Source organism: Pseudorca crassidens, chromosome 7, assembly GCF_039906515.1.
Source record: "Pseudorca crassidens isolate mPseCra1 chromosome 7, mPseCra1.hap1, whole genome shotgun sequence".
In the NCBI taxonomy this organism is placed as follows: Eukaryota; Metazoa; Chordata; class Mammalia; order Artiodactyla; family Delphinidae; genus Pseudorca; species Pseudorca crassidens.
Window position 1 is genome coordinate 49,900,038 of NC_090302.1, and position 1,153,433 is coordinate 51,053,470.

A 1,153,433-nucleotide genomic window follows, 5' to 3' on the forward strand; every position below is an offset into this window, starting at 1 on the left:
AAAACTACCTAGAGACAAATGACAACAAAAACATGACGATCCATAACCTATGGGATGCAGCAAAAGCAGTTCTAAGAGGGAAGTTTATAGCAATACAAGCCTACCTCAAGAAACAAGAAAAATCTCAAATAAACAATCTAACCTTACACCTAAAGGAACTACAGAAATAAGTACAAACAAAACCCAAAGTTAGTAGAAGGAAAGAAATCATAAACATCAGAGCAGAAATAAATGAAATAGAAACAAAGAAAACAATGGCAAAGATCAATAAAACTAAAAGCTGGTTCTTTGAGAAGATAAACAAAATTGATAAACCATTAGCCAGACTCAAGAAAAAGAGGGAGAGGACTCAAATCAATAAAATTAGAAATGAAAAAGGAGACGTTGTAACAGACACCACAGAAATACAAAGCATCCTAAGAGACTACTACAAGCAACTCTATGCCAATAAAATGGACAACCTGGAAAAAATGGACAAATTCTTAGAAAGGTATAACCTTCCAAGACTGATCCAGGAAGAAATAGAAAATATGAACAGATCAATCACAAGTAATGAAATTGAAACTGTGATTAAAAATCTTCCAACAAACAAAAGTCCAGAACCAGATGTCATCGGAGGTGAATTGTATCAAACATTTAGACAAGAGCTAACACCCAACCTTCTCAAACTCTTCAGAAATTTTCAGGGGAAGGAACACTCCCAAACTCATTCTATGAGGCCACCATCACCCTGATACCAAAACCAGACAAAGATACTACAGAAAAAGAAAATTAGAGACCAATATCACTGATGAATATAGATGTAAAAATCCTCAACAAAATACTAGCAAACAGAATTGAACAACACATTAAAAGGATCATACACCATGATCAGGTGGGGTTTATCCCAGGGATGCAAGGTTTCTTCAATATACACAAATCAATCAATGTGATACACCATATTAACAAATTGTAGAATAAAAATATGATCATCCCAATAGATGCAGGAAAAGCTTTTGACAAAATTCAACACCCATTTATGATAAAAAGTCTCCAAAAAGTGGGCATAGAGGGAATCTATCTCAACATAATAAAGGCTGTATATGACAAACCCACAGCAAACATCATTCTCAATGGTGAAAAACTAAAAGCATTTCCTCTAAGATCAGGAACAAGACAAGGATGTCCACTCTCACCACTATTACTCAACATAGTTTTGGAAGTCCTAGACACAGCAATCAGAGAAGAAAAAGAAATAAAAGGAATGCAAATTGGAAAAGAAGAAGTAAAATTGTCACTGTTTGAAAATGACACGATACTACACATAGTGAATCCTAAAGATGCCACCAGAAAACTACTAGAGCTAATCAATGAATTTGGTAAAGTTTCAGGATACAAAATTATGCACAGAAATCTCTTGCATTCCTATACAGTAACAATGAAAGGTCAGAAAGAGAAATTAAGGAAACAATCCCATTCACCATTGCAACAAAAAGAATAAAATACATAGGAATGAACGTACCTAAGGAGGTAAAAGACCTGTACTCAGAAAACTATAAAACACTGTTGAAAGAAATCAAAGATGATATAAACAGATGGAGGTATAAACCATATTCTTGGATTAGAAGAATCAATATTGTGAAAATGACTATACTACCCAAAGCAGTCTACAGATTCAATGCAAATCCTATCAAATTACCAGTGGGATTTTCTACAGAACTAGAACAAAAAAATCTTAAAATTTGTATGGAGACACAAAAGACCCCGAATAGCCAAAGCAGTCTTGAGGGAAATTAAAAGAGCTGGAGGAATCAGACTTCCTGACTTCAGATTATACTACAAAGCTACAGTAATCAAGACTATATGGTACTGGCACAAAAACAGAAATATAGATCAATGGAAGGAGATAGAAAGCCCAGAGATAAACCTACGTACCTATGGCTAACTCATCTATGACAAAGGCGGCAAGGATATACAATGGAGAAAAGACAGTCTCTTCAGTAAGTGGTGCTGGGAAAACTGGACAACTACACGTAAAAGAATGAAATTAGAACACTCCATAACACCATACACAAAAATAAACTCAAAATGGATTAGAGATCTAAATGTAAGACCAGACACTATAAAACTCTTAGAGGAAAACATAGGCAGAACACTCTATGACATAAATCACAGCAAGATCCTTTTTGATCCACCTCCTAGAGAAGTGGAAATAAAAACAAAAATAAACAAATGGGACCTAATGAAACGTCAAAGCTTTTGCACAGCAAAGGAAAACATAAACAAGACGAAAAGACGACCCTCAGAATGGGAGAAAATATTTTCAAATGAAGCAAATGACAAAGGATTAATCTCCAAAATTTACAAGCAGCTCATGTAACTCAATATCACAAAAACAAACAACCCAATCCAAAAATGGGCAGAAGACCTAAATAGACATTTCTCCAAAGAAGATATACAGATTGCCAACAAACACATGAAAGGATGCTGAACATCACTAATCATTAGAGAAATGCAAATCAAAACTACAGTGAGGTATCACCTCACAGCAGTCAGAATGGCCATCATCAAAAAATCTATAAAGAATAAATGCTGGAGAGGCATTTATTGGAGAAAAGGGAACGCTCTTGCACTGTTGGTGGGAATGTAAATTGATATAGCCACTAGGGAGAACGGTATGGAGGTTCCTTAAAAAACTAAAAATAGAAGTACCATACGACCCAGCAATCCAACTACTGGGCATTTACCCTGAGAAAACCATAATTCAAAAAGTTTTATGTACAACAATGTTCATTGCAGCTCTATTTACAACAGCCAGGACATGGAAGCAACCTAAGTGTCCATCGACAGATGAATGGATAAAGAAGATCTGGCACATATATACAATGGAATATTACTCAGCCATAAAAAGAAACAAAACTGAGTTATTTGTAGTGACGTGGATGGACTTAGAGTCTGTCCTACACAGTGAAGTAAGTCAGAAAGAGAAAAACAAATACCGTATGCTAACAGAGATATATGGAATCTAAAGAAAAAAAAAGTTTATGAAGAACCTAGGGGCAGGACAGGATTAAGGACACAGACGTGGAGAAAGGACTTGAGGACATGGGGAGGGGGAAGGGTAAGCTGGGACGAAGTGAGAGAGTGGCATGGTCATATATACATTACCAAATGTAACATCGATAGCTACTGGGAAGCAGCCACATAGCACAGGGAGATCAGCTCGGTGCTTTGTGACCACCTAAAGAGGTGGGATACGGAGGGTGGGAGGGAGATGCAAGAGAGAGGGGATATGGTGATATATGTACATGTATAGCTGATTCACTTTGTTATAGAGCAGAAACCAACACTCCACCATAAAGCAATTATACTCCAATAAAGGTGTAAAAGGAAAAAAAAAAAAGCCCAGAGACACACCTATCACACCTATGGTTAACTAATCTATGACAAAGGCGGCAAGACTATACAATGGAGAAAAGACAGTCTCTTCAATCAGTGGTGCTGGGAAAAATAGACAGCTACATGTAAAAGAATGAAATTAGAACACTCCCTAACACCATACACAAAAATAAATTCAAAATGGATTAGAGACCTTAATGTAAGACCGGACAGTATAAAACTCTTAGAGGAAAACACAGGAAGAATACTCTGACATAAATCACAGCAATATCTTTTTTGATTCACCTCCTAGAGTAATGCAATAAAAAAGAAAACTAAACAAATGGGACCTAATGAAACGTAAAAGCTTTTGCAAAGCAAAGGAAACTACAAACAAGACGAAAAGACAACCCTCAGAATGGGAGAAAATATTTGCAAACGAATCAATGGACAAAGGATTAATCTCCAATATATATAAACAGCTCATGCAGCTCAATATTAAAAAAACAACCCAATACAAAAATGGGCAGAAGCCCTAAATAGACATTTCTTCCAAGAAGACATAGAGATGGCCAAGACGCACATGAAAAGCTGCTCAACATCACTAATTATTAGAGAAATGCAAATCAAAATTACAATGAGGTATCACCTCACACCTGTTAGAATGGGCATCATCAGAAAATCTACAAACAATAAATGCTGGAGAGGGTGTGGAGAAAGGAACCCTCTTCCACTATTGGTGGGAATGTTAATTGATACAGTCACTAGGGAGAACAGTATGGAGGTTTCTTAAAAGACTAAAAATAGGATTACCGTAAGATCCAGCAATCCCACTACTGGGCATATACCCAGAGAAAATCAAAAAGATACATTCACCACAATGTTCATTGCAGCACTATTTACAATAGCCATGTAATGGAAGCAATCTAAATGCCCACAGACAGATGAATGGATAAAGATGTGGCACATATATAAAATGGAATATTACTCAGCCATAAAAAGGAATGAAATTGGGTCATTTGTAGAGACGTCGATGGATCTAGAGACTGTCATAGAGAGTGAAGTAAGTCAGAAAGAGAAAAACAAATATTGTATATTAATGCATATATGTAGAACCTAGAAAAATGGTACAGATGAAACAGTTTTCAGGGCAGAAATAGAGACACAGATGTAGAGAACAAACGTATGGACAGCAAGGGGGGAAAGGGGGGCATGGGATGAACTGGGAGATTGGGATTAACGTATATACACTAATATGTATATTAGTGGGGAAAGCCATGGGGGGGTTGTGGTGGGATGAGTTGGGAGATTGGGATTGACATGTATACATTTATAGGTATAAAATAAATAACCAATAAGAACCTGCTGTATAAAAAAATAAAATAAAATTCAAAAAATAAAACAGAAAAAAAAGTTCTTCCCTTCACATAGATGTATTTATATGAATGAATTATTTCCATGCTTATATCTATAAATACATAAAAGAGGAATAAAATTTACCTTGAATCAAAAAAGAAAAAACAGAACCCACCAGTTATATAGAGGAAAACCCTATCAGGGCACTTGCTCCAGTGGTAAACAATTCTGAAGTTGGTCAGAGGCGGAGAATCATCTCCCATGCAGCCAGCAGCCCCCCCCACGCAAGGAGTGTCCTCATTGCAAAGCTGGGGCACCGTGCCGAGGCGTCTGTGAGGAAACATGAGCTGAGCCCCAGGCCAGCTGCTGCTGAACTGTTCCCACCCTTCCCAGGTAAAACACCTGAATATGTACAAGGACTTGAAAGCCTAGAGGAAGGGTCGTGGAGCCACACCAGCGACAGCACGCCGGCTGACTTGGTGCCTGCAGGCCAGCCAGGATGGTCCTGGCCCCGGGAGCTCTTCTGGAAGCTTTCCGTTTCCCTGCCTGAGATACCCATCCTGTCCCAGCCCCCACTGCTTTTTTCCTTCCTCACCTCTGCCCGGAGAGAAATTCCAGCAGCAGGTATGGGTGACACATCCTCTTCTTTAGCAGGTGGCAGCCTGGCAACTCCTGCAGAAAGTCCAGCAGAGCCCCACTCACACCGGGCCACCCACAAAGCCGTGGCCCCTCACTCCCTCCCCAGCCCCGACACTGCTGACGCGGCATAGAATATGGCGTCAGGCACAGCTGCAGGGGCTCTTGCTGCCTGGAGCGGTGTTTATATTGACCTCAACCCAGGCACACCTGGGGAGGGCTGACCGGCAGGGTCAGGCTGCCCAGGTCAGCCAATCCTCACCCCTCAGGGACTCACAGTTGCAGAAAATGGACCTTGCTAAACCGGCCAGGTACAGGGAACAGGTGTGGAGCTGCAGCTCCGGCTTGTTTTCTAATCATTTTATCTGGCCCATGCGTGGGAGACAACTTCAAGAAGACACACTCTTAATGAGAGGAACCCAGGAGTCAGGGAGAGCAGGAGTGGTGGGTGGAGACAGAGGCCTGGTGCCTTGGCTGCAGTGGAAGTCTCTGGAAGACCAGGCGGAGGGAGGCCGCACCGAGTGATGCCCAGGGTCACAGACCTGTCGGAGCTGCTGTTTGTTAGTTCAAGTCCTGCTCTGAGGTGCTCTGTGTCAGCTCTGAGCAACAGGTGAGCTGGGGGTGCTCTGCAATGAGGGCTATGTGCACGGTTCCTGTGTGCCCAGCCCTGCCGGTGTACCTGCCCAGGAGAGCTCCGTATCCTGGGAGGGGCCTGACCACGAGAGCCCCGTGGGCTGCTGGGGGCTTGCCCAGGTGAGCCCCATATCCTGGGAGGGGCCTGACCATGAGAGCCCCATGGGCTGCTGGGTACCTGCCCAGGTGAGCCCCATATCCTGGGAGGGGCGTGACCACGAGAGCCCCGTGGGCTACTGGGGACCTAGTAAAGGATGTCAGGACAGTCAGTGAAGCGACCGAGGATACACATCCAGTAGTTCCTAATTCCTACACACTGCTGGTCATTCTACCATCCACCAGGACATGGTATTCTGTATTAGACTTCAATGATGCCTTCTTCTGTATTCCATTAGTCCCAGACTCACAAGAAATTTTGGCTTCTGAGTGGCAAGAGTCAACATACAACAAAAACAATACTGCTGGGTCGTCCTGCCCCAAAGGTTCAAAAATTCCCACACCATCTTTGGGAAAACGTTAGCTAAAGACCTAAAAGTTCTACCTCTGGAAAAGGGAACCCTCCTTCAATATGCAGACGATATTCTGATCGCCAGCCCTACTAACGACGCCTCTGAACTACCTAGCCAATAAAGGATAGAAGGTGTCCAAGAAAAAGCTCAAATATCACAGACTAAGGTGACCTGCCTGGGCTTCATTCTCACAGACGGTCGGAGAAGCCCGTCCCAGGAAAGGGAAGAAGCCATTTGCAGCCTTACCCCTTCTAAAACTAGAAGACAGCTTAGGGGTTCCTGGGGAGGCCGGGGTTTGCTGCATCTGGATCCCTAACTACAGTCTAATAGCTGGGCCTCTATATGAAACACTGAAAGGAAAAGATGATGATCCTTTCGAATAGAATCCAGAAGTGGCCTTTCAAGAATGGAAAGAGCAGTCAATTCAGACCCTTGCTCTGGACCTCCCTAATTTAGCTAAACCCTTTGACCTTTACATTCCCGGTCAAAGGTGAATCGCCCTTGGAGTATTAGTGCAAAAACTGGGGCCACTTGAAATGGAGCAACGCAAGAATGCCCTCCAGGAAGGATAAACTCAGGTCACCAAGGGCTTGGCCCGCCGCCCCATCCGGCCAGGATACTGGCGGTATCTAAACACCTGGAAATCAGCAGCCCGCAAGGCCAGCTGCCTCCTAAGGGAAAAGGATCCCACGTGGTGACCCTAACCGCCCACCATGCCCTGAAGTTGCAGGGGTCGCTCCGTGGGCACACTGACCTCGAGTGACGAGGCCCTCCAACTCCAACCTCCAGAGAGACAACTGAGGGCAACGGGCCCCCATGACGACTCGTGTGACCATCACTTGACCTGGAGCTTCTCTCAGAAAACAAGAGTGTGCCCCAAAAGAGCAGACTACTGCTTGCAGGACTTACTGCACCCAGAGGGAGCTAATAAGCTTGGCGGGGGAACCGTATATCACGCTGTCAACATAAAAAAGCCTACAGACACCGCGGTGACAGCAGCCAATGAGACCGGCTGTACTCCTGGCTACTTCAAAAGGCCGTTGACTCAGTGGCCATCATGGTCCTGGATCACCACCGACCCTGGACTGTCTGGGAGTTGAGCGGGCAGGGCTCTGACACTTGGTGCTGTTTGTACGTTAATTCAGGGGCCTAACTGAAGAAAGCGCAGACTACCGGTCAGAGCATCTAGGCTGGCAGAAACCGTCAGCCTAAGGTGGCCGAACAATGTGGGGCGGGGTAAAACCGGCCCCCGCATTGTCTCTGCGCATCTCTTTCCTGGACCCTTAAACGTCATTAGAATCTATAACACTTCCAATGCTGGTGCTCAGACGGACGAGCAGTGAGGCAGGAGGCCTGGGGACAATCAAACTCACCTGGAGGCTGCTGGGGAGAAGTTCTGCCCCTCCCCGCCCCCCGGGTATGAGGACTCCCAACTCGGCATGAAGCAGTTACAGAAGAGGGGTCTGCACCCTCTGCACCCCAAGAATGAGGAACGGGACAAAAGGCAGAGGAGGGGTTTGTCACCGGCAAAGCCCATGAAAAATTCCTGGGAGAAAAATAGAATCTGGGCAATAAAATAAAGTCTAACCTTTTTTTCCTTTGTGCTTTGTCTAATTTCACGTGCTCCTAGGGTTCCGCATGCAGAGGTCCCACACCCGGCACTTCAGACCCGAATCCCTAGTGCAGAATGGCTGCGTCGACACCTCAGCTCGCAGGGCCTCATGCAGTCTCTGCGACATAGAGCCTGAGCTGCAGCCAACCTGGCCCTCGAGAGCTCTGCCCCCTCCCTCCCGCTGACGCTGCCGGGATCCCTACACAGCAGCCCAGCCCACAGCCCACGGGGGAGCTTACGCTCTCACCTCTCCATTCTCTGATCAAAATATAAAGTTTCCTTTGCTTCTGAACCAAACTCAGTCTCGATCTGTTGGCTCCAATGACACTGGGCAGGGGGACCCGTGTTGGGGCCCACTCTGGAGGATCAGTAACAGAAATTGAGAACATTGTAACTTCAATGAACAGATGTGTGAGCCAAACTGTAATTAACATAGAACAGTGTATAAGGCTCGGGTAAAATAAGATGTTTCTAACACTTCCATTGGATATTTCCATCACTTTATTATAAGCAAGTTCAGTGAAGAGGTTAGTCTTATTTGTCAGGTCAACATTAGAGAAATGAAGTGATTTCTTTCCAAGGATGTACATCTAATAATCTTGGCTGAAGCTTCAATCTTGTTTTGAATGCTTTTCCATTGAAAATGATACCTCTCTTTCAGCTCCCCCATTTCTGAGAAGTATAAAATCTTATAATTTATTATTACCAAAGGGGAAAGGTGGGAGGAGGAATAAATTAACAGTTTGGGATTAACACATACACACTGATATGTATAAAATACATCATCAACAAGGAACTACTGTATAGCACAGGGAACTACACTCAATATTTTGCAATAAACTACAAGGGGAAATAATCTGAAAAAGAATATTTTTATCGACATCATCTGTCAATGACAGAAAAAAATGTAACCTAAGGGAAGCTGATGGTGACCGCTTCTGACCCTGAAGACTTCGATCATCTGAAGTTCGGACTCAGCCTACTGCCCAAGGCCCTTAATGAACATACGTGTAGCTGTAGCTTAAAATTTCCCCAGTTTGGGGTTCGGGGAGACACTGATTTGGAAAAAATCCCTGATGTTCTCCTTACATGCACGGGACCCTTCCTACTGCTAAAATATGACTGTCACACCCAGAGGATGGTACACCATTTGATCGGGAAGAGTTTGGAAAAGGCATCTCATCTCCTCATCTCCTGGTGCTCGGGTTCACCCATCCAGCGTCTTTACTAACAATCTCCCCACTTGGGGATGTCAGCACCGTCAACATCCTGCTGCACACAGTTTGGAATTTGTCCAGAGGATGAAGCGGAAGGATGAGAAACAATGAGAGACAAGTCCTAGGTGTTCAGACAGGCACATGTCACTCTAATTTCAAATCAGGAAGATGAATTGACCAAAGGCTAGGATTTCCCACAGAAACAGAATAGGGCTTGAGGAAATCCCGCTGTTTTGTGGCCAGTTCCCAAAAACACAAGTTGAAAAATGGAACTCAGGGGCACTAAAATTCATGAAACTGCAGAGTTGAAAATATCCATCGTCGAAAAATGTCTTGAGGTAAGTCACTGAAAAGGACTTGTAAGCAAGGAAGAATGGCAGGAAAAGGATTTGAAGAGGTAGGAAGGACTCGCCATTAAAGCACAAGAAAAGGGGCTGAACATCGCCAACGATGCAGTTGGCCAAAAAGGGCATATGCGTTTTTTCTGAATATATTCATAAAAAGGGCATACACCCTTTTTAGCCAACCAAACAGGTGGGCACTGGAAATCAATACTACAAAATGTATCACTTCGCATCAGTCAGAAGAGCCATCCTCATAAAGTGTAAACACCAGAAATGCAGGACAGGGTGAGGAGAAAAGGGAGCCCTGTGAGGCTGACAGTGGAAATGTAAATTGCAAAGGCCACTCTGAAGAAGTGTATTGTGTTTACTAAAACATCTAAAAAATGAGCTACAGAGCATAGGGCACTTGCACTCATGAGCGTATATCTTGGGAAAAACAAAAATCGACAGGACACAGGAACCCCAACGTTTACCGCCTCTCTGTTTAAAAGAGCCTCGACTAGGATATAACCTAAATGTCCCTGGAAGGAAAAAATGGATAAAAGAGATGTGGTACTTATGTAGAGTGGAATATTACTCAGCCCAGAAATCAATGAAATAAGGGCAGTTGCAACAACTCCGGAGGAGTTATGTACAATCATTCTAAGTGACATAAGTCAAAAAGAAAAAGACACATATCATAAGATATCACTTAAAGGTGGAATCAAAAATGGCTACACATGAAATAAATTACAAAACAGAAACATAGTCAAATATGTAGAAAACACACATAAGGCTGCTAAAGGGGAAAGGTGGGGAGGGGTGAGGCATTATCCAGGAGGTTGAAATTAGCAAAGATACCATTCCAAATACCAAATTGATAATCAACAAGGCCTACACGGTAGCTCAAAGAAATGCACTCAGCACACTCAAGTCACTGGAAAAGAATGTATATGACTGGTAAGAATCTGAAAAAGAATTTATTGATGTCTCTCTGTACGTGAATCAACTGGATGTACAGCAGCAAGGAACAGAGCTTTGAAAATCAGCTGTAACCAATATAATAATAAATTAAAAAAAATAAAAGACAGTGAGACAGAGAAAACTTCTTACAACTTTTGCTTAGGGGCTGTGATGCAACATGGATTGAACACGTCTAGACACACAGCAGGATGAGACATAAGGCTGGAAACTGTTCGCGCTAGGAGAATTAGTGAGGTTAGATGAGGAAATGCAGACCCTTTAAAGTAATACTGCCTGGTACCTATTCCATGGGTACCAAATCTGAAGGTTCAAGGGAATCTTCCTACAGCTAAAACATGCATGGGAAACCCAGAGGATGGTACAATGTGTGTTCGGGAAAGGTTTCTAAAAAGCACCTCAGTTTTCCTCTCCTGGTGCTCAGGTTCCTCATTCCAGCTGCTTTACTAACAATCTCCCCACTTGGAGAGTCAGCGCCTTTAACCTCCTGTTTCGCACAGTCTGCAATTAGTGCAGAGGATGAACGGGAAGAGGGGGAACCAATGAGAGACTAGCTGTGGGGGTTTGGACGGGCACATGTCACTCTAATTTCCCATCAGGAAGAAGAATTAACCAAAGGCTCAGCCTGCCACCCCGGAACCAAAATAGGGCCTGAAGCAATCCTGCGGTTTTGCGGCCAGCTCACAAAAAAGCAAGTTGGATAATGCAGCTCAGGGGCACTGCAATTCACAAACCTGCAGAGTTATAAAGGACAACTAACGTCCAAAAATATATTCAATGAGGTAAGGCAACGAAGAGGATCTGAATGCAAGGCAGAATTGCAGGAAACAGATTTCAAGAGGTAGATTGGAGTCGCTTTTAAAGCACATCAAAAGCGGCAGAACTTCGACAATGATGCACTTGGCCAAAAAGGGCGTATGTGATTTTTCTCACTTCACATGGAGAAAAGGGAGCCTTGTTAGGCTTATGGTGGGGATGTAATTTGCCAACGGCCACTCTGGAGAAGTGTATGGTGTTTCCTAAAACATCTCAAAAAACAGAGCTACAGAGCTTAGGGCACTTCCACTCATGGGCGTATATCTTCGGAAAACCAAAAATCGACAGTACTCAGGCACCCCAAAGTTTAGGACTGCTCTGTTTACAAGAACCTCGACTTCGATACACCTTATATATCCCAAGAAAGAGAAAAATGGATAAAGAAGTTGTGGTACTTATGTACAAAGGAATATCACTCAGCTATGAAATCAATGTCATAAGGCTAGTAGCATCATAATGACTGGATTTACGTATGATGATTCTAAGTGAAATGAGTCACAGAGCAAAAGAAGCCTATCATAATATATCACTTATAGAGGGAATGTAAAAATCACGACACATGAACTGAATTACAAAACAGAACAGAGTCACACGTTTAGAAAACACACTTATGCCTGCTTCAGGGGAAAGGTGAGGTGGGGTGATGCATAAAAGTAGAGTCTGAAATGAGCACAGATACCGTTCCATAAACCAAATATGTAATAGTGAAGACCTACTCATTGCTCAATGAACTGGACTCAACAGTCCCTATTCACCGCAGAAGAATATATCTGTCTAGTAAAAAAGGGAGCCTTGTTAGGCTTATGGTGGGGATGTAATTTGCCAACGGCCACTCTGGAGAAGTGTATGGTGTTTCCTAAAACATCTCAAAAAACAGAGCTACAGAGCCCAGGGCACTTCCACTCATGGGCGTATATCTTGGGAAAACCAAAAATCGACAGGACACAGGCACCCCTACGTTTAGTGCTGCTCTGTTTAGAAATGCCTCGACTTCGGTACAACTTACATGTCACTGGAAGTAAAAAATGGATAAAGAAGATGTGGTACTTATGTATGATGGAATATTACTGAGCAATTAAATCAGTGAAATAAGGCCAGTTGCAGCAACTCGTGGAGACTGAGGTACGATCATTCTAAGTGACGTAAGTCAGACATAAAAAGAGATTTATCATAAGGCATCACTTATAGATGGAATCTAAAAATGGCTACACATGAGCTCAGTTACAAAACAGAAACAGTCACACATTTAGGAAACACACTTATGGCTGCTAAAGGAGAACGGTGGGGTGGGGTGATGCTTAAACCAGGAGGTTGGAATTAGCATTGATATGGTTCCAGAAACAAAACAAGTAATTGACAGGACCTACTGTATAGTTCAAAGAGCTGGACTCAGCACACTGTTGTCACTGGAAAAGGATATATAAGACTGGTAAGAATCTGTAAAAGAATTTATTGATGTCTCTCTTTAAGTGAATCAAGTGGATACATGTAGAGCAGGAAGAAACACAGTATTGAAAATCAGCTATACCCTATTATAAAATTAAATAACAAGAACCAAAAAAAAAGACAGTGAGAGAGAAAGAAATTCTTACAAAATTTGTTCAAGGGCTGTGATGCAATCTGGACTGAACACATCTAGACACACAGCTGGATGGGACCTAAGCCTCTACACTCCTGGGTCTGAGAGGTTTGGTGAGGATGGGACCACAAATGCAGCACTTTTAGAGTAATACTGCCTGTCCCCCATTCCATGGGTCCCATATCTCCAGGTACAGGGGACCCTTCCTACAGCTAAAACATGAATGGGACATCCAGAGGATGGTACACCGTCTGTTTGGGAAGAGTTTGGGAAAGTCACCTCATCTCCACTTTTCCTGGTGTTCGAGTTCCCCAGCTCCTTTCCTTAGAGTCTCCCCACTTTGGGAAGGCAGCACACTCAACAGCCGGTTTTGCACAGCTTGGAATTTTCCGTGTGAAGAAGGGGAATGGGGGGATGGAATGAGACACAAGTCCTAGATGTTTGGACAGGCATATGCCACTCTAGTTTCCTAATCTGGAAGAAGAATTTCCCTATCCTTCAGGTGCCCCAGTAACCAGAATGGGTCTGTAGAAATCCTGCCCCTTTGTGGCTGCTTCCCTAAACAACAAGTTGAAAATTGGTGCTCAGGGGCACTGCAATTCACAAACATGCAGGGTTGTAACTGACACCTCTAATGGAGTCATTTCTTGAGCCAAGTACTCCTAAAGGCCTTGTAGGCAAGACAAAATTGCAGGAAAGGGATTTCAAGAGGTAGTTTGCACTTGCCATTAAAGCACATGCAAAGCTGCTGAACATCGCCAATGATGCAGTTCGCCAAAAAGGCCGTATGCATTATTCCTTAATATATTCAGGAAAAACCCTTACTCCATTTTTGGCCAACAAAACAGACGGCAATGTAAATTAGTACTACAAAGAGGTATCACTTCGCACCAGTCAGAATGGCCAAGCTCACAAAGTGTAAAACCTGAAATGCAGGACAGGGCGTGGAGAAAAGGGAACCCTGACAAGCTGATGGTGGGAATGTAAATTGCTAACAGCCACTGTGGAGAAGTGGGTGGTGATTCCTTAAAAATCTAAAAAACAGAGCTTCAGAGCATATGGCGCTTCCACTCCTGGGCCTGTATCTTGGAAAAAACGTAAATTGACAGGACCCAGGCATTCCAAAATTTATGCAGCCCTGTTTGCAAGAGCCTCTAATTGGAAGCTACCTAAATGTCCTTGGAAGGAAGACTGGATAAAGAAATTATGGTAGATATATACGATGGAATATTACGCAGCCATGAAATGAATGGAATAAGGCCATTTGCAGCCACTCGGAAGGACATACATACATTCATACTAAGTGTCATGAATCAGACAATGATAAATATCATATGATATTACTTATCGGTGGAATCTAACAACTGATACAAAGGTACCATCTTACAACAAAGAAACAGAGTCCCAGACTTAGAACACAAACTTATGGTTACCAAACTGGAAAGGTGTGTCGGAGGCATAAATCATGAGGTTGGAGTTAGTATATACATATTTACAGAGAGAAAACTTGTAATTAACATGGACCTGCTGTAGAGCACTTGGAACTCTTCTCAACACCCTTTAGTAACCTCAATGGGAAAATAATTCCAAAAAGAATATATAGTCATCTCTGTATAAATGAATCATGTTTGTGTATATCAAAAACGAACACAACATGGTAAATCAACTATACTCCATTATAAATTTAAAATTAAATTATAGAAAAGAAAAATGATCACTAAATTCGTTTAGTCACGGTGAACGTGCTAGTGTCACATCCCTGGACATAGACCCAATTTGGTCCCAAGGGACTGTTGTGGGCCTGAGGACCTCGGGAGGATATGCCAGCTAATTCAACCCCTTGAACATGTAGTACCTGGTCCCCTCTGCATGGGATCACAATCTCCAGATCTAAGTGTGCCCTCATACTATTAAACCAACCCTCTGACACCCAAAGGATGGTGGACTCTCTGGGCTGGATGACATTTGGAAAATCACCTGGTCTCAACATATCCTGGTGTTTGGGTTCCGACCTCCTGACTCCTTCGTTAGGGTCATCCCACTCTACAAAACAGCACCCTCAACAGGTGATTTTGCAGGCGGTTATACTTGTTCAGGGGATGAAGGGTAAGGGGGAAGAAGGAATGGGACAGAAGCCCTTACATGTTTGGTCAGGCACATTCCACTCTAATTTAAAACCCAGGAACAGGATTTTCCCTACATCTAAGGTTGTGTCAGTAACCAGAGAGGGACAGTAGAAATCCTGCCGCCTTCTGTTTCCCATAACAACAATTCTAAAACTGGACCTTATAGGCACTTCATATTCACAATGCCTGAGGAGCTGTAAATGACAACAGCCCTCAAGAAATACCTTGGGGTAGGTAATCGAAATAGACTTCAAAACAAGGCAACCTTTCAATAACCCTTTTTCAAGGGGTAAATTTTACTCACACTGTTCAAAAAAAAAAAAAGCACATATGAAGATGCTCACCATTGCTTTATGTTAGACAAATGCAAATCAGATGTACAAAGAAGTATCACCTGGAACTACTCAGAATAGCCATCCTCACAATGTCTAGAAATAAGAAATGCTTCAGAGGGTGTGGAAAAAAGAGAAACCTACTACTTATTATTATTTTTTAATCTGTGTTGGATCTTCGTTGCTGCGTGCGGCTTTTCTATAGTTGCAGCAAGCAGGGGCTACTCATAGTTGTGGTACGCAGCCTTCTGCTTGCAGTGGCTTCTCTTGTTGAGGACCACAGGCTCTAGGCACACAGGCTTCAGTAGTTGTGGCACGTGAGCTCAGTACTTGTGGCTCGTGGGCTCTAGAGAGCAGACTCAGTAGTTGTGGTGCACAGGCTTAGTTACTCTGCGGCGTGTGGGATCTTCCTGGGCCAGGGCTTGAACCTGTGTCCCCTGCACTGGCAGGCAGATTCTTAACCACTGCGCCACCAATACTACGTTACTGGAGGCAATGCCAATTGGTAACAGCCACTATGGAGCACAGAATGGAGGTTACCAGAGTAAGGGGAGGCGGGAGGGATAAACTGGAAATTGGGATTGACATATACACACCACTATATATAAAAGAGATAACAAATACGGGCCTACTGTATAGCACAGGGAACTCTACTCAATACTCTGTAATGACCTGTATGAGAAAGGAATACAAAAAGGATTGGATATATGTATAACTGCTTCACTCAGCTGTGCAGCAGAAAGTAACACAGCATTGTAAATCAACTATACTCCAAAAAAAATTGAAATTGAAATGAAATGAAATAAAATAAAATAAAATAAAATAGAGCTACCAGATGATCCAGCAAGTTCACTCCTGTGCGCATATCTGGAGGAAAGCAAAAATCGAAAAGACACATCTTCCCCAATGTTCACTGCAACACTCTTTACAATAGCGAAGACATGGAAGCAACCAAAATGTCCATCAACATACGAATATAGGTAAAGAATATGTGATATATATATATATAATGGAATATGACTCATCCGTAAAATAGAAGAAAATAATGCCAATTGCAGTAACATGGATGGACCTAGAGATGACTGTACTAAGTGAAGTAAGTCAGACACAGTAAGACAAATATTGTATGATATCACTTCTAGTTGGAACCTAAAAATTGATACAAATGAACTTACAAAGCAGAGGCAGACTCACAGACTTGGAAAACAAACTTATGGTTACCAAAGGGGAAAGGTGTGGGGTAGGGATAAATCAGGAACTTGGGGTAAACATACGAATACTACTATATATAACATAGATAAGCAACAAGGACCTACTGTATAGCACAGGGAAGTCTACTCAATATTCTGGGAATACCTGTATCAGAAAAGAATCTGAAAAAGAATGAATATATGCATATGTGTAACTGAATCACTTGCTGTGCAGCTGAAATGAACATAACATTGTAAATCAACTATACTCCAATAAAATTTAAATTACAAAATAAAGAAAATCACCTATATTTCAAAAGAAAAAAAGAATTCCCATATATTTTTATGGCTTGATATGTTACTTTTTTAGTGCTCTATATTATCCCATTCCCAGAATATATTAATACTATATCATTTCATTCACCTATTGGAGGACACCTTAGTTCCATTCACATTTTGGCAATACTGAATTAGGTGCTATAAATATCCATATGCAGGTTTTCGTCTGGAAGTATGTTTTAAACTACTTTCAGTAAATATCCATGTTTTAAACTACTTTCAGTATCCTACTTGCTGGATTGTACAGTAACAGAATGTTCAATATTATAGCAAGTGCCAATCAGACTACCAAAGTAGCTGTATTATTTTTCATTTCCACCAATAACAAATGACATTTCCTATTGTTCCACATCCCCTACAGAACTTGTTCTTGTCATTGTTCACATTTTAGCCATTCTAATGGCTAAAATCATATGTAATTGTATTGTTAATTTGCTTTTTCATGGCAGCATGCAATCTGGACTATTCTTCTGTATACTTATATGCATAGTGTCTATTTTCTTTGGTGAGGTGTCCATAAAGTATATTGGTCCACATTTTATTTAGGCTGCTTTCATTTTTTTCTACCCAATCTGTATTTGGTTTATTTATTTTCGTGCCTTATTGCATTAGCAAGGACTTGGAGTAAAATATGGAAAAGGAGTCATGAAAGGGGACATCCTTGCTTTTACCTGAACTTAGTGGAAAAGCTTCATGTTTTTGACCATTAATCATGATGTAAGGTAAAAGTTTCCTGTAGATCTTTGTTATCAACTTGAGAAAGCTCCAGTCTATTTCTTTAACTGAGAGTTTTTATGAAGAATGGCTGTTAGATTTTTTCAAAGGTCCTCTGAATCTATTGATATGCTAATGATTGTCTTTAGGGTGTTGATATGATGGATACAATTATTTGATTTTAGAATGTTGAACCAGCCTTGCATACCTGGGATTATTCCCTTTCATTCATGATATAAAATTCTCTCAAAATATTGTTGAATCCGATTTGTTAATATTTTGTTGAGGATTTTTGCATTGATGTTCCTGAGAGATATTGGTCAGTTTTCTTTACTATTCATATGTTCCTCTAAGTTTGGATGTTGTGGATTTAGTGTCAGACATTCATTTGGGGAGATTCTCAGTCATTTTTTAAAAATATTTTCTCTTCTTTGTTATTTTTATTCTCCTCCTGCTATACCCATTATGTATAGGTCACAGCATTTTCATTGTTCCACAATTATTGATTACTCTGTTCTGTTGATTTCTTTCCTGCCCATTTTCTCTTTTCTTTTGAGATTTAAAGGTTTCTCTTGATATGTCTTCAAGCTCACAGATATTTCTCTTCAGCCAGCTCTTTGACTGCTGAAACAAAATACGAGAGACTTGGTATTTTATAAACAACAGAATATTTTTGTTTTCTCATAATTGCTGAGGCTGAAAAGTTCAAGAACAAGTTACCAGGGGCTTCCCTGGTGGCGCAGTGGTTAAGAATCTGCCTACCAATAAAGGGGACACGGGTTCGAGCCCTGGTCCAGGAAGATCCCACATGCCATGGAACAACTAAGCCCATGCACCACAAATACTGAGCCTGTACTCTAGAGCCCACCGGCCACAACTACTGAGCCCGTGTGCCACAACTACTGAAACCCACACGCCTAGAGCCCGTGCTCCGCAACAAGAGAAGCCACCCAATGAGAAGCCCGCACACTGCAACAAAGACCCAATGTAGCTAAACACTAATTAATTAATTAATTATTTTAAAAAAGAACAAGTTGCCAGCTGACTTAGCGTCTGGTGAGGGAAGAATATCTGGTTCATAATGTGGGTCTTTCTTGCTCAGCAATGAAATCATGTGATGGGCATGAGATCTTCTGTGTGCTACATTTATTAGGTCACTAATCCCATGTTTGAGGTCTCTGGCCTCATGACCTAATCACCTCCCAAAAGCCCCACTTCCTAATGCCATCAACATGGGAGCTGGGTTTCAAAATACTAAAATTAGAGGTACAAAATGTTTACACCATAACAGGGATCACAGAGTTAACTGATTTTTCCTTTCATGTTAAAGGTTTGCACATTTATATTTATTATATAATCCCAAAACCCTTGTTTTTTTTTTTATTCTTTTCCCATATATGCCAGTACACACCACTGAGTAGAGTTCCCTGTGCTATAAAGCAGGTCCTTATCAATACTTATCTATTTTATATATACTAGTGTGTATAGGTCAGTCCCAACCTCCCAATTTATCCCTTCCCCACTTAAACCCTGGTAACCATAAGTTTGTTTTCTATATCCATGACTATTTCTGTTGTGTAAATTAGTTCATTTGTACCTTTTTTTTTCTTTTTTAGATTCCTCATATAAGCAATATCAAATGCTATCTGTCTTTATGTGTCTGATTTGCTTCACTCAGTACAACAATCTCTAGGTCCATCCATGTTTCTCCAAAACCCTCAATTGTTAAGGATAACTCTCAATTTTTTCCAGTATCATCAGCAATTCTTTCTGGCAGACATTTGATAACACTTTTTAAACAGGGATATTGAGACCAAGGCTCCTGACCTGAAAACAAACAAAACATCATTCATATAGTGAAAACTTTGCATATCAAAGGATGAAAGCACTTGGTCTAAATCCCTTTGCACCCACCGCTGACAGAGGGCAGAGGAGTTTGACTCACTAACCTTCCTTACGTGCACTTCTTCCTAATGGGGTATTCCAACTAAAACTTATAAGAAGCAGGAATTCATCATGGAACACACCAATCTCTACTACAGATTCTGAACTAGCAAAAAAACAAAAACATGATGAATCCATCCAAAGGGTTCTGTCCACATTGTTACAATAGTTTCCCTCGCACTGTGAACCCTTTTCAAACCCTATCACTTGAACCTACTTTTATTTTTTTCAACAAAAATAATATTAATCTGCAGTCACACGCTCCAGTAATATTACACTATCCCTTGTGCAAGGATGTAGGGATTTGAGGAGCTATGGGAGGCTATCATGAGAGGTTGCCTAGAGTAATTAGGACATTTCATTTAATGTTGGCTCTTCTCCCTAAGATGTCTGCTGTCCTCTTCCTTTTGTAGCTACTAGCATTGAGAAAGTGACCGAGAGAAGGCCCTTCTCTTTTACTGCCCATGAATGCAGCTGTGATTAACCCCACAGACCTTGGTGCTTCCAGAATCCCCTGAACCTACTGACCCTCCATGCATGGCATGACATAGATAAGGATGGTGACGTGTATACTTGTATAGAGCATGCTATAAAATTTTCGAGTCTTCCCTTCCTCATAATTCCAAAGAATAGATTTCTTTGGATTTCTGCTTAATGCTGCTGGAGTTGGTACATAAGTTGAGGGAGGTATCAGGGCACACCAAAAGAGAGGGTAACTGCACAGAAAATACAAGCAGGTATATTTCTGTGTAGTTTCAAGCAGCTTATGTGCTATATCAACCATGGTGACATGTTGACCCTTCCTCTTTCTACTAGTAGTACAACAAACATAAAGGATATTTAGGCTGCTTGTTTTATCCCCACCTCTCTCAATTGATCTGCATTCACATATAGGACAATGAAGGGCCCTTTCTACCATCTTAACCAATACTTGAGAACTAGAAAATGTCCAGATTTCTCCGGGGATTATTTTCATATTCCCCAATCAGGCCTATGAAGGAATCTAACCTATTGTGTTTAATGAAGTCATATCTCTGACGGCATCCCATCATCAACAAAACTGGAAAGAAATCTGAAGGGTCTTAGAATTTTAACATATTTGAAATTCCAATATTTTAGCCTGACATGTTATTGGATTTTAGAAAAAAATATTTTAAATGAGACAAAAAATCATTTTTATGACACAAAAAGACAGCAATAGTTTTCTATTTTTCTCTGTTCCACCTGCACACACAAGTTTCATGGGGTTATGTAGAGCAGTCCTGTTGGGTGCTGTGCATGGTGCAAGTATGGATTAAAGGTTAGGAATCTTAAGCTTCAGTCACCTGAAACTTTTAAATTAGGATGCAAGCAATCCTGTCCAACATTTGAACAGAGCAAGACACTGTCTTTATTTTATTTGTCAGGTAATTAATCCGTCTTTTGCCCCAAGGAGAGAAACAACTGGCATCTTCCATCAATGTGTTGTACAAAAATCTTTGAACAGAGAGTGCAAGCAGAGGCTGATACAAGATGTAAAAAAAAAAAAAATGAGAGACCCTTGTGGCATTTTCTCCTAACTTATTGCAATCTCTCATTTAAAATGTGGGAATAATCAATCTTCTGAGGAAAAAGGCCCAAGGAAGGTTTTTACTTCTGTGGAATAATGGGATTGGTAAAGATTTCAGGAGGCAAGACGAATTAGTGAGAATGACCATGAGAAATCAGAGAAAAGTCACATCCATGGATGAAGTGATGTTTACCTCTGTGAATCAACGAAAAGTAGGAGCAAATGAAAAGAAAGCTGAATACAACATTTTCAGAATAAATGTAACCTTTCAGCTGTCATAGAAAACTTAATACTCACTATGATACAACATGTTTAGAAAGTTAACTTAAATTTAAAGCTTAATAATTAGATTTATTGAAGAAATGAAAATGTATTTGTGGTTTAGAATAAATAATGTGTTCTGCTACAGATAAGGAGACTACATAAATAAATAGAAATAAGACTAAATAAATAGGAAAATAACAAATTAGATGTTATTAACATTAAAAACTGACACTCATCTAAAGAAAGAGAAGGAGAGACAGAAAGAGAGAAGAATTCACAGCAAGCATATATTAAAAACTCCTAAATAAGAAGTCTTCGGATGTTAAAAAAAAAGAACTCTTCAATAAGAAGATAATGTAATAGCAAAAATGAGGAAAATATACCAAAAGATATTTCAAAAAAGAGAGTACAGAATGTTAAGTAAACATATCAAAAGATGCTTGGCTTCTTAGTAGTCAGTTAAATGCAAAAAAGTGACACCTGGAATTATCACTCACCAACCAGAAAGTTCACATGAAAATGACAGGTATTATCAAGTTTGACAAGAATGTGTATAATCATTGAATCTCATTCACTGATGCTGAGGATGAAAAATCATACAAATGTTTTGAAAATATTTAGAAATATCTAAAAAGATAAACACATGAAAGCTATGACTCGAAAATTTTACTACTACATGTATACTGAACAATAATTTATACACACACCGCCAAAGCTCAAGTTCTAGAATTTATATACCAGTGCTATTCTCAATAGACACAAACTGAAAATCACTCATATTGTAATACACATTGGAATAAATTAATAGTTAAATATTTACACTATGGAATCCTATGCAACAGTGGCAATGCATGATCACAACAACAAGCAACCATATAGGCATATTCACAAGCAACATAAAATTAAAAAGCCCTGTTCAAAAGTGATTTTACTGTGCCATAACATTTATATAAGATACAAAATACAGGTAACATGATCTTTCTGTTAGATACAAGAACAATATTAAACCTTAAGGGGAGTCACTAGAATGGGACCAGGGGGCCTCTGAGTATCTGGCAATTTTCTGTGTCTTTATCTAGAAGCTATGTATAGAATGTATTCAGATTCTGAATTTTCTGAAATTTGTCATTTCCTTACAAACCATGCATGTTTTTAGTTGTTTTTTTATACATAACAAAAAGTAAAAACGATAGACTAGGGAAGGTAATTATATTAGCACTTTAAAATCCATGCTTTTCAAGATGTAAGTGAAAGGTATTAAATACTTGACATTGTGATTACTTCTTAAAGGAAGGTGAAAATTTGAGATTAATAAATAAGACATACTTCTTCATGTATAATCCTCAAACAGGAGGGGTAGAAAGGAGTATTATTATTTTTATTTAATACAGACTCGTTAAGATAGAAAATAATGAAAACAGACTAGGTTTAAAAAAGAGCACACTGGACTTCCCTGGTGGCACAGTGGGAAGAATTTGCCTGCCAATGCAGGGGACAGGGGTTCAATCCCTGGTCTGGGAAGATCCCACATGTCTCAGAGCAACTAAGCCCGTGTGCCACAACTACTGAGCCTGCACTCTAGAGCCAGCGAGCAACAACTATTGAGGCTGCATGACACAACTACTGAAGCCCATGCACCTAGAGCCCATACTCCACAAGAGAAACGACCGCAAGGAGAAGCCCGTGCACCACGACGATGGGTAACCCCTGCTTGACACAACTAGAGAAACCTTGTGCAGCAACAAAGACCCAACACAACCAAAAATAAATAAAATTAAATCTTTTGACTTCTGAGATGACTCACTCACGTGGCTGTAGGTAAGAGGTCTCAGTTCCTTGCCACATGGATCTCTCCTTAGGGCTGCTTGAGTGTGCTCATGACATGGCAGCTGGCTTACCCCAGGATGAGTAATCTAGCAGAAACCAAAGCAGAAGCTGCAATGTCTTTTGTAACTTTGGAAGCTACACTTTGTAATTTCTGCAATTTCTTATTAGTTAAACAGTCAGCCCTTTTCAAGTGCAAGGAGCCACACAGGTACATGAAGACTAGGAGATAATTAGGGGATAAATAGGGCCATCTTGGAGGCTGGCTAACAAAGTGGCTGACTAGCTGAAGACTGAATTTTCTTTTCTTCACTTCTGGAGAGAAAATGGTCAGTGAATCTCATTGGTGGTCTTTGAGATGTACCAAAGCTACCTCTTGCTCTCACCCCCAGCCGTGTGGCTGACAAGGTCTTGGTGCTCCGGCCGGGTGTCAGGCCTGTGCCTCTGAGTTGGGAGATCCGAGTTCAGGACATTGGTCTACCAGAGACCTCCGGCACCTTGTAATATCAAACGGCGAAAGCCTCCCAGAGATATCCATCTCAACGCTAAGACCCAGCGCCACTCAGAGACCAGCAAGATCTAGTGCTGGACATCCCATGCCAAACAACTAGCAAGACAGGAATGCAGGCCCACCCATTAGCAGAGAGGCTGCCTAAAATCATAATATGGCCACAGACACCCCAAAACACACCACTGGATGCCGACCTGTCCACCAGAAAGACAAGATCCAGACACACCCACTAGAACACAGGCACCAGTCCCCTCCACCAGAAAGCCTACACAACCCACTGAACCAACCTTAGCCACTGGGGGCAGACACCAAAAACAACGGGAACTATGAACCTGCAGCCTGTGAAAAGGAGACCCCAAACGAAGTAAGTGAAGCAAAATGAGAAGACGGAGAAACACACAGCAGATGAAGGAGCAAGGTAAAATCCCACCAGAACAAACAAATGTAGAGGAAATAGGCAGTCTACCAGAAAAAGAATCCAGAGTAATGATAGTAAAGATGATCCCAAATCTTGGAACTGGAATGGAGAATATATAAGAAACATTTAACAAGGACCTAGAAAAACTAAAGAGCAAACAAACAATCATGAACAACACAACAAATGGAATTAAAAATTCTCTAGAAGGAAACAATGCAGAATAGCTGAGACAGAAGAATGGATAAATGACCTGGAAGACAAAACAGTGGAAATAACTACTGCAGAGCAGAATAAAGAAAAAAGAATGGAGGACAATCTGAGACACCTCTGGGACAACATTGAACATACCAACATTCTAATATAGGGGTCCCAGAAGTAGAAGAGAAAAAGAAAGAGACTGAGAAAATATTTGAAGAGATGATAGTTGAAAACTTCCCTAATATGGGAAAGGAAATCATTAATGAAGTCCAGAAAGTGCAGAAAGTCCCATACAAGATACACCCAAGGAGAAACATACCAAAACACATTAATGAAACTATCAAAAATTAAAAACAAAGAAAAAATATTAAAAGCAGCAAGGGAAGAACAACAAATAACATACAAGGGAATCCCCATAAGGTTAACAGCTGATCTTTCAGCAGAAACTCTGCAAGCCAGAAGGGACTGGCAGGACATATTTAAAGTGATGAAAGGCGAAAAGCTACAACCAAGATTACTCGACCCAGCAAGGATCTCATTCAGATTTGACAGAGAAATTAAAACCTTTACAGACAAGCAAAAGCTAAGAGAATTCAGCACCACCAAACCAGCTTTACAACAAATGCTAAAGGAACTTCTCTAGGCAGGAAACACAAGAGAAGGAAAAGACCTACAATAATAAACCCAAAACAATTAAGAAAATGGTAATAAGAACATACATATCAATAATTACCTTAAATGTAAATGGAGTAAATGCTCCAACCAAAAGACACGACTGGCTGAATGGATCCAAAAACATGACCGGTAAATATGCGGTCTACAAGAGACCCACTTCAGACCTAGGGACACATACAGACTGAAAGATAGGGGATGGAATAAGATATTCCATGCAAATGGAAATCAAAAGAAAGCTAGAGTAGTAATTCTCATACCAGACAAAAAAGACTTTAAAATAAAGACTATTAGAGGAGACAAAGAAGGACACTACATTGATCAAGGGATCAATCCAAGAAGAAGATATAACAATTGTACATATTTATGCACCCAACATAGGAGCCCCTCAATACATAAGGCAAATGCTAACAGCCATAAAAGGGGAAATCGACAGTAACACAATCATAGTAGGGGACTTTAGCACCCCTCTTTCACCAATGAAAGATCATCCAAAATGAAAATAAATAAGGAAACACAAGCTTTAAATGATACATTAAACAAGATGGACTTAATTGACATTTATAGGACATTCCATCCAAAACAACACAATACACTTTTTCTCAAGTGCTCATGGAACATTTCCCAGGATAGATCATATCTTGGGTCACAAAAAAAGCCTTGGTAAATTTAAGAAATTTGAAATCGTATCAAGTATCTTTTCCGACCACAATGCTATCAGACTAGATATCAATTACAGGAAAAGATCTGTAAAAAATACAAACACATGGATGCTAAACAATACACTACTTAATAACCAAGAGATCACTGAAGAAATCAAAGAGGAAATCAAAAAATACCTAGAAACAAATGACAATGAAAACATGAAGACCCAAAACCTATGGGATGCAGCAAAAACAGTTATAAGAGGGAGGTTTATAGCAATAAAATCCTACCTCAGGAAACAAGAAACATCTCAAATAAACAAGCTAACTTTACACCTAAAGCAATTAGAGAAAGAAAGAAAGAAAAACAAAAACCCAAAGTCAGCAGAGGAAGGAAATCATAAAGATCAGATCAGAAATAAATGAAAAAGAAATGAAGGAAACAACAGCAAAGATCAAAAAAACTAAAAGCTGGTTCTCTGAGAAGATAAACAAAATTGATAAACCATTAGCAAGACTCATGAAGAAAAAAAGGGAGAAGACTCAAATCAATAGAATTACAAATGAAAAAGGAGAAGTAAAACTGACACTGCAGAAATACAAAGGATCATGACAGATTACTGCAGGCAACTCTACGCCAATAAAATGGACAACCTGGAAGAAATGGACAAATTCTTAGAAAAGCACAAGGCTTCCAAGACTGAACCAGGAAGAAATAGAAACTATAAACAAACCAATCCCAAGCACTGAAATTGAGACTGTGATTAAAAATCTTCCAACAAATGAAAGCTCAGGACCAGATGGCTTCACAGGCAAATTCTATCAAACATTTAGAAAAGAGCTAACACCTCTCCTCTCAAACTCTTCCAAAACATAGCAGAGGGAGGAACTCTCCCAAACTTATTCTATGAGACCACCATCTCCCTGATACCAAAACCAGACAAGGATGTCACAAAGAAAGAAAACTACAGGCCAATATCACTGATGAACATAGATGCAAAAATCCACAGCAAAATACTAGCAAACAGGGGCTTCCCTGGTGGCGCAGCAGTTGGGAGTCCACCTGCCGTTGCAGGGGACACGGGTTCGTGCCCCGGTCCGGGAAGATCCCACATGCCGCGGAGCGGCTGGGCCCGTGAGCCATGGCCGCTGAGCCTGCACGTCCGGAGCCTGTGCTCCGCAACGGGAGAGGCCACAACAGTGAGAGGCCCGCGTACTGGAAAAAAAAAAAAAAAAATACTAGCAAACAGAATCCAACAGCACATTAAAAGGATCATACACCAAGATCAAGTGGGTTTTATCCCAGGGATGCAAGCATTCTTCAATACATACAAATCAATGTGATACACCATATTAAAAAACTGAAGGATAAAAAGCATATGGTCATCTCAATAGACGCAGAAAATGCTCTTGACAATATTAAACACTCATTTATGATAAAAAACCTCCAGAAAGTAGGCATAGAGGGAACTTTCCTCAACATAATAAAGGCCATATATAACAAACCCACAGCAAACATCATTCTCAATGGTGAAAAAGTGAAACCATTTCCACCAAGATCAGGAACAAGACAAGGTTGCCCACTCTCACCACTATTATTCAACAAACTTTTGGAATTTTTAGCTACAGCAACCAGAGTAGAAAAAGAAATAAAAGGAATCCAAATCGGAAAAGAAGAAGTTAATCTCTCACTGTTTGCAGATGACATGATACTATACATAGAGAATCCTAAAGATGCTACCAGAAACGTACTAGAGTTAATCAATGAATCTGGTAAGGTCGCAGCATACAAAATTAATGTACAGATATCTCTTTCATTCCTATACACTAAAGATGAAAAATCTGAAAGAGAAATTAAGGAAACACTCCCATTTACCACTGCAACAAAAACAATAAAATATCTAGGAATAAACCTACCTAAGGAGACAAAAGTCATTTACTCAACAAACTATAAGACACTGATGAAAGAAATCAAAGATGACACAAACAGATAGAGAGATATACCATGTTCTTGGATTGGAAGAATCAACATCGTGAAAATGACTATACTACCCAAAGCAATCTACAGATTCAATGCAATCCCTATCAAACTCCCAATGGCATTTTTCAGAGAACTGGAACAAAAAATTTCATAATTGGTATGGAAACACAAAAAACCCCGAACAGCCAAAGCCATCTTGAGAAGAAAAACAGAGCTGGAGGAATCAGGCTCCCTGACTTCAGACAATATTACAAAGCTACAGTAGTCAAGACAGTATGGTACTGGCACAAAACCAGAAATATAGATCAACGGAACAAGAGGGAATGCCCAGAGATAAACCCATACACATATGGTCACCTTATTTTTGATAAATGAGGCAAGAATATACAATGGAGAAATCACAGCCTCTTCAATAAGTGGTGCTGGGAAAACTGGACAGCTACAGGTAAAAGAATGAAATTAGAAGACTCCCTAACACCATACACAAAAATAAACTCAAAATGGATTAAAGACCTAAATGTAAGGCCAGACACTATCAAACTCTTAGAGGAAAACATAGGCAGAACACTCTATGACATACATCACAGCAAGATGCTTTTTGACCCACCTCCTAGAGAAATGGAAATAAGAACAAAAATAAACAAATGAGACCTAATGAGACTTAAAAGCTTTTGCACAGCAAAGGAAAACGTAAACAAGACGAAAAGACAACCCTCAGAAGGGGAGAAAATATTTGCCAACGAAGCAACTGACAAAGGATTAATCTCCAAACTTAACAAGCAGCCCATGCAGATCAATATCAAAAAAACAAACAACCCAATCCAAAAATGGGCAGAAGACCTAAATAGACATTTCTCCAAAGAAGATATACAGATTGCCAACAAACACATGAAAGAATGCTCAACATCACTGATTATTAGAGAAATGCAAATCAAAATTGAAATGCAAATCAAAATTACAATGAGGGATCACCACACACAGGTAAGAAAGGCCATCATCAAAAAAATCTACAAACAATAAATGCTGCAGAGGTGTGGAGAAAAGGGAACCCTCTTGCACCGTTGGTGAGAGTGTAAATTGATACAGTCACTACTGAGAACAGTATGGAGGTTCCTTAAAAACCTAAAAATAGAACTACCACTACCATAGGACACAGCAATGCCACTACTGGGCATATACCTGGAGAAAACCATAATTCAAAGAGTCATGTTCCACAATGTTCATTGCAGCTCTATTTGCAATAGCCAGGATATGGAAGCAATCTAAGTGTCCATCAACTGATGAATGGATAAAGAAGACGTTGCACATCTTCAATATAAAATGGAATATTACTCAGCCATAAAAAGAAATGAAATTGAGTTATTTGTAGTGAGGTGGATGGACCTAGAGTTTGTCATACAGAGTGAAGTCAGAAAGAGAAAAACAAATACTAACACATATATATGGAATCTAAAAAAAAGAAAAAAAAAGGTTATGAAGAACCTAGGGGCAGGACAGGAATAAAGATGCAGACATAGAGAATGGACTTGAGGACATGGGGAGGGGGAAGGGTAAGCTGAGACGAAGTGAGAGAGTGGTATGGACTTATATATACTACCAAATGTGAACGAGATAGCTAGTAAGAAACAGCTGCATAGCACAGGGAGATCAGCTCAGTACTTTGTGACCACTTAGAGGGGTGGGATAGGGAGGGTGGGAGGGAGACGCAAGAGGGAGGAGATATGGAGATATATGTATATGTATAGCTTGTTCACTTTGTTATAAAGCAGAAACTAACACACCATTGTAAAGCAATTATAGTCCAATAAGATGATATAAATAATTTATTATTTATTAAATCCCCCAAATTAAATCTTTTTTAAAAATAAATAAAAAAGAGCACTCAATAACATGGTAACTCTAAACCTAAGTATTTTCAGTACTATAGTAAATGTAACTGGATTAATATCTCCTATTAAAGTGTAATTTTTTATATTATGTGCAACTAAATTTTTTTCACAATATACAGGTAAAATAAAAGAATTACATTAGAAAGGAGAAAACATTTCATGTATTTAAAAACAATAAGCATATAATATCATGCTTATAATAAGCATATAATAAGCATCTTAGATAAAGTAGTCTTTAAGTTCAGAACAATTTGTCATTATTGTAATTAATATTATCCCAATTTCTTAAAAATATTCCAATACTTTTTCTATTTGAAAAAATATTTTAATATTTTTTTCTTTACTCTTTTGTGGTCTAATACATGGTAAGTATTTAGGTGCTAACATAACCTAAAAATATATGTTGTTTTTTTACAGCCGAACAAAACTGAATCAAGAAGAAATAGATAATGTGAACATACTGATCACTAAAAGCAAAATGGAATCTGTAATTTAAAAAAACTCCCTACCAACAAAAGTCCAGGATCAGATGGTTTCACAGGCAAATTCTACCAAATATACAAAACAAAACTTACACTGATTCTTCTCAAACCCTTTGAAAAGATTGAAGTGTAAGGAATACTTCCAAAGACATTCTATGAATCCACCATCACCCTGATATCAAAAACAGATGGGGGGGACTTCCCTGGTGGCACAGTGGTTAAGAATCCGTCTGCCAATGCAGGGGACATAGGTTCGAGCCCGGGTCTGGGAAGATCCCACATGCCGCGGAGCAACTAAGCCTGTGTGCTACAACTACTGAGCCTGCGCTCTACAGCCCAGAAGCCACAACTCCTGAGCCTGACAGCCACAACTGCTGAAGCCCACACACCTAGAGCCCATGCTCTGAAACAAAAGAAGCCACCACAATGAACAGACTGCACACCACAATGAAGAGTAGCCACCGATCGCCACAACTAGAGAGAGCCCGTGCACAGCAACGGACACCCAATGCATCCAAAAATAAATAAAGAAATTTACTAAAAACAAAACAAAACAAAAAACAACGGATGGGGACTTTTCTGGTGGTCCAGCAGTTAAGATTTCGCCTTCCAGTGCAGGGAGGGCAGGTTCAATCCCTGATGGTGGAGCTAAGATCCCACATGCCTCACAAACAAGAAACCAAAACATAAAACAGAAGCAATATTGGAACAAATTCAATAAAGACTTAAAAAAAAACACAGAGAAAGACACTACCAAAAAAGAAAATTGGGGCTTCCCTGGTGGCGCAGTGGTTGAGAGTCCGCCTGCCGATGCAGGGGACACGGGTTCGTGGCCCGGTCTGGGAAGATCCCACATGCTGCGGAGTGGCTGGGCCCGTGAGCCATGGCTATTGGGCCTGCACGTCCGGAGTCTGTGCTCCACAACGGGAGAGGCCACAACAGTAAGAGGCCCGTGTACCGCCAAAAAAAAAAAAAAAAAAAAAAACCACTTACCAAAGTGGGTATAGAGGAAACATATCTCAACATAATAAAAGCTATTTATGACAAACCCACAGCCAATATAATACTCAATGTTCATAGGCTGAAAGCCTTCCCCCTAAAATCTGGAACAAGACAAGATGCCCACTCTCACCTCTTCTCTTCAACATAGTATTGGAAGTCCTAGCCACAACAATCAGACAAGAAAAAGAGATAAAATCTAACCACACTGGAAGGGAAGAGGTAAAGTTGTCATTATATGCAGATAACATGATAATATATATAAAGGAAACCCTAAAAGTTCAACACAAAAACTACTAGAACTGATAAACAAATTCAGCAAAGTAGCATGATACAAGATTAACATACATAAATTGGTTGCATTTCTTGGTTTTTCTTTTTTTTTTTTTAATTTATTTTGGCTGCATTGGGTCTTCATTGCTGTGCACGGGCTTTCTCTAGTTGTGGCCAGTGGGGGCTAGTCTTCGTTGTGGTGCGCAGGCTTCTCATTGCAGTGGCATCTCTTGTTGCGGAGCATGGGCTCTAGGCACGCGGGCTTAAGTAGTTGTGGCACACGGGCTCAGTAGTTGTGGCTCACGGGCTCTAGTGTGCAGGCTAAGTACTTGTGGCACACAGGTCTAGTTGCTCCACGGCATGTGAGATCTTCCTGCATCAGGGCTCAAACCCATGTCCCCTGTATTGGCAGGTGGATTCTCAACCATGGAGCCACCAGGAAAGTCCCTGGTTGCATTTCTTTACACTAACAATGAAATATCAGAAAGGAAATGTAAACAAGCAATCCTTTTTAAAATGGCATCAAAAAATAAAATACTTAGGAAAAACCTCACGGAGGTGAAAGAATTATATGTTGAGAACTACAAAACATTAGTAAAGGAAACTGAAGATGATTCAGAGAAATGGAAAGACATCCCACGCTCTTGGATGGGAAGAATTAACACTGTTAAAATGGCTATACTACCCAAAGCAATCTACAGATTTAATGTGATCCCTATCAAATTGCCCATGACATTTTCCCCAGAACTAGAACAAATAATCCTAAAATGTATCTCGAACCATAAAAAGTCAGAACTGTCAACACAATCCTGAGGAAAAGGAACAAAGCAGGAGGCACAACCCTCCTAAACTTCAGACAATACTACAAAGTTACAGTAATCAAAACCACATGGTATTGGCACAGAAAGAGATACAAGGATCAATGGAATGGAATAGAGAGCCCAGAAATAAACTCACACACCTATGGTCAATTAACCTTCGACAAAGGAGGCAAGAATATACAATGGGGAAAAGATAGTCTCTTCAGTAAGTGGTGTTTTGAAAGTTGGACAGTGGTATTCAAATCAGTGAAGTCAAAACATACCCTCACACCATACACGAAAATAAACTCAAAATGGCTTACATGTTTAAATATAAGATAGGACACCTTAAAACTCCTAGAAGAGAACATAAGCAAAACATTCTCTGACATAAATCATACCACAGTCTTCCTAGGTAGTTCTCCCTAGGCAGTACAAATACAGTAAGTCACCTACATACGAACCTTCAAGTTGTAAAGTTTCAAAGATGCAAACGTCCATTCGCATGTCCAGTCATGTAAGTTAGTTCACGTGTCTGGCACACGTTGTCATGTGCTTGCATCCTCTATAAGTGGTTGTGCTTTTGTGTACTTTACAGTACTGTATAGAGTACAGTAGTACAGTACCTTTATTTCAAGCCCAAGATGTCTGGAAGCAAGAGGAAAAGCAGCAGTCATGTAGCTGGTACTGTTAAGAAGGGCCAAGCGATAATGATGGAAACAAAAGTGAAAGTAGTTGAGAGAGTGGAGCGAGGCAAAAAGATGTTAGACATCGCTCATTCTTATAACATGAATCATTCAATCATTGGCACGAATCTAAAGAACAAGGACAAGATCATGGAACATGTGAAGTCTGCTGTGCTGATGATGTTGACAAAATATCGAAGAAGCATGGAAAAGTGATGGAGGAGATGGAGAATCTTCTCAGTGGGCGGATGCAGGATCAACATCAGCGCTGAGTCCTGCTCAGCTTAATGCTGATTCAAGAGAAAGCTAAAAGCCTTTATGAAGACTTGAAGAAGAAACACGGCAAAGAATCAGAGGGCACATCTTTTAATGCCAGCCATGGCTGGTTTCATCAGCTCAAGGCTAGAGCCAATCTTCACAATGTAAAAGTAAGTGGAGAGGCAGCAAGTGCAGATAGGGTAGCTGTCCGGGAACTTCCGGAAACACTTTGAGAAATTACTGATGATGGTGTGTATTTACCCAACCACCACATGAGAGACAACTCTACTGGAAGAGAGACAACTCTCATCCAGTAGAGAGACAACTCTACTGGAAGACAGTTGGATGAGAGACAACTCTACTGGAAGAGGATGCCAGACCGAAGTTACATCAGTAAGGAGGAAAAGTTGATGCCGGGCTGTAAAGCAGCAAAGGATAGGCTAACTGTTGTTTGGTGGCAATGCTTCCGGTGATATGAAGCTGAAGCCTCTCTTAGTTTATCATTCAGAGAACCCAAGAACCCTTAAAAACATAGCCAAGGGCTCTCTTCCTGTTGTGTGGAAGCACAACCCCAAATCCTGGATTACACAGGCCACGTTCCAGGACTGGTTTTGCCACCACTTTATCCCAGATGTAGAGAAATATTGCTTGGAGAAGGACGTTCCAGCAAAACATTCTTTTGCTGCTCGACAATGCTCTGGGCAATGCCCCATCCATGAATGACTTTCATCCCAACGTCAAAGTAGTGCATCTGTCACCGAATACTACGTTGCTCATCCAACCTATGGACCAGGGAGTTAGAGCGACTTTCAAGAAATATTATTTATGTCACACTTTTTGTCAGGCAGTAAAGGTAAGTGACAAATCAGGAACAACCTAGAGACAACTTTGGAAGGACTATAACATCTACAAGACCATAAAAACATTGACTTTGCATGGTGTGAGGGTATGGTGGTCACCATGAACGGGGTTTGGAAGAACCTTTGCCCACAGTTTGTTCATGATTTTTGTGGATTTGAGAAGGTAGATCAGAAGTCCGAAGAGGTCTTCAGCAACGTAGTGATCCTCAGAGAGAAGCTGGAGCTAGATCTGCAAGAGGACGATTTCATTGAACTCCTTGCTGTGCAACATGAGGAGCTTACTGATGGAATTGGAGGCCCAGAGAAAGGATGAAGAGGGACAGGAGGAAGAAGAAGTAACTGAAGAACTGAAGAGATTCACAACACAGAAAACGGCAAGGGAATCTTCTTTATTTGAGGAAGCACTGTTAGTTTTTGAGGCACAGGACCCAAACCTAGAATGGTACCCAAAGTTGGCAGCAGCCATTCAGAACGCAATCCGGTGCTACCTTGTCATCTATGATGAGAAAAAAAGAGCTACTACCCAGACATCAATGGATCATTTTTCAAGAGGGTAGATAGAATTAAATCCAACAAGGAACCAGAACTTGTGTCATCAACGTCAGGTATGAGTGAAATGGCAGCTTGCCCTCTGTCTCCTACTGCTGATAATCCTTCACCTCTATCTTCTCCCACCTCCTCTCCCTCCTCTAATAAGTAACTCTTCTCACCTATTCCCTCGATGCCAGCCCGAGTATCCCAGCTGTTGTACTGTATTACTGTACTTTTCAAGTTACTGTACTATAAGATTAAAAATGTTTTCTTTATTTTTGTGTTTGTTTTTTATGTATTGCTTGTGTGAAGAGTATTATAAACCTATTATGGTACAATACCATATAGCCGACTGTGTAAGTTGGGTACCTAGGCTAACTTTGTTGGACTTACAAACAAATTGGACTTACAAACGCACTCTTGGAACAGAACTTGTTCATATGTAGGGGACTTACTGTAAAAGCAAAAAAGAAACAGGAACTAATCAAACTTATAAGCTGTTGCACAGCAAAGGAAACCATAATCAAAATGAAAATACAACCTGTGGACTGGGAGAAAATATTAGCAAATGATGAGACTGACAAGGGCTTAATTTCCAAACTATACAAACAGCTCATACAACTCAATAACAAAATAACAAATAACTCAATGGAAAAATGGGTAGAAGACCTAAATAAACATTTCTCCAAAGAAGACATACAGATAGCCAATAGGCACATGAAAAGATGCTCATCATCACTAATTATTAGAGAAATGCAAATCCAAATTACAATGAGGTATGACTTCACACTGATCAGAATGGCCACCATTAAAAAAAATCTACAGTTAACAAATGCTGGTTGGGGTATGGAGAAAAGGGAACCCTTCTACACTGTTGGTAGCCATGTAAGTTGGTGCAGCCACTATGGAAAACAGTATGGAGGTTCCTCAAAAAAACTAAAAAGAGAGTTGCCATATGATCTAGCAATCCCACTTGTGGACATATATCTAGACAAAACTATAATTCAAAAAGATACATAAAACCCTATGTTCATAGCAGCACTATTTATAATAGCCAAGACATGGAAACAACCTAAATGTTCACTGAAAAATGAATGTATAAAGAAGGTGTAGTATACATATACAATAGATATTACTCAGACATAAAAAAGAATGAAATAATGCCATTTGCAGCAACATGGATGGACCTAGAGATAATGATACTAAGTGAAGTAAGTCAGAAAGAGAAAGTCAAATACCATATAATATCACTTATATGTGGAATCGAAAACAGGACACAAACGAACATGTCAGCGAAACAAAAACAAACACACAGATATAGAAAACAGAGTTGTGGTTGCCAAGGAGAGAGTGATGGAAAGATTGGGAGTTTTGGAATAGCAGAAGCAAAGTATTCTACATAGGATGGACAAACCACAAAGACCTACTGTATAGCAGAGGAAACTATATTCAGTATCCTGTGATAAACCATAATGGAAAAGAATATATATATATATATATATATATATATATATATACACAACTGAATCATTTTGCTGCACAGCAGAAATTAATACAACAATGTATAAAGGCTGCAGAGGGTGTGGAGAAAAGGGAACCCTCCTGCACTGTTGGTGGGAATGTAAACTGATACAGCCACTATGGAGAACAGTATGGAGTTTCCTTAAAAACTAAAAATAGAACTACCATATGACACAGCAATCCCACTACTGGGCATATACCCGGAGAAAACCATAATTCAAAAAGATACATGTACTACAATGTTCACTGTAGCACTATTTACAATAGCCAGGACATAGAAGCAACCTAAATGTCCATCGACAGATGAATATATAAAGAAGATGTGGCCCATATATACAATGGAGTATTACTCAGCCATAAAAAGGAACAAAATTGAGTTATTTGTAGTGAGGTGGTTGGACCTAGAGTCTGTCATACACAGTGAAGTCAGAAAGAGAAAAAAAATACGATACGTGAACACATATATATGGAATCTAGAAAAATGGTACTGACGAACCTAGTGAGAGGGCAGGAATAAAGACACAGATGTAGAGAACGGACTTAAGGACACAGGGTGGAAGGGGAGACAGGGACGTAGTGAGAGAGTAGCACTGACATATATACATTACCAAATGTAAAAGAGCTAGTGGTAAGCTGCCGCATAGCACAGGGAGATCAGCTCAGTGCTTTATGTCCCCCACAGGGGTGGGATAGGGAGTGTGGGAGGGAGCCTCAAGACGGGGGGATATGGGGATATATGTATACATATAGGTGATTCACTTGGTTGTAAAGCAGAAACTAATACAGTGTTATAAAGTAATTATACTCCAATAAACATGTATTTAAAAAACCCACAACATTGTAAATCAACTACACTAGAAAATGTTTCTTAAGTGCAAAAGATTTTTTGAATGTAAGTTTTATTGTGTGTGTGTACCACAGGTTCAATATATATGAATTATGTCAAATTGATTACATTGTTTTTCAAAATAAAGAATTTTTGATATCCTCTTCATAATATAAATGCAGAAAAACTATATTATTTTTTTCTGAAGTTCAGAAATAGGCATTTTGCTCATTCGGTATACTATAAACCACTAACTGTTAAAAAAGGGATTTGTGACCTCTTCCTTCCAAAGAAATATTTCTGCACTCACACACGTTTAATAGGATGTTCCGCCATGAACTGACTTCCCACCTTAGAGACATGAGATTTGCATCCTGAAATCTCTTTCTTGCAAAAATGTCCAATTAGCATCCTAGCACTACAGAGAAGAAATGCTTTTTTCCAGATCTCAAATTCCATACAACTTTATCAAGACATCATGTATGTTTTTTTCTCACACACACAGACTGTATTTTATTTTTACAAGCAATAAATCAACTGACACCAAGCATTGTAAATGGATGACCACAACAAAAGCAACAATGATTGCAATTACCAAACACGAAACACACTCATACTATGTCATAATATTGACATTCAGTCCAGGAATCCTCCACTGTAACAGCTCCTTTGCAGTGAAAGACATCATGTATTTTTAAATTATTAGCACTCACCTGAGATCTTCAAAAATCAACAAAAATATAATTTTGTGTTCTCTTTCATTTATTCTGGTTCTAAGTCGTCATTTCTAAATGAAAGTATTTAAGTATGTTAACGTCATCTTATAACATCATATTTCAAATGACTACCGTCTCTCCAAAGATGAAATATGAAGAACTCATAATTAGGCTCTCCAAAGTATTACTCTCTGAATCTGTATTACCCTTCTGCTGAACTCCACACTGTTCAATATTCTCTGAGAATATTCTTTTTCTTGTATGGCCATCACATGCTCTTTCATTTCATGAAGTTTTATCCTACAATTTTATGCCTAGTTTATTTCTGAGGATATGCATTATTTCAGATTGATATTTATAGACACAAAGACTTCTCTATAATTCCCTGAGAGTTTCAAGAACTCCCTCTTCTTTTTTTTTTAATACCTAGATTCTGAAGCTCTCCACAAAGCATTACTAAAATTGCATTTACATAAGTATCTACATATTAATCACACATTAATGCATTTACAATTGTATTATGCTTTATTGCTGATTTTGGAGCATAAATGCAGCTGTCTTATTTACCACCCTCTTGGAAATCACTTTAATATTTGCACTTAGGACTTGAAAGAGAATGGATAAATAAAAACCTGAAGAATATGCAAATACAATTTATATATTTCTCATGAAATTAGGTGATTATCTAACCTTTATCCAGAAAAAAGAAGAGCCCAGATAACTCTGCAGGCATGATACTCGAGAATGTGTGGTCTTCCAGCAGGAAAACATGCAGTAATCCATGTGGCAGAGTTTACCTGTGACCAGCTGGGGTTAGTGACCTATGTACTCCTTACATGCAACATATCAGGAGTGGAAGAAGGGAATTTGTCAGTTGTGGCAATAAGTATAATGAAGATTTGTAGCAGGTCATGTTCATATATTCAACATAGGTACAATCAAAATTTTGCTCAATTCTGGTAGATCTAAGTCTGTATCTGTTACCTTGTCTTTAATGAGGAAATGTCAGAACTGACTTACAAAAAAAAAAGTGTTTGTTTGTTTTAATTACAGTCACGGTGAGGAAGACATAGCTCAGAACAGCTAATGTGACTTAGTGATTCTCTCATCAGGAAATACAGTTTCTACTTCCCTGTTTATTCTCCACATCCTGTAGTAAGTTAAGTTTCAATGAAAGATAAATCCACAGGGTGAAAAAGAAAAGAAAACTTACATGTGTTGATAATATCATTCTGACAGGTTTTACCACGTATGTCAGTGTTTCTGGCGATGGACACAAGCCAGAGTTCCCTACTCTGACATTTTCACTGATGCCATCCCCCTTGATCCTCAATTTGAAAGTGGATAAAAATGTTTTCTATGTTTTCTTCTTTAAGAAATTAAATGAAGAATGCATTCGAGACATGATCCTCTAATGATTTTCAGTCAGTGGTCATCAAGAGAGGAAAAGCACAGAATCTCATCCCTACAGAAGGGTGACATTCAGTCAGGTAAGAAAATTCTCCCCAAAATCAGAGCTTCATCTTTAACATGGAATCAGAGGCTTTCACAGGTTCTTCATCACTCTGCACTCAGCACTGCCATATGGGATTGGATCTGAGAATCTCACATCAGATGACTGACAAACATGTCATAGTACACTGATCTGGTACCAGATCCTGCCTCTCTTATTGCAATATTCTAGGATATTTCCTGGAGCCCTCTACTCTATACAGGTACACTTCCAAGTAGAAACAGAAGCTTTGATTCTCACTGGGACCCCTGCTCTGTCCAACCAACCTCTCTAGAAATATGATGTTCTAATCTCTCCTGATTAGAACATTTCAAGGTCTCTCCCTGTGCTAATTTAGTAAAGGTAAAAGAGAAACAAGAAAGAGCAAACTATGCAGGGAGCAATATATAAGATTCCTTTACTTAATGTATTTATCTGATATACCCAAATATTGAGAAATATAGATTCATTTCATAATGGTCAAGAAAAGAGGAGGAACCTCCATGCCAACAGTATATATAGAATGGAATCAATATTGCATAAGCTCCAGCTTAAGCTTAGCTACGAGGTACTAACTCTTCTCATAAAGAAAAAATAACTCTCCATCATTTGAAGCACACTGAGGACTCAGACAGGTGGACTCTGAGGGTGTAGTCTCCTCACTCGAATTCTGTACCTGCATCACAGAGCAATAAAATATTCCCAAAGAATTATTAAGGATGCGGTGGGGAACCGAAATAAAAAAGACGAATCCATAGCCTGCCCTACCATCTGTTCTGCGGGATATTACCACCATCGTGGCCCAATATGACCTTCCCACTTTTCTCTGGGCCTCCCTACTTTCCACCTCCGTCCTCTCATTATATCTTACCTACACTTGGAAACGACTCTAGTTTTTCCACTTATCTTTATCAACAAGTAATCCAAAGAGCAACTGTGTATATAACTCCTTAGAAACCTCAGGTCTGACTCAGGAATACATGACCTTCGAAGTCCAAAGTTTTCCTAATTCCCTTTATTATGTTTTTCTAATTTCCATGTACTTACACTCTCAGGACCTCCACTGTTCTCAGGTTCGTCTTCCCTGCAAAATCTGTCAACCTAGACATAGACTTAAGTACCACCCTCTAATTATCTCCTAGGGAATCCAGTTTTTTAAAAAGCCTCAGCAAGCCTTATGGACTTTATTAAAGACTCTTTTAAGATAACCCATGGGAAACAGCAGTACCCCCACAGATATCTATTTAATACACCCTCAGAGTAATTCTTTTTTCTTTTTTATAAAGTCTCTTCTGTCCAATGAAGACTCTCAGCTCTTCTTCTTCAACATATGCAGTGTCTCACCCTTCTGATTACTCTCTGCTCTATCCCAGGGCTACTCCCTTTCCTGGTATTACATTCTTTCCCAATTTTGTATGTTAGTAAAATCAAATAACATAAAATATAACATGTTAATTATTATAAAGTGCACCGTTCAGTGATATTAAATACATTCATATTATTGGGCGATGAACATCACCATTTATCTAATTCTTTTCTACATTTCAAAACTGTAACTCTATATCCTTTAAACATAACTTTCCTTTTTGTTCCATAACCACCTGAAAAGCATCATTACCCTCCCAATTTCTATGGTTTTGACTACACTAAGTACCCCATATAATTGAAATAAGTAGTTGTATTGTTATGACTCACTAAAAGTCACAAAAAAGGCATTTTGGTAGCTAAATTTCCTCAAGATTCATCCATGTTGTAGCATATTCCTAGATCTTTTCCTTCTTAACACTGAATAATATTGTATTATATGGGTATACCACACTTTGCTTATCCAGGAACTAGTGGATGAACGCTTAGGTTGCTTTCATATTTTAGCCACTGTGATTATTGCTGCTGTAAACACTGGAGTACAAATATTTCTTTAAGACCCTGATTTCAATTCCTTTGGGTACACATCATAGTACAATTCCTGGATCATGTAGTAATTCTATTTTTCAATATCTGAAAACTTGCCATACTCTTCTGCAAAGCAGCTGTATCATTCTACATTCCCACTGACATAGCACAATGCTTCCAGCTCCCTCACATCCCCACCAATACTTGTTTTCTGCTTGTGTATGTGTGTGTGTGCTTGTGTGTGTATGCATGCACACAAATATATAAACATGCATTTAGTGATACGGAGCATCTTTTCAAGTACTTAGTCATTCGTACATCTTTTTGAAGAACCATCTATTCAAGTCTTTTATCCATTTTTGAATCAGGGTGTTTGCTTTTTGTTGAGTTGTAGGAGTTCTCTGTATATTCTGAATAGAAATCTCTTGTCAGATAGATGGCTTTCAAATATTTTCTCCCATCTTGTGGGTTGCCATTTTATTCTGTTTACATTTCTTTGATACACATTTTTTTTAAATTATATACTGCAAATTGTTTATTCTTTTTGTTAGCTGTACCTTTGTTGTTCCTTTGTTTCATACTGAGGAAAACACTGCCAAATCCAATGTTATGAAGCTCTTGTCCCGTGTCTTCTCCTAAGACTTTTTATTTTATTAGGTCTTATATTTAATTTCTTGATACGTTTTCATTAATTTTTGCATATGATATTAGGTAAAGGTCCATCTTCCTTCTTTTGCATGTTGACAACAAGACTTCTTAGCACCATTTGTTGAACATACTATCCTTTCTACTTTGAAAAGTCTTGGCAACTTGTCAAAAATCATTTGGCCATATATCAGGGTTTATTTCTATTCTATTCTATTGGTCTTGAATAAGGGAGAAAATAGTATAACCCATCCAGGTTGATGAAGAACATAAAGAAAGACCAGGACTGAGAATTAGGAGGGCAATATAAAACAGCAGGGAGTAAAAGACAGTGTGAGAGAAGATCTTGTATTTGCAAGTTCATGGAAATATGATCATGTTAAACCACTAAACACCTGATTTTGAACAATACGGTAAATGTGCTAGCAAGAAACATAATACTTACCCATCTCTGGGAAATATAGTATGGGCATAAAGATAAACTACACACAAATATATTAAAAAAGGAAGGGTTTTCATGGTGTGAGAATATTGTGGGATTTGAAATACAATTTACTTCTGTTCTACCATTGTCTCTAAAATTTATCAAAGTGTATATACAAGCAATTCCAATTCTGGTAATGTGCTTGACAGGTTTATATATGAACTTCAGCAGACCAGTAAATGTACATTCATAGTAGGACTGTTCCCTAATCCAAAAAACAAAGCACAAAAACTGGAAAGACTAGAGTTCACTTTGTCAACACACATACAGATGCAGTGATGGTTAACGGTCCAAAAACAGAAGGTGAGCATGGGTGCAAGAGGTTAATCCCCAGGCTGGGGTGGGGAGCAGAGTTTGAGGGTAACAAAGGTAGAAAAGGCTTTTGTCCTATCCTTGATTTTTGAGGTATGGAAATTCACAGGTCACTATCTTCATTTCAAAATGAATGAATGCACTATTCAATTTTTTAAAACAGGAGAAGTAAACATGAGTGATAATAAATTTCAAACTGTCGCTAATCAAATAAGATACTAAGAAAAATTAAATAATATGATTTAAGAATGAAGTGCAGAGATTGTCCAAGATGGTAGCATTCAAAGACCCAGAGCTTGATGCCTCTCATGGGCACACCAAAGCCACAACTGTTTACAGAACAGCAATTGATGAAAAAGGCCGGGACCTACCATAAAAGATGTTTTAGAGCTAAAGACATAAGAAAGGCACCTCGGCAAGACAGGAAGGAAGGGCAAAATCTCAATAGAGTCAAGACCCATACCACCAGGTGGGTGGTCCACAAATGAGAGAATAATTACAATTTCAGAGGTGCTCCCAGGTAGCAAGGGGTATGAACCCAACATCAGGCTCTCAAGCCCAGGGATCCTGTGCTGGGAAGAAGAGTTCCTAGAAAGTTGGGCTTTGAAGACCAGTAGTGCTTATTTTCTAGAGAGCCAGAGGGTTGTGGGAAATAGATTCCACACTTAAAAGATGCTCACAGGGCTTCCCTGATGGCACAGTGGTTGAGAGTCCGCCTGCCGATGCAGGGGACACAGGTTCGTGCCCCGGTCCGGGAGGATCCCACATGCCGCGGGGCGGCTGGGCCCATGAGCCATGGCCGCTGAGTCTGTGCTCCGCAACAGGAGAGGCCACAACGGTGAGAGGCCCGCGTACCACAAAAAAAAAAAAAAAAAAAAAAAAAGATGCTCACAAAATCCCACATGACCCGAGAATCAGAACAGAAGCAGTCATTTGAAAGGATCCTGGGTCACACCTGATCTTGGAGAGTGTCCCAGAGAGGCAAGAGGCAACTACAGCATAGCCTCAGGGACATAGACACTGACAGCAGCCATTTGGGGGAGCTCCTTCTACCTCATGGCCACTGGTACCAGCAAGCATAATTTCAGAATCCTCCCTCTATTTTTTAGCCTCAGGACCTAGCCCTACCCATTTCCACCAGACTATAGACACAAGTACTAGGATGCTGCAGGCCAAGCAACTAACTGAGCAGGGGCATAGCCCCACCCACCAATAAACAGGCTGCCTTCAGACCCTCTGAATGCACAGCTGCCCCTGGACATGGGCCCAGCCACCAAAAGCCCCAGGACCAGCGTCCACACCTCAGTGGACAGACACCAGCCCCAGAGTCCCTGGCCCTCTGACAAGTGAGCCTGCTCTGGCCTTGGAATCAGCCTCACCATCGGCAGGTGATTACTGCACAGGGACTGGATTACTGCACAGGGCTTGGACGTACCCAACAGCAAACCTGCTCTAGCCTTGGGATCAGCCCCATACACCAACAGGCACACACCAGCTCCAGGAATACCACCGTCCAGCAGTGTGTGTGACCAGAACACTCACCTGCAGGCCAGAAGCAGCCATGGACTCAGCTGGGTCCTGACCCTGCCCATCAGAATGCCAACACAAGATTTGGGATACCCCAGACCCTGCAGACAGCTGTGTCAGGAACAGTGATCCAACACCAACTCTGCGACTCCTGGGCCCTGCAGCCAGAGCTCAGGACCTGTGTCTTCCTCGCAGTAGCCAGCATAGCCCCAGGACCAGTGACTGGGCACTAGCCCTGATATCACCTGGACTGCAATTCAACCCATAGTGAACCAGCACTAGATTTGGTGTCCCCCAGAGTTGTGCAGCCAGCTGCCTTATGATTTAGCCTCACCAAGCAGCACAGACAGCCTCCATACAAGGCAGAGTCTAGCAAACAAGCACTCTGGGGGCAGCCAAGCCTACCAGACCACCCACAGTAGTCAGCCCTCTGCAACAGAAGAGCCCAAGCAGCCCACATAGGGGGTACACCTAGAACATATAGTTCTAGTGACCAGGGGACAGTGGGCTGCTGGGACACATAGGACCTCTCCTACAAAAGGCCACTTCTCCAAGGTCAGGAAATGTAATGAACCTACTACATACATAGCAATAAAAACAGCAAGTTAAGAAAAATGAGGTGACACAGAAACACGATCCAAATGAAGGAACAGGATAAGAACTCAGAAGAAGATCTAAGTGAAGTGGAGACAGCCAATCTCCTCAACAAATAGTTCAAGGTAATGACTATAAAGATGATCAAAGAACTCAGGAGAAGAACCGACAACCAGAGCAAGAAGTTAGAATTTATAAAAAAAAGAGACCATTAAAGAACAACAAAACAGAAGTGAGGAATACAATAACTGAAATGAAAAATACACTAAAAGGAAACTACTGTAGACTAAATGATACAGAGGAATGAATCAGAAAACTGAAGAACAGAGTACTGGCAATCACTGAAGATGAACGGTAAAACAATAGATTAAAATGAAATGAGCAAAGTTGAACAGACTTGTGAAACAACATCAAGTGTACTAATATTTACATTATACTGGTCCCAGAAGCAAAAAGGAAAGAGAAAGCAGTGTAGAACATACCTGAAGACATAAGAGCTGAAAACTTCCGTAACCTGGGAAAGAAATCAGACATCCAAGTCCAGTAAGCACAGCAAGGCCAAAACAGGATCAACCCAAAGAGGACCACACCAAGACTCATTGTAATTAAAATGGCAAAAAAATAAAGATAAAAAGACACTATTAAAAGGAGCAAAGGAAAAGCAACAAGTTACAAACATGGGAACTTGCATAAAGTTATCAGCTGACTTTTCAGGATAACCTCTGCATGCCAGAAGGGAGTGGCATGGCATATTTAAAGTCATGAAAGGGAAAAGGCTATAACCAAAAATACTCTACCCAGCAAGGCTCTCCTTCAGATTTGATGGTGAGATCTAAAGTTTTACAGAGAAGCAAAACTAAAAGAGCTCAGCATCGCCAAACCAGCTTTATGAGAAATCTTAAAGGGGCTTTTCTCAGTGAAAAAGAAAAGGCCACGACTGAAACATAAAAATTAGGAAAGGAAACTTACTAAAGGAAAAACCTCCAAAAAAACTGGATAAGGCAAATATTCAACAAAGGCAGTAAATAAACCATGTACACAGCTAATAGGAAGGATGAAAGAAAACAGTAATAAAATCATCTATATTCACAATAAGAAGTTAAGGGACACACAAAACAAGTAGATATAAAATATAAGGTCAAATTCAGTAACTGTGGGGGAGCAGAGTAACAGTGCAGGGTTGTTAGTGTCCACGTGAAATTAAGAGCTCAGCAACTTAAATAATCACACACACACACACACACACACACACACACACACACACAAAACTGAAAGAAATCCAAACGTAATATTAAAGATAATCCTCACATCACAGATGAAGGGAATAAAAGGGGAAGAAAGGAACACTGAAGAAATTAAAGAGGGATTCTAAAAGTACCCAGAGACAAATGAAAATGAACACAAAATGCACCAAAACTATGGGACACAGCCAACGCAGTTCACAGGGGGAAATTATAGTGATACAAGCTTATTCTTAGGAAACAAGAAAAATATCAAATAAACAACCTAACATTACACCTGAAGGAATTAGAAAAAGAAGAAAAAACAAAACTCAAAGCTGTCAGAGAGAAAAAAATTAAGAAAACAATACCATATGCAATCACACCAAAAATAATAAGATACCTAGGAACAAACACACCTAAGCAGGTAAAAGACATGTACTCAGAAATCTATCAGCCATGGGTGAAAGAAGTTGAAGGCAACAGAAAAAGATGGGAAAATATAGCAGGTGCATGGACTGGAAGAATTAATACGGTTAAAATAAGCATACTACCAAAGACAATCTACAGATTTAATGCAATCCCTATCAGAATACCAAAGCATTTTCACAGAACTTGAAAAAGTAATTTTAAAATTTGTATAGAAACACAAAGACCCCAAATAGCCAAACGATCTTGAGAAAGAAAAGAGCTGGAGGCATCACACACCTTGACTTCAGATTATACTGCAAAGCGACAGTAATCAAAGAGAATCGGACCGGAGCAGAAACAGACACAAAGATCACTGGAATAGAAAAGAGATCCCAGAAATAAGCCCACACACCTGTATTTAATTGATTTATGACAAAGCAGGCAATATGGAGAAAAAACTGTCTCTTCAGTAAGTGGTACTGGGAAAACTGGTCAGCTACATGGAAAAGAATAAAATTAGAGTATTTTAGCACACCATATATAAAATAAACGCAAAACTGAATAAAGACCTAAATGTAGGACCATAAAACCCCTAGAGGAAAATACAGAACATTCTTCAACATAAATGATAGCGACAGTTTTGGGTTCAGTCTACTAAGGCAAATGAAACAAAAAGAAAAATAAACAAATGGGACTTCACTAAACTTAAAAGATTTTGCGCAGCAAAGGAAACCAAAGACAAAATGAAAAGACAACCTGCTGAAGGAGAGACAATATTCGCACATAAGAGGTTAACACCAAAAAGATGACCAAGCAAGGTTTCACATCTAAACTACAGAAACAGCACATACAACTCAATATCAGAACAACACCCAAAATCTTTTTTAAAAAAATGAGAAGACCTAAATAGAAAGTTTTCCAAGGAAAAAATACAGATAGACAGCCAGAACTCACAAAGATGCTAAACATAGCTAATCGGCAATAAAAGGCAAACCAAAACAATGCGATATATCACCTCAGTCTTGTCAGAATGGCTGTCATCAAAAAGGTCACAAATAACAAAGGTTAGTGAGGATGTGGAGAAAGGGAAACTCTTGTACACTCTTGATGTGAATGTGAAGTAGTGCAGCTACTGTGGAAAGCAGAATGGAGGTTTCACAAAAAACTAAAAATAGAACTACCATAATATCCATCAATTTCACTCTTGGGTATATCAGAAGAAAACAAAAACACTATTTCAAAAAAAAATAACTGCACACCAATGTTCATAAAAGAGTTATTTGCCATAGCCAAGATATAGACTCAAACTAAGTGTTCATCAATAGGTTACGGGATAAAAAAGATTTTTTATGATGACTTCAGCAAAAAATGAAATTCTGCCATTTGCAAGAACATGGATGGACTTGGAGGGTATTATACTTAGTAAAATAAGCCGCAGAGAAAACAAGCCTGGTAGGTTATCACTTACACGTGGCATCTAAAAAACTGAATAAACAAAAACAACAACAAAACAGACTCACAGATTAAAGAACAGACTAGTGGTTACCAGCAGGGAGAGACAGGGTGGAGAAGCAAAATAGTGGTAGGAGATTCTGAGGAAGAATCCACTATGTACAAAATCAATAATCTACAGTGATGTACTGTATAGCATGGGGAATAGAGCCACTCTTTTATAATAAGTATAAATGGAGAACAATCTAAACATTTATGAATCACTATGTTGTACCTCTGAAACTAATATAATAATGCAAATTAACTATAGATCAATAAAGTAAGAAACAATAAAGGGGAGACACCGATTATTAGATAGAAATCAATTAAATATACACAAGTTTTGGAAATCAAGGAATTAAAAAACAACATGTAAGACACAACATTGGCATTTAAAGTGTACGATCTATTCATTTAAAAGAAATCATTTAAGTGGTGAAAAATGGTACCCATTCTCACAATTTTGTATATCTAGGATAAATTATTATCTGCAAAAATATGTTACAAATATTCACTCAAAAAGAAAGAGTAAATTTGGAATAACCCATTTTAGTATACAAATTTAATATCAAAGTCTCTATGTAACATTGATTTGAGTAAGTTCTGCTAGCCACTTCTAGTTTCTTTGTGATGTAAAATCTTTTAAAGCATAAAAATCAGCCTTTCTACATTATTCCATTAGACATACATAGAAGTTAAAAGAAATGAGAAGACAGAACAATCAACCAGGAAGGTGAATTTACTGAGAAACAGTCATTCGTTCTCCCTCCTCCTTTTCTTTTCCTCCTTTTCCAGGTGTCTTTCGGTTCCAATCAAGAGAAGTCTTGAGAATTCTGAGAATGTTTCTTTGAGGGCTTCAAATCACCATACCTACATCCTGTGCCACAACTACACACACGGGAACAAAAACAAACCTCTGCTATCTACTCATGTAGGAGGGATTCATGCAAAATAAACTCCTACATGGAGAACAACAGGTGAGTTTTCTACCTGTTCTTTATAATGTCCTTCCATTATAGTAATTCCCACACATTATGAGGCAGAAGCGGTTATGTGAGCTCTTCCTTGAAGTCAGAAAACTTGCATTCATTTCAAGTACCTGGTGATCATAGGGTACAGCCAGGGAAGGCGCCATCCCCCTTGGGGGGGGGGTCGGTGAATGGGCTCCCGCAGCCATGCACCTCCTGATGTACAGATTCTGGAGAAACAAAGGGCGGTCACCCCGCAGTCAGCCTGTCAGGTCACTGGGCAACCCCACCAGCCTGGAAGTGCCCCATCAGTTGCTGAAAGCAAAACTCTGTCCCCCCTGTGAAGCCAGGCAATTTGGGAAAGAGAATCAGAGGCGACCGGTAATCAACTCCTCCTCTCTGCTCACCTCCTTGGGGTTACAGCAGCCCCATCTCCAAACCCAACTCTGATCCTGGAGTGCCAAAGTAGGAGTGCAGGTGGGCTCTGCCCGTGCTTCAGCGCCCTCTGGACGTTATCTGCTCTAATGGCAACTCTCAGCCCTTCCTCCTCCTCCTTCCCTAGTCCTGGGGGCTGCCTTGCCTCCTGCAGCTGCTGACATGATTTCATTCTTCTTTTTTCTTCAAATACAATGAAGTGTCCTACAGAGGTTTGGAATCTCTTGAAGGAAGGTCTTTTAGTCAATACACCTTAACCATGAGAGGTTGGTTTCAAGAATGAACCTGAAATACTGTATTTTTCTCCTGATGATTCCAAGGAAAGACAGCTCAAGTTTTCTAAATCATAAGAAAAACCAAGGTAAATATGATATTCTGAGCCAGAGATGAAAAAGCCGTTTTTAGCACCCACTCCTCATGTCATATGACCGGGATTTAAATCAATCAACTGCCACTGGTTTTTAAATCACATGACCCAACTTTAAATCAATCAGCTGCTTCCCTGTAACTCACGTGACTTGGCTTTGAATAGTAAGAAATGCAGAAGTATAAAAATGATGTTCTGAACAATAAATGGAAAAACAACATTTTAGAAAGTTTTTTTCTTTTCAAATGGACGATTCTTTGCATACAGAATAAAGGATTCTCTTCTGGATTTCTTGAACTGTAAACACATACAATGTCTCCGTTGGCGTGGTTGACTTAGTTTTTTTTGTTTTTTTCGTTGTTGTTGTTAACATCTTTATTGGAGTATAATTGCTTTACCATGTTGTGTTAGCTTCTGTTGTATAACAAAGTGAATCAGCTATTCGTATACATACATCCCCATATCCCCGCCCTCTTGCTTCTCCCTCCCACCCTCCCTATCCTACCTCTAGGTGGTCACAAAGCACTGAGCTGATCTCCCTGATACGCAGCTGCTTCCCACTAGCTATCTATTTCACCTTTGGTAGTGTACACATGTCCATGCCACTCTCTCACTTCATCCCAGCTAACCCTTCCATCTCCCTGTGTCCTCAAGTCCGTTCTCTACACCTGCTTCTTTATTCCTCAGCAGCAACTTCTGCGAGGGGTGGATTCTTCCTTTTATGCTCAGAGGAAATCCCCTAATTTGTATCTTTTTTTTTTTTTTTTGCGGTATGTGGGCCTCTCACTGTTGTGGCCTCTCCCGTTGCGGGGCACAGGCTCTGGACGCGCAGGCTCAGCGGCCATGGCTCACAGGCCTAGCCGCTCCACGGCACATGGGATCTTCCAGAACCGGGGCACGAACCCGCGTCCCCTGCATCGGCAGGCGGATTCCCAGCCACTGCGCCACGAGGGAAGCCCCCTAGTTTGAATATGATTTGAGTTTGATCCTGTGAAACCATCAGAACTTCCCACCAGAGATAAATGAGGAGATTCTGGCCCTTATTAGTATGCACGGTGAACACGGGTGTCCTGGCTGTACTTGCCAACCCTCCGATTTTACCCACCTATTTTTTTCCACCTTCCGCCCTGTGAGTACCTTTGACCAACCCTGAGCTCAGACTCCTGACCTATTACAGTGACTTTGTCAGTCCTTCTTTAAAAGTGGACAGGTAGGGCTTCCCTGGTGGCGCAGTGGTTGAGAGTCCGCCTGCCAATGCGGGGGACATTAGTTCGTGCCCCGGTTCGGGAGGATCCCACATGCCGCGGAGCGGCTAGGCCCGTGAGCCATGGCCGCTGAGCCTGCGCGTCCGGAGCCTGTGCTCCACAACGGGAGAGACCACAATAGTGAGAGGCCCGCATAACGCAAAAAAAAAAAAAAAAAAAAAAAAAAAAGGACAGGTAATAAAATGAATTTAACCTGAAGTAGCAGCTCAGTAAGGGAAATAAAATCATCAGAAGTTATCTAATCACAGCCACAGCCATCCAGGGCTCTGTCTTACCTGCTGGGGAATAAGAATGGGACCTTCCTAAACTTGAAGGGCATCCAATCAAATAAGTAAAGGTGTCGCTCACCTCTGGCTCTTGGAGGGATTGCTAGGCAGTCTACCCAGTGTATACTAACTGTAAAACACTGTCATGGTTTTGAAACACCTATGTTCCAGGAAAGCTTTTTCGGGTTCATGGGGAAGGTTTCTTTTTGACATCAAGCAAAAAATAAATCACCAAGCTCTTTGAGCACAGGGGTTCTTTAGAGGGCAGTAGAAGGAAGGAATGGACAGAAAAGACGATCTCCTCTGAAGTGAAGGTCGTTTTTCCAAAAGAGTAGGATTTAGTCTCTGTTTAAGGAGAACACTTTTAAATAGCTGGGACAGCTCCAAACTGCAGTTTAGGGAACGAGTGCTTCAAAAGAACAGTGCTTTAAAAGTCCTGGCAAGGCAGCAAGAGGATGAAGAGTTGGTTTTGCATAGTTTTGAACACAGGAGTAAAGAAGCAAAGGCATCGCTGACTAAAAGGCCCTGAGATCCTAAGGCACCAATGGGTCAGTTGCAGGGGGCAGGGGGTGAGGGGGCGATATTTCTCTCTCAACGTCTCCCAGGGCAGCCACCCCTCCCTGCCCCACCCCCCTACTCCCTTCACCCTTCCTCCCTCCACTGTTGGGTCCCCAGGGCCAGCACTTTTTAAGCTGGAGCGCTCAGGCACCATCTCTGCAGTCTGGATTCTTCCTGGAGCCTGGCAAGCTCTGGGACAGGAAGCCAGGTCTGCAAGGCCGCTGGGGTGTAGTCGGACCTGGAGGCCTGGAGGGGAACTGGAGCCCTGAAGCCCACCCACGTCCTTGAAGCCGAGGGAGGAACACATCCTCCTAACAGTACTTCTCAGGGGTCAGCGTGCTCCCCACCCGACGGTGGTCCACACTCACCTGAGGCAGCAAGGACTGCCTCTAACTGGCCCCCTCGATTCCGCCTTGAGTGTCCTCGCACATGTGTGATAGCGCAGGCCCTGCCTCGTTTAGTCAGCTGAGGCCAGTGCTGCCGGGGTCCCTCCAGTCCCATCCCCTAGCCCCTCCCTCTGGGACTGTATCTAATAGAAGAAAGAGCACAGAGGAATTGGCTGAATCAATGGACCTGGGAGCCTGGGTATGAGTTTGAAGACAGAGAACCTAAGGCACAATTACATATTATTGGAAACTCTTGTGGAGTGTGTGGGGAGAGGTTAGGAGGCCGAGAGGCTAAGTCGACCTGGTGAGTCCAGCCCCAGGACACCACACAGCCCCGCCCCCCCTTTCCTGCCATCAGACAAGGGGTGCCGCAACTCCAGCCGGGACTCTGCACTTCCCCCTCCCTGATTCTCCTCCAGAAGAGCCGGTGGCCCCCCTCTGAGGGCAGCGGCAAGACAACGGACCAAGTCCCCCTGCACTAAGGCGCTACTGGAAGCTCTTCCTGAACAGTAGTGCTGGCTTGGAGCGAACCCGAGCACCGCCAAAGTTGTTCTCGTCCTGCAGCTGAGGGACGCAGGGTTTAAGTTAGCTGCCCTGCTTTAAATCAATCAGCCCCCCTTTAAGTCAGGTGACCCGACTTTAAATCACTGTGTGCCCCTCAAGCCTGCAACTTCAAAAGTTGGGAACTTCACTTTCATCCCAGCACCTCACATAGCTGAATGCACACTGTAGTCACCCCCAAGCCTGCCTTAGAGGCAGGATATAAGGTAAGGGGATGGGCGTGCACTCATGGTGATGAGGGTGTACTTCATGTACCAGAAGGGTCTAGGTACTCTGGGGTACAGCGAGCAGTGCACGATACAGCAGCTCCCTGGCAAAGCTGGTGACGCACAGGGAGAGCAGGCACACCCAGGCATGCAGAGGGTCCAGGATGGGAGCTGGGGCACAGCCAGCCGGGAGGGTGTGAAAGCGGAGGATCTGAGCCGTCTTGAGAAAGGCAGACACAGAGGATGGATGAGAAACAAAGAGCAGATTAAATATGGATTTGAAAACACACCCTGCTCTTGAAATTCGGGTGGGGCACCCCAGATTTGAGTCTTCTTACTCCCCAGTACCTAGTGCTTTGGCATTTGCCCAATTACTTATAAAATTTACTGATAATACCTAACCCATAGAATTCTGCATTTGTAGTGGTATTGCGTGTTAATGTTTCTATAGTGTAATAATCTTTTCTAAAAGAAAAATGTACACTATCTGAAATAAATTATAACCCCTTTTTATAAAGTACTATATCGGACTTCCCTGGTGGCGCAGTGGTTAAGAATATGCCTGCCAACGCAGGGGACATGGGTTCGAGCCCTGGTCAGGGAAGATCCCACATGCTGCGGAACAGCTATGCCCATGCACCACAACTACTGAGCCTGCAGGCCACAACTACTAAAGCCCACCCGCCTAGAGCCGGTGCTCCACAACAAGCGCAGCAAGAGAAGCCACCGCAATAAGAAGCCTGCCCACTGCAACAGAGAGTAGCCCCCGCTCGCCGCAACTAGAGAAAGCCCGTGCATAGCAACAAAGACCCAATGCAGCCAAAAATTAATTAATTAATTAATTAATTTTTAAAAAGTACTATATCCTTCTCTACAACTTCTCTGGGAAGAACAGAGAGATGGCGTGGGAGAGTGAGAAATACCAATATTTAGTGCACATCTCTCATACAGGTGCTCTGCTGGCTCAGATACATTTATCCCCACTTTACAAAGGAGGAAATAAGCTCAGAGAGGTTTAGTAATTTTCCCAAAGCCAAACAGCTATTGAGTGGCAGAACCAAGATCTGAACCAAGTCTGTTACCTTCAAAGCCTAAGTCCTCATCACAACAAAACTCAATTAATATTTACATTTATCGAATTACATTGCAAACTGGGGAGTTCTTGGCACAATCCTGAATAAGAGTGAGAAAGAAAGATATAGCATTGTTCCTACAGTCAACCAAAATTTTTGGAGCAGCTGCTAGATGCCTGGCCCTTTTGGGGGTTCAGCAGTGATCACAACAGGAAGAGTCCTGCTTTCATGAACCATGTAGTGGGGAGGAGAGACGGGTGCAACTTGGGCGAGGGATTTCACCTTGCTGGGCCTCTGTTTTCTCATCTGGAAAATGGGATGGGTGTTCCTCATTTTGTAGGATTGTCCAGCCCTCACATTCTCTGATTCCATAAGAAGCATTTGTTTTCCTGTTTCTTTAAAATTCATTCAGGCCAAAAGCCATAATGAATGTTGTTAGCTGCTCCCCAAATCACTCTATTCCCACCCTTTTCCTGTGATCAGGTCTTTCCTAAAACACGACTCACAGTCAGTCAAGTCACAGAACCTAAAGGGCACCCAGCAGAAAAATTCCAATCCTTGCTTCTCAGGAGCTCTGCGGTCTACCTGCCAGGTAAACTTAACTCACCTGGCACAAGGTGGCCATCCCTGGTTTCACAGCAACACGATCTCAGGCACAAACCTCCTTGTTTTTCCATTTTGTCTTTAAGTTACTTGTTGAAGCAACTGTACAAATATGACAAATATATAAAATCAGGCATCTTCTGCCTCCAGTGCCTACTAATAAATGATTTTCTGCCACTTTAATGATAAAGATAGAACATTTCAACATTCTGCTGCCCTTATTGTCATTTTTGTTGATATTTGTATTGAATACATCTTTCAATATTTTAACAATGGAACATTTATTTAGGTTGTTCCAGACCCAGCCTTTAGTGGTAAAGGTTTTGTTGTTATATTCCTACTATGTTTCCTTTAAAAATCATTATCCTATTTAAATGGATTAAGTCAATTCTATAGGCATTTATCTTATGATATTGATGAAATTAATACATAGAGGGCAGTAGTACAAGTTGATTGGACTTGAGAACCTCTATTAGCACAGTTACATATAAATATTATCTATATGTAAACCAAAGTACATAATGAGTGAGATTCTCCGACTCTTTCTCACTGTCGGCGCCTCAATCCTGTGAGAAATGGAATATTTCTTGCCATCTCAGTAAACAAAGGATGTCAAAGTCACCAGCACCTGCAGCCCTCCAGTGTGAGCCATGGGCCCTGAGGAACTCAGGATATGCAACTACAGAATGCAGGCCCCAGAGAGCTGAGGTGCATATGAAAGGAAGGATTTCAATGAGCCCAGACTCTGGCATCTTCGCATACAAAGAAACGCGCTACATTCCTCACGTTAGGAGAGCTGGTTTTCCTTAGGTAACAACCACCTTTTGATGTTCCCCATTACCTGCGCCAGGGCCTGCGATCCTCTTCCCCGCAGTCGGGAGGAAGGGCGCTGACGCTGCAGCCGGACCCTGCGCCTCCCTTGCCCAGTTTCCCCTCAGGACGCTCAAGACGACACCCTCCCCACACCCCCCAGGCCCCGCGAGCCAGGCCAAGGGCAAGGGCAAGAGGAGGGACCGAAGTTCCCCGGGACCAGACACTGGGCGCCGCTCTTTCTACACAGCAGCGGCGGGTGGCAGCGAACCCTTGCCCCTCAAAAGCTTGTCTTGCGCTGCCGCCCGGGCACCGGACCAGGCAGAGGGTCAGCGCCCACTTACCCGGCCAGCCGTCCACACGACTGTCGCGGCTTCGGCCGCCGGGGCCCCTCCAGAGCCGGCAGCCTCAGTGAGGCCGCCCTCCCCTCGGGCTCCGGGGCAGTTCCGTGACGGCGGAGGGAAGAGACCCCAAGCCGGGAGTTCCAGCTCTGCGCAAACGCGGGCTCAGTTCTGGGCGCAGGGGATGGGACCGCTCTACCCCGAGGCCTTCTGGGAGAGAGGTGGGGCTGGGAAGGGGCTGTAGCCGCCAGGAGCGCAGGGCCCCAGCGGGGGTCCTGGAGGGGCGGCCCGGCCTGGGGGCCCCGCCCACTGTGACCGCAGCCCAGGCCTTTTTCCTGGAATCCTACACAAAACAGTTAGAAAGATACACGGTCTATAGTAAATATTCGCAAATGATTGTTGCTGCTGTGCTTACTATCCTACTAAAGGTGTACAATCCATAAAACACTTTAAGTTCAAAATTAAATACGAATTTTTACCTTTCTAATTATGTCTCTGCTATTCACAGTCGTTGTTAATGAATCAGAGACTGTGGCATCACTAGTTAAAAATGAGCCTATGACAAAAATAGAACTCAGGCCCACCGGACCTACTGAATCAGAATCTGCACTTTTACAATCTCCCTAGTGTACTTGTGTACCCATGAATAGTTGAAAGGTACATTTCTACCTCGACATGTCTTTTCTGTCTGAGAAATACACACATTTTATCCAATTTGATATAAATAAAACATTCAAAAATGCATATGCCTGTGTTGAAACCATCATTTATCATTTCTTTTCCAGATAAGTATAGTCTCTATACTGGTTTTGTGGATCACATGCCACACTCTTTTCTTGTAGTTAGAAATAAGGTAGAGAAAGTTACTTTGTAAAGAAAAAAAAAAAAAAAATATATATATATATATATATAATTAGTGGATAATTGAAGACACTCTTCCAAATTAAACTCAGTTCTCTTAACTTGCTGTTTTCTTCTTGGGTCACATTATGAACTCTTCCCGTGGCCACATGGCATGTGTACCTTTAATTTCAGGGACTGTTGACATTCCAGGATGTGCCCATAGATTTCTCTCAAGAGGAGTGAGAATGTCTGGACCAAGATGAGTGAGCTTCGCATTCAAAATACTCACTCACTGGAGCCCTAGGGACAGTAGCACACACAATCTCATATGAAGTAATGTAGCAGTTATTCCATTCTCAGTCTTACTGATAAATGGATCATTTACACTTTCAACAGTAATTATTACACGAGAACACCTATGACTAATTTTCTCCTGACCCCTACCCAGAATTTGATTATCTCCACAGTAGCAGAAATCCAATGAAGCCCCACTTGATTTAACAGAAGTAGAATCAAAACCTGTATATGTCTTCAATGTAGAAAATGTAGCAGGTCCATTCACCCATATTCCTAGAAAATATGTCAATTTCCTTATAATAAACATTTCCACAACAATCTATTTTTAGGAGCATTCGACAATCCCTAAGTGCGAGAATTATATACAGCCCAAGTCATCATTAAAACACATTTAACAAACTCCTTTCTATGAATTTGAACATCCTACCTAGAAGTTTGATATGATCAACATATACATCGCTTATAAAAAGTTTTTTTACTACTAACATTAGCTCTATGTATATGAGAGTTTTCACTACCTGTCATCGTACCAGGCAACCCACCACAAACTTAAGAAATATGTCTGACAAAAGAGTTACTTTGATAGAGTAAATCATAGAGGTTTCAATGCTCTTATTCCTGGAATTGAATTCTTCCTAAGAATTTTACATTCTCCATGCTACCACTTTAACCACATGCTATACAGTAAGGTTCTCTAAGTAAGGTTCAGGCCCATACCCCCAAAATGTTGTCGTTTATCCTTCCTGTACTAATAAACTCTCATTGTTTTTACTGTCATTCTACTGACCATTTTCTCAGGAAATATAATTGTATAACAAGCTCACACTGGTTAATGGTATCCCCATTCTAATAAAAAACATGAACCCATAAGCTACAGAAGCATCCAACAAATATTTCCTAAAACAATCCACCGCATCAATACTACTTATAATGGCTATTATCATTAACCTAATATACTCTGGGCAAAGAACACAGTGAATAACAAAAATCTTTAATCCAGCAGCATCCACCCTCATGACAATCGCCCTTGTCACACAAGTAGGACTTTCCCCATTTCACTTCTGAGTGTCCGAAGTAACACAAGGCATCCCATGAACAGCAGGCCTGATGCTATTTACATGACAAAAGTGCACCCCTATCAGTTTTATATCACATGTCACCATCTATCAAGCTAAATATACTATTAATCATAGTGATATTATAAATCATAGCTGGAGGCTGAGGCAGACTTAGCCATACTCACCTGAAAAAATTACACCCTCCTCATCAATTGCCCATATAGGATGAATAACAGCTATTATAAAGTATATTTCAATTAGAACAATCCTAAACATACTAATTTATATCATAACAACACTCTCTTCTTATTATTTATGCCCAGATCATGTACTACAAGAGTATCATTATCACACACATGAGATAAAACACCTCCCATCACAATCCTTTTCCTCACCATTATAGTATCATTAGGACATCGCCCATCACTATCAGGGTTTTTACCCAAATGAATAATTATCCAAGAGATAACAAAAATGACAATATCATTCTACCAACACTAACAGCCATCATAGCAGTCCTCAGCATATATTTTTACTTGCAGCTAATATACTCCACATCACTAACTATGTTCCCTTCATTAAACAACACAAAAACAAAACAATTTGAACATACAAAGAAATAACCTTCCTATCATTACCAATCATAATACCCACATGATTGCTACACATAACACCCATTCTATCGGTGCTGGACTAGGAATTTAGGTTAGTTCAGACCAAGAGCTTTCAAAACCCTAAACCAGTAAAATTTACTTAATTCCTAAAAATAAGGATTCCAAGACTTCATCCTACATCAATTGAATGTAAAGCAAACATTGTAATTAAGCCAAATCTTTACGAGATTGATGAGTGTTAACTCCAGGAAACTATAGTTAACAGGCAAATCCTCTAGTCAACTGGCTTCAGTCTACTTCTCCTTCATTTGAGAAAGAAAAAAAAGGCAGGAAAATCACCGGCAGAACTGAAGCTGCTTCTCTGAAGTCACAGTCCAATTTGATTCACCACAGGGTTTGCCAGAAAGAAGGCTCAATCTCTGTCTTTAGATTTACAGCCTAAAGCTAGCTCAGTCATTTTACTTCTGTTCATACACTGCTGATTATTTTCAACAAACCACAAGGATATCAGCGTTTTATACTTACTATTTGGTGCTTGAGCTGGAGTAGCAGGCAGCACCTTAAGTATATTAATCCAGGCTGAGCTGTGCTAACCTGGAGCGCTACTTGGAGATGCCCAAATCTGTAAGGTAGTCATAACAGTCCCTGCACTTGTAATAATTTCCTTTATAGTTGTACCCATTATGATTGCAGGGTCTGAAAACTGACTTGGGCCACTAATAACTCGGACACCTGAGGTAGCATTTCCCCAAAAAGATGATGTAAAATTTTGACTACTTCCCCCATCATTCTTACTCCTACTCATATCACCAACAGTAGAAGCTGGTTCTGGTACCAGTGGAACCGTATAGTCAGCTCTATCCTGCAATCTGGCCCACGCAGGAGCCTCTGTCGACCTAACCATTTCCTCCTTACATTTACCAGGTGTCTCTTCAATTCTTGGTATTATTACTTTTATTACTATAGTCTTTCATACAAAACCAGCAGTCATATCCCAATACCGAACACCACTATTAGTTTAATCTTCCCCAACTATAGCCATATTACTATAATTACCAGTGTCAGTCCGAGCAGCCAGAATTGCCATACTGTTAAGAGATAGACATCTCAACACTACTTTCTTTGACCCGTCAGGAGGAGATCGAATCCTGTACCAACACTTATTTGGATTCTTTGGTCACCCTGAAGTCTGCATTCATGGCCTACCAGGGTTTGTTATAAACTCACATATCATTACCTACTATTCAGGATGAAAAGTGCCTTTCAGCTATTTGGGAGTAGTATGAGTCATGTCTACTGGCTTTGTAGGATTTCTCTTGTGGGCCCATCATATGTTTACCACAGGGATAGCTGTCGACTCAGAAGCATACTTTGCATCAGCTACCGTAATTACTTCTATCCCTACAGGAGTAAAAGTATCTAGCTGATTAGCAACTCCTTCTTTAATTTTTCTTTTTCTTTTTTTTTTTTTTTTGGCTACGTTGGGTCTTGGTTGCTGCACGTGGGCTTTCTCTGCTTGCGATGAGCGGCAGCTACTGTTCGTTGTGGTGCGCAGCCTTTTCATTGCAGTGGCTTCTCTTGTTGCAGAGCACGGCCTCTAGGCGCGTGGGCTTCAGTTGTTGTGGCGCACGGGCTCTAGAAGGCAGGCTCAGTAGTTGGGTCGCACGGGCTTTTTGCTCCGCGGCATGTGGAATCTTCCCAAACGAGGGCTCGAACCCGTGTCACCTGCATTGGCAGGCGAATTCTTAACTACTGCATCACCAGGGAAGTCCCTGGTTAGCAACTGTTCACGGAGGTAATATTACATGACCTCCCACTGTATTATGAGTTTTAGGCTTTCGTTTTTCTTTTTACAGTAGGTGGTTTGACAGGAATCATCTTAGCCAACTCATCCCCAGACACTGTCCTCCAGGATACATACTATGTAGTAGCACACTTCCATGACCTAATGTCCATGGGAGCAGTCTTCACTATTATAGGAGGCTTCCTACACTGATTCCCACGATTCTCAGGTTATACAGTTAACTCAGCATGAGCAAAAATTCACTTCACAAGTATATTTGTAGTAGTAAATATGACTTCCTGCATCACTTTCTTGGCCTCTCAGGGATGTCGCTACGTTAGTCTGAGTACCCTGAGGCACACAGAACATGAAATATGTTGTCTTTAGGCTCATTCATCTCAGTAGCGGCAGTAATGCTAATAATCTTCATACTTTGAAAAGCATTTGCGTCTAAACAAGAAGTCTTAGCAATGGAAACTGCTACTCCTAACCTAGAATGGTTACACCATATCCTAGAATGCCCTCCACCATATCCTATGTTTCAAGATCCTACCTATGTAAATGTAAAATACGGAAGGACTCAAGTCCTTTTCAACCAGTTTCAAGCCAACACCATAACAATTATGTCTTTCTCAATAAATGAGATAAAAGTAAAAAGTGATGTAGCTTTGTCAAAGTTAAATCACAGGCTAAAATCCTGTATATCACTAAGGTGTATCAATTTCACCTAGGCTCTCAAGACACAACATCACCGATTATGGAAGAACTTTTACATTTTCATCACACACATTAATAGTGATTTTTTTTTTTTTTTTTTTGCGGTACGCGGGCCTCTCACTGTTGTGGCCTCTCCCGTTGCGGAGCACAGGTTCCGGACGCGCAGGCTCAGCGGCCATGGCCCACGGGCCCAGCCGCTCCGCGGCATGTGGGATCCTCCCAGACCGGGGCACGAACCCGTGTCCCCTGCATCGGCAGGCGGACTCTCAACCACTGCGCCCAGGGAAGCCCATTAATAGTGATTTTTAAAAGAAGCTCTCTAGTCCTCTATATGATTTCACTAATATTGACATCTAAACTAACTCATATATATACAATAGATGCACAAGGAGAGAAAATGTGAACAATTTACCAGCCATTATTGTAACCTTAGCTGCTCTATCATCATTGTGAATCCTTTACATGATACATGAAATCAATAACTCTTCCCCAACCATAAAAAACTATGGGTCAGTAATGATATTGAAGCTACAAATACACAGATTATGAAGACTTAAATGTTGACTCCTCTGTAATCCCCACATCAGAGCTAAAACCAGGAGAATAATGACTAATAGAAGTCAACAACCGAGTAGTTAGAGATAGTCATTGAATATTAGTTAGTTTCATCCGAAATTGTTGTACACTCCTGAGCTGTTCCTTCTCAGGCCTAAAAAGAGCTGCTATCCCAGGACGCCTAAGTTAAAGAATCCTAATACCAACAGGACCAGGCCTATGTTGTGCACAAGACACCTCGTTTTCCTGAGTTCAAAGACAGGACAGAGGGATATGGCTGAGACATGGGGTGAATCTGGAGCCCATGGGGATGCACTGTCCAAGCTCCAGGATAGGAATGGGGCCTCTGGAGTCCCAGGCCACCCACCGCGCCCTCCCGAGCAGGATCTTGGCAACATTCCCTGTCAGTGATGAGGCAGCCCTAGCACTTGTCATACCCCAGTGCTGTGTCCTATGTGGGTCCCATGCTCTTGGGACCACACCCACACTCTTCAGGTCCATGCTGCAGGGTCCTTTGTGCCTCAGGAGTAGAGACCACACGGCAAGCAGTTCCCTCCCCAACCAGCAGGAGGAGGGGAGGAGAGCAGGGGCACCAGGGGAATCTCTCTCAGACAACAACACCCCAGGGGTGCCAGTGGGGCCAGTGATGATGCAGATGAGGCCCAGGCCAAGAGGTGGAACCAGAGGCCCCAAAAGGCAGCTGGTCAGGTCCTGGTTCATCTGCACCCCGGGCACTTTTGTCCCTCATACACCCCCTTCCTCATACACCCCCTTCCTCATACACCCTCTCCTTAAATGCAGATGCTTCAGATGCAAACAGGCAGAGCTTCAGACTGAAAGTCAGCTCTTCCAAAGTGACCCGTCAGCAAACACTGCAGGATTCCACTCCAGTGGGTGCCCTGGAGTCGACAACTCAGGGACTGAAGTGGATATCGGTGCCAGGGGCAGTGGGAGGGAACGGGGAGTGAGACTTTCATGGTGGTAGAATTTTGGTTTTGCAAGATGAGAAGTCCTAGGAATGGTGGTGACGGCTCCACAAGAAAGTGAATAGATCTGATGCCTCAGAAGCGTGCACTTAAAATGGTGGTGATGGTAAAGGGTTTGTGACGTGTGTTTTATTTCACTTAAAATAAATTCTTAAAATAATGTCTTGTTAATTGAGATTCCATTTCAACTCCCCCTCATCACAAATGTCGGAGGCCCAGACACAGTCCCCTATCTTAGGGGCCATCACGGTACCCTCACAGAGCACGTGGGAGACCATTCTTAGGGGGAGCTAGTCTGTGCTCAACTGACCTCTGTCCAGGGGGACCCAGGCAGTGGTGACCCCCATATATTAGACTTATGATATGTGATGATATTAACATGATACAACCAAGTGTTGTTACTTACCAGAACACAGAGCAGCAACCCACTCAAACATGCCTGATCTCATATGAATGTGACAAGATTAAGATAAGAAAAGGTACCACAGGTTAATCAGGGCAACACCCTTAATGCAGAGGGTGGAAATCTCAAAGGGGACAGGACACACGGCAGGCAAAGAGCACATATGCGGTCTCCCTGTACATGTGATCCTGACCCATGCAGATGTGGTGAGACCCACACAGTCCCTGCACCCTATACCTGGGGTCACACATCCACACTCACCAGAGTGACCCACCTCCCCAGACCCTGCATCTAAAGTCACACGTTCTCTCTCAACAGGTGACCCCTCCTACCCAGACACCTCCACCTGGGTCACATGTCCACAGTCCCAGGGTGAACTCACCTCCCCAGACTCTGCACCTGGGGTCACACGTCCCCTTGGTCAGGACACCATGGCTCTGCTGGTAGCTCCCCTACTGTGGAAACAAGCTGGGTCCCTGGGACCTCCTGGGATGGGAAAAAGTGTAAGGGGGGTCTGCCCTCCCCACACTTGTCCCAGAGAAGTCCCCCTCTTTTCCCTTTGATTCTGTGTGATTCTAACTGTTTTTAAAGCTTTCATGCTAGAGTTGAACACATGACCTTGGTTCTGGCAGGCTCTGTCCTTTCTCATCTCACTTACATGTTGAGAAAACTCACAGGACAGCAGGGCTGAAAGCCGAGGGGCAGCTCTGGTCTGCTGAGTAGGGATGGTACACTGGAAGGACAGCTCAACAGCAGCCTCAGCTGTTACCCATCGGCCTTTTGCCCAATCTGCGTGCCCTGAAATGAATTCATCAGCTAAACCTGCCTCCCTACACACCATGCACATGCTGGAGAATTGGAATTATTGCCAGGTAGCCCTCCTGCAGATTCTCCCCAAGCCCCAGGGAAGGTGAACCTTACAGGGATTAAGACTAAGGCCCCGACCATAGCACAGACCCTTGGGAGGACCAGGTAACCACACTCAGAAGAGAGGCTGTTACGTAGAGAAGCCCACCTCAGCTCCAGACCCCAGACATCTAAGCCCTGACCTTCAGATGCAGGCACGGAGCTTCCCAGTACTGAGGCAAGCCTGGGTTTCTACCCATACACATGCTAGTCCTAGCATACACAGAACATGGTCAGGTCTAAATCTTATTATAGACAACACATGGTCAGCTCTAAAAATAATCAGTAGACAGGACATGCAGAGGTCTAAACCTAAAATGTAAACAGAACTTGATCATGTTTAAACTAGCTTAGGGCTGATCTCATAGGAGGTACATTTCACACACATGGGTCTCTCATGTGGATATATCAGCAAGTGGTTCCACCGACACACACTTGTGCACACAGGCAGACACAGCACACACACAAACATATGCAGCTGCACAGCACAAATATATTCACATGCTAGCATATGAACACACATGCACACATATGCCCATGCACACACCAACGTGAGCAAGTGAACACTAAAGTGTGCAAGTGCACATACCTATGCACATACACAGCATATGTATGCAAACAGGCACATGCACATTCATATACACAGCACACACACAGGGAATAAAGTGAAGCCATAAGGTGAATCTGTGAAGCATTCATTCCTGACCACAAGTGAAGCTGACACGTATGGGTTAGGATGAGGGTACGGCTTAGGGTTAGGGTTAGGGTCACATGTTAGGGTAACACTAACCCGTAACCTAACACGTACCTTAACCCTAAACCATTGTCGTACCCTAACCTGTACCCTAAACCATGCCCGTTCCCTAACCCTAACCCTAACACGTAACCTAATCCTAACCCGTACGCTGAAACTGACCTGAACACTAACACGCACCCTAACCACAACCCGTTGTCGTGCCCTAACATGTACCCTAAACCGTACCCGTTTCCTAACCCTAAACCTAACACTAATCCTTACCCTAACCCGTAACCTTATCTTAACCCGTACTCTAACACGAAACCATACCCTAACACGTACCCTAACCCTAAACCACTGTCGTACACTAACCTGTACCCTAAACCGTATCCGTTCCCTAACCCTAACCCTAAACCTAACCCTAGCCCTTACCCTAAACCTTACCCTAAGCCATACCCTATTCCGAACCCGTACACTAACACTAACCCGTACCCTGACACGTACCCTAAACCTAACCCGATCTCGTACCCTAAGCTGTACCCTAAACCATACCCTAACCCTAACCCTAACCCTAATCCTAACCAGTACACTAACACTAACCCATACCCTAATACGCATCCTAATGCGAACCTGTTGTAGTACCCCAAACTGTAACCTAAATCATACCCTAACCCTAACCCTAAATGTAAGCATAACACTAAACCTAACCATAACCCTTACCCTAACATGTACCCTAATCCTAATGCGTACACTAACACCAACCCGTACCCAAACACATACGATAACCCTAACCCATTGTCGTACCCTAACCTGTACCCTAAACTGTACCCATTCCCTAACCCTAACCCTTACCCTAACCCGTACACTAACACTAACCTGTACCCTAACACGTATCCTAACCCTAACCTGTTGTCGTACCCTAACCTGTACCCTAAAACGTATCCATTCCCTAACCCTAATCCTAAGCCTAACCCTAAATCTTACCCTAACCCTAACCCTAAAAGTAACCCTAACCCTTACCCTAAAGCATACCCTAATCCTAAACCGTACACTAACCTAACCCACAGCCTAACAAGTACCCTAATCATAACCCATTGTCGTACCCTAAACTGAACCCTAAACCATACCCGTTTGCTAACCCTAACCCTAACCCTAAACCTTACCCTAACCCGTACCCTTATCCTAACCCATATACTATCACTAACCCGTACCCTAAAATGTACCCTAACTCTAACCTGTTGGCATATGCTAACCTGTATCCTAAACCGTACCCATTCCCTAACCCTAACCCTAAACTTTACCATAACTCATACCCTAATGCTAACCCGTACACTAACACTAACACGTACCCTAACATGTACCCTAACACTAACACGCTGTCGTACCCTAACCTGTACCCTAAACCGTACATGTTCCCTAACCCTAACTCTTACCCTAAACCGTACCCTAATCCTAACCCATATACTAATGCTAACCCTTACCCGAACACATACCCTGAACCTAACCCATTGATGTAACCTAACCTGTACCCTAAACCATATTCGTTCCCTAACACTAACCCTAAACCTTACCCTAACCCATACCCTAATACTAACCCGTACAGTAACACCAAACCTTACCCGAACACATACCCTAACCCTAAACTGTTGTCATACCCGAACCTGCACCCTAAACCATACCTGTTCTCTAATGCTAATCCTAACCCTAACCTCTACCCTAATCCTAACCCAAATACTAACAGTAACCCGTAAAGTAACACGTACCCTAATCCTAACATGTTGTCGTACCCTAACCCGTATGCTAAACCGTACCCATTCCCTAACCCTAACCCTAACCTTAGGCCTTAGTCTAACACGTAACCTAATCTTAACCCGTACAGTAACACTAACCTGTAACCTAACACGTACGCTAACCCTAAACCGTTGTCATACCCTAACCTGTACCGTAAACCATCCCCGTTCCCTAACCCTAACCCTTAACCAAAGCCTTACCCTAACCCGTACCCTAATCCTATATTATACACTAACACTAACACGTACCCTATTACGAACCGTAACCCGAACCTGTTGACGTACCCTAACATGTACCCAAAACCGTAACAGTTCCCTAACTATAAACCGAACCCTAAAACTTACCCTTACCAGTACCCTAATCCAAACCCGTACCTTAACACATACTCTAAACCTAACCCACTGTTGTACTTTAACCTGTACCTTAAACTGTACCCGTTCCCTAACCCTAACACAAACCCTAACCCTAAGCCTTATCCTAACCCGTACCCTAAACCTAACCCGAACAATAACACTAACCTGTAACCTAACACGTAACCTAACCCTAACACATTGTCGTACCATAACCTGTACCCAAAATGTACCCGATACTTAACCCTAACCCTAAACCTAACCCTTACCCTAACCCGAACCCTAATCCTAACCCGTACACTAACACTAACCCATACCCTAACACGTACCCTAACCCTAACACGTTGTGGTACACTAACCTGTACCTAAACTCTACCCATTCCCTAACCCTAAACCGAACCCTAAACCGTTTCCTAACCCTAGCCCATACACTAACACTAACCCGTACCCTAACCATAACCCATTGTCATACCCTAACTTGTACCCTAAACCATACCCATTTTCTACCCCTAACCCTAAGCCAAACCCTTACCCTAACCCGTACTATAATCCTAACCTGTACACTAACACTAACCTGTACCCTATAACGTACAATAAACCTAACCCATTTTCCTACCCTAACCTGTACCTGAACCCGTACCCGTTCCCTAACCCTAACCCTAATCCTAACACTAACCCTAAACCTTATCCTAACCCGTACAATAATCCTAACCTGTGCACTAACACTAACCCATACCCTAACACGTACCCAAACCCTAACCAGTTGTCGTACCCTAACCTGTACCTGTTTAACCCTAACCCATACCCTAGCCTGTACCCTAATCCTAACGCATACACTAACACTAACCCGCAACATAACACGTATGCTAACTCTAACCCGTTGTTGTACCCTAAACTGTATCCTAAACTGTACCCGTTCCCTAACCCTAACCCTAACCCTAACCCGTAACCTAATGCTAACCCATACACTACACTAACCTGTTCCCTAACACGTACCCTAACCTTAAAGCATTGTTGTACCCTAACCTGTACTCTAAAGCGAACCCATTCCCTAACCCTACACTAATCCTTACCCTAACCTATACCCTAATCCTAACCCGTACACTACTACTAACCTGTACCCTAACATGTAACATAACCATAAACCGTTGTCATAACCTAACCCGTACCCTAAACCGTACCCATTCCCTAACCCTAACCCTAAACCTAATCCTAACCCGTACCCAAATCCTAACCTGTACACTAACACTAACACATACCGTAACACGTACCCTAACCCTAACCCGTTGTGGTACCCAAACCTTTACCCTAAACCGTACCCCTTCCCTAATCCTAACCGTAAGACTAAACCTAACCCTTACCCTAACCCGTACCCTAATCCTAACACGTACACTAACACTAATCTGTACCCTAACATGCACCATAACCCTAACCCGTTGTCATACCCTAACCTGTACCCAAATGCTAACCCATACACTGACACTAACCCATACCCTAACCTGTACACAAACCCTAACACGTTGTCGTACCCTAAACTGTACCTGAACCCAAACCCGTTCCCTAACCCGAACACTAACCCTAACCCTAACCCTGACCCTTATTCTAACCTGTACCCTAATCCTAACCTGTACACTAACTCTAACCCCTACCCTAACATATACCCAAACCCTAATCAGTTGTCATACCCTAAACTGTACCCTAAACCGTACCCGTTCCCTAACCCTAACACTAATCTTAAACCTAAACTTTACTGTAACCTGTACGCAAATCCTAACCCATACCTTAACACTAAACAGTACCCTAACATGTACCCTAAACCTAACCTGTTGTTGTACCCTAACCTATACACTAAACCAGACCCTAACTCGTATCCTAGTCCTAGCCCGTACACTAACGTTAACCCGTACTCTAACACATACCCTAATCCTAACCCACTGTCATACACTAACCAGTACCGAAAAACATACACATTCCCTAACCCTAACCCTAAGCCTAACCCTAGCCTAACCCATACCCTAATCCTAACACATACACTAACACTAACCCATACCCTAACTCGCAGAATAACCCTAATCTGTTGTCATAACCTAATCTGTACCCGACACTGTACCAGTTCCCTAACCATAACCCATACCCTAATACTAACCCGTACACTAACAATAACCCGTACCCTAAAACGTACCCTAGCCGTAATCCATTGTTGTACCCTAAACTGTACCCTAAACCGTACTCGTTCCCGAACCCTAACCTGAACTCTTACCCTAACCTGTACCCTAATCCTAAGACGTACACTGACACTAACACGTACCTTAACATGTATCTTAACCCTAACCCATTGTCGTACCCTAAACTTTATCCTAAACTGTACCTGTTCCCTAACCCTAACCCTACCGCTAACCCTTACCCTAACCAGTAACCTAATCATGACACGTACACTAACACTAAACCGTACCCTAACACGTACACTAAGCCTAATCCGTTGTCGTACCCTAACCCGTACCCTAAACCGTACCAACCCTAACCCGAACCCGAACCCTAATCCTAACCTGTACACTAACACTAACCTGTACCCTAACACGTACACTAAGCCTAATCCGTTGTCATACACTAACCTGTACCCTAAACCGTACCCGTTCCCTAACCGTAAGCCTAAACCTAGCCATAACACTAACCCTAACACTTACCCTAACCCGTACCCTAATTCTCACCCGTAGACTAACATTAAACCGTGTGCTAACACGTACCCTGACACTACAAAATTATCGTACCCTGTACCCTAAACAATACCAATTCCCTAAACCTAACACTAACCCTTACGCTAACCCGTACCCTAATCCTAAACCATACACTAACACTAAACTGTATCCTAACTCATACCCTAAGCCTAAACCGTTATCGTATCCTAACCTATACCCTAAACCGTATCCGTTCCCTAACGCTAACCCTAACCCTAAACCTAAACCTAACTGTTACACTAACCAGTATCCTAATCCGGACCCGTACACTAACACTAACTCGTACCCTGACACGGACCCTAGCCCTAACCTGTTGTCTTACCCTAAGCTGTACCCTAAACTGTACCCGTTTCCTAACCTTAAACCTAACCCTAACCCTAATCCTTACCCTAACGCGTACCCTAACACCTACTCTAACCGTAACCCATTCTCGTATACTAAACTGTATCCTAAACCGTAACCATCCCTAACCCTAACCCCAACCCCAACCCTAACCCGTGCCCTAATTCTAACCATACACTAACACTAACCCATAGCCTAGCACCTACCCTAACCTGAATCCGTTGTCGTACACTAACCTTTAACCTAACCCATACCCTAACCCTAAACATAACCCTTAGCCTAACCCGTATCCTAAACCTAACCCGTACACTAACACTAACGCATACCCTAACACATACCCTAACCCTAACACATTGTCGTACCCTAACCTGTACCCTAAACCGTACACGTGCCCTAACCCTAACCCTAACTCTTACCCTAACGCATACCCTAATCTGTACCCATTCCCTAACCCTAACCGTAAACCTTACCCTAACCCGTACCCTAATCCTAAACCATACCCTAACACTAAACCATACCCTAACTCGTACCCTAAACCTAATCCGTTGTCTTACCCTAACCTGTACCCTAAATCCTAGCAGATCCCTAACCGTAACCCAAACCCTAATGCTGACCCTAACCCTAACCCTTACTCTAATCCTAACTCGAACTTTAACCTGTATTCTAACATGTACCCTAACCCTAATCCATTGTCGTACCCTAACCTGTACCGTAAACTGTACCTGTTTCCTAGCCCAACCCTAACCCGAAACCTAAACCTTACCCTAACCCTAAACCTAAACCTTACCCTAACCCATATCCTAATCCCAACCCGTACACTAACAATAACCCGTACCCTAATACGTCCCATAAACCTAACCCGTTGTCATACCCTAATCTGTACCCTAAACCATACCCATTCCCTAACCGTAAACCTAACCCTTACCCTAACTTGTACCCTAATCCTGACCTGTACACTAACATTAACCCATACGCTAACATGTACCCTAAACCTAATCCGTTGTCGTACCCTAACCTGTACCCTATACCGTACCCGTTCCCTAAACCTAAACCTAACCCTAACCCTTACCCTAATCCGTACTCTAATCCTAACCGTACACTAACACTAAACTGTACCCTAACATGTATCGTAACCCTAATCCGTTGTGGTACACTAACCTGTACCTCAAACCATACCCATTCCCTAAACCTAACCCTAAACCTAAACCTTACCCTAACCCATACCCTAATTCTAACCCTTACACTAACACTAACCCATACCCTAACACCTACCCTAACACTAACTCGTTGCCGTACCCTAACTTGTACCCTAAACCATACCTGTTCCCAACCCTAACCCTAAGCCTAAACCTTACACTAACTCGTACGCTTCTCCTAACCCCTACAGTAACACTAAACCGTACCGTAACATGTACCCTAACCCTAACCTGCTGTTGTACCCTAACCTGTACCCTATACCATACCAGTTCCCTAACCCTAACCCTAACACGTTACCTAACCCTAAACCTAACCCTAAGCCTAAACCTTATCCTAACCCATACACTAACACTAACCCATACCTTAACTCGTAGCATAACCCTAACCCATTGTCATAAGCTAACCTGTACCCTACACCGTACCAGTTCCCTAACCCTAACCCTAAACCTTACACTTACCCGTACCCTAATCCTAACCCATACACTAACAATAACGCATACCCTAAAACATACCCTAACCCTAAACCGTTGTCATACCCTAACCAGTAGCCTAAACCGTACACGTTCTCTAACCCTAACACTAGACCTTACCCGAACCTGTACCCTAACCCGTACACTAACAATAACCCGTACCCTAACGCGTACCCTAACCCTAACCCGTTGTCGTACCCTAACTTATACCCTAAACCGTACCCGTTCCCTAACCGTAACCCTAACTCTTACCCTAACCTGTACCCTAATCCTAAACCGTACACTAACACTAACCTGTACCCTAACACGTACCCTAACCCTAAACCGTTGTCGTACCCTAAACATTACCCTAAACCGTACCCGTTCCCTAACCCTAAACCTAAACCTAACCGTTACCCTAACCCATATCCTAATCCTAACTCCTACACTAACACTACTTCTACGCTAACATTTACCCTAACCCTAACACTCTGTTGTACACTAACTTGTACCCAAAACCATACCCGTTCCCAAAACATAAATCTTAACCTAACCCATCACCTAATGCTAACCCGTACATTAACACTAACGCATACCCTAACCCGTACCCTAACCCTATCCCGTTGTCGTACCCAAACCTGTACCCTAAACGGTACCCGCTCCCTAACGCTAACACTAACCAAAACCCTTACCCTAACCTGTACCCTAATACTAACCCATACACTAACACATACACTAACGTGAACCATAACCTTAACCCGTTGTCATACCATGTACCATAACCCTAACCCGTTGTCATACTCTAAACTGTACCCTAAACAATACCCATTCTCTAACTCTAACCCTAACCCTAAACTTAAACCTAATCCTAACACTTAACTTAACCCATACCCTAATCCTATACTATACACTAACACCCGTACCCTATCACGTACCGTAACCGATCCCGTTGTCGTACCCTAACCTGTTCCCGAAATCGTAACCGTTCCCTAACTATAACCCTAACCCTAACCCTTACCCTTACCCTAACCAGTACCCTAATCCAAATCCTTACCCTAACACATACCCTAAACCTAGCCCATTGTTGTACTCTAACCTGTACCCTAAACTGTACCCGTTCCCTAACCCTAACCCTAAGCCTTATCCTAACTCGTACCCTAAACCTAACCCATACACTAACACTAACCTGTAACCTAACACGTAACCTAACCCTAACACATTGACATACCATAATCTGTACACTAAATGTACCTGCTCACTAACCCTAACCCGAAACCTAACCCTTACCGTAAACCGAACCGCAATCCTAACCTGTATACTAACACTAACCCATGCCCTAACACGTACCCTAAGCCTAACACGTGTGGTACCCTAACCTGTACCCTAAACCATACCCGTACACTAACCCTAACCCTAAACCATTTCCTAACCCTAACCCATATACTAACACTAACCCGTACCCTAACACTTACCCTAACCATAGCCCGTTGTCGTACCCTAACTTGTACCCTAAACCATACCCATTTTCTACCCCTAACCCTAACCCTAAGCCTAACCCTTATCCTAACCCGTACCCTAATCCTAACCCGTACACTACACTAATCTGTACCCTAAAACGTACAATAAATCTAATCCGTTGTCATACCCGAACCTGTACCCGAAGCCGTACCCGTTACCTAACCCTAATCCTAATCCTAACCCGAACCCTAACCCTTAGCCTAACCCGTACCCTAATCCTAAAGTGTGCACTAACACTAACCCTAACCCTAACACGTACCCTAACCCTAAACCATTGTCGTACCCTAACCTGTACCCTAAACCGTACCCATTCACTAACCCTAACCCTAACGCTAACCGTTACTCTAACCCGTTCCCTAATCCTAACCCGTACAGTAACACTAACCCGTACCCTAACCCTAATCTGTTGTTGTACCCAACCTGTACCCTAAACCATACCCTAACCCTAACCATCTCCCTAAACCTTACCCTAACCCGTACCCTTATTCTAACCCGTACACTAAAACTAACCCATAACCTAACACGTACCCTAACCCTAACACGTTGTCGTACCGTAACCTGCACCCTAAATCGTACCCGTTCCCTAACCCTAACCCTTACCCTAAGCCTTCCCCTACATGACCGTAATCCTAACCCGTACACTAACACTAACCCGTACCCTAACCCTTACCCTAACCCTAAACTGTAGCCATAACCTAAGCTGTACCCTAACCCTAACCTGTACCACAACCCTAACCCTAACCCACACCCTAAACCTTACCCTAATCCTAACCCGTACCCTAACCCTTATCCTAACCCTAACCTGTAGCCGTACCCTAATCTGTACCCTAACGCATACCCTAACCCTAACCCTCACCCGTACCCTAACCCTAACCCAATCTCTAACCCACAGCCATACCGTAACCCATACCCTAACCCATACCCTAACTTTAACCCGTACCCTAAACTGTTCCCTAACCTTACCCTAACCCTAACCTGTACCCTTATCCTAACCTGTAACCTAACCCAATCCGTACCCTAATCCCTAATCCTTACCCCTATCTTAATTTTGTTTTGTTTTTTTAAAAAAAATATTTTCTTGGGTTAAAACAAAATAGCAGAATAACAAAATAAAAGAGTAAGTAACCTGAGTGTCCCTCAAAAAGCTAAGTCTGAAGTTGTTGGTACTTCTGTTCTATGGACTGTTATGTAGCCTATGAAAAGTGTGAGAGCTAAATCAGTTTTTCTACAGTGAGAAACATGATATTCTAGATGTATAGAACACCTGGATAAAATGAGAAATCTACACATTATGCTGGTCGTTTCAGTAAATGGGAAAGGAGGGCAAGTGGTAAAATATTATCTTTTCCTTTAATCTTTTTAAATTTCACTTGTTACAAAGAACTTGAATTATAATTGTACTTTAAAAAAGTAACAATGGAAATTTAAAAATATATATATATAGTCTGTTCAATTACATTTCATAGAATTATGAAATGCTGCCGCCCTGTGGCCGTTACCTGCAAAAGCAGCTTTAAAACCTAGGTTAATGGTCACTTCATATGAACAAGTACTGCAGGGCTGTAAAGGAAACCTGCCCTCATCATGTCTTGAGGGAGGTAAAGGCCAAAATATTTCAAAATGTGGCACATATTTCAAAAAAACCATTTGAAGAACTAAGCTGTAATAACAGCTTGAAAAATAAAACGACATGCCTGAAAGCTCAATTTCAAGGGATTATGAGACACATGCAAATCCAACCACACAGAGGTATCAGCTCACACCATTCAGAATAACCATCAGAAAAGAAACTATAAACGATCAATGCTGAAGAGGTTGTGGAGAAATGCATACCCTCAATTTGAAGTGGGACGTAACCTGGTAAGAGCCACTAATGGGAACAGAGTGGAGGTGCCTTCAAAAGGTAAACATTGAGCTACTATATGATCCAGCAGGCCCACTCCTGGGCCTATAACCTAAGAAGACAGAATTGGAAAGACACAGGCAGGCAAATCTGCATTGCAGCAGTATTACAATAGCCAAGACATGGAAGCAACCAAAAGTCCATCAACAGATGGGTGGACAAAGAAGAACTGGTACATGTACAGATGGAATATTAGCCAAGGAAAAAAATGACATAACGCCATTTGCAGCACCGTAGATGAGTCTAGAAGTAATCACGCAACTTGTAGTAAGTCAGAAAGTGAAAGACACATATCCGATGATATCACTTATGGGTGTTACCTAAAAATTGATACCAGTGAAGATATTTCCACAGAGAATGGCAATCAGAGATTCATTAAACAAACTTATGGTTCACCAATCGAAACCTGTGAGGATTGGATACATTAGGAGGTCAGGGTTAACAGAGATATACAAACACAGGTGAAGTATATAATCACCAAAGACCTACGGAATACCAAGAGAAGACTACTCAACATTATGTCATAACCTACATGGGAAAAGGATCCGAAGAAGAATAGATATATGTATATGTGTGAAAGAACCACATCTTGCACAAAAAAAAAACATTGTAATCAAATTTGCTGCGATAAAAAATAAAAATTAAATTAAAAATATGAACAAGAAATAATGAGACATAAACTTAAAGGAATTTTTCCTGGCACATTCCATTCTAATTTTCAACCTAGAACAGGACTGCCATTAAGTCTCTGTTGCCCTGGTAACCAGATTTGGTAAAGGAGAAATGCTGCCGCCTTGTGGCTATTTCACACAACAGCAGCTTTAAACCAAGAGCTAACGGTCACTTAATATTCAAAATATGTGTAGGACTATAAAGGACACCGGGCCTCCAAAAATTCCAGGGGTCGTAAATCGACCAGAAAATTCAAAAGACGTCAACATTTCAAAAAGACAATGTCAAGAGGCATATTTTGCACACATTTTGTCTTTTCTTTTTCTTTTGGTTTAAAAAAATGCATGGAATAATCTCAATATCAGGAACTAATAAAGCCATGCAAATGCAATCTACAAAAACGTTCACCTTACCACCGTCAGAATGATCATCAGCAAAATAGGCTACAAAACATGAATGATGAAAGGGTTTTAGAGAACTGTGTACCCTCTAGCTGCTGCTGGGACGTAAACTGGTAACAGCCAGTAATGAGGAGAGAATGGTGGTGCGTTTAAAGTTAAAAATTGAGCTCATCACTCTGTAATAACCTACACAGAAAAGGAACCAAAGATGAATAGATAGATACATAGATATAATGAAACAGATTCTGTACACCTAGAACAAACACAACATTTTAATCAAATTTTCTCTGATAATAAAAATAATTTAAAAACAAACAAGAGATAAGGAGATATAAGCTCTTGGGGGTGTGCCCTGGCACATTCCACTCTAATTTGCAGCCTACGAACACGATTTCCAGGAAGGCTCTGTTGCCCAAAAACCCAGAGCTGGAAATGTAGAAATGCTGCCGCCTTGTGGCCGTTTCCCGCAAGAGCGGCTTTAAACCCACAGCTAATGGTCACTTAACATTCACAAGGACGCAGGCCGGTAAAGGACACCTGCCCTCAAAAAATGTCCTGAGGTGAGGAATGGCCAAAGAAAATTCAAAAAAGTCAAAATTTTCAAGAAGGTAGTATGAAGCAGTAAGTTTGACTTACTCTCTTGTTAAAAAAAGGAAAATGGATAGAAGGTCAACCTCAGGAATTATTAGACTCTTGCAAATCTAATCTACAAAAAGGTTGCAACTCACACCAGTCGACCAACCATCAGAAAAAAGTCTACAAAGAATAAATGCTGATGTGGTTTGAGAGAACTGTGTACCCTCTAGCTGCTGGGTGGGTGTAAACTGGTAACAGTCAGTAGTGAGAACATAATAGAGGTGCATTTAAAGGTAAAAATTGAGCTACCATGTGATCCGGTAGGTCCTTTGATGCGCCTATCACCTGAGCAGACAAGAATGAAAAAGACACAGGCTGGCAAACCTGCACTACGGGAACATTTAATATAGCCAAGACTTGGAAGAAACCAAAATGTCCATCAACAGAAAAATGCACAAAGAAGAAGTGGTCCATGTACACAACGGAATATTAGCCACGGAAAACAATGAAACAGGGCCGTTTGCACCACCATATAAAGACCTAGAGATAATCACCCAACTTGAAGTAAGAAGGAAACTGAAAGACAGATATCCTATGACATCACTTATAGGTGTTACCTAAAAATTGATACCCATGAACTTATTTCCAAGAGAACGAAAAGCATGGATTAAGAAAAAAAAATTATGTTTAACCAAATGGAAAGGTGTAAGGAATGTGTGAATTAGGATATGGGGGTTAACAGACATGTACTAAGACATATGAAATATATAATCACAAAATACCTATAGAATACCAGGAGAGGTCTACTCAACACTCTGTAATAACCTACACGGGAAAGGACCCAAAGAGGAATAGACAGATACATTGATATGATGAACCGGATTCTGCACACCTAGGAGAAACAACATTTTTATCAAATTTGCTCTGATACCTAATAAAAATTAAATTAAAAAAACAAACAACAAGTAAGGAGATATAAGCTCTTGCGGGTTTGCGCTGGCACATTCCACTCTAATTTGCAGCCTACGAACACGATTTCCAGGAAGGCTCTGTTGTCCAAAAACCCAGAGTTGGAAATGTAGAAATGCTGCCGCCTTGTGGCCATTTCCCGCAAGAGCGGCTTTAAATCCACAGCTAATGGTCACTTAACATTCACAAGGACTCAGGCTGGTAAAGGACACCAGCCCTCAAAAACTGTCCTAAGGTAGGGAATGGCCAACAAAATTCAAAACAGGCAAATTTTTCAAGAAGATAGTATGAAGACATAAGTTTTACTCACTGTCTTTTTAAAAAGAGGAAAATGGATAAAAGCTCAACCTCAGGAATTATTACACTCGTGCAAATGTAACCTGCAAAAAGGTTTCAACTCACACAGGTCGACTGACCATCAACAAAAAGTCTACAAATAATAAATACTGAAGTATTTTTTGAGAACTGTGTACCCTCTAGCTGCTGGTGAGATGTAAAGTGGTAACAGCCAATAATGAGAACATAAAGGAGCTGCGTTTAAATGTAAAAATTGAGCTACCATTCGATGCAGCAGGCCCACCGCTGGGCCTCTCACCTGAGAAGACCAGAATCCAGAAGACAAAGCCTGCAAAAGCTGAACTTCAGTCTTATTCACAATAGCCAAGACATGGAAGCAACGTAAATGTCCATCAACAGATGAATGGATAAAGAAGTGGTCCACGTACACAATGGAATATTAGCCATGGAAAACAATGAAACACTGCTCTTTGAGGTACCATAGATAAGCCTAGAGATAATCACCGAACATGAGGTAAGTTGGAAAGCAAAAGACATATATCCTATGATATCACTTATAGGTGTTACCTAACAACTGACAAAAATGGACATATTTCCACAGAGAAAGACACACACAGACTTAGAAAACAAACTATGCTTATCTAAAAGGAAAGGTGGTGGCAATGGATAAATTAAGATTAGGTTTACCATACCTATACAAATACAGATTAAGTACATATGTCAAAAAGCCCGAGCACATAGCAAGGGAGGTGTACAGAACACTCTGTAATCCTTTACATGGGAAAAGGATCTTTACATGAATAGGTATATATGATGTACGAATGAAGCAGATTGTGTACACCTAGGACAAACTGTACTCTAATCATTACCCCAATTAAAACAACGAACAAGAAGTAATGAGAAATAAACTTCAGGGGCTTTTTCCTGGCACATTCCATTCTAATTTACAACCTGGGAACACGACTTCCAGAAAGGCTCTGCTGCCCTAGTAACCAGATTTGGGAATGGAGAAATGCTGCCGCCTTGTGGCCGTTTCCCACACAGCAGCTTTAAACCCAGTGCTAATGGTCACTAAATATTCACACTCATTAATGGTCACTAAATATTCACACTCATTACTCACATTTTGTCTTTTCCTTTTTTTTTGTAAATGACACCTACCCTCAAAAAAATTTCCTGGGGTTGAAAATCGACCACAAAATTCAAAAGAGGGCAACCTTCCAAGAAGACAATTTCAAGAGGTATATTGTACTCACACTTCTTTTTCTAAATAAAAGAGAAAGGTGTGGGAAAATGCTGAATATTAGGAATTATTAAAGACATGCAAATATAAATTAGAAAAACCTATCAGCTCACACCAGTCAGAATGGCCATGAGAAAACATTCTAAAAACAATAAATGCTGAAGGGGTTGTGGAAAAATGCATACCCTCGGTGTTAATTGGGACGTGGTAAGAGACACTAATGAAAACACAATGCAGGTGCTTTGAAAAGGTAAACACTGAGCTACCAGTCAATGAATCATACCCACTGTTGGGCCTATCACCTGAGAAAATGAGAATCAAAAGTCACAGGCTGGCAATACTGCACTCCAGCAATATTTACCATAGGCAACACTTGGAAGCAACGAAAATGTCCATCAACAGAGGAATACACAAAGAAGAAGTGGTCCATGTACAGAATGGACTATTACTCCACTAAGAAATATAAATTAAATTTAAAAAACAAACAAAATAAGGAGACATCAGCTTTGGTGGGTTTATCCGGGCACATTCCATTCTAATTTATAACTGAGGAACACCACTGGCAGGAAGGTCTGTTTCCCTCGGTACCAGAGTGGGGAACGCAGAAATGCTGCCGTCCTCTGGCCGATACCTGCAACAGCAGCTTTGAAATCTGTGTTAATGGGCACTTCATATGCACAAGTACTGCAGGGCTGCAAATGAAACCTGCCCTTAAAATGTCTTGATGCAGGTAAAGGCCAAAAAATTTCAAAATGTGGCACATACTTCAATAAAACAATTTGAAGAAGTCAGCTGTAATAACAGTTTGAAAAATAAAAGGACATGCCTGAGAGCTCAATTTCAAGGGAGTATGAGACACATGCAAATCCAACCACAAAGAGGTATCAGCTCACACCACTGAGAATAACCATCAGCAAAAAAATTACAAACGATCAATGCTGAAGAGGTTGTGGAGAAATGCATACTCTTAATTTGAAGTGGGACGTAACCTGGTAAGAGCCACTAATGGGAACAGAATGGAGGTGCCTTTAAAAGGTAAACATTGAGCTACTATATGATCCAGCAGGCCCACTCCTGGGCCTATAACCTAAGAAGACAGAATTGGAAAGACACAGGCAGGCAAATCTGCATTGCAGCAGTATTACAATAGCCAAGACATGGAAGCAACCAAAAGTCCATCAACAGATGGGTGGACAAAGAAGAACTGGTACATGTACAGATGGAATATTAGCCAAGGAAAAAAGTGACATAACGCCATTTGCAGCACCGTAAATGAGTCTAGAAGTAATCACGCAACTTGTAGTAAGTCAGAAAGCGAAAGACACATCCGATGATATCACTTATGGGCGTTACCTAAAAATTGATACCAGTGAAGATATTTCCACAGAGAAAGGCAATCACAGATTCATTAAACCAACTTATGGTTCACCAAATGGAAAGGTGTAAGGATTGGATACATTACGATATTGGGGTTAACAGAGCTATACAAACACATGTGAAATATATAATCACCAAAAACCTACGGCATACCAAGAGAAGACTACTCAACATTGTGTCATAACCTACATGGGAAAAGGATCTGAAGAAGAACAGATACATGTATATGTGTAAAAGAACCACATCTTGCACACCTAGAACAAACAAAGCATTGTAATCAAATTTTCTGTGATAAAGAATAAAAATTAAACTAAAGAAACGAGCAAGAAGTAATGAGACATAATCTTAAGGGGCTTTTCCTGGCACATTCCGTTCTAATTTACAACCTACAACACAACTTCCATTATGGCTCTGTTGCCCTAGTAACCAGATTTGGTAAGAAGAAGTGCTGCCGCCTTCTGGTCGTTTCACACAACAGCGGTAATGGTCACTTAATATTCAAAATAATTGCAGGCCTGTAAATGACACCTGCCATCAAAAAAAATCCTGGGGTCGTAAATCGACCAGAAAATTCAAAGGACGTCAACATTTCAAGAAAACAATTTCAAGAGGCATATTTTACGCACATTTTGTCTTTTCTTTTTTTTCTTTAAAATAAAAGGGAATTGAAAAATGCGCAACATCGCCAATTAATAAAGCCATGCAAATCCAATTACAGAAATGTTCACCTCACAGCCGTCAGAATGTTCTTCATCAAAAAGTCTACAAAGAATAAATGCTGAAGGGGTTTCAGAGAACTGTGTACCCTCTAGCTGCTGGGGGGATGTAAACTGCTAACAGCCAGTAGTGAGAACATAATGGAGGTGCGTGTAAGGGTAAAAATTGAGCTACCATGTGATCCGGTAGGTCCTTTGATGCGCCTATCACCTGAGCAGAGCAGAATGGAAAAGACACAGGTTGGCAATCCTGCACTGCAGGAACATTTAACATAGCCAAGACTTGGAAGAAACCAAAATGTCCATCAACAGAAAAATGCACAAAGAGGAAGTGGTCCATGTAAACAATGGAATATTAGCCATGGAAAACAATGAAACAGTGCCGTTTGCACCACCATATAAGGACCCTAGAGATAATCACCCAACTTGAAGTAAGAAAGAAAGTGAAAGACAGATATCCTATGACATCACTTATAGGTGTTACCTAAAAATTGATACTCATGAACTTATTTTCAAGAGAAGGAAAAGCATGGATTAAGAAAAAAATTATGTTTAATCAAATGGAAAGGTGTAAGGAATGTGTGAATTAGGATATGGGGGTTAACAGACATGTACTAAGACATATGAAATATATAATCACAAAATACCTATGGAATACCAAGAGAGGTCTACTCAACACTCTGTAAAAACCTACACGGGAAAGGACCCAAAGATGAATAGACAGATACATTGATATGATGAACCAGATTCTGTACACCTAGGAGAAACATTTTTATCAAATTTGCTCTGATACCTAATAAAAATTAAATTTAAAAAACAAACAAGTAAGGAGATACAAGCTCTTGGGGATGTGCCCTGGCACATTCCACTCTATTTGCAGCCTACTAACACAATTTCCAGGAAGGCTCTGCTGCCCCAAAACCCAGAGTTGGAAATGTAGAAATTCTGCCGCCTTGTGGCCGTTTTGCGCAAGAGTGGCTTTAAGCCCACATCTAATGGTCACTTAACATTCACAAGGACTCAGGGCTGTAAAGGACACCTGCCCTACATAACTGTGCTGAGGTAGGTAATGGTCAATAAAATTCAAAACTGGCAAATTTTTCAAGACAATAGTATGAAGACGTAAGTTTGACTCACTCTCTTTTTTAAAAAAAGGAAAATGGGTAAAATCTCAACCTCAGGAATTATTAGACTCATGCAAATCTAATCTACAAAAAGGTTTCAACCCACACCAATTGACTGACCATCAGCAAAAAGTCTACAAACAATAAATTCTGAAGGGGTTTTAGAGAACTGTGTACCCTCTAGCTGCTGGTGAGATGTAAAGTGGTAACAGCCAATAATGAGAACAGAAAGGAGCTGCGATTAAAAGTAAAAATTGAGGTACCATTCAATCCAGCAGTCACACCACTGGGCCTCTCACCTGAGAAGACCAGAATCGAGAGGGCCCGGGCTGCAAAAGCTGCACTGCAGCCTTATTCACAATAGCCAAGACAGTGAAGCAACCTAGATGTCCATCAACAGATGAATGGATAGAGAAGTGGTCCACGTTCACAATAGAATATTAGCCATGGAAAACAATGAAACACTGCTATTTGAGGCACCACAGATGAGCTTGGAGATAATCACAGAATATGAGGTAAGTCAGAAAGCAAAAGACCTATATCCTATGATATCACTTATAGGCGTTATCTAATAACTAACACAAATGAACATATTTCCACAGAGAAAGACACTCACAGACTTAGAAATTAAGTATGCTTATCCAAAAGGAAAGGTGGGCGGAATGGATAAATTAAGATTAGCGTTACCATATGTATACAAATACATATTATAAACATATCAAAAAGACGGACCATATAGCAAGGGAGGTCTACGGAACACTCTGTAATATTTTACATGGGAAGAGGATCTGAACGTGAATAGACATATATATTGTACAAAAGAATCAGATTGTGTACACCTGGACAAAAAATATCTAATCATTACCCCGATTAAATAAATTTTAAAAACCAAGAAGAAGTAATGAGACATAAACTTACGGGCGTTTCTCCTGGTACATTCCATTCTAACTTACAACCTAGGAACACGACTTCCAGAAAGGCTCTGCTGCCCTAGTACCCAGATTTGGGAATGGAGAAATGCTGCCTCCTTGTGTCCGTTTCCCACAATAGCAGCTTTAAACCCAGTGCTAACGGTCACTAAATATTCACCAAACTTGCAGTCTGTAATGACACCTACCCTCCAAAAATATCCTGGGGTCGAATATCGACAAAAAATTCAAAAGAGGGCAACCTTCCAAGAAGACAATTTCAAGAGATATATTGTACTCACACTTTTTTTTTTTAACAGAAAAGAAAAGGGCGTGGAAAAATGGTGAATTTTAGGAATTTTTAAAGACATGGAAAAAGAAATTACAAAAACCTATCAGGTCACAGCAGTCAGACCGGCCATTAGCAAAAGTGCTGCAAACAATAAATGCTGAAGGGATTGTGGAGAAATTCATACCCTCGGGTCTAAGGGGGACGGGGTAAGAGCCATTAATGAAAACACAATGGAGGTGCTTTGAAAAGGTAAACATTGAGCTACTAGTCAATCAGTCACACCCACTGCTGGGCCTATCACCTGAGAAAATGAGAATCAAAAAGTCACAGGCGGGGCTTCCCTGGTGGCGCAGTGGTTGAGAGTCCGCCTGCCGATGCAGGGAACACGGGTTTGTGCCCCGGCCCGGGAAGATCCCACATGCCACGGAGCGGCTGGGCCCGTGAGCCATGGCCGCTGAGCCTGCGCGTCCAGAGTCTATGCTCTGCAATGGGAAAGACCACAACAGTGAGAGGCCCGCAAAAAAGTCACAGGCTGGCAGTCTTGCACTCCAGCAATATTTAATGTAGCCAACACTTGGAAGCAATGAAAATGTCCCTCAACAGAGGAGTGCACCAAGAAGTGGTCCATATACACAATGGAATATTACTCCAATAAAAATATAAATTCAATTTAAAAAACAAACAAAAGTAAGGAGACATCAGCTTTTCGGGGTCTATCCAGGCACATTCCACTCTAATTTATAACCGAGGAAGACCACTGGCCGGAAGGTCTGTTTCCCTAGTACCAGGATGGGGAATGAAGAAAGGCTGCCACACTCTGGCCGTTACCTGCAAAAGCAGCTTTAAAGCCTGTGCTAATGGTCACTTCATGTGAACAAGTACTGCAGGGCTGTAAATGAAACCTGCCCTCAAAATGTCTTGAGGGAGGTAATGGCCAATAAATTTCTAAATGTGACACATACTTTAGGAAAACACTTTGAAGAACTAAGCTGTAATCACAGTTTGAAAAATAACAAGGACATGCCTTCAAGCTCAATTTCAACGGATTATGAGTCACATGCAAATTCAACCACAAAGAGGTATCAGCTCACACCAGTCAGAATATCCATCAGCAAGAAAACTACAAACAATAAATGCTGAAGGTGTTGTGGAGAAATGCATACCCTCAACTTTAAGTGGGATGTAACCTGGAAAGAGCCACTAATGAGAACAGAATCGTGGTGCATTTAAAAGGTAAATCCTGAGATACCGTATAATACGGGAGGCCCACTCCTGGGCCTATAACATAAGAAGACAGAATTGGAAAGACACAGGCAGGCAAATGTGCATTGCAGCAGTATTACAATAGCCAAGACATGGAGGCAACCAAAAAGTCCATCAAGAGGTGAGTGGACAAAGAAGAACTGGTACATGTACAGATGGAATATTAGCCAAGGAAAAAAATGACACAATGCCATTTGCAGGACCGTAGATGATTCTAGAGGTAATCAGGCAAATTGTACTAAGTCAGACAGCAAAAGACACATATCCTATAATAACACTTACAGGTGTTAGCTAAAAATTGATACCAATGAAGATATTTCCACAGAGAAAGGCAATCACAGATTCATTAAACAAAGTTATGGTTCATCAAATGGAAAGGTGTGAGGATTGGATACATTAGGATATTGGGGTTAACATAGATATACAAACACATGTGAAATATATAATCACCAAAGACCTACGGAATACCAAGAGAAGACTACTCAACATTGTGTCATAACCTACATGAGAAAACGATCTGAAGAGTACAGATACATGTATATGTGTAAAAGAACCACATCTTGCACACCTAGAACAAACAAAACATTTTCATCAAATTTTCTGATAAAAAATTAAATTTAAAAAAGAACAAGAAGTAATGAGACATAAACTTAAGGGGCTTTTTGCTGGCACATTGCGTTCTAATTTACAACAAGAACACGTCTTCCATTAAAGCTCTGTCATCACTAATGAAGCAGCTTTATAAGCAATGTTGACGGTAGCTTAAAAGAAGTCTCACTAATTATTGATAGTAACAAGAAAACAAACAAAAGTAAAAATCTCACTGCAAAAAGTATACACAAAAAAAAAAGTATACACAGAGTAAGGGTAGTAGATCAAACACTTATTAAACTTCTGTAAATAATAAAAGACAACAGTAGTATGTTTTTTTAAAAAAGAGAGGGCCCAAATAAATCAGAAATGAAACAGATGATGTTACAACAGCCACCACAGAAATACAAAGTAACCTAAGATACACACACGGTAACTCAGGGCTCAGACTGGACAGAGCCCACTCTCCATTCCCCTGTACATGACTTACAGGAGCCTCAGGAACTGAGGAGGGGGTCCATGAGGAGAGGCACAAGATAGAAGATGTTAGGCATTAACATGACTGCATTCATCTTCAATGTGCCTGAACTACATTCACACAAGATGATTTTGTCCTGTATGTACATCGGCACCTCAGGTTGGAACGGCAGATCTTTGGCTTCACCACCCCTACTGACAGCATTAGCTTCACGTGCTGCGGACCGTCTCCTATAGGATTTCTAGAACCACAAAGCATCGAAACTTCACAGGACCCAGAGTCTGTGCGACTCCACTTCGACTCTCAGAGTCTCAACTGCACTCAGAGACTCGGAGTCTCAACAGAGACTCCACTCTTGGAGAGCACACACAAAGTAGTGTGCACATCAGGACCCAGGGGAAGGAGCAGTCACCCCATAGGCGAACGACCATACCTACCTGCTAGTTTTAGAGGGTCTCCGGCAGAGGCGGGGAGTGGCTGTGGCTCACCATGGGGACAACGACACTGCCAGCAGAAGCTCTGGGAAATACTCCTTGGCGTCAGCCCTCCCAGAGTCCGCCATTAGCCCCACCAAGAGCAAGGTTGGCTCCAGTGCTGGGTCGCCTCAGGCCAAACAACCAACAGGGAGGAAACCCAGCCCCATGCATCAGGGAGATTTAGCCTACACAACCCACTGAGCCAACCTTAGCCACTGGGGACAGACACCAAAAACAATGGAAACTACGAAGCTGCAGCCTGTGAAAAGGAGACCCCCAACACAGTAAGTTAAGCAAAATGAGAAGACAGAGAAACACACAGCAGATGAAGGAGCAAGGTAAAAACCGACCAGACCAAAAAAATGAAGAGGAAATAGGCAGTCTACCTGAAAAAGAATTCGGAGTAATGATAGTAAAGATGATCCAAAATCTTGGAAATAGAATGGAGAAAATACAAGGAACGTTTAACAAGGACCCAGAAGAACTAAAGAGCAAACAGACAGAGATGAACAACACAATAAATGAAATTAAAAATGCTCTAGAGGGCTTCCTTAGTGGTGCAGTGGTTGAGAGTCTGCCGGCCGATGCAGGAGACATGGGTTCATGCCCCGGTCCAGGAAGATCCGACATGCCGCAGAGCGGCTAGGCCCGTGAACCATGGTCACTGGGCCTGCGTGTCCAGAGCATGTGCTCCGCCACGGGAGAGGCCACAACAGTGAAAGGCCCGCGTACCACACACACACACAAAAATGTTCTAGAAGGGATCAATAGCAGAATAACTGAGGCAGGAGAACGGATAAGTGGCCTGGAAGATAAAATAGTGGAAATAACTACTGCAGAGCAGAATAAAGAAAAAAGAATGAAAAGAATTGAGAACTGTCTCAGAGACCTCTGGGACAACATTAAATGCACCAACATTCGAATTATAGGCATCCAAGAAGAAGAAGAGAAAAAGAAAGGGACTGAGAAAATATTTGAAGACATTATATTGAAAACTTCCCAAATATGGGAAAGGAAATAGTTAATCAAGTCCAGGAAGCACAGAGAGTCCCATACAGGATATATCCAAGGAGAAACACGCCAAGACACATATTAATCAAACTATCAAAAATTAAATTCAAAGAACAAATATTAAAAGCAGCAAGGGAAAAACAACAAGTAACACATAAGGGAATCCCCGTAAGGTTAACAGCTGATATTTCAGCAGAAACTCTGCAAGCCAGAAGGGAGTGGCAGGACATATTTAAAGTGATGAAAGAGGAAAAACCTACAACCAAGATTACTCTACCCAGCCAGGACCTCATTCAGATTTGACGGAGAAATTAAAAGCTTTACAGATAAGCAAAAGCTAAGAGAATTCAGCACCACCAAACCAGCTTTACAACAAATGCTAAAGGAACTTATCTAGGCAGGAAACACAAGAGAAGGAAAAGACCTACAATAATAAACCCAAAACAATTAAGAAAATGGTATTAGGAACATACATATCAATAAATACCTTAAAGGTAAATGGATTAAATGCTCCAACCAAAAGACACAGACTAGCTGAATGGATACAAAAACAAGACCCGTATATATGCTGTCTACAAGAGACCCACTTCAGACCTAGGGACACATACAGACTGAAAGCGAGGGGATGGAAAAAGATAGTCCCTGCAAATGGAAATCAAAAGAAAGCTGGAGTAGCAACTCTCATATCAGACAAAATAGACTTTAAAATAAAGACTATTACAAGAGACAAAGAAGGACACTACATAATGATCAAGGGATCAATCCAAGAAGAAGATATAACAACTGTAAATATTTATGCACCCAACATAGGAGCACCTCAATACATAAGGTAAATACTAACAGCCATAAAAGGGGAAATGGACAGTAACACAATCATAGTAGGGGACTTTAACACCCCACTTTCACCAATGGACAGATCATCCACAATGAAAATAAATAAGGAAACACAAGCTTTAAATGACACATTAAACAAGATGGACTTAATTGATATTTCTAGGACATTCCATGCAAAAGCAACAGAATACACATTCTTCTCAAGGGCTCATGGAACATTCTCCAGGATAGATCATATCTTGGGTCACAAATCAAGCCTTGGTAAATTTAAGAAACTTGAAATCATATCAAGTATCTTTTCTGACCACAACGCTCTGAGACTAGATATCAATTACAGGAAAAAATCTGTAAGAAGTACAAACACATGGAGGCTAAACAACACACTACTTAATAACCAAGAGATCACTGAAGAAATCAAAGAGGAAATCAAAAAATACCTAGAAACAAATGACAATGAAAACACGACGACCCAAAACCTATGGGATGCAACAAAAGCAGTTCTAAGAGAGAAGTATATAGCTATACAATCCTACCTCAAGAAACAAGAAACATCTCAAATAATCAACCTAACCTTACACCTAAAGCAATTAGAGAAAGAAGAACAAAAAAAACCCCAGAGTTGGCAGAAGGAAAAAAATCATAAAGATCAGATCAGAAATAAATGAAAAAGAAATGAAGGAAGCGATAGAGAAGATCAATAAAACTAAAAGCTGGTTCTTTGAGAAGATAAACAAAACTGATAAACCATTAGCCAGACTCATCAAGAAAAAAAGGGAGAAGACTCAAATTAACAGAATTAGAAATGAAAAAGGAGAAGTAACAACTGACACTGCAGAAATACAAAGCATCATGAGAGATTACTACAAGCAACTCCACGCCAATAAAATGGACAACCTGGAAGAAATGGACAAATTCTTAGAAATGCACAACCTTTTGAGATTGAAGCAGGAAGAAATAGAAAATATGAACAGACCAATCACAAGCACTGCAATTGAAACAGTGATTAAAAATCTTCCAACAAACAAAAGCCCAGGACCAGATGGCTTCACAGGTGAATTCTATCAAACATTTAGAGAGGAGCTAACACCTATCCTTCTCAAACTCTTCCAAAATATAGCAGAGGAAGGAATACTCCCAAACTCATTCTATGAGGCCACCATCACTCTGATAACAAAACCAGACAAGGATGTCACAAAGAAAGAAAACTACAGGCCAGTATCACTGATGAACATAGATGCAAAAATCCTCAACAAAATACCAGCAAACAGAATCCAACAGCACATTAAAAGGATCATACAGCATGATCAAGTGGGGATTATCCCAGGAATGCAAGGATTCTTCAATATACGCAAATCAATCAACGTGATGCACCATATTAACAAACTGAAGGAAGAAAACCATATGATCATTTCAATAGATGCAGAGAAAGCTTTTGACAAAATTCAACACCCATTGACGATAAAAACCCTCCAGAAAGTAGGCATAGAGGGAACTTTCCTCAACATAATAAAGGCCATAAATGACAAACCCACAGCCAACATTGTCCTCAATGATGAAAAACTGAAACCATTTCCACTAATATCAGAAACAAGACAAGGTTGCCCACTCTCACCACTATTATTCAGCATAGTTTTGGAAGTTTTAGCCACAGCAATCAGAGAAGAAAAGGAAATAAAAGGAATCCAAATTGGAAGAGAAGAAGTAATACTGTCACTGTTTGCAGATCACATCATACTATACATAGAGAATCCTAAAGGTGCTACCAGAAAACTACTAGAACTAATCAATGAATTTGGTAAAGTAGCAGGATAAAAAATTAATGCACAGAAATCTCTGGCATTCCTATACACTAAGGATGAAAAATCTGAAAGTGAAATCAAGAAAACATTCCCATTTACCATTGCAACAAAAAGAATAAAATATCTAGGAATAAACCTACCTAAGGAGACAAAAGACCTGTATGCAGAAAATTATAAGACACTGATGAAAGAAATTAAAGATGATACAAATAGATGGAGAGATATACCATGTTCTTGGATTGGAAGAATCAATATTGTGAAAATGATTCTACTACCCAAAGCAATCTACAGATTCAATGCAATCCCTATCAAACTACCACTGGCATTTTTCACAGAACTAGAACAAAAAATTTCACAATTTGTACGGAAACACAAAAGACCCCAAATAGCCAAAGCAATCTTGAGAAAGAAAAATGGAGCTGGAGGAATCAGGCTCCCTAACTTCAGACTCTACTACAAAGCTACAGTAATCAAGACAGTATAGTGCTGGCACAAAAACAGAAATATAGATCAATGGAACAGGATAGAAAGCCCAGAGATAAACCCACGCACATACGGTCACCTTATCTTTGATAAAGGAGGCAAGAATATAGAGTGGAGAAAAGACAGCCTCTTCAATAAGTGGTGCTGGGAAAACTGGACAGCTACATGTAAAAGAATGAAATTAGAACACTCCCTAACACCATACACAAAAATAAACTCAAAATGGATTCAAGACCGAAATGTAAGGCCAGACACCTTCAAACTCTTAGAGGAAAACATAGGCAGAACAGTCTATGACATAAATCACAGCAAGATCCTTTTTGACCCACCTCCTAGAGAAATGGAAATAAAAACAAAAATAAACAAATGGGACCTAATGAAACTTAAAAGCTTTTGCACAGCATAGGAAACCATAAACAAGACCAAAAAACAACCCTCAGGGCTTCCCTGGTGGCGCAGTGGTTGAGAGTCCGCCTGCCGATGCAGGGGACACGGGTTTGTGCCCCGGTCCGGGAAGATCCCACATGCCGCGGAGAGGCTGGGCCCGTGAACCATGGCCGCTGGGCCTGCGCGTCCGGAGCCTGTGCTCCGCAATGGGAGAGGCCACAACAATGAGAGGCCCGCGTACCGCAAAAAAAAAAAAAAAACAACCCTCAGAACGGGAGAAAATATTTGCAAATGAAGCAACTGACAAAGGATTAATCTCAAAAACATACAAGCAACACATGCAGCTCAATATCAAAAAAACAAACAACCCAGTCCAAAAATGGGCAGGAGACCTAAACAGACATTTCTCCAAAGAAGATATACAGATTGCCAACAAACATATGAACGAATGCTCAACATCATTAATCATTAGAGAAATGCAAATCAAAACTACAATGAGATATCATCTCACTCCGGTCAGAATGGCCATCATCAAAAAATCTACAAACAGTAAATGCTGGAGAAGGTGTGGAGAAAAGAGAACACTCTTGCACTGCTGGTGGGAATGTAAATTGATACAGCCACTACGGAGAACAGTATGGATGTTCCTTAAAAAACTAAAAACAGAACTACCATACGACCCAGCAATCCCACTACTGGGCATATACCCTGAGAAAACCATAATTCAAAAAGAGTCATGTACCACAATGTTCATTGCAGCTCTATTTACAATAGCCAGGACATGGAAGCAACCTAAGTGTCCATCAACAGATGAGTTGATAAGATATGGCACATATATACAATGGAATATTACTCAGCCATAAAAAGAAACGAAATTGAGTTATTTGTAGTGAGGTGGATGGACCTAGAGTCTGTCGTACAGAGTAAAGTAAGTCAGAAAGAGAAAAACAAATACCGTGCACTAACACATATATATGGAATCTAAGAAAAAAAAAAGGTCATGAAGTACCTAAGGGTAAGACGGGAATAAAGACGCAGACCTACTAGAGAATGGACTTGAGGACATGGGGAGGGGGAAGGGTAAGCTGGGACGAAGTGAGAGAGTGGCATGGACATATATACACTACCAAACATAAAATAGGTAGCTAGTGGGAAGCAGCCGCATAGCACAGGGAGATCAGCTAGGTGGTTTGTGACCACCTAGAGGGGTGGGATAGGGAGGGTAGGAGGCAGGGAGACACAAGAAGGAAGAAATATGGGAACATATGTATATGTATAACTGATTCACTTTGTTATAAAGCAGAAACTAACACACCATTGTAAAGCAATTATATTCCAATAAAGATATTAAAAAAAGGAAATTAGAAACTAAAAAGTAAAAAAAAAAAAAGAATGCTCAACATCATTAATCATTAGAGAAATGCAAATCAAAGCTACAGTGAGATATCATCTCACACCGGTCAGAATGGCTATCATCAAAAAATCTACAAGCAGGGTTTCCCTGGTGGCGCAGTGGTTGAGAATCTGCCCGCCAATGCAGGGGACACAGGTTCGAGCCCTGGTCTGGGAAGATCCCACATGCCGCGGAGCAACTAGGCCCGTGAGCCACAACTACTGAGCCTGCGCATCTGGAGCTTGTGCTCCGCAACAAGACAGGCCACGACAATGAGAGGCCCGTGCACCGTGATGAAGAGTGGCCCCCACTCGCCACAACTAGAGAAAGCCCACGCACAGAAACGAAGACCCAACACAGCCAAAAATAAATAAATAAATATAACTTGTTAAAAACAAATCTACAAACAATAAATGCTGGAGAGGGTGTAGAGAAAAGGGAACCCTCTTGCACTGTTGTTGGGAATGTAAATTGATACAGCCACTATGGAGAACAGCATGGAGGTTCCTTGAAAAGCTACAAATAGAACTACCATACGACCCAACAATCCCACTACTGGGCATATACCCTGAGAAAACCATAATTCAAAAAGAGTCATGTTTTCACAATGTTCATTGCAGCTCTATTTACAATAGCCAGGACATGGAAACAACCTAAGTGTCCATCATCGGATGAATGGATAAAGAAGATGTGGCACATATATACAATGGAATATTACTCAGCCATAAAGAGGAATGAAACTGAGTTATTTGTAGTGAGCTGGATGGGCCTAGAGACTGTCATACAGAGTGAAGTACGTCAGAAAGAGAAAAACAAATACCATATTGTAACACATATATATGGAATTTTAAAAAGAAAAGAAAAAGAAAATGGTCAGAAAAACCCAGGGGCAAGACAGGAATAAAGACACAGACCTACTAGAGCATGGACTTGAAGATACAGGGAGGGGGAAGGGTAAGCTGGGACAAAGTGAGAGAGTGGCATGGACATATATACACTACCAAACGTGAAATAGATACCTAGTGGGAAGCAGCCACATAGCACAGGGAGATCAGCTCCGTGGTTTGTGACCACCTAGCGGGGTAGGATAGGGAGGGTCAGAAGAAGGGAGATGCAAGAGGGAAGAGATATGGGGACATATGTATATGTATAACTGATTCACTATGTTTTAAAGCAGAAACTGACACACCATTGTAAAGCAATTATAGTCTAATAAAGATGTTAAAAAAAAGATGTGGCACATATATACAATAGAATATTACTCAGCCCTAAAAAGAAACCAAATTGAGTTATTTGTAGTGAGGTGGATGGATCTGGAGTCTGTCATACAGAGTGAAGTACGTCAGAAAGAGAAAAACAAATATCATATATTAACATATATATGTGGAATTTAGGAAAAAAAATGGTCATGAAGAACCTAGGGGCAAGACGGGAATAAAGACGCAGACCTACTGGAGAACAGACTTGAGGACACGGGGAGGGGGAAGGGTAAGCTGGGATAAAGTGAGAGAGTTGCATGGACATACATACACTACCAAATGTAAAACTGATAGCTAGTTCGAAGCAGCTGCATAGCACAGGGAGATCAGCTCGGTGCTTTGTGACCACCTAGAGGGGTGGGATAGGGAGGGTGGGAGGGAGACGCAAGAGGGAGGGGATATGGTGATACATGTATACATGCAGCTGATTCACTTTGTTATACAGCAGAAACTAACACACCATTGTAAAGCAATTATACTCCAATAAAGATGTTAAAAATTAAGAAATTAATCTAATTAAAATGGTTAAAATGGTAAATTTTATATTATGTATATTTTACCAAAAATTTTAAGATAAAAATACACAAGGATGGAATGAGTTTGGAGGTAGTATTTTATATGGAATGGCTAGAGAAGGCCTCACTGAGAGGAAGTAAGGTGGGGCCCTGTAGATGTCTAGGGGATGAGGGTTCCAAAGAAGGGACAGCACACACAAAGGCCCTGAGGCCCCCTCTTGCAGGGAGGGCTGTAGGGCAGTGTAGCTGGAGCAGAGAGAGGGAGGCAGCAAGTGGTTGGAGATGAACTCACTCCAGTGGGGTAAAGTGCCACAGTGGTGAATGTAGGTGAGGGTAAGATCTTCGGTGCCACGCGAGCACACGTGCACGAACATACACACACACACACACTCCCCTAATCATTTCCACACAAACCCCCTCACTCCATCACACTCAGCTCTCCTCATCGCCTCTTCTGTGCTCCCATCAGTAGCAGGAGCTAGGAATTGGCACCCTCCGGTGACGTAACATTGGAAATGCCCAATCCAGATGACTAACTGGATCCCAGATGGTGACTGAGTTAATGAGGAATCTTAGCCACCCATTGCAGGCCCCTTGCTTCCAAATAAGGAAACAAAAGTCCCTGGGAATTCCCTGGCGGTCCAGCAGTTAGGACTCTGTACTTTCACTGCCGAGAGCGCGCGTTCGGTCTCTGGTCAGGGAGCTAACATCCCGCATGCCACAACACGGAAACAGAAGTCCTAACTAGGAACAGGACTCATCCGAAGCCACGCAGTGAGTAGTCAGCTAGAACCCCACTCCCTGGCTCCCACGCTACTGCTCCTTTGTGTAATCCCAGCCGCTGACCAATGGGGTGGGGGCAGGCTCATCTTCCTATTGGCCAGGCTGAGAGCTGCCTAGGGCAGGCTGAGCACACTGCCGTGACCTCAGCCTTGGGCCACCTCCAGGGTCTTTGTGAGAGCTGGGCAGAAAAGCACAGAAAACTGCTGGTACCCCATCACTTCTGCTAGGCTGGGAGAAGCCACTCCAGGAGGGCTGAGGGTGACAGTGTGAGAGGCAGAAGGTGGGAATCACAGCCTCATCGCTACTCTGCACCCCCTTCCCCAGAGCCCACTCCACACTCTGCTCCTATTGGCCACCTTACCAGCTGCTTAACTATATGACAGCTCTCTTTCCCCTCCACTAAATAGTTTCTTATGGGTAGGGACCAAATTTTTCTCAACTTTGAAAGTCATGGTGGGTTATAATTAGAAGAGTCATAGACAAGGATTTGAATTATAGCTCAGCTTTTATATTAATTATATTCTCACTGTGTTACCCTGGGCAAGTTAATTAACTACTCTGAGCAACTATGTCTTCATCTGTAAAATAGGCACAGCTTGGCTCAGTTCTTAAGATTAGAGATTCTGTCCTTGAACCATTAACATGTGCCATAGAGGCAGGCATTATGTACAAAGTACAGAACTGGTCCTGGAGGGAAAGTGTCAGGGACATTTTTTCTGAGGAGGTGATATCTCTGCAGGGTTTTGAAGGTGCTATAGGAACTTTCCAGGTGCCATGGCTGGGGAGAACAGTCCATGCAGAGGCATAGAGGCCTGGAAGAATGTGGTAAGAGGATGCAAAAGCACTTGGTACTATGAAAGTGTGGCATGGTGACTTTCCACCGTGTCAGCTTAGCTAAGCTGGAACTTGGTTTTCCAGACTTCTCTTCCCTATGTGATTCCAAATTAGGGTTGTCCACAAGAGAACGAGGGAGATTTGGATGGCAGATATGAAGCGTCAGCCACGATGCACTGAAAATGTAGCAGAGAGCTGGATGCTGCTGCAGCACACACACAGTGTCCCTGGGCTGCTGGTTCCCGCAGTTGGCTCAGGGCGAAGACCATCCAGCGGCTCCTGCAGGTCCTCTTCTAGCCTCTCTGAGCCCTGGGCTGGGTGTGTATTTACAGTACATATGTACATATACGTGTGTATGTATGTGTGCACACACACACACATATTCCCCTCCAGAGAGCCGGTTGTTAAACCCTTACCAGCACACCTGCTCCAGTCCAGCTTCTCCAGGACCATCTCCAAGCTTACTTGTGGGGATTTAGCCTGCAAATCTTTATTCATGAAATAAACAATAATCTTTTTATGGCCCATTTGAGAGCAAAGTATCAACAAAATCTTGGTGGTCTTGGTCACAGCACTAGGTGGGCAGGCTCTGTGGGGTCCCCAGGGCCTGCCTTGGCAAGGTGAGAAAAGAGATGCATTCTGGGTGACATCTGAGGGTCCCTTGGGTGCAGTGGCCTCAGAGCAAAACAAAATGCTTGCCACTCACCAGGGTTTAATAAATTCTAACCAGCCCCACTAACAGTCACAATGAGAACTTGCATTCTTTGACCACCTCTAAGATGCCAGGCAGATGAGTTGCATGTATGTTACAACATTTCATCGCACAGCAATGTCACAAAGCAGATACTGATGAAGAATCTGAACTCACATGTAGTAGGTAAGTTGCCCAAAGTACCAGAGGGATGATTTCAACTCAATCCTGGTTATGCAGTGCCACTCACTCTTCCTGCAGGAGCGTGTGGTCAGAGGCGTGGCCTGCAAGTACACAGGTACCTGGACTGCCAAGCAGGATGTTCATCACAAGGTGTCACCTACAGGGGGCTTGGTGGCAGGGGGATTGGATGTGGGGTAAGGGCAGAGGGCCAGGGAGATAGGTATGCAGCCACCTTAGAATAGGGGGTAAAAACAGGATATTTGGGGCCACAGAGGAGCACAGTCAAGTCACAGTGTGTCAGGAAAGGTTGGCTACACTTAGGTTTTGAGGCCCATGCAGTCCAGACAGGAGCAAGTCCATATGCAGCTTCATGGTATTTCATTTATTTCACTCTTCACTAAAGAGTAGCTCTGGGGGAGGGCACACGCAAATTCTACCTGTGCTGTTATCTGCCAGCTTCCATTCTCACACCTGAGACTTCCTTAGTCCATTTCTTCAACTTCTGAGCTTGGTGCCCACCACTGTGCTGGGAACTGAGGATGCAGAGCTGGACCAGAGGCACCATCTGTGCCCGGGGGCTCACAGCAAGGGCCCAGCATCAGCTGTGTGGCTGGAGGGTGGGTAAGTACGTGGTGAGTTCTGGTTCCCTTACTACCTGGGCCCTCACCAGCACGGAGGCATTTGGTCAATTACTTCATCTCATTGTGCTTCAGTATCCTCATCTGAGAAATGGGACATGCTAGCAGTGCTTAGCACTGAGGGTGTCTCTGAAGTGTAAATGAGATAAACAGATGAGGGACTTGGAATGGTGCCTGGCTGTAGTAAGCACTCCGTGGGTGTCAGCAGGGATTGTCCCAGGAGAGTCTCAGTGGCTGGCATCTTCATCTGGGGTCCCCATTAAGATACTCAGAATCGCCCCGTCTGGAGGTGAGCCAGGCATCTCTGTGGTGTGCCTGGCTCTCCTGGCCTCCTGCGATGGCTGGGCTGATCTGTGATATTCTACAGCCCCCTGGTGGGCCTTATGGGAGTATAGCAACTAATTCAATAAACTCCATGATTCTGATTCTAGAGGGAACCAAGTCTAAGGGCTGGCATGGTGTAGATTTCACTCCCCATGCATTGCTCAGGGCCTATGTTATCCTCATTTCTCTTTAGTAAAGGAGAAACTAGTCAGCTGCTATTCCCTTGGCTTATCCATAGTGGGTGAAGACAGGGCACGGAATAAACCCTTCCTGTTCTGCTGCTTTGCTCAAGTTACTGCCATGCAAAAATAGATTAGGTGGAGAGGAAACATCTGGCTGGAACCAGGAGGCAGGGGAGGGGTCTCCACCAACCCCACCCTGAGTTCCAGAACCTTCCATCCAGCTCAGTGGCTCTCACTGGCCAGGGTTCCAGGGGTCCCAGCCAATCCAGCAGGGGGTGGGGGCACTCTGCAGCTTTGGACACCAGAAGCAGGGGACATCTAGGGAGCCACAAGCACAGCTCATCCCGTGGATGTGTTGACAACCGCCTGGAGTTGCCTTCTCAGTGGATGTTGGATATGGGATGCCCAGAAACCCCCCAAGCGGAAACCACCGACACCACCCTTGGACTTGTGCTTCCCCAACCAGGACCAGTCCCACAACTGCTACCGGAGCGTCCAGGGCACCGCGCTGGATCCAGCACATCAAGGATGGCACTTTCACACACTCTTGGAAGGATCAGCCCCGGCAAACCCCAGCCTCCCTTCTGCCAGGGTCCCCGCCTCAGTTACCCACTTCCACCCCCAATCTCTAAGCCACAAATAGAGTCATGTTATTCCTGCAAACACAGAAACCAACAAATCACGTGGGAATAGAATACTTTAAAGTGGATTCTAAATGCACCAAGAAATCTAGCCATCTAACGGCATTTACTAAACAATGGTAAATCTGATGGTCTTTTGGTGGTGAATGAAACGTTTGGGTTCTTTATTCAGATTATGGTCATTCATTCAGCCAATTAGCATTTATTTAGGGTTAATTCTGTGCCAGGAACTGGGGACACCACAGTGAACAAATACAGACAAAATCCCTGCTCTCCTGCAATTTGTGTTCTAGTGGAAGAGACAAAAAATAAAAAGTAAGGGGCTTCCCTGGTGGCGCAGTGGTTGAGAGTCCGCCTGCCGATGCAGGGGACATGGGTTCGTGCCCCGGTCCGGGAAGATCCCATATGCCGCAGAGCGGCTGGGCCCGTGAGCCATGGCTGCTGAGCCTGCACATCCGGAGCCTGTGATCCGCAACAGGAGAGGCCACAACAGTGAGAGGCCCGTGTACCGCAAAAAAAAAAAAAAGAACACCACATAATGATCAAGGATCAATCCAAGAAGATATAACAATTGTAAATCTATATGTACCCAACATAGAAGCACCTCAATATATAAGACAAATGCTAACAGCCATAAAAGGATAAATTGATAGTAACACAATAATAGTAATACCACATTCTCATCAATGGACAGATAATCCAAACAGAAAATCAATAAGGAAACACAGGCCTTAAATGACACATTAAGCCAGATGGCCTTAATTGATATTTGTAGTACATTCTGTCCAAAAGCAGCAGAATACGCTTTCTTATCAAGTGCACATGGAAGATTCTTCAGGATAGATCACATCTTGGGCCACAAATCAAGCCTCAGTAAATTTAAGAAAACTGAAGTCATATCAAGCATCTTTTCTGACCACAATGCTATAAGATTAGAAGTCAATTACAGGAAAAAAAAACTGTAAAAAACACAAACACATGGAGGCTAAACAATATGTTACTAAACAACCAATGGATCACTGAAGAAATCAAAGAGGAAATCAAAATATACCTAGAGATAAATGACAATAAAACATGACAGTCCAAAACCTCTGAGCTGCAGCAAAAGCAGTTCTAAGAGGGAAGTTTATAGCAATACAATCTTACCTCACGAAAAAAGAAAAATCTCAAATAAACAACATAACATTACACCTAAAGCAACTAGAGAAAGAAGAACAAACAAAACCCAAAGTTAGTAGAAGGAAAGATATCATAAAGATCAGAGCAGGAATAAATGAAATAGAGAGGAAGAAAACAATAGCAAAGATCAATGAAACTAAAAGCTCGTTCTTTGAGAAGATAAACAAAATTGATAAACCTTTAGCCAGACTCACCAAGAAACAAAAGAGAGAGAACTCAAATCAATAAAATTAGAAATTAAAAAGTAGTAACAACTGACACCACAGAAATACAAAGGATCATAAGAGACTACTATAAAACAACTATATGACAATAAACTGGACAACCTAGAAGAAATAGACAAATTCTTAGGAAGGTACAACCATCTAAGACTGAACTAGGAAAAAACAGAAAATATGAACAGGTGAATCACAAGTACTGAAATTGAAACAGTGATTAAAAAATTTCCAACAAACAAAAGTCCAGGACCACATGGCCTCACAGGAGAATTCTATCAAACATTTAGAGAAGAGTTAACACCTATCCTTCTGAGACTCTTCCAAAAAATTGCTGAGGAAGGAACACTCCCAAGTTCATTCTTTGAGGCCACCATCACCCTGAAACAAAATCAGACAAAGATACCACAAAAAAAGAAAATTACAGGCCAATATCACTGATGAACATAGATGCAAAAATCCTCAAATCCTCAACAAAATACTAGCAAACCAAAACCAACAATACATTAAAAGGATCATACACTATGATCAAGTGGGATTTATCCCAGTGATGCAAGGATTCTTCAATAGCCGCAGATCAATCAATGTGGTACACCACATTAACAACCTGAAGAATAAAAACTGTATGATCATCTCAGTAGATGCAGAAAAAGCTTTTGACAAAATTCAAGACCCATTTATGATGGGTCTCTAGAAAGTGGGAATAGAGGGAACTTACCTCAACATAATAAAGGCCATAGATGACAAACCCACAGTTAACATCATTCTAAACAATGAAAAGCTGAAAGCATTCCCTCTAAGATCAGGAACAAGGCAAGGATGTCCACTCTCGCCACTTTTATTCAACATAGTTTTGGAAGCCCTAGCCATGGCAATCAGAGAAGAAGAAGAAGAAGAAATAAAAGGAATCTAAATTCGAAAAGAAGAAGTAAAACTGTCACTGTTTGCAGATGACATGATACTATACATAGAAAATCCTAAAGATGCTACCAGAAAACTACTAGAGCTCGTCAATCAATTTGGTAAAGTTGCAGGATACAAAATTAATACACAGAAATCTGCTGCATTTCTATACACTAACAACAAAAGATCAGAAAGAGAAATTAAGGAAACAATCCCATTTACCATCTCATCAAGAAGAATGAAATACCAAGGAATAAACCTAGCTAAGGAGGCAAAAGACCTGTACTCTGAAAACTATAATATGCAGATAGAAGAAATTGAAGATGACAGAAACAGATGGAGAGATATACCATGTTCTTGGATTGGAAGAAGCAATATTCTGAAAATGACTATACTACCGAAGGCAATCTACAGATTCAATACAATTCCTATCAAATTACCAATGGCAGGCTTCCCCGGTGGCGCAGTGGTTGAGAGTCCGCCTGCCAATGCAGGGGACGCGGGTTTGTGCCCTGATCCGGGAAGATCCCACATGCCGTGGAGCAGCTGGGCCCACACAGGCCTGTGCTCCACAACTGGAGAGGCCACAACAGTGAGAGGGCCGTGTACCGCCAAAAAAAAATTACCAATGGCATTTTTCACAGAACTAGAACAAAAAAATTTTAAATTTGTGTGGAAACACAAAAGACCCCGAATAGCCAAAGCAACCCTGAGAAAGATAAACGGAGCTGGAGGAATCACGCTCCCTGACTTCAGACTCTACCACAAAGCTACAGTAATCAAGACAGTATGGTACTGGCACAAAAACAGAAATATAGATCAATGGAACAGGATAGAAAGCCCAGAGATAAACCCACAGACATATGGTCACCTTATCTTTGATAAAGGAGGCAAGAATATAGAGTGGTGAAAAGACAGCCTCTTCAATAAGTGGTGCTGGGAAAACTGGACAGCTACATGTAAAAGAATGAAATTATAACATTCTCTAACATCACACAAAAAAATAAACTCAAAATGGATCAAAGACCTAAATATAAGATCGGACACGATGAAACTCTTAGAGGAAAACATAGGCAGAACACTCTTTGATATAAATTGCAGCAATATCTTTTTGGATCCACCTCCTAGAGTAATGAAAATAAAAACAAAAATAAACAAATGGGACCTAATTAAACTTAAAAGCCTCTGCACAGCAACGGGAACCATCAACAAAATGAAAAGACAACCCACAGAATGGGAGAAAATATTTGCAAATGATGCGACCAACAAGGGATTAATCTCCAAAATTTACAAAAAGCTCATGTAGCTCTATGTCAAAAAAGAAAAAAAAGCAACCCAATCAAAAATGGGCAGATCTAAATAGACATTTCTCCAGAGAAGACATACAGATGGTTAAAAAGCACATAAAAAAGATACTCAACATCACTAATTATCAGAGAAATACAAATCAAAACTACAATGAGGTATCACCTCACACCAGTCAGAATGTCCATCAAAAACTCTACAAATAATAAATGCTGGAGAGGGTGTGAAGAAAAGGGAACCCTCCTACACTGTTGGTGGGAATGTAAACTGGTGCAGCCACTATGGAGAACAGTATGGAGGTTCCTTAAAAAACTAAAAACGGAACTACCATATGAGCCAGCAATCCCATTCCTGGGCATATCCAGAGAAAACCATAATCCAAAAGGATACATGCACCCCAATGTTCATTGCAGCACTATTTACAATAGCCAATATATGGAAGCAACCTAAATGTTCATTGACAGAGAAATGGATAAAGAAGATGTGGTACATATATACAATGGAATATTACTCAGCCATAAAAAAATGAAATAATGCCATCGGCAGCAACATGGATGGACCTAGAGATCATCACAGTAAGTGAAGTAAGTCAGGCAGAAAAAGACAAATATCATATGATATCACTCATATGTGAAATCTAAAAGAAAATGATACAGGGCTTCCCCGTGGCGCAGTGATTAAGAATCCGCTTGCCAATGCCGAGGACGTGGGTTTGAGCCCTAGTCAGGGAACGAAGATCCCACATGCCGCGGGGCAACACAGCTACTGAAGCCCAAGCACCTAGAGCCCGGGCTCCGCAAAAAGAGAAGCCACCGCAAGGAGAAGCCTGAGCACCACAAAGAAGAGTAGCCCCCACTCGCCACAACTAGAGAAAGCCTGCGCGCAGCAACGAAAACCCAACAAAGCAATAAATAAATAAAATTAAATATTTTTTTTAAAATGATAACAAATGAACTTATTTATAAAACAGAAACAGACTCACAGATATTGGGAACAAACTTATGGTTACCAAAGCCGAAATGTGGAGGGGAGGGATAATTCAGGAGCTTGGGATGAACACACAGGCACTACTATGTATAAGATGGATAACCAACAAGGACCTACTGTATAGCTCAGGGAACTCTACTCAAAATTCTGTGATAACCTATATAAGAATCTAAAAAAAATGTATCTATGTATAACCGAATCACTTTGCTGTACACCTGAAACTAACACAACATTGTAAATCAACTATAAGTCAATTTTTTAAAAAAACCAAAAACTTAGTTTCAAGTTTCCAAAATCTGGAGAGATTATTTTAGATAGACATTCCCAAAACATAATTATTCCTGTAGAGTTTACCTAAAAGCTCTTTTTTTCCCTTTCAGTCTTAGAGATCACACATGATTAAAGTTCCTGAGAGCCCAGGTAAGTCATTTACATCTCAAAGGCACAAGAAGAGAAATACCAGTTTCTTCTAGAGAGGAACCAATTAAACCAATTACAAAAGGCTCACTTGGATGCAACAGCAGAGCCATTAGGGGCCACTGTTCTCCAGATCTCTTGGCAGCCCCCATTCCGCAAGGATAGCCACCACAAGCCCCACATACTGGTGGACGGCCACCCTGGGACTTCCCCCGCAACTTTCAGGATCATCCCTGGAACTTCCGGGCCACAGGAGTTAGTGGACGGCCCTTGCAACATTCCATTCCCCGTCCGGTATTTCCCCACATCTCAGCGCTCACTGGAGCTTCCTCGGTGTCCTGGCTGCTCCTCCAATTAATGGGCTGCACCCCGCGGGCCTACAAGGCCTGTACTCGCCCAGCTTCAAGACCGAAGAAAGAGCCCGGGGTCAGCGACAGAGACATCAACGGTTTAACCGAAGGGGGAGCTTACTTGTCTGGAGCAAGGTCCTGGAGAGACACCCCACCGTGTGCGGCCGACACTGAGCAGGACGGAAGCAGGCTGCGCTTCCGGGTGGGGAGGGAGACGCTAGTTATAGGGGGACTGACAGCAGGTGCGCTCATTGGTTACCAGGGAAACCGGCAGAGGGCAAGCCCCTCACTGCCCCCTAGATAAGAACAATCCCCAGCTGGGACCTGGGGCGAGTATGTAAAAAGATCAGTCAGGTAAGTAGAGTGTAGGTGAAGCAGGCATTGGGCAAGCAGGGGTTATACAGAGATCAAGAGAACAGTCATCTTGGGTGGCCTGACCATACACTGGAGAATTATGAAGGTTATTGTGAAGACTGCCTGCTAGTAAGATAGCTCATAATAAATGTTAGTCATGATTACTATTTTGCAGTGATACACTGGTGTTAATGTTTCAATTCCCGTGGGTTCCAGTGGTGTTTCCTTTACCTTCCCATAGTTCTGCAGACAAAAAAAAAAAATGTTGCCTGCCATTTCAATAAACAAAGAATGTTGCCCGCCATCAAGTCATCAGTCACTGCAGCTGCCCCTAACTGTGAGCACTGAGGAGAATTCAGGGTGGAGGAAAACAGGATACTAGCTCTAGATAGTTAAGATGCCTATCTAAGGAATACTGTCAATGGAGCCCAGGACTTTGCATCTTCTCACACATAGAAAAACACTGAAATCATTATCTTGAGATGTCTGTTTTTTGTGATCAGTCAGTAGTAATCTTTTGATGTTGTACTACATGTTTTTTTCAACAAAAACTCGTATATACCCTGGCCCCTACCTTACCTCTTTGGAACAGTCCCTCAGAGCTATGAGAAGCAGGCAAGAGAAATGTAACTTTGCATTTATTATTATTATTGTTGGTCTGTCCCCCTCTCACCACTCAGCATTCTCTCCTCAGCACCTGGCTCACTGCTTGCTACTCCGTAGCTCAATAAATACCAGCTGAATGAATGAGAGGATGAAAGCTCCTGCAGAGAGAGAGAAATGGAAGAAATGTGGTACATTCTGGCCCCAGACTTGGCTTCCCTTGCAGAACCCCAGAGATGAAAACCATGTAAACAAAGATGCCCTTGCCCAGGCCCCTAGCCTCGCCCACCCTTTGTTGTTCTCTTCTGCATCCAGCCGTGCCTGGGGGGAGGTGGAGATGCATTCCTTTTTTCTGCTTCCCCAATTCCTCTCCTGCTGGGTGGAGGCAACAGCTACCCCTTTCCTCTGCCAGTTCTTCCTAATCCTGAGGGATTCACCAAAGCTTGAGGCCTTCTCGGTGTGGGCTTCTCTGCGAGGGGAGCCTTAGCTGTCAGCCACCCTTGGAGACACGTGGGTGCAGAGGGAAGGGTGTCTTCCTGCCCTCCCCTTCCCAGTCCATTAATCCCTCCCCATCCATCAATGTCCACACAGAATCACACAGAACTGGGAAACTCAGGCTAGAATGAGAACCCCAACCAGAACTGTGGTTGTGCACATGAGCCAAGAACTCTTTGTTCCTGGTCCCTAACAAGAGCAAGTTCAGATTGAGGGTGTTTGTTAACTGGGTAGAGTTCTATTATGACTATTGAATCTAATAATTTAATAAGGGGTTGAATGAGCCACTGAGCCACCGAAAGATATGGAGGAAACAAATGCATAAAGACGGAGTGCAAGAAGCCAATCGGAAGAAGCTCTCTGCTGTGTGCTCCAACTATATGACATTTTGGAAAAGGCAAAACTATGGAGGCAGTAAAAGGACGAGTGGTTGCCAGGGGTTCCAGGGAGGGAGGGATGAATTGGGGGAGCACTGAGGATGTTTAGGGCAGAGAAACTATTCTGTATAATATTTTAATGGTAGATACATGTCATTATTCATTTATTAAAACCCACAGAATATACAACACCGAGAGTGAACCCTTGTGTAAACTATGGATTTGGGGTGATGATGATGCATCAGTGTAGGCTGGATTATGACGCATGTACCACTCTGGTGAGGGATGTGGACTGTGGAGGAGACTGTGCTTGTGGGGGGGCAGGAGGTCTATGAGAACACTCAGTTTGGCTGTGAACCTAAAACTGCTCTTAAAAATAAAGTTTATTTAATACAAGGTTGGGGTGGGTTGTATTTTGTATGTCTTTTTTTATATTACGGTTATTTCTTTCTCCTGGCAAATCAGTGCTATGGACTGAATGTTTATGTCCCCTCAAAATCCGTATGTTGAAGCCCTAATCCCCAGTGTGATGGTTTTTGAATGTGGAACCTTTGGCAAATGACTGGGTTTAGATGAGGTCATGACGGTGAAGCTCCCATGATGGGATTAGTGCCCTTTAAGAAGATGAAGAGACCAGAGCCCTCTCTCTCTACCACATGAGGACACAGCAAGAAGGTGGCTGTCTGCAAGCCAGGAAGGTGGCTGTTCTCACCAGATGCTGAATCTTCCAGCACTTTGATCTTGGACTTCCCAGCTTCCAGTACTGTGAGAAATAAATAATTCTGTTGTTAAAGGCACCCAGGCTACAGTATGCTGTTATAGCAGCTTGAGCTAAGATAGCTTTTAGTCAGTTTGTTATAGTTTACAAAAGCTTTTGGTCTGTGACAGATTGGAGGGAAAAAAAACTGATTCTTCATCGCAAATAGTGAGAAGCTCTGACCTGCACCAACAGCCCTAGTCCAGGAGCCGGAAGCACTGGTCTCCTGCTGCTGCTCTGTATTTAGCTCTCTGCCTCAGTTTCCCCATCTGCAAACTGAAGGGGTAGAGTGACCAGACCTAGCAAATGTGGCTGTTCAGCAAATGCTGGTTCTTTCGGTAAATATGGGCTACCTCAGGCAGTTAGGGGCCATGGACCCCTTCCCTACCCCTCACCGTTTGTTGGGACATTCCAGAGAAAGCAAGTCTTGGGGAAATTCTGCCAGCCAGACACAAAAGCTCACTGGCAAGTGTGCACGAAATAGGTTGTAAGCTTGGGCAAGACTCGCTCTGTCTGAGGACACTGGGACACACAACTTGCGTGAAAGGTTGAGGCAGAGGCAACAGTATTCTGGAGGAGCAGCCTGTGTCCTGCTCCATGCCATGACAGTCTCCTGAAGTAGGGACCAGCCTCTCACTCCGCACCGGTGCAGAGGTAACACTGACGACTGTCCAGTGCTTCTAGCTAGCAAGATCTTGAACATCACTTACTTCCCCAGTGAAAACGTATTCCAAACACCTCTCATGCCAATTAGTCAACCTTCTGGTGTAATTTTATTTTTTTGGGGGGGGGTACGCAAGCCTCTCACTGTTGTGGCCTCTCCCATTGCGGAGCACAGGCTCCAGACGCGCAGGCTCAGCGGCCATGGCTCACGGGCCCAGCTGCTCCGCGGCATGTGGGATCCTCCCAGACCTGGGCACAAACCCACGTCCCCTGCATCGGCAGGCGGACTCTCAACCACTGCGCCACCAGGGAAGCCCTCTGGTGTAATTTTGATAAGTACCTTTGAGATGTTTTGTTACCACGTCTGGACTGGATTCTTAAGATGCTCTAAGTGCAAAAGAGCTGCCCTCCGTGGTACATTCAGTTATACATACACATAAATAGCACATTATTAATGCCTACGTATTTTACAGTATATTACAGGGAACTATACTCACTATTTTATAATAACCTAAAAGGGAAAAGAATCTACAAAAGAATAAATAAATAAATAAAGGGGACTTCCCTGGCGGTCCAGTGGTTAAGACTTCACCTTCCAATGCAGGAGGTGTGGGTTCAATTCCTGGTCGGGGAGCTAAGATCCCACATGCCTCACGGCCAAAAAACCGAAACATAAAACAGAAGCAATATTGTAACAGATTCAACAAAGACTTTAAAAATGGTCCACAACAGAAAAAAATCTTTAAAAAAAATCTATAACAATCGTTTTTCTATACACTTGAAATTAACACAACATTGTAAATCAACTATACTTCAATAAAAAAGTAAAATTAAAATTTTTTTAAAATTAAAAATAAGAATAAAAATAAAATAAATAATTTTTTAAAGTATATTACACCCAGCAAATAGAGAGATGAATTGCATGGCCTCTAAGTTCCCTCCCAGGGCAAATATATATTGTAATATATAATATATATTTTTTACTTTAATATTCCTTGAAGACAAAAGTCAGTTTTCTGAGTTCACCAATACCTTCAGACCATGGAAATACATGGGACTATCCCCAGGCTGAGGGACAATTCTTCAAAGCTGAGATAGGTCTTCACTTCCTGCTGATAGGCATCAGGTGATGCCCTCAGTTTGTGTTCCCCCAGAACACAGAGGCACCCCAGCTCTGTGCCTCCAGTCTTTCCCCTCTTCTTTACTCAGTGCCCTGACCTCACCCCAATTCCCACTCTGGCCTTGTTTGTTGTCTTGGAGCTGTGCTTCCACAAACCAAGCCAGAAGTCTCAGCAACCACTTTCTCACAGAAACATGAAATGGCAAACTGCTACTATTCGGGAGGTCAAGGAATGGAGTGCTTTCTGGAGACGGGCGGCTTGGGTGAGAATGGTATCTCTAGTGCTTAACTTGTGAGTGATCTTGGGCAAGGTACTGAACCTCATTTTCCTCATCTTTAAAATGGGGACAATCACAGCTTCCACCTCTTAGGCTGTTGCGAGGGTGACATGAGACTGTCAAGCCCCCAGCATAGTACCCGGAGCCCAGGCGGTACCCGACAGGGACAGCCAGCTTCACAGTGTACAGCCTCTTTGTTTAGCTCCTCACTGCCACTTTATCCCATATCCTGACCTAAACTAGTCCCCACGTGGCATGGTGATCATCTGAAATATAATTAAATCTGCACTCTTCTGTTGCAAACTCTTCCATCATATCTCACTGTTAGAAAAATCCAGCCTGAGGCTCCTCTCACCTCTCCCCTCGCTCGGGGCTGCAGTTACCGTGGTCCTTGCACTGGCCGTTCCCTCTGCCTGGAACACTCTTCCCTGACCCTCAAAGTCAAGTCCAGTTCCAATGTCATTTCCTCAAAGAAGCCCTCTCTAATGGCCCCATCCTCCTTAGCACTAATCCTCAATCTGTAACCACTTTACTGACTTATTGCTCGTGACCCCACGAGAAGGCAGCTCAGGGAAGCCAAGCACTGACTGAATGGATGAAGGATGCATTGCTATCCACGGGGCTTGGGTGCTTTTGAGATTAAGCTGCTTTGGTGGCCTGCCCGGACCTGACCCCCTGGCCACCACTGTTGCAAGTTCCAAACCCATTGTAAGGTAAGGCCTGGCCACCTAAGCATAAACAAATGTTGCACAGTGAGCCCGGAAGTCCAAGGTAAACACTTTTATTCTCAGTTCTGCCTTAGCTGTCTCTAGTTTTGCAAGCATGAATAAATGGAATCAACAAGAATCCTCTCCCTAAATGTCTTTCAATAAAATGTGTCACCAAACAAGTTTCCTGTCTTTCCTAAAGAGAGTGTGATTTGAAAGTGACCTCACATGAGCCTTGATCATCGCAGTATATCAGGGTTAATCATCCTGCTTCCGTGCCAGTTCCACTCTCACTTGGCAGCAAATAAACAGCCGCCCCGCAGATCTGCCCTTCCAGCCAGGTAAAGAACTCAGTGAGGAGGGGAGCCGCGAGGGGCGCGGCGGGCACAGAATCCTGAGCCGCTTCCGCCCACAGCAGGGCAGACCCGGGCAGAGAAGGAGATGCGGCTTCATTCACGGCCTCCAACTCTGCGCGTCCAAAAGCCAAATGGGTCCGGAATAACTCGTCATTCCTCCTCGAGTGCCCTTGGCCGGCAGAAAGGGGAGCCAAAGAACGGGAATAAATGTTCTCCAGAGCGCCCCCCTTTCTGAGGAGTACCCAGAGGGGGACCCCTACTCCCAGCCAAGAAACTACAGGGTTAGGAAGGGGATCCATCCCCTCAGAGGCCCTGGGTGCCTTCCAGGGCCCATCTTTCTTCCTGCTCCTCAGAAGCCCAGGCCCCGCAGCTTCACAGGACAGTCTCTCGGATGACGCCAATGAGGCTGTGTGGCCTCTCAGCCTCCGCTCGCCGGGGCCTCCTCTCGGCTCTCGGCCTCCCCGCGGGGACAAAGGTGCTCAGGTCTCCGCAACTCCGCAGGTGCAGCAGGCCAGGCTGTCTCCTCGAGGGCAGCACGAGGGCCCTGGAAGTGCTGGGCTGCATCGGGCCCATGATCTTTGGGAGAATAAACAGGGTGACAAAGAGATTAAGCTTCACCAGATGTGGTCCTCAGACCTGCCTCCTACATTTATCCATGTAATATTTAGTTTAGTCGCCTTGGGAAAGAAAAAAGGGTGTTTTCCCAAGGTGGAACCCACTTGGAATTCCAGAGAGTCTCTTAACATGTTGCCTCTTTTCTGAAGTTCCTAAGAAATACCCCAAATTTTCTGTTGTTTCAGCTGTAGACCTACCATGCTTAACTCTTTGTCTGTTGCAATCTCCTGCTTTATATTTAACGTTCTTCTCATCACTTTTTCCCCAACTTCCCTGTGGTCTAAGCCACTGATTCTCACTGGGTCTGCACATCACGAGAGGGGAGGGGAGCCTGTCAGAAAAGTAGATTCCCTGCTCCCCCCTAGCAATTCTGACATGGGAATCTGGAACGGGGCTTGGGCATCTGTATTTTTAACAAGAACTCAGGTGATCCCAATATACTTGAAAATTGTAAAACCATCGGTCTGCTTAAGTTTATAAAATGTCAGCTAAAACTAATGATGCTTCTAATTGATCTGATAACTCTTCAATTAAGAAAAAACATGAAAACAACATAAAAACTAGGCCAATTTATTTGTAAAAGCTGTTAAGAATGTTTCTACTGCTACATCTATTTTGCAATGCAGCACATTTTAAATATTAAAATTGTAAAACATTTTAAAACTTTAAATATATCATATAACAGCAAAAATGGGCAATCCCCGATCCAACTGAGATTGATAAGAGGAGAACTGCTGTGTACATACAGTTTTTAAAATTACACAGTCGTGTCTGTATGACCTATATTGCTGTTAGCATGTTGGGAAAAACTCAAGTGATTTACTACCATCTAACATCACAGAACGATCATTGGGATGTCTTTTTGTTTAGTTTCCACCATTCTGAGATTTTAAGGTCATTAAAAGGTTAATCCCCCCAAAAGATGGGACATCAAATTTTTCTAACACTCTGTTATTATATTTGTCTTTAAGGCTGTTTTTGTTTCCTGAGTAAGAAGAAAATTCCAACATTCATAGATGTCTACTGTTATTACATGGTAAGTTAGGACAAGTGGTTTGGATATTGGTAAAAAATTAAAATGGATATAAAAACACATCCCAATAATACTAGAGAAGGTGAAAATGTGCAAAGCTGGGTAGAGTCAGAAATAAAAGCTCCCTTGCCCTTGTCCCTGCCTCCTTCTGTCTGGGGGATGGTGTGGCATTATGATACCTCACCACTGGTATCCAGTTCTGGAAGCCCCGGCAGATGGCCCAGAGTCTACTGCAACAATCCCTGTACCTGAATTTTGATCCAGTCTGTGCACAAAGACCTCGCAAACATTTATAGCGATAGCATCTGTTGAACCATAAGTGCTTGTTCTCTTTCCCCAAAGCTACTTTCCATCAAGCAAGACTTTGCAGAAGGTCCAGACCCACAGCTCTGCAGATGCTCCAGCTCTTACCTCACCAGAACTTGGCAGCTCCAAATACTTGCTTCTGTTTTTCAGGCAATTGGGGTGAACAGAGGGAAGGAGGCAGGGAATGACATCTGGAGGAGACCAGGGACATGTGCGTGTAAATCTCTCTCCTACACAGGCTACCAACTGGAGCCTGACCTAGGACTACTGGTTGACCACTTTTTTAGAAAGCAAACAACAAAAGGGCCCATGGTTCATGGACCTCTTCACACGAGTAATCAGACTGTTCTGCTCCCCACAGTCCCCTGAGGGATGGGACAGAATCTGGCTTCTGGCTTCTGTAAGAAGAGGTCAGCAGGTGGGAAGGGGAACAGAAAGGAAAGTGAGGTGGGGATTTGTTCAATCTGCCTGAAAAACGTACCTAGGATCCAGTATCTGGCAATGACCCTGAGAATCAGGCCAACTCCACTCAAGAAGTATTTGATGGGCACGTAAAACCCACAGGCACAGCCGAGTAACACCCGTGAGCCACTGCGCACTGAGGTCTCCAACGGCCACCCCACAGACACGGAGCTACAGAGCAAACACCCAAAAGGTAAACGCTGCTTTTGAAAGAGGTGGGTGAGGAAAGCTGCGACCCATTCCCACTTCTCGTCAGAGGGAAATTCCATTCACTCAGAGATACGGGTGTAGAGACCACCTAGTCCAACACTTCACTTTAAAGACGAGAAACCTGACACGCAAGTGGAATATTTACGTGCCCGGCTTTATCTTTTCACAGGCTACTTGTTTGGGGATTGCCGTGTGTTTTTTAATAAATGGAAGGGAAAAGGTGTTCGTTCCTTTAAGTCTATCAGCTTAGGTAATCTTGCCAAACATTTCATGGGAACGTAAATGGCTCCCAGAATCATGCCAGTATTAAAATTCACATATGTCCATCATGGTTGAAGGGCTGAAAAAACATGCCAGATCAAGGGAAACGTTCAACTTAGGAAATGGAATGTTAAATGTACTCCACGCTGCCCATAGCCCTTGCTTTCATCCCTGAGCTGCTCCCTTTTCTTTTTCCAAGCATGCTTCCATATCTCGGAAAAATCGGTTTCTCTTCTCTTGGGCCAAGAAGGCTGTGGCAAAGTCACATGTGAAAAGAAAGCACGCAACTTCCTCCTCTCCTTCCCCACACCTCCTAACCCCATTCCCCTTGATATAGTGACCATGGACTTTCTGTGCCTTCGACAGGAAACCAGAGAAGCCGCTTCAGCTGCTATGGAAACAAGTCATCGGATTCATGCCTGATATTAATAATAAAACTACCTGTTCTAGAAAACTGGCACTTGTGATGGCTTCCTCCATGTACTCCTCATCGGACTTCAAAACAGATTTAATGTTTTCTACAAGTTCATGGATGTCCGGGGTCATGCTGCAGGAGGACTGCTCCAGGAACCTCGCCACCAGCAACTTGGTGTCCATGTAAGATTTGTAATCTATTAAAGACCTTGGTCTGCATCTCGAAGCCCGGGATCTCAACCCTCTTCTCAAGGTCACCGCAGCCAGGTCTGGTCTTCCCTCAGTCTGAGTCGCGGCTTCACAGCTGAGCACGGGGACAGCTGTGGGCAGAGACAAACAACACGCACCTTTTGGCCAAGCCCCGTGAACACACATCTGTACTTGAAACAGCACAAACCACGAAATTCCATGTGGAAAACATGTGACAAATGCTGACGGCCATGCACATCTTGCTTTTCCTCTTGCAGGAGGAAAAAAAAGAAAAAAAAACCCTAACACCTACGACACGAGCTTACTCCTTGGAAGTGTAATTTCAATAGGACACGTCCCCCAAATATTTTATTGTGCCACATAAAACGCAACCATCAAGGTAAAGAGAGATGACAGAGAAGAGCATCCAGAATGCAAATCATGATGGAGCAATGGATTCATGGGGGTGATCACCAATACATAGGGATGGTTTGGGCAGGCAGAAAAAACACAGTTGACTGATGGAAGAATGTTCTGGGGAGAGGATGAAGAAGCCACAGGAAGAGAGGAACTGAGGAGAGACGAGACTTGTGGCATGAATGGAATGCTCTGCTCACACTGACTGTACCTTTGTCCTAAACATCCTCAGGGGCACTGTACTGACTTATAGTATCGACGTCACACCATGGCTGGGAGGCGGCGCTAGGGCTGACTATTACAGAAAGAGAAATCTAGTGCAGAAAAAGTACACGTCATTCTGGAAGTCAACAGAGGGCCTGGGAAATCCACCACAGGCTAATTTCCACAACTACTACTTCAGCAAGGGTATAAGGACTGGCAGAACATTACTGCACTGGCAGATGGGTAAAGTGAAATCAGGCCTGGTCTCCACATGTTCATAAGCCAGCCAGCAGCCTTCAGGGTACACGACACTGGAGATTTCAGTCTGTGAAGGTCTGACAAGCAGGAATTTAGATATTCAAGGAAGAAGGGAGGCGGGGGGTGGGAAAACAGGTGGAGGAAGGGGAGCATTCCTTTTCCTCTGGAGAAAGGCAGGCATGAGGAGTTCTAAACAGGGGTTGGCAGCCGTCTTCCTCGGCTGCCACGTGCACATCACAGAGAACCTGACTCTTCGCGGAACACTCACTACAGACACTCATGTGTGAGGACAGAGTCAGGGACTCCACTGTCGCTTGAAGGCGACCTGGTCCCTTCCACAGCAGAGGACTCCAACGGGTAAACACGTGTCATCCTTGCCCCTGCAGCGCTGCAGAAGGGGAGCGGGTTCTGGAAAGATCTCGTTAAGCTGTGTAGACAGCCAAGTTCCTGTGGAAGCTGCAGGTGGCCATCCCGAGTCCTCAGCTTGCCAGGTGGGGCAGAGAACCCCACGGTGAAGACAGGTCCGGGGAGCTGAGGGGCCAGAGGGCGCTCAGTCCCGGGCAGGACTCCTCCCCGCTCAGAAGCCGCTGGAGAGACAAGAGGAGTGTTCCCTCTGGCTCCCACACGGTCAGTCCAGAGCTGTAGCAAACAACACAGGCTGTCAGGCGGACAGAATACAACTAGGAGGTGACGTGGGGCCCGGGACAGAGCAGGACCAGAGGGTCTGCAAAGCTGTATTTGCACAGAGCTTGAAGACAGCATAGGCAACTTGTTAGGACAAGTCACCGAAAGAAGCCTGTGCTGGTGGGATTACAGACTTTCATTTTCTTCCTTTATTTCCTCTATTTTTTTACAATTCTCTACAAGGAAGAGGTATTTGAAGATGTTCAGGCAGTCATATATCCAGAAAAGAAGATTCAATGTTATTTTCAGTTAAAAAAATTTTTTAATTAAAAAAATTTAAAATTTAAAATTATTCAAATAACATCTATACACAAACAAACTCAAAACAGAAAGGGAGAGAGATGGAGTGTGAGAGCTTCGCTCTATCCAAAGTTCTTAAAGCAAGGTCAGATTTAAATAATTCAATCTACTCATGCACAGTAAAAAGATAACTAGTGTTGAATTTCAGAAGAGGGTGGTAAAAAATACACCCCTTTGACTTTTTCCTGGAGAGAGAATGTTCTCTCCCACAGGACTGGGAGCATCTAGGAATCAGAACTAGGTTTGCACTGTCTTCTTCGTGTGGTACCCAGCACAGTATCACGTGCAACCAAACGCTTCTGATGACAGTGACTTGACAAGAAAAATTCTTAGCAGCCTTAAAAGACATGGTAGATGTCTACCCTTAACGTGCATGCAGAATACCTGATTTTCCCAAGACCTGTCAGCCCCCCTCCAAGCTCTCTCTTGAACCCCAGGGCCTTGGGTGGCCAGAGCCACTCGGCACCTATAGGCGAACAAGCACAGTGCCCTGCGAAGAACTTGGGAAATGACATCACCTCTCTCTGCAGAATGATGAAGCACAGGGTCACTCTTGGATCTCGTCCTCGGGGGCTGAAGAGCTCTCCGGTTCCTCGCCGGACACAGCTGGCTGGAGCTGGGAGTTGAAATGGCTGCGCCTTCTTCTCTAGGTGTGTTAGGACTGTCCCCACCTGATTTTTTTTTTTTTTTTTTTTAAAGAGGAGAAACAGAAATCATTTCTGTTCAGCTGGCACCTTCAACATGCTGGGCAGGAAACACCTGTGAGCCCAAACTTTCTGGGACAAGGGTAATACAGTTCATAATATTTGCTTAGGCTGTGGGCCCAGTAAGTTTTTATCTTGCAGCACCGTGAGAAATGCTGCCTCCTCAAACTACCCCTCCACACCTAAAACAAACGAACAAAAAGCTCTAAATCCAGGAGCAGAAAAAGAAGCCATGCTAAAATGCCTAAAGGTGCTTGGCGTCTTCTCCAGTGGAGCAGCCTCGTGCAGCATCGGAAAGGTCCTAGCCGTTTTACCCTTTCTGACAACTCAGGCTGACCTTGATTAGGTGGAAGGTGATGGGGGTACAGGCGGGGTGGCTGCCCTGGGGCTGCAGGCCAAATGCAAGCAGAGGGTGTGTCTACGGGCTAGGTTGGGAAACTCCCGGAAAGCCAAGTTAAAGAGCCAGTGGCCACTAAATGAATCAAAGCACTCTGGAACTGGATGACTGCTGTTCAGGAAAATAAAGTCCCATCACTTGTGAGCCTGACTCGTGGTTTGGGAAACTTTTTTAAGAAATGTAAGAATTAAAAACATACTTAGGAAACAGAACCCTGCTGCATAATTCTACTTAAGACGGAAGGTGAACAGAGCAGAAATCCATTCTAAATGGCGCTGCTGAAAAATTACCTCCACCTAAAATAGCTGAAAGTTGATCCATTATTTATCACCATTTGCAATTTTGTCCTGTGGACAGTTCTCTGGGCCATTTAAAACCTCTCCAAAGAGAGAAAGCAGTAACAATGTTCCCTTAGGTTACAAGGATAACTGTAAACGGACTCTAGTATTTAATGCAGGATTGCAAATCAGCATTCAGTACCTGTGAAGGTAGTATGACCTGGGTCCTTAGTTATAAATCAGCAAATCACTCTGCAATAGGTAAAACTCTTTTTGTCTCTTTACAAGAGCTTATCTTATTTTAACAGGAGAAAAAAAATCTTAGATCAGAAAACACAGGAAAACCAAATTAAACTCTGTAATCCATTTCTGAAAAGTCTGGTTATTCATAAAAGATTCTAAAGAGATCTTTATTTCTGTTCACATATTATTTCCTACTTGTAAGCCCTAAGAGTTGATAATATTTTTATACCCAGAAAAAAGGATATAGCTTGAACCATTTGCTCCAAGAATATTTGACCTCCAACAAAATATCGTACAGATGATTATTTTACCATTTTTAGTCTACTGAATCATGAGTTTGGGCAGCAAGAATGTATTTATTACCTTGAATCACTGGCATGCAGATCGGTTCCAAAGGGCTGGTGGCAGCTCCTGATCCTTCTGGCATTTGGAACGAAGATCCCTGCAACACAGGAAAACAGAGCGTTGTCTGTTGATATTCAGCTCAGCCATCATCTGGACTGGAGTGAACTTGAAAAGATCTACAGGGCATGGTCCCTTCCCCACCCTGCTCTCTGTGTGGCTGCTTTTCCTACTTGCCGTCAATGTACCAAAGAGAAACTCTATGGACAGTACCTGCTGCTGGTCCGTCTGGCTCACCACAGCTTCATAGGGAGGCGGGGGGTCCAGAGGACAGAACACTTCCACGCCTTTGATTCGCGCTCCGTAGATATGTGGCAGTGGTATAACATCAGCCCCGACCATCCTAGGAAGAGCATCCTGGCATCAGGAAGCATGTTCTGGCCATCTGATGGTCGTGTCTCCAGCATACTGGCCTTCACCTCTAGAGGGTTATCCACTGACAATGGGGAAAATCACTCACCGCTCCACGCTACAACCTCCTGGTCCAGGAGCAGGGGAATAACCTAAGCTGCTCTTGGACGGAGTGCCCAGAATTCTTAGGCAAGTGACAACATAGAAAATGCAATACCATCATTCCTTTTAAATTTACTAGTCAAAGAGCAAGCAACAATCCATAAGAGGCAGAAAGCGAATTAGTGGTTGCACAGGGGCTTGGGGAACGGGGGGGACGGGGAGTGACTGCTTAATGGGTACGGGGTCTCCTTGGAGGTGAGGAAAATGCTTTAGAACTAGACGGAAGTGATGGTTGCACCATATTGTGAATGTACTAAATGCCACTGAATTATACACTTTCAAAAGATTAATTTCATGTTATGTGAATTTTACCTCAATAAAAAACAAACAAACAAACAAAGGATTCAGGGAAACTCAATTATTTGTTACATTAGTACATGACAAAAGTTTCTTGCCCGGGTTTCCCTCACGTCTGATTCATGGTAGAAACTCACTATTTGTTAAATAAATGTTTGAAATAATGAGCACATTTTTCAAAAAAAAAGTGAACAACATCACAGCTCAGAGACAAAGCAGCAATGCTGCAGGAGGAATCACAGAGTGCCTCTTCCTAAAGGTGGTCGTTCAACAAACACTGATGGAGCGCTTGCTGTAGCTGTTGGCCTGTGGGTGAGAGACCTCTGATAGCAAAAAATAAAAACAAAAAAACCCACAAGATTTTCCGCCAGCATTCACAGAAGGTTACACACACACACAAATTATCTAGATAACAAAGAACCTAAATTTGAAAACGACAGTTAAAAATACATGAAAGTTTGTACCTTAGGACAAAACTTCCAGTTATAAAATACATGCAGATAAGTCCTGGGGATGTAATACACGGCATGGTGACTATGGTTAATAATACTGCATGGTGTATTTGAAAGTTGTTAAGAGAGTAGGTCGTAAAAGTTCTCATCACAAGAAAAAATAAAACTTGTAACTATATGTAGTGATGGGTTAACTAGATTTATTGTGGTGATCATTTTACAATATATACAAGTGTTAAATCATTACTTGTTTACCTGTAACTAATACAATGTTATATGTCAATTATATCACAACTTTAAAAATACACAGAAGACAAAAACAACTGTACTCAGGCCATGAAGTGTTGGGGAATGAAAAAAAAGATAATAGCAAAAGTTTAACATTTGTTCTTGAAATGCAAAAATGGACACAAACTAAAGGAGATTGATGAAAAGACAAATTCTGGGGCCAGCTGCCTACAAGGGACTGCTTTTGTTTTGTTTTGTTTTTGAAAGGTGCTCTCTGCATTTACGGTTGTTCCATTTGTGCCCATTTACAAAAATGCAATTGGTGGAAGAAAAAAATTGAAAAAGATGTGATATTCTGTCTTCCTAACAATAAAACTTCTGGAGTTCTGGGATTTAGAAGGATGAGACTCCTACAGCCTGAATGAAAAAGTGAGAAAGTGCTCCCCTTTTTTCCTGCATCTTTATTCAAAAACAAGACTCTCAGCTCGTGCTTGACCTGAGAGGAAAGGAGAAGGTCACGTGCTGACACCCCAGGCAGGGATGTGTGCAGGCTCAGCACATCTGAGGAGAGGCACCTGCAGGAATGGTCCCTCCCTAGCCCGGCTGGGAGGGGTCCTGGTAAAGTCATCAAGAAAGGGATATTCTTCTCCCTTAGAGGAGGACTTGCCCACGGGTTTCACGCCAACTCTCCATTCCAGCTGAAGCTGTTTAAGAACTATAAACACCAAGTGACTCCAGGAATACAGACCCTTCGTGGACCTGACTTTGAAGACTTTCCTGACCAATGAACAAGGCAACTTGTTTTACTCACTGAGACCTATGCACTCCTTCCTTCGGCTCCAGAGGGCCAACTTTAATCCTTAATTAGCATAATCCTGTGAGCATCTTTCCGGCACTTACAATCCCCCCTCAGTCAACTCCCCATGCGTTTCTTCACTGTGGTGTCCTTGCCTGGAAAGTTCATCCCCCAGCTTTGCTTGTTAGCTCTGGTGCTATATATTTCATATTCCCAACCCAGTGGCTACCTATATGTTCCTATAGAAGAGAGAGGGCTTGCTTAGGACCAAGAAGTGGAAGGAACGGGCTTCACTTTAGATCCTAAACTACTACAGAATCTCTTCAAGAAGGAAAACTGGGGGGGAGAAAGGGGGTACACTTTATCTAAATTGGCTGAAAAATGAATGGCTTCTATGGTGGTTATTACAATGACCAGCAAAGCCTCATTTAGATGGAAGATGCTGCTAGAGTTGATGTAGCAGGAAAGTTCCTTTCCTACTAAGCAACTTTTCCTTATTTGTACCACTTTTGGGTAAATAAGGATCCATGGAGGGAAATAGGTCTGTTTGCTACAGGTTTTGTTCGTGATCCCTTATGGTACTCAACCCAGCTATAGAGCAGAATCACCCAGGAGGGTTCCTAAACTGGGCATGGCCTAGGCCTTACCTCTAGAAACTCTGCCCTAGTTGCCTGTGGTGGGGCCCAGGTGTCTGTATGCTGTCAGTGCTCCCAGGTGGTTCCAAGGCACAGCCAGGACTGAGACCACTGCTAAGCAAAATGGATTATGGTGGTTGAAATCAAAACCCTGTTATAGCTGGGAAAGGTGATCAAACTTTTACTGAAAATGAGTGTCTTTAGAAAACTGTTGCCTGATAAGGTAGGGGTAAGATTAAGGGCTAAATGTTTCTTAAGAGTAAGAAACATGCCAAGAACATCTGAAACCATGCAACTAACAATGGTAGAGCACGGTCTAAAGCTTTTGCCTGTAGAAAGATTTTTTTAGCCCATTATCTCATAATAATCCTCTCAGGAGTCACATGACAAGGCAGGTGAATGAGGAAACTGAGGCTCAGAAATGGTAAGAGATCCACCCAAGGTGACCCTTTTAAGAGACTCCAGAGCCTGGGCTTATTCAAATTCATCCCAAAGTCTCCAGGAAACCTTCGCTGGTTCATGCTCATGAGACCTCAAGATGAACAGGAAACCCGAACAGATCATGCAAAATACGTTCTGCTTTGATGCTACAAATAGGCCCTGAGAACTTATCCGAGGCTGATGGAGCAACTAATATGACCTTGACCAGAGAACGATCCTCCTCTGTGTGCTGAGAGAGCTTGGCCCTTCCACGGGGCACATGTTGGTAGGGGTGTGGGAGTGGGGAGTGAGGCAGGGTCGCCCAGCCCAAAGCTGAGCACAGAGTCAAGCCTAGGCACAGCCCAGCTCCACTTGAGTTTGGGTTTTGAAGTTCATTTGGAAAGGAAATGGTTGGGCCTTGTTGCTTTCACCTTTAAGAAATGCCCGGGTCAACCTGGCTCCCATGCGCTCATCTTCAGTTTTCTCTAGCAGGTAACATCCCCACAGTATAACCAGGTCCACATTCACGAATTAGGTTGGAGACTTTCCTTTTTGACTCCTGGCTCAAGCCAATTTCTGAGACTGGGGGACTCCCTGGAGTAGAGGAGATGGGGTACACAGCCCCCTCCAGTACTTACAAATTGATTCACAAAGTAGATAACCATCTTTGGATAGAAGCCTTGACTGCAATCAGGCTTCTACTTATGAGAGTAACTTGAGAAGCCCTTTTTCAAGGAGATACCAATGCATGAAATGGTTGTATTTATAGAAGTTAAATAAATAAAGCTCTTCTGAGAGGTCCTAATACCTTACAGGAAAACAGGAACGTGTATTACGTGAAAACTCTTAACATAACTGATTGTGGAAATATTAATGATAAACATCTGTTAATATTCTTGCCTGCCTGCTTATAAGAAAGAAAATTATCAATTGGGGTTAAACAGCTAGTGTCTATGATGTTGATTTATACTGAGAATCTAGCAAAGTCAGTCAAATTTAAAAATATCTCTGATAGAATATGTATCTAAAGGTGAATAAATTTAGCCATTTAAAAAAGGAGAGTGGGCAAGGGGCAGTGGGGGAGACAGGGGCATGGGATTAAGAGACACAAACCACTATGTATAAAATAGATAAGCAACACAAAATATTGTACAGCACAGGGAAATACAGCCATTGTTTTGTAATAACTTTAAATGGAATATGACTATAAAAATATTGAATCACTATGCTGTACACCTGAAACTAATACAATATTGTAAATCAACTACAATTTTTAAAATATACATAAAATGTTAAAAAAAAAAAAAGTGGCTGCATTCAGATATTGTAGAATTTTAGAAAATGAGGCTATTTGCCCATTGGAGATATGAGCTAGTGCTCCAGATATATACTTCAGGCCAAGCATTCTTGTTCTCTCAAGGGTGCTCTGCATAACCCCCTCCCCCACGTTCCTCTGGGAAGTTCTGGTTGGTAGAGCCCTTGATGACAAGCTCGTCTGTCTTCTTCCAGCTCAGACTTGGCCAGGGGCTGGCTCAGAGCTCAGAGGGGCAAATCCAGGGTTGCACCCAGATCCTCAAAGACCCACAGTGATAAGCATGACTGTGGAGGTGCAGAGAAGAGAAAGGAAAGAGGGAAGAAGGCCGGGGGATCCCACAGGTCAGCACTACTTCTAAACCCACATGACTTACTTTCCCTTTCTGCCACAGCATGAAATTAAATGTCTGCTGCCTCCTCTTAGGTCAACCAAGTGCTCACCCGCAACCTCGGAGAGCCAAGGAACTCTTCTTGAAGAGGGCATTTCTCTCCCCAACCATGAAGTAACAGGCACTTTTACTGTCCTTCAATGTGCACTCTGCAGACAGCCTGAGATTGGGCTATGTTTTTAGCAAACGTGTCCTATGGTACACAAAGAATATGTGTTTTGTTGCTGTGTCCCTCTGGCCTCTGTAATTCTTGGCTCATTTCCTAAACGACCAGCGAAGCCATCCTGGCCCCTGAAGCTTCGAAATTCCAGCCCACCAGTCCCTGTACAAGAGGGAGGCTGAGCTGTCCCCCAGGCCATCTGTCCAGCCAGCTGATGTCCTTTCCAGCTTTGCGGTCATCTCTTATTTCCGCCGAGGTGGGTGGGCAGGGGAGGGGCTCGAGTGGGGTTTAGATACGAGCCTGAGGGACAAGTCAGGAAGATAACCCATTGAAAAGAACATTAACAGTGTCTGGGTGGGAGCCCACTGGTGAGCTCTTTCAAAATGACATGTGGCTGCCCTGAGCACTAGAAAATGGATTTCCAAAAACCCCAAGCCTGACATCAAATTTGTCTGACAACTCTCCACGTGTACCTCAGGGTTAAAAAGTAGAAATTCCAAGCCCTCTCAACAGCAAGGGAAAGACACTAGTCTTTCTTGTAGAATTCAGAGATTTGTTGTTTAGAAGTTTAAATGTAGGGTTTCAGTTTAAATGTAGGGTTGTTTTAGCCTTTAAATTCGGAGTAAGATCATCACTTCATCCTGGAAGCCAACCCTGACCAGCTGACTCTTCCTTCAAGCTCTCTGCAGCCCACTCACCAGTCTAGGTTAGGAAGTCCTCCTCTTGCACTCAAAATCTCCCTTTTGAGTACTACTGTGATCCTTTCAACACTCATTTTTAATGACCTAGACTGTGAGCTCCTTGATAGGGGTAGGAAGTTGGTATAACTCATTTTGAATTCCAATAACCCAGCACAGTAACTAGTAAGCAGCAGAGGATGGAGTAAATGTTTGTTGAATGAATAAATGAAGTCATTCTTTAGAATGGTACAATTCTAGAAGTGGCTAACAACCAAATGAATGCATGCAGCACTTCATCCTACAAATAATGATTTCTGAGATTTAAGAAACAGACGATCAAATTTCGAGCTAGAATTTGAAAAGGAGAATAAACACGGTATCTATTTTTTTTCTAGACCAAGGAGATGTAATTAATAATTAACCTTTTTTTAATGGCTGGGAAGAAGTTCATGATTTGAGGACCTGCTGATGGTTTACAATGAATATCGATTTGGCCCGACTGAGAGCGTTTCCAGGGCAACAGCAGTTTTCAATCATGTCAAATTACAGCAGTTATCTCACTGGGTGTCAGTTTTCCTAAGAAGCTAATTGAAATTGAAAAACTATATCCTTAGGTCAAGGTTTGACTTTTCTTTGGTTTCATGCAATTTGTCAGACCAAAAAAGAGAGAGAAAACCCGGACGATCCTGGAAAATAATACAATGTCTAGATTTTGGAGAGAAGTCAGAGCCCGTGCTGTGAGTTCTGGAGACCCTTCGGCCTCAAAACTGAGAGCAGCCCAGAGACCTGGGCGGGGGTATGTAGGGAGGATACCTGCGGTTCGTCCGGGGTGTGCACGAGTAAAACGTGGCGAAATAGGAAGGGGGAGGCACTGGCGGCACAAAGTCGTCAGGGTCTGGGATGTGTCTGTGTTCCTCCACTTCTTCCGCAGAAATCTGTGATTCATCCTAATTAAACAGCACCTCGGTTAGTCAACAGCTCGGGGAGAAAAGCAACGGATGACACAACAAGGTCCGAGGGTGGGATCAGTGGAGTCACAGACACCCTGCCGCCTTGCATGGACTTACGACGCAGGATCTTCGGGCTGCAAAGATCTGAAGGTAGCGAAGGGCGGCTGCCACCAAGCAGACGGTGGTGGTCAGGGCATTCAAGGCACACAGGGCGAAAAGGACTTTCTGGAACCAGGAAACAAGGACGCACCTGAGTACCTCAAAACTGAGGACCAGAACGCAACATAAAAACTTTAAAACATAATAATAATACTGCCCCAAGGAAGACAATTCCCATGAGAAAATGCATGTAAAGGACTTAGATGGTGTTTGGCTCATGCTGGGTGCCAAACAAACACTGGTTATTATTAACACTGTCATGCAATAGTGTGTACTTCTTAATTTTAAAAACTTATCTTAGAAGATTCCTGTCCCGGGCAGACCTGGTATTACCATATTTCCTTTTGCATCAGAATCCTGTCTGGAAATATCCCTTCCAGGAAAGTACTGAATTTCTCTTCTGAAGTCAGTGTACCCAGTGATAGCAAATCCCAACCTCCCCCCTCCCACAGACTCCCACCAGGACAGCACGCTGCTTAATTCGTGGCCACTGATTCTATTTCAGGAGCCACTGGCAGAGCTGCCCCGGGCACCCAATGAAGACAACACAGGGGGCAGGCTGGCCCGAGTGTCAACAGGGCTTGTCTCCTCTAAACACATGTCTCAAAATAGCAGCAAAGCCAATTCCAAAAGTTTCTGTTGCCACAGTCCTGGCTGCTTAGCGGGGCTTTCCCCAAGCAAAGTCCTGGCTCAGAGAGTTTGGGAGTGACTCAGCTACCGAAAATCCAGAAGCCAAAGAAAGAAGGCCATTTTCACATCCTCCAAAACTCAGAGAGCTGACAGCTTCTCTCTCTTTGCTTAGGGACTCCTCTTCCCCACAAGAAAACAAACCCAAAACAAAGACCTAAAGAAAGCCATCAGTGACGGACCATCCAAAAGCTAGTATCTCAGGGTTCACCAACTGAGCTTGTCACTCACTGGGCTAACAGACCTTAAGTCAGGATGTGATTTTTATCCAATTCCCTAATAAAGGTTAATTTTGTATTTCTCTTCAGCTGGTATCATTTGCTTTTCATCTCTTTCGCTTAGTATAGTTGCGGCCTATTAAACAAGAGGTAGTGTCTTGACTTTCTCTTGTACTTTCTGGCCAATACATCTCCTTAGTCTATGTGTTTTAGAACGGCAGCACTCAACAGCCTACAGGATTCATTTAAGCCAACAAAGGAGCATTAGAACAATAACAAATGGGCATGGACTTTAGAGGTTCTGCTAAAACTACATCTTATATGTGTAGCGACATCATGGGTGTGTATGTGTGCATATGTGTGCGTGTATATGTAAATTCACATACGTACACATATACATGTGTATGCATTTAGGCTCCTTTACATTTTTTACTAGCTTATAATTCTTGAGCACAAAGAAGCTATCCATTCATAACTTAAGAGAAACACAATAATCTGTGGGTTCTCAATTCTTTCTCTAGGTCACTGATAAGGAGTCTCTCATATCTGCTTTCAATAGGATTATTTGAAGGAGGTAAAAAAGGAGGAATATTTCAGGGAGCTTTGCCTTCCTTGGGGTCTCTGTGGTGTAGTTACTGGTGGGGGATGGAATCTATTCCAGATACCTTGAGTAGAAGGTGAACAGCACTACAAGGCTGAACTGGGAAGAGTTTCAAGGCATTTTCTTTGTCTGTGCATTTGGCTGGTTGAAATTCTTCACAACAGAAGCAAATCTTGCCTTCACCTAAATCCACCTTAAGGGGAAAAGGCAGAACAACAATTTAATTATTAAGTAAGAATACACAGGCCACACCATGGAACACCAATCCTACAGAATGAGACATGGCAGGGTTCAGTGTCAGGCAACGTCTACATCAGTCAGGACAGCCTAGGGTATGCTGGGTAACAACCAGCCCCCAAATTTCAGTGGCTTAATCAACCAAGGTTATTTCTTGACTATGCTACATGTCCACTGCAGGTCAGCAGAGGGCTCTGCTCATCATATTCCCTTAGGGACCGAAGTTGATGGAGCATCTACTATCTGAGGATTGAGGGTCACTATGCTAGAGACATGGAGAGCACATGATGAATTGCACATGGGCACTTAAAGCAGGTTTACAAGGTAAAAGGTAGGACACTCAGTTAAATTTGAATTCAGATAAACAGGTCATTCCTTAGGGTCAGTATGTCCCAAATATTGCATGAGATATGTTTATAGTAAAAAACTATTACTCTTTATTTGAAATTCAAATTTAATTTGGCGTCCTGTGTTTTCACTTGCTAAATCTGGTCACCCTAGCTTAAATCTTCCTCTTGGAAATGACACTCCTCACATGAGCTCAGTTTCAGTTCCAAAGTAAATCATATGGCTCCACTTAATCCAAGAGGGCAAGGAAGTTCACTCTACCACATGCCTGGAAGAAGCACAAGGTCTATTTGGTGAACAGTAGCCCTAAACCATGTAGGCTTAAAGAGATCTCTTAGTTCACATCTTCAGTGTGTTCACAGAGTCTAGTAGAAGTTTTCTTTATTTGAAGTGATACAATTACTGATGAATAATCTCATATATTTTTAGTGAGATGCTTTGCAAACTTTGGGTCACTTTTCCAAGTTTCCATTGAGTCAGGTTGGGAACATATGAACTAGCTGATTTGGGCTAATAAGACCCATAATTTGGGAGCAGAGGTTCATTCTTACTTGCTCTGCAGCTTGAGCTGTTAAAGTTGGCTATTCTATTTTGGCTAAAAAGAAAGGCCACACCTCTTTCATACTTGTTCAATTAAATAGGCGCCTTTGACTTCACTAGCTGCAAAATTCTTCAGGAATCTTTAAGAATGACTGAACATTTACAATGCTTTTGTTGCTTAACAGAAAAAAAAAAAGCCTTTTTTCTCACTGAATTAATATTCTTATCCTCTAGTCATAGTGGAAAATTTCATGGTAGTTTCCATATAAGGTGGAAACTTAGTTCCTTCTAATATAAGTTGACTAGGAAGCCAAAGGGAAAAATTTGTACCACTGGATTACACAATTTTTGGTTTGGTTTTCTTTTTCTTTTGAACTGCAATTTACATACACAAATCATAAGCATACCATTCAAGGAATTTAGAGCCATGCATATCCCTCTGTAACCCAAACCCTTATCAACATACAGAACATACCATCACCAGAGAGAATTCCTTCACGTCCCTTCCTATGGACCCCTGCCCACACCCTCCAAAGAGACAACCACTGTTTGGATATTTTTTCCATATAGATTAGTTTTGCCTCTTACAGAATTCCATGAATCCTAGAACATTTTTTATTCCTTGTCCTTAAATCATATTGAAAGGGACGCATTACTAAAATAAACACGGATGCCCAGATTTTTTATAAATTTTGCCTCTGATACAAAGAATTACAACTAGAGTTACCTCGATGGCCTCCATAATCTATCAATTCACAACTACTTTGGTTTCTGTCTTTTCCTGGTTTGTCCACAAGAGATTGTTATCTCAGCGACGTCCCCACACCTAGATCCACGACTCCACACACAAAGGCACAAGGCTGTTTCTATTTGAATTTTTCTTTCATTGTCTCACATTTTTGAAGGTACATCCTGCTGCTAATATCTAGATTCTTGGCTTCTAAAGGAAAACTTCTGTGGACATTCAGACAGGACTTCCCTCGGCAGGTGGGAACTATTCTTTCCCCTCAGGGATCTCTGACTTTCTCTTCGCTGCTCTTCCATAGTTAATCATATCCTTACACCAGGCTAAATTCATAAGGTAAATATTACTCCCAATGGGCTTTCTCCTTGAAAGTTTCCTGCTGAGAACTTCCTGTTTTAATACTAACAGCATTATTTAGTATAACAAAGAAGCACCTAATAGAGATGATTCATTCTTCTCATGTCTCCATTCTGTTCAAGTACACAAGGCCCTCTCTCACCAAGCAGGAACCAAGCTCACGTTTTTCAACGCGACACAGTGCAATTTCCATTTCTTACATTGTATAAGCCTCAAGATCTTACCTGAGGACTTCACCTCCCCTAGGTAAGACTAGGTGTCATCTTACAAAGTACTCCCTTCCCACATGAGTCCATTCTTAATCCAAGGCATTATTTTAAGACAGAAACCAATCCTGTGTGGGCTGCACATACAGAAACCTCAGCTCTCTGGAAACTTTGGATGGCAAGATTTTCCAGGTAAGTGATAATTAATCCCTTTAAACAAAGGATCTTATCTGAAAGTTAATCACTATGCAAACAATAATGAATATCTATCACTGTGCCCAGCTGATATAGGAAAGCCCTGAGGCTTCGTGCAAAATGATTCTAGGCAACCGTGCCTTTTGTGTTCCTCATTCTTCCTGTTTCTGACCCTTCACCTGCCTTCTTAATCCCATCTGCCCAATATTTCTGAAAACTTATTCTAACTTCTCTTCAATGTCTTTAACCATCTGCAAACAACCCTGTCGAATCTCCCCATTCTTAAATGAAAAAATCCCTCTTTCATACTTGACACTATTACCTGAAGCTGTCAGATCCTCTCCTTCCTCCCGTCATCAATCACTATCATGGCTCTCTATCCTAGCTGCACGTTAGAATCTTCTGGGAAGATTTCCCCAAAATGACGATGCCATCTTTAGCAACTAGGGAACTGCAAATTACAGTAACGGTGAGATCTTGACTTAGCCCCATCAGACTGGCAAAAAATTAGAGGGTAACACTTGTTGTAGGTAGAGGGTTACCGGTAGAAATGTAAGTTAAAGCTCTTTAATAAAGGAACTGTCCATACATTTTAAATTAAATATACTTATTCCCAACCACTTCGGAAAACCGTTGAGCAGTTTCTTTTAAAGTTAGACGTACGTTTACCACATGACCCAGCAATTCCATACTTATGTATTTACTCAAGAGAAATGCAAACAGGCCCCCAAAAAACATTATACAAAAATGTTCACAACAGCTTTGTTCATAACACCCCTAAACTGGAAACAACCCAAATGCCCATCAACAGGAGAACTGATAAAACAAACTGTGCTATTTTTATACAATGAAATATTGCCCTGATTAAGAAAAGAGAGTGAGAAGGGAAGAGCAAACAACTGATATGACCCAAAAACATGGATGAATCTCAAAAACATCATGCTGAGCTAAATAAGTCAGACACAAAAAGGTACATGACTCCACCTGCATGAAGTTCAAGAACAGACGAAACTAATCTATGGTGAAAGAAACTGGAACAGTGGTTGCCTATGAGAGAGTTGAGACTGCCTGAAAGAAGACAGCAAATAACTTTCTAAAGTGATAAAAATGCTCTAGATTTTGTCTGGGGTGTACACATGAGTGTATTTGTCATGATGAATGTAGACTTTGGTCAAAACTTAATGAACTGCACACTTGAGATCTGGTCATTTCGCTATAGATTTTATCTCAGTTTTTTAAAAAAAGGGATAGAATCAGCAAATGGTTGAATGTGCTATAAAAAAAAAATGAGATAAACAGAAGAACAATCCTTGTCCTGGGAGCCTGCTCCGCTTAGGTCACAGCCCCGATGGAGATCTGCAGAATAGTATTCATAGCAGCACTGCTTCTATCTGTCAAAACCCAAACCACAACGGACAACAAGAAAATAGAGAACTGACTTGTTCAAAGGAAAAAAGGGTGTTAGAGCTGTACCTAATATATCTTTAAGTGAGAAAAACAATATGCAGGGAAGTGGATACAAAAGCTCCCATTTCTGAAGAATAAGTAGTGAACAACCCCACCCCATACACATCTACATAAGGTTACATGAGCATGAAACATGAAAGGAAATCCCCCAGCTTGTTACCGTGGATTCAGGGTGACTGGTGTAGATGGTGAGGCAAAGAGGGAAGGAGAGAATCCCTTCCTCAGAAAGACTCCACTTGCCAAATACGTTCCCTAATGAAAAACAATTACAATATGGTCCTGTTGATGAAAAATTAGGTGTGTTTTTATCCATAAAGACAGTGCAAAAAACCTGTCAAATGGTTAACTATGATGTCCCCAAACAGTGAGATTTCAAATGATTTTTAAGTTCCATCCTACACTTTTATGGCTTGTCCAATTATATAATTAGAAACAATCCCAGAGTTGGTTTTGTGGTGGGAAAATTTTTTAATTAAAAATACACTTTAAAACTTAAAAAAATACTGATGCTAAGACCCCCACTCCAGGGCAGTTGAGAATCTCTGAGTATGGGGCCCAAGTCTGGGTATTCTTTAAAAAGTTCCCCTAGGTGATTCTAACAGGGAGTCAGGGTAGAGAAGCACAGAATTTCTCAGAAAAGTCAACCATATAGACCCTTATGCCTTGTAATTTGGCTTCTGTTTGTTCCAGAGCCAACAGTGATCTAACCACTCAGGCTAACTAACTACTAACTAACCACTGCCCTTGGAATCCTCTCCTCTCCTGGCTTCGACCCACTCCCTTTATTTATTTATTGTTCAAGGCCCATCTCAAATACCTACGTTCCAGGTATCCTTTTCCCGTCTTCCCAAGAATAGAAGTCCTTCTTCTTTTGCACCCCCAGAGCACTGTGTCTCACTCTGATGGCTGATCACAGACTCCTTTGCTTTGCAATTGGGCATTTATTCATCCCCTCCACAAACACTGATCAAGCACCTGCCATGGTTATCCCACTCCTCTTGCTACGTGATAAACGTCTAGGTCAGAAACGATGTCTGACTTTCCTTTCTACTCTCTGCAGTTTCTAGCATGGGGTCTTGCATATGATAGATGCTACTCTTTTATCGAACTGTCTTTTAAAATATTATGACTTTTCACTTCTAGCCTGTCTGTTCTCTTTGCCCCTTCCAATTTTCTGTGTAATTAGTAACAGGAAGAACAAGCCTTGTTTAAAATTTATTTTCTGGGAACTCTATGTATGTAGAGAAGTCTGTGGGAGGTGCTGTTGAAAACTCCCAAGAAAATACAGAGCCAGACACTGTTCTTAGGAAGATTCCAGACCAGGAGAAGAGAGAAGAAAGGTATATGAATACCTTTAGTCCAAAAAAGGAACGAGAAATGCTTCAGAGATGTACAGATAGGAATTCTGGAAGATTACCTTCCCTGGGGATCAGGGACTATTTCCTTAAGAAGATCATTGTTGAATGAGGCTTTAAAAGGCTGACACCATTTGGATGAACAGGGATGTAAGGGACAGGGAATGGTCGGGGGAGAGACAGCATTGTGAGAAACAGGAAAGTAGGGCAGGAGCTTGGGTAATGACATGCGGGCTCGGGCTCCATTACAGGGAGTGTGAGTTGCTGCAGCAGGAGAGCAGGATGAGGGCAAATGATACAGGGCCTTAAAAACCAGAAAACATTGTGAGCCTGTGCTTCCAAAACTTACACTTATTAAGTGAGGGAATGGCAAAAATCAAACAAATTTGTGAAGGGTTGTTAAGGAAGAGCAATAGGTTTTTAGTGAGTCCAGGAGGAGCTTTCCTATCTGGAAAGGCCATGAGTTTCACTGCAAGGACCTGGTCACAGTGTTTTGAGAAATGTGGCAGCCTTCTTCACTTGCATCCTGCTGGTTTTGAAAGGGCGAGATTGCCATGGAACCAAGTTCCAAATAGATGAGGTTTACTACAACCTGTAAAGAGTCCACTTCTTTTGCTTTGTGCCACAGGGAGATATTTGTTACAGAAAAGTCCTCTTAAAAAGTTCAGAGATGGCCAGCAATTCCACCTTCCAGGCACATATTCCAGAGAACTGACCCATTTCCGTGGCAGCATTGTTCACAATAGCCAAAAGGTGGAAAGAACCCCAGTGCCCTCCGATGGATGAAGGGTAAACAAAATGTGTCCTCTATATACAGTGGAATAGTATCCAGCTTTAAAAAGGAAGGAAATTCTGATACCTACTACAACATGCGTACATATTGAGCATGTTATGCTAAGTGAAATAAGCAATTACTAAAAGACAAATACTGTATGATTCCACTTATATCTGGTAACAAGAGCAGTCAAATCCACAGCGTCAGAAAGAGTGGTTGTTGGGCTTCCCTGGTGGCGCAGTGGTTGAGAGTCCGCCTGCCGATGCGCGGGACACGGGTTCGTGCCCCGGTCTGGGAAGATCCCACATGCCGCGGAGCGGCTGGGCCCGTGAGCCATGGTCGCTGAGCCTGCGCGTCCGGAGCCTCAGCAACGGGAGAGGCCACAACAGTGAGAGGCCCGAGTACCGCAAAAAAAAAAAAATAAAAATAAAAAAACAACAAGAAAGAATGGTTGCCGGAGGCCAGCAGGAGGAGGGGATGGAAGAGTTCTAGAGATCGGTTGCATAACAATGCGAATGTACTTAACACTACTGAATGGTTAAGATGCTCAATTTTTTGCTACGGGCATTTTACTATAACAATTAAAAAACAGGAAAATAGAAATTGACATAGTACAGGTCCATAACCTCTTATCCACAATTCTGAAATCCAAGAAGCTCTGGAAACCAAAAATTCTGGATTACATTCTGTTGTCCAGACTCCACTGGGATGTTACAGAATAAACAGTATATGCGTCACATTTACCTTCTAAAAATTGGAAAACTCTGAATGCTGAAACACACCTGGCCTCCAAAGGTTTCAGATAAAGGACTGCTGACCTAAATTCTGATAATATCCATTTTTCCTCTTTAGATGAGAGCGGATAGATATCGATTGTGGACAACTGATCCATCTATTCACTAACTAATGATGCATGTGGTTCTCCTGGCTGGTCCCTGCTTTGGAAAAAAAAATTGACAACCTGAGTAAAATACTTAGCAGGAAGCTCTTTGTTTTGTTTTCCTGCTTCCTTTGACCAACTTCAGGTTTCATTTTAAGATGCTGCCTGGTCCTGGGTGTTGCCAGCCACACACTGGCACCCGGGAAAGCCGGGCAGGCCAGGGTCGGACCAGGCGCACAGTGATGATTCAGAACTGCTTACCAGATCACACCTGGGCACGCTGGACACGAACTGGGCCCCTTGGCAGCCTAGGATAAATCCGGCTAAATTCAGAAGGACACACACCACAGAGAGCAGCACAAAAAGGTTCACCTGAAACAGCAAGAAAAGAGGCAGTTAGAAAAAAGACCGTAGCTAAATTCAGAGATAGTTTTGTCTGAGTAAAAAAAAAACTCATATTCTTTCCCTAGAGGAAACATTAAAAAAAAGTCAGAACAATGTTTTTAATGTACAAACTTCTTTTTTTTCATTTTTTAGAATGTTTTAAATTGTGCTGAGGAATGTCCCTGACCCTCAAGTCTTCTCAGTTTCCAGTCCCTATTTTTCTTGCTCTTTGCAAATGAGGGAGTTCTGTTAGCTGTACACTACCTTAAGCCATGGCTATTTCCTCCTTGAGCCATTGTTATTTTTTTCTGACTTTTACAGGATCATGGTAACTAGACAAATGGAGAATTCTAGAATATAAGTGGAACCCAGGAAAATCAAGGAGCTCAGAGTCATTACCAGCCAGAAATCACAGTATGTGTGAAAATAAAGATGAGTCTTTTTTCAGTTCCAAACAGTGTTGGTACTAAAGAAAAGGTGTGCAGTGATCTTCCACGTACTTGTATCCAAAGTTAAATATTACAAATACTACCCTAAATGATTAAAAATCGACAGAAATCAACCAAGAAGCCAGTATTTACTTAGCGCAAATTAGAGACTACAAAGGCTTTTCAACCTGAGAACTCTGATTATTGTCAAAATCAAACCTTAATGTAAATATAAAAGATTGGAGCTAATGATTATCAGTGTTAGAACCAAGCAACATTTCAGGTAGCTGATATGTCAGAACTGGCTGGCAAATGAGTTCACACGTGAACTCTACTACAGAAAGCTCATCCTTTATTGCTGGTATTCCAAGAAGCTTGAACGTATCTCCCCAGACCCAGGTTATGAGTCAATATTTAGTATCACATGATGCCACTTTTCTTAAGAGGAATTCTTCCTTCCTCTCCAAGAGGAGCTTATGAATTATAAATACCGAGTGACTCCAGGAATCCAGACCCTTGCTGGACTTGACTGAAGACTCTTTCCTGACCAATGAACAAGGCGACTCGTTTTTCACTGAGGAATCTGGCTTCTGCTTCTCTCCTTTTTTGTTAATTTGTAAAAGGACTGTGTGCCCTGTCATCAAATCTTGAGGAAAAAGCTGGAAGCGGCTACTGTGTTACTGTTTCCCAGGCTAGATTCTTCCAGGTCTGTAGTACTTGACTTGCACTGTGCCCCCTTGCAAGAGCCCCCTCTTGCACTGCCAAAGCTTTTGGGAAAATGAGAATGCATAATTGGCAAAAGACGGGACATGGTCTTCTAACATGGGCTTCTTTTATGCCCTGGCAGTTGCTGTGCAAAGAGACTTAATACATCTGGAATCTTCACACCCAGCAACACAATAATTGTTACTATGGGGAAGTCTTGAACTTGCCTTTAGAAAATTTTTTTTAATGAAATATCAGATGCCTTAAAAAGAAAACATGGTTATAATCCTTATTCCTACCAGCCCACCACTAATCTTCATAACTGAAACTTAGCAGCATCAGATATGGAGTGGGTGAGAGTTCATTACCCAACCCTGGACCCCAAATCTCTCCGTTAAAATCTTAAATCCAGCTCATCAAAAGACACCATTAAGAAATCAATACAGGATTTCCCTGGTGGTGCAGTGGTTAAGAGTCCACCTGCCAATGCAGGGGACACAGGTTCGAGCCCTGGTCCGGGAAGATCCCACATGCCGCGGAGCAACTAAGCTGTGCGCCTCAACTACTGAGCCTGTGCTCTAGAGCCCACTTGCCACGACTACTGAAGCCCACGCGCTTAGAGCCCGTGCTCTGCAACAAGAGAAGCCACCACAATGAGAAGCCCGCGTGCTGCAACGAAGAGTAGCCCCTGCTCGCTGCAACTAGAGAAAGCCCACGCACAGCAGTGAAGACCCAACACAGCCAAAAATAAAATAAATAAATAAATATATATATATATAAATATATATATATATATATATATATATATATATATATATATATATATGAGCTTTTTAAAAAAAAAGCGTAGTTGCCTGTTTTGGGGAGGAGGCGTGGAGTGAGGGGCTGACTGGGAAGAGATAAGGGAATTTTCTGGAGTGATAAAAATGTTCTATATCTTGTTTTGGATATTGGCTACATGGGTGTATCCAACTGCTAAAACTTAGCTAACTGAACACTTATGATCTGGGATTTATATAAATTATATTTAATATATATTTTTTAAATAAGGAAGAAAATCCTGAGTACAGCTGCCAAGACAGGAGTGTGAGATCATATAGTGAATACGATCTACTTCTAAAATGTCAGAACAACAAAAACAAGACGAGAGAAGGCCCCAGGGATTCACTGCCTGGTGGGCTTGGCTTCCCTCCTACACTGGAGGGGCTGCTAATGAGAAGTTAAAGCCACATCACCAGAATGCCGCCCTGCGAACCCCAGAACGAGGACATGGGCCAAGGCACACGGCTGTGTACAAAATAGCCGTGCACTGTTCCCCAAATTTATCCCTAAATTTGGCTTTTTTATTACTATTATTAAAACTCTGGCCAAACATTGGCCAAATGGTCATCTAATTACAGTAAGTCCCCTACATACAAATGAGTTTCGTTCAGAGAGCGTGTTGATAAGTCCAATTTGTTCGTAAGTCCAGCAGAGTTAGCCTAGGTACCCAACTAACACAATCGGCTATATAGTACTGTACTGTAATAGGTTTATAATACTTTTCACACAAACAATACATAAAAAACCAACCAACACAAAAAATAAAGAAAACATTTTTAATCTTACAGTACAGTACCTTGAAAAGTACAGTACAACAGCGGCATACAGGGGCTGGCATCAAGTGAAGAGGCAAGAAGAGTTACTGACTGGAGGAGGGAGAGGAGGTGGGAGACGGTAGAGCTGAAGGATCGTCAGCCATAGGAGACGGAGGACAAGCTGCCATTTCACTCATGCCTGAATGCATGTTCGCATCTTTGAAAGTTCTCAACTTGAAGGTTCGTAGGTAGGGGACTTACCGTACTCTAGGGGACTTACCGCACTCTAGTGTAGACCACTGTGGTATATATCAGACATGGCAGATATTAGGATACCAAGCATATCTCTTTCAGAGGTTGGATCAGGCTCAACCGTACAAAATATTGGAGTTATAAGGGATTCAGGATATACAGGGACCTTCAGAATGGACCCCTCTGGCTTTCACCTAGTTATAATGGTATAACATCCAGGACTCAAATATCCATCCGAACCATCACCAGATGGCATCCCCTTAAACAGAAGACAGTGAAAAATCAGCTACTAGTGAAGAACATCATAGTCACAAAGCCCACAGAGCTATACCTGGAAAAGGGAAGAATTTCTTATATTTTCTTCTATTGTCATCATTCTTGCCTTTAAAAAAATCATTGCAGGTGATTTGAGTTTCTCTTTGTGAAAGACACCAAAATTTGGGATCAGGCCTTCCCCTTGCTTGCTGTGATATCTTAGACAACCTCCATGAGACTCACTTTTCTCATCTGTTAAAAAGGTCTATTGTCCTACTGGGAGAAAATATTTGCAAATGATGCAACTGACAAGGGCTTAATTTCCAAAATAAACAAATAGCTCATACAACTCAACAACAACAACAAAATAACCCAGTTGAAAAATGGGCAGAAGACCTAAATTGACATTTCTTCAAAGAACACATACAGATGGCCAACATATGCATGAAAAGATGCTCAACATTGCTAATTATTAGAGAAATGCAAATCAAAACTACAATGAGGTACCACCTCACACCGGTCAGAATGGCCATCATCAAAAAGTCTACAAACAATAAATGCTAGAGAGGGTGTGGAGAAAAGGGAATCCTCCTACATTGTCAGTGGGAATGTAAATTGGTGCAGCCACTATGGAAAACAGCATGGAGGTTCTTCAAAAAACTAAAAACAGAGTTGCCATATGATCCAGCAATGCCACTCCTGGGCATATTCTGGACAAAACTATAAATCGAAAAGATACACGCATCCCTATGTTCATAGCATCACTATTTACAATAGCCAAGACATGGAAGCAATCTAAATGTCCATGGACAGATGAGTAGATAAAGAAGATGTGGTACATATATACAATGGAATATTACTCAGCCATAAAGAAGAATGAAATAGTGCCATTTGCAGCAACATGGATGGACCTAGAGATTACCATAAGTCAGAAAGAGAAAGACAAATACCATATGATATCACTTATCTATAGAATCTAAAATATGACACAGGGCTTCCCTGGTGGCTCAGTGGTTAAGAATCCGCCTGCCAATGCAGGGGGCACAGGTTTGAGCCCTGGTCCAGGAAGATCCCACATGCCACGGAGCAACTAAACCCACGCACCACAACTACTGAGCCTGCGCTCTAGAGCCCATGAGCCATGAGTACTGAGCCCATGTGCCACAATTACTGAAGCCTGCACGCCTATAGCCCGTGCTCCGCAACAAGAGAAGCCACCGCAATGAGAAGCCCACGCACCGCAATGAAGAGTAGTCCCCACTCCCTGCAACTAGAGAAAGCCTGCAGCAGCAACGAAGACCCAACGCAGTCAAAGATAAATAAATAAATTTATTAAAAAAATAAAATAAAGTGAAATAAAATATGACAAATGAACTTACCTACGAAACAGAAACAGACTCACAGACATAGAGAACAGAATTGTGGTTTCCCAGGGGGAGCGAGGGGGAGGGAGAGATGGATTGGAAATTTGGGATTAGCAGACATAAACTCAATATTATACATAGAATGGATAAACAACAAGGCCCTACTGTATAGCACAGGGAACTATATTCAATATCGTATCATAAACCATAATGGAAAAGAATATGAAAAAGAATGTGTATATATGTATAACTGAATCATTTTGCTATACAGCAGAAATTAACACAACATTGTAAATCAATTATACTTCAACAAAATAGGTTAAAAAAAAAAAGGTCTATCATCCTAGGTACCTCCCAAGATTAATGAGAGACTCACACAAAATGATGTATATGAAAATCTTCTGTATCTCGCAAAATGCTAGGCAACCAGTTTTACTATTACTAATAATAGGCATTTCCTCTTTAGGGAAGCACCTTTTTATTATAAAATGAATTTCATTCCATCTAATACCAGCACCTTGTATCTTACACTTGTGATGCACCTGAATTTGTGGCAGCTGGAAAGGATATATACAAACTGTAAGAATGATCTGTAGGTATATTGTTTCCAAAACTTCTCCATAATTCTTTCTGCGACCTGCTTTAGGAACTCACTCCACCACGCTGACCATTGTCACGTGTACGGGGTGTCTCCTGTTGGCCCCTCTAGATCCTCTCTCTACTCTTCACTCCATCCCCTCCTCCCATGGAGACTGACCCGCAGACCGTATCACTGGGGCTCCTTTGCCCTCTGGTGTCTGGTTTGGTTCAGCCAATGGGGAGGCCTGGCAGAAGATCCAAGGGAGGGAGGAGAGTGAGGCTGGGGTGTTCCTCTCCTGGTTCCCTCTCTGCAGCCTCAGGATGGCTGTGTTCCTCATGAAAAGCCACAGGTCGGGCTTCCCTGGTGGCTCAGTGGTTGAGAGTCCGCCTGCCGATGCGGGGGACGCGGGTTCGTGCCCCGGTCCGGGAGGATCCCACATGCCAGGGAGCGGTTGGGCCCGTGAGCCATGGTCGCTGAGCCTGCGCGTATCGGAGCCTGTGCTTCGCAACGGGAGAGGCCACAACAGTGAGAGGCCCGCGTACCGAAAAAAAAAACAAAGAAAAGCCACAGGTCCTCTCAAGGTCTCAAGGGGTCCCTCTGTACATGATCCCGACTTCCGGATTCTGACCACCGTTCTCCCGTCAGGACTAGGGATGGTAACAGCTTCACTGTCCCCTACACCCTGCACAGACCTTTGTGAACAGGCCCGTAATTAACTGCTTGTCAAGTTATAGTTTTATTGTCATCTGTGTTTTACCAAGACCTTGACTAACAACAACTTCTCTATAAAATTTTTCCTCACATTTAACCTAATTTTTTTCTGCTGTTTAAGCCTAGTTCCTATTGTTCTCACTTCAAATTCAACATTACTTGTTCAATGAAGTGAACCCCGTGGGTTACAGTCCCTGAATTCTACTGAAGCCAATTCATCACTGGGTTTTACCATCAAGAAAAAGAAAAGCCCAGAGCTGATGGAGAAATGTCTTCCTAGAACTTGTACTTTAGACATGAAAGACAGTGGGACTCAGAAAGCAGAGAGCTTGCCTCACTGCATCCTGTGGCTTTTTAGGGTAAAATGCAAAATCCAGGATCCAAAGAGCTGGTCCTCTCACAAGGACAGGCAACATGAGTTAAGCCTTTTATGTTTTGGGTTTTATTGTTACTAACTTGAATCATGAGTATCTTCTGATACTTATATACCAGGTAGCTTGACACAAAAGGTATGTTTTTCAATTGAGTATTTGGAATTCACCTTGACACTGATCTCTTGCAACTGTGCCCCGAGTTCATTCCAGGTCTCAGTTAAGTGACCCAATAAAAGAATGTCTGGGGAACCTGAAGCTATCCAAGAAGAAGCATCACCTTCAGTTTGCCCATTCCTACCTGCTAAGAAAGTTCCTCATAATCTCCATCACATAACATCATTAAATAATTATGCCTATCACAGGTTGGTATTGATGAGTGTCTTTTTTGATACAAGATTTCATTCTCTAAATAGACTGACCTTTCCCTGCTGCTTAAGGACTTCCACTTTGCTTTTTACTTCCCTACTGCTCCAAGCTCAAGATGCATCTGAAAAGTCAACTATGTATGTTTAAATAAATAAACAGTTCCAGTAATTGCATGAAGGTAGAGTAGCTTAAAAATGAATGATTTTAGTGAACTTAAGCATTTAGTTCTACTAATTCCTGAAAACCCATTAAAATGGCAATAAAGGAAATATTTTAAATGCAGAAATCCATAAGGACAGAGAGAACAGAAAAACGGCTGTAAAATTTTAGAAGTTAGAAAACCAGTGGGCAAGCATAAATTGACTCAGTGGTCCTGAGAAAACTCAATCTCCTACAATAGCAATGAGGGAAGCCAAAACAGCAGAATTTATTCCTCAGAATCTCCAAATGTTCAGAAATGGGTGGCAGCAGATACCTCTGGATATGAAAGTGAGGCTAGAAAAGGACTGATTGTGAGTCTCAGAAACAATTAGAAAATGGCACAACCACTATGGGAAACTACTGGCAGTTTCTAATAAAGTTAAATATCTACCACCCTATGACTCAGCAATTCATTTTTAGGTATATACATTAGTGTGTATGCCTAGAAAAACACATGTACAAGAATGTTCAGAGCAACTGGTTCATCATAGCCAAAAGCTAGAAACAATCCAAACGTCTAAGAATAGGAGAACAGATGAACAAATTGCAGTCCACTCAAAAATGAAATAAAACCCACTGCTATGGTTTGAATGTTTGTGTCCCCCAAAATTCGTAAATTGAAATCCTAATAGAGCGATGGTATTAGGAGCTGGGGCCTTGGGGAGGTAATTAGGTCACAAGGGCAGAGTCAATGGGCAAGCATAAATTGACTCAGTGGTCCTGAGAAAACTGAATCCTACAATAGCAATGAGGAAAGGCAAAACAACAGAATTTATTCCTCATGAATGGGATTAGTGAACTTGTGTGTGTGTATTTTTTTCTATTTAAATATCAAAAGCTCGCCAAATTCTTTCCTTTAGAAACTTCTCAAAAACTTTTAATTCAAAAAATACTACTACTGCCTCAGAATCCTTTTCTTTCACACTTTCTTTCTTCTTTTAATTTCCCAAGAAAATATCACTGCTACCTATTTAGTCACTACGCCTTTTTTTCCCCCACAGGCACTCTTTTGATACTGCTCAAAAATAAATGAAAAACAGAATACACTTTTCTCCAGTGGGGCACAAAAACAAGGTGGTCTTAAATATTACTGAATGAATGAATCAATCAATGAACAAATGAAAGAAAATTGATTCTTATTATAAACACTATATGGAGGTATCATGCATCCTTACTAATATTCTGCAACATATACAGACACGCCCTGAAAGGCAAACACCAGATTAACTATCACTGCTTGCATGAAAATGGCTACTGCTCCTGGTGGGAACTCACCCCTTCCTGGGGCTGGAAGATGGGACTTCTGTCCCAAACCTTTGTAGGAAGGAGTTGGGGTGGTGGGTGACTGGGTGGAAGAACAAAGCACCCAGTCCTTAGAATTCAGGTTCCATTTTCCCATTGAAACAAGAACATTCTGTGATCTGGCTGGGAATGTGACCAACATTCTAACATTTATGTTCTCAGAGACAAGAAGTCCAAGCTCCAAACCACTGATCAGTCACCGGTTAGTAAGACGAATGTCATAGGACCCATGACAATGAACATAACCACTTATTGGACTCTTTTAACATTTACAATTTTAATTCAGTTTGGAGAAGCACGTTAATACAAAGGTGTAGAATCATGAGCAAAGTTATCTGAATACAACACCAATGACACCAGGAAAAAGAATCCAAGACAAGACACCAAACTAAAACCTTTCTGAACTAGTTTAGCAAAATGAATCTTCCGATAGACCGCTCAGCACCACGGCAACCAACAAAACATAGTAAATCACAGCGACTCACAAAGCCCAGCCTCCTGCTGCTCTAAAGCTGTTTCAGGAGCTCACACATGCGCTGACTCGGTTTGCCAGGGCGCCTTTAATCCTCAGATCCCAAGAGAACCTGCTCCTGGGCTTCACTCCCTTGACATCTCTTAAACTTCTTCCAGAAGCTTGGCAGATATATTACCAATGTCCAGACTGGTTCTCCCTGCCAACAAGCCAAACACAGGCCCGTGGCTGTGAACAGAACCAGCTGTCTCTCTTTCCTCTCAGAGATGTTTAAGTGTCAGATTTACTCATGTTATGGCTAGCCCAGATTTTCTTTTTATAAAATATTTCAAGTGTAATAACATTTATTTTGAATTCCTTTTTCAACAGTAGTGAAGGGCTTCTTCCTCTCCCCACCAGAGTGAGACACAAATTTTCACTAGTTTGGGACACAGCTTCGAGGTGAGCTAAAAGCACTTATAACTGAGAGGTGCAAATTCCTGAGGAAAATATACAAATCTCAGGGTATTTTCAAGGCTTCAGCTTGTGAGAGGAACTTCTGCTTTACCTGGGGTCCTCCCCTGCCCTGTTCTCTTGCAGATCCCCCATCCCCCAGGGCTGCCTTTCAGCACATTGCACCCCTCATTTCTCAGGAAAGTGACTCTTCTCATGACCCAAGCAATCAGGAGTAGCAGAGAAGGGGGTGACCTCATAATCTGTCTGGCTCCATAATTCCCTGGTACAACTTAGGCAGCTCTGCCACTCTAAATTAATATATTCTCATCAGGAATGTGGCAGAGGACCAGGAGGAAAATATCCTAATGAGAGCCTCAAGAGAAATAATCAGAGGATGACACGACACAGGGGATGTACTCTTCAAACAAGGTGAGAGGGTCAGGAACGTGGTCTGCTCTGCCCCTGGGGAATAAGGTGGCAGAAGTATATTTGGATTTGAAGATAAGAAAGGCAGCAGAAAGTTTTAAGGAAAATTGAAGATCTATGATTCTTAAGAGTTCACTTTCTTTCTAAGTTATTCTTCTCTTTCATCTGTGCATCTCTACTCTTCGTTCTTTCCCTGCTTCTAGCCCCTTCTCCAGTGCTCTTAGCTTCTCAAGTTTCAGCAAATTAGAGGGTCAGATCTTAACGACTTCCCACAATGAAGATCGAGGCTCTTGAGAAACTTTCCAGAGCCAACAGTCCTCAAAGACAGCTGCCGTCAAGTCCTTCCCTCTGTACTTTACAGGCTGTTCCTCACGTCAAGAGGTGAAGACTAATACATACAATGGAATATTATCCAGCCTTAAAAAGGAAGTACTGATACATGGTACAGCACGAATGAACCTTGAAAACAGTATGCTAAGTGAAATAAGCCAGATACAAAAGGACACATATTGTATGACTGCAATTCTATGTAGAGTCATCAAATTCATAGAGACAGAAAGTGAATGGTAATTACCAGGGGAGAATGGGGAGTTATGGTTGAATGGGTGCAGAGTTTCTGTTGGGGATGATGAAAAAGTTCTGGAAATGGATAGGAGTGATGGTGGCACAGTGCTGTGAATGTACTTAATGTCATTGAACTGTATACTTTTAAATGTTAAAATTGTAAAATTAAAAATATGGGGCTTCCCTGGTGGCGCAGTGGTTGAGAGTCCGCCTGCCGATGCGGGCGACGCGGGTTCGTGCCCTGGTCCGGGAGGACCCCACATGCCACGGAGCGGCTGGGCCCATGAGCCATGGCCGCTGAGCCTGCGCGTCCGGAGCCTGTGCTCCGCAGCGGGAGAGGCCACAACAGTGAGAGGCCCGCGTACCGCAAAAAAAAAAAAAAAAAAAAATTGAAAATATGTACATTTTACTCACAAAAGAAAAAAAAAAAGAGGAAAAGAGGTAGAGTCCAATTTCCAATTCCCCTCCCCTTGATTCTAAGGTGGTCTTGGGAACTTGTTTGACCAAGAGAATGCAGCAGGAATGACATTCTGGTACATCCAGGCTAGATGGTAAGATGACGCCTGGGCCACCTGGGCCTCTTGGAACACTCATTACAGACAGTCCCTCTCAGAACCCAGTCTCCATGCTGGGTGGCTGTTACAGGAGGAGGTCACATGTCCATGCTCTAGTTAACTGCCCTTGCTGGGCTCCCAGCCATGTCTTTTATATATATGTACTGAAATATTGAAGGAGGAAATGTGAAGGCTGGGATTTATGTGAAAACAACACAGTGGTAAGGAAGAAGAGAAATGGATGGTTAGGGGTGTAGGGGAGACAATCTTGAACATGTGTAGCTGGGCAATGAGTACAAGGTGGGGGGTTGCTGTGTTTCTCTCATATTAAGAGTATATTTGAAATTTCCCATATCAAAGGAAGAAAAGGAGGAGGTGGGAAGGAGATGAGGGGGGAGAAGATAAAGAAACCAACTGGACTCATCTCTTCACAAAGTCAATTCCTGGAAAAAGAAAAAAAAGGGGGGCAGGAAGAGTATTCTAGAATACAGAAGACTAAAGAGACAGAATAGTCAAATAAAATGACTGAAACTTGACTGGGTCCTGGATTTTGAAGAACAGAACAGGGTCACATAGGAGTATTCACTTTTGAATGATCCGTCAAGCTGTACACATATACATACACAAATATGCACAAATCATACTTCAGTTGAAAAGCTTTTTGATGAATAAAAAATTATATAACATTTTGGAATAATTGGGAAAGTTTAAATATGGGCTGAATAGTAGATGACATTAGGAAATTACAAATAATTTTCTTACTTATGATAATGTTATTACGGTGAGGTAGAAGAATGTCTTATTTTTAGGAGATGCCTCCTAGAGCATACAGGGGTGAAGTACCATGAAGGCTGAAACTTTGAAACACTTCAATGTAAAATATTTATATATAAACATAGCAAGTAAGGCAAAACATTAAAAGCTATTGAATCCAAGTGGAAGGTATAGGAGAATTCATTATTTACTCAACTTTTCTGTAAGTTTGAGAATTTTCATAATAAAACATTAAAAAAATATTAAAGAGGCTTTTGCAGGTGCAAAAGTAACAAGAAGCAGAAGCATGTGCCCACCAGCTATTACTAATGAACTTCTTTATAAAAGAGCTGAGTAATGTGCCTGGGGATACAGGGGTCCTGGTGGAATAGTCCCTCCAAGTCAAGTCTTCTTTTTGGTATAACAGAGTCATCTACTTCTCTCAAGCACACCTTAAAATAAAGGCTGTCCATCACAAAGGCCCGCTCAGCTGCACAGAGCTCCCAGCAACCCTCCCACCCCTTAACAGACAAGCTTGCTGTGGAAACAGACCCACAAAAACAAGGTAGTGACTAAGAATATGGACTCTACATAGAAACCACCTGAAATTGCAACCCAACTCTGTCACTTATAGCTGTGTGACCTTGGGCAGATTACTTAACCTCTCTGTGCCTTGGTTTCCTCAGAATGAGGATACTAATAACATCTTATAGGATTAGTGGGTTAATACACGCATCTTACTTATGTGTTTACTATTATTACTATTCTTCTTATTATTACAAATTATTACAAACATTAAAAATATTACCAACCTAGTTCTTCAGTCACAACTAGAATTTATGAATAATCAAGGAACAACAGACATTCAAAAATCTAACAGCACCAAACAAGAAGGACCAAGATGTCAACCAGAACTACTGACCCCCATGGAGAAAACACTGATTACTCAGAGAACAGAAAAGAAAAAGACAAAGAAATAAAAAGTATAAGACTTTGAAAAGTTAAGAAACAAAGATGATCAATTCAAGAGGTCCAACATCTGACTATTAGATGTTCTAGAAAAATAGAGCAGAGCAAATGGAGGGAAAGAAATAATCAAAGAAATAGCAAAGAAAATTGCTTGGTGTTGAAGAAAGACACATGTCTTCAAATTTAAAAAAACTCAAATATTCAACGGTAAAAATAGTCAAAAAGTATGAAGGAAAAAAGACCCACACCTAAATATACCTTCATGTAATTTCAGAAGACTGTCAGAAAAATTATCTGAAACTTGCAAATGGGCAAAAGAGATTACTGGGTATTCCATTTACTTATTTAGTTATTTGATCAGCTATTTTATAACTCTGTAGAGGCAGAGTTTAAGTTGCAGATTTTTTTTTCAGTAAAGATGGAAATAAATTCTGTCCAATGGAACAGAAAACCTCAAAAGTTACTGTTTATGGCTCTGCTGGACATCAACCAGTTTTGTATCTATCCCAGCAATCTTCTCCTAACATCACCTATAAATACTTAGCTCCTCAAATGTGCTTTGAACCAGTTTTCCCTCATTACTGACACGTTCGTTTTATATTTGCCTAAGAGTCATGATTTTATCTTTTTGAAAATTAAACTTTATCAATACGAAGATAAAGATCCTAAAAGCTTCCAGATAGAAAGAAAGGGGCTGCCCACTAAGGAACAAGAATCAGGTCAGCATCAGTGACGGAAGTCATCAAGCACTGCCTTCAAATTTTGGAAGGAAAATCATTCTGAACCCCAAATTCTATACGTAGCCAAACTATCATTCAAGTGGGAGGGCAAAAACAAAGACACATCAAGACATTCAAACCCTTAGAGAGCTCGTTTCCCTTACATTCTTCATGAAAACTTTTACTTGAGAATATTCTCTGGCAAAATGAAAAAGGAATTCAAGAAAAAAGCATGCATGAGGCTTGAGAGCTAAGAAACAATGGCTCTAATCCAAACCAAGAAAAGAAATATTTAGATGACATCTGTACAGGAGACCTAGAAAACAATTAAGTCCAAACTGGAATAGGAAGTTAATAGTCTTAGAAATGTCCAAAGGAGAAAGTGAAACGACTAGCAAAAAGTATGATTAAGAAGCTAGATAAGTAAAACTCACACTTAGAGTCAGCTGATTTTCAACAAGGGTTCCAAGATAATTCAATGAGGAAAAAACAGGCTCTTCAACAAGTGGTGCTGGGACAACTGGATATCCACCTGCAAAAGAATGAACTCGGACCACTGACACACCGTATGCAAAAATTAACTCAAAATAGACCTAAGTATAAGCTAAAACAATCAAACTCCTAGAAGAAAATATAGGAGTAAATCTCCATGACCTTAGATTAGACCAGCCTTCTTAGATATGACAGTACAGCAACAAAAGAACTTCATGAAAATTAAGAACTTTTGTGCTTCAAACGACGCCATAGAAGAAGTTGAAGGAGAACCCACAGAATGAGAGAAAATATCTGCACATCATATATCTGATAAGGGACTTGAAAAGGGAAATTGGGTAATTTTGTTAGTTGTGATAATGTTACTATGGTGAGGTATGGTGAGGCAAAGGATCTGAATAGACATTTCTCCAAAGAAGACACGTAAATGACCAGTAAACACATGAAAATTCTCAACATCCAATCAAAAACACAATGAGATACCACTTCACACCCATAAAGATGGCTATAATTAAAAACACAATAATAAGTATTGGCAAAGATTCAGAGAAATTGGAACCCGCACACACTGCTGATGGGAATGTAAAATGACACAGTTGCTTTGGGAAACTGTTCTTCAAAATGTTAAACATGGAGTTACTATATGACTCAGCAATTCCACCCCAAGGCATATAGCCAAGAGAAATGAAAACATGTCCACAAAAAAAACTAATGTTCACAGCACCATTATTCGTAGTAGACAGAAAGTGGGAATGTCTATCAACTGATAAATAGATAAACTGTGGTATATCCATCAGTGGAATAGTATTCAACAATAAAAAGGGGGAAAAGTACTGATACATGCTACAACATGATGAACCTTAAAAATATTGTGCTAAAAAAAAATGCTAAGTGAAAGAAGCCAGTTACAAAGGATCACATATTATATGATTCTGTTTGTTTGAAATACCCAGAATACACAAATTTATAGAGACAGACAGTGCATTAGTGGTTTCCTAGGGTGGGAATATTGAGAGGAAATGAGGAGTGACTTCTAACGGGTACAGGGTTTCTTTTTGGGGTGATGTGAAAATGTTCTACAACTGATGGTGGTGATGTTTGTGCATATCTGTGAACATGCCATTGAACTGTACAGTTTAAATGTGTGAATGTTGTGATATGCCAATTACATCTCCATAAAGCTGTTTAAAAACACAAGAAGGGCTTCCCTGGTGGCTCAGTGGTTGAGAGTCCGCCTGCCGATGCAGGGGACACGGGTTCATGCCCCGGTCCGGGAAGATCCCACATGCCACGGAGCAGCTGGGCCCATGAGCCATGGCCGCTGAGCCTGCGCGTCCGGAGCCTGTGTTCCGCAACGGGAGAGGCCACAACAGTGAGAGGTCCGCGTACCGCAAAAAAAAAAAAAAAGAAGAAGCTACATGATCTCTGAGATTAGGTACCTTTTTTGCCAACAAGAAAAAGAAGAGTCATTTAGAAACGCTAAGAAAAACGTCACTGTATATATCAGTCATGGTCCAAAGCTGAAGCAAACTAAAATATGACATGATGCTGAGCAAATGATAGAGAATGAAAAAGAATAATAGATTTGACTTGGCTGCTTGAAACTGCTCTCTCTCCAGATCCAATCATTCTTCCTGGTGCTACAGAAAATAATGCAGCTGATCCTTTGAACAAGCAGGACTCATGGGCATCAACAGAAAACCACTTTGCTTCCACCCTCACCCCAGCGATGCTGTTCACGCCCACTTTGTAGGGCTAGCTCTTCCTGAACCCTTGGATGAAATCTGAGGCTGGGCCCATGACTCCTCTGGTCAACATCAGATACAAAAAGTCCTCCAGTAACTTCAAGTCACAAAAAGTCCCATTTTGGTATTTAAAATGTCCAGACCTGTGTCCCAGTCAAAACTTGAAACTGCATTTAAATTTCACCTTCTTTCCTTCTCATCAGGCTTCTTCTTGTAGGGAGCAAACACGTCTGCAGTGGGAAAGGCAGTGAAAAGACATAATCTCCTCTACTTCCTTGCTTTTTGTGTCCACTTCTCATGAGCCTGCCGGCCACAGCCCTGCCACTCTGGAGAGGAGGGAGCAAGGGGGAGGCCAGGCCAAGTGCGTAAACAAGGTGGGGGGCAGGAAGAGTTCCCTTGATTGTTCACAACCAGCCTTGGCAAGTGTTTACAGGAGACTCTCCTGAATGAGGCTTCCATTGGCTCCTCTGAGATACCCATTCTTGAACTTGCAGTTCCCTTAATGTGGGCATCTGTCAGGGCAGGCCCAGCCTCTCTCTGCTCTGGTCCCCTCACTCCTCTAAGGGGCTCCCTGGGGCAGGATATAAGCTCATCCCAGGCCTACTCTCTCTCACAGAGCCCTCCCATCTGGTCAGCTGGAAGTACACTTCTTGGGCTTGGTCTGTGAAAGTACAATTATTTCCCAACTGCAGCCGTTAACTCTCAGGTCACAAGGACTCCAGCCAGCCCTTTAAATTCCCCAGGCAGGAGTCTGACACCAGTCCAGTCAACCACTGTGAGACCTGTCTCAGGTTCTCCAGTGCTTATCTTTAAGCACCACTCCCCTCCCCCATGCAGAGGTGGAACTTAAAATGCCACAGCAATTCAGTAGCTTTCTCCAAACATTTGTCTCTTTAACCCCTAATCCTTTTATAGGCTGGGGGATGGAGATCAGCTAAGGGCTGCAAAGCTGGTTTCACCCAGAAGCTTTACAAGTCCTGCTTAGATAGTCTAACACACACTGGAACGTGGGAGCTGTTGGCATGGGTTGTATTTTGGCTTCAGGTGAATCTGGAAAGCAAGAATCCAATTCTAACCTCCTATTTCAATCACATTCATATAATGAAAATACTATAAATGCTATTATCGGTTTTCACTCTTTTAGAAACAATTTACAGACAAAATCTGAATGGTATGACATAGTTTAAGAGTAAAATGTTAATGTTAAATCACTGACCATATAAAGGAAATGTTACCATCAACAGGAGGTAAAAGGGGGAAAGAAGCAGAGCTAACTGCTAATTTCTTCATCTTATAAAAGAGAGAATCAAAAGATACTGTCCAAAGTTAATGAATTAAGAAACAGAACTTTATAATATTATTTAAAATTATAAAGCCATCAATAGGAGAAATAAAGATTATTTTCAAATAAAAATAACTTCAATAGGAGAGAATGTGTCACCCATGCCTCCCTTTTAGTGAGATGGAGACAACTGCCAGGGGCACTAAAAGCAGAGAGAAATTAAAATGGTTAATTTGGGGGAGTGTGGTCAGGTTTGGATGCTGGGAAAAATGCACAGAGGTCTAATTATTACTTTCAATAAGAATAAGAAGGCTAATGACCTCCCCCCCCCCTTTTTTTTTTGGTGGGTTCGTGGCCTCTCACTGTTGTGGCCTCTCCCATTGCGGAGCACAGGCTCCGGACGCGCAGGCTCAGCGGCCATGGCTCACGGGCCCAGCCGCTCCGCAGCATGTGGGATCTTCCCAGACCGGGGCACGAACCTGCGTCCCCTGCATCTGCAGGCGGACTCTCAACCACTGCGCCACCAGGGAAGCCCAAGCTCCCCCTTTTTTAAATAAAAAAGATTCTTTTCCTCTTAAAAGGCACTTAGTAAATTATAAAATGTCACAATGTCACAGTGGTATGTTTGAAATATATATCTATGGTATCTATGTATGTGTGTATATATATCATATATATACATATATACATATATATATACTGTGTCATATATACACATATATACATATATATATACTGTGTCATGTATGTATATCATATATAAATAAATATATCTTATAGATATAGAAATAAATAGGGAAAAGTCTCAGAGAGGTGATTTATTTATTATGCCCTAAACTATACATCTAATTATGGGACCCCAATCAGATCCAGGTCTGACTCAAATCTACACTCCATCAACATGCAGAATACCTGCTAATACACAATGTCCGTTTATAAATTATTCTTTTCTGTTCACTAAAGAGCTCTACAAGGCAACCCTTTGTATCCTCGTTGAGAAGTGACAGCTAGTCAGACCCAATTCCACCACCACCACCCCCGACAACTGCCCCCACCAGCTCATCTACCTAACACTTTCCACCCAAGTCAAGCACAAACCATCAATCAATCTAACTTGAGCACCCACTGGATTTCTTGTTCTTCAACTGAGTTACCATAAATGAGCAAATGTTTAAAATGAATCTATTTTTGAACTGGTTTTTTAAAAATTCTTGTAAAAGTAACATTGGCAGAAGAAAAAAAAAATCATGGTCCCACAGCAGTCGGAGTTCCCGATTATGTTATGAACAACAGAAATCAACTCAGACTAAATAAACAGGCTATCGGGTAGTTCACAGAATCCACAGGAACCAGGCTCACAAATCTGGGAAGGAGCCCAGGGAAGCTGGGTGCTGGGACCTCTACCAAGGTCATGCCACAGGAAAGCCAGGTCACTGGATGCCAGCCTTGGACACAGGTTGCCTCTTTTGCCTAATGAATTCTAAACTGCCCCGGCTATTCTGCATCAAGGGCTCCAGCTTCCAAGTCCCGGGCCGGAGCTTCAGTGGGGAGGAGGTCATGGCTCACATCCTGGCTGCCGGCATGCAGGAGTGTAAGCATCTAGCCTCAGAAGCTTCCAGCCAGAGACAGGATCCTGCCTCTCATCAGGACACACAAGGGCAGATAAACAAACCCCGGAGGAAGAGAGTTCAGATATGTAGGTACCGACAGCCAGAACCCAAACAAAACAGGGAAACTAAAACATCCTCCACTTCACACAACACATGTCCTCTCCAGACATAAAGTGGAAAGTCGGTCTCCTTCCTTCCCATTCCCACTGCACTCAACAGAGGTGCCTACTGTGAACAGTTTCTTGTATGTCTTTTCAAGAATTTTTCATGTAACTACAAACACAAGTATGATCCCCCCGATGTTTTTAAAAAACACAAGGGGTACCATACACATTATTCTGCAACTTTTCACACGACATCTATTTTAAGATGCTCCTTGATTCAAAATGGTCTCCTCCCTTGCCCCAAATCATTCACAGTCCATGCAGTTGTCTCAGAGGCATATTCAGAAATTGATCACTATGGCCTTTTGGGCTCAGAATGCAGGATGGTTAGAAGGCCCTTCGGCAACCCAGACGCACACATACTACAGTATGTCTGAAATACACCTCCAAAAACTTCAGCACAGACAGTGTGATATCATGTACATATTAACTGGTCCAAGCTACACCCTCAGAACAATTAAGAATTCAAATTCCAGGATACTCAGCATTTATGAAAAAAGCCATACTCCAGAAGCTGCTGCTTTTATCTTTATCTCCCAACAACATCCAAGCAGCTTTGCTAAATTAGCAGAGTGACAATGGAAATAAGTTGTCCGATTGATGAAATTATTTGTTTGCTTAATTAGCATAATGGATGTTAAGAATGGGTCCTCCGGGGCTTCCCTGGTGGCGCAGTGGTTGAGAATCTGCCTTCTAATGCAGGGGACATGGGTTCGAGCCCTGGTCTGGGAAGATCCCACATGCCGCGGAGCAACTAGGCCCGTGAGCCACAACTACTGAGCCTGTGCATCTGGAGCCTGTGCTCTGCAACAAGAGAGGCCACGACAGTGAGAGGCCCGCGCGCCGCGATGAAGAGTGGCCCCTGCTTGCCACAACTAGAGAAAGCCCTTGCACAGAAACGAAGACCCAACACAGCCAAAAATTTTAAAAAATAAATTAATTTTAAAAAGGCTCAACATTAAAAAAAAAAAAAAAAAGAATGGGTCCTCCAATCCAAAAAAACATGGTTCTGACGAACCTAGGGGCAGGACGAGAATAAAGAAGCAGACGTAGAGAATAGACCTGAGGACACAAGGAGGGGGAAGGGTAAGCTGGGACGAAGTGAGAGAGTGGCATGGACGTATATACACTACCAAATGTAAAATAGTTAGCTAGTGGGAAGCAGCCGCATAGCACAGGGAGATCAGGTCGGTGCTTTGTGACCACCTAGAGGGGTGGGATAGGGAGGGTGGGAGGGAGACGAAAGAGGGAGGGGATATGGGGATATATGTATACATACAGCTGATTCACTTTGTTATACAGTAGAAACTAACACAACATTGTAAAGCAATTATACTCCAATAACGATGTTAAAAAAAAAAAGAATGGGTCCTCCATAAAATTTACGATGAGAACTAAAATCCACATAATTTCCAGTCCCTGTGCTAATTCTGGGACTGGCCATACTCTTCTGACCCTATAATAAACAATACTGAGAACAAGCAAAGATAACTGAGCTACTTGCTCCAAGAAATACTTGCTCCTCAAAGGTAAGATTGTGAACCAACTAAAATAGTTATCAAAACTAACAACTTACTCATCAAATTTGCTTCAAGGCCCTCCCCTCCATTTGCCCACCAATCCAAAGCTACTATCTCATAGGTTCTGCCCAAGTCCAGTCAACTGCCTATCTTGCAAGACTCACCTTAAAATCACTCAGCCGGGGTCCTAAAACTCTATAAATATCCTCTCTTAGACTCACTCCTTCTGAGAACTACGGGTAAGGTGTTCTCCCTTACTTCAGCAGGTCCAATAAACTTAGCTTTGCTTGATCAACGGGATTTCAGGGAATCAACAGTGGTATTCAAGACAAGGGGATGCAACAAATACTACAGGTAAAAAAAAACCCCTCATTTTATACCTGCAGAAATCAAGAGATTTCCCTGAGATCATACAATAATTAGTGGTAACGTGTCAGCATTAAAATGGAGGTTTCTTGAACTCTCAAACCAGGGAGCTCATTCCAAATGACTGACAACCATGAAATATTCCTGAAAGAACCAGACTGCACAAGCCAGAGCTTCAGAGTTCCTTTTATAAACGTACAGATCCCTAAACTGTGCCTAGGTATTCTGCTCCCTCCTGTTCTTTTATCATCAGGAATGAAAGGGCCACCATCTGTCCCACGGCATAACCCACCTGTAAGTATTTTCTGACTATCTGGTGAGACTAGTTCCTCAATCTCTTTTGACAAAGTGTCTGGACATTTCATGACCCTCCCTTTGAGGCACAATAAGATGGAAAGAACCTGGATCCCCAAATGGAGTGGGACCATCTTACCAGCCTAGCCTACTTGAACTGTTAGCTGAGGGGTAATAAGATATTCGTGTATCATACTGATGCCATTTTTTAGTCTCTTTGGGGAACGAGGGAGGCTTTACCCTAAATACTATAATCTTGAAGTTAGAAGAGAAACTGATGGATCATTTTCTAAAAACAGCCAATTCATCTACCTCTTCTGTTCTTAGTCTAGGGTTCAAATCAACAGGACCCGCAGTTGAGAATAAACCACATATGTGACCCAAGAACATCACCAGGGAAGAACCTTCATTCTTTGTGCTAAAGGATAAAGCTGTCTTTTATCAGCTTGAAGGTCATATTCATCCCCTCTGTTCCAAACTGACAAGAAAAATAAAAATAACTATAGCTCAAATTACCTTCATAAGCAACCAAAACTGTAGGCAGAATGCCTGGCTGGGCTTTCACAGTGGCAATTCTCACCAAATGTACCACCAAAGGAGAACACATCTTGTTACTGAGGCTGTTGCCCCAGAATCAGACCCCTGCCCCTCCCTCAAATAGAAACCAGTTAGTCTTAATCTAAGCTTCAGGAGGAAGCTGCAAAGAGAAAAAAAAAAAAACTGGTTAGAACCAAATAGGCCCAAGATGACAGAATATTTGACTTCTAGTAGATCTCCGCACTGTTGTGGCCTCTCCGGTTGCGGAACACAGGCTCCAGACGCGCAGGCTCAGCGGCCATGGCTCACGGGCCCAGCCGCTCCGCGGCACGTGGGACCCTCCCGGACCGGGGCACGAACCCGCGTCCCCTGCATCGGCAGATGGACTCTCAACCAACTGCGCCACCTGGGAAGCCCGACTTCTAGTAGATCTTGAGCCTCATCATACGTTCTTTGTAATACATTAGCAGGTTATGACACACCCACCAGCACCATGACAGTTGATGATTGCCATGACAACTGGAAAAGCCCACATAAGGACTGAAAAGGAGAGCTGCATCGGTTCCAGGTCCAAACCACACTCTGATTCTCGAATAACTCATGAGTGTTCTTCCCACTCTTTCTAATTCCCTCCCTCCTTTTACCTTGACCCTCCTATATATTTGGTGTCTCTCCCTCAAATTGGGTTGAGAAGTGGATTTGAGAACTAGGTTCCCTCTTCTCCATCCTTTGGCCATCGAATAAAGCTTGTGCTGTTCCAGGGTGGGAGGGAGGCTCAAGACGGAGGGAATATGGGGATATATGTATACATATAGCTGATTCACTTTGTGATACAGCAGAAACTAACACAACATTGTAAAGCAATTATACTCTAATAAGGATGTGAAAAAAAATAAAATAAAAACATCTTTACAGTAAAAAAAAAAGAAAAAGAAAAGCTTGTGCTGTTCCAGTCTCAGCATCAGTTTTGTTCCTGGCTGTGCAAATCCAATAGGAGAAAGAACCTTCCTGGCAGAGACAGGGGGTCTCCACCCTGGTTAGGACACCAGCCCGGGTCCAGTCCACCAATTCAGTAACTATCTTATCAAGACAATTCTGTTTTCCAACTGAGGTGCCTAAGTAAGGCAATCTTTGAGGGCATTCCCAGCACTGAGTCTGTGATTTCTAAACAAGTCTAAAACACTTCATTAGAATGAAAACTGAATGATATCTAGAAAATATAAGGAACATTCTTTTAAAATGGAAAATGTTTGGGCTCCCCTGGTGGCGCAGTGGTTGAGAGTCCGCCTGCCGATGCAGGGGACGCGGGTTCGTGCCCCGGTCCGGGAAGATCCCACATGCCGCGGAGCGGCTGGGCCCGTGAGCCATGGCCGCTGAGCCTGCGCGTCTGGAGCCTGTGCTCCGCAACGGGAGAGGCCACAACAGTGAGAGGCCCACGTACCGCAAAAAAAAAAGGAAAATGTTTGCTCTTGATGGAAAATATACAAGTATTCTTGATAGAATACCATACACACACATGCACACACCCCCAACCTTAATCCCAGTCACAGCCCAAAATAGCTACAAACATTCACAAAGTGTCTCCCAAAATTATTATTTTGTTCTGGACACCTGAGTATTCTATCAGTAGAAAGAAGAGGACCCAGTGAATGAAATCTTCCAACTCTGAGTTTCCATGAAAACTTGAGTTTGAAGGAACTAGGTCAAACTGACCTTCTTTGTTCAAACCAGTATAAACCTGATGTAATCACTGAAACAACCACAAAGAGGGAGCACAAATGTAAACGCTCTCAAAAGGAAGTGTTCAAATGTTCTAGACACCCAACAACTCAAAATGAGAACAGCTTGCCTCTTGAAATCCCCTAAAGAGACCAACTAGCCCCCTCCCAAACTCCACTACCAAAATACTCTCTAACCACCCTGAAGTTAAAAGGTGGTAAATACAGAGTTCAAGTGAACAAAAACAAGTGAGAAAAATTTAAGACAAATGTAAAAGAGAAACTTTGAGAACTAATCCAGGATCTGAATTTCTCATTGGTTGCCAAATTACTGCCACCGTTCAAACCTAAGTGTGTCCTGAGCACAGTGGTCCTGGGGAGAGACCCCTGTCCTCACAGAACTGACTGACCATCTACTGGGGGAGACAGGTGAGGCACACTCAGGCTACTTACAGACCAAGAAGAAGCCAGTATTCAGTGCTGGGACCCGGTGAGGGGCACAGAGGAGGGGTCACTGCAATCAGGGTGGTCAAGGAAGGTCTCTCTCTTGAGATGACTGCTGAGCTGAGACCCAGAAGAGAAGAAGGCAGCCAAGCAAACAGCTAGGGAAAGAAAGTCCTAGGTTTGTGAAGGACAGCCTGGCTGTGTCAGAGTCAGAAGGCGCCCCTGTAGGTAGAGTGTGGGACGTGAATGGCGGTAGGGCTGTGACTCTGACCAGCCCAGCCCGGGTCTGCAAAAACACACGGGCACTTCTGGCTTCTCTAATGAACACAGCCTCCCACTCAAATCATCTGATGGCAGATTCCCTAAAACTCAGAAAGGGGGATGCGTGGGGAACCAAAAAAAAAAGGAAAGTATCCATTGAGTGTCACTAGATTATCCTCTGTTCAGAAAAGAAAACTAGACTCAGAGAAGCTAAGTGGCTTGCACAGAGTGACACAGCTCTTCCGTAAATGAACTAGGACTCAAACTAGGAGTGTCTGACTGGTGCGTCAGTTTCTTTCATCTGGCTTTTTAACATAACAAAAGCATTTGGCAGAGGTTATAATGATACACTACTAAGATTCCCATGGACTGTTTTTTCCTCTATGATACTGACAAAGGCTCAAATGACCTACTGATATACTCAGAAAGTTTTCCCTTGCACAATTCCTGCCAATTAATTTATCTTCTTTATAAACTGATGTTAATTAACATTTCAAAATGATCACTAAATGACCTTCTAAATACATAATTCATAACAGTCAAAACTTCGAAGCTCAGATGTCCAACAGGCTTAGGACTGATGGTAATATAGAAATATGACAAAATGCTGCGTAGCAATTCTAAGTGATAGGCATGTGGACTCCTCATACAGGGAAACATAATAGCTACTAATGTGAACTTAATTTCATATTAAACAGAAAAAGCAGAGCACAACATGGTATGTACAAACTGGTTACAACTTTGTGACAAAGTACATATACTTAACAAGGATGAGAAATACATTTTTATTAAGGTCATTTTCATTTAAAGTTGCTTGAGCTCACATAATAAATTTACAAGGGCACCTTTCCAAAAGAAAACAATGTTAAAGAAAGAAATATTTTAAAAGGTGGACTTTCTTAATATCTATCTAGAACAAGCACTCATATTCTCTTCACCATTTGGAATTTTAAAAGTACAAATAGCATTAGATTAGATAGTTTTCTGATTTTAAATACGTGAGGTTCGTATGACTGAGCATTTCAATATTGACCCAATGGAAAAGGACAGTGCAAAGATGATGCCTATAACCAAATATTAGTATAAACATTGAACACCATCAAAAATTTTTCTGCAGTGACTGTAAACCTAGAGTTGTAAAACAAACCCCAAGCACTCATAACACATGCCAGAAGACTCATCCAAAGCCTCATTTTCTCCTATCCTGATGTCTAATATATTAAAATGCTGTATCAATCATTTACTCCTTCTGGAAATATTAACAAAGTTTCACCAAATGCAATAATTGATGGACCTGTAAAATGTTGCCTGCATTGTCTTGTGGGTCTGAAAACTCTTCAGTTCAGTTTTTCAAGATCGTCAACACAGTATTGGGCTCCATTGTTCTCACTGTATCCTGAAATGTGCTTCATCTCCTTGTATTTAAGAATTTAACTAGTTTTATATTTGTTACCCATCACTTAGCAAACAGTGGTCTGAAGGACAGCCTGGCTGCGTTATGTATATAAATGGAATGAATTCAGAAAATTATTTAACCCTATTTCAAAATGGATGGGAGAAACATAAGAGATGCTATACAGAAAAATAAATTTTTTTAAGCATACTTCAAATTGAATTTCCTAGATCCTCTACCTCATCCTTGTAAGTTGGCCTCTCCATTGGCATTTGTCTATTTTTTTATAGTATTCCCTGAATCAAAAGGACATAAATAAAAATAAAGGATGGGAATTTACTAAATGCCATCGAATTGTACACTTTAAAATGGTTAATTTTATACTACGTGAATTTTACCTGAATAACTAAAAAAAGGATAAAGTCAACAATATATGTCTCTATTACGATGAACATATAATATAGGTGTGATAAAGAGAGAATATAGGAAGTCTAAGCAAGGAAATTCTGAGATTGCCCAACCAAAGTACTGTAACAATAAAAAACAATGTATTTATGATTTAAGCTGAGATTTGCTTTAAAAGAACGTGGATGTGGTGGGGAATGGGTAAGGGTCTAACTGAACAAGATTGGCTAAGGATTGATAATTGTTGAAGCTGGATGATTGGTACAGGGAGTTCATTATATCATTCCCTTCACTTTTGTGTATGTTCAAAATGCCCAGAGTAAGCCGTTTAGTGGGGGTTTTTTTAAGACTATTTTTTAAATTAATTAATTAATTAATTTGGCTGCTTTGGGTTATTACTTGCAGCACGCGGGTTCTTCGTTGCGCCGCACAGGCTTCTCTCTAGTTGTGGCACGCAGGCTCCAGAGTGTACAGGCTCAGTAGTTACAGCACATGGGCTGTTTCTCCACAGCATGTGGGATATTAGTTCCCTGACCAGGGATCGAACCCACGTCCCCTGCATTGGAAGATGGATTCTTTTTTTTTTTTTTTTTTAATTTATTTTTGGCTGCGTTGGGTCTTCATTGCTGCGTGTGGGCTTTCTCTAGTTGCAGTGAGCAGGGGCTGCTCTTCGTTGCAGTGCGCAGGCTTCTCATTGTGGTGGCTTCTCTTGTTGCAGAGCACGGGCTCTAGGCATGTGGGCTTCAGTAGTTGCAGCACATGGGCTCAGTAGTTGTGGCTTGCGGGCTCTAGAGAGTAGACTCAGTAGTGGCACATGGGCTTCGTTGCTCCGCAGCATGTGGGATATTCCCGGACCAGGGTTCAAACCTGTGTCCACTGCACTGGCAGGTGGATTCTTAACCACTGCGCCACCAGGGAAGTCCCGGAAGGTAGATTCTTAACCACTGGACCACCAGGGAAGTCCCAGCTATTTAGTTTTGTTTTGCTTTGCTTTTGTTATATCTTTACAATAGATCTAATCCTGGAACTTGAAACACATGTATAGAACTGGGTATATAAGAAGCTTAAAGTGAATCAGAAAAGCAGCAAAATTATCATCTTACTTTACTGTCATGAGAACATCTGGCTTCTAATATTGTCCACTGTTAACTTCTTTTTTTAATGAACAAGGAAGCTTTCGCACTTCCTCAACAACTTATTTCAACTGACTTCATAAACAGCACATTTTACAAAGGATAAAAATTTGTAAGATCAGTACATACCAGGAGTATCATAGGCCGTTTCCAAGTTGTTAATCCTATGATTCCAGAGAGTATCACCTACAAGGATAAACAGGATCATAAATCTAGAAAAGGGACCAATTTCAATAAACTAATCCCCAGTCTCTGAAGTATATATTTTTTAAAAATACTGAAATTTCAAAGGCTTCTAACTCAAACATTTAATATTCCTGTTGATTACATGAGCCCTGGTATATGGTTTTAGACTATCTTTCTTGTCCAAGTTCCGGAAACTTTTTCACTGACTGCGTATGTTTTTTCTTAAGGTCAGTTAAGAACATACAAACAGAAACTAGCCTATCCTCTGAGTTAAGGAATCAGTATTTCCTATCCAGGTTTCCTGCCCCCAGTAGCACCTAATCTGTCACCAGAGTCAGCCGCATAAAAAGAATGTCTGGCTGCAACCCTCCCTTCATTTGGTAGGTACCCATCCTTCACGGGACAAGTCAATTCCTCAAAATGGTAAACAAGGCCTTCCAGGATCTTCCCCTGCCTACTTCTTAAGCATGGTTTCCATGTACTCCTGACCCACCCCCCTTCCAGGCATACTTGTCCTTCCTCAGACTGGCCAGGCTCTAGACATTCCAGGACTTTGTGCTTCTCTTTGTCACAGAGTCCTCTCTTCTCAACTCCCCTCCTAGCTGCCTGAGAACTCCTATGCATTCTACAAGGCCCCAACACACAGTCATCACCTCTGATAAGCCATATTAATCTTAACACCCCACACTCCTGTAAGCCCTCTACATATAACTTTTTCCCCCAAAAAAACTCATTGCATTTTTGTCTTGCCCACTGACTGTGAATGCCTGTCCTGTCTCTCTGAATCCCCAGCTCCTAGCAAAGTGCTTATCACATGATTGGCAATTAGTAAATGTTCCTGAACCTTTATTCCTCAAAGGCGGAGGGACTACAGTGAGAAATATCTCATGTTGCAAAATGACACGTCAATAAACAATAACCTAAAATCCTCAGTAAAGAAGAACCAGCATTTTGCCAAAATGTAATCTGGAAGACAACATCAGCCTTTTGAATAACACAGTTCACTAAGCAGTTAGGAAAGGATAAGCAAAGTAATTATTCAGCCCAGGGTCACTCTGATGACCTTTGTGTACGTAATAAAGTGCATCTACTGAAAGCAGTTATGAGGATTTTCTTTCAAGTGCACTTTTCACCAAAATCACTCAAATGCACCATTTCACAATAACTATTTATTTAACTACAAATCAGTAAGGATTACAGTGCTACTTGAAACCCAAAGCTCACAGGCCTACCTGCGATACTCTCTCTTCTCCATTTATTGACTGAGGGTAATCATTTCACAACAAACCAGTAGAGGACAAGTCTATCCATTTATATCAAAGACCAAAAAACATATATGGGGCTTCCCTGGTGGCGCAGTGGTTGAGAGTCCTCCTGCCAATGCAGGGGACATGGGTTTGTGCCCCGGTCCGGGAGGATCCCACATGCTGCAGAGTGGCTGGGCCCGTGAGCCATGGCTGTTGAGCCTGCGCGTCCGGAGACTGTGCTCCGCAACGGGAGAGGCCACAGCAGTGAGAGGCCCGCGTACCGCCAAAAAAAAAAAAAAAAAACACACACACACAAAAAACATATATGGGCAGACAGGAGACAATTTCTTTGTATCACGTCTATGTTTAAACATACTATCAGCTGCCTGCTCACTGGGCACTATATCCTTTCATCTTCTTAAATTCAGTAGGATATTTCCTTCCTCTAAACGATTTCTTCCTGGAAACACACTTGGTGGGGCTTGTCTAGAGGGTATGGGTGACATCTACTTACAAATTGGAACTTGGAATCCATGACATCTTGGGGTCCAGGTTCCTTACTTGGCTTTGAATTATACACACACATGCACAGGGGTATGATATTTACAAAAAAAAAAAAAAGAATCATAAAAGATACTCTTCCTCCTCTTCTTTTTCTCTCTCAACAAATACTTCACTGGAAATCACTTCATGTTTACTGAACTAGCTCTCATTCATTTCCATTTAATGGTTACATAATATTCCTTTGTACAACCACTACCTAATGTATTCAATCATTTCCATATTCATGGGTATTCACTCTTTTTCCAGTTTTTTGCCCCCAAACAATGTTGCAGTAAACATCATGGCCATATAACCTTACAAACAAGTGCTTTTTATTTCTGCTGAATAAAGTCCCAGGAGTAGCATTGCTAAGTTGAAAGGGGCATGTGTATAATAAGTACATAAATAAATAAAATGTTTTTAATAGATCATGACATATACAATTATCATTTCAAATGAAGGGTCTCTAGGACAAAAGAACTAAGCTTTCTTTCTTTCTTTTTAAACTCAAGAATTTTATTTATTTATTTTTTATTTTTATTTATTTATTTATCTTTGGCTGCGCCGGGTCTTAGTTGCGGCATGCAGGATCTTCGTTGCCACATGCGGGATCTTTAGTTGCAGCATGCGGAATCTTTAGTTCTGGAATGCATTATCTTTAGTTGTGGCATGCGGAATCTTTAGTTGTGGCATGCGGGATCTAGTTCCCTGAGCAAGGATCAAAGCAGGGCCCTCTGCATTGGGAGCACAGAGTCTTTTTCTTTAAAGATTTTTTCGATGTGGAACATTTTTAAAGTCTTTATTGAATTTGTTACCATATTGCTTCTGCTTTATGTTTTGGTTTTTGGGCCCCGAGGCATGTGGGATCTTAGCTCCCGACCAGGGATCGAACCCTCACCCCCTGCATTGGAAGGAGAAGTCTTAATCACTGGACCGCCAGAGAAGTCCCCTAAGCTAGATAGTCTTCTTCCTCCCTCCTTCCCTCCCTCCCTCCCTCCCTTTCTCTTTAGAGAGGACTTTGCATATATGAGCAAACTAAATTTAAAACATAATTGTTGGGACTTCCCTGATGGTGCAGTGGTTAAGAATCCGCCTGCCAAAGCAGGAGACAAGGGTTCGAGCCCTGGTCTGGGAAGATCCCACATGCTGCGGAGCAGCTAAGCCCATGTGCCACAACTACTGAGCCTGCACTCTAGAGCCCGTGAGCCACAACTACTGAGCCCGCGTGCCACAACTACTGAAGCCCATGCACCTAGAGCCCGTGCTCCGCAACAAGAGAAGCCACCGCAATGCGAAGCCCACGCACCGCAAAGAAGAGTAGCCCCCGCTCGCTGCAACTAGAGAAAGCCCGCGCACAGCAACGAAGACCCAACACAGCCAAAAATAAATAAATAAAAAATGAGATAAATTTAAAAAAAAGAAATATCAACAATCTCAAAATATATGTGACAAAGAAACTTAAGACCTCAGTAGGAAGAAATATAAAGCTTATTGATCAATATTAAAGACCCAAATAAATCAAGACATATACCACATTCATGGGTTGGAAGACAAAATACTTAAAGATATCATTTCCATTTGAATTGTTTTGTAGACTCAGCACACACAAATGTTAAATTTCGACAGGATTTTTGTAAACCACCCTTCTTTATAGGATGCTTCAAGAAACTACATTCTAGTTGTAGGTGGGAGTTGTAGTTACATCCACCTCAGTCCTGAGCCCTGCCCTCCCATTCTTCAAGATTAAGTAAGCCCAACACACTTGGGGAACCCCGTGAGTGGTGAGATAAGAGAAGGGGAAGCAGAGGAAGTAGGAAGCCTCTGGAATGTGGAATAAAAGTGCTGCAGCTGGGGATGAATCGTTTAAGAGCTCAAGACTGAAGGGAATGGAGGTTCACATTTCGGGGAGGGGTGTGCAATTCATGACTGGGGAGAGAGGATGGGGAAGTGAAAGAGGAAGAGGCAGAGTATTCAATGCCTCCGCTTCCATCAATGGCAGCAGCACCTGGAGCTCCATCAGAAGGGACTCAAGATCCCTTAACACTGGCCTTCCATTACCCCATAATGCTATTCCTTGTTCAATTGTGTTCTACACTCACTTGCAATCTCATGAGGGCTTGGATCTCTGAATATTCACTCAAGTACCACTAAAGGCTGCTAGAGGCACTCAATTAGTTACGGCAAGAGTCAACGAACAACTGAATGGATGATGAATAAATAAATGAATGAAGGTCAAAAACAGGAGATGAACTTGCTCAAAGATGACTATGTAAGCCTAAACATATTTTTCACTCCCGTGCTTCTTGAAAGAGTACATCAACAGCAAAAAGCAACTCCATCAGCATTCTTTCCACCCAGTGCAAGATGCAACTTGCTCGGAATAAACAGGCGAGAACCTATTTTCTAACACCAAATTATCTCTATATCACCATAATGAGATTTATTACAATTTTGGTTTCACTCACTTGTGACCCATTCTTTGTAGCTCATGGGGAAAAGCAGAGGCCTTTCTTTTTTTCTGATATTGCAAAGAAGGATTCTACGATACTCCAGGCAAGAATCACTGTTACCCACCATATGTGGTGAATGTGCCTTAACTTTCCAGCTTAAAAATCAAATCATTAAAGTCAAAAGCATGTAATTCTACTACCTTATTTTTCTGTGTTAATCCATTAACATACCTTAGGGCAAAAATGTTCTGAATTGTTTGTCAAAAGTTGCCATATCTAAACATAGAGTTAAAAAGAGCCATGTTATAGGTGTCCCACTTCTTAATAACCTATCTTGCCCTATAGCTTTTACACTGGATATATTTTTTAAATGTATGTGTGCACGTATCCTTCTTTATCTGCCCAGGGTAACTCAGTAAAAGATCTGACAAAGTGGACAACTGGGTATTTCTCATGTACGCTTGTTGGTTACCACAATGTCCCACCAAAAAACAAACAAACAAAAAAAACTAGACTGTTCACCTTATCTTAATTAAATATTGCCTTGATGTTTAAAAAACATTGATAGAAGTTCTAGTATGTGCCAGGCCTGGGGCTAGGACTCAGCAACGAAGCATTTTCCTAAATGTTCTCTAATCACACTCTCACAAAATCAATTCTGAGGCAAGAATCATCCCACCCATTTTACAGATGAGTAACTGAGGTTGAGAGGCTCAATGACCTGCTCAAGAACTTATCATCATGGATGGACCTAGAGACTGTCATACAGAGTGAAGTAAGTCAGAAAGAGAAAAGCAAATATCACATTAACGCATATATGTGAAATCTGAAGAAATGGGTACAGACGATCTTATTTACAAAGCAGAAATAGAGACACAGACGTAGAGAAGAACAAACATATGGATACCAAGGGGGAAAGGGGGTGGGGTGGGAGGAATTGGGAGATTGGGATTGACATATATACACTACTATGTATAAAATAGATAACTAATGAGAACCTACTGTATAGCACAGGGAACTCTACTCAGTGCTCTGTGGGGGCCTAAATGGGAAGGAAATCCAAAACGGAGGGGATATATGTATACGTATAGCTGATTCACTTTGCTGTACAGTATAAACTAACACAATATTGTAAAGCAATTATACTCCAATTAGAAAAAGAACTTATCATGTGACTCTGCTGTTGTGTAAAATAAAGGACTAAAGAAAATTAAATTCATCTCAAAAGTTATACTTAAAAATACTCCTTCAATATTAAAGTAGTATTTGATGATTATGATAGAAAAAAATGTACTTACTGTTGTTTAACTGGTAGAGACTAGAATTTTTGTGTTAGTTTCCACTCTGGACCATTCATTCTTTTTTTTTACACTCTGTCATTGTAAATTTTTTTTAATAGGTTTACCTTAAGGTTCACCAATGTCTGTCTCTTTATAAGGAACTGGAATCTTGCCAAAGAATCACAGACTCAAGGGAGGGGGGACCATGAGTTCAGGTCAGTGACTTCAACAGAGAGACATGAATGTATGTAGATGATAAAGGCTATTAGGGCCCCCAGAGAAAAACAAAAAACAATAACTAATTCTCTACCACTTGCCTGAAATATCTCCCAAGGATCATATACGTCATCAGAGTCAGGAATTTTGTTTTTTGAGGGAGACACGAACCAATGCAACTCTCTCTACTCTTCCATTAATCTAAAACAGTGTGGTAGGCTGGTCTCCCGTAGTCCCAGTGGAATCTAACTACTATTAGCTAACTATGCCTCCAAATCAGGAGCCAGGATAGCGTGGCCTGAACACGGACATGGAGATCCTCCCTCTGCCCTCACCTGGGTCAAACTTCAGCACGTTTTTAAAGTGTCTACTCGCTTAGTTTCATGAACTTTGGGAATAATAATAGATTGAGTCATTAACCAAGGACACCAGCAAGAAAATAAATGATCACAGAGTGCTCAAAAACAATAAGCACATTAAAAACACTCCCTTCAAGTTGTTGAAAGTAAGTATGTAAAGTATGGGAAAAGAGTCTTTATAGGACTTGTTAATTCTCAAACATGTATTACAATAGATAAAATACACCTTCAAGGTTCAGACAAGTGAAGGAAGACTCCAAATCTTGGGCTCAAGGTGAGAATAACACTTACAGCGGTATATATGGAAAAATATTCTTGAACTATAGTGTGTTTAACAAAATAGTCCTTTCAAATGAATATATTTGTCCCTTATGAGCAAAATTTTTACTGCAGCCAAAAGATTTGCTGACTTAGTTGATACAGCAGACTCAGGCATATAATGGTCATTCAAAGCTTGAAATATGAGGATATCCTTCTACTGTGTTCCTACGTGGGTTTGAAGTAACCTTAGACTTAAGCTGGCACTGCCACTCAACTACCTACTTTCATATGCCAGTCAAACTTCTGAGCGATAAATAAAACATGGTATAGCAACACAATGGGATCTCATTTGTCCATAAACAGGAATGAAGTAGTGATACATGTCACAACATGGATGTGCCTTGAAAATGTTATGCCAAGTGAAAGAAGCCAGTCACAAAGGACCATTTGTTGTATGATCCCATTTATATGAAATGGTCAGAATAACAAATCCATAGAGACATAAAGTAAATTGATCAGCGGTTGCTTAGGGATAATGGAGTAAGGAAGAAATGGGGTATGACTGTTAATGGGTACAGGGTTTCTTTTGGGGGGGTGATGAAAATTTTCTAAAATTGATTGTGGAGATGGTTGCAAAACTGTGAATTTAATAAAAATCATTGAACTGCACACTTTAAATGGGTGATATAAGTAGATTTAAATGGAATGTGAATTATATCTCAATAAAGCTGTCATTTAAAAAAAATTCTGCAGTCCTCAAGTCATAATTCTTAAGCTTTTCTCATAAAAACTTTAGTTTAGCTGTCTTTAAATTAGTTACAACGTGCTATCAAGCCCCTTCCTGTTAACTATTAAGCCCCTTTCTTTTAGAAATACATTCTGAAATATTTAATGCTGAAACTACAATACTGGAGATTTGCCTTAAAATAATCCAGTGGGTGTTACCAAGGGGGAGTAGGTGTGAGTATACAGTGACCATGTAAATGTTGATAACTACTGAAGCTGGGTGACGGGTCAATGGGGGTTCTTTCTATATGTGTTGAGATTTAAAATTTTCAAAATAAAATTTTAAAGGTAGAGTGGGGTTCTTAAGACTTCCTGGTCACTTCTCTGCTGTCTCTCTAGTCCACTTACATTTTCTTTTTAAAAACATACATGTATTGAAATATTTACAGGTGTAATGATGTGATGTCTGAGATTTGTTTCAAAATAACGTGGGAAGTGAATCTGACAAATGGACTAGAGGGCACGCTGAAGCTAATTTCTACCCTGCTTAGAACACCCATCCTTCTGGAGTTATCAGAACACATAGAGGGAATTCCCTGGTGGTGCAGCGGTTAGGACTCTGCGCTTTCACTGCCAAGAGCCCGGGGAACTAAGATCCCACAAGCTGCCCGGTGCTGCCCAAAAAAAAGAACACATAGAGCCGGCAGCAGAGCCAGAAAGAGGTACAGGAGATAAAACAACTGTTAGAGCTGGGTGAGGGGTATATGAAGATTCATTGTACAGTGTCTGAATAAATTTAAAATTTTCCATAAAGCAGAGTTTAAAAAAAACCATCTCTCTCACATACATAAACTCAAAAGGTATGCTACTGCTGAGACTTTTTTCCTGCAACACCAGGAGAGTCATGGGGCTTGACGCCATTCTCAAATCCTATTTAGTTGCTCTGGACATGTACTATCTGTCGGTTCTGTTGTCACTTTGCAAATTCTGAGGACAACCTCAAAAACAGGCCACAACAAATAAGAATAACAAACAGTTGCAAGTTTGCGTATAGAGTTGGGGGCACAGTGTGGGAAAAGGACCCTGTGGAAGAGACTTAGTTCCAAATCACTCATTCTTTCCCAGCTCTGGTTTACTGGGTCCCACAGACAAGGATGTGCCCAGCCAGCAGGCCCAAGTTAGCAGCCTTTATCTTCTGGTTGATTCCTCTTTTTTTTTTTCTTTTTTAATAGTTCATCAAATCTAACTATGGCTTGACTGACATCTAAAGTGTATTTACCTCTGAAATAATTCACAATAGTACACTGATTTAGGGGTTTAATTTTAGGAGAGAAAAAAATAGTTTTCAATAATCCTAAACTAGCTATCTTTGAGAAGACAAGAGATTATGATTTTACAAAGAGCAAATCCCTAAAAATGTATGCAAGAGTCACTTCTGCCCCATGGTATTTAGAGAAATAAAATGCAGCCACCATTTGGCTGAATTTAGTCTGACAAGCGGACTAAGGAGCATAACGGATCTAATCCCTACCCTGTTGGGAATACTCCTCTTTCTGAAGTTTTAAAGGACTCCCAGAGGCCAGTGGGAGAGCCCAAGGGTAGGGCCAGGAGGGTGGGATTCCTTTTACACGATGCACAGATTGTGAATTCCACCCACCACAGTAAGATCATCCAGCATTAAAGTATTTCAAAAAGAACAAACTGGCATCAGTTTAAGTATAAAATGCCAGGCCAGGCTCTAGGTACCTAATGTTCTTACAGTTCTTTCAAACAATTACTTTGGGTTCAATTAGTTCTCCCTATATTCTTAAAATTTGGTCTTGAATCTGGGTTTGTGTGGACCTGCAAGGCCAATTTTCAGCCATTCAAAATATACATTCATTACAGATCTTAGTAAAAACTATAGGCATTGCCAGGCTTTTAGATTTAGTTTAGAGAAAGGTCGTTTACTTTAAATATTCATCTTCCACAATCATTCCACGAAAACCTATTTCCAGGTCTCTCAATCCTCAGCAAACCTCAAGACGCAGGATGCCTTGGAAGCTGTGAAATCGTTAGGAGGCAGGGACGAGCAGCCACCAGTTTCCATAAACGCTCGAGGGCAGCAGCCTTTTGCCCCAGAACACCCTTCCTGTCCGAGGAGGCAGGGCCGGTAGGGCCTGTAACGGAGCGGGGCAGACATCTCCGGCTAGTTGGGACTTCGGCAAGCTCATCCACGATGGGTTCGGGTTCTGGAGAATTAAATTCTGCCCATCAGTCTGCGTGGCTCCAGGAACCTAGTGCGGGCTTAGGGCCCTCCTTTAATGACCAAGTACGTGGGTGCGTTCACACACCCTGTTATTACCTCCTGAACTCGTCCCCAGATACAGTGGAGCTAGCCTACACCAGACACTTAACATTTACTTGTGCCTTAGTCCGGAATAAAAACAAGTGACGTGCGCCAACCTGTCACTTCATCCATCCCACAAATACTCCTACTATGTGCCAGGCACTGTTGATACATCAGTGAACAAAACAGATCAAGATCCTTGCCCTCCCCGTGCGGACGTTGTCAGCAAGTAAATACTCAATAGCTGAAAGAAGTTTATTCATTTTCTTCCCGCTTTTTTGTCACCCACCCCCATCCTTCCAATCTCCCAAAGAGCCGGAAATCGGGTTGATTCTATTAGTTTGACAGGAACAACAAAACCCTTTAGCCTACAAGGAACAGACACTGTCCAGGTGCAACCCAATTCACCCCAGAATTCCTCTCTCTCTTACCCCTTTATTTTTCCCCAGCCTCAACGCCTCCAAAAACTTCAACTGGCCTGAAGGGCTGTGCTCCCGAAGGATCAATCACGGGGCAGTGGAGGCGAACGGCCTGAGCCCCCCTGCTCCCCGGGTGGGCCCTGCCGAAGTGAGCGGGGCACGCGCGGCACTCACCGAAGAGCCGGCCCAGAACGGGCACGAGTTCTTCACCTGCGGGGAGCTGCTCAGCGACAGCGCCCCGAAGCTGAGTGCCACCATACAGCAGCCCAGGATCAGCTGCAGCAGACCGAGCGACAACAGCGGGCGAGCGGGCAGCAGCGCCGATCCCGGGGCCGCGGCGGCGGCGGCGGCCCGGCGGGAGGAGAGCGCGGGCGGCGGGGCCAGCACCCCGGCGGCGGCGGCGGTGGCCGCGCAGCGAGGCCGCGCCGGGGGCTGCAGCGCGGCCCGGGGCCAGCGCGGCCGTAGCGGGGGCAGCGGCGGCTCCTGGGCGGCGGCCGCCGCGGTGCCCGGGCCCCCGGCCTGCGGCCCGCCCGAGAGCCCAGCCACAGGGCAGCAGGAGCCCGGGAGCACCACGGGCAGGGACATGGACGGGCGGGGAAGGAGCGGCCGGTGGCGGCGGTAAGAGGACGCGGAGCGGAGCCGCGGGCGCCGCGCACTGGGCAAGAGGGCGGGCTCCGAGGCCCAGGGGGAGGGAAGGAAATACGCACGGCGCAACCACTTGCTGCTGCTGCTGCCGCCGCCGCCGCTGCCGCCGCCCCGACTCCCGCCGGCCGCACCCACCTGCCAGCCGGCGGGTCCGCCTCCGGCCGCCCGGGTGCGCCCCACTCCCACCCGGGCACACCCACGCGCGCCCTTCGCTCACGCCGCGCAGCGCCGCCACCCTTTGGGGTCCGGCCGAACCCACGCTCGCTCCCCGGTCTCCAGGAAAGGTGCCCTGCCCCAATATTTAAAATTGGTCCCTCGGGCTAGGAGGGAACGGCAGTCTGGGCGCGGAGGTACAGGCAGCCGACGGTCTGAGACTGTCCCCACCCGCCAAGCTGGGGCGGGACAGGAGCGTCGCCGAAGCGCTGTGGACCCTCGGCCCCTTCAGGTCCAGCCCAGAGAGCGACTCTGGCAACCTTTAATACGAAGGGAGCCTGGCTTTAAACTTTTTCCCCCGGGGAGGGAGGGTGGCAGGAAGATGAGGCGTGGCGGTGGGGGGGGGGGGAGTGCTTTCCCTGCACCAGAGTAGGAGCGAGCAGGAGCCCAAGGTTACCTTGGAAGTATCCCGCCTCCAGAAAGAAAGAAGCGGGGGCGGCCCGGAGCGCGTGGCAAGGGTTACACTCTGTGGCCGACTCATCTTGACTCATGAGCTGTATTAGGCATCACCTGGTAGAATGTAGAATCCCAAACTTCCAAAGAAACAGCCTAATAAAAACATAATCTGTTTTTGGTAATTTATAAGATATATTTAGAGCTTAAAAAACTGACTCGCCTTTGTAAAATGATTTTACCTAATAGTCTACCCTTCCCTCGGAAGAATTCTTATGTGTTGAAAGTGTTCGTATACATAAAATGATCATAATAGTTTTTTTTTTTTTCCCCAGGTTAAGAACCAGAGCAGTGTCGCTTTGCAGTAAGACAGCCTTTGTATTAGGCTTCTCATTTTATCAGTAAGGTGAGGGTATTTTATATCCTCCTGTCCAATAAACCAAAGGAAATGTGTATCCGTTTTTATGCTCTGCTTGCAAAGGCTATATTTATTTTGGTCATTACTTACTTCAGCCCGCAGTGTGATGCACTGCCAATGTGCATGTGTGTTTACATGTACACTTTTTGAATAATTAAAGCACCTGTGACAGGGAGATCATTTCGGTGCTTTGTGACCACCTAGAGGGGTGAGATAGGGAGGGTGGTAGGGAGATAGATGCAAGAGGGAGGGGATATGGGGATATATGTATACATATAGCTGATTCACTTTGTTATACAGCAGAAACCAACACAACATTGTAAAGCAATTATACTCCAATAAAAATGTTAAAAAATAAAATAAATAAAGCACCTGTGATTAATAGTACCAAGGACTTCTTTTACAAACTCCTCTTGAAAATAAACTTCAAATCCTGGAGAAAAAAATGGACCTGTCTTTTAAAATAAACATTTGAAGTATGTTGTTTCATGCACTTTAAAACATTTTACAGTACATATTCTTAAATGGCAGGTGATGTTAAACTGAAAGCTTCTTGTGTGCTAGTTTGTACATTTTATTTTATGCACAAGCTTAAAGGTATTTAATTTTTAAGATTCTACTATATTGTGAAATATAAAAAAGTCTGATTGAGTCTTGGGAAATTCTCTCAGCTTAAATCTATTCCTGTGGTCAGTCCCTGACACCTGAAATATACTGTCAAAAATGTATTATTGGGCTTCCTTGGTGGCGCAGTGGTTGAGAGTCCGCCTGCCGATGCAGGGGACACGGGTTCGTGCCCCGGTCCGGGAATATCCCACATGCTGTGGAGCGGCTAGGCCCATGAGCCATGGCCGCTGAGCCTGCGCGTCCGGAGCCTGTGCTCCGCAACGGGAGAGGCCACAACAGTGAGAGGCCCGCGTACCGCAAAAAAAAAAAAAAAAAAAATGTATTCTTTGGGTCTGGGTAAGTTGGTGCTAGAAGTCAGATATCCTCTTCCGTTGGATGGTTAATGGCTGGAAAGGGAGAGCTCCAGGGGAGCTGATAACCATCTGCTTCTTGCTGTGGGTGACAGTTACATGAGTGAGACTCATTTTGAGAAAATTTATGGAGTTACATTTTGTGCAGTTCTCTGCATTTTATATTTAAACACTTTAAAGTATTTCTAAGTCCTTTCTTCTTAAATTTTTTGTCTATTTCCCTATACAGAAACGATGATAGCCGAGGGTAACTTAAATCCATAGATAGTTTTATCCAATAGCTTTACTTATTTTTTCAGGCCACTAAACGTTTTTCAAAGCTTCTAATTAAGAGTTGTTGTGCAGTAATTTTATTTTATGTTGTTGTTATTGGCCACATTTATAGCTGTGAAGATTCTTTTTCATAAACACAAATCCATAAAAAATTGCTCCAACCTTTAAGATTATACCAAATAGCACTCTTGAGTATTTGAGCTTTGACTTTTATAACCCAGGCTTGACTCTTTGCATCTGCCAAGCAGTTGCTTACAGTAAGTCCTTATTTATACGTGATCAAGCTGAGTTGTATGTAACTAAATTCTTATATGATGATTCAGAGCCATTGATTTCAGGTTGGCTTTAAAAAATTAAGTGAGGATTTTGGAAAACAGTCTGGCAGTTCCTCAAAAAGTTAAACATAGTATTATCATTTGACCCAGTAATTCCACTCCTAGGTGTATACCCAAGAGAAGTGAAAACGTATCCACATAAAAGCTTGGACACAATTAGCTTTATTCGCAATAGCCCAAAAGGTGGAAGCAACCCAAATGTGGATGAATGAATAAACAAAATGTGGTATTATGGATGAATTTGTTTATCCTGCATAAACAAAATGCAGGATAGCCATGCAATCGAGTATTTTCAGCAATAAAAAAGGGTGAAGTAGTGGAACATGCTACGACGTGAATGAACCTTGAAAACATCACGCTAAGTGAAAGAAGATCGTCACAAAATACCATATATTATATGATTCCATTTATATGAAATCTCCAGAGCAGACAAATCCGTAGAGAAAGAAAGTAGATTAATGGTTGCTTAGGGATGGGGGCAGAGGGGGTGTGTTAGAGGATTGAATTGGGGGAGGGTTATAGCTAAAGGCTCAGTTTACTTTTTCAGGTGAAAAGAATCCAAAATCTATTATGATGATGATTGCATAACTTTGTGCATATACTAAAAACCATTGAATCGAACACTTTAAATGGGTGAATTGTATCTCAATAAAGATTACATGTGAATCTATATGACTCAATAAAGCCCTTACCAAAAAATATTAAAAGTAATTAAAGAAGAACACATGGAAAATTTGACCAGGCATCTCATTATGTAGGTGAAAGTTCAAGGAAACAACGATTGTAGTGTATTGTTGGGTGGAACCCAGCTGCCAGCTTTCCTCGATATCAAAGCCAAATCCGAGGAGGAGAAATTTCCATCAACTCTTCCCTTCCCTCTACCTCATTTTCCACTCCCCGAACTCAAAGACTTTACCTCCCAGGAATTCAGGTTCTCTCACTCAGGTTACGCTGGGCACTTTAACACAAACTCTTCAGTTCTTCCCACCATTTCTCAGAAGCCCCAACGTGTCAGCTAATTACAGGAGGTTATTCCCCGTTAGAGTGAGAGCCGTTGCAGAAACTCCTCAAAACTTGTTCCCTGGCAACCTGCCTCCAGTGCTTGCATTTTACGAGAAGAGCTTCTCTGAGTAAGGCAGAATGGAATCTAGAAGTCCTCATTCAGCATGGCTACTCTGGAGCAGCTTCGCAGAGTTTGGTCCAAGGACTAAATAACCACTCCGGAAGCAGGTCAAAATGCAGGTTCATGGGCTTACTCCTCCTGCATGGAATCTGACACTCTGGAGAGGATGGGGAGCCTACATTTTAACAAATTTTTAAAAAATGTTAATGGATGGTAGTAGCCAGACTCGAGAATCTTTACATGGGGATTTTTACATGGGAAGGGACTAAGAAGTAGCAAATTAGCTGGAAGGGGAAGACAGAGGATTTGGCTTGAAGACAAACTGAGATGTAAATATGTTGGAGGGAGGAGTCTGGCTGGTCCCCAGGCAGACACTGCTGCTCAGGTGATTCTAATGCACAGGAAGGGCTTAGACCACTGGGTTCTAATGGAAAGGGGACTGTATTAGGAGCCAGACATCCAGGGCCCTAGCCCCTCCTCCACTCTGTGATCTTTAGCAGCATCAAGCTTCTCTAGCCTCAACTGCTTCATCTGTCAAGTGCAAATTTGTGATGCTTCATCCGCCTGAGGCTGGACCATGTCATCACATGGAATCCCCAAGGCCTGCATTTTGAAATCAAGCCATTCTCATCACCATGATTTGTCAGGTCACCAGTAAGAGAGCAGAGACCAAGAAAAGCAGGTGAATTGGGGTGCAGAATGGTAAACTTTCAGACCCAAAATACCCAGGCAAAATGAAAAGTCCTTCATTCTAAACTTTAAGGCCTCCAGTTCCATGGTCTCCTGGTTTTCCACGAGGTACAATTTTGTACAAGGATTGTGTCCAGGAAATGGAATGGCAACTTCCATAATAACAATTCACTTCGCAAGGAAAGAGCTATGGAATTTTTTTTTTTTAATTGAGAGAGAGAGAAAGGAAGAAAAGAAAGTAACCCTGAGCAGAGCTGGACAAACCAGGCACCCCATTTTTCTGAAATAATGGTGCAGACTGGTTGTAAGGATTTCTAACGCCACCGGCCCCAAGACAGACTTATTTGTTAAACGGGAAGGGCTGCAGCCATACTTTTCACATTGCTGAAATTAAATACTGAAGAGCTTCTTATAACGCAAATCTCACAAAATACAATTCAAGTCAACTGCCGTAAAAATTATTTATGGCTTATAACTTTCTAAGGGAGATAAGCTACACAAATATATGTAATAAAATGTGTTTTATAAGTGTGTGTGTGAGAGAGAACTTGTGTATTTGTGTGGGTGTGTGTGTGTAAAACCTTGTAATACCAGAGCTTCCTGCAGGTTCAAGTTTCTGTATAAGTCAAAGCTGTAATTAATTCATCTTTGAGTGGAGACCATCCCTTTGTTTTAAAGAAATCTCTTGAACAAGACTTTTAGTTATGCAAATGTGAAGCCTAGAACTTTTAGGAACAAAGATGTTTAGGAAAATGCTGTAGGATAACAAGGTAGGCTGTGTTTGCCAGATGTGAGCAGACTTCATATCCTCCACTAAGGGGCTCTTGGTCTGGGGTGATTGTCAGACTCACTAGGGGAGCTTAAAAAATATATCCAACTTGTCCCTCACCTATTCCACTCATCCCACGTCCCCCCTTCCCCCCTGGAACCACCTCTGTATAGAAGAGGAGATAAAGAGATACATAATTCCTGGGATTTCCCTGGCGATCCAGTGGTTAAGACTCCATGTTCCCAATGCCAGGGGGATGGGTTCGAGCCCTAATCGAGGAAATAAGATCCCACATGCCACACAGCGTGGCCAAAAAAAAAAGAGGTACACACTTCCAGTTATAAAATAAATAAATCACAGGGACTCTAATGTACAGCACAGGCAATAGAGTCAATAATATTGTGATAACTTTGTACGGTGACAGATGATAACTAGACTTATCATGGTGATCATTTTGTAATGTATAAAAATATTGAATCACTGGGCTTCCCTGGTGGCGCAGTGGTTGAGAGTCCGCCTGCCGATGCAGGGGACACGGGTTCGTGCCCCAGTCCGGGAAGATCCCACATGCTGCGGAGTGGCTAGGCCCGTGAGCCATGGCCACTGAGCCTGTGCATCTGGAGCCTGTGCTCCGCGACGGGAGAGGCCACAACAGTGAGAGGCCCACGTACCGCCAAAAAAAAAAAAAAAAAAAAAAAAAATATTGAATCACTATGTTGTACACTTGAAACTAATATAATATTATGAGTCAATTGTACTTCAATAAAAACAAAAAAGAAATAATTAATTATATATATATAATTTCTAAGCCCCCAGTTGCTGAGATACTGATTTATGAGGTGTGTGTTGGGGTGAGGCCCAAGCATATTTATTTAGTAAAAGTTCCCCAGAGGTTGGAGATGCCCTCAAAAGCTATGTCTCAGAGACCAATATACCTTTCCATCTGTGTGCGTGTGTATGTGCATGTTTTCTTCTTTCTAGCAACTATTCACAGAAGACAAAACCTCGGGCCCCCAAAGAGAGTCAGAGGATGGGCATTCCTGCCCATCAAACCAGAGGAGAGAGGACGAGAGGGATTTGGCCTGGGCTTGGTATGGCCCATGTAGACGGAGCTGTGGATGTCCCCACATATTGGGTTTTTCAAGACTGACTACCTATGGGAAATGTACAGATTCACTGGATTTAAAATGCGTTAGCCATTGACCTACTGAAGACCACTTGGTCATCCAGGGAGAAAGAGGTGGGGTCTCCCCCGCATGGAGAGGGCACAACTGCTGTCAGTCATCCTGTGAGAGGATGTACCTGGGACAGGAACTGAGAATGAGGAACGTGGAGCTTAAGATGCAGGAAAAGGAGCAACCTTGTGCTTTCTCTGAACCTCCTCATAACACTAGCTACTGGTCTTGGCAGTCTGCTCTGACCAGGCTTTGTGTGCGTTATTTGGAATACTCACATCTCTATGAGGTAGCTCCTTAGCTGAACTGAGCCAAAAAAGAAGAGGAAGAAACGAAAGGAAAACTATTCATCTTTGGGCCTCTTGTGCTCGTAGTCACTGTTTGTCTCTCAACAGTCCATAGCACGAGAATAAAGTTGCTCTCCATGAAATGGTATGATACTGAATCACTCTCGCACCTCTTCTGATTTGAGAAACAGGCTGCCCTTGATAGCAGATGTGAGTTCTGCGCATCTGAAAGCCTCTCACACGCTCGCTTGCACATCTTGCTCTGATTTTATAAATTGGTATCTTGACATACATCAGTCTCTTATCCCAGGCTCATTTTTACTTTGGGGCTTTTAAACGTGCTGTTCCCTCTGCCAAAAATACTGTTGCATGCTTACCTCCTTGGCGCTCAGCCTACCTAACATTTTCCCAGGACACTCCTACTCACCCCCAGTTACAGACTGGAGCTCCTGTGCTCTGGAAAGTTGTCCTCGACACCCCCACGAGGCCCCCCAGAGGCCAGGTAAGGTGAGCCTGCTTGGTGCTTTCTTTCACTCTCTACTTCCCAGCATGGTCTTCGCCACACCCTATTGTGATTGCCTGACATCTTGTCTAGATTCCTGTCTAGACTCTGCACGTGGGAGACACTCCAGAAAGGTAGCTCATATTTTTGTGGCATCGTCAAGACAGGATCATTTTTGAAACACGGGAGGACTTCGGTTTCTGCTCAGCACTGGCAGTGATTACCAAATGAAGAGCCAGCCATGTGTGCCCTTCTTGCCAGCTCTCAAGACTAAGTCCACCCAGACCATCTACTAAGTAGTAGGTTTGGCTATGAAGGAGTTGGCTGTGTATTTGTTCAGATTCTTTCCACCAAAGCTCAACAGGCTAATCCATACCAGTTTGACTAGAAAGGAGATGTAAGGGCTTCCCTGGTGGAACAGTGGTTAAGAATCCGCCTGCCAATGCAGGGGACATGGGTTCGAGCCCTGGTCCGGGAAGATCCCACATGCCACGGAACAGCTGGGCCTGTGTACCACAACTACTGAGCCTGCACTCTAGAGCCCGCGAGCCACAACTACTGAGCTCACATGCCGCAACTACTGAGGCCCACGCACCTAGAGCCCGTGCTCCGCAATGAGAGAAGCCACTGCAATGAGAGGCCCGCGCACTGCAGCAAAGAGTAGCCCCCGCTCGCTGCAACTAGAGAAAGCCCGCATGCAGCAACGAAGACCCAACACAGCCAAAAATAAATATAAAAAAAAACGTTTTTAAGCAACAATCTGATCTTCCAAGAGGGCTTGACCTAGATGACTCACTCAATAGAACAGGTCTCCTGATCCCCAGCTCAGAGCTGTTTCTATTATGTTACACTGAGGTACTGGGTCAATGTTGTACACATGGGGGACACAAGTTCTGTTCCAACCCAGGCAGCATGGTGACTCTGGGTTTATATAGTCATCCTCAAACCTGGACACATTATGTGGCATGAAGTCCCTTGGGACACCCCTGATGACTCAGTGGCAGTGTGGTTTGATGAAGGAGCTCAGGATGGCAAATCTAGACATCTTGGTCTTATTGGCCTCCTTACTGCACCAGGGCCTTTGCACTTGCTGTTCTATCTGGAATGCTCTTCTCCCGGAAGTGTCTTGTTCCCTTATTGTAGTCACTTTTTAGGGAAATCATCCCTGACCTTCGTATCAAATGTGGCACTTCCCCTCCTCCTTCACTCCCTATCTTCATATTCTGGATTTATTCCTGGTACTTAACACCATCTGGCATTACATTGTTTATTATCTCCATGGAGATATGACAAATGTAAGCTCCACGAGGGATTTTGTGTGGAATAAGCCTATATTCTCACCTCCTAGAGCAGTGCCTGGTAAACAGGAATCAATAAACTTTTATTGAATGAATGAATGAGTAATCTTTGCTTTTTCTCTCACTTGCTGTGTGATCTTAGACAAGTCACATCACCTCAATGAGCTTCAGTCTTTTCCATTAACGAGGGATGGGAGAGAGATGGGGCGGGATTTAGACTGGATCATGTACAAGGTTCTTTCCAGCTCTGACATATAATTCTAAATGCAAGCATATAGAATTTCTCTCTTCTCCAGGTGCCTTGGTCTCCTTTGAAGAGGAATATCCTGATTATGAATCATCTCAATGGGAAACTACAAAGAAAGGTGTGTGTGTGTGTGTGTGTGTGTGTGTGTAAATGAAGCTGAAAGACAGGCCAGGGCCCCACAGCCCTGGTGTCAGGCTACCTGCCACCCACATATCAGGTGTCCCACTTGTGGCTATGTTATGTGTCAGCCTCAGAACGTAGCTCAGAGAGCAGGAGCTGTGCCCCTCTTCAACTCATAGCCTTTGCAGCTTAGAATATGACTAAGGATGAGCTTGGCTATGACAGACCTCTGAGGGGACTGATGTAACTAACAACCAAACCATCTTTGCTGGGATGGAGTGGGTGAGTGGAGACCTAAAGTGGGAGTAGGGTGGGAGGCAGTGGTGCCTGGTTTTCAGTGTTCTTGGAAGTGTGGATGGATGCAGCCTGGGGAAAACCTCTGAGGACCCCAGAGGTCACTGATAATGGGCCTTATAAACAGAGACCCCCAATGGCAACATGCACTGGGGGGGGGGGGTGTAGACGCTGCACTTAACCAGAGTTAAACCTGAAATAGCTCCAGGAAGCAGTGGGCTATGGAGCAACCTTGCAGGATACCAAGAATCAGAAAGAGTGAGAAGACAGACACTGGACACTCATACGTCTCACGTTTGTGCAGATCTTTCAGTCACATCATCTCATAATACACCAACAACCATGCTGGGTAGTAAATTTTCACTCTTTAAATAGATGAAGAACTTGAGGTTCAGAGATATAGAGGGATTTCCTTCAAGTCAAACTGCAAAGTCAAAGGAAAAACCTAGGCCTCTGACTTTTAATTCAGTCTCTTTCCCGGTATACCACAGCAATATTTTGTGCACCACATTACAGATGATTCAGAAAACATGGGAGAGGGCCCACAAAGAGCTGAATTAAGGAAGCATCTTCAATTCTCTCTGTCCTCATTTCCAGGGACTGTTCTTTGCTTTACCACAACCATGCGTTCCCAGTCAGGGCTGCCTTGTTCTTGCCTGACTCCACCCCCATCTGCAGATTGGGTATGGGGCAGGCACCTGATCTGAGGGGACCCTCCCAGCACCGCCCTTCAGGACCACAATTGGTTGGTCCATTTCAATAGAACAACCTCATCATGGTGACTGCAAGTCAGACAAATCCATATGAAACGTCCAAATAAAAAAGTAAGCTATCCCTCTAATATTTCCTAAAAAGATGTTTGATCAAGTTCAGCATCTATTTCTCTAAGTGAAAGAAGCCAGTCACAGAAAACCATATATTAGGGCTTCCCTGGTGGCACAGTGGTTGAGAATCTGCCTGCCAATGCAAGGGACACGGGTTCGAGCCCTGGTCCAGGAAGATCCCACATGCCGCGGAGCAACTAAGTCTCTGCACCACAACTACTAGAGCCTGCGCTCTAGAGCCCGTGTACCACAACTACTGAAGCCCACGTGACACTACTACTGAAGCCCGCGTGCCTAGAGCCCGTGCTCCGCAACAAGAGAAGCCACCACAATGAGTAGCCCTTGCACCACATCGAAGAGTAGCTCCCACTCGCCGCAACTAGAGAAAGCCCGTGCACAGCAACAAAGACCCAATGCAGCCAAAAATAAATAAATAAATTTAGTTTAAAAAATTTCTTTTAAGGGGATCAAAACCATGGTATTAATACTTTGGTGTTTAGAAAGACTCTGAATAGATTTGATATCCTATATGTTTGTAATATGGAAGAGAATTTGTTCCATTAGAGTGACAGCCTTGTAACTCCAGTATAAAACATTCAATTGAATAAGTTAGACTTAAGATATTATGTTGAAATCCTACCAAGTTCAGGCACAGAACTGGAACACTTATGAGAATTTTAGGTTTCCCTTATTTATAAGGCTAATTTACTGCATTTCTAAGAGTTATTTAACTCTTCAGGAAGATTGGCTTGTTTGGTCAAGCAATTAAAATACTTTAAAAGAAAATCAAATACATTAAATTGATAAAGGATGTTTGAAACGTTGAAACAGTTTCATTAACTGAGTTTTCAAACAGACCAAATGATATTTAAAGCACTTAAAAAGTGATTAACAACTGCAAGATGATAAGTAGAATTAAAAGTTCTGCAAGAACTAGAGCTATAATACATTGAGAACAACTTGTTTAAACCCAAAGTAAACTTCTGAAGAGTCTTTTTTACAAATAAAACCCACCCTCAGTGTTACCAGAAAGCTTGTGCTGACTGTCCAGAGGGGCACATGACCCCAAGTGGCCAATCAGAGATCTTACCTAGAAGTTTTTCAAACTGGAACTGGGGAAAAAGAAGAGTCTCTGGTGTGAGCTTGGAGTCCAGGGTCTTGTGAGCTGCCCATAGTCTTTTTTTGCTGTACGCGGGCCTCTCACTGCTGTGGCCTCTCCCGTTGCGGAGCACAGGCTCCGGACGCGCAGGCTCAGCGGCCATGGCTCATGGGCCCAGCCGCTCCGCGGCATATGGGATCTTCCCAGACCGGGGCACGAACCCGTGTCCCCTGCATCGGCAGGCGGACTCTCAACCACTGCGCCACCAGGGAAGCCCTGCCCATAGTCTTGTTGTGGGCTTTGTGGAGGAACCCAGCCTGCATGGAGAGTGGAGATGACGGGCAGAGAGAAATGGAAGTAAGACCCAGAGAAAGAGCAAGAGTGAGAGTGAGAAGAGGGGGGAAGGGTAGAGAGGAAGGGAGAGAGCAAGAGAGAGAATTGTCCTAGTGGCATTCAAGTCCTAGTTCCAGCCATTCCTCCGGACCAGCCGCACCTCAGACGTCCTGCATTCAGGGTCTTCAACTCTTCCTTCCGTCACATGAGGTACCTTGATATCTTTCCAACAAAATCGCCTTTTCTGGCTACTTTGATTTAGATTTCTCCCTCTGGCAACACAAACATTTCAATATTCCCAGGGACCTTGACAATTTCAGGTAAGAGCTGTATAGCAGGAGAACCCCAGCTCACAGAGGGAGAGTTGTGTCATAGTCAATATCACCAAGTTGTTAACAATGAAGAGCCTTGGGAAATGCTGCAATAAGGAAACGTGTATTTAAGCTGCTTGTCGTGTACGGAATATTAAACTTGCACAATACACAAAAATTACCTCATAAACCTAAGTGTAAGAGATACAACCATAAAATCCCTAAAAGAAAACATAGGAGTAAATTTTCCTGACCTGGAGTTAGGCAGTGATTTCTTAGATATGACACCGAAAGGACAAGCAACAAAAGAAAAAATAGATGAATTGCACTTCATCAAAATTTTAAAAATTTGTGCTTCAAAGGACACCATGAAGAAAATGAAAAAACAATCTGCAGATTGGGAGAAAATTTTCACAAATTATACATCTGACTGGTAGGCTAAATAACTCAATAATAACTCTTACAACTCAATAATAAAAAGACAAGGAACTCAATTTTAAAATAGGCAATGATCAGAATAAACATTACTCCAAAGAGGATATACAAACGGCCAACAAGCACATGAAAACATGCTCAACATTGGGGAAAAATCATAATGAGATACTACTTCACACCTACCAGAATGGCTAGAATAGAAAAGATAGGCAATAACAAGTGTTGGAGATAATGTGAAGAAATTACATTAAGAAAAGCTGTGAAAGAATCATATGGCATGAATGTATGTTACAGGTGCAACCCAGTTTGTTGTATAATGAAGACAGAAAATAAGCCATTACCACTTAGATAGTCCTATTCTCCCCTCTTTTATGTTAATAGCTCCTGCTGGAAGAATCCCAGAGCTAATCAGTTAGCCAGGTGGCTCTTTCTCTTTTTTTTTAAACAAAAAATTTTAAGTGAGTTATATCACCCTTCCTATTGTTTGCTCCCTCCATATAAGTGCCAAAATGTTTGGTTATGTTCTGGTCCAAATTTCACTACAACCACTAACAAAGTGCACACACAGAATTAACTGTTTCAAAATAGTTTTTTCCTTACAGCCTCACTCTTCTTGAATTTTAAATCTCTATTGAAAAGAGCCCTCCAGAGTGTCTATTTTCTGAAAACAAGCTGAAGAGCAATCACCTTGCTTTTCCGAAGAAGCCATACCGCGTTTGGTTTTTTCATTCCAAAAAAATAACGGAAAAATTTGGAGCAGGTTACATAGCAGGGAACCAAGCACTGGAATGCAAAACCTTCCTGTCTCTTGTGGAAGGCTCTTGAGTCCTTAAGTAGTTACATTCCAACATCACAAGGAAGCTGAAGAGGACAAATGCAGTGAGGAGAGGGTTAGAGGCAGCCCTGGCATTCCTCTCCAGGGAGATACCAAGTTTGGTCATGCCGTAGAGACGTTAGGGTGCTCTGCAAGAGGTGTTGCCACCGCTATAGTCCTGGAGGCTACCTGGAGGGAAACAGCGTCTTCTCCAGGTTCTAATCAGCTGCATACAATCTCCTGAAACACCCACCTGGATGCTATCCTGTTTTACTCCTCACCCTCCTTCTCCATAGAATTATAAGACAGCTCAACTTTGCTACTTCACCTAGGGACAAAGATGCAGATGGACTTTTTCCATTCTCTTTCCCACCAATCTTCCTCCCCCCTTAAAAATGGAAAACACATAGATCAAATGTCTCCCTATTTTCCTTAGTTTTTAACAGTGCGTAACTACGCTAATTACTCCCTGGGCAATCCTTCCCTCTTACCTAATTATTATCTTTATCCAGTGTTCCTATACCTGCCACAGCCTAGATCCAATTATGTCATTAAAATCTGTTTCTCCGTCTGTTGGTCTCCTCTCCTGTTTGTGAATGAGAAATAAATAAAAGTAAGGATCCTTTAAGCAAATGGTGCTGGATCAACTGGAAATCCCTGGGGAAGGGAGGAAGGAAGGAAGGAAGGAAGGAAGGGAGGGAGGGAGGGAGGGAGGGAGGGAGGAAGGAAGGAAAGAAAGAAAGAAAGAAAGAGCATTGACCTAAACCTCACACCTTATACAAAAATTAATCCAAAATAGATCACAGGTTTATATGTAATATTAGAGTTATAAATCTTTCAGAAAAAATAGGATGAAATCTTTGGAATCTAGATCTTGGTAAAGACTTACTAGTTCTGACACCAATCATACAATATTGAAAATTGGACCTCATCAAAATTAAAAACTTTTGCAAAAAGCTGTTAAGAGGACATGAAGATAAGCTATGAATTGAGAAGAAAATTTGCAGTTGTGTATCTGACAGAGGACCGGTATCTAGAATACATAAAGAACTCTCAAAACTCAACAATGAAAAGACAAACAATCCAATTAGAAAATGAGCAGAAGACACGATGTGATGTTTCACAGAAGAGGATATATACATGACCAATAAACACATGAGAAGGACAGACAAACTGACCACAATATAAATTACCACGAGGTGTTTTGCAGCACGGGAGAGGAAGGATTGGACAGAAAGTGTCAAAATACTTTAGGAAATTAAAGTCACATATCAAAGAGGTAACATCAGAAAGATGGTAGACTAGGAGGTCCCAGACCTCATTTCCCCAGAAAAACCAAGATTTAACAGTTTTTGTATGTGATTGAAGTTCAGTTGTTATCAACTTAAAATAGATGGGTATAACTACAAGATATTTTAATGCAAGCCTCAGGATAACTACAAAGAAAAAACCTATAAACAGATACACAAAAGACAAAGAGAAAAGAATCAAAGCAAATCACTAGGAAGAACAAAACAAAACAAATAACAAAGGAAGACAACAAAAGAAGAAGAGAGGGGCAAAACAACTGCAAAAAAGATAGAAAACAGCTAACAAGATGATAATAGTAAGTCCTCATCTATTAATAATTACTTTAAACATAAATAGATTACACACCCCAATCAAAAGAATGGATGAATGGACTAAAAAAAAAAGGATCCAGTGATGTGCTGTGTACAAGAGACTCACTTTACATTTAAGGACACACACTGGCTGAAAGTGAAAAGATGAAAAAAATATTCTCTGCAAATGATAACCAAACAAAAAAAGGGAGAAGTGGCTACACTTCGACAAAACAGACTTTAAATCAAAAGCTCTCTAGAGACAAAAAAGGCTATTATATAATGATAAAAGGGTCAATTCAACAGGAAGATATAAGAATTATAAATATATACTCACCGAACATTAGAGCACCTAAATATATAAAGCAAATATTGACAGATCTGAAGGGAGAAACTGACTACAATATGAAGATAACACATATTAACAAGAATGTGGAGAAAAAGGAACCCTTGCATAATGTTGAAGGGAATGCAAATAGTTACAGCCATAATGGAAAACAGTACGGAATTTCCTCAAAATATTAAAGTAAAACAATCTTACGATCAGCAATCCCACTTCTAGGTATATATCCAAAGAAAATGAAGTAAGTATCTTGAGGAGACATCGGCACTCCCATGCTCATTGCAACATTACTCACAATAGCCAATATATGCAGGCAATCTAAGTGTCCACTGACCAATGGACACACGTTATATATACATTGTATATATGTATATATTTTTGTATATGAATATGTGCGTACATATACTCACAATGGGCATTTTGATACACAGTATGCAGATTATATACATATATATATATACACACACATATATATCAATATATACACAATGGAATATTATTCAGCCTTAAAAAAGAAGGAAATTATGCCATTTGAGACAACATGTACAAACCTGGAGGACATTAACCATGGATGAACCTGGAGGCTAAGTGAAATAAGCCAGATACAGAAAGACAAATACTGCATGATCTCACTTATATGTGGAACCTAAAGTAGTCAAACTCATAGAGGCAGAGAGTAGAATAGTGGTTTCCAGGGGCTGGTAAGAGGGGAAATGGGGAAATAGGTCAAAAGGTACAGTCAGTTGTGCAAAATGATTAACTTCTGGAGATGTAATGTATAGCAATGTGACTATAGTTAATAACACTTCATTGTATACTTGAAATTTGCTAAGAGGATAGATCGTCAGTGTTCTCACCACACACACACCAAAAAAAAAAGGGGAAAGAGAAAGTTAAAAAAAAGAAAATGGTAAGTATGTGAGGTGATGGATGACTGTGATTGTTTCATAGTGTACACATATATCAAAACATCAAGTTGTACACCTAAATATGTACATTTACAATTTGTCAATTGTACCTCAATAAAGATGGAAAAATAATAATGTTGTATATCAAAAGCCAACTTCTGGGCTTCCCTGGTGGCGCAGTGGTTGAGAGTCCGCCTGCCGATGCAGGGGACACGGGTTCGTGCCCCGGCCCGGGAAGATCCCACATGCCGTGGAGCGGCTGGACCCGTGAACCATGGCCGCTGAGCCTGGACGTCTGGAGCCTGTGGTCCGCAACGGGAGACGCCACAACAGTGAGAGGCCCGCGTACCGCAGAAAAAAAAAAAAAAAAAAAAAAGTCAACTTTTTTTATTAAGCAAGTTAATCAGAATTGTACCTGTTTAAATATATTGAAGGTTGTGAGTACAGATTTTTAAAGTAAATATACCAAAATTTTCATGTGTTCAAATAAATGGTTTTTCTTGAAAACGGGTGGTTTTGTGAAGTTACCACAATGAAACGTTGAAGTGATGCATCCGTGCACAGAGCTGAGGTAAGTTGTTGATAAATGGAATATTTATAAATGGAATGGAATATTTATAAATATAATATTTCCTGCCACATCCATATACAAAGGATGTCACAGCCACCAATGATTGCAGCCCTCCAGCGTGAGCTGGCGAGCTGTGAGGAAACTCAGGGCTGAAAAGAATACCTGCCATCTAGCAGCCATCAGACTGCAGCCACTCCCTGCGGCGAGCCCTGAGGAAACTCAGGGTGTGAAAATACAGGCCCCAGATAGCTGAGGTGCATATCAAAGGAATGATTTCAGTGAGCCCAGAGTCTTGCATTTCCCATACCTTGAAAAGCGCTAAATTCCTTAACTTGAGATACCTGGTTTTCTTTATTTAACAATAATCTTTTGTTGTTCCCAATTACCTGCTCTTTGTTGCAAAACTCCTATATATCCTGGTTCCTCCCCTCGCCTCCTGGGAGCAGTTTCTCAGAGTCATGTGAAACAGTCTCCCGGGCTGCAGTCCTCATTTTGCCCCAAATAAAACTGAACTTGCAACTCTCACGTTGTGTATGTTTTTTTTTTAAGTCAACATCGTGTACAGACTCATCTGCACAACTCCCTCCTGGCCACCCCCAATCCTCCCTTCCAAAGAACGAGGGGCAGGTCCCCATATCCAAGAGCTTCGGGAAGGGGCTGAGAGGGGACCAATAGTGTGGTTCCCACAGTCCTTGTGAGGGACTCCGTAAGCCCATTGCATCTGCCAGAAGCCAGTTGTGTGTTCTTTGATTAGACCCAATATCTGCTGTAGGGGAAGCAAACTCCCCTTTGAGCCCTTCCCTTCAACTCTTGGAAGTCCCAAAGACTAGGCAATGCCTGTTGATGAGGCTTCTCTGGTCTGGGCTGTTTAGGATCCAGGATCAGGATTCTTTAGGGAAGATGTTCCTCCTACGTTGTGCCTGGCACCCAGAGAGTCTGTTGCTTCAAGCGCCTCCTGGTGATGGGTGGTATCTGGTCATTCTCTCCCTACCACTCAGAGCCCACGTGGGACACACAGGATCAGGCCCATAAAAATAGCAAGTGTGCAGGGCTGAACAAAATGCCCAAGTGTGGCCCTGTGTTGAGCTTTTGTTAACGACTACTAATCTATAAAACACCAGTGAAACCAAAATTGAAAACAAACTATTATTTCTGTTCTGGATTTTGCACGGAAACATTTTTGTCTAAATTGATGAAGGTGGTAGGAGAAAAAAACCTCTACAGTTTATCACTGCCATAAACATATCTGCTCTAGTTCCCAATCAGAAGGCTTTTCTTTTATCACTTCCACTGCCGGGAAGATAACAAAGCAATTTAGAATCTAGTGGAGGAAGTAGATTCGACCTTGGCACAAACCTTTTTGTCAAATCAAGAGCTATAGAGGCTGAGCATTCTTTGGGAAGTGTCTTTGAATATCTAGTCAACAGAGGATCAGGCCAATGCAAGAACTGCTAGCACCAGGACCACTACAGGGACAGGACTTCGGGTTCATGAGGGTTCGCCCCACAGGGTGTGGGGGAGCCTGGGACAGTACAGTGTGCAAGAAAGAGAACCAGGTCACAGAAGCTGTATGCAAGGTTTTCCACACCCAGAGGTAGGGTCCAGACAAGGATCAGATGCGAGTTCCATAGACAAGTCCTTGAGTCAGTCAGATGGGTCTCCCTGTCGTCCAGATTTTGCCAAGGGTATTATTATGGGGAATAATAGGAATGTTACACTATCTGCACTCCACTTGATAGCCCCAAGTTAACTTTGACTTTCAACTGTGTCTGGTCATCTGAGAGCTAAACACCTGGCCTGCACCCTTCTGCCCACTTCTGGAGGTTCCTTAACCTTTACTTCTGTGTCACTCCTTTCTCACATGGAATACACATACAGAAACATAGGACGTGTTTCAATGGCACACTGACACTGCCTACTGTTTCTGCTGCGGGGGTAATCATGAGGATACTGTCCCTTATATCACGCAGGGCTTCCTGGCAGTTGTAGGAAGGGAAGTTCCAGGAAAAGTTCTGCCTCTCCCGAAGAGCTGATTTATTTTTGTTTTAGCAATTGTGATTCTTGTCATCGATGGCACTGCCCACTTTGTTTTGGCTGCCAAGTAGTTCAGAATCCAGGTGGTATCGTACCACCAGAAGAGAGTGTAGGATCCCATGGCATGAAACGTGTATACCCAAGTCATCCCTGGGAACATCTTTTTTTTTTCCTATACCAGGCTTTCTTCAGCGTGATGGTGTCAACTTTTTTTTTTTAATCCTATTTTACTGTGACATCTCTGCAAGCCACTTTAAACACCCTGTAGGGGAGAGAGAAGGTATGAACAAGTGAAAAGACAAATCAGATGGGTAATTGGCAGAAACAACTTGTTTGAAAATACGTTCACCTCCCTTTTTTTGGGTAATCTTGCCTTGCCTGTCTTTCAACAGCTCTATTTACAAAACAACGTTTTCCATCCCGAGGTGTAGCATGTGTTTTTAAATGACCTTGATATTTTTAACTTTTGAAGAATTTATTCCCATGATGGGTCTTCTTCCAAATGATGTGTCATAAGGAGCTTCTACTGAGTTCTGCTAGAGCATTCTGGGAGTATTTTCCACGACAAAACAGACTTCTAGCTATTAAGAAAGCACCGGCAAACCTGGGCAGTGGTGAAAGTCAGCACAGTCAGGGGGAAGAACCCAGAGGTCTGACGTCACGTGTGTGATGTGCAAAGAGTAGGACAAGGTCACACTGGTCTGTCCCTCCCCACAGCCTCCTTCCTCTGGCCACAGTGAATGAGCCACCTTCCTCCTCCAGGCCTCAGGTTTCTCCTCAGAGAAATGAGGAGAGTGGCCTAGTGGTTCGGTCTGGTGAGGAAGAGAGAAAGGCAGGAACAGGTCGGAACACCCTCTGAGAGGAGAGGGGAAGCATGGATGAGAGGCAGGCGGAGGAGAGCGCCCTTGCACAGTTTTGTCTGTGACTGACGCTCTGTGACACCTCATCTCCTGATTCTGAAGCACCGGGACTTTGGGGGAAAAGGGCAGAGCAGGAGAGTAACCCAGAGCATCTGTACAAGGAACAGATGGATGGGTATGGATGAGGATGGAAAGAGTTACTACTGCTTTTATTTTATTACTATTATTACGATTATTATTTTGGCTGAATGGCACGTGGGATCTTAGTTCTCCGACCAGGAATGGAACCTGCGCCCCTGTGGAGGAAGCGAGGAGTCTCAACCACTGGACCACCAGGGAAGTCCCTACCGTTGCTTTTAGAGATCAAGCAATGCTTATGACGTTCACATATACTTTCTGTTTTTCCCTGTCTACTTCTCTCTCCCTAGGAACACTTTTTAAAACTAGGCATGTCTTTTCGTGTGGTGCAATATATATGTTTCATATATATGAAAAATGGTTAAACTTTACCATTTTAACCATTTTTAAGTGTACAGTTTACCATTTTAACCATTCTTAAGTGTACAGTTCAGTGGCACTAAGCACATTCACATTGTTGTACGACCATTACTGCCACCCATCTCCCCAGTTTTTCCCATCTTCCCAAACTGAACTCTATACCCTTTAAATAACATTTAACATTCTCCCCTCCCCCAGCCCCCGGCAACCACAATTCTACTTTCGGTCTCTGTGAATTTGAATACTCTAGATATTTCATATAATTACAATCAGACAGTTTGTCCTTTTGTGTCTGGCTTATTTCACTGAGCATAATGTCTTCAAGGTTCATCCATGTTGTACAATATGTCAGAATTTCCTTCCTTTTTAAAGCTGAATAATGTTCCATTATATGTATATAATTCCTTTTGCTTATCCATTCATTCATCAGTGGACTTTTGGGTTGCTTCCTCCTTTTGACTACTGTGAATAATACTGCTACAAACATAGGTGTACAAATATCTGTTCAAGTCTCTGCTTTCAATTCTTTGGGAGTATATGCCTAGAAGCAGGATTGCCAGATCATAAACATATATTGTTTATTTATTTAGGCTGCACCGGGTCTGGGTTGCGGCATGCAAACTCTTAGTTGCAGCATGCGGACTTCTTAGTTGTGGCGTGCATGCGGGATCTAGTTCCCGGACCAGGGATGGAACCCGGGCCCCCTGCATTGGGAGCACGGAGTCTTACCCACTGGACCACCAGGGAAGTCCCTAGACATATCGTTTTAAAGTATTTTTATTATAGAAAATTTCTAACATTCACAAAAGTGGAGAGGACATTATAAGCAGCCCCATGTACCCATCACCCAGTTTCAACCACTACTGGCCCATGGCCAATCTTGTTGCATCCATGCTCTCTATTCCCTTTATCACTGAATTATTTTAAAGCAAACCCCAGACACCTGTCATTACATTTATAAATACTTCAGAGTCTACTTCTAGCAGAAATGATCTAGATATTTTTAAGGGAGTAATATACATTGTGAGCACCTAACTACAAATACCAATATGGGTAAATACTTACTGAATATTAACCATTGTTTGGAACTTTGTTTAAAGTGGCAGCCTTTTAAAAGAAATGTTTTACGATAAAAAATTTGAAACATACTACAAACTGGAGAAAATTGAACAAGGCACCCTCATGTGCCCATCACCCAGCTTCACTGACTGTCAATAGCAAAATGGTACTCCTTTTAAAAAGGTAGGCATAAAAAAAAAAAAAAATGTAGGCATAAGGTTGCTCAAATGATCATCTGACTCTTTATTCCTCTGGAGGAGAGAACAGGAATTGGAATGGAGTTGACAGCAAGAAGAACCCTTTTAATTCTCGGAAGGTTTATTACTCATCACTTAAGCACACATTTTTAAATGACTGAATCTTGGCTATAAATGCTCAGAGATATCAGCCTGAGTTCTCAGCCACGGTGTGATTCGTGGTTTATCTGAACTCACTTGTCTTTCCTCCTTGGCCTAAATCTGGGCGACTTTCAGATTTTTCCAATGTAGATGGTTATTTACAGAAAGAACAAGTTGCCATTTAAATAAAGGCAATGGCTAAGAAGTCATTTCTCCTTTTCTCATAAGCACAGAAAATGTGTGTCAAGAATTGAAGCTGTACACATGTCTAACTTTTATTTAATGAGGAATTTGTATAATTTTAGAGACAGATGCATTTCCTGGTTATTCTTATAAATGATTGTATCACTAAGCTTTTGTTGCCTAACAATCACCCGCAAAAAATTTTGTAACTTAAAACAACAGTCATCAAGATGGAAGGATTTTTCTTTGTTAGACATCAAAACTTACTGTATGTCATTGATTCTAAGACACACTTTATTATCTTTGAAATCAGGCTGCATGGATCTAACAATCTATGACATTGTGGAATTACTCTTCACCAGGCAGCAGTCAGGACATATTTGTTGCTACCTTCACAAAGACTGAACTTGGTCATGGCTGTTCACATTATCATCACCTCATTTGAGTAGAATGCATTATTGTATGCATGTGTTGAGTTAAGCGATCTTCAAAAAGATTGCACTAAAATTCAGCATGGAAATGAAACGTTATTGTGTGCAGAGAAAGGTGCTGAAACAGATCAGTTGCATAGAAAATTGATATTAGTTAAAGAAATTTTCATTGTTGGAGAAATGACCTTGATTAGATAGATATGCCCTTGCAGGTCTGTGCTTTATGAGACCTAAGAAAGGACTAGATGACACTGTGTTACATTTTGTGACTAAAATGCATGCAAAAGAATTGCCCATCACATACTAAGAAACTTCTCAAAATGGGTGTCAGAAACTTGGCCAAAAATTCCTGTAAACAATAGTTCAGCACTCCTTTAAGAAGTACTATACATCTTCAGTGCTCTTGATGACTGACAGAAAGTCCAAAATACCATTGGCTCAACAAATAAGTTTTTATCTCTGAGATATAAAAGAATTCCAGGCGCAGCCTGTACAGGATGGGTAGATAGCATCACAAAGTCATCAGGGATGTAGGTTTGTTTGATCTTGCTGTTCTGCTATTTTCTGTACATGACTCTTGCCTCATGGTATAATATAGCAGCTTCAGATCCAGACATCAGGTTCATATTCTAGGAATGAAGGAAGGAATGAAGAGGGAGCAAAGGGCAGGTGCCAGCTGACCTTCTAGAGGAGGATATGCTTGTTAAAGGAAGGGAAGAAAAAGTCTGCAAAGCCTGGGTCTCCAGGCGAGAAGCACCCTTTCCCCAGCCATCCACTCTCATCCACTTTTAGGTCCTGGCTGTTATCAGCAGGTGGTTACCTGAGAGTCACAGTGCTGGGAACCCAGAACGGTCCTTCCATGTGGGCCCTTCACCAAGGGGTAGCCCAGAAGTGCTAGTAAAAGGAGGGGGCAGAAGCTTCAGGCTTAGTCTCCTCTCCTCCCTCTCCTTCGGGCCACCTCTCCCCTATCCTGCTTGTCTCTTGTTCTTCCTTCTTTTGTTTAGCATTTCCCCATCAGACTCTAGAGCATTGTTGGAGCTACAGAGTCAGTAAAACACAATCTTACCTGTATCCAACATCTGGTGCCTAACAGTCACCCAATGAATCCACTCAGAGTACGCAAATAGAGGCAACTGGTCCTGCCCCCTCTCAGCAAGGACTGAATATCTCATGAAATCCTCTGCAACTTTCAGGTGCCTTCCTGAGGAAACGGGCATGAATGAAGAATTGGGCCCCAAAGTACATACAAGGCTTGAGGGTCCTCTTCATAGAGCACCTCAGAGGTTTGCAATCCTTTTGCCACCTTTGGAAGATCAATACATTGACAGCACGAGTGCCCCCTTAGGACATTCAGAATGTAACCCTACTGGTCAAGCTAGGGACATAATCTTTATTCCCAGATCTTCGCCAACACCCAGCTCTCCCCAGGGCCCCCTTGTCCACACACGTTGCCAGAGCTGTATGTGTGAGGCTCTTTGAACACATCTTAGAACGAGGCCGACTTAGTCTCTGCCTTCACAGAGCTTTGTCCTTCAGGTTTGTCAGAAGATTCAACTGTTTAAACTTAAGGTCACTGTCATGGGGCAGGCAGTGTGTTTCAACCAATCTGGTAACCACTATTTACCTAGGCTCTTTGCTTTGGCCCTCCTTTTTCTTGGATTTGCTCTCAGGGGTCTCTCAGGAAAAGTAGATCAAACATCTATCCTTATACATATATATGTATAACTGATTCACTTTGCTGTGCAGCAGAAACTAACACGACATTGTAAATCAACTATACTCCAATAAAAATTAATTTAAAAAAAATAAAAAAAGAAATCTATCCTTGTTTGTCACAGAAGAGCCAGCCATTTGCTCCTTCCCAACACCATCACCGTTCCATATTTCAAAATGCAATTATCCAGTCTTGGAAGCACCTTGGTGGAAGCTCCCTTAGCGACCTGTATGTAAGTGTGGCAGACTCTATTTTCCCAAAAAGGTCACAACAAAATTTCCAGTCCCGCATTCCTCCAGAACCTTGCCTCTCTCCAAGAAGAGACAGATTCTATTTGGTCTCCCCTTGAACCTGAATGGGATTTGTGACTGCTTCAGTGAAGAGGATGTGGTAGAAATTATTCATGACTTGTGAGGCTAGGTCAGAAAAGGAGATATAACTTCCTCCTGGCTCCCTCTCTTGGAGCACTTGCCTTCAGAACTCTGCCGCCATGCTGTGAGGAAGTCCAAGCCAACTCTCACAGAGGAACCACGTGGGAAATCTGAAGTGGAGAAGAACTGAGGCTCCAGCCAACAGCCGACATCAACTGGCAGTTGTGTGTGTGAATGAGCCCTCAGATGATTCCAGCCTCCAGCCTTCAAGGGCTCCACCTGAGGTCCCAGACATTGTGGAGCAGAGACACAGGCTGTCCCTGCTGCACCCTGTCCAAACTCCTAACCCACGGAATCCATGAGCATGATAAGTGGCTATTTCCACCACTTACTTTTTTTTTTGCAGTACGCGGGCCTCTCACTGCTGTGGCCTCTCCCGTTGCGGAGCACAGGCTCCGGACGCGCAGGCTCAGCGGCCATGGCTCACGGGCCTAGCCGTTCCACGGCACGTGGGATCTTCCCGGACCAGGGCACGAACCTGTGTCCCCTGCATTGGCAGGCGGACCCCCAACCACTGTGCCACCAGGGAAGCCCTCCACCACTTACTTTTAAGGTAATTTATTAGACAGCCAGAGTAACTAGGACAGCAAACCAGGCATAAAATGTGAAACCTTCTAAGGTCCTTACCTTGGCATCTGCAGGCTCCTACTTGTCCTGTGTCACAGTAGCAACGCACCGAGACTGGAGGGGTAACCACAGGGAGGGTTCTGCTGCCACAGACAGCTCGGCCACGAGGGAGGCAAAGACATGAAAAATGGGAAGAGACCTGCAGAAGCATAAGAATAATTGGGGGGGCTTCCCTGGTGGCTCAGTGGTTGAGAATCCACCTGCCAATGCAGGGGACATGGGCTCGAGCCCTGGTCCGGGAAGCCACAACTACTGAGCCTGCGCTCTAGAGCCCGTGAGCCATAACTACTGAGACTGCGTGCTGCGACTACTGAAGCAAGCCTGCGTGCCTAGAGCCCATGCTCCGCAACAAGAGAAGCCACCGCAATGAGAAGCCCGTGCACTGCAACGAAGAGTAGCCCCCGCTCGCTGCAACTAGAGAAAGCCTGCACACAGCAACGAAGACCCAACACAGCCAACATTAAATAAATAAGTTTATTAAAAAACAAAAAGAATCATTGAGAGTTGACTGTACACTGTATAGAATGTAATTTACCCAATGCTGACCATTTCTAACCCTGATGCTGTGTCTGCTAGAACTCTATTTTTGGCAGTGGCATTTTATAGTCACCCCTACCCCACTTTTTTTTAAGAAAGAAGAAAAGATATATGGGCAGTGGGGCTTTGAATCATTTCATTCCCCTGGGCTTTTTTTTTCTTTTTTTTTTTTGTGGTACGCGGGCCTCTCACTGCTGTGGCCCCTCCCGTTGCGGAGCACAGGCTCCTGACGCGCAGGCTCAGCGGCCATGGCTCACGGGGCCCAGCTGCTCCGCGGCATGTGGGATCTTCCCGGACTGGGGCACGAACCCGTGTCCCCTGCATCGGCAGGCGGACTCTCAACCACTGCGCCACCAGGGAAGCCCCACCTCCAGCTTTTTGGCTTCCTCCAAACCCTCTCTCCCGTTCATATGCGTCTACTCATTATTGCTTAGTTTGCTAAAAACAGAATTTGTGGAATTTAATGAGCAGAATACCCAATAGTGGCGGCACCATCAGCAATCCTCCCCCCAATAATCCCCAATCATCATAATCATTGTCAACATTGTTGTCACCATTATCTTTGTTATGACCAAGTAATGCTTAATCTTATGAAAAGTATAACTCCAAACCACTTGAGTATATTCTGCTGTTTTTTATTCATCTGTAGCTATCTCACCCTGGGTCCCCCAAGCAGAACCCAAGACAAGGACCTATGTGCAGGTGGTCTATGTGGTAGGAGATCCCAGGGAGCCAGAATGAAAGAGAGGGGAGAATAGACCTGCAAGGAGGAAAAACCAATAAAAGCGTACATCTTTGAAGTTGCTACTCTAGATCGTGGAGTGTGATTCCATGGGACTTCCTGAGAAGCATAAGGAATTTCTCCACTGTAGGATAATATCGGCTAGTATCTGCTGGGCATTGATCGTGCTACCACAGTTTAATCACCACAACAGCTCCGTGAGGTGGGTTTTAATAATCCCCATTTTATGGATGACAAAGCTGAGGCTTAACAATCTTAAACTGTGGCCCAAGGCCACAGAGCTAGGCAGAGGTAGAGCCCCACCCTCTAACTTTAAAATCTTTGCCTCTTTAGAACCGCTTCTACTGTGCAAAGAGGGCAGACAGTTTCATTGGTCTCTCTCAGAAGCTCTTAGAAAATGCAAAATTATCTTTTTTGGCCTCAAATCAAAAGGCCTCTGAGGAAAAAGTCCCCAAGTGTACAACAGGAATTGTCTGGCACATTTACACCCAGGGCTCCCAGCTGCAAGGCGACCTGAGAAGGAACATTCTCTGAGAACTTGGATAAGCCTCTCCAGCCCATGTTATTTTTGTGATGATGCAGCTGATAAGATTTCACAGAAACATGTGGACAGCAAACCACAGACCGATGGAAAACCTAGGAGCAGAGAACAAAGCTGAGTTTTAGGTCTTACGGAATCCCTGGCAGGAAGCGAGCAAAGCTCCTCGTGGCCCCATCGCTGTCGCCCTTCTTCATCAGTCACAGTCCTATTCTTAGTTTGAGGTATCTCAGTGGTCACCGAAGAGAACTCTCAACTGGCTGAATAATTCCAGTGGCTCAGAATAGCACATCTGAAGCCGGGAAGAGCGAGCCAGCAGGCACGCTGCTACATTGTTAAGTGAAACTGGGTGGGGAGGAGGGAGGTTCTGTGGACACTGAGAGCCAGGTCAAAGGGCCTTTCCTTTCACTCAGGGAAAAGGCCGGAATAGCCGGTTTTGTTGCAAAAACAATGCTTTAGGGGAGAAGAAGTAAATTCAAAGTAGAGAGCTAGTACACAAAGGCCAAAAAAAAGTCTTCATTCATTTAATGCCTCTTCTTCATTTTGCCAGATTTAAAACATGGAATTAACTTTGTTGTCTTGCAGTTATAAAATCAATATATTCTCATTGTAAAAAAAAACAAACAAACACACAGACATACAGTAAAGTATAAAAATGAAAGTAGGGACTTCCCTGGTGGTCCAGTGGTTAAGACTCCACGCTCCCAATGCACAGGGCCCAGGTTCAATCCCTGGTCAGGGAACTAGGTCCCTCATGCGCAGCTAAGGGATCCCGCACAGAGCAACCAAGATCCCACGTGCCGCAACTAAGACCTGGGCAAAAAAATAAAAATAAAAAAAAAATAATAAAAAGGAAAGTGAAAATCAGCAGTAATTCCATTATCCAAAGCTCAGAAATACAAACGTTATTCACTTTTTTTTTTTTTTTTTTTTTTTTGCGGTACGCGGGCCTCTCACTGTTGTGGCCTCTCCCGTTGCGGAGCACAGGCTCCGGACGCCCAGGCTCAGCAGCCATGGCTCACGGGCCCAGCTGCTCCGCGGCATGTGGGATCTTCCCGGACCGGGGCACGAACCCGTTTCCCCTGCATCGGCAGGCGGACTCTCAACCACTGCGCCACCAGGGAAGCCCCAAACACTATTCACTTTATGGTGTGCTTTGTTGTTGTTTTTGTTGTACGTAAACAACTGGTATTTGCTACCCAGGACTTTCCCTCTTTCTCTGGGCAAAATCCGCCCAAATTCCTTTGGCACCTGTTCTCTCCCTCTAGTTCTCAGCCTGGTGGTTAGGGATTGCCTCACTCTCAGTTCCATTGTCCGGTCCTTAATGGTTTCAGCTCACCACTGTAGCCCATTTCCGTGGCCAGAGAATTTGGTTCAGCAGTGGTTATGTGACCCAAGCCAGACCAACCCCAGTGAAGTGTGCATCTTCTAGGACACTCAAACAAAGATTCTCTCTATGTTCTACTGGAAGTGAATGAGGAAACGTAGCCCCAGGGACCGCTGGCAGCTATCTTGGGATCATAAGAAAAGAAGCAACTCCACAGAATGCAGAAGAGAGAGAGAGACAGAAACCAGGCTCTCTGGGATGTCACTGAGCCCCGGGCAACCCTGCCTTTTCAGTTACGGGAATCAACTGACTTCATTATTAAATCAGCTTTGAGTTGAGTTTTCAGTTACTAGCAGCTGGGAAAGGATCCTAATCAATGTCAGTTTCTTTGGACTTCTTTCTGGCATACACACTGACCGACTCCCACACATATGGCTTTATGAAAAAAACAGGGATTGTACTATCTTTTCAGGTCAAGAAATATAGGCCTAAATAACAGTGATTTCTAATGCTCTTCTTGCCATGTAAAACTCTACTTAAATGTCATCTCAGTCAGGCTTCCTCTGACCTACTTAAAGTAGCCCCATCCCTAATCACTTTTTATCACAACACCCTTTTCATTTTCATCATAGCACTTACACACCCCAGCTTAAAAAAGTTTTTATCTATTTATTCCAGGTCACCAACCCTTAAAATGTAAGGTCCATAAAAAAAGACAAAAAAAAAAAAACCCGACATATCTGTATCCCTAGATTTTACAATGATATTCTCACAACGTATGTGCTCAATGAGTGCTTATTGAATGAATGACTGAATGCCTGAATAATATTTCATGTATATACCATAATTTATTTAAAGCAAGATCCTATGTTGAATATTTAGGTTGTTTCCAAGTTTATGCTCATAAAAACAGCTATCTTCGTACATTTATTATTTTCTTAGTATAAATTCTTGAAGTGGAACTGCTGAGCAAAAGCAAACATGTTGAAGGGTCTTATGTATATTGCTATGTCGACCTGCAAAAAAAATGTGTACCAATTTATACTCCAATTTTAAAACATGAGACTCTAAGTCTCCACTTCCTTCCCCACAGATGAAAAATAGTAACTCTTTGTTGTCTTATTTTTCATGCCGTTATTAGTGGAGTTGAATATTTTTTCATATCTTTATTAGCTATACGTATCACTTTTTAAGGAAACTTTATCTTTTGCCCATTTTTCTATTGGGCTTTCAGCTTTCCTTACTGACTTGAAGGAAGGTTTAAAAAAAAAATAGGGACTTCCCAGGTGACGCAGCAGTTAAGAATCCGCCTGCCAATGCAGGAGACACGGGGTTGATCCCTGGTCCGGGACTATCCCACATGTCGCGGAGCAACCAAGCCCATGCACCACAACTACTGTAGCCACAACTACTGAGCCCACACACCACAACTACTGAAGCCCGTGTGCTCTAGGGCCCACGTGTTGCAACTACTGAGCCCGTGTGCTGCAACTACTGAAGCCAGTGTGCTTAGAGCCCGTGCTCCACAATAAGAGAAGCCACCACAATGAGAAGCCCGTGTACCGCAAAGAAGAGTAGCCCCAGCTTGCCACAACTAGAGAAAGCCCGTGCACAGCAACAAAGACCCAGTGCAGCCAAAAACAAATAAATAAATAAAATAGATTGAGAGCACTAACCCACACATTTATATTCTATCAATATCCAGACACCTATATCTGAGGCTTCAGACATTCTTTTGAGGTTAGAAAGTGCAATTTCTGGTCCTTTCCTTGTTGGTGAGCTTCTCAGGGAGGGAAATGACGGGATCCCGGGGTAAGTCTCAAAGACATGGTGGGCATGCCTATGGTAACAGGGAGCAGAGTGGATCAGTAGTCAGCAATCCGATCTGCAGAGATATTGACGTGGGCTAGTTGATCATGGTCATGTAGATGGCTAGGCTTCAAAAGTCTTATTTGATTTGTATAAGCTGAAAAACTTTAGGTTTGGGAAGAGACTTGCATGAATCACAATGAAGAGGCATGGCCCCTCAGTCAATTTCCATTCACACACGAGCCTCCAAAATATTACGCTAAGTGAAAGAAGCCAGAAACAAAAGGTCACATGTTGTATGATTCCATTTATATGAAACGTTCAGAATAGCCAACTCTATAGAGACAGAAAGCAGACTCATGTTTGCCAGGGGCTCGGAGGCAGGATGTACGGGAAGTAACTGCTTAATGGTACAGGGTTTCCTTCTGGGGTGATGAAAATGCCTTGGAACTAGATAGGAGTGATGCTTGCCCAACACTGTGAATGTACTAAATGGCACTGAATTGTATACTTTAAAATAGTACATGGTTCATTTCATATTCTGTGAATTTTACCTCAGTTTAAAAAGAAGAACTTTTGCATCTAGGTTTCTTTGTTTTTTAAGGCTTACATCTGTTGAGCACCTACCATGTGCCAGGCCCTGTGCTAAGAAATTAGCTGTATTATAGCAGGTAACCCTCACAATCAGCCTCTTGAGAGAGGTGCAATTTTTATGCTTAGTTTACAGATGAGGAAACTGAGGCTGTAACAAAGAGGTTATAAAACTAATCAATAGCTTTCAGAGAGGGATTCAAACACAGGTAGTCCGCTCAGGGGCCAACATCCTCAGTCACTGTGCTTTGTGAATTCATTGCCTTCAGAGGAATTCTACTCCCTCGGCTTTGTCAAAAAAGAAAGGAGGTTGACATACATTGGTGGTAGGTTTGGGCTAATATTCTTGTAGTGCCTACCCTGGGCCAGTCCCTTAGGTAGGCTCCTCACTTAATTCTCACCATCACACTTTGTAGAAGGAACTACTTCAACCCTTATTTTGTACATGAGGAGCCTGAGGCTCAGGCAACTTACCCCAGGTCCCAGGACCAGTGAGGCACTGCAGCCAGATCAGCTGAGACACCAGCCCTTGCTCTGAACTGAGGATGGATGGGACTAGCTCCAGCCCAGCCTCTGAGGTTCTCTCTCACAGGACTCTTTTCCTCTTTCAGCTCAATCAGCTCAATCATCTGTGCAGCAGATAAGAAAGTGACAAACAGGGAGAAGGCACTGCCTCTGCCCCCCATCTCACAGAAAGAACGTTACCATCCTTCCGTCCAGTTAATACAAATGCACAAGGCTGGAGAGCTGGTTCCCATTCCCCTCTGTCACATCCATATCTATTAATAGGTAAGTATTGACTAAGTTAGGAAATGCTAATTCATCTAGGCCTGAAGAGGAATACAGGCCCAGGGACAAGTCCAGGAGCTGGACCTAAAACCATTATCTAATCTCCTGTAATGCCCTGGACTACATTCTATTTCTATAGAGAAGTTTTCAGAATGCATTTCCCCAGACCAGCTCCACAAATGTGACCTCTGCAATCATCCTACTAACAAAGGTGGACAGCCATCCCTCTGAAATCCCATTTGGTCCTTATGCAGCAGAGCTTTGGGAGCTAATTTTCTAAGCAACAAAAATATATTTGTCACCTTCTCCCAAATCTCTGTTTCTTATTCCAACACATTTCAACTGTAGTAGACACAGAGAACAGGACCTGAAGAGCTATACTCATGAGTTCTTTCCAGAGCCAGGTGAAATTTCTGGCCCGTCTTGTAGAGTAAGTTACAAACCATGCCAGGGAGCAGCAGAGTTCCTTCCACACGTTCAGAACGCTGGCATCCCTTGCACTTGCGTGGATGCTGCACACTCAGCAGCCATGGTGGGGAAGGGATGCAGGGAAGAGGTAAGGGAGGGTTGCAGACTCAATGCCCTCTCACCTGTCATGAAGGTCATATTAGTAAATGAGCCTGGGTGGGTTCTATATGGGGCAGCAAACACCCAGCCCCAGCCTATGGTTGCCATGCAAAGATGTGCGCCCAGAATTGCCACATCTACCATTTTTAAAAGGAAAGCCCCCAATCTGGACTTGTACGTAAAATCTGCTGATTTTTAAATTAAAAAAAAAAAAATTTCATCACCCTGTGCAGGCCAAACAAAACATGTTTATGAACTAGATTAGTTCCATAGCTTCTGGCAATTTGCAGAATCGGCTTCAAAGTGCTTTTTAAATTTTAACTGTAAATAGAAAACAATACAACATGATCAACAAACTATTTTGAGAGATCCTATAGAAGCGGACTCTAGAAAGAAAGACTGGAAGACTGGATTCACAAGCAGAAAACTTTGTTTTGAACCCAAACTATACATGTTTTTTATCAGCTGAAGGATTCTGAACAAGTTACACAACTAAGTTATAGATTACTTATAAAACTGGCATAGCCATACCTGCCATTCTTACTATGCAGGGCTGTTGCAAAGAACAGATCAGATTATCAATTTAGGCATTTCTCAGGCAAATAAAGTAATTTGCAATGTAAACCTCTGAAAGGCAGAGAATAGTTCATATTCAGTACATAGTGCCTGTGTTTATCTGCACACAGAGACACTCAGTAAATATTTTTCATTGACTTAGCTTACCGAAATTCCTGCTATAATCCAAATTTAGAGAACTAATCTTTCTAAGGATCTACAAAATATTTTTGTGTGACTATGACGCATAATAATTCACATAGTGACTGATGATGGCTAAAACTATTGATCAAAGTTCCCAGACAGGGTCAAATTACACGCTAATGTGTAGATTTTTGTCTCGTAGAGACGCAAATAATTTCTGCCTGGTGGAAAAGACAAAGACAAAGGTTATCATTTCCTATCCTGTAGGATATTAACCACTTTTTATTTAACTCTGAATTCTTATTCTAATATTGCTTAATTAATTACTTATCTATAACTAGTTCCTCAGATGTTCTTTAAACCAGTCTTAATATCTTATTGGTTCCCTCATTAAGTAATGGGCTGAAAAAAATCTTTGACAAGGATTCATTTTATATTTGCATGAGAATCATAATTTTATCCTTTTGAAAACTATACATCGATATTAGCCTGTCTTTTGCTAGCCAAACTAAGTTCTTAATAGTTTTCCTCAGCTTGTTTTACTAAAGTTCTCCAGTTTATATCAGAGCTATCAGTGTTGAAGTTTAAACTGGGCACAATGTTAGAAAATCTTATGTCACTGACATGCTTTTGTGACAAAACACAGACACTGCATTTAATTTATTTCTCCCTTCATTCATTCATTCATTCCATTTTCCAACAAACATTTCTGGAATATATGCAAGACACTGAAGAGTATACATAGATGAATCACACACACACACACACACACACACACACACACACACACACACACACACTCACACTCCTTTTAAGGGAGTTTAGAAGTGAGTGGTGAGCAGTCCTGTACATTGATAACTAGAATATCAGAGAATATAGATGAAGGGCTATGGAAACTTGTTGAAGGAGTCACTGTTAAATTGGATTGGGGGCATCAGAGAAGGCCTGCCAGAGAATGGGATATATTAGCTGATTGGAAAAATCCTGGAAAAATGCCTAGGATGTTGAAAAACAGTGAAGAAAATGGAAAGGTATTCCCAGCAGAAGAAACAGCAGAGAATTCAAGAAATGCAGTGAGGACAAGTCTTCCTATGAAGTTGGAACATACATTACTTTGCAGGAGAAAGTTAACCTGAAAAAGGATTTGGGGGTCTATTGTTACAAAGCAAACTACCCCAAACTCAGTGGCTAAACACAAAGCTTGTGTAATCTTTCTCATATATCTGCTGATCTAAGCTGGGGTCAGTTAGCATGTTTCTATTCCATAACCCTCCCACCCTGCCTGGGCCACAGCAGGTAGTCTGAGGAATTCCCTGGAGGATGGCAGAGGCGCAGGACAGCAAGTCATATGGTCAATCCAAAGCCAAGGAGTGGGGAAATACATTCTGAGTCTTTAGAGGAAGGAATTGTAAAGTCACAAGGCAAAGAACATAGATACACAGAAGGGTGAAGAACAGACTCGACAGGGACAAATAGTAGGAAAACCTGAATGCCATGATTAACAATTAAACTTTGTTGCTAAGAGATTAGATCTTAATTGTTCTCACCTCAAAAAAGAAATGATAATTATATAATATGATAGAGGTGTTAGCTAACATCCAGGTGGTAATTATATTGCAATATGTAAGTGTATCGAATCAACAAGTTATACACCATAAACTCATGCAATGTTGTATGCCAACTATATCTCAATAAAAAAATGAAAGAAGTAAACTTCGTTCTAGGCAAGGAGAAGTCATCACTGTTTTTTTAAGTAGCAGGGAGACATTCTCAGATCTATGTTAGAAAGATGATCATGCCTGTTGGCTAGTGGAGGATTATTTACAACCAGCTGAACTAGGGTAGTGGCTGTGGGAAAAGGGACAGAGAGACAAATTAAAAATAGTTCTTACGTAGAATAAAGTAGGTCATCATTTGGATGAAGAGTAAGAAAATCAGACACCACTCAGATTTCTAAATTGATACGGGAAAACCACTGGGAATTAGACCACTAGCTACTTTTATTGAGCATTTATTTTGTGCCAGCTACTACTGCAAACATTTTATGCAGATCATTTGATTAAAGTGCCACATAAAACCCACAATACAGTGTTATAATTTTCTATCCCTATTCTATAAATGCAAAAACTGAGCCTTAAGATAGTTGAGTAACTTGCCCAAGGTTCTAAGCTAATACCTGACAAAACTGGGGTTTAAACATAAAACCATTTTGATTCCAGAATCTGAGTTCATAACCCAAATGGGCTGCCTCAGCAGGATAGGGATAATGAGGGAACCAGCTCTGGGGGGAACTAACATTTGATTTGGGGAAGGGACTGGATTACTGACTTTATATCCTGGCCATCATAGTATTTTTGAGTAATAAAATGCCAGTTTATTTATTGGTATAAAACATCATTTTGATATTTTAAAATGCCTGAAGTTTGAGTCATTTACATTTTGGCTCAAAGGTGCATTCATTTGGAAAGATTCAGAATGCATCCCTCCGCTCTTTCAAACCCTTCCAAAGTATCTTGCTATAATTCCCTCTTCCTGGGCTTCTAATGAGGTTTACGTGTATTCACCATTTGTTTCTCACAGATCCTTTGCTCCATCTATACTTACAGCAGTCTGTAATGGAGTTATTTTAGAATGGCGGGGGCGGAGGGGGGGAGGAGAGGGTTGTGGAAAGCAAAGAGAGCATTCAGTGGGGGATTTGGGAAGGAGGAGAAAGGGGGTTTGGGAAGTTTCTAGTCCAGCTCCAGCCCCCCTCATTTTTTCTACTCCTCTCTTCTCTCGTCCTCAGAGACAGATCTACTCTCATTAACTCAACGCATCTCTCCCAGGATGATTTATATCAGTCAATATCTTTTCCCCAACCATCCTTCCTGGAGAGACTTAAGCTCAGAAGGACAGAGGAACCTGGACTCTGGCCCTCTCTGAGGTGGAATAGCATCTGAGGACAATGTAGAAGCAATGAAACCCCATCTCACTTTTTACTGCACAAAATAAATACCAAAATACTATATTGCCATTGCAACCAATAGTTTGGGGAATGTAGACTGTGCCAATTTTATACCTATGTACATATAGGCATGATTTAAATAAAAGGCAGGGGGCCTTCCCTGGCGGTCCAGTGGTTAAGACTCCGCACTTCCACTGCAGGGGGCGCAGGTTCCACCTCTGGTTGGGGAGCTAAGATCCCACATGCCATGTGACATGGCCAAAAAATAAAAAAATTTAAAAAGTAAAAAAGTAAAATACAAGGTAGGATGGCAATGGGTTGTATTTATCTCCCTATTTACTCACATATATTTTAATTGCCATTGAGCCTTTTATTTTAAATCTCATTTCACTACTTATTATTTAATTTTAAAAATAAATTTATTTATTTACTTATTTTTGGCTGAGTTGGGTCTTCGTTGCTGCACACGGGCTTTCTCTAGTTGCGGTGAGCGGGGGCTACTCTTTGTTGTGGTGCGCGGGCTTCTCATTGCAGTGGCTTCTCTTGTTGAGCACGGGCTCCAGGTGTGCGGTCTCAGTAGTTGTGGCATGTGGGCTCAGTAGTTGTGGCTCGTGGGCTCAGTAGTTGTGGCTCGTGGACTCTGGAGTGCAGGCTCAGTAGCTGTGGCGCATGGGCTCAGTTGCCCTGTGGCATGTGGGATCTTCCCGGACCAGGGCTAGAACCTCTGTCCCCTGCATTGGCAAGCAGACTCTATTATTTGAATCCTTTTTATTCATTTTGTTTCTCATAATTTTTTTTTTTTTTTTGGCCGTGCCACACAACTTGCAGGATCTTAGTTCCCCAGCCAGGGATTGCACCCAGGCCATGGCAGTGAAAGTGCTGAGTCCTAACTACTGGACTGCCAGGGAATTCCATTTTCTCTTAATTTTTAGGGCTTTTCTACTCATTAAAATTAAATTAACTCTTCTTTATTTAAAACAAAATACAAGTACACATATAATATATGCATATGTGATTATATAAATATCATATAAAATCTATAAAGATGTGTAAATATATGTAATTTTCCTTCTTTTGGTCCATTCAGTCATTCGTTCATTTGTTCATTCATTCACTCATGCTTTAACACTGGACAAGAAGTACAGCTGCAGGGGTAGCCTGTAAGGATACCGAGATGATTAATTTTTTTTTTTTTTTTTTTTGCGGTACGCGGGCCTCGTGCCTCTCCCGTTGCGGAGCACAGGCTCCGGACGCGCAGGCTCAGCGGCCATGGCTCACAGGCCCAGCTGCTCCGTGGCATGTGGGATCTTCCCGGACCGGGGCACGAACCCGCGTCCCCTGCATCGGCAGGCGGACTCTCAACCACTGCGCCACCAGGGAAGCCCGAGATGATTAATTTTGTGTCTACTTGGCTGAGCTATGGTGGCCAGATTATTTGGTCAAAGGTTATTCCTGATGTTTCTGTGAGTGTGCTTGGGGGATGAGATTAATATTCAAGTCAGTGGATTTTGAGTAAAGCAGACTGTCCTTCTTAATGTGGGCAGGCCTCATCCAGTCAGTTAAAGGCCTGAATATAGAACAACTGATCTTCCCCGAGCAAGAAGGAATTCTGCCAGTAGGCCATCGCCTTTGCACTCAGACTACAAGATTCCCTGGGCCTCTAGTCTGCCGATCTAGGATTTACCAAGCCTCCCTAGTGGTAAAAGCCAATTCCTTAAAATAAATCTCTATTTGAACACACACATCCTGCTGGTTGTGTTTCTCTGGAGAACCCTAATACAGGTACGCAGGCTTTCCCGCTCCACTCTCCCTAGCAGATAGTTCCCTTGTTCTACTCATGTTCTCCAAGCTCATTCTAAGACACTAGACAGAAAAAATCCCTCGCCTTGGAGGGCTCAGTAGATTCACAGCCCAATCATCATCACCTTACAAGCAGTCAGGGCTCCTCAGGATTTGTACCGCTGCATGCTCTAGCCTGTCAACCGCCTGCCTCTGCATTTCTCTGCCTGAAGGTGGGGGGAGGGGTAAGGAGAGGGAGCAGGGTCAGGACACCGTCTCCCTCATCAATATTTACAGTAGCCAGCAACCTAAGTGTCCATCGACAGATGAATGGATAAAGAAGATGTGGCACATATATACAATGGAATATTACTCAGCCATAAAAAGAAACAAAATAGAGTTATTTGTAGCAAGGTGGATGGACCTAGAGTCTGTCATACAGAGTGAAGTAAGTCAGAAAGAGAAAAACAAATACCGTGTGCTAACACATATATATGGAATCTAAAAAAAAAAAAAAAAAGGTTACGAAGAACCTAGAGGCAAGACGGGAATAAAGACACAGACCTACTAGAGAATGGACTTGAGGATATGAGGAGGGGGAAGGGTAAGCTGTGACAAAGCGAGAGAGTGGCATGGACATATACACACTACCAAACGTAAAATAGATAGCTAGTGGGAAGCAGCTGCATAGCACAGGGAGATCAGCTTGGTGCTTTGTGACCGCCTGGAGGGGTGGGAGGGAGGGAGATGCAACAGGGAAGAGATACGGGGATATATGTGTATGTATAACTGATTCACTTTGTTATAAAGCAGAAACTAACACACCATTGTAGAGCAATTATACTCTAATAAAGATGTTAAAAAAAAAAAGGTTATGAAGAACCTAGAGGCAAGATGGCAATAAAGACGCAGACCTACTAGAGAATGGACTTGAGGACATGGGGAGGGGGAAGGGTAAGCTGGGACGAAGTGAGAGAGTGGCATGGACATATATACACTATCAAACATAAAATAGCTAGCTAGTGGAAAGCAGCCACATAGCACAGGGAGATCAGCTCGGTGCTTTGTGACCACCTAGAGGGGTGGGATAGGGAGGGTGGGAGGGAGGGAGACGCAAGAGGGAAGAGATATGGGGATATATGTGTATGTATAACTGATTCACTTTGTTATAAAGCAGAAGCAAAGATGTTAAAAAAAAAAAGAAAAAAGCAAGCATACTTGCACTAAGCAGCCCTCAGTCAAAGTCTGAAGCCAGCTGGTGAACAAACAGCACAGCCCCTGCCCCCAACTTGGGTGGGAAAATTCTGAGGCTCGCGTTTCATACCATTGACTAGCATTTCTTGGGGGGATTGAGTTCTGGTTTCCCATTGTAGAGTTTCCTTGTATTTCCCAAACCAACTACTTGAACTCAAAACCTGATCTTGGGGTCTGCTTCCCAAATTACCATCTCCCCCAGCGTCCACCCCGCAACTACTGCTGTTTCCTACACCAGACAAAAGCACGGCTGACAGAAGCAGTAAACTCAGGGATGGATAGAAGGTTATGCTACACTTCTCTAACCAGCAGAGGCTGAACACGCTGCTCATGAAGCAGGACTACCATGCAGACTCGGTAAGTCTCAGGTTGGAGGGTAGAAGGTGCCCCAAAGAGACCTGCTGAGGGTACAAAACTTTACATAAGCCCCCCGTTTTATCCTACAAATTCGTGTGAGGTTTGCACTCGGCTGCACGATCTACCCTGTGTTTTAAACACCCACCACCCACTCTGAGTACAATGGATTTTGCAGAAAGATGGATAACGCATTTTCCTTGGGGTTTCATGCATGTCATGCTGCTATCTGAGAGGGAATGGCCCTGAATGCTCTAGAATTGCTCTCTGGATTAGATCAGAAGTCAGAGCGATGCTTCTACACCGCAGTTTTAGGTGCTTTCTCCAGAACATTTACTGAATGGCCCTCAGAAGCACGCTACTGCCCTACAAAGAAAAACACAGGAAGAAATGGACCTCCAAAGTCCTCCTTGCAAGTAAGTGGTCATGATTGCATGAGGCAAAATGAGACCCCACAGAATAAAAAGAATGCGGGAGGCGAGAGAATTCTGGGACAACTCCCCCCCTTCCTGCATGTAGAGTGAACACTATGCTCCCTCCTCATGCTTGTCCTTCCTATTCTGACATTCTTCCCTTTCCTCATTTGCCTAGCACCAGTTTTTCTTCCTTATACTCCACATATATTGTAGGCAGCCTTAAATCCTCCCTAGGACAAAGCTGAAAATGAACTAAAAAGGTATGGGGCAGACACTGGTGGTCCACTGGGCACCACTGGGACATTCTAGGGAACAGAGGTCCTTCCTTCCTGCCTGCACCACCTAACGCATCACAAAAAAGTGCTGGAGCCAGATGACAGCCCAGCTCCTGATCAAAAGCCTCCTCTCCTCCCTTCCTTGAGTTTGCAAAAGGGCTCATTCCTGTATTTGAAGAACACAAGCAAACTAAACCATCATATATTTAACCTGTTTTTTTTTTCCCACCCACAAAAGGTGGCTTTTATTTATGAAATATGCAGATCTGAGTCAGTGCCTTGAAGTCTGCTCAATTCAAGGTACTGCACTGAATGGTATATAAATTACAGCACTAAACTGACAATACAACCAAGGATAAATTTGTAATGTAACTCAGTTATGAATAAGCCGAATTACCAACTCTGCTAAACACACGCTTATCATCTTTGTGTGAATTCTTATTACAAAAAGCCCTTAATGGAACCAAGACTCTTCTCCTTTCCTAAATTCAGGGTACTTTTGATTCACACAAACCTAAATTCCTTGTCTGTTTTTTAAAAATTCTAAACATATTTTAGCCTTTAAGAGTGAATGCGGGAGTATAAACGGATGCAACTTTTCTAGGAAGCAATTTGGCAGTAAACATCAAGAGTCTTAAAAACGTTCTCTGCTTTTACTCAGTAATTCCATTTCTGAGTATCTACCTAGAGAAGAGGACTGGAATGCTGATCATTGATATACAAAAATGGATTATATATAAAAAGGTGCATCTCCTGTAAAAAGAAGCAAAAAATAGGAAATAATCGAAACGGCCAACACTAGTAGAACTATCTACTTATGCAGCAGTGGTCACGGCATGTATTATTATTCTGCAGTTATTAACAATGATGTTGCGCAAGTTTTACCTACCTGAAACGTTCAAACAGAAAAAGCAGGAAAGAGAACTGCACAGTGTACACCCAGCTATTACACACACGGACATCCACAAATACATAATTGGAGGAAATGCACCAAAATTATCTGAGGGATGGGGCTATAAGTAATTTTTATTTTCTTTTTCATATGTCTTTATTTTCCGATGTTCAGCGATGAGCATGTCCTCACTTTTATGATCAGTAATTGAAATAAAAGCTGCCCTAAAAAGTAGGAAGTAGTGTAGAAATCCACCACAAAGCACCTTGATTACAATGTCCTCCTTTTTATTAAATTATAAAACTGACTGCAGTCAATACACACAATTTTGGGAATGTGTTTTTCTCAAGTATCTGCTTTTGTGGAACACATGGTTTTAAACAGACAGACAAAAATATTTCTATACCAACTTCTTGGACTTCAAGCTATTTAGCACTACCAAGTATAGCTATTATATATACAGTCAGAATTTATGGAAAATATTACAAAGACAAATGTCTTGAAAAGATGACACGGTACAGAGAAAACCATAGCTCTTAGACTGGTATAAAAATTTAATCAAAATGTTTTAGTCCATTATGGCTTTGCATAAAGCTTCAAAAGAAGAAAATTTAAGATACTTCTCATCAAAGGCACTTACATAGTTGTAATAAACTACTTCTTTGAATTCAATTTGAGTCACATAGTATTTTTATTTAGTTTTTTCACATTCTGTCTTTCATTGAAACGGTCCTGGAAAGCAGCTATTAATGAGGAAAAATAGTTATCATTTCTTAATATATATGTTAAAAATACGCAAACAGAATTAATACAGATTTTGGTCCGCTGAAGCAGGTAACAGTATCAGACGGTAGTGTTTCTCTTAATTCTGAGCCAAAAGCCATAAGCTCCCCAGACTCAGTCTCCTGGGCTCCCCAGGAAGTGCCCCTACATCTCCACAGTGCATCAAAACTGCAAAGAACCATCCTCCCACGGCTGGTGGGAATGCTGCTCTGAGTGGGCGGCAGCGGGGCACCCAAGAGTCAATCCTCGGGCATCTATAATTCCGTGTCCCGGTATCGGGAAGGCTGGCCGTAATAATTGCGTTTGGAGTGTTCCGACAGCTGCTGCCGGTATTCTTCCTCCTCGGCGTCACTGCCATAACCTCCTCTGGGATCCTGATAAAGTCTGGCAGGGCCTTTCTGCGGCTCGGGGGGCCTGGAACTAACAAAGTGAGAGGGTTACGTGAAGCCGAAATCTCGGGCCTCCCCGCCCGTGATGCATGCAGTGGTCAACTGCCCAGGACGGCTGGCTCACCTGAGTCACACTCTGCTGACAAGCCAGGGCACTCCTGGCCCGGCTCCAGGTTCCCAGAGTGGTAGGAGTGAGGACGGGAATAACAAGGCCAATGCCCACTCGAGCAGCGAGTGGGGAAGCTGGTCACGTGCTCCCTGACCTAAGAACTCTCCAGCCGGATGTGGGTGCCTTCTTAAGCTCACTGGCTAAAAGCTCACAAGCAGAGCAAGTTCTTTGCCAGTTTCAGTCAATTATACCAAATCCCCTCTGTTTCCAGGGGCTACTTGGTAGGCTGTGCCACAGTTCAACTGGCAAAGAAGAAATCTGCCTCTAGTTTTCTGTTGCGCGTTAAAACTAGACTCCAGTTTCCAGTCAGAATGGCTGCAAGAAAATGTGATTGTTTTCTTTTGTTTCCTATTCTCAGAAGCAGGAAATGATCCAGCGTAAAACCTCAACAGGAAGACACTGTGATAATTACTAGCGCTTATGTAGCACTTTCAACATAAAGCATCTTACCAACACCGGTCGATTGATGTCACCTTCCCTTCAGGCCACAGCTCAGAACAAGTGGCCTGACTTTGCTAGGTGACGCAAAGGAATTAATGAGCTTGGCTAAGAGCTCGAAAATATTAGCAATGAAACAATTGGCATCTAAGCCCCAGGAATTTTGCTCATGTGCTATCTGAACATAATTTAACACATCTGTGCTCCAATGGGTCTAATGGCACTGACTTGGAATGTCAATGATTACACCGTGTCAGTTTTAGCACACGATCAACACTATCATAAAATTTTGACTCTATGATCTTTACAATTAATTTGACTGAATAAGCAAACAGTTGACCAGGAAAAAAAACAAACCTTCTTGTTACTTTGAAATGTAGGTGAAAAAAATTCTTTCTTAGGCATCCAAGTCCTAGACAAGCCCCTTTTTTAGACCTATACCTTCCGAGCAGCTCTTACCTTGCGTACTGGGGTGGGCCGGGCTCCGGCTTGGGTGTTTTGATTGGAACTGCATAGATATCAGGATGCTTCTGAGCAATTTCAATCTGTGGTGATCAAGAAAAAAAAGAGGGAAGGGATGAATGACTAGACAGTCAGCTTGCTCATTCCCTGCTGGTTCCATTTTCCAATCCCATTTCAAGGAGAAGAGGAAAAAGAGAAGCAAATCTCTAGCTTCTAGGGTTGTATGTGATGCCTAGTGGTATATGTCAAATAGGAAAAATGTTTAAAACTAATGAAATTCTGCCGCATGCTACAATATGGTTGAACCTTCAGGACACTATGCTATGGGAAATAGGCCAGTCACAAAAAGACAAATACTGTATGATTCCACTTATATGAGGCTCCTAAGCTGTGAAATTCATGGAGACAGACAGTAGAATGCTGGTTAAGGGACTGGGGAAGGAGGTGGTGGGGGTCATTAATATTGACATATACAGAGCTTCAGCTGAGGAGGATGACAAAATTCTGGAGACGACTGGTGGAGGTAGTTCACAGCAATGTGAATACACTGAATGCCCCTGAACACTTGCAAACGGTTAAAATGGTAAGTTTTATGTATACTTTACCACCAAAAAAAAAAGAAAGAAAAGAAAAAAGAGGTCTCTTGCCTTCTGAGATGGCCCACACTCTGTGGAGTGTGTTTCTCCCAGGGCCACTCTTGCCTGTTGAGACGAACAGTGTCCTGTCTATGGAATGTGTACCTCTAAATAAATCCACTTTGTATCTATCACTTTATCTCTCACTGAATTCTTTCTGAGATGAGACACAAAGAACCTGAGCTTCGCTCGGTGCTTTGTGACCACCTCGAGGGGTGGGATAGGGAGCGTGGGAGGGAGATGCAAGAGGGAGGAGATACGGGGATGTATGTATATGTATAGCTGATTCACTTTGTCATAAAGCAGAAACTAACACACCATTGGAAAGCAATTATACTCCAATAAAGATGTTAAAAAAAAAAATGAGCTTCAGTAAGTCTTGACACCAGGCCCCCAGCCAGGTGGAGGATGGAACGATGACGTTGACCCTCCTGACTTCAATCAGCTAAAGCTTGGACTCTGTCAAGCTCTGCCCCAATTCTATGCTGAATTCTCTACTCAAGCCCCCTGATGAATATGCACGTACCCTTAGTTTAAAACCTCCCCAGTTTTGCAGTTCGGGAGACGTTACTTTGGGAAAAGATCCCCAGTGTTCTCCTTACTTACGGTGAGTAATAAATCCTTCCTTCTCCTGCCCCCGCCACCAAAAAAACAAAAAAGAAAATCAGAAAAAGGCTCAGAAGCACTGCCATTGTTGTGACAAACTTAAATGAAAAAAAACTCCCATAACCACTGGGCAGAATATGCTTAAATTCTTCTCTGGCTTCTGAAAGGCTTTTGTGCACATGGCACAAAAATTCAAACAGTATCAAAAAGGACAATCTACGGGCCTTTCAATTTTAGCACCCAAGGTGTGCAGAGTTTCTATGGCAAATCTGGGAGCAAATTAAAACTCAGTTATCAACTGTTTTAACAAAAAACAATTTCAAAGAGGCCATTAATTCTCTCTTGTCACACTTCCCCATTCTAGAACCTGATAAAAAGTTCTGAAGTATGAAGGGCAGAATCCTATTCACCTACAATGTTAGGTTTTCTTGACTGGAAGAAAAAAGGATGCGCTGATAGCTGGCCACCTGGAAATGACACACATACAGGATGTGCCTTTGTATCATGCGTGTGAACATCCTTTCATGTTTGTCGCAGGGGCAAAAGGACTGCAAATCATTATACTGCAATGAAACTTCTTTAAAATTCTTACTGATGACACGCTAAGATGACCTAGTGGTTGAAAAAGAATTACCCTTGCATTCTGCGCTTCTTGGAGCTCTTGCATTCTCTGTAATCTCGCCTTGTGATCCATCTTCTCAAATATTTTTACTTTGCCCAGGACAGACTTGGGGGCGCTGTCCTGCTCCTCACTGCTTTCTCCCACCTCCTCACTCTCTGGGGGAGGGACGGGAGTGGACGGCTTCAGTATAGGCCGTCCAAAGGCGGGTTTTGCTGCAATAGGAGGTGGACATCCTTTGGTAGATGTCCCGGGAATTTCATTACCGGCAACAGCTGAGGGGTTTGACTTGTATTCATAGGATCTAGAGAAGTCAAAGGATTCTTCTTTGTTTTGGGTTTTGGCCTGCAGAGAGCAATGACATAGTTTTAACCGTGAGCTTTCGGTTTATTTTCAAATCTCTATTAGTGATTTAATACACTCCATTTCCTGATCAGTTTCCAAAGGTGGTCAACAAATTCCATTCCGACAAGGAATCAAATACGGCAAGGCACACGGCCACTGATCTGGCATCCGGAGCCCTACCTCACTCCCTACAGAAGAGAATTAAGTGCTCAGGAAAGCAAGAGGGTGCTGGGACGTGCTAGGAGGCCCGCAAGTGCTAGAGGTGGATCAGACCTCACTTTGTACTAGAGGAGATCAGAATTTTGGAGACCTCAGAACAAGTCAGGCTTCAGGATGGAATAGTGGCTCCCGAGTTCACACCACGCGGAGGGTGCGTGCCCGGCCCGGAGGTCCAGCCAGAGGTGCAGGAGACTGGGGTGGGGAGTAGAGAGGGAGCATATCACGCTGATGGCCACTTTTTCTTCATACTTCCAACCTAGGCCTGCTTGTCAATTTTCACTGTTCTATTTTAGGAGGTCACCAATTACTTCTGAAAGCCCAATCAATTATTACTTTCTTCTTATCTAAAGTATTGAGTTAGAGAGAGAAATTTTATTGGGTTATAAGGAAAAGCCTAGAGTCATAGCTTTGATTCAGAGAGGGGTAAACCATCGTATGACATACGCCCATGTGTCCTCGCACCGATTCTGTTCTGGACAATGGTTTATTTAAAAAATAAATTAAATGGTCCTCCTAATGAGATGCATTGTCAACAATGGTGGTGATTGTTTTCTTTAGCACGTCACCAGGAAGGATTTTTCAGGTGCATCTAAATCAGATCATGGGCAGAAAAATTTAATTGGACAGAAGAAGAAAAACAGATTCTAAGACAGGTCATTCTGGGCATGCAGTATTTATCAAACTTTTATTCTTTCTACATAAATAAACAAATAAGCCAAAACAAAAGGAAACAAACACTAATAGTCCTAAAATTATATGTTCTTCTAAAACTGCCTTTCCATTCTACTATTTCACCTTTTCCTAATTTTTGGTTTCACCCAAAAGGCCAAAAGATAGGCTCTAATAGAGAACCTGGTAAGTCAAAAACATAATCCAATACCATATTATTGTGCGTGCTCCTCCCTGGCTATGCGAGGAGCTCCAGGGGCATACGCTTCCTTCTCCTTCCCATCCTGGGCTTCCCAGCCACGTACCTGGGGCGGCTCTGGCTTGAACGCCGGGGGCGGGCTATTGTCCCTAAGTTGATCTCTGCTAGCAGCCCTCCTCATCTGAGCTCCTGGCTCTGGGCTAGGTTTCCTTATGCTCTACAAGACATAAAGGTTCATTCATAACAAGAACATCCCAGCAGAAAGAAGAGAGCACTGGTCTGCTTTGCTGGAGTTCTTCAAACTTGTGGGAATTCAGACGTTAAGGTTCATAACTTGCATAAGTTGAGCTACTGACCCAGTGCTTCTTTACTAAAAAGGCAGGTACCAGGCATATTCTCCCATTAGCAAGTGCTTAAGATACATTTTTCCAAAACTAGCTGCATCTCTCCCTTTAAAGTACGAAAACAAAAGGTCTTCCTAAAGTCTAAAATCTCTTTTGTCACTAACAGCTGTTAACATTTTAAAGCATTAGCTCAGCTGTATCTGCAGACATTCATGAGTTAATTTATTCTTTACCACTTGTCCAGCAGTATATACTAATTTGTCATGGTGAGTTGCTCCTCCTTTCAACTTGTATTTTTGGTACTTATACTTCGTAAATAAAACCATTCATTGAAGTGAGCTAAACTGCTAAAGAGAAGTCCACAGTAATAATTATCCAAATATATGAAGCGTCTTGTCTACAAAGGCAATGATCCCAATGTTCTCTGAGGTGTAACTAATAATCGCTCTGATCCTTAGTGCTGGCCATGTGATTCCTAGGATCACAGAAGCTGTCTATTCACTGGTCAGTGGATGCATAGTACATGAGATCAGACATATCATTAATCAGCGAACTCAATTAAAAAATTGAAATACAAGAGAGAAGGAAACTGATGGGGAAACAGGAGTTTTTGCAAGATTAGAAAGGTTAAAGGTAGGGTGGAGAAGAAAAAGCACGGATACCTAAGAGTACAGAGAGAGACCTAATCAAAGGTTACAAGTAAATATAACAATACTGTATTTAAAAATAATGTCCCACTTGCAATTTGGACAGCTGGCCCGATATCATGACGTCATGCCCGACAGCATCTGTGTGACGAATGCTGATCACTCAACCTCTCCCAGCGCTTAGTTCCTGTCCCACTCCCCCCTGGACCACATCCACAATCATACAGGCACTGGCTTGGAATGAGAGGCTCCCTAGACATCATCCACTCCAACCCTTAGGAATACCTGCCACAGCACCCTGAATAAACAGCTGGCCGGAGGAATTCAAGTGAAACGCCAGAACCTCCTTTTCCTGCCCAGGGCCGGGCAGCCCATGGCCTCCTCGCCTCACCTCCTCGTGCTGCACCGGCTCCGAGGAGCGGGTGATGGAAGACACCAGCGGCTCCTCAGCTGGCTCATCCAGCTCATTGTCAGTGTAGGCACCTCCTTCGCCGTCGGTGTCTTCAAAGTCACTGATGAGGCGGCTGTCGCAACTCAGATAGTCCGCGCCCATGGCGGTTAAGTAGGACATGCGGTCTTCGGGGTCATCATCCATCCCTTCCATCTAGAGGAATTTGTTTTGGAGGGTCAGTGGGATCTGACATGGCTCCTGGGAGTGAGGACTCAAGAAAATTCCCAAGGGCACAGCCAAGTGACCGAAACCTTGACTTGTTCTAGAAAGGGAAGTCACCTTTATCCTCCTGGAATCACTTGGCTTTAAATTACTATGTTAATTTTTGTGCAGAGACTCAGACTAGAAACCCTCCGCCCTATCTCTCCTTGCCACCATCCGTCCTATATACCACTACTGAGCCAGGCTTCCTCAGACTGTTGCACTTTCTTCCAGAATTTGGCTCTCCTCCAGCTGTCTCTGTTGTATTTGTCTCCTACCAATAGTGCACGCTGCCTTGAGCTGCACACCTCGCCGCCCATCCATGAGATTCTCAAATCCCTGAGGGCAGAAGCTATGTCCCGTTCAACGTGTTCTCACCACAGAGGCTAGCACAAAGCCATAGTGGGTATAAGCACTCAGTAGATGCTACTAGATACTCTGACTAAACACGCAGCTCCTAAAGGGCAAGACTAGGCTCAACCATCTAATCGGTAATGGAGGCACTTCCGCAACAAACATCGTACCTCTAACGTCTCACGAACTACCTCAATTCAGCTGGACCACAGAATACCAGCACCAAAGGCTCCTAGAACCACAGGGAATTCTATAGTTTCTTTGCTTCCTCCCTGAAGTAGGGCTGCGTGTAAACTGCCTCCACAGATGAGACGCGAGCCAAGGTTAGGCGCCTATACAAGGACCCAATGCTCTCCCATCACCTACTCAAATCCCTAGGACACATTCTCTGCCAGACTTCTTTCTAAGCCAATGATTCAAACTCCATTAGCTTTTCTTCTTTCTATTAATTTTTAACTGTGTTCTCCACATAGCTCAACCTCACCTCTCCACTCTGAGTTTCCCAAGTCCTTCATAATAAGCTGTGGAGCTCAACACAAGGTCTTGTAAGCTCTGATTAGTGTGCTTGGAACAAAACACTAGTTACTACGTTAAAAGCAAAAGGGAAGTGAATGTAGGGCTGCATATATCCCATTCTGCTTTTCTTGTAAACGTCCCTTCATTTTATTACTTTTTCAGAGAATTTATAAATTTTCGAACTACTGATGCACATGTTGGGATCACTTGAAATGGGCATGGTTTTACTACATTCACTACCCTCTGGAGAAAAAACTCAGAACGCGGACTCTCACCTCATAGCAGAGTATCTGTGCCACATACCTTTCCTTCGGAGACCCAAACTGCTTCTCCTTGCTGATGCTGAATCGTGTCCTTCAGGCTGCCAAACCAGCTATCGTTGGCTGAATTTAGGTTGATTGTAGCTATAGAAATGCAAACCAAAAGGTGTGCCTCAATTTCCAGAGAAATTTTTATCAGAAATCCCACTGGACATAATTTATCCTAACTTTCATATTTAAGTTAAAATTCTGGCTGATGAAAGAGAAAGTGTTTACAAATATGTGAACAGTAAATCCCTTTAGTCGAATGTAATTAAAACCATTACTATCTTGGGGCTTCCCTGGTGGCGCAGTGGTTAAGAATCGTCCTGCCAATGCAGGGGGACATGGGTTTGAGCCCTGGTCCAGGAAGATACCACATGCTGCGGAGCAGCTAAGCCCTTGCGCCACAACTACTGAGCCTGCGCTCTAGAGCCTGCGAGTCACAACTACTGAGCCCACGTGCCACAGCTGCTGAGCCCGCGCACCTAGAGCCCATGCTCCGCAACAAGAGAAGCTACCGCAATGAGAAGCCCGCGCACCGCAACGAAGAGTATCCCCCGCGCACCACAACTAGAGAAAGCCTGTGCACAGCAATGAAGACACAACACAGCCAAAAATAAAAATAAACAAATTTATATTAAAAAAAAACCTATTACCGACTGGCCGCTGGAGTTTACATTACAGGTGGATGTTATAAAGCTAAAAATGGATTAATTTCTTTAAAGAATGTCTATTTTTCAGAAAAGCTACCTTAAAAAAATTTGTTGTTTTCATTTTGACCTCGCCATACGGCTTGTGGGATCTCAGTTCCCCAACCAGGGACTGAAGCCAGGCCACGGCAGTGAAAGCGCCAAATACTAACCACTAGACTACCAGGAAACTCCCAAATGTGTTTTTTTTTTTTTTCCCAAATGTGTTTTTAAACAGTGTGTTTTCAGGGGCAAAATTAACACATCTGAACCAAATATAAATATGCTGTGTTTTAAAGAGCAATACGTAGACAGGAACATTATAAGGGAGAAAAACATATACCAAGGTACATGTTATCTCCAATAAAAATCTAAAGATAACATTTAAATGAATATCATTTTGATAGGATTAAACACTTTAGAATATAGACATAGATTAACCAAACTGTACAGGTGTGTATTTACAGAACATACATTTTCTATTCAGAACAAAGTATGTCTTATGTAACGGCACTTACTATGATTGACCAAGTAGTTTTCCAAATACCTTACATGGATTAGCTCATTTCATGCTTTAACAAACCTCACAAGGTGGGTATTGCTATTATCCCTGTTTTACAGGTGAGAAACTGAAGCACGGTAGTGAAAGTAACTAGCCCAAGGCCTTGCACCAAGCCAGTGGAAAAGCCTCGATACAAACTCAGAAGTTTGCTTTTAGAGTCTATGGTCTTGGCCACGGCATGACAAACATGAATTTAGAGCACGGTATAAAATACCAACCAAGTAAAACACATGTGATTGTTCTTCAGCAATATGTATTCATGGACCTAATGGGGATAAACCAGATAATCAAAATTGGGCCTAGGGCTGCCCTGGTGGCGCAGTGGCTGAGAGTCCGCCTGCCGATGCAGGGGACACGGGTTCGTGCCCCGGTCCGGGAAGATCCCACATGCCGCGGAGCGGCTGGGCCCGTGAGCCATGGCCACTGACCCTGCACGTCCGGAGCCTGTGCTCCACGACGGGAGAGGCCACAGCAGTGAGAGGCCCGCGTACCGCAAAAAAAAAAAAAAAAAAATTGGGCCTAAAATGAACAAACTGAAGGTAAATTAGGATTTTTAAAAACTATATCACACCATGGCCTGTAATTAAGGGGTATTGCATTATGTGGCACCCAAAAGAAAATGGGAACTTGTTGATAAAAGTTGTTTGGCAGCCTGTCCCACCTATCCTGAAGTCTGCATAATTCTTGGTAAAGAGCCACAAAGAACCAGTAAGCAAATTTCGTAAGCAATTATGCTTCAGGTTTCCTTCCTAGTAATGTATAGCATTCTTTCATTTAAAGAGTCCTAACACTGACCTTGGAAAATCCTGAATGAGCGTACAGTTTCCTTGGTTATTAATTATTTACAGCATTAGAATAAACCGATACCTTGGACAACTCAAGGAAAATTAACCTTGATTCCTTGGACTTCTGTATCCTTATCATGGTATTTTAAAAAGATTATTGTCCTCTTGGTAACAGAAGTGAGATCAGGCATATAGAAAAAATGGGTGATTTGCACTAAGTGAGAACATTCAGCTGCCTTTTAAAGCTTTATGTTGGAGCTGTCTGAGATGAGTACAGTTTGTATTTATCATGAGGAAAACCTAAAGTTAAAAGGGGCATTTGTGGGGCTTCCCTGGTGGCGCAGTGGTTGAGAGTCCGCCTGCTGATGCAGGGGACGCGGGTCGTGCCCCGGTCCAGGAAGATCCCACATGCCGTGGAGAGGCTGGGCCCGTGAGCCATGGCCGCTGAGCCTGCGCGTCCGGAGCCTGTGCTCTGCAACGGGAGAGGCCACAACAGTGAGAGGCCCGCGTACCGCTAAAAAAAAGGGGCATTTGTGAAATGCAGAAAATATGTTCATGCCCCCTGATAAAGTGAAAAAAGTCAGAAACCTCTTATTGAACCCACATTGAGTCAAGTATATGAAAAAAAAAAGAGCTTTACAGTAACTAATTTCCTAAGCCCCATAAAAATGTAATTTCCGACTAAGTTGGTAACATCCAACTCATGCACTTGACCTCTCTTTAACAGGTGGGTGCACAGCTATGATGCTTCCCTTCACTTGAAATCAAGTTCCTTTGGTTTACTATTGGCTTCTGCTCCTTAACTTTTTCAGATTCTTTGACTACAAGCAATACTGGTTAATTCCTGTTGTTCCCAACCTCTGGACTAGACCCATGTTCCCTTGGATAGAACGCCAGAAAGTGAAATATTGAAAGGAGCTTCACTCAGCCTCCCTCGCGGGTGGCAGTCCTGGGATTCTAGGGGCATCCCTTCCCAGCCCCCGCACAAGTGCGCTCGGTGCTTCTTCTCCTTCTCTACCCAACGAGGTTGGGGAGCACCGAGAACAACAGCAAAAGGTGACATGTGAGGCTGGAGGGCTGGGGAGAAATCGGGAGTGACTGTAATGGGTGTGAAGTTTCTCTTCTGGGTGATGGAAAAGTTCTAAAATTGATGGTGCTGAGGGCTATACATCTTTGAATATACTAAAAACTACTAAACTGTACAGTTTAAGTGGGCGAATTATAGCGTATATAAATTAAATTTCAGTAAAGCTATTCATGTGGCAGGGACCCTCTCTAAATGGACAAGCATCAACTGAAGTGCCCGGCCAGGGAGTGTGGCAACTTCCATCTGCTTCCTGTGGCCCTCACAAGACCCTACGTGTCCTTGGGAAACCAAGAACTGCCTCCTGCGGTTTGGGTACTTTTGACTAGTACATGATTCACTCCTCTCCCCAGGCTTTCTCAAACACTATATTATGGCATAGAAAATTTCTTTTACAATGTGTAACGTTTATAAAGACTTTTTTTTTTTTTTTTGCGGTACGTGGGACTCTCACTCTTGTGGCCTCTCCCGTTGCGGAGCACAGGCTCCGGATGCGCAGGCTCAGCGGCCATGGCTCATGGGCCCAGCCGCTCCGCGGCATGTGGGATCTTCCCGGACCGGGGCACGAACCCGCGTCCCCTGCATCAGCAGGCAGACTCTCAGCCACTGCGCCACCAGGGAAGCCCTATAAAGATTTTTAAAAAGCGTAAAATAGTATCACTAATAGCATTTGTTTAGCATTTCCAAAATCTCAGGACTGAATTATACAAATTTCACATTAATGAAATCTTAGAAAACTGATAAAAGTGCTATCCTTTGGTACTTTAAAAATCCCACAGTTTCATACAAAGGGTGGCCCTGTGTGGGTCTCTAAGTCCATAATTCCATTTCCGTGGTATTTAAACCATGAACTGAGTGCTTCAGGAATTCCAAGAAAGCATGTAACTTAAACTTCAGGTTTTAAAAAATAATTTTTGCAACATATGCATGCAAATGTATTCTCAAATAAACTTTTTTAAATGAGGGGGGAGGGTTGGGCAGCCTAATATTTTAATTTACATTGACAAGTTAATTTGCTTTGGGGCAAATCTCAGAATGGAGTTTCCCTGGTCATCTCCACTTAATTAAGAAGTATCTTGAGTTTGCAAGAAGAGCCATTTTAATTTTTTTAGTTTTTAGGTAAAAGGCATTTATTATATTGTAAAAATAGTAATGGACATATGTAAAAAAACAAAAGATGAAATAATTTATAAAATAAATTATAACTTTCAAAAATGACCAAGACATAACAATAAGTATAACAGTACAAAAAATGTAAATCAACAAGCACTAGCAATGTTAGCTTTTCCTGTAACCACTCACTATTATTATCATACTAAGCCCTGATTTGTCCTATATCTGAAATACTAACAATTTACCAACACACTAACAGTTTACAAATCTTCAGTTCTTCTACTCAATCACGTTTACTACACAGTAACTTCAAGAAGAGCCATTTTCATACCATCATAATTAAATAATCACCTGCGGGAAACAAGATTTTCTTGTTACTGTGCAACAAGGAAAAAAGAAGGATATTGAGCCTGGTGAGACCACCTGCAACATAAGCCTTGATTTTGAATTACTGTTCATCATAGTAGCTCTATCTTTCCCAATTATTAATTCATTAAAATGACATAAATTTAAAATAATAAAAAAACCTTGGATTTTGGCCATGGTGCACACAATCAAATCACAGCCTGGCCAGGCTGAGTGAGACACGAGGCATAGAAAGCGCTCAGTGGGGCCATTCACACAGCTCTCAAGAGTTAAACTTAGAAGTCTGGAAGATTGCTGCGAAAGGCCATCTCACAGACAACTGGGGCCTTTTGATAAGTTACCTGGCACCCTGCTCCATCCATCCTGATGACCAAATAATTCCATACCGAAGGTTGGCAACCTATGCTGACAGTGGATCACCTCCAAGTTCTAGATGAAATTGGACACTCACAGAGTCACAGCCTCCAACTTTAGTTATCCCCAAACCTTCAACTTCCTGATTAGCTTAGTCGCAATCATATGGACCTCAGTTCAATGGGCAAATTATCTATTAAATGGAGAAACAGCACTATATGACCCCTTTCAGCATTAGGATAATACATCTGTGCTGTAAAGTATATAGAATATTGGACCCACAGTCAGAGACACTACAATGTTAGTCTGGGCTTAGCCATACACTAATGTGTGACCTTGTGGAAATCACCTGGCCTTTCCTATGGCCTAATAAGACAGTACACATGAAAGTCTGTACCACTGTTAGCCATAGCTATAATAAAAATAGTAATGATGGCGGGCTTCCCTGGTGGCGCAGTGGTTGAGAGTCCACCTGCCGATGCAGGGGACACGGGTTCGTGCCCCGGTCCAGGAAGATCCCACATGCCGCGGAGCAGCTGGGCCCGTGAGCCATGGCCGCTGAGCCTGCACGGCTCCGCAACGGGAGAGGCCACGACAGTGAGAGGCCCGCGTACCGCAAAAATAGTAATGATGATAATAATAATTATAGTAGTAGTAGTAAAAACAACAGAGGAAAGATTATATATGAACATACCAAAAGCACAAGCTCTTAAGACGCTACATTCACAAAAACCCAGTTTATGACACACCATTCCCTTCTTTGCATTTGGCTAGATTACCTACCTCTTAGTTAGAGTACTTCACCATAGTGGTAAGGAGTGCATCTCACTCTTTAACAAGAAAAGCCAGTAAGAGTAAAATAGGGTCTAATGTGGACATTCATCAATCATTCACCCCCTCCCCTCCCCTTCCCAGTGTCAGATAAGCTAAAAATGACACAGGTTGGTGATGACTGGCACTGAACTCAAAAGAGCTATCATTATCCTAAGGATATTAATTACATCCACACAGTCTCCTCATGTTGCTCCCACAAAACTACATGACCAAAAACTTCATGCCACCCTGTTAGACCCTTAATTATACCACATTCACAGAACTAGTCATTTTCATAGATAGTGCACGTATTCAGTTACTAAAACAGGTCACATTCTTAAATCATTTTATTTTCATGAATAACAGTAGCAGTAGGCAGCAGGTCTTCATTTCAGGAACTTTGAAAAATATTCTATGGGACTTCCCTGGGGGCAGAGTGGATAAGACTCCGCACTCCCAATGCAGGGGGCCCGGTTTTGATCCCTCGTCAGGGAACTAGATCCCACATGCATGCCACAACTAAGGAGCCCATGTGCCACAACTAAGGAGCCCACCTGCTGCAACCAAAGAGCCCATGTGCCACAACTAAGGAGGCTTGAAGCTGCAACTAAGGAGCCCATGAGCCGCAACTAAGACCCAGTGCAACCAAATAAATAAATATTTTTAACAATTCTATTATGGAAAATTGTAGACATACACAAAAGTGAAGAGAACAGTTTAACAAACTCCCATGTACACGTCACCCAACAACTATCAACTCTTGGCCAGTCTGGCCTATAGTCTCACTTAAGATTATTTAAGCAAATCCCAGACATGATATTAGGTCATCCATAAATATTTTATTTAGCATATATGCGTAAAAAATAAGAACTCTTAAAAAAACCCATAACCACAATATCATTTTCATCTTAAAAATAGGAGTAATAAATCCTTAATATCATCTAATATCCAGAGTGTTCAAGTTTCTATTTCAAGGACATTTTAAAATAATGAAACCAAGTTCTGATCACCTTGTAAGTCAGCACATGCATGGATGGTAAGCAGAGAACCATGACACAATCCATAACAGATATGGGTACTTGGTGCTACACCAGGCTTAATCACTAGCTTCGTAGTCCCACCCCGAAATTTGAGCCTCATCAAAATGACCAGGTATTGTGTATTATGGATCTTTATGATCATTTTCAAATAGTCAAAATTACAAAGCTAAATGTACAAACGCCAGGAGTCTAGTATACTCACTTTATAGGATTAGCGACTTTTCAAGGAGTCATGAATAGAATTTCAGATTACTATTCTCCATTCTGATTATTTTCCTATTCCTTCCATTCTACAACTCTCTATTTCTCACTTTTGAGCAAAGAGACTACATTCTGCATTTCACTTACCTGTGAAAAGATGTGCACAAGTTTTTTTAAGCTTGTTGGCTTGGTCGAATAACTTCCGAGAACTTTTGTTGGATGACGGATTCAACCTCTGTCTCATGGTTTTGACACCTTGTCTAGAGTCTGGGTTGAAAAAAATCACAATCGGGAACCACTGAGTATAATTCAACAGGTCCACGGCTTTAGGAGTCACATCCAGGAGCGCATGCTTTTCCTGTTAGAAATGGGAAAAAGTTACATAAATGGGTATGTGAGTGAATATGTAAAGCCACATAGCATCAACGAGTTTGTATTGATAAGTAAAGGCTGCATCAGATAAAATGTACCAATTTAAATCAAAAAGCAGAAAATGTTACCCTCCACTTTAATATTACCAATCTATGAGAACTTCTGAGAAAATGAATTAACAGGTTATTTGGTATAATGCTTAGAACTCAGAGAGAACCAACATATCAGTGCCACAGAACATCAGCTGGTTTCCACATACTGAAACAGCTTATGTTTATAGTCAGCTTTTATCATTAACAGTTAATAATTATTAAAAATATAGATTCTATTCTTGAAAAGACTGCAGCAATCCATGACCCAATTCTTTCTGACAGCATGGCCTTCTGGTGAATTTCCTCACCTGTTCAATAATTTGCCTCACGGTATTTAACCGCACCACCCCGGAGGATTTCTCAGATCCCGCGTCTCTTGGTTCTGTTTCTGCAAAAGCAAAAAAAGAAAAAGGGCGGGGGAGGGACTGAATAAAATTTTAGAAACCAGTAACAACCAAGTACACCAACCTAGCATCAGCAAGGATGGGACAGCTAACATTCGCTGTCTCCTAATGAGAGGCAATGGGAAGGACCCACACTACCTGTTTAACCAAAATCTAACCAGGGGAAACAGGCCAGGCCAACAGGGAACATCCTATGAGACAAATGGCTTGGACTATTCAAAATATCACATTACAAACTAATTTAGAAAAAGGAGGAGACCAGAAAGACATAAAAATCAAAAGTACTGCATGCTCCTTGGTTGCGTTCTGAATTTAAAAAAAACAGTAGCAACAAGCTATGAAAGACATAATTGGGATAAATGAAGGAAATTTGAATAAAGGACTATATACTAAATAAAATTATTGTATCAATGTTAAATTTCTTGGCTGTGATAATGGTATTGTGGTTGTATAGGAGGAGAATTAGGAGATTCACAGAGGTAGGAACTGTTATAATGCCTGCAACTTAAACTTTCAAACAGTGCAGCAGAAATTATAAAAATTTGTGTGTGTGTCTGTGTGTATGCATGTGTGTGTCTATGGGGGAAAGAGTGTAGATGGCAAAACGTTACCTGTTGACAGTGACCCCAGATGAAGGGTATGTGGGTGTTAATTATTTTTTCTGTATGTTAGATATCTTTCAAAATAAAAATTGGTGGAGAAAAAAATATCACTGACAGACTTACTAGCAGTTTGGAACAGGTCAGGCAACTCATTTGCCAACTTCTCCAGGGCTATATCTGCTATGGGGCCAAATAAGACCACAGGTCTCTTGAAACCAGCTGAAATGAGATAAGAAAAGCCATGAAATTAGGTATAAAATAAGCTAGAAGGATATATTGTACAACATGAGGAATATAGCCAATATCTTATAGTAACTACAAATGAAGTATAACCTTTAAAAATTATGAATCACTATATGGTACACCTGTAACATATAATATTGTACAGCAACTATACTTCAATTTAAAAAAAAGCCATGAAGATATCTACCTGTCCTTAGCTGTTAAGAAGCAAAAGTATTTTATATATTGATAACACAACTAAATGAAAGAAATTGTGTGTTCTCCCACCTCCAATTCAGACTAGCTCTTTTCTGAAAAATAAAAGAGCTCCCTCTTTTATTATAGTTCACTCCTCCCACTATTACTAAAGATAAGCTTTGCTCTACAGAATATATAAAAACTTCTGAATGGTAGTATTAAAAAAAAATAACTGAGATTGTAGAACTACGAGTTGGCACAGCTCACTTTTTTGTAAGTCTTATTTCATGTTTAAACATGATTCCAATCTGTAAGCTGGCTTGGCCTAAGGGATACAGATAAGTTGGAATGTGATCATTAAAGTTAAAAAACAAAGAAAAACAGGCTCTGAGCCCAGTTGGATTATTTCCTGGCCCACTTGGCTTTCACACCTTCTCGAAGCAAAACCCTTTCGTAAGCCGGGAACTTGGTGCTGACTGACACAACGGCCGTCAGGTCTTCCCGACTCTTCCGTAGGTTCTTCTTCACGCCCGACCTCTGGCCGCGCATCCTCCAGAAGTCTGCCCTGTCCCCACTGCTGTCTCTCTGGGCAGTCTGAACGCTGGCCATCTGTTCTGCTCTGAGAGAAGAAACCAGGGGAAGTAAAGGTCTAAAGCCAGGAAATGCGCAAATGTGTGGGTCACTAATCAAATTCAGTCAATGTCACTCATGGACTTAGATTAGAGGTGCAGCCTGACAATGAGCAAGTTGCACGGGGTGAGAAACACAGGGCCTTCCTCTTCTGGACGGAGGCAGAGAAAGGCTAGGTGCACATAAAATCCAGCGGAAATAGCTCAGTAACAAACATGATGACATGGTTTGTTCTGTTTAGGCTGATATAAGACACACCCTGTCTTACTGTACTTCTCTTTATTGTGCTTTGCAGATATTGCGTTTTTTTTTTTTTTTACAAATTAAAGATTTGTGGCAACTCTGCGTCGAGCAAGTCTATCTATCGGTACCATTTTCCCAACAGCACTTGCTCGCTTTGTGCCTCTGTGTCATAGTTCGGGAATTCTCTCAAAATTTCAAACCCTCCACCAGCAAAAACACTATGGCTAACTGAAGGTTCAGATGATGGTTAGCACTTTTTGGCAATAAAGAATTTTTAATTAGGGTATGTACATTTTCTTTTTACACATAATGCTATTGCACACTTAATAGACTGCAGTAAAATATAAACATAACTTCTGTATGCACTGGTAAACCAAAAAATTTGTGTGACTTGCTTCACTGCGATATTCGTTTCACTGCGGTGGTCTGTAACCAAACCCGCAGTTATCTCCAAGGTCTCCTCATACACAAGAAATGGATGATGGGAGAGGCTGTGATGACAAATGATGAAGTTATATGGGGCTTCCTTTGGCGGGGGGAGGTGTTGTTTACTTGTGGGAGGAAGGCTTAAAGGGGTTGCGTGGGAGTGTGCAGTCTCAAGATACCTGCTTTTGTTGGGGATTAAGCCTTTCTCCAATTCATTTCCAATCCTCACGGCCAGCCAGTGGCCCAGTTTCCCATCGTACAGCGTATCTACCACACGGAAGACCTCCCCTCTGGTGAAAGCCAGGCTCTGTGGAGTTTCTTTCTCACATTCAAAGTGGCTTCTTATAAAAAACGAATCCCCTCTGCCACAAGCCAGTATGTCTCTATACACTGAAAGACAAAAGCATCATTGCATGTGGTACTCAGCTTGGCCAGAGGTCTTTTCTGGAAGAGTTATCAGCTCTCTGAACTCTGGTCACCCTCTTTACTTTCTTTGCATTTAGCGAACTCAGCACACAGGCCCCACGGGAACCATAGTTCAAACAGGAAGAAGGACAAGTAACTAAGTTCACGAGTTGCTGTGATGGTTAATTTTATGCATCGACTTGACTGGGCCATGGGGTGCCCAGATTCTAGGTGTGTCTATGAGGGTGTTTCTGGATGAGATTAACATTTAACTCGGGCAGACTGAGTAAAGCCAATTGCCCTCCCTGGTTTGGGTGGGCTTCAGCCAGTCCATTGAAGGCTTGAACACAACAAAAAGGTAAACCGTCCCCCGAGTAAGAGAAAAATGAACCCTTCTTCCTTTCAAAGTGGGACGTCAGCTTTTCTCCTGCCTTCAGACTCAAACAGATACACTGGCTCTTCCTGGATCTTGAGCCAGTCCGCCTTTGGACAGCAACTACACCATTGGTTCTCTTGGTTCTCAGGTCTTTGGACTTGGACTGGAACTAAACCATTGGCTCTCTTTGGGTCTCCAGCTCACCAACTCACCCTGAAGATCTTGGAACCTGCCAGCCTCCATAATCATGTAAGCCAATTCCTCACAGTATCAATAAATAGCTCACTTTCTCCCTTTCTCTGTCTGCCTGTTTCTGTCTCTGTCTCTCTCTTTCTATGTATAGAAAGATATACATATATACACACACACACACATACACATCCTATTGGTTCCATTTCTCTGGAGAACCTTAATACAGTTGCCAATCAACTGTACTAGCTGAAGCAGACAAGAAGATTCTATTAACCCCCATTTTACAGATGAGAACAATAAAGCTTGGAAAGGTGAAGCAACTTGTCAGACTGATACGGGTTAATATGAGAGCTGACCAGCAGGTGTGGCCCTTTCCATCTGTCATGGAAAAACTCAATAATAACTTCAGGCAGTAATTAAGGATGGATCTCTGTCCAGAAAAGCAGTTTTACTCCAAAATCACACAACTAGTGAAATTCTTTCAGTAGGTGCACAGAAAACATGTGTATAGAAAGTTAAATGGTACCCGAATTCTTTCCACATACCTACGACCTAGAGATCAGGTGTCAGGATCCACTTCGATATTTTAATACCCAGATTTTCCTGTTGTGCTCCCAAGCTACCTCCCTCTCCTACCGCCCACTAAACTCATAACCAAACTTGCTCACCATCAGCTCGGCTCTGAGCTAAAATGGTCACCATTTCGCCTTTGGGGATTTCTAACAGGTAGAGAACGGCATCCTCCCGAACGAGCCCTCTGAAATCCTGGGTGTTCACCTGATCGGAGGGGCAAACAGAAAAAACAAAACAAGAAGAAATAAGTTGTTTTCAAAAAGGTGCCACCTGCTTTTGATCTGTTTGTTTTCATCAGGGCCTGCCCACAGCAAACCTCAGATGTAAAGAAGTCCTTCGTGCCCTACCCAGGGACTCCTAGCACCCGGCCTGGGCTGTGGGTACCACCATATCCTCCTGCCTCCCCACACTGCACACCCCTTAGGACTATGCCATTCCACCAAGGACTCATCACTGGATCAGGTTAGAATTTCTTGTAGCTGTGTCTGCTTCCCTCTCTTCTTTGAATCTCCTGTAGAGGTGGCCAGGAAGGTACAAATCCAATTACTGTAATGCAATAAGGACTGGTGGGGTCTATGGTAAATGAGCGTGCTGGCCCAGCTTAAGGCACTAATACTTTTCAAATTGATTCAAATAAAAGCCTGCAAAGAAGGATTCCGACCAAATCCACCTTTCTCTTACAGCTTCTAGCACCTGAAATTGAAGAACATTAGTCTTAGGTGGCAGACCATTAGCCTAATCTATAGGCTTTTAGTTTAAGCTTCTGATACATAATGGGCAAGAAGTTCACATTTATTCCCCACTGAGTAGGGTACACTGTAAATAGCGCTCAGAAGACAAGTTAGAAAGCAGGTAAAACTGAAAAGTGGGACAAAGAAAAAGACATTTTGACATCTTTGTCTTGTACCTTGAAAACCACTTTAAAACAGAATAATTACACATAAGTAAAATGTAAAAATGATTTTAAAGTACCTAATATTTTGATAATGTATTACAGAAGTGAAGATACAGAATTCCTCTGAAATATTTTCTTCAGTCACTGAGGACTTGTAGAATCCTTTAATCAAAGAGTAATGCCTTACTACTGAAAAAGATCATTAATTGAGTCTAATTTAATTAAGGTTGGAATTTACCATTAAGTGAAAATAGGCATGAGATTAAAATTTACTTGGTGCGTTTAAAATAGAGTGATTTACTAAACCAATCACGTCAACTTTTCCATTGAAACAATATTTATAGCACTTAAGACAGCTCATTCCCATCTCTCTGTCCCTGAATTAGGGATATTCACGCTTTGGTAATTAATCCTTTCTTATGCACCATCTGCAGATCTACATCTGTGTCTATATGTGGCCACGTGTATGTTTTTATATGCACTGTACATGCTTGCATTTGTTTATTTAAATAAGATAGGGCCACAGGGCATGGGGGAAGACCTTGGCGGTCCCTCTGTCCTTCTCTATTCAGAGACTGACCTTCTGTCAAGCCAAAAACTATAATGGTCAAAATTAAAGCAACACATGGTAGCTAAAATCCACATGGTTAATAACCAAACTTAGGAGCTTTTTTTTCTCTTTCCCTTCCTCTAATAGTTTCTGAAAGAGAAATGACAATCATACCAGGTAAAAAAATAAGCAAAGAGATAGGTAAGCCAAGCACTAAAGCATGTGCACTCCTGTTAGTTACAAGGCACATATTTCGCCACAGCACACTCACTTTTTCGTTCCACATGTCAAGCTGTCACCTTTACAAAAGGAAGAGCTGCACTTAAAAAACCCACAGCAGAGTAAAGTGCTTACTGTATGTACATTGTACCCTGATATATTCAATTTGACCATGAAAAGGAGTGCTGAAACAAATTAAAGGAAAAAAGGCCAAGACAGCACTTTGGTTAGGTTGTACAGCCCTCCCCAATAAATATCCTCTTCCATTATCTATTTAGTAGTCTACACGGTCTAGCTGTGTCTGCTGTGAGCCTGAAGAGGATTCTGTGTCAGCTACGCTAAGGCTGTGTCGCAACTTCTCTGCCCCAGTAGGTGAGCTCAATCTTTTTCACCCCTTTGAAGAATTGAGGGCTCCTTTTGTAGTCAACAGAAAATTTCCACACACCCAAGAATGAGGACCATCTACTGCCTGACCTCCAGATGAGACTACTGCAAAAGAAGCTGGTTCCTGGGCTTCCCTGGTGGCGCAGTGGTTGAGAGTCCGCCTGCCAATGCAGGGGACACGGGTTCGTGCCCCGGTCTGGGAAGGTCCCACATGCCGCGGAGCAGCTGGGCCCGCGCGTCCGGAGCCTGTGCTCCGCAGTGGGAGAGGCTACAACAGTGAGAGGCTGGAGTACCGCAAAAAAAAAAAAAAAAAAAAGAAGCTGGTTCCCACAGTTTCTTCCTTGTCGCCAAGGTGGTAACAGGAAACAAGACACTTTCTCAAGTAGAAAACATTGTGTATCACGACTTTTACACATGGGAGTGACTCTCATTTTGACGACTTAGAGAGGTCTGTCAAGCCCCTAAGTGAATTTACTATTTTTTTTCATGAAAATTCTAAAAATCCTTTTCCCCACAGGGTACAAAAATATGTCATCCTTGAACCTTTGTGAGCACAAGTTTCCAAATTCCTACCTGACTTCCTACGGTCCCACATCAGTTAGGAAACACGCTTTTTCTTCTTTGGCATCAGCCCACGAGTAAATTGGTATAAGCTGGCACTCAAACGGGGCTCTTATCGGTAGCACTTGGTAAGTGCTATTTCCTAGGATCATGTGGTACCCTGAGGTTCACTCAGGTACACTTAGTCTTCTAGGATCCTGTCCAGAGCCAAAGAGGGTCTAGAATGTCACTGGAAAGCTTCAGCAAAGCTCAAGGTCAAGGTTTGCTCTTCATCGGCTCCAGAAATGAAATCTGAACTACCACCACGAGGCCAAGGGCCAAGAAGGAAAAGGACCACCGCTTTTTGTGCTCTGCCTGCTTCCTTTGGGAATTCTGCTTTTCTCCCCTCTCCTCTGAGGCTAGACGCTCTTACCAGACCACCTAGTACGCATAAGAAATGCAAGTTTACAGAAGCAGAAATTCTGGTGTAGACAATTCCCCAGCATTCTGTATTTTTATAGTCACAAGGTACTCAGTGTTCCTGAAGTTAATACTGAAGTCAGTGGAAAATACATGATAAAATGTCAGAGATGAGTTGGTTATCCTTTTTTTTAAACCAATAGATTATACAAACATATATATAGTAAATTGAAAAGTACCAATATTTGATTAACCAGGGATTCTCCTTCCTGGACAATTTTAGATGTAAGTAACACACTGAATGGCAGCAACTGGTTAGTTTCCAACAGGATAAAGAACAGACACTGACTTTCCTACTCTGTGCCAAGAACTCTGCTGGGCGCCTTGCGAGTATCATCTGTTCTAATGTTCCCAGGGTGCCTGCGAGGCAGGTATGCTTATCCCCATTGAACAGATACAGAAACCCGAGTCTCACAGCCGAAGCCAAGGCCACAGACTCATATGAAGCTGGGACAGGATTCAAATCAGATGATCTGATGCCAATACCCACCTTTGTTCAGTTCCAGCACACGGCCTGAAGAGTGACAACCAAGCAGGGGCATCAACTAAAACCCAACCATTAGCAGGATCTTTTGAAAGCTCTTCTACCTAGCCCTTTAGCTGAAGTCTCCATTTTTTTGTTAATCAAACTAATAAAAATCTTTGTGAGGGTCTTGAACACTATAAAGTCCCACAGACATAGGAATGAGTTTTGGGTTCCAGGACTAGGAGACAGGACCCATTCGAAGGAAACAGAGACCTGACGCTTGGCAGCAACAAACCTGCAGTTGGTCTATTTTCACAAGCTGGACCACTTTCCTGTCCCTTATGTAAGACCCTCCAGAAAACCCCACTCTTCCCCAGTAACATTTAGAAACAGGGCTGGGATTTCCTACCTTCAGAATCTGGTCCCCTTCTTGAAGACCTTCTTGCTCTGCTGAGGTACCCTCTTGAATGCCGGCCACAAATATCCCGACATCATTGCCACCGGCCAACAGGAGGCCCACACTGTCTCCCTTCTTGAACCTCACCATTTTGGTATTGGGGCTGCAATGGGTTCCGTTTCAGGAAAGAAAGATGGGAGATTTTTTTTGGGGGGGTTGGGGGCGGGGTAAAGGAAAACCAACATTAGCAGTGAGCAATTTAATTTATTCTATCTATAGAGTGATTTACCCTTTTAAAATATCTCTCTCGGGGCTTCCCTGGTAGCGCAGTGGTTGGGGGTCCACCTGCCGATGCAGGGGACACGGGTTCGTGCCCTGGTCCGGAAAGATCCCACATGCCGTGGAGCGGCTGGGCCCGTGAGCCATGGCCGCTGAGCCTGCGTGTCCGGAGCCTGTGCTCCGCAACGGGAGAGGCCACGGCAGTGGGAGGCCCGCGTACCACAAAAAAAAAAAAAAAAGAAAAAAGCTCTCTCTCATTTTTCTCACATAATCTATAATTTTATCTTCCTTGGGGCTGTGAGATGAATATCAGTAGGCCACTTTACCAGTGAAGAACAGAAATAGAGAATGTTTAAGTACACTCATTCAAGATTAAAAGCAAATAATGGGCAGGATTAGAGCAAAAATCAAGGCCATCTGATTCCTACTTCAGGATTCTTTCAAAGGAAAGCCTGCTGACCCCATAGGGATCCTGTCAAATGGAGACACAGCCTGGGTCCAGGGAAGCAGGATCCGAATCCAGAGGCCACTGCTTGGAAGCAGGGGTTCTCACTGTCAAGTGCAGAGCACTGTATCACTTCTCCCCTCCCTCCACATGCCAGGATCACCTGTCACTATAGCCCCTACAGAGGCACCATACTTAAGCAATACTTCATCCATGTGGGCGTTCTTGACCTGGCAAACTCAAGTATTCAAAATAATATCTGGAAAACTAGCCAGGCAAGCAGACAAAGTTAACATTCACTCACTTCCACATTTTACTCGTCCTACAAATGATTTCTCTTTCTCACAAACAGTAGCAATAGGGGTTGGTTAAAGGGCAGCTAATTATATGCAAAATCACCATCTAAAGTTTAAGAAAACCATTCTTCCAAATTTCCATTAAGGAGATAGAGCTGTGTGGAGGAAGAAAGGGGGAAAGCAAGAAAGACTGAAATACATACCCATATATTGCTAAATCTTCAGGACTTGGACGAAGAACAGTTCTTGGGGCTGGTTTTGGTGGAGGAACTGTGGATTAAAAAACATCATTACCGACCTGGACTAACAGGCTTTGTCTTGTCTCTAAATATAAAGATCACAAAATCCACAAAAAATTCAAGTCTGTACCCTATGCTACATATGTCATCACATCAAACAAAAATGTCTTAAGTTTAAGTTTGAGGCATTAGTAGGTGTCAATGATTTCTCAAAAGAAGTGAGAAGAAAATGAACCTTTAAAATCCAAGATGCATAATCACGTTTACAAGCAGGTAGCATTTTTTAAGTAACTTAAAAGCCATGTAATAATGCTGTTTTTTTTCCATGGATAAATATTTATGCATTTAAATCATGATAATTTTATGGGGTTGGGGGCAGGGGTAGGGAATGGAGTTGAGATCAGAAATGGGACATAAAAGGACTTCAACTAATCAAATTTGACAAAATGTGACTGTGACATAATTAGAAGTATGTATTTGGTCTCTTCCCCACCCTCAGAGATCCTAAAGTCCCTTTCATCTCTGGAGTAAAAGGGGTGCCAGGAGTATCTTTTGCTCTAATGTTCCATCTTTGAGGCCAGTTCCTGACACAGAGGTCCTACATCCCTTGCAATTTCCTGGGTGATGGGAGCATCCTTTGTTCTAAAGAGATGACTCCTGGAGAGCCTCAGGATGGGGCTGGTCACCAGGAAGAGAAAGCCATGCACATGACAAAGCCCCCATAAACAAGGGGATTCAGAATGCTTCAGGGTGGGTGAAAACATTGAGGTGCTGGGAGGGTGATGTGCCTGGAGAGGGCAGGAAAGCTCTCCACCCTCTCCCCAGACATTGCCCTATGCAGCTCTTCCATTTGGCTCTTCCTAAATTGTATCTTGTATTAAAAAAAAAAAAAAAAAGTAATAGTAAATAAAGTGCTTTCCTGAGTTCTGTGAGTCATTCTAGCAAATTATCAAACTTGAGGAAAGAGTCACGGGAACCCCCAGTTTAGAGCTGGTTGGTCGGAAGTGAAGGCGGCAACCCGGGACTCGTGACTGGCGCCTGTAGTGGGGGCATCTTGTGAGACGGAGCCCTTAACCTGTGGGGTCTGCACGAACTTGGGTAGTCAGTGCCAGAACTGAATTGAACTGTACGACACCCGGTCGGTGTCTGGAGAATTCGAGAACTGGTAGTTGGGCAGAGGACAAAACCCACACAGTTGGTGTCAGAAGTGTTGTGAGCAGATAACAGTTCAGGTTGGGATCAGGGATGGGAGACAAAAGGACCATGACTAATGAAACATAACAAAAGGTGACCAATCTGTTGGCACACAGAAAGAGCTGTTATTCTTTGTATTTTTCTCAATATTAAATGAGACAGGAGTGCCTCTTCCATATATAAAAATGATTTTAAAATAATTTCTCTCTCTCTTTCCAGCCACCTTCTGGAATTACCAAGCACTGACACCTGAACATGACTGTTTAAAATGAGCCTCACCTGGGGCTTCCTCTTGGTATGTGGGTTCCTTGCTGGGTTCTGCGCTCACTGCAGCTGCAATATCTCCAGTGGACTTAAAGGGAGTGGGTGTGGCGCCCATCCTGGACCATCTGCTATGCGTGTCCTCTCTTGAACTTAAGCACACGTCATGTTAACGTCTCATCATGTGACAGATTTGCAAATACATATGTGCGTACACTCACAGGGATGTGGGCGAGGGAAAATACTCATCATCTTACTTTGGTCTTTCCTTCAGCTTTTCATTCGAGGAATGATAATCATAATCGGAATACTGCTGTCGTCTGTCCTCCGGAGAAAATGATTGGTTTGACTCTATTTCTGAGATATCTGATTTCAAAAATAAGAAAAGACTTCTTAATAAAACATTTGAGACCTGTGCCAGAAATTATTCTATTCTCTGGGCAAGGAAACAGGGGAAATGGAAGAGAGGGCAGGCAGTAAATGTGCTATTAGTCTGAGTCTTTCGTTGAAAAAAAAAAAAGAATCTGATCGTTTGAAAGGAAAGGCATTAATTAACAAAGAGGGCTCTAAATCCAGAATTTTATGTTCCTCTTTCATCATACTTTCCATCAAAGCTGACACTGAAGAGACAAAATCCAATGATGGGAATATATATATGTGTGTGTGTATGTGTGAATCTATATTAGTGTATATACACAGGTACACACACACACACACACACACACTCATTTTGAGTGTGCACATAGACCAGTGCTTCTGAAACTTTAATGTGCGTACATATCACCTGGGATCTTGTTAGAATGCAACTCTTCTGGGCCGGGCCCGAGATTCTGCAATTCCGTCAAGCTCCTGGATGACACGATGCTGCTAGTGGGCTAAGCAGCACACTTGGAGTAACAAGGAAATAACCCGTAAGCTCCTAGCACCCTGGCATTACTTCCTGTGCTCTACGTGTTTTCCTGTATTCAGAGCAGTAACCACCTGATTAGACATTGTATATAATAGAAATTAAACCAAGTTTTAAGGTTTTATAAAGTAATTCTTTTAAAGATCAACAAGTCCATTTCTAAACTTGAGAACTTAATATTTTCTAAACTTTTCTGCACAAAGCCAATACTAGATGATTAAGTAGGAAATAGCATGCCTATTTATTTTTATTGGTAGTTTTTACATGGTTAAAATGTTATCGTATGTACTGTATGTCAACTATACTTCAATTAAAAAAATAAAAATAAATAATAAAGACATGCCCGAGAGCCCCCCGCCCCGCCGAAAAGTGAAGGGCTAAGAAGACACAAGACCATTTTGAAGGACAAGAAGTTGGATTTGGCTGTGGAAATTAATGAAGAGAGACCAAATAAATAAATGTTATCTTATGTAAAATTCATATTCAAATTAAAAAAAAAGAAACGACTATAGCTTCATAAGAGAAGAGGTGACACAGATTGCTAACCAATGAATACCAGACTATTCATCCATTCTGATTGAGTCTATTATAGTGTCTACCAGTTTTAACTATCCTCTACATTGTCTTCTCTTTGTTGGAAATATTAACAGTCACTTAAAAAAAATCACATGATAAAGCACAAGAATGAGCAATTTACAAATGTATGTGGTTAGTTCTGTGAACCACTCCCACATACATTTTTTTACTAACAAGTTTTGTTTTCAATGGCCTCAGAGTCCGCAGGGATTCACAAGTACACCAGAATTTCATACTGGAATCCTAATTTCAACAGACCCTTTAATAAGAAAATAACAACCAAACCTGGAATTAAAGTTTAAAAGAGAGGCTTCTGTTAGAAATTTAACTTCCAGGTGAATGGCTATGCTAGATAGAGATGACAATGCAGAAGCAACAGTCTTCCTCTCCTCCAGCTCAGCTCACAGCCTCCCCTTTCTTTACCTTCTATTTCTGAGTCGCTGTCATTTAACGAGGGGATGTTGATGAGCGTCTGCTTGCTGTCCCTCAACACCACGAGCTGGAGTTTTCCTCTTGACTTTTCTATCAGTTTTCGGGCATCCGTTAAAGACATGTTCTCAGTTACGGTTCCATTTATCTGTGTTTATGAAGAACAGTAATGTTCCATGCAATACAACTACCCACAGCAAAACAGAAAATTCTTATTTTCCTCTTCTAAAAAGTTAAGGGCTTTGCTCAGTTACTCAAACAGACGTGGGCTTTAGGATGACTGACTGAATAAAAATGAATTATCCTTTAAATTAAATATAACCCCACATGCCTGGAACCCAAACACAGGCCTGAGAAAGCTGTAGTGTACTTAAGTTACTCTGCTAATTTATTTAACTTCCAAGCTCAAGACGATGGTTTGGTTTACTACTGGAACATGTTTCCTGACTAGAGAGGTTTACAAAAACGATTAAATATTCAGCATTCATATACCACCAACTTGCCCTCTCATCTTTCCTTCGTTTAGAGAACAGGAGCTTAAACTTTTAATAAACAGGGAAGAAGAAAGACTTTGCTGAGATTTTTTTAAAATTTATTTTAATTTATTTTATTTTTGGCTGTGTCGGGTCTTTGTTGTGGTGCGCGGGCTTCTCACTGAGGTGGCTTCTCTTGTTGCGGAGCATGGGCTCTAGGCACACGGGCTTCAGTAGTTGTGGCTCCTGGGCTCAAGAGCGCAGACTCAGTAGTTGTGGCGCACAGGCTTAGTTGCTCTGCGGCATGTGGGATCGTCCCAGACCAGGGCTCGAACCCGTGTCCCCTGCACTGGTGGGCGGATTCTTTACCACTGCACCAGGGAACCCCCAAGATTTTTGTTTTTAACTGACACTACACTATTACAAATCTCCAAGTCTGGTTTTCCTGATAAAAATGATCTCTCTGCTGCCCTTCCAGGCTTTGTCTTATTATTGACTCCTATCTCAACAAAGTTTCACTGACTTGGCACTTGAATGCGGAAATACAGACTAGGAAGCTGAGCATGAACCCACCCACCTTGAGAATTATGTCTCCTTCATGCAGGTTGCCATCTTTAGATGCTAGACCTGTTCCGGTCATTTCCTTTATGAAGATCTGACTCCCGAGCCGGAGACCATACTCTAGAAGACAAACACACAAACAAACACATATTTCATCAACGTGTTCAGAAAACTAAGGCTGGCTTTTAGGACGATTTAAAAATATGTACGCAAAATTAATTTTGCATGTGAGACAGTCTGTAAGCCCACCGGCCTTCACTTGTCAAAACAGTCGATGTCATTAAAAAAAAAAGAAAAAGAGGCAGAGGGACTGTTCTAGATTAAAAGAGACATAAAAACCAAATGCACTGCGTGAAACTTCACTAGATCCTCAATCCAATATGGGGTAGAGGTGGGGGGTAGGGGTGGATTACATTATTTTGGAGCAACTTCAAAATAAACTGCACTATAATATATTAAAAGGCATATTAATGCTAACTTTCTTAAGAGTAATAATGGCATTATGGTTATGAAGGGCAATGTTTCTATCCTTGGGAGATACCTGCTGAAATATTTAGGGGTAAAGGGTCATTTTGCCTGCAACTTACCTTTCAGTGGTTCCAAAACACCATTTAGAGACAGAGAGATGCGGTAGGGGAGGAAGACGGGGGAGGGAGAAAGGGAAAAAAAGGAGAAATAAAACAAATGTGGCAAAATGTTAACAATTGGTAAAACTAGGTGAAGGCTATTTGAGTTATTTGCCACAAAATTAACACTTTTCAAAACAAAATGTTGGGGAGAAAAAAAAACAATTCAGTACATCTTAACAGGCGTGTTCTACTGACAATACAGTTGCCTACAGGAAAGTACCACAAATAGCAAACCCTCTATCTGTAACAATTTAGATTGTGTGGGATTTGGCACTGAAAAAATGTCACTGTGTGAAGAAAAGGGGTAGATAAGCCAGCAAAGCAACAAATAAAGTATTCAACTAAAACTGGCACAGCTCTGGGGATTTATGGACTTTGCATTGTTCTCAAGAAAAACCACTGTATTTACTAAGTATGTACATTTGAAAATATTTTAAATACTATTTAGACTATTCTGATTTTACTTATTAAACATGTAAAAATACACACTTTAAGGATGAATTTTGGTTATTTTAGGAAGCTACCTAAACCTAGCAGGTTTGAAAAGAGGCACACTCAAATTTTATTATTATTGTTATGGACTCAGTGAAGTCAGAAACAGAAAAATAAGTATCGTATATTAACGCATATTTGTGGAATCTAGAAAAATGGTACGGATGAACCTATTTGCAGGGCAGGCATAGAAAGGCAGACTCGGAACGGATGTGTGGACACGGTGGGGAAGGGGAGGGTGGGATGAATTGGGAGATCAGGTTTGACATATATACACTACAATGTATAAAACAGATAGCTAGTAGGAACCTGCTGTATAGCACAGGGAGCTCAGTTTGGTGCTCTGTGATGGCCTAGTTGGGTGGGATGGGGGGGGGGTGGGAGGGAGGTCCAAGAGGGAGGGGATGTGTGTATGCATATGGCTGATTCACCGCACTGTGCGGCAGAAACTAACACAACATTGTAAAGCAATTATACTCCAATAAAAAAAAAATCTTATCAATTCAAAATAAAGTAACTTTCTGCCACTTAGAAGTAGATTTAAAGAGAAGTTTTAAGTGACTTATAGTAAGTTAGATTCAGATCTTACCACAAGGATTAAAGCTGTTAAGGTCCACCCCTGCCCTTTAGGGAGCTGATACTCAAGAAAGAATAAAGGTAAGACAGACAGCATTTTCTTCAGGGATGGCGATTCCTTACAGGTTAAACAGCCTCACAGCCCAGGACAGAAGGTTGAGACAAACTTGAGCAATGACTTCTTTCTCACGTGTCAACAATTCCTCCATCCTCTTAAAAACTGCACTCTTATTGTAAAATTACAAATAGGTTGCTATTGGTATGTTTGTGGGCACCTCTCAAATGAGGAAAAAAAGTCAGTTGGCCATCTTCTAAGACTTTTACCAGCAAGGCTATCTGATGCCCATGAAACATGTAAAAGCTGGCCATGTGAATGGATCCTATTTTTCTTAATCAAATGTAGGTTTTGCCTGCAGCCAGATATTTGTAAAGATTAATTCTTATGCAACTCTAGCCAGTGATAGCTAAACTACCGTGTCATCTTAGCAAAAGGTGGCTTAAAAAATCTTTTAAAAAGCAGAACTTTGGAAAAAACAAACAAGCAAACACTGAATTCTAAGTTTAAAAAGCAAAATGGCCCAGAAACAGTAAAATGGCGCATCAGCAAAGGGGCATGAGCCCTCTCTGTTCCTTACTAGTATTACTAAGACCAGGCATGATGTGGGCAGTTTCTTAGGACAAACATCTTTTTCATTGTGGGTCACAACTCATGAGCGAGTCTTGAAATCAATTTAGTGAGTTGGGACCAGTATCTTTTAATTTAATGTAAGAGAACCTCTCAAAAATCATCACTCAGAGTTAAGTACCATTCCGTGAAACACTTGGCCAAGTTTTTCACATATTGGTGCCTCCACGATTATTTGCAAGATGTGGTTCTTTCTGTGGCAGGAGGAGGAGGGGGAAGAGAAGGAGAAAGAGGAAGAAGGGGAAGAGGAGAGAGAGGGGGAGGAAAATACTGAAAAGCACTGCAACGGGGAACTCAAGAATCTGGGTGCAAGTCCTACCGGACGTGCATCAGCCTTCTGTGAAGGAGGCCTTGTGTCAAGTTATCTTTCTCAAAACTTCTCTACGGTCCACAATCTGGAAGCAGAATAGTTTTTACTCTGCAATTCTTGGGGGTTGATGAATTAATACGTCATTATCCATGGTTATAAAGATTTTCTAGAATTCTTAAATCTCCCAAGATTCACATTCCTCAGAGATAGTACCATCTCAACTTTCACCTTTGTTTTCTGGACCTGGGCTCCAGTATCCCATTATTCGCATCCTTGCAGTTACCTCAATATCCTTTCAATAGATACCCAATTGTATAACTCAACTCTTTAAGCTCCTCTAGAAGAACTAAAGAAAACAAACCCTCTCATCTGATAGGCTCTTTAAAATGCAAATTCCCAACCTAAAAAGCAAGAGGTCTTTCACTTTGCCCTCTTGGGTACTCTTATCTTTTTTCCTCTTTGAAGGAGGACAATTAGAGAACATGCAGAGATAAAAGATGTTACCAGGAATTCAAAAAGTTGGAAGCTAAAAATCAATGCAGGGAATAGCTCAACATGGGGCTCTAAATCCCTGTTCATTCACCTACTTGTTTCCTATCATCTATTTCCAAGAGATGAAGTTTGAGCTCCAACTCCACCACTTACTCACCAGCTTCAAGATGTGGGCATGTCACCTCCCATCTCTGAGTTGCAGAAGCCTCACCTCACTGCAAGTGCTACTTGCTTGTCCAGCTGCCACAAAGGGGTTTAGTTAATCTGGATGTGCTTAAGCGTATGCAACTGCTCCAGGCACGCAACATGGGACGGGCAGCCTGGGCCAGAGCCTGCCTCATCTGTGGACACACCAAAAACCTCTCTGCACCTTGCTATACCCACCTGTAAAAGAGGAATGAAGTCTCCTACCTACCACAAAGGCTTCTGGTGAGGATTAAATTAGAAAGTATTTATTCCACAGAGGGCCCTGGCATAGAGCAAAAACTCAATCAAGATTACCTGGAGTATTGTCCCCTACTGTGGTTTCAACAGTTTAAGCTACACTGGGTTCACCAAGAGAGCCTGTTAACACAGAGACCCCAGGGGCCACCCCAGTGCTTCTGATTCAGTGGGGGCTGGTCTGGGGCCTGAGAATCTACATTTCTAATAAGCGTCCAGGTGATATTTATGCTGCTCTAAGAACCACTGGCCTATTAGTTTAAAGCCAGATTTCCACCACCTGGCTTAGTCACTGATGATACAACTTTGTGCAAGTCAATGAACTTTTCTGTGCCACTAGTTTCCTTGTCTATAAAATGAAGATATGACTAACTCCCACAGGGGGTGGTGGTGAGGACAAAATGAGCTAATCCGTGCAAAGCATTTATTAGGTCAGTGCTTGGCACACAGCAGGTTCCACGTAAGAGTTAGCTATTATAGTGCTTTTTCTTCATCAAGCATGACTACCTTCATTTGCTTTGCTTTTCATCAGAAGGATCCCGATGGGCCTGTCCGAGTCCAGCTGTCCCCGCGGCTCGGGGCTGGGGCTGCGGGAGTGGAGGTGCTCGTGGCTGCGGCTCCAGGACGTCCCGTACCGGGCATCGGGCTGGGCCCTGAGGCCATACTCCCGCTCCGGGCTGTAGGCGCGATCGTAGGTCGGGTCAATGCTCCGGCCGCGGCTCCTCTCCCGGGCTCGCCGGTAGTCATCGTCGTCGTGGTCCAGGCCCCGCTCGAGGCTGCGGCCACGGCTGCGCTCTCGGGCTCGCCGGTAGTAGTAGTCGTCGTCGTGGTCCAGGCCCCGCTCCAGGCTCCGGCCGCGGCTCCGGTCCCGCTCCCGGCTGCGCGCCCGGTCGTGGGGACGACCCCTCTCCAGGCTGTCCTCCCAGCTGCGGCTGCACTCTCCGCGGCTGCTGGGCCGGCTCCTCTCGCTGTACCCGCTGCGCGCGCTTCTGCCATCAAATTCGTCCATCAGCTCGAAAGCCCGGTCATGCTCGTGGACGGGAGGGCTGCCCTGCGGCGGGGCCAGCTGGACCTTCCGGGGCCTCTTGACCACCTGTCACAAAACAAACAGTGGGGACGCAAGACAATCACAACCAAACATAGAGAATGCAGTGGTTAAGAGCCCGGGTTCTCCTTCCAGTAAAACTCTTGTGTCCCCACCCAGTTGCTAAGCCTCAGGGTCCTCATCTGGAAAATGAGGACCCCCTCAGGGGGGTCAAGGATAAAATAAGACAATAAGTATAAAACTCTGAGCACAGTGCCTCCAAAATCTGCTTCTACTCGAAGTGTGAAAAGCACCAAAGGGATTTAAATCACTAAGTTACAAAAATGAAAATCCAGAAAGTGAGACATTCTGTACACAAGTGCGTAGGTTCATCTAAAAGTCAATGTCATTCAAAAGAGGTGGGAGGCAGGTAAGGGGAGAGAGGAGGTAAAAGAGGGATCCTTTAAGATTAAAATGGACCGACGAGGGCGCTGAGTGGAGGCAGCGAAGAGCGCTCGGGCGGACCACTCCGCTTTCCCGCGCCGCGCAGCCTCCCGCCCTCCGCCTCCTGTTCGGACCCGCCGCCGGCTTCTTCTCCCGAGACTGCCCTCAGCCCGCGCACCAGTCGGCTCCGCTATGGCGACCCGCAGCCCCAGAGTCGTGATTAGTGATGATGCACCAGGTTATGACCTAGATTTATTCTGTAGACCTAATCATTATGCTGAGGATTTGGAAAAGGTGTTTATTCTTCATGGACTAAATATGGACAGGACCGAACAGCTGGCTTGAGAATGTGATGGAGATGGGAGGCCATCACATCGTGGCCCTCTGTGTGCTCAAGGGGGGCTATAAATTCTTTGCTGACCTGCTGGATTACATCCAAGCACTGAACAGAAATAGTGATAGATCTATACCTATGCCTAGATTTTATCAGACTGAAGAGCTACTGTAATGACCAGTCAACAGGTGAGGTAAAAGTAATTGGTGGAAAATGTAAAACCGATAGCTAGTAGGAAGCAGCCGCATAGCACAGGGAGATCAGCTCGCTGCTTTGTGACCACCTAGAGGGGTGGGATAGGGAGGGTGGGAGGGAGGGAGACGCAAGAGGGAGGAGATATGGGGATATATGTATACGTATAGCTGATTCACTTTGTTATACAGCAGAAACTAACACACCATTGTAAAGCAATTATACTCCAATAAGAATGTTAAAAAAAAAGTAATTGGTGGAGATGATCTCTCAACTTTAACTGGAAAGAATGTCTTGACTGTTGAAGATATAACTGACACTGGCAAAACAAGGCAAACCTTGCTTTCCTTGGTCAAGCAACATAATCCAAAGATGGTCAAGGCTGCAAGCTTGCTGGTGAAAAGGACCCCTCGAAGTGTTGGATATAGACCAAACTTTGTTGGATTTGAAATTACAGACAAGTTTGTTGTAGGATATGCCCTTGACTACAATGAGTACTTCAGGGATTTGAATCATGTTTGTGTCATTAGCGAAACTGGGAAAGCAAAATACAAAGCCTGAGAGTTCGAGTTTGGAAACCTCTGGAGTCCCATTGAAATCACCAGGAAAATTACCAAATGTTCTAGTTCTGTGGCCAGCTGCTTAGCAGAGCTTACTGCATGTATCTTCTAAGAATTTTATGTTTTGTATTTTAGTTGCCGAATTCCCGAACTCTTTATTTGCACTATGAGCCTATAGACTGTCAGTTCCCTTTGGGTGGATTGTTGTTTGACTTGTGAATGAAAAGTCTCTTAAACCACACCACTATTGAACGAAAACATTGAAACTGTATCTGTAAGAAACATTTAAAGACAAGAATATATTAGTTTTTTAATTGATATCTTAATTTTTATATATTCAGGAAAGAACAGAAGTGATTGAATATTGTTAATTATACCACTGTATGTTTAGAAAAGAAGCAGTCAGTTTCATATCAGTGACAGCATTTAGAGGTATTGTTATGTTGGATAAACCATATGTCCTGGAATTACTTTAGTAGATTTCAGGAGCATTAACTGTATTTTCCCGCTTGTTCAGATTATTTCTGGTGAATCTTTGTCAACAGTTCCATTTAAATACAGGTCAATAAGTTCTAAAAACCTACCACTTTTTGAAGTCTTCAATGTAAAAATCCTAAAAATAAAGGCTGTCTCTTTAAAAAAAAAGATTAAAATGGACTAAAGTGATTAGGACCAAATGTGATGAGTGAACTTTGATTGGATCCTGGATGGGGAAGAAAAATCTACCAAAGTCATCTTAGGGTATGGACTGTATATTAAATGATATTGTAGAGTTATTATTACTTTTCTTTTTTTAATTTTAAAGTAATAACAAGTATTTATCTGATTTACAGAAAAGAAATACAATTAAGAGATTAAGGACAAAACTCCATTAGTGTAAAAGTCACTGGCTAATCTAGCACAGGAACAACTGGATTGCTTCCAGCAGTTTTGAAGCACTAAAAGATCTTAAAATGTGGATAGAGAAACAGATGTGTATATTTCTTTATATTAAAGTTAAATATGAATTTTATTCTGACAAGTCAGACCCAGAATGTTACTTTATCAATTTTTATGCATTTGAACATCTGCAACATATAGCAATCCTTTGTTTAGTAATCTTCAGTATAAATATAAAAATCTGAGATACATGAGAATGTTTTTCAAATCATACTTCTATTTCTTCACAGCTTTATATGTGCAAAATTATACATAATTATAATTTTCAAACTTTGAATATCCATGTTATTTGATATATCTGTACAGAAAGAGTAAGATAAAAAACATTTAATAAAATTAAATATATCTAATTTGCAAAATTGATGTCTGACATTTGTTGTGTGCTCGTGCAACAAAGAGTGCATAGGTTATTTCTGCAGCAATCAAAACCAAAATCTTTTTAAACTCAGATTTCAAGTTTCCTCTGATAATTATTCTACTCCCTGGAAATACTTTCAAGTTTTGATTTCTAGATGCAATGGGCATTTTGTTACATATACATGTATTTTATCCCTAAACTTGTATATTTTCAAACCATTTGAACATTATAATCAGACTCAGCATGGTGATTTTTTCTTAGAATCTGTAGAAGTCCTCTGTTCAGGATTAATGTAGAGACTCCCAGTGCGCCAATGTGAAAAACCAGGTAAAGATAGTATTACCACTATGCTTTAGTGGGATTTCCTGCAGGTTTAGGATCATAACCATATAGGAAAGTAGCTCTTATTACAAGGATGGCTCCAAGGGAAAAGACACTGGTTGGTACGAAATCTTGTAGTCAAAAAATAAGATATCAGTGTTGCTAATACTGTTCACAAAGAGGTTGCAAATCCTTTTAAAATGTTATCCGCATACTTAATCACAGCAGCTATTACAAGGCCTCCCAGTGCCTGAACAACAACTATCCATGTCAGCTGGTTATACCCCTGAAAAAATCCATTCTTTGATTCCAGTTCTCCTTCATAAACATATACACCCATTAACCCAAATATACTCCCCCAAAAACCAAGCTGGATGTTTCTTACCCACACTGATTGTTTGGTTTCTTTTAAGATTTTCTCAAACTAAAACCCAGCAAAGCCACTTGAAAAACATGCTGTGCGAACTGCCATGAAGCCTACGAATTGTGAGCCAGGTGAAAGTTCCTTAGAATTAAGCGCTTGTGGGGCTTCGATGGTGGCTCAGTGGTTAAGAATCCACCTGCCAATGCAGAGGACACGGGTTCGATCGTCAGACCTGGAAGATCCCACATGCCGCAGAGCAACTAAGCCCGTGCGCCACAACTACTGAGCCTGTGCTCTAGAGCCCGCGAGCCACAACTACTGAGCTCGCGTGCCACAACTACGGAAGCCGTGTGCCTAGAGCCCATGCTCCACAACAAGAGAAGCCACCGCGATGAGAAGCCTGCATGCCACAACGAAGAGAAGCCCCCGCTCGCCGCAACTAGAGAAAGCCCGCGCACCGCAACTAGAGAAAGCCCGCGCGCAGCAACGAAGACCCAACGCAGCCAAAACTAAATAAATAAATTTATAAAAAATTAAAAGAAAAAGAATTAAGCGCTTGAGAATCTGAGGGCCACTGTACAAAAGCAACTCCTGTCATCAAAATTACTAGGGAGAGCCACTGGTACACACTTAATTTTTTTACTAAGCATCGACACAGAAAATAATGCAGTCCTAAGAATTTTCAACTGATATGTGACCTGATAAGTAGCTGCGTCTAGATTTGACAGTGCCACAGAGAGTAAATAATTCTGAAGAGTATATATCCCTGACGGAATAGCAAGTTTAAGCGTTTCCATAGGTTTGTTAAGAATTTCACCACGTAGTATTCAATTCAGTGCTCTTAGACTACATTTGCTGTCTTTGTAGACTAATAAAATGCAGGCCATTGTTTTCAAAAGTTCAGCAACAGCCACAGCTGTAGATGATAGATAACGAGGCCCCTCCTCTTTTAAAGTCCTAGAATAACACATTGTTAGAACCAAACTGGTAGCCTGAAAGACCAAAATTCCCAAGGAAAGGTATTTTAGATTGGCTGATGATGTCTTATCTTCATTTGCCTGCTAATGTTGGAGGGTCTCCTGCAGAGGTGGCAGGCAGCTGAGGCTCACCATGGGGACAAGGGCACTGGCAGCAGCAGTTCTGGGAAGTACTCATTTTCGTGAGCCCTCCCAGAGACCGCCATTAGCCCTGCCATAGAGCCTGTAGCTACTTTTCTTAAATAGGATAACAGTAGTATAATTATGCAGATGAATGTCCTTATTTAGGAGACTTGAGAAGTAAGAAGGATTAAACTGTCATGTCTGCAACTTCCCCTCAAACGGTTCACTAAAAATATGTATGTCTGGGCTTCCCTGGTGGCGCAGTGGTTGAGAGTCTGCCTGCCGATGCAGGGGACACGGGTTCGTGCCCCGGTCCGGGAAGATCCCACATGCCGCGTGAGCCATGGCCGCTGAGCCTGCGCGTCCGGAGCCTGTGCTCCGCAACGGGAGAGGCCACAACAGTAAGAGGCCCGCGTACCGCAAAAAAACAAAACAAAACACAAGTATGTCTTTATATACATACATAAAGAAAAATCAAGTGAATATGGCAGAATATTAACACTGTAGAAGATATATGTGTTGATTATACTAATCTTTGAACTTTTCTTTTTGTTTGAAAATTTTCATAATATAAAGTTGAAAAAAAAGTTAAATACCACACACCCAATGCATCCCCCCCCCCCAGCACTGCCCCTAACACACTGTGTTCCAATTCTCGCTTAGTGTGTCCACTTGCCCCACTGGAGTGAACACTCCTTGCAGCTCAGACCTGCTTCAGGTCATTTTCAACCAATGTTTGCTGAATGACTGAGAGAGCTAATAAATGAGTGAATGGTACAGATTGCCAGTATCTCCTAAGAAACAGGAGTTTATGAAGATAGAACAGATCCTGTGAGGGCCTTTACAAATGAGTTTCTGAGCTCATAATTTAGTCTCTAAATGAATGCTGTTTTACCATTGTTCTCAATCTATTTAATTCTCTTAGGTAATAATTGTTTAACCTGGCTCAAGGCAAATTCACTCAGACAAGAGAAGCATTGATCTTAAGTCAGGAGTAGGATAAGGAGACGGCAGGGAGGCATCCCTCACGTACATCTTTACATCACCCTTAACATCATTCTCCCAAAGTACTAAGGATATGGAAATAGTGGTCCCTAGATAGGGCTGAAGAGCAAGTAGTCATTTTCTTCTGGGCATAAAAACAAAGTCCTACCGAGGCAAGCTGAAAACAAACCCAGAACGTACAATGGCAGCGATCTTCCCACTTTTCCTCAGCTGCTGAACAGCAAATGAATGGAGTACGCCTTCCATGGGGGTGCCGTTAACCATGACCACCCTGTCATTTTCTCTGCAAATAAAACAGAAAAACGGAATGTGAAAAACTCCCATCTCATCCCTCTGAATCATTTATTTAGGAACAAATAAAAGTGGTGGATTGACCCAAAATGCTTCTTAAAGGGCTCAGCGTCTAATGACTCCTGAGGCTTAATCCATCAACTTGGTCTGAGCTCTTCTGAGGAAGGAACCCAGGAGCCACTCAGCCCACTGTGGACAGTGTCTCCTGGAAACCACCTGGGGAAAAGGACCCAAACCTACGGGGTCCCTCCAGGAGGCACTGGATAGCAGCAAGGTTTGAGCACAAGTGGAACTTGTGTGTCAGGGCCTCCTTACCCATGGAAAACGGTGCGCTTCAGCAAGTCTACAGATCTCCCCAAAGGAGGTTGATATTCACTTGTGTTTTGGAGGGGATGAAATCAAGAGCTCGCCTCAGATTCTTAAAGAAATTTTGAGGTCACAGAATCCTAACTCTTACTTTGTCTCATCAAAAAAAAAATCATGTAAAAATTCTACCATGCTCTCTGTATGAAAGAATACTAACTTGGAGAGGATCATGGAGATGAAATGCCAACAGAAGCTAAATTTTGGAGCCATGTGGCCAAGGCAGCTGTGTAATTAACTTTAGATTCTGCCCTGAGAAATTATCCTAAGGGGACTCAGACATGCACCTTTTCCAATGGCATTTGCTCTTCAGACCAGAAGCCTGGCAGTTGGAAAACTTGGGTTTTCATCTGGTAAATTTTTCCAATTTCTACATCCCTCTTACAAATTAGATAATCATTAATCAGACTATCCTCATTCTTAACGAATAAAAATGAAAATAAATATAGACAGTGTGGGTAGGCATTAGGGGAAAAAAAGAGCATGCCAATTTTACACTCGATGTTCATAAATGATTCCTAAACCCAGGAATGATAGTTACGATAGATAGTTATAACCATCTTCCTGTGGAAATTATTGCTTTCCTCTATTCAAAGTCTGGATATTCCCAAAGGTTTGGGGATTGTTAAAACATAGTGTGTTATGGTCTCCATTACTGCCTGAAGACTTTTCAATATACATATATAAAATTTTCTTTTCTTTTTGAATTTTAAAAGTGCACACCACTCAAAGCCCCCTGTTTAGGGCCAACCAGTGGGCTGGCAGGGGTTGGGGGCAGGGAGTAAGGACACTCACTGAAGCAGCCCATCGGCGGGCCCACCCGGGAGCACGTCAGAAATGACGATTGATGTCTCCCCATTTTCAAAGTGTGGGTTGTCTCTGCCTCCGGACACTGCAATTCCAAATCCTCTCTTGGAATCCTGTTCATTGGGGTTAAGAGAAAAATTAAAATAAAATCCTTCTATAAGTGGTTTTCAGGATTTATTACAAGCATTCGATAAAATAAAGGTCAAACCAATAACCGGAGACAGCTCAGGAACAGAAGGCTTAGAGAAACAAGTGAGAAACAGAGTACAGCGTCATCATGGTTAGCTGCCAGGTTTATAAAGGGAAATTCCTTATCTAAAAGAAACAGCCTTGTGAAAGCTGGACAAGATTGATAGCACAGACTGGAGTTATCACTAGAAGCTGGCAGGGGATGGGAAATTACATCTTCTGTCCAAATAAGGATGTGTTATTGGATTCACCAATCATACCTGTTCTCATATCCAGGCCTGAGCCAGATGGGCTGGTCACAACTGAATCTATGCTAAAACTATATATTTAAAGAATACCTTTAACTTCCAAGTTAGGGGAGCTAGTGGTTTCACTTTCATATAGGGTCAAAAAGAAGGAAATGGATTCTAAAGATAAAATCCGAAGATGAACTTAGTTTTGAGATCTCATGAGAGAGCAAAGCATTAAATTCTTTTCTACATGCATATAAGATGGAAATACAGATTAATTAGATTCAAGATTAATAGAGAAATGTATCACAGTGAACCCAAATAATAGAGAATCCCAACTCATTTCGGTGTTTAAAAAAGCTAAGCTCCCGGATTTCATCCAGATCACGGGGCATGTATGTGACTATCACACTAAATACAGGTTTCATTACGTAAAAATCTTCTCAGAGAATGAAAGAACCCTCACCTCAAGATAAGTTCCCACGTGGGGCCCACTGTGGCAATCGATAACAAACAGCAACACAGACAAGCTGGCTTGTTGTTCATTAATCACACGGCTTTGAATTTGGCAGTGCTATCCCCTGGTACCTGGTTTTACACAGGGAGAGCTCCAACCTCTATACCAGGCCAAAAATGTTTCTCACCTTTGCCAGTTTGGGGTCCAAACTCAAATGGTATGTGGTGGAAGGGCAGAGAGAAGAGTCAGAAGATGACAAGAGGTGAAAAATAAGACCTAAAGGGGGAAGCCGCTCAACTGAAGAAATCATGATTACTGCTCCAGAAGTTTCAGCACTTGAGCACCAATCTGTGTTTTTCTACCTGGATCGATTTAATACACATTTATTCAAGAACCAAATTTGCACTGAAGTCAAGGGTTGAAGTTCATGGTTGTGACGGTCAAAGGAAAACTCTCCCTTTGAGGAACTTACAATCCATCTAAGAGGTGACAGAGACTGGAGAGACTCAGAGTGGAGAAAGAGCCATGCAGGGCCCAGGAAAAGTTAGATGCTGACCAAGGCAGCTTGATGGAATAAGCCTTTGGGATCACGAGTGCATGTCTAGCTTGACTCAACCGCACGCAAGTCACTTACAAACTCTTGGTGGCTGCGCTCGTTTCGAGTGGGGCTAGCACCTATCCTGCCCACCTCAAACTCTGCTGTCAGAATAAAAAGGAACAGAGCTAACATTTATTAAGCAGTGATTATGTGCTGGTACTAGAAGCTCTTTGTACTAGAAGCTCTTTGTATTACCTAATTAATTTAATCAAGAGGGGCAATACCTGTGAAATACCTTTAAAAATTAAGTAAAATACACTTCCATGTGATCTTACTTCTACTTTCAACCCCACTGTGGGGAGGGGGCTGTTGTTTAAAATCTGATTAATTCGGAACCTATTAATATAATCAGGAGTGAGACAAAGACTACAACCCATGTCTCCTGAGTGCTAAACTAACATTTTAAAATTAGTTTGGGGAACTCCCCGGCGGTCCAGTGGTTAGGACTCCAAGCTTCCACTGCAGGGGCACGGGTTCATTCCCTGGTCAGGGAACTAAGACCCCTCATGCGTGTGGCACAGCCAAAAAACATTTTTTTTTTAATTAAAAAAAACGTTTTTTTCAGTTTGGACTTAAAACTCACTGAGGGAATAAGTTACAAATGCTATAATTAAAATTACAAAAGTTGTAGAAGCTACCTCAACGTCCTTAAATGGAACAGATTATTTCCATTCCTCCCTTCCTTTCCCCTCTTTTTCATAAACTATTCTATCTGGAGACAGGTGAATACATTAATTAACCTCAATACATTAATTAACCTCTGTAATTTTCTATACTATACAGACCTTAGCCAAAAAAATAACAACATGCAAATCCTTGTTAATGCAATAACTGTGTTTGTGTAAAAATAAATAAGATCCATGATCTGTTGTGGTATACATATACAATGGAATATTACTCAGCCATAAAAAAGAATGAAATAATGCCATTTGCAGCTACATGGATGGACCTAGAGATTATCACACTAAATGAAGTAAGTCAGACAGAGAAAGACAAATATCATATGATACCACTTATATGTGGAATCTAAAAATGATACAAATGAACTTATTTACAAAGTTGAAACATATACACAGACATAGAAAATAAACTTATGGCTACCAAAGGGAAAAGGGGAGGGAGGGATAAATTAAGAATTTGGAATTAACAGATACACACAACTATATATAAAACAGATAAAGGTCCTACTGAACAGCACAGGGAACTATATTCAATATCTTGTAGTAACCTATAATGGAAAGGAATCTGAAAAAGTGTTTGTGTGTGTGTGTGTGTTTAATGAATCACTTTGCTGTATACCTGAAACACTGTAAATCAACTATACTTCAATTAAAAAAAAAAGATCTATGATCTGTAAACTCAAGAACAGACTGTAGCAGATATGACATGTGTAGTACTCACCTTCTGTAGGGTCACAGTGTATTGTTCCCATATCAACTCCTCCATGCCTGGGGCCTGTTTTAGAAAAATCAAAACCAATTTGATTAAAAACACAAACATTTCAATGTTAGAAATAAAACTATAATTCAAAATGTCTCCATAGAAAGGCCAGCTCACACATTCTATACACCAAAGAGTGGGTATTTTTTAGGAACATTACACTACCTATTATATTTTCAAATATACTCTCCTTGAATGAAATGGCAAACTTAACAATACTAGAAAATTAGAGAAAAACATAGGGAGAGATGTACCCTAAGAAGAATGAAATATTAGGGACTTCTCTGGCAGTCCAGTGGTTAAGCCTCTGCACATCAAATGCAGGGACCACGGGTTCGATCACTCCTCAGGGAGCTAAGATCCCACATGCCGTGCAGCACGGCCAGAAAGAAAAAAAAAAAGAACGACTAGAATACTAAGTGTTGAGCTTTTTTACTATCACCACTCCAAAACACTGTCATGATAAAAGCCCTTATCTAGAGTTGCAAACAGATATACTCTCATTCTTTAAAAAAAAAAAAAAAAAACTCCCTTCCTCCAGTCAAAGGTGACCTCCTAGGCAAGTTTCATGCATTTTTGTGTGTGGGGGCGGGCGGGGGGATGCCCACGCTGTGCAGCTTGTGGGATCTTAGTTCCCTGACCAGGGATTGAACCCGGGGCCATGCCAGTGAAAGTGCTGAGTCCTAACCACTGCACCATCAGGGAACTCAAGTTTTATGGATTTTTATGTCTAAAGGAATCCTTGGCCTTATCACAGAGACTGCCAAATTGTGTAATCTGTGGGACCCCTTGGCCTTTTCTCCACCAGTATTGTGGGTGTGAAAGATGATGATGCCAGCATAAAGACCACTGGGATTCAGTTTCTGACAGTATTCTAAAATAGATGTCTAGGGCTTCCCTGGTGGCACAGTGGTTGAGAGTCCGCCTGCTGATGCTGGGGACACGGGTTCGTGCCCCAGTCCGGGAGGATCCCACATGCCGCAGAGCGGCTGGGCCTGTGAGCCATGGCCGCTGAGCCTGCGCGTCCGGAGCCTGTGCTCCGCAATGGGAGAGGCCACAGCAGTGAGAGGTCCGTGTACCGCAAAAATATAAAAAATAAAAAAATAAAATAGATGTCTAGACAAACCTGAAAACAGTGCATATCATTCAATAATAATAATAATAATTCATTAAATGCAGGCTGCCTTTGAGGGGAAATCCTTAAAGGCAAGAAATGCCAAGAAAGCTCAAAGCCAGAGAAATAAGGCAGCACTGAAGCAGGCATTTCAACAGGAGTCCGGGAAAAGAGAAACTGTAGGATCCAAACAGGGTGGAGATCAGATCAGAGTGAAGGTATTTGGAGCAAAAACACTATCAGGCAATGGAGACAGAAGGGACAGTCGCCTGCCTACCTTATTCTTGGCTCTGGGGAGAGTGGAAATAACTAAAAATATCTCCATGGAGAATTCCTATATCAATAGACCTGTACTCACTCAGGTTTGAGGCTGAAATTCATATTACAGATGTGACCACACCCTCCCCCCTCCAAAACCCTCACACTCAAAGTGGTACTGCATTGGTAGCACCACCCAGGTACATGGAGGAGAATGAAATTCTCCCCTAGAAACACATTAAAACACAGGCTTCAGAGAATCCCTCAGATAAGCGTTTGAGGAACATGAGTTCACAATTTAAACACACACACAAAGCAAGTGAGAGTTAAAAGAAACAAAAAACTGCAGAATCAAAGACTATAAATATTGGAAATATAACCACAGACCAAAAAAAGGATGTATAATATTTCATATGTTTGTTTATCATAAGAAGTTAAAAGGGGAAATTAAAAGTATAATGAAAGCACAAGAGAACATCAAAAATAACCAAGCCGGACTTCCCTGGTGGCGCAGTGGTTAAGCATCCACCTGCCAATGCAGGGGACATGGGTTCCAGCCCTGGTATGGGAAGATCCCACATGCCATGGAGCAACTAAGCCCGTGTGCCACAACTACTGAAGCCCGCGCACCTAGAGCCCATGCTCCACAACAAGAGAAGCCACCACAATGAGAAGCCCGCACACCACAACGAACAGTAGCCCCAACTCACCACAACTAGAGAAAGTCTGCATGCAGCAATGAAGGCCCAACACAGCCAAAAATAAATAAATAAATTTATTTTTTAAAAAAATGACCAAGCAAATCTAAAGAAAAAATTCTAGAAATAAAAAAATATAATAAAATTAACACATTTTTGACGGGAGACATATTATGGCCACAGGAGTTAGTTTCTGCAAAAATCCCCCAGTCAATAATGTATTAAATTAAAAAAATGGATTAAACCACATATGACACACGGTTGAAGGCAATAATGAATTAGAAGAAATATGTGAAGAAATTACCCAGAATACAGCACAAAGCATTAAAAAAGTGGGACACCTGAAAGAAATTAAGAGTGAGAAAGTCGTACAATGTTTCTAAGATTTCCTGAAGGAGATGATAAGAGAGTGTGGGAGAGATGCAATACTCAAAGTCACAACAGCTCTTCAGGACTTGATGATTTTTCAGGTTCAAGAAGGCTTATACATCACAAGCAGGGTAAATTCAAAAAGAAAGAAAACCACTTTGAAATTCATGGTAATCTTAGTGTAGAAAAAGATACAGAGATGAGAGCATATAGGTAGAAGAGGTTACAAAAGAGCAAAGAGAATAAGAGCCGACTTTGAAACAGCAATAATGAAAGGCTGAACTCGGTAGAACAGTATCTTTAAAACAGTATCTGTTGATTTAGGGGCAGAAAGACATATTTTTTAAAAACAAAAATTGGGAAAGGTTATCACAAGCAATAAAAGAACTTCCAAAGGATAAATTTAAGAAAGGAATAATCCCAGCAGGAAGACCTAAGACGCAAGAAGGAATGTAAGCCTGGACATATATTGGCTGTATGCAACTAATCAATATAGTAACGTATGATTTGTGAGAGTTAAACAAATAAGACAGAAGTAGAACACTGGGCAACATAGCATGTAAATCCAGAAGACTTAAACATGATTTAATTATTCTAAATATTTTATTCAAGAGTAGAGTTAAACTGTAGATTAATTTTGAATTTCACTGGGTAAAACCCACATGTTAAATTTTCTGGCATATATAAGTTCCAAGATAGCAGACAGGAAAATAAAATGAAAACAAAGCAAAACAAAAGTCAATCCAAAAGCAGGCAGAAGAGACAAAATGGGAAATTTAGAAAAAGCAGGGCAAATACAAAACAAACTGTGACTGCAGAAATGAATATAGAAGAATACAGAAGAGTAATCACAATAAATATAAAGACAGATGGTCAAGATGGACTAAAAACAAGTAGATCCTGCTACATTTTTTTTAAACAGAGAATATCTAAAACATAAGGACACAAAGGAAAGGAATCTAATTATATGAATAAAAAGCCTTGCTGTACTTATTATATACAAATAATTTAAGAAAAACTATTTCATTTACATTAAAATTTTAAAAAAATCAACTGTGCCATTCCTGCACTGCTACTAATGACAGAGAAAAGAATCAAAACATGTCCAGATAATGTGCCCCTGTTTTACCCAGTTAACAAACTCTTAGGCTTGTGGGGGAAAGACTTTTAGCACAAAAGGCAATTCTAATAACTGATATATTGGAGCAGATAATTTATCCTTTGATAGAACGGGATTAGGAAAAGGCAATTTTGTTTGTATGTAGAGAAGAAAGATGAGCCAGCCACTCTTGAGTAGCTATAACTGATTACTCAAATTGAGAGGAATTTATAGTCTTTTAGTTCCCTCCTTCCTCTATGTACTCACTTTAGGGACATTTTCCTGGTTAATACCATCTGGCTCCAAGAACTCTTGAGAGATTTAAAAATAGAATTCAGGGCTTCCCTGGTGGTGCAGCGGTTGAGAGTTCGCCTGCCGATGCAGGGGACACGGGTTCAATCCCTGGTCGGGGAAGATCCCACATGCTATGGAGCAACTAAGCCCGTGCGCCACAGCTACTGAGCCTGCGCTCCAGAGCCCGCGAACTACAACTACTGAGCCCGCGCGCCTAGAACCTGTGCTCCGCAACAATAGAAGCCACCATAATGAGACGCCCGCACACCGCAACAAAGAGTGGCCCCGCTCACCGCAACTAGAGAAAGCCCATATGAAGACCCAACTCAGCCAAAAAAAACCCAAAACAAAACAAAACATAAATAGGGCTTCCCTGGTAGTGCAGTGGTTGGGAGTCCGCCTGCCAATGCAGGGGTCGCGGGTTCGGGCCCTGGTCAGGGAGGATCCCGCGTGCCACGGAGCAGCTGGGCCCGGGCGCCACGGCTGCTGAGGCCCACAAGCCTGGAGCCCGTGCTCCACCACAAGAGAGGCCACCGCAATGAGAAGCCTGCGCACCACAATGGGGAGTGGCCCCCGCTCTCCACAACTAGAGAAGGACCACGCTCAGCCGCGAGGACCCAACACGGCCAAAAATAAATAAATAAATTTATTTTTTTAAAAAATTGTGACTTAAAAAAATACGTAAATAAGTAAATTTAAAACAACAAAAAAAGGATTTTTTCTTAAAGGGAAATAGTAAGCAGAAACCCAGCTGATCAGAACTGAGCATCTCTTTCCATTTCCAGAGAATACCTCCTAACTTCTTGCCCCCTTCGGTTTTCAAAGTGGCTTTTGTACAACCAATCCACTATCACCCGGAAGTGACCTTACTAGCATGTATGTTTTCCAAGTTTCTTCTCTGCTCTTTACTGTACCTTAAAGCTGACAAATTTCAACAAAGTGAATTACTCTGTAAGTTGTGGTAAAATAAATACAGTTGCCAACTCCTCTTTGAATATAGCTATACTCCCGTATATTAAGAAAAACAGCACACAGTACCCTGCCCCAAAAATGTATTTAAAAGTCATCAGAAAAGAACCAGTACCATGACAATGACCCCTAGGATTGGGCAGTGCTATAGGGTGGAGGGGAGCACAATGTCCAAAAAGAGAGTGATATTTAGATTAAATGAATCAACACAATGAAATACATAGGCACTGAAATACTCATTTAACTTCTGTCCATTTTTAAAGTTTTTTCTTTATGATGCCTGTGTTTTCAATTAGAAAGAGAGAATTCGTTGATTTTTTTGTTTTGTTTTTTTTTGCTGTACGCGGGCCTCTCACTGTTGTGGCCTCTCCCGTTACGGAGCACAGGCTCCGGACGCGCAGGCCCAGCGGCCATGGCTCACGGGCCCAGCCGCTCCCGGACCGGGGCATGAACCCGCGTCCCCTGCATCGGCAGGTGGACTCTCAACCACTGCGCCACCAGGGAAACCCGAGAATTCGTTTTATATTTTCAGGTCTGCCTGCTGTTGGTAGAAGCAGTGGGAATATAAACTGGTATAAACCCTCCAGGGGGCAAATTATTAATATGTCTCAAAATGTAAAATCTACATACCGTTTGATCAATCAATTCCACTTCTAGGAATTTATTCTACAGAAATATTTGCACAAGTGCACAAAGATATACATATAAATTTGTTTACAGCTGGTTATAATTTTTAATAGATAATCAGTGAAATGTCCAACAACAGAGTGGTTACATATATACATATCTATACTTAAATGTCTATTGAGGGGAAAAATCAAGACACAAAACATCAGTTTGTTTCTGTTTTTTATTTCCCTGATATATTTATTTTTATAAGCATACAGGGAAAAGACTGGAAGAGTAAATACCAAAAAATATTAAATCTCCCCAAGAGTTGTGGTATGGCAGAGAATATTTTTATGAGTTCAGTGCTTTTAGAATAAATGTCAAAAATAAAAACAGCAAACTCTCCTTTAAAAGTTTTGGATTTAAAATTTTTTATCATTTAGCAAAATAAGTGCATTACTACAAAATTTATTTTCAAAATGTTGTCCAAGCACCTGGCTTTTGAAATTCACTGTTCTTCCTTAATAAGATTATACTGTCTTTAAGCATTCCTGTGCTGCCTGCAGTAGTAATTTAAATTCGATTTGGCAGAGAAAGGATGAATCCCTTACCACTACCATGCCAACAGGACTGAATCAAATTTTTAATCAATCAGACCTTGCCAGGTGCCAAAGACTTCACCAACTTGTCATGAAACTGCTCAGATTATATTAAGTGATAAATTTTAAATCTTAATTTTAAAGGTGAGGATATTAGAGTAAAATAAATTTTAATAGTGCCTTTGAGAATTAAAAGTACACCATGCTGTATTTAGCCCACAAAGCTGTGACTTTTTACAAAGTCTCAGAGAAAATCCTTTATTCATTCATTCATTCATTCACTTATTCACTCACTCACTCAGTCAAAAATATTTACTGAGTATCCATTATGTGCCAAGCATGTGGTTTGTGGCACCTGGACTACACTGGTAAAAAAAAACAGCCAAAGCCCATGTAGAGCTTACCAACCACAGGTGTGCCCCGAAAAGCCAATCACTGAAAGTCTGCCTCAACTATATACTATCTTTCCAGAAACACAGACACCCCACACAATCACACATATTCCCCAGAAAATCAGCTCCGGGTACATGGCCGGGGACAGCCTACTGGCGTGCAGCAACTCAGCTGACAGCTGAGATCAGGCCTTTCGAACTGGGCCAACGGGCTTGGGCCCCACCCAACCTGTGCTGGGCTGTGCAGAGATCAGAGAATTGCTGTCAATATTTAGACTGCATGAATGCCGGCAGGGAGCTGCTTAGCCTTTGGAGAGCTTTACAAGCACACACATATCAGAGTAAAGGTACGCGTATTCACAACGCAGTGATTCCTCTCCTGCGCAGGGGCCCGAGAACAATGTGCCAGTATGTGCACATAGATCCACATAGAGAGTATTCACAGCAGCAATGTTTCAACAGCCCAAACCTGGAGACAACCCAAACGGTCTCTCAAGAGCAAAAGTGACAAATAAATTGTGATATACTATTAAAATGCAATGTTATACTGCAATGAAAATAAACTAGAGTCACACATCTACAACACAGATGCATCTCAAACATCATATGGAGTGAAAAACATCCCAGAAGAATTTAGAGTGTGCTATCAGTTTTATATAATTCAAAGAGCAAATACTGTTTCATAAAAATGTGAATATTCTTAATATAGCCTTGTACACTTAAGAATGACTAAAACGATAAGTTTTATGTTATGCATTTTCTATTACAATGGAAAAAAATCAAACAAAACCAATTTTTTGTTTAGAGATGTTTGTGTGTATGTATGTGTACGTGACCTGGGGTGAGGCAGAGGAGTGAGAAGGGACCTTGGGTCCATTTTGGTGGAGGGTCCATGGGTATGTGTGATGGGCTCATGGGTATATTTTATAATTATGCTTATGATTTAGACACGTAATTCTCTGATATGTACCAAACATTTTGTAAGTTAAAAAGCAGAGGGGAGGGCTTCCGTGGTGGCGCAGTGGTTGAGAGCCCGCCTGCCGATGCAGGGGACGCGGGTTCGTGCCCTGGTCCGGGAAGATCCCACATGCCGCGGAGCGGCTGGGCCCGTGAGCCATGGCCGCTGAGCCTGCGCGTCCGGAGCCTATGCTCCGCAACGGGAGAGGCCACAACAGTGAGAGGTCCGCGTGCCCCCGCCCCCCCCCAGAAAAACAAAACAAAAAGCAGAGGGGAAAGTGGGGCGGGTTCATGAGTGAACAAAGGGTACTCAATGATTCCCGGCCCAAGGACCTCATACCAAATATTTGTTAATGCAGTACAGACTTTGCAAAGCCAAAGAGCAGAAGAAAGTGTGACCGTTTGGACTGGAGGAGGGCAGGGTGGGGATCGTAGCAGTAATTTGAGAGATGCATGAAGGCAGGCGAGGTGGAGGAGAGGCTAGCTCTGAGGGAGCAGCAGGCTGCAGAAGATGCCAAGTCTCCTTTTCACCCCAAGAGTCAACATTCCAGCAGCAGGAGGACCTCCGCTTCCCCGCATCACTTTCACTTTTCCTGTAAGTAGTGTGAATAAACACCCCCACAAAATTGTAATGACTCATTCCTAGACAACACAGGAAGATAAAAGGGGGCCAATTTTTTTTTTTTTTTACCATAAATAAAACACTGTGTTAGCAGTAAGGTATTTACATGCAGAATGAGAAAGGGACAAACACAAACAGTTATTCGATCTTTTAAAAAATATTCTCTAGTTGTTATAAAGTTTCTTTCCTTTGAAAAATCTTGGCCAAACAGATAAATCCCATATTTTACATAAAGAATATGGAAACGTGTTAAAAACCAACCAGAAGGCAAACACCAAAAGTCTTCACTGCCCCAACAGGAAATCTTTAAGCTTTTTGTCTACAAATTGTTGCTTCCCAGTGATGGAGGGTCAGAGCCAAAGCTAAAGATTTATCAACATCTGCCCATAAGGTACATGTTTGATAAAAATCCCACCCACCATAAAAGTAAACACTTACACATGTTATAGTGCTACAGATGTTCAAACTATAAAAGGAAAAGAAGAACAAGGGAAAAGCTTTTTTTCTATCATTTAGAATCTGAGATATGAGTATTTTTAAAAAGAATAAGAATATACATTTCTGCAGGATAAGGAAGCAAAAAGTTTTTTCCCCAAACAAGAAATTACAATTACCCAAATACAAACAAACATCTAATAGGCAAACTATTAAGTTACCCCCAGGAAGCAACACCGCGCTTGCAGATTCCCAACACATGGAAAACAGCAGCCTTTGATTCAGAAACCCCATAAGAGGCTATCAGTTTTGTATACGTCTGCTAAAAATAATACAAGTATTTTAAAAACCCACCAATGACTACAATCTGCATCTCACAATTTGTTACTGAAAGCTGCCAGAAGCACAAATAAAGCAAAGGAAAAAGGAACCACTGTGAGAAGGCTCCCCCCACCCAACTTCCCACAAAAGAAAGGTCAGGAAAGAAAAGGGGGAGAGCTTATAGAGGGACTCACATGGACTTTCAATCTCCCCAACTTTTTAACAGCCTGGATCCACATCCTCTGGAGGACCTGAGTGGTCTTCATGGCCCCTGGAGGTTAAGCAACCAGACCACTGCCTACATCCCAGGCTGCTCACCCATTGCCATCACTCCACGTGGTTACGTAAGGCAGATACAATAGTGGCCCACATTGCCAGCAAATCCTGTTGTCATCTCTCAGTGACACATCCCTACAGCAGGGACGCCAAACGCTTTGAAAAGCACCACTTGTGAGGAGAAAAGAAAGCAGTCTGGATTTGCACCGCTCTTTTAGCTTTCTTTTCCTCCCTCTCTCCTGTGCCAGGGAACCAGAGAACTGGAGTAAATATTCCTTTTAGACATGCAGAATGATTCAATATCCAAGTAGAAATTATTAAGTAAGTAGGGCATTCTAGAGACACGTAGAGAAGTTTTATTTACATAGATACTCCCATACACACACCTACGAACACACACACACACACACACACACACACACAAGAAAAGCATAAACTGGCTGAACAGCTACTGGTAATGTTTCAGAAGAATGGAATTGCTACTGTTACCTAGAAAATTAAAAGGCATGAAGATAAGAAGTTGCTCATCCTTGGAGATACATAAATCTGTACTTGGGCTGCTGGTGCAGCTCAGAGCCACCGCAGGGACAGAACTCTCACGAAGCAGAGCTTCTTCCTCTCTCTCCCCTTTCTGTAAATTTCGAAGATAAAAGAATAACAAAGCGCCCTGCTATCCATTTCTCTCTCTGTCTTTACCACTTGTGGGGGTGGGGTGGAAAAGCACATTTTGGGTTTCTGAACAGCTGAGGAAGACTGTATGGGATACCGGGGGTTTGAAAGTTGGGCTTGGGATTTTGGAAGCATGGTCTCAGGGAGCTGGGGGTCCTTTTCACTACCACAGTGTATATGACACCAATGGGCCAGAGCGAGTGAGAGTGAGCCCCCTGACTTATTTAAGGTTGAGATGTGAAATAAATGTGGACCACGAGATGCAGACCATATAGGAAGCAACTTGAAGCAGACGCAAGGACGTGAGTTTTAAAGGCAGACGATCTGGGGGCAATCTCTGTTCCGTCACTTAGCTGTGGGCCTGGGATAATCTGTCTCCTTCACGAAATGGGGATAACACACCTACACCTTGGAGGGCGAATGTCAGCCTGGGATGAGGCAACCTTTCCCTACAAAGTGCACTGCTGAACGGGCACTCGAACACGTTCACGTCCTTCCCTTGGACTCTACAAGAGTAAGTCCTTCAGAAGTGTTGGGACAGCAAAATAGGATAGGAAATGAATGAAAGTTTGTTTCAAATCTTACACTGGGCAGGGCAGGGAGGACAAAGGAGTCCCACTGAAGCAGGACCCTTAGAAGCCGAGGGGATTCTCAGGACGCGACCCCGGCTGACCAGCCAGGACCAGCCCAGGGCCCCAGGCGCAGAGAAGCAAGGACAGAGGGCACAAAGCAGCTCACTCCTTTACTGTGACTGTCCTTAGTAAACACTCCTGCTTCCCCGATGAGGAAATAAACACTTCTTTCCCTTACATTTATGCATATTGCCCAGAACTCATAGGCATCCCACAAGTTACAAATTCCAGATTCTTCTTCTATGATTTCCAAAAGTCACAGTCTCTGCCATCGCTCACTCTTTTTTAAAAATTGTGCTAAAAAAACTGCATAACATAAAATGTATCATCTTAACCATTTCTAAGTGTTCAGTTCAGTAGTGTTAGGTCAGTTCACGTTGCTGTGAATCTCCAGAACTTTCTTGTTGCCAATCTCCAGAACTTTTTCATCTGGCAAAACTGAAACTCTATACCCATTGAACAACTCCTCATTCCTTCTCCTCTCAGCCCCTGGCAACCACTATTCTACTTTCTGTTCCCACGAATTTACTCTGAATATCTCATGTAAGTGAAATCATACAGTATTTGACTTTTTTGCTCTGGTTTATTTCATTTAGCATAATGTCCTCAAGGTTCATCCTTGTAACATGTGTCAGCCTTTCCTTCCTTTTTAAGGCTGAATAATATTCCACTGTATACATATGCCATATTTTATTTATTCATCCACCAATGGACACTTGGGTTCCTCTCACCTCTTGGCTATTGTGAATAATGCTGCTATGAATGGAGGTGTGCACATATACTAATTCTTTACTCATTCATTCAACAAATATTTACCAAGTACAATATGCCAGACCTTGAGGATCAAATGAAGATCAAATCATACACAGCGCTGCCTTCAGGAAGTCTGACAGCAGCTAGCACCTGACCTACCTGGCTGAGTGGGGAGTGGGAGGTGTTTCTCATGAGCAAGGGACATTGAGATGAGGTCTGTAGAGTGAATACAATTGGGGATGGGGTGGGGTTGTGCAGGACCCAGAGAACAGCACAGGGCAAAGACCCTGAAAAAAGAAAGGCAGGAGGGGCCGCTAGTGAAAAGGCCATCAGAACCCCTGCAGCCTGTTCTGATGAGCAGCTATTCTACCAGTGGCATCAAAAGGACACTTTGTGGTGAACAGCTGCTGCCATGAGAAGATCTCAATAGTTTAGGGATTTACCTTTTCCAAGATTCCTAACTTCCATAGTCACATATGCGAGAAACATCTACCGAGCAACTAGACACCCGCCCTGTGGATAAAAGAAAAATTACCCTACATCATCACCCTCAGGCAGTCACAGTCCAGTGGGGAACTGGGACACATAAACAGTAATCACAAGTCAATGCAACTACAACAGCAGACGAATATACAAGGCTCATTCATTCAACGAATATTCCCCAAGAACCCAGCACGTGTCAGACACTGCTGTAGATGCTGGGGGGAATACAACCCAGTGTCCTCCCCTCACCGGGAGGATTTTAACGGAGATAACAGACAAGTAAACATATATTATAATCTCCAGTAGCAGTAAATGCCATGGGATGCGACATTGGAAAGAATGAATCATAAGAAAACCTGGACCTCTCTCCAAGGAGAGGGAACAGCAGATGCAAAGGTCACGAGGTGAGAAACAAGCTTATAATCATGAAAGAAAAAAGGCTACATGGGGCTGGAGCAAGGCGACCCCTGAAGTAATGGCAGGTATATACAATGTGAAATTGATGGCATGAATGAGTGTTATTAACCGGGATGGGAGGTCTGCAGTGGATGGAAGTGTGCCCCAGTGGCAGGGGGGGCCCTCCTGCGTTCTACGCGAGCTCAGTGCTGAAAGATGACTAACTTGTCGGGTGGGTGGATGACTTGGGGAGGGAACTGCGGAGCAGGAGGGATAATCTGTAAGGTGTGTGCAAGACACTGCAAGCACTCGGTGTGGCTGGGAAGTAAGCTGTTTAATAACACACATGGGATGCTACGTCCTCAGCACGGACAGATGTGTTAAATAACTTAATTACAGCTTGGGAGTCTTAAAACACACAGCCATCCTGGAAACAGGAGACCAGACGGCTATGGGAACTGGAACGGAAGGAAGCCATTAACACTCAGCAGGCACCTCGCCCATGGCTCTCAGTTTGTCACTGATGCCCACAACCCTGTGAGTTAGCTACGACTGTCTCCATTCTACAAACAGGAAAGCTGAAGCCCTAATTCACACAGTTAACGCTGTCAGATACGGATGTGAGGCTGGAGCCCCCCCCCAGATTTGATTCCTTTTCTATGTGTAGAATGTGATGTGTGCTTTGCACACACTAAGCCCTTAATAAATATTATGTGGACACCTCATAAGGAAGGAAATAAAAGGAGAGAGGAAGAAAGCAAGTAAGACCGAAGGAGCACAAAGTGAAATCATCAAGGTTCCCAGGAGGCTCTATAGAGCAGACATGAAATCTTGGGAGACCACCACCAGGATAAACTGGGCTAATGGTTACCTGCACCAGGATTCCTATGGTGTTTTTGTTTTTGTTTTGTTTTTGGTACACGGGCCTCTCACTGTTGTGGCCTCTCCCGTTGCGGAGCACAGGCTCCGGACGAGCAGGCTCAGCGGCCATGGCTCACGGGCCCAGCCGCTCCGCAGCACGTGGGATCTTCCCGGACCGGGGCACGAACCCGCGTCCCCTGCATCGGCAGGCCAACTCTCAACCACTGCGCCACCAGGGAAGCCCCCTATGGTGTTTTTATGCTGTGTCCAGTATGTCATTTTAGAAGGCATCTCAAGAGACAGTATAAACAAACAGCCAGCCAGCCTCAGGATGGGTGGGCAAACCATAGCCCACCTACCTCTAGCTGATCACAGGGCTTTTGTGTTTCACCCTCCCCCCACCCTTCCCCCAGGAAATTGGTCTTATTTCAATGGCTGTGAATTAGTCAAAATTCTCTTCACCAGACCCAGTTGTGAAACACCCATCAAATAAGTACACAGGAACCCCTTTTCCCTAGAAAAGGCAAAAAACTGCTCTTCCTAAAATGAGTAGTTTTTAAAATTATAAACCAAGTCTTTGGCTTCAAGGCACCTGCCTGTGTCTCTTCAAAACCAAACCCTTCCTGGTAGCAGTAAACTAGTAAGCAGTGAGTTAAACAACCCCTTATGTAACTCTTGGTTTCCCCCCAAAAATCTTTCATAGTTTATTCCATAAGTATTTCATGTTCAAATGCGATTACAATGTCACCACTAGCTCCTTACCCTCCCTTCACAACTCACGAAGGTGAGCGCTGACAGGGAACAGCTAGTGCGCACGGTGCTTATAGCACACCACTCACAGCGGACACAGCCTGGGTGTGACCAGGGTTAAAGAAAAAAGCTACACACAAGTTTAAAGAGGGATTCTTGATAGCTCAACAGAATTCACAGGATTAGATTCTGGAGTTATTGCTGATGGGTACCAGAGTATCTACCTAAGGTAAAATTTCAGTGCATATTTAAGGAAATAATAATAGAGAACTGGGAGAGGATGACAGTATTCCTAGGGATGCAATCTGCAGTTTTGAAAGCAGCTGTGCTGAAAGGCACAAAGCAATGAACCCAGGCTCCCAGGAAGACACTTCCAGCCAAGACTCTGCCCCTCCCAACTGATCCATGACCTTGGGCACCCACTCAATTCCATTGCCACTTGGTGAAAACAAGTATATCATCATCTGTTTCACAGGGTGAAATGAAGCAAACTCCCACAACAACACTGTAAAATCCAGGCCAGTAAACCTTCAATGGGGAGGTGGGGTTGTCATAAATACCCCTGACAATGGCAGCCACATAACATGGTGGGAATAGCCCTGTAGGTCACTGCACATGCCTGGGTCCAAGTTCATCTCTCACACACTCTACAAGCTCTGTGACCTTGAGCAGTTTGCTTGTTGAGGCTCAGTTGCCTCGTCTATAAAATGGGCTCAAAATCCCTACCCTATTATAATTGTTGTGAGGACTGAATGGAGTAATGCTTGTGAAGAGCCTTGCCCACTGCCATCACACAATTACCACTCTCCGTAAAGGTCTCCACCATTAGTTCTGCAGCAGCAATGTAAGGTGACCACTCCCAAGTAAGAAACTGTTTTCTTTCTCCCAGAAGAAATCATACTCTCCCAGAGTATGATTAACTACAATAAGAACACATATGGAAGCCAAGGGAAATGAAAATATATGTCCACACAAACACCTGTACACAGACGCTCACAGCAGCACTACTTATCACAGCAGAAAAGTGGAAACCATTCAAATGTCCATCAAATAATAAATGGGTAAACAAAGTGTGGTATATGCATAGAATCGACTATTATTCAGCCTATTAAGGAAAGAAATACCAATACATGCTCCAACAAGGATAAACCTTGAAAACATTATTAAAGAAGCCAGATGCATAATATTTTGAGAAATCACAAAATATTATGATTGCATTTATGTAAAATGTCCAGAAGAGGCAAATCCATAGAAACCAAACGTAGACTAGTGGTTGCCTAGGAACAGGGGAATACGGGGAGAAATGCGGGGTGACTGGCTAAATGCATATAGGGTTTCCTCTTTGGGGTGATAAAGATGTTCTAAAATTGATATGGTGTTGGTTGCACAACTCTGTAAATATACTAAAAACCACTGAATTGTATACTTTTATTTTGTGAACTATATCAATACAGCTTTTTTTTTTTAAATTTAAAGAATGCATCGTGGATTTTGCAGTCAGAAAGTGGGGATTCTTTTTTTTCTTTTTTGGCTGCGCTTACGGGATCTTAGTGGCTTATGGGATCTACCAGGGATTGAAGCTGGACCCTCAGCAGTGAGAGGGCGGAGACCTAACCACTGGACTGCCAGGGAATTCCCAGAAAGTGGGGATTCTAATCCTTGCTCCACCACTTCCATTACTTAACTTCTCCTTGCCTCAGTTTCCCCCATCTGTAAAGCAGCGGTAGTCACAAGACCCACTCCCCTAGAGTTGTTGTGAGAATTTAATAAGGTAGTTCATGGACAGAACTCAGGGTGGTGCTGCACACACAACCAATGCTCTGCCACTTTCAGCTATTATCATTATCATAATTATTGGACTCATTTTACAGAAAAGAAGACTGAAGTCAGAGAAATAAAGTAACTTGTTTGAGGTTATACAAGTTAAAGGTGGCAGAGGATAGATTCTAACCCTTGTCAGTGTGGCTACAAAGCCTGTATCCTTTCGACTGAAGTACATTGCCTTTCACTATACAGCGATTGTGCCTTTCAGAACCTATCCATGAGTGATGACTGGTCCCTGGCCTTGAAACCAACCAACGAACCAACCAACCAACCAAAAAAAAAAAAAAAAAGCCATAGTTGTTGGTGCTTGGGCACCAGACCTGCAACGGATCCAATCACTCTGACAACTCAGAACATCTTAAAAAGCATGATGGTCACTTTCAAGCAGTTGGCCTGGGTTCAGTCAATCCAGCTCAGTAACTCTTCCTCAGTGACTTGGTAAGAAGAGAGTGCAGGAAGGGAATAGGGTCGGACTTTATTTTGTTTCATTTCTGGCTCTTTCAATAACCAGTTAGGTATAAGTTCCCTAATGGCCGTGCCCCTGTGAAAACACGATTAAATGAGGGGGCATGACATACACCATTATGTCATGACATACACCATTAATGTCACAACGTGCCAGACACTGTGCTAAATGCTTTATGGCTCTTGACCACTGATCCTTCCAAAAACTATAAAATTCCTCCCTTTTTACATATGAAAACATAAAGGCCTGATGATCCACAAAACAAGGAATTAAGAAGCTTCAATTAAAATTAAAAACTTCTTCTCTGTGAAAGACAATGTCAAGAGAATGAGAAGACAGACCACTGACTGGGAGAAAATATTTGCAAAACACACATCTGATAAAGGACTGTTATCCAAAATATACAAAAGAACTCCTAAAACTCAACAATAAGGAAACAAACTATTGGATTAAAAAATGAGCCCAAGACTTCAACAGATACCTCACCAAGAAGATATACACACATGCCAAATAATCATATGAAAAGATGCTCCACGTCGTCGAGGAAATGCAAATTTAAGTGACAATGAGACACCACTACATACGTATTAGAATGATCCAAATCTGAACAATGACAACACCAAATGCTGGTGAGGATGTGGACCAATGGGACCTCTCGTTCACTGTTTGTGAGAATGCAAAATGGTGCAGCCACTGTGAAAGACAGTTTGGTAGGCTCTTAAAAAAACTAAACATACTCTTACCATACGATCTAGCAATCATGTTCCTTGGTATTTAACCAAAGGAGATGAAAGTTTATGTTCACACGAAAATCTGCATGTGGTTTTTAGCAGCTTTATTCATAACTGCCCAAACTTGGAAGCAACCAAGACGTCCCTCTTGTAGGTGAATGGATAAATAAACTGTGGCACCTCCAGACAAAGGAAATATTATTCAGTGCTAAAAAGAAATGAGCTATGGAGCCATGAAAAGACATGGAGGAACCTTAATGCATATTACAGTTGGCCTCTGTATCTGCAGGTTCTGCAGATTCAACCAACCATGGATTGAAAATATATTAAGAAAAAAAAATTTCAGAAAGTTCCAAAAAGCAAAACTTTGGGGGGGGGGATAAATTAGGAGTTTGGGATTAACATATAAACATGACTATATATAAAATAGATAATCAACAAGGACCTACTCCATAGCACAGGGAACTCTACTCAATATTCTGTAATAACCTACATGGGAAAAGAATCTGAAAAAGAATGGATATACGTATGTGTATATGTACAACCACTTTGCTGTACACCTGAAACTAACACAACATTGTAAATTAACTATACCCCAATATAAAATAAAAATTAAAAAAAAGGATTTCTTCACAGTGATGCTATATTTCTGTACTTCCAGTATCTTTTCACTAAAGAAAAATAAAATATGAATACTGTAATAAAAAAACAAAACAAAAAAACCTTCAATTTGCCACATGCAAGCAACTATTTACATAGCATTTACATTATATTATTAGATATTATAAGTAATCTAGTGATAACTGAACGTATACAGGAGGAACTGCCTGGGTTACGTGCAAATACTATGGCATTTTATATAAGGGACTTACTTGAGCATCCCTGAAATTTGGTATCCACCTTGGGTCCTGGAACCCATTTTTATATACATATAGGTACATATCCTGAGATATTAAGGGACTCGCACAGAACTCCACAGCTAGTAAGTGGATGGTCATGATCTGAATCCGGATCTGCATAAGTTCAATTTTAGTAAGATATGAGGCAAAAACAAAAACACACCATCAACAGATAATTACATTTAAGACCTCTATGTTCACAGTTCTGCTACACCAAGTTACAAAGTATAATTATAATTTAACAGGCCATTCTTATTTGTAATCACAAAGAAGCCATTAATAAGCCAAAAAAGGAGCTCATTTGGCAACACAGACACAGCCCTGTCTACTCTATGATTTTAAATCTAAGCCCATAAACTTTAAAATATAGCTTTACTTAAAAAAACAAACATATACAAACCACCACCCATGCTGGTACCAAGGTATATAAACTGCTTTGTCCAAAGGCAGGTTAGAAAACCAATTAGTGTGCTCAGCTAAATCCTGCCAGCAGGATTGGCCCTGTATTAAATACCCAAGGTCAACTGTCCCTCCCAGACCCAAGGCACCATCAGAGGATAGCTCACACAGAAAGGAGCAACACGGGGCTTCCCTGGTGGCGCAGTGGTTTAAGCATCCGCCTGCCAATGCAGGGGACATGGTTTCCAGCCCTGGTCGGGGAAGATCCCACATGCCGCGGAGTAACTAAGCCCGCGCGCCACAACTGCTGAGCCTCTGCTGTAGAGCCCATGAGCCACGACTACTGAGCCTGCAAGCTACAACTACTGAAGCCTGCGCGCCTAGAGCCCGTGCTCTGCAACAAGAGAAGCCACCGCAATGAGAAGCCCGCGCACCGCAACCAAGAGTAGCCCCCGCTCGCGGCAACTAGAGAAAGCCTGTGTGCAGCAGCAAAGACCCAATGCAGCCAAAAATAAATAAATAATTTTTTTAAAAAAAGGGAGCAACATGACGCTTCTGCCATATTTCAGTGTGCCTGGTTAATCCCCAGAAAATTAGGAAGCCTATAGACAGAGCCCTGAGCCTCAAAGACATGCCTTTCCCCTGAGAATTGGGGAATAAATGCAGGCACATAAAGAACCTCACCTTTAGATACTGTATTGCCAACACCTGAGAGCCTCATAGAAATGCTGTATCTCAAGCCCTTCCTTGGACCTGTGGATAATAATATGCATCTTAACAAGAGCCCCCCGTGATTAATGTGCACATTAAAGATGGAGAAGCACGGGTCCGCAACAGAACTTTGCACTATGATGACAGTGTTCTTTCTGTAGCTGTGCTGTCCAATATGGTAACCACTAGCCACTTGCGGCTACTGAGCACTTGAAACGTGGCTACTGCAATTAAACAACTGAATGTCTAACTTTTAATTTAAATTAACTGTAAACAGCCACATTTAGTAAATAATTAGCCATATCCCTAGCAATCCTTTAATGCTGTTTCCAATTTTTTGCTACATAACAAATACTATGGCAGCCACTGTTGTGCATGTAGCCACTCCCCCCATAATTTGCAGTATTTCTGAATTAAAGAGCATACTCATTTCTAAGCCTTTTCATGTGTACTGACCTATTACTTTTTTTTTTTTTTTTTTGTGGTACGTGGGCCTCTCACTGCTGCGGCCTCTCCCATTGCGGAGCACAGGCTCCAGACACGCAGGCCCAGCGGCTATGGCCCACGGGCCCAGCCGCTCCGCGGCATGTGGGATCCTCCCGGACCGGGGCACGAACCCGTGTCCCCTGCATCGACAGGCGGACTCTCAACCACTGCGCCACCAGGGAAGCCCTGACCTATTACTTTTAAATCAAGTTCTAGCAATTTACAGTACTGTATCAAGATGAGTCAAATGTCATTTTGAGAACAAAACACTACTTATTTACAGAAGCAGTGCTTGTTTCCATACTTTAAAGATCTTTCTGGTATTCTTTTAAAACTTTTCCTGCAAGAAAAGGAAGAGATTGTGGGGCAAAGAGTATTTTGAACTCCTTCTGTAGGCACATCGATAAAACTTAGAAAATGACCCTTTGAAAACTCTAATTTAACTAGCTCTCAGTAAGAGACACAATAATTTTCTATTAAATCGTTAATCTATGGATGAGATTTAAAAGTTTATAATTTATGGCTTTAACTGCCTAAGTATTTGTTATACATTTTATTATTTTTAATTTTTTAATTGAAGTAGTTGGTCTACAGTGTTGTGTTAATTACTGCTGCACAGCAAAGTGATTCAGTTATACATATATACATACTTTTTAAAATTTACTTTCCCATTATGGTCTATCATAGGATACTGAATATAAGTTCTCTGTGCTATACAGTCAGACCCTGCTATTTATCCATTCTATATATAATAGCTTACATCTGCTAACCCCACCCTCTCACTCCATCCCTCCCTCAACCCCCTCTCCCTGTGCAACCACCCGTCTGTTCTTTATGTCTGTGATTCTGTTTCTGTTTCATAGATAGGTTCGTTTGTGTCATATTTTAGATTCTGCATGTAAGTGATATCATAGGGTATTTGTCTTTCTCTTTCTGAATGACTTCACTTAGTATGATAATCTCTAGTTGCATCCATGTTGCTGCAAATGGCATTTGTTCTTTTAATGGCTGCGTAGTATTCTACTGTACGTATGTACCACATCTTCTTTATCCATTCATCTGTCCGTGGACGTTTCGGTTGTTTCCGTGTCTTGGCTATTGTGAATACTGCTGCTATGAACGTAGGGGTGCATGTATCTTTTTGAATTATAGTTTTGTCTGGATATATGCCCAGGAGTGGGATTGCTGGATCATACGGTAATTCTATATATTTTTAGTTTTCTGAGGAACCTCCATACTGTTTTCCACAATGGCTGCACCAACCTACATTCCCACCAACAGTGTAGGAGGGTTCCCTTTCTCCACACCCCCTCCAGCATCTGCTATTTGTAGACATTTTAATGATGGCCATTCTGACTGTTGTGAGGTGATACCTCATTGTAGTTTTGATTTGCATTTCTCTAATAATTAGCGATGTTGAGAATCTTTTCATGTGTCTATTGGCCTTCTGTATTTCTTCTTTGGAGAAATGTCTATTTAGGTCTTCTGCCATTTTTTGATTGGGTTTTTTGTTGTTGTTGTTGAGTTGTATATTTGTTGTACATTTTAAATATCATAAACTTGACAATGGAATGTGTACTTGCACGGTACATTCAGAATAATGAGTGTGCACTGTATCTCAGGGAATCAACGGAGGAAAACAAAGACCCACCTGGTTATTCAAGAATACACTCCATTCAGGGGAGGGGACAGCAAAGACTAGAGACAGGAAGGGGAAAGGTGAGGTTTCCTACATCCAGCTCCCACACCAACGAAAGGTGGGAGCCCAAGCAAGTTATTAAAAATAATGAAAATGCACATCAGCAAGCTTTACTAATGATTTTGACTTAATAAGAAAACAGAGCAGATGAAATGGAAGCAAGTTGTACCTAAATAGTTAGGCTTCTAATTTTTTCTTCTCATGACAAAATTGAAAGAAAAAGTTCAGATGTTTGAAACAGCCTTATTGCTAAACTTAGAAAGGGACCACATTCTTTGATCTAGTATCTTGTATGGCATTATTATATAAACTGAGTTGAATGGACAGTCCATAAAAAAATGTGTAGGACACCCTCCTGTCCCCACTCTTTGCCACTGTTTTCCTTTATTGGTGACATGGGAAATTTCAGATATAAGTCAATATTATTTTTTAAATTCTGAATTAAACAATGTTAAGCTCCTCTCAAAAAACATGTCTATGCCTAGTAACATAAATTGTTGGCAGAAATTGTATGTGATCTTAAAGCATAAAAAGGCACCCAACATTTCCCTTTTGTGGAATTTGTGGTTATTAGGAAATCAGCAAAGGCCACCGCATAGTAACAGACATATAACCCACTAGGTGGCGCAATGATGCAGAAATAAAAAAGATTGCTGTTTCAACTTTAAAACTTCAAAACGTAATTCGGGGAGATTAGAAACAAACTTTAAAAATTACAATAAAACCCCACCATTATAGCTTTTATAAGAGGCAAGGTACATTTGCAACTCGAGGGAGAAAACTAAAAGAGGAAAATTACACTTTCATTTGTCACTCATTAATATTTTTTAAAAAGTTACTAGATATTACAATCAATTAACATCCTATGAGGTTTTTGACCCTGCTCTGGTTGTGGGATAGTCAAAGCAATTTAAACCATCTGGAATGTAGAAGACAGCACTTTCTAATTGTTAATCGCAGGACCTAATTGGTATGGTGGAACATATTCCAGGAGAAAAAGTTACAGGATTTAGAGTTTCACGTAGAATGTGGAGTCCATTCACTGGTTCATTCAATAAATATTTATTAAACACCTTTTTCATGCCAGGCTTTGTACTGAGCACTAGAGATTAAACAGTGAGGAAAATAAACAAGGTCCTGCCTTCATGGAGCTTACAGGCTAATGGGGGCCCAACTGTAAATCAAGGAGCCTGTCAGCAACTGTAGAACTAAAACTGTGACACGTGCTTTAAAGGGCAAGTACAGAAAGGTCTAGAATAGGAAGAACTGGCCTCTCCAGGGACATCAGGGAAGGCTTTCCTTCTTAGTGACCCCGTGGAAATAGGGAATGCAACCCACTGAGGGAGGACAAGACGAGAGACCACCACCACGTCTGAGGCACAAAGAGGGAGGCAGATGGGGGAGCCTGGGTCTCAGTAAGGATCTTGGTCTCATTTATGAGTAAAGTAAGTAAAAGTCTGAGGCAGATCAATGGCACAAGTGGATTTGTAGTCTTATATATTTGAGTCCAAATTCCTCATTTTACTGAGAAGCAGGGAAGAAATCTAAGCCTAGGTCAATAGCCCCAGTAGATTACTGGGTACAAGAGGTGGGAAGAAGGAAGTAAGGGAGAGGTGCACTGAATTCCCAGGGCAGTAACGGCTTTCTCAGGGCAGCTGAACCCCAGGGCCCACCCAAGGGTTTAAGCCCCAGTCAAGATCCCCTTATACTGTGAGGAAAGAATAAAGCAAACCATAATTTCTAAGCCAAGTTCCAAAGCCACCTCTGCAAGTACATAATTTAGGAGTGGGCAAGAAACTGCTATCAGGGCAGGAAACAGGAATGTTTACCAGGCATTCTGAGAAATGGATGCAGACACCAAAATAAGCCAAAGGACCAAGGCAACAAACTGCACCATCAAGACTGCTCATCAGGGGGAATTCCCTGGAGGTCCAGTGGTTAAGACTCAGTGCTTTCACTGCTGAGGGCCCAGGTTTCAATCCCTGGTCAGGGAACTAAGATCCCACAAGACCCGAGACACGGCCAAAAAAAAAAAAAAAAAGAGTGCTCGTCTGAAGAAAGGCAACAACCAAAACCTGTCTATTGAAAGAAAATTCAGGTAAGGACTTCTACTGCATTTGCCAGAAGACTCAGGCTTCTGCTTCCCCGGAGGGCTGGGGCCAGGGTCCAGACAACAGCACAACACGCTGAGCTCTCTCCAGCTGTTCTAGTTTGTCAGTGGATGAGTTCTCGGTTTGTCATTAAGCAGCTGTAAAACCTCTAAGTTTGCTGAACATCTCAGGTGTTAATACCCACCTCATAGGGTTCTTGAGAAGATCAAGTGGAATTTGATGTGGAAGTTTTTTTGGGGTTTTTTTTTTTTTTTTTTTTTTGTGGTACGCGGGCCTCTCTGTTGTGGCCTCTCCCGTTGCGGAGCACAGGCTCCGGACGCGCAGGCTCAGTGGCCATGGCTCATGGGCCCAGCCGCTCCGCGGCATGTGGGATCTTCCCGGACCGGGGCACGAACCCATGTCCCCTGCATCGGCAGGCAGACTCTCAACCACTGCGCCACCAGGGAAGCCCTATGTGGAAGTTTTTACAAACCAGAAAGTTTCACACAAATGAAGAGTACTTCCTATATTAAATTAATCTCACTCTAAAAAAGGCAGTATGATACACATTTAATAAAAGATTTTGGAAATAGATAGCATTTAGTCATTCAGCATTTAAGTATCTACTATGACTCAGGCTTTGAAAACAAAGGCCTATCAACATAGAACACAGTCCCCACTCTCAAAGGTTGCCTTTTTTAGGATACAGAAAGGCCTGGAATAGTCTAGAGAACAATGGCAGTGAATGTGTACTGAACTGGGGTATCAGTCACTGATCTATCAGCTTCAAGCCTTTCCAAATCCCCTGAGTTGGAAAAACGACATTAATTCCTCTTCTGCGTTACATTTCTTCACGACTTTGACCATGATGGTGGTTTATCATATCTTTGAAGTCTCCCCCACAAACCCCCCCCCCGCCCCGCCCGCCCGCCCGCCCGCCCGCCCGCCAGCCAGCCACAGGAAAGAATGAATTGTTTGGAAATGAAATAGCCAACAACTTAGAAATGCGACAAACATTATCTGTTCCAAAGCTGGAAATGCAGAGCATAAATAAGAAAATCCAAAACACAGACACATATTTTATCGTAGAGGGACATCTCAGTTTTATGGCCTTTCAACATCTTAAAACCAAAATGAGCTTTGACATATACTTTCTCCACACTTTCTTGTACTTAAGTTACTGCTTAACCAGAGGAAGTCTACACTCATAATTTCTCGACTGGCCTGTTACCAGTCACCTTCCAAGACTGAAACCAGAAGCAAACCAGCCCTTCAGTGCTAAGATCCACACTCTTCTGCATCTGGCTTTCCCATAGCCAAGGGGGACCTTGGACAAGAGTGTCCTCATAAAGCCAGAACCTTTCATAAGTCAGCATCTGACATACCTATACCCAGATGGCAGAAAAACTGCCTAGAAACCAAGCATCCTGCTTCTGGAAGTTCTAAACTAGTGCCCAGCAAACATTTATTTAAAGGGCCACATAGTATATATTTTAGGCTTTGCAAGTAGAGGATATTAAATAGATACTTATATAGCAACTTAAAATGTAACCATTAAAAAAAGGTAAGAACAATTCTTAGCTACCAGGCAGGAAAAAAACCAAAAAACCACCCAACCAGGCAGCCGGCTACAGTGTGCCAACCCCTAGTCCACACTTATGCAAAATTTAATAACTGACTAGTAATAGATGTGCAGGTGTCTGTTCACCAAGCAAGGCACCACGTTTAGCCAGCGAGGTGCTCACAAGCAGCACACAGGGAGGTGCACACACTTCTTGATTCCTGCTTTCCTTCACCTTGGTTTTCACTTCTATCCTCAACAAGCCTTAGAATTATACTCAGCACCCAGTCACTATTTGGGGATAATCCTGTTTTGTTTGCTTCTTTCTTTCTTTTCTTCTTCTTTTTTTATTTATTTTTGTGGTACGCGGGCCTCTCCCTGTTGTGGCCTCTCCCGTTGCGGAGCACAGGCTCCGGATGCGCAGGCTCAGCGGCCATGGCTCAGGGGCCCAGCTGCTCCTCGGCACGTGGGATCTTCCTGGACCGGGGCACGAACCCGTGTCCCCTGCATCGGCAGGCGGACTCTCAACCACTGCGCTACCAGGGAAGCCCTCTTTTCTTTTTTTAATTAATAAGGCATAAGTTTTTAGTTGGTACATAATACAAAAGTTAGGTCAATTCAAAGTGAACTCGGGACTTCCCTGGTGGTCCAGTGGTAAAGAATCCACCTTCTAGTGCAGGGGACGCGTGTTCCATCCTGGTCGGGGACTAAGATCCCATGTGCCGCGGGGGCAGCTAAGCCCACGCACCACAACTACTGAGCTCGAGCGCCTCAAAGAGAGAGCCCGCGTGTCGCAAACTACGGAGCCCACGCGCCCTGAAGCCTGTGCACCACAACTAGAGAGAGAAAACCCGCAAGCCACGACTAGAGAGAAGCACAAGCGCTGCAACGAAAGATCCCACGCATGCCTCAACAGAGAAAGATCCCGCGTGCCGCAATTAAGACCCAATGCAGCCAAAAACTTTTTAAAAAGCAAAACAAAACAAAGTGAAGTGCACTTGGTTTTGGTAGCAACTTAACTTCTCTGGTTATATTTTACCTAAAAAATCTGAACTTGTTCACAATTTCCAATCACATACCACAGGGGAAACTGGCCTGAGATCAGAATCTTGCTTCAGATAATCCTCCAAGTGGATGATTAACTACAGGGAGGCGCGTTATCAACACGCTTATTGGGCAAGAATGAGGAGATGTGTTGGACACAGAGAAGTAAAAACCTTTGCTCCCGACCTCAAGCTGGGCTGCTGTCTGTGTACCCTCACAAAAAGACAGTAAGGGTGCGGCACCCACAACCCAAGACAAATTTAAAGAGAACGTGAAAACACTAGAAGTTTCCATTGCCCACCATGAAGTCTGACTTAGAATCTGGTCAGAATTAGAATCTGGTCAGAATTCTATATATCCAGCTTGTGTCAGGGCTGAACTTAGAACCAAGAATCAGCATTTCTAATTGTGTGAACCTTATTAGACGGTCCATGGAAGCTCATCAAACTCATCAATTCTGGATCCTGGGAGAAGAAAGCCATGCAGTGAGGCAATGAGGAAAAGACAAAAGCACCCTTAATAAGACTCCAGGGGGAACAGGAAGAAACAAAGTTTATATCTGGAGCCTTTCTAGCTCTTTCTACCCCTTGCTGGTTGCTCTGGCTTTCAAGGTCCTCCTACCCCAAAGCATTCAAAGGTGAACTCCCAACACACAACGTCTGCTCTATCAGCAAAATGTTCTGGCTCCCAAATTCCTTCTCTACCTTTATCCCCAACCCAAACTCTCACTGTATCAATGCTTTCAGTCTCAGCTAGATATCAGAAAAAGATGACTTACTTCCCACTAAAGTGTGAGTGCCTGGTAACCTACACCTCTCGGTGTTTTTTTAAAAGATGTACTTTGACCCTGATGAAACTCCTGATGGAATTCTGATCCTTAACAGGCAAGTTCACAAACACAGCACATCAAAGATGAACATTCTTTCGAATTCCACAATCCAGACGCTTTGTAGCCACAACCAGTTTTTCTTGACATTAATTACAATTGTTGTTTTCTGTGGGATGGGATTACACAGTCATTTCTAACTAGAGGCTGTGGACTTGAAGACAGTGGACTCTCTCTCACTTGACAAGACAGTCTTAATATTTCTGTAACAAAATTATGATTTTAACTAGTTGTCTATGAAATCTACTTCCCCATAAAGCTGTGTCTTACACACCTTAGCGTCTTTGGGGCATCCTACGGTAATGGACACACATGGGTCACTGAAGAATGAAAACATCTCTTAAAAACACTGATATTTCATTGTGACTCATGATTCCCTGAAGGAAAAATTTCTGTATACTTTCAGTGATAATGTGTAAAATCCTTCAAATCAACAGAGGGCCGTTAGCTTCTCCCTCTTATTTCTCTGGTCATATGATTCTGAAAAGCAGAGGCTGGGAGTTGAAAGCACCTATAGGTTTCAAATTAAAGGGACCTTGGCTCAAATTCCCTCCCTGTCGTACAAACTATGTGATGCTGGACGAGTTACTTAACATTTCTGAGCCTCGGTGTCCTCACCTATAAAATCGTGTTTTAGGGGCTTCCCTGGTGGCGCAGTGGTTGAGAGTCTGCCTGCCGATGCGGGGGACGCGGGTTCGTGCCCCTGTCCGGGAAGATCCCACATGCCACGGAGCAGCTGGGCCCGTGAGCCATGGCCGCTGAGCCTGCGCGTCTGGAGCCTATGCTCCGCCAACGGGAGAGGCCACACAGTGAGAGGCCCGCGTACAGCAAAAAAAAAAAAAAAAAGTCGGGTTTTAACACCTACCCCCAATTGGTTGGGAGGGTTCAGTGAGATCTGTACCAAGGGTCTAACACTGCATCAACCACTTCACTACAGAAACGTCTGACTGCATCTTACTTTGTGTCCTGGGCCCCCTCACAATTAGGCATTTTACAGAGACATCAGGAGTTCTGATGGACACTTGGGAACTGAGCTGAGTGAGCCAACCCCCAACACACCCCTATTGGCAAAAATCAAGGACACAGCTTCAGAGCCCTTCTACAAACTCCATTAATGCATATTTTACATTTGTTGGTCCAATAATGGAATGGAATGTTGCAGCTTCAGTCTCCAAGCTACCTACAAAGTGCTTTTTTGGGGGAGGGGCAGGTAGGGGGGAACACAGCAAGGCAAGAGAAAACATACCCAGGCCAATCTCGTTTCAGTTTTTTAGGACTTACCGTCTCCATTCTCTTCCTTTCACCGTCCTTCATTTAATGAGTAACTATTCTATGCCTGGACTGGTAATGCCAAGAATCAGACCTGCCCTTGAGAACTCACAATCAACCCCCCACATTAAAAGTGACCCTCCTCCCAACACTAGGCAGAATCCAGGCCTCGTGAAAAACACACTGCTCTTCCGAAAGGATAAACACATGCAATGAAGTTTACATCTAATTGAGGACTTTTTTTTTTTTTTTTTTGGCAGTTCACTGTTTTCCAAGCATTCGTTTTGACTAAGCTCAACCCAATCAAAAAGCTTACGTGGCTTCTCAGGAAGATAATAACCTATCCAATGTAGCAGACTACACAAATAGAGCCAACATACCCAAGTTGGAAGAGATGAAAGAGACAGACAGACGGACATGACAGCACCCCAGTTGCCAGGGCACTTGGCTACATAAATCACTATCCCGTATATAAAGCCAAAAGGACAAATCTGGTGACTGGAGTGATATGTGACTGCTGTTTTCTCAGGACAGTTCATTACTGGGATATAATCCAATCAGGCCAACATTTATATGTGATCATCCAATCACACTCAAAGACAACTGAGAACAACAATGCCATTGTTCCTTGGAGCTTATTACTACAGCTAAAGCCAAGTGAGCTTCCTCGCCCCACCCCTGCCCAGTGACATGTGTACTCTCCTTGGCTCCTGTTCTATTAATAAGTGAGAGAGATTCTTTAAGACAGTGCATACTGCCTGCAAATATTCTGTGGTAATAAACAGCAAAACCATCACCGATGTATGATTTCTGGACAAAGTAAATCACAACCACGAAATTTAAGAAATTCAGAAAATTTAGCAATGCCCGAACTAATTTTAATTTTAACCAAGCTCTGTTTCCCCACATTTTATAGAGGAACTTTATCTTTAAAAAGCAGATGACTAACCAGTCCCCAAATATGAGGTTTCAAGGACTGAGGAGGGTGATGATGCAATGCCAGCAGCCTTTCTTAATTCCCTAGCTTCTGTGGAATATCAGCTCATGCCAGAACTTGACTTTTTTTTTTTTCCTTAATTTTAAAGGATATTGTCAAATAAAAATAAAGCTATTTTACAAAAATACACAAAGCAGCACCACACGGCCCTTCCTCAGGCTGTAACACTACTAGCTGAAATATTTATAGGCACCTGGATCAGAAATACCTACATGTTTATAACCAATCATTTTTGTTGAAGGAGTGAATTAGGTCAGTGCCCTTAAGAAGCTCCCCTTCAGCTCTATTTTCCACTCTCCAAACAAAGAAAACCTTTGTGCATTGTATTAGCCACTGTAAACTGTTTGGACATCCATTGTTAGTCCTGGCCGACTGGATAAGTCTGGCGAAAAAGAGATAAAACAGGAGATTCTGTCAATATATTTCTAGCACATTCAAATTTAAGCAAGCTTCGCACAGAACCAGCTCACTCTAACTGCTAAACAAGTGGCTGAAATGAAGTTACTGTTCATGCTTATCTTGGCCCTTAGAATATATGCTTTCCTTATCGCTTCAAATTTCTCTGAAAGGAGTCTTCAGAAGTAGCACTGTAGATAGAAGCCTAAAATAAAATATTAATCAATAAATTGCTTGGCCAGTCTGCTTCTAGCTACTTTCCTGAAAGCAATAATAGTAAGGTCCCTAATCAGTCAGGGTCATAGGGAAAATTATTCGAATGAGAGAGAAGATTCACAGACATTCTAAAATAAGAAAAACTCAGTTCTTTCCATATGAGACATCATTATAGGGAGGATTTTGCCAAAATTGAGGCTATATTTTTAAATGTTTCAAGAACAATACATTACGGCTCATACTTCACAAATAAGTAGAAGTAGGACAGACACTATTGCCAATGTTTTGGTAGACTAGAACGTGCTGTCAGCATGAGATTTGAGGCACAAAATAGGATAAAGATTGAATCTCTTACCATTTAACTTGTCAAAAGATAAGACAGAGGGAGGAAAAGGGGACATTCTCTTCAGCCCATCTATAAACCGGATTTATATATCACCTTTTACTTTATTAAAAACTAACAAATCAGGGGAGGGATAAATTAGGAGTTTGGGATTAAAACATACACACTACTATATATAAAACAGATAACCAACAAGGATCTACTGTATAGCACAGGGAATACTCACTATCTTATAATAACCTATAAGGAAGAGAATATTAAAAAAGAGTATATATATTTATATATATGTATAACATAATCACCTTGCTGTACACCTGAAACTCACACAACACTGTAAATCAACTTTTTTTTTTTTTTTTTTTGGCGGTACGCGGGCCTCTCACTGTTGTGGCCTCTCCCATTGCGGAGCACAGACTCCGGACGCGCAGGCTCAGCGGCCATGGCGCACGGGCCCAGCCGCTCCGCAGCATGTGGGACCCTCCCGGACCGGGGCACGAACCCGTGTCCCCTGCATCGGCAGGCGGACTCTCAACCACTGCGCCACCAGGGAAGCCCTCAATAAAATTTTTTAAAAATTAAAATAAAAACAAATAAATCAAAATGACTTCAAAAAGAAAATACTCATTAAGTTTCATACAGTTATACGTAAAAGCAGCAGCTCTTAGAATCAAGTTACTTCTCAGTCTGTATTAACTTGTAGGCTAGCAAACTATAATTTCTCAAGCTTACTCATATAGAAAAGTACCAAGAATCACAGAGCAGTTGAGAATCTGAGGCCCTTCAGAGAAACAATACCTTATGTGACAGGTAGGACTTATGGTAGCATCCACACTCCAGCAGGTGATTATAAAGTCAAAGGACTGATTTCTATAACTCTGAACACGAATTATAGAAAGCAGTCCTCAGTAATAATGATGATACAAGTAAATTATAACCACTGCCATTAAATTGCCACTGCAACCCCAGGAGGCATCTATGTCTTTTGTTTGCTGGCACTCAGCTTCCCCTAGTCCCAGAGACCAGAAGCCCCCAATCCCTTTGCCAACAGGGTACCAATGAGGTGCAAGTATTTATTTAAGATCTAAAAGGATGAAGGGAAGCAGATGCCATTTGTTCTCATTTTCCTGTAGCAGCAGTCATAGGCAAAAACTGATTTCCCAGACCTGAGCTTTGCAGTTACCTCCAAGCTCCCTATCATTTCAGCCTCCTCTGGGCTACAGAGGCTGAGACAGTAACAGGGTTGTTTGGAGGTCCTGGCTCAGGGCAGCAGCAGCTTTCTAACTTTCTAGGGGGCAAATCAGAGACTAGCAATGGGCCCTTCTGCTCTGTAGGCACCTAATTCTGTCCATTAAGTTTCATTCTCCTTGAACTAGCTAGAATGGTGTCTGTTTTCTTCAGGGAACCCTGACCCAGAGGGTCTGTAGTGTCCATTTCACAGCTGAGAAAACCAAACCTGAGAAAAGTAAATTGCCTAAGGCCAAGCAAGTAAGCAGGCAGGACAAGAAGAATTCACACCCAGGTCTGCCTGACTTCAACATCACAAAATGAAAGTTAAACACACAGAGTGAAAGGTAAGCCTATGATCCAACCCATTATCCAGCAATTCTACTCCCAGGAATTTACACAAAAGAAATGGGTGCGTAAGCCCACAGAACAAGCTATAGGTGATTTTCATAGCAGCTTCGTCCATAATAGAAACAAAACAAAAACCTGACTACAACCCAAATATCCGTCAACAAAAGAATGGATAAACAAAACTGGTAAATTCATACAAATGGAGTATTTACTACTCAGCAATAAAAGAAAAGTACTGAATTGTATAACAACACAAAGGTTACTCTGAGGAAAGAAACCAGACACCAAATGCTGATTTCATTTATACAGATCCTCTCAAGGTGAAGCAAGGCTATAGGATGGTGAGAGATGTCAGAAGAGAGGTTCCCTTGTGGGTGGGGTGGTGAACAGTTGGGAAAGTGACGAGAGAACCTTCTGGAGTGATGGAAAGTTCTATTTTTTGATCTAGGTGGTAATCACACAGGTGAATACATTCACGTAAAAGTTCATCTGTCTCTGCAACTGGATAGTGGTGGTGGCTGCAATTAATTGCCACAATGAAATGCCACTGAGGGCACACTTAGAATGGTTAAAATAAGGTTGGGAGGGAGGGGATGGGGGATATACGTACGCGTATAGCTGATTCACTTTGTTATACAGCAGAAACCAACACACCATTGTAAAGCTTATACTCCAATAAAGACGTTAAAAGAAAAAAAAATGGTTAAAATAGTGGATCTTATTGTGTTTTACTACAATAAAAAAAAATCAAGCTCTCCACTTGAGAGTTGTACATTTTACTGTCTGTAAATTATACTTCAATTTAAAAATTAAAAATAATAATATAGAAAAAGCTCCATTGTGAGTAAGCAGGCTTTGGAGGACAGACCCAGGATACCACTGTTCCCATAGGAAAATTTTTCTCAGTTTCAGGCAAATGTTTTTCACCTCAGTTCTTTGGTAAATTGAGTCTACCTTTCCTGCCTCTTCCTGACTCTTGAGTAAAGACATCTGCAAACTGTGCGCTTAAGCAGTATAAGCAGACCAAATACTTCTCCCAGACCTTTGATTAAAATCCAAATTAGGTTCTGCTAGAAAGAAGGCCACCGATGTTCAAAATGAACTCGTTGCCTCTTCATTGCAATGTGTCGCCACCTGACTGTTTTTAGACACTTAACAATAACGCCAGAAGGAAAAGCACAAATGTTTCCAGTTCCATTTCTGGAAAATTTCAATGGGTGTCTGAGATGCCACAAATCTCTCTCCCCTCTCAAAACTCACCCAGACACTAAACAGACCGGGCCGAGGCAGGCGAAGTGCTCTCCCTGAACTTAGGCAGAAAAACTTTGATGTGCCTGAGGTAACCCTGAAACATGGCTGCTGGCGAGTGACTTCACATCAGTCAGTAACAGTGAATGAGGTCTTGCGACAGTCACCAGGAGGCCCGTCTTCAGCGCATTTGTGAAGAACAAATCAGAAAGGCTTCCCAGTGGCAGGCCTGCCTTACCTTCCGTGCTCGTGTTACAGGCAATGTGGTCCCTGGGAGAGGAGTCCATGGGGAAAGGAGGGGTGCTGGAGGCTCCCAGGATGCAGCTTTTACTAGGAAGGATGGAGGGAAAGAGGAAGGAGAAAGAACGATTCTCAGGAAGCCCTGGGAGATGGCTGCAGTTGCTGGCTTGGGGCTGCAGAGTGAGGAAGAGAATTCAGCACCCACTGAGCTGGTACATTATTTAAGCTGCAACTGAATAATAGATCTTTCCATCACTTCATGAGCTAAACAAGACAGCCACTCTTTGGAAGTTGCTTTGCAGAGAGAATGCATTGGCTCTCTTCTTAAAAGAGAAAACAGAGAGAAAGAAAACACACAAGTTGTTTAAGGAGTGTGGAAGCACTTAAAGATGGCATGAACCAACAGAAATTACCTAGAATATTCTCTAGGCTTTATACCAAACACTCAGAATCTTAAGCACTGTAAAAGACTTCAGAGTTGATCAAATATAATTATTCATTTCCCTATAAAGAAACTGAGAACTAGAATTACACGCCTTAGCTCAAGTCACCAAGCTAATTCGTAGAACAGCTTATACACCATTAAAGAAAGGGTCTGTATAAAATTCTACACCTTTTTTTTTCTTATGGACAAACTATCATCCACTCACTATATCAATGTCAGGAATCCACTTTTCTAAGTTCTCGATGTCTTCAATTCTTACTAGTTTATGCAACAAGCCTTCTGATCAAGTCAGTACAATGAGGTCAACACTTAGTGCATGTGCTTGGTGCCCTGTCAGCTTCTGGGGTGACCAAGATGACTCAGACCAGGGAGGGGCTCACGGCTGACGGGAAATGACTGGCATGTGGCAGATGTGATAAGGGCTCGAATAAACACTGGCATGTGCACGCTAACCTGTCACAGGCCAGGAGGCAAATGATTCAGCCCGAGTGAAGAAGGGTAAGGGAGAAACTGGACTTCTAAAAATGAGCTCACCAGGAAGTTTCTTCTAAACTATTCATTCTTTTCAAAAGCAGAAATGACGAGTTTTTTGTTTTTTGTTTTTTTTAAAGATCGGGTTTTTAAAATCGTTACTTTTATTTATTTCTGGCTGCGTTGGGTCTTCGTTGCTGTGCGCGGGCTTTCTCTAGCTGCGGGGAGCGGGGGCTACTCTTCATTGCAGTGCGTGAGCTTCTCATTGCGGTGGCTGCTCTTGTGGAGCACGGGCTCTAGACGCGCGGGCTTCAGTAGTTATGGCTCGTGGGCTCTACAGTGCAGGCTCAGTAGTTACGGCGCACAGGCCTAGTTGCTCCACGGCATGTGGGATCTTCCTGGATCAGGGCTCGAACCCGTGTCCCCTGCATTGGCAGGTGGATTCTTAACCACTGCGCCACCAGGGAAGTCCGGACGAGCTTTGCTAATACTAACTCCTTCAAAGAATTTCATTCTGCTTTGCTAGATATGTTTGGCAACAGCCTTCCTAGGATTGAGAACGGGCTACTTGCCTCACACAGGTACATCACCCCTTCTCCCCGCCACCCAGGCTCTCAGGTGCTCCGGGCAAGAGGAGGCAGAGAAGGAACCCCACAGCCTAGGACTTGGAACACTTCCCTTATAAGAAATGGCTCTCAGCGAATGGAAACAAACAGCTACACTTGGAACATTATTTCCTCCTCCGAAGAACAAAGCTCCAAGAAGCTACAAGTCTTAGAAGAGAAGGTCAGTAAATCCTACTGATGACTAGAATGCAGTATTTCCCCGGTTCAACTTCAACTAAGTGACAAAGTCTAGAGTATCTGCAGTGTCCTCTCATCTCTATGAAAGGTTTTTCTAACACATACAATGGCAAAGATACAACTGGATTCTAATCATTATCTATTAATTACAGCCTAATAACTCTTACCGACCAGCAAACTATCCCAATAATTCTCTCCCACAATGTATTACATATATTCTCTCTAAATGCCTCTGACTTGTCACTAACTATATTGTCACTAACTATAAATATATAGCTATATATTTAGTCCCTTGCTTATATCGGGTGTCAGATGAAGCATACTATAATTAGTTTTCAAAGATGATGTCATTTTCTCTTGTGAACATAATGTATATATTGTGTTGGCTGAGTAAAGTCTACAATACAAATAATAATTATCATATTAACTCTGAAATCCATGTTTACATATGCATATGGGTAAAATTCAGTAAATATTTGTATTCAAGGATGTGACATGAAGTCTTTGCCATAATTAATGGTATAATTTGAAATTCTGGGGTCAGTAGAGCTTCCTATGTAACACCCAACAAATATCTTACTCTCAAAGGATCTATCAAGGGTCTTTCACCACTATTACCGTTCCTGCCACCCTCCAAACTCTCCAACCCCTCAACACTCACACACAATGATGGGGAAAGAGAAACACAAATAGAACCTCTAATCTATGAATACTCTAATCAGGCTAAATATTTAGTTTGAAAGTAAAAATAAACATTCATTATTACAGAAATTTATACTGCTATGGTTTGCAACACACAATGGTGTATAAGTGACTAAGAAAAGCTGCATTATGTTTTTAAGGTTAAAGACCTGATTTAACTTTAACCATTTGGCAGGGGCACTAAACAAATATCTGTAGTGATTTTAAATGACTAAAGTTACTAATTGAAAGCCTAGGACTTCTCATAAAGAGTATGCACACACATACAATTAGGGATTCTGCTGACTGAAGCAAAGTGTTTTCTACTGTGGTTTTATTCACCTATCATGAACATGAACTTCAATTGCTCATTTCTCCAGGTCACGGCAGGGTTTCTTTTTTCCTACCTCAAGACTTCCAATTCCTACAACAATCCTTGTTAAAGCCTATTCTGCAGACCCAATAAAAGCTCCATTTTTAAAGAGTTAGATGCATTACATGTGAGGCTGCCTGGGTCTCTGTATTCTTAGGCGCTGACGGATGGTGACTGAGATACGCTTGGTAACAGAGTGATGTCCCCCAGGAGTGCCAAAGCATTTCCCCCTTTTCACTCTATCCTACCACAAATGTCACACCAACAGACCTTAAAATTGCAGAATGGCTTGCGGGAAGCAAAGAAAGGAATGAGACTTAGGGAAGACATTAAATAGCTTCACGAATACACTGTCTGCAGCAACAGAAAAGAGAACTGGGTGGACAAGAGCAAGATGCACATATTAAGACACAAAGTCCATCAAATTCAACTTTCCTGGCTTTTCTGGGCCATTCTGTGTCCGACTTTCCTTAAGGTGTGGTTGAGGTACACCTAGCTCTCCGTACTTAAGCGTCACACTCGTATTTTGAGAGTATTTTCCAAATCTCAGATTTCAAGGGCTGTCTTCACAGTTTTGGCCTTATTCTCATACCACTCATCCTGATAATTTACTATTTTTCTTAAGTCGAACTCACCGTTTTATTTCATATTTATTTTTGCCTCATTCTAAGCAATCTATCCATGAAATAAATGAGTTTGGTGACCGGCTTTATGTTTTTTAGTCCTGAACTACAAGGGTCATGCACAGTAATTAAAGAATGGGCTATGTCCCTCCCTGTGCCACCTGTAAATCTGTCTGCACAGCACACTTTGGAAACAACACTGTTTTGAAGGCAGCAAAAAAGGCAGAGAAAATGTTTAATTTAATAGGCATTTTTTCAATATGACAGTCCTGAGTCTCCCTTTTGAGTTCACAGGTTATCGAGACTGACACAGCTTTGGATGATGGAGGCGCGAGCCCCCTTAAAAAACCCGAATGAAACAGTCACCGTCATGGGAAGGCCCATGCAGGCCTGCCCAGGCTCTAGCAGTCAGATGCTAAGTTCCAAGAAGGGCATTTTCTAATCAAGCTGCAAAAGCGGAAGCAGGTACTTTCCAACTCAGAACTCTCTTCCTCACACGGTGCCATAGGCAGTGTACAAAGTTAATCGACTGCTTTCCTAGGTAACCTTCAGACCTGGAACTAGCTATTGCCAATACCGGATGTTAGGACTGAGTGCCTGATAACTTTTCTCCATTGCTGTTATACAGGTTTTGCAAAATTTTTAATGGGAATGCCACCTCAGACCCTCATAAATTTGCTAGCTATACGAGCTTTCTCTCACAAGGGTCGTCATGAAAATTCTTGTGGGGACGAAGTAGGTTCTAAATCGTTTTAGGGAACATTTCTTTTTTAACCTTAAAAAAGCCCATGTAGGGACTTCCCTGGTGGCACAGTGGTTAAGAATCCACCTGCCAATGCAGGGGACACAGGTTCGAGCCCTCGTCCGGGAGGATCCCACATGCCGCGAAGCAAGTAAGCCCGTGCACCACAACTATTGAGCCTCTGATCTAGAGCCCACATGCCGCAACTACTGAGCCTGCGCACCACAACTACTGAAGTCCACGCGCCTAGAGCCTGTGCTCTGCAACAAGTGAAGCCACCGCGATGAGAAGTCCATGCAGCCCAGTGAAGAATAGCCCCCGCTCACCACAACTAGAGAAAGCCCATGCGTAGCAACAAAGATCCAACACAGCCAAAAATAAATGAATGAATAAATTAAAAAAAAAAGTCCATGTAAAACATCGAAGTTTTTAACCCACTAAATAGGTGTTGAATCTGACTTCTGTCTGACTGTATGTTTCTGACCCTGCCCCTTCGATTTAGGATGAAGAAACAACTCAGTAAAACATATGAGATAATCATTCTGCCGCACCCACCCAATTTTCAATGGAAAATGCCTCTCAATACCAAGGCTGGCTGGTCCAAGGCCATTCCAGCCAGCACTTGTTGGCCCCCATTACTGCTTAGAGTCTGACCAATGAGGCATTTGATAGGGTGTCAGCTCTCAACCTCGATAAACTAATCTGCAGCCACAGCTCCTCAATGGGATTTGTTTTAGGGATTAGGCAAGGAATTCCCGGATGGCTCATATTCTTGGTAGAGGTATGTTGAAAGTTTCAGCGTGATTACTAACCCTTCCTGAATCTTCACCCCACCAGCCCCTCCCACACCTCATGACACACTCCAGCCAAATCTGCATAACTTTTAACTACGGAACATATGACAGTACACAGGACTATAGGGGCCCCGCCTAGTTTCAAAAACTTTTCTGTCTCCTAAAAAGAAAGCCTTCAGAAGAGAAAACTTTGCTAAGCTCAAAAGTCACTGTAGGGGGATTCCCTGGTGGTGCAGTGGTTGGGAGTCTGCCTGCCGATGCAGGGGACACGGGTTCATGCCCTGGTCCGGGAGGATCCCACATGCCGCGGAGTGGCTGGGCCCGTGAGCCATGGCCGCTGAGCCTGCGCATCCGGAGCCTGTGCTCCGCAACGGGAGAGGCCACAACAGTGAGAGGCCCGCATACCGCAAAAAAAAAAAAAGTCACTGGAGGAATTTTATCATTTCCCTCGAATTCCCAGGCATTTCTCCAGCATAAGAGCAATGTCTGGCTGTGACCTTTTGCCAATGTACAAAGAATCAGATTAAAAGTTAAACAAATGTAGGCAGAAACCCTTGCAAATGGAATTCCCCAGGGGGTGATGCTAAAAAATTTTGGGTCTTATGCATACGAGAGCCCCCAAAAGAGTAATATTCCCTGTGTAGGGTGTTGGGGGTAGCCCTGTTTACTGGGAAACTGGTTCACTTCTTTATAGGAAAAGTCAAGTCATTAATACATTAGGGATTTCTGGGACTTTTTCTTTTTCTTAAAGTTCTCTTCCTGGCATTTAAAGCCTTTCAAGAGAGTGTGCGCATCTCTTGCTCTTTCCCTCAGCAACTGCCCTAACATACCTGGTACCTCCTTTTTGTGCTTAGTAACCCAGAGCCCAGCACTTAAGAGTTTTCAGCACCTGTTTTGGTTCTTATAACAGTTGGCCCTCCATATGCAAGGATTCAACCAACTGTGGATCAAAAATATACAGCGGGGGAAAAAAATTCCAGAAAGTTCCAAAAAGCAAAACTTGAATTTGCCACACACCGGCAACTATTTACACAGCATTTACATTGTATTTACAACTATTTCTATAATATTTCCATTGTATCCAGTACTGTAAGTAACCTAGAGAGGATTTAAAGTGTACAGGAGGATGCCCTTAGGTTATAGGAAAATACTACACCATTTTATATAAAGGGCTTTGAGCATCCTTGGATTTTGGTATCTGAGGGGGGTCCCAGAACCATTCTTCCCCCCATCCCAGGATACTGAGGGATGACTACCAGCTACTGTCTACTTAGCATCCACTAGCCAGGCACCCTATGTCATTTCACTCAGTCCTCGTCTTATGAGACGTGTTATTAGCCCCATTTTCTAGACTGGCTTACCGTGTAAGGTATCTGTTCAAAGGCAAACTTTCTTCCCAAAAAGAAACCCTGAAGGGAGTGTGCACGGAACAAACCCACACTTTGTTGCATTTCTGTATTGCAGAGTGTGCATCTGTATCGCATACTCCCTCTGTAAGCCGCAGGTATCCCAGCAGAGAGAGTTTGCAGAGTCTTAAAAAACATCTAAACTTTTCAGATCGAACAGACTCTTGACAGCAGAAGTTGAGTCTTGCTTATCTTGTACCCCACCTGCTCACAGTGGACCGGCACAAGTGGGTGCTCATTAAGTTATCAGCTGCGTGGTCCTGAAAAAGCTGCAGCAGCAACTCAGGGGGAAAACAATCTCCCTTCATCAATCTCTGACAGCAGCTCTGAAAAAGCTCAAGAAACACCTCAAAAGCCACTGTTGCCTTACTAAAGCACCCTCCTTCTCTAGTCTCCCCGGAGAGGGGAAACTACAGCATCCTGTTCCTGCTTCTAATTGGAATGCATCAGAGTCTTAATTATTTGCATTCTTCCCCAACAAGACAGTGTGGTAGAGGCACACTCTTAACCTTTGTATTTCCCACACTGAAGTGAAGTTGTTCATGAAAATTTATTGAATAACCATATTTCATTCTCTCAGGCAAGATATTAAATGGCACTTTGCCACAAATGCAATCACTACTAGTAACTCCTCACTTAAAATGAAAATGGTCCACTTCCAAGGTTTGCATGTAGACTGTCTCTCCCAGGAATAACCCTGACACAGGTGGACCTGTTTTCCCAAGGTGACTGTCAGCGCACCCAGCTCAGACCACCTAGAGATCTGAGGAAAAGGGGCTCTTCTCTGCTGCGATTCCCCTAGCTGAGGGAGGGACGGAGGGAGGAGGGAGGGAGGAGGGAGGGAGGGGGGAGGGAGGGGGAGGGAGGGCAATTTCTAGGATGGGATGAGTCTACGCTGGGAACTGCAGGGAAACCACAACCATTACTCAGGCCAGACAGCTGCCAAGGAAGCAGCGCTGCCTAAGAACTGAAGCTAAAATAGAGGTGGGAGGCTGTATTCCTTTCCATTACTAAGCCCTGGAGTATTCCCTCCCAAGTTCATCCACATTTCAAGAATGTTAAAACCCTGCAGTCAAAACCCTGATTATTTATAACTTAAAATAAACTACTGTGTAAAGCAGAAACTTTACAAATGAAGACACAAAAGAAAAAGAAATGGTGACAGGTAAGATAATACCAGAGTACATATCCATTCCCTATTGCAAATAATTTTTACTTATATTGCAGAGGCAACTGATTAAAAGGGAAAGAGAGGATTCTGGTCTCCAGAGAGTTGTCAGTTTGTCTCACACACACACGCCTGTAATTTTGCATCAAGTAGAGAGTGCGGTTTGAAACCGAGAAGGAAAACACAAAGGCATAGGGCAGGCGACACAACAGGAACAACGAGATGCCTCCGAAGTAGCACCAATCCAAGACAGAGTTCAAGACAGTCTTCCCTACTTCCGACTTAACCTGAAATCCAAGTGACTTTAGAGAACAGAGAAAAGGGTCCAGGAGCCCTGGAGGCCACGAGCCACCACCCCTGTCCGGTGAAACCTAGTCCCTGCCCTCAACCCCACCTCCGGATGGGAGAATCCCAGCCACCTAATGCGCATCTGGGAAGCCCACCACGCGCTCCCATGCCCCGTCCTCGCGACCCTTCTCCCAACCAAGCGGGACGCAAGAGGGCACTTACTTGGAGCCAACCTGACATCTCCCGCCGGGGTGGAAACCCGCGGTCTCCTCGCACCGGCATCTTCAGGCGAGGGTCCCGCGTGGTCGCGCAGGTCCAGGACCCGGCTCCACCTCCTCCTTCTCCTCCGGGCGTCAGGTCAGTCCTCCGACCCGCGGCCGGGTTTTAGCCAGGTGCCGGCCCGCGGGAACCCACCCCTTTGTCCCTCCCCCCTCGTCGCGGCGTCGGCCCGCCCCCGGCCCGAGGCAGCGCCTCTGCGCCCGCCGCCTGGCCCGGGAAACTCTCAAACGGGCCGCTACCACCCCCGCGCGACCCGGGGGAGGGTTCGCCGGCGCCGCACCCTCGAGGGGCCCGCAGAGGGCCGTGTCACGCGCGACTCCCGGCCGGGGACGAAGGAGGGCGGCAGCAGCAGGGGGATCCTGAGGACAGAGCGTCCCGCGGCCCCGACACCCAACCCCCCCACCGGCGGACCTGATGGTTCGCTCCGCGGCGAGCTCTGCGAGCAGCAGGTCCGGCTCCGGGCGCCCGCCGGGGGAGCGCTGCAAGTTTGCGTGTAGCAGCGAGCCCTGGGCGGCCTGTTTGTCCACGGGTTCTTCCCTCAAGGTCGCGTGCGCATCCTGTACGAACCCTTTCTGGAGAGGTTTGCAGAAACCGAAAAGTTTTTTCTGTCCTGCCTAGAGGACACACACACACAGACACACACAGACACAGACACACAGACACACACACACACACACACACACACACACTGTACCCCTACGTTTAAAACACGACTTTTGAGAAAAATGCACTCCAGGTTATCTCTTTGGCACATTTCCAATAACTCCAGTAAAGCGATTAAAACTCCTCTCCCATCACCAGCTTTTCAAAGGCTTTCTTTAAAAAAGTAGGTCACAAATGCTTATCAGGCAGGATTCATCGAATTCAACTCAGTACATTTATTCGTTTTAGAGTCCTCTATGTATAAAGAATTGTGCACGATAAATAAACGTTTCCTTATTTTAAGGGCATGTAAATTATTTGGAGAATCAAAACAGGTACACTGATTAAAAATATAATGGTGGATTTGAAATCTTAAGGAAACCATGTTGTAAGAGAACAAAGTATGGCCCATCCTGCTCTTAAGTTGAAAAGCGAAACTTGGCCTACACTCACAAGAAGGTAAAAGGTAAAAGGTCTGATCTGACCAGCTGACAAGATACAGATGCCGGGCTCTCTCCCTGAAAAGTTGCTTCACTTCCTGCCTAATCAAAACAAGTTTGGCAGTTTATGTGGAAAAACAAGTACAGCAGATGCCTCTCTGAAAGTGTGAGGCTTCTGGCCTCCTTTGGAATGGCTAAGTGCCTACCTCTGAATAAAAAGCACTGTGAGTAACATTTCCCATTTTCCTTCAAGTCTCCAGAATTAGACGTTTTGGCTATATTCCTGATGTAAGGTGTTACTCTCCTGATGAAAGAGCCATTTTTAAAAAATGTTTCCCAAATTAGGCGGTTCGGACAAATAATAACAATGGCAGCATTTGTGAACTGGTCACACCTTAGTGACATGAGCTTACACCACTAAGCATTTAAAGAGGAACAAAGGAACCCAGAATGTAGCAATTATATCTGCTGAGTGATTTCCTTTTTCTCTCTAGAGTTCTACAGTCCAATATGATAACCACTTGCCACATGTGACTATTGAATACATTTAAATTAACTAAAATTAGGGCTTCCCTGGTGGTGCAGTGGTTAAGAATCTGCCTGCCAACGCAGGGGACATGGGTTTGAGCCCTGGTCTGGGAAGATCCCACGTGCCGCGGAGCAACTAAGCCCCGTGCGCCACAGCTACTGAGCCTGCGCTCTAGAGCCCGCGAGCCACAACTACTGAGCCTGTGTGCCACAACTGCTGAGGCCCACCGCCTAGAGCCTGAGCTACACAACTAGGGAAGCTACTGCAATGAGAAGCCCCTGCACCACAAGAAAGAGTAGCCCCCACTCGCCGCAAGTAGAGAAAGCCCGCGCACAGCAACGAAGACCCAATGCAACCAAAAATAAATAAATAAAATAAATTTATTTTTAAAAATTAACTGAAATTAAAGGAAACAAAAAATTCAGTTTCTTAGTCACATTAGTCACATTTCCAGTGCTCAATCAGTAGCCACATGTGGCTAGTGGTTACATTGGACAGTGTAGATATAGAATATTTCCATCATTGCAGAAAGTTCTATTGCATCACACTACTCCAAATGATGACATACTTTTACAGTAGAAATACAAATATTTTGGCACAATACATAGTTCTGACTCAGATGTTGAAAAAAAGTGATTCAATTGATACAGTAGCATTGCTGGTGGCAGTATAAATCAATACAACTCTTTGGAAAAACAAGTTATAGTAGTACATATTTTTCACATGTGGGCGTGCACATGTGAACCCCACTCCTAGAATTTTTTTCTCTGAAGACCTTCTATCCAACAAGTAATTACCAAACACCTTCTGTCAAGTCTGAACCCCCTCATAAAAGACTTAGGCTCTATCCTCAGAGAGTCAGTTTATTGTAGTAGACAATCAGTAAATTATAAGAAACCACGTAAGTGTTGACATTCCTGGCAGACTCAGGGTAGTCTGGGGGCTTTCAGGAGAGGTGTTCCTCACCAGACTAGGGGTATGGAGTTTAGGGAAGGCTTTCCAGAAATGAGGTAGCTTACACATTCTAAAGGACAGGCAGGAATGAGTTTGTGAGACAAAAAGAGGGGCAAGAACTTTCCAGATGAAGGCAATAAATAACAAGTAGAGAAACAAGGAAGGAAGACCATGGGCTTGCTCTTGAGGTGCCAGGAAGTAAGGCTGTCCAGACAAGCAAGGGCAGTGTTCTACTGTGACACAATAGAAGAGGGATTAGACTGGCATTTTATGAAGATCACTCTGTCAGCTTCTTGGAAGATGGATGAGTTGGGTGGCAGTTGTGGGGAGGTGCATCAGTAAGAATGACAAGACCAGCAAAAAAAAAAGAAAAAAAAATGGATTTTTGTGGGAATGCAGGTGAGAGATGATGCGGCTATGAAGTTAGACAAAAGGAGCCACTTCAAGAGAAATTAAGGAAGTATAATCAGCAGACTGAGTGCCTGCCTGACCAGATGCGAGGTAAGGAAGAGGGAAGTAAGTCTACGGTGACTCTTAGGTTTCTGGCTTAACTAAGTCGATGACGGTGCCTTTTGCCAAAATAGGAAACACAGGAGTGGGAGCAGATGTTGAGAGGGGCTTGAGGAAGGATGGTGAATTCGATTAAGGACTGATTGGGTTTTGAGGACTACGCGTTTTCCAGGTGGAGATGCTCAAGTATCTACTATATGCCAGGTATTGATGAGTGTTTGCGTAGAGAGATCTGAGGTGGAGGAAGAGATTTGGAAATCACCAATGTATCAAGAAAGCTGAAGTCATGGGAGATAAAGAGACTTTTCAGAGAAGTGATGAAGACTGAGGCAGAAGAAGAATAAGGGTAGAACCCATCCCTGGGAATGCCAATATTTAAGGGGCAAGCTTAAGTCCTCAGAGTAGAGATAAAAGAGGAACTGCCAGAAGGGGAAGGAAAAAATCCTCTGGGGGAAGGAAAAAATCCTCTAGTGCAAGGTGTCCAAAAAGTCAAGAGAAGAATGAATTTCAAGAAGGGAAGAATAGCCAACATGGAACTTCGAGGAGTTCAACTAAGATAACAACAGAAGACATTCACCAGGAAGAGGACCACTGCTCATCCTGGCCAGCGCTGTTTCAATGGCAAGATGGGACTGGAAGTTAGATGACAGAGGGTGACTGGGAGGTGGGACAGCACTTCATTGTATGCCTATTTATAATAACACAAGGTGGAAACCATCAATGTTCAAGGATGGAGGGCTATTAAATTACAGCAAATCAACTTAATTGGCATAGCAAGCCATCATTTAAAATTATATAAAGAAGTCTGGGACTTTCCTGGCAGTCCAGTGGTTAAGACTCCACGCTTTCATTACAAGGGGCACGGGTTTGATCCTTGGTTGGGGAACTAAGATCCCGCAAGCCATGCAGTGCAGCCAAAAAAAAAAAAAAAAAGTATCTATCCTGATGGCAATAACCAAGAAATTACAAAAGAAAAGAATTGGAAACTATATGAGAACATGGTTTGATGAATGGATAGGATTGTGTGTATTTTTCTTTTTAAATTGTAGTTATTGTTTGTGCAATAGATAATTTTTCAACACTTGTCATTATGTATTACAGTGTAAGATCCTTAAATTATAGTCAGAAGACCTCAAATAAATGTAATAAACTAAACACTTTTAATTAGATTTCCTCAAGAATGTTAAGATTTGGGGATACACACACACACGCGCGCTTACATACATATTTGCAACATGATTATAAAGTATGATTAAATGGGAGCAAAGGAACCTGACATGAAAAGGTCCAGGCTAACTGAGCAATTTAATTGGCCTGCACACTGGATGGCAGATTAGAATTATAAAGACACTCTTCTTCAATAAGTGTTTCTCTTTTTTTTATTTTTTATTTTTTACATATGTTCCCATATCTCTTCCCTCTTGCGTCTCCCTCCCTCCCACCCTCCCTATCCCACCCCTCCAGGTGATCACAAAGCACCGAGCTGGTGAATAAGTGTTTCTTGAATGCCTAGCATGTACCCTGGGGTAGGTATACAGAAGATAAAGGCAATATAAAACAGGGGGCTTGCTCACAGCATGAAGAGAAAGACATGTAAACAAACGATGACAAGGCACAAGAATTGCTCAAGTACATGTACGACTGAAGTGCTGACGGGTTAAAACTCCGCCTGAGGAAAGGGCACTTTTCAGGAGACAAGGCCCGGCATCCCCTTAACTTTCCAAATCAAAGGACCATACCAATAACTGTGCATATTCACTTAAAGGACTCCTTCTTCCACAAGCAGCCACCCACAGCCCCTAAAAGAACATCCAGGAGAGAGACATTCAAAGTTTTGCTCTGCCCCTCATGCCTTCACCTTTCGTTATTTAATGTTATGCTTGCTCACTTTCAAAGTTTGCTAACTCCACGTGCGTGCACCTAGGAATGGCCCTGTAAGCACACAGCGACAAGGTGGCCGTCCACAAGCCAGCAAGAGGGCCCTCACTAAGAACCAAGTCTGCCAGCACCTTGATCTTGGACTTCTCAGCCACCAGAACTGTGAGAAGTAAATGTCTGTTGTTTAAGCCACCCTTTCCGTGGTGTTCTGTTATAGCAGCCTGAGCTAAGGCAGCCTCCACCTCCTACATGAGTGGACCCTGCTGCGTTCTCCAAGCACAGCTCAGGCTGCAGACTCCCAACCTCACTTCCTGGAGCTACACTGGCCTTTCTTTGTAGTTGTTGCTCTTGAGACCCTGCCAAACTCATTTCTGCCCCAGAGCCTTTGTTGGAGCTTCTCTGCCTGGACCACAGAGCCAGCTCCTGCTTAGATTTCTCTTTCCATCTAAAGTAGGAAGCATCCCGAGGTAGTTATCAGGAAGCAATGCCCTCAGGAGAAAGCCAAGTCTAAATTAAAGCAAGGAGGTGGAGTCCAGCTGAGTGTTTCATTTACTGTGAATCAAGGGTTTCAGAGAGCCCAGTGCAGGGGTATGAAAGGGGTGGGGGGGGGGGCGGTAGCAGGTTTGTTTAGGGGAAGTGAAGACCAGAGAGGAACAACAGCAGGAAGGGAGAACAGCCCAAGAAAGGGCCCCCTCTTTTTAAACATCATCATCATTATTACCACCATTGGTAACATGTTGGCATTGCTGCTATCATCACTATGATGAAAAGGGTTAGAGTAAGAGCAAAAAGGATGAACACATCAGGAATCAGACTTAACGGGGAGAGAAAGTTCTCAGTTGGGGGAATGCTGCCTTCTATTCGCCTCTCCTCTCCCTGCCAGTGGCACAAACTCCAAACCCCAGCATCCCCCATACCCGCCCCGCCCTGGGTAAGAACTCGGCCATGGGTTCATCTGGCCACAAAGTTGTCAAAAGAATTAGCTGTGCAACTCAGAGTCAGCTGCATGGATTATACGTCTGAGGAGGCCCCAGACTGGCGATACGGGGGGCAGTTCTGGCTGGAAGGAGGTGGCTGTGGTCTGGGCTGACCTTGGGGTGCAAGGCTGTCAGTGGGCAGGCTTCTAGGAGACTTATGGGGCTGGTCTGGGTGTGCTCAGGCTGGCAGGCAAGGCAAGGTGTACTCAGCCTGATTAACAGGGAGTTGAGATAAAGCATAATCCAACTCCAAACCTGGAGATCCTAAAAGCACTTTCTGGGGTATGGTTTCATCTGGACGGACCCTGCTAGAGAGAGCACTCTGCCTGTGGGGGAACCCTCCCCTCCTGGCAAGGTGCCCTGGGTCCTAGAGGCACTGTGCTCTGCGTTTTGATATTTTTTTTTATTATTTCACTACTATTTACATTGCAGAGTATATAAAATCCACACTCTTCGGGGACAGGTGCCGCTTGTTAACCTTACTCCATTAAAAAACAAAAAAAACCTGGATAGAAAGTAATTGATTAAATGCACATTGTGTGCCGCAAAATCTTTCAAACACTACTTTAACTGATTTAATGTAAATCCTCGCATCGCCCCTGTATAGTTGGCATCATTGCCCTACTTTAAGATGAGGAAACCAAACTTCCCGGAGGAAAACAGCCTGCCCAAGGTCATCACCGAGTAGATGGTGGGTAAGACTCCAGACCTACTGGACTCAAAGCCCATTCTCATCACTGCTCTCTGGCCCCTCGCCTCTACAGCAATAAAACAATTGCACACAGTTGGGGTAGAGGTAAGTCTTTGGTTGTTATTATTGTTGTTTTCCTTTTGGCTCCTTTTAACAGAACTTAAGAGGGGTTTTGCTGACACAACAACCGAACAAACAATGCTGGGGAATATTTGTGAAAATCTTCCTCTACAATATTAGAAAGGTAAATGCCGCAAATGTCATTTGACTCCAGCTAGGTGAGCCAGGAATTAGAATTCTCAATTCAAATATGATTCTGGTGCTAAGAATTCCAGCGGTCCCTCTCCCAGAATAAGTTCCTTAAGAAAAACACTTTAATAAGGTAATACTTTTCCTTTTTAAGGAAAAATGCCCTCATCTCCCATGCAAGGGAGGGAATCCAAGGTGAGAGAGGCCCAGGGGACTGTCCACGTGATACACAGGTCCTCCAGGAAGACCAGAGGGGTCCCTGGCAACACCTGAATTTCTTTTAAAAAAATTATCAACAGAATCCTCTAGCCCTAAGATCTCAGTACCCTGATAGACACAGATTGAAATTGTTGAAGTGTCTCCTTGACTGTCAAAGAATCCTCAGACCTGAAAGGGGCCTTAGAAAAGAGCTGCAAACAGTTTTCCAGGGCAGCCACGCAAAACAGTGCAGGCCTCTTAAAACAAAGGAAGCTGGGCCAGGGAAAGGCACTTCCAAGAGGCATTCGATAAAGCTTGAAACATGGCTCTAAAGCTTGAAACATGGCTCATAGCATTTGTTTCTATAAGAACAGCTTCCTAAATTTTCCTGATGATAAGAATCACCTGAGGCATCCCAGGTCCCTCCCTGAGATACTGATTCGGTGGATCTGAGAAGGGCCCTGGGGAAATTTACATTTTCAGCAGGTACGCACCAGGGTGAGCCTTATCATCAGGGAGGTTTAGGACATTCTGCTAAAGGGACATGGTTACAATTCTCTGGCCCAAGACAGGAAGGTTATCATTTTGAAGGGAGGTAAAACATTTCCAAGGTCAGAAAATAATTCTCTACTTGCGAAACGTCTTTGGTTTACAAACGAAAGGGTCTGATCTTATAATCCTCTTGGTATGCTGATTTGCATACGTATTTATATATACACATATGTTTGGATTTCAGTTATTTTTAAATAAATGATACTTGTTTATTTACACAAGCCATACAGTAGATCACACAAAAAACAGTAAAATGCAACTAAAGTGTCATCATCCAGAGCAAACTACTGTTAATAATTCGATGAGCATCCTTCCAGGTACCTCTATGCACAGGTAAGCATGTAGATATCATACATAACGTTATATACCTGGGACTATACTAGACACGCTCTTTTGCTACCTGTTATTTCTACATAGGAATATCGTTTGACTAATTTTTTCATGGCAATATAGATCTATATTATCATTTTTCTAGCTGCATAATATTCCATTTGTATGAACATACCATAATTTGCTGAATAAATACTTAAAAGTTCTTTTAAAAACTGGTATAGAGGACGAAGTAAAAATCAGATGGATGAAACTCTTAAGATTTTCCATAGACAATGAGAAAACAAGTAGCTTGTAAGACTCAGGCACAATTCATAAGATGTGTATAGTGTACAGGACTTCCCTGCTGGTCCAGTGGGTAAGACTCTGCGCTCCCAATGCAGGGGGCCCAGGTTTGATCCCTGGTCAGGGAAGTAGATCCCACATGCATGCCACAACTAAGAGTTCGCATGCTACAACTAAGAAGTCCGCATGCAACTAAGACATGGTGCAGCCTAAATAAATAAATATATTTTTAAAAAAAAAGATGTTTATAGTGTACATAGTATGTTAGTAACGTGTAAGATATGTTAAAAAAATAAATGGAGTGTTTTTTATGTTAAATATAGATGAAAAGAATGAAACAAATAAGAATGTTACTTATAAATAGAAGGGTTCTGATGGAAGGACAAAGTAAATTGTAAATATTCATATTGAATAAAATATTAATAAGTGTAATAATATCTAATTTACAATTGTATTTATTTAGATATAATATAATGTAATAATACATTTTATAACTATATTATTGTTATAATATTCCCTATCTAATAAAATATTAATGATACATAATAACGCCCAGCTCATGTTGCCTCCATATTGACAGCTAAATCATCCTAACTTGATCACCCATTGGTGACACCCATTATGTCCAATTCTGGCCCCATGTATACTCTGTCCCAAAATGCAGACAAATTACTAGTGAGCTACAGCTATTGGCCAGGTATACTTGCCCTGTGTCCCTCCGATGGAGCAAGCCTATGCTGGCTTCAGACACCTTTTATCTGCTAAGACCCCTTGTTCAACAACAGGTCTGGTCTTTGTGACCACGCCGTCACTGGGGAAAGCTGACACCGCACAGAGACAGGACATATAAAGATTGCAAGCACAGGTTCCAGCGTATGGACCTTTCACCCTATTAATATCCTAACCTAACTATGTTAAAGTGTTCGAATCTTTTCCCTTGCTTCTCACTGCATGTTTTCAAATTGAATAAATCGTGTGACTGCAACACCCGACTTTGGTGTCTGAGCCTTTCTGTCTCATAATCTCTGGGAGAGCTTGCCTGGCAGTGTTCTTGGAGGCTAAGACTTCATCAAGGTAATTTCTCACATTCCTAGAGTAATGGAGAGAAGCAAGCAACAGGGAATTCCCGCCCAGGGTATTTTGTCTAATCTCGCCCTACAATCACATTACCTCTAAATGAATCAAAATTTTGGCTGAAATGAAAATCACTGGCACCAACCACTGAACTAATGAAAACGTGAAATACCAAAATCAGGGCTCCAGTGATGACACTCCTCCCAACCAGAAGCTAATTGCATTATTTTATTATAATGGGAATCATAAAATAAGCTTACTCCAGCCTTCCCCACACAGCCACAGCACCAGGAGCACAATAAAGGCAGCACACACACAGACAATGTAACTGCTGATTGAAAATTCAATTGCACATCTCAGCCATGGAAGAGCCCTTGTCCATGAAAATTTTCTTAGGCAGTGCTGTGCTTAGCCTAGAGGGTACCTAAAGCCAGTTACTGGATCCCTGCGTGTCTGGAATAGGTGGAGGATGAAGTGCTGAAGAGAGAGGCAGGTGGTGGGGAGGAAAAAGGGTGATAAGTACAGAGATTCCATTTAAGAAACGTGGCTGTGAAAAGTAAGAGAGAGGTGGGGCTCTGGGTTCACAAGCCCCTAGTCATCTTTGAATTGTTGGGCTCTGGGCTCTCTAAAACATGCAGGAGTATAATTAAATTTATGTTTCAGAACCTAGATGGAATATTACTCATCTATGTGCTGTACTTAAAATGTCCAGACATCTCAGATTCCAGTGATAGGCCAATGGCCACCTCTCTGTCTTGCTGATTTCATAAGTGAACAATGCACTCTAATTTTTGTTTGGAAAACATGGTAGACTGTAACTAACACATTCAAAAATAAACACTTCATATTTTTATTTTTCTTCCACTTCAATGGTACACCAATTTGTCACAATGAAAGTTTGCTTAAATTCCTAAAATGACAAAGTCTTTGTATCTACGTATTTGGAGCAATGCTCTTTCATTTTAAATACTTAGAGAAGAAAGTACGGAATTATTCTTTGGGTACTGACAAAACTATTTGTCTGAAATCTCTACAGCTAGACAATTAAGTTGCCTGAATCTCAGAATGCTGAAATAATTCCAAGAAAATGTATTTATAATACAAGTGCACGTTGCTTAAAACATTTAGGCTGGTTTGAGATGGAAATTAAGAATAGAACATCTCGTGTCTGCTTCCAGCTCAGCTGAGGGCCAGGAAGGAGGTGCACCAGCCACAAGTGACAGGCGAAGCCCAACAACGTTGTAACAGCCCTTGGGCTGAGTGGAGGTACTTCCTCCACTGAAGTCTTGAACCCCTCAAACTCATCCATGAGGACTGGAATCAACTTCTTCCAAATTTCCATTAATGTGAGAAACAGGCTGAGGGAGATTTGGGCTGTGCCTGGGTTCCACAACCAGCATGTGACTGAGCCATCACTTCATCCACTTCTTCTGACTTTAAACCCTTCTGCTCTCTCAAGTGTCAGGTGCCTGCCACAGTTTCTCAATCAGGGATCGAACTCGTGCCCCCTGCAGTGAAAGCACGGAGTCTTAACCACTGGGCCAGGGAATTCCCCAGAATCTGCTTTTGACCAAGACTCCTCCCACCAACCAGGCGGGTGGCTGACAGTTTTTGTGCTTGAGCCAGGTGTCAGGCCTGAGCCTCTGAAGTGGGAGAGCCCAGTTCACGACATTGGACCACCAGAGACCTCCCGGCCCCATGAAATATCAAATGGTGAAAGCTCTCCCAGAGATCTCCATCTCAACGCTAAGACCCATCTCCACTCAACGACCGGCAAGCTACAGTGCTGGACACCCACAGCCAAACAATTAGCAAGACAGGAACACAACCCCACTCATTAGCAGAGCGGCTGCCTAAACTCATAATAAGTTCACAGACACCCCAAGACACACCACCGGGTGTGGTCCTGCCCACCAGAAAGACAAGATCCAACCTCATCCACCAGAACACAGGCACCAGTACCCTCTACCAGGAAGCCTACACAACCCACTGAACCAACCTTACTCACTGAGGGCAGACACCAAAAACAACAGGAACTACGAAACTGCAGCCTGTGAAAAGGAGACCCCAAACACAGTAAGTAAAGCAAAATGAGAAGACAGAGAAATACACAGCAGATGAAAGAGCAAGGTAAAAACCCACCAGACCAAACAAATGAAGAAGAAATAGGCAGTCTACCTGAAAAAGAATTCAGAGCAATGATAGTAAAGACATCCAAAATCTTGGAAACAGAATGGAGAAAATATAAGAAATGTTTAAGAAGGACATAGAAGAACTAAAGAGGAAACAAACAGTGATGAACAACACAATAAAGGAAATTAAAAATTCTCTAGAAGGAATCAATAGCAGAATAACTGAGGCAGAAGAACGGATAAGTGACCTGGAAGATAAAATAGTGGAAATAACTAGCACAGAGCAGAATAAAGAAAAAAGAATGAAAAGAATTTAGGACAGTCTCACAGACCTCCGGGACAACATTAAAGGCACCAACATTCGAATTATAGTGGTTCCAGAAGAAAAAGAGAAAAAGAAAGGGACTGAAAAAATATTTGAAGAGATTATAGTTGAAAACTTCTCTAATATGGGAAAAGAAATAGTCAATCAAGTCCAGGAAGCACAGTGAGTCCCATACAGGATAAATCCAAGGAGAAACACACCAAGACACATATTAATCAAACTATCAAAAATTAAATACAAGGAAAACATATTAAAAGCAGCAAGGGAAAAACAACAAATAACATACAAGGGAATCCCCATAAGTTTAACAGCTGATCTTTCAGCAGAAACTCTGCAAGCCAGAAGGGAGTGAAAGGACATATTTAAAGTGATGAAAGAGAAAAACCTACAACTAAGATTACTCTACCCAGCAAGGATCTCATTCAGATTCGACAGAGAAATTAAAACATTTACAGACAAGCAAAAGCTAAGAGAATTCAGCACCACCAAACCAGCTCTACAACAAATGATTAAGTAACCTCTCTAGGCAGGAAGCACAAGAGGAGGAAAAGACCTACAATAACAAACCCAAAACAATTAAGAAAATGGTAATAGGAACACACATATCGATAACTACCTTAAATGTAAATGAATTAAATGCTCCAACCAAAACACAGACTGGCTGAATGTATACAAAAACAAGACTTGTATATATGCTGTCTACAAGAAACCCACTTCAGATCTAGGGACACGTACAGACTGAAAGTGAGGGGATGGAAAAAGATATTCCATGCAAATGGAAATCAAAAGAAAGCTGGAGTAGCAATTCTCATGTCAGACAAAAGAGACTTTAAAATAAAGACTATTACAAGAGACAAAGAAGGACACTACATAATGATCAAGGAATCAATCCAAGAAGAAGATATAACAATTGTAAATATTTATGCACCCAACATAGGAGCACCTCAATACATAAAGCAAATACTAACAGCCATAAAAGGGGAAATGGACAGTAACACAATCATAGTAAAGGACTTTAACACCCCACTGTCACCAATGGACAGATCATCCAAAATGAAAATAAATAAGGAAACACAAGCTTTAAATGACACATTAAACAAGATGGACTTAATTGATATTTATAGGACATTCCATCCAAAAACAACAGAATACACATTCTTCTCAAGTGCTCATGGAACTCTCCAGGAAAGATCATATCTTGGGTCACAAATCAAGCCTTGGTAAATTTAAGAAAACTGAAATCATATCAAGTATCTTTTCTGACTGCAATGCTATCAGACTAGATATCAATTACAGGAAAAAATCTGTGAAAAATAAAAACACATGGAGGTTAAACAATACAATACTAAATAACCAAGAGATCACTGAAGAAATCAAACAGGAAATCAAAAAATACCTAAAAACAAATGACAATGAAAACATGACAACCCAAAACCTATGGGATGCAGCAAAAGCAGTTCTAAGAGGGAAGTTTATAGCAATATAATCCTACCTCAAGAAACAAGAAACATCTCAAATAAACAACCTAACTTTATACCTAAAGCAATTAGAGAAAGAAGAACAAACCCCCCCCCCCCAAAGTTAGCAGAAGGAAAGAAATCATAAAGATCAGATCAGAAATAAATGAAAAAGAAATGAAGGAAACAATAGCTAAGATCAATAAAACTAAAAGCTGGTTCTTTGAGAAGATAAACAAAATTGATAAACCACTAGCCAGAATCATCAAGAAAAAAAGGGAGAAGACTCAAATCAATAGAATTAGAAATGAAAAAGGAGAAGAAACAACTGACACTGCAGAAATACAAAGGATCATGAGAGATTACTACAAGCAACTAAGAGCCAATAAAATGGACAATCTGGAAGAAATGGACAAATTCTTAGAAAAGCACAACCTCCAGAGACTGAACCAGGAAGAAATAGAAAATATAAACAGACCAATCACAAGCGCTGAAGTTGAAACTGTGATTAAAAATCTTCCAACAAACAAAAGCCCAGGACCAGATGGCTTCACAGGTGAATTCTATCAAACATTTAGAGAAGAGCTAACACCTATCCTTCTCAACCTCTGCCAAAATATAGCAGAGGGAGGAACACTCCCAAACTTATTCTATGAGGCCATCATCACCCTGATACCAAAACCAGACAAAGATGTCACGAAAAAACTACAGACCAATATCACTGATGAACATAGATGCAAAAATCCTCAACAAAACATTAACAAAAAAAAATCCAACAGCACATTAAAAGGATCATACACCATGATCAAGTGGGGTTAATCCCAGGAATGCAAGGATTCTTCAATATATGCAAACCAATCAATGTGATAAACCATATTAACAAATTGAAGAAGAAACACCATATGATCAACTCAATACATGCAGAAAAAGCTTTTGACAAATTTATGATAAAAACTCTCCAGAAAGTAGGCATAAAGGGAACTTACCTCAACATAATAAAGGCCATATATAACAAACCCACAGCCAACATCGTTCTCAATGGTGAAAAACTGACCATTCCCACTAAGATCAGGAACAAGAAAAGGTTGTCCACTCTCACCACTATTATTCAACATAGTTTTGGAAGTTTTAGCCACAGCAATCAGAGAAGAAAAAGAAATAAAAGGAATCCAAATTGGAAAAGAAGAAGTAAAGCTGTCACTGTTTGCAGATGACATGACAGTATACATAGAGAATCCTAAAGATGCTACCAGAAAACTACTAGAGCTAATCAATGAATTTGGTAAAGTAGCAGGATACAAAATTAATGCACAGAAATCTCTTGCATTCCTATACACTAATGATGAAAAATCTGAAAGAGAAATTAAGGAAACACTCCCATTTACCACTGCAACAAAAAGAATAAAATACCTAGGAATAAACCTACCTAAGGAGACAAAAGACCTGTATGCAGAAAACTATAAGACACTGCTGAAAGAAATTAAAGAGGATACAAACAGATGGAGAGATATACCATGTTCTTGGATTGGAAGAATCAACATTGTGAAAATGACTATACTACCCAAAGCAATCTACAGATTCAATGCAATCCCTATCAAACTACCAATGGCATTTTTCACAGAACTAGAACAAAAAATTTCACAATTTGTATGGAAACACAAAAGACCCTGAATAGCCAAAGCAATCTTGAGAAAGAAAAACAGAGCTGGAGGGATCGGTTTCACTGACTTCACACTATACTACAAAGCTACAGTAATCAAGACAGTATGGTACTGGCAAAGAAACAGAAATACAGATCATTGGAACAGGATAGAAAGCCCAGAGATAAACAAAGGAGGCAAGAATATACAATGGAGAAAAGACAGCCTCTTCAATAAGTGATGCTGGGAAAACTGGACAGCTACATGTAAAAGAATGAAATTAGAACACTCGTTAACACCATACACAAAAATAAACTCAAAATGTAAGGCCAGACACTATAAAACTCTTAGAGGAAAACAAAGGCAGAACACTCTATGACATAAATCACAGCAACATCCTTTTTGACCTACCTCTTAGAGTAGTGGAAATAAAAACAAAAATAAACAAATGGGACCTAATGAAGCTTAAAAGCTTTTGCATGGCAAAGGAAACAATAAACAAGACGAAAAGACAACCCTCAGAATGGGAGAAAATTTTTGCAAACAAAGCAACTGACAAAGGATTAATCTCCAAAATATACAGGCAGTTCATGCAGCTCAATATCAAAAAAACAAACAACCCAATCCAAAAATGGGCAGAAGACCTAATAGACGTTTCTCCAAAGAAGATATACAGATTACCAACAAACAAATGAAAGGATGCTCAACGTCAGTAATCATTAGAGAAATGCAAATCAAAACTACAATGAGGTATCACGTCACATTGGTCAGAATGGCCATCATCAAAAAATCTACAAACAATAAATGCTGGAGAGCGTGTGGAGAAAAGGGAACCCTCTTGCACTGTTGATGGGAATGTAAATTGATACAACCACTAGGAGAACAGTTTGGACGTTCCTTAAAAAACTAAAAATAAAACTACCATATGACCCAGCAATGCCACTACTGGGCATATACCCTGAGAAAACCGTGATTCAAAAAGAGTCATGTACCAAAATGTTCATTGCAGCTCTATTTACAATAGCCAGGCCATGGAAGCAACCTAAGTGTCCATTGACAGATGAATGGATAAAGAAGATGTGGCACATACATACAACGGAATATTACTCAGCCATAAAAAGAAACGAAATTGAGTTATTTGTAGTGAGGTGGATGGACCTAGGGACTGTCATACAGAGTGAAGTAGTCATACAGAGTGAAGTAAGTCAGAAAGAGAAAAACAAATACCATATGCTAACACACATATATGGAATCTAAAAAAAATGTGGTTCTAATCAACCTAGGGGCAGCACAGGAATAAAGACGCAGACGTAGAGAATGGACTTGAGGACATGGGGAGGGGGAAGGGTAAGCTGGGCCAAAGTGAGAGAGTGGCGTGGACATATATACACTACCAAATGTAAAATAGCTAGTGGGAAGCAGCCACATAGCACAGGGAGATCAGCTCGGTGCTTTTTGACCACCTAGAGGGGTGGGATAGGGAAGGTGGGAGGGAGACACAAGAGGGAGGAGATATGGGGATATACGTTTATGTATAGGTGATTCACTTTGTTATACAGCAGAAACTAACACACCATTGTAAAGCAATTTTACTGCAAGAAAGATGTTAAAAAAAAAAAGGTGGGGTGTAATTCCCTTCTTACAGAAAAAAGAATAGAACATCTATACTCAGATAACCTGTGTATGTATAGGTATTTAACATTTTACTAGCAGTGAATGTTAAATTTCACATACTCAATTTCTGACCACTCTCCTTAAACAGGCAGTATAGAAAACTGTAATATAAGAGTATCTCATCCAGAAACTCAAGAACCAGAAACAAACAAGCTAGTGGCTTGGTATCCTAATCTCCACACCACTGCTTTTCCCAGTGAACCATGAGGAAACAGCAGAAAAAAAGGAAAAGCTAGTAAACAAATTGAAGCACTGGGTGAAAGAGCACAAGGTGAATCAGACCTGGGTTTCGACAAGCCCCAGTTCTGCTACTTCTTAGGTTTAAAGTATGACATCGCCACTATTCAACTGTTTCTGAGCTATAAAAATGGCAAGTTTACATGGTTGGACCCAATGGTTGTGTGATTTGGTCAGCTTATCTAAACCCTCTAAGCTTCCATTTCTGCATCTGTAAAATGGTGTAATGAGTTGTATCGTGTTTCCTCAAATTCACATGTTGAAGTTCTAGCCCTCATTACCTCAGAATATGATATTATTTGGAGACAGGGTCTGTAAAGAGGTAACCAAGTTGAAGTGAGGTCTTTACGGTGGGTCCTAATCAAGTATGACTGGTATCCTTATAAAAAGGTTAAATTTGGACACAGAGACAGACACATAGAGAGGGAAGATGACCTCCGACAAGCTAAGGAGAGAGGCCTGGAACAGATCCTTCCCTCATAACTCTCAGAACGAACCAACCCTGCCAACAACTTGATTTCAGACCTCTAGCCTCCCAAACTGCGAGACAATACTTTCTGTTGTTTACACCACCCAGTCTGCGATATTTTATTTTTACTGCAGTCCTAGGAAACTAATACAAATCAAGATGACAGTTGGACCTACACCTCATAGGGTGGGTATGAGAATTAAATGAAGACATGCAGGTAAAACACTCAGCGCAGTACCAAGTACACTGTAATAAGCACCCCAATAAACAAAAAGCTTCCACCTTTATTACTGTAGGTTGATACTTCACTTCCTATCAGAATTACAATGGAATTCTCACCACAAACTACGTTTCTTCTCACTCAGTGCAGCGTCTCCAGGCCTCTGATGCACAGTCCGGCTCCCCGCATTTCTTTTCCCCTCTTTGTATACCTGGCCAACGACTTTCCCTCCTCAGGTTCCTCTCCAATATCACCTCCCCCAGGAGGCCTCCTGTCACATAATCACTGCCTCAGGCCTTCTGCTTACAGTACAGGGTGAGAGCAGCCCTTTTCACACAGCAATGTAATTAATGATCCCAAATTAGACTCCCAGATGGACAAGCCTTTACGTTCCTCTAAATCTCCCTCAGGCAGTGCTGTGTGAGGCGCTCATTAAATGTTTGTGGAAAGAAACCCTTCACCACAGGTAGGGAAACTGGCCACACACCACCTATAAACAAACCATGCTCTACAGCAGCTGTTAAAAGTACTGTCCAGGGACTTTCCTGGCGGCGCAGTGGTTAAGAATCCACCTGCCAATGCAGGGTACACGGGTTCGATCCCTGGTCTGGGAAGATCCTACATGCCATGGAGCAACTAAGCCCGTGCACCACAACTACTGAGCCTGTGCTCTAGAGCCCGTGAGCCACAACTACTGAAGCCCACATGCCTAGAGCCCGTGCTTCGTAGCAAGAGAAGCCACCACAATGAGAAGCCTGCGCACCGCAACAAAGAGTAGCCCCCGCTTGCCGCAACAAGAGAAAGCCCGTCTGCAGCGATGAAGACCCAACACAGCCATAAAATTAATTAAAAAAAAAAAAAGTACCGTCCAAGTTAGTGGTTCTCAAAGCATGGTTGGGAAAGCAGAAGTATGAGTCTGAATGGGAACTTGTTAGAAATTCAAATTCCTGGGCCTCACCCCAGACTGACTGAAGCTGCAATTCTGGGGGGTGAGACCCCGGAATCTGTGGTTTTAACAAGCCCTCCAGGTGATTTTGATGCAGTTAAAGTTAGAGCTACTGTGATGAGTGTCTTCAGTTCCACATGAAGAGCTTGGGCTGCTGGTGTGAGCTCCCCAGGTACCCCTACTGATGAGGCGCCCCCAGGGGAGAGGGCACTGCAGAGGGGCTCCCAGGGGCACAGAAGTTTTTAATGTTTACCTTCAACTCACTTTTCTATGCCCATATTATGGGATGAGCTGGTAATAACTCTAAAGTATCTAAATTACCTAACAGTGAGAATCCGTATCTAGGAAGTGAGTCTCTGCCCAGACTCTTAGCATCCTTCCTGAGAGCAAAGAGGCAAAGGTGATTTTGCCACATCAGAAAAGTGAACACCAAAGCCCCTTAAAGTAGCAACAAACAAGCGCCAGGCAAATAGTGCTCTCCAGAGCCTCCAAGACTGTAAAGGAGGACAGCCGCAGGTAGAAGCTGATGATCAGAAACCTCAGGTCAAGAGTGTGCTCTACAGGGACCCTCCTCCGCCCATACCAGACATTGCGCATGGATCACAACATTCTTGCTCAACAAACGTGGACAGCATCTAGGATTCCTTCGCTCCAGGCAGCCACTATCAATCGATCGGAACTGGCCCTTGAGAAAAGCCTGTTACTATCCTAGTTCAGGAGTTAAGTCTTCAAGCTCTGTAAAGTTAGTATAGAAAACAGCTGCTACTATAGGAATCTCACTGAACTTAGGAATCAGAGGCTATGCGATCTTGGGGAAACCATTTAAAATCTTTGAATCTCAGTTTCCTTTTTGCAAGAGGGAGCTGGCAATAGCTCCTCAGGAATGTTCTGAGGATAAACAAGATGAGTGAAAACACCTTGCCCAGTGCCTGGCAAATAAAAGGCTCTTAATAAATGTTTGCTGGATTTGAAACTATAGCCATGTGGGGAAAAAAAGAACCTCACCACACAAGCTCACCTGAGGCTAATTTACCCAGAAACCCAAGCTTCAGTGTTTACACATGAAAGAGCTTTGGAATAAGACGCTGACTTGGGAAAACAAACTGATGTTGAAGGGAATGTGGTCACTAGTGTAGGGAATCAGACCAGGGAGATATTTATCAGAAAGGGCTTGCCTGAGTCAGAAAGATCCTTCCCTCCAAAGACAATGCCGGCTCCAGCCCCTCTGCCATACTCCATGCCGCCCCTGTAAGTCATTTGACTAAAGCAACAGATCCTACCTAGAAATCTACTTTCAGGAAAACCACTTCCGGGGTCTGGGCAAGCATCTGTCTTATGTTTGGAACCTTTACGAGCTCCACAGAGAACATCTCAGTAAACAAAATCCACTCCCAGCCCTGTCAGTTCAGTGGACACTAAGGACTTCCCCACGCAAGTGTCCCCATTTGGACAACTAGACTCCAAGAAAGGCCTTGGTTTTTGCCCAGTGCTTGCTGTATGTTAACTCATTCAGCTTCAGGTTAACACTCCCTTTTTTTTTTTGGCTGCTCTGCACGGCTTGGGGGATCTTAGTTCCCTGACCAGGGATTGAACCCATGCCCTCAGCAGTGAAAGCGCAGCGTCCTACCCACTGGACCACCAGGGAATTCCCTAACCCTCCCTTTTTACAGATCTGGGGCTCTCAGATATTAAGATGTGCCAAGATCACAGAGTCGGAAGGCAGGAACCCTAGGATTTGAACAGCTGCTATTCACACTCCACTAAACTCCAATGCTGACATGCAGTTGGAATCCACCCCAGCAGGGTCCTCGAGCTTCAACAGACAGGAATTATGAAACAAGCACACGGAAAAAATTCTAACCCCATTCCAGCCATCCATGGTCACGCCTATAATCAGTGGTAAGTGTAACTAAGAACAAATACATCCCAGCATCTGTCAAAATAAAATTTAATACCTTGTAAATCCCATTTAATTCGTACTTAAAATTGAATCAGTAAATAGGTAATACTCACCTATTTTGCTAAAAGCCTGTACATAATTAATCTCTAGAAGCCAGTGTGACTGATGTCTTTTTTATTTTCAGCAAAGTGCTTACCACTGTTATATAATTCAGCTACCTCAAAGCTAATAGAACAAACGTGACCTACCAAAATGACCTATAACCCTAGACCTCAAAATACCTTGCTAGGCATTTATTCTGAACTACGGGGGTTGGACTTACATGCTTTAGCAGGAAGCACCTCAGCTGGCATTCGCCCAAAATTACCTATCCATTCAGATCATAAATGCGGGTAAGATCTTTCTGTTCTTTGGGAAATAGGCCATTACAATTAAATTTTCCTGGATATTAAACAGTTTCACTATCAGCAACATCAAAAATGGTGGCCTTGACTTCCAGGATGTGACATAATTTACATCACACTTTTGGTGGAGGAAAGCCAGTAACTAGGCTGATGAGAGACAAAAAAAGCAAGTACCTGGTAAAGCAGGCTGTCAACCGGCACTAGTCTGTGTTTCCTGGAGCACTTGTGCCCGGAGGTGCAGCTGGGGTGCCAATCCCACTCACAGGGAGATGATAATAATGTGGTACTTCGCACCCTGAAAAAGACAGTGTTGTTAAAAATCCGGCACAGTCATGCCCAGCTTGGCAAGATCTTCGAAATGCACTGAAGTTCACATTCTGTACAATTTACCCATTTATAGTATGGCTTTTAATATATTCCCAGACTTGTGCAACCATAACCACAATCTATGTTAAAATATTTTCATTACTTCAAGAAAGAAACCCAGGACCCCTCAGATATCACTGCCTAATCCTCCAATTCCCTCCCTTCCCCCACCCTAGCCCTAGGCAACCACCAATCTAATTTGGGTTTCTATATAGTTACCCCTTCTGGAGATTCCATACAAATGAACTCATACAATACGTGACCTTTTGTGACTGGCTTCTTTCACTTAGCATTAAGGCTTCCAAGTTGCATCTGCATTGTAGCCTGTGTCAGAGCTTCACTCCACTGTATGGATATATCATACTTACCTACTTTACAGATGATGGACATTTGGTTTGTTGTTTCTACTTTTTAGCTATTATGCACAAATGTGTATATGGACCTAGTTTTCATTTCTCTTGGAAATATATCTCTGAGTGAAATTGCTGCCCCTAATGTTTCCAGTCTTCAAAAAGTGGAAAAAAATGAGTAATCACGTGAAGTTGGGCACCATGAATCCACCTGAGGACCAAGCTCTTATAAGAATTTACTTTTCAGGTTAAAAAAAAAGTACCCAGCAGGTGAGAAAACATCTAGAGAAAACTTTTTTAAAATTGCGGTAAAATACACTTAATATAAAATTTACCATTTTAAAATATACAATAGAGAAAACATTTTCAACTAAAAGATAATTACAATACTGGCTAGTCTCTATATATTTATGTGTGGGTTGCCACGAATCAGAAAAGATGGCAAATACGTTTTTCTTTTTACCCCTCAGCCCAGGGAAATCCAAGAAAACCCCTTCTGGACATTTTTCTGAATCCTGCATGTGCCTTTCACACAACGCAAGGAGGCAAGTTCATTTCTGGGCTGGGCCTGGGCCCCGGCAGCCTCACGTGGGGCATCGCAGAGAGCCCTAACAGTGGGAGGAGGAATGTGGCTTCTCACCAGTTCTGAACATACTCTTCTGTTTGCTAGACAAAGTGATATTGTGGCATCTGTGCAAAACACTCCCTACACAATGCAACAGAAATAAGAGATAGTGTCCATTCTATTTGTACAGGCAGGGGACACATTTCCCTTCTCCAAGGATCAGCAGGAAATGTGAGCCCAGGCTAAAGCAGAGCCATCTGGATATCCTACAAAGCAAGCAACAGGATTACAGCCCAGCCCATATATGGTTTCTATTATTACTTCCCACGATAAATACATGCCCAGCAGATCAAGATGGGCTTGGTTATGCTTTTGGCCTTAATATGAAATTTTCCTACAGGTGTCAGTTCCAAAGAGAGTTTGCTGCTTTTATTGAAATGGCTTGCTTTTGAATTAAATCAGTTTTCTGAATTTTGAGAACATCCTGATTTTAACTTTCTTTTATGATATTGCCTGATGTTTTTGACATGTACAGGAACCACCAATAACAATCAGCCATTTCTGAAATACACTAGTATTGACTAGGGCTACCTTGTCAGTAATAAGCTTGGAAGAAAAACCTAAATAATACTCTTGGTGTTCAATATGCAAATATTTTGTCAGGTAACATGAGTTAGTGCTGGAAAACTTCACAAAATTTTAAAAGGGAAATCCAGGGCTTCCCTGGTGGCGCAGTGGTTGAGAGTCCGCCTGCCGATGCAGGCGACACGGGTTCGTGCCCCGGTCTGGGAGGATCCCACATGCCGCGGAGTGGCTAGGTCCGTTAGCCACGGCCGCTGGGCCTGTGTGTCCAGAGCCTGCGCGTCTGGAGCCTGTGCTCTGCAACGGGAGAGGCCACAACACTGAGAGGCCCGCGTACCACAAAAAAAAAATAAAATAAAATAAAAGGGAAATCCATAAGTGGCTCAGTAGTTTTGTAAATGGATGTCAATTCTTTTAAAAAAAATTTTTTTTTCATTTGTGTCTATGCTAAAACCAAGCACTGGCAAAATATTTGCTGTGCACCTGTCATTTGCCGGGCATTAGGGTCAATAGACACATGTGTAAGACATCCAATCTGTGCTTCAATAAACTTGCAACGTACAGTCAATTGGTTGGTTCAGCCAGTTTTGGCCTATCATGTGATTACATTTTGCAGAGTAGAAGCCCCAGCACAGGCCTGTTTGCAGACAGCAAGACAAAAGTACTAAAGAGAGGAGGGGGTTGGTGGTGAAAGAATTCCTCGAGGTTTGAAAACTCAATCATGACCTGACTTCCAATTATGTTTTGAAACACAAAAGGAGCTGCTCTTAAATACTATGCAGTATTATATGTAAGTTGAAGCAACTGGAATATTTCTTGAAAAGAATGAAAGGGATAGAACTCTTGGAAGAAATACTGGCCCCACTATTCAGTCAACCACCTCAACAGAAATCTCCAGTATGAATGCTGGTGGGCAGATTTCCCTCTGTAGCAGCACAGCCAACCACCTAGCTTCTTCCCACTGAGATGTCTAACAGCAGCAGGAAGGGAAGGTATTGGGACAAAAAGTTTTCAGGAAGATCAGAGAACTCTGAGGTCAAGAGAGAACAAGTAGGATATCATGGAAAGTGCCTCTCTAGATGCTTGTTCCTCCAAGTGTGGTGCAAGACGGAAGCATCAGCAACATCTGGACCATCCACTGGGTGGGCATCACCTGAACTGACAGTATCACCTGGAAGCATATTAAAATGCAGACTCTCAGGCCCCAACACATCTGCAGAATTAGAATCTGCACTTAACAGAGTGATTCATATGCACATTAAAGGGTGAGAAATAAGATATCAAGGTGCCTCTGAAGGATTTAGAACTCATTAAGTAAATTAATCAGAAGGAGATAATCCGTCCTAGGATACCGGGAAAGGAGAGTTTACTACAAGGTCAGCAAGGGATATTTATATGTCCACAGGAAGGCTGTGTGAGGTGATAAGAGAGTCAGCAAACAAAACATGAGAGTCAGCAAAATACTCTTTTGTCCATGTATATATTCAAGGAACTCAAAGTTTTACAGATATAGGGAAGATCTTGACCTGTGATGCAGTGCTATTTCATCAGGTTTAAAGGAATGTTCTCTTAAGAAAAAAAAAAAAAAGGAACACTCAACTTCCCTTATTAAGGATCACTTTGGAATGAATAATTTGACTTCTGTTTGGCTAGACTTGGGAATTGAGGAGAACCAGAGGTGGTTCTACCTAGGGTACTTACTCATCCTGAGGGCTGGAAAAGGTTATCTCCAAAAAGAAATAAAGAATGTGGCAATCAATTTACACATCTGAATCATGTGTGTTTGTTTAGGGTTAATCCCTTAATGAATGATCCCGAGCCAGAAACTAAGAACATCCAGCTGCTGTCTGTGAGGGCCAAGCCCTTGATCATGATGACTTCAGATGAGGCTGTTTCACACTTGTAAAATTCGAAGACCAAATTAGAATTAAGGAATGGTAAAGATATAAGCCATGTGTATTGCAGCTTCCCAATTCTCCATATTATATGTCCAGAACAAACATCCCTCATTATTCACAATATTCCATACGTGGCCTGGGGATCCTCCCTGACTTGACCCTCTAAGTCATCCACCCATCAGCAGGCTTTGGCCTGACTTATGAAACTTGTTTGCCACCCCTTACAAAAGGTCCTCCCAGCTCTAAATTTCTGCCATTCTGGGACAAAGGGCCGGGCTAAGGTATGCCCAATCTCTAGCGGCTACTTGAGGAATCACATTTTGGTCATTACATGTTTTCCATAGTCATCACTAAACACTGACCCACAATGCCTCTCCTAGGGTCACTCTATACCTCTTGCACCCTCTACACATATACTCACTTCCTTTGACTTTCAAGACAACAGCAAAGTCATCCTTGTCATCATGCCGCCTCGGGATTCCATTCTAAAGCATCTCTGAAACTTCCCAAAGAAATACCTAATTTATTTCCAATAAAAACTACCTTTTAGATTCGAAGAGAATCTACCTAAATCAAGTGTCTCAACAGCAGTAGCATGGACATTTTTTTACTGGATGATTCTTTATTGTGGGGGGCGGGGGCCGTCCTGTCCATTGTAGGATGTTGGGCAGCATCCCTGGCCTCTACCCACTAGATACCAATTCCACATCCAACCCCCAAGGGCTGGAACAACCAGAACTGTGACCAGACATTGCCAAATATCCTTTAGGGGACAATTCCTGCCACTGCACCCCCTCCCTTGAGAACTACTGACCTAAATGATTATAGTAATCCTTTCAGGAAGATGGGACTACGGATGATTTTTTTCTTCCTTGTTTTTCTGAATATCTGTTGTTTATATGATAAAATGAGCTAGTGACTTTCTATTTTTTAAAAAGAAATATCATTAGCTAGACAGATGCCTCAAGCTGGTCCTTGAGTGGCAATGTGTGGCTTGTTCGGTTTAAAAATTGAATTTGGTCTTTAAAAATACTGTGTACCGGGGCTTCCCTGGTGGAGCAGTGGTTGGGAGTCTGCCTGCTAATGCAGGGGACATGGGTTCGAGCCCTGGTCTGGAAGGATCCCACGTGCCGCGGAGCAACTAGGCCCGTGAGCCACAACTGCTGAGCCTGTGCGTCTGGAGCCTGTGCTCCGCAACAAGAGAGGCCGCCACAGTGAGAGGCACGCGCACCTCGATGAAGAGTGGCCCCCGCTTGCCACAACTAGAGAAAGCCCTCGCACGGAAACGAAGCTGCAACACAGCAAAAATAAATAAACTAATTAATAAACTCCTACCCCCAACATCTTCTTAAAAAAAAAAATACTGTGTACCATACAGACACCTTCAGTTACACTTCTCAACATATAAAAGACATGGATGAAGGACTTCAGAGAATAAAGTCAGGATTGAGGCCTCTTAACCATTCAGAAACGCTTCTTCAACATGGTAAATCAGTGGGGCTATAAAAAGAGATGTGAAGCAAAGACTTCTGTTTCAAGAGAAGTGTTTACCTGAAACATAGTCTGCATGTACATTTCAGTCAGAAAAATACTTGCATTGTAGGAAAAAAAAATAAGTCACAATTTACTTCATCTTTAAGAACTGCTACGTTTATAGACCGTGTAAAAAAAATTTCAAAATCATGAAATTAAAATATCTGAATGTAAAAATGGGCTCTAGACACACCCATTACTTCATCTTCTTGACTGCTAGACCAGGAATTTTCTTAGAGTATTATTTCCATGAATTTCATTACTGACTATTTTAATCCAGTCTGGGAAGGCCATATCTGCCAGGAAGAAACAAGTTCTCATTTGCTGAGATGACACAAATTTGGAATCAGCTCAGATGGAACTTGAAATGGAATTTAACTTTAGCCATAAAAAGGTAGTGTGCTTAGAAAATGAATATGATAAATGAGATAAAGTGTATAAATTGCTTTGGGGAGCAATGTTATTTAAAATGCTGATAAGAACTAAACAAATAAATGGGAGGCTAACTACACAAAAAGAAAAGCAAAGAAAGAAACAAGTTCTCAGCGAAGAACTCAACATCTATTACCCTTATGACAGGGATGACACTTTCTTCCATCTAGGCCCCAGAAACACACAAAGCATCTTCTGGTCTCCGCTGCTTACCCGGGGTGCTGCCAAAGGTTCACGTGTCTTCTGCTCTCAGGTAGAAGTTCTCTTTTGTTAAGTGGGGTGATACCAACTGCTGCTTCCAGAATAGCCATATATTTCTTGTACCTCATGTTGTCTCTTTCAGTACAAGGTCAAGTAAATTTTGGGCACTGTTCCGCTGAAGCAGATGAAGTAATCTTTGCAATACCAGAAGCTGCTCTGCTTTTAGATGCTCAGCATACCCCTAGGCAGAGCTATTACACTCCACTGTAGGGGGTAAGGCATGGGGGAGAGGCCATGGCCAAACCACGAATAAATAAAGAAACTTCCCTGCAACGTCAGTATTATATAAGGCTAGAGAATTTTGAATAAAGCACTAATGAAAATGATTTGCAGGATGACGGTGGTTTTAAACACGGCAATCTAACGTACAATCCCCAATTAATCCACATAAATCCTTGAAGCCACTAATCCTTCAAGTACTAACGGCACAGGATGTGATTTATCTCAAGGTCTAGTAATAAAATAGTAATTGGTCCAAAATGCCTGCATGCCTCTGGGTGAACTAAAATCAGAAGCAGATCTGCTCCTTCTATAAATACCTCTCTCAAGGCTGCTCTTGACACTGAAAAAGGAGTTCCAGTTGTCATTTATGGCAATGCATTTCTAAATGCTATAAACTTTTTGCTTGAGTCAACTGCAAAGCAAAGATTAATTAATAGAGAAACAATTCTGTTTTTTTTTTAAATATCTTTTTAAATACCTCTAAAACCCAACAGAGGTGAGCTCTGCTAGCATGGAAATAATAACTATTTGGAGATATTCAGAATCAAACCCCTCTCCCTTTTTTATAAATGTCTCCTCTCAGCTGTAAGGACTTTTCTTACCCTCTTTTCATGGGGTAAAGGTGGATGGTCCATCATATGGCCCACCTAATGGGTCAGAGTCCACATGACCCAGCCTGGGTAGACCAGCCCTCCCTGGGCTGAAAATAAGACATTCAGAGAGAAATGCCCTCTCTCCACTGGAGTTGGTAACCAGGGCTGATAGGAGGTTAGGGCTGCTAGCAATCATGTTGCCCACCAGGTGGAAAGGGCTCTCCACTAGCTGCTGAGAAACAGTACCAGGGGAAATGTGATGACATCATTTGAGTTTCTCGATCCAGCTATGCCTAAGATAACCGTCATCCTAGGAGATCCTAGGTACACTTTTATTAAGATAATAAATTGATTTTTGTGAAATTTAGTTTTAGTTGAGTTTTTGTCACTCTGAAAGGGTTCTGATTTATACGCCTCCCTGACCACTTCTTCAAGCTATTTTCTCTTCTTCTCTTTTTACTGCAATACGAGTTGTAGTGCTCCTTGTCTAAACAAACTCATATACAGAAGGGAAGTAAAATCAAAGAGAGTCGTCCTGTAATACTTCTGACTAACCTAGATATTCACAGTGAATAAGTGTCGCAAACCCTTCCACATCCCCCCAAATCTTGAACTCTTCTTCCACAGTCTCTCTCTTTCCTTAACAGCAAGTTTCTTTTTTCTTTTTCTTTTTCTTTTTTTAACTTAAGGGACCTAAATCAGTGGTCTCCAAAGTAGGGTGCATATACCAACAATCTTTGGGGTGTGGGAAGAAAATATTAAACCATCTATTTCTTTTTTGTCTCTTCTCTATTAAAATTTTAGTTTAAGCATTTATGTTATTAAATATTTGTAATGTTTACTTTAGGGACTAATACAGTTAAGTCCCCTACATATGAACGAGTTCCGTTCCAAGAGCGCATTTGTAAGTCCAATTTCTTCATGAGTCCAGCAGAGTTAGCCTAGGTACCCAACTAACATAATCGGCTATATAGTACTGTACTGTAATAGGTTTATAATACTTTTCACACAACTAATACATAAAAAACAAACAAAAAATAAAGAAAACATTTTTAATCTTACAGTACAGTACCTTGAAAAGTACAGTAGTACAGTACAACAGCTGGCATACAGGGGCTGGCATCAAGTGAACAGGCAAGAAGAGTTACTGACAGGAGGAGGGAGAGGAGGTGGGAGATGGTAGAGCTGAGGGATCGTCAGCGATAGGAGACGGAGGGCGAGCTGCATGTGACAATGTACGCTAGACACGGGAACGAACTTACCTGACTGGGCATGGGAATGAACATTCGCATCTTTGAAAGTTCACAATGTGAAGGTTCATATGTAGGGAACTTACTGTATATTTTAAATTACATAAAAGTATATCTTTTTTTTTTTGGCTGCGCCTCGAGGTATGCAGGATCTTAGTTCCCGAAGTCCCCAAAATATATAATTTATAAAGTAATATACTCATATATATTATAGAGTATGCTTAAAAATCTGATGGGGTGTGTGTGTGTGAGCAAAAAAAGTTTCCAGGTCGGTAACTTAACACTTCAACTGCTCTCTAAGCCTCAATTTCCCTCTTTATTAGAGGCCTGAACAGATGAACACCAAGTTATCTTCCAAAACCAGCAACAGACTAAAAGCCCCCGCTTCACTTGGCCCGATTATATAATTACAGTTGGCCCTCCACATTTGAGGATTACTATCCACAGATAAAACCAACGTTGGGGGGGAGGATTCCAGAAAGTTTCAAAAAGCAAAACTTGAGTTCGCCTAGCTCTGGCAACTGTTTATTTACGTAGTACTCACAACTAGTTACATAGCAATTACATTGTATTTACAGCTATTTATGTAGCATTTACACTATATTAGATATTATAAGTAATTGAGAGATGATTTAAAGTATACAGGAGAATGTGTGTAGGTTGTAAGCAAACACTATGCCATTTTATATAAGGGACTTGAGCATCTCTGGGTTTTGGTATCCTTGGGGGTCCTGGAATGAATCTCCCATGGATACTGTAATATAATCTGACCACAAGTAAGTGGTGAAAACAAGGGACAAACCATTTGATCTTGGAATATTCCATTTCCATAGCATGCGTGATACTACTCCCACTGGTTGTTCTACAAACAATTAGTACCAGTTAGTCACAGGAATTCTTTTATAGGCTGAACTTGGTTGGCTACAGCTGCCACTGCCAGAAAAAGCTCCAATACAGCCCTCATTTAATCATACAGGACGATGTAATGATACTTATACAACAGTCTTTGTTCTAACAAATTGTATTTCTAATGATGTGTGATAAAAATGACTACACAACCCTCTCAAACAAGAAATGACACAACCCTCTCACACAAGAAATGAAGTCTGAGTTACCAACAACAAAAATCAAGCTCAACTTGTTATCCGTTGGAAGCTGTTTTACTACAGTGAAAGTGACAATACTTTATAAAAGGCATATATTAGAGTTTCATTTTCTGTAGGAATTTCTGATGCATTTAACGTAATAATTCTTACAAAGTGATTCTTATCTATGATGATGTCACACAAGATTAAAATTGGGTCTTTCACTAGGAAAAAAATTCTGCTTTAGCAAGTAATTAGAAAGAATTTGCTTTTCTTCCACAAATAAGATTGTTCAGTTTTCTAATTTATTTATTCATTTTTAAAAACTGTCATCTTTGTATGAACTCCCTCATAATAGCACATGAGGACAATAATACAGAAAAAAATTAATCTAACCAAATTACTCCATCCAGATATGTAATTATAAGGCTATTTTCTTTGTAATTCTATAACATCTTCGGAAATATTCATTTACTTGGTTAATTCCAATTTCTAGAGTTCTAGAAATTCTTTATAACTACAACTATCTGATTTAAAAATCACTTATTTATTTTTAAAAAATTGTTAAATATACATGATCCATAAAACTTTTAAGTCAGGATGCTCAAGTTCTCTTTCTGAATAATCAAAATTGAATATAAAAATTCACAGATAAGACTGACCTTCTCTTTGAACTGATTATTTCTACTTATTTCTGTGGGAGGAAAACAGTGGACATCCTTCTTCACGGGGTATTCTAACTGTTCCTGTGTTTAGAAGTATAAAAATGGAAATGAACTAATGTCCCAAACAGGCTGTTATACAGGGTGTGGTCTGCTTTTCAGAGAGCTGAAAAAAGCCTTAACTAAAAGTACAAGAGTCGGGGAAACAGTCCTTTTTTTTTTTTAACTCCACTGCACATAAGATAAATTATATGACTTTAGGCATAATTTCATCCCCACACCCCGTCCCCAGTAGCTTCATATAGAATACATCTTTACATGTTTGCTACTCAGATGAGCCACTAGAACACTGTAAGAAAAACAGACTACGTGGTGTAAGAGAATTACAAAGAGTTCAAGATTAGTTGCGGATCTCCTAGATTTAACACCCCCCCCATTTCTCCCCCCCACCCCCGCCAACCCCCGGTCATCTCATACTAGTTTTCTCTCTTCATCGCCAGTCTCAAAATGCACTCACTACTGGGTTTATACTATTACCTTCAACTGGATGTCACCAAATCTGTCCTTTCAACCCTGTCCTCCCATCCAACCCAATATCTACCTGAAGGAACCCACTGCCCAGCCCCCAGCAGCAGTTGCTTCTTGCCTTTTCCTGGCTCTGCTGGCATGAGACCTTGAAGCCATCCTCACCCATCCCTGGAGTGCCAAGTCATACCAAACCCGTGACACAGGGAAAGAGAGCTGAGTTTAAATGGGAAGACTTGATTTGAATCCCACCTCTGCTGTTTAACACCATGTGACCTTGAACAAGTTACTTGACCCTTCTGAACCTATTTCTTTATCTGTAAAGCTGCAAGAAGACCACACTGCAGAGGTGGCTTTAAATAATAAATGAGATGATGTATTTGTAGTCAGTGGATATCATCTCCCTCCCTTCCTTCCATCTCTCCCGTCTGTCCTTCTTTTTCCATTCCTAATACCTCTGTAAGAAACCTTCCTTACTCCTCATTTCTTTGCAGGCAAGCACAAGGAGTACTTACAAACTTCTGACCCTCCCCTGCAGCTACAGAAAAGCCCAAGGATGAGTGATTTTGTGGGGAAAATAGGGAGACTGACTGAAGGGTACAGGAACCTAGGGGCTGAAGTGAATGATGGAAACCATCAAAAAGAGAAAGTAGGGTCTCTGGGCCTGCTACAGGGAGCAGAGGAAAGGGGCCCAGCTCAGGTGGTACTCACCAACTGGGGAAGTTCTCCCTTACCATATTTCACAAATTTTTAATCTCTGCTACTGAATAATTAAAAGCCAAAATTAAAATCACTTGACTGTACCTCCCAAATAACTTGAATACATAGTAATCCTGTAAGTACCCTCATTCCTAAGAAATAAAAAACTTTCAACTCCTTATGTGAGGGAAATTCACTCCTTATTACTGTTGGTAGAAACTGTGTTCATGTTACATTTCTACTCTGAACGTAGAGTTGTAGGATTCTGGCAGGTCTCTTGCCTGGGAGCAGATGAGCAGTGGCATTGCACAGAATTTAGAACACTGACAGGAGCTGGTTTAAGTCACAAAGGGCTTGGCCATTCATTGGGTTAGGGGATATCAGTCACCTCTGCTCTGCAACTTTGGGAAAGGGACAGAGTCTCTGGAACTTGGTAGGGACTACACAAGGTGTGAAGTGTTGAGATCCAGCAGTCTGTGGCCAGTGGCTAGAGAGAAGTAGTTCACATAATCCCACATCCCACCTGCTGACACCCACCCTCAACCTCCTTAGCATGAACTGTGGCACGACACTGCCCAGGACTGAAGTCCAGCTCTACCACTAACTAGCTGTGTGACCTTGGACAAGTCACTTAATGTTTCTTTGCCTCAATTTCATCATCTGTAAAGTGGGGCTGACCTCATAGGGCTGTTTTAAAAACTAAATCAGGCGCACACACTTCAGGTTGCAAAATAAATGAGTCATGGGTATGAAATGTACAGTATGGGGAATATAGTTAATAACTGTGTAATATCTTTGTATGGTGACATATCATAATTAGACATATTGTGGTGTTCAGTTTGAAATGTACAGAAATACCAAATCACTATGTTGTACACCAGGAGCTAGCACAGCACTGTAGGTCAGTTATACTTCAAAAACAAACAGACAAACAAACTCATAGGAAAAGAAATTAGATATGTGGTTACCAGAGGTGGGGGTAGAGGGAGGGGGAAATGGATGAAGGTGGTCAAAAGGTCAAACTTCCAGTTATAAGATCAATAAGTCCTAGGGATGTAATGTACAACATGATAAATATAATTAACACTGCTGTATGTTACATATGAAAGTCATTAAGAGAGTATATTCTAAAAGCACTCATCACAAAAGATTTTTTTTTCTATTTCTTTAATTTTGTATCTATATGAAATGACAGATGTTCATTAAACTTGTAATAATCATTTCATGATGTATGTAAGTCAAAACATTATGCTGTATACATTAAACTTATACAGTGCTGTATGTCAATTATACCTCAATAAAACTGGAGGGGAAAAAAAAGAAATAAACAGGGAAAATTAAAAAAAAAAACTAAATCAGTTTTTACTTGTAAAGCACTTAGCACATGTAATGTCCAGCATAAAATATATGTCATGTGTGTGTGTTATATTCTTTTACTTGCTAGTTACGTCTTCATTTTTTCCAGAAAGCTCTTCTTGGTTGAACCACCTAGACCTGGCTAGGTTACTTCTGCTCTCTCTCAAATACTTTCTGTTTAATCTCTCAACAGTGGAACCACAGGGCTTCCCCGGTGGTGCAGTGGTTACGAATCCGCCTGCCAATGCAGGAGACGCGGGTTCGAGCCCCGGTCCGGGAAGATCCCACATGCCGCCGCAGAGCAACTAAGCCCGTGCACCACAACTACTGAGGCTGAGCTCTAGAGCCTGCAAGCCACAACTACTGAAGCCCGCACGCCTAGAGCCCATGCTCTGCAGCCACCGCAGTGAGAAGCCCACGTACCGCAATGAAGAGTAACCCCCACTCGCTGCAACTAGAGAAAGCCCGTGCACAGCAACGAAGACCCAACACAGCCAAAAATAAATAAATTAATTAATTTTAAAAAAAGAAAAAAACAGTAGAACCGCAATGAACTTAAATTATGTGTTTAGGCATGTGCAGAGGATAGCGTGGGTCCTCTGGGCCATGGAAGGAGAAGATTAATTAAAGGTTAAGAAGGAGTCTGGGGCAGTGTTGGTGGGTTTGGCTTCCACCCCAATCCACCTCAGCGGTGGTCTGCCTGGGTGTCAGACACAGGTTTGGTTCCAGGCAGAGCCTGTTTAGTGATCACAGTGTTGTGGCCGAGCTGGCCACAGAGCCTCAGCGCGGGGCCCCCCGGAGGAGCCTCATTCTGCCCCAAAGCTGTACTTTTGGCAAACCCAGGAGACACTTCAGAGTTCAAGGCAGAAGAACCTGATGATGTGAACCCCTGTCTCGCTCTCCTCGGACATCAGTGGGAGATGGTGGACTGTGCATGACAGCTGCTGTGTTAACATCTCTCTTGGTTCCAGGCAGAATTTCTTATTCTGACTGTATTAGTTTGCGAGGGCTGACGTAACAAAGTACCACAGACTGGTGCCTTAAATAACAGAAATCTATTATCTCACAGTTCTGGAGGCTGGAAGTCCAAGATCAAAGTTCTGAGGCCCATGAGGCAGGGCTCTCTACTTGGCTTATAGATGGCCACCTTCTCCCCATGTCTTTACATCATCTTCACTCTACGTGTCTGTGTCCAAATTTCCTCTTCTTATAAGGACACAAGTGATACTAGATTAGGGCCCACCCTAATGAATTCAGTCTTACTTGATTACTTCTGTTAAGACCTTATCTCCAAATAAGGTCACATTCTGAAGTACTGGGGTTAGGACTTCAACATGTGAATTTGGGTGGGGGGGGGATACAATTCAATCCATAATGCTACCTAAACTTGGAAAAAAAAAAAAAAAAGGAAAGTCCTCATCAACTGAGATGAAAAAGATAAAAGCCCAGAAGAAGCTAGTTGCCTGGACACGTCCAGCCTGTGATTTGGTCCAGCCTATGTGCTTTATAGCAAATCAACTGGGAAAAGAAAATGCATCACGTTCAAGATGAGCCAATGTCTGATGCTGTGAGAAGGATCTGTTCTCTGGAAGCTGAATCCAATAAAATAAAACAGGAAGAAGTTAAATCCCATATAAAACTATTATGAGCAACTGAGAAAGACTTGGGATCTCCAGACGGCACTCTAGGGCTTGTGTGGGGAGTTAGATCAAGTGTCTGGTGGGACTGACGACTGAAGATCAGCTTCCCCTCACAGACACAGAAAACAAACTTATGGTTACCAAAGGGGAAGTGGGAGTGGGGGGAGGAGAGGGATAAATTAGGAGTTTGGGATTAACATATTTACACTACTATAAAGTATATAAAATAGATAAAAAACAAGGACCTACTGTATAGCACAGGGAACTATACTCAGTATCTTATAATAATCTATAATGGAAAAGAATCTTTAAAAGTATATATACATACATAGATGTATATATAAATAACACAGCATTGTAAATCAACTATATCTCAATAAATTTTTTTAAAAAAATTACCTTCTCTTGGAGAAGAGAACGGGGTAATAAATTGGAATCAGGGGATGGCAATAATGTTGATGACCAGGCATGAAGATCCAGGAGGAAACTGACTAATGTTCCAAAACCAAGCATGCATCTCACCACCCAAGATGGAGAGAAAAATCAATTTACACCAATGTTGCAGAAGAAGAGAACAGAAAAGCAGACTTAACAGGTCATCTTAGTGATGTCAGATTGAACAAGCCTCGAGTGAAAGTGCAGCCCCAAACCTTCAGGAGAGAGGAAATGAGATGATATGACTCCTTCACAAGAAAGAAATACAGCCTGTTGGGATATTGCCTGTTGAGGCAGAGCCAGAGGAGGAAAGGTCTGAAGCAAATAACAGGCTGAGCTGTGACGGTGAGTAGCTGGAGACCTGGAAGAAAAGCTACAGTGACCCCGTGTTCTTCTCAAGCCAAATTCTATTCCTTCAAAAGGAGCTTATGATCATTGGAGGAGTGTGGGAGGCTAGACAAAACCCCCTCCTCTCAAGACAGAAGGGTGCAGACTTGAGACAAAAAAATAACCGTAAGAGCAATGAAACTTGAACCACAGCAATTCAGGGAGAAGGCAATATTATTGACTCCCTTTTACAAAGAGAAAACTAAGGCTTAGAGTTGAGAAACCTGCCCTAGATCACACGGCTCCTACGTGGCAGAGCCGATATTCAAGCCCAGGTCTGACCCTTTCCTACTCTGTTCTAGTGCCTTCTTGAGTGGACCTCCACGCAGCTGAGGATTCAGACAGAACATCTGCTTCCTGATCCCTAGAAGAAGTGCTGCTTCCTCTGAGACAGAAGGATATCTCACCCCTACCCTCTAACCGCCTCTTGACTGCAGGCTTTCCTCTTCCCTCACCTCCTCTTTCCCAAATCCGCTATTTCCAGTGGATCCAAATGTGGAGTTTGTGGCAAGAAGACATCCTCTTCCTTCTCGTTCTCCAGGAAGCTCTGCCTCTCCACAACCATCACCAAGCTGGCTTCCCACCTAGGGGTCACTGTCCTTCTCCTCCTCATGGGCTGGGCTTTCCCCCGGACACCCCCATCCAGACAATAAAAGTGAGTTAGTTACCTCCTGGGTTTACTGAGCTTCCACATATACACGAGCTTCCCTAATAGTCAAGATCCTGAAACACCACAAGGTTTTTAAAGTCATTTTGTTTTAAATTTTCCTGTAAAATATTTCTAAATTACCTATATTTATTTTTAGTTAAAAAAACTTTTTCGTATCAGTGGTTCTACTTTTTCTCAAATTGTATCTTGATAGTGTTATAAATTTTAGGATATGTGTTACCATCATTTAATTATTATCAGTACTTTAGAAACTCTAGTAAAAATAGTCAGTTTTAATTTGATGAGTCAGCCCACTATTCCCTAAACAATATATATATAATTTTGTGAGCACTTCAGCCATCAGATACATCTGAAATAGCAAAACACTTGCCTCTGTCAATGGTGCTATGTACTACAGTTACAAAAGAAAGGTGAAACAAAGCTCCTTGTTGGCCTCAATATATTTCAGTTGTCTTCAAAAATCACAGCTCTGTCTCTCTCAGCATTCTATGATGGCCTAGAAGGTAGATATGATGTCATACTCAACCTTGTATCTGCAGCATCTCTCCTCTCTCAGGAATCAGCGTATGATAAATACCCAATAATATTAGGGTTTACTTCCTAAGAGGCATCAGCGTATGACAGATACCCAATAATATTAGGGTTTACTTCCTAAGAGGCAATAGGGTGTAATGGTTAAAACCCTGCTCTCTAGAACCAGACTGCCTGGGTTTGAATCCCATCTTCACATTTAATTAGCTGTGTGACCTGGTCAAGCCTCTATACCTCTCCAGGGCCTCAGTTTCCTCATCTGTATATAGAGGATAAAAATGGCACCTACCTATTAAAGTTGTGTGAAAGTTAAATTGAATAAGTATATGCAAAACACTTAGGGCCTTAACCATCTGAGGTGCTATCTAAGTGCTAGCCATGATTATTATTTACTCAGCAAATATTTATTGGCCCAGGTTATTATGGACTAAATGTTTGTGTTCTCCCAAAATGCATCAATCGAAGCCCTAACCCCTAGCATGACGGTAATCGGAGGTGGGGTGTTGGGAGGTAAATTAGGTTTAGGTTATGTCATGAAGGTAGGATCCTCATGATGGGATAAGCGCCCTCATAAGAAGATGGAGAGAGATGGCTCTCTCTCCACACGCATGCACTTAAGAAAGGCCATGGGAGCACACAGTGAGAAGGTTGCCTTTTTCAAGCTAGGAAGACAACCCTCACCCAGAACCGGACCATGCTGGCACCCCAATCTCAGACTTCCAGCCGCCAGAAATGTGAGAAACAAATGTCTGTTGTTTAAGCCCCCCAGGCTGCAGTAATTTGTTATGGAAGCCTGAGCAGAATAAGGCTGGGGATCCAGCCCACAGGTTGTTCAGCTCACCGGGAGCCGCTTCCTCAATCAACCCTGTGTTCCTCAACCCCAGTTTTCCATGCTCCCAAGTGGACCACTTCAACCTTCCAAGTGTCCACTTAGATCTCCTGCCCTTTGGCAGCTGAGGTGCTGGTATCCTTTGATCCACCTCTCCATCCCCAACGGGAGGACTCTTGGCTCTCCTGGGGCGGCTCCCTGCTGAGCAGTCCTTCCAGCCTCCAACGCCACCCACGCTCCAGAAGATATCCAGAAGATAACCTCACACTGCCCAGGGCATCAACATTTGGACCGCCCCTTTCTCTCTGTTCCCGCTCCCCTTGCACCTGCTGCTGGGCCAGACTCTGTTTCCCTTGTGTCGCTTCTCTCATTATACCTGTGTACTATCTATCTCCCCCACTAGACTGTAAGCTCTGCTCTGAAGGCAGATACCTATTTGGCTGACATTGCATCCATCTCCTGTTGGGTTTTCTAAGTCCAACCCGATACTCCATTCATTCATTCACTCCTGGGACAACCACTGAACTGCTCCCTATCCAACACTCTCATGGATGTTGTACCTACGAAAAATACGAAACTGTCCCTGCCCTCCAGAGCCATCCAGTCGAATGGAGCAACAAGTAACTGCAACCCAGCACACTGCAGTAGGGAGGCGAGTGACCATGGAACAGGGGTGGGACAAAGGAAAGAGGGGACAATCCTGCCCAAGGGGCTTGGCTTGGGAAACTCTTCACAGAAAATGTACTTGAGTTAGGTCTTAATAATATGAGTAGGCATTCCTGAGGCGGACAAAAGAAGCTGAGGCATCCCAGGCAGAGGAAAAAATATCCCCAAGAGTCAGAAAAGCAAAACAGCGAAGAATGTTCTCAGATCGGTTAGTAGGATGAGCTGGCAGGAAGGAAGCCTGAGGTGCACCTGTGAACTCAGGGCTAGAGATGCCTTCTGACCTTAGGCTCTGCACACAGCAGGTATGGCAGATGCCAGCCCCTCCTGCTAACACACCTTCCCCTTGCCTAGATGTGGTTGAACCATTACATAGTGAACATGTCCTCTGTGCCAGCCACTGAGATAAGGGCTCCCCACAGGCATTACCTTGTTTAATTCTCACAAGGACCTTAAGAGGTGGATGGAAATTCTCCCTGTTTTCAGATGAAGAAACTCAGGCACCAGATGCCCAGGTTAACTTTCCCGGGTCCAAGCTGGTAAGAAGCAGTGGAGGTGGGATTCCTACCCAGGTTGGTCTGATGACAAAATTCATACTTTCTGACACCCACTAAGCCTGGGTAGGTGCCCTGGGGCCCTTGGTGTGTCCCCATCATAATGAAATGGAATTGCCTCTTTACTGATTTGTCTCCCTCTAGGATCCCATGACAGCAGAGACTTCGCTCTGTTGACCACTGTACCCCTAGCAGCTGCCACAGGGCCTGGCAGAGTATGGCATCAATGGGGCATGCTGAGAATGAATGAACACATGAATGAACAGGGCTTTGAACTCTTTGCCAATGTGCCCTCTCACCCTTCTCTGTCCCTGAAGTGAAGGAGTCCCTATTACCCTCCTAAAGCCAAGATCTAAGTGCAAAACCCAAGTTCACTTCTACCCTCTGCCGCTTTGGTCAAAGGGAGAAAAACTCCTACAGAACCAGCCTCTGAAGCTGCATGGACGGACCCCTCCTCCAAGTGCAAGGGCTTCTGCCACCGTCCTTGCTTTCCATCCTCGTCCCCATCTGAGTACAAAAGCCTTAACATCCTTTGAGAGGCCTGCTTCCAAGACTGGCCCTTGAACGGTGTCAGGGAACTTGGGTCTGAGGCATCTCCCACCGTTCTCAGGACTGATTAAAGTTGTCCACTGTCCCTAAACTCTGTACACAAATAATGCGGTTTAGGCTAAACATCTGCTTTCCTTCTGGGCATCTGAACTTTTGGTACATGCTCTGCAGAGGATGCCAACAATAATAAGTCCCCAGAAAAAATACCCTGGGTACTGAGTCTTTAATGAACTTCCCTGGCTGGCAACATTTCACACATGTGGTCTATCGGAATTAAGCCTGTCCCGCGTAGCTCTACTGGGAGAAGATACTTGGAAGCTTGCGCCCGGTGTTCTCAGATTGTGATCGTGTACTTTTGCCTTCACTGTAATAATCATAGAGGTGGCTATGACTATATGCTAAGCCTGTGAGTCTTCCTAGTGAATCACTGAAACTGGAGGTGACCTTAAGTATCCCGAGATACAATCTCTCTCAGAAGCAGGACTGAGAAATACCTCCTGTGCAGTTCTGACCATTACCAGAGGAATTGCACACCCTGGGCCCACAGGCATGTAAAATTGTGCAACTCGCTGAGTGGGATAGAGGACACAAAGGTGAGTCTAAAGTAGGCGGTGGTTACTCAGCTCCTGAGCTCAGCAGCAAGTCACAGGCAGAGCTGGGCAGGGATAACACCCACTGATGCTAAGCCCTCTCCCTCTGCTGACAGCAGGTGCCCCCAGATGGTAACACAGAACACTGCGGGGCAGGTTTTGGCCTTGTTCCAAAGCCCAAGAGAAGTGCTTTATATCCTCAGGTACAATGAGGATTCCTTTCAGAAAAATATGAAATAAAATTAGGAGATGTTTGTCTCACGTCTGTGAAACTGCAGGGAGGGTGGGACACAGCTCAACTTCACAGGACCCAATAGCAGTGGGCCGCCGCCCTTCCTGGATTTCTTTTCTGTAGCAAACCTTCTGACCTTCACAGCATTGACTGTCAGCACCCACCCTCAGAATAGGCTTATGCCAAGTTATGCTAAGGAGACTAGACACCTGGTAGCACAGATTTTTTAAGCCATTAAGCTGAGCAGGCAAAGGTGTGAAAGGAAGAAAACTAAAACTCGATGGCCACTACCTGCACAAAGGACTCCTGCTCTGGCTTACAAAGCTCCTTGGGTTCTAGGTTGACTATGATTCATGGTAACAGGCAAGAGGGAGAGGGCCAGTCACGACTCCAGGACTGTGGCCTAAGGACGCCTTATCTTATGAAGGCAAGTCCACACTTGGCCCTGTCCCCAAGCAGCCTATCCCACTACCCGGTAATGCTGGCCTTCCTAGAAGTGGTGAAGAGGCGTGTCCTCAGTCCCCTGTTTACATGGAGGCGTGTCCTGAAGAGGCGTGTCCTCAGTCCCCTGTTTACAGTGGGGGGCCTCACTGGCCTTTGTCTCCTCAGAATTCTCTCCCCACCTCTCCCCCATCTCAGAGGCTTCTCTTCCAGCCACCCCTCCCCACAGAATCCCTATGTCCCAGTTCCCAGCCCAGCCTGGGTCATATCTACTTCCTCAGCTCTACTAAGCTCCTGTACACACAGGATCCGTGAGCTCACCTGTAGCCTTGTCCCCTCCCTCACTCTTGCTCTGGTCCTACCCTTCCAAATGCCTCCAATCCACTGGTTCTCTAAGTGAGGCCCCCAGACCAGCAGCATCAGCATCACCTGGGTACTTGCTAGAGATGCAGATTCTCTGGCCCCCACCCCAGACTGACTGACTCAGAAACCAAACTCAGGGGGTCAGTAATGTGGGTCTTAACAAACTTCTAGGTGATTCAGACACAGCCCAATGTGTTAGGACCACTGAACCACACACTTTCATTTGCTTATTCTAAGGCTGTCTTAATTTTCAAATGGAAGTGATTTTCGTTTTCTAAATCCAGATGATTTCCCTGTTTCTCTTACTGCTCCCTACAGCTGCCAGTAATACAAGATCCAAACAGCACAACCCAAGTTCAATAGAGTAGGCCTCTAAAAATGCTAATAGGTATTTTAAAAATTCAGGATTGATTTGTAACTGTAGAACATGAAGATGATTCTCCATACGGCTATAGAGAAAAAACACTGCCATGCAGCTTGGGAAAGAACAAAAATGTACAAACTCACATCAAAATGTCCATCAGCCTACCCTCCTGTTGGGGGTACTTGCAAATAAAATCAAGAGTACCCTAATAGGGCTTCCCTGGTGGCGCAGTGTTGACAGTCCGCCTGCCAATGCAGGGGACATGGGTTTGTGCCCCGGTCCGGGAGGATCCCACATGCCGCGGAGCGGCTGGGCCCGTGAGCCATGGCCGCTGAGCCTGCTTGTCCGGAGACTGTGCTCCGCAATGGGAGAGGCAACAACAGTGAGAGGCTCGCGTACCGCAAAAAAAAAAAAAAAAGAGAGTACCCTAATAAAAGATATCAACAATTTATTAATATGATTTGTAAAGTATATTCTTACATATTTTAATAAGTAGAATGGACAGATGTTAACCAACAAAATATCAAACGATATTTTTGTTCAAGTGTTTAAAATATCCACCATCGGGACTTCCCTGGTGGTCAGGTGGCTAAGACTCTGTGCTCCCAATGCAGGGGACCCGGGTTCGATCCCTGGTCAGGGAACTAGGTCCCACATGCCGCAACTAAGTGTTCACATGCCACAACTAAAAGATCCCGCACGGAGCAATGAAGATCCCGCGTGCCACAACTAAGACCCTGTGCAGTCAAACAAACAAATAAATAATAAAATGTCCACCATCAGCATAAGCATATTTTTTGGTGTATTAACATTTGAGAGGTGCACGGTTTTTTGGTGCGCATTAAATCAGCATATAGAAGAAAAGTCCCTGCCTACTTACTCCCCTTCGCCTCCAAGAATCTATGTATTAATTCTTCACTCAAACCCTTTGGAACATCAGGTACTACATGTACTAGGCCCCAAGGCAAATAAAAAGATGAGCCAAAACCAAAATAAATTTTAAAAGAGCAAAGGGCTCAATTTACATTTTTAGTATTTTTCTAAACCATTGAAACTAGGGAATTTATTCAAAATTGATTTTCCTCTTCCTCTACCTAGTGTTCCCCTAGAAGAGGATTTATAAAAAGGTCAGGAAAGAATGGCTTAATAAATAAGCTCATGAAAAAATGTTTAACATCATAAGGCATCAGAGGAGTGTGAATTAAAATTACTTCACGGGCTTCCCTGGTGGTACAGTGGTTGAGAGTCCACCTGCCGATGCAGGGGACACGGGTTCGTGCCCCGGTCCGGGAAGATCCCACATGCCGCGGAGCGGCTGGGCCCGTGAGCCATGGCCGCTGAGCCTGCGCGTCCGGAGCCTGTGCTCCGCAACGGGGGAGGCCACAGCGGTGAGAGGCCCACGTAACGCAAAAAAAGACACACACACACAAAAAACTACTTCACACCAACTAGGATGGCTAAAATAAAAAAGACTGATTTGGATGTGTAGAAATTGAAACTCTCACACATTGCTGATGAGATAGTAAACTGGTGCACCTACTCTGGAAAAGTCTGGCAGTTCCTGAAAATGTTAAATATAGAGTTAGATATGTTTTTCACTTGTAGGTATGTACCCCAAAGACATGAAAAAATATGCCCACATAAAAACATGAATGTTCACAGCAGTATTATTCATAATAGGCAAAAAGTAGAAACAACCCAAATGTCAATCAACAGATGAACGGATAAACACAATGTGATAAACACAATGGAACATTATTTGGCAATAAAAAGAAGAAAACTCTGATACATGCTGCAATGTAGATAAATCTTGAAAACATTATGCTAAATGAAAGAAGCCAGAAACATAGGACTACATATTGTATAATTCCATTTATATCAAATGTCCAGAATAGGCAAATCTATAGACAGAAAGTAGATTAGTGGTTGCTTAAGGTGGGGGAAGTAGGGGATTAGAAGGTGCCAGCTAAGGGGTGGAAGGGCTTCACGAAGGGGTGGTGTCCTTTTTAGGGCAACAAAAAGGTCCTGAAATTGATTCTGGTGATGGCTGCACAACTCTGTGAATATACTCAAAATCAATGAATTGCACACTTTATGGATGAATTGTATGGCACGTGAATTACATCTCAATAAGACTGTTTTTTAAAGAATGACCTAGAAGCTAGAAGAGAATTACAAACAAACTCAGTTAAGTAAAATGTGTGAGGTACCTCAGATGTGTGGCTTCTTCTGTCTCCTTTGCGTTGTAAATTTCTCCCAAATGAAGGTAAGACATTTTTATTATCATTTTACAGTTTACAAGCATTTTTATAAAAAAGGTCTTTCTGAGTCCTTACCATAATCTTAGGGGGAGATAATTATTTCCCTAATTTTACATTTAGGAACACGGTGGCTCCAAGTTTATGAGGTTTATTCCCGCTCAGTCAGCTGGTCAGGGTAAGTCTCAGTTCTTTTGCACCTGAATTCTGTGCCCTTTCTTCCGCACTGTGTAGCATCTTGGGGTGCCTCGTAAATACCATCAGGTTGATATGCAGAGATGGTACTGCTGACCGGTCTCAGTAAGGAGAACGCCCAATGCTTTTTCTGGGAGCTGGACTAGCTATGCTAATGCTACATTCAAGCCACGTATAGTCTAATTGATCACTCATGAGAGGTCTTGTGGTACCATGGAAAGAACACTTTGCTGTCGACTCCTTTGCTCTTTTGGAATTTATTTCAGTTTGGGCTCATTTTTTATTTGCTTCAAAGCCTAGAGCAGCTAGTACCTGATGTTCCAAAAGATTTGAATGAAGAATTAATGAGGACTTCCCTGGTGGCGCAGTGGTTAAGAATCCGCATGCCAGTGCAGGTGACACAGGTTCAATCCCTGGTCTGGGAAGATTCCCACATGCTGCGGGGCAATTAAGCCTAGGTACCACAACTACTGAGCCTGCACTCTAGAGCCCGCAAGCCACAACTACTGAGCCCACGTGCCACAACTACTGAAGTCTGCGTGCCTAGAGCCCGGGGCTCCACAACAAGAGAAGCCACAATGAGAAGCCAGCGCACCGCAATGAAGAGTAGACCCCACTCACCGTATCTAGAGAAAGCCCGCGCACAACACTGAGGACCCAACACAGCCATAAATAAATAAATAAATTAATTAAAAAAAAAGAATTAATGAATACATAGTTTCTTGGAGGTGAAAGGGAGTTAGTAGGCAGGGATTTATTATTCTACATGGAAGGACCATGGAAAAGACCATATTCTACAGTAGGAAGGCCCAGGTTGGCTTCAGTCTTCTCATCTGTAATATTATAAAAAAAGAAACACCTCTCTCAAAGTCATTGTAAAGATTTATTGAGAATATATATGAAAATGCCCGATTCAAAATGGGCACTCGACAACAGTTCATTGATGCTGGATCAAATAGTCTAATACCTTGATACCTTAGGGAGACCAGTGGGTTTTTCTGCACATTCAGGATTCTGAACCTCAGATCTCAAGAATGAAGACCAACATCAAAAAGTGTTTATTCAATTTGCCAAACTGAAACAATGACTACCTAATTTTAAGGAAGAATTCATCATTAATTTTATTTCATGTTTAATAGAAAATTGTGTTCTCTTGTACTTTCAGATTAATTTCTCAATATCTTAGTTTGCATGTGTGTGTGACTCCCAAACCTAATTATATATCGGAATCACCCAAGGTGTTATTAAAACCTACAGATTCCAATGCACGGAGTCTCACTCAGAGAAGGTCTGGAGTAGTTGGAGAGGTTCCATTTTTACTAAACTCCCCAAGTGATTCTCCAGGCATCACTGAATTACTGATAAATCCATTCACCAAACACTTTCTAGGAATGTTTTCTCCTGTGTGGACTACAAAATAGCATTTGTTCACCAAATAAAACACTGAACTATATTGCTATTTCGAAGAGAACACAGTGGAGGAGGGGAAACATTTTCTCTTTGCATTACCATAATAATAATATTCTGAAATTTTGTGAATGCAAGAATATCATGAAAAAGGAGAATTTTCTGCCAAATCTTGCCTATCTGAATTATCTTCATTCATCATTTCAAAGGGACTTTTCAATCAAAGGGAGCTCTAAGTTCCTTCCTACAAGGTGACAGACTCATTCTGATGAAAGTCATAAGACAAGAAAAGTCAAGGGTCTTAGAGAAAAAAGAATTTGGGAAGAATTTTAAGGATCTGCCACTATTCAGCTACTTATTAAATCTTCCCAATATCTCTGATCACTTATGTATTCTGAACCACATTCTTGATCTATAACAATGCCTTTGTTAGATCATGAATGAAACCATTTTTATTAGCTTGCCAATTCACATTTCTGTTCTCACTGAAAAGCATGTCCTCAAACCACAACCTGGATAATTTTGAGCAGATGCAAGCAGATTACTTTCAGTATTACAAAGCTTTCTATAAATTAGGAGTTTGGGATTAACAGATACACACTACTATCTACAAAATAAATAAACAACAAAGACCTACTGTATGGCACAGTGAACTGTATTCAATGTCTTGTAATAACCTCTAATGGGAAAGAATCTTAAGGATATACATATGTGTGTAAGTGAATCACTTTGCTGTACACCTGAAATTAATGCATTGTAAATCAACTATACTTCAATTGAAACAACAACAACAAAGCTTTTCTAAATTATACAAACAGTTTTACAACCAGAAATAATGTTCTTGGACCATTAGACTCACTTAACATTAAAGCAGTAACAAAATAGATTGGGGTCTTTTAGAAAATTATTTCAAATCTTTCTTCCTCCTATATATACGCCAGCAACAACACTTTTTCTTAAGCTTTCTTTCAACTACTTTCAACAATGAGTTTGGATCAGTATTAAAAAACAAAAACAAAATGCTAAACTCAATGTAAACACGACCCCTAAAATAAAGCCAGTTAAAAGAAGCACAGAGATTTTACCAGTCATCTGCACCTAGTTAATTAGTGCAGACTGAGCCCTGGGTAGTTCCATTCCTTTTCAACCAGACCAAAGAGGAAGCCCTCATAGTTTCAGGTTGTCTCCATTAAAAGAAAGCACATGCACTTTAAGAATCTGGAGTTAAAATGCCAAGTCCACCAGGCCAGTGACCCAGGAATTTCCAAACGTTTATTAATATTCTGAGAAGATGATTTTAGTTTTACTTTACATTCCTGTTCAACCTTTTCTGTACCCTACAGAAAATGTCATTAACAGTATCCGGAAACTCAGGGGCTGGGAAGAGCGGGGAATAGGGTATTCTTTAATGGGTACAGAGTTTCTGTTTGGGACGATGAAAAAGTTCTGGAAAAGGATAGTGGTGATGGTTGCACAACATTGTGACTGTACTTAACGCCACTGAATTGTACTCTTAAAAATGGTGGTTAGGGGGCTTCCCTAGTGGCGCAGTGGTTGAGAGTCTGCCTGCTGATGCAAGGGACACGGGTTTGTGCCCCGGTCCGGGAAGATCCCACATGCCGCGGAGCGGCTGGGCCCGTGAGCCATGGCCGCTGAGCCTGCGCGTCCGGAGCCTGTGCTCCGCAACGGAAGAGGCCACAATAGTGAGAGGCCCGCGTACCACAAAAAAAAAAAAAAAAAAAAAAAAAAAAAAAAAATGGTGGTTAGGACTCTGCGCTTTTATTACTGAGGGCCTGGTTCAATCCCTGGTGGGGGAAATAAGATCCCACAAGACGCCTAGAGGGGCAGGAAAAAAAGAAAAAAAATGGTTAAAATGACAAATTTTATGTTGTGTGTATTTTATCACAATAATAACGATGAAAGAATCAAAGTACCTAGAAACAAAAAACCCAAAGGCTTAAGGAGCCTGGCACCTGGGGTGGAGGTGCTGTGACCCACAAAGCTGTACTGTGTTTGTCCTGGTCTGGCAAAACGAAGGCTCAAATGTAGGACTGGGTGGACATGTAGGGAAATGTAAATCACTTCTTCAAACTGGACAAAAAACTTCACCCCAACATAACCCTCTGCCAGTCTCAAGCCTTAATATGCAAAGGGTCCCCTGGGGACCTTGATTGAGCAGTTCTGGGTAGGTCTGAAGTCCTGTATTTTTAAAAATTATTATTATTATTTTTTTGCGGTACGCAGGCCTCTCACTGTTTTGGCCTCTCCCGTTGCGGAGCACAGGCTCCGGACGCGCAGGCTCAGCGGCCATGGCTCATGGGCCCAGCCGCTCCGCGGCATGTGGGATCTTCCCGGACCGGGGCACGAACCCGTGTCCCCTGCATTGGCAGGCGTGAAGTCCTGTATTTTTAACAGGCCCTCAGGTGATATCGCTGTTGCTGGACCTTGAACCTCACTCAAAGCCGCAAGGCCCCAGCGCGTTTGACGTAAAGACAGTCACCCTATCAATCTAACCCTTTAGAACCACGGTTCCCTCACCGGGAAACGTGGAGGGTTGATCATGTGTTTCAGAAGAATTGGCTAAGGACTTAACTTACCTCCCAACCACAGTTTGTAAAAGTGCGCTGAGAAACTTGGATAGAAGGCCTGACTGAATGGAGCCTTCTAAGAGAACCCACTCACCCCGGGACTAGCAAGCAGCCGCAGCTGATAAGGATAATTGACAGCGGCAGTTTCGCAGAAAGCCCTCAAGCCGACTTCAAAACAGTCTTGAAAACACCCTTCTCAACCTCGAAGAATGCCTGGAATTCAGTGGCCTTTATCCAACATAAAGATGTCCAACTCAGTTTTGACTGAGTTCCCTATAGAAGAACCTCACAATGTAGCCCTTGAAGACTGACAACACCCAGCATGTTGAGAAGCTCGGCCCCTTCCTTACAAATGGGTCAGAAAGTGCAAAAAAAAAAAAAAAAGTTCCCTCAAACTCTGCCGAGCTGGGAGCACAGATCTCGGCTCCCGGGCTGCGTGGGCTGACAAGCATCTCCGGGGTTCTCAGGTGTGCGCACTTTCCAGGCTCCGCGGCTGAGACTCCGCCGGCAGCCCAGGCGGCGCCCACCTGCTCTCAACTACCCAGCGCCCCCCTCGGCCCGCGTAAATCCAAGCCACCAGATCCTACCTCCTCCAGATACTGCAAACGCTGACTGCGCCGACAGAAACTCAGAGGCCCTTTGAATCTGGTTCAAGAGAAGCTCAACAGAAAGTGAAACAGCTCCCATCCCTTGGGGGAGAAGGCTCCAGGCCAGGTAGGAAAAAGAAGGTGGCTCCCAGTCACCTGTAGCTGCCCCAGCTGCGCGCCCAAACCCACTTCCAGAATGGTCCCCAAGATGGGGAGGCAAAAGTCAGTTAAGCATCCCCAGAAAGGGAAAATAATCAATGCCCAATAAAGTCCAGCCCGAATCCACAGGGGCATGGGGTGACAGAGCATTTACTCACGCTGCCCCCCACCTCCGCCCCCATGAAGGACCAGGGGGCAAGCGCCCCGCCGCAGCCCGCAAAGCCCTCCCCCGCCAGAGTCGGGACCGGAGGGAGATATCCCGGGCGCTGCTGGAGCGTGGAGGCTGCGCCTGGGGCGGCTTTTCTCCGGCCTCGCGGAGGGCAGCGCCGGGACGCCTGCGGGCGCTCAGTGGCCAGCGAGGGACCGGGAGGAGGGTACTCGCCTGGAGGCGGGTGGCGGCCGCAGTCGGCGGAGTCGGGGGCAGGGCGAAGGCGGCTCTGACGGGCGCCTGGGAGCCTCCGACGCGGCGCCGGCTGCTGGGCCGGTGTTCTCTGCGCTCCCCGCGCGCGTCGCCGGCGGCGCCTCGCGGAGCCGGAGTGCTGGAGGCGGCCCAGCGAATGGGCGGGCGCGAGTGGCCTCGGCCGCTGCTCCTGTGTATTATTGTGACTCAAGCTATTTCCTGTTTGGAGGTTTGGGAGAAAGAAAAAAAAAAAAATCCAGGGTGGGGGCAGGGGGATCGGGGCGGCGGTGAGCCAGAGAGCGGCGGCTTGGAGGAGACGAGGGTGGGCAGCGGCTGTCACCTGCTTATTTCGAGCCCCCGAGGGTGCCTAGCGCGCGAGCCGGAGGAGAAATGTAGTTTATTGCAGTGCTACTTTGGGGTACTGGGAAGGACAGAGGGTGGCTCACACACGCCACCCAGCGTTGGGGTAGGGGCTGCGGCCGCAGGGACCGCTTGGTCACTCCAGCCCGCGCGCCCACTCCCCTGCCTCTTTCCTTCTCTGTAAAACTGCCGGTGAGCTTTCTTCCACCCGAAGGGCAAGCGGAATTCGCTGTGCTGCCTTCTTTCTTCGTGACCTGGTCGGCTTTTCGATCCCTTCCAGGGGTGTGAGCAAGGAAGGGGTGAGCGTCGTTCCCCTTTCAAAAACTACGGGAGGATCGTTGTGGACCATGTGGGTGTTTGACTGGTGGTATTGGCGGGGGGGGGGGTGGGGGGGGTGGGTGGGATGGGAAGGCAGGTTAATTATTTTGGTGGAAAGTTAACTCATATGATCAGCTTCCGTTCCCCTCCTCCACCAACCTCACCCTTAGCCGGATCACAGGGTCTGAGGCCCCAATCCGGAAATACCGGTTCCTCCCGCTGGGACAATAGGTGAGGGCGGGAGCGTTAACCCGAGGGCTGGCTTAGTCACCACGGGAATCTCTGCTCCGCTGGGAGGGCAGAATCCTCCTAGGACCCAAGCTTGCAACTGGCAAGCAGGTGCCTCTTCCATTTAGTCTTGTTAAAAATCCTGGGAAGGTTATGGGGACTTATTGTTTAATGGGTGCAGAGTTTCCACTTGGGATGATGAAACAGTTGTAGAGATGGATGGCGGTGTTGGTTGCACAACTATGTGAATGTACTTAATGCTCCTGAATTGTGTGCTTAAAAATGGTTTGAATGGTCAATTTTATGTTGTGTATTTTACTACCAAAAAAAAATCCTGGGAAGATCATACCCTCATTCATTCAAGACAGCTTTGTTTATGATTGCCAAGCCCCCCTTCCCTCTTCCTGACACAAACGTTTGCCAGAAGTAATGGAATAAGTAAAACTAAAGTTCATTTAGTTTAGACTTTGGGGGGGGGGGGAGTACATATCAACAAGTTATTCCAAGAAGTGAGTAGATTGAGCCTAGAGGACAGTACAGTTTTTAAAAAGATGAGCAGTAGTTTGTCAGAAACATAGTGCTGGCAAGATGAATAAAGGTGTAAATAGTGTCTTACTGTTTATCTAAGAAAGCAGGAACACATAGATACATTTGCTTATGTATTTTTTAAATGGAAAGATAAATTATTAAATGGTTACTTATTTGGGAGAGATGAAACAAGATGGAAGGTACAAGGAAAGAGGCTAGACTTCTCTGACTATATCTGATTTTGTAGTTTTGACTTTGGAATGATGTCAATTTTACATAATTATGAAAAATTAAATCAAAAATTTAAAAAGCAAAATGCAACTAATGAATGTAGTATCGAGTTGATGGCTTAACCACGTAAAGGGAAATTATGTGAGGTGACTTTAAAACACAATTATTTGACCCTACATCCCCTAGGAATATACCCTAAGGATGAAGAGAATGTTAAAAAACAAAACAGAAACAGCTTTTCAGTAATCACAATGTTATTAGTAATTTATGTTAGTGTTTTTAAGAATCAATGTTTTTCAGAATAAAAGAGATAAATACAAAATCAAGTTAAGCGATATTAAATTTGAATTGAAATTATCATTTAGAACTCATGATATACTTAAAAAATGTTTTTCCAAGGTCTTTTACTCAAAATGTCCACCAAACAGTGACCAACCTAGTAGGAGTAAGCACTCTTAGATCCCAGATTGTAGTCTCTAAATAGCATTTTTCCCTAAAAGGAACTAGACCTACTTGGAGAAGTGATTTATTTTAGTTTAAAGGTAAGAAGTACCCAAAATAAGACTGGAGCATCTTGTCAATTCAGGAAGCAAGGAAGCTATCAAAAACGAATAGGTTCACATGAAATGGAAGCGGAGGCCAACCTGTAGAAGCACCCACTGGCTAAAGTGGGATAAATTTGAGCATCAGTAAGGAAAGTAACTGCAATGAATTGAGACATATCAAATATGTATATCTCCATGATTCACAAGGATACTTAAAAATGGGGTAAAAAAACCTGATTGGTTACCTTTGCAGATGCAGTAGAACTAATTCATTATTTTGAAAGCTGGTAAATTGCAAGAGAGAATTACACATTTTACCTGCGTCTTCTGGACTGTATCTAACACTTCATATGTACCACTTCAGATCTTCTTTGCCTCACCTGTCTCTTATTGCAGCCATTGCTGCAGCAGTAAGTTCTACGTGGGCTCTTTCCACCTTCATACAGGAACAACCCAAATAACCTCATCTCCTACCTTCTACCCCAGCACTTCCCTGTTAATGCCAGTGTGGGGATCCATGGAAACTATCTAGGTGCCTATGCATACACCACCCTGAAGGGTGCGTGAGTTAATGTTTCGTGGTCTAACCTAAGACCAGTGGGGGATAGAAGCTGATAAATAAATATTCCTTCCTTTTCTCCCAGGACGAAGTGTCCTGAAACTCAGTTCTATATCACTTCTCAGAAATCAAGTCACAAAGAATCAACCAATCAGGTGCTTGAAGCCGCAGCCTACCGGGCTTGAATTGGCTCTCTCGGCTTCCCCCACCCCTCACTTCTTTCCCTAGGACCATGCTTCCAATAAAGCCCATGTCTCAAGAACTCTGCTTCCTGGGAAACCCAAGCTAAGACCTGTACATCCTGTATCTCAGGGTAACTAAATAGTTGATGAGGAAATTATTCTAGCAAATAAATAAGAATATCAGTATTTTCCAAAACCCTATAAAATCATGGATCAAGGCAATGGTCATCAATGGCCACCAATCTCATAGAAAAGATCACCAGACATTATGTGCAATATGATAGAAATATCATATCAACACTGCAAATGACACATTCTTGCCAAAAAAGAGCAAACCTGAATCTGATCAAGCTCTAGATCCAACTACCAGTTTAGAGGAACTACTGGAATAGAGGAATGTGTTAATGCTACTAGGGGGCATGATCAACAAAATCCAGAATGTGAGAAACTCGAAAAGACAAATGACCCAGTTTCCTCAAAAAGTAGCAAGGCATTAAAAATGATGAGGTAAGAAACATATAGATTAAAAGACTTAAGTGATACCAATAAAATACAACATGTATTTCTTGTTTGGGGCCTGATTCAAAATGGCGAGATATTTGGGGAAACTTGATAGTCCCTAAGTTAGTAAAATTTTAAAAATATTTTAATCACATGCCACTGATTTAATCTACTGTATGGAGTTGGTGTTGCTACTACATGTGTTTGGGTGCCATATACACACACACACACACATATACAGACACACACAAAATAAAACACCTGTTTAATTTCTTTTTGTATCTGAAATGAAATGAACATTTCAGAGAAGACTTGGATTCTGGATTTTCTTTGAATGTGTTCAGGTGGGAAGAAAGGGACTCTGGCTGGCACAGCTGGTAACTGACATTCTCTTTGTCTTTCCCACCCACTCTTTTCGTTCTGGTTATAGGCTTTATGTATGCCTTTGTGCTTTCCTGTAATCAGCAAAACAGCGTTTTCAGCATATTCACTAATAAATATTTCCACTCTGAAGACTAAACATTGCAAAATCTGCTCTTAGAAATAAAAAAAGACACTTCCATGGACCACAGGGACAGTACTCTGAAAAATGGGACAAGAACTCTGGGTTCTGACTCAGAACTCAGCAGAGGTTCCCTTCCCACCACTGACACCGAGTCAGTCCCATAGAAACCGTCTTGCCTTCCCGGGAGACAAAGCCCTATTCTGCTGCCTCTCGTGACAGGGAGCTCTTGTATTCTGTGTCCTGAGGTTCTGAAATCAATACTGTGCTTCACCTGTAGACTGGACAGACAGGATGGGGAAAGGGTCAAATCACAGTTTAAAGTGGGGCACTTGCCTTGGTGAGATAGGTGTTTTCTTTATGGGCAATAGGTGCATTATCGAGCCCCAGAAAGAGCCTGGTTTCTGGTTTTGACTTTGCTACTTGCTGCCTGTATGATCCTGAGTTTTCTATTTTTTCCAGTTTTATTGAGGAATAATCATCATACATGACTGTATAAGTTTAAGGCATAGAGCATGATGGTTTCATTTACACATATTGGGAAATGATTACCACAATAGGTTCAGCTAAAATCCATCATCATGGATATTGATATCCATCGTGAATATTGATACAATAAAAAGGGAAAAAAAGTGTTCTCCTTGTGATGAGAACTCTTAGGATTTACCCTTTTAACTTTTCTGTATATCATACAGCAGTGTTAGCTATAGTTAGCATGTTGTACATTACATCCCTAGTATTTATTTATGCTATAATATTTATCTTATAATATCTTATAATAATATAACTGGAAGTTTACCTTTTGGCCATCTTCCTCCAATTCTCTCTGCAATGCCCCACCACCCAGGCCACAAATTTATATTTAATTTCCTTGAGTGTAAACTTCAGTCTTTCACTCTTTGACCTGGCAGCTCCATTTCTAGATACCTAGATACCCCACAAATATTTACACACATATTGAAAGAAATCTGTTTAAGAATGCTTATTCCTCTGTGTTAGAATAGCAAAAAATTAAAATTAAATGCCACTAAAAGAATGGCTAGATAAACAATGGTACATCTGAATGATGTGCTAAATGTATTTTGGTACCTTTCAGGGTAGTTTTTTGTATGAACTATTCAGAGGTTTGCTTTGGTTCCAAAATGAGTATCCAGTTAATTAAAGTTACAGATCCCAAACCCTAATTCTTCTTTAGGCTTTAATTTTACACATTTTTATTATTCTATCTTGTAAGTCTAGCTTTTATTTTCACCTACAAAATTTTATTATGTTATATTTGATACATACAAAATAATATAAGTACCATCTATGTAAGCTTGGGAGCATATAATAAAATGAATACAGGAATCCACCACACTGTTAATCAATAGAACATTACCTGGACTTCCCTGGTGGCGCAGTGGTTAAGAATCTGCCTGCCAATGCAGGGGACATGGGTTCAAGCCCTGGTCCGGGAAGATCCCACATGCCACGGAGCAACTAAGCCCGTGAGCCACAACTACTGAGCCTGTGCTCTAGGGCCCACGAGCCACAACTACTGAACCCACGTGCCGCAACTACTGAAACCCATGCACTAGAGCCCATGCTCCGCCATAAGAGAAGCCACCACAATGAGAAGCCCACACACTGCAACAAAGAGTAGCTCCCGCTCTACGCAACTAGAGAAAGCCCATGCACGGCAACGAAGACCCAATGCAGCCAAAAAATTTTTTTAAAAAAGATAGAACATTACCAGTGTTTTTGATTATGCCACATGCTTGCAAATCCTACTCACCCCCCCATCCATTTCAAGGTAATCACTATCCTAATTTATGCATTCATGAAAAAAATTTTTTTTTACCAAGACATGTACATCTTCCTAAACAATATATTGTTTGGATTTGCTAGTTTTTGAGCTTTATAAGAATAGAATCACACTGTATGTAGTCTTCTGCAACCAGCTGTTTTTCACTGCAAATTATGTTTCTAAGATTTATTCAGCTTCTTGAGTATAGCTATATTTCATCCAATTTTATTCCTGTATAATATTCCATTTCTATATTTGATTTTAAGTTTTCCTTTGCATCAAAGGATGCCCACCCTCTAGGCAGATGATTACTTTCTTAGTGAACTTCAAGAAAAAGATTTCAGACCATTTCAGACCATCAGAATTTGCAGGCAAAAAGAGTGATTCTTCTTTTCACTCATCAAGGAAATACATATATCATCCCGTCTTTGGGGATAAATACATATATCATCCCATACTTTGCCTAAGTATGTCAGAGATGCATAGCTACCAGAAAAATGCAGCTGGGTGGAGCTCACTAAATATCATTTATGCTTATGCCAGTCACTCCAGAATTTCAAGAAGGGGTAGCCTTCTAGCCCACATCCCTAGGTTACTAATTCTTCTGCTCATAGAAATGTGCACCTTCCACGCACCTGAGAAGGTTTTATATTTCTTTGGCTCTTACAATTTGTAAATGTCTTTTCTTCCTAATTCTTAAGACCTTGGGACTTAATGAATCCTGCTTCTTTCCATATACCTCTCAACTTAGAACCAAACAACTCTAGCAGATATTAAAATGACAGCCAATGAAAGTGGTAACAGTTGTTGAATCTAGTGGAGCGTATGTGTGTGTTTCCTATACCAGTCTTTCCACTATTTTGTATGTTTGATTTTTTTCCTGTATAAAAATTGAGGGAGGGGGATTGAATTGAATTCTGACGTCTTTCTTGGCTTTGTCTGATTTGGGGGTCACAACTTTTTAAGCTGTTTCTGCTGACCGACTGAGGAGCGGTCTCCATCAGTTAAAAGCAGTGAGCTAGGGGCTTCCCTGGTGGCGCAGTGGTTGAGAGTCCGCCTGCCGATGCAGGGGACACGGGTGCGTGCCCCGGTCTGGGAGGATCCCTCATGCCGCGGAGCAGCTGGGCCCGTGAGCCATGGCCGCTGAGCCTGCGCGTCTGGAGCCTGTGCTCTGCAGCGGGAGAGGCCGCAGCAGTGAGAGGCCCGCGTACCGCAAAAAAAAAAAAAAGCAGTGAGCTAATCTATATGAGCCAATATGCAAAGTTCTTCAAGACACGTTGCTAAAAAAAAAAAAGGGCAAGTCACAGAACAACACATATGGTATGAACCTGCTTATGCAATAAATACATGCACATCTATATGCAAATGAGTAGAAAAAGGGCTGGAAGGATGCTCTGCATCTTGGCAACGGTGGTCAACTGGAAAAGTGAGTGAGAGAAGCTGTGATTTAGGGGGAGAGGTGAATGGTGGTGAAGACAGACCTTCATTTTTGGGGTACTGTTTTGAATTTAATTAAAAGCAAAAGTAAAATGAAATGCATGGGGTGGACTAGAAAACCTGCCAGCCATCTTCTGACTGACACTTGCCGTGATCCTAGGGGGATGGAGCACATCTGTCTTGAGGGGGACTTGGTGGGAGGTCGTGGTCATGGGGCTCTAGTGCTCTCTGAAGATTGAATGAGGCCAGCTGCAGCTCCGAGAAACAGGCCATGACTGCATGGGTCAAAGGACTGCTAAGTGCTCTTTCAACAGTCCTTACCCTGGCCTCATCCCCAGACACACCTGAGAGCAGGGCTGCTCCTGGGCCAAGGCCCTCCTCCATGGGGCCACAGCAGGCAGCAGCCCCACCTTCTCCCTGGGCAAAGGCAGGAACAGGGCAGGTAAACACCCCATGTGTGGCTGGCAGTCACAGTGTTGAGAAGCAAGTCAAGAGCCATGCTCAGCAATCACTGGGTTGAAGATTCCTTTGATCCCCTTTAACACCCTCTGTAGTCGCTCTGCTTTGGCATGACATCTTAAGTCATCCAATTTACGATTCTCTGTTTAGAGCGAGGAGGTACTTCTAGATTCATAGTTCCTATGGCCAAAGCTTTGGAAGTTTCTCTAAGAAAATATCAGTTCAAGTAAGTGGCACACTGCCTGCCTTATGACATTCAACAATGTTAATTATTTGGACTTTGACAAACAGCTCATAAAAATATAGTACTTTGTCTTGTCTCTAGTTTTAGTTAAGCTTCTGTTGAATATTAATTTTAAATATGCATGAAAAGCATACTTTCCCTGGGGCTGGAATTTCCAGGGAGATAGAAATATATATAGATATGGATAAATTCATTGAACAACTTAGTAGAAAAACAAGGATGTGATTATTTATAGTGTTTTGTGTAAAAATCATTTTTCTTGTGATGCTCAAAAAGCTTTAAACAATAAACTAATAGTTTTGTAATAATTACAACTAATATTTACATGTATAGATCAATCATAGAAGTTAGAGGCTGAGATGCAGTTGAATTGCACCTGTGCTTATTATGCATTGGATAATAGTAGGGGTGTTAGGGACATGACCAAAATTATGGGCTCACATTTTAATGAGTATTTATTTGGCATAGAATGTCTGTGACCCTAAACTGATGTTATATAAGCATGTTAATTGATTGAGGGATTCTTCTGCTTAAGTCAATAGCCACAATTTAAAAACACAACAGGGCTTCCCTGGTGGCGCAGTGGTTGAGAGTCCGCCTGACGATGCAGGGGACGTGGGTTTGTGCCCCGGTCCGGGAGGATCCCACATGCCGCGGAGCGGCTGGGCCCGTGAGCCATGGCCGCTGAGCCTGCGCGTCCGGAGCCTGTGCTCCGCAACGGGAGAGGCCACAACAGTGAGAGGCCCGCGTACCACTAAAAAAAAAAAAAAAAGAGAGACTTGGAGGGGTGTCTTCCTCTGCGAGTCCAGGAACTCTAGAGAGAGGCACACGGTACAGGAGAAAGAACATTGGGTATTGGAGTCCCCCAGACCTGGGCATACATCCCAGTGTGGTAACTTTCCAGTTGAGTGACTGAGGTTAAGCTCCCTGGATTTACCTGAACCTGTTTTCCCTTTTAAAAATAAGGCTAATATTACCTGCTTCATAGATTGTTGTTAGTGTTAGAATTTATGTATCTACATACACAGAGGAAAAACTCTAGAAGAACATTGTATCAGGATTATAATTGGCTATAGATAACAGAATCTCAACCACAGTGGCCAAACAAGATAGGCCTTTATTTTGTTTCACATCATGAAATATCTGGAGGTAAACAGTTCAGGTTTTTTTTTTGTTTGTTTGTTTTTGTAAAGCAATTCTAAGATTAAAGCAGGGGACAAGAAAAACCCAACAACAACACAGGGGACAAGGTTTTTCCATTCTTTCTGCTCTGCCATCTTTGCCTGTGTTTTTTTTTAAAATAAATTTATTTATTTATTAACTTATTTATTATTGGCTGCATTGGGTCTTCGTTGCTGTGCGTGGTGTTTCTCTAGCTGCGGGGAGCGGGGCTACTCTTCATTGCGGTGCGCAGGCTTCTCATTGCGGTGGCTTCTCTTGTTGCGGAGCACGGGCTCTAGGTGCGCGGATTTCAGTAGTTGTGGCTCGCAGGCTCTAGAGCACAAGCTCAGTAGTTGTGGCGCACGGGCTTAGTTGCTCTGCGGCATGTGGGATCTTCCTGGACCAGGACTCGAACCCATGTCCGCTGCATTGGCAGGCAGATTCTCAACCACTGTGCCAGCAGGGAAGCCCTCTGCCTGTGGTTTTGATCTTCATGGGTCCAAGACCGTTCCTCCACCTTCAGACATCTAATGTATAGGGCAGGCAAAAGCCTGCACCAGCTGAGTCTGCCTATGAGCTTTCCTGTAAGCTTTTGTGCTTACTTACATAAGCCAAACGTAGCTCCTAAGGCTATTCCTAGTTCCACAGTCACACATACCCATACACACTTACTCTAGCCTCTCAACTTTTTGCAGATACTGCTTACACCTGGCACAGTGACACATAATATGTGCTCAACATATTCATAGGGACTTCCCTGGTGGTGCAGTGGTTAAGAGTCCGCCTGCCAATGCAGGTGACACGGGTTCAATCCCTGGTCCGGGAAGATCCCACATGCTGTGAAGCAACTAAGCCCGTGCACCACAACTACGGAGCCTGCGCTCTAGGGCCCGCGAGTCACAACTACTGAAGCCCACATGCCTAGAGCCCGTGCTCCGCAACAAGAGAAGCCACCGCAATGAGAAGCCCGCGCACCGCAATTAAGAGGAGCCCCCGTTCGCCGCAACTAGGGAAAGCCCACATGCAACAACGAAGACCCAATGCAGCCAAAAATAAAAAATAATGTGTTGAGTTGAAAAATTAGTCTCCTCATCAAGGTATGCTTTCCTTATTGAATAATAAGTCAAAAGTAAAATATTAATTTCTTGACTTGATATGAGTAAAGGCTCCTGTCAAGAAAGTTCTATATGTTCCTTCACTAGGAAATACCCACAGTGAGGAAAAAATGAAAAGCTACTCACCTGGCTCCCAAGCCATCCTACGACCCGCATTGTCCAGGTTGCTTTGCGTTGGGCTAGCTAATCTGAAACCCAGGAGACAGAAACCAGAGGCTGTCCAGCCTGTGGCCTGTTTGGAGAGCATGGTCCACGAGCACGCCCAGGGATAGAGCAGCCACAGGTGCCGCGTGAATCTTGCAGGAGAAGAAATATGTCCTGAGTGCAGGTCTGGCAACTGTTAGGCAGCCACGTCTGCGAGAAAGTGTATTGAGAACTGAAGAGTGACTAAAATGAGCTGACTTCATTATCCTTACCTATGGTTGCCAAGGCAACAAGGCAACAACCCCCCCTTAGAATCTTAGGTAATAAGATCCTTTCAAATACACTTGGGAGATATCAGTTGTCTGTTGCCCGCACCTGCCTAGTGGGATATGATTCATTGGGTTTCTGCCTTCTGGTGAGCCAGAAAAAAGCGCCCTGCATATGTCTATTAGTTCTTACTTGTGTGTTTTCAGGTCCCACTGATGTATACCAAATACCCCCCAACAAAAGACCTCCTGTTACAGACACATCCGCAGCGTGTAGAAGGATGTGGTGTTGAGTAATTCCTTCCTGCCCAGACCCAGATTGTTGATTCATAGCATCCTAGCTACTCATAAGATTGGTTCAAGCAATTGCTTGCTTTTCAGAATTACACAGAGAAAGGGCATATAAATCTACAATCCCTTAGCCACAATTCTGAAACTTCAGAGTTTTGCCTCTGAAACCAAAGGTTTGGTGCTCAAACTAATTTGGCAGCAGAATCTGACCTGAACTGTTGATGTAAGTCTGTTTATGATCCTTATTTATTCTACCTAGTACAAATAATCATACATTTCACTGGGAATATATCGATGGGTTTAAATAATTCCAGACTCTGCTGGAAGTATCACGTAGTGCTATGTAATATATACACCACATTTCTGAAAAAAAAATTTTGAATTCCAAAACACGTGGCCCAAGAGTTTCAGATAAAGGATTATGAACTTGTAAAATTAAACCCCAGGGAGATATGTAGTTAGTGATGGGTTATTGAACACATCACGTTGTACTTGCAGCTTCTTTATAAACTGTAGAGTCTCTGCTTTCCCTGCCCAAACACACAATATATGTAACCCTAACTATTGCACGCTGTATCAGCCCTGTAGAAAATTTTGCAAACTCATTATACACACCCCCAAATTCTTTTTTTTTTTTTTTTTTTTTGATGTGGACCATTTTTAAAGTCTTTATTGAATTTGTTACAATGTTGCTTCTGTTTTGGTTTCTTGGCCCCAAGACAGGTGGGAATCTTAGCTCCCCGACCAGGGATCGAACCTGTACCCCCTTCATTGGAAGGGGAGATCTTAACCACTGGACCGCCAGGGAAGTCCCTACATACCTCCAGATTCTTACACTGTGAATTTTCACTGACTCGGCCTCTGTTTACAAGGATTGCTCCTCCTTACAGGCAAAACAACTCCATTTCCTCTTACTGCTTTTCATATCAGTAAGAAAACAAGCACCCACCTTGGGCAAACATATTTAAGTTTCTGTGCAAGTTTCCAAAGAAAGCAAATTTGAAGGGCAGCTCAAAGGAGGACAACATGTTCAATTTCTTTTGTGCATCCCTTAATTTTCTTCATGTGACTGTGGCACAAGGCTTGGTGTTGTGACTCCTGTATGATATTAGCACAGCAAGTTAATCTTTCAAATATCCACCCAAGTCAGAAATCATGATTTGGATCTTTCATTGAACAGGAAGAATCGGATGCAGAATGCAGAACATATGAAGGTTTCATGGATGACAAATTATTAGGTTAGCTGAACAGATTAAGGTCTAGAGGTATTTCTGATGACCAAGTAGAGGAGACATAGGCATGTCCCTGTTTTCCTCTGTACCTAGAAAAATGGAATGTACTCAATAATGTATGATTAATTGCTCCTGCACAGGGGAAACTTGTACCAACAAGCTAAAGGACATTCCATAGGAAACTCATGACACCTCAATCATATCTGATGGAAGAAAGTTCTATAACTCAAAAAGGAAACTCAGTAAACTTCACAGCCTCATAAATTGTGTTCACAACCACCATATGCTCTTTGATGCAGGAGCCCAGGGAAAATACGAAGATCCTTTTCATGATTAAAGAGCTTGTGCTTAGCACTGAATTGTCTGTCTCTTCATGGATCTGGGTTGACATCTCTGCTCAATGCATTACTTCCAGGAGAAAAGTGACTCCCAAGTCCCTTCTTCTTTGTGCTCTGGAGGTGCGGTTTTAGCTACACCAAACCTTATTATATCAACTCTCACCTGGCCTATTGATGTCGTCTTAACTGTTTCCAGGGTGTGGAACATGCTAACCTAAGCTGTGCACAAAGCTTGTTCTCACTTCGTTGAGGCTGCTACTCAGATGCTAGTGTATTAGAGAAGCTTCAACTACTCTAGCAAAAAGAGCTCCACCCAAGACAGTTCTGGAGATGGATGGTGGTTATAGTTGTGAAACCTCACAACTCAGATTGGGACTTGAACCCATGGGCTGGGACTTGAACCCACTGTCTTTTATTTATTTATTTTAAATTTTATTTATTTATTTATTTTTGGCTGCGTTGGGTCTTCGTTGCTGCGCGGGGGCTTTTTCTAGTTGCTGCGAGAAGGGTCTACTCTTCATTGCGTGCGCAGGCTTCTTATTGAGGTGGCTTCTCTTGCTGCGGAGCACAGGCTCTAGGTGCACTGGCTTCAGTAGCTGTGGCTCAAAGGCTCTGGACCGCAGGCTCAGTAGTTGTGGTGCACGGGCTTAGTTGCTCCGGGCATGTGGGATCTTCCCCGACCAGGGCTCGAATCCGTGTCCCCTGCATTGGCAGGAGGATTGTTAACCACTGCCACCAGGGAAGCCCCTCATGGTCTTTTAATTAAAATCTTGCACACCTAGTCTCAGGACTTAATGAAGCTCAGGTTCTTTATGTCTCAATGCAGAAGGAATTCAGTGAGAGACAAAGTGATAGGTAAGAAGTGGCTTTATTCACAGAGATACACATTCCATAGACAGAATGCGGTCTGTCTCAAAAGGCAAGAGCGGCCCCGAAATTTGGGGGTGGTTAGTTTTTATGGGCTGGGTAATTTCATAAGCTAATGAGTGGGAGCATTATTCCCACTATTTTGTGGAAGGGGTGGGGATTTCCCAGGAATTGGGCCACGGCCCACTTTTGGCCCTTTATGGTTAGCCTTGGAACTGTCATGGCGCTGGTGGGTGTGTCATTTAGCGTGTTGATGTATTACAATTAGCGTATAATGAGGCTCAAGGTCTACTGGAAGTTGAATCTCCCGCCATCTTGGACCTAGTTGGTTGTAACCAGTTATATTGTATCCCCAACAGCTGTCATTCTTTTAAAGGTTGTGCCCTGCCCCCTTCCCTCCTGTTTCAGTTATACAACAATGTGAGTGTACTTAATGCCACTGAATTGTAACTTTAAAATGGTTAACGTGGTAAATTTTATGTTATGGACATTTTTACCACAATGAGAAAAAAAAAAAAAAAGACAAAAAGGAAGAAAAATAGCTCCACCCAGCACACTTCATCTTTCTCACCTGTTTCTTTTTCCTTCTTAGCACATCAATACCCAACACTGTAGATTCATATGTCTATTATCTATACTCCCCCAGATGAATGGAAGATCCAGGAGAGCTGATGCTTCATTTGTTTTCTTCGCTCCTTTTTTTTTTTTTTGGCCTCACCGTGAAGCATGCGGGATCTTAGTTCTCCGACCACAGATCGAACCCATGCCCTCTGCATTGGGAGCGTGGAGTCTTAACCACTGGCCCGCCAGGGAAGTCCATTCACTCCTTTATTTGTGTTGCCCAGAAAGTGCCTGGCACATTGTAGATACTCCTAAAGATTTTCTGAGTGAGTGAATAAAAGCAAACTAGCAAGCTAGGTCTGAAACTAGTATTCCCATCTCTAGCTTCTCTCCTTCTAATCCAATCCAGTTTAGACATTGACCCTAGAATTACCTGGGTTTTCTTTTTAAAACATAGATCTGATCTTACTATTCCTGTGCTCTCAAATTCTGCATGTTTAGAAGAAACACAAATACTATTTCTAAAAGGAGAAGAAGAAATAACAAGTGATAACCACAGAATGTTACCTAGATCATCTCTGAGAAATAACATTCTAGTTTCTCTGCCTTTCAAAGTCTCGTGTAAGAGTTAACAAAGATACTAGGTCATAAGCAAACCAACACCATGAATAACGGCAACAAAAAAATTCCCCAAACCAGCTGTGGCTTTTTACTAACTGTAGTAGAAGGTCCAAATTTAATAGATGGCGTGACATTTTAATTTCTTTGAAGGTAACAGTCCCAGTATAATAATTAATATAGCCGTATAATTTATAAGCATGTCTCTCCTTCCCCCATATCACTTCATGGAGTAGGGATACAGGAGTGTAATCCAACTTCTTGGCGATAGATTCATGGCCTCTACAGTCTAGACCCTACCTGTCTTTTTCCATCTCCTCTCCACCCCATTGTAGGGGAGCAAAATTTGCTACCCCAAATACCTCTTTGGCATGAGGATTAATTTAGGCTGGAAAACTCAGGAAGTTTTTCTTCTTACCTTCCCCTTAATTGCCTAAATGAATTCTCATAAAAAGCTTGTTCCTACTAGAAAAATGGTAGAGATGAACCGGTTTGCAGGGCAGAAATAGAGACACAGATGTAGAGAAAAAACGTATGGACACCAAGCGGGGAAAGTGATGGGGGGAGGGGAGGTGGTGGTGGGATGAATTGGGAGATTGGGATTGACATATATACACTAATATGTGTAAGATGGATAGCTAATAAAAACCTGCTGTATAAAAAATTAAATTCAAAAATTCAAAAAAAAAGCCTGTTCCTGGAATAGAGCTATCACCAGAGACATCTGCAAAGATGATGGGCTAGGTGTGGTGGAGAGGCAGGGCCTAGCGATTAGAGTCCACTCTGTGTCCCATTGTCTCTGCACGGCCGGCAGACGTTTATTTACCAGACATTTGCTTTTCCATCTTCATGTGCATTATGTCCCAAACCACTACCCCCGATATCCTCTTTTGTCTTTAGCTGAAGATGATATTTAAGGTGAGGGTTTTGGCTATTTTGGTGAGTTAGTTTTCCTGGCTTTATCCCATGTATAGATGTCATTAGACTTTTGTTTGATTTTTCTTTTGTTAATCTGACTCATGTTAATTTAATTCTCAGACCAGCCAGAAAAACTTAGAAGGAATTAGTTCCTCTCCCACACCGTGCTGCCCACACCCCAGCAAGAGTATCCTTTTCTCCTCACTTTGTCACACCCGTGTTCTTCCCCGCTTCCTTCTGCTCAAACCTCCCCTGTATCCAGAACGTCCCACTTCCCCCTCCAGCTGACCCCTTTGTACCCCTTTCCCCTCTCCACCTGCCACAGTTGTGCTCATCCTTCAAGACCCTCTCCTCCCAATCAAAAGTGTGGCGCTCCAAGGACAGTGATGCTTCAAGGACAAAGGACAGCCCTGCCTGGAAAGGTTTCAGTGTTACACCCCCTACCGGACTCTTAATCGCTCTCCCTACCAAGTTGCGATGGTTACGAAATTCCTGAGCCCACCTGGGCGAAGGGACCTGTCCCAAATAATGAAATGCATCTGGCCTGTCCCACTCCCACCCTACAGAAGAAAGATATATGTGCCTCGACCAATCAGTAAACAAAATGTTCACCTCGGACCATTCTTTTGTTTTCTGGCTATAAAGATCGATCAATGGCACATTATTTGGGCTCGACTCTCCCAGACTACTTGGGAGTCGGCCCGCTGCTCTGGCAGTGACCCTTCCCTCTAATAAGTTCTATCTTCTTTACATTCTGGCTTGTGTCTGGAAATTCTTTTCCACCCCACGTTCGGACCATGACAAGAAGCAGTTGCCGACTTCCTTGAGTTCATCTGGTATTTTAAGCCTCTCATCAAGCACGATTTTGGGTTTCAATCAAGGTCCTGTATGTCTCTGCGTCTCTTCATGACCAGACTGTAAACTTTGAGAGGAGGGTGGCAGTGTACACAATAGGTGCTCAAAGCGCGCCTGTCAGAATTGGCTTCTAGTCACGTGTGCCTCCAGGACATTACAATTCTCCACAGCTAGACCCTGTATGAGGCTGCTGTCCGTCAGCTTCAGGCATGGATGCTGGTGGCTGTGTCCTGCCGGGGCACGGTGATGCCAGAACACACAGACTTCACTAGCAGAGAGAAGAGACAGCCCTGTCTGCGTCCACCCGACTGAGCCCTTAGGCCTGGTGGAGTTTCCGAGGGAGTCACCGGGGCAGATGTTTACTGTATCTCATCAGAGGAGCAAAAGGGCTTCTGATGAGCGGATCCTGAAACCGTGGAAAGCAGAGCTTTGTCAGCCTCTACCTTTGAGGCAGCGTGGAGGGAGAGATCCGTGTTGACCTGCAGGAAACCCCATGGTCTGGTCATGTCACCACAGACATCTCTGTCATGGGAGAGTCCAACCAGGGACCAGTGGGAGATTAGATGGAGTTAAGTTGGGGAACCAATGTGCAAGCTGCAAAACTCATGCATAAAACTTGACTGATTTCTGGAGTATGAACTAAGGGAATAAACATTAAAAAAAATTTAAGTTACTTGAGAATTATGATAGGTAGCAAAACAAACAAAAACTCAACAACCATTTGAAACAAATACACTTCTATTGCTCTAGCTCCAGCTTGACTCCTCCTTTCCTAAATCCGACAGAGATGTCCTACTCATCTTTCTCTTCTTCAGCATTCCCGACAGAACTTCACCAACCCTGAGCAGGAAGAAATTCAGGAAAGAGCGGGTATGGGGACAAATTCTGGAATTTTGTCCCCGCTCTGCCTCTGACTAGTTGTGTGACCTCGGTTCACCTCTCTGGGCCTCGATTTTCTAATGTATAAAATGGGAGAGGTGGACTAGAGCAGAGTAAAATGCCAGTTCTAATAGATTTAATAGGTTTTCCCAAAAAGGGTTTTGAATCCAGATGTCTGGGAAATTCTGGGCTGGACAGGTTTCTGCACTGCGGGACTTCTCAGATGTATGCATTGTAACTTTTCAAGAGGGAGAGAAGTGCTGGGTGTCCCAGATTTCCTTGGCCACAGAATTCTTTTATTCCCATAAACCCCTGGGACTCACTTGGGTAGATGCTGGAAATGGAGGATCTCTAAGTTTCCTTTCCAAGCTTACTTGCCCTTCCCACGCCTGGCCTCACTGTGATTTTCCTGGTCGTGTTCTACCTTATTTTGCACGAGTCCCGTTTTTTCCCATCGGCTCATCTCCCAGCCATTATCCTTTTGGTGCAAACAGAGTAACATGGGTTTCTTCATTTCTCTGAAAATCTAGATGCATCGTTGTCAAAATGTAAAAATGATATGACTATTTGAAAACAATGCAATACAGGGAAGTACAAGTAAATTAAAATTTACCCCCAATTCTCACCACCCAGAAATAATTCTAACAAAGCATTTTTAAACTGAGCCAGAGGATTCTACAATTGGCAAATTTTTATTTATTTAATGCTTCAGTTACAAATGTATATGGCAAAATCTTTAAGACAGATTGAAGTTTTAGAACTCCTATATGTCTGAAACATTGAGTGAAGATTTATTAATTAGGGTTGTTTAGATATTGGGGGAGGGGTTGTGATAGGTTGAAGTGTGTCTCCCCCCGACCCCAAATACATTGAAACCCTAACCCCTAGTACCTCAGAATGTAAACCTATTTGAAAGTAGGGTCATTGCAGAGGTAGTTACATTAAGATGAGATCAGGACTTCCCTGGCGGTCCAGTGGTTAAGACTCCACGCTTCCACTGCAGGGGACACGGGTTTGATTCCTGGCGGGGAACTAAGATCCCATATGCCACATGGCGTGCTGCCCCCCCCCGCCACAAAAAAAGAATTATATATGTTTAACATCCTCCTATGGACTTACCTAGATCTTAAGCCTTACAGTAAATTGTATTTACCACAATAATTATTGAACACCAGCACAGCACTTAGCCCACCATATCTGCAGCATAAATAGAATAGCTTTTCAGTTTTACCCTAGCAGTTACACCACTTTCCTCTTCCACTAGAGAAACTGTAAAGTAATGCAAGAGGGTGAGTGAAGTGCCCGTTACATGGAGTACCAGCCCGGATGCCTTCCACTCCCAACCAGGCATCAAACCATGAAAATGCAACAGCCCCACCGTGGCTAACTCTCCTCCCTGGTTCAGTCTCCACTGTCCCATTTCCTCCTACCCACCACTCACCTAGGGCCAGAGGATCTATTCAAAAATGCACAGCTACTCGGTAGCGTCCTCTTGAAAAAAACGCACTATGTAAGAGCTGTAAGTAGAATTTTTCAGTGTCTTACTGAGGAATATAGCCTGGGGCAACTGTTCTGAAACTGGAAGGGAGGACCCAGGATATATATGAACTTTTTTTGCTGAGAAAAACATGTAGTCAAGCAGAAAAATATTGTTGAACAGACATCTCAAGTTCTTTCTTTCGTTCTTTTCTTCCTTCTTTCTTTGTATTGAAGTATAGTTGATTGACAATGTTATGTTAATTTCTGCTACACAGCAAATTGATTCAGTTATACACATGTATACATTCTGTTTTTTTAAATATCCTTTTCCGTTATGGTTTATCACAGGATATTGAATATAGTTCTCTGTGCTATACAGTAGGACCTGTTGTTTATCCATTCTATGTATAATGGCGTATATCTGCTAACCCCAACCTCTCACTCCATCCCTCCCCCAATCCCCTCCTCCTTGGCAACCAGAAGTCTGTTCTCTATGTCCATGAGTCTGTTTCTGTTTTGTAGATAGGTTAATTTGTGTCATATTTTAGATACCACATATAAGTGATATGGTATTTGTCTTTCTGTTTCTGACTTCCTTCACTTAGTATGATAATCTCTAGTTGCATCCATGTTACTGCAAATAGCATTATTTCATTCTTTTTTAGTGCTTTTCTATGTATGGAAACATGCAAGAATCTGGGGTCATTGAAAAATTTCCTTAGTTATGTATCTTAACTATCTAGGGGCTGGTATATCCTAAGCACAGAATGCTTCCTGTTTTTCTCTATTCTGAATTCCCACAAGGTGCACTGCAGTGGATAATGGCTTGATCCCTATAAAACTGGAATGGCAGGCAACATTTTTTTCTTTACAGTAGAACGATCTCCAGGGAATATTGTACAGTGAAAAACAAAGCATGCACGCGTGCGCGCACACACACACACCCAAAATCAACTACTTGAATTAAAACAATCAATCAGTCAATCAAAGAAAAAAAAACAAGGTGCTGGACTGTTGGTACAATGTAGTATCTTTTATAATTTTATTTTTAATTTTTTTTCCTTTTATAACTTTAAAAAGCAGTCTTACATATTCTTGGACAAATATAAGGTGGTCTCTGTATGCCTATAGTATGCACTCTTTTCACAATGCATTTTATTCGTTTACTTTTCTATTTCTTCCAGGAGACCATGACTTCCTTGAGAGGAGGCAATGCCTTCATTGACCTTTGTATCCTAGCACATGGCTTGGATCAAATGAGCAATCAATAAAAGTCAGTTGAACAAAGGAATCATTAAATAAAGGCAGAAACACTGCCTTTAACAGTTTCCTCTTCTCAGTTAAATTTACTAAGCCAATATTTTAACATAAATACAGATCCAAAAAGGGTGTATGTCACTTCCTACCATTTTAAAGTTGTTTTTTTAAAATTAATTAATTAATTAATTTTTGGCTGTGTTGGGTCTTCATTGCTATGCGAGGGCTTTCTCCAGCTGCAGCGAGCGGGGGCCACTCTTCATCGCGGTGCCCGGGCCTCTCACTGTCGCGGCCTCTCCCGTTGCAGAACACAGGCTCCAGACGCGCAGGCTCAGTAGTTGTGGCTCATGGGCCTAGTTGCTCCGCGGCATTTGGGATCCTCCCAGACCAGGGCACGAACCCATGTCCCCTGCATTGGCAGGCAGATTCTTAACCACTGTGCCACCAGGGAAGCCCTGTGTTCTGGTTTTTTTTTTTTTTTTTTAATCAGGAAGAGTCAGAGGCAAAAAAAAAAAAAAAAAAAAGTGAAATTAAACACACACACACCACAAACATGTAATTAGACCAAAATGAAACCAACTTACAAGCCTTGGTTCATCATCTATGTGCGCTGATAGCTACGTGCACTGATCCTATAATTCATGTCTACTAAACACTGTTATTTTCCTTCTCTGGGCATTAGGCAACTCAGGAAAGGGTTCCAGAAAATTTCAACACTACTGGCAATCATGATTATTAATATTATTAATACTGTTTATCTTTTTAATGGCCAGTCTTCTATACTCATGTGTCCGATCTGAGAGAAGAATGTATTTATAGGATTGCAGCCAAACGCAGCCGTGAATGCTTTCTTTTTTTTTAATATACATTTTATTTATTTATTTTTGTCTGTGTTGGGTCTTCGTTGCTGTGTGCGGGCTTTCTCTAGTTGCGGAGAACGGGGGCTACTCTTCATTGCAGTGCGCAGGCTTCTCACTGCGGTGGCTTCTCCTTGCAGAGCATGGACTCTAAGTGCGCGGGTTTCAGTAGTTGTGGCTCAAGGGCTCTAGAGTGCAGGCTCAGTAGTTGCGGAACAGGGGCTTAGTTGCTCCATGGCATGAGGGATCTTTCCGGACCAGGGCTCAAACCCGCGTCCCCTGCATTGGCAGGCGGATTCTTAACCACTGCGCCACCAGGGAAGCCATGGGGGTGAGGCAGGGGAGGTTAATAATCCCTGCTTCCAACTTCCTCCCTCCCTTCCCAGCCCAGGTTACTTCCTTCCACCTAAGTTGGCTACTTCTCCAGGAAATAATTGCTCTTTTCAGGCTTCTCTCAGAGCAGAAAGAAAGGTCTGGATTCTCCTCCTTTTCAGAAGCCACCTTATTCTATGGTTTCCAAATAACCGCTCTTAGCATCTCTAAAACCCTTAATTTCTCTCCTTCTGCTCTCAGATTGCAGTTTACATAAGAATCCCCCTGAGGAGTTGGTCAGAGATGCAGATCTCTGCTCTGCCCCTGGAGTTCGTCCAGGAGTTTGCTTAGTGAACAGAACTCTCCCTGAGAGTCAGATGACTTTACCTTTTTGTATGGGTTGCATTTTTTACCTTGAGCTTGGGGTAGTTTGAGCAAAAGTTTTGTAAACATTGGTGAAAAATCCTGAGGGAGGAAAAGAGCAGCCAGACCAGAGCTGGAGTTCTTCTACAGTCATATAGTGCCCTGAACCACAAAGATGAGACCAGGGCAGCTGTGATGGGATGGAGGCTGAGCCCCATTTACATTCCAGTGAGTGTCTGGAAAGGTGTCTACTGTGATGTTTTTACGGCATCCTGCAGTCTTTCAACTTTCCCCTTACTAATTCTTGCTAAAAGCTCTGCAAGACACCCCCTACCAGAGTTGCTCTGGCTTTTCCCACCATGAGCCTACAGAGGCAGGAAGTCCGCACTGGAAGCAATGTCAGGGCATATAGCAGGGTAGAGCCCGCTACCCATCCAGAGACCTCCAACCCAGAGCGGGAGGCAGGGTTCACGTTTCTGATTCCTGCTTCCTCCCCACCAGGGTTGGGCACAACTCAGTTAGGAGAAAGGAGTCAGGTCCCATTATCTTGTGGATAGCACACCCTGAGGGCAGATGAATGAAAAGACTCTTCACTTTCTCCCCTCCTCCATGCCCCTGTGCCCTATGTGTCCTTTGGGGTTTCAAAGGACTGGCTGTCAGATCTGGAAGAAGCAGGACCCTGCAGGTGACATACCACAGAATTGAATGAAAAAAGGCCTTTAAAAGGGGGGAAAAATTAGGAAGCCCAAATGCGGAGAGGGTTCTTGGACAACAGCTAGGAGACGCTGTGAGAGGCCTTTGAGGGTCTAAAATTGGAGTCTCACAGCAATTCCACAAATTCAGGAAACCTGGGTGGGACTGCGGATCTCTAGTGAGATAGGATGGCGAAGTGATTCCCAAACTTAAAAAATCTCAGGATCTCTTATACTCTTAACGGTTATAGAGACAGAGCACAGAGCACTTTTAGGACACTACTCTGTATGATACAGTTATGGGGCGGGGGGAGGACTTTCCTTCTATCATCCTATGTTCAAGAGCTGGGTCTATGAAATAAACTTACAACAGGCAGATTAACAGGAGAAAAGGTATACAAATGTATTAATTTTTAATATATGCACGGGGACATCACAGGAAGAAAAGAGAATACCGCCAAAAGCAGTGATATTTGAGAGTTTTTATAACATCTTTATTGGGGGATGTAGGCTGTTTAGAGAAAAGTAAATAATATTTAGAAAGGATGAATGGGCCCTTAGAAGAATAGGTGGGAGATATGAAAATGTAGGGGAGCAAAATTTGCCACCCCAAATATGTCCCTTTGGCATGGGAATTATTTCAAGCTGAAAACAAACGTGGCCCCAAAACCTCAGGAAGAACCTTTGACATTTCCCCCTAACTGCCTAAAATAATTTATACAGAGAGCCTGTTCCAGGAAGTGAACTATCACCGCAGATATCTATAGTATTACATGAATCAGGCATGGTAGACAAAGAGGAACGTAGCAGTTGGTGCTGAAAATCCCCTCTGTCTCATTGTCTGTGCTTGGCCCCCAGCAAACACTTGTTTACCAAACACTGGCTTTTCCATCTCCATGTGAATTGTCTTCCTCCCCTTTGAAGTCCCAAAACACTACCGCCAACATCCTTTGTGTCTTTACCTGTAGATGGTATTTTAAGGGGAGGGTTTTGGCCATTTTGGCAAGTTACACAGTTTTCCTGGGTGTCTCCCATGTGCAGATGTTATTAAACTTCTGTTTGACTTTTCCCCTGTTAGCCTGTCTCCTGTCAGTTTAATTCTTAGAGCAGCCAGAAGAAACTAGAAGGAAAAAATTTCCTTGCCAGCAATAGTTTGTAACAAAATTTGTCTGAGTGTGAGAAAATCCAATCTTTCCTGGTTGTGAAATTACCTGGGAGGAGATTCATGACAAGCGAATTTCTTTTGCCTCCAAAGGAGGTGACAGATAAGGGGAGTTCAGAGAAAGCCTCTCCCTGCATTTGCTGTTTTGCCAAGTGCCTTCAGCTCAAAACAGTCAGTATGCCAAAGCAGCATACTTTAGGTTGTCAGGTCTTCAATTTCTTCAGTATAATAATGGATACATGTCATTATACATTTTGTCCAAAAAACTAGAATGTACACCACCAAGACAGTGAACTAATGTAAACTATGCACTTTGGGTGATTATGATGTGTCAATGTAGGTTCATCAATTACAGCACATGTATCAGTCTCGGGGGGATATTGATCATAGGGGAGGCTGTGCATGTGTGAGGTCAGGGGGCCTATGGGAAATCTCTACTTTCTGCTCAGTTTGGCTGTAAAACTAAAACTGCTCTAGGGACTTCCCTGGTGGCACAGTGGATAAGACTCTGTGCTCCCAATGCAGGGGGCCTGGGTAAGTCTATTAACAAAAATAGTTATCGAGGATTCCAAAGAGCTTTTGTTTGTGTGTACTGTATCTATTCATTTTTACCATATTTAAAAATTAAAAAATTTTTTTTATATATTTATTTATTTATTTTTGGCTGCATTGGGTCTTCGTTGCTGCACCGCGGGCTTTCTTTAGTTGCGGTGAGCGGGGGCTACTCTTTGTTGCGGTGCGTGGGCTTATTGCGGTGGCCTCTCCCGTCGTGAGGCACGGGCTCCAGGTGCACAGGCTTGAGTAGTTGTGGCTCTCGGGCTCTAGAGCGCAGACTCAGCAGTTGTGGCACACGGGCTCATTTGCTGTGCGGCATGTAGGATCTTCCTGGACCAGGGCTTGAACCTGTGTTCCCTGCATTGGTAGGCAGATTCTTAACCACTGTGCCACCAGGGAAGTCCCATATTTAAAATTAAAACTGAGAAATTTTTATGTACTTATTAATTTAATATTCAAAATATTCATTAATTTAGAAATAATAATAAGCTCATGACCTATTAATGTTAATGACACAGTTTATGATAAATAACTATATATTCAGCTGTTTGCATCCACGGGTCCAGCATCCGTTTGTTCAGCCAACTGTGAATAGAAAATATTCTTCTCTGGGGAATTCCCTGACGGTCTAGTGGTTAGGATTCTGCGCTTCCACTGCAGGGGGCATGGGTTCAATCCGTGGTCGGAGAACTAAGATGCCTCATACCGCATGGCTTGGCAAGAAAAAAAAAATCCCCCCCCCAAATTCCAGAAATTTCTAAGAAACAAAACTTGAATTTGCTGGGAGCTGACAACTATTTACATACCATTTACATTGTATTAGGTATTATAAGTAATCTAGAGATGATTTATAGTATATAGGAGAATGTGCTTAGGTTTTATGCAAACACTCCCACCCACCTTTTTTTTTTTTTTTTTTTTTTGGCAGTGTGCAGCTTGTAGGATCTTAGTTCCCCCACCAGGGATTGACTGTTTTTTCTCCATTGTATATTCTTGCCTCCACTGTCATAGATTAATTGACCATAGGAGCATGGGCTTATTTCTGGGCTCTCTATTCTGTTTCATTGATCTATGGGTCTGTTTTTGTGCCAGTACCATACTATTTTGATTACTATAGTTTTATAGTATAGTCTGAAGTCAGGGAGTGTGATACCTCCAGCTTTGTTCTTTTTTCTCAAGATTGCTTTGGGTATTTGGGGTCTTTTGTGGTTACATATAAATTCTAAGATTTTTTGTTCTAGTTCTGTGAGAAATGTCATGGGTATTTTGATAGGGAGTGCATTAGATCTGTAGATTGCTTTGGGTAGTATGTACATTAAAAAAATATTCTTCCGATTCATGAATATGGAACATCTTGCCATTTCTTTGTATCATCTTCAATTTCCCTCATCAGTGTTTTACAGTTTTCAGGGTATAGATCTTTCACCTCCTTGGTTAAATTTATTCCTTGGTATTTTATTCCTTTCAAAACAATCGTAAATGGGATTGTTTTCTTGAATTCTCCTTCTGACAGTTCATTATTAATGTATAGAAAAGCTACAGATTTCTGTACATTAATCTTGTATCCTATGACTTTACTGAAGTTGTTTATTAGTTCTAATAGTTTTTTTGGTGGCAACTTTAGGGTTTTATATATAGTATCATGTCATTTGCATAGTGATAGCTTTACTTCTTCCCTTGCAATTTGGACGCATTTTACTTTTTCTTATCTGATGACTGTGGCTAGGACTTCCAATACTATGTTAAATAGAAGTGGTGAGAGTGGGCATCCTTGTCTTATTCCTGATTTTAGAGGAAATGCTTTCAGCTTTTCACTGAGTATGATGTTAGCTGTGGGTTTGTCATTAATGGCCTTTATCATGTTGAGATATGTTCCCAATACCAACTTTTTTTTTTTTCTTTGCGGTACGCAGGCCTCTCACTGCTGTGGCCTCTCCCGTTGCGGAGCACAGGCTCCAGACGCGCAGGCTCAGCGGCCATGGCTCACGGGCCCAGCCGCTCTGCGGCATGTGGGATCTTCCCGGACTGGGGCACGAACCCATGTCCCCTGCATCGGCAGACGGACTCTCAACCACTGCACCACCGGGGAAGCCCCCAATACCAACTTTGATGAGAGTTTTTATCATGAATGGATGTTGAATTTTGTCAAATGCTTTTTCTGCATTTATTGAGATGATCATGTGATTTTTATCCTTCTTTTTGTTAAAGTGGTATATCACATTGATTGATTTGTGGATATTGAACCACTCTGCATCCCTGGAAATCTCACTTGATCATGGTGTATGATCCTTTTTATGTATTGTTTGCTAATATTGTGTTGAGTATTTTTGCATCTATATTCATCAGAGATATTGGCTTGTACTTTTTTTTTTTTTAGTGTCTTTTTGTGGTTTTGGTATCAGGGTAATGGTGATCTTGTAGGATGAATTTGGGAGTGTCCCCTCCTCTTCAATGTTTGGAATGGTTTGAGAAGGATAGGCATTAGCTCTTCTTTATATGTTTGGTAAATTCCTTGTGAAGCCATCAAGTCCTGAACTTTTGTATGCTGGGATTTTTTTTTTTTTTTTTTTTTTTTTTTACAAATTCAATTTCACTACTAGTGATCATTTTGTTCAGATTATGTATTACTTCATGATTCAGTCTTAAAGGCTGTATTTTTAAATTTTTATTTTTTCTTTGGCTGCATTGGGTGTTGCGGCATGCGGGATCTTTCGTTGCAGTGTGCGGGCTCTTTGTCGTGGTGCACGGGCTTCTCTCTAGCTGTGGCGTGCGGATTTTCTCTCTCTAGTGTGGCGCACAGGCTCCAGGGTGCGTGGGCTCTGTAGTTTGCAGCACGTGGGCTCTAGTTGAGGCATGTGAGCTCAGTAGTTGTGGCATGCGGGCTTAGTTGCCCCACGACATGTGGGATCTTAGTTCCCTGACCAGGGATGGAACCCACATCCCCTGCATTGTAAGGCAGATTCTTTACCACTGGACCGCCAGGGAAGTCCCAAAGGCTGTATTTTTCTAAATATTTGTCCATTTCTTCTAGATTATTCAATTTATTGGCATACAACTATTTGTAGTATTCTCTTATGATTTTTTATATCTCTGTGATATCTTGTCTTTTTAAAAATTTCTCCTCTTTAATTTTTTATTTTGTTTATTTGGGTCTTCTGTCTTTTTTTCTTGATAAGCATAGCTAAAGGCTTATCAGTTTTGTTTTTCTTTTCAAAAACCCAGCTCTTGGTTTCATTGATTTTTTAAAAAAAAATAAATTTATTTATTCATTTATTTTTGGCTGCGTTGGGTCTTCATTGCTGCACACGGGGCTTTCTCTAGTTGTGAGCAGGGGCTGCTCTTTGTTGTGGTGCGTGGGCTTCTTATTGTGGTGGCTTCTCTTGTTGCAGAGCATGGGCTCTAGGTGTGCAGGCTTTAGTAGGTGTGGCACACGGGCTCAGTAGTTGTGGCTCACGGGCTCTAGAGTGCAGGCTCAGTAGTTGTGGGGCATGGGCTTAGTTGCTCCACAGCATGTGGGATCTTTCTGGACCAGGGCTTGAACCCGTGTTCCCTGCATTGGCAGGCTAATTCTTAACCATCGCACCACCAGGGAGGCCCCATTGATCTTTTCTAATGTTTTTTGATCTCTATTTTATTTATTTTCTCTCTGATCTTTATTATTTCCTTCTTTCTGCTGACTTTCAGATTTGTTTGTTCTTCTCTTTCTAATTCCTTTAGATAGTAGGTTAGCCTGCTTTTTGATATTTTTCGTGTTTCTTGATGTAGGCCTATATAGCTATAAATGTCCCTCTTGGAACTGCTTTTGCTGCGTCCCATAGATTTTGGAAAGTTGTGTTTTTATTTTCATTTGTCTCAAGGTATTTTCAGATTTCCTCTTTAATTTCTTCATTGACTCATTGATTTTTTAGTATCATGTTGTTTAGTCTCCATGTGTTTGTGTTTTTCCCACTTTTCTTCCTGTAATTGGTTTCTAGTTTCATACTATTGTGGTCAGAAATATTTCTTGATATAATTTCTATCCTCTTAAATTTGTTCAGACTTGTTTCGTGACATAGCATATGATCTATCCTGGAGAATGTTCCTTGTGCATTTGAAAAGAATGTATTCTGCTGTTTTTTGGAAGATATCTATTAAGTTCAGCTGATCTAATGAGGCATTTAAGATTACTATTTCTTTATTGGTTTTCTGTCTGGGTTATTTGTCCATTGATGTAAGTGGGGTATTAAAATCCCCTACTATTATTGTATTATTGTCAATCTCTTCTATTATGGTTGTTAATACTTGCTTTATATATTTAGGTGCTCCTATATTAGGTACACATATGTTAACAAGCATTATATCCTCTTCTTGTATGGATCCCTTTACCATTATATAATGCCTTTCTTTGTTACTTGTTATAGACTTTATTTTAAAGTCTGTTTTGTCTGATATGAGTATTGCTACCCATGCTTCCTTGTCGTTTTCATTTGCATGAAATATCTTTTTCCATCCTCTTACTTTCAGTCTCTTGGTGTCTTTAGCTCTGAAGTGAATCTCTTGTAAGCAGCAAATAGATGAGTCATGTTTTTTTATCCAATCAGCCACTCTATGTCTTTTGACTGGAGCATTTAGTCTATTAACATTTAAAGAGATTATTGATAGGTATTTACTTATTGCCATTTTGTTACTTGTTTTCTGGTTCTTTTTATAGTTCTTCTCTGTCCTTCTTTTAGTTTCTTCCCTTGTGGCTTGATTATTTGCTACAGTGGTATGCTCTGTAGTTTTTGTATATCTATTGTAGGTTTTTGATTATTGGTTACCATATGCTTTGTATATGTTGACCTATAACTTTGTCTACTTGTTTTAAACTGGTAGTCATTTAAGTTCAAACACATCCCAAAAGATCTACCTTTTTTTTTTTTTTTTGGCGGTACACGGGCCTCTCACTGTTGTGGCCTCTCCCGTTGTGGAACACAGGCTCTGGACACGCAGGCTCAGCGGCCATGGCTCATGGGCCCAGCCGCTCCGTGACGTGGGATCTTCCCAGACCGGGGCACGAACCCATGTCCCCTGCATCAGCAGGTGGACTCTCAACCACTGCGCCACCAGGGAAGCCCTAGATCTACCTTTTTTTTACTCCCCTCTGCCACATTTTGTGTTTTTGCTGTCATATTTTATATCTTCATATTATCCTTTCACTGTTTATTGTAGTTATAGTTGATTTTACAATTTTTTTTGTCTTTTAGTCTTTGTAATAGCTTATTTAGGTTGTTGATCTACAGACTTTACTGTATATGTGCCTTTACTAGTGAGATTTTTCCTTTCCTATTGACTCTCACTCTTGTTATAGCCTTTTCTTTTCCACTTACAGAAGACCCTCTAACATTTCTTTTAGGATAGGTTTAGTATTGATGAAATCTTTTCGTTTTTTCTTGTCTGAGAAGTTCGTTATTTCTCCTTTAATTCTAAATAATTATCTTGCTGTGTAGAGTGTCCTAGGTTGCAGAATTTCCCCATACAGCACTTTAAATAAATCATGCCACTCCCTTCTGGCCTGCAAAGTTTCTGCAGACAAATCAGTTAATAGCCTTGTGGGAGTTTCCTTGTATATGAGTCTTTAGTTTTTCTCTTGTTGCCTTTAGAATTTTTCTCTTTATCCTCAACGTTTGCCATTTTAATTATGATATGTTTTTGTGTGGGTCTGTTTGGGTTCACCTTGTTTGGGACCCTCTGTGCTTCCTGTACGTGGATATCTTCTTCCTGTTCAGGAAGTTTTCAGCCATAATTTCATCAAATACATTTTCGATCCTTTTCTCTGGGTCTTCTCCTTCTGTGATTCCTATAATGTGAATGTTGGTATGCTTCATGTTGTCCCAGAGGTCCCTTAAACTATTCTCATTTTTAAAAATCTGTGGGGTTGTTTTTGTTCTGACTGGATTATTTCCATTATTCTATCTTCCAGATCACTTATACATTCTTCTGTATCACCTAGCCTCCTATTAATTTCTTCTAGTGTGTTTTTCATTTCAGTTATTGTATTCTTTAGTTTTGACTGGTTCTTTTTTTTTTTAATTTTCTAGTTCCTTGTTAGTGTTCTCACTGTGTTCATCTGTTCTTTTCCCTAATACAGTTAGCATTCTTATTACTAATGCTTTGAACTCTTATCTGGTAAATTTTGTTTTGTTTTTTTTTTTTTGGTACGCGGGCCTCTCCCTGCTGTGGCCTCTCCCGTTGTGGAGCACAGGCTCAGCAGCCATGGCTCACGGGCCCAGCCACTCTGTGGCATGTGGGATCTTCCTGGACCGGGGCATGAACTCGTGTCCCCTGCATCTGCAGGCAGACTCTCAACCACTGCGCCACCAGGGAAGCCCTGGTAAATTATTTCTCTTTCATTAGTTGTTCTTTCAGATATTTTCTCTTGTTCTTTCATTTGAAAAAAATTCCTCTGTCTTCTCATTTTGCCTAATTTCTCTATGAAATCAGGTGAAATAGTTACCTATTTAGGTCTTGAAGGGATGTTCTTGTATGGGATTGTCCCTGTACAGTCTGTGAGCGCCCAGTGGCTTTGGTGGTAGAGCTTGATCTGATGTGAGAATGAGTCATGTCTTCCCCACAGAGTGTGCTGGCAAACTCATCTTGGTAGGAAGTGAGGCTGGAGATGGAGGGGCTAGAGCCAGAGCCAGGTGTGTGGGGCTTCTACTCTGCTCAGTGGCCGGCACCACCCTATTGGGGGCAGGGGTGGGTCACAAGTTTCTGGAGCAAAAGCTCTGAGGGCTGGGTCTGAGCTGGTTCCATTCCCTCTTAATGTGCACTACCCAGTACTGGCACTCTCACTCCAAAAGGGAGCAGTGCTGGAGCAAGTGGGGCTTGAACGGGCACTTGGCATGGGTAGGGGAGAAGGCTGTGGCGGTCCTAGCCCCAGTCAGTGCCCTGGACCTCTCCTGATTTGCTGCCTCTGTAATGCCAGCAATGGCTCCCCTTGGCTGCCGCCCTCAGGGTGGTGTTGAGCTGCGCTATGGAGCAATAGGGGCTGGAGTGGGTGCTCAGCTCAGGCTGGTGCACATGCTGGGGTGGTCATGGGAAAACGGCCAGAGTCCCCGGTAGTTTCAATCTGCTTCCTCTGCCTTGTGTTGGGAGTGAGCAAATGTGTGTGTGCTCTTCACGAGCAGAGTCCAGGTTTCTTACAGCCCTCCTGTTAGTCCCATTGGTTTTCAAACCAGCTAGGGGGATTTGTCTTCCCTGTGTTGGACCCCAGGCCTGGGGCACTCAATATGTGGCTCGAGCTACTTGTTTCCTAGGGAGGATCTCCGAGACGGTGTAATCACCCTCCTCCTCTGTGTCCCCTCCCAGGGGTGTATGTCCTGACCTTATCACTTCTCTTCCCTTCCTACCCAATTCTGTGTGAATCTTTCTTATAGCCCTGGTTGTACAAGAGTCTTCCTGACCATCTTCAGTTTGTTTTCAATGAGAATGCTCTGTATGTAGATGTATTTTTTTGATGTTGTTGTTTTGTTTTTTTGCGGTACGCGGGCCTCTCACTGTTTTGGCCTCTCCCGTTGCGGAGCACAGGCTCCGCACGCGCAGGCTCAGCGGCCATGGCTCACGGGCCCAGCCGCTCCGCGGCATGTGGGATCTTCCCAGACCAGCCGCTCCGCGGCATGTGGGATCTTCCCAGACCGGGGCACGAACCCATGTCCCCTGCATCGGCAGGCGGACTCTCAACCACTGCGCCACCAGGGAAGCCCTGTAGTTGTATTTTTGATGGTAGGAGGAGAGCTCCATGCCCTCCTACTCCCCTCCTCGGAAATTTACATTTATAAAGGAAATTTCCATTTGTAGAGCTATCTCCCTCCCCTTTGCCAGGAAGAGGAGGACTCTTAACAGTTCTTACCAGTGGAGAGGGCAGCAACTTAAATCTGCATAACAAACATTACTAAACAACCCTTGTTTATCATACTTCCCCTGGTCACTTTCCCATTACTTCCCTTACATGCTCAAAAGCCACCCAAAACCCTTTTGCCTTTGTTTAACCTAAGTTGGTATATTAAACCCAAATTCCAACCACCCATTTGAGCTACTCAATACTTAGTACTCAATACCTGTGAATGCATGTGCAATGCACATGTTAATAAACTTCTGTTTGTTTTTCTCCCCTTAATTTGTCTCTTGCCAGTCTAATTTATAGCCCCCCCCCCCAGCTGAACAATCTAAAATGGGTAGAGGAAGAGGATTTCTCCCCTCCTCTACACCCTCAATTGACACCCCCCCCCCAACCATTTTTCTGTAAAAGTTATATTTCTTGTTAACACTTCAGGAGCTGGGTTTATTTGAACTTTACTTGGGCTGTACTGGTAAACACATAATTACAACACATTTATTTGACATTTATGGAGCTCTTATTGTATGCAAGGAACTGCTAGATGCTGGAGCTACAGCAGTAAACGGGGGAGATGAAGTTCTGTCCTCTTGGAGTGTATAGTCCAGGAGAAGTGAAAAATTCTAGAGTAGTGAATTCCCTTTGCCATCAGTGCTGGGAAGGAGAAACATGAGGTGCTGTGAGATTATGGAACAATCAAGGGTGTCCAGGTTAAGAGGCTGAGTGCAGGAGGGGTCAGCAAGGTTGTGCTGAGAACATTTTTCAGGTAAAATGAATGCCCGAGGCAGAAAAGTAGGTAATAAGGACAAAAATGGATTCAATGCTGGCCACGTCTCAGAACCACGTGAAACAGCGTAGCGTCTTTAGGGAGCTGGGGATTTGGACTTGTAGCCAAATGTTGAGAGAGAAGGGTGAGAAAAGCTTAATTATACTGTGGTGTCAGTGCAGGGTTAGGTCAGAGAAGTTCACTTTTTATGCTATGATACTTGGTCTTGTCTGACCTGGTCCTGCTAAGGTTTTATAGAGGTAAAGATCATATTTATACTTTTGGAAGCTCACTCTGAAGGCAGCATGGGTGATGAGCTAAAAAAAAAAAAGGGAGGGAAGTGGAAGCAAGAAAGCTTCTGCAATAATACAGGTAAGAAATGATGTAGACCTGAATTGGGGGTGGGTAGGAGGGCAGATTTTAGGAATGTTTGGTGAAGGATTTGAGGAGAATTGCTGATAAACTGGCAAAATGAATTCCAGCAGGATCAGGTGGATATGCTGTGAACAGTTTGCACAGCTCTAGGTGACACCATTCACATCACATTGTGGTTGTTGTAATCTTCATAAATAGTAATGTTGAGAGTTGTGCAGTGCACAGCCTGGGCAGCCTTACACAGCAACCCTGACCCTAAATTCATTTACTTCTATTACTTTTGAACCTTGGAGATTTTAAACTTTTATTTCTCTTCTGGTTTTATTTCATTCACTTTCTTTTTGGAAAAATCTCAGCATTGAAGGAAGGGGTAGGAAGTTAATGTAACTGGGCAGTGCACTCTTTTATCTTTCTATATAATTTAACTACTTTTCCACTTAACATGGCAGAAATTGGAGCAAAAAACTTTGGGGTCAAGATGTGGCATTACCAATGCTCCCACATATCACAGAAACACAAGTGGAAATAGAGGCTTGTCTTGCACTAATATTTCTAACTGGATAGAGCCTCAATGGGCTTGACTTTTCTTTTTAGAGCAGCAGAAAGTCTTTGTGAGCCCATTTTCCTGTTGGGTACAGGTGTTTTCCTCAACAGTTTAAATAAGTTTTCAGTAGACAGCTCAAAAAATCTGTTCTGGTTTATTGGCTTAAACTCTCTGGTTCTGGATTATTATCTCTCTTATATAAGAATAGAAACATTCTATTTTTTTTTAATTGCTGAAAGTTTCTACCATTTTACCAATATCATGCCATTTCTCCTACCCCGCAGTCCCTGGCAACCACTTTTCTACTGTTTCTATGAGTTTGACTTTTAAAAAAAAACTTATGTATTCATTTATTTATTTTTAGATTTCACATATAAGTGATACCATGCAGTATTTGTCTTTCTCTGTATGGCTTATTTTACTTAGTGTAATGCCCTCCAGGTTTATCCATATTGTTGAAAATGACAAGATTTTCTTCTTTTCTTAAGGCTGCTAAATATTTCATTATACCTATATCTAAGTAAAGATACAGCTATAGATATGTCTCACATTTTTTTTATCCATTCGTCCATCAACAGACCCTGAGGTTGTTTCTGTATCTTGGCTATTGTAAATAACGCTGCAATGAGTATAAAGGGCATAGATTTCTTTGAGATACTAGTTTTGTTTCCTTTGGATATATCCCCAAAAGTAGGATTGCTAGATCATGTGGTAATTCTATTTTTAATTTCTTGAGGCACCTCCATACTGTTTTCCATGGTGACTGTACCAATTTACAGTCTCACCAGTAGTGTACAAGGAATTCCTTTTCTTGACATACTCACCAGCCTCTGTTATCTCGTCTTTCTGATGAGAGCCCTTCTAACAGGTGTGATATCTCATTGTGGTTTTAATATTCATTTTTATGATGATTAGTATGTTGAGCACCTTTTCATGGACCTTGTGGTCATTTTCATGCCTTCTTTGGAAAAATGTCTACTTAAGTCCTTTGCCAATTTTTAATTGCATTATTTACTTTTTGCTATTGAGTTGTATGAGTGCCTTGTATATTTTGGATATGAACCCCTTATCAGATAAGTGGTTTGCAAATATTTTCTTCTCCTTTGCTGTGTAGAAGCTTTTTAGTTTGATGTCCCATTTGTTTTTTTACTTTTGTTACCTTTTCTTTTAGTGTCAAATCCAAAAAAATCATCACCAAGACTCATGTCAAGGAGCTTACTGCCTATGTTTCTTCTAGGAGTCTTATAGTTTGAGGTCTTAGGTTCAGTTATTTAATCCATTTTGAGTTGTTTTGTGTGGTGTAAGACTTTCATTCTTTTTTTGGTGTATGGTGTACTTTCATTCTTCTGCATGTGGCTGTCCAGGTTTTGCAATACCATTTATTTAAGAGACTATCCTTTTCCTATTGTATATTCTTGGCTCCTTGGTTGTAAATTAATTGGCCAAATATGTGGTGGTTTATTTCTGGGCTCTCAATTATGTTCCATTGATCTATGTGTCTCAGTTACGTCAATACCATACTGTTTTGATTGCCTTGTAGTACAGTTTGAAATTAGGAAGTGTTATGCCTCTTGCTTTGTTCTTCTTTCTCAAGATTGCTTTGGCTATTCAGGGTCTTTTGTAGTTCCACACAAATTTTGGGATTGTTTATTCTATTTCTGTGAAAAACGCCATTGGAATTTTTATAGGAATTGCATTGAACCTGTAGGTCACTTTGAGTACTGTAGACATTTTAACAATATTAATTCATCCAATCCATGAACATAAAATACCTTTTCATGTATGTGTATTTCCTTCAATTTCTTTCATCAATGTCTAAAAGTTCTCAGTATACAGATCATTCACCTTCTTGATTCAGTTTATTCCTAAGCATTTTATTTCTTTTTGATGCAATTGTAAATGGGATTGCTTTCTTAATTTCTCTTTCTGATAGTTCATTGTTGGTGTTTAGAAACACAACTGATTTTTTCATATTGATTTTGTATCCTGCAGCTTTACTGAAATGGTTTATTAGTTCTAACGGTTTTTTGGTGGAGCCTTTAGGGTTTTGTATCTATAATATCATGCCATCTGCAAATAGTGACAGCTTTACTTCTTCCTTTCTGATTCCGATGCCTTTTCTTTTTTTCTTGCCTGATTGCTCTGGCTAGGACTTCTAATATTATGTTGAATAAAAGTGGAGAGAGTGGGCATCCTTGTGTTTCTCCTGATCTTAGAGGGAAAGCTCTTAGCGTTTCACTCTTGAATATGTTAGCTATGGGCTTGTCATATATGGCCTTTGTTATGTTGAGGTATATTCCCTCTATACCCAGTGTGTTGAGAGCTGAAACATTTTATCTTAAATAATACATCCAGAGAAAATGGACCAGGTGAGCTCAGATTGTTTCTCTAGCAAACATCAGGATATAAGTCAGCTCAGTTTTATAAATTCCCAGGGGCCACTAATTGGGATCTTTAAAATGTCATGGTTAATTAAGTCAAGCCAAGGATCTGAAGCCATTTCTTACTCTAATAGTAGTATACACAGAAAGACAGTCATGAAGTCATAGTTTTGAACAGCAGGGTAAATTTATATGAAATTTCATACCTGTGCCCCTCCTTCTTTTTCTGGTATGTAGCTGTTTTCATTTGCAAAAGATAAATCCATGCCAAGAATTCAACTGGACATGACCTAAAATTACTTTTTTTTTTTTTTTTTTTGCGGTGCGCGGGCCTCTCACCGTTGTGGCCTCTCCCGATGCGGAGCACAGGCTCTGGACTCACGGGCTCAGCAGCCATGGCTCATGGGCCCAGCCGCTCCGCGGCATGTGGGATCCTCTCGGACCGGGGCATGAACCCGCGTCCCCTACATCAGCAGGTGGACTCTCAACCACTCGGCCACCAAGGAAGCCCCTAAAATTACTTTAATCTTAGCATGTACCTTGGAGGTATAAAGTCCGCTTTCCTTGGCAACCGTGTATAGCCAATCCACACAGACTTTACATGTATGAACAGGGGTCTTTCTTCAGAAGTAGCAATGAGGTTTATTGGAATATCGAGTCAGGTATAGCTTGAGAAACCTATTATAAACCTATTATTTAATACAAACTGTCAAACATAAGGTTGGCTTATTAGTTTTAGAAGCTATGAAGAAGATGGAGTAAAATACAAGTACTGTTAAGGGGCAAGAAAAATTCTTCCAGGGAATCAGAATCCATCACCAAGATAACCAAAATAAGTGTTTTGACTAAGTTTGAGGTTGAGTAGAGGATGTCATAAATCATACTTTGGGGGAAAATCCCAAATCTGAATATGAAATTATGCTGCACACGTGATAGTATTTGTCATGTGTTTGCTTTGCTCATGGCCCACGTACCACAGGTTAGGTTCTCCACTTTACAGACAAGAAAACTGAGGCTAGTGTCAACAAACAAGTTAAGTGGCAGAGTTTGGATCAAATTTTTAAAACTCTGATTAAAAAAAAAAAAACCCCAAAATTCAGGCTCTCTTTTACATACCCCAGTGCTTTTCTGTATCTTCACAGAGGTAAATAAATCATTCTGGGTAGTTTTATTTTCTAGTGGCAAAGGGTCTATCCACTCAGGAAGCGAAACATAATAGAAAGCTTTCTAAAATTATGTAATATATTTTCTTGCCCCGTTAACATTATTATGCTAAATAATACTGAACATTTACAATGTTTTCCTGAGAATTCATCCTTAATACGGGTGATACCAGAGATGAGATGATGCTCCCAGGGTCCGAGGTATGGGGGGCACTGGCTGCACACCGTGCTGCTTTTCCAGTTTGTCAGAGCATGATTTTTATTCCTCCCCCAGCTGCTGTTTGTGCTTGCAGTCTTTTTGCCGCCTTAAATGGGAATCTCCCAGGGTCTTAGAATCTAAATAATTAAACCAGTTAGAATTGTACGTAAATACAAGTAAGTAGGCCTGAAAGGCTGCACAAGGAAAAGATTAAGAGCACAGTCCCTAATTTCCATTTTCATGTTACCACAGCCCAATTAAATACTTCTTTAAATTTTATGTTGTGTCCCATATAGGAGAGCGCACCACTTAACTGAGTTCTAGGTAAATGAGGGACAACGAAACTTTCATTAGAAGCAAGAAATACATATACACACACACGATTTATTTTTTTCACTAGTACTGACCTACCCCACTTAAAAATTTCTACTGGACTAAAAAATAATTTATTTTTGAAAAAGGACTATATTTTAAATACTCGTTTAGCATTTGTTTATATTCTATTGTTAAGAGTTTTTTTTCCACAGTGGAATGTGTTTTTGGTTCTCCTACTGCAAAAGCCTTTGTTATAGATTTGCATAGACTAGTCACTAAAAAATCTTGCTTTAGTAAGGAAGTAGCAGAACAGGAGCCTAACTTTGGGCGAGTTTTAATGTTCCTGAGCCCTGGTTTCTTCATGTGTAAAATGCAGGTCAGTAACAATGCAAACGAGGTCATACGGTATAGCAGGCTGCCATAGTCCATCAGGGCTGCTGTAACAGAATACCAGAGACTGGATGGCTTATAAACAGAAATTTATTTCTCATAGCTCTGGAGGCTGGGAAGTCCAAGATCAGGACCCCAGCAGACTGGGTGTCTGGTGAAGGCCTGCTTCCTGGTTCATAGACAGCTGTCTTCTCGCTGTGTCCTCACATGGTGAAAGGGATGAGGGAGCTCTCTGGGGTCTCTCTTATAAGGGCACTAATCTCACTTATGAGGGCTGTGATTGGGGGTTAGGATCAACACCTTAGCATTCAGCCTACAGCCCAGGCTTAGCACAGTAATGGCACAATAAAAGATGATTATTTGAACACGAATTCAACTGAAATTCAAGCAGAACAAAACTCAAAACCATATACTTACTCTATAGCTTAAAAAAAACTGTTCACTGTCATCTCCTCTACTAGAGGGAATTAAAGCTGGCCTGTTAAGTTGCCTGACAGGACCACTAAATGTCTAAATTGGGAATCGACTATATTCTATCCAGTTTAACCCTTTCTGTTAACACAGGGAAACAGAGGTCCAGGGAGTTCGAGAAACTTGCCCAGAGACAGACAACTACTTTTGGGCTGGGCCAAGTGTAAGACCGGGGTTCCTTTCATTAACACCAACATCTTTTCATTTACGTGGCCTTTCACAATTTACCAAGCACCTCGTCAGCTCCATGACCTCATTTATTATACTATATCCATGAGCTTACAGAGATGGCTTTTGGGAGATTTTTTGCATCCACAGACCAGTGTTGCAATAGCTTATTCTATACTGACCCTTAAATTTAAAAAAATATGTATGTACACACACATGTAAATGTGTGCGTACATATACATGCACATATGGAAGACACGGCACCGCATCTCCCTGTGTCACCCCATGCGGGCCACACCCTGGCAGTCACAAAGCACAAACAGAAAAGGGTCTTTGGTTTCAGAATTCCCGAGTTGCCACTGGGCTCAGAAGTGTTTACGCTTTCAAGAGAAGTAGGAATGTATTAGGCTTCCCTTTAATGAGTCTCATTTTGAGATGGGATGGCAAGGTTGGACAGCCGCTCTTCATGCAGTTTTTGTAGTAAGTCTTCCAGAGAATGAATGGTGAAGCCAATTCATTTCTCCTCCTGGAATTTGTCCTTCCTCTTTTTCTCTGTTGTGAGGTTATATATTAAAGGTATGGGCATACAGACATTACGAAAGATAAGGGCTATCACGTGAGGGAGGAAATCAGATAATAAATCCAAAGAAACCTACGGAAATTAAAAATCTGAACTCAGGGGCAGGGCAGGAGGCGACACGGTCTTTTCACAGAGCCGTTACACATAATGCAGCTGTCCTCAAAAGCAGGAATGGAAAAGAACTAGCCATTCAGCTGCAGAACGAAGCTGGGGTCTTGGCTTTAGAGCTTCCCATGTCTTTAGCATTAGGCTGGGCAGCAGGTGCCTTTTCCAGAGTAGGCCAGAGAAGATAAGTCCAGTTTGGTTTTTAAGGCTTGAGTCAGCTCTGTGGCCAGCAGCTCGTGGAGGGACACACCGTCGTGGGAGTACACCCAGTTTCTCCCGGTCCAGTCGTAACGCTTGGGGCCACTGCAGGACAAAACACAGTCAGAGTAAGTCCATGGGGACAGCCCTTCAGAAGAAACTCTCACCAAGAAATTGAATGACTGCAGTGCAGGTCTAGAAAGTAATACTTAACAAGCCATGTATTTGACTTCTCCTCTTAGGGTCTATTTAATATAACTGAATCACTTTGCTGTACACCTGAAACTAACAAAACATTGTAAATCAACTATACTCCAATTAAAAAAAAAGCAGCTACACAATTATCCTCTGGTACGATTCACAGAACACCTCTCAAGACCTGAAAATATTTCAGCCCTATGATGAGTCTCCGTGTAAAACTTTCTGATCTTTTGCTTCTCCTAACTCACATATGATACCTGAAATATCACAGCAGTGTCTTTTAGATGATGGCCATTCATGTACCACTGACATGATTTGTCCCTTACCTACATTATTATTATCATTTTAGTACATTCATAACACTGGGCAACCACTACCTCTATCTAGTTTCAAAACATTTTCATCACCCACAGGAAATTCCATATCCATTAAGCAGTTACTCCCTATTCACTCCTCTCCCCAGCCCCTGGCAACCATCTGTATTATTATTTTAAAAAATAGTTTTCTTAATTCAATTTTAAGTCCATGAAGGTGAGAGTTTGATGGGCTAGTCCATCCATCTCAAGCTCATCTAGTGAACACAAGCCGTACGTGCACTTCATGCTGGGAACGCTGTGTTTGTGTGGACCCAGGTGTGGCTAGGTTTTGCCGTGTCTTATTATTCCAGATGGACACAGAGTGTGCCCATTAATTCCACCTCCTCTGGGCCTAGTGGAGCGGGGGTGGGGAGTGGGGGGAACACGTGCTGAGGCAGGAGATAGATAGGCCTCAGGGTAAGCACCTGGAGTTCGTTCCCTGTGGACAGAAACTCCAAAGTATCAATAGCAGGACAGTTGGGAGAAGAGCTGAGCCCTGCCCAGATAAGAGACAAAAGGCCGCATATCCCTCATTCTCAAAGTCAAGGAGACCTTCCCAACTACACATGCAGAGAAAGGCTCCTTGCAAGTCAAAAGGGAGGGGGCGCCACCCCATAGTAAGTGATGTCAACTACCCATAGGCCTCTTCGCTAGAATCCATCTTGGCTAAGAGATGCACATGTACACAGGGGAGGACCCTGAGATATACCAAATATAGCCTCAGAACCAGGCAAAGCAAGATGATCGGTTAAAGGAAACGTGGAAGAAATGCTCCATAAAAGTGATTCAAACTACCACAAGGGCGCGACTCTCTCTGAGCCCGCAAGTGTGTCTATCCACACGTACTGTACTCTTTTTCCTCCTAATAACACTTTACTTGCTTCACTACTTTCCGTCTCTATGTGGAAATTCATTTCTACACAGCTGATGGGCCAGGGCCTCGTCATTAGCCACTGGTCCCTGGTGGTCTAGTGGCTAGGATTCAGTGCTCTCACTGCCACTGCCTGACCTCAATCTCCGGCCAGGAACCGAAATCCTGCTTCAAGCCGCTGCAGGCCGAGGCCACCAGAGATCAGTGCCAGCAGCTAATGGTGCTACATGATGACGCCTTGATGGACAAAGGAGCAGAGGATGCTGAGAGCCCACAGGAAGGAAGGGGCCCCTGAGTCCACCTGCACACTCAGGGGAGCTCTTCCAAAGTCCAAGACTGGGACGGGTTTGCCAGGGACGAGGAAAGCTTAGACGGGAAGCATCTTTGGGGGGTTAGGAAAACATCAAGGATTTCTGTATTATCCACCAAAGGCAGGGGTTTGAACACTTAACTTAACAATGGGGATAATGATAATGGGGACAAACCAAAAGCACTGGACTTTTGTTTACTATGCACAAATAGCTGAACACGTAAAGGCATAATAACCTGGATCAAATCCAGAGAACGTTCCCTTGGCCCTGGACTCCGATTTGCTGCCGGGGTGCCAGGCAAGTGTGAGAACCTCCAGGCCCCTCCACGCTGCCTCGGACGCCCAGCTGTCCACCCAGACCTCTCCTTGATTCCACCCTACAATCTCCTCAAGCAAGGTGATGGGGGAAGGCCACTGTGTCCTCTGACCTGAAACGCTGTCGATGAAAAAGCCTCCCAAATATCAGAAATGCAGCCCTAGGAAGGATTATTTTGGACCAGCGTGAAAAATTGAGTGGAACATAAATTCTTTCTCTGAGGAACGTAGTATCCATGACAGTAAATGGCTGCTCGGCAGATTTTCTTTCCAGATTCCCATCATGAATTACAGATTTTAAAAAAACAACAAAACTTGGAATTTCTCAGAATTTCTTATTATCCAGCAGTAGATTTTTCTAAACATGCCTGCGGTAGGATCCTATTGCTGGTAGGTGTGTCCAAATGCTATAAGGACTTTTTCTGTCTCAAGATGCAACACGAGGGAATTCTGTTAGTGGAGCCATCACAGCTGGTTCTGGTGCCCTGCCTGCTCTTTACAAAGCCACTGATTCCCGAAGCTGATGGCTGGATTGGAGCTGATCCAGCCAGTTCCTCTGAGATGAAGGACAAGACTGCAGCCCTTGTGCATGGCCGCAGTTAGGGTCAGGGCAACTGTTTGAGGCCAAAGAGAACAGGCTAATTAGGCCGTCCCAGGGTAACCCCCCGGCCCCTGCCAAACTTCAAGTAAATTACCTGGATCTAAAAGCAAGACCATCTGTGAATAAGGGCCTCGCTAGAAATGACAAGTGATTCCTTGGAGTTGTTTTTCTTGAATTGTAACATACTTCCTAGACGAGGCTGGGATGAAGGAGGCCTAATGCTTTATTTATTTTGAATGAAGAACCACACAGCACCATAAACAGTATAATATTAACTGACTAAAAGTGATGTCAACACTGGGGCAGGAGAAGAGTTAAATACTTTCTTTGTTTTGATGCAAAAACCGTGGGGCTTTCAAAGACTTCCATGCTGGTTATATCTGGGCCTTTCCCAATTCACAGCGCGTTCTCTTTGGAAGTGCTAATGAGTGACCAGGAAGGCTGGTCTGAGAGCTTTTTGTGGGCGTCTCTTTTACTGTCTTACAACCACTTCAACAGCAGCTAGAGGGATGAGGGACCCTCTCTCCCTGCATGTTCTCAGGCCTTGAGACGCAGTACAGACCGTCTCCAATACAATCTTTTATTCCGCTAGATTGAAAGCACATCAATGGAAAAGGCAGGAGGGGTGAAAAGCCCTAGAAGGGCTGTTTAAAACACCTTCCCACCTCCACAGAGTACACAGCCCTGTTCCGCAAATGGAATTAAACTGGCCTTTAACTGAGATGCTCAAAATGAACCAGAGGACAAACTTTGAAGACAAAGGGCAACTTATTCAGATGCTGTAAAAGCAAAAGTGGCTTTTTCAAAGGCATGGCAATGATTGAGTAGAGAAAAACTGTCAAGGTGGGCTCCGAAAATTTTTCACTTGGCGTCTTGTTAACGTCCCACTATCTGCTTTTAGAGCCACAGAATCACCAGACAAGAAGTGATAGAACCACAGTAAGCTTTCCTACTGAGCGTGAGACATGCTGTGAAACATCAGAAAAGGTTCACTTACACAGCTGCTAACACATGAGGGTGACCCTTCTTAAATGGTCCACAAAGTCTTGTTTCAAGCAAGCTGAACAATGAGAGATTTTGACTTCTGAACGTACCTGGATGGTGAAGACAACCAGATTTGCTTGTTTGGGGTCTGCTTGTTGATCACGTACGTTCCTAGATCTCCACCCAGTTTAACTGTTAAAACACCACTCTGGTGCATCAGATGGAAAAAGCATGAAGAAAATAAAACAAGACAGAGTTATCACTGTGTCATAATCGCCTCCTATTTTGTTATATCTCAACACTTTGCATTTATACAGGTACGCAACATACACCGTAAAGAACTGTCTTTAATTTAGTGTTTGGAATTAGGAGGTAACGCAGAAAGAGCGCTACTCTCAGAATCAGACTATGATTAATCACGATGACACTTAAAAATCAGTGCTTTTCCTCGTTTCCTATGTGGTGGGCAAGGTGAGAATATCCTTAGTTAAGTGACTAGTCAGAGGTATTGCAGCTGGCAAACGAAAGGATCCACATCCTTATTGGTGCCTTGGTTCCTCAAATACCGGCCAGAACATACTAGAGACATTAAAAAATAGAGACACACGGGGCTTCCCTGGTGGCGCAGTGGTTGAGAGTCCGCCTGCCGATGCAGGGGACGCGGGTTCGTGCCCTGGTCCGGGAAGATCCCACATGCCGTGGAAAGGCTGGGCCCGTGAGCCATGGCCGCTGAGCCTGCGCATCCGGAGCCTGTGCTCCGCAACGGGAGAGGCCACAGCAGTGAGAGGCCCGCGAACCGCAAAAAAAAAAAAAAAATGGAGACACCAACTCTACCGACGTCCCAGTCAGCACAAACATCGGGCAGGCCAAGTTCATGACCGAAGAAAGGAAAAAAGGCAAGAGAGAAGGAAATAATCAAACCACCTGCTTTGCTGGTCTCAGAAGAGCAGTAGCCTGAGCTCTGCCAGCAGAAGGCTGACACTCCAGACTAGGGTTCTTATTCCCAGACCCTTCCCAAGCTCACAAGCTTCTCAGATACCCCTCTCCAGCTTTATTTTCCTCTACAGGAGCCTTGAATTCGTCAAAAGACTGGCTGGTCCACCTTTGCCCAATAAATGCTCATTTAAATTTGAAAACCCTCTTTCAACAAAGGAGCCCTTTACTCCCAAGGCCTGAGGTCTCTCTAGAATGCGCAGGATATTAAAGAAACAGCTACACGGCTGAGCTGGTGAACGGGGAGCCTCGCTGCCCCCCATCCCCTGCACGGCCCGCAGACAGGCAGCCTTTCTCTGTGCCTCTCAGAGCCCCTGTCCACCAAGGAAAAAGTTCTTAGAAAAAGTTTTGTGTTTGGTGGTTCTTAGAAAAAGTTTTGTGTTTGGTTTGTAAACACAAAGAGCTGTTGAAAAGGTGGAGGGAATTCCCTGGTGGTACAGTGGTTAGGACTCCGTGCTTCCACTGCAGGTCGCCCAGGTTCCACTGCTCGCCGGTCGGGGAACTAGGACCCACAAGCGGTATGGAAAAAAATAAACAACAAACAAACAAAACATGGCGGAGAAAGTGCCAATAATAATATAACTCATAGGCATGGGATGGGGAGGACACTATTGGGTTATTTTTTAAATGTTTTTTCTGATTAAAAAAGAAACGTAGCAAAATTATAGAGGCATACAGGTGGTATAATAAATACAGGTGGTATAAATAAAATGCAAACATCAATAAAAATAGCATCTACTGTTTTTCAGTACCTACTCTGTGCCAGGCACTGTGCTTTGCACTTTGTGTAAAACTGCTTCCTCCGTGACCATAACCATGGAGGTAGGAATCATTATCCCAATTTATAGATGAGGACAACAGAGGGACAGGGTAATAAAGAAAACTTAGTAACGGCAGGGCTGATCTTAAATGCAGGTCTGCTCGGGTCCATAAGATGCTGTTGTTTCCATAACACGAAGCGCTCTCTCAATCCCATTAATCAGCGACATGAGCTGTTTACTCTCAGGTATCGGCTGCAGTTTTTAAATGCAGGGCTAGGATCACAGTATACATAAGTTTGCTTTTTAAAACATTTTTTCTTGAAACCCACGTGTACTATTTTGTTAGGACTACCTTTCATTTATTTAAAAATTTCTTACAACTGTATAATTTAGTAGTTTTTAGCATTCCACAAAGTATTTTCATAAAGTGTGCAAACATCCCCACTGTCTAATTCCAGACTATTTCCGTCACCCCCCAAAGAAACCCTGTACGTATCAGCAGTCACTCCTTCCCCCCCTCCATATATAGTTTATGGCTTATTTTTCCATACGATATGAGGCCCAGAGAATCAAGACATAATTTCTTCTAATGTGACCTACTTGTGGCCCTTAAATGCTCCAACGTGCATTGACCCTACACCTGGGAGGTGCGTGATGCAGCGGAAAAGGCAGGGGGCCAAGTCTAGGGATGTGCGTTAAGCCCCATCAGCTGTGTCGTCTCCTTGGGACAATATCTGCTCTGCCTCCTTCAGAGACAGTGCGAGGGCGAGGGGCTGAGGTGCTTCTGGGAAGGTTCCCCTGACGCCCCTCAGCTGGGACCATGACCCGTGCATGTCCCCACAGCTTCTGTGCTTTCCTCACTGCGTCTGAGCTGCTAGCTTGTTTGCTGGTCACCTGCCCCTTCGCTCCACTACTATAAGCACCTTGAGAGCAGATCTGTCTTTTCATCCTAGCGCTTTCAGTATTTGTACAAAATATCACTGAATTAGAAAAAAACTGTGGATGAGTGAACTGAGTGGCTGATAACCGGGCACTGTGATAACACACACATACCACGTGAAGGGCAAGGTTATGTAAGGCAACACTCAACCACGCCCCCTCTTGTTCGTGGTGTGTAATTCGACGTTTTTCCCCACAGAGCCAGAAGCTGTTTCCAAGGGAAAGTGGCAAGAGAAGGGAAACTAGCTGTCTTACTGGTTTCCGAGGAGTTCTTAAAGCTTTTGCAACTGTCTTCAAGTAGACCAAATAAAGAGAGTTTTTTGTCCATTAGTGTTATTCCTTAACGGGCAATCTGAGTGTCTACTTGGAGAGAGTGGGTAGACTTTAATGCAGGGCAGTGCGGGAGAGAGAGGCAATACTTAGCAGCTGCTGAGACCCAGGCACTGACCAGTTGGAAGAGACCCTGGCCACAGCTGGTGAGGCTTGATTCCCGACAGGCAATATCAGTGGAAGCAAAAATAGCGAGGCTCAGGCTCTGTTGTCACCAGCTCATTTGCAGAAACAGGCACATAGGGGAATGGCATGTTGAGTCGGGATTTCACATACGTGCCTGTGGCTTCCCACACTCCTAAAACAGATGCTGACTTCCCCTTAAGGAATAAGAATAGTGAATATAAAGCACTTTTACCTACATTGTTTCACTGAATCCTAAGATACACCCGGGGAAGTAGAGGTTACTGTCACCTCTCCTTTACAGCTGAAGGACCTGCCCTCGCAGATAATTCACTGAAGCGCTCTCGGAAAGAAAATACAAACGCAGGACGCTAGGCCAGGCCCTCTGTCACCATATCCAATAAAGTGCTAACTCTGAGCTGGGGTGTGTGACCTAGGACCCAGAGCTGGTCTTCAGGGGTCTGCATACAGCTCGCATACAGCTCTCATAGGTATGCAGGGATGTTTTTCTTGGGAGAGCAGTCAGATTCTCACAGGGTGTCCTGATCGCCAAGTGGTTAAGAAACCTCTGCTCTATGGCAATAATATACAGACAACTCAGTGAACGAAGGACGTGGCGGCAAGCAAATTCTCGTTAAAGTGTCTAAGAGGCCAGGGCTCTGCCTGGAAGAAAAACGAGGGCAGTTTGGAGGTAACTCTCTAAATAGTGTGGTGCTTCTCACGCATCAAGTGTAGCGGACTCTGTGGTTGCCTGGTGATGGGAGGGGCTTGGGCTCTCGTAGGCAGCTCCTTCTGATAACCATTACCAGTGAGCAGCGAGGCCTGGACCCAGACACTGACATCCACCGCGACCCGCCCCACTTGATGGACCACACAGCAGCCAAGAAGCTGCTCACGTCTCCCAGTCCACAGGAGGAAAGTGAAGAAACGTGGCCTGGGTGTATCTAGAGAATTCCTTTCATTTGCCTATTTGGCCAGTAGCAAGTGGATAAAACAGCACTAAGTGCTGAGTGGCATCAATGAAAGCATGTTCTGGAAAAGTAGGTGCGCCTCATTTCATTTACATGGTGAATCGACATTCGTTAAGTCCCTGCTAAGTACTTAGCAATGTTCCAGGCATTGGGAGACCAGGAATGGGCAGTGTTCCAGCTGTCCAGCTCAGTGTAGCTGTGGGAACTGATGTGTAAAGAGACAGTTACAACACAGGGTGATCATCCTCAGAGTGCTGGGCAAGGAGGGCAGGGTGGTGTCTGCCTGGAGCATCTAGGAGGGCTGCAGAGAGGAGGTGACATCCAGCTGGACCCTGAGGGCACAGAAAGACTGCACTCCAGCCAAGCTCAAGTAATGGTGTTACAGGTGTTCTGCTGTCTATAATGTAATTTCAACTGATTTATCTTATATGTGAAATACATGAGTTTGCTAGCACCTGAAGGACTCTAATCAGGAATTCACACCCGAGGGTAGATAGCATTTCAAAGTACTTAGAAGTCCAAACTACAGAGGGAGCTACTATATGCCATTAGCCTTCTACACCTACACTAGAGATTTTCCTACTTGGCAATGATTTGCTAGAAATACTTCTTCCCTAGTGAGTAGAATGGTACTCAATGTACAGTGTATGGATTGGCTAGAAAAACTCAGGTGCCTCTTCCCTTGCAAGAATGGGTTTTAGACTCTGGAAAGTGTAGCAGCTGAATCACTCTTCAGAGAGACACTCTGAAGGTAGGTAAGGTCCTGACCCACCACTGAGCAGAAGCTTTTGTTGCCTGCCTTAGTGAGGTAAGCAGAATCCAGCCGCTACAACACTGGCACCTTTGCCTCTAATGAAACATTCACGCAAAGCGTTTGAGTCAAGCAGGGGCTTCATCAATCCTGTAAGAACAGGTGGTGTGACTGTTTCTGTGGCATGTACCTAAAGCTTTGCATGTGTGGCAGAGTTTAGCCTGAGCCTTGGTTTCCCCATAGTTACAGAGCCTGGTAAGGAGGCTGGGGTAGAGGAGACCTGTAACTTCCCCAGCTCTAATCATCCCACAGATGGTCAAGTTCCGGAGGCCAGTCTGTAATGGTTTCCAGGTAGCCCTGTCTTCTGAGGCTGCCTGCATAAGCACGTCTACAGCCCCGCCGGGACATTTCTGCTGCTGACAGCGACCAACGAATCCACCTGGAAGGCATTCAATCGTTTCTTGCCTCGTTACCACCAAGGCCCTTACTGTCCTTACAACTAGGCTTGACACCTGCCCATCTGATGGAGTCCTTTTCTATCCAGTGCCCCCAACAGCAATATCCAATACCATTTCTATTGCTTTAGCCTGACAGCTGGTTGTCCTAAATAATTCCATGATTTAATCCCAAATGCACTCTTCATGACATTTTCTGGTATTAATTAATTGCTGTCAAGAGGGTTAACCTCTGCAGGGGATGTGCTCCCACTGGCAAAAAAGAGCTGCTCCCTAAGGCCTAAGCAATAATTCTAAACCCAAAGGCAGACCCTTGTTCAAGTCTGCCACCTGGTGGCCAGTTGATACACACCAGCACTGCCCTGGCTTCTAGGATTTGGGGCTTAAATTTCATCCAGCCCTGGGGTTCTCACCCAGCTGCATTAGAATCTTCTGAGGAGTTACTCTAAAAACTTTAAAAACCCCAAAGCCTGGCCTGAGCCACACCCTAGACCGATTTTTATTTGATTAATAAAAATCCCTAGGGATGAGACCCAGGGATGCTCATTAGAACCTCAGGTGAGCTTTTCAAAAACATGCTTCCTAGGACTGTACCCTGACCACTGTATGAGAATTTCCAGGAGTGGGGCCCATGTCTAGTCTGAATACATCTCGGGCAATCTCTCACCCCGCTTAGGAACTAGCCTGCCTGCACGATGAGAGGCGTCTTGCTACACAAACACATGCCTGGGTCCCTCCCTGATTTATCTTCACAGGTATTGAGTGAAGCTGGAGAATCTGTATTTTTAGGCAAACGTGAGGCTCAGAGAGGCTGAGTGACTTGCCCAAGGTCACAAGCCTGGTGATGCAGGGCTGACACCAGAACCCCAGTCTTTTGGTCCCATCCATAACCGCATACTGCTGGAGAGGAATTCTTTATCTTAGCTGAAATTCCTAGGGAGGATACAGAAGAATGAAAAGAAGCAAATAGGTACCGCAAAGGAGACATCATAGTCTTCACATGTGTAAGGTTTGTCTGCAAGGTCTTCAAAAAACTCTGCTAAGGAGTCCAGCGTCTCCTCGACCAGTCTTTCATAGGTGGTATCGTCCAGAGGGCTGTGAGGGGAACAGAAACAACCCCGATCATGCAATCAGCAAACCGCTCCGTTCTATTAACATCGATGGACACATTTATTTTTTACTTAGATTTTTTAAATCGATGGAAAATATCTAACATATACCGAGTAAAAATGGAAACAGCATCAAAGGGTTTACAGAGAAGTAAGCCTTTCTTCCCAAATAGGCAGCCCCCATCCCAGAGTCAGCTATGATGAGCGATCTTTTAAATACATCAATGAAGCACCTTGCAGTTTTCCTTTCATATGTCTTGGAAATTGTTCCATATTAGCACATACAGTTTTCATAGTATTTTATCTTACATTATTCATTCAGTTTGTCCCCTTCAGCAGGACACTGAGGTTGCTTCCATTGCTTTTGTTGTTAACATTTGTTGGGCAAACCACAAAGTGGGAGAAAATATCTTTATTCTATATATCTGAAAAAGGACATATCTAGAACAGGTAAAGAACTCGTAGAAATCAATAAGAAAAGAAAATCCAATAGAAAAATGGGCAAAATACTTGAACAGATTTCATTAAAAAAAAAAAGATATCCAAATGGCCAATGAACGTATGAAAAGGGGCTCAACTTGGTTAATCTTCAGGAAAATGCAAATTAAAAAATCACATTGAGATACCACCAGAATGGTTAAAATGAAAGAGACAGATAATATGAAGAGTTGGCCAGGAAGTACAGTAACCAGAGCTTTCAGATACTGCTGACGGGCAAGTAAATTGGACAATCACTTTGGAACACTGCTGATACTTCTACTAAAATTGAATATATTCATATCCTATGAATATGCTACCCATCAATTCCACTCTTGGGCATTTACGTAACAGAAATGCATACCCAAATATAAATTTCCTTAGCAGTGAAAAGACCAAAACCAATTTCGATTTGAAAAGAATAATTCAGATGACAGAAATATAGAATTGTATAATACAATTTGATACTTAATAAATATTGCAATTGCTCTAAAAAAAAAGAGAGAAAAAAAAAAGCATACCCAAGTTCACCAAGAGACATGCACCATGCTAGAATGTTCATAGCAGAACTATGCAGCAGCCCAAACTGGAGACTGTCCAAGTATCCACAGGAAATACCATAGGTAAATAAATGGTGATATATTCAGAAAATGGAATACTACAGTGCAAAACAGAATTGTCTGTAAATATAACAATATGGACGAAACACTTCTTTTGATGGTGACTGAAAGAAGCCACATAGAGACATATTTATATTTGATGGTATCATTTATATAAAGTTAAAAAACAGGCAAAACTAACCCATGCTATTGGAAATCAGAATGGTACTACTCTGGGGCAGGGAGGGGTTCATAACCCGAAGTGAGCAGAAGGCTTTTTAAGGGGCTGGTAACTAACATTCTATTTCTCGAAGCATTTCTTGAGTTACATGGTATCTTCGGTTTTTGAAAATTTATCAAGCTGTATACTTCTAACTTGGAGACATTCCTGTATAGGTACTATCTTTTAATTTTTTTTAATTGCTATAAATCCATAGAGACAGAAAGTAAATTAGTGGTTGCCAGGGGCTGGGGGAGGGAGGAATGGGGAGTGATTACGAATGGTTATGGGGTCTCTTTTTGGCGTGATGAAAATGTTCCGGAATTAGACAGTGGTGAAAGTTGCACAACCTTCTGAGGACACTAAAAACCACTGAATGGTACATTTTAAAATGGTGGAATTTATGGTATGTAAATTATGACAAAGAAAATTGCTATAAACCTCCCTGTATGAGCTTCTGCGCCCAGGCGAGGACATGTCTGTAGGTTACAGGAGGCGTCTTGGACAGCTCCATCATCTGAGAGTTTCTGAGTGGCCCCAGGAAGACACCAGTGGCTGCCAGTCAGTCAGTGCAAGACAGAGGTTTGCAGTATGGCCCCTCCCCCACCCAGCCCATTCCCCACCTCAAGGGCACAATGTGGGGAAGCCTACAGGGCTGATCAGGACATGGCGAGTGGGGGGCCTGCAGTGGGGCTGTGCTGGATGTTTCCCTCTCCGTCTCCTCGGCTACAGCTGACGGACGGGGGATCTGGAGAGAACCAGGAGAGGTTGATATGTGCCTGGAGGAGCTTGGGGAACATAAAGGCACCCCTGACTCAGGCATAAAGTCCAAAGTCAAGAGCTTGACAGGTGCTACCTGTCGATGCCAGGGGGCCATGGCAGAAGTGGGCTGTCCTTAGCACGGCAGGTCGAAGGTGTGCTTCCCAGAGGCCAGAAGTAGACCCTGAAGAAGGAAGCTGGACTTGGGGCTTCCTGCAAAGGTCCCACCCAACCTCAGAGGACTGCTTGGAGGGACTGGGAGACAGTAGCAGAGAGTCTGCCCAAGGAGGTCACAGGTCCCACCGCCTGCCTCCCCTGCAGCCATGGGGAGTGACAGACAAGGAAGAGCCTCCAACCAGGGTTTCATAGACGGGAGTCCCCCAGAGCCAGGGCAGAGGCTGTCCCAGTGCCGCTGGACACCTCGGCCTTCGAGGTGGATGAGTGACTGCATGGTCCTGTGGTTGCAGCCTGGGGGTGTGTGTGGAAGGAGAGTCCCTGCAGATACAGGTGCGGGGCAGTGGGCTGCAGCGATGCCTGGCAGCTTTTCCCCAGAACCCACTGCGTCCTCCCTCCAGGCACCCGCTAGGCTACATTTCCTGGCCTCCCCAGCTGTTAGCTGGGGCCCCCAGTCTAAGTCCTTCCTGCTAAAATGTGAGTGAGGGACAGATGTCACCTCCAGACCTTCCATGCTCTTGTCCCTTTCTGTGGAGTGGAATCTGGAAGGGTGACCTGGCCTCGACCTGCAGAGGACAGTAAGTTGCTGATAGGCGATAGGAAGGTGGAAGGAGCCCGGCTCCCTGAATCATTTCACAGAGGTCTGGCCACCCCCCACCGACAGAGAGGGGGGACACGAACCTCTCCTGGTTGGAGCCATTGCAGTTTGGGGTCTACTTGTTACAGAAGTTTGGCCTGCCCTAACTACTAAGTTGTCAAAGAGAATAATAACAAAACTCTGGAAACAACCTAAATGTCCAGCAATAGGGGATGGGTTAAATGAATTATGGTACATCCATAAAACTTAATACTATTTCATTAAATATAATGCGGTGGGGGGCTTCCCTGGTGGCGCAGTGGTTGAGAGTCCACCTGCCGATGCAGGGGACACAGGTTCGTGCCCCGGTCTGGGAAGATCCCACATCCCGCGGAGCGGCTGGGCCCGTGAGCCATGGCCTCTGAGCCTGCACGTCCGGAGCCTGTGCTCCGCAGTGGGAGAGGCCACAACAGTGAGAGGCCCGCGTACCGAAAAAAATAAAAAAAAAAATAATAATAATGCGGTGGGTAAGTAGTGATGTGGAAAGACGCTTATGAATGCTGCTGCTTAGGGAGAAAACAGATGGGATGGGTTGCTATGGGATGGGTTTTGGTTTTCTTTATTTTTTTTGTTGTCGTTGTTAAAAAAGGTAAGAGAAAAGGAAAAAAAAGTACGTGTATGTGTGCATATGCTGTATATTGAGAGAGAGGGAGAGGGAGGAAGAGATCTCTGATGTGGAAGGTGTTTATCTCACCCAGCGTCACCCAAAGTTCCCGTTGTCCTCAAATTCATCCAACAGACCCACTGCTTTTTGACATTCAGGATCTGGTTGAGGCAGCAGAGGCTCAGACTCTAAAAGCCAAAGTGAAGAAGAACGTTACCATTTTACAACGTACAGTCCATTAAGGCACAGTTTGAATATCACTACTACGTTCGGGACTGACGAGGTTCAAGTGCTTCGGAGTGTATCTTTCTCAGGAAGTTGTTTCGCCTTCTTTTAGTGCATCAAACTGTGCTCTCCCGGGCTCTCGCTAAGCCTGTGCTGTCCAACTCGGTAGCCACAAGCCACAGGCAGCTATTTAAATGTAAAGTTATTGAATAATATAAAAATTTAAAAGTCAGTTCCTCGGTCCCATGGGCCACGTTTCGGGTGTCCCGTGGCATCATGTGGCTCGTGGCACAGACAGGACACACCCACCACCACGGGAGGTGCTGCTGGCAGCACCGCTCCGGATGGGGCTGGGGCAGTTAGCGTGGGGGGGGCAGAGGGGGGTTGGGGGTGCGGTAGGAAGTGTCAGCAACGTTCTTAGAATGTGACTAAAGTGAGCGACAACAGAGAGCAGGTGTGCAGAAGACAGGCTGTGCCTCCAGTGCTATGTGACCGATCTCACTAACACGATCTGCAGGGGACACCGTGACCCCCTGATTTCTTTCAATACGTAACTGCTGAGCGCCCTGGAGCCCAGCTCTGAGGACTGGGGTCTGAGCTGATGACTGCCAGGCAGGCGGACCAGCCAGAGAGATGGTGGAGGGGACGGAGGTCTGGACGGAGGGAGAAGTGGTACAGCCGAGCGGAGACGGCAGGGGAGTGATGGAGAGGTGGGCTGCTGGACCTCATCCCAGGAAGGCACCGAGCGGCTTCCTGAGGTTGGTGGCAAGGTTCACCTTCTCCACAGAGCACGTGGCTGCCACTAAGAGAAGGGGGCAGAGGCTGTGGTTACTCTCTTGAGCCATCAGGGCCCTGGGCAAGCTGAGAAAGGAGGAGGCTGAGAAGTGAGCGGAGGAAATGGGGGTGCGGAACGCGGATGGCCGGTTAAAAACGTTGGCTCAGAAGGGAGAAGTGAGAGAGCGGCTGTGATAAGCACAGTATCGCCACAGCACATTCTAGAGTGTTCACCATCAGCGGGGTAGCGTCCTCAGACTTCAGACAAAGGGACTCAGTCCTCATTACATTCCAATGAGGGAAGTACTATTCACGACAGTGATGTCCTATAAAGTTACCCCAAACACTGGATTAGCAAGTTACTAAGGGAAATATGGAGAGGTTCCTGCGAGCCTCTGGTCACGTGTCCACCAAATGATCAATGCATAACCTTGTTTTACGTGTTTCTGTTCAAACGTGCCTTGTTTAATATATATTGTTGATTCCTTGACACTGAACTCACAGCCAACAGCACGAGAACTCACGCTTTGGATGGAGCTTATTTTCTCCCTAAGGCCCATTTTCTCCCTTTCCACGTATTTTCTCCCTAAGGCCCATCACAGCCTTCTTGCACAGAGGAACACTAGACAGCACTTCAGCACGATGCTTGCGGGCCACTTTAAACAGTGAAATTATAAACGAAAGTCACGAAAATGTGAAAAACGCGCCACCAGATAGACTGTGAACAGGACCCTTGTTTCCAGTGTGGGAGCTGAGAAGTGGACAGAGTGGCACTTTGTCTGACCTCAGCCAGGGACATGTGAGTGGAGGTGACTCACATTTTTTGCTGCTCTGTACACGTTCGAAAATGACCACAAAAGTGCCCTGAGTATCGATTTTGGGGATAGAAATACATGTTAGTGAGTAGGTGAATTCACAAGTAGAGGATGCAGGAATAAGGAGGATCGACTGTATCTGTATTTTACAGATGAGGAAACTGAGGCACAGAAGGGTAACTTGCCCAGAGTCACACAAACACACAAAGTGGGAGAGCTGGGATTGGAACCCGCGCTGTCTGGACCCAAGGTCTGGGCCCCAAAGGAAAGAATCACATCCTGGGAATGATACAGACACGGAGGGGAGGGGTTTGAGAATGCAGGGCTCCCCTCAGTCAAGTTCCCTTCTCTCCGGGATCCTGGCCCCTCAGATCCTAGCTGTCTCAGTCTCGCTGCTACCTTCACACAGCTGTTTTTGTCTTTTAATTTTACATCTTCGATGGTCTGGCGGGAGGGCTGGTCTAAAAGCAAGGTAGTCCTTCACAGCCAGAGTAGAAGACTCCATTCAGCTGTGTGGAATCACAAGAGGACAGTGGCCGAAGACTCCCTGCCTTGTCTCTCACCTGCTTTCCCCATCTAACATTCCCTGGGTAACTGCTTAACCCTCCCAAGCTCTGCTTCCTCCTCGGAAGGTAGGGATCATGGTACCGGCCTCGCAGACTGGTTATGAGGATCCAACAATAGGACATCAATATCCCAAACCCGGGGCCTGAGGGTTCCGTCGATTTCCATTTGGAAGCATGTCAACGGAAGTGTGAAGAGGTAGGAGGTCAGAGAGGCAAAATCCGGCCTTTGCCCAAGGGAGGCAGGTGGATTTCACGGGGGGGGAGCCCCCCAGGGGCACCCTTCCTGCGGCCACGTCACCTGGAGCCATCGGACTATGTGTCTCGTGCGGGTCTACTTACTCGAGTCTCCAGGGTTCAGTGACTCCGTGAGCGCAGCACAGGGCTGGCTCATGGGAGACACCGGAGGAGGTACTAGGTGGTTCTTGGGCCCACAGGCTCAAGTTCAGGCCCTGGAACCACACGACTCAACTAAGGCCTGGCCTGGTGGTCGGCAGGGAGGCCAGCCTTCACCCTAGCGTCCCCTCGGTCTCCTGGGCCCTGTCAAACCACAAGCCTGAAGAGAGAATCAGCTCTCGTCCACTGCTGGGGAGGACAAACTGGCACGACCACTCTTGGTATCTAGTGAGTGGGATATCTGCTGGCCCCTCGCTCAGCAATGCCAGTCTGAGGACTTCACCCAAGAGGAGGTTCTGTCCACGCACGGGCACGCCCAGTGCAGCACCACTGTAAGAGCAGCTCACTGGACTCAACCGGATGTGACGGGAGGAGCCTGGACAAGGTGTGACAGACTCACCCAACGGCTACTATACAGCAGACAAAGCAAATAAATGACAACTGGGTGCATCAGTGTCGCTGAGTCTCAAACACTGATCACAACGACATTGATCACGAGGAGTACGGCACAGCAGAATAAATACAGCAAAATGGTTTTTTTAAACGAATGCTACATGCTTTAGGGAGACATACACAGGAGGTGAAACTCTGAGAAGGGGATGCCTGACAGAATTCAGGATAGCAGAGTCCTCTCAGGGAGGACCAGGCTGTAACGGAAAGCGCACCAGGCCTTCATGGAACACTCAATATTGTATTTTTTAAAAAAATATTTATTTATTTATTTGGCTGCGTCAGGTCTTAGATGTGGCTCGTGGGATCTTCGTTGCGGCATGCGGGATCTTTCATTGCAGCACAGAGGCTTCTCTCTAGTTGTGTGTGGGCTCCAGAGCGTGCAGACTCAGTAGTTGCGGCACGCTGGCTCAGTAGTTGTGGTGCACGGGCTTAGTTGCCCTGAGGCATGTGGGATCTTAGTTCCCCAACCAGGGATCGAACCCACATCCCCTGCATTGGAAGGTGGATTCTTAACCACTGGGCCACCAGGGAAGTCCCTGGAACACTTCATATTCAATTTCTTAACCTAGTGGTGGGAACATGGGAGTTTGTTATTAATCTTTAAACAATACGGATGTATTTTTAAAAATATTTTATTATTATTTATTTTTGGCTGCATTGGGTCTTTGTTGCTGCACGCAGGCTTTCTCTAGTTGCGGCGAGCGGGGGCTACTCTGTTGCGGTGTGCGGGCTTCTCATCGCAGTGGCTTCTCTTGCTGCGGAGCACGGGCTCTAGGCGTGTGGGCTTCAGTAGTTGGGGCACACGGGCTGTAGAGCTCAGGCTCAGTAGATGTGGCTCACGGGCTCTAGAGCTCAGGCTCAGTAGTTGTGGCTCACGGGCTCTAGAGCTCAGGCTCAGTAGTTGTGGCGCACGGGCTTGGCTGTTACGCGGCATGTGGGATCTTCCCGGACCAGGGCTCGAACCCGTGCCCCCTGCATTGGCAGGCGGATTCTTAACCACTGCGCCACCAGGGAAGCCCATGGATATTTTAAATACCCTTTTGTGTATAGACTCAACATATAGAGTCATGTATACTGTCTGTGGAAGACAGTAACAATGAATTTAGAGTGAAGTAGGGCATAACCCACCCAGGCAAAGGCCATGGAGTCATAAGTGATGATCGTGTCCCTCTAGAAAAATTAATAGATGCCTAAACGCCTTCCGAGGTATGCAGAAGTGGCTGCAGTAGGAGCTTCTGAAGTTGTTTAAGAGCAGTGGCACCTAGGTGTCTCCTCCTTGGAGCTGCCTCCAGCATTAAAGGGGAAAGGTTAGAGACCCTGTCACTGTCACACTCTCTTATTATTAAGGTCGGAGGCTGCCTGCTGGAAGCAGGGTCTTCTCCAAGCCTCGGGGTGAATAAGGCAGGCAGTGGAGGGCTGTGAGCTGCAGGCTTGCAAGGCATTTCTGTGGATTCTGGGTTCTGCTGAGCAGCCGGCACTGAGGCCTGACAATCAGAAGCTACATGTGCTCACCTCCAAAGCTGTGCACACAGTAGCCGCCAGACACACGTGGCCACTGGGCACTTGAAACATGGCTGGTGTGACCGAGGAACTGGATTTTAAACTTCACTTAATTTTAGTTTAAAACTGATACTCAATAAGGTTACTGGAAAATTTAAAATATGTTTGGGACAACTCAAGTGTGTGAATTTACTTTTTCAGTTGTGAATTTTATAAAATCTAAATATAGATCAAGTATTTCCACAATAACCTCATTTTAACATCTGATGGACAAGGGATGGAAGTATGAAATCCATACTGGATTTGGAAGAATGAGTACAAAGAGGGAATGTGAACTATCTCAGTAATGATCCTTCAGTCTTGATTACCTGTTGACATGGTAACATTTTGGCTATACTAGGTTACGTAAATGTATTGTTGAAATTAACTTCACCTGTTTCTACTTTCACACTGTAACTACTAGAAAACTTATTGCACAGGTGGCTCCCATTCTATTTCTGCTGTGGAAGTAGAAGCAGCGGGTAGAGAAAATAAAGCCGGAGAAAAGGGTCCCCAAATGAACTCCCCAAACGATCTTGGGTCAGAAGTCATCAGGACCCACATGGAGTCCAAGGGATCAACCTGAGGACAGTTAAGGCCTTAAAAAAAATGAAACAGGATCGTGATCCCAGTTGCCACTATCATCCACCCAACTCCACAAGTACTGAAGATGTGCAAGGGAACTGCGGAAGAGACAGGTGAAACCAACCTGATTAACTATGGAAAAAGGGGCCGAATGGGTAGCCTAGGTTGTTAACCACCTAGCATTTCCCAGTGGCCCAAATCCCAGTATGTGCCAAGTGCCCACCTCCCGGGTGCGCCTCTGAATCAACAGCCCTTAACAGCCACTAGGTACCGTCCAAAAGACCACACCATATCTTGTCACTCTCCTAAATTAAAAACTGCTGAGGACACAGGCAGGCGTGGAAGAGCACGTCAGGGCAGCTCCAGGTGAGAGTAGCACAGAAGGATCAGAGTAATAAACTGCAGAAGGGGATCGTGGGACCAGCATGGCCATAACTACCTAGTTTTCCTGAGAAGAGGGGGAAATCCGTGATTCCAGCTTTGAGTGTTGACCACCAATCCCAGTGTTTCTTCAAACAGGGTCAAATAACACACGTCAACAGGAGGTGTAGGCCTAAAGTCCAAATTCCGGAGCTCCGTGAACAATTTGGGTTGGATTTCACCTGCCTCCTTCACCATCCACAATCCATCCAGCGGCCCAACCACTCAGAGTTGATCGTTGCCCACTTTCCCGGCCTTTATCCACGCCGTTCTCTGCTCTGAGAGCCCCTCACCGCCCCCTGCCGTCTTCAGACCCTGATTAAACATCACCTCCATCCTCCGGTGTAACCTTCTCAACCCCACAGCCTTTCTTTGGGCTTCCTCCTTTCAAGTCGTGGAGTAACCGGGTCAGGTATTTCTTTGTATCCCCGCGAGGGAAGATAAGTGCAATTAAGTGCTGAAGGCTTTATATGTGTTAATTAAACTGCATGCCAGCTCGGCAAAATGGGTACTCTCCCCTTCAGAGAAAAAGAAGACAGGCCTCAGAGAGGTTCTGGGATCCCCCGACGTCCCCGAGCTCTGCTGAGTCCAGGGGCCAGAGTTTGGAACCCAGGTCCGATCCAAAAGCCCTGCTGCTCTAGCTACTGTGCTCCACAACTTTGACATCTTTACCTCGCTCGCTGAAAGCGTTTCGTTCATAAAAGCCCATGTATATTATAGTACCTGGCATATATTATTAAAGTTATCGCAAAGAGAATTTACAAGCTTAGAGCCACCACAGGTCCCTAAGAGCCGATGCCCGCCCGCCTTCCCTGCCCTTGCCCGCGCGGTTCCCGCAGTTGCACTGCATGATACGATCTCTGTCTTCTCACCAGAAAGCGGAAGCCAGTGCAACTGTAACCGGGAGAAACGGAGACTGGGGAATGCACGGCGGGCGCCGCCGCCCTTCCCCCGCCTGAGCGCGGCCCCGCGGGAGCTGGAGCGGGTGCGCGTGCCCGGCGTGCGCGGCCTCGCTACGCCGGCGTGCGGCCCGTGCGGCTGCCCGTGCGGATACTCACGGGCTGGCTGGGTGTGCCGGCCGCGGCGGTCCCGGTGCGCAGGCCCCGGCAGCCGTAGAGCCGGGAGTCCTTCGTTGGCCGCGGGGCCCCGGCGCGGGCCTGGGCAGAGCCCGGGGGCGCCGAGCGGGGCAAGAGGCTGGCAGCCGCTCGGCGCCCTAGCGTCCACATGCTCCTCCCGATCTGCGGCCGCTCCGCCTCCTGCTCCGGGGACGCCGGGCGCCGCCTGGTGGTCACGGGTTGCAGCTGCAGTCGCAAGCTTCCCTTTTCTGCAGGCTTGGGAAACGAGCAGAAGGTAGACTTCAGTAAGAACTTCCATGCGTTGCTCTATTTCTGCATTTAACAAAAATAGAGAACCTGTTTCGTGCAAAGCAGGGGGCTTACCCCTTGGGCAACATAGTGAATGCGTAACCAAGGTCCCTGACTCCAGAGACTTCAGCTTAGTGACCCGCTGCTGATGAATTCTATACAAAAGGCTTTGGGAGCTGCAGTTTTGCTGTGAACGGGTGGGGGTCCTGAAGCTGCTTGGCCGCCAGTATAGGTTACAGCAGTTAGGAGATTGCGGACAGGAGACTGACTGCCTGATTTAAATATGTCCCCTGCCCACTTCCTACCTGTGTGGCCAGTGGGCAAGTTAATTAACCTCTCTGTGCCTCATCTGTAAAATGGGGTATACAAGTTTCTACTTAACAGGGTTGTTATAAGGATAAAATGAATTAATCTATGTGAAGTTTTCTTGGACAGGCCCTGGATCCTATTAAGTCCACAATAAATACTAAGTTGTTAATACATTTTAAAATAAAATTTTACTTAGGTAGTGTAGTGCAAAGGAATACGAACTGTGAAAGTTCTTTCGTATTTTAATATGCTTTAGAAAATGTCAAATATGTGTACTAGAGAATATCATCTTTATGGGTAAGATAGTGAGAAGAGGAGATAGAAAGTGTTAAAATTCTACCAAAGCCACCTTGGTACTTTGTGAATAGAGTAGATAAGACACACGTATAAATACTTAGGACAATGACAAGTGTTAAATGGGTGTCAGTGTTGCATGGGAGAGTATATACAACTAGGGGTGGGGGCAGTCAGGGAAGTCTTCATGGAGGAAGGGGCATTTGTACAGGGCCTTGAAAAACAGGGTAAAGGAGGTGGGATCTGACTGGCTCTCTGACAGTTCATTCTTTTGGTTGGGAGACATTTTCCTGCATTCAGGTAATTCTAAGCAGCACTTTATTGAGCGCCTGTTATGTAGATGTTAGGCATGGAGAAACCATTTCCCCCTTGTAAAGTGTCTGGAGATACTGTTTTTTTAATATAAATTTTATTAATTTATTTATTTTTGACTGTGTTGGGTCTTCGTTGCTGGGCATGGGCTTTCTCTAGTTGCGGTGAGCAGGGGCTACTCTTCGTTGCGGTGCGCGGGCTTCTCATTGCAGTGGCTTCTCTTGTGGAGCACGGGCTTTAGGCACGCGGGCCTCAGCAGTTGTGGCTCGCGGGCTCCAGAGGGCAGGCTCAGTAGTTGTGGCGCACGGGCTTAGTTGTTCCACAGCAGGTGGGATCTTCCCGGACCAGGGCTCGAATGCGTGTCCCCTGCATTGGCAGGCGGATTCTTAACCACTGAGCCACCAGGGAAGCCCTGGAGATACTTTTGATTGTCACAACTAGGCCGGGGTAGGGTGTATGTGCCCTACTGGCATCTAGTAGGTAGAGCCCAGGGATGCTGTTAGACATCCTGCTATGAACAGGAAGCACACCCACAACACAGAATCATCTAGTCCAAAACGCCAATGGTGCCAAGTCTGAGAAGCACTCACTAAAGCCACACTGGTAGAATCCACTGGAGGCAAAGAGAAGTGTGTTGGTTGTTGGCCTCGGCCCCAGACCCGTGGCACTAACAGTGAGGCCCTTCCTCACACACTCAGAACATGATTCCTTAGAGAGTTGAATTATTATTAACCAGCATGCTTAGCATGTTCTGGCATAGAAAGCGCCCCAGTACCTGCTCCAACTGCCTGCAAAGTTGAAATCACTGCCCTGTCTTTTCAGCCAAGGAAACAGGCTTGGAATAGCAGAGCAGAGAATATTAAGGTCTCCCAAGAATCTGTTCTTCTCCAGATTCTGGGAGGTGATCAAAGGCAATTGGGCACACCTGGTAAGAGGCTGCAGCCACCCCCACCCCCCCCCCCCCCCCCCGCCATGGATGTGCAGAGATGTGGAGGGACCCTGTAGGTACCAGTGCCTTTCCCCTGCTCACTAGGTTGCCTCCCCCTAAAGGCAGGTGCTAGGAGGTGGTGTGTGGCAACCCCAATGCCTATCTGGTTGAGAAGGGGGGGAGAATTTCCCTGGAACTCACATTGTCGGCCCTTAGGGTACTTTGATGAGATGTATTCTAGGACAGTGATTTGCAAAATATGCAGACCAGCAACTTTGGCAGCACCTGAGAACTTGTTAGAAAGGCAAATTCTCAAGTCCTATTCAGACCTACCCATCAGAAACTCTACGAGTAGGGCCCAGCAATCTGTGTTTTAATAAGCCCTCCAGGGAAATCTGAAGCACCTTGAGGTTTGAGAACCACTGCAGTAGGGTACATCTTGGGCAAAATTGTGAATTAAGCTGGTGTCACGAGGTTATCTTTCTAAATCTAAAATGTTAATCTAACCATAGCACTCCTGTTAGTTCCCTTTCACCACCATCAAGATAAGTGCTCTTAGCTAGTGGGAAGCAGCCACATAGCACAGGGAGATCAGCTCGGTGCTTTGTGACCACCTGGAGGGGTGGGATAGGGAGGGTGGGAGGGAGGGAGACGCAAGAGGGAAGAGATATGGGAACATATGTATATGTATAACTGATTCGCTTTGTTATAAAGCAGAAACTAACACACCATTGTAAAGCAATTATACTATAATAAAGATTAAAAAAAAAAGATAAGTGCTTTTTCCACTCCCTTTTGTGTACCCTACTCTCCGGGTAATCTGAGTATACCAATTAGGATTAGATTTTGTTGAGTATATCAGAGAACAAGAAAATAATGTTTTAAACAATTTAGAAGTTTATTTCTCTTTCACATCCAAAGATGTTGAGAAACTGGCATCCAGGTTTCTTGGGCAGCTCAACAAAGTTATTAGGCATCCTTCCGGCTCTCCAATCTGTTATCTGGGGTGTGGACCTTGTCCTCACAGTCCAGAATAGTTGCCAGTATATCAGCCATCACACGTGTATTCTAGGCAGCAGGGTGGAGGGAAAGGCATCCTCTCCCTTCAAAAGACACATTCTGGAATTTTCACCTAATACTTTCACTTGCATCTCATAGGCTAGAAATTAATCATGTGACCTTACTTAGCTGCAAGGGAGGCCAGGAAATGGAGTCATTTAGCTGAGCAGCCAATGTGTCCAACTAAAATTTGGAAATCCTGTTATTAAAAAAAAGGGGAGAATGGGAGAGGGATGGACTGGGAGTTTGGGGTTATGTGATGCAAACTATTACATATAGAACGGATGGACAACAAGGTCCTACTGTATAGCACAGGGAACTTTATTCAATATCCTGGGATAAACCATAATGGAAAAGAATATAAAAAAGAATGTGTATATGTGTATAACTGGGTCACTTTGCTGTACAGCAGAAATTAACATAGCATTGTAAATCATCTATACTTCAATTAAAAAATAAATTTAAAAAAAGGGGATGGGACTTCCCTGATGGTCCAGTGGTTAAGACTCTGCACTCCCAATGCAGGGAGCATGGGTTTGATTCCTGGTCAGGGAACTACCAAAAAAAATTTGGGGGGTGGGGTGAATGGATATTAGGAGGCAGCTAGACATCTTTGCCTTCACACACTACTCACAGTTCCCAGAACCAGCAATGCTTTCTTTCCCTTCTGGGTCATCCCTCATGTTGTTCCTTAGTTTTCCATCTCTTTGCCTGGTGTGGAAGATTGGATTTCTCAAAGAGTGCCACACAAATATTTATTTCATCTCACATGGACTCCAAAGTCTTTGACACTCCTCAGAAGTGATGCTGGGTGACTTCCAAGATTAGGTCATGAAAAGGATATAGGTTTCTCCTAACTCCATCGTTTTGGAATTCTTGCTCAGGGGACCAGCCATCCTATTTTGAGAAAATCCAAACTAGCCCAAGCAGAGACTACGTAGAGAGGAATTGAGGCCCCCAGTCCACAGCCAGCATCAACCACTAGACAAGTGAGCGAACCAGCCTTCAGATAATGCCAGCCCCAGCCTTAGAGCCTTCCAGCCGAGGCCCCAGACACCATGGAAGAGAAACAAGCTATCCCCATTGTGCCTTGTCTGAATTCCAGACCCACAGCATCTGTGAGCATAAAAGATATGGGCATGGGTTTAAGCCAGTATGTTTAGGGGTAATTTGTTCAACAGTCATGATAACTAGAACATGTGGCTATCTCCTTCTTTTCCTCTAGGATTCAACTTAGATGTCAGATGTGACCCTTTCCACAGTCTTTGCTGAAACCAACCTCTCTGTTCTCACAAGTGTGTCTTAGGCACCCTCCTCTGTGTTTCCACAGGCTGTGATGTCACTGTGACTTTCCTTATTTAGCTAAATAAGACACTCTATTGGTGAGTGAATGAATGAAAGAAAAAGTGAATGATGTTCTTCTTTGTTGGCCTCTTATTCCTCTAGGAATGCCTTTATTATCTTGGGTCTCACTGCCAAGGAATAGTATGGAATTAACTGATACTGGCCAGTAGAGATTTACAGAGTAATGTCATCCTCGAGATGTTTGTTTGTATTTTACTTGGAGTCTCAAAACTTTTAAGACCCAGTGAATGGATTTTTAAAATCTTACCCCTGAAAATAAATAAGTAAATAAATAAATAAATAGTCTTACCCCGAATCTGAAATTTCTCCAGTCTATACCGTCTCAGTGAGTATTATCTTCAGACACTGAATGGTTCTTGGCAGTAACCTGGGTTGTCACCCTCCCACCTCCACCTTCCTTTCCCTCAGTCCCCACACTCAACCCCTCAATGAGTTCTGTCAATTCTACCTCCAAAATGTATACCAAATCTGCCCAGTTTTTTTTTTTTTTTTTTTTGGTCCCTGTTTAAAACCATTCTCTTGCTTGGATAACTGCAACGGCCTCATACCTGGTCTTTCACCTCCCACCACAGCCAGCTGTTTCTTCGCACAGAAGGCAGTGTAAGAATGCCTCTCTTAAGGCATTCTTTTTTTCCCAAAACAATGATTTAGTGTTTTGCACAAATGATCTATGTTTTATAAAAAGTTAGGAGATTTGAAAAAACGTACTCAAAGAGAGCAAGAAATCACCCCTTGGAATATGTTTTCTACGGTAAATGTGTAGTGAACATTCTTCCACACAATGCAGTAGGTGTATATATTTGGTCTGTTGAACAAGGATGCAAGGCAAAACCAATCTCATTCTTTTTAATTTTAAAATATTTTTTATTTACTTATTTATTGGCTGCGTTGGATCTTCGTTGCTGTGCACAGGCTTTTTCTAGTTGCGGTGAGCGGGGGGGTTACTCTTCGTTGTGGTGTGCGGGCTTCTCATTGTGGTGGCTTCTCTTGTTGTGGAGCACAGGCTCTGGGCGCACAGGCTTCAGTAGTTGCAGCATGCAGGCTCAGTAGTTGCAGCATGCGGGCCCTAGAGCGCGTGGGCTTCAGTAGTTGCAGTGCATGGGCTCAGTAGTTGCAGCGCATGGGCTCAGTAGTTGCGGCATGCGAGCTCTAGAGCACAGCCTCAGTCGTTGTGGTGCACGGGCTTAGTTGCTGCATGGCATGTGGGATCTTCCCGGACCAGGGATCGAACCCATGTCCCCTGCATTGGCAGGGGGATTCTTAACCACTGTGCCACCAGGGAAGTCCCTCATTCTTTTTTAAATACATGAGTCTACCCAACGAGAATACAAGTTACATGAGAGGAAGCAGCTTGCCTGTTTTTGTTCCCTGATATGTCCCTAGAGCCAGATAAGGGCCTGGCATATAGAAGGTCCTCAATAAATATTCAATATTTGTTGAATAAATAAATTATTACTATGCAAATACTATCCATGGCACAACCAATATTTATATTTGATACATTTTCTTTCATGGACAGTTAGGTGTTTTCAATGGAGTTTTAATTGCCTTCCCCCAACTTGTGTTGTCTGCCTTGACTGTATTCTTACATTCCTCAGCTTCCCCAGGATTGTGTGAAATCCCTGGAATGTCCTGTCCTGCAGAAACCCCTCTCTTGGGAGGCTCCTCCCTCCTGCTCCAACCTGGAATGATATTCTTTTTTTTTTTTTTTTTTTTTTTTTGTGGTACGCGGGCCTCTCACTGTTGTGGCCTCTCCTGTTGCGGAGCATAGGCTCCGGACGCGCAGGCTCAGCAGCCATGGCTCACGGGCCCAGCCGCTCCGTGGCATGTGAGATCTTCCCAGACCGGGGCACGAACCCGTGTCCCCTGCATCGGCAGGCAGACTCTCAACCACTGCACCACCAGGGAAGCCCTGGAATGATATTCTTTAGGCTCAGGGCACAATTCCATCCTGGAACTCCCCATCTGAATTCCATGCCTTCCCTCTTCTGGGGTTACTTCCTTGTTTCGATGGAGAACAAGCTCCAGAAACATTCTAAGAAAGTGTATGGAGAAGGACGGCATCTCTACGTTTTCCTGGGGAAAGAGATCTGACCTCTGCTTACCCCTGGAACTCATCCTGGACCCCCTCCTCACCATTCCACCCGCTCCCCTTTCTAGTGCTTCCACTCGCCACGCCCTTCTGTCCCTCAGGCCTTTGCACTTGCTCTTCTTGCTGGAAGCTCTTTCTCCAGCTCATCCCAGGGGGACCCTTCTCATCTTTCAGGCCTCAGGTTGCATGTTCCCTCCTTAAGGAGCCCCGCTCTGAACAATGTACCTAACGGAGACCTTTCCCTCCACTCCGGTCTCTCTCCGTCACCTCCCTCCATTGATTTCCTTTGTAGCATGTATCCTAACTGGCAAGTATATTGTCTGTGTCTTGCTTGCTCACTGGATGTCTCCCACACTAGAATAGCAGCTCCACGTGTGTCCTGTTCACTGTTGTATCCTCCTGCTGGATGTGGTGCCAGGTAAACAGCAGGTGCTCAGTAACTATTTGCCAAATGAAGGAATGGATGAGCAGTGCTGCTGTGTGACCTGCTGCCTAAGCGTCATCTGTAGAACGAGGATGATAGTGGTATCCACCACATAGTGTAGTAAGAATTTAAATGAAATAAGGAGCTTCCCTGGTGGCGCAGTGGTTGAGAGTCCGCCTGCCGATGTAGGGGACATGGGTTCGTGCCCCGGTCCGGGGAGATCCCACGTGCCGCGGAGCGGCTAGGCCCGTGAGCCATGGCCGCTGAGCCTGCGCGTCCGGAGCCTGTGCTCCGCAACGGGAGAGGCCACAACAGTGAGAGGCCTGAGTACCGCAAAAAAAAAAAAAAATTAAATAAGGAATACGTTAAAAAAAATGATTATCTGCATATAGTTAGACCTTGACAGTTGTTATTCTCTTTTATTTCTCTGTCCCTGAATTCTAGGCTCAACTCTGACCCTGCTTGGGCAAACCTGAGCTAATCACAGAACCTCTTGGGCTGTCAGAATTTATTCAGTCAGGTATTTATTGAGTGCCTACACACTGTTCTAGTGCTGGAGATACGGTGATAAACAAAATAAACAAAAATTCTTGCTCTCATGGAACTTACATTCCAAGATGTCTGATGGCCTGGATACTTTCTCTGATATTCTGGGTCACTTAGGAATTGGTATCATCTGACTGAGTTTTGATTGGAGGAGGGGTTGAGGACTGGCCTTGTCTGACGAGTTGGCAGGTCTCCTCCGACTGTGCGTGTTTGAAAGTGAGTTTGCTTGATACGGCGCAATGTCTGATGATCTCAGAGCACGTCAGAATTCGAGGAGTCGGCTGACTGCCAGCAAAGCCTTCTGCCCAGAGGGTCTTGAGATGGGTTGCGGGGAAGAGAGCAGCCCAGGTGGTGAAAACAGCCAAGCGGCCCCACCTGCCTTGGGATAACATTTCTTCTGATTTCCCACAGCAAACCTTTCTGTATCCTTCTTGCTGGAAAAGAAAACCAGGTTTCTTACTGAAATGCACTCTTCTTGGGCCAAAGGAAAGTGTTGTGTTCATAGGTGTGTGTGTGGTAGGTGCTATAATGGTCCTCTCCGACTTGCCCCTAATTTTCAGATGAGGAAATGGAGGCCCAGAGAACTTAAGTGATGTGCCGATGATTGGAATGGGACTAGAACCCAGGCTTCTGGATTTCTGACTCAGTGCTCTGACCCTACAATCTTAGACAACAATAGTTTCACTAGTTTCCATATACAGGCAGACCTCATTTTATTTCCTTTCGCTTTATTGTACAATACTTCACAAATATTGCATTTTTTACAAAGAGAAGGTTTGTGGCAGCCCTGTGTGTCGAGCAACTTTCCCAGAGCCATTTTCCCAACAGCATTTGCTCACTTTGTGTCCCTGTGTCACATTTTGGTAATTCTTGAGATATTTCAAACTTTTATTATTATTATTATATTTGTTATGTTGACTGTGATCAGCGATCTTTTGCGTTACTACCACAAGAAGATTACAACTCGATGAGGGCTCAGATGATAGCATTTTTTAGCAATAAAGTACTTTTAATTAAGGTATGTACCTTGTTTTTTTTTAACATGTAATGCAAATTACACACTTAATAGACTATAGTATAGTGCAAACACAACTTTTATATGCACTGGGAAACCAAAAAATTTGTGTGACTCTCTTTATTAGGATATTCACTTTATTGAGGTGGTCTGGAACCGAACCTGTAATATCCCAAGGTGTGCCTGTATCAGTCCCAGGGAAGGGCTCTGATTGGTTCTGCTGGGGTCATGTACCTACTACCCCTTGGAGCAATCACTGTTGCTAAGGGGATGGGGTGATGTGATTGGTCATGCCAGGGGGCGTGGGCATATTGCCAGATGAAGGCGGATGGGAAAGCTTTCCAGGGTGCCCAAAATACGTGCTCTCCCAGTCCACCACAGGTGATAAAAACTTTCGTCTCCAAATCGCACTCATTCTTGCTTGGCTTTCAGCTTCAGCTCAGTGCCCTGACTCAGAGCCTAACACTTAACTTCCTGCCAGGAGGTGACTTCAGCTCTGGGGAGAAGCAAGCCCATTGTGTTTGCTTGGATCGATTGATAAGAGAAATTACCAAGGATGTTCTTTTCTGACATTTGCCAGGGGCAAATTTTTCTATAAGGAGGAATGAGAACTAGCCGTAAGTCCCAGGAGACTGATTATGGGGCCAGAATCTGAATCCCAGCTCTGGAATGCAAGTTGATACATGACCTTGAATTTACTGTAGATTGAGTTCATAAGCTATTCAACAAATTAATCGATCAATAAATCTAAAATGTTTTCGACAATAAACAGAAACATGTGAATTATTTAAATATATGCTAAATATGGAAACTTTCAGTGGACAGAAAAAAGGAGGTTTGGATTTATTTGCTGAGAGAGTCCCTGCAGGATCCCTTGGGGACATGTGTCATAGTGTTTGATCCTTGATCTGACAGATTAGGAAAGCTTCAGGCAGAGGACTCTCACTGTACAAAAACCTCTTAATGGAGTCTTGTTGAGAGGACAGGAAGAGAGAAGCATACGATGTATCTGAAATATCACTTTGGGAGAGTCCTCTTGTTGAATTTTTGTTAGTGTAACAATAGCCCTCAAACTGGTATAGCAGAAACATGTAGACTCTGTGGACTTAGATATATTTGCAAAGAATAATTTTTTAAAAAGTTAAAAACATAATTCTCATACAAATATGTACTGAGCATGTGTCAAAGATTAAGTGGAGAGGTGTTATGGACTAAATTGCATTCCCCCCAAATTCATAGGATGAAATCCTAACCTCCAGTCCTTTAGAATGTAACTATATTTGGAGATAGAACTTTTAAAGAGATAATTAAGGTTACATGGGGTCACAAAGGTGGGGCCCTAATCCAATATAACTGTTGTCTTTATAAGAAGAGGAAGGAACACCTGCGTTGCACAGGAACAGAGAAAAGACGATGTGAGGCAGCAAGAGGGCAGCCGTCTACCAGCCAGGGAGGGGGGCCTCCGAGGAAGCCACCCCTTTGGCACCTTGATCTTGGACTTCTAGGCTCCAGAACTGTGAGAAAATAAATTTCTGTCATTCAAGCCACCCAGTCTGTGGTATTCTGTTATGGCAGCCCTAGAGAAGTACAAGAGAGAACCAGCAGGAAGGCAAAGGTGGTTTCAAAGAGGATGGAAGAGGGCTTCCCTGGTGGCACAGTGGTTGGGGGTCCGCCTGCCGATGCAGGGGACGCGGGTCCGTTCCCCGGTCTGGGAGGATCCCATATCCCGCGGAGAGGCTGGGCCCGTGAGCCGTGGCCGCTCAGCCTGCGCGTCCGGAGCCTGTGCTCCGCGACGGGAGGGGCCGCAGTGGCGAGAGGCCTGCGTACCGCAAAAAAAAAAAAAAAAAAAAAGAGGATGGAAGAGACTGAGCTATATGGACAGTGATAATGAGAGTGCTGGAGTGAGATTGCTAAGTTAGAGCCACGACAGGTGAGTGTCCTTCAGGTCTGTAAAACTAGAACCTTCCGGGTACCTTCCTAGACAAGAATCGTTTGCATCTTTTTTTTTTTTTAAATATTTATTTATTTGGCTGTGCCGGGTCTTAGTTTAATGGCAGCATGCAGGACCTTTGTTGTGGCATCCGGGATCTTTTTTTTTTTTTTACTTGTGGCATGCGTACTCTTAGTTGCGGCGTGTGGGAACTAGTTCCCTGACCAGGCATCGAACCCAGGCCCCCTGCATTGGGAGCACAGAGTCTTAGCCACTGGACCACCAGGGAAGTCCCAAGAACCGTTTGCGTCTTATCAGTCTTCTACAAGTTGACGTTCTTGAGACCTAATAAATACCAAGTAACAAGTCAGACTTTGTCACATTGTCCTAGAGCAGAGTTTGTCATCAGTGGAACTATCGCCATTTTGGACTGGCCGATTCTATGTTGTGTGGGCCGTCCTGTGCCTCATGAGATGTTTAGCAGCATCCCTGACCTCTACCCGGTAGACGGTAGTAGGATCTGCTCCCCCGTCCACTTGTAACAATCAAAATGCTTCTAGACAAAATGCTTCTTGCCAAATGTTCCTTGGTGGTAGGTGGGCAAAACTGTCCCTAGTTGAGAACCACAGTCCTAGTATAACTTTGAATCAAAGGCCCAAAGCCATCTTTTTGCCTGACTTCCAAGTTTTAGATAACTGTCATTAACAGTATTCATATTTCTGCCCCTCCCTATTGGTATGACTTTGGTCTGTTTTTTAACCTGAGTTTCTGTTTCTTTAGCTGTAAAACCAAGCAACACACCTTTACCTCAGACTTTTGTGTGATTAAGTGAAACTGTATGTGCAAAACAAAGACATCATCTAACCCTTGTCATGCACTAGGCCCATGATTGGCCATGTCCACACACCTGTGGCCCCAGAGGGCTGAGAGCTCCCCTGGGACCACTTTGGCTGGTGGAGCACAGACATCTCCACTTCAGGAGATGGCAGGCCCGTACGGATCACTGAGAAGCCAGGGCCCGGCAGCCGATCTGGGCACCTCTCCTCACTGCTGCAGGTGGGGCAGAGGAGTGGGGTCGTCTTGGCGAGACTTAGGTGAGGAACGGGGAGTGGCTGGGTACCCACCCTTCTTTACCCTTGGCCATCGTGGTGTTGCCCTCTCTCCTCCCCCTAACCTGATGCTGTTGTCAACCCCTCCATTGCTTTCTGCGAGGACTCTGGCCCTGCCTGTTCCTCTCTCCTCTGGCTTAGGCAATCAGGGTACCACAGTAGGGGGCAGGAATTCCATATGGAAGTGTAACGGGCATCTTTGTTGCTATCCTTGCACTTCTGGTTTTCGGAGGTGAGCTTGTTGATCAACTGAATTGAATTTATGTGTGTGTGTGGTTTTTTTAAAATTTTTTTGGAGTGTAGTTGATTTACAATGTTGTGTTAGTTTCAGGTGTATAGCAAAGTGAATCAGTTATACATATACATATATCCACTCTTTTTTAGATTCTTTTCCCATTTAGACCATTACAGAGTATTGAAAAGAGTTCCCTGTACTTATAGAGTAGGTCCTTATTAGTTATCTATTTTATATATAGTAGTGTGTATATGTCAATCCCAATCTTCTAATTTATCCCTCCCTACCATACGTGTGTATTGTTAACATATTTTAATACTTTGGTAGGATTTGAGGGGAAAGGGGCTTTTGTGGTCCCAGGCCCCCTCCCTGAAGGAGGAGACAAGGGATTACCTAGGAAGCCACTCTCAGACTAGCCCAGCTCCCTCCGTGGGACACCCCGGGACTCCATCGTCCAGCAAAGGGGCCCGCGTGCATGGGGCCCTGGGACTGGGGAAGGGGTTATGTTATGGTTTCTGTCTTCTTTTTCTTTTCTTTTTTTTTAAGCTGCTAAATGTGTGGTAATTTTTTTTTTTTTGCATGGGGTAGTGGTTCAGAACTGGTTCATCCTGAGGTGATAGAACCCTCTCCCATCTGTGGGGACAACTGCTCCCCATTCCCCAAGTATAGAACACCGACGGGTGCAGCCTGGGCTTAAGGCTCTCTCTGGAGTGAAATGACACTACCTCCCGGGAAAAGGAGAACTGAGTCAGAGCACTTGGTGAGCGCCTTCTCTCCAAGCTCTTTAGCTCCGCTTCTCATTCCCGCAGTACCTCGCTACCTGAGTGGAAGCCATACGAACTAATATACACAAGCTATTAATTATAGGAAGCACTCTGAATTATCATATTAGTGAACCAACCTGTGTGAATCATGACTTGTCAGCAAGGTCATATGCTGCACCGGGCTGTAGGTAGGCCCTGGGAGACGGGGAGTGCTCAGGTCAAGGGCAAGGCAACTGGTCCTAGATCCACAGCACCATTTGCTGACCCTGGGCAAGAAGACCCTTAATCTCCCTGGATTTCAACTGCCTCACGAATAAAATTGTGAGAATCACGTACTAGAATTTTTTTAAGAAGTGGGGGTAGGACCTATGAGCAGTGATGTCCTGGGTGGGAACTCAGGCTCATTTCTTGTAGAAATGGTGCAGCTGGGTGGCCCACTATTCACCATTTAACAAATGTTTAATGAAGCCCCACTGTGTGCCGGCACTGTTTTAGGGGCTGATGATACAATGGTGAGCAAAACAGGCAAAAATCTCTTCCGTCTTGTATTCTAGTGTGGAGAAACTGACGATAAACCAAATAAGTTAAATAATGTGTCAGTTGGTGATAGGTGGTATGGAGAAAAATAAAGCAAGGAAGACGGAGAGGAAGTGTAGTGGCCAGACCCAGATGGCCCTCCAAGGATCCCCCCTGGTATTCACACTCTCGTGTGGTTCCTTCCACATTGTACCGCATTGTACCAGGGTTAGTCTGTGTGAGCGATAGGATGTGGCAGAAGTGATGGAATGTCATGCCTGAGATTAGGTCTTAGAAGACTGTGACTTGCTTCTTGGACTCACTTTCTGATCACTCACTCTAGGGGAAACTGGTGGCCATACTTCTTGGACTCACTTTCTGATCACTCACTCTAGGGGAAACTGGTGGACAGTCAGGCAGCATACGAAGAGGCCTACATGGCCAGGAGCTGAGTTACCCAGTCAAAAGCCAGTGAGGAAAGGGGTTTGCCAACAGACTACAACTTCACGTGAGACCCTGGACCAGAGCTCAGAGGAAGCCTTTTCCTCAGTGCTCTAGAGTTGAGAACGTAGACTGAATGTACTTTCTGCATGGCTACCATCACTAGGCCCTGTGCTAAGGAGTTTATGTCTACTATCTCACCTAATTCTCCTAACAGCCATACTGAGTGTACCATTATTGTCTCCATTACAGACCAAGGCTCAGAGGCTAATTCATAGGCCCAAATCCTCCAGCTGGGAAGTGTCTGAGCTGGGACTCACACTTGGGTCCTTAAGGTCTCATGATCTTGCACCTCTACTTTGCTCTTTTCAGGCCGGGCTTGTGATGTAACACGTACGCCCTTTCCCTTCCTTGTTTTATCTCTTGTCCTCCAAATCATTCCTAAATATTGACATTGATTGAGCCCTCTGGCCCCCGGGCCACAGGCGTCCCTCTATTTCACCTCTGGATTGTCAAAGGCTGGCTCCAGTATTCACGAGGATGAAGGTCTGTCCCACTCCAGGTTCATAGTTCCTGAAATCTTGTAAGAACATTTAACAGGAGATCTACCCTCTTGACAAAGTTTAAGCGCACGATACAGTATATATATATTTTTTATATATATATTTTTTTATTTTTGGCCGTGCTGTGTGGCATGCGGGATCTTAGTTCCCCAACCAGGGATCGCTCCCACGCCCCCTGCATTGGGAGCGCAGAGTCTTAACCACTGGACTGCCAGGGAAGTCTCACGATACAGTATTGTTAACTATAGGCACAGAAGGTCTCTAGAACTTATCTTGCGTAGGGGACACTTATACCTGTTAAATAGCAGCTCCCCATTCTCCCCTCACAGGTCAGGTTCGGCTCCAGCCCCCTGTGTCCCCTATAAAGGATATAAACTTCCTGCATTTCCTTAATTCTGGAACTTGCTCTCTGGTGCCATTGCGTGCTCCTCCTTTCTTACTGTTTTTATGTAACTTCCTTTTGTATTAGAGAGGTATCTAATTATTAAGATAATGAGAGGTGGGATCTCTCACTTCTCAGGTTTTTGCTCCATAGGCTATGAGGCACGTTGGTTCTCCTGCTGGGAAAACAGAGATTTCAATGGAGGGCACACACCCAAATGCTGTAGGGGCCAGGCAGTTACTGGAAGTGAGCAGCAGGCCCTATGGAACACATGGCCATCTTGGAGTGCCTTTCTGTTTCCTGTGGTGCTGGAGACACACGCATAAGCACGATTTCACTTTTCTCAACACTGATGTGAAAAACCCACAGCACAAGCAGGATGATAAGCAGCAACTGTCATGGGCTCTGTGCTGTGGTGATAGTGGGGTGGGCTGGGGAGGATTGTGGAACGCAGAGAAAATGTTTATATAAGGTGTGGCTGCAACTCAGGACGGCTGAATAACATCCCTTGGGAATGCAGGCCTACTGTGTACAGATATTCCAACAGAAGACCACCATCTTGGGTGATTTGGGTATATAAAATTGACTTTTTTTCCTTTTTTTAATTGGAGTATAGTTGATTTAGAATATTGTGTTAGTTTCAGGTGTACAGCAAAGTGATTCAATTATATATATATATATTTTTTCAGATTATTTTCCATTATAGTTATTATAAGATATTGAATATAGTTCCCTGTGTTATACAGTAAATCCTTGTTGTTTATGTATACTAGTGTGTATCTGTTAATCCCATACTCCTAATTTATCCCCCCACTCTTTCCCCTTTGGTAATCATAAGTTTGTTTTCTATGAAAATTGACTAATTTTTAATTTTTGAAAAATACTTTAAAAATACTGTATAGGTCAGTATAATGCAAGTCAAACAAAACATTTACGGGCTCATTCGGGGTTCTAAACCTTGGCTGCAGGTTAGGGTCACCTGGGGAGCTTTTAAAAGTGCTGATACCAAATCACACCCCCAGCCAATTAAGTCAGAATCTTGGGAGGCAGGATGAGTCATCAGTATTTTTCAAAATGTCCCAGGTGATTCCAAAGTGCAGTTAAGGTTCAGAACTACTGGGCTTGACGACCATTAGTTTGTGACCTCTCATTTCTAAGGGCATGTTTCGGCAGGAGGCTGTTATGAGTGATCTGCTCCACCTGGGCCTTTTCTAGCGTTCATTGGCAGGGGTGCTAGATCACCAGGTGTCAGGTGCCCTGGATGGGCCCTCCAAAGGAAAACATTAGATGCTCTCCTGTTCTATTTCTCTTGAGGGCCCCAACTCTGTCATGAAATGTGGGTTTTTATGGTGATGGCAGAAGAGGTCCCTGAGAAACTCATATGTTGTTTTACCTTAAATGGGTGCAAAGCCTCTTTTCATGGTCCACACTATCTGATTTAACATCTTGTCCTGGGTACAATTTCTTATTCAGTCACCTGGGTATACTGTCTATATGTTATATGATAATGACTATATGTCATGCACGTGCACTCACATTGCAACCATGTGACAATGCCCAGTGGGTAGGTATGCACAAAAAATCATCTTCAAGGTCTCAGGACTGAGTATGGCGGGCCTCCCCAGATACCATGGTATTATGGTGGTATTAACGATGGTGGGCAAATGGCAGTTCTGATATTCCTTCCCCCCTCCTCAGGTGGAGGTATTTCCCACAATCCCATCCTTGACTGCTGTCTTGTCTCTCTTGAATCACTTACTTTGGCTTGCACACTCATACCTCTTAAATCTCTGCCAAGAATTCTTATTCTCTGCTGAGTTCCAAGCCCATATTTCCAACAGTCTATTAGACATTTCCACCTGAATGTCTTATAGGAACCATGGACTCAATGGTTAAATAATAAATCCTGAATTTATTATTATTTTCAATAAATTTGTTACTCTCTCTCCATTTGCTTTGTTTTTTTTTTTTTTTTTTTAAGGAATTTACTGAAAGGACACAGAAATGAAGAATTGATAAACCAGAAGTAAGGAGGATAGGAGCCCAGGAAACTTGCTGATTCACAGCCTCAGATACACATGGGTAGCCTTTTAAGACGCTGTCTTTGGATGACTCATTTACAAGTACCTCCAATCCCCATGTGTTTCTGCTCAAGATTCAAATTCCTGAGTGAGATGAGCTGGTTGGCCTATCTTGGGTCATGTGCTCACCCCTGACTTTAACTCAGGTGGGTGGAGCCTGTGGTTGGAAACCCACCAGAAACAGACGAAATGGGATAGGTGCAGGTCCAGCAGGGTGCTGTTACTAGGAGAAGGAGAAGAACTTCCAAGGAGGGGAAAAAAGGTTTTATAAAAACTGTCCTCATCTTATTAATTTAAACATTATGGGGACTTCCCTGGTGGTGCAGTGGTTAAGAATCCACCTGCTGATGCAGGGGACACGGGTTCAAGCACTGGTCCGGGAAGATCCCGCATGCCGCAGAGCAACTAAGCCCATGCGCCACAACTACTGAGCCTGCATTCGAGAGCCCACGAGCCACAACTACTGAAGCCCACGTGCCTAAAACCCGTGCTCTGCAACAAGAGAAGCCACCACAATGAGAAACCTGTGCACCGCAACAAAGAGTAGCCCCTGCTCACCACAAATAGAGAAAGCCTGTGCGCAGCAATGAAGACCCAACGCAGCCAAAAAATAAATAAATAAAAAAAATAAATAAAAAGATAAACATTAGGAAATGCATTTGTGAAAAGCCAAATAATGAGGAATGTAGACTAATACCTTACTCCTCATCTTACTCTCATCCCCAGAGGTAAGTACTACCAAGTTATGGTGTTCTTTATAGATATTTTTGGTACATTTAGGTACTGTAAATATATATGTAAACTTACATGTATATACACATTAATATAACTATTTTTAAATGAATATGATGTACTGACTTCACTTAATTTACAGATCTTTACCATTTCAAAACTTACAGCTCTACCTCATTTGTATTTTTACAAGTAAAGTAATTCATGGGCAACATTAATTTAAGCAGTTCAGAAGTTTATAAAATGAAAAGTAAAAATTTCCCTCCTTCTAATCCACATTTTCCTAAATTCCTAGTGCTGTTTCCCAGAGGTAACCACTGTTAAGTTTCTTTTGTATCAGAAGAAATACTTTAAGGTAAACAAGTAGGGCCTATTTCTAGGACCGCTCCCTTTCTTTATCCCAACAATATTACAACGCTGATTATCATGTTTTTCAGCCCATTTCCATAATAGAGCAACATCAATAGTATCAGTGGATGGATGGATGATTGCCAAGATTTTTGTTAAGTAATGTAGTACTTGTTAAGTTACTGTCAGTAAACTTTCTCCATCTTCTAAACTTCCTGACTCCCCGAATATATTTTTTCCGTATAACAGAGGCCATGCCAATTTTAAAATCAACATTTTATAGATATCCTTGCTGCTTATAAATCTGATATAGAAACTGGTGTTCAAAGATCTTCTACATTATTCTGCTAATAGGAAGGAAACAAACTAGAAGCTGGTTTGTCAAAATCCAGTTAAGTATCTCTCTCTGGACCAGAAAATGCAGTATTACATAAGCAATTCTTGGGGAGATAGATATTTGCAGGTTTTTTTCTTGTTTGAAGTCTGGGGGAATACTTTTCTTCTCATAAAATATTTTACAGATAGAGAGGAAGTTAGAATTGACTCATAACAAGCCTTCTTATACTACTGGCCGTTTGGAAACAGCTACGTAAGCAGTAAAGGGGGGCATCAGCTGGTGTGTTCCCACTAAACAATTTTGGGGGCGAAAGGTTATCTTGTCTTCAGATGAGCACACAAAGCAGGGCTGGCTCTCCCCTCTTCACTGGGCTCCACGCAGGACATTCTGGACGCATCGTGGCCTGCTTCTCTGATTTTTTCCCATCAAATGAAAGAATTTATATGACTGCAGAGGGATCCCCATTCCCCTTAAATGCTAAGGACTCCCCTGCTCCCCAAGACCATGAGGAAAAGAAGAAGGGAAAGTGGAAAGATGTTGAGTGTAGTTATTCTGTGCTGGCTCTGGGACAACTAAATACTTAATGTTCTGACCTGTAAACAAAGTATCGAGCTGTTTCTTGTATGCACCCTGTGCTCATTCTAGACTCTGTTCAGTTTTTCTAATTGAACTTCAGAGACTAATGCCATATAAACTTGTCATTGAATGGCACATGGCTGCTTCTCAACCAACTGTCCCACCTCCAAAGCATGGGACTACTGCTAAGAAGGCAACTTAGTAGTAATTGTTCTTTGCGTATCAATTCTGTTGAACAATCTGGAGGTAATTATTATCAGAAATGGGCAGAATTTTATTCAGTTGCCTGTGTTGAAAGCAAAGAGGGGGTCTCTAAGATTATTCTGTGGGGAAGACTTAGAAGTCCCACCTGCCAAGGCACTGCCTTGATCCAAAATGCGGAGGGGCAATGTTCCCCGGCTGCTATGTTCTTCTTGAGGGAATGTGGGTTTCCCTTTTGTGGAAGTTGGGCTCCTCATGCTATCAACACTAGTTCTTTCCTCCTTCGCCTCCCCTGCAATCAGACCCTCACTGAATATGTAGTCAATCCCCGTTTATTGGTCCAAGATTAAAACCTAAGCTCAGAACCGGTATTGCACGCAGTATATACACTTGCTTAACCAACACTTGCTGAGTTAACTGGAAAGAATTCACAGTTACAGTAGAAACCTTCTAATTGGAGTCAAGCAATTGGGAGTTCCTCTTTATTTTCATTCCAGCCTGCAGGGCCAGGTGAAAGCATAGCTAAAAGTGATGTAGCCCAGGTGTGTAATCAGAACTGCAGGTACGCAGAACTGACTGTCAAACTTAAAGGACAGGATGAAGAGAAAATGAGATGATAAATGGTTATGTCTGTTAGCTAGGTGTTTGCAATGGGGGATACAATCTATTGTATAGAATTGACAGGGGAGGGCAGTCAAGGGTCTCTTCTGGTGGGTGTTCTGACATGGTGACCTGAGGGAGCGATGAAGGGCCCATCACTTATACACTCTGTCTTCTCATAAATTCCTATGGTATGTTTTTAATAATTCATAGAATAGACAGGAAATCAATAAGAATATAGAAGACCTGAACAATACTATCAAACAACCGGACCTAATTGACATTTATAGAACATTCTACCCAATAACAGCAGAATAAACATTCTTCTCAAGTGTTCAAGGAACATCTACCAAGATGAACCATATTCTGGGCCATGAAATAAGTCCCAATAAATTTGAAAGAATTATGTCATACAAAGTATATTCTCTGATCACAATGGAATTAAATTAGAACTCAACAACAGGAAAATTCTTAAAGTCCCCAAATATTTGCAAACTAAATAATACATTTAAAAGCAGCCTGTGGATCAGAGAAGAAATCAAAAGGGAACAGGAAATATTTCAAACTGAATTAAAAAGAAATCACCCCATATCAAAATTTATGAGATGCTACTAAAACAATATCTAGAAAAAAATTTACAGCACTAAAAGTCTGTATTAGAAAAGATTTCGGATCAGTGACCTTAGTTTCTATCTTAAGAAGCCAAAAGAAGAGCACATTAAACCCAAAGCAAGCAGAAGAAAGGAAATAATGTACATTTAAAAATTTTAATTTTTTATTGAGATGTAACTGACATGTAACATTTTAGTTTTAGCTATGCAACATAGTTTGATATATATTTTGAAATAATTACCACTATATGTTAATATCTATCACCTCACAGTTACCATTTTTTCCCTTTTGACAGAACTTTTAAATCCTATCTCCTTGCAACTTTCAAATATACAATACAGTATTGTAGATTTGACTGTAGTATATTGTATATTTGTCACCATGCTGTACACTACATCCCCAGATTGTATTTATCTTACAACTGGAAGTTTATACCTTTTGGTTCCTTCCACCCATTTCACAGTACATACTTATAGTACAATATTACTGTCTATGTTTAATAAACTTTACATTAACTCTCTATGGCTATGTTAGTACTCGTTACAAGTTTGTGCTCTTAAACATCCTAAATCTTATCCCTGTATCCCCCCATCCCCTGTTAACCACTGGTTTACTTTTTTTTTTTTTACATTCCACATATAAGTGATATTATGTAACATCTACTTGTCTTTCTCTGTCTGGCTTATCTCACTTAGCAAAATGTGCTTAAGGTCCATCCATGTTGTCACAAGAAAGCCGGATATCCTCCTTTCTCATGGCTAAATAATACTACATTGTGTATATATCACATCTTTGGGTTTTCATTTCCTTTGGGTATATTCCCAGGAGTATTGGAATTGCTGGATTGTGTGGTAGGTCTATTTTTAATTTTTTGAGGAACTTCCATATTGTTTTCCACAGTGGTTGGACCAATTTACATTCCCATCAACAGTGTATAAGAGTTTCCTTTTCACCACATCCTCTTCAGCACCTGTGGTCACTTGTCTTCTTCATGATAGCCATTCTAAAAGGTGTGAGGTGAGTTGTTTTGTTAACTGATCCTTTTTTTTTTTTTTGGCCACACCGTGCAGCATGTGGGATCTTAGTTCCCCCACCAGGGATCGAACCCACACCTCCTGCATTGGAAGTGCAGAGTCTTAACCACTGCACTGCTAGGGAAGTCCCTCTTATAGTTGTTTTGAATTGCAGTTTTTGATGATTAGTGATGTTGAGCACCTTCTCATATGCCTGTTGGCCATTTTGACAGCCTCTTTGGAGAAATGACTATTTAGTTCTTCTGCCCATTTTAAAATAAAAGCTTTTTTGTTGTTGTTATTATGTTAGTTCTTTATATATTTTGGATATTAACCCTTACCCAATATATGACTTGCAAAAATTTTCTTCCATTCTGAAGGCTGCCTTTTCATTTTGTTAGTAGTGTCTTGGCTATGCAGAAGATTTGTGTTTGGTGTGGTCCCATGTGTTAATTTTTGCTTTTGATGTTTGTGCTTTTGGTGTTATGTTCAAAAAATCCTTGTCAAGACCGACATCGATGAGCTTCTTCCCTATGTTTTCTACAGGAGTTTTATGGTATCTAGTCTTATGTTTAAATCTTTGATCCATTTTGAGTTAATTTTTGTGACTGAGGTGAGACAGGGGTTCAATTTCATTGTTCTGCATGTATTTCTCCAGTTTTTCTAGCACCATTTGTTGAAGAGACTATCCTTTCCCCCATAGGGTATTCTTGGCTCCCTTGTTGAATATTAATTGACCATATATGCCAGGATTGAATTCTGAGCTCTCTATTCTTTTCCATGGGTCTATATGTCAATTTTTGTGCCAGTGTATATTATACTGTTTTATTACTATGGCTGTGCAATGTAGTTTGAAATCAGAGAGTGTGATACATCTGGTTTTGTTCTTTTTTCTCAGCATTGCTTTGGCTATTCAAGGTCTTTTGTTGTTCCACACAAAATTTAGGATGGTTTCTTCTATGTCTGTGAAGAATGCCTTTGTTATTTTGATGGGGATTGTGTTGGATCTGTAGATGGCTTTGGGTAGTATGGCTATTTAAACAATATTAATTCTGCTGATCCATGAACATGGGTTCCCTTTTCCATACATCCCTGCCAGCATTTGTTATCACTTGTATTTTTAGAATAGCTATTCTAACATGTATGAGGTGGTATCTCATTGTAGTTTTGATTTTCATTTTCCTGATGATTAATGATGTTGAGCAACTTTTCATGTACCTGATGGCCTTTTGTATATATTTGGAAGATAACTATTCAGTTCCTCTGCCCATTTTTTTTTTTTTTTTAATCTTTTTTTTTTTTTTTTTTTTTTTTGCGGTACGCGGGCCTCTCACTGCTGTGGCCTCTCCCGTTGCGGAGCGCAGGCTCCGGACGCGCAGGCTCAGCGGCCATGGCTCACGGGCCCAGCTGCTCCACGGCATGTGGGATCTTCCCGGACTGGGGCACGAACCCGTATCCCCTGCATTGGCAGGTGGACTCTCAACCACTGCACCACCAGGGAAGCCCCCTCTGCCCATTTTTAAAATCAGATTTTTTTGGTTATTCAGTTGTATGAGTTCCTTATGTATTTTGCATATTAATCTCTTAACAGATACATGATTTACGAATGTGTTCTCCCATTCTGTGGGTTGCCTTTTCATTTTATTAATGGTTTCCTTTGCTGTACAGAAGCTTTTAATTTTTACTGTTTTAATTGAGATATAATTGAGATTATGTAAATTTCAGGTATACAACATGTTGACTTGATATAATGGTAATAAGTGTAACATTAGCTAATACCTTTATCATGTCACATAATTATCAATTTTTTTGTGGTGGGTATACTTAAGATCTAGTCTCTTATCAAGTTTATCTACAATACAATATCTTTATGTTTAATCACTATATTGCACATTAGATCTCCAGGATTATTTTGTACATCTAAACAACATCTCTACTGTTTCCCAATCCCCCCCACCCCCAGCCTCTGGTAGCCGTCATTCTACGCTCTGTTTTTACAAGTTAGACTTTTTTAGATTCCACATGCTAGTGATATCATACAGTGTTTATCTTTCTCTGACTTATTTCAGTTAGCATAATGTCCTCAAGGCAAATTCATATTGTCACTAATAGCAAGATTTCTTTCTTTCTCATGGCTGAACAGTATTCCATTGTATATATGTACCACATCTTCTTAATCCGTTCATCTATCGATGGATCTTAGGTTGTTTACTTACCTTGGCTATTGTGAATAATGCTGCAATAAACATGGGAGTTCATATATCTCCTTGATATCCTGTATTCATTTCCTCTGGATATATGCCCAGAAGTGGGATCGTTGAATCATATTTTTTTTGTTTTTTTTTTTGCGGTACACAGGCCTCTCACTGTTGTGGCCTCTCCCGTTGCGGAGCGCAGGCTCCGGACGCGCAGGCTCAGAGGCCATGGCTCATGGGCCCAGCCGCTCCGCGGCATGTGGGATCTTCCCGGGCACGAACCCGCGTCCCCTGCATCAGCAGGCGGACTCTCAACCACTGCGCCACCAGGGAAGCCCTTCCCTGTTTTTTTTTCTTGGAGTTTTATGGTATTATACTTAAGTCTTTGATCCATTTTGAGTTAGCTTTTCTTGGGTGGTGTAAGACAGGGGTCTAGTTTCATTCTTTTACACATGAATATCCAGTTTTCTCAGCACCAATTATTGAAGAGACTGTCTTTCTCCAAAGAGTATTCTTGGCTCCTTTGTCCAAGTTGAATATATATGCATGAGTTTATTTTTGGGCTCTCGATTCTGTTCCATTGGCCTATGTGTCTGTTTTTATGCCAGTACCATACTGTTTTAATTACTACAGCTTTATAATATAGCTTGAAATCAGGAAGCATGATGCCTCCAGCTTTATTCTTCTTTCTCAGGATTGCTTTGGCTATTCAGGGTTTTGTGGTTCCATATAAATTTTAGGATTGTGTTTTCCACTTTAAAAAAAATGCCATTGGAATCTTGATAGGGATTGCATTTGGATTTGGGTAATATGGACACTTTAACTATATTAACCCTTCCCATCCATGAACATGGGATACCTTTCCATTTATTTGAGTCACCTTTGATTTCTTTCATCAATGTCTTGTAGTTTTCAGAGTAGAGATCTTTTACCTCCTTGGTTCAATCTATTCCTAGGTATTTTATTTGTTTAAAATATTTATTTATTTATATATCCCCATATCTCCTCCCTCTTTCATCTCCCTCTCCCCACCCCACCCCACCCCTCTAGGTGGTCACTAAGCACTGAGCTGATCTCCACGTGCTAAGAGGCTTCTCCCCACTACCTATCTATTTTACATTTGGTAGTATATATAAGTCCATGCACTCTCTCACTTTGTCCCAGCTTACCCTTCCCCCTCTCTGTGTCCTCAAGTCCATTCTCTACGTCTGCATCTTTATTCCTGTCCTGCCCCTAGGTTCTTTTTTTATGTTTAATTTATTTATATTTTCTTATTAGTCATCCATTTTATACACATCAGTATATACATGTCAATCCCAATCTCCCAATTCATCACACCACAACCCCCACCCCTGCCTCTTTCCCCCCTTGATGTACATACATTTTTTCCCTACTTCTGTGTCTCACTTGCTGCTCTGCAAACTGGTTCATCACTACCATTTTCTAGGTTCCACACATATGTTAATATACGATATTTGTTTTTCTCTTTCTGACTTACTTCACTCTGTATGACAGTCTCTAGATGCATCCACGTCTCAACCAATGACCCAAGTTCGTTCCTTTTTAGCTGAGTAATATTCCACTGTATATATGTACCACTTCTTCTTTATCCATTTGTCTATCGATGGGCATTTAGGTTGTTTCCATGACCTGGATATTGTAAATAGTGCTGCAATGAAAACTGGGGTGCATGTGTCTTTTTGAATTATGGTTTTCTCTGGGTATATGACCAGTAGCGGGATTGCTGGGTCGTATGGTAATTCTATTTTTAGTTCTTTAAGGAACCTCCATACTATTCTCCATAGTGGCTGTATTAATTTACATTCCCAACAGAGGGAATGTTGCACCAACAGTGCAAGAGGGTTCCCTTTTCTCCACACCCTCTCCAGCATTTGTTGTTTGTAGATTTTCTGATGATGTCCATTCTAACTGGTGTGAAGTGATACCTCATTGTAGTTTTGATTTGCATGTCTCTAATAATTAGTAATGTTGAGCAGCTTTGCATGTGCTTCTTGGCCATCTGTATGTCTTCTTTGGAGAAAGTCTATTTAGGTCTTCTGCCCATTTTTGTATTGGGTTGTTTGTTTTTTTAATATTGAGCTGCCTGAGCTGTTTATATATTTTGGAGATTAATCCTTTGTCTGATGATTCATTTGCAAATATTTTCTCCCATTCTGAGGGTTGTCTTTTTGTCTTGTTTATTGTTTCCTTTGCTGTGCAAAATCTTTGAAGTTTCATTAGGTTCCATTTGTTTATTTTTGTTTTTATTTCCATTATTCTAGGAGGTGGATCAAAAAATATCTTGCTGTGATTTATGTCAAAGAGTGTTCTTCCTATGTTTTCTTCTAAGAGTTCTATAGTGCCCAGTCTTACATTTAGGTCTCTAATCCATTTTGAGCTTATTTTTGTGTATGGTGTTAGGAAGTGTTCTAATTTTATTCTTTTACATGTACCTGTCCAGTTTTCCCAGCATCACTTATTAAAGAAGCTGTCTTTTCTCCATTGTATACCCTTGCCTCCTTTGTCATAGATTAGTTGACCATAGGTGCATGGGTTTATCTCTGGGTTTTCTATCCTGTACCATTGATCTATATTTCTGGTTTTGTGCCAGCACCATATTGTTTTGATTACTGTAGCTTTGTAGTATAGTCTGAAGTCAGGGAGTCTGATTCCTCCAGCTCTGTTTTTTTCCCTCAAGACTGCTTTGGGTATTCGGGGTCTTTTGTGTCTCCATACAAATTTTAAGATTTTTTGTTCTAGTTCTGTAAAAAATGCCATTGGTAATTTGATAGGGATTGCATTGAATCTGTAGATTGCTTTGGGTAGTATAATCATTTTCACAATATTGATTCTTCCAATCGAAGAACATGGTATATCTCTCCATCTGATTGTATCATCTTTAATTTCTTTCATCAGTGTCTTATAGTTTTCTGCATACAGGTCTTTCGTCTCCCTAGGTAGGTTTATTCCTACGTATTTTATTCTTTTTGTTACAATGGTAAATGGGAGTGTTTCCTTAATTTCTCTTTCAGATTTTTCATCATTAGTGTATAGGAATGCAAGAGATGTCTGTGCATTAATTTTGTATCCTGCCACTTTGCCAAATTCATTGATTAGCTCTAGTAGTTTTCTGGTGGCATCTTTAGGATTCTCTATATATAATATCATGTCATCTGCAAACAGTGACAGTTTTACTTCTTCTTTTCCAATTTGTATTCCTTTTATTTCTTTTTCTTCTCTGATTGTCTTGGCTAGGACTTCCAAAACTATGTTGAATAATAGTGGTGAGAGTGGACATCCTTGTCTTGTTCCTGATCTTAGAGGAAATGCTTTTAGTTTTTCACCATTGAGAATGATGTTTGCTGTGGGTTTGTCGTATAGGGCCTTTATTATGTTGAAGTAGGTTCCCTCTATGCCCACTTTCTGGAAAGTTTTTATCATAAACGGGTGTTGAATTTTGTCAAAAGCTTTTTCTGCATCTATTGAGATGATCATATATTTTTATTCTTCAATTTGTTAATATGGTGTATCACATTGATTTGCATATATTGAAGAATCCTTGCATCTTTGGGATAAATCCCACTTGATCATGGTGAATGGTCCTTTTCATGTGTTGTTGGATTCTGTTTGCTAGTATTTTGTTGAGGATTTTTGCATGTATATTCATCAGTGATATTGGTATGTAATTTTCTTTTTTTGTAATATCTTAGTCTGGTTTTGGTATCAGGGTGATGGTGGCCTCATAGAATGAGTTTGGGAGTTTTCCTTCCTCTGCAATTTTTTGGAAGAGGTTGAGAAGGATGGATCTTAACTCTTCTCTAAATGTTTGATAGAATTCGCCTGTGAAGCCATCTGATCCTGGGCTTTTGTTTGTTGGAAGATTTTTAATCATAGTTTCAATTTCATTACTTGTGATTGGTCTGTTCATATTTTCTATTTCTTCTGGGTTCAGTCTTGGATGGTTGTGCTTTTCTAAGAATTTCTCCATTTCTTCCAGGTTGTCCATTTTATTGGCATAGAGTTGCTTGTAGTCGTCTCTTAGTATGCTTTGTATTTCTGTGGTGTCTGTTGTAACTTCTCCTTTTTCATTTCAAACTTTATTGATTTGAGTCTTCTCCCTCTTTTTCTTGATGAGTCTGGATAATGGTTTATCAATTTTGGTTAACTTCTCAAAGAACCAGCTTTTAGGGCTTCCCTGGTGGTGCAGTGGTTGAGAGTCCTCCTGCCAATGCAGGGGACACAGGTTTGTGCCCCGGTCCGGGAAGATCCCACATGCCACGGAGCTGCTGGGCCCGTGAGCCATGGCCACTGAGCCTGCGCGCCTGGAGCCTGTGCTCCACAATGGGAGAGGCCACAACAGTGAGAGGCCCGTGTACTGCAAAAAAAAAAAAAAAAAAAAGAACCATCTTTTAGTTTTATTGATCTTTGTTATTGTTTTGTTTCTATTTCATTTTTTTCTGCTCTGATCTTTATGATTTCTTTCCTTCTGCTAACTTTGGGTTTTGTTTGTTCTTTCTCTAGTTTCTTTAGGTGTAAGATTAGATTGTTTATTTGAGGTTTTTCTTGTTTCTTGAGGTAGGCTTGTATAGCTATAAACTTCCCTCGTAGAACTCCTTTTGCTGCATCCCATAGGTTTTGGGTCATCGTGTTTTCATTGTCATTTGTCTCTAGGTATTTTTTTGATTTCCTCTTTGATTTCTTCAGTGATCTCTTCGTTATTTAGTAACGTATTGTTTAGCCTCCATGTGTTTGTGTTTCTTACGTTTTTTTCCCTGTAATTGATTTCTAATCTCATAGCGTTGTGGTCAGAAAAGATGCTTGATATGATTTCAGTTTTCTTAAATTTACTGAGGCTTGATTTGTCACCCAAGATGTGATCTATCCTGGAGAATGTTCTGAGTGCAGTTGGGAAAAAAGTGTAATCTGCTGTTTTTGGATGGAATGTCCTATAAATAACAATTAAATCTATCTGGTCTACCATGTCATTTAAAGCTGTGTTTCCTTATTAATTTTCTGTTTGGATGATCTGTCCATTGGTGTAAGTGAGGTGTTAAAGTCCCCCACTATTATTGTGTTACTCTCGATTTCTTGTTTTATAGCTGTTAGCAGTTGCCTTATGTATTGAGGTGCTCCTATGTTGGGTGCATATATATTTATAATTGTTATATCTTCTTCTTGGATTGATCCCTTGATCATTACGTAGTGTCCTTTCTTGTCTCTTGTAACATTCTTTATTTTATTTATTTATTTATTTTTTCATTCTTTATTTTAAAATCTATTTTATCTGATATGAGTATTGCTACTCCAGCTTTCTTTTGATTTCCATTTGCATGGACTACCTTTTTCCATTCCCTCACTTTCAGTCTGTATGTGTTCCTAGGTCTGAGGTGGGTCTCTTTTAGACAGCATATATATGCGCCTTGTTTTTGTATCCATTCAGCAAGCCTGTGTCTTTTGGTTGGAGCATTTAATCCATTTACATTTAAGGTAATTATCATTATGTATGTTCCTATTACCATTTTCTTAATTGTTTTGGGTTTGTTTTTGTAGGTCCTTTTCTTCTATTATGTTTCCCACTTAAAGAAGTTCCTTTAGCCTTTGTTGTAGAGGTGGTTTGCTGGTGCTGAATTCTCTTAGCTTTTGCTTGTCTGTAAAGCTGTTGATTTCTCCATCGAATCTGAATGAGATCCTAACTGGGTAGACTAATCTTGGTTGTAGGTTCTTCCCTTTCATCACTTTAAGTATATCATGCCACTCCCTTCTGGCTTGTAGAGTTTTTGCTGAGAAATCAGCTATTATCTTTATGGGAGTTCTCCTGTATGTTATTTGTCATTTTTCCCTTGCTGCTTTCAGTAATTTTTCTTTGTCTTTAATTTTTGCCAATTTGATTACTATGTGTCTCGGTATGTTTCCCTTTGGGTTTATCCTGTATCAACTCTCTGCACTTCCTGGACTTGGGTGGCTATTTCTTTTCCCATGTTCGGGAATTTTTCGACTATAATCTCTTCAAATATTTTCTTGGGTCCTTTCTCTCTCTCTTCTCCTTCTGTGACCCCTATGATGCGAATACTGTTGCGTTGAATGTTGTCCCAGAAGTCTCTTATGCTGTCTTAATTTCTTTCCCTTCTTTTTTCTTTATTCTGTTCCACAGCAGTGAATTCCACCATTCTGTCTTCCAGGTCACTTATCCGTTCTTCTGCCTCAGTTATTCTGCTATTGATTCCTTCTAATGTATTTTTCATTTCAGTTTTTGTATTGTTCATCTCTATTTCTTCTTTAATTGTTCTAGATCTTTGTTAAACATTTCTTGCATCTTCTCGAGCTTTGCCTCCATTCTTTTTCCGAGGTCCTGGATCATCTTCACTACCATTATTCTGAATTCTTTTTCTGGAAGGTTGCCTATCTCCATTTCATTTAGTTGTTTTTCTGGGGTTTTATCTTGTTCCTTCATCTGGTACATAGCCCTCTGCCTTTTCATTTTGTCTTTCTGTGAATGTGGTTTTCATTTCCCAGGCTGCAGGACTGTAGTTCTTCTTGCTTCTGCTGTCTGCCCTCTGCTGGATGAGGCTATTTAATAGGCTTGTGCAAGTTTCCTGATGGGAGGGACTGGTGGTGGGTAGAACTGGCTGTTGCTCTGGTGGGCAGAGCTCAGTAAAACTTTAATCCACTTGTTTGCTGATGGATGGGGCTGGGTTCCCCCCCTGTTGGTTGTTTGGCCTGAGGCAACCCAATACTGGAGCCTACCCGGGCTCTTTGGTGGGGCTAATGGCGGACTCTGGGGGGGGCTGACTCCAAGGAGTACTTCCCAGAACTTCTGCTGCCAGTGTTCTTGTCCCTTGGTGAGCCACAGCTGCCCCCCACCTCTGCAGGTGACCCTCCAACACTAGCAGGTAGGCCTGGTTCAGTCTCCTATGGGGCCACTGCTCCTTCCCCTGGGTCCCAATGCTCACACTACTTTGTGTGTGCCCTCCAAAAGTGGAATCTCTGTTTCCCCCAGTCCTGCTGAAGTCCTGCAATCAAATCCCGCTAGCCTTCAGAGTCTGATTCTCTAGGAATTCCTCCTCCTGTTGCCAGACCCCCAGGTTGGGAAGCCTGACGTGTGGCTCAGAACCTTCACTCCAGTGGGTGGACTTCTGTGGTATAAGTGTTCTCCAGTTTGTGAGTCACCCACCCAGCAGCTATGGGATTTGATTTTATTTTGATAGTTCCCCCTCCTACCATCTCATTGTAGCTTCTCCTTTGTCTTTGCATGTGGGGTATCTTTTTTGGTGAGTTCCAGTGTCTTCCTGTCGATGATTGTTCAGCAGTTTTGATTCTGGTGTTCTCAAAAGAGGGAGTGAGAGCATGTCCTTCTACCCTGCCATCTTGAACCCAGCTTTTTCAGAGATTATTTTGCAGCTGGTCAGAAGGGCTGTCTCTGCCCCCACCTCATGCTCAACATCTGGGGTTAGCTGTGGGCTCTGGTCTCTTCAGAAATGAACTGCCTGACCTTTGGTTTTCCTCCTGTTATGGTAACTAATCACTGTGACCTGAATTCTGTTACCAGCTGGATGGGTCTCTATTTTATTCTGTTTGATGCTATTGTAAATGGGATCATTAAAAAATTTCCTTTTAAGATAATTTGTGATTAGTGCATGGAAATGCTACTAATTTTTGTAGGTTAGTTTTGTATCCTGTAACTTCACTGAATTTGTAGGTTAGATCTAACAGTTTTTTTTTTTTGGTGTAATAATTAGGATTTTCTATATATAAAATCATGTCACCTGCAAACAGAGACAGTTTTACTTCTTCCTTTCGAATTCTGATGCCTTTTATTTCTATTTCTTGCCTGATTGCTCTGGACAGGACTTTCAGTACCATGTTGAATAGGAGTGGTTAGAGTGGGCACCCTTGTCCTATTCCTGATGTAGAGGAAAAGCTTTTAACCTTTCCATATCAAGTATGATGTTAGCTGTGGCCTTGTCATATATGGTCTTTATTATGTTGAGGTCTATTTCTTCTATACCTAATTTGTCAAGAATTTTTATCATGAAAGGGTTTAGAATTTTGTGAAATGCATTTTCTCTGTCTATTCAGATGATCATATGATTTGTTTCTTTCATTCTATTATGGTGATTTATCTCACTGATTTTGTGTATGTTGAACAATCTTTCAATCCCAGGGGTAAATCCCTCTTGATCATTGTGTATTATCCTTTTAATACGCTGCTGAATTCAGTTTGCTAGTAGTTTGCTGAGAATATTTGCATCTATATTCACCAGGGATATTGGCCTATAGTTTTCTTTTCTGGTAGTGTCCTTTCCTGGCTTTGGTATCAGGGTGATGTTGACCTCATAAAATGAGTTTGGGAGTATTTCCACCTCTTTGATTTTGGGGGGAGAGTTTGAAAAGTATTGGCATCAGTTCCTTAAATGTTGGTAAAATACACCAGTGAAGCCATCTGGACCTGGTTTGGGAAGATCCCACATGCCGCGGAGCATCTAAGCCCGTGTGCCACAACTACTGAGCCTGCACTCTAGAGCCAGTGAGCCACAACTACTGAGCTTGCATGCCACAACTACTGAAGCCCATGTACCTAGAACCTGTGCTCCGCAACAAGAGAAGCCACTGCAATGAGAAGCCCACGCACCAGAGCAGGGATCGGACCTGTGTCCCCTGCATTGGCAGGCAGATTCTTAACCACTGCACCACCAGGGAAGCCCTAACATCCTATTTTAAACTGATAAAAACTTAACTTCAATAGAGTTCCTTAACTTTCCAATTTTACTTCTCCTCCCCATCACATTTTAGATCATTAATGATCATATTGTTTTCTATTATATAACTAACTACAGACTGTTGTAGGTATGGTTATTTTTACATTTTTTTTTAAACTTTTTATTTTATATTGGAGTATAGTTGATTAACAATCTTGTGAGAGTTTCAGGTGTACAGCAAAGTGATTCAGTTATACATATACATGCATCCTTTTTTTGTTTGTTTGTTTGTTTGTTTTTTTGCGGTACACAGGCCTCTCACTGTTGTGGCCTCTCCCGTTGCGGAGCACAGGCTCCGGACGCGCAGGCTCAGCGGCCATGGCTCACGGGCCCAGCGGCTCCGCAGCATGTGGGATCTTCCTGGACCGGGGCACGAACCCGTGTCCCCTGCATCGGCAGGAGGACTCTCAACCACTGCGCCACTAGGGAAGCCCCATGTATCTATTCTTTTTCAAATTCTTTTTCCATTTAGATTGCTCCATAATATTGAGCAGAGTTCCCTGTGCTATACAGTAGGTCCTTGTTGGTTTTTACATTTTTTTAACTTTTAAATTAGAGTAGTAAGTGAATTACACACCACCATACAATATTATAGAATCTAACTTTGACTATATATTTACCATACTAGTGAGTTTTAGGTTGCCTTCTTAAATTTTTATGATGTTAAAGTCCTTTTATTTCCACTCAAAGGACTCCCTTTTAGCATTTCTTATAAGACAGGTATAATGAGGATAAACTCCCTCAGCTTTTGTTTGTTTGGGAAAGTCTTTATCTCTCCTTTATTTCTGAAGGACAGTTTTACTAGGTATAGATTTTTTTGTTCACAGTTTTTTTTCTTCAGTATTTTGAATATATCATCCCATTATCTCCTGGTCTAAAAAGCTTTTGTGGAGAAATTTGCCAATAATCTTACAGGACTTCCCTTGTATGTAACTTCTCTTCAGAATTCTTTCATTGTCTTTGATTTTTTTCTCTTTTTGATTTTTTAAATTTGAAGTATAGTTGCTTTAAAATACAGTGTTTCAGGTGTACAGCATAGTGATTCAATATTTATCAGATTATATTCCATTATAAGTAATTACAGATAATGGGTATAGTTTCCTGTGCTATACAGTAAATCCTTGTTGCTTATCTATTTTATATATAGTAGTTTGTATCTGTTTATCCCATATGCGTAATTTGTCCCTCCCCACTTCTTTCTCCCCTTTGGTAACCACAAGTTTGTTTTCTATGTCTGTGACTCTGTTTCTGTTTTGTATATACATTCATTTGTATTATTTTTTAGATTCCACATATAAATGATATCATATGGTATTTGTCTTTTTCTGTATGACTTATTTGACTAAGCATAATCTTTGGGTCCAACCATGTTACTACAAATGGCAGTATTTCATTCTTTTTCATGATATATATCTATATCTGTATATCTATATCTATGTCTATCTATCTATCTTATGTCTCACATCGTCTTAATCTAATCATATGTTGATGTGCACTTGGGTTGCTTCCATGTTTTGGCTATTGTAAATAATGCTTCTATGAACATTGGGGTGTATGTATATTTTTGCATTAGTGTTTTTGATTTTTCTGAATATATAACCAGGATTGGAGTTGCTGGATCATATGGTAATTCTATTTTTAATTTTCTGAGCAACCTCCATACTGTTTTCCATAGTGGCTGCACCAATTTACATTCCCACCAACAGTGTTCAAGGGTTCCCTTTTCTTCACATCCTTGCTAACATTTGGGAAGTTTGGGAAGGATTGGTATCAATTCTTTAAGTGTTTGGTCAAATTCACCAGTGAAGCCAGCGAATGAAAGCCTGGACTTTTGTTGGGCAGTTTTTGGATACTGATTGAATCTTCTTAGTAATTGGTCTGTTCATATTTTCTATTCCTTAATGATTCAGTCTTGGTAGGTTGTAGGTTTCTAGCAATTTATCCATTTCTTCTAGGTTGTCGAATTTGTTGGCATACAATTGTTCATACTAGTCTCTTATGATCCTTTGTGTTTCTGTGGTATCAGTTGTAATACCTTTCATTTCCTATTTTATCTATTTTTTTGACTCCTCTTTTTTCTTGGAAAGTTGAACTAAAGGTTTGTCTACTTTGTTTATTGTTTCAGAAAACCAGCTTTTGCTTTCATTGATCTTTTCTATTGTCTTCCTTGTCTCTATTTCATTCATTTTTTTCCCCCTGATCTTTGTTATTGCCTTCCTACTACTAACTTGGGCTTAGTTTTTAATTTTCTAGTTCCTTAAGATGTATAGTTAGGTTGTTTAAGGTCTTTCTTGTTTCTTTTGTTTAAAATAAATTTATTTATTTTTCTATTTATTTTTGGCTGTGCTGGGTCTTCATTGCTGCTCACGGGCTTTCTGTAGTTGCACTAAGTGGGGGCTACTCTTCGTTGCAGTGTGCAGGCTTCTCATTGTGGTGGCTTCTCTTGTTGCAGAGCATGGGCTGTAGGTTCACAGGCTTCAGTGGTTGTGGCACGTAGGCTCAGTAGTTGTGGCTCATGGGCTCTAGAGCGCAGGCTCAGTAGTTGTGGTGCACAGGCTTAGTTGCTCTGCAGCCTGTGGGATCTTCCTGGACCAGGACTTGAACCCATGTCCCCTGCATTGGCAGGCGGATTCTTAACCACTGTGCAACCAGGGAAGTCCCTCTTTCTTGTTTCTTTTTAAAATTAATTAATTAATTAATTATTTTTGACTGTGTTGGGTCTTCATTTCTGTGTGAGGGCTTTCTCTAGTTGCGGCAAGGGGGGGGCCACTCTTCATCGCGGTGCGTGGACCTCTCACTATCGTGGCCTCTCTTGTTGCGGAGCACAGGCTTCAGACGCGCAGGCTCAGTAGTTGTGGCTCATGGGCCTAGTTGCTCCGCGGCATGTGGGATCTTCCCAGACCAGGGCTCAAACCCGTGTCCCCTGCACAGGCAGGCAGATTCTCCACCACTGAGCCACCAGGGAAGCCCTTTCTTGTTTCTTAACGTAGGCATTTATCACTATGAATTTCTCTCTTAGAACTGCTTTTGCTGCATGCCATAAGATTTGATATGTTGTATTTCCATTTTCATTTGTCTCTAGATATTTTTTTGATTTCTCTTCATTTCTTCTTTGACCCATTTGTTGTTCAGGAGCATGTTGTTTAATCTCCATGTATTTGAGAATTTTCTAATTTTCTTCTTGTCATTGATTTCTATTTTCATACCATTGTGGTCAGGAAAGATGCATGACTTTTTTCAATCTTCTTAAAATTATTGACTTGTTTTGTGGCCTAACATATGACATCTTGGAGAATGTTCCCTGTACACTTGAGAAAAATGTGTATTCTGCTGCTTTTGGATAGAATGATCTGAAAATGTCAAGTCTGTCTGGTCTTATATGTAGTTTAAGTCCAGTGTTTCTTTATAGATTTTCTGTCTTTATGATCTACCCATCGATAAAAGTGAGGTGTTGAAGTGCTCTTCTATTATTGTATTGCTGTCTATTTCTCCCTTTAGGTCTGTTAACACATTTTTGCTGGAGACGTATTACGGCCACAGGTGTTTGTTTCTGCAAAAATCCGCCAGTCAATAATGTGTTAATATTTACTTTATATATTTAGGTAGTCCTATGTTGGGTGCATAAATAGTTACAAATGTTGTATCCTCTTGTTGGATTGACCCCTTTATCATCACATGATAACCTTCTTTGTCTCTTATTACAATCTTTATCTTAAAGTCTATGTTTTTTTCTGATATAAGTATAGCTACCCCAGCTTTCTTTCAGTTTCCATTTGCATGGAATATTTTTCTTTTCATCTTTCACTTTCAGTCTGTGTATCCTTAGAGTTGAAGTGAGTCTCTTAAAGGGAGCATATAGTTGGGCCTTATTATCATTTTTTAATCCATTCAACCATACTACCTCTTTTGACTGGAGAAATTAGGTCATTTACATTTAAAGTAACTGTTGATAGATACAGACTTATTGCCATTTAAAAATTGTTTTCTGGCTGTTTTATATTTCCTTTGTTTCTTTCTTTTGCTCTCTTCTTTTGTGATTTAATGATTTTCTAAGTGGTATATTTAGATTCCTTTCTCTTTATTATTTGTGTATCTACTGTAGGTTTTTGCTTTGTGGTTACCATGAGACAACATGTAAGAGTTTGTTTTGTTTTGTTTTTTAATATCTTTATTGGGGTATAATTGCTTTACAATGGTGTGTTAGTTTCTGCCATCTAAGAGTTTTAATAGTCTATTTTACGTATGTTTTAAAATTAACTGGTTAAAAAATTACATACGGTAAAATTTAATTTTTTCTTTTGGTGAACAATTCTATGAGATTTAACACATATGTAATTTTGTGTAACCACAACCATAATCAAGATAGAGGACAGTTCTTTTGCCCTCCAAATTGCCTCATGCTTCCCCTATTTTAGTTGGCAGTCACTGACCTGTTCTCTAACCCCATCATTTTGCCTTTTCTAGAATGTCATATAAATGAATTCATACAGTAAGTGACCTGTAGAGTCTAGGTTCTTTCATTCAGCATAATGCCTTTTAGATTCATCCATATTTTTGAGTGTGTCAATAGTTCTTTTCTTTTTTATCGCTGTGTATCATTTCATTGTGTGAATGAGCCACAGTTTGTTTATCCATTCACCCATTGTGGGACATTTGGGTTGTTTTCAGTTTTTGGTGATTGTTAATAAAGCTGTTATGAGCATCCATGTACAAATGTTTATGCAAACCTAAGTTTTCAATTTTCTAAGGTAAATACCAGGAGTTGAATTGCTGAGTCATATGATAAGGGTATGTTTAACTTTATTAGAAACTGACACATTTTTCCCTAGTGGCTGTACCATTTTGCATTCCCAACAGCAAAGTATGGCAGTTAGAATTGCCTTGCATTCTCATCAGCACTTGGTATTGTCAATTACAAAAATTTAGCCATCTTAATATATGTGTAGTAGCATGTCATTATAGTTTTAATTTGCATTTCCCTAATGACTCATGATGTTGAGCATCTTTTCTTGTTCTTATTTGCCAATCATATATTTTCTTTGAAGTGTCTGTTTAAATCTCTTGCTCATTTCTTTTTCAGTTTTAATAAACTTCTTTGAAAATAATATCAGATTTACAGAAAATTTGCAAAGACAGAACAGAGTTTCTTTCTTTTTCTTCTTCTTTTTCTTAATTGGGGCATAGTTGTTTTACAATGTTGTGTTAGTTTCTACTGTACAGCAAAATGAAGTAGAGTTCCCTGTGCTATACAGCAGGTTCTCATTAGTTATCTATTTTATATATATTAGTGTATATATGTCAATCCCAATCTCCCAATTCATCCCACTCCCCCTTCCCCTACCTTGGTGTCCATACATTTGTTCTCTACATCTGTGTGTCTATTTCTTCCTTGCAAACTGGTTCATCTGTACCACTTTTCTAGATTCCACATATATGCGTTAATAAACGATATTTGTTTTTCTCTTTCTGACTTGCTTCACTCTGTATGCCAGTCTCTAGGTCCATCCACGTCTCTACAAATGACCTAATTTTGTTCCTTTTTATGGCCGAGTAATATTCCATTGTATATATATTCCACATCTTTATCCATTCATCTGTCAATGGACATTTAGGTTGCTTCCATGATCTGGCTATTGTAAATACTGCTGCAATGAATATTGGGGTGAATGTGTCTTTTTGAATTATGGTTTTCTCTGGGTATATGCCCAGTAGTGGGATTGCTGGGTCGTATGGTAATTCTATTTTTAGTTTTTTCAGGAACCTCCATACTGTTCTCCATAGTGGCTGTATCAATCTGCATTCCCACCAACAGTGCAAGAGGGTTCCCTTTTCACCACACCCTCTCCAGCATTTATTGTTTGTATATTTTCTGATGATGCCCTGTCTAACCAGTGTGAGGTGATACCTCATTGTAGTTTTGATTTTCATTTCTCTAGTAGTTAGTGATGTTGAGCATCTTTTCATGTGCCTCTTGGCCATCTGTATGTCTTCTTTGGAGAAAGGTCTATTTAGGTCTTCTGCCCATTTTTGTATTGGGTTGTTTGATTTTTTGATATTGAGCTGCATGAGCTGTTTGTATATTTTGGAGATTAATCCTTTGTCTGTTGATTCATTTGCCAATATTTTCTCCCATGCTGAGGGTTGTCTTTTCGTCTTGTTTATGGTTTCCTTTGCTGTGCAAAAGCTTTTAAGTTTCATTAGATCCCATTTGTTTATTTGTGCTTTTATTTCCATTTCTCTAGGAGGTGGATCAAAAAGGATCTTGCTGTGATTTATCTCAAAGAGTGTTCTTCCTATGTTTTCCTCTAAGAGTTTTATAGTGACTGGTCTTACATTTAGGTCTTTAATCCATTTTGAGTTTACTATTGTGTATAGTGTTAGGGAGTGTTCTAATTTCATTCTTTTACATGTAGCTGTCCAGTGTTCCCAGCACCACATATGGCTTGTGGGATCTTAGTTCTCCAACCAGGGATCAAACCCAGGCCGTGGCAGTGAAAACACCGAGTCCTAACCACTGGACTACCAGGGCATTCCCTAGGACAGAGTTTCTATATACCATTTACCCAGTTTCTCTTGAGTCATACTTACATAAGATGCTAATATTATTTTTCCAAACTCAGTGTTGTCTTTTGTATAATACTATTAACTAAATTTCAGACTTTATTCAGATTTCACCAGTTTTTTTTTTTTTTTTTCTGTTAATAACCTTCCCCACCCCTACCCCTTTGCCCCCTGCTCCAGGCTCAGATACAGTATACCTAGAGTTAATTTTCTGTCCTTACTTTATAAGTCTTTTGGGTATCTTTACCTTCTTGGAGAAGTTGTGTCTAGAGCCATCTGACCTACTCCAATCTGGAGTGATTTATTTATAGATCTCCTCCATTGTTGCCATGTTGGGATTTCCCTTTATGTTCATCCTGGCGATTCCTTCCTCTTGCGTTGGATCTCTTGATTTCTGGATCCAATGGCCTTCTATTTCATGGCTTTCTGTTTCTTGATTTACTATCTCATTTTGGTTAAACGCATCTTTGGGGAGTTTCTAGATAAAGGGAGGATGGAAATGAATTTTTCATAGATAATTTTATTCTACCCTCACTTTTAATTGGTTTTCCAGGGTGTGATCATTAATTTTATGTATCAACTTGGCTAGGGTAGAGCACCCATTTATTTAATCAAAAACTAATATAGGTATTGCTGTGAAAAAATTTTATAGATGTAATTGAGATCTTTAATCTGTTGACTTTAAGTAAAGGAGATTACCCATAATAACATGTGTGGGCCTGATCCAATCAAGTGAAGGCCTTATAGCAAAAACTGAAGTGTCCTTGAAAAGAAGAAATTCTGCCTCAGGATTGCTCTATTAACCCATGCCTGAGTTTCCAGCCTGACAACCTGCCCTGTGAAATTCAGAATTGTCTTTCCCCACAGTTGTCTGAGCCAATTTCTTAAAATAAATCTGTTATCCATGTCTATGTCTCTACTATTCTGTTTCTCTAGAGAACACTGACTAATACACAGGGTATAGAATTATAGGTTAGCAATACCTTTCTCTCAGAATTTTGAAGGCATAGTTCCATTGGTTTCTAGCTACCGTATGCTGTTGAGAAATTTGATACAATTTTGAGCCTTGAGCCTTTATATAAAATTAATTTTACTCTGAAAGATTGTAGAATCTTGTCATCATCGTTGGTGGTCTGAAATTGCATGGTAAGGTTCATTTTCATCCATTGTTCTGGGTGCTCAGAGTCTCTTTCAATCTGGAAACTCACATCCTTTAGCTCTGGGAAATTTTCCTGACATTTGTTTGAGGCTTTTTTTACATCCATTGTCTCTATTTTCTCTTTCTGGAAGTCCTATTATTTGGATATTGGTTCTAGTGGAATGGTCTTCAAGTTTTCTTATTTCGTTTCACCTATTTTTAATCTTTTTGGGATGTATCTTGAATCTTATCTCCTAACCACGCTCTCAGTTAGATCCTAATTTCTGCCACCATGCTTTTAATTTCCAAGAGCTCTTTTATGTTTTCAGAATGTTCATTCTTTTTCCATATATTTATTTAATCACTTAAAAACTAAAATATATATTGAAATCATTATCTGTCTGCCCCAAACAATGAATATTATAAATTATCATTTTCTTTGTTATAAAACTGGAAACAGAAAGTTAAATTTGTATGATTTCTGGAATATTTTGATCCATAAAATTTAGCAATGCAAATGCACTGCACAAAAATTTTGAATGTTACAATTTAATTTTTGTTTCATGTATAAGAAACTTAACTTAAATAAAACAAATTAAAAGAAAATTCTATAAGTATTGATATCCCTAGTTAGTAAGTATTTACTAACAGACTAAATAAATGCCTCTGTGATGCTTACATTATGGAAATGCCTTGTTTTGTTTGGTGAAGCATAACACATGTCCTTGAATGTTTTTTCAATGCATAGATGCTATTCTTACTGATTATTTTTGCATTTAATTCCATCTACTTATGCAAAAATTTGGGTATGCTATCTCATTTTTCTTAACTGCTACACTAATCCTAGATCTTTTTCCATGGGTTTATTAACATGCCAAGATGTATCAGTTCAATATGTAGTCTTGTAATTTTATTTAACACCTACTGTTTTCATACTTTCTTACTCTCATTTAACACATGCAGCTCTAAGTTCTTATATAAAGTGCAACTATCTTTTTTTGTTTTCTACGTTTTCCCTGCATAAATCTCTCCCTTTGTCACAGTGATCATTTTGTCTGCATAGAACCTTCATATATGAGGTTATATAACATATATAGGTTATATACATATGTAGGTTGCTACATATACAAGGTTATATAGTATAGTAGTTAGAAGTGTGGGCTCTTAAGGTTGGCTAGACTCCCTGTATTTATTTATTTATCTATTAAAGTTTTTATTGGAGTATAGTTGATTTACAATGTTGTGTTTGTTAGTTTCACGTGTACAGGAAAGTGAATCAGCCATACATATACACATATCCAATTTTTAATTTTTTTAATTACAAAATTTTTGAGGTGCTTTATACATTCTATTATTTATATATAATACAGGTTATTATGTTTGCTCAAGACCACTGTGCCTATTAAATGATATACTGTATGTAAAGAAGCTAGCACATAAAAAATTAGTATGGGTTCTTATAAGGTTAGAAATGGGGAGAGGAAGAATTGGTCATCTGTGTTCCTTTTTTTCATTTTCTAACTTGATGTGTATCACCTCCACATTCTTGTCCCCAAAGTTTTCAAAAATACTAACTCCAACATGATGTAAAGGATAGCCACTCTTTTTTAGATTCTTTTCCCATATAAGCCGTTACAGAGTATTGAGTAGAGTTTCCTGTGCAATAAAGTAGGTCCTTATTAGTTATCTATTTTATGTATAGTAGTGTGTATATGTCAATCCCAATTTCCCAACTTACCCCTCCCCCCACTTACCCACTGTTAATTGTAAGTTTGTTTGCTACATCTGTGACTCTATTTCTGTTTTGTAAATAAGTTCACTTGTAACCTTTTTTTAGATTCCACATATAAGCGATATCAGATGATATTTGTCTTTCTCTGTCTGACTGACTTCACCCAGTCTGACAATCTCTAGGTCCATTCATGTTGCTGCAAATGGCATCATTTTGTTCTTTTTTATGGATAAGTAATATTCTATTATATATATATACCACATCTTTATCCATTCCTCTGTCAGTGGACATTTAGGTTGCTTCCATGTCCTGGCTATTGTAAATAGTGCTACAGTGAACATTGGGGTGCATATATCTTTTCAAATTATGATTTTCTTCAGGTATATGCTGAGGAGTGGGATTGCTAGATCATATGGTAGTTCTATTTTTAGTTTTTAAAGGAACCTCCATACTGTTCTCCACAGTGGCTGTACCAATTTACATTCTCACCAACAGTATAGGAGGGCTCCCTTTTCTCCACACCCTCTCCAGCATTGTTTGTAGATTAAAAAAAATTTTTTTTAAGTATTTTAAAAAAATTTATTCAATTATTTCTGGCTGCGTTGGGTCTTTGTTGCTGCGCGTGGGCTTTCTCTAGTTGCGGTGAGCGTGGGCTACTCTTTTGTTGCGGTGCACAGGCTTCTCATTGCGGTGGCCTCTCGTTGCAGAGCACGGTCTCTAGGCACACGGGCTTCAGTAGTTGTGGCTCGTGGGCTCTAGAGCGCAGGCTCAGTAGTTGTGGCACACGGGCTTAGTTGCTCTGTGGCATGTGGGATCTTCCCAGACCAGGGCTTGATCCTGTGTCCCCTGCATTGGCAGGAGGATTCTTAACCACTGTACCACCAGGGAAGCCCTGTAGATTTTTTTGATGATGGCCATTCTGCCCTGTGTGAGGTGATAGCTCATTGCAGTTTTGATTTGCATTTCTCTAATGATTAGTAATGTTGAGCATCTTTTGATGTGCTTTTTGGCCATCTGTAAGAATGTTCATTTTTGTCACAGCATCCTGATCATGCTTCATGGATGCTGTATAATTTACTATCTTTGAAGATGTATGGTAATTTTTGTTCTGAAGTTTACTTCTTGCAGTCCTTGTTTACCCCAGCGGCAGTTTTCTGTTTGTATATTTCAGTCTCATTTTAGAGAATATCCTTTGATGTCTTGTGATATTTGGTTGGCTGTGCGTTGAGTGGGGACTAAAATGTGAGTGAGCACTGGCTGTGGGGGGTGTAGTGGAACTTCACTGTAGGGTGCCTTGGCTGAGTCAGTTGTTAGGGAAATCTCCAGTGTTATTACCTTTAAGCTTTCCCCCTCGGTAAGGTAACTATATAATTTGTGGTAAAAGTGGAACATTTTTGAGAGGGAAAGTATATACTGTTATCATGCCTGAGTGTCCGGCATAAACTCAGACTATCTTAGGCAAATTAGCATATGGTCATCTACTTCCTGGTAGTGATAGTTTTTTCAGAGAAAATTCTTCCACACCCAGTATGGGTGCTAGAAGTCAAGCTGTATGCATCTAGGAACTGTGTGGAGGAAGAGGTCTAGGGACTCATTATTTATCTTTCAGTGCGCATGCTTATGGCCCCAAATTGGAAGCTACCGAAATGTCAGTCAGCAATAGGGTAGAAAATTGTGGGATAATCATATGGCAGAATACTACTCAGCAATGAAAAAGAATGCGCTTTCACTGTATACAATGAAATGAATGGTTCTCATACAGTGTTGAACAACATAACACCAAAAAGCTAGATAAAGAGGACATACTCTATTACTCTATATGAAGTTCAAGAACTGGCAAAACTAATCCATGATGATAGAAATAATAATAATGGTTACCTTTGGGGCATTGATGGGAAGGCATCAATCCTACCAAAGGTATTGATGGGGAGGGGGCATGAAAGAACCTGTAGGTTAGCTGGAAATACTCTATCTCTTGTTCTAGGTGCTGCTTACAAGGGTGTGTGTATATATGTAAAACATCATTGCACCATACAATTAATAGTTGTGCACTCTATTATATGTAAATTATACCTCAATTTTTAAAAGAAGGTACAAAGTGTTGAGGTTTTCTGAGACAGGTGAGTTGACCGCAGACTGGTCAAGGGTGACGGTCGCGGTGGGGAGACAGGATTGGGCATCATGGACAGCTTCATGGCATTGAAATAGCATTTGAGTTAAGCCTTAAAATAGTGGTTCTCAACAGTTCTTGGGTCAAAGCCACTGTGAATTTGATGGAAATTATTGTCTTTCTCTTCATGAAAAAAGCCCCCATATACACAAAGGCATACCCAACTTGTGTATATTATTTCATGGCCCTATTAATATCCATCTGTGACCCTCCTAAGAATCAATGGGTCCTGGGCTTAAGGACCCCTGCTTAGATAAATGGATACAAATGGGAGGGGGAAGAGCAGGACTGCAGCTAAGTAAACCCCTATAGTAAGATCGGGCATCTGCTAGCACATATGGATACCAGGCAGAGAGAGGCGAAGAATCCTCCACGATCCACTTCAGTAAAATTTCCCATTGACAGCCCAACCCAGGATAAATTCCCAGCACCAACTCTGCAGATGAAATTAATACTTATACTGAGTCACCATGGCTCCAAGCTGTATTTACAAAAGCTAATATTATGTTTGTTTATGAGAACCAGCTTGCTTTAACTTGAAGTATTTTACACTGAGCATCTTACTGATCTGGAATGTCTTTTTGTTTTCTAATGATTTTTTCTGCAGTGTATGATTATGCAATCTCTTAACCTGCTGCTGCTTGGGACACTCATGTGATACTATAGATGTATTAACTGCTTAAATATTCATTGCCCCTCTCTGCTGAGTCTATTCCTATGTGAAAAGTACACTTCCCAACACTTTGACGACAGACTTGTCAATGTCATTTGCTTTGGTCAGTGGATTGTGAGTTCTGTAAACCATGTTTAAGCAGAAGCTTTACGAGCTCCCATGGTTCCACTATCACATTTTTTCTTCTGCCATAAACGTGGCATGTCCTAGACGGGTTGCTCTGGATCCCAATCCAGAGATTTGGGGATTGTTTGTCACCACAACATAACATAGTGAAAGCTGACTAACACACCAGGACATTTGGGAAAGTCTCTTGAACAAGTTGAGCAGAATCTGCTATTGAGTCTTTTCTCAGGGCCCGGGTAATTTTCTCTCCATTTTCATCAATCACGAGAGTCAGTTTATTTAGGATTCCAGAATATGTAAAAATGATGGGTATCTAAGTTACTTCTTTTTTATTAACAAAAGAAAGAAATGTAAAGACCATAAACCACCTGAATTAATATAATACCACAATTGAGAACAAAATATTTTATTTCTCTCAATAAAACTATAGTTTACAATAGTATTTACTAAATAAATTATATAATCTTTTACAAGCAATAAACTAAATCACAAATATTTCAAAGACAATGTATGTACACGACATAAGGCCTTTTATAAATAGCTTTGCTTTTCTCATTTCACTAGTAAACAGTGAAAAAATCTTTATAGAAGCTAATTTTCTATAAAGTATATGCAGACCTATTACACTGATCTTTATATGAAACCAATTTAAACTTTTAATGACATGGGCTGATTATAACTTTGAAAAAGAGCATAATTCAGACGTTACCATTTTGCATGGATAGATTTTTTAAAAATATATAAGCAGATTACATATGTTGCTTATGGATAATCACTGGATGCATGCAAAATGAAACAATGCAAGTGTCAATAGTAAAATAGCACTTCCAAGTCCAAAAAGGTGATTGGCAATGGTATAGAAAGCAGCTTAAATAGAGTTCATGCAGTTCTTCACAGTTCAGCAAGCAACAGCAAATGACAGAAGAGTGTGGTATTTTTCACATCACATCTGCCGATCAGCCTCTCGGCCGAGGCTCCCCTGACATCTCGCAGGCTCCAAGTCCAGTTGATGATGACTCTGTGTGTAGTGGGGCTCAGCCCAGTTTCCTTTGGGAAATTGTGGAGTGGAGAAACTTCTCTCCCACAACCGTGTTCCTGCCTCATCCATCTGCTTAGGTGGTCACCATTTTCACTTACTGGGGGAGAAAAAAAGAAAGCAGATGTAAGACTAAGTTTTCGCATCAATTTATAATGGCGCCTCATGATTGCGAACAAGTTCATTCTTTCTTCCAATGACTTGTGCCTGGAAAACATGCAGGTAGAAATGGGAGGGCATTAGGTCTGGAATTGATTCTTTTGCAGTGAGGAACATCTGCTTCCCTGGACCTGCAACATGTAAATTACACCAAGATCTATCAAGCGCTTACCACATCACAGCTTAGTGCTAGGGACTCTGAAGGGAACAGCGCTGGCTAAGACACACTCCTGCCCTCCAAGTGCACAGGGCTTTGGGGATGTGCTGTGGTATATCAGGCCTGAAGCCAATCAGAGCAACCTGAACATGGTCTGGAACTCATGAATGCTGTGTGCATTTTTACACACTATCCCTGTGGCTGGGGAGGAAAAAATATGTCCAGCAAATACTGGACCTAAAATGGTAGCCACTTAAGCTCAGAGGCAGCTAATTCAACCCCTGACAGCTGTACCAAGATATATACGGGGAAGCAGTACCATGGTCAGTCAGACACAATGGCTTAAATCTATTGATTCTCTCTAATTATTACAGCTACAGGACATTATGCAAGTTAGTTAATCATATTTGCACCTTATTTATCTGTTAAATGGGAGTAATAAACCCTACTTTATAAGTGATAAACTTTTCTATGAGGAAATAGTATCTGTACAAATAGACACACATACATGATATACACAAATTCTGTACATATCATTTAGTGCCTGGCAATAGTAGTGTCTCCAAAATAGTAGTTAAGAAGGTTGCAGTTGGGATCACAGAGATTGTGTGGCCCAACACATTCATTTGGAGGCTGAAAATACTTGAGTAAACAGTTTGAAATGACTGAAAATTATTAGGAAAGAAACTATATCAAAGAGGATTCTGTTTAAAAGTATTACATCTCGTAATTTGAGCCTATTGTGAGTTGTACCTTTTGTTGTTTTATAGTTGAGACTGCTCACTCTCATTAATCTAAAACATGTTCACACTGTTACTTTCTATCCTGTTCTATTGAGCTATATTTCTGTTTTTGTGCCAGTACCATATTGTTGTGATGACTACAGCTTTGTAGTAAAGTCTGAAGTCAGGGAGCCTGATGCCTCCAGCTCCATATTTCTTTCTCAAGATTGCTTTGGCTATTCGAGGTCTCTTGTGTCTCCATACAAATTTTAAGATTGTTTTGTTCTAGTTCTGTGAAAAATGCCATTGGCAATTTGACAGGGATTGCACTGAATCTGTAGATTGCCTTGGTATTACAGTCATTTTGACAATATTGATTTTTCCAATCCAAAAACATGGTATATCTTTCCAGCTGTTTGTGTCATCTTCAATTTCTTTCATCAGCATCTTACAGTTTTCAGAGTACAGGTCTTCTGCCTCCTTAGGTAGGTTTATTCCTAGGTATTTCATTCTTTTTGATGCTAAGGTAAATGGGATTGTTTCCTTAATTTCTCTTTCTGATCTTTCATTGCTAGTGTATAGAAATGCAACAGATTTCTGTGCATTAATTTTGTATCCTGCCACTTTACCGAATTCATTGATGAGCTCTAGTAGTTTTCTGGTAGCATCTTTAGGATTATCTGTGTATACTATCCTGTCATCTGCAAACAGTGACAGTTTTACTTCTTTTCCAATTTGGATTCCTTTTATTTCTTTTTCTTCTCTGATTACTGTGGCTAGGACTTCCAAAACTATGTTGAATAAAAGGGGCAAGAGTGGACATCCTTGTCTTGTTCCTGATCTTAGAGGAAATGCTTTCAGCTTTTCACCACTGCGTATGATGTTAGCTGTGGGTTTGTCATCTATGGCTTTTCTTATGTTGAGGTACATTCTCTTTATGCCCACCTTCTGGAGAGTTTTTAATCAGAAACCAGTACTGAATTTTGTCAAAAGCTTGTTCTGCATCTATTTAGATGATCATATGATTTTTATTATTCAATTTGTTAATGTGGTGTATCACACTGATTGATCTGCATATATTGAAGAATCCTTGCATCCCTGGGATAAACCCCACTTGATCATGGTGTATGATCCTTTTAATGTATTGTTGGATTCGGTTTGCTAGTATTTTGTTGAGGATTTTAGCGTCTATGTGCATCAGTGATATTGGCCTGTAATTTTCTTTTGTTGTTGTTGTTGTTGTATCTTTGACTGGTTTTGGTATCAGGGTGATGTTGGCCTGAGTTTGGGAGTGTTCCTTCCTCTGCAGTTTTTTGGAATAGTTTCAGAAGGATAGGTGTTAAGTCTCCTCTAAATGTTTGATAGAATTCACCCATGAAGCCAGCTGCTTCTGGACTTTTGTTCGTTGGAAGTTTTAAAATCACAGTTTCAATCTCATTACTTGTGATTGGACTGTTCATATTTTCTATTTCTTCCTGGTTCAGTCTTGGAAGATTGTACCTTTCTAAGAATTTGTCCATTTCTTCTAGGTTGTCTATTTTATTAGCATATGGTTGCTTGTAGTAGTCTGTTATCCTTTGTGTTTCTGTGGTGTCAGTTGTAACTTTTTTCATTTCTAATTTTATTGATTTGAGTCTGCTCCCTTTTTTTTCTTGATGAGTCTGGCTAAAGGTTTGTCAACTTTGTTTATCTTTTCAAGGAACCAGCTTTTAGCTTCATTGATCTTTGCTGTTTCATTTATTTCTGCTCTGATCTTTATATCTTTCCTTCTACTGCCTTTTGGGTTTGTTTTTTCCTCTTTCTCTAGTTGCTTTATGTGTAAGAATAGGTTGTTTGTGATTTTTCTTGTTTCCTAAGATTGTATTGCTATAAACTTCCCTCTTAGAACTGCTTTTGCTGCATCCCTTAGGTTTTGGATAGTCATGCTTTCATTTTCATTTGTCTCTAGGTATTTTTTCATTTCCTCAGTGATCCACTGGTTGTTTAGTAGCATATTGTTTAAGCTCCATGTGTTTGTGTTTTTTAGTTTTTTTCTTGTAGTTGATTTCTAATCTCATAGTGTTGTGGTCAGAAAAGATACTTGATACAACTTCAATTTTCTTAAATTTACTGAGACTTGCTTTGTGGCCCAGCATATGATTTATCCTAGAGAACATTCCATGTGCACTTGAGAAGAATGTGTATTTTGCTGCGTTTGGATCGAGTGTTCTATAAATATTGGTTAAGTCCCTCTGATTTAATGTGTAAGGCCTGTGTTTCCTTATTGATCTTCTGTCTGGGTGATCTGTCCATTGATGAAAGTGGGGTGTTAAAGTCCCCCACTATTATTGTGTTACTGTTGATTTCTCCTTTTATGGCTGTTAGTATTTGCCTTATATATTGAGGTGCTTCTTCGTTGGGTGCATATATATTTACAATTGTTATATCTTCTTGGATTGATTCTTGATCATTCTGTAGTGTCCTTCTTTGTTTCTTGTAATAGGCTTTATTTTAAAGTCTCTTTGGTCTGATATGAGTATTGCTACTCTAGGTTTCTTTTGATTTCCATGTGCATGGAATACCTTTTTCCATCCCCTCACTTGCAGTCTATATGTGTCCCTAGATCTGAGGTGGGTCTCTTGTAGACAGAATATATATGGATCTTGTTTTTGTATCCATTCAGCCAGTCTATGTCTTTTGGTTGGAGCATTTAATCCATTTACTTTTAAGGTAATTATCAATATGTGTGTTCTGACTGCCATCTTGTTAATTGTTTTGGATTTGTTTTTGTAGGTCTTTTTCTTCCCTTCCTCTTTTGTTCTCCTCTCTTGTAATTTGATGTCTAACTTTAGTGCTGTGTTTAGATTCCTTTTTCTTTTTTGTGTATCTATTGTTGATTTTCGGTTTGTGGTTACCATGAGGTTTTGATATAGCAGTCTATACACACACACACCCACAGCCACAGCCACAGCCACAGCCACAGCCACACAAGACTGTTTTCAGTTGCTGGTCTCTTATTTTTAAATGCATTTCCAATATGCTACACTTGTACCTTCTCTTCTCATGATTGCTGATTTTTATATAATATTTGTGTGTGGATGATTTCCTACCTTTACCATATGATTGCCTTTACCGGTGAGCTTTTTCATTTGTAATTTTCTTGTTTCTAGTCATGGCCTTTTCTTTTCCATCTAGAGAAGTTCCTTTAGTATTTGTTGTAAAGCTGGTTTGGTGGTGCTGAATTCTCTTACCTTTGCTTGTAAAGCTTTTGATTTCTCTGTCAAATCTGAACAAGAGCCTTGGTGGGTAGAGTATTCTTGGTTGAACGTTTTTCCTTTTTGTCACTCTAAAAACATCATGCCATTCCCTTCTGACCTGCAGAGTTTCTGCTGAAAAACCAGCTGATAACCTTATGGGGAGTCCCTCGTATATTATTTGTTGCTTTTACCTTGTTGGTTTCAATGCTTTCTCATTGTCTTTTTGTCAGTTTGATTAATATGCGTCTTGGCACGTTCCTCCTTGGGTTTATCCTATATGGGACTCTGTGCTTCCTGGACTTGGGTGGCTGTTTCCTTTCCCATGTTAGGGAAGTTGTTGGCTATTATCTCTTCAAATATTTTCTCAGGCCCTCTTTCTCTCGCATTATAGGAGTCCCAGAAGGAGAAATGTTGGTGCATTTAATGTTGTCCCAGAGGCCTCTGAGACTGTCCTCATTTCTTTTCATTCTTTTTTCTTTGTTCTGTTTTGAAGCAGTGATTTTCACCATTCTGTCTTCCAGCTCACTTATTCATTCTTCTGCCTCATTTATTCTGCTATTGATTCCTTCTAGTGTATTTTTCATTTCAGTTATTGTATTTTTCATCTGTTTTGTTCTTTAAACTTCTAGCTCTTTATTAAACATTTCTTGTATCCTCTTGGTCTGTGCCTCCAATCTTTTTCTGAGATCTTGAATCATTTTTTACTATCATTACTCTGAATTATTTTTCAGGTAGATTGCCTATCTCCACTTCACTTAGTTGTTCTTCTGGGGTTTTATCTTGTTCCTTCGTCTGGCACATATTTCCCTGCTGTCTCATTTTGTCTAACTTTCTGTGTTTATGGTCTCTGTTCCTCAGGCTGCAGGACTGTAATTCTTCTTGGTTCTGGTGTCTACACCCTGGTGTGTGAATTTGGCCCAGAAGCTTGTGCAGGCTTCTTGGTGGGAGGGACTGGTGCCTGCCCACTGGTGGGTGGAGCTGGGTCTTGTCCCTCTGATGGGCAGGGTCACATCAAGGGGTGTGTTTACAGGTGGCTGTTGGCTCAGGATGACTTTAGGCAGCCTGTCTGCTGATGGGTGGGGCTGTGTTCCCACCCTGTTTGTTGTTTGGTCTGAGGCATTCCGGCATTGGAGCCTGCAGGCTGTTGGGTGGGGCCAGGTCTCAGTGCCAAAATGGCGACCTCCAGGAGAACTCAAGCCAATGAGTATTCCCTGGGGCGTGCACCACGATTGTCCTTGCCCCTGCAGTGAGCACAGCTGACCCCCACATCCCCAGGAGACCCTCCAAGACCCACAGGTGGGTCTGGCCCAGGCTCTTATGGAGTCACTGCTTTGCCCTGGGTCCCAGTTCATGTGAAACCTCTGCATGCCTTCCAAGAGTGGAGTCTGTTTCTCCCAGTCCTGTGGAGCTCCTGTACTCAAGCCCTGCTGGCCTTCAAAGCCAAATGCTCTGGGGGCTCCTCCTCCCAATGCCAGAACTCCAGTCTGGGAAGCCTGCCATGAGGCTCAGAACTCTCACTCCTGTGAGAGAACCTCTGTGATATAATTATTTTCCAGTTTGTGGGTCACCCACCAGTATGGGATTTGATTTTATTGTGAATGTGCCCCTCCTACCATCTCATTGTAGCTTCTTCTTTGTCTTTGGGTGTAGAATATCTTTTTTGCTAGATTCAAGTCTTTTTTTGTTGATGGTTGTTCAGCAGTTAGTTGCGATTTTGGTGTTTTTGTGAGAGAAGGTGAGCTCAAGTCCTCTACTCCACCATCTTATTTCTTGTCCCGTTGGAATCAAGTTTTTTGAAAACTGAGGGTCTTGTAGAAGTTTCTATAAACTTTGTTAAGCACTCTCACCCCCAGGGTACAAGAATGTCAAAGTTGGGTGAGAACTGCCAATTCTATATCCATGTTGTAATGTAATCCTGGGATGACATGTTTGGTTACCCGAAAGTGTCCATTTATAACCCTAATAAAATGAGGTGGCCTGACAGGTCTTTTTTTTTTTTTCCTGACAGGTCTTTAAGTCTTCTGTGGAACTTGAAAGCACAGCATCTCCCTGCTTGTAAACTTGGCCACAGTGAGCTGGCTCCAGAAGGCAATTTTATTATCCATTATTTGGTATTAAGTGTGCAATAATTTTCCTTTCTTCAAATTATAATGCACAAGTCCTACATTAGCCATCAGTGAAGAGACAAGGTGTCAGCTGTCTGTCTACCCTGGGAAGAAACTCATAGCTTGAGTTTATTCTTCAAAATATGGTGCATGTAGAATCCCCTCCACCTCCCCAACATGAAGATGGGTTCTTCAGGAATTAGTGCCCTGAACGCCAGCAACTTCTGAGGTGCTGAGACTCGACCCTCTCCTGACCTGATGGATTTAGAAACAGAAATGGGAACTGGTGCTTTGGCGAGAGAACCTAGCCATATCTCAGGTAAGGGAGGGCAGAACATTTCAGTTCTATCACCAACTGAACTGCTGTGTGTGTTTGTTCGTTTGTTTATTTATTTATTCAAACATCTTTATTGGAGTATAACTGCTTTACAATGGTGTGTTAGTTTCTGCTTTATAACAAGTTGAATCGGCTATAAATATACATATATCCCTATATCTCTTCCCTCTTGCGTCTCCCTCCCACCCTCCCTATCCCACCCCTCTAGGTGGTCACAAAGCACCAAGCTGATCTCCCTGTGCTATGCGGCTGCTTCCCACTAGCTATCTATTTTACATTTGGTAGTGTATATATGTCCATGCTACTCTCTCACTTCGTCCCAGCTTACCCTTTCCCCTCCCCATGTCCTCAAGTCCATTTTCAATGTCTGTGACTTTATTTCTGTCCTGCCCCTAGGTTCTTCAGAATCATTTGTTTTCTTTTTTAGATTCCATATATATATATATGTTAGCATACGGAATTTGTTTTTCTCTTTCTGACTTACTTCACTCTGTATTACAGACCCTAGGTCCATCCACCTCACTACAAACACCTCAATTTCATTTCTTTTTATGGCTGAGTAATATTCCATTCTATATATGTGCCACATCTTCTTTATCCATTCATCTGTTGATGGACACTTAGGTTTCTTCCATGTCCTGGCTATTGTAAATAGAGCTGCAATGAACATTGTGGTACATGACTCTTTTTGAATTATGGTTTTCTCAGGGAATATGCCCAGTAGTGGGATTGCTGGGTCGTATGGTAATTCTATTTTTAGTTTTTTAAGGAACCTGCATACTGTTCTCCATAGTGGCTGTATCAATTTACATTCCCACCAATAGTGCAAGAGGGTTCCCTTTTCTCCACACTCTCTCCAGCATTTACTGTTTGCAGAATTTTTGATGATAGCCATTCTGACCGGTGTGAGGTGATACCTCATTGTAGTTTTGATTTGCATTTCTCTAATGATTAGTGATGTTGAGCATCTTTTCACGTGTTTGTTGGCAATCAGTATATCTTCTTCGGAGAAATGTCTATTTAGGTCTTCTGCCCATTTTTGGATTGAGTTGCTATTTTGATATGGAGCTGCATGAGCTCCATGTAAATTTTGGAGATTAATCCTTTGTTAGTTGCTTCATTGGCAAATATTTTCTCCCATTCTGAGGGTTGTCTTTTCGTCTTGTTTATGGTTTCCTTTGCTGTGCAAGAGCTTTTCAGTTTCATTAGGTCCCATTTGTTTATTTTTGTTTTTATTTCCATTTCTCTAGGAGGTGGGTCTAAAAGGATCTTGCTGTGATTTATGTCACAGAGAGTTCTGCCTACGTTTTCCTCTAAGAGTTTTATAGTGTCTGGCCTTACATTTAGGTCTTTAATCCATTCTGAGTTTATTTTTGTGTATGGTGTTAGGGAGTGTTCTAATTTCATTCTTTACATGTAGGTGCCCAGTTTTCCCAGCACCTACTGAAAAGGCTGTCTTTTCTCCATTGTATATTCTTGCCTCCTTTATCAAAAATAAGGTGACCATAGGTGTGTGGGTTTATCTCTGGGCTTTCTATCCTGTTCCATTGATGTATAGTTCTGTTTTTGTGCCAGTACCATACTGTCTTGATTACTGCAGCTTTGTAGTATAGTCTGAAGTCTGGGAGCCTGATTCCTCCAGCTCCATTTTTCTTGCTCAAGATTGCTTTGGCTATTCGGGGTCTTTTGTGTTTCCATACAAATTGTGAATTTTTTTGTTCTAGTTCTGTGAAAAATGCCAGTGGTAGATTGATGATAGGGATTGCATTGAATCTGTAGATTTCTTTGGGTAGTATAGTCGTTTTCACAATGTTGATTTTTCTGATCCAAGAACATGGTATATCTCTCCATCTGTTTGTATCATCTTTAATTTCTTTCATCAGTGTCTTATAGTTTTCTGCATACAGGTCTTTTGTCTCCCTAGGTAGGTTTATTCCTAGGGATTTTATTCTTTTTGTTGCAATGCTAAGTGGGCGTGTTTCCTTAATTTCTCTGTCAGATTTTTCATCATTACTGTATAGGAATGCAAGAGATTTCTGTGTATTAACTGTGTATCCTGCTACTTTACCAAACTCATTGATTAGCTCTAGTAGTTTTCTGGTAGCATCTTTAGGATTCTCTATGTATAGTACGATGTCATCTGCAAACAGTGACAGCTTTTACTTCTTTTCCAATTTGGATTCCTTTTATTTCTTCTCTGATTGCTGTGGTTAAAACTTCCAAAACTATGTTGAAATAATAGTGGTGAGAGGGGACAACCTTGTCTTGTTCGTGATCTTAGAGGATATGGTTTCAGTTTTTCACCATGGAGAACGATGTTGGCTGTGGGTTTTCCATATATGGCTGTTATTATGTTGAGGTAAGTTCCCTCAATGCCTAATAACTGCTGTGTTTTTTTTTTTCTTTCTGTACGTGGGCCTCTCACTGCTGTGGCCTCTCCCAATGCGGAACACAGGCTCCGGACACGCAGGCTCAGTGGCCATGGCTCACGGGCCCAGCCGCTCTGCGGTATGTGGGATCTTCCCGGACCGGGGCACGAACTCGTGTCCCCTGCATCGGCAGGCGGACTCTCAAGCACTGCGCCACCAGGGAAGCCCAACTGCTGTATTTTAAAAGAACATTGCCCCTGAGTGTCAGGAGCTCATGGAACAAGGATACTCCAGGGACTCTTTAGTGTGGTCATCTTAGCCAGTCTGACTGCACGCGATCATACATCCACACAGATGCCAGTGTCTCTTCCTAAGCATGTGATGCTTTGAGAATGCATGATACATTTTAAATTCTGGGACCTGAAGGTAAAGGTGTGATAACAGTTGGCATGAAAGGAGTAGAGGTTTTAGGTATTTCTGTGACCTTAATCCTTAGCATTGTTTATCCACATATGTGAGTAAGTATGTGGGTGTGTGAGAGGCTTGTATTTTTATTTCCACTTAAACTCAAGTACTTAATTCGGTGATTGAAACTACACAGTAATGCACACATGTGGTCAAAGACTTCAAAGCCTTTTCAATAAAATGATTTAAAACACAGACCCAGAGAAATAAGGGAACATAGCAAAGCAAAAGCAGTTTGTTTGCTAACCACAAAGCCCTCTGGGAGGGTGGACTGCACTTTTTGGGAGCCAGATTGCCCCAGGGGACCCCCAAAGTATAGATCACTTCAAGATGGGCTAAGTTGGAGGGTCTAAATTGACTTTTTAGAGCCAGGTGCAGAGGGCATCAAAGACGAGAAGTTTCTCTTCCAAGGTCTCATTTCTAGGCTCATTTCCAACCCTCCCATTTTTTCAACCTTTTCCCTAAAAGATACACACACATATATACCCTCAACCTACTGTTTAAAAGAGATATTTAGCCAATAGAATTTCATAAGATCTGGAATGTGCTGTGAGGGGATTTAAGGGCAGAGCTGAAACAAAGCAGAACTTCAGGACAGTCAGACTGGCTAAGATGACCACGCTAAATAGTCCCTGGGGTATCCTTGTTCCATGAGCTCCTGACCCTTGGGGCAATGTTCTTTTTAAACTACAACTGCCTCAGAGTTCAGCTCCAGGGTCCCACAGAAGCAGGATCTTTTCCTCTCTGGTGTCCAAGGGCAGCCTCATTTTGAATTCAAGTTGAAATTCTTTGCCAAAATACCCTTGAGGAAAATATTGATTTCTCTCCAGGCTATTGTAGGTGGCAAGTCCCTTATTTCCTTTTCCTATACTGAGCCCGTTTTCCCCAGCCCCACTGTTTTCCTTTCTAGTTCATATTGTTCTTTTGGCCAGTGTTCTATCTGTTGCCATGAGAGCACACCAGCTCATCCTGCCTCACTCCCCTCATTTTAGTCTAAACTCACACAGCATCACCACAAACACATGTAAAGGCTTCACAACGCCCCACCCTAATCATCCCTTTGGGTCTGGAGTCCCCTCCATCTCTGGACTCACCAGAGATGCTTCAGACACCAAGCAGCCACCATGTTCTCTGGAAACTTTTTTTTTTTAACATAAGGCTCTATATTTACTTTTTATCACATTCGTATCTACCTCATATTGGGGGTACTTCACAAGGCACAATCACTTGGAAATAGATTGGAATAGGGGATTTCTCTTTGAACAACAGTTGCTGGTGTCCAAAAGCGCACCATTTTCTTTAAGGAGGTGAACAAATACATAACACTAATGCTACAGAAATCAGGACACAGTCTATATATATGGAGTCCAATCACACCGCTATGGGGTTTTATAGCTGGAAGGAAACTTAGGTCTAAATTTCCTACCTTTGCACTTAAAAAAATATTTAGATTCAGAATCAGTGGTGAAATTATTCTTTCCCAAGAACCAGAGACTACAGGACCTTAATTAAGAAGCCTTGAGGGGCTTCCCTGGTGGCGCAGTGGTTGAGAGTCCGCCTGCCGATGCAGGGGACACGGGTTTGTGCCCCGGTCCCGGAAGAGCCCACATGCCGCAGAGCGGCTGGGCCCGTGAGCCATGGCCGCTGAGCCTGCGCGTCCGGAGCCTGTGCTCCGCAATGGGAGAGGCCACAGCAATGAGAGGCCCGTGTACAGGAAAAAAAAAAAAAAAAGAAGCCTTGAGGCAGAAGGTGGGACTTGGAACAACCTTGAAGAGTATGTGCAATTTGGATGAAAACTACCATGTTGTGCCTATCTGGTAGAATGTTTGTTGAATTCTGAGGTGTTGGCAGCACATGGAGTACCAGGCCTCCTGCCAACCTTCAAATGCCCTATCAAAGCGTTCCACACCAACCAGCAGATAGATTACTGATAAGAGGAGAACAGACCCAAGAAAAAGCTGGCACTGATTTCAGATGCCTCGTGGGATGTATTTAGGATTATGGCCTCTCAGTTCAAAACTGTTAGTGCAGCAGCAGTATTTTAATACAGTTCCCTGCCTGATTAATTTGTTTTCTAAAGACCTAAGAAAAGCTGGAGGAAATCAGTGATTTATGTGGGCTGACAATTCTACAGTGGACTTCCCTGCATGAGAGTGACTTCTGCTAATTGTAAATCCAAACGGTCACCTTGTTATCTAATATATCATGCAGCCCTGGGGCTGCAACCACATTCACTCTGGGTAGTGTAGGGAGAGGAATATGGTACTGGTTTCATTCAAAAAGGAGCACTGCCTTGGGATGAGGCCACTGGCTTCTCTCTCCCTGCGTGGAAGGGAAGGGTGAGATGCCAGAGGCCCCCAGCCACAGGCTAGAGTGTAGGAACCAGAAGCTGCACCCCTACCAAGACGCCCCTCTCAGCACTTTTCTTGGTACCATTTTTCTTTACAAAAACACACGGTAGCCGGCATGGATTGAATTGTGCCTCCCCACCCACCCGCCTGCCCCTGACACCCTGCATTCATATGTTGAAGCTCTAACCCCTAGTACTTCAGAATGTGATCTTATTTGGAGATACAGTCTTTACAGAAGTAAGGAAGTTAAAATAAGGTCCTTAGGGTAGGCTCTGATTCAATAGGACTGGTATGCTTATAAAAAGGGGAAATTTGGACACAGAGACAAGACACACAGAAGGAAGACACAGGGAGAAGACGGCCATCAACAAGCCAAGGAGGGAAGCTTCCCTTACAGCCCTCAGAAGGAATCAACCCTGCCAACACCTTGATCTCGGACTTCTAGCTTCCAGAACTGTGAGACAATACACTTCTGTTGTTTATGCCACCCGGTTTGTGATATTTTGTAATGGCAGCCCTAGGAAACAAATACAGTAGCCATTACTGGGATTTAGAAAGTTTTTTTTTAAAAAATAAGGATCCATATTTGAATTTTTCTGTACTTAATCCTATCCTCCACTGGGGGCTACCACCAAAGCTACAGTTACCTGGGGGGTGGAGTGGCTGTAAGGGGACAACCTGTCAAAGATTGAAAGTGAAGAAAAGGTTTTTTTCACTCCATATTTTTTGATACTTCATTAAAGTTGCTGCCTAAGCAGCAGAAAGAAGCATTTTCTGGGTTGAATCCCCAAACTGCCATAGGGCCTTTTCAAAGAGGCTCAAGTGGAACTGGCCTTAATGGATGAGAAGGGCACGATGGGATCCTAGGGAAGATTAGCACCTTCATTTCTGTGCCTGATTGTAATTGCAGCCTCTAGTTCAACTTGCAAGGTTGAGGGAGCTGCCTTTGCCGTTTGAAGGATGGGCCCCTGCCAAACGTGCGTGCACAGCAGTGGGAGGCTACCGTAAAGTACACGGAGTGGAGACAGCCCGCTGAGCCTCACACTCGCACTTAATAGCAGCCTTCAATTCAAGGACCTCAAAAGCTCCTTATCCTGGTTGGTCAGAGGCGCCTTCCTACCACTAGGTGGCAGTAGGGTCTGCTGCAGGAACGCAGTCCCAAGCCCAGTTCAGAAACTTGAATGTGATTAAGGTTCACCTTAGAATCAAGTTCATTTTTCCTCCGATGTAAAGCAAAGCTAACTGGCCAGCCATCTTAGGAGGGCCCTTAGGGAAGTGATACAGATTTCCCGTTCATCTAGCACAGAAGAATTATAGGATGCTCAGAGCTGAAGGACCCTGTCAACAGGCTGACTGGGTCTCAGCCCTGTATGTGTGGGGAGCTTTTAAAAATACCATTGCCCTGGTCCACCCTCAGGGATTTTATTTCTAATACACAGTATGTCCCCAACAGGTGACTGTATCAGTTAATACATTCGTTTACCTGACACCCTTTTGCGAGGAGTCCACAATAATTTGGAAACATCTACCCAACCTCACAGTGACTAAGCCAGGGAGACCGGAAGTGAATGAAAAAACGGGGCCAAGCGTGGTAAAGAGCGTGTGTGCCCTTTCACATGTCCTCGGTAAGGCGGTGTAGTTGAATAGTGTCCCCTGAAAATTCACGTACACCTGGAACCTTTGCAATGTGATCTTATTCAGAAATATGGTCTTTGCAGATGTAATTCGTTAAGATGAGTTCATCCTGGATTACGGTGGGCCCTAAATCCAGTGACTGGTGTTCTCACAAGAAGAGAGGATACACAGAGGCACAAAGTCACAGGTAGGCAGTGTGAACTGGGGCAGGGATTAGTGTTGCAAGTCAAACAATGCTGAGGACCACGTGGACCACCAGAGGTTGGAAGAAGCAAGGAAGGATCATCTCCTAGAGCCTTCACAGGTACCAGGACCCCGCCAACACCTTGACCTCAGATTTCTGGCCTCCAGACTGGGAGACAAATTTCTGTTGTTTAAGCCTCCCAGCCTGGGGTACTTTGTCACGGCAGCCCTAGGAGCACAGGCAAAGACAAACCAAAGGGAAGCCAGGCCCTCATCTCCACTCCCTAGTCATCCTCATACCATCCATCACACTTGGGGAGGCCTTATTCTTTACTAACTGGACAGTATTTATGCATCCTCCCTTCTACCCAATTTTCCCATTCCTTCTCAGGTCCCAGGAGAGCGAATGGCATGAAGGAGGACAGCCCGGCTCACAAGGTCCACAGGTGTGATTTAAACTTGCTTTCCCTAAAGTTCTCATTGGTTCCTAATCTGGTTCCTTGTGAATTGTTTTTGTGTTTTCTGAAGGCTCAGGAGCCTAGCAAACAAACACTGGCTTCCTATGACGATGGAGAAGATGGAAATCAAAATCAGAAACAAAAGCAGCAAAGTGTGGAGGGAGCGGGGGAAGGAGAGAGAGGCTGGTGTTAGGAGGTAAAGAAAGAAGAATAATGGTGCCACCCAAGGAGGGCCTGGATGAATAGACCCAGCCAAGCGCAAGAGCAGAACTGGCCTTGAGAAAGGTGGAAATCACCTGGCCTGTGAGGCCAGGATTCACTGTAAAGCTAGGACAAAACAGAAAAGAATCTACCATAGCCCTGTATGCTGTCATTTAATTGTTAACTGTGGGCCTAATATAACTGAAAAGCCAGTATGTGTTTATAACTCCAATTCCCTAAGCTAATCCTTAAACAGCAGTTTAATACTGTTTGTTTAAAAAAAAGAAAAAAATCCGACAGTGACCTCCTAATCCGGCCCAGCGGGTTGCCTCATTAACTTGAAGCTGGCATCGCTCTTGTTGCAGGACAGGAATCCCTCTAGGCGCCACGGGGTGCAGGAAGTTGGATCCATTTTTTCAGCTTTTCCACATGTCTTAGAAATATTATTTGGTCAGTGACTTAAGAGGGTCAAGCCTTCCTAGAGATAAAAAAAAAGGGCCCTATTTTGTTATTTCTGAAATTTCTTCATTTCTCAACGATGTGGTCATATGGTGAAAGAAAATGGCATTCTGGTGAAATGCCTTACAAGCCCAAAGGCAGCCTTTGCTTCTTCTCTTCCTGTTTTGGTCTCACTGAAATCTGCCAAAAACTCGAGCAGCATCTTTGTTTGGTGGGGACTGTAGCTCTCTGCTGAGAAGCGATAGAAATGCCACTGTTTCAAATAAACATCTTTGGCAGCAGCCAATGCTGGCTCATGCAAGGAGGGATTCAAGAGACCCGATTCTTCACATACGAGTCATTAATGTCCATGCCAGCAGAGTCAAGTCCAGAAAGGCAGTTTCTCTTGCCAAAAAGTTCCACTGAATTTCCTAGGACCCCCGTGAGCTAATTCAAAGTGTTTTTCTTCTCTTTTTCGGGCTTTTTTTCATACATAATAGTCTGGTAAGCTGTTAATTCACAATCATTTTCACTTCTCTGCCACCCTTCATCCCACGATGAAAGAGTATTATTAAGCACCGTAAAGACACATTTAATAACAAAACTGTCCAACAACTGCACATCAGAGCACTGATCTCCAATACCGGCACGGCTAAAAAAATGGCTTAGCTGTTTCTTTGCCCACAGCTATTTCTGTACTTCAGCCACCTTGCAAGAAACGCATATCGGGATGAAAGGACATATTATTGAGAGGCTGTTAATGTGGAAAAGTGTAAAAAGAAAAGGGCATAACCTCAAGACCTAAATAACAGAAGTGAGAAAATTGTCATTTTGTGGCAGCCCTCTTTCAAACGTCTATATTATTTAAAAAAGCAATTCCATTATCTCCCACTTACCCATCCATTCTCAGCTAGTCATAAAAAAAGGACACGCTCACCCATGACATTCTTCAGCTGCACTGCCTTTGTTGCTTGTTCCTCTTTCCGTTAACACCAAATTGCATTCTACATCAGGTAAAGGAGTCGCCTGAGGAACTGAAATAATAAGCTGTCGTGATCAGTGCCTTAGAATATCGGACTATTCAAAAAGTGGAATCTAGCCCTATTATGAAGATGGCATGATTGCCCATTTAAAAGCAAGAGCCTGCTTCTCTCTGCTGTACTCTTTTAAATACCCTAATCTGTGTCATCAACTCAAAACTCAATGGAAACACCGCTTTGGTCATTGGATAAAATCATCTTCAAAAACACGATGATCTGAATATTTGAAAATGAATCAGATAGCCTGGAACTACAGCGTGAAGGTGAATGGCCTTTTCCAAGCAATAACTAGGAACACGGAACCTGAACCAAATGCTTCAATAAGGGTGCTGGAACAATTAGCAGCCTTTTAAGGTAATCTGTCCTTTTAATTTCATGTCAAATTATCAGAAAAAGCAGGATAGCTGTCCTAATTTATATGCACATAATGCGGGTGGATCTTCAATAAGGAAATTTCATATGTTATCTGGTATGCATAAATCACTTGAGTTTAAATCATATATTACAGTGATATAAACAGTATTGTCCATTCGTATGCAAACAGTAGCACTAGGGGATTAGTTACAACTACCAGTTCTTAAAGGAGAAGAAACATTACAAGAGAAATCTATGTTTGGTTATAACACCCAATATAATGTCACCACAGAAGCCTTCAACTGCCCTTGCAGTAAGGATGGCTGCGATTAAGAGGATTCTAATCAGGTCAAGAGGAAGGAGAGACAAAGGTGTAGGCAAGATTGGTTTTCCCTTCTGATGCTTTTCTTTGCCATCCACTCTTTCACAGTGTGGAGGCAAATGAAAATATTGAAGGGAAGGCAATGAGCTGTATCCTTTAAGATTGGAAGAGCATGCTAAATAAAAATCTCCAGCATGAAAACACACCCTGGAATTACAAGTTAATGGTGCAGAACTTTCTAGATGCATTGCCACAAAAATTAAATACTGTGACGGTTGATGGTAGAATATGTGATGAAACAGTGAAATTTGAAGAAACAGCTATAGCTCTTCTGGGAAAAACCTTATTTCTACAACTCCTTGTAATTTAGAATAAGTCATGGCCAGTCAGACCTAGAAGGGGTCTTAAGAGGTGACTTAATGGTCCATTTCATAGATAAGAAAACTGAGGACCAAAAAGGTTGATTAATTCAAGGTCAGTGATTAATGAGAGGCAGAGATAAGCATAGTATCCTGGTGCCTATTTCGAATTAATTCTTGTCTTATTTGATTCTGCAAGAGTTGAAACGACTAAGTTAAAGTACTGGAACAATGGTGTGGGGGACCATTTCGGGGGGTCCATGAGGTCAAACTATTTTCCTATTAATACTAAGATGTGATTTACCCTTTCATTCTCATTCCCTCTCATGGGTGCCCAGTTGAATACAGTCGTGTGCCAGAGCATGCCAGACCAATGTAGGTAGAAGCTGATATGAGAATCCAGCTTCTTCAGACAATAGGGACTGCAAAAAAGAAAAATAATGCCACTCTTCTCACTAAGCTTATTTTTGTCCTGGAAAAGTTATTTTCATAAAAATTTATGTAACATTTTAATAGTTACTATTTTAAATGAATGAGTATTTTTAAATTTTCGCATTTTAAAAATATAAAATATTGATAGATATAACCCCCACACACAAAAGCTATTTGGGATCCTCAATTTTTAGAATGTAAAGGGATTCAGAGATTAAAAAGTTTAAGAACTATGGCACTAAAACTTGAAAAAATAGAAAGGAAACCAAGATGAAAGTGGAATTTTATAAAAAGTACTCTTTTTTTTTTTTTTTTTTTTTTTTTGTGGTACGCGGGCTTCTCACTGTTGTGGCCTCTCCTGTTGCAGAGCACAGGCTCCGGACGCACAGGCTTAGTGGCCATGGCTCACGGGCCCAGCCGCTCTGCGGCATGTGGGATCTTCCCGGACCGGGGCACGAACCCGCGTCCCCTGCTTCGGCAGGTGGACTCTCAACCACTGCGCCACAAGGGAAGCCCTCACTTCTTTTTTGGATCCATCTCTCACCTTCATGAGGAGCATGATTCCAATGAGATGGACACGTCAATCAATCAGTAACAACTACAGTGATACGGTGCTTCATGGTTAACACTACAGTGATAGGGGGCGTAGGTAGGAGCTGGATTTGAATTTTGGCTCTGCCATTTACTAGCTCTGAGAGCTGATCAGTTAAGCCTCAGGTTCCTTATCTGCATGAATGGAGACAAATATAACACACACCTTAATGAAAGAGCTAGCGTAAGAAGAGCACTGGGATAGTGCCTGCATATGGTAAGCACGCATATTGGCCATTCTAATTATTGTTCAAAATCCTATGCTACAAAAAGGCAACCTACTGAATGGGAGAAGATATTTGCAAATGATGTGTCTGATAATGGGTCAATATCCAAAATGTATAAAGAGCTCATATAACTCAACGTTATATATATAAACAGCCTGATTAAAAAACAGGCAGAGGACCTGAACAAACATTTTTCCAAAGAAGACATACAGATGGCCAACAGGCACATGAAAAGATGCTCAACATCACTAAAATGCAAATCAAAACCACAGTGAGATATCACCTCACACCTGTCAGAATGGCTATTATCAAAAAGACAACAAATAATGAGTGTTATGAGGATGTAGAGAAAAGGGAACCCTAGTACACTGTTGGTGGAAATGTAAATTGGTACAGCCACTATGGAAAACAGTATGAAGATTCCTCAAAAAATTAAAAATAGAATTACCATATGATTCAGCAATTCCACTCCTAGGTATATATCCAGAAAAAAATGAAAACACTAATTCAAAAAGATACACACCCCTATGTTCATTACAGCATCATTTTCAATAGCCAAGTTATGGAAGCAACCTAAATGCCCATCAATAGATGAATGGATAAAGAAGATGTCACACACACACACACACACACACACACACACACACACACAATGGAATATTACTCAGCCATAAAAAAGAATGAGAATTTTGTAATTTTCCAACAACATGGACTGACCCGGAGGGTATTATGCTTAGTGACATAAATCATACAGAGAAAGACAAATATTATATGTTTTCACTTGTATGTGGAATCTAAAAAAATAAAGGAATGAATAAAACAAAACAAAACCAGACTCATAAATACAGAGAACAAATTGTTGGTTCCAGAGGGGAGAGGGGTGGCGAGAGGGGCAAGATAGGTGAAGGGAATTTAGAGTTACACACTACTAAGTATAAAATAAACAAGTTACAAGGATGTATGTAATGTAGAATACAGCCAGTATTTATAACTATCAATATATATGGAGTATAATCTATAAAAGTATCAAATTACCTGAAGCTAAAATAATATATTGTAAGTCAACTATACTTCAATAAAAAAACAAAATAAAAGCACAAAATCTACCAAACAGAAACAGACTCAGACATAGAAAACAGACTTGTGGTTGCCAAGGGGGAAGGGGGGTGGGGTAGGCATGGGTTGGGAGCTTGGGATTAGCAGATGCAAACTATTATATAGAGAATGTATAACCAACAAGGTCCTACTGTATAGCACAGAGAGCTATATTCAATATCCTATGATAAACCATAATGGTAAAGAATATAAAAAAGAATGTATATATGTATAACCGAATCACTTTGCTGTACAGCAGAAATTAACACAATATTGTAAATCAACTTTACGCCAGTAAAATAAAGAAAATGCCCAAAATATTTCACAGCTTATTGTTATTAGCTATAAAATAAGATGAAACTAGATCAGTTTTTCTCCAAGCTTGGTGAGAAAAGTTTCTACTGTCTTGTTACCCTCCTACAGCCCGACTTCCCTCTCCTCTCCTGTCCTCCAATGCTTCTGAATCACAACAAACGCTGTGCTAGGAAGACTGCTCAGCTGACCACACAAGCCAGCTAACCACCACCGCTATCTCTTTCGGTTCTAAAGGCCCATGATATTTCTAATCGGTCCTCAAATGCTCTCAATACAAGCAACAGTTAAATGCTGTGGCTTTTCCCTATGGTTCCTGAGGAAGCATGATCCTTTTCTGAAGTGCTTTGCTTTTCAATTTCAAATAGACATTTAAAAAACCCAATAAAGTTAGACACTAATAAAACCAAATAAATAGCAACATTCTTAGAAATGAAACTGATAGTACCAAGGAGGAACAACCAAAACAATGAATAAGATAACTTTTCTACCAAAGGAATAAGGGATAACAGATAAGGAACAGGCGCCAGCATTGCCATTTAACTACCTTGTGGTTTTACATTCCACGCAGGAGTATCACAGGCCCCCGGTTGGTGCAAATCTGGTTTTTTGTAAAGATACGCGCAAGTGGCATGAGCCCTCAGCTCAGGAAGATGAGATTTCACCTGGTCTTTCAGCTTTCCTGATTTCTACTTCCGGATGAAAAATTTAAAAATACCGTATATTTTTCCCTAGTTAATTCCCTATCTTCGTGGTTGTGGAGGGGAGCCAACTCTTCTGCAAGGATTTTGCAGTATAACCTACTTTTTTTGTTTGTTTGTTTTTTGCGGTATGCGCGCCTCTCACCGCTGCGGCCTCTCCCGCTGCGGAGCACAGACTCCGGACGCGCAGGCTCAGCGGCCATGGCTCATGGGCCCAGCCGCTCTGCGGCACGTGGGATCTTCCCGAACCGGGGCACGAACCTGCGTCCCCTGCATCGGCAGGCGGACTCTCAACCACTGCGCCACCAGGGAAGCCCATAACCTACTTTTTTAAAAAAGTGAAGGCAGTGTGGGGAGGAGTATTGTTCAGTGCAAAAAGACCGTGCACCACAACTGGGATATTTACGATGTAAAAACAAAAAAATCCTCTCACAATGGTTGGTGGGGAGGAGGTTGCTCTTTTATACAGGGGATCAAGGAAAGCTCATCTGAGAAAGAGATGTTTGGGCTGAGACCTGAAGGGAGGGAGGAAGCAAGCACGGGACAGCTGAGAAAAAGTGTCCAGATGGAAACAGTAAGGTCCTGAGGCAGAAATGTGCTTGGTCTGTGGGAGGAATGCCCAGGAGGCCAGTGTGACCGGAACAGCGTTTGCAAGCACAGAGTAAGGCAGGAGGTTAGAGAGGCGGGGGAGACCAGACAGGCATAGGGCCTTGAGGACTTTGGATGGTGCGCTGGGAGAGGTGGGAAGACGCTGCAAGGCTTTGGGCTGAGGAGTAGCAATTTGGGGCTGATGTCCTGCTGAGTACACTTGAGGAGATACAGTGCGAGGCTAGGGGATACGGGGAAGCAGAGGATGGGGGCGTGGAGATGTGCTGCTGTAGACACGCACCGAGTGGTGTTGATGCCCAAGGTCGAGCCTGCACATGGAGAGTGACGGAGAGTGTTTGCTCAGGCTCGGCAAAGCTTTCAAAAGTAGCAAACTCGGAATCAGCACTTGCCCGTTTCACGAGACTCTGTGCAGGTGGAAGGGGCGTGCAGAATGAGCGTGAGATGTACTTTGTAAGGAAAATACTCAGTCTCCTCTTTTGCAGTCCAGACCATCGGGGTATCTTTCTGGGCCTCAGCTAACAATTCAGTTAAGCCTCCACAGACAGCTTGAGGCGCACTAAAGGGTGTTCCCATACGTGATCACTCACAATCCTCCAAGCAGCCTTGTGAGGTAGGGAGGGCAGGTGTTAGTTCCCTCCTTTGGCCGATAAGGACACGTAGAGTGTTGCCAGAGCTGCACCAGGTCCTTGCTCAAAACCCGCCAACTCCCCACCTTTGGCAGGAGTTAACATAAATCTTTAAGTCACAGGGTCTGGAGATAAGAAAGGAAGTTATAGGGAGAGACAGACAAAAACATCAGATGGAACCAGCAGGGACCAAGATGGCGCCAAATCTGACCTCCGACAGACCCTGAGTCTCACTATACACTGATTTTACTACATTAGCAAATTCAATGATACACCTACTGGTGGCCACGACCGGAGATTAAGGACCAAAAAAGGATAAAAAGAGAGTGGCACCCCACTCCCTCGAAAAGCCCTGCCCCTTCCCAGGTGGACTAACGCACATGCCTCTCCACCATTAGCCTCACTCCTCCTCCCTTTGTCTTTACTCTTTAAAATACAATCCGTTTCACCACGTGGGTGAGAAGTTGATCTGTGAACTAAGTTCTCGCTTCTCCATTTTTTGGCCATTGAATCAAGCTTGTGCCGCATTGATCTCAGCTTCATTATTTGGCTACACGAACCCGAATGGAAAAAGAACGTTTCCTAGCTGAGGCAGAGGGCCTTAGCCAAGCTAGGGCCTGGGCACAGTCCATATGACTTAATTCGGTAACGAGAAGTTTCTGCCCAGATCACACAGCTGGTGACAACTGAGGGAGGGAGTGAGTCAAGATCATTTGGCACTGAATTCAGGTTCTTCTCATAACCTGGTTCTGTGCGTCTTAGGCTACCAATTTATCAAGGGAGTAAGCCCAAGGCGAAGAAGATTCACACACAAGTGGATACAGTTGAGTCAAAGAAGACATAACTCGGGCTTCCCTGGTGGCGCAGTGGTTGAGAGTCTGCCTGCTAATGCAGGGGACACAGGTTTGAGCCCTGGTCTGGGAGGATCCCACATGCCGCGGAGCAACTAAGCCCGTGAGTCACAACTACTGAGCCTGCGCGTCTGGAGCCTGTGCTCCGCAACAAGAGAGGCCACAATAGTGAGAGGCCCGCGCACCGCGATGAAGAGTGGCCCCCACTTGCCACAACTAGAGAAAGCCCTTGCACAGAAACGAAGACCCAACACAGCCCAAAATAAATAAATAAATAAATAAAAGAAGACATAACTCTGTGGGCAGTGACACTGAGGCGCCCCACTTGGCTTCAACAGTAGGGGATTTGTTCTCGTCACATACAGTGATTTAGGATTTTATGCTAGATACTCTTTTGTGTGCTGTTCTACAGGAACTGTGGGACGACATGGCTTGTAAAAAGACACACCATTTGTAGAAGTGACAGGGTGCTATTATTTCTTTTAAAACCCAAGCGTGTCTGATCTCACAGAACTTGTTCTTGTGTGAGCCATGGCCCAGGCCCATTTGTAAACCAGGAGGGGAAGGGGAAGAAACCAGAAATTACTTACTAAATAGACATCAAGCACGGAGGCATTATCATCCTGCATTTCCAGAGCATTTGGCTCAGAAGCCAAGTATATGGTCCCCTCTTCCAAGGTAAAGGTTGAACTGGAAGGTAACCCTTTACTGGAAAAATAAAGAAGAATGATGAGCATGTGACCTTCAGAAAAAAATCAAAGGACTTCTCCAAAGTGGTGGCTGAGGTGGGAAAGCTTTGGGGCAAGAAAACAAATATAGGGCATTTGAAGGAAATATGGTTATACCTAGAGAGATGCTCACTTGAGTTTCAAGGATTTGGCTTTACTGCCAGTGCCTTTTCTCTGTCTACTTCAGCGCGTGAGACACTTCACACTTCTGAGAGGTGATCTGTGGGCTCCACGCCTTGTGAGCGTGGACTGCTGGGAATTTAGAGGCCCACCAATCATCTCTGACTCTGAACAGTTAGCTCTCACTGTTTAAATTCTTCTCTCAACAGTACTGATGCTTTGCTAGTTTATAGAAGATAACCTTGTGCCTCATTAGCAGTGATGATTTCTATTGTTTTTTTTCTTTTTGGCATGAAAGGTTCAATTACATCCATGGTTCTCAAAGGAGCATGGGGGGCTGGTGAAAGCCCAACCTCCTGGGCTTGTAGGATTGAAGGAAGGAAGGACGGAAGGAATGTACAATCTTTCCCCCACTGAAATAAAAATTAGTTATGTTTTTAACCTGTGGAAATTTCCACGTGATGGCTTTGCAGGAACAAAATATCTACAAGCAATGGTGGAAGAGTGTGACGTTGATATTAGAAGAGGTGGGCTAGGGGGCTGGCTGTTGGCCACATGGGACAAACCTGGCAGCGGGCACTAGGGCTGAGAGCCCGAGTGCAGAAGACTGGCCTCCTCGCTCACTCCCCATCACCAGGGCTGCCACCCCTTCGGGCTGAGCTCTGAGCTCACCCCATTGAAAACTCTCCATCTAAGTCATCCTCTGGGCTTTCTGTCTGAGCTTCCCAGCTGGACAGGCGACTACTGAGGACTATTGCCCTCCCCTAGTCTGGGGACTACACATAATTCTACTTGTGTACATGTTTACCTATTAACTGAAGATACATGAAATAGAAATTCTGAGGTTTTCAATATTAAAAAAAATCGTCAAAAGAATTGTGTGGATCTTATTAAATCAGGTTCATTTATATAACATATAATGCAAAATTGTAAGAATCCAGACTAGTAGTAAGAGGAATGAGAAGGGGGGATCTCCCATAGGTCTTCCATTTGGTGATATTTGAGAATGTGGACATTCAGAGATGAAAGCCACTTCACCTTGGCTTGATATATTTTCTCTTTAAATTCTGGACACAGGTAAAAAGTCCTCTTGCTTTTCAAAAACCCAAGATGGGTTATACGATGTGGGAAACAGAGTCTGTTTTGATTGATTTTAAAGAGCAGGGTGAATGTGGCCTTTTTCCACTGAGCTGATGACTTTATATTGTAAACCTTCACAGATTTCTTGGGTTAAGTAAACCATCAGGTTTCAAGGGATGCTGTTTGGAGAGGCACTGTGTGGTAATGAACATTGCTCCGGTTATTTTCTGGATCAAGAGCAAGGATGCAGTGATGGGTTTTAATTGGCTTTTGCCTTTTAACTGCTAAGATGCCACTCGCTAATCCCGTGTGTAGAGAACAGTTCAGCCTGGTTAAGCCTTATGAGAGAGATGAATGCTTTATCTACTTAAACAGCAAAGCAAGAAACAAAGTGGTCGGAAATTACGTATGGTTCACATTTGATACAATTAAAAAAATCTCTACTGTCTTCTGGGTTATTTTGTAAACATATAATTTATTTGATGAGATTCAAATCTAAGTTTACCTCTTTTTGTCTAAGGTTTTCCTTATGATTTTTAATGATTTCCATCCTAAGATTAAGGGTATAACCAAGAATATTCTAGAAGTGCTTTTTCTTTTTAAATTTAATTTTTTAATAGCACCACATGTAGCATAAAATACAGCAAAAAGTAATCCTTCTCTTTTTCTTTTCCTTTTGTGATCCAGAGTTCACCTCCCTAAGAGTAAATCCATTTTGCAAGTTATTTTTCAATCTAATATTTGTTTTATTTTTGGAGATGATGAGTGAGCCACTAGCATGGTTAAGACTAAATTAAAATAGAAAAAAAATTAGAGTATTCTTTGGGGTTTAATAGGTACATTTATCGATTCTTTTAGCTAAGATACAATATGATTACAGAAAAAAATACCAGATTTCCTCAGTAGCATATGGCCAACTTTGATAAAATCAAACAAGCATATTTAAAAAAACCCACAAACCTCCTGTTATTTACACTGTTTCTCACATGTATTAGAATAATTCCTATCTTAGTAAGCAGAATATTCTGAGCATCCTTAAATTTGGGGGACAGAAGTGAGGCTCATAGGAACTTATATCCAGATTATATAAAGAACACTTGCAGTAAAAAACCAAAAAGGCAAATAACCCAATTAAAAATGAGCAAAGGATGTGAATAGACATTTCTCCAAAAAAGATATACAAAAGGCCAATAAACCCATGGAAAGATGCTCAACATCATTACTCATTAGGGGGATGCAAATCAAAACCACAATGAGATACCACTTCGCACCCACTAGGCCGGCTATAATAAAAAAGACAGATGATAAAGTGTTGGGGTGGATGTGAAGAAGTGAGAGCCCTCTTACGTTGCTGATGGGCACGTAAAATGATGCAGCTACTTTGGACAACAGTTTTGTGTATCTTCAAAACCATATGACCCAACAACTCCACTCCTTGGTATATACGTAAGGAAAATGAAAATATATGCCTACACAAAAACTTGAACATGAATGTTCACAGCAGCATTACTCATAATAGCCAACATGTGAAAATAATCCAAATGTCCACCAACTGATGAATGGATAAATAATTCATACAATGGAATATTATTTTGCAACAAAAAATAACAAAGCGCTGATATACGCAACAACATGTGTGAATCGTGAAAACACGGTTAAGTGAAAGAAGCTGGTCGTAAAGGACCACATGTGGTATGATTCCATTTAGGTGAAAGGTACGGAAGAAGCAAATCTATAAGATAGAAGGAGGTTAGTGGCTGCCAGGGGCAGGGGTGAGGGGGCAATAGGGAGTGACTACTATTGGGTGTGGGGTTTCTTTTTAAAGCATTGAAAACATTCTAAATTTAGGTTCTGGTAACAGTTACACAACTTTGTGAATATACTAAACTCACAAAACTGTATACTGTAAATGGGTGAATTTTGTAGTATGTGAAATATATATTAATAAAGTTTTTAAAAAGTTTCATGAGGTACCTAAGGGTCATGATTCTTTTTTTTATATTGAAGAATAGTTGTTTTACAATGTTGTACCAATCTCTGCTGTACAGCAAAGTGACTCAGTTATACACATATACACATTCTTTTTTATATTATTTTCCATTATGTTTTATCACAGGATATTGAATATAATTCTCTGTGCTATATATCAGGACCTTGTTGTTTATCCATTCTAAATGTAATAGTTTGCATCTACCAACCCCAAACTCCCAGTCCATCCCTCTCCCTCCCCCCCTCCCCTTTGGCAACCACAAGTCTGTTCTCTATGTCTATGAGTCTGTTTCTGTTTGGTAGATAAGTTCATTTGTGTCATATTTTAGATTCCACATATAAGCGATATCATATGATATTTGTCTTTGTCTGACTTCATTTAGTAGGATAATCTCTAGGTCCATCCATATTGCTGCAAATAGCATTATTTCATTCTTTTTATGGCTGAGTAATATTGCATTGTGTGTGTGTGTATACATACATACATACATAATACACATATATACACACCACATCTTTTTTATCCATTCATCTGTCAGTGGACATTTAGGTTGCTTCCATGTCCTGGCTATTGTAAATAGTGCTGCTATGAACATTGTTGCATGCATCTTTTCGAACTGAGTTTTTGTCTTTTCTGGATATATGCCCAGGAGAGGGACTGCTGAATCATATGTACCACATAACCCTATTTTTAGCTTTTTAAAGAACCTCCATACTGCTCTCCATAGTGGCTGCACCAACGTATATTCCCACCAAGGGTCATGATTCTAAGCTTGATCTCTCAGTACATAGTATTAGAAATATCAGAAATGTGATGGAATAGATATTTTTAGGTTACATACATTTTAGAATTATCTGTTTTGAATAAACCCCCGATTTATTTGCCGGTCATTCAGAAAACATCTTCTTTTTCCTAATAGAGAAAAAAATTCTAGTTGACCTGACATGAGAGAGTTGGGCTCTGCGATTTCAAGGCCTGAGGTGGAGAGCTGCTGCGTGCAGGCTGGGGAAGCCTGACCATCTGCAGTGTCACAGGGCCAGTGCTGCTGAAGCACGAGCAGAGGTAAGGGGACCTTTATCCTGGAGGATGCTTTGCCTAGAAGGTGCAGATTGCTGGCCCACAGACCCAGTCTGGCTGGGAGAAGTGTGTTTTGGGCCCAAGGAGATTTTTTTTAATTTGAATGATTGCTAAATTAAGAAACAGGAAATTCCTACCAAACCCAGTTTTCCACAGCTTCTTATGAGAAACGAGAAGAGCAGGCAACTCTGAGCCCACATTTCTGAGTAGCGATGAGGTTGCGGCACGTCCTTTCTGGTTCCCCAGGGTCCCCACTGCTCTCTTCAGCGTCACACCTGGCCTGTTCTACCCATCTGCATCACCTCTGCCTGGCCCCTCTGTGTATGTGTCAGCCCAACATCCCTACTCCGCTGATGAGGGGACTTAAGGCCTGAGGAGGCACAGTAATTCGCCCAAGGTCACACTGCAGTTGAACAGAGCTGGGATATAAACTTTGTTTTCCAATTAAACACTTTTTCTATGGTCATCTGTGATGAAATTTTAGAAATTTGCCACTGCAGAAGTTGAGGGAGCTGAGGCCAATGTACCTAGGAGCTTGAAAATCATCATATAAACCAGCAAAAACAAATGCAGGATTTGAGAATAATAAAGATTTGAGAATACTAATAAAGATTTGAGAATAATAATAAACAAATGCAGGATCTGAGGATAAATGAGAATAATAATACCAAACATGCAGGATTGTTGTGAGCTTGATATGAGCTGTGGAGATCTTCTGTTTGAGAAGAGTTATGATGGCCAGAAAGGTTTGAGGAAAAGTAAGTAGGTAGAGTATGCTTTCTAAGCCACATATCTATCTTTCTCAAAAAGTTAAGAGTTACCATATGAGCCGGCAATCTCATTTCTGTTCCCCCAGTGTTATGGGCTGGAATGTGTGCCTCCCCCAACCCTCCATTTATATCTTGAACTCTTAACCCCCAGTACTTCAGAATGTGTCTGTATTTGGACATAGGCTCTTTAAAGAGGTGATTAAGGTTAAGTGAGATCATTGGGGTGGCTCTAATCCAATATGACTGGTGTCCTTATAAGAAGGGGAGGAGATTAGGACACAGACAGAGAAAAGACCCTGTGAAGATAGCGGGAGCAGACGGCCGTCTACAAGTCAAGCAGAGAGGCCTCAGAGTAAACCAACCTTGCTGACACAGTGATCTCAGACCTCTAGCCTCCAGAACTGTGAGAAAATACATTTCTGTTGTTCAAGCCACTCAGTCTGTGGTACTTTGTTATGGTAACCCTAAAACTAATATACCCATGTTCACAGCAGCATTTTTCACAGTAGCCTGTAGGTGGTATCATTCCACCTACTTCCTCATGTAAGTAGTCAAATGCACAGAGATAAGAAAGTAGAAGGGTGGTTGCCGGGGCTGAGGGGAGGGAGGAAATGGGGAGTTGTTTAATGGGTACAGAGTTTCAGTTTTGCAAGATGAAAAGGTTCTGGAGATTGGTTGCACAACAATGTGAATGTACTTAACACTGTTGAACTGTACACTTAAAAATGGTTAAGATGGTAAATTTTAAGTTATGTATATTTTACCACAGTTTAAAAAAGTAATTAATATTCATTATTAAAAATAATAAATATCTAATAGTTCACAAGAACAACAAAGCTATTTAAGCTTCCAATGTTTTAATACTTAAAACAAAATGACATATAAATATATAGCTCTATATAAATAATCAGGCATTTATAAAGTCCCATTAAATGCACTCAGAATAATCTGACATTATATACAATGGAATATTACTCAGCCATAAAAAGAAACAAAATTGAGTTATTTGTAGTGAGGTGGATGGAGCTGGAGTCTGTCATACAGAGTGAAGTAAGTCAGAAGGAGAAAAACAAATACTGTATGCTAACACATATATATGGAATTTAAGGAAAAAAAAAGTCATGAAGAGCCTAGGGTTAGGACGGGAATAAAGACACAGACCTACTAGAACATGGACTTGAGGATATGAGGAGGGGGAAGGGTAAGCTGGGACAAAGTGAGAGAGTGGCATGGACATATATACACTACCAAACGTAGGGTGGATAGCTAGTGGGAAGCAGCTGCATGGCACAGGGAGACCAGCTCGGTGCTTTGTGACCACCTAGAGGGGTGGGATAGGGAGGGTGGGAGGGAGGGAGACGCAAGAGGGAAGAGATATGGGGATATATGTATATGTATAACTGATTCACTTTGTTGTAAAGCAGAAACTAACACACCATTGTAAAGCAATTATACTCCAATAAAGATGTTAAAAAAAATAGCAAAAGCTATATAATCAGTTGATTAATCTTTAAAAAATATTTGTTATCTTCATTATTCAGTATGTACTGAGTGAGATCAGAGTACAGAACTGGCATTTTACTTCCCTAAAACTCTTAGATTAGGTCCTACCTACTGCCCAAGAAAGAATGAGAATACACCCTAGGGAAACAGATACCTGAGCAGATAAGGCATTCCAGGCAGAGCATGAACTTTGGAATCAGATGACTGGCTTTGAATTCTGGCTCTTCCTCTTAGCTGTGTGTGTGATACTGGATGAGTTTCTTAACCCCTCTGAACTCCAGTTTCCCACATGTAAAATGAGAATAATAATACCAAACATGCAGGATTGTTGGAGTGATGAGTGATAACGAATGTACAACACAAACAGCCATTGTTGCACATTGTATTCTAGGTGCCAGGATGCAGCAGAGATTAAAATAAACAGAGATCTCTGCCTCATGGAACTTACATAGCACTGAGGAGAACAGATAACGAGAAAAATACCTAAAACACATATTATGTTGGTCAAAAGCACCAAGGAGAAAAATAAAGCACAGAAGGGAGAGAAGTGAGTGAGTGGCATAGACCATTTCCAAGCAGCGTACTTTCCGGGCTCTGCCATTGGAGATTTTGGGGTCTCAGGCATGAGTCAGACACTAGGGGACACATCCAGGTCTCCTATACTCCATGGGACACACTAGCAAGCCCTCTGAAGCCCCACTGAAGTCCCTTTCCCTGGGCTGGGACAGGCACCCCCACTCCCTGACAGCTCTCTCCAAATATCACACTCAAACTGCCAACTCTTCTTGGCTTCTCTAACTTCTTTTAGGGACTGGAGGTGGTGGTCAGCTAACGGTTTTTGACCACTTCCTTTGCATGTCCTGCAGTCTCACACCTTGCTTTTGTTTTGGGTCTCTGGTGAAACTGATAGTAAAAATATTTCAGTTTAACATTCCGTTATGTTATTTTTAGCAAAGAGGTTAGTAAAGGTTATACAGGAAAATGATTCACATAGGACATAAAGTATTATCTGGGCTTTAAGAACCTTTATACTATACTTTGAATGTGTATGTCATTGCTACTTAAAAAATTAATGAAGAGCAATTATTAAAAGAGTAGGGAGGTAATGTAAGAATAAACCATCCAACCTAAATAAAGGCATCCCTAGCTGACAGCAAATTCCTCCTTCTTTGAAGAGGCCCCAAGTAGAAAGGTAAGATATGTTCTAAAAGGGATTTTCGGGACTTCCCTGGTGGCGCAGTGGTTAAGAATCCGCCTGCCAATGCCGGGGACACGGGTTCGATCTCTGGTCCGGGAAGATCCCACATGCCATGGAGCAACTAAGCCGGTGCGCCACAACTACTGAGCCTGTGCTCTACAGCCCGTGAGCCACAACTACTGAGCCCATGTGCCACAACTACTGAAGCCCGTGTGCCTAGAGCCCGTGCTCGGCAACAAGAGAAGCCACCACAATGAGAAGCCCACGCACTTCAACGAAGAGTAGCCCCCGCTCGCCTCAACTAGAGAAAGCCCACGCACAGCAATGAAGACCCAATGCAGCCAAAAATAAATAAATTGTTTTAAAACGGGATTTTCACTTAAATGTTTATGTCACTGATCAATTTCATGTTCATTTCTCTTCAGTTCTGACACTGGGAAATATTCTTGCTATTGCCCTGTTTTCTTACTCACTGTTGATTTCCTGGGCACAAGCCTATTTGGAATCAATTTCTAATTTCTCTGGCTGAGAGTCTTCCAGATTCCGTTTTAAGGGTCACTTTTAAGTGAGAGCATCTCTCTTGGGTAGAATGCCTTCCAAACCCAGCGATCCAGTCAGAGGGCCTGCCATTCCTCAGCCTTGCAGCTTGGGAAGATCCATGTCTAGAAGCAATTTTACGTGAATGGGTTTAAAAGTCTGGCTGGCTGCCTGGGTTCTGCACCATCAAGTTTTGCCACAGTTCCCTCAATTGAGACTGTCTGAGGGCTAATTGCACCTAATTTGCAACAAGGCGCTCAGGAAACCGTTAATCTATCTAGTTCTGTTCCTCCCTTGTAAAAGCAGAGGAACTGCCAATATTTTTCAGCTGCTCTGTGCTCTGGTCTCTGCACACATCACAAACTTGTCACAGGTAAGAGCAGTACAAGGAGGGGGAATGTTATTGTCCTCCTAGCTCCCTCTGGGAGCTGACATTAATGGTTCTCTGATGCCACGCAGGCTTCTCTGTCATTTACAAAAATGCTCCTTTCTGTTACCAGCAACATTAGTTTGGCTTCATTGGAGAGCATTAGCCTGGCTGGACTGCTGAAAACAGACATCAGTCATTTAGTAGCCTGGAACACTCTGATTTCTGTTTGCAGACCTAATGAGTGTTTTATAGCTAATTCTCCTGAAGGCATTTGCTCAGAGAACATAGGGTTTTTGTCTTTTAAAAGCACAGTTTCTGTCTTTGGAAAGTCATCCTCTCACTGCCTTAATTTCTTTTTGGTCAAAGTAACATCATAATGTATCATACAATACAGATGACTTATGATGAAATAAACAACCTCCTGCTCTCACCTGCACCCCAGTCATCTCCCCAAAGGCGGCACCTTTCACCATTTCTCTTTTTAGCCCTTCTGGTGGTTCCCTTCATATCTTTTGATGAATCAGGGAATAAAATATATTCTCAACTCAAGGCAGCATCTATTGATTCAATATAAAGGATGTTTGCCTACCCCTACTTCGTACTTCCTCCCAACATTTGCTATTTATATTTTATTTATTGTGTAACTGTAAATCATATACTTAACATTTTCTAGTCCATCAACCACAAACCATATATCTTTAATTTCCCATATTATTTACTCTTTGTCCCTGCTTTCCTCTCTCACTCTGTATTAGATACACTTTAAAAAGATCTTTAAAAATCTTTACTTTGTCTTGGCTAGTCATACTTATATTCCTTTATTCTTATCTTGTAGCTATAACCAATTTTTCCTGCTTGTCCATGGACTGATTCTAAAATTAGAAAATCAATACACAGAGTTTAATATTATTATGACTATGTAAATGTTGTTAATGCCTGGCCAACAGTGTGTTAGGGTTACATTTCCCTCTCTGGATTCAAAATCATGATTGCTGGGCCATGCAAGAAAAATGTTCCCATCATCAAGGTTAACTGGAATCTCTCTGTGTTTTTTTTTTTTTTTTTTAAACTTTTGCTCAAATTCCTACCACGTTTTAGTCTGCTTCATGGTTGGAGGTTTTTGCCCTTTAGAAATGGACTGAATGCCATGTGGGTAAAACCCAGGGAGCATCTGGACTAAGTGTGGAGGCCTGAAGACAAGCCCTGCTTCTCGGATTATGAGTTACAACGCTGGGCAAGTCATGACCCTGAGGTCCTGGTTCCTCCTCTGAAAGTGAGAACAGCAGTCCCCGTCCAGCCCACCTCCCAGGGCCATCGAGAGGACCAAGCCAGAACATGCAAGTGAAAGAAAGGCAGACAGAGGGTAATGCTCTTCTGTATAAACTACCTGCAGTATCACTATGACTTCTACCTCCGGGACTCTGCTTGTTTCCTGGGGGTGGGGGGAGGGGGTGTTTGTTTGAGGAGGTCTGCTGGCATAGACAGATTTATCATAACACTTTGGAAAGAATTCTTTTTCTGCTAGTCTAAGTTTAGCTACCGGAACACTGATGATAACAAATGTGGACAGGAAAGCTCTACTTGCAGAGAAAATCGACAAGTATAGCCCAGTCTCACTTAAAGGCTACAAATACTTGTTCAGTCCTAGAGACACACTCTGCGTATGGGCAGGCCCACCCCAGCATGACTCAGGCACTTCTGATGTGATGATCAAGGCAAGGCCACATGCCCCTCTTGGAAAAGCTCACCTCTGGCTGGGGTGGCTTGGGGGTGGAGGCTGCTCTAGGGTCTGGAGTTCTGAAGCCCTGGCACCAGGGTGCCTATTTGCAGCTGGGATAGTGTCGGCCTGCAGCGAGTCTCATGCCTGTGCCAGGATGAGCATCTCCTTCACGCCAAGCTCCTTGGTTGAGTGTACAGGCACATCTGCAAGACCCCCACCCCCACCACCACGCCCCTCCCGCCAAGTATGGACCCAGAGAAGTGGGAAGCCCTTGGCCATGGTCACTGCATCCAGAATGCTTTACCGCTCACTTTCCTAACTTACCCTGCCAGATAGGAGGCTTTCAGAAAGATCTGATGCTTTCTTTCTGTCTTCTCTCCTTTTCAGCCACTTCCATGCTTTCCCACTTTGGCTGTTTTTAGACAAGGAGGCTGCCTGTTTCTAATAAAGGCAAGCAGAGCGGCAGGCTCTCTCTTTGGAATTGAGCAATGGCTGCCTTATGGGTCTAACACTTGGGTTTAACCCTCGTCTCTCCCTGCGTAAGTGACACCTGAGGCACAAACACTGTTGTAGACAGAACACAAAGAGTAGCACTTTGAACTGGCAGGCGAAGAGAGAGGCAAACAGTGTGCTGCCAGGTCTATTAGTTCTGGGGACCGGAAGCCACAGCTGCTGAGAGAGCTGGCAGCAACTGAGCTCCTGCGACCAGCAGCTTCAGAAGCAAGCAGAGGAAGGAGGTCAGGGCCCTCCGTCTGAGGAAAACGTGTGTACGTGTGTGGGTGGTGGCTGGAGGGAGAATGCTTTCAAAAAGGAACCCCCATCCAAGTTCAGGGAACTTTTCCACCATATATCTCTAGGAGATTTATTTTTCTTTTCAACATCCTCCCACACACATTTGGGACGAAGTGAGAGAGCGGCATGGACATATATACTACCAAATATAAAATAGATAGCTAGTGGGAAGCAGCCGCATAGCACAGGGAGATCGGCTTGGTGCTTTGTGACCACCTAGAGGGGTGGGATAGGGAGGGTGGGAGGCAGGGAGACGCAAGAGGGAAGAGATATGGGGACATATGTATATGCATAACTGATTCACTTCGTTATAAAGCAGAAACTAACACACCATTGTAAAGCAATTATACTCCAATAAAGATGTTAAAAAAAAAAAAAAGTCATGAAGAACCTAGGGGTAAGATGGGAATAAAGACACAGACCTACTAGAGAATGGACTTGAGGATATGGGGAGGGGGAAGGGTAAGCCGTGACAAAGTGAGAGAGTGGCATGGACATATATACACTACCAAACGTAAAACAGATAGCTAGTGGGAAGCAGCCGCATAGCACAGGGAGATCAGCTCGGTGCTTTGTGACCACCTAGAGGGGTGGGATAGGGAGGGTGGGAGGGAGATGCAAGAGAGAGGAGATATGGGGATATATGTGTATGTATAGCTGATTCACTTTGTTATAAAGCAGAAACTAACACACCATTGTAAAGCAATTATACTCCAATAAAGATATCGAAAAAAAATAAAGCTAGCAGTCCTCATTGACGGTGATGTTTATACTGTGATGATTGCATTACAGACATTATTTCATTTAATCACCAAAGATCCTCCTGATACGATGACCAAAAAAGCACATGAAAAGATGCTCAATATCACTAATCATTAGAGAAATGCAAATCAAAACTACAAAGAGGTATCACCTCACACCGGTCACTATGGCCATCATCAAAAAATCTACAAACAATAAATGCTGGAGAGGGTGTAGAGAAAAGGGAACCCTTCTACACTGTTGGTGGGAATGTAAATTGGAACAGCCACTATGGAGAACAGTATGGAGGTTCCTTAAAAAAACTAAAACTAGAACTACCATACGACCCAGCAATCCCACTGCTGGGCATATACCTGGAGAAAACTGTACTTTGAAAAGATACAGGCACCCCAGTTTTCATTGCATCACTATTTACAATAGCCAGGACATGGAAGCAACTTAAATGTCCATCAACAGAGGAATGGATAAAGAAGATGTGGTACATATATACAATGGAATATTAGCCATAAAAAAGAACAAAATAATGCCATTTGCAGCAACATGGATGGATTGTAATACTGAGTGAGGTAAGGCAGACAGAGAAAGACAAATGTCATATGATATCACTTATATGTGGAATCTAAAAAAAAAAAAGGTACAAATAAACTTCTTTACAGAACAGAAGTAGAGTCTTGGATGTAGAAAACAAACTTATGGTTACCAGGGGGATAAGGTTGGGGGAGGGATAAATTGGGAGACTGGGATTGACATATACACAGTACTATATATAAAATAGACTAATAAGAACCTACTGTACAGCACAGGGAACTCTACTCAGTACTCTGTAATGGTCTATATGGGAAAAGAATCTAAAAGAAAAAAAGAGTGGATATATGTGTATGTATAACTGATTCACTTTGCTGTACACCTGAAACTAACACCACACTGTAAATCAACTATGCGCCAATAAAGATTAAAACAATAAAGATCGCCCTGTTAGGTTGGGTCTCTTCCTATTTATTTTGTACATGTGAGTTTTAAGGCTAACGTATCTAACCACAGTTAATAAATGGTGGCACTGGATTTGAACCCAGGCCTGACTCTGGAGCAATGCCACACATATTCCCTCAAGTGTCCAACCACTGCAAAAAATTCACCCTTTGCTATGTTCCTAAGATATCCCCAGCAACAATGGTTTAATCATATAAAAGAAAAAAGGACATATATAAATCTGTTTCCAAATGACAAATCTATTACTATAAATAAGTCTTGATTATCTGACTTAAGACAGGTAGGAATAGATATTAGAGAACAGCAAGAGGAACTCTGATACCCCCATACACAAAAATTAATTTGAGATGGATCACAGACAAAATGTGAAAGCTAAAACTATTCAGCTTCCAGGAGAAAACAAAGGGGAATGTCTCCTTGACCTTGGGGGGTCATGACTAGGAAGGCACAGAAGGGAACTTCTGGTATGAGGGGAATATTCTTTATCTCGATCTGGGTGATGGTTAATGGAGTGTACACATTTTTGTCAAAATTTACGAAACTATACGCTTAAAATTTGTGCATTTTACTGTACACAAATTATATTTCAACAATGAACTGTCTGCATGAAAAAACAGTATCTGCTTTTCTACTCACAAAACTATAAGCCATCCATTCAAATGTATACTGAGTGCCTACTTCATCCAGGTACTGTGCTGAAAGTGAAAAATAAGTTGGTAAACAGTTCTCACATGGCTGAGTCACTGGCTTAAGGAGCTTTCAAAAAAGTTGGCGAGATGATAGATGTTAAAAAGAGGAAAATGACTATATATATATCATTATTATCAAATATAAACATGCAAACACCCTCAGATAAGTGGCATGCACTGAAAACAGTACTCTAGCTAGAGAAAAGCACCACAAAGGCAACAGGAACTGGGACCTTTTAAATCACAGGGGACCCATGGCCTCCATGGTATGTGGAAGAATAAGCTAGAACAAGAGGCAGGGTAGCTGACTTCTGGTACTAACTTGGCACTAAGTGTGGTGTGTGCTGTATTTGGGTAAGCCGTTTAACTGCCCTGAGCCCCGGTTTCCTCCTTTGTAAAAATCAGGGCTTTGAACTTGGAAAGGTCCTTCCAGCTTTCAAAAGCTTTGATCCTTAGCCTAGTTGGCCCTCTTTCAACTTCCCCAGAAAACCAAGTCTGAGGTCAGAGCAGCCTATCAGGAATACAGTATGCTGAAATGGAAATGCCCGTGCTGTGTAAGCCAATGGAACCAATAAGGGTTTAAGATAAAGTGAACAAATAATTCCGAACCACAGCACCCTTACCCCCTACACTGTACCTCAATGACATGACTCCCACGGATGGTGGTTTGTAGTCAGATACTCTGCAATCTCTTTACACTTACTTCCTAGCAGGACTGGGGAAAAAGATTCCAGAAAAAGAAATCCTTATTGAGAGAGATGGTGCTATAGGTTAAATTGTATCCCCTTAAAAGTTGTATTTTGACAACTTAGCCCTCAGTACCTCAGAATGTGACCTTATTTGGGAATAGGGTCATTGCAGATGTAATTAGTTAAGATGAGGTCATACTGGAGTAGGGTGGGCCCTACTGCAGTATGACTAGTGTTGTTATAAAAAGGGGACATTTGAACACAGACATGCACACAGGGAGAATGCCATGTCACGATAAAGGCAGAGACCAGGTGATGCCTCTGTACGCCAAGGAATGCCAAAGATTGCCAGGAAATCACCAGAAGCCAGGTGACAAGCATGAAACAGATTCATCCCCACAGTCCTCAGAAGGAAGCAGCGCCGTCAACATCTCAGATTCCTGGCCTCCTGAACAGCGAGACAAGCCACCCGGCGTGTGGTACTTTGTTACGGCCACCCCAGCAAACTAGTACAGGTGGTATAAATGCTTAAAGGAAAACCCTGCCTTGGCCAGTGGGCTGGGGCTCACTAACTTTCCCTTCCTTTCCTTAGCCCATAACATCAGTAAACTTAACCTTCAGGAAATTTATAATTTGGGTACCTGAAAAACGTACTATTCCTTTTCTTTGCTAAACACTACATTTCCTGTTTTTAAAAAGTAAGGCACTCCAGGAAAATCTCCCAAACATTTGTTGAGCCTACCAGGAATATCCAGATAGTGTTTGTGCCTTAGCTTTCGGACTCCACTCAGGTCCTCCTCATGTCAATGTCCTAAACATGCACTGGGTGGAAATGACCACCTCAGCACATAAGTGGCATCATTTACTCAAAATCCAAATTACTATCAAGTCTGCAGAAGCTGCTGGAAAAAAATAATACGAGAACAGATTACAAGGCAGCTTTGCTCTCACAGATGTACACTGTAATTATCACTGTTCAGGGCTATCAGAAAACCATTAGCAGAATTGATTTTTAGTGGGCCTGCTAGCTTCAAAGAGGTGCATAATGACATGAAGGTTTCTCACATGTGGCCGGGCCACGGCCAAACTAATTATAAGCTCTGACTGGAATAATCGGAAAATGTCACAGAAACTACTGGTCTCTGCTGGACAGGTCAACACCCTGTCTGGAGTCATTAGGAACAGAAGGAGCTTAAGGAGAGAGAAATCGCACAGAGCCCTAGTTTGCCAAGGATGGGAGGTGGCTGGCTGAGATGGGTGGGAATAGAGTATTGGCATCTCTGAGAAGAACTGGGAATTGTTCTGGCTTCCAAATCATGGCTCAGCTTTAATTCTCTCTCGCAGTGGTCCTTTTATACACCAAAACCCTTCTTTTAAGTTAAGGAATAAAACTAGGTGCTTTAGAATCAACAGTCAGGACACCCCATTAGCTTCAATAGTGGTTCTCGTACAACCATGCATTAGAATTCACAGGCTCAGGAAGCTGAATTTTTACCCACTTGCTGTTTCTGAAGCAGGTGGTTCTAGAACCTGTAGTTTAAGAAATACTGCCTTATAGACACAGGAAGAAAAATACTGCATGATCTCATTTACATGAGGAGATTTCAGGTGCTCTCACCACACACATACACACACACGCACGCACGCGCGCGCGCACACACACACACACACAAACTTCCAGTTATAAGATAAAATAAGTCCTGGGGATGGAATGGACAGCATGGTGACTGTAGTTAACAATACTGTACTGTATGTCTGAAAGATGCAGACAGAGTAGATCTTAAAAACAAACAAAATCAAACCAAACCAACTAAAACAGACACAAAACATAGTCCCTACCTTTAAGAGTCCATAATCTAGTGAAGAAACAAGCTAACTTCGAGTTAATAAAACCAATTCCTAGTCTCAAAAAAAAAAAAAGTAACTATGTGAGGAGATGGATATATTAATCAGCTTGACTACAGTAACCATTTCACTATGTATAGCAACTCATCATGTTTTACACCTTAAACATATGCCATTTTTATTAAAAGTATATACTGTAAAAATAAGAGTTCTGGGGGAGAACAGTTTGTAATAACCTATGCAAAATAAGAACAGGAAATATAAGTTCCAAATATATTCAGCACGATAAAACTTTGCATATGTATTATTTCCTATGTAATTTTTGGGAAACTAGTATTTTAGAGAAATGGTCATAGGCATTCAAGTTAATATATCAGGTTGTCATAAATAAACACTAAAACCTAAAAAGAAAAAAGAAATACTGGCTTAACAGAATGGTAAGGCAGTGGGACATGCAGTCCAGACGTGGTGTGGTATGCGTCTACGAATGACTAAGGACCAGAACGGCCCATCCTGGGGAGCCTGGCAAAGCATGAGGAAGATGTTGGTCACTGCTGAAGGGCCTCGCCCCATGCCTTCGAGGTTCAATGCTGGCTCTGCTCTGCAGCTGCGGTTGAGAGTGCCTGCAGGGGTCAGCGTCCAGTTCTGTAGGCTGGACCTGGCTGGTGTTCAGGAGCTCTGAATACCATTGACTTTACTGGGGTCAGATATGTAGCCATTTACCAGGTGTCACGCTCAAGAAATCCTACCTTCCAGAAAAAACATATAAGTCATCTAATAAATGATTAGGCACTTTGTAAAACACCATAAAAAAGGCTACCCATTATTTTACACTGTTCACATACCTGACTCTTTGATATGTGTAAATGTGCTTAGCAATCTGTAAATACAAATATTAATGTTTAAAAGTTGTCACTGAAATTATACCCTTTCCCATTTATTCTACCTACTCTGGAGAAGTCTAAATTATCCATTTTTGGAGTTTGATTTAGGCTATTAATTTTGGATAATGCCTATCTTTCATATGCATGTCTACATCCTATTAATGTAAAATTTCTCAATGGCTATTAATAAAAATGTTCTCAAAGTATTTACCATTCAGAGCCCTCCACAGCATTTCCTTAGATGACGTAGTTATACGACACGTGAGTTGATTTAGGAAGAGGCACCTGAAAGCTTTGGTTCTCCCCTCGTGGTTTCCCCTTCTAACCAGTGTTACGTAGCTGCCACTTAGGCAGTTACTCCATCTCTCTGAGACTGTTCTTTATCTATATGATAACTTTCCTTGTTTAACACAAGGCTGACGTGAGTAATTTATATGCAAGTGTCTCCCACGCTTCTTGCCCTTGGAACATCCTCTTCTCCACTAAAGCTGGAGGTGCCTGAATTTACCTCCTCGTTGGCCCCTTGCCTCTAGCAATATACCAGCATTTGTGAGGATTCAGTGACGTAACTCTTATAAAGTCTGTCGCTCGTGTTGAATACATTTTAGCTCTTATTAATATTATCACTGAAGAGAATTATAAGAGACATTTTATGGACTTCAGTGGCATATAAGGAGTGGTGTACTGGGAAGTGTTTAACAACTAGAATTTTGGGAAAAAATGTCTGTGTATATATATGTTTACTATAAATTTTACTGGCAAAGAATGTGTAGCACACAATATACAAAAAATAATAAAACATGCAATAGTCTTTACTGTCAATTCCATATAACCAATTGATTGTCATAGAATGCTTTTGTTGAGTTTGGTAGAACTGCCTCCACAGCCAACTTATGATTGCAGCAGATGACTGTGTAGTTCTAACATGATGTTGGTTGGTATTTTCCTTTACATTAATAAGACAAAAATAAAATAAAGACACTCGTCAGAACTTCACTCATTTGTCAATGATATGAGCTACTTTTCTGATGAGTGGAAAAACAGTTTTCAAATAATGGAAAATTACTTCCTCAATATGTTATGCTATTGACAATACAATGGCTATAGATATGACACACTCTGAAGGTTTAAAAAGAGATGATTAACAAAACAATAAATCTAGCCCTGACTTATAGCGCTTGACAATTGCCGTGGAATAAATACTTCTGCTTCAGTTTACCAATGTGATGTCGCTGAATGAGGAGCTGGAATGGAATGCACCATAGAAGACTACCTAGCATTCCCATGATACAGATCCAGTGTACATAAACAACCTCAAGGGCAAATAACAGTAGGTATATAGTGAAGTAATTAGGAAGGGATGACCTTTGAGTATTATCTTTTAAAAAATATAACTCATTTAGTTGTTAGTTTATGTAATTTAATTTCTAATAATGGCTGTGCTTAACAACTGGCTTGCAAAATTTCACAGCTGACTCTCAAGAGCCAGAAGGAGCGGGCTCCAGCACACAGCTGGACAAACGCTAAAGGAAAACCTTAGGAGACATTTTGGACACAATCTATTGGAGTTGCTGCTTCCACCGGAATCACTATGGCTGCTGGCAAAATGTTACCAGTCATGCTTTGTGACCACGTAGAGGGGTGGGATAGGGAGGGTGGGAGGGAGACAGAAGAGGGAGGGGATATGGGGATATATGTATACATATATCTGATTCACTTTGTTATACAGCAGAAACTAACACAACATTGTAAAGCAATTATATTCCAATAAAGATGTTAAAAAAAAATGTTACCGGTCAGTGAACAATAGAGCCTGGTGGGATTTCAGAATAATCAAATCTATACATCCATATGCAATTTCTTAATCAACAGACATTAAAAATACAATTGCATGAACATTTCAACTTTGAAGAATGAGAGCCCACTCCTTTTAGTTCTACAAACTGAGAGCTAGAAAAGAGTGTATACCTTCTTGTAGGGAAGATAATATATATTTAGGGAATAAAATCTACAACATTTGGATGAACAAAAGTTCATCTATCTTGGTATTAATGACCTACTTTGTTTACCCAACGCTTTTCTTCACATTGCAGGAAAGATGATCTCAGATGATCCCCTTGATGCAATACTGCCTGTGTAGGACAATTTCCTACTAATTGCCAGGAACAACCAAACACCAGCGGTAATCGTGAAAGCGTAGGCCAGTCCTGTTCCAAGTACATAATGAATAAGCATCTAAAAGACTTGACACAGTATCTGGTCTTGACAACCTATAATTAACCCCGGCTATAATTCTAGATGGCACAGAGTTTCAGTGAAAAACAATTTCAGGGAAAACAAATGCTCCGTTAAATAAATTTAGACTTCACCGGGCAATGGTTTTGGAAAGTCAGTCTCAACCCTCATAATATTTAAGAAAGGATCAGTGGAAAGGTCACTGGATTCAGAGTTGAAGGACCTAGATTCTGCTCTTGATTCTGCTACTACCTATCTTGTGCGCTGAGTGATGCTGAATAAGTAATGTCACCTCTATTTACCTTAGTTTCCTAATTTTTATTTTTATTTATTTTCTAAAAAATATTTATTTATTTATTTTTGGCTGCATTGGGTCTTCATTGCTGCGTGCAGGCTTTCTCTAGTTGTGGCGAGCGGGGGCTATTCTTCTCTGTGGTGCGCGGGCTTCTCATTGTGGTGGCTTCTCTTGTTGCGGAGCACGGGCTCTAGGTGCACGGGCTTCAGTAGTTCTGGCTCATGGGCTCTAGAGCGCAGGCTCAGTAGTTGTGGCGCACGGGCTTAGTTGGTCCGTGGCATGTGGGATCTTCCTGGACCAGGGATCGACTCCGCATTGGCAGGAGGATTTTTGGGGTTTTTTTTGGCGGTACGCGGGCCTCTCACTGTTGTGGCCTCTTCCCGTTGCGGAGCACAGGTTCCGGACGCGCAGGCTCAGCGGCCATGGCTCATGGGCCCAGCCGCTCCGCGGCATGCGGGATCTACCCGGACCGGGCCACAAACCCGTGTCCCCTGCATCGCCAGGCAGACTCTCAACCACTGCGCCACCAGGGAAGCCCGGCAGGCGGATTCTTAACCACTGCCCACCAGGGAAGTCCCTAGTTTCCTAATTTTTAAAGTAAAAGTGTTGGGCTAAATAATGGCCAGTTTTTTTAAATGAGGAAGTCAACCTCCATAATCAAAAGCATTTCATGTCCCATGATAGAATTAAAAATTAAAACGCAACAAATATATCCTCCATGTAACTCCCTTGAACAACCGTTAAGACCCTCTTACAGATTTTCAATGTCACACGCCTCTTTGTTCTCGTGAACACACACTGTGATTCCTCTAGTTTCCAAATGTACACTTGACCTTCTTTCAAATGTGTATTCTCAGTTTTCCCTATTGAAGCTTGTTTACTTGTGAGAACAAGGCTCTCTTTTCTAGTAGATCATAAAGCAATTCCCAGGAGGGGCTGTTGTGGGAGGTGTAGGATATGCCCAGGTACAAAAGATATCTTATAATGTTGATATGTTAGGAAGACAGGGTGTGGTGGTCCCGGCCCCTTGGCTGGTGAGTAGTCTTCTTCTACCTCTGGCAGTGTAGTTCTTCAAATGGCTAAGTCTTACTTTAAAATGCTGAGTCTGTGGTCTTTTTCGACACTGTCCAATTAAAAAATTCTGCACTTTTAAGCATATCGTGCCTGAGATTAAACAACCACAAAAACCACCACCCCTAAGAATAGTAATAGTTGCCCCTTATCGAGACACTGAACCTGGCCCTTTCTATATATTATCTCATTTACAATGTTACCAACCTATCAAAGTGGGTATTATCAACACAGTTTCATACCTGAAGCAAAGGAGGTCCTGAGAAGCTAAGTACTGTGCCCGAAGACCCAGGTTTGGCAGGCTAGTAAGTGTATGATCTCCCTTACCCTACCTGCCACTGCAGATTAAAACCCCAGCACGACCCAGGCAAGACTGATGCCTGTCTTGGTTTTGAACAGGGAAGAGAGCAGTGAACAGCTTAGAGAGATTCAGTGCCTGGCAGTTTCACCAATAACATCGTTCATGAGACACAGTTGGGAGCTGGGGCAGAATGCCCATTTTGAAGTGAATGTGACACTTTACCAAACAAAGCTTTACCATCAACACATGCAAAAAAGGGTCCAATCCAGTAAGGACTGTCTAACACATTATCCAACCCAGTAAGGACTTCCGTGCTAAGATGAAAACCTTACCTGCAGAATGTACTGAAATATTATTTGTTAGAAAAGCATGGGAAATATCTATAGACGCTATGTATATTTCACAACTGCGTGAATATACAACTTTATTAAGCAACTATCACAACAAGCTCTCAACTGGCTATTAAATGTGATCCAGATTTAAACATCAAAATGATTCTATGATAATGCCAAGCACTGGCAAGGTTGTGATGCAACTAAAACTGCTATACTTTGCTGGGGGCAGTGTACGGTGAAAACGATTTGAAGAAAAGCATACTTATCGACCCAGCAATTCCAATCCTAGGTATACACCCCCTAAAAATGCATGCATGTGATACCAAAAGTCATGTAGGAGAATATCCTTAGGAGCTTTATATAGTAGCCCTAAACCAGAATCAACACAAATGTCTATTATCAATAAACAAATATTGGTATACAATGGATACTATTCAGCAATGAAAATTAATAAATATAGCCACACCAAACAACATGGATGAAACCCACAAACATAATAATATGGAGCAAAGAAGCTGGATACAAAAGAGTACATGGTATGATTCTATTTATATAATGTCCCAAATCAGGCAAAACTAACAAACAGCATTAGAAGTCAGGCGGGTGGTGAGGTTTGGGAAGGAGGAAGTGGGTAGTGATTGTAAAGGGCCTTGAGAGGGCATCCGAGAAAAATAGCAACAAAAAACACAATTCTATGAGGTAGGGATTATTTTTATACAGATAAAAAAAGGGACCTTTAGAGAGGTTATGAAAACATACACAAGGTTATACTTATTTAGTTATAAGTGGCCTTAGCCAGGATTCTAAGCCACATCTGAGCCTGCTCATTGCTTTCTTCACAGTAGTGTATTAAATTAGAGTGGATTTCTCTTTTTGCCCACCCAGCACTCCTTTCCTCTGCTGGTAAGGGCAGCCCACTCAGCCTTTGGAGAACTAGCCTTCCCTCATTCCATGTGGTCCTGTGGGGAATGTACATGACAGCACCTCACCCCGTGAGGGTGTCTTTGACTAACCTATGCTCATTGGACACTCTAAGGGATCTGAATCTTGGATGAATGATGGATGAAAACTATAGGAGCTCAGTAATAACACCAGCAGCAGGCAAATGTGAAGCTGTCTGTGGGTCTGACATCCTCAGAAAGCAAGCTCAGTGGAAGCAAGAGCATGACAAATTCCCTGCTATAGCCTCACCATGGACAGAGTTCCTGGGACATTGTAGATGCTCAGTAAATATTGCTCAATGAATGAATGAATCCCCTGTCACATTTCATATTCTTCCCTTCACTTGACAGTTTAGCCTTTTCTTTACATTATGTGAACTAACTGCTATTTTCCCAGTGTAATGCCAGCTTTTATTCCTGTTGCAATGTCAGCTTCTCTTGCTTGCAAGCAAAGAACCCTATCTGATTATTATTTCCGGAATTGTTACATGTGCCGTAATATTTGAGAACACAGCCCTGTGGCGTTCTATTCTCCTAAAGCAATGTATTTTACCCACTATTGTCACCCTAAATAAGGATGCTGACAGAAAATTCTTCAATTGGGGCATCAAGGAACTATATAATCTCACAGGAGAGAGGTAATTTATTAAGTGGCATACAGGTCCCTATGAAAAAGACCAGCTACAATAAGTGAGGAAGTAGTTTATTTCTACACTGCATTTGACTCATCTGAAACTTGGACCAACTTCCACACGTTTATCCAGGGACAGTCATGAAAACAAAATCAATGCAAACAGCATATGAGTTCACAGAAAATATTAACGTTTTCTCAGGAAGAGATGGGCTGATTGTTTTTGAGGAACGGTATCAAGATATAAAAGCCAATAGTGTGCACAGAACCAGTATCAAAGAAATCATACGCCTTTCTTGCTTTGATTTTTGTCTCCTCGACAGTGGAAAAGGCTGGAGTTGATGTAAAAAGAGTGCCTTAGAGTGATGACGATGACACGTGTTGCCAAGGCAACGATCTCTGAGTAAAGTTTCCTAAGCCTGCAGTGAATGGAACATGGTCTGACTACATGTACCTTTCCCTCAGGAGAGACACAGCCTGGTTTCCTATATTTGGGACATAGAGAAATTACGGCTGTCTGTATGTCAACTATGGGCAGTTAAATATAAGCAAGAAACTTTTCCTTACCCCGGACACAAACGCATGGAAAATTTCTTTGACCCAACTCCAAATTCTGGAAACTGGGAAATTTGAGCTATAAAAGCCAAAGGTATCCATACCAGCCTTACATGGGTCGAGGTTCCAAGGCAGGTTAAAATACAATCTGCATAAAACGTTAATCACAGTTAAGTGTGGCTGCAAAAAGACCTACACCATTCAACAGATTACCTGTGTCCTTGTGTGTACAACACATATGCCGAGTACACCGCATTTCAAGTAAAGCCTCACAGGTAGTTTTAAAACGTGATCCCCAACACTCACATTATAAGAAATGCTGTTATAATGAATGATTGTCGTGTAGGTTTTGGTGATGTCACTTTGCGGGAAGAAACACCAACCACTTAAAAAAAAACAACAAAAAACTAAATACCATACTCTATTTAGATTTTGTAAGTTTTCCTTAATGCTCTTTTTCTGTTCCAGGGCCCCATCAGGATATCACATTACATTTAGTCATCATATCTCCTTGGGCTATAAGCTTATAGACGGTGACGGTTTCTTAAACTTTCCCTGTTTTTGAAGACCTTGACAGTTTTGAGGAGTACTTATTAGGTGTCTTGTAGAATGTCCCACGATTTGGGTTTGGTGGATGTCTTTCTCATGGTTAGACAGTAATGATAGGCTTTTGGGAGGAAGATCACAGAGGTAAAGTACCATTCTCATCATATCATATCAAGGGTGTAAAGTATTAACATGACTGATCCCTGATGATGTTAACCTTGATTACCTGGCCAAGGTGGTGTTTACCAGGTTGCTTCACTGTAAAGTTACCCCTACCTCCCTTTCCATACTGTGTTCTTTGGAAGCAAGCTGCTAGGTAGAGCTCACACTTAAGGGATGGGGAGTTAGGCTCCACCTCTTTGAGGGCAGAGTAGCTACATAATTATTTGGAATTCTTCTGATGGGAGATTTGTTTCTTCTCCCCCATTTATTTATTTATTCAATCACACAGCAATATCAGTATGGACTTGTATATTTATTTATTCTTTGGTTTATAATTCACTACTATGTTATTTTATTGCTCGACTTGTTCCAGTTTCACCCGTTGAGAATTCTTTCCGTTGGCTCCCATGCCCTCTGACATATCCCCGTCGTTTTGCTGTTTGAACACCAATTACTTTTTCTTTTTTAATACAGAAGGATAGATATCTGTATCTTTGGATGGCTTATCTATGGAACCACTGAGGGACTAGGTTGAATCTTCTAATCCTCAGTAAATATTGAGCTCTGGCATCATTCTACAGTTAATTCAAAGGTTGAAGACTGACCTCATTCACTTCGTCATTCACTTATTGGACAAACTTTGTACAGGGGTTCAGAACTGGGTTACTTTCCTTAAACCACTCCTAGCCCATGAATGGTATTAATTCACATTGAAAGGCTGGGTCTTTCAGAACTAGGCTGACCATCAGAGGTGGCAACGGTGAAGTAAACTCTGCTCCAACATTAGCCTTTCCAGGGATACTCTCTGCTCCTTTGTACTTCACCTTGTACTTTCAAGTCGTATCTTCACAGTCACTGTTGGAACCAGTCCACTGGTTATCACCAGTTAGAAGCAATCCACTGGTTATCACTGGTGGAACCAGCTTCCTGGTTGGAGGTCCTGGGGTGATGTAGACAGAATATGGAATCATTCATCCTTGGGGACCCAGGAGAGTTCAGGCGTCCTCTAATGGTGTTAGTTGGGCATACTACTGAGCATGCAGTGTGTCTACAAGAAGGTCTGAAGGGCTATCTTACTAAAAAACTGGATATTTGAGTACACGTTACATTCTAGGCACTAGATAGTCATACATATTTTCTCATCTTATCCTCACAATAATCTTATAGGAAGATATCCTTATTCTCTTATCACAGGTGAGGAGATTGAGGCCTGGGAGGTTAAGTCACGTAGCTGCTGAACGGCAGACCGGCATTCTAATTCAAAAGTCTCTACGCTAGCTTACCCCTCCAGACTGCAAATTATGGCTATATAATGTTACAGCTTCCTCAAAGGAGGCATGCCATGCCAGGTGTGTGCAGAGTAAGCCTTAGGCCTATTTCAGGCCACATGCTTGCTGGCCTGGCTTCGCCCTATTCATAAGAAAGGGCAAAGATGGGTTAGACTTTCCTCCCGTAAGGCTCTGTATTGGTTACAATCAAGCATTCTTCTCTTGGGAGTTACCTTAAGAGAAACCCAGAACTGCAAGGTTACAAGGAAACCAAAAGGCGTTCTAGCTAAGAAAGCCACGTGATATTTCTCTCCCCTCCCCAGCAGCTCTCCCAGATGGTCATTCAGCTCCAGCGAGAGGTTTAGCATTTTCAGAGGTAGCCTATTTCTTCTCTAACCACACTATAAACTCTTCCTTCTAGAGAACAATCGTGTCTTTGTAACTTCTAGGCATGGGTTTTGACTCTCTGCCTTGGGAAGGGGAGCTCTCAGCCTGCTTCCACATGCCAGCCCCATCAGCTTCCTGCACTGTGCGGGGAGTCCGGCTAGCCCTGCGTCAGGTACTGCTTATTTTGGGGCGGATCCAAGGGAGCATCCTTCACAGCAAGGCAACCACAGAACTGCGATGCCAATTTATCCAAAGTCAACATATTAATACATGCCCCTCTTCCGAGATAGCAAAGATCGAATGTTTACTCGTGATCAATAAATATTAGCTCTTTACTTCCCTTAGGACCTTTACTTCTCTTAACGGGATCACAATCATCCTTTGGTAAACCCTTAAGAGACATTTAGTCCACTGGGTTCATGTAAAGTGCCCCTATGGGTGAAGGTGGAACCGCATACATTTCTAAGTGCCTATCAGATTCAAGGTTCAAAACCAACAAGTCAATACTCGGACATGCCTGAGTATAAAAGCAGTCTCTTAAGAAGAATGATGGCTTACTGGCAAAAGAGAAGGAAGTTTCAAGACTGCCACTGGGAAAGAAAAATGCCATTGGTTTCATTTCCTTCTGATATGAATAGCAGGTGGTCAGACACACTGAACTGACAAACAAGTGTGATGGGGGAAAATAAGTAGCTCTACCAACTGCCAGGAGCTGAGAAATAGAAGACATATTTTTATTCAAGTTCTTTTCCCCCTGGGGATCAGATCTTGCATTTTACTTTAATTTGGCTGGAAGAATTTCACCCATGGAAAGCTACTGTCAGAGCACAAAGAAAGCACCTGAAAATTATCACCAACAATTACTGAACGCCCACGGTGGGAAGTGTGCAGTCTAAGGAACTGAAGTCCGAAGTGTAATAGCTATGTGACTGAACGCCAGCATGCATCTGAAATGCAGAGTTTCAGGCAAAGACTGTATAATGAATGCCCCAACTGCTCTCATAGGAAAGGTCACTGAGCAGGGGAGTGTCAGCCCTGTAACAACTGAACCAAAGTAAACTTTTATTGGAAGAAACATCAGAAGTATACTCCTTCCAGAAATGGTCAGCATGTCATCCTTAGAGGGACCGCTTGTTTGGTTTAATGCCCTGAAGTTGCTATCCTGAAACTATTAATAATTTTTGAACAAGGGGCCCACATTTTTATTTTGCAGGAGATCCCACGAATTACGTAGTCAGTCCTGAATGGCTGTGATGCTTTGGAAAGGTCAAGTGGTTTTGCATAATAATCTAAATTAAATATAAGTTTCAATACAGCAAGATAAAGGTTCTTTTTAAAAGTAAAAGGATGGTATTTTAGGTTGAGAAACAGAATCGTAAGGTTTTAGAGACTGTGGTAATAGTAGAGATCATGGTTATTATCAAGCAGAACTTGGCCCAAGGTTGTATTACACTGAAATGTTTAGTTGGAGGTACAATTTACAATTGTCTTGAAGTTGTCAATATATATGACACAGTTGTGCTTTTGACTATGAATGTTGCCCTCTCTTATTCACGTGATAAGCTTCAAGAAATGTTAACTAGATACCAAGTACAATTCTAGGTACCAGAAATGCAAAGAGGAATTAAGTCAGCCCCGGCCTCAAGGTCAAGTATCATAGAGGATGGTAAGCTTGGCCAGTGTCTTTTCCATCATTTTAATACCCTGAGCTCCAGATTCAGTCTAGATGGGCTGAATGATCCTCTTCAAGTCAAATAACAACGTGAGAGTATTTAAGGCAAGTATTAAACATCTAATTTTATCTATGGAAAATTAACAATAAAATCCATCTAATCTTTATGAGGCAGTCAGAATTTGAGAACCTTGCTCACTTGCTAAGGTAAAGAAATGCTTCATGATTTGAGGAGAAGCTTACTTCATCTATTTATCTTAAATCAGTTTAACACAAGCCTAATAATTTTGAATGCACTTAACTGGTTCTCTGAATTCAGAGAGGATTGGTTTTTCTATTTGCATATGAAAAATAATATATCCTCCTTTGATAGCAGAGAAATATCATCAAATCTTTGGATTCTGCATAAAACAAGAGTATTTTGTCCAGAATCAACAGTTTATTCTATGTTTTTTTTCCCAAATCAGAATTTTAAATAATAAAGTAATCTCAATACTACATATTGTTACATTCCTGAAAAATTGGAGAAGGCAAAATTGTATCTGTGTTCAGGTAAAAATGGTGTAAACACGTTTCCACCTTTGCTTCCTCCATAGGAACTCATGAAATTGAGAAAAAAAGCCTAGAGCCAACCTGATTCACAGAATCCCCCAAAGCTTAGGAAACAGAAGCACCAGGGGTCTCTGAAAGTGTGCATATGTGTGTGTATGTGGTGGGGGGCAACTAAGATAAGTACGTTTAAGAAGCAGGCAGATTGGGACTTCCCTGGTGGCTCAGTGATTAAGAATCCGCCTGCCAATGCAGGGTACACTGGTTCGTTCCCTGGTCCGGGAAGATCCCACATGCCACGGGGCAACTAAGCCCACTCGCCACAATTACTGAAGCCAGCACGCCGCAGTGAGAGGCCCGTGCACCACAACCAAGGGCGCACAGAAATGAAGACCCAATGCAGCCGAAAAAAAAAAAAAGAAGCAGGCAGATCATCTCTCCCACTCCCTACCATGGGGCAACTGCCCTTTCTCAATCCTGGCACACATGCAAACACACACAAATGGAGACTGATTCTCTACAGTGGGTAGAATAGAGGGTCTCTGGACCAGGGGCCATCAGGCACCATGGCGGGCTAGAGATCATTCTGGAAATGAGGAGATTAGGTGGGTGTTAGCTTGCTCGATTCAGAGGCAGCCTTCTTCCCTCACTCAGGTCCCAGAATGCTGGCAGCCAGCCTTTATCCTCCAGGCTGGAGAGATTGGTGGAGTCGTTCCTGGGGAATCTCATCAACCCAAGAAGAGAAAGATACCGACTATCAGAGGTTCCCCCAAGTAAACAATTCAGCCAGATCACTGTACAGTGAAAACCACAGATGACAAGCCCCAGCCACACACATGGAGCTTTTCATTATCTTGTTAGTGTCCCACTTTTTGTCTGAAATGGTTTTATTGTGATATTATACACACACCATACAATTGATCCATTTAAAGTATATAATCCAACGTTTTTAGTATATTCAGAGTTGTGCAACTATCACCGCAACCAATATTAGAAGATTTTCATCACCTCCAAAAGAAAATTGTACTTATGAGCAGGACACTCCATTTTCCCCAATTCCCTCAGCACTAGGTGACAACTAATCCACCTTCTGTTTCTATAGACTCGTAGTGGTACCCTTTTAAGTATGAACAGACAACCGAAGATTACCATAAATCTGAGAAAAGTCACTATTTTAAAAGCTAGAGATGGAAAATACAGGAAAAAAACCTAATTGGAGGGAAACTGAGATCATGCATGGAGAAGAAAATGCCAAAACATCCACATCGCAACTATCTCTCATATCCTCAGGTAAGTAACTGTAACTATGAAACAAAAGAATATGATACCTAAAAAACAATAAAGACAAGACACAGGTCTTGGGGAGTAAAAATACAATAGTAGAAATGACTCAGTAATAGGGCTGGATGAAAAGTTGAGGAAATCTCACACACACAAAAACAGAGCAAAGAAACAAAGAGATGGGAGACAGAGAAAAACAAGAGAAACACAGAAGGCCAGCCCAGCAGTTCTGATTTTCAAATGAGGAAATACAGAGAGAAGAGAGAAAACAGAGGCAAGGAAATCATCAAGAAAATGTCCTAGCAACGAAATCTTCCTACACTGTTGGTGGGAATGTAAATTGGTGCAGGCGCGATGGCAAAGAGTATGGAGGTTCCTTAAAAAACTAAAACTAGAGTTACCACAGGATCCAGCTATCCTACTCCTGGGCATATTACCTGGAAAAGATGAAAACTTTAATTCAAAAGATATGTGCACCCCAGTGTTCACAGCAGCACTATTTACAATAGCCAAGACATGGAAGCAACCTAAGTGTCCATCGACAGATGAATGGATAAAGAAGATGTAGAACATATATACAATGGAATATTACTTAGCCATAAAAAAGGAAATAATGCCATTTGCGGCAACATGTTTGGACCTAGAGATTATCATACTAAGTGAAGTCAGACAGAGAAAGACAAATACCATATGATATCAGTTATACATGAAATATAAAAAAAAATACAAACGAACTTATTTGTAAAATAGAAATAGACTCACAGACATAGAAAACAAACTTATGTTTACCAAAGGGGAAAGGGGTCAGGAGGGATAAATTAGGAATATGATATTAATAGATTCACACCACTATATATAAAATACCTCAAGGATTTACTGTATAGCACAGGGAACTATATTCAATATCTTATAACCTATTATTATAAGATATTGAATATAAGAATCTGAGAAAAGAATCTGAAAAAGAATCTGAAAGTGTGCATGTATATGTGTGTGTGTGTGTGTGTGTGTGTGTGTGTGTGTGTGTGTGTGTGTATATGGCTGAATCGCTGTGCTGTACACCTGAAACCAACTCAATGTTGTAAATCAACTATACTTCAATTAAAAAAAAGAAAATGTCCTAGATCTAAAAACAAAACAAAACAAAAAAGGAAAAAACCAAACCAAAACAAAAAAAGTAAAAGAAAAAAAAGAAAATTTCCTAGACCTGAAAGACATGAGTGTGCAGAGTGAAAAGGTCCATTGGATATACTTTACAATTAATAAAAATAAGACCCACTCCAACATACTTTATTAGGACAAAGTGAAGATCTTTAAACTTTCATATTGGGAAAACAATAGGTCACATACAAAGGATCAGGAAGCAGAATGACTTTGAACTTCTCAGTAAAAACCTGGGGAGCCTGAGGCAATGGAATAATGCCTTTAAAAACCTAAAGGAAAACTATTTCCATAATAAAATCCTACAGCCTGCCAAACTGTTATGTGAGTGAGCTAAGCATAAAGACATTTTCAGACATAAACGAACTCAAAAAATTTGCTCCCCACGAGTGCTTTTCTCAAAAAGATACTGGAGGATGTGCTCCACAAAAACAAGGGAACAATTCCCAAAAGAGGAAGATTTGAGAACTATGAAGCAGGGGAGCCAATACCGGAGACAAAGGTAAAGGAAGTTCTCAGGATGACAGTTGTACATCAGGCACAGAGGGCAGACTGAATCAGGTCGGAAGGCTCCAGGGAGAGATGCTTCAGGTGATGACAGTGATGCAATGTCTGATGCATCTGAACCAGTTATGCATGGTGATGGCTTGAGATTCAATTAGTAACAAGTATTAGACAACTAAGTAAACAAAAAAGAACAGAACATCATTTATTTGGGGGAAAAATACAAGGAAAAGTAATGAAATTTTATAATAAGGCACAGCTGTAAATAGTGATTGTGCCATAATAAGGTAAATAACAATCTAACCAAAATTATGATGCAACTCTACTACGGGGATAGAGGGGTAGAGAAGGGTTAGTGTGGAGGTAGGCGTAATAAAAGGGAGCTATATTATCCTCTTCCAAAATGAGAACAAGAAGTAGAAACACAAACATTCTGTTTAGAGAGAGAGAGAGAAACAGCCAAAAAATCAGAGAAAAAGGTGAAAGTGATTGCCTTTGGGAAGGAGGAAATGGGGGTGAGGAATGGATGGGTTGGTGGTTTTCATTAGTAGTAACTGAAGAGCTATTTGACTCTAAAGTATATCTCTGATAAAAATAAAATCTAAAAAAATATGAAAAAAAGCATGAGAACAGTGCCATAAAAATATGCATGATATGAAGTAGCATTTATGCTATAATTATAATCCTATAACAAATCTGAAAAGAGCTTGATTGGGGTTTACAAAGGCATTAAAAATTGTATTATGGTGGTAGGATTAAGAATAATTGCTTTCTTTTCCAAATTCCCTACACTATAAAGTTCTTATATAACTGTTATAATCAGAAAATGAATTCACAAAGCTGAAAAAGTGTATTCCTTATCATGGACCGAAAATTGGTCAAGAATTAGTTCTATTTTCCAAATCCAAGATCAAGTTATCAAGGAAGGATTCTGGGTGAGTGGTGTTTTCTCTTTTTCTTATTCTTTTTTACTTCCAAGTCAGTATTGGGAATATTATGAACCAACCTTCTAAAAATGATCAATTAATCAAAGGTAGTGTTTATGTTTAGTTTCTCCACTCAGTACCATGAGTCTCAGATATAGTCTTTGCCATGCGATAAAAATAATTGCTCTGTCAATTTTCAGGAAATGAGAAAAAATATCTCCAAATATCCAAAGTTAATACTGCTCAAATAAAGAAAAGTTAATCTTTAAAAATTTGTGGTGTGAGACATATGCATTACAATGACTTTTAATTTTAATGTTCAAGAAATGAAATAAAACCAGCTCTGTGGTCTAACTCTGGAGACATCTCACACAACATTCCAAAGATTCCATCAGATTTAAAAATTAAAAATATTAATGCCTTTTCATTGCGAATGTGACACACGATGAAATTTAGTAAACTATCAAACAGGAGAAAAAAAGGTAAAAAACCATACCTAGTTCTACAACTCAAAGCTACAAAATCATAAATGCTGCTTGGATGTCTCTGAATGAAAATGAATACTGAAAAAACTTAATTTCTAATATTTGCACAAACTTTTCTCTTATCTGCAGGATGCTCTGTTTGAAACCCACTTCCACACAGGAGGCTTTTAGTTTCAGGGGTAAATGATCCTGTGGGTGGTATTTTAGTTGAAACAGTCTGAACAATTAAGAAGCAGAAAATCTGTCTCATTAAAAAAAAAATCCTGACTTTTTCCTTACAGGCTATGTTTGGCACTACCACTGGTGCCTATACAACTGGCACAGCTCCCTGTCTTTGCTAACAGAACCCCCAAATTTTGAGTTTAGGTAGTGGGTGGAGATCAGTAGTCTCAGAGTACGTAGGCCTCTTTCTAGACTCCTATGCAACAAGAAGTGGTCATGCAATCTACTTCTGACCATGAGTTGTTAAGGAGGTCTTTTGGGGCCATGACTGGGAAAGTTCCCCCCAGCTCCCCTACCCGTTGGGTAAAAGAACATACCATCACCATAGGAAACACCCTCCCTTTTTTTTTTGGTTTGCTCTTTCTGTTTCCTTCTTGAATGCATTTCCTGGAGTGAGGACATGATGTCTAAGGCTGTGGCAGCTACTTTGTGACCATGGGGCAACAATATGGAAAGAGCCTGGATCCATGAGAATGTCACTGGGCAGCTGCACCCATCCTGGACTGCACACTTCCAGACTTTATGTCAAATAAATGACAAATCTTCTTTATTATATTTTAAGCCAGTACTGCCCAATGTTTTTTTAGTGTCATGACATTCATAGGACAGGATGATATTTGTACTGTCCTACAGGGAACATGGAGGAGACTGCTGGCTCCTGAGATGAATAGCCCTTGGGACTTTGGCTGTCCTAGGTCTCCCTCACCACCCTTTAGACTGAGGGGGGAATAAATATCTCTGCTCCTCTTTCTGTGGCTCAGCAGTGGGTCTCACCATACAGGTTGGAAAGTTCTAGTTTAAGCTGTGCTTACCAATCAGTATTCTGTTACTTGGGCTGAAAGCATTTCTAACTATTACTGGGCTCACTTCTACTTCTTAATGCAAAGTGACAAGATTTCATAAGATATCTTATACATTCTCTAACAACATATAAATATATAAGAAACACTGATCTAAGCCTAAATCACATCACATGATTCTACTGACTGGACTATTTGTTATTTAACTTGTGTTCTTTTTTGTCAGTTATGGGGTACTTCCTAATTGACTAAGGTCACATTTCATGAGATCTTAAAATAGGAAAGCTTTCAAATGATGCAACTGAGAATATAGTCATTATGATTGAAGAACTATAGATTTTTAAGGAAAAAAATTCATTAGTATCTAGAAATTCATTTTATGGGTCAAGTTATTACATTTTTTTAATACATTCTTAGGTTTGGGTACACAGTGGCCTTGATAATAACTGACTTTTCTACATTCTTGTCATGTATGTTTCTAAGTAAGTCCCTTTAACCAACTCCACTAGTGCTTACCCTACAGGGTTGACAGGTGCATTAAATAAAATAACACCTGTAGAGTGCCTGGCAGACTACATGGTATAGAGTAGGCATCCAATACATGTTCTTAATATTATTATCGTAACAAGAAATGTAAAAATTATGCATTAATTAATGGTAGCCATATAACTCACCAATTTTCAAAAATCTTCCATATTTAGCAAAAGACTTTATAAATATTATTAGATAAGTGCTATAAAAATATGAAGCGCTCACCATCCCCCAGAATTCATGTAATTATTTAATCTCAGGCCAGCTCCCAGGTGACCTGCCTTCCTGTCTTAGCAAAGAGGTACCATGCTCCGGTTATGTCTGAGAACTGTGTTCTTCAACAAAAATATCCAATTCCCTAGTTCTCCAGAGAACGTACTGAGAGGACTTTATGTGGGAGCCCCTTGTTTGTTAAGAACTGTTTTTATGTCACTAAGGCACAGAAATGAATTTTAAATCTGCCTCAGCCACAGAATGACACATGGGACTGAATGACAATCAAGGGCAAACTGGGGAACTCTGCTCTCTCACACTGTCTGGAGTGATAAGCTCAAGGCATCTGCCTGCACTTGAAAAGGTAGATGCATTAATTATTGTTACGAATATGGCTAGAAGCAAATGATCAGCATACATCTTCCTGGAATTAAGTTTTTAATAAAACAGCATTTCCCTTTTGGGGATCCCTTCTTAGTTCAAATAAGAATATACACCCCAAATGTTGCATTTGGATAATGAAGAAACATTTTCTGAGCTAGAGAAAGGGACACTACCATTAGGGACATAGTTTTTGCATAGTTTTTGCTCTTTAGCGCCTTCCGTTGCTGCGGGTGTCACAGACAGCTCTGGGCAAGTCATCTTTCCTAACTCTGTTCTCCTAACTCACTTTGCACAGATCTTTCATTGAACTGAATACCACTCACCTTCCATTCTATTTATTCAAATATGATAGTTTTTTAAGAGCAAAGATTTTCCATCTTTTCCATCCTCTCTAGCATCTTATATAATGTCCTGTGACTAGAAGGTCCTCCCCAAATGTTTGGGGATACTCAATTAAAGTACGTGAGAATGTGTATTATCTATGTTAATAGATGTGGTAAGGATCCCAGCCTGGGACACTGAGATGAGGCAATGTCCACTTTTAGGATTTAGATCTGTCTGATAGGCTGGTGGGGCAGGCCCAGTGCAAGTCTATTTGCTGAGGGTTGAGGGAGATCTAAGAAAGCAGATGAACTGAATCATGTCTTAATTATCAGACGATATGTTTAGTTCAGTGGTAGGCTAACCCCAAGGACTCATGCTTTATTCCTAGGGCTAGAGACAAGAGAAAGTCACAGAGTGGGGGATGCTTCCTGATTTACAGCCTCGTGATGAGCTACCAGTCAAAGCAAAAATACAAAGGACTCATGGCAAAATAGACTTTTAAACTCATTGACACCGAACCAGGCACATACTCGTTATGGAGGAATCCATTATTGATGATGTCTATTTTGAAAGAGGGTGCCCTGAACAAGGACAGGAAGTAGAGGTCCTAGTACCATTTCTGCTATTAAGTTATGCTGCAACTTCAGAATACTCAGTCGGCAACTCTCTGGGCCTCTCTTAATTTATAGACAAAGAAGTAGAAGCAGATGGAATACAACACATTTAATTATTCTGTCACCTCCAACCCCTCTAAAATAACAATAAAGGGTTAAAAAAAGCCATAAACTTAAAAAAAGGGCAGAAGATGGGGAGAGGGTAACAAACACAACATTTTGGAGCCTAGAAGCTACGCAGACAGGTAGTAACTGATTGCAAACCCAAGAGAGCTGAATCCTAAGCCACCAGTGGGGAAAGCAGAGAGAGACATAGCCAGGCAAATACTTGGGTCCATTCCAGCAGCACACTGGAAGGCTTTTTTTCCCCTCTGATGAGGACATAGAACAGAGGACATCTGGACCTAGGGACACCAGAGGCAGCTGAGGGAAAAGAGAGTGATGAGGTTGAACATGTGCCTATTAGATGCTGAGACACCCAGCCCTCCTCCCTGCCAAAGGTCCCAGAAGGCTGACAGCCAGGACTTTCCCCTCCAAGCAAGAAACTGGGAGCATCTTCTATAGGGAATCAGATCAGGTCACAGCAAAGACTGGTGGACACCAACACTGGTTCCACATCAAAGAGTCCAACTGGATGCCCTTTAGTGAAGCTTGGTCAACTCAAATGCTTAAGCTTCTAGTCAGACTTTTAATTTCCCATTCAAACATGTGGTTGAGCAACAAGCAAAGATTTCCAGAAATTTGAGGAAAACGTTGAATGTGAAAGAGGCAGACCAAAACGAACAGAAAAAGGCAACCCACGTGAAAATTGAGACCAAAAGAGACAAAAATCAGAGCAAAACAAAAAACAAAATCCTGATCTCTTCAGAGAGAAAAGAGAAGAAATTTCAACTGTGAAATAAGGAAAGATTGCTAGAAAGGAGTCCAGTAAACAAAAAAGAATTTTTTTTACTGAATCTTTTTTCAGTAAACAAAAAAGAATTCTCATAAACTATGGCAACAAAAATGAAAACCTCAGTGGAAAGATTAGGAGATAAAGTGGAGGAACTCTCTGAGCGAGTGAAATAGGAAGACAAACAGATGGAAATAAAGAGAGAAAAGTAAACTGGAGGACAAATCCAGGAGATTCTATATGCATAAAAGGAGTTGTAGGAAGAAGAAAGAAAGTAGAGGGAGGAAATAAAAAAAGAGTTACAAAAATTTTCCCAAACTCCAAAGCATGCGTTTGCAGATCAAAAAGGCCTTCTGAGATTGGTGGAAAATAGACCTGCAGCAAAGCCTATTATCATGAACCACTGAGACACTAGGGGGAAACTGAAGAGATAATAAGCTTCTAGAAAAAAACACAGGCCATATACAGAAGATCAGGAATCAGAACAGCACTGCATTTCTCAATGGTAACTGGAAACTAGAAGATATCAGAGCAAAGCCTTCACAGTTAAAAACAACAACAAAAAAGATTTACAGTGTAGAGTTTTATATCAGCTAATCTATCAATCAAGTGTTAGGGTGAGAATAAAGACTTGTTTGGACATGCAAGGCCTTGAATATTTTGCCTCCCATGAATCCTTAGGAAGATACTGGAGGATGCGCTCCACCAAAATGAGGGAGTAAACCAAAAAAGAGGCAGATACAGGATATGCTAAACAGGGGAACCAACACAGACAAGAGTTGATAAGGATCCCAGGATGGTGGAGAAGGGAGACTCCAAGATAGCGTATGAACTTCAGGCCCTAGAGGGCAATCCAATCCAGACGGGAGCAAGTCAGAAGGCTTTGGGGGAAACTTCTGTAAGACAGTGAAATTAACAGAACACAATGCATCTAAATAGTCTGGGAAGCAATTAAGACAATTGGTGGAGAGTTTAGGCTTCTATTAAATACAAATACATAGAAAGCTAAGCAAACGAAAGAACAAGATGATTATTACAGAGAAAATAAAAAGTCATACAGAAAAGGAAACCCAAACACAATATTCACACGATTATAATAAAACACTCGATATAGATCTAAGCACAATCATGATATAACTATACTGGAAGACTAGAAGAGTGGGTGGGAAGGAGGCATGTATGTGGTGGGTATGGAATGGGGAAAAGACAGCTAAATCTTCATCTTCTATAGTGGGAAGTTATTAGCTAATGTCTAAACCTGAAAGATTGAGAAACAGCAATATAAGCATGCTGTTTAGAGCTACAGAATTAACTGTCAAACAAATCAGCTAAAAGAATTGAAGGTGGTCACATCTGGGGACAGTAAAGTGTAGGGGGAGGTGAACAAGGACCTTCTCTATTTCCTAATAAACTTTATACAACTATTTGACTGTTAAACTCAGTACACAGAATTTTGATATAAAAAAATAAAAGGGCTGGATGACATGATGTGAAAAGGACCCTTCCATTGCCAAAGCTCCATGATTCTTTTAGGGCAAGTTTTGCTGCTGGGGTTGGAAAAGTATCAGGAGGATGGGCAGGGAAATTCACTCATTAACTTGGCCTTGGCTTGCCTGCCTTCTCTTCTACCACAACTCAGTGAGGACAAAGAAAATGGCCAGTAATAGCAGATAGAATTATCAGGACATGAACCCAAATGCACTTACATATAAATAAAGGATAAAACACCTTTTCCCAGACATTAGTGCTTAAATACTCAAAAGTATTCTTCCAGTGTGATGAGAAACAAACAAAAGAAAAGACAGAGAAACTAACACATATTTTCTCCAGTAGCCATCAGAATGAATTTTCATTTTAGCCAAATCCTTTGTCGAGAAAAGAAGTCTGGTTGTCTTTAAGGTCTTCTGTGACCTTCCAAACACTAATTTTTAATATGGCTGGCCAGAAAAGTAATGAGCTCCTTTACATCATTATATATTTCATCTTTATTACTTTATCCTTGAAAGCAGGTTATTAAATAATTACATTTTGGATTAATATTATTCTGATTTAACATTCTATCATTGTCTCCTAATTCCCTCATTACTTACCTAATTCTCCTGTCACCCAGACTATCATGAGCTTAAAGTGGCTGTGTAGACGTGTTTAGTCAGCCAGTGGGGGGGCGGGGAGGTCCGTTAGTTTCTCCACAATTAATGAGTCCTCAGCAGCAGGTTTACATTTGTAGACTTCCAGGGTGAAATCTTTACCCCAAAGCACAAGTCATCTAAGTTACAGGGAGATGAAGCTGGCTACTGTGGAGATAATTCCACACATAACAGAAGGATTTAACACAGGATGCTGGGGATCAACTTCCTGCTAGCCTTGGAAAAAATGAGGTTTGTTACTTTGTGTATATTAGGTGTATCGGAGAATCAAAATCAAACTCAGGATCCAGGTGTAGACTATATGATGTAAATCTGGTTTCTTTTTTGCCAAAAAAAAGGCCTGGGTTTGAGGAGGGGAAGCTAAACTAACAGGCGTATAATGAAGCTGCTATCAGGGTCCAATTTTCTCTGCAGGTGCCCCAGTCACAACTGGAGAAAGATACGACACGGCTCTTAGGTTCGCCTGTAGTCCCAGCATGCCTAAAAAGGTCCTAATTTCTAAAATGAGATATTCTTCTCTTGGGAGGCTGGGTAACAAAGCAGCCTTCTGCTTCAGGATTCTGGGAGTGTTACTCTCCCCCAAACACGTATCATCCTTTTCTTGGTGACCTAGTTTCCTGACACAAGAGAAAAGTTGACTAAATCCTTCTCTTCACTCTAAGGAGAATGGAAGTGACACCACACCTCTCCACCAGCCAAAAGTGTGTTTGCTCTGAACTGAGTTTTATTCAGTTGATGAGATGGGGTAGGCTGGGTCTTGGCAATAAAGTGCTTTGTTAGGGCATGGGTGATGGCTATCTCGCCTCCAAATTATATCAGCTGCTCTATCACCTGGATTCCCCAGGCTTACAAACCTCTCTGTGGAATTCTCGAGCTGAAGAACCTTTTTATCTATCCCATGTGCCTGGAATTAGCTAAGACATTTCTATGAATATTTATAACCAGCATCTACTCTAGCACAGTACCAGGGAAAGTGTTATTGGCTGTCAGACAGACTTGTTGGTAAATATCAGAGTCTCTAATTGCACACAATTAGAAAAAAATTACGGCTACCTTACATTCCATTATTACCTTGGCATACTACTAAATTGACTCTATGATTCCTTTTATAAGAGTCTAGACCGATTCTTGCTCTTGCACGCACACACCATCTATTGAAGCTTTGATCTTTGTAATTCTTTTCTGTGAAAGACCTTACTTCTATCTAAGTTTTTGCTCTGTGTGCTCTGGTTGTTATTTATATGCTGTCTCAAGTCTCCTTTGCAATGCTGGGCAAACCACATTCCTCAGTCTCCTTGGACAGGTTCTGCCAGTTGAGGACACTGTCAGGAAGCGGGGTGGGCGGAAGAGAGAAGGGTCTCTTCCCTTATTTTTTTCCCTTCCTTCTTTGGACGATGTCTTTGGAGCCGGTTTTGTCCCTGCCACTATCCCAGCTCTTTAGGTGACGTCCTCCTCCATTGTCCCTGCTCCTAAGGGGGCATCTGGTCCCCACGTGGGACTCTCCTTCACGAGTCTAGGTTCTGGTGACATGGTAGGGCTCCTGCTAGGAGCTGCCTCCTGCAGTTAGTTACTTACCTGGGTTTCTGCAACTCCCTCCTTTCACTCTTCCAGCCTCCCACGCTCTGTAACCAACTCCCTTGCCTGAATTCTTTGAAGTTCCAAATGTGTTTTCTGTTTCCTTGACAGAACTCTGACTAATAAAGTACTCCATGAGGGCTTTTTGCCAAAAACAACTATATCTTGCCCCTTACAGTGGGACTTACAGGGAAGCTGCAAGGTGTTAGGGTCTGGAATCACTTGATTATTTTAACAAGTATTTTGAGGCTGCTTACTATGTGCCAAGAGGCATAAGTGCTTTCTAATTATTATTTCATTTAATCTTTCTAACAACGCTCTGGGGCAGTAGCATCATAATCCGTATTTTATAAATGAAGAACGGAGGCACACAAAGGTAAAGTGACTTGCCCAATGTTCGATAGCTAGAAGTGGCAGTTTGAGGACTAATGCCCTAACTGATGATTTATAATAGTGAAAGTGAAAGAGAAAAACCTGGCCGGGGCTGGAGGGGTCAAGGAGGTCTGTCTGCAGGTAGGAGTATTCAGAAGAAGAAGCATAAAAGCACAGAGTCTGGAGAGGTCAGGTTCAAAATTCAGCATCAACAGGAGGGTTGCAGAGACCTTCCAAGGGGCTGGCAGATCCCCCAGCTGGCATCTGGGTATGGCAGGGAGCTGCCGTGGCCACAGCAGAGACTGCAGGCACGTGCTGGTCCTCCCTGGAGGTTATGGTTAGAGAACTGGAATTACTAGCAAGTTCTTGCACCCAACTTTCTTCTCCCTTCATTTTGTAAGTAATGAAGCTTCCTTTTAACCTTACTATGTCAACAGAGGATATGGGATTTCCTAAATCAAGCAACAACATACCTAACAAAAGTCTCTTCTCGATGAAGTTCTGCCATTTACAACAATGTAATGGGTATTACGTAGAGGGTATTATGCCTAGCGAAATAAGTCAGAGAAAGACAAATACTGTACGTTATCACTTACATGTGAAATCTAAAAAATAAAACAAACGAATGAATATACAACAACAGAAACATATTCACAGATACAGAGAACAAACTAGTGATTACCAGTGGGGAGAAGGAAGGGGGGAGGGGCAAGATAGGGGCAGGAGATTAAGAGATACAAACTACCATGTAGAAAATAAATAAGCAACAAGGTTATATTGTACAGCACAATCTGGCTAATATTTTATAATAACTTTGAATGGAGTATAATCTATAAAAATACTGAATCACTATGTAGTACACCTGAAACTAATATAGAATTACAAATCAGCTATATTTCAATTTAAAAATAAGTCTCTTCTCAATGATCATATAACAATTTGGAGTCAACCTGTAGAGTTGGAAAATAAAAACGTAAGGAAATAGTTATTTTAGGTTTCTTATGAATTTAACTTAATATGTCATATTTTTAGCGTTTGAACACTAAGAATCTAACATCTTTGAAATGAAAAACCTTTACTCAAAATCACATGGAAAAAGAAAAGGCAAAATGGGTAAGAAAGAAGAGAACTTGTGTGGATGTTACTGAACTTCCATTAAAAGCATCATCTAAAAGCCATCTTGTCTGAGACGTGATGATATGGACGAGGGCAGCTGCTGAATGGCTCAGGCTCGTGCCTGATATTCTCTGTCAATGCTGTGCATGGAAATCATGGCTGTACTTTTTAGCCATCTGACCTCAGGAAAGTTAGCTAATGTTGCTAAGCAACTCCCATCCGTAAACTGGAGATAACGAAGATAATGACCTTATAGGGTTGCTGTGAGAATTGAGTGACTTGATCCCACGTTAAGAACTTAACACAGACCCTTACTAAGGTCCAATAATTAGCTGTTTTTGTAGTTGTTATTGGATTATTATTGGCGATTTGAAGTATGACTAGTACTATGATAGAGAAGTTCCCATAGCTACCACGTTTTTAGTAAGCAAACTTAGCCCAATGACTCCTAGAATAAACATCATAGGTAGATGTTAACATAAGCACAGCACTTTGCCTACTGGAAATACTATAGTTATTAAGCAGCAAAAAACGGCTCAAACACAGGGCCAGAATTCACGTTAGGAAAAAAATCAACCAATTGACCATCTGTGCATAACACACACATCAAGGATAAGACCAGAAGTCTTTGGAGACCATGATGAAAGGGGTGGTACAGTGGAAAGAACATGAGGCTTGGACCCCAGAGACCTGTGTGACAGTTTAAATCCTATTAGCAGGCTATATGACCTTGGACATGTCACATAATGCATGTCTCTGCATTTCTCTTTCCTCATCTTTTAGACACATCTGTAAGATAATGGGTCTCTAATATTCTTTGGGATGGCTCTACTTGTATGTCTTTAACTTTGAGTGGTAAGCGATTTGTGGGGAGGTACTTTTAGCTGGAGGCAATGGTTCCACCCTCTCCTAGGTTTGCCATACTCTACAGGCAGGAAGAAAGCGGCACAGAACTTTGCTTGGAACCACTGAGGCAGCCTCTGAGGTCTAGAATGTTGGACCCATCATTTAGGGAGCCTTTGTCAGCTGTCCCTCTATGGGCAAATGACCAGTGGTTTTCCTCTGACCTATCTGCCCTTCTCACAATACACCAAATGTCTTCAGGATGAGTCAACTATTAGAAATAGCCACTAGCAAAACATGAGACTAGACAGAGTGGTGATGTTGGAAAAGGCATCTTTGACGGGGAAAGGACAAATATATTGGAATGCAGTAGGGTCTTCTATCCTTATGCATAATCAAAGCTTCAGCTTTGCTACCAACTGTTCAGGAAATCACAAAAAAGAATTAATATTCATGTGTGTAACCAATTTCCACAACATTAAACTAACTTGTTCTTAACTTTGAGATAAAACACATTTGTCTCTGCATTTCTTAGTGCTCAATTTATACCTCCTTTCAAAGGACAGAATTATTATTAGGAAAGAAAAATTTAAGAATAAAAACTTCAGAATATAAATCCCACTATCTGACTGGGAAGCAAGAATCCACAATAGTTTCTTTTTATTCCTGTGAATTGCATGCTCTAACATAGGACTGTTGAGCAGAACTTGAAAATATGTACCCCCAGTAAACAGGTCAAATATATACTTTAAAAAATGATACTATTTTTTTCTTTGCTTCCTAGTCAATTTTTGGAGTACGCTTAAAAAAAAAAAAAAGAATAAATTGCAATTGGGGTTTTTGAAGTCACAAACAATAATCATTTTAAAAAAGGAATAATTCTAAGAGACAGCAGCTTCCCATTGCGGTATATAATTTAGGTGTGGAGACATCCAGGCACTAACTGACACTTTTCAAACTTAAGGATTCTGAAAAGACTGACAGAATGACAACCACTAGCTGAAGTATCTACAGCGTATTTAAGTGCAGATATGTTTAGTATAATGCAAAGTGGGAAAACAGACCACTCTGCCTTAACAGAAAAATGATTCATAGATAAAGAAAGAGAAAAACCTAACACGTGAATTATAACATCAGTTTTCTTTCCAGGTTATCTGGATTAGGTCTTAAACCTTAGCAGGCCACATGAGACTTAGAATATTGTCTATGTATTACCTCAAGAGATACCACGTAGGACTAGGAGGGCTCTAAAGGAAAAAATGATAGGAACAAAATATGACAACTTCTTTTCAGTTTGCTGGTAAGGTTTTCCTGTTGAATAATTAGGGGTGGGTATGGTGGGGAGGGAAGGAGGGATATGGATTCCCAGGGGTTCGCTTGCCATAACTTCTCTTCAGGGTTCTTTAGCACGTCTGTGCCTTTTTCGCACCTTTTCCTTATGATTTCCATAAGGCAGTCATTAAGATCCAAGGCATGTCTTTGGCTTCTCTTATACATCAAGGCTAAAAGCACAAATGCCCACAGGAGCAGGCAGGCAAGAGCAGAGGTGAACAAAGCAGAGGTTGCTGACCTGGAGGGTCCATGCTTCTCCCCTCCGGCAGATAAATGCCAGGAAGCAATGGAGCCAAGTGGTGCCAAAGCTAGTGATTTTTCAATAGGATCTGGGCATTGTAGTGAAACAATATGATTTTAAAATGTTAGTTTCTTTTAAAGCATTCTAGGTTCACTCCAGAGGGCAGACAGCAGAAGCAAAAAGAACTACAATCCTGCAGCTTGTGGAGTGAAAACCACATTCACCGAAAGACAGACAAAATGAAAAGGCAGAAGACTACATACCAGATGAAGGAACAAGATAAACCACCAGAAAAACAACTAAATGAAGTGGAGATAGGCAACCTTCCAGAAAAACAATTCAGAATAATGATAGTGAAGATGATCCAGGAACTCGGAAAAAGAATGAAGGCAAAGATAGAGAAGATGCAAGAAATGTTTAACAAACACCTAGAAGAATTAAAGAACAAACAAACAGAGATGAACAATACAATAACTGAAGTGAAAAATACACTAGAAGGAATCAATAGCAGAATAACTGAGGCAGAAGAATGGATAAGTGACCTGGAAGACAGATGGTGGAAATCACTGCCTCAGAACAGAAGAAAGAAAAAAGAATGAAAACAAATGAAGACAGCCTAAGCGCCCTCTGGAACAACATTAAATGCACCAACAGTCAAATTATAGGGGTCCAAAAAGGAGAAGAGAGAGAGAAAGGAACTGAGAAAATACAGGAAGAGATTATAGTTGAAAACTTCCCTGACGAGGGAAAGGAAGTAGCCACCCAAGTCCAGGAATTGAAGACAGTCCCAGGCAGGATAAACCCAAGGAGAAACACACAAAGACACATAGTAATCAAACTGACAAAAATTAAAGACAAAGAAAAATTATTAAAAGCAACAAGGGAAAAATGACAAATAACATACAAGGGAACTCCCATAAGGTTAACAGCTGATTTCTCAGCAGAAACTCTACAAGCCAGAAGGGAGTGGAATGATATATTTAAAGTGATAAAAGGGAAGAACCTACAACCAAGATTACTCTACCTGGCAAGGATCTCATTCAGATTCAACAGAGAAATCAAAAGCCTTAGAGACAAGCAAAAGCTAAGAGAATTCAGCACCACCAAACCAGCTCTACAACAAATGCTAAAGGAACTTCTCTAAGTGGGAAACACAAAAGAAGAAAAGGACCTACAAAAACAAACCCAAAACAATTAAGAAAATGGTAATATGAATATACATATCAATAATTACTTTAAATGTAAATGGATTAAATGCTCCAACCAAAAGACACAGGCTTGCTGAATGGATACAAAAACAAGACCCACATATATGCTGTCTACAAGAGACCCACTTCAGACCTAGGGACACATACAGACTGAAAGTGAGGGGATGGAGGAAGGTATTCCACGCAAATAGAAATCAAAAGATAGCTGGAGTAGCAATACTCATATCAGATAATATAGACTGTAAAATAAACAATGTTACAAGAGACAAGGAAGGACACTACATAATGATCAAAGGATCAATCCAAGAAGAAGATATAACAATTATAAATATATATGCACCCAACATAGGAGCACCTCAATACATAAGGCAACTGCTAGCAACTATAAAACAAGAAATCGAGAGTAACACAATAATAGTGGGGGACTTTAACACCTCACTTACACCAATGGACAGATCATCCAAACAGAAAATTAATATGGAAACACAAGCTTTAAATGACACAATAGACCAGATAGATTTAATTGATATTTATAGGACATTCCATCCCAAAACAGCAGATTACACTTTCTTCTCAAGTGTGCACGGAACATTCTCCAGGATAGATCACATCTTGGGTCACAAATCAAGCCTTGGTAAATTTAGGAAAATTGAAATCATATCAAGCATCTTTTCTGACCAAAACACTATGAGATTAGAAATCAATTACAGGGAAAAAAACATACAAAACACAAACACATGGAGGCTAAACAATAAGTTATTAAATAACCAAGAGATCACTGAAGACATCAAAGAGGAAATTAAAAATACCTAGAGACAAATGACAATGAAAACACAACGATCCAAAACCTATAGGATGCAGCAAAAGCAGTTCTAAGAGGGAAGTTTATAGCTATACAAGCCTACCTCAAGAAACAAGAAAAATCTCAAATAAACAATCTAACCTTACACCTAAAGGAACTACAATAAGAAGTACAAACAAAACCTAAAGTTAGTAGAAGGAAAGAAATGATAAAGATCAGAGCAGAAATAAATGAAATAGAAACAAAACAATAGCAAAGACCAATAAAACTAAAAGCTGGTTCTTTGAGAAGATAAACAAAATTGATAAACCTTTAGCCAGACTCATCAAGAAAAAGAGGAAGAAGACTCAAATCAATAAAATTAGAAATGAAAAATGACAAGTTACAATGGACAATGCAGAAATAGAAAGCATCCTAAGAGACTACTACAAGCAACTCTATACCAATAAAATGGACAACCTGGAAGAAACGGACAAATTCTTAGAAAGGTATAACCTTCCAAGACTGAACCAGGAAGAAATAGAAAATATGAACAGACCAATCACAAGTAATGAAACTGAAACTGTGATAAAAAATCTTCCAACACACAAAAGTCCAGGACCAGATGGCTTCACAGGTGAAGTCTATCAAACATTTAGAGAAGAGCTAACACCCATCCTTCTCAAACTCTTCCAAAAACTGCAGAGTAAGGAACACTCTCAACCTCATTCTCAAGGCCACCATCACCCTGACACCAAAACCAGACAAAGATACTACAAAAAAAGAAAATTAGGGCTTCCCTGATGGCACAGTGGTTGAGAGTCTGCCTGCCGATACAGGGGACATGGGTTCGTGCCCCGATCTGGGAAGATCCCACATGCCGCAGAGCGGCTGGGCCCGTGAGCCATGGCCGTTGAGCCTGTGTGTCCGGAGCCTGTGCTCTGCAATGGGAGAGGCCACAACAGTGAGAGGCCCGCGTACCACAAAAAAAAAAAAAAAGAAAATTACATACCAATATCACTGATGAATATACATGCAAAAATCCTCAACAAAATACTAGCAAACAGAATCCAACAATACATGAAAAGGATCATACACCACGATCAAGTGGGACTTATCCCAGGGATGCATGGATTCTCAATATATGCAATCAATCAATGTGATACACCATATTAACATTGAAGAATGAAAACCATATGATCGTCTAAATAGATACAGAAAAAGCTTCTGACAAAATTCAACACTGATTTATGATAAACACTCTCCAGAAAATGGGCATAGAGGGAACGTACCTCAATATATTAAAGGCCATATACGACAAACCCACAGCTAACATCATTCTCAATGGTGAAAAACTGAAAGCATTTCCTCTTAGATCAGGAACAAGACAAGGATGTCCACTCTCGCCACTATTATTCAACATAGTTTTGGAAGTCCTAGCCGTGGCAATCAGAGAAGAAAAAGAAATAAAAGGAATACAAATTGGAAAAGAAGAAGTAAAATTGTCACTGTTCGCAGATGACATGATACTATGCATAGATAATCCTAAAGATGCCACAAGAAAACTACTAGAGCTAATCAATGAATTTGATAAAGTTGCAAGGTACAAAATTAATGCACAGAAATCTCTTGCATTCCTATACACTAACAATGAAAGATCAGAATGAGAGATTAAGGAAACAATCCAATTCACCATGGCAACAAAAAGAATAAAATACCTATAAATAAACCTACCTAAGGAGACAAAAGACCTGTCTGATGATGAAAGAAATCAAACATGACACAAATAGATGGAGAGATACACCATGTTCTTGGATTGGAAGAATCAATATTGTGAAAATGACTATACCTCCCAAAGCAATCTACAGATTCAACACAATCCCTATCAAATTACCAGTGGCATTTTTTACAGAAGTAGAACAAAAAATCTTAAAATTTGTATGGAGACACAAAAGACCCCGAATAACCAAAGCAATCTTGAGGGAAAAAAACGGAGCTGGAAGAATCAGACTCCCTGACTTCAGATTATACTACAAAGCTACGGTAATCAAGACAATATGGTACTGGCACAAAAACAAATATAGATCAATGGAACAGGATAGAAAGCCCAGAGATAAACCCACACATCTATGGTCAACTAATATATGACAAAGGAGGCAAGGAAATAAAATGGAGAAACAACAGTCTCTTCAATAAGTGGTGCTGGGAAAACTGGACAGCTACATGTAAAAGAATGAAATCACAACATTCCCTAACACCATACACAAAAATAAACACAATATGGATTAAAGATGTAAATGTAAGACCAGGCACTATAAAACTCTTAGAGGAAAACACAGGAAGAACACTCTTTGACATAAATCACAGCAAGATCTTTTCTACCCACCTCCTAGAGTAATGGAAAAAAACCCAAAACATATGGGACTTAATGAAACTTAAAAGATTTTGCACAGCAAAGGAAACCATAAACAGGACAAAAAGACAACCCTCAGAATGGGTGAAAATATTTGCAAATGAATCAATGGACAAAGAATTACTCTCCAAAATATATAAACAGGTCATGCAGCTCAATATTAAAAAAACAAACAACCCAATTAAAAAATGGGCAGAAGATCTAAATAGACATTTATCCAAAGAAGACATACAGATGGCCAAGAGGCACATGAAAAGCTGCTCAACATCACTAATTATTAGAGAAATGCAAATCAAAACTACAATAAGGTATTACCTCACACCAGTTAGAATGGGCATCATCAGAAAATCTACAAACAACAAATGCTGGAGAGGGTGTGGAGAAAAGGGAACCCTCTTGCACTGTTGGTGGGAATGTAAATTGATACAGCCAGTATGGAGGGTCCTTAAAAAACTAAAAATAGAATTACCATATGACCCAGCAATCCCACTACTGGGCATATTCCCAGAGAAAACCATAGTTCAAAAAGACACATGCACCCCAATGTTCACTGCAGCACTATTTACAATAGCCAGGTCATGGAAGCAACCTAAATGCCCATCGACAGATGAATGGATAAAGAAGAAGTGGTACATATATACAATGGAATATTACTCAGCCATAGAAAGGAACGAAACTGGGTCATTTGTAGAGACGTAGATGGACCTAAAGACTGTCATACGGAGTGAAGTAAGTCAGAAAGAGAAAAACAAATATCATATATTAATGCATATATGTGGAATCTAGAGAAATGGTACAGATGAACTGGTTTGCAAGGCAGAAATAGAGACACAGATGTTGAGAAAAAATGTATGGACACCAAGGGGGGAAAGAGGGCGGGGGGTGGTGGTGGATGAACTGGGAGATTGGGATTCACATATATATACACTAACATATGTAAACTAGACAACATAATAAATAAGTAAGTAAATAAATAAATAAATAAATTGTATAGCACTCTAGAAAAAAAAAATTCTAGGTTCACAACATGCTTTTCTTTGGCTTGCATTCCTTTGGAAGAACACCCACTTGATTGTGACAAAGGCTGCTGGTGGGCCAGCTCAGTGGTGTGTAGCTGGCGTGGTTTTCTGATGTTCAGCCCAGAGCCCACTTCCCAAGCCTTTTTAAAGACTTTGTGAATTCCCTGTAACAAATCCCTTTCTGCTTAAGATAGAGTGGTTTCTTGTTTTTGCAACTGAACCCGGATGGATAGCTAAATATAAGATATCAAATCGCAATTTGGAGATACAATGCCACAGAAGATTTATTTCAAACAATTCTCTTCAAAAAAAAAAAAGGGGGGGGGCAGAAATATCATAGATAACACTGATGCTTTTCCCATCTAAATATACATGTTAACCACTGTCAGCATAAATAAAAGTACCAAGAGTTATACCACAGCCCTGGAGCATGCAGAGGTAGCTTGCTCCCAAGCTGGCCAGAAAGGATTGGGAGTCAGAAGGAACTCTGATTCAGATCCTGAAGGAACCTTATGAATACCCAAGAGTTGAATACCTCTGGCCAAGAGACTGAATACTTAGTCAAAACCACTGCCACCAAAAACAAACGAACAAAACCCTTTTATTTTTGTGCTGAAAATTCTAGTAAATAATTCATTACATATCCAACTATCTGCCCTGATAATGAGAACAGTAGCAAATGGTAAGAAACCACCGCAGCTTCACATGAGAATTGTTTTTGACCTTGCAAAGCATTTCCTGCAACTTTCCAGCCATCTTTCGAGCTGCTATTTATATTTGAGAGCAAAACAACCGCCTTCAGCTGTACCGTACAGATAGGAAAAACTGTTGCTTGACAAATTTACATAACAAACTTGAACATTCAAGGTACACATTCGTTTTAGGTATAAGTCACGTTAAATTCTTCTAATTTGAGGAAGCTAACCAAATTGCTTTTACAGTTCAGGGGAGTTGAATAATTTACAATGGAGCCTTATTTGTTGGTCCTACAGCAGAGCTATCCAAACAGAAGCCCAGCCAAGATTTGTGATTCACCTTGTCATTTGCTCCTTTTCTCTAGACCTAGATGGGCTGTCTCACCTGCTACCACCTAACCTGTATCTAGCCAAGAGAGAAGGGAACAGCAACAAAGAGAGAATTTCTAGAACCTCCAACTACCAAAACTTAACTTGCCAAAAGACCAAGCTAGAATTTATAAATATGCACACATTAAAAATGAATCTCCCATATTGAGTCCTCTTTCTGGAAGTGAACCAAGTTGCTAGGGTGGAGGGGGAAATGACTTACAGTATAAAAAACATTTCACCTGCACAAATTTGATCTTGATTCTTGAGAGCTGAATTATGACAAGAACCAGTTCAACATTTAACAGATAATTTTTGACAACGTATACATAGTTTTCCCTGACCTGTAATTGAAGCTAGTTACGAAAGTACATATATAAACAGAAAAAATAGCTAATCCCACAACGTTGTGACCTCTTTGTAGAGGTACTTTCTATTACGAGAACCAATGTTTGAGAATATTTTGTTAAAAAAATAATAATAACAAATTAACTTTCTATCTAAGAAACTTCAGTACCCCTCCCCAATATTCAAATTCACTTTAAATGTTTGAGAGTCCCTGTATTAGTTTCCTATTGCTGCTGTGACAAATTGTCATAAGCTTAATGTCTTAAAATAAGACCAATTTATTATTTTATAGCTCTGGCAGTTAGGAGTCCTATATTCAAGAGGTTGGAAGAACTGTGTTCCTTTGTGGATGCTCTAAGGGAGAATCTGTTTCCTTGCCTGTTTTGGCATTTAGACTCTGCCTGCATTCCTTGACTCATGCCCCGCCCTCCACCTTCAAAGCCAACAGTGTAGCATCTTCAAATCTTTTCTCTCTCTGACCTCTGCTTCTGCCATCACATCTCCTTCTCTGACTCTAATCTTCCTGACTTCCTCTGACAAGGACCCTGTGATTACATTGGGCCTATCTGCATAATTCAGGATACTCCTCCCATCTCCAGACCTTTAACTCAGTCATAATGGCAAAGCCCCTTTTGCGACAGCCTCTTCAGTAAGTGGTGCTGGGAAAACTGGACAGCTACATGTAAAAGAATGAAATTAGAACACTCCCTAACACCATACACGAAAATAAACTCAAAATGGATTAAAGACCTAAGTGTAATGCCAGACACTATAAAACTATTAGAGGAAAACATAGGCAGAACACACTGTGACATAAATCACAGCAAGATCCTTTTTGACCCACTTCCTAGAGAAATGGAAATAAAAACAAAAATAAACAAATGGGACCTAATGAAACTTAAAAGCTTTTGCACAGCAAAGGAAACCATAAACAAGACAAAAAGACAACCCTCAGAATGGGAGAAAATAGTTGCCAATGAAGCAACTGACAAAGGAGTAATCTCCAAAATTTATAAGCAACTCATGCAGCTCAATAACAAAAAAACAAACAACCCAATCCAAAAATGGGCAGAAGACCTAAATAGACATTTCTTCAAAGAAGATATACAGATTGCCAACAAACACATGAAAGGATGCTCAACATCACTAATCATTAGAGAAATGCAAATCAAAACTACAATGAGGTATCACCTCACACCAGTCAGAATGGCCATCATCAGAAAATCTATAAAGAGTAAATGCTGGAGAGGGTGTGCAGAAAAGGGAACCCTCTTGCACTGTTGGTGGGAATGGAAATTGATACAGCCACTATGGAGAACAGTATGGAGTTGCCTTAAAAAGCTAAAAACAGAACTACCATATGACCCAGCAATCCCACTACTGGGCATATACCCTGAGAAAACCATAATTCAAAAAGAGTCATGTACCACAATGTTCATTGCAGCTCTATTTACAATAGCCAGGACATGGAAACAACCTAAGTGTCCATCGACAAATGAATGGATAAAGAAGATGTGGCACATATATACAATGGAATATTACTCAGCCACAAAAAGAAACGCAACTGAGTTATTTGTAGTGAGCTGGATGGACCTAGAGTCTGTCATACAGAGTGAAGTAAGTCAGAAAGAGAAAAACAAATACCGTATGCTAACACATATATATGGAATCTAAAAAAAAAAAAAAAATATGGTTCTGAAGAACCCAGGAGCAGGACAGGAATAAAGACGCAGATGTAGAGAATGGACTTGAGGACACAGGGAGGGGGAAGGGTAAGCTGGGACAAAGTGAGAGAGTGGCATGGACATATATACACCACCAAATAGAAAACAGATAGCTAGTGGGAAGCAGCCACATAGCACAGGGAGATCAGCTCGGTGCTTTGTGACCACCTAGAGGGATGGGATAGGGAGGGTGGGAGGGAGGGAGGCACGAGAGGGAGGGGATATGGGGATATATGTATACGTACAGCTGATTCACTTTGATATGCAGCAGAAACTAACACAACATTGCAAAGCAATTATACTTCAATAAAGATGTTAAAAAAATTAAAAAAAAAAAGCCCCTTTTGCTCTATAAGGTAACAGCGTCACAGATACCAGGGATTAGGCTGTGCACAATCTGCGGGGGCTGTTATTCTATCTGTCAGTAGTTACTAAGGTCACTCATACGGAAAGAAAATATTCAGATACTTTGTAGCTATTTGTGTAAACATTAACCAGGAGTGCTTGCTTAAAAAATCCACTCATACGATTATTAAAATAAAAATGATGAAAGATTCATCTTCTTCCACAAAGTACATAGTTTCTACAGGACATAATGATTAACCGTACAGAAAAATCAGGAGGGTTTTCCCTGCTGTCACAGTAAATATCCAGCATTTTCTCTCTTTCTCTTACAGGGCAGGAGACGGTCCCATCCTGGTTGTTAGGGATGACGTGTTCTCATTCAGAGATACTGACTAGCTGTGATGTTAGTGTGGTAATAGCCGACTGGTAGTTTGATTGCACTAAATATTACCTGCTTGAATAAAGCGTGGTCCTGTCGTGTGGATAATGTTCATTGACGTACAAGGAAGAAGATGAAATTGTGGTCGCCAAGGAAGCAGCTTCAAACAGCGATGGAGTGCTAGGCACCAGGTCTGGCCTGTGTCGGGATCCCAATGCTGGGTGACAAAAAGCAAACAAACACTCATGAATCTCGGTAAGAAATGCTGCTTTAGTGTATATAATAATTTAAATGAGTCAAAGGCATTCATTCTACATACCAGGCTGCAAATTAAATTAGGAAATAACTGTGCTCTTCTGAACTACAGCAGAAATGTAAAATAGCTTCTTGCAAACAGGTAAAACAGAAAGGAAACCGCATTAATTTACAAAATGGCTTATGGAAATGCCATTATGAATGTTCTTTTAAAAACCTAATAAAGTGATTTACTGTTTCTCGAAAGATGACATAAAAAGCTCCTAGGAGCTTAAGGAGATAATTCAACAGAGATTAAAAGGATGATTGGCAAATGTATAAACAGACAGTGAACTTGCTTTCCTCTCCCGAGGCTAGGCCCATATCTGTGATTCTCAGTGCAGATCTAAGAACACACACTTGTTAACAGCCAAGAAACAAATGCTTCACAGACTAACAGCCAGCTATACCTTAACCCTATTTGAGCCCATATACATCTTTGAATATTATCCACAGCTCTTCTTGACATTATATTCTAACAGCAAGGCTGCCTTTTTAAAAATGAGAAAACTCTTATTTTTCTTTAAAATGTAGGTACCTATGAAAATACTTATGCAAGAGCCGTCCCTCATCAGGAAAGTGGAAAAGTCAAGGCTGAGCAGTGACTCTGCCTACTCTCTCTATGTGGATTTTTTTTTTTGAGTGTTGAATCTGGATCTTTTTTTTTTTTTCTGGATCATTTTTAATCATCTTATCCTAAACTTTGGACAAATTCACATTCATTATTGGTCAGCTTGTCAGAGATAGTATTTTGTTTAAAGGTCCAGCCACACAGAACAGAGCTCCTTTAAAAAGAGACATGCACGTTCCCAGAGATAGAACACTGTGGATGAATCCTGTCTTTAAAGTTCTATAGTTGGGCTCAAGCTGATTTATTTTTCACCAGTGGAGATATTATATAATTTTATGGAACTATAGCTGACCTATAACAATGTATTAGTTTTACGGTATACAACTTAGTGATTAGACTTATGTATATATTGTGAACTGATCATCACAGTAAGTTGAATTAACGTCCTATCACCACAGTTACAGCATTTTTCTCTGGTGATGAGCATTTTTAAGATCTCCCCTCTTAGCAAATTTCAAATATGCCATACAGTATTATTAGCTCGTGTCACCACACTGTACTGTGGATTCTATTTAATCACTTCCCCAAACTAAACTAAAACAGATGATAATAAATACAATATAACCTTACGGTGTTTCTTGTATTCCTTTATGGGCACAATAGGCTCAAAATTATGTACTGTCAGGAAGTGAACGAATGGAAATTGATCCTAATAGGCACTATCATGTGAGTGTGAGGTTTGGATTTTGGACTTGGAGGGATATATAGATGGAGAGGTGGGGCGAGGCATGGAGGGAGAAGGGGGCAAGCACAGAAGGCCTGGACTCTGGACTAGGAATCCAGACACACATTAAAATGTATGAGATGCTGCAGCTCTGCATCCGATTCAGATCAAAATAAAGAACTGCCATGATGAATAACAGATGATAATCATATAAAAACACAAGTGATAACATGCTCAACATGCAAAAATCAGAAAGGCTTCAATACGACAGTTGGCTAGCCATCTTCAATATACTTGATCCCCCCCCCACAAAAAATATATATACTTGATCCCACCTTCTCATTAAATACAGAGAAAAATATGAAAACTCTCAGTAACATAGAAAACTGAATCTGAAAAATAACCTCACATCAGATTCCAATCAATCACTACTAAATATAAGGCAGGTAGAGCTAGACTGAGAACAACTAATGCAGACTCAGGTCTTGGGCATTCTCAGCCTGATTTCATAAACCAGAGGCTCGCTGAGTGACAGAATACAGAAAAACACTACCTGTCCAGTGACTCGGGCCCAGGTCAGACAGCACCCAGACACTGGGTAGCTGACCCTTAGGAGCAGTTCTTTGAAGTAGAGAACTGTTCCCTTATGTGCCCATACTCTTCAGTTTTTTAAAATAACTAGTGTGGTGGGCAGAATCCTAGGATGACTCTCAATGACCTGCACCCTTGTATAGTCTCCCTTTTAGTGTGGGTGGAAGCTGTGAGAAGGATGAGGTATTACTCCTGTGATTATTTTATCTTATGTGGCAAAAGGAATCTTGCAGATGTAATTAAGGCTACTAATCAGTTAACTGTGAGTTAGTCAAAGGGAAGATTATTCAGGTGAGCTTGGCCTAGTCATGTGAGCCCTTTAAATTTGTGTCTACAGGTCAGAGATGGTAATGGCAGAGATTCCAAGTGTAAGGGGGATTGACCTGCAAGAAATTCCCCGTCTGAAGATGGAGGGGGGCTGCATGGAAAGGAATGAGGATGCTCTCTAGGGGATGAGCCTGGCCCACAGCTGTTAGACAGCAATGACATGGGACTTCAGCCCTACAACTGCAAGGAAGTGAATTCTGCCAACATCAGGATGAGCTTGGAGGAGGATTCTTCTCCAGAAACTCCAGATGAGAACTCAGCCAGCTGACACCTTGATCCCAGTTTTTGAGACCCTGAAAAGCTGTGTCAGAGAACGCAGGTAAGCCTTGCTAGTCTTCTGACTTATAGAACTGTGAGCTAATAAATGGAGGTTATAATAAGCTGCTAACTAACTTTCTGGTAATTTGTCACATGGCAAAAGGAAACTAATACAACCCAGACATACTGAGAATGATAGAAAACAAATGGTTAAAAACTGGAGGGAAATTTGGTAATAACTTGGTGCATTACGAAAGGGGAAGTCCCCAAGTATAGAGCGTTATAGAAAGGCCGAACCTTGCAGCAAACTTCGTAGATGCAGAGAATTGTCAAGATAAACTCATTTAAAAATAGTACGTTAACAGTTTCAAAGAATATGTTCAATAGGTTTTTCTTCAACCTTCAGAGACTTTTTCTGGTGAAGTACCTTTAGATCTAAAGCAATGAGTCCAATAGTTCAGTTGAAAAAAGCATAATTTGTGCACTGCTTCTTATGTTTCCAGACTTTCTAGATGCTGTGTAGTGTATTTATTATACTTAATCCTAAGATTAACAACTGGACTCATGGCTTAAACTTTAGAAGCAATATATACATTTTTACTGAGGTATAGCTGATAGAAGTCATATTGAGCACACTATTTGAAAGTTTAACTATCACAGTTTAAAAATAAGTTTATCCTAGAAAATTAGGCAGTGTGGTAGGGAGATGCCAATGCAGGAAAGTTTAGGGAAAGAGGTGGATGCCTGTCAGAAACTGGAGCCATCACTCAGAGAGAGGAGCAAGGGCAATTCAGTAACTCCAGCTGAAATCACCAAATCTGCATAAAAGTTGGTTTATAAGATGAGAAAGAAACCCAACATGACAGATATGGAAAAGTGCTGCAGAAGGGAAAAGGATGAACACACTATTCTGAAGACTGAGGAAAAGAAAAATCCCAGAAGAGATCTAATCTTCTACAGGAAATAAAAGAAATTTTCGGGAGATGTTGGCATTCCCAAAAGAATATACTGATAATAAAATCTAAAATGTCACTTCCTCTTATAGGATTAGAAGAGAAAATCCAAATGATCAACTCGATAGAGGAAAATATTTGATAAAATGCAACACTCATTCCTGATAAAAACTTTACAAACTAGGAATAAAAAGAAACTTTCTTGACTTGATTCTGGGCATCAAATACAGCAAAATTCTTTCTCAGCAGTGAAACATGAGAAGCATTCCCTTTAAAATCAGGATGAGGCAAGGCCGCCCACAATCACTACTTCTATTCATCATTCTACCAGAAGTCCTAGTTAGCAAGTAAGAAAGAAAGAAAAAAGATGTGAGATCTATGCAGTAGCAACAAACAGCCAGAAAAACCAAACCTTAAAAATATACTACCTGGGGAGAGACCTTCAAGATGGCAGAGGAGTAAAACATGGAGATCACCTTCCTCCCCACAAATACATCAGAAACACTTCTACATGTGGAACGACTCCTACAGAACACCTACTGAATGCTGGCAGAAGACCTCAGACCTCCCAAAAGGCAAGAAACTCCCCATGTACCTGGGTAGGGCTAAAGAAAAAAGGAAAAACAGAGACAAAAGAATAGGGACGGTACCTGCACCAGTGGGAGGGAGCTGTGAAGGAGGAAAGGTTCCCGCACACTAGCAAGCCCCTTCGCGGGCGGAGACTGCGGGTGGCGGAGGGGGGAAGCTTCGGGGCCGTGGAGGAGAGTGCAGCAACAGGGGTGCGGAGGGCAAAGCGGAGAGATTCCCGCACAGAAGACGGGTGCCGACCGGCACTCACCAGCCCGGGAGGCTTGTCTGCTCACCCGCCGGGGTGGGCGGGGCTGGGAGCTGAGGCTCGGGCTTCGGTCACAACGCAGGGAGAGGACTGGGGTTGGCGGCGCGAACACAGCCTGCAGGGGGTTAGCGCACCACTGCTGGCCGGGAGGGAGTCTGGGAAAAAGTCTGGACCTGCCGAAGAGGCAAGAGACCATTGTTTCAGGGTGCGCGAGAAGAGGGGATTCAGAGCACCACCTAAACGAGCTCCAGAGACGGGCGCAAGCCATAGCTATCAGCGTGGACCCCAGAGACAGGCATGACAGGCTAAGGCTAATACTGGAGCCACCAAGAAGCCTGTGTGCATGCACAGGTCACTATCCACACCTCTCCTCCTGGGAGCCTGTGCAGCCCGCCACTGCCAGGGTCCCATGATCCAGGGACAACTTCCCTGGGAGAACACATGGTGAGCCTCAGGCTGTTGCAATGTCTTGCTGGCCTCTGCCGCCGCAGGCTCGCCCTGCATCTGTACCCCTCACGCTGACCTGAGTGAGCCGGAGCCCCCGAATCAGCTGCTCCTTTAACCCCGCCCTGTCTGAGTGAAGAACAGACGCCCTCAGGCAACCTACACGCAGAGGCGGGCCCAAATCCAAAGCTGAAGCCCAGGAGTTGTGCGAAGAAGGAAGAGAAAGAGAAATTTCCCCAGCAGTTTCAGGAGCAGTGGATTAAATCTCCAAAATCAACTTGATGTACCCTGCATCACTGGAATACCTGAATAGACAATGAATCATCCCAAAATCAAGGCAGTGGACTTTGGGAGCAACTGTAGACTTGGGGTTTGCTTTCTGCAACTAATTTGTTTCTGGTTTTATGTTTATCTTAGTTTAGTATTTAGAGTTTATTATCACTGATAGTTTTTTTTATTGATTTGGTTGCTCTCTTCCTTTTTCTTCTTAATATAGATATATATATATTTTTCCTTTTCCTCTTTTTGTGAGTGTGTATGTGTATGCTTCTTTCTGTGATTTTGTCTGTATAGCTTTGCTTTTACCATTTGTCCTACGGTTCTGTCTTTTTTTTTTTTTAAGTATACTTTTTAGCACTTGTTATCATTGGTGGATTTGTTTTTGGTTTGGTTGCTCCTTCTTTATTTATTTTCTTTTTTTATTACTGTTTAATTTTTAATAATTTTTAATTTTCTTATTTTAATAATTTTAATTTTTATTTTTTTTATTTCTTTCTTTTCTTCTCCCTTTTCTTCTGAGCCATGTGGCTGACAGGGTCTTGGTGCTCCAGCCGGATATCAGGCCTGTGCCTCTGAGGCGGGAGAGCCGAGTTCAGGACACTGGTCCACCAGTGACCTCCCTGCTGTATGTAGTATCAAGCAGCGAAAGCTCTCCCAGATATCTCCATCTCAACGCTAAGACCCAGCTCCACTCGTTGACCAGCAAGCTACAGTGATGGACACCCTATGCCAACCTAGCAAGACAGGAACACAACCCCACCCATTAGCAGAGAGGATGCCTAAAATCATAATAAGGTCACAGACACCCCAAAACACACCACTGGATGTGGTCCTGCCCACCAGAAAGACAAGATACAGCCTCATCCACCAGAACACAAGGACTAGCCCCTCCACCAGGAAGCCTACACAACCCACTGAACCAACCTTAGTCACTGGGGACAGACACCAAAAACAACGGGAACTACGAACCTCCCTAAACAACGGGAACCCACCCTCCCTATACCACCCCTGTGCTCACAAAGCACCGAGCTGCTCTCCCTGTGCTATGCAGCTGCTTCCCACTAGCTATCTATTTTACATTTGTTAGTATATATAAGTCCATGCCACTCTCTCACTTCATCCCAGCTTACCCTTCCTCCTCCCCGTGTCCTCAAGTCCATTCTCTACACAGAATACACTTTCTTCTCAAGTGCTCACGGAACATTCTCCAGGATAGATCATATCTTGGGTCACAAATCAAGCCTTGGTAAATTTAAGAAAATTGAAATCGTATCAAGAATCTTTTCTGACCACAACACTATGAGATTAGATAGCAATTACAGGAAAAAAATGTGTAAAAAATACAAACACATGGATGCTAAACAGTATACTACTAAATAACCAAGAGATCACTGAAGAAATCAAAGAGGAAATCAAAAAATACCTAGAAACAAATGACAATGAAAACACAATGACCCAAAACCTATGGGATGCAGCAAAAGCAGTTCTAAGAGGGAAGTTTATAGCAATATAATCCTACCTCAGGAAACAAGAAACATCTCAAATAAACAACCTAACCTTACACCTAAAGCAATTAGAGAAAGTAGAATAAAAAAACCCCAAAGTTAGCAGAAGGAAAGAAAGCATAATGATCAGATCAGAAAAAAATGAAAAGAAAAGAAGGAAACAATAGCAAAGATCAATAAAACTAAAAGCTGGTTCTTTGAGAAGATAAACAAAATTGATAAACCATTAGCCAGACTCATCAAGAAAAAAAGGAAGAAGACTCAAATCAGCAAAATTAGAAATGAAAAAGGAGAAGTAACAACTGACACTGCAGAAATACAAAGATCAGGGGAGATTACTACAAGCAACTATATGCCAATAAAAAGGACAACCTGGAAGAAATGGACAAATTCTTAGAAAGGCACAACCTTCTGAGACTGAACCAGGAAAAACTAGAAAATATAAACAGACCAATAACTGAAATTGACACTGAGATTAAAAATCTTCCAACAAACAAAAGCCCAGGACCAGATGGCTTCACAGGCGAATTCTATCAAACATTTAGAGAAGAGCTAACACCTATCCTTTTCAAACTCTTCCAAAATATAGCAGAGGGAGGAACCCTCCCAAACTCATTCTACAAGGCCACCATCTGCCTGATACCAAAATCAGGCAAAGATGTCACAAAGAAAGAAAACTACAGGCCAATATCACTGATGAACATACATGCAAAAATCCTCAACAAACTGCTAGCAAACAGAATCTAACAGCAGATTAAAAGGATCATACACCATGATCAAGTGGGGTTTATCCCAGGAATGCAAGGATTCTTCAATATACGCAAATCAATCATGTGATAAACCATATTAACAAATTGAAGGAGAAACACCATATGATCAACTCAATAGATGCAGAGAAAGCTTTTGACAAAATTCAACATCCATTTACGATAAAAACCCTCCAGAAAGTAGGCATAGAGGGAACTTACCTGAACATAATAAAGGCCATATATGACAAACGCACAGCTAACATCGTTCTCAATGGTGAAAAACTGAATGGTGTAAAACTGAAATCATTTCCACTAAGATCAGGAACAAGACAAGGTTGTCCACTCTCACCACTACTATTCAACATAGTTTCGGAAGTTTTAGCAACAGCAATCAGAGACGAGAAAGAAATAAAAGGATTCCAAATCAGAAAAGAAGAAGTAAAGCTGTCACTGTTTGCAGATGACATGATACTATACATAGAGAATCCTAAAGATGCCACCGGAAAACTACTAGAGCTAATCAATGGATTTGGTAAAGTAGCAGGATACAAAATTAATGCACAGAAATCACCTGCATGCCTATACACTAATGATGAAAAATCTGAAGGAGAAATTAAGGAAACACTCCCATTTACCATAGCAACAAAAAGAATAAAATACCTAGGAATAAACCTACCTAAGGAGACCAAAGACCTGTATGCAGAAAAATATAGGACACTGATGAAAGAAATTAAAGATGATACAAACAGATGGAGAGGTATACCATGTTCTTGGATTGGAAGAATCAACATTGTGAAAATGACTATACTACCCAAAGCAATCTACAGATTCAATGTGATCCCTATCAAACTATCAATGGCATTTTTCATAGAACTAGAACAACAAATTTCACAATTTGTATGGAAACACAAAAGACCCCGAATAGTCAAAGCAATCTTGAGAAAGAAAAATGGAGCTGGAGGAATCAGGCTCTTGGACTTCCGACTATACTACAAAGCTACAGTAATCAAGACAGTATGGCACTGGCACAAAAACAGAAATATAGATCAATGGAACAGGACAGAAAGTCCAGAGATAAACCCACGCACATATGGTCACCTTATTTTCCATAAAGGTGGCAAGAATATACACTGGAGAAAAGACAGCTTCTTTAATAAGTGATGCTGGGAAAACTGGACAGCTACATGTAAAAGAATGAAATCAGAACACTCCCTAACACCATACACAAAAATAAACTCAAAATGGATTTAAAGACCTAAGTGTAAGGCCAGACACTATAAAACTCTTAGAGGAAAACATAGGCAGAACACTCTATGACATAAATCAAAGCAAGATCCTTTTTGACCCACCTCCTAGAGAAATGGAAATAAAAAAACCCAAAAAAACAAATGGGACCTAATGAAACTTAAAAGCTCTTGCACAGCAAAGGAAACCATAAACAAGACAAAAAGACAACCCTCAGAATGGGAGAAAATATTTGCCAATGAAGCAACTGACAAAGGAGTAATCTCCAAAATTTACATGCAGCTCACGTAGCTCAATATCAAAAAAACAAACAACCCAATCCAAAAATGGGCAGAAGACCTAAATAGACATTTCTCCAAAGAAGATATACTGATTGCCAACAAACACATGAAAGAATGCTCAACATCACTAATCATTAAAGAAATGCAAATCAAAACTACAATGAGGTATCACCTCACACCAGTCAGAATGGCCATCATCAAAAAGTCTTCAAACAATAAATGCTGGAGAGGATGTGGAGAAAAGGGAACCCTCTTGCACTGTTGGTGGGAATGTAAATTGATACAGCCACTATGGAGAACAGTATGGTGGTTCCTTAAAAAACTAAAACTAGAACTACCATACGACCCAGCAATCCCACTACTGGGCATATACCCTGAGGAAACCATAATTCAAAAAGAGTCATGTACCACAATGTTTATTGCAGCACTCTTTACAATAGCCAGGACATGGAAGCAACCTAGGTGTCCATCAAAACATGAATGGATAAAGAAGATGTGGCACATATATACAATGGAATATTACTCAGCCATAAAAAGAAACGAAATCGAGTTATTTGTAGTGAGGTGGACGGACCTAGAGTCTGTCATACAGAGTGAAGTAAGTCAGAAAGAGAAAAACAAACACCATATGCTAACACATATATATAGAATCTAAGAAAAAAAAAAGGTTCTGAAGAACCTAGGGGCAGGACAGGAATAAAGACGCAGACATAGAGAATGGACTTGAGGACATGGGGAGGGGGAAGGGTAAGCTGGGACGAAGTGAGAGAGTGACATGGACATATATACACTACCAAATGTAAAATAGATAGCTAGTGGAAGCAGCCGCATAGCACAGGGAGATTAGCTAGGTACTTTGTGACCACCTAGAGGGGTGGGATAGGGAGGGTGGGAGGGATACGCAAGAGGGAGGAGATATGGTGATATATGTATATGTATAGCTGATTCACTTTGTTATAAAGCAGACACTAACACACCATTGTAAAGCAATTATACTCCAATAAAGATGTTAAAAAAAAAAAGGATGAGTGGAGTTTAAACCTAAACATTTCTGGGAAGGTGCCCTATCAAGCCATTCTTTAAATAATGCTAATGCTGTATTGTGTTCATTTTCCAGAATGTTCTTTAATGCAAAAGTTTGATAGTGGTTGGATTGTCTCAGAATACGGAGCACCTGGATGGGGCAGCTTTGAATAGTCTCGAAAGGTGCCAACGTGCGAGGAGTTTTCCAGGGGTATTGGAAACAGATCCTATTAAATGCAACACTTATTGACCACCTACTTTGTGCCAGGTTCTATGCTGTATATTATCCACGTGAATTATCAAAATATCCCCATGAAGAATGTAGCACAATCAGCCCCAGTTACTGATGCGGAAAGTGAGGCTCAGATATTAAGGGTCCACAGCTAGTTCCATAGCTAGGACTGCTGGATCTTGGATTTGAAGCCAAATTTCAAGATCCTAAAACTGTGCCTGGCACATAGTAGGCACTCAATAAACGTATGTCAGATCATTCTAAGCCCAAGACTCCTTCCCCAGCACCAGAGAGAAAGAGAAGAGGCTGGTGCTGAAGAGAAACTCTGCCAAAGGTCAACACTTGCGTGGGATTTTGGTGGCCTCCCCAAATCCCCAATTTAAGCAACACTGTTTGAGGCTATAGGAAGCTCAGCCTTAATCATTGCTTTGTCAGCTTCATGCATTACAGGTCCTTTGTGAAATAGAAATAGAGAACAGAGTTTCTCTCAGACACTCAAGTATCATTGAGATTCAGACACGCCCTTTTTTACTGAGTGCAGATTTAACTTCTGTAGTTCCCTGATGCAGGCAGAAATTGAGCCAGAGCAAACGGGAGGCTTTCTTTCCAAAGGTCTGCCCAAATGGTGATCTGCCATCAGAGCCTTTGAAACAGATTTCTGATGGGTGGTTGATGAAATTAATTGAGGGTAACCTGCAAAGTTGATGCTCTTGGGAATGACTCTTTGTTTGGCCTTTTAGGTTGGTATTTGTCAGAAACCCCAGCCGCTCCATTAAATCATTTTTGTCATTAAAAAAAAAAATATATATATATATATATATATATATATATACACGTTACCTGAAAAGACAGAAAATATGTATCTATGTCTTTATGTCTATAACCATTTGAGAAATAAATCTAACAAAAGGTAGGAATATATGACTTGCCAGGAGAAAATTATAAAACTTTTATTAAACTCATTAAAGAGGACCTAAATAAATTGGTAATTCACTGTTACATTGTGTACGTATGTATGTATATGTATATAATGTGTGTGTATGTTTGAAAAATATATATATACAAGCCCAGACCAAGGTCTACTAGTAAAAACACCAAAACCTTCACATGTGTTACCTTCAGGTAGTGGAATTATAGATCTTTGTTTCTGAATATTTTAGTCTGTTTTAGTTTTTTTTTACCGTCAACCATATACAGTATCGTTTATGTGTTATAAAAATTTTACATTAACTGTGTCATACTGTAAACATCATTTTAAAAATTAGTTAAGAGACTTTGTTTCCTAGAGGAAGTACTTTCTCATTTTTCTACTGTGAGTTTACATTACTTATACAAGTAAAGTCACAAGAACTTTTATCTTTTCTTCTTTTTCTAAGTTCCATGTCTTTACCTTCTTCATCGAGGCTGCTATAACTTTGCCCTTCGGTCAGCAAATCACGCTTCTCATCCTTCCATTCCTGGCTAATTGAGGACACAATCTCCTGTGAGGTTGCCTTCAGGGCGGCAATGGAGTTGCACCGTTTTTTAGAAGGTGAGGCCTTCAAAGCTAGAAAAAGGAAAAGGAGAGACAATTATAGTTATTGTAAAACCACATGAATATATTTATTAAATTAAAATTTTACTCATGATTTATTAAGATCTTAGTCATTATTTCAGTAGGATGAAAGATGCTTTGTTTTATATACATGAGGAAAGGGAGATGATATTATGTTTTGGCAATTTTATTTGTCCAAAATGATTTGACTTAAATCAGAATAGCTTAGAATAAATTTGGATTGATATATCTCTCCAGATGTTGAAATATAGTCTTATTTGAGGTGAAATTCAAATGCTGCTGAAGAATTATATTTCCTCCTCCAAGCAATGTTTTTCTAGGGCTGGGAAGAGGTTGAGTGGGTCGATAAGCACAGATGGTAAAGTAAGGAGAATTCTCATGACCCCAGTTTTATGAACTTGGGACTGGGAATTTCTAAACATGCCAATGTTTAATCTTATACTCATGTTACCCAATTTAACCAAGTTACTTCTGGTTGCTTTTTTCTTTCAGTGACTTTCCACTGAAATTTCCTGCCTTTGGGTCTTTTCTAGGTCATGGTTACTTCAGATGTATAATTCACTCCTGATTTTTGTCCAGACAGCATTGTATAACTTCTGAAGTGTGTTGGGAACCTGAACCAAGGCAAGTGTACTTCACCATCAATCACGCTCACTGAAGGCTGGGACTTTACTTCTGATATGTCAGTGGGAGCTGCTTCAGCTGCAGCCAGACCATCCCCATGTATATTTTCTCCATGCTGCAATCATTCTTCTTGCTCAACACTGTTGGAGAATTTTATTGGAGGGGAGAGGGAGAGGGAGGTTGAGACCTCTTTACGCTTTCCCCTGAACTTGGTGGTAGCAGTGTCTCTCTTCCTTCGGAGGTTTGCATATAGGGATAACCTGACAGCAGATGCATTACAGTGACTGTGTTCAGCCTTGGGAATCTCAGAGCTTAGATGACAGGGGCATCGTCATCTAAGGGGCATCCCATCAGCAGCTTGCAGGGGCATCCCATCAGCAGCTTGCAAAAACTTAATTGGAGAAGGACTTTGGGACACACAAATGAGGAAAGAATAGAGGGCAATCTCTCCACTTAAAGCGAAGGGAAGGTTTATGTGTCCCGTGAGCAGTCTTAGAACCATAATAACATAACTGTAATCAATAACATTTTAGAAGCCTTAAGAATTTGGAAGCCAGCAGCCACATTCCTTATCTCAAACTATCCAGGTGGTCATCTGAGGGAGGTAGGCCCTTCTACAGGTCCAGAAACTGAGAGCAGAGAAACTGTGACCTGCTCAAGGTCACAGAGCTAGAAACCATGAAATCCCAGGTGTCTTTGTTTGAAGTTGCCTAACTGTGGTTCATTTCCTAGCTCTGTGGCATCCTATTTTCTGGTTAAAGTGAGGGAGGAATAAGATAAAACTAGAGTTTGTTTTTCTTTGAGGGGAGGAGACTCGGAATGTTTAAAAACGGATCAAATGGATTTTAGTGGCAAATAAGTGCACCAAATGTGTCATTTTTTGAACTCCTCATCTCATCAAAACAGTGGTCACACTTGCTTTACAGGTGTGAAGTAATCATCCATATGCTGGCTTTGGCTTTAATATTCTATCTGCTAGCTTTCATAAACTCTCAACTCTCACCTTTCAATCCAGTCCAGGTTTGAATCTGGTACTTGAACAACACAGGTTTGAACTGTGTGGGCCCACTCATGTATGGATTTTTTTTAATACCAAATGCTATAGTCCCACATGATCTGGGGTTGGTTGAATCCTTGGGTGCTGAGAAAGCACACATGTGCAGGGCCGACTCTAAGTTACATGTGAACTTTCCATTGTGTCAGGCTTTGGTACTCCTAATGCCCCTGTGATGTTCAAGCGTCAACTGTGTTTTAAAATTTCTAAGTCAGAGGATCTCAAATGTGGTTCAGGGACTGCTAGGAATCCCTGAAATTCTCCTCGAAGGTCTGTGATGTTAAAATTATTTTCTTAACAATATTAAGAAGTTATTTATCTTCCTCACTCCCACACTTTCCTGAGTTTTCTAGATGCTACATGAGCTGTGGTATCGCCACAGAGACTGAATTCAGAAGCATACAAGAGAGTCTGGATGTCTTCTATTAAGCCAGAATTAGGGATCTGAAAAAATATAAAATAATGCCACTTTTCCCAAGCAATTATTTGTTTTGGAAAACATAATTATTTTTCATAATTACTTTGTTAGAAATTTTTTACTTTTTTGTTAATATTGACGTATGTTAACATGCAATTTTTTTTATTGTTACCTTGTAAGAATATTTAAAATTTTCCTCAATTTAAAATTCTAATAGGTTAAATATAGACAGTTATAATCCACATAAATAAAAGCTCTTTGGGGCCCTCAGTCATTTTTAAGAGTGTAAAGTGGCGCTGAGACCAAAAGGTTTGAGAATTGCATAGTTCTTAGGTCAGTGCTAATTCTCTAAACTGAGAAACAACCAGGATCAGAAGAATGTTGGCAGCATCACGGAAGAGTGAATGAGGGGAAGATGCTCAGACAACTGTCTGTACTTGTTGTGGCTTATCATGGACCAAAGGCCAAGATCCCCCCAAAGAAATAGCTCTTTGCTCATTATCAGCAACACATACAATGAACAGCAGAGAAGACCCCAAAACAAACCCCTGCCAGGACCAGATGGCACCTAAAGAAAGCCTTTACTTTTGTCTTAAATGGTCAATCTTCCTTAAAGGAATTATCTGAGCCCATTCAGTGGATAAGGACTTGAATATTGCAGAAATTGAATACCTCAGGGACTTTTTTTTTTTCCCACATTTGGGGAGATCATTTATTTTCCAAACAATTTCATGGATTACAAATATGAACTCAAGTTGTGACTTTTTTTTTTATACCAGAGATTGGGTTGTGGCAATTGGATTCAGTAGGTTTCAAAAGGTTTGACGTCAATCATTGGCATCAGGGTGTGTTTTCAACTCTGTAAAAATCTAATCATGTGCACCTATACCTTTCGTAAGGTTTGATAACTCTGTCACTTGGAGGAAATGGGCGTGGTTTTTGGAGAATATATAAAACATCAAGCAGAGAGCCAAGCTCCTTCTTCTCCAGAGCCTAGAGCTGTTGTGTTTGGACTTGGCTGGGCTGTGGAGACTTTGGAAAGTTACTGCCACCAGAAGGTGAGCACCTAATCAGGGAATTGTTTCGACTGGAAAATCTCAAAGGATGGTTTGGGTTGCTGGTTACTTTCTTTTGTCCACAGAAACTCTTGGATTTGTCTTTGGCTAAATAATGGTGACAGGTATCGTGTGTCCACTTCCAGCTCTACATCCCGCTACTCAACTGCTCCTACCCTTAACTGCTTTTCAGCTCACCTATCTGCCATCCCCTGAACCTCCATGTTCATTCCTACCCCTGGGCCTTTGTACATGCTGTTCCTTCTACTTGAGATGCCCTTCTTGCCTCTCTTCCTAATAAACGCTGGCTTATAGTTTCAGGACTTAATTTAAATATTCTTTTCTCTGTGAAGCTCTCTTTGGGAAGATTGGTTTTATTTCCCTTTGTGTACCTACAGTAGCCTATGCAAAAACTCTATTAACAGCTGCTTTATTACATTATAAATCTTTTACATGTTACAATCCCTGACCCAAAATGGACCATGAAATTACCGAGGGAATTTAATTTTTTTTTTAAAAAAGCTTTCTATATTATTAATGCTTAGCATAGTGTTAGGTACATAATAGGTGCTCAAATGTTGGTTGAAAGAATTAACTGTTGTTCTGAAATTTTAGGACAGTTGATTTTTAATTAATTAATGTATCAGTACTATTCTATTCCTTTCAGGAAACTAAGTTTTAGTACTCTAGACACATTATCTGGGTAGAGAATTTCAGTGAGGTTCCAACATTACGGTGACTAGTATTTGCAGAAAGAATTATAGGATTTTGCAAACATTACTACATTGACAGCATGACTCAATTCTGGGGTGGGATAACAGATTTAAGAAGGCTAAAAAAAATGATTTAAAAAAAGAAACTTGAAGACCAAGTATTGTTTTCTTGGGGGTAGAGGTGGGGAGGGGAAGTTTTCACATACAAAGAAAGTATACCTGTCGTTGAATGGCTGAGTAGAACAGAGCCCCCTGCCAACCTGTGCTGGGAAAGTCTGAACAAGGAATAATCTTTGTTTTATTAAGCCACTGAGAATCCAGAGTTAATTTATTGCTGCAGTAAAACTTAGCTAACATGAGTAATAAACTATTTTTTTAAAATAAAATCACAACAGAAGGGGTGTGTGAATGTGTGTGTATGTGCTTAGTGAAATATTTGGAAATTTATATTCCCAAGTTTAAATTGTGACTTTCTCTGGGTAATGCATTTTCATTATTGTAATTCAATCTGTATTTTGTTCCTCTGAACTTTCTATAATAAACATGTATTACTTTCACAATCAGGAAAAAAAAAAGGAAAGTATGACTGTAGGAATTAAGGGCTTTAACTTAATCATAGCTGATACAGGATCTGGAAGTTGTATTTTAAACTGTCAACTTTACTAATTAAATGGCTACCCTTTGAAAAGCTGGTAGTAGATGAAAAGTCCATTCATTCATTCAATTATTCATCAAATAATGATCGAGGGTCTACAATGTGCCAGGAAATGTGCTAGCTTCTGGGAATATATATGAGACCTACACACAGCCCCTACTTTTCAGGAACTCAAAGTCAAGTGGGGGAGCTAGAACAACAGCTTACTATAGCAGAGTATGGTAACTGCTGTGAAGGAAGCATCATCTGAGCTGAGATGTGAAGGAAGACCAGGGGAAGGATGGAGATCACTACAGGCAAAGGGACAAGAACATGTACAGATGTGGAGGCAGCCTGGAATGTTAGGGGTAACTGCAGGGCACTCAGAGCTGCTGGAGGCTTGAGGGTAGGGTAGAGCATGGAATGGGTGTGAGAAAAGTCACGGCTAGGGAAAGAGAGGCCACGTCACACAGGGACTCAGAAGCGAAGTTAGGATTTTGTGTACTAGGAAATACACTGAAGTTTTTATTAAGAAAAAAAGTTTTTTTAAGCATGGAAGGGTTTTAAATAGGAAATTAGCAAGAGGAGATTTAAACTGATGCCTCTGGCTGGGGTTGGGGGAGATTGGATTGGAAGGGGATAAGACTGGAGGTAAGAGAGGAACATGAGGGCCACAACTTTATGTGGAAAAAAAAAAAAAAGCCCAAACCAAAACCATAAAAATCACAACGGCTGAACTAGGAGAGGTGCTGTGAAAGAAGGGGATGAACTCTTGATATCTCCAGGTGAGACTAGGTATTGGTAAGTGACTGCATGTGGGTGGCTAGGCTTTGACAAAGCTTGATGCCTGCATGTCTGGTTTGGGTAACTGAGTAAACTGTGGTGACCTTCAGGGAGGCATGGACTCAGGATGTGAGGCAGGTTCTTGACCAACCTGGGGGAATCCAGAAATTAGTCCTAATATTTGTGGACAACTGATTTTTCAACAAGGAACCCAGATAATTCAACGGGGGAAAGAAGAGCCCATTCAAGAAATGGTGCTGGGGACTTCCCTGGTGGTGCAGTGGTTGAGAGTCCGCCTGCTGATGCAGGGGATACGGGTTCGTGCCTCGGTCCAGTTAGATCCCACATGCCGTGGAGCGGCTGGGCCCATGAGCCATGGCCGCTGAGCCTGCGCGTCTGGACCCTGTGCTCCGCAACGGAAGAGGCCACAACAGTGAGAGGCCCGCGTACCGCAAAAAAAAAAAAAAAAAAAAAAAAAAAAGAGAAATGGTACTGGGACAACTGGATATCCACATGCAAAAGAATGAATTTGGACCCTACCTCACACCATATACTATAAATTAAATCAATATTTGTAAATCATACACCTGATAACAGAAACATGTGTTGAGAATATATAAAGAACTCTTACAACTCAACAATAAAAAGACAATCTAATTAAAAATGGGCAAAGTATTTGAATAGACAGTTCTCCAAGGAAGATATAAAGGGTCAATAAGCACATAAAAAGACGTTCAACATCATTAGTCATTAGAAAAACACAAATCAGAACCACATTGAGATACTACTTTATACTCACTAGATGTCTAAAATGAAAAAGACACATAGTAACATAGGGCCCGTGAGCCATGGCCGCTGAGCCTGCGCATCTGGAGCCTGTGCTCCGCAACAGGAGAGGCCACAACAGTGAGAGGCCCGTGTACCGCAAAAAGAAAAAAAAAAAAAACACAAATCAAAACCACATTGAGATACTACTTTATACTCACTAGATGTCTAAAATGAAAAAGACACATAGTAACATATGTTGGGGAGGATGTGGAGAGATTGGATCCCTCATACATTGCTGGTGGGATTGCAAAATCGGGTAGCTTCTTTGGAAAGGAGTCTGGCAGTTCCTCAAAATGTTAAATAGAGTTACCATCTGACCTAGTGTTTTCACACCTGGGTATGTACCCAAGAGGAATGAAAACTTATGTCCACAGAAACCCTGTGCATGAATTTTCATAGCAGCATTATTTGTAGTAGCCAGAAATGTAAGCAATCCAAATATCCATCAACTAGTGAGAGGATAAACAATATGTGTTAAATCCATACAATGGAATATTATTCAGCAATAAAAAGAATAAAGTACTACAAGATGGCTAAACCTAAAGTACTACAAGATGGCTAAACCTTGAAAACGTCATGTTAGGCGAAAAAAGCCAAACACAGAAGGCCACATACTGGATAATTCCATTTATGTGACATATTCAGAACAGACAAATCCATAGAGACAGAAAATAAATGAGTAGTTGCCAGGGGTTGGGAAGAGGAAGGAATGAAGAGTAACTGCTAATGGATATGGGGTTTCTTTTCAGGGTAATAAATATGTTCTAAAATTAGATAGTGGTAATGTTTGTACAACTTTGTGAATATACTAAGAATCACCAAATTGCACATTTTAGAAGGGTGAATTTCCTGATATGTGAATTATACCTGAATAAAGATGCTATAAAAAGTAGACTAAGAAATCAAAATGGGAAAAAAATAGATTTGACTACTTGAGAAGTAAAAGACTTGTTACATCAAAAACATGATAAACTATACAAACTGGAAAGGTTCACAACTCACACCATATTTCATGCAATTGAGGATGCCATTGACTGCACCATTAATTTATATACTACTAAGAAAGCAAAAACTCCCAACATGGGGAATCTCATGGAGGAGCCTCACTAAACCTGGGATTCCCATGGGTTACATCCTCCATAAATCTACCAGGGGCCACAAGGAAACTCATGATTTTCAACCACGGCAAAGGGTAAAGAGAGGCAGAAAATCTTCCTTCAAAATTTGAACCAAGTTGGTATTCACACAGGATCGCAGGCTGAATAAATACTATGTTATGGTCCATCTTAGGCAAAAAAGACCTTAAACAGAAAATTTAATTGGTAGTGGTCTCAATTTGAGACCAATTTCAAGATACCACTGAGATAGTCAAATGCGAAACAAAAGTTTTTCTTAGAATGAAATAAGGTTAAAAAAAGAGACTGATATCTTTGACGTGTAGAGTTCATATAAATCATTTGGAAAAATAATAAACACTAATGTAAACGAGCAAATATTACAAAGCTCAATTCTCAAAGGAACTACAAATGGGTAATAAACATGAATAATGGTTGAACTTCACCAGTACTTAAGAAATACAAAATAAAACAACCAGATAACATCTTTTACTTATCCAAGTAGCACAATTTAAAAAGAATAATTCTGGCTAAAGGCTAGAAGAATATAGACTCTCGTGGAAGTCTAGAGTGGCATAATCATTCTGTGCAGTTATCTGCATTTTAAACCCTTAGTACTTCTTCTTGGAATCTATCCTAAAGAAATAGTCATAAGCTTGGACACCATATTTATCTAAAATCATGTTCACAAAAATACTCATTAGAAAAAGGAGAAATAATGTAAATGTCCAAATGATAGAATCTTAAATAGATTAGGGCATACCCATATAATTTTAATGTTGTAGTGTAATTTTAAATGGTTTCTTTGTACAATATACAGTGATACGGGAAACTATTCATATTATAATATGTGAAAAATAGAGGACATATACATAAAATTGTACACCACTATGCTACCATTTTTATATAAACATACAAAGCACAGTAATAAAGATGGTAGGAAGTATGTGAAAATATTAGTAGTGGAGGATCTGAATAGACATTTTTCCAGTGATGACACAGAGATGCCAACAGAAATGGCTGTTATCTGAAAGATGACAAATAATAACTGTTGGTGAAGATGTTGAGAAAAGGGAACGCTTAGGCACTGTTAGTGGGAAGGTAAATTGACCAGCCACTATGGAAAACGGTATGGAGATTCCTCAAAAAGCTAAAAATAGAACTACCATATGATCCAGCAATTCCATTGCTGGATACTTATCCAAAGGAAACAAAACATTAATTAGAAAAGATACACGCATGCCTATGTTCACTGTAGCATTATTTACAACAGCCAAGATATGTGAGCAACCTATGTGCTCACCCATCAATAGATGAATAGATAAAGAAGATCACACACACACACATTGGAATATTACTCAGCCATAAAAAAGAATGAAATCTTGCCATCTGTGGCCTCATGAATGGACCTACAGGGTATTATGCTAAATGAAATAAGTCAGACAAAGAAAGATAAATACTGTATGATTTCACTTATATGTGAAATCTAAAAAACAAAACAAATGAACAAACATAAGAAAACAGAAACAGAATTATAGATACAGAGAACAAATAGGTAGCTGTTGGGCAGATGGTGGTGGGAGAAATAGGTGAGGGAGATTAAGAGGTACAAACTTCTAGTTGCAAAATAAATGAGTCATGAGTATGAAATGTACAGTGTAGGGAGTAGCCAATAATTATGTGATATCTTTGTATGGTGACACATCATAAGTAGACCTATTGTGGTGATCAGTTTGAAATGTATAAAAATATCAAATCACTCTGTTGCATAACAGGAACTAACACAGTGTTGTAGATCGATTATACTTCAAAACTAAACACACTCATAGAAAAAGAGATCAGACTTGTGGCTACCAGAGGCTGGGGGTGGGCGGTGGAGGGGGAATTGGACGAAGGTGGTCAAAAAGTACAGACTTCCAGTTACAAGATAAATAAGCACTAGGGATGTGATGTACAACATGGTGAATATAACGAACACTTCTGCATGTTATAAAGGATAGTTGTTGGGAGAGTAAATCCTAAGAGTTCTCATCACAAGGAAAAACTTTTTTCTATTTCTTTAATTTTGTATCTCTGTGAGATGATGGCTGTCATTAAACTTACTGTGCTCATCATTTCATGATGTATGTAAGTCAAACCATTAGGCTGCACACCTTAAACTTATACAGTGCTGTATGGCAATTATATCTCAATAAAACTGGAAGAAAAAATATTTATAGTGGATATTTCTGGGTTGTGAGATATCAAATAATCTTTATGGTTTTCTTTGTATTTTCCAATATTTTTACATCGAAACGGTTTTACTCTCACAAAAATTAACTCAACATGGATTAAAGACTTAAACATAAGACCTGAAACTGTAAAACTCCTGAAAGAAAACATAGGGAAAAGTTCCTCAACAATGATCTTAGCAATGACTTTTTGGATATTACACCAAAAGCACAAGCAACAAAAGCAAAATAAACAAGTGGGACTACATCAAACTAAAAAACATCTGCATAGCAAAAGAAACAATCAATAAAATAAAGAGGCAGCCTACAGAATGCGAGAAAATATTTGCAAACCATATATCAGATAAGGGGTTAATATTCACAATACATAAAGAACTCATAAAACACAATAGTAACAAAAGCAAATAATCTGATTAAAAATTGGGCAAAGGACCTGAATAGACATTTTTCAAAGAAGACATACAGATGGCCAACAGATACATGAAAAGATGCTTAACATAACTAATCATTAGGGAAATGCAAATCAAAACCACAATGAGATATCACCTCATACCTGTCAGAATGGCTATTATCAAAAAGACAAAAAATAACAAATGTTGGTGAGGATGTGAAGAAAAGGTAGTCCTAGTACACTCTTGGTGGAAATGTAAATTAGTGCAGCCACTATGGAAAACAGTATGGAGTTTCCTCAAAAAATTAAAAAGAGAACTACCCTATGACTAGCAATCCCGCTTCTGGGTATGTATCTGAAGGAAATGAAGTCACTATCTTGAAGAGATATCTGCATTTCCATGTTCACTCAGGCATTATTCACAACAGCCAAGACATGGAAACAACCTAAGCGTCCACTGACAGATGAATGGATAGAAAAAAATAAGGAAATCCCACCACTTGTGACAATATAGATGGACCGTGACAGTATTATGCTAAGTGAAATAAACCAGAAAGAGAAAGACAAATACTGTATGATCTCACTTACATGTGCTAAAAAATTGAACTCATAGACATAGAGAGTAGAAGAATTGTTACTTGAGGCTGACGGGTGGGTGAAATGGGGAGACATTGGTCGAAGGGGACCAACTTCCAATTATAAGATGAATAAGTTCTTGAAATCTAATATACAGCATGGAGACTATAGTTAATAATTCTGTCTTACACACTGGAAAGTTACTAAGACGGTAGATCTTAAATGTTCTCACCACACAAACACATACACACACACACAATTTGTAATTATGTGAGATGATGAAAGTCTTAAGTAACCTAATTGTGATAATCATTTTGCAATATATATGTGCATCAAATCATCACACTGTACACCTTAAACTTACATAATGTTATATGTCAATTATATCTCAATAAAGTTGGGAAAAAAAGCCTTAAAAAAGAAATTGTTTTACTTTCATTAACAAAAAACTCCAATAAATATTATAAGAAAAAAATCTGTCTTATATAAATACAAAATATGAACATTCTACTCTTTCAGTTTTTTTTGTGTGCTAAATTGTTATGAAATTGGACCACAAAATACATAAATGATAAAATAACATAAGTAACAACAGGGTTACTTTTTCCTTTTCATATAGTTAAAAAATTTTCTACATAAATAATACACATCCATTATGGAAAAATTGATAAATATTGATGTAAAGAAAAAGAAAATGCCACACAATCTCATGGTTCGGAATAACCATTGTTAACTTTGGGTTTAGTTTGCTCTTCTTTTTTTATGTCCTTATGGTTTAAAGTTAGGGTATTGATTTGAGATCTTTCTTCTTTTTTAATGTAGGCATTTATAGCTATAAATTTCCCTCTGAGCACTGACTTTGCAGCATCCTCTAAGTTTTAGAAATGTGTATTTTCATTTACATTCATCTCTGAGTTTTTCCTAATTTCACTGTGTTTTCTTCTTTTACCCATTGGTAGTTTGAGAGTGTGTTGTTTAATTTTCACATATTTGTGAATTTTCCAGTTTTCACTCTTTATTGATTCATTCCATTGTGATCGGAAAAGACACTTTGCGTGATTTCAATCTTTTAAAATCTATTGAAATGTGTTTTGAGGACTAACATATGGTCTATTCTGGAGAACACTCCATGAGAATAACTACTGTTAACATTTTTATATATCCCATTAGAATTTTGTTGTGCATTTAGGTATGCAGACCAATAACTATATATATGTGAATGAAGCTAGCTATAAGGACTAAATGTACCTTTAATACATCATTTTTTATTTGTTGCATATTATTCCATTATTTAACTGTATCATAACATATTTAACCAATATATTATAGGGTTGGATTTTAGGCAGTTTATAATTTTTTCCAGCACAAAATTAGACTTTAATGATTACAGCATCAGTAAATACCTGGCTAGGATACTTAACCATAGTTACTAAGTGATTACCACTTTTGGGAGATAAATAGTCCCAACTCTTCCAATAAAAATCTTACAAAGTGAAGTCAGCCAGTAAGTGCTAAAGGTAAAAAAAAGAAATTCATAAAAATCTTACCTTGAATTTTCTTGAAAACTCTGGAATTCATAAACTTTAGAAATCTGTCTGCATAAAAGCTTGGTCTATGAACCGAAACAGTGTCCTGAAAAGACAAATCAGGTACCAGAGGTTTACCTCTCAGTTTGTTTCAAGCTAGAGGAAAGCTCTATGCAGTTGGCTCTCTGTTAGCCAATGTCCTTAACCAGAAGGTGGGGATGTTGGGAGCCACAAAAGAGTGATGCCCACGTGCTGTGTGCCCAGGAGCTGGGTTGGGGCAGGAAGCACAAGGCTCAATCTGAGCAGAGGTTCCAGATACTCATGGTGAAACAGAGCATTAAGAGGGGCAGGGGTGAGATGGCAAAGACTCTGCTTCATAAACCCAAACAGCTGATCCTTGTTCCACTGTGTGCCATGAGGGGCTTTTAAATTCCATTTTTTAACATGGAAGCCAGTGCCTCAAGTGTCATCTGGAATAAAGACATATCACTTTCAGTCAGGAACAAAAACTGGGGACATAAAGGAGCAAAACAGCCCTAAAGTAAGAGTGAGATAGAGGGCAAAAAAAAAAGTTTGCTGGTTTCACTTCCCAATAATAAGGTATGTAGACACCGGGAAGACTCCTAGGAGACAAGGCTGACTGATGACCCCTGTTATGTTCAATTTATCTACTAATTAGATACAGTTGAATTGAATTAAATTGTTAATTCTCTCATGCTTGGTAGGAGTCTTAAGGACTGAGGGGGCATTTTATTACAAGTCCAGGAAAGAAGATGGATGAAGGAGCTAATTCTATATGTTTATTCAGTAGTCATTTATTTACTATCCAAGATACACATTCCTAAAAATAGTAAATTTGCTTATTTAGTGCGCCATTTTGATTTCAGGTTCATGGCGTCCAACAGGGAAACTTCTAAAAATTTACGTTTAGATACTATAAAGTGTCTGTGATGGGTTTAGAAGAAAAAACACACACTGGACCAGAATCCAGAGACCCGGTTCTGGTGTTAGCTCTAATTTTAAAAAGCTGTGTGGTTCTGGGTAAAGACACTATCTCAGTGCCTCAGTCTTTTCATCTGTGAAACTGGGTGTTACAATGAGGCATAAGGTAATTCTGTAATGATTGAGTTACGAAGGACACAGTATGGAGAAACCCTCTTTGCCAAGTTAAAATGGTCCCCTAGACTATCAGTGATGCTGCAGATGTGGTGGAAAATTTCCCACTGGTTTGACATGCACTCTCCCCAGTATTCAGTCAGCTCCTGTTGGAAGTGGACACAAATTCACAAGTACCATCATTTAAAAATATGTACGATGCAAGATGATTAAGATTCTTGCTTTCCAAGAGAAGTTAGATTGTGATTCTCCTTGGTATGAAGAAGCAGTGTTTAAAGAAGAGGCACTTTTGTAAAAAGACAAAAATAAGTCTTAATTATTGCTTATAATTATACAAATATATAATCAGCACAGAGATGCTGATTATATATTTGTGTAATTAAAAAAAGACACCAAAAAACAGAAGATATATCTTATTTAGACAAAAGTAGGGGCTCCTTAGAAGCATCTGACCAATAGAGGACTAGGCCATTCAGAGCACAAATCTCATTTGGTAACAGGGAATTGAAATTGTGTCAATAAACAGAAGGAGAATGAAACAGAGGGTGTTTACTCTCTTTCCCTTCCATATTCAAGGCATTAATGTAGTTGCTACTTTTCTCAGCTAGAAGGAAAAAAAATTAACCTACCATCTTGGCCTTTTCATAAAAAGAATCTTTGATTTGAATAACAAGCCTAAGTTTGATTCTCAGAAACAAACTTGTGAACCTGTTGTTTAAAAGTGCATTCTGTCGAAGGTCATTCCTTAGCCTGTGGACAAAATGCAGATCTTTCATGCTGAAAGGTTATTCCCAGTCTTCCACAGAACTGAAAAAGTGGGTGTTCTTTTCCAAAAAAGGAGAAGAATAGCATCTATAATTTATCTTTGCTTCAAAGGAAAGCATCTGCTAACATCTTAAAAAAATGTGTGAGCAAATCTTTGACCAATATATTCTCTGGAAGTGTCACTTTGAGTTATTAACTGAGGGAGGCTGAGGCCATAAATGTTCTGTCAACAGCAGGAAGTTCAAATTTAACATCTAGATAGGAAGTCTCGTGTGTGTGTGTGTGTGTGTGTGTGTGTGTGTGTGCGTGCGCGCACATGTGCGTGTACAAAGAGAGAGAGAGACAGAGGCTACTCTTAGATAACCGATGGTTTTCTTCAGTCATGCCACTTCTGGGTCCAAAAGACATCCTCATGTCAGTCAGCCTTTGTCATGTATAAATCCAACACAACCGAAAAAGTTTTCCCTTCCTATGTCCTTATTATGTTAGGCATCATGTTGAACACTAAGGGGCATTATTTAATTTAACCCTCACATCAGCCTATGAGGCAGGTACGAGGTACTATTACTAGGCTTCTGCTACAAATGGGAAACCAGGCTAAGAGATGACAAGCAAGCAATGTGTCTGGGACACATGGCTAGTAAAGTGGTTTGAATGCAGCGTTCAAGCCCAGGGCTGTTTACCATCAAAGTAGGGTTCAAATCCCTCTGAAGCTTGGTCTTGGGACAACTTGAGTTCAAGTGCCCTACTGGTCTTCCCAGTGTCTTTGAAAAGTCTCCTCCTTTTTCTCACCATCTCATAATTGGGCCCTGCAGATTGCACATAAAAACGAGACCTCATTTTGTTTTTCTGGCCTCTACCTAGTCACCGGCTGGATGGCCTCTATTTGAAGAGCTATTCACATTTATGTTGTCTTTGTCCTTAGATTTGAACAAATCTGCTAGGCTGAGACCCTGAGTTTATAAAGATCTTTGTTTCCTTTCCTCTTCTAGTGACATGGCTTCCTAGACATACTTTGAAGTCTCTGAGAAATCAGAAAAATATACAGTTTAATAAGGAGCATGATAAATCACTTACCCCATCATAAACAAGAGCTTTCCAGGAATGTTCCAACTTTTTCATTAACCTAAACATAAATGGACAGAAAAATAAGAATATAAAATCACTCCCATTTGGTGAATTTTCAGAACCTTTCATTCATTTATTTTGAAATAATAAAAGACTACTTCCCCAAATTTCTTACCTATATGATTGCAGAATATCAATAATGCCCATAAATAAAAGTAGCTTTTCTCCCTTATGGCTTTTAGCTGGAATGCCTCCCATTCTGTGAATAGAGCAAAAGAGAAAAAATTTATATGAATAGGAAGTTAAAAATCATTTCTAATAAATAGACTGTAAATGAAAATGGTTAGTCTCTAAGAATCCTGGACTCTCTCTCCCTTCATCTTTTTTTTTTTTTTTTTTGCTTCAGCTAAAGTCTTCCTGGGAATCCAGAATGATGTACCTCCCCTGAAGGAGAATAACACCATAGCTGTGAATTCTGAAGAGCTGGATGGGAAGAATTCACTTAAAAAATCATTCCTACTTTAAAACCAAGAGCAAGAATTTTAAAGTATTTCAAAATACTGCTCATCAAAAATGCAAAACTTTTATATACTTACCATGAGATTTTTAAATAAAATATAGAACAGCACAAAGAAAAAATATATAAAGAAGCCATTCCTAGGATGCAAAGATAAACACTATCAACATTTGGTACATCTTTCCTCTGTGTGTGTATATTTATTAATACACAAAAGCTATTATTTAATTTATCATGTTTTATAACCTGAATTTTTCACTTGCTAAATGATGAACATTTCTTCATATTCAGTGCTAATGTGCTTTTAATGGCTGTATAGTACTTCACTATACTGATACAGAATAATTTGTTTAATGAGTTATTGGACATTTAGATGGATTTATAGAAAGGATTAAAAAAATCTTTAATATGTATGAATTTCCTTCATAAAAGTGAAACGTGCCTGTTATTTAGTCATTGTTGGAGAAATGATTTCTTTCTTTCGGTCTCCTTGCTCAGCTAAGTACACACACGTGACACAACCAAAGAAAATTACTGAAATGGTTGACTGTAATTGTTTCTGTTAGTCAATGTGCACTTTTTATACATGCAAACTAATCCTGCAGTTACTATCACATCTCGTTGAAGCAAGAGATCACATCTGCCAGGGTATAGGACGAGGACAACAGAATCCTCTAACGCACATAAAAAGCTCTGAATTGTGGACATAAGTTCTATCATGTATTTGCTTAAATACATGTTTATTCAAATTCAAAGAATATTCACCCTGCTTGTGGTGGATGTTTTGAATATGTAGTAAATAGGGATAAAAACATTTTTAGCCATTGTTAAAAAATGGAGCCATTTGAAAAAAGAAACCATGTGGGTGAAAGAATGGTAATAACTCGAAAAACTGCCACTCATCTAGTTATCCGTGGATGAAAGGAAATAAGGCTGGCTTAATCCACTTTAGCACCAGGTAGGAATCTATCCCTAAAGAGCCACCATGAAGGGAACATGCTTGCATTTAATTATCCAATGACGTTGGCTGCCACGATCAAGGATATGTGTGGGCAGGTGCTGCACTTACGTGTCCGGGTTCTCTGTGATGATCCCGTCTCCCGATTTCCCTGGACCCTGGATGGATTCCATTGCTGTTGAGTAGAGGACCTTTTGCATCCCAGACCGCTTAGCATCAGGCACATTTTGTGAAATCTCCTCTTCTTTCTCTTTGAGGGAATGGTCCAAGATGTGGATTCCCAGCAAAAGGCTATAGTCCATGATCTTGAAGCTTTCCAGCACCTGAGTAAGGAAAAGAACAAGGAGGCCCGTCACTCAAATGGCTTGTAGATCTCATCTGCGCAGAATCAGAGAGATATGCAGACATGCAGCTCTTGCTTGCCTCCCAGAGGGTGGCTGAGAGAGGAAAAATCAAAATAAAAACATTTGAGGTTATGATTAGGTCATGTGCAGTAAGGATTATCACCATGGCTCCGAGATGATACTTTTATGTAAATATAGAATAAGCACATCTTTCCTGAGCACTCCATGAATGTTTCACCAACAGCATTTATTGAACACTTTCCATGTGCCAGGTGCTAAACGGTTCATTTGGATTCAATCCTCACAACTCTTTGAGCTAGGTGCTATTATTATCTCTGTATTACAGATGCAAAAAATGAGACACAGAGAGAGAGATAATTTGCTCAATATCACACAGCTTATAACTCACACTGCCGGGATTTGAACCCAGGCAGTCAACTCCAGCATCTTAGGTACTAGAGGAGAGACACCAACAACCAATGGTTTCTACAAGCCTGTATACCCTCCTCAGCACGAAGACTCAGCTGGAATGGGCTTTTGTCTGAAATCTGTTCTCATAAACTTCCATCTTCCTAGAGTTTAGTGGTCTCCTTTTCAAAGCTTGACTTTCAAAGTTATCATTCGGTTCCCTGCAGCGAGTCTTTTCTAAATGTATGGTCTCAACAAAGAACAGGACTCACTGTTTAATTATCCACTCAGCAAACAGTGGGAAAGAGAAGGAATTGAAAGTAGCTGGATGCAGCCAGACAAAGGAGATAGCAATGCTCTGACAGGAAAACGACGGAGACACAGTCGAGATGCGAGACAGGCCATCAACATGGCTTCCGAGTGTGGGTAAGTCTTTGACACTCAGGACCCTTCAAGTGAGGAAGAGTGTTCAGGAGGGGTTCAGGAAAATGGGGTGTGTTCCTCTATGATAAAGTTCTTTTCCTAATAGTCTGTCTATGATTCTCTTCCTAAAACAGGTTTTTTTTCCTTTTTTTTTTTTAACACCTTGGCATTTTTCACACAAAGTTGCTCAGGAAATCAAAACAGCCCAGAAAGACCAGTTTGCACAGCAGAATAGCTATCTCTGAACCAACAAGATAATCTATCACTGTACCCTAGCTAGGAAATGCCTTTGCAGATCAGAGTCTATAGATAATTGTTTAACCAGGGACTGAATACGTACCCAGAATATCTTACACTTCTCATTCTCCCTCAGCCCAAGTGCTTTTGATCGGGTTATACTTCTGAAAACGGAAATCATAAAAAGCCAACAAGGGCTTCCCTGGTGGTACAGTGGTTGAGAGTCCGCCTGCCGATGCAGGGGACACGGGTTCGTGCCCCGGTCCGGGAAGATCCCACATGCTGCGGAGCGGCTGGGCCCGTGAGTCATGGCCGCTGAGCCTGCGCGTCTGGAGTCTGTGCTCCGCAACGGGAGACGCCACAACAAGTGAGAGGCCCGCGTACCGCAAAAAAGAAAGAAAAAAAAAAGCCAACAAAAATATCACTGTACTTCTAGCCTGCTTACTAGTGCCCTTTTGGTGTGTCCCTATTCCTTTAAAGGTTCTGGGCTTGTGGTACCCAGGAGCACAGCTTGGATGTTCAGCAGGAAAAGGTTGGCTGACACAGAAATTCTGGTCAATGGGCTATAAAATAATGGCTTCACGATCTGCTGGAGGGAACAGCCCTGTGCTCAATGGGTGAAAGTCACAGCCTTGTGCCCTGCACAGCCCAAAGTGCCCATTGGTAAATGTCCCCCCCCCTCCCCCCGCCCAAAGCAGTGAACTGGTTTCAAAAGCAAATTCTAATCAGTCCCTGTGACAATATTGTAAATGTTCCCAACAGGCATCTAGAGTAGTGAAAACTGAAAGGCACTCGTGGACTCCATTATTTGTTTCATTTTTCTCTGCAAAGCATCCATATAATAGTCCTCCTTGTTAATAAGCTTTCTTTATACAATACTTTTTCTTATAATTTCTTATAATACTTTTTTAATGCATGATTCAACGTGAACTGTTTCATTTGTACTTAGAGTCTCCTTTCTTGCCCAAGGACAATCCAAAGAGAACATGTGCATTTTATAAGAAATATGAAGTCAGGCTGTGGTCCAACTTCAACTGGTAGACAAGGCAAGAAATGATTTCATCGCTTTAAGTGGTCAAATATTAGTCTGGGTTTATTTAAAAAACATACAAACCAAAACTTAGAGAACTAGGAAAAAGTTACAAATAAATTTTAAACAGAGATTAGTTTCCTCTATACTCTTTTTGTTTTTTGGGTTTTTTTTTTGCGGTACGCGGGCCTCTCACTGTTGTGGCCTCTCCCGTTGCGGAGCACAGGCTCTGGACGCGCAGGTTCAGCGGCCATGGCTCACGGGCCCAGCCGTTCTGCGGCATGTGGAATCCTCCCGGACCGGGGCACGAACCCGCGTCCCCTAGCATCGGCAGGCGGACTCTCAACCACTGCGCCACCAGGGAAGACCCTTTCCTCTGTACTTTTAAACTGGATTGCCAGCAACCCTGAAGGGGCTTCACTGACCTCAGGGGGCCAGGCTTCTACTTTCCGAGTGAAAGTCTTAAAAAAAAAAGGATAAATTTTATTCCTATTGTGTGGAAAGTTGACCATGATATTTGGATTTGAGGTTAGGGAAAGTCACCATCCATAAAAAACGTTAAGGAAGAAAATGATAAATATATAGACATATATATATATATATTTTTTTTTTTTTTTGCGGTACGCAGGCCTCTCACTGCTGTGGCCTCTCCCATTGCGGAGCACAGGCTCCGGACGCGCAGGCTCAGCGGCCATGGCTCACGGGCCCAGCCGCTCCGCGGCATGTGAGATCTTCCCGGACCGGGGCACGAACCCGCGTCCCCTGCATGGGCAGGCGGACTCTCAACCACTGCGTCACCAGGGAAGCCCTAGACATATATTTTAAATCAAATTCCCAAACTTGTGTAATGAAAAATTCCGGGAACAGATTTTAGTCACGTGCACTGCAGATCTGCATCAATTACGAACAAAATAGTTCTGTTATTCATATCCTCTCAGATCTTTAATGAAAGGAATCGATACATCTGCCAAATCTTAACATGCGAGCTTTGAGAGGGTGCAACGTCCTGCAACGTAACAGACGCCAGTCTCATCAGTCACTCAGGCGCACATTTCCTCCCAGAGTGTCGGCCTGACCTCACTGTTGCTGGTGGATCCTGTACCTATGCATTTGCTATGCAAAACACAGTTGCAAGTCAGATACAGGTGCTTTCCCATCTAGCTTGGGCAAGACCTTACTCCAGGAAAGATTCACAGATGTATGTAAAACTGAAAGCAAGCTGAAATACCACAATGCTTTTTATCGTCAGAGCCAGATTATTTTTTCTCTTATTTCTCAAGGACTATTTTTAAGTCAGTAATAATATCGGAATGTGGTATAAAAGTCAATGTTAAAGCAGCTGCTACAAAATCCTGACGATGTGATCAAAACTATCTTTTTCTGACAGAAACAGACTCACAGACTTAGAGAACAAGCTTAAGGTTACCAGGGCGGAAGGGTAGGGGGGAGGGATAGTTAGGGAGTTTGGGATTGACATGTACACACTGCTATATTTAAAAAGGATAACCAACACGGACCTACCGTGTAGCAGAGGGAACTCTGCTCAATATTATGTAACAACCTAAATAGGAAAAGAATTTGAAAAAGAATAGATACATGTATATGTATAACTGAATCACTTTGCTGTATACCTGAAACTAACACAACATTGTTAATCAACTATACTCCAATACAAAATAAAAAGTTTTAAAAAACCTATCTTTTTCTGAAATAAAGCATATCCTCTAGGCTCTCATGGCTGGCAACGCATCAGGTATGCTCCCATTCACATATGATTTCTGTAGACTTGGTCTACACCTAACGTGGGAGATGTCCTAACTTAGAATGACAGGCACTGCTATCCTCTTTTCACAGCCAAAGGTCATAAAGAGTGGCCAGTTTTTTCCTTTTCCATCTCTGGGCCATAGCCCTTAGCCCTCTGCTAGAAGGAACCAGAATGGCTGCACGGTAGTAAAGACTTTGTGCTCTGGGGCCAGGTGGCCGGCCTCATTGGACTCGTGCCTCCCCCATTGGTTTGTCCTTGAGCAGAGCATGTAACCTTTCTGGGCCTGGCATCCTCATCTGTAAAACAGAAATAACAGGGACACCTGCCTCACAGAGTTAGTATGAAGATTAGTTCAACCACGTCAAGTCTTAGGACAGTCACGGCATACAGAAAGCACCCAATAAATACTACTTTTTCTTGTCGCCCTTGTTCTCTTCCACCTGTAGAATCCATCACTGCTGACCACCCCCCACTGGAACCTCCACTCATCCTCAGCTCCTGGGGCCCAGCTTCTCTTGGTTCTTTGCCTTCCTATTCGTTTTTCCCACTTTTTTCTTCTAGGCCCTAAAAATAGTCACCAGAGTTCTCTCTTCAACTCTTCTCTTTTTCTTCTCTTTGGTAGTGATGTTCATTTACTCTTTTCGCTTGGAAAAAACAAGTTGAGTGTCTAGTCTGTGCCAGGCACCCTGGAAGCTGCCAGATCTTCAGGAGTAAGTAAAACAGACAATGACACCATCCTCAAAATTACACAAGCTTGAACCACAGATTGGAATAAGGCCTGGAAGGAAAAATCAGGGTGCTGTGGAGATACCCCACAAAAGGGGGACCTACTTTTGACTGAAGGGTATCAATAGTGTAGGTGAGGGTTGACGGTACTTGAATGAGGTGGCAGCAGGGGAGCTCAAGGGAGACGTGGATAGATTTAAGAATCTTTTAGGGGTAGATTCCAACTATTATTGCTCTACAGACAATTCCTAAAATGTTACCTTTAGTCCAAACTCACTCCTAACCTCCAGTCCTGTACATTTCCCATAGCCTTCTGGACGTTTCTAAACTTCTGTACACTTTCCCCCCAAGGCAGTTCTTTCTCACTTTTTCTCTCTTACCTGAAATCATTCTAATGTGGATTTCAGACTCCATGACTCCTTTTCCTTTCATGAAGTTGCCCAGTCCAGCAGCTTCTATAATCAAAGTGATTCTCCTTGCTAAAGCTTTGATTTCAACTTCCCTTTTTTCCCTTTCTGATTCATTCCTGACACCTTTACTTGACCAGGTGACATCACACCTCTCCTCAAAGCCTGTAGTCTCTCACCATTGTTCAACTGACACTGAAGGTCCTTGCTACCGTGGCCCCAGCCAACATCTCTCTGTTATTTCATACCTGTCTAGAGATATCTCCCAGGCTAGTAAACGGAAATCCCTTAATTACCCCAAAATGTGCCCTGAAGAGGTAAGATGAACAGCTCATGCTGTTCCTGTTTCTTCTAGAAGGTCCTTATTCAAATCACACTGGTTTTTCAAAGTCTATCTCAATTCTTAGCTCCATGAAAACTATACTCATGATCTGCACGAAATATTAGGAAAACACCTCCTCTCTGAAAACCCAAGCACATTATCAGTGCCCCTCTACGGAATAAAATCTGACCCTCGGTTTATCTATACTTTTCCTATGATGCACATAAGGCTGCTCTGCTCACCAAAGACTTGCTTTACTTTGTGCTCCCTGCTGTACACTCAGATCACAGCAGAAATGTGCATTTGTTATACTGCTTTCCCTGTGAGCAAGCAAGTGAAAAAATATTCAGCAGCAAAAAATGTATAGCAATACATCTTATATCTCAAATATAAGAACTTAGATTCTCCGCTTCACAATTACAATGCTTGTGAAAAATCTTCAGCACTGAAAGCATTTACTGTGATTCTGTGGTCTGTCATCAGAAAAAAAGAGAGCTAATAGCCTACAGTATTTTCAAACGTTCCCACACCAGAGGTATTTATACGCACTGTGTCAGGGACAAAAATCAAGCTGTTATTTAGAGACTCTGAATTCACTGTTCAGTAGGCACGCAACTAAATGGCAGATAAAAGGCAAGCTTGTTGGTTGTAAACTAGCCTGAGCTTGGAAGCTGGTAAGATCATCACATTTCTTTTTAGGAAGGCTTTGCAAAACGAGCATGTCACAGGCTGGGTCAACTTCAAAAACCCTTTAACTACCCAAGAGTGCTTGGTGCTAAGTTTAAGATGGAGGCTCTGTTCTGAAACACATCTTAGGGTTTCCTTAGCATTCCTGTGCTCTGTTTCTCTGCTTTTCCAATCTGTAAGGAATGTGAAGTTAAGTTGGCATAAGACTGAGAAAGGAAAATCATCAGATAAGTCCAAAAGACTGTTGAAGAACAGCACCAGAAGATATTAAGAGTGGCAAAAATAATTCAAGTCATCTGTAAGCGATGCTTTATGCAAAGTGGAGAAAGAAGGATGGTGATTCTAGGAGGAAAAAGATGCTCTTTAATCAGATCTTAGGCAAGGTTTCTAATGACTTCCCATGTCACGGGGGCTCTTATGAAAATTAATCCATTCATTAAATATTTTACTGAGCACCTGTTATGTGCTCAGCACTCTCTTGTTTAGAAATCCTTTGAGCATTCTAGCTAATATGTGATAAAACAAGAACATTGCCATTTTACAACCCCTAATGAATTGACGGATCTAGTCAGTGGTCAGCAATGCCGCTAACATCACAGGAAGAAAGGCATTCTGACACTATGTCCCTCCAGATGCGAGGAGAGAGCACTAAAAATAAAGTCAAACCTAAATCTGACCAAACCTTTAGATCCAACAACCACTCTACAGGAAAAAAAAAAGGGGAGAGAGGCACATATTAAAAGAAATTATAGGGATGTAATCAACAAAAGCTGGACAATGGAATAAACAAACCAATTTCTTCAACAAATATCCACAATGAAAAAATAAGTGACCAGAGTGAGGGGTGGGGGGTGGATCCTATTTAAATCCTGATCTAAACTATAAAACAAGGTTTTATGTCTGACACAACCAGAAATTTGGACACTGACGAGTAAGAATTGTTAATTTTGTAAAGGTATGATAAAGAGGTTCTAGTTACTTTTACAAAAAGGAGTCCTTAGTTTTTAGGGACTCTTACTAAAATATATTTCAGCAAAATGATGTGATGTTTGGAATGTGCTTCAAATTCTATGGGGGGGTTGGAAGTGGGCTGAAACAAGATTGGCTACAAGTTGAAAACTGTTGAAGCTGGGTACAGAGTACATGAGTGTTCGTTATAATATTCTGTCCACTTTTGCATAGGTTTGAATTTTTCAAAACGTAAAGTTTAATACACTGCTTTGAAATGCTTAGATGAAATGCATTCATATGCCTGTTTAGAGTTAACTTACCACTACCTCTGCTAATGACAGGCAAGAGATGGCACAGATAAAAATAAAAAATTATTTGGGATCTTAACTAAAATAATTAAAGCAGAAAAGTTGTTATGTTCTACACTCATCTCACCTGATCATTCTTTGATGAAAGATCTAAAGACCAAACAAATTAACAAGATGTGGAGCTGACAGGAAGATGTATCAAGGGCCCTGAGTAATTTTCCAACTGGGCTTGTCTAGTCCTTGAATGAAGAGTAAATGACTGGGCTTCCCTGGTGGCGCAGTGGATAAGAATCTGCCTGCCAATGCAGGGGGCACAGGTTCGATCCCTGGTCCAGGAAGATCCCACATGCTGCAGAGCAACTAAGCCCATGCGTCACAACTACTGAGCCTGAACTCTAGAGCCCACGAGCCACAACTACTGAAGCCCACGCACCTAGAGCCCGTGCTCCGCAACAAGAGAAGCCACCCCAATGAGAAGCCCACGCACCACAACAAAGACCCAGTGCAGCCAAAAATTAAAAAATTGAAAAAAAAAAAGAGTAAATGACTGGCAAAAACATTTGTGTTAATTCGATTACACAAATTACACAAATTCGATTACACAAATTAACATTTGTGTTAATTCGACAACACAATTCAAAACGGTATCCTGAAGATTTTATACAAATAGACATTCCTGGACCCACTGGTTTACGGTAAAATGAATCCAAGGGTCTGCCATTTACCCGCAAAGTAGGCTCCTTGGAGTACAGCTCCAGAATTACTCACATGTGCAAGCCCAGTTAAAGCTAAATGTTGTTTTATAATTTAACTTAATTTCCTCAACACAGCTCAGAGTGTTCTTTGCTAATATAATAAAGAGAAAAAACAGGCTGTGACGAGCCATACAATTTTGACTGGTAAAGCAGACTGAAATAAATATTCAGTCCTTAGCCTAGTGATGGCAATAGTGTGTTTTTCACTGTGTCTAATGTGGTGATTTAGAATTCTGAGCTGTGCTTGATTACCTTGTACAGAGGCTTTTTTTGCTCACTTAAAAAGCTTAAAGTAATAGAAGTATACCTTAGAGGCACTAGAAATAGTCATTTATTATTTTAAAACCTCTATCTATCTATGAAAAGATATATGAATGAATAATATATATATTCATCATCTTCTATATTAGATGGGTTATGGATCTTTTTCTTTAAAGACACTTTGTTTCTACACATAAATATATCTTAATAAATTATTTGTAAACAGATTTAAAAGTAACACATTAAAATTGTCAAGGACTTCCCATTTTATCTTTTGGTTTGCTTTGCCATGAGTAATTTGCTTCACTGTGGCTTAACTGGTGGGACAGTTGAGAGTCTGGGGCTGTCCAGCTGTCCAGTGAGACTCAGAGGCCACACGTGGCACAAGTTTCCACATCCACTTCAATGTATGAGGTGCAATTCCTGAACCTTCCTCACTGTCTACTACAGTCCACCTGCTGTGGTGAACTGCCTCTCTGGGTAAAGAGGAAAAAAGTCCTCTTCCCTCCCCTCTGCACTTTAATAAACAAAGACAGCAAAGAAGAATGGGGTAATCTGTCCACAATAAATAAGACCTCAGTGGTCTGGCCTTATGGTTTAAACACTAGGCTTCTTTGAGGCGAGGGCCATATCCTATTCATCTTTATCCCTCCCACAGACTTAGCACAGAGCCTTTTGCAGAGCAAGAATTTAAACTATTTGTTGAATGACATGTAATTAATTTGGTAGGAAGGGAAGGTACAATTTGTCAACCAAGATTCCTGTGGTGGTTTGAAGCCAGAAAAATTAAGCCAAACCATGCTCTGAGATCATAAAAGGTTCCACAGGGCAGGAACAGTCTTAAGTCTGGGAAAGTCATCATTTGTACGGAAAAACTTACGATTTATGAAGAACAAGTACCTACCCGTGCGGTAAGTTTTAAGAAGTGACAGAAAACCCAGGTTGTGGGAGCCGTCACTAGAAATGAATTCTTTGGGGTCTTGAGGTATTTTGATTTATTTAAGAAACAATTATATGTGTACATGGTCAAAATTAAAGAAAGCATAGGATAGTAGCTCAGTGCCACATCCCACACAGCATGAGGATGATGTTTTGAGGTGGAAATAGAATATAGTAAGTGGAGAGCCCTGTAGCAATGTTCTAGTCTCTGTATGTCAAGATGTGATCAATACCCTACATTTTCAATGGTGTGTATCTAAAAAGATGGAGTGACAAAAGAGGGTCAGTCTACACCAGTCCTCAGAGGGAGTTCAACTTTGAATAAGAAGACTATTAAAATTGAAACGTGACTATTTAAACCCGAAAAGACTGAAATATTATTAATTGGTAAGTTCAAGACTGGATTTTAGTGAGCAAAAGAGTAGTCATGGAAAATGAAGAGACTCAATTTTCCCTACACCTCTGAGTGGAGAGAATAAATTTGCAACCCGGAATCACTGCTTTCTCTGTTCCTTGAGAATACAGTTGTCGACATATTTTCTGACATTGCTAATAATCTAGAAAAAGTTGTACAGCTCTTTCATAAAGAGGAATATCAGAGTCTGGCGGAGCTCTATCTCCAGAGAATGTCCATTATCATCCGAAGCCAGATGACCAGGTTCTTGTGAAAACACAGTAAACAATGAGTTGGCATCTAGAATGGTTTGTTTTTGGAACAGCTGAAGTTGACTGAACACGGGCAAAGTTTACAAACGAGGTCTTCATGTGGAGGAATGAAGAGAGGAAGTCAACAATATCGGACTCTAGCCAGGCTCACTCTCAGGCTGGATGAGGATATTTTAAATAAACATTAGGTTTTAACTTCCCTGCCTCCCTAATAGCTACGGACAACTAATATATCCAGTGGACTATGTATCCCTTTTAAAATAGTTTTTTCAAGTATACATATAGAGAAGTGCACAGATATATCCTTTTGTTTATAAAAAGTTGAAATTTAGGGCTTCCCTGGTGGCGCAGTGGTTAAGAATCTGCCTGCCAACGCAGGGGACGCAGGTTCAAGCCCTGGTCCGGGAAGATCCCACATGCTGTGGAGCAAATAAACCCGTGCGCCACAACTACTGAGCCTGAGCTCTAGAGCCCATGAGCCACAACTACTGAGCCCGCACTCTAGAGCCTGCAAGCCACAACTACTGAAGCCCGTGAGCCACAACTACTGAAGCCCGCACACCTAGAGCCTGTGCTCCATAACAAGAGAAGCCACCGCGGTGAGAAGCCCACGCACCACAACGAAGAGAAGCCTCAGCTCGCTGCAACTAGAGAAAGCCCGCACACAGCAACGAAGACCCAAAGCAGCCAAAAATAAAAATAAATTTTAAAAAGTTGAAATTTAATATATAAATTCACTAATAACAGATTGTCCTTGGCCATTTCACTCCTTTGAGGGGAGGTAGAAATTCTCCTGTGGAGATTCTCTACCTCACAGTATAGAAGTGCAGAATTTCGAGGAACAGAAGTGAGGAGAGTAGTTATCCTTGCTGGATTGAAATAACTCAATTAAGGTATGTCTTTGAAGGAAGAACAATGGTGATATCAAAGGGACAGTCACTTGCAGGAGAGAGGACGCATATAAAAGTGCTGATAGGGCCAGGGACGAAGAGCTGTGTACATGAGCCAAAGCCTCTCAGAAGCCAGATGTGCTGAGCTTTTTGGAAAGAACTAGAACCAGTGCGTGGCCCAAGAAGTACCTTGCCTTTCACAAGGCAGTCATGTAGGCCCTCTTCCTCCATAACGTGGGTACTCAGTAAATGGGCACTGTTGAATGAATAAAATAAAGCCCTATAAAAATCAAACAGATTTTTCCCCCTTTAAAAGTGTTTCCACAGGGCATATTTCTGATCCATTTCCTAAACTTTGTAACATTTTCCCAGACCCTGGAAACTCTCAAATACTTCTTAAGTCTCTGGAACTCAGTCTCTTACTAGATTCCAGAATCTCCTAAGCTTTGGAGGTTCAACTCTGTTTTGTAAGTTGCTGGGGTCCGCCACCCCTCCGTCTCCCATGGGCTTGGTTATTTACAACCCTGCTCTAATTCACAGGGTCATCCGTGTGACAGACTTACACTGGCACCCACAACCGGATCCACTCCGGCCAACCTCACAGCCTTTCCAGACACATCTTCAAAGCCAGGGTTGCTACTGTCATGTCCCCCGCGGCCACTTCCCCTTCCTGCTCTACCTCTTTGCTCTGGTTTCCCAGGATTCCCGCAGGGGAGGAGGATATGGCCACAGGGACATTTCCTTCCCGTTGCTCCCTGCCCTCAGATACTCTGTGAGTCCTCCTATTTGGGGCCTACAGTGACCTAACCTCTAGACCCAGGGTCATCTACAAAATCAAAGACAGGTAGGTTCTATTCACACAAAAGCAGGAAACCCTCACATACTATTTTTATTTCATAAAGCCCAAAGACTTTAGCTTCCTTTGACTGGAATTATTGTATATTTATATTTATATGTGACAAATTACTTAAAATGAAAGTTAGCTAGACACATCACCACCTCCACACCTTAGGAAATATGTGAGTTCTCTAATCTTTAGGTATTATTTCTTATGAGAGGAAAAGATAAAGGAGTTTTAAAGGAGTCGAGGAAGATATTTCCAGTCTCCCATTTCCATTCTTTTCGGTAGAAATTTTTATATTGTTCCATTTGGCTTGAAGTGAGCATTAAAAAAACAACTACTGGCTCGATAATCCTTCAATTTCTGGAGTTAATGAGAATTCTCAAAAGCTGCTCACACAGGATTCAACAGCCCACATTGCGTCCCCAGTATCCCTCTCCACCGGATTGGAAAAACAATCGACTCCACTGTAACCATCACATTTCTCAGAAAGAAGTTTTGCTTTTAAGTTAACAGGATTTCATGTGCACACATGTTGGTAACAGTTGGCAAGTGTCAATGGGCTTGATTATGCTTTTCATTAAACTTTCAAAACTAAATGTTTGGATTACTAATTTTACTTTTTGTTCCCTCAGTCACTTGGCACGATTTTCCTCTCTCCCTCCTTCCTTGAAGTAGGTTGTGAGACTTCATTAACTCTTTGCCTTGTCCAAACCAAGTTCTCTACTTTGATGGAGCCCTTTCTTAACCCCTATAGCACCTTCTCACCAGCTCTGTGTCAGAGCTAGAAAACCAGTGATCGGGCACTTCCAGCCCACCCTCTCTGCGTCCATCCAAATTATTACTTAACACTTTCATTTCCACAGACTTTCCTCCATTACACCTACAAGCTCCTTAAGGAGAGTGCACAGATGAAAGAACCTGGGTTTTGCAACCAAAGAGACCTGGGTGGAAATCCTGGCTCCAGCACTATAAGCTCTGCAGACCCGGGGAAGCTGAACCTCTCCTGGGTCCCCACTTCATCTGTCAAAATGGAATCATGGCACTCACTCTGCAGGGCTGTTGTGAGGATTAGTGAGACAATCTATCTGAAATGTCAAGCACTGCCTGGCTCAGAGCAAATGTTAATGGAAACAACCTATGGATGAACTGAGCCTTGGAAATGAGTCCTTACCATCCACAAAATCATGTATTGGGTACTATATTGTGCATACGTATTTCATGACTATATACCATGTATGATGTGTTTTAAATGCTAAGTTACTTTGGTAACTACAGGTTATATCTAAGATAGAATGCTCCCTCTACCCAAAACTGGAATAGCTGTTTTGAAATATTGAGAATTACTTGTCTGGCTCAAATTGAGCTATGTCTTACTCAGTAGAAAGTCAGGCATGAACAACAACATAGAAGAGTATTTGGATTTTGGCAGCTACCCTGAAATTCTCTGGTACTGACCATCTTGTCCCTTCTGTTACTGCGGTGGGAGCTCCTTCCCATCACCCACCTGCATGAGAGATGCAGAGCAGCAAGTGCCAAAGCTGGACAAACATCAGCCCCGTTCCAGGACTGATGAACAGCTGTGTCGTTCAGAGAGTCTTAAATGGGGACACCAGTCACCACCTAAATAAATACCTGAGTGGACTGGGCGGTCAACACAGTTGCAATTGACTAATTTACTGGTCATTAACAGATGCTGGCCAGGTGAGCAATACAAATGTACTTCAAACCATTATCCTCCAATTCACAACACTGGTATGATGATTAACTCTGGTACTATTTCGTATCAAACCATGGGTACACCATTAACAAAGCTTGCTCTTATTATGTTTATTGATTAGGTAAGATTTATAATTTCAAAAATGTTGTTGTTGGGACTTCCCTGGTGGTCCAGTGGTTGTGAATCCACCTTCCAATGCAGGAGATGTGGGTTCGATCCCTGGTCGGGGAACTAAGATCCCACATGCCACAGGGCAACTAAACCCATGCGCCACAACCAGAGAGAAGCCTGCGCGCCTCAACAAAAGATCCTTCGTGCCGCAACAAAAGATCCCTCGTGCTGCAACTAAGACCCGACGTAGCCAAATAAATAAACATTAAAAAAAAATGTTATCTCTTAGGCTTCATCAAAAGATTAACACTGAGACAACTGCTATTCTGTTAAGTGATCTGAAGGGTAGGAAAATGAAATCACACAATTCCTGTTCTCCTAGAGAGCAGATTTTAGTAGGCAAACATAAAACGTGTACCCACGTAATTACAATACAATATAGAGATACCAATGGCTATAGAATAGAGTTAGATCAAGTGCTATGAACTTTTAAAGTCTCATGGAAATGATTATTATTAGCGCTAAAGTCCTGTACCTCAGGTGTCTCTTTCTCAGGAATCCCTACCAATTGCATTAAGACCCACAGACATATGATCAGCCATTAGAGTTAACTGTAAGCTCTTTTGTTTCACTTTCACCACTCTTTATCCCCAAACTACTTCTTTTTTGGATTTATCTTTTACTTTGGTGAAGTATATACTTAAGCAATTTTTTTTTAACAGACTTAAATATATACCTATCAGAATGGCTAACATAAAAAGTATAGTGATGACATGGGACTTCCCTGGTGGTGCAGTGGTTAAGAATCTGCCTGCCAATGCAGGGGACGTGGGTTCGATCCCTGGTCTGGGAAGATCCCACATGCCGCAGAGCAACTAAGCCCGTGTGCCACAACTTGTGAAGCCTGCACTCTTGAGCCCGCAAGCCACAACTACTGAGCCCGCGCACCACAACGAAGAGTAGCCCCGGCTCGCCACAACTAGAGAAAGCCTGCATGCAGCAACAAAGACCCGATGCAGCCCCCTCCCCCAAAATGTGTGTGTGTGTGTGTGTGTGTGTGTGTGTGTGTGTGTGTGTGTCTATATAGATATACAGTGATGACAGCAAATACTGGTGGGAATGAAAAGCAACTAGATCACTCATACATTGCTGATGGGAATGCAAAATGGTACAGCCACTCTGGAAAAGAGCTTAGCAGTTTCTTCCAAAACTAAACACGTGCTTACCATACAACACAGAAGCTGCACTTGGGCATTTATACCAGAGCAATGAAAACTTGTGCTTATGCAGAAACCCTTATGAAAATACTCATAGCAACTTCATTTATAACAGTCAAAAACTACAGAAAACCCACGTTATTCAATGAGTGAATGCTTAAACTGTGGTATATCCATACCATGAAACATAACTCAGCAATAAAAAGGGTAAACTACCAATACACAAAATAACTTGGATGGATCACAAGAGTATTATGCTGAGTGAAAAAAGCCAATCTCAGAGGTTACACACCATATGATTCCTGAAACGACAAAATTATAGAGACGGAAAACAGATTGGTGGTTGCAAGGGACTGGGGAGGGGTAGGATGGGAGGGAGGTGTCTGTGGCCACATATAAAAGGGGAGCAGGAGGGATCTTTGTGGAAGAACTGTTCTATATTTGACTGTGGTGGTTACATAAATACACATGTGCATAAACGATATATATACATACCCACGCACACATACAAATGAGTGCATGTAAAACTGGTGAAATCTGAAAAAGATCCCTGCATTGTACCCATGTCAATTTCCTAGTTGTAATATTGTACTAAGGTCCTACAAGATATTACTGCTGGGAAAACTAGGTGAAGAGTATATGAGATCTCTCTGTATTTTTTTTCTTCCAACTGCATGTGAATCTACAATTATTTCAAAATAAATTTTTTTTTATAAAAGAAGATTTAGAGGTAGGAAGTTTTTTAAAGTCCTTGCATATGTGACACCTTCATTTCCAGTCTCACAGGGAAACGTGGCTTGGCTAGACAGACATCTATGTCCAAGATCATTTCCTCTCAGGCCAGAGCACAGAAGGCATTGTTCCACTGTTTCTCAGAAGCTTCATGATTTTCTTTTTTTTTTTTAAACTCATTGCCCTTTAAAAATTCTCTTTTAATTAATTAATTTATTTATATTTTATTTTTGGCTGCGTTGTGTCTTCGTTGCTGCGCGTGGGCTTTCTCTAGTTGAGGCGAGCAGGGGCTTCTGTTCGTTGTGGTGCGCAGGCTTCTCATTGTGGTGGCTTCCCTTGTTGCAGAGCACGGGCTCTAGGCGTGTGGGCTTCAGTAGTTGTGGCATGCGGGCTCAGTAGCTGTGGTTCACGGGCTCTAGAGCACAGGCTCAGTAGTTGTGGTGCACGGGCTTAGTTGCTCCGCAGCATGTGGGATCTTCCCCGACCAGGGCTCGAACCTGTGTCCCCTGCATTGGCAGGCAGATTCTTAACAACTGCGCTAGCAGGGAAGTCCTATGATTCTTCCCAGCTCAAACAATCCTGGACTCCGTAAGTTGGTTTTATTTACTTATTTTTTTTCACCAACTTTATCTTTGCTTTATGTTGGTATTACAAATAACTAATAAGAGATAGCAAAACTCATAACTTAAAACAATGGAGCAAATAAAATATATCATGGGATTATAGTGTTTTAAAGACATAATTTGCAAAACAGTGCATTTATCTGTATCTTTTTTCGGAAGTAATCTTTCAGTGTCTGGAACAGAGATGTGGAGTCAATGATATCCTTGTCCCCTTCCCATATTTTAGCTGAAGTCTAAAAACAAACTCCAGTTCCTTACTGATAAAGGAAATAGCTTAAATGTAAGTGTTGTCATCAGTAAGAGATGTACATCTTTTTTCTATTAGGTCTGAAACATTTTTTTCCTCCTTAAAGATAACTGGAAGGCAACCAATACATATGAAAAAAGAAAAGAACCTGTCTAAACTAAATGCAAAAAAATTAATGCTAAAGAAATTTATAGCTATGGGGTAAGCAGTAACATTATGCTAAATTAAGTATTAAAGAAAATAACCTACATTGTAACCCATACAAACATGCCTATAGCTGAGAAGAATCTGATCTACAAATTTAGAACTTGCCATACATAGTTAGGATGAAATCCCAGTTTGCAGATCAAAAAGTCTCAGTATTCTTAAGACCAGTTTCATTAATATTTCATTAATATTAATATTTATGATGACAGACATTTGTGTGAAAAAGGAAAATTGGTTCCACACCACATAAAAATTAATAAATTTGCTGCTCAACAAAAAAAATAATAAATGTAAAATAAGTCATTTAGGTCATTAATTATCAAGACTGTCCGATATGACTCCCACATAAGAACTATTTGAATTGCAAACACAAGTTCTTACTAATATACTTTATCAATGTCATGTCCCCAGAATTATCAATAAATATTGTAGGATGTAATAATTTATCAAATTAATTAAATGATATGAGACATTTTAGATTTTTCATAAATAAGTTATGTCAGAGAAGAAATAATTATAGTAAATTTAAAATGCACACAAAATAGTTCCCAATTGTTCTTCCAAAATTAATAAATTTCAAGTCAACTTTAATTTCATAATCTTGTAATATGTACTGAGTGTACACAATAAGCCAGGTACGCAGCTGCAGAGAGGTATAAGGAATGAGCTTTGGCCTTTGAGACATTTACAGTCTAGCTAGGGAGACTGGATATACACCTAAAGGAGACAAGGATCAGTATTAAATAAAATAAAGTCTAATGACTATTTACAATACTGATTCTATGGGAAAATAACTGAAAGATAAAAATACTTCTGTTACACAAATGACTTTTAACATGGGGCAATCAGTACAGTTTTTTAAAAAAATCCCAAGTGATTCAAAAGGGAGATCATCTGCTTTATTAAATTCTCAATGCTATATGTGGCAGGCATTGCAGGGAAACTGGATACTTCTTCCAAAACACGCAGAACTTAAAAGACAGCTAGAGGTACAAAAGTCACCAAAGATAGATTGTTTCTGGAAGTGTGACTAAACCTGTCTCCCTCTATCATCAGATAGTTTATTCCCTTGCCCGAATATGTTTTTCTTTTCTTTTTAAAATTTATTTATTTTATGTATTTATTTCTGGCTGCGTTGGGTCTTCATTGCTGCACGCGGGCTTTCTCTAGTTGTGGCGAGCGGGGGCTACTCTTCATTGCAGTGCGCAGGCTTCTCATCGCGGTGGTTTCTCTTGTTGTGGAGCATGGGCTCTAGGCGTGCGGGCTTCAGTAGTTGTGGCATGCGGGCTCAGTAGCTGTGGCTCACGGGCTCTAGAGCACAGGCTCAGTAGTTGTGGTGCATGGGCTTAGCCGCTCTGCGGCATGTGGGATCTTCCCGGAGCAGGGATTGAACCTGTGTCTCCTGCACTGACAGATGGATTCTTAACCACTGCGCCACCAGAGACGTCCCTCGAATATGTGTTTCAATGAACAGTTACTAAGTACTGACTAAGCACCAGGCAATGAAGATAACAAAGACTTTAAGGTTTGATCCTCATGCTCAAGGATCTACATGTGAATAAATAAAATAGTGTGATAAATCCCTCAAAAGAGGTCGGGGCTTGGGGAACCGCAGCATGGTGGTCTTCACGGAAGAGATGAGTAGGAGGGGGACAGGTAAAGGAGAGAGGGGAAGAATGGTCCAGCGGACTGAAACATGTATTAAAAGACCAAAACCTTGGGCTTCCGTGGTGGCGCAGTGGTTGAGAGTCCGCCTGCCGATGCAGGGGACACGGGTTCGTGCCCCGGTCCGGGAGGATCCCACATGCCGCGGAGCGGCTGGGCCCGTGAGCCATGGCCGCTGAGCCTGCGCGTCCGGAGCCTGCGTGTCTGGAGCCTGTGCTCCGCAACGGGAGAGGCCACAACAGTGAGAGGCCCAAGTACCACACACACACAAAAAAGACCAAAACCTTTAGAGAACATGTCCAGTAGGTCAGAATGGCTGGAGAGTAGAGATGCTCTGGGGAGAGGGGAGAGAAGGCTGAAGAAGGAAGCTGAAGGAGCATCTGGAGAAGCAGCAAGGAACAGATCGGGAAGGATCTGAATGTTCCAAGCTAGGAAGTAAGTATGGCTCTGGCCCAGAGGCAGTAGAGGACCTCCACTAGAGGATCTTCAGGAACTGGTGGTCTTCTGATCTGAGGATCACTTTGGCAGCAGCATTAGGGATATGCTGAAAGGCAGTGATAGTGAAAACTAGTAAAGAGGCTACTGCAAAACTCCAGGTGAGGAAAGGTCTCAATAAGGGCCGTGGCTGTGCATCTGGAGAGGAGGGGGCAGATCCAAGAGTTATTTAGGAGAAGGACTGGATAGGACACGGTGATTCACTGAGTGTGGGGAAAGAGAACAAGAAAGAAGGATGGAAAGAGTAGCTTCAGGGTACTGATGTGGGCAACTGCTTCATGCTGATCATATCCCCAGGCCAGGGAGGACGGGCAGAGGAACAGGCTGTGGGAAGATAATGGAGTACCTGGGAACACCAGTTTTCACATAGGATGTGTCTCTCAGCTTGTCACATGGGGACCATAGGGGATGGTTTGAATAAATCCTACTTCCTGTTTTTGATGGCAAGTGACCTGTGATGCCCTGGTGGTACTTTCTGCTGACATAACTCTTACCCTGGGCCAAGTTCTCTTATGGGTGTAGATGGCTGTCACAGCAGGCAGAGGGTGAGGCCAAAGAAGAGGAAATGCTTCCAGAAAGGGAACCCAGTTATTCACATGTCCATTTTCCCCAGACATAGCCTACAGGGAACAGCAATGTGGGAGCCAGAGAGAACCCAAGATCTGGATCCCTGCTTTTGGAAAGAGCCCTTCGTCTGAAGCCTGTGGGCAAGTGGCCTCGGCAGGGTTGAAGGATAAAGTGCGCTCCGTTCCCTAGAAGAGTTCCAAGTGGCCGGCGTGCCACGTGGAGGAGTTGGTAGGCATGGACCAGCACAGGGGGACAGGCTTATGGGCAAGGGCCCGAGGCTGGGCTGGGGAAGCTGGGGAAAAGGATTCAGGGGCTGCTCAAAGGGCGCAGGGGAAGATGGCATTTGTCAAGAGGGCTCATTGTGGGTTGAGGCGGCCCAGGCTGTTTTGGATGCAGAGTCCAGAAGCAGCAGCTCTGATGGGGGGTCAGGGAAGTAGGCTGTGGGGAGCAGGGCACAATGCATGCAGGTCAGGCTGGGTCAATGAGTCAGGCAGGTATCTTCCGGCCAGCAGTTACGCAAGGGAAATGGAGTCCTGGGATCTGAGACGTCACGCCTAAGTATGAAAGAGGTGGGGGCAGGAAGCAAGAAGTCGGCAGCAAGAGGTGAGGAGGGTTATCGTTTCTATCTGGGAACAACAGAAAAGCTGAGGTCCAAAGGTCTGGGATTCCTGGCTTTACCCTTAAGAGGACCTGGCACCAGCAGAAAGGGTCTTTTGACATTATTTGGTTCCTGACGGCATTTCTCTCCTAACCTCACATGTTCCTTTACTATTAACTGTTGCAACACCAAACAACTCTAGTTCTTGGAACATGTTATGCCATTTCATGCTTAGCTTATATTATTTTCTCTTCCTAGAAATATGCTTCTACTTCTTTGCCTACCTGGAGAACTCTTCTCCTTCTTCAGAACCAAGCTATGATGTTACCTACTCTGATCCCTCAAATGCTTTAGAATATTATCATTGCACTTAATATTCTGAATGGCCACTGATTAAAAATAGAACCTGCTGTATAAAAAATCAATAAAATAAAATTCAAAATTCATATTATTTATAAAGATAAATAATAATAAATAATTTATAACAATAAATATAAGTATTTATAAATATAAACATTTATATTATATTGGCTTTATCATTTATAAAATAATGTCACCTACACCATCTAAGTTAATCATCACAGTGCTCCTGGGACATAAGATGAGCTTATATATTAAGGAAAAATTGTGGTTTAGAGACGTTATGACTTGTCGAATATCATACAGCTTATCAATGGAAGATCTAATATCCAGGCATCCAGACACCTGACCTTCCTTCATTTCTCCCTCCCTCCCTCCATCCTAACCTTACTTCTGTCTTAAAGATCTTGCTACCGCTGAGATGATGAATTGACATCAGAATTGATTGAAATTTCTTGCTGAGAGTATGTTTATCACATATTAATAAATCACATTTTTTGATGCTTCAAAAAAAATTCAAAAAAATAAAAATAGAGGTCATTCACCTCATGTTGGCACACAGGAGGCCTGCGATACATGTCTGATAAGTGAGTAAAAGAATGCATCCTAATATGGGTGTAGCTCACCTTTCTTTGGCTGGGCTGGTGACACAGTAATCCAGTCCCCTGCCTGACTTGTTTCTAGAGCCTTAGCAGCACTGCCTCACTCAGAGGATTGTTAACAGCAGAGATTCCCGATCGTTTGGGCCGGTGCCAGCCCCAGGGGGAACTTACATCCTCCCTGGATCTCCACAGCACCTCATCTGGTGCTAAAGCTCAGCTCTGCAAAGTGAGGGAAATGTCAGGGTAAGAGATGCTGTGGGCAATGCCAACCACACATCCTATTCCAGCCCTTCAGAAGATGACCTGAAGAAACAGAGATGAGTCTGCTCGGCTCTAGGATGGGGGTCGTTAGCCCGGGGTAGGGAGCGGGTAGAGAGACGATGGGCTGCAAGGGATTCATGAAAGACAGTTCACAGCTTTCATCAGTTTTACAAAGAGGCCCATGACTATTAAATATTAAGACCTACCATTCCAGAAAAGTGCCTTCCTCCAGGTAGCTCTGATCTGAGAATCAGCTGCTGACTCCAGATCACAGAGGCCTTGGTCATAGTCAAGGCAGATCACAGAAGGGACTCAGGTTCCCCCGCAGCATGCCATTCCCATGCTCCAACTCCACCCCAAGAAAAGCCTTTCTGAAGGCCGATGTGCGCAATTTAAGGAAGTTTCATGATCTGTGTCTTTGACAAGTTCAAATGCAATGAAAGACAGGGAGTCAGGCTTAGGATACCTCCACATTGACCTTTATGTGCCTTAGCACAACAAATCCTCAAAAAAATAAAAACTAAAAAGGCAAATCCCCAGGGTCTCATTCCTGACGAAGAGTCATGTTTGACCTTGTTCTATCAGGATTGGGCTTAGGAAATGCTAATGAACAGACAAATCCTGTGCAATGGCTTTTTACATTTGACCTTTCCTTTTTTTTCTGGCATAGGAGCCTGTGGCTTTAGAAAACAGCAGAAAAAAGGCTTTCCATATTCAAGAGGCAAGAAATGCACACACACACAAAGAGAAAGCAAATCTAAAATTGTTTGAAACCCTGGGGAACTGAGAGTCACTTTTCACCCACATCCTGTCAGGGTTGAAAAGCACAGGAAAAGGTTTCTCCTAAAATGTGTGTATGTTTTATTTTTTCCTTTTTAAAGAAAAACAAGAGTCACTCATATGCACCCAGATATCTGAATAGATCAGCTGGATAGCTTTTTGTTTGCTTGGTTCCCACTGTTATTCCCATGACTTCTGAAAAGATAGTTTTAAAAAAATCCTTACATTGAATCTTTAAATTTCAATTGTTAAGAGCACATGCTTTGTCCCCAAACAGGTGTGGGCTCTGCCACTGACTTGCTAGGTGATGCTGGACAGGTTTGTTAACCTTTTTAAGAACCTAATTATTCACCAATTAAAATGGGAGTATGAATGGTACTGATGTCAAATGGTGGCTGAGATAATTAAAAGAAATAATGCATTAAAAAATCTTAGGCTATTAAGTTTAGTCAGTCAAACAGAGAAAGACAAATATATGGTATCACTTATATGTGGAACCTAAAAAAATGATACAAATGAACTTATTTACAAAACAGAAATAGACTGACAGACAGAAAACAAACTTATGGTCACCAAAGGGGAAAGGGGGGGAGGGATAAATTAGGAGTTTGGGATTAACATATACACTATTATATATAAAACAGGTAAACAACAAGGACCTACTATATAGAACAGGGAACTATACTCAATAACTTCTAATAACCTATAATGGAGAAGAATCTGAAAAAGAATATATATATACATATATGTATAACTGAATCACTTTGCCATACATTTGAAACTAACACAACATTGTAAGTTAACTATACTTCAATTTAAAAACAAAAGGGAAATATCTTAGGCTAGCTTGGTAAACTTGAAGCATCAATGAATGGCATCTAAAGGACAGGAGCTGTGGAGTAAATCCTCTACCGATGAAACAAACAATTCCAAGGACACATCTTTATGCGTTATCAGAGATGTTTTAACACACAGAAAGAAAAAACCCAGCGACAGTGGGGCTGTGCTTCTCGTTAAGGATTCCCCATGTTATACATTACATGCGGTGGTTAGACCGCATTCTTCACCTTCAGGTGAGCTCGAGTCTGGCAGAGAAGGGACCCTCCCTCCCCTGTAACAAGGTGCATCATCTGACCAAGTCCACAGAAGGCCCAGGAAGCCAAGGCACACCCCATATTTCCCAGTGATCAGGCCCCATGAGTCCTATTCTCTTCTCCAGAAAGCCCTGGTCACAACCTCGCACCAGCACACCTTCAGCCCATCTCCAACATGCCCAACCCAGCTGAGAACCTGCATGGTTCTCCTAAGTTCATCTGGGCCAGGAAATAACATTCCTGAGAATCTGTTAATCAAATGATCATCATCCTTCAGAACCTAGCAGAGTTGCATTTGCATCTATTTCTCCAAAAGGGCTTTTACCTACTGTCTGTAAATTTACCATGTCAGAAAAATTTATCCTGGACTTTGGTTTTACTTTTTTTTCTTTTCTTCTTATGCATTGCTGGCTGGGGGAACTCCTCCTCTTGACAATCTCTCTGGCTACTTTGCATGGAACGGTCTTTGCTCTGTCAAGCCTCATTCCTGATCGCCTCTTATTCAGATCACATAAAGCAATTTCAGCAAATGGGCCCACCTCATGGTTCTGCATATACAGTGGATTTCCAGGGATCCACTTAGCAATCCCACCAAGTGCATTTTCTCTAAGCTACTCTCCCCTGTTGGAATCTTACTTCATCCAAGTCTTGTATATGGCTTTTCTCGCTAATCACTGTGTTAAACCTAAACTTCTTTTCCCTCCACTTTAAACACCTTTCCCACAGGGGAGGATGAAAAGAAAAACAAAATTATTGTTTCATTTGATCAAAGAAAGCTGACTTAGCTTATTAATAAAACCAACAGACCCCAGACAATTCCCTTATCATCCACCAGTTCCTTCAAGAACGGGGAAGCCTGGATCAGCATCAGGATTGGTAATGATGGGATTCCATGTGACAGTTTTTGGACATTCTTACAAAGGTACCTTACCACAGATGACTTTTCAAAGGCATTCACAGCAATGACATTTCCTTACCCGGCAGTCTCTCTGAAGCGTCTTCATGAGCGCATTGTATGTTTCTGTATCAAAATACAACCCTTCGTGCATGTCTTGCAGGAAATCTAAGTCCTTAAACGTGGGGCTGGATTTCTCTCTCTCTTTTCGGGAGGCTCTTCGCTTATAGGTTGAGCCTTTCAAGTCATATGTAAAGTGCATTCTCATGGAGCGTGGTAAGACATTGTTCATCACCACAATTCTGATGTTAATGCCCCCTGATTGCATGCAATACAGTCCATAAAATTTGGGCAAAAGAGTCCTTGGATTCTGGTTTAAATTCTAAAAAAAGAAAAAGGAAAAAAAATGTTTAAACTCTACTTTTACAAAATGATGCTCCACTATGACGTGTTTTCATCTAAAATGATAATTAAAAATGGAATGTGATTATTTTTGTTAACGGCCATTGTTAAAATTTTGCTGTTCCTAACCTAGTTTTAAAGTCGGCTTATGGGAACAGCAACTTTATCATTCTGATCTCAGGGCATTAAAAGTGGCTGAATTGAAAATGGATGGAATGTCCCAAATTAGCTCCAACTAAAATCAGGCAAAGACGATATTAGTGCCATGTGTGATTATTCTCTAAGGTAGCTCAAGAGAAAATGAATTGCTGGGGTACGAGGGATGAACATTTAAAATTTTAATAGCTCCTGAGAAACTGTCTTCCAAAATGGCCAGACCGCTTTACCACACTTTGTAAGATTACATATTTCCCACCCCTCTTACCAGTGCTGAATATTATCTAACTTTAGAATCTTTGTAAGCGTGGTTGGTGAAAAATAACAACTTGTTTCCAATTTAATTTAATTTAAATGTGAATACCACTAATAACTAGAGAAATTTAATATTTTTACATATTTTTAGCCACCTCAAAGATAATTTTGTGTTACTATCCTTTGCTCATTTCTCTTTACGTTTTTGTCATCGTTGGAGTTCTTGATATATTCTGGATATTTATTAGTTTCCTATTCTATTCGGGGTAAATATTTTCTTCCACTATGTTGTTTTTTGTTATAAAAATAGGGAATACACACCTATTTTTGTTTCACTTTAAAAGTAGGCAACAAGTAAAAAATAGTTTACTAAAAGGCATTTATATAACGAAAAGTCTACTATTCCTAATCCTTCCCCCAATTCCCAACTTTTGTGGAAACTATTGTCCTCACTTTCTATCATTTTAGAAATATCCTATGTGCTTGTGTTAATTTTATACCTGTGTTTTTTTTTTTTTTTGGTTATACAAATGTTTTGCTTTTTCATGTAATCACATTTATGTACTTGTTTCTTGTGCTTTTTTGGCTTCTTCTATGGTCTTACAAATTTTTAATAATTTTGGTGATTACATTTGGTTTTTTACTTCACATGGAATTTTCTTCTTCCAGAAAGTTTGCATAGAGCATTGATGTGACTTACATACATCATGAAATGAGTATCACAATAAGTTTAGCCATCACAATGAGCCATCATCTCATACAGATATAAAATTAAAGAAATAGAAAAAAAATTTTTTCCTCGTGATGAGAACTCTTAGGATTTACTCTCTTAACAACTTTCCTATATAACATGCAGCAGTGGTCATTATATTCACCATGGTGTACATCACATCCCTAATGCTTATTTATCTTATAACTGGAAGTTTGTACCTTTTGACCACCTTCCTCTAACGCCCCCTTCCCCCACCTCCCGCCTCTGGTAGCCACAAATCTGATCTCCTTTTCTATGAGTTCGTTTGTTTTTGAAGTATAATTGACCTACATCACTATGCTAGTTCCTGTTACACAGCATAGTGATTTGCTACCTCTGTACATTTCAAACTGATCACCACAATGAGTCTAGTTAAGATCTGTCTCCATACAAAGATACTACATAATTTTTGACTATATTCCCCACACTGTACATTTCATACTCATGACTCATTTATTTTGCAACTGAAGTTTGTACCTCTTAATCTCCCTCACCTATTTCTTTTTCCCCCACACCCCTCTCCCCTCTGGTAACCACCTCTTTGTTCTCTGTGTCTATGTCTCTGTTTCTGTTTTGTTATGTTTGGTCATCTGTTTTGTTTTTCAGATTCCACATATAAGTGAAATCAAACAGTATTTGCCTTTTTCTGTATGACATTTCACTTAGCATAATACCCTCTAGGTCCATCCATGTTGTCACAAATGGCAAGATTTCATCGTTTTTTAAGGTTAAGTAATATTTCATTGCATATGCATACCACATCTTGTTTTCCCATTCATTTATTGATGGGCACTTGAGCTGCTTCCGTATCTTGGCTATCATAAAACAATGGTGCAATGAACACAGGGGTGTATATATCTTATCGAATTAGTGTTTCTGTTTCCTTTGGATAAATCCCAGGAGTGGAAATGCTGGATCATACAGTAGTTCTAGTTTTAATTTTTTGAGGACTCCGCATACTATTTTCCATAGTGGCTGCACTAATTTACATTCCCACCAATGGGCATGAGGGTTCCCTTTTCTCTACATCCTTGCCAACGCTTATTATTTATTGTCTTTTTGATAATACCCACTCTGATGGATGTGACGTGATAGCTCACTGTGGTTCTGATTTGCATCTCTCTGGTGATTAGTGATATTAACTGTCTTTTTCTGTGACATCTGTACATCTTCTTTACAAAAATGCCTATTCGGATCCTCTGCCGATTTTTATTTTTTATTGAAGTATAATTGATTTACAATGTGTTAGTTTCTGGTGTACAGCAAAGTGGTTCAGTTTTATATGCATGCATATGTGTGTGGATGTGTGTGTGTGTGTATATATATATATACATATATATATATGTACTTTTTCATTCTTTTTCATTGTAGGTTCTTAGAAGATACTGATTATAGTTCCGTGGGCTATACAGTAGGACCTTGCTCTTTATCTATCCTATATAAAGTAGCGTGTGTCTGTTAACCCCAAGCTCCTAATTTATCCCTCCACCCCCTTTCCCCTTTGGTAACCATAAGTTTTGTTTTCTATGTATGTGAGTCTGTTTCTGTTTTGTAAAAATGTTCACTTGTATCCTTTTTTAAGATTTCACATATAAGTAATACCATATGATATTTTTTTCTCTGGCTTACTTCATTTAGTATGATAATCTCTAGGTCCATCCATGTTGCTGCAAATGGCATTATTTTTCACTTTTTTATGGCTAAATAATATTCCATTATGTATGTATGTGCCACATCTTCTTTATCCATTCATCTGTCAAGGAACACATGGTTGCCTCCATGTTTTGGCTACTGTAGAAAGTGCTGCTATGAACACTGGGGTGCATCTTTTCAAATTAGAGTTTTCTCCAAATATATGCCCAAGAGTGGGATTGCAGAATCATATGGTAGTTCTATTTTTAATTTTTTAAGGAATCGCCATACTGTTCTATGTAGTGGCTGCACCAATTCACATTCCCATCAACGGTGTAGGAGGGCTCCTTTTTCTGCACACCCTCTCCAGCATTTATTATTTATAGGCTTTTTAATGATGGCCATCTGACAGGTGTGAGGTGATACCTCATTGTAATAGTTTTGATTTGCATTTCTCTAATAATTAACAATATAGAGCACCTTTTCATGTGCCTGTTTCTGACCACTTTCTAACATTTTTTAATTGGGTTGTTTATTTTTCATGTTGAGTTGTATGAGTTCTTTGTATATATTTTTTTAACATCTTTATTGGAGTATAACAGCTTTACAATGTTGTGTTAGTTTCTGCTTTATAACAAAGTGAATCAGCTATACATATACTTATGTCCCCATATCTCTTTCCTCTTGCATCTCCCTCCCACCCTCCCTATCCCCAGCCCCCACCCCCGGTGGTCACAAAGCACAGAGCCGATCTCCCGGTGCTATGCGGCTGCTTCCCACTAGCTAACTGTTTTACATTTGGTAGTGTATATATGTCCACGCCACTCTCTCACTTCGTCCCAGTTTACCCTTCCCCCTTCCCGCATCCATTTACTACATCTGTGTCTTTATTCCTGTCCTGCCCCTAGGTTCATCAGAACCAACTTTTTTTTGTAGATTCCATATATATGTGTTAGCATATGGTATTTGTTTTCACTTTCTAACTTACTTCATTCTGTATGACAGTCTCTAGGTTCACCCACCTCACTACAAATAACTCAATTTAGTTTCTTTTTATGGCTGAGTAATATTCCACTGTGTATATGTGCCACATCTTTTTATCTATTCATCTGTCGATGGACACTTAGGTTGCTTCCATGTCCTGGCTATTGTAAATAGAGCTGCAATGAACATTGTGGTACATGACTCTTTTTGAATTACGGCTTTCTCAGGCTATAAGCCCAGTAGTGGGATTGCTGGGTCATATGGTAGTTCTAATTTTAGTTTTTTAAGGAATGTCCATACTGTTCTACATAGTGGCTGTATCAATTTACATTCCCATCAACAGTGCAAGAGGGTTCCCTTTTCTCCACACCCTCTCCAACATTTACTGTTTGCAGAATTTTTGATGATGGCCATTCTGACCGGTGTGAGGTGATACCTCATTGTAGTTTAGATTTGCATTTATCTAATGATTAGCAATGTTGAGCATCCTTTCATGTGTTTGTTGGCAATCTGCATACCTTCTTTGGAGAAATGTCTATTTAGGTCTTCTGCCCATCTTTGGATTGGGTTGTTTGTTTTTTTGATATTGAGCTGCATGAGCTGCTTGTCTATTTTAGAGATTGATCCTTTGTCGGTTGCTTTGTTTGCAACTATTTTCTCCCATTCTGAGGGTTTTCTTTTCGTCTTGTTTATGGTTTCCTTTGCTGTGCAAAAGCTTTCCAGTTTCATTAGGTCTCATTTGTTTATTTTTGTTTCTATTTCCATTTCTCTAGGAGGTGGGTCAAAAAGAATCTTGCTGTGATTTATGTCATAGAGTGTTCTGCCTATGTTTTCCTCTAAGAGTTTGATAGTGTCTGGCTTTACACTTAGGTCTTGAATCCATTTTGAGTTTATTTTTGTGTATGGCATTCTTTTACATGTAGCTGTCCAGTTTTCCCAGCACCACTTATTGAAGAGGCTGTCTTTTCTCCACTGTATATTCTTGCCCCCTTTATCAAAGATAAGGTGGCCATATGGGCGTGGGTTTAGCTCTGGGCTTTCTAGCTTGTTCATTTGACCGATATTTCTGTTTTTGTGCTAGTACCATACTGTCTTGATTACTGTAGCTTTGTAGTAGAGTCTGAAGTCAGGGAGCCAGATTCCTCCAGCTCTGTTTTTCTTTCTCAAGATTGCTTTGGCTATTCGGGGTCTTTTGTGTTTCCATACAAATTGTGAAATTTTTTGTTCTAGTTCTGTGAAAAATGCCAGTGGTAGTTTGATAGGCATTGCATTGAATCTGTAGATTGCTTTGGGTAGTACAGTCATTTTCATAATGTTGATTCTTCCAATCCAAGAACATGGTATATCTCTCCATCTGTTTGTATCCTCTTTAATTTCTTTCCTCAGTGTCTTATAGTTTTCTGCATACAGGTCTTTTGTCTCCTTAGGTAGGTTTATTCCTCAGTATTTTATTCTTTTTGTTGCAATGGTAAATGGGAGTGTTTCTTTAATTTCTCTTTCAGAATTTTCATCATTAGCGTAAAAGAATGCAAGAGATTTCTGTGCATTAATTTTGTATCCCGCTTCTTTTCCAAATTCATTGATTAGCTCTAGTAGTTTTCTGGTGGCATTTTTAGGATTCTCTATGTATAGTATCATGTCATCTGCAAACAGTGACAGTTCTACTTCCTCTTTTCCGACTTGGGTTCCTTTTATTTCTTTTTCTTCTCTGATTGTTGTAGCTAAAACTTCCAAAATTATGTTGAATAACAGTGGTGAGAGTGAGCAACATTGTCTTGTTCGTGATCTTAGTGGAAACAGTTTCAGTTTTTCACCATTGAGGACGATGTTGGCTGTGGGTCTGTCATATATGGCCTTTATTATGTTGAGGTAAGTTCCCTCTATGCCTACTTTAAGGAGGGTTTTTATCATAAATGGGTGTTGAATTTTGTCAAAAGTTTTCCAGCATCCATTGAGAGTATCATGGTTTTTCTCCTTGAATTTGTTAATATGGTGTATCACATTGATTGATTTGCATATATTGAAGAATCCTTGCACCCCTGGGATAAATCCCACTTCATCATGGTGTACGATCCTTCTAATGTGCTTTTGGATTCGGTTTACTAGTATTTTGTTCAGGATTTTTGCATCTATGTGCATCAATGATATTGGCCTGTAGTTTTCTTTTTTAGTGCCATCATTGTCTGGTTTTGGTATCAAGGTGATGGTGGCCTCGTAGAATGAGTCTGGGAGTGTTCCTCCCTCTGCTATATTTTGGAAGAGTTTGAGAAGGATAGGTGTTAGCTCTTCTCTAAATGTTTGATAGAATTCACCTGTGAAGCCATCTGGTCCTGGGTTTTTGTTTACTGGAAGATTTTTAATCACAGTTTCAATTTCAGTGCTTGTGATTGGTCTGTTTATATTTTCTATTTCTTCCGGGTTCAGTCTCGGAAGGTTGTGCTTTTCTAAGAATTTGTCCATTTTATTGGCATATAGTTGCTTGTAGTAATCTCTCATGATCTTTTGTATTTCTGCAGTGTCAGTTGTTACTTCTCCTTTTTCATTTCTAATTCTGTTGATTTGAGTCTTTTCCCTTTTTTTCTTGATGAGTCTGGCTAATGTTTTATCAATTTTGTTTATCTTCTCAAAGACCAGCTTTTAGTTTTATTGATCTTTGTTCTCGTTTCCTTCATTTCTTTTTCATTTATTTCTGATCTGATCTTTATGATTTCTTTCCTTATGCTAAATTTGGGGCTTCTTTCGTTTCTCTTTCTCTAATTGCTTTAGGTGTAAGGATAGGTTGTTTGAGATTATTCTTGTTTCCTAAGGTAGGATTATATTGCTATAAACTTCTCTCTTAGAACTGCTTTTGCTGCATCCCATAGGTTTTGGGTTGTCGTGTTTTCATTGTCATTTGTTTCTAGGTATTTTTTGATTTCTTCAGTAATCTCTTGGTTATTTAGTAGTTCATTGTTTAGGCTCCATGTGTTTGTATTTTTTACAGTTTTTTTCCTGTAATTGATATCTAGTCTCATAGCATTGTGGTCAGTAAAGATACCTGATATGATTTCAATGTTCTTAAATTTACCAAGGCTTGATTTGGAACCAAGGTATGATCTATCCTGGAGAATGTTCCATGAGCACTTGAGAAGAAAGTGTATTCTGTTGTTTTTGGATGGAATGTCCTATAGATATCAATTAAGTCCATCTTTTTTTAATGTGTGATTTAAAGCTTGTGTTTCCTTATTTATTTTCATTTTGTTTGATCTGTCCATTGGTGAAAGTGAGGTGTCAAAGTCCCCTACTATGAATGTGTTACTGTCGATTTCCCCTTTTATGGCTGTTAGCATTTGCCTTATGTATTGAGGTGCTCCTACATTGGGTGTGTACATATTTACAATTGTTATATCTTCTTCTTGGATTGATCCCTTGATCATTATGTAGTGTCCTTCTTTGTCTCTTGTAATAGTCTTTATTTTAAAGTCTATTTTGTCTGATATGAGAATTGTTACTCCAGCTTTCTTTTGATTTCCATGTGCATGGAATATCTTTTTCCATCCCCTCACTTTCAGTCTGTATGTTTCCCTAGGTCTGAAGTGGGTCTCTTGTAGACGGCATATATGAGGGTTTTGTTTTTGTATCCATTCATCCAGTCTGTGTGTTTTGGTTGGAGCATTTAGTCCATTTACATTTAAGGTAATTACCGATATGTATGTTCCTATTACCACTTTCTTCTTTTTTTTTTTTTGCAGTACGCAGGCTTCTCACTCTTGTGGCATCTCCCATTGCAGAGCACAGGCTCCGGACGCACAGGCTCAGCGGCCATGGCTCACGGGCCCAGCCACTCTGCGGCATGTGGGATCTTCCTGAACCGGGGCATGAACCCGTGTCCCCTGCATCAGCAGGCGGACTCTCAACCACTGCGCCACCAGAGAAGGCCCCTATTACCATTTTCTTAATTGTTTTGGGTTTGTTATTAGGTCTTTTCCTTCTCTTGTGTTTCCTGCCTAGGGAAGTTCCTTTAGCATTTGCTGTAAAGCTGTGTTGGTGGTGCTGAATTCTCTTAGCTTTTGCTTGTCTGTAAAGGTTTTAATTTTTCTGTCGAATCAGAATGAGATTCTTGCTGGGTAGAGTAATCTTGTTGTAGGTTTTTCCCTTTCATGACTTTAAATATGTCCTGCCACTCTCTTCTGGCTTGCAGAATTTCTGCTGAAATTTCAGCTGTTAACCTTATGGGGATTCCCCTGTAGGTTATTTGTTGCTCTTTCCTTGCTGCTTTTAATATTTTTTCTTTGTATTTAATTTTTAATAGTTTGATTAATATGTGTCTTGGCATGTTTCTCCTTGGATTTATCCTGTATGGGACTCTCTGCGCTTCCAGGACTTGACTATTTCCTTTCTCATATTAGGGAAGTTTTCAACTATAATCTCTTCAAATATTTTCTCAGACCCTTTCTTTTTGTCTTCTTTTTCTGGGACCCCTATAATTTGAATGTTGGTGTGTTTACTGTTGTCCCAGAGGTCTCTGAGACTCTCCTCAATTCTTTTCATTCTTTTTTCTTTACTCTGCTCTGTGGTAGTTATTTCCATTGTTTTATCCTCCAGGTCACTTATCCGTTCTTCTGCCTTAGTTATGCTGCTATTGATTCCTTTTACAGAATTTTTAATTTCATTTATTGTGTTGTGCATCATTGTTTTTTTGCTTTTTAGTTCTTCTAGACCCTTGTTAAACATTTCTTGTATTTTCTCCATTCTATTTCCAAGATTTTGGATCATCTTTACTATCATTACTCTAAAATCTTTTTCAGGTAGACTGCCTATTTCCTCTTCATTGGTTTGGTCTGCTGGGTTTTTACTTTGCTCATTCATATGCTGTGTGTTTCTCTGTCTTCTCATTTTGCTTAACTTACTGTGTTTGGGGTCTCCTTTTTGCAGGCTGCAGGTTCATAGTTCCCGTTGTTTTGGGTGTCTGCCCCCAGTGGTAAGGTTGGTTCAGTGGGTTGTGTAGGCTTCTTGGTGGAGGGGACTGATGCCTGTGTTCTGGCAGATGAGTCTGGATCTTGTCTTTCTGGTGGGCAGGACTGCATCCAGTGGTGTGGTTTGGGGTGTCTGTGACCTTACTGTGATTTTAGACATCCTCTCTGCTAATGGGTGGGGTTGTGTTCCTGTCTTGCTAGTTGTTTGGCATGGGGTGTCCAGCACTGGAGATTGCTGGTCATTGAGTGGAGCTGGGTCTTAGCTTTGAGACAGAGGTCTCTGGGAGAGCTCTTGCCAATTGAGATTACGTGGGGCTGGGGGTCTCTGGTGGTCCAATGTCCTGAACTCGGCTCTCCCACCTCAGAGCCTCAGGCCTGACATCTCGCCTGAGCACCAAGATCCTTACGTGTAGATGGGTTAAATTCTCTAATCCAAAGGCACAGGGTGGCCGGCCTTCTGCGCTCTGCTCGGTCCTCCAGCTGGGCAATGTCCTCTAGGACTTGTTGATATGGAGAGCCTCCTTTGGATCCAGGTCCAGCTGCATTCCCTAGCATCTAGAAGAAGCAGCCCACACCCCCCTCCTCCCTTATTCCCGCCGTAACTCGTCATGATCCTGGACCGTCCCTTCTTTTTATATTTTTGATATTAACACCTTATCATATATACCACTTCTGAATATCTTTTCTCATTCATTTTTCATTTTATTGATAGTTTCTTTCATTGTGCAAAAGTGTTTTTGTTTGATGTAGTCCTGTTTGTTTATTTCTGCTTTTGTTTCCCTTGCCTGGAAGCAATTTTGTGTGTGGGAAAGATCTGAAATAGGGGATTTAATTTTTTTCCGAAATGGGTAACCATTTGTCCTCTCTCAATTGTGTTTAAGTCCCTCCTATATCATACAATAAAATGTCAAATATTTCTGGATACTTTATTTGAATCCATTAATCTTTCTGTCTAGAACTGTACTAAAGCCACATCTTTAATATTACTATAGATTTACATATTTTTGGTGTATGTTATGGCAGGCCCACCATTTTTCTTTTTTCCTGAAAATGGTTTGTCATTCCTTGTCCAAAAGTTTGTCGACTTTTGCCTTCCACTGTTTGTTTTTTAAAATGTGCTTAAAATAATATTTGTTTTCACTTTCAAATGAACCAGCTTTGTCAAGTTCAGGGAAAAAAATCCTATTGGAATTTTTGATTGGAATTAGTCTGGATTTATAAGTTGGTATGGGGGGAATTAAAATGTTTACAATTCTGAGCTCAGGAATGATGCACATTTCTTCATTATTTCAGAACTTTATGTCCTTCAATAACATTTTGTAGTTTCCTTCATATTGGTCTTGTTCATTTGTTTTTATAGACTTAAGTATTTGAGTTCTTATTACAAAAATTCTTTTTGGATTGTTGTTCATATGTTATACTTACTATATCTGCTTTCCCAATCAGAATTATAGTATGTCTTCATTTATTTATTTATTTTTCTCTAATAATAATCAGTATGATTTATTGTCATCATGAATGGGATTCTTTTTTCCCCCTTATACCCTCCAAATTTATATGATCTACATAATGGAATATGATAGATTTTGTAGATTTATCATATATCCCAAAAATCTACTGGATTCTCATTACCTCTGGAAACTACTGGTTTATTTTCTTGAAATTCTGCTCATTTTCTTTTTTTTTTTTCCTGCTCATTTTCAATTGTATCATTTGCAGAGAACAGTATTTATACTTTTCTTCTTTTTTTTATACTCAAAGTTATTGATAGAAATTTTAGCAAATATGTCAGAAAGGACCATTGATGGAGGGCATCCTTATTTTTTCTATGACTTCCAGTGAAAGAGCTTTTGTTCTTCTCCATGAGACATCATGTGAACTCTTAGAGACTGATAAATGTATAATATGTATATGTTCATTTATTTACTTATTATGTTAAAAACTTCCATGCCAATTTTAAGAATTAAGAGAAGATACTGAACTTTGAGTGCCTTAATTTCTCCTCAATATCTATATGGACAACCATGTAATGTTCACATTTCTTCTTGTTAATGGGATGAATTCTATTGTTTGTTATACTAGCTTACATGATTGGGATAAAATTACTTGTTCAGCTAAATTTTAAAAGTTTATTTAATTTTAATTAATTTAAATTTAATAGCTATATATGGCTAATGGCTATGATATTGGACAATGTAGTTTTATAAAAGAGACTAGTCTATCTAAGCTTAGAAGTATAGAAGTTTAAGATTTACTCACTTAGCAGATTAGTAAAGAGTGCTGTCAGTTTGACTGCAATTTTAAATTATTTAAAAATGTGTATATGACTAGAATATATTTGAAATGATATATACAAAATATCAGTAATATGTATTTCTGAGAAAAATATAGTTGGTTGCATTGTTTTTCTTTTCTGTATTTTCTATTTTCTCTGACATAAAGTAGACAATTTGTGCTAAAAAATATTTCCCAGTTTTGTCCAGGATCAAAATCTTTTAAAATCTGTATATGCTGCCCACTAATATTTTTGTTTAGAGTTTTGATTCCTATATTTATATGTGGGACTAATTTATAGCATTTAATGTTGTCTTATCTGATGTTGGAACTAAATAATATTTTTACATACTAAGTGGCATATTTCATCAATTTTGTTTTGAAACAAAGATGACAGTTATCACCTCTCATAGCAAATGAATGGCAGAACTGGGGCTTCTGAAATCCAAACTTCTCCCTGTAGCCATTCCAATCACAAAAAATTAATAACTGCTATGAAAGTACAAAGAAACCAGAGGTATGAAAATGACAAAACTACTGAGGAAAAGTGTTTATTTCTTAAAAATCTGGTCTAAATGACTAGCAAATCCACCTGGGCTAGGTTATTGTTTCTTTGTCTCTAAAACATTACATGGAAGGCGATTTTCACGTTATATTTAACCGATGAAATCCTAAATTCTGAAGTGTAATGGCTAAGAATAGCTAATACGGAATGTATGCCAGTACATGGTGCAGGGGTTAAAGATGCAGCCTCTGGAGCCCTACTGCTTGTATTCAAGCCCCACTTCTACGGCCCACTAGCTAAATAACCCTTGGCAAGTGATTCCATTTATCTTTGTCTCAACTACTTCATCTATAAAATGGCAATGACTGAAGTATCCAAGGTGCTGTGAGGATTAAATGAGTTACTGCATGCAAAGCACTTACAGCTGTGTTTTAACACAGAGCTTAGCCCTCAATGAATGTTGACTACTCATGTAAGTACTATGTACTGCGGCAAAGAGCTCTGCAATGCATTGCTTCCTTTATCTTACATCCTAGATCCTTTCTTTATTACAACAACCGTGGAAGATAGGTGTTTCCCAGCCTTCAAAGACTGAGGAGACTGAGGCTTAGAGCTTACCTTATTCACCTAGTTAGCTGACGGCTGAGTGGGATGTAAGCTCAGGACTAAGTCAGTCAACAGCTATGCTCTACTATTCAGTTCTACTTACTTTTAAAAATCTATTCAACGAATGTCATAGTACACTCTAAATGCAAAATAAAGCTCACCAAAGACAAGGAAACATGCCAAAGAGCCACTGAAAAAAACATATAAAAGAAAACTGCGGAGGAAAGTAATTAAACCTTAAGTCGAAGCTTCAATTATGTGTAGTTACTTACCATGTAATAGCCTGGCAGGAGCTTCTGAAGGAACTCTGCTTCTTTATGCTGAACTGTTTTGATGATAAATTCATCATCACTGGTCACAAAAAATAAGGATCCACTGGCTCCAGGGTTAGAGAGCTCTATGAGAGGTTCACTGCATATGGAATACTACAAGAGCAAATAAATAAATAGTAGAAATACATTTAATGTGTATGATGCATACAAGGAAGAAAAATCACAGCATTATATATCTTGGCCATGTTAAAATAGGAAGCCCTCTCCAAGAGCTTTGAAAGAAGACTCCACGTATGCTAAGAGGTCTCTTTTGAGATTTCTAAACATTTACTTGATCCATTTACCTTAATAATCCTACAATGGGAAACAACATGCCCTCCTCCACCCCCAGTATGACAGAATCACAATCACCATATTTGTCCAATGAGACAACTCCAACAGTGGTATTGACCAAGCTGCTTTGTTTCCAACAAGTGCCCATAGAATAACAACAGAAGGTGTGATCCACACTGTGTATTTGTCACTTGACACCAACACCTATTCTCTTCTCACTATTTACTCTCCCAAGGGAGGTCATCCACTCATGGTTTCAACAAGGAAATGACTCTAACCTCTCAATCTCCAGCTCAGATCTCTCTCTAGGGATCCAGACCTGTATGCCTAACTTTTCAACAGACATTTCTATTTGGTTATACCAGAAACACTGCACATGTAACAAGTTCAAAAGCGAGTTCATCTCGGGCCTGTGGTTAGCCCTTGTGGTGACTTTGTAGTAATTAGAAAGAGGGAACTCTTTTTCCTGGCAGATGCAGCTCTGGACCAGATACGGGTTGGTGAATAGATGAAGGAATGGATTCCGGTCTTCATTCCTTCACCTTAGCCAGGTGTTCTTGGGCAGTGCACACCCTGTACAACTGTACGTGGTGACTCTAGATCATCTGCCTCCTCTCCCGTCCTCCATCTTCTCCCCTTTTCCTCTATCTTAGATAATGGAAGCATCATTATGTTGATGCGTCATTATCTTCATTTTGCTCCCCAAACCAGAAACTTGGGCATCCTCTTTGATGTCCCACATTTCTTCACCTTCCATATCCAGACTATTGATAATATCTGCCCCCTTCATGGCATCTCTTTTTCCAATACCCGAAGTTCAGTGGGTTCATCGTTTCATGCCTTGATTACTATGGCGATCTCCACCTGTTCTCAGCTATCCATTATTGACCGCCCCCCGCCCCGTGCATTCTCCGCCAGGAGACCAGAGATCTTTCTGAATTGCATAGCCTTCCACGCCTTCACACCTTTCAGTGGGTTCCACTGTTTACAAAGAAGAGAATACCCAAGTTTCTTAAGAGAGCATTTGAGTCCATGAATGATGGAGTCCTGCTCTCCAGCCTTCTCTCTCATCACTTCTCTCCTCAAACTCTACCTGTAAACACAGAGAACTATTTCTCGTTTTCTTAAGTGTGCCACACACTCTTGGCTTTTGCATTTTCCTCTATCGGAAACAACCTCCATGCTACCTTTACCCAGTTGACTACCACTGAATAAAACTTATTCTAAAAAAAACCCCTTATTTTCTTGAGAACAGAAACTAGACTAGCATTATATTATAACAGAGTATTTTTGGCAGAATGAGTATGCACTTATATACCTGACATACCAGTTTTAACATATACTCGGCTTGCTGATTCTTCATGAAAACCCTCAGGGTGATGTGGTTAATTTCACACATGATTCTAGTTGTATGCCAGAAATGCATCATTCATGTGTTCATTCAACATTTAAAAAGTATCTACTGAGCATCTGTCTGTACTGTCCCAGGCACTCAGGAAGCTTATATTCTAGTAGGAGGAAACAGTCAACAAACAAGTAAATAACTTATACATCAGAACGTGCCAAGTGCTGTTGAGAAAAAGGAAGCATGGAAAGGGGGGCAGGGAGTGCCAGCAATGATGAGGCCTGGGTGGTCACTAAAAGCATTATTGGGAAGGTGGCATTTGAGGAGAGGCCTGGGGATACTTGGGGAAAGGGTATTCCAGGCAGAGGGAAGGGCAAGTGCTAAGGTCTTGAGACCTGGAGAGTTCAAGGCACAGCAAGGAGGCCATGGCTGAAGCAGAGGGAGCAGGGAGGAGAGCTGAAAGGGAAGAAGCCAGAAGGGTTGGGTGGACCCGACACATAGGGAGCCATAGGCCATGGTATGGACTTTGGCCCTTTCTCTAGGGGAGCTGAAAGCCACTGCAGCATCTGGAGCAGAGGACCATGCCATCTGCTGTGCTGAGAGCCCACAGTAGGTGGACAAAAGGAAGACACAGTGAGGAGGTTGTTACAGTGACTTTGGCCTTCAGTGTCTGCTGGACAGCGCTTGCCCTGGAAAACTCTCCCTGGTTCTGTGAATCCAGATCAACTGCTTCCTGGCACTGAATGTTCTCGTCACACAAGTTACCACAAAATACCTTAATTGCCTATTTAGTTATTCCAAGTTCCCATAAGATTGTAAAACTCTATGAGGGCAGAAACTATGACTGTCTTATACTCTGATACAGTTCAGGACCTGTGCCTTGTACACAGAAGGAACTCAATAAATTTTTGTCAAATGAATGATTGAAATTTACCAACAACTGAATAGCTGTCTCACCAAGAAGTGCCCCAACCCAGCAGGACAGTCAATTTTGGGCTAATGAGCTTAGTGTTTATTAGCTAATAAATCCCAATTATTGACTAGAGAAACATTAGGGGCAGAGAAAAAGGTAAGGACGCTATGGTGTGAGATCAGACGAGCCCTGGTGCGAGGCAAAAGCAGGGACTTAAGGAACTGTACTTTGAGGATGGAGGCATCTGAAAACACCAGGGCTGAACATCCTCCAAAGCATTTTATCTGGGCTTGTGAATATTTAAGTCCTCATCACAGAAAAATCTGAGAGGAAGTGAGGAACAAAAGGAAGGAGGGAGGAGAAGAAACAGAGAAACTGGGAGAAGAATGATGAAAAGGAAGTTTCTAGATGTTACCTTTTAAATTAACCTGCTTTGGCAGCACTGTGGGTAAGGGAAACAAAATCCACCAGGAAAAGAAAGAAGCAAGTGTTTGCTGCCCTCCTAAGCGTCACTGGCAACTTCCATCTGCTACCTCCTCCTCCTTTTTCCTCTAGCCTTGCTTCCTGAAGCTCTCTTGCTAAGCAGCAATGCAGCCTAAGCCCTTATGAAGCAGTTGAGGATAAGAGAGGAAAACAAAAATAGTCCTCATACTGCACACAGGATGCTATAAAAGCCAAGAAGAAGCAGAGGGCACCTTCCCTGCTGTGTGCAGAGTCCACGCGGAAGGAAAGGCCTGGGAGTTGGAATCGACTGATGTTTCTAAAATCATGACTCTGTCAGTAGCCAGTTCTCTGACCTTGAGTGAGGAACTTAGCATCTTGGAGTCTTAGGAACCTCATCTCTAAAATAACGATGGTAATATCTACCTAACAGCAGCTCAAAGTTTTAAAAACGAATGCTTTTGAAACCCCAAGCAGAGTGACCACTTAGTCATTGCTGTTGCCATTTTTCATTACATGATCATACACACAGCTGGAGAGCCAGCAGTGCCCTAGGATGTACTGAGGGTTTCAGCCTAAGTCCCACGACAAGAGGGCTACCCAAAGGTACACTAAGATATTCTTGGTGAAGCAAGAAAAGAGATGGGCCGGGGGTGACAAGATAAGTTAGGGGTTTGGGATTAACATATACATACTACTATACGTAAAACAGATAAACAACAAGAACCTACTGTATAGCACAGGGAACTCTACTCAATATCTTGTAATACCTATAATAGAAAAGAATCTGAAAAAGAACATGTGTGTGTATAACACACATACACACACATGTAACTGAATCACTTTGCTGTATACTTGAAACTAACATGACATTGTGAATTAACTATAATTCAGTTAGAAAATAAATTAATTTTTAAAAAAGAAAGAAAAAACCTGGGTCTTCTGTATAATCATGAATTTGAGACCTGGGAAAATAAAGGTGTGGATCCCATTCTCATAAAAAGTGAAGGCAGACCCCAGACCCCCTTTAGGATTCTGATTTTTTGTTCCATGGGGTTTGAATTTCTGGCACAGAACCTTCTTATGGATAGGAGTAAATGTTGTGAAAGTACAAAAAAAGCAAAGAATGCAGAAATTAGGGGGTGATCTATTTCTGCAAATAGAGAAATTAGGGGGTGATCCAGGAAGAGCTGTCGAGAGAAAACTGGATTCAGACGTGAACATCTGCTTCCAATTAAACTCTCAAATTCTTCTACAAGCAGTAACACAATCTGGAGGCTATTTCATTGGTTACTTAATTGCCAAATACTCCTTTATTATGTAATTTATAAATGAATATGAATGGAGAAATCAGTTGTTTTGACCTATTTTAATAACCATTTTGGGGTCACTCCTAGCACAGCATCAGTCTGCAATAAACTAGCATTATGATGCTGAACACCTGGGACTATTACCATTATCACCTCTAGTTTTATGGTTTTCCACCCTGCAACTTGGTTACCATGTTCTCTTGCTGAGCAATCTTCTCTGAAATGTTGCCTTTTCAGAGCAAATATAGAGGAGCTATGGGAACATTTTAATTAGCCACGATCAACAAGCCCCTGTGTACACGCCTGGGTTGACGCACCTTCCAGCCCTCTCATCTGCGCAAGCTGTTCCGACGTGTTCCTTCCCTGCCTTGTATTTCCTGCAGGGCCTCCCTATGTACCCACTGGCAAGAATGCAAAGTACAACCCAGCTGGGGCCTGCCAAGGCAAATTAACATTGTAAACTTGCACAGTGAGGTGGAGATCATTTTTCCTGCCATTTCTTACCCTCGACAGTGTCAAATATTCACCCCGCTCTCTTTCTTATGGGTGTTGGTGAGCCTGAAAAATATCATATAAATCACCCTGGATTTGGGAATACCCAGGCACCTGGTAAAGAAGGAAATGAACCAAAGGCCTGTTGCCCAAGCAGAAATGGGAAAAAAAATGCTCTGGGGCCCCTTGGCCTTCCCCTGGGAGGCATTTATTTAGGAACAAATAAGGAATAAGGAGCATTTGCATTGCTGTGCGGTGCACGTGGACATACCTTCACCACACTGTCTTATATCCAAATTATGCACGTTTCAACATGAACTTGTAATTGGCACGCACATGGTGAGTTTTAATGGTACTGAGAATGTAATCAGAGTTATTCAGGCTGAAATCCAGATGCAACAGTATAAGACTAAGTAGAAATACAAACATCAGAGAGATCCGATATCAAATCTACCAATAGTTACCAATCCCTACGTAAAATTACCCTCTCCTTCCCTCTCCCATTTAGATCAGTATATCTTCACAAATTTGGGTTTAGATAACCCCAGTTTGATAGATGCCAGCATGCATTTGTGATCTGCACCGTATCCTTTTTTATCTTCACACAGTTTTTCAGGGGACGTTTTAATTCATTTTTCTGTGCTTTTTTGGCCTTAACTCTTTGAAAATGTGCTTTGTTAGGGGTCTTTTACCTCTTTGGCTGTACTCTTCAGAATGGATAACCACAGTTCATAGTTTGATGGCTAGGGAGTGGCCATCTTGAGACCACATCTAATAAGAGGTCTGAGACTTAGTGGTTGGGAAGCATGAGGCCAACTGGTAGAGGGAAAGAGCACCAGGGAAGGAGGTGAGACCACTGTTCTGGCCTGGGCTCTGCCTCCAGTCCCCAACGTGGGTAACCTTGGGCACCTCCCTTCACCAGCTTCAGATTCCTCATCTACAATGAAGAGTTGGGTTAAAAAGTCTCGGAGGGCTTCCCTGGTGGCGCAGTGGTTGGGAATCTGCCTGCCAATGCAGGGGACACGGGTTCGAGTCCTAGTCTGGGGGGGATCCCACATGCCGCGGAGCAGCTGGGCCCCTGCGCCACAACTACTGAGCCTGCACTCTGGGGCCCACGAGCCATAACTACTGAAGCCCAGGCGCCTGGAGCCTGTGCTCTGCAGCGGAGAGGCCACTGCAGTGAGAAGCCTGCACACCACAACGAAGAGTGGCCCCCGCTCGCTGCAACTGGAGAGGGCCCGTGCACAGCAGCAAAGACCCAATGCAGCCAAAAATAAATAAATAAATTTATTTAAAAAAAAAATGGTCTCTGAGTTTCCACCTGACTTTCTGAAGTATGTTGTGTCCGGCAAAAGACCCCTTCCTCATCTACCACACTCCAGATGACTGGGTGGGCTCCTCAGATGTAGTAGTTTAGAGTGAGCTTCCAGCAGCTCCAAGACCAGTAAGGTGAGCTGCCTTGGTTCTGGGCTGTGGGTGGCCCCAGCCACTGGGGACCAGGCAGCCATGTTTAGCTAGAGGCCCACTGCCCTTGTTCTGTTTCTTGCAGGTCCCGGAGACGGGTCCGGTTACTGAACTGTGTGTACAATTAATAAGGGAGGTGGAAAATGCAATCAAACAAAAGCACACTTATCTGTCTGATCCCATCTTTTTTCCCCCCCAACTTTTCATTATGGAAAATTTCAAACATACACGAAAGTAAAGAGAACTAATTAACATTGTGTGTGAGTTGACACACATGTCTATCTTCTGGCTTCAACGTGTCTATTTTCAGCTATCAACTCATGGCCAGCCTTGTTTCCTTTACACCCTCAACCATTGCCCTGGCTGCTTCCCTCAGATTCTTTTGAAGCAAATCGCAGACATCGTATCATTTCTCCCACAGATATTTCAGTATGTGTCTCTAAAAGACAAGGATTCCTCTTTTAAAACACAACCACGGGCTTCCCTGGTGGCGCAGTGGTTGAGAGTCCGCCTGCCGATGCAGGGGACACGGGTTCGTGCCCCGGTCCGGGAAGATCCCACATGCCGCGGAGCGGCTGGGTCCGTGAGCCATGGCCGCTGAGCCTGCGCGTCCGGAGCCTGTGCTCCGCAACGGGAGAGGCCACAAGAGTGAGAGGCCCGCGTACCGCAAACAAAACGAAACAAAACAAAACAAAAAAAACACAACTACAATACCATCATCCCACCAAAAAACCCCCAAAACTTCAACATAATCAAATATCTAGTCAGTCTTGACATTTCACCAATTTCCTATAATTAAAAAAACAAAAACAAAAAACCCACAAAACCCACAACTGGTTATTTGAATTATCTAGCACTGTCTTTCTAATCTTCCTGATCAAAACCTTCCCCTCTTGCTATACTGGACCACTCAAAGTCCTTCTAAATATTTAATGCACTTGCATCTCTGGCTGACAGTGCTAACACTGCTCCCTACCCTTATACCCTGTCCCAACATCTTTCCCTTTTTCCCACCTACTCAAATCCCTTGCAATTTTTAAGTCACAGTTAAACTACGCCATGCCCATAAGAAGCCCCCCTAATCATCAATTCAACAGAGGGAGACCTCTCCCTCCTTTGAAATCCTGGAGTATTTATTGTTTTGCTTCCGTCTTTTTATTTACTGCCTGGTAGAATTCGTTGTTTCCCCACAAAAATCATCATTCCAATTGGATTCTAAGTTCTCTGAGTGCCATGACTTATAATTTTTTGAATCTCTCCATAATTATTAGCAAAGTATATTAGTTACAGTTGGTATTCAAAGTACCCAGTGATCAATTAACCACCTCTTGCCAGGTACACGAAGGAGGACTTTTGCTTTGAGAAGTCATCAGCTTGGTCTCCCCTGCTCCTTTGTAAATGCTCTGACCTCATTATGAAGGTAACTTTTCCAGCTTAAAGGCTCATTAGGAAACTGTATAAGCTGTGTGAGTTGTTGCTCAGAAAAAGGCCTTCCCCAAGGAGAGAAATCTTGTGAGAAAGACTGAATAAAAGAATGGGCTTCCCAGCCTGCCCGTCAGCGGCCACAGGAACACTAAAGGAAGACCTGCTCAGGGTAGACAGCCATCTCATCACACTGATTGAATCTGTGTTATGAAATGCAAGTCTGGTGGCATCTCCTTGGCTGGCAGGAGCTCAAGGTAAGTCAGAAGAGAATCCATTAACTGGTAACATATGGCAGAAGATGAGCTATCAATCTTGTTTTCAATAACACAATATCAAGACCCCACTGGGTTCTCCAAACATGTTTCGTGGATGACAGTGACCCTCAGTAATTACAGAATGGCCAGAAACTAAAGGATCTTCTCTAAGGTACACCCCACCCCCCAATCCTGCAAATGTGTGTGTTTGTGTTGTACTTGAGTGGTTGGGAGGGCAGGGTTGGTAATGCTGGGTAGAGGCACCTAGTCTCTCCATCAAAGGGGTGTGGTGAGGCAGAGATCAACATAGCCATTCTGACAGGTGTGAGGTGATAGCTCATTGTGGTTTTGATTTGCATGTCTCTGATGATTAGTGATGTTGAGCATCTTTTCATGTGCCTGTTGGCCATCCGTATGTCTTTTTTGGAAAAATGTCTATTCAGATCCTCTGCCCATTTTTAAATTGGGTTGTTTATTTATTTATTTTTGATGTTGAGTTGTATCAGTGCACATTTAAGGGCAGCAGGGCACCCAAGGACTTTCTACTCAGTTCTCATGCTCTGTGAAGACTTATTAATGTGTCTTGAGGAACCAGTATTCTCTCATTCATCAGGCAGAAGTCATGTTATTTTCTTAGGGCCCAGCTAAATTCGTGGGTTTTCATCAGCCCAGAACAGAATCAGCTCTGAAGTTAACCATTTATACCTTACCCAAATTATAAGATACAGTTTAAATACTCTCTGTTAACAAGTAACACATGTTGCTGTACTTCCTCTGCAAAGGATTCTTCTAGGATCTGGCTCAAGTCTTATTAAGATCATTCAGAATGGGATGAACAATAACTATTTGATGGTATCCTTCCTAAAGCTTCTTGAAAACCAATTTTCAAGAGCCCCAGGGTGTTAACAGTGATCAAATTATGAGATAAACCACTTTTTCTCTTGGAACAGAAAGAGAGCTCCTGGCTTCTTGAATAGGAATAAGGTAAAACTCTGAGGTCACATCAGACATCCTCACAATAAGGCGGCTGTCTTTGTACCCACTGTGTGCAAGGAGGCAGACAGGGAGAAGAGAGAGGCCTAAGGATAATACATGTTCTGGTACCAAACAAAAACACCTCTACAAAGAGCCGGCATGAAGAGCTGTTGAAAACAAAACTATCCAGCTGCTTTAAAATCATATTCAAATTGTAGGTCAAGGTGAAAATGGCTGTGGGCCAAGGCAGGTTTGAGACGAATGGTATAAATAAGTCAATTAAAATAGGAAGGCTTTCATACAGAATCCAATCAGCAAAATTCACAGGAGTCTTTATAACTAATTATAATATATCTGTTAGAATAATTATCTGAAGTAGCAACCGATACCCCACTTATTCAAATATCAATTACCATAGCACATTTTGTAGCTATCAGGTAAGAGCTGCAGAGTCAAACTACATTTCCTGAAGCTTAATTTATAATCCTTATGAAACCTGGAACTTTTACTATGCTCCAGAGCTTTGTAAAATAAGAGACACAAGCCACTTGTCACTGTTGCTATGAGAAAAATGTTGACGTCACACATTTCTGGAGAAGGAAGGAAAATGATAGGTTCTTACCAAGTAATCATCAGGCTTGATACCAAAAAGTTCTCTGAAATATCGGAATGCTAGTGGAGCATATGTCTTAAATCTGAAGTCTGGGTAGTGATGTGCTGGGGTCAGATTGCTCCCTTCACTGCAGTTAAAATGTTAAAAAGAAAAAAAAAGAAAGAGAGAGAGAAGGAACATTAGCAAAGACAATTTTGACTTCAAATTCTAGCTCTATTTGTCCTGTGCCAATTTCCCCTCTAGGAAAACATCCCTTGATACTGGGTCTCTCTAACCTCATGTCACAAAGGCCAATGGGCATCAGGTAAAAACAGATGCTAACGCAGCAAGGGCCACTCCAAGCAGGCATCCCTTGCCAATCACAGTGTGTCTTTAACCAGAAAATTCATCATCCCCCTCTGCCTCCTTCTTGGGAAAATCTCTCCATTTTCCCCAATGAAACCACTGTTGTAATGCTTTAGGTATAAGATCCAGGGCTCAGTGTTTGGAGCAATGCCAAAAATGCATTTTTTTGGCAATGAATTTTAAATGTTGGATAAACATTTTAAACTAGGAATAAGTAAAATGATTTAGAAAATATCTCACCAACAGAGAGAACCATCACAGTGGAAATAGATGGGTCCTGAATCTGAACTCTTTCTTACATCCATAGTTACAGGAAAAAGACCTTAGATATTTTAGGGATTTTAAAACCTGATTTCCATTCCCATATATATCATTATATTTTTTTCCCTCTTCTGGGTTCACCTTTGAAAATTTTTTGCAAAATTTATGATATATAAAAGGTATAAAGAAATCAGTGAATACTCATGAACCTAAAATGCTGCTTAAGAATATTATTCATATAGTTGAATTGCCTTCTGTACTTTTTACTGATCATATACCCTTCCTTCTCCTCAGAGGCATCCACTACCCTGAATTTTGATGTTTACGATGTTTACCATTCATTTTATTCTTTGACTAGATATATTTCACATGACATCAGAAAAGTCACCTAATCCTTCATTGTAAGAAATTGGAACAATGCAGTAGAATAATATACTTTTATGTAGAGTTTCAGGATCTCTTTTTACCATATTCTAGACGGGACACTGAAGGCTGATTTTCATGGATGTTAAACGAATCAACTGTGCAAATAAAAAGGCTTTTAGCACACAACAAGCACTTGGAATCTACTACAATTTAAGTTTGCTGAGGTCAGTCAGAATTTTGTATCAGCACCTAACACATGGTAGACGATAAGTATTTTTTGAGTGGAAAAAATGAGTTTTCAAGATAATGCTAATTCAGTAAAGTTGATCCTTAGGTGAAGCTTAGGTTCAAAAGTCAACATATAAAGTCAAAATCACCATAGTCAAAGACCATCCTTGATCTGTTCAATGTATCCAGTGTGGCCAGGTTTTCCCCTGCATGGTTACAGATGACTGTTCCTTTTGGTGAGTTCCAGAGGAAATAGTTGGCTTGTGTTGTTAGGGGCCATCCTCTTATAATAAATCTTATCTGGAAAGGCCAGGACTGCACTCAAGCAGCAGCAAGGCACACACAGGAGGGGTGTGACACAGGAACGGAGGCTGCCTGGGAGAAGAGCTCATGTATGGAAGAGCCCCCATATCACCTGCTCACTTAAATGGCTACTGTTGCCCTAAGTAAGTACAGCTGAATATTCATAATGCTTGTATGACACCCAGGTATGGTATTCAAACATTTCCTCATTCCATATTTTGGGATTTATGAGGAGACATGCACTCAGTTACAGCTTTTATGGGATTGCCAAAAGGAATAATTTTGGAACTTATATGAATATAACTTGAAAACATGCGCTATGTAGACATAAGAGGTAAAAGCAGAGGTTCAAAATGACCTCTGACATCCTTCTTCACTGTTGCAAGCAAGTAAAAATAATCACAATGCCTTGGGTTCTGAAGCAGGCTATTTTCAGCGGGTTAAGAGTGTTGCCAATTTTTTAATTTGTTCCACTCTGTTTTCTCCTTTCAATCTCATGTAAAGCAATTCATTCCATTACAGCAGATCACCTTCAACATTCAAGAGTAAAATAAAACACCCGTTCCACTTACATGGAATTATTCTTTAAATGATTTATTTCCATGCAGTTGGGGGTCCCAAGATTTTATTAGAGGGGATACAGTATTTTTTTTTTAAGGAGATGTTGGGGGTAGGAGTTTATTAATTAATTAATTAATTTTTGCTGTGTTGCATCTTCGTTTCTGTGCGAGGGCTTTCTCTAGTTGTGGCAAGCGGGGGCCACTCTTCATCGCAGTGCGCGGGCCTCTCACTATCGCAGCCTCTCTTGTTGTGGAGTACAGGCTCTAGACGCGCAGGCTCAGTAGTTGTGGCTCACGGGCCTAGTTGTTCCACGGCATGTGGGATCCTCCCAAACCAGAGCTCGAACCCGTGTCCCCTGCATTAGCAGGCAGATTCTCAACCACTGCGCCACCAGGGAAGCCCCTGAGGATACAGTATTTTTTATTATCATTTTCATTTTTGGTAACTCTGAGCTTCTTGAGTTGTTCACCTTTCCCTGAAGCAAGTATTAATTACAATAGTTTTCCTTGGATTCACATCTCCCTGAGTACTATGGTTTATTTAGCAATGGTGTAAAAAGGAGAGTGTTAGGTTTCCTTGGCAATGAGACAGGCAGACACATGCACGCACACACGCGCACACACACACAGAGAACATCTCTGGTTAGAGAAAGGGAACATTCGTTTCTTTAGGTATCCACCCTGACACAGCTCGTATTAAAAGCCACCGCATCACTAAAAATGAGAAAAATCTAGCTAGCTTTGGGCCACATTAAGATACAGAGAATGGTATGGGTCAACTGTGAGGCAGGCTTGCCTCTATGGGGTCATCAATAAATTGTATTTGTATAAATGGAGATGATGAAAAGGGGGCAGGGATAATACTTAACACAGGCATTAGAGAAAGTGGCAATTTCTTCACAGCATAACTAACAATATATTAATAATTAACTGCTGAGGTTATACAAGCTTGAACCTCTCCATTTGCCTGAATGGAGAGGAACATTCCCTAATAGTGGATCATAAAACATTGCCACTTTTTTTCTCTTAGTAGGTTTTAGCTTATGAATTCTGCTTTCCTTTGACAAACATTAAGACTTTGCATTCTGTTAAATTATACTGGATACCCTGTATGGGAGTTAAGATGCTCCTAACTCCCTGTGGTCCAGGGACACCTGGGTTCCAGTTCCATCTCTGCCATTTACAAGCTGTGCTCTCTGAGGCCTGGTACTGAGCCTCTAGAAATAACATGGCCAAGTGGATGGAAACATGAAAGGCCATGCACCTGGCAAGTGGGGAGCCCTCAGTGTGTCTGGATGATTAAGGCTGTGTGCTGACGGGAGACAGCCCAGGGTTGGACATGTCACGTGGAGAATGAAGTGACTAACTGGCTTAAAAAAAAAAAAAAAAAAGGGAAAATGAAAGTGACAAAATGAGAAAATATTTGCAACTCATATCACAAAGAGCTAATCTCCCAATACAAAGAGCTCCAAAATACAGCAAAGAAAAAGACCGAAAAGTTATATATGTAAAAAAAATAGCCCAGGGTATAATCAGGCACTTCACAGAAATGGAAGCATAAATGGCTTATGCATATGAAAAGGTGTCCAACCTCACTTATAATGGAATAAATGCAAATTAACGGTCACCGAGATATCGTTTTCTCTCTCAGATGGGCAGAAATTTAAAACATTGATATAGCTCAAGGCAGACTGGTACCCTGAGGCACTATTAGTGGGAAAGCAAATTGATACTTTTCCTTTGGAGGACATTTTCACAACTCCTGTCAAAATGACAAATGTACATAACTCTTGATTCAGCAAATGCATGGCTATAATTTACAGTACAGATAAACTGCTGTTTGTACAAAATGACATGTTTGTACCTGGTTATTCATTATAGCACTGTTTGTAAGGACGAAGGATTGGAAGCAACTTAGATGTCTCTCAGAAGGGAACCAGTCAACGTAATTATGGTTCAGCCACACGCTGGAATACCACGCAGCTATTAAAAAAGAACGAGGAGGCTTATGTACTGACGTGGTGAGATCTGAGACAGATTAAGTGAAAGAAGCTTGATGCAGAATACTGTGTATGGCATGCCACCATTTGCATACAAAAGCAAAAAATATATCTCTGGCATGTATCTGCACAAAAAATCCTTGAAGGATATACAGACCCCAAGTAACAGTGACCACTAGAGTTAGACAGGTAATAAAGGCACAGGAATGAAAGGGACACTTTTCACAGTATTTCTTCTAAAAGCATCATGAGGATTAACCCTTCTACATATTACCATTTACAACATTAAAAAATTTTTTTTTAAGTTAGGGGTGAAAGCCATAACCCCAAAACAAAGCTCTGCACACTGGGTACCACACAGCAGAAGGCTTTGCTTCTGCTTATTAAGCTGCTCCAGTGAGTAACAAATACCAACTCGGCATGAATGAAGTTCTATTGCAGGAAATGCAAATTAATGGGCTGTTGGCTCCAGCTGGAGTTTCTCAGGAGGTATAGGGCACAAGTGCAACACCAAACAGCGGGTGCAGTGAGGATAAGCCAGCAGACACTAACCTGATTTTCTCAGGTTGGGCACTGGCAGACCTACTGGGTACCAGTGTGGGTGCTGGTCCACTGATGCCCAGCACAGAGGCTCCTCTGCACGCGCACAAAAGGCTAAACCAAGGCAGTAACACAACCGCAATCAGCGTTAGTCTGCTGGCCCGTGGAAGAGGTCCACCAAAGACTCCTGCAGGCTTTCCTTGCTGGAGCCTGGGTGGTAGCCCACAGGAGACTGTCCAGCACCTAGACTTCTCCAGCAAAAACGGACTCTGCTGAAGAGCAGACTTCTTCACAATTTAAGGCTTATGTTTCTTCAATCCATTTATGTAGTGATTGGGGGAAAAAACTCCACTTTCCTGTCTTGGCATAAAATCGAGCCTTTGGAAATTTCAGCTGTGAGGTTTTCACCAGGGGTTTGACATGTCTGGATCCCAAGAGCTGGTAAAATGTCACCAATAAAAATCTGGAGGCCGACATGGGATTTCCAACTTGCTTTTGCCAAGTAAGAACCTAAGCAAGTAAGCCAACACACAGTACTGTCCTATCAAATTATTAAAGAAAGGGTTTGTTAACTCCACCAGAGGAGGAAGAAACTTCAACTAAAAAACTGTACTTTTCTCTATCTTGTCCTTTCCTCCCTTATTTCACCAAGAAGCCAAGTTTGATTATGGATCAGCTCTGGCATTTTGATATTCACTCTTCGGAGGAGTGTTCAATTGTTAATTTAACTACATTTAATTTAAAGTTAGTGTTCGTCTTAAGTCCAAAAGTACGTTATTTCTTAATGGCAATAAATGTTTAGGATTATACAACGCTGAAGCTTGAGGAAGCATTAGCCACCGTCTGGAATTTCCCATTTAGCAGATAAGGAAATCAAAGTCCAGGGAGGGAAAGTACTGACTGAGGCTAGTCAGGAACAAACAAGAGGGGAGATTAGATCCACATCAGGGCAGTGGAAAAGTCACAAGCAGTCAGCTTTGCCTTAACTTCAATTTAATGTTCCCCGGTTAGTCTTCCTTTTCAGGATCCAGTTAGAGGCTTCAGGTACAACCTGCCCAAATACCCCAATTACTTCCCCAGGAGGGCCTCAGGTAGGCTGCGTTTGATTAGCCATGCTGGGGTTCTCATCTGTATGTACCGTGAACACCCAGCTTTGTGTATGTGATTTCAGAGCCTGATAGCCAAGCGTCATTTTTGGTGGCACTGGGTGGAGAGATGTGGTGCGAAGCAATGGGGTGAAACTGATTAAGCATCTCCAGGACCCTTAAGGGGTCCAGTGTTGGAGCTGAGGCCCAGAGCTTTGAGGTTTTAGAGGCAGCATTTTATATATGGTGAGCTTCCTTGATTTCAAACTGTAACCGACAGTTAGTGGGTTTGTGGCGTCCTGGCAAAACAAGTGGGTCAGCAACTTCTAGGTGACAGATTTATCATGAGGGATCGGCCCATGCAATTATGGAGGTTGAAAAGCCCCACGATCTGCCATATGCAAGCTGGGGGTCCAGGAGAGCTGGTGGTGTAATTCCAGTCCAAACCCGAATGTCTGAGAACCAGGAAAGCCAATGGTATAAGGCCTGGTCCAAGTCTGAAGGCCCAAGAACCAGGAATGCTGACGTCCCAGGGCAAGAGAAGATGGATGTCCCAGCTCAAGCAGGGAGTGAATTAGCCCTTTTCCCACCTCTTTGTTCTATTCAGGCCCTCAACGAAATAGATGATGCCCACCCAAACTGGTGAGGTGATTTTCTTTACTCAGTCTATTGATTCAAATGCTAATTTCTTCTAGAAACATCCTCACAGACACACCCAGAAATAATGTCTTATCAGCTATCTGGGCATCTCTTAGCCAGTCAAGGTGACACATAAATTTAACCATCACAGCAAACATGACCACATCTCCCATGAGGCAGGATCAGTGAAGGGTCCTTTGTCCTAATGTACAGATGGTGATACTGAGACAAAGAAAACTTAAGTGCAATACAATTGGACAAGTGACACTACAGTCCAGTAACAAACTAGTGGTGGCAGCCAGTCTTCAAAGTAGACCTTTGTAAGTCAGGGTATGAAGAAGCAGCTTTAAGCATTATTAATTGCCTCTGCCAACTCAGGCAAGGCAGAGATCGCACAGGTTTCACATATGACTATTTAACCTGTGAAACAGAAATTGGTCCTCTCTCTTGCCAAATTAGACAGTGCTCTTGAATGGAAAAACAAAACAAACATAAGAAAATAACAGACATACCCCCCTGCTGGTGCCAACCTCCTTCTGCTGAGCACATCTGTGATGGGTACCCCTGAGCCGCCTTGTGAAACACGAGGCTGCACCATCTTCTGAGGCGAATCAGCTGACAGCCAGTCTTTAAAAGTCAGTAGCTGAAGACAGCTTAAATTCCAAAACCAAAGAATGCATTCTGCGGTGTCGTTTACTGGGAACATGTGATATCGTTGTTCATCATCTAAATGTTAAACTTCCCAAGTAGTTATTACCACACTGGGAAATTATGTTTTCAAGGCAATTTCAAATAAGTTAAAATGTTATGTAATATTCAGTGCATGCAATAAATCTTTCAGTTTTGAGTTAAAGGAAGAGGTATATAATTTTTATTGACAGAAAATCATTTTTCCGCAGCCCCGCTACATAAATGTTGAACAAATATTTAAAAAGTTTTGACTTGAAGGGACCTTGTGTTATCGGCTTGTCCAGTGACAGTCACACCTCTCATTTAATCCAGAGAAAAATATTCTGGCAGCTTTGTGTTCTATCCACATCTATATAAAACCTGGTATGGAATGTCTGTATAGATCAGGGGTTGGCGATCTTTTTAGAGTCTTGTTGCGACTACTCAACTGTGCTGTCGTAGTGCAAAAGGAGCCACAGACAATATGTAAGTGAATGGGCGAGGCTGTGTTACAAGTAAACTTTATTTAAAAAAAGAGGCAGGGGGCCAGCTTTTTCTCTTGAGCTGTAGTGTGCTGACCCCTGGTACAGACAGATTCTTGGATGAGTTTATGTCAGTGAAACTTGAAATGCAGGTGGTTGGCTAGTCTGTCAAAACCATAACGTCTAGCACTGATATCTGGCAACACTTATATGACAACACTTATATGACCTTTGACATATATGTTTGCTTGTCATTTAGAATAATGTTTCACCCTTGCAGTAGTTCTGCGGAATTCTCTCCTCTCTTTGAGGGTATTCCCTGGAGATTCAAATAAATCCCAAAGAGCGTCCATCAATCTAAGGGCAGTCCGTGCTTTGCAATGGTCCTCACAGCAAGCTAAACTCCATTTCATAAGTGAGGAGACGAAAATTCAGGGGAGTTTTACAAAGTCTTTGGTTAGATAATTATTCTTGAATATGGAAAGATATATAAACTTTTATTGCCAGCTTTCCAGAGGAGGCAGTGATGGTGTCTCCTGCAGGGGAGCAGAGGGACGGATTCAAGCTGATTGTCAAGGGGCCAGACAGGTAGATTTAGTTTCATAATTCTAGATTTTTTTTTGATTCAAAAATGCACAAATACTGTTCCTGTGCTCTATCACCATAGTGTCGGGAGAAACAAAACTTTGGAGCCAGCCACCCCGGAGTTCAAATCCTGGCTTTACCATTTTTTGGTTTATCACGTTGGTTCCCAGGGCCTTAGTTACTTCATATATAAAATGGCTTTTTTATGGCAAAGATGAAAGTAATAACAATAATTGAATAATGCATATTATATAAATATTATTAATAAAACTATGCTTGGTCCATAGTTGGCACATAAACTTTGCCTCCTGTTGCCAGTTCAGGTTCAGGTTTACATGGTAGAAACATTATAAAACATCCTCTTTCTTCCTAATTCCATTTACATGGGAATATTTATCTGCAACCCTGAGTTTCTGATCATGGCACAGAATTTGGGGTCAAAAGATTAAGATATGACCATGGTTCTCTTACTCATCTACTTTGTGACCTTGGAAGATCATGGAATCAGACAGTTGAAAAGGGTATTATATCATCCTTCAAGTCTTAAACAGGTCCAGAGCTTTCTCCATCTACAAAATGAAATAATCTGTAGTGCAAATAGATAATATCTGAAAATAACTTTGAGCCACTTTAAAATAAAGAAATAAAAAAATAACACAATGCACTTTGTTGCTAAGGGAAACAGAACCAGCAGCTTCCTAGCAGTGGTAAATTAAAACATCTCAAGGTACCCTAATCAATTAGTTCTATGACCCAGATAAATGCATTGAATTTTAGAGCCACCAGAGACTTCAGAATGTTTCAGTTGCTTCAACAAGGGCCAGTCCTGCCCACCTTTCTCTACTCATCCACAGGCATATGGGTAGGTAAGGAAGGAGCATTATTTGGCCCCTTTACTGAGTTATAAATGACATACAATAGGGTATAAAGTTTATTAATCTTCACATATGCATATACCAGTGAAACCACCACCATGATCAAGATACTGAATTTATCCATCACTTTGGGGGGCATTTTGATTGCTACAGTTACTGGCAACTGGCAACTGGGGTTGACAAATGTGCAGTCTTGCACAAAGAATTAACTCATCCAAAAAAAGCCAATAGCACCTCCATTGAGAAATACTGGGCCCAATCCCTTTGCTAAACCAATGAAGAAACTGATCCCAGATGAGGAAACTGAGACAAGACCCCATGTAAGTTTCTTCTGCTTCATATAAATGCATCTGGAGCACATATGTTCTTTAAACAAACAATACAGTATCTGCTGAAAGAAATTCTTGCCTGAATCAAACATTTAATGTCATATTGACATTTAAAAGCTATATATGCTTTAAATGATGTATTTTAAATGTGACGATGGACTCCTCTAAATAGGGTCAGTTAGGTGCCCCTCACCAGTGACATGTGTGCCATTCAGCGGCTGCTGCTGCTATCCTGGAATATAGAGTTAAGGTCAAAGATACAGAAGCCAGCCAGGTCCAACTCTGGTTTCTTACTCCTGAATAAAAAGTGAAAAAAACTCTCATTCTTGTCTTAATCATAACGATGCAGTATGCTTATGAAAAATTGTCAGTGAACAAAAGGAATCAAGGCACTCAAAGGGCCTAAAAGAGCCTATGAAGACCTCAGTTATGTGCTCCTTGTTGTACGTATCTCATACATGTCATTCAGTTGCTAAACAGATGTAATTTTGATATTTAAGATATTAATTAAAAAATCATTTAGGGGGCTTCCCTGGTGGTGCAGTGGTTGAGAGTCTGCCTGCCAATGCAGGTGACGTGGGTTCGTGCCCCGGCCCGGGAAGATCCCACATGCCGTGGAGCGGCTGGGCCCGTGAGCCATGGCCGCTGAGCCTGCACGTCCGGAGCCTGTGCTCCGCAACGGGAGAGGCCACAACAGTGAGAGGCCCGCGTACCGCAAAAAAAAAAAAAAAAGAAAAGAAAAAATCATTTAGGGTTTTATGAGCTCCAAGAACAAAACTTGGTATCAACTAGAACAACTGTCACCCTAAAACGGGAAGCAATGTGCTAGCTCGGTGGTTCTCAAACTTTTATGTGCTTAGAATCACCTGGAGCAACTGTTAAAACAGATTCCTGGGTCCCAGACCCAGAGTATCTGACTTTGTTGATCTGGGGGGAGCCCAAGAATCTGCATTTCTAACAAGTTCCAGATGATGCTGATGCTGCCGGCCTGGGGACCGTATGCTTGGGCCATGCCTTCCTGCGGTTCCCATCAATGGCTGGCTCTGTTGATTGGACACTATGAGAAGAAAAGATCAGCCAGGATGCAGCACCCTGCCCTTCTGTGTACACCCATCTTGAGCTGTAACTGCTCCGGCATCCTGAACTCACTGCCAGCCAGCCTCTTACAAAAGGCCTCTGCTCCTCTTGTTCTTTGCAGTGGAAGAAAAAAATAAGGTTGGAATATTTGGGTAGAGGCCCTAGAAGACCATGAGAATTAGAATATTCTGGAAACACATTTACAGGACTTTGAGCCTGATTCACAGGAATTTGAGCCTAACAGAACATACCAAAAGATTAAGATAAACTCATAACCTCCTGACTTTAAAGAGAAAAAATAGTTAATACATACTGTTTTGGAATGATAGGTTGTTAAAAACAAACACAACGGACATTTTCCAGCTATAGAAAGAAGAGCAGTGTCATGAGCAGACAGGATTATATCTTAGGCCTTGGGGTTGTCCATTTTCTGCATGGAAACTAGTTCTTGTGGCTGCTAGGGAAACCTAGAGAAGCAAACTTTAAAACTTGCATAGACCAACTTTGTTCTTCAGCCCAGAGCATTTAAAGCAAAATGAAGCTGTCTGGGTTCATAGCTGACTTTCTTTTATCCATGGGCTCTGTTGTGGCTACATGGACACCCTCACCTAAAGGTTTTATTTCTAGGCAGTTGACACCTGGACATAGAAATAAATGTAAGTACCATCTCCCTGAAGGTTTTTTAAAGAAATAAGACAATGAGAACACTGAGAGGAAAAGTGTCAGTCCAACCATTCTCACTCAAGCCAAATAATAATTGATAATAAAATTGGCTTATTTTGGAGAGAAACAGTTATTTTAAAATAAATGACAAGTCAATCCTCATAGCCCCAAAGAAAATATAATTGGCCCCAAGCCCCCAAATCAAATATCTTTATTTTTATTTTTTTGAAAAGTCCTGTCTGTAGTAGCTACATTTCCAATTTAATCATGAGTAGTTCTCTTCCTATGTTAAGCTAGTATTAGACTTATAAATTATTTATTTATTTATTTTGGTAAAGCATGTATAACATAAAGCTTACCATCTTAACCATTTTAAAATGCATAGTTGAGTGGCATTATGTCCATTCGTATTGTTGTGCAACCATCCCTACCATCCATCTCAGACTTATTAGTTTGACTTCCCCCCGCCCAGTATAATAAAGTGAGACGTGATATGTATGGGTAACTTGGGTGTTTTTGCAAATATGGCATCAAAATAGGGGGATCCTCATAAGCTTTCTGGAGGCAAGTTAAAAGAGGAGATACATGAGTGTACTCAGACAGGAGGCCCAAACGCGCATCCCCCAACTCATCTTTTAAATTAGGGCTAGCAAAAACTCGGCACCAGCTGCTGCGTCTTGGGTGCCCTCTTTTTCTAAACCTATGCAGACATTACTCTGTGATTACTGTACTCTTTCCCACTGAATCTCAGAGTCTTTCTCCATAGGGTCTTCTAAGCATTATCACAACCAATCAATTACAACTGGCCCAAAGGATGAACCCTATTTACCACCACCACATACAAACGCAAGACACCTGACGCAACTGAAAGTACTAATTTGGATTGCTTTTGGGCAAGCCAAAGGTCTAACATGAACATCAGTACACGATGTACACAGGCATGGATAATAAAGTCTTGTACTGGTAGAAAAGTCTTCAATATGGAGATGTCACAACGAAGCTTCCTTAGCATGGAAATCATCACAAGTAACAACGTTCTTACCTGGGTAGGAACACACTTTCCACCACATAGAAGTCTTGCATGAGAACATCTCGATCTGGCTTGGAGGTGAGATTACCCACTGTGTATCCTATTCCCAGCTGAATAGCACCTTTGATGGCAGATGATGCAGTCTGCAGGGACAACAAGGATTTTGGCGTTAGCCTCAGTAGTTGGGGCCTTGCTCAATGTCACAAGCAGCAAAAACAGGAGAGTGAGGTTAGATTTCCTTTCTTGTTCCTAAGCAAAGAGGAAGCTAGCTTTGGAAAGATGACAGGCTGCTTCTTTTAAGGGAGAGCACTTTCCAAACATCAAGGACACTCCTTGCCATGAAATTATTTCGGTGGTAATCTTTCCAATAAGTGTTCCTAAGGTCAAATTACAGTCCAAAATCTCCATCTTTCTTTTATTAAGAACTTAGAAACTTGGTAGAACACTTGCAATATACAGAATTATAATTTCTACCAAAGGATAATTGATACCATTGCATTTTTTAAAAAATCAGAAGTTCTGTAACATACCTATGGATGAGGAAGAGTGTTTGTCTTCATAAGAAATAAGAGAGCAAAAAATAATTTGAGCCTTTGGAATATATAAAAAATTTTTTAAACATCTTTATTGGAGTATAATTGCTTTACAATGGTGTGTTAGTGTCTGCTTTATAACAAAGTGAATCAGTTATACATATACATATGTTCCCATATCTCTTCCCTCTTGCGTCTCCCTCCCTCCCACCCTCCCTATCCCACCCCTCTAGGTGGTCACAAAGCACCAAGCTGATCTCCCTCTGCTATGTGGCTGCTTCCCACTAGCTATCTGTTTTACGTTTGGTAGTGTATATATGTCCATGCCACTCTCTCACTTCGTCCCAGCTTACCCTTCCCCCTCCCCATATCCTCAAGTCCATTCTCTACATCTGCGTCTTTATTCCCGTCCTGCCCCTAGGTTCTTCATGACCTTTATTTTTTAAAATTTTTTTTAGATTCCATATATACGTGCTAGCATACGGTATTTGTTTTTCTCTTTCTGACTTACTTCACTCTGTAGGACACACTCTAGGTCCATCCACCTCACTACAAATAACTCAATTTTGTTCCTTTTTATGGCTGAGTAATATTCCATTGTATATATGTGCCACATCTTCTTTATCCATTCATCTGTCCAAGGACACTTAGGGTGCTTCCATGCCCTGGCTATTGTAAATAGAGCTGCAGTGAACATGACCCTTTTTGAATTGTGGTTTTCTCAGGGTATATGCCCAGTGGTGGGATTGCTGGGTCGTATGGTAGTTCTAGTTTTAGTTTTTTAAGGAATCTCCATACTGTTCTCCATAGCGGCTGTATCAATTTACATTCCCACCAACAGTGCAAGAGGGTTCCCTTTTCTCCACACCCTCTCCAGCATTGTTTCTAGATTTTTTCATGATGGCCATTCTGACTGGTGTGAGGTGACATAGAAGACCTAAATAGACATTTCCCCAAAGAAGATATACAGATTGCCAACAAACACACGAAAGAATGCTCAACATCATTAATCATTAGAGAAATGCAAATGGAATATATAAAGTTTGATTTGAAAACTGCTTACTCGTTTTGCCATGGGTCCATAATCAAAATTTCCTTCACTGATCTATGATAAAACACATAGCATTGGAACACCAATATTTCCAATTTACTACTTGTCTAATATTAATCCATAATTAAATCGACAATGTTATCTTGGAGGAATAACATACGTGTGTGTGTGTGTGTGTGTACATGAATGTGCATGTGTACATAAATACTTTTAACCAACATAATAGGAGAAATAGCAGAATAACTCAATTTAGGAAAATCAGAATGCATTCCTCTTAAGGGTGAAAGTGTAGCATATTTTTATGCCTTGCAGTGTTTAATGTAGTACCATGTACACAGCAGGAGCTAAATAAATACTTAAATCAGTGGTTCTCAACCAGGGACATCTGACATTGTCTGGAGACATTTTTTGGTTGTCATAACTGATGGTGGTGGTGTTACTACTGGCATCTAGTGGGTAGAGGCCAGGGACACTGCTAAACATCCTGCAGTGCACAGGACAGCTCATAACGAAGAATTATCGAGCCCCAAATATCATTAGTGCTGAGGTTGAGAAACCATGCCTTAAATGAATGTAATAAAGATCATGTTTTATTAAAAAAATATTCCTTTTGAGTTATCATTTTCACTTAGCAAATCCAAGACCCATCTCCACTTTCCCACATGCTTTTTTTTTTTACTTCTTGCTTTTAACATCAAAAAAACATATCTCCTAACATTTCTGAAAAAAACAAACAAAAAAAAAACATATCTCCTTGAAAAAATGTATCCTCTTGATTTCTATGATAGAACATGGTCCTGGGCCCACTTCCACCTCTTCTGATAGTCTCTCATGTCTTCACTAACTTCTCATATTTTTTATTTATTGATTTGTATTTTTTTGCAGTACACGGGCCTCTCACTGCTGTGGTCTCTCCCATTGCAGAGCACAGGCTCCGGACGCGCAGGCTCAGCAGCCATGGCTCACGGGCCCAGCCGCTCTGCGGCACGTGGGATCCTCCCGGACCGGGGCACGAACCCGGGTCCCCTGCATTGGCAGGCGGACTCTCAACCACTGTACCACCAGGGAAGCCCCTCATATTTTATTTGTTATAATTGCAGTGCCCCTAAAAGTTTGATCCTTAGATTTCCTTAATTATGCAGACAATCAATCCATTCCTAATGGCTTCAAATACTGGAACTAACAGCTCTATGCATATGACTCTCAGACGTTTTAAACCTACTTGGATGCGACTCTATCATCACAAACACAGTATATACGGCACCAAACTAAATTTTATCTTACAACCAATCCACCCCCACCCCGCCCCGCCGAGACTGGTTTCCTCTCCCAAGGTTCAGTAATCCTGTCAACCAAGGTTGAACCCCAAACAAACCACATCTTGCACAGGGCGAGGTCCCCAGTAAATACTTGCTAACTCCCCTTGAAATGGCCACGATCATTCATACCGCTCAGGCACCTCCACTCTACAAGCAGTAACAATCACTTTCCCATGGAGTCATCATTGAATCGCTCTGCTTACTTCACTGCAAATATTACACGACCCTTAGGGTGAGGAAAACTACCTATCCCTGTCCCTGTAGGAGGTAAGAGAAACATCTTGGTGTTTTTCTTTTTTACTTATGATCCCAGAGCAAGATGGCAAAAGACTGAGAGTCAAGCCCAAATAGTGAAACCAGTGCTTAAAAAACAAAAAGTTGCTATTTTAATACTCCCGCTCTGAGCTCAGCAATGCCAATTGGCATCAGTGACCTTTTGTACCGATAGCTCTGACTTCTGAAGGCTGAAATGAATTTTTCTCATTTTAACCTCACATAAAAATTCAAGAGATTTCTCTTCTATCCATCACTCAGGGCAGTATGGCACAAGACATGACATCAGCATTTTCCAGAGGATCCAACATCCCGAAACGTTCTGTTCCAGACCTATCAACAGACTCACATGCTCTCAAACTGCTTTTCCTTCCCCGCACCCCACCCTGACTCTGCTTCCAGAACTACCTGGATTTCTGCTGAATTCAGTCACTTAGGGCTTCTTGGACTGGAACATCTGTCAAACATGGAGTACCCAATTCTTTGTCAACCACCCACCACGTCCCCCCTCCCACACCCCCAGGAACAGAGGGTGGTCAAAGGTGCAGGAGGATATATCTGGTATTTTCAAACCTTAGCAAGTCGGGGATTCACTGGGACACTTGTTAAAACAGACTGAAAGCACAACTACAGAGACAGTGTAAAGATCAGTGGTTGCCAGGGGCTGGGGGAGGGGAGGTGGAGCACAGAGGATTTTCAGGGCAGGGAAAATACTCTGTACGATACCTTTATGATGGATGCACATAATTATGCATTTGTCTAAACCCACAGAATGTACACCGCCAAGAGTGAACCCTAATGTAAACTATGGACTTTGGGTGATTATGATGTGTCCGCGTGGGTTCATCGGTTGTAACAGTGCACCCCTCTGGCGGGGGATGCTGATAATGGGAAGGCTGTGCATGTGTGGGTACAGGGGGTGTATGGGAAACCTCTGTACCTTCCTCTCAATTTTGCTGTTAACCTACAACTACTCTAAGAAGCAAGTCTTAAAAAAAAGTCATCAGGCACTGAAAAAAAGAAAGGCGACTTATGGGTTGCATCTCCAGAACTTCTGATTCTGAAGGTCTGCGGTGAGGCTCAAGCATGTGCTCTTGCTCTAAGGAGCATTAAAAAAATCTCTGTCCCGTGGTATAGGATTAAATTTTGAATCCCCGAAGGAATAAGATTTTGGAAAGGACCCCGCTGACATCTGTTTAGTTAAACCAAAAACCAGACTTGTAATACTATTCCTTTCCTTTCAGGCTCCTTAAAATGCAAGTGCTTTGAAGAGAGATATAAAAGAAATCATAATAAAGTTAATCTTTTTTGATCAACTATTTGTGCCAGGCACTTAATATATAGATAACAACAATTATAATCACAACCTACCATAATCCTAGCACACACTTATAGAATGATTACAAAAAGGCAGGCACTACTCTAAGTGCTTTTGGTTACATTAATTCTTGTATCTTCGCAACGACCCTGTGAGGTAGGTACTATTATTATCTCCATCTTACTGACTCAGGAAGGTTTAGTAACTTACACTAGGTCACACAGCTAGTGAAGAGGTGGAGCTGGGACTCATACCTGGGGAGTATGGCTCCTGAGTCCAAGTTATAAAGTACATGTTAGAATCTCTGACTTCATTTAAGCCTTCCAAGGACACTGAAGGGTAGCGACAATCACACCCATTCTACCTGTGGGGATCTAAGGCTCAGCAAAGTTAACTGACTTGCCCCACTCACACTGTTAGCGCGTGGTAGTCTGGCTGTAAAACCTGCGCTGCTTCAGTGTTTCTTTCTTTTTTTTTTTTCAAAATGAGCCTGGAATCAGAGTTGGAAGCTCTGTCTTAAGTCTGGCTGTTTGACCTCAGCAAAGGAAGCAGCTCTGTGGGAGCCATTCCTCTTGATGAAAATAGGGATAAAATATTTTATTTGCTTCTAATTACACCCAACCATGGGTAAGCGTAAGAAAAACCCGTAAACCACTTGGTAAACCCGTATGAACTCCATTGTTAAGGTCACTACTGATAACTTTGGGAGGAAGAAACAAAAGGAGATATTCTGCTGCCATGGGAGGATCGTCACCTCAAGGTTTCCTCCTCCCCATCTTTGTGTAAAATTAAATGCTTTAGCATTGACGTGTTTGGGTATAATTAAAAAGCATCTTGTCTATTTCATGGAAACGTCCGCTTGTATTCACTGTGGCATGTGGTCTTTAGAGCCACCAGCAGTAAAGGCCCCATTACCTGACATTTTCCCATTGGACATTAGGCACAGTGGCCGGGATGGAAGAAACCATAGTATTTTCTGACACAATCACTCTCGAGCAAGATGTGCTTTAAAATTACGAGAACACTTTGAAATGCTAGCTGGAGAGTCTCTGATTAGCAGACTAGTAAATCATGATGACAAAGAACCTGCTGTGTGTAGTGCCGGTGTCTGCTCCTCTAGAACCAGCAGCTCTTTCCCTGAACACTCTGAGAGAAAACTCTCCTCCTTCCTCGGGGATGCCACCAACAGAGCAGTGCGTCTGTAATGAGCTGGCAGCTTCGCACACACACACTCAGTGCCTCCAATTTTCTCTGTGTGGCTTTGCATATGCTCTAAATATGCTGAGACGTGACCATTTCTCCTTTGACCTCTGTGAAAACATATAGGTTTAGATTTCAGAACACAGCCAGAGTCTATTTTTAATTCGGGGTTTTTTCTCAAGGGCTAAGCGGAGGCATCACATTGTGTGGATACTAGGAACACCTCTAAAGCCTCTGATACTTGGAGAAAGAACCAGACCACACCACAAAGGCAAACCACACACACTTAATTTCATAGTTCCTCTTTACTAACCCAACTTTGTTCAGCAATGATGGCAATACTAAGAAGAAAATTAAGGTCAGCTTGCATTTGGATAATATGTTACGGTTTTCACAATATTACCTTTTAATGATTGCATTTGATTGTCACAGTTGTTATGCGGGTAGGTGGGGTTTTAATGCCCATTTTATAAAGAAACTGTGGCTGTGGACGATGAACTTGACCTAAGTCCCCTGGCTAGTATGTGGTAGAGCCAGGAGTGATATTCTGGTCTAGAAGGTACCAGTTCAGTGCTCTACCAGTGTGCACTGCTTTACCTGCCTGAATTTTCTCTGCAGGAGATGGATGTGACTGAAGCCGAGACGTACTTGAACCGTGAGATAATAATGATGATACTATCAATGAGACTAAGCGTCTATGTAAGCCCACTATTAGGGGAGCAATGATCCCGACAACAGTAAGATTTTAATGCTCCTACATTGGTTACAGGAAACTGCTTTCTACAGCACATTGTCTATGAAATTAGATCACTTAATATGCAATCTGATATCACCGGCTTTAAAAGGAAGTATGAAAACATTTCAAGTCAACAGCATTTTCCTCCCTAAGGTGATCTGATAACCTAATTACAGGATTATAGCCAATATATACATTACCAGGGTGATATTTTAAAAAGCACAGATCTAATCTTGTCACCATCCTGCTCGAAGCCTTCTAATGGGTCTGTAGTATCCTCACCACAGGATTAACTCCAAGTACCTTAGCTTGACACGGAAACCATCTATGATATTAGACCCTCCGTACCTCTCACTGACTCCTGCATGCCAACATAACAAAAGATCCTAAACACACACACACTACCCTTTGAGCAAGGGGACCTTACAGGTCCATGAACCCCTAACAACTATGTGTGAAATTTTCTGCTATGTGCATTTTTTTTTCCAAGGAGGGGGTCTAATGCTTTCTCTTTATCTCAGAACATCCATTTTCTCAAAACCACAGATGTAGAGAGGCTAATTCTAAGTCAGAGATGTTTACTGAGAAGCACCTTAAACAAGGTCATTAAAACAAATGGTTCAGTAACACCTCTTAAGAGTAAGAGGAGACAATCCTTGTTCAGCCAGGGAGACCCCAGCCACACTTTCCCATCTGACAGCTCAAGTCCAGTTCTAGGTTCTCCCTCTCGTCTCTGAACCTGAACTCGGCAAATAGGGCAGAGATTTCTTGCTCATCCCAATGAGAGAATTAAGGAAAAAGAAAGGGATAGCTTGCACAAAACTGGCTGTAGGACTATGGACATGGGATACTTTGTGAGCAGGCAAGCCTGAAGCTTTCTGAAAGGAGGCGGGACTGCCTCTCACCTGCAGGTTCCCCAACCCATTTCTCCAGTCCCTCCTTGCTGTGTTGGTTTTCTACTGCTGCTGTAACAAATGACCACAAACTTTGTGTCTTCAAACAACACAAACGTATTACCTTACAGTTCTGGAGGTCAGAGGTCCTAAAATCAAAGTGTCGGAAGGGCTGCATGCTATAGGCTGTAGATGAGAATCCAGTTCCTTGCCCCTTCAAGCTTCTAGAGGTAAATCATATTCCTTGCCTCGCGGCCCCGTCCTCCATTTGCAAAGCCAGTAGCATCTTCAAATCTTTCTTAATGTCTCTCTTTGTCTCCCCTCTGTTTTTGTCATCACACCTCCTCTGATTCTGACTCTCTAGCCTCCCTCTTACAAGTACCTCTGTAAGTACACTGGGCCCATCTGGATAATCCAAGATCACTTCCCCATCGCAAGATCTTCAACTTAATCACCTCCGCAAAGTCCCTTTTGCCATGTAAAGTAACATATTCACAGGCTCTAGAGATTAGGGTGTGGCCATCTTTGGGGTCCCCATGATTCTGCACACCACACTCTATTTCAGGGTTGACTCCAGCATTTCTTCCAGGGTTGCACAGGCAAAGAGAAGACTTCCCCTCAAAACTCCATTCAGTCACAGGCTGTTCATTCGTTTAACAAAAATCTGAGAATTTTCTGTGAGCTAGGCACTGTGCTAGATGTTGGGGAAAGCATAAACCAAAAAAAGACACTGTTGTTGCTCTCATGAGAGTTTCTAGTCTAGTGGGTGAAAGAGATATTAAAGATACACATTCATGGAGGAGCTTCAAGATGCCGGAGGAGTAAGATGTGGAGATCACCTTCCTCCCCACAAATACATCAGAAATACACCTACATGTGGAACAACTGCTACAGAACACCTACTGAATGCTGGCAGAAGACCTCAGACCTCCCCAAAGGCAAGAAACTCCCCACGTACCTGGGTAGGGCAAAAGAAAAAAGAAAAAACAGAGACAAAAGAATAGGGACGGGACCTGCACCAGTGGGAGGGAGCTGTGAAGGAGGAAAGGTTCCCACACACTAGGAAGGCCCTTCGCGGGCGGAGACTGCGGGTGGCGGAGGGGGGAAGCTTCGGAGCCACGGAGGAGAGCACAGCAACAGGGGTGCGGAGGGCAAAGCGAAGAGATTCCCGCGCAGAGGATCAGGGCCGACCGGCACTCACCAGCTCAAGAGGCTTGTCTGCTCACCCGCTGGGGCGGGCGGGGCTGGGAGCTGAGGCTCGGGCTTCGGTTGGATCACAGGGAGAGGGCTGGGGTTGGCGGCGTGAACACAGCCTGCAGGGGGTTAGTGCGCCGCGGCTAGCCTGGAGGGAGTCCGGGGAAAAGTCTGGACCTGCCGAAGAGGCAAGAGACTTTTTCTTTCCTCTTTGTTTCCCAGTGCGCGAGGAGAGGGGATTAAGAGCACTGCTTAAAGGAGCTCCAGAGACGGGTGCGAGCCGCGGCTAAAAGCGCGGACCCCAGAGACGGGCATGAGATGCTAAGGCTGCTGCTCCCGCCACCAAGAAGCATGTGTGCCAGCACAGGCCACTCTCCACACCTCCCTTCCGGGGAGTCTCTGCAGCCCGCCACTGCCAGGGTCCCGGGATCCAGGGACAACTTCCCCGGGAGAACGCACAGCGAGCCTCAGGCTGGTGCAACGTCACACCGGCCTCTGCCACGGCAGGCTCGATCCGCATCCGTGCCCCTCCCTCCACCCGGCCTGAGTGAGCCAGAATCCGAGAATCAGGGGTTCCTTTAACCCCGTCCTGTCCGAGCGGAGAACAGACGCCCTCCAGCGACCTACACGCAGAGGCGGGGCCAAATCCAAAGCTGAGCCCCGGGAGCTGTGCGAACAAAGAAGAGAAAGGGAAATCTCTCCCAGCAGCCTCAAGGGCAGCGGATTAAAGCTCCACAATCAACCTGATGTACCCTGCATCAGTGGAATACCTGAACAGACAACGAATCATCCCAAATTGAGGAGGTGGACTTTGGGAGCAACGAGATATATATATATATATATATATATACATATATATACACTCCCTTTTTCTTTTTGTGAGTGTGTATGCTTCTGTGTGTGATTTTGTCTCTATAGCTTTGCTTTTACCATTTGTCCTAGGGTTCTGTCTGGCTTTTTTTGTTTGTTTGTTTTAGTATAGTTTTTATCGCCTGTTATCATTGGTGGATTTGTTTTTTGGTTTGGTTGCTCTCTTCTTTTTTTTTCTTTATTACTTAAATAATTTTTTTCATAATTATTTTTTATTTTAATAACATTATTTTATCTTCTTTCTTTCTTTCTCCTTTCTTTCTTTCTCTTTCTCTCTTTCTTTCCTTTTCTCCCTTTTATTCTGAGCCGTGTGGATGACAGACTCTTGGTGCTCCAGCCAGGCGTCAGGGCTGTGCCTCTGAGGTAGGAGAGCCAAGTTGAGGACATTGGTCCACCAGAGACCTCCAAGCTCCACGTAATATCAAACGGCGAAAATCTCCCAGAGATCTCCATCTCAACGCCAAGACCCAGCTCCAATCAATGACCAGCAAGCTACAGTGCTGGACACCCTATGCCAAACAACTAGCAACACAGGAACACAACCCCACCCATTAGCAGACAGGCTGCCTAAAATCATATGGCCACAGACATCCCAAAACACACCACCAGACATGGACCTGCGCACTAGAAAGACAAGATGCAGCCTCATCTACCATACACAAGCACTAGTCCCCTCCACCAGGAAGCCTACACAACCCACTGAACCAACATTAGCCACTAGAGGCAGACACCAGAAACAACGGGAACTACGAACATGCAGCTTGCGAAAAGGAGACCCCAGACACGGTAAGTTAAGCAAAATGAGAAGACAGAAACACACAGCAGAGGAAGAAGCAAGGTAAAAACCCACCAGACCTAAAAAATGAAGAGGAAATAGGCAGTCTACCTGAAAAAGAATTCTGAATAATGATAGTAAAGATGATCCAAAGTCTTGGAAATAGAATGGACAAAATGCAAGAAAAGTTTAACAAAGACCAAGAAGAACTAAAGAGCAAACAAACAGTGATGAAAAACACACTAAATGAAATTTAAAATTCTCTAGAAGGGATCAATAGCAGAATAACTGAGGCAGAAGAACAGATAAGTGACCTGGAAGATAAAATAGTGGAAATAACTACTACAGAGCAGAATAAAGAAAAAAGAATGAAAAGAATTGAGGACAGTCTCAGAGACATCTGGGACAACACTAAATGCACCAACATTTGAGTTATAGGGGTCCCAGAAGAAGAAGAGAAAAGGAAAGGGACTGAGAAAATATATGAAGAGATTATAGTTGAAAACTTCCCTAATATGGGAAAGGAAATAGTTAATCAAGTCCAGGAAGCACAGAGAGTCCCATATAGGATAAATCCAAGGAGAAACACACTAAGACCCATATTAATCAAACTATCAAACATTAAATACACAGAACAAATATTAAAAGCAGCAAGGGAAAAACAACAAATAACACACAAGGGAATCCCCATAAGGTTAACAGCTGATCTTTCAGCAGAAACTCTGCAAGCCAGAAGGGAGTGGCAGGACATATTTAAAGCGATGAAGGGGAAAAACCTACAACCAAGATTACTCGACCTAGCAAAGATCTCATTCAGATTTGACGGAGAAATTAAAACCTATACAGACAAGCAAAAGCTAAGACAATTCAGCACCACCAAACCAGCTTTACAACAAATGCTAAAGGAACTTCTCCAGGCAGGAAACACAAGAGAAGGAAAAGACCTACAATAACAAACCCAAAACAATTAAGAAAACGGGAATAGGAACATACATATTGATAATTACCTTAAATGTAAATGGATTAAGTGCTCCAACCAAAAGACATAGACTGGCTGAATGGATACAAAAACAAGACCCGTATATATGCTGTCTACAAGAGAGCCACTTCAGACCTAGGGACACATACAGACTGAAAGTGAGGGGATGGAAAAAGATATTCCATGCAAACGGAAATCAAAAGATAGCTGGAGTAACAATTCTCATATCAGACAATATAGACTTTAAAAAAAGGAATATTACAAGAGACAAAGAAGGACACTACATAATCATCAGGGAATCAATCCAAGAAGAAGATATAACAATTGTAAATATTTATTAACCCAACATAGGACCACCTCAATACATAAGGCAAATACTAACAGCCATAAAATCGACAGTAACACAATTATAGCAGGGGACTTAAACACCCCACTGTCACAATGGACAGATCATCCAAAATGAAAATAAATAAGGAAACACAAGCTTTACATGATACATTAAACAGGATGGACTGATTTGATATTTATAGGACATTCCATACAAAAACAACAGAATACACTTTCTTCCCAAGTGCTCATGGAACATTCTCCAGGATAGATCATATCTTGGGTCACAAATCAAGCCTTGGTAAATTTAAGAAAATTGAAATCTTATCAAGTATCTTTTCCAACCACAATGCTATGAGACTACATATCAATTACAGGAAAAAAAACTAAAAAAATACAAATACATGGATGCTAAACAATACACTACTTAATAACCGAGAGATCACTGAGGAAATCAAACAGGAAATCAAAAAATACCTAGAAACAAATGACAATGGAGACACGAAGACCCAAAAGCTATGGGATGCAGCAAAAGCAGTTCTAAGAGGGAAGTTTATAGCAATACAATCCTACCTTAAGAAACAAGAAACATCTCAAATAAACAACCTAACCTTACACCTAAAGCAATTAGAGAAAGAACAAAAAAATCCCAAAGTTAGCAGAAGGAAAGAAATCATAATGATCAGATCAGATAAATGAAAAAGAAAGGAAGGAAATGATAGCAAAGATCAATAAAACTAAAAGCTGGTTCTTTAAGAAGATAAACAAAATTGATAAACCATTAGCCAGACTCATCAAGAAAAAAAGAGAGAAGACTCAAATCAATAGAATTAGAAATGAAAAAGGAGAAGTAACAACTGACACTGCAGAAATACAAAGGATTATGAGATTACTACAAGGAACTCTATGCCAATAAAATGAACAACCTGGAAGAAATGGACAAATTCTTAGAAATACACAACCTTCCGAGACTGAACCAGGAAGAAAAAGAAAAAATGAACAGACCAATCACAAGCACTGAAATTGAAACTGTGATTAAAAATCTTCCAACAAACAAAAGCCCAGGACCAGATGGCTTCACAGGTGAATTCTATCAAACATTTAGATAAGAGCTAACACCTATCCTTCTCAAACTCTTCCAAAATATAGCAGAGGGAGGAACACTCCCAAAGTCATTCTATGAGGCCACCATCACCCTGATACCAAAACCAGACAAAGATGTCACAAAGAAAGAAAACTACAGGCCAATATCACTGATGAACATAGATGCAAAAATCCTCAACAAAATACTGGCAGACAGAATCCAACAGCAGATTAAAAGGATCATACACCATGATCAAGTGGTGTACTCCAGGAATGCAAGGATTCTTCAATACATGCAAATCAATCAATGTGATAAACCATATTAACAAATTGAAGAAGAAAAACCATATGATCATCTCAATAGATGCAGGGAAAACTTTCGACAAAATTCGACACCCATTTATGAAAAAACCCTCCAGAAAGTAGGCACAGAGGAACTTACCTCAACATAATAAAGCCCATACATGACAAACCCACAGCCAACATCGTCCTCAATGGTGAAAAACTGAAACCATTTCCACTAAGATCAGGAACAACACAACGTTACCCACTGTCACCACTAGTATTCAACATAGTTTTGGAAGTTTTAGCCACAGCAATCAGAGAAGAAAAAGAAATAAAAGGAATCTAAACTGGAAAAGAAGAAGTAAAGCTGTCACTGTTTGCAGATGACATGATACTATACATAGGGAATCCTAAAGATGCTACCAGAAAACTACTAGAGCTAATCAATGAATTTGGTAAAGTAGCAGGATACATAATTAATGCACAGAAATCTCTTGCATTCCTATACACTCGTGATGAAAAATCTGAAAGTGAAATTAAGAAAACACTCCCATTTTCCACTGCAACAAAAAGAATAAAATATCTAGGAATAAATCTACCTAAGGAGACAAAAGACCTGTATTCAGAAAATTATAAGACACTGATGAAAGAAATTAAAGATGCTAGAAACAGATGGAGAGATATACCATGTTCTTGGATCGGAAGAATCAACATTGTGAAAATCACTATACTACCCAAAGCAATCTACAGATTCAATGCAATGCCTATCAAACTACCACTGGCATTTTTCACAGAACTAGAACAAAAAATTTCACAATTTGTATGGAAACACAAAAGACCCCGAATAGCCAAAGCAATCTTGAGAACGAAAAACGGAGCTGGAGGAATCAGGCTCCCAGACTTCAGACTCTACTACAAAGCTACAGTAATCAAGATAGTATGGTACTGTCACAAAAACAGAAATATAGATCAATGGAACAGGACAGAAATCCCAGAGATAAACCCACGCACATATGATCACCTTATCTTTGATAGGGGAGGCAAGAATATACAGTGGAGAAAAGGCAGCCTCTTCAATAAGTGGTGCTGGGAAAACTGGACAGCTACATGTAAAAGAATGAAATTAGAACACTCCCTAACACCATACACAAAAATAAACTCAAAATGGATTCAAGACCTAAATGAAAGGCCAGACACTATAAAACTCTTAGAGGAAAACATAGGCAGAACACTCTATGACATAAACCACAGCAAGATCCTTTCTGACCCACCTCCTAGAGAAATGGAAATAAAAACAAAAATAAACAAATGGGACCTAATGAAACTTAAAAGCTTTTGCACAGCAAAGGAAACCATAAACAAGACAAAAAGACAACCCTCAGAATGGGAGAAAATATTTGCCAATGAAGCAACTGACAAAGGATTATTCTCCAAAATATACAAGCAGCTCATGCAGCTCTATATCAAAAAAGCAAACAACCCAATCCAAAAATGGGCAGAAGACCTACACAGACATTTCTTCAAAGAAGATATACAGATTGCCAACAAACACATGAAAGGATGCTCAACATCACTAATCATTAGAGAAATGCAAATCAAAACTACAATGAGATATCATCGCACACCAGTCAGAATGGCCATCATCAAGAAATCTAGAAACAATAAATGCTGGAGAGGGTGTGGAGAAAAGGGAACCTTCTTGCACTGTTGGTGGGAATGTAAATTGATACAGCCACTATGGAGAACAGTCTGGAGGTTCCTTAGAAAACTAAAAATAGAACTACCATACGACCCAGCAATCCCATTACTGGGCATATACCCTGAGAAAACCATAATTCAAAAAGAGTCATGTACCAAAATGTTCACTGCAGCTGTATTTACAATAGCCAGGACATGGAAGCAACCTAGGTGTCCATCAAGACATGAATGGATAAAGAAGATGTGGCACATATATACAATGGAATATTACTCAGCCCTAAAAAGAAACGAAATTGAGTTATCTGTGGTGAGGTGGAGGGACCTAGAGTCTGTCATACAGAGTGAAGTAAGTCAGAAGGAGAAAAACAAATACCGTATGCTAACACATATATACGGAATCTAAGAAATGACAACAACAAAAATGTCATGAAGAACCTAGGGGTAAGACGGGAATAAAGACACAGACCTACTAGAGAATGGACTTGAGGATATGGGGAGGGGGAAGGGTAAGCTGGGACAAAGTGAGAGAGTGGCATGGACACATATACACTACCAAATGTAAAACAGATAGCTAGTGGGAAGCAGCCACATAGCACAGGGAGATCAGCTTGGTGCACTGTGACCACCTAGAGGGGTGGGATAGGGAGGGTGGGAGGGAGGGAGGCACAAGAGGGAAGAGATATGGGAACATATGCATATGTATAACTGATTCACTTTGTTATAAAGCAGAAACTAACACACCATTGTAAAGCTATTATACTCCAATAAAGATGTTCAAAATAATAATAATAAAATAAAAAATAAAGATACACATTCATAATAGGCAGTGATACAAACAACAGTGTGATGTGACTGAGGCCGAAAGCAGGGGTGGGGGATCCAGTTTAGAATGGGGGAGTTAGCAGAGGTGTTGCAGGAATGACATGCAGGCTGAGATGTGAAAGGTGAGTTGGCAGGTCACGTCAACGGAGTCTGGCTGTATGCCCACCACGTGCCAGGCACTCGTCTACAAATTGGGGATACAGAAGTGACCTGGCCAGAGTCCTTGTCCTCAAGGAATTGAGAGTCACATTAGGAGGTCAGGGGAATCGATTTCCAGACATAGAGAAGCAGCAGTTTAGGGACCTGAAAGCAAATCACTGTGGGTAAATTAAGGTGGGCATCACGGAGAACATCGGAATTGGAGGCTGCAAAGATGGGATGAATCTAGGTCTGAGCCTTATCGATCCTGTTAAGGGTTTGATGTGTTTCAATAAGGGAACAGTTATTGTCTAGTTTGAAAAAGTTCACTCTGGCTGCCGTGTGGAGAACAGACTGGAGAGCACATATGAGGAAAAGTGATTAGGAGGCAATGGTCATGGTTCATATTGAGATGTGCATGGCTTAGAGTAGGGTGATCAACAAGACGATGGACAGAAGAGTTGAATTTGAAATACATTTTGGAGGGAAATAAACAGAACTTGCTATGAACTAGAAATGAGGGAGAGAAAAGTACTGAAACACCTCCTGGCATTTTCCTTGAGCAGTTGAGAGGACTGAGGTTGCTTTACTGAGTTGGGGAGACTGAAGGAGGAACATATTCTGGGGGGAAGATTAAGAGTTCCATTTGAGATGCCAATGAGACATCCAAACGGAGGTGTCAAGATACAAGTCTGGAGCTTAGAACAGAGGTTTGGGCTGAAAATTCGAATTTGAGTGTTTTGAGCATATAAATGGTATTGAAAACCAAAGGGCTGGATGAGTAACCTAGGGAGAAAGGGGAGTTCTCTAGAAGGGCCTTGAGCACAGTCAACAGTTAGGGTGGAGACAGAGAAAGGAGAACCTTTGGGGGAGATTTAGGAGTGATTACAGGAGTGGGAAGAAAATCAGGAAAACATGGCTTCAGAAAAACTGAGAAAACCACATGAAGAATTTGAAGTGACAAGTCTCAACAAGTGGCTCTTTCATTTGATAATACGAATGTCACAATTTGGAATATCTAAAGCTATGCATTAAATTCTCTATTCTTTTCTCATTCATATCACTGATTCATAGTCCAAGTACAGATCTAAAATATTTGACAAAATTATTTGATAAACTCCAGTCAACTTATGCCTTCACTGAAACCATATTTTAAAAGTGTTCTATAACTTTAAAAATATTACATTAAAAAAGCAGGATACAAAGTACGTACAATAAAATTTGAAAAAGAAAAACTCCAAATGTTTTATACACAACCACAGAGGAAAACAAGACAGGAAGGAAATACATCAAACTGTATGATTATCTCTGGGTTGTGGGATACTGGGTGATTTTTTACTGTCAAGTCTTGTACTTCTCAGATTTTCTAAATTTTGTGTTCCAGGCAGGAATGGAAACATCCTTCAATGAAAGCACTTTTACTATGTTTATAAATACATTTTGAAGGATGACAAAGGCATGCTTAGGATTTGCTCATTTCTTAAAATCTCGTTTTCTTCTAAGTCAAGGCCCCTACGCTAGAAACCCATGTAACTATTATACTCTTATGAAGTGTAATCATAATGAACTTTATTATGGGAAGGGGAAGGGTTGGGGAAGCTTCTTTCTCTTTTCTGACTGATTGCCAGAGGGAGCAGGAAAGGTCTGACTTGAGGAGAGGGGTACAGTTGTAAGATGCCCCAGGCACTCAAGGCTCACCAGGTGTGTATGTACACCTCTTTCTCTTGCATGTTGCTTTCACAGGATCGGCAGTTACCCCTCTACATGGTGGTTGCATCTCCCCTTTAGGGGAAGAACACATCTCCTTCTGGCTGGTAGGTCCATGCTGTTCCTCCAGGTCCTTACCTGGACAGGCTCAGTGATGACCATACAGCAGCTTTATCTCTAGCTTAGTGTCCTCAACTGGTCACATTTCATTTATCTGCCACCCTCCCTAAGAACCCTCTCTTAGATTTGCCACCATCAGAGCAGCTGACCAACAATTCTCTCGTTCTTTCAGTTTCCCAGAAAATACTACAGTTCACTGCATCCCCCAGGCTGCAGGGGTCATATCACATTCACAGTGGTCTCACTGAAGCCCCGTTTCCTTAGGCTTAAGATGACGGGCAAACACTCTCCTAATCCCAGTCCCCCCTCAAAGGGGTAATTCATGACATCAACAACTCTCTCCAAAATTCTTTTTCCAGTCTCCACATTTCACATGGGCCAGCCAAGCTCTTTCACAGACCAGGATGATCACTGCAGTGGTCTGAGACCACCTCCTTTCCCAAGTTCCGCGTGGAGGACTGGCACCCTTTCAGCTTGCACTGTCCTTCACTAATTCACAGGTCCTGCTGCTAAAACGTGGGGCTGTGGTCAGTGGCATCAATTGGTTTCTGTGTTCCTTTCCACCTGTCATATGACTGCCAGACTCACCATTCTCAGGTGTTTTTTGTTTGTTTGTTTTTGTTTTTAAACACCACCTCCCAGCATAAAAACCTTCAATGTTTTTTCACTATCTGTAGAAGTGAACCTCAATTCCTTGCTTGGTCTTCAAAAATTTTCTACAATCTACTTCCTGCTAATGCTAACTGCAGTAATACATAAATTTCCAAATTCTAACTTCTGTAAAAAGCACAACCCTGAAATCTGGTGTCTTAATTCTATACACGTTGATTTCTCAATCAGGAATAGTCTTCTATGGTTGTCCCTGATTGGTGCTCTGCTTCCCTCTATTGGTTGGCATCCTGTATCCTTGTGGCTGTGACATCCCCTAGGGTCTCAAAGTCCTCCAAATCCAGCTGGCTGATAGAAGGAGCAGGAATGGTGAAGGAACACCCACTTTCCACTTCTGACTACCTTTGCCAGAAGTCACCGTGCAGGATACTCACCCCAGGTCTGCTACTCAGCCATTCTCCATCCTACTCTGTGTCCTGGAACATTCCCTGTACAACTACATTAAAGTACTTCCTATCCTTCTGGCTTCCAGTTGGATTTGGCCAATAGGACGCCTCCACAGAAGATTGATGAGAGGCTGGAGAGTGACATCAGGGTGTCCGCTCCCCTCCTTCCCTTACCTCGGGTTTGACTCAGGCTGCTGTGTCCTTCTGAGGGTTACAGCTCCTTTCCTTTCTTGTGGGCCTCTCCAGATAACTCCTATTCTAACTCCTAGAAACTGTACCATTCTCTTCTCTCTCAGGTCTAAAAGAGCTAACGGGGTAGGGTTGGGCTTCATGATACTCTACTAAGCATTGTAGTTTCCTTATCCACTCCTGCATCTTTGCAAACAGTGTCTTTCTTAAACTCTCTTCAAGTGATCTAATTTGAGTCTGCCATCCATTTGCCATCCAGATCCTCTAGTTAAAGCTAGTGGACCACTCACGGTCCATTAGCAAGGACGAACCACATGGCCTCACCAAGACACAAGGAGGGCTTGCTTTGCAGCTGCTTTCCAATTCCAGCTTTGCTATGGAAGAGGGAACACAAATTCTGGTGGACAGTTTGCTGTCTAGGCCACACAACAGACCCTATTGCCTTCGCACAAATCCACACCTTCCGCCAAACTCTCCTGCTTAAACTTGCCATGTGATTCCTGGTCTCTGCCCACGCTGATCGCCCTGCCTTCAATGTTGTCTCCATTTTCCTTTGCTCCCCACTGACTCTTCCAGGTCCAGTTCTACCATTAGTCTCTGCACACAGTGTTTGCTCACTCAGCAGCTAGACATGACTACGCCCCTTTCCCAGTATGAGTGGTTTCATACTTTTGGGGTATTGTTATTTTCACGGCTGGAAACTACTTTTCTGACACAATTTCTGCAGCTGACATTTTTGAAAACACGAATACTGGAGCACCATTATAATGATGTCCTCCGCTGCACCTGCAGAGACCTCCTATGTGGTGAAACTGCCTCATAACAAGGTCATTCTGACACACTAAGCACTAAACCACCTTGGAAGAAGCCCAAGACGGATTCACTTTCTGTTTAATTTTCCCTTACTACTAAGCAGCCTTTATAACAAGATCCCAGTGTATCCACTTGTTGGAAGGAAGATTTGATTCTCTAAACGTGATGGAAAAGGCAGAACAAAGAAAAGGTGTTTTGTGCTCTCTTTTAAATGATCTTCCCCTTATGTATATGACTGGCAGTGAAGCACGTACTCTCATTGTAATGGAAAAGCATATTCAGCAAACATTTCTCATTAACATAAAAATACTATACTCTTAAGGTATTCAGCAGTGGTAAATTATGCCCACTTAATTGCCCTTAAAAGAGATATGTCAGGTTTATTCCAAGAATGCAAGGATTCTTCAATATACGCAAATCAATCAATGTGATACAGCATATTAACAAACTGAAGCAGAAAAAACATATGATCATCTCAATCGATGCACAGAAAGCTTTCGACAAAATTCACCACTCACTTATGATAAAAACCCTGCAGAAAGTAGGCACAGAGGGAACTTTCCTCAACATAATAAAGCCCATATATGACAAACCCACAGACAACATCGTCCTCAAAGGTGAAAAACTAAAACCATTTACACTAAGATCAGGAACAAGACAAGGTTGTCCACTATCACCACTATTATTCAACACAGTTTTGGAAGTTTTAGCCACAGCAATCAGAGAAGAAAAAGAAATAAAAGGAATCCAAATCGGAAAAGAAGAAGTAAAGCTGTCACTGTTTGCAGATGACATGATACTATACACAGAGAATCCTAAAGATGTTACCAGAAAACTACTAGAGCTAATCAATGAATTTGGTAAAGTAGCAGCATACATAATTAATGCACAGAAATCTCTTGTATTCCTATACACTCGTGATGAAAAATCTGAAAGTGAAATTAAGAAAACACTCCCATTTTCCACTGCAACAAAAAGAATAAAATATCTAGGAATAAATCTACCTAAGGAGACAAAAGACCTGTATTCAGAAAATTATAAGACACTGATGAAAGAAATTAAAGATGCTAGAAACAGATGGAGAGATATACCATGTTCTTGGATCGGAAGAATCAACATTGTGAAAATCACTATACTACCCAAAGCAATCTACAGATTCAATGCAATGCCTATCAAACTACCACTGGCATTTTTCACAGAACTAGAACAAAAAATTTCACAATTTGTATGGAAACACAAAAGACCCCGAATAGCCAAAGCAATCTTGAGAATGAAAAATGGAGCTGGAGGAATCAGACTCCCAGACTTCAGACTCTACTACAAAGCTACAGTAATCAAGAGAGTATGGTACTGTCACAAAAACAGAAATATAGATCAATGGAACAGGACAGAAAGCCCAGAGATAAACCCACACACATATGGTCACCTTATCTTTGATAAAGGAGGCAAGAACATACAGTGGATAAAAGACAGCCTCTTCAATAAGTGGTGCTAGGAAAACTGGACAGCTACATGTAAAAGAATGAAATTAGAACACTCCCTAACACCATACACAAAAATAAACTCAAAATGGATTCAAGACCTAAATGAAAGGCCAGACACTATAAAACTCTTAGAGGAAAACATAGGCAGAACACTCTATGACATAAACCACAGCAAGATCCTTTCTGACCCACCTCCTAGGGAAATGGAAATAAAAACAAAAATAAACAAATGGGACCTAATGAAACTTAAAAGCTTTTGCACAGCAAAGGAAACCATAAACAAGACAAAAAGACAACCCTCAGAATGGGAGAAAATAGTTGCAAATGAAGCAACTGACAAAGGATTGATCTCCAAAATTTACAAGCAGCTCATGCAGCTCTATATCAAAAAAACAAACAACCCAATCCAAAAATGGGCAGAAGACCTAAACAGACATTTCTCCGAAGAAGATATACAGATTGCCAACAAACACATGAAAGAATGCTCAACATCATTAATCATTAGAGAAATGCAAATCAAAACTACAATGAGATATCATCTCACACCAGTCAAAATGGCCATCATCAAAAAATCTAGAAACAATAAATGCTGGAGAGGGGGTGGAGAAAAGGGAACCCTCTTGCACTGTTGGTGGGAATGTAAATTGATACAGCCACTATGGAGAACAGTATGGAGGTTCCTTAAAAAACTAAAAATAGAAGTACCATACGACCTAGCAATCCCACTACTGGGCAAATACCCTGAGAAAACCATAATTCAAAAAGTCATGTACCGGGTTTCCCTGGTGGCGCACTGGTTGAGAGTCTGCCTGCCGATGCAGGGGACACGGGTTCGTTCCCCGGTCTGGGAAGATCCCTCATGCCATGGAGCGGCTGGGCCCGTGAGCCATGGCCGCTGGGCCTGTGCGTCCAGAGCCTGTGCTCCGCAACGTGAGAGGCCACAACAGTGAGAGGCCCGCGTACCGCAAAAAAAAAAAAAAAAAGTCATGCACCAAAATGTTCATTGCAGCTCTATTTACAATAGCCAGGACATGGAAGCAACCTAAGTGTCCATCAAGAGATGAATGGATAAAGAAGATGTGGCACATATATACAATGGAATATTACTCAGCCATAAAAAGAAACGAAATTGAGTTATGTGTAGTGAGGTGGATGGACTTAGAGTCTGTCATACAGAGTGAAGTAAGTCAGAAAGAGAAAAACAAAAACCGTATGCTAACACATATATATGGAATCTAAGAAAGAGAAAAAAAGGTCATGAAGAACCTAGGGGCAAGATGGAAATAAAGACACAGACCTACTAGAGAATGGACTTGAGGATATGGGGAGGGGGAAGGGTAAGCTGGGACAAAGCGAGAGAGAGGCATGGACATATATACACTACCAAACGTAAAATAGATAGCTAGTGGGAAGCAGCCGCATAGCACAGGGAGATCAGCTCGGTGCTTTGTGACCACCTAGAGGGGTGGGATAGGGAGGGTGGGAGGGAGGGAGACGCAAGAGGGAAGAGATATGGGAACATATGTATATGTATAACTGATTCACTTTGTTATAAAGCAGAAACTAACACACCACTGTAAGGCAAATATACTCCAATAATGATGTTAAAAAGAAAACAACAACAAAAAAACAAAAAACAAAATGAGAGTTGTAAAATGATCATACAAGAAAAAAAAAAGAAAGAGATATGCCATCAACCGCAGATGAAAGTTTTGATTTAGGATAGAACAGTATCATGAATGCTGCTATATTAGTCTTTTATAAATATTACAGTGTAGACTGAGACATTCATCATAAATGTGGCACAGTGTAATATCCTTAATGCTACCCTACACACTAGGGAAGAAAGTTTCATTTGTTTGTATATTCAAATAAAAATAGTATTTATTTGATACAAATACAAATGTGGATTCAATAAATAAAAATAAGAAAGGATTGAATTTTCATCCTTCTGGAATCAAAAAACCCTACCTTACCACAGTCTTGAGTATTATATTTCCTGGTAAGGGGGTGTCGATTTTAAAGGTAAACTATTACATTGGTGCTAAGCACTGTTTTGGGGGGAGCAACACAGTGCTTATGGCAGATGTTGCTAGTTGTCCCCAGTATCCCTTCACCCTCCTTGTTTAGTAGTTTTTCTCAATAAGGGTTGATATTGTCCACCAGGAGACATGGAACAGTGTCTGGAGACAATGTTGGTGGTCACAACTGAGGAGTGCTACTGACATCTATTGTACAGAGGCCAGGGATGCTGCTCCTACAACGCACAGGATGGCCCCCACAGCAGAGAGTTATCCAGCTCCAAATGTCAACAGTGCCAAGGCTGAGAACCCCTGTTAGACGCTAACAGAAACTCGAATTGGGTAGTTTGCTTGGTTCTCTTGCAGCTAGGTGTAGTCACGTGTTTAATTTCCGACCATCAAGATGTGAGAGAAAATGTATCCAACTCCCAGGTCACACTGTTCACAGGGAGGGGAATGTCTTCTGCAGCTGTGATGGCCGGAGCTGCAGCAGTCCTCCTCATTTGGAAGCTGTACATTGAGGACGACAGAAAAACAAGATAGAAACCTGGGCCCCTGATGACTCGAAGAGGAAGTAAATTACCTCTGACTCTTATGCGAGAGAGAAACAAATTTCAACTTTGCTTAAGTCAGTTATTCACGTTCTTGCTTTTACATGTAACTGAACCTATATTCCAATTGCTTATAAACCTACGATATTATGACCAAGCACTCTTTACCTGAAAAGTGATGCAGACTCAAAAATATCTCAAACTGAAAGAGAAATGTCTACACAGATAGCATTGTTTAATTAAAAAAATTAAATTGTAGCCCACACTCACCGAGAAAAAGTCAAACAACTCAGCTATAGAAAGTAAAACACAAATGTGCCTTTCTCAATCTTCCTCTTCAGGGTTAACTACTGTCACTTCTTTAGTGTGTATCCTTCCATGTTATCTTTTCTTTACACACTGAAAATACATGCACATGTATATACATTAAAAAATATAAAAATAGGATCCTGCTATTCATGCTCTACTGCACTTTGTTCTTTTCACACAATACCCTTCCATGTCTATCTGTACAGATTCTCATTATTTTTAATAGTTACACAGATTTTCACAGTTTGTATGTAAAAACAACTGTTTTAACTACTCTCCTATTGATAGACATTGAGGTTCTTATTCTCTTTTTGAAATTTAAATTTTAAAAAATTATTTATTTATTTATTTTTGGCTGTGTTGGGTCTTCATCGCTCTAGTTTCAGTGAGCCCCCGGGGGCTACTCTTCGTTGCGGTGCGCGGGCTTCTCATTGCGGTGGTTTCTCCTGTTGCGGAGCACGGGCTCTAGGTGCGCGGGCTTCAGTAGTTGTGGCACGCGGGCTTCAGTAGCTGTGGTTTGTGGCCTCCAGAGCGCAGCCTCAGTAGTTGTGGCATACAGGCTCAGTTGCTCCGCGGCATGTGGGATCTTCCCGGACCAGGGGTCAAACCCATGTCCCCTTCATTGGCAGGTGGATTCTTAATCACTGCGCCACCAGGGAAGCCCTCTTACTCTCTCTTTTTAACAGCAAAAAATGCTGTAATGAATGTTCTTGCTCATATAACTTTGCACACTTCTTCCTTGCAAATTTCTGCAGCATCGATTCCTAGAAAAAGAACTGCTGAGTTAAAGGATATGCACATTTATACTTTTGCCGGTACTGCCAAAATGCTCTCCAAAAGAGATTTCATCGGTTTGTACACTCACCAACAGAACAGAAGAATGCACTTGTCATCAACCCTTCACCAACACTGGTACCATTGATATTGTTAATTTTTGCAAATCTTGCTGTTTTAGTTCCCATTTTCCTGACCACTAGCGAAGCAGACCCTCTTTGTGTGTTCACTGTATTATTTGCCTTTAACTTCATAATTTTTTTCCTGTTTTATGTTTATACACTAATAACATGCTCAAATATTTTATACCAATTAAACTGCATTTACAAAATAATCATCCTGGAAACTCTAAAATGAATAAGATTCCATGCCTGCTCTTAGGAGTTTTTATTGTTAAACTTATTAGTTCTCACAGGGCAGAAACTGTAGGTATTCTTCATCATCTACCAAATAGTTCTTCTTTATTCCTTTTTACTATAATAAAAATTTGCACTTCTCTAGATAGCTTTTGAAATTTGAAAGCAGTTTAGAAGAATTTATACCCATATTCACAATTTTTTTTTTTTTTTTTGCAATAACAAATAAGAGATGCACTCCATAATCAGCTGATAGGGACAGGGGATTCTTTCGGAGGAATATATACCAACAGCCTGCCAGGTGTTTGGAGGGTTGAGAAACACACCTGGGCAGAGAGACATACAGAGAAACTGTAAAAGTGCATGTTTAGGGCTACCCTGGTGGCGCAGTGGTTGCGAGTCTGCCTGCTAATGCAGGGGACACGGGTTCGAGCCCTGGTCTGGGAGGATCCCACATGCTGCGGAGCAACTACGCCTGTGAGCAACTAGGCCCGTGAGCCACAGCTACTGAGCCTGCGCGTCTGGAGCCTATGCTCCGCAACAAAAGAGGCCGCCATAGTGAGAGGCCCGCGCACCGCGATGAAGAGTGGCCCCCGCTTGCCACAACTAGAGAAAGTGCTCGCACAGAAACGAAGACGCTACACAGAAAAAAAATAAATTAATTAATTAATAAACTCCTACCCCCAACATCTTCTTTAAAAAAAAAAAAAAAGTGCGTGTTTACCTATCCCTTTAGAATCTTATACTATAGGGTTGAAAAGGACCTTTAGGATTAGCTTCCCTGTGGTGAGAAGCAATCAGGTCTCTTTAGCTGGAATTGTTTTACATTATGGTAGTATCTTTCTTGCCATACTTCTGCTTCACTCCTTTTAGGGGGGAATGAATGAAGCACATTGAGAGCACTTCACCATTCTCCTATCTAGCTGGCATTTTCTTTTTTTCCCACGTGAGTGAAGCCATCTTTATTTTTTTAATTTTTTTAACATCTTTATTGGAGTATAATTGCTTTACAATGGTGTGTTAGTTTCTGCTTTATAACAAAGTGAATCAGTTATACGTATACATATTCCCCATATCTCTTCCCTCTTGCATCTCCCTCCGTCCCACCCTCCCTATCCCACCCCTCTAGGCGGTCACAAAGCACCGAGCTGATCTCCCTGTGCTGTGCGGCTGCTTCCCACTAGCTATCTATTTTACGTTTGCAGACCTACTAGAGAATGGACTTGAGGATACGGGGAAGGGGAAGGGTAAGCTGGGACAAAGTGAGAAAGTGGCGTGGACATATATATAGCTGGCATTTTCTGAGGGTTTATTGTCTATCTAGGCATTGTCCTAAGTGTGTCAGAGGTATTTTCTCCTTTAGGTGCATTTATGTCAACACAACTTGACAAGGAATGTAAAACTATTACTCCTGATTTACCTAAGATAAAACTGGTTCAGAAAGATAAAGAAGCTTATTCAGAGCCACGCAATGAGGAAGTGACAAAGCTGGCCCTTAACCCCAGATCTGTTAACCCTGAGTCCACGCTCATAATCATCACATCTGACATCATAACTAGACACAGGAATACAGAGATATCAGCTTTGCCAACTATGCCTTTCAACTTAGCACACACCCAGCTAAATTCTATGGTTAGTCTAACTACTTGTTTCTTGGCTGTGTGGGCCTGTTTCCAAGCAATATCAAGCCAGTTTCTATTCTTTTTATCTGTGCTCTCCATTGACCAGCAAGTTCATGGTTAACTCTCTTTGCCCAGAGGTGTGGAGGTGGGTCAGGGACAAGCCAAGCCTCACTCCTCTAGAGTTCCCACGAGACAGTTTCACAGAACTCTGCCAGTTAGGTACACGGAGACGTGGGCACTCGATTGAAAGGCTTCCTAGATGGGGCCAAAGTAGAAAGGTTTCACTACAATATTGGCATTTTGGAATCTTTAGAAAAGGAATTAGAATCTAGGCTTGTCTACCAGCTCTCCATAGGGCAGGTGGAGGACAAACAACCAACCCCTTTCCGCCAAAAGAAACCCTCGAGGAACCTCCACTCTCTTATCCATCCTTCCCAGCCTTGTATTAGCCCCGCTTACTTTGCGAGGATACTAACCGCTGCCCACCTACACCCCTAGCCTCTTATGCTCTTGCTGCATATGAAGACAGACAGACAGACAGACAGACACACACACACACACACACACACACACACACACGCACTGCTGTTGTTGCTGTTTTAGGGAATGGGAGGGGATAATTACAACTCCTTAAGGGAGGCTAAGACATACAGGGACATTTAATATACTTCTGGAACTACCAGTGGTATATAAGATCTTGTTGTTCTACCTTTTATCACCTACTTGAAGAGACTGCAAACCTTTCCTTTTCATTCCACTGACTTCTTCAGTTTTTAAAAGAAGAACGTCTTTAGTTAAGGAGGAGAAATAACCCAGCACCTCTCAGTGCTCCAGTACTGGGGCAGGGCCATTGGTCACTATTCAGGAGGTAAGGTCTCTGACTTCATGAAACAGGTGGGCTTAATTGCTATACATTTACTCAAATAAAGAGAACAAAAACAGAAATGAAACTTCTTCCTGGGGCAGGGATCACCGGATTTTTTTTTTTCCATTTATGCTTCGATTTGTATTAGTCACAATGTTTTTAATAACTAAGTTTCTTGATCTATAAAAAATAGATAAAATGAGAAAAATAATAAATGGTATAGAAGCAGACATATACCATAGTATAAAATAGCTTTGCTTCTTCTTTCAAATCTCTCCCAGTTTAATTTTTTTCCCCTCTTAGTTTAATTTTCATGACAAACTCTTTAAGTAGGCCAGAGGGGACTTTTATGAATATATTTTTAATATATATATTATATATAAATATTTTATGTATTATATATTAAAATATTTTAATATATTTTATATATTTAATGAATATATATTAATAAAGTATAAAATATATAAAGTATATATTTTATAATTTATTGGAGTATAATTGCTTCACTATGCTGTTAGTTTCTGTTGTCCAACAAAGTGAATCAGCCATATGCATACATATATCCCCATATCCCCTCCCTCTTGAGCCTCCCTCCCACCCTCCCTATCCCACCCCTCTAGGTCGTCACAAAGCACCAAGCTGTTCTCCCTGTGCTATGCGGCTGCTTCCCACTAGCTGTCTATTTTACATTCGGTAGTGTGTATATGTCCATGTTACTCTCACTTTGCCCCAGCTTCCCCCTCCCACCTCATGTCCTCAAGTCCATTCTCTATGTCTATGTCTTTATTCCTGCCCTGCCACTAGGTTCATCAGTACCATTTTAAATTTTTTAGATTCCATACATATGCTTTAGCGTACGGTATTTGTTTTTCTCTATGATACTATAATATATACATATCCATACGTATGCTATAGGAATAAATAACACTTATGGAAAAATATATACACATATGTATATATATATTTTTTTACAGGAATAAATAATATTTATGGAATAGAGAGGCAAAGCTCAAGGATCCAAGATTTCTGGGACTTCCCTGGTGGCGCATTGGTTAAGTATCCACCTGCCAATGCAGGGGACACAGGTTCGGGTCCTGATCTGGGAAGACCACACATGCTGCGGAGCAACAAAGACCGTGCGCCACAACTACTGAGCCTGCGCTCTAGAGCCCGCAAGCCACAACTACTGAGTCAGCATGCCTCAACTACTGAAGCCTGCTCCACAGGCTTGTTGCTAGCCCTGTGCTCCACAACAAGAGAAGCCACCACAATGAGAAGCCCATGCACCGCAACAAAGAGTAGCCCCCATTCGCCACAACTAGAGAAGGCCTGTGCGCAGCAATGAAGACCCAATGCAGCCAAAAATAAATAAATAAATACATAAATTAAAAAAAAAAAGGATCCAAGATTTAGAGGGAAGAAAGGGGAAGGCTTATAATTGCTAAATGTGACAGAATCATACATAAAACAAAAATAATTTTACAAACTGAAAATACAGTGATTTCTGTAGATTGACAATGAAAAGCATCATTTGCTAGAGATGTGCTGTCTGCCAATCTTCGACCCCTCTTCTATAGGTAGGCCCTAACGCTCCTTATAGAACAGAACCAGCAGCTGTCAGACCAAGGAATGATGGATGCTGACAAAGGATGAAAAAAAATGGCTTCTCTTTAAATTCCTAGGATCAAGCTGTCTTTTCTGAAAGAATGGGGAGTGAAGCTCTCCCTCCTTTCACCATTAAGTTAGTTTAAATGATCGTAACAGTAATTGTTAACAGTGGTATTACTACTTGCTTGGTAGTTCTGCCCATATTTCTGATAAACCACAGAAAAACAATACCAAGAGAGTTTTTAACAAAAAGATCTGAAATGTTAATGCTAGTATTTATCTGATGGGGCTTTAAAATTTGGAATTTAGGTGTTTCCTCAATACAAAAGGATTGGTTCTAAGGATTTAAAGGCCCTAATATAATAATTCCTTCTGTGAGATAAATATGCACGTATACTTCTATAATACTGCCTTAGATTCTGCTGTAATTGTTTTAAGTGCTTATTATGTACGGGCCAGGTCAAGTTACTTGCATTAGTGATTTCTCACCATAACCCTATGATCTTCCTCTTATGGATGAATACTGAAATTCAGAAACACTGCACATCTGAAAGATAAATTCTAGGTCATTTTGCACAAAAGACTATGCAATTAAAATGTATAGACAGAAGCAGAGGTTATTTATGAATCTTTCAAGAATCTCAATAATCAGGTTAACGTTAGGGGATAATCTGAAACATTGTGCACAGTTTCAAGTAGGGATTAAGCATTCTTTGCCCATGTAACCTGTATGTTTCAAGATCTAGGATTACACTGCATTCAAGATGTGATTTTCTCCCTACACATTTTCTCTTTTAGAATCATGGAACCATTTCCAAAATCTTCTGTCTTAGAACCCTGTGCATTTGAACAACAACAAAACCCCAGCCATTGTAGGAGCTCAGGACTTTCCCATCTGCTTGCAGTTCGATCCATGTCTGATGGCTTTTTCTCCCTTGCCTCTGGATCCCTCCTATCATGGCCCTTTCAAATTACTGCGGTTTTCCTGGTCCCAAAAGCTAGGATCAGCCCCTTCTGCCAGAAAAGCTCCCTACGTCTCTGTAATAGAAGCACTATCAAAACCCAGCTGGACACCTGGGCTGCAATAAGGATGGAAGGGAAGAGTCCCTGGCCAGCGGGCTGCCGGTCACTGAGGCGAATGTGATGGACTGACAGGGGCCAGTACCTCCCCCTGAATCCCTGAGAAGCTCTGCTGTGGGGTCCTGCCTGCCTAAGATGCTTCTGCATTCACCACAGCTCCGGGTCGCTGGAGAAGCTTCTCCCAGATCCTTTCCATGGCACCACGCCACCACCTGTTGTCCCAGGCCCTCTCCCTCCTCTCACCTACAGCTGGATGCTGGGGGTGCAGGATGAGGCCCAGACACAAGTGAAAAGACACTTGATTGGAGGTTCCTAGCTCTGCCAAACCAGCTTTTTCACCAAAGGGAGAAAAAGAGAAGAAAAAGCATTCACAGACAACGACTACTGCCCATATTTCATAAGGCCCACCATATTAATGAACAAACACGAACAGACATTTGGGATCAGCAGTACGCAGAAAAATCTGAGTTTGGGACCCCTTCTGCTACAGGGGAGGTTGTGAGACTGAGAAAGTTAATGATATCACTGGGCCTCAATTTCCTGCTCTGTAAAATGAAGGCATTTGACTGGATGATTGCCAAAATTTCTTCCCATCTAAAATTCTATAAGTCTACTTTTAAATTTCACTTATTTTTCAGTCTATGCAGTCACCAACCAGAAGCCACTTGTTTTGCAAGGTTTAACGTATTGCATTCCAACATTTTCTCTCTGCTTTTTTTTTTCCCATTACAGTTGCTCCTTAAAAAATACAACCTAAGTGTTAGCATACGGTATTTGTCTTTCTCTTTCTGACTTACTTCACTCTGTATGACAGACTCTAGGTCTATCCACCTCATTACAAATAACACATATATATGGAATTTAAGAAAAAAAAATGTCATGAAGAATCTAGGGGTAAGACAGGAATAAAGACACTGATCTACTAGAGAATGGACTTGAGGATATGGGGAGGGGGAAGGGTAAGCTGTGACAAAGCGAGAGAGAGGCATGGACATATATACACTACCAAACGTAAGGTAGATAGCTAGTGGGAAGCAGCCGCATAACACAGGGAGATCAGCTCGGTGCTTTGTGACTGCCTGGAGGGGTGGGATAGGGAGGGTGGGAGGGAGGGATATGCAAGAGGGAAGAGATATGGGAACATATGTATAGCTGATTCACCTTGTTATAAAGCGGAAACTAACACACCATTGTAAAGCAATTATACTCCAATAAAGATGTAAAAAAAATACAACGTAAGTAAATGCATTTTGCCTACTTTAGACTACAACCCTTAAAGTAAAACTGATACTGAGAAGGGAGAACAGGGTAGTCTTTTCTCACAAGAGAAGCAGGAGGAAGCAACCTTGCTTCACCCATGAGCAATTTCCAGAAGTGCCAGCTGGGTAAAGCTGAAGGTGCTACTTATGTGTTTGGTCTTTTTCTCTTGAACTCAGAGCATCATTAAATAGATTTTGACATTGCCTAAGGTCATAAAAGTTGGTGTCAGAGTTACCGACAGATAAACACCTAGTCTGGGGTTCTTCCTATGGGAGCTCGCCACCAGATTCAGGTAACTTTCTGGACCTTCAGGTGATGTGACTGTTCTTAGCAAGTTTCTCAGAACCTCTTGACTTGATCCCAACAAACCAGCCTTCCAGTGGCCCAGCTCAGGATGGATCACGGATGGCCCCAGCTGGTGGATGACCTGCTATTAAAGTGAAAGTGACTGACCCACAGTCCAGTGCTCAATAGAGGGCTGCTTCCTTCCATCTTTCTTGGTAACAGTTAGAGGAAACTGTGGTGGGTTTCTGCAGCCCAGACCTCCGACCCTATACTCACTCTCTCTCCAACTGGGCTAACCTGTCTGCCATCTACCACAGCACCTCTTTAGGCCCTGCGGTAGCTAACTCTCAGGATGCATATAAGGAAGCAGTTTTCTGTCTAGAAATTTCTGTGTTATGTTCTCTTACATGTTCCTTTAATCTGCTGCAGAAAAGGCCTGGCTGATTCCCGACCTTGTCTTGACTTCCGATGGCCTCCACCTGTGTCCTGACCCACACCTCCAACTTCTGCCCTTCCAGGTCTACTTTGATATGACCTGGACCTGTGCACAATCCTTGCACCCTTCTTCCAGCACCAGTATCCGACACTCGGCTTCAGGCGGCGACGTGGATGGTTGCTTAGAAACGGCTTGGCTTGTGAAATAGACATACCTGGTATAGTATGTGGCTTCGGGGAAATTTCTGCAGTCTGGCTGGGTAAGAAAATAGCTTTTCCCAAGAGGAGCGGTGTCTCACTGTGAACTGAAGGGAAGGAAAGCAGCCCCAGTCTCTTCGATCGACCACCACCAACCAGGGCTGCTAGACAAAAGTGCAGATGGTCCTGATGCGAAGCACCACAGCCACTCGTACTGATGGGTTTGCATCGTCAAGAAGCGTTAATTTCATGGGAGTGGAACCACCTGCCATCAGCCCTGCAAAATGAGCGTGACTGGAAATACCTGTGTCTCTAGCCCATGATTTAATGTGGTTGGAATTTAACCACCTGGTAATGGGGAAAAACCCAAACAATATGGAATTTTTTTTTTTTTTTTGCAGTACGCGGGCCTCTCACTGTCGTGGCCTCTCCCGTTGTGGAGCACAGGCTCCGGACGCGCAGGCCCAGCGGCCATGGCTCACGGGCCCAGCCGCTCCGCGGCATGTGGGATCTTCCCGGACCGGGGCACAAACCCATGTCCCCTGCATCGGCAGGCGGACTCTCAACCACTGCGCCACCAGGGAAGCCCTTTGGAAATTGTTTTTTTCAAAGATTAAAAAAGGAGCAAGGAAATACAAATCATTCTTATTACACTCAGTGCCTGAGTAGAACACAGCATGCGGCCAGGGCTCCAGCAGCCTCCTCGCCACGTCTTCCCTCCCTGGACCCTTCTCTCCCTGGACCCTTCTCCCTTTTCAACTACTGCTGTCATAGTAGACTTCGCCACAACTTGACCATACTGAGGCCTGATTCCTCACCTGCCATAGGGTTCCCTGATTGGGCTGTTTTTGTAAAGAATGGATAAGGGTAAGGCATTCCTTAGTCTTTATAATCTTAATTATCTTCTTTAATACTATGTTTGGTTATCTAATTATATCATGACCCCCAAGCAAAAACAATACATGTAAATCCTCAACCACAGAATCCACAGATGTGAAGAGCAGAGGGAAGCTGATTTTCAATTCTAGTCGCTGAGAAGAGAGGCCTGAAAGACAGTGCACAGGGGCAGTTCTGGGACTGGGGGCAAATTTATTCCTTTACCTAACTGGACTAGGGAAACTTCCTCAAGCCACTGGCATGTTTATTGCACAATCTAAGCTGTTTCTAAATTAATCAACTCTTCACATAGCCTTCTAAAGCCAAGTATCAGTTAAGTCATAGATTCCCTTAGGCCAGGGTTTCTCAACCTTGGCACCGCTGACATTTTACACTGGATAATTCTTTGTTGTGTATGTGGGGTCTGTCCTGTGCATCGTACGATGTTTAGCAGTATCCCTGGCCTCTTCCCACTAGATGCCAGTAGCACTACTTCCTCCAAATGGGACAATCAAAAATGTCTCCAAACATTGGCAAAAGTTCCCCGAGGGGAGGGGGACAAACTTAGCCCTGGTTGAAAACCACAACTTCATCTAAGTGCAAAACTCTCACAATATACACCAAGATAAATCACCTCCCAATCTGCTGGTGAAAGTACCGTGTTGATGCTTAATTTGTTGTCTGCATATATGGTGTCCATGTCAAAAGAATGCCTTGCATGTTAGGTTTATCAAGAACAATGTCTTGAAGTTTCACAGTTGTTTTAATTCATGTTGTGTTGCACCAAGCCAAGTGCAAAACCTAATTACTGAAGCGATTTATAAACAAAAAAACAATGATACAGCAGGACAGGAAAGTGCACTCTGTTCACCTGTGTCATGATCCTGGTCCTTAAAAATGCTGCTGGCGTAGTTTGTGTGTGCAGACGAGCCTGCCCACCCTCCCTGCCTTCCATGTCTACTTGCACACGTACACACAAACAGGGGCTACTGTGGCCCAGAGCAGACGACTCTCCAGTTCTCCAGGGTAAATGGCACAGGAAGTATTTTGGCCATCTGCTCAGAAGAAATGCCCACGTGGAAATGGACATGAAGGGTGTCTCTGGGGCCGATGGCTTGGTCTGCTCACCCCAGTGCGGCCACCAAAGTCACTGGCAACAAGTGCAGTGTGCTGAGAAAGGCTGAGGACCCAGAAACTTGCAACTTAAGCTCCAGCTCTGCTTCTTGACTCAGCACATTCTTGGCTAGAGATAAGTATTTGGGCTTTTACTTCCTTACATGTTAATGAACAGTTTTATCAGAGGCATTTCCAACTCTTAACAGTTTAAGTTTCTAAGAATATAATGCAGACAAATGTCACTCCCACCCACCCCACAATCCTTCTCCTTCTAAATTAATCATTCCTGTTATTTCCACCTCGAGTGAGGATGAGTATTCTCAATTCAACAGAAACTGCAAAAATGCACAAGATATCCAATTACTTTCAAGAAAAAGGACTAATCCTGTCATCGGAGGTGATGACCTTGTTCCTATGTTTTTGCCCAAGATTAAATCTCTGTGGATAGCTAGTGTTCCATTTCCAAAGAACTACTAAAAAGGTCCATTCTAGTTAACCCAAACTGTGTGCTGAAAGATGGAAAATACCAGTCCCATGGCGCATATGAAGTCACCAGAGTATTTATAGCCCTTGATTCCAACCTAGGGATCACTTGACTCTATACCCCATGGAGAGATTTTCCATAAATCATTTCCTTCTTCCAGACATGCTTCATAAACGTGACCTGCTTCTGTAAACACTGAAGAAATCACATGGCAAATGGTACTGTGGCAGATGCATAATAATACAGGAAATGATGGACACCATCTGTACTATCTCCAGCAGCGAGATCAACATTTGCTTTTCAAAACTGTGTTCAAAGACTGAAAAGTAATATGGCTCATGTTACTACTGTAACATGAAACAGTAGATCTTTGAACACATGAGCCATATTTGCTTTTTAATCACATGGAATAATATCAGAAGCCCAGTTTCATGCTCACACCTTGTAAAATGATCTCTTATCTATGTAAATTTATTACAGAAAGATTTAGGTCCTGGACATATGTTTATTGCTCTTATTGATTGGAGGGAGGGAGTTAAATAGAGGCGAGAGGGGAAAGAGAGGAGGAAAAAGAAATACAGACAGGAGATAGTCTATACCTCAGGACCCCTACACCAAGGTCTACTGACAGTCTCAGACAGACATGATAAAGGGATGGAAAAGTGCTCTAGGTACACAGAGGAAGACGCTGTTAAATTATATTAAGATCAACCCCTAAATATGTCCATGTCCTAACCCCTAGAACCTAAGAAACCTAAGAGAATGTTACCTTAGAAGGCAAAATTTTACCCTACAAGGTTGCAGATGCAATTAAGGATGCTAATCAGTTGAACTTGAGATGGTGAGATTGTCCTGAATTATGCAGATGGGCTCAATGTAGTAAACGTGGGTCCTCAAAAGTGAAAGAAGAAAAGGCAAAAGAGAGGGTGAGTGAGATGTAAAAAGGACTCAGCTGCCATTGCTGGCTTTGAAGATGGAGGAAGGGGCCACAAACCAAAAAATATAAGTGGCCTCTAGGAGCTGGAAAAGGCAAGGAAATGGATTCTCCTCTAAAGCTTCCAGAAGGGAATGCAGCCCTTTGGGACACCTTGATTTGAGCTCAGTGAGATGGTACTGGATATCTACCATACAGAACTGTAAGATAATAAATTTGTGCTGTTTTAAGCCACTAAGATTGTGGAAATTTATTGCAGCAGGGAAACTAATGCATGTATTAATTTTAAAACACTCTCAATACTTTTAGGTCCTGTCTACCTGAGGCACCCCACCTTTTCATCCACCAGCCCCCAAAAGATGGATCTATTTATAAACAAAATGTTCTACTGGGACCTGTCTGGAATGGTTTATCTTTTTTTTTTTTTTTTAAAGGCAAAAGTCACACGCTGGCAGCACACAGTAAGTTTAAACACACTGAAGTCAGACCAAGGGGACTGATTGTTGGCTGACTAACTCTTTCTTTAAACTCAGTACTTACAAAATTATTTCCAAGGCATTCTTCACAGCTAACTTGCACTGGGCTAAAATTAAGGAGATGGGTTTATATCTCTATAGTACTAGTGAATGGCAGAAAACAGGCTCTAAATGACCATTTGTTGAATGAATGAATATATGGGTGACGGGTTTGACATGGAAGAGTATACATCTGGTCTTCCGGATGGGAGACGGTCTCTACAGGACCTCTGTGGACTAGAGATGACCAAGGATGGACCCAATAGGAACACAGCACTCTGGTCTTTCTCCTTTTCTTTCCATGAGACCACTTCTATATCTTAGTCTCTGGTTATGTCATGATTCCCCTAGGCTTGAAGAGCAAGTGGGGTAGGGTCAGAGTGCCATGCTTTGTACACACTTATTTTAAGCTTATACACACTTCAGTTTATTTTATTTCCTTACAAGATTGTCTTGTAAGTCTCATGACAGGCTTTTGATCATTTTCTGGCGTACTCATTTTCCCTGGACCATAGAAAAAGGGGGAAATCCCTACTTTTTCCCATAGAGGATTAATCTTTTTAAACCCATAGAGTCATTTGAGTCTCTAATCCACAGGGTATTTACGAAAGGGTGGGAAAGTAGGCAAGATATTATCACCTTTGCACCAAAGGAAAACTAGCACAGACTTTCTTAAAGCAGTTGAGAAAATGTAACCTCCTGCCCACCTTTCACCTTCTTCACTTTCACTTTTCTATAGCATCCTGCGTGCACTTAGTAAAGCAATTGCTGCAGGGGATGATCACAGAATCAAAAGCAAACAACAAACAAAACAACATTAAAAACCTGAGCAACTTAAAGGGTATTTGCTTGTCATCCACAACCTCAATTTTACAAATGAAGAAAAAGAAGATCAAATATAATACAAAATTACATTCAAAAGTAAAACTGAGGGCTTCCCTGGTGGCGCAGTGGTTGAGAGTCTGCCTGCCGATGCAGGGGACACGGGTTCGTGCCCCGGTCCGGGAAGATCCCACATGCCGCGGAGCGGCTGGGCCCGTGAGCCATGGCCACTGAGCCTGCGCGTCCGGAGCCTGTGCTCCGCAACGGGAGAGGCCACAACAGTGAGAGGCCCACGTACCGCAAAAAAAAAAAAAAATGAAAATTAGGGCATTTTTCACTTATCCTGTTGGCAAAGCTTTTTGAAAAGAATCGTGCTCAGTGTTGGTGAGGACCTGGGAAAATATGCGCTCCCCTGATCAGCTAGAGGGAGTCTAAAGTGGGATAACTTTTTGAAAGGTAATTCAGTAATAGTGCTAAGGTGTCCAGACAGTTTAACTTGGTTCATGAGGCCAGGGGCCAAGTCCCTTGTATTCCCTGCTGTATTCCTGCTGCCTAACACCAGTAGGTGCCCAGATTTATCTACTGAGTAAGAACACACGAGGAAATAGGTATCCTAAGGCCTTGGAAAGCTGAGAACAAAGATGCTATCCTGCCTGGGCCACTGGGTGCTGAATGCTCTCTGTTCATTTGAGCTTCTAATCCACAGGGTATTAGAAATCAAAATCAAAATCACTCAAGGTGATTTTGCTGAGGATGAGTCTGGGTCATTAAGTAGGAAGAGTGTGGGTGGTTGTAATGTTTGCTATTCAAGAGTAGATTGCTAAATTCCTCCTTCATGGGGCTGGAAGCCTGGGTAAAAGGGTAAAAGGCTATGGCCTGGTGCCTCGCGTTTGGCCAGACTCTCCCTTGGGCACCAAGCTCTGTGTGTGTCCCTGAAAGGATTCTGAGGTCCAAGGGATGCTCCACTGGCATATGCTCCATCTGCTGCTGCTCTGTGCAGCCACTTGTCTTCTGGCAGGATACCTTTCCCTTGGCTAGAGCACCCAGGAGCTTTATCATACTGTGTAGCTTCTTCCCACCCATTTGTAAACTTGCCTGAAACACTCCAGAAACTCCGTAATCCAAATAAATAAATAGCAATACATATGCCAATGGAAGTATTCAATATGCTTTTAAAAGCCTGCTTACAAATTAAATGAATGAATAACAAGTGTGGTGATAAACATCAAGGTGGCTTAGGTAGGCATATTCCAGATTTCGAAAGGAAATAGAAACTTAGGACATTTTTATATGTAAAACTCCCTTGAGAAACAGGATTTCATCTTACCAAGCAAAATTTCAGAAGACTTCATCCTTTGATTTTGTTCACAAGTGCAACTTCACTGCTTCAAAATCTCTTTTGTATTTACAATTTTAAGACACCCCTAATTTATATGACAGTTATATCCAAATTAAATGTTCCATAGAACAGAGGAGGGGAGGGAATGGTGGAATAGATTTGCTTTCAAGTTTCAAATAATTAAGTTAAAAATAAGGAAATGATCTTGGGGGAGGACCGTGCTGATCGTGCTTAGTTTTTCCATGATTTTCTTGAAAATGCATGTAACGCAAAGCTGGACTTCCCTGCCCATCCCCACTTCTCCCCTCCTGCTGTCTTCCATGACACATCCTCACCCCATTCTACTGCACTCTGTGTCCTTGGAAAGAATGACTTTTCATTTCCTCAGGAGAATTCCACTGGCCCAGGATGAGCAGCTAGAACACTTAGAGGCAGAGACAAATGAGGAGAAAGGGCTCTTGAAACACTATCCAGTTACCTCAGACTATTTCAGACCCTGGGCGATGGTAAAGCTACAGCAGAAGACCTCAAATTTTTATTTAATATGCTGGAAAGCAAAGAAAACATTTCCCCTTTCTGGATGCAGTCTTTTGTTTTTTTTTTCAGGTTTCTTTAATAGACAAAAGTTAGATTTCCTTGTGCCACTGAATCCCACTGCTTTTCGAAAACAACCTGTCAATAGTAGGAACTACCATCAAGAGAGGACAGAGTCTCAAGCTCCTTGGAATTCCAAATTCGAGCAGGGTCCCAGTGTGGAGAAGGGGGCACTAATATCTGTTGCTTCACTAAGAGCTGCGTTCTGCCGGGTCTGCCAGGTCCTTGCTCTCAAGCGGCTTAAGTTCCATTGTGGGTGAGTGGGGATCCAGCAACAAGAGTAGAGATTTAACATTTGTACAGCCAACTACCATCTTCCAAGTGCCTTCTCATACATCCTCAGATCTAACGCTCAAACCACACTGTGGTACTCCTGGGCGCAGACATTCACTGTCTTGCACGAGGCTGAGTTCAGAAACGGCAGAGCCAGCCTGACTGCCTGGCCACACCCCCTCTCATCCGTGGCTGGTGAGGAAGGCAGGCAGGAAGACCCAAGGGCCGGCACTCTCATCACTGCCTGTTTTTGGGTCCTGCGTGCAGCTTTAAAGTCTGCACTCCTCCACGATTTTGTGAGGGACAGAGCTGCTTTTAAAACTGCTAAGTTATGATTCCCTCTCCCTCCCTCTGAAACAGCAAACCTGAAAAAATCATGGATCCTGTTTCTTTCCAAACTTTTGTAACTTTATGTTACAAACTGTATGTTTGTAACATAAAGTTACAAAAAAAAAAAAGGGTGTTTACTATGCTGCTGTGCCAGAGAAACAGACTGCCAACCAAATCCCAATCCCCCTGACAATTACTGGCATCCATCTAGGGCAGCCTTTAATGGGGCCAACATTCGGAAACAAGAGAACCTTTATATGACAGGCATGGGAGACGAATGCCTTTTAAAATTCATTGCTGAAGCTCTTCCCTATGTGGCTGATCATAAACAGTCTGTGGGCCACAGACTAGGGGACTTGAGATGCCATGTCATGAACAGCCCATTTTCAAACACCCATATGGTGACCCATGACACAGACAATCACTATCACCTTTGAACAGAAAAAGCCAGAAGCGAACTGAGCTCTTTCAAAGTGTTCTTCCTGTGATCTGCACATTCAAAGCCCAAATTCTACCCACTTCTTCCCCACCTCCCTCCCCCCAAAATATCTCACCTCTAACTGCAGATCTGGAACTGTAGGCTCAAGAACATATCTCTCTGGAAAGTCTACAACAATTTTAGAATTAAGAAGAAAAAAGTGATACATTTCTTCAACGCTATGTGTCAGGCACTGTGTGGGCCCTATGGATGTCAAGATGATTGGGCAAGGCCCCTGCTCTCCAGCTGCTCCCAGAGCAGTTGGCAGGACGTAACTTCAAACGATTATTACAAAACAAAGTCATCCATGATAACAGAGGTAAGTGCAGGAGGCCTGGGAAGCAGTGACAGTCACTACCTGGGAGCATGGGCAAGGGCCACGAGAGAGCTGTTTCTGGAATGCAGCCATTCTACAGTGACCAGCATGGGCAGAGAGGTACAGGGATGGACTCATTCAGTGTGCCTTGAGTCTGGTGTGTGTTGAAGGCAATGGCAGAAGATGGGTTAAGACACACCCAGTGCAGGGAGGACTGCAAACGATTCGTATGTTGTGCTGTGGAGTGTGGGTTTTCCCTGTAGGTAACAGAAGGCCAGTGGAAGATCATAAGGGAATGACTCGGCCAGCTTTGTTTATTTCAGGAATCTGACACTCTGGAGGAGAGGGTATTAGGAGGTAATATCAAAATGTGGGTGTTCCTTAGTCTGGGGGCCTCTCTGTTCCATCTGTCTCACTAATTCCTGTGAATCAACCGCTTGACAAACTGAAGCAGAACCTGGACTTCTCCCCAGTGTCCCCAATCCACACTTCCAACTACCTACTTGATTCTCCCCTTCGATGGCTCACTGACACCCCCAAAGTGACAGGTCCAAATTGGAGACCTTGATTTTCCCTCACAAACCTTTCCCCACACCACTCCTTTCCATCTTGATAAACGGCCACGAAATCCACCCAAGTGCTCAAGTTAGAATGCTGGGCTCATCAGTCATGCCTGTCACCTCACCCCCACATGCAACCATGCGTCAGCCCAGTCCATCCTAACTCTGAAATATACCTTGAACTTCTTTCCTTTCCTTCTTCCTCTTCCTAGCCTACACCCTTAGCTTAGGCCACCGCCTCCTTCTCTAAGCCAGGGCTTCTCCGATTAGCACTACTGACGTTTGGGGCCAGACAGTAGCTTTGTGGGATTGTCCTGTGCATTGTAGGACGTGTAGCAGCGTCCCTGGGCTCTAGCTGCCCAGGAGCACCCCCTGCCCACAGTTGTGACAACATTGTCTAATGACCCTGGAGGACAAAACCAGCCCCAGTTGAAAGCCACGGCTCTCAGCTCAGGCTGCCTCTCTCTTCCATGCTTGGGACGCTCCATCACACTGGGCTCTCCTTCAGGTCCTTGAATCCACCCACTCCTTCCTGCCTCCAAGGCTCAGCAGATGCTGTTCTATCAAGAACGCTCTCAATTCCACTCTTCTGTCAGCCGGCCCCTTCTCAAGCTTGTGATCCCAGACCTGTGTCGCCTCCTTAGGCTGCCTTGAATACCTCGCCTAAAAGGTAGCAGTACTGCCTGTGTTTATTTTCTTCCTAACACTTTTAAAGGTAGTAATAATTTTATTATGCTTACTTTTTCAGGTCTGTCTCTACCACAACAATGAAAGCAGGGCCAGGATTATGTCTGTCTTGGCCTCTGTCCTACCTCCAAGGTCTAGCTCAGTGCCAAGCTAAACAAATATTCACCAACTAAATAACTGAGTGAACGCATGGACGTACAATTAGACGTATGTTGTATAGCCCAGGCACTGACCACACCCTTAAAATTGACAAAGCCACAATATGAAAAATTAGCTCAGGAGAACTAGAATGTCACCTAGACAGCCTATATTTCAATAACCAAATGCACCCTGATCCATAATGCAAAGCAGATGGCAGCACATCTTGGATGAAGAGAAAGCACTTGCATAAAAGTAACAGTAGTTCCATCTTCTCTCCACTGGGAAATAAGTACAGTTAGACCTTCTGATTGAACCCAATTCCATATAATTCCTTATATTCCTTATAATTGGACCCAATTTATATCTCTGGGTGTCTACATGTACATATGTCTCAGGAATTGAGCAAAATCAATTCAGGAGGACAAAGGACCTTAATATTACAGTCCCCAGGGACCACACCAACCTCTTTTTCTTCTCTCCCTAGTGCTATGTGTCTCAGGGGTGATGGCTTCCATGCAGAGGGCGAGCCATCTCATCTTCCTTTCATAACAAAAGTCTCAGACGCAGTGAACTGAACTCACCGGAAAAGACAGGTGTGCCATCTGGGGGAATCTGACTCCCATAGGGGAAAATAACTTCTAACTTGGGTCACCCTTCGACACAGTGCTTCCTTTATCAGGTCTTTTTAGCTACTGAGTAGATTATTAGTGAGTTATTACCCCCCTGTGACAGTCTACCAAATAGTTAGCTTTTAAAACATGTTCTCCTAATTTGACAGTTCAGAATATGTCACCCCCTCCAAGTAGATCTCATCCCTTCCTGACAATTTTGAGTTCTGTGGTCAAGAATAATTTTTGAAGTTATGACTTTATTCGTCATTTTATTTCCAGTGTTCTGCTCAGTGCCCAAGGGATCGATTTGTTTTTCATTTCAAAATGACTATGCACTTTCCAGAAAAAAGTATTCTTGAGGCTATAGTTCAGATTCTATATTCAGAGGTGAGACACTCTGGAGGAGACAAGTTGGCTTCTGAACCACTAAATTAGGGAAATCATGCTCTAAAATGGTTTATTTCCATTCATTTTTCCCTTTCCAAAGATGGCTGGGTTTATCTGTGCCACTGGCCCCCATTATTCTACTGGATAATTGAGAATTTTCCATTTTAACGTCATAGGCACCACAGTATTCAGAGGAGAATGTACTGGTTAGGGTCTGACAGACCCTAGAGAGAGACAATCAGGGTGAAAATCCCAGCTTTATTCTGCCACTTACTGCTTGTGTGCCCCGGAGCAGGTTAACTTAACCTCTCTGTACCTCAGTTTTCTCATCTGTAAAATGGGAGTAATAGTACTACTTCATAGGGTACTTATAAGAGTAAATGTGTTAATAATTCTAAGTGCTTAGGATGGTACCTAGAACATGCTAAGCACTTAATAAATGTTAGTTCTTATTACTAGCATAGCTTTTAAAATGCTTCCAACTGGTAATAATTATACTTTGATTTGCTGAATTAATAGATTTCTGGCTAGAATAAACCCACTGGAGTCTGAAAAAAGATGCTTCCAGCAACCAATGATTCTAACTTCATAAAACATCAAAAGTCCTGAATAAGCACATGGCACATGTCTTATTAGTGTCTATTAAGTAGATATAAGCCGAGAATCTAACATACATTGCCTGTCATCTTTTTTGGAATCCAGAATGAAGAATTCCAGAATTTTAAATATCTATGATCTTATGCAACATCTTAAAAGCCACCTTTAAAAATCCTTGTTAAGTATCCAGGAGAGAGAAGAGGGGTGGTAGTGATAAAAATGGTCAAGCCCTGAGCATTGGGACAGGAGCCTGCTGACCAGATCAGAACCCGCTGGCCAAGCTGCATGGAGGCGTGCAGATGACCCGCGAATATTAACCCTTTTAACTTGAAAACAAAAGCACCCTTGTGCCCTGAGAGCAGGTGGTCCAGCTCAGACGCTACAGAAACACTGGAAACCCCAGCTTCCCAGCCCGTCATGAACACCAAATGCAACAATGCAGTGGTTCTTATTGCCCCCAAAGGAAACTGTGCAGCAAGTTTAGCGTGTAGCATATTATCCCCTGGAGTCAGTGTTTAGGGGGCTTTCCATGGTTAACCAGGATGCAGAAGCATGGCAAACCTGGGTGGCTTAACATACAGATGCTCCCTCCGAAGTGAATGCTAAACGAGGTCACTGAGAAATGAACAGCTCAGGGAACCACCCTGGGGGCGGGGGTGGCTTGGCTTCTCTTCCTATTCAGAAGCTGCTGAGAGTTTTTGCTTAATTACCTGCCACTTCTTTCTTAAAAGTCATCAAGGCAGATTTGAAATCATTTGCTTTAGGACTTTTCAAGGAAGAAGACAAGCACAGGTGATCTTCTATGGAAGCTGAGGGATCTGGAGGGAAGATCTGTACAAAGGGGTGGGTGGCAATGGTAAATGATTATACATGCTTCTAAACTGAACGAGATTATTTTAAAACTCCAGCTCTCTGAATGGTGCAGCTCATCTCCTTGCTGCCTAATTTTCAAAGCACAAAGGCAGCCCACCATTAGAAGCACATCTTTCTCTCTTATTTCCGAAGCCACTGCTGCTGGGAAGGAAACACTTCTTCCAGCTCCGTCTACTCTCTGATGCCCAGGCCAGACCAGAGCCAGCTTCAGGATGCTAAGTGACAACACTTCTCCCCGTAAGCCCAGTGCTGGGGGAGGAAGCGACACTGGCTGCCGTGCTCAGTTCTAATAGAACTAAAATCTGATTGGAAATCAGAGGCTGAGGGATTCTGCTTTTGCTAATACAACAGTCACTTCACTCCTTGGCATTCCACTTTTCCCAGGATGTGTTCACATCTGTTAAATTGTTTGACCCTCACAGAGCTGTGAGCAAGTATTAATCACATGTCATCAATGAGAAAAATTAAGATTCAGATCAATTAAGGAAAATGCCTACGATGATACAACCAGTATCTAAAAGAGCTGGGGCTTCCCTGGTGGTGCAGTGGTTAAGAATCCACCTGCCAATGCAGGAGATACGGGTTCGAGCCCTGGTCCGGGAAGATCCCACATGCCGTGGAGCAACTAAGCCCGTGTGCCACAACTACTGGGCTCACGCGCCACAACTACTGAAGCCCGCGTGCCTAGAGCCCGTGCTCTGCAGCAAGAGAAGCAACCACAATGAGAAGCCTGTGTACCACAACAAAGAGTAGCCCCCGCTCGCCGCAACCAGAGAAAAGCCCGCGTTCAGCAACGAACACCCAATGCAGCCAAAAATAAAATAAATAAAAAATAAAATAAAGTAAAACAAAACAGCTGGGCTCACATCTACCCTCCACTTAAAAGGGTAGTTGAGTTTGGCTGAAAAACCTTGTCACTGCTAAAATTCTGATAATCCTTTGTTGTGGGCTCTGCCCCGGGCATTGTAGGATGCAGCACTGCTGGCCTCTACTTCCTAGATGCCAATGGCACCACGCCCCCAGTTTTGACAACCAAAATGTATCCAGACATTGCCAAATGTTCCCTGGGCACTGGTTGAGAACCACTGGGTTAGGGTGTTTTGGATTAAGGTGAATTAGGAATAACACTTGGAATGCCAAAGCATCACTCTTCCTATAGACCAATGTAGTTGCTATTGATGACGAGGGCTGCGTAATGCAAAGACAAAGCTGTCTCTGTTAAGCTACAGAGTGTAGCTCCACCAGGGCGGAAAGCAAGGGTCTTATTTCTGGAAGTCGTGGCTTTCTAGAGTCTGAAGGGAAGGAAGAGCAGTCAGGGCTTGGGACACATGCTAACCCTTCCCCCCACCCCTTCTTCCCATCTTAAAATGTTACTTATTCAATTTTTGAACAGGCAAAACATTCATATGGTTCAAAATTAAATAGCCATTAAATGTATATACAGAAAAGCTTCCCCTGACTCAAGATTCCCGCCACCCATTTTTCCCCAGAGGCAGTCAATGTTGATAGCTGCCTGCGTATCTGTCAGAGACGTTTTATAAAAGAGCTTGTATTTAAATAAATGCTTTCTCTTAGTTCAAAGTATCGCGGAGTCATGACTTCACTCATGTTTAAAAAGTCATAAGGGACATGTTCTCTTGCCACGTGGTAAGAGGCAGGCATCATCCTCCCACCTGGTCCCTGCCTGCCTCCGCTGAGAGGAACACTGACTGAGACAGTGGATTTACATGACAACCCAGGTCTTAAAAAACAAAACAAAATGAAAACAACCTGGGGAATTTGGGTCAAGGACCCTGTTTGTATCCAGAGTGGTCAGTTTCCTACTAGGTCACGCTGAGTGCTCTCATCACGTGTGCCCGTCCTGGCGGAAGTTGGTTAACAAGATTCAGACCACACCTGAAGTCAGGGTGCTGGTGCCAAAGGTGGGCCCTCCAGACCTCAAGTAGCCTGTGGTAGTCATCAACACCAGAATCTCCTAGTGGGGGCCTGTTGTGGGTAGGCCCAGGATGGAAGGAGGAGTAGAGGAGGGAGGATGACAAGCCTGGAATGACACCTTTGGGATGGAGAGGTGAGAGAGGGAGGAAAGCAAGTGGCAGGACTAAAAATTTCCCATGCCTATCCACGGCCAGCCGACTGGGAAACACTGATCGCTTCCGATGGACAAGTCACCAATTAGGACATCATATGCCTGGACCTTTTCATCATCTTCCTGACAAAGAATTGCTAAGGGACCTGGGATAAGCCATTGAACTACGCTGACATGTTTGTTTTGGAAGGGTGGGGGATGTGGGGTGGGCAATTTCCTCACATACAAAAAAGAAAAAACTCAGACCTCTGGCATTGGTATTTTAACTCGAGTTTAAACCATTCTTAAAGTGAACTGATGTCCTGCTTTCTGCTTCCTTCCTTCCTTATCACCTTGTTAAAAAACATCTCTTCTTCAAACTTCTCTAGTTCCATCAATGGCAGAAAATTTCTAGTAGTTACTCTGACTGGAAACTTTCAGGTCACCCTTCATCGTGGTTTAGACTGTCATTTCATCATGTCACTGATCTCCGAACCAATGTCATGGTACCTCACTGCCTAGAGCTGCGCTGTCCAACATGGTAGGTGTTAGCCACATGTGCTTATTTAACTAAAATGAACATTTAAAATTCCTTCCTCAGGGCTTCCCTGGTGGCACAGTGGTTGAGGGTCCACCTGCCGATGCAGGGGACACGGGTTTGTGCCCCGGTCCAGGAAGATCCCACATGCCACGGAGCGGCTGGGCCCGTGAGCCATGGCCACTGAGCCTGCGCATCCGGAGCCTGTGCTCCGCAACTGGAGAGGCCACAACAGTGAGAGGCCCGCATACTGCAAAAAAAAAAAAAATTCCTTCCTCAGACACATGGGTCACATTTCAAGTGCCCAATAGCCACACACAGCTTGTAGCTACCGTATTAGTACAGATTACAGAACATTTCCATCATTGCCAAGAGTTCTAATGGACAGTGCTGGCTCAGAACATGAAATCCACACTCCTCCAACCAGCACGCAAAGCTAGCTGTCACTTAGAGCCAGCCCATACTTCTGAAATCGCCTCTGCTTTCCCCAAACAATGACACGTAGCTTTGTCTAGGTCAGACTCTACTGTCCCTCCAACAAATCACGCTCATCCCTGATTCTGTGCCTGTGCCCATCGGATTCCCCGTCATTGAGACAGATGACTCGGTTAGTCAATGCACAGTCGTCGCATGAGTGGCATTTTCTGCCGTGACAAAAGCAATGAGGCATGTAAGAACTTTTTATCCCAGCAAAATGTTCTGCTAACAAACAAGTCCAAGAAAAGGACTTTTCCCCAGGAGACTGTAGGGAACTTGGGGCTTGTCAGGACTCGCTAGAGGATTAAGTGAAATGCCACTTGTCTTGGCACTTCACAGCACTTTGAGTTGTTATTTTCTTCACATGGGCCTCCTATCTGTTTTTTTCTCTTAAATAAATTGTATGGATATAGGAAGCAGAGACCAGGCCTTACACGCCTATCTTTTGCATCTTCCTCTCCTATCTCACTTCTCTACCCAAAGAGTGCAGAGATTGCAAACTGGCCACCATGTGAGGACCAGATATGATTGATACAGTTTGTTGCTTTTTCCAGAGTGTATTTTTTTTTTTTTTTTTTTTTTTGGTAAGAACGGAAAGGTTGCTTTATTCAGCAGGCCAGCACCTGGGGACACGGTGGACTCCTGTCCAAACACTAACCGCAACGTTCTGCTAGACCATGGAAGTTTTTAAAAGGAGAATCATTTGGGGAAGGGGCCGGCGTCTTCGTTACCTTCCACTATGTGCAGTCTTTCTTCCAGAGTGTATTTCTGAACAATTTTGAATCAGTTGCCAATCTTTAACAATTAGGAGACTTTACATCAGAATCTACATTTTTGGTTTCTAGAGAAATCAGTTATCTGGCAACCCTGGGTGAGGACTCATGCAAAGCTCTATTAGCTAGCGTTTAAGGCCACCGGTCCCCTTTATAAAAGGAACGTATTCTCCTGTTTACCACCTTCCCCCTGCTTGTTTTACTCCCTTGTTACCTGCCTGGCCCCTTAAAGCCTCTGCGTTTACAATTCTTGTGGAAGACACCCAGTAAATGAACTGAGAACAGAAATACTACGCTCTGTAACGAAGCCAGACAGCCCTTAATGCCTGTCTTCATGGGCGTCATGTTTGTTCTAAGCAGCTAAAATCAGAATTCTTATCTCAGCCATTAGCTGAAGACATTAACCTTCCCAACTGATTTTAGCTACTCCTCCTGGGCTTGTCAGGAACTGATAGTGGATTAGAGAAATGGTCAACTGGAAGAACAAAAAGCAGTCAGCCTAAACAATCACATGCAAATAATTGAAACTCAGAGAGCATAACAGTGTTCCATGAACTCTGAGTGTTCCCTAAAAACACGTGGACATCACAGCACTCACGATGCTGAGTGTTGCTGGCAGCTGCCCAATGCATCTTGACACAGAAAGCCTAAACCCGCTCATTAACTCTAACCCATATTGATTTCTCCTCTTTTGAACCTTTGTTATAGACTACTGTGTTCTAAAACTGTTTTCATGTCTTGGCTCTCCCACTCAACCGTCAGTTCCTTATAAACTCACTTGATATCCTTCTCATGCCTAGCACCCAAGATCAGAGTGTTCTGAACCTGGATTGGCTTCAGTCACAGGTAAATCCAATTGCTCATCAAACTCATTAAAAAGGAGCATACCCCATGGTCAGGGCTTCAGGGTTGGGAAAGAAAGTTAATTTTAAAGTATTTGTAAAAGGGACAATAGTTAATGAAATGCAAGGGACAATAGTTAATAGTTAATGAAATGAAATAGTTAATGATAAGCCTTGATGACACCCACCTAACCTGTTATCATTCCCAGTTTTCTGTCATCTGCACATTTGCAAAGTATAAATTTGATGTCTTCATGCAGGTCATGGGTAAAAATTATGAAGCTACACAGGGTCAACTCGCATCATGTCAGTAGAGACAAGAATGTTCCAGGTACCTTTAAATCAAGATCCACTAAACTTGAGAATTCTCCGTATCTGCGACCAATTTAATGATTCTTTCATGATAGGAAATGCAGTTAATTTGACATAAACTCTATCTTTATGAACCTCTGCAGGTTTGTAAAAGACATGTGTTTCTTCTCTAAATGTACATAGCTATATGTTTACAAACCCATGCTCAAACTATGCCGAGGAACAGTCTCACATCTGGTTTCCAGAATGTACCTTTTCCTCATTTCTGAAAATAGGGATGATATTTGCTCATCTCCTGCCTTTTGATAAGCCTTCCATTCTCCCGATTTTTCAAAGCTCACACTCAGTGGTTTCCCTATTCTAGCTTCAAGTTCTTTCTTCTGGGACATGATTCAGCTGGGCCTAGAGACACACATCTGCAGTAGCTAATGTAACTCTTACTATCACCACTCCTAACACCACCATTAACACCCATAGAGTCTGTCATACAGAGTGAAGTAAGTCAGAAAGAGAAAGACAAATACCGTATGCTAACACATATATATGGAATTTAAGAAAAAAAACATGTCATGAAGAACCTAGGGGTAAGACAGGAATAAAGACACAGACCTACTAGAGAATGGACTTGAGGATATGGGGAAGGGGAAGGGTAAGCTGTGACAAAGCGAGAGAGAGGCATGGACATATATACACTACCAAACGTAAGGTAGATAGCTAGTGGGAAGCAGCCGCATAGCACAGGGAGATCAGCTCAGTGCTTTGTGACCACCTAGAGGGGTGGGATAAGGAGGGTGGGAGGGAGGGAGACGCAAGAGGGAGGAGATATGGGAACATATGTATATGTATAACTGATTCACTTTGTTATAAAGCAGAAACTAACACACCATTGTAAAGCAATTATACTCCAATAAAGATATAAAAAAAAAAAAAGACCTTTTGCTTAATGGGGAAGAATTCAGTTGAATAGTTCAGCTGAGCTGTTAACCTGTTGGCAAAGCAACACTTTCTCTAAGTGATCCTTCTTCCTGCTTTGCATAGTAACACCATATTAACTGAGGGCTAAAGTTCTAGGCACTATGCTGTGTCTTGGTGCTTTTCTTACAGAGAGGGTCCTCCTCTTCCCTTGCTAACCTTCCTTTTAAAATCAGAGGTCATCAAAAAGGTCCCTATGCCATCACACATAAAAAAAAAAAAATCATTGATTTTTTTGGTCCTCTTAAGTTTCCTGCATCTTCTCTTTATTTTTCAGAATTATTTGCTATCATACAATATGATTTTTAGTTTTTATAACCTTCCCAACATTGCTGAGTCAGATACCCTGTTAGGGACATTCATCACAGAATCATACCTATAATATTACTGAAAACCTATTTTACTAATTCTTGAGCAAGACACACTCAGTAAACTCCAAGATCGCATGGTCACATGCCTTCTATTACTTTTGCATTACTAGAGAGCTCCTGGAAATCAGAACACAATCAAGAATCACAATGCATCTTGAGGCTGACTGAGAAAACTGCCTGAAACTGCTCTGAAGGAATGCCAGGCTGACAGTTTGACCATCTCTGTGTTGGTCCCATGTATGACTGAATTTACAAAGAGTCTTGGGTAAATGAGATAGGATTTTGTTTTCCACCTGTGTCTGAAAATAAATAATTCTGTATTGCTGCCTCTGTTCAGATTAACAAATTTTAGAAGCTGTAACATGACACTTGTGAGCTCATGAATCTTTAACCTACTATTCCCCAAACACATCACCTCTTTGGATGGCAAGCTCTCTGTTTATACTTCTAGGTTTGGCTGAGTAGAAAAGTCAGAAGAAAAGATATACCAGGAAAAAGGCATGTTATTCCACATGAAAATGGAACAGGAAATACATCATGTTAGTTCCATGACCTAAATCTGTGGTCAGATCACACGGCTCATGGGACTTGATGACAAACTTCTTGCTAGCTATCCATTACAGAGTAAAAGGCAAAAGGAAATGTTAAGGTATATCAAAGCTTCAATACGCAAACCTTCTACTCCCCAGAGAGGAGGAGGGCAAGGTCTTTTAAAAGCTAAAAAGCTAAAATGCACAGTCCATTTAAAATCAGGAACAGCAGTGCTTGGGAACATATATCACCCAGTAATGCTTCTGAACATTAACTTGGTTGCTAGGAACCAAGAATTCATCGAAGTCAAAGAGTGGTCAGGCAAGATACTCTGGGAAGTCTAGAAAGAAATTTTTGTGAAATGGGCTGAAGACATGGAATCTGAGAGGCTTAGAAAGGGGTGAGATGCAATTCCAGGCTAAAAATCTTCTTTAAAGGTAGAAAATGTTTAAAATTATGGTGGCAAGTAGCAAGTCAATAAAAAGATTCACATAGTGAACAAAGAACACTGCACACACATAAGGGCCTTCTTCTTAGGCATAAAAAGGGTTTTCAAGTAACTACCTTCTGTCAGTGTTCTGTATCATGGTAACTGTGGTGGGCAGAAAAATGGCCCCCAAAGATGTCCATGTTCAAATCCTTGGAATCTGTATATATGCTACATTATGTGACAATGAGGAGTAAGGGTGGAGAAGAAATTAAGGCTGCGAATCAGATGACTTTAAAATAAAGGGATTGGGCTTCCCTGGTGGCGCAGTGGTTGAGAGTCCGCCTACCGATGCAGAAAACACGGGTTCGTGCCCCGGTCCGGGAAGATCCCACATGCCGCGGAGAGGCTGGGCCCATGAGCCATGGCCGCTGAGCCTGCGTATCCGGAGCCTGTGCTCCGCAACGGGAGAGGCCACAGCAGTGAGAGGCTCGCGTACCACCAAAAAAAAACCCCAATAAAAAATAAAAATAAAATAAAATAAAGGGATTATTCTGGATTATCCACGAGGGCTCAATGTAATCACAAGCATCCTTTAAAGTGTCAGAGTGACAGGGCCCGATAAAGACTCAACTGGCCTTTGCTGGCTTTGAAGTCGGAAAGAAATCATGATATAGACAATGCAGGCAGCCTCAAGAAGCTGGAAAAGACAAGGAAATGAACTCTCCCCTGGAGCCTCCAGAAAAGAATGCAGCCCCGTAGACACCTGGATCTTGACCTAGTGAGACCCATGCCAGACTTGTGACCTACAGAACTGTAAGAAAATACATTTAGGTTGTTTAAGCCACTAACTTTGTGGTAATTTGTTACAGAAATAGGAAACTAAGGCGGTAACTTACATACAAATGCTTTGGAGGAAGAAAAGGCTTATGGCAATATTAGCATTCTAAGCAATACAAGTGTTCCTCTTTTTGAGCTGAAAAAAGACGATAACACACTCACTCACCTTTTTATAGGTTTTTTCTTCGTTTTGTTTCCCAGGTGCTGCATCTCCATTCTCAGCAGCAGACGACATCTACAAGAGAAAAATGTACCTATTTGAATTTAGATATTCTACTCTGAAATACAATATGCTAATAATATTGTTACCTGTTTTGGTTAATTACATTTTTGTTGTTATGCTGTTGTCTCCAAGAAAGGAAGAGATTTCTCAGAATACTAAAAAAAAATTCTGTGTTCTCCAGTCTTTCCAAAATAAAGTTTTACATATAAATCATTTTGGCAGCACATTTTACTCCGTATGCTCTAAGCAAGAGGCCATGGAAGTCCAAGCCCAGATCATATGTGTATAAGTTTCTTTCTACAAAGCCTTAAAAAATTAATTTCTTTCCCCTATTCTTCTGGTTATATATACTTCCTGTAAAAATATCTGGAAAGTACCAAAAACATGAATCAGAACAAAAACATTACCCAGTTCTACTGCCCTTGGGCAACTCCACTATTCACATTTTGGTATGTTTGTTTCCACCTTTTGTTCCATGCACTTTCATACTAAAAATATTATGATACTACCTTAACACAGCATTTTTCGCTGAACACTTATGTAATAAGCATTTTCCCATTTGATTATAAAAATCTCAATGTAAGAATAATTTTTTCTAGTTGCAAGAGACACCACTGGGTGAACACAATTGCGCGTTAATACTTTAGTTAACAATGCCAACATTGAAGGACAGTTGAGGTGGATCAGGGGTTTTGTTTCTACAAATAATGCAACAGTAATGACCGCGTGCTTCTACCTTTGTCCACCTTTAATGTTTTCTTGTACTAGTTTCCTAGAATTACTAGGTCACTAAAAAATCAGAAGCTCTTACCACATATTGCTAAATTTCTTTCCAAGAAGAATACACCCATTCACACTAACAGCAATGAGTGGAAGCTGGTTTCATTACACGCTTAGCAATGACTATTATCATTTTAACTCTTTGCTAATTTGACAGGTGAAAGGAAGCACCTCCTGATTTTAATTTGCATCCTTGAAAATTATTAGCGAAGGTTAACATTGTTTGCATATCTTTTTTTGGTTCTTTGTATTTCTTCTTTCAACTTTTCTATTATTTTGCCCACTGGTCTATTGGGGTCTTGGGTATTGATTTTTTACCTATTATGGCTAGTAATATTAGTGGTTTCCTTATTGATTTTTATGTATTAAGGTTATTAATCTGTTCACAAGCACATTATTAGTACCTTCCATGCTACTGTCTTTTAATTTGTTTTATAATTATGACATGGAGAAGTTTTACATTTTTCATACTTAAAACTATTGACTATTTTTGTGATTTCTTCCAATGCTTTTAGATAAAATTTTATTTTTCATTGGGAGGTATCAGATGTTTAAACATGTGCTCCTCTCATCTTTTAATAATAAGGTTTTTACATTTTCTAATTCATCTGATTTCTTAAAACCAGTTACCTATGTGGTAAACAAGGATAACTACATAACTCAGCGTGCCATGATGTTTAAGGGTCTTATCTTAAATTGCAATGAAGAGCATTCTATACACCATGGAGGAGAAAACTTCTGACTTTCTCATAAGCCTTTGAAGCACATTTTAAATCTTGGGCTTTCAATAAACATAGTATGCACTAAACCTAAGGATCTGCCAGCCATTTCTCTGTACCGGAACTAAATGACTGCCATGAGCTGGATGTGACTAAAAACCACCCAAGAAAATGAAAGAACGGACCATGGCAAGCCAACCTCACCAGACCTATGACTGCCCACCAATCCAAGCATTCTCTTAGATAAACTTTCAGTTCCATTTATCTCCATTCAATCTGTCCGTATTTGAATATGAAGTTTTCAAGGACAGATGTTTCATACACTACTGCTTCCCACACTGTATCTGCTTAATTTATTTAAAGAATAGTTGATTTTTCTAGTTACTTCATAATATGAGTTTTGAATAATATATTAGTGGAATTGGAATATTTGAAAGGTTTTACAATATCAGGCTCAGGGTAAAAACCAAACCCAACCCTGTATCATTCCCCTGGAAAGCTCAAATTACATAATCACTATAAGAATATATGAGTTATCTGATATTTGATCCCTATTTCTGTATTAGAGTATGTTTGTGCAATTTAGTATGTACTACCACTAATAAGAGTAGGATTTTCCTTAATCTTCAACTGTTTGATAGAGCCCACAGAATGAAGACTTCCCTCATGGCATTTCAGTAATTTCACTTTTAAGCCTTTGCAGCCTCTAAAACCGAAAAACTTCAAGAGCAATGCTGAAAGGGCTTGAAAATACAGTCTTAATGAGGGGTTGACAAATTGGCATGAATGAAGGACGGATGATGAGTCTTTTTTTATTACTTTGTAAATCATTCCTGACTAGACAGTAGAAAAGAAGTGGGTAAACTTAATATATTTAAAAAAAAAACAATTCCCTTTAAGCAGCACAAGCAGATAATAATGTTAAAAGCAGACCATGAGATATCACCTGGATTCAAAGGTTTTTGTTTGTTTGTCTCTGTTTAACAAAGGTCACACGGACTTATTCACCAGGACATCCATGTAGGAGAGGTAAATGAGATGCTTGGGGATGCTCTGGTCAACTGCAAACGGCTATTAAAATGGTCACAGCGACAATTACTGTCTCTTCCTAGACTTGCTATGTTCTGCACTCGTTAAGGTACATCATTTACAACTATGGAAGCCAAGGTAAGTATGGATTAAAAACATTGCTTTTAAAAACATTATAATCATATATATTTCTACATATGCAAAAAGGAAGGAGGAAAGAAATTCACAGAAGTACTGGTAATTATCTACAGATGGTGGGATTGTGAATGCTTTGTGTTATCATGTTAATATTTTGCTATATTCTCCAAGTATGCTGCAGTGAGCACTGCTACATTTAGAAATAAGGAAAACACTAATGCTAGTCAAATATTTAACCATACACAGTAATTAATAGCAGAGACCACATCTCCTGGGTTCTGCCCCTTTTGGCATGCCAACATCCACAACATTTCCTGTTTCTATTTGCTTGCTGTTTGTTTTCAATTTGATAATGTCAAAGTTAAAGGCCATGAACTAGATACATGATTTAGAGTATTTGTAAATATAAAACAAAAGAGTAAGGGCTTCTAATGAGTCCGTTGGAATTAATTAAAAATATAGACCGTACTGCCTTACCTTTGTCAATGAAATGGCAAGTCATCTGTAATTGGTCGTGATGAGTGGCCTATTCATTGTTGAGACTGTTTTCCTTCCCAGGTTCCTGTTAAAATAGAAATCACTATTCATTATTTATTCATACCTCTACTTCATCTCCCAGAAGAGATCAGAGGTGGCTATAGGGATACACACAATGCAATCAGTTAAAACTAAAATAAAGAAATGTGTGTATAAATAAAGGGAAGATAAAGGTGAGGAACAAGATGGTGCCAGCAGTATGGGCTGTGCACAGAATGTGAGCCGTGTAATCCTGTAGAGTTGTTGAATACCCTGGTCAGTCTCCGGTTTGACTCTGAGATTCCTAGTGGTCACAGCAGAGGAAGAAATAATCAGTTACATAAATGCTCAATGTTCATAAGATAAAAACAAGTCAGTTGCTTAAATGAATCACATTGGGGATTGAGGCTGCAGTGGAAGTTTCTCCTGTGGGTCTTCAAAAAAGAGACCCCACGTGATGTGTGGATAATTTTGCAATATTATCCCTGTGACAAATCAACTGTGATTTTCATGAAGGTTGGTTCAATAACACAACTTCAAAGACAGTTCAACAAACCTTTTTGCCCTATAATTATGTTTTTATACAAAAGAGATACTTGCTTATGGTAACTAATTTTAAAAATGCAGTTTAAGGTAAAAATGAATAAGGTCCCATCAGTATCTCCCCAATGAGATAACCAATGGTAACAGTTTGTTGACTATCCTTCCAAAATCTTCCCTATGCTTACACACACACATGCACACACTTATTTCAGCCACTTCTATCAGCATTTTAAAGATATTTTTCAAATCTATATTATATATCTCTCTCACTTAAAAACAACTGTATCAGGACCTCCCTGGTGGCGCAGTGGTTAAGACTCCACGCTCCCAATGCAGAGGGCCTGGGTTCAATCCCCGATCAGGGAACTAGATCCCGCTTGCATCCCGCAGCTAAGAGTTTGCACAACTAAGGAGTCAGCGAGCTGCAACTAAGAAACCCACGAGCCACAACTAGGAGAAGCCTGCCTGCCGCAACTAAGACCCGGCACAACCAAAAAAAAAAAAAAAAGTTACAAATGGAATCCTATGGTGTAACCTTTAAAAAAAATAATTGTACCATATTCCACAAAATGGATACACCATCATTTAAGCAATCACTCCCTCCTGGACAAACATGCAGACAGTTTCCAGGTTTGGCTACTGTAACCAGAGAAGGAATAAACAGACTTACATAAACATCTCTAATGTTCTAGTACTTTTATTTCTGTGGGAAAGAATCCTGGAAATTGATCCAAAGTTGATAAGTGCATTAAGTATTTGAAGGACCTTTGTTACATTCTTTTCTGTAAAAAGGGTGAAGCAATGAGTCCCACAGTGCATAATGAGTACCTGCTTAATGACATACTAATCAGCACTGGATGTTTGCCATCTTTAAAATGTTTGCCAATCTAATGGGCAGAGAATGACACCTCAGTCATTTTAATTCACGGTCTCTTACCACTAACGGGGCCTATCCTCTTCACAGCTTTACTGGTGATTTACATTTTCAGTTCATTTCCTTTTGCTTATTTTTATACTGTGCTGTTTATCTTTTTTTCTTTTATAATCAATCTGTAAGATCTCCTGGTATATTAAACATTAACTGTGTCATATGAGCTGCAAGCTATTGTTCATCTTTTGGCTCTGTTTATGGTGCCTTGTCAGGTAGACATTTAAAATATTTACATAGTCAAATCTACTAATTTTTCCTAGATGGACTGTGGATTTACTGTCTTACTTGGGAGAGTTCTCCCAAGCCTGATGTTACACTACATGTATTCTCCTGTATTTTCTTCAAATACCTTTATAGCTCATTTTTAACATTAGATCTTTGCTTCAAATGGAATCTAACCTCATCATCTCCCAGATGGGTAGCTAATTGCCCCAACATCATTTACTTTATAATCTATCTTCTTACTGGAAGGACATGCCTTCATGCCTCCTTTAGCAAATATTAAGTTTTCCTGTATACCTCAATATATTTCTAGGCTCTCTGTTCCAAAGACTTACTTGTTGATTTCTAAGCTAATATGTTGTCTTAAATGCAGTAACATGCTGCTGCTACAAGTTCCCCACACTATTTTTCTTCCAAGTTTATATTTTTATATGGACTTGAAAAGCACATTGCTTAACCTGAAAACACGCCCACCCCACCAGCCCCCTGCGAAGTTGGAATTCTGACTAGAATTATATTAAAGTTATATACTACTTTGGGAAGCATTAATATCTTTGGAATTTTAAGTTTTCTTATTCAAATCATGGTATAGTTCTCTATTTCTTCAAATGTTATTTTATATCTTTTACTACAACCATATTTTTTGTTTTTGTCTTATGTCTTACTAAATTCATTCCCAGATACTTTAGTTTGTCATGCTTTTAAATAAGGATTTTTCTATTTGCATTTCTAACTGGTTATTAACTCATAGAAAGAAAATGATTGGGTTTCATCTATTATCTTTCACCCAGCCATTTAATCAAATCCTCTTACAGAATTTTAAAAGATTTTAGGCAGCGTCTCAGTCACACTACCTGCAATATTTATACATCGTACTTCTATTTCTTTTCCTATTACATTCAATGAACTTCCAAATAAATGTTGAATAGTAGCAGTTGAGTAATAGTAGTAGTGCTTGATATTTATATTATAATCCTACAGTAGTCACCATCCTCTATAATGGTCTTGTTTGTTTGGTAGCACAGTAGCTTCTTTCTGCTATGTTCTACTTTACTTTTTATTAGGAATGTCTACTGAATTATATCAAATGCATTTTCAGCATCAGTTGATATAATCATAATTGTTCTTCTTTATTCTACTGTGCCAAATATAACATTGAGAAATTTCACAATGAAAAATTATATCTTTCTAGAAAAACCCTAACTTAGATTTGATTTGCTACCATTTTTAAAAGGATATTTTCATAATTGAAATTGAATGATTTTTCTCCCATCTTTACCAGGTGTTGGTATTAAAAAATTAATACTTTTCATAAAATTGGATGGCTCTTTATATGCACTTAGTTTTGGGGGATTATTCATTTCTTGGAATTTATAAATAACCTTTCTTTGAATCAAATTTTCATAATTTACTGCTGTTAGAAAGCCATCGATTTCCTTCAGATTTTTAAATTTATTGTCATAAAGTTAACACATAATATTTTGTTACTGAAGTCTTTCGATTCTTTTGGGATCCAGGTAATGTCTTTTTCCTTATTCTTGATGGGGTGTGTGTGTGTGCATGTATGCATATGTGTGTATATGTGTGTGTGTGTGTGTGTGTGTGTGTGTGTGTGTGTGTAGACATAAAATGTATATGTATTATATGTTCCATATATATGTTATAAATATGTATTTTTGTTAGTCAGACTTCCCTTTTCTATTATTTGTTTTTGTGGCCATTTCCATTAATTTTAGCTTTTAATATTTTCTTTCTTTGGGCTTTAAAGAATTTCTTAGATGCACTACTTAGTTTATTTTCACTCTTTTAAAAAGATAGTATTAAAATCACTTAGGCTACAAAGTATTCCTGAATATATTAATGATTTCCTCATAAATTTTGATGTGAAGTGTTCTGTTTAATTTCCAAATAATTTGTAATTTTGGACTTGATTTTCAATTTGATCCAGGAATCATCTATAAGAGAGTTTCTTAACGTTAAGTATTTATATTTTAATTATTAATCTTTTCATTCATTGTTATATTCTTGCTTATTGCACTGGGATCAAAATATGGGATAAGTAAAATTTCCCCTCCCACTCAAGTTCAAGTTTTTTCCTATGGCCATAGAAACAATTTTTTTAAATGTTACGTAGACACAAGAGGAAAACGTGCCTGTGCCCTGTTTCTAGGGTAGAAAAACACTATATTATTGCCACCTTATAACATTGTCTACTTTGTCAAATTATGAAAAAATACAGTAAAATTCTCTGATATGGTTATAGGTTAATCATATTCTCCTGTATTTCTACTTTTTATTTTTTGCCTTAAAATTTCCGTAACTATGCTGGCCGTGTACAAAGGATATATGTATGTATAATAGTGTCCTTGCGAATTGTACTCTTTATCTGCAAAAGTATCTTTTTTTCTTATTTAATAATTTGGGTCTTGGATTCCATCTTGATGCTAATATCCTCACTTCCTCCCTTTTATTTGCACATGCTTGGCATCTTCTTGTCCATTTTTTTATCTTCAGCTTTTTTAGTTATTGTCATTTGGTTTCAGCTGTGTTCCTGACAAACAGCTTAAAACTGGATTTTTTTTTTAACCAATCTAAGAGTCTTTGTCATTTGAAAGGGGACTTAACAAATTCACATCTATTGTGATTAGATTATATTTGGTTTACTTGCATCATATTTGTTTACTATTAATTATAGTTATGGTTCCTGCATTTATTTTTATCTATTCCTTTCTTGCTGGGTTAATAAAATTTACAATTCTATTTTTTCCCATTAATTGAAATTTTTTATTCCACATATATTTTGCTCATAATTATCTTTCTATTTTTAAACCATTAAGAGTCTATATATTTCTAGTAAAAAATAATAATAATAAAATGACTTTATGCCATCCCACTACCCAGGCATTTTTCCTATGGTCTATTGTGCAGACCTGTGCCACCCAGATCTCCCCTCAAGGAGGGCAGGTTGCTCACCACTAAGAGTGTGGTCAGCAGACGCCTCCGGCTGCCAGCCCTTTCAGGGTCTGCCTCTGCAGGGAGCCTCCTCTCGCAGGCCCTGGCCTAGCTGGGGCTGCACACAGCCTGTGACTGAATGATGGGGCAGCTCCCCACTGAGTTGGCCCCGGCTTTGTGGGTCCTACATGGAAGTCTGACTTCTTCCTCTGCTTGCCTGACCGTGCTTCCCCCTCCTCCTTTCACAGGTTGTATCACTCTCCAAACTGTGTGGCTTAAAACGACGGAAATTCATCCTCTCACAGTTATGGAGGCTGAAAGTCCAAAATCAAGGTGTCAGCAGGGCCCTGCTCCACCCAGGCTCTGGACTGCATCCTTCCTTTCCTCCTCCTAGCTGCATGGTGGTGGCCGTTCATCCTGAGCGTTCCTTTGCATGCAGCTGCATCACTCCAGTCTGTGCCTCTGTTGTCTGCCTTCGCGTGGCATTTTCCTCTTTTTATACGGACACCAGTCCTATTGGATTGGGACCCACCCAATGACCTCATCTTAACTTCATTACATCTGCAAAGACTCTATTTCCAAATGAAGTCATGTTTCACAGGTACTGGGGGTTAGGACTTCAACATATGTTTTTTTGACCCCTGAAAACATCTTGCACCCAAAACTCTGTCCCAGTGCCTGCTTCTAGAGAGCCCAACCCATGACATCTGTTCTCTTCCTCCCCCGCAAGAGGAGATATATGGAATATTTTCACTCTCTCAATGACTGCTCCATTTTGAACCACTAAATAGCTCCTCTTAGTTGACACAGCTCTTCTTTTTTTTTTGCAGTACGCGGGCCTCTCACTGTTGTGGCCTCTCCCGTTGCGGAGCACAGGCTCCGGACGCGCAGGCTCAGCGGCCATGGCTCACGGGCCCAGCTGCTCCGTGGCATATGGGATCTTCCCGGACCGGGGCACGAACCCGTGTCCCCTGCATCGGTAGGCGGACTCTCAACCACTGCGCCACCAGGGAAGCCCGACACAGCTCTTCTTAATGAACAATTTATAGCTCACAGTCATATTATTAACATTTATTTAGACTTGACCACAAGTTTTACAAGGTTCATTGCTCATCATTGTTTCTTTGACTCTTCATCTCCTCCTATCCGAACACCTTTGTTCTGATTCAATTTTCATTCAGTTGGAACAACTTCTCAAGTAGTTCCTAAAAAGTGGCGCATGGATGGTCTGCTCTGTGTCATTCCATGTCCAGAAATGTCTTTCCTTTGTCCCCATGTATAACTAGATCTCTTGGATTCTTGGCTCCCAGACCTTTCTTTCATCTCCCTATTGCTATGTCACTGCTGTCTTCTTGCTTCCTGGCTTACAGGTGAGTAGTTTCACGCTAGTCTGATGCTTCTGTCTTGGTAACTTATTGGTTTTCTCTGTCTAGAAACCTATGAGAGTTTTCCCTTTGAACATATAGTTCAAAAATTCCATAAGGACAGATGTGTCTTTTTTCATCAATCCTGCCCAGCAAAGGGAAACTGACAAGAAGCTGTTACACGGAGATCTGATGACTTAAACCATGAATAATACGTAGGCTCTCTAGCTGAGGAACAAACAGACTTCATATCCTTCAGGCAGTGCTCTCTGAAAATTATTTCTCGTGACCAACCTTTTGATAAGAACTGGACAGGGGACCACTCAAAATTATAGTCTCTGGCAAGAGCCTGGAATGCAGAAATTCTAATGGCCAAGTAAGGGCATAATCATAAGACTCAGGTCTCCTTAGGAGATGTGTTAATATGTAATCTGACACGAGACTCCCTGTTAGAACTTATTTCCTTAAATTATTTCTGACATTAAACAGAGCCAATTAATAGTGTCATATGATTAGATTGTTGAAACACCAGCTCAGCTAACAATAATACATGCCAAGCAATGAAATTTTTTTTGACTTGATGATGGCTTATCTGTCCTTTCTGGTATTTGGTATCTGGATTTTGTTAGCATAAGGAATAAATAATTTATACTATTTCAGAGCCTGCTACCTTTCTATGCTTTCATTCAACTGGAGGGAAGGAAAGACTCATTTATTGAGCAACAACTATGTGTGAGATGCTGTCACAAAAAAGATTTCATTTAATCCTGCAACGAATCCTTTGGCATTCTTCAATTTAGCTTGTGTGATTCTGACACTTGTAACTGACTGTTCTATAACATCCATGGGACGCAGTCATTTTTAATTTTGCTGAGGCTCTCGCTGTGAGGCTGGTTTGTAGAAGTGAAGCCCTTACTGGTGAAGAAATATAGCAACTCCCAAATCCCTCCATCTCAGCCTGGTTTGCTGTTGTCTTTACCAATGCTGAGCATCAGAACCCCTGGGGAGCTTTCTGAAAATTCAGGTTCTCAGGCCATGCACCAAAACAACTAAATCACTGCCTCTGCATGGTGGGTCTGGGGAACCAGTTTTTTCAGTATGCTTCAAGGCCTTGGGTTCATCTAAGCTACTCTAAGCAGTAGAGGCAATAAATATGTTTTATCACTTCAAGAGAGATGTTAGGGTCCAGGAGGGAACACAGAACCTATTCTGGGTATGTTAAAGAAAGAGAATTTAAGACATGGAATTAGTTATAAAAGTGACGGGTGAGTTAAAAAGCTAAGCAAAAGATGGTGATGAAATGCAGAGACTAACATCGGCACCCCAAGGGCTAGAGGCACACCAAGGGAAGGGGTGTTACCAGACCTCAAAAGTCGGAGGTATCGGCGGAACATCATGGCGAGGGTGAACTGGAAGAGGTTGGAACTACAGAAGGAGGGGGTATATTTGGAGGCATGGTGAAGACAGTCACTGTTGCGGATACTACCCAGGGCACAGAGAGGGGGATACACTCTAGATTCTCCCTCAGCCCCTCTACCCAGCAATCCCTGTCTATGGCTCCCATGGGCCAGCCTACTGAAAACCATGTGACACAGGGAGCCCGAGAAATGTATCCTCTAGGAATGCCTGCCCTGTGACACAGAACAGGGGAAGAGTGAGGAATGGCTTTGAGACAAACAGGCCAGTGACGGGCTACAGAATGAGATACAAAAATGAGATAAAAATATGAATGTGGGAAAGCAGATATGAGCTAATGATATGCACAAGATACATGGTTCCCAAAGAAAATGTGGATTAGGAGGCAGGCTAGGAGCTGGTACAAACATTTCTATTTTTATGACTCTGGGGATTTCCAAAGAGCTTAAATAGATCACTACAAAGTAGCCAGGGTCTACTGCAGCCTCTTCATTAAGCGTAGGAGTGAGGCTGTGACTTGGGACAATTTGCCTGGGGTCAAGTCAAGAGGTGGTGGGGTTGAGACTTGATCCAGAGCTGTCTGACTTCAAATCTACTGCTCATTCTACCATATCACACTCTCCCTCCTAGTTATTTGACAAAATGTTGGAAGACTGTCTACTAAATATTGCATTGCATTTTTCAATTTGTAAAGGCAATCAGGAGGTTAGCTGACAATATTAACTTACATAATTATTTCCTGTAAAACTTGTTCGACATCAATGAGTCTCAACCTGGAGGGCATTTCTGAGTTTACGGGGTGGTAGGGGAGCTTTTTAAAACTCTACAGTTAAAGAATGGACTTGAGGACATGGGGAGGGGGAAGCGTAAGCTGGGATGAAGTGAGAGAGTGGCAATGGACATATATACACTACCAAATGTAAAATAGATAGCTAGTGGGAAGCAGCCGCATAGCACAGGGAGATCAGCTCGGTGCTTTGTGACCACCTAGAGGGGTGGGATAGGGAGGGTGGGAGGGAGACGCAAGAGAGAGGAGATATGGGGATGTATGTATATGTATAGCTGATTCACCTTGTTATAAAGCAGAAACTAACACACCATTGTAAAGCAATTATACTCCAATAAAGGTGTTAAAAACAAAAACAAAAACAAAAGCTCTACAGTTACCGAAGGTTTTAGATATATTATACTTGGGGGCCATATTCGAGTTAGTCAGATGCAACCCTTTCAACCTCTAATTTCCCAGCTAGGGCCATCGAAGTCAGTATTTTAATTTGCCACAGATGAGTTTGCTCCTCATGCAAGGCCAAATGAGGGGGGAAATGACTAATTACCAAATTACCCAACTAAGTAGGCCAACCTATAGATACAAGAGGCGAGGGGCACTAGCCATGAGTCCTTACTGATCTTCCCATAAAAACAATCTCTTCATTAAACACCAATGAAGCAACGCAACAAGGACTAATAGGAAGAACAGTGCAAGAGGCCTCTGAAGGCTTTGGTTTTCGGTCCATCTCTTCTACTGATTCTCTATGACCTTGGGTCCTATCCACTTCTTTTCTATCACGAATCCTGCTGACTCTGTTACATGGCGCTTCTGGTTTGGAGCCATCGCCAACTTTCTTGGGTAGAGCCTCCCCTCAGATCCTCTTCAGAATGAGGAGACTCACTAATCATTTGATCATCATGAGTACAACCTGCCCTATGGGAATTGATCTTCCACAAGTTAGCCAAATTCAAGTGTTTTCACGCCATTCAGGCTATCTATGGTAACCTTTCCTAGATCATTTCCCAATAGAGAGAGCAATTAAAACACAATTTGGGCCTTGGTCATGTCTGCCTGTTAATGTTAATCATTTCTGTTTAAATTATGCTCTTCTGAGTTCATGTTATCTGCCAGCAAACTAATTCACTTTTTCATGCATTCATCAACATCATTGAACAGTACATGTCAGGCTATGAGCTTGGCCCTGGAGCCATAAAGACAGAAACAGATTCTCGTCCTCAAAGAAGTCACATCAGCAGAAGAGACAGACATGGGGACAGGTACAATACAACATGCCACGTGCTTTACTAGGGTTCTTGGAGAAAGAGCTGCCCAAGTCAGCCTGTAGGGACCATGGAAAGCTTCATTTATGAGGAACACTGAAACTGAGCAGTTTCTGGGGGGACACAAGGTTGAGACGTAGAGGGTGAGGAAGATGCCAGGTGCCATGGCAGCTTAAAGAAAGCCCCAGCAGGACGAAGCATATTTAACACATGTTCCGGCGTGTTCTCTGAGATCTTGAATCTGGCATTTTAAGAATATACCCAGAAGCAGGCTTAGGATGTTACTTATAGGGTTACAGACAGACATCCAGATTGCTCATTCTACCTATGGTCACAAACCCCTGTTCAGTCCCTTGCCTAAATAAAAATAAATCTGTAAAAAATGTATATGGTTTTCATGAAAACCTAGAAAGTCATTCTTAGGAAAATGTCAGCCTCGTAAGTAGTTTTGCTGGGGAGGTAAGAAGTATTGTAGTCCTTCCCGTGCACTTGGAAGGGGTTTGATACTCTTCTAATGTGGCTTTGGCAACAAACAACAACAACAGGACAGGAAAAACCAAAGGCTTAAAAATGTGATAGGTTATTTTCCAAGGCTTAAATATAAGCAACGAGAATACACCTAACTGAAAACCATCCTTGACAGATTTTCCAAAGTAGAAATACCTATATTTTTCAAATGGGAAAAATTTTGTTTTATTAAGAAATCATAGGCTCATATTTCTTTCTTTAGAATATTTGCATAAACTCTCAAAGAAATGCAAAAGATCTGCATGTTGAGTATCTGCACAAAGGAGGCCACCTATACACACATATGTTCAGACATATGGTATGTTACACATTCGTAAGCTCCGAAGCTGTAAAAATAAAACCGTGGTGCTCTTATATTCAGCGTAATGCTCCCCTATTCCTACTGATGAAAATAATGTAAATGAGGTTTCGTTTCATGTATCTAATATTTATATAACCAAGCTGCTGCCAAAACCAATTCCAAACGGTGGCACCTGCTCGCTATGAATCCAAATGGAGACCAATCAAAACAAATTGCAGGGCTCTTATAGTCTCTCACGAAACACCCTCATCAACTCTCAGAATGGCTCTCACCAAGTGAATAAACAGAATAGCTATAAATGGCGATGACAAAAGGCTCAGCATAAAATGAACCACTCGTAATTCATTTTCCCAGCAAAGGTTGTGCTAAAAGAATTCATACGTCTTTTCAAACCAAGGCTTCACTGCAAACATTAGACAGAAGAAAGTAGCCCATGGAAACAACTGTGACGGGTGTGTTGGTTTCAGACCAGTGCAACTCACAGCCTTTCAGGAAAACACCATGATTGTACAATCTTCTCCTGCCCTGGTTTTCATGTTAAATACACAAAGACCTACTGTGTGTTTGTGTGTGTTTAGGGGTAGGGTAAGAGGGTTGGGGAAAGAGCTGAAAAGTCAGGAGAGCAAATTCATACATGGTCATGACACCTGGGCTTCCATTTGGCACAAGGAAAAGCCTCTATGAAGACTTCACAAACATTGTCACTTTTTTGTCTCTTCCCAGAGACATCTGGGACTGTCACTAAGAACTGCACATAGTTGGACTTTCTACCTCTATATAATGCTTACATTTTTTCTTTCCCCAGTTTTTACTAGACATTTGATATTGGGTAGACTTCACAACATTATATTCTTACTACACTGTAAACTTTCTCATTTTTTATTTACCAGATGATGTTTCCTTTCCACATTTTATTTCTAACCTATTTTCCTCTTTTTTCCCCCCAAGAGTATATGCCTCAGAAATTATTCAATTATTCCAATAATAATAATTGTGTAAACCATATGGGAATGAATGCAGTCATGACTGGTAAAAAGCAGCAGTCCAAACAAAATAACCAAAATCGATTTGGTTTTGCTCCTGCATCAGTGTTCAGGGTATTTCTGGGCTTATTTCATCTTCTTTAAAGAAAGTCACAGCAACACAGATCTCCTACATGCCCCCCAAACAAGGGACAGATAGTAGTTTACCCCAAAGCACTTTCTTCTGGCCAGTGTTTGTGGGCTGTGTGTCTGAGGGGAAATCTGAAAGAACAGAGATGGGGGTAGATAGGACCCTAAAAGAAACGCACTGCTCAAGGGAATTGCAAATGCTCCGAAGAGTAGAAGAGACTCTGAACAGGAGAAAAATTTTCTAGAGTTCTAGGCTAATAACCTTAATAGTCAACAAGTAATAAGAGAAGTTTCAAACGAGGCACAAATATAAAAGTCTAGATAGAGGGAAAACAGCGGTGAGATGACCACTTATGACACACTTTCACCTGGAAGAGTATTCATTTACCCAAACATTGATTCCAGCACTTCTATGGTTGGTACCTTGGGGGGAAATGACAATGAGTAAGATGGTCCCTGTTGTCAAGGTGCTTAAAAGAGAAGCCAAAACAAAAGCACAGAAATAATGGGCAAGTCTTTAACAGGATTAGGAGCTAATACCTTTTACTTGGCTTTGCTTCTAACAGGTATTCAATTATCACAGTCAGAGGGCTTACATGGAATGTTCTAAAAAATGCAATTAAAAATTAAAAACCTTGACCCCCAAAACCCAAGGCCATGGGATCATAAATCAGTTATTAGTCCCTGAATATTAAATTTCCCAAGTTCTGTGTTCAGGTTTGAGACATCGTGACAGAGAGTTGTTTTCAACAAACCAACAATTTAACTGGAGAATCAAGACTAAAGGAGTTGTTCAGAGAAGAGGAGGTGACAGGGTCTGGAGTAGGCAGTCCTAATGGATGGAGCAGCTGTCAGGTGACAGTGGTGGGTGCATCTGGGAAAACTACTCCTGGTGAGAGGAAGATCGTCCTGACCTAATAGTGGGGGATGAAGTTGGAGACAGTGATCGCAGGCTAGATGGCCTTGGGAGCCAACCACAGATATGAAAAACTAGAGAACACCTGCTGAAGGCGTTTGAGTAGGTGGCCAATAATATTAAAAATAATAATATTGCTTAAAAGGAGACAGGATGAAATGGGAACGGAAGACTGGATTGAAAGAGTGAACGCAGCAGTTGCTGCAGGGGTCACGGTGGTGAGAACCTAGAAGGCCAGGTTGAGCTCGACACTGAAAGGACAGAGCCCTGAGTGGTGCTGACAATGCAAACACGGTCAGAACCCAGGCACTGCCAGGGTCTGTGGGAATTTGGGGGCCAGTCGGGGTGACTAATATTTCAAGCCTTGCTAATTGTGGACCATCACGCGAGCTCTAAGAGCAGCCGTCTCCCCGCCTGTGGTTCCCTCCCCACCTCCATCCCAGCCTCAGGATGAACCGAAGGGCCACACTAGGCCCAGGCTGATCCACTGGGTTATATCCATATCGAGAACTTTCCCACAACGCAGGGACTCAGTGGTCAAGTGGGGTTGGTCTTGGACTTCTCAGGTCAGGGAGAGCCAGAAGCCAGCCAGAGTCACTGAAACTGAGAACCTCGCCATTTAATCAGACTATAGAACGGTGCACAGACAAGGCTCTGTGTTTCCAGACAGACAGAGATATTACTACTGCCTGCCGACACCCAGCCCTGGAATCCAGTCACACTCCCTAGCTAGCAGCTGGCTTCTGGGGGAGTCCTGTAGCTTCATAACACATCCACCATTCCCCTGAGCTCTCTGCAGGAGGTTCTAATCTTTATGGCCAAACTCTCCTCGACTAGGACAGAAAATCCACTATCAATAAGCTACCACAGGCTTAACTGAGGTCTTCACCCCATCCTCCGCCTGCCACCCTTTCCTCCGAGTCACGCCCTAATGGGCAAGGTGGTGACAACCAAGTGGTCATGGAAACGGGATGGAGTCAGACTGCCTGGCTTCACCAGCTGTACAGCCTCCGCATCTGAGAAATGGGGGAAGTGACAGGATCTCTCTCACAGGGCATCTGCGAGGAGTGACCAACATGGAAAGCATTCACGGTGTCCCGGGCATAGAGCTCACACTCCATAAATTTAGCACTATTATTATCATCGGCCTCCTCAGCTACTCGCAGCAGCAGGGGCACCAGGAGCCACAGCGGATCCTGTCACTGCTGTGCTTCCAAACTTCACGTGGCTACGGGGCAGACTCCCAGCACTCAAGGCCCTGCAGAGTCTCGGGCTCACGGCTCTGCTCTGCCTGCGCATTTCTGCCTCCCTGGAGGTGGGAGGAGCCTTTACACATACACACCGCGCCCCGCGCCTCACCTGCCCCCTCTCAAGTCTCAGGAGAGCATATGCTCTTCCACAGCCTCTTGCCTAAGCCCAGTATTTGTTCTCCGTGACCTGTGCATCAGTCCAGTGTCTTTCGTCTCTGAGGACTTCCTTGATTCCTTCTATCCTTCTATCCTAGGAGAACACAGTGCTTCCTTGGCTGTGCTCGCAGAATCTCCATCGACCGCTTACATTTTGGTGTTTGTGTGACCCAAGACTGCATTTGCTCTCAGTCCTGCTAATAGTAATTTCTACAGATAATACATATGGAGCACTTTTTCTGTGCCAGGCACAGTTAAAAGTACATTAATCAAGGGCTTCCCTGGTGGCGCAGTGGTTGAGAGTCCGCCTGCCGATGCAGGGGACACGGGTTCGTGCCCCGGTCCGGGAAGATCCCACGTGCCGCGGAGCGGCTGGGCCCGTGAGCCATGGCCGCTGAGCCTGCACGTCCGGAGCCTGTGCTCCGCAACGGGAGAGGCCACAACAGTGAGAGGCCCGCATACCACAAAAAAAAAAAAAAAAAAAGTACATTAATCAAGCCATTTAATTCTCTCAACGACTCCAAGTAACAGGCTTCTGTTATTACCCTCATTTTACAGATGAGAAAACTAAGGCACAGAGAGATTAAATAGCTTATCCAAATTCACACAGTCAAGTGGCAGAACCAGGCTGTGAGCATACAGACTGTCCAGTTCCAAAGAAGGGCTCCTAACCCCTCTACGAAGACTGCCTATTTTAAGACTTCACTTATTTCCTTAGGTGCCCTGCCTGACAATCTCTGCACCTTGCCTCCTGCTTCACAGAGGGATGAATGGTCCCTTCATTTGCTGCCTTTCCCACCTGTGAACCCTCACACACTGGTCCCCAACCTTCTCTCTAGTCAGAGGCTCTCTCCTCCTCTCTAATGCACAGCTAAGGAATGTTCTGTGTTCCCTCCTGCACACACCAGTCTGGAGCCCTCTCTCCATCAGTTATCCTTTGACCTGGACCTTCAACGGCTTTCTCTCATCTGCCCCTTTACCTTGGGAATATGAGCATGTTGATACCCTTCCTGAGACCCTTCCTCCCGCACACGCCTTCTTCACCCTGACGCCCTCTTCTGGTTGCAACCTTCTCACTCCCCTTATGCTCAAGATAAATCCTCCGAAGACTAGTGTTCGCTCCCTGCCTTGACTTCCTCCCCTCCCCCTTCACTTCCGGATGCAGCAGCAATCCAGCCACCCCCCATAACCACCCCAACTTCACAAGTGGGCTACTGGTTACTTCACCCATGAAGTTTCATTCGTCACCTTTCTGGACTTCTTCACGGCATTGACCTTGGAGTAGCCTGCACACACTGGGCTCTGAGATCTGTGTTGAACTGATGGATGACCAGTCTTCCTCCATCAACAGTGCCTCCACCCTTGGCTATCCCACATGGCCAACACTGTCGTTTGCCTACCCCAAATCCCTTTCCTTACGGTCTTTACTAACAGAAGCCTGATTTTGCTTGGGGGAGGCAATACGCCCAGTTAAACAAACAGAAAACTTATATTGCCAGACGTTTTACAAATGAAATGTTGGCAGACGTTTATGTCCAGGGAGACTTGTTAGAGGCAAACTCAGTTGGTGTGGGCATTTCTGCCACTTGTCACTGGCTCTTTGCCCTTTCTTCCATGGATGGCAGGCTTGAGAGTGAGCCCGAACCAGGATTCCACATATACCTGGTTTCCCCTTCCTGATATAGCCGGCTTTCCCCCTACGTCTCGGAACACACCTTGGTCTCCTTGGCAGGCTCCCTCTTCTTGGGCTGCGTCGTGAAATTCCTGTTCCTCGTGGTCTTCTGTATTCTCTTCTTCTCACTCCCTCTGCATAATCTCTTCCATTACCCAGGGGTTCAACTGCCACCTACTTGGAATAGTCCCCAATAACTCTTGAGCCTACATCTCTTTCTTGAGCTCCAGACTATATTTTCAGTTGCTTTCAGGGTTCTTATATAGCATCTTAGGGGCACTATAAATTCTAGTTTATCACACTCGTCCCCGCTCAGAGAATGCTGCCATCATCCATCTAGTTGTCCAAGCCAGAAACCAAGGGGTCATCCCGACTCCTCTTTTAACCTCATCCCACAGCGCATCAATCAAATTCTTTTCAATCAATCTCCCTGACGTTCTTTGATTCTTTCTCCGCATTTCCCGGTTACTCTCTTAATTGAGACTTCTTTATTTATTGCACAGATTGCTGCCTCAGCCTCCTAATTAGTCTGCCTTGCTGGGGCACACTATTGCTAGAAGAATCTTTCTATAATGCAAATCTGTCTATGTCACTCTCCTTCAAAATCCTGTGGTAGCTTCCCACTGCTTCAGGGGGGAACTCAAAAGTCTTTAGCACAGCACATGACCTCTCATGACCTGGCCTCTTCAATTCATCTCTCCTTGCTGCCTACCCCAGCATGGTTGCTGCCATATGGGATGATTTGCAGTTCTCAGAAGCCATAGTGCTCTCTTGCCTCCTTCCATTGCACTCTCTCCAGAGCCTGACATGCCACTGTTCCTCCACCCCTCCCCCGGCTGGTGTTTCTTATTCTTCAAGATGCACCGAAGGCAATCGTTTCCTTCTATGAATTCACCCTTCCTCCTCCCAAGTCAGGGCTCAGTGCCTCTCTGTGCTCCCATGGTGCCCTGGTCCTGCCCCTACTGTGACACTTACTGATTACACTGTAATTATCAGTTTCAATTTCTTTTCTTTCCACTACACTATCAGCCCTTTCAGGGCAATAACCTCTGTGTATTTCTCTGTAAATCACAGAACCTAGCACAGTGCTTGGCACACGGACTTAAAGGTTGAAAGTGTAATGAATGTACATATAAGAATGTCTGCCACACTTCTTAGATAAGCTATCTTGAGTACAGAAAGGAAGTCTTATTTTCAGTCCTTACTTATTTTCAGTTAAGTCAATGCTTCATAAATGTTTTCTTCTTCCTTCTTTTTAGCATTGGATAATAAATGAATGTTTAGTTTTCAGAGTGAGAAACAAGATGAAAAACTAGGACAGTGATTTTGCATCCCAAATACTTCTACAAGAGTTCTCTTTCTCCCTCCCTCCCTCCCTCCCTCTCTCCCTCTCTCCCTTCCTTCCTTCTTTCCTTCCTTCCATCCCTGTTTTAGGTTTATTTCACACAACTGAAGTATAGTTGATTTACAATGCTGTGTTAGTTTTGGGTGTACATGAATTACTTTTCAGATTCTTTTCCATTATAGGTTATTACAATAACTTGAATATAGTTCCCTGTGTTATACAGTAGGTCCTTGTTATCTATTTTATATATAGTAGTGTGTATCTGTTAATCTTTAACTCCTAATTTATCCCTCCCCCCATCTCATTTTCTTCAAATGGATCTCTTTTTGAACATTTAAAAAAATATGGCTATATGGGCTTCCCTGGTGGTGCAGTGGTTGAGAGTCCGCCTGCCGATGTGGGGGACACGGGTTCGTGCCCTGGTCTGGGAGGATCCCACATGCCGCGGAGCGGCTGGGCCCATGAGCCATGGCCCCTGAGCCTGCGCGTCCGGAGCCTGTGCTCCGTGGTGGAAGGGGCCACAGCAGTGAGAGGCCCGCGTAACGCAAAAAAAAAAATATATATATATATATATATATATATATATATATATGGCTATAAATGCAACTCGTATCTATTATAGAAATATTGGGCAAATATAGAGAATCACAAATAAAATAAAACTGGCCAGCAATCTCACCGCCCGGAGATGCCCACCGTGCTCCTTTGGCGTCTCTTCTAATCTGCTTTCTGGTACGCTCACACACTGCCTTGCTCTCCCTCCCCTCACTGCTTCTATGGCACAGGGGCTGAACTGGGCTGTGATACCCTGCGGCAAGCCTACGTCATTCATTCCAGCAGAATTCAACACAGCATGAGTCACAGAACAAAAGAAGACAACCCTGTGGAGCGGCCCTAAGGAGTGAACTTCAGTCTGAGATTGGGCTTCTCTTGGAGTGAGCTGTTCATCTGCAAACCCTACTGGGGTTTATCTATGCTGCAAAGTAACCTTACCTTTAAGTGAAAACTGTCTAGACTTTCACTTATCCGTTGGAAGAGACTCAGTCCACTCTGGCAAAGATTTCTTTTCAAGTGCTGTATTAAGTTCACAGGAGTAACTTTCCATCTTATTATTAAACTATTTCAATTCCTATGGCTTTGAAAATAGGGGGTGAAATCCCCAATCTTCAGCGTTAGGATTTATTTCAAATCCCACACACCTGGCAGGCTGCCTCAAAGCTCACCACCATGCTGGTATCTCAGTACTAAACATACCCTCTTAACATCAAGGAAAAGGATAAATCTCTGATGTTTAAATTCAGGAATGCAACCCAGGAAGGATCGAGCATTGTTTTGATTATTAGCAATCCATGGAAAAATATGTGCCCTTTTCCTAGTGTTAATACCACTAAGTCTCCATGGAATTCCAAGTTCTCTGCTGCCCAGGCTTGTCGTTTCCCCTTGAATAGCCCTACGTGCGGAGTTTCCATCAGAAGCTCAGGACGACTGAGTCTTGGTTCAAGGAAGGCAGCAAGCCCCCCTCCCCCATACACACGATTTCAATTCACCTTATCAGCAGGCAGGCAGGCAGAGGAACAGTGACAGCCTAAAATACCTCTGGACCACCTACCTGTGTGGCAGCAGCAAGTGCTAACTGAGAGAGCCTTGGGAGCACTGGGAATGGGCACGGACACCAGTGTCTCGGGTCAAGTTTCCTGTCTGGGAATCAAGGGGAGGTTGAAGAAGGAGATATAGGTGTGGAGACAACAGCTCAAAATATTCTGACGGGCTTCCCTGGTGGCGCAGTGGTTGAGAGTCCGCCTGCTGATGCAGGGGACAAGGGTTCGTGCCCCGGTCCGGGAGGATCCCACATGCCGCGGAACGGCTGGGCCCCGTGAGCCATGGCTGCTGAGCCTGCGTGTCCAGAGCCTGTGCTCCGCAACGGGAGAGGCCACAGCGGTGAGAGGCCCACGTACCGCAAGAAAACAAAAAAATTCTGACACTTGGAATTCTTACACCTAAACACCTCAAGAACAGGGCCCCTCTTGCCTGGGTTTAAGAGATTTTGCCTAAGAAACAGGAGGACCAGCTGGCAGTCAGAAAACAGTGTAGTCAGCACCGAGATGGGGCGGATACAGGTTGCCCAGGGGAGCACATGGAAGGGGCACATTACCCGGATTCCAGGAAGGCTCCTCTGAGGAAGTGATTCCTACCTGAGTTGTATCTTTTTTTGTTTTTTTTGCGGTACGCGGGCCTCTCACTGTTGTGGCCTCTCCCGTTGCGGAGCACAGGCTCCGGACGCGCAGGCTCAGCGGCCATGGCTCACGGGCCCAGCCGCTCCGCAGCATGTGGGATCCTCCCGTACCAGGGCACGAACCCGTGTCCCCTGCATCGGCAGGCGGACTCTCAACCACTGCGCCACCAGGGAAGCCCCCTGAGTTGTATCTTAAATGACTCGTGGAGAGCAAGGTAGAAAAAGCTGGAATGGGTATTTCCAGGACACAGGAGCAGCATTTGCAAAGCCACAGAGGTGGGACAACATGGTGCCTTCTGGAAATTACCAGTTATTTGTCACGGTGGAAATACAGAGGTACATGTTGGGGAGGGGTCTGGCATGAATCTGGAAGGTTCTGCAGGGAAGGTCTTGTGTGCCATGCGTTTGGAATAAGAGAAGTCACCACTTCGTTCATTTTCACAACTGGCGTGTGCTCTAAACTGAGTCACTGATGAACAAAGGATATGCACTAGAGAGAGGGTTTCAGTATTATCAATCACACTCCCAGCACTTTTAAAAAATCGATTCAAGCTAACATTCTAATGGGTAGTGTGGTCATCTCAAATATAATCTTAGCTAGAGCGTCACTTTCCTTAGCTTTGGGCTTACATGTCCAAGTGACATCTCCCTTTGGTGCTTCTCACAGTATATTAGACGTAATACATCCTAAACAGAACTCAAACACCCCTACTCCTGCCTCTTCCAATCTCCCATCTCGTGCAATGTCACTCCACCCCCCTTTTTACTCCAGTCAGTAAACTCGGAATCATGCCTGCTGTCCCCCCTCCCCCCGCCCTCCCCCCAAGTCCTGCTGATGTCTCACAACCACGGTCCCCTCTTCATCCTCCCCTCTCCATCCTACTGCTACCCCTTGGGGTCCCTGTTAACCGGCATCTCTTGCCTAGATGAATACAACAGCTTCCCCATGGGTTTCCCCGCTTCCATTCTCCACAAGCAAGAACGATCATGAAGAGGAAATCTGTTCAGGTGAGTCCCTTGTGTAAAACCCTTTAATGCTTTCCCATTGCATTTAGAATAAAATCCAGACTCCTGGCCTTGGCCTGTAAGACTCTGTAGGATCTGCTGATTACCCTGCTGTTCAACCTCATCTCATGCTGTTTTTCCCCTTACTCACTGGGCTCCGGCCCCACTAGCCTTACTGCAATTCCTCAAACACACCAAGCTCTTTCTAGCTCAAGGGCTCTGCACACACTACTCCAGGTCTGTAACGCTTCTCCCTGACCAGCCTGTACAAAACAGGTGCTTCTCTATCATTCAAGTTCTCAGTCCCTCATTTATTTCCTTCCTAACCTTTATTGTAATTGGCAAGGATTCCATTGTTTGTCTCTCTCACTTTCCCTCCCTCCCTCTCCTCTTTTTTTTATTTGGTGTGTTACCTCTCACTATAATATAAACTCCATGAAGCAAGGGAATTAATGTGTCTTTTAGAAAACTGAGATAAAATTGTCAATGAAAGGTTGGTGTCTGGCCTAGAGTAGGTGCTTAAGAAATATTTACCAAGTGAACAATGTTACAACCATATTAGAAATTCACCCCAATTATCACTCTCCAAAATGTTAATTAGGCTTCCTAAACTTAAAAAAATTCTTGCTTATAAAGCAAGATTAAAATTAATGAAGGAATCATTATACTTTGAGGAAGCTTAATTCAAATCTGGGCTCCAACAGATTATTTTATTCACGTGTGGTACTCCATGGAGAATTAAAAAAAAAAAAAAACTACCATGGATGCAAATTCATTTATTTTAAAAAATCATGACAATAACAGAGCAGTACTACATGCCTTATTTAATGTGGAAAATATCTAAATAAGATCATTATGGCTCTGTTACAATGTATCTATTTAGTCTAACACTCTGGTTCCTTTCCACTATAAATCCACTTTATTTGAAATCTCAGAATGCATAGCCCAGGGCTTTTCCAATGCTAAGACCGTGCACAGTGACCTTGATCATACTTTGGAATATTACTGAGAGCATGAAAAAATTCTCAGATAATTTGATAGTTTGATCTACATAGTCTTTGTCTATTCTATCTTTCGATCTCCTTATGAATCTACAGCCATAATTTCTAAGCTATTAAATCCAAGGCAGGAGAAAAAGAATGTCATTGAGATGGAGGCAGATACAAGAACACCTTATTAAGTCAAGTTCATTTCATTTACTCTTTTAGGATCAAATGATTTCATAACTTCCTAAAAAGGAATAAACAAATAAATAATTCGGTTTTTTAAAAATCAGAAATATAGAGAAATAAGAAAACATTAAATTAGTAAAAAAAATTTTTTTAAACTTAAGAATTAATTATTTGTTTTAAATGAACACTGCAATTCTTGTTGGCTGGAAATTGCTGGAATACACTCTGTTCTTTGCACATGTTACATGACCCTCTTCATGTTCCCCTTGGAGGATATCAACTTGCTAAAGACCTGCTTCTTTTGTAAACACCTTTGTATTTCCTTCCTCTGTATTCCTATAGAATCTTGGAAATATGTCTATATTTCAGCAAAGCACTGTCCATTTTTAATTTCTATGTGTGTACCCCACCAAGAGCAGCTTAAAGACTTGCCCACCCCTCTTTGTATCCCCGGCCCCTAGCACAGTGCCTGGTGCATACTAGGTATTCACTGGACATTTACTGCAAAAATGAGTAAGTCATCTCTATTATTCCTTCTCCTAAGACCTACACCTTTGGTGACCATATTTTATAACCCTAATACTGACAAACATGACATCACGAAGGATTTTCATATCATTTCTAGATGGATGAAACAGAAGTATGCCAATTTTAATGTCAAGATTTCTGAGACATTTCAATGGGCAGCTGGAGGCAATATTTGTTATCTTGACTACCCTAGAAAATGTGAGATCTCATGTTGCCATAGCTGTGAAAGATGAAAATGGGTGGGAACCTTAAGTCTGTGAGGGCAGGTATCTGTCTAATCCTGGCCTCCTTCTCCATCACCACCCACCCACCCATGCAATCTCCGCACCCCTTCTCACCTCCAAATGCTCCAGGCTTTTTTCCACTGAAATGACAAAACAGCAGTAACTGACCTCCTGGAGACCTCACTAATCCTGAATTACAGATAGGTCTAGTAGAGGAGATAAAGACCTCAGAGCAACATGTTCCTAGCGACATTATCAAAACTCTCTAGTTTGGATTAAATGAAGAAAAGGCTGTCTTAGATTCATGAAAAAAATTGAAATACAGATTATTTTCAGAGAACTATGCTCTTTTTTTTTTTTTTTTTTTCAGTCACACACGGGAGATCCAAACATGACCATCAAATAAATCACTCAAAACTGACTTGGAAAAGAATGCTTTAGAAATGGACAAAATGGAATTGAAATTAACATGCCAGCTATTTGACGTTGGCAAGTCCAAGAAAGTTCTGTGGTCTTTACATTTTAAAAGTTGTTCAGATGTACATCAGAACGCTGTAACTGAGAAGAAATTAGAAACATGCTAGAGAACCAAAAGCAGCTGGTTACCTATAACATGGTACAGCCACAGAAGGCAAAATGATGCAAAAGTATATTTAAAACATTCACTGTATATTATATGGAAAAAAGTAGTTTGTGGAGCTGACTATAGATGCCATTTTTGTGTAAAAATTACATGTGCATATTTAAGCATAGAAAAAGCCTGGAATAGGACTTCCCTGGTGGCGCAGTGGTTAAGAATCCACCTGGGGACATGGGTTCAAGCCCTGGTCTGGGAGGATCCCACGTGCCACAGAGTAGCTAAGCCCATGCGCCACAACTACTGAGCCTGCGCTCTAGAGCCCGCGAGCTACAACTACTGAGCCCACGTGCCACAAGTACTGAAGCCCACACGCCTAGAGCCTGTGCTCCACAACAAGAGAAGCCACCACAATGAGAAAACCGCGCACCGCAACGAAGAGTAGCCCCCGCTCGCCGCAACTAGAGAAAAGCCCGTGCGCAGCAATGAAGACCCAACGCAGCCAAAAATAATTTAAAAAATAATTTAAAAAAAAAAGAGAAAAAGCCTATAATATACATGGGAAGATAAACAGCAGCAACTCAGTGAAGTGTACTTCTTTTTGCTTATTGGAATTCTTTTAATTTCAAATGAATCTGTATTGCTTTTATCATTAGAAAGTGTAATTTGCTTTGTTTTAGCCTATTTACTTGTTTCTTTTCAATCTTTTTTCACATTATTAAAATACACAGTTTATGAAAGGTTGCTTAAAAGTAAATGTCATCTAATCTCTTGTCCTAATTATACAGAATTTGATCGATTGTGTTAAAATTAAAGCAGATTTCTGAATTCTGGGCTGTGAAAATGTGAATGAGAGGCAAAAAAAACCCAGCAACTTTCACGAGTGTTAAGAAAACTAAAACGAAAGCGTATTGACTTCACAGACCATCGAAGTTGCAACATCACCCTCCCTAGCCTGTGCCTTGTAAGGGTTTTAGTCTGGAAGAGGTCCTAAAGCCTGAAATACTCTCTAACGTGCAACAATGAAATACATCATGACATGTGTATCACAGGTCTCCATGAGCAAACACTCCATGTTTCCCAAGCTCCACCTATCAGCACTGATAAACCCCAAGTTCTTTCTATAGAGATGCACTGCTATTAGGAAAGATACATAAGCCATTGTCTCTTTCTTTCAGGAAATCTGCCATAAAGATAGGGGATTATTTCATATACTATATATATTCTTCAGGTTTCCATTTTTTCAAATGATTAGTTTTCTGCCAAATAATTTTACACGCCTTCTCCCCTCCAATTCTTACGACGTTTGAGGTAGGAACCACTCCTATTCAACAGGTAAAAAGACTGAGGCACACAAAGATTAATTTGCACGAAGCAGGGAAGTGGGAGGGCTAGGTCAGGAATGCAGTTCTACAAGTCTGCAGATGCAGTGCTTTTATAACCATTACATGACATTACACCCCCTCTACTCCCCTCCCCCCCCCCAAAGAAACCCGACAAAGTAAGGGCTACAGGCAGTAGGTATAGCGATGAAGAGGAAACCAATACTACCTAGAGCCAGGAGAAGCAGAGAAGGCTCCATGAAGTCAGCAGGACTTGGCTGGAGTCTTGAAAGGCAGAAATGCAGTATCAGGAGAGAGAAGGAGGTCCAGGAGAAAGCACTCTTCCCTCCTGAGTACAAATATGGTTTGGATGTCCCTGAGTCCTCTTGTATGAAAGACTGGGATGGACTGCCCAACCCACAAGAAGGAACCTGACAATATTTTATGATTAGAATGAAATCGTAGCAATTTAAAGTAAGGAAAGCGTTCTTTCTTTCTTATCATTACTGGCACTCTCCTCTCCCACCGTTCAGCAACAATTGTGAAAAGGGATAAGGAAAAAAAAAAAAAAATCTGTCCCTAAATAAAACCTAAGAGGACAATTAACTACTTTAAAAAAAATTCACAGTACTCACTGAAGAGGAAAATGTCTCTGGGTTAAGAAACTGGGCCAAACTTGCAGAAATAATTGTGTCACGGGTGTGGAATTAAATTTCAATTTATAAGTGGGAAAAAAAGCCATTAAGAGAAATAGATGACAAGGGAATAAAATGAACCAGATGAATTCATGAAGGAAGTGAATCAGTAAGCCTTCTGCTTGAACAGTCTCCTCATGTTTGGCGTAAAAGCATTTACCTATAGGTTTTTCTCCTCACAAAAAAGCCAAAAAGAAAAAAAAAGGAAAGAAAACAATTTCTTTTGACCTTGGTTTTTCCCAAATTATAATCACATATATGTAAAGAGGTATTGCTTGTGAAATGCTTAATAACAATCTACCCATAAGAAGGGGAGAGGGGGTGACCTTTTCCCTTTAGTTCCTCTTTATCCTTAAGGATCTAGAAGAACTCAATCTCTTTCTTCAGCCATCTGGCTGTCTCCAATTCTGCTCATCCTATTTTCTCTTAAACCTCCTCTAATCAGGCTTCCACCCCACCACTCCAGTGAAATGACTCTCACCACCGCGACCTGTAACTTACATGTTACTGAATCCAGGGCTCAACAATCAATCCTCTCTCGTCAGATCAGCTGCAACTGGTAACATTTGATCACTCTATCCTCTCCCCCCGTTTCCTTTCCCTAGTTTCTAGGACAGCACACTCTCTTGGTCTTCTTCCCTCCCTGGTTGTTCCTTCTCAGGGTCCTTTTCCTGACCTCTTAATGTTACAGGGTGTCCCAAGGTTCAGTTCTTATTCTTCTGTTCTTTATCCACATTCACATGACCCTCGGTGATCTCATGTATTCTCTTTAAGTTGTCATCACAGGAAGATGGCTCCCAGTGCTGTAATTACAGCCCAGCCTTCTTTCCTGAACTCTAGATTCAGAAATCTAAGTGCTTACTTGACATCTCCGTCTGAATGTCTAATAAGGTTCGTTTACTTAACATATCCAAACTGAGCTCCTTATACCTCCCGTCCTCAACCCACCCCACCCCCCAGCCAAACAACAGCAGCAAAAAAACACGCACAAAAAAACCCGAAACAAAAAATCCTACCTTACAGATTTCCACATCTCAGTCGATGGGAACTCCATCCTTTCAGTTTCTCTCTCCTTCTCCCCTCTGCCCCAACCCTGCCTTATGCCCACCTTAAATCTGTCAGCAAAATCTACTGGCTCTACCTTCAAAATATATCTAGAATTTCACCACTTCTCCACGCCTCCACTGTTACCACCCTCGTTCAAGCCACCATTGTCTCTTACCTGGATTGTTGGAAAGCCTCCTAATTGGTCCCCCTGCTTCCTCATAGTCAAGACAGCAAGGGTGTTTCCTTTAAAACCTAAGATAGGTCATGCCACTTCTACGTTCAAACCCCTGCACTGGCTCTCCATCTCTCATAGTCAAAGTCAGTGTCCTTTAATGGCACACGAGACCTTATGCCACCTGTATTGGCAGCAGTTCCCACCCCTGCCCACCTCTCTAAGCCCCTCCAACTATCCTTCCCTTCAATAACTCTGCTCCAGCCACCTTGATTTCCTTGCCACTTCTCACGGTATATATGATGTAATTTACTTATTTATTATGTTTATTGCCAACCCCTCCCTCCACCTCCACCCTGTTAGGATGTAAGCAGAATGTGTGCTCTACAAGGGCGGGAGTCTGTTTTGTACACTGACGTAGCCTAAGAGACTAGCCAATGTGAGGCAGGTGCTCAAAGCAAAATTATTTAACAAATGAATTTCTAGTCTCTTAGCAAACTATAAAGAGCCCAGCCATGTGACTAGACTTGGTCCACTAAAAATCTTACTACATTCCTTTCTCTTAAAAATTGTCTGTGCCATTTGTTCACCCACTTACCCATCCACTAATCATCCACTCAATATAAATTCGAGTAACTATAATGTTCTATGCACAGGCATTAGGAACAGAACTAAAAGACAGAGCCTTTGTTTTTACATAGGTTAAAGAAACAAGAAACCACCCAAACACACATCAGCCTGTTAACTGCCTTTATAGAAGGAAGTCCTGGGTATAACAAGATCCCACAAGAACGCTATCTAACTCACCAGGGCTGGAGAGGCAGAGGCCATTAGGAAAAGCTTTCCAGAAGCTATGCTCCCTCGGGCTAAGTTTTTAAGGGGTTAGTTAAGGACAAAAGGTTGGTAAGGAGTGCAGAGGAAGAAGGGAGGAAGTGCTGTTCTCAGCAGAGGACACACAGCTTGTCAAAGCACAGATAAGTACATGGGAGCCTGAAGCTGGGGGAGCCCAGGCAGCTCAGTGTGGCTAGAGTCCCGGGGTTCAGGGGGTATGTGGAGATATGCAGCTTATCATACTGTGTAATTGGACTTAATCCTGAAGTTAAGAGGTAGCTATTAAAGTTGAATTTCAGGTTTGCATTTTAGAAATACTGGTAGCAAGCAGTGTGGTAAAATGGGGCCTTCAGAAAGACCATATATAGATAGGTGTAGAATTTTACTTGAGTTAGAAACCTAGTGTAAATTGGTAAGGTAAAGAGCTCCAAGAACTTTAATTCTTGACTCAAAGGAACCTTTGATAATAAGGAAAGATAATTATCGTTGTTATTATTATTTACCATTTTTTAGAAGACTTAAAAGACGAGACCATTAAGGGAAAGCCGGTCGAAGACATTCTTAAACACATACTGATTCAACCTCAAATCCCAAATGAAATGGAACAAAAAAAAACATTCATGAAGAAAACCACCATCAATGTCACTCTCTAGTCAACAGGGAGCTCACAATGGTAGTCCGAGGGCTCACATGCCAAAAGGAATACCCAATCCATACATCATCTGCTCACTCCCATCCCTTCCTGAACACCTCGCATTTTTCTTTCCAAAAGACACCAACACGCAATAGCTACTTGTCACTCTGGAGTTCCAGTAATCCTCTGGGCATTGTAACAGTGAAATCATTCTTTGTCCTTAAAGTAAGAGGGAGGGATCGTCTGAATCACAGGAATGGTCACCTCAACCAATTTTATTTTGCGAGGGCACAAAAGATCTTTTTCAATTGTCTTCTTTCACAACCTGCCTTGCTAGCCAAGCCTTAGAGGTCAGTTTGTTTTGGAAGACCATTGTAGGCAATTGGAAAAGAACCAGAACTATCCCTGGCACTGATACAGAACTGAACTTTCACAGGTAAATAAAAGCTACACATACTCTGCTTTCTAGTTTCAGTCACACTGCCTAAGAATTTGTTAATGAGTGATTTTCACATCTCCCAAGTGTTTATTCCGAAAGTTCAAAAAGGAGAAATAGAAATCAGGCACAAAGAAATGAGGTATGAGAACCAAATACCTATTTCTCTTTTAGGGCAGCACTTGGAATTTGGAAAGTTGATGCACAATCAAGGCACAAAACACTTTCGCCAACAGTACCTGTGTGTGTGTGTGTGTGTGTGTGTGTGCGTGTGTGTGTGTGTGTGTGTGTGTGTGTGCGCGCGCGTGTAATTTACAAAGTCTAACCTACCTAAGAAGACCAAGGAGAGGAAAATGAGGGGAAATCTAAAATGGGAGTAAAGCTAAATAAGGCCCCAAGCACACAGAACAAAATTCATAAAGTAGGTCAGGTGTGTGTACGTGCAAATGTGCACGTACATTAATTGTGCATGCACAGGACTGTAGTATTTGATGTTAGCTGCCTAACCTCTCTGTTATAAAACTGTTTTCACAAACAAGCTACATATAGAACCAAAAGTCACTTTTTTGGCGGGGTGGGGTGGGGTGGTGTACAGATCTATGTACAAATTTTATTTGCATCCACTTACTATTTCTGTGAGCTTGGGTAAATCACTTAACTTCACTAAGGTTAACTTCCTTATTTTTATTTTTTAATTCAAGTATAGTTAATTTACAATGTGTTAGTTTCAGGTGTACAGCAGTGATTCAGTTATCTCTATCTATCTATCCACATATCTATCTATCTATCTACCTACCTATCTATTCTTTTTCAGATTCATTTCCCTTATAGGTAGAATCAAAAGTCACTTTTAAGGTGATTTTAAAATATTTATTGAACTTCCAAAAATGATACTAACCTTTTGGAACAAACTGTGGCTTTCAATGGTTTGTTTCAAAATATCTAATGCAGGGACGTTACACTGTGAAACTTGAAGTTTAAGCACCAATTCTAAAATGCATTCAAAGGCAAGTTTTCCTTTTTGGGTCCTTTTGCTGAACAGTGATTTTCTATGAAGTAAAGGTAAGAAGAATAATAGTTTCTCAGGGATTGCTCAAGTGTTCTGAATTTAAATCTCTAACCTCTGGGGAGAGCTTCTTATAGAGAAAGAAGGCGAATTTGTTAATTAGGTAATAAAAGATTTTGGATCACTCTTTAAATCCTGCTGTTACTTTTCCTCTAAAAATGATACATTTTTACCTTATAGAGTTTGTTTGGGGGGGGGGGCGGTCAAATGGTTCTTGCTTTTGTTTCCCCAGGAGTGAAAATCTAAGGACAACCAAGGATACTGTATAACTCAAGTATAACAAAGCATATATAACATATACATATATATACAAATTTTTTTAAAACAATAATTTAAAATTTGTAGTTTGGGGATTTCTTATTTCGAATAGCAAATCAGTTTTAAAATATGTAAACCATGATATCCTTCTATACAACTTTAATTTTTTTTAACCTATTAGTAAAGAAAGCAATCCTCCTGATTGCTTCCCCTAATATGATAATAATGTCTAAAGCCATCATTTTAAGTAAACATATCGTTTGATTCAAAACAAGTGGCAACCCTAGCAAGCTGGAAAATAGGCTTTATCTCAAAAAACAAAACCAAAAAAGTCTGTTCATAAGGAAAAGGCAAAAAAGACTTAAATTCAAACGGAAAAAAAAATAATAGAAAGTAACAGACTTGAGAAAATGTATTTGGTGTTCTCATCTGTTAAATGGGAATAATCATTGCATTTACCTCACAGGGCTGTCATGAGGATTAAATAAACTCATTACAATCAAAGCATGGAAAATAGTGTCTAGGCCCTTACTGAATACTCAGTAAATATTAGTGCTAATTATTATTATTACTATTGGCAATGGCTCATGTTATTAGACCATCTCTTGCTTTTCTACTAGGGAAAGCGAACAGTATTAAAGGGATCACAATCTCGTGAAAATCCTGGCTGCCGAGCAACGATAGCCTGATTTCACAGAGGAAGTACACTAAAGAAATTGCTCAAGGTTCCCCCGATCCAGAAGTAAGAAGAGGTCATTACCGAGGGATCAGTGTTTCTGATTTGTGAAGGGAAGGCTATCATCTAAAAAAGAGATAAGGCTTGTTCTGCATTTTCCAGAGAGTTGGACTTGAATTAAATGGTGTAAGTTCCAGAGGGAAATGTCTGCTCAGTGTAAGAAATACTCCAACGTCAAAAAACTCTCATCTTATAAAAGGACAGGCTGCCTAGAAGGATAGAGTATACTGTTACTGAGTGTGAAAGTAGGAGTTTCATCACTCATGGATAATAAAGAAGATTCCTTAGCAAGTCCACACTAGGTGACAATAATGACAACAATCACCACCACAAGGACAGTAATGACAGTTGATACTAACTGCCCAGCACCGCTGTAAGGACTTTACCTAGAGTGACCCTTACCTCAGCCACCCAGCTCCACAGTCTGTGTTTTTAACCACTGCCTCCCAGTTCGGAATCCTGAGCAAGGTACCTAATGTCTCTGTGCCTCCATGATAAGTGAGGACACATAAAATGCGGATAATATGGCACTAATCTCAGAGGATACTGATGAAGATTAAATGAAACAATACATTTGTTTAGCAGCTAGAAGAGTGCCTGACATGTAGCAAGTACTTCATATATACTTTTTAATATAAAGGTCATATCAACTTTTAAGAAAACCTTTTTACTTGCATGGCAAGGTAGGGAAGGCATAAAGAACTGTCTTGGCTACAGTGAGCAATCTGACTCCAAAAAAAACTTTTTTTTTAAATCCACTAAATGGAACTCAAGGCTTGCTGATTCAGGATTGAGTCTCTGAACACAATGAGACATGAAAAATATGGGCAAAACTGCTAAAGTGAGAGTTCTGCAGTGAGATCAGATTCTCTGTATACTTTGTCACGGATGACTGTAACGTAAGACCTTGGGAAAAAAAACGGCCTATTCCATGACCCGCTGCTGACTTCTCTTAGCATCTCCAAGATCTTGGCCAATCACTCAACTCCACTTTCAGCAGAATACTTATTTGCTTCACACACTTGACTTTACCTAGTTCCCGTTTAACCAATTCCCAAACTTAGGTCAATCCAATCTACTTCTTTTGCACCGGACATCCAATGGCAACCTGTCATCCAATGTGGCCTAATAAAGCTCCTACTCACCCTTGTCACTCCTTTACAGATTCTCACAGAGGTAGCATTAAACCTTTACTTCATTCAAGCTTCCAAATCTACTCCTGCCCCACCCTGAAACATCCTACACTCCTTAAAACTTGGAAAACAGAGGCAATCAGATACAAATTCTTTTCACTTTTCATATACACCTGCCTCCAAACCCCTAAACTCCTGCAACACAAATCAGTTCAACATTTACTGCTATCTTTGCCTAGCCTTTTCACTCTCCTTCCTGTTGCAAAAGAAAAAAAAAATTATTCTAGACAACCTTTCCAAGACCAACTCCTTCTTCTATTCACTGATGCTACTCAGGAAGTATCAGTTACATCATCTTCTTCGGTTTGTTGCTTTGGCGACTATTCCCCCCAATCTCCCACTTCTCTCTTGGATCTTCAGACTTTTTCTACTCATCTAAAAACATGCCAATAAGAAAACAATTCTCAGTCCTGTTTCCCTCATAAGTCTTGACCCTTTCCCCCTTATATGCCAAATATCTAAGAGTGGTCTCTTGCTATAGGTATGTAGCCGGCTGAACTGATAAATGTGAACCACTGGAAGGCAATCCCATACAGGTTATTCTTGATTACAATCGATCTTTTAAGTACGCTTAAAGGTTCCGACATCCCACAGCTGCAGATTTGGTGACCATTAATTATATGTTCCATTTACACTGTGTTTTTGAGAAACATCATAAAGGAAAATATACAACAGAGGTTTGTTATACATGACAAACTGTACCTTAACTCAATGTTGGTATGTGCTTTGGGGCTTCTAGCACAAAGTTTATAGATTAGCAATACTAATACCTTAAAAAGGTTTTTTTGAAGCTAATTCTTACATGAGCTAAGCCTATACATTCTATAGAGTAATGACTGAAGCCATGAGCAATAATATAATAATCTAAATTGTCTATATAAACTCTTAGAGCCTTATCTGATTTAAAACTTACCACCTATATATAAAAATAAACTTATAGAAATAAAAGCTTCTCTATACCTTCAGGGAAAAGGATCTGGTAAAAGCCCATAAAACAGGAGAACAAGATGTACTGAACAAGAAGCAAGCAAGCCAGTGAGGGTGGAGCACAGAAAGCAAGGGGAGGGAGAGGCAAGGGTCAGACTGCACAGGGCCTCCTAGGGCAGAATTAATACATTTTGGTATACCATAAGAACAACAGGAAGCAAATGAAAAGCTTTAAGCTGGGAGATGGAAGGATCAGATCTGCAATTTTAAAAGGATTACTCTAGTTGCTGTATGGAGGATGAACGGGTAGCCAACCAGAATGAGTGTGAAGGGACAAGTGGGAATTAGGAGGCCTAAGAGGGAAATGATGGTAGGCTGGATCCAGGTGGCAGTACAGATGAAAGAAGATAGATTCTGGAAGATAAAATCAATAAGATTTGGTGAATGATTAGATATGAGGGAAAGAAAAGAGAGATGTCAGTGAGATGTTGGTTTCCTGAATTTATATACACATATACATGGAAGGCAAAGTAACATCTTGTATGACACATAGCGAATTATTAACAGAAATTACCTATGGGTAGTGAAGATGAATTTTACATAGTAAAAGGCAGACTTTCATTTTTTTTTTTTACTATATAGATATCTGTATTGTTTAAATATTTTTATAAGCAGAAGGTATACATTATTTCATAGTTAAATTCAAATGCAATAAAAAGAAACAGCATTTTCCTGGGTAAAAAGGATAGAAATGGCATTTTAGGGAAAGGAACAATTTAATCAAAGGTACAAACACATGAAAGTACATGGCATATTTAGAGTATCAAGTGGTCTAGTGTTTACAGAGTAAGAAGGGAAGATGTGTAATTGGGACAGGATGAGCAGAGGATTAAACCTGTGTTAGAGTATAGCCAGCTCATGAAGGACCTTATCATATGTCAAGTTAAAGAAAGCATTCTCTACACTATAGAAAATGGAGAAGCATATAAAGATTTTAAGCAGGAGGATGACAAACTCAAGTTTATATTTTAGAAAGATCACTTTAGAGGCAGTGTGAAGACTGGGCCAAAAGGGAGGTAAGAAAATAGGCTGCGAGATCACTTACGCCGGAACTTAAGCTAAATCAGGGCAACAGAGATAGAGAAGGGGAGACACAAGATTCACTTCACAAGTAGACAGGACTTGGTGATTGAGCTGGATTTGACACACAGAGAAAAGGGCAAGTCAAAGATGCTTCCCATGGTTGTAAGAAATTAGATAGGATGACATCAATTTAGGTAATACAAGAACAAGTTAAATGAAGAGATAATAAATTTTGTTTTGAAGGTGCTGAGGTTAAAGTACCTCTGGAAGCAGGTCAAAGTGCCCAACAGGAAGTTGGACACATACGTTTGAATTTGAGGAACAAGGTCAGAACTGGAGCACATTAACCCTTTTACCCAGAATAGAGAATTTTAAGCCTGTGGACACGATCTTACCCTCGATGTAATGAACTGAATTCTTGAGGCAACTGCCAAAAGTTGACCAGTTCCATTTATTCTCATAGTTGTAAAAATTCCACGTAATTGTTAAAGTCTCTGTAGGCAATAACTTAAAGTGAGGCGGAACATTTTGTCTTGGTTTCTTGGTCTCTCTTTTCCTTTTTTTTCCCCTTCCCCTTTAGTTTGCCATTCTTTCTATCTACCTACTTATCTAGTTAAGGAAGATACAGGAAATATAAGGAAGTATAATATAAAAAAATTTGCTATTAAATATTTTCATACTTTGTCTTAATTGTAAAAGGCAAAGAAAAGAACATTTCACAATTCTACCTTTAACAAAACCTAAGTTAAATAATGATTTACCTAGATGACTCTCCCCTGATTTCCTCTGGCAAGTCACTGCCCCTTAATTAAACGACATCCCCCAGGCAGTCAAGTCCAGCTGTAGCTTTAACCACAGAGGTTCCTGAAACAATTCCACGGTCCTGTTGTTGCTTACTGTCAGAAGTTTGAGTCACACTGTACCTTTGTCTAACCGATGATGCCCTAGTTTCTTGGGAGGTGGAGAGGAAGGACCTGTTGGCAAGGAAACAGCTGCTTCCTTCCTGAGCCAGGGAAAACCAAGAAGGTGACAGATGGGCAGAGCATAAAAGCAGCCAAAAGTTGCACTGGTTCCTTGTTGGCAAGGATTTTCACTGAGGCACGATTGGGTATTTTAAAGCATATTAATGACTGAGAGAGTTTCATCTGCCTGGGTGCTCTGCTGAAGTTCAACAGGGCTTCCCACACATCTTCTACAATGGAAAAACTTTAAAATTTGCAGTGGTACAAAGAACCTGGCTTCAGCCTATGTACAGTGGGCTAAGACTGCAAGGCACTGTCCCATTTCACTTTAGGATTATGCCCAAAAGAATGCACTTTCTGGTTAAAAAAAAAAAAAAAAAAAAGAAATTCTGTATAGTAGCTATATTTGTACAACTTATTAGAATTACTATTAAAATTTCATTAGAAAATGTTTTTTAAATATGTTTACTTTTATATATTTAATTTTAAAAGATTTGTTGCAAACTTTTATATTCTGCTCTTTTATCACCATCCCCCATCCACTTCTGTACCCAGAAACTTAAATATTCAAGGATTCCTGGGTAAAACAGACAACCACTGGATGGATAAAACTAACATTTTAAAAATACCTGTACATAGGTAAGTTATTGTTCTTCATCAAATAGAAATTAGCAATCACTGAAAATAACATTAAAAATTAGTGTGGGCATGAAGTATGGAATTTTAAAACATCAGTTTACTATGCTGATTAATTCAACATTTATATTTGCATCAGAACTTAATAATCGCATAAATAAATAGAGCTCTCAGTTATTTTAAAAAATCAAGGGATAACATATGTATTTAGACATATTAGCAGCGTAAAGATGTATGCTTCAACACACTTATTGGGAAAACGTCTGAAAATATTACACTGAATTCAAGGGCACCCGCAGGAATCTGACATAAAAGTTCTCTAGAATAACAACATTTCAGGAAATTCCAAAAAAGGAAAAGGGTAAAATAGGAAATAGCCTCAAATTAATCGACAAAGTTCAGTGCTTGTTCCAACTTCATTTTTCTCTCCATTGCAAAAACAAAAACAAAACCGAGTCTCAGGATGGGTGGGTGAATCACTTAGATGAAAGTTCATCTACTGGAATAAATGGAGAGGCCGCTTGGGCAGGTGACACAGGAGAGTCGGTGGTAGTGCTGACTTTCGCTGGTGAATTACAAGAAGATCCGGCACTGCTGCTGTTTCCATCAAGGGTATCGGAAGATACACACACACCAGGATCTGACAGCTGTGCAACGTCAGAAGAAAGCATGTTGGTGATGCCCTGGAAAAATCTCTTTGGCTGGTATTCAGTTTCCATTTCACATTTTCTTTTCAATGGTCCAAGAACACTTGGTCTAATGCAATTAATTGGACTCTGGCTTCTCCGGGTAGTAAATCGGGTCGTTGGGCTGGGAATAGGGCTTGGAGGCAATCCATTGCTACTCACAAAACTTTGCAAGGATGGTGAAAAACACTGCTTCCCAATTCCCCGGGTGGGTGACGGTGCTGGCGACACCGGAATGAAATCGATGCGTTTCGGGGAGGCGGATTTCTCCACGTCGTTGTCACTCAGGCTGAAACTTTCCTCCCAGGAGTGGCTTATCTGCATTGCGTTCTGCACCTCGCGCTCGTGGACGGTCTCTCGATTGATCAAGTCCATGCCCTCCTCCTGTTTGATCTGGTGCAAGCGGCTGCTGTGCATGCGGACGGGGGAGGCCGGTAGTAGCAGGCCGTGGCGGTTCGGGAACGTTGTGCTGTTTCGCCTGGCGCTCGGCGCCTCGGCCTGGAACACCGGCGAAGTGTCACTGAGGCCGTGGATCAGGGGGGCGCTGTTAGACCTCCTGAGGCCCCCGCCGCCACCGCCGCTGCCGCTGCCGCCGCCCTCCGCCGGGCTCCCAACCGTGCCTGGAGGCAGCTCCAGGTCCAGCTCCATCTTCTCCTGAGCCATGTCGCGGGCAGGGAGGCGGGGGCGGTGCTCAAAGACCTAGGATTCCCATTCCCCGCAGTCCAGGGCCGCTGCCGCCGCCACCGCCACCGAGAATCTGTCAGCGGGCTCGTCCCTCTGCGCATGCGTGCCCCTTGGCGCAGGCGCCCTACAATGTCTCTCTTCGTGGCGCCCGCTTAACGCAGAATAGCTGCGTCGCAGCCCTAGGGAGAGGGGGGAGGAGTGGTTGGGCCGCCAGTCAGTACGTTCCTTCCGCTGATATCTGTGAGCGCAGACCTGCTTTAACGCATGTTAATAAGGTTACCACCATATTCAGGAGTATATATTTATAAAATTAGAGCTCTGAAAGAGAGGTCCTTGGCGATGTGGGGCTGTATGATTACGAGTGGAGTTCGTCCTAACCAGAGAGGCCTTCCCTGAGCAAGGGACCATCTCCTGAGATCCCAAGAAGCAGGCCAAAAGGATGGGGTGTAGAACTGCCTGGGAAGCGGGAAGCGAGGGCTGCCAGCTGTGTGGCTGGCGGGAACCAGGAAGGGAGGGAGGGAGTGTGGCCTGGAGTGGAGAGTAAGCTGGCGGGACGTGAGGTGGTGGACCTTTATCCTGAGAACAGTGAAAACTCGGAAGGTTTTCCAGCCATGGGTATAATGGCGACTGAAAAGGTCCATGGCTGCAGTCCGGGGAATAACGTTACTGGGAGATTAGAACCTACAGAAAAAGACCAGAGAGGAGGCAATCCTCGGGGCCAGAGATGATGGTAATTTGCAGTAAGGTGGTACTGTAGGAGAGGAGTTGGAGAGAATGGGAAAATCTGGGAACTCGGTCAAAGAGGGAAAAAAACCAACCTGTATTACTATTGTTTTATTTAGAATCGTATTTCCAGCACAGGCATATGTGCTCAATCATGTTCATTTAGGATGAGGAATTTAATGAGGGGAAAACCAATAGGTCCTCGAACTTTAAAAATAAAAACACAATACTTGGCTCATGTAAGTAACAAACTTTCATATCATTAAAAATCGGTTTATATTTATTCTTTAGTGTCTTCAGTCAGATTTTTTCGCACATAACTAACTGTGTGCCAGGCAATGTGGTAGGAATTAGGCCCTAATATGGAGACATTTAATTTCTATTTGGGGGAGAAGAGATAAATATATGGGCTATTTTTCAGATAGTGGTAAGCCTTAGGAAAAAATAAAATAGGGTGGTGTGATAGAGCACTACTGGTAGAAGGGAGGGGGCAATTAGATAGAGCTGGGATCTAAATGACGAGAACCAAGTCCTGCGGACATCTGGGGGATGAATATTCCAACCATAGAGACTAGCAGGTGCAAAGGCCCAAGGCAAACGTAAGTGTGGTGAGCTGGCAAGAAAAGAAAAAAGGGCCGTGCCGCTGAAGCATAACGGGGGGGAGTGGTATGAGGGGGTAAAAGAGTTTGGCTTTTATTCTAAGTACGATGAAAAGCCACTGGGGCATTTTAAGCAGGAGAGTGATATTATCTGGTTTATGTTTTAGATATCACTTTGGCTCTGTGGAAAACAGGCTGAAAGAGGGCAGGAGTGGAGACAAAGATGGATTAGGAACCATGGCAACAGTACAGACAAGAGATTACTGGACTAGGGTTGTATCAATGGCGATGGGGGAGAAGTAGATGGATTCAGGATATGTTTTGGAAGTAGAACCTATAGGATGTGCAGATGGATTCAATTTAGATGGTGAAAGAAATAGATAATTCAAAGGCAACTCACAGGTGTTTTACGTAAACTGGGTAGATGGCAGTATCATTTACTGAGATAGGGAAAGAGTGTATTTAGAGGAGTAGAAATTAAGAGTTCTGTTTTGCTTGATTTGAGTTGGAAGTGTCTATTAGATATCCATGTGCCTAGGTAACTGAAAGAGAGCTTAGTGATTTTTGTTTGGCCTACTTTTTGCAGTTGAAGAAAGTAAGATCCAGAGAGGCCAGCACAGTCAGCATCACATAGCTTGTTTAGTAGTGGGAACCAGTACTAGAATCCAGTATGAGAATCCTAATCCATGCCCTCTCCACTGTCTCTCAAACAGCTTTTAATTTGAAGTCCCCATAGAATACAGATCCTGGTAATGAAACAATGTTGATTATTCATACCTCTAGTTATAGAAACTGATTTAAATTTTCCAAGTGCCACACGCTATTCAAGGTGCATCATATGTAGAATCTCATTTAATCCTCACACTAACCCTAGGAAGTAAGTAGCCTTGTTCCAGTTTGCAGAGGAAACTGAGACACAGGGATTCAGTAATGTGCCCAGGATGACAGGAAGCGGTGGGACCTCGCCCTTCGGGCTCCAGAGCATGGGCACGATGGTGCCTCCTCCACGTGCAGTAACACTTCAGACTAGGAGAAACCACTTCCAGATAGTTTACACCTTTGTGAGTGCAATGGTATTTGAGACAGAATTTGAAGGACAGGTAGGATTTTAATAGATGATATTTTATATAGAATTGGAAGCATGAGTATAAAATAGCAAATCTGCTAATACATAAAGTACATGAAGACGAATAGGTAATGGGAAAAAGTTGGAAATTAAAGTTGGAGTCAGAGAATTGGAGCTCTGAATGCCAAACAAAAGTGCCTGTATTTAACATGTGGGGCAATAGGAAGCCGTTGACAAGAGGAATGACACAATGAGAGCTATGCTTTAGGGCCTGCCAGGTGGATGGATCTTAGATAGAGGGAAGTGGAAGAAGGAAGGTGGAAAGAACCAACATTTTCTAAATGCCCAATGCTGCCAGGCCCTTTAAACACTATAGTTCCACTTAATTCTCATTGTAATCCTATAAAGCAGATACTGTTATGCTCATCTTATAAAGGGACAAGTGAGGTTCAAAAATTGCAAAAGGCCCTATAGCTACATGGAAGAACAAAGATCTGAACCAATATGAATCAAGACCTCACTTCAAAACCTATATTCTTTTTGCTGCTTTCCCATGAAACAACGGACAAAGGATTAATCCCCAAAATATACAAACGGCTCATGGAGCTCAATATCAAAAAAAACAAACAATTCAATTAAAAAATGGGCGGAAGACCTAAATGGACATTTCACCAAAGAAGACATACAGATGGCCAAGAGATGAAAGATGAAAAGATGCTCAACATCACTAATTATTAGAGAAATGCAAATCAAAACTACAATGAGGTATCACCTCACACCGGTCAGAATGCCCATTATCAAAAAATCTAGAGACTATAAATGCTGGAAAGTGTGGGGTGAAAAAGGAACCCTCCTGCACTGTTGGTGGGAATGTAAATTGATACAGCCACTATGGAGAACAGTATGGAGGTTCCTTCAAAAACTAAAAATAGGGCTTCCCTGGTGGCGCAGTGGTTGAGAGTCTGCCTGCCGATGCAGGGGACACGGGTTCGTGCCCCGGTCCGGGAAGATCCCACATGCCGCGGAGCGGCTGGGCCCGTGAGCCATGGCCGATGAACCTGCGCGTCCGGAGCCTGTGCTCCACAACGGGAGAGGCCACAACAGTGAGAGGCCCATGTACCGCAAAAAAAAAAAAAAAAAACTAAAAATAGAACTACCATATGACCCAGGAATTCCACTACTGGGCATATACCCTGAGAAAACCGTAATTCAAAAAGAGTCACGTACCACAATGTTCACTGCAGCACTATTTACAATTGCCAGGACATGGAACCAACCTAAATGTCCATTGACAGTTGAATGGATAAAGAAGATGTGGCATATATATACAATGGAATATTACTCAGCCATAAAAAAAAACGAAATTGAGTTATTTGTAGTGAGGTGGATGGACCTAGAGTCTGTCACACAGAGTGAAGTAAGTCAGAAAGAGAAAAACAAATACCGTATGCTAACACATATATATGGAATCTAAAAAAAAGAAAAAATGGTACTGATGAACCTAGGGGCAGGAATAAAGATGTAGACATAGAGGATGGACTTGAGGACACGGGGGTGGGGGGTGGGGAGGAGGAAGCTGGGGCAAAGTGAGAGAGTAGCATCAACATATACACACTACTGAATATAAAATAGCTAGCTAGTGGGAAGCAGCAGCATAGCAGAGGAAGATGAGCTCGGTGCTTTGCAATGACCTAGAGAGGTGGGATGGGGAGGGTAGGAGGGAGGCTCAGCAGGGAGGGGATGTGGGGATGATGTTTGTGTGCATGGGGCTGATTCACTTTGTTGTACGACAGAGACTAACACAGTATTGGAAGCAATTATACTCCAATAAAGATCTATTAAAAAAAATAAAGATGGAGAATTTGATGGTTAACTCTGAGATGAAAAGAGGGTCGAAACTAAAGTTGGGAATGGCAGAAAAAGGAGGTGGATGTGGCGACCGGAAGGTAACAACCCAGAACCTGACTGCGTGGCTGTATGGAGGATAAACAGAGAGGAGTCACAAACAACTGAAGTTCATGCATGAGCAGCTGAAAGAATGGTACAACAGTACTGAATAAAAACAGAAGAGAGAGGAAGAGCTTCCGTAAGAAAATCAATATTAGATGAATAGGAAAAAAGTATTAACTACAGAGCTTATTTTATAATATCCATAGCATATTGCTAATTTGCATATTACTAAATTATTTCTATCAATAGTGTGCCTCAAATGTGCCAACATTGTTCATCCATGTCTGGATAAACACAATAATCATCTTTACTAATAAAGCACAGAGATGGTGATAACTACAAAATCAAACATACACCTATTAGAGATCTTCACTTGTTTCCCTGTTTCTACCCTTCTCTCTACAGTCAATTCTCCACCCTATGTTCAAGGTCATCCTGAAAAATAAGACTTGAAGAGTCACTTCCCTATTCAAAACTCTTTGGTGGATTCCCACTCGGGGCAGGGGGGGAGCCGAGGTCATTACAATGATCTATAGAGCTCTATCTGGGTCCCTGCCATCCCTCTGCCTACCCACCCAGTCACTGCCTTCCTCCAACTGCAGAGGCCTCCTTGCTATGCTTTGGCATGCTCCCCCGCCACCTAGCTTACTCTTCTTCCAGTGGACATCAAGTTGTTCCATCCCTTCAGCTCTCTGCGCGAATGACCTTTCCTTGTAAAAAGCAACAACAGTTCCCAATACCAAGTCTACACTCCCATCCCCCTCACTCTGTTTTCATTTTCCTCCAGAGCACCACATGACAATATGTATACATTGTTTTCTTGCCTCATCCTCAAGAAGGCAAACTCCACGAGGGCAAGGCCTTTGCTCTGTTCCTTACCATAAGCCTATTATCTAGAACAGGGCCTGGCACATAGCACTCAGTAAGCAGTTGTTGAGTCATTGTGCAAGTGAATGATGAATGAATGAATGGACTAATGTAGCTCTGTCCAAACGGGAAGAGAACTCTGGTATTTGAAAGTCCAGAAAAGCCTAATAGGCTTTTCTAGACTGATTCTAAGTGCTCCTTACTTTGACAATTCCTTTTCTCATATCAAGAATATCATTATTAGTTACAGGGCCCTCCAGCCCATGCAGGTAGGCTACCCAAACAAACCATTATGTGAACCAAGACGTTTAAGTCCTAAGTTTCCATTCTTTTTAAACCATCTGCTTATACACACTTGACAGAGTTAAAATGCTCAGGCTGAGGATTCTAAGCAGTATGTAATATATTGAGTTAGTGCTTCGTCTCAAAGGAATAAAAGATAAATGAAAGGAAAGAGCAGCCATAAAATGCAATTCAGCCTGTTGCAAAAATAATACCAGAGGCAGGTCTAGATCTTCCCTAAGTCAATTCACCCTTCTGGTTTCACTCCGGGTATGAATTAAATACCACACTTAGGAGTAAGTCATAAAATCAAACATCTGCTCATTAAACTTTATTGTGATTAATATTTTATTTTTTCAAACTAACAGGTAGTTTCCTTTTAATTCCTAGGAGCAATTTCTTTTAACTCAACATTTTATTTTTGAGATTCAACATAATGTTGCTGTATAGAATTCTACCCTTTAAATGTACCACAATTTATTTATCCATTCAAACAGCAGTGGAAGTTTGCACCGTTTACAGTTTGGGGCTACAGCAAATAGGAGTTCTATAAACATCTAGGAGCAATTTTTGACTATTAAACCCCCAAGCATATAAAAAGGCAGATATCCACCTCTGAATCCATACTGAATGAATGTGAAATACAAAAATATGTGTACATGTATAATCTGAGATGAGCTGGAAAATGTCTCCATATCCCACATTTATTAATATCACCTATCTAGAATAAAAATATTGCAGAGGAAAAGTATACTTTCAAAGCATAGGAGCTCAGGAGTGTTCACTGGTACAACAACTTAGGGAAAATGTTTGGCAGTATATCATACTACCTACTAAAAGAAAATATATGCATGTTCTATGATTAAGAAATTCCACTTTGGGGTATATATCCAAGAGAAATGAGTACTTATGTCTACTGAAAGCCATGTACAAGAATGTTCCTTGCATTTTTATTCATAATAGCCCCAAACTGGAAACAACCCAAATGTCCATGAACAGAACAGTCAAAAGGGTGAACACATTATACAATGGAATTTTTTACTCAACAAGATGGATGAGTTACAGTACAATGTTGAATGAAAGAAATCAAACACATAAAGAGTGCATACTCTTTGACTACCTCTTTATGCGGTTCAAGAACAGCCAAAAGCAATCGATGGAGGTAGCAGCCAAAATAGTGGTTACCCTTGGGACTACTAACTGGGAGGGACACAAGGAAATGTTCCATATCCTGTTCTGGGTGCTGTTGACACAGGCATCAACATAGGTAAAAAATTATTAAGTACTCAAAATGTATACACTTTATTGCATATCAAGTTTGTCCTCAAAATGTTATCGACACAGAGAAAAACAGAATGGGAACTTGGAATGTAAATGGAGGACAAATAGAATAAGAATGTACTTTAGTCGGGATGAAGATATTTTATTCAAACGCTAACCACGAGTCTAACTCTAAATTCGAACACTAAGCTTCCAAATCTCTCTGACACACAACATTATCAGGGGAAGAATAGCTAGTTGGCCTTGACAGGACAAAGAAAGCAGACAGAAACACACACATACACCCTTCAAGCTGCCTTTCACTGGGGCCCTAAACACCAATAGACTCCAGGAGCCTCACACAAACACTGGACACTTGTCTGAGGCCAGATCACCAACAGAACGATCTGTTCTCCTTGGCCCTGTTCCCAAAGAGCCCTCAAAGTTACTTATTTCTATGAAGGCATGAAAGAGGAAATGAAGCCCATTTTAGAGCCTTTGACTTTCTCAACTGCAATCCGTGTATTCTGTTCAGTCGGTTCTTCAGTATCCTCCTAAGCATAATTCATGAAATGAAACAGAGTTAAAGTAACGTCAGAGGAACTCAGCGGGGCCTGTTATTACATACGGAAGGAATGAGAATTGTGTTTGAGGACGCAACTTTGGCCGCAGGGAACTTATTTTGTTATCATAATGAAAGAAAAATAGTAGATGATCTCAGAAACTGTTATCAACTATTTACTGTACACTTACTGAGAGCCAGTAAGTACAGAGACTCTTCCTAGCATCTACCCTCGAGGTTGCTTAATCTAATCCTTAAAACTTTAAAGCAGCAGCAAGGATTAGAAGATCAAAGCACAAAGCTTACTAAGGGGCTTTTGACCCGCTCACCTTTCATTTTCGATAACTGCTAAAAGCCATCATGCCACTTGCATGGAGCTACAATCTTTATAGGGAAGAAGTAAAAAGGCAGAAAGGGGGCCTCAAAGGCCTGACAGAGGAGTCTTAAACAGCCTAGGTCCTCACCAAAGTTCAAGCAAACAAATATATGTGAATTGTAGTTATTTTGTTCAATTTTTTTCAAGGGAAGGTATTAAAAATAGCCATCCAGCCCCCACTCTCTACTTTAAGTCCTTCGACTAAAGTAGAACAATGAGTTGGTATCATTTTTTGATCCTCGCCAATTTTATACATTTTAGGCAGTACCCATTTTTTAGTGCCTTCTCTTTGGCATTAAACTTCTCCTAGGCCATAAACCAAGGTTATGATTGTTGTCCTTTACTGTTTTCATGTTTCTCTCTACCTGCCTGCTATCTTTCCCTTAAAAGATTAGGCCATCTGGCAAGCAAGAAAAAAGAACTGATGTCTTTACGGATAATGCATAAAGTTAACTTTGAAACATGCAAAAGCTGCAAATCTAGTTGGATTATATACTTGGGTCTTCCAGTTGGATGTCTGGGAAACTTCTAAAAGGGCTCAACATGTTAGTGCCAGTAGGACTATAGCAAAAAAAAAAAAAAAAAAAAAGGTACCAAACCTGGAGTCAGACAATCATACTTCCAGCACAGTGACCTTGGACAAGTCTGTCAACTTCTCTGGGCTTGCTTTTCTCATTTATGAAGTGGGGACACAACCTCTTTGTTGTAAAGATCAAACGAGCTATGTCCGTAACAGGCCTTGCAAATGGTAAAGGCCCTATACAAACAGGCTTCTCTCAATGAAAATACTTAGTGCTATGATTGCAAAATGACCCTGCCTACTCTTCCCCTACTCTCATCAAAAAGCTTCCTTTGTTTTCTTGCTTTTAGTTTGATTCTGTGAAATAAAATTCTCTCCCCGCCTTCTTCCCTAAGACAATTAGTCATTTTTAGAGACACACAGTTTCTGTGGTCTCAGAAGTATGAACTGAAAAGTTCATGTGCAATTAGGTGGACAATTTCTAAGAAGGAGAAATAAGAAAAAACACATTTCTAAGAATTTCACTCTCTGAGTCTGCCTGAGAAGAGATGGACCCCACAGGGTGGAGAGGCCATCAGGAACTAAAAATGTGGCTAGATCAGTGAATCCTATTCCCCGCAGCAAGTCATTTGTCTGTCCCCAACAGCAGCAGCTACCCTCCCTGATGGCGCTGAACTTTTCAACTGGGACTAATCCCACAGGCTTATTCTCACTTATTCATTTTAAACCCTGTTTTGAATTCTGCTGTCGTGCTACTGTCTTTGCTGGCATATAATGAACTGCACAGACACACATCAGGCTGAGCCTGATAAACAAGATGAACCCAGCCACTCTCAGACAAAACCGGAAGAGGAAAGGGGAAGGGACCAGAAAAAGATGCAAGAAGTTTCAAGAGATGCATTCCTCGAGATGCACACCCTTCTCTCCAGGTAGCTGACTCCTTGTAGGTATGTTTTGAAGATCACGCCAAACGATCTTAAGAAGTTTGAAGCTGCTGCCCCAGACCTAAAGATTCATAAAAGGGAAATGTTTTTGGCTTTAGAGGATGACAGCTGCATAGCCAAGAGTCACCTAACCTCTAAGATGCTTGAAGAAAGTAGATTCTATGACTGAGAGAGAGGGCAGTTTCTAATGTGTTCTTTTCCTTTCACCCAGCTATACTTTAAGCTAATATGTATTATGGAGGAGTGCTCTATTTCCTCCTATCTCATACTTACTAATTTATAAACTGAATGCAACCGTAATTCACCATCTGTATGCCTTTTCCACCTGCAGCTCAACTTGTTGGTAGGAAATGAAGTTTTACCACCCATGGAGTTCTATCATCTGAAAGTTCCACTTATTAGGAAGTGGTACAGATTTTTCTTCTTCACTCTCCGTTTGAAAACTCAAAGTCTAAAAGAGGAGACTTCTTCAGCCCCTATGGTTGTGACACTTTTACCAGACAATGTCGTCATCATGATCATCATCATCATACAATAGTAGCTTACATTTACTGAGGGCATATGTGCCAGGTACCCTTCTAAGTACTGTGTGTATATGAACTCATTTAATCCCTACACCATTTCTAGGATTATGACCCACATTTTATAGATGAGGGAAAGGAGGAACAGAGAGGTTAACGTAGGGGCCTGAGATGACATAACCAGTTAAGGGGTAGAGGAATTTAAGCCCAGGGGTCTGGCTTTCAGGGGCTCACAGCTCACGTAACACAAGTGGATTCCTCAAACCTGCCATGTTCATGGTGCTCCAGGCTATTTTGAAAGAATGATGGTGGACTTGACACGTACAGGATAATCATTCTGCTTATCAGAAAGACAGATGAGGGATCCATGTAATTGCATGGGCTTACAGACACTAGCAAGGTTACAAAATTCAGCAATTAATAAATGCCCTACTTGCCCCAAAGCAGTCCCGAAAACGAATGCAAAGTGTTAGAACCACAGAATGTCAGCTCTGAAAGGAGCTTTAGAAATCACCTACACTAACCTTTATCAGCAAGGAATTAGGTTCAGAGAGAGCCAGTGATTTCTTCAAGGTCAAAAAGGCATCCAGCACAGAGGCAAGACGTTTTATTTAAGTCATAGAAATTGCTTCCTCATGTTTGCTCTCCGGGTTCCCCTTTCACTTTCAACTCTTTCTCTAAACAAACAGCATCCACTTCCATGGTTTCAACTATGACCAATGTGCTGACGTCTCTCAGATTCATGTCCCTAAATAGGGCTGTCCTATCTCTAGACTGTAATATATAACTACCTACTAGACAATTCCACTCTACTTTTCACAGGTCCTTCAAACTTGTCTGTGAACAAGCTCACTTCTCCCTACCCCAGATCCACTCTTCTCTTGAGAATGAATTACACAATAATCTCTCCAGACAGCCACAGCAAAACTGCACAGATTCTAGATCTCTCCACCCCTTCACGTCTTCCATCTAAACCATCACTAAATCTCTTCAATTTTACTTGCTTAACATCTGATAGCCTCCCCTTTCTCTCTGGCCTCTATTACTAAAGCACTCCGTCTGCCCCTCAACTACAACAACTTCAATGAGTCTTGGGCATGTGAGGATGGCTCCAATCCTACCCAATTTGCATAAGTGCTGCCAGGATGAATTTTCCGAAATAATCTCACCACAAGAGCAGACAGACAGACTACAGAGAGGAAGACAGACTGAAAAGAAGGAAGGAGGGTGGCAGGGAGGAAGGAAGAGGCTAACCCTAGTATCTGCCCAAATTGCTCTAAAGCTCTACTTCCTTTGAATGGAAAGTACTACAACACAGTATTTAAGAAATCATGCTCTGAAGTCAGAGAATCTGGGTTTAAATCCTGACTGTGTAACTTACACAGGCGTGGCTTGGGGGTCAAGTTACTTCCCCTCCTTGAGACTCAGTTTCCTCATCGAAAAATGAGGATAATAGTCCCTCTATCAAATGACTGTTGTGAACATTAATTGAGGTAATACGCACGAAACTCTTAGAACACAGCCAGACATGAGATTTCTCAAAACAGATCCTAGAACCATAACCAGTACATCTTATTTAACCAGACTGTTGCCTCACTTCTCTTTCCTAGGCACCGACCACCTAGCCAGCTCTTCCTGCAATATGTATTGAGTGCCGCATCTACATGCAGTTCAGTTTGGAGACTGAACAAATACTGGTGACAAAGCTTCTCTGCTAGAACTCTGAGATTTCAAAATCCTTCAAACCACAAAACACTCAAAACCTGTTACAATGAAGGCTCTGCAGTGGGTATTATAAAGATGAAAAAGACCCCAAGGAAGTTGAGAATCCAGGAAGGAGGTAAGCAGCACATTATTAACCATACAATAAGCTACTTCTCATATCCTCAGCCTTAAGTGAGCATCGGGATCACCTGCGGAATTTTTAAAACAAACACAACAGAGCCCCAGTACAGAGATTCTCACTCAATAGGCCCGGGACCTGGTATTGCCATTTTTATTAAAAAAAAATATTCTCCAAGTGAATCTGATGTGCTCCGAAGGTTGGAAACTCCTGGAATGAAAAGCATCTCTACTGCTCACAAGTACTTATTAAAATATTAACATTTTAGAAGAGCCTGTGCTCCGCAACAAGAGAGGCTGCGATAGTGAGGCCCACGTACCGCAATGAAGAGTGGCCCCCACTTGCCGCAACTGGGGAAAGCCCTCGCACAGAAACGAAGACCCAACACAGCAAAAATAAATAAAAATAAATTAATAACCTCCTACCCCCAACATCTAAAAAAATATATATATATTAACATTTTAGAAGATGAGGAGATTGCTTTCAGCTGATTGAGGGGAATAACAAAGTCTATGAAGAATTCTTGCAGACAGGATCCCCAGGGAGTCTGTTCTAACCTGCCCAATTTGGAGCATGAGAAGCCATCTTCCAATAATAACACTAGCTGAGTGAAACCTTTATGTGAGAATTTTTGTTTTTCTGTTATCTGGACTCCTTCCTATCCCTGTTTTGACCTGGAGAGGACAGGAGCTCAGCAAGATGGCCAAAGGCTGAGAAAGAGGCTTTTTGCCTGCAGCAGGCCTTACCGAAGGAGGGGAGAAGAGCTGAAATGAAGTTGGAGGCTCTGCCAAACACATTGGAGATACCAGCAGCAAACCGTGATTTAAAATGACACTTGTCGGGCTTCCCTGGTGGCGCAGTGGTTGGGAGTCCGCCTGCCGATGCAGGGGACGCGGGTTCGTGCCCCGGTCCGGAAAGATCCCACATGCCGCAGAGCGGCTGGGCCCGTGAGCCATGGCCGCTGAGCCTGCGCGTCCGGAGCCTGTGCTCCGCAACGGGAGAGGCCACAACAGTGAGAGGCCTGCGTACCGCAAAAAAAATAAAATAAATAAAATAAAATGACACTTGTCAAATGTGGCAGAAATGCTGAAGGATTTGGTTTTGTTTGTAGGGAGGGAGGATGATGTCCGGGAGATACCTGGGGATCTTAGGGAGAGGCAGAGGGAGGGAGATAGAAACAGAGGGAGGGAGTGTGCAGGAATTGGGAGGAGCTGCACCTTAGGTGGGTGATAAGAAACTGGAGGAAGCCAGTAGACTATGCTCTGAAAAATGTGGTTGATTCAAACTGAGAAAACATTTTTCAAGTTCTGACGGGTGCCAGGTGCTTCCGCATAGACTCAGAGGAAAGCAAGCAATAAAACATCACCATGACGGGTCATGGAAGGGTTCTTAAGGACAGGATTTTCTTAAACTTTTTTTCTTTCCCGAGAAGTGACTAGTGGTAAGAGAAATACTAATGATAGGAAAGGAAAAATAATTGGGACAGAAAGTCCTGGAGTGAGTGGAGGAAATGGAATTGGGGGCACAAGCAACAGGTTATAAATATTTATTTAAAGTCTATAAAAATATCCTTTAGCTTTAGAGAAGTCAAATCTGGGGGAATTACATCGCTCTTTTCTTCATCAATAATAGCTAGTTACAGTTTCAGAGGGCTGCTTACATTTGATGTACTCCATCACTGACAACATGAAAACTCCCACTTTTCTTCAGCAAAAATGAAGGGAAAATGCAATTAATGCTAGTGCTTTTATTATACTTAGCAGTTCTGGAAGCCGGATATAGACTATAAGCTAGAAAAAACCCACAGCCTAGGCATCCCTGGTGGCGCAGTGGTTGGGAGTCCATCTGCTAGTGCAGGGGACACGGGTTTGAGCCCTGGTCCGGGAAGATCCCACATGCGGCAGAGCAACTGGACCTGGGCGCCACAGCTGCTGAGCTTGTGCTCTAGGGCCCGTGAGCTACAACTACTGAGCCCGCGTGCCACAACTACTGAAGCCCGTGTGCCTAGAGCTCGCGCTCTGCAACAAGAGAAGCCACTGCAATGAGATACTGCAATGAGAAGCCTGTGCACCGCAAGGAAGAGTGCCCCCACTCGCCGCAATTAGAGAAAGCCCGCGTGCAGCAACGAAGACCCAACGCAGCCAAAAATAAAATAAAATAATTTTTTAAATGTATATAATGTTTTAATTTTTAAAATAAGATGAGGGAACTAGGGATATATTATTGGTTTAGAAGAAGTTGTGCATTTAATGAAGCAAATATTTAATTTCTTCAAATGCTTCCACCACTTTTCCCAATAGTGTGACTAAGTCAACTGTCTACACGTGTGCCCAGTATCTCGCTTCAGTTTATTATCAACAACTGAAATGCTTCCGAGGGCAGGCAGACAGAGGAGTGATAGCACTACAAGAAAGAGCATTTGCACTCAGCAGACTGGAGAGCTGGGGGGCATCTAAAGGAGACAGACAGCCACTGTGCAATTCTAGCCAACTGTTGCCCTTTGCAGAAAAGGGTGTCATTCAATGCTGAAGCTTCTAATTTTTCAAGAGAGGCTGAGCATTCAGATTTTCAAAACCATGGATTCTCACAATCTGTACATGTTAAATTACAAAAAAATAAAAAAGCTAATTAACACACTGGGTGGGCCTGATCAAAAGGGTATAAACGCTGGTTTAGGCTCTGAGGCACCAGCTCATGACCTCTGAAAACCCATTATGTTCTCTCATTTTTTTTTTTTTAAAAACATCTTTATTGGAGTGTAATTGCTTTACAATGGTGTGTTAGTTTCTGCTTTATAACAAAGTGAATCAGTTATACATATACATATGTTCCCATATCTCTTCCCTCTTGCGTCTCCCTCCCTCCCACCCTCCCTATCCCACCCCTCTAGGTGGTCACAAAGCACCGAGCTGATCTCCCTGTGCTATGCGGCTGCTTCCCACTAGCTATCTATTGGTAGTGTATATATGTCCATGCCACTCTAGTCTCAGCCCTCTTTCCCCAGGACTGTCATTCCTGGTCTGCTGCATGATGACCCCTCCTTCCACAATATCCTTTGTCATTTTTCTTTATACTCAACCTAGTCTCTGGCTACAGGCTAAGAGGACAGCAGCCATGTCTTAGAAGTAAAGGGAAACCCTGCAGTGCTTGACCTGGGGCCTGGTGCACGTCAGGAACATGAGAATGATGGTGGGTGATACCTTTGAAACCTCTCCTAGTGGATGATGGATGCATCCAGTTTTTCCTTTTCTTCCCACTGCCACCCCTACCAGCACCAGTTATAACCAGCCCTGTGTCTTACTGACTTCTCTTACTGTTTTTAATAATTTTCCAGTTGATTCTCTTCTTTCTAGGTACGTACTTCAAATATCTACAAATAATAAGTTCCACTTCAGTGTTTATATCTATTACTACTTTCTCTTGTCTCCTGGCTGGTACTTTCTGAGTCAGGTTTATAATTTCAATGAAAATGAGCATTCTTATCATGCATTTGACTTAAATGGGAATGCTTCTTGTGTTTCACAAAATATGATGCTGCTTTGTCATGAGACTATGCGGTATTTAAAATAAAGCAACAAAAGTAACATATCCTTATTCTAATTTTACTAAGTTTAAATTTTTTCTTTATAATCCAGAATGTGTGTTGGATATGTTTTCTGTTACCAAAGACTGATTTTATTTATTCTTATGAAGTTAAGTTTATTGACATATAATTTACATGCAATAAAATTCACCTTTATAAAGAATACGGTTCAGTGAGTTGTGACGAATGTATATAGTCACATAACCATTGCCACAATCAATATATCATTGGATGTTGAATTTTAGCAAAGCATTTTTGTCACCTGTTAAGATGACAATATAGATTTTTCTTTTTTGATCTAATATGGACCCCAGCTTCTCCAATACTGAACCAAGCTCACATTCCTGTGATGTGCCCCACTTGACCACGTATTTATTTAATGTACTGCTAAATTCTATTTGATGGTATTTTATTGAAGGGTTTTGCATCGATATTCATAAGCCGGATTGATCTTCGGTGTGTGTGAGCATACACATGTACATGTTCATACACACTATCTTTGTGAAGTTCTGATATAAAGATCATTTTGGAATAAAAAAAACTTGGAAGTTTGCCTTTTGCTCTTTGCTTAGAAAAAGCTGTAACAGTAATGTGAACACTCATCCAGGTTTACATGGGAAAGCTCCAGTTTACATCACTTGTCCCAAGTAAAACTCCCTTTAATAAATTATATGGTCACCCTACTTAATATCTTTGAATGTTGGAAGAATTTACTGAGGCCAACTGGACCTTGCACTTTGAATTTAGAAAGCATCTTCTGATAATTTTTCATTTCTTCCATGGTTATTGATTTAAGCTCTCTCTCCTGGGAGCCACTTTGAAACAGTAAAATTTCCTAGAAATATACTTCATCTATCTCCATGGAATTTCACACAGTACCTTACAATATTTTTTGGTTATTTCTTCTTTTTGGTCTTTAATTTTGTTGACTTTTACTTTCTCTGGTAATAAGAGAACAAAAGATATACTTGTTCACCATACAAAATTTTAAAAATAAAAACAAAATTTAAAAAATAAAAACACATACAAAGTTAAAAGTTACCCATTACTCAGAAATAATTACTGTTGACACTGTCATGTGGAACATTTCAGACTTTTGGCTGCCTACAAACCTACCTTCCTACCTACACACAGCGTTTATTAATCAGTCTCTTCCTTGTTATATGGTGTGACCATCTTTTCCATATCAATAAATACATATTTACATCTTCAATTTCAATGGCGGTGAAGCACGATTATACCATGACTTTCCTATTTAAATTCCTGACAATAGGGGATAGGTAGATGGGTTATTTTTTTAAAACTATTTTTAACAATGCTGCATTGAACGTTAACTAACATCTTTGCATGCTCCTCCAGTTATACTGGTAGGACAGATTATTAAAAGTAGAAGTGCTAGTCAAAGATAGATATATTTAAAAACAATTTTTTGCTTATAAAAAGTCTATATTTCTTATATTTAAAAAATCAGCAAAGTAAATATTTCCTGCAATCCATTCTCCAGTGATACTTCTGTTCACATTTTGTTAGGGGTATAGCCACCAAGCCTTAGTGTATACTTTTTTTAAAACCATAAATGAGACCATATTATACATATTAATTTGTAACTTACTTTCCATATTATGCCATCTTTTCCTGCACAGCATCATTCTGTACAGTTATAAGATATTCAATGGATAAAAGAACCATAATTTGATTAACTACTGATGTAAATGTGAGATTTTTCCAATTTTTGCTACTATAAACAATGCTACAATGAATATCACTGTCTTTAGTTTTGGCTCCATTGTTCAATTATTTCCTTAGGCTAAATTCCCAGAGGTGGAACTGCTAGATCAAAGGATTTTTACTTCAAGGCTTCTGATGAACACAAGACCCTTGAGAAAGTCTGCATCAATCAGCATTCCCAACAGAGTCTGAGTGCTTGCTCTCCACATGCACCTCAACCTCAACCTCAACGTTTTTGTTCTTAAATTTAGGCTTAGATAACAAAAAGTGGCACTTAGGTTTGCTGTTTTTCGCATTTTTTTTTTTTTTTTTTTAACTTTTTGGCCTCGCCCTGCAGCATGTGGGATCTTAGTTCCCCATCCAGGGATTGAAGCCGCGCCCCCTGCATTGGAAGCGCAGTCTTAAACCACTGGACCGCCAGGGAAATCCCTGTTTTTTGCATTTTAAAAATTATTAATAAATTGGGTATTTTTTTTTCATGTACTTTTTGGCTCTTCACAAGTTACCAAATCACTTTATATGATCTAGTATCTATCTATAAACAGAATAGCCATAATAAATCATATTTATTTCTTAAAATCTTCAGTCCTATTTTGGAGAAATAAAAAAAAAAAAGAAAAACATGCCTTGCATTTTTAGAAATAGCTCTGGGTGCTCTTGTTGGAATTTTGCTCTAAGTTTATTCCAAGTAAGGGAGAGCAACCATTTTCTCCATGTTGCATTAACATGAACAGGTACCAGAACATTACAAAATGTTTTGTTGGAGCACAGAATTCAGTGTAGCACGGGTACACACCCAACTTTCCAGTATAGCATAAGCATTTTAATAGATATTTCATTATAATACAGTCTCATCTCTAACTGCTCCATGGAACAGACCGCTAAAATACTAGAGGCAGGCTAGTTTCATCACATTGTCAACATCTGTAATGTTTGAAGCATTAAAAATAAGGAGTGCAATCTTTCTCAGAGCTTTCATTTTTTTCAGGGCTTTCATTTTTAAATAAGCACCCATTATGAACAATTGTGACTGATTTCCTTCGGAGCAATAACATAGTGAACATTCACTTTTATTTTTTTTAAACAGTTAAGAACAAATGACCTGCGAGTGAATTCAAGATAATGAGCAGTGATTGTAGCATTCCATCAAAGCATTTTTGTTTAAATGCTTAAAAACAAGATTCAGAATACATATTCCAAAAGGCAGCAAATTTAGATGGGCCTTCTCCACTTTTTCTTAAACTCTAGTTTTATTTTAAAAGGCACACGTCAAATGTGGGAAATGCTTCAGTGTTTTTAAATAACTATCATTAAAGAAATCAAGGTAATTATAAATTGAAACATAAAATCAATTTTGTGGGAAACACTGATGCTTATGTTTACATCAAGAGATCACATAATAAAGGTGAGGGCAAGAAAAGGTTTACTTTATCAGTCTTTTTACCATTATTATTTTTTGTTTTGATAAAGTATTGCCTAATCTGTCTGACCTTGCAACGCTTGATATAATGTATAAAGCAACACTCTAGCATTAAATGAAAATCCAGTAAAAAAAAAAAAAAAGTTTATATTCCTAAAGCATTCAGTAGAAAGATACTAAAATTCTAAGGTCCTTCAACAGTACTTTGATAAAAGAATTACTAGACAAATATAGCAACTTTGGGAAACAAATCTTATCCTCCCAACTCATTCATTGAACTATAGGCCCCCAAATATAACAGATTCTAAAATCTAGTATAAGAGATGATTAAAGCAACAGGTTAGGAAAATAAGATGACACTAAGAAATGGAAAGGCCATTTTATGGAATTAATAGTACTGTGAATTCACCCACAATGGATGGACTTAACCGAGTAAATATTCCCGGAAATAACCCACCACTTAGCTCCTGAATGCAATGAAAAAATGACCACTGTGGAGACTGTTTATTGTTGAGATTAGTATCATCAAAAAGCAATCAAGTTTAAAGAGAGTCAAGATAAACCGAAACATCATGACATCTCCTGACAGCATGCTGAAACAAAGGTGATGATTTAAAAAAAAAAAAAAAAAAAAATCAGGGGAGGATTATGTCCCAAAAAAGGGATATCTATAAAAGGAGAGAGAAGAGAAAATCAGTTTCTCTGGTGTCTCCAGAGAGATGGTGCCCTGAACCAAATGCTCTGAGAATTCTCATTTGTCTGGCAGACATGGCGTTAAGTAAGGCTGATCCACTGGGCTGGCATCGTCTGCTGAAACCAGCCCTTCAAAGCATTCATCTGCATTTGCTTCAAATCCTCATCCTTACTTATGAGACCATTTGATGTTAACACAGGAGCTCAAGAAAGTTTACCAGCTCGTGGGAAGAAAATGCACCACCTCATTGCCACAACTGTCACAGCACGCTGAGAGGTTTCCATTTTGAGTATGAATTGATCAAAGTGTCATTTTTCTTCATCAGTCTCTCTGATGATTTTGAGTAGTAAGAATCGAATCACCAGGGTCTAATCAGCCTTGCAAAATAAAAATTTTTTTTAAAAAGTCAACAATTTCCCCAACAATTTCTGATGTTGAAACTCCTCAGCATGGGCTATGCAGACCTTTCCTACTTTTTCAACCTCATGTAATATGATTGTGATCAACATCAACAGCTGACATTTGTTAAGTGTTTTTTTTTATATCTAAGGCCCTGTTCTAAGCATTTTACTTATGAGATCTTACTAATAAAACCCCACAAGGTAAGCGAGCGTTGTTTTCTTTGTTTTACTAAACGGGGAACTAAGGCACAGAAAGGTTAAATGCTTTGCATCATCACGTTCCCACATGAATCTCACACTTCAGTCATACTGAAATATTTGCAGGTCTTGCAAACGCCATATGCTTTTGCACACGATTGGCTTTGCCCGAAAAACCATTCCACTTTTTCTTGTCTGACCATTTCCTATTGATTCTTCAAGACTCAGCTTAGGCAGGGCCTCCTCTGAGAAACCTTTCTAGATACCCTGACTTCCCTAAGATAAGTTAGATGCTCCCTCTTCTGCACTCCTATTACCAATATGTATCCACTCACACCTAACATGGGGATTGTAAGAGTCTGTATGCAAATCTGTCCCCCACTGGGCTACAGGCTCTCTCACGGGCAATATCAGGGTCACTGAGTAAGGCCTCATAGTCTTTCACCGCACAAATCCAGGGGGTGCCATTCATAGACTACAGAGTGATGTAAATGGTGACTCCTGGGGTTGTACGATATGGCAGCTCTGAAGGACAGTATCCCCATTGCCTTCCAAAGAATTTGGCACGTTGCTGAGTGACTGAATGGCCGGGACAGAGCTCACAATAAATGTGAAATGGTGCTTAACCATTGAGGTCTCCCAACCAGTTCATTCCCCTCCAAACCAACACTTCACAGGGTAAAGCCTAAACAACACTGTCAACCGAAAGATAAGTGCTAGTTTGCACACTCAGAAAACCCCGGCCTTGTCTCTTCTACATCAGTTTCTTGTACATTTTCTCTAAATGCTAACAGTGAATTTAGATTTCCCTCTAAGCTTTTGATAATGGCATAATTAATCTGCAAATAAATGTGGCATTTTCACCAGAGACGCAAATAATCGTAGTGAGAGCCAGATATAAAAATCTACCCAAAAGAGTGGACTGAAATACGAATTAAGACAGTCCAATTTTTCTATTTAATGAGCACGTTCACAAAGACAGCATGATTCTAAATTCAGAAAACCAACATTCCACAACTTGCAACCACCTGCTCAGCAGAGAGAAAAAATTGCACACTGAACTTTGGCAAACATTTATGATATCTTTGATTAGAGGTTAAAAAAAAAGCTTAGGCAATACATTCTTATTTTCTTTAGAAGGACACAGTTTCTGTCTTTCCATGGGTGGGAACATGGTCCTTGGTCAAAGAACCTTCTACACACAATTAGCTTTAAGAAACAGCTGGAGACTGAGGCAGGCTTCGCTGAAGAGAAATTCTTTAGTCATTCAAGGTCACTATTTAGCCCTAATTCCCACAGTTGACTCCTACCTTCTATTGGCTGACTGTGCCTAACTCGGAGTGGGAAGAGGGAACAGAGAGACAAAAACGACTTGCTCTGAAATTATTCATATCAACTATGAAACCTCAGAGACTTGACAATGTGGTAGGCAGAAAAATGCTCCCCCAAAGATGTCTAAGTCCTAATCCTCCAAACCTGTAACTATGTTGTGACTGTGGCATGGGGGATTAAAGTTGCAGGTGGAATTAAGGTTACTAATCAGCAGACCTTAACATAAGGGGCCTTTAAAGGGAACAGAGAGACTGAACCGGGGATTGTTGGCTTTGATGGTAGAAGGAGGTCATGGGCCAAGGACTGCTGCTGGCCTCAACAATCTGAAGGACGCCAAGATAACAGATTCTTCCCTGGAGCCTCCAGAAAGAACGCAGCCCTGCTGACACCTTAACTTTAGTCCAGTGAGACCAATTTTGGGCTTCTGACCTTCAGAACGAAAATAATAAATCTGTGTTGTTTTAAGCCACTAAATCTGTAGGAATTTGTAACAGGAGCAACAGGAAAGGAATACAGGGAATTTCACCTGAGAGAAGAGATACATGATTTCTATAATTTCTGTAGCAGGTGACCATTTATTCCCCCCAAGGAGAGCCAAGAGCTCCTGCAGACGACCAGATCTGATGTGGCCCTTCCCATCTCTGCCCTCAAACTTAAGCCTTATCATGAAACAGAACACTTCACACCCACCTATTTTACAGAAATGGTCTGAAATACAGTCAAGTTGGTGTGGCGTTTTGAGGCTCTGTGCATACAAGATTCATAACATTTTATGAGTGCCAGAGGGACCTCAGAGAAGAACATCTGGTCCATTCCCCATAATTAATTTATAAATGATGACATCCAGGCCAGAAGGCCGCAGGTAGCACTATTCTCCAGGTTACACAGCTAGTTAATCACAAAGCCGTACACGTTCTCTCTCGTTCTCCCTCTCTCTCCAATTCTTTCACTGCCCTATGCTACTAGTAACTAAAATTAAATGCTGGGCATACAACTAAAATGGCACTTGAGCTTTTACTTGCTTAGTTACATAAGAGGTAAATTTTAAATTTTATTTCATTTTAATTTTTTAAAAAACCTGATGTTTCTGTTACTGGGAAACTTTTAGGTATGTTTGGAACAACCTGGGAATGTGAGTCTACTTTTTCAACTGTAAAGCTTCCGAAATCTAAATACAGATCAAGTATTTCTGATGAAAATCCAGTGTCTGAATGCGCTGTTAAGTGGAAAATACACACTGGATTTAGAAGATCCAGTCTGAGGAAAAAATATAAAATGTATCCTTAATTTTTCATACGATTCAGTGTTGAAATGATAGTATTTTTGATCTATTAGGTTAAATGTGGCTACTACAAAATTTTAAATTACACACGTGGCTCTCATATTCCCAACAGACAGTGATGTCCTAAAGGAACAGATTGAGGTACACATGTATTTTAATTTGTTTGATGCAAGGAAGAAATTATAGAGGGAACACATGACAGAAGAATACACATCTATATGACCAGAATCCTCAAACTTTGTAACAAGGGCACAGATAAAAGTTTCTTCTAATTTTATTTTTAATCAATTGGAATACAAGGACGATTCGAACAAAAATTACCCTTCTTAAAACATCCCTTGTTTGTTAGTTGGCTCTTAATTTACAGATAACCTTGTAAAACAAAATTGTAAACTAAGAACGAGCACACAGACTGCATAGCAGTTATTATACATTTTTAGAAATCTATTTTTTCTACAAATGTGTCAAGCTGACAAAATGAGAATACAAGCAATTCACAAATACTTTGCATTAAATTGCCAATCCAAGCTCTCCCTATTTTCAGTCTTGGTAATGGATTAGCTATAAGTTTTTTAGAAGTAGTATTACAGCACAGAGAGAGAAATGCTGATCTATCAGACAGGGGTCTTAAAAAATGTTTATGTAAAAATATCACATGGCCAAAGGCCCTACAGAAATCCCTGGAATTTGGCCTTAGGAGTAAACCAATCTATCCGACTCCCTTCTTCACGGGATTCTTCATGCACAACAGGAGTGAGTCTACCCTGGAAATATCCCCGTGTGCCAGACGACTGACCAAAGAAGTCACGGCAGTCTACACTGCCGCTCAGAGGAGGCCAGCTTCCAGAGGACACCCGGTTGCTCAGAGAAAAGGAGTATTTTGTTTTGACCCTAAGCCTCCCAGAGGTCACGCAGGATAATCTCAGCTTTGTTTTCCAGGCACTCTGAGGACCTGGGTCAGTGATTGTTTGAGGACCGTGGTGGACCTTGCTGAGCTCATCCTGGGATTCATCCTCAGGACTCTGGCCATCTGTAAGCCTGCTCAGATCACCTCATTCTCCATTCCCACAGCCCAAACAGTCCAGCCTTCATACTTAAAAGCTCCACCACCAGGCAAAAAACACATGATTAAAAAAATTTTAGATAAAAGGACAATATACAATCCATATATGCAGTGTGGTTGTAATTACATGAACACAGGAAAAAACAACTGCAAATGCCAACAGTGGTTAACTCTACTGGAAGGATTATATTGCTTATACTTTTCAATATTTTCCACATTTTGGTGGGGGGAAACTTGTATTACTCATACAGACCAATTTTCCTTTTTAATTTAATTTTTATTTTTGGTACAGGGGAGTGTTAACAAATAAAAAGGGTCCATATTCCTAAGGTACTTGAAAATATCTTGAGTTAGCATGCTCCTTTGATATTAGCGCCTAATACATTTTATAAACTGCTTGTAACATCATTAAGCAGAGGTATATTTATAAGTGTACTTTCAAAGTGCCACCCTGCTAATCCAAAAAACAGGATCACTACTAAAAAGTGGATCTTTTAGGAAAGTAGTCTCCAAAGTAAGATACAATAAACCTAAAACATTTCTTCTCTGAAGTACGAGTGGAAATTTCGACCATTCAATTACATTGTACGTCTAAGGTCTTGATAATACTGCATGAAAAATTAAGACTTTACATTACATGAATTTTGATCCACTTTTCTAACTTGAGTATGATATATTTCAAATTATTTCTTATAGATTTTTAAAAGTTCAGCAGGGCAGAGAGGTGCAAATCACTTAGAATCTAATACGAAAGGTATCTATTTGATTGATATGTCACCTTTTAGTCATAGAGCTCCAGGCAAATGTAGCTACCATTTTCACAGAGTTTAACTGCTATACATCAAGAAGGCCATACACAAATAACATATTACTAAAAATATCTTATTTGGAGAGGAAAGAGACTGGCATTGCCGAAGTACTTTTAGTACCCACAAATCATGTATGACGGTGAAAGACTAGTGACACTCCCTTTAAAGTCAGAAAGCAGACAAGGATGCCTCCTATCAGCTCTGTTATTTTAATATTTATTGTTTTTACAAGTGTTAGCCAAAATGGTAAACAATTATAGATAATGGAAACTGGAAAATGTAATTAACATTATTTGGAAATGACATGATAATTCACTGATAAGACCCAGTAGAAATGCTTGAAAACAATTCAGAGTCAACATACAAAATCCACAGCTTCCCTAATTTCCCGAAATAACCAGCAGGAAAATATAACAGAGTAAAAGTCACATATATAAAGGAAGAAAAAGACAGTAAACAAATAGAAATATATTTAAAGAGAGGTATACAGAGCCAACATAAAGAAAGCCATGTAACTTTATTGTGCGGCACAAAAGAATTTGAATTCATGAAATGAGGTACTATCCTGCTGAATGTGAAAGCTTAATTGTAAAGATTAGAATTTCTCTCCAAATAAATTCAGAAATGTAATGCAGTTACAATTATCAATAATATTTCATTAGAAACTGTCTTTAGAACTTGACAAAATTACTCCAGAGTTCCTTTAGAAGAATAAATAGCCAAGAATATTCACGAAAATTTGGAGGAAAAGGGATGAGTTAACTAGATAGAGCTCACACTGTCAGATATCAACATGTGTTATAAGCTATCGGGGTTGAAACCTGTTTTGTTCTTACCAGAAAAGAAGGTCCAAATACAGTCTGAAATTCAGCATACAATTAAAATGACATTTCAAATTAATGCAAAAAGGATGGATTATTAAATCAGGTTCATCAACCAGTTATTCATTTTGGAAAAGATTAAGGTGGATCCCCATCTCCTGCCTCACATAAAAATAAATTTTGGATGCAATAAAATTAAGTGTGAAAAATGAAACCACAAAAGTACTGGAAGAAAATTAAGGTAATATTTATATAATAATGGGGTGGAAAAGAAATGTCTAAGCCTAATACAGGCCAAAATCACAGGGAAAAATATTAGATTTGATAGCATAAAAATGTTAATCTTTGAGAAAAATAAAAGCACCAAACACAAAACTGAAAGGCAGGTGAAGTAAACAAAATATTTGCAACATGTGGCAGAAAGGGAGTTAATAACCTTAACCAAAGAGAGTTTTTGTGAACTGATTAAAAATCTTGCTTTCAAAAACAGGCAAGTGACATACGACAATTTACAAAAGAAATCATACAAACAAATTCAAACATATCTAAAAGCAAATATGTGCAAATTAAAACATGACACACTGTTTTCAACATTAACGTGTCAAAGGCTTTAAAAAAGTGATCACATCCAGTGCTTTCAAGCAAACAGGAACTGGCCACTCCCACTGCTGGTCTGAATCTATATAGGTATCATTTTCCAAGAGAGAAATTCAGCAATGCACATTTAAAAAACCTAACATTCTGCAACTCCACCGATCCAGTAATTGCATTTCCAGGAATTTATCCCATGGAAATGACTGCAGATGTTTAAAGCATATTTATAATATTTAATGATTAAAATACATTTCTGACACTAGTAATTTGTATACATTATGCGATGTCCACTAAAAATGCAATGATTAAAAATATTATTGAAGACTATTTAGAGACAGAAAATATAGTCAAGCCATCTTAACTTTTTAAAAAGCAGATTCTAAAGCAGCATATCCCCTATGATTACGTTTTTAGAAGATGTGCAGTGAATGGACGTAGAAAAGATTGAAGGATACATACCAAAATTATTTAAATTGGTTATTCCAAATTGTGAGGTTACTAGAGGTTTTATCTTCTTTTATCACCTGTACTTTCTAAATTTTCTACATGAGCAATGTATTCCTTTTATACAAATAAATATTTAACTTTTATGCAAAGTAGATATACAGCAAATTTTGCTGGGGGAAGACTTGTGAAGAGATGAAATAGAACTTGCAGATTTCAAGATTCACGTGGCATTATATTAGCCAGTAAGCTCAGGTACTGGATTTTATTTTTACTGAATCTAAACTGCCCCTTTCTCCATATTTTTTCCTCCTGCCTGCTCTTCCTGGGTTATTTCCCTTTTTAAAAAAATGTCCATTTCCTCCTTTATTTTCACTAAAAAAACAAAAGAACTACCTTGTTTGTTTTGGACACAGTTTGCCAGCCTCATTTTTATGTCCCAGGGGCTAATGATCCTACTGTTCACAACACCCCTTCAAACTTTCTAATCTCACCCAACCACACTCTATTACATTGAACTTAACATACAATAGAATCCTTGTCTGCATGCACTCCAGATATGACCCCTTTCCACCTCTTCCACAGCAATATCTATTCCTCCTATATCCTTTCTCAAGTACTATCATGAAAACAGTATGAAAAATAGTTAAGAACAGTATGAAAGATAGTTATAAACAGAACCTGCAATAGCCCCTCATCTTTAAGTCAGCTCAAAGCAAACCCACCAACTAATCACTGAATTGGGATATAAAATCAAACGAAGCCTCAAAAGCACATCTAGTATCTAGTCTGGTCCCTGACCCTTAAGGCAGGGAAAGCACTACTCTGGCCTTTTGATAGGTGAGGTAAGAGAAACCCGGAGAGGAAGAACTGGCTAAAATTTTAACACATGGTTAACTAGTGGCAAAAGGAGGAATGAAACTCTGGTCTTATGTTCCTAGAAACGTAAGTTTTCTAGAGCATCAGGTCACATGAATCTTTTAAAAAAGGAGGGGTGGGAAGAGGAAGGGAAGGAAGGGAGGGAGGGAGGGAGGGAGGGAGGAGAGGAGGGAGGGAAGGAGGAGAGGAGGGAGGGAGGGAGGAAAAAGAGAAAAGGCAAAGAAAAAAAGGACACCAAATCATATTCCAATGGCTATGGATGAATGAATTACCCACACATGTTTTCACAAATGCTAAGTTAAAAAACAACATCCTGGGAGAAAAGAAAGTCCTCGTGCACTGTTGATGGGATTGTAAATTGCTGCAAGCACTATGGAAAACATTATGGAGGGTACTCAAAAAATTAAAAATAGAATTACCATATGATCCAGCAATTCCACATCTGAGAATATACCTGAAGGAAATTAAAACACTATGTTGACTAGCAATCCCACTCCTGTGCATATATCTGAAGAAAACCGTAATTCGAAAAGATACGTGCACCCCAGTGTTCACTGCAGCACTATTTACAACAGCCAAGACATGGAAGGAACTAAATGTCCATGGACAGAGGAATGGATAAAGAAGATGTGCTACATATACACAATGGAATATTACTCAGCCATAAAAAGAAGAATGAATGCCATTTGCAGCAACATGGATGGACCTAGAGATTATCATACTCAGTGAACTGTCAGATATCCTATGATATCACTTATATGTGGAACCTAAACAAATGATACAAATGAACTTATTTACAAAACAGACTCACAGACTTCAAAAAACTTAAATTAGGAGTTTGGGATTAACATATACACGCTACTATATATAAAGTAGATAACCAACAAGGACCTACTGTATAGCACAAAGAACTCTACTCAATATTCTGTAATAACCTGTATGGGAAAAGCATCTGAAAAAGAATGGATATATGTATAACTGAATCACTTTGCTATACACCTGAAACTAACACAGTATTGTAAATCAACACTACTCCAATATAAAATAAAAATTAAATTAGAAAAAAACACTATGTTGAAGAGATAGCTGCAGCCCCATGTTCACAGCAGTCTTATTCACAGTAGCCAAAACATGAAATCAACCTAAGTGTCCACTGACAGATGAATGGATAAAGACCTTGTGATATATATCACACATACATACAACAGAATATTATTCAACCATAAAAATGGAGGCAATCATGCCATTTGTGACAACATGAATGAAACTTGAAGGCTTTATGCCAAGTGAAAAGTCAGAGAAAGACAAGTGCTATAGATCTTTCATACATGTGGAATCTAAAAGAAAAAGAAAAAAACAAACTCAAAGAAAAAAAGTTGAGATTTGTGTTTACCAGAGGTAGGGTGTGGGGTAAGGGGGAATTGTGTGAAGGTAGTCAAAAGGTACACACTTCCAGTTATAAGATAAATAAGTACTGGAGATATGTAATCTATAGCATAATGAGTATAGTTAACACTGTTGTGTGTTATATTTGAAAGCTGTTAAGAGAGTAGATCTTAAGAGCTCTTATCACAAGGAAAAAACCATTTTCTTTTTTTTTTGTACCTGTATGGGATAATGAACGTTAACTAAACTTACTGTGGTAATCATTTTACAATATATGTAAGTCAAAACATTATGCTGTACATCTTCAACTTATACACTGCTGTATGTCAATGATAGCTCAATAAAACTGGGTAAGGCAGGGAACCACAACTTCCTGCCCTTCCCCTAGCTCTAGGAGTAACCTAACCCCTCTGGGCCTAGGTTACTCATTTTAGAGCAAACTGAACTTGAAGATCTCTAATACTGTACAGTGTAAGTCCACTTCCATTAAAGTAAGAAATTATAACCTATGAGCAACACAGAAAACAACATACGTTCAATTCAATGAACAGTTATTGGGCATCTACTATGGGCAAGATACCCTGACAGATACTGTGGGGATATCGCTTTGGCCTCTATCTACGTAACCAATATAGCACCATAAAATTTTAGAGCTGGGAAGGCCTGAATTGTATAAATTAGCAAACAAGCACAAAGTGTTGGCATATACTGAAATATTAAACTTCTAATACATTTGTAAAGTTAAAGAAAAGTTATTCCACATATTATACATATGTAAATTTACAAATATATTTATATATATATAAATGTCAGACTATCATATCCTTTAATAACTCTTAAAGACTGGACAAGGAGGTGGGGAATTTGGCAGTGTCAGAAATTTACTTTTTAAAAACTTCCTGAAGTGAAATTCACATGACACAGAAGTAACCATGTTAAAGTGACCAACTCAGTGGCACTTGGTACAGTCACAATGTTGTGCAGCCACCACCTCCACCAGCTCCAAAACTTCTCCTGCAGTGCGGCAGTACATCCCAGACGCACCCCCCGCTCCTGACCTTTTCCCAGCGAAGCCTTTGATTCCTGGAGGAATTTCTGAAGTCATTGAGCATAACTGGGTGACTCATTCTACTCCAGAACCATTTAACAAATGTCCATCTAGGTCTCTATCAGTAAAGTGAAGAGCCACGCAATTACTTAGAAAAGCCAATCAACAGAACCATCCATGAGACTAATTAATCACGTTTTTCAACAGCCAGACATTTATTATCTGAATTATTCACTGTGTCTACGCTCTCATTTCAATCTCCCTTTGTGAGGGTCTGCACAGAGTCCTTACAGTGTGTCTGGGGCCCAAGCTCACAAGAGGCCAGTTCACGGGCTCTCTACCTAGGACCCCCCTTTTGCAGGCAGAGTTTATTACAGAGATGTTTACATGCATCTGAAACCAACAATTACGGGTACACTTTACAATTACGGGTACACTTTACAATTACCATATTTACATATTCCCTTAGAAATATTTATTGTGCTAATTGTAAAATTACAACTATAGGCAGACCTCAGAGATAGCGCAGGTTCAGTTCCAGAACATCACAATAAAATGAATATTGCAATAAAGTCGCACGAATTTTTTGGTTTCCCAGTGCATATAAGAGTTATGTTTACACTAGACTGTAGTCCATTAGGTGTGCAGTAGCATTATGTCTTAAAAAATGTACATTTCAATTTTAAAATATTTTATTGCTAAAAAATGCTAACCATCATCTGAGCCTTAGTGAGTTATAATCTTTTTGCTAGTGGAGGTTTGAAATATTGCAAGAATTACCAAAATGTGACATGAGAAACAAAATGAGCAAATGCTGTTGGAAAAATGACCCATAGATTCGCTTGATGCAGGGTTGCCACAAACCTTCAATTTGTAAAAAATGCAGTATCTTGGAAGTACAATAAAGTGAAGTGCAATGAAATGAGGTATGCCTGTACCAGCATCTTCTGAGGGTTTATCATGCTCCTGACACAGGTCAAAGTGCTTTCAATACATTATTTCATTTAGTCCTGACAAAGGTTATAAGGAGACTGGGGCTTGGAGAGATTAAGTGACTTGTCCCCAGATCATCCACTTTATATGTGGAGAGCCAGAATGAAAAAGATGATCTATTTGACGTAAGAGAAAAAAAAAAAAAAAGTGCTCTGATCTGCTAGGCATAGTCCTTCCCTGAGACTGCACTGCCAATAATTATCCCAGAACCATTTCTATCAAGAATTCCCACGGCAGCTGGGATAAACCAAAGCCACATGGCTTAACTGTGAAAGACACTCCCAGGCAGTACTGTGGAGAAGGAACAGAGGTTCAGCTCCTCGGATATTCCAACTGTTCGTTATCAGCAGAAATACATTAGCAAACATTGGTTTCAATCCACGTCAAAGACATTTTCACTTATCCCTATGAAAATATTCAAACATGTTCCTGCCCTGCTCAAGACCGCATCTCTTCCCGGGTGCCACCTCCAGCACTCCCAATCCCCCTTACGCTGGACTATTTGTTTTCCCACAGTTCTCATGACCATCTAATACACTACACCGCTGACTTACGGACTGTGCATAGTTCTCCTCTGTGCTAGAATGCAAGCTCATTGAGAATGGCGGAATCTTTGTTTTATTCACTGCTGTGTCCCCCGTGCTAAGAAACACAATGGCCTAAACCACAGTTGGAGTGCTTTCCTCTTCCTCACAAAAGTAGATGATGGTATCTATTCAAAACGCTTTCTAACATGTCACCAAAAACTGCTAAATGCTGCTAAATATTTCGCAAACTTGAGTTGAGACACTGACACATCCATACATGAATTCAACAGCTATGTCACTGAGGAGAAAGCTGTAATTATGGAATCATAGAAGTATCACTGACAGATGGAAGGGGGTTTTCTTGTTGCTACGCCTTACCCAGGGAATTATATGAAGAGTTCAGTAAGTTAGTATGACTGACAGGTGATCGGAGCATGCAATTCAAGCCATGATTCCTCAACTCTCAGGCACAGGGCTGGGGAGTAGCGGGGTGGGAGGCCAGGGCAACGAAAGCAGGATGTTTAATTTCAAACACTGATCTTTACAACGGAAGTCACTACATATTTGGAAATGTTTTAAAATGCTCATTATTTCTGCAAAGGAAACTAGAGAAAATTATATGATAAACTAGTATGGCAGAGCACGAGTTAATAATTGTTTTCACTTATTAAACATTTTACTAGGTACCAGGCACTGTTTTGAGGCCTTCCCATATTTCACGTCATCTGAATAACCTCACAACCACTCTGTGATGTAGGTACTATTACTATTTTATAGATAATGAAACTGAGGCCCAGTGGGGTTGCCTAACCTGCTCGGGACCACACAGCTACTCAGTGATGGAGCTGGGATCAAACCCAGAAGTCACACTCCAGGTTAGTGGTTCTCAACAGGGAGTGTTCTGTTCCCCAGGTGCTATTCGGCAATGTCTGGAGATGTTTTTTGTTGTCACAACTGCAGCGAAGGTGCTGCTGGCATCTAGTGGGTAGAAATGCTGCAAAACTTCCTATAATGCAGAGGACAGCTCCACAACAAAGAATTATCAACAGTGCTAAGGCTAAGAAACCTTGCTCTAGAGCTAAAACTCTTAGCCACTGTTCTCAAAGTCTGAGAAACACCACCATTGACACAAGGACTAAAGGAGGAAAATTAAGTATAACGTGCCAGTAATAGGCAGTTATAAGTTATTATATAAAAGAAGGATATTTGTTTCCTGAGAAGGTTGTAGCAGATGACAACAAACTTGGTGGCTTCAAACGACAGAAATTTATTCCTTCATGGTTCTGGAGCCCAGCCGTCCAAAGCCAGTATTCCTGTGCTGAAATCAACATGTTGGCTGGGCCATACTCCCTCTGGAGGTGCTAGGGGAGACTCTGTCCCTTGCCTCTCCCAGCTGCTGGCTGCTACCAGCACTGGCACTCCTTGGTTGATGGTCATGTCATTTCAGTCTGCTTCCATCCTCACATCACCGTCTCCTCTCTGGGCCTCTATGTGTAATCCCCCTGTCTCTCTCCTATTAGGCTACTGTGATGACATTTAGGGCCCACCTAGATAATCCAGGATAATCTCCTCATCTCAAGATCCTTAATTTAATCACATCTGCAAAGCCTCTTCTTTTTCAGATAAAGTAATATTTATAGGTTGCAGGGATTAGGGCATGGATATCTTTGGAGGGCCATTTTTCAGCCTACTACAAGCAGATAGTACACTCCCATTATACCCATGGTGGAGTTTTAAGTCATGTGCCCAAGGACAAATGGCTAACAAGCAGTGGAGGTGGGATTTGAACCTCGCTCTGTCCATCTCTGAAGCTCAGTCTCTTATCTTTATGCCACGACACTTAGGAAAGCTGAAGAAAAGATTTTAAACTAGCAGGTCCCAACCACCGAGTGGGCACTAATAAAAGGAGACTAAAAATCGACATGTGCTCCAAGAATAACCAGTAAAAATCATGAAAGCACAAACTTCCATGATGTGAGGGTCTTGAGAATATTTGCATTAATTCATTATTTTCTTTACATAATTTAGTGATCTTTTTTTCTTTTTCTTTTTTTTTTTTTTTGCAGTACGCAGGCCTCTCACTGTTGTGGCCTCTCCTGTTGAGGAGCACAGGCTCCAGACACGCAGACTCAGCGGCCATGGCTCACGGGCCCAGCCGCTCCGCGGCACGTGGGATCTTCCCGGACCGGGGCACGAACCCGTGTCCCCCGCATCGGCAGGCGGACTCTCAACCACTGCGCCACCAGGAAAGCCCCTAGTGATCATTTCTTATCCCCCTTGGAGGTATCTTACTGTACAAAGAGTTATGTGTAAGCCTTGCACAGATCAGCCTACAGCCTTCTTCCTGAGTCTTACGTAATATGCTACAAATTACAGCTTTAACTGCACAGGTTCCTTCAGGATATGTACATTATAATGGACTAAAATCCCAAGCTTATGGTGAGAGGAAGTTATTGCCAATGGAGGGAAGGATATGGTGGGTCTACGTGTGGGTAGATATTGGAGTTTTCATAACCCCGCAAATTTTTTGATATTAAAAATACTGGATATGCAGCCATTCAAAGGAATGAAGTATGCATGGATGCTACAACATGGATGAACCTTAAAAACATGCTAAGTGAAAGAAGCCAGACACAAAAGGACACATATTGTATGATTCCATTTATATGAAACGTCCAGAATAGTTAAATCCATAGAAACAGCAGATTACTGGTTGCCTAGGGCTACAGGGAATGGAGAATGGGAAGTAACTGCTTAGTGGCATGAGGTTTTATTTTAAAGTGATGAAAATGTTTCAGAATTAGATAGAGGTGGCGGTTGCCTCCGTTTTTCACTTTAACATGGTTAATTTTATGTCGTGCGAATTTCACCTCAATATGAACAAAGACAAAGAAACGGAGACCTCTATGCTAAGCAAACTCTGGGATAGACAACCCATTTCTTTATGATAGATACAGTGTTAAACCATAATCTGGTTCAATTCCTAGAGTAGTGGCACATAGCCAAGAAACTATGATTTATTTTATACGTCCCTGGACAGAATCTGTCCTCTACTATTCTACTTTTTGAAGTTTGAAAAGAAGTGTTAAAGAAATGGAGGCCTAAAAATTTTAAATTCACTTTTTAATTTTTACTACTAATGTAAGACATACTTGGTGTAGAAACTAATTATGCCAAATTTGTAGTAAAGTAATACCTAGGATAAAAACCTTACCTCCCACTCTCCTAAAATAAGTTGCCTACTTGGATTTTCCTATAAAAAAGCCAAATGAGATAACAAAATGAAAATGCTCTACTAACTCTGAAGCACCTCTCAAATGTAAGGCATTTATTGTTAGTATACATAATGATAATCATCAAAAAGACAGCAGCAAGTAAAATACTGCCATGTTGCAGTGAGCACTTTAAAATGACAAGGCAGGGCTTCCCTGGTGGCGCCGTGGGTGAGAGTCTGCCTGCCGATGCGGGGGACAAGGGTTCGTGCCCCGGTCCGGGAGGATCCCACATGCCGCGGAGCGGCTGAGCCCGTGAGCCATGGCCGCTGGGCCTGCGCGTCCGGAGCCTGTGCTCAGCAACTGGGAGAGGCCACAACAGTGAGAGCCCCGCCTACCGCAAAAAAAAAAAAAAAAAAAAATGACAAGGCAGTAATAACTAACCAAAGAAATTGATGGTCTATTACTGCACAATCAACAGACAGCAATTAAGCAAACGTCAACAGCTGCAGTTTCGATGTGATAATAACCAGATAGGACAGACCAGAAGAATGTGCACTTACGAGATAAGCTTCCCTCCTCCTGAGTGAGCACCTCAAGGCTGTCGCCTCAGGGAGCCTGGACTGCCCCAGGGGCCCTGTGCCAGTAAAACATTCAAGAATGTAAAGTTCTCTGACTGTGGCCGGGGTCAGGGCAGTCTGGTGAGCAGCTGGGAGAGAATGAAAGGTAAGGCAATTGCCCAGCCTACCCCAGTCCAAGCCCAGCACCTTCCTTCAGAATCCAGCTGCTACTGTTCCCTCAGGAAGCAGGCCCAGGAGCCTCCAACTATGTGGGCTGAGCACAGGGAGGGGACATGCCACCTGCAAACGCACCACTTTCCTAGGGATGACTCTTAGAGATTCTCTTGCTTTGCACCATGCACAATAGACTCTGGGCGGGGAACTAGTCTTTGCATTCCAAACGGCAGCTGGGCTGCTGTCACCTTTGTGTGATTTGGAAGTGGTAAGCCAGGCCACAGCCTTGCTGCAAGGCCAGAGGACAGCTGTGACGACAGGGAAAAGCCCAGGAGAGAGCTGGCAGTGCTGATCTCTGGGCCACACTGGCCAGTAACCCCTTCCATGATCTCACCCCTAAGTCCTCCTCCTGTTGTTGTGGTTACCTGTAAAATGGGGCGGTGGCCCTGTCAGCCTCAAACTAAGTTCCTGTTAGAAAACAGTGAGAAAAGGGACTTCCCTGGTGGCGCAGTGGTTGAGAGTCTGCCTGCCAACGCCGGGGACACGGGTTCGATCCCTGGTCCGGGAAGATGCCATGTGCTGTGGAGCAGCCAAGACCGTGCACCACAACTACTGAGCCCACGTGCCACAACTACTGAGCCCACGTGCCACAACTACTGAAGTCCTCACGCCTAGAGCCCGTGCTCCGCAACAAGAGAAGCCGGTGCGATGAGAAGCCCGCGCGCCACAACAAAGAGTAGCCCCGCTCGCGGCAACTGGAGAAAGCCTGCACGCAGCAACGAAGACCCAACGCAGCCAAAAATAAGTAAAAATTAAATTAAATTTTTAAAAAAAGAGAAAAAAAGTGGGAGTGAAGGGGGGAAAGGGACAATAATGAAAAGTACACCAAAAGTTAAGCCATCAGCAGTTCCTAAACCCCACAGGTGTATCCCATGCAACCAAGCCCCCAGATGTTAATAGTTCACACAAAAGAAGAGATGCATTTGGGAAATGATGGCTTTAGTTGACTTGGTTATTCATGCCTTCACTCATTTATTCAACAAATATTTAGTGAGCACCAGTTAGGTATATATTACTGAATAAAACAGGTATGAACTTTTCCTTTGTAGGGCTTCCAATTTGATGGGACAGAAAGATACTAAATATGTGTTGTGAAGGAAATAAAGAGAATGCAGTGGCAGAAAATTAGGGGGAAATCTAAGTAGCCGCTGCACGCTGCAACTAGAGAAAGCCCGCGTGCAGCAACGAAGACCCAGTGCAGCCAAAAATAAAATAAATTAAAAAAAACTTTAAATAAATGTCTTAGAAAATCCTTTCGTTGTGCCAAACAGCTACCAAGAAAAGAGGCGGGGGAGGGAAAAGAAGAAAGAGAGAATGGGGAGATGGGGAGGGAGAAAAAGAGAGAGAGAACCAGGCAGAGCTGATCTCCTCTGCACTGAGAATCTATTACAGACACTTTGATAAACTAGAATGTAAAGGCACAAGCTGGGAAGAACACTTAACTATGTGTCTGAAGAATTTGTTGTATGCAATAACCTACTCGTCCATGTACTGTTACTTCTCTTCAGTAAAAAGTACTGAGAGAAAAAAAAGAGAGAGGAAGAAACTAGGGCAAAATCGGGGGTATGGTAAGCACGGCCTCCCAGAAGAGTATTACAGGATATCAAAATGGACATGGCAACCACTAAGACTAGATATCAGATTCCAAAGTTAAGTGCCAGGCCTGGATGCAATTCTTCAAAGGACAATGGTCCCAAACTATTTTCACTGACCTTCAGCTCCTCGCCCACAGTGAGGGTGCAGATGGGCCAGCCTGTTGGTAGCTAAAAGGAGGGAATGATTGAAGCAAGCTGGCTGTAGCTCTGGTCATAGGGTAAAAGATTCCGGAAGAGGCAGAAGTACCAGCCCTCCCCTGCTAGCCTAGTGAGGGGCCTAGGAGAGCAGGAGACTCCTGCAAAGTGGGAGACACGGTAACGTTGTTGATGACTTCTACTTAAGAAATTTAAAGGACTAGAAGTAGGCTGGCTAGATGCTGATGGACAAGCCAGAGGAAACAACAGTTGCCCTGGGACTGGCTTGCTCCCCCCAAGTTTGCGGGAGCAAAGATGTATGAGTCTTTCCCAAAGACCACACATGGACCACACCCTGAGCACATGTATGGGGCTATCTCAGGCTCTGCCCAACAAGGGCCACCTCTTGTACAACAATGGAACCCAGTAGACAGGAGTCCACATGGACCAGGGGGCTTTCCAGAGTCTATTAAAGGACAGAGTGCAGCAGTCACACCAAAGAAACTGGAGGTAAGAGGTCTCCAGAGACAAGGTAAGAGGATATCTCTGAGGAACCACAAAAGGGTCCCACCAGAGAAAGAACCGATTCTAGACACTTAAAACACACAAGCGGCTCACCTGTGATTCTGCCGGCCAATCAAACTTTTCCTGAGCCCCTTCTTGTCCCCCTCACCCCTGCCCAAGCCAGAAGCAATAGCTACTGAGTAAGCAAGAGGGAAAGCATCCAACCCCAGCCCCTTCTCGCTGCAACAGGCCCTCCCTGGAAAAAGGGGAGCAGGCTAAGTAGGAATGAAGTTGGAAGTTGGGAGCTCTGACTATGAGATGACACAAGACATTTTCAGTATTTGGCACATTAAACTGGGACTTTTTATTATGTAAGACGAATCAGAATAGTCATGGGATATGTTTTCATCCAGAAACAGGGGAAATGCTTTCCACTGAATAAATTTTAATGAGAGAGTGGGAAACTAGATAAAGTTGGTTTTTGACAACTAGATAAAGTTGGCTCTCTCCCTCCCCCCCTTCCCCATTCTCTCCCACAAAATCTACTTGGAGGCACTTTATACACGGAACGATTTGTGGCAGCACATCTCATGGAAAGTGTACTTTCCAGAAATGAGGTCCACTGTGTCCCAACTTGAACATGAAGATCCCTGTGGGTTTTGGGTTCCCCTTGTAACACCCTCCAGCCTTGGGAGGGCCATGCAGAGTCTGCAGCAGCTGAATCTACTGACCTGTTGCGCACAGCAGACTTCTTGTCCCCAACACCCTCCTGCTCCTCCAGAAATACACACACGGTCCAGGAGGGGATCCTGCCACTGGGAGCCACCACCATGCTCAGCTCTGATCTGTGTGAAATAGTCTCTGACTGAGTTCCCAACTTGGAGCCTCACCAGTCTTCTCCTTAGACATCACTCTAATAGGATTCCTTCCACTGAGACCCAGCTGAGAAGCCCAGAACCTCAACTCACACCCAGCGGTAAACCCAAGGGTATCAATCCCAAAATGGCGGACTCTCTAACTCCCTCCATTCAGTTTCCCTTTGTCTTATGGGTCATGAGAAGCATATCTTAGGATGCAGAGCAGTAAAACATGAAACAGAACTCATCTTCAATAAACTGACACTTTGGGGCTTCCCTGGTGACGCAGTGGTTGAGAGTCCGCCTGCCGATGCAGGGGACGTGGGCTCGTGCCCCTGTCCGGGAAGATCCCATGTGCCGTGGAGCGGCTGGGCCAGTGAGCCACGGCCGCTGAGCCTGCGCATCCGGAGCCTGTGCTCCGCAACGGGAGAGGCCACAACAGTGAGAGGCCCACGTACCGCAAATAAATAAATAAATAGATAAATAAACTGACACTTTGGTCAAGCAAATGTGCAAAATCAACAGTTTCAGCATCATTATATGTGAGTTGGTTTTAGAGAATCGACACATACTGGACTAGTCTTTATGTTACTGGAAATATTGGTACCAAATACATGCTATACAAGATATATATGCTCTACTTTGATGAGAGTTCATTTAAAATCAAGATAATTTTAAAAGGTATTTCTGGGCCTGCGTTCGCTAAGTTTTGAGCTCCATGAAGGCAGAGACTGTGTCTCATCTCTTTTGCGTCGTTTGGGGCCTAGCATGGAATCTGGTACCTAAGAGGGTTCAATAAAGTCCTACAGCTGATAAGTGAATGAACAAACAAATGAATATCTTGGCTTACATTTCAAGCTAGATTTATGTGAATACTGTAATTGAATATGTTTTAAAAAAGGGAGAAACCTGCTGTCCATCATTTCTGACTACACCATTCTACTCTCTACCAGTTTTAGTGTGTGTATTAATCTTATAACTGGATACTTTAGTGTTACTTTGTATAAAAGATTTTTCTAAGGCTACTCTTTCAACAGGCCCCTGAGACCAGGTCAACTGTCCATTCACCCCCACTAAGCAACAGCAAAGATCCATCATGGTACGTGACTCCGTCTAAGGGAATCCATGTTTTGGGTCTCTCAAAGGGAATAACACTGCTTTAAAATAGATACACTGAAAAGAATTGACTTTCACCTCTCTTGTGGAAGGACCTTTGGGGGCAAAGCAGAAAGAGGAAAGGTTCACTAGCAGATGGTTAGGAGGCATCAGGCAACGAAGAAGAAAGCTCACAAGATTTGGAGTTGGGACAGGTCTGCAGCCCGTCATGTCTTGGTTCTGCTGGGCCTCAGCTTCCTCATCTGTAAAATAGAGATCATAACGCCTACCTCAAAGAACCACTGTGCAGAGAACGAGGGAATGTACAGAGGCTCTGATTATAGTATCTGACACATCATATGGGCTCAAACAGCAGTTTTATTACCATTATCTACACATAAAGAGAATTACATACACCTACCTGCATCTAAAGATGATATTATACATAAGTGGTCCACAACTCTTAAAGGAGCTGAGATCTAAGACTCAGCTGTTTGGAACTTGGAATGCATTTTCCCATAGGAACAATGCTATAAATCGTAGAGTTTCAGAACTAGAAGGTGCCTCAAAGCTCATCTAGTGATGTAATAAAACTTCCCACTGAATGGAGTATTTCCTAATGTACGCTCCCTGGGGTTTAAGTTTCAGGTAAGTCACTCAAAACCAACATGACCTATAATGTAGTTGAAATACTACACGTCAGCAAACAAAAAATAGTAGAAAATGATTTTTAAATGTTGACCAGTTCATCTTCACATGATCTTCTAACCTTAGCTAATATTAGCTTTCCACTTGGAAATTCATTGATGTAGAAAGTGGGGAGACAATTTCTTCTTTCTTATAACCTACCCTGCCCCTCCCCACATCCAACAACTTCCAGTTAACATGAGATAGGAACTTTATCTGCAGCGTGAACAAAATGTAGCAGGCCCACAGGGGAGACAGAGAGAACTGGGGGAGGGGGTGTGTCAAAGGGGACGAGGTGTGGGTGTGGAGCAGGGCACAGGAAGAAAGGCCTTGGTTACCAACTTCACCTCCTTTCTCACTTTTCCCAGCGTCAGCCCTGTTTCACCTGGTTGCGCACAAATTAAAACAATTTGTGGAGGTCATTTGAGACCCCGATGGGTCACCATGCATATGCAATTTTGTAGGGGTTATCTGTCAGCCTCAGTCTGACCCCTGGCCGTGCCCACTCTGACTTCATACAATGGTCAGCAAAAAGGCACAGAGTGCTCTGGGGTATTCCGCCCTGCTTGTCTTTGGAATGGCAGAGGCGGGCTGTTCGGACTTAACAGTATGTTCACGGGCTAAGTGTATGCAGCTTGGCCAGTTCCTATAATGTTGTCTCTAATGTGGAAAAGTCAAAAGAAACTGCAGAAATGATCAAGGGAATCTGGTTTTGCATAAAACTCTGAGCACTACTGGGATGACATGGGACCATACTTACGATACAATGTTAAATGAAACAGAAGTCATTTCATGAAAATGTATATACGGTATGATTTCAATTTTGAAATACATGTACACGCTATGTTTTATACATCCTTACATATCTGTTTAGAAAAAAGACTAGAAGGAAAAAGACTCCAAAACATGAACAATTATTTTGTCTGTGTTATGGAAATACAGGGTGTGTTTGTGTGTATGTGTGTGTGTGTTGGTTTATAATTTTCTGTATTTCCCAAGTTTGGTTAAATGAATAAGTAACTATATTAAAAGGGGTAAAATGGAATTTAGAAACTCGAATAAGAGATTTTCAAGCAAAAAGGATTCTTAGAAATGACCTAATCCAACACTTCCTCCAACCCCTCTTAATTTTATCGGGAAAACACCTCTGGCCCCTCAGGTGACTTATGCGCCTGAAGTCTTCCAACTAATGGAGAACTAGCCAAACTGTGGCTTGAACTCAGATCTTGTGACATGTATGGTCTGTGCCACTCCCATGACATCACGGTGTCCTGGAGTCAGGGACTAATGAACTTCAGAAGGAAATACTCCATAAGGAAGGAGAAAGTCTTACTGTGCACACCTATACTTCTCACTAAATAAATATTTGCCTAGAGTCATATCATAGTTTTATGACATGCAAACAACTCAGTTGCTAAAGGAGCTCTGGTGACTTCGTCAGAGCTACCGAACCAGAGTTCTGGTTACATTTTTTACTCCTGCATTGCATAGAAACCCACCTTCAGAGACTCTCAAGATGAACAAAATCAGAAGGCGCCTCTGTCCACAGGCTAGGCATCTCTGTGACGATGGGGGAAGAAGTGGCTTATTTTCCGTCTTCCACTGTTGCTAACATCACATACAACAGTCACTTAACTTCCATTCCACCATATCATGCTGTATTAGAACTACTTAACATTTATCCAGCCCCAAAACACGCAGAAAAAGCTGACAGACTGAAAACCTTCTTTAGAAGCTCTCACATCCTAAAGGCTTTAAGTACTTCCTATTTATAAACATGAAACCTTGTTAGGAACAAAGCATCACCTAAATCTGACAAAAAGATCAGTTTCAAGCTCTTTCATTTCTTACGGGAGAAAATTCAGACATCTGATGCAAACACAAGTACAGAGCAGCCATGGGCCACACAGAAGTGTCTTCCTATTTTGCTCTGCTTATCTTGAGCTGGTGGGGCTGGGAAAGCTTTTTCGGCAAGCGGTGGGGAGGTGGCCTCCAAGGACACAGTAGCAGAGGACGGGCCACAGGTGGCAAGTCAAAGAACTGTTTTTCAGGTAAGCAAAGACTCTAACCCTGGTCACAGGCACAGCAGCTAGCTTGTTTCCTGCCCAGTGTGCTAACCAGAAACATAATAGGCAACCCAAGATATACTTATGCTGGGCAGAGAGCATGCAGGAGTCTGGACAATACAGCAGTTGCCTGAGTTAAGCAGTAATTAACTTAGACTTAGAATCTGAAGTTAGCTGCGCACGTCATGCGAAATAAGGCAAAGCTTATAGCATGCACAGGCATAGCAGAGCAGGAAGGACCTAAAACGGGCTGCGAAAATGTGAAATTGCTGACACTGGAAGAATTTATGATATAAGACTCCAAGGAGAAATTTAGGTAAGAGCAGGCTGAAAAGTACTGCAACCTGAGATATTTCAGGTTGCAAAACATTCCTCCTACCAAACTTATTTCAGTATTGAGGGAAGCCCTAGAAGGAGACTGAATTTTATATGTTTAACTATAAATGCCAAATTCTTAAATATCTGTAAGTTTTAAGGAAAGAATGTAATGTGCTGAAGTGATCTCTCTTCTTTATTTCGTCAGTCAAAAACACTTAAAATGCAACAAGGATCCTACCAATGTACCTCTCAATCAGACTCTCATCTCTGAGAATTCAGAATTTAAATGAACCTATCCAGGAAACAGACTCATGGATATAGAGAACAGACTTGTGGTTGCCAAGAGGGAGGGGGCTGGGGGAGGGATGGACTGGGAGTTTGGGATTAGCAGGCACAACCTATTATATACAGAACGGATAAACAACAAGGTCCTACTGCATAGCACAGGGAACTATATTCGGTATCCTGTGATAAACCATCATGGAAAAGAATATTAAAAAGTGTATATATATATCTGAATCACTTTGCTGTAAAGCAAAAGTAACACAACGTAAATCAACTATACTTCAATTAAAAAAATAAAATAAAAAGAATCAACTCTGAGAATTTAATCTAAGTCAATAAGACAAAAGGAGCAAAAGGCTAGGTTGTATGAAGGTGCATAATACATTGTACTCTATAAAAGCAAAAGTAAAAACACTAGATCTTACTTGGTGACTAATGGTAGGGGAAAATTAGACAAGAATAAATTAAGGCACATGAAATATTCTCAACCCCTTTAGAAATGATAACATGAAGATACAAATGAGAACCAATATGAAGTTTAAAAGTTCAAAATTAAACATTCATTATGGCTACAACTAAATCAAAATAATGGTGCTGGGAAGATAGCTAGGAGAAGAGTCAAGGACCAGGAGCCAGTGGTCGCCAGGATGGTCCAGGGTAGACTGATGGAGGATGGAGATGCTGAAGGCAAGTGCCCTTGGGTAAAGCCATGGAGAACTTTTTGGGGTGGTGAAGGAGAGGCTCCAGGCTCATCCAGAAATCCCAAAGGTGGGCCTGAGCCCTAAACAAAAAAAGATGTTGGTCTTCCTAAGATCAAAGGGGGCCCAAGTACAGTGCTTCATTACCCTTGGATTAAAGGGTTGAAAAAAGGATGGGCTAACAGAACCTTGAAGGAGGGAGACCTGAAGGAACCTGCAGATTAAAAGAAAGTGGAGCCCCTTTCAGAGAGGGCCTGAAAGGGTCTGTTTAATCCAGAAAAGTCTGGAAGGTTCCATTTAGTCTAGAAATTTGGCCAAACTTACCAAGGAACATGAGGATGAACTTGTAACAGCCTGATGGAACCTGAGAGCGGGAATGGGGCAGAGCAATTAGCTTCACCCCACCCTTTGCCATCCCCAACTTTCAGATAAGAAAACTCAGACCCAGAAAGGATGTCAACTGCTCGCCCAAGATGCCAACTAGTTCATGGCAGTGCCAGGGTTAGCACCCAGATATTTTCCTCTCATTCCAGCAATTTCTATATTATACCTTGCTCTCATATCAACCATATATAGGTGGACCCACCATTCTGCCATCATACATGAAATAAAATAATAATTTTCACCATACAAGTACTACTGCTTTCATTTTTAATTGGGGGAAATTCAAGAAAGCCAAAGAAGGAGGAAAATGAACTGCAATTTCAATTCTAAAAACCTCAGTCTTTAAAAATTCTCATCACTTCTATTAAATTTATCTAGTTGGTGTATTTTCATCATTGGTGGGTATGTATTGCATAGTGTGAATCCTTATTCTATAGGTTTAGCTAAGCCATTGAACTCCGCATCATCAATCACATAAAATATATGACTTTTTAGATTTCTATCCAAATCCTAAGGAGCTTCCTTAAGTTGGGGCCAAAGGAAAACTTGAAGTTCTGACACTAGAAACTTCTTTCCAGGCCGACACTCGGTCATTAATTATGCTATGGCATGTGAACAGAATCAACTGTGAATGTAATTAGTCCATCATCCTCCAACTTTTCTCTATTAAGTGCATAAGGAGACCTGTGGGAGATTTTTATCAGATGCTTCAATGTCTATGACATTTTCTTACTCTACCAATCTAAAACCCTTATCTTAAAAAAATGCGATAAATCAGTCACTACACATTAGTAAAATTATACTGGTTCCTAGGGATCAATGCAGTGTCTTCTACGGGCTCATAAATCATTTGTACGATAATAATGCAGAATTTTTGCAAGGGAGCTTTTCCACATTAACAGCTTTAGGAATTCGACTTTTTCAAAAGCTGTACAGAACATTTGCATGTCTCTGGTCTTCTGGAACCTCTCCCACTCTCCAAGATTTACTCAACAATCACTGGCAGTGACGCAGAGATGCTATCTGCTAACTCTTTCAACACCCTGAGACACAATCTAGTGGGCCCTAGAGATGTGAACTCATTCAACTTACCTAGATGATCTTTCACTGTCTTCTAAAATCCCTCTTAATTCTGTTCCATTTTGAAGATCATTCTCTTCGATGGAGAAGTGAAAGCAAGATAGTTCTGTATATGTCATCTATTGATACCCGCCTTACACACTTACTTAAGCAAGGGTCCGCCTCTGTCTCTATTCTTCTAGCTCCATATACAACTAAAGAGCAAAGCAAACTAAGATACTATTCTCAAAATACAAATGACACACCACACACCTTACACACTTGGACACACACGCGCATGCACCAAAAATCTGCAACCTAGCCAGTCAAGAAATTAAATGAACAGAACAATGAAATGTCATTTTATAACAAACCATAGGAACATACCTTTTAAGGGATCAAAGTAATGTTCATGAGGTTGTAGGGGAATGGACATACTTATATTTACCAGAAATGTACTTGTATTTGGAGAGCAAATACAAGATGTTCATGCCCTTTGCTCCAGGAACCCTACACTTGTACATTTATCTTAAGGGACACATTGCAAAAAGAAAAGAAGATACAAGTATACAAAAATATGTCTTTAGGCATCTCATACTAGCCCAAACTGGATACAGTCTAAGTGTCCAACGACGGCAATGGCTATGAACCACAAAATACCAACTGCGGTAGGCCAAATAATGCCCCTGCCCCACAACAAAGACAGCTACCCCCAATCCCAGAACCTCTGAATATGCTACCTTACACAGTAAAAGGAACTCTCCAGATGTGAATAAATTAAGAATTTCTAGAGGGGGAGATTATCCTGAATTATACAGGTGAGCCCAATGTAATCACGTGTCCACTTTAGAGGCAGGCAGGAGGGTCGAAGTCGGAAAAGGAGATGTGATGACAGAAGCAGAGGTGAGAGACAGAGAGACTGAAGTGGGGAGGAGGGAGGCGAGAAGTGTGGAGATGCTATGCTACTGGCTTTAAAGATAGAGGAAGGGGGGAATTCCCTGGGGGTCCAGTGGTTAAGACTCTGCGCTTCCACTGCAGGGGGCACGGGTTTGATCCCTGGTCAGGGAAGTAAGATCCCGCATGCCACAGGGCGCAGCCAAAAATTTTTTTTAAATTAAAAATAAAAAAGACAGAGGAAGGGGCCATGAGTCACAGTGTACAGGTGCCTCTCGAAGCTGGAAAAGGCAAGATATTCTCCCCTAGAGCCTCCAGAAGGAACACAGCCCTGCCGACACCTCAATTTCAGGAATTCTAGCCCCTAATCATGGCCCGGATTGTAACTCAAAGTATAACAAATACGAGTCCATAGTGATATAAATAAATGATTGAATAAATAAACAAATGGAGAACAGACAAATCTCTCACGCAGAAAAATTCCACATAATTTTTATAGGGACACCTCCTTAAAAGAAGAGAAACGTTAACTCCCCACTCTTTAAGTGTGGGCTGCAAATAGTGACTTCCTTCCAAACAGTAATTCTCAAAATTGTCAAGATCATCAAAAACAAGAAAAATCTGAGAAACGGTCACAACCAATAGGAGCCTAGAGAGACGTGACAACTAGATGTAATGTGCTGTCCCAGACGAGATGAACAAAAAAACAGCAGGGAAAAACAGTAAATCTGAATAAAGTATGGACGTCAGTTAATAATTATGTATCAGCATTGGTTCATGAATTGGGACAAACGTACCACACTCATGAAAGACAATGACAGGCAAAACTCTGTGTGAAGTATACAAGAATCCTCTATACTATCTTCTGGAGAGTTCTCTACATCTCAAAATGTGCTAAAAATAATTTCAAGAGATCATAATCACTGTCTTCAAAGGCTCCTCCATCTTCCACCTCATAAAGTGATTCTGCCTTAGCGGTTAATGTTAAGTCTAATATAACAACTTCCTTTGTTTTATTCTGAGACATGACCCAAAAAAGGTCACAAGGTATTCGATTTTTTTTAGCCCAATTATCCAGCCCGCAGAGGCTGAGATAGCCATCTCCTACTGCCTCTTCCAGTTTTGCAGTTTGTGTCAACAACGTATCCTCAGCGTTAGTCTCCATCTGTCTGGTTAGCAGAATGTCCCCACAACAGTCAAACTGATGCTTTGGTTTTTTTCCTTTTAACTTCACCAAACGCTCTGCAGAATGGCTCCTCCATCAGACTGTAGGTTTACAGATAAGCGTGTTCCTCCCTCTTTATCAATCCTGTTTCTCCTCTTCTCTTCCATGGATGGGAGAGACAAGCCCATTCCTGTGAGTCTCAGGACCACTTGGGCAGGAAGCCCTGGGGGCAAACATCAACCCCCATGTTAAAGAAAAGAAGTATGGGGGAAAGGAGTAGGACCTGCCGTATCGGGTCCACTTGGCACATTCTGGACCACCTGCCTGCTAACACCAGTCCTCACTGGCTAAAAGTCCTTAACCAAGCAGTAGAGACATGCTGGGTGCAGCTTTGAGCCTTTGTTCTTGTTGTCCTTCCCTCCCACGCAGGCCATTTCCCTATTCTCTTGTTTCTTCCAGCTTCATTAATCTTGTGTGCCTCCCACACAGGAGTGATCTTCCCCTTCTCTGAACTCTCCTAAACCCCACCTTACTCACTTTGCATTCTTAGCACTACTGGTTTCATGAGCATTCTCTCCTCAACTACACTGCAAGCTCCTCACTGGGGAGAACTCCTCTATCTACTTTTCTGTATACGCTTTGTGCACTGATCATTCAAATTGCCCAGTAAACATCAGCAAATATTTGAAAGCTTGCCACTGAGTGTTTAATCTGCCAACAATGAGGTAGGCACATAATTACCTCCACTTTAGAGCTGCAAATGCTGAGGAATAAAGGAGCTGAGTGACTTCACTAGGGTTACATGCAAGTTGCAGAGCCTGAATATGAACCCAAATTCAAGCTCTTAATCACCTCAGTACATCCACTGCCTCCTAATACACACTTACTAGTTAACTGATCTTTTACAGAGTCTAGGTATTTTAGTAAGTGGTGATCCCAGAAGGAAAATTTAAAATCTTGGTCTGATGGCCAAAAAGCACATGAAAAGAGGCTCAGCATCACTAATTATTAGAGAAATGCAAATCAAAACTACAATGAGGTATCACCTCACACCCGTTAGAATGGCGATCATCAGAAAACCTACAAACAATAAATGTTGGAGAGGGTGTGGAGAAAAGGGAACACTCTTGCACTGTCGGTGGGAATGTAAATTGATATAGACACTATGGAGAACAGTATGGAGGTACCTTAAAAAACTAAAAATAGAACTACCATACGACCTACCAATCCCACTACTGGGCATATACCCAGAGAGAACCATAATTCAAAAAGACACATGCACCACAATGTTCATTGCAGCGCTATTTACAATAGCCAGAAGATGGAAGCAACCTAAATGTCCATCAATAGAGGAATGGATAAAGAAGATGTGGTACATATATACACTGGAATATTACTCAGCCATAAAAAAGAATAAAATAATGCCATTTGCAGCAACATGATGGACCTAGAAATTGTCATACTTAGTGAAGTTGCACACAGAAAGACAAATATGATATCATTTATATGTGGAATTTTTAAAAAATGGTACAAATGAACTTATTTACAAAACAGCAGTAGAGTCACAGATTTAGAAAACAAACTTATAGTTACCGGGGGATAAGGAGGGGGAGGGTAAATCAGGAGGTTGGGACTGACATATACCCATTATTGTATATAAAATAGATAACTAGGGCTTCCCTGGTGGCGCAGTGTTTAAGAATCTGCCTGCCAGTGCAGGGGACAGGGGTTCAAGCCCTCGTCCGGAAAGATACCACATGACGCGGAGCAACTAAGCCCCTGCGCCACAACTACTGAGCCTGCACTCTAGAGCCCGCGAGTCACAACTACTGAGCCCGCGTGCCACAAGTACTGAAGCCCACGCGCCTAGAGCCCATGCTCCGCAACAAGAGAAGCCACCACAATGAGAAGCCCGCTCACTGCAACGAAGAGTAGCCTCCACTCGCCGCAACTAGAGAAAGCCCGCGCGCAGCAATGAAGATCAAATGCAGCCAAAAATAAAATGACTAAAAAAAAAAAAAACTGATAAGAACCTGCTGTATAGCACAGGGAATTCTACTCAATACTCTGTAATGGCCTATATGGGAAAAGAATCTTAAAAAGAAAAAAACAGTGGATATATGTATAACTGGTTCACTCTGCTGTACAACTGAAACTATACAACACTGTAAATCAACTATACTCCGATAAGAATTTTTTAAAAAAACCCTTGGTCTGTGGACCTCAAATGGACTGAGAATATTTTTATTCAATTGTCCCTCCCCCCAAAATACCTAAAAATCACAGTTTGTTTATAGCACAGACAATAGGACTCATGGGAGACAGTACTGTAAAACAAGTCTTTAGGAAATAGTGTGTTATATGTGCAATTATTTGCGCAAATGTCTCTCCATGGATTTATTTTAGTAATTCCATTGTATATAGCCTGACTTTGTGCATCACCAAAATCCTTATTTGCATTTTGACTGAAAAATAAATCATTTTCAGGGGCTGCCTGGGGCTGAATGGGAAAGGGTGAATTGGCTGCAAAAGGGGTACCAGATAACTTTTGGGGTGACAGAAATGTTCTAAAACTGGATGGTAATGATGGTTGCACCACTGTATAAATTTACTAAAAGTCTTCCGAATACATACTTAAAATAGGTGAAATTCTGGCATATAAAGTCTACCTCAATAAAGCTGTATCATAAACCAATTCTTTAGCAAGCACTGTGGCTAGCCATCATTCTTCACACATGAACCAGTCGGAGGGCTGATGGACACAGAATGAACCAACAGAGGAAAACAAAATATGCAAGTCTGGACAGTTGGGACTGCAGTGCCAGGCTGGCTCATACACTTGGAGGAAACTGGGCAGAGGCAAGGCACCCTGCTAGAGGAGCAACCAGCACCCAGCACCATCCCATATGGGCACGGACAACACAGCGAGGTCCTCTTCAGCCATCTGCTTCTCATTTCCCCCTGGCAACTTTGTGGTTGGATGATCAGCTTCTTAGAAGAGTTCTAAAAATAAGTTTACCACCAATTCAATTACACAAGTACATGAGTATTTACAGTCACCTTGTAGCCCATGGCTAAATTAAACCACTGTCCTTTCTACGAGAGGAAGACGGTGCTGAACGCCTCAGCAGGTGCAAAGCGTCAAAACTGGTATAAGGCTCCAATGTTTTCATCATCATCATCACTAGCAGCACCACCAGATGATGAGCTTTTAAAGGATGCCTGGGGCTTCCCTGGTGGCGCAGTGGTTGAGTCTGCCTGCCGATGCAGGGGACACGGATTCGTGCCCCAGTCCGGGAAGATCCCACATGCGCTGGGCCCGTGAGCCATGGCCGCTGGGCCTGTGCATCTGGAGCCTGTGCTCCACAACGGGAGAGGCCCCAACAGTGAGAGGCCCGCGTACCGCAAAAAAAAAAAAAAAGAATCACCAGGCTTTGCCTAAGGGACAGGCAGACCTCTCTGCTCTGCCCAGTTCCTGCCATCACTCTCATGCCAGCTGCTACTGAACACTAAGCCTCACAGAAAGCTTTGCCCAGGGAAAAACACTGTCCTTCCTCCATCTCTTAGACGTGTTAATTACTCATCTTTCGGGCCCCACCAGCTTCTGTTTACCAGACCCACATGTCTGGTTTAGCTATCAGATTTGGGACCAGTGCCTCCTCTAATGATGTCCCTTTGCAAACAGTACATAGCTATAGTTCTGAGTTTCCAAAAAAAATCTGAATGAAGACTAAAACATACCGTAGCTGATTCCTAAACAGACGAAAGGGAAAATGCTAGCAGAGGATTAAGTTAGAAATGGTGAGGGAATGAATTTCCTTTGAATCCCAAATACGCCAAAACCCAAACGAGTAGAGTTTCGGATACTCCTTGAACAGCCCTATTAAGCAAAAGTTATCCATGTAATTCATTCTGTCAGCAAGACTTTGGGATAAAGGGAATTGCTTTGGACAAGTTTTATTTAAAAAATAAACAAGAGATCTTTCTGCCTTCAGGGAACTTTCAATTCAGCAGGGAAGACAAGACACGCCTGCAAATAACTGAAAATACACACTGAAAGGCGGTAAGTCCCGTCAGAGAAGTACAAATAAAATGCTTATCTCCTCCACCTCCCTATTTACTCCAGTGTCACAAAGGTTTCAGGAGCTTCACGAAGAATTCTACCTTGGGACTAGTTGACAGCAGCCCCTGGAAGAGGAAGAGGAGTAGAATGAGCTCCCTTCCCAGCCTCCTCTCATCCACATAACAAAAAGGAGTGCAATTTGCTTAATACGAAATACTGCCTGAAATACAGTGAAAAACAGGCAATTCTGAAAAGCAAAGAGCATAATTCTAGCATTATGTGTGACTCTCTCAGAGTAATTTCATAGCTGTGTTCGCCCTCAGCACCAGCCTATCTTCAAACCTGAAGAGAAACAGCATCACACGCTACAAACTCCAAGGCTTAATTTGGAAACTGGAGGCTGGTTTTTACCCTAGCTCAAGCCACATTCAGCACTTTCGCCACTCTTCTTGGACCTCTCACTGTTGTAGCCTCTCCCGCTGCGGAGCACAGGCTCTGGACGCGCAGGCTCAGCGGCCATGGCTCACGGGACCAGCCTCTCCGCGGCATGTGGGATCTTCCCGGACCGGGGCACGAACCCGTGTCCCCTGCATCGGCAGGCGGACTCTCAACCACTCCGCCACCAGGGAAGCCCCTGCCACTCTTCTTTTAATTGCATTATCTTCCCCTAATTAAGGGTATCTGCCTGGCTCCCCTATCTATTGTAAATTCCTTGAGGGCAAGGACCACTCATCCGTTTTTGCTATTGCCTCCTTACCCCACTCCCTCGCTCTAAATGCTACCCCTTTTGTCCTCAGCACCTTACAAAAAGCTTTGCACATAAAAAATGAAAGGAACTCACATTTACTTCGTTCCTACTACCCGCATTCCTTTAATTCTCTCAAGAACACACTGAAGTGGGCACCATTAGGCTCATTTTAGAGGCTGTTCTTTGCTAGGAAGACAAAGAGATTGAATTATCTCAGACCCTGTCCACTGTACACAATGCGATGTCAGGTTCCCCTCTCCTCACTTTCCCCTGCAAAACATACACATCTTATCCAGACATCGGGAGCATCAGGAATCATATTGGTCAACAGATATTCATACACTGTTGTCACACTGAAATACTACAACTTTCAGACATCAAGAGTTCTAGAACAAGCCTCTAAGATTCTAAAGCGGCACTCGAACATGACCCATGATCCTTGAACTAAACTATCACACATATTAAAAAGGATCCATAGGGGGCTTCCCTGGTGGCACAGTGGTTAAGAGTCTGCCTGCCAATGCAAGGGACATGGGTTCGAGCCCTGGCCCGGGAAGATCCCACATGCCATGGAGCAAACTAAGCCCGTGAGCCACAACTACTGAGCCTGAGCTCTAGAACCTGCAAGCCACAACTACTGAGCCCACGTGCCACAATTACTGAAGCCTGAGCTCTAGAGCCTGCAAGCCACAACTACTGAGCCCACGTGCCACAACTACTGAAGCCTGCACGCCTAGAGCCCGTGCTCTGCGACCAGAGAAGTCACGACAATGAGAAGCCCGCACACTGCAACGAAGAGCAGCCCCCGCGCACTGCAACTAGAGAAAGCCCACACACAGCAACGAAGACCCAACACAGCCAAAAATAAAATAAAATAATTTTAAAAAGAAAAGGATCCATAGGCTTAAGAGTGACAGCCTTAAGAGTGATGACTATGAAGGTCATATCTATTTACTTGTTAATGATTGAAGGGTGAGTAAAGGAGGACCAGGTTTCAACTACGACTGCAAGGAAAGTGCCTTAGTCGGGCACCAAAAATAAAAGTCACTATCAGGTTTAAGAGGCTCTACTTGCCTGGGCACCAAGTACTTCCCTCCACTCGCACAGCTCTGGCCATTTGTACAGTTCCTCAAACAGGCCAAAGGAGCTCTGCTTCAGAGCTTTGCACTTACTATTCCTTCTACCTGGAATGCTTTTCCCAGTATAATTAACAGATATTGAATAGTTCACTTCTCTCCTTCATTTAGATTTATGTTTGTGTTGGACTGAAAGTTTGTATCCCCCCCCAAAATTCCCATGCTGAAATTCTAACTCCCAATATTCTATTAGGACGTAGGGCCTTTGCAAGGTAATTGGGTCAAGAGGGTGGAGTCCTCATAAATGTGATTAGTGCCCTTATCAGAAGAGACATGAGAGAGCTTGCTTCCCCTCTCTCTCTCTCTGCTCTCCCCCATATGAGGATACCACGAGAAGAAGGCCATTTGCAAACCTGGAAGCAGGCACTCACCAGACACATCTGTTGGGACCTTCACACATGTTTGCTATTTAAGCTACCCAACCTGTGGTGTATTTGCTAAAGCAGCCTGAGCTAAGACAATGTTCAAGTATAGTCCCCTCAGAGAGGTTTTCCTTGACCTTGCTTTCTAAAATAACATTCCTCCACCACCCCTACCATCAGTCTACTCCTTATCCTGCTTTATTTTTTCTCTACAGCATCTTATGTTAAATTCTACACGTATTTTTTGTAAATGTAAATTCTACATCTTCATCATTGGCCTCCCCCACTAAAATGGGATAATCCTAGTACCTAAAACCATGTCAATAGACACTCAAGTATCTGTTAAATTATTAGTGAACTTAAGTCAACTACCTCTTTAGGAGACAGCTTCAAAGAACGAGTCATCATCTTAGAATCAGTGAGCATGCACTGTATGTACTGTGGGGTGTGACACCCCTCGTCCTACCATGAGACATCACATAGTATCATAGCTAAAAGAGACGGTTCTGGAGCTGGACCACCTGGCTTTGAAACCTGGCTGTGTGGCCTCGAATTACATACGTATATCTCTGCTCCATGGCTTCCTCACTTATAAAATGATGACAATGATACCGACCTCACAGGTTGCTGTGAATATTAAACAAGTTAATGAATGTCTACTGTTTAAAAAATACCTAGAATGTAGTAAGTGCCCAAATAAGTGTTAGGTACATATCAGCAATGTACCTAACACTTATTTGGGCCATTTTAGGGCCCCTCCTTCCTTTATACAGCTTTCTAAACATAGACTATTTCCCCAGTATTTCTTATTTTATAATTTCCCCAGACTATTTCCCCAGTATTTCTTATTTTATAATATTCAGCTCTCACCCTCTACCTGTTTTATTTCATGTTGCTTTTTATCTTTATGATCTAATGACCAATATACCAATGATTTATTTTTATCAAAGAAATGCATGTACGAGGTAATATATCAAATGATATAAAGGACCTCGTGAGAGTCACCATTTCTTGATTTTCCTATTCCTGCCATTAGTTCCATTCTCCCAAGACAACCATTCTTAAAATTTTCTATTTTGGTCTCAGTTATCTCCATAACTCTTGATAACATGCTTAAATCTCTTGTTCTTGACTCATATCAGGGACTTTGCTCATACTGCCCTGGTTCCCATCCAAAGTTTAATATATATCATTGTTTTAATTCCTCTGTTCATTACCTTTGCGATTTTACGTATTCAGGTCTTCATGTGTGTTTCCGCCAACTTTTTTTAAGTAAAACTGTCTTTATTCACAGACAATATGATTGTCCATGTAAAAAATTCTATGCATACTACAAAAAAGAAGTTACCAGAATGAATACATGAGTTTAACACCTCACCAAATATAAGGATGGCAAATAAACACATGAGAAAATGCTCAACACCATTAGCCCTTAGAGAAGTACAATTTAAAGCCACAATGAGCTACCCCTATACACCTATCTGAATATCTAAAATAAAAGACTAATCATACCAAGTGTTGATGAAGATGTGGAGCAACTGGAACTCTCATATGCCACCAGTGGGAATGCAAGATGGCACAACTCCAGAATTCCACCAACTTTTTTTTTTTAATTTTATTTATTTTTGGCTGCATTGGGTCTTCGTTGCTGCACGCAAGCTTTCTCTAGTTGCGGCGAGGAGGGGCTACTCTTCATTGTGGTGGATGGGAAATATTTATTTATTTATTTAGGCTGTTGTGGCATGAGGACTTCTTAGCTGTGGCATGCATGTGGGATCTAGTTCCCCGACCAGGGATCGAACCCAGGCCCCCTTAATTGGGAGCCCAGAGTCTTAACCACTGGACCACCAGAGAAGTCCCCCCACCAACTTTTAACAACTATATGTTACTCCCCATTTTAGGAGGTGAGAATATTAGCACATTTAACCCTTTTCTCTGTTTCCACATTCCACCTTCTGTCAGCTATACTTCTACTCTGCTGAGGTTGCTACAATTTGCAATCTAGCCTACCAACATAACCAAGTCCACCATACTTAGTCCATAGTCGACTCTAAGGGCAGAAAACTGAGAAAAAGCACCTGTGTGATTATGATTATGCCAGTATGCTCACAGCCAGGCTAAGGAAGGAATTAAGATTTTGGTCTCTTACTGTGGATCCCATGTCATGACTACAGATCCAATGTTATTACCCCTATGCCAATGATGTTAAACTCTTTGAGTTCCCCTCACTTTTGATCAGGTATTACCTACATCAGTGACTCCAGTCAAACCTCTCTGCCATGTGATACAGGTCATTGAACTATAAATATTTATATTATTAATTGAAGCTTTTATTAGCATTTGAGGAATGTCCAATTAACCTCAAGCAGCCTTAAGGATTCCACAGGTATTAAAAATGCCTCCTGAATGACCTCTAGGAGCTTCTCCTACTCCATCTAAATAGGCACTAACTGAAACACTGACCATCTTTGTATATGAGGCACAGCATTAGGGGTGATAATGACCACCACATACCATTCAATCTAAACTGAATAAGCAATGAACTTGTTTAATACATTGAGCATGATGTCCTACTTTGGACTCTAGCATATGAATTATTTGCTGCCCACCAACATTCTTTTTTTAAAAAATTTGAAATATGGTTAATTTAGATTTTATTGGTTTCAGGTGTGCAGTACAGTGATTCAATATTTTTATATATTATACTCCATTTAAAGTTATTACAAAATAATGGCTATACTTCCCTGAGCTGTACAGTATATCCTTGTTCCTCATCTATATAATACAGAGTAGTATGTATATCTTAATCCCATGTCTCTATCTTGCCCCTCTCTCCCTCTCCCCACTTGTAATTACTAGCTTGTTTTCTATATCTGTGAGTCTATTTCATTATATACAATTGTTTTATTTTTTAGATTCTACATATAAGAGATAACATAGTATCTGTTTTTCTCTGTCTTACTTCATTAAGCAGAATACTCTCTAGGTTTATCCACTGTGTTGCTAATGGCAGAAGTTCATTCATTTTATGGTTAAACGATATTCCACCACACACACACACACACACACACACACACACACACACACACACACACACACACACCTTTATCCATTCATTTGTTGATGGACACTTGGGTTGCTTCCATGTCTTGGCTATTGTAAATAATGCTGCTCAATGAACACTGAGGTGCATGTATCTCTTCAAAATAATATTTCGGTTTTTTCCAGAAGTACACCAAGGAGTGGAATTGCTGGATCATATGGTAGTTCAATTTTAAGTTTTTTGAGGAACCTCCATACTGTTCTCCATAGTGGCTGCACCAGTTTACATTCCCAACAACAGTGCATGAGGGTTCCCTTTTCTCCACATCCTCGCCAACAGTTGCTATTTACTTTTTGATTATAGCTATTCTGACAGATGTGAAGTGATACCTCATACAGTTTTGATTTGCATTTCACTGATGATTAGAGATGCTGAGCATTTTTTCATGTGCCTGTTGGCCATCTGTATGTCTTCTTTGGAAAAATGTCTATTCAGGTCTTCTGTCCATTTTTAACCAGGTTGTTTGTTTTTTGATATATTTTGGATATTAACCCCTTCTCATACATTTCATCTGCAAACATTTTCTCCCATTCAGTAGATTGTCTTTTCGTGTTGGTGGTGGTGTCCTTTGTTGTGCAAAAACTTTTAAGTTTAATCAGGTCCCATTTGTTTATTTTGGCTTTTATTTCTTTTGCCGTATGAGACCGATCCAAAAAAAATATTGCTATAATTTATGTCCAAAGAGTGTTCTGCCTACCTTCTTTTCTAGGATTTTTATGTTTTCAGGTCTTACATTTAGGTAATCCGTTTATTTTTGTATACGGTGTGAGGAAATGTTCTAATCTCATTCTTTCACATGTAGCTGTCCAGTTTTCCCAGTACCACTTACTGAACTCTTTTCTCCCTTGCATATTCTTACATCCTTTGTCATAGATTACTCGACCGGCATTCTTTTTCTTTAACAAGTAAACATGAGTTTTGCTTTCTTCAACAAACCTCCACATCCAAGATCCATCCCTTTTTAAAGATCAGAGTATGTTGCTCTTCTCATCTATGCTGAGCGTGTGTTTAAATTCTGGAACTCTGATCAGACAGACTTTAGCAAAGAGTCCCACTTTCACCCTTGGCCTCTGGGGATTGGGGAGGAGACTTCTTTTATGGGAAACCCATCACAGTAGATGCTGCCACCTTTGCTTCAAATTTCCTTATCCATGGGCTATAAAGGTGGCTGTCTGGAGCCTGACCTCCTTTCATAATTCTTATGAAATAAATTCTCTAATGTAATGTGCATGATGCTTTTTTTCTAAGAACCTCAAAGGCCATCATTCCATTTGGCCTCACAACATACCTTTGAACTAGGCCAGGAGCCAGTGTACAGATTCTCATTCCACAGATGAGAACAAAAAGGTACAAGAGAGGTCAAGCCACTTGACCATAGGTCACCACAGTACCAGGAGAGGGGCAGGATAAGCCAGAATCCCTGCTTCTACGGACAGATCTCTCACTGCACCCAGATTCAGCCTGTGCAAATGTATGTGAAGTGTTATTTAAAAACACAGGAAGTACAACCCAGTGAAACCTGGAGATAAACTCTGCTTGCAATAAGCAATGGTAGTTGTAGGGGAGCTGCCAAAAGATATATTCTCTTCCTCTGAAAGTTTCAAATAGTGAGAATGATAAATGACAAGACCTCTGCACTGGTTTTATGGACTTTTTTGCTAATTAAGTTTCTTGTTTGTTTGTTTAGTGAGAAACAGAAACTTCTAGCCACAAACTTATTGTAAGCAGGCACCTCCAATTTAGTTCAAGGGACCTCAACTGCTCTAAATCCTTAGAGAACTTGGAGTTGTTCACCTTTTTCCTTATTTCTCTACAGAAGAATGAAAATAAGCAAAAAGGTGTAGGAGCAGCTAGTGTGAAGGAGACACTGGAGCTGTCAGGCTGGGTGGGAAACATGAAGTGAGAGAAGATGTGGTCCCTGCTGTCAGGACTCGAGCCTGCGTGGAGAGCTAAGTGGAGAACAAACGAAAAGTCAGCCTTGAGGGAAAGTTCCAAGAGAGTGGTAAGAGCAAGAATGCCAGAGGGAGTGTGTGCCCGAGAAATCACTCTTGGGCACGTGTGGGGATCAGAGAAGTGGGATCCATGTGGTGTCATGAAACCCTGATGCCACTCCCCTCAACGGAGAAGAAAACGGAAGAAGATTCACTAAGAGAAAAATGTAATGAGCCAAGGTATAAAGAAATGAAATCGCAAAGGAAGATCAGGGGATGATGGTGGTTCTCAGACATGTTCTCTTCTTGGTCTACAAACCCTTCCAGAAGCCTCGTCTAATCCCATGGCTTTAATCACTGGCAAGAGATCATTACGCTGTCTCCATCCCAGGCCTCTCTCCTCGCCTCCACACTCGTATACCTTGAAGTCCTGCAGGCATCTTGGTCTCATCCACGCCGATGGCTTGAATCGCTGCCCAAAGACCCATGACCATAACACAGCCAGTGTGTCCATCGTGGGCCTCTCTCCTTACAGCCACACTCCACCCAGATACCCCACAAGGATCTGAAATGCGTGTTCAAAACTGAACTCATTACAGCCCTCCCACCTCTGCCACCACATACATGCTGCCTCTTCTCCATAGCCTCTCTGTTGATCATCATTCTCCAATCTCTCCAGCTAGTCAAGCCAAAGCCAGAGAATTATCATCATCTACCTCTCTCATTCCCTCAAAATCCACATGCAAGTGGTAACAAGTCTTATCGATTCTTCCTCCTAAATCTCTAATTTGCTCACTCTTCCCCATCCCCTCCATAACTGAATTCAGGTTCTCATCATCTCTCTTGTAATGACATCATCTCCTCTAACTAGTCTCCCTGTCTCCAGTCTCATTCCCACCTCATTCACCTCCCAAACTGGAGGCCATGCTGCTGATCTAACCTAAGGCATGAGCTCATCACTCGTCTGTGAAAATCTTCTAGTTGTTGCCTCTCTGCCTATAGAAGAAAAGTTCAAACTCCTTAGCCCATCTGACAAGCTGCCCGTGGTCTGGAGCCAACATACCACTCCAGCCCTATTTCCTCCCACCCACACCTACCCTACTCATTATCAGATATAGCTCCAAACATACCACGAACCTTTATGACTTCATTTCTTCCTGTGTGTTGGGCTTGGTACAGAGTAAGAGTTTAAGAAATGGTAGTTGCTGTCACTACTACAAGGATGACAATGACACCAATGACAATGACGACGTTAGAGAACTAGGGCCAAACTGTGGATGCTCTTATGGACCAAACCAAGGTACTTAGATTTGGGGCATAACAAAGCATCTAAGGATTTGGGGGCATGGAGGTGATGAAGTTATAATCTCTGGTAGCAAGTATTATAACTGACTAAAGGGGGAGAGACAGGGAGGTACAGGGGCCGTTTGGGAAGCTGCTACAATAGTCCAGGTAAGAAGCATTTAATATAGGAAATACACGTGAAAATGGAAGAGAACTTTTCAAAAACTTCCTCTGGACTTGGTAGCTGCCCAGAAACAAAGATGAGCAAGATAAAAAGATTGCTGAAATTTCAAAAGTAGGTTAAAAAAAAAAAAGAGGGTATCTTTGATGAAAATCTAGAATTTGGGGAAGGAGACAAATTCAGGTTTTTGAAAGGCACAAGCTCAGATTTCATAATATAGGGACTTTTGACAGAGGCAAGAGTTGGGCTCACAAGAGCAGATAAGCAGCTAAGAGAGAGTGAGGCATGAATTATTAAATGGTTCTAAATGTAACAGACCAAAAAGCAAGAGATAGAAAAAAGACTAAAATTTGGCCACAAACAAGGCCACTCATTGGGAAAGGAGCTTGAAGCAGCGGGAAGGCTAGAAGCTTGACTGTTAACATTTTACAAAGGAAGAGGGACCTAGGAAGTTGAAGAAAAGACAGTTGTGGCTTAAGAAAATCATTCATTCAATAAACTTTAATTGAGAGCCATCTGCGCTGGCCACTTTTCTAGGTGTTGGGCATACAGGAGCCAACAGAACACAGTCCCTCCCCTTGTGGAAGTTCACTTTCCAGTACAAGAGGCAGACAATGAAGAAAACAATAAAAATGGATTGTCAGGGAGTGCTGGCGACTGTCTCTAAAGCTACTAGGGCTTGTGGAGGATACTTTAGGCTCTAAAATGCTGCCAGGAGTCTTCTGACATATGTGGAAAGTGACTGTTCCTTACAGATAGTTTGCACAAAATGAAATGATGCATCATGTTTACATTATAAATTGCCACGTAGGAGAGGAATTTTCTGAGAAACTGCAAAACTAAATAGTGAAGCCCAACTCCATACAAATCTTAAAAGCTGCATTTCCATTCGATCTTTTATAAACAAATATAAGCAAAGGCATGTTTCTCTCTTAATCCTTAGCATGGGAGACTGATTTCTCATTTTCCATAAATCTTCACCACTCTGCCTAAACTACATGGGAAAACACTGAAGGGCATCATTTCAATAGAGCTTGCCAAAGCAATGATGCTACTGTTTGTTTCCATATGATGAATTCATAAGTCTAAGAACACTCTGGCTCACATCACTTCTTAAAAACAGTTAAAATTTTCATATGCACCTTATTTGCTTTATTGTAGGTATTAAAGTTAGTTTTCCAATAGAAGATAGACATCAGAAGTCCTATACAATAGAAGTTTCTATGCAATTTCTCCAGTGGGACATGAAATAACCTTTGGTGATTTATATCCTCCAAGGGCATAAAATATTAAAAGTGAAACTCTCACCAAAACACCCATAAATTACCACTCTGTTTAAATTAAATGATAAAAGTCTATGAAAGTGTGCTTTAGACCATAATATAGTAAACACAAATATTTTATACAAATAAAAAAGAAACCATGAATATCTCAGCCTAAAAAGGTAGCACTTTATTTACCTGAACAGCCCAAAAACAAGACATAAGAAAAACATGCTCTTTATTGGTCGATGACCTAAGTGAATGAGAAAGAACTAAAGCTTGCTTCCTTGAGACCCTCCCTCGAAAACCGCTTTTTTCTTTCTTAAAATAAATTTCAAGTCAATGCATAAGATGAGTCTATTTCGGAAACACAATTCAGACAATATGGGTGTTATCTGGCTCCCAAGATCACAACAGATTCTCCGTAGCAAATGAGTGAGTGAAGGGTTATCACTGCTGAAAGCCACAGAAATAGCATCAAAAAACAACAAAAAAAATCAAGGCAGGTAAGATTTTCAAAAACAGCAAAGCGGGGCCGTTTGGTACAGGTGCAAAGAGCCTTGTATCCGTGAATGAGTCTGAAAGCTATCACTTTATTACAACATTAGAGACACACTCTGTGCTGTATAATCTTTTAAAGAATCAGGGAAGGTTGTAGCAACTTTGGGGAAATTTTCTATACAAAAATTGGCTATAATAAATTTTGATTCTTAAATAAGCAAACCCTCAGCAATCAGGAAATTTATTCTAGAAGTAAAACAGCCTGCCCCAAAGTTCTGAGTACCTAAGAATTCCCTGTTTTAAGCTTCTTTCATTTTGTGCTTGAACAGCCAGTTAAAATTGGCAGGCTTGATGTCTCAATGAAATTCAGGCAGAAAAAAACCACACTGTCAAACTGTTCTTGACATATTTTTTAAGTAAGGTCTTTCTTTCTTAAAGTACTATTTAGATTCTTGCTAAAATAAATTATTAGGAACTTTAGGGTGAACAGTAGATGAAAAAATGTAGCCCTGCCCCAGTTTAAAGGTCATAGTTCATCATTGTAGATTATTTATCCTATGCAATTGACAAGGTGGCTTTATGAGTTACTTTCCCCCAACACCAAGTTCTATCAGATGCCTACTTTCCCAATTTCACAATGCTTTTTGACAGAAATTAGAGACGCAAGAGGGAGGACATATGGGGATATATGTATATTTATAGCTGATTCACTTTGTTATAAAGCAAAAACTAACACACCATTGTAAAGCAATTATACTCCAATAAAGATGTTATAAAAAAAAAAAAAAAAACTTGCAGAGGGAGCCTTATGGAGTTGTTAACTCACAACCCTCCCTGAACACACAGGGATGGACAGAGCACCGGATGAGAAGTCACACTCAGTTCCTCAATGAATGCACACCTCTGGCCTGAGCTTCTGTACAGGCAGCACTGGAAGGCACAATAGGATAGATCTGTTTTCCAAATTGCACGTCTCAGCCCATCAGTGGGGAGTAAAATCAATTTGGTGAATCATGATCAGTGTTTGGTAGAGTTTGGAGGTGGGATGGAACTTATCAGAAAATACTAGAGCACATTTCACGCAGTATAGCTAAGTATCGCTCCATGAAAGCTTTATTTTTAATATATTTATTATTTATATCTTTATGTCTGTACTGGGTCTCAACATAGAATGTGCTTCCTAAAGGGCACTGAGTTGGCCATAAAGGGTTGTGTAATGGACTGAATGTGTTTCAAATTCATATTTTGAAATCCTAACCCCCAGTGTGATGGTATTAGAAGATGGGGCCTTTGGGAGGTAACAGAGCTATGAAGGTGGGGTCCTTACGAATGGGATTAGTGTCCTTATAAAAGGGACCCCAGAGAGCTCTCTTGCCCTCTTTCCACTGTACGACAACACAAAGAGAAGTCAGCAGTCTGCAACCTCGAAGAGGGTTCTCACCAGAACCTGACCGTGCTGGCACCCTGATCTCAGATTTCCAGCCTCCAGAACTGTGAGAAATAAATTTCTGTTGTTTGCAAGCCACCCAGTCTATGTTACTTTGTTTCAGCAGCCGGAACTGACTCAGACAGCTTGGTACTTCTCAATTATTTACAGTCAAGGGACACCGAGTGGCTGAAAAAGCCACGTGCAAAGATTAAATGCGAGCTTAGCTTAGGCTAATTTCTTTTAACTAGTTTCTGTAGGATCCTACAATCCTGCCTCGGATTCATCCTAAAAATACCTAGAACATCCAAGATAATGCTTTTGGCCTCCAACTAACTCCTTACTCAACAACTGCTTTTCTCTTATCTAAAGAGCAGTCTCTGGTTCCTGTTAGAATAAGAGTGCACCTCGGGATTCCAGACCACTCTAAAATCTTGGTATTCGGTGTGGCTTGGGTGGTCCCTAGGATCACACTGAAGTCTTCATCCTGTGGCTTTAAGAGCAGCCGACTATAGTTATGACCGTGGCCTGACCACATTCCAGGGAGCAAAAGCATCAGAGTAGGATGCTGTTTAGAAGAGCAAGTCCTCAGACCTGTGCACGAGTTCAGGGACCAAGATGTGTCTGCTTCCTGGAGGGCCTGGCTGGATGTGAGAGGTAAGGATCCAGCCAGCCAAGTCTAGGGTCCTCTCCAGCCATTTCAATTGCTCTGGCTGCAGTATGGACGATGGATTAGAGGATTAGAGGAGAGCCAGGGTGGACTCAGGAGCCCAGGGAGGCGATGGCTAGAATCCAGCAGAGAGATGAGAAGCTGGACAGCAGAAACAATGAGAAGCAGGCGGATGGGGGAGCTATTAAGCAAGCAAAATCTATAGAAATGGGTGATGGGTTAGATGTGGTGGATGACAAGGACGGGGTAAGGATGGCTCCCAAGTTTCTGCCTTGTGCGAGGTAGTGGCTAGTTGTGCCCATCACAGAGCTAAGCATCCGTGCAAGAGGATGAGGTATGAAGAGAAAAAAATCAGGATTCTGGTCTTGGACATGAAAAACTTGAGGTGCCTTTGAGATATCCAGGTGCAATGTCAATTATGTCATCTAGAGCTCACAGAGAGGCCTAGGTTGGAGATACAAATTTTAGATTCACTTGTGTCCTCCTTTTTTAAACTCTTGTACCAGAACTACATTTCGAGGCACAACTGCATGAAGCAGAGAAAAGAATGTGGGCTTTAAAATCAGAAAAGCCAGAGACGGAACCTTGCCTTAGTGGCTCTGGGCCCATGAGCGCGTACCTGCCTGATTAGGTTTCCATTTCCTCCTCTATCAGCAAGGATGCTGCAGCCCGCTGTCAGGAGCATGGTGGAGATGAAAGAAACAGCACTTGAGAGTGCCTGGAACACAGCAAGTTCTCAGCACAGTGGAGCCAGAGCCATGTTTGTACTTTTTTGTATACCCCATGGCACCTGGTACTGTCCTGGCCAAGGGGTCCATCAGTATCTAGTATGTTGAACTGACCTGAAATATTCAGAATTGTCAGTAAGCCACTGTTTCCTAGACAACCACTAGCTCCCGAAATCATTCCTCCACCTGGGGTCCTACTGAAGCAACACCCAAACATAAGCTATGCATGGAGCATGTCTTACCCCTCTTCAGCCACATCTCCCAGCCTTGGGAGTAACCATCACTTGGCAGGGCCAATGACTAACCATAGCGGTTTTGTACTGTCTGAAGTCCTAGATACCCAATCCAGTCATATGAAATTGTTTTCTTGTGATCCACAAGGATGTGAGAAAAGCAAAGACTGGCTTTACTTCTCCTCTGGTATTTCTAGTGGAGCAGGCAGATGGTACCCTCTCCACAGGTCCTGAAATTCACTTGGGAATACCAAGCACTTCAGGAGGCATAGATTTTGAGCAATGGATTTAACATTTCCTGCCAGTGTTGAGTGTACATCAGAATCACCTGTTGCCAGATTGCTAAACCCCATCCCCAGAGTTTCTGATTCAGCTTGCCTGGGGAACAGTACGAGAATTTGCATTTCTAACAAGTTTCTAACAAGTTCAAGATGATGATGGTCAAGGGGCCACACCTGAGAACCACTGTCCTGGCTTCTTCCCTGAGACCGGGCTATTGATGTTTCTAACATTTAAAGAAAAACCAGCTGAGCTTGGGAAGTTTTTACCTGGAGTGTCACAGGATGTTGTCTTGTATACTATCACTAAGGTGTCTTAATTAGGAATTCCATATGTCTGGGATTTAGGTACTTTCAGACCTTATTTTAATAGGTTTGGAACATTTTGTCTTACGCTTTGTAATTTCTACTTATCTGTTCTCTGTTATTCATTTTTCAGTAAATAAAATGTGAGAACTCTTTAAATAGAGATACTACTTCATACGCATGCCAGAACCTATTCACCTAAACAAGCACTGTTTCCTTCTTCTGGAGGACCTAGTTGTCCTTCTCATGGACCTGCCATAGCCAGCCTTTAAGAACTGTCTTCACAGCTCAACCTGCTTGGCTTGAGTGACCTCAATGGTGGCTCAATTCATCTTGACAGGATGGATGGGACCTAGTCATTCATTCATTTACATGTTTACTGGGCACCTACTATGCGTCAAGCACTTTCTTGAAAAACAGTGTTAACGAACCATGACCTCTGCCCTCAAGGAGCGTATAAATTGAGTGTGAATTTGAGTAGAGGTGATAAAAAAATAAACAAGTAAAATACATAAATGTGTAAGTGTCCACTGTGATAGGTGAAGAAAACATATGAAGAAGGTCCCCTTTAGGTTAGATGATCAGAGAAAGCCCCTAAGGGAGGTGATGTTTAAACTGATTAACTTAGAGAAGCTTAAAGTCCACTCTCCTGTCTGTGTACCCTGAGCTAAATTCACTCTTAAGCCACCCTGGGAGCTTTAAAAATATGTTTATCTGATACTTATAAAAATTAAAGAGAATAATACATTTCATACTTGGATTATTATTTCTGTTAAGGAAGAGAAAAAAAATCATTCCTAGGCATATTGGTTACAAAAAGTTGGAGGTCCGGTGAATAAATACCATTTATAATGTAAAAGGAAGGACCACTATAAACTATTGAAACTAGTGTTTATCAGCCTGCCTGACATTTCTAAAATGGTCTGGAAAATAATAACATCAGAATAATTATAAAACATTCCAAGGTTTTGAAGAGTGATATCATGTAAATTCATAAATTGTTCAGTACACATTCATTAAATCCCCACCATTTCCCATGCAAAGTGCTAAGTTCCAAGAATACAAAGATAAAACATGATGCCTAACCTTTCCCACTGACAAATATTAGCTAAACACCTATCATGCACTTACCGCTTCCTCAAGCTGGTCATAGTTTTGCTTCTTTTTATTGCTACTGTTTTGTTTCCTTACTTTATCAACAAACGTCATGACCAAATGATCAAGAGATGATTATGATGGGCAAAATCCTGGATAAACCCTGGATAAACAATAAGGTCCTACTGTACAGCACAGGGAACTATACTGACTATCCTCTAATAAACCATAATGGAAAAGAATTTTTAAAAGAATATATATGTATAACTGCTGCATAGCAGAAATTAACACAACATTGTAAATCAACTATACTTAAGCAAAAACAAGAAAACCCACTACCCAATAAGTAGAATCGATTGCATTTCTTGTGCCAGTCTATGAAGCAAAGAAACACATTTTTATGGCTAACTATAACTTCCTCCTAAACCCCTTGCTCAGCATTACTGGATGGCAAAGTCTTAGATATCACCTTTCTCCTACACAATAGAGGAATAGTCTACAGTCCTGTGTCTTTAGTCCTGGGATTTTAGTTCCAACACCAGGTAATTATACTTTCTAGGCCTCCAGTGCTTGCAAGCCCAACCCTTGCCTGAAGAACCTCTACTGAAAGACACACAAGCCCATTTTTAGTGGGAGCAATACTGCACACACAATGCTGTATAGTTCAATACAATACTCAATTTTATAACTGACTTTCTAAAACTCTTAGAGAAACAGGTCTCAAGAACTTGCTCACCCATTATGTCAACTCCCACAGACATACTGCACACCTATTTTTAATTCATCCCATAAACAACACAGAAGACTTTCTACAAGAAGAATACACACTTCATGGAGTTGTCCTTTTAAACAGGGGTTTAACTTAAAATGATAATAACAAGGACTGCCAGTTGACTAGACATGTAACAACATCTCAATTACTATGTTTCAAATCTTCCCAAGAGTAACCTAATTTGGGTAGGATTCCTGTGTTTTCCTATATCATCTCCTTATACACCTCTGCTGAAGTTCGTATGCAATTGAGAATGGAATACACAAAATCAAGCCTGGTTTCCCTGCCCTCATCTTTTATACTGAAAGGGAACCTGACTGAATAAAATGCTTCATCAATGGCAGCCAATCTTGACTACACAGTACTTCAAAAATGTCATGAAGAGATTAAGTTTACCATTTATTTTAAAAAAGAAAAATACTAAATAAAACAAAAGGCTAGGTTTCCTCCCTCCCCGATTTCCCTGGCATTTAGAAGAACTGCCATAGATAAGTTCACAAATGAACAGCTGAGCTGCATAATGTACAGTTCTAACTGCGCAGCTTCTAAAAACAAAATAAAAGGACTCCTTCCAACCCCAGTTAATGTACTTGATATAAAGAGAACATGTTTCTGCAACAAATACATTTCAGGCTTGACGCTTTACAGAGTAACTAATGAAGGCTCCAGCCACAGGAAAAAAATGATTTTTCCAGGATATTAAATCTTTTGACTCACCATTTAAAAGAAGTACAAGTAAAATGAAAATGGAAATTAAATGTATACATATTTATGACTTTACCAATGTATGACAAGGCCACCTTTGGCTTCTGGCTTTAATAACCAGGAAGAGAAGCCTGGAAAACCACCATACATTTGTACTTCTATTCAAATAGTTCTCTCTGCCCAAGCACCGGTTGGAGCAAAGTATTAATTCTGAGTTCAGGGACATATATAAGCCAAGAGAATCACGGTGAATGGATGAAAATGGACATTGTCTCCTTAATTATCTGCTTGGACAAGAAGGTATAAAAATATAAATACTAAACAATGTTAAAATGTGACAACTCGGGCTTCCCTGGTGGTGCAGCGGTTGAGAGTCCGCCTGCCGATGCAGGGGACGCGGGTTCGTGCCCCGGTCCGAGAAGATCCCACATGCCATGGAGCAGCTGGGCCCGTGAGCCATAGCCGCTGAGCCTGCGCGTCCGGAGCCTGTGCTCCGCAACGGGAGAGGCCACAACAGTGAGAGGCCCACGTACCGCAAAAAAAAAAAAAAAAAAAAAAGTGACAACTCATTAATTACTAGTAAACAGAAAATTTCTGTTAACCTCTATGATTTCTAGAAGTCAAAAATGCACTTTCACCATAGAACCCCTAGCAAAACCTTGAGTAAGAACCTTCTTAAGAATTCCACATTAGCCCTGGTCGCTAAACATCTGTTCGACCATGAACAAGTCAATTCACCTCTCCAAGCCTCAGCTGTCTTACCCATAAAAGGTGCGAGTTTCTGAACTAGCTAATATTTTAATTCTCTATCAGAAAGAAATCTACCTCAATCCCCAATGGCTGAATCTGTTAATAATATTTAAGACCCATTCTAATTATTTGTCATCATACTCCTAAAGGTAAAAACACTACTTTTGTGCGTATAGGACGAAGGGGTGGAAAGAGAAGAGGATTCTTAAAGGGAACAGAAACTAGGTTGGTTTTGTTAATTAGGTTCCCCCTCTGAAACCACGAGCCAGTATTAGCACCTGCTGAAATTTACCCAAATATAAGAGTGGTTGGTTTCTTCATCTCAAGATATACTCTTTCAGAAAATGGCACAAGTCAATTTCTAGGAATATATATTTCAGCCAGTTACACATTACTAACAACTAAAAGGGCAGGGGGAGGCAAGCAAAAGAGCATGACATAGATGATGTGAGTCTACTGTCGACCCGGAGAAATAAAAACTCTTCTTTATATGATGTATTCAGGTAGGAGAGACACAATGGGTACCTGCACCTGCCAGCTTCAGGAGGCATACCTCGTGTAGGTAAATTACCTTACGGGTCAGCAGATGCTGGGAATTTGCATGATAAGATGCTTTCTATGTTTTACAGCATGTGTTTTCCTTATGAGTGATTTCATTCCCTCCTTCACTCAGCAACTCTTCATTAAATACTTACTATATGCAAACCCCAAAGCCAAAAAAATAAATAAATAAATAAATAAACAAAGGTATGAGTCGACTGTCTGGAATATTCAGGTGAATCTTGACATTTATTTTAGAGTAGTTCAGCCCCTGAGAATATTTCCAAATCAAAAAATAATACTAAACAATACAGATGCTAAGCTAAAGTGCACTTGGAATTTTCTTTCCCTTCATTAAGTGGTATGCGATGACGAGGAACGGGGAGTAAATTAGAATACAGGTGGAATAGGTTATTAGCTAAATCCCTTAGTTAATACAGGGTGAAAATTTCTCTTTCCCCTAGAGAAAAATGATACCACTGGATTACAAATATATTGATAAGCATTACAGAATGCTAAAACTAGAAGGAGAAAAATAATACAAACCTCTTGTTTTATATGTGGGAGACCTGAGACTCAAAGGTGGTAGAATTTGGTCCAGGTTATACAGCCAAATACAGTGCCAGAACTAGAACCCAGGTCACCAGCAGGCATGCTTAACAGTCTCTGGTGTATTGCATGTACTGTATCCCATGATGTGTCCTCATTGCTATCACAAGCGGAACAACGGCATAATCCACAAAGCAAAGGACGAGACATCAGAAGCTCTGAGTTCTAGTCCCGTAAGCTACTAGATTAGACATGATACTATAGAAAACTCTAATCACTTGTCTAAACCTCAGTTTTCTCATCCGTTGAAATGTGAACAGTAATTCACAGTAAGACAGTACAGACCACAATAAATGCAAAAGTCTGGCCATTGTAAAAACCTTATACAAGTACAGAACTAACACTGCGTGATGATAGTGGTGGTGGTGGTGGTGGTGATTTCACCACCTGAAATGGTGGTGAAACCAGGCTTCAACTCTAATTCCAGCCACTTGTTACCTTGATAAGTCATTGAACTTGTGCGCCTCACATTCCTCCTGTGAATATGTGGTTAATAATCTTTGCCCTGCCTCCCTCAGAAATGGACAGAATTAAATGCTTTTCAGAGTACTAAAAAACAATTACAAATAGCAAGGCATTGATGCAAACGTAAGGTATTATTACCAAATCCCTCTAGTCTTAATTTGGACAAAAATGTAACATGGTTTTATTATTCATTTTTTAACAGTTTTCCTCCTCAACTAAGACATCATTGTGCATTCAGTCTCAGACTTACCAGCTTTCTCATCAGTCTTCCTAAGTCTCCAAAGAACGCACCATTTCCCTCAGCTCAGAGATGTTTACTGCTTACTCAACTTCCCACTGGCATGGACTTGACTAAGAAAGGTTTTTTTTCTAGGGCCTCCTTTCGACTGGAAACGCTCTGACAAAAGCTTCCACGAACACTATTCTACTTCATCACGTTAGAGGGGTAATGAATCCAACCCTTTGGCTTTTCTCCACTCCTAACCACTGCAGAACACTTCAGCCTTTACATAGAATGAGACAGAAGTCTGGGTGGACGCTTTTCACGGGAGGGGCAACAAGGGTTACCCAAACCCACGCTCAGTAGTATTGATGAGGAGACTGCTGCTTCTTTGCAGGAGACTAACACATTCTGAGGCCCAACCGGTCCCTCAAGAGTCATTCACCTTAGGACCTAGGGCCTCTGGCAGGCTGAGAATGTCATAGAAAAATAGTAAGGGCGGGGGCCGGTATTTTGGGTCTGCAATACGCTGCCTTTAACAAGGCATCAGAGTAACTAGCATTTCCTTGCTGAGAACCCTGATTTCAGTTGATCAGAAGAAAGAATTCATCAGCCTATCCAAACAACTTCTCTGGAACAGGTTTCTATCCAACCACGCTGGGCACCAGAGACAAGTGAGCCGGGGGTGGGGGGTTGGTAAGAACTGACAACAGGCTCATCTGCATAGATGAACGATAAGCAGACATTTGTTGTCTGCTGTTTTGGTGACTCCTGGCACCGGTGTGGCAAATCAAACCCCGGCATTCTCCCTCTCCGGTGCCCCACACTCCCACCCCCCCTCCCCAGCTGCTGAAGCTTCACGTTGACGGGGCTAGGGGAGAGAAGCAGGGGAAATGCAGAAGTCGGTTGCTGCATTTAGGCTGGAACCATACCGCACCTGTTCAACCCGGCTCCGGCGCCAAAAATGACCAAACACTGACTCGCAAGCCCCTCTTGAGATCCCAGGGGCGCCTAACAAGTTCTCCGCTGTTTAATACCGGGGAAGGGTGGTGGGAGATCTCTCTTTCTGCAGCCAAACTCAGCTGGCTCCCATTAAAGGGGAGGGGGCTCCTGCTTAAGTGAACCCAGAGTGACCCCCGAGTGTCACTGCGGCTCCGGGGATCCGGGTGGTAAGCGGGTGGGTGCCCGCGGGGAGCGCGCAGCCGTGGCCCGGGGGGAATGAAGGTCCCGCTTCGGTAGCCACGCGCAACCCCTACACCCTACCTCCAGCACAAGGCGGACAAAGTGAAAGCGTCGAGAGACCTCCAGGATTCATCCGAGACTCAGAGCCCCCAAGCTCGAGCCCAGAAAGAGGGTCGCGGGAGGAGGGGCCGGGGACGCGCAGGAAACTTACCTCACCCGGACAGCATTCGGGCGCCTCCGGTGTCGAGACCAGTTGCGCCACAGTCTGCAAGTTATCGGGACGTTGTCGCTTCCCCCGGGCGAAAGGAGAGCAGTGCAGGCGAGGGGCGGGAGGGGCGGAGGGTTGGCGGGGCGGGGCCCGGGCCGGGGCGCAGCTCGAGGACCGGGCAGGTGCCGGGGCCCGAGCCGCGGGGCCAAACTCGCCCCCGACGCGCCTCGTCGGGGGCGCGCGGCTGCGAGTGTGCAATGCGCGCGCGCCGCGGCGGGTGTGTGTCCCCGCTTTCCCCTTCCTTCCCCGCCGGTCCTCCGGCCAGACTGAGCCGCGAGCGGCCGCCAAAGCCCCAGCCGCTCCGAGCGGCTCCGCAGCCGGGCGCGCTCTGGCCGCGGCGCGTTCGGGGTCGGGGGCTGGGGGCCGGGGGCCGAGGAGCAGGGCGCCCCCGGGCTCGGGCGCGAGTCCCGGTGCAGAGAGCGAGGCGCGGAGACCGAACGGGCTGCGCGGCGGCGGCCGCGGCTCCGGGAGGCTACAAGCCCCGCCCGCCGGCCGCCCAGGCTCTTCCCCTTTTCTCTCCACCCCCTCGCTCCATCCCCTCACGCCCTGCAGGGAAAGCAGACGGGTTTGCAGCAGAGGTGGCGGGAGCCTCCGCTGCAGTCGGACTGGGCGTCCGAGTCGATGCTCGGGGACAAGGCGCTCCGTCCCGCCGCCGCGTGCCTAAGACGGAGAGCGGGGCTGGGGCGGACCCCTCGATCTGGCCGGTTCCTCTAGGGCTCCAGGGCTAACCAAGGGCTTTCCGGCGGTGCTAAAAGTCTTGTAGCCCCGGAAAACAGGGCTGTTAGGATAGGGCTCCCCGCTTCCTCAGCAACACCTGGTCGCCTGTCCTCTGGAACTCTGCTTGTGCCGAACCCGCACTTAAGCACAGGTGTCCCCTTCACCAGGAAGGGACAAGCTAGTCTGAGGACAGCAGGTGTTCCCAGGAAGTAAGACCTACCAAACAGGTAGAAGTGGGTAGGCGAGGGGTCTTGGGAGAGAGAAGGCTGGAGGGACGGTAAGCACGGATGGGTGGTGATGGGGGTTCGGGCTAAATCTTACTGACAGCACTGAGTGGGCGTGGGGCCCTGGTAATCTCACCTGACGTCAGCCTAGCTGCGGAGAGGGCACGGGCCAGGTCTAAAGGGCTCTCTTGCGGGGCGGGGGAGGGGAATGCTATCATGGAAGCTATAGCTAAATGTCCTTAATTGGAACCGAAAAGGGAGTGGATCTCTCCCAGCTGAATCAAAGCAAGTGGTATTTCTCACCCTCACCCCTTCCTTCCACCTTACCCTTATTTAAAAAACAAATGAACACACTCATGGGAAATGTGGGATACATTCTGTCCGAGCAAAGCCAACATTTCATGGTCCTTATCCTCAGATACCACCGGCTTGGCAAGCCAAAATGAATTTCTTTGAAAGGATACTCCGTTCGTTCTCAGCAAATGAAAACCCTCTTTTTCAGTTTTGAAATCCTTTTTACCTCCCACCTCCCACCACATGAGCTCAGAATGGAGTGCAATAATTCCTTGGTAACACATATCTGTTAGACTGTTTTTCCAGCATACTTCTTCCAGATGTGTCTAGCCATCACTGGGAGTTTTAGGGCATCACTTTTTTTGTTTGTTTTTGGGTTTTTTTTTTTTTTTTTGGCATCGCTTGTTTAGGACCCTGTGACTCGTGTCTGGTTTTATTTTAGCATCCTAGGCTCTTCAAAGCTCAGAGCAAGAACACAAGTCTAGTCCAGCATATGCTCACTTTACAGAAGTAAAAACTGAGACCCAGAGACATTAAGTGACCAAAGGGCGAGAACATAGGTTCCATGACTCCCAGAAACACTGGACTAACAAAGTTCCATTTGGGGTCTAAAGAGAGACAGGTGGAGGAAAGAGAAACAGATCAAAGAACCCTTCATCTGCCTGGTGTGACTCACTGTGCAGAGGGCAGAAGCACGCTGCTGTAAGTAGCAGACTGCCTGGGATCTGGGGATGGTAATCCCAGTCTCTTCTCTGCTTCTCAGACGTTTGCTCTGAAATCCAAGGAGAAGAAAACAAATCGGCTTCCCAGAGAGGTAGTGACAAGTGAAAATGCAAAGTCAGTTCTCAATATTTCCTGGGAATGCAGAGGAGGTGAAAACAGGTAAAACCAAACTTAAAACACAGTGGCTCAGAGGTGGTCGGACATGCTACATACAAATGGATGCATACATGTGTATACATGCTCCCCCTTTTCCATAAAGAGCCAGTTTGATTCCCTTCTGTAAAGCACAGATGCCAACAGGCTTCATTTTCCAGAAAGAAGTCACAAAGCAGACTCCCCACTGGCCATTTAGAGAGCTAACTCTATTAAACAGGATTTTAAGGAAATCTACCAAGAGCCTTAAGATCATCATTACTGTAAATTAATTAATGGAACAAGGGACCACATACCATGAGACCTGATATTTCTCCTGGATTCTAGCTCAAAATCTATCAACAGCAATTTGGGAAAGTCACCTTCTTTTGGAAATAAAACAGTACCACTACCATTAGCAATAGTGGCTTGGCCATAAAATCTGGAAATATTGAAAAATCAGATAATGCTTATCTAATTGTTTTACTTGATTTCGAGTATAATTTCTCCAATTGATTTCAGATCTTAGTCCAAAATCTTAATGATGCTATGTAATACTCCCCTATGAGAAACATGCATAGATTTCTTATGGTAGATTTGAGAGCATTAATGGCTCCAGTTAATGACCTCCCTTTATCCAGGTCCTTTCCTTCTAACTTTGTAGTCTCCTCCCACTCTGTGCTCACCCACATGAGTTACTGTGGTCAGTGGAACAATAGCAGACTTGATGTAAACGAAGGTTTGAAAAACGTTTGTGCAACAAAGAAATACACATCTATTAAATTTTCCAAAATCCAGAACACTGATAACACCAAATGCTGGCAAGTATGTGGAGCAACAGGAACTCTCAGTCACTGCTGGAGGGAATGCAACATGGAATGGCCACTTTGAACAACAGTTTTTCAGTTTCTTATGAAACTAAACATACTCTTACCAGGTGATGTGGCAATCATCCTCCTTAGTGTATACCCTAAGTAGCTGAAAATTTATGTCCATACAAAAACCTGCATGTGGATGTTTATAGCATCTTTATTCATGATTGCCAAAACTTGGAAGCAACCAAGATGTCCTTCAGTAGGTGAATGGTTAGGTTGTGGTAAAACGGAATACTATTCAGTGCTAAAAACAAACAAACAAAAAAGAGCTATCAAGCCATGAAAACACATGGAAGAAACTTAAATGCATATTACTAAGTGAAAGAAGCCAATCTGAAAAGGCTGCAAATGGTATGATTCCAACTATAGGATATTCTGGAAAAGGCAAAACTATGGAGACAGTACAAAGATCAGTGGCTGTTAAGAGTTGGGGGGAGAGACGGATGAATAGGCAGAGCACAGAGTATTTTTAGGGCAGTGAAACTACTCTGTACAATACTATAATGATGAAGATATGTCATTATACATCTGTCCGAAACCTTAAAATGTACATCAAGAGTGAACCCTAGGGCTTCCCTGGTGGCGCAGTGGTTGAGAGTCCGCCTGCCGATGCAGGGGACATGGGTTCGTGCCCCGGTCCGGGAAGATCCCACATGCCGCGGAGCGGCTGGGCCCGTGAGCCATGGCCGCTGAGCCTGCGCGTCCAGAGCCTGTGCTCCGCAACGGTAGAGGCCACGACAGTGAAAGGCCCGCGTACCGCAAGAAAAAAAAAAAAAAAAAAAGTGAACCCTAATGTAAACCGTGGTCTGTGGTGATAATGATGGTGTCAGTGTAGGTTCATCAGGTGTAGCAAATGTGCCCTCAGGTGGGGGATGGTCATAATGGGGAGGCTATGCATGTGCCGGGGCAGGAGGTATATGAGAAATCTCTGTCCCTTCCCCTCAACTTTGCTGTGAACCAAAAAGTGCTCTAAAGAATAAAGTCTATTTTTAAAAAATTGTGTGCATTTCTGTTTCTGTTCTTAGAATTCTGCCATCACCAGGAGAACAAGCCCCCTGGAGGATGAAAGACCCTGTGGAACAGAGCTGAGTCATTGCAGCTGAGGTCATCCTTGACCAGCCAGCCCTCAGTTGACTGCAGAGGTACAAACAAGTTCAAATGAGATCTGCCAGGCTTGGTCCAGGTCACCCACCCAGCTCATAGGTTCATGAGAGATATTACATGGTTGCTGTTTTAAGTCACGGCTTCAATTAATTATCTATTGCTGTGTAACACACCACCCCAAAACTCGTAGCCAAAAACAACCACCATTTCCTATTTCTCATGAGTCTGTGAGTCAACTGGGCTCGGCTGGGCATTGGCTAGGGTCACTCAATTGGCTGCATTTAGGTGGCCGCTGGCAACTGGACCAAAGGGGAAGGTCTGAGAAGGCTTCACTCACACATCAGTTACCTCCATCTGCCTCCCCCGACCTTTCTCCTTCCACGTGGTTAGCTTGGACTTCCTCGTGTGGTCCTTTCAGCCTTGTCAGACTTCTTGCACGGCAGCTAGCTTCTCAGAGGGAGGAACTGGAAACAGCCAGTCCTCTTAAGAACTGAGCTGGGAGGTTCTAGAACATTACTTCCACTTCATTCTATTGGTCAAAGCAGTCACAAGACCAACCAAATTCAAGAGGAGAGGAAATAGACTCTAACTTTTGATTTGAGGGGCAGCGTGTATGTACAGGAATTAAAGGACCTTATCACAGCCATTGTGGGGAGACGACCTCACCTCCTAAGTTTTGGATTGGTTGTTCTTTTAAGCTATGGAACTTTGGACTAGTTACAAGTCCTTTCTGGACCTTTCTATGAAATGAGGGAGGTTGAGTTTCTCTATATTGCTAATGCCTATTTAACTTTTCTTTGGTGATGTCTCAAGGGCAAACTGAAGTCCAATAAATATCTAAAAAGGAGTTGCCAGAGGGAATTTGGGGCACATTGATCAACCATGGGCACTTTTAGCAGTTCATCTGTTAATTATTTTGCAAGAAAAAATTCTCAAGATGCCACATGAAAGGCATGCATTTCCTCCATGGACATCAAACAGTAAAGTAGAGGATGCAACCATCATGACTCCTCAAGGATCATCTTTCATAACATTGTCTTGTCTTCACTTTCTAGAAATTTGATTTCTAAGCAGATAAGAAAAGTTAACTGCTTAGCTGACTCCCCTATATAACTTGAGATGCTCATTTCAGAGGGTGCGTTTACGCGGGGGACCTTATGCTCTCTAATTTCAGGTTTGCTCTTAAAATTAGCAAAGACTTGAGAACCTCACCCCCAATTCCCTTCCATCTCTTCTTTCTCCCTGTACCATCTTCCTTTCCTCTAGCTATGCTTTCTTTTCCTGCCGCATCCTTTCTTCCTTAACCCTATAGCACTGAACTAGGAGTCCTAGGCCTGCTTAGGACCGTCCCTGCAACAGTGAAGTCTGCATTCTCTCTTGGCTCCATATTTCTTGGATTCAGATTCATGTCTGTATCATGAGATGCTCTGAAAGGTCACAAGCCTGACAGTCTATGATCCTTAGATGCTTCTGCAATACATACAGTGGCAAGGCTTGGAGGGGGCTGAATATTAAGGACTCAGAACCCTTTAGAAGGGGTACACATGTGTCTCAACCTTTCTCAAGCAATTCCCAGCACCTCAATACTTTTCCCTAAGGTTTTGTTTGTTTTTAATTAGAAAACATGCAGCTCTACCATCTACAAGCCCTATCTATTTAACTCATTACTCTTTACCCAGAGGTTGGTATCATCCTAGCTCTCAAGACCAGCTGGTGTTTTACATCTGTTAGCCAGAAACCGTCTGAAAACTGGAAGCCCAGTGTTAGCAGGCATTCGGGTCTGACCCTAAAAATGTTTCCCCAAATACCTGGTAACTCATCTAAGAAATATGAAAAAGAGCTGAGAAAGATTGCCGTAACTAATTTATACCAAAATACAAAATTATATGCATTGAGATTACAATTATGTGGAAAAACATGCACGTGAACAACTCCTGAAAGAAAACAGTTAAAAATTAAAGTTCTTGTGCTAGGGTAGGGGAATTCTAAGATTTAAAAAGTTTCGATGTTATGTTGTTTTTACATTTAAAAAAATGCATATGCCATTACAACTTCTAATTTCTGTTGGCCTGTGCAACCTGTTTTCTGTTGAGTTCAGTTACTCCTTTTCTCTTCAATGGTTTTCTCTAGTTACAAACAGACTCACATGCATACCTTTTCTAGGTGAATGTTCACCTTGCCCAGAAGTTCCAAAAACCACGTAAACTTAAGTGTTTGATTTGAAGACTGAACAAGAAACAAGAGAATATCAGAATGAAGGGAAGAAAGAAGAAAAAATAGAGAATTGGTAGGATGGCACAGAGAACCAAGCGGCATTTAAGACAGCATTCTAAAGGCATGTAAAATTTATACACACATTTTGTATATCAAGTCTGAACTTGGGTTTTAAAGAAGCTGAAAGTCAAGGTCTTCATAAGACAGAAAGAAACCCCTTTTTGATTGGAGGGGCTAATTTAAAAGCTTAAAGTAGAGAAAGGAGGCAGAAACGAATCAGCAGGGATCCTCAAAACTTCGCAAAATCTATTGCAATTGTTATACCCTGAGGAACAGTGTGTCGAAATAATCTATCTAAGGTCACAAAACCCAGCCATAGAACCGGGAACAAAACCTAGGGCTGCCGTCTTATCCCTGGATCAGGAGGTGGTCGGCAGAATGGGCCCTGGACTCTTCATGACTAAGCATAGGTTTTTCATACCAAAGCCCCATTTGCCCTAAAATGTGAAATGCTCAGTTTGTGTTCTACCTCATTGAAATATTAAAACAGTTTCTCATTAATAGTGAGCACATCTGACATTAAATGGGTCACAATAAAAGGGTGATAGGTCTAGAAACAATACCAAGAAATAATGGAATCTACAAGGAAGGCTGAAAAAGAAGAAAAGGTAATGAATTCAACAAAGACACTTGAGCTTCTTAAATAGAGGCAATGGCTGCCCACCCAAGATGTCCCTGGGTTAACCGATGCTTTTCTGCAGCCATTTCAGGAAGGGTTCAGGTGCTTACAATGAGAAAGATTAGCTCCCACCCTTTGTGGAGGGGCAGCTTCCAGGGCCAAGACTTGGAGTTTCTCAGCCTTGCTGTCTGAAGGGAGACGGTGTGAATTACGCTGATGACACAATAGATACTTGGTGAAGAGAAGCGAATGTTAACTTCAGTCAACCAATGAAGCCCCCACTAAGATTTCTCAAGTCTTCTGTGACACCTCACCATGTGAATGAACCAGGAAGACAGGGTTGATTTTTGCGTTTATTTCTCAAAAAATTTAGGAACTTTCTTGGACTTGGAACCATTTAGGCAGAACCTTACTAGCAAGCTTCTCCCCTTGGTGATATTTGCATTTGAATGCTTTGCTAGCAAAATGGAGCCCTTATTTTGTCCACTTTTAAAAGATATAGCCTGCAAGCTATCACAGAAACCTAGAATATTTTGCTGGGGTAGGAGATAGAAAAAGCAAATGTGTCAATCAGGATATGCAAATGATGAAAGATACAACCCCCAATCCCCAATTAATGCGGACTAATATAATAAAGGTTCATTGCTTGTTCATGACTCTGTTCAACATGGTCTGGTGGTGGGGTTGGCTTCCTGCAGCCATTCAGGGACCCTGGGTCCTTCCATCTTGTGGCACCATTATCTGCAACAAGTGGTCTCCAAAATCCCTGCTGAACTGGGAGAGTGAGCAAAGGATTTAAGATGCCAGGTATGGAAGTGGTGAATATCACATCCACCCCCATTCCACTGGGCAGAACTCGGTCCAGGGCCCCACCTACCAGTATGAAGCCTGGAAAGATATGTCTAAGTGCTGTGCTCAGGAAGAAGAGGAGAGCATGGGTGTTAGCGCTATATTTTCTTCCCAATGTGCTGAATTAAAGATGAATCATTCATCTTAAGTTTATTCTTGCACAGCTGTGATTGGAGGCCTGGGGGGAGTCTTTGGTAGTCAGATTTATTCTCCTATGCTTGCATCCCGGTGTTTTCCCTGCATTTTTAGACGAGAAGCAGCCTGTTGTATGTGTGTAGTCTGGGATGGCATTGCTATCTTGGAAGCGTTTGTGGACATACATGGAAGCATAAAGAGTCAGCAGCCTATATTGTTACAGAAAATTGAACGCTTGAAGCAAGTGTGTTAAAAAGTGTCTTTCTGGAACTCTTGCCACAAGGAGAGGGCTATTGATTCCATCGTCATGGGAGAAAATGGAATCCGTGCAATCAGCTTTTGAAGTGGCTGCAACTGCAAACTCTGGAGCCTTTGGGAGGAAAAAAAAAGATGAAAAGAAACATAAGTCATAGCTCTATCTGCAGTCAGCCTGTCCTGATGGCATGAGTGATTTCAGAAGAAAGAGTTATAATGAGGGAAAGAGAAAAAGCATGGGACAAGCAAGAGAAGTATACTTGTTCTTTTTAGCACAAATACTCTGTAAGGAAAAATACAGGAGTTGGTGGTACCGTGGGGATTTACAAATACTTCAAGCCAGAAGGCAAAGCCACACCATGAAGATAGAAGTTAGAAGAAGTTGGAGAGTTGCCCAGCTTCTTCCTACTGCATGAGACTCCTTTCTGTCTTTTCCTATGTGAAGTGGGGAGAGAGCATCACACTGCAGCAAAAGACCAGGCTATGTCCTCAACAAGTTCTACTGGGTTTGTGTTTTCCACAGCTTGGGGACAGTATGTATTAGGTGTGTGACCTAATTTTTTCCCTTAATTCTAAAGCAACAAATATAAGACAGAAGCCCTCTCTCATAACCATTCTGTACACCAAAAGATTTAGTGGCATTTCCTCTAGAAACTTTCAGAAGAAATGGCTAAAGAGCTTTGTTTGATATGCAGTGGCTTATTTACTATATTATGATAAGAATAAAAGGCATAATTTGAAATTGCACGTATGCTACAACCTCAAAAAGTACAGAAAGTCTAGTAAAATATCTTGGAGGGAAATCTGCTAAAATATTAGCTATGATTGCCTTTAGGTTAATATCGTGTCTCCTTTCAAAAAAACTCCTTGCGCTAATTTTTCAAATCAGAGAAAGATAAAGAAATGAGGGAAATGTTAATGTTTGATGATGAATAAAAATTATGCATGTTTTAAAATTTTAGAAAAAATTAGAAAAGCAAAAAAGAAAGAACTTAATCTTCTTCACACAGAGACCATCACCTCTAACATTTGGAATTTGCTTACTTTGCTTTAATATATTTTATATTATTTTTTAAAGGTGAAAATAACATGTGCACAGGGCAAAGGAGCTGAACAGACATTTCTCCAAAGACGGTATACAAATTGCCAATAAGTACATGAAAAGATACTCAACATTATTAGCTATTAGGAAAATGTAAATCAAAACCACAACAAAAGGCCACTTCACACCCACTAGGATGGCTAGATCGGAAAGACATCATAACAAGTGTTGGTGAAGATGTGGAGAAGTGAACTCTCATACACGGCTGGTGGGGATATAAAAAAGGTGCAATTGCTTTGGAAAACAGTCTGACATTTCCTCAAAAGGTTAAACATAGAGTTACCATGACTCAGCAATTTCACTGCTAGAGTAATATGCCCAAGAGAAACGAAAACTTGCATCCACAGGAAAACGTGTCTACAAATGTTCACAGTAGCACTATTTACAATAGCCAAAAAGTAAAAACAATCCAAATCTCCATTAACTGATGAATGGATAAACAAAATGTGGTATATCCACATAAAGGAATATTATACAATGGAATAGTACTCGGCCACAAAAAGGAACGAAATTGGGTCATTTGTAGAGACGTGGATGAATCCAGAGACTGTCATACAGAGTGAAGTACGTCGGAGAGAGAAAAACAAATATCGTATATTAACGCATATATGTGGAACCTAGAAAAATGGTACAGATGAACCGGTTTGCAGGGCAGAAATTGAGACACAGATATAGAGAACAAACATATGGACACCAAGGGGGGAAAGTGGAAGCGGGGGGGTGGTGGTGGGATGAACTGGGAGATTGGGATTGACATGTATACACTAATATGTATAAAATGGATAACTAATAAGAACATGCTGTATAAAAAAATAAATAAAATTTAAAAAAAAACCAAAAACCAAAATGTGGTATGTCCATATAAAGGAATATTATTCAGCAATAAAAGGGAATGGGGTACTGATATGTGTTACTACATGGATGAACTTTGAAACATTATGGTAATTCAAAGAAAGCCAGATACAAAAATCTACAGGTTGTTTGATTCTATTTATATGAAATGTTCAAAATGGGCAAATCTATAAAGACAGAAAATAGATTAGTGGTTGCCTAGGGCTGGGGAAATGGTAGTGACTGCTAATAGGTACTGGATTTTGGGGGGGGATGATGAAAACACTCTGAAGTTGATAGCAGGGATGAATGTACAAACTCTGTGAATATACTGAAAAACATTGAATTGTACACTTTAAGTGGGTGAATAGAGTGGTATGTAAATTAATCTCAATAAAGCAGTTTTTTAAAAAGGAAAAAAATAACATACATATGTCAAAAAATTAAAACCATATAAGAATCTAAAATTAAAAGTAAGATTTTCCTTCCTACTCACCATCCAACCTCTAGTTCTAGAGAAGACCATTTTTAAGTTTCTGGTTTTTTGTTCTTCATGTGGTTCTCATTTTAACATTAAATAATATAGTTATACTTTTGTTAATTGAGCTATCAAATTAAAAAGTATCTGACTTTCTGCTCTGAAAGAGAAGAAAATTAACATGGTTTTACTAACTCTCATATCCTCTCCTCCTTTCTGCCTCCCAATTTTTGTGTTTCTTATTTTTGTAATAGTTTCCACTTTTATAATTTTAATAATATACTCAAGCCTCTATTTCTTGATTTATCAATCTTAGACACCATCTATTAACTGGAAGGAGGTAGACCTTAGATGTTTCATAACTACATAAACTACATGGGAGAAATTCAATTAAATAAAATACTGAGTTTTATCAACAGAAGACTGCTTCCTACCCTGTTTAATTATGACATTCAGAACTTAAAATGTTTCTCAAAATTTGGCTAAGTGATAAAAAATTTCTGTGAGAATTGACCATAGTGTACAAGAACGCTGTGCTGCTTGGGGGCCAAGAATACAGAGACCAAATACTAGCCTCACCTTAAATTCATCATAGTATTTACCCAATAGGCATTATTTAATCAATTTTAAGAAGAGACCACTTATGCTGATGGGAAGCTGTCAAGCATCCAAATGAAAGTGGGATGATAACCACTGTGGCTTCCTTTAAACTCAGAGAGTCTGTGAGTCTGGAACTTTGGGTTTGCAAGGAGGATGCTCAGCTATATCCTGTTAGCACTGGACCTCAAGTCTGGATGCTGTGGTGATTATCTTGGACCAGGTGGCAAAGAGAGGATGACAGAGTCTAGCTCAAGATTGGGGCATCCTGTGGGACAGAGGAGATGGAGAAGAGTGGGAAGGGACAGTAGTTCTTACATATTCTATAGGTATCTCAATGATAATTACCTGAAAAAAATGCTTAACCTCAGCAGCAATAAAGGGAAAACGCAAAGTGAGAGCTCTAAGGTACCTCTGGCCCCTGTGAAGGGACATGGAGTAGACATTGGCTGCCTACATCCTGTGCATCAGGCCCTGTGCCAGCTGCTTCTCCTGAACTACCTCATGCAATCCCCAACCCAAGAAATTAGTCTTACATTCTCAAATGAAGCAGTTGAGGCAGAAAGGCTAAGTCCCTAAGCTAACAGGGCTGAGATTCTCCATGGCTCCAAATACCTTAAATTACTGAAAGCAAAGGAATAATACAAAACCCAGTGTTGATGGGGTTTTGGGGGAACAGATACACCAAATGAATACTGGCATAGTCTTTTTAGAAAGCAACTAACAAAAAGCATACACTTATTAATACCTATGTCCCAGACATTCTACTTTGGGGAATATATTCTAAAAAAATTACATAACTTAAAAAATAATGATTGTTCAAAACTATTCATTGCATTGATATTAATAGTGACAAGAAATAAACTCAACAGTCAACAACTAAAGACATTATGTTACAGACTATCACTATAAGGAAATATTATTTGGACTATATTGATGTGCAAAAAGATATACATGAATTAATTTAAGACAAAAAAAATGGAACACCATAGACAGTTTGTGAAGAGTGAACATTACTATAAAAAACGTTTGTACAACATTGATGTGTCATATTTGCACTGTTCACAATTCAATTCTGATTTTTTTGTTAATTGGATTATTTTTCCCATAGAGTGAAGTGCATAACAGTACATTGATTTAAAATTCCCAAAACTAATTTTGCACTCTATGATTAAATGTCCTTCCCTCTCTGGAGCTGGGGTCCATTTGAGGGTTTGAAGAGGGGTGTGAAAGACAGGGGCAGCACCATGATGCTTCTGAAATAAAAAATGCATCACCCCCAAAACCTCTCGTGTTTATGTTCCTGAAGACTTTCCTGTTGGAAACAGACAGACTCTGCTGTGATATCAGTGATGCTCTCTAAGATCAGGGGGAAATCAGCAATGTCTTTGACCTGCCTCTGAATTGATCTGTTTATAAACATACCCATAAATGTTGTTCAGGAAGAATTTGCATTGAAATTCCATGCCTGCAGAACGGACTGAGACATCTCGTCTTAATAAATCTCCAACCTGATGGAGGTATTACCTGTGGTCTTGGCATTGGCCTTGTATACTCCCACCCTAAGCCTTCCTACAAGCCTTTCCTCCATCCTGGAATGCTCCTGCTATTCACATCCCATGGGTCTTTTTTTTTTTCTTTTTTTTAAGATTCTTTTCCCATACAGGCCATTACAGAGAATTGAGTAGAGTTCCCTGTGCTATACAGCAGGTTCTTATTAGTTATCTATTTTATATATAATAGTGTGTATATGTCAATCCCAATCTCCTAGTTTATCCCTTGCTCCCCTTATCCCCTGGTAACCATAAGTTTGTTTCCTACATCCATGACTCTACTTCTGTTTTATAAATAAGTTCATTTGTACCCTTTTTTAAAGATTCCACATATACGCAATATCATATCACATCCCATGGGTCTTTCAAGACCCCCTTAACTCTTCCTCTTTCGAAGGAGTCTTCACAGGAAGCCATCGCCACCATTTGTGATTCCCAAAGCACTTAGAGCACACTCACTTTTCTGCACCCGTTTCACAGTGAGATGGCAAACTCCCTGTGGTGAGAGGCCCCCGTTTTTGTAAACTGCCCAAACGACATCAGTGCTTACTAAGTGCTTTGAAATACGGCACAAAACGTTCAATCAATATTTGTGAAGCTGGGACTTCCCTGGTGGCGCAGTGGTTAAGAATCCGCCTGCCAATGCAGGGCACACGGGTTCGATCCCTGGTCCGGGAAGATCCCACACGCCGCGGAGCAACTAAGCCCACACGCCACAACTACTGAGCCTGCACTCTAGAGCCCGCGAGCCACAACTACTGAGCCCACGTGCTACAACTACTGAAGCCCATCCTCCGCAACAAGAGAAGCCACCGCAATGAGAAGCCTGCACACCGCAACAAAGAGTAGCCCCCACTCGCTGCAACTAGAGAAAGGCCACAGGTAGCAGCAAAGACGCAGCGCAGCCAAAAATAAATAAATAAATTAATTAATTAAAAAAAAAATTTCTGAAGCTGTCACCCATTTCTTCTAAAAGAGGTCTCTTTTGCCCAGGTTCCAAATTTTTCCTTTGCCAACTTATATCTTGGTTTCCTTTAGTTAGAGTATTAGCATTTCAATCATTAGTGTTTTGAGTAGACAGATGGATCTGGGATCAAATGTTCCCACTCACATTTTTCTTGAGACTTTGGGCAAATTTTGTAACTTTTCAAAGTCCATTTCCTCATTCATTAAATAGGGATATAAGACATCTTACAGGAGTACAGTAAGGATTAAAACTACTCAGTCTTCAAGTCTCAGCTTAAATATTATTTTCTTTGGGATCCTTTCCTCATATACCCCTCCTCACCTCCAAGTCTCGACAGGGCAGTGTCTCTCCTCTGTGCTTTCCCAACTCTCTAAACCAGTGCTGTCCAGTAGAACTTAGTGCAATGATTCCGTTCTGTAATCTGTGCTACCCAGTAGGTAGCCGCTAGCCACATATGGTTATTGAGCATTTTAAAAGTGGCTACAAAGACTGACAGATTGAATTTTAAGTGTTATTTAATTGTAATTAATTTAAATTGAAATAGCCCCATGTGGCTAGTGACCACTGGATGGACCACACAGCTCTCAACAATTCCCATTATAGCACTTAACACACTGTGATTCATCTTTCACAAGACTGAGATACACAGCGAAATTCATTTTGACTGTGATCACCGCTGTATTCATAGCACCTAGCCCAGGGTCTGGTACACAGGAAGCTCTCAGTAGGGCAGCCATCATAATCTTCAACAGCATCTTGTCACTCTTTGCATCCCACGGCTTAGATAAGCACACGCTGTAGATGCTCACTAACTGCTGCTAATTGACTTAATTGCTTTCTAGGCTTACAAGCCAACCAATTATCTGCTCCTGGTGAATGTTCAAACAATGGGAGTTGCATAAATGTCTCTCTGATATATTTCCTTGTGTGCGGCATAGAGGTGAGAAGCATCTGCTTAGACTCAAACCCTGACCACATGACCTCTAGTACGGAAACTTTCTATGCCTTAGCTGATTATTCCTCTGTAAAATGGGGACATTAATAGCCCTGCCTCCTTGAGTTGTTGCAAGGATTATATATGTGTGGAGGTTTACAACTATCATTTTATAGGAAATATAGAGATCAGAAGACCATGTTAAATGACATCATAAAGATTCAAAATCCAGACTGTAGGAAAGTCTTGTTGGGAAACAGAGGCAGGCATCCTGTGGTCATTAGGAAATAAATCTAAGAACCAAGACAAGACTCTGAGATTGGTAATCTTGCTGCAAGGGAGGCTAGGAAAAATATCTGGTATTGTCACTCTTTATAGTAAAGGGCAGGTTCTCAGGAGAGGAAGAAGTACTAGAGAGTGACTTTGTGTAGCAATCCATAATGTGAGCTCTACAGCCTTTGGTAAAACCCCAGTTGCCAACTGCCTTCAACTTTGCATGGACCTAAGCGTGGGCAGAGTTTCAGCAAAGAGGGCCCCCAAGCTTCAAATTCTGTCTGTAAGATGTTGGTAAGTCAGGGACAAGCACTGTGTCAGTTAGGGGGTCTCAATTTTTCCTTGAGTGGCAACTGTAACAAAAGTTCAGGCCTTTACTCATACTGAAATGAGAGTGTGAAAATAGGGGTTGGGATGGGGAGAGAATGAAACAGCTGGAAAAAATTGCCTGGTTCTTCTTAAGAGTTCCTTGGAGCCCCCAAAATGACAGTCTGGGGTTACCCTTTCATCTTCTCAGGATCTATCTATCATTCTTAGGCTTCCCAGCTTGTTCTCCAACTTGGGTCTCCTGAAGTATGGCTGATATATTTTAAAATTCTGTTTTAGAAGACTTTTCTAAATCCTTTTTATTTTATAAAATTAAGCAAAATAATTAGGGCATACATAAAACTACAAAAACAGTATCACTTCAACAAAATCCTAACTCTCTCCACTTTTGTACATCTATTCTGCCATTACCTTGGCCCAATGCACCATCACCTTTTGCTTGGATGACCTCAGGAAACTTTTAACTAAGTCTTCTGGCTTCCACTTTTGCCTCCTTAAAATTCATTTGCCAAACACTGTGCAGTGCGATCTTTAAACCAGTGGAAATCAGATTTTGTCCCTCTGCTGTTTAAAATATTCTAAAGTCTTTTTAATGGCTTAGAATAAAAGTTAAATTCTTTACTGTGGCCCTCAAGGCCCTACATGGTGTGATCACAAAATATACGTCTTTGGTGTCATTGCAGACCACTCTGTCCCTTGCTCCCCAAAGTTTCAGATACGCTTGTCTTTTTCTTTCTGTTTCACGAACATGCTAAACTATTCTTATTCTGTACTCAGGGAACTTAAACTTGCTGTTCCTTCTGCCAGGAAAGCCCTTAAAACCTGGATCTTCCCTGGTTGTCTTCTTTCCTTCATGTAAACCTTGACTCCCGTGTCATTTCCTGCAAGAGGACTTTCCTGACCATTGTACGGAAAGGTTTATGGTAACGATCTTCCATCTAAAACACACACATGCACACTGGTTTTACTCAATGTATTAATACATATGGGGTGAAGGGCTTAGAACAGCACATTGTTAAGTCGAGTATTTTTAGGTATTATTTTTTCCACTATACCACATATAGTCTAAATTTCTCTTGCATTTTTATGTATTTACTTTTCCATGGTTGGTTTACCTTCCTCGTTACTAGCTCCATAAAGGTAGAGACCTTGATGTTTTTGGTTTTGTTTATTTATATATCTCTAGCACCTAGAATAAAGCCTGGCACATAGTAGGTACTCAATAATCATTGCTGAAAAGATGAATTGACTATAGAAAAAAATATATATGACAAAGAAAAAATAGTAGAATATAACCACCAATAACTCTGCATAGGGGGATTTTTGCTTTCTTCTCTCTAGCTTTTCAGATATTCCAATTTTTTACAAAGATCATGTACTTTTCTGAATCATAAAAAAGAGTTAATTTTTGCAAAAGGAGTCATGTTGCCTTGCTGTATGAAACATCAATTGATCGATTTCTGCAGGCATACTGGAGGTTGCAATCTCTGGATCTGTGCTTAACCACCTCTTAAATCAGAAATCTTCTGACATTCTTCAGGAAGAATGCTCAGTGCTGTGTCCCTTAGTGTGTGAACACACATGCGGGCCCTGGTGAGAGCCCCCTGGGAGGTCTGACAAGTCTCATTCCATCAGCAGCCAGGTGCCATGTGACTAGCCACCTGCCTCTTTATCTCTAGCTCCTTAAGTCAGGAGTTCTGTTTGGCTACAGAGCTTGACACTGTGGAGGTCAGCCAAGGTCAGGGCTCCAGTAAGAATGACTCACACCCCGCTCCATGCTCTCCTCTGGGCACAGGCTGGAGCACGATGAACACTGTGATTTTCCATGCTCGGCTCCCAGGATGTGAGGCTCAGTCCCTGAAATACTGATCCATGCAAAAAAACTGAAGTAGCCCCCAAAGAGGGTGTTTGACATTTAGGGGAAAAAAAGAACCTTTTACTCTCTGATCCTATCCAGTGTGGTGCTGATTTGAAGTTGACTGCACAGTGCAAACATGCTTTTTCAAGCTTGTCCAAAGGAGGGCAATCCTTATGATTTTTTTTAAAAAATTATGATTGTGAAAGATTACAAACACACATAGTGTTAATAATACAGTTTTAAAATTGCAATACCAGGGTGAAGCTTATTAAGATTCTTACATGCCTCCCTTGCTTTGGAGTCTCTTGCCTTAAAAAAAAAAATTACAGATACAGTATACCCACCCTCAATTCCATTCCTTTCCTTCCTCCCCAGTGTCAAACAGTATCATTTTTATGATACTGTTTATCATTGTTCCACATAGTTTTATATATCCATGTATACATCAATTTTGTTAAATTGTTATGATTATTTTAAGCTTTCATATAAAGGTTACCATACCTCACATATCATTTTGCAACTTGTTGTTCAGCATTATATTTACAAGATTTATCTTTATTGATACATGAGATGGTCAGTTTTATGTGTCAACTTGACTACAGTGCTCAGTCATTCAATGAAACACTGATCTAGGTGTTCTGTGAAGGTATATATATATAATTATAATACCTTATATATAATTCTGTGAAGGTATTTTGTAGGTGTGATTAAACTCCATAATCAGTTACTTTAAGTAAAGGAGATCATCCTAGATAATTTGGATGGACCAGAGTCAGTCAGCTGAAATTTATACTCCTATCAATAGGCCATGAGAGTTCCAGTTTTTCCACATCTTCCACACCACTTGGAGTTGTAAAACTTATATTTATAATCTGGTGGATGTAAAACTATTTCATTGCAGTTTTAATTTCTATTTCTCTAATGTATAATAGTGAAAAGCATCTTATCATGGGATTATTTTCCGTCCATATAGCCTCTTTGGTAAGGTGTTTGTTCAAATCTTTTGCCCATTTGAAAAACTGGGGTTTGTTCTCTTATTATTGAGTTTTGTAAACTCTTTATATCATATATACAAGTCCTTTGTTGGATATATGATTTGCAAATATTTTCTCCCAGTCTGTGGCTTGTCTTCTCACTCTCTGAAGTGTCTTTTGCAGAGCAGAAGTTTTTAATTTTGATGAAGCAAAGTTCATCCGTTTGCTCTTTCATGGGTCATGTTGCTGGTGACATGTCTAAGAAATCCTTGCTTAACCCAAGGTTGCAAGGATTTTGCCCCTTATTTTATCTTCTACAAGTTCTATAGTTTTAGGTTTTATAGTTAGGTCTATGATGCATTTTTAGTCAATTGTTGTACATAATACAGGATATGAGTTGAATTTCATTTTCTTGCTTACGGATGTCCAATTGTTCTAGCACTATTTGTTGAAAAGACTATTTTGTATCTTTGTCAAAAATCAATTGACCATACACGTGTGGGTCAATTTCTGGGCTCTCTGTTCGATTTCAGTGATCTATTTGTCTATCTTTCTGCCAATACCATACTGTCTTGATTACTGGAGATTTATAGTAATTCTTGAAATCAGGTGGCATGACTCTTCAAGTTGGTTCCTCTTTTTCAAAGTTATTTTGACTAATCTAATTCCTTTGCCTTCTCATATCCGTTTTAGATTCAGCTTGTTGATATCCACAAAAAAACTCTGCTGAGATTTTGATTAGGATTATGTCGAATCTGTAGATTAATTTGGGGAGAACTGAGATTATAACAATGAACATGCTATGTGTCTTTTTAAAATTTTTTTTTTATTGAAGTATAGTTGACTTCTAATGTGCATATATATATATATATATATATATATATATATATTCTTTTCCATTATGGTTTATCCCAGGGCTATGTAGCTTTTGACATATTTAGTTCACTGTTTCTTTTATCAGTGTTTTCCAGTTTTCACCATACGGATCCTACACATATTTTGTTAGATTTATACCGAAGTATTCTTTTTTGGGGTGCAGTTTGTCAGTGGTACTTTTAAAAAGGTTGCTTTCCAACTATGACATACAGAATGGATAAACAACAAGGTCCTACTGTATAGCCCTGGGAACTATATTCAATATCCTGAGATAAACCATAATGGAAAAGAATATAAAAAAGAATGTATATATGTGTATAACTGAGTCACCTTGCTGTACATCGGAAATTAACACAACATTGTAAATCAACTATTAAAAAATTAAAATAAAAAAGGTTGCTTTCCTGTTGCTAGTATCTAGAAATAGAATTGATTTTTGTATATTGACCTTGAATCCTGCAACATTGCTAAGCCCATTACTTCCAGAAATTTTTCCTTTGCCAACTTATATCTTGGTTTGTGGGTTTTAAAAATTGATTTGCAAGAGTCCTTTATATATTCTGTATATTTATTCATTGGCCAAATACTTATTGAGTGCCTGCTGTGTATCAGGTACTATATTAGCACACTAATCTTGAGTCAACTTTGTTCATTGCTAAATACTTCAAGAAGCAGTTATTCATCTCAATTATAGAAATACTTATACAGTACCTACACATCCATTAAATCACTTATTCAAAAATTTTATTAAGTACCTACTATAGGCCAGGTAATAGTTTAGCTACTGGAGATATAGCACAAAACACACACACAAAATGAAGAGCCCTGCTCTAATGGAGGAGAGAGACAATAAGTAGACAAGTAAATAAATAAGCTAATTTCAGGTAGTGAAATGCTTTGGAGAAAATAAGTCAAGGTAATAGGACAGAGGGGACAGGTGAGAAGACAGAGAAAAAGGTGGTATTAGATACAGTGGTTGCGGAAGACCTCTCCCGAGGGGCATCATTTAAACCAAGGCCTGAGTGAGAAGAACAAACTGAGGCAAGAGCCCTCCAGGAAGAGACAACAGCAGGTGCAAAGGTCCTGGGGTGAGAATCAGCTTGGATTGACTGAGGCACAGGAAGGGGGCCAGAGAGTCTGGAGTTTCATTAAGCAGGGGATGGTGGTACAAAAGAGCCTAAAGAGGCAAAGAGGCGCTGCAGGTAGGGAGAAGCCATGATAAAGGAGACTTGATTCTCAGTCCTTAGAAGATAGCAATGCCTGGGCCAAGCGTCTCTGACACAAAAAGGTGAGTGAGACAGAGCCTAGCCCTCAGGAGGCCGTGATCTAGTGAAAGAGACAAACACATGAACAAATGCACTACAGTGGGCAAAGTACTGTAATTGAGGTAGGTGTGTAGGAGGAGTAGAGGTAGGAGGCAAGAGAGAGGTAAGAATGATCCTTTATTCATATTTTGTAAGATAGAACTTCTATAGCCTTCTATTTAAGCCCCAAAGTAGAAAAATTCCCTTAAAAATAATACACACACATATATATTATGGATATATAATATATGGTACTATCTTATTTTCAAACTGTGATGACTAGGTAGAGATCCCTTCTCTGTGCTCCCAACGTGCTCTCTGCTTTTCCCCATTCGAGCACCTGGAGAGCCTATATTTACTTGCTTCTCTGTCCCACCAACCTCCACGTTCCATGAAAACAGCAGCTGAGTTTTATTCCCCATTATTTCCCCAATGTCTGCCACAGTGCCCAGTGCATTCTAACTGCTCAGTGAATGCTCAGTGAAAGAGAGCAAAGCTCTGAGATTAAAGCACATTCATATTTTATTTCATTTGATTCTCATCACAATCCTGAGAGATGGGCAGGACAGGTGTGAGTATCCCATTTTACAGATGAGGTAACTGATGATCAGAGAGAGTAAGTAACTTGTCCAGTGAAGCACAGCTATGGTGTTAGGGCAGAACGTCGGGATGCCAGTGACCTGCCTTTTCCTAGGTTAGGGTTTTTTTTCCCTTTACTACCTCCCTATCCTATGCTGACTTTGGGGAATATGCCAAAGAACACGGAGGTCAAAATGATGGGCTTGCTTTTGTACGAATTCACGGGTATGTCTTCTAACCACTGAGAAATCTCTAGAATATTATAACTTATTCAATGATTTGTATTGTAAAATGTGTCATACATCCAGAAAAGTATAAAATTTTACAGTTTGAAAAACAGTAAAGATCCATGTACGTATATCCTGGTTACGAAGTAGATCATTTCCAGCACGTGAGAAGCCTCCTATGCATCCTTCCCTAACCACGTCCCCTCCTTCCCACCTTGAAGTACACCTTTAGCTTACTTTGGGGTTAACCAGTCCCTTGCTGTTCTTTACAGATTTCCTACTTATACATATAACAGTCTCCCTTATCTGCAGGTGGTACATTCCAAAACCCCCGGGGGATGCCTGAAACCACGGACAGTACAAAACACTATATATACTATTTTTTTTCCTATACATACATACGCATGATAAAGTTTAGTAAATTAAGTGCCATAGGAAGATTAACAATAAGTAATGATAAAATAGAACAATTGTAACAATACACTGTAATAAAAGTTATGTGAATGTGGTTTCTCTCTGTCAAAATACTTACTTGTACAACTTTAATGCCTTTTCTATCTTAACTAAGCACTTATCAAATACTGTGGCCATAATTTTGCAGTTTGAGCGACAACAGCAAAACTAGCATGAATTTCTTTTCCCTTCTTCACAATTTCACCAATAGAAGATTCGTTCCTACCATAGTTCTTAGCCACCTCAGCATAAAATTTTCTTTCCTAGGGACTCCCCCGGTGGTGCAGTGGATGGGACTCTGCGCTCCCAATGCAGGGGGCCCGGGTTCGATCCCTGGTTGGGGAACTAGATCCCACATGCATGCCACAACCGAGTTTGCATGCCGCAACTAAGGAGTCCACATGCCACAACTAAGGAGACCGTGAGCCACAAATTAAGAGCCCGCCTTCCACAACTAAGACCCGGTACAACCAAATAAATAAATACATATTTAAAAAAGTTTTTTTTCTTTCCTCATTAAATCGGGAACTTTCCCTTTTTGACATAAAGGAAGCACTTTACTGTTTCTCTTTCGTAGATTCGAATTGTCAGCATCATTACTCTTGTGCTTTGTACCCATTATTAAGTAAAATAAGGGTGACTTGAACACAAGCCTTGCGGTACCATCAACAGTCATCTGAAGACCCAGAAGGCTACTGAATGACCACCTGGTGGGATATGATGGACAAAGGGATGATTCGCGACCTGGGCTGCACCTAGCGGAATGGCCAAGATTGCCTCATCTACTCAGCATGGTGTGTCATTTAAAACTTATGGATTGTTTATTTCTGGAATTTTTCATTTAATCTTTTCAGACTGTGGTTGACCAGGGGTAACTGAAAATGCAGAAAGCGAAACCATGGGTAAGTGGTGACTACTGTATGTATCTAAACAAAATATGTTTTAGTTTTAAATACTGAGTAGCAAGCACACACCTAGCTGTGTAAGGACAGGATGATGTTACCTCTATTAGACAAAGACTCCCAGGAAAAATAAGCGGAAGATCCCCAGAGCCAGAATAGGCCTTCAGGTTCCCTGGGAGTTTATGGGAGCCTTTTCTAGGGAAGTCAGTGGGCAAATGTCACATCTGAGTCCCGGGGAAAGAAGGGGGAGAAAAAAGATTAACACAGGCCTGTAACTCACTCCTTCCCCACTAGGGGATGCCTCTGTCAGACCATTGCTGTAATTCCATCGATGGTATTAAGGAGGAGAAAGATACGGAAAAGGTCTACTTATAAAGTGTTTTCAACATGAATTACCTGCTCTGTTTAGATTGATCGCTGTAAATAAATGTGGAATTTATGGATTAAGAGCATGGCTGGCTGGAGAATGGGAGGGGCAGGGCATTTCCTAACTGTGTAATTACTTCCTACCCGTATAAATAAATAAAATATAAAGTATAAAACTGAGGGGGGCCCCCAAACAGATATAGCTTCCTTTGAGAGTAACTGCATATATGGCTCAAAACCCATACGTAGATCTGACACCAAGATATGTCCTAATGTAGGTAAAAGGGACACTTTTGGACACTGGTGGTTTTAGGACCCTCCAGGGAAAGAATGCTCTGTTTTGTGCCTGTTGCTTGCCTGTATCTTTTTAATCATTAGTAAAGTTTGGTGCTGAGTAAAACCTAGGATTCTCATCATCCCATCTGACAAATTGACGTTTTGTATGAACTCAATACAGATCACAATAGTGGGGGCATTTGGCGATATTGTACAATCACCCAGATACTAGATGTCTACCAGAAATGTGGTCAAGGGGGTTTGTACTCTAACCTGTGTCTTCTGAATTCATCATGGATTCCCTCAGCTCTCAAAAACAAGGTAAACTACGATGAAATACCACTTCACACTCATTAGGAATGGCTACTATAAAGTACAAAAGCAGAAAATAGCAAAATAGCAAGTGTTGGTAAGAATGTGGAGAAGTTGGAACACTTGTGCACTCTTGGTGGGAATGTGAATTGGCGCAGCCACTGTGGAAAACAGTATGGAGGATCCTCAAATAATTAAAACTAGGACTACTATTTGATCCAGCAACTCCAGTTCTCAGCATATAGCCAAAGGATAGGAAATCACTATCTTGAAGAGATATCTGCACTCCTATGTTCGTTGCAGCATTATTCACAACAGCCAAGGTATGGAAAGAACTAAGTGTCCATCAACTGATGAATGGATAACGAAGATTTATCAATAGTGTATACACACTATTGATAAATAGTGAAATGCTATTCAGCCATGAGAAAGAAGGACATACTGCCTTTTGTGACAACATAGACAGACCTTGAGGGCATTATGCTAAATGAGATGTCAGACAGAGAAAGACAAATAGCATATAATATCACTTACATGTGGGATCTTAAAAAAGCTGAACTCACAGAAATGGAGACTAGAATGATGGTTACCAGGGGCTGGGGGGTGGGGGAAAAGGGGAGATGTTGGTCAAAGGGGACAAACTTCCAGTTTTAAGATGAGTAAGTTCTCGGGAATCTAAAGTACAGCATGGTGATTGTAGCTCATAATACTATATTATATACTTCAAAGTGACTAAGAGAGTAGAGGTTCTTAAATGTTCTCACCACAGAAAAGAAATGGTAAATATATGATGTGATAGAGGTATTAACTAAGGCTATGTTGGTAATCATTTTGCAAAATATAAATGTATCAAGTCAACCCATGTACACCTTAAACTTATACAATGCTATATGTCAATTATATCTCAATAAAGCTGAAAAAATAGAAATACCATATAATCTAGCAATTCCACTTCTGGGTATGTATTCCAAAGAATTGAAAGCAGGGTCTCAGAGAGATATTTGTACACCCAGGCTCACAGCAGAATTGTTCACAATAGCCAAAACATGGAAGCAACCTAAATACCCATCAATGGATGAATGAAAAAACAAAATGTGGAATGTACAGAGAGTGGAATATTATTCAGCCTTAAAAAAGAAGGAAGTTCTGATACATGGTATAACATGGATGAACCCTAAGGACGTTATGCTAAGTGAAATAAGCCAGCGTTTTTATGAAAAATATTGTATTGTTCTACTAATATGAGGTACCTAGAGTAATCAAATTCATAGTTATAGAAAGGGGAAGGATTGTTCCAGGGGCTGGGGGGAGAGGGGATGGGGAGTTGTTTAATGGGTATAGAGTTACAGTTTTGCAAGATGAAAAGGGTTCTGGAGATTGGTTGCACAACAATAAGAACGGACTAAGTACTATTGAGCTACACACTTAAAAACAGTTAAATTTTTGATAATTAATACGGTAAATTTAATGTTATGTATATTTGACCACAATTAGAAAAAAAACAATAGGGCAAAGCAGACACATTTGTGAGGGTGTGATAGGTGTCCCTGCTGATCCAGGAAGGAGGGCATGGAGGGGAGTCAGACCCGGCCAGTTTCACCTAGACACTTTGCCTTTTTTTATGTTTGTTTTTGGTTTTTGCGGTACGCGGGCCTCTCACTGTTGTGGCCTCTCCCGTTGCGTAGCACAGGCTCCGGACGCGCAGGCCCAGCGGCCATGGCTCCCGGGCCCAGCCGCTCCGCGGCATGTGGGATCCTCCCGGACCGGGGCAGGAACCCGCGTCCCCTGCATCGGCAGGCGGACTCCCAACCACTGCGCCACCAGGGAAGCCCAACACTTTGCCGTTTAAGGGAGGACAGTGGCAGCAAGCATCATGACGGTGACAGCGCTCTTATCATGCCACGTTGTTCCATCCGGACAGGTAGCCCTTTGCATCTGCGGCAGAGCTGTCACTCTGAGCTCTGCCTCTGACACATCCCTGGGGAATGCTTTCACCATTTGCTGTGTTGCGTCTCCTGTTTTTTGGTATCTCACCTTTTCTAGGTGTACTCCCTCTTTCTGGGTGGTGTGCATGGGAGATTTCTTTCTTGATATCATACATTCCAGAAAAATCCTTCTTCTATCCTCCTACACAAAGAGCTTAGCTGGATATGGAATTCTAGGGCAGAATCATTTTTCTTCAGAATCTTGGAGGAATGGCTCCATACCTTCTTGGTTCCAGTCTTGCTGTTAAGAAGTCTGCGCCTATTCTAATTGCTCCTCTGTAGGGGAGCAATGCTTTTAAGATCTTGTATTTGTCTCCAGTGTTTTTGCAAACTTATAACGATGTGCATCGGTGTGGGTCTATTCTCATTCGTTATGCTGTATATCCTTTGAATCTGTCAATTCCTCTTCTTCGGTTCTGCAAATTTTCATTGAGTTATTTTATCACTGATTTTATCTCCCCTGTTTTTTCTATCTTCCCATTCACAGAGTCCCATCACATAAGCGTGAACTTTCTGGACCACCGCTCTTCTATTTTCTTTTCTTTTTTCTTCTTTGTCATTTTGCTCTACTATCTGGGAGATTTCCTCAGCTCTATCTTCTAACCTCTCTTCTGCATGATTATTTCGGCTCTCAAAAGCTCTTTTTCCAAAACCTCTTTTTGTTTTCTAAATTGTCCTTTACTATTGTATCCTACTCTAGCTTCATGGTTGCAATATCTTCTATGTCTCTCCAGGTATTTATTTTAGTTTATGGCGATGAAGTTTTTTTCTCCCTGAATAGCCTGTTTCTTCCTAGTTCCATTTTTATTTGTTTGTTGTGATTACTGGAGGCTTTCCTAAGCTGTCTGGCAATCTTGGTTGTCTGCTTGGGTGTGGGAGGGGGAGTTAAAATGCTGATTGGTATCTCTTAGGGCATGGGTAGAGCTTATTAACTTTTAGCGTCCCTCTAAGGTGATCTAAGTAGGCTTTCTGGGGGGACTTTGGTGCTAGTATCCTAGAGTCATTCCTCCTAGGCTGGCCAGATCTCTGTACCCCTACCCTTCTGCCTCCAAGAAGAGGTTTAAACTCCTCCTCCTGTAGGTAAACGTCTGGTCACCAATGTTCCGGAGGACCAGTGGGGGAGAGGCTCGAGGTCCCTGTTAAGCACTCAGTACACTTACAGTTACTTATTTTCCTATTATCGACATGGTTCCCATTCTTACTTTAAAGAAAAAAGGAATTTGTTTACTGAATGTGTTACAACTCTTTCTCCATGAAGAGACAGCCTGATAGAAATCACTTTCGTAGAGCTCAGGGTGCTGAGATAGAGGAAGGAGGGCTAGGCTTACACTGTGTCTAGTGGACATCTCTCCTGAATTGTCTCTCTTCAGCTTCACTGGCAACCTTAAAAATCCGATGCTAGAGGTTTCTTATATGACTAAGCGCTTCATTTTTTATAAACTGTAAGTGCATGTCTTATGCTCTTAAAGTACCACGCCCACTTGTTTATTGTGAGCAGATGAGGCGCATCAAATCTATTTACTATTGATGTGTCTCAGATAAATAAAGGGTGTGACTTACAGAATCTTATTTCCCCAGCACGAGCCAGGGATCCCTCCTATTTCCCGGAAGCAATATTTCCCCACCACTAACTCTGGGCTCTGAAACACAGCTTTATGAAGAAGAATCTGAAAAATAACCGAACCTAATATGACTCTATGCAGAGAGTCACTAAGCACAAAAATATCTTAGGTAACTAGAGACCTCCAGGAACACCTTTGGCATATAGGACGAGGAATGAGGCCACAGTGGGTTTGCTTGTTTTCATTCAAAACTCAAATGTTGGGCCTCAACTTACTGCCTTCCAAGTGTCACCCAGTCTTGAAAGATGAGAAGGTGGAGAAAGAAGGAAAGAGGGTTCCAGACCGGAAGGTATTGTCAGAGAAACTGGAGGGTCTGAGGCTGAGGGTGGATTTAGAGTGAGCAGGGGTTGGCAAGAGATGAGTGAGTCAAGCCAGCCCAGGAGATGACCAGAGACAATAAGAGGGGGCAGGATGCAACCCCACCTGGGGTGACTTAGGAGATGGCTGAGAGCCAAAGGTACCAAGTAAGGACAATGAGATGATAAGAATGAAAACAGCAACCAAATTATCAGTACTATCTCCAATGTTCATCCAACCTCCCAGCAAAGCATCATCATCCCCTCAATACACATACAAAAGCAGAGGGTCCCAGAAACCCAGCATGACAAAGTCTGGCTCCTCCAGAGCATGGCTGCCTTCTGTTACGCCAGACTGCCTCTCAATTCATGCCACGCTGCTCACTCATTCAGCCAGTCAGCCATCTACTACCTACAAACTGCTAAGCTGTATGCTGAGAACAGCAAAAATTATTTGTCACTAAGTGGTAGAGATCCCCACATCCTTTTAAGATCCATTTACTTTCTCAAAATCTTGTTTATAGGACGGCTAGCACCACTCCAGCTCTTCGATGCTACTTTTGAATGTGAGTCTTTCCTACATGGGTTAATAGAGGCTAAGCCTTCCTGACTTAAACATCAGTTCACAAGTGAGGTCAGGGAAGCTCTCCTTCAGACGGATAGAATCTGCCACCCAAACCTGTCAAGAGCAGGCGTAAACATCTCCCTAGTGTAATGTAAGAAGTGTTCCAGGGATCCGAAGGAGTGCTTAGTGCCCTTAGCTGCTGTTTAGATTCATAAGCACCTGTCACCAATGGGGGAAATGCCATTAAGAATCTTGCCCCTTATAATGGCAGCCATGCTATCACAGCCTACTATGCACTGAGGGATATGGACAGGGGTAACATTTCAGACAGGTCATGGGTGAAACTTCTTTTTTTTTCTTTAAACATCTTTATTGGAGTATAATTGCTTTACAATGGTGTGTTAGTTTCTGCTTTATAACAAAGTTCATCAGTTATACATATACATATATCCCAATATCTCTTGCAGCTCCCTCCGTCCCACCCTCCCTATCCCACCCCTCTAGGTGGTCACAAAGCACCGAGCTGATCTCCCTGTGCTATGCGGCTGCTTCCCACTAGCTATCTACCTTACGTTTGGTAGTGTATATATGTCCATGCCTCTCTCTCACTTTCTCCCAGCTTACCCTTCCCCCTCCCCATAGCCTCAAGTCCATGCTCTAATAGGTCTGTGTCTTTATTCCTGTCTTGCCCCTAGGTTCTTCATGACCATTTTTTTTTGTTAGATTCCATATATATGTGTTAGCACATGGTATTTGTTTTTCTCTTTCTGACTTATTTCACTCTGTATGACAGACCCTAGGTCCATCCACCTCACTACAAATAACTCAATTTCATTTCTTTTTATGGCTGATTAATATTCCATTGTATATATGTGCCACATCTTCTTTATCCATTCATCTCTTGATGGACACTTAGGTTGCTTCCATGTCCTGGCTATTGTAAATAGTGCTGCAATGAACATTGCGGTGCATGTGTCTTTTTGAATTATGGTTTTCTCACGGTATATGCCCAGTAGTGGGATTGCTGGGTCGTATGGTAGTTCTATTTTCAGTTTTTAAGGAACCTCCATACTGTTCTCCATAGTGGCTGCATCAATTTACATTCCCACCAACAGTGCAAGAGGGTTCCCTTTTCTCCACACCCTCTCCAGCATTTATTGTTTGTAGATTTTTTGATGATGGCCATTCTGACTGGTGTGAGATGATACCTCATTGTAGTTTTGATTTGCATTTCTCTAATGATTAGTGATGTTGAGCATCCTTTCAGGTGTTTGTTGGCAATCTGTATATCTTCTTTGGAGAGATGTCTATTTAGGTCTTCTGCCCATTTTTGGATTGGGTTGTTTGTTTTTTTGATATTGAGCTGAATGAGCTGCTTGTAAATTTTGGAGATTAATCCTTTGTCAGTTGCTTCATTGGCAAATATTTTCTCCCATTCTGAGGGCTGTCTTTTCGTCTTGTTTATGGTTTCCTTTGCTGTGCAAAAGCTTTTAAGTTTCCTTAGGTCTCATTTGTATATTTTTGTTTTTATTTCCATTTCTCAAGGAGGTGGGTCAAAAAGGATCTTGCTGTGATTTATGTCACAGAGTGTTCTGCCTATGTTTTCCTCTAAGAGTTTGATAGTGTCCAGCCTTACATTTGGGTCTTCAATCCATTTTGAGTTTATCTTTGTGTATGGTGTTAGGGAGTGTTCTAATTTCATTGGTTTACATGTAGCTGTCCAGTGTTCCCAGCACCACTTATTAAAGACGCTGTCTTTTCTCCATTGTATATTCTTGCCTCCTTTATCAAAGATAAGGTGACCATATATGAGTGGGTTTATCTCTGGGCTTTCTATCCTGTTCCATTGATCTATATTTCTGTTTTTGTGCCAGAACCATAGTGTCTTGATTACTGTAGCTTTGTAGTAGAGTCTGAAGTCAGGTAGCCTGATTCCTCCAGCTCCAATTTTCGTTCTCAACACTGCTTTGGCTATTCGGGGTCTTTTGTGTTTCCATACAAATTGTGAAATTTTTTGTTCTAGTTCTGTGAAAAATGCCAGTGGTAGTTTGATAGGGATTGCATTGAATCTGTAGATTGCTCTGGGTAGTACAGTCATTTTCACAACGTTGATTCTTCCAACCCAAGAACATGGTATATCTCTCCATCTATTTGTATCATCTTTAATTTCTTTCATCAGTGTCTTATAATTTTCTGCATACAGGTCTCTTGTCTCCTTAGGTAGGTTTATTCCTAGATATTTTATTCTTTTTGTTGCAATGGTAAATGGGAGTGTTTTCTTAATTTCACTTTCAGATTTTTCATCATTAGTGTATAGGAATGCAAGAGATTTCTGCGCATTAATTTTGTATCCTGCTACTTTACCAAATTCATTGATTAGCTCTAGTAGTTTTCTGGTATCATCTTGGTTGAAACTTCTTAAACATTAAGAATTTAAATTTCTTAGCCACATCCCTTCCCATGTCAACCCTTCCCAATGAATTTAGGGAAACATTTAGATCTTTACTATGATGGGGTTTTTTTTTAACTTTTATTTGCATTTATTTTTTTACAGCATTTATTCTTGGGCCATCAGTTTTTGCTACTTCAGTTTCTTCTGGGGTATCTTTTTCTTCTGTGCAACCTCCTGTTCCGGTTTAGGAACAATCTGTTCTTTTTCAGTAAGGATCATCTCAATGTGGCAGGGAGATCTCATGTATGGGTCGATTTGACCATGAGCTCTGTAAGTCCTCTGCCACATCTCGGGGGCTTTGTTCACCTGTATGTGAACCTGTATGTGCTCAGTGACCAGAGAGTCCTACGTCTAAGCCGTTAACTTCAGCATTACTCTCTGCATTTTTGAGCATGTGCTGTAAAAATGCAGAACTGTTTTTAGGCCACTGACCCTGCGTCCAGCCCTACTGTTTGGTCTGGGCACACCTACCAACTCCACCATTGTGACAATGGAATGGCACACATTGCTTCTGTAAAGTGACATCCTTCAGATGCTTGGTGCTTTTTGGATGCAGTTTCACGAATATTCTTGAAGTGAACACAAAGATTTGAACCTCTTGACTTGCATGATTTTGTGGGGTTTTCTGGGTCAAGTGAATGGCAAACCATTTTTAGAGGTCACCTCAGGCTGCTTACTTGAAAAGGATACCATGATGCTTCTTGAAGCTCTCACCTACCAATCCTGTTTGCTAAGCTCCAGCTACACCGGTCTCTTCCTTGAATTCCCAAGTAGGGTTTGCCGGTGTGGTTACACTTCCTGGAATGCTCTCCCCCAACTCTTTCCAGAGTTGTTCCTTTTTTTTTTTAAATGGCTGTCTTCAGAATCTTTTTTTTAAAAAATTAAGTACAGGGCTTCCTTGGTGGCGCAGTGGTTAAGAATCCGCCTGCCAATGCAGGGGACATGGGTTCGAGCCCTGGTCCGGGAAGATCCCACATGCCGCGGAGCAACTAAGCCCGTGTGGCACAACTACTGAGCCTGTGCTCTAGAGCCTGAGTGCCACAACTACTGAGCCCGCGTGCCACAACTATTGAAGCCTGCGCGCCTAGAGCCCGTGCTCCACAACAAGAGAAGCCACCACAACGAGAAGCCCGCGCACCACAACCAAGAGTACCCCTGCTCTGCAACCAGGAGTAGCCCCCGCTCACTGCAACTAGAGAAAGCCCGCGCACAGCAACAAAGACCCAACACAGCCAAAAATAAAAAATAAATAAAATAAATTAAATTTAAAAAATTAAGTACAGTTAATTTACAATATTGTGTTAGTTTCAGGTGTACAGCACAGTGATTCGATTATACATATATAAGATCGTACAGAAAAACCCGAACGAAATTTTTGGCCAACCCAATATATATTTTTTTCAATACTTTTCCATTATAGGTTATTACAAGATACTGAATATAGTTCCCTGTGCTCTACAGTAAATCCTTGTTGTTTATTTTATATATGGTAGTGTGTATCTGTTAATCCCATACTCCTAATTTATCCCTCCCCCACCTCCTTTCCCCTTTGGTAACTATATATTTGTTTTCTATGTCTATGAGGCTGTTTCTGTTTTGTAAATAAGTTCATTTATATCATATTCTAGATTCCACATATAGGTGATATCACATGATATTTGTCTTTCTCTGTCTGGCTTACTTCATTTAGTATGATAATCTCTAGGTCCATCCATGTTGCTGCAAATGGCATTATTTCATTCTTTTTTTTTTTTGGAGTATAGTTGCTTTACAATGTTGTGTTAGTTTCTTCTGTACAGCAAAGTGAATCAGTTATACATATACATATATCCCGTCTTTTTTCCCATTTAGGTCACCACAGAGCATTGAGTAGAGTTCCTTGTGCTATACGGTAGGTTCTCATTGGTTATCTATTTTATACATAGTGTCAATTGTGTATATATGTCAATCCCAATCGCCCAGTTCATCCCACTCCCCCTCCCCGCTCGGTATCCATACGTTTGTTCTCTACATCTGTGTCTCTATTTCTGTTTTGCAAATAAGTTCATCTGTACCATTTTTCTAGATTCCACATATAAGCGATATTATATGATATTTGTTTTTCTCTTTCTGACTTACTTCACTCTGTATGACAGTCTCTAGGTCCATCCATGTCCCTGCAAATGGCACCATTTTGTTCCTTTTTATAGCCGAGTAATATTCCATTGTGTGTATGTGTGTGTGTATATATATATATATATATATATCTCCCATATATTTATCCATTCTGTGTCAGTGGACACTTAGGTTGCTTCCATGTCTTGACTATTGTAAATAGTGCTGCTGTGGACATTGGGGTGCATGTATCTTTTTGAATTAGAGTTTTCATCTTTTCTGGATATATGCCCAGGAGTGGGATTGCTGGATCATTTATGGTAGTCCTATTTTTAGTTTGTAAATGAACGTCCATACTGTTCTCCGTAGTGGCTGTATCAATTTACATTCCCACCAAGAGAGCGAGAGTGTTCCCTTTTCTCCACACACTCTCCAGAATTTATTGTTTGTAGATTTTTTGATGATGGCCATTCTGACCGGGGTGAGATGATCAAAACTCACTGTAGTTTTGATTTGCATTTCTCTAATAATTAGCGATGTGAAGTATCTTTTCAAGTGCCTGTTGGCCATCTGTATGTCGTCTCTGGAGAAATGTCTGTTTAGGTCTTCTGCCCATTTTTGATTAGGTTATGTTTCTTTTGATGTAGAGTTGTGTGAACTGTTTGTATATTTTGTAAATTAAGCCCTGTCAGTCACGTCATTTGCAAATATTTTCTCCCCAGGGTTACTCCTTCTTATCTCTAAGCTCAGTTTGAATGTCACCTCCTAAGTGAGCCTCTAGTTCAACCATAGTAACTACAGCGAGCTCTTTCTGTAGTTCTCCTGCTTAGCCCCTTCTTTCCATTACAGTATTTATTACAAATTGAAACAACTTTTGTTTATTTTTCTGTTACCTTTTGAGCTGATGTCCTTGCATGACTGTGAGCTCTGGGAAGGCATGGGGGTATCTGCCTTGGATGCCACTGTGTGCCCTGCCCTCTGTATACTGCCTGACACAAGTAGAAGTTCAATACCTATGTGACGAGTAAATGAAAGTCAAATCACACACACACAATCATACTGCACATTCTAACACTGAATTGGAATTTCTTGAAGTCTTAAAATTCTAGGTAGATGCATTTCTGTACAGAGGAGTTTTGTTTCTGCCTTCTAGCAGACCCTCAGCAGGATAACTTCCAATTATGAGAATTCTATGGGATAATGCTTACTGATTTCCTTGTGAGCAAGTATCACTTACTGATATGTATATATTTTTCATGTATGACAGACTAGGTGTTGTTTCAAATGACCCACACTGGAGAATTTGTTCTGAATTCCTGAACTGCCAAAAAGGCGGACCACCATGTCACATGACTCTTTCCTCATCACTTGTCAAAGAGTTAATCCTTGTAGGTGTTTTAACTCTTGATTTAACGAACAGTGAGTGTTTGTTAGAAAACTGAATTACCTACAGCCTGCTTCCTGAAAAGGAAAATTATTTCAGCTACAATACCACAGTTTTGCTTTGATTCTGGGATACAAACTGTCCATGCAAATTAGTACAAACCTGCAGCTTCAAAGAATTGAGGCTGGACTCAACAAAACAGACTTTCCTAAAAATTCTCATAAAATTTAGAATTTGGAGCCACTGGTCTGGTACAGTATATTTTCAGGCACGTACTGTTTTGTGCCATTGCTAAGCAACAGGTGACCTTGTCGTTTCTTTAGTTTGTTCTGCTGTGGTTCTCTTCATATTCCTCTATTTTGTCTTGCTTTGCCTCTTTCTCTGGGACATTTTTTTCCCACTACTGCTTTGGTGTCAGTGTCTTCTGGAGCTCTGCCCTCACCTCCCTTCTTCCTCTGTACTTTCTCCTTAAGCCATCTGGCCACACACACTTTCATGGCTTCAATCCCCACTTGGATGCTAATAGGACCCAATTCTCCATCTTCAGCCTGAGAATCTCCCCTTAAGCCCCAGATCTATATTCCCACCAGCCTACTGAATAAATTGCCCTGAATTTGCTGCAAGCAACTCAGATTTGCCATTGTGGCCAAAAAGCACATGAAAAGATGCTTAACGTCACTAATTATTAGAGAAATGCAAATCAAAACTACAATGAGGTATCACCTCACACTGGTTAGAATGGGCAGCATCAGAAAATCTACAAACAACAAGTGCTGGAGAGGGTGTGGAGAAAAGGGAACACTCTTGCACTGTTGGTGGGAATGTAGATTGATACAGCCACTATGGAGAACAGTATGGTGGTTCCTTAAAAAACTAAAAATAGAACTACCATATGACCCAGCAATCCCACTACTGGGCATATACCCGGAGAAAACCATAACTCAAAAAGACACATGCACCCTAATGTTCATTGCAGCACTATTTACAATAGCCAGGACATGGAAGCAACCTAAATGTCCATCGACAGAGGAATGGATAAAGAATATGTGGCACATATATACAATGGAATATTACTCAGCCATGAAAAAGAATGAAATAATGTCATTTACAGCAACATGGATGGACCTAGACATTGTCATACTGAGTGAAGTAGGCCAGACAAAGGCAAATATCATATGACATCACTTATATGTGGAATGTAAGAAAAAATGGTACAAATGAACTTATTTATAAAACAGAAATAGAGTCACAGATGTAGAAAACAAACTTTTGGTTCCCAGAGGGGACAAGGAGAAAGGGATAAATCTGGAGATTGGGACTGACAAAAACACATTACTATATATAAAATAGGTAACTAATAAGGACCTACTGTATAGCACAGGGAACTCTTCTCAGTACTCTGTAATGACCCATATGGGAAAAGAATCTAAAAAAGAGTGGATATATGTATATGTATAACTGATTCGCTTTGCTGTACAGCAGAAACTAACACAACATTGTAAATCAACTATACTCCAATAAAAATTAAAAAGATAAAAAACATCAAACTCACTTACAATCACTTACTTTCAAAGAAATTCCTGTGAAAGATATCATCACTCACCAGCTGCTCAAGCCAGAAACCTGGGGATCACCCTCCACTTATCCATCTTCTTTACCCCCATATCTTATCGTACTCCAAATACTTTCAGTTTTACTTGCTAGATATTTCTTGGCTTACCTCTGGTATTCTATGTTCTCATCTTTTGTTCAGGCTCTCATAGAATAAAAAAATAATGCTTTTATACTTTTAGATGAGCACTGTTCTAAACATTTGTATAAATTTCCATTTAATCCTGCACAGCTAGCTCATCAGTTGTTATTCTCACAATTCCATTTTCAGTTGAAGAGAGTGAGGCCCAGAGAAGTTGAGTAACTTGCAAAGCTAGTAAACAACAGAGTTGGAACTTGAATGCAGGAATTTGCGTGAGTAACCACAGGATATGTGGCCTCCGTAGTCTAGCCTGGAATCCTGCAATTGTCTCCTAGCTGCTCCTGCTGCCTCTTGTTTCTCCTTCTAAGACCTTTCACATAGCCACCCAAACGATCCCTCAATAATGCAAATTGGATTAAACTTGCTTCACCCATTCAGTGGTTCCTCATCTCCTGGAAGGTGAAGTCCAAACTTCTTGGCATGACCTGCATTGCCCTTCACAATTTTTGTCCACCTGAACTCTCTAAGACCTATCCCTGGAATTCAGTCATACACATAATCTAGAGGCTGATCTTTCCCTCTGTAATGTCCTCCGCAGGCCCACTCCCGACCCCTTATCGTCCTGGTAAACACCACTCCAGCCTTCAAGATTCAAATATCACCCCTTCCTTATTTCCTTTTCTGAAAAATAAAGTGTTCATTCCTTTGACTTCCCTTATCACCTGTATTAATCAATAGGAAGTGTCTCGTTGCAATATCATTATTTGTTAGTAGCCACGTCTCTAACCTGCACTGCGAGATTCTTGAGGGAGGGACAATGTTACACACTACTTTATGTGCCAGACATGCTTGGTGACTGTACAGTTCCTGGCACATAGTAGGTGTTCATCAAACACTTAGCTATGGTTTAAGTGGTAAGAAACTTGGATCTGAGAGTATGGAAAGCAATAGCTTAAACAGTAGAGTAGAATCTGCCCAAGGAATTTTATCTGAATAATTCCTAGAAATTTCCAATTATCCATCTAATACTTGATTCTTTGCTACCAAATTCACTCATTTAATACACATTTCTTGAGTATCTATTATATGTCAGTACCACGCTAAGATGAAGGCAACACAAAGAAAAACAAGGCACAGTGTCTATTTATGATAAGAACAAGTACTTTCAGGGGCTTAGTCTAAGTGTGGGGAACTCAAAAAATAACAGACAGTATCCATGCAGTGTGACAGGAGCCATGGACAGGGAGACACAGTGGGCTGTGAGAGCACAGAGAAGAGGCACCAAACCCAGTGCAGTGGGGTGAGAGGAAGCTTCCTGAATGGTGGCGAGGTCTTCAAGTGAAGAACTGCAGGGCACTAAAATTCCAGAGAACAAAGAAAGCACTGACTTTTCTGAGCTCTGATGTAACTCGATTTTAGCAAATAGGTAAGAAAGAGACAGAAGAAGGGCTTCGTATGTCATGCTAAGGACCTTCGGCTTTATCCTGAAAGTTGCGAGGTGTTGTCAAGGGTTTTAAACAAGGCAGTAACATAACTGATATGTGTATTTAGAAAAATCACCCCAGCAGTGGGAAGCAGGGGAACAAAAAGTTGTTCGGTAATCTAGGTAAGAGAGAATGAGATTCTGGCTGAACATCTCTGCAGTGAAGGGTGAGCAGTAGGCAGATGTGAAATAAATTAGTGACACAGAATCAATACAGGCTGGTGACTGAACATGGAAAGTGAGAAAAATGAGAGGGAGAAGTGAAGTACGGCTCCCAGACTGGTGGGATGACAGCCATTCATGGAGATATGGAGCACGAGAAGAGGGTCAGATTGGTTGGGGGGAAAACGAGTTCAGGTTTGGAAATGTTACAGTCCTAGTGTAACATCCAAGTGGAGATATCCCAAATTGAGGGAGGAAGAAGAGTTCTGAGCTGGAGATAAAGCATGAAACACCATCAACATATGAATGTTGAATTAAAGAAGGGAGTGTATAGAGAGAACAAACTAGTGGTTACCAGTGGGGAGAGGGAAGGGGGCAGGGGCAAGATAGGGGTAGGAGATTAAGAAATACAAACTACTATGCATAAAATAAATAAGTAACAAGGATATATTGTACAGCACAGGGAAATATAGCTATTATTTTATGATAACTTTAAATGGAGTGTGATCTATAAAATACTGAACCTCTATGTTGTACACTTGAAACTAATATTGTAAATCAACTATATTTCAGTATAAATAAATAGATACATAGATAGACAGATAGATAGACAAATAAATAAATAAAGGAGAGGGGAAGGACTAAGGATGAACCCCCGAAGAATATCCATGCAAGGCGTAAGAGGAAATGCTAGTGAAGTGACCAGGCAAATGCCCAGATGTCCATATTCAGAGAAGTCACAATGCTCTTAGGTACACAGATACTGGTGTTTGGGGGGTGGGAGAGATATGCTAAGGCTATTGAAGAGCGGGTTTGCTGTGCATGAGCGATCTGCTCATCAGTAAACCCATGGCTTCTGAAGAGCCAGAAGCAAGCTGTAATTAAGGCTATAGCTTTAATGAATGAAGAAGATGATTTTTTTAAAAACCTCTGATATAAAGTCAGGGAGATTAAATGTAGCTGAGGGATGGTATGAACACAGATAAGGAAGCAATCATTATCCCTCACAGCAAACTGTTCTTGGATATTTCCCTAACCTGCCAAGTATTTACATATTCGATTTCATCTAACCTTCAGGATGTATATTTTCAGATTTTCACTTTTTGAGGAACACTGCTGTGCCCTGTGAAACATCAATAGTACACAAATCATAGCATTTCAATTGTATTGAAGTTTCATTATGTTTTCTAAAAAAGAGAGGGAGAGCATGCAAGCAAGAGCATTGAAGCCTTTTCTAAAGACTTATTCTGCAGTAATTCTTTGGTTCTCATGGCCGGGAATGTTTATGTATTTATGTAGTATGCAGTCCCGTAGTATCCAAGCACCTAGAAAATCTAATTAGCCTGGGCTTGATTGACTGCGTGCGGGAAAATGCCATCGTCCTGTCTGTTCTTCATCTCCTACAGCGTGCTTACTGATACGAAAATGAAGACACAGTAAGAGTTTCCAAGATCAGCTGCGACACAGGTTTCTTATGGTATCCTGTCTGCATAGAATAAATGCCCATAAATAAGGAGGTCTCTCCACCAGTCAGGGGCTGGGAAGTAGACTGTACCGAAGGAGAAATCACAGCAGCAAGTTTTATCACTGTAACCCAGTTACACCATTAGCAACAGAACATTTTTCAACCCTTCCTGGGGCAGCCCACCAGCAAATTACGTTGCACAGGCAGGGGTTATGGTGAAAGCATCAGGAAGAGCAGATTTCAGACATGTTTTGTTTTCTTATCATTTAGCAAAATGCTGCTACCACCTTTGGCACTGGCATGGAAAGTCTACAAAATTCATCCTGTAGGAATGGTTTAAACTACCCTTTGCAGGGGTTGGGAGAACTTGATTGGGACATTGATTAATGGACCTGAGCAGAGGCAGGTTTACCATGAAGCTGAGGAAACTTAGGCTTTCCAGCCCCTCACTAGCTTGGGCCAGTTCCAAAGTCCTGACTTCATTATTTTGTGGTTATCAGTTTACATTCTTTATCTTAAAGAGGAGCCCAAGAGTTGCATAAACTTCAGGCCTCCTAAAATCCAGAACTGCCCCTGGACTTGGGCCAGAAGTTGTTCCCTACGGCTGAGCCCACTAGTTGTTCTACGGAACTCACTCTCCCCCATTCCTTTCAATGATCCAATCACCCATCCCCTCGCCAAGTTTTAGCTGGGTGTGACTTCCCCATCCAGAGACAATATTTTCCAGTCTTATTATAAGCCAAGGAGGGCCACGTGACTAGGATTTTGTCAGTGGAGTGTGAGCACAGGTAATGTGAGAAATATCAAGGATGTGCCCTTCCCTTTTTCTCTTTCCCCCTTTTCGGCTGGCTGGTAAAACGGCATTGGTGCAGTAGCCACCTTGGATCCAGAGAGCTAAGCTAAGTGTTAATGACAGCAGATAATGGTAGACCACATCATTCTGGACTATTACTTGAGAGCTGTAAGGTCATATTTGCTGGAGCCTCTATACTTTGGGGGTCTTTTGTTACAGCAGCTTAACCTGTACCCTTCACTGCCAGTGGGCTTGCTGGGTCAGGATTTATTTCAGAGGAAACGTGCAATGGAGAGAGCTGGCCAGAGTAGGCTGAGGCAAAGCCCTTGAAGGGTATTGAAGAGTCAGAAGCCAGAGAGACATGTGCAAACATGAGTGGCCAGGTGTGGAATCATGATTGAGAATTCAGAATTAGGAAACTGGTGGACACAGGACAAGAGTGGAAGCACTACAGGTAGTTGATGGAGCATTGCCTCTTTGTGCTCATGGCTGGACACTGGGGCTAAGGTGTATTGACTTGGGTCAGGAGAGGTGCCTATGAGGAAAGCGACTCCCACCCGACCCCCAACCCCTGCCCCCGCTGCTGGAACCAAGGGCGAGTAACTGATCCCAAGCTATCACAGGCTGTTCAGTGGTCCTGCGTTGTTCTTCCCACTGGTGGGTTCTACTCTTAAAGGGACTGACTACCCTAATCACACCCTTTCTCTAATGGAGTTTTAGTGGGAGACATAGAAAGAGTGAGTAAGCACTTGACAATGGAGGTATAAGTCAAAAGACACTAAGAAATCAGACAGAAAACAATGACAAAGCTACCAGGCAAGAGGCACAGAGAAGAGTCAGGATAGGCAGCAGGTAGACAGAGAAGCTGCCTCAGCAGCAAGGCTCATTTGCTCTTAGGTTCTCAGACCTTTGCGTCGAGGATTAGAGCTAGTGCCGTACGCCACACTTTGTTAGTTCTTCTTAAGACTGCCTTGCTTTATAGCTCTGAAAAGATATCTATAGCTCTGAAAAGATATCTCACCCTATTTACTTCCCTGTGTAACCCTGCGATAAACTCCTTTAACTAAGATAAACTGATTTAAAGATACAAAGCTGAGATAGCCAGAAAAACCTGCATTGTATCTCCTGTAAATGTCCTGTTTCCATCTTAATCTGGATCCACTATCTTTGTGACAGAACTACCCAACAAAGGATAATAAAAGTGAAGCCAGAGGTTTTTTTTTTTTTGCGGTATGCGGGCCTCTCACTGTTGTGGCTTCTCCCGTTGCGGAGCACAGGCTCCGGACACGCAGGCTCAGCGGCCATGGCTCACGGGCCCAGCCGCTCTGCGGCATGTGGGATCTTCCCAGACCGGGGCACGAACCCGCATCCCCTGCATCGGCAGGCGGATTCTCAACCACTGTGCCACCAGGGAAGCCCCAGAGTTTATTTATTTATTTATTTTTGGTCACAAAGGTTGAAGCTGGAAAAGTCAGGAAAAGGGATGGAGCGTGCAATTCCTTCTTCGCATATAATCTGTCCAGATGAACTTCACAGCGGAATGGCACTGTGTCATTGTTCGTGTTCACAGCAGATACAAATTTGGAAGAGTTTATGTGTATTTAGTCTCACTGCTGGAAGAGCTGTTAGAACATGACATGTTATTCTGGTTCCCTCCCATGAACGCCAGCTCTGTTGCAGGGTGGGGGAGGGTTTACACCATGTTCCGAAGACATCTCCTTTCAGGAGCTATTTTTCTGAATAGGAAAGATGATAGCCTCAGTCACATAGCCTCAGTGGCAGGCATCTGCGGAGCTCACAACTGTTTTACCTTATCTGATTTGTCCTTACAACTCCTCGCAGAAAAAATGAGTGAGCCAAAGAGGCATTCTCTCAATTTCACAGAATGAGATCCTCTAGCATTCTGCCTTACCTCTTATAGTTCTTCTAGGCCTATTCTCATCTCCAGCTCAATCAGCCTCTTTGAAATCCTTGTTGGTACTTTGGGGCTACCTGCTTTTGTGCCGTGATCTCCGCATCTGAACATCCATCCTTCTGTCAGCCAAGACTCACCTTGCATCCCAAGTCCTATCTGAGTTGGGGTGGAGGGAGAATCTTTCTTGAGCCACTAGTGCTGGCCTGTACCACACATTGCCCAGAAGGACATCTGCACAGGTAACATGTTCCCAGCCAGTTGTTAAGTACCATTTCTATAGGATGGGTTTGTAGACTTTTAATACCAGTGTCAAAGGTGGTAGCAGCATTTGCTAAATGATAACAAAACAAAACATGTCTTAAATTTCCTCTTCCTGATGCTTTTGCTGTAGCCCCTGCCGATACAAAGTACCCCACCTTTCAATGGGAAGACTGTCAGCAAACTATAGTCTTGCAGACCAAATCAAATCTACCACCTACTTTTTTTTGTGGTACGCGGGCCTCTCACTGCTGTGGCCTCTCCCGTTGCGGAGCACAGGTTCCGGACGCGCAGGCTCAGCGGCCATGGCTCACGGGCCCAGCCGCTCCGCGGCATGTGGGATCTTCCCGGACCGGGGCACGAACTCGTGTCCCCTGCATCGGCAGGCAGACTCTCAACCACTGCGCCACCAGGGAAGCCCCACCTAACACCTACTTTTGTAAGTAAGGTGTTATTGGAATAAAGCCATACCTATACGTTCACATCTATGACTGCTTTTGTGATTCAAAGGCAGAGTTGCAAAGCTTAAATTATGTACTCTCTGCTAGTTTCAACAAGGTTGTTGATCCCTGACGTAGAGGAAAGCAATCATGCCCAATGTAGCATCTGACACGGGGAAAACACTCAGGAACCTCTTATTGAAGGAAAGAAGGATGGAAGGAGGCGTAGGGAGATAGAATGAATTTCCCCCAAATCACATTTCACATGATGAAATATTAGAAGAATGAGCCTAAAATCAGAATATACTCAGGACTGGCAATTTCAGGTAAGGAGGCTGGGAGATTGGAGTGTATGGGATTAAAGGGGTTGTTCTAGTTAACTGTTGCTGGGTCACAAGCTACTCCAAACTTAACAGCTTAAAACAACCGTTTATTGTATCTCATGGTTTTGTGGACAGGGCTTGGCTGGCTGACCCTGTTCCATGTGGCATCAGTGGAGATCCCTGGGTGGTATTTAGCTGGCATTTGGGCTACTTTGAAAGGTCCAATTCAGCGTTACTACTTGTCTGGTGCCTTGGTGGGAGTGATTACAAGGCTGGGCTCTGCTGTGGTTGTCCACCATGTCTACACGTGGCCTTTCCAGCCTGGTAGCTTCAGTGTAGCCAGACTTCTTACATGGCAGCTCGGGGCACCAAGAGCAGGTGTACCAGCGAAGAAGGCAAAAGCTGCAGCATCTTTTTTGACCTAGTCACAGAAGTCACATAATGACATGCCACCCTACTCTATTGGTTGAAGCAGTCATGAGCCTGCCTGGATTCGAGGAGAGGGGACACAGATTCCCCACCTTTCAATGGAGTGCCAAAGAATTTGTGGTCAGGGCTTACAACCGGCCGGGGATGGGCGGGAAGACGAGGGAATCACTGGGGGCAGGCAACCAACATTTACTAAAGGCTTTTCATAGTTATTTCACCAAAACCTTGTGAGAACGGTATTATTATTTCCATTTACAGCTTTAAAAAATCCACACATCCAAAACTAAATGACTTACAATTAACTTACACACAGTGGCTGAGCTATTGAGTTAGAGAATTGGGATTTCAACCCAGACCCATGTAATTCCAACTCTGGAGCTTGTACCACTATACCATGATGTCTACCACAGAGAAAGGAAGACGAGTCAACCACGGCAGACAGTGCAATGATGGGGGCTAAGGGGTTAAAGGGAAAAGACCATGGTCTTACCTCCTTGCTTTTGGGAAATAAGAGTCACTGGTGGCAGTGTGTCCCAGAACTGTGTCCTGTGGCCTGAGTGTCCTTCTGAGAAGATAGTATGCTCAGGTGTAACACCACCTCCTGCAAGCCTAGTCCAAGGGGTGCCAGGTGTCCTAGCTCTTCTCCAATTCCTGGTCAGCTATGCTGGGCTGTCTCTGCCCAAGGTCACACACCTTTGACAGTCAAAGAGGGTGACGTTGATGAAAGAGCGCAACCATTTCCTGTGTAGTAGGTGACCCTCACACCCGTGCCTTCGTACGTAGCCTCTCACACAAGCACCTCCAGGCCACCTCCATTCCAATGTTCCCCAACCACAGACTCAACGTGTCAGGACACACAGCATCATTTTCTCAGTGCAAGCTTCTGCTCCCCCCACCGTCCTCAGTTCCCAGGCCAGCAAGGAAGACTTCCAGTTCCTGATCCCACAGGAACTGGAAGTCCACCAATGACAGGTGAAAAGTTGAACAGACTGAAAAATCAACAACTCTTCTTGGATCTGTAACAGAGGGAGGACACAGGGCAAACCACTGCCTTCAAGACTGGAAAGACAGGTGCATAGAGAGAGCTGAGACTCACAGAACAGAAACCGCCCTGGTGCCCCACTGCCGGGGGGAGGAAAACCTGAACTGTAATTGACAAATTGTGGTGGACTCAGTAGGGATAACTCTGAGAGTTAAAAACTCCAGGGGGACCCGGCTGGGGCTCTCACAATGTTGTGAGATTTACCTCCAGAGGCTCAGCCAGGTTCCCATAGTAAATAAATAAAAAGGAATTCCTCTTGGGCTTCCAGCAAGGTAAGGAAAAAAGGAACCATTTTGAAATATCCCAGAGCACTCTGCTCTTCCTAACAAGGCCTGCCCTCAGGAGAAACTAGTTAACCAGAACCTAACCTGCTGGGGTATTATCGGAGCCTAACTAATTGGGAGAAGGGAAATACCCAACTCCATCCCATTCTCGCCAGCCTGTTCCATCTAAGGTGGGAGGAAAAAACTGAGAAACACTTGTGAAGTTCACAGTCCAGGGGCACAGGCCAAAGACTGAGACCTAGTCATAGGACTACAGCACGTTTCCCCTCCCCCATACCTCACCACCACATATTTATAGCAGTTCCTTTTACCTGGTACACCATGTCCAGCTATGAAAAAAAAAATTACAAGTCATACTAAAAAGCAAAACGCACAATGTGAAGAAACAGAGGAAGCATCAGAACCACACATGGCAAGGATGTTGGGATGGCCAGACCAGCAAGTCCTCACTGACTGCTTCCTTACTTCTTCTGCTGGCCAGGGAGAGTGCAGCATGGTATTTTAGCACACAGGCTTGTACTGTGCGGCCTGGGTTTGAGTCTTGGTTGGCTTTTTCTTGGTTATTTGATTTCAGACAAGTTATTCCATCTCAGTGAACTTCAGCTTACTCAACTGTGCAACAATAATCGTCCCTCCTTAGAGCATATTTAGGAGAACTGTTATTATACTGAAGTGCTTCGAATAACAGTTGGCACACAGTAGGCACTCAATAAATGTTAGCTCTCATGTCTAATCTATCTCCAAGTTCGAGTAGATTTTCATTTATTCAGGGTCCTTCCTGTTACCACCATCACTATCTTAGCCCATGTCCTAATGACCTTATCCTTATATAACTGTAATAACTTCAAAACAGAGGAAACCGGTGTCCTCACTTCTTCTACATTCTGCACTTAGCTAGTTAAAACTCCTCCCCATTTATTGACCCCACTATGTACTGGGCACTACATTAAGCATTTTAGAGACATTATCTATGACATTTGCAACACCTTCTTAAGCTAGGGTGACTATTATTCCTTCTTTTATAGATAGAAACACTGCATTCAGAGAAGTAACTTGCTTAAGGTCACAGAGCTGGTAAATGGCAGAGTCAGAATGAGAAACCTGGTGATTTTCTTTTATCACACCACACCTTACTCTTTTATGACATCATACTCTGAGATTCAATATGTCATCTCCCTGCTTAGAAACTTAAGTAAATAAACAGATAAATCAATGACTTGAAGGAAGGAGACTAGAAACTTTCAAAGATTTTCTATTACATACAGAATTTGTTTTAACCTAACATTTAAACACATGACAAATAGCCCCAAATTAATTTTCTAATCTAATTTTTGTTATTTCTTAGTCCCAATCCTCTATTCTCATCAGGCTAATCTACTCACCACCCCACTAGAGACCACAGCCAATTCCCATTACGAATCTTGTGACATTCACCCAGGTGGAATGCCAGCTTCATATCCACGCAGCCAATTTGTACCCATTCTTCAGGTCATATCTCAAACTCCACTTCATCCATAGGGCCAACCTGATTGTCTAGAACTATGAAGGGTCTGAAATTCCACGCTACTTGCAAGTTGACAATTTAACCAGTTACAGTTTCATGGATGTGGCAGGAGCCATGAAACTCCTGGGTTTCATGACAAAGGCACAGGATAGTTTTTTGTTTGTTTGTTTTGTTTTGTTTTCTTTACCAACAGCAGTAGTAATAGCCAGAGCACTAGCATTTTTTGTGCCAGTTTCCCAAGTCCTGATGCCCACAGGGTACTGTGAAGTGGATCAGGTGACACCTGCATACACAGTAGGCTGCATTACAGGAGAGGAACACAGAGCTTAAGGAACTAGAACCTTTTATAATGGACAGTAAGCATGGTCCCCTTTTACTATCTCTATCTTCCAATGCTATAACCAAATCTGCACTTCGCTTCATAGACACATTGTCTCTACCTGCCAATGCTGCTCACGATGCAAACATCCTTGAAGATACAGTCCAGAACAAAGTCAGTGAGCACCTCTGCTCACAAGATGTTTAGAAACATGAGAGTCCCATGGAGAATTATCTCCCAACACTGACAACCCAGGCTACATTGATAACACCTTCCTCTGAATCTTTAAGACAGTATTTCTCTAGCTTGAGTGATGTACAAAGCCCTTCTGAAAAAACAAAGTCTCATAGACTCCCTGGGGTTCACTTAAGCACTTCTAGTATAACACTATTTAAGTACAAGTAAAGTTAGGTATATTCTCATTGTGCTATAGCTCTTACACACTAGACAAAAAGGAAAAAAATGTATAAATTAAATGCAAACTAAAACAAGAAAAGCAACTGATTTCATATTTATAATATTAAAGTAATGTTGAGAAAGTATTATTTGGCTAAAACTGAATTGTAGGTGTAAGGTTTAATACTAAAAAGACAAACAACTTTCACCTCCACACCCTGACCTCTGTGCAAGGGGATGAATCAATTGCTAATGGCCAATGATTTAATCAATCATGCCTATGTTATTAGGGCTCCATAAACACACAAAAGGTTGGGATTCAGAGAGCTTCTGGGTTGGTAAATGCACCTACATGCCAGGAGGGTGGGTCCATCCCAGTTCCATGGGGACAGAAGATCTTGTGCTCCAGACCCTATGGACCTTGCCCTGTGTACCTCTTCATATGGCTGTTCTTCTGTATCCTTTATAATAAACTGGTATATGAAAAGAAAAAAAAAGACAAAACACAAGTCCAGATCTACATTTATCCTGTTCTGTTTTTTTTAAGTTCTATAAATATCAATGTGAACAACAAATCTATTTGTAAAGTACTTTGCACAAAATTGTATTAATAACAGTAAGGTTTTGTTTGCTAATTCAGGGTAATCTTAGCCACGGCAATCAGAGAAGAAAAAGAAATAAAAGGAATCCAAATCGGAAAAGAAGAAGTAAAACTGTCACTGTTTGCAGATGACATGATACTATACGTAGAGAATCCTAAAGATGCTACCAGAAAACTACTAGAGCTAATCAATGAATTTGGTAAAGTAGCAGGATACAAAATTAATGCACAGAAATCACCTGCATGCCTACACACTACTAATGAAAAATCTGAAGGAGAAATTAAGGAAACACTCCCATTTACCATTGCAACAAAAAGAATAAAATACCTAGGAATAAACCTACCTAAGGAGACAAAAGACCTGTATGCAGAAAACTATAAGACACTGATGAAAGAAATCAAAGATGATACAAACAGATGGAGAGATATACCATGTTCTTGGATTGCAAGAATCAACGTTGTGAAAATGACTATACTACCCAGAGCAATCTACAGATTCAATGCAATCCCTATCAAACTACCAATGGCATTCTTCACAGAACTAGAACAAAAAATTTTACAATTTTATGGAAACACAAAAGACCCCGAATAGCCAAAGCAATCTTGAGAAAAGAAAATGGAGCTGGAAGAATCAGGCTCCCTGACTTCAGACTATACTACAAAGCTACATTAATAAAGACAGTATGGTGCTGGCACAAAAACAGACATACAGATCAATGGAACAAGACAGAAAACCCAGAGATAAACCCACGCACATATGGTCACCTTATCTTTGACAAAGGAGGCAAGAATATACAATGGAGAAAAGACAGCCTCTTCAATAAGTCATGCTGGGAAAACTGGACAGCTACATGTAAAAGAATGAAATTAGAACACTCCCTAACACCATACACAAAAATAAACTCAAAATGGATTAAACACCTTAATGTAAGGCCAGACACTATCAAACTCTTAGAGGAAAACATAGGCAGAACACTCTATGACATAAATCACAGCAAGATCCTTTTTGACCCACCTCCTTGAGAAATGGAAATAAAAACAAACATAAACAAATGGGACCTAATGAAACTGAAAAGCTTTTGCACAGCAAAGGAAACCATAAATAAGACAAAAAGACAACCCTCAGAATGGGAGAGAATATTTGCAAATGAAGCAACTGTCAAAGGATTAATCTCCAAAATATACAAACAGCTCATGCAGCTCAATATCAAAAAAACAAACAACCCAATCCAAAGATGGGCAGAAGACCTAAATAGACATTTCTCCAAAGAAGATATACAGAGTGCCAACAAACACATCAAAGGATGCTCAACATCAGTAATCATTAGAGAAATGCAAATCAAAATCACAGTGAGGTATCACCTCACACCAGTCAGAATGGCCATCATCAAAAAATCTACAAATAGTAAATGCTGGAGAGGGTGTGGAGAAAAGGGAACCCTCTTGCACTGTTGGTGGGAATGCAAATTGATACAGCCACTATGGAGAACAGTATGGAGGTTCCTTAAAAAACTAAAAATAGAACTACCCTATGACCCAGCAATCCCACTACTGGGCAGATACCCTGAGAAAACCATAATTCAAAAAGAGTCATGTACCACAATGTTCATTGCAGCTCTATTTACAATAGCCAGGACATGGAAGCTACCTAAGTGTCCATCGACAGAGAAATGGATAAAGAAGATGTGGCACATATATACAATGGAATACTACTCAGCCAAAAGAAGAAATGAAATTGAGTTATTTGTAATGAGGTGGATGGACCTAGAGACTGTCATACAGAGTGAAGTAAGTCAGAAAGAGAAAAACAAATACCATATGCTAACACATATATATGGAATCTAAAAAAAATGATTCTGATGAACCTAGGGGCAGGACAGGAATAAAGATGTAGACATAGAGAATGGACTTGAGGACATGGGGAGGGGGGATGGGGAAGCTGGGATGAACTGAGAGAGTAGCATTGACATATATACACTACCAAACGTAAAATAGATAGCTAGTGGGAAGCAGTCGCATAGCACAGGGAGATCAGCTTGGTGCTTTGTGACCACCTAGAGGGGTGGGATAGGGAGGGTGGGAGGGAGGGAGACGCAAGAGGGAAGAGATATGGGGGTATATGTATATGTATAGCTGATTCACTTCATTATAAAGCAGAAACTAACACACCATTGTAAAGCAATTATACTCCAATAAAGATGTTTTAAAAAATTTTTAAAAAAAGAGTAGGGGATTAAGGGGTATAAACTACTATGTATAAAATAAATAAGCTAGAAGGAAGTATCATGCAGCACAAAGAATATAGTCAATATTTTATTATAACTTTAAAAAAAAACAACCTTAAAAGGCAATTTTAATGTTACATTGTTTTACAAACTGTGAAAAGTTATCATATTCACTTAAAATTTGTTAGTTCTACTGAATTACCAAAATCTGGACCAAATGTGTCCTTTAACCTAATTTTTGGTAGCATTAGTGTAGGAAAATAACATCTGAAGTCCTTTTCCTAGCAGATGCCAAAAACAAATGTCTGGATTTATAGAGTTAACTCTTAGAATGTTGACAGAATCCTGTAAATATTAGAAAGAGAACATTTTAACAACTTGACCTTAAGCCAAGTTTTCTTTACATCATAGTCTCTTTGACTTCAAGCTAGGCTGTTTAAGCTCCTGTGAAGCCTTTGCTGATGTCGAGGAGTCACATGTCCTTTGGTGTCTACTTGGCTCCAGCATCTCACTTACATTTTACATCTCCTGCAGCAATCACAGTGGTACATAACTGCCAAGCCCTGTCATTGTCATGATGGCGAATTCAAGTCTCAATTTATTAAATAACAGAGAGACTAAAATCTTATTCTAGAAAAAAAGATTGTCCAATGGAAAATTATCACTGTACAGGACTTTGACATGAGGACAGTGGCAGACACAGCCCTATTACTGACAGTCTGACATTAGGACATTGAACCCATCTAACAGTGGCCACACAGTCAAAGTCAACAGAAGTCAAATTCACTAACGCGAGGGGACTGTTTAGCAATTCCACATACTCAAATGCCGTATCATGCGGAATATACTTAAATTGTTTTTTGATTATCATGATGGAGAAAAAATACATTAAAATATTCTTACTGAGCATTGAGGATCCCAAGAATCTGTCTCTGAAGTCATTACTGTACACTGTGAGCAATGATCCCTGAAAAGAGGTAGTGCCAATATGGGGGTCACATTTCCTTCTACTTTGTTGTTGTTGTTTATTGAGATCAGTGGCTTTTACACATTTTCCTTTACAATTGTGATAAACACATTTAACATAAAATTTACCAGCTTAACCATTTTTAAGTGTATAGTTCAATAGTGTTAAGTACATTCACCCTGTTATGTAACCAATCTCCAGAATTCTTTCCATCTTGCAGATCTGAGACTCTGTACCCACTAAACAACGACTCCCCATTCCCCACCTCTCCCCAGCCCCTGGGAACCACCATTCTACTTTCTGTCTCCATGAATATGACCACCCTAGGTACTTCATATAAGTGGAATCATACAGTTTTTGTCTTTTTGTGACCGGCCCTTCTATTTGGAAATAAAATAAAACACATACACACATCAGATTAGCCTTAAACAATCACAGGCCTTGGAAACAGCATCTGAGGACTGTATGTAAAGATCTTTCCTGTTCTGAACTCTCACACATGGGTGCTGTTCTCTTTCCCATCCTGGTTCCTATTGTGCTGATCTGTCAACAAGTTGAAATGTTGACTCTTTTCCTTTTGGTTTCCCAGGCTGAAAGTGATTAGATTAGACCTGAAAGAAACTGCTGTCATCCATGAAATGATGAGCAGTGGTTCTTACCATTTTGGGGGTTTAGGGTAAAAACTTTTGAGGATCTGATGAAAGCTATGTACCCTTTCCCAGAAAAACGCACAGGCACGCAGACTTTTGCACGTAGTTTCAGGGGGTTTATATAAACCTTGATTTAATTTGCATTCCCTCAGAAATAAACCCTGAGATAAGAACTTGGATGTAAGTAGTTTATTTGGTAGGCGATTCAGAGGAATACATTGAGGAAGTAAAACAGAGAAGGGAAGAAACCCAATAAAGGATGTGTTACCTAGTAGGTACCACTGTGGATAAGAGAGGCTCCATTTTGCTGGAGGTCCCTCTGAGACAATGTGCAGAACATACCTTAGAATTGTGGCGTTAACTTTCCAGCTATTCCAGACTGCTCTGCCCTGGGGCAAGCACATTCCTGCAGCCAAAAAAGCCCTCAGGTAAAGGAAAGCCCTCAGGTGTTTGAGAAGGCTTCCAGGTGTATGGGAATTGTTCACTGAAGCTGAAGGTAAGTTCTGGGCGGGCCAAGGGGGGATGTGGGTGGGGCATTAACACTGCTACGGATCCTGGGAAGCTCATCCATGCACATGGGTTAAGAGTCTTTGGAAGAGGTTTACTAACATCTCTTCTAGTCGCAAGAGCCTATCGTCCTGTTTAAGCAGTGGACAGCTTTCTTGTCCTCTCAGGCATAAGTTTTGGAGCAGATATTCAAGTGAGCCCTCTCCCGAGCAGCCTGTAGTAGACATGCATGCTGAGGACTGCACCCAGCCCGCTCAGCTTAGTGCAGCCCCATCTGTGCATGTGACCCAGCTATCACTATTTACTCCAGACATCCACTCTGACAGTAGTGAGCTGCAAGGTCTGACCCAGTGGGCTCATTTGCTTAATTCCATGGCTTATGAGAATGATGTACACAGTGGAGAGCTGCAAAAAAGTTAAATGGAAATGGCCTCACTGCCACCTCAGATTGGATTCTCTGTTATTCATTTCCTCTGCCTTATAATTAAAGCGCACAGAGGAGGTGGTCAATTTTATTAAGAAATAAACCAGCAGCACATGGGGGCCTTACTGATGAAATGCAATTTTTTAAAAATCCCAAGCATAAGCATCAGGACTTTTTGGTGGTGGCTTTCCTAATTGTCACAGTGGAGGAGGTGAGAGCAGAGCAGGAACAATTGGAGGGGAGCTGAGATCTTAAGTTCTGTTTAGGGTTGAACTGTGTCCCTCCCCAAAAGATGTTGAAGTCCTAAACCCTCGTACCTCTGAATGTGACCTTATTTGGAAGTAGAGTGGTAAGCGGATAGGGTAGGGGTCCCTGGAGAAAGAAAACCAGGTATGACCTTCTTGACATAAGGGAAGCCATTTTTTACCTAAGCCCATTTTGTGATCTAAGCCTGGCCACAGTGCTTGCCCTTGAACAGGTCTCAGAAATTAATGATCTTAAGAGAACAAAGGAATGCAGGAACAGAGGAAAAGCACTCAAGAAACAATAGTTCAGCAATAAAACAGAGTCCTAGTTCCTCCTCAAGGGATATACATAACAACCTGATACACACCTTTGAGTTGTTCTACAGGAACCAAGGCCCCCAACCAGCTGGAGGATGGTAACTACATGCTAAGACCCCGGACTGGTCGGAACCTAAGGAATGATGAAGTTGACCTTTTCTGACCCTCGTGACTTCAATCAACTAAAGCTTGGAGTCTGTCAACCTTTGCCCCAACTCTACATTGAATTTACCTCCACTCAAGCCCCCTCATGACTTCGCAAACACCAGCCAGCCCCTTCATGAATATGCATGTACCCTTAGCTTAAAACTTCCCCAATTTTGGTGTTCAAGGAGATGCTGCTTTTGGAAGGATCTCTGGTGTTCTCCTTACTTTCTGCAAGTAATAAAAGCTTCCTTCTCCTGATCTTTAGCTTGGTTTATCTTTTGTTTTGACACCCACCAAGAGGCGAACCCAGTTTTCGGGTAACAGAGTCTTTACAGATGATCAAGTTAATTTAAGATGAGGTCATTAGGATGGGCCTGAATCCAATATGACTAGTGTCCTTATAAAGAGGGGAAACTTAGACACAGAGACTCACAGAAGGATGACAATGTGAAGACACAGGGAGAATGCCATCTACAAGCCAAAGAAAGTCCAAGAACAGATTCTCCCTCAAAGCCCTCAGAAAGAACCAACCGTGCTGACACCTTGATCTCAGATTTCTAGCCTCCAGAACTAGGAGACAATACATTTCTGTTGTTAAAGCCATCCAGATTGTGGTACTTTGTACCACAAACAGCCCTAGGAAACTAAAAGAGGCTTGAAGTAAGGAAACAAAGTGAAGTCCAAGCTTGGGGAGAAAGATGGGGCAGTGAGAGGGGATAAAGAAGATAAAGAACATAATACGAATCAGGCTCCCTGACTTCAGAATATACTACAAAGCTACAGTAATCAAGACAGTATGGTACTGGCACAAAAACAGAAATACAGATCAATGGAACAGGATAGAAAGCCCAGAGATAAACCCACGCACATATGGTCACCTTATCTTTGACAAAGGAGGCAAGAATATACAATGGAGAAAAGACAGCCTCTTCAATAAGTGGTGCTGGGAAAACTGGACAGCTACATGTAAAAGAATGAAATTAGAACATGCCCTAACACCATACACAAAAATAAACTCAAAATGGATTAAACACCTTAATGTAAGGCCAGACACTATCAAACTCTTAGAGGAAAACATAGGCAGAACACTCTATGACATAAATCACAGCAAGATCCTTTTTGACCCACCTCCTAGAGAAATGGAAATACAAACAAAAATAAACAAATGGGACCTAATGAAACTTCAAAGCTTTTGCACAGCAAAGGAAACCATAAACAAGACAAAAAGACAACCCTCAGAATGGGAGAAAATATTTGCCAATGAAGCAACTGACAAAGGATTAATCTCCAAAATTTACAAGCAGCTCAATATCAAAAGAAAAACAACCCAATCCAAAATATGGGCAGAAGACCTAAATAGACATTTCTCCAAAGAAGATATACAGATTGCCAACAAACACATGAAAGGATGCTCAACATCACTAATCATTAGAGAAATGCAAATCAAAACTACAATGAGATATCATCTCACACCAGTCAGAATGGCCATCATCAAAAAATCTACAAATAATAAATGCTGGAGAGGGTGTGGAGAAAAGGGAACCCTCTTGCACTCTGGGTGGGAATGTAAATTGATACAGTCACTATGGAGAACAGTATGGAGGTTCCCTAAAAACCTAAAAATTGAACTACCATACGACCCAGCAATCCCACTACTGGGCATATACCTGAGAAAACCATAATTCAAAAAGAGTCATGTACCACAATGTTCACTGTAGCTCTATTTACCATAGCCAAGAAATGGAAGCTACCTAAGTGTCCATCAAGAGATGAATGGATAAAGAAGATGTGGCACATATACAGAATGGAATATTACTCAGCCATAAAAAGAAACAAAATTGAGTCATTTGTAGTGAGGTGGATGGACCTAGAGATTGTCATACGGAGTGAAGTAAGTCAGAAAGAGAAAAACAAATACCGTATGCTAACACATATATACAGAATCTTAAAAAAAGAAAAAAAAAGGTTATGAAGAACCTAGGGGCAGGACAGGAATAAAGATGCAGACATAGAGAATGGACTTGAGGACATGGGGAGGGGAGAGAGTAAGCTGGAATGAAGTGAGAGAGTGGCATGGACTTATATATACTACCAAATGTAAAATAGCTAGCTAGTGGGAAGCAGCCGCATAGCACAGGGAGATCAGCTCGGTGCTTTGTGACCACCTAGAGGGGTGGGATAGCGAGGGTGGGAGGGAGACGCAAGAGGGAAGAGATATGGGGATATATGTAAACGTATAGCTGATTCACTTCGTTATAAAGCAGAAACTAACACACCACTGTAAAGCAATTATACTCTAATAAAGATGTTTTAAAAAAAAGAAAATAATACAATTAAAGAACAGAGAAGGAAGTGATGTTATGAGTCTAACATCGCACGGGGTGTCTCTGAGTCACCAGGGATCAGGGACAAGATTCAAGAAGCTTAAGTCCAGGTAAAGGCAATTGCAGGACACACTCTCCACGAATGGGCCTTGTTCTCTTTTCCTAGGGATACCCTCTACCTTCCTCCACCACTCAGAGGAGCTGCCCTTGAAGAATTCTGTATTCTCTCTCCCCCTTGCCTTGTCTGTGTTGAAAGGCCTCCTCTCTACCCACAACACAGGGACCTTATCCCATCAGAGTATTTGTCCCTCTGCCTTATAATTGTCCCCCGTTGGCTTCCCCACTAGGCTGAGACTTCTCTGAGTGTAAGGGCTTTTCCATTATTTATTTCATTCTTTTCCATTATTGCATCCCTAGCAACAGACACTGATGCCTGGTATATTATAGGGGGGCTCAATAACTGTTCGTTGAAGAAATGAATGTATGGACAGGTGGATTAATGGATAGATAGATGCATGAAGGCACAACAAGCATGGACTTGATATTAAGACAAAAATTAGCTTGCATCTTGGGGCTGTGTAGGTATTTCCTGGGCTCAGGGTGGTTGTAGGATGTGGCTTTTTAGGTAAGAACTTGGTCAGTAGGACCAGCAATTGGGAAGGGCTTGCAGCACTGTGGCTAGAGCCATGTGGCATTCATTCATTTATCCATTCATGCTCAGACATGCTTGGAGTGCTATAGTGTTCCAGGCACAAAGATGGGGAACGGTAAAATTCCGTGAGGGGCTTTACAGATGGGTGGAGGGAGAGACTGGTAAATAGGGAAGGGCAAAGGTGTATTCCCAAAGATATTTGCTGCATCATCATTTATAACATCAAAAAATTGGAGAAAACCTTAGTGCCCATCTACAGGGAGAAATGGTTAAATAGAATACGGTATATTAATATGATGACATAACATGTAACAAATAAAAAAGAAAAAATAAGGTCTTCAGGTACTATTTCAGTTAAGATTCGTTTGGGCTATGAGTGATAGAAAATTTGAAATTAGAGTGGTTGTGACTGATATAAAACCTGACATTAGAGTTGCCCAAACAGAAATGTGCTTTTCTTCATGTAAACAAAAGCCAGAAGTAAGCAGGTTGTGGTTTACCAATCATCAACTTAGGCTTCTTCTTTTGCTATTCCTCCATCCATGGAATGTGACTGCTCCCTCATGGTCCAAGAACTGCTACTAGAGCCCCAGCCATCACTTCTGCATTCCAGGCAGCAGGGAGAAGGAATGGACAAAGAATGGAACGCCTATTCCCTTTATAGCTACTTTGAGAAGTTGCACATGATGTTTCTGATTTTGTCTGTATCCATCAGAGTTCCAGTGATTATAAGTGTTATGGGATAAAGGATTTATTATGGAAAAATAGACCCTACATTCTGGGAGAAGCTGCAGAAAGTTGGAGCGTCAGAGAAGGCATCACCAACTGGTTATTTTGAGAAGTCAAGCATGTCGAGCTGCTGAAGGGGCTGGAAAGGGGGAGCTCCCGGCGAGATATATGGGAAGCTGCTGCCATGTCTGGGGGTCCTCAGCCAAACATCTGGGGTGTGTCAGCAGGGCCAAGAGTTGGGAAGAAGAGTTGGACATGCAACAGAAGAGAGTAAGTTCCAGCTGGAAACTGTTGGACACCTCTGCGTCCATCTGTTACCACATTGGACAACAAAATGACCATTAGAGAATAAAGGCTGCTGTCTGACTTCTGCCTCCTAAATTTCACAGAATTGCTCTTTTGACCAACTATAACTTGGAACCACACACGAAATATATCTTTGGAAAATGTAGCTTCAAGTTTAACCAAGGTGACACAGCAAAACCACCACAGTCCACTCTCCGTCACCCTGGCATGTATATAAATGCTTAAAAAAACAAACAAACTACATTTAACTTTCAAATAAAGACAATAGTGAAATCATGCTTCCATTTAACATGACGCAGGTATTCCTCATATAGCAGAAAAACGCAAACCCTTTTCCCAAAAAAGGCTACTTGGAAGCTCACGTGTAACATTTGTCCATTATTGAACGATGCTCAGTCCTCTTCTAGCTGAGTTACACTCTGATAGCCTTTAACTTAAACACTGAGATATAAAGTTAACTGCTATTAACACACCCTATGTTAGATAGTAGGAGAATTGGGAAAATAAAAATTAAAATGTATTGGTTAATATATATTACAAACATGTTCACGTCAAAGCAAGGAAGAAACAGTCATAAATACTACAGTCCTCATTTCTACAACTAGTCATGTGGTCATAGCTGGTATTTATTACTTTTCTCTTTCACTCCTATATTTCATATTTTCTTTTCCATCAGCAAGCAGTACAGCTGATCATAATCTTGCATGATGGAGTAAACCAAACCTTCATTCCAGCAGGGTCTCAGCCATTACCAATCCAGTTTATATTGGATGTTGTAGTTTTCCATTAACTTTTTTTTTTGGCTGCGTTGGGTCTTCACTGCTGTGCGTGGGCTTTCTCTAGTTGCAGCGAGCGGGGGCTACTCTTCATTGCGGTGCACGGGCTTCTCATTGCGGTGGCTTCTCTTGTTGCAGAGCACAGGCTCTAGGCGCATGAGCTTCAGTAGTTGTGGCTCTCAGGTTCTAGAGCACAGGTTCAGCAGTTGTGCACAGGCTTAGTTGCTCCACGGCATGTGGGATCTTCCTGGACCAGGGCTTGAACCCGTGTCCCCTGTATTGGCAGGCAGATTCTTAACCACTGCACCACCAGGGAAGTCCTTTATTAACTTTTATCATAGGACACAGGATGGCTAAAAGGCAGCCTAAGAGGATCTCCGATGTTCCAGACATACTCTTCCTTGACCCCACTTTTCCCTGATGGTCAGGGTCAATCACCTCAGCCAGTAAGTATTGAGATCTTTTTTTTTTTTTTGGTTAGTTTGTTCTTTGGTACGAGTTGCCTAAAATGATCAGAAGAGCATGTCAGATATCAGCTAAAAACCCACTATTGTGTCTGCCGGTGGCAACATTTCTCCACTGGGATTTGAGATCTCTAAACTAAGAGCGCAAAATTGTGGGAACATAAAGCAAAGACTTTACTAACGGATCACCAGGGATAAAAGAGAAAGAAGCCAGTCTCATTGCACCCCTTGATTCCAAGACACATAAATCCTGGCTATGGGAGAGACATCGCAGACACCTGAATTTTTGTCAGATTTGTTTCCCACCTTCTGGCATGGATGTGTTATATCACGCTGTCTGGGGTAATGGCTACTTCCTACTCCCCGGGTCAAAACAGCATGATATCATCAATGCAGTGGACCAGCGTCATATCCTGTGGAATACAGAGGCGATGAAATCCAAGCAGATTAGATGTTGACAGAGGACCAGAAAGTAGATAGAGCCCTGGGGTAGGACAGTGAAGGTTTACTGCCGAGCCTGCCAGATGAAAGCAAACAGCTTCTGACGGTCTTTACTAATGTGTGTGGGAAAGAATTCACTAGAGCCGTTGTTATCCTTGAGCCCAGTTAAGGGATGGGTTGTGAAACCTGCCGAACTTGAAAGACTCCAAATACTTCTCACGTTGTAGGCCTTGTGAGCATTTCCAAGGGCAGCATGGAACGCCAGCTGATCTTCTCCTTGTACTCAGCTTAGCTTCAGAACTCCTTCTTTGCATCAAAATGAAAACCAGGAATACCAGAGTCTTTTGCCTTCTAAAAACAAGTTGGACAACAGGTACTTAGTAACAGGACATGGTGTTACTTTATGAATTTTGTTGCATACTAGAATGCAGAAGAGAGAAAGCGTGCCAAGTTATAAGAAACTTCAGACATTCACTCTGGGTAACTTGCTGGGAAGATCTGTGTAAAAACAAATAAACAAACAAAAACTTGTATATAAAATCACTTTCTCATTGACTTCCACTGCATTTTGGTACTGGATGAAAAGATACAAAGATGAAGACAAGATGAAGCCACCTGGGATGAGTTTCTTAGAGGGGAGCGAAAAGGTGATTTTTTAAAAACTAATTTATTTTTGTCAACAAATTTATTTATTTGGTTGTTTATTTATTTATTTTACAGTAGGTCCTCCTTGGTTATCTATTTTAAATATAGCAGTGTGTACACGTCAATTCCAAACTCCCAATCTATCCTAAGAGGTGATTTTTTTTTTTTTTTTTTTGCGGTACGCGGGCCTCTCACTGTTGTGGCCTCTCCCGTTGTGGAGCACAGGCTCCGGACGCGCAGGCCCAGCGGCCATGGCTCACGGGCCCAGCCGCTCCGCGGCATGTGGGATCCTCCTGGACCGGGGCACGAACCCGTGTCCCCTGCATCGGCAGGCGGACTCTCAACCACTGCGCCACCAGGGAAGCCCAAGAGGTGATTTTTGATGAAGGAATTTTAAATGCGTGGCATCAAATTCTTGCTGGGGAGAGTGTCACTGCGTAATATGAGGGAAGTAGAGTAATAGACCAACTGTCCCAGAAAGGGCCTCAGAGGCCACGCAGTATGACGTTCTCCTTTGACAGATGAGAAAAATGAGACTTCTTGTGTTGAAGTGACTGGACCACCAACACACAACTATAAATTTAGAGTTTCAGTGAAGCTTAATATCCAGGTCCTGGTAATATTCCTCGTATAAGCTATATACAACCATGAGCAAGTTACTTAACATCTCAGTGCCGCAGTTTCCTCATCTGTAAAATGAGGATAATTACAGTGTCTACCTCATAGGGTCATTGTGAAGACTGAATGAGATATGTACTGTGAATCACAGAGCGGATCGCAAACAATAAATGTGTGCTATTATTATTAGTTGTCTTAGGACAAGCTTCTGACTCTTAAACCAGTGTGATTTCTAAGTCTATGCCATCTTTGAAATGGCGTTTTGGAATCCGAGTGCCTGTCAGAATAGGATGGTACTAACTTGTCTCAAAAGAAGATTGAGTCTCTAACAACGGCCTTTTCAAGCGGTCTCTCGTCACCTCTAAGCAACAACTACCTTCAAAGAGTAGTGGCAGTCTCTTTGCTTTCACTTCCAGATCTTCGACAGCGTCACTTTTGGCCAACTCTCAGAATCATTACAGGGGAGGGGATTCTGGGAAGCATATTTCTCAGTTGACAATATGGCAGCACAGTGACTCCTTCCCACGATAAATGTCCACGTCAATCCTTCATTCTCTTGAAAATAAATGACACAGGGTGTCATTTTACGGTCTCCCATACACATTGCTGGTATCGCATGACATACCAGGGAGTGAAACTTTTTTTTTTTTTAATAGTATGGGTGGCTTGCCTTGTTTAGAGATTCAAAGAACCTAGAACAGGCAGCTTCTTGACAACTCAGTGTAGCCACTTGAGATCTCCTTGAGGTGTCAACTGGTATCACAGAATAACCTGAATCGTTAACAGGCATTTGGAATATGCGGTGCTAAAGTGCAAAGTATGGTGATGCATTCCATCTCTTTGACTCCTGTTCTTTTTTTTTTTTTAGTCTGTTCTTTTTTTTTTTTTTTAACATCTTTATTGGAGTATAATTGCTTTACAATGGTATGTTAGTTTCAGCTTCACAACAAAATGAATCAGTTATATATATACATATATTCCCATATCTCTTCCCGCTTGCGTCTCCCTCCCACCCTCCCTATCCCACCCCTCCAGGCGGTCACAAAGCACCGAGCTGATCTCCCTGTGCTATGCGGCTGCTTCCCACTAGCTATCTACCTTACGTTTGGTAGTGTATATATGTCCATGCCTCTTTATCGCTTTGTCACCGTTTACCCTTCCCCCTCCCCATAGCCTCAAGTCCATTCTCTAGTAAGTCTGTGTCTTTATTCCTGTTTCAACCCTAGGTTTTTCATGACATTTTTTTTTTTTAAATTCCATATATATGTGTTAGCATACGGTATTTGTCTCTCTCTTTCTGACTTACTTCACTCTGTATGACAGACTCTAGGTCTATCCACCTCATTACAAATAGCTCAATTTCGTCTCTTTTTATGGCTGAGTAATTGACTCCTGTTCTTTAAGGAGAGAAAATATGCGTGAAGGATTAGAAAACAACTCTCTCAAATCTTTTTCTGACATGTTTATTTTAACAAGTTTATTTTAATCAAATAAAATGAGGCACTCATTCTCTTCTGGTGTTTCTCAAGAATGAATACCATAAAAGAATTAAGTCAGATACCGACACAGGAATTTATTTTCAAGTAGTTCTTGGTGTGATACTATCTTAGGTAGCTGAGATGCAGTCAAGCCTTCTTTAGACACCCTTTTTTTTTTTTGGTACACAAGATGGTAGGAAGAGCGTGATCTTTGAAACCTAAAGGAACTTGATAGAAATCTTTCCTCTGCCACCGACCAGCTTTGGGACTTTGAACATGTTAGCACAGCAGAACCTCCACACTTTCCCCATCTCTCCCTGGATAGACTCCTTCCTCTCAGCCTTTCCTAACGTATGTTTATTTTGTCAACTTCCTGTGATTAATTAATTCATATTAATGTGTAAATGCTGTAGGAGGTAAATTCTGACCTTTAGAAAGTCTTCTTCAGTCCCTTCTTCTCTCCCCGCCTTTTATCCTACTCCAAGGAGAGGATGTGCTAATCTGCTTTGATCACTGTCGCCAACAATGACTTGGTGAAATTCTAGGGCACTCCGAATGGCTTCTAGGACCGCACATGGAATGGCGCGTGTCTCTCTTTACTAATATTCTTCCAGTTGTAATGGTCAGATTGCATGGGGTTGCCTTTTCTTTTTCTCTCTTTAGATGGTCTGTCTTCTTCTGCAGCAGGCATACCTGGGAGGGCTGGGGAGAAGAATGGAGTGGGGAGTCGGGAGCCAGCTCTAAGCATTCCTGAATTCCCTTTCCTCTGGCACTGGAGGTGTGTGGCTTTTCATTGGGATGATAGGTTCTGAGGTTCAATGTTAGATGCATTGGGTGGGTATCAGATGAAGTCCACCCTGATAACCAGACCAGCATCTCCTCACTGAGGAAGTTAATCAAAAGCATCACTTTTTCTTGCTCTGCCTACTGTTTGTATTTACCTCCTCCGAAGATCTTGTGGAGAAGGAGGAGTGACTGGTCCAACATAAGATTCAGCCCTCACCCCCCACCCCTTGCAAAATGCCATCTTAAGCTTATCCTAGTCTACCATCCACTTCCATTGTGTAGCTTACGGTGTTACTCCTCCCAGGAATGATGACATATAATGGGGGACGAGGCCTTAAATCAAAGAAATGGAACTCTTTGCAAAGATGAGTTCTAGACAGAAAGCAGGGGAAAAAACCCCATTGAACAGACATGAAGTCTTCAGGGTCACATAGAAAGCCCATCTCGGGTGGTGCTCAGAGCGGGCAACCTGGGCAACCGGGCACCCTCACAGAGGTGATGGCTCACAGGCCATCTGGAAGGAAGTAAACAGGTGGCCAAAAGCTAGATTATGACCATTATCCTTAATCAGTGACTTCTTGCAACCCACGTTTTATCTCATAATTCATAACTTTGGGGAATTAAAAGAAAGAGGATGCCGATGAAAGTTCACAGTTATACCACAAGCAGGCCAACAGTAAATAGAATGAATCTGGGTAGGGATGCCCGTGGACAATGTTTTAGGAATCTTTAGGGCTTCCCAAGCAGCAAAACTCTGGAAAACACTAGGGTTTGGAAAGAAATCTGGGGGCAGGCTGGCAATTCCGAAATAACACCTGTAAAGGATCATCTTCACCTCTTAAAAAAAAACATGATCACTTATGGCAGTGAACTTAGAATGGGACTCCTTGGCTTTTCTTGGTTGAAGGAGGAACATAAAATTTTCCTCCCGTGAACAGGTAATCAAATGAATTGACCTTAATTATGCATGCATTGTCTCCTCTTTTAAAAAAACGTACTAGTCTTTTTTTTTTGCAGAACACTTTTAGGTTTACGGCAAAATTGAGCAAAAGGTACAAAGATATCCCCTGCCCTCACACATGCACAGCCTCCTCTGGTATCAACATCCCCCACCAGCGTGGTACTTTTGTTATAATTGATGAACCTACATTGACCATCATAATTACCCAAAGTCCACAGTTTACATTATGGTTCATTCTTGGTGTTGTACATTCTATGGGTTTGGACAAAAGTAGAATGACATGTGTCCATCATTATGGTATCAAACAGAGCGTGTTCACTGCCCTAAAAATCCTCTGTACTCCACCTAGTCATCTCTCCCCCGCAGCCCTTAGCAACCCCTAATCTTTTTACCGTCTCCTTAGTTTCGCCTTCTCTGGAGTGTCGTATAGTTGGATCATACAGTATGCAGCCTTTTCAGATTGGATTCTTTCATTTAGTAATATGCATTTAAGTTTCCTCCAAGTGTTTTCATGGTTTGATAGCTCATTTCTTTCTAGTGCTAATTAATATTTCATTGTCTGGATGTACCACAGTTTATCCATTCACCCACTGAAGGATACCTTGGTTGCATCCAAGTTTGGGTAATTATGAATAAGGCTGCTATAGACATCTATATGTAGGTTTCTGTGTAGAAATAAGTTTTCAGCTTCTTTGGATAAATACCAAGGAGTGCAATTGCTAGATTGTATGGTAAGAGTACGTTTACTTTTGTAAGAAACCGCCACACTGTCTTCCAAAGTGGCTGTATTTACATTCTTACAGCCATGAATGAAAATTCCTGTTGCTCCACATTCTCCCCAGAATTTGGTATGGTCATTGTTCTGATTTTTGGCCATTCTAATAGATGTGTCGTGGTCCCCTCTGCAACCTTTTAAAAATTAATACATATACCATATATATATATACACACACACACACATATATAATATATATATAAATATCTCTAATCTCTCATTTCACAACAGCCATTATTCCATTAAATGAAAGAACAATATTTTTACAGCCTGTTCGCCTCCCTTTGAATACTTTATGAAAAGAAAGTAAAAAACTAAAAAAACTCAAAAACTTAAAGGAAAACAGAATTGTTCCTTCTCAGAGAGGAAATTTAAGTCACCCTTGGGAAATATTTGGGTGGTCCAAATTGTCTGGAACTTGTATAAGACTGCACTTACATGTTCCAATACTTGGTGGAACTGAGCACTAAAATAATTTTAACCTGGTGACGGTTCCTTGCCTTCTCCTTTTTCTTCTTTCCACCTTCTCTTTCTTTTCCTTTTTTTTTGTGGGGGCGTGGTGAGGTGGGGTAGATTTTTTATACAATTATAGATTCAATTTCTTTAATGGTTATAAGCCTGTTTCGTTTTCTATTTTTTTCTGACTCAGTTATGCAACATTATATTTTCCTGGGAAATTATCCATTTCGTCTAAATTTTCAAATTTATCTGTATAAAGTTCACATTATTGTTTTATTATTTTAATGTCTGCTTTATCTTCATTTATATTCCCTGTTTCACCTCCATGTATTTATTTGTGCTCTCTCTCTCCTTTTTATATTCTTTTTCAATTTTGCCCAAAATGTGTCTACTTGATTAAACTTAAAGTATTTGATTTGGTTGATCTTTTGCATGTGTTTAACAGGAGGAAATACTAATTCCCCACTCCTATGATTTACATGTGAACAGATTTCCTTAAGTAATCTGACTTTTTTCTTCCATTCCTTATCCCTCTGCATAAAGGTGAACTTGAGTATCTGTAGTTGGGTGACAGCCATTTCTTTTTTTTTGTGGGGGGGGGCAGTTTAAAATTGTTTTATTTGGGAAAAGTGCGTCTTACAAAAGGGCAGCTGCAAAATACAGAGACCTCTGCAACAATTACTTGTTTTTGCTTAACGTGAAAGAATGAGTGGTATCCAAGGAATCAAAGCAGTAGATGGACAAACCAGGGGCATCTCCAAGTTATTTTCAGGAAATAGAGCAACAAAACGCAAATTTATAATTTCTGATCAAGGAATTCTTCTAACAAGTTAACTTTAGCTTATCTCGTGGATTACCACCTCTCCGTCCCCTTTTAGTGGAAAAGCATGACTTACTACTGCAAACCAATTACTCCACTACAGGAAACACCTTAGAACATAGTTTTGAATCACACCTGTCTAGCTGCAAAGCTCAGGGATGGAATGAGGCAAATAGCCACAAAAACGAACAGAAAAACCCGACAACAAAACCCCTCGAATGAGGACAAAGGTTTGTCAAAAAGTGCCTGGACTAGAAAGTCTAGGAGATCATAAAACATTAAAAACAACTGTGTAACTGAGACCCAGTTTGTGTTAATACATGAGATATCCAGATAGTTTGAACTTCTACGGCTAAGCCCATTTCCCTATTTATATAGACAGAGCTAGCCCTGCTCTATTAACAGCTACCAATATACTGCTTTGTCCTTTAAGATCTATTTGCCACACGAGGCTGAAACCACTAAACTTGAGTTTTTCCACTAAGGCTACAGACACTGCATCTATGCCATTTCTTGATTGGGTGAGTGTCAACCATCAAACCTCCTAAGCACTTGGGAATCGGCTCTCTTTTGACCCTCCAGACCAGTGCAAGATAACAATGCTGGGTGAGCGCATCTGGTTCTCACTAGTGTGTGGTTCCAAGTTCTACAAATGGACGGTGGTTGGGGAGTATTAGTAGACCCATTTGATGCTTGCTCTAAGTCACACCCTCTTAGTAGTTTATCATCAATAAAGGTGATAATTTAATCTTCATATCTTTCATCTTTGATCTCTCAGTGTGTTCACCATGTGAAAGAACATAGCAAAGTCATCTATTTGGTTCTCTCAAACACCAACAATATTTCTGTTTTCAATTTCATTAATCTGTGCTCTTTCTGTTTTGTGTGGTCCCTTCTTGCTTTGGATTATTTCATGTTCCATTCAGCTGCATTTACTTCTATTACTGCTACCTTGAGTTTTTAATTTCACGACTCTCATTTAATTTGAAATAATTCTAATTTCCATTATAATTTCTTCTCGGACCCATGAATAGTTTCAAATCGGTTTTATTAAAAATTTTTAAAAATGTATTTCTGAACAATAACACATCATGAGGATGTGGTTTGTTTTGTTTTTTTTTTTGATGACTATAAAAAGACCCTCAATTCCAAAAAGAAAAAAACTCTTTGCAAGAGATGAACATTTAAAGAAAAATCAATAAAACAACCTTAACATCTCTCTGTTAACGTATCAACCCAAAATAAATTAATGGGGGAATCTCACTATTTTTCTAACTCTGAATTCTCCCCTGTAAGTCCCATAATTCCTGCAATTTGCATGTGCTTACCTGAATAGTTTTGTTTGGTTCTGTTTTTTAAATTTTATTGGAGTATGGTTGATTTACAATGTTGTGTTAGTTTTACCTGAATAGTTTTTAAATGATATTTTCCCATTATGATATCTCTGATGTAATATTTTAAATCATTTCTAGTTTCCTAGAGTTAGCATTTTATACAATGTTGGAAATAAAATAGACCTAGACATCTCATTCAAACTGTGAGACCATGATTTGTATAATCTTTTTCCCCCGGAAAAAGATTCACTTAGCTCTGAGGTTTACTATCACGCCTTCATAGCTTTCCTCATCATGGTTGAAAGGATGTTGAATGCCAAGTGGTTCACTTCCTTACCATGCGCTTCCATTTTTAAAAAGCGCTATTTTATTAAAACTCACTTGATGGGCATTTTGAATAAGTTTAAGAGCTCTGTTTCAGAGATTTTCCCAATTTGTCATGTTCCCAACAGCGTATAAACCAGCTCCTCACTGCTGCTCCTGAACATAAGAATAACTACTTTCACTGGTCATCATATGTTGTTCTACCTAATTAATACTTGCACATCAACTCTCACTGCCTTGTCCTGGATTTCCTAGATATTTTTGATTTTTTAACTAACAAGACAACAAATTGTGCTTAGGCAGAATACTTTAAGAATTTTGTGTGTGTGTGTGTGTGTACATTTTAACATAACCAAGATAAATTAACACACCTAAAGTTAATAATAATACCTTGATGTCATTAAATACTCTGTTCATGTTCACCTTTTTTCTGATTGTATTATATATGTTTTTAACACTTTGAATCAGGAGCCAGATAAGATCCATTCATTGTAATTTGTTTGTAGGTCTCCTAAATTTCTTCTAGTCTATAGGTTCCTCCTCGTTTTTTGTTTTTTTTTTCTCTTGAGACATTTTGTTGAAGAACGTGGTTAGTTTGCTCTGTAGAATTTCCCACAATCTGGATTTTGCTGATTGCGTCCCCAAGGTACGAACACTCCCCCACTCCCTTCTATTTCCTGTAAGTTGATAGTTAATCTAGAGGCTTGACCAGATTCGTGTTTTTATTGCATTTCGTGTTTTGCAAGACACCTCCATAGTTGGTGTTGCATGTTTACATAAGGAGGTACATAATGTCTGCTAGTTTTTTGGAATATTAGCAGTTTTGGGTGAGCCTTGTCTAGACCCATTATTTCCTTAAGGTGTGTAAAATGATAGTCTAATTCCTTAATTACTTTTTCAGTTATTAGCTAAACTCTTTTATAAATTCCTTTGTAAATACTTTTGGTTATCCTGAGTTTGAGATCATATAGGAAAATTAGGACAAATGACAGATGTTTTCTCTTTGTTTACCAGTTTTCAAAATACTGTGGTTGATCTATGTGTCTATTATTATACCTTGGAATCCTCCCAGGTGATCACTGGTATTAGTATGAAGTATGGATTTTAACACATCTGATTTACTTTAACTCATTTCAGTTATTTTCCTTTTTCTCACTCAATTGTCCCATTCTGGCCAAAGGGAGCTTATTCAGGTTGGTTCTCAAGCCATTTTAACATGGCTTTCATAGTCTTTGATATTTCCTTACTGTTGGTTATGACAAGATACTCTAGGTTCATTTTGGGTATTTCCTAGACAGATCTGGAATCAGCCATGTCCCCAAGGGGGCCTGGTTTATTTTAGTACAAACTGGTATCTTGCATTTAAAAAAATGGATGTTTGGTGTGCTTATTGTGATGGAATTTCATCATTATTTCTTGACATTTTTCAGTCAATAGTCTCTCCAATTTCTTTATTTTTGCCTTTGGTATTCTCCAGTTATACTATGATATGTCTAAGTGTCCTGCCTTGAACGTTGCTTCTCCCTACTCTCTATTCTGTCCTTCTGAAATTCTTATTAGATGTATGTTATACCTTCTCATTCTATAAACACTATTTTTATCCTCACTTTAATATTTTTAATATTTTTATTTCTCTGTGCTACCATCTAAGAAATTTCTTCTGATCTGTGTTCCAGTTTGTTTATGTTTTTTTCAGCTGCATTTTACTTGTGTTATTGCTCCCTTGAGTTTCTAATTTCATTGACTACATTGACATTTTTTGAAATTCTTTTTTGTCAATTTTCAACTCAGCTTGTTCATTTTTCATTACTGTTCTTTTCATATATTTTTAATTCTTTTTTTTAATCCTTAATCGCTTTTAAAACTGATTTTATAGTCTCTGAAATTCTATTATCTGAAACTCTAGGAGTCTCATGCTGCTCTGTGTCCCTCTAGAGAGGCTTTGCATGTGCATTTGCCAGTCGCTACAGGGTATGACCCACCAAAAACCACTTTGATTTTTATTTCCTAGGCTTCCTGAGTCATGTGAGTCATGTAGATTTGAAATCCAAACCCATGCCTAACCCATGTGAGGACATTCCTATGATTACAGATTCTTAGGGGAGATATTTCTCCCCCACCAACACCTAGATTGAAACTTAGAAGTTTCTTGGTTGTTGCCCTGTGCCAGCGGGCAAAGTTATAGCCCTTCAGGGGTCTTGGCTTTACTCAGGAATTTCATTTTCAACTCCCCACCTTGCACGGGTCCAAAGCCATTAAAACAGAAGACACTAAGTAACTGGGACCCTTCTTTCCCAAGCTTCCCTAGCATCAGTCTATTTGCTTATCACCGTAGTTTTCAATTTCCTCTTCATTTTTGGTCACTGATCATTTCCTTGGGTTTTCTGGCTATGTAGTTTGTCACAATGCCAGATACAGAAACCCACTGTCAAATTCTTTTCCCAAAAACCTCATTTAAATCTATACAAGTCTGAGTATCTACATCCACAAGCTAGTCAAAACATCAAGTCTGAAAAATATTACTATATCATGTGGATTACATTTTCTGAATGACATTTGATAGCGTCAATTAAAGGGACTCTTGAGAGCGAAAATGTTGGTTCTTAGCTGCATTTCACAATCCGATGTCCACTCTCAAAACATTTATAGGATTGATGGCACATCGGTACCCTATTTCAACAGGCACAGCTCCCATATTGATCCCTTTGTAACCGCCTTTGTTTCTGTAACAGTGGTTCTCATATTTTGTTCCTATGGAACACTAGTTTTCAGTGATCTAAACTAAAATGTTCTACCACCAATATCAAATAACAGATTCCCAACTTGCAGAAAACTCTTTGCTAACGAATATCAATTTTCTCAGTTTAAAAAATTTCCCCACAATGTTTTTCTAATGTTTTGTACCCAGAATTACTTGCTGGCTACTATTCAAAAATGGATGAATTAGTAGGAAAGTTATAACAGAAAGACTCATAAACTTGACTTGTTAGGTTATCACATATATACTGGTTCTCTGTGAAGATGCAGAGATCTACACAGAGTTTATGTAATAAAGTCTTCATTTCTGGAAGTAAACTTTTCTACGATTCTGAGTGTTTTCATCTCTTTAGGATACTTGTCCAGCTCTCAAATTCCATTTATCTATTTTCAGCCTGACTGATAATTTTTTAAAGTTATTCTATGAGGGAATTAGACATAGCAATATTTCATGGCATTCTGCAAAGGGCACTGTAATTTCTAGGCATTCTGACTGACAAGAAATGTAAGAAACAGTATCCCAGGACAAAGTTTTTCAAAACCTGTTGTCACCAATGGTACTATATTGCAAACAAACACATAAAATCAGGACAGTTTTGATAAAGTTATAACGTTTTAAATATACAATCTTGATGTTTAAAAGTTGTTCATCCACATCTTCTTCAAAGAAACCCAATCTGGCATCCAAAAAAATTAGTCAAAAATAACTCAAGTTATTTACTTGTCTTTTGAGAACACAATAGAGTGTCTCTCAAAATTCCTCTTCTCCCTCATCCATGTTTGACACACACTGTGGCAACTCCCACACTTCTTTCCTCAACACTCCTCAAACTCCTCCTACAACCCTAATTCAGGTTTCTCCTATTCTTCTCCCCCTCCATCTGTTTTATCCATTTTGCAGCACAAAGATTCAACATAATGGACCTCTGGCAAGCTGGACCTTCCTCAGGCAGTAGAGGAGAAGAAATGGAGCAGGTAGAACCAGAATCCTCAGCATTGTAAGAGCTGGACACTTACATACTTGTTCATTTTCCTCCTGACACACACGCATGAGCATATCTGAAAAGTATTATACATGTATATAGTAAGAGCCATGGGAAGTTTCCTGTGTTACTTAAACTTGCTGGGTATCAGTTTCCTCATCTGTAAGAGGGTGATGAAAAATAGTATCTGTGTTCTAGTGTGCTCTTGAGGGTTAAATGAGATCATACTTGCAAAGCATTTAGGAACAGTGCACGGTACATGGTAAGTGCTCAGAACGTGTTAGGAGTTATTATTATTTGACAGTAGTAGTCATCGTACGTGCACCGGAGAGTAAGGCTGTAAAGACACAACTTAAACTGGTTTATAGGCGTTATGCAATTCCCCTTAAACAAAGGCGGTGGGTAATAACCTAAGTGACTATTAGGATAGTAATGCTAGTGATGGGAGTTGTAATAAAATTTTACACTTTTAAGTACTGGTTTACTCAAACCATGATAAAGTCATAATATATTTTTGCCTATCAGTTGAAACACTGGTGCTGTTATCTTTCTACCTAATTTAATAACAACCAGTGATGCACTGGGCATGCTACTAAAAACTTAATATGTATTGATATTATCGCACTTAATTCCTACAGCAACTGTGTAAGATAGGGGTTATTACTGTTACCTTCATTTTTCAGGTGAGGAAACTGAGGCTTCAGAGAGGATCCTTAAGAGCAATGAAGACATTTTTCTTTTTTTGTGTGTCCCTGCCTATCCCAGTTCCTCCCACAGTCTGCAACTTGATAAAGGTTTGTTGAGTGGATTAAAGGAATAGTTAAATCTTACTAGTCTCTATTTTGGTCCTGGGCCTTATACCCCAAACAGGTTTTCAACATCAGTTATGAAAGTAGACACAACCACACTGTACGAACAAACCGAATTCCCCAGACCATTTTAAAAGGAAAACGTGAAACAACTTAAGTATCTTGGTGGGAGAAAACCGTAAAATGCTCAGCTATTAAGATTGCCAAGATTATCAGACTCGGGTGGATGGCTAGGATCACAGAGGAAATAATTCCAGTTTATAAGCCATCAGTAGAGTTAAAGTGGAGTCAGAGATGTCATCCTACTTCTTCTTGCTATTTTTTTTTTTTTTTTTTTTTTTTTTTTTGCGGTACGTGGGCCTCTCACCGCTGTGGCCTCTCCCGTTGCGGAGCACAGGCTCCGGACGCGCAGGCCCAGCGGCCATGGCTCACGGGCCCAGCCGCTCCGCGGCATGTGGGATCTTCCCGGACCGGGGCACGAACCCGTGCCCCCTGCATTGGCAGGTGGACTCTCAACCACTGCGCCAACAGGGAAGCCCTTTCTGCCCTTTTTTGTAAAAGCAAAATTCTTCGGATTTCTTTTGGTCCGTGAAAACAGGTACTAATGTAGGTCTTGTGTAAAAGTGAAGTGGTGTAAAGTAAACTTTCAAACAGTGGAGGATACCTCTACTAAGAAAACGTTAGTGCAAGGTGGCTGAGAGTTTTGGCAAAAGAGTGACTGAGGCAAGAGAGAATGAGGGGGAACTGAGATCGATTATGAAAAAGAGACTGGAGGTCTTCCTTCCTTCCTTCACTTGACTCTTAGTTATTAGGCATGAAATACAGGTATAAATTGGAGATAGTGTGGGTTTGGTTCCAGACCACTGCAATAAAGTGAGTCACATGATATAAAAGTGCATATAAAAGTTATGTTTACACCATACTGTAGTCTATTAAGTGTGCAATAGCATTAAGTCTAAAAAAAACAATGTATATACCTTAATTAAAAAAATACTCTATTGCTAAAAAATGCTAACCCTCATCTGAGCCGTCAGTGAGTTATAGTAGTAACATCAAAGATCACCTAGCACAGATCACCATAACAAATACAGTAATACTGAAAAAGTTTGAAATATTACTACAATTACCAAAGTGTGACACAGAGACACAAAATAAGCAAATGCTGTTGGACAAATGACACAAAAATGACTTGCTCGATGCAGGGTTGTCACAAAACTTCAACTTGTAAAAAATGCAGTGTATGCAAAGTGCAATAAAGCAAAGTACAGTAATCAAAGTGCAATAAAATGAGGTATGTCTGTGTCTATATATATTGTGCCTAATAAATATATACATATTTATACACACACACACATACACAAGAACTGTGCCAGGTGCTGGAAATAAAATTCTGAACAAAAATAGACATGGCCCTTGCTTTCATAAAGTTTAAATCTAATAGAGGGGACAGATATTTATCCAAAAATTACATAAACGAATGTCTAATTACTGAACTTAGGAGAAGTATCTGAAGCAAAAGCATAGAGTTCCATGACAGCACGTAGCAAAGGAACCTGGTCTAGATTGGTGGAGTGAGGGGATGAGAAGAGTAAAAGGGACGTTCAGGGAGGGCTTCCCTAAGAAAGCTGTGCTGAGATCTGAAGGATGAGTAGAGGTAAATTAGGTCAGGCTGGAGGATGAAGGGTCAAGAAGGAAAATCCTATAGACAGAGAGAAGAGCATACAAAGGCGCTGTGAAGGAAAGCCCACATGGTGCAGTTGAACAACTGAATTCAGGCCAGTATGAACTGAAGAATGTAAGGGCGAAAGGTGGGGCAGAAAGAAGCTATTGAGAGACGCCAGACCATGGAGGGCCTTATAAATCCTGTATGAATCTATTAGAAATTGACTTCAACTCTTAAAGCCAGAAATTCAATGATAGTGAGTTTAAACAAATAAGGATTTTGGCTCCTCATAGGAAAGAAGCCCAGAAGTAGACAGTCAAGCCTTGTATAGTGGTTTCACAAAGTCATCAGGGCCCAGGCTTCTTTCATCTTTCTGCCGTATCACCTCTGGTTACTAGTTTCCACCTTCAAGGTCTCAAGATGGCTGCTGGTTTTCCAGTTATCACATCCACAACCCAGGCATGAAGAAGAACTAAAAGGAAAAGTTTAGAGGGCTTCCCTGGCCACTCTACTTAACAACTTTTGCTTGCATCTTACAGGTTATAACTCTTTCTGTAAAGGAGGCTAGGAAATGTGTGTGTCCGTGTGTGTGTGTGTGTGTGTGTGTGTGTGTGTGTGTGTGTGTGTGTGTGTGAGAGTGAGAGAGAGAGAGAGAGAGAGAGACATTACCATCCTAATATTTTTGTAAGGAAGAAGGGAAAATGGATATTATGGAAAGTCAGTCCTTGCCACACCGTATTAAGGAGTTTAGTTATTTTCCTGTGATCTATAGGAAGTGCCAATGTGATCAATTGGCAAGTTTTATGGAAGGACGTCACATGGTTGACTGTCTATAGTGTGTGAAAGGAAGGGGCCTGGGAAAGCAGAGTAAATAGGGGAAGAAGTACAATAAAACAGAGAGAACACGATGGCAGCATAGATGAGGGTGATGGCTATGGAAATACTAGAATCAGGATTGTTTTGAAAGACATTTTGTAGGGGAAAGAGACAGACCTTGGTGATAACTTAGATATGGTAATGAGGGAAAGGAAGGCAGCAAGGATGCTACACACTGGCTGGATAATGGTGCCATTCATTGAAATAGGGAACAAAGAAGAGGAGTAGATTTGCTGGGAAAGATCATGAACTTGGTCTTGGACATGCTGAAAAGGAATGTTTCCAAATGGAGATTTAATATGTAGTTGGACATCTGGGCCTGGAACACAGAGAAACAGTCTGTGCTGGAGATGTAAGTTGGTACCCACTGACATGTAGATGATAACTGAAATCATAATTGATAATTATTTCCTGGACATAGTGCGTAAAGGGAGAAGAGGGTCTAGGACTGAGCCTTGAGGAAATTCAACATTTAATGAAAGGAGGTGGAGGAGAATGAGGCAGAGATGTAGACAAAAAAGAAGCAGCCAGAGAGATGAAAGGAAATCCAAGATGTGATGTCCCAGAGCCAAGGAAGGTCAAGGAGGAGGGACCACGTCCAACACTGACGAAGGGTCAATGAGATGAAGACTGACACAGTCTTTGGATTTAACAACGTGGAGAGCATTAGGGATATTAGTGAGGACTCTTGGAGGAACGTTTGGGCTAGAAACCAGATTATAATGGGCTAAGGAGTGAATCAGTTATGAAAAAATGGCAGCAATGAGTACACCGTTTGTTAAAAGGCTGGCCCTGAAGGAAAAGAGAGAAAAGGAATACTAACAAGAGTGGGGACACGGACCAGGGAGGTTATTTTCTAGTACTCATGTGCTTAGATACTGATGGGAAGGACCTAGTTGAGAGGCAAGAAGGGATAATTGATACATCTAAGGTTTCTGGGAAGGTAGGGGAGTATTGGATGAAAAGCACATGTCATGTGGTGAGGCTAATGAGGCTGAAGAGAAGGTATAATTAAAATTGGAGGATAGATACAGATTTGGGGCCAGAAAGTAGGAAACTGCCGTTCAGAATGAATGATATCTTGTCCCTGTCATCTTGGGAAAACTGAAGTCACGCAAGCATTGTAATCCTTAGGGAAAGTGAATTTCACATTGAAGTTGTCATAAAATGTTAAGCATCTCCACTTTATCTTCTTTCTATCAGGCATCTAGTTCAGTGAGCCCGCAATAAAATACTGTAGTTGGAGTTAGGGTTTACTGAAGCTTTATAAAATCATGTAATCCTCATAACATCTCTGTGAGGAGGATGCTGTTGTACTCTCAGTTTAAGAGATCAGGGGCTTCCCTGGTGGCGCAGTGGTTGAGAGTCCGCCGGCCGATGCAGGGGACACGGGTTCGTGCCCCGGTCCGGGAAGATCCCACATGCCGCGGAGCGGCTGGGCCCGTGAGCCATGGCCGCTGAGCCTGCGCGTCTGGAGCCTGTGCTCTGCAACGGCAGAGGCCACAACAGTGAGAGGCCCGCGTACCGCAAAAAGAAAAAAAAAGAGATCAGGAAGCTGAAGGCAGAGGGGTTAAGTAACTGACCTGACATCATGCACCATTCAGTGGTAACTACAGGATTCAAAACGTTATCTGCCTGCTGCAGGGTTCTCACTGCCATGCTGGGCTACATGCCTCACCAGAAAAGATGCTGATTGACAAGTCAGTTCAGATATAACCAGTCTGGGCAGGGAAGCAGACAGTCTTCTCATTTAAGATTAACGCTTGTGTTTATGGCTTGAAGGCGATCACGGCATCATCCCTTCGTTAAAGGCTTTCTCTTCTTGAAGTGTCACAAAGGGAATGGAAGTGATCGTGAAATAGGAGAGGGTCAAGAATCAAAAGAAATGAAATTGAAAATGCCACCAAAAACGAGAACAAGTGTGTTTAAAGTTAAACTACACAAACAGAAGGACAAGTGTCGATATGACCATAAAAGTGCTCAGGCAAATATATAGCAGGTGGGACCACCAAGTTACTGCTCTGGGATTTCCAGGCTTTTACTGAGCAGCCTGAGGGCAGATAGTTGCCGGGATGGAAAGGCTAAGTCTTGCTACTTCCCCACAGTGCACTTCACTTTCTTCTGTCATGAGATCTTTTCCAGAGCTGTTTGCTTATTTCAAGGCAACGCCATACACAACCAAGACATATCCAGAGCTACTTTACATTGGGTCTGAGCAGCCTCCTTGAGACAAAATGGTTGCCCAGAGTTTTTTTGGGTTTTTTTCCCCAAGGGACGGGTCTTCGATCATTTTTAATTAACCGTAGTGAAATCTGACCCGCGGCTGCAGGTTTACCAGGATGTGCGCATGAATTCACTACCTCACCTTTAAGCTCCGGTGACTCCAGGAGCACTGTTTGTCTAGAGAGAAAGGAAGCCTCTGGGGTGGGGATTTTCCACCATTACTTCTGGAAAGCCAAGCAATGCTGTTGAGCCTCTTTCTTTCCTCCTGCCACTTCACCCAAAGAGGAAATCTTTCCCCAAACCTATAAACCTTGAAGATATTTAATGAGATAACACAAATAGACATTTTTGTTGAAATTCCTTCTTTTCCTTCACCTTCTTTGTTGGAAGGAATTCCTGGCCTTTCGAGGTTGAATCAGGAAACTTTAGAAGACTTGTAATCTAGTCAGTGTGCTTTTGTTGGCAGATTCCAGGGGGTTGGCTTTGGAATTATGGCGAGTCTGGAAATTTAAGGCAATTCATAGCAAATGATAGTGATGACCGCGCACAAAAATTTGCTCTTTCCAAAACTCTCAACTGAGGGGCTACGGAATGTAAAATTCTTTTGATGTCATTTATAAATAACCCTGCAAGGCAGGTTATCTCTGTCCGAATTTAGGTTTTTCAGTTTGGATTATTGGGGGAAAACCTGGATCCTGGGAAAGTGATGCTTCCGGCTTCTTGCCTTATAAATTTTTAGCGACCTTTGGTTCCTTGATTTCACTAACCTTTCCCAAGTCTTTAAAATCTCTTTCTAGGAAATTGAACTTTAGCTAAAAACAAGTATATTAGGGGATGAGTCTGGCAGAAGGTCAGAACTACATAGTACTTAGAGTTATAACTATAGTAATAATATTAATAATAGCCTATATTTATTTCCCAGCTACTGGGCTCAGCATCTTGTAGTGATTACCTTTTTAAAATATTTACAATAGTTTTGTAAGGTTGGTTCCATTATCATCTTTCTTCTTCTTTTTTTTTTTTTCTTCTTTCCTGCTGAGGAAGCAGTTTAGAGTGGTGAAGCAATCTGTCATAATAAGAACGACTCCAGTCCAGGCCCTGGGTCTTGAGGGTTAGCCCCAGGCAATGTCACTCCTTGGGTGTGGAGAGGGTGTGGAAGAGGAAGCCAGCAAAGCTCACAGGGAGGAAGGGTGGCAGGACCACTTGCACTGAACAAGGAGACCCTTGATCCCAAAGCTGGACAGGATTTTGGACCCCATCCTTAACCCCCTGACTTTCAAACTTGATTATGAGCCACCATAAAAGGAGAACTGACCAGTTTAAGGCTTCTAGAATGCCGAAGACTCCACAGCTCCCTTTATCCTCTGCATCTGTGAGGCCATCCCCCAGCACTCAGGCCTCAGTGATATCCCCTCCCTAATAATCCAAGGAATAAAGCCCAATAACGACATTTGTTAGTGTTTTCCAGCACGTTTATGTAATTACTTCGTTTGATCTCCACTGGAACTTGTGATGTTGGCCAGGACATACATTAAAATTTCACTTTATTATTTCTATCCTGTAAACTAGGAAATTGAGTCCCAAAGAGGTGAGGTAACCTGCCCATGGCACTAAGCTAGTCTGGGGTAGAGCTGGGACCATAATTCAGGACCCTCAGCCCCAAGACGTGGTTTGTTCTCCTTTCAGCATCAGGAGATGTTTGCCCAGTGCCTACTAGGCATACGCTCTTGAGCAAAGCATGCTGGGTAGGAAGCAGACGTTGTCCCGCCTCTCAAAAGGATTCCTATTTTCTTTGGGAGATGGCTCTTATTCTCATCCAATTAGTAACACACAAGAAGTTCACTGTTTTTTCAGAACTGTTTTGTAGGCACGGTTTCTGTCTCCCCTCACACGCAGCAGGTGCTCGGTATGTGTTGCTGTCAGTGCCGCCTGCATTAGTGACTGACACGGGCAGCTTGGTAGGAAGAACAGAGACTTTGGAATCAGGCTAATCTGCATTCAAGCACTGCCTCTGCACCTTCTGCTTGTGTGACTCCAGGCAGGTGGCTGACCTCTCAGTGCCTCGGGCACCTCAACAGAAAAGGAAGATCACAGAGTGACGATGGCGATGAGTCTGAGATAATTAATGTGGGTGTGGTCCTGAGTGCAGCGCACAGACGAGGCGTGCAGCAAGTGCTGTCTCTGGAGTGGACACTGTTATCAGGAAGTCTACCGTATCACCTTCCTAAGAGAGTTTGAGCTCATCATTGCTGAGCCTGCAACGTTTCCTCTGTGCATTTCAACACGTGCTTCTGTTGAATCTGTAATCGCAGGCGGTTCTCTTTTATCTCCATTCAGGCAAGGAGGATGATCACATCCAAACCCAGAGCTCAACCAAGTGCACCTTAGCACTGTGACTTCCCCAGCTGCGGGGATGCATGTTAATAGGATCCACCGGAGACCCTCTTGGCAGGTGTCCACCCCACCCCCCCAACCAAGTTCATCAAAAACACAGTTAAATTTGTTATTTTGTTTTCTTGTTTTTTGCTGTAAGCGGGCCTCTCACTGTTGTGGCCTCTCCCGTTGCGGAGCACAGGCTCAGGACGCGCAGGCTCAGCGGCCATGGCTCACGGGCCCAGCCGCTCCGTGGCACGTGGGGTCTTCCCGGACCGGGGCACGAACCCGCGTCCCCTGCATCGGCAGACGGACTCTCAACCACTGCGCCACCAGGGAAGCCCTTTCAGTTTTTTTAAAAAAAAAAAAAACCACACAGTTAAATTTGGAACAGGAGCCTTTGAACCAGAACCCACTTTCAGCTATGTGTGGCACCCTCATGCTAAGTGCAGCGGCTGGGGGAGCTTCATTTTAGTGCTGTAAGTGCTTCTAGCAGGACCAGCAACCACCAGAAACCAAGTCACTACCTAGTCCAAGAACTCCTCCCCCCACCTCCTCAGGACAGCGCATTAATGTGGACCAAAGTCATTTCCCAAACAGCTGATTTCCCCCCTCCACACTGTGCCAGTGTCGAACACAACTGCCCCCCGGGATCAGACTGCTGTGCCAAGAGATGCCTCTGAGGCTGGATGTTCCCAGCTCAGTGATATCATATCTGCCTGCTTGTTCTCCTCAAAGCAGTTTCAGAGAAAAGAAATATTGCCTGTGTTGAAAAGGGGCCTCTGTTAAAAAAAAAATCTGCCAGTTCCACTGTAGCCCAGTGTCCTCAGCCCTCCACTCCCCTCGTGATGGAATACACAGCAACAAAACTCTACGTTCACTACCTGGAACTCTGTCACTTCATGTGTCTTCAACTGACTCGTCCCTGTGATCCGGGTCAGAGAGGACAAGAAGTGGCTTTGACTTCCACCTGGGTTTTCCCAAGCCCAGAAGCAAGGTCCTTGCCATTCTTCAGCTCTTTTTCCCTGTCCCCTGGCACACGGCATAGAAACTGGCATGGGCACAGTATCTGTTCCTACTGCGAGCTTAGCACTAAATACCTTCAAAATAATTCCACAGAGATTGGGCTGTATCTGGGATATGTCCAGGTGAGCCTCTTGGGTATGTTTGCTGTTCTACCCTGGCATTTGAACAATTGTTTTTCTCATTTCTGAACCTACCTATAGCTAACTATGAGCTCTTAGGAGATGCCAGGCTCTGCACTGAGGCTGACTTGCGTTATCTTGTTTAAACCCGACAAAGATCCCATGAAGTAGGTACTACTATTATTTTCATTTTACTGTTAAGAAAAGCAAGGGAAATTAAGTAACTGTAGAACCCATGTTGCTAACCTCTCCGCTACAGTGTCTCCCGGGTACAAAATACTGTGAGCTTTGTTCTCTTTAGGGATGAAAGTGTCTTGCAGGTGGAGACCCAAGTCTTAAAATTCTGTGCCAAGTGCTCAGTTCGGTCCTCGTTACCTCACTAGCATTTCACAAATGCCATAATCAGTCTGGTTCTCAACAAGAATTCATACCAAGCAGGTCACTAGAGCCTCCTAGGTTTTCAACTTAGTAGCAAACCCTATGGCATAGACAAAGGAAGTACATAAGTCTATTTAAGGGAGATCAGTCCTTCTGAAACAGAGAAATCAATTTAAATGTTAAACTGAAAATACATGTTCTGGCATCTAGGGAAAGGGGAGACCAGATCATGGGGCGGTAGTGAGATGTGAAGTGGCCCTTGAAGAATGAGGCCAATGTCAAGAGATGGAGAAGGAGAGAGGGGAAAAGGGTGTGAGAAAAGTCTTGGGGGGAAGAAAACAGGGAGTTGGCCTGTAACAATATAATATGTACCTTGTAATTTCTCTTCACCATCAAGGTTGGGAATTCTACAGGCCTTCCTGTCTCTGCTCTTGATGAAAACAAATACTTCTTAGCCCACCAAACAGATTTTCTCTAGGGCCTGGGATGGGAGTCAAAGGACCTACATGCAGGGTGTGTTCCAGAGACAGGAGGACGGGTCTGTCTCTTTCCAGTTCTTGTGGTGTTCTCCCTGTTTATCCCCTTCTACTTCCCACTATCTTCTCTGAACTTAGTTTTTGAAAAGTGAACATATGGAAGGTTTATGAGTGGAATAAAGCAACCCAAATTGGTCTCCTGGCTCTGCCACGCCCCTCAGTGTGTGGTCTCGCAGGAGGATGATGGTAAACCTTGCTTTGAGGACATGTTTCCTGTGACAGGTGATACGTCAGGCATTTTTTGCATGTGCTCATTCATTGACTCTTCATAAGAAAGGTAGTTCACTATTAGCATCCCCAGTTTACAAATGGCAAAACAGAGGTTTAGTGAGATGAATAACTTGCCCCAAATCGCACTGCTGGTCATTAGCAAAGCTGGGGCTCCTTCCCATATCCATGGGGCCGCCAAGCCTATGTTCTTAGCCCTCTAGTTATACTTCCCAAGTCACTGAACTTCTTGCAGACTATTCATAACAGCACCTACAGTGGGGAGTATCGGGGAGTAATCTGGTGATGTAAGTGAAGCAGCCACCCCGAGCTCAGACAAACTGGGTATTCAGAGGTGACCTCATTAATTTCCTCCATTCAAAACCATGAATGTCTCCATTAGCTTTGTCTTGTACCTTTACACTTCTTCAAGGACCTTGTAAGTACTCAGGAAGTACAGAGGACTCGCACCAATTCTTGTATCTTTCTCAATCTCTGTGATACCACACACAAAAAACTAACACTCCATTACTTTATTTTGAGTTCTTCTCTTTCCCTTTCTCTTTTTCTCTTTTGCGTAACTTTATAGATGTCATTGAGAAGGAAACTAGGAAAGTACAGTCGTTCCTCCGTATCCGTGGGGCATTTGTTCGAGGAACCACCACAAACTCCCAGATACCAAAATCCAGGATACTCAAGTCCCTTAGATAAAATGACCCTGTATGTTTGGCCCTCTGTGTCCCTGGTTTCCACATCTGCCGACAGGAAGGCAGACTGTACTTCACTCAGAGGTGAGTCTGTAGGTAACGAAAGGTGGAACAAGGCTTTATTGTCCTTGGGTGTGGGTGGGGAACCCTGGTGCCTTAGGCTCAGCATTAAGTACTGTTCTACCAAATACTCGTGTCCTGGGCAGGTGTTTGAACAGGTGGGGTGGCCCTGGGGCAGATGCTGAACGGGTCACACCGAGCTTGGTGGGTAATTACATCTGCATAAAAATGAATGCTGGACTTTCTCCCCTGCCGTGTCTTAGCTACAGGGGCTAAAATAAACATTTTAATTAGTTTCAGCTTCCAAAAGAGTCTTAGCAGGCCAGACTTCCGACTCTGCCTCCTACAGGGAAAACACGTTCAAATCCCACCAGTTGGCAACAAATCCCTCCAAAACAAAAGCCCAAAACCAAAAATCATGTCAAACCCAAACTAAAGCTTTGTTCTGCATTTGGTAGCTTAGGGTGACACAATCTGTGGCAGAAGCGGAACCTTCACATCTCTTATCATTTACCAGGAACTGGAGAATGTCAGCTGTAAAGCACAATACAAGTCCTGTATCTACCACCCCTTCATTTGCTGTTTTAGAAAAAATCGGGGCATCCCGGACAGTTTAAGGGACCTAAATACATAACGAGTTCACAGTGCACTCAAGGTAAAGTGTCCTTTTCTTTTTCTTTCTTTTTCAAAGTGTCCACATGTTGCAATACTCATCCCTGGCTGTCACCACCTTATGAGGGAGGTACCAATACTCCTCTTCTACACATGAGGAATCAGGGCTGAGATCTGACTAAGTGACTCGCCCCGCATCACAGCTGGCAAGTGCTGGCCCTGGAATCAAATGGTCTGACTAGCTCACTCCTAATCTCTGATCAGCTCACTCCTGATCTTAGACCCCCAGGGCCATATTAGAGCAACTGAAGACAAAATGTAGCTCAGGCATGAAGAAGAAAACAGTCTTGTTAAGAATCTCCTCAATCCTTTCATGTAACACTTTGATCTTATTTCCACACAGGCCATTCTGTCTCTTTAGTTTTGACTCTGAAGGCGAGAAAGGGAATTGAGCACACCACATTTTGGTCCATATACATTACGGCTCTCCATTCATTTGCTCACTCGTTCATTCATTCATAGGTGTTTATTGAGCTCCTCTCTGTTCCAGACACTGTGCACATCACAAGCCAGCCTCTTTGACATCATTTCTATGTTAGCTGTGAGAACACTGTTTACCTCTTAAACCTTGGGTTGGTTTTGTATCTTTCCTGTGGACATTTCATTGGTATACGAATTATCTAACAGCAATACTATAGGTTCAAATTTCCTAGAAGATGAGACTTCAGGAAGAATTTCCCCTAGACTGTGAGCATTTCCACAGCAGAAACTGTCTTCTTCTCCTTTGAATATCTCAAGCAGCGCTGTCCAGTAGAACTTCCTGGTGGTGGAAATGCCTTACGTCTGCACTGATACTGTAGCCACGTGCCACATGTGGTTAGTGAGCACTTTAAATGTGACTGAGGAACTGAAACTTTAATTTTAATTAATTTAAATTTAAATGGTCACATGTACCTAATGGCTACTGTATTGGGCAGCACAGAGCAAGGGATTCTCAGCTCTCACGGTACACACTACAAAGTTTATAAAACATTCAGATGCCCAAGTTCTACCCTTAGAGAATGTAGCTTACTTAGTCTGGGTGGGACCCAGTATACATCAGTTTGATTCTTTTTTTGTTTGTTTTTTCTATACAAAACATAACCTTTAGCAGGAGTCATTTTCCCTGACTGTATCCATAGTTACTCTTTAAACTTTTTAAAAATTTATTTAATTAATTTATTTTTTTACATCAGTGGTTTATTGGACTCCATTTATTTTTGACAAATAAAATTATATATATTTAAGGTATACAACGTGATGTTTTGATACATGTATACATTGTGAAATGATTTCCATCACTATGATTCTAATGTGCAGCTAGGAATGAGAGCTTAGTACTTACAGTAACCCAGAGCTTGCCATCTGGTGGGTGCTCGAGAAATGTCTGTTGAAATATTGGAATATATAAGTGACCTCTGATTGGGCCGAACATTCACAAAGAATCAACATGCATAAAGATAGTGTGTATATTAGATATAATATAGTAACAGTGACACATTAACAACGTTGATATGTAACATCTGTGGATATAAACCTTCTATTATAATATGCTAGCTAAACGTTCATTCATTCATTCAACAAACACCTAACTAAGCATCTACTATTTGCTAGGCATTGTCCTGAATGCTGAGGATATGGTAGCAAATAGAAACAGACATGATCCTCATTACCTAGTGGGGAGATGCAAATAATAACAAAGTAGATGCTCACAGACGGGGATAGGTTCTGTGGGGAAAATGAAGAGTGATGTGATAGCACTTGGCAGTGAAGAGGGGGGTCTACATTTAGAGGAGTAGTCAGGAAGGGCTGCTTTGCAGAAATCATGTTTCAGACAGCTGAGAATTTACCAGCTAAGGCAAAGAGATGGGGAATGGCATCCCAAGCAGAGGGCGCTAAAGCCATAAGGGGGAATATCTTGCGAGTCTGAGAAACAAAAAGACTAATAGTCCTATAGTAGATTGACAGAAAGGGAGAGGAACACCAGATGAGATGGAGAAGTAGCCCAGAAGCAGGTCGTGCAGAACCTTGTAGGAATCTGGATTTCATTCTAAGACCAAGAGCAATTCCTACAAGGTTAGGTTTACAAACAGGAAAGACCACTCTGACTGCTGGTGGCAAAGGACTGGGGCGGGGGAGGGGCTCCAGCTGGGAGTACAACTAGGAGTGATGGCAGATGCATTGGAAATGCGCAGGGTAAAGTAAAGGGAAGAACTGGGGAAGTTAACTCCGACTCCACCCCGCTCCCCTGCCCAGGCAATCTGGTAGATTATTTCGGCCAATTATGCTCTTAAGAAATAACGCTTTACATTGTAATAATACCTCTTTCACTTTTTCAAAGAGCTTTCATGTTTCCACCCCTGTTGCCATAAATGATCCCATGGAGTTTTATCTAGGCTACTTTTAGAAGAGACTAAGTTCAAGGATTTCTGGGATAAAGAAAGAATTTTTATTTTATTTCATTGCTTCAGGTAGCATTCAATGTACAAATACTCCTCGTTCTTAAATCCCAATAAAGTTTAACTAAACTTCCAAAACAGATTGGAAAATGTTATTTTAATTATAAAAAATATCCCTAGAAGATTCTTTAAAGCAGTGGATTTTTCTCGGTATTATTTATTGGACAAATCTATTTTGGGCACTAGCAGTGTGCCCGACACTGTGTGCTGTGTGTATAATGCTGAAGTGAGCAGTCTCTGGAGGAGACATGTATAAAATATACAAATATGGTCCTGAATTGTGATGGATGGAACGAGAGAATAACATTAGGCAGAAGAAAGTGACTTGATTTGAAGCGGTCAGTGAAAGCTTCTGCGAGGAAACAATGTTTATACTGAGACTGGAATCAGAAATAGGAGCAGTTAGGTAAAGGGTGAGAAAAGGAGACTAGACAAGGGAGGGTACGTATTCCTAGAGGAGGGAACAGCATTTGCAAAGACCCCAAGGCGGCATGGCTGGAGTGTAGAGAGCCAAGGAGAGGATGCTCAAAGATGAGGTGGGCGTAGGACTACCTTTAAATCTTTTGTTTACGGAGAGATAATCACTTCACAGAGAGCACAGGAAGTAGAGAAAGCGACCCCGTTGGGAGACACTGTCCATGTAAGAACTATCAGAAATGAAATGATAATTTTCTCCCTGAAATTATAAAATTATAGTCAAGGAAGAAGAGATTCAATTTTCATACACTTATTTGATTACACAATTGGGTAAAATGTGTCACGCTTGTTTCTGTGTACGTTAAGGACTTGTTGGGTGACTTGCTAGCATTTTTTCTCAATTGTAGGGAATGATGTGTGGGGAAGAAATCCCAAACTGGTGGCTGACAAGCTGAATCTGGTTCCCAGACATGGTTTCTTTGGTCTGGACGGTGTTTTACAAAATCTAGGTAAGCTGCAGAAACAGCAACTTCCTTCTGTAACAGATGCACGCCAAAACTGCATTTCCCAGCTTCCTCAGAGCGGATGAGGGACCACATGACTGTTTTGCAGTGGAAAGTGGGCAGAAGGGTTCCTCACCTCTTCTAGGCCTTACCAATAAAAATCCTTCTCCCAGGGCTGCAGGTTCTCTCTCTCCATCTGCAGCTGAATGCAGAGAAGAAAGGTATCATAGAGGATGCAGAGCCATAGGATGAAGGGAACCCAGGTCCCTGAATGACCAGACAGAAATCTCCGCAATGACCCACGCTAGTTGTGATGGAGTGAAAATTAAAACTTCGCTGAATTCACCACTGAGATTTTGAGTTTCTTTGTTACAACTGTATTTTGTTCAGGTCCCTCCAGAATCAGGTTCTAAGATAGGGATTGGTGTGTAAGTCGTTTATTTGAAGGTGATCCCAGGAAACATGAGTAGGCGAGGGTGGGAGTGAGATGGGGAAGGCAATGGGTTTCCAGCCGCTGCCAGTCTCTGCTGTGGACAGCTGGAGTTCATCTCACAGAGAGCTCTGGGAGACAATTTATTATATATATATATATATATATATTTAAATATTCATGTTTGTTTTATATTTTAGATTCAGCATACAAGCAATAACATATAGCATTTGTCTTTCTCTTATTTCACTTATTTCACTTAGCAGAATACCCTCTAGGTGCATCCACATTGTTGCAAATGGCAAAATTTCATTCTTCTTTATGGCTGAGTAATATTCCATACATATACATATACCATATCTGCTTTATCTATTCATCTATTATTTTTAACATCTTTATTGGAGTATAATTGCTTTACAATTGTGTGTTCGTTTCTGCTGTATAACAAAGTGAATCAGCTATACGTATACATATATTCCCATATGGCCTCCCTCTTGCGTCTCCCTCCCACCCTCCCTAGCCCACCCCCTCTAGGTGGTCACAAAGCACCGAACTGGTCTCTCTGGGAGACAGTTTAGATGGTACCTCACAGCCATCCCAACTGAGAGGTGGGAGACTGGGGTATTGATGGGCTTCCTTCATGTCTAGCATTGGTGGAGAGCTGCTTCCAAGAACTCAGACTCTGCAGGATTCTCTCTCAGCCCTCCCTGCATGAAGGCCAAGTGTGTGTGCCACGTCTTCAGGAGGAGAGTTAAAGGTGTTCACCGGGGGCAGCCTGGCAAAGGTGAATGCCACGTGGACATGAACGGGGGCATCAACAGTGTCTGCTGAAGACATGTAGCCTACACTGACTGATATGGGTGCCAACATTTAAAATTAGATGACTTCACACACAAATCTGGATTTCTGACTTCTCTGAAAAAATAGCGTAGTCAACATTGTGTCTGCATTTCTGTATGACAACAGCTGGCTGGAGCTGACTAGTGACCTATGCGTTAGAGGGGGCCAGGGTCCCTAATTCTCCAGAGCCCCCACCATACCCCACTACCCCCAACCTGCTTCCCTTGTCTAAGTTACTTTCACAGTCCTTGTGGTAGGCATTTGAATCTATAACCGTGGTGTTCTCCTAGGACAAAGCTCTTGTGTTCCCCCTTTCCTTTCTTTTTCAACCCAATTGCATTTTCTTTCCTCCCTACCCCTCTTCAAAAACTGCTCAAGATACATCTCGTTGAGACCTTCCCCAACCACCCTTCCCTATTTCATTCACTATACTTTGGCAACCATCCAGAGCTGCACTGTCCAATATGGCAGCCAGACGTGGCCACATGTGGCTATTTAAATTTTGGTTCATTTTTAATTAAGATTAATTAAAATTTAAAATGCGGTCCTTCCGTCATACTAGCTATATTTCAAGTGGTCAATAGCCACATGAGGTCAGGGGCTATGATACTGGATGGCACAGACATTATACATTTCCATAATTATAGAAAGTTCTGTGGGACAGTACAGATCTGTAGGATGTACTGCAGTTCTTAGTTCTGGTGTCTCTTGTAGGTAGTCTCATGTTTCCCATGTTTACTCTTTAAGGTGAGATCCACTTCAGAAAGAGGAGAGCCTGTTCTACACACAGCGTATTCTTTCTCACCATCTAGTACCACAGCAATTGCCTGCGGTAATACTGAGCACGTTTCTCAAGTTCTTGAATGATGTTTTGTACAAGGGTCCCCAGTGGTCTCATTGAGGGAGATATTGTGTGTTCTCCTGGCCCCTTCAGGCTTGTGTGGAAGACTGAGGAAGTTGCTTCAAGTGGAAAGAGACAGAGAAGATCAGGTATGATTTCAACATCATACCCTCTTAGAATAGAAGGGAAATTCATTAAGACCGCTTATTGCTTCCCATTGGATAAAAAGGGCATCAGAGGTATTTAACCCATATTTTGGTGATTTTATACATATATATATATCATGTCTTTTTGATATATACATATATATATATATATCATGTCTTTTCCATATATCACTATGGAAAAAATTCCAGAGTGATTGGGGCAATATAACATCAAGGTACCGTAGAGCACTCTCACCTGGGAGTCTGATAAACAGGGTTGACATTCCAGCTCTGATCCTTGTTACCTGTGGGCCCTTGCACTGTTTACTTGCCTTTCCTGAGCCTCAATTTATTCAAAGGGGAATCATAATAATATCTACCTCACGGAGTTTTTGTGAAGATTAAATGAGATAAATGTGATAGGAAGTGTTACAAATGCTAGCTATTGTTATTATCAGCAAAAATCAAATTCAAAGGAAAACCAATCAAGACAAGAATTGACTTCCAGTGGTGCACCTTGTTGGAAAGGACCCACGTAGATAATGCATCCAGAAAACTCCCTCCAATAGAAACATTTGCAGAGTTGCAGGGGATCCATCTTGACAAACGCTCATTTTTTTTGGAAAGTATGAATGTATTTCCATTAGCACTATGATTATTAGGCAAGCATTGCACCTTCCCTTGTCCCATTCTGGCAAACAAATAGTATCTCAAATTAAAGCTACCATTTAGTGGGGGAAAAAAAGGATAATAGAAACAGGATGATCAGGAAGAAAAGGACTACAGAACTTCCATCACTCAGTTTTAGGTCCAAAAATAAAATCATTATAGGGAATACCTATCTCTTTTTCTGTCTTCTCCATCCAAATGTCTTACACATTTGTAAAGAATAGAACATTTTGAATGCTTTCCTTTTCCAAAGAGGTAAACAATGACGGGAAATGTTACTGTTCTCAAGCACCTCTGAGATATGGCTCTGTCCTTCTCTTGGTCATCAAGCTGTGAAAAATCATCCTGCTGTTCAATAATCTCGCTGAGAAACAGGTTAAAGGCACTTCCTGCTGAACAGAACGGATCATTCTAGGCCTATCTAAGAATGGCTTTTTGACCAAAGGCCATTATGTCATGATGGAAACTGATTTGGGCAGAGGCTCTGAAGTGGTATTTGGCAATTTTTCCTTCTTTACTGTGCCCAGTTTATTGTTAGGGAAAGATGCTCAAAATCAATTGCTAAGTGAAATAAGGTAGATTACAAAAGAGGATGTATCATATGATCATATTCTGGTAGAAGAATTGAAAGTGTCAATTAGAGCTCTTGGTTTGCAGCCACAGAAATTCACTCTGGCTCTCCAGGACAGGAAGTTATTGGAAGGATGTGGAAGTTCACAGATGTATCAGTTAGCTACTGCTGCATAACAAACCACCCTAAACTTAGTGATTTGAAAAATCAATTTATTTAGCTCAGGAATGTAGGCTGGTCTTCCATCTATCTGAATGCACCTGTGTGTCCATTAGGTGGTTCTGCTTCTGTGAGTTGGCTGAGGCCCCTGGGCTCTCCTCCAAATGGTTTCTCATCCTCCAGCAGACTGGCCAAGATGAGGTCAGTTTTTTTTTTTTTTTTTGATGGAAATATATTTTAGTTCTTTGTTATAAGTATTCATTTGAATTAAAGCCTTCAAATGTCATATCAAGCAACACTGTAAGTTTTCTTTTGAATTTTATTTAATTAATTTTTTTATACAGCAGGTTCTTATTAGTCATCCATTTTATACACATCAGTGTATACACATCAATCCCAATCTCCCACAAGGTCAGTTCTTATGGTGGAGTCAATGTTCCAGGAGAGAGAGTGGAAACACACGGGGCCTCCTGAAGCCTAGGCTCTGAGCTGGCACACTCTCCCTTCCCCTGCATTCTGTTGGCCAAAGCAAGTCACAAGGCATTCCAGACCCAAAGGGCGAGGAACTAGACTCCACCTCTTCATAGGGCTCTAACTCTTGCAAAGGACATGGATATGAAGGCCACTAGTTGGGACCATCAGTGCAATCATTTTACCATAACAGAACTGAAGGAAAAGCTGAAGAATTTGTTCTCAGAAGGCCCAGGACGCAGGGATGCTCAGGTGTCTGGGTGATGGCAACTAACGGGTGACCTCCTCAAGGTTCTCCTCTCAGGATGAAGGAATTTTACCATTTTCAATCCCTGAGGATCACTTGGCTGGAGACTGAAATCTCATCTTGGTCACCTGCTTTGGCAGTGGAGGACATGACATCTGGATTGGCAGTTGGACTAGAAATGATGCTCCATTGATTGAGGGGCTATCCTCAGAGGAAAATATGGGTGTGGCTTTCTGAAGAAGGAAGACTGAATGCTGGTACCCACACCAACGTGCTCTCACCATGCACCAAAATGGTGACAGGAGTAATACCCACCCGTTGGATTTACGGAAGAGATTTTTATTTTTGTTTGCATGTATTTCTTAAACTTCTCTAAGGAACATGTATTAGTTAGGGAATTTTTTACATTATAAAAACGTTATAGAAACACAGGGCTTCCCTGGTGGCGCAGTGGTTGAGAGTCCGCCTGCTGATGCAGGGGACACGGGTTCATGCCCCGGTCCGGGAAGATCCCACATGCCGCGGAGCGGCTGGGCCCATGAACCATGGCCGCTGAGCCTGCGTGTCCGGAGCCTGTGCTCTGCAACGGGAGAGGCCACAACAGTGAGAGGCCCGCGTACCGCAAAAAAAAAAAAAGAATCCGCCTGCCAATGCAGGGGACACAGGTTCAAGCCCTGGTCCAGGAGGATCCCACGTGCCGTGGAGCAACTAAGCCCGTGTGCCACAACTGCAGAGCCTGAGCTTTGGAGCCCGCAAGCCACAACTACTGAGCCCACACGCCACAACTACTGAAGTCCACGCACCTAGAACCCGTGCTCTGCAACAAGAGAAGCCACCACGATGAGAAGCCCGTGCACTGCAACAAAGAGTAGCCTCTGCTCACCACAACTAGAGAAAAGCCCACGCGCAGCAACAAAGACCCAATGCAGCCAAAAATAAGATAAATAATTTTTTTAAAAAACCCCAAAACAAAGAAAACCCTCAGGACATTCAATTAAGTTTGAGTTTCAGATACACAAGAAATAACTTGCTAGTATAAGTATGTCCCATATATTGCAGATACTGCCAATTTGAATGGGACAGATTTATATTAAATATGTATTCATTTTTATCTGAAATTCAATTATCATTTGCTAAATCTGGCAACCCTAGTTAGAAGAGATTTCCAATGTTATTTGCTCCTCCTAAACCATGCCACCCTCAGGCACAGAATAAATACACAACCTGAACCAGATTTTGGGCAAAGACCTAAAACTTCTGTTTTGAAGCATCTGAAAGAAATCATGAGGGAAAACATTTTATGGGAGGATATTCCTCATTTCCTGTGGTCATGACAGTCTAGGACAGGAATTAGAGTCTGGTTCTAAATTCAGGGAAAAAGTAATTCCTTTCTTGTTTTTATTTTTCTTTCACTAAAGTTCTATATATATAGTATACACACACACACACACACACACACACACACAGACGTACTTTTTTTAAAAACCAGCAAAATCTATAATCGACCAAAGGCAGCATGGGAGGCCAAGTGAGATATCTCCCCAGAACCTAAAAAAGGGAAACAAGATCTATACTTCAACTCTGAGTTGAATTAATGAAATCGACTCAAAACTTCCCAGGACAGTCATGTGACTGCAGGAAAACTTGTGACATTAGGAAATACATGAAAGGAAGTTATGATATTAAAGGGGGTAATTAACTTCTGCGCATGGGAGAGACAGATTGGAAGAGGAAGTTCTTGGCAATGCCTCGCGGAGAGATACCAGCTGAAGTGAGGGTAAGCTGAAGACAACAGGGGAAGAACTCAGAATTAGGAAAAGACCTGGTTCAAGGATAACTTGTAGTTTGTTGATATGTTCAGCATAGTGAGAACCCTAGTTCCCTGAACATCCAATCTGCCTTGCGTACAAACAATGATGGTACATTATGGGAGAAATTATAGAGCTTCAATTGTGTGTGCCCCCAAAAAAACACTCATTGAGGCTTCATGTAAACGAAGGAATGGCAGTGGTTTCCTCCTCAGTCATTGTACCTTTGAACAGGATTCAGTGTAGCCACCATTTCATTTGTTCCTGTCCTCCTGGCACTAATGAGGCTGGTCTCTTTTAGACTTTATTGACAAGGAGGAAATGGCAGGCAGGCAGGTGTCCAGAGCACCAATCTATGAAAGGACAATTTGCTCTGTTTGCACCGGGTGGGATGCTTCAGCTGATAGAATTCTATTCTCCAGGGATGTTTCCTAACAGAGCCCAGTTTAATTCTCAAATTTGTCAAGCAGATCCACTCACACACCTCTTGTTTATATTCTTTCCTCTGACCATTCCAGTCTTGGAATCATGGAATCAAGGTCAAGTTACCTCATTTTTTTGTTTGTTTACAAAATACCCATGTAGCACATGTTACGTGCCAGGCACTGTTTTAAATTAATAAATCATTTAAGCCTCCTGTTAACTGTATGAGGTAGGGACCACTATCATCCCCATTTTACAGATGGGGAAACTGAGGCACGGAGTGGTTAAGAAACCTGAACAAGTAAGCGGCAGACTCAGTACTCTGGACTACGTGCTTTGTGCTTTCATCTTTGATCTGTGCTGACGTAATTTGCACCGATTGGCTGATTCTCTTGATTCCTGGGGGAATAAATTTTCCTGGGTGGGAGAGGTGGGATGGAGTTTCAAGGGAATGCGTATTGCTAAGGAAGAGGGGAAAGAAAAAATGTACCATGGCCACTCTGTTAACCTTAGACTTCGTTGAAATCAGTTGTCTCAAGGAATCTGGTTCTTGGCTTCCCAATATGAAGTTTGGGGGCTCCCATTTCAAATGGTTATGTAACTCCAGAGAGGAAAAATCATGTCCTCATCCCCTGAATTTCAGCATCTATAGATCTGAAATGTTCAGAAATGTTTTGGATTTAGCTGAAGCCAGGGATAAGTTCCCTTTCCAATGTTAAGAAAATTTCTCTATGTGAGGGAGATATTATTATCGTGTATGTGATAAGTGGGGTGACCATGTATATAGCTAATCATCCAAATTGCAATACTTTTAAGAGTAAAGGTGGCATTAATAATTATGCAAGGACAACTAGGCATTAAACCAAGACTCAACTTGGCCAACAGAAGGTATTGTCACTCTAATGAGAAATGAAACTGGAGCTAGCATCTTGTGTGTGTGTGTGTGTGTGTGTGTGTGTGTGTATCTGTTAATCCCATTCTCCTAATTTAACCTTCCATCCAGAATTAGCATCTTTGAGCTATGACAAAGGTTTTATTCTGGATAAGCCCAACTAGCATATCATGTGACACCCTTTCTGTTCTTGTCCTGGGTTGGCATTGATAAGGCAGCCAGGTTTTATAAGCGCTGTGAGATAAAAACTGCATGGGGGCCCTGCAGACCTGCTTTGTCCATCACTGATACAATCACTTAATAGAGCACTTGAGAACCCACAAAGTTAGGCCAAGTTAGTGGACGAACACATGGACTTGCTAATTTTCAACAGATGACCAACTGCCACCTGAACATGCAAATAGATTTTTTCTGAGCTCACTTGATATGCTCTAGTTCAGTGGAGGGTAACAGGATGTCAAGGAGACCTGAAACCCTGTCAACTGAACGACAGCTGAAGAAAATGGGAACATATAGCTTCAATAAGGACAACATGGGGGCCCCCAGAAGTGGCATCAGGTGGCTGACTCGCCACCATGTGCAACAAGGAATAGGCTTATTTTGAGTTGCCCAGAGTGTGGTACAGAATGGAAACTCCAGGCAATCAGATTTTGCCTCAGTTTAAGTGACGTGTCTTTTGTTGTTGTTGTTGCTGTTGTTTAAATTTTGAGAGAAATGTTTTCATGATAAAAATAGCATGTGCTCTTTGGGAAAAATAATTCAAACAATAACAAAACATATAGGGTAAAAAGTAAAAAAGCCTTCCTCTTCCCTCCTGTTCCCACTTCCCCTACCTAATCCCACTCCCCAGGAGTATCCTAGACCTTTATCCTCCTGCATCTCTATCTGAGCACATGCAAACACACTATCTGCATATATACACATGCATTCTCTATGTTTACAAATAATTTTGCTCTATTTTTGTTTTATTCTTAAAAATATAGCCATAAAATTGGCGTACCTCAGGAGGTGATTAAGAAGGGTCTGCCAACGTAAATTTCTATTATTTCTGAATGATGTGACACAGAGATGCCTTGCTAAAGGACTGGAAACAGTCAAATGTGACTTCAACTATGGGCTGTAAGTTTTCAAGTGTTCCACAATTTTAGTTAACCTTTTCTGACATTTTTTTTCATTAAAAGTTCTTTACTAGGTGCCTTGAAAAGTAGAAGATATTGGGCTTCCCTGGTGGTGCAGTGGTTGAGAGTCTGCCTGCCGATACAGGGGACACGGGTTCGTGCCCCCATCCAGAAAGATCCCACATGCCGCGGAGCGGCTGGGCCCGTGAGCCATGGCTGCTGAGCCTGCGCGTCCGGAGCCTGTGCTCCGCAACGGGAGAGGCCACAACAGTGAGAGGCCCGCGTACTGCAAAAAAAAAAAAAAAAAAATAGTAGATATTTTGCTCTGATACATGTTCGTAAGAAGAAAAATGTTCAAATGATTTAAGACGTTTGAAAATGGAGGGGCTGTCTAGGAGTTTTGGCCACTGGCTATGTTTAAGCAGTGGGTGGATGACCACTTGGTTGGGACATTGTAGAGGAGGTTAAAGCCACAGATGGGAAGGCGGGGAGAGTTGGACTGAGCGCCTTCCAAGATCCATTTCAGCGCTCTGAGTCCCTGACTTCCTGCGCATGCTCAGCAGGCAGTGAGAAAGATTCAGGAGGAGCTCTGTGAACAGGAGCCTCCAAATGGCCCCGCCCCCTACTCCCACTCCCAGCAGGAACAGCCGGTGCATGCACAGCCTGGCTGCTTCCGGAGGCCGCCCACTGACATGTGGCTAGTGGACAGGAACGCCTGCGGGCGGTAATGATTGTTCCAGCTGCTCTTTGGACCTTGGGCACTTTCAACTTAGGTACCTTGATTTAAAAGAAAACAAATTCCTCTCTAAACACTGAAGGTTCTAAATTGACAGCAAATACTGTACATTCTTAAGAGCCTGGCAGGACAGGAAATTGCTCCTTCACCTGTTTGCTATTTTGATATTTCATCAAGATGGAATTTAGTGGCTTTGCAAGATAATATTAGAGTTGACCTTAAAAAAGAGATCCTGGTTAGAATTTTCGGTGTTCAGAATCCCCTCTATTTGTATATGGGTCGGATAGATGTATTTCTTTTCTTTTTACCTTGAAAAAAAATACCCCCCAGAAACACTGCAAAAAGAGTACATTGAACATCTATACACTCTTACCTACATTCACCGTTAACATTTTATCATATTTGCTTTATCTCTCTATATACAAATATACATATTAATATTATTGTCAGCAACTGCTGTAGGCTGAATGTTTATGCCTCCCTCTCCCCCAATTCATATTGGGTTGGCCAAAGAGCTCATTCGGTTTTCCATAAGATGTTACCAAAAATCCAAACGAACTTTTTGGTCAACCCAATATGTTGAAATTCTAACCCCCAATGTGATGGTATTGGGGTGGGACCTTTGGGAGGTGATTAGGTCATGAAGGCAGAGCCCTCATGATTAGGAGTAGCGCCCTTATAAGAAGACCTAAATAGACATTTCTCCAAAGAAGACATACAGATGGCCAAGAGGCACATGAAAAGATGCTCAACATCGTTAATTATTAGAGAAATGCAAATCAGAGCTACAGTGAGATATCACCTCACACCAGTCAGAATGGCCATCATCAAAAAGTCTACAAATAAATGCTGGAGAGGGTGTGGAGAAAAGGGAACCCTCCTACACTGTTGGTGGGAATGTAAATTGGTACAACCACTATGGAGAACAGTGTGGAGGTTCCTTAAAAAACTAAAAATAGAACTAACATATGACCCTGCAATCCCACTCCTGGGCATATATTGGCAAAGAGGAAAGCTTAGGTTTGAAAAGATGCATGTACCCCGATGTTCATAGCAGCACTATTTACAATAGCCAAGACATGGAAGCAACCTAAGTGTCCACAAACAGATGAATGGATAAAGAAGATGTGGTATATACATATATAATGGAATACTACTCAGTCATAAAAAAGAATGAAATAGTGCCATTTGCAGCAACGTGGATGGACCTGGAGATTATCATACTAAGTGAAGTAAGTCAGACAAAGACAAATAGCATATAATACCGATTATATGTGGGATCTAAAAAAACTGATACAAACGAACTTATTTACAAAACAGAAATAGTCACAGACTTAGAGAATGAACTTATGGTTACCAGGGGGAAGTGTGAGGGAGAGGGATAGATCAAGAGATTGGGATTGACATGTACACACTGCTATATTTAAAATAGATAACCAACAAGGACCTACTGTACAGCACAGGGGACTCTGCTCAATATTCTGTAACAACCTAAATGGGAAAAGAACTTGAAAAAGAATAGATACATGTATATGTATAACTGAATCACTTTGCTGTACACCTGAAACTAACACGATTTTGTTAATCAACTATACTCCAATATAAAATAAATTTTTTTTAAAGTATTCACAAAAAAAATTAAAGAAAAAAGAGACCCCACAGAGCTCCCTTGACCCTTCCCCCAATTTGAGGATACAAGAAGAAGTCAACAACCTAGAAGAGGGCCCTCACTCAAATGTGCACAATGACCTTGGACTTCTAGGCTCTAGAACTGTGAGAAATATGATTCTGTTGTTTACAAGTCACCCAGTCTATTGTATTTTGTGATAGCAACCCATATAGACTGAGGCAGGAAACATCAATGTTCGAGGTAAGCTATAGACATTGTGATTCTTTCCATCTAAACATATGGGCAAGTGTCTCCTAAGAATGAGCGCACAGTATAATGATCCAATTTAGGACACTTAACAATGATGTAATACTATTACTGAACACAATCATATTCAGATTTTGCCATATTTCTAATATTGTCCTTTATAACATGTTCTCCCAATCTAGGATTGCATATTTACACTTAGGTGTCATGTTTCTTTAGTCTCTTTTGTTTCAGAATGGTGCCTGAGCCTTTGTCTTTTACAATACTGATATTCTTGAAGAGTACAGGCCAGTGGTTTTCTAGCAGGTTTTTTGATTTGGGTTTGTTTGGTGTTTCCTTTGGACAAGATTCAAATTATGTACATGCTGTGTCCTTCTCAGCACATCACAGTAAGAGGCACCTGTTGTCAATTTGTCCCATTATTGGTGACATTGACTTTGATCATGTGGTACCCAGATGATTTCTCCACTTTACGGGATACTTGCCCTTTTCATAATCAGTAAATAATCAATGAGTAGACATTGGTATTGTCACCCAGATTTCTTCACTCTAAAGGTAATTTTTCCCTTTGTTGTAATAATCTATGGAGAGATATTTTTAGACTGTGTAGATATCTTGTTTACAAGGAAACTGGCTTTAGCATCCACTGACAACCCTTGCCTGAATCAATTACAATATTACTATGGTGCATGGATACTTTTGGAAAAGGGAATATTGTAATAGTGAGGTTTCTTCCCTGCAGCCTTTCCCCATTATTCCTCCTCTAACAGGACAAGGGATGCCCCAGGCAAGCCATTTGGGCCAAAATGACTAAAGGTCCCTGACAGCACCTTCACCCCACCATTCCAAAGTCTGAGCTATGCCTGGAGGATGAGGCAGCCATGGTGCAGCAGCAAGAGCCTGAGACTGAGTCAGATGAGCAATGATCTGGCATCTGCACTTGGAGATTCCATGGGTTCCTCTAAATGAACACATCCTAAACTGAACTCCTTTGAGGCGATCACGCCCTCAAACCTGTGCCTCCCTCAGAGGTCTAATTTTAGTGAACATCACCACTATCTACCCAGTTGCGCAAGCCAAGAATCTGGGCGGCATTCTCTAGTCCCAGCTCTTTCTGACTCTCCACACCTAATTACCAACCGTCCTGTGTGAGGATACCTTCCAAACATCCCCAAGAATTCACCCTCTTATTTCCAGTCCTATGACACCACCTGGTCCAGGCTACCGGCATCTCTCACCTGCTCTTCTGCAACAGCCTCCTGACTGTCCCCCTGCCTCCAAGATTTTGTGAACTACAATCCATTCCTCTCACTTCATTCAGAGTGACCTTTCTGCAGTATAAATCTGATCACGTCCCGACCACCACAATAAACCCTTTGGTAGCTCCCCATTCCCTTAAGGATCATCTGGCTAAAGTGGTAAGTCTCAACTCCCTAACATGGCATACAAGGCCCACAGCCTAGAGTTGGCCCACTTCACCAGTGATATGTTTCATCATGGAACAGCCTCTTACCCATTGGCCTCACTTCTGGCCAGACAGACCAAGATAGGAACAAGGAAACATACCGTATATGAAACGTGTTCTTGAGAAAACATGTGCAGCTCCTCAAAGTGCACACATAAAGCAATTTCTCCTTGGGAAATCATAGAAGCAGCTCTGACCTGGCCATTTACAAGACTCTGACTTTAGAAACCTGTCCCCCACCTGTGGTTCCTCCTCCATAGTGGAAGAGGGAAGCACTCACCAGGAGAGGGTTCCTTAACTTTGCGCATCAGGGCCGATGAAGCCATTGAAAAATGGGCCACCAGAGGGCGCACCGTGACACCACAACAGGCTTGAGGAGGGATGGGTTCCACATTTATCTTGAAAGAAAAGATATTGGAAACATATTAGATATATTTATTTAGGCTTTCTGACTAACACATGCAACCCAAATCCCAGGGCAGCCACGTTCTTTTATTTTTGTGCCGTATCCATGGTTTCAGGACAAACATGCTAAGAAAAACCTTTCCCATCACTGAATAGAAAAGGAAATATGAAAGCTTGGGCTATTTTCTTCCTCCAAAAGTTAGACTACATTTTAAATAGTCTCTCCTTAGGAAAGAACTCTTTTTTTTTAATTAATTAATTAATTTATTTTTAAACATCTTTATTGGAGTATAATTGCTTTACAATGGTGTGTTAGTTCCTGCTTTATAACAAAGTGAATCAGCTATACATATACATATGTCCCCATATCTCTTCCCTCTTGCGTCTCCCTCCCACCCTCGCTATCCCACCCCTCTAGGTGGTCACAAAGCACCAAGCTGATCTCCCTGTGCTATGCAGCTGCTTCCCACTAGCTAGCTATTTTACACTGAGTAGTGTATATATGTTCATGCCACTCTCTCACTTTGTCCCAGCTTACCCGACCCCCTCCCTGTGTCCTCAAGTCCATTCTCTACGTCTGCGTCTTTATTCCTGTCCTGCCCCTAGGCTCTTCATGACCACTTTTTTTTTTCTTAGATTCCATATATATGTGTTAGCATACGGTGTATGTTTTTCTCTTTCTGACTTACTTCACTCTGTAGGACAGACTCTAAGTCCATCCACCTCACTACAAATAACTCAATTTCGTTTCTTTTTATGGCTGAGTAATATTCCATTGTATACATGTGCCACATCTTCTTTATCCATTCATCTGTTGATGGACACCTAGGTTGCTTCCATGTCCTGGCTATCATAAACAGAGCTGCAATGAACATTGTGGTACATGACTCTTTTTGAATTTTGGTTTTCTCTGGGTATATGCCCAGGAGTGGGATTGCTGGGTCGTATGGTAGTTCTATTTTTAGTTTTTTAAGGAACCTGCATACTGTTCTCCATAGTGGCTGTATCAATTTACATTCCCACCAACAGTGCAAGAGGGTTCCCTTAGCAAAGAACTCTTGATTCATTAAAGAAATGTCTAAAACTCTTCATGGCACATTATTCATAAATACTGGAAATTTCTTAATTTCCAGTACTTAGGATCAGGCAAAATGACAAAAATATATGATTAATAGCTACCTCTTATTGAGTATTTACTATGTTCCAGATACAATGCTAAGAGTCTGATACGCATTATAAGTAAATATAAATATACGTAACTCACAGAATAAGCTTTAAAGGTAAGTATTATTGTTCCTATTTTGCATACGAGAAAACTGAGCCTCAGAGCACTTCAGTAACTTGTCTAAGATCACAAAACTGGGATTTGAACGCAAGACTATCAGATGTCAAAGTCCATGTTCCTACTCAGTGAGCTCTGCATCTTGGAGACCTCTCATCTTTCTCCTAAAAGCCTACCATCTCCATTTCAGGACCTTCCTTCTTTCCTCTTTTCCTGCCATGAGTACACTTACAATACTAGGTGTAACTCCAGCAGACGTCTACCACACTCTAGATCCAAGCTGCCCCACTGTTTCCTAGACCATATCTTCTACCCCCAATCAAAAGTCGATTGTCCTGTGTCTCATTCCCTCAGGACCACTGATTCAGGCTCAAGTACTTTTTGTGCCTCATCGTCAGGCAGTCAACAAATACTGTTGAACTTCTCTGTGCTACACCAACATGGTTCCCACACATGGGGCTCAGTAAATGCTTGCTGGATGAAGGATGGATGAATGAACACTAAAACATAGTTAGTGACAATAGAGGAAGTTTCAGGTAGAGGACAGAATATGAGTTTGGGAATAAAAAAGGTTTGGATTCTGGCTCTATCATTTGGGTGGTCCTTAAGTACAAAGTATTCACCAAATATTTCTCGCCACAGTCATTTCAGGCACTTGGTAATTCTATCTTGCATTGCTTAGTGTTTTTCAAATTCCCAAAAGGCATCAGTCTTTGGGATTTGGGAATAAGGGGTCAGAATCCCCAGGAACTCTGAAATCATAAATTATTCTGTATTTTTCATGACATTTTATTTACCTATATTTAAATAATAATGGGTAACCATAATAATGAACATTGAATCATTTTTCTGTGATAGGGTTATACTGCCAGAGGTTTTCTGTAAAAATGATATAATAATAAACGCATGGTTTATTATAGTTACGAATCAATTTCTTGTGACAAGATTATATATTTCAATAACATGTACAAATAATCTCTTCCTTATGGAGACATTTGATAATAAAAATATTAAAAGAAGGGGAGAGACACAAGATAAACACTCAAGAAAATTATTATAAAAATGGAATGTAACACAAATATTTCTATAAGGTATTGTTATTAAAATGAAAATTTAAAACCCACAAAACATTAATTGCCTAACCAATTTTCTTTTTTGCCTTGACATTCGTTCAGTTGTTAGCAGTGCATCCAAAAGCAATTTCAAGTCAAGTGTTAGAGTACATACTGCTGCATATAAGTTCATTTCCTTTTCTAATGATGAAAATTAAAAATATTTATTTTTCTTTTCTTCTTGCCCTGGTTTTGATTTTGCTGTTGAAATTGATATTGCTTTTGCTAATTCAGATTTTTGTTCAGTTTCTGATTTCCTGTCAGAGCGTTCCACAACAATTTTCCCATCATCAGCTCTCTGCATTTCTTTCAGCTAAAGTATTTACAAAGAACTGTAGCCTAGAGGGAATATTCAAACACTGGAAAACACCAGTGAACATTACTGGGTTGTGTTCAAATAACATAACATTAAGATCTACTAGCAAAGTTAATAGCACTAAATGGGAGCGTGTGTTGAATGTTTCCGAAACTTACTTCTTAGAACATCACTCAAGGGATTTGGATGAGGTATATATGAAGCATACAAATTTATTGATATTTATTTGAAAGAATGCCTCACCCAGCAGACATGGCCATGAACACACACTGAAAACATGGCAACAGCTGCTAGCAAGACTGCCTGATTAGATGGTCTTGGCTTTTAGGGTGTTCCCGTCCCTGTTCCTGGAAAAGTCAACCTCAACCTTCGATTCTGCACATCAGTGTTTCTTGATCTTGCTTTGAACTTGACGTGAGTGAATCCCTTGAACCAGTAACATCTCTATGTTTCTTCTTTATGGTTTAATTCTTTCAGGAGAATCACAACTTTTTCCTGTTTTCCCAATTTCTTGACTGAATTGTATTGGGACTTGGGATTTGGAAAAACATACACATTTCTAGAAAAATGCCAAGAAGGCATTTACTCATGGAAACAGCACCATGGCCTTTACAAGTGAGGTGCAACATGGAGTGGGCTTTGACCAATGGAACATGTTACTTCCAGGCGGAAACTGTGACAACTGTGATGAGATTTGTCACATTCCTTCTGCTGCACTAATCATAGGAGCACATGTTGAATTAGAACCTCCAGAACCAGGGTCCCTGAGTAACTGTGATAAGCAGAGCCCACTGACAACTCGTGATATCCAAGAGAAACTTTGGTGAGATTTTGGGGTCGTCACTACATCATAAGCAAAACCTACAGTGATGGTCTCTCATGTGTTGGGTAAATTACTTACCCTCTCTGTGTCTCAGTTCCCTTATTTAAAAAGAGAAGTTTCTATTTCAGGATTTTATTTTTGTTTTTGGTAAGGACTAAACAAGATAAGCACATGGAAAGCCTCTAATACAATGTCTAATATATAGTAGATGCTCAGTACATGCTTCCTGTGCAAAGGGACAAAGAGAATACCCTAGAAAATGATCATATAAAAAAATTAGAAGTCAGAGTTGCATCAGACTTCCCAAATGCAACACTGGAAGGTAGAGATGTCAAAGGAGCAACACCTTCAAAACTATGAAAGAGAAGTCTTTACCCACCCAAACTATCAAGTAAGGATGACGGTTGAATACAAGCATTTTCACAAAATATTTTACAGCCTATGCACCCTTCCTCAGAAAGTATTCCACTGCAATGATATTCATCCAAGAAGAATACACAGGATTAGGAGACAGAGGAATCCAACCCAAGATAGAGAGAGTCCGTTGAAAGGCATCCCCAGCTTGATGTCTGGGCAGAGCCTCGAGAGCACTGGCCAGCTTGGAGCAGGAGGTTGGGTCTGCAGGGGAGCCCTAACCAGGAACTACATTAAACTGGTGGGGGGCTTCCCTGGTGGCGCAGTGGTTGAGAGTCTGCCTGCCGATGCAGGGGACACGGGTTCGTGCCCCGGTCCGGGAAGATCCCACGTGCCACGGAGCGGCTGGGCCCGTGAGCCATGGCCGCTGAGCCTGCGCGTCCGGAGCCTGTGCTCCGCAACGGGAGAGGCCACAACAGTGAGAGGCCCGCGTACCGATAAAAAAACAAAAAACTGGTGGGAAACTTGATGTATGTGGAAAATAGTACTAGAGGGAGAGTACATTTGATCGGGAAAAATTAATGACAGTACCTGGATAACTGAGGGCATCTAAAAATATAAGGCAATTGTTAACTCTAAGAACAAGAAAATGTTGAAAAAGGATATCATAATTATTACTTGACTTGGCAGGCAAGAATATTTACATGGTTGTACTAAATGTTTTGCTGATTATTGATCTAATCAGAAATTTTATAATAACTGCCAAATATAGGTGGGACAGATGGAGAAATTGGGGACGTACTAAATCTTCATCTTGCAAATTAGGAAATCAACAGATGATGCATAAAGTAGGTAAATCAAGAAATCACCACGAGTAGATTATTTAAAAACATAGAGGCACGTACGTGCCAGAGGAGCCACACGACAGATGTGGACGTGGTTACTTCTGAGGAGATGCATTCAGGGATGGAGACCACTTACGGCAACAGCTGCTAGCAAGGCTGCCTGATTAGATGGCTTTGGGTGCCCTTGTCCCAGTTCCTGGAAAAGTCAACCTTAACCTTGGATTCTGCACATCAGCGTTTCTTGGTCTTGCTTTCAACCTGACACGAGTGAATCCTTTGAACCAGTAGCATCTCTATGTTGATTCTATTGTTTATGTTTCCAGTTACAAATTGGGTAGTGCAGTTTGACTCTGTATTTCAGAGCAACATTGTGTCCATATTTTAAGGATTAGTTACTGTGTAAATACTAATAAATATTCTTAATATTTACGTGAAGCCCTGAGTTCCAGTCCTGAGTCAACCACACCAGCAAGGATTCAGGTAAGTACTTGCACCTCTGAGTCTGCTTCCCCATCTGTAGGTGGGAGGTTTGAATTGATTATCTATGATCTCTGAAATCTCAAATGCACTATTACCAAAACGCAAACTTGTAAAATACCTTGTAACACTTGTAAAAAGACAACTCCTTATTTTCACAAGCGCAAGTCTTTTTCATAGATAAAATACTAAAACACACCAAAACACTCTAGGTTAAAAAAAAGAAAGAAAGGAGTACAAAAACTCTGACATACTGGCCATGTTTTGTCATGTATCATTTTTCATAGCCTGGCAAGCCTTGTAAGAGATCCACTTTCAGTCTATGCAATGTGGATACATAAATGAATATGACCTTGAGGGTTCTCATTTTCACATGCCCCATTCCCCACCCCCACCCCCCCGGCACCTCAGGACAGTTTCAATAGTTCTTGAACCAGAATTTGGTGTCCAGGAAAGCCACCAAGAATAATCTTCCCCCTGGAGAGAGATCCCTGTGTGTTCCTTGCAGGCATAAGATGCCCTGTGTAGAACTAATGAAGCAGAGAGTTCAGAAATTTTCATTGGAGAGAATTTCTTCTCCACCTCCCCTCAAGTTCCCATGAGCCAGTTCCCTCACTGTGCTAAACCACCAAAGAGCTCAACAGAGGAAAGATAAGTCAAAGTCAAAGTCACAGCTACTCCCAGACAGAGGATTCTCCCCAGTGTCCACCTCCTGCTGCTTTTTCTTTCTTCCCTCTCTGCTCCTCCTTTCTACCACCCACACCATCCTCCGCAGAGAGTGAGGTTCTGGTGATCTCCCTTGGTCTCCCAGGCACGATTTGTTCTTCTCCAGAGTCAGAGCTCGCCATCCCAGCACCGGGTGGTCCGGCTGTGAACAGGTGAAGTGAGCCGGGTATCATTTCCCAAAAACCATTTATTTATTTGTTTATTTTTGGCAAGAGTAAGCACCTGTCATCTGCCTCCATCAAAACTTTGATTCAGGGCTTCCCTGATGGCACAGGGGTTAAGAATCCGCCTACCAGTGCAGGGGACACGGGTTCGAGGCCTGGTCCGGGAAGATCCCACATGCTGCGGAGCAACCGAGCCCTTGTGCCACAACTACTGAGCCTGCGCTCTAGAGCCCGCAGGCCACAATGACTGAGCCTTCAGGCCACAACTACTGAAGCCCACGCACCACAACTACTGAAGCCCGTGCTCCTAGAGCCCGCGCTCCGCAACAAGAGAAACCACCGCAATGAGAAGCCCACGCACCGCAACGAAGAGCAGCCCCCGCTCGCCACAACTAGAGAAAACCCGCGCGCAGCAACGAAGATCCAACGCAGCCAAAAACAAATAAATTAAATAAATTTATTTTAAAAAACCAAAAAAAACGAAACTTTGATTCAGAGAAGTGAAAATGACAGCCCCAGACTCCTGGCCTCAGGGCACCCGGTTAATTTCTGTGCTCCAAGTCCAAGGTGAGGGAGAGAAGGATTTCCTGGGCAAGTGTCAGAGGTGCATTCACAGGCAACTGCTCCTCTCCCAGCTTCTCCACTGGATTATGTGGAGGTTTGTCACACCCTGCATACACCAGCTCACTGAGTGCCTTAAACAGATTTATCCCCATTTCACAGGTAAACAAACTGAGGCAGAGGGAGGGGAAGCAGCTCGCCCAAATTTGCACAACCAGGAGTTGGTGGAGGCAGATATGAACTGAGGTCTGTGTTACCCTAAAGCTGGTGTCTTTTCCCCTTGGGCTGCCTCTCCGTCTCCCTGACGGCACTGCCTGCCCTGTGCTCCCAAGACCGGGCTGGAGGTGGAGACTGGGCCGGCTGCAGGGGCCAGGTTTGGCTGGGTGTGAGGGCAGCTCAGAGGTTTAGTGACAATGTAGGTTGCCGTCAAATGTCTCGGCTGTTGAACGTCTTCCCTCAGTTTTGGTCAACTTTGGCCATTCTGGGTCTCCTTCATCCCTTTGAATCCCAGGTATGGACTGAGAAGTGGCCATAGGTGACACTTGGGACACACCAGAATTCCACTCTGACTTGGTCACAACATCAATGTGCTTAAGGGTCAAGCACAAGTTGTCGGACATGTGGTCTGGGGGCAGACAGTGGCCTTGCTGTCTCTAATTATCTTCTTGTTCATGCCTTTCATTTCCATTGCTCCATCTCTGTCTTCCTGCTTATAGGGGGTGGGGAGGGGCAAGGGTCTCTGTGTAACTCTGTTCCCTAGTCTGATCTACATTACCTTCTCGGCCCCCATGTTCTAAGGATGGGCTTAGAATCTGCTGCTCAACCCTCTGGGCTGGGAAAAGAACTAACTGGCACAGTCTTCCAGGCAGCAGGGGTAGCCCCTCAAAACCGAGCTGCTGGAATCTCTGTGGGGCCTCTGGGTCCTCGTGATTCATGTAGCTGCAGAGGCCCTGCCTTGGACGCTACATCAGACAGATTCCAATGTCCACAGAATGCCCTGGCTTGGATCTTCTCATAATTACTCTTATAACTTACTTTTTAAAGAGCTCTGGTGAGGGCTAAACATGTTTTATTTTAAAATGACATTTCTTGGGTAATTTTTTGGTCAAAGATTATATATGCATTACAGAAAATGTAGGAAAGAAAAAAAGCAAAGCAGAAATAAGGAAAATAAATATTCACTATAATCCCACCATCTGGAGATAATATTTAAGAATATATAGCATTTCATTCATTTTGGGGGGGTTGCCTATCTATGTTCACTTTTTATTTCTAAAAATGGAATCATATCACATTCACCACGTTACCTAACAGCCACTTCTCTGCTTTCTCCTTTGCCAGTAAACCCTGAGTTTGTCCAAATAGAGGACAGCCATGTGCCTGAGGGAAGGATGGGACCTTCTCCAGCCTGAAGTAATGCAACTAAATTGGTCTAGGTCGTTCTGGATAATTCTACTCGTCTTGCCAGTGACCGGCTTGGGAATAAACACGTGACATTATTTTGGCCAAAGAGACAGGAAGGAAGTCTGTAGGGAACTTCTGGGAAAAGTTCCTTCGCTCTTCAAAAAAACCCCAGCATTGCTGCAGTGGTACACCCTTGCACTCATTTCTTACTTCCTTAGTTTAAACTCTGGGTTAAATGTTATGAACAATTTTGAGACTTTTAATACATATTCCAAATTGCCTAGGAGCCCCTATTGACATGTTTTGTACTAACACTTAAAAATTCTCCATGGAAGGTCTATTTTATCTTTCTTTACAGTGAGCTATCAAAAGAATCCTTATCAATAAGTATTATTCCTGCAAGTGCAGACTTATTTTCCAAAATGAGTTCCATTTATGCAAAGTCTGTCTTCTAATAAACATTAATACTTCATATTCTTCAACATAACATTAAATTCACATTATTAGAATCATATGAGGGTAGATCCCAGGGCCAAGTAAGGTCATGTCTTTGGGCTGATGGTGCTCAACACTGGCTATACACTTGGGATCACCTGTGGTCATGACCTGTGGTCATGTTGGTTTTTTTTTTGCGGTACGCGGGCCTCTCACTGTTGTGGCCCCTCCCATTGCGGAGCACAGGCTCCGGACGTGCAGGCTCAGCGGCCATGGCCCACGGGCCCAGCCGCTCCGCGGCATGTGGGATCTTCCCGGACCGGGGCACGAACCCACGTCCCCTGCAGCGGCAGGCGGACTCTCAACCACTGCGCCACCAGGGAAGCCCACCTGGGGACCTTTAAATAAAACCAAAGTCTTTATAGAGAGATAGCTGATGTACAATACACTGTACATATAGTGAGCAATTTGATAAGCTTTAACATACGTCACCAAAATCAAGATAATAAACATATTTATCACCTCCAGATTGCAAGGCTCACTCACTGTCCTTGGTGCTGCCTGGCATCCACTTACTTGGAAATGACTGTTTCACATATTTTGTCTGTTTTTTTAGTCGTCTCAGGTAGGAATAGGAAGGAAAATCCACCCCCTGTTACTACATCTTAGACGGAAGCAGATATTCCCCACCTGGGGAGTTTTTGTAAAACAATTTCTTGGTTATACCCCAGAACAAATGAAGTATAATTTGGGGGGGGCTAAATAAACCATATTTATTTATTTTTTCATTAAGCTATAATTTACATGCAATAAAATTCATGCTTTTTAGTGTACGGTTTTGTGAATTTTGGCCAGTGTGTATACACTCATGAAACTACCACCACAGTCATGACACAGATCAATTCCACCCCCTCTTCCAAATTCTCCTACTAGGCCCCTTTGTTGTCAATCCTCCCCCGCCCCCAACCACTAGCTCCTGGCAACCACTGATCCTACCCCTCTCTATAGCATGAGTACACAGACCAGTGCGGATGTCTGAACAAGGGAGATTGGCGGATGAAAGGTCTCGAGTCAACAACACACATTTGCTCCTATGACAGATCCCAGGAGCAGGCACACTTGGCCCAAGCTGTAGTTTACCCTTTAGCCTGAGGAGCAGCTGTGGTCTTCAACTGTGTTTCCTGGGACCAGAATGGCCATCATCATTGGGGTCAATTTAAGGCCTTATGAATACTGACTACCTCACGAATTTTAAGCGCCTCTTGGTCCCTCCATTCTTTCCTCTCTCAGTTCCGCATTTACACGCTCTGGATGCCCTATCATGTCCCCTGAGTCACCAACCTACCTATCCACACTTCCCATTTGTATTTCTTGTCTTCTGAAGCAGCAGTGATTTTTCTTAAATAATACACAAATGCATATTGTGTTGTGACACACATAAATGCCATCTTTCATGGGTCGCCATAGAAACAAAGATCAAGAACTGCCCCTCCACGTGAGGAGAGGCGTCACTCGGAGGATGTGAGACGCAGGGATTGGATCCATGAAGACAAGAGTAGAGCCACATTGTAACTGTGGGAAATAACTGTAATAATTACAAGTTATCTGGTTTGGCTCTTGCAAGAGCCCTGTGAAGGGGCTATTCTTATTCCATTTTCCAGTTGAGGAACAAGCACAGAGAAAGGAAACAACCGGTCAATGTGCTCAAAAATGCCTAGTCCTTCTGGCTTCAGGTTCAACGCTCTCTTTACATATTATAGCGGGGATTAAATCGTCTCCACCTTCTCAAGTTCTTTACAAAGATAAATGGTCCTAGGATAGCAAGTAGTGTTTGGAGACAGGGTTGATGAGGTGAAAGGGAAGACTTCTCATGCTTTCCCCAGTGCATGTGGTCAGACTCACGGAACACCAATGACTACATCCAAGGAAATTCTCTCTCTACTTGGCAACTTCCCCTCATCCTGTAAAACCAATAAAGCTTATAAAGAATAAGCTGCTAGAGGTGAATGATCAGCTGCGAAGGGCAAAACTGGTTCTCAGCTAAACACCTGTGTTAAGTGGTCCAGGGCTTAGATCTGAAATGTGGAAGCTGCTGCCAGCTGCTGGGTCTCAGCCCAAATTGAGAACTAAGGTTCAATACAACAACCTGTGTCAGACTTTCAGAATTCTCAGTCACAGACCAGCTTGGTGGAGTCCAGAGAAGCTTCCATTCACTTTGGAGGTCGACCTCCCTTCAGTCTCTTCCCCTCTCTGCGCTGTAACTCAGGCCAGTGGCTCTCAAAGTGTGGCCCCTAGACCAGCAGTATCAGCACTACTTAGGAATCTCTTTTTCAATTGAGGTCAAATTTACATAACATCAAATTAACCATTTTAAAGCGTACAGGTCATCCTCATGTAGTCCGTTCTCAGTGTTGTGCAGCTATCCCCCTCTACCTAGTCCCAAAACATTTTCATCATTCCAAAAGGAAAACCTGTCCCCATTAGGCAGTCACTCCTTCCTTCCCCTCCCCCAGCCCCCGCAACCGCTCATCACTTTCTGTTTCTACAGATTTGCCTATTCTGGACATTTCATAGAAATGGAGTCACACAATACGTGACGTTTTGTGTCTGGCTTCTTTCACTTAGCATAACGTTCTTGAGGTTCATCCAGGTTGTAGCATGTGTTAGCACTTCATTCCTTTCTACGGTTCTAAGAACTTTTTAAAAATGCAAATTTCCTGCCTCACCCAGACCTAGTGTATCAGAAACTCTGAGGGTGGGGTCCAGCAACTGGTGTTTTCACAAGGCCTTTTGGTTACTTGAAGGCATCCTAGCGTTTAAGAACTCCTGATTTAGGAGATGTCAGCCTACGCTCTTTGACATAGAAGGAAGTTGTTAGGTTCCTAAATTCAGGATTTTTTTATTCTGCCCCAAACCCCGAGTCAGTATAGACGTTTCAAAGGCAAAAATGGTTTTGCCTTTTTCTTGAGTTGTCGGAGAAGGCTTTCAGGATCTGCCAAATTCATTCCTTGTCTTAAAAAACACATCGAATATCTAGACACATTCTTTCAAAGTAATCTCAGACTATTTTTAATCTCTTAACGTTAACTCAACCTTTTCCATTTTGTTTCCATCCTATTTAGAGAATGGCTAGTTTCTTCTCGAACACCTCCAGATGTGCCTTCTGTTACCCAAGCTGTACACTGTAGGTGGCTGCAAACAGGACCGGCCCAGCTGGCTCCTTCCTTGGCTCCCTCATTACACCGTATAGATTCGTCCTTTAAATACCCAAGGGCCATCCACTCTGTATGACGTCACACAGAGCGAAGTAAGTCAGAAAGAGAAAAACGAATATCGTATAATATCACTTATACGTGGAATCTAGAAAAAAATTGTATATATGAACTTATTTGCAAAGCAGAAATAGAGGGACTTCCCCAGTGGCGCAGGGGTTAAGAATCCGCCTGCCAGTGCAGGGGACACGGGTTCGAGCCCTGGTCCGGGAAGATCCCACATGCCACGGAGCAACTAAGCTTGTGCGCCACAACTACTGAGCCTGCACTCTAGAGCCCGCAAGCCACAACTACTGAAGCCCGCACACCTAGAGCCCATGCTCCGCAACAAGAGAAGCCACCGCAATGAGAAGCCCACGCACCGCAACGAAGACCCAACGCTGCCAAAAATAAATAATTAAAAAAAACCCCATACTTTAAACAAACAAACAAAAAGCGGAAATAGAGTCACAGATGTAGAGAATAAACTTAGGGTTGCCAAGGGGGGAAGAGGGGATGGGACGAACTGGAAGGTTGAGATTAACATATATACACTACTATGCATAAAATAGATAACTAATGAGAACCTACACAGGGAACTCTACTCAATGATCTGTGGTGACCTAAAGGGGAAGGAAATCTAAAAAAGAGGCGATATATGTATACGTATAACTGATTCACTTTTCTGAACAGCAGAAACTAACACAACATTGTAAGGCAACTATACTTCAATAAAAACTAATTTAAAAAAAAAACAAAACACCCAAGGACCCACATAAAGGCTTTCAGTTGCAGTGAGCCGAAAGGAATTTCTGTAGTTTGACACCCAAATTCCCCATTTCTTCCCTGGTATTTCCCCCTCACGGTGGCTTCTGTAGCCTATCTGGCCCTCTGCTGATAATTTGTAGGTTTAGGAAGGAGAGCTGTCTTGGGTGGCGTGGGAACCCGCAGTAGGAAATTCAAGGAACTGGGACCCGAAAGACTAGGTTCCATTGCTGACTTGATACACGCTCTTGTTCACTCAACAAATACAGAATTTATTGAAGACCACGTGGGCTAGCTACTGGGTGAGAAGGCTGCGGTGAGCAAGGTCAACACTGTTCCCCTCCGCTCCCATTTTGGGAGCTTAAAGTCTAACGCGAGATCCAAACAAGCAAAGAGGCCATTTCAGCACTGTGTGAGGAGGTGTCGATGGGGCGTGTCTGAGATAACGCTGTGGGGGATGCGGAGAGGCACTTACTCCAGAGGCAGCGGTGTGTGCGTAGGGGAGGTCAAAGGAGGCTCTGAGGAGAAAGAGAGGGATAAGTTTGTTCTAACCCATGGAGGGTGAGTTGGCAAAAACTGGGTGTCAGGTGCGGCAGGGTAGTTTAGTTGGGAAGAGGCTTCCTGAGAGAGGAAACGGCAGATGCGAAGGTTGAGGACAGAGAAGGGGTGTGTGTCATGCTAGGAACTATAGCAGGATTCTGAAGTTGCTGGATTGTAATGTCAGGGGTGGGTCTGCTGTGACAGAGGGTTAGCAAGGGCAGAAAGAGATGGTAGAGCTCAGTTAAGGCCAGGGAAGGGGTAAAGCTGAGTTGTGATTTGACCTGCTGTGTGTTTTCGTGATCACTTGGACTACGTAAGGGGAGTGAGTTGGAGGGAATGAGGAATGAGACTGGGAATCCCGTCAAGGGGCTCTTGCACTGGGGCCTCTCATACCACTGCTAGTGGGTGTGTAAATTAGACAAACACTTTGGAGAACAGTTTGGGAATGTCTAGTAAAGTCAAAGATATGTGTACCCTGTGATCCAGAAATTCTGTTCACAAGAAGTTATGAGTAAGTTGCTCATAACTGTATTCTTTGAAATAAAAAATTGGAAGCAATTTAACTGCCCATTAATAGGAGAATGGATAAAATGCAATACATAAAACATGCTATATTTATGCAATGGATTTTTATGCAGTAGTTAAGATGAATGGACTGGGGCTGGATTTATCAAACTGAAAAAATCTCAAAAGCATAATGTTGAACAAACAGCCATGGTTTGCAGAAATACAGGTACAACTTGACATCCTGTACTTAAAGCTTCTAAGGTCTATCATTTCTTTATGCACCCTTAAGACAGAAAAAATGCTGAGAATTAAACTCTGACAAAATGCTTTCTTGTCACTTATTATTTGATACTTTATACTTGATTAGACACTTTTTTTACCATATATTACTCTTGTGTGTGCATAAAAAAGTAAAATAAATAGAAGTGAAATAAATCAGTTTTTCCACATGTAAATTCTGACTCTTCTAAATTCTTTTGACTTAAAGTCACTGAAGTCTGCGTTTCCCACATAATAAATCCTCCACCAAACTAGAGGGCTGGTGATAAGGCATCCCTGAAAGCAATCCATAAGAGAACTCACGGCTGTTGTCGCTGGGTTCTTAAGCTATTTTTGCAGTTAGGTATAGCTAAGCTCCTTCAGAGTCCTCCTTCTGGAACATTGCTGGACATTTCTGAATTACCTCCGTACCCACGATCTCCTCACAACCACTTGGTTCCCGAAGGGAAAAAGAGTGCCCCACTATTGTCTCCACAATTTTCTGCAAGTTTAGTCCTGCTACTTTTGATGTTGGAGGATGTGCAGGCAGTATGGCACGACTGCCACCTGGCTGGCCGCTATTGTAAGGTGTCATCAGGTATAAGAGCATCCTGATTTCTGAGATATTCAAATGTGAAAAAAGATGTGTGCTTTACATTTTGGAGGGTAAGTTCAAAATAGGAGAGTATTAGCAAACCCACTCGACTTCACAGCCATGCCACAACTTCCAATCCAGCTTTGTAATGAAATCAACATTTTGATATCACTTATATGGGGAATCTTAAAAAATGACACAAATGAACTTATTTACAAAACAGAAACAGACTCACAGACATAGAAGACAAACTTATGGTCACCAAAGAGGAAAGGGGGGTGGGGAGGGACAAATTAGGAGTTTGGGATTAGCAGATACAAACTACTATATATATAAAATAGATAAACAACAAGGACCTACTGTATAGCCCGGGGAGCTAAATGCAGTATCTTGAAATAAACTATAATAGAAAAGAAAAAAAAGATGTGTACCTTAGAAATGATGCAATATGGTAGGTATTATTTATGAATAAACATGTAAAAACTATTCATGGAAATGATAAACACCAAATTCAAGATGGCTGCTATCACCATAGAGAGAACGCTGATGTGGAAATGGAGGGCAGGTGATGGGGACCCAGGCACGGGGGCCCCCAACGAGCCGCTCACACTCTAGCCTTTAAGCAAGGTGGTGTCACGTGGGTGGGTGTTTGTATTACTCTCCACACTTTCTGTAAGACAAATATTTCATAACTCATAAAGAAGGAAACTGTCACACTAGTACAATTCTGTTAATAATCGCCATGCGAGGCAGGGCACGTGTCTAACTTCAGCTTTCTAGTCTACGTTGTAAAGAGGACTAATGCCTCTTCTCCCTGCCTCAGAGGAATTGGCGTCGTTGTGAAGGTCAAAACAGCTAATGATTGTGAAACTCTCTGTGAAACCCCAAAGCATGGGAGAGGAAGGTTACTGAGGTGGTCATCTCACAAGCTGACCAAACCTCTTACCAAGGATGTGTGGGAAATGCTTCCGGTAACGGCCCCCAGTGGGTCAGGCCTCCCTCTGTCTACACCCCTTTTGCAAGATGACTCTGCCACTCCTCCCATCAAATGGTGGTGCCTATTTCTCCACTCCTCCGCTCCGGGCTGGCCTTGGGACCCGCTGTGATCAACAGAATATGGTGAAAGTGACATGGCAAGTTCCAGAGCCTAGACCTCCAGGGTAATGTGTCTTTCACTGTAACACCCTAGATTCCCGAGACACCCCCCACCAGGCTGGAAAGCTCAGTCTAGCCTATTGGAGGATGTGAAGTTAAGTCAAGAAGAATCAAGAAACCCGGCCAACAGCCAGTACCAACGGCTAGACGTGAGTCAGGCCATCTCGGACTTTCCGGCCCCGTGGACCCACTGGCTGAATGCTGTCGACCAACACAACTCCTCAGCCAATCCACACAATCATGAGAAATAAGGAGTCATCAGGGTCTTTAGGTCACCATGTTTCAGGGTGGTTTGTTTTGCAGAGTCAGCTACGCTGACCCATGACCGGCAGTTTGCTTTGGTCTATTTTGTAGATGACAAGACACTCCTATTGCCATGTTGTGAGTTGGGCAGTAAGTAATTATTAAGCGCCTACTGTGTGTAGGTTACAGGGTAGGTGCTGTGAAGACTACAAAAATGCCCTGTAGATAAATGGCTCAGTCGTAGCACTAAAAGGAGCTGTAACCTTGTTAGGAAGACAAGATGTAAATTATAGAAAGGTAAATAAGAATGTACTAACTTGAGAAAGATGTGCTCTCCAGGGGAAAATGAACACTTATGAAGTTCTTACTATGTAGCAGGAATGGCTGGCTTCGTTCATTGAATTCTTACAACAATGCTATGAGGTAGGTACTATGATTATTCCCATTTTACAGGCAAGGAAACTGAGGAAGCCGCAGGTAAGTAACTTGCCCAGGGTCACACAGCCAGCAAGTGGTTGGGCCCAGCCTGGGAACCGGCAGCCTGATTGCAAAGCCTGCATGTGCCCAGGACTAAATGAGTGACAGCAAGGCCAGTGCTGTGAGGACGAGGGGACACATGCTCTGGGGGTGGGGACGGTCAAGAAGAGCCCTAGGGGAGAGAGACCTCAGCTGGCCTTGGAGGTTGGGTGGGAGTTGGAATGGAATTAAGATAGAAAGTTCCAGGCAGGGGTCAAGACATATGCCCTGTGGGAAACAGGAGGGAAGCACGTGGGGTGTTTGAGGACCTAGGAGTAGCTGAGCCCAGCTGGGTCAGGACCTGCCTGCCTCCAACCCGGGAGGGCTGCGACTGTCCTTAGCGGCCACTTACATCCAGGGAGACCCCCCACTGCCTGGCTGAGGGCAGGCCCGGGAGAGGTGGGCTGGGAGGACAGTGGGGAAAATGGCGATATCACTGGGGGACCAGGACAGAACGAGGAAACAGGATGGGAGGGGCTTCGGGGCCTCCTGGAATTCTCAGGTGGGGAGGGTGCAGGGACCGAGCAGTTCCAGCTGCCCCATGGAGCCCATGTCCATCGGCCAGGACAGCAGAGGCCGGGGTGCGACTGGTGTGCCGTTTCTCCCGGGGCGTGTGGGGTGGGCTTGTTCCTCACGGCCCTGTGTGCTCCCAGACCATCTTTTCCCGCCGTCTTAGACTAGCAGCGGCCACCAAAATCATTTCTGCAAAAACCTTTGCTGTGACTCAAGAGGGAAAGGTGTGTTCAGATATGCTCTTGAAATTCTCTTAAACAACCTGTCAACTACAATAGAACATTTTAGTAAGAGTCCAATTCTTGTTTGTTGCATGTAGTTTTGGTTAAGATATGTCACTTCACTTTATAAACACCCGTGGTGCCGGTGGCTTTTGGGGGCTAAGGTTGCTGCTTGTTTGCGGATGTGGTTACTGCCCCTGAGAAGCACCCATGAAAAGCAGAGACCACAGGAGCACCGTCTTGGTGCACCCAAGTGGGTGCACCCACTCCCACCCTCGCAACACTGGATTGCTCACAGCCTATGGGAACTCAGGAAAGGCTCCAAGTGAAGAGACACTTGAGATGGGCCTTGAAGGATGGAGAAGATTTTGACAGGTGAGGCCAGGGGAAAAGGTTTACCAGGTGGTGGGAAAACTGACCAAAGGCCTGGGGCCCTGCACGTGCAGGGGACGATCAAGGAAGAGGAAAAGGTCTATGTAATCACAGAGCTTGGGAAATAGAATAAGACAGGACACGTCAGATGGTTGGGGTGGCGTTGGGGACCAGAGCCTTGAGCGGGGACAGTTGGGAGACGTGGCATTGCCCTCTGAAAGCAAGACGGCAAATACGACATCACATGAGAGCAGCAATTGTTCCTGGCTCATTCTTAATTCAACCTTGCGGATCCAGGGTACGCACAGAGGGATGAGAATTGTGTGAGTCTGAGAACATCCTGTGTAAAAAGTTCAGAAGGCTCTACCTAAACAAACCCTTGCAGAGCAAATGATACAAAGTGCATATTTTGGTGAACTTAAAATCGTACATGCAATACATGGTTTGGGTAGAAAATTTTGAAGCCACAGATAAGCAAAAGGAAGGGGAAAAAAGAAATATCACTTATAATTCTACCATCCAGAGATAATAAACATGCCTTTCAGACTTTTTTGAATGCATGGATATAAATCTATGTGACATAAATGGGCTCACACTGCTTTAGAACTTACTTTAGAAAACTCAATATCTTGCGACTATCTTTCTGTATCAATACGTACACTCCTCGGCATCATTTTAAATGGCCATTTATTAGTCCCTGTTGAAGAACATCCTGAACCGTCTCCAATCTCCCACTTCTATTTGTGTTAAAATCTTAACTGTATCCATTCAAGCGATGTGTTCTTAGCCACATGCACAGAAGAGGGCACTTGAAAAATCAAACCCAGGGTAATCATCGTCGAGTTAATCACTTCAGAGCTCTTTTCAGGGCCTACCTGATGTAGCATTCCGTAGTCTTCCAGAAGAGTCTTCAGGAGGTGCTATTAGGTGGCACAGTTCCTTCAGAACCCAAACGACTCATTTGAAGAGTGTGTGGGCTACTTCTATCCGGACTTGACCTCTCCTATTGTCTTTGGATTTCTGTATTCACTCTAACTCCCTCAAAAAAGAAATGACAAGAATCAGATATTTTGCAGTTGTTTGTGATTGATGATGCATTCTTGAAACGGGGAAAAGTTTAATGGATTTAATATGTCCTGCAAAATGTTATGAGTAGACTGAGTAGAAGAAAATGCCTTTTCTACTAGGCAAGCTGTTTACCTGGGGCCTCCTGCAAAGTTAACTGCTGATATCAGACTCGCCCTGATGAGATGGAAACGCTGAGCTGAAGTGTGCCCCGGTGATTTGCAGAGCCCGGTTTTCTGTGGCACCATCCACGCACGATGAAATAGGTCTCTCAGATGAGAGCATCTTTAAAATGATGACATCAAAAACAAAGAGTACAAATTTGAAATCTCAGGGAAGAATGAAGCATAAGGACCTCACTGCTTCCCCCTAGTGGTTCTATCCTGTTTCAGCGGGTCTCTTGGCATGAGGTGGGTCCCGTGCTGGGAAACTCAGCGCCCTCTTGTGGAGGGCAGGAGAAGACATCCACATTTCTGAGATGGCAGAGACCAAGGCTACAGAGAAACCGGTGGACTGACGAAGACATACTTGACCTGACGGATTGGTAAACACTGAGTCACCTCCGGCAGAGCTTGTGTATGTTTTTCCCCCTCAGAGATTTATTAAAAGCTGAATCAAATCGATTCTCGTTCCTTTAGGATGATTGAATTGTATGTCTTTTTTATTCAATACCTTTTGTTATTGTTCTGTTTATTCCATTACTTTGAGCATCCTCTTGGAATTACCCAGTTTCAGTAGTACGATTTTGCCCCATTTATCAGACATGGTTTATGGATGAAGGGAATGCTCCAGAGAGCTGATGGTGTAGCCTCTGAACCACTATAACGTTTGTCAGGTTTTGCAGATAGAAGATAGTGATTAAAGGCATGGGCTGTCATGCCTAATTCCAGCACTGGTTCTACTAACTGGGTGGCAGGCAGGCACCTGACTTAACTTTTCAAAACCTCACCTTCCTTACCTACAAAATGAGGAGGATGATAGTTCCTACCTTGCAGAGTTATAACAATTAAAGAATGTAATAAATATATTAGCACACTGCCTAGCTCATTGTACTTAGCAAATGTTAACTATTACTATTTAACCAGAAGACGAACATTTTTTAAAAGGTGCATTACGTTCTTCACTGAGTTTTTAAACAGAGTACAATGACCGACATTAACCATTTTCTAGGAGGCTCATATTTTTCCTTGTAAAAAATGACTCTGTGCCCATAAGTAAGAGCAATAAGGTGCCAAGAAGTGGCTGAGGTCTGAGTACAGTTCTCCGACTTTTTTCTACTACAAAGCTGGTGGTCTGCATGTGAACTGCCTGCACTGCATTCTGAGTTCTTGTTTCTATTTCCATTTTCACCTGTTCCCTCACTATCTCACTGCCCATTTCTAACACCACTGCTGACTCCACCCTTCTTTCGAATCCACTGTGGAGTCAGAAATGAGGTAACAGAGCTGATTAGAATTCTGTTTTATGCAATAGGTTAAATAGACTCTAGCGGGAACGTCTGAACTCTTGCCCTCTTTGCAAAACACATAATCTCCTATCTGAATACAAGTATGCCTTTTAGTGCCTATGGAATCCATACCCAGGGAGTAGGAAAGAGCAAAAATTAAAAAAAAGGAAGTGTTAAAAGACTTTTCTTAGGATGGGCAGCTGTTCATGCGAGCTGAGAGCTCTTGAGGCAGCCCTCTTTTGATTTTTGTCTCCTTGTGGGGGGTAGGGGTGGGGAAGGAGAGTTGGGTTCTGCTCCCTAGGCTGGAAGCACTGCCCTCTAGTGGTTAGGAGGGCAGGGTGCTGCCGGAGGCGGCTATCTCACAGAAAAGGATCCTGCAGGTAGTGATAAGAGGAGGGCAAGCAGATATTGCTCAGGGGAGCATAACTGGAGGAGAATCTGAACCAGACTCAAGACAGGAGCAAAGATCACAGTGAGGAGAGCCAAGGTGGGTCTATGATTGAGAGTACAAATAACAAGGTAAGAAGTGGAGATGTGGTGTCTGTAGCTTTGTAGTATAGTCTGAGGTCAGGGAGCATGATTCTTCCAGCTCTGTTCTTCTTTCTAAAGATTGTTTTGGCTATTCAGGGTCTTTTGTGTTTCCATACAAATTTTAAAGTTATTTGTTCTTGTTCTGTGAAAAACCTCATTGGTATTTTGAGAGGGACTGCATTGAATCTGTAGATTGCCTTGGGTAGTATGGTCGTTTTAACAATATTCATTCTTCCAATCCAAGAACATGGTATATCTTTCCATCTGTTTGTGTCATCTTCAATTTCTTTCACTTGCATCTTATAGTTTTCTGAGTATGGATCCTTCACCCATAGGTAAGTTGAGTATACCATCTCTTTTCTTTCATGATCCTGACTCATAGACCATGTATTTCATTAGAGATCCACGATGCTTAACAACATTTTAAAACCCATTTATTTCATTTTTTAATTTCTCCACTACGTTCTCTTCACTAGAACATAATCACATTGTCTTGCATGTAGAAGGTGATTATCTTAGACGGTGTTTTCTCAGAAGCAGACCCTGAACCAAAAATACGAGTGCAAGCCAAAGCAATCTTAAGAAAAATAGAGCTGGAGCAATCAGGCTCCCTGACTTCAGACTATACTACAAAGCTATAGTCATCAAAACAGTATGGTACTGACACAAAAATAGAAAAATAGATCAATGGAACAGGATAGAAAGCCCAGAAATAAACCCACACACCTATTGTCAATTGATCTAAGACAAAGGAGGCAAGACTATACAAGGGATGAATGGACAGTCTCTTCAACAGATGGTGCTGGGAAACCTGGACAGCTACATGTAAAAAAAATGAAATTAGAACATTCTTTAACACCATACACAAAAATAAGCTCAAAATGGATTAAAGACCTAAATGTGAGACAGCACACTATAAAACTCTTAGAGGAAAACATAGGCAGAACACTCTCTGACATAAATCACAGCAAGATATTTTTCAATCCGTCTCCCAGAGTAATGGAAATAAAAACAAAAATAAACAAATGGGACCTAATTAAACTCAAAAGCTTTTGCACAGCAAAGGAAACCATAAACAAAATGAAAAGACAGCTCACAGATTGGGAGAAAATATTTGCAAATGATGTGGTCGACAAGGGATTAGTCTCCAAAATTTACAAACAGCTCATGCAGCTTAATATCATCAAAACAAATAACCCAATCAAAATATGGGCAGAAGACCTAAATAGACATTTCTCCAAAGAAGACATACAGATGGCCAAGAGGCACATGAAAAGATGTTCAACATTGCTAATTATTAGAGAAATGCAAATCAGAACTATAATGAAATATCACCTCACAACAGTCAAAATGGCTACCATCAAAATCCATAAATAATAAATGCTGGAGAGGGTGTGGAGAGAAGGGGACCCTCCTACACTGCTGGTGGGAATGTAAGTTGGCACAGCCACTATGGAGAACAGTATGGAGTTTATTTAAAAAACTAAAAACAGAACCACCATATGATCCAGCAATCCCACTCCTGGGCATATATCCAGAGAAAAACACGGTCCAAAAGAATGCATGCACCCCCATGTTCACTGTAGCACTGTTTACAATAGCCAAGACATGGAAGCAACTTAAATGTCCATGGACAGAGGAATGGATAAAGAAGATGTGGTACATATATACAACAGAATGTTACTCAGCCATTAGAAAGAATGAAATAATGCCATTGGCAGCAACATGGATGGATCTAGAGATTGTCATACTGAGTGAAGTAAGTCAGACAGAGAAAGAAAAATATCATGTGATATTACTTATATGGGAAATCTTAAAACAAATGATACAAATGAACTTATTTGCAAAACAGAAACAAACTCACAGACTTAGAGAACTAAACTTATGGTTACCAGGTGGGAAGGGTGGGAGAAAGGGATGGTTAGGGAGTTGGGGATTGACATGTACACACTGCTATATTTAAAATGGATAACCAACAAGGACCTACTATATAGCACAGGGAACTCTGCTCAATATTATGCAATGACCTAAATGGGAAAAGAATTAGAAAAAGAATAGATACATGTGTATGTATAATGGAATCACTTTGCTGTACACCTGAAACTATCACAACATTGTTAATCAACTATACTCCAATATAAAATAAAAAGTTAAAGATAAATTAAAAAAATTTTTTTAATTAAAAAACATATGAGTGCATGTGATTTATTAAGGACGTGTTCCTGGGAGAAGTTGCTAAGGGATCGTGGAGGCAAGAGAGAAAAGAGGATGAAGTTAAGCAATGGTGTGATGCCAGGGGAAAGTCCCAGTCTCCGGGTCCCAGGGGAGCTCTGGAGCATCAGTTGCACCTCAGAGTTTGTCCCTTTGGGAGGCAAGGAAGGTGGTATGTCAAATGCTTCCTCCACAGTAAGGCCAGTCATTAAGCAGCAGAGGCCATGAGGGCACGGTGGGTCACCAACTCCCAGAGTCTCTAAGTGGACAAGGTGACTTCAGCAGTCACAGTCAAAAGTTAAAAGAAAGGCGAAGCTGTGAGCAGCTAGCTGTGTGGCACAGAAAAGCTGGGGACCTGGGAAGGATATCAGTGGTGTCCTCTAGAACTTTCACTATGGATATGGTAAATGAGTGAATCAATGAATGAGTAAAGGCCCTCAAATCCCTCCATATGGACACACAGGGTATCATTTTTTTGCTTTATGTTACATGTATTTAGATCCCTATTACCTAGTATTCTATGGATTAGATTTTGGTAAAGAAACATTGCTCATCCAGAGAGCTAATTTTTCCTTATCCAGGGCACTGTGATTAGGGAAGAGACCCTCCCAAGACTGAGAGTGCAGGACTGAGTCAGCTGCCAGAGTCAGACCTTCTAAAGAACTGGAGTCACCAGTGCACGACAAGAATGCCCTTGAGAAAGATGTGACCAGTGGAGCCTTACACCTGGAATTAAAATGGACAGGATGGGGTCTGACATGACCCCAGGCCTCTTACTAAGTGGATGACCAGAGAATAAACGAGTCCCTGGAAGTCCATCCCCAGGGCAGCATAAGAAGGTGATCATGAGTATAACATGAGGACGGAAAAAGAAGAGACCAATGTAAATAACCCTGTGAGAAGCAGCAACAAACGGTCTAGGAGATGCTTTTCGTGGTCATAAATATCTTGCATAATGATGAAGAGCATATACAGACACGTGAAAACATCATAAATAAGATGGTGGCTCTGTCCTAGCTACTCATGGACAGAGAACTACAGCCCTACCCACTATTCCAAAAGAAGGAGTAAACATTAAAACCGGACCTCCATTCTTGAGGTTTTTCTTAGTTGAAATGTGTCAAGTTATTTAGTAGAAATTTTGTTTGCCTATAGTGAGGTGGTTATGTTCAAATAAAGATACTTTCCTTTCTTATGTCTGCATTAAAGGACCCCCAACATGGGTGGCACTGTAGTAGGAATGTGCAGTGAATCTGAGGGATCTGTGCATATCTCACCTGGGCTGTCCAGTCTAGAAGACTGGGCAGAAATTGCCATAGAAATCATACCCAAAGTAAGATCCTGGTATACAGACTTTGTTACATAAGTATTGTGTGTTTCAGAGTCTTAGAAACAAACAAGGGAACAAACAAATAGTACATTCTGATTCTCAACTATGTTTCTAGCAGTTGAAGGTACAGGATAGTGACTCTGGAAGGGTGAGGGGCGACAGTGCCTGATGCTGCAGAAGGGAACCCAGGCCCTTTCCTTTCCACCATATTTGGATCTAGAAGGTCTGTCTGCTTCATGCACCCTTTTCACTGCGGACGGACAGGCACACATTGATTTAAAGGATTAAGACAAGAAATGACCTGACCCTTGTCACAACTTTTCAAGGAAGCAGAAAGAGAAGCCCTGACCGCGAACTTGGGCTGGCTTTTGCAGTTCAGAAATGTACAGCTAATCCCCACTATGATTACTCCTTTTTTAAAAAATTGAAGTATAGTTGATTTATAGTATTATGTTAGTTTCAAGTGTACAGCAAAGTGATTCCGTTTTTATATATATATATAGTTTATAAATAAATAAATAAATATATATATATATAACGGAATCACTTTGTTATATATATAACTGAATATACATAGAGATATATATTTGGGTTATTTTCCACTATAGGTTATTACAAGATATTGAATACAGTACCCCGTGCTATACAGTAAATCCTTGTTGCTTATCTATTTTATGTATAGTAGTTTGTACCTGTTAGTCCTGTACTCCTAATGTATCACTCCCCTTTCCCCCTCCCCTTTGGTAACCATAAGTTTGTTTCCTATGTCTGTAAGTCTGTTTCTGTTTTGTACATAGATTCATTTGTGTCATATTTTAGATTCCACATATAAGTGATATCATATAATATTTGTCTTTCTCTGTCTGACTGACTTCACTTAGTATGATCATCTCTAGGTCCATCCATGTTCCTGCAAATGGCATTATTTCATTCTTTTTTATGGATGAGTAATTATGATTACTTCTGAGCTTTCACTACTAGTAGTAATGTGCAATCGTCAAGGGAATTGTGAGACTTGTATAGCCCAACCTGTAAGTATTAAAAAAATCGAACTGGGAATGAACTAAACCCACTAACCATTCATTGACACCCATGGTATGCCTTGCTCTGCAGCTGGGAAGGGTGGTGTGGGAGCAGGGGCAACAGATTGAAAAATGTGTGATGGAATCTCTGGTCCCAAGAAAATGAGTCACTACCTGTGGTAGAAAAAATGGGTTGGTACCACTATTAGTGTTGACAGTTTGAGATAAAAGGTGTCAGTAGTTTATAGAAAGAGATTTTCTACATATTGAGAAACACTGAAGGGGGTGAGAAACCCACAAATGTTTGAGTCCATCCTGTGCCTTCTGATTACCTGCATGTAGGCAATGTCCCTGCCCCTGACCTTGGGGAATATTTCCCCTTGCCAGTAAACGCTGCTAGCGGAAGCCTGCAGCAACTATCTTTTTGGAGCCCTGTCCAGACTCAACTCACTGCACCAAACAAGGGTCCTGAAAAGAGACTTCCTTGGAGTCATATGTCAGGGGTCTAAGGAAAATGGGCAGGTACATTTTACTGGCCAATATTCTTCCATTAGAAGTATTTCCTTTGACACTATCTTTTTTTTTTTTTTTTTTTTTTTTTTTGGTGACACCTTCTGTGGAATGGAATTTACACAGCTTTTTGTGCCCATCTTAGGAAAAGAAAAAGATTTTCACTTTCTTTAAATGAATGGTCTGTTTTCCTAAAGGAACAAATCAGCCTTTCCATTTGAGTAAATTATCCAAACCATGCAGCCTAGGGCTTATGCATGGCTGTTAGGGCTCTCAGGCAGGTGATGCCATCTGTACATCCCTCAAGGGGTATCTCTCATATGACACCAAACAAACATTTGCAACTTATTAAATAGCTTCTTGAATTTTAAAAAACTTAATTCAGAGGGTACAATTTTTCACCCTCCCTGGAAGACTGCTTATGGCTACATAGTTTTCATAATGTCCACTGTGGAATCTTTGACTTCTAAAACTATAGAAGAACCCCATGAAAAATCCCTTCCTTTCCAGTTCTACTACCAGAAAATTGATCCGTAAGTGAGTTATGTATTTCTTCTGTGTCAACTTTCTCATTCTCTATAATGGTTATAATGCCATAATAATCAGAAAAGGAAAAGAAATAGAAGGAAACCAAATTGAAAAGGAAGAAGTAAAACTGTCACTGTTTACAGATGACATGATACTATTCATAGAAAATCCTAAAGATACCACCAAAAAAACTACTAGAGCTCAGTGAATTTGGTAAAGTTGCAGGATACAAAACTAATATACTGAAATCTGTTGCACTTCTATACATTAACAACAAACAATCAGAAAGAGAAGTTTAAAAAACAATCCCGTTTACCATCACTTCAAAAAGAATAAAATATCTAGGAATAAATCTAACTAAGAAGGTAAAAGACCTGTACTCGGAAAACTATAAGACACTGATGAGAGAAACTGAAAATGACACAAAAGATGGAAAGATATACTGTTTTCATAGATTGGAAGAATTAACATTGCTTAAATGACCATATTACTCAAGGCAATCTACAGATTCAATGCAATCCCTATCAAAATACCAATGGCATTTTTCACAAAACTAGAACAAATAATTCCAAAATTTGTATGGAAACACAAAAGATCCCAAATAGCCAAAGCAATCTTGTGAAAGAAGAACAAGGCTGGAGGTATCATCCTTGTGGACATCAGACAATACTACAAAGCTAAAGTAATCAAAACAGTATGGTACTGGCACAAAAACAGATACATAGATCAATGGAACAGAATAGAGAGCCCAGAAATAAACCCACACACTTAGAGTCAACTCATCTGTGACAAAGGAGGCAAGAATATAAAGTAGGGAAAAGATAGTCTCTTCAATAAGTGGTACTGGAAAAACTGAAGAGTTACATGTAAAAGAATGAAATTAAAACGTTTTCTCATACTATATACAAAAATAAACTCAAAATGGATAAAGGACATAAATGTAAGACTGGAAAACATAAAACTCTTAGAAGAGAACATAGGCAGAATACTCTTTGACATAAATCATAGCGATATTTTTTTAATCTGTCCCTAAGGTAAAGGAAACAAAAACAAAAATAAACAAATGGAACCTACTTAAAGTTAAAAGCTTTTGCACAGCAAAGGAAACCATTGATAAAATGTAAAGACAACCTACTGAGTGGGAGAAAATATTAGCAAATTATATGACCAGCAGGGGATTAATGTTCAAAACATATTAACAGCTCATACAACTCAATATCAAAAACACCCAAAATTAAAAATGGGAAGAAGACCTGAATAGACATTTTTCCAAAGAAAACATTCAGGTGGCCAACAGAGACATGAAAAGATGCTCAACATCGCTAATCATCAGAGGAATGCAAATCAAAACCACAATGAGATATCACCTCACAACTATCATCAAAAGACCACAAATGACAGCTGCTGGCAAGGTTGTGGACAAAAGGGAACACTACTACATTGTTGGTGGGAATATAAATTGGTGTATCCACTATAGAAAACAGTATGGAGGTTCCTCAGAAAACTAAAAATAGAACTACCATATGATCTAGCAATTCCTGGGTATTTATCTGAAGAAAACAAAAGCATTAATTCAAAAAGATACATGCATCCCAGTGTTCACAGCAGCATTATTTATCAATACAATAGCAAAGATATAGATACAACCTAAGTGTCCATCAACAGATGAATGGATAAAGAATATGTGATATATATATATATAATATATATATATATTATAGATAAATACACATACACACACACACACACACACACACACACACACACACACTGGAATATACTCAGCCATGAAAAAGAATAAAATTTTGCCATTTGAAACAACATGGATGGACCTGGAGGGTATTACACTTAGTGAAATAAGTCAGACAGAGAAAAAACAAAGACTGTATCTTATTACTTGTATGTGTAATCTAAAAAATAAAATGAATGAATATAACAAAACAGAAACAGATTCACCAATATAGTGAACAAACTAGTGGTTACCAGTAGGGAGAGGAAAGGGGGGAGGGGCAAGATAGGGGTAGGGGATTAAGAGGTACAAACTACTATCTATAAAATAAATAAGCCACAAGGATATATTATACAGCACATGGAATATAGTCAATACTTTATAATCAAAACAGTATGGTACTGGCACAAAAACAGAAATATAGATCAATGGAAAGCCCAGAAATAAACCCACACACCTATGGTCAATTAATCTTTGACAAAGGAGGCAAGAATATACAATGGAGAATAGACAGTCTCTTCAATAAGTGGTGCTAGGAAAACTGGACAGCCACATGTAAAAGAATGAAATTAGAACACTCCCAACACCATACACAAAAAATAAGCTCAAAATGGATTAAAGACATAAATGTAAGACCGCATACTATAAAACTCCTAGAGGAAAACATAGGCAGGACACTCTTTGACATAAATTGCAGCCATATCGTTTTGGAGCCGCCTCTTAGAGTAATGAAAATATAATAGAAACAAAAATAAACAAATGAGGCTTCCCTGGTGGTGCAGTGGTTGAGAGTCCGCCTGCCAATGCAGGGGACACAGGTTCCTGCCCCGGTCCGGGAAGATCCCACATGCCACGGAGCGGCTGGGCCCGTGAGCCATGGCCGCTGAGCCTGCGCGTCCGGAGCCTATGCTCCGCAACAGGAGAGGCCACAACAGTGAGAGGCCCGCGTACCGCACAAAACAAAACAAAACAAAACAAAAAAAACAAATGGGACCTAATTAAGCTTAAATGCTTTTGCATAGCAAAGGAAACTACAAACAAAACAAAAAAACAACCTACAGAATGAGAGAAAATATTTGTAAATCTTAATAAACATTTCTCCAAAGAAGACATACAGATGGCCAAAAGGCACATGAAAATATGCTCAACATTGCTAATTATTAGAGAAAGGCAAATCAAAACTACAATGAGGTATCACCTCACACCAGTCAGAAAGGCCATCATCAAAAAGTCTACAAATAATAAATGCTGGAGAGGGTGTGAAGAAAAGGGAACCTTCCTACACTGTTGGTGGGAATGTAAATTGGTATAGCCACTATGGAGAACAGAATGGAGGTTCCTTAAAAAACTAAAAATAGAGCTACCATATGATCCTGCAATCCCACTCCTAGGCATATATCTGGAGAAAACCATGCTTCAAAAAGATACATGCACCCCAATGTTCATTGCAGCACTATTTACAATAGCCAAGATATGGAGGCAACCTAAATGTCCATCAAGAGAAGAATGGATAAAGAAGATGTGGTGTATATATATACAATGGAATATTACTCAGCCATAAAAAATAATGAAATGGTGTCATTTGCAGCAACATGGATGGACCTAGAGATTACCATACTGAGTGAAGTAAGTCAGACAGAGAAAGACAAATATTATATGATATCACTTACATGAGGAATCTAAAAAAAAGGATACAAATGAACTTATTTACAAAACAGAAACAAACTCAGAGACACAGAAAACAAACTTACGGTTACCAAAGGAGAAGGGAGGTGAGGGATAAATTAGGAATTTGGGATTAACATATATACAGTACTATATATAAAATAGGTAAACAAGGACCTACTGTATAGCACAGGGAACTATACTCAATATTTTGTAATAACCCATATGGGAAAAGAATCTGAAAAATGATATATATACTTATAAATATATAAAACTGAATCACTTTGCTATACACCTGAAACTAACACAAAATTGTAAATCAACTATATTTCAATAAAAAATAAATTTAAAAAATAAAATAAATAAGCTACAAGGATATATTGCACAGCCCAGGGAATAGAGTCAATATTTTACACTAACTTTAAATGGAGTATAACCTATAAAAACTTTGAATCACTATGCTGTATACCTAAAACTACTATAATATTATAAATCTTTACCTCATTCAAAATAAATAAAAAATTTAAAAAATAAAATGGTTGTGATCTCTGACCCTACTATTTAAATTGTCCTTAAGTAATATATGTACCTCGAAATACATATTCAAAAACAAACACACATGGTTGCTTGTACAAGTTCTATTCTGTTAAAAAAATGGTAAATACAGATTCAAACCTCTTTGCTCTAAAACCCAAGTAGTTCAAATGACAGGCTTGGCACTTTTAAACCATGTAATCTTGGGAAATTGTTTGCCTCCTATGAAATTAAATTTTCTATCTATAAAATGGAGATAAAAGAAAACATCTTGCACAGTTGTAAAGATTACATTAGTTGATCCATAGAAATAGACTCAGCACAGTTTCTAGTACATTGTGCTTTTAAAATGTTCATTTCCTTTAAAATTCCTATTTATTATGCTTTTTTTAAACTTATATTTGCAGCTCTTGGGACATAATGTGAAAAAGATATCATAGAAACATATAACGTTCCAAGACTGGAAGAACAGAAAATCTGAACAGACCAATTACACGTAAGGAGACTGAAATAGGTAATCAAAAGTCTCCCAACAGGGGCTTCCCTGGTGGCACAGTGGTTGAGAGTCCGCCTGCAGATGCAGGGGACGCGGGTTCGTGCCCCGGTCCGGGAAAATCCCACATGCCGCGGAGCGGCTGAGCGCGTGAGCCATGGCCTCTGAGCCTGCGCGTCGGGAGCCTGTGCTCCGCAATGGGAGAGGCCACAACAGTGAGAGGACTGCGTGCCGCAAAAAAAAAAAAAAAAAAAAAATCTCCCAACAAAGAAAAGCTCAGGACCGATAGTTTCACTGGTGAATTTAACCAAACATTTAAAAAAGAGTTAATGCCAATCCTTTGCTTATTCTTCAAAAAAATTGAAGAGGAAGGAATACTTCCCAATTCACTTTATGAGTCCAAAACACCCTGATTCCAAAGCCATATAAGGACACTACAAGAAAAGAAAACTATAGACCAATATTCCTGATGAATATGATTGCGAAAAATTCTCAACAAAATACTAGCAAACCAAATATAGCAGCACACTGAAAGAATTATTCACCATGATCTAGTGGGATTTATTCCTGGGAGGTAAGAACGTTTCAAAGTATGCAAATCAATGTGATCCATCACATTAATAGAATGAAAGAAAAAAATTATACAATCATCTCAATAGATGCAGAAAAAACATTTGACAAAATTCAACATCCATTCATGATAAAAACTCATAAAAAATTTGGTATAGAAGAAACATGCCTCAACATAATAAACAACATATATGACAAGCTCATAGCTAACATCATACTCAAAGGTGAAACGTGGAAAGCTTTTCCTCTAAGATCAACAGCAAGGCAAGAATGCCCATGCTCACCACTCCTACTCAACATAGTACTGGAAGTCCTAGCTAGAGCAATCAGGCAAGAATAAGACATAAAAAGTACCAGAATTAAAAAGAAAGAGGTCAAATTCTCTATCTGCAGATGACATGATTATAAAGAAATAATCCTTAAAAATCCAGCAAAATCCTAAAGAATCCAGAAAAAAACCTGTTAGAATGAACAAATTCAGTAAATTTGCAGGATATAAAATTAACATACAAAAATTCAACAGCATTTCTATACATTAATAATGAATTATATGAAAAGGAAATAAAGAAAATGATCCCATTTACAATAGCATTGAAAACAATAAGATACTTAGGAATAAATTTAACCAAGGAGGTAAAGGCTCTCTCCACTGAAAACTATGACATCAGTGAATCAAAGAAGACACAAATAAATGGAAAGGTATCCTGTGTTCATGGATTGAAAGAATTAATAGTTAAAATGTCCAAACTACTCAAAGCCATCTATAGATTCAAAGCAATTCCTATCAAGATTCCAGTGGCTTTTTTTTAAAAAAGAAGACAAACAATCCCCAGTTTTATATAGAACCCCTAAAACCCTGAATAGCCAAAATATTCCTGAAAAAGAACAACAGAGTGGGAGGCATCACACTTCCTGATTTCAACCTATATCATAAAGCCATAGTAATCAAAATGGCGTGGTGCTGGCATAAAAACAGACACATAGGCCAATGGAACAGAATTAAGAGTCCAGAAATAAATCTGTGCATATATGGTCAACTAACACTTGCCAACATTACTCAGTGGGGAAAAGGCAGTCTCTGCAATAAATGGTGCTGGAAAAATTGGATATTCACATGCAAAAGAATGAAACTAGACCCCTATCTTAAAAACACTTGAAAAAAATAACTTGAAATGGATTAGAGATTTAAATGTAAGACTGGAAACCATTAAACTCCTAGAAGAAAACATAGGAAAAAATCACCTTAATATGGGTCTAGGCAATGATTTTTTTGATATGACACCTATAGTACAAGCAACAAATTCAAAAATAAACAAATGGGACACATCAGACTGAAAAGCTTCTGCACAGCAAAAGGAATGATCAACAAAATGGAAAGGCAGCCTATGGAACGGGAGAAATATTTGCAAACTATATATCTGACAAGGGGTTAACATCCAAACTGTATAAGGAACTCATAATTCAATAGAAAAAACTAAATAATCCAATTTTTAAAATGGGCAAACAACCTGAATAAACATTTTTCCAAAAATGATACACAAATGAAAAGGTGCTCTACATCATTAATCATCAGGGAAATACAAATCAAAACCATAATGAGATATCACCTCACATCTATAACAGCTGTTATCAAAAAGATAAGTGTTGACAAGGATGTAGAGAAAAGGGAACCCTTGTGCAGTGTTGGTGGGATTGTAAATTGCTAAAGCCACTATGGAAAACAGTATGGAAATGCCTCAAAAATTAAAAATAGCATTACCATATGATCCAGCAATTACACTTCTGGGAATATATACAAAGGAAACAAAAACACTATATCAAAGAGATATCTGCACCCCCATGCTCATAGCATGATATCTATAATACTGAAGACATGGAAACAACTTCAGTGTCCATCAATGGATGAATAAAGAACTCGTGATATATATATATGTATGTACGTGTATATATATATGTACACATATATATGCAAACACATATACATATACACACACACTAGAATATTACTCAGCCATGAAAAGAAGGAAGTCCTGCCATTTGTGACAACATGGATGGGTATTATGCTAAGTGAAATAAGTCAGACAGAGAAAGACAAACACTGAATGATCTCACATGTGGAGAGAAGAAGAAGAAGGGGAAGAGGAAGAGGAAGACAAAGGAAACCAAACTCATCCAAAAGGAGATCAGATTTGCAGTTATCAGAGGCAGATGATGGGGGATGAAGGAAATGGATGAAGGTGATGAAAAGTTTCAAACTTCCAGTTGTAAGATAAATAAGTACTAGGGATGTAATGTACAACATGATGACTGTAGTTAACACTGCTGTATGGTATATTTGAAAGTTGTTGAGAGGATAGATCCTAATAATTCTCACCATAAGGAAAAAACCATTTTTTTTCCTTTTTCTTTCTGTTTTTTTATCTGTATGAAATGATGGATGTTAAGTAAACTTGCGGTAATTTTTTCACAATATAGATAAGTCATGCTGTTTACCTTAAACTTATACAGTGCTATATGTCAATTGTATCTCAATAAAACTGGGGGAGAAAAGGTATCAGAAGTTGAACGGTCAAGGAAGTATTTTCTGGTTCACCTACTCCAACTACCCCATTTTACAGATGAGAACAATGAGTTTTAGCATGAGTCCAAGGTTACAAACTAATTAGCAGCCAGACCCAAACTCAAATTTAGGTGTCTGGATCCCAAATTCAGAGCTCTTATGATTACATTGCCATGAAACCTGTATTGTTAATTTCTCATGGATCACTTATCAGAAATGTGATCTGATAGGGGGCAGGACTTCACATGCTGCATCTTGGGTTTGAAGTTAGGACAGAGGAAAGAGTTGCCCGTTGTCAAAGTGAATCCTAAGGAGAGAGAACCAAATGGGTCAGGGGGTGTTGGTATGAGCAGGGTGTTGGAAGACTTTTAAATGTAAATGATGGTTAGGATTGTTGGGAGATATACCATCAAAATTACAGGGAGATTATTGAAAATGGTCAGTTTCCAAAAGATTGATTTGTCTGTAGGAAAGGAGTAAAATTATCCCAAAATATATTAGGTCGTGTCCTTTGTTCATCTGTTCTCCCATCTTCCTTATCTGAGATGTTGTGAGCTTTGAAGTTTTAGAATAAACATACACAAATACTATCAAAGTCCTATAGCTTATAAACCCCAGGGAACGAATGTTAAACCTACTTCCCCTCTTGACACAAAAATCCTAAATACAGGAAGGATTTCATTTTAGAACACTCTAAGAAACAGTCCCTGATGATGATGATGGTGATGGTGATGATGATGACGATGATTATTATTCCTCTCCCTCCTTCCCCTACTGCTCTTCTTTACCACCTTCTCTCTGAAATAAATGTATCACAATCTAGGCTTTGAAATTTAAGCTATTTATTATAATTTGACTTAATTGTCATATTAATTATGAAGGAACTTCCCTGAAAGGACTGCGCCACAGAGATGTACCCAGACGTTAATAGCCCAGATAAATGTTTTCCAGTGTTCCTTCTTTAGAAATTTATTCCTTATTCTACATACACAATCATGATCAGCCTATTTTATGATTGCTGGTAACTGAACCAGGCTACAGACATAATTATTGGTAACAATGTCAACCTGTTGTAAGACTCAGGCTCCATTTTCAAATACACACACACACACACACACACACACACACACACACACACACGCTTTCAAGCTGGGAATCTTCACTTTGCAGGTTGTAAAACCCTAAATCATTTGTTTAAAGGGAGAAATGTGACTTTGTAATTGTAAGGATGAATGAAATTTTATGTAGTTGATGATTTCATTGATTACCTCAATGTTTGACAATCTTATTAAATTGCCTTCTAGAAAGGGTAGATTCAATTTGAACTCTCATCCTCTGAAAATTATAATAAGCCACTTTGGTGAACACTAATGTATATAGTCATTAAGCTTCTTTGTTAAGATTGTTTTTCTGTAAGATTTTTTTGGTATGAGTGTGAGCAATAAAGTTAGAACAATTTTAGAGAGATTAAGTACACAGAAGTGAATTCATTCCAGGCAATAATTTGGAAAGTCATATTTGAACCTTAATTAGATCACTAAGCCCTAGAACTTACCTTAGCCTATGGAGTCCCTTTGTGTGAATCAATTCAGCAGACTGGAGAAAAATTCAACAATGATTCTTTTATGTCACAGTCAACCCTAGAAAAACTAACATACACTTCCCAACTTCTCTCCTTTTATGAGAAAAATAGCAAGTGCTTAGAACAATCTCCCCCCAAGTGTTCTTCCATAGGACAGTGGTTCTCAAATCCAGGTAACCTCAGTATCCCCTGGAGAGCTGGGTGCCACTCCCAGAACTTGTGATTTAGTAGTTCCGGGGTTGGGCCCAGGAATTTGCATTTCTACCAACTACCCAGGTGATGCTTGTTCCCAGGGACCACACTTTAAGAACTAAAAAGTATATGTGTGTGTGTATGTACATGTATATATACGCATACATTATACGATACATATGTGATACCATATTTATATATATATATAGAGAGAGAGAAACTGATAAAGCAAATGTAGCAAAGTGTTAATTGGTGAATCTGGGTAACAAGTATTCATGAATTCTTTACCCTTAATGCAACTTTTCCCTTAAGTTTGAAATTCTTTCAAAATAAAAATTAAAAAATTAAAAATTATACCATGAAACTAAAATTATTTGCTATCTGGGAAAAAGAAAACCAATATGAATAAAGTCTCCTTGGGCACTTGTGGTGGGTTTGAGTCATGCTCAATATATAAGAGCCAACTTCCTTCCTCCTTGATTCATTATTATCAATATATTACCAATAATAATAATTATCCAAAACAAGACTCACAGAGTCTGAGCACACAGAAGGATTTCTGAAGTAAAAAAAAAAAAGCTTGTGTAAGTGGTTAGAACATGGGCTTTGGATCCCAACAGTCCTGGTGTGATTCCCAAATCTGCCATTTACTAGCTCTGTGAAGCTGGGAGTCGTTTTAACCAGGGCTGCTGCACTGTTCCCCAGGAGGCGCCATTTACCTAGAAAAGAAGTGGATGAGGTTGTCTGTAGTAGTGCAAGGTTCTAGCCTCAATGAAAGTGTTCTGAACCTCAGTTTCTGTATCTGAAGAATGGGGAGACTAGTAACACCCAGAGTAGTTATGGAGATTAAACGACAATACATGTGAAGGGCTTAGCACAGCTGCCTGGTCCATAGGAAGTGCTCAGAAAAATGGTGGCAGAATTAAAGATGATAATAATGATCAATATTGGAAAGCATGGATTCTCCAGAAGGAGAAATGATCTCCATGGTCCTGTCTAGTAGTACCAATGCTGTGATCTAGAGACAGTTCCATGTAACAAAGAAAACATAGACTTTTCTCCTTTTATATTATTATTTTTTTCACCTGGAACACCTGATGAAAAGCCATAATTTTAGTTATTTTACTTATGTCAAAGAAGTTTATGATTTTCCCACTCCATGAATAAAAATAGTGTTTTCTTTGAAGAGGGTCACTTGTAGTACCATTTCTTAAAGATATCAAGACCCAGCACCTTGCTGATACACCTCTGCAGGGTTTATTTTTCCCAAGACAGAGTGCACTGAGAATTTTTAGGAAATAAACATTTACTTAGTTATCTACCTGAAGAGCAAATAGGTTATTGTTGGAAAAAGCTATGCCAGGCAGCAAACCCCACTGGCCCGGTGAAAATAAAATTAGAGAAGCAAGAAGTTAGTAGACAAGAGAATGAAGTTCAGGACGGAGGTGGGGAAGAATGGTTCAGAACTGTCTCTGAGTGGCAGCTGTGCACTCGTGTTCTATTTCCAGCCAAAAGACCATGGAGAGAAGAGCAGATTGGGGAATCAAGAGAACTGCTCTAGTCCTAGCTAGTTCTATGTCCTCATCTATAAAATGAGGGAGCTGGATTATATCAGGGGTTTCTCAAACTAACTATTTGTTAAGATCAATTTTATGAGAATCCTCAATGAAAATCAAGTAAATGTAGAGTTGCTTTGGGGAAGTTTGGTAGGTGAGTCGAGAGGTGACTACACTCACTTCGTAACTCTGGCAGCTCCGGAGGGAAATCGGAGACAATCCAGGGGTTCCTTGGAACACAGATTGAAAACCACTGAACTAAGTGCCTTCCAACTCAAACACTTTACTCTCTAGCGTTGAACTATTTCCTCAGAGGAATGACTATATTTGACACTTAATTATGTAACTTTTTATGCCTCATAATCCTTCATAGCCTCCTTTATCTTCTAACAGCTCTGCATGGAAGCCATTATTTAGCTAGCTTTGTTCATGGGCAAATTATAAATCTTATTTGCCCAAGGGTTTTGAGAGGGACAAGGTCAGAGCCAATATTTAAAGGCAGCGAGCCTTGCCTCTGGTACCCAGACTGAATCAGAGACTAGCTTTAACAATTGTTCCAACTATTAGTGCCGTAATTCATGCTGATTTTCTTTGATTCAGACGTTTTTGTTTAATCCTAATCTTCCAAATAACTGGCTTTCTAGAGCCAGTAGCCATGTATGGTGAACCGGCCATGAAAACTTTCATAGTTTTATTTATTAGGCTGCAGAGAGGTTTCTGGAAAGCCTAGAGGGGAAGCAGATGGTTTAAAAAAAAAAAAAAAAGAATCTTTCCCGGTAAATTTGGGGTGCTTTCCTATAAGAAATTACAGATCATTATTTTCCTTGTTATACCTTTAGTCAGACAGATGGCACAAGACAGAGGACAAGAATTCTAGAGAGTTTCCATGGCCATTGCAGAAGAGCCGTGGCCTATTTGCAGTGATGCGTTGTGCAGTATCTAGGGTGAAGGTAAAATCGCAGGGATTCATTCTGCAACACCCATGGACTTTAAGCTATTCAAGGGGCACTTGTTGAGCCCCTCTTGTCTCAAAAGCAATCTCCTAGTTGTTGAGGGAAGCGAGAGGAATGTCAAAGACAACACATTATTGGCTTTTCCCTTTAGAAGTATACAATATTGAGTGACGTATGTATGGATAATATAAGAGCACTAATGAAATCAATGAATTTGTCATTAATATAAGGTTTTCTTTAAACAGGTGTTGTCCACTTAAGCAGTGGCAAGAATACAATCCTTGTAACCTGGGGTAACAGCAGTTTCTTTGTTTGTACACCAGGTATGAGGCCTTGTAGCCCTGTGACTCAAAGTCTGGGTTCTGAGCCAGACTGCCTGCGTTCATATCCAAGCACTGCTGTTTCTTAGTTGGTTGACCCTCCATAAGTTATTTAAGTTTGCTGTTTCTCAGTTTCCTCATCTATAAAAATAGGAATAATAATGGCATGTAACTCAAAGAGTTGTTAAGAGGATACCATGCGTTAACTCACAAAAAGGGCTTGGAACAAGGTAGGTGTTCCACACATGTTACATATTAGCAAGAGGTATAAGCAAATGTATTCACTAATTTGCAAATGTATTCACTAATTTTTAGGCCAAGCTCATCTGGCCTGTAGTAGGGAAATAGTAGAGTAGTTAAGATGATATTATTAACTGGCTCTATGACCTTTGGCAAACAACTTAATGTCCCTGAGCCTCATTTCTCTCATCTGTAAAATAGAGAATACTGTAGTCACCTGCTGTGGTCGCCTTGCGGAAATGAAATGGACCCCTCACCCAAAATTTATGCCACAGAGATGCCAAGAGGGTCTGAAAAGCTTTATAACTCACATAAGGAGGCTTTCCGGGGAGAGTTAGGTGGGTCCCCAAGCAGGTCCAAGAATAGTTTAGGGAAACAAGGAAAGGACACTGGATTTGAGGTTCTATAATGAGGGGGTGGGGCTGGAGTGAAGGCTCCCCCTTGCAGCTGGGGTTTAAATGGTTCGAATTTCCCAAGAGCACCAAAGTAGGGAGCACTTGAGGTTTTTTTTTAATAAACTTGCCAAGATGTGGGGGAGAAAGGCAAGGGGCCTGGGGGGGCTTGACCGCTGTCAGCAGCTAATCATCAAAAATGGGGTCAGATTCTTTATTATACCGCCCTAGAGTGTTGTTGTGAGGATTAAATGAGATTATACACAAACAGCCTTTAACTCAGTGTCCGGGAAACAATCAATGCTCAATAAATGTTAAATTTTGAAATTACAATAGTTTCTTTTTTAAAAAAAAAACCCTCAATTTTTAAAACTTGCCAAAAAACACAAGAAGCAACACCTGTTTTTTCTTGTTCTATTTGTTTACACTAGATGCATTTTTTAAAAGAAAGCTTCAACAGCATCGCTACATGTGAAAAAACAATTACTTGCAGTCTCTAGCAACGAAAAGGCTGTATTCTAAGAATTCTGTTTTAGATTGTCACTTGGAACACTTTTCCCATAGAAACAATGTTAAAAATAGAGTTAAGTCTCCAGAGGGATGCTCAAATTCTTCCTAAACTATAATATAACTAAAATAGTCCTTGATAGAGCAGGGAACTCTGAATCCTAGGCATGTGGGCCTCTCAGAACCCCAAGCTCTCCCAGGTCAAGGCAACCCCGGGTGAGACTGGACCCTAAGACTTCTGGAATCTTGATGTGGAGGAACTGGCGGAATGGGAGCTGAACAGCACGGTGTGGCGGGCAGGGGGGCCCGTATGCAATTATGGCCACACTTCTTGAGACTCTCTAAATCAAACCCTGATGGGATTGTCTTTTGGGGCCTCAGGGCTGTCTCACATCCCTGTGGGTGGGGTGGGGCTTGCCCTGAAGGGAAGGGATGCTCCAACTCTCAGCCATCCTAGAGAGGGGTCGATCCAGGGGCAGGATGCTCTGGTGGTGGACCTTAGACTAGGGGGAGGGGAAAATATGGTTCTATCTTCTGGGGGCAAATTCTGAGGTGTGGGTCGTTGCACAGAACTGTCTCTGGTCACATGGAAAAGGCCAGGACTAAGCCCTGAGGCAGCTCAGGAATCAACACTAAGATGCTTATGGACCCCTGCCGGAGAGGGAACATTCCCTCTGTGCCCTCTCTCTTTTTTATCTATACTAATGGTATTGCTCGGTTCTTCTGGGCTGTGGGGAATTACGGGTGATACTGGGTGGAAGAGACAGCAGCAGCAATGTGAAGAAAGAGGATCTGGATGGAAGATGGAGACCTTCAGAGGGAAGGGCAGTCTAGGGTCTGCTGAATGGGCCAAGGACAGCCCAGCAGATTTGCAAAAGAGAATTATACTATCAGTGCGTTCCCCAGACGCCCTCCACGCTAAACACTTTATCTTTATGAACACACTCAAGCCTCCTAATCACCCCCTGATGTATTATTACCATCCCATCTTACAGATGGAGAAAATGAGACATGGAGAAGTTAAATAACTTGCCTAACGATCAGATAGCTCGTAAGTGGCAGTGCCAGGAATTGAACCTAAGTGGCTTGGCTACTGAGGTTGGGCCCTTAAACGCTACACTTTCTTCTCTCACACACAGAAGCATTCACCAGGTGCATTCCCAGAAATACGTGGAGAAGTATACATGGCAAAAGGCTAGTTCCCCTGCTAGGAAGCAAGACTTCCTCCAAGACTCATGTGAAGCCAATCCCTGTCTCTCTGGACCCAGCAAAAGTCCACAATAGTATCCTGGGTTTCCCCTCTTGTAACAACTGTCAACACCCGAGCTTTACTTGTCCAGGATATTTCTTCCCACTGGACGGTAATTGCCTTGTCTGTCTTGTTACACCGAGGACAGTGTAGATGCTTCATAATCATTCGTCAGTTAAATAAATAAATGAAGTTAGTTTAACATAAGCAAACTCCATGTGTAGAAGGTATGAGATAAACAATGAGAACCCCTTGATAAAGCTGAAAATTTCTCAAAAACTTATTTGATATCCAGGAGTACTATTGTCCTACAGGCACTTTGGGCTGGTATCTCTATCTAGTTTTTCATAATGAAAATTTTTACACAAGAGCGTAATGTGTGTATGTTTAACTTATCAGGATTTTTTTTTCAAGTAATCACCGTCTGGCTGGAATTTTTAACCAAACTCCTATCAACTGGGCAGCATTTTTTTTTAATAAAATCATTGTTGAGAGAATTTATAGAAGAGTTCATTATTAATGTTCTTCTGACAACATGCCATGGGATAAAAACATTTGATACTCATTGTTTTAAAACATTTCCTTTACTTATTATTCATATAAACATTCCACCAAAGCCTCATATTATTCCATTAAGTACAACCATGTTATTTGGTCTTTCGTAAAGAGTGAGATGAGGTAAAGTGACTTGCCTGCCCCCATGTTAGTAACAGAGTTGAAATGCAACATTCCAGGCCATAAGTTCTGACCTTACTTACTCCTAAGGCTGTGTCCCACAAGGTGCTGGTCTAAAGAAGGATGACCCTTGGAAAAGTAAGACTCAGAATAAGCATAGAAATTACTTCATCAGCCATTTACGAGGGCTAAGTGAGCTAGTAGGGGACAAGGCCTGACACATGGTAAACAATCATTAATTGCTATTATCAAATCATTAAGTAGCCGTTATTAATGTTCCCTCCAGAGCCAGTTGCTATCTGCTCCATGATTGCAGGGATTTTTGTTTCTTTACTGCAAAATCACAAGTGCCTCTTAGACTAGTACCTGGCACATAGTAGGGACTTAATACTTGTCAAATATTAGTTAACGTAACTTTAAGCCAACCTAACCTACTCATGTACCAGGCAGTTGATGGATACCAGGGCTATCCTTACCTCATTCCCTTCCCTTGATCCCATTTAAGTTCAGTTCTGCCCACCTCCTGACCACTGACTCTGTCCAGTTTTCATCCCTGTTCCTTCCTTTGGACTTTCACACTTACCCCAACTTCTTTGGACTGACCAATTTACTCCACAAGGAGTGTCACCCTTTGGCTTTTTCCTGCCTGGTTGTCTAAGGGAGAAAACCCTGCCCCATCTTTCATCTTGATAACAAACTACCTCCAGCCTCACTGATTTTTTTCAAATGTTTATCACCTCCGCAGCAGGCAGTGTTCCAGGCCCTAGAGACACTGGTGAACGAGAAAGGCAGGTTCCCTTGCCTTTGTGGGATTAAGCTAAAATCACCATGCTCTTTGTTGTTTTTATTTTATTGAGACCCAGAGGTGCAAAGCGACAGGGCGAGTTTCATCTAACGAACCGGCTGCAGATTCACGAAGAGTGAGAGAACCATGACTAAACTGAGGAGGCGTCCAGCTCTGGGCTCTTTGCAACACCCTCCCCAAAGCAAGTGCGCACAAAAGAATGTCGGCTGCCGCTTCGGTAAACAAAGAATGTTGCCCGCCATCAAGCCATCATCCACTGCAGCTGCCCCTAACTGGGCGCACTGAGGAGAATTCACCGTGGAGAAAAACAGGAGACTGGCCCTAGATAGTTAAGATGCATATCTAAGGAATAACTTCAATGACCCCAGACTCTTGCACCCTCCCATACACAGACAAGCTCTGAAATCACTAACGTGAGATGTCTGTTTTTGTGATTAGCAGTAATCTTTTGATGTTCAACTCTATGAGTTGTCTTTGGTTTTTGTTTTTCTCTCAAGCAAAAACTCCTATATATCCTGGTTCTTCCCTAACCTCTTTGGAGCAGTTCCTTGGAATTATCTGAGAGGCCGTCTCCCAGGCTATAGTCCTCAGTAAGGTCCCCAAATAAAACTTAACTTACGTCCTTTAGGTTGTGAAGTTTTCTTCAGTCGACAGTGTATTCCTTTAGAATCCTTGTACCTTAAATATCATGGAGTATGCTCCTTTACTTTCAACCCTGAGGACCTAATTGTTGCTGACTACTAAATATCTCACACCTGACAGCCCAGGTAAGCTTCATCTCAGTCTCCCATGACCAACACCTCACACCAGCCTTTAATCTCCAAAATTACGTGGCGGGTTGTTGAAAGCTAATTCCTGCTGAAACTCTGGTAACACTAAAATATGCCCCCCGAGCTCTTTTAAAAGTTCACCTCTACACACAGATGCCACTTTGTATTTCCAGATATTTGGTTGTTTGAGAAGACGCCAAAGTTTTACTTCGTCATAATGATGCCCCATGTGAGTGAAATACGTGCTAAACGTCCCTGGACTTTTCTTAATAAGCTTAGTACTTGGTAAATGATTACTGAAGCAATCTCCACAGCTTGACTACTGTTCTCAATTTTCTGTGGGTGTGTGGATAAGAGGGGTGGCAGGGAGAGCATGTTAAAAATAAAGTGCTGCGAAAGCTGTAAGTTCCTTATAGTCATAAACACAGTGTGAATTTTTAAAAGGTAAATTGCATGCTGATTACAGTAAATGACAGTAAAATTTTCCCCACACTCTGCAAAATTTACAGAATAGTGTGGAACTAGGTATGGCTTTTACCAATAAATCTGTGTTTAAAAGTTGGATGCCCCTGGTTGTCATTGTTTCATCAGCCTGCATTTCCTCAGGACACACACAAGAATCAAATGGAAATCGTCTCTAAATGTCACACATTTGCATTATAATAACACTGGCTGTCACCTATGTAGAGCTTACTGTATCCCAGGTGCTGCTTTATGCCCTTGACATAGGTTAACACATTTAATCCTCACAACAACCTTGGGAGGTAGGTGTTATTCATATCCTGGTGAAACTGAGGCACAGAGATGGTCAGAAACATTATGCAAGGTCATGCCCGCATGATATTTGCTACAGCCAATACACCTCACCTATTAGGTACTGATTTTTTTTTTAACTTGATAAAGTTTTTTTTAAAACTTAAGTTTATTTCAAAAGGAAACTTCATGTCTCTAATTCCAGGTGGAAAATCAGTATCACTTGCCATAAATAGGAGGTAACTATGAAAACGGATAGAATTCATGCAAAACAATGTTATTAACTTCTAGCTTGATTCTCCTGCCTGCCAAGATCAGAGATTTGCTTTCTCTTTGTGAAGAAGGAGCAAGGGGGTGGAGAGAAGCAGGTGTTACTGAGGTGTTAAAAATATATTAAAACCAAAACATAAGACAAAACAAATAACAAAAAGTAAAATTTAGGGCTTCCCTGGTCGCACAGTGGTTGAGAATCTGCCTGCTAATGCAGGGGACACGGGTTCGAGCCCTGGTCTGGGAGAAGCCCACATGTCGCGGAGCAACTAGGCCCGTGAGCCACAACTACTGAGCCTGCGCGTCTGGAGCCTGTGCTCCGCAACGAAAGGCCAAGTTAGTGAGAGGCCGGCGCACCGCAATGAAGAGTGGCCCCTGCTTGCCACAACTAGAGAAAGCCCTCGCACAGAAATGAAGACCCAACACGGCCAAAAATAAATTAATTAATTTTTAAAAAAAAGTAAAATTTAAAGTATGCATTAATGCCAGAATAAAACTGAACTTGACTTTCTCCTTAACATAATGATAATGAATAAAAGACTCTCAAACATCATTTTCTTACTATGTGCTCTGGATTTCCAATCTGAGTTTGTCCCTTCCTTGCCCCATGTCATCTGACTGCCCTGAGCCTCAGGTTTCTATCTGAAAATGAGAACAACCTCAGAGGTGTAGACATCACATGTACACAAAGCCAGGCACACAGTAGGCACTCAATCAGTCACTATGATCAATGGTCGCTTCTTAAAAAGACTACAGTTCTGTGCTTGAAATAAAGCACAGGTGTGGGATCTCACCTGTCCTTGCTTCAGCAGAGCAGGGGTGGGCGAAGCATCAGGTGGGCGTGACAATTCACGTTCAGCAGAGGCAGGGTAAATATGCTTGGAGGGCTACTGATTTGAGGAATCTGCTTATCTGCTAGGGGTCCTAAGGAGTAGATGGGAAGGATAGATGGGAAAGTTCAATTCTGAATATCTTAAAACTGTTGGAAAACAAGGGAGATCACAGAATCCACTTCCCCTTCGGGTCATGGGTCAGGACACTGAGGCTTTGCGTTGCACGACCCTGCCCATGGACCCTAAGCAGTGAGGGGCAGCCAGACCTAGGCCCCTCCAGACACTGTGCTCTTCCCACCTGATGCCCCATTGGCCTCCTTCTCCTGAACCAATCGGTGGCTCCAGGCTCTGAAAGCTGGAAGGCTCTGAAGATCTATGACCCATATTTCCGTAGTCTGGGTCCCAGGGGCTTGATTTCCAAAATGATCATTGGCTCCAATGCTATCTACTAATTTGCTAAAACATTTGTGGCCTTTCTTAGAAAGCCAGAAAAATGTGACTTTTTTGCCAATTCCTGATCACATCAATTTTCAAACAAAACAAAACAAATCCATATCAGGGGGAAACAGTTCCACTTGGGGCTTTGGTCTCTCTCAAGACAATTTTGATTCCCTCAAGACAGCATTTGCCGAGTCCCATGCTGTGAAAAGCAGTCTGGCCTTACACACAGCTCCCTCTTCAATGGACAAAGATAGTGAGGGAAAACAAAAGAGGAGGGTGACGGACAGACAGGTTACAAACCCAGCGCCGGGTGGTACAACCAGGTTCCAGAAAAATCAGGAATGGGAAGTCCCCAACCTTCTCTCAGCCAGAGGGGCTGGGTGAGGGTGCCTATGGACTCGGGGAGAAGACAGAGGAGGAGAATTTAGGCCCAGGAAAAACATCATGTAGTGGTACTGGCTGTGATTAATGCATGGGGCATTAAATCCCATGCCCATACTCATTCCTGGAACTCCTCAAGAAGATGTGGATCCTTTGGGGGCAATAGTTTTTTCATACAGGGGTAGCAAACAGAAGCCCCCAAGGGCCCGGCTGGGAAGGTAAATGAGTGAGACACTGGCCAGGTGGGATCAGTGAACTGGAGGGCACCTCACCTGTCTCTTTAAAATGGCAGCTGAGGGCATTATTCACAATAGCCAGGACATGGAAGCAACCTAAATGTCCATCGACAGATGAATGGATAAAGAAGATGTGGTGTGTATATATATATATATATATATATATATATATATATATACACACATACACAATGGAATATCACTCAGACATAAAAAAAGAATGAAATAATGTCATTTGCAGCAAGATGGACCTAGAGATAATCGTACTAAGTGAAGTAAGCTTCTTTAGAAGGAATCTAGTATATGATACAAATGAACTTATATACAAAATAGAAACAGACTCACAGACATAGAAAACAAACATGGTTATCAAAGGGGAAAGGTGGCGAGGAGGGATAAATTAGGAGTTTGGGATTAGCAGATACAAACGACTATATATAAAATAGAGAAACAGCAAGGTCCTACTGTATAGCACAGGGAACTATATTCAACATTTTGTAATAAGCCATAACGAAAAAGAATATGAAAAGATATATATGTATAAAGGAATCACTTTGCTGTACCTTGGAAACAACATTTTAAATCGACTATACTTCAATTTTTTTAAAAAAGGCAGCTGAGGTGCAGCTCCTTGATTGTTATCATGCAGGATCACGGATGCAGAATCGCCGTGACGTGTCGGTTGTTAAGCTATTATCTACTCTACATTCAGTTTAGCGATGCTGGGGCCTTTCTCTTTCGTCAACCGCCTTCCTGGTAGGTTCTGCCAGCAGAGGGCAGTAGAGGGAGCCTGGACGGCGGGAGACAGGAGGGAGCAAAAGTCCCTTGTGCCTGTTTGCTTGCTGGAGGCGCCAGCCTCACCCCGGCAGTTACCTTCACGCCAGCAGCAACATCTGGTTTCAGATGCCAGCTTTCTTTCCCACTCCCAGAATCAGCCTGTATCCCCACAAAGGAACCAGCAGCTGCCCCAGGGGCTCCCACCTCTTCACAGGGGGCTCCTCCTACCCAGCTCCACAGACCCGATTTCTCTGAGCCCCTGGGTTTTGATAACCCCTGTTTATTCCCTTCATTCCACCAACCCCAGGAGCGGTGGCTCCCTCCTGTAGTTACTACATGTGGGTACCACGATGTCCCCCATTTTTACTTTTCAGCCTCCCCTACACTTGTTTAATGACCCCACGACATTCAATCTCTGTTGAAATACCCAGTGTGGGTTCTCTTTGCCTGCCTGGACTCTGACTGATTCACCAGTTCTTTTGACTTTAGGAGAAGCTAAGTATCTAGATTATTTTATGGAATCACTCATTTTTTAAAATACTGTGGAAAGAAAAACATGTATCTGAAGACCAAATTCAGCCTCGGAGCCAATGCAGCGGTATTCCCTGAGATGAGGGTTGCCGCATCCCTTGCCAGTTGCTGGGATTATCAGCTATGGGCAGCTCACTGCCGTCCCCGTCCCCAGGAACTCCCCTCCACTGAAGGGAACTACCTGACCTGGTCCAAGAATAAACCCCTTCCCAAGGACAGCCTGTGGCCAGTGACCGGCTGATATAGGGAAACAAAGGCCTGGCCCCTAGCTTCCTTTTGGGACACCTCTGGAGGGCCATCCAGCTGCAGAGATCCCTGCACGGTTGGCTAAGGCCTTTGGGTTGCAGCCGCATCGTGGGACAGCTTTTCCCCTTGCCCAGTTCTGCCTTTTTCACATCCTTACTTGTACAGCCCCCTAGAGCACCCCCTAATGAACCTGCACGCGGCTCTCTATCACAGAGCCTATTTCCAGGGAACCGAAACTAAGCCAAGGCTGCATTAGTTTGGTGTACAGAGCATTGCACTCACACAGGAAGCACGTGAAGAAACAAGAACAATTAATTCGCCAAGACATATTCCACTGGGAAGAGGGCAAAGTAGAGAGAGAAAATAATTAGAAGAGTCCACGTAAAATAAGATGGGGACTCTCACAGGAGTGAAGATAAGGCGAATAGTCCCCAGAGGCAGAATGGTCATTAAGAGTGTGATGACTTCCCTGGAGCTGCTTTGGGAACCATAGCAGACATCCTTCCCCAAAGCCAAGAAGACACAGCAGCCACCTCAGCCTTTTCTGTCTCTGAATGGACAGAGAAGGGGAAACACTGCCAGGGGCTTTATTTAAACAAAATTTGAACTCGCTCCACCAGCAGAGGTCTCCCCATAGCCTAATGGGGGAACAAGTGGGTGTTTTGCTTCTGACCAGTGGCTTGGAAAGGTAGGAAAAGGCCTGTGCTTCCTCTCTGTTGAGCAGGGCTGGGGCTACAAGTGATGGAGACACCGGCAGAGTCCCCACACGTGTGTAGGCTCTTCACCAGCAGCAGGAAGGAGCCGCCCCTTTCACATCTCCTGCACTGGTTGGTGCAGAAGGGAAGATGGACCCCGAGTGAGGCCTGGCCTTTGTAGTTTCTACAGAATGCAGTATGGGCGCCTCCATGGCCTGTCCCAAGATAACTTTCTTGGGAACGTGAAATGGCTGGTTTTTTTTTTTTTTTAATTAAAGTATAACATGTCCCTTTCCCTGCTAACTCCCTTCTGTAGCTCACCCACGTTTGTCTGATCAGCAGGCTGGTCAGAATCACGTCAAAGGGGAGATGTCGGGAGGCAGGGGTCAACCACACTGTAATATTTAACTATATTACTTAAAGCAACTGGAGAAAAGTCATTTTAATTTTCAACTTCAAAGAGAGGCCAAGGCCAAGCGGATGATTTTAGTATTCCCTGGGGACAGGTTGAGGAATAACATGTTGAAGGGCATGAAAAGTAAAGTAAGTGAGGCCTCCGTTATCAGGAGTCAGTGGCCTAGCTGGCGCCTCTCTGTCTGTAGGCCTGAGGCTGGCAGGGGAGCCGAAGAGACAGAAAAAGAATGATAGGCAGTAGAAGGCAGAGAGAGAATCACGCCACTTCAGGTATCACTAAGTCACATCTCTGAATGTGTGTTCTGATCATTAGCGACACAGAGAAGTCCGACGGGGATGAACGATTTCATTGTAGGGATCTGATTAGCCAGCAACTTACTATCAGATGAGTAGCACAGTCAGACACCTGGTGAACACACGCTTCTGTTAGACAGATGAAGTTGAGCTGGAGTTGACAGCCCTTATCTGGAATATCAAAGAAGTCCAAACCTCCCAGAAAAGCTCACATGGCAACGTTCCACTTTCAGGCACTCAGGTGTTCTTTCGAGGACGTAACATCACAATTGGCCACATGTAATTATTTAAAGAAATGTCTTAAATACAGTCTTCTTCAATCTATTCAAAAAGAATGATTGAGCCACTGCTGTGTACCAGACCCTGGGCATGGCACTGTGGTTCCAAGGCGAAGAAGCACAGCAGATGCATTCTTGGCCTTGACGGAGCTGAGAGTCTCATGGTGAATATAGACCTTAGAACAAGTAAATAATTACAATTGTGCTATGTGTTACGTTGGAAGGACCTAATCTTACTCAGGAGCCAAGGAAGGCCTCCCTAAGGAGGTGACAGCCTTCTGAGACTTCAAGGAATAAGGGAAGCTTGGATACATTAAGAGATGAAGGGAGAAGAGGGCTCCTGGAAAGAAAAGCATCTCCAGAGACCCAGACATGAGATGGTATGGTACGTATGAAAGGCTGAGAGCAGCCCCAGATGGGAAGCTATGAGGGAGAGACCAGGGGGATGGTCAGGGACTAGTTACGGAGCACCTTTCAAGCCAGATTGATTTGTGGCTCTTCCTTTCGATTTTAGTAGGGCAGTGACATGGTTAATAGATCCCTCTGTCTGCAGAGTGAAGAATGGATTGGAAAGGGCCAAAGGATGCTGTGGAGAGGCAAGTTAGGAAGCAAATGCCCTTGTCCAGAAGGGAGATGACAGTAGTTTGCATCAGGATGGTAGCGTGTAAGGGAGAGGGGTGAAAGTTATTGCAAAGATACCTTTTTGAAAGCTATATAGGCATGAAATAAAATTGAGAGACAGAGAATGCAGTGTGTGAAGGGCCAAGAATGACTCCCAGGGTTCCAGTTTGCCTAGTGGGTAGATGGTCATGAAAGATGGGTAGATGGCTGATGAAAGAAACAAGGGAGGTTTGTAGCTGGCAGTGGGGTAGGGATGGGAGCAGGCCTGGAAGGGATGATGGCAAAAGGAGCTCTGACTGTGAACTGCTCTGTGCTTTCTGAGCGGACATGTTAAGCAGGCAGTTGAAGATATGGGTTTGGAATTGATATAGACAGACAGGTAAAGACAAAGGTTTGGGAGTCAAAGAAATAATGAGCCCATATACACCTGTGGCTCTCAAACTATTTTTTTTTTTTTTTTTTTTTTGGCGGTACGCAGGCCTCTCACTGTTGTGGCCTCTCCCGTTGTGGAACACAGGCTCCAGACGTGCAGGCTCAGCGGCCATGGCTCACGGGCCCAGCCGCTCTGTGGCATGTGGGATCCTCCCGGATCAGGGCACGAACCCGTGTCCCCTGCACCGGCAGGCGGACTCTCAACCACTGTGTCACCAAGGAAGCCCCTCTCAAACTTTTTTGATGAGGATCTACAGTAAGAAATGTATTTTACAACACACACACACACACATCCCAGAAACAAATTACCCTGAACAATTCTCACCTCTGCCACGCCTGATGTGCGGTGATTCTCTGTTCTTTTTCTGTGCTGGTCAAAACTTTTATGTTGATTTAATGGCCTTACAATGGGTTACTACCCACGGTTTGAATACTCTAATTTAGAGAACACATGATGAGAAGAAAAGAGGGTCTATAAAATCCTTCAATGCTTTGAAATCCTTCAAGCTTTTAAAGCTCATCTGTATTCTTCTCTGCAAAGGCTTCTGTAGTCTCACCATTTAAAATTAATCATTCTTTCCTCCGTGTTCCTCTAATGCGATGCTTATACTAGTTTAGAACTTATTTTCCTTTGCCTTATGGTTGATTTTTTGCATGTCTCACACTAAGTTTTCTAACGACAAAGACCATGCCTTACTCTCTGTGCTCCCCCCAGCACCGAGGGGCAAACCTGCTAAGAGTTAATGCCACTCACCAAATATTTCTGGCTATTAGAGTCTTCTGGGTCTATAACAGGTTTTCACTTCTTGGTCCCCTATGGTTGGCTGGGGACATGTGGCCAATTAACACCAATGAGTTGTAAGTAAAGTGATGTGTGACACATCTGGGACAAAATTTAATCACCAATGCAAGACCCTTTAGGTCACCTTTCTTCTTGGCTATTGTGACTGTTCATGCTCTAGAGAATAATTCCTCCCTCAGCTGGGATAATGTCAACTTATAACAGAGCCCCAGCTGATCTATGACGGCCATGGTGAGTGAACAAGAAATAAACTTTTGTTATTGAAAGTCACTGAGATCTGGAGGTTGCCACAAAGCAAAGCCTACCCCATCCTGATTGATACACTTGTAAATGGTAATACTGTGAGTCTAGAATTTTTACAAAATCCATTAGAAGCAGCAATCAATGTCTATCACTTGTAAATTAATCAAGTAAAATCATCAGACTTAAACGGAGCTGTCAAGAGAGGCACTGTGATATACAATGAAGAGTGTAGGATATAGAGCCCATGAGGGTTTGCAGACAGGCTCTAAATGACCTTGGTCACTGATTCTCTCAGAACTCAGCATCCTCCGATCTTGAATGGAGCTTATGATATTTACCTTGTGGTATTGATGCAAGAATTAGAAATAGTAAATGAGTGGTACCTGGTACATGGTGGTACTCAACAAATTGTTATCACAATTGTTTTAGGTGTTTTCCACGTTGGATCATGAGATGTGAGAAACTATACATATTTCAATTTAAACCAAGGTACTCACTGCTAACTCTTTCCTATTCATCAGCAGCAAGTTGTCCTCACCAATCTTCTTTCACTCATCTTTCAAAAAAGAAATAAATTTGGGCCCCTATTGATTTAAAAAAATCTATGAAACTATTATATGTGAAGAGATGACAGTTTACTTATAAACATCACTTCTCATTTAGAGAAAGGAACGTTTTAATAAATTATTCAACTTTATGCTTGCTAGACACCAGTGACTCACAGTAAATAAATAGATGCATTGAAAAAAGGGAAAGAGGGACTTCCCTGGCAGTCCAGTGGTTAAGACTCCACACTTCCATTGCAGGGGTCACGGGTTCGATCCCTGGTCATGGAATTAAGATCCCACATGCCTCATGGCATGGTCAAAAACAAAAAAAAAGGGCAGGGGGTGAAAGAGAAAAAAAATAAGACTGGATTTGTTTTTCAGTTTTTGTGGATAGAAAATCGGAATCATCAGATTTTGAGGCTCCCAGTTATATTTATAAAATTTGAAAAAATAATTCTAGGTTTGATGATATGTGAGTATAATGTTGTCTTATGCCTTCTTGGTTTGATTTCCAATACTTGTTCAAGTGTAGTGAACGATTCATCCCAATACGCTTCCATAAAGGTTTCTAACAATCTGAATGTCACAATCCCATGAGAGTTCACAGTTCCTATCATAGCATTTTCACGACTTGATTACACTCCTGGCTGTGAGGAGTCTTGACTTCAGTCTCTCAACATAAACAGAATGACTCATCCTTCTGAGGCAGTAAAGAGCAACTTGGGTAGATCAACACCATCTTTATATTTCTTACTACACCTGTAATTTAGAAACACATCCCTTCTGGAGTATTTTATACATACTGTGATATGTGCTGAAAGAAACATTGTGCTCCAAAGATAGGTTCTTATTTCTAGGGCTTTAGAAAGAGAGAGGAAAATCTCAACATCCATATTTCCCAGTCCAACTAAGGATCAACTTCTTTTTCTTTCATTGAGGTAAAATTGGTGTATAACATTGTTAGTTTCAGGTGTACAGCATAATAATTCAATCTCCGTATATACTACAAAGTGATCAACACATAAGTCTAGTTGCCATTCATCACTATTCAAGTGACACCCTTCACCAATTTTACCCACCCCTTACCCACCCACTTCCCCCCTCTGATAACTACCAACCTGTTTTCTGTATCTGGGTGTTGGTTTTGTTTTGGTTTTTAGATTCCACATGCAAGTGAAATCACACAGTATTTATCTTTCACTGCCTGACTTATTTCACTTAGCATAATACCCTCAAGGTCCATCCATGTTGTCACAAGATTTCCTTCTTTTTGTGGCTGAGTAGTATTCCATGTGTGTATGTGTCTGTGTGTGTATATATCTCACATACTCTTTATTCATTCATCCGTCAGTGGATACTTAGGTTGCTTCCATATCTTAGCTACAGTACTTAATGCTACAATGAGCCTAGGTGCATATATTTTTTCAAATTAGTGGGTTTTTTTTTCCCCCTTTGGATATATTCCCAGAAGTTGAATAGCTGGATCATATGGTTGTTCTATTTTTAATTTTCTGAGTAATCACCATACTATTTTCCATAGTGGCTGCACGAGGATCAACTGCTGCAATAGCACAGAAATGTAGGAGAGGGGGAATCACATAGAAACACAGGAACGCACACAGTTAGTGTTCTCTGTTCCCAAATCAACCTTCCTCCCTGCTTTCTCTCTCCACTGCTACCCCAAGTCTCTACATTTGTTCTCACCTGTTCAACTGAAAAAAAAAAAAAATCAGATTGAATCAGGAATGCTTATGAACTGCTACATGCCAGACATTTCAATTAGTCTTAAGGATCTACAAAGCTGACATTCTTCTCTCTCCTCAAGGACCTTATGATTTAGTGGTGAAGAAAGAGAAGAAAATTAGTATATACACTCCAGTATGATGAACTATGAAGGCTCATTCATTAAAAATAATGTTTTCGAAAACATATGTTGTTCTACTCATACACTCAGAAAAAATATGGGGATCAAATTGACAGGCTGAGCACACCTGTCTGCTTTTCCTTCCCCACTAAATTCCACTGAAATACCAAACAAGAAAAGTTACAATCAAAGATCAGATAATGTGAAGATATTATCCTTGAAAACAGAGGAAAGATAGAATTGGATTGAAAGAGCAATAAAAGCAGGGGGGGAAAAGCCAGCAGAAGGACACTGCAAAGGTAACAGCTGTTTTGTGCACTAACTTTCTAGAGGAACTTCAAGCTCAGGGTTAACAGTACAGCGTAGGGAGGGGCCTTGTCAATAATTATCTGGTAAATAAACTAAAAGACTGTATTATGAACTAAGGGGCTTAGCATGATCCACGCATGTGCATCATACGCTGAAGTTCTGGCACGAATGACGTCTGCTCCTATGTTAAAGCCTCAGCAACTGCTTCAACCAGTGAAGTTGGGTGGTCTCCTATCAGAAGGGCGGCCTCTGGGCAGAGAAGTAGGGCAGAACTTGATACGTCTACCCATATAACAACAAGAATTAGAGTGGGAAGAGGTGACAAGAAAAAGAAACCACAAGATGCTTCTGATACAAGAGGTTCCCAGACCTCTTACGCTGGGGAGAGGCATCTCCCACACGAAGATAATCTACCTGCATGTCTGCAACATTCTACTCTACACACCCTAGAAGGCGGCTCTTCAGTCAGAACCTTCATTCACCTGGGATGCTTATTGCAGCCATAACATAGAAAAGCAGCCTTGTGAAAGAAATACACAGACTTCTGGATTACTGAAAATAGAATCACCATTACTTAAAATTGGGCTGAGGGCTTCCCTGGTGGCACAGTGGTTGAGAGTCCGCCTGCCGATGCAGGGGACACGGGTTCGTGCCCCGGTCCGGGAAGATCCCACATGCCGCGGAGCGGCTGGGTCCGTGAGCCATGGCCGCTGCGCCTGCGCGTCTGGAGTCTGTGCTCCGCAACGGGAGAGGCCACAACAGTGAGAGGCCCGCGTACCGCAAAAAAAAAAGAAAAAAAAATTGGGCTGAATATTCAAACGGGCTGTTGAGCGGCACCCCGCAGGCCTACAAGGCCTGTACTTGCCCAGCTTTAAGACCGAAGAAAGAGCCCGGGGTCAGCGACAGAGACATCAATGGTTTAACCGATGGGGGAGCTTACTTGTCTGCAGCAAAGTCCTGGAGCTACACCCCACTGTGTACGTCCAACGGCGGGCAGGACAACATGGCAGGCTTCACTCCCGGGGGAGGGGAGATTGCCAGTTATAGGGGGACTGACAGCAGGTGCGCTCGCTGGTTACCAGGGAAACCAGCAGAGGGCACGCCCCTCACTGCCCCCTTGATAAGAACAATCATCAGCTGGGGCCTGAGGCGAGTATGTAAAAAGGAGGTCAGTCAGGTGAGTAGCGTGTAGGTGAAGCTGGCACTGGTCAGGCAGGGGATGTACAGAGACCAAGAGAACAGCCACCTTGGGTGGCCTGACCATACATGGGCACAGATGAATATTATTTTAATGAGCTGCAACATTGGGCCGAGGAGCTCTTTCAAAACAGTGCAAAGATATGAAGATATTTCCAGAAGCTACTACATCTGTCTAGAGAGTTTTGTAATGGAGGGAACAAAGGCAATAGATGGAAGGGCATTCAAAAGTCAGAGAGGACTATTGTTCAGAGCTGAAGAAATATGAAGTCATGGGTTTTTAGGTAATTTATTTGTTTCTCTTCATTACAGTTTTTGAAACTTTGGGTCCCAGGTTGCCCCTTCTTGGGCTAGTGCAGTCCTCAACTAGGGACAATTTTGATCCCCAGGAGACGTTCACCAATGCCTGGAGACACTTTTGATTGCCATGACTGAGTATCTAGTGGGTAGAGGTCAGGGCTGCTATTAAACCATGTACAACAGGGCACAGGTAAGCCCCACTGCAAAGGATTATTTGGTTCAAAATGTCAGTATGTAGTGCAGAGGATGAGTGCAGGCTAGTAAGGGCCCCTTCAGGTTTGCTCCTACACCTCTTAGGCATAACTCCCGAAGTTTTTGTTAGTTTCCTTGTTTGGGGGGTCACTATTATATCTCCTAGGTCTTCTGCCCGAGACCTAGAATCAACCATTTGTTTACAAAGATGGTTGTTTTGTTTTGTTTTGTTTGTTTATTTTGGGGAGAGACCACAATCTGAGTGCTAGGGATGCTCTTTGCTGTTGGGTTTGTTTGCTTCTAAAAGCTTTTCAGTGCCAGATTATATGCAATTTTCATAAACAACAAAATAAATCATGAATTCGTAAGTGCTTTTTCAAGCTAAAATGTAAGACTATGCAGATCTTATTTAACTTTGATTTTTATGTGTATCATATGCTGAAATTTTTGTCCATACTGACATTAACCTGTTTGGCTTATCCTACCATACACATATAAAAATTTGAAAATAATACTTTATATTCTTACTAACAATAAGACTACTTAATATATAGTAGGATTTATTCCTAGGTTTTGCTTTTGTTTTGTTTTTCATTAACGTCTTTTCCACTAAGTGAAAATACTGCATTTTAAATTTACTTAAAATAATTATTTTCATTACGGTTGGTTATCAACCTGATCAGGAGTTAGCTTTATTTGTTTCCTATTTCTTTTTTTTTATTTGTAGCCAGAAAATATGCCCAGATGTATTTGTTTGTTTGTTTGTTGGCATTTTCCTGCTTGGTGTTCTCTGAGCTTCCTGGATCTCTGATTCGGTGTCTGACATTTGGAGAAATTCTCAGTCCTTATTGTTTCAAATATTCCTTCTGTTCCTTTCTCTCTTCTCCTTCTGGTATTCCCATTACACATACCACACCTTTTGTAGTTGTCCCACAGTCCTTGGATAGTCTCTTCTGTGTTTTTTTCTTTTTTATCCAGTCTTTTGTTCCCTTTACTTTTTTATTTTGAGGATTCTATTGATAGATTCTCTAGCTCAGAGTCTTTCTTCAGCTGTGTCTAGTCTACACAAGCCATCAAAGTCACTCTTCATTTCTACTGCAGTGTTTCTTATCTCTAGCATTACTTTTTGGTTATTTCTTAGGATTTCTACCTGCTTATATTGTCGACTGTTCTTGCACGCTGTCTGCTTTATCCATCAGAGTCCTTAGCATACTAATCACAGTTGTTTTAAATTCCTGGTCTGATAACTCCGACATCCCTACAATGTCTGGTTCTAATCTTTCAAATGCTGTCTTTTGCCCTTTGGTAGGCCTTGTTTTTGCTTGGTTGTTTGTTTCTTTGTTGACAGCTGGACACGATGTACCAGGTAAGAGGAATAGCAGTAAACAGGCCCTTAGTAATGTGGTGGAGAGGTGGCAGGGAGAAGTGTTCTGGAGCACTATAGAATGAGAATGTTTGTGTCTCAGGTTTTTAGTGAGCTTGTGCCCTCTGGACTGTGAACTTCACAAGTGTTCTCAGTTTTGTTTTGTTTTGTTTTGTTTCTCCCCCCTTAAGTGGGACAGGATGGCTAGAAGGGATGAATTTGTGTATTTATCTTCCTCCATATCAAAGGCTAGAGCCAGCTAGAGTTGGGTATTTCCATTCTCCCATATTGGTTAGGCTCCTCTTAACTAGTTTCTCCTGAGGGCAGGCCTCATTAAGAAGAACAGAGTGCTCAGGGATATTTCAGAATAGTTCCTTTTCCCCTCCCCCTGCCAGAAGCATGAGGGGATTTCCCCCCAGTATTTACTGTGGGAACTTGGCTGAGCTCCTAGAAGTAAATCTCACAATATTGTGCAGGGGTCCACCTCTGACGGGGCCCCTCTGCAGTTTTTAACTCTCAGAACTGTCCACGGGGAGTCTCCAGCAATTTTCAATTCAATTTTCAGTGCAGTGTCTTCCTGCACTGGCACTAGTCCCTACCATGGTTCCTGGCCTCGAGGGGCTCCAGGAAGCCATGACTCCCTGTATTCACCTGTCAGTCTTTCTAATCTTGGAGGCAGTGGTTTGCCTTGTGTCCTCCCTACTCTCATGGATCCAAGAAAATTGTTGATTTTTCAGTCTATTTAGCTCCTTATTTGTTAGGATGGTGTGGCATCTTCCAAGTTCCTTACATCAGAACCAGAAACCTTAAGTCCTTCATTTAAAAAAGAAAATATTTAGGGATTGCCCTGTCTTTCAGTTTTAATTTAATTTTGTTTTAATTATATAAAGCGTGTGTCAGTTCCAATGTCAAAACTATTTTTAAAAGGCACATTCGGACAAGTCTGTTTTCCAGTCTTGTCCCTCCTACACTTTTACCTCCCTCTTCCTAAAGGTAATCACTTTTTTAAAAATTAATTTTGTTTGATACTTTCATTGTTTCTTTTTGAAAATATACAGGCATTGATGCATATATATTTTTTATCCCATTCTTTTATAAAAATGACTTTATTTAATAGACTTTATTTTTTAGAACAATTTTAGGTTCACAGCAAGATTGAACGGAAGTGCAGAGATTTCCCATATATCCCATGCCACACTCACATGCATAGCCTCCTCCATTATCAAACCCCACAACTGATGAACCTATAGTGATAGATTATTATCACCTAGAGCCCATAGTTTATATTAGGATTCAGTCTTGATGTTGTACATTCTATGGGTTTGGACAAATTTATACTGGCATGTATCTACCATTGTTTTATCAACTACTCCTTTTTTTATACTCTAAACTCTGTTGTTCACTTTGACTTTTTATCTTATCAATATATCCTGGATATCATTCTATAGTAATATAAAAATATTACTCATTCCTTTACAACTGTATAACACTATTATGTGGATGTACCTTAGTTTTTTTTCTGACCCATCATTCATAGCCATTTGGGTGTTTCCAGTCTTATGTAACTATAAACAGTGCTGCTGTAATGAGTGGATGTATGCATTTATACTTTTGGGTTTTTGCCAGTGTATCTTTGGAACGAATCTCCAGAAGTGTGATTTCTGGGTCAGAAGAAAAATACAAACGTAATTTTGCTAGATTTTGTGTTCCCACGAGTAACATATGAGAGTGAGTGCCTTTTCCTAAGTCTTACCAACAGAATGTGTTGTCAGACTTTGAGATTTACCAATCTGACTGGTGAGAAATTGTATTTTAGTGTTTTTCCTATTACAAGTAAGGTTGAATATTTTTTCATTATTTAAGGGCTATTTTCATTTCTTTTTCTATCATTTATATGTTTATATATTTTGCTCTTTTTTTTTTTTTTTTTTTTTGCTCTACACGGGCCTCTCACTGTTGTGGCCTCTCCATTGCGGAGCGCAGGCTCAGCGGCCATGGCTCACGGGCCCAGCCGCTCCGCGGCATGTGGGATCTTTCCGGACCGGGGCACGAACCCGTGTCCCCTGCATTGGTAGGCGGACTCTCAACCACTGTGCCACCAGGGAAGCCCACACAAAGGCCTTTTTAAAAAGGCCTGAATAATAAAACCAAATGTGCTGACTCTTGGAAAAGATCAGTACATGAACAAGTATCTTTGAAATAAGCTAGTAAAATAGCTTTCTTGTCTCATCAAGGAAAAAGTGTAAAGACACAAATAGCAATGTTAAAGAAATGGAAAGGTGACATACCTACAGAATCAGAGGAGATTTTAAAATTATGAGTGAAACATATATATATATATATATTCTATGTGCATTTTCTAGGAAACTGTACATTGCAAAAACTGATTCAAGAAAAGGAGATAACACTATATTAATCCCTAGGAAACTTTGAAAAAGTAATTAAAATTGCCCCATTTAAAAAGATTGTGCCAAGGATGGTCTGCTTCTGCCTAGAATGTAGAAAGCTGGAAAGAGCTTTGTTCTCACTCTCCCAACAAGGAAATGTCTGATAACCTACAAAACCCATAATTTTTCTTGAATCCATCAGAGAGCTGAAGTTAAAGGGAAAACAGCCTGAAGACCAAGGAAAGACAGGAGTCTCCAAGGGAAGCTGGGACGTGAGCCCTGGCTCACTTGTGGTAGGTCACACAAGCTGGTAGGAAGAATCCAGTTAACATTTTTAGTGAATTGTTAAATGTTAAATGTGGGCTAACTTGAGAGAACAGAACCACTGGGAGCTGCGGGCACAAGGGGAGTTTGCACCTACTTTTCTAGGTTCTTTTCCGTGGACCTTCACCAAGCTGCTACATGAATGTCAAAACCCCACCTGACGTTGTTAAGCTACAGCTTGGGGAGAGAAGGGCAGCAGAACCTCTTCCCCCAGGACAGAGCTGAAACCCATGTAGCTGGGGTCAGCGAAAAGGAAAAACACCCTCTACCTCAAGAGGAGGGTCAGGGAACCATCCTGAGGCCAGATCTTTAGAGGAGACTAATGTTGGAGAAATCGTGGGACCACTGAGAAAGCCCTCACCCCCAAGACCCAGGACCACAGAGCCTGCCTAAGACTGAGGTGGACAGGATAACAGAGAAAGCCCCTGAACCCACCACCCAGCTAGCAAGCACCAGTCTCAAGCAACAGCAGTCTACTGCTGAGCGAGTAGGTGAGTGTGAAGACCCCTTGTGGGCCCACAGTGAAGCTCTACAGTTGAGAGCAGAGGAGAAACACTGAAAAAAACCCCTCCAGCAACCCAACCCTCACCCCAGGCACCAGTTAACACATGAAGAATTGGAAACCAGTAGTGCACCGAAGGTAACCATAGTGACAGTGAAACCCAAACTCAGTTCAAATCTTGACTAGATTCACTCGACCCAGTCCACGGATAGGTGAGCACAGAAGGAGGTGTTCCCATTTCCAGGCATGGCATAAATACTACTTACCTTAGACTCTACTATCATATGCATACCATCTGGCATTCAATTAAAAAAAACCCCAAACTGTAAGATATAAAAAAGTGAGAAAAAAAATGTCTTGGATCCTGTGGTTTTATGAGTGAGTTCTACCAAATCTTTGAGGAACATCTAATTATGCTATCATTTAAGTCATCCAAGAGTATTAAAAACCAGGGAGGTAGGAAATAGAAGATCAATATTAAAGAAAATTTCATGAGGTGGGATACAGAACCCACTTCATATTTCCAAGTCACTGGCCATCACACCAACTGGTGTAAGCTAGGCAGTCAAAGCTGCCCTGGCCTGAGGCTTCTGCTCTGATCCAAAGTGGCCACCGAAGTATGGCCTCCTTTCAGTTTTCTAAGGATCCATAAAGAAATTAAATCTCTTCTGGCTTGTTTCTGGATTAAATTGGAAGCTGAGCTCTCTCTAGAGCAGAATTTGTCTTGTTTGGTCCACAGACATGACCCAATTTCCTCACCAAAACTTTACTTACAGAAACAGGGGGCAGCTCGTAAGCCATATTTGCCTATTTGATTTTTTAAACATTGTTTGAAGTTTTGATTTATCTTGAGTACTGAGTTTTTGGTGCCCCCAGAAGTCTGTACTCTAGTTGAGTGCCTCATGGGCCTCCCCCTGCAGGGGCAGCATGAGTCCTGCGTGCTGGTCTCATAGCCCCTTACCTCACTACACCACACTTGCTCTCTGAAGCTGTTTGTCCTCTGCTGACCTAAAAATGCCTTCATTTAAACCTTCCTGAGTGAGTGAGGGGAGAAAAGAGAGGTGGGGGAAAGGGTCAGAAGCAAAAAAAACAAGGAGCTGGAGGAGGAAGTGGCCAGTGCCCAGTGAACCCACACGTGTGAAAGGCTAATCCAGAAATCACTCAGTAATCACCACCATGAAATCAGACCAGGTGACATCGCTCACTGCGCAGATACTCACCTTCCCCACCTCCCACAGAGCCTCACTTCCTAAACCCAAGTGACCTTCTGAAATCTGGCCACTCTGTCCCAGGTCTTGGCCCCATGTCCCTCCTACGCAACACCCTTTACACACCATTAGCTTCTTTCCAAAGTCCCCATCTACTTCTCATGAAGGGCAACATGCTTTTCCGGCTTTCAGGAGAAGGGTGCTGGCCCGTGTGCTCAGTCAACAAAGACGGGCGTGCAGAGGGCTGTTAGAAGTTCCAAGACACATCTTACACTGGAGAGTTTGAAAAAAGGGTGAGGTTTTGGAGGCTCGGAGGTAGAAGGCAGAACAGTGCTTGGAACTCAGCTGCACTCAATGTTCAGAACGGCACTGGTGGGTCAGTCATGCTCAAAGGAACAGAGTGTTGAAAGAGTGATTACGTTTTAAGATAGTTGGGCTGTCCACCAAATAACATGTTACTGCCTACTGCCAAGTCAGGCACTACTGTTGATTGGTGAATTTTAATGAATGATAATAATAAATAAACTGGTTTAGAAGGAAGACATCATTTCTTAGGTGAATCTCTTGTGGAGGGGATGGGAATTGGGATGGGGGATCTTGGCTTCCACTGGGTCCCAGAACGTTTCTTTATAGAAGGTGGGCCTCTGTCCACACTCCTCCCAGAGTATCCATTTTCTCATCAATCCCATGCTGACCATCTTAACTTAGATGAGTCATCCATCTCTCCCTCTTGCAGTTTCTCTGCCTGAAATGGAGTCAGTATCATTGGCCTCTTCCCCTCACACTGAGTGCTGGCTAAGTGGCAAGGTGGGTGAGCACAGGAAAGGAGGCCTAGGAGTGAAGGCAGAGCCGGAAGACAGGGCCCAGCCTAAGGAAGGCCAGCCAGAGGCCCAAAGGTCTCCTGAAACTGACTCTTTAAGGTGATATTTTTGGTGTTTGGCTGTTTGTTGGATGTTTTCATTTTTTCCCCAGTTCTGAGGATCTGGCCTGCTTTTTTTTTCCCTCTCTATCATTACAACTGCTCTTCTGCTGGGGTTTCTGCCCCTTCAAGGCTGAGGAAGACCAGAAGGCTTCCTCTCAATGTTCGTGCTACTGTAGTATCACACAAGCAAGCACACACCTTCTTTCATTTTTCACTTTTCAAAACTGTTTCCACTGCTAGTGATTGTGGGGAAAGAGGGCATATACCACAGCACAAAGAAACAGGGAAACCACAAGTAATTAGGATTATTTAAAACTACAGATCACTGGTTTTAGTTATCCTTGGTCATTTTTGAGGTATCAGAGGGGAATAATGCTCATAGAGCAGTGATGCATGTGGTTCAGAACTGAAGGAGAATCACAGTAAAAAAAAAAAAATTAATAATTTATATATTTAATTATAATAATAAACACAATCATGCAAAAATAACTTCCACATAAATCCTTCACTAGTGTGTCTCAAGAACCATGAAGGAGACACACACGTTCTCAGAAATACTTCATATTTCTTTCTTTCTTTTTTTAAAAAGTTAATTAGTTAATTTATTTATTTTTGGCTGCGTTGGGTCTTTGTTGCTGCGTGAGGGCTTTATCTAGTTGCGGCGAGTGGGGGCTACTCTTCGTTGCGGTGCACGGGCTTCTCATTGCGGTGGCTTCTCTTGTTGCAGAGCTCGGGCTCTAGGTGCACAGGTTTCAGTAGTTGTGACACGCGGGCTCAGTACTTGTGGCTCACAGGCTTAGCTGCTCTGTGGCATGTGGGATCTTCCCAGACCAGAGATCGAACCCATGTCCCCTGCACTGGCAGGCAGATTCATAACAACTGCACCACCAGGGAAGTCCTAATACTTCATATTTCTATACTGATTTTTGCCTCACCCCCCCTTTCTCATCTACTTTCTTCATATACTACAGATTCTCCTATACTTCCTCTTTGGGGCCCCATCTCATCCCAGATAAACTCCTTAAATACTCTGAGCCCAGGGACTCACTCTTTATTTTATATAAATTTTATATAAAATAACTAAGATCTTCCACCCTTCTGCCACTTCCTGATCTTGCTCTTTCCTATTCAATTTCTCACCAAAACAAAGAAGCAAAAAACCAACCACCACAACAAAATACACTGCTCTGGAATGACACACACCTCCTTAAAGGGTGTTGGAGAGGAAGAACCTATTTGACAAGCTATAAGGCACTAGCTACCCTTTATTGGAACTGGAGGAGAGAAAACATAGAGATACTTCCTTACTCAGATATTCATGTGATCCCAGGAACTATAGGCCTGAACTGTCATAAGGCCCAGCCTGACTAATCCTCAAGTTTTGGTTTAAAACAAAGAAGCCCAACCCTATGCGCTTTTATGGGCAGTTCTCAATGAGAATGTTATCCCTCCTTACTCTAATACTTAATTGTAGCTCGGGGGCTCTACCATTTACCTGTTCTTGGGACCCAAGTCCTAGTGCAGACCTTTCCGTTGGAAATCCTGGGTCTTTCCCAGCTTTTTGGATTTACAGCAGTGATGATAGTAGTAATAATGGTGAGGATGATTATAGCTGACTTTGATAGGGCACTTTCTATGTGCTCGGTACTGGGTAAACACATAAAACCGATTGTCTTCTCTGGTTTCCAAGTCCTAAAGAACTGTTTTAGTTACCCATTGTTGCCTAACAAATTGCCCCAAAACTTAGCAGCTTAAAGCAACACACACTTATCATCTCACAGTTTCTGTGGGTCTGGAATTTGGCCATGACTTAGCTGGGTCCTCGGTTTCAAGTTCTCTCAATCAAGGTGTTGCTTAGGGTCTGGTCATTTCAAGGCTCATCTGGGCAAGGCTTTCATGTCATTGGCAGGATGCAGCTCCTCACTGGCTGGGGGACTAAGAGCCTCAGTTCTTTACTGACTGTCGGCCAGAAGCTGCCTTGTCATGTGGGCTTCTCCAATATGGTGGCTTCCTTCTCAAAGAGAGCAAGCCATGAGGGCAATAGAGAGAGTCTGCTAGCAAGACAGAGGTCACAACCTTTTGTAACCTAATCACAGAAGTACCATCCCATCGGGCTTCCCGGGTGGCGCAGTGGTTGAGAATCTGCCTGCTAATGTAGGGGACACGGGTTCGAGCCCTGATCTGGGAAGATCCCACATGCCGCAGAGCAACTAGGCCCGTGAGCCACAACTACTGAGCCTGCGCGTCTGGAGCCTGTGCTCCGCAACAAGAGAGGCCGCAATAGTGAGAGGCCCGCGCACCGCGATGAAGAGTGGCCCCCGCTTGCCGCAACTAGAGAAAGCCCTCGCACAGAAATTGACCCAACACAGCAAAAATAAAAATAAAAATAAATAAATAAATAAAATTTTTAAAAAAGTACCATCCCATAACCTTTGCCATATTCTATTGGTTAGAGTCAGGTCATTATGTCCAGCCCACACTCAAGAGGACATGGATAGCAGGCGGGAGGGATCTCCAGGGGTCATTTTAGAAATCTGTCAACCTCAAGACCAATTGAATCTAAGAACTCCTCTGTAAGTTTAACTGAAAGTGCTCAAAGAATTGCACATTGAGGGATGTACAACATTCTTTATGCTAATAATAAATATATTGGACAAAGGATTAGTCTCCAAAATATACAAACAGCTCAATATCAAAAAGACAAACAGTCCAGTTAAAAAATGGGCAGAAGACCTAAATAGACATTTCACTAAGGAAGATATACAGATGGCCAAGAGGCCCATGAAAAGATACTCAACATCACTAATTATTAGAGAAATGCAAATCAAAACTACAATGAGGTAACACCTCATACCAGTCAGAATGGCCATTATCAAAAAAACTAGAAACAGTAAATCCTGAAAAGGGTGTGGTGAAAAGGGAACCCTGCTGCATTGCTGCTGGGAATGTAAATTGATACCACTATGGAGAACAGTATGGAGGTTCCTTAGAAAACTACAAATAGAGCTATCGTGCGACCCAGCAATCCCGCTACTGGGCATATACCCTGAGAGAACCATAATTCAAAAAGAGTCATGTACCACAGTGTTCACTGCAGCTCTGTTTACAATAGCCAGGACACAGAATCAACCTAAATGTCCATTGACAGATGAATGGATAAAGAAGATGTGGCACATATACACAATGGAATATTACTCAGCCATAAAAAGAAACGAAATTGAGTTATTTGGAGTGAGGTGGATGGACCTAGAGTCTGTCCTACAGAGTGAAGTAAGTCAGAAAGAGAAAAACAAATACCGTATGCTAACACATATATATGGAATCTTAAAAAAAAATGGTACGGATGAATCTAGTGGCAGGGCAGGAATAAAGATGTAGACATAGAGGATGGACTTGAGGACACAGAGTGCGAGGGAGAAGCTGGGGCGAAGTCAGAGTAGCATCGACATATACACACTACCGAATGTAAAACAGCTAGCTAGTGGGAAGCAGACGCATAGCACAGGAAGATCAGCTCGGTGCTTTGCTATGACCTAGAGGGGTGGGAGAGGGAGGGTGGGAGGGAGGCTCAAGAGGGAAGGCATATGCGGACATATGTATGCATATGGCTGGTTCACTTTGTTGTACAACAGAAACTAACACAGTATTATGAAGCAATTATACTCCAATAAAGATTTGTTAAAAAAATTAAAAAATAAACATATTGACATGTTAGATACTGGAAGTAAACATACATTTGATTAAAATTTTGAATATGGCAAAAAAAAGAAACAGTTGGAGAAAAAGGGAGAAGGGGTTGCTTTAAGGCTACAAGGATAATATCAAGATTAGAAGATGAAAGTAGGTGAGGATAAGGATTGAAGCTAATAAAGATAAATGTTACGAGGTGAAATGAGGAAGGACTGTACATTATTATTATTTTTTATTTTATTTTATTTTTTTTGCGGTACGCGGGCCTCTTACTGTTGTGGCCTCTCCCGTTGCGGAGCACAGGCTCCCGACGCGCAGGCCCAGCGGCCATGGCTCACGGGCCCAGCCGCTCCGTGGCATGTGGGATCTTTCCGGACCGGGGCACGAAACCGTGTCCCCCGCATCGGCAGGCCGACTCTCAACCACTGCGCCACCAGCGAAGCCCTGTATATTCTTTTTTATCCGGTGACTTTCTCTCTTTCTCCTAGCCCATAACATGAAAGTAGAGCTGAGGAGGTGGTGGGTATGAGGCGAAAGGGTATACATGGAACTTCTACTAGGGCACTGCACAAAGAACTGCTTTTTCCATTGGGATAGTAAATGGAAAAGAATAGTAATGCAGTAATGGAGTATCAAAGAGGAACTGAAGATAACCTTTCTGGACAAAAGTGATCCAGAGTCCCTGTGGGAGGAGACTTTTGGCAGGGACATGTCAAAGCATCAAATAAAAAAGGAAGGAATCAGAGCATGAACCTGCTCTGGAGTAGGGTGTCTAAACCAAAGACAGACAAGATGGAAGAAACCAATTCCAAACAGAATACAGAAGGCTGGTTCTGGAAAGATTTTTGCTTCTGTTTTTTTTTTTTTTTTTTGCTCTACGCGGGCCTCTCACTGTTGTGGCCTCTCCGTTGCGGAGCACAGGCTCCGGATGCGCAGGCTCAGCGGCCATGGCTCACGGGCCCAGCCGCTCTGCGGCAAGTGGGATCTTCCTGGACCGGGGCACGAACCCGTGTCCCCTGCATCGGCAGGCGGACTCTCAACCACTGCGCCACCAGGGAAGCCCTGGAAAGAATTTTTAAGGCAGTGCTACATAGAGCAATGGTACAGAGGAGAAGACAGGGAACAATTTTTAGCAGCATCTACCAAAACAAATTTCATTTAATATGTATTTTGTGAGGGGAAAATATTGTAGGACTTTTCAGAGCCTTCAATATTTTAGTGCGCTCTGTGAAAGCCTAAGATATGTTGGGGGGAGGGTAAGGATTGAACAGGCAGCACTTCTCATACGTATTTGTTTTTCATGGAGGTGGAAACATGCTACACATGTTTAGGGAATGCTCTTTTATCAAATACCTGTGGCTTTTTTGAGAGCAGGAACGGTGAGATCTGGTTTAAATACTTCTACTGAGCCAAGTGTGGTAGCCAGTGGTTGAGCAATAAGCAAAAAAATGTATCTAACACCTATGTATGAACAAGAAATGACCCTAGGATTATTTCAGCATTGGGGCGGGGGAAATGGGAAAAGATACAATGGGACAATGGGAAAGATGGGAAAGATACAAAATCAGACTCAGAGCAGAAGTCACCAGATTATTACCATTTACAACCATCCTCAGAAATCCCCTCACATTCCTGAAGATCTGTCCATTACAATCCTTCTCCATAGCACTTTCTTCCCCCTCCTGCTGACACTCCCCTTTGAATCAGGGAGTTCACCCCTCAGCTTTTTTCATGGAATCTTTCCAACATTATAAAGTGAAGGCAATAAAGGGAGAATCACTGAGAGAAGCAAGACAAATATGGTAAGAGCCTTAACAATTATCTTTTTAGGACAGAAAAAGGAAGACGCAATTAGGAAAGGACTCCCTGCCAAACCACAAAGAACAGGGTTCAGCAAGGAATGCTAATTTCTCTAGCATTAGTTTGGAATCACCCGCATGGGAATCAAGAGACTCTTTTAATCAAAGGATGGGAGACCTTCCCTCAAATAACTGGGGTCAGCCTAGGGTCCCATTCAGCTCAGAAGAGCAAGAGAGCTATGCCACGCCTTCCTGCAGTACACAATGCTGCGTTTTTAGGTTAATCAAGGATATTACAGTTACTTTCAATAGTTAATGAATAGCTTCTAAGTGCCTGCTTCATTTAATTGTCCAAAGGCCAGTTGGTCCCAGAGCATATAAAGCTGACAGCTAGCTAATGAGAGCATTCTCTCTGAGCAGGGGAAGCAGGGGAGTGGCAGGGTCAGGGAGCTGGGTTCCAAAGAAGCAGGGATGCAGAACAGAACCTGTCTAGTTCTCTGTGCCTTCGCCCTTCTGACGGGCTTCCTGATGATCTGCCTGGGGGCCTTCTTCATTTCCTCGGGCTCCCTGTTCAACTGCCAGGGGAACCTGATCCTGGCCTATTTGCTTCTGCCTCTGGGGTTTGTGATCCTTCTGAGTGGAATTTTCTGGAGCACCTACCACCAGGCCAGTGAAAGCAAAGGGGTGTTCAGCCGTGTGCTCAGACACTACGGTGCTCAGGGGGCCCTGCCCCTGGCCACAGTGGACAGGTACGTGCTGAGAAGCCAGAGGACTGGGGAGCACTGAGGTGGGGCTGAGTTCCGGAAAAGGTCAATGACTTCTAATCCACTGGCGAGCAACTTACACGTCCCATGGGGCTGTGTGTCTACAACTGAAGCTTTATTGTCAGGGAATGACTCTGGGATTAGACATTAGGAAGAATGGTGCTGCCTCTGGGGAAAACTATGAAGTAGAGGGAATTTATGCCAGAGAATAACCACCCTTCTCCCATCACCACTGAAAAACACACCAAAGCCAATTTAAGAGGCCAAACTCATTTTCTTTTGTTGTATCATGGGAGCTGTCCTTACAGGCAGGTGATGGTTAGTTATTCCTCATAACCTGGCTACCAGGTTGTAAGGAAAGCAAGTCCCAGACCAAATTCTGTCACGCAACAAATGAGCAAGCAAGCATGAAATCAGCTATACAATCTCTTCGTGAACTCAGTGAAGTCCCAGCTTTCTGTACTCTTAGGTGTTCTGATCACATATTACATGAAAGATTTCCCTGAGACAAGGCACTCATATTCCAGAGGTAATCATTGGTTAACCTTACTACCTCATACCCATTAGGATGGCTATTATCAAAAAAGCAGAAAACAACAAGGTTAGCAAGGATGTGGAAAAACTGGGAAACCTGTGCACTGCTGGTGGGAATGCAAAATAGTGCAGCTGCTCTGTGGTACGGAGGATCCTCAAAACATTAAATATAAAATTACCACTTGATCTAACAATTCCACTTCTGGGTATATAGACAAAATAATTGAAAGCAGGGACTTGAACAGATATTTGTACCCCAGTGTTCACAGCAGCATTCTTCACAACAGCCAAACTGTGGAAACAACCCATATATCCATCAATAGATGAATGGATAAACAAAATATGGTATGTACAAAAGATGGAATATTATTCATCCTTAAAAAGAAAGGAAATACTGATGCAGCTATAACATGAATGAACCTTGAATACAATACGCTCAGTGAAATAGGCCAGAAATAAGCCCAAAAGACAAATATTATATGATTCCACTTATATGAGGTACCTAGAGCAGTCAGATTCATAGACAGAATGTACAGCAGTGGTTACCAGGTGCCAGGGGAGGAGGGAATGGAGAGTTACTGTTTAATGAGTACAGAGTTTCAGCCTGGAATGATGAAAAAGTTCTGAAGATGGATAATGGTGATGGCTGCAAAACGATGTGAATGTATTTAATACCATTGAACTGTACACTTAAAATTGCTAAAGTGGTAAATTTTATGTTATATGTACTTTACCACAATAAAAAAATTTCAGTTAACCTTATGGTAAGTATCGGACAACCAAAAATCTCCTAATTTCTGGCTGAACACGGAATCATTTAGGGATAAAACCTCAGGCATCATCCTTAAGGTACAGTCTGCAAGACTCCATAAATTCTTTTATTCTCTTCATCTAAGATATTGGGTCGGCCAAAAAGTTTGTTCGGGGTTTTTCTGTAACATCTTATGGAAAACCCCGAACGAACTTTTTAGCCAAACAATATTTTAGCTACTCCATGTACCTTGAATATAAGTGATTTTTATCCATGACAGTTGATTTTTGACATGATTATGCTAATTAATAAGATACTAATTACAATGACCAAAATCCATTTCCAATGTTTATTATACTAACTGCAAGGTCTCTGGGTTTGATAAAAAATTAAAGATAACTGAAGTGATTGCAGAAGATGCTTCTAGAGTGATGGTTTTCTTTCTTTCTTTCTTTTATTTTGGTATAAATGTTAGATGATTGCCTCCAGAGTGTGAATTCCTGATAAGAATAACTGATTGCCTTTAGGATGTAGCTTAATTTACTAACACATGCATAATATTGCACTGTCTGTGCTGAAATACTTTAAACTATGGTATCACGACACCTCCCTTTTACTGCCCTTTCTGCTGCATCTAATAGATGCCCAGCCCACTCAGAATGGCTAGTAAGTCAGTAAATGGTTAAGTTACATTTCTCAGAAGGATTTGCATTCAAAATGGGTACCCAAAGGGGTCTGCAATGGTGGAATTCAGGACACTGGGAAAGCGAAGCAATGTGGGGAGACTGGGGGATGGGAGAAGTGGATGGGACATGGGGGCAGGCAGCAGTCATCCTGGAGCCTCTCAAATCACTCCAGGGAACAGCTCAACTTTCTGTCTTCAATGCCTTTACACATGTGCCCCAGGGCATAGCCTTGGCTATTCTGAGTGAAGCTCAAAGCTTCAGCTCTTTGTTTTTGGGCCTGGTAACATTGGAATGGAGCTGCGGCTACAAATGGCAGTCCCTGTTCTGTTGTGGTTACGTACCACAAACACTCCCTGTAGGCACTGGAAGGACTCACTCTATAAATACACAACTAAATCAAGCTCACCCTCCCGCTTCTTCACCTCCACGCCACCCCCAATCCCATTCACGATGGAGAAGCCAGAGGATTTAGCAGTTAGCAACACTGGGCAAGATTACCGATGAGTACATCAGCTCTGGCATGAACGGCTCCTTTAGCCATTGGCCTGTTGGCATGGAAAGGACCACGACTGAAATCTACATAAAGTTGTCAGTTGAAATAGTTTGAGAAATAAGTATGGCGGCGGGAGGAAGGGCGGCCTAGCTGATTGAAAGAGTGATAGGAAAGAGAGAAGCATCTGATATAGTTCCGGAATCTTCATGGAGCTGGTTTTCATTCATTATTTTGTTGGTTGTGAGGATCTGAGACAGTGAGTGCAATCGAGTAGAAGAGGATGTGTGTGAATGGGGACAAAAATGTGAATGAACTAAATAACTGGATAGAGAGATGCTCCAGCCAAGGCCCCCATGTCCCCTACCCCTGCTAAGGATCTCACACTGAAAGTCCCTGGTTCCAATGAGTAAGAGAGAGGGAATAGTCTGGAAAAAGATGAGTATAGAGGCACACATCCAACGGCTGATAAAGAGGGTTTTGCTGGAAGAGCAGCACATTTTTAAAAAACTGGTGATGCCAGGGAAGAACATCTGTTTCCGAATCAATGTTTCTTAACAGTTTAACTTCACACGATGTGATTTGAGAGAGGCAGACATATGCCTCTTTGGCATGAACCGCTTAAATAACACATGTATGTTTGTGGCATTTTGTCCCCCAGGCCAGATTTTTACCCTCCTGCTTATGAAGAGAGTCTTGATGCTGAAAAGCAAGGCTGTCCTGCAGAGCAAGAGACCTCGGATGTTCCTCCACCTCCGTATACAGAGATGGGCCTCGAATTTGAGGATGAAGGTGATGCCCACCCGGAGGCCCCACCATCCTATGACGAGTCTGTAGCAGACAGGGTGGAGGCAGCAACGCCACTGCAGGATGCTGAGAGGCAAAACCAAGAGTGCTGAAGCAGGGGAAGCTCTCCAGCCCTCATGACGCACCCTCATGGGATGCAGCTGCTAGTAATAAACCCAGGCAGGGACTGTGGGAGGAAAAGCCACATCAGTGATCCCACATGGGAGTCTGCAGAGGGGATGCTGCGTGTGACAGCAATGCAATTCCGCACACGTGCTTGGCCTGCAAGGGCAGAGCGGAGCCCTGGAAGGGTGTGGTCGGCACCAGGCAAACGTTTCAAAGGATCTCAACCCAGGTGAACTTTTGGACTGCAAAAGTGTTGTGAGAGCTCTGCTCCACGGAGAGCTTTTCTGCTCTCTCAACTCCTCTCCCATTACCTAGACCCCCAAAAGGGAGGAATAGATGCTGCTTGGACACCACGTACCTTCCTGTACTGAATTACCAATAATCACAAAGGGAAAGCATGCTGGCAATGAAGGGGCATTATCATTTAAATTGTGGGTTCTGCTGGCTGGCTTTGAAGTTATCCTCATTTACCGTATTACCAGAGTGACACAGTAATTCACACTGTAAGAGATTTGCCTCTGGAACCCATGAATGTTATTTTGAATGACTTTACTTTAAATACGTGTATTTTATTTCTATGTGAAAGGAAAGTGACTTCACTATTTGCTTTCAAAATGGCTCAAGTACAAAATCTTAAATGAGTATTTTAAGAATGGATGGTTGTACAAGCATATATGATAAGATTTCTTAGAGACTCAAGTTGAATAAAGAGAATACTTAAAAATTCATCATACACAGGATTCAGGAAAAAAAGAATCTGTACTAGCCATAGGTTGTATTAATACAGAATTGGACATAAATCTTGAAAAGTTTTAAAATACCCATATATTTCAGGGAACCCCCCCCTGTAAATCTCTAGGATTTGAAAGAAAGGAGACTATATTGTAGTACCTTAATCATTAACAGAAAATTCTTTGTGTCTCAAGATACAGATCCAGGCACTTTTAGACTTAGGACATTTATTTTAAAGCCCAGTGATTCCTCGTCAGCTTCATTATATCTTATTATAAGTTTTAATGCAAGAGGACAAATCAGGTGGCAGAATGGTGGGAGGAGATGCAGCCTGATGCTTTAGAGCTTGAGCAAAAACCTTCATCTCTCTGGGCCTCAGTTTCCTCCCCCATCAAGGGAGGACTTTATGTTGGGATTAATATCTAACAATCGGGGAATGCCTTTTATATCACAGGCACTGTGTTATGAACTTTTTACGCTTTTTATTTAGCCCTCGCTATAGCCTTCAGAGATAAGTGCTATGGTTATTCCCATTTTACAGATGCATAAATCGAGACTTGGAGAAGTTAAGAAACCTTTCCAACAACATACAGTTATTTCCAGGAGGGTGAAGAAAGGTTCCTAGGGGGCATGGGAAGACATGCTGACTTCACACTTTTGTGCTAGGTTGTGCTAATCCTGTCCTACTTCCTCCTCCCAGGGAACAGTTTGGACTTGTCTCCCACTTGAGGAAGTGGGCCCTAACAGGAAGTGGAGCCCCAGGGTTGCAGCACTATCTTAAAGAGAGGCAGCAAAGGTTGCTTTAGGGTTAACAGTCTGGCTGCTCTTTTAAAATGTAAATAAGCCCTCCGTTTTCTGCCTAGGAGCTTGGCCCTCACCTCCTGGTGTAATTTCCTTTCATCTGATTCTTATACTGTTGATGAAAGATGGTTCCTAATGATAATAGACAGCCTTGGTGAACGGGCACAGGAGGGCTTTGGACAGCGGTGGGAAGGATGGAGAGCTTTCAAGAGGATAAGGGTTGTAGAGGTAGGATGGGGCCTCTGTAGCCTCCTCTTCCCTGTTATTGCTGAGTGCTCAGATGAAGCATGTCCTGACAAATACACAGGAAGCCATAAAAGGAAATCCTGGTTCCTTTACACAAAGCAGGACTTTGGGCATCTGTGATTTGAATCCTTGACATCAAGAACATAAGTGGACATGAAAGTCACTCATGGTTCTCCAACAGGAAGGCGGTTATTTATTAGCAAGGCGATTTATTATTTCTCTCTTGTCATCTCTTTCTATTCCTCTACTGAGATGGTTATCCTGAAATTTTCCTTGGGGTCTGAGCACATTCACTGACCTGAACAAGCTCTATAACTGGGCTATCGTCCAGAGTTTGAATTTGTAATAGATGGTTTTTCCAACTACTGGTAGTCATGTGAGACAAATGTAATTTTGGTTTACATAAGAAAATTGTTTTAATCTCTTTCCTGCAATAAATTTTGTACTTAAACTTTCCCCTTTTTTGCTGTTTTGTATCAGAAAAAAAATCAATAGAGGAGCGTAAGTCAAAATTTTATTCTCCATGTGGAACACAGCATCCAGATGAGTTAATCTTTTTGCAGAGCCTAACATCATTGAACATCAACTATTGAGTTAGAAAATGAGCCATGTGCCTTTCATAAAGAAATACGACTAAGAGATATTTATTGCCTTTTTTTAAAAAAAAACAAATGTACTCTGAAGCAAGCATCAGAAACATGGTTACTACCCACAGCAAATCCTGCCTTTGAGAGGCCTACCAATTAAAACCCACTGGGCGAGTCAGACAAAAGTGTCCTGTTGCCCACAGATTGGGAGAAAATATTTGCAAATGATGTGACCGACAAGGGATTAGTCTCCAAAATCTACAAACAGCTCATGTGGCTTAATATCATCAACACAAACAACCCAGTCAAAAAATGGGGAGAAAACCTAAATAGACATTTTTCCAAGGAACACATACGGATGGCCAAGAGGCACACGAAAAGGTGTTCAACGTCGCTAAGGATTAGAGAAATGCAAATCAAAACTACAATGAGATTATCACCTCACACAAGTCAAAATGGCCATCATCAGAAAATCCACAAACGATAAGTGCTGGAGAGGGTGTGCAGAGAAGGGATCCCTCCTACACTGTTGGTGGGAATGTAAATTGGTACAGCCACTATGGAGAACAGTATGGAGATTCCTTAAAAAACTAAAAATAGAACTACCATATGACCCTGCAATCCCACTCTTGGGCATATATCCGGAGAAAAACACGGTATGAAAGGATACACGCACCCCAACGTTCACTGCAGCACTGTTTACAACAGCCAAGACATGGAAGCCACCTAATTGTCCATTGACAAAGGAATGGATAAAGAAGAAGTGGTACATATATACAATGGACTATTACTCGACCATAAAAAAGAATGAAATAATGCCATGTGCAGCAACATGGATGGACCTAGAGATGTCATACTAAGTTAAGTAAGTCAGACAGAGAAAGAGAAGTATCGTATGATATTCGTTTATATGCTGAATCTAAGAAGAAGTGATACAAATGAACATATTTACAAAAAGAAACGGACTCACAGACTTAGAGAATGAACTTACGGTTACAGGGTGCAGGGAAGGGTGGAGGGGAGGGATAGTTAGGGAGTTTGGGATTGACATGTACACACTGCTATATTTAAAAAGGATAACCAACAAAGACTTACTATATAGCACAGGGAACTCTGCTCAATGTTACGTGGCAGCCTGGATGGGAGGGGAATCTGGGGGAGAATGGATACATGTATATGTATGGTGGAGTCGCTTTGCTCTGCACCTGAAATTATCATGACATTGTTAATCGGCTATACAATATAAAATGAAAAGTAAAAGAAAACAAAAAGTGTCCTGTTGTGATTAATGAAAATTCATTGGCCACCCCTGGAAGATTCACTCAGGGGAAGTAGACATTGTATCCCCTCTTCCTCCTGAAGTTTACAATCAATTTAATGGTGATGAATCGAGAACCACGATACTGTGAATGGCAGGCAGGGCACTTAGACTATGAGAAAGTGCAGTCTTTACCCGTTACCTCCTCTGAAATGTGGACGGCGGGGTGGCGGGCTCACGTGTCAACAAGGGAAGGGAAATTCTCAGAGGCGATGACTCTCCAGTGTTTTAATCTTATCACATCTAAGGAGCCACCTCCACCCCCAGAAGATAAGCATGACGAGGTCAGTTATAGAACACGCTGTGCTGCATCTTTTGCACACCTGAAATGTAGAGTATACTTTGGGCCCCTCCACTCAAAAACTCCCACTCGTATCCATCCTTTAAGATTCTACTTAAGCACACTGTCTTTGGTGAGGTATCTCCCCAGGCCACCTATTTTGTAAGGCACACACTAGGTGCTAAAAGACGTGGGAAGATGATACAGACATGGGTTTATACCGCATCCCTTCACCATATTCTATGCTCCGTGACATGACAACTTAGGCTGATGCACATACCAAGTGGGTCGTCAGCCGCATGAACCGTCCACTGAAGACGTTTCCAGCTGGTCGGAGTGGAGCAGGCATTCTGCTAAGCTCTGCCGCCTCGGATAATCTCTTGCTGTTTGTAACTTCTGAAGAGCCAAAGACTGATTTACTGGGAGTTACCTCATTTCCAAAGGCGTGTGATGTCTCAGCCCCTTCACCACTCAGGAATGGAAATCTCTTCAAGGCAGGTGTCTGGGATATCAGGGTCCACGTGTTTGGCGAGTAGCCGGTGGGTAATCAAGCAATAAAATGGAGTCATCTGTTATATCACTACGAGTTCCCGCAGGTGCATTTCAAATTCCCCACACCCGCCACAAGCCGTGGCTGATGGATGTGTTGCCAAGGTAAATCCTGTGCCTTACACTGAGCCACGCTGGCCAATCAGAAGTCACCATGCCATTAACCCTGTCATTGCCTGTATTACCTGCAGAGAACACTGGCTCAGTGTGGCCAACTGTCAGCCCATTGTGCCACCACGGGATTGGTCATCAATCTGAAGCTTCCTGTGCAGAAAGCCTTCATGTCTTGTGCAAGCCCTTCAGCCTGCAACATCACGCAGCACTATTTGCGCCAAGAACACGGTAGATGTAGGCTGCACCTTGGATCAGCAAGATGGCTAAAAGATCTCATTTTAATAATGGCTGTCTATCCATTTCCAAGCTCAGTCAATAAACTCAAGAATCATAGATGAGGCAAAACAACTTTTTGATCTAGGGGACTGGCTGACACAGCAGATTTCACATCCTCGGTCCCCTCCCGCTAAGCGCCTCCCTGGCACACATACACACACATTTCCAAACACTCCCTGGGAGGGTAGCGGCACTGCCCTCTTTGGGAATCACTGCATTATGTACACTGGTGCTTGTCATTGCTCTGGAAGCATGTGGTGCAGTGAGTGGACACCTCAATCCTAGCCGATCACAGGAGTGGCCTGACAGCTGCCATACTCTATCCACAGTCCCTCCCACGATTCTCTCCTGTGGTCCCCACAACATTCGTGGACCTCTCCAGTCATCTACTCCTAAGAGAGACTGGTGGCTGAAGCTCTGTCTTTAAGAACCAAAGAACATTATGTGCAGAACGGTGACTTCCTGTCTTTCACTTCTCCCGAGGGTAAGGCAAGAGGATGTGCATGTATAGCTCAGCAAGAGAAGCTTGACTTTTATGTAAAGCAGAATTCATACCTTGGCAGTGTGATATGAAGCAGGCTCCAGAGGCAGGCTGTGTCCTGAGCCACTAGAGAACCTTCCCTTTTGCAACCTCGCTGAGAAAAAGCTCCATAAAAATAGGTGGCTGTGCAGCTGCTTCTTTCCGCAGCTGGGCCCAAGAATTTGCTTCGTCTGGTATTTATAACGTGTCTGCTTCAGCCCCACTCATGCCAGCCAACCTCTCACTAGACCCAAAGCAAGCCTCTTCTCCAGCCATCCTACCCCTCCACTTCTAGTCTTTGTTCTTGCTACATTCACCCCTGGTGAAATTACAGAAATGGTTACCAGGCCCAGGAAACTCCACTCTTTGGGAAATCCCTTAGGTGCTAGTGCCTTCCATCTCTGAGTCAGTCTCTCTGTGTATTCCCACAGCCGGTTGCTTGTGCCGCTGCTGTAACCTTCATGTCTACCTGATTCATTGTGCATGTTAGCCATAGCCTCCCGTTCCCAAACTACAAACTCACAGAAGCAGGGATAATATTTTATGCATCCGTTCGCTGCACCAAAGAAACCCAGGACTCTGCATAGAGTAGTTGTTCAACTGGTGTTTGCTGAATGAATGAATTATATTTGTGTTGCTGGACACACATGACTCCATACTGAAATAAAGAAACAGGATTTTAAAATGAGGATTAATTTACATTTGAACTTCAAAGTTCGACATGATGAAAAGTTCAGCAACTTGAGAAACAATATTGAAAAATAGGCTTAGCTGTCTAAGCCTGAGTGTATCTAGTTGTGCTGTCATCAACCTCCACTTTCTTTTTTTTTTTAAAATACATTTGTTTATTTATTTTTGGCTGGGTTGGGTCTTCGTTGCTGAGCGTGGGCTCTCTCTAGTTGCAGTGAGCTGGGGCTACTCTTCGTTGTGGTGCGCAGGCTTCTCATTGCGATGGCTTCTCTTGTTGCAGAGCACGGGCTCTAGGCATGTGGGCTTCAGTAGTTGTGGCACGCGGGCTTAGTAGTTGTGGCACGCGGGCTTAGTAGTTGTGGCACACGGGCTTAGTTGCTCCGCAGTATGTGGGATCTTTCCGGACCAGGGCTCGAATCTGCACTGGCAGGCAGGTTCTTAACCACTGCGCCACCAGGGAAGTCCCATGGACCTCCACTTTAAAGATGATGAGAACCAAAGCCACAAGGCAAGTTGTATTCCATTGCTGATAAACTTCATAACTAGTTCCTTAGAATCTCAGCGCAAAGCCACCCTACTATTATTTTGAAATCAAGACACTTGTGATGAAAGATTAGATGCCACGTTCGTTTCTTCTGACGCCCAAAGGCAGTTTTGAGCACTTTGCCTTCTCTGTTCCATTTATTTACTAAATTCCCAAGATCATAATGATGAATACCAGCCCTTGCAAGTGTTCTGCAAGGCAGACTTATCAGAAGAGTGACCAATACTGGAGTTTGTCAAATGGCAAGACAAACAAATAAGCAAAAATCCACAATTCTTGTGTAAGGTTGAAATCAGAAATTTCTTTTTTATTAGCTACTAAAGGTCCTAGCAAGTTTCTGACAGAAGCATAGATAGAAAATGGAAACAAATACCTTGCTGGGAATGTCTCTCTGCTTCCCCTAATCTTGACTACAGCAATAATGCATTTCTGAACGGTCAAAGCGTACCATGTTATCTGTGCCAATGACATGATAAGTGGGTGCGTTCCCAAGGAAGCAAAACATATGCAAACAGGTCCTGTGCGCCCAGGGTTCTGGCTGAGGACTGACGGAGGCTGCCAGGGACACAATATCTTTTTTTCTGGGCAAATAAAGCCAGCTGTGACCCTCTGCTTTCCAGCAGGGGACCCCACCCTCCCTGCCGTCTCATCAGGCCCATCACTGTGCCACCAGCAAGGTTCTCTTCCAGCATCCACTTCATCTCCTACTTTTACAGCATTTCACTGTCTCCTTTTACAGCCATGACCAGTAAGATCTGAACTGTGTCCAAACAAGTGCATGAAAACAGGCCCTTATTGGGAGATAAGTTAGCAGAGTGAGAAAGTCAGAGAGACAGCCAACATGGTGGTATTTTGCCTTCGCAGCAGGAATTAGTATCAACTCATGTACCAACCCACGTGATATAATCAAGACGGGGCCCGAAAACGTTCAGCATTCATTCTCAGAGTCCTGCTAAGAAATGACCTCCCACCTGTGTAATGAATGGCTGAATTTGAAGGAATGCAGCCTGCTTAATAGCTAGTATTGGTATTATTTACAAAATAAGAGAGAAAAACACCCTTTGATATGTTTTGTTGAAAGTGTGTCATTGTGGTTTGTAGAAAGCTCTTGAAGATGTGAAGGGGGTGGCATGGGGACTTTGGAGATGGGAAGGAGGGTGAGTGGCCATCAGGTGGTTGGTGGGCATGAGGTGGGCTATTAGGAGTTCTACAACTTTCACCCATGGGAGACCTGACCTGGGATGAAAAGTTAAATCCTCCCGCTGCTGAGGAGAGCCTTCTTAGGTCTGTCCGGGAGCACGTGGGGCTCAGGGTCAGCTGACTTCTGGCATTGCACTCTCCTCCGTTATTCCAGAACCTTCTCTCACCTGACGCCAACGATGCACAGATGCCCTGACTATTCCCAGCCCCCTGATTCTCTCTCAAAAGGGCAGGTTCCCTTGTGTGATAAAGCAGATATCAGATGACAGTGCAGCTTTCAGAGACAACCGAAGACCCTGTTGCATTTGCAGAAACTGACTAAAACCCAAACAAAACAGACATTTTTTTCTTTCCCCACCTACCCCGCCCACCACCAAATCAACCTTTGTTTTTTTTTCAAAGTCATAAGAGGCACAAACAGGTAGCAAGAAGGCATGAGTGAAGCGTCCCCCGCCGAGCGCGTTCTTTTGGCTGTGCTGAGTGATCTGTCCTCCGTTCAGGTGATGACAGTAGGGCCCCTCCGGCCGGTTCTCTCGTGAATCTGGGATATTTTCAGCGCGATGGCTATGAGAGGGCTTAGCACTGCCTGGAAAAGGAGGAAGAAAGTCTGTGAACAACTCGAGTCAGTCACAGGAGGGCTGCAGGGATGGGCTTCTATTCCAAGCATCTGGATTCGGTTCTGATTTGTGGATCTGGACACCTGTTCGCTGGTCCCTGGTTTCCTCTTCCGTAAGAGGAGACTCAGTGGGCGGGCGGTTAGGGAGAGGAGAGGCAGCAGTTGATCTCCAAAGTCTTACCTGGCTCCCACACACATTGCTCTAAGATAGGAGCTTGCACAACCCAACTACGAGAGTATTGAAGCATTTCGGGAACAGAGCGCTGTGAATCAAGGAAGTTCAGAAAACCCCCCAGTCTTCCTCTGCTACATTCCCTCCCCAACACATACCCGCCCCCCGCCCCACCCCCCCCCGCCACACACATGTGCGTGAACTTGAGGAAGAACACTCATTCTACATCCTAAGTCCATGGACCTGATGAACCTACTCTCCTGATGTTTTGGAGAAGACAGACCAATCCATCAGCTAGCGCTGCAGAGAATAACAGCTCATTTCTTCCCATCACATAACACAGTGGCTCATGGGGCACCTCAGCGTCCCCTAGAAGGAGGTGGGGAGGTTTGGAGGCCTAGGAAATAGATTCTTGGAAAGGTGAAGGACATGAAGGGGAGTGAGAATCACGTCTTGCCCTTTAGCTGCTCATCATTTCATGAGACTCAGGCAGCGTTTTCCAAAGTGAGAGCACACACCACTCAAGATGATTTTAGGTGGTGCAGGAGATGATTTTAGATGGTGCATGGGCATGGCACCGGAACACTGAGAAAGTAAGTCTATTTTCCATTCTTCTTCAATCCTCCTAATTTCATCAAAGAGAAAATCTATTTGCTGCCAATCTTTAACACTTTTACCAGGACAGAGCATGCCTCAGGCAAGAGTTACCTAGATAGAAGGTAATATCATTGTATTTTTTATTGCATTTGTTTTTTATGATGAATTTTATTTATCAAGGGATGCTGTTTTATTTATCAAGGGAGTTTACCTAGGGATACTGTTTTTTCCTTGGAGAGCACTGATGTAAGCTTTCTAGAATAAAAAAATAGATTTAAGTGAAAACAAAGTTAAGTCCATTTAAAGATGAATACTAATATAGGGGTACTGGCAGAAAAGAAGTTTGGGAAATACTGGCATAAGGGGAAAAAAGATATCATATTGAGGAAAATAAAACCTGTATTTTTGGAGGGGAGAGAAAGATTCTATTACTTGCAACCTACACGTATTCCTAACAGATAGAGGGACGGAGGGAATGCATGCATTCTAATCAGACAGCAAGAGCCCAAGCAAACACCCAGGGCGCCAGAAGCACAAGTAGCCCAGTTGTCCTGAGTGGAGTGTGGACACAGGGCATTCCTGAGCCATAAGTGAGCAACACTTGTTTGGAGAGACCTAACCACCAGGGCCAAGTGTAAGGTTTTAATTCATTAGGTAAGGGGAGATGTTGGAGGTTCCTGAGCTAAATGTTGACACTGTCAGAACTGTGCTTTGGAAAGAATGCTCTAGCAGCAAGTCTCATGGTTTAATACATTTATGGCTAAATGTATTACATTATCTCACTCTATAGAGATGACGAGATGAAGCAGCGCAGATGTAATCCTGGGAGCCAGAAGAGAAGTGAAAATCTAGAGCCTTTTCACAACTACACAAGCAAGTGCTGCTTCCTTCTGGTTCCACGTCCATCAACTTGATACACAGAAACAGAAGCATTTCTTTTCCTTTTAATAACCCAACTGGTGCCCAGAAAAATTTTCCACTGGCACATTTTGCCAGGCCCTGTTCCACAGGATGCCCACAGGGCAGCATCTGGATTCTTTAAGGGCCAAGCACCCACTTTGTATAGATGTCAGAGTATTAGCTTTCCTCCTCTTCCTGTCTTCTCTCCCCTCTTTCCTTCTTCCCCCCTTTTCGGCTATCTAAGTCTACATAACACCTATAAGAGAGGTAAAGTGAGGACAGAGAAAGAGAATAAAGCTAAAATCAATCACTTTGAGGTCCTGGAGGATGAATAAAGCTAAAATATCCTATCAATTTAAGAAAATGCAGTGAAACTGAATTTGAAACCCTAACCCTGACCCTCACTTTTTTTAAAACCGAAAATTAAGACCTATTTTGTTTGACAGCATTGTAAGTTTCAAGATTAAGGATTTTCTACTCCTTACCTTTAAGTGGTGGTACCTATTGGCAAGAGGGTAAGGGAGCACAGCTGTAACCGATACTGTAAACACTGCAGGTGTTCTGTTAACTGATCTCTGCTGAACTCTACAGATGAACCTATGGTGCCCATTTCTTCTGTAAACCATCCTGACTGAGGTCCACTGCACACTGGATGTCTGTGACCAACACATGACTCTCTAACATGCTCAACTGCTTCTGCCTCTAGCAGTTATGTGCTTATTAGGAGTCAGTTACGTTTGTTCCTAAATACGTTAATGCCTGTTGTACTTGTTATTGAAACTATGAATTTATTAAATTATATGTAAACCACGGAAATGTGAGAATAAATAGGAAGAGTTCTTTCTATGAAAATTAAGTTGAATGTTTTGGAAAGAGTTAGATAATGGTGATTAGCCATGCCTGTCCAATTAGATGTGAGTGAGATGCTGTAAAGTACTGGGGAGAATTTTTTAAAGTATAGAACGTTCTTTTTGCAGATTGCCTCACAAGTGGCCTTAAGTTCCCACTGACAATAAAGAAATTAAAGGTGAACATTACAGATTATGAATTATGAGTGGGAATCTTTTGTAGAAAGATAATCACAACACCAAAGAGTATGCTCATATTCAAAGAAAAGGTGTTGGACCAAAATTAAAAGATTGACAAACAAACATACATTTATATGTTTTGTGCTAAAAAATAGAATGGTCAAGATATGTGTACATTTAATTACCCCTTTTAACTCTCTTTTTGGAGTAGTGAATTAAGTACTTGTCCCTTATCCTGACCATGTCAGAGAAGAAGGCTTCCATGGTAATTATGCAAACTGAAAGGAAGGAAACACATTTTTGGAAATTCTCCATGAGGAAGACCTTGAACATGGGAACTCCCACCCTGAGCAAAGAGTTCCAGGCCAGCCTGACACAGAAGCTGTGGAACAATCTGCCCTCAAGAGACTGTGAGGGTTTGGGAAGAAAAACATCAGTGATGATCACCATGGACTGAATACTACTGAGGTCCTTTCACACATTTTTCAGGAACCCAGAAAGTCTTCAGATGCTTGTAGGATCCTAGGGAATTCTGGGAGAGATCCCTAAAAGTGCCCAAGTTTGAATTTTTTTGCCAGCCTTGTGAAATGGGAGCTTCAAGTCATAATTTAAGGATCATAAAGTATTTGTTTTTCTTGCTTGAGTGTGCATGTGAATGTGTGTGTGTACACAGGATGCATGGTCTAGAATGAATGGTTACACCATGAGAGCACGAGCTTTGTCTAATTTAGGGCTAGAAAAGTGCTGCTACTTCGGAGGCATTGAATAAATATTGGTGGAATAAAAGCATGCTATGTCAGTTTGATGAAAAGAAAATGATGAGGCTGATAGAGACTTCTGTGGCCATTCATGAAGGGCACTCTGGGTGAGCCGGAGGGTCAGTAGTACCGAATTTTTACTGTCACATTTTTCTTTAGAAATCACAGCTTTGGTACGTGTGACTCCCAGATACTTTTCTCATTTCATCAACCACTCATCATGGAAAGGAGAGAGAGGGAGATTCATTTTTCTGAAGCAATTGGAAAGGCCCTCAGACTGGGGAGTGAGAAGAGGGGTAAAAAATTAGAAGCCTGCGGATGTGAAATTTCTGAGAAGAAGCTGGACACAGAGCTTAAGAAACAGAGAGGAGCACGGGATGATGTAATTTGATTCTTTCGCGTGACAGATGAGGAAACTGAGCCCAGAGAGGAGATGTGATTGGCCCAGGGTCACACATCTGTTTGGTGGTTGAGCTGGGATAAGAACATAGTGATTCTTCCTCTACTGCCCTTTCCATGCTACAATTCTGAACACGAGACCCGTGAATGACAAGGAAAAACAGAGCGGACAAGATGAGCCTAAGAGGAGAGATGAAGAAAAAGTAGGATCGTCATCCCACTGTACTAGACCAGTCCCACATCAGATGAGGGGTCAGATAGGACTGATTAGCCATCCCCACTGGCCAAGAACAGGTGGACAGTGGGGAGAAGAGCATTTCCGGTTTTGTGAATGTATTAGACGTTCCAAGATGACTCTTGGTGAATGAAGGAAATAAACTAATAGAGACTATAATCTATTAGAAATATAGCATCTTTTTTGTAACTCCAGTGCTTCTTAGAGCGCTTGACATAGCTTTTCTACACTCAAGAGTAGGACGCAGAGAGTGCTCATCCTGCAGCAAACGGCATCGGCAATGCCTCCATTCGAGGGTGCTCACACCGCGGCCCCATTCAACCTTGGAGGTTTGGGTGGCTTTTGCTGTCATCTCAAGTTAATAAGCCTAGAGAGGGAAATGGAGTCTGCCTCTATTTCAAATTCTGATACTTAGCTCCTCATAGATTTTTTTGCATTGGTTTTGATTTTTTAAAGTATTGCATTACAATATTTATCTTGAGTACTGAATTTTTTGGCACCCCCTTAAATTCTACACCCTGCTAACCTCAGCCTCATCCTAGCCCTGTGTTAGGCTTTAACCTGTTCATACCCGCCCCCCGCCCCAAGGAAAGAGGTTTCTTCTTTCCCTTTCTTTTTCATCTTCTCTCTCCTTTTATATTGTTGTTGTTTTGATTCACATTCATGCAAATTGGAGCCATAAAAACAAGCCCCTAACAAATGAACTTCTTACCCTGACCGGCAATAGACAGGAGAGGTGCAAATGATCTGAATGTCACAAGACTCAAAGTAAATAGTTAACGGATTTTTTCTGGAGAAAAACAAATGCTAACCAGAAACACAATCACTTATTAAGTCATATTTGTTCGAATCTGTGGAGGGAGCCCAGGGCTTGGCTGGTCCCAGTGAGGACTGTGCATCAGGAGAGTCAGAGGAGTATCCATGTGGGAAGGAGGGCGTGGGGAAGACGGTACTTATCCTGGTTCATGGTGTGAGGCAGGTACTAAAACCTAGAGAATGCAGATCATTCAACAACATGAAACACTGCCATTCCAACATCCATAAAATAGGGATACAACAAATGCCACGTTGGCCTGATGCTTGGAGGCAACTTGCATCAACACGCCTGCTCGGGTTAAAGATGAACCACCTTTCTCTCATGATTTCATTCAAACATTCATTTTTAGTCCGTGTGCTTAGTCTAAGGCAGCGGTTCTCAAACTTGAGTGTGTAGCAGAATCACCTGGAGGGCCTGATAAAATGCAGATTGCTGGACTCCTCCCCTGGAGTTGCTCATTTAGGACATCTGGGCTGGGGCCCAAGAATCTGCACGTCTAACAAATTCCAGGTGATGCTGATATGCTGGTCCAGGAACCACACTTTGAGAACCACTGTCCTAAGGAACGCCCATGGATGTGCCTGTCAAATGCCTTGCTCCAGCTGGAGCCTAGGTTGCCTTGTTTGTTCACATGGTCCCACTCCTTGGCCACAGCTGACTGGACCAGGAGTAGGTCCCTGACCTACAGGCAGCTGATCCATAGGCTGGCCAGTGACTGAGCAATAGCCTGAGGCAAAACCTGAACCAGCTGATCAGATTTTTTCTGATCAATGTTTTTAAACTGGTAAGTAATGAAAGAATAAGCCAGCCAGCAGTGGGAGCTAAATTAACCACGAGGTTATAATTCTACTAATTATAGAATTAGTACTATAGTACTATAGTACTATAATACTAATCACAAGGGCATAAGGCACCGGGGTAATCCAGGATTACGAGAAAGCAGAGATTCTGAGAAATATGAAAAATTCTAAGAAATTTAGAAAAGATCTTGGAGAAATAAAAATTAAACAGAGCAGAGGGAAATAATAAAGAGTTGGGAGAGAGAAAAGGATGGCGTACGTCGCAATAATCTCGAAAGTAAAGATCCACTAACTCCTGCCAGGCGGGCCTGAATCAATAACTTGCTCGAGGTCTAGTGTCTGAGACCTGGCCCTACTCTTGGATTTCTTGAGTTACCTTTGGTCTGTTTGTGCACTAAAATAAATCAAAATTTGAAAACAACAAAATCACACTAATAAGCAAACCCCGAGTATGTTTTTCTTGGATCATTTTGAGGAACCATCACTATCCAGCTTTCTACCACCAGTGAGAAAAAGCTTTTTTTCCTCCTAAAACTCAACCTCTTGCAAATTGAAAGTAACTTCCTCACCAAATCAGCTCACGGCACCACCTTCCCCTTTCCGCTACTAGCAGATCCCACCAATCTCTCCATCAGCTGGGCTGGAAGTGCACTTTGGTGAGTCTTTCTCTTTTCCCCATATCTAAGCAGTCCCACACTCCTTCTCATCCCATGGCTCCTCCCTTTAACACAGTCCCCTATTACCCCTGGCTTGCAGGAGTCTGCTAGCTCTTCTCAGGCTCACCAGAGTGCACTTTTAGGAACCCTAATGTAAAAGTCCTGGATGGTTTCCTAAGCCTAAGGTCTGCCCTCGCAGTATGGCTGTCAGCTTCTTGACAGTTGGGTCTTACCCTCTGTGGTAGGCAGAATACTGCCTCAACCCCCAAAGATATCAGGTCCCATCCCCTGCAATCTGTGAATGTGACCTTATTTGGAAAAAGGGTCTTTGCAGATGTGGTTAAGTGAAAGATTCTGAGATGACAAGATTATCCTGGACTTTCCAGCTGGGCCCTAAATGCAATCACAAGAGTCCTTAGAGGAGAGGGTCAGAGGGAGATCATATGCACACACAGAGGAGAAAGTGATGTGGTGATGGGGACAGAGATGGTGGTCACCAGCCAAAGAACGCCTGCAGCCACCAGAAGATGGAAGAGGGAGGAAAAGATCCTCTCCCAGAGGCTCCAAAGGGAATGTGTGCCTGCCGACACCTTGATTTCAGAATTCTGGCCTCTTGAACTCCGAGGGAATACATTTCTATTGTTTTAAGTAACCCAGTTTGTGGTAATTTGTTACACAGCAGCCAGAGGAAATGAACACACTCTTCCTTTCCACCATTCCTCCCCAGTCTTCTGCCTGCTCCTTGTCTCACCCCACTGCACCCCTTGAACAGTGACCTCTCAGCCCACGCTCTTCTCCACTTTTACATGTGTTGTTCTTTCATTTTGGACCAATGCTGAAATCTTAGCCACCCCTCAAGGCCTTTTTCATGAAATCTCTCTGATAGTCCCAGGAAGGATCTCTCCATTCTCTGACCCCTTCACTTGCTTCTCTGATGATTCCTTTTTATCTTGATTTACAGGAATTTGTAAGGGTTTTCTTTTCTTTCCTCTATCACATTTCAACTAAACTCTAAGTTACTAGAAGGCAAAATTTTTCCTAAATGTGTCTGTTTCCCTCCCTATACTATGTCTTGCCCATAAGAGATGCTGAAAGAAATGGTGGGCTTGGGATATTGTTTCGAGTGCTTAGTGCAGTGGGCGGTATACTGAGAAACTAACTTGTGCTTTGCACTCCCTTCATCAGGAAGGTTCACCAGGACGAGATGAGACTGTCCATCCAGTCTCCCTCCTGCCTCTTCCTCAGCCCAAGGGGAAGCCAGGAACTGCTCTGCCTGTGAAGGGTTAGCAGGTGCTTGGGCGGTTCTAATTAGCACTAACTGCTAATGTGGAGATAGGGTTGAATGAAACCTTCACAATTCAGAGTTCAAAGAAAAGGAAAGCTGTCCAATCCGAGGAAGCAGGAAAGGGAAAAGAACTCTGAGAAAAGGATGGCCTGTGGCAGTGGAAAGGGCTATTAGGGAAAAGACTCTGTGCCCCTGCCCAGAGCAGTGCCCCAGACAGAGGACAGGACAACAGCAGAGGTGAAGGCAACCACAGAGACCTGCGCTCTCCCTCAGGACGGCGTGTGCCCTCCCCCTGCTCCATCCACTCTGATCTGGAAAAGGGAAGGAGCCCCAAATGGCTACGGCTGAGCTTCTTGCCAATTCAGACGGGAGTTAGAGGTCCACACAATACAGAAATGTGACATTCCTTGCATCACAGGAGTCGTGGAAAAATCCATACCTGCTATAATTATAAACTTGGAGGCGTCCTCTGGCTTTGTTTCCAATACATCTCAGCATTGGAGAAAGTTTCTTTCTTTTCTTTTTTTTTCTGAAGTCTTTTTGTAATTGAAGTATAGTTTATGTACAATGTTGTGTTAGTTTCAGGTGTACAGCAAAGTGATTCAGTTATCTATTCAGTTATACATATATAATTCAGTTATATATATATATATATATTCTTTTACAAATTCTTTTCCCTTATAAGTTATTACAAAATATTGAGTATAGTTCTCTGTGCTATACAGTAGGGAGAAAGTTTCTGATTACATTGCCCTTCAAATCTTGAACACTTACACAATGTAACAGAGAGAGTCAAGTATAGGAATCTGTAACTAACTGTCAGGGCAAATTTATAAGGGCCCTGCCCAAAGAGGCAAGCAGGGGTGGAAATCTATGCCGGCTACTCTCAGCAAGCCAGGCATCCTGGCAAGGGGCTGCATTTTCCCAGAGGAAGGGTGCCTTTGTCTTTTCACAAAGATGCCATCCCCTAGCCTCACCACCCTGTGCATTCCCGCTGAGGGAGCCTTCTTCTAATTTGCACAAAGGGGGCCTAGAGGCGAGATGCTGCTCTGTTTACAGAAGCCCAGATTTTGGGTAACAAAGATGACTAGCTATTTCAAATCCACCTGAGAAGTGTCTAGAAGAGAAACTGTAATAAAAAAAAATCAAATACATTTGTTGCTAATAAAAGTTAAGTGAGGGCTTCCCTGGTGGCACAGTGGTTAAGAATGTGCCCGCCAATGCAGGGGACGCAGTTTCGAACTCTGGTCCGGGAAGATCCCACATGCCGCGGAGCAACTAAGTCCTTGAGCCACAACTACTGAGCCTGCTCTCTAGAGCCCGTGAGCCACAACTACTGATCCTGTGCACCACAACTACTGAAGCCCACACACCTAGAGCCCGTGCTCCACAACAAGAGAAGCCCCCTCTGGCTGCAACTAGAGAAGGCTCGCGCTCAGCAACGAAGACCCAATGCAGCCAAAAATAAAAATAAATAAAATAAATAAATTTTAAAACAAAGATTAGTCCTTAAAAAAACAAAAAGTTAAGTGAAAATGCTGCAAACATTTTGCTCTTTAATATAATACATACAACCATGGTCCTAACTGTAATCCCCTTTTCATGTAATAAATCTATCTATCCATCTTGATCCAAAATGGACCTAAAATTAACCAAAATAGAGGATATGAAAAATGACTATAGATAAATCTGAATTCCGAGCCCAACCCTGAGGGAACCCATCTATTTTGTGAATGTCAGAAAACAGGCCTCCATAAAAGCTCTCTTCTGAGGGGGAGAAAGCCATTCCAGGATATAAGCGATGAGATACTCCCAAAGAAGTTCAATCAAAGCAAGAACTAAGCTAGCGTTCTGGGAATGCAGTGATGAGCCTAACAGAAACCGCACTGACCAGGCCAGCTGGGCCTCCTTCTCCACGGCACCCCCCCACCTCTGCAACTGACTTGGGACTTCAGGAAGCAAAAGGCAGTGCTTAGGCAGTGCTTATTTTATCCAAAATAAATCAGAGGAGTCATGAAGCCATTTTTCCTATTTATTCCTATAAATTGGAGCTGCATTCGGTCCCTACTCAGAAGTATCGTGTTGGGCTGGAGAAGGAGAGAAAACAAACATGCTGGCCAGCATTTGGGGGCACAGCCAAAAGGCACTAAGCAGAATCCTGGTGGCCTTTCATTGTCCTGTCACGCAAACACAGACCAACCTGCGAGAGTTCACAGCTTCCATTCTATAGAACCGCTCCCCTGGTCACTCTTTCCCTTTTCCTCCTTCCTCTCTTCTCTCTTTCTATCCCCTCATCTGCCACGAAAAACATTGCAAAAAAGGTGGGAAATAGCTAAATGGTTCAGATCGTCACAATTTCTGCTTTCCTCCTCCAATGTCCCTATCGTGTCTTCACGTTTCGACTCCACAGCAGACTTCAAAGGTTTCCCTGATGTAGAATGCACTTTCCAGTTTAGAGGGAACCTAGAGGTGCCCACCTCCCTACCGCCACTTGCAAAACTGTTACCAGAAATATAACTGCAAGACTGAAAGCAGAGGTTTAGAGAAAAAAAGAACTACTCTCCAGTTCAAGTTCTCAAAGGACTCTCCTTGTAGCCATTTGCCTCCTCTTTTGAAGCCAAGGTCTAGGTTATTAGTAGTCGTCATTTTTTAAAAACTAGGTTCCTAGGGTTGGAACAATAATGTGATTCAGCTTGGCTTTCTGCGTATAGATCCCAGAAAGCCTGGCTCCTTAGAGATGGATTAAAAGCATCAACAGAAGTCTCCCAAAGATTGGTCAGCAGACTGCTACCTGAGGACGAGGTAAGAATCACCTGGGGATGCTGTTGTGGGCTCCAGTCATGGAGATGCTGTTTCAGTGAATCTAGGGACCAGGAATGGAATGTGTAGCTCTACAAGCTCCCACAGTGATTCTGCTGCATACCCAGGTCTTGAAAGCACACTTATTCTAGAATCTGCAGTGAAGAATGGTGGTTATAAGCATGGACTCTGAAGCCAAACTGCCTGGCTCTACCCGTTATGAGCTGTGCAAGCTTGGGCACCCGCCTTAACCTCCCTGAACCTTCATTCTCTTTCCATGAAAGAGGGAGCACTTACCTATTGTGATGGGGCTAGACTGGGGCATGCAAACTGGAGATCCATGGCCACCAGATCCACTCAAGCATCTCTTATTTTTGCTGGCACAAACTTAATATATACTTTAAAAAATATGAACTGAATGCCTTTAGATGGCATGCCAGTTCTAACTAACAACTTCCTACTGTCCTATGCCCTGCTGCCTTATTCACATGGGTGAGCTATCTGCCTGTCATTTGAATTTCTGACCCCAGGGTTTGCCATGGGGTGCATGCCCTGTAGTCACCCATCCCTGTCACAGGAAGCTGGCTGCTGTCGCGATGTGGGTGGTGGGTCTGTTGGTGAGAGGATGGTGCACGCCCCAGGGCTGCTCCTGAGTGCAGCTTTCGCTCCTGAGGGTGGCTTCGCATGGGGAAGAAGAGATCTATGGATACAGTACCAAAAAGCTCCTGACTGAGTTTCGAGGTGTCCTGACCCCAGATCTTACACCCTCTCCACCCTGGAGGAGCACCTGCAGCCAGCCTGGGTTTAGTGGTTGTACAACTTGAGGCCCAATATGGAACGTCTATCAGGACTATAGGGTACCCCCGGAGACCTGTGATCCTTAGACATAGGTGGTCATAGGTTTTTCCTCAAGGTGCACTTTAGGATCATGAAACCAAGCTTGGAACCTCAGCCAGCTTCCCTGTACCTTCCTCAATCTGCAGTGTCCACTGGACGTTTTTTGTTTTAGATGTTGGGGGTAGGAGTTTATTAATTTATTTATTTTGGCTGTGTTGGGTCTTCGTTTCCGTGCGAGGGCTTTCTCTAGTTGTGGCAAGCGGGGGCCGCTCTTCATCACGGTGCGTGGGCCTCTCACTATCGCGGCCTCTCTTGTTGCGGAGCACAGGCTCCAGACGCGCAGGCTCAGTAGTTGTGGCCTCCGGGCCCAGTTGCTCCGCGGCATGTGGGATCCTCCCAGACCAGGGCTCGAACCCGCATCCCCTGCACTGGCAGGCAGATTCTTAACCACTGCGCCACCAGGGAAGCCCCCTCCACTAGACTTTTGAATTTGGTTCATTTAACAGAAATTGAACACGTTTGCACACTGTTCATATTCAACCAAACTAACTCACCTTTCCACACTTCCAGAAGACCAGTTACAAATATTTGGTTCCAAAGCCCTCATAGGTCTAGGCTCAGAAAGATTATTCCAGATAATACATTTAAGCTTCCTTTCTTTCATGGCATTACTGGATCACTGTGGTGTCATCAGTGCCACACACCGATACCTACTGTTTCTCTCCTCCCTGCCACAGAAGGCTGAGCTTCCAGGCCTTCTCATGGTAAGGCAGGGCCCTTTGACAATTTCCAGGCAGTGGGTGGTCACTTTCAGCCAAAGCTCTTCCTCTCCTTATGGTAACCAGCTGCTGGGGAGCAAATCTGCCACTCCAAAGTGTCTCTTTGGCACGTAGGTTATTTCGAGCTGAAAACAATGAAGGCCCGAAAGACCCAGGAAGAAATTTTGACTTTCCCCCTAACTGCCTAAAAAATAAATTAGATAGAGGGTCTGTTCCCAGAATAGAGCTTTCACCAGAGACATCTGCAAAGAATATGGGCTTCGTGTCAGGGGAGAAACAGGGCCTAGAGATGCATCGACTCTAAGTCCCATTGTTTCTGCACAGCCCAGAAAACATTTATTTACCAAACCTTTGCTTTTCCATCTCCAGATCAACTGCCTTCCCCCTTTTTGAAGTCCCAAGCCCTGACAACATCTTCTTTTATCTTTAGCTGAAGATGGTATTTAAGGTGAAGGTTTCAGCCATTTGGGCAAGTTACTCAGTTTTTCTGGGTCTCCCCAATTGTAGACATGTTATTAAAATTTTGTCTGATTTTCTCCTGTTAATCTGTCTCGTGTCATTTAGACCAGCCAGAAGAACCTAGAGGGTAGAGGACAATTTCTCCCTCCCTAACACAGCGATGTTCTAGACACCTGTTCTGTACACTTGGACCCTGGAGTAAGAACACAGAGGCAAGCACCCAGCCAAGCTGTGCTGAATATATAATAGGAATGAGAAGTAAACCTTATTTTCAGTGGTGGTTTTAAGCCAGTGAGATTTTGGGGTTGTTGGTTACTATGGCACTGGTCTAGCCCATCTGGACTAATGAAAATATTATTCACTAAAACGAAGTGGGAAATGCCATTTCAAAAACATTTTCCAAATCAGAAGGTGTGAAGAAAGAGAGTATGTCTTGGAAACTCTATACTGCTGAACTATTGTTTGCCTTTAGGCCTTAGGCCGTCTTTATTATATTGGATATTCTGAAGCCAATTAAAAGGATAAGAATGATGAATTAGTTTTCAAACACGGCTGCAAATTCTTTGGGATTCTTTCCATTAAGAGGTGGGCCTAGTCCCTCTTCCCTTGAAACTTGGCAGCCTTATTCAACCAATACAGTTGGACAGAAGTGCTGTTCTGTGACTCGTGAGCCTGGGTCACGAAGCCCGGCGGCTTCCCCATATTGCCCTCAGCAATGTCATATGCAAGAAGACTTACTATCTCGAGGCCAAAAAGGTAAAGAGGCCTCCAGAAGACTCCAGCTCCCAGCCATTTGAGTCACTCCCAGTTTTTCTAGTTTTCCCATCAGAGACCCCAGACATCAGGGAGCAGAGGCAAGCTATCCCACTGTGCCACATCCAAGTATTCCTAGCCTACAGGGTCCACGAGCGGGCATAAATCATTGTCGTAGGGTGCCACCAAGTGTTAAGGTGATTTGTGAAGCAACAACAGGCAACCAGAGTGAAAGGTGAGCCGTCTAAACAGGACTTTAGGCTGATGCATTGCTTGGCCATTCATGAGGCGGGGAAAGAGGTTAAGGCTTAAGTGCAGTGAGAGAACTTACAGTATGTTGGTTAAATGCACGGATCCATTAGGCTTGGGCTTAATTCCGTCTCCAGCCCTCACCAGATAAGGTTCTTAATCTCTCTGTGCATCATTGTGTTTTACTGCGCATCAATTTTGAAACTGGGACGCTAATAATCGTTCCTGCTCCACGGGGTGATAAACATGAAACGAGATACAGCATGGTCCTCAGCAGCATCTCCAGCCCTGCACTTGTGACTCTGTCACTGCAGGCTGCCAGGAGGCCTCACCCTGCTCAATATGCAGCTTGCACATATGAACATCAGATAATTCCCGCTCTTGCCTAAGCAGTCTTGGAAGCCAGAAGATGTTATGTTTCCTGGCTGGGTTTAGGTCACAGGCAATAGAATTGGCTACAAAAGAAGACAGAGAATTGATTTACTGACTTGCAAAAGTCTTGGGAAAAGGAAATTCCTTTCCTTGCTCTCATCTATAGTTTGAGCCTCGGGTTCTGAAGTTTTAATTCTTCTTCAGCAGTTTTTAATAGCTGACACTGAATATGTACCATGTGCCAAGCACTATTCCAAATTCATGCATTGAGTTAATCTTTATAATAGATGGTTATATTTTATGTAATCTCTAACAGATATATCTATCATGTGAGGTAGGAAGTATTATCCCCATTTTACAGATGAGAAAACTGAGGCTCAGAGGCGTTACATCACTTGCTCAAAGACACACAGCTGGTAAGTGGCAGAGCTGAGCTCTGAACCCAGTTGGTGTCATGATTTTAACAGCAAAGCTGGGCTGTATCTCACTACCCTAGACTGCCCTTCTACTGGGGGAAAAGTTGCCATTTTCTGAATATTTAAAATATTTGTCTTCATGCCTTTACTGTAAAAGGTTTCTCTGTTTCAGGTACGCTATGAAAACTACCTTTTTAAGGACTGTGAAATGCAGCAATCACAGGGAAGTGCATAAAAGTTACATACTTGAATTACATGTAAAGCTGATGCTTGTACTTCTGAGGCCCTTGAGCATTTGAGCTCTCCATGAACTCATCAAATTTTTTCCCTAGTTAGCATGACATACTGTCAGCACATATAGCCCATGTCCAAGATTTTTCTTTAGCAATGTTCTTTATGAGATTAAAGGACTTCCTTTTGATTTCTATCTGCAGAGTTTTTATCATGAATAGATGATTTAGGAAAGCATTTTATCAAATGCTTTTCTGTATCCATTTTGTTATTATTGATACTTTCTAACTTAATTGCCCTTGTGATAATACTCTGCATTGTTTCATTGCCTAGTTAATTTTTATACATGGTTAATTTTTGTTTTGTTTTTTTGCGGTACGCGGGCCTCTCACTGCTGTGGTCTCTCCCGTTGCGGAGCACAGGCTCCGGACACACAGGCTCAGCGGCCACGGCTCACAGGCCCAGCCGCTCCGCGGCACGTGGGATCTTCCCGGACCGGGGCACGAACCCGTGTCCCCCGCATCGGCAGGCGGACTCTCAACCACTGCGCCACCAAGGAAGCCCCACAGTTAATTTTTATAGTGAATTTTTATACATGTTCCCTGTGTCATGAAAACAATTTATATGTTGATATTGTTTGCTGTAGTATCTATATAAGTCCATTAAATAAGGCATGTTAACAATGTCGTTCAAATATTCTACAGCCTTATTAATTTTTCTATCTCCTTGTTCTAATAATTCCTGAAAGGGCTGTTAAAATATCCCAGGGCTATTGTCAGTTTCTCTATTTCTTCTTATAGTTTTACCAGTTTTTTGCTTTATAAATTTAAAATTATTAGGTCTTCCTGGGGGGAGTTAAAGTTTTGATCATTTTGAAGAGTCCCTCTTTATATTAAGCAATACTTTTGACCTTTATCTGAAACTAACAGAGTCAGATTTTTGGTTGTTAGTTGTATATATTTTTCCATTTTTTTAACTTCCAAATTTTCTGTATTTTTATGTAAAATGTGTCTCTTATAATGAGCTTATATTTGTCTTTTTAAAAAAATCCAAACTTTGTCTCTTCCCTGGAGCACTTAGTTCATCTATATTTAAAGTAATAACAAATACATTTGTGTTTAAATCTACCATCTTATATGCTTTTTATTTGACCAACCTGTTTTTCTTTCTTCTCTTGGATTGATTTTTTTAAGTTATTCTCTGTTTTCCTCTCTTAGGTTGGAAGTTATAGTCTTTCTATCTTTGTGTGTATGTCTGTGATGGTCCCCTAGAAACTACAACATGAATCCTTGACCTATCAAAGTCTAATACTGATCCATAAATTTACTTTCTTCCAAAATATGCAAGGATCTTAGTATATCTTAAGTATGATTACTCTCACAGTTCTTAGAGCTATTATGGTTGTCTATTTTAGTTCTTTATAATATTAATATGATAAAAATTGTCAGCACCATAAGACATTACTATTAAGGTTTTATATGGCTAATGTTCACATAAACCAACCCCTAGTTTTAATTTTTCTTTGCTTTTTATTCCTCGATGCATGTCTGAGGTTCATGGGGGATAATTTTCCTCCTAACTGAAGAATATCTTGGAGAATTTCTTTCTGTATGGGGCTGCTGATAGCTCATTCTCTCAGTTTTTGTCTGTCTAAAAACGTCTTCATTTTGCTTTCATTTTAGAAAGATCGTTTCTAGACTGTCAGTTATTTTATTTCAGCCTTCTGATTGTCAAGGTTGCCGTTGAAAAATTAGTTGTCAGTCAAACAACTTGTCTTTGATCTTCTGTAGTTTTAATCTGATGTGTCTAGATGTGAATTTATTTTTATTTACTCTGCTCAGGCTTCTAGCACCAGTGGATTGCTTTCCTTCATTGGTTCTGGGAAATCCTCAGCTATTATCTTTTCAAGTTTTACCTATACGCCAGTCTCTCTCCTCTCCTTTTGAGACTCCAATTAAATTATGCTGGACCTCAATGTATCCTCCACGTGTCTTACCCTCTATTCTATATTGTCTATTGATTCTGGTGCACACTGCTTTGTCTCTTCAGGTGCTTTGTAACTTTTTACCGTTTGCTAGCCATTTTGTTTGAAAACGTTATTGTAGAAATAACTTGAGACCTAGGATATCACTAGCATCCTTCATCACCTCCTGTGAGATGCCTGAGGGCACTAGTAGTTCAGAGCCGTGGCTTTATAACCCCTGGATTACAGTCTGTAGTCTACCTTTGGAATGATTCCCTTCAAATTTACAATCTAGAACAGGGGTTACTGTACCAAGATCTCTGCCTTTGATGAGTTCTTAGCTCTAACTATTTTTCCTTCAGCCACAGGAATGTGCCACACAGGTCTGCCTCTTAGCCTCCTTCGGTTCGTCCTTTGGGTGGCAGAGGCAGGTGGAAATAGACCAGGTTCTGCATTGGACCTGATGCCTGTCACCGACACCTTGTGTAATTTGCCAAAAGCAGCTCTTCTTAGCCCTTCGCCTGGGTAGGCAGATGCCCCGGGATAGAGAGAGCTCTGGCTCATTTCCCTGAGCCCCAACCTCCTTCCTATTCATGTTGCTATCTTATTAGGTCATTGGTCATTGATGCTTTTCCAAAGATACTTTTACAGATTTCTTTCAGCTTTTCTCTTTTCAGAGGGAAGGTTAGTTTGAATCATCTAGCCCACCCATACTAGAAGTCCTTCACACAGACGAGGTTTTGTTTTGGTTTTGGTGATCATTTTCCTGCCAATATTAAATTTCCTATGAAATCTAGATTTCTGAAAATTCGGGGGATCTGGCAACCCTGGGCTCACAGATTAACAAGGCAGTAACTGGAGAGAGCTGAGTGTCACCAGAGTTCCCACTGTGCTCTATGGTCTTAAACTAGCCCCAGTCTAGAATTGGCTGCCTGTCTTGACAGGCATCTGAATTGGCCACCACTGAATACGCAGTAATGAAATAGAAGCAATTAGATGATTTCAATATTAATGAGGATACATCTTACCTGGATAGTTCTATATCCAGGAATCTAGGACATTCTAACTTACATGTTTTCTTTTTCTGAAACAGGCAGTCTCACTGTGAGGGGCTTGAAGGCTGTGAGTGAGGGCCGGCAGATTTGCACGAGGAGCCATAACAGTTTTGGGGAATGAAGGGGCTGAGGTCGCCCCCAACCCACGGTCTCTGAGATTCAGATTCTCCACGTGGACTGAGCTGTCTCCTCTCAGCCCAGTCCTCCCAGGGGCACTCCCGAGGCTGGCAAAGCAGCGTGCAAAGGAAGCCACGGAGAGACATGAGGAGACTCTAGGTCCACTTTGGCAGGGAGAACTCCTGGCTGAGCGCAGTTCTGAGAACACAGGCTCTTTTCCTTTCCCACCTTGAGAAACCACCGAGGCCTAGGGGGATCTTCAGTGGCCTAGCCCACCATCTCCTTTCAGGCCCACCACTGGGGAGCCCACCCTGGGGTGGTGATACTACTTCTCCAGGGGAAAAGTTAACAGTCTCTTTGCATGTCCCATAACTGCCACCCCCCAGCCCACTTGATGTAACTGGTCACAGGTAGCATTGTGGCATTCTCTAGCCTCTAGAAGGTACAGCCTTCTAAGAGAGGACTAGTTCTTTGGAAAGGATTTGAGGACATAAACAGGGGTAGGAAGTCTAAAAGAGAAACTAGACTTCCCACTGCTCTGGAATTGTGGGGCTCAGGGGTTGCATCTGAGAATACTCTTAGAGGATGGGTTGGGAGCATCAGTGATATAGCAGACTGAAGACGGGCACCCTGATTACTCTATTTTTTCATAGCTGGGTGCACATCCATATATATATATATATATATATATACACACACACACACACATATATATATATATTTTATATATATATATGTGTATATATATATACACACACACATATATATATGTGTGTGTATATATATATATATATTTTTTGTTGTTGTTGTTGTTGTTGTTGTTGTTGTTGTTGTTGTTTTTTGCGGTACGCGGGCCTCTCACTGCTGTGGCCTCTCCCGTTGCGGAGCCCAGGCTCCGGATGCGCAGGCTCAGCGGCCATGGCTCACGGGCCCAGCCGCTCCGCGGCCCGTGGGATCTTCCCAGACGGGGGCACGAATCCACGTCCCCTGCATCGCTAGGCAGACTCCCAACCACTGCGCCACCAGGGAAGCCCACCCTATATTTTTTGATACCACATAGCACAGCACCCTAGCTAAGACCATGGGCTCTGGGGCCAGAGCCTAGGTTCAAATACCAGCTATATCATTTAGAAATAGTAGGTTATTCAAATCCCCAGGGCCAAAGTTTTATTATTTGCATAACAAGAATGGATGAGTACGTATCCCATTGGACTGTGGTGAGAATCAGATATAACTCACACAAAACACTTAGCATTCTACCCTAACCCAATACAGGCAGGCATGTAACACAAGCTCATGAATATATTATTACTGTTGTTGTTATTCTTGAAGCAGGAAGCCTGGCTTGCTAAGACCGCAGGGGGCGGAATTGAGTAGACCAGCATTCCAGCCCCAGCGTGTTGACCTTCGATAGACAGACAACAACTCCTCTGCCTTGTGCTTCCTTGTCCATAAAATGAAGTTCATACGATCTTTTCTGACGGAAGATCAGATACAAAAAGATTAAGAATATCACCAGTGTTCTCAGCTCTTTGAATGAAAGACACCCAAAGTCATTCTGGTCAGAACTAAGATCTCTCTGTATCAGTCAGATGCTCTGGGCCCCAGGAAATCCCTTCCTTTTTTGTTTGTGTGCACGGGGGGCCCCTCTATCCAGCCAGAGGGAACACAGTCAGATGGCAGGTGGACAACACAAAGCTGTAAACAGACGGAACAGGTGTGCCTACACTCGGAACACATTCCTTCAGGGTGTGTCTGTGTCTAAAGCAGTAAGTTAGCGAGGACCACCACAGGGAGAAAGGGCAGAAGCAACCGGGGAAGAAAGAGAACTTGGGCTGTGAGGCTGTCTGAGCAGGGGCAGCGCAGCGGAATCCTCAGCGCCAGGCTCTAAGGCGACAGCAGCGAGCCCTCTACGTACAGCCTTCCCTGCGATATAAACACCGCGCCTGGAATTTATGGGCGGCGAATATACATTTTACGAGTGCAGTGACTGAAAGTTTCTTCCACTTTTGACAAAAGAATATGTTCTTCCGTGGACTTTGCCTCTGTGACGTGGCTGCCATACTGCCCTTAAGTCCTTGAAGGATGCTGTTGGCCTTTTCATCGAAGTGGTGCTAGACTGTCTACCTACAATTTTGGCAAGGCTTCCTATCTCTGTAAAATCAAATCAGAACTTTCTTCATCCCCAGGTTATTTTGAATCTCTCAGTTTGACTAGTAATTGTGTGAAGAAAACACAGTCTAACACTACGGAGTTGATACTGAGGTAGGGTTTCTATGGTGATGCAAAGTAAAACTGATTTTCTTGTTTTGTTAAGTTTCTGAGAAGTGGAAACAGGTCTTCAAAGGTCTTGGGACATTTGTCTGGGTTATTTTTTGCACTTTTTGTAATCTTCCAGGAGGAGAGAATAGCAGAGGCCAGCTACCCCTATAAATGCCTCCTAGTGGTTTGGCTTTAGAAGGATTTATCTGGTCTGGAGGGAAAGTCAATCCTGCCAAACAGAGGTGGAAATAAGGATGCTGAAGGTTACCAGAGCAGGAACGCTCAGACTTGAATGTGGACACAGATCCCCTGGGGAGCTTCTTAAAATGCAAAATCTGATTTGGCAGGTTTGGGGTGGGGCCTGAGATTCTGCATCTCAGAAGCAACCAGGCGATGCTGATGCTACTGAACCAGGGACTACTCTTTGGGTAGCAAGAGTTTCAGGTACTGAGAGAAACAGTATAAATTATATCTGCTTTTAACCTGCTTAGGGAATCGTATTCGTTACACGGACGGTGAATTCATCAGGACTGCAAATTCTGAGCAGTATCAAAACGAAATACCCTATGTTGATGTAAGTCGGGGCCGGCAGTTGGATTCACCAATAGAGAAATGCCCAGGTGGTTAAAGACAGCACAAAATGTACAGCTGGAAAATCTTAGTCAGTTATCAAAGTATCTTAGCTTTTGTTAAGTACCATACCGCCCATCCTCATTGTGATACCTGAGGCTGTAACTAAAAGCAAACCAAGAACAAAAAGCAACAACAGACTTGGCTTCCTAAGGGATGTGGGGCTTCTGTGGGCGGTGGGTTTGAGGGTCACTGAGAAAGCATCTGAAATGCAATCATGCCTTGTTAGCCACTCCTGGGAGCCCCATTCACACCAGGACACAATGTCAGGGCACTCCTGGCTTTGCACAAGTAGAAGTGGCCCACACTTGCTGCCCACGTGTTCTAAGTACTGTCCAGGACTCTCTCTCATACCTTTCTTTTTTCACACCATTTTCCCACAAGTTCCTCCTGAACAGCTCTCCTTTGTCTTCCAATATGGTTCTAATGCTGCTCATCTGAAAATCATTCGTAAGCAACTGCTTTAAAAAGAAAAAAGAAGGAATCCTTCCTATAAGAAACCGAACACCTGAAAAAGGAATTCGATTTCATGAAACAAACACACTCGAAGACATTTTCCTTTCAGGTTTTCTTGCCATCGAATGCTGGGGATTCAATCTCAGAAGGCCAGTTTTGGAGATTTCCAGGGATATTTGATACTTGTTTTGAAAACATTAAAATTCATCTCTCTATATAAACACACATGTGAATACGAATGTAATTGTACCTTTTACAAAATGTATTGTTGAGCCAAACTCATTTGGATGTATGCTTCCCTGAATATAATCAGAAATTGTGCATAATGTTCAAAAAGGCCAGGGTCAGCAAACTAGAACCTTGGGCTAAGTCTGGTCTACCACCTGGTTTTTGGAGAGCCTGTGAACTAAGACTTAGCTTTAGCGTTTTAAATCATTGAAAAAAAAATCAGAAGCATATTTTGTGACGTGTGAAAGTTATATGAAATTCAAAGTTTAATACCCATAAATAAATTTACTTATTCATTCATGTATTGTCTGTGGCTGCTTTTATGCTACAGCGGCAGTTGAGAAGTTGCAACACGGACAATATGACTAGTGTTACGGGTTGACTCGTGTCCCCCACTCCCACATTCAGCTGTTCCAGCCCTAATCCCCACTACCTAAGAATGTGACCTTTGGAGATAAGGTCTTGACAGAGGCAATCTAGTTAAAATGAGGTCTTGAGGGTGGGTGCTACTCCAATATGCCTGGTCTGCTTACAAGGGGGGAAATTTGGACACAGGTACACACAGAGGGAAGATGATATAGAGACAGAAGGAGAAGACAGCTATTTACAAACCAGGGAGAGAGGCCTGGAACACATCCTTCCCTCACAGCACTTAGAAGGAACCAGCTCTGCCAACACCTTGATCTTGAACTTCTAGTCTCCAGAACTGTGAGACAATACATTTCTGTTGTCAAAGCACCCAGTCTGTCGGACTATTACATCAGCCCTAGCAAACTATTACAGCGAGCAAAACTTAAAGTATTTACTACCTGGTTTTTACAGAAAAAGCTTGCTAACACCTACTCCATGGGACTAATTTTTAAAAAAATTTTATTGGAGTATAGATGATTTACAATGTTGTGTTAGTTTCAGGTGTACAACAGAGTGAATCAGTTATACTATATCAATACATATATCCACTCTTTCTTATATTCTTTTCCCATATCGGCCATTACAGAGTATGGAGTAGAGTTCCCTGTGCTATACAGTAGGTCCTTATTAGCTATCTATTTTATATATAATATAAAATAGTATATGTCAATCCCAATCTCCCAACTCATGGGACTAATTTTTTGCATTTAATGCTTTGAAGCCAGCAAGCACATGCCTCATAACAAGCAACAGAGACTCCAGAAATCCTGTCTTTATCTCACACCTACCCTAGTCTTTAAATACTTTTTCTCTGGCAAATGAGTTGGGAACAACCAACCAATGGCACATTATCTTGGATAAAACAGAATTATTGAACAACCCCAACTCAGTACCTCTCGCTTCAAGCCAGGAGGGCAGCAAATTTGTTCCACTAGCTCCATGGATGTAAGAATTTTAAATAACGGGAGGAGGGAGAAAAGGAAAGGAGAATGCACAGACAGGAAGAGAATTTCAAATTCATTTTTGAACCTTTCAATACAGAATTATGTAACTAAAACATTGTGTCACAGGGCCCCGGCACCCTCTTATAAGACCAACATCTTTAAAAGCTGCCGGTTCACTTGGGATATCTTCCATAGATCCAGTTGGCCCTCAGAGAATTTAATGGCAGATGATAAGACAAGACAAGTTAATTCCATTATAAAACAAATTGCTAGTTAGTCTGGGACTTTTTGATCCTCACATGATCAAAACTCTGGTCTACATTGCTATTAATAAAAATAATGGCAAGAACGAAATTATTAACGACAGCAAACATTTAGTGAGCATTTTTTATGTACCAGGCATTGTCCAAAACACTTTAAATGAATTAGTTCATGTAATCATCACAATAATCCTATGAAATAAGTATTTTTATCCTCATGTGACTGATAAAGTAACTGAAGTTTACAGAAATTAAGTTGCCCAAGATTACAGAACTGGAAAATGGCAGACCCAGGGCTCAAGACCAAGGATGTAGGGTTCCAAAGCCCAGCCTCTCAACGTGGGCCACGTGGCCTCAACGGTATATGAAAAAAGCAAAATCTTGGTGCCTCCACAGTTTTATTCCCCTGAAAAAGTCACTGTGTTTTCTTCCTCTTTGTATTAAGCATGTCTCCATTCTGATGCTTTGACATTTGGGACCTTGCTGACACTGGAAGGGACAGCTCCTTCAGGATTAGCTAATTTCTAGAGAGAGCAGAGAGCTCTCCTGGGGGCCCCCTCTTTTATAATTAGAGCTCACTCCCCAACCACCTGCTTTGTTGGGCTCTCACACTCAGACCACTAGCCACCTGCCCTAATCACCCCAGGGCCAAGTACCCGACAACTAGGAACGTAGGAAGCCCTATGCCCAGAGCCTGCTGAAATTGTTCAAACTAGCTAATCCTAAGCCTACGAACCCTGCCTCCCTTCTTCCTTTCCATGGAAACCACAATAAAAGCTCTTAGCTACATTTCCCCCTATTCCTTCTGCCTCATAACCAACCGTGGTTCCTCCCCCCGCCTCCCCCGCACCGTGGCAGTGCATGGAGTGACTTGTCTCACCTCTTGGGAATGGTGAGTAACAAGCTACCTTTTCAATGACAATCCTCTCCTCACCTACTGGCCTCACCATACCGCAATAATAATAAAACCTACATTTTAAAACACTCTTATAGCCTCATCTACCTCCCATGCCCCTATAATTAAGTTTCGAATACCTACCAAACAATGCCTTACATGATGACTTCTACCAACAAAGGTGCTCGGAAATGAAACCAAGCAACCAACCACCCGTTCCTCCCCTAAAAAACAAACAACGAAAAACAGTACAACAAGAGTTTCATAAACCTTTCGTTGTTTTCCCTCCTGCCTAAGGCTGAAGTATTCTGCTATTGATATGCTGCTCTCCCGCTCTCCCGAAGTTTGCGTCATACCTCCCAACTTTCCTGGGAAGCGAAAACAAAGGATGCGGAACCCCCCCACCCCGACCTGCATCTTGAATAGGGTTTCTCTTTTGGGGATTAGGGCATCAAACTTAAAATCAGCCAAGAGCAGACAGGAGAGCTAAAAACAGCCACATTCCTCACCTCTACTGCCCAGACCCCGCGTTCATCATGGGAAAAAAGCGTGACCGTGGTGGGGAAGCCAGACAATGCCGCCTCCTTCTCAGGCTGCTTCAATGCATGGTCTCGTCCTGAGCCTTCTTCTGAATGTCACAGGCAATCTCAAGGTTCACCATCAGTGTTTATTTGCCAAGGTACACTCTTAACTTATGAGTAAAGCAAAGGATTTACTCTCCACCAAAGAAGGGCACTGATTCAAAGAAAGCCTGAATCACCGCCAGCCTATGAGCCTTCAGTAGCTTTCTGCTGAAAGGCATGGAAACTTGGTTGTGCTGTGCGTCTGAGCTGGAACAAAGAGGATGCTGGGAAAGCCAGATTGTGCCGGCCACAGCTTGTCAAGCCCATTCACCTGGCGAGAGGAGTTATGGCCAGTGACCCTCTGTGCTGTGACCAAGGCAAATTCATTCATGCTCCCTTTTCAGGCTGAGTAAACAAGATCCAGCAAGACTCCAGGTTAACCAATAGCTGGTTAAGTATGTGCTTTGGGCACAATAAAGCAGAAGCGCCAAAATAAATAGCCTTGTAAGGAAAAAAAATACCAAGGTTTTGTTAGATTTCCTTACCTTTATTTTTAAAGCTGATTTTGTTTTTATTTTGAATGACACGCAGGGACGTGGGGAGAGGAAATCTAATTTGCTTTCAGAGCTTTGGGTCTGTAAACCTTAATTCAAAATTGACCCAGAGCCAGGATCAAGGCATGACTTTTAGCTGATCTACTTCTTAAGACCACTAGGTTCTTGGGATAAATTAGCAATATCAAGACAGTCTGACAAGATTTGGAGCAAGGGTCTTTTTTGCATATACTGCAAAAAAAGGAGGATTTAAGATGGGCCCTATTTGTGGGATTGACATGAGTGACAGTCAGCTGTCATCAAGGCACACGCTTTCCCACAAGTCCCTGAATGTCCACAGTGTGGGGGGACAGGGTGAGTCTCTGCCCCAAGCCAGCACACACTCAGTACCTTAAAGGGAGTTGTGATCCCAGCAGAGGCCGAGGGAAAGGTGCATTGTCGTCAAAACCCTAAACAGCCCTGGATTGCGACAGTCACTAGCCCCTTCAAAACACCTGCCAAATTCCAAGCCCAAGGGAGTTTATCACACACCATCAGATGACCATCCCAGGAAAGGTCCCTCAGTTCCAGGGAAAACAATCCGCAGTAATAGCAGAGCGTGAGTCCAGATTTCAATATCCAAGTGAGAAAAATAAGGACTGTTTGCCCTGTCTCTTTTTTAATGGGCAATTCACCTAAATGAGTAGAAATAAAGAAAACCCATACATGTTTGCTTCTTTCTCAATTTTAATTCCGCTCCAAGTGACTCTGATTGGTGAAAACAGTTGTACTAAATTCCTTTCTAGGCCACTAGAGGGAAATCTAACCCACCTCACCAGAATTTGTTTCTTTTCTTTCTTTTTTAAAAAGTAATAATCACAGAACCAAAATTTTTAGGCTGAAGAATACGTTGAAATGTTACCTTTCTCTGTTCCTTCCACCCTTGCCCATATTTAAAAATTATTTGAATCTTTGTGGTCATGGAGACTTCTAGAAAAGCACAAACCAGCCATCTTAAGTTGGGAAATTGTTCTAACAGGCAATCTGAATCACTTCCAGTTCAGCTTGAATTTATTTCCTCAAATTACATATTCATCAGTTATGGAGAACAGCTGGTCATCTTTCTCTGCATCACATTATTCTTTAAATTCCTGAAGACCTCCAGGTCACGCCTCTCTTTCAAGCAAAATGAGCCAGCTCTGCAACTTGGCCATAGAGTTTACATCCCAACCCTTTAACCACGTGCTGCTCTTCTCAACTCTCTCTGCATCACTCCACCCTCCCCCATACCTCCAAACTACAGCAATACAGACTAAACTCTGAGGAGAAAAATGAAGTATTTCATGGTTTTCCTTGCATGTATGGCTATTAATACATCTGTGTGCTGGTTTTCTTTTTGAATACGACATACTGGTTTTGATATATATTTATGTAGTATGATTCCAAAACCATGTGTATATATGTGTGTATATAAATATACAAACACATACATACATAAACACACACATATGTATACATACATATACATATATATTTTTTCATCTTGTTATGAAAATTGAATGCCTAAGTTAATGTCCATTTATGTGTCACTTCTTTTTTTTTTTTTTTGCAGTACGTGGGCCTCTCACTGTTGTGGCCTCCCCCGTTGCGGAGCACAGGCTCTGGACGCGCAGGCTCAGCGGCCACGGCTCACGGGCCCAGCCGCTCTGCGGCATGTGGTATCTTCCCGGACCAGGGCATGAACCCGTGTCTCCTGCATCGGCAGGCGGACTCTCAACCACTGCGCCACCAGGGAAGCCCTATGTGTCACTTCTGAATTCCATTCTATTTCCAAGTTTTCCACAACACGCCCATTATTTCAATATCTAACTTTATTCTCCAACTTTTTAACCACTTACTTTAGATCCCTATTAGCTATAAAACATAACTGGTATGTATTTATAACATTATTCTTTTAATAATTTTTAATAACCTATTCATTGCTAATTCAAATTAAGGAGGAGAAAACTGGTTGTTCTCAAAGCACTCACCGTTATCAACATTTGTACGTGCAGTATAATAAAGAATAGATTCGGTCTTTGTCCCTGGCACAGAACTTCCAAAATCCTTTGAATTTCCTGAGTGACAGGAGTGTCAAGCCATAATAAGCCCGTTTCAACCATACCTGAGTTTATGTTAAGGAAGTGACTCTTGGTGCGAGCCCAGACAGCATCAGGATGAGGACTGTAGCCCAAGGAACCAACCAGGTGATGAGAGGATTGGCACCCTCCACCCAACCCCCATGTCCCAGGAAGGGGGAGGGGCTGGAGACTGAGTTCAATCAGGAACACTCAGTGATTTAATCAATTGTGCCTAGGTAATGAAACCTCCAAAAACTCCTAAACAACAGGGTTCAAAGAGCTTCTGAGCTGGCGAAGACCTCAGGGCGCTCCGGCAGCAGCATACCAGAAGAAGGCGTGGAACTCTGAACACCCTTCCCTGTGTACCTTGCCCTGTCTCTTCCATTGGGCTGTCCTCGAGTTGCATCCTCTATAAAAAATCACTGAGAGTAAGTAAAGTGCTTTTCTGGGTTCTGTGAGTCATTCTAGCAAATTATCAAGCCTAAGGGGGAAATCATGGGAACCCCTGAATTTGTAGTCAAATGGGTGGAAATGTGGGGAGCCTGGGTGCCCATTTGCAGCTAGTGTCTGAAGTGGGGGCAATCTTGTGGGACTGAGCCCTTAACCTGTGGGTCTGGGCTAACTCAACGTAGTTAATCTCAACTGAATTGAACTGTTAGACACCCCGTTGGTGGCTAAGAATCAGAGAATTGGTTGTTGGTGTGAGAAAAAAGTCTCTCAGTAACACTGAACCGAGGCTCCAGGTGCAACCTTGGGTTCAAGCACAGGTAAGAAGAAATTCTCTCTCCTCAGGACCTCCTCAGGACCTCAAAACATGGGTTTTATTAAGACCTAGTATGAATCTCCAATCCAGACCTTACCTGATCCGTGGGACTGAATGTTCCCTGACTCAGTTTACTCACTTGCAAAAGCGGGACGATAATTCCACTCTGGGGGCCACTGGAACCAATAATAAAATATTGGATACATCTAAAATACTGGGTTGGCCAAAAAGTGGGTCTGGGTTTTTCCATACAATGTTTTGCCCTTTGGGCCAACCCAATATGTAGAATGGTGCCTGGCACATTGTAGACCTTAAAAATGACAACTGGTTTTATTCAAACCCTCAATCACAGAAGAAAACCTGATGGTAGCACCAAGGTTCATACTGAGTACAGTTTCCTGTGTGATATAATCAGCGTGAGATATTGCAAAGCAATTAACACTGAATACAGATCTTCCTTGATTTACGATGGGTAACCTCCTGATAAACCCATCTTAAGCTGAAAATACCGTAAGTCAGAAATGCATTTAACACACCTAACATACGGAACACCTTAGCTTAGCCTAGCCTACCTTAAACGTGCTCAGAACACTTACATTAGCTTACAGTGGGGCAAATTCATCTAACACAAAGACTATTTTATAATAAAGTGTTGAATGGCTCATGTAATTTATTGAATACTGTACTGAAGTGAAAATCAGAACGGCTGTAGGGATACAGAGTGGTTGTAAGTGTATCCATTGATTGTTTTCCTTTGAGATTGTGTGGCTGACCGGGAGCTGTGGCTCAGTGCTGCTGTCCAGCATCACCAGAGAGTATGGGACCACATATCGCTAACCCAGGAAAAGATCAAAATTAAAAGTACGGTTTCTACTGAATGCTTATTACTTTCGCACCATCAAAAAGTAGAAAAATCAAGTTGAACCATGATAAGTCGGGGACTGTTTGTATTTTCGTTCATTTGGCAAAATTGTACTGGACATTTACCGTATGCCAGGTGGCATTCTGTGCATTAGGGATACAGTGAAAAAAAACTAAGCGCTGGCCTCCTGGTGTTTTATTCTACTGGGTGGAGACAGACAATAAAACAAACAAGTAAATATATATGTGACGGGACTATGTACTATGGAGAAAAGTAAAGCAGGGCAAGGGAGCTAAGTCGCACTCGGGTATGAGGGCTATTTTATGTAGAGTGGCCAGGGTAACCCTCATTGAGGAGTGAGGGGGAAGGCCATGCAGATATCAGAGGGAAAAGCATTCCAGGCAGAGGGAACAGCCACTGTTAAGTGCCATGAGGCAGAGTATTCTTGGCATGTTCACCAAACAATGGCTGCAGTGGAGAGAGAAACAGGATGAGAGGTAGGAGGTGAAGTCAGAGGGAGAAAAGGGGCCATTTTCAGTTGCGTCTGAGACCACAGGAAGGGTTTCGGCTCTTCTCTGAGTGAGCTGGGGACCCACTGGAGGATTTCAGAGTCATGAGGTGATCTAACATGTTTTTAAAAAAGTATTCTGGTTGCTGTGCTGAGACTAGGGTGTGGGCAAGGGAGTGGGCAAGACTGGAAGGAAGGAGGCCAGTGAGGAGAGCACCGCAATCGTCTAGAGAGGACAGTAGTTTGGCCCAGGGTAGCAATGGTGGGGATGGTAAGTCGGGGTCAGGCTCTGGTTGTGTTCTGAAGGTCAAGTTGATAGGATTTGCCCTTGGATGTGGGGTAGGAGAGAAAGAAAGGAGTCAAGGATGAATCTTAGATTTCTGGCCGAACCTACTGGAAGGATGAAACTGCCACTTACTGAGATGAAGAAGACACTGAAAGAAGCAGGGTTTGGTGGGGGAGGGGAGCAGAGCGCTGGCAGGCGTCAAGTTGGAAAGACCTACAAGACATTCACGTGGAGTCCACCAGGCAACTGGGAAGTCTAGAGGACAGTGGCCCATGCCTGCAAGGGCACTAAAAACAGGTGTTGCCCCTTCGACCATTTTAAAGATTTCAAGGTCGATCAAATATACTTTAATTTTTTAAAAAAAAAGTTTAATTCTGAAAATGGAAAAAATATCTAAATAAAAATCAAATTTCCCCCTTAAAATTTTTTTTTCAAGGTCCTGTTTCTAGGGCTTCAGAGTTCATCTAACTCTTAGCTGTTCAAGTGCGGCCCCTGTACCAGCAGCACAATATGCCTTGGGTCTTGTTAGAAATGCAGACTCTCCAGGCTTCCCCAAACCTGAGTCAGAATCGTCATCTTGATAAGATCTCCAGGTGATTCATATATACCTTAAAGTCTGAGACGCACTCGGCTAATCAGAATCATCTGGGTAGCTTTTTAAAACTATAAGTCCAGGCGGAATAATTAAAGTCAATCTCCGAGAGTGGGCCCAGGCGTGTTATCCTCACCAAGGCCGCCAAACGGTTCTGATGTGCAGTCCGGGTTAGAACCACTGATCTAACTCTTCCCCTCCTGGCCTGCTCTCTCTGTACTACTGGGTTTATATTGCTGACGCTCTCAGAAACCCATCTCTAAAGAGGTGTGCAGATCTCAGAGAGCAAGAAGGTGTGTAGCTAGAGTAACCAGCTGTTTATCTGGGATCAGTGCCCCCTTTCACTCTCAGAAGTACCGTGGTTTAGAAGATAAATTATATGCTCTCCCAGCATAGTACAAAAGGGCTCTGGGCTTTATATTGCTGGATTATAAAGTCAAAATAAGAACAGCTAGGACAAAACACCAGATGGCCTTTGGTTTGACAGAGGAATCCAGTGTAGAGAGACTTCTGGTGCTTAGATATTAGTTTTTAAGGTGTTGTATGTACAGCTTATCAGAAATACATACATAAATTCCCTCAATTTGTAAGGAGGGTTAGAGAAGATCAGTCTCCTTCCAGGGGCTGGATGGGGTGGAGCGCGGTTACAATCTGCAATTATAGTTCCAAAGCCAACTGCTGATTAGCAGGGAACTGATTATCAGCCTGTGATTACCCCAGGCCTTAGCTAAACTTCTCCTTCCTTTTCCTTTTGGATCTTTTATTGTTTATTAGCTATTCCACCCTCAGGCTCAAAGGGACAAGGAAAGAAGGTGAAGAAAAAGTGAATTTAGCGGTCCTGCTAATAAGCTTGGTGGGAAAGAAAATGGAAATAACTGGACTGTTTCTGGTTACCTGTGAATTTAAATTCTTTTGGCTCATCCCTTTTTCCAAATTATTCCCAGCTGGTGTGAGGGCTCATGGAAGGCCTACTGATTGCCAGTAAAATTAAAGTAAGCTTGTATTTTGAAAACTGTGTCATCTCCAAGAAATAGGCCTTGGAAGCTTTCCTTCCTAATTTACCAAGGACACAGGGTGAGGGCAAGGCAAGCACCTCTGCAACTCATCAGAGCCCTCCCCCCGCTTCCTCCCCTTGCCACCAATTCTTAGGTGCACATGAACAGAATTTTTTAAAAAATACTTTCTGATGTAGATAAGAAATTATTTTACATCAGCTTAAGACAAATAGCATAATCACTGTTAGACAAAAGGACTCAAATGGAAAATCTACACTCAGGAGTAGAGACTTACGTGCATATAGATTGTATCACAAGTTTTCCTAGTTGCATCACTAGGATAGCTATGAATACTTCCACAAGGCAACCACAGTATAAATGTTTAAAACATGTTCTGTTCACATGTGTCTAAAATGTCTGGAAAAGAAACTATCCATGTGCAAAGTAGAAGAGCCAGATGCTGATAAGCTAGTTAAAGGGAACTCTTGTTAAATGACAGTAATAAGGGAGTCTTCTTGTTAAATAACTTGTTAGCATGGGTAAAACATCCAAAAATACCTGTGGCATTAGAATAAGATTATCAATGGAATCTCTATAGACCAGAGACGTACTTTTATGGGCTTCTGAGTGCAAGTGGGAGTGTGTGTGTGTGGGGGATCTGTTCTCTGCTTTCTGGGCTCTGAGTCAGAACAAGCTAAAAAGGTGGAAGAGGGACTTCCCTGGTGGCGCAGTGGTTGAGAATCCGCCTGCCAATGCAGGGGACACGGGTTCGAGCCCTGGTCCGGGAAGATGCCACATGCCGCAGAGCAACTAAGCCCGTGCACCACAACTACTGAGCCTGCGCTCTAGAGCCAGTGAGCCACAACCACTGAGCCCGCGTGCCTAGAGCTCGTGCTCTGCAACAAGAGAAGCCACCGCAATGAGAAGCCCGCGCACCGCAACAAAAAGTAGCCCCTGCTCGCAGCAACTAGAGAAAGCCCGCGCACAGCAACGAAGACCCAACACAGCCAAATATAAGTTAATTAATTAATTAAAAAAAAAATAAAAAGGTGGAAGAGGTCTCTGTAGCTAAGAAAGCACCACACACTGGTGTTGCCCTGCCAGGCCCCGGACCAATAATAATATTAGCAGCTTGAGCAGAAGGCCTTATCTTTGATCTCTGTTAACAGTTAACTGCAGGCTTTTCCTTCCAGAGCTCTTGGAAGGCAGAAGCAGGTGGTCCTGGAAAGCAGTGCTGGAAGGAGGCCCCCCAGTGGTTAAACTTAGATGCCTAGGGACAGTTCAGCAGTAATTGAGACAGGTGGGCCTATTGAGAGATGCTGCTTCCTCTTCCTTAGGGGTTTAGATGCCTTTTAAAATCTTACTCTAAATTGTATCTTGACTGAAATATATTACACAGTACGGCTTAAGATGATGAGCCAGTGATGTCTGGTCTTTGAACAAGGTGTTCTATTTTCATCTAAAATTTTTAGCTAGATCATAAGCTAAATATTCTGAGGCCCACCTAGCTACGTCCGGCAAAACCCTCACTTAGGGTTACAAAGGGAAGGAATACCAGCGATCAGAAGAAGAGCCCTATCAGTGAAGGGATTTCCCAACCATTCAAAGTGGCAAACTTTAACCAACAGGATGGGAAATACACAGCAATGGCGATTATAACCAGCACTACTTATGGTTTCTTTGACGTATATACTTACCACACAACCTTCTAGCAGCAGACCTGTGGTGGGTTTCAACTTCAAAGTAAACCTTAAAAACAAAGTGGTACCACTTGGCCTTTGGGGACCACCTCAGAGAGAGACTCATATGTGTATAGGGTATTTTTACATGTGTCTAATGGCTTGGACATACTTCTGCAGTTAGTGCAAAGGTAAATAAAAATAAGAAAACATCATAACCACTTACCCCGTGCAAATAGGGAAAGGAATGTTGAGGAAAAAATAGCCTCGAATCAGAGTGAGTCAGAGTTGGTGAGGCCAGGAATATCATTCCTCACCCTGTACGTAGCTCTGGACTTTCAGGCCCTTGCTTTAATCTCACTTCCCAACATGAGATGTAGAAGAGTTTTATATGGAAAGACAGTGTTAGCCTCCAATTCTCGCATGATTTGGTACTATCTGGGGTGAAATATACTCAGTAACAAATTATGCTGGCAGAGCGTGGCACATCCCTGCGTGGAGAGCCTGGGATCCTGAGAAGGAAAGGCCAAAGTCTCAATGCTGGCTTCGTGCTCTGCCCCTTCACACTCTCAGTGACCCTGACAACAGAGGCCTCCCAGGCCTCTTCTTCCCCATCTGGGGTAATTTTACTCCAGATAGATCCACTGGTTACAGAGTCAGGTGTAAGGTTCTATGGTACCATTTTCATCAAGTTCTTTGAGACCCTCCAAAGAAAGACACCATTAAAAACAAAACCAAAAACCACTAAATTACTTACAAAGAAAGATAACCCTCCCTGGTATCTTATTCCATCCATGGCGCAACTTTGGCAAATTATACCTGAAAATCCTGGGCAACTCTACACTGAGAAGCAGTGAGTTTTTCTTTGCTTCTCTACTTCTCCACAAAAGAAGCATTGCAGATGGAACCAATGGTTTCATCTCAAGGAACCATTTGCTCAAGGACTCTGCCTCAAAACCCAGGCTGAACTAGAGACCAAGGCAGGGAGGGGCAGCTAGCAGTGTAGATGGAAGTGCCCAACATTATAATGGGTACTTTCTGGTATTCAGTAATGTTGCCGGGAGTTTTAACAAATACGGGGGTGAGGATATGGTTGTGCTGTTGCTTTTCTAAGTGAGTTTTTAATTAGCTCTGTGCTGACAACTTGAGGGGGCTCTGCCATACACAGCCCAGCCCAGCTGTGTCAGCGTCCTCCCTTCACTTTAAATTCAGACCAGCCATGGCCCCTCCTCTCACAGTGGGCCACGCAGCAACCTCAGAGAGGAAGCCCTGGGTAGCATCTATAGTGGCACCTGACAGACATGGTCCAACCCAGAGTTTTCCGAACACTTGGGAACCCATCATTTACATGAGTATAGACAAGGCTCTGAAGAGTTTGACCCGCTTGACTCTAACTCAAAATTTCCTTAACTGGTGTATACAAGGTGCCTCTCTTGAGGTTACCACAATCAACAAACTGCAGAACAGTCAAGAGAGGCAAGTGGTTTCGGAAATGCTGGTCTAAACTCACAGATGCTTGAGAGCAATTTTTCTGTTTCAAACACTGCAATAAATGAGTTAAATCTGCTTAGAGTCACCCGCAGTTTGTCCCTGATAGCTGGAGCTATCAATACACCTCTCCAGAAAGTAAAATCACCCCCACTAAAGCTCCTTAAGTTTTCCAGGAGAAGTAAGACACACAGTGCTGAGAGCACAGCTCCGTTCAGGTACCTGGGGCTCCTGGTCATGACCACTGGGATCCCTCTCATAGCTTTCTGCATACAGTCTGATGGTGGCCCGCACACCACTGGAGGAACTGAGCCGGAAGATGAGCCGAGATGCATCTGAGAAAATGATCCTCAGGCCCTAAGAGCAAGAATATCAAAGGATGGATCAGTGAACAAATGAATACACAGCTAAAAATGACGAATACCGACCTTGGAGATTAGTGTATTCTTATCGTCCAAAGATGCTCGGCATTGTGACAGTTTATAATTGGCTCTCTACATGCACCAAACAGGACAGTGAGGTAAACCTAGAAGTTACTTAAGGTTATCTATTTGTCTCTATTCTATTTCTGTTGCCTTCTGGTTCATGTTGGGGGAGGGTTAGGAGCAAAACTATGAACAGATGCTCAAGATCCCTTGGTCTGGTGATGCAGAAATCAGAAAGCGGTAAAGGTAACAAGGATGGGGTGATATTTAATAAATGTCCCTGGGGTAATACCTAGGAATAAACCTACGTAATGAGACAAAAGACCTGTATGCAGAAAACTGTAAGACATTGATGAAAGAAATGAAAGATGATACAAACAGATGGAGATATATACTATGCTCTTGGATTGGAAGAATCAACATTGTGAAAATGACTATACTACCCAAAGCAATCTACAGATTCAATGCAATCCCTATCAAACTACCACTGGCATTTTTCACAGAACTAGAACAAAAAAGTTCACAATTTGTATGGAAACACAAAAGATCCCGAATAGCCAAAGCAATCTTGAGAACGAAAAACGGAGCTGGAGGAATCAGGCTCCCTGACTTCAGACTATACTACAAAGCTACAGTAATCAAAGACAGTATGGTACTGGCACAAAAACAGAAAGATAGATCAATGGAACAGGATAGAAAGCCCAGAGATAAACCCACGCACATATGGTCACCTTATCTTTGATAAAGGAGGCAGGAAAGTACAGTGGAGAAAGGACAGCCTCTTCAATAAGTGGTGCTGGGAAAACTGGACAGGTACATGTCAAAGTATGAGATTAGATCACTCCCTAACACCATACACAAAAGTAAGCTCAAGATGGATTAAAGACCTAAATGTAAGGCCAGAAACTATCAAACTCGTAGAGGAAAACATAGGCAGAACACTCTATGACACAAATCACAGCAAGATCCTTTTTGACCCACCTCCTAGAGAAATGGAAATAAAAACAAAAATAAACAAATGAGACCTAATGAAATTTCAAAGCTTTTGCACAGCAAAGGAAACCATAAACAAGATGAAAAGATAACCCTCAGAATGGGAGAAAATATTTGCAAATGAAGCAACTGACAAAGGATTAATCTCCAAAATTTATAAGCAGCTCATGCAGCTCAATAACAAACAAACAAACAACCCAATCCAAAAATGGGCAGAAGACCTAAATAGACATTTCTCCAAAGAAGATATACAGACTGCCAACAAACACATGAAAGAATGCTCAACATCATTAATTATTAGAGAAATGCAAATCAAAACTACCATGAGATATCATCTCACACCAGTCAGAATGGTCATCATCAAAAAATCTAGAAACAATAAATGCTGGAGAGGGTGTGGAGAAAGGGGAACCCTCTTGCACTGTTGGTGGGAATGTGAATTGGTACAGCCACTATGGAGAACAATATGGAGGTTCCTTAAAAAGCTACAAATAGAACTACCATATGACCCAGCAATCCCACTACTGGGCATATACCCTGAGAAAACCATAATTCAAAAAGAGTCATGTACCAAAATGTTCATTGCAGCTCTATTTACAATAGCCCGGAGATGGAAACAACCCAAGTGTCCATCATCAGATGAATGGATAAAGAAGATGTGGCACATATATACAACGGAACATTACTCAGCCATAAAAAGAAATGAAATTGAGCTATTTGTAATGAGGTGGATAGACCTAGAGTCTGTCATACAGAGTGAAGTAAGTCAGAAAGAGAAAGACAAATACCATATGCTAACACATATATATGGAATTTAAGAAAAAAAAATGTCATGAAGAACCTAGGGGTAGGACAGGAATAAAGACACAGACGTAGAGAATGGACTTGAGGACATGGGGAAGGGGAAGGGGAAGCTGGGATGAAGTGAGAGAGTGGCATGGACATATATACACTACCAAATGTAAAATAGATAGCTAGTGGGAAGCAGCCACATAGCACAGGGAGATGAGCCAGTGCTTTGTGCCCACCTAGAGGGGTGGGATAGGGAGGGTGGGAGGGAGATGCAAGAGGGAAGGGATATGGGGATATACATGTGCATATGGCTGATTCACTTTGTTATACAGCAGAAACTAACACAACATTGTAAAGCAATTATACTCCAATAAAGATGTTTAAAAAATAAATAAATGTCCCTGGGGCCAAAGTTTGTCCCTTATGAACCTGCTGAATGCAGTCAGGTAGGCAATTTATCTATTACAGTATGACAAATTACCCGTGTTAAATCTACCCCCACATGATGTTAGACTTTGCTTAAGTTCTGCTCTGTTTCTGTCCTCATTCCCACATTCCTCTGGTAGCCATGGAAGCCTACAATGAAATGCTCAGGGCTGGAGCATCTGCCGGGTTCTGAGGGTTTCTGTGTACGTCCTCATCCTCTTGGTTCTCTCCTTCCTTCCTACTGGTAAGACCTGGCCACCAGGGTGGGGTCGGGGCAGAGCTGTGGCAGCACCTCACACTGCTGCCCAGGATTTGATTTTTGGCTCGGAACGTCACTATTCTCTATGCATCTCTTCTCATTAGTGGCAGCAACATTTTAAAAAGTATGACTGGGGCTTCCCTGGTGGCGCAGTGGTTGAGAGTCCTCCTGCCGATGCAGGGGACATGGGTTCGTGCCCCGGTCCGGGAAGATCCCACATGCCGCGGAGCGGCTGGGCCCGTGAGCCATGGCCGCTGAGCCTGCGCGTCCGGAGCCTGTGCTCCGCAACGGGAGAGGCCACAACAGTGACAGGTCCGCGTACCACAAAAAAAAAAAAAAAAAAAGTATGACTGTAAGATCATGTTGTGACTTCTGTTGAAGGAAATTGGTTTCCTTAAGGCAACTGTGAAAGTTATTGTTATAAATAAGCATAGTGGCAGGGGCGACAAGAAAGAGAGCCGGGAACAAAATAATATGTCTGGTCACTTGTTACTTCCTAAAAAATAGAAGTCTCACGCAACTTTGATACCAGTCATTTTCCCTAAGAAATTTACCCTGGAAACGTCTCTGGCCTCAAATCCTGCTTGTTAAGAATAGCATTATTAAAAATATTCATACATGCCACGTGAACTTGATCGCTAATCTCTTACTCCCTCCCCCATCTGGTGATATCTGCTGGGAAACACTACGATCCCATCTGTGTGGTTTTCTGCTTTTTAAGTTGTGTAGGCATGCTTTGTCCCGATACCCAAACAAAAAGCTTAGTCTCTTTTGGAGGGTTCAAGGTCTGCCACAATTTGTGTAAGGAAAAGGAGCCATGTCCTTTCCTGGCAGCCCATCACTCTGTGACACTAGCTACGCAAACAGGTTGATTTTGTCTGGGATTCATTCATTAGGCACACATTTTACAGCAAGCCTTAGGGATCTGGTATGGGGCTAAGCCCTGGGTATATGAAGATAAAGACAGTATTTGCTCTCCATAAGCCTGAAATATTCTATCACAATGAGCAAAATTATTTTCTTAACCACCTTATGCTGCTGGAGAAGTGAATAGTTAGGAAATTCCCAACAGAGCAAACAAAACAATTCCCTGCTATCCAGAAAGTATGGTATACCAAATTCTGTTCAGACTGACAATGAAGCCCCAAAGGTTGGTTCCACCATTATATTCACAGCCATGTTTATATATATATATTTAAAATTTTTTTAATTAATTAATTAATTTATTTATTTATTTTTGGCTGTGTTGGGTCCTTGTTTCTGTGCGAGGGCTTTCTCTAGTTGCGGCGAGTGGGGGCCACTCTTCATCGCAGTGCGCGGGCCTCTCACTATCGTGGCCTCTCCTGTTGCGGAGCACAAGCTCCAGACGCGCAGGCTCAGTAGTTGTGGCTCAGGGGCCTAGTTGCTCTGCGGCATGTGGGATCTTCCCAGACCAGGGCTTGAACCCGTGTCCCCTGCATCGGCAGGCAGACTCTCAACCACTGCGCCACCAGGGAAGCCCCACAGCCATGTTTTTACAGACTTTAAGGCCGAAGCCCTAAAGCGCCTGTTGTTGCAGATACTAAATCACTTGAAGCCACCTCTTCTGAGGACTTCCCAGACTTAACCCTTTAAAGTAGCTCCATTACACAATTGACTTCCCAGATTAGTTTATGGCCAGTGGGTGGTACTTAAGAATTCAGGCCATGATAAACCTTCAACATGTATTATCGGCTCATAGCTAAGCCCCTTTTACAGTGAAATCATGTTTTGTTTTGTTTTGTTTTTTCACTGAGTGTAGCCATATCTTTGGCTGTACTCATGGAAGGTTGGTTAGAATCTGTATCGGGTAGCCTGGAATAGATTTTGCACTCGAAAAGATGATAAGAGAGTGAATAGCACACATCAGCCTGCTGGAAATAATCCAGTGTCTTATCTCTGTCCTAAGGAACCATGAAATCTTAATAGAGAATCCATGTTGCTTTGTGAGACCTCCCAGTGAAGACCATAACAATTCTCCTTCTCCACATGGAACAGAAAATGTTTAGACCCAGCCCAGCTCTCTGCTGCAACGACCGTAGTTCCGTGTCTGCTGAGCGTCACTTGGATGTGTGAATAGTTGTACTGGATTGCTTTGGGGTCTGCATGTTGTGCCAATGAGCTTAATGAATTTGTAACCTCAACATGAACCATGTTCTCTCCAGCATGTATCATCACCTGCTATCAACTAAATAATAAGGCCAAAGTAACCACTGACCAAGACTTGCCAAGTTTCGAAATGTTCCATAATTCCAACAAAAGAATACCAATAATATACTTGGCTTTAGAAAATTTTTTAGGTTAAACCAGGGGTTGGCAATATAGTTTGTCAGCCAAATTTGACCTGCCACCTGTTTTTATAAATCAGGCTTTACTGGAACACAGACATGCCCGTGCACTTATGTGTTGTCTGTGTCTGCTTTTGTATTACAACTGCAGCACTGAATTGTTATGGCAGAGATCGTCTGGCCCACAAGGGCTGAAATATTTACTATCTGCCCCTTTACAGAAAATGTTTGCTGACCCCTGGTAAAAACTATTCCATTATCCACAACATGGAACACTTACCCTTCAACTCTACCCCAGAAAATGAAAAATATAACCGTATGCCTATGGAAATCCCAGTAGAGAGAAACTATGAAGACTGTTATAAGGGTATCCCGCAGGCACTGCACCTTCCAGTCGTAGGTTCATCTGGACATATATTTGGCCCAAATCAACTTACTTCTGATCACCTACTCATGACAGAAATAGATTTATTAAATCGCATTTTTGTTTTATATCCTCACTTTTATTGCAGGGTCTGCAAGGCACTGTTATAAAATCCATTTTTCGCAGTCGCTATAGGAGACTGTGTGAAGCTCCACATTAGACGTCTCCTCAAGAGCCAAGTTGTTAGGAAAGCCTTTCCTTTCCTGAGGAAATGGTATTTTTTTTTTCTTTCTGACAACAAGAACTTTATAACTAACCATAGTTTCCTTTTTAATATGGCTGCCAGGACACTTAATGCCAAATTTGAGGTTCAGCCCAAGTGGATCCTTATGACTTGCATAATTTAAAATTTTTCTTCTTCTGTTCTTGACTCTCTACTCTTATTTATATTTTCCCTAGTCTTGATTTCTGTTTCTTATTTATATTCTAACAACTTCATTATGTGTGTTTGTTGCCACAAATCCTCTTGAAGAAACAAGGCCCAGTGCAAATGAATAAAATAAGTTCCCTTTACACTCTTAACCCTAAAGTGTTGGAATCACTGAATTATGCCGTTGGGTCCTTCATTAGCTGATAAGCTCTGGGAGGGAAAACCCTTACGTTCCTTGTTCACCGTCTATTGATACAGCCTAGGACAAGCCTGGTACACAGTAGGCCCTCCACAGACACTTGCTGAATGAATGTCATTACATGTCCAACAGCTGGTGTGAGCATTACTGGAAGGCCTCCTTCCACAGGTGACAAGGCCAACTGGAAACACGCTCATATTCTTCACTAATGAACTGGGGCTACATATTCACCTTGAAGGGCAATTGTGAAAGATACTATGTCTACTCATCCTTCATTTTTAGGGCAAGGGTCGGTTTTAGCTAAAAACAGTGGAGTTGAACCATGGTAAGTTCCTGTCCCCAGCTGTGTGATCTTGGACAAATCATTAGCTAGCCTATTGACTGCAAAATTTACTGCACACTGAAATCAGCTAGGGGTCTTTAAAAAATTAGTGGTACCTGGCTCTCACTCCAGACATTGTGATTTAATTTGTACAGGGTGTGACTTGGGCACTGGGATTGTAAAAGCTCTCCAGGTGATTCTAACGTGTAGCCACATGCGGACAGCACTGTCGTAGCCTTTTTTTTCTAGGTCACCTCCCTCATGTACCAAGTGACTGACTATAGCACACGTCAGTCTTAAGGAAGCTGCCTTTAAGATCTGAGGTTTCTTGCATATACTACCATCAGACTGGGATCTTAGGAGGCCATAACGCAGGGGCCTAATAAAACATCATGTTGCTGCTGAGTCCTGAAAGCCTCCTCCTAGCGCCTTGTCAGCAGCAGAACCACTAGAAGCATCTCCTCTTGAGCATCTGACATTAATTGTTTCTAGCACAATCTCCTAAGGAATTCCTGAAGCAACAGTGAAGGAATCCACGATACCACCGTAACCATAGCAGCTATAGGAGCGGGAACTTCCAGGATGACACAACAGCCCCAAGCTCAAAGAAGGGATGAAGATGCTCTCCTCCATGAGAAGATAATGTTAAGTATGGCGTGGGGTACACAAAGGGCACTGCACTTCCAGCCCAGGGGAAACACTTTGAGTGGCCATAGTTTTATGCCTCAGCGACCAGGGTGGGGTTTTGCCCACCTTAGCTCTGTCCCAATGAGAAAGAATTGTTAAAGAACTGCTCCACACAAAAATCCTGCAGTCTGCTTCCAGTTATCTCTGTAGCATTTCTTTCCCTCCCCAGATTTGCCCCCTCTTCGGTTTGCCGTTTGCGGAGTTTGGAAACAATATAGGAATAACTAGAGAACTGAGCTGAAATTCTGGCTTGGCTTGTTAGCTGGCGGTCTTGAGTAAGCCATTTAAGCTCTCTAAGCCTTAGTTTCCTAAAAAGCGGATGAAAAATAATACACCCTGGCTTACTGGATTGTTGTGAGCAACAGATCAGAAAGTGTATGTGAAAAGTGCTTTGAAAATTATAAATCACTATATAAATAGAATTATTTTTCTTATGTTAAAGCTTTTAGTGAAAATGGTGCTATGCTCTAACTTGTCTAACTTTCCAGATTTTGCAGAAGGTTGCTATATAAAGCCTAAATGGCCATGGTTTGTGGTGCGATGCTACATACTTATTTTTAAATTAGGCAGAATTAAGATTAATTTTATTTTTAAAACTTTGCCATGTCCTCTGAAATCACTACTAAACACAAAGATCTGTTACCATTTATCTTCTCCATATCTCCCACCGAACTGGCTTCCTGGCAATAAAATTCTCTTTCCTGGATGGTCAATTTACAATCCTAAGGTCTTGAAAGGAGGACCTCAGGGTCATCCAGGCCATCTCCTCCTTTTACTGAAAAGAACAGGGAAGTCAGAAAACCTGCTCAAATTAACACAACCAGTAAATGCAGGAGCCAGGGTTTCAGCCTATGTCTTCTCACTGCAGGCTTATAATTTTAGGTTGAACCATATGAAACCTCTGAGAGCCATACATTGCTTCTCATGTGAAATATTTGAACAATATCTCATATGTTTTGTATGGTCCTGCAAACTGGTACAGAGCCTTTTGTAGAGTAGGTATCTGATAAACGTTTGATAAATGAATCTTGGGTTGTTTTCCTTTTTCTTTTTTTTTTTAAGCCCTTGTGTAAATCAACGCAGGGAAATCTGCAAGTTGCTAAGTACAAGCAGAGCTGCCAGATGTGAGTTTGGAGACTATAGGACATGTTGCAGCCAGGCGGGGAAGGAGGAACTGTACATTACCAACAGTTATTTGGCAGCATCTGACCTAGTCGAATACCGACTTAGGAAGAGTTCCAGGGGAAAACAGCATATGGCCCTGAAATCTGGTACAATGTCGCATATACAGTCAGTTGGCCACCCCAGGCATATGAACCTGGAGACAGGACAGGCTTGGAAGAGAGTGATTCTGTGAGATTAACTCAGACGTTATCTCCCACAGGAAATCCCAACGATTTATCTGGAACGCTTCAAGGTGAAAATATCGCTGTGTAACATCTGAACCATATTTTGTAGAAGAAAGCATGCAGCTTATAAAGCAGAAGATTTGGATTGGACAGACATTTCTTGCCACGAAAAAAATCACCTAGAATTACCCCATTTTTCTTTGTTTAAGTCACGGAGTTAGCTGTGAGCATGAGTTCACCAGTGGCTGAGCTGGGCAGCTGCTAGTGAATACCATGCCCTCATATAAATTACAAGCAATGCCCTCTCTGGGTGGACAAATTACGGGAGAGCATCTTTCCTCTTGGCTGGTCTGGATTTCAGCTTCTCCTCCAGCATTAGGCCCGTGCCTTTGTGCAGTGCACTGACTACACAGCCATACCCAGCTGCCCTACCCCTGGGAGCAGTTCTCATCTAGCCTTTTTTTTACAACCAACCAGCACTCTTGGGAGCCAACAATTGCAAATAATTATCTGGGGAAATCAGGGTCAAATGGCTTCTTAAGTGCACTTTTACAACACACATCCAGCAAAAACCACATTAGGTGATGAGAGGCGAAGTGGGAAGTGAAGACATAAATTAGTCCTCACCCAGATTCTAACTATCAAGTCTGGAACAATGGAACTAGGTCACACATGTTCCATTTCCCTGGGTCTTTGGCCAAAATGGCCAAAATGGCTGCTGATGCCTGTTCACTCAACACCAGGCCCGGTTCAGGGATATCTGGGATTCAGACATACTTTACCCAGACAACAGGGGTAGCTTCCTCCCTCAGTTCCTGTGATAGTTTGCAGCTTTTTCCTTTAATATTTATGTTTCCTGGTGACGGTTGCCCCCCTGACTGCACACAGACATTAGTAGTTCAGTAGGAAGAAACTGGGATGCCATTCCAGAAGGCTTAGATTCTTACCACACATCTTAGCAGGATTCTACTACCAACATTTTAGAAGATAGCCCTAAAGCAATCAATTATGTCAGGAGAAGGTAATTCATTATAACAGAACTCCAACAAATCGGAAGCAGGGGAGTCAGAACTTCCCAACTAACCAAAAACAGTGTCTCCCTCTCTCTGTTTCCAAATCAGCCGACAGGTCATTACAAAGCACTGAAAATATATTTGGTCCTTGGAAGGCAAATAGGCAAAATCATAGGAAAAGTAGCCATTAGGAAAAAATTTCTTTAATCCATAGTTTTCAAGGTATCCTACTAAGCGGCCCAATTGTCTCTATTTCCCACAACTACAGTGTTGTAGAATGAGCACTGGAGTTGAGAATCATAATCACAGCTATTGTAACATCCCATGGGGAATGTGATTGCCCATAGGAAACCCAGCTCTTTCTCTGGAAAGCTAAACAACTGTCTAAGTACATATGATGGAAGAAAAGCATGTAGTCTGATAAGATAGTTTCGCCGGAGTCAGCTTCCAACCATTCTTCAGGACCCAGCTTAAGTATCATCTCCCCATGGAGAGCTTTCCAGAGCCCTAGTCTAGGTTTGTTTCTTCTGCTATGCACTTCCAAATAAGTGATTTCTCTGTAATATTGTTAAACAAACTCTGAAGTCATTACAAGATTAATGTCAGTCTGCCTTCCCTGCTAGCCTGTCCTGTGTGCTGTTTTATCCTCAATGCCCAGGAAGCTGACTGCATGTGGTAGGTGTTTGGAAAATAGTCATTAAATGGATGCAGACGTGAATGAATCAAACTTCTACTACCTTCACCATGTTGTACTAAGGTGGGAAAGGAAGGTGTATTTATTAAGGGAAATTTTTTTAGACATCACAACTTGCAACGTAAAAAGGATTTTTTTAACCCAGGTTTGATCACAGTATACATTTAACGATTATACCTCACTCCCTAAACATTTCTGTCACTCAAGGACTGTTAATAGGTACTAACGTTCAGATTTAGCTAAATTCCGTAGGTGGGATAACCAGTCTGACCGAAGTGATTTCTTAAATTCTACTTCTAGATGCCCAAAGCACACTCTAGCAAATGGCATATTATAGGACAAGGATTGTTAATATGACAGTCTCTCACTTGGTTCATTGATTGGAATGTAATAAAAGTTGAAGCTTGAAGTTAAAGGATGACCAGTTAACTCTGAGTAGAGAGCCCCTCTGGGGCCCCAGATTTTCCAGCTAAGACTGTTCAGTTGCCTTCATGTGAGGCCACCAGAGACGAGGCCTCAGTAAACTTCTCTATATCTGTTGAGCAGGAGTTGGCAACACCGCAGTATATATTGAAGCACCACATGTCAGACTGAAATGTGATTTCAAGATTGCCAATTCACTTTCTTTATTATTTCTAAATACCAAAATTAAGAAGTACAGACACCTTCTTGTATATTAAAATAACAACACTAAAAGAAAACTGACTTCAGAATCAGTCTTCAAAGTGTGCTTTGTCTCTGAACTAATTTCAAATGGTTCTTTTTTCCAGGTTAAGGACAACATCAAAAATGTTTCCACACAGGCTGCATAACTTGAAGAGGTATTAATAAGCTCAAAGTTAGTCTGACATAATCAAATTGGATTTGGTTTTCCACATCAGCTAACTGGTATGCATTTATTTACATCAGTTTTTTTTTTTTTTAAAATATCAGCTGAACTTTTACTTGCAAATGACTTCAGCACTCATAGAATTTAATGAGTTTTGATCTTTTAAATAGAAATAAAGGAGTTGGATGAGACATAAAGAGAGATTTGTTTGGTTAAATATTGCTCCTGAAGTATCAAGGTTTCTCATTTCAAAGCTAATTTTCAAAATACAGGTCATAGTTCTGGACTGATGCCCACCCTGGTGGCAATATGCCATCACTCAGTGCTGGTACCATTTGTGAAGTTGTCTTTCTTTCACAGCACCGGCATTGGAGCATCCCTTCTCCCAAAGCCGGAGAGTCTCATAGTCAGGGCTAGAAGGATGAGATGGGGAGGAAAACACTAACAGATAATCTGAGTATTGATAATGTTCCCGGGGAAAGTGACGGTTGAGGGAAGAGAGAGCGCGCCAAGCACCATGGAAAATCTTGATATTTGCACAATGAATCCATCCTTGAGGAAAGACTGGGCCACCCTTCATGCCTTCAGGAGCCGTCTAACCCTTCCTCATCTCTCCCATCTATTTATAAGGCATAAATCAAGAACCTCTTAAATTAGTCAGCAGTTTGATCCAACTGCTCCCCTACTCTCACAGTAGCTACTGGCTATTTTTCCCACTCGTATTTGAAGAAACCATCATCATTCATTCATGTGACTAGATTTTACCAGAAAATAACAAGTGACACATCCTCATGGGACCACAGAAAGACGAGCTGCGATTGTTGAACCACGCCTCTCAACTGCTATTTCTAAATCAGAGCCTCTCTTGGGTTCTGTTTAATGGAAGACACACATCAACTTTTCTCCTGGCACCCAAGGTCACAAAAATATCAGACACTTGGAGGCAGCCATAGTAAATTCCATGAGACCCGACAGGCCACAGTGAGGCCAGTGAGGTCCCTGGGAATTCACATCAGGGGATGAGTACTTCAGGGGGTTCCTTCTTGCTCTTTGAATGACCTCCACAGGATCTCACAGGCAGGATAGATTTTTTTTTTTTTTTTGTGGTACGCGGGCCTCTCACTGCTGTGGCCTCTCCCGCTGCGGGGCACAGGCTCCGGACGCGCAGGTTCAGCGGCCATGGCTCACGGGCCCAGCCGCTCCGCGGCATGTGGGATCCTCCCGGACCGTGGCACGAACCCGCGTGCCCTGCATCGGCAGGTGGACTCCCAACCACTGCGCCACCAGGGAAGCCCGGCAGGATAGATTTTGCTGAACATTTCCATAGGAGTGGAGTAGATGGTGGGTGCGGGTGGGAGGGATGGCTTATCACCAGAACAGGATTTTCATTTCATTTTGGATGGAGAAGCATTTCTTATCTCTAGAGATACATGTAAAACAGCTTTTTTTTTTTTCCCACGGTCTGTTTCCTGACTCTGACCTCAAATCAAGGACAAAAAGGGGACAGAGCTGCCTTAAAAAACCTTTTTCTTTCTGAAGCAAAATGTATGTGTGATGGAGGGTGGGGGGCCGTGGGGGGAGGCAGAGAAATGTGAGTTTGAATCAATTCACAGATAGCTCAGAAACTGACGGGGCCTTCCCGTATCTTCGCGTGACACCCTGCAAAGTTGTTGTTGTATATGCTCTTCCCCACTGCTTTGCTTATCATTTATGGTTCATTAAATGCCAAAATCTTTCTTTCCCAAGGATGCTCTTTTAGCATAACTTATTTTAGTTAACCAGTTATTAATGTTTATTAGGTACTAGGACTTTATATCTATTATCTGATTGAATTCTCCCAATGGCCGTATGAGTTAGCCACAATTACTATTCCTATTTCCACAGATAGGAGAGAAAGGCACAGGGAGGTTGAGTAACTTGCCTAAGATCACCCAGCCAGGAGGTGGCAGAGCCGAAGCTCAAATCCAAGACAATCTGACTTTAAGCCTATACACTTAAATGCCACTCACGCCCTTTCCTCAGACTGACATGCAGTCAAGTTAAGGCTTCTGATAAGGGGGAAGGAACTGATATTTCTTGAGCATCAAATGAGTACTAGCTACTGTGCCTGGGGGCTTTATAAGTCTTTCTCCTAAAACCTTCTCCATAACCCTATATGGTAATTATCAGCATGCCCTCCCCCTCTCCTTCACTGTGTTGAGGTTCAAAGAAGTTAAGTAACATGCCCGAAGCCACAAATCTAGGCAGTGACAAAGCCAGCCTTCAAACCTATGTCTGTCTGACTCCAACATGACAGAACACTGGAGAAACCATAGCAATCGGCCTCCGACAGCAAAGAGAGATGTTACATTATTATGTTTCCTTTCAGTTTTGCTAGGTGAAGCATACTTCTGTTTCTCCTTGTGGAGGTTAAGTCTCCTTGTATCTTAATTTTGAAATAACCCATAATATAGTAGACTATTTTTAAGTTACAGTATTCTATAATTGAAAAAACATAATAACAAGGGTTGGTGGAAGTGTGCAGAAATTGGAACCCTCATACACTGCCAGTAGGAGTGTAAAATAGTACAATTGTGTTTGGAGACTATCTGGCAGCTTCTTTAAAGGTTAAACAGAGAGTTAACCATTTGATCCAGTAATTCCACTCCTAGGTATGTACCCAAGAGAACTGAAAACCTACGTCTACACAAAAACCTACATGAATATTCACAGCAGCATTATTCATAATAGTAAAAAAGTAGAACCATCTCACATGTCCATCAACTGAGTGGATAAACAAAATGTAGTTTATCTACACAGTGGAATTATTATTCGGCAATAAAAATGAATGAAGTAGTGATATATGGTATAGCACGGATAGACCCTGAAGACATTGTGCTAGGTGAGAGCAGCCAGTCACAAAGGACCACATATTATATGATTCCACTTATGTGAAATGTCCAGAATAGGAAGACCTATAGAGACAGAAAGTAGATCATTGGTTCCCAGGGGTTAGAAGGGAGATGATAGCTAAAGAGTAGATGGTTTATTTGGGGGGAGGTTGATTAAAAAATGTGCTAAAATTGATTGTGGTAACAATTGCACAACTTTCTCTATGTACTACAAACCATTGAATGGTACACTTTAAATAGGTGAACGGTATGTTATGCGAATTATATCTCAATAGAGCAGTTATATATTTATATTAAAAAACTGCACCATGAAAAAAGCCAATATTATGCATTTGATAGGCTCTCAAGAAATACCTACTGAATGAATGCACCAAAGCACTTTATGACTATTTAAAAATAATACTAGTTTATTTAAATTCAAATATGTCTTTTAGGAATGGATAGTTTATTTTGCAACAACGTTGCGTAAACTATGCCCCAGACTCAACTGTCCCCTGAGGTGAATGCTGATACTACTGACATCCCACGAGTGCTGAAACATGGTCCTCAGTGGTGAAAGATTAGCAATGGCCACACCTGTGGAGGAATTTCCCCTCTGTTCCAACAGGAACAACTGTGGTGAAAGAACCATCTGTGGCTTGCTGACAATAGGGATGCCGCTGAGTGTTAACTGATCTCCCGAAACCCTCACTGAGCCAAACCCAGACCAGCAAGAATCTCTAGTGTGACTCAGGGCCACCAGCTAATGAAGGTATCACTTGGGTCCTGGAATCCAGGAAGATGAAAAACTACCCTTCCTTTGTTACTTGAGAAACTCCCAAGAGCAGGTCCTGGTAGCACTTATCTATTTATGGTCACCTTTGAGGACAGATGAAAGAGTATGGGGAAAACATCAATAAATGCCGGAGTAAAAACAGAAACCAATATTCAGGGCTGAAGGGGAGGAACACAGAATAAATCGAAGTCCAAACTTGAGATCCAGTTGAGGAATTAGCCTGGTGTGAATGATTAAAGAAAAGCCAAGAAAAAAAAAGCACCCAAATGCTGAGTTCATTGAAGAAGAAACAAGGTAGAGTATTAGTAGATTTAACAGCTGAGCTCATAACAAATGAGCTCATTTGTTATGAGCTCATAAACAAATGAGCTCAACAAACAAGCTCTGCATGAGTTGATATGGTCCAGAACCTACCAATGACTAGACATTCCCTTCAAGGAATAGTTTTCAAGCCTTCCTCATCAGGGAACAAAAAACCTCTCAGGGATACTTTAGAGAGCATGTATTTTACGACTCTTAAATTCTACAGTAACAACAACAAAATAAGTCTTGGATTAGGGAAGTTTGTTCTGAGGACCCTGTGTGAAACAGAAGTGAAAATATGGTACCAAACTGGAATAGATTATCTGAGACATGGAGGCTCAAAGATGCACATGTGCTGTGTGCTGGCTTCATATCTCCAGGGATTCACTGGTATTATTTTGGAGAGAATTCAATCCATTCTACAAGAAAGCATCCTTGTGCAAAACAAATCACAACTACAAAGCCTTGCGTAAAGGTTAGGAGTTTTTATGTATGCTATTTCATTCTATTTCTTAAACAACTCTGTGAGATAGATGTTTCACAGATGAGGAAGAAACTGTGGCTCAAAGAAATCCAACAACCTTCCCAACTAATAAGTGGCAGGGATAGGATTCAATTCTGGGTCTTCAAACTTCTTAAACACTATTTTCTCCACTACCCTACACCTTTCCAAAGTAAGACTGTAATCAATTTGTCCAGCCATGGAAGGCCTTCAAGAATGAAAGACTGACATTTTGATAGAGATGAAAGATCACTACAAAACTAAGCAGACCAGAGGGAGAATATAACAAGAGTAACAGGAGGGTAATGGGCTTTGGAACATCGGCAAGTCAGGGGACCCTAGGGCAAGGACTATGTGTGAAACACCAGTCAAAATAAAAATAGCAATATCTACCGTTACATCTAGTCCCCTAAAGCCTACAGCTTCTGATTTATTTTGTTGTCTGTACTTGGTGAAGCACGTATAAGAAGATAAGAATTTGGGGATTTTAGAATGGAACTCCTCTTAACATTACTCAGTGTCTTATTTAGACTATAAATGTTAAAATGTGCTCCCAGAGTGGCCAACATTGCCATAGCCAATAAATAAACAAAATCAAGAAGAAAAATAATGGTAATAGCTTTCAACATCTCTCATACAATTCACAGAGATGAGATCATAATAAAAGTTGTGGTTGATTTTGCCACTTATCTTTCATTTAATATAATTCTCCACCACAAATCTTACTTTGGGGTTTGTGGGGCAAAATTTCCAATTGTCTCTTCCCCTACCAGGAGTAACAAACCCATCTGGCTAAGCTCCTATCATTGACATAAGGTAATGACATAAGGTAATAAAAGGTGAAACATCCCTGTACCCGGGGGTCCCAAGGAAAGGGATCCCTTGCTCTTGGAAACTTTTCTGAATCTGTCACCAGTCATGGCCACTATATAGAGGGACTGCAGGCTGCAAACATTTCAGAAAGAAATGTTGGGTCTAAATCTATTTGTGGTGTTGGCCCATCAGTTACCAAGTGGAGAGAATACTGGACAGAGAGCCAGGGCCCTGTATTCTAATCCACTCTCTGCCATTAAGGAGGTAGGTAACCTTCGCCGAGGGCTTTCCTCTCTCCTGGCCACAGGGCTCTCATCTGTAAAATGAAGGGCTCGGAGCAGATCATCGCTGAAGATCTCTCCAGTTGTAGGATATTTTGCATCCCCACCGCACACCACCCCTCCTCTGCTTGATAACCTGTTCTGGCGATTTCATAGCAAGTACCTGTTTCTTGGTCACAGTGCCATCCACGGGGTCCACGTACTCAAAGCTGTCTGTCTTCGCCACACTGTAGACGTGGCTCCCCACAGCAAACTGCTGGCCGATGAAGGACTTGTCTGTGACCAAGGCCTCCAGGTCCCTCATGATGTAATAGGTCGTCTTGGGCTCTAACGCCTCGTAATCAAACCTGGTGAGGGAGGAGCAGGACACAGGATAAACACAAATCTTATCAGAGAACCAGCAGCTGGGTGGGCCTCTCAAGGTCATTTAATCATTGGTTTTGTTGAAAGAAGAACAGCACAGAGAAGCATCTGCAGCTGGTCACCCCTCTTCCCCCTGCCAGCCCTCCATTCATTCCCCACACAGCAGCCAGCATCATCTTGTAAACATCAAATCATGCCAATCCTTTCCTTTAAATCCCTCCAAAAATGCCTGTCATGTTGACAGCAAGAGTCAAAACCCTAACCACAGCCTACAAGGCACTGTGGGATCTGACCTGCCCACGTCCTTGATTTGACTCTGTCCCACTCTCGCTCTGGTTCGCTATGCTCCAGCCACATGGGCCCCCTCTTCAGTCCTCAGAGACACTTTGCCCTTTCCCTTCGTTGGGCCTTTGCTCTTGCTATCTGTTTCCTTTCCCTGGTACAATCTTCCCCAGGCTACTCAAATAGCTGACACTTTCCCTTCCTTCAGCTTCCAAATTTAGTGTTACCTCTAGAAAGTGACCTTCTCTGACCAGTCATCTAAGGTAGCTTCCCTCTATCTCTCCCCCGCCTCTTATCATCCTTTATTTCTTCTTTTGGTAGTTACCCCAATCTGTATTTACTTTGTTTATATATTTGTTTCCTTATTTCTTGTCTTTGCCCCTGAGTACTGTAAGCTCCAGGAGGGTAGAGATCTTACCTGTTTTGTTCTCTGTTGCTTCTGACAAGTAGTGTTTTTTGTAAGTGATGGAATGAAAGATGGGAGGATGTGAAGGAAGAAAGGAAGGAGAGAGAGGAATCAAGGCAGGGGAAGAGAGAAGGAGGAAGGGAATTCAATGTACCATAAAACCCTCTTGGAAACTTGGAAGAAATATCACAATTGTTCCATTAAAAAGAAGATCCCCCTAGCCAAGAACATCAAATATAACAATGGGGCTGGGAGGTGATTAGGGAAAAAAAAAAGACTAAAAATAACCCTTATCTCATTTGTTGTTGTGGAGTTTAAATATGATAATGCATACCAAGTAGTTGGCACAATGCCCGACGCCAGTGCTTAAAACTATTAATTACTTTTATTCTTAGTCACTGCCATAAGGAAGGGTCTTTCCCGATGTCAGATGGTTTTGACCAAGTCCTTATGGCACACCCACGGGGCTCTGTTTAAGAAGGAAGCCCTAGGTGGGGCAGCTGTGCTCACGCAGCTGTGGTGGGATCTCACATTGGGCTCTCTGTAAACAGGAAAGAAGGTGAGTTCTCAGAGTGAACTAAAGAAGGAAGATCTGAATGGTTGTTACTACTTTTTTCCACCCAAGACCTTTTGTGACTTCAGCAGACAACAGGGTATTGGCTGAAAGGAATGATACCATGGCTAACAATGGGTCCCCTGCACCTGCATCCCCCCTCTCTTCTGTTCTCTCTTACACAAGGTGTGTGTTCTAATCCTAGATTCTCTTTAAAGATTACTTTTTGGGAAGGTAAAACCTAGCCAAGCAGAGAGGGGCAGGAGGTTGGGATAAGAGGGTGTAGCAGGAGACAGAGAGGCACTGAAAAGAGATTCAGAAGTTGAGAAAATACGCTAATGTGACAGGTCACATCCAGTCTATGGCTGAGGTCATCAGACCAGCTGCCCAAATGCTCATCTTCATGCACATGCAGGTTCTAGCACTACCTTCCCCTCACTACCCCAAAACACCCCCTCTGACCATCACCCCCACCAACACACTTTCTACCTTCCCCTCACTACCCCAAAACACCCCCTCTGACCATCGCCACCACCAACACACTTTCAAGGAAAGAAATTTCAAAATGGAGAATTCCTTCTGGGGTCCACTCACACAAGGAAAATCATCTGGGTTCTCAGATACAACTGCAGGCTCAGTATTAGTTAAGCCAAAATTGTTTGATTATCTCCTCCCCACCAAGAAAGCCGTCAGGCTAGAAATCATTTTCTTTCACAAGCACTTTTAACCTACCTTTCCCAGAGGCTGAAGGAAATGTTTACTTTCATTCTACCTATTCCCTTGCCTTTTTCTTTATCTCTGTGATCTCCTTGTACAGAAATCTGAAACATAATTCAAAGTCCTACAAGAATTTATACCTCCACTGCATTATATTCTCTAATATGGTATTTGTTATGAAAAAAGTAATTGTCATGTAACCTCTTGGCCACGAAAAAATGAACTATATTACAAGTACACTTATCATAATACCATGTCTTCAAAATGCTGGCAGAAAGCTAGATAATCATTCCACAAATTATGAGGAACGCATCCCTGACTCAGAGCGATCTCACTAAGCCAGAGGCTGGCAGTCATAATATATTTTATCAGGTTGGAGTTTTTGGAGCAGCTTCAGGCAATAAAACAATTTGCTGTGCCAACTGGTCCCTCTGGTATGCCAAAAAAGCCCACAGGAATCAGGATTTTGGGCACTTGTTAGAAATACTAGTGAATAAAACAAGTTCCCGCCTGCCTTGAGAGTCCTTATTATAACACAATGAATAATTTGAGGTGATTTCCCGCCTGTCACATCCTCAGCCTTCTTAACTAAACAGACACCAAGAATATGATGGCGCTGTCTACATTTCCCACAGTACTGCAGTCTCTTTGATTCTACTGAAAACTATCACAGGCTTCCTTATTCTCTGATATTTATTTAAGTAAATGACCTCTTAAGAGAAGAAACAATCACCTTATAAGGGAAGTCTAAAGCTTTCTTTCTGTCCCTTAAGCTCTTGAAACGCAACCAAACATCCAAAGTAGTTAACTATTCATAAGCAAAGCCAATGAGGCACCGTCTCTGTTTTTAATACACAGAGAGCCGCTGAGACTACCCAAGGATTCCCTGCCCTAATCCCACATTCTCCACAGTTAACATCCTTTCCGACCACTGCTCCCCCTAAACCATGGCTTGGTACTAGCATATCTAGTAGGCAGCCACACAGCCAGAAGACTCTGCCCCCATCGCTTGCTTCAACAACAGGAAAGTGGTAGAAACCCCCAACCCTAAGCTCTTTGCCACTGACCTTTCCCCTCCCTCCTTCCCAGGGTAATATTTCTTTTTTCTGTAACTCCTTTCATGCGGACAAAACTTTAGCAAAATCTGGGGCTCCTGAGCCATGTGGTCCCTTCAGAGGATGCCAGCTCAGGCATCTTGGTCACAGTTTGGACCATTAGTGGGAACTTCTGTCTTTGCCTCGCTTTCCTTGATAATTATGGGTGGAGAGCCAACAAGGAAAGCCCCCAGTATGACTGTACAACTTTCATGGCCACCAAAGGACCTTTCAAGGTTCTGTAGTTCAGATAACCTCTGGGGATGGCTGCCCACCGTACAGGCAGGATGAAAAGATGACAGAGGGGTGTCACCAGGGGAGGGGTACTCCTTGACACCACTGTTACCACCTCTCAGGGTTATCTGGCTCTAGCGTCTCTGCTCCTCAGATCTTCCTGAAAGATGCCTCCCTCCTAAGGTTCTAGCCCACTTTTTTTTTTAAAAAAAACCTTCTCTAAGAGCAGTTTCCCAGGGTCCACACAGAGACCCTTGCCCTTCTCACCTGCAGTAGTAGTGGCGGCCAAATTTGGCCCAGTGATCTCGGACAATTTCCTCCACACTCTGCTTCCGGGCAGCGATAATGGAGAGCCAGACCAAGACAGCCCAGAGGCCATCTTTCTCCCGGAGGTGATCAGAGCCTATGGGAGAAAGGAACAGTCTGCTGAAGATTTGTTCACGGGGGAAAAGTTAAAGCTAAATGAACTATGAAGACCAGTTAGCACTTGAGTGTTACATTGAAATGGTAGGATATATTTATCTATTGTGTGAAAAACATGTCCCACAGGACTTCCCTGGTGGCGCAGTGGTTGGGAGTCTGCCTGCCGATGCAAGGGACGCGGGTTCGTGTCCCGGTCCGGGAGGCTCCCACGTGACGCGTAGCGGGTGGGCCCGTGAGCCATGGCCGCTGAGCCTGTGCGTCTGGAGCCTGTGCTACGCAACGGGGGAGGCCACAACAGTGAGAGGCCCGCGTACCACAAAAAAAAAAAAAAAAACCATGTCCCATAATAAACTTGCATTTCTAAAAGTATGCAACCGAAATTCAAATAACACAAAACAATATCAAAAAGTAAAATAAAATCCTGGAAGTTGCTGAAAGGATCCAAGAGCCAAGCTGACATCACATTTGACTAATGATATCGTTCATTCAGTAAATATTCGGTGATCCTTACAGTACACCAAGCATTGGTCTAGGTACTAGGGATACGGCAGTGAACAGGATAGCTCTTTATTCAACAAGTTTGAATTCAAGAAGGCAGGGAGGCGACAGGAAAGTAGATGAAAGAACAACATGTGTCAAATAAGGACAAGAGCTATGAAAAAAATTAAACTGGGTGATAATGTCACAGAGCACGATATCAGGAAAGACTTCCTTACTAGGGCAGTGCAGCTCACCTAGAGTAGGGTTGAATGGTACTCCCTAACCCCACTCTACCCGCCGAAGATATGGCCACCCAGAACCTGTGAATGTGACCTTATCTGGGGAAATAGTCCTGCAGATATAATTAAGTTAAGGATGTTGGGGTGAGATCAGCCTGGATTACCCAGGTGGGCCCAAAATCCAATGACAAGTATTCTGAGAAGAGAAGACACAGGGAGGAGAAATCCAAAGGAGCAGGTTATGTGAAGACAGAAGTGGAGATGAGAATTATGCTGCCACAAGCCAAGGAAGGCAGGGAGACAACAGAAATTGAAAGAGGCAAGGAAAGGTTCTCCCCTAAAGACTTCAGAGGAAGCATGGCTCTGCCAACACCCTGATTTCAGACTTCTGGCCTCCACAACTAGAAGAAAATTAACTTCTGCTGTTTTAAGCCACCCAGTTCTCGGTAATTTGTTATGGCAGCATTAGGAAACGAATACAGGTAGTCAGGGTCAGCCCCGCTGAAGTGATGATACGTGAGCTGATACCCGAGAAGAAGGAGTCAGCCATGCAGAGATCTGGGGACAAAGCACAAAGTCCCTGAGGCAGGAAGGAACTGGGAAGCTTATTCCTCTAGCTATTTACATAGAAAGAGAGGCAGCTCATATTGTGGCATTCACACGATCAAGTGTGCAGGCTAAACAGGTAGCTTCCTGTGCAAAAAGAACCCAGAGGAATATGTTGGAGGCTCATTTAAGCATCTGTCTATTGGCCAATTGTAAGCTCTGTCCTGAATACAAAGGAATGTGTTGTAGTGTAAGAAAGGTGATATAATGGAAAAAGCATGGGGAAGGCTTTGGAATTAGGGTTTAAAACTAAACTCTTCTACTACCCCGGAATGTGAGAAGTTATCGCAAAGTTGTTAACCTTTCTGAGTCTCAGCTTCTCATCTGTAAAATGGGGACACCATCACCCATCTTGTCGGGTTGTCATATGAATTTAATCACACTCAGTGGGTAGGCTCTGGAGTCAGATTGCTCACATTCAAATTCTGGCTCAGCCACTGACCTTTGTGTGACTTGCTGTCCTCATCTGTAACATAGGGAAATAATAGCCCCTCCCTCATGGGTTACTATCATGATGACGTAACTAAATACGCCCAGGCATTTGGATCAATGACTGGGATGTCACAAGTGGTTGTCTTGTTGTCGATCTTACTGGTAATTCACATAAAGTACCAACCTGGTGCTGATTCCTCAAAACGTGCTTTGAGGCAAATTGTTCTCAGTCATTCATTTAATTTTATCCTCTGACTCTAGCTACAGCAATGTCTTAAGACCAGGAGACTGGGACCAGGGGTTGGATCATTTCTTCTTGCAACAGAGCAATAAGAATGGACAACAGTACTTGGGTTTCAGGGCTATGAAACATAGAAACTCAGAAAGGAAGACCCAATGACACAGAACTGTTTAAACTTTGAAAATGGACTGAAACAATACACCTTAGTTAAGTTAGGCAGCTTTGAGAATGTCTCACCAAAGCTATGGACCATTTATACTTCTTGGTACATTTGCAGTGTTAAATGTTAAATGTTTTTCCTCGAAAAGAAAAACATACAACCTTGAGAGGACAGTGAAGATACTTAAAAGGAGAAATGATCAAGTCTTTGACTCCTCCATACACTGGTCAATGGTCTGCTGATGACACTTTTAGATGTCTGGTTGTGAGAACCAGACATCTTCTAGTTAGACATCTTCTAGCCTGAGAAGACCCTGGGCTTTTAATCATCACAGCATGGAGTGACTCTAGTCCCATCCAAGGCACTCTGCACACTGCTACAAAAATGGAAGAAATTTGGAAGATGCTGGGTTAGCTCCATGGCCTAGTGCAAAAAAAGAAGTCTAGGAAGCCCTGCCCAGTGGGATAATTTCAAAATCCTTTGTCCTTTTACAGCTGAAAAAAAATCACTTTTATTTACTGTCTAGAGAGAAATACCTTTTTGTTTTAAAACATGGGCTTTGCATACCTTGAATCTCCAGCTGGATTACATTACCTAGAGATAGACCCATTAGATGATAAGTCTGACATCTGATAAGATGTCATAACTTAGGGGAGAGAGACATAAAGTTATTTTAGCAGAATCAAAAAAAAAAAAAAAAAGCCCACACAAACCCACCTCAACCCTTTGTCGCCAGCCACATAGTAAATTGTGAACTGGCTTGGATATTCTCACCTACAAGTTAAACATTGCCCAGATTCATAAGGGGTCAATGATCAAGAAAAATTAACTGTGCTTTTTACAGCTGTTTGAGGTGGGGGATAGAGACACTGATGACTTGCAATTACACACACATGATTCCACTGAACTCTCATAATGTGCTTTAGAGGGGGCTTTGGGGAAACAACTTTCCTTTTAATAACTCTGAGGCAAGTGAACTATAATGCCGTATCCGTGACAGATAAATTCAACAGGAAGTGCAGAAAATACAAAGGCATCAAATGGTTTCCTAAAACCCCACTATAAACAGAGTGAAAATGGATGCGAGAAATGCTGACACTATATATGACAGGACTAATAGACTTTATATTAAAAATGTTTTTATAAGTTAATCAGAAAAAGAGGAACCCCAATAGATAACTGGGTGGATAGGCACAAATGAGCAATTTTCAAGAGAAAAATATTAACAGTCAAAAACATTTGAAAAAATGTTCAATCTCACCTCAGTCAAAGAAAAGTCCATAAAATGGAATCCCATCTGGGGACTTTCAAATTAGCAAGCGTTCATTAGGGGCAGGGGAACACCTAGTACTAGCAAAGTACCAGTGTAAACGTGTACAGTTTGGTGGAATAATTTGGCAATAATAATCAACAGCCTTAAAATAGCAACCAGCTTTGGACCCAGCTATTCTATTTCTTAAATTTTAGTCAAAGGGACATTCACTAAAGCAGCTTAAAGGAGAGAGAAAGTTGAAGAAATAATAAAAAGGAAAAAAAATTGTTTCTAAAAGAAGAAGTTGAAAAATGAATACTAATTGTTAAAGAATAGGAAATGGTGGAAAATGCATAAAAAACTTGTGTAGATAGATAAAATATTGAATAAGAATCTTTGGTAACACATGGAATGATGTTCATCCAATTTTAAAACAAGTTAAAAAATCAGGTTACCAAAAAAGAGTATTCAGTATTTTTTTGGTAGAAGAACACATTTAGATATGTATTTATGTGTGTGCACAGGTTATCAACAGGATACACGCCCAGCTGTTAACAGTGTTATCTCTGAAGCAGTAGAACTGCGAATGTTTTGCTTCTTTTTCCTTTGCAGTATTTCCACAATAAATGTATATTATTTTCATTATAAGAAAAAAATTTTAAAGTGGTCAACGGTGTGTACAAATTCACATTTGAAAACATGAAATCCCATCTACCAAGGGTTAGCTGGGATATTAAAGGGATCAACACCGCTGATGAACAAGTGATGAATTTTGAACCTATTGCTCATCCCATTTCTTAGATTGAGTAATAGCTATTTAGAGCATAGAGACTGTATCTGACTCCCTCGTGGGGCTCACAGGTTTTGGGATTAGGTTCAGGATGTACTGTAAGGCTTTAGGACTTGACAGAAAATGAGAACAGGGAAGGCAGTGCACTGCTGAGCTGTCAACATTAGCCTTGGGGGAAGCTGGGCTTAGGGGATGTGTTTCGTTCACCTCACAGGGAGACTCCACTAGCAAGGACAAAGCTTCAGATTCATCCCAATAGCCCCTAGGGCATTTCTACTATTGCTGACAGCCCACGAAGAGGGGCTCACTCAGCCTGTGTTTCACTCCCTATCTTCCCAGGCAAAATCTCTACACTGTGAACAGTTATACAGTTGTTTGGGGAAAAACAAATAAAATAGCTCTTTTACTTCATATATGCACAGCTGCTCCATCTTTAGAACATGAGATTCCAGAAAAAAATTCTTCGGCACTAATATTTATACATGCATACTATTGCCTGTACAATTTTTAATAGATTTTATTTTTTAGAGCAGTTTTAGCTTCCTAGCAAAATTGAATGAAAAGAACGGAGAGTTCCATAAGAGTCTCTGTCTTCACACAAACACAATCTCCCCACCATCAATATCCTGCACCAGAGTGGGCTGTTTGTTACAAATGATGAACCTACACTGACACATCATCACCCAAAGTCCATAGTTCAGGTGAGGGTTCACTGATGGTGTTGTACATTCTATGGGTTTTGACAAACATATACCCACCATTACAGTATCATACAGAACAGTTTCACTGCCCTAAAGTTCCTCTGTGTTCTGACTATTCATCCTTCCCTCCCTAGTAGCCCCTGGCAACCACTAATCCTTTTATTATCTTTATTGTTTTGCCTTTTCCAGATTATCAAATCATTGGACTTTTTAGTTTGGCTTCCTTCACTTAGTAATATGCATTTCAGGTTCCTCCATGTCTTTTCATGTCTTAATAGCTCATTTCTCCTTAGCATTGAGTAATACAGTACAATTTTTGAAGTTTGCTTCCTCTGGATTTCTGGCTGGTGGTGCAGCCAGAGCTTGCCACCTGGTTCAGAACACTGCAAGAAGCTTTAACCCATATTTCCAAAGCCTGTAAGTACCACTCAACTGGTCTTCCTCTATCCAGGCTAGCCCAGCCTGAAGCCCACTCAGACTTGCTTTGACCAGCCTGGAAAAGCAGTCATCCCCACCCAGATACCAGAAGGAAGGGGCTCAGCTCTCCCCGCCACAACTCCAGGAAAAACTGACACCAAAAACAGGTCTATTTTTTTCTTATCAGAAACATCCCTACTCTTCTATTCCCTAAAACTAGACTTTGAATTTTCTCAAGCTTTAAAACCATATTACTTTGAGCTAGGCAGTACACCAGTAAGTATACTGACATAAAAGAAACGGGGGGAAAAAAGAGAGTACTCAATCTCAAAGGAATTTTCCTCAAATGGAAATGCCAGCACGGGCAAATCAACTCAATAAAACACCACACATGTTACTAAAAGATCAAGTCATCTCAGCTGAAACTCAGATCAGGAAAGTCTGAATTTGTCATTTGGGAAAATATAAATCATTATGCACCTGTTGCCAACTCCAAGCTAGAAATAAGTTAGTGGTTCTCAACCCAGGCTACCCATTAGAGTCTCCTAAAGAACTTATTAAAAATACCAACGCTCAGGCCCCACCCCGGACCAATAAAATCAGAATTTTTGGCAATGGGACCCAGGCATCAGTATATATATTTTTTAATTCCTTGGGGTAATTTTTATGAGCAGCCAGAGTTGAGAACCTGTTTTAAGAGAAACCTACTCAAAACAGTCCCATATCGGGGGCAGATTACTTAGGGGTAGTGAATTAGGCCTCTTCCTCTATTTGCTCAAATTTGGCACTAAAGGAAAGTGGTCATTGGTCTCTAGTTCAATGGATGCCCCTGGCCCTAGTCAGGGGGGGGCCTCTCACTGGAGCCAGCTTCAGTATCATGGTGTTCCCCCACCCCTTTTGTCTGGAAATCTTGTGAGGGCCTTGCCAAGTGTGGGGTAACCAACTCATCCTGGTGTGCCTGGGACTTTCCCCATTTTAACAGGAAATGAACAATGTCCCAGGAAACCTTTCCATCCCATGCATACCAAGGTGGCCGGCCAGCTGATAAGGAAGGCCACTTGCTCAAAGAGGTTCCTGACGGTTTTCAGGATATGTGCATATACAGCACGTATCTAAGCACACATAGTTCCTAGAGGCAGAAACGATAGGAAGTATATCTGTATACTTGCTCTTGATGCAGTTACACAGCAAGATAAATTCCATTTTTGGAAGAATAACAGCAAGGCACCGGGCACTTCACTCAGTACTTTATACATCTATTATCTAATTTTGACAATTTGATAGCTTCTCTTTACAGATAAGAGATTGAGGTTAGGTCATTTGCATGAAGTCACATGGCCACTAAGGGGTGAAAAGAAGATTCACACCTGGGCAGTTTGGCTCCAACGCCTGTGGACATAACCACTGCTGGAAATGCCCAGTAAAGCCAGTGGTCCTCAGGAGCTGCAATGAGGCAGATAAAGTGCCCCAGGTGGTTAGACCTGAGGCAACCCTTCTGAAGATCTGGGTGACGGATTGGTATTTTTTCCTCCTCACACTAGACATTCAGGAGAAGTTGCCAAATTTCCCTTTACTTCTCCTCTCCTATCGATTTACCCTTTTCATTTACAGACGAAGTTTTCATTAATTTGCAGTGAAATTCTTTCCATCCTCTTTTTATACACTCAAGGATTTGTCTTTTCAAAATAGTGAAGTCATGAGGGAACACTGGGAGGCAGCCCTTGCAGGGAATAGGAGATTTGAGAACATGCTATTGAACTGTGACAGGTTGTTGTTTTTGTTGGTTTTTTTTCCGTGTCTCAAATTGCTCATGTTCAGCTCTTTAAATCTGGCCAAAAAGCAGGGCTCATGGAAAAATTGTCACTTTTCCATGCTTAAAAAGAAATGCTTCTTGGGCTTCCCCGGTGGCGCAGTGGTTGAGAGTCCACCTGCCCATGCAGGGGACACGGGTTCGTGGTCCAGTCCGGGAAGATCCCACATGCCTTGGAGCAGCTGGGCCCGTGAGCCATGGTCGCTGAGCCTGCGCGTCCAGAGCCTGTGCTCCGCAACGGGAGGGGCCCCGACAGTGAGAGCCTCGCGTACCACAAAAAAAAAAAAAAAAGAAAGAAATGCTTCTTAAAAAATTAATGCTCTAAAATGTTTACAATTGGAAAACAAAGCTGTCCTGCATGTAAGCGGGTCAGAGCCAGCTGTCAGCTCAGAAAGGTAGGATGGCAGTAACCGACCGTGTAGCTCATGCTGTGCTGTGGGCATCCTGGCTCCCAATGCTATGTAACAATAAATTTGATGATGATGATGAAAATAATAATAATAGTGTTTGACACAATAATGCAGCAGGGCTCTTGGCTAGTATCCTGACCGTTGCAACACCCTGTAAACTCCATGAGGGAAGGACCCGTATCTGAAATGACTCATCATTCTATCTTGGCCCTGGCTCATAGAAGGTGCACAGTAAACCTTCATTGAATGAGTAAATGAATGATTAGGTGAAACTCTAGTATGTAGTGTGATTCATCAGATTCACTCCTCACTAAAAGCTAGAAGCAACCTAAAAAGATATATGGGAAAAAACTTTATAGATCATCCCATTGAACAGATTCAGCTTACAAATGAGGAAACTGAGGCCCAAAGAAGTGATCTGTGTAAGGAAGTTCAATGACAGAGAGGGGGAGTCAAGGTCTAACTGGGACTGTCATCTCCTGGTGCTGTGTTGCTTACATGACACCATTCTTCCACGTCCCCGGCATGCATTCCATCCCCATCTAAAAGAATTAACCAGATGGGAGAAAAGGACACCTTTGGCATGTCCTTAAACAGGAGCAGCAGAGCAAGACTGGGTTTGAATCCTGGCTCTGCCGTGTGAACTTGGCCAGTGGTTCGACTTTCCTCTCTAAGCCTCAATTACCTTATCTGTGGTCATTATGGTCCCTAGTTCATTTTAGAGTCAAGAAGTCTCAGTGAAATGACATATAGGAGGCCCTAAGAATGTACTTATCACTCAAGAGATGCTCAATAAATAACAAGTATTAGCACTGTTTCATTAACACAGCAGCCTACAGCAGCCAGGCCATCTATCCCATCTATCCCAGAGGAGGAGAAAGCGTTAACTACGTCAGGGCTGGTCAGCTGACACTTGTCCCTCACAGGAGCAAGCCAAGGTACGGGACAGTGGGACCTCCTGACTCGTATGTCCCATCCCATTTCTTTGTCTCCAGTGCTGATGGGAACAACACAACCCTCTAAGAATTGTTCCTTGCTTGGTCATAAGCTGAACCAGAAATCTCTCGAGCAGGTTTAAAGCCTGCACCACAGGGTTGAGGACTTGTCACTCTTTAGGCATTGTACTTTGTTCTCAGTGGGGCTACCTGGCACCTGGGAGAGAGCAGCAGGGGAAGCCTCAAAGCACAACCTTAGGGACTGTATCTTAAATACCAAGGGATGGGCCCCCTTGTTAAAAGCCCCCTAGTAGACACTGTGAAAGGAAACCCTTAGTCTGTTTGGAATTCTTCAATCCGTGAAGATTGAAGAATGATTTCCCAGGATTCCCAGTCCCAGCATGCACGGGTAAGTGTGGACACAGCCTCAGAGGGAGGCCCCATTCCTTTCTTTCTGCTCCACACTTTGGTGTCACACAACACCCCTCTTGCCACTTTTCATCATTGAAAGGGTCAGTGGAACTGGAACTGTGGCGACCCCAAGAAAAGGTTTTGTTTTGTTTTGTTTTTGATGGAGACATTCTTTCCACTCCAGGTGGGAGCTCTCTTGCCCAGCACAGGGGTTGAGAGTTTGTAGAGGGTCCAGAGGAGAGTTTCAGTTTTCAGAGTTTACAAGGAGGCTCTTGGGGAGTGTCAAGCACAGCACCTCTGTGCTCTGGCCCAGCCTAGATTGAATTGCACATGTGCACACAGCCTGTTTCAACCTGCCCAGCAGAGAAATTGCTCTCCTTGTGCTGATAATGCTGTCATCACAGCCTCCTCACGTCACATCTGCTACCCAGCCAAATGTACACAAATCGGCCAGAAATAAGAGAAAGAAATGTGGTAGAACCTCAATAATCTGAAACTCACAGATATATGGGCCTCCTTCTCTGGCCTAGAGACTGGACAGATGTGAAAACTGCCAAATGTAGAGTTAATGATTATCTAAATAGGGAATGAACTAAAGCTTTCCTTTATTGTACCTTAAAAAAATCTGGCATTAAATAAAAATAACTGTATAAGTAAGAGACAGTTAAACCTATTCAATATTCAACAGCACTCCTGTGAACCTAATCTTGAGTTAGGATGTACATAGTTCATGTGTGAAATACAGATGAAGAAGCAGGTATGGAACTTGAAAGCGTTATATACTGTTTAACTGTTACGGAAAATAAAATGTCCATTCACAAAGCAACCAGAGAGTAAGTCAGTAATATGAACCATAAGACAATAGAGCAGAGAATGTCTCTGCTAAAGGCTGTAAGAAGATCTTTATATACAAAAGATCACTAAAGCTGGAACCTGGCCGCTATTGAACACGGCTATTTACAGGTAATTGTCAGCAGCCTCCACTCCCCCCCGGGAAATAAATACGTTAATAAAATGAATTATAAATACTTAACAGGATTTAAATTTTTTAATCTGTTCATTAACACAGGTCTTGGGAATGAATTTTCCTAGAAGCACTTTGTTCGCTATTAATTTGTGCTAATAATGATGTGATAATTGAAAGTACCAAAAGTTTATTTCAAAATTTTATATAATTCCAATTTTAATATCATTCATAAAATCCTTCCTCACCGCCTACCAACCGGTCTATATTTATGTGGTTTTGTTTTCATGAATTCTCCCAAATCTTGGGATACCCTAATGCCCAGATTTCCAGAAATACAACCACTCAAGAATGATAAAAATATAACTACTAACAATGCAAAGAAGAAATACCAAAATGGAAATTCTTTGTTTCTTCCTCCCTTCTTTCCTTCCATCCATCTACCTTCCATCCACCTTTCCTCCCTTCCTCCCTTCCTCCCTCCCTCCCTCCCTTCCTTCCTTCCTTCCTTCCATCCTTCCATCCAACCCACAATCACTCAAAGCCTATCATATATATATAAGAAATAGAGCTGAGCAAGAGAGACATGGCCCCTGTCCTCAGGGCATTTACGGTTGCATGGCAAGCAGAGGGATCCAGAAAAATCTCAAAAGACTGGAAAGATACTCGAGATTTCCTGTGAATGAAACACATACATACTCTGGGCCTCTTCCTTTTGTGCTAGAGACTGGAGAGATATAAAAATTGCCAAGGTCAAGAGCACCAGAGTTCACAGTGAAAAAAGTTGGTGTGACAATGAGGGACAAGTCATGTTGGTGCCAGGAGACCTGGATTCAATTCCAAATTTCCAGAAAGAGATGGAGGTATACAAAAGGCTTAGCAATGCCCCCAGTGCATACTAAGTGCTCATTTAAAAAGATAATTGTTATTATTGTGAGGAACTCAACAGAGAGCACTTTCTTGGAAAGAGAAAACACTGCTGTATTGCCTGATTTTATTTGGCAAATTTATATGGCTACTGACATTAACTTTTTAAAAATACATAACAAAAGTAATAGTAATACTCAAGATGGTGATCAGCTTGGAGGTCTTCCAGGCATTCACAAACAGAGCAATTCTTTATGTTACCTGTAAAGGGACAAGCTTTGGCGTGATAATTCATACACTGCCCAGATGGTATGACTTCTTACGAAACTGATGACAATGATAGCAACCAATAGAGCATCATCAAGAAATTGCCCCCAAACCTCAAAGTTTTTGGTTTTTTAGCTCTTAGTTTTAGTATTTTAGTACATCCCCTTTTGTGTATGGGAACAAGTCCAGATTCCTTCCAATTTGGAACTTGAGAGAGTTAGCCAGAATGCCATTTAGATGAACAGCTTTCTTCTGTTAAAGGATTTGTAAAATGTTCTCCTTTCTCTCGGAAAAGAGTTTTCCAAAGCCCTTCCCAGGAAGTGGATGAATATCTGGCTCTAGCACAAAAGATGATTTGGCTTCTGAAATGACCTTGGTTCTTTGACAGAGCAATAAATATAGGCTCCCTATTGTCCAGGACCTGCACCTTTCCACAGGAGAGAAGCCTGAACTCTGATCCTATCACCAGCTTGTTACCTTGGAAAGTTCTGGGAGCTCAAGATGCCGGCTGATTTTCCCCTGAGGGAAATTTCCACTCAGGGTATATCCTTCATCTCTTGGGCAAAAAGCTTGGCATTCCTGAGCCTGAGGCAGATCCATATTTTCAAGGTTTCTTGGCACTAAACTATGCTTTCCTAGTTGGTACACAGCTCCATGCCCCAGGGGCACTCAAAAAGGCCTCCACTAGAGAAAGCTTTGATAAGTTTTAGAAGCGTCTCCCTAGTCTCAGGTCTAAAATCTTGCCATCTCTCTGCTTTCTCCTTCCTTAATTAGCCCACTTGGTTTTGAGAACTATATCCCAAGGCAGATGGGGAGCTCCTGTGATCAGCTGACTTTTACAGGCTGGAATTGTAAGGGGTCAGAGAGACCATGTGGCTTGTCTGTAGGTGGCAGGTGAGGGTCTTGAACGTAATCATCAGCTTCACATTCCAGGCCTCTAGACTTCCTGAACCGAACTTGGGGTGGCATCTCAGACACACTCTTTCTACCTTTCCTGATGAAAAACAAATACTGGTTTTCACTAGAGTAATGTTTCCTACTCCTGACTGCTCATCAGAATTACATGAGGATACTTATTTAAAATGCAGACTCTCAGGCTCCACCTTGCCAGGGATTCCAAGCAAGGATAGGATAGAAAAAATCTATATTTTTAGCAAGCTTCCCAGGTGATTCTTACACATTCAGCTCAGTGCCTCTCCAAGAACCGGCATTAATGAGGAACAGCATGAATCCACTTTTTCCTTCCAAGACTGAGTGGTCCAGTTCCTCAGGCCTTCTAACAGTCATTCACTGTCGGGTGCTGGAGAGATGGAATTAGCCATTGCTTTCATCGGAAAGACTGATCGGCACAGTGGAAAGCAGCATACACCGTAGGGCAGGAGACCTTTTAGTTCAACTGTAATTTAATTCAAGTGGAGGCCTTTTCCAGGCTCTGGGGCCCTGGGTGAGTCACTTAACTACTTCTTGGGTTCAGGAGCTTCACCTGGCGCATCAGGCCAGTGTCACCAGAACCTGAAGAATGGTGGGGGTGGGCAATACCTTCAGAGCTCTACACATTGGAAAATCTCTTGTGCTCCTTGAAAGGAAAATGGCAAAGCAAATACAACAGCGAGAGGCTTTTAGAAGTCCCTTCTAGTCCAGCCCACATGTGGCACTCAGCATAACAGTCTGAAAGCAAAGCTTGCTGGAAAGTGGCTGCAAGCAGACCTCCCCCCGGGAAGACCATGGTTTCCTACTTCCAGTTGAGTCAAGTCTCAACGTCTAAGCTAGGCAGGCAAAGGGCTTCAGAAATGAGCCCCTCCCCACTGGTATTTCCAAGACTGTTTCTTGATACTCCCTTCTCTACCCTACGCTATACGTCAGAGGTTAGGGAACTACAGCCCATGGGCCGAATTTGGACTTAGGCCTATTTTTGTAAGTAAACTTTTATTGGCACACAGCCATACTCATTTATGTACTGCCTATGGCTGCTTTTGTGTTACAGTTACTGAGTTGAGTAATTGTGGAAGAGACCGTACATAGCCTCTCAGTTCACAAAGCCTAAAATATTTACTATCTGGCCCTTTACAGAAAAAGTTTGCCAACCCCTGATATAAACCAGTCTTTTTCAGTCTTTTGGCCATGACCCACAATAAATACATTTTACTGTGAGATCTAGCAAACACGTAGATACCTGTGCACATATTTACATATAAATATTTCTCAAAATAACATTTACCTTTCCTAAATACAATGCATTCTGATAGTTTCTAGCCTATTATGTTTTCTTAAAAAGCTGTTCACGACTATACCAACCTCATGACCCCAAATTAGTCTTGATTCATGTTCGGAAAATACTTCTCTAGACAAACTGAACAGCTGGCTACTTACAACACATGGCCCCTACTCTCCCACTTCTATTCCTTTCTTGATATTGCTGCCCCCATCTGACAAGGCTCTGTCCTTTCATCTTTATGTGTGCAAATCCTTCCCATTCTTTAAGAACTACGCAAATTCCATTTCTTCCAGGAAGTCTGCTTTGAGCCTCCAGTTCCAAACCACTTTCTCCTTTTCTCATCTCCCACAGCACTTTTTCTATTCCTCTATTGTGGAACTTTAAAGTTTCTGCTTTGTAGAAAACTCACCTGTGCATCTTTCTAACTATGTACCCTAAAGATCTTGAATTTCTTAAGGCTATGGTCTTTTTTGTATTCTACATACCATCCAATACAGTGCCTTGTACTCTGTAAGTACTTTATCCTTTAATTTTAAAGACTATAAACTTATGGTCTATTGTAAGCACTCAACAAATGTTTATAAAGACAGAGAGAGAGAAAGAGAGAGAGAGAGAGAGATAACCTGGACTTATCAGTTTCCATTCCAGTTGCTAGATTTGTGTTATTTTAATAACCAGCAGGGAGAATTATTATATACAATATACAATCCCTGATTTTTTGAGTCACAGTCACTGGTTTAGACACACAGAACACCAAAAAGGATACACAGAACACCTATTTTTAGGGCCTCAGCAGAGAAAAAGTATAACAGTTTCAACTATCCCAAGCAGACCTGCCATCCATAAGTTCTGAGATCAAACAGTAGTAATTGAGAGAGCTTGATATGATCTCTCTTTTTCCAAGGAGAAAAAGGTGCCTGTCAACCCTTCTGCACCATTAATGCTATTAGCGTCTAGCTGATTTTGGTAAAAGGAGAAAATTTCCCAGGAGAAAATTCCTTCCGGAACCCTGACATAGCCTGAAATGCTGTCATTATGACTAGTTAGAGTGGTTTTACTGCAATCTGTTTAAGCATGACCAAATAAGACTTATTCTTAGGAATTCAAGGATGGTTTGGTATCAGCAAATCAATCGTATTTCATTACATTAACATAATAAAGGAGAAAAAACATTAATATATCACTTGATTCTGAAAGGGCACCTTCCATCAGCCATTTATAATATGATTCTAAGAAATATTAGAATAGGAAAAAAAACTACATAAGCATGATAGGGATTTTACCAATATTAAAACAAAATCATCAAAATAGATGGTAAAATACTGAATTGATTTCCATTAAAATCATGAACTATCACAATTGTTATTTAATATTATTTTGAAGATTGCAGCTAGTGCCATAAGAATATGAAATAAAAGATCTAAATATTAGAAAACACAAAAAATCTTTAGTCATAAATTATATGACTGTATACCTAAAAATGTAGACTTTTTAGAAAAGAAAATGTCATAATTAATGATAGAATCTGTTAAGGTGGCTGTGAACCAGAGAAAAGGCATATTAATCAATAGCTTTTCTTTATCTGTTATATGTTTATATGTTATGTAAACAAATTAGAAAGGAAAATGAAGATATTAACATTAAAATCAAAGCTGTTAAAAGCTCTATAGGACATACGACCCAGTTTCTTCAATGAATAAATTAGAAAGAGAAAAGGTAGAGGGGAGAAATGCAGATTAAAAGAGACTTAAGAGGTATCAATGAGTTATGATGTAAGATCTTTTGGATCCTAATTGTAAAAATTTATCGAGGGAAATGTTGAGAATAGGAGAAATTATTAAGAAATTACTTTTGGAGTTCCACTTCTGCACTTCTGTTTAGGATGTGCAAATCTATAAGAGAATGTCACTCCCATCCCAGTAATAAGAAAAGGCCAGGAAACTACAGCATAACTTTAAAAAAAAAATCTGAGGTCACAGGAAATAAAGTGAATTCCAAAGAGTCTCAAGGCAAGACAGGACACAAACCATCTCACCTTTAGCAGAGCACAGGAGAAAGAGGATGCTTCCATACAAGTGAATAATAAGAAGTCACATAAGAGTTTTAAACATTCTTAAAGGCCAAGTATAGCCTATTATGATAGTTTTAAATTGCTTGGAGTCCCAGATATGAAGGGCACATTCCAAGTTATTTCCCATAGGCTCCACTGGGTACTCACAAGAAAGACTGGAAAAAGAGAGAGACTTGGTGGTGCTGACATGCAGGAAATGACCAACTCCTGCCAAGAGATAAGCCTGAAACCCTTCTAGTTCCCCAAACATTTCTTTCATAGGAAACAAAAGCCTTAAGCTCCTGGATGATTGAGCTTCAAACCTTCTCATCCCTAGGATCCAGGCAGAGGTCCACTGCTTCTGAAATAGGGGTTGAAGTAAAAACTCTCTGTCCCTGGACAAAGAGTAGGAAACCTTGGGCCCAGAATCCTACACCAATACTAAACAGACCTGCTGCCACTAGAAAAGGGTCAAGTACCTAATAATAGGGGTCTATTTTGTCTCACAGACATGCAGTAATTGCTGAAACCTGTGAATGCAACAGAAATGCTGAAAAATCTCCTCCATCTCCCCATCATCACTTTCAGTACATAGTAAAAATATCCCACTACCAGAAGAATTTGAAGCCTGTGGTACATTGATATACTAAAGATTATAACAGAAACAATAAAATCCAAACCCAGCTCAACTCCTGACTATATTTAATGTAACTTTGCACACTAATGCCCTGAGAGAAGAAGAGGTATGCCCATTTCTGTGTATAAATATTATTTACCTGAGTCTCTACTGTTCTTATATACATACAGTCCAGCATTCAATGAAAAATTATGACATGCAAAAATCAAGAAAGAGTAAACCATTGCTTTATCAAAAGACAAAGCAATCAACAGAACTAGAGTTAGAAAATAACCAGTTATTGGAACTATCAGACAGAAAGTTTACAATAACTATGTTTAATATGTTAAATGATCTAATGGAAAAGATAAACAACAGACATAAACAGATCAGGAATTTCATCAAAAAGATGAAAATTATTTAAAAAGAGTCAAAGAGAAATACTAGAAATAAAAACTACAATATCAGAGATGAAGAAATCCTTCACTGGGCTCAGCAAAAGACTGGACACAGCTCAGGAAAGAATTAATGATATGCCAATAGAGATTATCTTGACTGAAACACAAAAAGAATAAAGAGTAAACAAAACCAAATAGTGCATGTAAGGGCTCTGAGACAACACATGGTCACAAATTATCTAACATTATGTAATTAGAGTCTCAGAAGAGAGGAGAGAATAAGGAAAGAGAGATATTAGAAGAGATAATGGCAGAGAATTTTCTAAAATTAATGAAAAACAACAAACAACAGATCCAAGAATCTCAAAGAATCCTAAGCAGGGTTTAAAAAAAAAAAATACATGTACCTATACATTTTATTAAACGTTAAAAACAAAAGATAAAAAGAAAATGTTGAAGCCAGCCAGAGGTGGAAAGTAGGCGAAATTTAAATACAGAGCAATGGTGGTAAGAATTAGAGCCGACTTCTTGGAAACTGTGCAAGCCAGAAGACAATGGTGTGACATCTTTAAAATAGTGAAAGAAGAAATTATTTTTTTAACATTTTAGGTGTGATAATGGTACTACAGTTATATATATATATATATAAAATATATATTTTTTCTTTTTTTCCCTCAGTACCCCTTATACTTATAAGATTCACACTAAGGATTGCTTCACAATAATCAGAGGGGAGGGCTCCTCTTGTGGATGAAGGTAGAGATAAAGTAAGATTGACCAGGAGTTGATGATGGTTGAAACTATGTGATGAACACATGGGAATCTGATATATTTCCTCTCTCTCTCTCTCTCTCTCTAAAAAGAAGAAGAAATGGGCAGAAGACGTGAAGGTGTCATAGCACATATCCCACTAGGTTTCTCTGATTTTTTTTTTTTTTTTTTGGCCTCTAACTCTTTCACCAGCCTTTCATTCACAGTGGACTCACAGGTCCCCAAACTAGGGTCACAGAGTTCTGCAGCCACCCTCTCCAGTAACACCAACCCAATAAAGCCTACCAGTGCCAAAGCTCTCTTCTCCACACAGAGAGCACCGGCCTGAGTCCATCAAATTTGAGAAGAATCTCCATCCAGCTGGGGTCTCATACACAGGGACCTTCATTGATTTGGCCACTCTGAAAAATGAAATTCGAGGCAACAGTTAATTCATATTTCTCCTTTCCTTTTTTTTTCCTCAGCACATAAGGAAGTCTTTAAGATCTGTTACTGCCATAACTAGATTTTAGAACATCCCGAACAACATGGACAGTTTTCAAGATGTCAAGCCATAAGGTAGAGAATGATAAATAGCCTATTCCAATGGTACTCAATTTTGCTTTCCCCATAATATAGAAGATGTTCAGTTAATGTATAGCATATTCTCACATTTATGTTTCACTTCTATATATATTCCTTTATCTTGGTGGTAAGATCCCAGTTGGGGAATCTCAGAATTTAAATTAAGGTGGTATTTGGGTGCAAACACTTCGGAATATTGTTTGACAGTATCTACTAAAGATGAATATACACATATCCTATGAACCAGCAATTCAACTCCTAGAAGTTAATGCTAACGATGTAGTAGACACTGTGGTACACTGCTCAGCTTCACCTCCAACACGCACACGCGCACACACACACACATTTTAGGACTTTTAGGACTGGAACACTCTACCAGCTTCTAGGAATGTTGATGGCTTCTAGGAATGGTGACAGCTCACGGATGTGGCCCCCACGCTCTGCTAAAGAGAGATGTCTCACTCAAAATCATGCTCCCTTCCTTGGGTCAATCCACATCCAATGCCTGGCAAATGAGAGATGTATAAAGGTCTAGGCTTCTTGCCCCTATTTGGCACAACTCTGTAGGGCCATTTCAGCTCCAACTTCTCTGTCTGATCCTCCTTCCTCACTCCCCCATAGGTATTGCTCTTGAAGGAAACTTTGATCTTGATGGCAGAAAGGAATAAAGTTCCTGCAAGCGAATCTATCTCAGAGCTGCTTCCTGGGGAGCCCAGCAGGTGACATTACTCAACAGAGTATGTATACAAGATTTTTTAAAAAATGATCATAGAATCACAATTGGTAATAACTGAAACAAAAGTCCATCAAAGTAGAAGGGACAAATGATTTGCAATATATAATGCAATAGCATAAATTTCAGTGAACAAACTAGTGCTACATGCAACAACTTGAATGAATCTCACAAACATAATATCACGTGAAAGAAACCAGTATCAAAGGAATACACACTATACAGTTCCATTTAGATAAAATTAAAAAACAGCTAAAACTAAGCTTTACTGTCAAAACTCAGGCTCAGAGGACCCAGAAGGTCAAGTATTTTGTTCAAGATCTCACAGAGATAAGAGGCAAAGCTAGATTCTGGACCCAAGTCTGCTTAATTTCTGTCCATGTTCCATTCCACTACACCATGCTGTCTCCCCAAATGTTTTAGTGCTTCAAGACATATACAAACCTCAAAGTTGGCTGGGGAATGAGCTGCTGCCACAGACACTGGCCTGAAGAGTTTCATCAGCCCCACATGGAGGCAACCCAAAGAGAAAAACATCAAATGCCTGCCACCAGCAAGGTTTAGTCCTTTGATGACTATAGGTGCAGAAGGTGACCATGGAGAGGAACCAGTGAGGGTATCTCGGTGAAGAAGAGGAAGAAAAATACACATAGGACAAAGGACACGATGTAATAGTGATTTCTTTAGGTTTGTTTTGTGGCCACCTAGAGGAAAAAATATCTAGAACTCTTGCCAGAGGAACATAACACTTCTCTTTCCATTGAACCCAAATGTAATTAATGTGCTCACAATCTTGAAAAAACTGTGTGCCAAGTCTCTTTCAAGTTTGCTTTGAGGGACTTCCCTGGTGGCACAGTGGTTAAGAATCCACCTGCCAATGCAGGGGACATGGGTTCCATCCCTGGTCCGGGAAGATCCCACATGCCGTGGAGCAACTAAGCCCATATGCCACAACTACTGAGCCTGCACTCTAGAGCCCGCGAGCCACAACTACTGAGCTCGCGTGCTACAGCTACTGAAGCCCGCACACCTAGAGCCCACAGAGCCCACAACAAGAGAAGCCACCGCAATGAGAAGCCCATGCACCGCAACAAAGAGTAGCCCCCCACTCGCTGCAACTAGAGAAAGCCCCCGCGCAACAATGAAGACCCAATGCAGCCAATAAATAAATAAATAAATAAAGGTTCAACTTAAAAAAAAATGTCTTAAAAAAAAAGTTTGCTTTGAAAACAAGCACCTTTTGGATGCTTGGGTGTTACATCAAAGGTTCTCTTTTCCTCAGTAGTCTAAGAAAGATATACAATCATGTTTACATCCTGGTAGGAATAATGAAATAAATCCTCTCCAAATTGGAGAGCAAAGGTAAGCTTTCACAGCCATTAATTTAAGGTCAGAAGCTCAAGGAAGGAGAAATCATTCACACTGAAGCCTTCTAGGGCAGCACATAATAAAGCCGGGGTCAAAATTAATTTAGCTAAAATGAACGCATAAGATTACGAAATAGAATATGCAACATGGGGCAGAGGTGAGGGTAAGAGAGAGGCTAGAGGGTGTGGGGATATATATTCTCTGGCCAAAACATTCTTGTTGGTTCAAAGCCAAGTTGGCAGAACTGAAAGGAGGGGAGAGGATTTCCCCAGCTCCACCCTTCTCAGCTGACCACTGTCACGAGGTCATCAGGCTGAAGGCTGAGGCTGGATTTTAAAGGACCGGATACTTTTATGACTATGAGCCACATCTGCAGCTGTACAAGCTAAGATAACAATATGGGTAATTAAATTCCCGGATCCTGAGCATGAGTTGATGTGTCCTACAGTCAGAAAGGAATGCCCCTCCCTTCTCCTTCTACTGAACTTGGGACCCATCCCAAGCATAACATTCAGCAGATACCAGGCTCTAGACTGGTTTTTGGCAGGAGGCCCCGGTGGAGTCTCTGGTACAAAAGCTAAAAATGAAGCAGCTCATGCTGAGGGTCTGCACCCCTCTCCTCGACTACCACCACCATGTGTCAGAGACAAACAAAACTCACTTTCTAGGAAAGACCAGCATATGAAGGAAAAGAAAGAAAATGAATCTGGGCCACAGTTTTCCTGCAGATGGGAGTGAGCCTTGGTAGCTGAAACAAAACAAAACAAAACAAACCATGGTGGGCTTCCCTGGTGGTGCAGTGGTTGAGAGTCCGCCTGCCGACGTGGGGGACGCGGGTTCGTGTCCCGGTCCAGGAAGATCCCACATGCCGCGGAGCGGCTAGGTCCCATGAGCCAGGGACACTGAGCCTGCGCGTCCGGAGCCTGTGCTCCGCAATGGGAGAGGCCACAACAGTGAGAGGCCCGCGTACCGCAAAAAAAACAAAACAAAAACAAAACAAAAAAAAACATGGTGGATATAAGCTTCTTAGTGTGGATTTTAAAACCTCTAAAAATGTGGCTTCAGGTTGGAAACAGCCTCAACCTATTTTGCCAATACTTTCTCCCATGATACTCCCCATATGCTGCTAAAAACTGAACCATCTCTTATTTTCTAAATATGCTCTTGCATTGTTGTTGTTGCTTTTTACAAGTCCTTCTTTATGCTTTTCATATTACCTGGATTAATCCTCCTTTCCAATCTCTCTCAAAATACTTCACTTTGCTTCAAAACCTATCTTAAATGCCCTGCCATCATGAATCCTGTGGCAAAGGCTGCTAGTGGTCAACAAAAGTATCTTTTCCTGGACACACAGCTGGACTACACTTCCCAACCTCCCACGAGGTTCACTGTGGCCACATGCTGAGTTCTAGCCAACGGAACCCCAGTGGAGACAATGCACACGCTTTTCAAATCTGGTTATTAAAATTTCCCATCCTCCATGCTCTTTCTCCTTCTGCCAGTCTAATGTGGACAAGCCCAGCAATCCTAGAAGCCACATGTTGAAGATGGTGGACCTACAAGTTGGAAGGATCTGGATCTCTGAATCACCATTTGGAGCAGAATTAGTCACCAATCAGGAACACTTGTTTTTAACTTCTAATGACTGAGAAATAACCTCTTGCCACGTTTGAGCCATTGTACACTTTGGGATTAGTTCTGTAGCACCAGCTCCATTATCGTAACAAATACAATTCTTTTTTCATTGCCGTTATCAATCCAAAGTAACCCTTCCTGCCCTAGGCTTCCTCTCTTGGTAAGGGGTTTTTATGTTCACATTGTCACTGTATATGTTGTTACCTTCTTAACACTCTCCCTCCACACACAGATACCACCACTACAACCACCAGTGTGTTAGTTCTTTGAGGGCAGGGGCTGCATCTTATATACCTTTATAGCTCTTCAATGTCTAGGATAACATAATACCTTGTCAGACTTGCCCTCAATAAATTCTGCATGATTTCAGTTGACTAATATCTATTGTTTAAGGAGTATTGTCGAATAGCAAGGGGAAAAGTATCTCTATTTTATGGTCTTTTCTCATTGTAGGTTCCTTATATTATATTAAGAAATAAGTAATTTCTGCATGTTTTATTTAAATTAGTCATTTTGAGCAAAGAGAATTTCTCCAGGTATTAATTGGTGGGGCTATCAGGATAAGACAAAGGCATTTCTTGAAAATAAAGATGTTAACAGAATTAGGGCAGTGAATATATGAGAGTCAAAAGTCTGAGAAACAGAAGGACAAATTATTTCTATTTTACCAGTCTGGTGGTCGCCTTACCCTCATGTGCTCAAACAAGATAACAGATACAAAAGCATCCTGAAAGATTCCTAAAAGCTCACTACATGTAGAGGTGCCAGCACACCCACCTTTGCACCTCCCGCATCCAGCGCCGTGCATGCCCACAGTAGGTATTAAAATGTGTATTAACTTAATTACACAGTACTACATCAGTGTATGTGACAATATTCTACTGGAATACCAACAGTTACTAATGACTCTCCTTTACCTTGCGAGAGAACAGCCAAATAAAAAATGACTAATTATATCAAGTACATGAGGCAGCATCAGCTACTCTTGGAATTCTACTTTAAGAAAGTTCCAATAGATTTTAAAAGGACAAGATCCAGGTCGCTCTTCCTTTAATTTATCTTCAAACATCCACTTTCTTAAGAGCTGAGCACACCTCTTGGTTCTATTTTCTACATACTGAACTCTCAGTCCCTTCTTAAAAAGCCTCCATCTACATAGATTAGGAGATATCTGCATCACATCTATCCAACAAAAGACTTATACGTGGTTTATATGTGAAAACTCCTACAAATCAATAAAAAAGGCAGATAACCTTTAAAACATGGGCAAAAATCTTGATTAGGCACTTTACAAAAGAGGATATTCACAACCCACAAAATGAAAAGACAACCTATGGAATGGGAAAATATATTTGCAAACCCTATATCCAATAAGGGGTTAATATCCAAAATATATAAGGAATGCTTACAACTCAATAGCAAGAAAACATACAATCTAATTTTTTTTAAATGGTTAAAGGGTCTAAATAGGAAAATAAATTTTTCTGAAGAAGACACACAAATGACCAAGAGGTACATGAAAAGATGCTCAACATCACCAATCATCAGAGAAGTGCAAATCAAAACCACAATGAGATATCACCTCACACCTATTATTGGGTTTTTAGCCAACCTGACAGAATGGCTACTATCAAAAAGACAAGAGATAAGAGAGCCAGTGTGGATGTGGAGAAAAGGGAACACTTGTGCAGTGTTGGTGGGAATGTACACTGGTACAGTCACTATGGAAAATAACATGGAGGTCCTCTCCTCAAAAAATTAAAAAAGAACTATCATATGATCCAGCAATCACACTTCTAGATATTTATCCAAAGGAAATGAAAACAGGATCTCAAAAGGATATCTGTACTCCTATGTTCATTGCATCATTATACACAATAGCCAAGATACAGAAACAACCTACATGTCCAATGACAGATAAATGGATAAAGAAGATGTGGTATATAAATACAATGAATATTACTCAGCCATAAACAAAGAAGGAAATTCTGCTATTTGCAACAACATGAATGAAACTGGAGGGCATTCTGCTAAGTGAAATAAGCCAGAGAGAGAAAACCAAATACTGTAAGGTATCACTTAAATGTGGAGTCTAAAAAAAAAATAAAGCTGAATTCATAGAAATGAAGAGTAGATTGGTGGTTGCCAGGGACTGGGGTGGGGAGGTGGAATGGGGAGATGGTGGTCAAAGGGTACAAATCTCCATTTATAAAATAAACAAGTTCTAAAGATGTCTGTATGTGTATAACTGAGTCACTTTGCTGTACAGCAGAGATTGGCACAGCATTGTAAATCAACTATTCTTCAATAAAAAATTAAAAGATAAATAAGTTCTGAAGATCTAATGTACAGCACGGTGACTATAGTTATTAACATGTACTGTGTACTTGAAATTTGCTGAAAGCAGAATTCCCACTAAAGAAACTATGTGAGGTGATGAATGAGTTAATTAACTTGATTGTGATAATCATTTCACAATGTCTATCAGTATCAAATCATCACGTCGTATATTTTAAATATATTATAGCTTTATCTGCCAATTATATCTCAATAAAGCTGGAAAAAAATAACCAAAAAAGCTAGTCATTGGTGACAGAAGTCAGGATAGAGGTTATCTCTGGGGAGGAGGGGGAGGTAGTGATTGGAATGGGGATCGAGGGAGCTTCAGGAATGCTGTTCTGTTTCTTGATCTACAATGGTAGTTACATGGGTGTGTGGTCTTTGTAAAAAGTCCTTGAGCTACGCATGAGATGTGCCTTGTTAAATATACATTATGCTTCATTTAACATTTATTTATTTATTTTTAAATAGACCTTTACTGGAGTATAATTGCTTCACAATACTGTGTTAGTTTCTGTTGCACAACAAAGTGAATCAGCCACATGCATACCCATGTCCACATATCTCCTACCTCTTGAGCCTCCCTCGCATCCACCCTATCACACCCCTGTAGGTCATCGCAAAGCACCGAGCCGATCTCCCCGTGCTATGCGGCTGCTTCCCACCAGCTATCTATTTTACACTCGGTAGTGTATATATGTTCATGTTACTACTCTCACTTCGCCCCAGCTTCGCCCTCCCATGCCATGTCCTCAAGTCCATTCTCTATATCTACCGCTTTATGCCTGCCCTGCAACAAGGTTCATCAGTCCCATTTTTTTTTTTTAGATTCCATATATATGCGTTAGCATACAGTATTTGTTTTTCTCTTTCTGACTTACTTCACTCTGTATGACAGTCTCTAGGTCCATCCACCTCACTACAAATAACTCAATTTCATTTCTTTTTATGGCTGAGTAATATTCCATTATATATATGTGCCACAACTTCTTTATCCATTCACCTGTCAATGGACATTTAGGTTGGTTCTATGTCCTGGCTATTGTCTATAGTTCTGCAATGAACATTGTGGTACATGTCTCTTTTTGAATTATGGTTTTCTCTGGGTATATGCCCAGTAGCGGGATTGCTGGGTCATATGGTAGTTCTATTTGTAGTTTTTTAAGGAACCTCCATACTGTTTTCCATAGTGGCTGTATAAATTTACATTCCCACCAACAGTGCAGGAGGGTTCCCTTTTCACCACACCCTTTCCAGCATTTATTGTTTCTAGATTTTTTTGATAATGGCCATTCTGACCAGCATGAGGTGATATCTCATTGTAGTTTTGATTTGCATTTCTCTAATAATTAGTGATGCTGAGCATCTTTTCATGTGCCTCTTGGCCATCTATGTCTTCCTTGGTGAAATGTCTATCTAGGTCTTCGGCCCATTTTTTATCTGGATTGTTTCTTTTTTTGATATCGAGTTCCATAAGCTGTTTTATTTAAAAGAAAAAACCCCTGTAGTATTTATGACTGAGTACATGTTTAAATTAGCCTTATTTACATCATCCCAGGAAATAAACTACTGAAGATGGAATTTAATAGCATTCTGGACATGCTGGTTAAGGTCTGGTAGACATGGAACAAAACTGCCTGCAAGTTTGTCCCCTAGTGTTTTCACATGGATGAGTTCACTCCCAGATCCCTTCTTTGGCACTGCTGGCTGGAGCTGCTCTGAGGTAAAAGGCTTATGTGAGTTTGCACTTTAAATGCATTTCTAAGGCAGCCTACTCAGCTCACCAATAAGAATTAAGCAGAGTTCAACTAGGCCTTGTTTTCTAATACCAATCTCAAAGTTCACTCCTTCCTCATCCTTTGAGTGGAGCAACTCACACTTTCAGGTAAAATAAATATAAAACATGAGGCTGTCACAATAAGATGACCACAAAAGTTTTTCAACCATATACATAAATATTAATATATGTCAACTTTAGCAGCGAGCTGCTTGTTCCTGGGGCCTGTAGTATCTCAGCCTGGTCTAAACCTCAAAACTCACATACTAAATAACACCTCCCTTGCCTGTCTTATCGGGGAAGTCATAAGGATCAAATGAGATGGTATAAAAAGAAAAGAAAGTGCTCTAACAACTGTGAAATGTCCTACGGTATTACAACACTATTACTGTTCTGGGTATTGGAACTTTCACTTAATCCAAAGGGAAATGGACATATCATTTAAAGAATATTTTTTTTTTTTAAAAAAGCAAAATATAACTATGTTTCATGCTCCCTAAAAAATTCTAGATTTGGGGCAATTGTAAAACAAACAAAGGGGGACCCCAAACCCAGGGGCTTTTGCTGCTTTATCTAAAAGCTTCTATACTTTCATTTTAGGTAAGTGTTACAGAGGAAAACAGGATCCTTCCCAATTAGATTTTAAGTTTTGTTAGGAAACATAAGGCAGGCATATTTCTGAGGATGTTCACTTAAAAGAAAAAATTTGGCTTTGGACTTGCACCAAAGATCCAAGAGAAAAATACGTAAAATTGAAAGAATCACAGGTTCACTCTCTTAAGCTCGCAAATACTCGGGAACCCTATGTCTGGGAATCAACAAGTGTCTATGTTTACCATCTTGATGCTTGAGAACTCTGATGTAAATTGTTCCTGGTTCTAATTATTTTCAAAAAAGAAAAACTGTTGAGGGGCTAGGGCTGGCAAATATTAAGCCCCAAGTGTTCCAGTTAAGCTGAGAGATAAAGAAAAGACTGACTGTCAGCTGTCCTTCAGATTCCCATGAGATTGCTCCCTGAAGAGCAAAAAGTGAAGCATCTTCTTGTCTTTTTGTTTTGCTTTGAATTTTAAAGTATGTTGACACCTTACTGAAGCTTTTTTAAAAGCCTATATAATACCCTTGGAAGATTTAGAATCAATTCCTTTACAACTGTAGACAAAAAGTAGTAAATACTAACTGATGTGACAGCTCTAACCCAGGAGATAAAACGTCTCACTAAACAAAGCTTCTCTTTCTTAAAACCTTCTGTGTTTCCTCTTCTGGATTCAATCAGCATCTTTTCCTGGATGGTATTAAAAAATCTTATTGCTCTTATGTCATAAAACAGGAGAAATGGGACATCTGGGCATGGAACATTAAATAAATATACAGCGGCTGTAAAATGATACTCGTTTTTTTTTTTTTGGCGGTACACGGGCCTCTCACTGTTGTGGCCTCTCCCGTTGCGGAGCACAGGCTCCGGACGCGCAGGCTCAGTGGTCATGGCTCACGGGCGCAGCCGCTCCGCGGCATGTGGGATCTTCCCGGACCGGGGCACGAACCCATGTCCCCTGCATCGGCAGGCAGACTCTCAACCACTGCGCCACCAGGAAAGCCCGATACTCGTTTTAAAGGAAGAACAAAACCCAGAGAAAAGAAGTATTTGTGTAATGCTACATCACCATTCTATGGGTAATACCATGAGCAGAGGTAAACATTAAAATATCATGTCATTATCACTTTTCTCAAAGATCTGTGGCTTAATGTATGACCCAGTTTGCCGTTTCCTGGGAAGTCATGTCAAGTCATCAGGCAGCCATCCCTAAATGGGCTCTGAGAAAACGAGTATTTATCAAGGGACACAGAAGCACCCACCCCAACTGAAAGATATCACATATTCAAGGCTGCACTTACCCTTCCAGAATGTCCATCCTTACTCAGGATTGGGTTTAATTTTGCTGATAAGTATAAAGAAAGCTCATGCCACATTAATTTATCTTTTTAAAAAGTTTTGATTTAATAAGACATAGTTATGTGGAAAGAAACTATTGGAGAAGTTGATGTCCTTTTGTGGGAAATGATGTTTACAGCACAAGGTAAAGCTGAGTGGACAGGAAAGGTAGGCAGACGTGCACTGCCGTGGAATCAAGTCCAAACACCTTTGCGTGGACGAGAGGATGGACTCTGAATTCTGACTGCCTGAGTCCCCACCCAGCTCCACCCCTTCTTGGCTGAGTGACCTTGGCCAAGTTACTTAAACTCAATAAGCCCAGCTCTTTCACCTGTGAAATGTAATAACACTGAATCTCCTTATTCAGGGAGGACTAAATGGGGTGACCCTTGGGAAGCCCCAAACATTCAGAGAAGTGCATGGACAGCAGCAACAGCTGTTAGCATTGTTACCTCTCCAGCTGCTGCTTCCTGCATTTCCCTCTATCCTCCTGCCAGAGCACACTGCTATTTTGGTAGAGCCTCCTTAAAGCACTATGCAGCTTCAGTTCCTGGCTCACATAGTTCACATAGATGGGGATACTCTTCATATCAGTTAGAGTCCCAACAGGAATAGATGACACACTCAAATTGAGTAATTTGAGGAGAGTTTAACACAGGTGCTGGGCTTTCCCGGTGGCGCAGTGGTTAAGAGTCCACATGCCAATGCAGGGGACACAGGTTCGATCCCTGGTTCAGGAAGATCCCACATGCCGCAGAGCAACTAAGCCCATGCGCCACAACTACTGAGCCTGCGCTCTAGAGCCCGTGATCCACAACTACTGAGCCCACACGCTGCAACTACTGAAGCCCATGCACCTGGAGCCCGTGCTCCGCAACAAGAGAAGCCACTGCAATGAGAAGCCCGCACACTGCAACCAAGAGTAGCCCCCGCTTGCCGCAACTAGAGAAAGCCCGTGTGCAGCAACGAAGACCCAACACAGCCAAAAATAAATAAATTTACAAAACCAAAACACAGGTGCTATTTACGCAGGTGTGGGCAGTGGAGAAGGGGAGCACGATGGACAGTACAGTACCCCAGGGCAAGTAACATCAGGGCGAGCATTACACCACCCCCAGTCTCATTCCTGGAACCAGAGACGGAGCTGCGTGAAGAGGGCTGCCTGGCAGGAGCCATGACCTTCAGAGGAGACATGTTGCCAGCCCATAGAAAACCGTCAAGGAGAGAAATCAATTCCTGACCCCATTCTCCTCCAGCTGCCTGACATCTGTAGTGCCCCCAATTGTCCAAACCCAACTGAAATCAGGAGGGAAGATGAGCCAGTTGATACAGTCCATAGAGGTCAGCCTGTGGGACAGAGTGTAGGGAGAGAGTGGAGAGGCATCCCGGGGCACATGGAAGATACCCAGCACTCTTTTCATCCAGCCCCCTACACTCAGGCTATTTCGACTATCCAGGTCAATGTGTCCAGTCCCTTCTTTGTGCTGCCACAGGAAACCCTACCAATTACACACTCAGCACAGGTTATTGCATTAGATGTTGGGACAGCTGACTGCCTCTAATCTGTGAGCCCCTGGAGGGTAAGGGCTCTGACTGGCACAGAGCAAGTACTTAATGACATTTGTTAATTCCATGCAAACATTGTGGGCTCCATCGGAACACAGACTTCTCCTACATGGGTACAAACGTCATTTAGATTCCAGAACTAAGTCCTTCAAATACCAGAGGGAGCAAGTACATGAGACCATTGAAAGCTCAGGATAAAATTAAGTTACGGTGGATGAACTTCCACGTGGAATTAATTACAAAGAGTTGGCTGAAAAGATTGATAGGCAATCCAGGCAGTCCAGGGGCAGGGCCAGTGAGGGTGACTGACAGCAGGGCTCTCTGCTATCTAAATCTGGTCCTGGGGTTCTGTCCCTAGGGAGGCAGTAGGGGAAGAGGAAGGAGATGGGGAAAGCAGCTGTTTGCATTCAGGGTGACCCATGCAGTGGGACAGACTCTCTCTCAGAGGGCCTAGTGGTCTCTGGAGGACGGGGACCAAAATAGGTTGGTGAGAACACACAGTTCCTGAAATTAATTGAAGAAGTAGAGCCTCCGTGGGGAATTACAATGCTTCTCAACTGTTCTTTCCCCCTTTTCAGAGACTGAGGCACGGAAATGTTTCTCTGTGTGGATCCATTCCGTGTTTTTGGCTGATTGCTGGGCCTAATTGGGGACCCACAGAGGAGGGACAGGGTCAGCAGAGGACACGGTGGCTTCTGGGCATTGAGAACCACTGTAGGGGCATAGTCTCCTGTGAGAGGAACAATTCTCTTCAGGTCAAGACACCACTTCCTGCGGTGAAGGGATGATACAGATGAGTGGAGAGGTAGAAGCACTGCCTTTTCCATCGGCCCAGGCTGCAGCCCAAGCAGTGCCCTGGTGCTAAAGGTACTACATCATCTTTGAGACCCAATGATTTCCAGCTTTCAAAAAAGCGTGGTAGCACACTACCTTTCTTAGAAGAGAGCACTTTAATGCACCTGTGAAAACCCTGTCATAATAAATATTTAAATGTAAGTGTCCTCAGTGTGAACATTGCCCCCTTGGAATGCGGGGCCCTTACACAATGCACAGCCTGTGCAACTGGATGCAGAAGCTCTCCATCAGTTTCACCTGCGTGTAGCCAGAGCAGAAGCTATGACTCTCAAGTCCCTTAAACACGTTCCTGGTGTAGCAAGGGGTGGATCACACCCTCCCCAATGGTCCTATGACTCAGGGTGGACCCTAAAGCCTTTTGCAGTCTTTGGACTGTTGAAGACACAACTTTAAACAGCACATTTTCTTTTCCTCCAACCGTATGCCCTACCCAATAGCATTCAGAAGTGGTGAACTCTGTGAGTGTGCATGTGTGGGTGAGGCCTCAACCCATATCATACCAACCATATTAAAATATATCTACATCTCACATAAAAACTGACTTCTTGCTTTAAAAGAATCTTGAAAGGATTTTTATAATTTTGTTTTTGAAATGAGGCTACAAGTCACTCAATTAACTATTGACAAGATTTCTCATCTATCATGTACACTTGGGAATCCTTTCAAAATGAGAAAATACATACTACAAATTATTTTCAAGTGTTGACTACTTGGATACTAAATTTAATAATAAAGTGACAAAATGTTACATTTTTACATTAAACTAAGCAGTTACTCATGTCGATGTTTCAGTTTTCTTCATTTTGGAGTTAACACCATTGACCCTCGGACAATACAGGGGTTAGGGCCACCTACCACCTGTGCAGCTGAAAATCCGCATATAACTTTACAGTCGGGCCTCTGAATCCATGGTTCTGCACCTGCAGATTCAACCCATCTCAGATCATGTATTACTGTAGTAGGTATTTAGTGAAAGAAATCTGTATATAAGTGGACCCGTTTAGGTGAAACCCGTGTTGCTCAAGGATCAACTGTAATTGTTTTCAGGTCTCTATTTTTGAGGCTATGAATATCAAAGGCCCTAGGAAAGAAGCTGAGGATGCCAATGAGGGATAAAATGACCCAAGTGCATGTGGGCATGTGTGTGTATGTGTGTGCTTGTGTGTGTGTGGACATGTGGGGGGGTGGGCATGTGTATGCATGTGTATTGTGTGTATGAGTGTGTGTGTGTGGCGGGGTGTGTGGGTGTGTGTTGGGGACAAGGGCAAGTGGTGTAACTCTTGTCAGAATCTTAGGTAGTTTCTTGCACAATAAGGTTTCGGGGAGAATGCTTCATCTTCTCCTTCACTTTATCCCCAGCACATTCTGCATATACTATACTTATTTTCAGCAGGTCCTACAAATTTATTTCTGAACATTCCATCCCAGAATTCTCTCAGCCAGCTCCCATTTTCTCTGCCAATATCCAATGCAGTTAATAATGCCCATCTGGAGAGCCAGATATGGAGGCATGCAACCCCAGCACACTAACCTGGCACTAGGCTACTGACTGAGTTTCTTGGGAAAATCTCAAGGCAATGCTCCAAAGGTCAGAAGAAAAATATGGTCATTCACTTGTAACAGACTTTCTAGCTGGATGAAATATGACAGTTGGGGTTCTTTCCCCTAGAGAAACCAAATGTGCATATTCAACTCAAATAAAAGTAGCAAAATGACTTCCTACGATGTAAACTTTTATAAACTTAGAGTAAGATGACATCTATTGGGTACCCAGATAGTGGTTTGTTGTTTTTTTTTTCGCGGTACGCGGGCTTCTCACTGCTGTGGCCTCTCCCATTGCGGAGCACAGGCTCCGGACGCGCAGGCTCAGCGGCCATGGCTCACGGGCCCATCCGCTCCGCGGCACGTCGGATCTTCCTGGACCAGGGCACGAACCCGTGTCCCCTGCATCGGCAGGCGGACTCTCAACCACTGCACCACCATGGAAGCCCCCAGATAGTGTTTTTAAAGGCCTCATCTGGCACACAGCTTGGACGAGTCTCCCTCTTCTCTTGTTTAGCTGGCGGTGCTTAATCACTCAGTTTCACAGAAGACGCCAGTGCTACCCACACTTTCTTGATAATAACAATCATCTGGGGTACTTATTAAAGGTACAGATTGCTAGGCCCCTCCACAAGAATATCTTGAATTAGTGGGTCTTGGTGTCTATACTTATAACAAGTAGTGTTTCTTATTTCTAGAAGATTCTTATTCTAGGAGGGTTTATAAAAAGCTGTGAGTGAAGACAAACTATATGCAAATGATGGTGATCCGTTAAGCAATGCAACCATATATATTTGTATGTATATATATAGACTTTGGGCAAGATAAAAACCTTTATTTACAAACATTCTATTACTTTAAAGATATATACAGAGTAAAGGATTTGGATTAAATATGACAAATATATATATGATATATATATACATATATATATGTGCGTGTATTCAAAATGCTAATAACCAAATTTTGCTGTACATATTGTACAATGTTTAAGAAGTCCTCAGAGGATATTATTCGATTGGGAGTCCAGACTTAGATTGGCATTGAACATCAGGGCTAGCCTAGATGTGAGTCTGTCTCGAGAGAATACGGAAGATGGCAATCAAACCCTGGCAGGCTGAGGTTCAGCCCTCGGCGCACCACAGCACTTGCCGCAAATGTGAGCGGGACATCTGGCCCCCTAGCCTGTAAGTACCGCACTCTCTGGAATCTGACAAGCCTGGGTTCAAAGTGCAGCTCTTATACTTTTCATCCTGTGACCCTCATAGGCCACTTATCCTCTTTTATTTGCAGTTCACATCCAAGAAACTGGAATAATAACAATACCTGCTACTGAGAGGAGTGGGTTTACTTCCCCACTCACTTCTCCTGTAGTGCTCTAGCAGTGGTCCCCAACCTTTCTGGCACCAGGGACCGGTTTTTTGGAAGACAATTCTTCCATGGACCAGGGGTGGCGTGATGGTTTTGGGGTGATTCAAGCTCATTATATTTATTGTGCACTTTATTTCTATTATTATAGAAATGCCTCAGATGCTCAGGCATTAGACCCCGGAGGTTGGGCACCCCTGCTCTAGGGAGACTGGGCAGCAGAGTGGAACAAGCTTGGGCTTCTTGGATGGAGCAACCTGGGTCAAAATCCTAACTCCATCTTTCACTAACTTTTGCTGGTAAGTCGCTGCATTTCTGTGCGTCTCAGTGTCCTCACAGGAAGAGATGGGGGTGTTTGTGACACAGTAAACATCCCAGAAAAGCAGCACAATTTGACAGGCAGAAATCCTCACCCTCCTTGGGGTAAGTGGGTCTTCTGAAGGCTTCAAAGAAAAGTGACTCATCCATTAGCGATAGCCTGCAAGGAAACAGGGGCTGCCAGAGGGGTTTGAACCTGAGAGGTGGCTGTGTGGGATCGGGACCTGCCACCACCCCGCTTCCCTCCACTGTGGACTGGCACAGAGTGCTTCCTGGGAAGGTGCTGCATGGGAACTAAAAGGGCTATGACCTTGGGGGCCCCAGGGCACTCACAGCCAAGCTTGGCATCAAGGGAAAGAGTCTGTCCTCCCTTGAAGAAATACTCTGCAGTTTTACCTTCCAGGGACCCCAAAAGCTTGCAATTTCCAGGTAAGCTAAGCTTTCTGCCCCCCAGGACTCAGGAATACAGCTTCCCTCACTTCAGCTAGCTAACTCTTATATGTCCTTTAAGTCTCAGTTTCTGGGAAGAACCTCCAGACCCACAGAGGTTCCTTGAAGGCAACAAGATCACCCCATCACAGGTGTCTCTTCTGCTCTCCCATAGCCTCGTGCAAAACATCACTGCCCTGGCCCATCTCCTCCAGCAGCTTCAGAAGGACAAGGGCAGTGTCCTTCTCTGAAGACCAACTCCTAGCATAGGGCCAGGTACTGAACAGGTGCTTGAGGGATGTTTACTGATTGAAAAACAACCTCTGAGCTACATTCTAACAGGGTCAGGAGGGATTATCAGAAACTCAGAGGTGGGGAGATTCTACTAGGCAGAGCTCCACCTGCCTGAGAATCACTGCAGGGGACAACAGGTGCTCCTGATGGGAGTGGGTTATGCCTGTGAACAGAAAAGCAGTTTGAGAACCTCTGACCTAACCCGAGAAGAGAAGGGAGGTCTATTAATGAAATTAGCAAGGGCCCCTGGGGTACTGGATAGAAGCCTCTGGATGGGACCAGGGCTCTGCCTTGAAGGTTCGGGGGCATCAAGGGACGTCCCGTGCAGGCTTCCCTAAGTGTTCTCCCCAACACCCCCCTGGCCTGGATGATGTAGCTACCTGGTTGTCCTGGCAGCATGGCTGATGCTGGACCTGCCTGAACAGAGCGGCAGGAGTTTGAAGGAGACCCACAGTCGTGTTACTGTCCTTTTGACCTATCATGCAGGACTCTGTTTTCTGTGAAATGTAGCTCAAGCGGGTGGAATTCAAAGAAGGAAGTGAGTGTGATTAGCTGCACCGGAGGAGACAATCTATGTGCCTCCAAGTGGAAGCTCCTCCTCCTCTCAAGGCCTCTCTTTCTCTTCCCCAAACTTAGCTATCTCTTTCCCTTTGAATTCTAACCCGGAAGTGACATCAGTGCTCCTTCCTCTCCCCATCTTTGGTACCATGGCTCTAGGAGTGGAGTGTCTACTCTTGGGGAAGGGAGTTAGGGATGCGGTGGGACAGAGCAAATACTTAGCAAGCACTGACTAGTACCAGGCACCATGCTGGGTGCTTCCCTATGGTAATGCACTGACTCCTCCCAGCAATCCCACAAGGCATTATTTATCCTCCTCCTTGTGCTTCATTACCTGTTGCCTCTTCCAGAGAAAGTGCCCCAGCGCAGAGGCCCTGCGGCCGAGGTGATCTGAGCTGATGGGACCAAGGCTGAACCGGGTGTCCACCAGGTGGACAGAGCCAGACGAGACCTGTTGGCTCTTTTTTTTTTTTTTTTTGGCCGTGCGGCATGTGGGATCTTAGTTCTCTGACCAGGGTTCGAACCCGTGCCCCCGCGTTGGAAGCACAGCACCTTAACCACTGGAGCGCCAGGGAAGTCCGTCCACCTTGCTTACTATCAGCACTGAAGAGCCCTCCGAACTGCAGTTTATTTCCGTGAAATCTCTATAGGATTGCTATCAACCCTCTTTGTCCTGGTCCTATACTTGATTCATTTCTGCCCGTGGCAACCAAAATACCTGGATTTAAACAACCATTACCACCAGACTACACACCACAAAACTGAGGTACCAAGAGATTAAGTTGCTTGTCCAACGCTGTAACAGATAAGTGGCTGGGCAGGGATTCAGGCCCTGGCCTGCCTGATTCCAGAACCTATTCTCTGTACAATGAGTTGTGCCAAGACATTCTTCAGGGCTGCTAAGAAGACTTCTGGATGTGTTTTGAATTCAAAGAAAATGTTGGTAAAAAGAGTGCTGTATCGGAGCAGCGGGAGCTATAGGAAATTCTTGCTGCAAAGAGCAGAACGATAGCTCTCTTCTGGCAGCAATAGTAATAATAGTAACGGCTAACAGGTATCAAGCATTTACTTACTATGCACCAGGCACTGTGCTAAACACTTTAAAATGGATTTTACCGCCTTTATCTTCCCCATTTTTAGATAAGGACGTTGGGCCTCATAGAGGTTATGTAATGTGTCCGAGTTCTCAGAGCTAGGAAGAGGAAGCTCTGTGGTTCAAGGCCAGCCTCTCTGAAGTCGAGACCTCATGCTACATGGAGACAAATGCTACAGTGCAGACAAGACTCGTCTGAAATCTTAAGGAAGCCGTGGTCACCTCACTGCAGCCATCATAATAATTTGTAACAGGGAGCGGGGTGAGGGGTGTCCAAATGAACATCAGGATGTATAAGTTGTGAAGTTCTCACTACAAGTCAGAAGGCCAAGTGGTGAGATAGGCTTTTAGTAAAAACGAAGAGGCCAACAGCGCTAGGCAGCGAGCACGGTCCTCCGAGGTTTTCCTCCCCTGAGCTCAGCGCCAGCAACCCCCTGTGATTTATGCTTCCGAGTGACACAGAGCTTGCAGGCACCAGCCCTGCAGTAGCGACGAAAATGGATGGACTGCCTGGGGATGTTTTCCCTGCACCCACCATGTTCCCTTAAAAGGTCCTGAGTGTATATACAGTTCTGACATGAGTGCAGGACCAAATAACATGGGGCCTCTCTTTCCCTTATATGGTCAAGTATGACAACAGCACCGTCCCTCCTAATTTATGAAGCGTACAAGTGGAGGAATGTCGATCAGGAGACGTGGGGAAGTTTCACCAGAGAGAAGATATAAAGCTCATCTCGCTGGCAAAGGACTTCCAAGACCAAGTGGAACAGAATGCATACTTGCTGAGGTTTTGTTGTTTTTTTTTTTTTTAACTCCGAAGAATAAACACTTTCATTCCTCTTTCAAATATCATTTCTCGAAGCCAAAGAATATGCTGAACTCCCCTCAGAATCAGATAAAGAGAAAAATAAAGCAAGAATTAAAACTTGTAGAATGTATCCTTCATGCATACACCCCCTCCAGCCCTAGCCTTTGTTTCTCCATGCAACACACACACACACACACACACACACACACACACACACGGCATATACACAACCACTCAAGTATCTGAAAAGAAAGGACAATTTCATTTGAAACATAACACAGAAATGGGACACAGTCCTACTTAGGAACAGTCAGCTCCAAATACAGAGAGATCTTAGCTACAAAGGGCCTTAGCCATTTTGTCAGAAGTTACAGACCAAGTTTTCCCATCCAGTCTGTGCCCTAAGATAGGAACCAATGAAGACAAGTGTATGGGAAAGTGCTTTGTACATCATAAATCATATGATATCCACAGTTAAATACTGTGTTCATGTCCTCATAGCATTGTTATTTTTAAATCACTATTATTTTGTGTATTATATAATACACAAGTAGGTTTCTTGGATACAACCAAGTATAAGTTATATCGCAACTTAAACTACCTTCACCTTGGCTGTACTTCACTTTCATTTGGCCAGGACTCTGAATCTATTTGGACTACAGTCTGGTCCACATGACCAAATTCTTCCGCCTCAAAAAGCCAAGAAACCCTTGGATGTCCACTATAGGTTTTAATGGCACACTGTACAAGCTAGTAGAGAAGGATTCAGGCATTTTATACACATAAAGCATATTCCTTCACCATTTACAAATGACATGTATGCATGGAGCACCTTGAGTGAGATATTCTTAAAAAGCACTTGGAGATCCCCAGACAGAGGGTGCAGTACAAATTATAAGACTCAAGAAAACAATGGACTGTGCATCCTTCAACATAACTCCCCACATGAGATGTGTTTACTGTGCAAGTGTAGCCTGGAGGTTCAACTTCTAAAAACAGAAATTTAGAAATCAGACTCTGCTGACCCCAAACACATGTCCTCGCCTAGAAAGGTCTATTTAAGAGCCTCGTAAGATTTGTACAATAAGGAAAACTCTCAAGGTACTCATGGCCAACTCTCTACCCCACAGCTTTATTACATGGCTACACTGGTGGCAAACAGACTGAGAGGCCTGAGGACAAAATGCAGGAGCCCTGGGTGGTTGTGACTCTTGTGCCCCAATGCAAAGGCAGTAGAGTCTCTGGCTACCCTGATGTCCACTGTCTTCCCAGCATCTTCACACTATCTAGTGGGCTTAACGAGGGAGCTTTCAGGGCCATGCCCGTTGCCCTACTCTGAATATTTTGTAATAACTGCAGCTCCAACTGAGAAGGTTTCCTTTCGTTTCACTGAAAACCAACCAGTAGGTATGCAAGTCTGCAGGCTTGATCAACTGCATCAGAACTACCTGACCATTTCGTTTAAAATGTAGATGCCTGGGCTCCACTCAGCATGGCCGAATCCGAATCTCTGGGGACAGGGCTTTGGAATACGCGTTGGAATAAGGACATCTCTACCCACCCAACCTCCACAAAGATTCTTATGCATGCTAGCATTTAAGAACCACTGCTATAAGCACTCAAAACATCCTGTTGAATTTAACACAGTCTTATACCCAGCTAAGGAATACAGTCATGGCCCTGGCCCCAAAATATATCTCTCTTAATATTTGTAGCAAAAAGAGATCTTAGGGAACAGCAAATCCAACCTCTTCATTCTTTAAATAAGGAAAGCAGAGGCCCAGGAAGAGTAACTAACTTGCCATGGCATCTTATTGCCACCTTACGGCAGAGTCCTTTGGGAGTTGGGATCCTGGTCCAGTTCCTAGACTACTGCTTGTTCTGCCGTAACACCTTCCCCACCCCTCCCTGCACCATACCCACACTCAGTCACACACTCTCCAGAGCTGTTTAGTTTAAAATGTAGCATGCCCGTACTCCAATAAAAATTAGTTTTTAAAAATGTAGAATACCCCACCATGGTGATCTGGAAACTGTTGTTTCTGTCTGTCCAATATCCAACCCCTTCTCAAGCAAACACCTTTGGTAGACCTACCCCCTTCGCCCACTGCATGTCACTCAAGGCGGCCCCCTCTTCCCTGGCCAAAGAGCAAGCATGTGATTCAACCTAGACTGAGCTCTGAGTGAAGTGACATGGGGAAAATGTATAAAGTTTCTTCCTTGATCTGGAAGGCAATTGTCTAACAAGATTGTCCATATATAATTGCTGGCACCCAGGTTCCTATTATTTTTTGTTGTTGTTGTTCTTTAATCTGTAGATTTTTTTTCTTTTCCATCACAGTTTATTACAAGATATTGAATATAATTCCCTATGCTATACAGTAAATCCTTGTTGTTTATTTTATATATGGTAGTGTGCACCTGTTAATCCCATACCCCCAATTTATCCCTTCCCACTTCCCCTTTGGTAACTATAAATTTGTTTTCTATGTCTGTGAGTCTGTTTCTGTTTTGCAAATAAGTTCATTTGTAATGTCTTTTAGGTTCCACATATAAGTGATATCATATGATATTTGTCTCTCTGTCTGACTTCATTTAGTATGATAATCTCTAGATCCATTCACGTCGCTGCAAATGGCATTATTTCATTCTATTTTATAACTGAGTAGTATTCCATTGTATACATGTACCACAACTTCTCTATCCTTTCATCTCTTGATGGACACTTAGGTTGCTTCCACATCTTGGCTATTGTAAACAGTGCTGCTATGAACACTGGGGTGCGTGTATCTTTTCAAATTAGAGCTTTTGTCTTTCTAGATATATGCTCAGGTGTGGGACTGCTGGATCATATGGCAACTTTATTCCTAGTTTCTTTAAGGAAACTTCATACTGTTTTCCATAGTGACTGCACCAATTTACATTCCCACCAAAGGGTTCCCTTTTCTCCATACTCTCTCCAGCATTTATTATTTGTAGACTTTGTAATGATGGCCATCCTGACCTCAGGTTGCTATTATTTTTGAGACCAGCTTTTCCTTTGATTCTCAGAGTTACCCCTTATTCTTCTATTGCATTCCTTTTAAGTTGGTCTGTCACTAATATGCCAAGAACCCTACTTGACCCCTGCTTACTTAACCCAAAACCATAAATGGGCAAGCATTTGATTCGATTCTATGGAAAGGGAAGTTGGTGTTAAATATCTCTTTGCTGGAAACAGAAAGGATATGAGACTTTGCAGTTGGATGAGTGGGGATGCAATACTGAAAACCCCTGTCTCCATCAATAACCACCACTCTACTCTTTCAAAAAAGCCTAGTCTTTTGCCTTGATCCCCAAACACTCCATCTAAACTAAAGGGCTTAAGATACTATCTGTACAGCTGAAAACAGAAATAGTCATGAACCCACAACTGCAAAGTGATCTAAATGACCCTGCTAAGTAGCGCACTCAATCTCAAGATCCAGTGCCCAGAAGTTATTGGGCTCACCGTATCTACACAAGTAGACAGATTCTCCTCCTTGTCAGTCTGGGTTTTATCTTTAATGTCCTCTCCCCAGGGCAGCACTATGGTCCCTGACATGCAGCACATTTGCGTGCGATTTCCACATAATAGGAGCAAGGCTTGTTATTTTAAAGCTGTAAGTGCCATTAAGAGGTCTTCCTGCCAAAACCCATATGGCTCTTTTGTTACAAAGCTATACAAATATTTGTGTTTTCCTTTTGACTTGGCAGCAAGGCAAACTTTCAGATTCTTTACTGCTCTTGCATTGAAATGTCTTCTTGTCTCCTTTTGAAGGTTATTTACTATTTACTGTGATTCTCTAAAATGAGTTCTAAGTTTTTGAAGGAGAGTTCCAAAACTGTTGTTTAAGAGGCCCATCATTGGGTAGTTGCTCCAGAGAAGTACTGTTCAACCCAGACAGCAACTTAGCATTAGGAGGAAAGATTTTTCAACGTATTTTAATTAACCCACAATAAAATGGACTTTTTGCTGTGTTTTGAATTTTGACATGTGTATAGATTCATGTAACTGGCACCACAATCAGGAGACAAAACATTTCCATCACCTTCAAGAAACATCCTTATACAGTCACACCTATCACCCACCCTGGCCGCTGGTAACCACTGCTCTGGGTTCATCTCTTTAGTTTTGTCTTTTTGAATACCATATAAATGGATTCGCACAGTATATGACATTTTGAATCAGGCTCCTTTTACTCAGCATAATCACCTGACAGTCATCCAAGTTGTGTGTACCAGTAGTTCCATTTTATTGCCAAGTGGTATTCCACTGTATGGATATATCACAATTTGTTTATCCAGTCACCTGTTGAAGGACTTTGGGTTACTTCCATTTGGAGATTATGAATAGAGCTGCTATAAATATTTGTGTCCAGGTTTCTGTGTGAACCTATAGTTTCAATTCTCTAGAATAAATACACAGGAGTAAGATTACAGTCATACGATAATCATCTGTTTAACTTTATAAGCAACTGACAAACTGTTTTCCAGAGTAGCTGTATGTCCCATTTTGCATTCCTACCAACAGTGTATGAGAGCTCCAGATGTGCATCCTCATCAGCACTTAGTATTAGCAGGACTTTTTATTTTAGCCTTTTTAATCATTATGTAGTGCTATCTCACCCTGGTTTTAATTTGCATCTTCTAAAGGCTAATGATGTTGAATATCTTTTAATGTGCTTATTTGGCATCTATACATTCTCTGTGGATCAAATTTTTTGCCCATTTTTAATTGGACTGACATTCTAATTCTTCCAATGTGTTTTTAAAATTATACTTTCCTCTATGAATTGCTTTAGCGCTTTGGTCAAAAATCAACTGGCCATATTTATTAGGGTCTCCTTCTGGACTCTCTATCATGTCTCACTGATCTATATGTCTGTCCCTTTGCCAATGCCACGCTGCTTTATGCTAATTAGAAAATGTGATTCCTCCAGCTTCATTCTTCTTTTTCAAAATTGTTTTGCTTATTTTAGTTCCTTTGCCTTTCAATATAAATTTTAGAATTGATCTGTTTCTATCTACCAAAATCCTATGGGAACATTTACTGGAATTGTATTAAATCTAGATATTAATTTGAAAATAAATGACACCTTTGCTGTGTTGAGTTTTCCAATCCATGGACATGGTATGTCCCTCCAATTTAGGTATTTTTTCACCAATGTTTTGTAGTTTTTAGCATATAGATCCTTATGTGCTTTATTAAATTTGTAGCTAGGTATTTTATGTTCTGAGCATTGTAAATAGTACTGCTTTTTGTCATTTCGGTTTCCAACTGAACATTGATAGTATAAGGAAATACGACTGATTTTTGAGCATTGACTTTGCATCCTATGATCTTCCTTTATTAGTTCTGGGACTTTTTTGTGGCTTCCTTGGGATTTTCTATGTAGACAATCGTGTCACCTGTGAATAGGAATAGCCTCATTTCTTCATTTCCACTCTCTATATGCCTTTTAATTCCTTTTCATGTCTTATCACATTGGCTAGGACTGCCAGTACAATGTTGATTCGTAGTAGTGAGGGTGGACAACTGTGTCTTGTTCCTGATCTTGAGGGGGGAAGCATTCAGTTTTTCACCATTAACTATAGTTTTAGCTGTAGGTTATATTGTAGATGCCCTTTATTAGATTGAAGAAATTTACTAGATTGAAGATTATCAATTTTATTCATCTTTTCAAAGAACCAGCTTTTGGGTATTGATTTTTTAAATTGTTTTACTGTTTTCAATATCACTGATTTCAGCTCTTATCTTTATGATTTCCTGCCTTTTACTTGATTTGTATTTATTTTGCTCCCTTTTTTCCCAGATTCTTAAGGTGAAAGCATAGATTATTGATTTGAAAACTGTCTTATTTTTTAATATAACCATTCGATGTTATAATATCCCCCTTCTGTAATGCTTTATCTGCATCCCACAAATTTTTCTGTGTTGTGTTTATTTTCATTTAGTTCACAATGCTTTAAATTTTCCTTGAAACTTTCTCTTTGACCCACAGATTACTTAGAAGCATATTGTTTAAATTCCAAATATTTACAGATTTTCCCCTTACCATTCTGTTACCAATTTTTAGTCTAATTCCTTGATGGTCAGGGAATACACAATTCTTTTACATTTTGTTATTTTTGTTTGCTTTAGTGGCCCAGGATATGGTATACCTTGGTGAATGTTCCATGCACTTGAAAAGAATACATATTCTGCTGATGGTAAGAGTGTTCTATAAATGTCAATAACACATGGTTGATGGACAATGTTGTACAGTATTTCCATACCCTTGTGGATTTTCTGTCTAATCTATCTGGTTTTGTCTGTTCTATCAGTTTCTGGGAGAAAATTGTTGATTTCTCCAACTAGAATTTTGAATTTCTCCATTTCCCCTTCTTGTTCTGTCCATTTTTGCTTCACATACTTTGAAGTTCTGTTATAGGAGCATATACACTTAGGATTATTATGTCTTTTTAGTAAATTGGTCTAACATAATTTCAGTTTTCAAAGACTCTGCAGTACTGCTGAGTTCTCAAAGCCAATGTGTACGGTTTAGGGTCAGATCCATGCATGCTCAGCTCAGAAGTGAACCCAGTAGCTCATACACATAACTTGAGGGTCATTTTTCCTGACCCCACCCTCTTTTTGATCTCCCTGATACTTTCCAGCTTTCCTAGAGTTCTTTTTGGTATTCTGACCAGAAAGCTGGCACTTCATTTACTCCATTCTGCCACACACTTCCCACGTCTGCCCCTGTTTCGGGGGATAGGGAGAGTCAAGCAGTGGGAAGACAGAGAAGAAAAACAAAGCAATGGTGTTTCTCTCTACTCTCTTGGAACTACTTCTCCAAGTGAGGGGAATGTTTCCTTCCCCCTAAGTTTTAGGTTCCTGCTGGCCACCTTACTACTATTGCTACTGCTACCCCTGAACTTCTTGGGAGCTATGGCATGAGAGAATGGAAAAAAAGGAGAAAAAAAGAAAAATGGGGAAATTCCTCACACAAACTCTCTGTGTGTTAGGCTCCTTGAGCCAGAAGAAGAGGACTTATCCTGGAGTTCTGTCTGTGCTGATGTTCACTTCCAGGTTTTAGACTGCAATGAGTTCAAGCTGGAGGATACTAGATACACCCAAAAGGTAAACCCATTACCAGTTTGGTGGTACTTTAAGTTCTGGTCTTCCCCAATCTGTCTGCTACTATTTACTTTTTTGAGTCCTCAAACAGTCGTTCCATACTCCTGTCCAGATTTTATAAGCTACTTTCCGTGGAAGACAGGGTGTATAAAATGTGCTTACTTCATCTTACTTAAAAAAAATCAGAAACAAGAGGAAAGCTTTTTCAACCTTCAGATTCCCTGGCTTCACACCAGACCTACAGGCTCTTAAAGGGGAACTGGGAAGTGGGGAACAAAATGTAGATTTTTGGAAAGCTCCAAAGGAGATGTTGATGCACAACTGCTGTGGAGAGCAGAATATTTCTCAGAATATGGTCAACCAGCTACAGATAACCTGCAGCTGCTCAGATTCTACTCCAGATCACTCTGATAATGGCGAAAGTTTAAGAACTCTGGGTCCATAATCAAAGATTGCAAATTCAAATGCCGCCACAGGCCACACAGGTTAAGCAACCAGTTGGACCTATGACACCAGAGAATTATGGGGACCATGGTGAACTAGAAAGTCCATGTCTGCTAGGGGTAGCCTCCAGTAAGCTCCAAACAACTACTCCTATGCGGGAATGCAGGCCCAGTAGCACCAGAACTGCAATTATTCAATAAAACAATAACAATCTGGATTTTTATACAAAATCTACCAATTTTTAAATGGTAGCAAAATAATTCAAAAATGTAACTGCAGGGCATCCATTTGGTCTAGAGAGAAATTGGTAGCATTTCTATAAAGTAATTTGTTTGTGCATTATATAGTATATGTGTGTGTGCGTGTGTGTGTGCGTGTGTGTGTGTGTGTGTGTGTGTGTGTATTCCTTTGAAAAATTTGATGTCGGTCCTTGAATACCTGCAGATCCCCTACATGTAGCCAAACTATTCATTGTTTGGAAACTTTGTGGTGCAGCAACATGTGTAAAGTATAACACCCTTTGGAAAGAGATATTTACCAATTTATAGACTGTTGCCCATGAACTGGGCTCCCTGGGGTATTACTAAGAATTCCTTTTTCTTTAAGGCATATCATTTAATGGAACTTGCCAAGCTTCCTTTTCCCCCATTAAGAATATTTTTTAGCAAAGCCTCCTCTTTCAACAAGAACCTGGAGGAAATGAAGCAAGGGGAGGAAATTAGTAAAAGAAAGAAAAATCTCAGAAATTATTGAATTTATGTTGCCAAGAATTTTTAATTTGCAAGTTACTGAAGGGTATGTGACACGTCTCATTTGATTTTAATTTCAAAGTGATGTGACCTGACAGAGAAAATGAAGTGAAATGTATGCTACAAACACTTTTGTATACAAACCAGTTCTCAGTTATTGTCACTACTAGAAAATCAGGAGTTAGTTATGCATAAATATGACACCATATTTAATTTTAGTGAAGAAATTCATTAATAAAGATGAATTTACACTTAGTTCCAAGCTGGTTCACTTAACTGGTGAAAGCATATTGCTATCCAAACTGAAGTTAAACACCTGAATGTCAGGAAATATATCTGAGTACACAGTGCGGAGTAAAAAGACTGGGCCTTGGAGTCAAATAAAAGAGAATCTAAATTCCAGCCCCTTAACCTACTAGAATATGACCTTGAGCCTTGGTTTCTTCATCTGTAAAATGCAGTTAATAATGAAAGTTTTTAACTCGGGTTTCAAGGAACAAAGTCTCAATTCAAGTTAACCTCAAATAATAGGGTAGGATTCTATGAGATGAAGTAGTCTATATACATTGCAGAATGAGAACACAGATATTTTGATCATGAGGCCAAGCTTTAAAAGAAATCCAAGAAACACTGAATAACCAGGCTTCACAAACATACATTTTTCAAAAGCCAAGGAGGAGACATGGCTTGTCACCACCCTGACCCAGCTATTCCTTCTCACTGGCAGCATCATCTTCCATTCTATATGTTTTTTGGTTTTTGTTTTAATTTATCTTCTAGGTTCTGTTTTCTCATTACTCTGGGTCTGGCTTACCTCTCACTTCCACTCACTCATGACTGTCATAGCCCCACCAGATTCCTCTACCTTAGGACCTAAAAGCTTCTGCTCCTGCTTAAGGAGGATTCCTACCTGGTTTAGTCACATTCACACGACTAAATTCAAGATGACTAAAGAAAAGAATCTGATCGTGTTTTAATTTCCTGTTTATGAAGACCTTTTTCTCTATTTCAAGGGACACTGACCAATCTGTGAATAGGCCACATTTGAGCTGATCAGCCACCCTTGGCCTAATCTGTTATGGCTCAAATTCATTTAAAAGTCAAAGTAATATCACTCTTCGGCAAAATTTGTGATGCTCACTCACCCTGGTTAGGTTGCAACATCACAGAGAAATCAAAAATTCTAACACTAGGTTTCAGACCTTTGGCTATCTAGCACATGGATTACTACAAACACTCTCTCACAGAGTAGGCATAAATGTATCCCAGCTATGCAAATTCTAACCCATACCTGTGTTGATCTGAACAGATTTCAAATCCACTTTGATATCTGCGGTATTAAACCAGGACGGTTTCCTTGAGGGACTCCTAAGAACTGGTGAGTAATATATTTTACAGGGGATGGTTCCAAACATCTGCAGACTTGTTCAGTTAAGTAAATAAAGAGTAAAATCCCCATCGTTCTACCTTTCCCCTTCTTTTGGCTCTGAGCCCTCAAAAAGCAGAAGGTTAAAAGAAACCAAAATAACATTTTTCCCAACCTCTTCATTTTATTTATGTATTTGATTTTTACAAGGTTCAGTGAGCAAAACATGGCCTTTAAACGAAAGATTACCATCACATGAGTGCTATATCTGACTTGGAACTTGATTCAAACCAAATCTGTTCGTCAACCAACAGGTCAAATGTGCCCGGTCCAAGTACTGGGGAATGTTTAAGAGCACACATAAACACACAGCCATCAAACTGACTTGAATTGGACAAAATAAACAAAATCTGGCCTAAATGGGAGTTTTTTCAGTACTGTCTCTCAGCTTTCAAAAAGCCCTGAAAGAAAAATTCACAGCTTGAATGTCTCAAAAGAATCCTCCCGTGGGTTAATGGATTTGTTTGCTAATCAAAGCTAAATCAGAAGGAACTTAAATTACCTTTGCTCTCGGCAATCTTTTAAAGAGGAGATTTTCATATTGGTTTGGGACTGTGCTATATAATTCTCTGAAATTGGGGAACATCAATTTATAAATGTAAAGGTTCATGAGCTACTGGAACTCAGAGATTGTCATCTGCTCCTCTTCCCTCATTTCACTGCGAGGAAGCCAGCACAGAGGAGGGAAGAAGCAACTTGCTCAAAGTGCACGACTAGGGAATAGTAGCATTCAGATTAGAACCCATGCCTCTGGGGGCAAGTTTTTTCTTTGGAGAGGGGTGTTAATTCTGCAGCAGCAAGTACAATTTTGAAAGCATACTCTCTTTGACCTAGAAAGGACACTTTTAGGAGCCAATAGTATAGAAATACTAGTAAAATGTGCAACATATATATACCAGGATATCCACTGCACCATTGTTTGTAGAATGAAAAACTGAAAGCAACCTACATGGCCAACAATGGGTGAATTGTTGAGTATAAGATTCCATTATCACGCAATGGAATAAAACAGCTGTTAAGAACTGTACAGTATATTTAAATGTTCTGCCATGGATATTCGTGAAAAACTGTAAAGTGAAAAGGCAATTTTCAGATCAAAGAGCAAGTATGACCTCATTTTTTTGTTTGTTTAAAAAACAAATTAAAACTGTATGTGCATATGTGCGTTTGTGTGTATGTGTGTGCGTGTGTGTACAATGTCTGGAAAGCCACACACCACAGTTTAAAGTGGTTATGTATAGAGAGAGGAATTTTAAAAAACAAAAAGCAACACAACACAAAGGCTCCAACAAGAATAACAGAATAATCTGAGAATATGTTAGTAACCTGAGGCAGACTGCATTCAGGAAAGACTCCTGGGCTGCAAACAGCTAGCACATGAGCAGTGGGAACTCCTAGGGGTGGACTGGATGGAAGGGGATGGGACGTGGGGGGCGCAGCTTTAGCACTGCATTGATCTTCAGTAGCCACCACCACCCCTGTATTCCTTGATGTGAAAAATGACATTCTCTCCATCTTGTATAAAGCGTTTTTCAAACCTAAGTTTCATTCTCCCCAGCACTCGCCTTCCAACCAGCTGCCTCCTTTACCTATTCCTAGAGGGAAATTCTGGAAAACCACAGCACAGAATCCTAGAAAATCCACCCTTTGAGATGGAACAGACTCAGACTCTTAATAGTGCATTTTGCCCCTGTATCTGTTCTTCTTCTAGAAGAAGACTGTAAATATATTATCAGGGGTTTCTCTGAGCACACATTCCATTGCCACAGGCTTGAGAACTGTGGACAAGTTGCCTGTTATGGAAAGCTTAACCTAAGCTAAGTAAAGCAAGAGCTTTAATAGCTATATTAAATCCCTGTGTCCTTTTTTAAAATGCTTTTGAGACAGAGACGAAATTTATTATTATGTGAGTATTCCTAGCCTCACTCTGAACCCTGGAGGCCTCTGCTCCCCAGTAAAGATAATATTGTCTCTGCCTGCTTAGTGTCTCCTCTTTGCCTAGCCTCTAAAGAGATTTTTTCTTATCTTGCCAACTTAATTGCTGGGTCCCTGTGACACAGAATAAGAAGAATGGGAAGAAAGAGGAAGGACTAGAAAGACAGAATCCAAGAGGTAAAAAAAGAGTGGGGCTTCCCTGGTGGCGCAGTGGTTGGGAGTCCGCCTGCTGATGCAGGCAACACGGGTTCATGCCCCGGTCCGGGAAGATCCCACATGGCGCGGAGCGGCTGGGCCCGTGAGCCATGGCCGCTGGGCCTGTGCGTCCGGAGCCTGTGCTCTGCAGTGGGAGAGGCCACAACAGTGAGAGGCCCGCTACCGCAAAAAAAAAAAAAAAAAAAGAGTGGAGGGCACTGGGGAGTCATGGAAAAGAGAAAGTGGAGAAGAAGGCTCCAGGGGGTCTCCAACAATAAGGAAATGGAAGAACAGGGTTATGAGAATCTTAGGCAAGATCTGTACATTGGATCCCCTTTACCACGTTCTGAGAACTGCAAGCACAATTTAGAACCACTGTTCATTTGCTTTTGATTGTTTCTTTGAATGTCACACTGCTCTGAGACTTAGTCACATAAGGCCAGAATTTATTCAGGATATAATACATTCCAGGGGAACAGGCAGGTATGATATTCATAGAAATGTATTTAAAAGAACCATGGTGAGAACCAATAAGGAAATAGTGGATTGAAACAATACTATAGAGCAAATACACTTAACAGACATATATAGAACATTCCATCCAACATCAGCAGAATACACGTTCTACTCAACTGCACATGGAACATTTTCCAGGACAGATCATATGTTAGGCCACAAAACAAGCCTAAACAAATTTAAGAAGACAGAAATTACATCAAGTATCTTTTCTGACCACAATGGTATGAAATTAGAAATCAGTAACAGGAGGAAAGCTGAAAAATTCACAAACCCATGGAAATTAAACAACACACTTCTGACAAACACTAAATCCAAGAAGAAAGAAAAAGGAAATAAAAAAATTATCTTGAGACAAATGAAAATGGAAGCAGAAAAAGCATTTTTAAGAGGAAAGTTTATAAATGCATACACTAAGAAAAAAGAAAGTTCTCAAATAAACAACCTAATATTATACTCCAAGGAATTAGGGGAAAAAAAGCAGCCCAAAGCTAGCAGAAGGAGGGAAATGATAAAGATTAGAGTAGAAATAAATGAAATAGAGAAAAGGAAAACAATAGAAAAGATTAACAAAACTAAAAGTTGATTCTCTGAAAAGAGCAACAAAATTGATAAACCTTTAGCTAGACTCACCAAGAAAAAAGAGAGAGGAATCAAATAAATAAAATTATAAACAAAAGAGGAGACATTATCAGCTGATACCACAGAAATACAAAGGATCATAAGAGACTACTAGAAACAATTATTTGCCGGCAAATTGGACAAATTAGAAGAAGTGGATAAATTCCTAGAAGCATACAAACTACTGAGACTAAATCATGAAGAAACTGAAAACCTGAACAGACCAATGAGTAAGGAGATTAAATCAGTAATCGAAAACCTCCCAACAAAGAAAAGCCCAGGACCAGATGGTTTCACTGGTGAATTCCAGCAAACATTTAAAGAATTAATGTCAATCCTTTTCACATTCTTTCAAGAAGCTGAAGAGAAGGGAACACTTCCAAACTCATTTTATAAGAACAGCATTACTCTGACATCAAAGCCAGATAAGGACACTACAAGAAAAGAAAACCACAAGCCAATATCCCTGATGAATATAGATGCAAAAATTCTCAACAAAATAGTAGCAAACCAAATTCAACAGCACATTAAAAGGATCATGCACTTGATCAAGTGGGATTCATCCCTGGGACACAAGGATAGTTCAACATATGCAAATCAATGTGATACATCCATTAATACAATGAAAGACAAAAATAATACGAACATCTCAGTTAGATGCAGAAAAAGCATTTGACAAAATTCAGCATCCATTCATAACAAAAACTCTTAACAGGGTTTCCCTGGTGGCACAGTGGTTGAGAGTCCGCCTGCTGATGCAGGGGACACAGGTTCGTGCCCCGGTCCGGGAAGATCACACATGCCGCGGAGCGGCTGGGCCCGTGAGCCATGGCCGCTGAGCCTGCGCGTCCGGAGCCTGTGCTCCGCAACGGGAAGAGGCCACAACAGTGAGAGGCCCACGTACCGCAAAAAAAAAAAAAAAGAAAAAAAAAACCTCAACAAACTGGGTACAGAAGAAACGCACCTCAACGTAATAAAGGTCACATATGCAAAGCCCACAATTAACATCACACTCAACAGTGAAAGGTTGAAAGCTTTTCCTCTAAGATGAGGAACAAGACAAGGGTGCCCATTCTCGCCACTCTAATTCAGCAGAGTAGCTGAAGTCTTAACCAGAGCAGTTGGGCAAAAAAAAAAAGAAATAAAAGGCATCCAAATTAGAAAGGAAGAAGTAAAATTGTCTCTGTTTGCAGATGACATTATCTTAAATATAGGAAACTCTAAAGATTCCACCAAAAGACTGTATGAACTAATCAATGAATTCAATAAATTTGCAGGATGCAAAATCAACAAACAAAAATCAATTGTGTTTCTAAACGCTAACAATAAATTATCTGAAACAAAAATAAAGAAAACAATCCCATTTACAATAGCATCAAAAAGAAAAAACATCCTTATTTGTCAAACCTTAAAAAAAGAAATCATTGAAAGAGAGAGTAGACTGGTGGTTCCAGGGGTGCGTGGAGGGTTGAGGGAAATGGGTGAAGATAATCAAAGGGTACAAACATCCAGTTATAAGATAAATAAGTTCCAAGGATGTAACATACAGCATGGTGACTATAGTTAACAATACTGTGTTGTAGACTTATAAGTTGCTAAGAGAATAGATCTTACAAGTTCTCAGCATAAAAAAAGGTAACTACGTGTGGTGATGGATGTGTTAACTAACCTTATTGTGATAATTATTTCTCAATATATCTGTCTATCAAATCATCACATTGTGCACCTTAAACTTACACAATGTTATATGTCAATTATATCTCTATAAAGCTGGAGGGGAAAAAAAAAAGAGCCATGGAGTAAAATTCATTGCAAAAACTATTTACTGAGAAAATTTAAATATCTGATGCTTATGTGCATATTATGATTGATTATCCTAATTTCAAAAGACAAAGGACCTGAATTTAAGGAAAGAATTAAGTGAGAAAATAATATTCTAATTAGAAAAGAACAATCATCTAGAAGTTTTCAAACTTTCTGGCTGTCTTTATTTCTGACCATAAAAGAGACAAGATATGGAGAACTCAAGTATATACACATACAGGTATGGGAAAGGAAATCTGAGATTTCCCTTAAAATGAGAAAGTTGAAGCCATTTTTACACCTGGAAACAAGGGTTAAAAGTCCTCAAATTAGAAATAACATCCAAGGAAATCTGATTCCTGAGAAGTTGATAGACGAATTTAACGTCATTGGGTCTTGAGAAAATCAGGATTAAATAAGGAAATAAGAATATGTGAAGGTCAGTGGGGAAAGTACATAAATGCTCTCCTAATTTTGTTCTAAATTATTGACCTCTTATATTAATGATACGCTAGAAGAGATTAAAAACAATGAAAATATCTGTAAGTAGAATTTATTTTAATAGAGTAAACATTCTGGAAAGGAAAAGCATGAAATGTATTAATTTGATTATCCATGAGACATGGAGCAGTGCAAGCCCAGCTCAGGGCTATTGCTCATGCACATCCAGTGCAAGCACAAGAAATGGAATATGAAACAAAACTGTAACAGCCACTCTAATCTGGGCTGGAAAATTCAACTTGTAGAATGATGACAAATATCTCAAGGTTAAATTTCAAAACTGTAGAGAAGACAAATGGAAACTGTATATTTCCAAAAGTATTCATTTTTGAGAGCTATTTCAATAATGTATGCTTATTTTGCAGAGTATTTCTACATTTCAAATGATATATCTCAAGATAACAACAGAAGGTTTTCAATTGGATTTTGCCTTTCAAATAAAGCCGAAGGGTGTTAAGAGAATAAAGCAAATAATAACCAACCTCAGGTACCCAGATACTGCTCCTCCCCCCAGCAATAACAACACTGAGTCCTATTCTAGATCACTGGCATTCTTCCCTGTGTAACAGGATCATAACGTTCAAGTTCATCCCTGGCTGTTGTTCAAAGGATGAGTGTGGAAGATAGGATAAAAAGAAACTGTCTTCAATTGCAACAACATAGATTATCTCTCAGAAAGAATTCAGAACTGTGATAGCCATTAAACTCTGGGATGGAGGTCTGAGAAAAACTGTGGCCTGTTCTTCTCCAGATGCTAGGACAAATAGGATGAGTGCTCTTTAATCCAAGACTGTGTAATTCCTAGGAACCAATGAAAAACTGTATTTGGGGGAAATTTTTACCACATTTCATTCCAAATATATTTTATACTATTTCATTCCAAAATATACTTGTTTCATTTAACTTCCAAAAACACTGACCATGAACATTGTCAAGCAGTGAGTTTTGTCTTTTGTGGGATATAAGAGCAACAAATACTTCTTGAAGGGAGAGTATTAACTGGCAATTTGGATGAACTCTTTGAGGTAAGATTGTGTTTTAAGAAACTTGTGTTAGCAGGAAGTGCAGTTAAGCATCACTCTACTGCTTTAGAATCTGAATTGATTGGTTTTATTGGTTGATTGATTGGCTTTGTTGGTTGGTTTTGTTAGCTGGTTAGATGGTTGGTTGATTATTTTTAACAATTGATTGTATTTACTCTTGCAGAAATTAAGAAAATGGTAACTCCCCACAGCAGGCATGCATTTAGTTTAATTAGAGTTCTGTCTCATTTCAGAGGCAGAGCATTAATATTTTCTTGAGACCCTTAAGGTGACAATGGAAACTAATGTATACTAAAAGCCTATCATGTGCTAGGAACTATTCTAAATGTTTTTTTTTTAACATCTTTATTGGAGTATAATTGCTTTACATTGTTGTGTTAGTTGCTGTTGTATAACAAAGTGAATCAGTTATATGTATACATATATCCCCATATCCCCTCCCTCTTACATCTCCCTCCCACCCTCCCTTTCCCACCCCTCTAAGTGGTCACAAAGCACCAAGTTGATCTCCCTGTGCTATGCGGCCGCTTCCCACTAGCTATCGGTTTTACATTTGGTAGTGTATATATGTCCGAGCCACTCTCTCACTTTGTCCCAGCTTACCTTTCCCCCTCCCCGTGTTCTCAAGTCCATTCTCTAGTAGATCTGCATCTTTATTCCCGTCCTGCCCCTAGGTTCTCCAGAACCTTTTTTTTTTCTTTTAGATTCCAAATATATGTGTTAGCATACAGTATTCGTTTTTCTCTTTCTGACTTACTTCACTCTCTATGACAGACTCTGGGTCGATCCACCTCACTACAAATAACTCAATTTCATTTCTTTTTATGGCTGAGTAATATTCCATTGTATATATGTGCCACATCTTCTTTATCCATTCATCTGTCGATGGACACTTAGGTTGCTTCCATGTCCTGGCTATTGTAAATAGAGCTGCAATAAGCACTGTGGTACATGACTCTTTTTGAATTACGGTTTTCTCAGGGTATATGCCCAGTAGTGGGATTGCTGGGTCATATAGTAGTTCTATTTTTAGTTTCTTAAGGAACCTCCATACTGTTCTCCACAGTGGCTGTATCAATCTACATTCCCACCAACAGTGCAAGAGGGTTCCCTTTTCTCCACACTCTCTCCAGCATTTATTGTTTGCAGATTTTTTGATGATGGCCATCCTGACAGGTGTCAGGTGATACCTCCTTGTAGCTCTGATTTGCACTTCTCTAATGATTAGTGATGTTGAGCATCCTTTCATGTGTTTGTTGGCACTCTGTATATCTTCTTTGGAGAAATGTCTATTTAGGTCTTCTGTCCATTTTTGGATTGGGTTGTTTGGTTGTTTTTTTGATATTGAGCTGCATGAGCTGCTTGTAAATTTTGGAGATTAATCCTTTCTCAGTTGCTTCATTTGCAAACATTTTCTCCCATTCTGAGTGTTGTCTTTTCGTCTTGATTATGGTTTCCTTTGCTGTCCTAAAGCTTTTAAGTTTCATTAGGTCCCATTTGTTTATTTTTGTTTTTATTTCCATTTCTCTAGGAGGTGGGTCAAAAAAGATCTTGCTGTGCTTTATGTCATAGAGTGTCTGCCTACGTTTTCCTCTGAGAGTTTCATAGTGTCTGGCCTTACATTTAGGTCTTTAATCCTAATTTTAATCCTAATCCTTTAATTTTGAGCTCATTTTTGTGTATGGTGTTAGGGAGTCTTCTAATTTCATTCCTTTACATGTAGCTGTCCAGTTTTCCTAGCACCGCTTGTTGAAGAGGCTGTCTTTTCTCCATTGTATATTCTTGCCTCCTTTATCAAAGATAAGGTGACCAGGCTTCCCTGGTGGCGCAGTGGTTGGGAGTCCGCCTGCTGATGCGGGGACACGGGTTCGGGCTCCGGTCCGGGAAGACCCCACATGCCGCGGAGCGGCTGGGCCCATGAGCCATGGCTGCTGAGCCTGCACGTCGGAGCCTGTGCTCCACAGCAGGAGAGGCCACAACAGTGAGAGGCCCGTGTACTGCAAAAAAAAAAAAAAAAAAAAAAAAAAGATAAGGTGACCATATGAAACTGTGACCATAATCACAGTTTCAATTTCAGTGCTTGTGATTGGACTGTTTATATTTTCTATTTCCTCCTGGTTCAGTCTCAGAAGATTGTGCTTTTCTAAGAAATTGTCCATTTCTTCCAGGTTGTCCATTTAATTGGCATATAGTTGCTTGTAGTAATCTTTCATGATCCTTTGTATATCTGCAGTGTCAGTTGTTACTTCTTTTTCGTTGATTTGAGTCTTCTCCCATTTTTTCTTGATGAGTCCAGCTAATGGTTTATCAATTTTGTTTATCTTCTCAAAGAACCAGCTTTTAGTTTTATTGATCTTTGTTATAGTTTCCTTCATTTCTTTTACATTTATTTCTGATCTGATTTTTATGATTTCTTTCTTCTGCTAACTTTGGGGGTTTTTTGTTCTTCTTTCTCTAATTGCTTTAGGTAGTTTATTTGAGATTTTTCTTGTTCCTTGAGGTAGGACTGTATTGCTATGAACTTCCCTCTTAGAACTGCTTTTGCTGCATCCCACAGGTTTTGGGCCGTCGTGTTTTCATTGTCATTTGTTTCTAGGTATTTTTTGATTTCCTCTTGATTTCTTCAGTGATCTCTTGGTTATTTAGTAGCGTATTGTTTAGCCTCCATGTGTTTGTATTTTTTACAGTTTTTTTCCTGCAATTGATATCTAGTCTCATAGTACTGTGGTCGGAAAAGATACTTGATACGATTTCAATTTTCTTAAATTTACCAAGGCTTGATTTTTGACCCCAGATATGATCTATCCTGGAGAATCTTCCATGAGCACTTGCGAAGAAAGTGTATTCTGTTGTCTTTGGATGGAATGTCCTATAACTATCAATTAAGTCCATCTTGTTTATGTGTCATTTAAAGCTTGTGTTTCCTTTATTTATTTTCATTTTGGAGGATCTGTCCATTGGTGAAAGTGGGGTGTTAAAGTCCCCTACTATGATTGTGTTACTGTTGATTTCCCCTTTTATGGCTGTTAGCATTTGCCTTATGTATTGAGGTGCTCCTATGTTGGGTGCGTAAATATTTACAATTGTTATATCTTCTTCTTGGATTGATCCCTTGATCCTTTGTAGTGTCCTTCTTTGTGTCTTGTAATAGTCTTTATCTTAAAGTCTATTTTGTCTGATATGAGAATTGCTACTCTAGCTTTCTTTTGATTTCAATTTGCATGGAATATCTTTTTCCATCCCCTCATTTTCAGTCCGTATGTGTCCCTAGGTCTGAAATGGGTCTACAGTAGACTGCATATATATGGGTCTTGTTTTTGTATCCATTCAGCCAGTCTAGGTCTTTTGGTTGGAGCATTTTACCTATTTACATTTAAGGTAGTTATCGATATGTATGTTCCTATTACCATTTTCTTAATTGTTTTGGGTTTGTTATTGTAGGTCTTTTCCTTCTCTTGTGTTTCCTGCCTGGAGAAGTTCCTTTAGCATTTGTTGTAAAGCTGGTTTGGTGGTGCTGAATTCTCTTAGCTTTTGCTTGTGTGTAAAGGTTTTAATTTCTCCATCGAATCTGCATGAGATCTCTGCTGGGTAGAGTAATCTTGGTTGTAGGTTTTTCCCTTTCATCACTTTAAATATGTCCTGCCGTTCCCTTCTGGCTTGCAGAGTTTCTGTTGAAAGATCAGCTGTTAACCTTAGGGGGATTCCCTTGTGTGTTATTTGCTGCTTTTCCCTTGCTGCTTTTAATATTTTTTTCTTTGTATTTAATTTTTGATAGTTTGATTAATATATGTCTTGGCATGTTTCTCCTTGGATTTATCCTGTATGGGACTCTCTGTGCTTCCTGGACTTCATTGACTATTTCCTTTCCCATATTAGGAACGTTTTCAACTATAATCTCTTCAAATATTTTCTCAGTCCTTTTTTTTTCCTCTTCTTCTTCTGGGACCCCTATAATTCCAATGTTGGTACGTTTAGTGTTGTCCCTGAGGTCTCTGAGACTATCCTCAATTCTTTTCATTCTTATATCTTTATTCTCCTCTGTGGTAGTTATTTCTACTGTTTTATCTTCCAGGTCCCTTAACTGTTCTTCTGCCTCAGTTATTCTGCTATTGATCCCTTCTAGAGAATTTTTAATTTCATTTATTGTGTTGTTCATCATTGTTTGTTTGCTATTTAGTTCTTCTAGGTCCTTGTTAAACGTTTCTTGTATCTTCTCCATTCTATTTACAAGATTTTGGATCATCTTTACCATCATTACTCTGAATTTTTTTTCAGGTAGACCGCCTATTTCCTCTTCGTTTGTTTGGTCTGGTGGGTTTTTACCTTTCTCCTTCATCTGCTGCATATTTCTCTGGCCTCTCATTTTGCTTAACTTACTGTGTTTGGGGTCTCCTTTTTGCAGGCTGCAGGTTCGTAGTTCCCATTGTTTTTGGTGTCTGCCCCCAGTAGCTAAGGTTGGTTCAGTGGCTTGTGTAGGCTTCCTGGTTAAGGGGACTGGTGCCTGTGTTGTGGTGGATGAGGCTGGATCTTGTCTTTCTGGTGGGCAGGACCACGCCTGTTGGTGTGTTTTGGGGTGTCTGTGACCTTATGATTTTAGGCAGCCTCTCTGCTAATGGTTGTGGTTGTGTTCCTGTCTTGCTAGTCATCTGGCATGGGGTGTCCAGCACTGTAGCTTGCTGGTCATTGAGTGGAGTTGGGTCTTAGCATTGAGATGGAGATCTCTGGGAGAACTCTTGCCGATTGATATTATGTGGGGCCGGGAGGTCTCTGGTGGTCCAATATCCTGAACTCGGCTCTCCTACCTCAGAGGCTCAGGCCTGACAGCCGGCCGTAGCACCAAGATCCTGTCAGCCCCATGGCTGGAGTGCCTTCAGAGTTGGAGAAGCTGCCCTGCAGTGGTTGTCCTTCTGCGCTGCACATTAGAATCACCTGCTTCTTCCTTGTTTTGCTGCAAAGGCAGGGTTCCGCAGAGAAAAACAGTAGCCTTGAAAATAGTCACAGCCCTGAGATGGCTTTCTTTCTTCCTTGGTGCTTAGTCGGGTTTCTCTTGCTCACAGGGGGACTATGTGCAGAGGCCTCGTACCTGGCTCTTCCAACCCTAAATGTTTTAGATTATCATTTCATATAATACTTGCAGCAAGACTGGTATAATCCTTACAACAGAACAATTACTGAAGCAGACCCTAGAGTGTTTTATCCATATACCTTGAACCACTGGATAAACCTAAACCGAGACAATGTTCATCTTCATTTTGCAGATGAGGAAAGCAAAGGACAGAACAGTTAGAAGATTTGTCCAAGACTACCCAGCTAGTAAGCAATGGAGTTGGCATTTGAACCCAGCCCTGCACCATGGATTCCACCTCCCCAGTTATGTGACAATGAGTCTATGCAGGAAATCTGAATTGTGGGGATCGTTCTCCAAAACACACATACTCAGAGAAATTCCACCAGTTGCATTGGACTTCTGTGCACGTAAGGTTGCAGAATGTGAAAGACAGAGACAGCAGCCTACAGGGGAAATTGGGTCTCCGGCAGCTGCTTTGAATTAACATTAAGAGCCAACATTAAGCAGTGAGAAGCACAGAGCAGAGTGTCCTCTAACAGACACTCCTGGAAATCCTGATTCCATGCAGAATTACAAACTCCAGATCTACATTTCCATACTCCTGACAGGTTGTTAGCTTGCAGCCGAAACACAAGATGTGATCCTGGCTCAGGAGAAACAGGAATTAGCACGCCTGCCTGAAAGCCAGGGGCAAAGCAAAGAATACGCACAGGTACTTTTGAAATAGGAGCTGAAATCACAAAGTTTGAAAGCATTTGCTCATTAATATAAATTTGGGATAAAGAAATCATCTATGGGTGGTCAAAAGTAAATCAAACACCCACCAAACCTCTAACTACTTCTGCACATATGAAATTGCCACCCATACCCCACGCAAGACAACTGTGCTAGATCCATCTCCCTTTTGACTTTTAAAACTTGCAGATCATTAATACTCTGTCTGAAACATAGAAAAACTGTTTAGTCCCAATTGTTTAAGTGACAATCTTGGGCAAATAACATCTTCGTGGTCAAATTAGAACATTAATAAATATTGTCAAATTGAGTTTCATCTGTATGTGAGGTCCAGTGCATTTATTTTTACCAAACTCTACAGATGACTGTACTACAAAGCATAATCAAGTGTATAATTTTTAGCCAAATTTGGGGAGCTCTTTAACAGAATACTGTAAAAGGAAAGCCCCAATGTTCTATCTCATAAAGAGAACTCCAAGTCATTGCTCAATAGTGCGGTTGTCCAACATGAAACAATCTGGGGTCTGAAAACCGTATCAGAGTTCCCTGAGGGTTTCCACAGAAAACAACAGTAATTAGAATTCTGGAGCAGAGCTGCTGTCTTTGACAATCTCTGCCCTCAGAGTTCAAGCTGAGCCAACACTACAAGAGGCTTCAGAGTAGACCCAAGACTGGCTTTCAGCCAGCCTTCAATAAATTACAGAGACTCCTGAGGAATCAGTTGCAAAACAACCCAGAGTCTGAGGCCAAGGCAAACTTTTCCGAACTGTTTATCAATTTCTACTCCCCTTATCAAAGTTCTCCAGCAATAGGCAAGTGGCATACACATGATATTTAGACATGGACTTATTCATACACAAGTCAAAAGCTCCGCATTCTGATCCTCCCTGCATTGGCCAGAGACCCCCAGCATCCGTGCCCACAGCAGGTGGCCGTATGATGCTCAATAGGATCAAACAGGGATCTTCTGCTCCAGAGGGGATTTGGACACCCTCCCTAGCCCTGCTGTGTCAAGGAACTCTGTTTTCACATCCTGGCTCTTAGAGCACAGTCTGGAGTTCTCGGACACAAGATATGGTTATCAAGCAACACAGCAGAGGCCCCTTCTGTCATCTTAACCTCTGTAACAAGATCTTGCTTACAGAATGACCGATATTAGGGGGAGATGATTAAAATATTTGACCAGAGCAAGAGCCTTCCCTGAAATCATGTTACATGGGTCAGGCCAGCTCCACCCTTTAACCCCTTCTTGGGGAATTCGCAGACTGAAGACCAAAGTCTTCCACTCCCACTGGGAATTCTGCTCTTAGGGCAATAAGGCCAGCTGTGCTACATCTGCCTCTCTAGCTCCAGTTTCTAGCACCAGTGTCTGGCATTTTTAACAACTCTTTGATGAATGAATGTTTCGGCAAGTCAGGTGACGGTAAGGAGCCTATCCTGCATTAGCCATCTGCTCGGTTTATTTCCACTGAACCATCACTCATTGAGATCTTAGGACAGGACAGGCCACACTAGGATGCAAAGATGATTAAGGCACAGTCCTGTCCCAGAAGACCAAGTAGTCTAGGGGGAGGCCTTATAGTTGAATCGTTTTGATAGAGTTTAAATATGGAAATACGGCCACCAAATGCAGATTCTGAATCCTGCTGGCTGCTTTCAAGAGGGCATTTAAGCATTCTGACATTCTAGGAAAGTTACCAAAGGGAGGGGTATTTGGATGAAGGGAAAAGCTCAAAAGACAGGATAGATTAAAAAATGTTCATTCACTTTGACTCCATAATCCCTCCTCTGGAACTAGTCCCAGAGCAATTGGTCAAAAAAAAAGCTTAAATGTACAAAGATGTTTTTCACCATATTATTATAATAGGGAACAACTGTAAACCATTTAAAGGTCCATCACTAGAAGAAAAGCTAGTAAATTACAGCACAACATAACGTTAGATGTAAAAAGTAGAACACAAATTTGTATAAGGTACTGTGATTGGAACCATTTACACATAAACAAAGACCAGAAAGGAACTAAAAGTGATTACACAGATGTGTAAGGAACCTGAAAATTGCAAGCTGCTTTTACATATTCTCTTACTGGATACTCCCAACAACCCTGGGAAATAAGTAGTATGATTATGAAGCCACTTTTTTTTTTAATGCCTAAGGAATGGAGATCCGGAGGATAAGTGACTTGTCCAAGGTCAGAAGAGAAAACTTAAACACTAGAAAGACATCTACTCTCAAAGTCCTTCTTTCCATTATATTACTCTGTTTCTGGAAAATGCAAATCATTGTTGGGCTAGTATAGGTGAAATATGTGCTAGTTTTTAATTACCAATATACATCTTTAAATAATTTAAAGTGCTTTCAGTAGTAAATTTAATTTTAAAAATATATCTAGAGTAGCATAGCGGGGTTTCACACATCAAATAACAGCGATAAACAACTTTGTTGAGAACCAGGAGGTGTTTCTTTTTTTATCTAAAACTGAAAATCAGGAAAATGAGAATCCTAGTCTTCTTTCAATACAATTCATCTTGATCCCAGTTGCAGAAAGCCACTTTGGGCATCCCTTGTCATTTTTTGTGTCCTGGTTTTACTGCAGTGAAAGTTAAAACTCTGCTTTAATTTATAAGTCAATAAAAGTTGCTAAGGTGTTATCTTACTGTTTGACCAAGGAATACAATTGCTTCAAGATGGTTTCCCTCCCACGTGCCAAGCAGACAATCTTTTAACCTGAATGTGCAGCACTGAACTGAACTGTATTAAAAATATTTCTGGAATTTAGGTATCTTAACTGCAAAATAGGACAATGCATAGGATAGGCTTTGATTCAACCCCAGCATCCTCTGAGAGTATGCTCTTGATTTTCTCTCTCCATTATGTATATTAAGGAGTGTAATATCAAATATACATTTGCAAAATTCCAAGCCCACTTCCCTCTAAGATACACACACCATTGAAAGCTTCCACAACTCCTTTTACCAGCAAAGTACCTTGGAATCTGCATTACTCTACACTTCACCCCTCTCCCTTTCATGGTGGATTGGATTGTCATGACATCATTAACCATATGGGACACTGTCACCATGAGCCTTGCCTGTCATCTTTTGAAAACAATGTAGCTATTTGGATGTTTCTACCATGTCATCAAGGGAGTTGCCTCTCTTGCCTTCCTCTTGCTCTTTTTTTCTCTCACTGCTGTAGAAGTTCTGATACTCTGGATTGTTCCTAAGCTTGTCCCTTTGCCTGCCAAGGGCAGAAAACAGGAGGCGGTGACCTTGACTACAAAGAGCATACAGGAAAATCCTCAAAAAACAGATCTCTCATTAAAATTTAATCATTTATTTGGAATAAGAAACTTCATTTTTTTAATGAACAGCAAATGAAATGAGATTTATATCAAATTTGCCTTGCTAGAAATATGTTTAATCACATAATAACATTAATTTCAGATAGAGAGGGAAGAAGGTCAATTTTGGACATCAGAAGACATGTCTGTGTAGGGAGGGCAATGTGAAATCAGAGTGTCAGATTTTGGAAGGGATCTTTAAAACCAAATATTTCAACCTCCCTCCTGTAAAATCTATGACAATGGAGCTGACTAGCTTCTGTGGGTTTCAGGGCTTCCATTTCAAGCATGTCCATTTAATTCCTTTGCAGAGCAGAATTAATAATTAAAGTTTCTCTTATATTGAGTTAAATTTTGTCTCTCCCTAAAACTTCTACCAGCATCTCCCCTCTGATTAAATACAGAATAAACCCATTGTTTTTCCACTTAGTGGCTTAGGTTAAGATTTCTCCCAAGTGGTTCCCAAGGAACCCTAGTTCCTAAGAGATGTTAATAGGTTCACCTGGGTTGGGGGTTCTTTTCTCAAATAAGTTTGGGAAAGACTGCATTCTTTACCCCTCTACCGGAGAATCACAGCAACCTGTTAAAGGCTGTGAAAAGTTTTTTTAAAAAACAAACAAAACACTCTATTCTATCTTTATTTCCTCCCTTTTCAAACTTATTTTGCCTGTGGAACCCCTCTGCCTTGCTTTGGAACACCAATTAACACTTCTCACGAGCAGTGTTGTTGAGAAACACTGTGGGAATTACAAAGCTGAGTCTTGTCTTTGCTAAACATCTCCGGTTTTGTCAAGAGCTCCACACGGGAAAAACTTCAGACACTTCACACTCCTTGTTCATCATGAGGTCAGCAGTGCCTGAAGGGCAGATCTGGGGAGGGAGGAGTGAGGAGTTCTGAAATGATGTTAGGAGAGAAATGTCCACAAACTGCATCTCCTTCTAATTTTGTCAAGGGACATGGCGGCAGTGATATATGGATGAGTTTGAAAATAAAACTCAGCCTCCTCAAATTCAGCCCCATCTTCCCCATCTGGGTTAATTCTGTCTCCCCAATGCTGTCCTGTTTCCCTATCCACTTCCTGCTCCTCCCATGGCAAGGAGAGAAGAAAGAGAAGAAGGAGGTAGGATTATGTATCTGCACACCACACTCTGCCTGCTCCAAGTGTAGTGTAGAATTATTAATTATTCATGGAATGCTAACGGATCTCCAAGGACCTCAGCCCCTGAAGAAAAGGGAGAGAGAGAGAAATGGCCTGCCTGAAACTGTTACCATTCCCATATTATTCCTGATTCAAATCGTGACTGTGCAAAGCTCTGCAGTCCGGCTCCTTAGAGCCTTCTCCCTTCAAAGAGGCTTTGCCACCCTAAGAGCTTTGCGACTCTTAAATTCAAATTATTGTGCATGTTTTTAAAATATTTTTACCTTTGCAGAATGTTTTTATCCTATTACTGATTGTCCTATTAGTATGCTAATTTATTTTATTTCCTTTAATTATCTCATCTACATGTTTACTTTTTTTACTCTCCTAAATGGGGAAGAGGGAGCAACAGGGCATACAGGGAATCTTGAGGATCAGTGTGCTACCAAGGTGGGGAGTGGGGGAATTTTGCCCCACCCTCATTATCTCCTTCAATCCCTCCCAATAATTTAACTAAATGTGAACAAAAACTGAGTCCTTACTGTGCAAATGGAGTTTCAAGACAATTCCTCTAGACCCCTTCCGAAAAGATTATGATGATTAAAACCCTCCTATACAGTCATATTGGAACCAATTGATGTTATTAAATACCCTGTCAAGTCATCAAATCATTATTTTATTCTTGTTGGGGATTTTTCCTCATACTTGTTCTGTCAAAAGTTAGGAGAATTACAGTAAGTTTTCGCACTTCTATGGAGTTTCTAAAAAAAATTATTGCATATTTAAGAATATTTATATATTTTGATGCTGATATTTAATACATAAATATTTATGAAAGCTATTTTAAAACTTATTGATCTTCATTACTTGAACGTTTTCTTACCTTGCTTTTTGCTCTCCTTTTTTTTCTCCTAACTTTTTATATATCTTTGCCTCACAATTTACTTTTAACCATTTAAACTCCATTCCGAGAGTCTTTGCCCTTTAAAAAGATATATTAATTCATTTACATTTATAATCCATACACGCACACAAATCAGGGACTTCCTTCTGTCATCTTGCTCTGTACTTTCTGTACTTTATACTGGTTGCTAACTCTGTCTACTGCTATAGTGCCTCAAGTTTACTGCTTTATATTTTCTTCAGTGATTTGGCAGGAGTATATCCCATTCTTAATTCTATTTGTGGTTTATTCACTCAACACATATTTGTTGAGTACTTACAGTATGAAGGTACTGGACAAACTGCTTTAAACTTCAAAAAAATTACAATCAGTGTGCAATGTTTTAAAATAAGGTTAGGAGTAATTTCTTTTACACACTTATACTTTAAAAGTTTGGTGTTTTGATCATTTAATCAACAGCCTTTAATTGCTCATTTTCATTCTTAATATGGATAATGTAAACTAAGTTAAAACTCATCACTTGACTCTCATACTTGTTCTGAACCTCAATACAGATGTTTAAGTCTTTTCCCAGATGTATCTGAAATGTTAAGATCTGAGGGACAAAAAAACAAATGTAGAACTGTCTAACTTTCTAAGATTCAAAGAATTCTTTACATGCTGTTTCAAGTGCCTTTTGAAATCGGAAAGCCCATTAATCACATAGTACAACACAGTCATTTAAAATCATCTCCAAGCCCTCCATGACTAAGAACTTGGGAAATTATATCCTATCCTTAATTTTTTTTTAACATCTTTATTGGGGTATAATTGCTTTACAATGGTGTGTTAGTTTCTGCTTTATAACAAAGTGAATCAGTTATACATATACATATGTTCCCATATCTCTTCCCTCTTGCGTCTCCCTCCCTCCCACCCTCTCTATCCCACCCCTCCAGGCGGTCACAAAGCACTGAGCTGATATCCCTGTGATATGCGACTGCTTCCCACTAGCTATCTACCTTACGTTTGGTAGTGTATATATGTCCATGCCTCTCTCTCGTTTGTCACAGCTCACCCTTCCCCCTCCCCATATCCTCAAGTCCGTTCTCCAGTGGGTCTGTGTCTTTATTCCTGTCTTACCCCTAGGTTCTTCATGACATTTTTTTTCTTAACTTCCATATATATGTGTTAGCATACGGTATTTGTCTTTCTCTTTCTGACTTACTTCACTCTGTGTGACAGACTCTAGGTCTATCCACCTCATTACAAATAGCTCAATTTCGTTTCTTTTTATGGCTGAGTAATATTCCATTGTATATATGTGCCACATCTTCTTTATCCATTCATCTGATGATGGGCACTTAGGTTGTTTCCATCTCTGGGCTACTGTAAATAGAGCTGCAATGAACATTTTGGTACATGACTCTTTCTGAATTATGGTTTTCTCAGGGTATATGCCCAGTAGTGGGATTGCTGGGTCATATGGTAGTTCTATTTGTAGTTTTTTAAACTACATATAGTTTATGTAGTTCATACTGTTCTCCATAGTGGCTGTACCAATTCACATTCCCACCAGCAGTGCAGGAGTGTTCCCTTTTCTCCACATCCTCTCCAGCATTTATTGTTTGTAGATTTTTTGATGATGGCCATTCTGACTGGTGTGAGATGATATCTCATTGTAGTTTTGATTTGCATTTCCCTAATTAATGATGTTGAGCATTCTTTCATGTGTTTGTTGGCAGTCTGTATATCTTCTTTGGAGAAATGTCTATTTAGGTCTTCTGCCCATTTTTGGATTGGGTTGTTTGTTTGTTTGTTATTGAGCTGCATGAGCTGCTTGTAAATTTTGGAAATTAATCCTTTGTCAGTTGCTTCATTTGTAAATATTTTCTCCCATTCTGAGGGTTGTCTTTTGGTCTTGTTTATGGTTTCCTTTGCTGTGCAAAAGCTTTGAAATTTCATTAGGTCTCATTTGTTTATTTTTGTTTTTATTTCCATTTCTCTAGGAGGTGGGTCAAAAAGGATCTTGCTGTGATTTATGTCATAGAGTGTTCTGCCTATGTTTTCCTCTACGAGTTTGATAGTTTCTGGCCTTACATTTAGGTCTTTAATCCATCTTGAGCTTACTTTTGTGTATGGTGTTAGGGAGTGATCTAATCTCATACTTTGACATGTACCTGTCCAGTTTTCCCAGCACCACTTATTGAAGAGGCTGTCCTTTCTCCACTGTACATTCCTGCCTCCTTTATCAAAGATAAGGTGACCATATGTGCGTGGGTTTATCTCTGGGCTTTCTATCCTGTTCCATTGATCTATCTTTCTGTTTTTGTGCCAGTACCATACGGTCTTGATTACTGTAGCTTTGTAGTATAGTCTGAAGTCCGGGAGCCTGATTCCTCCAGCTCCGTTTTCCATTCTCAAGATTGCTTTGGCTATTCAGGGTCTTTTGTGTTTCCATACAAATTGTGCCTATCCTTAATTTTATACAGACACAATGACTCAAATATATAGGATAACATATAAGCAGAACTCAGAATTAATTGTATGTAAATGCAATATTGAGGAACCCAGATTTAGATTACAACCTCTCTCAGCATGGTTTCTGTAAAATCAAGCTTGAGTTTTTATTTCATTCATGTTTATTACATGATGATATAGCTCTTATCCCATTTTATAGACCCAAGCTGAGATCTGGCAAACCCAGGCACCATAAAATATCTGGTTGATTACTCTAAGTTTTAAAAAAGGATTTTAAGGGAAAAAACTTTTGTTAACTAAACTTTCAAAAAATCTGCTCCAGAATATTAGATCCCAAACTTTGCTAAACTGCTTATTTTAACTAAGTCTTCAAGCAGATTCAGGGTACACTCAACACAGTACCCTGTTTTAAAATAGGGTAACCAAATTTACAGAACTGTAAGTTTGCTAAATATTCATTTAAAATTCTATATAATCTTTCTTCGCTACAAATTGTTGGTACCCATGTCTTAATCTAATATCCACTTATGAAGCAAATATCTTGTATCAGCCAGGGTCCAATCAGGAAAGCAGAATCAACTCTAGGTATTTCAAGCAGTAGGAATTTAATATGGAGAATCAGCTACCCAGGAGCTGGAGGAGTAAGCAGCCAAACAGAAGAAAGTGAGACCACCAGAGATTTGCAATATCAGGAAATGGTCACAACCTTCAGGGCTACAGGGGCAACAAGAGGAGCCCAGATGCTGCAGCCATTCAAAAGGAACTAGCTCCTCGCCTCTGGGGTGAGGTAGGAAGCTGGCAGTCGTCAGAGACCTAGGGAAATGTAGCTTCCTGAGATGTAGGGCCAAGGAGGGGAAAAGCAGTGAATGGATTTAATGCAAAAGTGAAGATGACCAGGACACAGGCACCCACGTGTGTACATGTATGCACACACACACACCCCCACACACGATTCATTCATCTATCTTTCCTCGGCTTTGCCTTCCAGAGAAGAAACCATCCATGACCAAAGCAGGAATCCCAAGTTAATATAACTTCTTTCAAAGCTTCTATGATCATCATAATACCTTACACTTCTCTAACACTCCACTGTTTCATAGCACATTCAAAACCATCCATGCGTTTTTATTTTAGTTTTTACAACCACCACATGAGGCAATTCATGTATTAACAGTCTCATTTTACAAATGAGGAAATTTAGAGAGATTAGGGTATCTAACTAGTACACTGCAGAGTTAGATCTAAGTCCTGGATTCTCCAGGCACCAAGAGCAGGCTCTTTATCGTCTGCCTACTGATGAGTGCCTGAAGGTCACAGGTGAGCAAAGTAAAATCTCTAGGCTTTAAGTCACTACATCTGGCCACACACTAAGAAACGAGGCTATATTAAGCTGATCACAGGCAATAGCCTCTCTTAATCAACTTTATGCTTCAAGTTACCCATTTTAAGAAAAATTCATCATGGCAATAATTTGTATGGCGCATGACTGCTTACAAAGTGCTCCCCATTTCCCCATGTGATATAATAATATTCATGAAATACAGCCTGGTACCTAACCCATGTCTAATCTGCAGGCATTGTAAGTGAATAAGCTCAAGGTCAGTGAGGTGGTTTTTTTTCCTCATGGATAATATGAATCTTGTGACCTACTGCATGAATTCAAAGAGATCCTTTTCCTTCATTTGTACTCAAAATCACAGTTAGAGGACTTTTCTTCAGATGTGACCTATTTCTAACTATTTCCCTGACCCACAAAATCACAGACAACAAAGCAGCTCTGTCTCTGTTTGGAACACACCACACCTCAGAGGTTTGCTTCTGGGAGTAACAGAGTTTCAGGGTCTTCAGAGTCCCAGAGTGAGGGCTGGGCTATGCCTGCCCCCAGTAAGGCAGGAATGGCCAATCCCACTAGATAGCTGGGATTCCTCCTGGTGTACCTTTGCACAAAGTGCTGGATGGTAACCTGATCTAGTCTGCGAGGCGTGACAGCTCCAAATACTGGAATCAAGGCACTTTCAGCATTTGGCAACTATTCTTAGCCGGGACTCCAGATGAAAAGCAGCCGCAGCGTCCAGTACGGAGCATCACAACCTGATTGGAATCTGATTGTAACAGCAGGGCTAGCACTCGGCAGAACGAGGATTTCCAAACAATGTCAGACCCTGATAGAATTCTCACAGGAGGGGAAAGGGCCATCTCAAAAAAGACACAAAGCCCACCCTAGTTGTGACACCAAAAATTCTCTCATTTCTACCACGAAAGTGTTCCGTTTGGGCTCTGAGAATATGCAGAGGGCATGGTTCCCTATGGGTGACGGACATTTCCAGACTGGGAGCATTTAAATGCTACATAAAAAGAGCAGTGGGTACTGGTTCCCAAGAAATGCTTCTAAACAAAGCTAAGCGTTGGAGGAGGAGATGGTTTGCAGAGGAGCTGTGGGAGCCTCCCGGGTCCTATGCCCTCTCCCAGATCCTCTCAAGTATGGCTTCTTCCACCTCAGCTTCACAATGCCCAGCTGGGTCAGAAGCAATACCCACTCTGGCCCTGGCGGAGGCCAAATCACCCCAGGCAGGGCTCCACCTACAACCACTCTTCCCAAGCAGGGCGCCCTCCTCTGTCTGGACGCCTGGCTAGTGGTAGAAATGGAGGAGAAGGAACAGAGCTGAGGTCTGAGAGCTGATCATTAAATCTACGTGTCCTCAGATACAGAAAACAAACTTACGGTTACTAAAGGTGGGTGGAGGCGAGGGGTAAATTAGGAGTTTGGGGTTAACAAACACATACTACTGTATATAAAATAGATAACCAACAAGGACATACTGTAGAGCACAGGGAACTATACACACTACTGTGTATAAAATAGATAAGCAACAGGGACCTACTGTATAGCACAGGGAACTCTACTTAATATTCTGTAATAACCTATAAGGGAAAAGAATCTGAAAAAGCATAGATATACGTATATGTATGTGAATCACTTTGCTGTACCCCCGAAACTAACACAACATTGTAAATCAACTATACTTCGATAAAAATAAAATAAAATTTAAAGATAAATTAAATTTAATTAAAAAATTAAAATATACTAATCAAGTAAAAAAAAAATCTACCTGTATTTTGCTGTTTTGCCCATAAAATGTCCAGTGATGGGTGCTCCGCATATTTATGGAAAACTATGAGCAGCCACAAAGCTTGAAAACTGTAAGCAAAGCCCTCAAGACATTATCTGCTGTTCATCTTCTTCTCTCTCAGACAACTGGAAGTACACGTCATAGTGCCTGCATCTCCCTCCTAATTAAAGCAATCATAATATGCTATGGAACTGAGATCAATTGCGTGTTATAGTAAATCATACTAATTTCATAAGTCTTCTTTTTTTTTTTTTTTTTTTTTTTTTGCTGTACGCGGGCCTCTCACTGTTGTGGCCTCTCCCGTTGCGGAGCACAGGCTCCGGACGCGCAGGCTCAGCGGCCATGGCTCACGGGCCCAGCCGCTCCGCAGCATGTGGGATCATCCCGGACTGGGGCACGAACCCGTGTCCCCTGCATCGGTAGGCAGACTCTCAACCACTGCGCCACCAGGGAAGCCCCATAAGTCTTCTTTAATCTGATTTTTTCTGTCAAAATCCCAAAGCAGAGGTTTATTTCTACATACACCGTGGGAGGTGGGGGGAGGCACCTGGTGAAGTATTAAGTAAAAGCTACGGCCATTTTAAAACAGGCCACCAAATCCTTACCACCTTTTCTTTTTTCAGTCGACTCTTAGCTCACATAAGCCTGGTTCCTCAGGCTGTATCAACCTCCCTCCTGAACTCGCATCTCCTCACACCTCCTTCCTCCCTCGGACTCTGACACCCAAATCAAGAGGCTGTGGGCTGGCAGGAGGGGTCCAGGCACACGACCTGGAGGGAGGGGTCCTGAAAGCAAAGAGAAGAGGGCCCTGACAGGGGTGCCAGCCACGCCCCACTCCCACCGGCCAGTTGCTAAAACCGAGTCCCATGGGCTCAGACGGGATTAGGTGAGATGCCATCCAAGGCACGGCACCTCGCAGGGCAGGCGCGTCAGGAGCAGTGAGTCATCTGCACAAAGAGCGGGCGGCAAGGCGAGAGAAACAGAAGCAGCCTGCAGCGGCCACGCAGAGCCCGCTTCTCTTCTTTCCTGAACACAAGGTATCCTTTCTTTTATCGCCCTTTCAGTTCAGGACAAGCTATCAGTGACAGGGTCTGATTTCCAAAGCACTTCTCTCTCACACCCTCAATGCGACAGGATGCCAACTAAAAGGTCTGTAAGCTAAAAATAAGACCACTTGTCTGTCAAGTCGAGCACAGGGCCCAGTGGGTTCACAGCCCAGGAGGCCTTTGTCTAAGCCGAGGCAGAGTGGGAGGCGGCAGAAAACTCATGGGGCAAATTCTCAGGGGACTCCTTCCTCTGAGTTCACAGAGGTAAATATAAAAGCCTTCCAGTAGGTTTGCCCTCTGGAATGGGGCACTGGGGTTTGGCAGGCAGATCTGACCTCTGGAGTTCATATGAGCCAGAGATGCCTTTGGTCAAACTCAGCAAACAAAACGTGGGACCCTGCAAGCAGGTGAGTGTGAGGAGACCATAATCCAGGGACGTGACAGAGAGAAGAACAAAGCAGAGAGAGAGGCCCTCTGTGACCCTAAGAAAAACAGCTCTGGCTCTTGTCAGGACAGAAACAGAGCAAAAAAGGAGAGATCAAAGACGGGAGAATTAATCCCCTCTCTCCAGTGGTGTCAGAGAGGGCTTTGGCAACTGCCTCAAATGAAGGGTAAAATCCCACTACTGGGCACATACCCAGAGAAAACCATAATTCACAAAAAGACAAGCGCCCCAGTGTTCACTGCAGCACTATTTACAACAGCCAGGTCACGGAAGCAACCTAAATGCCCATCGACAGACAAACGGATAAACAAGATGTGGTACATATATATACAGTGGGATAGTACTCGGCCATAAAAAGGAATGAAATTGGGTCATTTGTAGAGACGTGGATGGACCTAGAGAGTGTCATACAGAGTGAAGTAAGTCAGAAAGGGAAAAGCAAATATCACATCATAACGCATATATGTGGAATCTAGAAAAATGTTACAGAGGAACCTGTTTGCAAAGCAGAAGTAGAGACAGAGACGTAAAGAACAAATGCATGGATACCAAGGGGGAAAGGGGTGGGGTGGGAGGAATTCGGAGACTGGGATTGACACATATACATTATTGATACTATGTATAAAATAGACAACTGATGGGAACATACTGTACAGCACAGGGAACTCTACTTAATGCTCTGTGGTAACCTAAATGGAAGGGAAGTCCAAAAGGGAGGGGATATCTCTATGTGTATGGCTGATTCCTTCTCTTGTGCAGTGGAGGCTAACACAACGTTCTAAAGCAACCATACTCCAATGAAAATTAATTTACAAAAAAAGAAATGTAACAGGCAGGGAGCAGTTACTGCCAGAGGTTCCATAACACAGAAAGGGAAATTCAAGTCCCTGGGAAGCCAGGGGCAGTGGAGAGACATGGTTCCACTGAGCAGAGCTAAGAGGCTTCCCCTGGCTTCCTCCAAAGCCTGGCAGATACCATCAAATCCCGGGAAATGTGGATGTCAACACTGAAGAAAAATCTTTCTCGATGGCCAGGAAAAGAAGGCAGGCCTCAGTGGCTACAGCTGAAGTCAATAGGTTTTGAAGACAGATTTTGACCCCGAATTTAGCAGCATCTATATGCTTTCAGCCTCTTCTTGCCTGATTAGGCATATAATGTACCTTTTCCAGCATTCGTTTCATTTCTCAATACACCTCTGTGGTTAAAAATGCCTATCCTCTATTTTGGATATTGCCCTGAATGATGGAAATGAGAGGATGTGTGACCCAATGGTCCATGAAAAAAGGCATCCAGGTACTTGATCAAAATTCTCCACAAATGGAGATGTGGCACAAGCATTTCACTCTCCCACCAGGGCCCAGGAGAGTACACTCCCTCGTTCTTTGACTCTCACTGCTTCTTCCCAGAGGTCCCCCAGGTTTGGCAGAAATCTCGGAGGGAGTGAAGAGCTATCACATATGCTTCTCAGCAGACGTAGCCTGAAAGGCATAACCCACTGTCAAAGAAGGGACTCCAAATATAGTCTGTCACTATGTCTCACCGTTTTTTGACAAGGAAATCCTATTTCACAGGAACCTTCTGCTAAACCTAATTTAAAAGCTGTATCTACTTTATCCATCTTTGCAGCAGACCAGCAGGCCTGTATCCCGTCAAGAGGGTGGTTATCTTATCAGGATGGAGGACCTAGCAAGAGGATGGCTACTCATGGGACCCGAGCTTGCCCAGTCTTCACACCTCCCGTTGGTATTTGATCCTGGCTTTCCAGCCAACCTGTTGAACCCCGTGAGGAAAGAAAGAATCTGTCAACATTCAGAGCTGAGGAGGAAACAGCATTTTTGAGATAAAATTCCCTTTGTGGCAGATGTATATTTTTCTAGCTTTATCTAGTTGTCTTTCCTCAACAGAGTCGCACAGCAGTAGATTTCATAAAATAACAAAATCACACGTAATCATGAAAGCTAGAAGCACCCCCCTTTGAGATTTCCTGCTTAGAGGGGCCTGAGATAAAGTTCTAGAGCCGGGCACATTTCTGAGTTATCTCACCATAATTGTGTAAGGTTTCTCTGTGTGCCTTAATTTTCTCATTCCCTGCTTTTCATAAGCCCAGCACAAATAATTGGATCTGCATATTCGGGGAAATTTTAGGGCTTTAAAATATATCAATACCAAATGAGAAGAAAGAGAATAAATATTCCTGACGTCCTAGTTTGTGTTCCCCAGGAGCAGGATCGAATCCTGAAGCAAGGATTCAAGTGCACACATTGATCTGTGGGGGAAGGAAGGAAGTGGAGAGAACACAGGTCGGGAGAAGGGAAGTAAGACACAGAAGGGAAGAAAGTTAATAAAGGTTGGGTTCTCAAGCCAGTTATCACAGTAGGTGACTGAAACTTAATCCTGCAAAGATGCTCTAGGAACCTGTGAAAACACATGCCTCAGGATCCTGCTGAGGGGCAGGGGAGCTGGGGTATTTATACACCAACTCTCTTCGGGCACTCTTGCAGCAATCCCAACAGAGCCATCCATAACTCCCTGTGTGGACTCCCTTGGACTCAAAGTACTTCACCTAATATTTAATTTTTTCTTACTATTTCAGTGTGTGGGGTTTTTTGAAGATTGCGCAAAGTCATTGGCTAACCAATAATCAGATAGGTAGAGCATTTGTAGAAGGAATTCCTCAGATCTTACATCTTCCCAGAAGCATGCACAATTTATTTCAGACCTGATGGCAATTCCACTCTCTTTGAACTCTCCAGAGACAAACACCAACTTTACTCTTTTGAATGTCAGTTATTTTTGGACAGTGTCAGATACCAACTTTACTCTTTTGGATATTGAAAAATGAGGCAGTTTTCTCTGCAAACCAATTCGAATCCTACAGTAACAGCATCTTTAATTAACTCTAGGTAGTAATCCTGAAGGTGGGGGGTAGATGACAATCTCTAAAATTTTGTGAGTGTGAGTGGGTGTGAGTCTGTGTGTTTGCATTCTTGTTGCTGAGATATTTTGATACGTTTGGGGAGAATCCTCCTCCACAGGGAGCCATTCTTACTTCGGAGAGAGAATGTGGTGTAGAATGAAGGTTGAAAAGTGTACACTCACCACCGAAACCCAGAACAGAAATATGATGAGGGAGAGAAAACACCAAAAACAAAAGAGAGTGACATGAAGAGAGAGCCAGACAGGTTAGAAATGGTTTGCTTTAAATAAGAAGTAGCCTCAGGATTCTCTCAAATAATGTCGCTTGTTATGTCCATATTTTGACAAATGGAACCACGTTGTGCTGCCTGTGTCCAAACAGTCCTGATCTCAGGCCCAGCCCTGGCTTGAGAAATGGAACCCACACAGTCACGACAGGTTTCCTACCACATCACTCATGTTGAGGGTGGAGCAGATGAAGGTTAGATGTTTCCTGTCAAAGTGTGAATCTCTCCCCAAAGAACACATCAGTGTCCTCCATCTCTTCAAGCCACACATAAGACCAGGGGCCTCCATGCAGCTGGATTTCTCCTTAACCTCACTGTTCCATTTGCTAGATCAGTTATCCCTAAACAACATGCTCTGGAATTCTGTGTGCTTCTCATAAATGGAACACGGCACCAGTTTTATAAAAGGGAGAAACTATTAAGAGAATGGCCCCCGGAGCCAATTAGAGGAAATACAGTCTCTGACACGCAGCTGCCATGACTAGTTGACACTCTTGGCTTAAAAATACTTAACACGTTTAGGGGATGGAGGGGGCACCCAGAGCATGAGCCCTGAGATCTAGAAATTCCTGTGGAAATGGGTCCAATCAACAAAGTGTGATTTCATCAATTAAGGAAAACCCAGCCACTTGCGGAGAAAATTTGGCAACTCTGCAGCAGTGCACCCTTTCCTATTTTAGGAAATAGAGAACACTGAATAAACAGAACGTAGGAAATACTAGCATGTGATATTTGTCAGAAGCACGCTATAAATGTCTGTTAACTCTATGACTCTCGACTAAAGTATCAGGAAGCACAATATGCGTAAGGCTCACTTTCAGTTGCCAGAAACATTCTGATTGAGGGAAAGAATTTTCTTCAACAAACAATTCAGGAAAACTGAAGATTTAGATGAGGGAGGAAAAATCAGGTAGACTATGTTACTAAGTAATAATAACAGCAGTATCCACTGAGTGCTTATTCTCTGTTGATCACTTTACACATATTATCCCATCTGAGTTGTACAACAACCTAACAAGGTTAAGTACTCTACTTTTCTTTTTCTTTTTTTTTTTTTTCAGTTCCCTGACCAGGGATTGAACCAGCGCATCTTGCAGTGCGGAAGTGTGGAGTCTTAACCCCTGGACCGCCAGGGGAGTCCCAGTACTCTAATTTTCATTTAACAGCACAGAGAGGTTAGGTAACTTCCCTACATTTACACAGCTAAGTCATGGTAGATCTCTCACACTTGAATTCAGGTCTTCATGAAACTAAAGCTCTTACTCTTTATAGTCACACCTTTTTTGCTCACAGTGGATGGTTTGCTCCAGAATGTTTTGTTTTCCAGATCTGACTCATCCCTGCTTACCACCATGAGCGACTACTATGGTCAAAGCATTATACTCAGATTTAAAAAGAAAGATAAAGAATAAAATGTGGTCCCTGTGGAGCTCATTCAAGGGCTTCTCACTAGAGACATTCATAACCTAAGAGAAGAAAGTTCCATTATAGCCACAAGTCTTAATCCTGGTCCAGGCCAGCGTAAATGGTTTCCTCTCAGCACTTTCATGGCTCCTAGTATGGCATTCCTCACGTTGCATTGTAAGTGCTACTCAGGATATCTGTCTCTCTCACTTAGTCATAAATTTTTTGAGGGTAAGCACGAACTGTATTCACTTCTAACACCATCTTACCTGGAGAAGGTATTCAATAAATGTTATTGATAAGTAAGTGAACAAACTGTAATAAGCAAGTGAAATCAAAGGCAATGGCATTTTCAGGAAACATCCATAATTCTACAATGTCTTTTGACACCGGGGAAACACTTTAAATGAATTAGCAGCTACTGACAGTTGCCCACCCGAAGTCATTCACACTAATTTACTCATTAGCAGAACAATGACTTTATTATTTACCCTCAGCAAAAGTGAATGTACTATAAAAAAGAAAAAACGGCACTGGATGGTTTCCGGAAAAGTTTCCTTGACTTTCAAAAGACACATAAATAAAAGGCAGTCCCTTTTCTTCCATAAGACCACATCATATGTAGGGGAATGATCTAGACTTGCTGGAGCCGATCCATGAGGAAAGCTCACCAAGAACAAAGACCACACCCTGAGGATGACAGAACCTAGCTCCTTAATGATGAGACCAAGGCGATGAGTTAGCCTCCTCCCCCTTGGAGCTAGTTCCTTCTAGACATTTTATTTTTATTATTATTTGTTTGTTTGTTTTTTTATGGTACGCGGGCCTCTCACTGTTGTGGCCCCTCCCGTTGTGGAGCACAGGCTCCGGACGCGCAGGCTCAGCGGCCATGGCTCACGGGCCCAGCCGCTCCGCGGCATGTGGGATCTTCCCGGACCGGGGCACGAACCCATGTCCCCTGCATCGGCAGGCGGACTCTCAACCACTGCGCCACCAGGGAAGCCCCTTGTAGACATTTTAATATGTGAGCTACACCTTTCCCTTACTGTTTATGTCACTTAGACTTCAGGTTTCTGTTACTTACAACTAAAAATCACCTTGTTTCCTTCCCCAAAACCTTGCTTCCCAATCTTTGTTGTTATATCATAACTCCACAGGTGAGGATCAGTGTTAGTGGGTTTCTTCCATTCTGAGCATCAATTTACTTATTTATAAAATGAGGGAAATAAGACTTTTCTCATTCAGTTGTCCTTTTGGTTTATCTTTTCTTTGGTAGATTAGGAATATCATATCCTCTTCCTCATCATCATCATTCATATCGTCATCATTTATGTCATCATCCTAACTTGTTCAGTAAAGAAAAGAATAAAAGATTTTCACCATGTCAAATGTTAGAGAAAATAATATTTTATAACTGCATAGATTACAATATTCTATACAGAATGTTTAGAACATCACCTAAATTAAACCCATGGCAGAGACTGCCAGTTGTCCCACTATAACTATTCTCCCCTTCCTTCTTGATAGAAAACCTTTGATTTTGAGCTGTGCACATGGCCATTCAGAGTGAAGACTCCATGTCCCAGCTTCCCTTGCAGCTAGGTGTTGCCATATCATTAAGTTCTGGCAAGCAGGATATAAGCAAAAGCATCAAATATCCAGGCTGTGAACCTCTTTAAAAAGATTGTGTATCTATCTTTGCTCTTCCTTTTGCTCTTCTTTATCCTGTACTCCAGTAGCTGCATAAAATGCAGACATGGTAGTGGGAGCTCCTGCAATCTTGAAACATGAGGGCACAAGCTACACCCACATGAGGCAGAGCAATGAGCTAGAAGGAGTGTGAGTCCCTGGGAGCTCTGTGGAGAAGGGCCACTATACCAGCCCTGACTACTTCCCTTCTAGAAGGGGAGAGCCAGGCTTTGAGAAATGATAAGCATCAGTAGTACAGTCAGAAGTACCAACATGCTCACACACATATCTCCTTTTCTGTTTGATTCTACCGTATCTCTGTGAGAGCTCCCTCTCATCACCCCGCCCTGGCTCGATGTCATGCCCACCCAGAGCCACAACACAGCCCCTGATCTCTGACCTACTTCAGGAGTTGGTCCTCAGATGGAAATTTCCACCAAAAATCCAAACAGCCTTGTCCAAATCAACTCTCATTCTCAAATTTCTCATGCTCCTGGCACCCACCTGCTTTGATAATATTCACGTAAATATACCTCATTTAGGGAGGAATATTTACCCTTCCACCCCCCAAGACTCTCCCTAGTGCACCAGAGGACTTGGCTAATGAGTCTGCAAATAAACGGACTACAGAGGAGCTTATAAACTTTTTAGAAGTCATTATAAAAGCAGGAAACAACCATTACAACAATAAATTGGGATTGAGATGGTAACTGTTAAGAAAGGAAGTAGCTAGTGGTATATTAATAACAAAGAAAGCCACTTTCACAAATCTCTCCTCTGTCCTCTCCTCCCCACACACGGGTATATCACAGAGCAATTGATTTGGTCATAATGTTTCTCTTATTTTACCTTTTTAGCTTTTGGCTGAATACTGAACAGACTGTGAAATGGGCAAGTGCTTATGTTATGCACACAAACCACATTATATATTTTAATGGGATGTATATATAACACAACACCAAAATCCCAGCATCAGAATTAGCAGGAGGAAAAAAACTTTGAACTCTGTATGGAGGTTTAATGGTTCTGGCCAAAATACACACAGACACAGGTGTGTTTTAAAAGAAAAAAAGAAACCCTATGTTTTCCCATAAAGACAGTTTTTCTAAAGAGATGGGGTTTCCAGGGTCCAACAGTTCAGGGTCCAAGTGCTTCTATGAACAAAGAACTTTTCATCTGTAACAACTCTGAAGGATATTAATAAAAAGGCAAAAGATCAAATGGCAACGGGTCTAATCCTCGATCCCTAGTTGAAAGGTTCCATTTACACACAGAGAAGAGCTAAAGAAAATGAACAATCATTCCTTACAAAGTAATCTGAAAAACTACCAAATGCAGATATTTGAGTGTCACACAGCAGTCTTCTAAAAGCTTGTTGTACTGTGAAATGTGAGGGACCCATAGAAGGAACACCACTCAATAACTGTTAGCTACATGGGGGATATGGGCTCTAAGTTTAGTCCCAGTTCCTTAGTGTGGAAGAACAGCAGACTAGTTATTAGAATCCACTGCCCATTCTTGAGTTTGTTATCTTTAAAATTCCATCATCATGATAATAACAGCTAACCTTCCTGGACCTCTCACTGTGAATGGCACTCCTCTAAGCACTGTCCATACATTACCTCATTTAATCCCAATGAGAATGATGCTGTTATTATCTCATTTAGCAGGGAAGACCCTGATTAGGGAACCAGCCCAAAGTCACAGAGCCAGAGAGCAGAGGATTCAAACCCAGGTAGTCTGAGTGCAGAGGCCAATGAAAGTCAAAGAGAACCACGTTCCACTCCATGCATGCACACATTTGGGTACACCGGCAGGCAGAAATGTCTGCACTCCTTAACCTATGTCCTCTTTTTCTAGCACACGTACTCTCTTTTCTCTCCCACTCCTAAATTTAGTAGAATCTGTGTAAGGCAAGCTGCAGGATACAACGTCATGATTTGGAAACACTCTCCAAGTCTATCATTAACATTCAGACTGAAGTCATGAGCCTTTGTGAATCTAGCAGAATACCTTCCATGGAGAATATTAATAAATTTTGTTGATGGTGATGTTTGACAAAGGAGGAAAGGATGTGGAAGAGGAGATGAATTTCAGCAGCGTATCCAGCACCTAGCAGTGTGCCTGGCACATAGTAGGTGCTAAAAATGGTTTTTGAAGAATGACAAAGTGGAAGGTAGGTAAGGAGAGAGGGAGGGAATAAAGGAGGGAGAAAAGAAGGAAGCAAGGAAGGAAAGAGGGAAAGAGCAAGAGAGATGGAGGAAGGGAGACAGAAAGGAAGGAAGCGTAGAGAGAAGAGGATGGGAAAGAGGACAGATGAATCCTCAAGCATATGCTAGGATCAGGGTAAGCACCACCACTCTAACACTGTTGTCAGTTACGTAAGTAGCAGAGGATCGGCTGGGGTATGAGGAGGTAACAAGAAGAAGGGCCTCTTGAGTTCTTAACTAGGTCCTGAATTCTCCCTCCAGAACTGCACCCCAATGCACTCACCCAGCTCACATCCCCTTGTCATCTATTGGGTCCTAAATTGCTACCACTACTCCTTCTGGAAAGAGAAAGAAAAGATCTTGCTTTGGAGGAAAACTGCATCCATTCTCTGTCATTTGGTATGGGAAGGAATGACTGTCCTCCCAGCTCCACTTAATAAGGGGAAAAGGCTTAAAACTTTCAGCATCTCCCACCCTTCATGGCCTCAGTGAACCGATGGATCAGAGATGATACAAACCCCAACCAAAGTCAAGACTCAAGGACATGTTCACACACACAGAGTTTTATCCTCCTAGTTTGGGATTAACATATACACAATATTATACATAAAATAGATAACCAAAAAGGACAGGACCTACTGTATAACACAGGAAACTATACTCAATATTTTATAATAATCTATAAGGGAAAGACTTTGAAATATATATATATATATACACACACACACACACACATATATGTATATGTGTGTGTGTATGTATATGTCTATCTATATATATATCTGAATCACTGTGCTGTACAGCTGAAACTAACACAACATTGCAAATAAACTATACTTCAATTTAAAAAAAACTCCTCTTATAGTGAGGTGGATGAACCTAGAAACTGTCATACAGAGTGAAGTAAGTCAGAAAGAGAAAAACAAATACCATATGCTAACACATATATATAGAATCTAAAAAAAAAAAAATGGTTTTGAAGAACCTAAGGGCAGGACAGGAATAAAGACGCAGACATAGAGAATGGACTTGAGGACACGGGGAAGGGGAATGATAAGCTGGGACGAAGTGAGAGAGTGGCATGGACATATATACACTACCAAATGTAAAATAGATAGCTAGTGGGAAGCAGCCGCGTAGCACAGGGAGATCAGCTTGGTGCTCTGTGACCACCTAGAGGGGTGTGATAGGGAGGGTGGGAGGGAGACATAAGAGGGAGGAGATATGGGGATGTATGTATATGTATAGCTGATTCACTTTGTTATACAGCAGAAACTAACACACCATTGTAAAGCAATTATACTCCAACAAAGATGTTTAAAAAAATTAAAAATTAAAAATATTTTAAAAACTCCTCTTAGACAAGGTAGTGTAAGAGCGTGAGGCCTAGAAATCATGCAGACATTTGCTCCACCAAAGGGAGAGCCGGGAGAGCCTGGAGAGCCAAAGGCAGGGAACACCTGAGGATGAAAGTAATACCTCCTAAGGCAAAGCAGAGAGGAGGGAATATTCAGGTATCACTAACCTGCTGGATCAAGGTTCACCTGAGGCCAAAGCTACTTCAGTTAATGTGGACCAACACATTCCCTTTATTATTTAGGCCCCATTTCAGCTAGTTTTCTCTCATTTGCAGCACAAAGATCCTGACTGATACAATCTCTTTGTAAGTCCTGGATAGAGAACTTGCATTCTTAAATACAGGCAACAACTTACCAAACAATTTTCCTCCATGCTAGGATATAAACCACTGATGCAATCAGGGACTGTAAAAGAACTTGGAATTCCAAATGACAAACTTAAACCTCAGGCAGAAACCTGATCAGAGATGAGATGAGTGGACTCCCAGGTCTGAATTCTATCCTCACCTGTTTGGGGCATACAGACAGGAGCTGACACCATTTCTTTTTCTTTTTCTTTTCCTTTTCTAAGCATCGATATCTTATATACAACTGGCAGCACATTATTTACTAAAAGACCCCATTGTACTTAATTGGTATCTTTTATGTTTCTGCTCATCAGTGTTGTTTGCCCAAGATTAAAAACTCTTAGAAGGAATCCTATCAGCTTCACCCACTTTACACAGAATGTTATGGAGAAAGGCTGCCGAAACCTGATAAAGGTTTTTTCGTAGAGCCACTGCTGATCTTACTACTGCAAGCAAATCCTGAGGTAAGGGTATAAAATTCAAATGCTGCCTTGAACTCCGGTCAACAGTTTCCTGGAAGTCTTAAATTAAAGCCAAGAACTGCTTCTTCCAGAGCTTTACTAAACAGCAGTGATGTTCAAGGTCAAATTACAAGACATCTTGGGGTTGAATCTAATTCTGCTTGTCTGATGTCATCCACCACACACATAGGTCCCCCAACACAGACACACAAACCAATAGACACAAATGACATTCTGATATAATCAGAATGTTCTCCTGCTCTCAACAATAAGGAACAGCAAAGAAATTAGGAGACTTGGAATTAGACAACCTGGCACCAGTCTTGACTGCTTCCTTCTTGATGGGCAACTGTAGGCAAGTTACTTAATTTCCAAATATTATATTTTTTCTATAAATAAAATGTTGATAATAGCACTTGATACAAATACTTCTGAGGGTTTGTGTGAATATCAAACAAGATACTGTAACGGAATCCACTGTAAATAAAAATGCATTTCCTCTTACTCTGTGCTGAGCAGGCAAAACTTTGGGGCAGTTTCTCGATTCCCCTGTGCATGTTTTTTCGATACTATTCTTCCCTCAGCCTGATGGGTAAGTGAAATTGATGATATTTAGCAATTTAAGCAGTGTTCCAACAGGTTCAGCTTAACACTACCCTAACAGGTTGAGGTTTAAAATCCATTAGAAAACATTTTTCGGTGAGAGTTACAAAATTCATTTCAAACTATAAAGCGAATACAAAAAGTCCATTTTTTTTTTGTACAAAAAGCTCTTTCACTCCAGGAGGATCTTCAGGTCTGAGATGATTTATCATAATCTTCCATCATTTAAAAGCACTGTAAAGTGCCAAGCTTCTCTGGCTGCTTGACAAAGCATACAGTTACACTGACCAAGCAAAGAGTTACGCTGGGCTATCCTGTCTTCCTTACATATTTACGTCACTAAGAAATTTGACTAATGACCTTGAAATCTCAGAACTTTCAGCTCTAAATGGAAGTCTTTTGCAAGACAAGCCTGCAGGTAGTACACTGACGTTCTGGCTCACCACAGAGAAGGAGACAGTGTACAGCGACTCCAAAGACCACTGGACTCACCTGAACCAGCTGGTGTTTACTGACGGTCTGGTAGATGCAAGCCTTGATGCTGAGATCTGGGGTCATTCAAATAGAGTCACGATCCATGACCCCAATCATAAAGGAAGACCCAAGACAAGTTCTTTGTTTTGCTTTCAAATAAATAGGGTTTGATTATTTTTATCACTTTTATCAAGGTATAATTGATATAAAATAAAATTCACCAATGTTAAGAGTATATAGTTCCATGAGTCTTGACAGATAGGTAGATAGAGTTGTATTGCTACCACCATAATTATGATATAGAACATTCTTATCAGCCCAAAAAATTACCTCATGCCCCTCTGCATTAACGAATGGGATTGATTTTTAAAGTGTATAAATATCTTTAAGTCACAAAAAAGAAAGGAGGCTATTAACCAAATGCACCCGCCAAAAACCAAAATTGAGATAATAAATAAAAGCAGGTCGTAAAGTCAACATTCCCACTGGAGACCAACTGCATCCACTTAGCCCTAGACTGAATGGCATCGAAACCCCTGCTTAAAATGCTCTTTAATCCCCAATCACCCAGAGTGCTGTAAAGGAACTTCTTTCAGTACTGGCAGAACCCACCAATGGTCAGAATTACTTGCCAAGTGCCAACAAGTGCCAAGTCAGTGGAAGGGCTGAGAAAAGGATGCTGGACACCATTAACAATGACTATGCCTTTCTAGAAACAGAACCAAAGAGTGGCAAAGAGTCCTTGCCAATACAGCAGGCCAGAGAAAGCTGATTTCTAAAAATGGTTTGCCTGCGTTCACATGGAAGGGTGATGATGATTATATGTTTTGGAACCCAAGTCACTTAATGCTCATCCAAAATTGTTTTTCTGATCAACAGGGAGAGCAAAAACCCAAGACAGCTCTGAACAACTGACAAAAGATGGTTTATCCAACATCTCCAAAGCTCTTGCAGCCTCTAGTCTTAAATGTTACCAATTTATTCCTCTCGCTTTAGCTAATTAATTTATAAGTGCCCTCTACTGAACGTAGGCATGAAATTGCTTTCTCATCTGACACCAGCTCTCAGAAATACTGACAAGCAGGCCTCAATCATTGCCAGCATCCTCTCCAATAGGTGAACACAAAAAGCATAGAGGAAGGCAATGCTAGGCATGCTCAAACTGTCCTACTTAGCTCCTCACTCCTCACTCTACTTAGCAGGGCAAGAAATAAAGAAACCTTGGGCTTCCCTGGTGGCGCAGTGGTTGAGAGTCCGCCTGCTGATGCAGGGGACACGGGTTCGTGCCCCGGTCCGGGAAGATCCCACATGCCACGGGGCGGCTGGGCCTGTGAGCCATGGCCGCTGAGCCTGCGTGTCCGGAGCCTGTGCTCCGCAACAGGAGAGGCCACAGCAGTGAGAGGCCCGCGTACCGCAAAAAAAAAAAAAGAAATAAAGAAACCTGAGCTTAAGTTCAGGCTGTGGTTTTTAGTTATTGACTAGGAAATAACTGCTGCGTCGTTGCTTCCTTTTATCTCATCTTTATTGTTATAATCAATACCCACATATCATTACTAAAATCCAACTCACTACAAACTTACCTAAATGTAAATTAAAACCATAAGTCAGGCACAGTTTTATTAGACCCAAAAAAAGACTGTGCAATTATACATCATTCATTTTCTTCTTATCATTCAGTATACTTACATTCCTGTGCAACCAGGTGATAGTATCGATAAATTTAATTTGTAAAAATGTCCAAAGAAGCATGTTTGTTCATAGAGCTGTGGCATTCTAGTTACTTTTTCTCCCAAATAAGAAGTATCCAAAACGGGAGAAAATCTCATTCATTCATTTAATAAGTGCATACTGAGAACCTATTCTATGCCAAGCTACTGGCTAAAACCTTCACCTTTGGGGGGTTTACAGGACATTAGGAGACAGACAAGTATATGTTTTCAATGTCTGTGACAATTGTGATAAAAGGATCTCTAAAGAGCAAGTTCTGTGTATTGCTTTGGGGTAGAGAAACATGACATCAAAGGAATACTTACTAAGAAGGTGATGCTGATTCAAGTCTTGAAAGATCAGGAAGAACAAAGTGGGGTGGGATGGGGCAAAGGGAACACATTTCAAGGAAAGAGAGCAGGTTATGCAAAGGCACATCAGTGTGAGAGGCCATCAAATTTGGGAAACTGTAAGCAGCATAACACGTCTAGAGGGCAGGATAAAAATGGTAGGCAAGAGTGAGATGTAAGTAATCCAGAGATTATGCATGTTTTAGAATCAGGAGATAGGATCACATTCTGCAGGCTTCTGAAGCCACCAAGACTTTTTTTTTTTTTTTTTTTTTTTGCGGTACGTGGGCCTCTCACTGTTGTGGCCTCTCCCATTGCAGAGCACAGGCTCCGGACGCACAGGCTCAGCGGCCATGGCTCACGGGCCCAGCCGCTCCACAGCATGTGGGATCTTCCTGGACCAGGGCATGAACCCATGTCCCTTGCATTGGCAGGCGGACTCTCAACCACTGCGCCACCAGGGAAGCCCTCCACCAAGTCATTTTAAGCAAGGGAGGGAGGTGCATGGCTCTCTGCCTTAGAACAATCGCTCTTGAGGTGTTCTAGAATATGGAATAAAGAAGAGGAGGTCTGGGGCCAAGGAGACCAGTTCCCTGACTATTGCGATAGTGTAAGCAAAAGATTATGAGAACCTGAAGTAGGAAAGTAAAAAATAGGGACGGAGAGGAAAGAATGACTCAGGAACTATTTAAGGGATTTTTCTAACAGAACCCAGTGACTAATGGTGTGTTGGGAATGAGGAAGAAGTAGAAATCTAGGATTATGATAGGTAATTCACTCAGATAATAAACATAAAAAAGAACAGTTTTAGGGAAACATTTTTAAAAATTGCTATTTACACATAATAAATTTGAGTTGTATATAGCAGAGCTGTCTACTGACAGCAATTTGGATATAGAACACAGGTTCATTTCTGTCTGAAGAAAAAGGATGAAAATTAGAAGTGCCTAAAATTAACAAGGGCCTAATATCCACAATATGCAATGAACTCATGCAAATCCATCAAAAAGGGGAGAAAACCCTAAATAGAAAAACGGGCAAAGGACAAGAAGAGACAATTGATAGAAAGGAAATCCCCAAGTATCTCAAGCATCTGAACAGATGCTCATTAGTAACATGAGAAATGAAAATTTAATACAGCAACGGTATACTACTCTCTATCTATTCTACTGGGGGAAAACTAGAAAGCTAGACAATAAAAGTATTGGCCTGGTCTTGAAGATGCAGGAACTGGTGGGCAAAGCAGGCTAGTGAAGCCATTCTAGAGTACAATCTAACACAGGATTTGGTCAAATTAAGTATACACACTGCCTCTGACCCAAAAACTCTGCTCTTGGATACACATGTGAAAGAAATTCTCACATAAATCCCAAGGGGCTATTCATTGTAATGGGAGGTAAGAGGCATGCTGAGTGTTCACAGCTGAGGGAACAGAGGTGACCTGTGGATACACACGATGGACTACTATGCAGCAGTTAGAAGCAACACACTAGATGCACACAGAGCCACTGAGAGGATCTTAACACAAAGTCTTTAGTGGAAAAAAGAAACCAAATACAATCTATTATATGGTACTAGTCACAATCATTTAAAATACATGCGAATAAAACAACATACACAAAGAAAAGGACACCCAATAAACACACATTTGTGGTTGTCTCTGGGGGGAAAGGTAGTCAAAGAAAAGAGAAATACATTAATTTTTTAATAATAAGAAATGTCTCCCACTGGACAAATTACGAAAGGATTATTCAATGATGAGCATGATTAACTCAACTCACTACACCCGAGTTCCAAAAAACTAGGACAAGGGTAAGACTGGGAGACAAGCGGGCAGAGATTACCAGAAAGACTGGCCATTGTACTGGTTACGCTGCTTATTCTTTGTTTGCCCCCTTCCACCTTAAGAGTCCCCATTACGTTCTATGCCCATCTCTGCCCTATTCACTTCCCTAGGAGGCTGAGCTCCACAGGTTACCCTCTGTCTTCCACTTGGGTTTGGTCAAGAGGAGGTATCAGCAGGAAATCAGAGGGTGGGAAAAGAGAGAAGTTGGGGTATTTATACCTCCCTGACAAGCTCAGTCCCTGACAACTCCAAACCTCACCAGGCTATGGTTACCCTGATCCCTCCCTTGACCCTTTAGTCCTGGGAGAATTCATAGCTTTTTGATATTGTGAGTCCTGGGATACCTCTCCATCACTTCTTGATTTTTTTGGTTTCCTTCATTATCTTCACCCATACCTCTGTGGACCAGGTCATTAAGCTACTATTACAAAATTCTTTTTAGCAAACCCTTTTGAGGGTGCCATCTCTTTTCTCCCTTGACCCTGACCTAAATACCTATGGAGAGTTTTAGGGCAATAAGTACTCCAATAAAGGGTATTTTCTCTCATAATTCCTATCACTCTATAGCACAAGGGATGTATGGGAGACTGAGTAATTACATATTAGCTCACAACACTATCTCTCCCCTTACTGCCGTGCATCCTGACTGACCTTGGAGACAAAATGGCACAGATCTAAAGGATGTAGCAAGGACCAAGGTCAGCGTAGATCAGTAGATACTTGCAGGATTAACACTGTTTGCATTCCAATGACCGCCTGAATATATTTAAGATAAAGCTACAGTACATGTTTCACATTGGGGATTGGCAACAAATAGCTGTAGACTACATTCTGAAAAAATAAGTATTTTCACATGTGTTATGGGCCATTTCTAATCTCAGCATCAAAGCCAGGTCCATCTGCACGTTTCCAATCTTTGATCCTACCCATAACCTCCTCAGCAAGTCCTTCCCTGGCTACCTTATCTTAGTAGGGTGTTCCACACCCGCCCATTATTACCACACCAAGTTCATTTCCCCTGAACATGCATTACAATTTGTGCTTCTATTTTTTTCTTTACTTGTTATTACTCAAATTCTCCATTAGACTGTAAATTCCATCAGGGCAAGGGACAGTTTTCTAGGACCTAGAAGGCCCTTAATAAATATTTCTTCAGTGAATAAATGGTGAAAAACAGGAGTGACACAAAATGCAAAAACCATCATGTTTGTGGGTGGTGGACCTTATATGGCGGACTTTGTAGTCAAAACATACTTTTCAGATCTCGCTCCCTTGTAGTGTATACAAGGATGCTCGCTGTGTTTGAGGCTCTAAATATCTCTAACGAGGAGACTTCAAGTCTGAGTGTGTTTGCCTTACTTAAAACAGCATTCAGCACAGCCCCAAACACAGATGGGCGCTTCATAATATTACTGAAGAATGATGACACTGAGGATTATTTAATACCTCCTCATGGGGTGGAGACAGACCTTGGGCCACAAACATAGCGTGAATGTGCTTTACTTCTCAAATAATCTGAAGCAAAATTATTTCATCTGCAACCACAAATCAGACACATTCAGAATGACAAAGCCCCAAAAGAATGCCATTTTCAAGACTGAAACTGTATTATTCTGGGGTAAATGGAATCCTTGTTTCAGTGATACTGTAAGAGCAGAAATTAAAGATACTAAAAGTCTTCCCTCGGGGAACAACTGTTATCTGTGAACAATGAAAGTTTGTCTGAATAATTCATCAGCTTCAACGATGCAGGCCCCCCTTATTGGGGAATTCCAGGAGTTTGGGCAAGTGCATCATTGAATGTGTCTCAGCCACTCCGTTGCCATTCTGCCAGGGACTGGCATTTATGGGTACATTCCTATGATTTTATTAATTAAAAAAAATAACCTATATGGGAAGCCACTGTCAAGATAAAATTTTGAGGGTGCATTTATTTTACTAAGAAGAAAGAAGCTTATAAAGCGTCCATCATGAGAATCCACCTGGGACTCCACAAGAGATCACATACCCAAAACAAATCACCACGTCAGAGCCCCACAGAATTCTGAATCCCAACCAGCAAGCATGAATAATCCTTTTAAATGGTCACTTACATATCAGAACAGGTCCTTTGTGAAATTTCTAAGCAAGGCCTCTGGTTTCTGACCGAAACAGAGATTTATTGGGAAGGGGGGATGAAGTGAAATCAAGAACTACTGGGAAATTTCCACGAGAAAAGAGGACAAATGGTTTTTGTTGTCAGAATAAAACCAGCCTCTCCTGGCCAGGGTACGGAAAGCTGCTGACTACCCCACAGGAGAGTTGAGCAATATTTTCAACTGGTTTCTCAGGGACCATCCTGATTAAGTTGTAGTTATGGGGCAGATGCAATAGTTTCAAATCCTGGGTTGCTGTCTTATTAGCTGTGTAACCTTGTACAAGTCACTTAACCTCTCTCATAACTGGTTCAACATCTTTAATATGTTGAGAGTTAATGCCTACCCAATTACCTTACTAAATTATTGCAAAAATCAAGTGAGTTCAAATTTCCGAAAGTTCTTTCTAAATTATAAGATTCTGTATAAGTGGAAGGTGTTATCAAATATGCTCGCACAATATTAAATACCCCACATAGGACTCAGAAGCCTCTATGACTCTGGGTTCTCCATTTCTAGAGATGGTCTGCTTTTTGCTTTGCTCTCTACAGTTTCACTGAATTTTTTTTTTTTTTTTTAAAGAAAGATATAAACAAAGGCAAAGGGGAAAAAATGGAATCATACGTCCTACTTTTTGGTGCTGCTAGGCAAGAATTTTAGGCTGACGCTTGGTTCATCACCATGACTTGATATCAATATCACCTGAGGGATAGAAGTAAAATAGGGAGCATCCCAAAGGCATGTGATTCATCTCCCCACTGATGGAAGAAGAAAACATCAATTTACAGGAACCAGTTATATTTCTAATTACTAGCAGCAAACAACTGGAAAACTAAAGTTATAAAACTATTCCATTTACAATAGCATGAAAAGATATAAAATACTCATGAATCAATTTAACAAAAATTGTGTAAGACTTCCACACTAAACTACAAAACATACATAAGAGAAATTAACCTACAAAGTATGCAAAAGAAATTAAAGAAAACTAAATAAATTGAGACCTATATCACATTCACGGACTAGAAATCTCAATATTATTAAAATGCAATTCTTCCTAAATTTCTCTATGGATTCAACACAATCTCAATCAAAATCTCAACAGGCTCTGGTAAAAAAATGACAAGTTGATTCTAAAATGTACATAGAAATGCAAAGGACCTAAGATACATAACTTTGTCTATATGGAGAAAAAGAAAATAGAGTTGGAGGAGTCACCTGATTTAAATATCTACTTTAAAACTCCAATAATCAAGACAATGTAATATTGGCATAGGGATAGACAACAGATTAATGGGACAGAAGGGAGAATCTTGAAATAGACCCACATATATATGGTCAACTGATTTTTAACAAACGCATCAAGGGAAAAGTAAATTGTTTTCAATAACAACTGGATATGGGGAAAAAGTGAACCTCACACAAAAATTAATTCAAAATAGGGACTTCCCTGGTGGCACAGTGGTTAAGAATCTGCCTGCCAATGCAGGGGACACGGGTTCAAGCCCTGGTCCAGGAATATCCCACATGCTGCGGAACAGCTAAGCCTGTGTGCCACAACTACTGAGCCCGCGCTCTAGAGCCCGCTGGCCACAACTACTGAGCCCGCGTGCCACAACTACTGAAGCCCGTGCACCTAGAGCCCATGCTCCACAGCAAATGGAAGCCACCACAATGAGAAGCCCACACACCACAACAAAGAGTAGCCCCCACTCACCACAACTAGAGAGAAAGCCTGCACGCAGCAACGAAGACCCAATGCAGCCAAAAATTAATTAATTAATTTTCAAAAATTAATTCAAAATCATCATAGACTTAAATGTAAAAATTAAAACTACAATGATTCTAGAAGAAAACATAGGAAAAACATCTTTTTGACCTTTGGGTAAGCAAAGATTTCCTATAGAGGATAAAAAAAAGTATATACCAACTATATAAGAAAAAAAAATTAGCCGTCATCAAAATTGAAAACTTATGCTCATCAAAAGACACCATTAAGAAAAAAAAATGGTTCTGAAGAACCTAGGGGCAGGACAGGAATAAAGACACAGACATAGAGCATGGACTTGAGGACGTGGGGAGGGGGAAGGGTAAGCTGGGACGAAGTGAGAGAGTGGCATGGACTTATATACACTACCAAATGTAAATAGATGGCTAGTGGGAAGCAGCCACATAGCACAGGGAGATCAGCTCGGTGCTTTGTGACCACCTAGAGGGGTGGGATAGGGAGGGTAGGAAGGAGACGCAAGAGGAAGGAGATATGGGGATATATGTATATGTATAGCTGATTCACTTGTTATAAAGCAGAAACTAACACACTATTGTAAAGCAATTATACTCCAATAAAGATGTTAAAAAAAATAAAGAATTTGAAAAGGAAAGTGAAAGACAGGGGGGAAATGTTTGTAATACATATATCTGACAAAAGACTTATTATCCAGGGAAATCCCTGGTGGTCCAGTGGTTAGGACTCTGTACTCTCACTGCCAAGGGCCTGCTTTCAGTCTCTGGTCAGGGAACTAAGAAAGATCCCACAAGCCGGCGGCGTGGCCAAAAGAAAAAAAAAGATGTATTATCCAGAATATATAAAGAACTTCTATAAATCAATAACAAAAAGACAAACAGTGCATTTTTAATTGAGCAAATACATTTTGAACCCGTATGTAACAGAAGAGCTCACAAGTGGACAATAAGCATATGAAAATGAGCTCAACATCACTAGAACGATGTAAATCTAAACCAAAATAAGATAATACTTTGCATTCACTAGAATGGTTAAAATAAAAAAGACTGACGACACCAAATATTGTTGAGGATAGGAAGCAACTAGAACTCTCACACATTGCAAATAGGAGTACACGATGGAAAATAGCTTGGCAGTTTCTTGTAAAATTAAACATACATCTACCCTACAATCAGGATTCTACTCCTAGATATTAACTAAAGAAATGTAGATGTGTCCACAAAAAGACATGTAAGAATGCTTATAATGGCATGATTCATAGTAGCTAATAAGTGGAAACAACCCAAATGTTCATCAAGAGGAGACTGGAAAAGTAAACTGTGATATATTCATACATTGGCATACTACACTGCAACAGAGGAGGATGAACTAGTGACAGACGCAATGGATGTGGATGAATCAAAAAATATATATTAAATGAAAAAAACAGTAACAAACGAGTACATGGTATATGACTCTATTTATGTGAAGTTCAAGAACCGGCAAAACCTAAATACAGCAGCAGAAATTATGACAATGGTTGCCTAAGGGGTATTGCAAGGAGGATGGGGGAACTATAGGGGATGATGGGAATGTTCTATATCTTATTCTGGATGGTTGTTACCCAGATGTATACATTTTTCAAAACTCATTGAATTGTAGCCTTAAGATTATTCATTTCACTGCATATAAAATTTACTTAATGAATGATTCAATGAATGGTAACACCATGCAGAGATAACCACACAAATCCAGAAGGTGGGATTCTGCAGGACAACTGGTCAGGTCTCTTCAAAAATTACTGTCATTAAGTAAAAGATAAAGGGATTGTGGTAGATTATAAAAGACTTAAGAGATGTAACAACCAGATGCAATGTATGGTGTTAGACAGGATGCTGCTTCGGGCAAACCCTCTATTAAAGACATTCTGGGGACACTCGGAGGAAATTTTAATATGATCTTGGTTTTAGATGACATAAAAATGTATTAATACAAAGTGGGAGATTGTTGATAGAAAAAAAACAAGTTACAAGGCAGTCTGTACTTTCAGATCTCCTTTTGGTTTTTACAAAAAGGCAAATATATATTATATATTGTGTATATTATATATGATTTAGAACTATGTATGTATATTATATATGTATATAAAGAGATCCAATAAGGAATATACATTTATCAATTAACATAAGTAAGTCAGGCAGAGAGATATGATGTTTACATTTTCTTATTTTTCTGTGTTTTCTAACTTTCCACTATAAACAAATACTGCTTCCACAATAATATATGTTGCTTGAAAATATTAGTCTCTGAAATTCACTGTTTTATAAGACAAGGTAAAAGATGGATGGATAGGGCCAGGAGAAAGAAACCTCAGACTGTTCTATCTACTAAGTGAGTCTCCTATTGGGCATTTTCCATGAGTATCTTATTTCACTCTCACAACAAACCTATGATGTATCTTCCCCGTTTTTACATAACTGATGATGATACAAATGAGCATTTTAACATAATATTACCTGACCTCAAGACTCATGTTCTTTCCACCTCACTTACATATTTAGTAAATTTTCTTACTAAACATTTGTGAAATATTTACAATGAACCAGGCATTCTGTTACATGCTTTACAAGAATCACCTCAATCCTACCTCATAACAATCCATGTAAGGATGATACTGTTATAACCCTCGTTTTAAAAATAAGAAAACAGAGGCACAGAAATCAAATAAGTCCCCCAAGTTCCCAACAGCTAAAAAGTAGCAGAGCCAAGAATCAAGTTCAGGCCACCTGATTCTTCACACGCCTACCCAGTATACTACAGCATGTCTCTAAGTTCCCATGCTTTCAACAAGTTCCCAGTGGAGCAGGGGAGTATAAGTGACAGCTACCAGCAAAGGGAACATTGATATCAGAGGCCTGCCATGAAGGCTTTCATGCTGACATCCTTGCTTACCTGTCCAGGGCTGTGCTGGTGGGCATACTCCTCCCAAACCCTCGGACCCCCATCTGACGGAAATACGGAATGCAAGAGAGGTTGGCGGCAATGATGGCCAGGGAGTCGGAAGGGCTCACGAAGAAGCCATTTTGGCCTAGGATCATATAACGGTCCTGTGGGAAAGAATGTGTGAAAATGTTCAGGCAAAGGCATCTGCCGCCAGCAGCCCATTCCCATCATCATTACAAGCCACTTTACTGCCATTCCACATTTAAACAACATAAAACAACTTGAATGAAGCCAAAGAGGGCATGGGAAACCAAGATCTCTGAACATCATAGGGCCCACGATCTTGACACGACTGGGAATATATCCCACCTGTCGAAATGTGGATGACTTCCTCAGGCTTCAGTAGCCTCTATATTCTTAATTCACACTCTCCCCCAAACATAATGGAGAACAGAGATTATTGCTAAAATAGCTCGCTTCTTAACATGGTGATTTCAACAAAATCAGCCATAATAAAGACGTACTGCATGAATTTTTTTAAAAAAGAAATAACCTCTTTATAACATAAGCTTACTTGAAAAAAGAAAAGTAATGGCTATTTAAGCGCAATACTTGGCCATTAGATAGAAGGGCAGATGCAGAGCCAGTTAGGGCTCATATGCCCCATACATGTCAGCCCCAGAGGTGTCCAATAGCTCTCCGGTTTCCAGTGCTTGGCTCATTATATAGCAAAAGGACCAGCATGCAGAAAACTTTCCTACTTACCCCATCAGCATCAAATGCAGCTCCAAACCCATATTCCCCTCCTTTCATAGCTTCCAGAAGGGTCGTTGCATATGTCAGGTTGGGGTCAGGATGCTGCCCTCCAAAATCTTCCAGGGGAACACAGTTGATTGCAGAATTGGCTGGGGCCCCCAGCTCATCACACAGGACTTTTCTCACATAGGGTCCCATAACTGAAAAAAATACACAGCAATATGAGATCTTTGCAGAACCTCTGCCCCCCCTGCCCCCGCAACCAAGGGTGTTTTGCTCTGCTTAGAACAAGAAGGTGACTTAATAGCACAAGAAAAAAAAAGATAAATTCTACAAGTTTTCTCAAGACACAGCACAGAATAATATTTACTTCAACTACTACTCACTGAGCATCTGCTATGTGCCAGTGACTGTGTCAGGCATATAGAAGTTGTATTCAATAATCCAGTTCCATGAAATTTCTCTCCAAAACTTATCTAAAATATTGCCAGAAATAAATCAACTACCTAACAATGATTTATTGACTGTTACTTTTTATGTACGAAAAGCTTCAGCTGAATATATGCAAAAGCACTAACAGGCCCTAGCAACATTCTTTGTCTCTACAGTCGTTTTAACTCTGCCAAGTGTATAATTAAACACTGTAAAACACTGAAGCATATAAAACTAAGCACGTTTTACAAAATAAATGTTAAGGAGTTGTGTTTTCCAGTTCAACACACAGCCGTGGAGTGCCTAACACGGAACTCCTATGTGAAGAATGGAGGGCATCAAGGGACGCAAAGCACCCAATTCTGACATTACTGGGCTCTCAGTCTAGCAGTGGGATGAGTCACATCTACAGGTGAGTGACTGCAATGGTAAGACTAGTTCTATTCAATGTATATTTATGAAATAATATGATCCAATGGCTTGAAAGAAGAAATGACCACAGGCAAGGCTTCAAGAAGAAGGCAGCATTTCTGGGAGGACTTGGAAGAATATAAATTTGACAGGAGTGAGGACGCCATCCAAATGGAAAGAACACTATAAGCAAGGGAACGGAGCCTGGGGTAGAACATACAGCAAGCACACTTGGGGATCAGCACATAATCCTGTTGGCTGAAATATATCAAAGTACTGCTTTCCATTTATTTTCCATTAATACAATTCAAACCTCAAAGAGTGAACATCTTTTGATTTTTCCTGGCCAGCACCCCTTTCCCCTTCCTCCAGTAGCAGCATCTTGGGTTTCCTTTGGAGAACCAATCCTTTTCCCGTCTCAGTTCATGTGATCAGGATGTGGCTAAACCCTACTTACCCTAAGGCTGGGGAGGTGACCTAGGTCTGCCACTCAGTATCCTCCATCCCTCAACCAGAGTGACTGATTCAGAGACGAACGCACAGTACAAGCTAGGCAGTGAGGCTCAAATCCAAAACATTGCTCAAACTGTTTGGAAAGAGAAGCTGTCTTCCCTCTAGGCCAGATAAAGCTAAGGTAAGAAACTGAAAGAGCCTTTTCTGGGGAAAAGAACCAGCCCAATAGGAAAAAGCAAAACAGCCCAGCCAGAAGACCTCAGAGTGAAGCCCCTGGAAGATAAGTTCCACACATGGGCTCAGAGCTCCCAACAAAATTTTTAGTACCTCCCTCTTAAACATGCCAGGCAGCCAACGACCACCAAACTTTTGAGGAATGCATCTAACATGAGACCAAAACAAAGAGAGTAAAGAGCAACCTGGAGAAAGCAGAAACTACACAGAGAGAAAAAATATTTTAAAGTATATTTCAGTCATATCTTAATAGAGATCAGTAAGATGTGACAGAATGGCTAAAACTGAAGAGACTGACAATACCAAGTGTTGGTGAGGACATGGAGAAACTGAAGCCTTCATACTCTGCTGGTATTGCAAACGGTACACTTTGGAAAACAGTTTGGCAGTTTCTTATTAAGTTAAACATATACATCATATGACCCAGCATTTCCACTCCTAGGTATTTATCCATCCAAGACAAAGGAAATCATACATCCCCATAAAGAACTTGTTCATAAATCTTTATAGCAGCTTTGTTTTGTAGTAGCCAAAACGTAAAAATAACCCTAATTGTATCAACTGGTGAATGGATAAACAATATGTAGTACATCCTTACTATGGAATACTACTCAATAGTAACAAGGAATAACTACTGATATATACGACACCATGAAGGCATCTCTAAAACATTACGGTGAGTGAAAGAAGCCTGAAGAAAAAGGCTACATATTGTATGCTTCCATTTATATGGCTTTCTGGAAAAGGCAAAACTGGGGCAGTTGGGGGGGTGTGCTAGACAAAAAGCAGATGAGTGATTGCCAGGGACTAGGGGAAGGAGGAGGGGTAAGACTATAAAGAGCCACAACAGAACTTGTGGAAGTGAGAGAGATATTCCATATCTTGATGGTCAGAGTGGTTACATGACTATATATGTTTGTCAATCCTCATGAAACTGTATACCAACAAGGTATCAATTTTACTACATATAAATTATATACCTCAGTAAACCTGACTTATTAAAAAAAGATATGGCATTCATGAAAGATGAATAGGAAGCTATTTTTAAAAAGAGATTATTTGGAAAACAAAACAAAAGTTTTGGGAAATTAAAAATATGATAGTGGAATGAAAAACTTAATGGAAAGACTTGGAGATAAAGCTGAGGAAATCTCCCAGAAAGTAGGAAAAAACAAAGAGAAAGAAAATGGGTGGTGAGGGAAAGAATAGGATAATTAAAGGATCAGTCAAGTAGGGCCAATATCTAAACAACAGCCATTCTGGAAAGAAAGGAAAGAGAAAATAATGGAGGAAATCATCCAAGAAGTAATGTAAGAAAATTTCCCAGAATTAAAGGACACAAGTTTCTAGATTAACAGGACCATCCAAGTTCTCAGCACAATAGAGGAAAACAGTCTCACACTAAGACTCATCATTGTGAAAAGAAGGAACACTGAAGATATGTCAAAGGCCCTAAAAGGCTCCAGAAAAGAACAGAGAAAGATTTCACACCATAGATTAAAAATCAGAACAGCATCAGATTTCTCGAGTTCAGTAGTAATAGCTAGAAGACAATGGAGCAATGCCCTCAAACTTCTGAAGAAAAATAATATCCAACCTAGATTTCTATATCCAGATAAATAGCAATTCAGAGTGAGCACAGAAAAAAGGCATTTTCAGATATACAATGACTCAAAACATTTACCTCCCATGAGCTTTCTCTCACAGAGTTCCTGGAGAACTTGTTCCTCCAAAATGTAGGAGTAAATCAAGAAAGTGGAAGACAAAGGATCCAGAAATAGGAGAGTCACCATAAGAAAGGGGTAAAGGGAATTACAGGATGATGCTAAGTGGAGATTCCAGGACAACAGCAGCTCACAGAGCAACCAGTGCAGAGCAGAGGAGATCCCAGGTCTCCAGGAAAATGAAGTGAGAGAAGATTTAGACACTGGGAGAGTATGAGGGTTAAGAGTGGTAAATACACTTCACAAAACCTAAACAGTGAGAAAACAGGACAATTACTAATTCCACAGAAGAAGTTGTTCTGTAAGGAAAATATAATTACAGTACTTTTCATGGCTCAGCAGTGTTATGATAATGTAGACAGTAGATACCGATCTTCCCAAAACGACGATATAATTAGTTTAAGGAAGTGTGCTTGGATTTAGTGACCCGAGAGGGTGAAAAAGAGCTACAACCTCATCTTCCATGGTATGAAGTCAGTAATGCCCCAAACTGAAGAATCAACAAGGAGCCTTATAATCATAGTACTTAGTAACAGGAAGATCAGTACTTTAAAAAAAAAACACTGAAAGAGTTTTAAAAAAAAAAAAAGGTAGCCTCTGAAAAGTAGGAAATTGGGGGAAGGAGTTGGGAATGGATTTTTTCATAATAAACTTTGAACTATTTGACCTTTTAAACTGTGTACGTATCAAAAACAATTTTGAGGGCTTCCCTGGTGGCGCAGTGGTTGAGAGTCCGCCTGCCGAAGCAGGGGACACGGGTTCATGCCCCGGTCCGGGAAGATCCCACATGCCGCGGAGTGGTTGGGCCCGTGAGCCGTGGCCGCTAAGCCTGCGCGTCCGGAGCCTGTGCTCCGCAACGGGAGAGGCCACAGCAGTGAGAGGCCCGCGTACCACAAAAAAAAAAAAAAAAAAAAATTTAATAACTACTATCTAGTTTTGCTATCTATAACTACTAGTTTTGCTATCTCCACTCTAACAGGCATAGCCTCAAAACCTTTTGTTCAAGCTTTGTTTTCATTTGCATCAAAAGAGAGAAATTAGAGCCCTGAAGTTTTCCAGAGCATCCCAAATACCTGAACACACACACACACACTGTATGAATATCTATAAATCCAGCCTTCCTCTTAATCCCAGAAACCCAACACACACTGAGGTCTCCTTTACCATTTCTTGCCCACCACTTGGTAGGAGAACACGCATTTACCTCCGTGCATGGCATCAATTCGGATCTTCAGTTGGCTGGGCCCAGTCAGCAAACTCTTGATGGCATTAAAGTCAAAGATGGTCCGAAGGAGGTTGAGATAGATATCCACTGGGTCCACTATCTCCACTAAGGATAGGAAAGCAAAAGGAGACACCAGTGACTACCCATGAAGAATACTTGGAAGCATAAAAATGCATGAAATTAGGATCACAATCACATCATAACCCCACACGTTTACGTGGGAAGCGAAGTAACCATTTGCAGACAAAATCACAAATTAAAGCACAATCAAGATGCTGCAAAGTTTGCAGGTGATCGGAAGGTGTGAAAAATCTCAAGTTATAAATTCTTCTTTGCAAGTGAAAAAAATCAACCACAAGAATAAAGTAGTTAAGATAAAACTATGCCTACTGTCCCTACTACCACCTTCTTTCCCTCCCCCAAACTGCAACACCTCAATGCTAAGAGGCATCTTGGCACAGCCGGTTGCCTCTCCTGTGGGGAATGGCCAAAGAATGACTCAGCTGGCCTGAAACAAATCAAGAAGTGACCTCCGCAATGACCCCTACTTTCCAAATGCCACGGTGCCAACCAGATCCAGGTTCTGAATTGGTGGTGAAGGATATTTTTCTGAGTTTGTGTGAAGTCTCCTGCATGCCCAGTCTAGTACCAGTTTCAGGGTGAGCGCCAGCTATTTAGAAATCCTCATTAAACACAAATGTTCTCCAGTGTCCTGCACCACCCAATGACCAGGCATGCAAAACAAGTCTTTTCCACTTATTTCACAGATTCATAAAACCCAGAATACATCACATTTTTCAACCTTGGCAATCAGTACATAATTAATACTCAGAAAGTACTTTTCCTAGAAGTAATAAATATTTTATTTTAGGCACTAAAATTTGTCAACGAGCCCTGCTTTTTAAATAACTTTTTTTTTTTTTTTTTTTTTGCAGTACGCGGGCCTCTCACTGTTGTGGCCTCTCCCGTTGCAGAGCACAGGCTCCAGACGCGCAGGCTCAGCGGCCATGGCCCACGGGCCCAGCCACTCCACAGCATGTGGGATCCTCCCAGACCGGGGCACGAACCCATGTCCCCTGCATCGGCAGGCGGACTCCCAACCACTGTGCCACCAGGGAAGCCCCAAGCCCTGCTTTTTAAATTCGTAGTTAAATTTTGAAACTTATGTATGCTGTTTCTCAAATTTTTCAAAAAACATACTACTTTAGAATCCTGAAACACTTAAACCTGCACTAAAGATATTACCAATCCACCTTTAATAATTTTTAGTAAATCCAGGTGCAATAGTTGATGGATGAGATTTTATATGTAATATGAAGCTGTCCCTTCGTCTAGTCAAATACATGTCTAAAAATATTTTTTCTTGCACTTAAATCAAGGTAGTATGTGTGTCCATTCAAATATAATGTAATTACCGTTTACAGAACACAGATAGTTTTTAATCATCTTTGGATATTTGGAGGATATTAATCTATAAGATAAATTAAAAGTTAATCTATATGAACTGTACATCTAAAAATGATTAACGAGATATACTTTACGTTACATATATTTTACCACAATAAAAAACTAATCTATAAAATAAAAGGTTATGGCTTGAAGTTTTACTCACTCTACAATTTAGGATATTTTTGGCAATTATTTCATTCTGGTTCTTTTCAGAAATTCCTGAACCACTTGTCTAAATACATTTGGTATTTATAGCAGATAACACATAGTACCAAACAGAAATGTAAAAAACAAGGAAGCAAGTAGAATTCCATGAAAACTGAAAGTTCACATCACATAGTTCATGCTCTTCATCCTTTAAGGTGAAATGTCAAAGACTGGTTTGTTTCCAATTAACTCAAGCCTTGCTCAACATTTAAAACAGCAAGAACACAGTACATAAATTATCCCAAATAATTATCTCCAAATTCTTCTTGGGAGCCAGGGAATGTCTCTATCTACCTCGTGGTATCTGTAGCATTATAGAAAACTCATCAAGCTAGCAATGTGCCTGGAGCAGTGGGCCTGAATCTGAGCTCACCAAACATCTGGGTCTCTTGGACAACAAATACAATTGTGAAGATACCATAAATAAATAAATAAAATTTCTTCCTGATGGTAATACCTGCTTTTTCTTAGTCATCTTATTTGCCAGTCCTTCTAAACATATGTAATCAAGTACACTTAAATCATTTGTTTAACATAAAATATCCCTTGCGGACTTCCCTGGTGGTGCAGTAGTTAAGAATCCACCTGCCAATACAGGGGACACTGTTTCAAGTCCTGGTGCGGGAAGATCCCACATGCTGCGAAGCAACTAAGCCCGTGCGCCACAACTACTGAGCCTGCACTCTAGAACCCGCAAGCCACAACTAATGAGCCCTGTGCCACAACTACTGAAGCCCGTGCACCTAGAGCCCGTGCTCTGCAACAAGAGCAGCCACCGCAATGAGAAGCCTGCACACCGCAAGGAAGAGTAGCCCCCGCTCGCCACAACTAGAGAAAGCCTGCGTGCAACAACAAAGACTCAACATAGACATATACATACATACATACATACATATATACATAAATAAAATTTGAAAATAAATAAATAATATATCCCTTGCTTTTAGTTGTCAAGCGATTGTGCAAGCGTGTGTGTGTGTGTGTGTGTGTGCAAACTCTCAACTAGATTAGTAAAATCAGGAACTGTTGCTTCCAATAAATATCACAAGGTTTTCAATTAATTTCTGCTCACTAGCTAAGCAAGCAATTGACTCAAAATCTTCCAAGTCAAATGTGGTAGAGTTGGCCCAACACTGTGACTCCAAACAGTCCATTTCAAGCTCTTTTCTGTCCCTAAAATACCATGTGGCCATGAGCCAGGTAACTAAATTAACTAAATTAAATTACTTGTAAAATAACTAAACTAAATTAAATTACTTGTAAAATAAGGATACCATCTTAACACAAACTGGATTTAAGCTTATAGGGGCACTGAAGGAGTAAAAAATTTTTAGTTTTATTGCTACTTATATGCCTTCTAGGAAAGAAACAACAGGATAATATAAAGGGTGAAAAAATGATATGCATATCCATGGCATTAATGTTGTTATATGGTTCAATATTAATCTACAAATTGAAAGGTTATAATGGAGGACTTAGAGGCTTTATTCATTCTATAGTACAGGATAATATTTTTTGACAGCTTCATCCCAGTTTTTCAATTCTTGAACCATTTTCCTAAATCCATTTGGTACTTTGTAAATTCCTTTGTAAAATCCCCTAACACGGAGTGTAATGTGGAGCAGGTGATCATCAATTGTGCATTGAATCAACATGAACTGCGTGGTTCTGGCTTGGAAAAGAAATGCCTACCTTCCATGGGAAATTTTAATAACCCCACTACCTTTTAAGGTCTCTTCTTAATTATCTAAAGTATTTCGGTATGTTCACCTTAATTGCTTAGAAAAGCAAAGACACGTTTTGGCTCCACAGCCTATTCCTGGAACACTGTAAAAGAGTCAGCCATGAAATGTTCCCTATGCCAAAAATGATAGAGAGTTTGGAAAGTCGTTTTGGAAAGTTTGCCAGTTCTAAATATCTTGGCTGCCTTTATTTCTCTCTGCACCACACTCAGATTACATCTACTTATCAAGTGCCACTCCTGAGATTGATAATTCCATCACTTTCGTGTGTGCTTTTCCCTGAAGAAAAAACCAGAGTCACGCCCATCCACGGAGTTATTCTGATTTCTTCAAAATACTGTTTCTCTGTTACCTCTAAACGGTTTGAATTTGTTCTCCAGGTCAAACTCTTGTCTTCCTAGTCGAGACAGGTCGATTCGTAAATCAGGGCATATGGCGTATTCCTCGATTGTTTTGCTGATCTGATAGATTTTGTCTGAGACGACATCTGGCGCAGGACCTAAAATTTGAAAATAATGCACCACCGAAAATAAATCTGCTTAAAAATTAAATCAGAGAAATGTTAGTTCCTCCTCCACCAAGCAGGAGAAAGATTCATTTTTGCTCTAGACAATGGTCACCAGTTCACAGTTCGATGTACCTCGATATTTCTTATCCTTCCACTCTGGAGGAAACGTGGCCAGCCTCACCTGTTCCATGTAGGCCAATAACCCACATGTTGGTTTGTTTTAATCCACTTCTAAACAGTGATATGTCTTCCCTAAAAATAGTCGCACACCTGCCAGGGAGACCTGGTTATGTCATCAGCTTTATTCAGGATATGAGACACAAACAGGATATGCATTTGACAGAACTGAGGGATTCCAGATTTTAACTGCAGCTTCCCAAGTGCACCTAGAGAAAGAAAATACGATTTCTACTCCCAGACCTGCTGCCTATTTGATGCATAAGCTGACCAGGATACATTATTTTCCCCAACTCACACTCTCTAGTGACTCCCAAGTTTTTAAAGTGAGGTTTAAAATATCTGATGCACTTCCTCACAAGGTCAAGCTGACAGTTAAGGTGAAGTGATAGGCTTTAAATGAACTGAACATGAAATCAATGGTTGTCCTCCTTTAATTTTTCTTTTCTTTTTAATTTTTATATCTTCATGCAAGCAACTTTAGGTTTTCTACGAGTTTGGGAATCAAATAAATAAGTAGATTGAAAGATCTAAAACATAAATAATTGATAACTTTGTATATTGATCTCACTCACCAGCTATAACTTTCTACTGAACAGAAATTATTTCTTGATTTCTTTTATATCCCAGCGCTTAGAGCTACACTGCCCAATTCAATAGCTGCTAGCCACATGTGGCTCTTGAACATTTGAAATGTGACTAGTCAAACTGACATGTGCTGCAGTTACAAAATACACATCAAACTTTGAAGAGTTATAGAAAAATAGAATACATTACATTAATAATTTTATAGTAACATGTTGAAGTGATAATATTTTGGATATATTAAGTTAAATAAAATATATTATTCATTTCATCTGCTTCTTTTTACTTTTTTAGGTAGCTACTAGAAAATTTTTAATTACAAATGTGGCTCACAATATATTTCTTTCTTTTTTTTTTAACATCTTTATTGGAGTATAATTGCTTTACAATGGTGTGTTAGTTTCTGCTTTATAACAAAGTGAATCAACTATACATATACATATACCCCCATATCCCCTCCCTCTTGCGTCTCCCTCCCCCACTCCCTATCCCACCCCTCTATGTGGTCACAAAGCACCGAGCTGATCCCCCTGAGCTATGTGGCTGCTTCCCACTAGCTATCTATTTTACATTTGATAGTGTATATATGTCCATGCCACTCTCTCACTTCATCCCAGTTTACCCTTCCACCTCCCCGTGTCCTCAAGTTCATTCTCTATGTCTGCGTCTTTATTCCTGTCCTGCCCCTAGGTTCTTCAGAACCTTTTTTTTTTTATTCCAGATATATGTGTTAGCATGCGGTATTTGTTTTTCTCTTTCTGACTTACTTCACTCTGTATGACAGGCTCTAGGTTCATCCAGCTCACTACAAATAACAATTCCATTTCTTTTTATGGCTGAGTAATATTCCATTGTATATATGTACCACATCTTCTTTATCCATTCATCTGTCGATGGACACTTAGGTTGCTTCCATGTCCTGGCTATTGTAAATAGAGCTGCAATGAACATTGTGGTACATGACTCTTTTTGAATTATGGTTTTCTCAGGGTATATGCCCAGTAGTGGAATTGCTGGGTCGTATGGTAGTTCTATTTTTAGTTTTTTAAGGAACCTCCATACTGTTCTCCATAGTGGCTGTATCAATTTACATTCCCACCAACATTGCAAGAGGGTTCCCTTTTTTCCACACCCTCTCCAGCATTTATTGTTTCTAGATTTGTTGATGAGGGCCATTCTGACCGGTGTGAGGTGATACCTCACTGTGGTTCTGATTTGCATTTCTCTAATGATGTTGAGCATTCTTTCATGTGTTTGTTGGCAATCTGTATATCTTCTTTGGAGAAATGTCTATTGGGGTCTTCTGCCCATTTTTGGATTGGGTTGTTTGTTTTTTTTTTGATGTTGAGCTGCGTGAGCTGCTTCACAATATATTTCTATTGGACAGTGCTGCCTTAGAGCATAGCACTGTTACCGTCTCCCAAAAAAGGTTCACTGAACATATAAAAAGGAATAATGACCAAACTCATCAAGTTGCATACCTTAAATGTGTGCCGGTTTTTTATATATCAATTACATCTCAATAAAGCAGGGGGAGAGGGGGGAAAGGAGCAGCAATAGCACCATTTCAGTGGATAGAAAAGAGCCTAGTAGATTTTACCCACGTTTTCTCACATAGGAAAAGTGAAGACCACAAAGAAGTAAACATAGCCCTTCTCAGCTTCACTCCTTACCATTTTTTATTCTTTTGCAAAACTTAAAAAGTAGAGTGCTATTTACTTTTTGCATTTGTTTATGCTTGCCAGATGACACACGTCTATCCCTCTGCCTCCCAGGCACCACACTACGTTCTTGGGATGTTTCCATCACATTTTAAAAGTCTCCATCTGAGTTTGTTTGCCAAAGCACACTGATTTCCAAAAGCAACACTGATAACCTCTGAGTCCATCAGCATCCTCTGCATCTCTTCACATCTTCCCGGTTCTTGACATCTTCCACTCCAGTGACTTCCCTCTTCATTTTAGTCAATTCCTAGTACAGTCCTAGTACTGTCTTTTGATATGCTTCTTGCAAAAATATCAAATTTGAGTATCTTAATCCCACAAATTCCTAATCTTTCATCTACCCTACTTTGTACCCCTGTGAACCTGTTCCTCATTCCTATACTGATGCCCAACATCACTTGATTACTCCCAGGCCATCGGTCCATTTCATTTCACTGGTCTCTTATCCCAGAAGGACCCTATGGTCTAGCATTTGAGCCTTGCCTTTGTTAGTACAATAAGACAAGCCAACATTTGTTGAAACTTACACATACCACCTTTCACATCGTACGTGGAATTCAGCATTCACAAAAAGCAGATGAAGTAAGAATCATTAGTATCCTCATTTTCCAAATAAGGAAACTGAAATTGGAAGAGGTGACCTTAAGACAGGTCACATCACTCGTGTGACAGAGGCTGGGTTTGACTCCTAATAGTCTGATGTCAGCTCAGACACTCTTAACAACTACCAGCCCACCTTATGCTCTGCCATGCCCGCACTGCCATTCCCCAATCCCGGGACATCACCATCATCTGCTCCATTGCTGCTATTCCCACACTCCCCCCATGCATTACTGAAGGCAGTCGTGAAATTACACCAACTGGCTCCCCCGAAAAATGAGACTGCTTAACTTCAACTCGGTCCTCACAACCCCTCAGGAATCCTCAACAAATTTCCCAGAGGACCTTTTAGAAAACATATCCATTTATCCCCTTCTCTATCCTTTCCCCGTTATCAGAGCAAGTTACATTTCCTCTTCTTTTTTTTCAACAGATATAGGCAAGTATTTCCCAAAACTTCCACTCTGCACCCTCAAAGTGCTTCTTTCCCTCATCTCTGCCTCCTTACTCAGAAGTTCTACCTACTTCTCAGAATCTAGGTTCCAAATGAGCTCCACAGCTTATGAGTTCTATGACACTGGGCAAGTTTTTTAAACCATGAGGATTAAATGAGAACATGTATGTAAAGTTCTGACTATGAAGCTTGGCACACTGTAATTATTCCAAAAAATCAGTATTTTTATTACTGATTCCTTTTGTCCTCTAGCACCTTCTCTGCTATTTAAAAACATGCTCAGAAAGGTCCTGTCCTCTAAATAATTTAAAAGCAACATAGCTTTAGATGTGTCCTATTTCCCTGGATGTGCCTACTAATTCTATAGACACTTCGCTTTTAACTTATGCCATAAGATGTATTTGTATGACACCCAATAGAAGAGATGAATGTCTGCAACTTCAGATGAAGGATAACATGGTAAAACTCACTCTAAGTGGGAAGAAACCAACTGAATCTCTCCATGCCATCAGGAATGTTAGTCTCATTAATGATGCCAAGACATGTAAACATGAAGAATTAAATGTAAGAGGAAGGATTTTCAACAGAGTTAAAGGCTAAACGATAAGTTCAACCCCCTCCCCCTATTCAGGATATGACTGAACAGGTCTCATAACCTCCTGTAATTCGGTCTACGAAATGGTTATTTAAATAATATCTTCCCCTTTTATGCCTCACAAGTTATCATAGAGATGACTAAGATTCTCTTGCAAGACACGAAGTCAGACATTAATTTAAATGCTTAAATACACAATTTAGTTTGGCAACTTATATATTACATTGCTCTACAAATTCCCATTTTCTGAGCTCATGAAATGGCCTGTGTTATCAGTGTGCAGAACACCTACGCACTGCATATTTTTTCCTGAAATATTCAGTAGCTGCTGCAAGACTAGATGTTGGCCCTAGGTGTGCTTCTTAGTGAAGCAGGGTTTCTTGAATCACACTTTCAAGAATGAGGCTCCTCATAAGGTGTTTTTTTTAACACGATGTGAGTAATGTTCTTTCTCTGGATAATGTCCAAAATGGCTGCAAGGAGGGGGCAATCATGTACTTCCCCTTCAGGATGTGCTATTTTGCCTGGGCCAGGAATGCTTCATAATGGCAACAGTTGTTGGTTAAAATTCAGCTCCCACCCACATATACACGAAGACTCAGTATTCTAGATTAAAAGAGATTTAAGAGACTTAAAAAACAGATGCAGGGGGGTGGGATGAATTGGGAGATTGGGATTGACATATTTACACTACTATGTATAAAATAGGTAACTAATGAGAACCTACTACATAGCACAGGTAACTCTACTCAGTGCTCTGTGGTGACCTAAATGGGACGGAAATCTTAAAAGGAGGGGATATATGTATACGTATAACTAATTCACTTTGCTGTACAGCAGAAAGTAACACAACATTGTAAAGCAGCTATACTCCAATAAAAATTAATTTAAAAAATAAATAAATAAAATTAAAATTTAAAAAAACAAATGAAATGCATGGTTCTGGGATAAAACTTGGTTTGAACAAAACAGATGTAAATAACATCCGGGGGATACTTGGAAAATTCTGAATACAGATTAGGTTTTAGATGATATTACAGAATTAGTATTATTTTTGTTAGGTGTGATCATGCAGTTATACAGGAATACGTCTTTAGTTTAAAGAGATGTCAGAAATATTTGGGTGCAAAATATCTTCATGCTGTAATTTACCTTTAAGCAAAATGGAAAAACAAAGTAATGGAAACAGGGTATCCATTTATTATCCTTCCTGCCTTTACATATGTTCAAAAAAATTTTTAATTCACCCCTATACACGTACCCCACCCCAATAGGACTTCTAAACTATAAATTTCTATAAATATAAGAAAAAGTGAAATAATTCTAAGCATGTCAGTGAGAGAAAGTCAACACTATAGGAAAGAGAGAATGTAGGACTTATGCTAAGGAGTCATCTGTCTGACCATGTGACCTTGAGTAAACAGCCTCTCAGGGCTTTGATTTCTTCACCTATAAAATGACAGGAATGATCTAAATGATTTTGAGGGTCTGTTCCAATTTTAAAATCCAGAGTCCTTCCATGTCAGATAAGCATCAACATTCAACCGTTTCACTGTGCTGAGGAGTACAGAGGACCAAAATGGGTTTGAGACCCCATTATGCCATTTCCTCATCATGTCACCCTGGGCGACGTGATGCTTAATTTTATGCGTCAACTTGCTTTGGCCACAGAGAGCCCAGATGTTCATTTAAACGTTATTCTGGGTATGTCTGTGAGGGTGTTTCTGGATAAGATTAACATTTGAATCAGTAGACTGAGTAAAGCAGATTGCCCTCCCCAGTGCGGCTGGGCCTCATCCAACCCACTGAAGGCTTGGACAGAACAAAAAACTGAGAAAGGGAGAATCCACTCTCCACCTGACTGTTTCCAGCTGACACACTGGCCCCTCCTGACTCAGACTGGACCTTACACTCTGCTGCTTCTCAGGCCTTCGGACTCAGATCAGAACCCTAACATCCATTGGCTCTCCTGGGCCTCCAGCTTGCTGACCAAAGATCTTGGGACCTCTCAGCCTCCATAATCACATGAGCCAATTCCTTATAATAAATCCCTATACAGATCTTCCTCAACTTACAATGGAGTCATAGTCCGATCAACCCATCGTAAACTGAAAACATCGTAAGTCGAAAATGCATTTAATACACCTAACATCATGGTTTAGCCTAGCCTACCTTAAGAGTGCTCAGGACACCGATGTTAGTCACCACTTCTACAAAATCATCTATCACAAAGCCTACTTTAAGGTAAAGTGCTGAATATCTCATATAATTTATTGAATACTTACCGAAACTGAAAAACAGAAATGATTGAATGGGTACAGAACGGCTGTAAGTGTACTGGCTGTTTACCCTTGTGATTGGGTGGGAGCTGCATTTGCTGCCCCTGCCCAGGATCACGAGAGAGAATCATACCACGCACACATTGCTAGCCCAGGAAAAGATCAAAATTCAAAATTCAAATGGAGTAGTTTCTATTGAATGCATATTGCTTTTACACCGTTGTAAAGTCAAAAAATCTCTAAATCAAACCATCGTAGGTTGGAGCCCGTCTATGTGTCCTATTGGTTCTGCTTCTCTGGAAAACCCTGACTAATACAGGCACCTCACTAGAAATTTCTGAGCCATTTTCTCTCTTCCTTGCTTGTCCACCATCAGTGGGTCACTGTAAGACTATGACAATATAAAAAGAAAGAAATCATGACAATTAAGCCATATTCTGAACCGCATACCTCCATTGGCAACATTAAATTTCACTCCAAACTCTCCCCCTGGTCCTCCAGGGCAGTGGCTGGCTGTCAGGATGATTCCACCAGCTGCCTTGATCTTTCTGATAATGCAGGATACAGCAGGTGTCGACAAGATGCCATTCTGTCCAATAATCAGCCGACCAATCTAGATTAGCCAAGGAAAAAAAATCAATCCAGTTACATGGGATTGAAGTGCATTTCAATGAGAAAGTGTCCCAGGCTCTATTAGCACACACTAATCACCTGGCAAAAAGAACTGAGTGGGGCTTTCCTGGTGGCACAGTGGTTGAGAGTCCGCCTGCCGATGCAGGGGACATGGGTTTGTGCCCCGGTCCGGGAAGATCCCACATGCCGCGGAGCGGCTGGGCCCATGAGCCATGGCCGCTGAGCCTGCACGTCCAGAGCCTGTGCTCCGCAACGGGAGAGGCCACAACAGTGAGAGGCCCACGTACCGCAAAAAGAAAAAAAAAAAAAGAACTGAGTGGGGTTAAGGTGGGGGGCATGTGTAAGGGGGTGGGGGGAAGGGTAGCTCAGGCGTTGTCTTTCCTTCCCCATGTCTTCAAGACCATTTGGGACACCCACATCTCAGTCAGTTATTAACCTGTAAATGGGATCTGCCTCATTGATTTTCAGTAGTTTAAAACACCTGCTTTTGCTGTACACCTGCAACAAATGACATTGTTAATCACCTATACTCCAATATGAAATAAAATTTTTTTTAATATATTAAAGAAAACACCCACTTCCGATGACCAAAGGGTTAGCTTGAATCACACGAGAAGTTCTTAGTTTATACTGGCTTAGAAACCCCACGTGTACATGCTGGAAATTACAAGAAAAAAAAACAGAGCACTTGTCTGCTTCAGCTTCCTTCTCTGCCTCAGCACAAGCTCACACAGTAGGGACCTGATCTGCTACATCCTCATCGTCTGCAAGTGTATTTTAACTGCACTGGGAAGGCCCAGTCTCCTGAAGGCAGAAGTCCTATTTTGGCAACGTGCTAGGGACATTGGAGAAATCCAGCCATGCTAGGCAGAGATCTGGAGGTCATCCATCAGTGTGGCCAGACTCTCTATAGCTACAAAACTGATTTTTTTAAAAAGAAAGAAAACAGCATAGCCCTGCAGAGCATTACTCCATATGCTTTGTTTTAAAATAGGGCCCAACGTCTTCCAATCCAGTGGTTCTCAAATGTTGCTACAAATCAGAATCATTAGTGAAGCCTAGAAAATTCTAGTACTAAGTAGTCTAGTAGTCTAGTCCAGTACTAAGACTGCCTTCCAGACCAATTATATTGGAATCTCGGGGTGGGATCCTGAGCTCCACAGTTGTTTCCAGTATTCAACCAAGTTTGGTGATCAAACCCCCTCGCTACTCAAAGGGCCAGAGGCATGGGCATTACCTGCGAGCCTGGGAGAAATGTTAAACCTCAAGCCCTACCCCACACCTACTGAATAAGAATCAGTATTTAGCAAGACCCCACCCCTTCTCCACATAATTCATTTGTCTATTAACGTTTGAGAAGTACCGACATAGCCCAGCAACCAAAACCAGCTCCCGTGTCCAGCTCAACAGCAGTTACCCTGACACCAACGATAGCATTGCTGGAAGTAGGTCACTGACCAGATATGACAATGAGAAAATAGACCAAAAAAAAAAAACCTTTAAAGGGCAAACACAAGAGCTCCAAAAACAAAGCACTCTTGCGATAATTCAGTATAGAAAGACCCACACTCTCCACAACCTCCCCAGAGCACATATTTGCAAGTGGATGAGGCAGATTATAAACAAATAAGCCTAACAGTAGTAGTGGTAGTAGTAATTACTAGTTGGGTACATATTGGAAAAAATCAGCAGGTTTCGGTGATAGAGAATAACGGGGTGTTAATTTTAATAGTAACAGTAACAATTATAAGAGCTAAGGGAGCTTGGATTTTATTCTAAGTACAAGGGGAATCCATAGAAGGGTTTTAAGCAGTGGAAGTGACCTGATATCAGTTACATTTTTTAAAGATCATGGGCTGAGCAATCCAAAAGATCGTATTAAAAAGCAAGTCATTCACATCAGCAAAGCATTCCAATGTCTGTCCTCGTCTCCCACCAACCCCAGGTAAAGTCAAAGTCTTCATGGTCTACCAGGCCCTACATGATCTGACTGCCATCACCTGCCATTCTCCACTTCCCTCCCTCCCTCTGCTCCGGCCACACTGGCTGGTTTGCTGTTCCTCACACACATCAAGTGTGCTCAGTGCCTTTCCATTTGCTCTTTCCTCTCCTTAGAGCACTCTTATCCAGGTATTCATAAGCCTGCCCCACCCCATCCTTTGGGTTACTGTTTCAACGTCAACTAATCAAAGATAGCACCCTTGACAGCCCTATACAGTAGGGCACCCATAAGTCCGTAATTTCTCTACTGGCCTCTATTTTCTTTATCCTGTTTAGTCTTCTGTATTACACATATTACCCCTTAATATTTTCCATTTTATTTGTTTATTTTCCCACTATATATAAGTTCTAAGGACTTTGGTTTTTTCACTGCTATACTCTGAGTATCTAAAACAAACTTAGCATATACTAAGTACACAATAAGTATATGTTGAATTAATTAATTGAAAAAAATGAATGAATGATGAGGGAGTGGCTGCAATATGCAAAATGCATTAGAGACTGACAAGAGCAAAAGGAGAAAGATCAGGTGGAAGGCTCTCACGGCAGAGCTGAGTGTGGACAACATCTTGGACTAGACCAGAGGCAGCAGAAATGAAGAGAAGTGATTACATTTGAATATATTTTTGGAAGGAGAATGAACAGAACATGTGGGTGGAATGAAATATGGAAGAGATATATAGTAGCCAGCCCCTAAGATGGTCCCCAATGCTCTATGCATTCTGGCATTCATGCCTCGGTGCAGGACCCTCCCACAGCGAACAAGGCAGATCTGAGTGATTAGTAGAACACCGCAGAAGCGATGGTGTGTAACTTCCAATAAATGACATTGCTGCTTCTGCCCTGCCCTCTTGGATTGTTCACTCTGGGGGAAGCAGCCACCATGTCACCAGGACACTCAAGGAGCCCTGTGTAGTCACCTGAATGGAGAGGACCTGAAGCCTCCCCCCAACAGCCAGCACCCACTTGCCAGCCGTGCAGGTGAGCCACCTTGCACTAGATCCTCCAGCCCTTCAAGCCTTCATATGACAAAGCCCCCACCAATATGCAACTGGGACCGAGTCAGAACAACCTCCCTCCTGTCCCAGAGAAACTGTAATAGTAAATACTTGTTTATTTTAAGCCACTAAGTTTTGTCATAGTTTCTTACACAGAAATAAATAACTAAAACAGGGGCAGTGGGGAAAGGAGCCAACTCACAGCTGCTACCTTTAATAACTTGATGGATGGTGGTGCCATTGATTGAGAAGGGAAAGACAAAGGACAAAAATCACACTCATATTTTATCCAGAGCCAAGATAAATCATGTTCCACATGCTTTTGTTAAAATTTATTTAGTCATTCAACTTATTTTATTGAGTATTACCATGAAACAGGCAATGTAGAAGACCCTGCAGGTACAGTAATGAATACAAATTAGTCACTACCCTCAAGGAGTAAACCTGCAGATTCAAGAATGTGAAAAATATTTGTAACTTTTGTTCATAATTTTCTCTCTCTCCCGTTTTTCAGGATTATTCTTAAAGAAATAATCTTTAAAGGGGAAAAAGGCATTATGTGTAGACACTTCCTATAGTGGTATTCATTAGAGGTAAAAAAATTTTTTTAAATCATTATAAATGACTAATAATGAAGAACCTGTAAAATAAAGTGCGATGTATCAACTTATGGAATATTCTTCAGCCATCTAAAAGGATTATTATGAAGACCGAGCACCTGTGGCAGACCACAGAAAGTTATGCTCCCCTTTCACAGGGCAGGACTGTTGCTGCGCAGCAGCTGCCCAGCCGGGGGCTACACTTTCCAGACCACCCTTGCATCTAGGTGTGGCCACATGACCAGTTCTCGCAATGAGTGATAAACTACTATGAGAATGAGAAAGAAGTAACGTGTGTTCCTTCTGGGCTAAGGCTGTTAAGGAGTAGACACGTCTTCTCCTCACTGCTTATTTCCCCTTCCACAGACTCAACACAGGTGACCACACAGCTCGAGGAGATGCCAGAGCAAGAAGATGAAAAGAACCTGGGTGCCTAACTCACAGGATGGGCAAGAGTCTTTGTTCACCAGCAAAATCCCCATTGGACTATTACGTGAGTGAGAAATAATTTTCTATTGTTTTTAAGGGAATAAAAATTGCCGAGGAGACCTTTAACTCTCCTGGAGGAGGAGTAAGACATGGAGATCACCTTCCTCCCCACAAATACATCAGAAATACATCTACATGTAGAACACCAGAACACCTACTGAATGATGGAAGAAGACCTGACTTCCCAAAAGCCATGTGACTGACAGGGTCTTCATGCTCCGGCCGGGTGTCAGGGCTGAGCTTCTGAGGTGGGAGAGCCGAGTTCAGGACATTGGTCCACCACAGACCTCCTGGCTCCACATAATATCAAATGGCAAAAGCTCTCCCAGAGATCACCATCTCAATGCTAAGACCCAGCTCCACTCAATGACCAGCAAGCTACAGTGCTGGACACCCACAGCCAAACAATTAGCAAGACAGGAACACACCCCCACCCATTAGCAGAGAGGCTGCCTAAAATCATAATAAGGTCACAGACACCCCAAAACACACCATCGGACATGGTCCTGCCCACCAGAAAGACAAGATCCAGCCTCATCCACCACAACACAGGCACCAGTCCCTTCCACCAGGAAACCTACATAACCCACTGAACCAACCTTAGCCACTGGGGGCAGACACGAAAAACAACGGGAACTACGAACCTGCAGCCTGCAAAAAGGAGACCCCAAACACAGTAAGTTAAGCAAAATGAGAAGACAGAGAAACACACAGCAGATGAAGGAGAAGGGTAAAAACCCAGCAGACCAAACAAATGAAGAGGAAATAGACAGTCTACCTGAAAAAGAATTCAGAGTAATGATGGTAAAGATGATCCAAAATTTTGGAAATAGAATGGAGAAAATACAAGAAACGTTTAACAAGGACCTAGAAGAACTAAAACGCACACAAACAATGATGTACAACAAAATAAATGAAATTAAAAATTCCCTAGAAGGAATCAATAGCAGAATAACTGAGGCAGAAGAACGGATAAGTGACCTGGAAGATAAAATAGTGGAAATAACTACCGCAGAGCAGAATAAAGAAAAAAGAATGAAAAGAATTGTGGACAGTCCCAGAGACCTCTGGGACAACATTAAATGCACCAACATTCGAATTATAGGGGTTCCAGAAGAAGGAGAGAAAAAGAAAAGGACTGAGAAAATATTTGAAGGATTATAGTTCAAAACTTTCCTAATATGGGAAAGGAAATAGTCAATCAAGTCCAGGAAGTGCAGAGAGTCCCATACAGGATAAATCCAAGGCGAAACACACCAAGACACATATTAATCAAACTATCAAAAATTAAATACAAAGAAAAAATATTAAAAGCAGCAAGGGAAAAATAACATACAAGGGAATCCCCATAAGGTTAACAGCTGATCTTTCAACAGAAACTCTGCAAGCCAGAAGGGAGCGGCAGGACATATTTAAAGTGATGAAAGGGAAAAAACTACAACCAAGATTACTCTACCCAGCAGGGATCTCATTCAGATTCGATGGAGAAATTAAAACCTTTACAGACAAGCAAAAGCTGAGAGAATTCAGCACCACCGAACCAGCTGTACAGCTGTACCAGCTTCTCTAGCAGGAAACACAAGAGAAGGAAAAGAACTACAAAAACAAACCCAAAACAATTAAGAAAATGGTAATAGGAACATACATATCGATAACTACCTTAAATGTAAATGGATTAAATGCTCCAACCAAAAGACATCGACTGCCTGAATGGATACAACAAGAAGACCCATATATATACTGTCTACAAGAGACCCATTTCAGACCTAGGGACACATACACACTGAAAGTGAGGGGATGGAAAAAGATATTCCATGCAAATGGAAATCAAAAGAAAGCTAGAGTAGCAATTCTCATATCAGACAAAATAGACTTTAAAATAAATATTACAAGAGACAAAGAAGGACAATACATAATGATTAAGGGATCAATCCAAGAAGAAGATATAACAATTGTAATTATTTATGCACCCAACATAGGAGCACCTCAATACATAAGGCAGATGCTAACAGCCATAAAAGGGGAAATCTACAGTTACTCAATCATAGTAGGGGACTTTAACACCCTCCTTTCACCAATGGACAGACCATCCAAAATGAAAATAAATAAGGAAACACAAGCTTTAAATGATACACTAAACAAGATGGACTTAATTGATATTTAAAGGACATTCCATCCAGAATAACAGATTACATTTTCCTCTCAAGTGCTCATGGAACATTCTCCAGGATAGATCATATCTTGGATAACAAATCAAGCCTTGATTAACTTAAGAAAACTGAAATCATATCAAGTATCTTTCCTACCACAATGCTATGAGACTAGATATCAATTACAGGAAAAAATCTGTAAAAAGTACAAACACATGGAGGCTAAACAATACACTACATAATAACCAAGAGATCACTGAAGAAATCAAAGAGGAAATCAAAAAATACCTAGAAACAAATGACAATGAAATCACGATGACCCAAAACCTATGGGATGCAGCAAAAGCAGTTTTAAGAGGGAAGTTTATAGCAATACAATCCTACCTCAAGAAACAAGAAACATCTCAAACAACCTAACCTTGCACCTAAAGCAATTAGAGAAAGAAGAACAAAAAAACCCCAAAGTTAGCAGAAGGAGAAATCATAAAAATCAGATCAGAAATAAATGAAAAAGAAATAAAGGAACAATAGCAAAGGTCAGTAAAACAAAAAGCTGGTTCTTTCAGAAGATAAACAAAATTGATAAACCATTAGCCAGACACATCAAGAAAAAACGGGAGAAGACTCAAATCAATAGAATTAGAAATGAAAAAGGAGAAGTAACAACTGACACTGCAGAAATACAAAGGATCATGAGAGATTACTACAAGCAACTATATGCCAATAAAATGGACAACCTGTAAGAAATGGACAAATTCTTAGAAAAGCACAATGTTCTGAGACTGAACCAGGAAGAAATAGAAAATATAAACAGACCAATCACAAGCGCTGAAATTGAGACTGTGATTAAAAATCTTCCAACAGGTTTCCCTGGTGGCGCAGTGGTTGAGAGTCTGCCTGCCGATGCAGGGGGCACAGCTTCGTGCCCCCGTCTGGGAAGATCCCACATGCCGCAGAGTGGCTGGGCCCGTGAGCCATGGCCACTGAGCTTGCGCGTCCAGAGCCTGTGCTCTGCAACGGGAGAGGCCACAACATTGAGAGGCCCAAGTACTGCCAAAAAAAAAAAAAAAAAAAACCTCCAGAACATAGGCATAGAGGGAACTTACCTCAACATAATAAAGGCCATATATGACAAACCCACAGCCAACATCGTTCTCAATGGTGAAAAACTGAAACCATTTCCACTAAAATCAGGAACGAGACAAGGTTGTCCACTCTCACCACTCTTATTTAACATAGTTTTGGAAGTTTTAGCCACAGCAGTCAGAGAAGAAAAAGAAATAAAAGGAATCCAAATCAGAAAAGAAGAAGTAAAGCTGTCACTGTTTGCAGATGACATGGTACTATACGTAGAGAATCCTAAAGATGCTATCAGAAAACTACTAGAGCTAATCGATGAATTTGGTAAAGTAGCAGGATACAAAATTAATGCACAGAAATCTCTTGCATTCCTATACCCTAATGATGAAAAATGTGAAAGAGAAATTAAGGAAGCACTTCCATTTACCACTGCAGCAAAAAGAATAAAATATCTAGGGGTAAACCTACCTAAGGAGACAAAAGACCTGTATGCAGAAAACTGTAAGACATTGATGAAAGAAATTAAACATGTAACAAACAGATGGAGAGATATACCATGTTCTTGGATTGGAAGAATCAACACTGTGAAAATGACTATACTGCCCAAAGCAATCTACAGATTCAATGCAATCCCTATCAAACTACCACTGGCATTTTTCACAGAACCAGAACAAAAAATTTCACAATTTGTATGGAAACACAAAAGACCCCGAATAGCCAAAGCAAACTACAGAAAGAAAAATGGAGCTGGAGGAATCAGGCTCCCTGATTTCAGACTATACTACAAAGCTACAGTAATCAAGACAGTGTGGCACTGGCACAAAAACAGAAATATAGATCAATGGAACAGGATAGAAAGCCCAGAGATAAATCCATGCACCTATGGTCAACTAATCTATGACAAAGGAGGCAAGGATATACAATGGAGAAAAGACAGACTCTTCAATAGTGGTGCTGGGAAAACTGGACAGCTACATGTAAAAGAATGAAATTAGAACACTCCCTAACACCATACAGAAAAATCAACTCAAAGTGGATTAAAGACCTAAATGTAAGGCCAGACACTATAAAACTCTTAGAGGAAAACACAGGCAGAACACTCTATGACATAAATCACAGCAAGATCCTTTTTGACCCACCTCCTAGAGAAATGGAAATAAAAACAAAAATAAACAAATGGGACCTAATGAAACTTAAAAGCTTTTGCACAGCAAAGGAAACCATAAACAAGACAAAAAGACAACCCTCAGAATGGGAGAAAATATTTGCAAATGAAGCACCTGTCAAAGGATTAATCTCCAAAATATATAAGCAGCTCATGCAGCTCAATATCAAAAAAACAGACAACCCAATCCAGAAATGGGCAGAAGACCTAAATAGACATTTCTCCAAAGAAGATATACAGATTGCCAACAAACACATGAAAGAATGCTCAACATCACTAACCATTAGAGAAATGCAAATCAAAGGTACAATGAGGTGTCACCTCACACTGTCAGAATGGCCATCATCAAAAACTCTAGAAACAATAAATGCTGGAGAGGGTGTGGAGAAAAGGGAACCCTCTTGCACTGTTGGTGGGAATGTAAATTGATACAGCCACTGTGGAGAACAGTATGGAGGTTCCTTAAGAAACTAAAACTAGAACTACCATATGACCCAGCAATCCCACTACTGGGCATATACCCTGAGAAAGCCATAATTCAAAAAGAGTCATGTACCACAATGTTGATTGCAGCCCTACTTACAATAGCCAGGACATGGAAGCAACCTAAGTGTCCATCGACAGATGAATGGATAAAGAAGATGTGACACATATATACAATGGAATATTACTCAGCCATAAAAAGAAACGAAATTGAGTTATTTGTAGTGAGCTGGATGGACCTAGAGTCTGTCATACAGAGTGAAATGAGTCAGAAAGAGAAAAACAAATACTGTATGCTAACACATATATATGGAATCTGAAAAAGAAAATGGTTCTGAAGAAACTAGGGGCAGGACAGGAATAAGGAAGACGACGTAGAGAAGGGACTTGAGGACGTGGGGAGGGGGAATGTAAATTGGGATGAAGTGAGAGAGTGGCATGGACATATATACACTACCAAACGTAAAATAAATAGCTAGTTGGAAGCAGCCGCATAGCACAGGGTGATCAGCTCAGGACTCTGAAACCACCTAGAGGGGTGGGATAAGGAGGATGGGAGGGAGGGAGGAGATATGGGGATATATGTACGCGTATAGCTGTTTCACTTTCATATAAAGCAGAAACTAATACACCATTGTAAAGTAATTATACTCCAATAAAGATGTTTAAAAAAATCAAGTTTTTTTGCTATAACAAAACATTTAAGTTTTGTTAAAACATTTAAATATTCAAGTTTATTTGCTATAACAACTTACACTTTCTTAAGTAGTAGAGAGGGAACACAGACAATGCTAAGTCAAAATGCAGATATCTAAATAACTTTTAAGCTATTACAACAATTTACAATTATGTACACTGTGGGGCTAGCACTTAGAAACATACAGAAATAAATATGTACGGTTTATTTGTTAAATAGGAGAGATTATAGATACAGTTTATCTTATTAAATTTGAATTTTTTAAAAAGGTAATATCTTCTCTGTTTAACATTAAAGTGGGAAAATACACTTGAATAAAATTTCAACCTGAAACATTTTAGTTGTCAGTGGAGGATTAATAGGAGATTAAATTCTAGTTATCTGGAAGTTTTTGCTCTGTGGATCTGCTCATTAACCCACCAATACCAAAAAAAATGAGGTAATGCTGGACACTGTATATAACTCTAGTTGAGGGACTTCTGAGAGGAGACAACTGCTGGAGGGGATGCAGGAGAGCGGGTGATGAGGCTTCTAAGATAAGAAATGGAAAATCGTGAAGATATTTGTGCCCCGGGGGAATGCTCACCAAAAAGTGACCTCAGCAAAGGAGGATTTAAATAATCAAGTGGCTAGAAGGACCAGCTCTGTCAAACCAGTCTGCCTCTTTCCCCAGCCACTCCTGTCATTGCCCAATGGGCTCGTGAACAGGGTGGCCGACGGCTGCAGGGAGGGAGATCAAGCGTGGGCTCAGCACATGGACCTCCACTCATCAAGGCTGACCTGGCTGCGGCCACCGCTGAGGGCCCTATATGCCCCCAGCAGAGACCAGCCCTCAGTCCAAACTCCACCTCTGTGTTCACATTACCCTCTCTGTGTGTCTGTTTTCTCCTCTTCTGTAAATTCTCCCTCTCCTAATTAGCCCAAGGCAAATGTCATCAGAAAAGCTATGACTTTCAAGATCTAGTAATTGATCAAAGAAACATAACCTTTGGAAGCCCTGTTGTATAAAGAAAAAGCAACGGCAACTTAAAGTTAAAAGATCTAGATATGAGTCTTTGCTCCACCCCTGACCTAAGGCAAATTGTGTCACTTGTCTGAGGCACCTTGTCTTCATCTGCAAAGTTGAGAGGGTTCAGGGTCATGAAAATTCATGTAAGATGAGATTATATAAACTCTTCATGAAATTCAACATGACCCAAATCATGCTATTGCCTTCCCCAAGCCCCTTCCCCTCCCCCAACATTTAAAATTCAATTTTAGACCTTAAATAACCCTTAAACTACCATTTCCCTTTCTGAAAAAGTCTTAGAAGTACTATTCTCTGCCAATGTTGCAGACTGCTACCTCGCAAGAAAAAGATGGTCTACTTACATCATTGGCTTTGGTTTTGTTTACAGCATTGAAGCAGGCAACATCTGACTTCTCTTCCTGAGTGAAACCCAGACCACAGGCTGGGGAGGTCTGAGCCATGGCACTCTGCTGCTCCCTCGCTGACCCTCCCAAAGGGGCACTGGAGGAACTGTCACACCCATACCATACAGTCTGTCTTTGACTGGAGGAAAGGAAACCCCACCCAGCCCTGCAAATGGTGCACCAACCTGGGTGGGCTTTACTGCTACTGAGAAACATGTCCTTCAGTTCCCACTAGGAAAGGGGGGCAAAGTAGACCCCAGTCCAGTGTGGCTTACACACACACACAGAAGGCACACAGATACAGACAGATACCAGGATCCACAGGTAGCCATGAGAACACTGTCACACCAGCGCCTGCAGACGCATACGTGAGGCACACACTTCCCCAGACACCCAGATACACAGACCCAGCATTAACTTGTTCTTATCCAGTCATGACTGCTGAATGCTAGGGAAAGGGAGGATGTAGCAGCTAGCCATGTGCAATTACCATCAATCATTTCCCTCAGTGCAGTTACTTATAATCCCTCTGAGTTTATTCTTCTAACTAGATGCCGGCGTCTTCCACCAACTCTTACGCCTCACCTAGATTGCATCACCATTTACTCCACCCATGAGTGGGCACAGCAAGTGCCTCAGGAATCGATATGCCCTTCCACATACCACAGACCAGTGTCCTGAAATAGAGAAAATTTTATTTCATGAAGCTTTCTCCCAGCACATCCATACTTTACACCACGTGCCATATACAACGAATTTTGTTAATGATTTTATTTCTGATGGCTCCCTCTTTTCAGAACACTAACAACTACTCTTCTAACTTAGATTTAGTAGAGTTCAGTTTCTAATTAGCTCAGATTCAAGCCCCAGAGAGCAGCAATATACAACTTAAACGCTCAGGCTAGAATCTCAGGGTAGACGTGGAATTTTGATACCAAATGATTTTTCCCCAGTAACATAACAACTAAAGAAAGCAGGATTGTTTTCATGTGTGAAATCACTTAAATAAGATTTCCACTTTCTGGTTTCCTTTTAACTTTAAGTAAGTCATTAAAAAAAAGAGTCCCACAGAGAGAAAAGAAAAAGTAAGCATGACATTCTTCAATAACCTCTGGTCACTGCGTCACATCCCTGTCATTCCCAAAGTGACTCAGAGAGAGTAAAAAGGGCACTAAACAGAAACTTCCTTGATGTTTCACAGAGAGAGTGCTGTACAGGACCACACAGCCACCACCGTGTCCACCTACAAAGTGCATGGAAAGCCATAAACACAAAGATGCCTGTTTCTCATCTTCTTGGTTAAACAAAAAACAAAAGCCATGAAGGAAACCCAGAGCCACGCTGCTGTGGATGGCCAGGCTTCAGTCTCTCGTCCCTGCTGTCAGAGAGGAGTGCCAGCCCCTGATCACTGCTGCGCATGAGTAAGCAGGAGATGGCTAAGTGGAATTTTGAGAAATAACAAACTCAAGACATGGATGTAGTTATCCAAACATCAAGGGACTTCTCCATTTGCACATGGATAATTGTGCAGTTATACGTTTCGTTACACGGAGACCAGATGGGAGCAACCGAGGTCATCCTCAGATGCGTGTTCCCCTGGAAGCCTTGACACACATACCCAGGGGCTGGAGGGTGAGACGAGAGTTCATTAGAACCAAACCAAGCTGTATTTCACATTTGATTCCCAACATCTGAACAGGTGCAGAAAAGTCACAGGCATCTGGAAGTTTGGCCCAAGTTCTATTCCTCAATCAGCCCACCAATTCTCAAGGTTCTCACTGAGAAGATCAGGTACTCTAGCTTTTCTTGGGTGCAGAATGGGGACAATGAAATTGGAACTTATGTTCCTACTGGTAATTCAGTGCTTGGAAGATACTGAAATCTTTACCTTAAGATATAGAACTCGGCTCACTGAAAGAAGAAAGGGCTCTATCTGCTGCCATTTTATGAGGTGATCAACCCAACCAGGTACCAGGATAAGAACTATTGGATCCATCTGGGTCAAGAAAGCAGGCCTGAGTGCCCTGAGATAAGCTGAGATTTTGGCATTCAACGGGAAATGATGCAAAAATGGACTTGCCACCTGCCGGCTATATGACTTTGGACAAGATCCTGAACCCTCTGTATTTCAGTTTTATTACCTAAAAGATAGAGGGTGAAAGAAAGTAACACAGCCAAGCTCCAGTTCAGCATCTGACACCCAATAAATCTTTGATATATTTCCCTTGCCTTCCTTGCTGGTGTCATTTCTTGATTCTTAATTATGAATTTCTAATTCATAGTAGTTGAATGCATTTGTTGTTTCACCAACCTGCAATGGTTTTCTAATTACAAATATATATACGACTTTTATATATATGACAAATATATGTATATATAGTATATGTATGACATTTAGAAAGTACTCATAAGCAAGAAGAAAGTAAAACTCATCTGTAAACCTAAAAGTGACCACAGTAAACATTTCAGTGTCTAACCTTTGTCTATGTGTCTTGGGATATCTCCCTCTCTCTCATTTACATATTTATATTTTTACAAAAGGGATTGTCGTGTAGTCTACATCTTTCACTTAACATATCTACCCCTTCCGTGGAGTCTATCTTTCTCTGTCACTGACTATTTTTCCACAACATGATTTTAGTGGCTGTATAGTCTTCCATTATTTAAATGTACCATGGTTTACTGACCAATATAAAAGTGTTCTTTTACCTAAGTTTTTATATGTGAAACTAAAAATGTTTTTATATGTGAAACTAAAACTATCTAATTTAATCCTATGGAATAAATTTAACTCAAAGTAGCTTGCCACCAATTAAATAGAAAATTAGTTGTAACACACCTACGTAAGTGCAATGTCTTCTTTCTTCTTTAACCACCAGAACTGCTCATTAAGAAACTGCTGAAGTCCATGGTGATTAGTGACAGGACCTCATGTCTGTATCCTCATCTTGGCCCGGATCTTCCTATTTTCATTGCCCCATTTATGCCTCTGACTTGCACCGTCCACTGGTATGTCCCATGCCAGACTGCTAACTTACCCACGTTACTGAGCTCACAGCAGAGAGCTGTCCATACAAGATCCTGCCTGGAATGCAGGATTTATACTACTTATATTTCTTACTATTGGTCCATCCAACTCCAGCACAAGTTCTATTTATTATCATAGAAACATAGGTCATTTGGGAACATTTAGTCACCTCCTTCAACTCTGTGCTGTCTTCAGATACTTCTGTCACCTGGGACTCTGCTCTACTCTCTTTTTGAATATATCCAGGGAAGAAGATGTATCTTCGGGGAGGGGGTGTCCTGGGCACATGTGTACACACATATGTTATTTGATAAACTATCTAAATGCTTAAGAACACTTTCCATCTGGAACCTTTATAAGTAGACAATACACACACACACACACACACACACACATATAAAATCCCAAAAGAAAAAACTGACTATCTTTGGCTCTTTTATAGATAGAATACATATATAGAGATTCATATACGTATTCCTCTCTATATGTGTGTGTGAATTTTTTCCCAGAAAAATCTCAGTCTCTCTTTATAGCTATGTGTTTTTTCCTGAGTAGTTGTCACAGTCAATTAAAATACATATATGTGGATCTTTAAATAAATTCCATCAGACCAATATCTGTCTGGTTGGGAAATAATTACTGTCCATTTGCTAAATGCCACCAACCCTTATACTATGTTCCAGTGAACTAAAGACCTCTGGCAATCATAGATTTACAACTCAGCAAGATTAAACAATTTACTGTTATTTATGACAGCAAAGCTAGGTCTTCTGTATTATATTCCACGTTAGCATCTGTCACTTTACATTTGGGAGATCCTGTCCAAAAAAAGATTATGCCTCCTAACCAAACATTCAGCAGGGCTGTAGGAACAGGCACCCTGACAAACATCCTGACAAAATGCTTTAAAGCATCGCTAGAGCTTGCAGCTGTGCATTTTCAGACTACGCAGCAGATGAGCGTGGAGTCTCTTAGCCTCTGCTTCGTCTGTTCCTCTCAGTAATCCCTCACATGGCCCAGTCCATTAGGCTTGAAAATCCGCATGAAATGAGCAGATTAAGATCTGGCCTCAGTTGGGGCAGTGGAGCAGGTATAGAAGGGTGGGTCTGCTCCTAACGTAGCCTGAGCCTCAGAAAGGTTTAAGATTGAAAAGCATGGCATTGACTCAGCTGATTCATAATAGGAAATAATGCACAGACCACGCAAAAAGAAGTCCTTTATGTTGAGTTAAAGTCTACGCCAGAGCAGCTGCTGCCACCTCAAGTACCGTGACAGGGTGTGCACACATGTGTGTTTGTGTGTGCATGAGTGAGTGTATGTGTGTGTGTGTGTGTGAGCATTCATGCTGGGAGAGGGGAGAGTATCATGACTTCAGCAGTCGCCACCCAAGCCTTAGCCAGCAGCCTGCAGAAATGCCGAAAGTCTTACTAAAGCAACTGTGATCACCACATCGACGGGCGCCTTCGATCAGTAAGGCTACTGAGAATAAAAAGCATATATGCACATGTCCTTTTATTTTAATCAGAGAAAAATAGTTTGGTAATAGTGGTGCTATGTGAAACAATAAAATAATTGACAATAATCCATTACCTCATTCAATCCTCCCCAAACCCCTGGAAGATGTGGGAGGCAAGTATTACGACAGTGCCTATTTTTATAAACAAGGAAACAAACCCCAGAAAACTAGGTGACTTCCCCACAGTCATACACGTTGCAAATGATAGTATAATGATTCAAATTCAGAGCTTCTCCTTTTTTTCTTAACTACTCTCTAGTGATGTGTTTAATTATGAAAGCAAGGCATGTATACATGTGTAATTACTTAATAAAGAGAAGTATATGAGTAGAAAGGGAAAGGATTCCCCTCCCCCACCAAACACACCCACATACCCCAGATATATTCACTGTTAACTGTCTGGACTATGTTCCTCCAACCCTATTTTCTATGCCTAATTATATACACAAAAGTGGGATCATGCTACACATGACCCTGTACTAATTGCTTTGTTTCACTTTAACAAACTATCATCCACATCTTTCTCATGTCACATATAGATCCACCTCCTTCACTTATGGATATTAATGCATTCCTAGTGTGGTTGTGTCATAAATTATGTACCTGTTCTCTACTGCTGAACATATAAATTGTTTCCAAGTTTTTTTTTTTAATAAAGCTGTTTTTTTTTTTAAGTTTTTTTTTTTTTGGGGGGGGGTGGCCCGAGCTGAGCAGCATGTGGGATCTTAGTTCCCCAGACCAGGAATTGAACCCACACCCCCTGCATTGGAAGCGTGAAGTCTTAACCACTGGACCACCAGGGAAGTCCCTCCAAGTTTTTCTTTAGCAAAATGCTGCAGTGAGTATTCTTGTACATAAATGTTTCTACCTTTGTATTAGAAAATTTATAGGATATATTCTTAGAGTAAAGGATTCTTAGATTATTGGACAAGTACTCTATTAATTTAGATACATACTGCCAAATTGCCTGATCAAAAAGTTGTATCAATTTAACTTCCACCAACAGTGTACAAACATGACAATTTTCCAACACCTATGCCAGCTCTGAGTATTTTCCATTTTTTTCAAATTAATGGATTGTTTTTATTTGTATTTCTTTGGTTACTAATGAGGTTGATCACCTTTTCATGCATTTGTGGTTGCTGCTGACAATATTTCTTTTAAACTGTTTGAATTTTCTTATTGATTTGGGAAAGCTTTTCATATATTGTAGATATTAACAATCTGCTGTAAAACTCTCCTCCTAGTATTCTGTGAGGTCTTTTGTCAAGCAGGATAAACTCTGGTCCTATGATTTCAAATTCTTTTCTATTTTTTATTATAAATGTCTAAATATAAAACTACATATCCCTAGCTACCAAACCAGACTCTTATTAGAGGAAAACAATAGAAAGGCAGTAAGTATTCTATTTGTACAAAGCATCTATTAGTAGAGACTTGGAAAGGGAAAGAAAATTGTCTGTGACTTTATGCCAAGAAAAAGAATTTCTTTGGGGATTCAGTGTTCCTAAAAATTTTTTTTCTTCAAACAAATACAGGCATTACTCCAAAATTTGACGTCACTAACAATGCAGGAGATGAAAGGTATTGAAAGGCTCAGAAAATGTGGATTTTAACAAGTCTTGTGTATACCCCAGATATCCTCTTATTCATAAGTAATGTGAGTCAAGTCAGATGAAAGAACCGAAAACTTTCCCTTTGGCTATGCAAGTATAAACAGTAAAGGCATACTGGCCAAATCTTGAGTGTTTGCAATTAGCTGTCAAGGCTGTAGGCTAACAAAGGACATTGCAGCCCTAGCTTTTTACCTTCAATTTAAAAATCCCTGGGAAATTCAGACCTTTTTTTTTTTTTCTGCTGCCTATTATTCCCAAATAATCCTATTACAGTGTCCATTCATGTCACTGTTGTCTAACAGAAGAGTGGCCAGAGCCCAAAAGATGAAGGGTAAGGTTGGTAAAGCCAATACCTCTCCTTAGATTCCCCCCAAATAGGTTCCAACTTCTATTCCTCAAGGCTGTACAGAAACTAGCAAACTTCCAGAGTTCACAAAGGGAACAGATGTTTTATAAAAAATTCTTAGGGCAGGTTTCAGACATAATGTTGCTGATGGGTATCTGTCTTTTCAATAAACATCATTATATTTTATCACAAGATTTAATAAAGCAGCTTAGTTAAAAATGCCATCTGGGTCTCTGGACACATTAAACAAAGCTTAAAATAACACACCCCAGCAACTGGGAGGGCCCAGCTGTTCTCAAAACCTCTCCCACTCCTTTTACTTCCTCATAAAAAAGTGAATGAGGACTTGAGGCTAAAAGAGTCAAGAATGAACAGACCCAAACAAGGAGAAGGGTGGAACCAAGGGCTCCCTAAAATTTGCTATTTGCTCAGATAATAGATTTTCCATCTCCACAATTCAGGGATGAGGATTTGGGAAGGGAAGCAAGATAAAGTTATGGGAGGCTCTTTAGGGTTTTCTAATATATTACAAACCAGCCCTTCCTAACATCTGGGCCATAGTAGCCCATTCCATTCACCTATTCTGTTGTGAACACCCATAGAAAATACAGAGCAATCATCACCCACTTCTTTTGCCTTCTAGAGATAGGACCTGGAGCTAGCCACGCCCAGATTTCCAGATCCATTCCAGGAAAGAAGCCTTAGTGTTACAGTACATGTTTCCCTCTCTTGCTTCCTTCTTCTTTCATCACTACTGGCCACCCACCACCATATCCCACTCTGCTTCTCTTCCAAATATATGTTCCTTGTCTTTGGGACCAAACCAAAATTTGTTGCCCAGATAGTTCTCATAAATGCCAAGGCAAGTGTATTCTCATTCTTTGGAAACAGACACGTCTTTATGACCTGTTGGAATCAAATACAACCTGTGCCAGCATCTATCCGGAGGGCAAGCCCAAGCCCCTCACTGATCTAGCATTCCTCATATCATTTCACTTCATTTTCTACCTCTAAAAGATTTCACAAGCCATTGAGGAGCTCTTGAATCCTGTAAGCTGCACTGTATGCCAATATTATTATCATTAATGCTGATCATCATATGGCCAGTACAGTGCATGGCTAACTGGCAAATGGATTTTCTCTTGGCTAAAACTTGTTACAGAGCTCTAGGTTAGTCCATACACGCAGTCAAATCATTATTATCTGAGATGTATTCAGCTGACCATAGTAATACTCCCTTGCATTTCTTAGTGCTGTGGATGTTACAAAATGCTTTCATATGCAGTGCTTCATTTGATTCTCAGGATAATTCAGAGATGCTATCATACCCAATTTATAGATGAGGAAACAAGTGGTTTCTTGGTATGCCAAGAGGCTAAAGCATTTGCACTGCAACTTGTATGTCAGAGCTAGGAAAATAAGGCAAGCCCTCCAGCTGCTGATACAGTGCTCTTTCTACCATACCTCATTGCCTCCTGGGCTAAAGTCAAAAGAGAGTGTGGTTATTGTATGAAGAAATCTGGTCTGGGTTTGCCAATTATGTATTTGTAGTATTTGTCGACCTCCCTTTATTTAACCGATAGTTGCTTTTGATTGTAACAGTCTGGCTCCATTAAACACACACACACACACACACACACACACACACACACACACTTTAAATGTTAAATTATAGAACTGTGCTGTCCAGTATGGTACCTACTAAGCACTTGTGGCTATCTAAGTTTCAATCTTAATTAATTAAAATTAAATAAAATGTAAAATTCAGTTCTTCAGCAGCATCAGCTGCATTTCAAGTATTCAACAGTCAAGTGTCCTAGTTGGCTAGGACAGTAGAGATTACAGAACATTCCCATCATCACAATAAGTTCTGTTAGACAGTGCCAATATACAATGTCATCTCAGAAAAAGAAGACTTTAGAAAAAGTCAGAAACATCTTCAGGCAGATACAGTTCTGTCACCTGTCCAATATTAAAGGTAGTTTAGGACTAAAAAAGTAGATTTTTACAAAGAGGAGGAAGAAAGACAAATGCCCTGAGCTGCAAATGGATCTACCCAGAGAAGGGCAAAGGCATTCCTGTAGCCATTATGATGCATTTGGCTTTTCAGTTCTTTAAGACATTAGAATAAACTGATACACAGAGGATCTAAACCCCTGAGGAGGATCTAAAGCAGATGGAAATAGAAATAGGATAAAAAAATCAATTAGTTTCAAACTAAGTCTGATCTCAATTCATTTAAATGACACTATTTACTTCATATACTTAGTTTTTTGTTGTTTGTTTGTCTGTTGCTCTATATAGCATGACATAGTTTGTAACTTCAAAAGGGGATTAAAATACTTCTGGGGTTTTTTAGATAAATTCACATAGCCCCGTAAAAACTACTAAAAAAAAAGGTAGTTTCTTTTCATTCTTCAATAATCTATTCAAATTGATTATATAAAAATCCAGGAGTCCATAGTGATATTCGAAAAAGTGAAAGCAAAACAAAACAAAATTCATGTGTCATCAATGGAGGTGGCTATTTCACCAAATTCTTACTCTGAAAATTGGTAATTAAAAAAGAGAGAGAAATAAACACATATTCTGTCTTTCCAGAAGGAACTATATTACAGAATAATCAAATAGCCTAGTAGTGAGGAAAATACCCAGTTTATAGAAAAATGCCAACTAAAACATGTAGATGGAATTAGAGAATTTGAAAATCATCATTTTGAAACCCCTAATGAAATAATCAACTCAAGCCAGTATCATTAATGGATGCTAAAACAATTGGGTAAAAATTGATAAGGAACTGAATATTCACATGGTACAAAGTGCACCCCACAGCCTACTGCTAGTCCCAAAGGGGAAAATAATGGACCATACCACCATAGCTCTATAATTATCTCAGCATCACGGATGATGGAACAACCAGAGACTATGTTTCCTTGTATTATGCAACTGAATACACACCATCACCTATGAAATAATCTTATAAAAAAATACCGAACCTGACTCTAATTAAGCCTTTAGACTGATTTCTAGTTCTCACACACACACACACACACACACAGGGAATAGAGTGAAAAGTTAAATGACACCATAAAGAAGTAATCAGAAAATTCCAGAAAGGAGGTGGAGGAGACATTCTATAGAAAAACCAACCGACCTAGTCTCGGCAACAAGTCAATTTCGTTAACAAAATAAAAATAAAAAGGGATGTACTTTCTAGGTTAAAAGAGACTTAAGACAAATGTAATGTGTGTTCCTTGATTAGAAGAAACACGCCTGAACAAATTAGGTATAAAAGACATTTCAGAAAAATTGAAGAAATCTGAATGTGGACTGGGTCATAAATAATGTAAAGAAATAATTTTTTATTTTGTTTGGGATGTTAATGATACTGTCACTATCAAGGAAAATGTTCTTCTTTTTTAGAGATCCGTACTGAAAAACTTAGGGTAAAATGTCATGTTCTTTAATATATTTTAATATACTTTAGACCCTCGAAAAGATGAATCAAACATAGAAAAATGTCAACAATCTAGGACAAGGGCATATGGATGTCGTTAATCTATTCTCTACACTTTCCTGAAAGCTTGAAAGTTTCATAACTTTATGAGAAAGTTTTTTAAAATCTCCAATTGTACAGGTATTTGTGTAGGAATCTATTTCAAACTTTATGAGATATTAAAATATTAATAGTGTAGTTTATTGTTTTAGAAATTCCAAACTTCTGTTTTCCTCCAGCAATTTCATAAGCGAAGAGCAACAACCATTTTTTATAGAAAAACGGCTTTGTAAAATTAACTTTTTCAATCAAAACCAAGGTTTTTCAGAGAGAGAGAATGCAGCCCACCTGGTCATATTCAAGTCAGTTCAAAGAGAATAAATTCTATCTTCTACTATTTTCTTTTTTTTTTTTTTTTACTATGAATATCCAATGGGAAATCAAAAAAAGGCCAAAGCATTTGGAATTGAAGTTCCCCATTCCTGAGTATAATCAGCAGGCCAAGTCAGGAGGCAAGTGCATCCCCATCAATTTGCAATCATGCAAGACCAATTTTGCTTACTGTGGTCCCTTTTAAACCGCCTCTCGCCTGAAGTCAGCCTTCTGATTATTCACTTTGCTTTAGCAAAAGCTCCCACGAAGCTGAACAAAATGAGGAAAAGACTGGTGAAAACTGGCTGTTTGAAATCGTTACAAGAGTCAACCATCCCTTTCCCCCATGCCCGTCCATCTTAGAATTAATACTTTCAGATTATTTAAAAGACGGTGCGGGCTTCCCTGGTGGTGCAGTGGTTGAGAGTCTGCCTGCTGATGCAGGGGACACGGGTTCGTGCCCTGGTCTGGGAAGATCCCACATGCCGCGGAGCGGCTGGGCCCGTGAGCCATGGCCGCTGAGCCTGTGCGTCCGGAGCCTGTGCTCCGCAACGGGAGAGGCCACATCAGTGAGAGGCCCACATACAGAAAAAAATAATAATAATAAATAAATAAAAATAAAAGACGGTGCTTCTGTGTGGACTTTAGTTTGTCATTCTGTCCTTCATAACAACTGGTAGATTAAATTTGACTCTATTTTAGGTATATATTAACGTATGCTAACTATCTCCTAAAATAAACTCCACTCATAAAGTCAATAAAATGTGTTTACAGAGAAGACCCACTGAAGTTAAGAGACTGAAGAGTCCTTAGCGTAAAGTGTGCCAAGAAATAATAAAGCATAATAATAACGCGTCCATGCAAATCAACAACTGTAACTCCAAAACTTTCCTGACCCGCAATAAATATTGGACAGGCCATGTTTTTCTCACTCCTTGGAAAACCTGGCCCAGGAAGGAGTATGAAAGCTGCCACAGCTCTCCCAAGGCTCATTATTCTCCATCATTCCATGGGAACGGCTTTGTCAGACAAGAGTAAAAGACCATTTGTTAACCTCTCTCCAAATCCCTGATTCAGGCCAACTTTCATCAATCCCAAGTGAGGAGCCAGAGAGAAATACAAGTCTTATAATCTCCAGCAGCATCATCTGCTGGGGCTGGAGATCACAGTCCCACCACCCAGCTCACCCTCACCCCAGCCAGGCCCTGTTTCACCCAACTGCTTTTTGGTTAGTAAAAAAAAAAAATCCTCTTTCCCTATTCCAGAAACACTGAAAAGGGGGAGTTAGAGTAGACAAATGTGAAGCATGGACAACCTCAAAGTTGTCTTTCTAAGCAAGAAATGAGAAAATTAAAAAGGATAGGGTTGGAAAGGAGGGAAGGAGGGAATTCAAAAGCCAGATCATTGTTTAGTTTCTCTTTTTTAAATGTTCACACTCACTTATACATCTGCACAGGTTTCACTTAAAGGGAAGTTCTATGTGTGTGGATCTGACTGCATTAACAAGGCTTAAGTTCCTCTTTTAGACAATGTTTCCCACAGAGAATTCAGGGACCCTTGAAGTCAGTATCCCTCTTGAGACGCTGCTGGCTTTGGAAAGGAGGAAATCAGGGTATGGGGATATGTCAAAAGATGCGTCTAGTTGTAGGATAGGGAGAAAGGAAGGAGAAAGAGAAAAACTCAAGGTCTGAGAATTCAGATTGCAAAAGAAGACTACTTAAGCGGTGCGAGAAGGGAGAGGAAAGGAGGATGAAAACTGCAGGGGAGAAGAGGCATGAAATGTTGTAAACTGCCAAAGGGCATCTTGGAGAGAAGTTGGGAATTGCTTCAAGAAAAGCATTGCAAATCTCATTTCTGACCATTTAGAGATTTGCCTCCCCGGAACCGAGAGCCCAGTCTGTATAGGTTCACATTGATTCCCGTCCCATCCTTTCCCTAATCAAATCAATTATGAACTATAACTCCATGAACCAATGATATTAAAAACCTTCAGGGTCCACGCTTGCTAAATATGTCAGTAACCAACACTGGTGTGTGTGTGTGTGTGTGTGTGTGTGTGTGTGTGTCTTCGGAGCCAACACTACGGTTAAATTTGGCAGAGCCAAGATGTGGAGTAGAAGAAGACTGCAAATAGGATACAGAAGTGGGGTGGGGAGGGGGACAACTATCAATATATTGGTAGCGGGAGGGTAGTGAAAACAGTCAGAGCAAATATTTTTAAAGGGTTGGGGAAGAGAAAGTCGAGAACAGCGAGCAGGTGCAGGACATGGTCAGAGTCCAGAGAGAGAGAGTTCAGGGCGATGTGGCTGGTCGGTCGGGATGCCCGGCTGGGCTCAAAGAAGGGCGAGCAACCCTTAAGGCCTTTCGGAGCGGCGGGCGCGACACAGCCCGGGCGTCCCGGGTGCGCCGGGGAGGCTGCGGGGAGCTGCGGTGGCGGGACGCGGACGGAGGGGACCTGGGGGAGCGGCCGAGCCCGGGAACAGGGTGGGGGTCTAGGCTGGGCCTGGGGCAGGCCGGCGGAGAAGGCAGGGTGAGGAGGGGGACTGAGGACGCGAGGGGCGGCATGTCACTCACCCCGTTGGCCGCGGCCATCTGCACCACGATCTCCGTGGCCGTCCTGCTGAAGTACCTGCCGTCGCTGCCCACCACCATGGTGCAGCCCTGGCGGTCGCGCAGGTCGATGGACGACAGCACGCTCTGGATGAAGTTGGGCAGGTAGTTGCGCTGACCCTCGAAGAGCCCGGTGGGCCGTCGCAGCCCCCCGCCGCCGGCCGGCCGCTGGTCCTCGTAGGGCGCCGTCGGCACCGTCAGCACCGGGATGGGGCTCCCCTCCATGGCGCCTCCTGGCCGGTTCTGCCGCGGCTCCGGGAGCCGGAGGGAATCTGCAGCCCGACGGGGCCCCCACCAGCTTGGCGGCGCGCCCGGGCTCCGCCTCGCGCCGCGGCCCCCTCTGCGGCCGGCCCGCGCCCCGCGCCCTCCTGCCGCGCCGACCGCTCCTCCCTCTGCGCGCGGCCCCTAGCTGCCCCCGCAGAGTTTGGCCTCTACCTTCCAAGAAAAGTTCGCACCCGCCCAACTTCCTCTCCGGCCGGAGCGCCCGACGTGCCCGCAGCTTCTTCTCCCAGCTGGACTCACTTTCGAGGTGTCCCAAAAGCCCCTTCCCAGTGCCAACTACCCCGATCCCGGGGACGCCTCCTCGCGCGCCTAGCCCGAGCCTTCCCCGGTGATCGCGTCTCCCCCGGCACACCCTCCGCTAGAAAACAGCCGGGGAAGGGGTGGTGAGAACTTGTCCAGGATTGGGGGTCCTCTCCCCGTACCCGCGGCCCCTCTCCCCTCCAACCCGCAGCCCTGCCTCCCGGCCTCCCAGGGAGTAAGCGGTTTACAAGCACCAGTTTCTCTTTTGAACAAGGACAGGGGTGGAGTTGGGAGGGGGCTGAAACCTTTTGCCATCAGAGAACAGCCCCAGCCAAAAATAACCCTGGAAGAGCGAGCTGAGAATTGTTATCTTCTGCCAGCGCTGAAATTGGAGGCTGGGCGCTGCGAGTGTGTCTGCGTGTGTACACACACCCCACCACTACCATTTGTTGCAGGGAATCACATACTGTCAGGCCCTTCAATCCAGCAGGATCCACCCAGCCATCCACACTTTTCCCCAGGCTCTCTGAAGGCAGCACACTTCTCAGGAAGAAAACTTTTTTTTTTTTTGCTTGTTTGTTGTGGTGGTCACAACAGCAGAAACACAGATGCGTGGACGCGTATTTCCTTATTCTTCTTGCCCTTTCACCCTCCCTGGCCCAGCTCTTGCTTAGAAACAGGCTGTCCCACACTGTATGTGTCCACACTGCGGAGCTCTTACCAGGATTCATCGCTTTCACTAGGAGGAGGGTAAAGCCCTTTGTAAGGTCCTACCAGGAATGAATGAACAAACCCAAATTAAACAAGGACAGGGTACCAGGAACTGGGCTTGCTCCTTTCACAAGCTTTCTGGCATCTGGGGGTGGGGTGGGAAGAGGGGGGTGGTCAGAGATGTGCTGCCTTCTCTCCATAAAGCCCACCAAAAATCCCAAATCAAGAAATTCCCCATAGAAAATAAACAGGCAAAAAGGATAAAGCCCCAAAAGGGAAGAAACAATTCTCATTTTTGCTTCTATCTCCTTTCACCCTCAAAGCATTTTTGCGCCCACTAAAGTCACTGAAATCTCCTGCTGCTTCTCCTCCTCCAAATATTGTCCACTTCCTGGGACTAAGCTGGATTTGCTGCAGGATTATAAAGTGTTTGATCACAGTAAGATGACTGTGAATAACAGCTCACACTTATATGTTGTTTTGCAGCTGACAAAAGGCCTTGCATCTGTTTTCTCTTTGGAGGCTCAAAACAACTAAAAGAAGTAGTAATGGCATTCATATCATTCCCATTTTACAGATGAGAAAAAGGAGGCTTTCTGTGAGGTTGAAGGAAGTGGCCAAGATGGCACCTACATTCAGTACAAATTCTTATGTGGCCCCTCCCCTTTTTATTAATATCATTAAAGTGTGAAGTCATCAACTGAATCCTATTGAGACTCTAGCTCTTCTCTTCAACAGTGAAGGTTGTGTGTGTGTGTGTTGCTGTTGTTGTTTTGCCTCTACTCTCTCCATTCCCCTGTAAAGTTCCTGACTTTATGGTTGAGGGAGCCTTGTCTTAGCACCAAATAGAATGTCAACACTTCTAAGGACCTGTGCACATCTCTATGATGGGGCATTTTTTTTAACCACTTTCTAATAACATTTCATTTTGCAAGGAAGGACAGTATCATTCCCAGGAGAGGGTGGTAAGTCCTCTGTCCCAGACAAGAAGAAAAGGATGCAGCCTCCAAGCCTCAGACATAACCAGAAGGTCTCCAGGACTCCATCTCTGCACTTCTAGGACCTGCCTCTCTCTTGACATCACCATCATTCTCTCCTACCACAGCCCAGCTCCTTCCCCAGGGCTGAGGACAAGTCAGGCACATCTCAGATAAGATTTTACAGCTTTACCAGCCAAAAGGAAAGTCTCTTCCCTTGGTTCTAATCCCCAAATTCCCAAAGACTCTGGTCCAGTTTGAGGCAACGCAACCAACCACAAAGCAGGAACCCCACAGTGAAAGGGACAAAGTTCCTCCAAAGTCAGGGGGTGCTGGTCCCCAAAGGCAGGAGAGATGGGCAAACAAACCGTAACTGCCCACCACATAATTGACACTTTCACTGATAAAGTCTTTTGAATATTATTTTTCTGTTCTCTGAATTCACACAGCACTTTGCACCACCCATAAGGAATGTTTCCTGTGCTGCTGCACCTTTCTGTATGTCTTCTCTCCTCCAGCTGTACGTGGCCTTGGAATAGTTCCTTACCCTCTCCTCACCTCAGTATCATCATTGTGAAATGGGGATTAATATAATCCCGACCTCACAAATTGTTGGGAGGATGAAAATATATTAGTACAGTGCCCGACAAACAGAAGGGCATTCAATAAATGTTAGATATTCATATTATTGCCATCTATATATAGTATTTGTCATTATTATCAATGTCTTATATACTAAGAACTACATTTTATATCTTTGTAGACCACCACTGTACGTAAACATCTTTGGGCAAAGGTAATATTATATAAAGTTTGGTTGAATTAATCTGTGGCTTTTGACAACGGAAACTCAAGGTATACAGAGTAATTTGCCCTTGAAACATACAAAAAGGGCTTATGAACTAAAGAAATCTCTTCAAAGCTGCCCCCAATTTTGATCAAGTTAATTCCAACAAATGTGTCACAGTGATGGAGAAAAGGAACCTGAGAGGGCTCCACAGGTAAGAAATGCCTGCCCAGAGTTGCTCACTGGTAAAATGAGAAGGTCGGATTAGATCAGTGTTTCCCAAAGGGTTTTCCTTGTAACACAAGTGCCTCCCAAATGCTGCATAAGCGTTTCATAGTCAAGTAACTTTTTAAAATCCTGCATGCTGTATCCCATTTTTGGAGTTTCATGATATGCATTTTCACACTGACACCTCTGAAAGGGCATCAGTTTAATGTCTTCTTGAACCAGTGCTTTTCCCAACCTAAACTCACACAACTAGTTTGCTTAGGGAAAGGGACTCAGACTAGCTTTGGAGCTACAGCTAGGACAGTCCCCTCCCCACTTCATGTGTCCTCAGTGGGCTAGGTCAGGGATAAATACATTTTCCTGATTCTAAGGGGCTGGTCATCCTTCTGTGCTGAGTTCAGAGCTTCTCTATAGCGTGGGTCACAATGAAGTGGGCCCTGTTCGCCTACAGATGCCTTCCAGGCTTCTCTGAGCCTCCAGGGAAAGGCCTCTCACTGAGAATTCTTGGCATGAAACAGGGGCAACCGATATATCCTTCCTTCCCCTTGGGATTTCCTTGCTCTTAAAAAGGTGTCAGCTGCTATCATCGTGTAGAGACTACACTAGCTGGCTCACCTAGACCAGCATTTCTCAAAAAGAGAATGTGGGGTAAAATATATCTTGAAACACTTCAGACTTCATCCACCCTCTGGGAGATTCACAAAGCATATTAGCATATGAAACACGCCGTGAAGTTCCGCAGGAAAAATACTTATTTAACTTTAACCCAGCATTCCCAAATTTTATTTGACCATGGGGCCCATTTCCAAAACACCTATGAAGAGATCAAGGACATTAATATTCCATGAAACACTTTAGATCTCTGGGATCCCTTCGAGCCATATCATTCTATGATTTGCTTTTTTACTTATGAGGCATTAAAAGATTAACTTCTATCAGGCTTCCATTTAGGAACTTATCAGAACGTACAAGCGGGGGCACTGGTAAAATTGCCCAGTTAAAAAAAATACCCTTGAGTGATTATGAGACTTAAAATGAATTTTATACACACACGCACGCGCGTGCGCGCGCGCACACACACACACACACACACACATATACATTTACATATAATTTTATTCTCTATACTCTGTTCTTCCACACTGCCCTGCCCCCGATCCCCTGGCTGGCAGAAAAGGCTGGCACAGGTCTGGCCCATGGTAGTTTTATATTCCTGCTGAGTCTGAGTCCACTTCTGTGCACACAGGGCATGCTAAAAACACACTGTTGACTCACTGACTCTTAAGAGCAGAAGAAATGCCAAAAGTACAGGACAAGAGGCAGAAAAGCAGGTGGAAAATGTCACGGGGCAGTCCTCTAAGGAAGCGCTAGTTCCCTTTTTAATCTGCCCAAACCTTCTGGTGGTATGGAAAGTCAGTTATATATTTCTCCTAAAACGCCACCTTCCACTAAGCCTTCTGTTCCCCAACAAATGAAATAACATATAGTAATTCCAACAGAACTTTGTTTCTCTACTTCCTTCAGTGTAAGGCCACTAAAGTGAGTGTTCAAGTGATGGAAATGTGCATGTCACATGTGTATCTTATAAATGGTTGTGAACTTGTCTCTGTGTTCTCACATCTAGGCTTCAAAACTTTGTTGCCAACCTGCATCAGTGACTACCCAGTCGGCCTTGGACAAGTCGCTTACCCTCTCTAAAGCTCACTTTCTGCATCTGTAAAATGGGCATAATGCTATCTACCTCCTAGGGTTGATGATCATATTCAGAGACCTAATATGTGAAAACTGCTTAGCACAGGGCCTGGAACATAATAAGGGCTTAATAAGTGCTTGCTGTAATTATTATGATTATTATTATTACTATCACTAAAATAGTTATTATTGTTATTATAATCATTACTATAATAATTATTACTATAATTATTATTACCATAATAATTCTTAATCTTTGTATCAAATAGTATTGTCTTTGAGGCATCAATGGACTATGTCTGATTAACTTCCAGCACAATATCTAGCATAAGATCACATGCAAATTAGGGAACTAGTGTTAAGGATGAAAAAAATTATTTTTATTGACCCTTAAAGACTTCATACGTAACTGGGCAAAAAGAGCCATCCATCTCACACATGGAAACTCCAGTTCCTCTGGAGTTTGTTTTTGGAGGTAATTACAGGATGCCTAGGAACACTGAAATGCTGTTTATAAATCTCCTGAGACCAGCACAAGGTGATGGGCACAACCAATGCAGATGTGGCCTCCTGACTGCTGCATGCACTGGCGTCAACTCTGAAAAGCACTTGATGTCAACTAACTTGTAAAAACTGTGCTTTTCGGAAAGCAAAAGGTTTCATTTTAATTCAGTTTTACCTAAACATAATAGGCCTCTGATCTGCCAAGAATGAAGATTTGATTTCCGTGTGTCCCCCACAGTATCTAGAAATATCAATGATATACAGTAACAGGTTATTTAAAACTTTAGAGTGTTATCAAAGTTCTTTATTCTATAAAAGGCAAATAAAGTTTACTTTTCTAAAGGAATCTCAATACTTTTTAACAGCTGAATTTTGTTTCTAAAGGCTTCAAAAAGGAACACAATTTAGATCTTTATTGAAAAGGGAATGTGGGCTTCCCTGGTGGTGCAGTGGTTGAGAGTCCGCCTGCCGATGCAGGGGACACGGGTTCGTGCCCCGGTCCGGGAAGATCCCACAAGCCGCGCAGCGGCTAGGCCCGTGAGCCATGGCCGCTGAGCCTGCGCATCCGGAGCCTGTGCTCCGCAATGGGAGAGGCCACAACAGTGAGAGGCCCGCGTACCGCAAAAAAAAAAAAAAAAAAAGGAAATGTATTTTCCATGTTTTACTTAAATTATATTGCATTAGTCATTTGCAATCATAGTCTATATGGAATTTTCCTTTGGTGGTTTTTATGTTTGGGTTTTGGGAAGGGACCCCCAACATATGGCCAATCTCTGAATAAATATTTTAACATTCCTATGTAAAGTCATTTTTTGAAACGCTGTTTTATATCCATCTATGCCATGAAGCTAAATAACATGGCTTGCCGTACAAGCCAGTATTCCTGCCTTATGAATGGGTTTTTTTCAACCATGAAGTCTGGGTGAATTTGCATGACTGGTAGTGAAATACTGTGTTATCAGACCCAGCCAGTTTGATGCCATCCTCAAGTCCCTCTAGCCCAGCCCAGGTCCAGCTCAGGTTTTACTCACACACTTAACCAGGAACTACTATCCCCAACCATTCTCTGCACCCTGCCGGGCCAATTTTCTCTGTGAGATTCTTCCAACCTTTCCCCCATTCCCTCAGAGTACATCTACAGAGGACACACACATTTGAAAAGTAACTCAAGCAAATAGAGAAACAATGCACACAACCACTGCATTTTAACCTAGGATTTTCTGGACATGCTGTTTTAACCCAAAAATGATGCCAGTGGTTGGAGTTTCATAGACTAAACTATGGCTCCCAACTTCACAGCCATGCCCATGGGTACCTTCACTGTTTTGGCATTTTTCTTCCTCCTGTTTCTAGTGTTTTCTTGGAAGCCAGAAAGTAGTCACTTTTCATTTATCATGGAATTGATTTTTTTCCAACTTTCGGTAGGAGCCAAAATCAACCTGGAGATTTGTATCCAACAACAGTTCTGTTTGTGCATCTGAGATCCCCAACAAGTGTGACTGACTCAGGAACATCGTTCATGACAGCAGCTCAGAGCTCAACAGTAACGTTTTATCATTGACCCTGCCAGGTGTCCAACATAGGGTGTTATTCCCTTTTACTGTGTCCAAACTTCTGATAGATATTAATCATTGGGATTCAAGAATGAGGAAATGGACTTTCTGAGAATTCTCAGCAATTCCAGAATTCATGTTAGTATTCTGTAATTTTCATAACACTTGTACTTACATGTTTTTGAAAAATAATAAGTGACCATAATAATAAGTAGAGAGGGGCTTCCCTGGTGGCGCAGTGGTTGAGAGTCCACCTGCCGATGCAGGGGACATGGGTTCGTGCCCCGGTCCAGGAGAATCCCACATGCCGCGGAGCGGCTAGGCCCGTGAGCCATGGCCGCTGAGCCTGTGCGTCCGGAGCCTGTGCTCCGCAATGGGAGAGGCCACAACAGTGAGAGGCCCGCGCACCGCAAAAAGTAAATAAATAACTAAATAAAAATAATAAGTAGAGAATCGTTTTTCTGTGATAGGATTACATGAAAAGTTTTCATGGTCTTTTGTTTAACAAGATATAATACCAAATGTATGGTTTATTATTATGATTAACCAACAAATTGTGACAAGATTATTGAATTCAATAACCTGTAAAAATGATCTCTACCTGATAGACACAGGATCATAGAAAACATTAAAAAGAAATGAACGTTAACACAAAATAAATGCTAAATAAAAATAATTTTTAAATTGGAAGATAATTCCACAAATATTTAAAGATTCTCATTCTTTAAATGAAATTTTTAACCCCACAAAGCATCAATTGTTCTAATAGAATTCAAATAATGCAATATTTGGATCTCCTGGCAAGGTGAAGAGGACTACAGAGAAGTAATTGTCAGAATAGACGATTTAAGGACATATTTTGCTTCCAAAACCTGGTATTTCTTAGAACACCACTAATATGATTTGTAAGAAGTATCCTAAGCCCTATAAACTTACTAATATTTATCTGCAAGAATTATTCACTGTCAGCAGTGGACAGAGCAATGAAGACACTTAGAGCAACAGACACAAGAGAGTCTCCCTGATGCTTCTCTTCCACTGCTCATGTCCCGGTTCCCAGAAATGCTGACCTGGACCTTTGTCTCTGTGCATCAATATTTCCTGCTCTTGCTTTCAACTTGAAGTCAGTGAATTTCTTCAAACCAGTAAGGTCTCTATACGGACTATTAAGCTTTAATTCTCACAGGAGAATTATAACACTTCTTCCACTTTTCTGGATTTCTCAACTGATAGTTCTCAGAATCTAGAATTTGGTAGTCCATATAAATTTCCCTCAGAAATGCCAAAAGGGAATTCCCAAATGGACAAGTGTTTTTCTCTATATTCCTCTTCACAAGAAACCATAAACACAGAGATTTCCCTCTCATCACCAAATTTTCTCTGCTCACTATCGTTGTCACTTCTTTAGATGCCCTACTCACAGTTTCCCCTCCTCTGGAAACAGCCCCAATACCATGGGACAGGTTCTCGGTGGTTATGTCCTTTCTGCATTACCCTGCATTCTTGACCATATACTGGCAGCTTACCTAGGGAGGACACCTGGCCCAACTGGATTCTCTTACTGTCTCTGGAATTCGAATATTGGAACCCAGACATACAAAGACTGGGGGCCACTGTGGCCATATTGATATTGATATTGATGACAGGTGTGGGAGGGGTTGAATCTGTACCTACCTGTTGCTCAAATCCCAGGAGCTGTCCTGAACTCCTCTTTCCCAGTCATGGGGTACTTAAGATGCCCCAATAATCTTTATGAAATCCCTCCCTGGTTTAAGCTAGCCAGAATTAGTTTCTGTTGCCGCCAATCAAAAGCAAATACATAATTATTCCTTGGCCCTAGTTCCTTTAATTTGTCAGGAAAAGAAGTAAAAAGTGACAACATAAGATACCATTTATGTAACATTTGGAAACACACAAAGGAATACTTTGTACAGTTTATGATGCACTCATATGTAGTATGGACATAAGTCATCAACAGTGTGCACATCTATATCAAGATCATGGCTGCCTTGGGGGATGGGGGAGAACATGGGCCCGGAAGAGGCACAAGGGGAGACTTCAACAGTTACAATAATGCTTGATTTCCAGGTGCCCATACGACCCAGTTAGCCTGAGCCTGTTGAATTTACATTTGTTAACCCAGCATAATTATCAACAGAAGGCCCTTCTTTCTCAAGAGTATCCCAGTTTGGATACTAAGCTCTATGACCATGCTTTAAGAACACTTTAAATAATTATAGAAAAATACTTCTGCATATTTTCCTGTATGGTTGAAGTATTTTATAACAAAAATAATTCAAACTTATTACACATACAGAATGTAGCTGCCAAAGCCCCTGCTTTGATATCCCAGCCATGAATCCCTCTAGAGCACCTTCCCCATACAACACGTGAGGGTTCAACGAGACCAGCTCTATGAAGCACTCATCAGTGACCTGAACTAAGAGACAGTCGCCATTCAGGTGACATTTCTTTATTCTAACCAAACTCCTGGTAAGTTATTTAGGGACATTTTAATTTTATTTTTTTTCCTTTTAAATTAGTTTTATGAGTTATCTATTTTATACAAATTAGTGTATATATGTCAATCCCAATCTCCCAATTCATCACACCACCACCTGCCCCCCACTTTCCCCCCTTGGTGTCCATATGTTTGTTCTCTACATCTCTGTCTCTATTTCTGCATTGCAAACCGGTTCATCTGTACAATTTTTCTAGGTTCCACATATATGTGTTAATAAACGATATCTGTTTTTCTCTTTCTGACTTACTTCATTCTGTATGACAGTCTCCAGGTCCATCCACATCTCTACAAATGACCCAATTTCGTTCCTTTTTATGGCTGAGTAATATTCCATTGTATATATGTACCACATCTTCTTTAACCATTCATCTCTTGTGGACATTTAGGCTGCTTCCATTACCTGGCTATTGTAAACAGTGCTGCAATGAACATTGGGGTGCATGTGTCTTTTTGAATTATGGTTTTCTCAGGGTATATGCCCAGTAGTGGGATTGCTGGGTCATATTGTAATTCTATTTGCAGTTTTTTGAGGAATCTCCATACTGTTCCCCATATTTACATTCCCACCAACAGTACAAGAGGGTTCCCTTTTCCCCACACCTTCTCCAGCATTTGTTGTTTGCAGATTTTCTGATGATGCCCATTCTAACCGGTGTGAGGTGATACCTCATTGTAATTTTGATTTGCTCTTCTCTAATAATTAGTGATGTTGAGCAGCTTTTCATGTGCTTCTCAGCCATCTGTATGTCTTCTTTGGAGAGATGTCTATTTAGGTCTTCTGCCCATTTTTTGATTGGGTTGTCTGTTTTTTTAACACTGAGCTGCATGAGCTGTTTATATATTTTGGAGATTAATCCTTTGTCCGTGGATTAGTTTGCAAATATTTTCTCCCATTCTGAGGGCTGTCTTTCATCTTGTTTATAGTTTCCTTTGCTATGCAAAAGCTTTTAAGTTTCATTAGGTCCCATTTGTTTATTTTTGTTTTTATTTCCATTACTCTAGGAGGTGGGTCAAAAAAGATCTTGCTATGATTTGTGTCAAAGAGTGTTCTTCCTATGTTTTCCTCTAAGTATTCTATGTCTGGTCTTACATCTAGGTCTTTAATCAATTTTGAGTTTACTTTTGTGTATGGTGTTAGGGAGTGTTCTAATTTCATTCTTTTACATGTAGCTGTCCAGTTTTCCCAGTACCACTTATTGAAGAGACTGACTTTTCTCCATTGTGTATCCTTGCCTCCTTTGTCATAGATTAGTTGACCATAGGTGCATGGATTTATCTCTGGGCTTTCTATACTGTTCCATTGATCTATATTTCTGTTTTTGTGTCAGTACCATATTGTCTTGATTACTGTAGCTTTGTAGTATAGTCTGAAGTCAGGGAGTCTGATTCCTCCAGCTCCATTTTTTTTCCCTCAAGACTGCTTTGGCTATTTGGGGTCTTTTGTGTCTCCACACAAATTTTAAGATTTTTTTTGTTCTAGTTCTGTAAAAAAATGCCATTGGTAAGTTGATAGGGATTGCATCAAATCTTTAGATTGCTTTGGGTAGTATAGTCATTTTCACAATACTGATTCTTCCAATCCAAGAACATGGTATATCTCTCCATCTGTTTGTGTCATCTATAATTTCTTTCATCAGTGTCTTATAGTTTTCTGTGTACAGGTCTTTTACCTCCTTAGGTAGATTTATTCCTAGGTATTTTATTCTTTTTGTTGCAATGGTGAATGGGATTGTTTCCTTAATTTCTCTTTCTGATCTTTCATTGTTAGTGTATAGGAATGCAAGAGATTTCTGTGCATTAATTTTGCACCCTGCAACTTTACCAAAATCACTGATTGGCTCTAGTAGTTTTCTGGTGGCATCTTTAGGATTATCTATATATAGTATCATGTCATCTGTGAACAGTGACAGTTTTACTTTTTCTTTTCCAATTTGTTTTCCTTTTATTTCTTTTTCTTCTCTGATTGCTGTGGCTAGGAGTTCCAAAACTATGTTGAATAATAGTGGTGAGAGTGGACATCCTTATCTTGTTCCTGATCTTAGAGGAAATGCTTTCTGTTTTTCACCATTGAGAATGATGTTTGCTTTGGGTTTGTCGTATATGGCCTTCCTTATGTTGAGGTAGGTTCCCTCTATGCCCACTTTCTGGAGAGTTTTTATCATAAATGGGTGTTGAATTTTGTCAAAAGCTTTTTCTGCATCTATTGAGATGATCATATAGTTTTTCTTCTTCAATTTGTTAATATGGTATATCACATTGATTGATTTGCATATATTGAAGAATCTTTGCGTCCCTGGGATAAATCCCACTTGATCAATGTGTATGATCCTTTTAATGTGTTGTTGGATTCTGTTTGCTAGTGTTTTGTTGAGGATTTTTGCATCTATTTTCGTCAGTGATATCGGTCTGTAGTTTCTTTTTTTGTAGTATCTTTGTCTGGTTTTGGTATCAGGGCGATGGTGGCCTCATAGAATGAGTTTGGGAGTGTTCCTTCCTCTGCAATTTTTTGGAAGAGTTTGAGATGGATGGGTGTCAGCTC

At 41.8% G+C, this 1,153,433-nt stretch overlaps 7 protein-coding genes, 4 long non-coding RNA genes and 3 pseudogenes across 21 annotated transcripts; 5 read left to right on the forward strand and 9 right to left on the reverse strand.

Moving 5' to 3' along the window:
- The first annotated feature begins 94,339 nt into the window (after nt 1-94,339).
- LOC137227040 (uncharacterized) lies at nt 94,340-96,415 on the forward strand. The gene is made up of 3 exons (XR_010944664.1): nt 94,340-94,495; nt 95,244-95,329; nt 95,453-96,415. It is a non-coding gene; the product is annotated as an uncharacterized lncRNA (long non-coding RNA).
- A 12,350-nt stretch (nt 96,416-108,765) lies between these two features.
- Nucleotides 108,766-169,415, reverse strand: ENTREP1 (endosomal transmembrane epsin interactor 1). Of its 3 annotated transcripts, XM_067744218.1 has the most exons (12): nt 168,990-169,415; nt 158,929-158,985; nt 132,306-132,416; nt 125,004-125,132; nt 123,392-123,499; nt 123,138-123,271; nt 116,654-116,783; nt 116,402-116,480; nt 114,935-115,087; nt 112,392-112,684; nt 111,123-111,208; nt 109,501-109,639 (listed from the first exon to the last, which is right to left on the reverse strand). In XM_067744218.1, exons 1-11 carry the CDS (start codon nt 169,398-169,400, stop codon nt 111,164-111,166), a joined length of 1,650 nt encoding a protein of 549 aa, XP_067600319.1. In that variant the 5' UTR covers nt 169,401-169,415; the 3' UTR covers nt 109,501-109,639; nt 111,123-111,163. The 3 variants fall into 3 exon arrangements, with proteins under 3 accessions (XP_067600317.1, XP_067600318.1, XP_067600319.1); XM_067744216.1 differs by lacking the exon at nt 111,123-111,208 and having other exon boundaries at nt 108,766-109,639; XM_067744217.1 differs by lacking the exons at nt 111,123-111,208; nt 158,929-158,985 and having other exon boundaries at nt 108,766-109,639.
- Nucleotides 169,416-187,610: 18,195 nt separating this feature from the next.
- Nucleotides 187,611-196,136, reverse strand: LOC137227041 (uncharacterized). The gene is made up of 3 exons (XR_010944665.1): nt 195,941-196,136; nt 193,989-194,127; nt 187,611-188,109 (listed from the first exon to the last, which is right to left on the reverse strand). It is a non-coding gene; the product is annotated as an uncharacterized lncRNA (long non-coding RNA).
- A 13,631-nt stretch (nt 196,137-209,767) lies between these two features.
- On the reverse strand, nt 209,768-343,599 carry TJP2 (tight junction protein 2). 6 transcript variants are annotated; one of them, XM_067744224.1, is made up of 24 exons: nt 343,449-343,599; nt 315,420-315,540; nt 253,785-253,838; nt 250,898-251,022; nt 249,629-249,731; nt 243,315-243,900; nt 239,199-239,302; nt 238,143-238,296; nt 236,494-236,602; nt 236,255-236,388; nt 234,746-234,812; nt 233,535-233,685; nt 229,687-229,795; nt 228,225-228,435; nt 227,178-227,365; nt 226,450-226,545; nt 225,629-225,708; nt 225,004-225,214; nt 217,851-217,951; nt 216,417-216,629; nt 215,141-215,251; nt 213,618-213,947; nt 211,740-211,825; nt 209,768-210,704 (listed from the first exon to the last, which is right to left on the reverse strand). In XM_067744224.1, exons 3-24 carry the CDS (start codon nt 253,827-253,829, stop codon nt 210,539-210,541), a joined length of 3,480 nt encoding a protein of 1,159 aa, XP_067600325.1. In that variant the 5' UTR covers nt 253,830-253,838; nt 315,420-315,540; nt 343,449-343,599; the 3' UTR covers nt 209,768-210,538. The 6 variants fall into 6 exon arrangements, with proteins under 6 accessions (XP_067600325.1, XP_067600324.1, XP_067600323.1 ...); XM_067744223.1 differs by lacking the exons at nt 315,420-315,540; nt 343,449-343,599 and adding an exon at nt 294,476-294,684; XM_067744222.1 differs by lacking the exons at nt 315,420-315,540; nt 343,449-343,599 and adding an exon at nt 262,754-262,908.
- Nucleotides 244,433-245,362, forward strand: LOC137227797 (hypoxanthine-guanine phosphoribosyltransferase-like; annotated as a pseudogene).
- Nucleotides 245,664-247,520, reverse strand: LOC137227796 (UDP-N-acetylglucosamine transporter pseudogene; annotated as a pseudogene).
- Nucleotides 247,716-248,526, reverse strand: LOC137228268 (UDP-N-acetylglucosamine transporter pseudogene; annotated as a pseudogene).
- LOC137227799 (uncharacterized) lies at nt 287,364-291,021 on the forward strand. Its single transcript, XR_010945006.1, has 3 exons — nt 287,364-287,402; nt 287,957-288,161; nt 290,150-291,021. It is a non-coding gene; the product is annotated as an uncharacterized lncRNA (long non-coding RNA).
- On the forward strand, nt 342,738-466,173 carry LOC137227798 (uncharacterized). The gene is made up of 9 exons (XR_010945005.1): nt 342,738-343,034; nt 419,718-420,545; nt 424,124-424,240; nt 454,906-455,321; nt 460,809-460,980; nt 462,066-462,149; nt 462,243-462,463; nt 462,734-462,788; nt 464,453-466,173. It is a non-coding gene; the product is annotated as an uncharacterized lncRNA (long non-coding RNA).
- FXN (frataxin) lies at nt 381,329-403,350 on the reverse strand. Its single transcript, XM_067744236.1, has 5 exons — nt 403,147-403,350; nt 396,409-396,506; nt 392,714-392,834; nt 386,527-386,624; nt 381,329-382,883 (listed from the first exon to the last, which is right to left on the reverse strand). The coding sequence occupies exons 1-5, from the start codon at nt 403,312-403,314 to the stop codon at nt 382,721-382,723; spliced, it is 648 nt and encodes a 215-aa protein (XP_067600337.1). The 5' UTR covers nt 403,315-403,350; the 3' UTR covers nt 381,329-382,720.
- PIP5K1B (phosphatidylinositol-4-phosphate 5-kinase type 1 beta) lies at nt 447,978-774,891 on the reverse strand. Of its 4 annotated transcripts, none has more exons than XM_067744228.1 (15): nt 774,461-774,883; nt 667,334-667,418; nt 664,134-664,202; nt 611,673-611,803; nt 599,633-599,750; nt 590,059-590,211; nt 577,349-577,648; nt 553,244-553,455; nt 551,833-551,916; nt 551,667-551,715; nt 548,730-548,814; nt 536,596-536,751; nt 524,967-525,111; nt 471,549-471,666; nt 447,978-448,723 (listed from the first exon to the last, which is right to left on the reverse strand). In XM_067744228.1, exons 3-15 carry the CDS (start codon nt 664,200-664,202, stop codon nt 448,721-448,723), a joined length of 1,623 nt encoding a protein of 540 aa, XP_067600329.1. In that variant the 5' UTR covers nt 667,334-667,418; nt 774,461-774,883; the 3' UTR covers nt 447,978-448,720. The 4 variants fall into 4 exon arrangements, with proteins under 4 accessions (XP_067600329.1, XP_067600330.1, XP_067600332.1 ...); XM_067744229.1 differs by lacking the exon at nt 774,461-774,883 and adding an exon at nt 691,420-691,707; XM_067744231.1 differs by lacking the exon at nt 577,349-577,648 and having other exon boundaries at nt 774,461-774,891.
- PABIR1 (PP2A Aalpha (PPP2R1A) and B55A (PPP2R2A) interacting phosphatase regulator 1) lies at nt 700,700-703,362 on the reverse strand. The gene has a single exon (XM_067744219.1). The coding sequence runs from the start codon at nt 703,213-703,215 to the stop codon at nt 702,343-702,345; it is 873 nt and encodes a 290-aa protein (XP_067600320.1). The 5' UTR covers nt 703,216-703,362; the 3' UTR covers nt 700,700-702,342.
- Nucleotides 774,892-940,825: 165,934 nt separating the features above from the next.
- On the forward strand, nt 940,826-944,478 carry TMEM252 (transmembrane protein 252). The gene is made up of 2 exons (XM_067742419.1): nt 940,826-941,103; nt 944,241-944,478. The coding sequence occupies exons 1-2, from the start codon at nt 940,826-940,828 to the stop codon at nt 944,476-944,478; spliced, it is 516 nt and encodes a 171-aa protein (XP_067598520.1).
- Nucleotides 944,479-951,434: 6,956 nt separating this feature from the next.
- Nucleotides 951,435-1,142,169, reverse strand: PGM5 (phosphoglucomutase 5). Its single transcript, XM_067744220.1, has 11 exons — nt 1,141,361-1,142,169; nt 1,117,155-1,117,317; nt 1,110,135-1,110,281; nt 1,106,364-1,106,489; nt 1,101,915-1,102,105; nt 1,101,159-1,101,313; nt 1,025,159-1,025,274; nt 1,007,686-1,007,821; nt 1,003,933-1,004,116; nt 987,339-987,473; nt 951,435-952,934 (listed from the first exon to the last, which is right to left on the reverse strand). The coding sequence occupies exons 1-11, from the start codon at nt 1,141,619-1,141,621 to the stop codon at nt 952,845-952,847; spliced, it is 1,704 nt and encodes a 567-aa protein (XP_067600321.1). The 5' UTR covers nt 1,141,622-1,142,169; the 3' UTR covers nt 951,435-952,844.
- Nucleotides 1,142,170-1,153,433: the final 11,264 nt, after the last annotated feature.

Coding starts and splice junctions, on each gene's coding strand:
- ENTREP1 (XM_067744216.1), bottom strand. CDS start 169,400: ATGTCCCTGCCCGTGGTGCTCCCGGGCTCCTGCTGCCCTGTGGCTGGG. Junction 116,481..116,653: donor GCCAGACGGACCAGCAGCAG/GTACTGTCCATA, acceptor CCTGTGTTGCAG/GGATCTTCGTTCCAAATGCC. Junction 115,088..116,401: donor CTGCATGCCAGTGATTCAAG/GTAATAAATACA, acceptor AAAAAAAATCAG/GTGGGGACAGTCCTAACACA.
- TJP2 (XM_067744222.1), bottom strand. CDS start 262,825: ATGAAGACCACTCAGGTCCTCCAGAGGATGTGGATCCAGGCTGTTAAA. Junction 234,813..236,254: donor ATACCAAGAGGAAGCCCCAG/GTGAGGCTCATT, acceptor TTTAATCCACAG/TTCCTCCACCAAAACCAGCC. Junction 210,705..211,739: donor GGCCCACCCCAGTACGCAAG/GTAAGAGCTGCT, acceptor TCACTTTGTTAG/TTCCAGGCCCCCCGAGCCGC.
- FXN (XM_067744236.1), bottom strand. CDS start 403,314: ATGTGGACGCTAGGGCGCCGAGCGGCTGCCAGCCTCTTGCCCCGCTCG. Junction 386,625..392,713: donor ACTATGATGTCTCCTTTGCG/GTACCTATTTGC, acceptor CTGATGCACCAG/AGTGGTGTTTTAACAGTTAA. Junction 382,884..386,526: donor TGGTTGTCTTCACCATCCAG/GTACGTTCAGAA, acceptor TTTGTCCTGCAG/TGGCCCCAAGCGTTACGACT.
- PIP5K1B (XM_067744228.1), bottom strand. CDS start 664,202: ATGTCGTCTGCTGCTGAGAATGGAGATGCAGCACCTGGGAAACAAAAC. Junction 525,112..536,595: donor TAGCAGCCTCGATGAAGAAG/GTAAAGACATGG, acceptor TTTGTCACCCAG/CATTGGGATCCCGACACAGG. Junction 471,667..524,966: donor ACCACGCTTTATTCAAGCAG/GTAATATTTAGT, acceptor TTATTTTTCCAG/TAAAGGGTTACCTTCCAGTT.
- PABIR1 (XM_067744219.1), bottom strand. CDS start 703,215: ATGGCTCAGGAGAAGATGGAGCTGGACCTGGAGCTGCCTCCAGGCACG.
- TMEM252 (XM_067742419.1), top strand. CDS start 940,826: ATGCAGAACAGAACCTGTCTAGTTCTCTGTGCCTTCGCCCTTCTGACG. Junction 941,104..944,240: donor CCCCTGGCCACAGTGGACAG/GTACGTGCTGAG, acceptor TTTGTCCCCCAG/GCCAGATTTTTACCCTCCTG.
- PGM5 (XM_067744220.1), bottom strand. CDS start 1,141,621: ATGGAGGGGAGCCCCATCCCGGTGCTGACGGTGCCGACGGCGCCCTAC. Junction 1,106,490..1,110,134: donor CAAATTCAAACCGTTTAGAG/GTAACAGAGAAA, acceptor TCCTATCCTTAG/TGGAGATAGTGGACCCAGTG. Junction 1,004,117..1,007,685: donor GGCCGCCACTACTACTGCAG/GTGAGAAGGGCA, acceptor CTCCCTCACCAG/GTTTGATTACGAGGCGTTAG.